This window comes from Schistocerca cancellata, chromosome 3 (genome assembly GCF_023864275.1).
Source record: "Schistocerca cancellata isolate TAMUIC-IGC-003103 chromosome 3, iqSchCanc2.1, whole genome shotgun sequence".
In the NCBI taxonomy this organism is placed as follows: domain Eukaryota; kingdom Metazoa; phylum Arthropoda; class Insecta; order Orthoptera; family Acrididae; genus Schistocerca; species Schistocerca cancellata.
The window spans coordinates 856,451,350-857,604,782 of NC_064628.1; the positions used below are offsets into that span (position 1 = coordinate 856,451,350).

General features: G+C 42.7%; 3 protein-coding genes across 3 annotated transcripts; 2 read left to right on the plus strand and 1 right to left on the minus strand.

Moving 5' to 3' along the window:
- The first annotated feature begins 7,991 nt into the window (after nt 1-7,991).
- Nucleotides 7,992-104,383, plus strand: LOC126176611 (solute carrier family 22 member 5-like). Its single transcript, XM_049923771.1, has 7 exons — nt 7,992-8,095; nt 9,851-10,008; nt 40,309-40,525; nt 63,330-63,551; nt 72,663-72,877; nt 75,917-76,104; nt 104,182-104,383. The coding sequence occupies exons 1-7, from the start codon at nt 7,992-7,994 to the stop codon at nt 104,380-104,382; spliced, it is 1,305 nt and encodes a 434-aa protein (XP_049779728.1). The 3' UTR covers nt 104,383.
- Nucleotides 104,384-225,393: 121,010 nt separating this feature from the next.
- On the minus strand, nt 225,394-794,863 carry LOC126176612 (solute carrier family 22 member 7-like). Its single transcript, XM_049923772.1, has 7 exons — nt 794,799-794,863; nt 770,971-771,033; nt 759,406-759,665; nt 751,128-751,358; nt 500,722-500,879; nt 264,214-264,382; nt 225,394-225,619 (listed from the first exon to the last, which is right to left on the minus strand). Exons 2-7 carry the CDS (start codon nt 770,995-770,997, stop codon nt 225,394-225,396), a joined length of 1,071 nt encoding a protein of 356 aa, XP_049779729.1. The 5' UTR covers nt 770,998-771,033; nt 794,799-794,863.
- Nucleotides 794,864-1,021,441: 226,578 nt separating this feature from the next.
- Nucleotides 1,021,442-1,094,949, plus strand: LOC126176613 (solute carrier family 22 member 1-like). The gene is made up of 7 exons (XM_049923773.1): nt 1,021,442-1,021,524; nt 1,029,369-1,029,526; nt 1,039,208-1,039,376; nt 1,052,761-1,052,982; nt 1,061,726-1,061,940; nt 1,064,976-1,065,163; nt 1,094,589-1,094,949. The coding sequence occupies exons 1-7, from the start codon at nt 1,021,442-1,021,444 to the stop codon at nt 1,094,787-1,094,789; spliced, it is 1,236 nt and encodes a 411-aa protein (XP_049779730.1). The 3' UTR covers nt 1,094,790-1,094,949.
- Nucleotides 1,094,950-1,153,433: the final 58,484 nt, after the last annotated feature.

The window sequence follows — 1,153,433 nt, forward strand, 5'->3', positions numbered from 1 at the left end:
AAAATGGCGATCCGATGGCAGGGTGCGGGTATGGGGAATGCCCGGTGAACGTCATCTGCCAGCGTGTGTAGTACCAACAGTAAAATTCGGAGGCGGTGATGTTATGGTATGGTCGTGTTTCTCATGGAAGGGGCTAGCGCCCCTTGTTGTTTTGCGTGGCACTACCACAGCACAGGCCTACATGGATGTTTTAAGCACCTTCTCGCTCCCCACAGTGGAAGAGCAAATCGGGGATGGCGATTGCATCTTTCAACACGATCGAGCACCTGTTCATAATGCACGGCCTGTGAGGGAGTGGTTACACGACAGTAACATCCCTGTAATGGACTGGCCTGCACAGAGTCCTGACCTGAATCCTATAGAACACCCTTGGGATGTTTTGGTACGCCGACTTCGTGCCAGTGCACTGACGTCGATGCCTCTCCTCAGTGCAGCACTCCGTGAAGAATGGGTTGCCATTCCTCAAGAAACCATCCAGCACCTGATTGAAAGTATGCCTGCGAGAGTGGAAGCTGCTGCGAGAGTGGAAGCTGTCATCTAGGCCAACACCATATTGAATTCCAGAATTACCGATGGAGCGCGCCACGAACGTGTATGTCATTTTGAGCCAGGTGTCCGGATACTTTTCATCACATAGTGTATACCGTGTGTCTCTCCTAGCAGTTGTCAGGCACATATTCTCCGGTGTTTCGTCAGACATCTGCACTGTCGTTTCTGCAGCGTGTAGCTGGAGTCAGTACTCCTCGTCACGTTTTTCATGCGATGCCCAGTCTCGACGGAAAGTATCGGCTTGTTTCCCCTTTAGAAACAAAATGATTTATTAGCGGAATTTTACGTGCTCATTCAATAAGGGGTTTCCTGATTCGTCTAGTTCAATATTTATTTTATGCATATGTATTTAAAAGGGTCAGTAAAACTCGAAGAATAACCATTACTCAAGCAGTTACAGGACTGGCCTGGTGTGTGCTGACTGCTCCTGCCAATCATGCAGTGGTGCTCAGTCGGTACTGTAGTACCGGTTATTGTTTGTGTTTTACTAACCTCGTTAATAAATATCGATAAAAATATAGCACTAGACCAGTGGTTCCCAATCTTTTCCACACCATTACCGCCAAGTGCAATCAGACAATAACTAGCACCCCTGCCCTAACCCCCTCCCACCACCTGACCTGCCCTGCCGTTTGTACCGCCGCCCTCCTCCACATTACCATCTTCAGCACCAAACTAAACTCTAGAATGAAAGACTTTCCTTGAAACACATTTATTTTTAAAATGACGAAAGATGAATGATACTTGGTTTGTGTGTATGTTTGGCGGGCGCGGGGGGGGGGGGGGGGGGGTGAGGGAGGGGGGGGGGAGGACAAGGTGTTAGAATGAATGACGAAGGAGTTCGTGGTGCATAACAAGTGTTACCCACAACTCCTTCTCAGATAAGAAAGCTAACTATCCGCGGTGAGGGCAGACACTTGTTACAATTCTCCCTTCCCACGCCCGGGTTCCCGGGTTCGATTCCCGGCGGGGTCCGGGATTTTCTCTGCCTCGTGATGGCTGGGTGTTGTGTGCTGTCCTTAGGTTAGTTAGGTTTAAGTAGTTCTAAGTTCTAGGAGACTGATGACCATAGATGTTGAGTCCCACAGTGCTCAGAGCCATTTGAACCAGCCAACTTGTTACAAAGCACAATTCCCTGGCATTATTACTGTCAATTGTACAATTGCTTGACGTGCACACTGCAGATCCATTTAAAATCAGCCAAATTAAAATGTGTGCACTGTTGTTACTGTTCGATTGATAGCTGCCCTCCTACTTCTGAATGGTCGGAAATTGGAAGACTTCCGACTGTTAATGATTTGCGTCGGACTTCAGACACTACAGTAATGCGCTGGCCATTAAAATTCCTACACTACGAAGATGACGTGCTACAGACGCGAAATTTAACCGACAGGAAGAAGATGCTGTGATATGCAAATTATTAGCTTTTCAGAGCATTCACACAAGGTTATCGCCGGTGGCGACACCTACAACGTGCTGACATGAGTTGACCGGCGTTGCCTAGTGAAACGTTGTTGCGATGCCTCGTGTAAGGAGGAGAAATGCGTACCATCACGTTTCCGACTTTGATAAAGGTCGGATTGTAGCCTATCGCGATTGCGGTTTATCGTATCGCGACATTGTTGCGGCGTTGGTCGAGATCCAATGACTGTTAGCAGAATATGGAATCGGTGGGTTCAGGAGGGTATTACGGAACGACGTGCTGGATCCCAACGGCCTCGTATCACTAGCAGTTGAGATGAAAGGCATCTTATCCGCACGGCTGTAAAGGATCGTGCAGCCACGTCTCGATCCCTGAGTCAACAGATGGGGACGTTTGCAAGACAACAACCATCTGCACACACAGTTCGACGACGTTTGCAGCAAAATGGACTATCAGCTCGGAGACCATGGCTGCGGTTACCCTTGACGCTGCATCACAGACAGGAGCGCCTGCGACGGTGTACTCAACGACGAACCTGGGTGCACGAATGGCAAAACGTCATTTTTCGGATGAATCCAGGTTCTGTTTACAGGAGCATGATGGTTGCTCTATGGCTCTGAGCACTATGGGACTTAACATCTATGGTCATCAGTCCCCTAGAACTTAGAACTACTTAAACCTAACTAACCTAAGGACAGCACACAACACCCAGCCATCACGAGGCAGAGAAAATCCCGGACCCCGCCGGGAATCGAACCCGGGAACCCGGGCGTGGGAAGCGAGAACGCTACCGCACGACCACGAGATGCGGGCATGATGGTTGCAACCGTGTTTGGCGACATCGCGGTGAACGCACTTTGGAAACGTGTATTCGTCATCGCCATACTGGTGTATCACCCGGCGTGATGCTAGGGGTTGCCACTGGTTACTCGTCTCGGTCACCTCTTGTTCGCATTGACGGCACTTTGAACGGTTAAGTTACATTTCAGATGTGTTACGACCCGAAGCTCTACCCTTCATTCGATCCCTGCAAAACCCTACACTTCAGCAGGATAATGCACGACCGCATGAAGCAGGTCCTGTACGGGCCTTGCTGGATACAGAAAGTGTTCGACTTCTGCCCTGGCCAGCACATTCTCCAGATCTCTCACCAATTGAAAACGTCTGGTCAATGGTGGCCGAGCAACTGGCTCGTCACAATACGCCAGTCAGTACTCTTGATGAACTGTGTTACCGTGTTGAAGCTGCATTGGCAGCTGTACTTGTACACACCATCCAAGCTCTGTTTGACTCAATGCCCAGGCGTATTAAGGCCTTTATTACGGCCAGAGGTGGTTGTTCTGGGTACTGATTTCTCAGGATCTATTCACCCAAATTGCATGACCATGTAATCACATGTCAGTTCTAGTTTAATACATTTTTCCAATGAATATCCGTTTATCATATGCATTTTTTCTTGTTGTAGCAATTTTAATGGCCAGTAGTGTAGTTGTAATACCAATAATAATAATAGCAATAATAACAGCGATTGTGGAATTACTGCTGTTATATCCTGTCAATTATTTCTTTTATGTCTTTGGAAGAGAGTAATGGTGCAGTTTCTGAACTACTGCAGGTCCTATCTATAGCTTCGAGAAGACGTTTTCTTCAGATAATTAGCATTTGTTACGTGTATGTCTCGCTTTTATCATCAGCGATGTACGGGACAGAGCGCAACGTATGTGTGTATTGGTCTATGTGAGGAACCTGTACCCTCCACCGTATTAATGCAGCTAATTGAGAAACAATAATTATTGATAATTTATATAGTCAGTATTACATTCTTACAAAATTGTGATAATAGTAAGAATATTTTGCAAATGTTCACGCGAGGTAGCCGCGCGTTCTGAGGCGCCTTGTGTCGGTCTGCGCGGCTCCCCCCGTCGGAGGTTCGAGTCCTCCCCAGGGCATTGATGTGTGCGTGTAAGTTAGTTTACGTTAGATTAAGTAGTGCGTAAGCCTAGGGGCCGATGACCTCAGCAGTTTGGTTGTATAAGACCTTACCACAAACTTCAAAATCTTTTGAAAATGATTTAGTTTCAGTTTAGAAAATTTCATTTACCCCTCAGGGGTAATTACCCTCACACTAACCTGGATCAGCTCTATAGAATGGGTACTTGGAATTACGCTTTAAGTATCATTTTGTTTGTAATGGGAAACAAAAAGCGACACTTCTTGTCGACGCTGGCATGGAATGCGCGATGAGCGCTATTTGTTTTGAGTTGACCCCTGCTAAACAATGAGAAAATGATATTGGTGATATCTGCTTTCCCAGCCGTTTTGTTAGTTTACGAGACCGGAGCCGCTACTTCTCAACCAAGTAGCACCTCACTTTGCCTCACAAGGGCTGCGTGCACCCCGCTTGCCAACAGCGCTAGGCAGTGCTTATCTTCAGTGATCTGACGGGAAAAGGTATTACCATTGCGGCAAGGCCGTTGGCCCTGCACTGGTTTTCAGTCACTTGAAATATGTCTCCTATTGGTCAAAGAACAGTATGAATTATCAATGATATGCCCTATGTGTGTGTGTGTGTGTGTGTGTGTGTGTGTGTGCGTGTGTGCAGAAATTAGAGGAATGCCTTCAGTTGGAAACAGATCAGTAAATGTAACAGACTTATTTGTGTTCCAATTTGATTCTCGCCTCCATGTCCATTGTGCACTCCTCTTGTTGTTTGATTCCAACCTTTTGCTCCAGATCACAGGCTCCGCTCCACCACATGAACCAAAATGGTAATGGTATTCACTGGATCTCACTGATGTATCGTTAAAAACCCCACATATTTCTGAATGTGTAATTTCCGATTTTTGAAAATACATTAGAAATTAAACATTTTAAAATGTGTTTCCATGTTTCATTTCTGGTTCAGGAGAGAGTTGGTGGTGACTTGAAAGGCAATGAATTTGTATACCGGTAATTGTTTTGAAGACAAATTACCGAACAACATTACTCCCCCCCTTTGAGTAAGGACTACCACATTTGCACATTTGACACAGTGTCATTCCCTTACGGTCTTCACTGTACTGGTAGATAGGACAGCTTGGCTGTGGAAGTGGAAGGGTATCCCACAACATAGACAACAGTATTCACAATTACAACCACCCAAGCTTTAATGATCTTCCAGCAATAAAGGCTCTTAACAAATGTCAATTAAGCAGGGACATAAACTTGGTTACAAACATATGTTAACCTTCAACCAGTGAATATCCCCAATAAAGAATTACCAATCAATAAAACGTAGATAAAGGACTGCTTTACAAGAATGCTTACATTAAGTAAAATCATGAAAGCTAAGTTACCAATTTTATGTTAAGCTTCAGCAGGTGAATAACCTCAATAAAGAATTCTCATTTAAATAAAACATAGATAGGAAAATGCCTTACCAAAATGCTTGAATTCTATAAAATCATGAAAAGCTGAGTTACAACTTTTCTCACAAAATACTTAGGAATTTACAGCAAATAAACAAGTTTCATCTGTTTAACCAGAAGGTAACTGCCAAGTCCAAGCGACCGTAGCCACTCAGAGCGGACGACCGCCCCAACGCTGGTCATCAACCGACATCGTCACGGCCCAGTGGCCACCGTGCTAAAACAGACTAACGTTTCGGTAAGCGACCGACAGCAACAGAGGAGTAACAGTGACTGAAAGTCGGCGTACGCCTTACGAAACACGGCACACCCTGAAGCGGGAGCAAGCACAGTTGACTAGCGGCCACACAACCACGAGCAAACAAATCTCCCGCCGCCCGTACTAACGCGGGAAATGATAGCGAGCGACAAGACGCCACGCGCAAAGCAGCAACCGTGCCTACCCCTCGACCACAGGATGTGCCCTGTCTCCTTGTCTATGGTAATACGATTTATAGAACACAAGAAACTATTTAATAATGGCATTAGTCCAACGCAAGATCAGTTAACAGTTAGGTCCAGTAAAGATTTACCAACGGATTTACCTTCAAACCAACATCCGGACCACTGGAGGAAATTAGTAAATTTGGCATAAGTTTCCACCAGACCGATAAACAAGAAATCAAATTAAACAGTTGCCAAATTGCAGTCAGGATACGCAAGCCCTTCAAGACCTTGCTATCTTACTCACAGTTATAATTAACGGCGAAACTTACACAAATGAATGACAAGAAATTCACCATTGAAAGCAAAAAAACAACACACCACAAAAGTTAAATTAATTAACTTGCAGACGAACCAGTCACTGAAAGCTCAGTTCCACAAGATTAGGACTAACCTCACTCGGCAGCTATACATTTGTGTGCGTGATAAGCAGGTTGCCCAAACAGGACTCCAAAACCCAAAACAACAGGTCACACGTTAGCTGTCTTGTTCTCGGATACTAGGCACCACCGGGCTAAGGCAATCGCGACGAAAATTACAGCTGCCTGCAGCAAAACAAATTAGTCAGGATGCATGAATGTAAAGCACAAGCCACTGTTCAAGCCGGAGCGTAACCTTTTCAATGCACATACGGACAGAACAACACACGTGGGCATAAAGGGAGCAGCAGATGCGTACCAAGCAACTATACTGCGCCATATACGACCCACGTCACGTCCACAAACCGGAGCACTGCTCCCGGAGCTGGTGTCTGCTCGCTGGACTGCCGAACTCTGTGTCCCCCGGAAAGCGATGCTGACTGCCGCCTTGCTCCACGCTCCCTTCTCGGCCGTGCACAACAACTCTTCTCTCGTCGCCTCAGAGTGCGGCCGCAGTGTCCGTCTCCCCTGCTGTCCGCCCCAGACCCCCGTACTCGCACTCCCTCCCTCGTTAGGACCCGCTCAGACAGGAGGCGCTCGCGATCGCACATAGCGCCAACCTCAACCAGAGGAGTAATCGATAGCGTCTTGCGCCCGACAGCCGCGCCGCGGCTCATTCACATTATCATTCGCTTACAGTTCTAGGAACTTGTACATTAAGACCATATTTGTGCAAAGTAAATAACAACATATTAAAGCAGCAATAGATTCATGGATGAAACCTGGTGGATTTACACCATTTCAATTATGTTTTAATCCTGTTGAAAAATATTTATTTTCCATCACAGACCACTTCTTCATTTCTCACTCAGTGCCTCACAAAAGAAGTGAAGCACCGAAAAGGAAGGAGGAAACGAATTGAAAATTCATGAGTTGAGGGCTTTGTGAACTTACTGCAGTGACTAAAAAACAGAGTCAAATTTTCCAAAATCCTGGAAGTGTTAGCCCATTTATCAGAAAGGCGTTACGAGCACTCAGTCCTGGATGCATGCATTGGTTCTATTGCCGTTGTATCCGAGGCAAGCTGACCTACAGATGTTGTAACTGCTCCTCTATCTCCTGGCCTGCCTCGGGCATGGATGTATGTGATGTCCTTAGGTTAGTTAGGTTTAAGTAGTTCTAAGTTGACATCCGAGCTTGCCCAACGTGTGTTCTGTCAGGCAGAGATATGGGTATCTCGTTGGCCATAGGAGTACCTCATCAACATGCTTGGTGCTTCACTTTGTCAGAAAATTAGGCAAATTTAACGTACTAGTAGTTTAATTCGTCCACATAGTAGGTCTGAATGGTGTCTTCCGAAACAGGTTCCTTACACTCTAGTCCTATCAGTAGAAAACAGCTGTGGAATGAATCCAGTGCACCTCACGAAACACAGAGGAGCGAACGAGCATCAGTAAACGATAATTCTCTCTGGTGTCCTGTGGCTGATTCTAGTTTTTTGTTAGGCAATACAACAGTCTGCAAACCACATTTCTCAAACGGTTTCTGGATTTTGTCCTAGATTACTAGTTGTATCCAGTGCTTTAGTTTTCAAATTATGTTGCAGAATGCATTAACAATGAGGTTCTACGTATGTTACACAGGGAAGGAGGAACATTCAGCAAGTGCCTGATGTACAACGGAAGCGCCCTGGACGCTGCTTCCGAGGTGCCCTGCCAGCACGGCTGGGAGTACGACGACACGTGGTACACTCAGACGGTGCCGTCAGAGATGAACTGGGTCTGCGACGACATGCACATCGTCAGTGACGTCATGTTCTACGCACAGAACATTGGAGCAGTCCTGGGACTGCTGTTAGGCTACATGGGTGACATGTAATTAAAAAAAATCCTTCTATTCTTATTATCTTTGTATTTTCTGTTACCATTTGGTCTTAAAGGATATGAACAATCCCTGTTTGTCAGTACAAGAACGGGTAGTGGCATTGCGATCGCCCGTACACCAGAGCGCTACATCTGACTGAAGGGAGCAGTGAGCCACTTGGAGAGCTGGCACACGCTGAGTTGTAAGCTCACAAACAACCAGCAGAAGTTGCCGCCAGCTCTCCATGCAACCACGTGGCGGTAGGAATAATGCACAGTACGTCCATGAAATGCAGTTCATATTTAGGGAGGAACCTTTACTTGAAGGAAAATGACTTCCTGCAAAGGAGAAGAAGATTCACTGAGGTCAGGCTGAAGCAGGTCTTATCTGAAAAATCCCCCCAGATGTCTGGCAAATGTTTTATGAGTGCGTGCATGGCGAGAACAGGGCCCTAGGGTGTCGCGTTATTTCTTGCTAGCCAGTGCTGATATTTAACTCTCTGACTATACTTTTTCTTCGAATTCTTGTGGAGCAGCCACAATTGTATTTTGAAAATTTCAGTAGCCGCACAACAGCTGCTGCATCATAAATATTTTTATTGCCTACACGACTGATTTCTGAAGACTAAAATTCTGTCATCTGGAGTATAAAAAAAGAAGAACGTTTTACCGATTGAGGTAATCTCCCCCCTCCTACCCCATCCCCCCCTTCTCCCCCAGCGTTGTCATGGAACGAAAATTTCGGTCACACAGCATGGGTTAAAATGGCTCTGAGCACTATGGGACTTAACATCTGTGGTCATCAGTCCCCTAGAACTTAGAACTACTTAAACCTAACTAACCTAAGGACATCACACACATCCATGCCCGAGGCTGGATTCGAACCTCCGACCATAGCGTTCACGCGTTTCCAGACTGAAGCGCCTAGAACCGCACGGCCACAACGGCCGGCTTCACGCAGCATGGGAACTGTTCATGGCATCCTTGGTCACCCATTTGCAATTCAGGTGCAGAACTTTACATCAATGACAACACTCGAACGGGAGACGACCTCAGTCAGTTAAGAGTTTTTTTTTTTTTTTTTTTGTATGGGGTGCCATTGGTTACACGTCTCTGTCACCTCTTGTTCGCATTGACGGCACTTTGAACAGTGGACGTTACATTTCAGATGTGTTACGACCCGTGGCTCTACCCTTCATGCGATTCCTGCTAAACCCTACACTTCATCAGGATAATGCACGACCGCATGTTGCAGGTCCTGTACGGGCCTTTCTGGATACAGAAAATGGTCGACTGCTGCCCTGGTCAGCACATTCTCCAGATCTCTCATCAATTGAAAACGTCTGGTCAATGGTGGCCGAGCAACTGGCTCATCACAATACGCCAGTCAGTACTCCTGATGAACTGTGTTATCGTGTTGAAGCTGCATGGGCAGCTGTACTTGTACGCACCATCCAAGCTCTGTTTGACTCAATGCCCAGGCGTATCAAGGCCTTTATTACGGCCAGAGGTGGTTGTTCTGGGTACTGATTTCTCAAGATCTATGCACCCAAACTGCGTGAAAATGTAGTCACATGTCAGTTCTAGTATGAATACTCGTTTGTCATCTGCATTTCTTCTTGGTGTAGCAATTTTAATGGCCAGTAGTGTATAATTACGGCGAGGATGGCAGCTAATGTCTTCAATTCCTTTGTGTCTTGACACATTTTACAGAAATATCTGGGAAATGGAATATTTGTGAAGCAAGCGGATATACGCTGGTTGCAGGTACGGACGTCGCCCGCTGCAGTTGGCCTGCGTGGTGATGCATGTCGTCAGCAGGGTGGCGATGCTGTTCACGCCGTCTCTGCTCCCGCTGTTTGTCGTGGCGGAGTCGCTGGTGGGGGGCGCTGTAGGCGTAATGCTGGAGTCGGCGGTATCTGTAGGTGAGTAGGGGAAAACAATGTGTTGCAGCAACGCGAGAGCGACGTTTAGAAAAACCTTAAGAAGTATTTTTCATAGAAAGAACGGGAAACTACTCTGACAGAGGGCTTCTCCTGTTTCTTTACTCTTTTCTTCTTTGATAACTGTTCTCGAGCTTCCATCCGGACCGCGTGGTCATATGTCCAGGAGCTTCGAGCTGAGAACTACACTCATGCTCATAAATTAAGGATAATGCTAATACATGGTGAAACAACTCTCTCGTGGGCGGTCTGCGGTTTTAAATGACCTCGGGGTATGACCATGCGGGTTCATTTGACCTGCGGTCGGCGCTCGATGGCGCTGGCAGCAGTCCGCATACACAGAGGTATGTTGGTGCATTTCAGAGTATGGGGCAGCGAGTAAGTGTGCAGACGTGTTCAGACGTGCTAGTGGTGTGTTGAAGATGGCTCAAATAGCACATATTGATGACGTTATGAGGGGTAGAGTACTAGGGCAACTGGAGGCTGGTCAAACACAGCAGGTCGTATCACAGGCCCTCTGTGTGCCACAAAGTGTGATCTCAAGATTATGGCAACTATTCCAGCAGACCGGAAACGTGTCCAGGCGCTACAGTACGGACGTCCACAGTGTACAACACCACAAGAAGACCGATATCTCACCTTCAATGCCCACAGACGGCCACGCAGTACTGCAGGTAGCCTTGCTCGGGACCTTACCGCAGCCACCGGTACTGCCGTCTCCAGACACACAGTCTACAGACGACTGAACAGACATTGTTTATTCGCCCGGAGACCTGTAAGGTGCATTCCCCTGACCCCTGGTCACAGGAGGGACCGTAAAGCCTGGTGTCAAGAACAGAGTACTTGGTCACTGGAACAGTGGTCCCAGGTTATGTTCACGGACGTCCAGGTGTAGTCTGAACAGTGATTCCGGCCGGGTTTTCATCTGGCGTGAACCAGGAACCAGATACCAACCCCTTAATGTCCTTGAAACGGACCTATATGGAGGTCGTGGTTTGATGATGTGTGATGGGGTTATGATTGATGCACATACACCCCTGCATGTCTCTGACAGAGGAACTGTAAGAGGTCAGGTGTACTGGAACATCATTTTGCACCAGTATGTCCGCCTTTTCAGTGGTGCGTACAGTGGGTCCCACCTACCTCCTGATGGATGATAACGCACGGCGCCACCGAGCTGCCATCGTGCAGCAGCACATCGGAACAGAAGATATCAGGCGAATGGAGCGGCCTGCCAGTTCTCCAGACCTAAACCCCCTCTTTGTTGACCTATTGCTACACGTCTTCAAACCACTAGTACTCTGCAGGAGCTCCGACAGGCACTGGTGCAAGAATGGGAGGCTATACCCCAGCAGCTGCTCGACTACCTGATCCAGACCCGTTGTGTGGCCTTTGTACGTGTGCATTGTTATCATATCCCGTATTGATGTGGGGGTACATGCGCAGGAAACAGTGGCGTTTTGTAGCACATGTGTTTCGGAGTGGTCTTATCAACTTATCACCAATACCGTGGACTTACAGATCTGTGTCGTGTGTGTTCCATATGTTACTATGCTATTAGCGCCAGTTTTGTCTAGTGCCACGTTGTGTGGCACCGCATTCTCCTTTTATCCTTAATTTATGAGCGTGAGTGTAGTTGGCGAGGCACTGAATGTCGTGTGAACGCTGCTGCTGCCCTTATGTGGCCGAGCTACCTTCTGCGAAAACACTGCTACTCACTACGGTGCCTTATATGGTAATTTTATCGTTGCGAGCCCGCATGAGCCTTCCAGTAGCCGGATTCCAAGGTGTGTTCAGCTGCAGAGTGGTCTTTATTAAGGGTGTTGTCAATCTTTTATGACGCTACTCCAGAAATTATTGATCCGTTTAATAACAGATGTCTTGTCGAATGCAATTCGGTGTACATTTTCTGTTTCCTGCTGTCGGTGATTTCTCAGGATACCGCAGGCGGTAACACCTCTCGTGTTCCACAAGGCGCTGTTTAATGGTACGCACAGTGTATCCGACGTAAATGTGCCCACAACTAGACGGCATTGTATGCACGCCTTGCGTTGGAAGGCTTACATCGTCTTTCAGCGGGCTCATGAGCTGTCGAATTTTTGCTGGAGCCCTGAAGACCTGACTATTATATTACTTGTGATATTAAAAATTTGTAGACTGACAAATAACATTGTAAATTTAATAAAAGTTCATCCGATTACACGTATTCTTCTCATTATATCAATTATAATATAAATAGTAAAGAAAATGTCTATGTTGAAAATAAAAATAACTGACGAACGGGACTCGGCTGACGCCCCTTCATGATGAAAATGGCCACTCACAGATGTATGTTTGACGACGGAAAGTATCTTGCGATTTTCTCAATAACGCTGGAGAAGTACGCGCTACTGCTTACACATTTTGTTGTCCTCGTGGAGTACTACGAGTGTATGAAGTTTCCAGTAAATCCGCGTTCCAGACGTCGTGGCCTCCCTTTGTAAGTGCTAAGCAATGCTCTAGGCCGCGTATAGAGCGACGCCGCTGGACAGTCGGTGGTTGGAGACGAATTGTTTGGAGTGATGAATCACGTGATACCCTGTGGCAATATAGTGGAGGGGTTTGTCTTCGGCAAAATCCTACTGAACGTTACCTAAGATCATGTGTAGTGTCTACAGTAAAGAACCCTGCAGTTGGTGTTATGATATGGCAATGTTTTTAGTAATTACTGTCTACTGCTTTTCCTGCGCTTAAGAAAACAACACTAAATTCGGTAGCATATCAACTCATTTAACAGCACTGTGTACTGCGCATGGTACAGGGCCACTTAGGAGACGTTATTTGTTTGGATTAGCACGACAACGCACCCTGTCACAAAGCAGCATCTATGAGGCAATCGTTTGTCGACAATAACATTCCTGGAATGGACTGACCTGTCCATAGTCCATTCCTGAACCTAATGGAACACTTTCCAGGCGAGTCAGAACGTGTGCTTCGCTTAAGACTCCAGTGGCCAGCACCTCTTTCTTAAAGTGGAGAGGCCTTGCACTGCACTCGACATCAAATGGGCAAACGGATGTAGTCAGTACGACTACACGTAAAGAAACGGTGGCAATTGACGAGGATAAAACAAATAATAACGCCGAAAGGGAAAACGCTACAGTTAGAAAACCACTCAATATGAAGCAGCTGTATGAAGACATGATGGTATTTATTGAAAATGAATTCTGTGGGAAAAAGATGACACAGCCCAAGAACAAGCGGACTAAAAGTGGAATTACCGGCAAAAATATCGCAATGCGCTATAAAGCAGGCCTTATTAACTGGCAGTGCAGTTCGGAACACCTACAAAAATAAAACGAGAGAATATTAACGAAACTAGAGAAAACACGCAGATGTGTGGTACTAACAGAGCGACCAAGTAGAGATGCAAGCAAAACAGCTCCTGCAGCTGAAATCGCAGCAGAGCAAGCAATCGAACAAAATGTTTTGCTCATAAAGTCAAGAACAAATGAAGAGGCAAAGACAGTGCAACAAAAGCTGACGAACTTAATGAAGCAGACCAAAGAGAAAATTTGTAATCGTCTTCGAAATTGCTACATGAAGGGTCACGAAAAAGATAATCAACAACAAAAGGGTGCAAGAGAAACTGATTTGTGAATAGCCTAAGATTAAGAGACCTTTAATGATTGTGTACCACATCCCAGTGGACACAAATGCAAAGACACCGAAAGACTCAATACACTTGAAGAACCCTGAAGATGAACTGCCCAAGGAAACCTTCCGAAACGGCTTTACAGTCCATTTCAGGACAGAACCAGTGGGAAGAAAAGTGGTCCATCAAGTTACTGAAATGAGAGCCCCCTGGTTATAACAGCACTCGTGAAGCGACAAAAAGTATGTCTTGGATTTCATTCGGCTTCAGTGAAAGACTTTCTAGTAGTGAGGAGGTGTTTTGAACACCAAGACCTTGGTCATCTGGCAGAACATAAAACATTATGATAAACAATTAGTAATTTGTGGACATTGTGAGTAAAAAGGCCAGATCAGAAAATTCAGCATTGAAAACAAACAAGTGGCAGTGTGTGTACCATGTAAATACAGATGTAAAAATACACGAGGAAGAGAGTGATTAATGTTACACATATCAAATCCTCCTAACAATGAAGAATTTTAAGAACGAATTATGGAGAGGCGTCTCATACCATTAGAAAGCAATGAGCACTCTAATGGTACCATAAAGTGTGTTCTATGTAAGGAACATAAATCACCAAATAGGAGGAGGAGGGACGACGAAAGAGCAAGAAATTTCTGCCAATAAGTGGACAGTAAATACCATAGAAGAGAACATGTGACACAGACTTGCGAAAAATCAGGAGAAAAGTTTTCGGAGAAAATTTAAAACTATGTGATATAAGACAGAAGCAAGAACACAGACGGTTATAGGAGTGACATTATACTGTAAGTTATCAGGATTTATTGATAGAAACTGGGTAGTTCTTGGTAGAATGCGACAGCACAAAACCTGAGGAAAATACTGCACTGCCTAAAGAAGTAAAAGATGATTCTAGAATGCAGGGTATGAATCAGCAACAAAAACAGTACGAAACCCGGAGACAGTTCATATAGAAAATAAGCATCTACTGCAGAGAAGTAAACAATAAAACACAGAGCGAAACAGATCTGCGACACATTTATAAAAGTGTAGTGTAATGGCGACTTCTGCTACAGAATGTATCAGGATGACCAAATGTAGCAGGGAGACACCAAATGCAGTGGGTGGGTGCCAGGAGGTGCCGTATTAAAATTCGGTGAGAACTTTCCCAAATGATTTATTGTTTCAAACTACAGTGTCCTCGTTCACCTCTGTCTGCGTCACTGGGCCCCGCAGTGCTGAGGGAGCACCCGAGCAGCCTGTGATATACAATGCTGTGTCGTGCTGGCCTTGACTGGCCCGCTGCGTTCTGATGCTGTCAGGATGGGTGCACCAGCAGCTGACTCAGCGCCCATCATCCTCGATATCTCCGTGCTGCTCTGCCAGGAGCCGTAGGCCATTCCCACTGTTGCTTCTTCGTCACTGGCATAGCTGAGATCACAGCGGCAAGCGCCAACGATCCGGCGTCCGAATCTGTGACCCTCATCTTGGGATGTCTCCGGCGTTTGTTGCTGGCCGAGACGACTGCCTGCGGTACCGAGCAAAACAGTGGTGCACCACTGGCTGGCTGTGGACGCCACGTCGGCCTCAGAGGGTCGAACTAATGATCTGCCATGGACTGGGACACTCGCACTCCATCTGTTGCTGCGTGTAGCCGGTGGTGTGACATGCCTCGTCATCCATGAGAGCTGCCACACTTGAACGAATCTCGTTGGAAAACGACACCCATTTGTATGTGGCTGTGCACCTCTGTTTTGCTAATGTGCCGCTCCAAGTCACATATGCACCACAATTGGGTTGCGCCAGTGGGCCCCTTTTGCCTGTAGTTACGCCGTGCAAACCGCTGCATTTACTCTTTTCAGCGGTTCGACGACTCCTTACTTTGCAACCGCTGTTCAGTGTAACTTACTGCACTCTGGCCTGCACCTGGCTGTAGCTTGTGCTCAGAAATGTTGCACCGAATCTAACTTTCATATCTTAAACTGTGGTGCCGCTACATTATTCCCCTTTTTGGAAAGACCCAGTCCCTGGGTCGACCCTTAACTAGCTCTTAACTTGTCTGGGTCAGCACCTATTTCATATTCCCTTACTACCAGAAAACTTAAATGTGACCTAGTGCCCTTGAAACACATTACATGAAACAAAACGTAAAAATTCCGTACTGGACGACCACTGCCTGATCAACCCCTTACCTACTCACCTCACGCCCTCCGTATGCAATGCACTGGGACTTGGACTACCCTTGGTTCCCTTTTGGAATTAGCTCTCCACCTGATCAGAAAGTAAGCAACACACAACAAAGTTAAGGCTGTGATGACACTTGGCACAGAGGTGCTCAAAATGATTGTAATTTGCCTTTTTGTATTTCCCTATACTGAGCGACATGTTGATCAAGCTGTTCAGCTGATATGCGCCCCTCCTACCCTAAAATGAACTGGTTTACGGATCTCAATCCATCATTTTATAATGTGATGTTGATATAATACACAGTGATTTTTACATGTTCACGACCTCTTGTGAGGAAATACATCACACATAAATCAGTTTGTACATACATTTTATAAGGAAGCGGAGAGACGATTTGGTAATGATGGCTCATTGTTCTCACCATCATAAGCTTTTAGTTCCCTTTTGTTTAGTCACAAGCACTGGCAATTATTGCGTTGGTAGAACACCATTGGTTCGCCTTGTCAGTGTCTTACCTGTGCGGCATGAAACGAACAAAGAAAACAACATTTTAGTACAAACGTTATATGCAAAGCACGTAATTAAATATTACATTTCACTGCCTGCCTGGTGTGTTGGTCAAGCAGGCACTAAAGATGGTGCATTTAGCTAATATCTGGAACACCATATATTCCTCACCCTAAGCCGAGCGATCTTAAGTTTGATTTTAGAAGTTCACCATTGGGAACAAAGATTTGATACATTTTTTGACGAAACTGACTATCTTCTCAGTGAGGACTGACGGCGTCGATAACTGGTCGTTTCGCAAATTCATCGCCTTTATATTAATAATAGTAATGAATGACTAACATCCGTTTGTCACTTACTTTGTGACGTTTATGCAGTTGCTTAGCAAAAGTTTTTAATAATGTTTTCTAGATAAATCTACTTTAAAAGCCTCATAAAACTAAGTTTCATGTAACTTTCCACTGAGTGTCTTTAACATTAGTTAGCCTTCGATCTCTCTCTCTATCCCTTATACGAATACACGAGGCAATATTAACTGTACTACTTAGAAGACAGCTTAACGAAAGGTGAACTACATTTGCAGCATTTGTAGATTTGAATAAACCTTTTGACGATGCTGGGTGGAATACTCGCTCTAAATTTCTGAAGGTAGCAGGGGTAAAATACAGGAAGTGTAAGGCTGTTTACAATTTGTACAGAAACTAGACGGCAGTTCAAATGGCTCTGAGCATTATGGGACTTAACATCAGAGGTCATCAGTCCCCTAGAACTTAGAACTACTAAAACCTAACTAACCTAAGGACATCACACACATCCATGCCCGAAGCAGGATTCGAACCTGGGACCGTAGCAGTCGCGCAGTTCCTGACTGTAGCGCCTAGAACCGCTTGGCCACCCTGGCCGGCAGACGGCAGTTATAAGAAACAAGGTGCATGAAAAGGAAGTAATGGTTGAGAAGGAAGTGAGGCAGGGCTGTAGCCCATCGCTGATGTTATTCAGTCTCTACAATGAGCAATCAGTAAAGTAAACCAAAGAAAAATTTGCTGTAGGAATTAAATTTCAGGGAGTAGGAATAACAACTTTGAAGTGTGCCGATGATATTGTAATTCTATTAGAGACAGCAAAGGATTTGCGAGAGGAGTTGAACGGAATTGACGAGAAGGATATAGGATTAATATCAACAAAAGCATGGTAAGGATTATGGAATACAGTCGAATTAAATCAGGTGATACTCAGGGAATTAGATTAGGAAACGAGACACTTATAGATGGGTTTCGTTATATGGCAGAAAAATGACGGATGATGGCAGAAGTAGGGGTTAAAAAATCTAGACTGTCAACGGCAAGCTTTCTGAAGAAGAGACATTTTTAACATCGAATATGCGTTCAAGTGTTAGGAAGTCTTTTCTGGAAGTATTTGTGTGGAATGCAGCTATGAATGGAAGTGAAACGTGGACAATAAACAGTTTAGATCAGAACAGAAGGTTTTGAAAGGTGGTGTTACAGAAGAATAATGAAGGACAGATGATCAGATCACGTAGCCAATGAAGAAGTGCTGAATCGAAATAGAGAGAAAAAAATTTATGACCGAACTTGATTAGACGAAAAGATTAGCTGACAGGACACATTATGAGACATCAAGGGATCACCAATTTAGTATCGGAGGGACGTGTGGGAGGTAAAATTTGTAGAGGGAGACCAAGAGAAGAATACAGTAATAAGATTTAAGAAGATTCACAAGGATGTAAGTTGCAGCAGTTATTCGGAGACGAATACTTAAGACTTCACATAACAAAATTACAAGAATGTTGCATAAGTAACGTCCGTCATACACTGAAGAATCATCATTCTTTCATACCTTAGAACTGCTGTGTTTATTCCCTATTAGTGCTGAGTTATTTTTACATTCCATAATTTAATATTTCTTTACACGAAAAAAATAACATTTTAGTACATACATTGTGGTGTCACCGCCAGACACCACACTTGCTAGGTGGTAGTTTTAAATCGGCCGCGGTCCATTAGTACATGTCGGACCCGCGTGTCGCCACTGTGTGATCGCAGACCGAGCGCCACCACAAGGCAGGTCTCGAGATACGGGATAGCACTCGCCCCAGTTGTACGGACGACTTTGCTAGCGACTACACGGACGAAGCATTGCTCATTTGCCGAGCAGATAGTTAGAATAGCCTTCAGCTAAGTCCATGGCTACGACCTGGCAAGGCGCCATTAGTAACATTGCATGTATCTATGGAGTCTCACTTATATCGTCAATAGCGATGTACCAAGGATGGAATAAAGTTAAGTATTCCAGAAGCTACGTACTTTTCTTGATAACATTCATTACGTATCCTGTTACAGACCTATAACTTGCCTGCTAAACGCGTGCCTTTCGGCTACTTCCGTGGCGTGGCTGTCTTGCTACGCCACAACACACATCATACACAAAATACGTAAATAAATAATATACTTTTGTTGACTAGCTAATTTGGCTGAAGGGGAAACCAAGGATTGTACAGTACACTAAAATCTGCAGCAGCACAAAATGGCACCCTAACAAAATCACATACGGCTAAGGGTATGCTCAATCTGAAGCAGGTTCTGTCTTATTCTGTATCCTTGGTTTCCTTTCAGCTAACTTAACTCTGTTAGCTGTAGGGAGCCGCTTACCTCCAAACTACAGCGCATCGTGGAACTCACGCATAAAGATCGTAGCCACAGGTAAAAAAAATAAAAAATAAAAAAAACACCCTGGATACTGCTAGTTTAGATTTGTAGACACACTCTAAACAATTTAGCCACAAGTATGAAAATATGTCGCAAAACATATGTTCCTAGCCCCCTGAACCAATTTCAGTATGTCAACTGACTACTTCGAATAATAAGAGCACAACTTTCATCACTTTGAAAACACGCAGTTTCATGTTGTGACATGTGAGATGAGTGCGTAGAAATTTGCCTGTAATCGCATTATAATAACAACACGCACAAGGTTCCTGTCAGCTGCTTTATGTTCTCTATAGCCGTTTTTATTTTTGTGCTTTGTTGGTAATGTGAAATTTCTCCGAGGCAATTTATATGATTTCTTCATTATACGTTAATCTGATCGAACTCTGATTTTGGTCGTATAATATTTTGCTCTATAAATTTAATGTATATATTATGTAACCTTAAGTATTATTCATTTGTTTGTTGTTATACTAAGTGTAGCATTTTATTTGTAAATGTTAGTGTACACGGTAATAAGGAAGTGTATCACGTGAAATAACTTAAAATAAAAAAGCGTGACATTTTAAATTTAGTAATTAAATAAGATGCTGATTTTGATATTTCAGGGACGGAATTGACGGATATCAGAAACCGCTCTTGTATCAATTGCATGGCATGCATTGGTTTACCTATAGGATTGGTGTCCGCCTGCTTGTGTGTTCAGATGTTTCCCAGCTGGAAGCACGCCTTGCTTTTTGCAGTACTGTGCTGCCTTATATTACTACTCTTCTGCAGGTAAGATGATGGGTATATACGAAGGCCTGCTGATAGGCGATTTGAGATTTAATATTGCGAGTAAGTTGAAAACGTAAGTAATGTCAGACTTACTCGTTTTTGCAGAAGTATCAACCGATATGCAATATCGATGCCTCTTCCTATGTGCGTGTAATAAATGGAACTTCCTCATCTGTAACCCTTTTTTTGTGGACAATGTATAGAGGTGCATCTCTCAAGGAACGTCGAGCACCCTTTTTCATGCTGATGTCGGTGGCCACGTGTTGTGGCGTGACATCGAAATCGTTGACGAGCCGTTATCATTCATGACCGCTGCAGTGTCGCCGACGTGCACATCTCTCCCAATGGGGTTTCACACGCTATCTGATTTAAAGTATCCGGAGACATACTGAAACCGGTCTGTCTTGTCTTGACTTGTCCTACTTCGCAGTAAGTCTTGTAATTTATTTCTTGGGGTTTTCGTGGTCCTTTTTGTAGTATGCCGCCGGGTGCTGAGATCTGGATGCGTCACTGCGACCAAAAAAATCCTGCTATTGTTTTACTTTGTAACGACAGTGCTATTTTGTAAATATTTCTGATCATTTTTAGGCATTAGCAAGATACACAACGTGGCCCCAAGCAACATAGTTCATTGTTATTGAAACCTGGTTGGTAGGTACTCAGAGAGCGCACAGGATAAGGTTATGATTGTGGATGGGGCTGTAAACAGTTAATGTGAGTTGCACAATCAAGCATACAACTTTATTTTTCTAAGATTCACTTGTATATACATTGTTTTAAAAGATCAAAATTAGACAATACGGCTGAAGGCCTAGTTAAAGAAAACTTGAGATGCTTTCTGGGCTGAAGGCCCAACACCACACCAAAAGCAAGAATGGCTCAAGGCCTGGCTTAGAAATCAAAAGCAATTAAAAACAGAAGGTAAAAATTTAAAACAAACATGCAATTGAAAACAATTAGCGGCTGAAGGCCTACACTACACATCTGAAGGACAACTATAATTAAAACACATCAATAAACATTTTTTTCTAACCAAGAAGTTTCTTTTTAAAGTTACAACAGAATGGCCAAAAGCGTAATTAAAGAAATATTAACTTATTGCACGCCTGAAGGCCACAAAGAAATTTGAAACAACTGCTGAAGGCCTGAAAAACAAGTCAGACAAACAATTTAAAATAAAACCATTCCTTCTTATAAAAAATTTATCCTTTGAAGAATACACACAGCTGAAGGCCTTATAAAAGGGGTTCACGTAAATCCTCGGCTGAAGGCCAAACATAACACTTTGAACGACTAACGGCTTAGGGCGTGGATTACAAACAATATCAGATAGAACAAATTTTCAAGAAAAACAATTTTTTTAAAAAATAAAATCAATATTCAACATTTTAATTTAACATGGCTGAAGGCCTTTACGTAAAATTTAAAAAAAAAGCTGAATTAATACATGGACAAAGGCCTCGGACAATACTTCAAACTAAAATGAAAATCACAATCTTAAACAAACAGAACAAGTGGTGCTCAGAAGTGTTCCAAGTGTCAGCCTGAGAAGGTAGCTCAAACGTAAGATGAGAGGAGAGAGACAGCCAAGAGTTGAAGTTAAATAATCGGATGGCCATCCAAACTAGAGATGGCCCAAGGGCCAACCAACAAGTTAAACAATTCTCTTCCGTCCGACCAACAGCAGAACGATGGAAAATATCGGCTGAGGACTAGGATATGAACAGCATTATAACTTCAGAAATTGACGTCTAAAAACAGCCAAGTGAACAAACTATGAACCAAACAACTTAAAAGGCTGTCGAACTACATGCCTGCTGGACAGCATCAACACAAAGAGAAAAGGCACACTGCCGGAGAACTATGCACACTATCAGAGCAGGTAACTGGGGCGTTAATGGCCACAGGGCAGAAAATGCCGCTGGTGCACTTCACTGGCAAGTGACAGTCAATCTAATAATTAATCACAATATAAGAAGACGGCTGCAAGATTTCGCTGACTCCAACACATCGTACATTGCTGCTAGCCCAAATAGCCCAGGGAGCAACAACAAAAAAATGAACGAAGAGATGTCACAATAGTTGAGGTTTCATTACAGGTTAACTGATCACTCAACTTCAGCGTCCAGGTACAGTGTCCAATGAAAATTGTCGCTCTCGCAGCTAGCAAAATCAAATGGTTCAAATGGCTCTGAGCACTATCGGACTTGACATCTTAGGTCATCAGTCCCCTAGAACTTAGAACTACTGAAATCTAACTAACCTAAGGACATCACACACATCCATGCCCGAGGCAGGATTCGAAACTGTGACCGTAGCAGTCCCGCGGTTTCGGACCGCAGCGCCTAGAACCGCACGCAGCTAGCATCTCACGATCCGACAGTGCATGCACGCCGCCACCTGTACCAGCCTGCCCTTGCGCCGCGGGACATCCTCGCTGCTCCGTCCCAACTCAACTCCCTATACACGATGACCCAGAAATACTAGCAGTCGCTCCAAAGATAGAAAGACAGTGCTCTTATCGATAAGCGCTGCTGCTGCCACTCACGAGCAGGCAAGCCAGCAACTTAGTGACACCAGTAAATCGAACAAGAAACGGGACGGCAGTACCGCAAAGGCAAGATGTCAAGTAATAAACGGCAAGAACACGAGCCGCACACGGCTCAATTGTATATTGTTTTAATATTCTTAATATGGAGTGCGTGTGATAAGCAATCAGTGCACCGTTTATTCACACGCCATACAACGGACTGCGTCGATTATTTAAGATGGCCTGCATTACGTTCAGTTAAACAATTTTATGATCTTAAACTTCCTAGTCTTTTCTAACATACAAGGACCAGAAATATGATTTAATTAGTTGTCAAAAAAAGTTATTGCTAGCTAACGTAAAATATTACCAGAGATTTTATTATCTGCCTCGTACTGAACTTTAAAGTAAACATACGGCTGTCGCTATTAATATCTTTGTGGTTCGTATCGAAATGTTCACACAAAAAATTCTGATTACAATCATTTTTTAAACTTTTCGGCCCATTTAGTTGAAAGTAACTTCTGAATGAATTGTCATTAATGATCGTAATTTCCAAGAATGAATTAATATGGAAGTCGCTGGGTCCAAACGATACATATCGGACTTGCGGTCTTAAATCGATCATGCGTCTCTAATGGCGGGCGTTATGGGTATGTTTGCGGTGGTCGCTACAGCAACGACAAAAGAAGAGCGTTACAAAAATACTTGTAATTGCAAAGGAGATTACTCACTCATCGTCGGTGTTGTAATCATGTGAAAGCCCATTATGGTGGTCTGGATGGGTAATTTGGAAGAGTCGAACCAAGTATTCTTCCTGATACTCCTTCGTTTTCCGCACTGTCCGCAGTGAAACTGTAAACGGTATTTCAGCATCGAAACTGTGCTTACGAGGTTTTGCACACTTCGAACCACCACAGTCTACTTAGTCCCTTCTTTTCTCTTCCGGTGGTACTCCATATTTGCTACAAAAAGACGACAATTTTCTTCGCTAGATAAACATGGAATTAGATTTTTCCATGTGAGAGACTCCGCCGAAGAAACGTCAAGAACACGAGACATTCCACTCACAAACGACATAGATCTTCTAGGATTCCCTAGTAACTCTAAAATAATTCATGGAGGTATGTAATTTAGAGCAACTACGGGAACGACGGAAAACAGATAAAAATGACGATCACAAATAATTGATCATAACGCCCATCACAAGAGTCGCACGATGGATTTACGATCGCATGTTCGATATGTATCGTTTGGACCCCGCGACATCGATAGGCAATCATTCAGTTAATTAATATTTCTCTCTCCCCATAGATTCAACATTGTGAAGTAATCATTTCGCAAGATGAAATTATTGCCGACTTGGTAAAGGGATATCTTTTGCTAAAGAACTTACACTGTTTAAAATAAATTTTGTTGTATTTTCAATATTATCTTTACACAGCACGGATGTATAAAACTTTTACTCAAATCTCAATTAAAATGCCTGAAATCAAATAAATAACCATATATTAGCAACAAGAGCGAACAAAAAGTTACGTATGCGAGAAAAAGAAGTGAGCTAATAATGTCGCGTAGTAGCCTATATAGACTGCAACAAATTACGACATTTCATTCATTCATTCCTTTAGTTACTACTCTTACAGACTACATTGTATTTAAATACTATTAAACTTAAATATCTCATTTTATTACAAGAAAATAATAAAGGCAGATTAAAATACGTTACCTACAGTTGACGAAAATACGAGAGTGGTTTCAATATTCCTGGACATTAATATCGGGGTATTCCACTGAAAGTCTTTGTCGCAGCCTGAACTGTGCTGTGAACACTGACCTTCTAAGTCATCCCAAAGGTGTTCTATTGGGTTCAGCTAGGGCTCCAGGAGAGCCCAGTCAATATCAGGAATGTTATTGTCTATAAACCATGTTTACGTATCGGGTGGTCCAATCCTCAGAATGCATTGTTGTTGTTGTGGTCTTCAGTTCAGATACTGGTTCGATGCAGCTCTCCATGCTACTCTATCCTGTGCAAGCTTCTTCATCTCCCAGTACCTACTACAACCTACATCCTTCTGAATCTGCTTAGTGTATTCATCTCTTGGTCTCTCCCTACGATTTTTACCCTCCACGCTGCCCTCCAATACTAAATTGGTGATGCCTTGATGCCTAAGAATATGCCCTACCAACCGATACCTTCTTCTAGTCAAGTTGCGCCACAAATTCCTCTTCTCTCGAATTCTATTCAATACCTATTCATTAGTTACGTGATATACTCATCTAATCTTCAGCATTCTTCTGTAGAACCACATTTCTGAAGCTACTATTCTCTTCATGTCTGAACTATTTATCGTCCACGTTTCACTTCCATACATGGCTACACTCCATACAAATACTTTCAGAAACAACTTCCTGACAATTAAATCTATACTCGATGTTAACAAATTTCTATTCTTCAGAAACGCTTTCCTTGCCATTGCCAGTCTACATTTTATATCCTCTCTACTTCGACCATCATCAGTTACTTTGCTCCCCAAATAGCAAAACTCCTTTACTACTTTAAGTGTCTCTTTTACTAATCTAATTCCCTCAGCATCAATTCGGCTACATTCCATTATTCTCGTTTTGCTTCTGTTGATGCTCATCTTATATCCTCCTTTGAAGACACTGTCCATTCCGTTCAACGGCTCTTCCAAACCCTTTGCTGTCTCTGACAGAATTACAATGTCATCGGTGAACCTCAAAGTTATTATTTCTTCTCTATAGATTTTAATTCCTACTCCGAATTTTTATTTTGTTTCTTTTAGTGTTTGCTCAAAACGCAGTTTGAATAACTTCGGGGATAGGCTACAACCCTGTCTTACTACCTTCCCAACCACTGCTTCTATTTCCTGCCCCTCGACTCTTATAACTGCCATCTGGTTCCTGTACAAATTGTAAATAGCCTTTCGCTCCCTGTATTTTACCCCTGCCACGTTCAGAATTTGAAAGAGAGTATTCCAGTTAACATTGTCAAAAGCTTTCTCTAAGTCTACAAATGCTAGAAATGTAGGTTTGCCTTTCCTTAATCTTTCTTCTAAGATAAGTCGTGGGGTCAGTATTGCCTCATGTTCCAACATCTCTACAGAATACAAACCGATCTTCCCCAAGGTCAGCTTCTACCAGTTTTTCCATTCTTCTGTAAAGAATTCGTGTTAGTATTTTGCTGCTGTGCCTTATTAAACTGGTAGTTCGGTAATTTTCATATCTGTCAACACCTGCTTTCTTTGGGATTGGAATTATTATATTCTTCTTGAAGTCTGAGGGTATTTCTCCTGTCTCATTCATCTTACTCACCAGATGGTAGAGTTTTGTCAGGGCTGGCTCTTCCAAGGCTATCAGTAGTTGTAATGGGATGCTGTCTACTCCCGGGGCCTTCTTTCGACTCAGGTCTTTCAGTGCTCTGTCAAACTCTTCACGCAGTATCATATCTCCCATTTCATCCTCATCTACATTCTCTTCCATTTCCATAATACTGTCCTCAAGAACATCGCTCTTGTATAGACCATCTATATACTCCTTCCACTTTTCTGCTTTCCCTTGTTTGCTTGGAACTGGGTTTCCATCTGAGCTCTTGATCTTCGTGCAAGTGGTTCTCTTTTCTCCAAAGGTCTCTTTAATTTTCCTGTAGTCAGTATCTACACTCCTGGAAATTGGAAAAAAGAACACATTGACACCGGTGTGTCAGACCCACCATACTTGCTCCGGACACTGCGAGAGGGCTGTACAAGCAATGATCACACGCACGGCACAGCGGACACACCAGGAACCGCGGTGTTGGCCGTCGAATGGCACTAGCTGCGCAGCATTTGTGCACCGCCGCCGTCAGTGTCAGCCAGTTTTCCGTGGCATACGGAGCTCCATCGCAGTCTTTAACACTGGTAGCATGCCGCGACAGCGTGGACGTGAACCGTATGTGCAGTTGACGGACTATGAGCGAGGGTGTATAGTGGGCATGCGGGAGGCCGGGTGGACGTACCGCCGAATTGTTCAACACGTGGGGCGTGATGTCTCCACAGTACATCGATGTTGTCGCCAGTGGTCGGCGGAAGGTGCACGTGCCCGTCGACCTGGGACCAGACCGCAGCGACGCACGGATGCACGCCAAGACCGTAGGATCCTACGCAGTGCCGTAGGGGACCGCACCGCCACTTCCCAGCAAATTAGGGACACTGTTGCTCCTGGGGTATCGGCGAGGACCATTCGCAACCGTCTCCATGAAGCTGGGCTACGGTCCCGCACACCGTTAGGCCGTCTTCCGCTCACGCCCCAACATCGTGCAGCCCGCCTCCAGTGGTGTCGCGACAGGCGTGAATGGAGGGACGAATGGAGACGTGTCGTCTTCAGCGATGAGAGTCGCTTCTGCCTTGGTGCCAATGATGGTCGTATGCGTGTTTGGCGCCGTGCAGGTGAGCGCCACAATCAGGACTGCATACGACCGAGGCACACAGGGCCAACACCCGGCATCATGGTGTGGGGAGCGATCTCCTACACTGGCCGTACACCACTGGTGATCGTCGAGGGGACACTGAATAGTGCACGGTACATCCAAACCGTCATCGAACCCATCGTTCTACCATTCCTAGACCGGCAAGGGAACTTGCTGTTCCAACAGGACAATGCACGTCCGCATGTATCCCGTGCCACCCAACGTGCTCTAGAAGGTGTAAGTCAACTACCCTGGCAAGCAAGATCTCCGGATCTGTCCCCCATTGAGCATGTTTGGGACTGGATGAAGCGTCGTCTCACGCGGTCTGCACGTCCAGCACGAACGCTGGTCCAACTGAGGCGCCAGGTGGAAATGGCATGGCAAGCCGTTCCACAGGACTACATCCAGCATCTCTACGATCGTCTCCATGGGAGAATAGCAGCCTGCATTGCTGCGAAAGGTGGATATACACTGTACTAGTGGCGACGTTGTGCATGCTCTGTTGCCTGTGTCTATGTGCCTGTGGTTCTGTCAGTGTGATCATGTGATGTATCTGACCCCAGGAATGTGTCAATAAAGTTTCCCCTTCCTGGGACAATGAATTCACGGTGTTCTTATTTCAATTTCCAGGAGTGTATCTTACCCCTAGCGAAATACGCCTCCACATCCTGACATTTGTCCTCTAGCCAACCCTGCTTAGCTATTTTGCACTTCCTGTCGATCTCATTTTTGAGACGTTTGTATTCCTTTTTGCCTGCTTCATTTACTGCATTTTTCTATATTCTCCTTTCATCAATTAAATTCAGTATCTCTTCTGTTACCCAAGGATTTCTATTAGCCCTCATATTTTTACCTACTTGATCCTCTGCTATCTTCACTATTTCATCTCTCAAATATTCCCAGTCTTCTTATACTGTATTTTTCCCCCCATTCTTGTCGGTTGTTCCCTTATGCTCTCCCTCAAACTCTGTACAGCCTCTGGTATAACCAGTTTATCCAGGTCCCATCTCCTTAAATTCCCACGTTTTTTTCAGTTTCTTTAGTTTTAATCTACAGTTCATAACCAATAGATTGTGGTCAGAGTCCACATCTGCCCCTGGAAATGTCTTACAATTTAAATCCTGGTTCCTACATCTCTGTCTGACCATTATATAATCTATCTGAAACCTGTCAGTGTCTCCAAGCTTCTTCCCTGTATGCAGCCTTCTTTTACGATCCTTGACCCAAGTGTTAGCTATGATTAAGTTATGCTCTGTGCAAAATTCTACCAGGCGGTATCCTCTTTCATTCCCTACCCCCATTACGTATTCACCTACTACATTTCCTTCCTTTGGAAGTACAAAAATCTGTTTTGTAACACCTCTGTTTTGTAACACCTTGCATAATCATAGCATTACCCGGCCTGTTGGTAGCTGTTTGGAAGTCACGAGTGATCCCTTCTGCTCACTTTATGCGTTGTTTTACAGCCACCATCAGCAATGCTTGGCAGTCCCTCTTCGTCAGTATATGAGGTCTAACTCGATTTGGTTTAGCTGTAGTTGTTGCTTCAGGTCTCCAATTCAGAATCGCATTAATGTCAGCCGTCTGGAGCAACTTTATGTAAGTTGAAATGTCCCTGATGGGTTCCTCACTCCGGTGGCATCCAATGGCTAGTTTATGTTCGAAGTCACTGAGCTCTCCTGATTGATGGATTCTGCTGTTAGGTCTGCTGTTTCTCTGTCAACTGGACTGTACTCTCCACCTCAGTTCAGCCGGGCGGTGTGGCCGAACGGTTCTAGGCGCTTCAGTCTGGAACCGCGCGCAGGTTCGAATCGTTCCTCAGGAATGGATGTGTGTGATGTCTTGAGGTTAGTTGGTTTAAGTAGTTCTAAGTTCTAGGGGACTGATGACCTCAGATGTTCCCATATGGCTCAGAGCCATTTGAACCATCCACCTCAGTTCTTCATGGCGAGTCCAGCTCTTGTGGTATCTAGAAATCAATTTGCGTTACGTGGGTGCGTCCGGATATCATTGAACAGACAGTGTATATTGAAACCTCCCTTCAGATCAAAAGGACGTGCCAGACTAGGGCTCGAACCCAGAATTTGGGGCTAGAGCTTCTCAGCAGTATAGAAGAAATATTGAACATAATCTAGCTGTACAGTCATTACAAGTTTAGGTTCACTCTAAGTCATGAAGTTATGGACTGTAATCATACAAACATTCCTGGCACTAGATTCACATTACTGGCATGGTTCACTCGTAGTTTTGTCATGTTTTCTGATTCCGATTATCAGACTCCTAAATATTCTGAAAAATTAAATTCTCAACTTCCTGGAAACTTCCACTGCAGAATGTGGTACAGTTGCCCGTACTAGCAAGACTTCAGAATGATCTGACTTGGATTCAAATTTTGGTAAATTATTTTGGAATGCCAGAGACTTTCTTAATCAATGTATAACACATAACAGCGCTGGAAGCAAATTACGTTGCGGTTTTTACAATAGAACTAGCTTTTGCGTCATAATAAGGCTTATGCATATTGCATAAGGACTTGTTTTATCCCCCTGGCTTTCGTGTGTTGCAGATAAAGTACGTTGTAAAGTATACTCATGCTCATAAATTAAGGATAATTGCAGAATGTGGTGCCACACAACGTGACACTACACAAAACTGGCATTGATAGCATAGGCACTTAGCGAACACACCGACACAGATCTGTAAGTCCACGGTATTGGTGATAAGTTGAGAAAACCCGTCCCGAAACACATGTGCTACAAAACGCCACTGTTTCTTGCGCATATACCCCGACATCAGTATGGGATATGATCAGCATGCACATGTACACAGGCCGCACAACGGGTTAGCATACTCTGGATCAGGTGGTCGAGCAGCTGCTGGGGTACAGCCCCCATTCTTACACCAGTGCCTGTCGGAGCTCCTGAAGTGTCGTAGGCGTTTGAAGACGTGCAGCGATACGTCGACTGAGAGCATCTCAGACGTGCTCGATGGGGTTCAGGTCTGGAGAACAGGCTGGCCACTCCGTTCGCCTGATATCTTCTGTTTCAGAGTACTCCTCCACGATGGCAGCTCGGTGGGGCTGTGCATTATCATCCATCAGGGGGAAGGTGAGACCCACTGCACGCCTGAAAAGGTAGACATACTGGTGCAAAATGACGCCCGATACACCTGACCTGTTACAGTTCCTCTGTCAAAGAAATGCAAGGGTGTATGTGCATCAGTCCATAATTCCACCCCACACCATCAAACCACGACCTCCATACAGGTCCGTTTCAAGGACATTAAGGGGTTGGTATCTGGTTCCTGGTTCATGTAAGATGAAAACCCGGCGATAATCACTGTTCAGACTATACCTGGACTCGTCCGTGAACATAACTTGGGACCATTGTCCCAATGACCATGTACTGTGTTCTTGACACTAGGCTTTATGGGCTCTCCTGTGACCAGGGGTCAGTGGAATGCACCTTGCAGGTCTCCAGGAGAATAAACCATGTCTGTTCAGTCTTCTGTAGACTGTGTGTCTGGAGACAACTGTTCCAGAGGCTGCGGTAAGGTCCCGAGCAAGGCCACGTGCAGTACTCCGTGGCCGTCTGCGGGCACTGATGGTGAGATATCGATCTTCTTGTGGTGTTGTACACTGTGGACGTCCCATACTGAAGCCCCCGGACACGTTTCCTGTCTGTTGGAATAGTTGCCATAATCTCGAGATCACACTTTGTGGCACACAGAGGGCCCGTGTTACGACCTGCTGTGTTTGACCAGCCTCCAGTCGCCCTAGTATTCTAACCCTTATAACGTCATCAATATGTATTCTTTGAGCCGTTTTGTGCACATAGTCACCATTAGCACGTCTGAAAACGTCTGCACACTTACTCGCTGCACCGTACTCTGGCATGCACCAGCACACCTCTGCGTATGTGGAGTGCTGCCAGCGTCACCGTGCGACTACCGCAGGTCAAATGCACTGTATGGTCATACCCCGAGGTGATTTAATCCCGCAAACCGCCCACCAGAGCGTTGTTTCACCATGTATCAGTATTATCCTTAATTTATGAGCATGAGTGTACTTATACTTTGTTATTTTTCTTGACGAACATATCTGCTCCAGTTGTACTGGACAACTCTTTTATGTGGTTCTAAGCTGAGGAACAATATATTACGTACAACCTATTAAAAGAAAACTGGAACCAAGTTTTGAAAACAGTATCCGACGCGATACAGCTGAAATCCCACGCAACCTCCACGATCTTCAGTCTTCCCTCCTACCACTGCCATTAGTTCCGTTGGCGGCCACTCTCCCAGGAGTCGAATTGCCTGATGGCCGGTCCTGCTGGGCTTCCACGGTATGCGCCGGACTGGGCACTTATGGTGGTAACCTATTTTTGAGGTTCACAAATTGGTATTCTATGGCTTCTATTGCCTTCACGTTCATTTCTTAAGCCCATACCACATATGTTGTTGTTCACTGTTGGTTCATAGATTACGTTATTCTGGCACTGTGTTATTATTTCCTGTTCCATTCATATCATGTTTCAGTTAGGGTCCGTTTACCCAGTGTGGTACTGGTTGACTGAGAGAACTTTCTCACGCCTCACCTGCGCGGGTTCTCGCATGCTACTTGATATTTCCTGATTTTGTTACATGACTACTGCGACTTTCTCGTATGCAGTCAAGGTGTAACTTGATTTGCATATTTGTATGGGTTCCTTTAATATTAATTAACTTGATGAAGGTTGCCTCTTAGTTTTCCTTGTTCCTTTTTTGTAGCGCCTTGCAAGCTCCCAACGACTGCTATTTAGATCGTAAGTGTCGTTAATTCTCCCTGTCTGTGTCAGGCTGAGAAGGGAGTTTGCTTAATTTTATCAGCAGGGATTACTTTTATTCATTTTTATATAAGCCTGCTGTGGGGAAGGATCTTATGCACACTTTTTCTCTCTCGGCAGCGTAACCTTCCCTGACCATTCTGCCCTCTTTAGAATTTATGTTTAGGCCCATCATAGTTCAGAATACAATCTTATCGATTGAATTTGAAGTCGCAACGGGTAACGCAATGGTAATTTTTGGGATGGTCAGAGAAAACTACATCCTGCACGAATCTAGTCTTGTGCCAATAATTTTGGTAAAGCGGTGGCGTCACTGATATGATTCTCTTTTCTTAGGTATGGTTTAAATGAGCAAGCCTAGAACGGAAATTACTTCGAAAAAGAAAGTTCATTTTATTTTAACCAACATTAGACAAATTTACGAAGTTACTTCTTAACGATCTTCTGAATACACATTTCACTAATTCTGCTTTGAATTTTCATTTAACTATGGACAAAGATTATTTAACTATGCACATAGATTATTTCTCCTTTCAATTACAAGTCGTGTTGCCTTTGATTTGCATCGTCCTGTGGGAGGAAGGAAAATCTTGGAGAGCACGTGGTCACTACTACTATGCTGATACATGCACGTGCACTAAGTTATCACTGAAATGCAAATATCGTAACTATTTCTCTATGCAGATTTTCTATGTACAGTGGCCGGCACCGAGCAGGACTCGTGGCTGGTATCTACAGCGCGAAGTGCTTGAATACGAAACGATTCATCTTAGAAAAGCTACACTCCTCACAAAATTTTCAATAAGTTGTTAAACATCGACACACGCTAGCATAAATGATCAGCAATCGCAAAAACTGGCTGCAACTCCCTCTATTAGCTTTCTCGGCGGTTGCAGTTTGAAACTATGCACCACGTGGCGGTTCGTAACGGAAATCTCGAACGGAAAAGATTATTCTTATATCGGATAAATTGAACAAAAATCAATAAATGGTTCTTAATTAATCAATCGCGAAAAAGCCTCTGATAAATAAATTGTTAACATTAAACATATTTAAACATTCAAATACCTTTGTCCTGATTTCGACGCAGCGTTCTGAAGGAACGTCTGGTCGCTTGCTGTCTCCCAAAAAACTCCTCGTAACCGTTGCGTGGCTCTTTCTCCCGAGCAGCGCGAGGTGGTGGGGGAGGCCCATGACCAACCTCTGGTAAGAAAACGTTTTTTTTAAGACTTTGCACCTCTGGTCTAACCATTCTGTTCCTGCTCTTTGCCTTCCACTGACTGTGTTAAAGTTGGTGGAAGATTCTAAGACCCACTGTATCTCTGGTTTGTCTGCTACCACACTCAAAACATTCACACCTGACCACGTACTTTAAGGAGAGGTGGGAAAATGTAAATAGGGACACAGGACGTGCATATTGTAATGAGAATAAAAGACTTTGATCTATAATTGTTTCTACATGCATGTAATTTGGGGCTGAGATTATTTCACTGTTCATTAATTATGTAAAGTAACTGAATTTACGCTGATACTGTCTATCAGCTGATAGCAACATAACACTCATTTTAACAATGTAACGAAACCTGTTGTGACGTTACAACCTGAAGATGGAATTTGTATCCTGAAAGCTGGGTCGTGTCAATTATTTCATCGAAATAAAGGATTCATCAAGAGCAAATGGAGCGGATTTATTAATCATGGAATTAGCCACAGGTGTGAATGTCACGCAAAGAGTATATTATGTTTGTATGTTACGCCTGTACTCCTCATAACGGAATTCCAATACCTTGCAGTGCTAGATTCAAGCTGCCTCCAAACAGTGGTGTTAACCACCTCCGAAACTGGACTATACAGAGATCGATAAGCCCATACACAACTCAGAACAATAACAAAACCCACAAAAGTTTTTGGTAGTCGTGTCATCGGCTCACGTAGGTGTGATAAGCTCACTGGTTAAAAAAGTTGTCACCCCTGTGCGCACGCGCAGTAGGATCCTTAACTCTTTACAGATGGCGCAGCGATCGAGTCATGCGCTGAACTGTGCGCTAACTACCTCAGCGTGAGCTCAGTGAAATAACATCCAGTGGGACATTTATGTTTCTAGCGGACATTGGACATAAATGTGAATGAAAGTAAGGACGTTACCGAGTGGCAGAAAAGGGCACTCGTGTTCCGCTGCGAACTGTTGACGTGACTAGAGGGAGAAGTTTAGCATATGTGGCGATGAAACACGACATAAGAACTGTGACCGAAAAAATATCTGGACTGGAGGGACCGGAGACGCGGATCACGGCTTGTGAATCAAAACCGCTTTTCAGTCCGACAGGAATCGCTGCAGTCAGATAATAAATGTCCACCTGTTAGCGAGAGAACATAGCAACGGGAATTGCATACAATGTATATTTGGAGTCGGTCACACAGCCACACAAAGACGACAGTACAAATGTTACGTATTTACAACAGAAAAAAGTTCAAAGGATTTGAGGAATATGTGACTGGTTTTATGAACACCGTCCCCACTACTCACTATATTACTTCTCGACTGACGTGCAACATCATCCGACTTGAATGCCACAGTATATGTGTGGGATAGGTTGGAACAGTGGTAGAGCATCTCTGCAGTTTATTGAAACTGCGTCCTCAGATCCACGGCGAGTGACTTAAGTCGGCTGTGACGGACCTGCACAAACTTGTGGACACGTATCCCAACCGAATAAAGGCGGTTATCAAGTCCAAGGGCGGAATTATACGGTATTCGATTATGTTTGTAATGATTTCTGCAGGGTGACCAGTATCTTGTCCGGTGAGCTTATCATCACAAATAATGTCTTCGTATTGTGTAATCTGCTGTGAATTTCCTACTTCACTGCAACAACTTAAAAAATGTTACGAGAAACAACGAACGCAGTAAAAAGCAAATCGAGGATACCACTGTAAACCGAGTAACGTAACCAGACACGGCCGACCAATTCGTCTACTGTAAGACAAGTCATTTGTGTACAGACGAAGACTGTAATATATTTTCGTTCAGCATCCTCAGATTTTGAGAAATATAACACTTCATGATGCAAAGTGGATTGAAAAACGACGGGATCAGTAGATAATTTGCAGCTGAGCATTTTTCATCGGCGTATATGGGTCTGCAAACGCGTATTTACCTAGATATCGAGGAAAGAAACTGTTACAACTGTCGTTTCTGTACCCGTAAGGTAAATGAGCCCCGATCTCTCCCAACTATGCGTTTTCGTGAAGTTCGCTGTCTATCTGTGTTTGATTTCCCCCTCTTGTCGCGGTTACATCGTAGTTCTTCTTCCCTCTACGTGTGGCAGCAGTAATGTGTATCGATATTTGCGCCATGTACCATCTTTGGTTTGGTGCATACAGTTTCCGGCAAGGGGGTCTCGAGGGAGTCGGTCGATTGTTGCGAACGAGGGAAGTTCTCCGCGTGTTGCAGTCGGCTGGGGCCGCTGGCAGCCCCTGTGCAGTGTTGGAGCGTGTGTGGAGCTGTGCGATCGCTACGAGCTTCGTGGTTCATCGACCTAGGACGTCAAAGTAGAGTAGTGGTCTCAACTACCTAAGCAACGTCTGCTCATGTTGTGGTGGTTCGCTTTAGTGGTTCGCTGAGTTTTTCCGGTGAGTAGCACTGAGTGGTTCTACTGCTGAGATTTAGCCACCATCTGGAGCAATGAACTATTTTGGTCGACTACGATATGAGTGCACCATGGAATTTTCTGTTTTGTGGCCGTTAGTGTTCTGGTTACCAGCCCTGGGCACTGACGTAAATTCAGGCAGTGTTCTTTTGAGCGAGTTAGCTATTACTGTGTTTCAAATTCAAGTGTTCCAACGGAATTTTCTGCCTAGTGGCCGTTAGGGTTCCGGTTACCTGCTTTGGCCACTAACGTAATTTCCGGCAGCGTTCTTTCCTCCCTATTGTCGCTGTTCAACATGGTGTGCAATTTTGACAGCTAATACATACTTCACGTTTGTAACATTGCCGGTTGGGGTTCTCATGTACTGATAGACGGGAAGCAAGTTGTGTCGGTCGGTCCGTGGCTGCACCCTAGCTGGGTTCCGACGGATCAAGTATAGGTGGGCTCACCACCTGCCTCACCTATGTGAACGAGGGCAGACAGACCTCCCTGGAGGGCTTCTGAGTGCCACCAGGTTTTAATTATCTCTTGTCAGCTATTTTAAATTTTGGGCTTATGGTTATTGTTTGTTTCTTAAAATTTTGCAAAATTAATTTTAAATGTACCTTTCAAGCTTAAACACTGCGGCCTTCTGCCTTTGAAGATTATGGTAATATATTTTGAAATTTTGAAGTTTGATTGTGGCCCTCAGCCACTGGTATTGCACCTTGCATATGCTGATTCTTTGAATTATTTTATTGCTACGTTAATCGGATTTTCTATCTTGTTGATTTTTAAGATCTCTTGTTGTTAAAAATGCTGGACTTCTGCCTTTAAAGGTCTATGGTAATATATTCTGAAATTTTGAAATTTAATTGTGGCCCACGGGCATTTGTATTTTATTGCTATCTTAATTGAATTTTTCATTTTTTAAGGTTTCTTGTTGGCCTTCTGCCTTTAAAGGTCTATGGTAATATATTCTAAAATTTTGGAAATTAATTGTTGCCCTCATCCATTTGTATAGCACTTTGCGTATGTTGTTTTTTAAATTATTTTATTGCTATCTTAATTGGATTTTTATCTTGTTAAGATTTATTGTTGGAGGCCTTCAGCCGTGAAAGAGTTGCTAAATGACAATAAATGACAATTAGAAGCAGAAACTGACCCCAACCCTTGGCCCTGTCCACAACCCTATTACCTGTTTTGCCCAGCGGGTTTAAGGGCGTATCAGTAAAGACTGTTCAGTATACACTGTGGTGACAAAAGTCACTGAAAACCTCCTAATATCGCGTCGGATATCCTCTTGCCCGGCGTAGTGCAGCATCTCGACGTGGCACACACTCAGCTACTCGCTGTTGGAAGACCTTTGCAAAAGTATTGACCCGCGCTGTTTCCATTGCCTTTGAAAACTGCGAAAATCTCTCCCGCTGCAGGATTTCGTGCACGAACTGACCTCTCGACTATGTCCCATAAATGATCGATGGGATTCACGTGGGGCGATATGGGTGGCCAAATCATTAGCTCGCATCGTCCAGAATGTTCTTGAAACCAATCGCGAACGATTTTGGCCTCGGAGGATAAGATTACTGGTAAACGTCGCATCGACAACGGGGTCATTACAGACACATTAGGGAAGGGTGGCGAAGGACATCGGCCATGCCGTTCCAAAGAAACCATCGCGGCATTTGCCTGAAGCGATTTAGTTTCTAAATGACTCTGAGCACTACGGGACTTAACATCTGTGGTCATCAGTCCCCTAGAACTTAGAACTACTTAAACCTAACTAACCTAAGGATATGACACACTTCCATGCCCGAGGCAGGATTCGAACCTGCGACCGTAGCGGTCACGCGGTCCCAGACTGAAGCGCCTAGAAGCGCGCGGCCACATCGGCCGGCGCGATTTAGGGAAATCACGGGAAACCTGAATCAGGATTGCCAGACGCGGGTATGAACCGTCATCCTCCCGAAAGCGAGTCCACTGTGTTAATCTTTGCGATTGTGAGCCTATGATATGGTGTACCATTATTTGGCAACATGTAGTTCATGAATTGCTGCAGACAGTCTACAAGTAGCCGAACGTAAGCATTTTCAGTCATTGATCGGTTCAGTTGGACAAGAGGACCCAGACACAGCCCATACCACTATGGAGCCATTGTCAGCTTCCAGAACGCCTTGCTGGCAACCTGGGTCCTTGATTTCGTGGGGTCTACCATCACCTCCTACTAGCTGAAATCGGGATTCATCTGATCAGACTACGATAGTCCAGTTGTCTTGGGTTCCACCGATATGGTCACGAGCCCAGGAGAGGCGCTCCAGGCGATGTCGCGCTGTTAGCACAGGTACTCGCGTCGGTCGTCTGCTGCCAAAGACCTTTAACGGCAAATTTCGCCGCACTGTGCTAACGGATACATTCGTCGTACGTCCACATTGACTTCCGTAGTTATTTCGTGCGGAGCTATTGGTCTGTTAACACTGAAAACCGTACTCAGACGCCACTACTCTAGTTCGTTAAGAGAATGCCATCGGAACTGCGTTTTACGTGGTGAGAAATAATGCCTGGAATTAGGTATTCTGACACATCCTTAACACTGTGGATCTCGGAATATGGAATTTCCAAACGATTTCCGAAACTGCGTCTACCATGCTTCCAGCTCCAACTTCCACCCCACGTTCACGCCGTGCGTCCGTAACCTCACTGCAGACCTTTGCACATGAATCACGTGAGTGCAGATGACAGCTCCACCAGCCCATCGCCCTTTTATACCGTGCCTTGTGTATGCGATGCTACTACCATCTGCATATCGCTGTCCGACAACTTTTGTCACCTCAGTGTATTACAAAAATGGGTATATGTGGGCATGTGTGTGGGTGTGTCTCCGTACGTATGTTCAATGTCTCTTCCTGAATCACAGGACCAATATCAACCATACTTGATACACATATCCGTTATTGTCAGGCAACAGTTGCTCTCGCAATAGCAGCCACCTACCTACTGCAGTTCAAGAGTTATGACTTCATAAACAATGAGATGTGTGAAAATGTCGCATCATTCACGGAGTATTAATACACTACTGACCATTAAAATTGGTACACTACTAAGATGACGTGCTATAGACGCGAAATTTAATCGACAGGAAGAAGAAGGTGTGATATGCAAATGATTAGCTTTTCAGAGCATTGACACAAGATTGGCACCGGTGGCGACACATACAACGTGCTGACATGAGGAAAGTTTCCAACCGATTTCTCATACATAAACAGCAGTTGACCGGAGTTGCCTGATGAAACGTTGTTGTGATGCCTCGTGTAAGGTGGAGAAATGCGTACCGTCAAGTTTCCGACTTTCATAAAGATCGGATTGTAGCCTATCGCGATTGCGGTTTATCGTATCGCGACATGGCTGCTCGAGTTGGTCGAGATCCAGTGACTGTTATCAGAATATGGAATCGGTGGGTGCAGGAGCTGTGCTTGATCCCAACGGCCTCGTATCACTAGCAGTTGAGATGACAGGCATCTTATCCGCATGGCTATAATGGATCGTGCAGCCACGTCTCGGTCCCTGAGTCAACAGATGGGGACGTTTGCAAGACAACAACCATCTGCACGAACAGCTCGACGACGTTTGCAGCCGCATGGACTATCAGCTCGGAGGCCATGGCTGCGGTTACCCTTGACGCTGCACCACAGACAGGAGCGCCTGTGATGGTGTACTCAACGACGAACCTGGGTGCACGAAAGGCAAAACGTCATTTTTTCGGATGAATCCAGGTTCTGTTTACAGCATCATGATGGTCGCATCCGTGTTCGGCGATATCACAGTGAACGCACATTGGATGCGTGTATTCGTCATCGGCAGACTGGCGTACCACCCGGCGTGATGGTATGGGGTGCCACTGGTTACACGTCTCGGTCGCCTCTTGTTCTCATTGACGGCACTTTCAACAGTGGACGTAACATTTCAGATGTGTTACGGCCCGTGGTTCTACCCTTCATTTGAACCCAGCGAGACCCAATATTTCAGCAGGATAATGCACGACCGCATGTTACAGGTCCTGTACATGCCTTTCTGGATACAGAAAATGTTCGACTGCTTCCCTGCCCAGCACATTCTCTAGTTCTCTCACCAATTGAAAACGTCTGGTCGATGGTGGCCGAGCAATTGTCTCGTCACAATACGCCAGTCACTACTTATGATGAACTGTGGTATCGTGTTGTAGGTGCATGAACAGCTGTACCTGTACACGCCATCCAAGCTCTGTTTGTCTCAGTGCCCAGGCATACCAAGGCCGTTGTTACGGCCAGAGGTGGTTGTTCTGGGTACTGATTTCTCAGGATCTATGCTCCCAAACTGTGTGAAAATGTAATCACATGTCAGTTCTAGCACAATATATTTGTCTAGTGAATATCCGTTTATCATCTGCATTTCTTCTTGGAGTAGCAATTGTAATGGCCAGTAGTGTACATTTATTCTTTACAACTAAGATACTCCTACAATCGAGTCGAGTCACGCTTTTGACAGCTTTTAAATACGAAGCGCAAACGGTTGTAGGGGAAACAATATCTTGGTATAGAGCTATGAAGTGACGTTGCCATAGAGACGCTTACAAAATCGTATTGTACACATGCGAAGCAGCTGTACGTACACATTTATACATTATGCGTATTTCTTTGTACGGCTGTATCATACTTTCAAGTGTTTTCACAAATACATGGAAATGAAAGTTTTTCGACATTACACTGCAAACACAGTTCACCATTTGTTTCCGTTTCTAACAGAAAACTGGTAAAACGGAAACACAGGCGATGCCGGGTTTATCAACTTACACAAATTCATTTGAAATACATATTCAAAATCCGTCTTTGGAACTACAAGAAGGTATATGTTGCGCAGGTCGCCACCGGTTTGGAGGGAATATGATCTATTAAGCAAAATGTCTATTATTTAGTAATTCCTGTGCCTGAAGTCTACTGTTTATGGTGAGACCGCTCTTGCAGCCAGTTTACCGTTCTTGCGCCAGGTGCTGGGCCAAGCTCGGTCCTCGCAGTAAGGGTTGCTTTAAGACGGACGCTTTGGCTAGCATTGCTCGCAACCCTCGACCAATTGAAGCGAAGGAAAAAGGCTCACTTGGGATCTCGGACTCGGACAGACAATTACCAGACCAGATGCGCTTCGCCTTCTCGACTGCAGGACGACGAGGACTAGTAGAAATCCCTTGGTAACGGAAGAAATATAGAATTTATGAAAGGAGAAAATATAAAAATGCAGTAAATGAAGCAGGCAAAAAGGAATACAAATGTCTCAAAAATGAGATCGACAGGAAGTGCAAAATGGCTAAGCAGGGATGGCTAGAGGACAAATGTAAGGATGTAGAGGCTTATCTCACTAGGGGTAAGATAGACACTGCCTACAGGAAAATTAAAGAGACCTTTGGAGAAAATAGAGCCACTTGTATGAATATAAAGAGCTCAGATGGAAACCCAGTTCTAAGCAAAGAAGGGAAAGCAGAAAGGTGGAAGGAGTATATAGAGGGTCTATACAAGGGTGATGTACTTGAGGACAATATTATGAAAATGGAAGAGAATGTAGATGAAGATGAAATGGGATATACGATACTGCGTGAAGAGTTTGACAGAGCACTGAAAGACCTGAGTCGAAACAAGGCCCCGGGAGTAGACAACATTCTATTAGAACTACTGACGTCCTTGGGAGAGCCAGTCCTGACAAAACTCTACCATCTGGTCAGCAAGATGAATGAGACAGGCGAAATACCCGCAGACTTCAAGAAGAGTATAATAATTCCAATCCCAAAGAAAGCAGGTGTTGACACATGTGAAAATTACCGAACCATCAATTTAATAAGTCACAGCTGCAAAATACTAACGCGAATTCTTTACAGACGAATGGAAAAACTGGTAGAAGCCGACCTCGCGGAAGATCAGTTTGGATTCCGTAGAAATGTTGGCACTCATGAGGCAATACTGACCTTACGACTTATCTTAGAATAAAGATTAAGGAAAGGCAAACCTACATTTCTAGCATTTGTAGACTTAGAGAAAGATTTTGACAATGTTGACTGGAATCCTCTCTTTCAAATTCTGAAGGTGGCAGGGGTAAAATACAGGGAGCGAAATGCTATTTACGATTTGTACAGAAACCAGATGGCAGTTATAAGAGTTGAGGGGCCTGAAAGGGAAGCAGTGGTTGGGAAGGGAGTGAGACAGGGTTGTAGCATCTCCCCGATGTTATTCAATCTGTATATTGAGCAAGCAGTAAAGGAAACAGGAGAAAAATTCGGAGTAGGTATTAAAATCCATGGAGAAGAAATAAAAACTTTGAGGTTCGCCGATGACATTGTAATTATGTCAGACGGCAAAGGACTTGGAAGAGCAGATGAACGGAATGGACAGTGTCTTGAAAAGAGGATATAAGATGAACATCAACAAAAGCAAAATGGAAATAATGGAATGTAGTCCAATTAAGTCGGATGATGCTGAGGGAACTAGACTAGGTAATGAGACACTTAAAGTACTAAAGGAGTTTTTCTATTTGGGGATCAAAATAACTGACGATGGACTAAGTAGAGAGGATATAAAATGTAGACTGGCAATGGCAAGGAAAGCGTTTCTGAAGAAGAGGAATTTGTTAACATCGAGTATAGATTTAAGTGTCAGGAAGTCGTTTCTGAAAGTATTTGTATGGAGTGTAGCCATGTATGGAAGTGAAACATGGGCGATAAATACGACGGCTATCCACAAAGTACATTACGTTTTCGTTTGTGTCCGTTAGGGGCGGGGCTAGCGTGGTCATCTTGGTTTCATGGCATTCCGCCGCTCAGTCGACATCCTGCCGTGCTAGTGAGAGGTTCGTGCTGTACTCTGTTGAGTTACTGTGACGGTTTGAAATGTCAGCGTTAAATGAAAATGCCGCGAAGTGTGAAGTCCGTGCTGTAATAAGGTTTCTGACTGCAAGAAACTGTGCACCGATAGAAATCTATCGGCAGTTTTGTAAAGTGTATGGGGGCAACATAATCACTAAAGTTGGAGTGCGTCAATGGGTCATAAAATTTAAAAATGGCCGAACTAACGTTCACGACGAAGACCGAAGTGGAAGACTCAGCATAGTGACTGCCGAATTTGTGGAAAAAGCCGATGCCGCGGTCCGTTAAATCCGTAATTTCACAATAACGGAACTCTCTATGAGTTTTCCACAAATTTCACAAAGTTTGTTGCACGAAATCATTACCGGAAAGCTTGGTTACAAGTTTTGTGCAAGATGGATACCAAAAATCTTGACAGAGATTCACAAAAATCAGCGAATGGCTGCAGCCTTAACGTTTTTGGACGCTTACGAGAAAGATGGCGACTCATTACTCGATTGCATCGTTGCTGGTGACGAAACATGGGTGAAGCATGTGAACTGCGAGACAAAATTGCAGTCAATGCAGTGGGGTCACATAACCCGCCACCAAAACCCAAGAAATGCATGCAGACAATGTCGGCAAGGAAGGTGATGGCGACTGTCTTTTGGGACAGAAAAGGTGTGATTTTTGTGGATTTCCTGGAAAGAGGCACTACAATAAACTCTCAAAGGTATTGCCAAACTCTGCACAACCTCAGAAGAGCAATACAAATGAAGCGCAGGGGAAAGATGGGCTCAAAGATCTTGCTGATTCACGACAACGCCCGGGCCCACACAGCAAATGCCACTCGTGAAGTCCTCGAATCTTTTAAGTGGGAGTTGTTTCCTCATCCGCCGTACAGTCCCGACCTGGCACCGAGCGACTTCCACTTATTCCCAGCAATGAAGAAGTGGTTGGCTATGCAGCGTTTTGATGACGACGCTCATCTTCAAGAAGACGAAGGAATTTCCAAGCTCGTCCTTCGCTACGATAAGTGCCTTAATTTAAATGGCAACTATGTAGAAAAGTAGTATTTAAGTGTGGCTTTCATCTGTATATAACAAAAAAATTTCAATACTTTATTTATTTTTAATTCCAAAACGTAATGTACTTTGTGGATAGTTCTCGTAGTTTGGACAAGAAGAGAATCGAAGCTTTCGAAATGTGGTGCTACCGAAGAATGCTGACGATTAGATGGGTAGATCACATAACTAATGAGGAGGTATTGAATAGAATTGGAGAGAAGAGGAGTTTGTGGCACAACTTGATAAGAAGAAGGGACCGGTTGGTAAGACATGTTCTGAGGCATCAAGGGATCACATATGTAGCATTGGAGGGCAGCGTGGAGGGTAAAAATCGTAGGGAGAGACCAAGAGATGAATACACTAACCAGATTCAGAAGGATGTAGGTTGCAGTAAGTACTGGGAGATGAAGAAGCTTGCACAGGATAGAGTAGCATGGAGAGCTGCATCAAACCAGTCTCAGGACTGAAGACCACAACAACAACAACAACATCTGTGTGCTATGTCAGTGTAGTGTTTGGTGCTGTTCCCCTGTACATCGACCGTCGATACTTTTATCCGCCGGTCGTACTTCGCCTTGTGTTGTTTTAATTGTCCCAGTGTATTGTTTTTTTGTGTGTGCTACTTTTTTACGGTTCTTATCTCCATTTTACAGTCGCCCCTTTTTGTCCATTGTCTTCCATAATGTTCCCCCTTTTTTATATCTATGTCCACCATATTTCCTCCTTTATGTTATTTTTAAATTCTTCTATTGTATGTTCTACGTCTTTCGGCTGAAGAGCAGCTCATGTGCTGCTGCCAGCCCGCCCCAATGGGGTATTTAAATACAATGAAAAAGAAGAAGAAGTGGCGCAATTGTTAGATTGGTTACTGCTGTTGTAATGGCAGGTTATCAAGATTTATGTGACTTTGAACGTGGTGTTATAGTCGGTGCACGAGCGATGGGGCACAGCATCTGCGAGATACCGATGTAGTGGGGATTTTCCCGTACGGTCATTCCACGAGTGTATTGTGAATATCGGAATCCAGTAAAACATCAAATCTCCGACGTCACTGCGGCTGGAAAAAGATGCTGCAAGAGAGGGGGCAACGCCGACTGAAGAGAATCGTTCCACGTGAAAGAAGTGCAACCCATCCGCAAATTGCTACAGATTTCAATGCTAGGTCATCAGTAAGTGTCAGCTTCCGAATCATTCAAAGAAACATAATCGATATGGGCTTTCTGAGCTGAAGTCCCATTCCTGTACTCTTGATGACTGCACAACACAAAGCTCTACGTCTCGCCTGGGCCAGTGAACCCCGACATTGGCCTGTTGATGACTGCAAACTTGTTGCCTGGTCGGACGAGTCTCGTTTCTAATTGTATCAAGCGGATGGACGTGTATGGGTATGGAGACAACATCATAAATCCATGGTACCTGCATGCCAGCAGGGGACTGTTCAAGCTGACAGAGTCCATTTAATAGTGTGGGAAGTGTGCAGTTGGAGTGATACGACTCTGACAGGTGACACGTATGTTAGCATCCTGTCTGATCCCCTGCATCCACTCATGTCCATAATGCATTCCGCATTCCGACAGACTAGGGCAATTCCAGCAGTACAAGGCGACACCCCACACGTCCAGAATTGCCTCAGAGTATCTCCAGAAACACTCTTTTGAGTTTAAACACTTTCGCTGGCCACCTAATTCCCTAGACATGAACATTATTGATCATACTTGGGATGCATTGCAACGTGCTGTTCAGGAGAGCTCTCCACCCTGTGGTACTCTTACGGATTTATGGATAGCCCTGCTCCCATGGTGTCATTTCTCTTCAGCAGTATTCCAGACATTAATCGACTCCATGCCACACTGTGTTGCGGAACTTATGCGTGTTTGCGGGGCCCTACACTATATTAGGCAAGTGTACCAGTTTCCTAGGCTGTTCAGTGTATTTTATGTCATCCATCTACTTGTATCAGTAGATGACATTGTAACCTCTCTTTGTTAACAGAATTTCAAATACTAGTTTTTCGGTATGATTCATGAAGATGTTGACTAGTGTCCCGGAAATAGATAAACTCATAGGTAAACATCTTTGACCGTAGTACTCCTAATTGAATTCAAAACAGTTTTGTTGTATTATTAACTGTAACAATGTTATTGTTTCATCCACATGTTCCTGAGGAAGCTGCTTGTGTTTCATCAGGTTTTCTTCAGTTAGTTTAAAGACCTTTTTAATCGAAGCAAAGCAACATTGTTGTACATGATTTCTTTATTATCTGTTGTATTCTTAGCTAAATAGCAATTTTTCTTGTCCTACAACTTTCAGATGTATAATACTGAATTAACAGAGATTGCATCTGCACTGTTAGTAGGTTTGTAGGAGGTACACAATCATTTACAATTCACCTCATGGGAATGGCGGTCTTGTGGATTCTGGGCTGGCATCTCATCTTGGGTGCCTTCAGGTTTTCTTGTACAAGTGTTGTTTCTCCCTATGTGAAAAGTATACACTATGTTCTCGAAAGTGTTTTTAACATGTGTTCAAAATGTATATGTTGGGATGGATTTTGAATTTTATACGTCATTTTCGGAGGTAGAGTCCATGGTAAATCAAAGTTACATGGTAAATATTATGTTTGTTTGGAGGTACATGTTTACAGTGCTCATAGAAATTTAAAGCCCCTCGCCACAATATCGTAACATTCTAAACCAAAACGTCTGTATGACGTCAGAATCCAAGAAATCAATGTAAGCTGACGATCTGAGGATACAAGGGCAGTCTCTATGGCCTGAGAATACAAGATTGTGATCCAATATGACGGTCTGCAGATACGAGGACAGTACGTATGATATTACAATCCAAGACGGCGACCCCAGATAGTGACCTGGAGATATGAGGACAGTCTACATAGACGCCATGTCACTTACATCTAAGATGGTGGACATATGGAAATGAGGACGACCTGATGGTTGTAGGATCCCTTAATCTAATCTGATTTTTTTTTTCTTTATTGAATTTCAATTCCCCCCGAAGGGGGCGGGCTGGCAGCAGCTTAGTATGCCGCTCTTCAGCCTACAGATTTTCTGACAAAGAGCAGGAGAACAAATAATAATAAAAAACAGGCGATAAAATCGGGGACTTAGAGAGTAACAAGGCGAAAAGAAAACGCGGAACTTAAAACAAACAACAGAGGGATGATGATGCGAATAAAAATACATACGGAGCAGACAGGGAAAACAATAGACAATTAAAAAACACGGCGACAGTCTGGATTCTGTTCGCAAAGGATATAAAATTCACACCCAGCGACAGCATGGTTTCTGTTCGCAACACGTGAAAGACAAACAACACTGAATAGTCACTGGAACACTGCACGAAAAAGTCGGCAAATGTGACACCACAGTCGAGAGCAGGTGGGGGGAAACTGGACAGAAGATGGGAAAACAAAAAAGGGGGGAAAGGAGAGTAAAAGCGAAGGGGGGGAACCGGGAAAGGAGCTGATGGAGGATGAGGACCCATAAGAGGGGTGGGGGGCAGACGCGACAGATAGGGGGGTAGGCAGAGGAGGGAATACAAAAGGACTGGGGGGGAGAAGGGAGGTAGGGAGAGGTGTAGTGGGGAGGAAACAGGATGGAAGGGGGGGGGGAAGAGGGAGCCCAGGGAAAGGACAGAGGAAAGGAGGGGGAGGGAGGATCAGAGTTGATAGGAAGGATAAATGGAGGGAGAGAGGGCATCATCCGGGAGGGGGAGTTGACGGAAGCCACCTTGGGAAAGGAGATGGAGGGTGTAGAGATGGAGGGTAGGGGGAACACAACGGTGAAGACGTGGCAGGGGGCGGGGATGGGAGAGGAGAGGAGCAACCAGGGGGTGAGGGGGTTCAAGACGGCGGGAGGTGTAGAGGATGTGGATATGTTCGAGGAAGAGGAGCAGATGGGGGAAAGGAATGAGATCATAGAGGATCTGCGTGGGGGACGGGAGGCGGATACGGAAGGCGAGGCGGAGTGCATGACGCTCAAGGATCTGGAGGGACTGATAGAATTTGGGGGAGGGGGTGGCAGATATCCAGGCAGGACTGGCATAACAGAGGATGGGACGGATTAAGGATTTGTAGGTGTGGAGGATGGTAGAGGGGTGCAACCCCAATCTGAAAATGGCCGGACATTCGATAAATCATCGGTTTTCCCCACTCTGATGATGGTACTGTTCACTCTTGCACATGATACGCTTGTACTATGCTTAAATAATTCCTCCCCCACTCCTATAAAATTGCAGTTCCGATAATTGTCAACCTTCGTTTGAATCTCAAGAGCTGACTTGTTCTACCTTTAAAACGGAATGTATCACATATTGTTGTCAAATACTTGTCATTATGCAAGGGGCGTTTGAAAAGTTCGTGCAAAGTCCGAGAGATGGCACCACCGGCGCGTATCGAGGTCATGTTTAGTTAGTAGCAAATGGTTCAAATGGCTCTGAGCACTATGGGACTTAACTTCTGAGATCATCAGTCCCCTAGAACTTAGAACTACTTAAACCTAACTAACCTAAGGACATCACACACATTCATGCCCCGGTCAGGATACGAATCTGCGATTGTAGCGGTCACGCGGTTCCAGACTGTAGCGCCTAGAACCGCCAGGCCACTCAGAGTAGCAGTTAGTAGCATCTTTGGAAAGAGCGCACACCAAGTTTCAGCCGTATTGGTCCACTTGTTTTTGTTTGGTATTAATGTGAATCAAGGAAGTCGAGTGATTTTCAAAACAAGGACAAAAAACAATTTCATGTGCTGATTAAACATTACTTTATGACATGCAAAACGCCTCAGGAGACCAAAGAGAAGCTTGATAAACATTACGATGACTCTGCACATTCGATTAGAACAGTTTATAAGTGGTTTCAAAATTTTCAGACTGCCCATATGGGCACAAGTGATGCTGAACGTTCTGGACGCCCTGTGGAAGTTACAACTCCAGAAATCATTGATAAAATCCAGGATATGGTGATGGATGACAGAAGAGATAAATTCTGCCGAAATTTTTACAAAGGTACAGACGGTGTTTAGAAAGGATAGATTGCATGCAACCGGTGGTGGAGTGTTCGTCGCTGTTAGTAGTAGTTTATCCCGTAGTGAAGTAGAAGTGGATAGTTCCTGTGAATTATTATAGGTGGAGGTTACACTCAACAACCGAGCTAGGTTAATAAATGGCTTCTTTTACCGACCTCCCGACTCAGCAGCATTAGTGGCAGAACAACTGAGAGAAAATATGGAATACATTTCACATAAATTTTCTCAGCATGTTATAGTCTTAGGTGGAGATTTCAATTTACCGGATATAGACTGGGACACTCAGATGTTTAGGACGGGTGGTAGGGACAGAGCATCGAGTGACATTATACTGAGTGCACTATCCGAAAATAACCTCGAGCAATTAAACAGTGAACCGACTCGTGGAGATAACATCTTGGACCTACTTATAACAAACAGACCCGAACTTTTCGACTCTGTATGTGCAGAACAGGGAATCAGTGATCATGGTGGTGGTGGTTAGTGTTTAACGTCCCGTCGACAACGAGGTCATTAGAGACGGAGCGCAAGCTCGGGTTAGGGAAGGATTGGGAAGGAAATCGGCCGTGCCCTTTCAAAGGAACCATCCCGGCATTTGCCTGAAACGATTTAGGGAAATCACGGAAAAACTAAATCAGGATGGCCGGAGACGGAATTGAACCGTCGTCCTCAGTGATCATAAGGCCGTTGCAACATCCCTGATTATGGAAGTTACTAGGAATATAAAAAAAGGGAGGAAGGTTTATCTGTTTAGCAAGAGTAATAGAAGGCAGATTTCAGACTACCTAACAGATCAAGGCGAAAATTTCTGTTCTGACACTGACAATGTTGAATGTTTATGGAAAAAGTTCAAGGCAATCGTAAAATGCGTTTTAGACAGGCACGTGCCGAGTAAAACTGTGAGGGACGGGAAAAACCCACCGTGGTACAACAACAAAGTTAGGAAACCACTGCGAAAGCAAAGAGAGCTTCACTCCAAGTTTAAACGCAGCCAAAACCTCTCAGACAAACAGAAGCTAAACGATGTCAAAGTTAGCGTAAGGAGGACTATGCGTGAAGCGTTCAGTGAATTCGAAAGTAAAATTCTATGTACCGACTTGACAGATAATCCTAGGAAGTTCTGGTCTTACGTTAAATCAGTAAGTGGCTCGAAACAGCATATCCAGACACTCCGGGAAACAGAGGATGACACGCGTTAAGCTGAAATACTAAACACCTTTTTCCAAAGCTGTTTCACAGAGGAAGACCGCACTGCAGTTCCTTCTCTAAATCCTCACACAAACGAAAAAATGGCTGACTTCGAAATAAGTGTCCAAGGAATAGAAAAGCAACTGGAATCACTCAACAGAGGAAATTCCACTGGACCTGACGGGATACCAATTCGATTCTACACAGAGTACGTGAAAGAACTTGCCTCCCTTCTAACAGCCGTGTACTGCAAGTCTCTAGAGGAACGGAGGGTTCCAAATGATTGGAAAAGAGCACAGGTAGTCCCAGTCTTCAAGAAGGGTCGTCGAGCAGATGCGCAAAACTATAGACCTATATCTCTGACGTCGATCTGTTGTAGAATTTTAGAACATGTTTTTTGCTCGAGTATCATGTCGTTTTTGGAAACCCAAAATCTACTATGTAGGAATCAACATGAATTCCGGAAACAGCGATCGTGTGAGATTCAACTCGCTTTATTTGTTCAAGAGACCCAGAAAATATTAGATACAGGCTCCCAGGTAGATGCTACTTTTCTTGACTTTCGGAAGGCGTTCGATACAGTTCCGCACTGTCGCCTGATAAACAAAGTAAGAGCCTACGGAACATCAGACCAGCTGTGTGGTTGGATTGAAGAGTTTTTAGCAAACAGAACACGGCATGTTGTTATCAATGGAGAGACGTCTACAGACGTTAAAGTAACCTCTGGCGTGCCACAGGGGAGTGTTATGGGACCATTGCTTTTCACAATATATTTAAATGACCTAGTAGATAGTGTCGGAAGTTACATGCGGCTTTTCTCGGATGATGCTGTAGTATACAGAGAAGGTGCAGCATTAGAAAATTGTTGCGAAGTGCAGGAAGATCTGCAGCGGATAGGCACTTGGTGCAGGGAGTGGCAACTGTCCCTTAACATAGACAAATATAATGTATTGCGAATACATAGAAAGAAGGATCCATTATTGTATGATTATATGATAGCGGAACAAACACTGGTAGCAGTTACTTCTGTAAAATATCTGGGAGCATGCGTGCGGAACGATTTGAAGTGGAATGATCATATAAAATTAATTGTTGGTAAGGCGGGTACCAGGTTGAGATTCATTGGGAGAGTGCTTAGAAAATGTCGTCCACCAACAAAGGAGGTGGCTTACAAAACACTCGTTCGACCTATACTTGAGTATTGCTCATCAGTGTGGGATCCGTGCCAGATCGGGTTGACGGAGGAGATAGAGAAGATCCAAAAAAGATCGGCGCGTTTCGTCACAGGGTTATTTGGTAACCGTGATAGCGTTACGGAGATGTTTAATAAACTCAAGTGGCAGACTCTGCTAGAGAGGCGCTCTGCATCGCGGTGTAGCTTGCTCTCCAGGTTTCGAGAGGGTGCGTTTCTGGATGAGGTATCGAATATATTGCTTCCCCCTACTTATACCTCCCGAGGAGATCACCAATATAAAATTAGAGAGATTAGAGCGCGCACGGAGGCTTTCAGACAGTCGTTCTTCCCGCGAACCATACGCGACTGGAACAGGAAAGGGGTAATGACAGTGGCACGTAAAGTGCCCTCCGCCACACACCGTTGGGTGGCTTGCGGAGTATAAATGTAGATGTAGATGTAGATGTAGATGTAGAAGAGTTAAGGTGCGTGATAGTGCTAATGCTGTGGGCATCTCGAATGAACTTGTACACAATATTTTGCATAAACATTTGGAGATGAGAAAGCCATCCGCAAGATGGGTTCCGCCATTGCTCACACTTGATCATAAACGGAATCGTGTGAAGTGTTGCAAGGATGGTTTGCAGCTGTTCAGGAAGAATCCACAGGACTTTAAGCGTCGTTTCGTCACCGTGAATGAAACATCGATACATTACTATACTCCTGAGACCAAACAACAGTCTAAAAAATGGGTTACCAAGGGAGAATCTGCACCAAAAAAGGCGAAGACCATTCCTTCGGTCGGAAAGGTTAAGGTGACTGTCATTTGGGATTCGCAAGGGTTAATCCTCATCGAATATCTGGAAAAGGATAAAAGAATTACAGGTGCATATTATTCATCGTTATTGGACCGTTTGGAAACCGAGCTGCAAGAAAAGCGCTGGCGATTGGACCGCAAAAAAGTCATTTTCCATCACCACAATGCATCAGCACACACCTCAGCAGTTGTGGTCGCAAAATTAATGGAAATAGGATTCCAACTCGTTTCACATCCCCCTATTCTCCCTCGGACTACTATCTGTTCCCCAATTTGAAGAACTGGCTGGCGGGACCAAGATTTTATTCAAACGAGGAGGTGATAGCAGCAACTAATAGCTATTTTGCAGACTTGGACGATTCCTATTATTTGGAAGGGATCAACAAATTAGAACAGCGTTGCACGAAGTGTATAAGTCTAAAAGGAGACTATGTCGAAAAATAAAAAAGGTTTACCCCAAACACGAAGTAGTTTTAATTTTTGCGCGCACTTTTCAAACGCCCCTCGTAATATCCAGTGGGATATGTATTCACTTGCACCTTTGTTATTTGAGCGAATACAGCACCGGGAGGGCTCTCTGCCATACTTGCAAAGTTCACCACCAGGCCGTAAGCTGCATATAGCCATGTACCATGAATCTAGAGTCCCTTGTCAGCCTGTGTTGGACCAACGCCAGAGTTATCCTGCCACTGCCCCTGGCAAAAGCCACCTGGTCGCACTGGAAATACTGTACATTGCGTACTGCCAGTTGCCGGCCGGTGTGGCCTAGCGGTTCAAGGCGCTTCAGTCTGGAATCGCGCGATCGCTACGGTCGCAGGTTCGAACCCTGCCTCGGGCATGGATATGTGTGATGTCCTTAGGTTAGTTATGTTTAAGTAGTTCTAAGTTCTAGGGGACTGATGACCTCAGATGATAAGTCCCATAATGCTCAGAGCCATTTGAATTTCGTACTGCCAATTGAAATGCCTAACATGTTGTGATACTGTTTGTAATGGCTCTGCAGTCACAGCCCATGTGACATAAAATGGTAGGAGGAGCAGAGAATTTTAAATGCGAGAAGCACACTTGTGTGTTACCGCGCATTGAAACTGTGATGGGAACTGAAAATTCTTCCCAGTTTAAAAATGAACAATAACCCACACGTAAATTCTGCAGTGGCTATCTGTGTGTGTGTGTGTGTGTGTGTGTGTGTGTGTGTGAATTCCTAAGGGACCAAGCTGCTAAGGTCGTCGGTCCCTAGGGTTTCACACTACTTAAACTAACTTACACTAACTTATACTAAGAACAACACAGACACCCATGCCCGAGGGAGGACTCGAACCTCTGGCGGGAGGGACTGCGCAATCCGTGACATGGCGCCTCAAACCCCGATTCCATTCGGCGCGCCGGGCAATCTATGAAAAAGGGAGATGCGCATCTGGCATCCTGGTGCAGTGGGTGAGAAACCGTGGAAAGAGCAGGTTCTTTAAATCCATAAAAAATTATATATGGGGTTGATGAAAGCTATGATGAAAATTATGATAATTGCTTGTTATTCTATAAACTCGTCTTTCCTATGTGCTGCAGCCACTTACAAACGAAAATGGAGAATGAAACACACTTTTTCTTATTTAGAAGTCGAGTTATAGCCCTCAACAGCATGGCAAATACACACTGATCGGTCAGAACATTATGACTACCGACCTACTATTGATATAAACACGTCCAGGCGATAGGAACATCGCCTGAGGAGGAATGACTGTTAGTCAGACACAAACACGGTGCACATAGTATCGATCTGAGTTCTGTCCTCGTGTAGAATGGGGAAGGAGCGCAATACATCTGAGTTTGACCGAAGGCAGAATGTGATGACCCAGAGACTCGGCACGAGCATTTCGGAAACTGCACGACTTGTCAGATGTTCAAGGAGTACTGCGATGAGTGTCTTCGACAAGTGGTGAAGCCAGCCAGACATCGTGAGGTTGGGCGGCCGTCCCTCATTATCGACGTTGGATGTCACAGGCTGGGCAGACTTGAAAAACAGGAAAGGCGGCGATCTGTAGCGGAACTAACATCAGGTTTTAACTCCTGGGCAGGGTACAAGAGTGTCTGAACACATCTAACGATGGGCCTTCGCGGCCAATGGCCCGTGCATATGCCAATGTAAACACCACAACATTGGGAACTACTATTGAAATCGCCACGCAACCATTGGCACTGAACGTTGGAGCAGTGGCAGGGCGTTGCATGGTCTGATGAAACCACATCTTCATCATGCCGATGGGAGGGCGCGAATCTGTAGTCTTCCAGGGGAACAGCTCCTTGACACCTGTACTGCTGGACAGAGACAAGCTGGCAGTGACTCCATTATGCTCTGGGGAACGTTCACTTGGGCATCCATGGGTCCAGTGGAGCTCGTGCAAGGCACCATGGCGGACAAGGGAGTATCACATACTGATTGCAGACCACCTACATCCCTTCATGACGATCATGTTTCCGGATGGCAGTGACATTTTTCAACAAGGGAATGGGCCGTGTCACGAGCTCAGGAGTGTGATGGGGTGGTTCGAGGTACACAGTGGCGAGTTGCAATTGGTGTGCTGGCCCCCCAACTCGTCAGATCCAAACCCGATCAAACACGTCTGGGATGAGATTGAATGTGTCATCAGAGGTCATCGCGCACCTCCACGGAGTTAAGAGAATTAGGTGACCTGTGTGTGTAGATGCGGTGTCAACTCACACCAGTGACCGACCAAGTCGTCTTTGCTTCCAAATCGCGCTGAGTCGCTACTGTTATCCGTGCCAAAGGTGGACATACCGGCTACTAGGTAGGTGGTCATTATGTTGTGTCTGAGCGGTGTACGTGATTAAAAAAGAATGAAATTTTTACAAGAGTGGAAATCAATAAACTAGGTGCATAAGCCATTTACAGGCGGAATAACTCTGCTCACGTACCTGAAACGGGATTCTCTGGTGAGAATGGCCTCTTGATGAGATGCAGGTGGACAGCCCACAACTGGCTGCCCCTATGTCTACTCAGAACAGAGCCATGAGTGAAACTTCACTGCTCAGAAGATGCTGGCCACAACACGTTATCAATGATGTATTGCCTCTTTTTGAGAAATGGTAATCATTGCTTAATAGCACATTTCTGTACGTTCCATCATCGATACTGTGTGACACAAAATGAAAAGGTTGCTGATGGCATTGATATGAGTCAAATTTGGCACATAAAATATAATGTATAGTATTTTCCAGTAAGAAATGTAATTTATTAAGTCAAAGAACGATTCCACTGTAGCTGCAGAAAGTTTTCTTGATCGTGATCTCTCTCACACAGATATTTTGTATGTTTCATACTTCTAATAATGAACTACTAAGTCCAACAACAGCTACAAAACGCTTGAAATGTTAACCCTCTCTCTCTTTATGATGTCCGCCGCTCGTGGTCTCGCGGTAGCGTTCTCGCTTCCCGAGCGCGGGGTCCCGGGTTCGATTCCCGGCGGGGTCAGGGATTTGCACCTGCCTCATCATTTCATCATCATCCAGGAAAGTGGCGAAATTGGACTGAGCAAAGGTTGGGAAATTATACGGGCGCTGATAACCACGCAGTTGAGCGCCCCACAAACCAAACATCATCATCATCATCTCTTTATGACACTGCATCAGTTGAGTTGTTATATAAGTTTTATCTCATTTAAGATGTATTAAGTCCTTTCGACATAGTGACGACTTGGACTGTAAAGTCACTCTGTGGGTTCTGTGTAGTCTTTTACTTCTACACCTGTCTGAGGTACTTAGTTTTGAGAGTTCACTATGTAAAGCTGTACAACATTTATAAATAATGAAAGCCAATTTGTTACAGCTTTTTCTGTAAAATGGGACAGTTTGTAATAATTTTCGTGTAACATGAGGTATTTTGTTACAGCTGCCAATGCTCCATTACTCTATGGCATTGCAACAGCTGAACTATCAAGACTTATATCATGTAAAAATGTTCTATGTCTCTTTGATACAGCAATACCTCGACTGTAAATTCACGGCTCCTTGCATCAAGAACTTGTCTACCAGGTATAGATGTATGCTATACATGGACAACTATTCGTTTGTACTTACATAGCACTTCTACTACATGCTCTTGCCTATACGTTAATGTTACATGGGCGTCTCTTACTGGATATGTAAATCACTCTGGATGTCAAATATAATTTTGTTATATCAACTGGAGAATTTATTCAATAATTTGTTTTCATGATATGAAACACAGTTTAGAAAGTTGATGTTTTCTCTTTTTAAATTTGAGCTAACAATTAAAAGTATACAAATACCATATATATATATATATATATATATATATATATATATATATATATATGCACACACTTATCTAGCAATGCCAGGTAATGATGTTGCTAATGCAGCTGCATACTGAGGCACAACATACATCGAAATTAGTTGCAAAGACCTCCATTGAAATTTTCTGAATTGTCATATTTGTAAACCCATACCATACATTTCCAAAAAATATTCCCAGCTCCCAAGACGATCATACACTGCACACTGGATGGCTGAGCTAGCACACATCATGTTCGTGACTGTAGATTCATGTTAGTGAATGGTCTATGTGGTATTATCGTTGTTGTATATTTTCACTGTTCTTGGGTAGTTCCAACACATTTTGTATGACAATCCAGTAACAATGTAGCCATTTGAACATCGATCGTTCATCATTGAGCATTGCAGTTATTTGCTCTGAATTCTGACATAATTGGTACCATTCATGGTCTGAAAGCACTAACTTCATATCATTAAATTGTGGATTTTCAAAAATTACCACAACACTGAACTCATGGTCTGCGGACATACCTACAACAATGTGTTTACTGTCACTTGCACTCACACCCAAATTTACATATGTCAGACACTCAGATGTGTGACGATACATTGTCAACCAAAACACCGATTTAGTTCGTACTGTGTGCTGTCGTCCAGTAGAAGATGCGTAAACGGTTATTAAAAGTAACGCCAATACTACAGAGTATAGGCAAACCATATCTGTGACGTACTCTCTGGTAGGCGACTTGTTAGCGCGTCAGATTGTTGCGCTAAAGATCCCAAGTTCCAGACGCACTAATCGTAATTTTATTTAACACATTACGCGTGAAACTGTTATATGGGAGAACATTTTTCTGCCACGTAAAAGGACGTTTCGGAGTTTGTAGCTATATTCTTTCGGCAGTATGCTTTCGCTTCATTAATTGAAAGTAGTAAACCTGTAGCGTACATTTGTATAGATACCACCACACCTATCTACACAATGTACTCTATAGGACTGCTACTTTCAATTAATGTAGCGAAGGCAGACTGCCAAAACAACATTACTACGAACTATGAAACGTCCTTTCACAAGGCAGAAAAATGTTCTCGCGTACTAAAATTTCACGCGTAGTCTTTAAAAAAAGAATTCGCCATCAGTGGGTTTGAACGTCAGTACAACGATATGACACTCTACCAGCTCACCTGCCTTCTTTTTTGATCACGTTTTGTTCGTTATTGGTCGTTGTTTCTGGTCGGGGCGCACGTCCCATGACGCCTGTTCAGGATCATCTTCGATCCAGTCACTCATTTTTATTTTATTACACAAGGCAGCTAACCCTCTGACCGAACACGCTGAGCTACCATACTCGTAACCAGAGATCTTCACATTACGACCTTACAGATGCTGTTTGCCTATACTCTGGAGTTCTGGTGTTACTATTAATTACCATTTACACATCTTCTACTGGACTACAGCACACAGCACGAAATAATCGGCGTTTTCGTTGATACTCTATCGACACACGACGTTTGGTACCGACCTGAGTGTTTGACATCTGGAGGTTTAGTAGTCAGCTGCAAAGTTATTGAGAATAACACCACTTTGATAGCTGCACTATACCAATGCTTGAGTGGTGCAGACGTTAGTGATAGTGGTAACTCTTTGCCTGAAATGAATTTAACGTGCTGACTTCGTATCTGCTCCTTGTATCAGGTGCACTAGACAATGCTGGTGGCACGACGACAGGTGCCAATGTTGGATTTACTGGAAACTCAAAGTGTGGAGAGAGGGTAGCGCAGCTCCACCCAGCTTGGTGTGGCACTAACAGCATTTGGCTTTACGCCGTCTGTGCCCTGGTGGTGAAATTTCTGAGTGTCGAAGGAACTCTCTACTTTGTGTTCTTTCTTTCAATAATAAAGGTGCAAATGAACAATTGTATCACTACATATGATGGTGACAAGTGTTTCACAACCAAATATGGGCTATTCAGTTTTAAAGATAGAACAGGTCAGCTCTTGGGTTTCAAAATTACGAGTTGCAACGTTGGGAATGGAGGGGGTTGGTAGAATTGTTTAATAATAGCACAAGTGAATTGTAAAGAATGGGGAAAACCGATGATTTTGTGAATTCCTGCACCATTTTAAACTTGGAAGAAGTGATCTTCCAACCACAAAGGCTGTCCTCCTTGCCCTAGACAAATCATCTTGGATTTGTTCTCAGATCCCCTGTTCACCATCTTGGATTTCCTTCTTAGATTATGACGTCATAGTGAACGTCCTAGTGTCCCTTGGTCACCATCTTTGATTGGGGCATCGTAGAGAGTGTCCTAATATATCCAGGTCACTACCTCGGATCGTCACATTGGGTTCTCGTCCCACAGACTGCCCTTGAATTTCACACTAACGGATTAATGTCCCACCGCATTTTTTAAAATTTCAGGCCAGTTTATACTTAGTATAATACCCCAACTTCCACAGTTGTATCATTGGCTGGGGTAAAACCCTGTAGCACACTAGCACTGTTTGAATTTCCTACCATTCCTCAGTTTACCATCACTTTGCAATAGGGCAATCAGTCAATAACAGAGGCGTGACTGCAGTCTGGTAACTATCCATGACATTATCAATGATGTCATAGGGTTAGAGGGATTGAAGGGGTGGGGGAGGGGGGCATGGTTGTGGGAGTAGAAGTAGGGGAATGGAGCAGTGGGGGAAGGGTGAGGTGAGGGGAGTGGGGAGGTGGGACTGAGGGGGTGGGTAAGGTGGAGGGGCAGTGAGTATATGAGTGGAAGGTGAAGGATGAGAGGGAGTGGGGAGGGGGAGGACAAAATCTGGCAACAATGAACACTGTTCTCACTCTCTTTCAGTTTCGTACTGAGAAGGACTATGTAGGTAGTTAGTAACATTTTTAATGTTTCTTTTATTGAAACGAGTCAGTTTACAGGGTTTGTATAAGGTATACATATACGTATACAGTGTGGCCCACTGCCAGCCCGTTCAATGCTCCCATCTCCTCCAGACTTTCTCCTTCAATTTTTGTGCCCTTAGCATCCTCCCATTCCATTGCCATGCTCTCTCCGTCTTATGGTGACAACACTCTGCTATTCTCGAACAGTGCTAACATAAGCATTTGACCTCCTCCCACATTTTTCATCATTCTGCCTTTCTTTCTGCCTGCTGCTTACCCTCCCCCCCCCCCCTCCCCTATCCTTGATTCCTCCACACCTTCCTGGGCCACTTGTTTTCTCTGTGTGGGTCATTCCCAACTCACACATTTACCTTCTCCTCTGACAGATGGCTCCAAGGCACACATTGCGCCTAATGTACGGCCCTGCCTGGTACCGCCTCTGTCTAGTCATCGCCCCCTCCCCCGCCCCCCTGCCACCCCTCGCCCCCCACTGTGCTCCCATTGCGGTCGTGTCCTATGACCTTGCGGACTTCCTTACACCTCCTGTTCTCCATTCTTGGAAGTTTCACTGTTTCGCTGTTTTTCTCCTTCTTGCCTCTGGCTAGCTGGCTTCACCATCTCAATAAAGGTGGAGAATCTGTGTAAGCACTCGCCTGGTAACCTGCCATTACATAACACATACGCAGCCAGCAGGTTACCATACCCCACGTGTCCTCCAGGCAGCCAGACACATTCGAAAATCACAACTCTCCTCAAACACGCTCCTCAGTATGAGAACAGCAGCACGTCCCACTGCAAAAACGCCAGAGGACTACAGCGACATACCCATCCCTCTGTGCATGTGCCAGTCTCCAGCATGCTCCAGAAGAGACTCCAGCATCGTCCGCCAGCAGTGCGCAGTGACGACTGCGGTACGGCATACTAAATTTCCTCAACATCTCCGCACAGCTCGACCATCGGTAGCGATTTTCGGCAGCAGCCTTCAGCTCCATCCCTGTCTGTGGCTGGACTTGACCCAGTGTGTTTGAGGACTCCGACCAACACACCAATCTGCCTGCACCCGACTGATCGGGACATACACACAGACACCAGCTATATAACTGCCTAAGAAATCAACAAGATAGTGAGCAGACGCCAATGAAGGACACCAGTTTGGATTACATCTACATATCGTACAGACTCCACAGACCATCATACGGTGCATGGCAGGTGGTACCCTATTGCGGTAATAGTCATTGCCTTTCCTGTTCCACTGGCAAACAGAGCGAGGGAAAAATGACCCTATATGTCTCCATATGAGCACCAATTTCTCATATCTTACCTCCGTGCTTCTAACATGAGATGTATGTTAGCGACAGCACAATCGTTCTGCAGTCAGCTTCAATTGCCAGGTCTCTAAATTTTCTCAGTAGTGTTCCTTGAAAAGATCGTCACCTTCCCTCCAGAGATTTCCACTTGCGATCCTGAAGCATGTCCATAATACCTGTGTGGTGTTTGAAGCTACCGATAAGAAATCTAGCAACCCACCTCTGAACTGGTTCAATGTCTTTCTTTAATCCAACCTCGTGCGGAATCCAAACATTCCAGCAGTACTGAGTAAGAGATTGACTATTATTCTGTATGCGAATTCATTTACAAATGAGCTACACTTTCTCAAAATTCTCCCAGTAAACTCAAGTTCACCATTCGGCTTCACTATCACAATCCCTACATAGACGTTATCTATATACATAAAAGAAAGTCGTGTTAGTTACACTATTTATAACTCAAGAACGTCTGGACCGATTTGGCTGAAAATTGGTGGAGAGGTATCTTAGAACTAGGAGACGGTCATAGGATACCTTTATCCCGTTCGACCGCTATAAAACGTGGTATAACAAAAACACATCTTTCATGGAGTAACAAAACGCAAATGCCAGCTAAATGTCACCATAAAACGTGGTATAACAAAAAGACAACTGACATGGAATAACAAAACGGAAATGACAGCTAAACGTTTGTGGTTAAGTGTTAGTATAGATCATTAATTAAAAATTTAAAGAAATAATTTGTATTTTCTTTGAGTCACCATTAACAATACCGCGACCAAGACGATCGAATATTTCTCGACAAAGCCGTAATGCAAGAAGAATACAAAACATTGCGAATGAAAGGACTGAAGAAGAACAACAAATTGCCCATGAAGAGCGCCGCGTTAGTATGGCTCGACTTCGTGCTTATCAGTCACAAGAGCAAAGTGTGGCAGCCCGTGAAACGGCTCGGTTGGCAATGCGAAATCGTCGAGCGAACAACAGAGATCAACATGTAGATAATTTTCGACGCACAACAAGAGATTTATCACGTGATGATTTGAATCGATTTGCGTTATGCGTTTTGATACGATTGCAGCACTGATTACTGCTTGCATCCTTGTGTTTGCATTGGGCCGATGGACGTTGTTTGCGAGTATTGTGGCGCATTGAAGTTTTCTGGGGAAACGCACGGATTGTGCTGCCTTAGTTGGAAAGTGAAGCTGCCATTATTGACTCCGCCACCTGAGCCATTGCGTTCATTGCTTTCTGGCGAAACACCCGAATCACGTCATTTTTTTAAACACCCAAAAATACAATGGTTGTTTCCAAATTACCTCATTTGGGGCAGACAGTATCGAAGAACGAGGATTTAGTCCGACATTCAAGGTATTTATTTATTTATTTTTTACTTGCACATAGTAGAAGAATAACTTACTATACTTATTCGTACGTATTATGTTTGCTAACTCTAAAAAATGTGTTTGTAAATAAGTAATATTTAATTTTGTAGATACAAGGACAGATTCACCATCGAATTGGATCATTGCTACCTCTCGAAGATGCACAGCATAAATTTTTACACGTATACTTCATGGGCAACTTGGAAGAACAACTTGATCGACGTCAAGAAATCAACGCAGCAATGAAAAGAGCAACTCTTCAAGATTTGCAGCAACTACTTCATGAACATCATGCGTTGGTCAGGCTGTTCAGGGGTGCTTTAGAGCGCATGCCAAATAATGACTACAAAGTCGTGATCAGAGCAGAGATTAAGGCGGAACAGAGTTCGCCGGGTCCGCTAGTATTTCAAATTTCTTTGCAACGTTACGCCCCTGAATTTAAACGACGTGATTTTGTTAAGCTGCACGCTACAAATGCTATATTCTAACATCACGGGATTGTTTCTCCTACTCATCTTAACTACACCTGTATTTAGAGCTAGCTGTCCTTCATTATACCAATCAGAAATCTTGTGAAAGTCATCTCCTGTCCTCCTACAGCAACTCAGCTTGGACACATTCCTGTACACAGCAGCATCACTAGCAAAGCACCGCAGTTTGCTGCCTGCACTGGCCACTAAACCATTTATCTATTTAGAGAAAAACAGCGGTTCTATGCCGGTGTGGCCGTGCGGTTCTAGGCGCTTCAGTAACGAACCGCGTGACCCCTACGGTCGCAGGCTCGAATCCGGCCTCGGGCATGGATGTGTGTGATGTCCTTAGATTAGTTAGGCTTAAGTAGTTCTAAGTTCTAGGGGACTGGTGACCACAGATGTCAAGTTGCGTAGTGTTCAGAGCGTTTTTTTTTTCTCTCAACAAGGGAGAGCCTGTTTGGTCATGAGAAATATCAGATATGGATGCAAATGGGGAGAGCGCGAAGATGCTTATGTCAGTAATGGAAGATACGTGACACTGGCATCTCGCAGCAAAAGCAGTGAAGAATCCTGGAATGAAGCCGAGTATGGCAATACAGTCTAACAGCTATTGATCCAAGTTTAAGCAAGACCCATTCCATGTTTACGGAAGAAGTACCGCGCTTCAGTCTGGAACCGCGCGACCGCTCTAGAAGATCGTAGCGTTCCAAAGGATTGGAAAAGAGCACAGGTCATCCCCGTCTTCAAGAAGGGACGCCGAACAGATGTGCAGAACTATAGACCTATATCTCTAACGTCGATCAGTTGTAGAGTTTTGGAACACGTATTATGTTCGAGTATAATGACTTTTCTGGGGACTAGAAATTTACTCTGTAGGAAAAATGGCTCTGAGCACTATGGGACTTAACATCTGTGGTCATTAGTCCCCTAGAACTTAGAACTACTTAAACCTAACTAACCTAAGGACATCACACACATCCATGCCCGAGGCAGGATTCGAACCTGCTACCATAGCAGTCACGCGGTTCCAGACTGAAGCGCCTAGAACTGCACGGCCACAATGGCCGGCATCCGTGTGGGGGACGGGAGGCGTATACGGAAGGCGAGGCGGAGTGCGTGGCGCTCAAGGATCTGCAGGGACTTATAGAATTTCGGGGGGGGGGGGTGGATATCCAGGCGGATCTGGCATAACAGAGGATGGGACGGATTAAGGATTTGTAGGTGTGGAGGATGGTAGAGGGGTGCAACCCCATTCTCTCGCCAGACAGGAGTTTATACTGGAACATAATTATTCATACTAAAAGATTCTTTCTTTGTATGGGATTGGACAACACAGTACACTGCAGAAATGTCTCAGGATAACACCAACTCTAACTTTTTCAACTAACAAAGTACTCCTTCTCGAATGAAAAAGATTCGGGCAAAACGTGAACTTCAGTCCTACGAGTCTTCCTGCTCTGTTTATAACGTAAAATATTGCGAGACAGGTGGTTTCCTGCAGGTGGTTCCCCGAGTCGCCGCGCTGGCTGACGTGCAGGGGGCGCGAGGAGGAGGCGCTGGGCGTGCTGCGGCGGATCGCGGCCACCAACGGCTCCAGCCTGCCGCCGTTCACCCTGCAGGTGCTGCACCGCGTGGCCAAGGCCAAGCGGGACCGCGTCGGCTACCTGGGCATCTTCTCCAGCTGGAACCTCTTCAAGAACACCCTCCTGCTCGCCATGGCCAGGTGAGCACGAGTTGCTGTAAAACTAACACGTTTTCATAAACACAAGGAAATGAAATCTACAGCTTTCGTGTCAACTGGTACACGTTGTCAAAACTACATCGCAAAGCTGCGATTCCTCCTCAACTGAAGTGTATCATAAGAACTATCCAACCAATCATGGGCCACAGTACCTGGAGGTGCCACGTTTTAAAGGTGTCCTTCATTGTAACTTCCTCTCCTATACACAATGGTGGATTATGTTTCCAGAGTACGAAGCTACATCACAAGTCCATCTTCCTGTGACACGTGGTATTCACTTATAATGGAGATAACTGGAACCATTTCTAGACAGTTACCTACAACGTTGGAACCAAGCAGCGTACCACCACCTGCGAATCTATCACAACAAGTAAAAGTGTGGCATTATATGTGGAAATATTATTTCAAGAGGACCTAGTAGATAGTGTCGGAAGTTCCATGCGGCTTTTTGCGGATGATGCTGTAGTATACAGAGAAGGTGCAGCAATAGAAAATTGTTGCGAAATGCAGGAAGATCTGTAGCGGATAGTCACTTGGTGCGGGCAGTGGCAACTGACACTTAACATAGACAAATGTAATGTATTGCGAATACATAGAAACAAGGATCCTTTATTGGATGATTATATAATAGCGGAACAAACACTGGTAGCAGTTACTTCTGTAAAATATTTGGTAGTATGCGTACGGAACGATTTGAAGTGGAATGATCGTATAAAATTACTTGTTGGTAAGGCGAGTGCCAGGTTGAGATTCATTGGGAGATTCCTTAGAAACTGTAGTCCATCAACAAAGGAGGTGGCTTACAAAACACTCGTTCTACCTATACTTGAGTATTGCTCATCAGTGTGGGATCCGTACCAGGTCGGGTTGACACAGGAGATAGAGAAGGCCCAAGGAAGAGCGGCGCGTTTCGTCAGAGGATTATTTGGTAACCGTGATAGCGTTACGGAGATGTTTAGCAAACTTAAGTGGCAGACTCTGCAAGAGAGGCGCTCTGCATCGCGGTGTAGCTTGCTGTCCAGGTTTCGAGAGGGTGCGTTTCTGGATGAGGTATCGAATATATTGCTTCCCCCTACTTATACCTCCCGAGGAGATCACGAATGTAAAATTAGATAGGCTTTCTGGCAGTTGTTCTTCCCGCGAACCATACGCGACTGGAACAGGAAAGGGAGGTAATGACAGTGGCACGTAAAGAGCCCGTTGAGTGGCTTGCGGAGTATAAATGTAGATGTAGTAGATGTAGATTTAGGGCATGAAACCCTGGAGGGCGGGGAGAGCAGACGTAAACTTAACCCTGACAACGATGTAATTGTTTAGTTTATGCAATGAAAATTCACAAAAGTGTTAGGTAAAATTTAGACAAACGCCAGTTTTACAATGTGCTCGACTAAGACGGTGACGTGATAAGGCCGATCAGTGAAGACCAAAGAAGGTAAAATTTGGCAAATAATTCCTGCAGTCGCATATTTTTGTACAGTAGTTAGAGGGAGTGCTATGCACAACATACTAGAAATCCTGAACGTTGGGGACGGAATGTGAGAATGGAGGTGCGTGTCAAGATCTCTTTCGTACGTTTCACTTGAACAACTCGAAAACTACGACCTCCAACGAAAACGTATCCTAGTACAAAATTTATCTACATTACATTTCCTACAAATAGGACTTGTTCAATTCTTTCTGTAGGCCTCACAGGTTGCACATAGCGAGCTAGAGAACAGGAAAATCTCGCGCATGGTTTCTGAAAAAAAATGTAGAACTTCGAGTTGTATGAAACGACATCTGAAGGGGGCATCTGTAGGGGTAACAAAGAATGAAGGAAATTTAATTTGAAAGTAGGTTTGAAACCATAATAAAACTAAAATAGTTCTGAAGTAAATACGAAGAAGAAAACAGTAATAGCAGCAATAAAGTCATTGACCCAGTGAATGACTTTGTATGTTTAGAGCGGTAGGAAGAAAAAGAACCAACAGGCAGAGTATAAAAGCCTGAGTAATTTTTGTTACCTAGCAACGATGAAGGCTGTCATTGACGCGTGTTGTCGCAATTTCAGACGTGAATTCGGATCGGAAAGCTCTTGTAAAAGTTATACATTATTCATGTTTAACATTCCGTCTTTCGGCTTAATTGCATTGCTAGACGTTTGGCGAAGATTACCAGCTCTACCGTGAACATTTTATGTTTGCTGATTTATTTCTACTGTTTTCATTGACTCTGTGCTCTCGAGTAAATAAAGTTCAGCAGTCACATACATGATAGTGGTCATTTCTTTAAGCTCAGTTTCTGTTTTTCAAACAGTTTATCTTTTCATGAACTTTTCAGTTTAGTTGCCGATTGTTTCCCATACGTCTATCGTGCGCCATTTTGTATCAGCACTGCCCTGAGTGACGTGCAGTAACATTTTTCATTTACACTACTGGCCATTAACGTTACTACACCACGAAGAAGACGCGCTACAGACGCGAAATTTAACCGACGGGAGGATGATACTCTGACGTGGCTCTACCCTTCATTCGAGCCATGCAAAACCCTAAATTTCAGCTGGATAATGCACGACCGCATGTTGCAGGTCATGTGCGGGCCTTCCTGGATATGGAAAATGTTCGACTACTGCCCTGGCCAGCACATTCCCCAGATTTCTCACCAATTGAAAACGTCTGGCTCATCACAATACGCCAGTCATTACTCTTGATGAACTGTGGTATCGTGTTGAAGCAGCATGGGCAGCTGTACCTGTACACGCCATCCAAGCTCTGTTTGACTCAATGCCGAGGCGTATCAAGGCCGGTATTACGGCCAGACGTAGTTTTTCTGGGTACTGATTTCTCAGGATCTATGCACCCAAATTGCGTTAAAATGTAATCACATGTCAGTTCTAGTATAATATATTTGTCCAACAAATACCCGTTTATCATCTGCATTTCTTCTTGGTGTAGCAATTTTAATGGCCAGTAGTGTAAAACCTACAAGCTCATGAATTTCAGTTAAAGTAAGTAAGTGCGCCTTCTCGATTAAGTTCGAGCACAAGAGCAGCAATATTAATATCGGTCATCAGTTATTCTAGACAAGTATTTCATTAAAATGGCGGAATTCTGATGTGTTTTGTTGGGCACAGTTGTTTGGTACGTCAGTGTAGGACACCAGTTTAGACATTTTGTTTCTCCACTCAGACACAGTCAACTTACGTGGCTGAAGCCAGACATTCTTCCACACTGTTTCGTTTCTCATGATGCAAATAAGCCGTTGGGTGCGATGGGAGGTATCTTTTATAAACCCTCGTCGCCCGTTTTGTAAAGCCTCGTCGCTACTGCTGTGGAGGGTGAGTTTGTGGGTTCGTGAAACGGCTTGGGGCGCAGTACACCGCTAAGACAATTTCTCCCTGCCACTGTAATACAGCTATGCCTCAAGGTCACGTAACAGGGTAGGAGAACGAAGGTTCCACAATACTCCAACAAATTAGTAGCAAAGTCACACAAATGAGTTAAAAGGTTTACTTATCTTTGTGACTTATTGAATGATTAAGTCTGGAACACTGCATATAATATAAGACAAAAAAGGCCCTCAATGACTAAGTGAAAATAATCGTGGGTAAACTTCACAGTACACAGCTAATGCAATTTACAGCAACTGTCTGTTCACTTCTTAAGAGTTCATTCACTATACGACGTTCCGTGTCTAAGCCAGCCGTATAAGATGATCTGTAACACAGTCGGCGAGAGCTGCTCTTCTGCCTTCCGAATAGGATTCTGTCCGTTGTCGTCTTGTCATTGGCGGATTGTACTCGGCCGGCAATTGGCCGAGGCGAAGTCGATGTCTTCATCCTCAGCGCCGCCCGTGGCGGTGGTGGAATTTGTGCAAGTGGCGAATCTCTATGGCGCTGGCACCTGCTCGCTCTTTCCACCTGTGGTGCTTTTGCCCTGGCTGTGTCTTGTCCGGTCGACACAGCAGTACCAAATTTCGAACTTTTCTAGAGAAGTTAACTTACAAATCCATAATCCCCATACGAGGTTAGTCACAGTATAGTCATAAGACCGCAGCACTTGCCGAGGAAAAATTGTAACTCTCGACAAGTGTACTTGCTCAATTCAATTGCTTTACTGGTCAATCTTTATTATTTCCCAGTGTTGAATGTGACAGCGACTGAACATCACTGCCACGAGTCGTTCGCGTGTCTCTCTCATCCAGTCTTTTTCTTTAGATCATGTGAAGCGTGAGTGTTTAACATATAGTTCTTCGTAATGTTATCGTTACTTTCATAAAGCCACATTAGCTGTGTTCTTTGCCACAAATGTGAATTGCCTCTTTGAGCTGCCAATGTTAGAATAAAAGATGTAATTCATTCTGATACTGCAATGTATCGCAATTTTAACGATCAATGAAAACTTACACAAATGAAATGGAACACATTTCTTCTGTCACGACCTCTTTCGTGGGTTACAATACCATGAGGTCACCTGCAGTGAAACACATCAATAAATTAGGCTAAAAGCAATAGGATCTTAATGAATAAGTTAATCAGCTCACGCTTCCAACAGCCTCATAATGAATCGTTGCCTAGATGTGTCCATACAGCGATTCAAGAGACCAAGTTGCCTTACCAAACGTAGAGGCAAAACCTGGAAATGACAGTCATATGAACGTTCGGTCGACCACTTGGCGGAAGTAAAGCGAGCTGTATGACTATGCAACACGTCGTTCTGTGTGCACTAGACTGTACAGATAAGGCCGCTCCACGAAAGAGGTGAACGTGTGATCATAACTCTTGGGCTTTGTTCAAAAATGTTCAAATGTGTGTGAAATCCTATGGGACTTAACTGCTAAGGTTATCAGTCCCTAAGCTTACAGACTACTTAACCTAAATTATCCTAAGGACATACACACCCACCCATGCCCGAGGGAGGACTCGAAACTCCGCCGGGACCACCCGCACAGTCCATGACTCCTGCACCTGAGACCGCTCGGCTAATCCCGCGCGGCGGGCTTTGTCGAGTGCGATATATCGATTGCGTCATCGCATTCGTTGCAGGTAAAGAGAAAACCTTAAACACAGAAATCACAATGAAATGTGATAAACACTACGCAGACACTTAACGCAATTCCAAATATCCACTGACGGAAAAAATCATCACAACACCAAGAAAGTGTTGTGCGACATAAACGAAAGCCAGTAGGCGTATTTCTACATCTGAAAGATGATGGCTATTCAAATTTCTCGCCAGTCGCTTCAGAGTGGCCCTAGTAGTGCCAACTATGAGAATGAAAATCAGGTTTGTTTTAATTACACGATGTAACGGTCGTGAGCGCTAGTTATCTTTGAGATTGGACGTAGTGAGTAGTTGTTAGTCAAGAATGCCTTTAAGACGACAAAGACCGCATTGTCAACACCTCACTGAATTTGAAGCAAGTCGTGTAATATGGCTATGAGAAGGTGGATGTTCATTGTAGGAATTCAGCCACTGTACATTATTGCTGGCAGCGGTGATCACGCGATTGTACAGTTACACGATGATCTGATTCCGGACGGCCAATTAACACCACCGAGAGACAAACCATCACGTTCAGCGTATGGCGCTGGCGAATTGTACTGCATCTGCAGCAGCAGTATGAGCAGTAGTTGGCACCACAGTGACACAACGAACCTTACAAATCGGTTACTTCAATGACAGTTCCGTGCCAGATGCCCTGTAGCGTGCATTCCACTGGCCCTAAACCACCGCCATCTGCTACTTCGGCCTTGCCGCGGTGGATACCCCGGTTCCCGTGAGGTCACCAAAGTTAAGCGCTGTCGGGCGTGGCCGGCACTTGGATGGGTGACCATCCATCCGCCATGCGCTGTTGCCGTTTTTCCGGGTGCACTCAGCCTCGTGATGCAAATTGAGGAGCTACTTGACCGAATGGTAGCGGCTCCGGTCAAAGAAAACCATCATAAAGACTGGGAGAGCGGTGTGCTGACCACATGCCCCTCCTATCCGCATCCTCAACTGAGGATGACACGGCGGTCGGATGGTCCCGATGGGCCACTTGTGGCCTGAAGACGGTGTGCTATTTGCTACTTCGGTGGTATCAAGCGAGAGCTCCTTGGAGGACAGGCTGAAGGTCTGTTATGTTTTCTGATGAAAGCTTGTTCTGCCTCGGTAACAGTGATGGCCGTGTGTTGGTCAGAAGGAGGCCAGTTCAGGAACTGCAGCCAACCTGTCTGCGTTCTAGACACACGGGACCTACACCTGAATATATGACCTGGGGTGCAGTTTCGTATGACCGCAGGAACAGTACCGAGGTTGCCCCACGCACCTTACCCGAAAATTTTGTGCGTTAGTCTGGTGATTCGACCTGTTGGGCAGTCATTCATGAACCGGTTTGGCATCGATAGTTAGCTGGATGTGCTCCTGAGTTCACTGTGCCAAATTCTGTCCAACTGGTGCATTAGATTGTCAAAATCCCGAACTGGTTAGAGGGCCATGCTCAAATTGCTCGAAACGTTCTCAACTGTGGGGAAGATCAGGTCACCTTGCTGGCACTTGTCAACCACGAAGAGAAGCAATAAAAACTCTCACCTTGTGTGGGTGAGCATTGTCTGGCTGAAGTGGAAGCTCAGAATGGCTTGCCATGAAGGACAACAAAATGGGAGGTACAATATTGTCGACATAACTTTGTGCTATAAGGGTGCCATGGACGGCAACCAAAGGGCTCATCCTATGAAAAGAAATGGCAATCCAGACCATCAGTCCTGTTGTCAGGCCATATGATGGGTGACAATCAGGTTGGTGGTATCCATCTGCCCTCTGGGGTCCCTCCATACACATCTTCGCTGGTTATCTGGGCTCAGTTCGAAGTGAAGGTGATCACTGAAGACAGTTCTAGTTCAGTCGATAAGATTCTAGGCCGAAGCCGTGACTGGAGACATCTTGGACACTGCTGGGATACCAACCTGATTGTCACCCCATGCAGTCCGACAACCAGGAGTGATGGTCGGAGGTGCCATTTGATTTCGTAGCAAGACCCCTTTCCTTTCAACCCCGGCACCATTACAGCACAGTGGAACATGGACGAAAGTCTACTTCCTGTTTTGTGGCCCTTGAGAGCAATCCATTCTGGGCTTAGATTCTAGCAAGGTAATGCCCACCTCTACAAGGCGAAAATTTCTGCTGCTTATTTTCGTGCTTGCCAAGCAGCTTAGCCAGCAAGGTAGCCCAATGCTGAGGTACTACTGCAATACAGTTGCTGAGCCTCTGTAATGCTGTTCAAGTGTAGAGGGAATACCAAGTTGGCTGTGGCATCGGTGGGAATTTGAACTGAGGAGGGAGGCGTCTAGAGTAGCACGAGCAGTTGTACAAAGCCATTGTGCCACGGTGGCATAGCGGTTACCGCATATTCTTAGTGAGGAGGAGAACTGGGTTCGAATCTGGGCCTTACTTCAGATTTTCATTCATCACTTCAGTCTGCAAATATATACATTTTTTATTGTTGTTTGTTTCCAGTCGTGCATCCTGGAAACTGCAAGTGATTGATGACGGGCAAAGTAGATACTCCATTGGGGCATACCCTGTTTGGTCAGGTTCTGGTTATTGACCATACACTCCACTGACACTACTGCTCGTATTCACCAGTCAAAGCTTGGGTGGTCTGATAGTGGTACCTGTATCTACTTCTAGTGGTGTCACGTTCCAGCGTTCAGAAGGAAGAAGTCCTCTGTTGACCCCTCACTGGACGCGGTGACGGCTGAATCCTCACAAAAGGCAAAGTGCTGAGTTACATGAGAATCTAGGTGATTAGGCGATTGGCGGGGATTTGGAGCCCATTGGCTCGGCGCCGAGTCTGGCGGGCGCGGACCACAGACGGAACACTCGACTCGGCGCAGACCGATTAGGGAACGCCCAGCTCCTTCCAGGAATAAATACTGGACTCGATCGATCCAATGACCAGTCTCAGGTAGCACCTAAGGCACGCTGTTGAAATATCGTGCGAGAACGACGCGAACATCTGGCTGGATTCCCGAATATCCAAGATGTCACAAAGACATTGTCTTCTAATTTACGAGAAAGTGAGATGACCAATGAAGCGCTGTCGGCGTCAAAGTTAGCTGCCTCAGAAAGGATGGTTTCCTCCATCCCTCCGTTAACTCTCCCAATTCCATCTGCAACTGAGCTACTTCATCTCTCAACTGCTGAATCGCACTCTGAGCTGAAACGTCTTGAGCTATATTGAATGTTTAATAATAAATACTTGTATACCAGTTACCCAAAAATAAAATAAAAAGGAAAGAGAAACGTTATGGAAACGACCACACAGGCCCAAAACAGCTATAAATTCGGAATTTACCTGCATTTCTGTGTCAGATTGCACCAACAAGGATCCAGGTGCTGCCTTCCTGTTGTCATCCATCCTCATCCTCAGCACTGCTTCTGACACCAGTCGTTACGGTCCGAAGGGTGGCTGGCTTATGCACCATCGCTTACAATTTTATTTCGAAGATGGCTGGTTGTGGACAGGGACTCACTGCTGTAGGATGATGCGATGTTCAGCAGAAGAAGGTCCAGCTGCGGTTACAACTTATTTACTGATGTTTGTTTACAATCAGGGCTCTAGGAAACTGCGAGCGACAATGGCAGGCGACGTGATTACCACATCACAGAGTCTCCAGCTGCTGAACATCCACCCTGCTGCCACTGGTGCTGTGTTGACAGGAGGTTCTTACTCCATGACGGAAGTATGGACAGCCCAGCGGTGGTAGCTGTGTGTAACAACTGACTGCAATGTGTTGCAGTGATCTGAACTGAAGAGGTCCTCCATTGACACCTCAGGGGGATGGGAGGGAGATGGATGGCTGGTCCATCGTGTTGTGCTCCGAAGATGGTGGCAAAGTGTGGAGTTGTCCAAGCTTCCGGGAGCCCAGGTGTGGACAGGGATTCGTGAGCCTACAGCGGTAAATACAGCTGCGTCACAGATGGGCCCAGATGTTTGACAATGACTATCTGATTCAGTCTGGTTTAAATGCTGCTGCTGCTAATTTCTGACTTTGGTGTAGAAGCTGAGTTTGTGTCTGTTCTAAAGTACGTCCTTTCTGAGAGGATACAGAAGCGTCCCATATGTTGACAGGTCCCTGTGCTGGATGACGGTATTAGCACTCGTACTGAGCGTGGGCATCATCAGCGTGAACCCGCTGGTGGCGGTGTCTGCTCAGGCCATGGCGCAGGCGGCGTCTGTGCTGCTGCAGCACTACTGCGGGACCCACTTCGGGCGCCGGTGGTCCAACGTCGCGTGTCTGGCGCTGGTCGGTCTCCTTGGTGCACTCTGTGTCGTACTGCTCACAGGTAAACAACACAGCCCGTGAGAGCGCTCACACACCTCTCACACTTGCCTGCTGGCGCCCTCCTCCACCTGCCGTGGACTGGAGATTTCAAACATCTGTATTGCGACTAAAATTACTGTGTCAATCGAGTCAGACTATTTGGCAACAGCCGATCTCCACTGCCCGACAAACAAAGTGAAGCACTCAGAAGTGGAGGAGGAAACACAATGAAAATTCATGAGTTGAGAGGGTATGTGATTTTTGTTTCAGAAATTACAGAACCCAGTCAAATTTACAAAGAAGTTGGCCATATGAACCCACTTATCGGTATGATGTTGTACCTCTTCTCTCCAGGGTGCATGCAGTGATTTTTTTGGGAAGGCTTTTATAAATCCGTTGTATCCCCTCCTGTGGCCAGCTGGCCCACCAGTGTTGTTACCTTGTCCTTGATATACCGGATATTGCCACCGGAATCGAATTTATGATCGAGCTGCTCCCACACATGTTACATATGGGACAGATCTGACGATCTAGCTGGTCATAGGAGCACCTCAGCATCATTTGTTCATATAGACATGTGCCACATGTGTAAGAGCATTGTACTGTTGAAAAAAAGCATCGTTCTACTGTCAGATGAGAGGTAACATTTGGGTTCACAGGGCATATGCCAGTCCTCCCTCAATCTCTGCCAGTGGTGACCTGAGGTTATACCGAAAGTTTCCCCAGACTATGACGCCAGGAGCAACACTGTTGTGCCTTTCCGAAACATGGAAAGAATGGAACCTCCTCCCAAGTCGCTTCAAACCCGTCGTCGACGGTTATTGAAGGCAGTGCAGTATCACGATTCACTACTGTAAAAAATGCGAGAGTATTCGTCAGCAATACATCTTTCACAATCATGACGCTACTACTAATGCAGCTGGGTGTGTTGTGATGGGATCATAATTCCCTAGACCACCTACTGCTATCCTCTGACGAATGGTGTAGAATGACGCAGAATGTTGCATGAAGTCTATCACTTGTTGGATGGCAATCGCAGATGCGAAGGGGTTACGATGTACTTGGTGCGGAATATGGTCACCCTCCTTTTCACAGAGCAGATTCGGTCGGTCGGCCTGAACTTGAAAGGCGGATGTCCCACAAATCTTGATGCTGCACAATTCGACGAGCTGGTCAAGTGGAGACCCACAGTGAGGTCTCTCATGTGATAACGCAGCCTCATACAAATATGCTGCGTCTCGATGTTATTCACAGTGGTCACTCAACATCTGACGTACTTGAGTCCCCTCATATAGCACAGCACACCTGATAACAACACTAAACGTAAACAATACTAATGCAGAACAATGGCCATTCTACCAATCACAGAAAATTGCAACACTAACCATTTGCATACAGACCAATGGTGAGCATGTGTACAAGGTTGTATTCACATCTAAACATGTGCCCTTATTGCTTCATTTTTTATCAGGCAGTGTATGCTGAGAGGTACTAACTGTCATAAAAATTCCTGATCCAGGATAAAATCTTTTGTATCCACTATAACCATGTCGTTTCGGCCACTTCTGAACAATTTTTGTTTTGGCTGTTTCTTGTGGTACTTGTGATACATAAAACAGTAACTGTCGATGACATCCCCTAGTGTCATCTCACAAAGACTTGTTTAGCCATTGTTACACTGTTGGTTTGCATGTTTTTCAGGCTACCTGTCATCTCTTGTGAATGATGAGTGCTACAATGATTTACAACCAACTGAAGCAAAAAACGCTACAGTTTTGTTTCAATGGAAGAGGTAACACAACTTTTAAATTGTAAAGCTTGGGCAAGAATCCTACATCCTGCGAAGGGGTAGCTTACATTAGCATTGCCCTACTGGCCAAAGTGGTATCACAGGAAGATATCGGATCTAGTTCGTTATGCCAACTAGTCATAGACTGAGTTCCCCTTAGTCTTGCATAAATCTGTTTGCGTGCACTTACAGGTACATGGCATAATGTGACATGCAGAGAGTAACGAAGTGGCGTCAATAAAATTCTTCCGCCGTGTACCGGATACCCTGATAAGGAATTCTAGTTTTCTAGTAGACGCAATATGAGACGCTCCAACAGCACGTTGGAGACGGATGCGAAAAAGGAAGATTGAGAAATGAGAGGAGAAAAGAAAGGGACAGATGCTCTTGGCAGACTGGCAGGGAGTGGCACGCAGAAATCGTGAATTGAGCCAATCGTGACGATATTAACAGATGGACTGGCCCTGCAAGAAGAGTGGAAGGGGACCTGAAATTTTTATACGAGCACAGAAAACGAATTTCGAGATCCAGAATGAGATTTTCTCTCTGCAGCAGAGTGTGCGCTGATATGAAACTTCCTGGCAGATTAAAACTGTGTGCCGGACCGAGACTTGAACTGGGGACCTTTGCGTATGTGACGAGATACTTGCGGATAAATTTCGAAATGTTCCACGATAAGTCGAGGACTGGAGGAGACTTTCATTTGATGCCAAGGGAGACGCCTCGGTACCGTCTTCATAGCATAATTGGCAGACTCTAGACGCTGCATTGAAGGCAGCCACGTCAATCATTCAACTATGTAGCATGGACTGTGCGGCTGGTCCCGGCGGAGTTTCGAGTCCTCCCTCGGGCATGGGTGTGTGTGTTTGACCTTAGGATAATTTAGCTTAAGTAGTGTATAAGCTTAGGGACTGATGACGTTAGCAGTTACGTCCCATAAGATTTCACACACATTCAACTACGTAGGTGGGCTTCAGAACATGCAGAAAACATAATTCTGTAACTTTCACCGATTCCGTCGCTTTCAGCATTCAGCAGGGTTATTCACAACGGCAACAGGGCTGATGGTACAGCACCACCCTAATGACTGTGGTAATGCTTAGTTCCTGACAACGTGAAATCCAAAAGACTTTTATCATTTGTACCTTAACGGGACAGTTCATTAGAAGACACTGGAAAAATCATTTCGATTTCCTTTACTCTTGTGTGGTTACAAATATGTTTCTAACAAATCTCTTTCAGCCATACAGCCCATGTGTTTTGACCTTGCAGTTGGTGTTCCGAGTGTCGCCATGGCAGTGGTAATGATGGTCATGCAGTTCTGGTCGTCGGCTGGTTCAGCTGTCATCAACCTTCAGAGCATCGAGGTGCACCCCACGTGTCTGCGACAGATCACCGCCAGCGTAGAGTGCACGGTTGCTGCTGTTTGCATGTCTCTTGTTCCGTACATCGTCTTTCAGGTACTCCGTAACAATGTGCTCCGCTTCTACTGAAAATTATATTGAACCCGTGAGAGCAACTGTGGCCTGTAACTAAATACTAGTTCAAGCGCCAAAAATCTGGTTTACAGATAATTAGCAAAATGTTTATAGCAGCAATTTAATCTTGCAGCTCTTCCATCGGTCCGTCTTTCCTTACAAAAACAACAATATGTAAAATTTGGCTCTGCCTCGATGCAAAAAACTTTTATTATTTATTTATTTATTCCTAAACTAGTTTTGACAACAAATATCGCCATCTTTAGTGGCATCCTTAATTCTGAAATATGCAGCAATAGCATAGGTACAAAACGTTGTAAAAGATTACTACATGTCCACTGTTTGTTTCTTAAATATACTTTTATATATGCTATCTCCGCACGTTTTAGAATTAAAGAACCCACTGAAGATGGAAATACTTGTGGCTGAAATTAGTTTTGGAAGGCGGTCCGACAATTAGCATATTGTTGTGGTTATGTATAGCAGTTGTACAAAAGCAATATAAAAGTTGGAGATCACGGTACAACATAAAAACAGTACAGGTTTCTTTTCATATACATGTTGTTATTCTATGGTAAGAACAAAATGATATAAAATTTGAAGATAATAAAATATTCTGTATTCAACGGCTTTAACTTAAATAAGGATGCAAGTGCCCTCATAGCAATTAGCACTCAGTAGCATAGGTACAAAACGTTGTAAAAGATTACTACATGTCCACTGTTTGTTTCTTAAATATACTTTTATATATGCTATCTCCGCACGTTTTAGAATTAAAGAACCCACTGAAGATGGAAATACTTGTGGCTGAAATTAGTTTTGAAGGCGGTCCGACAATTAGCATATTGTTGTGGTTATGTATAGCAGTTGTACAAAAGCAATATAAAAGTTGGAGATCACGGTACAACATAAAAACAGTACAGGTTTCTTTTCATATACATGTTGTTATTCTACGGTAAGAACAAAATGATATAAAATTTGAAGATAATAAAATATTCTGTATGCAACGGCTTTAACTTAAATAAGGATGCAAGTGCCCTCATAGCAATTAGCACTCAGTTCAGAATGTTCTCGTGAAACCACTTATTCTCCTTTTTAACAAATGCAATCATTTAGCTAAATCCCTTCTTATTCGTTCCCTTCGCTGCGTAGTTTCTTTCTTTCACTTTGAGCTCTACCTTCATCTCTCTTCCTCCATTTTGGTGGAATTTTCCTTTACATCTTGTAATATTTTGTGCTACTTCTGTAATAATTACTTCAGCGTTGCCCTATTGTTGCAACGCTCATCAATTCACAACAGTGTACGCTAAGGCATTACCAGAGGCTTGGCACAAGACTCATTATTCGAACGTCGACCGTGTTAGACACGAATGTCGTTTTGTGGCAGCTGTAAGCATTGTTTCCCGCTGTTCTCGTGCTTGTGTCAGAATGTGTGTCATTGGCCTTGGCGATCACAGCGGAATTTCGCCTACAACTCAGATTTTCATTTTTTGGCGCTTCACCCGTTATTTACTTACATGCCCCAATTTCGAGTACGTGCTGAACCATCCAGTCACTGATGGTGATATTTTGAGTGTTTGCTTCATTACAGTGAATCTCATGATTTTAAAACAATTCTAATCATGTGTTTATCACCTCCTAATTCTGCTTCTTTCAACTTTAGCACAACTTGATCTTCAGTGACTCAAACGACTCTTTTTATACTTGATGCCGTTTTATCAAAATAAACAGAAATTAAACAACTGTGTGCTCTGCAGTAACTCGCTGCAGTGTCTCACTGGCCCGATGACAAATGTGCTTTATTCTTAATTTGATTCTCTCTCTCTCTCTCTCTCTCACACACACACACACACACACACACACACACACACACACACATATATATATATATATATATATATATATATATATATATACTCACACAAAATACTGCGATAAATTCTCTTTGCGTTATTGAACTGCTAAATATCTGCACTGATAGATAACTTTACTATCAGAGCACTCTCTCAGTTCTTTACGTACTGACGCATCTAGCATTTGTACTCAAACACTCACACGGTCATACTATACAGTGGCGCACAAATAACTGCGTAGTGAAGTACAATAGTACTAATTTCTTGAGTAAATGTTGGAGTTAGTATTGAATACTGGACAATGTCTGTTTAAAATCAAGTAAAACTATGAATTCCCTAACGTGACGTTACAAGAGCTCCATCTGTAATGACCCTGCTAAAACTTTACAAAACATCTTGAGGGTAAATAATTGTAATCGCACCAAAACTCTATGGAAAATAACTACAAGAATAGCCACTATTGCCGTGTACTCAATTACAAATGTGCTGAGCACTGACAGCGTGATAATATTCCTATAGTTTTTGAAACACAATAGAGTTTAGATGTAATATATAATTTCTGATTGTTCAGTACTCTTCTAATACGTTATAAATCATAAACTGCACTCAAATACTAAATGGTGCATATTATTACGTTCTCGTACACAGGCCATGCTGTAGATGTTTTCAGCGTCGAGTCAAAAATGTGATTCGACGCTTTTTCTACCAGAGATAGTCGTAAATGCTGACAGTGGATGATGATTGCTGTGATTTTTGACTGTTAAGGTGTCGCTAGACTAGGCTGCTGACAATACAGCGCCAGTTCTCGATTCAGCCCTTGTGAATTACGTAAAAAATATTTTTCTGTATCGTACTGCTCTAAAAATAGATTTGATTACATGAAATGCCACAAACACTTTATAGAAAATTGCAGCTGCGATTTAAATGTGATCTATGAGTAAAACAAACATCGTATATGTGTAAGAGAAGTCAGAGCTCGCAGGGAAAGATTTAAGTGTTCATTTTTCCTGCATGCTGTTCGAGAGCGGAACGGTAAACAAGTAGCTTGAAGGTGATTCGATAAATCCTCTGTCACGCATTTAATTGTGAATTGCAGAGTATTCATGTAGATGTAGATTTAGATGTAGAGAAGAACGCGCTGGCATAATATATTTATATGATCGAGCAATGTGTGCTTTATATTTAAACTTTCACTCAAATGTGCTACGCTTCTACACTACAAAGTTAAACAGATAAAAATTGTTTGTTAATAAAGTAAGTCCGTATAATATTTGCTGATTCGTATAAAGACAACACATGTATATAACAATTTTATCTCAATGAAGCATGAAAGTCCACTTAACTTACTCCAACGACAATCCAGTGTGCCTATCTTCTGCTAGACAGATTCAAGTCGAAGGCCAGTTTCTTACTGGGTTCTATGAAACCACGTCACATCTGCTTTCCACCGTTACACGACTGTTTATTCCTGTTGCTTCTCCTCTTTTTCTTTAAATCTTACTCAAAAAATTATTTTCGCTTCTTTTTCCGTAAATATAACAACATCCTCTCTTCTTGAGCCGTATGCACTGCTTGCGGATATTTTGTATACTTGATGTTCAACATAGATTTTGACACTACATATCTTCAAGACGAAATAGCTACCAAAACTCTTCGTTGCCTCTGATGATCCTCTACAACTGTAACAATGTAACTTCTTCACATGATTGTATCTCTCTTTCCTTCAGCTCGCCGGCCGGAGTGGCCGTGCGGTTCTAGGAGCTCCAGTCTGGAACCGCGCGACCGCTACAGTCCCAGGTTCGAATCCTGCCTCGGGCATAGATGTGTGTGATGTCCTTAGGTTAATTACGTTTAAGTTGTTCTAAGTTTTAGGGGACTGATGACCTCAGCAGTTGAGTTCCATAGTGCTCAGAGCCATTTGAACCATTTGCCTTCAGCTCAACGCATCGGATTCCGGAACTTGACTCATAAAGCATCTTCTTCCCACAGTGTATATAACGATCCTCCCTTAACGTATTTCCGTGACGTAGACCGTAGCTGCAATTTCAGGTATCTGCGTTTCAATTACACAGATACACAGTTATTTCCTAGTGGGCGTAATACTTAGTTTACAGTAACCACAAAATTTACGTTGAGTTTATTAAAGGTGCTACACCAAAGCACATGCTTACAGATACGATTATATATTTAAATGTAAGTTACTTTTACGTTTACGATTTGTCTAAGAAAAATCAGTAAAGATATGTTAAATCAAAATTACAACCATGACCAATAAATGTGGCGAAGAATGTTAGTAGAATCACTGTATGTTAATTCCAGAGTAGAAAATCTCCGGCACCCTTTCCCAGAATAATTCTTTGTAATGGTCATGGCTTATCCTGCAGATCGTGCAAAAACTATTTTTACCTGGGCTGATGAAGAGTGGAGATAATGTCACCTTGGCGAACCTTCGGGACAAGTTGAGTGATCATTGATGTCATCCGCTGTCAAAAGAATGTCGTCCAAGTTTTAAGTGCCGCTGTTTAGTGTAGTTTACTATGAAGAGAATGTTTTACGTTTCAATTTGTACTGATGATCTAAATGAGAGCAAGGGCAGCGTGAATACCAGAGCCGGCACATGGTGTAATCCTGTCTAATGGCACCTCTCAGACTGCCGAGCTTAACGTTATCTGAAGTACTGTCACCTGCCATATGGCGTAGGGCGTACAAGGATTGTGTGTCAGATTCTTAGCATTACAGCTTAATAACAGATTTAACTGGGAGGAGCATACCACAGAACTGCTAAAGCGCCTAAACAAATCTCTATGTGCTGTGTCAATTTTGTGAGACACAGGTGATGTAAAAATTAAAAAAAAAAACGCTAGCGTACTATGCTTACTTTCATTCCATAATGTCATACGGAAATATTTTCTGGCGTAACTCATGAAGCCAAGGTAAGGATTTCCGAGCCCAAAAACGTGGAATATGAATTACTTGTGGTGTGAACTCAAGAATGTGCTGCAGAGGGCTATTTAAGGCTTCCCGATATATTTATTCCTTAACGAAATTCGTCATTAAAATATATCTTTTTTTCCCAAATCAGCAGCTCTGTTCATCGAATCAAACTAGAAATAAGAATAACTTTCACAATGATTTAAAGTCACCTACTTGGTTCGGAAAGGTGTCCACCATTCCGCAGTATACATTTTCAATAACATGCCAGCAACCATAAATCACTAATAACGAAGTTCATTTTGAGAAGAGTCTAAAGGATTTAATGGTAGCGAACTCCTTCTTATCCATTGTTGAATGTCTTAGCAGAACCTATTGAGCGTGTATGTTATTACTATTATCACACAGTGTGAATATTTGCTTACAGTCTGACATCGGTCCCAATTTTGTGGTGTGATGCGATCATTGTAAACAAGTGCTGCAAAATGTTTTTTTTTTATTTTATTTGATGGTGTGTGCACTGCATCTAATCTAATCTAATCTATCTGCACATGCAGTGTCAAAACGTGGTTGGCACAGACTGTGACGCACACACCTCATATGCTCCAAAGCTAGAAGTGGCGTGGCTTCACCACGGGTGCCGCCACTCGCCCAACAACTTGCCTCGTGACGTCACCACCGTTGTAACGGCTCCCCATCTATTGCGGCTGCTGAGACCAGCCACTGACTCGACGCTGGTGTGACGTGAGCTTACCTCCTGTAGGTGTGAGGTGGTCCGCTCTCCACCTGCAGTGGACTCTCACCTTTGGCAGCGGAACCTGTCCAATTCCAGCCAGGGATGCCGCCGGATATGTTATTTTACCAGCCTGGCAGAGGGGGAGACGATTTGTTGTCTCACCGATGCTGCTGGGATCGATTGTGGACAGTCTTTGCTTCTTCAGCACTATCATTCTTTTTACAAAAAAATCGATATAAATACATCATAACACCCAGCCATTTCTCCTAGTAAACATGAAAAGAAGTCACAATGGACGGGCACAAGTAGCTGTCAGAAAACTAGCTTTAATAACAGAAATTCAAAATGCAGACAGGATTGCATAGATTCATCCCCTCTGGGACAAAAATATAATAATTAGCAAACAGTTATAAAGCTTCAAATGCATTATCTTCATTTTAAAAATAATTTTAAGAAAGAATGTGATGATTATGACAGTGAGGTACTCTTGGCACTATTAACAAGAAGGTACATTACACAACACAATAAAAAGTCCTATATATAAGTAACTGGGATGAGGTGTGAGGTGAAGCAGAAGGGTCTAGTTCCTGCTACTACCATTTCCTTCAAACTACATAACTACTCCATGTATATTTTCTTCAAACTACATCACTATAGCAGATATGTGCATCCCCCTTCTCACTATTGTCAGCATTCGCACAGACCACAGATCCACAGGAAAACTACTGTGCCAGGACAACTTGCAGCTGTTTAGTCTATATCAGTCTACTTCATCACATACACCGGCTGTTGTGGACCATCTGCTATATTCAGATTTCCCCTTCTCAGTTACTATTGCTTTTTTGTAGGGACTAGCGACTGTCCACACCTCTTCAACACCTTTTTTCAATCGTCATTGGCCAAAGAGCAAGAATCCCACTTTTCGTCACAGAAAACCTATATCTGGAGAAACACCTATAAAGCAAACAGTAACATATGGGCACAGCACAACCATACAAGGACATGGCAAAACTCTCATATACATATTATTTAATCCACTTTTAACAGTCGTCCCTGCCTCTTCTCCTTATCTGCCTAATTTCACAGATGGCACTGACTACCTCACGCGAGGGCTGTAGTCGATCTACATCATGAACTTTTTCTTTAGTGGGTCTCTCATCAGTACGAGTGTTATTCTCATTTAGACACCATTTTTTCGAAAATTCTTTCTCACAGTCAGAATTGCCATTATCCACATTACACTCCTCAATAATATATCTCGGTTGTCATCCTGGATTGAGCGTTCCATCACAGAAAAGCGTAAAAAATAACAGTACACTATTAATCTGCAACAACAACAAAATCTTATTTTGACATTTCTTCATGTACAGATTAGTTGCACTGTAATCATTCTTTCAGGTAGCTTCTCCCTCAGTGTACGCATAGCATAAAAGTAATGATGCTTTCCTCAGTGGCTGACAAATAAAACTTCCATACAGTCTCGCTTCCCACATTAACATGAGCAAGGCGCTTTCTTTCAGCCAACATTCTTCTCATTACGGCCATATATTTCTATAAGTCGACATGTAATATTCCTCGTTTCCTCTGATTCATGGATGTCGAAACCTTCAGTGAATAAGAAATTTGAGATTTTCTGAAAGACACAATGCTCCATAAATGGCGTTCATATCATCTAGCAGTCTTCCAAAACACAATCCTTAAATACGACCGTACTTGTTGTCTTTGTAACAGATTACTTCCGGGTTGTACTCTATATTATTTTAAAACTGTGAGAACCAGTCCCACTTACAATATAACCAGGAAATATTTAGCCAGTGATGACACATATACAGTTATACTGCTAGGAAGAACCTGATAGGCTATTCCCTTGACATAAGGATAGTTAATCACACAAGCAAACATACACATGATACAGATTTATGATGAAGAAACTTTATATCCTATGATCAACATCCATTTATTCCATGGAAACCTTTACATTTGACACATGGTGCACTCCCTTGCAAAGTTTGAATTGTAGAGTTTCTAACTCCACAGCAGTCTGAAGCATTATCCTGCATACAGATTCTGAAAAGCTTCTGCTGTGGACTTCAGTCCAGAAACTAGTTTGATGCAGCTCTCCACGCTACTCTATCCTGTGCAAGCCTCTTCATCTCCGAATAACTACTTCAACCTACATATTTCTGCATCTGCGTAGTGTATTCATCTCTTGGTCTCCCTCTTCGATTTTTATGTTCCACGCTTTCCTCCAGTTCTAAATTTGTGATCGCTTGATGCCTCAGAACGTGTCCTACCGGCCGATCCCTTCTTCCAGTTAAGCTGTGCCACAAATTTCTCTTATCCCCAATTCTGTTCAGTACCTCTTCATTAGTTACGTGATCTACCTATCTAATGTTCAGCATTCTGCTGCAGCACCACATTTCGAAAGCTTCTATTCTCTTCTTGTTTACACTATTTATCGTCCATGTTTCACTTCCATACGGAGCTACCCTCCATACAAATACTTTCACAGAAGACTTCCTGTCACTTAAATCTATATTGGATGATAACAGATTTCTGCTCTTCAGAGACGCTTTCATTGCCACAGACATTCTACATTTTATATCCTCTCTACTTCAACCATCATGAGTTATTTTGCTCCCCAAATAGCAAAACTCATTTACTGCTTTAAGTGTCTCTTTTAATAATCTAATTCCCTCAGCAGTCTCGGATTTAATTCAACTACATTTCATTATCTTCGTTTTGCTTTTGTTGATTCTCATCCTATATCCTCCTTTCAAGACACTGTCCACTCTGTTCAGTTGCTCCTTTGCTTTCTCTGTTGTCAGAAAACCTCAAAGTTCTCATTTCTCCTGCATGTATTTTAATTCATACTCTAATTGTTTCTTTTATTTCCTTTACTAATTGCTCAATATACAGATTGAACAACATCAGGGATAGGATACAATCCCGTCTCACTTCCTCCTCAATCACTTCTTCTCTGTCATGCCCCTCAACTGTCGTCTGGTTTCTACACAAATTGTAAATAGCCTTTCGCTCCCTGTATTTTATCCCCGTCACCTTTAGAATTTGAAAGAGAGTATTCCATTTAACATTGTAAAAAGCTTTTTCTAACTCTGCAAATGTCAGAAATAGAGGTTTGCCTTTCCTAAACCTATCTATTAAGATAAGTGTTAGGGTTATTACTGCCTCGCGTGTTTCAACGTTTCCACAGAATCGAAACTGATCTTCCCCGAGGTCGGCTTCTACCAGTTTTTCCATTCTTTTGTAAAGAATTCGTGTTAGTATTTTGCAACCATGACTTATTAAAGTGATAGTTCGGTAATTTTCCCACCTGTTGACACCTGCTTTCTTTGGGTTTGCATTTATTGTATTTTTGTTGAAGTCTGAGGATATTTCACCTTTCTTATACATCTTGCTCACCAGATGGTAGAGATTTGTCAGGCCTGGCTCTCCCAAGGCTCTCAGTAGTTCTAATGGAATGTTGTCTACTCCCGGGGCCTTATTTCGACTCAGGTCTTCCAGAATTCTGTCAGATTCTTCTCGCAGTATCATATCTGCCATTTCATCTTCATATACGTCGTCTTCTATTTCCATAATACTGCCCTCTAGTACATTGACCCTGTATAGACCCTCTATATACTCCTTCCACCTTTCTGCTTTCCCTTCTTTGCTTAGGACTGGTGTACCATCTGAGCTCTTGATATTCACATATGCGGTTCTCTTTTCTCCAAAGATCTCTTTAATTTTTCTGTAGGCAGTATTTATCTTACCCCTAGTGATATATGCCTCTAAATCCTTACATTTGTGCTCTACCCATCCATACTTAGCCATTTTGCATTTCCTGTCGATCTCATTTTTGAGACGTTTGTATTCCTTTTCGCCTGCTTCATTACCGCATTTTTTATATTTTCTTCTTGATCAATTAAGTTAATTATCTCTTCTATTGCCCAAGAATTTATACTAGCCCTCTTTTTACCTACTCGATTCTTTGCTGCCTTCACTACATCTCTCAAAGCTACCCATTCGTCTTCTACTGCGTTTCTTTCCCTCATTCTTGTCAACCGTTCCCTAATGGTCTCTCTACAACATCAGGTTCTTTCACCTTATCCAGGTCCCATCTCCTTCAATTCCTACCTTTTGGCAGTTTCATCAGTTTTAATCTACAGTTTATTCAATAAATTGTGGTCAGAGTCTACATCTGCCCCAGGCAATGTCTTACAATTTAAAACCAAGTTCCTAAAACTCGGTATTACTAGTACATAATCTATCTGAAGCCTTCTATTGTCTCCAGACCTCTTCCACGTATACAACCTTCTTTCATGGAAAACTTATGAGATACAAATTTCTGTGTCTATGACAGTCAGTGTATTCTCAATGAAACCTTTTGTCTGACTCTTAGTTCCTTTTCGAAACCGGACCTTTAATTTCCTAATTTTCCCTTCTCTGACTCTTTGAGAACAGTTTCAGTCGCAAGTTGAACAACGACCTTTCGCCTTCTCTCTTCACCAGGTAGATAACTGACCAATCCCCAACTTCTGTTGGCATATAACTTATATTTCAAAACTAATATGGGAGCTAATCCTATGGCTATGTGATGTAGCTCATTTATGATATTTTGGAAGTCTTTAAGTAGACATCCGAGGTCTATGATGCTACGAGTGATAAACCTGGCATAACTTACCTGATTCCTTAATTTCTTCATGGTCTTACTGAAGGGTTACAAGCAAGGTGTTAACTTGAGATGTTACCTTCACTCGTTCACTGCAGGTGCAGCAAAGCCTCACGGCTGCGCTGATTTATTTGTACTTGGTTTTGTTTGAACCTCAGGAGTGAGTGCACTTATTAGCTGTCACTTGCAGCAAAGGGCTGCCTATATTCTGAGTCACTATCGGTACACAGATACAGCTATTCCACAGTCATCACAAGATGTCATAGTCGTTCCTACCATCTTTGCGAAGGCTGTACTGCGCGATTAACTGCACAGATTTCACTTTAAGAGAAAACACTTCTAGTTTTTACTACATTAAGAAAATGCAAAAACCTTCTATCTATTTCACACGCACGCACATTATCACATATTATGTCCGCCCCGGTAGCTGAGTGCTCAGCGTGACGGATTGCCGTCCTACGGGCCCGAGTTCGATTCCTGGCGAGGTTGGGGGTTTTCTCCGCTCAGGGTGGTGGTGGTGGTGGTGGTTAGTGTTTAACGTCCCGTCGACAACGAGGTCATTAGAGACGGAGCGCAAGCTCGGGTTAGGGAAGGATTGGGAAGGAAATCGGCCGTGCCCTTTCAAAGGAACCATCCCGGAATTTGCCTGGAACGAATTAGGGAAATCACGGAAAACCTAAATCAGGATGGCCGGAGACGGGATTGAACCGTCGTCCTCCCGAATGCGATCCGCTCAGGGACTGGGTGTTGTGTTTTCTTCATCATCATTTCATCCTCATCCGGAGCGCAGTTCGCCCAATGTGGCGTCGATTGTAACAAGACCTGCACCAAGGCGGCCAGACCTGCCCTGTAAGGGGCCTCCCGGCCAATGACCCCAAATGCTCATGTCCACTACATATTATATGTGTACCCTCTAGGCACCGAAACGAAAGCAAACAAAAACCCCAAAAGTACAAAAACAACATCTACCAGTACATTTCTCAAACATCGAAGTAAATTTGTTAGGCTATACCGAACAAACAGTAATGTACGATTTCGTCATTCCGGCTTTCGCTGTCGCCGCGGTCGGACGTGCTAGCTGGTTGCTCCGCATCGTCGGTGTCCTTGCCAGTGTTTACTGTTTGCCGTTGTGTGTTTCTGCGTTGCGAGTGATTCACGTGGACTGTACTTCTTTGTGGTCGTCCTTTTCGTCAGCAACTTGCCGATTTTGTACGGGATTCGGGCTTGACCGGATTCCCTACAGCTGCAGCGCCATGTCTACCACCATCCGGAAAAACACCCTGGTTTTTGGCTTTGACAAGGATACCCGAGTTCAACCGACCGCCCTCGAGATTCATGACTGGCTAACCGAGGTAATAGGTATCACTTCTGATTCTGTGCACACCACCCAGCTAGATTCTGATCGTTATTGCGTGTTTGTCAAGTTTCTCAGTCCAGTAGCAGTTGATCGACTTTTTGAAGTAATCGGCAAACAAGTTCCTTTTGTTCATCGCGACTGCACCACTAGTATGGTTAATGTAACACGTGCCGATACCTCGATTCAGACAGTTCGAGTACTAAACTTGCCCATAGAGATTGACAATGCTGAAACTAAAGATGCACTTTCTATGTTTGGTGAGGTTAAAGAAATTGTCAACTAAACGTGGTCGTCTCGCTACAAATTACAGTGTTTCAATGGGATTAGATCTGTGGACATGGAAGTAAAAATGAACATTCCTTCTCACATCACGGTCGATGGTTATAAGGCTCACATTATATACTCTGGTCAAGCCCCCACCTGCCATGTCTGCAATGAATTAGGCCATCTTCGCCAGGACTGTCCCCGCCGAGTTTTTGCCTTGAAAAATAATCTCCAGCCGCGGCGTAGATTAACACTTAACGAGGTTATGGCAGTAGACACTTCTGGTTCTTCTGCACGCCCTGATGTTGACGCTCCCCAGGCAGCTACCTCCGAGACCCCTCCATAACCGCTGATGAGTTTCCACCGCTCGTAGGACGGCAAACTGCTGCACCAGTTTGTCTTGAAAGTGAATCTCAGCAAAAGAAAAGGCCGCTGGGACATAGTGATGAGCATTCAGATGAGGAAGTATCTCACACGACTCCTGCAACCCGGAAACCCAAACCATCAATCGCGGAGGATTTAGTACCCGATGATGTTATGCGGGTCGACTTTGAAACCAGTGCGGATGGCCTTAAGGAGATGCCGAATTCTGAGACGCCAGGTCATGAACAGGAACCTCCAATTTTGCGTGCCGCGCCCGAAGGACAACAGCCGCTACAACGCGCACACAGTGAGGAAGTGTTGTGTCGACAACGCGCTACAGCTGACGCCCGACAAGAAATTCCGTGCGGAAGTACACAAGCGAACGTGGTTACCAACCTGCCAGCTGCCGGCGGCAGTGCTGCGACAACGGCACCACCGCGTCTCAAAGAATCCACAAAAACTCCGGGACCTCAAAACGCCCCACGACGAATGCTCAATCCACAGCCAAATCTCTCCGTTCCTCGCAACAAGGGCAATTCTACTTCGTCGCAAGCGGATGTAGCACCCCGAAATATTAGTTATGAAATTGTGAAGGAAGGGTTCGGCGATGACAACAGCAAAGAACTCGGCGAAGCCCATCTCCCACAGTAGTAATTCCGTTGGTACAAGGTTTGTTCCGTGCTGTCGCCTAAGGTTGCAAAGCTTCTTCGTGTTTCTGCCCTCTTATCCGGTTATGGTTCGCAGCATTCAATGTGTCGTTATTGCTTCAACCGGCCTACGATTCGTAGTGTATCACTTGTTATGGTTTTTATTTCATCCTTTCACTGGCTGCTCACATTATACCTTTTTTAATCCTGCAGCCTGCACTCTTGAGACCCATGCCAACGTTTTGTTGTACTTTTACATCTCAATATCTATATGCTACAGGCCTACACTATCACCTCCCTTAATATCAACAGGATTTCGTCAGAGTTAAAACTTGCTTTATTAAACCAATTTGTGTTTGATTCTGGTACGGATATTGCCCTTTTACAAGAGGTCGCAACATGGTAAATTAACATTCCCGGCTATGTTGCAATAATCAATTTCGCTCCCGAATTGAGTGCTGGCACAGCGATTTTAGTCAGGGAAGGAATACCTCTAACTGATGTCGAAAAGTTAGACTCTGGACGGGGGATAGGCGTGAATATCATGGGCGTCAGTGTAATCAATCTATATGCACCATCAGGAAGTGCACGGCGCGCTGACAGATCGAAGTTTTTTAAGGAGGATATCATTTACATACTGCTGAGAGACTCTCCAAACTTGATCATTGCAGGCGATTTTAATTGTGTATTGCACCGTAAAGATCAATCCCCCAATTTTAATTATTCCCCTGAATTAAACTTTCTTGTCTCCCAAATGAAATTGAGGGACGCGTGGGAAGTTAAGTATCCCACGCTTGTGAAATACACAGACGTTTCACATAATTCCAGCAGCAGGATTGATAGAATCTATATGTCGAGTCACATAGTGAGGAATTTGCTACAAGTGGAAATCACTCCAGTCAGCTTTTCTGATCACTGTAGTGTGAGTGCCTGCATAAACTTAGACCGGCAACCAACTCACTGGTTTAGGAATCAGTGGAGTATGAATGTCGGCCTTTTAACAGACGACGAGCTCGAGGCCGAATTAAAAAAAAGCTTGGGAATTTTGCTTGCGCTCTGTACACAACTTTCCGAGTGTTTTGGAATGGTGGACCCGCAAAGTGAAGCCCAAATTACGGAAAGTAATTATATCTTATAGTATAGAGAGATCTCGGCCAGTTCACCGTACAATGTAATTTTACTACATGGTTTTACGGGACTTGTATGATCAGGCAGATGGCTCAGACAGGCGATTGTCCGACATCAAGAAAATTAAAGCGACGATGAGAAAACAACTGGGGGGTCTTAAAATTAAGTCAAAAGCCAGATCTGTCAGCGAGGCGGAAACGGCTGCGTTATATCATCTGATTAAACACCGCAAGAACCGACGACGGATATTCATGGACGAACTTAGATTAGAAAACGGTACTGTCCTCACTGTGCAAAACGAGATAATGAGAGAAATTCATAGGTATTACAGTACCCTGTATGAGGCAGAAGCAACGCAAGAGGACGATTCGGATGAGTTATTTGCGTTTACAACCTCCACACTTACGGCCGACGATAACGCCAGCCTATTTTCGGCTTTTAGTCCAGATGCCGTCTTTGAAATAATTCGCGGCTCCCCTAAAAGGAAATCGCCGGGCCCTGATGGCCTTCCGGTCGAATTCTATCAACGATATTGGAGTATCATAGGTAATAAGTTGACACAAGCCGTTAACGACGTCCTGGGAGGAAAGTTTGTTCCACCAGAACTTAAAGAATGTAAAATCGTGTTGATTCCTAAAAATAAAGGATGTAAAAAGGTTAACAACTTCCGGCCGATTTCTTTTCTTAATTCAGATTATAAGATTATTGCGAGAGCTTTAAACAAACGAATGATGGCGTTGACCGCAACCATAATTGCGCAACAGCAAACGTGTGCTTATAGGCGATCAATATTTCAGACTACAGCACAATATAGAGATATCGTCACTCTGTCGTCTGCCAGCACCATTAATTGCGGCCTCCTTTTTGTCGATTTTTATAAAGTATTTGATCGTGTCAGCCATAAACACCTCTTCGAAACGATGCGGAGGATGGGCTTCCGGCATGACTCCATTGCTGTCGTGCGCAATATGATCACTGGTCTGGCCGCCACGATCTCCGTTAACTGCCAGCTCACAAGACCCATTACCATCGCCAGGGGTGTCCCCCAAGGAAGCCCCCTTTCCATGTTGCTCTTGGTCACTCACTAGAACCATTGCTGCCGCTAGTACAAGAGCACATGACGGGCATAACGATCGCCGGGAAGAAAACTGCAGTTGGCGCATATGCTGATGATGTCGGCATCGTCGTGAGGAACAGGGAAGATGTGATTCAACTGGAGGCAGACCTCAGAAGCTATTGTTCCGCTTCTTAGCGCAAAAATGAATGAAACTAAAAGCAAATTTCTACGTATAAGAGGACTTGACGATGTCGGCCTAGAATGAGCTAACCATGTTACGGAACACAAATCTTTTGGGACGATACTGACGCCCCCCCCCCCCCCCCCACAAAGGATGATAACGGCGAATTGGCGGGATGTCTCGCTCAAAGTCAAGGGTGGTTTAATAGATAACGTCTTTCGCAGCATGGACCAAATTCAGAGGGTTCAATTTATAAATACGTGTATCCTGTCGCGAGCATATTATGTGGCACAGGTCTTTCCAATCCCCACTGTCGTAGCCAAACAGATAATGAGCAAGTTGACCAATTTTCTGTGGCGGGGGGAAATATTTCGAGTTGACGTGAAGACTGTGACCCTCGACCCTCTGCATGGCGGTCTGGGTCTGACCGATCTGAACGCCAAAGCAATGGCTTTGTACATTAAACGGATGACATCCTTAATCCAAAGCTACTCTGACACCTTTACGGCAAAGTTGTTTGAGGCAGTCGCGCCGAAAAGCGTAGAACCGCCGATCAATGTGCAGACGATCGACTACCAGCTCTCCCACATCCGCACATATTACCTGGAAAAGAGCTACTTGAGCGAGGTCCTTCTCCAACATCGACCCTTAACTGCCAAGGACATTCTGGAGCATAGGAAACAATATGAGGGCAGGAACAAAATCGAACAAAAGCATACTGGTGTCAGTTGGGATGTCCTGTGGGCGAACATCAGCAGCAGTGTACTTCCGTCCTTGGTCAGGTCGACGCGGTACAAAACGGTCAACAACATTATCAGCACAAATGAGCATCTGCATGCGATTGGGCTAAGCGACACAGCCCATTGTCCAGATTATCACCAAGTGGATACTGTTCCCCACAGATATACTTGCAGTCACTGCATGCGCAATTGGCAATGGGTACTTCAAAAATTCGCCCTTATAACTAGGACTTCTGAAAATAACATAGACACGAACTTACTGCACAGACCGGACGTCAAATATTTCCCGCCAACTAAAAATAATGCCGTCATGTGGCTGTTGGGCCACTATACAAGTCATGTCTTCAATCGGCTGACGGGCGACGATTACAGCGAATTTCTGTTACGCATGGAAACGGAATATATTAAAATTAGACATTACGCGGATCACCGTCGCAAGTACGGTAATATGCTCCATATTGCATTCAATAGAACAGGTATTGGATAGCTGGTCGACCTCACCCGTTTATGTATCAACCGAATGAACTGGCTCCAATCCCCTAGTGATGCTTTTCCAAAATAAATAAATCAATAAAATAAAATAAAAAAAATCAATGTTCCTTTAAAATCAGTGTGAGTGGTGACGGGTATGGGGGCGGCACCGTGGCCAGGCCTCGGACTAATTGACCCCTGCCCTCCTTGCCGCCACGTGCCTGCCGCGCTCACATTCAGTAAAATATAAAAAAAAACAATAAAAATATATAAAAAATAAAAAAATAATGGTAAGTGTCTCGCACGGTGGGTGTGGTGTCGTGGGTTCGAGTGCATTAAAAAAAATTTAAAAAAATTTCTGACACTGAAGGGTAAATTGTTGCTGCATATCCTACCACTCAACCGTTAACCGGAAGCTTTCAAAGTAAGAACTATCCTGGCGCCGTCGCCACATGAAAGGTGATTGAGTGAAAACTTGTAATTGTCGTTGTCTTATGTCGTGAGTTAGCACCACATGGGGTCGATCGAATTTCGTTCGTGCACATCATATTCCCAGCTTTGATTGCACATCGGGTAAGCTACCTAGAGACAGAAGAATTGTTCCAACAAGTAAGAAGATATTTTTTTTCGTTTTATATGCTTCGGATAACTAGCATTAATGCGTTCTGTATGTGTGTTAGGTATTTCGGAGTATACAAGCTGACGTCATGAGCAATGCAATACAATGTTTGTCTGTCAAATTTCTCTTTATGAAACCATCGTTTCCATAACTCAGGATACATCTAAATTTCAGTTTAATATTTTTACTTAGGTGTCAAATAACATCCATTTGGGGGACAGATTATAGATTACTATAATGCGATAAATAACCAGCATATATATCTAAGCACTAAATGAGCTGCTTCAACCGCAAAACATAACAGGAATACCACCTTATATTCACACAACGAAAGAACTAATAACCATTAATGAACCGTAGTTTATGAAACACACTGACAGAAAAAAATCCCAACATCAAGAAGGAGTTATGAGACACAGATGAAATTTGGGTCTTGTTTCTGCATCTGTAGATGATGTCAACTCATATTTCGCACTAGTTACAGAATAGTGGCGCTATTAGCACTGCTATGACGATGCAAATCAGGTTTCCGTTAAATTCACGCTGTAGCGGTCACGACCGTTAGTTACCTGTGACACTGGACGTGGCGGTTTAATATGAGTCCAAACTGCCTTTAAAGCGATGAAGACGCCATTATCAGCACCTCACTGAGTTTCAGCGAGGTGGCGTAACAGGGCTACGAGAAGCTGTATATTCCTTCGAGGATACGCAGAAAGACCTGACAGGAATGCAGCCACTCTACATGATTTCAGTACCGCCAGAGTGCAGACGGACACTTGGCACCACCGAGAGGGAAGACCATCGTATTCGGCTTATTGCTCGGGTGCATCGTAACTGCATCTACATCAGCATTTTGAGCAGCAGTTGGCACCTCAATGACACAACAAACTCTTACAAATCGCTTCCTTCAATGGCAGTTCCGAGACGGATGCCTTGTAGCGCGCATTTCACTGACCCCAAACCACCGTGTGGTGTCAAGCGAGAGCCCATTCAAGGACAGGACGGAGTTTTGTTGTGTTTTCTGATGAATCTTCTGTTTGTGCCTCGCTGTGTGTTAAATAAGAGGCCAGTTGAGAACCTGCTTACAGTGTGTCTGCATCTACACCTGTTGTTATGCTCTGTGGTGCGATATCGTGTGACAGCAGAAGAAGTCACGTGTGAGCCCCGTGCACCCTGACTGCAAATCTTCATGTCAATCTGGTGATCCGTCCTGTAGTGCTGCAATTCGTGAACAGCATTCCAGCAGATGTTTTCCAACGGCATAACGCTCTCTCACATACCACTGTTATAACCGAACATGCTCTACAGGGTGTCGACGTGTGGCATGGCCTGCTCGATCACCAGGTCTATCTCCAGTGGAGCACATTTGGACATCACCAGACGACAACCGTAGCGTCATCCAGTAACAGCGTTAACCGTCCCTCTACTGACCAAACAAGTGCAACAGGCATGGAACTCTAGCCCACAGACTGAAATCTGGCACCTGTAAAACATAATGCATGTCTTTTGCATGCAACATTCTGGCGGTTACACCGGTCATTAATGCATCAGCATTTCACGTTTGAATGAGCTGCCTCGCGCGGGCGTTAACCTCTGATCCTGCAGTGTTAATCACTCAAAAATGCCCCGTAGACTAACGTATTCCCGATATTTCATTATTGTCAAACACAATACGATGTTTTAGGATGGCAAAGGCATAAAGGAAATGGCAATGGAGAATCGTCACTTACTCTTGTACTGAAACATGCGTGATCCCAACAACATCACTTCTGCCACGCACTAGCTTACTGGGACTCGGAGTGTGAGTGGAAGAGTTGGGGGAGGGGAGCATGTTTCTGGTGAGATGAAGCGTGTCTGCGACCGTTTAGAAATATGCAGAAGTCGGTATTTCAAAGAAATTCACCAAATATATATGTAGCTGTTGTATTCGTAATAATCATTGTCAGACATTATTTCTATTAGAATGCAGCAGTGAGCAGGTTCATACCAACACAAGCCAGTTTTGGGCCGAAATTGGTGCTATCTCCAATAAATTGATGACCCTGAAATAAACAGAAATTCCAGCTGCACGAAATTATTCTTTAAATTCGCGGATGTTAGTTCTATGTATTGAGCTATGCCACAAATGAAGAATCTTCAGGCAAAAACCACGTGATTCGCGGAACGCCAGATTTTAGGTGAAGTTTGGTGAATTCAAAATCTCTGAATCCAACAGAAACTTCACATACATGTGAGTTTTCATTATAATTAGAGGTTTGAGTTCTGTCATTTGGGCTATCACATTGATCAAGAACGTTTAAGTGAAGGTCACATGACTGACTAGAGGCAACAGTTTACGCAAAGACCAGTTGATTCAAAATGCATGAAACAAATAAACATTCCATAACCATGCTAGTATTCATTACACTCAGGACTTTAAGTTCTGTAATTATGCTGGGTCACGGAACAATAACCGTTAAATGGTGGCCACATGATCCACTGAAGACCAATCTTTAGTCACGCTGTCACAAAGACAACTGCATCAAACTCTGTGAAACCAGTTTAGTTAGAACACTACTCATGAACAACAGTAGACAGCAACACACTACAAATACACCTGCTCATGACGAAAGGTGGCAAGCCACTCTCTCACTTAAACGACTCTGTCAGTGAGATTAATAGTCGTAATAGTCATCATCTCCATGTTTCCCAATACTACATTTGGTATGTGTGGGTTATGAAATTTTTACATGAGGAGATTTTGAGCATAATGTTCTTATAACTGCATGTGTAGCTTGTAGAGTACTTGTACCAGAGGGGCCGTAGTGGAGACGATGCAGAACAGGGAGAAAGATGGATTGTGGGGGATGAATGTTGTGTCCAGCATCCTAGCTGTGCAAGTTATTCGGGGAAGAAGCGCTCTGTGAATTGTACCGGCAGAGGGACATCTGGCCATGTCAATCTGTTGCATCCTTGAGCCCCTGTTTCGCGATGTACGCTCCCCAGTTACAGAGATCAAGGATCACACTTTATTAATAGTTATAGTACAAAGTGATATCTCCAGTTACAGTTACATTTTCAGCAAGTACACCATCTAGCGGGCCAACCATAGCACCATCTGGTTTCCCCCGTCAAGTTAGCAAGTTTCGTTCTTTGTAGTTTCTTCGTTTGACTCTCATTTCGTGAGAAATTTGGCCCGGTCAAGATCAATGGACCACCCCATATATATATATTAAAGGCACGACTGTCTGGAAAGATTATTAGCCTTCTTTCAGAAGTCGGATATGGTCGGCCTGGAAAGATTAGATCTCTTCGTAAATGAGGGACTGCGGTCCCATCCAGGTAGACCTTTTGAAACGTCCCCTTAGAACAATTGTACATGTGAAACGTCCACTTAGAACAATTATACAAGCCTGTGCTTAACCTGACACACAATATTATTTAGCGCAACGCAATCTGACTTTCAATAACCCCTACAAAACAATGGCCCTGACTAACTTTAACCTATACCTTTTACAAATCACTTACCTCACAAAAATCTTCGCTACTCAAGCTACTGCAAAACAGCGAGCGCCACTACTGCCAGCTAAATAAAAGATTCAAACCACTGAAGGTACTAACTACTGATAGGGATAGTTAGCGAATGAAAGATATTAATAGAGAACAAACAATGTATTTACCTTAATATTCATAATTGACATTCAGTCTTACAGATTATCAAAACTCCGCCATCTCTCTCCCCACGTCCACCACTGCTGGCGGCTCACCTCCAACTGCCTAACGCTATCTGCTGTTCACATCCAGCTATAGCAGTTCATGACAACAATGGCAGGCAACAATGCAAACTAGCCACATACTGCACACAGCACAGCCAGTGATTTTCATACAGAGAGCGCTACGTAACGTTGCCAATAAGAAAACATAAACATCAAACTTACATAAAGAAAACATAAACAGCCTACTTACACTTTTCTGCTGAAACATGGCCATTCTTACAATGAGAACGACGCCTCCCTAGTCTGAAATATTCTTTTTTGAGACAAGAGAGATTTTGAGTAGCTGATTGACTCTCCTCAGTATATGCAAAGCAGAGGTTTCCTCTCCCAGTGTGGTAACCCTGGTGCTGTATCTGTATTGGTTGCAAGGACAGCGCAACAGTCAAGAGGGGAGATCCAAAGAGTAGATGACAGTTCTATTTGTTTATACAACGTGGGGGCGAGTTTTTTCTGCTAATTCATCTCCTGTACGAGATTTGGTGGAAGGTGTTTATGATTCTTGGGTGTCTTCGTCTTCTGGTCCTCCCCTGGTGGAGAACTTCAGGTCTTTTCCTAGTGGGTGAGACTTGTGTTCTGCAACTTGTGGTGGACTAAGAGCCTGTGGCAGTTTCCAAGTGTACCGACAGTGAAACTGCATATCATCTCAGACACGTCATATGTCACGAGGGTGACCTTATTCGTCCTGAGTCGGTCATCTGACGTTTGACAATTCCAGCGTGCGCCATCGTGCCTGAGAGTCGAGTTGGATGGCCAGAGCAGCGAAAGGGTGCATCTCACCCTTAAATTTGCCGGGATTTCAGAACTCTGATAGGGAAGTTTTCCGCGTTCAAATAATGAGAACGCCAGTCCGCCTAGTTTGCAAATTTTTGGTGGACGCGTCAGAACATTACAGCTGCCGCCGCGCACCGTCCTTTGCCCAGAGCGCGCCGTTTTCTGCTGGCGCCTGAGCCAAGGTGAAAGGGTAAAGTATCGCTGCACTGGCGTACAGTTGTTAAATGATATTCACAGCTTCCTATGCTCCGTGAACCATATTTTGTGGTTTACCTGGTCGTAGTTGATTCCATTAGAACAGAATTCGGCCTCAGAGTGGACTGATGTAAAAAGTCTCATTGCGTTCATGGGAAAACTTGTATAGTTTCCACCCCAATGAATGATTTGCCAATCAAGCACCATTCCTTTCTTGATTTATGTTTGTCATTTTGTTTTTTGTAAATTGTGAAAGGATGTAGAAAATAAAACTTGTCATTATTTTTGTAAACTTAAATAAGCCACTGTTCTCATTCATACTCCCGCAGCCATTCTCTGCTTTTATTTTGTTGTGGTGATACGTGGATACATCAGCATTTCGTAATGCAATCGTAAAAAAAATAGTTAGTAATCTCGTGGAACAGGTGAGTGTTTGTATTTTCTTCAAAGTGAGAACATTTAGACTCGCTTTTGGCGCTTTGCGTTGTATCTCAGTAATTTGTAGTATGCTGTAGACATTTTATTTCAGTGTATCTACTGTCTGTGTCTTCCATTTTGCTTTGAATTGTGTCCTGTCTGTGACTTCTGCATCACTTCTTGTCCGATGTTGTGCCGCTGGTAACAGCGTTGTGCAAGCTCTTGTGGAGCATATTTGTTTATAGAAATGTGTAAGACATTTACAGTAGGTTTTATTTCATGGGCTTAGGCATAAATCTGTGCATTATTTGAAAAAGACCAGACTATAGTTGTGGCGCGTGATTCATTTGAGTCGGAAGCTTGCGGAAGTAGATATTGATTTGAATGCTTACGAGAAGCAAAGCTCGTGTGTGTGTGAGAAAGGCTGCACATCACTGTCGTCCAAAATGCAACACGAGCCAGTCATTGATGCAGGACAAGGTAGGACGGCGGAAGAAGATCATTTAAATCACTCTCTAAACAGGGTCAAATGTAAAATGCAGAACACGCCTCTGATGAGGGTTCAGTTCACTCAGGAAATGAAAGTGAAAACGATGCCGAGGTGGCAGGTAATGCATGTTGTGTAAAACCGGAAGGTCACGTAAAGTAACAGTCCGATTTCGCAGGTAATGCACCATAGAGCAGTTGAGTAGCAGGCGTCTAGTTCTGGGGCGTTACTGGAAGTGCACAATTAGAATGGATCATTCAGTTTATGCAAGAGGCAGAGAAGAGATAGAAAAGGGAAGAAACGAGAGGTCTTGCAATGATACTTTGACGTTATACTCCTGAGAGCACAAGTTTAATGGGTTCCGTAATGACATAAAGCGGACCACTTAATGCTATTTTCAACACGTGATTTTTACGCAAGAAAGTTAGGAGTAATAAAGGATCTTTAAACATTTCCCTAACATCCTCAAAATAAATAAATAAGCAAATAAATAACTAATGTATCTGAAACGTCAACTTAAATTAAAACAACAAAATATCTTTGTTCATGAAACCAAAGGGAAGCTTAATCGAAAGCGTCCTTAACACTTACCAAGCCCTGCGGAGCAGTAACCAGTAGGTCCTGTGCATGAGAGCATCCAGTCTGTGTGCAGCGGAGAGAGTTGGTCCCTGAGACCGTTTGTTCATCTGAGCCACGTAAAAATAGACGTTCACGACAGGTGACTGATCATCCTCTTTTCTTTCAGCACTGCCCATCTACAAGTTAAGTTGGGACTTCCATTTCACCAGTCTGTAAGATCTCTGGCAAGAGGGGAGACAAATTCACAACACTGGAATTTAATCACTCACACTGGTAATCTGAGAAAATAAACGGACTGTGAAGAGGAAAATAAATAAAAGCTGCTCTTGGTGCTAAGTGTTCCTGTGGCAGCGTGAAACAGCAAAAAGACTAGACGCTTCCCACATGTTAAGGTGCCAGGTGTACTTAATACCAACGTAACAGTTTCTGTTACTCCAATTAAGATATTTCATATAATTACTGACCGAATTTAAAAGATTAAAATGCTGTCATAATCTGCTAGTTATGGGGTACAATATTATGTGTTAAATCCCGGTTCAAATGGCTCTGAGCACTATGGGACTCAACTTCTAAGGTCATCAGTCCCCTAGAACTTAGAACATAAACCTAACTCAGGACAGCACACACATCCATGCCCGAGGCAGGATTCGAACCTGCGACCGTAGCGGTCACGCGGTTCCAGGCTGTAGCGCGTCGGCCGGCTGTTAAATCCTGCTTACTCGTCATATATGGGGTGCCTATGAAACCTTTTTTCTCGGTTCGCTGGACAACTATTCAAGCAAATCGTATTAATTAATTACATTAGAAAAGGAAATAATTACTATACTTAACTCTGTGTTAAACAGATGTGTCGCAAGCAAAGAGCGACAGACAAAATAAACAATGTCCTTCAGTATATACGGGGTGTTCAAAAAGTCTCTCCGCAGTGCCGTATGATTGCTAGCCGCGCGTGCCGTATGCCGCAGTGAATAAACCGAAATGAAACTCAGTGAAATATAAGTTATTAATTTATTGAATATTCATTTTTACTTACAAATTTTCACATTAAATGTTGAAAATGTTCCCCCTTATGTTGAATACAGAATTCAGTTCGCCTAATTATGTTTCCAAACACAAGCTGTAACATTTCTTCTGTAACAGAAGCAATGAAAGTGGATATTGCAGTTTTCAGTTAATCGATGGACTTTGGACGGTTTTTGTAGACAGTTGCTTTCGCTGCACCCCAGAAGAAAAAGTCAGGTCGTGTTAAAAAAAAATTTTCAAATGTGTGTGAAATCTTATCAGACTTAACTGCTAAGGTCATCAGTCCCTAAGCTTACACACTACTTAACCTAAAGTATCCTAAGGACAAACACTCACACCCATGGCCGAGGGAGGACTCGAACCTCCGCCGGGACCAGCCGCACAGTCCATGACTGCAGCGCCTTAGACCGCTCGGCTAATCCCGCGCGGCCAGGTCGTGTTAGGTCAGGCGGTCGTGGAGGAGGCCAAACTCCCTGTGAAATTATGCGATCACCAGAAACGTCAGCAAGCAGTGACATTGAAACGCGAGCTAAACTTAAAACTTAAACGTTCACGTCAACACGTAACGACACACACCAAAGATACTGCTGATGCTGGCTGAGATAAGTGGAATGCTGGGAGAGTCCAGTAGAGGGGAAGTAACCCAGGCAGGCGAACAATCATACGGCACGCGCGGCTAACAATCATACGGCACATTTTGAACAGCCCGTACAATTCCTAAGTCATTGGTCTTGAAGTGCTTAATCTTGATATTGCTGTAGAAGTGGGCCGCGGCTAGTCGGCGTGGAGCTTATGTTCTCTTCGTTTAGAGGCCGCTGCTGTAGCGTTGTAGTCCTGGAGAGGAGTCAGGCAGCGTGCAGTTGGCTAACGTCTTCCTCACAGCCTTCTCTGCTCTCCTTTCTGACTGTCGTGCCTAATGTTACTCCGTAACATTACGTTAAAGTTCGACACAGTAAGAGAAGTATTACTGTTAGAAGCTGCGTACCTATCTTGAGGCAGCTAACACATGGCTTGCCAATTACCTGGGTTATATCCACCCAGTATTTGAGAATGAGGGTACCTAGGCATTTCCATCCAACTTTACAGATATTTTCAAAACTACTAGAACTTGTAATCGCTCATATACCCCAGAACATAATGAACTGATACAAGAGGTAGCGCTTTGAGTGTGGTGGCATGCCAGCCTCCCACCAACCCACCACCAGATGTTTCCAGTTCATTCTGGAGAATGTGCTGGACAGGGTTGCTGTCGAAAATCTCTTGTTTGAGGCTAGTTCAGGACAGCACAGGCAATAAGCTATCTTGTGTTACATTGATGGTAGATAATTCCACGGACATCTCTATGACTGGCCACTCCCAGCAGCCTAAAATACGACCTAATTATGCCCCTGATGTCCGTAGTACCCGCTAAGTTATGCAGGAGTGATCAAGTTGGGCACTCAATGACAGTTCATTTTCGTTGGAGCCTCAACACATGGATGTGTCCATTCACAGAAGTGGGACTCGTCTGAGAAAACGACATTAAACCGCTTCTGCGTCATCGTTGAGTGCATCTCTGCTGGCACATCTGTGCTGATGCTTCAAGGGAAGCTGCTACAGTGGTCGCAGTGCTGAGAATGTGTGGCGCTTCAGATGCCATAGCACTGTCCATGTGGATACCTGTCTAGTTCCAAACAAAGTTCCTGACTTAAGATATATGATGTGGCTGTATTATGCTGCACCTCTGAGAGGACAATACTTCTGTCCTCTCAGGCGCTAGTCGCGTGGAACTATTGAGATCCGGCACAGCGTGGCGCATGGTCCTCCTGAACACATAAATGAGATATTCGCGTGATAATTGTAAGACCCCGACCAATGCGAGCAGAAACATTGTTGTTCCGCTGCTGTCACACATAGACAGGTGCAGATGGACAACCTCTTCACACGAACACATAAAACGATCTTCTTAGAAAACAATAAGATTTCACCTGCTGTGTCTTAATAAGAAATCCGTTGGGTAATCTTTCTCTATATACAGAATATAGATAGCACTACTCATATACACTATTTTGCACTGAAATGCTAATCATTTGCATATCCAAGAATGTAGCAAACTTCTTGACCGATTGATGTTTGTTGCAAGGGTCCTCCAAGGTATTGCAGTTTTACTGAATATCAGTGTATTTTAGAATGCTCCATTAAAATACTTAACGAAAAAGTATTTTTCTGTTTAAAGCTTTCTAACACTTGTCTTTGCTTTTCAGTGACTGAACAGAGCACTTTCACCGCCTTTCTGATGTAATCATTTCCCAGGTTGAATATCATCGTACAGCACAGGACTTGTAGAAGTTTTTTCCCTTCATACAAAAAACTGACTTCGAATTTTACTGCTATCACTGAGAAGGGAATGTAGCTACCTACCTCGAAGAGGTGGTAGGTACACTTATCTAAGGGAGGGGAATCATCAGTGTTATCAATTTTTTGATCCGTTTTTCACCGGAACTTGTCTCTCTCAATCAAGGATATATCGTATGGTGTCTGGTCTGAATCACGAAAATAATATCTCTGTCTACTGTTTCATCTCTTTTTTGTATGTTAAGCTCACACGTGCACACAAGCTTTCATTGTTCAGAACTGATGTATTTGGCGGAAGTGCAGCTAATGGTACTTCATCAGGATTGAAATTCCGTATTGTAACAAGCTGGTTTGTTGTTTGGAGTGTGCAGAGAAAGCCGGCCGGTGTGGCCGAGCGGTTCTAGGTGCTTCAGTCTGGAACCGCGGGACCACTACGGTCGCAGGTTCGAATCCTGCCTCGGGCGTGGATGTGTGTGATGTTCTTAGGTTGGTTAGGTTTAATTAGTTTTAAGTCCTAGGGGACTGATGACCTCAGATGGATCAAATGGCTCTGATCACTATGGGACTTAACATCTGTGGTCATCAGTCCCCTAGAACTTAGAACTACTTAAACCTAACTAACCTAAGGACATCAAACACATCCATGCCCGAGGCAGGATTCGAACCTGCGACCGTAGCAGTCGCGCGGTTCCGGACTGAGCGCCTTAACCGCGAGACCACCGCGGCCGGTGATGAGCTCAGATGTTGAGTCCCATAGTGCTCAGAGGCATTTTTTGTGCAGAGAAATTTGGTGGTGCTAGTCTACTGAGAAACTGGAAACCGTCAGTGTTCCTCAGACTTGTCACTTTCTAACACTCTTACCTTGTTTGAGTTACGTGAACATTGATATCCAGCTGGATATCAGCATTCTGAAACTAGCTCGAACTTCGTTGAAATAGCCAGTAAGAAGACTTTAATCAATAACTTACGTGTATCAATATATAAACGTCCTGGCAGATTAAAAGTTTGTGCCTTGTTGGGACTCCAGTGTGGGACCTCTGTATTTTGAAAGCAAGTGCTCCACCAACTCATCTACCAGAACACGATTCACGGTCCCTCCTCTCAGGTTTGCTTCCGTCAGTACCTCGTCTCGGGTAGCTCAGCTGTTAGAGCACTCGCTCGCTAAGCGCGAGGCTGCCAGATTCGAGTCTCGGTCAGGCACAGAGTTCTAGTCAGCCGTGAAGTTCTACAACAGCTCCCATACCGCTGCAGGGTGAAAATTTCTTTCTGGGTGTGTCAGCAGCGTTGACAGATACATGGTACAGTGAAGTGGTTTCAATTTGCCAGGTGTGAATAGCAACCTAAACGATAATTTTTGTCCTAACACATCACGTGTCGTATAATCTCATTTTCATCTCCAAATGTTGTTCTTCGTTATTTATTTTTGTATTTTCCATGCTCCACCGTCCTATGTCTCATGTCGTGTACCATCTGTTACAGGGAGGCTCGGTGGACCGTAGGCTGCCGTTCGCCATCTTGTCAGCGATGCACCTGCTGGTAGCGCTGTCGGTGTCGTTCCTGCCGGAAACTGCGCTGCAAAGGCTGCCGGAGTCTCTGCAGGACGCCGCCGAGTTTGGCAGAGGGCGTCCCTACTGGAGCTGGAGACTCATCGCCCCGCCGTCATACGTTCAGGGACAATAGGCGCCCTCAGTTACGGTCCAGTCTCCCATTTTGTCTTACATACTTCAAAATGAAGAACAACTTGTCTACTGAAGAGGGAGAAAAAGCTTAACTCTAGTATTGTACATATTGTAAATTGTCACACGAAGTACGCACCAGGGTCGCAGCAACCCTCAATGATTTGCGGGTGAAATCCTTGAAAATATAATAGTTTCTAATGAAATTGTGCTCTGACTAACTAAACTCATTTCATTTTACCTCTCTCATGTACTTTTTCAGTCGGTATTATTATTAACAAATCTGAAATTCGAGACTAAGTAAAAACAGTCATGGAAACTTTTCAGGGAGGAAACCTGAAAATGATCCCGATCTAAAGACTTTATTTGCAGTTCAGTTAGATGTTGATGATATTTATTTAATGAACTGCACATATTTCACGAAACGTTGAGGTATTCTCAGTTATTCATAAATGCGTTCATTCATTATTTCCACATTTTTGGAATATGGACTACAATGTTATCGGCAAATGGTAGGCCTGAACTATTAGGGACAACTGTTTTCCAGCAATAGCCACTCTCACAGTGTCGACTGGATTTTCTTCATCAGTCGACAGTCTGATGCATTTCTCCATTGTTCATAAAAACTGCAGTATCATCAGCTTCAGAATCACTTCCATCACGTGAGTGACTTACATCACTTCCACAATTGGGTCGCTCTGACAGTACTTCCCGTATAGGATCTTCCGTTAGTAAAATATCTCTTTCTTACATGCTATTTTCTCATAAATGAACTTCACATTCAGCGACAAAATGGTTACACAATCTGTACTCCAGGATCACAGTAACCCTTAAAAACATTTCTGTCAAATTAATTAGACAACAGTGCCTCACAATTGCGAACGTCCGTCGTCTACTATGTCGCACTCAATGCTGAATTTACGTTGGTGTCAGGGAGCTGTGTATCTGCAGTGGCGTTGGCACATGAACGAAAAGAAAGAAGAAAAGACTCCGTCAGAGTGACCCTGGTATACACTTCTACGTAGGATTAACAATCATGCTCTGACTGGTTGGTCCACCAGGTCAACGATGTTAAAAAGAGATGTCTCTTGCATATAGGAGAAATAACCTGCTGCACAGAGCACCGATGTTTGGAAAGGAGAAAGGGGCGTGAGAAGGGGGGGGGGGTTGGTAGGGAGGCAGAGTCAGTTCGGGAAGTTTTTCCACACAAGCAACCTACCACTTGGCTTCCCTTCGTGTTGCCCCCCACCCCTTTTCCCTTATAGACTTTCGCCTTTGTCAGTTTTCGCTGCTAACTGTGATGCGTCTTGTACAGAAATCTTACAGTTGTTGCAGCCTTCTTATCTTGGCTCCCCAATCGGCGTCTTGTGTCACTCAGGCCTTCAATCTACCCTGGTGGGAGGGCGGAGGTGGTAGGTAAGAGTGTAATTTCGGGCAAAATTCTATATCAACAAATTATGTTTTCGTTTACTTTGCGCCCCGGATCAGCAGGAAACAAATGCATAACCACTACCGCCACTCAGCTACCACAGGCATATGGCCCCACTAGGCAACGACGCACCCAGGCATCACAGGCCCATCAGAGGAAGGAACCCATGCTAGTTCAGATGTGTAGATATGCCCCCAACAGTAGGAAACGTCTCATATCCTCGCTAGGTCGTGAAAGGGCTGCCTTGCTACACGTGCCATATTTGCGCCCAGTCGCTCAGGTACCCCATCACTGCCACATGGGTGTTGGGGACCCATTCATGTCGAGCATGTACTAACTTTCAGATGTATCACGTTTCCTAGGCGACTCCAATGGAGCCAAAAATGCCACAGCCGTTTCTTCAGCTACCCAAACGTGGCTGCAGCTCAGGGAAAGCCCCTCAACTCCGTCGATCACTACATCTAGCTGTTTATGAAAAAGGGCCAATTCCCTCTGCATCTGGAGGAAACGAAGACAGTCACTATCCATCTCCCACATTGTAAATTCGAGGTATAACAGACTAAATGAAGATCAAATGAAAACAGCTACAAGTGATCAAACTGCAGTGACGTGATGCAGCAGATGGCTCAAGTTCATGCTAATAAAATTACGAACTACAAAAAATAAAAGAAGAAAGTAAGTACGAGCCCAAACAGGCGCCGATGGCTTCCGTGTAGCTCACATGCAGACAGTGTGGGAAAAGTCTTAATGAACGCTATCAATCATAATATGCTGTCCAATCACATTAATGTGAACTCCTGTAAAAGCCGAAATAACAATCCCTTCATCGGCAGAGGTGCAAGAGGAAAGTCAGTGAGGTTCCTGGAGGTACCGCCAGCGGTCCGGTGTCATGCTGATTCCAGTGCCTGGTCAGATACCCGGGGTTTCTTGGCTCAGGATCCCGAACAGCCCGATCGACATGTCCCATACATTCACGATTGGGTTTAAATCCGGGGAGCTTGGTGGCCACTGGAGTACCGCAAACCCATCCTGGTGCTCCCTGAACAACGAACGTACACAGTGAGCCACGGGACACGTTAGATTGTCCTGCCGGTAGATGCCATCATGCCTAGGAGAAACGAACTTCATCTAGGGGTGGACATGGTCCCCACAGATAGATGTAGTATCCGTTTATCAATTTTTTTCTTCCATAGTGACGATATTACCCAGGGAGTGCAACGAAAACATTCCACACATCATAATGCTCCAGTCTGTGTCCTGGACCCCAATTCTTTCAGATGTTTCACGGCCTACACGGCAAGGGCGATGTGAGCGACGAAGCATAAAACGTTGTTCTCCTGGAAAGGTCGCCTGTCTCCGCTCAGTGGACATCCAGATGCCAGCCATCGTTGCCAAAGAGCACCAGTTAGCAGGGGTGCATGACGCAGGCGCCCGCTGCTAAGGTCCCTACGCGGCAACATTCACTGAATGGTGGCTGAGAAGGCAATGCTGGTGGCTCCTTGGTTCATCTGGGTGGTCAGATGCTCAGCAGTTGCACGTCTGTTCGCCTGTACGCATGCACATAGCTGTCGGTCGTCCTTGTCATGTATGGGGTGTGGTGCACCACTGTTGCCTCGGTCCCGGTTTTGGATGACGCCATTTTTCCGGGTGCAGTTCACTTTAACCACACAGGCATGAGCAACGTTTAAAAACTCGGCCATTTAGAAAATGCTTTCACTCTTGGCCCAGAAGCCCATGAACATACCCTATCGGAGGTCAGATAAATTGCTCCACTACCGCAGTGCGACATCAATTTCCCCCTGAGGCGCTTTATATACCTTCACCTGCTAGTGCTGCCACCAGCCGTCTGTAAATGGTTATTACACAATGCCGTCAAATTTAGTACGTGGTCAGTGTGACTGGTCGGTGCCTTGCAGGGAAGTACATTTAAGCTATGCTGATTGCACGCTCATTGCTAGTCAAATAGAGAAAATGACCGCAATCATAAGCCTTTTTTGGTATTGTTGACGTAAGTACTAGAGCGTCCGTGAGGTCTGTCGTAATTCATCAAATGCAGTAGTTGCCTTTTGAAGATATATGGAGGTAAAGATACGATTGACGGAGCAGCTTGATAGGGTAGGTTACGTTATAGGAAGGACAGTCAATTGTGCGATGTAACTGTTAATTTTTATGCTGTGAAAATTCACAATGCTACGAGGTAAAATTTAAACAAACGTCAATTTTACATTTCGCAAGTGCAAGGTGTATCTTAACACATATGCTCGGGAAGTCGACAAGCGAGAAATTTTAAAATATATCATGAGATTGGGGTTCGGCTGCACGGGCTTTCCGGATGGGCCACGTGAGCACACAAACGACCAGCCAGCTGAGGACAATACTAGGCTTTTCCCCCAGTAGTAGGCAGAAAGTGGCGAACATTCGTCCTGGGATACCATGCTTCTCCAGAGCAATGGCGGCTTTTGCTTCAGGATGAAACGTGACCAAATTGAAATACTTCATAATTGCATCATAATTCGATGTTTAGCAGTACGACAAATCCCAAAATATCGGGTTGCTTGTGGCATTGAGTCACATTTATTAAGCCTTTCATATTACAAATATAAAAATTATAGGAGTTAGCTGAAGACACCTAACAAATGTAGTTACAAGTGACCACAAATTAATAACTGCCGAACGCTTTTTGCTATCTATACAACCAAGGTATTGGATGATAGCTCAGGACTTCCGATACCATCTCTAAAAGTCAAACATTGATACATATTTTATTTGTTGAATTATTGCGTTTATACCCATTTACTACATAAATGTGTCAGATCATATATCCCACACAGGTACACAACAAATGGAAACAGTACAACAATTCTGAGATCTATCCATATCTAATCACGTATGTCTATCTCAGTTATTGACTGCTTGTTAATGAACTTAAGAAGATTAAATTATCTGTGTGATTTAATACCATAAATAGGTATTGTGTGAACAGAGGCACCAGCTTAACACGCCACACTTATATTGCATATTTTTCAACATGTATTATTTATCATTTATTATAAGTGTATATGCACTGTAACATATTTAATTGGTTATGTCTATGCTTTTGTATGTACATTAACATGTTTGGTCTCTGCAGAAATGAGATAAAATGTTGTTTAATTTCACCCATACATTTAAACTGTAACTTTATTACTATGCAGATGGTGGGCTATTTGATAGAATATGATAAATAATGCTATTTGAGGGGGAAGAGAGTGTTTCTTATCGGCGCGAGTGGTGAGGATTCATGGAGTGGCTCTTGGGAGCAAGATGGGATTTCTGGGAGAGGTAGAGAGTTGAAACTCTTAGTTTGGAGAGGTGGTACAACGGCAGTTTGTGTCGAGGGGGAACAGAGAGAGGATTTAGTGTGGAGGAGTGATACAGTGAAGTATATGTCGAGACGTAATAGAGGATAGAATTATGTTGCAAAGAAGTTGGTGAGGTATGAACGGCTAGTAGTTGTGAATACTTTAAAATTTGTTCGTAATCGGTAAAATACCGATGTTAATGGGACTTTGACACAGTAGCTAGTACTGTTAACTGTGAGCAAGCATCGTATGACATGCTTCGAGCAAATCTGAAGTGATTTACTTGCTTTTCCGCGATTATTTGTGCCTAGTTAAAAGCACGGTACTGTTATTTGGTGAAGTTATTGATTTGTAGGGGCCCACTACCACTCTGATTAACACAGTCTTAACTGCAACTGTATCCTTATCAATTTTTATCCTTTAAACAGAATTACTGTACGACCACCATATCCAGATATTCTTTCTTGTATATGTAGATATTCTTTATTCGCAATCGAGTTATGGGGACCTCTATATCCGCAGGTAATAATCCATTATTGTTATTTACAATTATTCATACAATTTGTGTTAATTTAAAATTTCGCCTAACTTCTCAGTACTTTAGCCATTTGACCAGAGGATCATTATCTGTGATTTTAGCTATCGTCGCTAATTTGCATTTAAGCAGTCTTACAAGGCTAGAGCCGATGACAACGTGGAGCCATATCTTGTGAACAGAGCCATGCATAGCCTAAATACTATTCGACCGCCAGTTCCTTAATCTGCTATGATACAATTAAGGTTTTCCGTTTGGGACTCTAATTATAAAATCTAGCCCTATTCTTTAACAGTTGGTACGTCTGAAAGGATAAGAGGTTTTAAACATTCACGCACAATTTTTGCAAGGAAAAGAAATGCACTCACGCGACACGCTTGCACTGTAGCTTAAGCGGCTTCTATAGGCCAGTTTGAGACTGTTTCCAGGTTTAAAGGCAGCAAGTGTCTTTCGTTAGTTTGTTCTTCTCGAGGTCACCTACACCACTGTGGTACACTATAAACAGTTATCGTTTACACCCAGGTAAAACCTACGTGACTAATCAGTTGTGTAGGAGGAGAAAAGACGGAAAAGCGGCAACGATATCATTACAGATGGAGAACAAACTCGCACTAGGAAAGGGAGGGGAAATACATGCGTCGATACCTTGCCAAGCATCCATCGTTGCATTCGACTTCAACGAATTAAGGTAATCTTAGATTACCATAATAAAGAAGACTGGTTAGCAATGGGTCATCTAGCACGTTGTATAAGGGATCGAAGTCTCCATTCAGAAAGTAATTAATAAGATGAAAAAGACTGGAAAACATTTTAAGAAGTCGGCGGAGTGATTAGCAATTACGGAAATGTTTTGGAGATGCTGGATAACTGATAAAAGAAATTGACATTTCACCCAGAACTTAGAGGTCGGTAAAGGAATTCGTCTATTAGAAATCAACATAATTACCTATTGGTGACACCAAACCAAAATTCACAGCGAATTTCTAATACTTTGTGTTGGACATCATGTACACTCTCGCTGGGGGAAGTTTTAAGTACTTTCACGAAATGGTAAGAGTGACATGTCTCTTGCATTAAACTAAAATCCAAAAAACAAAAGACAAAAAATTATGGACTCTTGTATGCTACTAGGAAAAGACTTAAAACAGCCTATCGTGGAAGGAACATCCGTTCTCTGTCTTTCAAGGGAATTGTTCTTGCCAGACTTTGCTCGGAGTTGTTAGGTGCAGGTAACCTCATTGTAAAAAACGTGGCTGCTCAATGTGTGGTGACACATGTGGCAGAACAAATCGGGAAAGGGGTTTCCTAATTATTTTTTGTTCCCTACATTCTTAATGATCCCACTAACAGTTACACGTGTGTAGAGAAAGGTTTTCGAAATTATAGTCAATTAAGGAAATACCTTCAATGAGGTATGAGCCACTGGTGGACTGTCAGCAGTTTTAATAGAGTATGACGCAGTTTAGTAAGTTCAACAAGACCACAAATTTAGATTAAGCAATGAATGATATTCGTATGTACAAAAATATTCATGAAAAATGAGAAGGTTTACATCACAGTATATTAATCGATTGTGACTATTCATAATGGTAACAGTTCATTCAATGCATTAGGTATTGAGGGGAGTGTCATACTTTCTGCAATAATTCATCATAGTTTTTCAACACATGGAGGGCCAGAGGGTGAGCTGCAAAGTACACATTGTTTCTGATTGTAAGGAAATAGCTTTTCACGACAATAGAATTGAGGATGGAATGGTATCACTCAGTATTGGACGACTCATCTTGGTAGAGCTGGCTACTGACGACCATATGTTTTGGTATGGTACTCACATGGAGCCCATTTGTTCTCAATACATTAATGAGCCTCCTCCACAATGGTCTAGCATTTGGCTTGGGTCTAGTACCAGAATTATTTCTCTTGCTTCTCTCAAGTTCTGCAGGTCAACGTATAATCATATTGGTACTACCATTTCTAGAGTGCTCTAGTAGACTAAAGTTACAACACAACTATGCATAGAATATTGCTTAAATCATAGTTGCTTCATCATTATTCACATCTCTCAATAAATTTTGTTATGCTTTCTTTTAAAATAATTACGTGCATACATTACTGTGTAATTACTAAGTGCACTCCTTCTGCAGAGCTCAGTAGTGCTGCAATTCCCTCTTTGTATATCTTGCCGTATCTATTGCTAATCACTGACTCTACACCCCAGTACATTTTCTACAACTAATGACAACGAACTGCAAGTTTTATACTACAGAAAATACATGACAGTTATGCATCACTGCTATCATTCATATGGAAAACTCTGTTACATTTTCAAGAAATGTCAACACTTACAGATAAATACTAGATCAATAAGCATGCAAATCAATGTGAAATTATCAGATGACACTTCCTGTGCAGAGACATTACTAACAAACAGATAGAAAGATGCACTGGGCAGGATTCAATAATCATGTCAAAGTACCTCTCAAACATAATCAATTTCTCTTCGTTTCATTATCACCTATTTACAAATACCTATGCTGCATTCAATTTTGCGCTCATTGGCCTGGTCCTATTCTCCTCTGCCTACGTCAGATTTTTCTCAGATATATCTATTAAATTGTCTTGTTGCCCACTCTTCTCTAGTATATCTTTCCTTTCATTTTCATCTGCATCATCACTCCCAACTGGACGACACAGAGCGTAACTGCCATTCGCAAGGTACCTATAAGATATCAAGCACATAAAAAATAAACAACATTGCATAACCATAAACACGTTATCACGGTTCAGATAGACTCTACTCAAGTTGAAATATTGCTCTACACATTTTACCATTTAACAACTTTTACACTGGAAATTCGATGGACCACTTAGCATTTTCTGTTCCTGAGGATCTCCACCTCTACGGTGTTAGAATGCAAAACATCTCTCTCTCTCTCTCACTCTATAGGGTCCTCGATATACAGTGAGAAACTCATATATTAATGGATGACACTTGGTGGGCAATTTACATGATATTATTTACGTCTGTTGTTCGGCAGCAATTGACTTTGATAATCTTCAGCGATTATCATTTCTCTGTCATCAGTCAGCAGCCTACGTGATATTCGTTAAAGCTAGTCTCAGTACAACATTATGTCACAACTTGGTACTTATTGGAAATGGCACTATCTCTGGAATTTTTCCCTGTGCAAGCCAATTCGACACTACCTGAATTAGTGGTGGAAATGTTGAATCATTTGTCACCTCACTGATGATTTCCTTAAATTGCTGAATGTAAGAGTCCCATAAGCATGTGACATCTTTCACAGTAAAATCTACATAGTTGCCCTAGTTCTTTCATTACACATTCAGAAGGACTGGACAATGTATGAAATAGCGAGATGGAAATGGTTTTTAATCTTTGGACAATTTGAAGCACATTTCCAAAGTTTCGATCTAAATTGTGGGCCTTTTCCCGATAGCACCTTCTTCACATGTCTGACTCTATACCAGAAATTGTAAAAAAAATTGTATGTATGACACACTGACTAGCAGCTGTCTTCAGTACTGTGGGTAACACAAATTTGGAACTCGACAACAAAAACAAAAACATGCGCGTATCCCTGATTAGTTCTTAGGAAAGACAAGCTCTTTTATTCTTGACGGAATTATTGGAAATAAAGTTGTATGATGAGACACCTCTGGCAGCTTTACTTTGCGACAATGCTTGCAGGAAGCTAATCGCAAATGCTTTCCCGAATATTAAAAAATAACACATTTCATGAAGCTTTTGAAATCACTTCCATCCCAAAATGTGTATCAATCAATCAGTTTGGCAAATTAACTTATTGAATAGCTCACCAGGAATACAAACAGCACACTGTGAATCATCTGCATCTCTATTCTTGAACAGGATATCATTTCTAATCAAATAAAGTTGTCAGTCGACAACGGTTGTTGTGACCATTTCACCTCACCTTACTTCCTTCCATGACGGTTCCTTGTCTTGTCCCTAAGCGATCTTCTCCAAAAATGCAACACTCTGTAATTATACGTTGCTGAAATATTTTTCGTTGACATAATTGTTTTCCTGACAAGAAATGTATACGATAGTGAAACCGATCTCTGTAAGATACAGCGCCTGCCTAGCTAAGTGACCAGTCAGTTTCGCGCTCATTCAAAGTACAGTGATCTTTGGTCAGTATGAACCTTGGCCATCTGGCCAAATAAGGAACACCTAAATTTCTGAAAGACCCATACAATGACAAGAGCCTTAAGGTCAGTCATAAAATAGTTGGGTTTGCACTTTCACGCAGCTTGCAAAAGCAACAGCATGGTGCTTCACCACTCCATCTACTTCAAATTTCTGGTATAACTCAGCATGGAAACCCATCTTGCAGGTGTCTGAGCTTAGTTACAAAACCTCACATAAGTATGGATGAGTAGGAATTGGAGCCTATAAAGGGAAGTGTTCTATACTCTCAAATTCTGTCTGCGACTGGGCATCCCATTCCAAGGAGTCAATTGACCGAAGTACGGCGTATCCAGAATTGTCAAATTAAATAATGTTTCGTAAAATCAGATCAACACCAAAACTGAACAAATATGCTCACCTTAGGACGAGAAACGTCTCTGATTTAATCTGTTTCATCTGAAGCAGGTAAACTGCCTAACACAGTCACAGTGTGTCCAAGAAATTGCATTCTCTTATCTGGATCAGGTGAAATCCCTGACACATCCAGAATGTATCCAAATTCTGATTTTTCCAAATTAACAGTTACAGTCCACACGGGATACCGTGGCTGATGTGCACTGACCAGTTTTCGTCCAAAGCCCTGGGTGAGCTCATTCGTTTGTTCGTTAGGGGAGGCCAAGAAGTGTTTTCCACGTATTCGCCAGTCGACGATGAGAGAATCGAGGCGCACAGCCTGCAATCTTTCTCAAACGATTTTACAGAAAGTACTCGGTAAAAATATTTCAGTTGTGATTTACTTATAGCCTTATATGTCAGGTTAATAATGCCCATCATTCCGTTAATGGTTATAGTTATTGCGATATTTATGTGGAAGTAACACACTGCAAAATTCTGAAAAATTTGCAATGAAAAATAGAGGTCGCTATGATTTTGCTTTTGGTGCATATTGCATTTTATGCTGTCGCATGTGAAATTTAGCTAACATATTGAATTTTTCTTTAGAATTCGGGCCGGCCAGGGTGGCCGGCGGTTCTAGATGCTACAGTCTGGAACCGTGCGACCGCTACGTTGGTAAGTTTGAATCCTGCCTCGGGCATGGATGTGTGTGATGTCCTTAGGTTAGTTAGGTTTAAGTAGTTCTAAGTTCTAGGGGACTGATGATCTCAGACATTAAGTCCCATAGTGCTCAGAGCAATTTGATTTTTTTAGACTTTGGTCACCAATCTTGAGAAAATTGATCTGACATGGAACACTCATTTGCAACCGTACAGCACCAACAATAAACACAGAGTGAAATATCGGCCACATTTCTCATATTTCATTGACAGTTTCACATATCTAAATGATATTTTGGCAAGTGATGGCACACAAGGAGTAGAGTATTTTATCATATCATTATTATGTACAACTTCATTATCTAGCGTGTCATTGTACTAAATACAGACTTTTTCGATGAAAGAAGGTGGTTTTGAAGGCCCATCAATAGCTGGTGAAACGAGAAATGCTACGGGTTTGGTTTTTTTGTACTGAAGATATGCTTTTTCTTCTGCTGTTGACCTTAATTTTCTTCAGTTCCTCACTTAATAAAAGTAATAAACCACAATTGTGTCTGCGCAGCATGATAATGAGGTTAAACAGCATAAATTTCACTGTGTTTTGGCAGAAGAAGAAAATTTTAGAATGTCAGCCAGAGATATGTGTACGTGTTATTCAAAATTCGCCACTCACGACGCTTCCCTGTAACCTTGAAATGGTTAACAAGCCAGGCGAAAATAAATCGCTGCATTTTCAGCCGAATTCTTTTTAGATAATAACAGAAATGAGGTGACAATAGATCTTTTTGAATGGTCACCATGCAAGTGTAGGGGTGGAGGGGCCCCACCTAATATTTACAAAAAACGTGAGATAATGCTTTAGTCTAGAATGGCACTTCCCCTCCAGCTCTCGGCATTTCCTCTACAACACCTGCCCATAACCCCCACCACTACCACTCTCCCCACGCTTACCCTGCCATTCTCACATCTACTTCCCATGGCATTCTACTTGGACTATACACTAAACTCATTGAAAATAGTTAAAAGTATTCAAAATCTCATTATCTTCTTCCCAACTTTCCTCTGAAATTAACATGTCATCAGCATATTTGGTCAACATCTCTCCCAAATATAGTGGAACTATGCTATTAGGACCTCTGATAAATGCAGGTAAACTGACAGTCAACACAAAAGTAACCCACAAAACTGATAATAACAGCCATAACTTAAGAGTGCGATGAAATTCCTAACTGGAGGATGCAGTTCAATATGCCAGTAGCTTTCTCTTAGATCAACTGGACACAGAACCTTAATACCTTGAAAGACTTGCAACAACTCATCTAATGTCAAACGTTACCAGTTTCTGTCAAAATAACTATATTAGTGTCCCTTGAACCCAGCACCAACTTAATACGACCTCACTCCTATGTGATTACTAACAAAAAATTATCATATGAACTGACACCACTCTCTGTGGCAACATTTCAGTTTCTGCTTCAGCTTTCTCTTTGTAAATCTCTAGTGTTGCATATAGCCTGACAAAAAATCTCTTACGTTCCTTACCCTTGAAGTGATTCGCAAATCCCTTATAGCATCTAAGTACACATAAAACACTTAAGAATGAGGACACATTACCTCAAAAACTTTATTTTCATTATCTCCTTTCCCACTGCAACATATTGAATCTCATTCTTATACCTTGTTCAGCACAAAGGTCCTTCATTCTTCTAATAAAGTTTGCAAATAAAGTAATTCTCAATATATACTCACTCATGATGCAAAAATGCTGACAGTATCATAGATTCAAAACCTCTTTCCAAAGGTCTACCCTCTCCTGTTCCGTTTCTCAGACTTCTATAAGGGGCGTTTAAAAAGAAACGAGCCAGAGGCATAACTACAGAAACCAGTATGTTAGACGAATTGACCCTGGCTGCTGAGACACTTGTCCCACTGTGACACAAGGAGGTGAATGGCTGTCTCTTAAAATTCCCTGGGCTGCAATGTTAACCAGTTCCGCACGTACAGCTGGACGTCGTCATCTGACGTGAATAGTTTGCCCCTCAGAGACTTTTTAAGCAGACGAAAAATGGCGTAATTACAGGGAGAGGTCCGGGCTCTATGGAGGGTGGCCGATAATCTCCCATTTGAATTTCTTCAGGAGTGCCGCGACTATGTTGGCCGTATGATGCTTTGCATTGTTGTGGAGCAGAATGACCCCGCAGGTGAGACTGCCTGGTCGTTTTGATTTGATCGCTTGGCGAAGGGTGGTCAAGGTTTGTGAGGAACGCTGAGCATTCACTGTTGTCCTGTGCTGCAGGAAGTGAATCAGAAGGGGGCCATCTTGGTCAAAGAAGAACGTCAGCATAACCTTTCCTGCACTCGTGTGGATAGTCTTGGCTTTTTTGGGTGGTGGTGACCCTGGATGCTTCCATTGGAGACTTTGTCGTTTTGATTGTGGTTCGAAGTGATGACACCATGACTCATCTCCAGCCACCACTCGCGCCAGAAACGCATTCCCCTCCCGAGCATAGCACTGCAGATGAGCAAGACAGTAGGCCATTCGACATGCTTCCTGGTGTGGTTGAAGACTGTGGGGCACCCATTGGGCACACACTTTGCACATGTACAGTCGTTCTTTCCAAATGGTGTGATCACTTCCGACGCTCAGTCCGACCACGGCGGCTATGGCTTTCAATGTCACTCGACGGTCCTGAGTAATGAGTGCATCCACCAGCTGGACGACGTCATTAGTAATGCAGTGTGGTGCTCCAGATCGTGCATCATCGGCTAACGACAGCCGTCCTTCCCTGAAGCGCTTGTGCCACGCCTTGACGCTTGCTGTGTGACATTTGTCGATGAATGTCCGCTCCTTCTACTCCTTCCGCTATCAGAAAACGAACAACACCTCTTTGCTCTTCTGTTGGTGCCTCCATGGCACTGTTTGCAATGCGACTGTCAGCTTTGGACCATTCATGCATGCTGCTGCTAGCTCTGTATAGTCACGTGACGTGCACTTGTGCCCTCTGGAGATAGGCTGTGAAGTTTCACGCTCTCGTCGGAACCACACCTCGTTACACACGCCACGATATTACCCTTCTGTCACCGGTTTGTGCATTCCAGACTCAGGATCACTTCTTTTTGAACTCTCCTTATAGTAAATAATTACACTACTGGCCATTAAAATTGCTAAACCACGAAGATGACGTGCTACAGATGCGAAATATAACCGACAGGAAGAAGATGCTGTGATATGCAAATTATTATCTTTTCAGAGCATTCACACAAGGTTGGCGCCAGCGGCGACACCTACACCGTGCAGACATGAGGAAAGTTTCCAACCGATTTCTCATACACAAACAGCAGTTGACCGGCGTTGCCTGGTGAAATGTTGTTGTGATGCCTCGTGTAAGGAAGAGCAATGCGTATCATCACGTTTCCGACTTTGATAAAGGTCGGATTGTAGTCTATCGCGATTGCGACCCGTGCTACGACCCGTGGCTCTACCCTTCATTCTATCCCTGCGAAACCCTACATTTCAGCAGGATAATGCACGACCGCATGTTTCAGGTCCTGTACAGGCCTTTCTGGATACAGAAAATGTTCAACAGCTGTCCTGGCCAGCACATTCTCTAGATCTCTTCCCAATTGAAAACGTCTGATCAATGGTGGCCGAGCAACTGGCTCGTCACAATACGCCAGTCTCTTGATAAATTGTGTTATCGTGTTGAAGCTGCATGGGCAGCTGTACCTGTACACGCCATCCAAGCTCTGTTTGACTAAATGCCCAGGCGTATGAAGGCCGTTATTACGGCCAGAGGTGGTTGTTCTGGGTAGTGATTTCTCAGGATCTATGCACCCAAATTGCGTGAAAATGTAATCACATGTCAGTTCTAGTATAATATATTTGTCCAATGAATAGCCGTTTATCATCTGCATTTCTTCTTGGTGTAGCAATTTTAATGGCTAGTAGTGAATTTATACTGGGCTACTGAAGAGACGTGAATAACACATGAAACTGTTCCACAGTGTTAACCCAGACTAGCAGAGCAAGTAACATATAGCAGCAACACAACATTTTTACTCTGCAATATTCACTTATCCTCACGGTTATTGAAAAATTAGACGTGTGCCTATTAAAAATCAATGCTAGAAATTTAAATCGAACCCAGCTCCGTATGTGGGGCGACTGCAATTTCCTATCAGCGCAGGTGTGCCACATCTGATAACAGTTCTGACACCTCATATCTCTGGAGTGTATCGCAGCCTGTTCAATAGATTAATTCTTTTTCTTTTTCGATTCAGTCGCCATTAAGCAGCTGCCTTGGCTACCCGGTGCGTACACTGGACTCGATTTCGTAATCACTGAAATAAAATCATGTATTTGCCATCTACACAAACTGTGAACACTGTACAATGTGAAGTTTCCGCAGGGAGTGTTGCTTTCCGTTGAACTCCTGTGCTGGTAAACGTCGCACACTGCAAACGCCAAGCTGAGTTAATGCACTCTATTTTTCTGTAATTTAATAAACCACACCTCCTCTGCCAGTGAACGGTGTCAATGTGTAGGAAGCTCAGAAGTAATTTACTTCACTTTATTATGTATCTCTCAGAAACACGTCAATCCCTCAACAGATACTACAGAAGCTGTCCTAGTTACCACTCTAACAGCCATGGAGAATGCATATATGCATCTCTGTTATTTCAAAGAATAAACGCACTAGAAAATACTTTGGCGTCGTCGAGCTGTCGCCGCATATGTTACGAGAAAATCAGATCAGATACTTTTCCAAAGTGAATGAATGTGGATGGTTTGATTGACAATGATTAACTGGTGCGTGGTAGAGGGTATTTTCTGTGGGGATATTACAATGCCCCTCGCAGCGAGCGAAGTTTGTGAGCCTAATTTTGATTTACCGAACACACTTCGCGAGCTATCTATTAGTGTGGGTAACCCGGAAGTGATGAGTGTCAGTCCTCCGACTGAAAAAAAAAATTATGTTTAGGACAGACGAAGAAAAGAAACATTGAAAACAGAAGAAATGAAGAGACAGGTACCGCGGCTGTATTGCTTTTACGTGCATCGAGGTGTAATGTCTGCTGTGCACAACCAAGGAAGATGATGTTTCATGAAACTGTTATCAGGGTCTACCCATTCGGGAACTTTCTTAAGCAGGGAAACCTTGGAAAACCTCTTAAGCCTAGACCCCCAGCCTACGGTACATAGAAGATAGGAAAGCCTACAGAAGAGAAAAAATAATTTTGAAATTGATCTCTAAATGAAAGATAGGTATCGATTTATATAACGATGTGGAGAAGAGTGATTTGTGCCTCTAGCAAAAAAAAAAAAATAAATAACTCGAGTTTTCGTTTTACAATCTTGTTCCCAGGACAATATCTTGCGGTGCTGAAACTGCCCCGGATCTTGCATGTCCCCGACGTCCACATTTGTAGTCGGTCTTCTACGTGGCCCACAATGGGAAGAGTAGAAGGGACAGGGATACCAGATTTCACATGCAACACTCATTCCAAAAGAATTAGCAATGACCGAAAGGGAAACTCTTCCTGTAAAAGAACTGGTTAGGTTGCACCGTCCAAGATTCTCCTTTTTGAAAACAAAATCCCTATGGCTTCATGCATCCTTTTTCTTACGATGTACTGCAAGGAATTTAGCCATTGACGTAAGGTTTCCATTTAGCCATTGACTAATGCTGTTGCCGAAAACATCATCATATTTACTCTAGTTTGAATTTTCTTTTGGACTTTGCATCACCACTTGTGCTTATAAGTCAAAAAATTCTGACACATTTTCTGTCAATGATTTATTCTTCGTAATTTAAAGGATTCATGCAACTTGCATTTTGGATTCAAATCATCGAATAATGGAAAGTGTGGTTCATTTTATACAAAGACATAATCCATCATTTCCTTGAAAAGTCATATAATTTATCTATACTCATAAAATTTTTATCCTAAATACATATATTTCTCCGCTTGATTGCTGTAATGTAAAAGTTATTAGTATTGAGGAATGTGGATTCACTTCTTTCATTTATTCTCTGATTCATCCGGCATTCATACATGCACATATATGGAAATGGATTTTCAAACAAAATTCCAAAGTGAACAAGACCCATTAAATAACTACTAATTCTATGAATATTATTTTCTTTTGACATTCAGCAATAAATCAAGAACTCTTAACGTCTAATTATGACACTTTTTTGAAGTTCAACATCAATCAGTTTCCCCTCGCGTTTGATGCGAGTCTCTTACAAAGCATATCTGTGTCGTCTATATCGATTCTAACTCTCGCGCCGACGTCAATTGTTTTGCGCGGGAAATTATCTTAGCGGCGTTAACTGTCACTCATGATTCACTGCCTAAACGCATCACTTCACACGTTTACACATCTAAGCGTGCACTTGAAATTATATATGAACATTCACTGGGAACCTCTTTTGATTATGCAGCGTCATTTTCGGGAAACATTTCTTTCTTCTTGAAGGTAATTCAGATCCTTTATAAATCTTGATGACATTAGCAATGCTAAAGTTCCATGTTTACCCAAACACAAATGGTTCAAATGGCTCTGAGCACTATGGGACTCAACATCTTAGGTCATAAGTCCCCTAGAACTTAGAACTACTTAAACCTAACTAACCTAAGGACATCACACACACCCATGCCCGAGGCAGGATTCGAACCTGCGACCGTAGCAGTCCCGCGGTTCCGGACTGCAGCGCCAGAACCGCTAGACCACCGCGGCCGGCTTACCCAAACACAGGTGAAGCCTATCTCCACTATCTTCTTTGCAGCACTCGATAGTAATAGTTAGTCACTATTTCTACAATCTGTGTCACTGATTAATTATTTCAGTTTAAAGTTTTCTAACACTAAACACGCACAGTTTATTGTTATGTTTTTACGAGCGTTCATCTCTGTCACTCGCAACACCATTCCTCCCTATCTTCTAACCTTCATTAAATTTTTTCGAGTCGTTATGGGAAAATAACCCTTTAATTTTGTTAGATCCTGGGTATGCTAACAGATAAGCCCCAGGATTCGGAATTTGTAGAATGATGTATGGGCCAGTATATAATAACTCCCATTTCTTTATACTCTTCTTTATTAAGGATGATTTGGTATGTCTTTTGACTACTACCTTCTCTCCGACGTGGTACGCCTGTACCCTCTTGATTAATTTGTCATATTGTTGTTTTCTCTGATCAGCCTTTTGCGCCATATTTATGATGGCTTGTCCTATTTTTTCTTCCCAAGGCATCTCAGTTTCCTGAGTTTTGGGCATATGTTCAGTCCAGAAGTTTTCTTCTTTTGCGTCGAACATCAATTCATGAGGTGTATATCCAGTGGAGGAGTGGGGCATGTTGTTGTATATCTGCTCAAGTTCTTCCACACTGCTTATTATGGCAATAGGTCCTCATAAATCGATTGAACACTCTAAAAATTCTCTCAACCAAATTGCCTTGTGGGTGGTAAAATGATGTTAGTATGTGTTTCACACCGACTTGAGACAAAGCTTGTTTCCATCGGAGTCCCGTGAATATCTTAGCATTGTCTGTTATGATCACCTTAGGTATACCAACATGTGGAAGATAATCCCTTGTCAATCTTAATACAAATACTTTGGCTGTAGCCGCCTTTATAGGGTATAGCTTCACGTATTTCGTACACACATCGAGAAATGCCAACACATATCTAACACCACCTCTTGAAGTAGGTAACGGTCCACACAGATCGCACGAAATTAATTCTTTTGGTTCTTGGACTAATATAGAGCAGAATGGGTGCTTACTCCCTTTTGAATCCGGCTTTGTTTTTTTGACAGATTATGCATTTCTTCAAGACCTCATGCACTCTGCGCTTTATGTTGGGAAAATAACAGTCACACTTATCTTCTCTGCACATTTTGTCGCACCGAAATGTCCCCAGGTTAAATGGGTGTACCATACGAGTTTCTCTATTTGCGCCACAGGTATACAAACACACCAACGGACTTCGTTTGGCCTTCCACAGTGGAAAAATAATACGCCATTTACCAGCTTGTAATAATTTGCCATCTGATCCGAAGGTTGCTGTTGTAACCTTTGAATGACACTTCCCCATTAAGCATCTCTTTTCTGTAACTGTGCCATATGCGCACACAAATTGACGTAGTACGTCTTAAATGGACTTTCCTGCAGCAGCAATACAGGGAATTCTGAGTTATTATTTACTTCAATCTCTTTGGTCAAACCCTGTGGTGACCTTGATAGAGCGTCAGAAATAATGTTTTGCTGTCCTGAGACATGCACGATCTTAAATTGGTATTGTTGCAGAGCGAGAGTCCATCTAGCCAGTCTGGGGTGTAACAGTTTACACGTTTGTAAAAACGTTAATGATTGATGATCGCAATATACGATAGTCTTTGACCCATATAGATAATAATGAAATTTTTTAAATCCCCAGATGACCGCAAGAGCCTCTAATTCTGTCGTCGTGTAAGTTCGTTCACAGTTGGACAAAACACGACTAGCAAACGCAATAGGACAGAAGGTGAGTTGTCCATTTATCTTGCGTACTTGGAAAAGGCACGCTCCAATACCCACATTCGACGAATCTGTTGACAAGTAAAATTCTTCTTGCATGTCCGGATGGTACAAAAGCGATGCATTTACTAATTGCTTCTTTATCTCTTCGAATGCTTCTTGACACTCTAATGTCCAGAGCCAGGGCACATCCTTCTTCAGCAGACTGTTTAGAGCTGCTGCGTTCATCGCCTGATTTGTTATGAATCTTCTAAAAAATGAGGCAAGGCCCATAAACCTTTTTAATTGCCTCCTATTCCTGAGTGTTGGAAACTTACTAATCGCAATTAGCTTCTCCTTGGTTGGTAAAATTCCCTTTGCGTCAATTATATGCCCCAGGAACTAGATTCTGTTTACTGCAAAATGGGATTTCTGTAGGTTAGCAGTTATTCCCATGGTTTTGAACACGTCCAACACTCGGTTCAGTAAGGTAATATGCTCCTCCCAAGTTTTCGATGCAATAAGCAAATCATCAACAAACACTATTATCCTGCTTCTGAGTTCTGGGCCTAGTGCATAATCTAGAGCTGCTATAAAGATTCCAGCACTAATGTTGAGTCCGAAAGGAACTACAGTAAATTGGTAACTTCTTCCGGAATAAATGAAAGCCGTATACTTCTTTGATGAATCATCCAGCTTGACTTGCCAATAAGAGCTCCTCAAATCAATGCTCGTCAAATATTGGACATCCTGGAACCGTTGTATAAGTTCGTCGATGTTTTCCGGATGTGTTCTCACTGGAATTATGATTTTATTTATTTCTCTGGCGTCGAGTACCAGTCTAACAGTCCCATTAGCTTTTGGCACGACTAACAATGGGGAGCAGTATGGGCTTGTAGAGGGTTCGATCAAACCCCATTTCAACACGCGATCTATTTCCTTTTGAACTTGAGCCTTTAACCTCCAGGGAACAGGATAGAAAGTTCTACAATACGTTTCGTGCAGCTTAACGTAGAGATGGCATATGTATCCCTTAATAACTCCTGGCCTTTCATCAAAAACGTTTTCATACGTTAATAATAATTCATTGAGCTGCTTCTTCTGATCTTCGATAATGCAGTCGGATTCATTTAACTTTTCAAACACTAATTGACCTAAATCTTCTTTGACTTGGAACTCATTAATTACGTGCTCTTTCGAATTTTGTGCCGTCCTGATTACTTGCACACTGATCCCACAATTATATTTTCTCGTAAGGCTTTCTTTTTTCAACAACTCCAACTCAATTTTTTTTTATTAACATTCAACCAAATTTTTCCTGTTTTAAAATCTATTCTGCATCCGTATTGACGTAGGCTGTCGACTCCGATAATGCAATCTACCACCAAATTTTTCACAACAAGGAATGTGCTTAATATCGCTACATTTCCGAATTCCACACCAAGTAGTGACTGCACCTTTACATTAGCCGATCGAGCCCCAACGGCGCCTATTATTCTGCAATTTTGAACTGGAAATACTGGTACTCGTCTTATATTTCTGATCCTGTTGAATAGTGCCTCGGAAATAACATTTGTGGTTGCAGCTGTGTCTAAAACCGCCACTATAGGTACGGTCTCCATAATGACTTGCACTTCGGCTACTGCCACCTGTTCCTTATCCGCATCTTGTGGTTCTAAGTCCTCGGTCAGTTCATCTGCCAGTAATCGTCCATCATTATACGTTAGCATGGGTACACATATCCTGTTGCCCCTCACCCAATTGATGACCGCTCCTCCGGGGCACGAGTGGGTCTTTACAAGTTTGTTGGATCGTGATTTGTCTGCTGGTTGACATCATCCGTCACTTCGGTAATTACCGGTTGATTCGTAGATGTCCGTCCCCACTGATGTTGGCTATTTGAATTCATTCCCCCCGGTTGATTCCACTTTCTATTATTGTTATTATTCCAGGCTTGGGGTCTGAAATTTCTTTCGTTCCCCCACACTGGATTGTATCTTTTCCCGTTCCTGTTGTTCCTTGAATAGCCCCTCGCAAGACCATTGCCGGGATTACTACTGAGATTTTGAGGGGTTTCTCCATTATTTAACGATCTCTGTTCATTCCCTTTAAGTGTCGATTGATCGCCATTGATATAACACATACTTCCACCTTGCCTACCGTTTGGCGGAGGTTCTATCTCCCTATATTGGAATCTGTTATTACGGGCTTTCTGGTTGTTCTCTTCGATAATATCTATATGGTCTAACGTCGTGAGGAACGACTCCAAGTCTTTGTCGTTGCCGTAAATCAATTGATTCCGGATGCTACTTGGTAGTCTTGCCTTAAGTACGTTTATTATATCTGGCAAGGGCATAGGTCTGTCCCAGTATCTTGTTTTATTTATATATATTTTTGAAATACTTTCTAAGTCCTCCTTTCGAAAAGGAGAAAGGGTCTGGGTAGAGCACCTCCTGCCTTAGGCGTTCCTGTACCCCTTCTGATCAGAGCTTTGCTAAAAACGCCTTCTCAAAATCGTCATATGTCGAGCATACAGAAGTCATGTCCGAGGCCCAGATCGCCCCCGAACCTTGTATATATCCTGTAACAAAACTGATCTTCTGCCACTCCGACCAATTTCTGGGTAGCACTCCTCTGAAACTTCGAATAAAAACAATTGGATGGAGCCCCCTTTTGTCAGGGTTAAAAATCTGGAATTGCCGATGCTTAATCATTTTTTCTTCGGCATGGCAAAGGCTTTCGTAATCTCCGTTAAATAAGAATTCACGCGAACAACCAGTTTGTGGCAATTTAATGTTTGAATTACTTACACAAGTCGGTATTGTGTGCGAATGGGCAGTAACTGGCTCCTATAGTCGCTGCCAACTTCTGCTGCTGGCCTGTATTCATTTGTTCTGAGCTTTGTTGTGAAACGCGCATCGACTCTTCTATCGTTTGTTTCCAACGCTCCAAATCAGCACCTAACTGCTGTCGCACCTCCTCAAGTCCTTTCGCAAACAAATTCTCTTCCTGTTTGCCAGATAAACTCTGGAATGTTGCCTTAACATTTTGCTCAACGTTTTCACACATTAGCCTTTCGTTTTCTAATGTGATTTCGGATAATTTACCCGTTAATACGTTAATTTGGTGGTCTATAACGTCTTGACGCTCTGTCAGATGTTCAACACTTTCCTTTAGGTTAGTCTGTGTACGTGCCAATTCAGGAAGTTGCGCAATTGCACATGACATGGCGTCTTGCTTTTGTACTAATTGCGGAACCATTTCCACCTGTTCCCGTACAGTATCTATCTTAATAGCCACATACTCCTTCATTTCGACACGTACGCTGTGAGTAGATTCCTCACATTGTGCTTTCACCAATTCTATTTGTGCAGTTAATTTTCGTTCCGTCTCTTCGGCCTGATCTTTGAGTTCCTTGGTCTTCGCCTCTATCCGCTGCTCTAATTCGGAAAACTGTCTTGTAACTGCTGCTTAATCTAAGTCTGGACTAATTTCATTTCTTCTTGAGTTTGAATGACTGTCACTAATTCTGCTTTAATATCGGTTTTCAGATTTTCCTGCCCTTCAGTAACTGAGGCTAATTTCGCGTTAATGTCGGTTTTCAGATTTTCCTGCCCTTCAGTAACTGAGGCTAATTTCGTATTCTAATCATTTTGCCCTTCAGTAACTGAGGCTAATTTCGCGTTAATGTCGGTTTTAAAAGTATTCATGCTCTCGGTTATCATCTGCATCTGTCTCATGATAATTACCAATGGATCTAATCCATGCTGCGTACTTGCTGTTACACCTCCAGCCGTGTCTACAGGGCGTTCTATTGCGCTATCTGTAGCGATCGGTCCTACAACACTTCTTACTGCATCATTATTTTCAGTGCTAACAGCTGAAGGCTGTTGCGTGCTGCTATGCTCTGCTTGACTCATCCTAAACATTGCCCTAGTTAAAACCATATAAATGTTCTACTGTCACTATATTTAACTCCCTTCTACTGTCACTATATGTAACTCTTTTCACACAAGAGTACTTCTGTGGCTACTTTCTTAATGTACTTATACAGATAAATGCAACTGGGGCAGGTCAATCAAACTACATCTAACATGAACACAATTAATCAATGTTCAAATATCCAATAACACTAACCAGAAAAGCGTATACTTCATCTATACTAGCAAGCTTTAGTAATAATAATCTAGATCTGGCCTTTTCTCTGCACCCAGCGTGCTGTCTTTCGGCTTTATTTGTAGATCCAATTATATCACCTGCGATTCTTTCCTCCCTTTTCCAAGCGTCAGTTGGGTTAGCTCGTCGTAGTTGACATGAAACAGAGAACAAAATTATTTTAGCAACGTCCAAAAACGTGTCCTGTCACGGATTGGCCATTTTAACATTTTTTTTAGATGTTAAAGATATTAAGTTGCCGTCTCTTCATGTAAGAATAGATGATGAATGCAGCTAGCCGCTAACTTTGTGTAATGTCTTGTCTGTATAGACGTGTATCTGTTGCCTTTAAGATCCCTTCACCTTCACACATAAATCTATACAGTAAAGTAAGGGCCTCCCATTTGTCGGCTGATCCGTGATGAGACAGGCGAAAAGTTAGACTAATGGAGGATTATTTTCTCTATTTTCATTCGCTCTCTCTCTTTCTCTCCTTTATGTATGTACAGTTTTTAATATAATATTTCATTACGTGGAATCAGCCAAATAGAATCTTTGGTTGAGTCCTTCGTTTTGGTAATCAGCGGCTGGCTTGCTGTAAGAGATCTTTACATTTATTATTACTGTTAAGCACTGCATTCAGTCGGGAGAATCAATCGTGTGGACAATTTGTTCCTTTTACGAAAGATTGCGAATTCCAGATGTGTACGAAGCCTTTTTGGACGATTTAACACAGACTCAGTGATTGCAGGCTCTCTTCGACACAGCTGAAACTTCCCCACTAATTACAGGGCCAACGTGATCATCAAATGATTCAGAAAAAAACTCATTCGTTCATTCACTCCAGAACAAAAAAGTCCCAAACCTTATTTATGAAGGAATTTGTGTATTCAATCCATCTCCATTACATGTCCAGATCTCCGGTGATTCCACATCTTAATTATTTTCCGTTTACAGTCTCTTTATCTTCAAACAAACCGCTAGCGGCACAAATGTTAATGGCTCGCTTTAGCGAGAAGAAAAGCAAAATATGTATCTCTCAGAAACACGTCAATCCCTCAACAGATACTACAGAAGCTGTCCAAGTTACCACTCTAACAGCCATGGAGAATGCATATATGCATCTCTGTTATTTCAAAGAATAAACGCACTAGAAAATACTTTGGCGTCGTCGAGCTGTCGCCGCATATGTTACGAGAAAATCAGATCAGATACTTTTCCAAAGTGAAAGAATGTGGATGGTTTGATTGACAATGATTAACTGGTGCGTGGTAGAGGGTATTTTCTGTGGGGACATTACACGACCTAGGGGAGGATCAGTTTGGATTCCGTATAAATATTGGAATACGTGAGGGAATACTGACCCTACGACTTATCTTAGAAGAAAGATTAAGTAAAGGCAAACCTACGTTTGTAGCATTTGTAGACTTAGAGAAAGCTTTTGACAATGTTGACTGGAATACTCTCTTTCAAATTGTGAAGGTGGCAGAGGTAAAATGCAGGGAGCGAAAGGTTTTTTACAATTTGTACAGAAACCAGATGGCAGTTATAAGAGTCGAGGGACATGAAACGGAAGCAGTGGTTGAGAAGGGAGTGAGACAGGGTTGTAGCCTCTCCCCAATGTTACTCAATCTGTATATTGAGCAAGCAATAAAGGAAACAAAAGAAAAATTCGGAGTAGGTATTAAAATCCATGGAGAAGAAATAAAAACTTTAAGGTTCGCCGATGACATTGTAATTCTGTCAGAGACAGCAAAGGACTTGGGAGAGTACTTGAACGCAATGGACATTGTCTTGAAAGGAGGATATAAGATGAACATAAAAAAAAGCAAAACGAGGATAATGGAATGTAGTCGAGTTAACTCGGGTGACGCTGCGGGAATTAGATTAGGGAATGAGACGCTTAAAGTAGTAAAGGAATTTTGCTATTTGGGGAGCAAAATAACTGATGATGGTTGAAGTAGAGAGGATATAAAATGTAGACTGGCAATGGCAAGGAAAGCGTTTCTGAAGAAGAAAAATTTGTTAACATCGAGTAGAGATTGAAGTGCCAGGAAGTCGTTTCTGAGAGTATTTGTATGGAGTGTAGCCATGTATGGAAGTGAAACATGGACGATAAATATGACGGCTATCCACAAAGTACATTACGTTTTCGTTTGTGTCCGTTAGGGGCGTGGCTAGCGCGGCCATCTTGGTTTCATGGCATTCCGCCGCTCAGTTGATATGCTGCCGTGCTAGTGAGAGGTTTGTGCTGTACTCCGTTGAGTTACTGTGACAGTTTGAAATGTCAGCGTTAATTGAAAATGCCGCGAAGTGTGAAGTCCGTGCTGTAATAAGGTTTCCGACTGCAAGAAACTGTACACCGAAGTCTATCGGCAGTTTTGTGAAGTGTATGGGGACAACATAATCACTGAAGGTGGAGTACATCAATGGGTCATAAAATTTAAAAATTGCCGAACTAACGTTCACGACGAAGAGCGAAGTGGAAGACCCAGTATAGTGACTGCCGATTTTGTGGAAAAGGCCGATGCCGCGGCCGTGAAATCCGTAATTTCACAATAACGGAACTCTCTATGAGTTTTCCACAAATTTCACGAAGTTTGTTGCACGAAATCATTACCGAAAAGCTTGGTTACCACAAGTTTTGTGCAAGATAGATACTGTTGTGAATTGGCAGGAGCCAACTGGTTCAAAAGCTTTGAGCACTATTGGACTTAATATCTGTGGTCATCAGTCCCCTAGAACTTAGAACTACTTAAACCTAACTAACCTGAGGACATCACACACATCCATGCCCGAGGCAGGATTCGAACCTGCGACCGTAGCAGTCGCGCGGTTCCGGACTGAGCGCCTAGAACCGCGAGACCACCGCGGCCGGCTGGGAGCCAATTCACGGAGTTTGGAGAAAGCCGCAAGGCACGCATTTAATCCCACGCAGGCTGGCGTGAGGTCTGGAACAGTTATAGGAGTTGAGTCTAGTGAAAAAAGGAGGTAACTGGTAGAATACTTAACTTTAATCCACAATTGGTGAACATCTCTCTTGGCAGTACATGCATCACAAGTTTAATAACAATTGATATTGGCGCCTTGCTAGGTCATAGCAAATGACGTAGCTGAAAGCTATGCTAACTATCGTCTCGGCAAATGAGGGCGTATTTGTCAGTGATCCATTGCTCGCAAGTCGGCTGTATAAATAGTTAAGGACAAGAAGAGAATAGAAGCATTCTAAATGTGGTGCTACAGAAGAATGCTGAAGATTAGATGGGTAGATCACATAACTAATGAGGACGTATTGAATAGAATTGGGGAGAAGATGAGTTTGTGCCACAACTTGACTAAAAGAAGGGATCGGTTGGTAGGACATGTTCTGAGACATCGAGGGATCACCAATTTAGTATTGGAGGGCAGCATGGAGGGTAAAAATCGTAGAGAGAGACCAAGGGATGAATACACTAAGCAGATTAAGAAGCATGTAGGCTGCAGTACGTACTGGGAGATGAAGCAGCCTGCACAAGATAGAGCAGCATGGAGAGCGTCATCAAACCAGTCTCAGGACTGAAGACTACAACAACAACATCAGGAGGTATCCTATGATCTCAATGTATACCCAATCTCAATCCAACTGATCTTTCCTGCCACGTTATGATTATAAAATGCTCTTCTGCTACCAGTATTTTAACCCAACGTGTTAAGGCCATCGACAACAACGGTGGTTACTACCCGCGCCAAAATGAGTATCGTTAGTGAGGAGTGAATTGAACTTTACTATAGCCATCGTCGCCACAGCAGGTGGGGTGTGTCTCTGTGGCGAGTGACTGCTTGAAGCGGTCACGTGGATCCCTACTCCACCGCAGGGCTTCGACCTGCCGCTTACCAGGCGCCGAGACGAAACAGATACCTAAAGGACGTCCGGTTGCAAACCACAGCCTCCGCAAACCCAGACGCTGCACAGATATACCAGGGGCTCCCCGCTGGAGAATTTCCGGCCCCGTTTCTACACTTACATCTGTATTTCGCCAATCTACATCAAAGGCAAACCCCGCGAGCCATCATACGATGCATGTAGAGGGGTGCCTTGTTCCACTGCTACTCAGTCCGTTTCCTGCTCAATGTGGAAATGGAGAGGGAGAGGAAAGACTGCCTATGTACTTCTATACAAGCCGTGATTTCTACTTCTTGTCTCCGAGGTCATCAAGCAAGATGAATGTTGCTGCCAGTAAATCGTTCTGTATTCAGCCGCACATGCTGGTGCTCTACATTTCATGAGTGGCGTTTTGCAAAATAACTTCATCACCCATCCAGGTATTCCGAATTGGATACACGAAGCATCTCCGTAATAGTCGCCTGTTCAGTGGACCTATCGGTAACTAGCAGCACGCCTCTCAATTTCTTCGATGTCTTTTTTAATCCGACCTAGTGGGATACCAAATACATCTATATCTACATGGATACTCTGCAAATCACATTTAAGTGCCTGGCAGAGGTATATCACGCGAAAAGAATGAACACTTATATCTTTCTGCACGAGCTCTGATTTCCTTTATTTTATCGTGGTGATCGTTCCACCCTATGTAGGTCGGTGTCAAAAAAATATTTTCGCATTCAGAGGAGAAAGTTCGTGGTTGGAATTTCGTGAGAAGATTCTGTCGCAACGAAAAACGCCTTTCTTTTAATGATGTTCATCCCAAATCCTGTATCATTTCTGTGTCACTCTCTCCCATATTTCGCGATAATACAAAACGTGCTGCCCTTCTTTGAACTTTTTCGATGTACTCCGTCAGTTCTATCTGGTAAGGATCCCACACCGCGCAGCAGTATTCTAAAATAGGACGGACAAGCGTAGTGTAGACAGTCTTCTTAGTAGGTCTGTTACATTTTCTAAGTATCCTGCCAATAAAACGCAGACGTTTGTTAGCCATCCCCACAACATTTCCTATATGTTCCTTCCAATTTAACTTGTTCGTAATTCTAATACCTAAATATTTAGTTGAATTTACGGCTTTTAGATTAGACTGATTTATCGTGTAACCGAAGTTTAACGAGTTCCTTTTAGCACTCATGTCGATGACCACACTTTTCGTTATTTAGGGTCAACTGCCACTTTTCGCACCATTCAGATAATTTTTCTGAATCGTTTTGCAGTTTGTTTTGATCTTCTGATAACTTTATTAGTCGATAAACGACACCGTCATCTACAGACAATCGAAGACGGCTGCTCAGATTGTCTCCCAAATCTTTTATATAGATAAGGAACAGCAAAGGGCCTATAACACTACCTTGGGGAACGCCAGAAATCACTTCTGTTTTACTCGATGACTCTCCGTCAAATATTACCAACTGAGACCTCTCTGACAGGAAATCGCAAACCCAGTCACATAACTGAGACGATATTCCATAAGCACGCAATTTCACAACGAGCCGCTTGTGTGGTAGTGTCAAAAGCCTTCCGGAAATCCAGGAATACGGAATCGATCTGAAATCCCTTGTCAACAGCACTCAGTACTTCATGTGAATAAAGAGGTAGTTGTCTTTCAGAGGAAGGATGTTTCCTAAATCCATGTTGACTGTGTGTTAACAGATCGTTTTCTTCGAGGTTATTCATAATGTTCGAACACAATATACGTTCAAAATCCTGGTGCATATCGACGTTAACGATATGGGCTTGTAATTTAGTGGATTACTTCTACTACCTTTCTTGAATATTGGTGTGACCTCTGCAATTTTCCAGTCTTTGGGTACGGATCTTTTGTCGAGCGAACGGTTGTATATGATGGTTAAGTATGGAGCTAATCCATCAGCATGCTCGGAAAGGAACCTAATTGGTATACAGTCTGGACCAGAAGACTTGCTTTTAATAAGTGATTTGAGTTGCTTCTCTACTTCGAGGATGTTTACTTCTGCGTTACTTATATTGGCAGGTGTTTTCGATTCGAATTCCGGAATATTTACTTCGTCTTCTTTTGTGAGCCCTAATTTCTCGTATCTTACCTTCGTGGTCCGTACGCGCAATGTATGTCGCGGCAGTAGAATCGTCCGGAAATCAGCTCCATAAGGCGATTCTCTGAATTTTCTCAATAGTGTTGCTCTAAAAGAACATCGCCTTCCCTCCAGGTGTTGCCATCTGAATGCACGAAGCATCTCGGTAACACTTGCTCGAGCTTAACTGTAACAAATCTAGCAGCCCGCCTCTGAATTGCTTCGATATCTTCCTTCAATCCGACCAGGTACGGATGCCAAACACTCGAGCAGTACTCAAAAACAAATTGCACCAGCGTCCTATATGCGGTCTCCTTTAGAGATGGACCACATTTTCCTAAACTTTTCCCACTTATACCGCTTTGCAACGTCACGCCCAGATATTTTATCGACTTAACAGTGTCAAGAAGGACACTAGTAATATCGTAACGGAACATAACACGTTTCATCTTCCTGCTCATCCACAGTAACTTACGTGTTTCCACATTTAGGGCTAGCTGCTTTCATCACACCAACTGAAAATTTTGTCTAAGTCGTCTTGTATCTTCCTATAGTCACTCAAATTCGACACTCACCGTGCACTACGGCATTATCAACAAACAACCGCAGATTGCTGCCCACCGTGTCCGCCAAATGATTATGTATATAGTGGACAACATTGGTCCTATCACACTTCACTGGGTCCCTCCTGACGATACCCATGTCTCTGATGAACACTCGCCGACGAGTACTACATACTGGGTTCTATTACGTAAGAAGCCTTCGAGACATTCAAATAACAACGAAATTATACCATATGGTCGTACCTTTGTTAACAGCCTGCAATGGGCACCATGTCAAATGATTTCCGGAAATTTAAAAATATTGGATCTGCCTGTTGCCTTTCATCCATATTTCTCAGTATATCAAGTGAGAAAAGGGTAAGCTGTATTTCGCACGAGCGATGCTTTGTAAAACCATGCTAATTCGTGCACATAAGATCCTCAGTCTCAAGAAAGTTAATTACGAACTGATAATATGTTGAAGCATTCTGCAGCAAACAGATTGATCTATAATTTTGCGGTTCTGTTCTTTTACCTTTCGTATATACTGGCGTCACCACTGCTTTTCTTTAGTCGCATGGGACTTTGCGCAGGGCGAGAGATTCACGATAAATGCAAGTTAGGCATTCGAATTCTTCAGTTGTTTCTCTACGCCAGCTACGTCGTCCGTATGGGAGTCTGTCCGGTGGTGAAATGACGTTATGTTTTTACGATTCTCCTGTATGAATGTTTTCTTGAAGGTGAAATTTAAAACTTCAGTTTTCGTTTTGCTGCCTTCAACTGCCACACCAGACTCGTTAACAAGGAATTGAATGGAAGTCGCAGACCCGCTTAGCGATTTAAAATACGACGAGAATTTTTTTTGATTCTCTGATAGATCTTTTGCTAAAGTGTGACAATGACAGTTGTTTGTATGTCTCGTGCATAGGTCTTTTCACAGATGCACAAATCTCTTAACCTTCGCTTGTCGTCATTTGTACGTTCCCTTTTGAACCGAGTAATTAAACAATGGTGGGTCTTTTCCATCCTTTATCCACTTACTAGGTGCGTAATTCCTCAGACTACGAATTACGATCTCCTTAAACTTTGCCCATAATTCCTCTACATCCATATTACTGGAGCAATGGATGCCATTTCACTATCTACACTGTGATTAAAAATATCCGGACACGTGGCTGAAAATGACTTAAAAGTTCGTGGCGTGCTCCATCAGTAATGCTGGAATTCAATATGGTGTTGGCCCACCCTTAGACTTGTGACAGCTTCCACTGTCGCAGCCATACGTTCACTCAGGTGCTGGAAAATTTTTTGGGGAATGGCAGCCCATTCTCCACGGAGTGCTGCACTGAGGAGAGGTATCGATGTCGGTCGGTGAGGCCTGGCACGAAGTCGGCATTCCAAAACATCCGAGAGGTGTTCTGTAGGATTGAGGTCAAGACTCTGTGCAGGCCAGTCCATTACAGGGATGTTATTGTAGTGTAACCACTCCGCCACAGACAGTGCATTATGAACAGGAGCTCGATCGTGTTGCAAGATGCAACCGCCATCCCGGAATTGCTCTTCAATAGTGAGAGGCAAGAAGGTGCTTAAAAGATCAATGTAGGCCTGTGCTGTGATAAGGCCACGCAAAACAACAAGGAGGGCCAGCCCCCTCCATGAAAAACACGACCACACCATAACACCACAACCTCCGAATTTTACTGTTGGCACTATACACGCTGGCAGATGACGGTCACCGGGTATTCGCCGTAACCACACCCTGCCATCGGATCGGCACATCGTGTACCGTGATTCGTCCCTCCACACAACGTTTTTCCACTGTTCAGTCGTCCAATGTTTACGCTCCTTATACCAAGCGAGGCGTCGTTTGGCATTTACCTGCGTGATGTTTGGCTTATGAGCAGCCACTCGATCATGAAATCCAAGTTTCCTCGTCTCCTGCCTAACTGTCATAGTACTTGCAGTGGATCCTGATGCAGTTTGGAATTCCTGTGAGATGAGCTGGATAGATGTCTGCCTATTACACATTATGAGCCTCCTCATCTGTACGAGGTATCTGTCAGTCAACAGACGAAGTCGGCTTCTACGCTTTTGTGCTGTACGTGTCCCTTCATGTTTCCACTTTACTATTACATCGGAAACAGTGGACGTAAAGATGTTTAGGAGTGTGGAAATCTCGTACAGATGTATGACCAAAGTGACCACGTTCGAAGTCTGTGAGTTTTGCGGTGCGCCCCATTCTGCTCTCTCACGATGTTTAATGACTACTGTTGCTATGGAGTACCTGGCAGTAGTTGGCAGCACAATGCACCTAATATGAAAAACGCTTGTTTTTGGGGGTGTCCGGATACTTTTGATCACATAGTGTATGTGAGATGTTAATAACTGCTTGTCTGCTCCAGCTAGCAGAAGCGCTCTCCTAGCCTTCTTCACTGATTTATACAATTGCGTCATCGTAGTTACAATAATGACATCATGATCGAAAATCCCCGTTCCTAAACTGTCACTGTCGATAAGGTCCGGCCTGTTTGTTGCTACAACGTCTAAGATACTTCCACTGGATGTGGGCTGCCAAGCTAGCTGCTCAAGACAATTTCCAGAAAACGTGTTGGAAAGTACATCACATGACTATCTTTCTGTACCTCCGCAATGAATCCATAGACATCCCATTCTATACTCGGCACGTTAAAGTCGCGTCCACCTACTATTACATGATCTGGGTATTTACGCGCTATTGACCGTAGACTTTCTTTGAATGACTCTAGAACTGTCGCAGCAGAATCGAGTGGCCTGTAAAAAGATCCAACAATTTACTTGGTTTCACCGACACGTTTTATTCGCAGCCAGATGACTTCACTGTCACACTCAACTTCCACCTCAATAGATGCAATATTTTTCCTAATGGCAAAGAACGCTCCCCCTCTAATGTCTCTAATCTGTCTTTCCGATATACGTTCTACGACTCGCTAAATAAATCGGAGCTTTCCACTTGGGGTTTCCCAAGAATAGTTTGGGAGCGAGAGCTTTCCTGGAGGTCAGTAAATTCGGGAACTTTATTACGAATACTCGAAAGTTTACGGATAAAATTGTGACAGTCGAAGTGTCTTTATTCCGAACGCCATTTGACTTGTCTCGCTACATATCGACTGACGAGTGTTCATCAGGGCATGACAAAGTACTGCCTAGCCTAAAAAACCCTTATGTGCAGTCCACAAGTACTCTGCTACTCGAGTAGCTGCTTCCTTTGTGTAGTGCACCCCTGACCTATCAAGGGGAATCATACAGATCCATACACGCTAACGCTGGTCTAGAAACATGCAGTCAAGACTGTCACAGAGTCAACAAAGCCTTTGGTTGAGACCCTTCCCTCGGCTCCAAACAAAAGGACCCCGATCAACTCTGTGAACCATGCTGCACATTGCGAACTCCGCTCGCACCCCGCGCGCGAGGCCAGCAGTCTTCACCACCTCCACCACCACCACCACCAACAACAACAACACCGCCGCCGCCGCCTATGCCAACTACTTGTACGAAGACAGGATCGCCTCAGAGCCCATGTGACCGGTGTCGTTCGTACCGACGTGAGCCACTACATGCAGACGACTGCACCCTGCACGCTCGATAGCCACAGGCAAGGCCGCCTCCACATCTCGGATGAGGTCCCCCGGCAGACATACGAAGTGCACATTGGCTTTCCTTCCAGCCCTGAACGCTATATGCCTAACACTGGAGCTCCCAATAACTAGCAAACACCTCCCTCGTGTGCCTGCTAGGACCCTGCTGAAGGAGAGCTGTCCACACACATGGTGAGCGGGAGAGGCCAGACGACTGGTCTCCACGTTGTCCCTCCCCCTGAGCGACGCGAACGCCTTACCATCCGCCACTCACCCTACTGTGAGGGTGGATTCACCGCGTCCGGTGCATTAGGAGGCAGAGCCCTTAGGCAAACAAGTGACGACCGAGGTGTCCTGTGCGACACTCCAGATTCTCCACCACCGCTACACCCCGAGGTAGAGCCTGAAGGTGACTGACCGTAGCCAAAAGCTGCGTCTGCACACAGCATGCACCACAGCATGCACACATCCTAGGCATCCTAGCAAGACTAAATGAAGAAGTAAGCTATAAAAGCATGCAGAATCCAAGATATTCAACTTGCTGCCCACCTGATGTGTCACCAATGGACGCTGATGTGCTAATGAGCAACTATTGCACTATGCACTACACACTATGGAAAGAATGAATTTACTCTTAAACAAACGCGAGAAACACACACGAAATTTAATAAATACACTAAGTGGTAGACACAGAGAAAGATAAATATTTAACTAGCCGCTCTATAGATGTGTATCCGCTGATAGCTGAAGCCTATGTTTAATTGTCCTTTTTGTTAAGTTACTACACGCCGCATATGGAATATCACAAGTATGTAGTTATCACAGACCCACAGGTAAGCAAATTATAGTTCGACAATAACATTAAACGCGTTGTGTGTTAATTCTCGTTGTCTTGGTTGCAAGAATAGAAGTCTCTGATCGAATAATGTTACGTGACCGCTTTCCGCATTTTACTTAAAGGGTTCCCGCACTGTCACTGACATTTAGAGTTTAAAATTCTACTACGTTTTACTGTATGAAAAGATACATTAAGTTTCTCAGTTAAAAATATCCTAATACTTCCAATCTTCTGTTTGATATGCCACCATAAAGCCAGAGCAGTGTTAAGCCAGGAAAAAATGAATATTGCAGAGTCATCTGCAGGTGACTGCTTGTTATGAGAGAATAGTACGAAATCCTTTTTCACACATAAACTTTTCACTTTAAAAGGATCCACACTAAAAGACAAGTCGTCTAGAGAAGACGAACGGTAATTAATAAGAACAAGACTGCTCTAAGTTATGGCTTATATGTTTCAGTAATAGTACAGAGCTTACACAAAATCACACAACATTCTTTGTGCTTTAAATAACATTATTCTTGTTGCTATTAATGTCATTTTTGTACCTCCTATCATGCCAACTCATCAAATATTTATGTTTTTTGGTTGGAATAACATGTAAAAGATTTCTGTGATGCGTATATTTACTTGTTCCGTTAGGGAGGTTTATAAGTTTGGTTACCGTGATCCATTTTGAGTACTGCCTTAGTAGCGAGATTGAATATTGTAATCACCAAATCCTCAAAAAATATACTTATTCAAAAAAGCAGATAAAAATTCACTCGACGCCTTCCTGAGAGACAATCTCCACTCATACCAAATTAATAATATAAGTTATAAAGGCACATTTGCATGCCGAGCGTGAGTTTCCTCGGAAACGCGAAATATTAATTAAATAAATAAGCAATGACAAATAAATAAAGCCTATGGCACACAACTGCAGCGCTGGGTCGCTGATAAAACAAAAGCACAATTACGTTACTCTTATGTTTGATTAAGAAAGGAGAGAGCTCTGGTAGAAGTGGTGCGAGAAGCACGTATTTTATTCTATTGTCTGGCACACCGCCATATTTCATGTTATAGAAGAATACTGCGAGTTGCAACCAGACTAGGCACTCGATTCTGTAAAGAATTTATATTTATAAAAGTAAGTAGGATTATGAACTGTAGGCTTATTCATTGAATATATCTGATTTAACTAACTGTGTAACTTTTTTATGTTTAGTAGACAATCACCTCTGTACGACGTATTGGCATGGCTGGCAAATTATTGAAATATTGAGATTTAGATTATGAGTCCGCACCTACCGCAGCAGTCTTTGGAAACGATTTATTTACGAAGTCCGATTATTTCAGTTTTATTTCACGGTCAACTACGAGTAACATTGCCTTTACGAGAAAGCCATTGTCAAGCGTCTGATACCGAATAATTAAACGTCCACGTTCCAGATAAGCAAATATTTATTACAATTACAATCACAAACACCATCATACAGATAGAAAAATTAATATTTAAATAATATTTTTTTATTTTATTTATTTTATATTGGCGACTGCGTGTCGGACTTGTTATTTTGTCATTTGTTACATTGTTCTCTTTGTTTCATGTGAAAAATCAACTTTCTGGACCTGGACGTGAATGTATGAGAGATAACAAAAAATCTGAAGATATTTTCCAATTCTAAAATTTTGCGGGAAGACGCAATGAAACTTCCAGCAAAATAAGGTAAGACGCAGCATCTTTGCATTAGCAGGCTTGACCAGACGTATAATTCAGTGTATTAGCTTTTCAGTAGATTCTGTAGTGTTTCTTTCGTGCATAACAGTTTTCAGTGATAAATTTCATTCTCAGTACTTTTCCTTAAACAATAACGTATGCAACAATACCAATACACGAGTGTACAATATGGCCGACTTCTGTACGATACGTAGTAACATGGACAGCAGCCATTACCAATAATCTCAAATTCAGTTTATATTTTTAAATTAACAGACAGCCATTGTTGCTACGAGCGATTCATGCTCAACTGCATTTTATTTTAAAATCAGTGTCAAATATTTTCATGAAACATATATCACGTGTGGCATGGTAATAACTAGAAATCAATACGCAAAAATGGAACAGCAAAGACGTACTATTCAGACGCAATCCGACTCGGACGAGAGACAAATGTTAGAAAATGACTTTACGACAGCAACCGGTAGTGACGATTTATCAAACATTGACGCAAGTGTTGACGGAAATTTTGGCAATAGGCCGTCCACTACAAAAATTTCAAAGTCTCAGTCAGAGCCCATGTTGATGCATGACGTCACGTCTAATGACGCGACGGGGGCACAGACCTTGCAAACAGTAAACATTGCCGACATGTTACAAATGCTAATGAAACAAAACGCCGAAAACATGGCAACCTTACAGACACAAAATGACGCAATTAAATCTGACCTCATAGCACTCAAGACAGGTAATGACACTTTATGTAAACGTGTGGAACTTATAGAGGCCACACTGACCGAACAGATGACTGAACTCAGTACTAAATTTTCCCAGCTTAATACGAGACAAGAAAAGACTACAACTGACGTAGCACTTTTACAGACACAAGTAAAAAACCTTAATGTCACGTGTGAAGTTCTTACTGAACAAATTCAAACATGTCCTTCAGTACATGACAACCTTGAAAAACGAATTACTGACGTGCAGAATAAATCTGACAATGTTGAACAACACCTGACTGACATCTTACAATCTGATGCCACAGCTCATTTTCAAAATATTAATAAAGAATTTCATGATTGGGTAGTGAACAAAGACAAACATTTTGATAGATGCTTACGTGAAAATTTACCAACAATTGTGCACGACTCCGTAGCGCAATACATTACTAATAACAAACAGCTGATCAGTGACGCAGTACAATCCGTCACTGCACCCATGAGACAATTCACCGATCGACCACAGTCTGAATGTAACGAAAATATCAGTCAAAATGCACAGTTCAGGAACCAATATACATTCGAGTATGACACACACATACCGCACACGACAAACACACAAGAACAAAACACACCACGACACAACACATACCACGATGTGCAAACACAAACACAAGCTATTATCATGGTAAACCACAGCAACATTATCGTAATTACTCGCCAGCTGAACATACCAGTAATTACAGTGGAATAAATCCATATCACAATGCGAAGGAAGAAGAAAGCTTAATGAAACACAGGCAATTTCAGATTTTTATCCCAGAAAAACGAACCATTCATCCGGTGATTTTGCTTAAATCTTTTAGTAACGCATTTCCACGCACTTGGAGTGACCGGAAAAAGATTTCATATATTGTCGGTTACATCCAAGGCGATGCAGCTGTCTGGGCATACAGTCAAGCTGACGTATGTATCACGTACAGTGAGTTTGAGCGTGCTTTTCTGAACAAATTCTGGTCGCAATCCGTCCAGGAGCGACTCAGAAGACAAATTTTAGAACCTGAAACTTTTAACAGTAAAAATGGCAACTTACGCAGATATTTTGAAAAATACTTGAACATGGGACACTTTTTAGACGAACCAGTCGCAACGCGTGATATACTCCGTGCGTTGAAGGCCAAATTGCCTTTCAACATTAAAGAAAAAGTCCTACATATCCCGGATGACGATTCAGATTATTTTTTAACAGCCTTAGATTCGGTTGACATGTTACTTGAAGATCAGCGCTTCGCGCGGCAAAACAGCAGCGACAATGTTTACACTAGTGGTATGCAAAACATGCAGGCTTGCCAACTCAATTCTGGCGCGCCCACAGTTGGATACGCGGTACAGCAAAAACAGCAAACTCACATGCCGTTTCAATACGAAAATCAAAATCAACACGCGTATTCCAATACAAACAATAGTTACAACAGTAATAACACTTCATGCGGCAATCCATACAAAAGGCACCGCGGTAATAACTACAACGGTAACAACGGATACAAAGGCAACAACAAAAACACAAACAGAAATAGAAATAATAATAACTACGAGCCAAGACAGCATCAAGGTTGGACTCGTAACGATCAGTACTTCCATTCCAACTCTGCTTTACCACAGCAGCCACCAGGACAAAATTGGAGCATACCTTACGACCGACAGGTAAGTTATAATGTGCAACAGCAACAACAACCGCAAAAGTTTGGAGATCATAATAGGCAATATCCGAATGTGAATATAATAGAAATGACACCTGATGCACAACCTCAATCTGTGTCAGTACCTAGTACAAATGCTAATCCAACAAACTAGAAACAGTCACTTCTATGCCCCAGGTCGTGGTTGAAGAATTCTTGCGGGGCGACTGCAATGTTAATCAGTTATTTGACACCACACTTGAACAACAGAATAATGATATGCCGAATAATTCTAAACAAAAATTACCTTTTTTTATTACAAGATACAACCACAATGAGAATATATCAGATGAACTTTTTCAAGACAGTACACAATGTCGTTCAAACACAAATGAAATTGTTTTAGCATCTACTACTGGTGTAGTAGGTGGGATTCCAACTACTATTATCCTAGATACAGGTGCAGCTGTGAGCGTTTTGTCTTTTAATTTCTATAAAAAGATGTGTGAATTGGAACCTGTGCCTGAGTTTCCTGCCCAAAACTGTAAAATAACTACTGCACTAGGTAATAAGTCATGTAGGGTTACGAAGCAAGTTTTTGTAAACATTAAAATAGGTAATGGAACCGTACAATGGCCATTCCTGGTTGTACAAAACCTTGCGACAAATTGCATATTAGGAATAGATATTATGAGCGAGAAGGACTCTATTATAGACTTCTCCAAAGGTAAATGTATTTTAAATGATAAAGGCTGTGTAATTATTATTGATTTGGACAGGAGAACTCTAAAGCATGACAAACACTGTACAGGGTACAAGGTTCAGTTAGTACTTGACAATGACATTCAAGATATGCAAACACACTCATCTAACACAGAGCTAATGGACTTGAAAACATTGCTTGATCATAAGATAAGTGAAGCTACAGCTCTCAGTGTACATGAATGTATAAAACTACAGGAAGTGTTATCCAAATATTTACAAGTTTTTACCAAACGATTAGGTGTTATCAACACGTATGTATACAAGATTGAAGTTAAGCCTCACAAGATCTTCTACCACAAGACATATAACGTACCGTTATCTCAACGACCTGCTGTGTGGCAAGAATTAAAACAAATGTTAGACTGGAAGGTCATTGAACCATCCACCTCACCTTATTGTAGTCCTCTACTTGTTGTCAAAAAATTAAATGGAAGCATTAGGTTAGTGTTAGACGCACGAGCAATTAATGAAATAATTTTACCGGTTCACACAAAACCCGAAAATTTAGAAGAGCAATTACAGAAATTTCTAGATGCAAAATATTTTTCCACAATAGATCTCGCTAATTCGTTTTGGCAGGTGGGTATCACTCCTGATTCAGGGAAATATACTGCATTTATGTTCGGGGGGCGAACCTATCAGTTTTGTGTTCTACCTTTCGGACTGAATGTCAGCTCTGGGGTATTCATTACAGCCTTGGATACCGTGCTTGGCGATGATTTAGTTGAGACAGTCACACACTATGTAGATGATATACTGATAGCTACACAGTCTTGGAAGGAACACGTTGACACACTTCAAAGAATTTTAGAAAAATTTGCACAAGCTGGAGTCACAGCCAATCTTAGAAAATCAAAGTTTGGTTGCAGTGAGATAAAGTATTTAGGACATATCATTAATTCGCAGGGCATACGTCCGGATCCCAGTAAATTAGATGCTATCAGAAACTTTCCTAGCCCTCGTACTAAAAAGCAGTTAAAATCATTCCTTGGGCTATGTTCATTTTTCAGACTTTTTTGCCACAACCACTTTTGAACAGTAAACATCTGCTAAATCTACTCAGAAAGAATCAAGTTTGGATCTGGTCGGAACAGTGCCAGAATGACTTTAATACAATTAAACATGCTTTAGTGGGTGCAAACTTATTGAGCCATCCAGATTTCAATTTAGACTTTTGTATGACTTGTGACGCTTCACGAACTGGCTTGGGATGTTGCTTATTTCAAGTTGTAAAGAATAAAGAAAAGGAACAGATAAGAATTATTGGGTTTGCAAGTCGTACCCTAACTGAATGTGAGCGTACATACTCCACTACTGAGTTAGAAACACTTTCCATAGTATGGGCATTCAAGAAATTCAATTATTATTTATTTGGAAAACATACAGTAATTTACACCGATCACCAGGCCCTGACATTTTTGTTAACTTGTAAACTTGTGCATCCTAGACTATCACGATGGGCAGTTACACTTCAGAACTACTCTTTTGAAATTAAGTACATAAAAGGTAAGGACAACACCATTGCAGACGCTTTGTCTAGACTTCCACAAGGTATGAATGATACCAACAGTGACTTAGAAAATATAAATGACTACAGGATTCTCTTAATGCAAGACAAGCAGTATCACCAATATTATATTGATATGTGCAGAAACGTGGCTAAATTACAAAAATCTGACCCTCACTGGTATAAGATAATAACATTACTGGTAGAAAAACACAATCATCCTTCGACTATGTATTACAAGTTACACAATGATGTGTTATTTTACCGCTGACATCCAAATGCTACTAACTGGTGTGTATGCATTCCCAAAGAGTCTGAACGTAATCTAATTTGGCACACACACTTAGTTTGGGGTCATTATGGGACGAAAAAGTGTTTGGCAAAGCTCAGCACATAGTGTTATTTTAGCAATATGAGAAGAAAAATTTACAGGGAACTGAAAACATGTGTCATATGTCAAAAATCAAAACCTCAGAATTTATCCACAAAAACAGATTTACATTCTATTTTACCTAGTAAACCCCTGGAAATTCTGTGTACTGACATCAGTGGACCGCATCCAGCAAGCTCTGGAGGCGTCAAATATATCTTAGCTTTTTACGATATATTTTCTAAACATGTCAAACTTTATGCTTTAAAATCCGCCACTGCAAGTGCTATAATACGAAGATTCTCAAGTGATTACCTGACGCACGTGGGAAAACCTAAAGCAATTCTGTCAGATAATGCAGCATACTACTCTGGGTACAAATGGAGAAATTTCTTGAAGGACAATAACATTAAAAGTATATTTATTTCGAGGTTTAGTCCACAATGTAACGCGACTGAGAGACTTTTCCGAGAATTAAATCGATTCATGAGGACCTATATTTCATCAAAACATACTAATTGGGTGTCCTACCTAAGTCTTTTCGAAGACGTACACAATAACTTAAATATTTATGATACAAATTACACACCTAACGAGATCATGTTCAATTGCAAACAGAACGATCAGTGGATAGAACCATTACCTAAGTTGTCAGACAAGGAAATCACACCTGAACAAAAAATAAAAGAAGTATTGACTACGCTGACACATCACGCACAGATACGAAACAAACATCACAGAAACATAATAAAAAGAAAACAAAAATTCGAGGTAGGAATGCTTGTCCTACTTCGTACTCATCATAAATCTGTAGCACTCAAACGACGCAACGCTAAGTGGCGTCTGCTATATGAAGGACCTTATATAATTGTTAACATACCGCATCCTGGTGCGTATCTGTTACAACATCGTAGAACTAACAAAATTATTGGGCTATACGCACACCGAGATCTTAGAGCATTTCATGCTGAAAAATGTCAAAGTCATACCCATCGAAATATTGCTAAGCAACTCGAAAAACTCTGTTGTTACAACACAGATAATAAGTGGTGTAGAAATTTTCATTTCAGCGTTCCAGAGTCGCAGTTGAAGACAGAAGAACTCTTCTTTCAGCGCGCGCCACCACCTGGAAGACGGAATATCAAAATAAAATTTATGATTACGTAGCAGTGAATGATATATTAATTTTTCACGGAACATTTGTTATTGTAGGTACCACTGACTTGGTATGACACCTGACGAACCGACAGACGTCATCTGTGAAGCGATCTTTTACTTTGAGAAATAGATTAGACGCACATCTCTCAACACGAAAAGCATCTATCAGTAGTCAAGGCCACACAAACACTCTACACACACGCACAAAACGCGAGGAATCGAACATTTTTTCTGTCTTACTATTTTGAATATTTATTGAGTAGTGAAAACGCCTGGTCTTGCCTACTGATGTAATGAATGTTGTGTCTAACCTATCTTAATTTCAGATGACATCACGTGACACAATGTAATAACCTATAGCTATGTAATGATGATGCAAACATGTTTATGTGCAACTGTATTATGTTTATGCTAAGAAAATATGTGACGTGTGTATGTATAATTACTTATTTTTTTAACTGATGTATCATGTAACTGTTACTATGTAAAAATTTGAACAAAACGAGTGCCAAAAAGACATTGCATAGTGAACCTCTGTTCACGGACATTAACGAACATTACTAACTCTGCAACTACGCAGAAACCTATGTGAAAGAAACGGTTAATGCCATTCACTATGCAGCGTATCTATGTAAACGCAATGATTGGTTTCTTTGATTAATAACTACGAACATTTAGGTGAGCTATATTCAGCAAAAAACTGAAAATGTGAAGGGCATAATTCGTGCATCCTCTAGTGACATTACTACAGTACCTAACTTCAAGATGTTAACTGGATTAAATGGACACAAAGTGCCTGTCCAGAAAACAACACGACGGGTGGAAGAATTTTGGTTGGAACTTCAGGGAATGAAATGTTCTCGAAATGTGATGGACACTCTTACCTGGACTGTCCAAGGATCGACGCCAGCTATGTGCCGTCCGAGGTTCTGCAACCAAGCTTCCACGGAATGTAAAAAAAAAAAAAAAAACGAACTGCACGTGGACCAATTACTCGACGGGTCACGTCTGATCTGTAATGAGCAATGCCTTTAGTCACAACGAACTGCATCACAACGACTATAATGGAAATGGGAAATGGACACGCTTATGTATTAATCACGTTGTTATACAACGATGTTACTGTGATCAAAAAAAAAAAATTTACCACGACGATACTAACCTGTAAAAAAAATTATTGTGCAGCAGATGAATATGAACTGTAATAACGACACGATGTGTATAGGTCAACGCACCTGAAACATATGGACATTTTTCTTTGAAGTATTTCAAAACAATACTATGTAACTAAGAACATTCAACAATCTAAGTTGTATTGTGTTATAACAAATATTGTAAATTTAAAACTAAGTTACCTGTCATAGAATGTAGTCTTCATATGTAATCTTGGTTGAATATTTTCTTTGTGCAACGACTGAGAAACGCGCGCACACGAACAATATGAACTGCAATACTGTGCCGCGTGATCTAACTGTACGATATAACGGCAGTGCCGGAGTCACACAGACGCTTCTGCGCATGCGCGCACTCTATCTGCCAACATAAGAACTTTTACGGCGCACCTGCGTCATTCAAATTTTTTATATAAAGTGTATAATGTAAGTCATGTAAATAGTTGTAGATAACTTAGATTTTCTTGTGCCTTTAGGTGAATTGCTCGCCTGCAGGTGTGTCCTTTCGCCTCGCAATTCAGGGGGCAATATAAAGGCACATTTGCATGCCGAGCGTGAGTTTCCTCGGAAACGCGAAATATTAATTAAATAAATAAGCTGTGACAAATAAATAAAGCCTATGGCACACAACTGCAGCGCTGGGTCGCTGATAAAACAAAAGCACAATTACGTTACTCTTATGTTTGATTAAGAAAGGAGAGAGCTCTGGTAGAAGTGGTGCGAGAAGCACGTATTTTATTCTATTGTCTGGCACACCGCCATATTTCATGTTATAGAAGAATACTGCGAGTTGCAACCAGACTAGGCACTCGATTCTGTAAAGAATTTATATTTATAAAAGTAAGTAGGATTATGAACTGTAGGCTTATTCATTGAATATATCTGATTTAACTAACTGTGTAACTTTTTTATGTTTAGTAGACAATCACCTCTGTACGACGTATTGGCATGGCTGGCAAATTATTGAAATATTGAGATTTAGATTATGAGTCCGCACCTACCGCAGCAGTCTTTGGAAACGATTTATTTACGAAGTCCGATTATTTCAGTTTTATTTCATGGTCAACTACGAGTAACATTGCCTTTACGAGAAAGCCATTGTCAAGCGTCTGATACCGAATAATTAAACGTCCACGTTCCAGATAAGCAAATATTTATTACAATTACAATCACAATCACCATCATACAGATAGAAAAATTAATATTTAAATAATATTTTTTTATTTTATTTATTTTATAAAGTGTAGACTATATGTGGCTTAAATTCAAAGAAATAGTATCGGCAGCAATTGAGATATTTATACCAAATAAATGAACAAACGACGGAGCTGATCCTCTTTGGTACACAAACGGTTTAGAACACTGTTGCAGAAACAACGAAACAAACATGCCAAATTTAACAGACGCAAAATCCCTATGATTGTCGATCTTTTACAGAAGTTCGAAATTTAGCACGGACTTCAATGCGAGATGTTTATAACAGTTTCCACAACGAAACTTTGTCTCGAAACCTGGCAGAAAATCGAAACAGATTCTGGTCGTATGTGAAGTATGTTAGCGGCAAGAAACAATCAATGCTTTCTCTGCGCGATAGCGGTGGAGATACTATCGAAAACAGTGCTGCCAAAACAGTGTTATTAAACACAGACTTCCGAAATGCCTTCACAAAAGAAGACGAAGTAAATATTCTAGAATTCGAATCAAGAACAGCTGCCATCATGAGTAACATAGAAGTAAATATCCTTGGAGTAGTGAAGCAACGTAAATCACTTTAAAAAAAAGGCAGTCTTCTGGTGCAGACTGTATACCAACTAGGTTCCTGTCGGAGTATGCTGATGCATTAGCTCCATACTTCACAATCATATACAACCGTTCGCTCGACGAAAGATCCGTACCAAAAGACTGGAAAGTTGCACAGGTCATACCAATGTTCAAGAAAGGTAGTAGGAGTAATCCACTAGATTACAGGCCATATCGTTAGCGTCGATATGCAGCAGGATTTTAGAACATATATTGTGTTCGAACATTATGAATTATCTCGAAGAAATCGGTCTATTGACACACAGTCAATATGGGTTTAGAAAATATCGTTCCTGTGAAACACAACTAGCTCTTTAATCACATAAAGTGTTGAGTGGTATTGACAAGGGATTTCAGATCGATTCCGTATTTCTGGATTTCTGGAAAGCTTTTGGCACTGTACCACACGAGCGGCTCGTAGTGAAATTGCGTGCGTATAGAATATCGTCTCAGTTATGTGACTGGATTTGTGATTTCCTGTCAGAGAGGTCACAGGTCGTAGTAACTGACGGAAAGTCATCGAGTAAAACAGAAGTAATATCAGGCTTTCTCCAAGGTGGTGTTATAGGCCCTTTGCTGTTTCTTATCTATATAAATGATTTGGGAGACAATCTGAGCAGCCGTCTTCGGTTGCTTGCAGATGACGCTGTCGTTTATCGACTAACAAAGTCATCAGAAGAGCAAAACAAACTGCAAAACAATTTAGAGAAAATATCTGAATGGTGCGGAAAGAGGCAGTTGACCTTGAATAACGAAAAGTGTGAGGTCATCCACACGAGTGCTAAAAGGAACTCGTTGAACTTCCGTTACATGATAAATCGGTCTAATCTAAAAGCCGTAAATTCAACTAAATATTTAGGTATTACAATTACGAACAAGTTAAATTGGAAGGAACATATAGAAAATGTTGTGGGGATGGCTAACAAACGTCTGCGTTTTATTGGCAGGATACTTAGAAAATGTAACAGACCTACTAAGGAGACTGCCTACACTACGCTTGTCCGTCCTATTTTAGAATACTGCTGCGCGGTGTGGGATCCTTACCAGATAGAACTGACGGAGTACATCGAAAAAGTTCAAAGAAGGGCAGCACGTTTTGTATTATCGCGTAATATGGGAGGGAGTGACACAGAAATGATACAGGATTTGGGATGAACATCATTAAAAGAAAGGCGTTTTTCGTTGCGACGGAATCTTCTCACGAAATTCCAACCACGAACTTTCTCCTCTGAATGCGAAAATACTTTTTTGACACCGACCTACATAGGGAGGAACGATCACCACGATAAAATAAGGGAAATCAGAGCTCGTGCGGAAAGATATAAGTGTTCATTCTTTTCGCGTGATATACCTCTGCCAGGAACTTAAATGTGATTTGCAGAGTATCCATGTAGATATAGATGTATTTGGTATCCCACTAGGTCGGATTAAAGAAAGACATCGAAGAAATTGAGAGGCATGCTGTTAGTTACTGATAGGTTCACTGAACACGCAACTATTACGGAGATGCTTCGTGTATCGAAGTCGGAATACCTGGATGGGTCACGATGTTATTTTGCAAAACGCCACTCATAAAATGTAGAGAACCAGCATGTGCGGCTGAATACAGAACGATTTACTGGAAGCATCATTCATCTTGCTTGATGACCTCGGAGACAAGAAATAGAAATCACGGCTTGTATAGAAGTATATAGGCAGTCTTTCCTCTCCCTCTCCATTTTCTCATTGAGCAGGAAACGGACTGAGTAGCAGTGGAACAAGACACCCCTCTACAGGCATCGTATGATGGCTCGCGGGGTTTGCCTTTGATGTAGATTAGCGAAATACAGATGTAAGTGTGGAAACGGGGCCGGAAATTCTCCTGCGGGGGGCCCCTGGTATAGGTGTGGAGCGGCTGGGTTTGCGGAGGCTGTGGTTTGCAACCGGACGTCCTTGAGGTATCTGTTTCGTCTCGGCGCCTGGTAAGCGGCAGGTCGAAGCCCTGCTGTGGAGTTGGGATCCACGTGACCGCTTCAACCAGTCACACGCCACAGAGACACACCCCACCTGCTGTGGCGACGATGGCTATAGTAAAGTTCAATTCACTCCTCACTAACGATACTCATTTTGGCACAGGTAGTAACCACCGTTGTTGTCGATGGCCCTAACGCGTCGGGTTAAAATACTGGTAGCAGAAGAGCATTTTATAATCATAACGTGGCAGGAAAGGACAGTTCAATTGAGACTGGGTATACATTGAGATCGTAGGATACCTCCTGATGTTGTTGTTATAGTCTTCAGTCCTGAGACTGGTTTGATGAAGCTTTCCATGCTGCTCTATCTTGTGCAAGCTGCTTCATCTCCTAGTACCTACTACAACCTACATGCTTCTTAATCTGCTTAGTGTATTCACCTCTTGGTCTCCCTCTACGACTGTTACCCTCCAAGCTGCCCTCCAGGACTAATTTGGTGATCCCTTGATGCCTCAGAACGTGCCCTACCAACCGATCCCTTCTTTTAGTCAAGTTGTCGCACAAACTCCTCTTCTCCCCAATTCTATTCAATACCTCCTCATTAGTTATGTGATCTACCCATCTAACCTTTAGCATTCTTCTGTAGCACCACATTTCGAAAGCATCTAATATCTTCTTGTCTAAACTATTTATCGTCCATGTTTTACTTCCATACATGGCTACACTCCATACAAATACTTTCAGAAACGACTCCCTGACACTTCAATCTATACTCGATGTTAACAAATTTCTCTTCTTCAGAAACGCTTTCCTTGCCATTGCCAGTCTACATTTTATATCCTCTCTACTTCGACCATCATCAATTATTTTGTTCCCCAAGTAGCAGAACTTCTTTACTACATTAAGTGTCTCATTTCCTAATCTAATTCCTTCAACATCACCTGACTTAATTCGACCACATTCCATATACGCAACGTCGAAGTGTTATGCAAGAACAGCGCCAGAACCTCAAATGAAAAATGACCTTGATAAGTACGCTTACAGCTACGTACGTACCACCGCACTAGAGAAAATCGTCGCGAATGTAACCACCAACCTCCTATATCCAGGTAAAGTTTTCTCGTAAAAATACTTTACCCTTAAAACCATGCTACAATATCAAAGCACGTCATTATTGGCTATGTGAGTGCAGAAACGTTCCCTGTAGATCATAGGCTCAAGGCGCAATACGTCGCTATCACCTTCGATGACGCTGGTTAGTGTCAGGCCGTTGAGGCAGAAATTGTTCTGACCAGGACATGCAGCCACGAGCTCTTTCACAGAAATATTCCTCTAATGGTTCACTATTATTGGCGAGTAATAAAGTGAAGTAAATTACTTCTGAGCTTCCTACACTTTGACACCGTTCACTGGCAGAGGAGGTGTGGTTTATTAAATTACAGAAAAATAGAGTGCATTAACTCAGCTTGGCGTTTGCAGTGTGCGACGTTTACCAGCACAGGAGTTCAACGGAAAGCAACACTCCCTGCGGAAACTTCACATTGTACAGTGTTCACAGTTTGTGTAGATGGCAAATACATGATTTTATTTCAGTGATTACGAAATCAAGTCCAGTGTACGCACTGGGTAGCCAAGGCAGCTGCTTAATGGCGACTTAATCGAAAAAGAAAAAGAATTAATCTATTGAACAGGCTGCGATACACTCCAGAGATATGAGGTGTCAGAATTGTTATCAGATGTGGCACACCTGCACTGATAAGAAATTGCAGTCGCGCCACATACGGAGCTGCGTTCAATTTAAATTTCTTGCATTGATTTTTAATAGGCACACGTCTAATTTTTCAATAACCGTGAAGATAAGTGAATATTGCAGAGTAAAAATGTTGTGTTGCTGCTATATGTTACTTGCTCTGCTAGTCTGGGTTAACACTGTGGAACAGTTTCATGTGTTATTCACGTCTCTTCAGTAGCCCAGTTTATAAATTCACTGCTATCCATTAAAATTGCTTCACCAAGAAGAAATGCAGATGATAAACGGCTATTCATTGGACAAATATATTATACTAGAACTGACATGTGATTACATTTTCACGCAATTTGGGTGCATAGATCATGAGAAATCAGTACCCAGAACAACCACCTCTGGCCGTAATAACGGCCTTCATACGCCTGGGCATTTAGTCAAACAGAGCTTGGATGGCGTCTACAGGTACAGCTGCCCATGCAGCTTCAACACGATACCACAGTTTATCAAGAGACTGGCGTATTGTAACGAGCCAGTTGCTCGGCCACCATTGACCAGACGTTTTCAATTGGGAGGAGATCTAGAGAATGTGCTGGCCAGGACAGCTGTTGAACATTTTCTGTATCCAGAAAGGCCTGTACAGGACCTGCAACATGAGGTCGTGCATTATCCTGCTGAAATGTAGGGTTTCGCAGGGATAGAACGAAGGGTAGAGCCACGGGTCGTAACACGGGTCGCAATCGCGATAGGCTACAATCCGACCCTTATCAAAGTCGGAAACGTGATGGTACGCATTGCTCTTCCTTACACGAGGCATCACAACAACATTTCACCAGGCAACGCCGGTCAACTGCTGTTTGTGTATGAGAAATCGGTTGGAAACTTTCCTCATGTCTGCACGTTGTAGGTGTCGCCGCCGGCGCCAACCTTGTGTGAATGCTCTGAAAAGCTAATAATTTGCATATCACAGCATCTTCTTCCTGTCGGTTAAATTTCGCGTCTGTTGCACGTCATCTTCGTGGTTTAGCAATTTTAATGGCCAGTAGTGTAATTATTTACTATAAGGAGAGTTCAAAAAGAAATGATCCTGAGTCTGGAATGCACAAACCGGTGACAGGAGGGTAATATCGTGGCGTGTGTAACGAGGTGTGGTTCCGACGAGAGCGTGGAACTTCACAGCCTATCTCCAGAGGGCACAAGTGCACGTCACGTGACTATACAGAGCTAGCAGCAGCATGCATCAATGTTCCAACGCTGCCAGTCGCATTGCAAACAGTGACATGGAGGCACCAACAGAAGAGCAAAGAGGTGTTGTTCGTTTTCTGATAGCGGAAGGAGTAGAAGGAACGGACATTCATCGACGAATGTCACACAGCAAGCGTCAAGGCGTGGCACAAGCGCTTCAGGGAAGGACGGCTGTCGTTAGCCGATGATGCACGGTCTGGAGCACCAAACTGCATTACTAATGACGCCGTCCAGCTGGTGGATGCACTCATTACTCAGGACCGTCGAGTGACATTGAAAGCCAATGTCGCCGTTGTCGGACTGAGCGTCGGCAGTGATCACACCATCATGAAGGAACGACTGTACATGTGCAAAGTGTGTGCCCAATGGGTGCCCCACAGTCTTCAACCACACCAGGAAGCATGTCGAATGGCCCACTGTCTTGCTCACCTGCAGCGCAATGCTCGGGAGGGGAATGCGTTCCTGGCGCGAGAGGTGGCTGGAGATGAGTCATGGTGTCATCACTTCGAACCACAATCAAAGCGATAAAGTCTCCAATGGAAGCATCCAGGGTCACCACCACCCAAAAAAGCCAAGACTATCCACACGAGTGCAGGAAAGGTTATTCTGACGTTCTTCTTTGACCAAGATGGCCCCCTTCTGATTCACTTCCTGCAGCACAGGACAACAGTGAATGCTCAGCGTTCCTCACAAACCTTGACCACCCTTCGCCAAGCGATCAAATCAAAACGACCAGGCAGTCTCACCTGTGGGGTCATTCTGCTCCACAACAATGCAAAGCATCATACGGCCAACATAGTCGCGGCACTTCTGAAGAAATTCAAATGGGAGATTATCGGCCACCCTCCATACAGCCCGGAACTCTCCCTGTAATTACGCCATTTTTCGTCTCCTTAAAAAGTCTCTGAGGGGCAAACGATTCACGTCAGATGACGACGTCCAGCTGTACGTGCGGAACTGGTTAACATTGCAGCCCAGGGAATTTTATGAGACAGCCATTCACCTCCTTGTGTCACAGTGGGACAAGTGTCTCAACAGCCAGGGTCAATACGTCTAACATACAGGTATTGGTTTCTGTAGTTAAGCCTCTGGCTCGTTTGTTTTTAAACGCCCCTTATAGAAGTCTGAGAAACGGAACAGGAGAGGGTAGACCTTTGACAAGAGGTTTTGAATCTATGATACTGTCAGCATTTTTGCATCATGAGTGAGTATATATTGAGAATTACTTTATTTGCAAGTAGATGATTAGAAGAATGAAGGACCTTTGTGCTGAACAAGGTATAAGAACGAGATTGAATATGTTGCAGTGGGAAAGGAGATAATGAAAAGATAGTTTTTGAGGTAATGTGTCCTCATTCTTAAGTGTTTTATGAGTACTTAGATGCTAATAAGGGATTTGCGAATCACTTCAAGGGTAAGGAACGTAAGAGATTTTTTGTCAGGCTATATGCAACACTAGAGATTTACAAAGAGAAAGCTGAAGAAGAAACTGAAATGTTGCCCCAGAGAGTGGTGTCTGTTCATATGATAATTTTTTGTTAGTAATCACATTGGTGTGAGGTCGTATTAGGTTGGTGCTGGGTTCAAGGGACACTAATATAGTTATTTTGACAGAAACTGGTAACTTTTGACATTAGATGAGTTGTTGCAAGTCTTTCAAGGTATTAAGGTTCTGTGTCCAGTTGATCTAAGACACCTGCTACTGGCATATTGAACTACATCCTCCAGTTAGGAATTTCATAGCACTCTTAAGTTATGGCTGTTATTATCAGTTTTGTGGGTTACTTTTGTGTTGAATGTCAGTTTACCTGCATTTATCAGAGGTCCTAATAGCATAGTTCCACTATATTTGGGAGAGATGTTGACCAAATATGCTGATGACATGTTAATTTCAGGGGAAATATGGGAGGAAGATAATGAGATTTTGAATAGTTTTAATTATTTTCAGTGAGTTTAGTGTATAGTCCAAGTAGAATGCCATGGGCATTAGATGTGAGAACGGCAGGGCAAGCGTAGGGAGAGTGGTAGTGGAGGGGGTTATGGGCAGGTGTTGTAGAGGAAATGTCGAGAGCTAGAGGGGAAGTGCCATTCTAGACTAAAGCATAATCTCACGTTTTTTGTAAATATTAGGTGTGACCCCTCCACCCTTACACTTGCATGGTGGCCATTCAAAAAGATCTATTGTCACCTCAGTTCCGTTGGTATCTAAAAAGAATTCGGCCGAAAATGCAGCGATTTACTTTCGACTGGCTTGTTAACCATTTCAAGGTTACAGAGAAGCGTCATGACTGCCGAATTTTGAATAAAACGTACGCATTTCTCTGGCTGACATTCTAAAATTTTCTTCTTCTGCCAAAACACAATGAAGTTTATGCTGTTTAACCTCATTATCATGCTGTGCAGACACAATTGTGGTTTATTACTTTTATTGAGTGAGGAACTGAAGAAAATTAAGGTCAACAGCATAAGAAAAAGCATATCTTCAGTACAAAAAAACGAAACCCATAGCACTTCTCGTTTCACCAGCTATTGATGGGCCTTAGAAACCACCTTCTTCCATCGAAAAAGTCTGTATTTAGTAGAATGACACGCTAGATAATGAAGTTTTACATAATAATGATATGATAAAATACTCTACTCCTTGTGTGCCATCACTTGCCAAAATATCATTTAGATGTGTGAAACTGTCAATGAAATATGAGGAATGTGGTCGATATTTCACTCTGTGTTTATTGTTGGCGCCGTACGGACGCAAATGAGTGTTCCATGTCAGATCAATTTTCTCAAGATTGGTGATGGATAGATACCTCTACCAAAGTCTAAAAAAATCAAATGGCTCTGACCACTATGGGACTTAACGTCTGAGGTCAGCAGTCCCCTAGAACTTGGAACTACTTAAACCTAACTAAGCTAAGGACATCACACACATCCATCCCCGAGGCAGGATTCGAACTTACCACCGTAGCGGTCGCGCGGTTCCAGACTGTAGCATCTAGAACCGCCGGCCACCCCGGCCGCCCCGAATTCTAAAGATAAATTCAATATGTTAGCTATATTTCACATGCGACAGCATAAAATGCAATATGCACCAAAAGCAAAATCATAGCGACCTCTATTTTTCATTGCAAATTTTTCAGAATTTCGCAGTGTCTTACTTCCGCATAAATATCACAATAACTATAACCACTAATGGATGATGGGCGTAATTAACCTGACATATAAGGCTATAAGTAAGTAAATCACAACTGAAATACTTTTTGTAAAATCGTTTGAGAAAGATTGCAGGCTGTGCGCCTCGATTCTCTCATCGTCGACTGGCCAAAACGTGGAAAACACTTGTTGGCCTCCCCTACCGAACAAACGAATAAACTCACCCAGGGCTTTGGACGAAAACTGGTCAGTGCACATCAGCCACACGTGTCCCGTGTGGACTGTAACTGTTAATTTGGAAAAATCAGAATTTGGATACATTCTGAATGTGTCAGGGATTTCACCTGATCCACATAAAATAACGCAATATCTTGGACACATTGTGACTGTGTTAGGCAGTTTACCTGGTTCAGATGAAACAGTATAAATCAGAGACGTTTCTCGTCCTAAGGTGAGCATATTTGTTCATTTTTGGTGTTGATCTGTTTTTGCGAAACATAATTTAAATTGACAATTCTGGCTACGCCATACTTCGGTTCATTGACTCCTTTGAATGGGATGCCCAGTCGCAGACAGAATTTGAGAGTATAGAACACTTCCCTTTATAGGCTCCAATTCCTTCTCATCCATACTTACGTGAGGTTTTGTAACTAAGCTCAGACACCTGCAAGATGGGTTTCCATGCTGAGTTATTCCAGAAATTTGAAGCAGATGGATTGGTGAAGCACCATGCTGTTGCTTTTGCAAGCTGCGTGATCACAAAGTGCAAACCCTACTATTTTATGACTGACCTTAAGGCTCTTGTCATTGTATGGGTCTTTCAGAAATTTAGGTGTTCCTTATTTGGCCAGATGGCCAAGGTTCATACTGACCAAAGATCACTGTACTTTGAATGAGCGCGAAACTGAGTGGTCACTTAGCTAGGCAGGCGCTGTATCTTACAGAGATCGGTTTCACTATCGTACACATTTCTTGTCAGGAAAACAATGATGTCAACGAAAATATTTCAACAGCGTATAATTACAGAGTGTTGCATTTTTGGAAAAGATCGCTTAGGGACAAGACAAGGAACCGTCATGGAAGGAAGTAAGGTGAGGTGAAGTGATCACAATAACCGTTGTCGACTGACAACTTTATTTGATTAGAAATGATATCCTGTTCAAGAAGAGAGATGCAGATGTTCACAGTGTGCTGTTTGTATTCCTGGTGAGCTATTCAATAAGTTAATTTGGCAAACTGATTGATTGATACACATTTCGGGATGGAAGTGATTTCAAAAGCTTCAAGAAATGTGCTATTTTTTAATATTCGGGAAAGCATTTGCGATTAGCTTCCTGCAAGCATTGTCGCAAAGTAAAGCTGCCAAAGGTGTCTCATCATGCGACTTTATTTCCAATTATTCCGTCAAGAATAAAAGAGCTTGTCTTTCCTAAGAACTAATCATGGATATGCGCATGTTTTTGTTTTTGTTGTGAAGTTCCAAATTTGTGTTACCCACAGTACTGAAGACAGCTGCTAGTCAGTGTGTCATACACACAATCTTTATCCATTTCCAGTATAGAGTCAGACATGTGAAGAAGGTGCTATCGGGAAAAGGCCCACAATTTAGATCGAAACTTTGGAAATGTGCTTCAAATTGTCCAAAGATTAAAAACATTTCCATCTCGCTATTTCATACATTGTCCAGTCCTTCTGAATGTGTAATGAAAGAACTAGGGCAACTATGTAGATTTTACTGTGAAAGATGTCACATGCTTGTGGGACCCTTACATTCAGCAATTTAAGGAAATCATCAGTGAGGTGACAAATGATTCAACATTTCCACCACTAATTCAGGTAGTGTCGAATTGGCTTGCACAGGGAAAAATTCCAGAGATAGTGCCATTTCCAACAAGTACCAAGTTGTGACATAATGTTGTACTGAGACTAGCTTTAACGAATATCACGTAGGCTGCTGACTGATGACAGAGAATTGATAATCGCTGAAGGTTATCAAAGTCAATTGTTGTCGAACAACAGATGTAAATAAAATCATGTAAATTGCCCACCAAGTGTCATCCATTAATATATGAGTTTCTCACTGTACATCGAGGACCCTAGAGAGAGAGAGAGAGAGAGAGAGAGAGAGATGTTTTGCATTCAGACACCGTAGTGGTAGAGATCCCCAGGAACAGAAAATGCTAAGTGGTCCATCGCATTTCTACTGTAAAAGTTGTTAAATGGTAAAATGTGTAGAGCAATATTTCAACTTGAGTAGAGTGTATCAGAACCGTGATAACGTGTTTATGGTAATGTAATGTTGTTTTTTTTTATGTGCTTGATATTTTATAGGTACTTTGCGAATGGCAGTTACGCTCTGTGTCGTCCAGTTGGGAGTGATGATGCAGATGAAAATGAAAGGAAAGATATGCTAGAGAAGAGTGGGCAACAAGACAATTTAATAGATATATCTGAGAAAAATCTGACGTAGGCAGAGGAGAATAGGACCAGGCCAATGAGTGCAAAATTGAATGCAGCATAGGTATTTGTAAATAGGTGATAATGAAACGAAGAGAAATTGATTATGTTTGAGAGGTACTTTGACATGATTATTGAATCCTGCCCAGTGCATCTTTCTATCTGTTTGTTATTAATGTCTCTGCACAGGAAGTGTCATCTGGTAATTTCACATTGACTTGCATGCTTATTGATCTAGTATTTATCTGTAAGTGTTGACATATCTTGAAAATGTAACAGAGTTTTCTATATGAAGGATAGCAGTGATGCATAACTGTCATGTATTTTCTGTAGTATAGAACTTGCAGTTTGTTGTCATTAGTTGTAGAAAATGTAGTGGGGTGTAGAGTCAGTGATTAGCAATAGATACGGCAAGATATACAAAGAGGGAATTGCAGCACTACTGAGCTCTGCAGAAGGAGTGCTCTTAGTAAGTACACAGTAATGTATGCACGTAATCATTTTAAAAGAAAGCATAACAAAATTTATTGAGAGATGTGAATAATGATGAAGCAACTAGGATTTAAGCAAGATTCTATGCATAGTTGTGTGGCAACATTAGTCTACTAGAGCACTCTAGAAATGGTAGTACCAATATGATTATACGTTGACCTGCAGAACTTGAGAGAAGCAAGAGAAATAATTCTGGTACTAGACCCAAGCCAAATGCTAGACCATTGTGGAGGAGGCTCATTAATGTATTGAGAACAAATGGGCTCCATGTGAGTACCATGCCAAAACATATGGTCGTCAGCAGCCAGCTCTACCAAGATAAGTCGCCCTATACTGAGTGATACCATTCCATCCTCCATTCTATTGTCGTGAAAAGCTATTTCCTTACAATCAGAAACAATGTGTACTTTGCAGCTCACCCTCTGGCCCTCCATGTGTTGAAAAACTATGATGAATCATTGAAGAAAGTATGACACTCCCCTCAATACCTAATGCATTGAATGAACTGTTACCATTATGAATAGTCACAATCGATTAATATACTGTGATGCAAACCTTCTCATTTTTCATGAATATTTTTGTACATACGAATATCATTCATTGTTTAATCTAAATCTGTGGTCTTGTTGAACTTACTAAACTTCGTCATACTCTATTAAAACTGCTGACAGTCCACCAGTGTCTCATACCTCATTGAAGGTATTTCTTTAATTGACTGTAATTTCGAAAACCTTTCTCTACACACGTGTAACTGGTAGTGGGATCATTAAGAATGTAGGGAACAAAAAATAATTAGGAAACCCCTTTCCCGATTTGTTCTGCCACATGTGTCACCACACATTGAGCAGCCACGTTTTTTACAATGAGGTTACCTACACCTAAGAACTCCGACCAAAGTCTGGCAAGAACAATCCCCTTGAAAGACAGAGAACGGATGTTCCTTCCACGATAGTCTGTTTTAAATCTTTTCCTAGTAGCATACAAGAGTCCATAATTTTTTTGTCTTTCGTATTTTGGACTTTAATTTAATGCAAGAAACATGTCACTCTTACCATTTCGTGAAAGTACTTAAAACGTCCCCCAGCGAGAGTGTACATGATGTCCAACACAAAGTATTAGAAATTCGCTGTGAATTTTGGTTTGGTGTCAGCAATAGGTAGTTATGTTGATTCCTAATAGACGAATTCCTTTACCGACATCTAAGTTCTGGGTGAAATGTCAATTTCTTTTATCAGTTATCCAGCATCTCCAAAACATTTCCGTAATTGCTAATCACTCCGCCGATTTCTTAAAATGTTTTCCAGTTTTTTTCATCTTATTAATTACTTTCTGAATGGAGACTTCGATCCCTTATACAACGTGCTAGATGACCCATTGCTAACCAGTCTTCTTTATTATGGTAATCTGAGATTACCTTAATTCGTTGAAGTCGAATGCCACGATGGATGCTTTGCAAGGCATCGTCGCATGTATTTCCCCTCCCTTTCCTAGTGCGAGTTTGTTCTCCATCTGTAATGATATCGTTGCCGCTATTCCTTCTTTTCTCCTCCTACACAACTGATTAGTCACGTTGGTTTTAACTGGGTGTAAACGATAACTGTTTATAATGTACCACAGTGGTGTAGGTGAACTCGAGAAGAACAAACTAACGAAAGACACTTGCTACCTTTAAACCTGGAAACAGTCTCTGGCCTATAGAAGCCGCATAAGCTACAGCGCAAGCGTGTCGCGTGAGTGCATTTCTTTTCCTTGCAAAAATCGTGCGTGAATGTTTAAAACCTCTTATCCTTTCAGACGTACCAACTGTCAAAGAATAGGGATAGATTTTATAATTAGAGTCCCACACGGAAAACCTTAATTATGATATAGCAGATTAAGGTACTGGCGGTCGAATAGTATTTAGGCTATGCATGGCTCTGTTCACAAGATATGGCTCCACGTTGTCATCGGCTCTAGCCTTGTAAGACTGCTTAAATGCAAATTAGCGAAGATAACTAAAATCACAGATAATGATCCTCTGGTCAAATGGCTAAAGTACTGAGAAGTTAGGCGAAATTTAAATAAACACAAATTGTATGAATAATTATAAATAACAATAATGGATTATTACCTGCGGATATAGAGGACACCATAACTCGATTTCGAATAAAGAATATCTAGATATACAAGAAAGAATATCTAGATATGGTGGTCGTACAGTAATTCAATTTAAAGGATACAAATTGAAAAGTATTCAGTTGCAGTTAAGAATGTGTTAATCAGAGTGGTAGTGGGCTTCCTACAAATCAATAATTTCACCAAATAACAGTACCGTGCTTTTAACTAGACACAAATAACCGCGGAAAGCAAGTAAATCACTTCAGAGTTGCTCACAGTTAACGTTAATACTAGCTACTGTGTCAAAGTCCCATTAGCATCGGTATTTTACCGATTACGAACAAATTTTAAAGTATTCACAACTACTAGCCGTTCATACCTCACCAACTTCTTTGCAACATAATTCTATCCTCTATTACGTCTCGACATATACTTCACTGTATCACGTCTCCACACCAAATCCTCTCTCTGTTCCCCCTCGACACGAACTGCAGTTGTACCACCTCTCCAAACCAAGAGTTTCAACTCTCTACCTCTCCCAGAAATCCCATCTTCCTCCCAAGAGCCACTCCATGAATCCTCACCGCTCGCGCCGTTAAGAAACACTCTCTTCCCCCTCAAATAGCATAATTTATTATAATCTATCAAATAGCCCACCATTTGCATAGTAATAAAGTTGCAGTTTAAATGTATGGGTGAAATTAAAGAACATTTTATCTCATTTCTGCAGAGACCAAACATGTTAATGTACATAAAAAAGCATAGACATAATCAATTAAATATGTTACAGTGCATATACACTTATAATAAATGATAAATAATACATGTTGAAAAATATGAAATATAAGTGTGGCGTGTTAAGCTAGTGTCCCAGTTCACACAATACCTATTTATGGTATTAAATCACACAGTAATTTAATCTTCTTAAGTTCATTAACAAGCAATTAATAACTGAGATACTTTATTAGATATGGATAGATCTCAGAATTGTTGTACTGTTTCCATTTGTTGTTTGCCTGTGTGGGATATATGATCTGACACATTTATGTAGTAAATGGGTATAAACGTAATAATTCAACAAATAAAATATGTGTCAATGTTTGACTCTCAGAGAAGGTAGCTGAAGTCCTGAGCTATCATCCAATACCTTGGTTATATAGATAGCAAAAAGCGTTCGGCAGTTATTAATTTGTGGTCACTTGTAACTACATTTGTTAAGTGTCAGCCGGCCGGTGTGGCCGTGCGGTTCTAAGCGCGTCAGTTTGGAACCGCGTGACCGCTACGGTCGCAGGTTTGAATCCTGCCTCGGGCATGGATGTGTGTGATGTCCTTAGGTTAGTTAGGTTTAAGTAGTTCTAAGTTCTAGGGGACTGATGACCTCAGTAGTTAAGTCCCATAGTGCTCAGAGCCATTTGAACCATTTTTTTGTTAAGTGTCTTCAGCTAACTCCTACAATTTTTATATTTGTAATATGAAAGGCTTAATAAATGTGACTCAATGCCACAAGCAACCCGATATTTTGGGATTTGTCGTACTGTTAAACATCGAATTATGATGCAATTATGAAGTATTTCAATTTGGTCACGTTTCATCCTGGAGCAAAAGCCGCCATTTCACTGGAGAAGCGTGGTATCCCAGGATGAATGTTCGTCACTTTGCGCCTTCTACTGGGGGAAAAGCCTAGAATTGTCCTCAGTTCGCTGGTCCTTTGTCGACCCACGTGGCCCATCCGTAAAGCCCTTGCAGCCGAACCCCAATCACATGATAGATTTTAAAATTTCTCACTTGTCGACTTCCCGAGCATATGTGTTAAGATATACCTTGCACTTACGAAATGTAAAACAGACCTTTGTTTAAATTTTACCTCGTAGCATTGTGAATTTTCACAGCATAAAAATTAACAGTTACATCGCATCAATTGACTGTCCTTCCTATAACATAACCTACCCTATAAAGTTGCTCCGTCAATCGTATCTTTACCTCCATATATCTTCAAAAGGCAACTACTGCATTTGATGAATTACGACAGACCTCACGGACGCTCTAGTACTTACGTCAACAATACCAAAAAAGGCTTGTGGTTACGGTCATGTTCTCTATTTGACTAGCAATGAGCGTGCAATCAGCATAGCTTAAATGTACTTCACTGCAAGGCACCGACCAGTCACACTGACCACCTACTAAATTTGACGTCAGTGTGTAACAACCATTTACAGACGGCTGGTGGCAGCACTAGCAGGTGAAGGTATATAAAGCGCCTCAGGGGGAAATTGATGTCGCACTGCGGTAGTGGAGCAATTTATCTGACCTCCGAAAGAATATGATCATGGGCTTCTGGGCCAAGAGTGAAAGTATTTTCTAAATGGCCGAGTTTTTAAACGTTGCTCATGCCTGTGTGGTTAAAGTGAACTGCACCCGGAAAAATGGCGTCATCCAAAACCGGGACCGAGGCAAGAGTGGTGTACCACACCCCACACATAACAGGGACGGAGGACAGCTATGTGGATGCGAACAGGCGAACAGTCGTGCAAATGCTGAGCATCTGACCACCCAGATGAACCAAGGGGCTACCAGCAGTGCCTACTCAGCCACCATTCAGTGAATGTTGCCGCGTAGGGGCCTTAGCAGCGGGCGCCTGCTTCATGCACCCCTGCTAACTGGTGCTTTTCGGCGACGAAGGCTGGCATCTGCGCGCAAGTACAGCATCTGAATGTCCACTGAGCTGCGACAGGCGACCGTTTTAGGAGGAAAACGATTTCGTCTCCGTCGGTCTCATCGATCTTGCCTTGTGAAAGGTGGCTACACTGAGCCACAGCGCCAAAAATCGCGCCAGAGAGAGTATTGTTCCGCCTCCACTGGCAGTGCTTTATGAGACGTAGTGGCAGGCAGTTCTTGCCGAGAGTTCTTGCCGAGAAGTTGTGCGGGACACTGCTTGTAGCAGAAGTCAGTGTGGGATGCGGTAGTGGACAGTGTTGTTCCATGTTTATGCAGTTATTGATGGGAGAGATAGCAGATGTTGATCCAATGGAGATATTGTAATGATCTGAGTGCTTTTCGTCAATATAAATTAAGGTAACTAACTACTGTTCTTTATTTTCTTATTATTGTGTGTCCTGAATAATGTGCCATTACAGGTTCAGTCAACAAAGCATCTGGCGTGTGTCCTTGTATTAGAGTGTAATTCTGATTTCTTGCGCAATTGTAGTATTTCTAATTTTCCTTTATCACGTCAGTATAATTGGTATTAAAAAATTCTTGTCTTGTTGAAGAAGAACCGTGCCAGATGTGCGTTGAGTCATACTACCACATACAGAACAGCTACACTTGTGCTTGTTGGTTTCGTAGGTTTTATAGTTGCTGGGGACTTAATTAATTAATGGTGTTAACGAAAATTTCATTTCATTCTTTGTTGTCATTCTATGCAGTCAGATAGCGTAACAATTAGTCGTCAGGGCCAGCCGTTTACGAGACTTGCGTAACCGGACATACAGCTACTAAAAAATATTTGCATTTCATTTTATAAAGCCCTCATGCACGTGGCGACCGCTGCTTCGGATCGTCCCTTGGAATCTTCTGATTGTAAAAATAGTAGACAGTAGTATTGTAGTAATTTGTAGTTTGGTAATTGTAGTCCATTTTGCATGTGTAGACTTGGTAATTGGTATTCTTCTAATGGTATTTTTCAAAAGTTATTCATTTTTTTATTGTCTTGTCCACGGGTTTGATAATTTAGTGCAATTATTTCAATTGTTCGAGTAAACGTGTTTGAGGGAAGCATATCGTGTGAATGGTATTGTTGGTGATAACGTGTTAAATTCTCCGTAATTTTCATATAGTGACGAGTTTTGTATATTTTGTAAATGATTACGCGATCAATGAAAAAGGCAAAAATGATGGATAGTGAAAATAACGAAATTGTTAACATGGCGAACTCGCCAACACAGGAGAACAGTGTGATGAATAATGGTGTTGAAAACAATTTAATAAGCAGGGAAAATAGTCCGGAAACAGCTCAAAGTTTTTCACAATCAAAAAATTCTCAGAATACGAGGTTAACGACAGAAGAAATGGAGCAGTTGATGGATGCTATACTAAATTTGGGATCTGAATTAAAAACATATAGGGGAACAATGGAGCAGTTTCGATCTGAATTAAAAACTGAGATAGGAAGAATTAACTCGAAGATGGAAACTATGACAATACGGTTAGGCTCACAAATAGGAACAAGTAAAACCGAGATGGAAACAATGGAAACACAGTTAGACTCACGAACAGGGACATGTTTCAAAAACTTGAATGATGAATCAAAGAAAGAAATTAGAGAAGAAGTACAACCAATTTTGAATTCTCACAATAATAGATTAATTGCAGTAGAGATTAGACAAAAGGAACAGGACAGAGAACGGGAAGAAAAAGATCGCGTGATAGTACAAGAATTTTCAGAATTAAATTTACATCGTGCACACGATAAGGAAGAAATAATTGAAAGAACCGAGGAATCCGTACCAAATGACAGATTAGATAACCTAACACAACAGTGTGAACAGTTAACTACTAAATGTGACAATACAGAAACCCGAGTCGCGACATTTACGGAAGACGTAAATAAACAGAAAGAAAAAATAGGTGACTCATCGGAAAGAGTTGAGGAGATCTCAGATAAACTGACAAGTCTTAGTTTAAATGGGGACAGAGATTCAGATGACACAGCTCCATTGCCATTTTCAGAAACCGAAGAGTACCAGAACATAAATAAGCATGTTGAAAATCAGGGAAAATTTAATGAACGCGTGAAAAGGGAAGTTGAGGCATTACGAAAGCAAGTGAAACAAACTGAAGGCGAAATTGTAGGTAAAGACCGTAGAAGAAATTCAGAATCACAGATAGCAGAGGGGTTTGAAGATAGTAATTTATTTCATTTACGGGATGCAATAAGAGATCGCCAGGCGCGCGAACTTGACAATAATCGACCTTGGGACTGGGACAAACGCGGTAGGTCTTTGTCGCCACGAGGCAAAAACTTTGACTATAAACACTTTTTGACTGTTCGGAAATTTAAGATCTTTCGCAAATCTAAGAATGACATACATCCATGTTCATGGTTATATCAATTTACGTACGCACTTCCGCCAGATGTGCCACAAAGTCACAAACTAAAATTAATGTGCAGCTATTAAAGTCCTCAGGGGATTCACTACTCTAAGTGAATATGTGCCGTAGCGAGCATAGGGCCCCGAGCTGTAGTGGTGCTATTTCTCTTTTAGTTTTCTGTACCGCTGCCTACTCTTTCACTATTCTTTGCATCTATCGAAACAACTCTTCGACTATCAATCTATCTAGTGAGTAAGTAAACAATAACCGGATATGACTATTTACCTAAATGTGATTTCGTAAATTACCGTTTGGACTTTACCTTCAGCAGCATTCATTCGTAGCTTAAATGAAATTTTACCTGTTTATCTTCGTGACAATATTACTTCGTATGTTGACGACATTCTTATTGCTAAACATTCTTGGAGTGAGCACAACAAAATTTTGGATTCATTGTTACGTATTTTTGCAAGAGTTGGCATTACAGTAAACTTGGAAAAATCTGAATTTGGTCGTTCTCAGGTGAAATTTTTCGGTCACATTATTTCTACAGAACGTATTCTTCCTGATCCAGAAAAATTAGACGCTATTCGTAATTATGCTGTTCCTACTACAAAACGTGACGTTCGTAGTTTCCTTGGTGTCTGTAATTTTCTTCGAAGCTTTGTTAAATTGGACGATTTGGCCACACCTCGTTTTTGCGATCTATCTGGAAAATTCTTTTTACACGAAAATCGGTCGACAACTCTGTTTGGTTAGTTTGTATTCCTGATTAGTGGGTTAATAAGCTGATTTGGTATACGCATTTCAGTTATGCACACTTTGGTCCCAGAAAATGCTTTCATAAATTACGAGAAAATTGCTACTTCAATAATATGGAAAAACGTATTCGATTTGTTCTTGCCAAATGCAATTTATGTCAAAAGGCTAAACCGCCGACAGTTTCTCACAGAGCACCGTTGTTTCCTATCATTCCAGCAAAATTAAAGGACATGGCTGCAGTTGATTTGTTCGGTCCAGTGGTTCGATCTACTAATGGTTTTGCGTACATTTTCGTAGCAGTGGAGTTGACATCAAAATATGTGTGTTTTACACCGTTACGCAAAGCAACAGCTCGTTCAGTATCTAACGCTTTCATCAAACATTTTCTTAATGAAGTGGGTCATGTTGATAAGGTTATATCAGATAATGGATCACAGTTTCGTTCTAAAATTTGGCTTCGTACTCTACAGCGTCGTAAAATTAAACCAATCTTCATTTCACTTTTTCACCCTCAATCTAACGCTTCAGAGAGATGGATGAAGGAAATCAATAAATTGTGTCGTCTTTATTGCCATCAGAATCACAGAACGTGGGATCAGTATCTTCATATTTTTCAAAACATTCTGAATGAACTTCCTAACGACTCAACTTCTTTACCACCTATACTGATATTAAAAAACAAAGCACCGACAAATCGCATATCTGAAATCGTTCCTTTTCCGCCTACACGGAAACTGCGGCATTCTGAAGTTGTCAACCTGGCTCTACAAAATATTGCATCTGCGGCTGCTAGAAGAGTGAAATCAGCAAAGCGTCCTGGTCGTTTAAAAATCTTGTCAGTTGGTCAGAAGGTGTTAATTAAGGCTCATCGTTTGCCTCACAAAGGAAAAGGCTTGTGTCGCAAATTTTTTCTGCTTTATAACGGTCCATATAGAGTTCGCAAAATTATACATGATAACACTGTTGAAGTAGAAACTCTTAAATCTCGACGCTCTAAGGGAATACATCATATATCAAACGTCAAAATTTTTGTAGAATGACATACTTGTGAGAAACGAACAGCTACATGTAAACATGCGGAGAGTACAAGGATACCGCGCTGTGTTTTGGCGGCGGCATATACTCAAAGCAACAGTCAAGTCTGCGCGCCGCTAAAGGCAGTCGTTGACCGCAAACAATCACTTCCTACGTCACGCGCCTACAGCTGATCGAGCGCTCAGTGCGAATGCACTGACAGCCGTAAATAAATACACAGTCTAATTTCTCCGAATAAAATCAGTATAAAGCTATAGTGACTTGATAAATTCTGTTATTAACATTCAGTATTTTTCAGGATACGGTTGTATAAAATATTTAAGAACTTCAGGTAAATTCTGTGCGTGTCCGACGTTAAGACGACTTGCTATCGAGAAAATTTCAGGAAAAATGTCATTTCGAAGAAGAAAGTAATAAACTAAAAAGGTAATTATTAATTGAGTTTATTTTTCAGGTAACATATTTCCACTTAGGTACGTACCTTAGACGTAATTTGCTGCGCGATTACGTGATTCATACTTTGTGCTAATTACATGTTCTATGAATTTGCTTGTGAAGCGACGTGCTTGCGTACGTTAACTGATTTTGACAATGATTATCCATGAATTGAGTTGTAACTTGTGTATATTATGCATCGCTTGGCTGCACTGCTTTTTCACTGATGTCATATTTTTTATTATGTGCCTGCTGTGCCTATTTATTTAAATTATAATTGTCACCTGATTAATTGTGCTGATGTGGTTAGGTATGTAAGTTATACTTTGTGTTTTATCTGCTTGCGCCTTCATGTTTACTTATTAAGATACGATCCTAATGACCTGTTTAGTACGTAAGATATATGTTTACTGCTATGCGTATGGATTGCACATTTACACATTTCTGCTTGTTGTCATAACTATACTTTAATTTGGTATATAGCAATGCTGATGTACAGTGTACGAACATAGAGTTTAGGTTACACTATGGTACTAGTTACAGATTGTTCGCTTGGCGAAGCCTCGTTATAGAAATTGTGCTGCATCCACTTGTTGACATTCTGTTCACTACTGGTATATTTACTCGCTATTGCTTGCTTTGCTTACGCTCAGTGCCTTATATTTTTAAGATAAGAAAATGAACTGCTATAATTCGACGACCGACATTAGTACAAGAAACTTCATAGAAGTCACATGAGCTGGAGGTTTTATGAAAGCTGTATAAATGTATGCCAATAGGAAGGAAGCTAACGACATGACATACCAACACAGTTATTACACTGCATTTTTCGTGAGCAATTGAAATAGGAAGTGACACTTGACACAAGAAATACTCCACATGTTTGCTTCCATTTGCCATAATTCTTGAAGTGGTGTACACACTGTGAAATATTAGGATCATTCACACTCCGTAATCGTACTTAATTACTGAGAGTTATTCGAACTAAGTCTGTTAGAGGTCATGTATGCATTCTTTGTTTATAATTCATAATGAGTAGAAGATTTTGGTCAGATGGATTACACAGAGGTTGTGTGTTGACAGTGTGTCTTCGGATTGTATGGGATGAGGAGGTTTGTATTAGGATTTTATCTGTACTTATTCGAGGAGACTGACTTGAGGAAAGAGTTGTTATGGAAGTGAAATGATATTGGTGCTAAGGTTTATATGTCGACGTATTGAAGAGGTATTATTGAGGTATTGAGATTATATGAAGTTGATTGGAGCTTTGTGGATAAAAGGTAAAGTAAGTGAGGTGCATATTTTTTTTGTTGTTGGTCTATATGGAACAAGGAGGATGAAGATAGCAGACTAGAACACTAAAATGGAAGGAAGATTGTCTACACACACTTTGTTAAATCACTAAGCAGTATGTACTTTTTTTTTTGGAGAGAGGAAGTTGCATATCTTGGCACACTGACAGTTGTTCAGTAACAGTACATTTTGATCTGGCTTGGCAAACATTGGTCTTGACATGATGACTATGACGTTGACTTAACTATTTTGACTGTTATACATTCCTGTCACTACTACTTGATACACATGATGAACATGAAATTCGACAGAAGTGGATTCAGACAGTTAACACTATACAATTACACAGTAGTACTTAATGTGGATGAAAGATGAGTGAGTGTGTTTTGTGTGTTTTCCTTTCCTAATCCTAGCCACCTATCTCCTAAATATTATTTTATTTGTTTGTAGTGGCTTGCACTGACACCCAAAAATATTAACTGATGTTTGTGTATTTGTAATAGTAATTTAACAATTATCTGATATCATTTGTGTGTTTGTTATGATTTGTATGTTTAGTGAAAAAGCATTGTAAAAGCATTTGTAAGTGTATTCAAACTATTGTTCATGCTTGAACTGTCTGAGTAGGGATGAAATTATGGACTGTTGTACTGTTTCTACATGATTGGTGCCACTAGGACATGTTTAATTTCTGCTGAGGAACTGTGTGATCAGTGATCGTGAATATGATGGACTGCTCTCTGCACCTACTCCACAATGCTGGGTGCCATTGATGAACTGCTTCTACTGGGAAATGTGACTTGTTGCTTTGTGCACCTGTTCAACATTGCTGGGTGCCATTGATGGACTGCTTCTACTGAAATGATGTTACCTGTTGGAGTCTGAACCTACTCCACAATGCTGGGTGCAACTGATGGAACTGCTTTTATTGAAATGATGTCACCTATTGGAGTCTGCACCTACTCCACAATGCTGGGTGCCATTGATGAACTGCTTCTACTGAAATGATGTCACCTGTTGGAGTCTGCACCTACTCCACAATGCTGGGTGCCATTGATGAACTGCTTCTACTGAGAAATGTGACTTGTTGCTGTGTGCACCTGTTCAACATTGCTAGGTGCCATTGATGAACTGCTTCTACTGAGAAATGTGACTTGTTGCTGTGTGCACCTGTTCAACATTGCTGTGTGCCATTGATGGACTGCTTCTACTGAAATGATGTCACCTGTTGGAGTCTGAACCTACTCCACAATGCTGGGTGCCATTGATGAACTGCTTCTACTGAAATGATGTCACCTGTTGGAGTGTGCACCTGTTCCACAATGCTGGGTGCCACTGATGGACTGATTCTACTGAGATGATGTCACCTGCTGCTGTTTGCACCTGTTCCACAATGCTGGGTGCCACTGATGGACTGATTCTACTGAGATGATGTCACCTGTTGCTGTTTGCACCTGTTCCACAATGCTGGGTGCCACTGATGGACTGCTTCTACTGAGATGATGTCACTTGTTGCTGTCAGCACCTATTCAACAGTGCTGGGTGCTACTGCTGGAACTGTGAACTACTTGTTGTGAATATTTGTATAAACTGATTTTTTGTGTATTACTGTTTGTGAAAAGTTATAAGACTCTTACCTGCTCATATTCGTCATTGCTGACGTTATCGATTGAATTGTTTAACCACATGATATTTCTGTAAACTATTATGTAAAGGCATATGTATGAAAGAATTTGTATTCCTTACTGTATTTTATATATTAGGCTATTGTAAGGTCAGTGCAAAGCCAAAATTTTATCTAGTTATATGATATTTACGTATTAATATTATCTTTTATTTTTGTCTGTATTTTTTTTGACGAATTTGGTGGTATTTTCACCACCAATGCTGGCAAAAATACCATCAAATTCTAGCCCGTGGAGGAAGGGCATATGAAAGGTGGCTACACTGAGCCACAGCGCCAAAAATCGCGCCAGAGAGAGTATTGTTCCGCCTCCACTGGCAGTGCTTTATGAGACGTAGTGGCAGGCAGTTCTTGCCGAGAGTTCTTGCCGAGAAGTTGTGCGGGACACTGCTTGTAGCAGAAGTCAGTGTGGGATGCGGTAGTGGACAGTGTTGTTCCATGTTTATGCAGTTATTGATGGGAGAGATAGCAGATGTTGATCCAATGGAGATATTGTAATGATCTGAGTGCTTTTCGTCAATATAAATTAAGGTAACTAACTACTGTTCTTTATTTTCTTATTATTGTGTGTCCTGAATAATGTGCCATTACAGGTTCAGTCAACAAAGCATCTGGCGTGTGTCCTTGTATTAGAGTGTAATTCTGATTTCTTGCGCAATTGTAGTATTTCTAATTTTCCTTTATCACGTCAGTATAATTGGTATTAAAAAATTCTTGTCTTGTTGAAGAAGAACCGTGCCAGATGTGCGTTGAGTCATACTACCACATACAGAACAGCTACACTTGTGCTTGTTGGTTTCGTAGGTTTTATAGTTGCTGGGGACTTAATTAATTAATGGTGTTAACGAAAATTTCATTTCATTCTTTGTTGTCATTCTATGCAGTCAGATAGCGTAACAATTAGTCGTCAGGGCCAGCCGTTTACGAGACTTGCGTAACCGGACATACAGCTACAAAAATTATTTGCATTACATTTTATTAAGCCCCCATGCACTTGTAGACCGTGAAACATGTGAAAGCAGAGGGGTCCAAGTCAGAGGCTAGAGTATTCTGATTTGTGAAATGTTTTCATTGTCTTCCCTGTGTGGTATCGTCCCTATGGAAGAAAAAAATTTATAAGCAGATACTATAATGGTGGGGACCATGTCCACCCCTACATGCAGTTTGTTCCTTCTCGGCATGATGACATCTACCACCAGGACAATCGAACGTATCACATAGCTCAATGTGTACGTGCGTGGTTCAGGGAGCACCAGGAATGGTTTAAAGTTCTCCACTGGCCACCAAATTCCCCGGATTTGAACCCAATCGAGAATGTGTGGGACATCTCGATCGGGCTCTTCGGTATCCTCAACCAAGAAACTGCGGGCAGCTGGCTAGGCCCTGGAATCAGCATGACACCACACCGCTGGCGGTACCTTCAAATAACCAAACTGACTGTCCTCTTGCACATCTGGCGATGAAGGGGTTGTTATTTTGGCTTTTACAGGAAGTCACATTAATGTGATTGGACAGCATATTATGATCGATAGCGTTGCTTAAGTCTTTTCCCACACTCTCTGCATGTGAGCTACATGGAAGCGATCGGCGGCTGTGTGGGCTGGTACTTACTTTCTTCTTTTATTTTTTGTAGTTCGTAATTTTATTAGCATGAACTTGTGCCAACTGCAGCATCACGTCACTGCAGTTTGATCACCTGTAGCTGTTTTCCTTTGATCTTCATTTAGTCTGTTATACCTCGAGTTAATACACTTCTTCAAATTTACAATGTGGGAGATGGATAGTGACTGTCTTCGTTTTCTGCAGCTGCGGAGGGAATGGCCCTTTTTCATAAACAGATAGCTGTAGTGATCGACGGAGTTGAGGGGCTTTCCATGAGCTGCAGCCACGTTTGGGTAGCTAAAGAAACGGCTGTGGCATTTTTTGTTCCATTGGAGTCGCCTACGAAAGGTGATACATCTGAAAGTTAATACATGCTCGACATGAACAGGTCCCCAACACCCATATGGCAGTGATGATGGGTTCGCGATTACCTGAGCGGCGGGTTGCAAATATGGGCACGTGTAGTAAGGCAGTCCTCGCGTGACCTAGCAACAGATATAAGACGTTTCCTACTGTTGAGGGCGTATATACACATCTGAACTAGCATGGGTTCCCTCTTCTGACGGTCCCCTGGTGTGATTATTGGGTTGGGTTGGGTTGTTTTGGGGAAGGAGACCGGACAGCGAGGTCATCGGTCTCATCGGATTAGGGATGGATGGGGAAGGAAGACGGCCGTGCCCTTTCAGAGGAACAATCCCGGCATTTGCCTGGAGTGATTTAGGGAAATCACGGAAAACCTAAATCAGGATGGCCGGACGAGGGATTGAACCGTCGTCCTCCCGAATGCGAGTCCAGTGTCTAACCACTGCGCCACCTCGCTCGGTGTTATTATTGGGTGTTACTGACATAGTAATGGGTGCGTCGTAGTCTAGTGGGGCCATGTGTCTGTGGTAGCTGAGTGGCGGCAGTAGTCATACAATTGTTTCCTCCTGATTCGGGGGGAAAGTAAACGAAAAGGTAACATAATTTGTTGATATCTTATAGAATTTTGCCCGAAATTACACGCTTATCCACCAACTCTGCCTCCCTACCAACCCCACCCCCTTCCCCCGCCCCTTTCTCCGTCCCAAACATCGGTGCTCTGTGCAGCAGGTTATTTCTCCTATATGGAAGAGACCTCTCTGTTTAACATCGTTGATCTGGTGGACCAACGAGTCAGAGCATGATTGCTGATGCTAGAAGTGTATACCAGAGTCACTCTGACGGATCTTTTTCTTCTTTCTTCTCGTTCCTGTGCATACGCCACTGCACATACACAGCTCGCTGACACCAACGTAAATTCAGCATTGAGTGAGACATAGTAGACGACGGACGTTCACAATTGTGAGGCACTGTTGTCTAATTAATTTGACAGAAATATCTTTTAAGGGTTACTGTGATCCTAGAGTACAGATTGTGTAACCATTTAGTCGCTGAATGTGAAGTTCGCCGCACGGGATTAGCCTAGCGGCCTCAGGCGCTGCAGTCATGGGCTGTGCGGCTGGTCCCGGCGGAGGTTCGAGTCCTCCCTCTGGCATGGGTGTGTGTGTGTTTGTCCTTAGGATAATTTAGGGACTGATGACCTTAGCAGTTAAGTCCCACAAGACTTCACACACATTTGAACATTTGTGAAGTTCACTTACGAGAAAATGGCGCGTACAAAAGAGATATTTTACTAACAGAAGACCCTATACAGGAAGCACTCTCGTGATGGAAGTGATTCTGAAGCTGATGATACTGCAGCGTTTATGAACAATGGCGAAGTGCATCAGACTGCCGACTGACGAAGAAAATCCAGTCGTCACAGTGAGAGTGGCTATTGCTGGAACACAGTTGTCCCTAATAGTTCAGGCCTACCATTTGCCGATAACATTCTAGTCCATATTCCAAAAATGTGGAAATAATGAATGAACGCATTTATGAATAACTGAGAATACCTCAACGTTTCGTGTAATATGTGCAGTTCATTAAATGAATATCATCAACATATAACTGAACTGCAAATAAAGTCTTTAGATCGGGATCAATTTCAGGTTTCTTCCCTGAAAAGTTTCAATGATTGTTTTTACTTAGTCTCGAATTTTAGATTTGTTAATAATAATACCGACTGAAAAAGTACATGAGAGAGGTAAAATAAAATGTGTTTAGTAAGTCAGAGCACAATTTCATTACAAAATATTATATTTTCAAGCATTTCACCTGCAAATCATTAAGGGTTACTGCGACCCTGGTCGTGCGACAATTTACAATATGTAAAATACTAGAGTTAAAGCTTTTTTCCCACTTCAGTAGACAAGTTGTTCTTCAGTTTGAAGTATGTAAGACAAAATGGGAGACTGGACTGCAACTGAGGGCGCCTATTGTCCCTGAACGTATGACGGCGGGGCGATGAGTCTCCAGCTCCAGTAGGGACGCCCTCTGCCAAACTCGGCGGCGTCCTGCAGAGACTCCGGCAGCCTCTGCAGCGCAGTTTCCGGCAGGAACGACACCGACAGCGCTACCAGCAGGTGCATCGCTGACAAGATGGCGAACGGCAGCCTACGGTCCACCGAGCCTCCCTGTAACAGATGGTACACGACATGAGACATAGGACGGTGGAGCATGGAAAATACAGAAATAAATAACGAAGAACAACATTTGGAGATGAAAATGAGATTATACGACACGCGATGTGTTATGACAAAAATTATCGTTTAGGTCGCTATTCACACCTGGCATTTTGAAACCACTTCACTGTACCATGTATCTGTCAACGCTACTGACACACGCAGAAAGAAATTTTCACCCTGCAGCGGTATGGGAGCTGCTGTAGAACTTCACGGCTGACTAGAACTCTGTGCCTGACCAAGACTCGAACCTGGCAGCCTCGCGTTTTGCGAGCGAGTGCTCTAACAACTGAGCCACCCAAGACGAGGCACTGGCGGAGGCTAACATGAGGGGTTGGATCGTGAGGCGTGTTCTGGTAGATGAGTTGGTGGAGCACTTGCCTACAAAACATAGGGGTCCCAGACTGGAATCCCAACGTGGCACAAACTGTTAATCTGCCAGGAAGTTTCTATATTAAAGTCTTCTTACTGGCTATTTCTATGTAGTTCGAGCTACACTCCTGAAAATTGAAATAAGAACACCGTGAATTCATTGTCCCAAGATGGGGAAACTTTATTGACACATTCCTGGGGTCAGATACATCACATGATCACACTGACAGAACCACAGGCACATAGACACAGGCAACAGAGCATGCACAATGTCGGCACTAGTACAGTGTATATCCACCTTTCGCAGCAATGCAGGCTGCTATTCTCCCATGGAGACGATCGTAGAGATGCTGGATGTAGTCCTGTGGAAAGGCTTGCCATGCCATTTTCACCTGGCGACACGTCTCCATTCGTCCCTCCATTCACGCCTGTCGCGACACCACTGGAGGTGGGCTGCACGACGTTGGGGCGTGAGCGGAAGACGGCCTAACGGTGTGCGGGACCGTAGCCCAGCTTCATGGAGACGGTTGCGAATGGTCCTCGCTGATACCCCAGGAGCAACAGTGTCCCTAATTTGCTGGGAAGTGGCGGTGCGGTCCCCTACGGCACTGCGTAGGATCCTACGGTCTTGGCGTGCATCCGTGCGTCGTTGCGGTCCGGTCCCAGGTCGACGGGCACGTGCACCTTCCGCCGACCACTGGCGACAACATCGATGTACTGTGGAGACCTCACGCCCCACGTGTTGAGCAATTCGGCGGTACGTCCACCCGGCCTCCCGCATGCCCACTATACGCCCTCGCTCAAAGTCCGTCAACTGCACATACGGTTCACGTCCACGCTGTCGCGGCATGCTACCAGTGTTAAAGACTGCGATGGAGCACCGTATGCCACGGCAAACTGGCTGACACTGACGGCGGCGGTGCACAAATGCTGCGCAGCTAGCGCCATTCGACGGCCAACATCGCGGTTCCTGGTGTGTCCGCTGTGCCGTGCGTGTGATCATTGCTTGTACAGCCCTCTCGCAGTGTCCGGAGCAAGTATGGTGGGTCTGACACACCGGTGTCAATGTGTTCTTTTTTCCATTTCCAGGAGTGTAGTTTCAGCACAGTCATAACCGGATGGATATCAATGTTCACGTGATTGAAAAATGGTATAGGTGTTAGAAAGTGAGAAGTGTTAGAAACACTAACGATTTCCAGTTTCACAGTAGACTAGTGTGGTGTCACCGCCAGACACCACACTTGCTAGGTGGTAGCTTAAATAGGCCGCGGTCCATTAGTACATGTCGGACCCGCGTGTCGCCACTGCCAGTACTTGCAGACCTAGCGCCACCACATGGCAGGTCTAGAAAGACGGACTAGCACTCGCCCCAGTTGTACGACGACTTTGCTAGCGACTACACTGACGAAGCCTTTCTCTCAGTTGCCGAGAGACAGTTAGAATAGCCTTCAGCTAAGTCCATGGCTACGACCTAGCAAGGCGCCATTAGCCTTACAGTGATTGTAATTAACCGTATCTGGATACGATGTACCACAAGGATGAATTAAAGTTAAGTATTCAAGGAGCTGCATACTTTTCTTATAGCATTAATTAAGTATCCTGTTCCAGAATTCACGCCAGCCGGCGTGTGTGTACGCGTGCCTTTCGGCTACCTCCGAGTGGCGTGGCTGTCTTGCTACGCCACAACAACTAGCACCACCAAATTTCTCTGCACTCTCCACACAACAAAGCAGCTTGTTACAAAACGGTATTTCATTCCTGAGGAAGTAGCATTAGCTGCATTTCCGCCAAATACATCAGCTCTGAACAATGAAAGCTTGTGTGCACGTGTAAGCTTAACATACAAAAAAAAGAGAGGAAACAGTAGACGGAGATATTATTTTCGTGGTTCAGACCAGACACCATACGATATATCCTTGATTGAGAGAGACAAGTTGCAGTGAAAAACGGATCAAAAAATTGATAACACTGATGATTCCCCTCCCTTAGATAAGTGTACCTACCACCTGTTCGAGGAAGGTAGCTACATTCTCTTCTCAGTGATATCAGTAAAATTCGAATTCCGTTTTTTTGTATGAAGGGAAAAAACTTCTACAAGTCATGTGCTGTACGATGATATTCAGCCTTGGAAATGATTACATCAGAAAGGCGATCAAAGTGCCCTGTTCAGTCACTGAAAAGCAAAGACAACTATTAGAAAGCTTTAAACAGAAAAACACTTTTTCGTTAAGTTTTTTAAAGGAGCATTCTAAAATACACTGCTATTCAGTAAAACAGCAACACCTTGGAGGACCCTTGCAACAAACATCAATCGATCAAGAAGTGTGCTAAATTCTTGGATATGCAAATGATTAGCATTTCAGTGCAAAATAGTGTATATGAGTAGCGCTATCTATATTCTGTATATAGAGAAAGATTACCCAACGGATTTCTTATTAAGACACAGCATGTGAATGGTTATTGTTTTCTAAGAAGATCGTTTTATGTGTTCATGTAAAGAGGTTTTCCATCTGCACCTGTCTATGTCTGACAGCAGCGGAACAACAATGTTTCTGCTCGCATTGGTCGGGGTCTTACAATTGTCACGCTAATATCTCATTTATGTGTTCAGCAGGACCATGCACAACGCTGTGCAGGATCTCAATAGCCCACGCGACTAGCGCCTGAGAGGACAGAAGTATTGTTCACTCAGAGGTGCAGCATCGTACTGCCACATCATATATCTTAAGTCAGGAACTTTGTTTGGAACTAGTCAGGTATCCACATGGACAGTGCAGTGACATCTGGAGTGCCACATATTCTCAGCACTGCGACCATTGTAGCAGCTTCCCTTGAAGCATCAGCACAGACGTGCCAGCAGAGATGCACTCAGTGATGACATTGGAAGCAGAAGCGGTTTAATGTCGTTTTCTCAGACAAGTCCCAGTTCTGTGAATAGCTTGATGGACACATCCATGTGTTGAGGTTCCAAGGAAAATGAACATTGCTAGACTGATTTCACCAATGTCGTGAGAGGTGTTATTTTGTGGACTGTCATGGCGTGCACAACTTGATCACCCCTGGTTAACTTAGCGGGTACTAAGGACAGCAGGGGCATATTTAGGTCGTATGTTAGGTTGGTGGGAGCGCCCTGTTATAGAGGTCTCCGTGGTATTATCTGTCAACAAGGTTCGACAGCAACCCTGTCCAGCACATTCTCCAGAATGAACTGGAAATTATCTGGTGGTGGGTTGGCGAGAGCCTCGCATGCCAACACACTCAAAGCGCTACCTCTTGTTTCAGTTCATATTTTCTGGGGGTTGTGAGCGATTACAAGTTTCCAGTAGCTTTGGAAATACGTGTAAACTTGGCTGGAAGTGCCTAGGTGCCCTAATTCTCATATACTGGATGGATATAACCTAGGTAATTTGCACGCCATGTGTTACGCTACCTCAGGTACACAGCTTCTAACAGTAATACTCCTCTTACTGCGTCGAACATTAACATAATGCTATGGCGTAAAGCCAAGCGCTGGCACGCCATTTGGAAACGAGAGAGCAGAGAGGGTTGTGAAGAAGACGTCAGCCAACAGCACGCTGACCGACCCCTCTCCAGGACAACAACGCTACAGCAGTGGCCTCTATGCAAAGAGAACATAAGCGCCACGCTGACAAGCCGTGGTCCACTTCTACAGCAGCATCAAGATTAGGCACTTCAACACCAGCGACTTAGGAATTGTACGGGGTGTTCAAAATGTCGCTCTGTCGTACCGTATGATTGTTAGCCGCGCGTACCGTATGATTGTTCGCCTGCCTGAGTTACTTCCCTTCTACTGGACTCTCCCTACATTCCACTGCTTCGCTTATCTCAGCCAGCGTCAGCAGTATCGTTGGTGTGTGTCGTTACGTGTTGACGTGAACGTTTAAGGTTTAAGTTTAGCTCGCGTTTCAGTGTCACTGCTTGCTGACGTTTTTGGTGATCGCATAATTTCACAGGGACTTTGGCCTCCACTACCGCCTGACCTAACACGATCTGACTTTTTATTCTGGGGTGCAGCGAAAGCAACTGTCTCTAAAAACCGTACGAAATCCATCGATGAACTGAAAACTGCAATATCCACTTTCTTTGCTTCTGTTACAGAAGAAATGTTACAGCTTGTGTTTGGAAACATCATTAGACGCATTGAATTGTGTATCCAGCGACGGGGGGGGGGGGGGGGGGGGGGGGGGAGAGCGACACTTTCATCATTTAATGTGAAAATTTCTAAGTAAAAATGAATATTCAATACATTAATAACTTGTATTTCACTGAGTTTTATTTCGGTATATTCACTGAGGCATACGGAACGCGCGGCTAACAATCATACGGCACTGCGGAGAGACTGTTTGAACACCCCGTATATACTGAACGACATTGTTTATTTTGTCTGTCGCCATTTTTTTGCGACACATCTGGTCAACACCAAGTTAAGTACTGTAATCATTTCATTTTGTAATGTTATTCATTAATACGATTTGCTTGAATTGTTGTCCAGCGAACCGAGAAAGCAGTTTTCATAGGCACCGCCATTTTTGACGAGTAAGCAGGATTTAGCACATAATATTGTACCCCATAACTAGCAGATTACAACAGCATTTTCTTTTAAATTCGGTCAGTAAGTATATGAAACATCTTAACTGGAGTAACAGAGCCCGTTACGTTAGTATTAAGTGCACCTGGCACCTTAACATGTGGACAGCGTCTAGTATTTCTGCGCCGGCCGGTGTGGCCGAGCGGTTCTAGGCGCTTCAGTCCGGAACCGCGCGACCGCTACGGTCGCATGTTCGGATCCTGCCTCGGGCATGGATGTGTGTGATGTCCTTAGGTTAGTTAGGTTTAAGTAATTCTAAGTTCTAGGGGACTGATGACCTTAGATATTAAGTCCCATAGTGCTCAGAGCCAATAGTCTTTCTGCTGTTTCACGCTGCCACAGGAACACCCAGAGCAGAAAATACCTTCTGCTTTTACTTATTTTCCCTTGCACAGTCCGTTTGGTTTCTAACTTTACCAGTTGAGTGATTACATTCGACTGTTGTGAATTTGTCCCCGCTATTACCAGAACTCTTACAGAGTGATGAAATTGTAGTCCCAACTTAACTTGTAGATGGGCAGTGCTGAAACAAGAGAGGATGATCAGTCACCTGGGGTGAACGTCTATTTTTACGTGGCTCAGATGAATGGTCACAGGGACCAACTCTCTCCGCCGCACACAGACTGGATGCTCTCAGGCAGAGGACCTGCAAGTTACTGCTTCACAGGGCTTCGTAAGGTAAGGACGCTTTCGATTAAGCTTTCCTCTGGTATCATGAACAAAGATATTTTGTTGTTTTCATTTAAGTTGGCGTTTCAGATAGATTATTCACTTACTTGCTTATTTGTTTATCTTGAGGATGTTAGGGAAATGTTTAAAGGTCCTTTATTATTCCTAACTTTCTTGCGTAAAATCACGTGTTGATTGTAGCTTCGAGTTGTCTGCTTTATGGTTCAAATGGCTCTAACCACTATGAGACTTAACATCTGAGGTCATCAGTCCCCTAGACTTAGAACTACTTAAACCTAACTAACCTAAGGACATCACACATACCCATGCCCAAGGAAGGATGCGAAACTGCGACCGTAGCAGACGCACGGTTCCGGACTGAAGCGCCTAGAACCGCTTGGCCAGAGCGGCCGGCTCCGCTTCATGTTATTAAGGAATCCATTAAACTTGTGCTCTCAGGAGTACAATGTTAAAGTATCATTGCAAGACCTCTCTTTCCTTCCCTTTTCTGTCATCGTTTCTCTGCCTCTTGCATAAACTGAATGATGGATTCTAATTGTGAACTTCCAGCAACGCCCCAGAACTAGACGCTTGCGACTAAACTGCTCTATGGCGCATTGCCTGCGAAATCGGACTGTTACTTTCCGTGACTTTTCAGTTTTAAACAACATGCTTTACCTGCCACCTCGGCATCGTTTTCACTTTCATTTCCTCAATGAACTGAACCCTCATCAGGGGAGTGTTCTGCATTTTACATTTGCGCCCTGTTTAGAGAGTGATTTAAATGAACTTCATCCACCCTCCTACCTCGTTGTGCATCAATGACTGTCTTGTGTTCCATTTTGGACGACAACGGTGTGCAGCCTTTCTCACACACACACGAGCTTCGCTTCTCGTAAACATTCAGATCAATTGCTGCTTCCGCAAGCTTCCGACTGAAATGCATCACGCGCCACAACTATAGTCAGTTCTTTTCTAAATAATGCAGATTTATGCCCAAGCCAATGAAATAAAATCCACTCTAAAATGTCTTACACATCCCTATAAACAAATATGCACCACATAAACTTGCACAATGCTATTACCAGCGGCGCAACATCGGACAAGAAGTGACGCAGAAGTTACAGACAAGACACAATTAAAAGCAAAATAGATGACACAGACAGTACATACACTGAAATAAAATGACTGCAGCATACTACAAATAGCTGAGATACAACGCAAAGCGTCAAACGCGAGTCTAAATGTTCTCAGTGCGCCATAGTCTAACTTTGAAGAAAAGGAAAACACGCACCTGTTACACAAGATTACTAATTTTGTACGATTGCATTCTGAATTGCTGGTGTAGCCATGTATCAGCAAAACAAAATAAAAACAGTGAATCCCTGCGGGAGTATGAATGAGAACAGTGGCGTTTTTAAGTTTACAAAAATAATGACAAGTTTTGCTACATCCTTATACAATTTACAAAAAATAAAATGACAGACATAAATCAGGAAAGGAGTGGTGCTTGATTGGCCAATCATTCATTGGGGTGGAAACTATACAAGTTCTCCCATGAACGCAATGAGGCTTCGTTTACATGAATCCACTCTGAGGCCAAATTCTATACAAATGGAGTCAACTACGACCAGGTATACCACGAACTACTGTTCACGGAAAGTAGGGAGCTGTGAATATCGTTTAACAACTGTTCGCCAGTACAGCGATACTTTACCCTTTCACCTTGATTCAGACGCCAACAGAAAACGGCGCGCTCTGGGCGAAGAACGGTGCGCGGCGGCAGCTGTAATGTTCTGACGCGTCCACCAAAATTTGCAAACTAGGCTGACTGGCGTTCTCATTATTTTAACGCGGAAAACTTCCCTATCAGAGCTCTGTAATCCAGGCAGACTGCAGTGTGAGATGCACCCGTTCGCTTCTCTGGCCAACCGATTTGACTCTCAGGCACGATGGCGCGTGCTGGAATTGTCAAACGTCAGATGACCGACTAAGGACAAATAAGGTCACCCTCGTGATACGAGATATGTCTGAGATGATACGCAGTTTCACTGTCGGTTCAGTTGGGAACTTCCACTGGCTCTTAGTCCACCACAAGTTGCAGAACACAAGTCTCTCCCACTAGGTAAAGACCTGAAGTTCTCCACCAGGGGCGGACCAGAAGACGAAGACACCCAAGAATCATAAATACCTTCCACCAAGCCTCGTACAGGAGATGAATTAGCTGGAAAAACTCGCCTCCACGTTGTACAAACAAATCTAACTGTCATCCACTCATTGAGTCTCCCCTATTGATTGTTCTGCTGTCCTTGTGGCCAATACAGACACAGTACCAGGGTTCCCACACTGGGAGAGGAAGCCTCTGCTTTGCATATCCTGTCTCAGAAAAAGAAGATTTCAGAATAGAGAGGCGTCGTTCTCACAGTAAGCATGGCCATGATTCGGTAGAAAAGGTCTACCTAAATGAGACCGCAGTCCCTCACTTACGAAGAGATCTAATCTTTCCAGGCGGACCATTTCCACCTTCTGAAATAAGACTGTTAAGATTTCCAGACAATCGCGCCTGTGTAACATATGTACAGAGTGGTCCAATGATGGCGACCGGGCCAAATATCTCACGAAATAAGCGTCAAACGAAAAAACTACAAAGAACGAAACTTGTCTAACTTGAAGGGAGAAACCAGATGGCGCTATGGTTGGCCCGCTAGATGGCGCTTCCACAGGTCAAAAGGATATCAACTGCGTTTTTTGAAATAGGAAACCCCATTTTTTATTACATATTCGTGTAGTACGTAAAGAAATATGAATGTTTTAGTTGGACCACTTTTTTGGCTTTGTGATAGATGGCGCTGTAATATTCACAAACATATGGCTCACAATTTTAGACGAACAGTTGGTAACAGGTAGGTTTCTTAAATTAAAATACACAACGTGGTACGTTTGAACATTTTATTTCGGTTGTTCCAATGTGATACATGTACCTTTGTGAACTTATCATTTCTGAGAACGCATGCTGTTACAGCGTGGCTATCTGTAAATACCACATTAATGCAATAAATGCCCAAAATGATGTCCGTCAACCTCAATGCATTTGGCAGTACGAGTAACGACATTCCTCTCAACAGCGAGGAGTTCGCCTTCCCTAATGTTCGCACATGCACTGACAATGCTCTGACGCAAGTTGTCAGGCGTTGTCGGTGGATCACGATAGCAAATATCCTTCAAGCTTCCCCACAGAAAGAAATCCGGGGACTTCACATCCGGTAAACGTGCGGGCATTGGTATGGTGTTTCGACGACCAATCCACCTGTCATGAAATATGATGTTCAATACCGCTTCAACCGCACGCGAGCTATGTGCCGGACATCCATCATGTTGGAAGTACATCGCCATTCTGTCATGCTGTGAAACATCTTGTAGTAACATCGGTAAACATTACGTAGGAAATCAGCATACACTGCACCATTTAGATTGCCATCGATAAAATGGGGGTCCATCATTCTTCCTCCCATAATGCCGCACCATACATTAACGCGCCAAGGTGGCTGATGTTCCACTTGTCGCAGCCATCGTGGATTTTCCGTTGCCCAATAGTGCATATTATGCCGGTTTACGTTACCGTTGTTGATGAATGATCCTTCATCGCTAAATAGAACGCGTGCAAAGAATCTGTCAACGTCCCGTCATTTCTATTGCGCCTAGTGGCAGAACTGTACACGACGTTCAAAGTCGTCGCCATGCAATTCCTGGTGCATAGAAGTATGGTACGGGTGCAATCGATGTTGATGTAGCATTCTCAACACAGACGTTTCTGAGATTCCCGATTCTCGCGCAATTTGTCTGCTACTGATGTGAGGATTAGCCGCGACAGCAGCTAAAACACGTACTTTGGCATCATCATTTGTTACAGGTCGTGGTTGACGTTTCATATGTAGCTGAACACTTCCTGTTTCCTTAAATAACGTAACTATCCGGTGATCGGTCCGGACACTTGGATGATGTCGTCCAGGATACCGAGCAGCACACATAGCACACGCCCGTTGTGCATTTTGATCACAACAGCCATACATCAACACGATATCGACCTTTTCCGCAATTGGTAAACGGTCCATTTTAACACGGGTAATGTATCACGAAGCAAATACCGACCGCACTGGCGGAATGTTATGTGATACCAGGGACTTATACGTTTGTGACTATTACAGCGCCATCTATCAAAAGGGAAAAAAGTGATCCAACTAAAACATTCATATTTCTTTACATACTACACGAACATGTATTAAAAATGGTGGTTCCTATTTAAGAAAAACGCAGTTGATATCCGTTTGACCTATGGAAGCGCCATCTAGTGGGCCAAGCATAGCGCCATCTGGTTTCCCCCTTCAAGCTAGACGAGTTTCGTTCTTTGTAGTTTTTTCGTTTGATGCTTATTTCGTGAGATATCTGGCCCGGTCACGATCAAGGTACCACCCTGTATAAATTATTTTTGTCGCTCTCTAAATGAACCTGGCGACTTCTTGGTGTCAGGAGAGTTACAGTCTTGCCTGCACTAAACATGTGCACCAGACGCTCGGATCGTATCGTCCCAGCTTCTAACCTGAGAATGCTTGTAGTTTTATAGCCGTCCCACCGTTTGTGCTAAACCTCAGATTACAACAGTCTCCCTTAAATGGCTTCCTCAACCGCTTTCCACCATTGGCTGCCTTCACGACGGAATGTTACCTGGCCCAGGTAAAACGTTTTGCAAGCTGGCGCTCTCCTCCTCTTACCCTAAGTGGGAACAATGTCGCGGGACACAACATTCGTGCCCCATAATCCATCTTTCTCCCTGTTCTGCATCGTCTCCACTACCGCTCCTCTAGTGCAAGTTCTCTACAGGCTACACATGCAGTTATAAGAACATTCTGCTCAAAATGTCCCCGTGTAAACAGTTCATAACCCACACATACCAAACGTAGTATTGGAAAAGATGGAGATGATGACCTAAAATATGACTGTTAATCTCACCGACAGAGTCATTTAAGTGAGAGAGTGGCTTGCCACGTTTCGTCATGAGCAAGTGGATTTGTGGTGTGTTGCTGTCTACTGTTATTCATGAGTAGTGTGTTCTACCTAGTGTGGTTTCACAGAGTTTGATGGAGCTGTCTTTGTGACAGAATGACTAAAGACTGGTCTTCAGTCGATCTTGTGGCCACCATTTAACGGTTATTGATCTGTGACCCAGCACAATTACAGAACTTGAAGTGCTGAGTGTAATGAATACTAGCATGGCTATGGAATATTTATTTGTTTCATGCATTTTGAATCAACTGGATTTAGCGTAAATTGTTGCCTCCCGTCAGTCATGTGACCTTCACTTAAACATTTTTGATCAATGTGATAGCTCAAATGACGGAAGTAAAACTTCTAATTATAACGAAAACTCACATGTTTGTGAAATTTCTGTTTTTTTCAGGGATATCGAATTTACCAGACTTCACCTAAAACCTGGCATTCAGCGAATCACGTGACCTTTGCCTGAATATTCTTCGTCTGTGGCATAGCTCAATACATAGAACTAAAATCCGCGAAAGTAAAGAATAATTATGTGCAGTTCGAATTTCTGGTTAATTCAGGGTCCCCTAATCTGCTAGAGGTAGCACGAATTTCGGCCCAATACTGGCTTAGCCGACCGAGATGGCCGAGCGGTTCTAGGCGCTACAGTCTGGAACCGCGCGACCGCTACGGTCGCAGGTTCGAATCCTGCCTCGGGCATGGATGTGTGTGATGTCCTTAGGTTAGTTAGGTTTACGTAGTTCTAAGTTCTAGGAGACTGATGACCTCAGAAGTTAAGTCCCGTAGTGCTCAGAGCCATTTGAACCAATGATTATTGCGAGTACAACAGCTACATATATATTTGGGAAATTTCTTTTAGATACCGACTTCTACATTTTTCTAAACGGTCGCAGACACGTTTCATCTCACCAGAAACATGCTCCCCTCCCCCAACTCTTCCACTCACACTCCGAGTCCCAGTAAGCAAGTGCGTGGCAGAAGTGATGTTGTTGGGATCACGCATGTTTCAGTACATGAGTTAGTGACGATTCTCAATTGCCGTTTCCTTTATGCCTTTGCCATCCTAAAACATCGTATTGTGTTTGACAATAATGAGATATCGGGAATACGTTAGTCTACGGGGCATTTTTGAGTGATTAACACTGCAGGATCACAGGTTAACGCATGCGCGAGGCAGCTCATTCAAACGTGAAATGCTGATGCATTAATGACCGGTGTAACCGCCAGAATGTTGTATGCAAAAGACATGCATTATGTTTTACAGGTGACAGATTTCAGTCTGTGGGCAGTCTATGCCTGTGGCACTTGTTCTGTGTCGCATAACTCCTTCTTCGTGTTTCTATTTTTTTCTTTCAGTGTATTTCATAAACTACGGATCATTAATGGGTATTAGTAGAACACTGTTCTTTCGTTGTGTGAATATATGGTGGAATTCCTGTCATGTTTTGTGGTTGAAGCAGCTCATTTAGTGCTTAATAGATCTGCCGGTTATTTATCGCATTATAGTAATCTATGATCTGTCTCACAAATCTATATTACACTACTGGCCATTAAAATTGCTACACCAAGCAGAAATGCAAATGATAAACGGGTATTCATTGGACAAATATATTATACTAGAACTGACATGTGATTACATTTTCACGCAATTTGGGTGCATAGATCCTGAGAAATCAGTACCCAGAACAACCACCTCTGGCCGTAATAACGGCCTTGATACGCTTGGGCATTGAGTCAAACAGAGCTTGGATGGCGTGTGCAGGTACAGCTGTCAATGCAGCTTCACCATAGTTCATCAAGAGTAGTGACTGGCCTAATGTGATGAGACAGTTGCTCGGCCACCATTGACCAGACGTTTTCAGATGGTGAGAGATCTGGAGTATGTGCTGGCCAGGGAAGCAGTCGAACATTTTCTGTATCCAGAAAGGCCCGTACAGGACCTGCAACATGCAGTCGTGCATTATTCTGCTGAAATGTTGGGTTTCGCAGGGATCGAATGAAGGGTAGAGCCACGACTCGTAACACATCTGAAATGTAACGTGCACTGTTCAAAGTGCCGTCAATGCGAACAAGAGGTGACCGAGACGTGTAACCAATGGCACCCCATGCCATACGCCGGGTGATACGCCAATATGGCGATGACAAATACACGCTTCCAAAGTGCGTTCACCGCGATGTCGCCAAACACGGATGCGACCATCATGATGCTGTAAACAGAACCTGGATTCATCCGAAAAAATGACGTTTTGCCATTCGTGCACCCAGGTTCGTCGTTGAGTACACCATCGCAGGCGCTCCTGTCTCTGATGCATCGTCAATGGTAACCGCAGCCATGGTCTCCGAGCTGATAGTCCATGGAGCTGCAAACGTCATCGAACTGTTCGTGCAGATGGTTGTTGTCTTGCAAACGTCCCCATCTGTTGCCTCAGGGATCGAGACGTGGCTGCACGATCCGTTACAGTCATGCGGATAAGATGCCTGTCATCTCGACTGCTAGTGATTCGAGGCCGTTGGGATCCAGCTCGGCGTTCCGTATTTCCCTCCTGAACCCATCGGTCATTGGATCTCGACCAACGCGAGCATCAATGTCGCGATACGATAAACCGCAATCGCGATAGCCTACAATCCGACCTTTAATAAAGGCGGAAACGTGATGGTACGCATTTCTCCTCCTTACATGAGGCATCAATAACAACGTTTCACCAGGCAACACTAGTCAACTGCTGTTTGTGTATGAGAAAGCGATTGGAAACTTTACTCATGTCAGCGCTTTGAAGGTGTCGCTACCGGCGCCAACCTTGTGTGAATGCTCTGAAAAGCTAATCGTTTGCATATCACAGCATCTTGTTCCTGTCGGTTAAATTTCGCGTCTGTAGCACGTCATCTTCGTGGTGTAGCAATTTTAATGGCCAGTAGTGTATTAACCCGCCTAGTCCAACGTCACAGATAACTAACGCTCATCACCGTTACAGCGTGAATTTAAAGCAAACCTGATTTGCATCCTCGTAGCGGCACTATTAGCGCCACTATTCTGAAACTAGTGCGAAATATGAATTGACATCATCTACAGATGCAGAAACAGGACCCAAAGTTCATCTGTGTCTCATAACTCCTTGGTGTTGCGATTTTTTTTCTGTCAGTGCATTTCGTAAACTACAGTTCATTAACGGGTATTAGTAGAACACTGTTCTTTCGTTGTGTAAATATATAGTGGAATTCCTGTCCCGTTTTGTGGTCAAAGAAGCTCATTTAGTGCTTAATAGATCTGCCGGTTATTTATCGCATTATAGTAATCTATAATCCGTCTCCCAAATCGATATTATTTGACACCTAAAGTAAAAATAAAAGACTGAAATTTAGATGTATCATGAGTTAAGGAAAGAGTGGGTTTGTAACGAGAAATTTAACAATCAAATATTGCATTGCGTTGCTCATGACGTCAGCTTGTATACTCCGACATACCTAACACACATACAGAACGCATTAACGCTAGTTATCCGAAGCATATACAACGAAGAAAATATCTTCTTACTTGTTGGACCAATTCTTCTGTGCGAAGGTAGCTTACACGATGGGCAATCAAAGCTGGGAATATGATGTGCACGAACGAAATTCGATTGACCCCATGTGGTGCTAACTCACGACATAAGACAACGACAATTAAAAGTTTTCACTCAATCACCTTTCATGTGGCGACGGCGCCAGGATAGTTCTTACTTTGAAAGCTTCCGGTTAACGGTTGAGTGGTAGGATTTGTAGCAGCAATTTACCCTTCAGTTTCAGAAATCGTACATTACTGTTTGTTCGGTATAGCCTAACAGATTTACTTCGATGTTTGAGAAATGTACTGGTAGATGCTGTTTTTGTACTTTTGGGGTTTTTGTTTGCTTTTGTTTCTGTGCCTAGATGGAACACATATAATATGTAGTGGAAATGAGCATTTGGGGTCATTGGCCGCATTGGTGCAGGTCTTGTTACATTCGACGCCACATTGGACGACCTGCGCTCCGGATGGGGATGAAATGATGATGAAGAAAACACAACACCGAGTCTCTGAGCGGAGAAAATCCCCGACCTCGCCGGGAATCGAACCCGGGCCCGTAGGACGGCAATCCGTCACCCTGAACACTTTTTTTTCTTTTAAGAGTGTTCAGTTATGAGTAGGTGGAGACAAGGCGGGCAGGGGTCGGAACCCGAGACCTGGCCGCGATGTCTCCCCCTTCCCGTCTCTGAACCACTCCCTCAAAGTAGCTTTTTGATTTACTTTTGTTTTATTTTATTATTTTTATTATTTTTTTTTTTTTACCAGGAACAGGGTAAATGAACAAAAGATCTTTATTGGTACAAACTTATATACAACAGAAATGCCATCCTTCCGGCGAAAATAACACAAGACGTTATACTCGTACAAGAAGAGCAATTTTTTTTAATGTACAAGGTGTAGGAAAAAAAAAGAATAACAACACTGATGTAAGATAAGAGGTGTGAAGCAATATACAGTGGAGTGAGAAGAAAACCAGTGTTTTCTGGTATAGTGCATAAAAGAAAGGAGGCGCGTGTCCATGCGCCTACTCCACTGTGGGTTACAATATAGAAAGTAGCGCGGGGGGTCTCAGATGTCAGCAGGGGGGGCGGGAGTGCTGTCGGCGTGTGGCACCATCCAACTGAGCGGGGGTGAAGTAAAGATCGCATGTAGGTAATTGGCGAAGAACGGGCGGTAGCGCGGTCGGTGTTCGACTTCACTGTGGGTGGTTCGTAAGTACTGCCAGAAATTAAGGCGTGATTTGTCGCCATCATTATACATGTAGGTGATCGTCGATCCCTTGACCCATACAATCGCATGATTTTTGGTAGCGGGGAAATAAGTATTCTCAGGATGGATAGAAGTCCACAGGTCAATCGAGTCCGGCGGAACGCGGAGGTAGCAAGCAACGAACTGTCGGGCAAGTTTCCAGACGTCACTGGTGGCAGCACAAGTCAGTTGATGGACATCGTCATCCACGAGGCGGCAAATGGAACAAAGTGGAGAGTCCTTTAGTCCGATGGCGTGAAGACGATGATTTGTGGCGAATTTTTCATTTGCGACTTGGTACAATGTTGCCCAGACGTTGGAGGGAAGAAAAGGCTGGTGGATGTGAAGCCAAACCGTGGGCCACCGCGTGGACGGACGTCTCGGTTCGATATTGTTGCTGGATATGGAACGAAGGAGTGGGGTGTAAATATCTTTAGGTCGAGGAGAACGCGTGGTCGGTAAGTGTGTGTGAGCATAACTGAAGTCGACGATGAAATCAGAAATGTGCGTCAGATGGTGCTTGATGTGTCCGACTGGTACGGGTGGTGTTATGGTAGGGGGCACAAGAATTTCCAGCAATCTGCGCGTAAGGGAGGTGCCCCCGTGGCACTGCTTGTGCATGGTGGACATGTACAAGGACGCCGCGCGGAGTCGCACATTGACAAGGCCATGGCCCCCCGCTCGCGGGGGAAGGGTGAGCGTGTCATAGCGGACCTTAAAGAGCGTACCAGCCGTAAGGAAGTATCCGAAGGCAGCCTGGAGGCTGCGTCCAATAGTTGATGGCAGCGGGAGGACCTGTGCAATGTGGACCATTCTGGACGCCACATGTTGATTGAGGTATTAGACACGTTGTAAAGAATCGAGTCGTCGGAGAAGATATTGTCGCACCGTCGTGCGGATAGTTAGGAGTGCACGCCGAAAATTGATGGCAGCGGAGCGGCGCTCGTTGGAGGTGAAAATGATACCAAGGTATCGTAGTTTTTGTACACACGGGAGAGGTGCTAAGTCGTCGTGTGAGAGGCCGTGTCCAATGGGCATCGCCGCGGATTTAGCCACATTCATGTTACTGCCCGCTGCAGTGCCGTACATGTGTTTCACTCCGTCAGCGGATCAAGAGGAGGAGGTCGTCCGCATACGCACGACATCAAAAACTGTGCTGTCGCAAAGTGAGACCAGAAAGGTGGCTCGTCAGACTCCCGATGAGTGGCTCCAGGCTTATGGCATAGAGTAGGGTCGAAAGTGGGAAGCCTTGCCGTACGGACGCCGGATCGCCACTGGTCCCGCCACACGGCCGTTAACCTGAATCAGCGATTCGGCGGTGCCGTACAGGCGCCGGATCACGTCGATAAAGGCTGGTGGAAAACCCATGCGGTTCATCACTGAGAACAGAAAAAGGTGCCGCACTTTGTCGAATGCGCTGTCAAAATCAATGGCAACCACTACGGCGCGGAGTCTGTACGCCGCTGCCAGTGCAATTAAATCGCGACATTCTCCTGTGGCCGTTTGTATATTAACTGAGCCGCCCGGAGTTGTCTGTTCCGGGGATAGAATGCTAGGCAGGACCTTGCGGCATCGCATTGCCAGTAGGCGTGTCAAAATTTTACAGTCTGCGTTAACCAGAGTCAGGGGATGGTAATGTGCTGTCGTCACACCTGGTGTCGGTTTGTGGATGGGTATTGTAATTCCCGTGACAAAGGACGGCGTTACGGCGTTCCCCATCGTCAGCAGTTTATGAAACATCGTTGTCCACCGTGACGCCATTAGTGTGAAGAAAGTGCGATAAAATTCTATCGGCAATCCGTCGACACCAGGTGACTTATTCAGAGCACCTTTTTTGATTGCATCGTGGATTTCTTCACGCGTGATAGGCTCCAGCAGCTCGACCGCTTCGTCGTTGGTGAGGGCGCGAGTTACGTGTGGTAACACAGACTCCTCAGAGTGGTTGTTGGTAGTCTCCTCCTGGTACATTGTGCTGTAGTGGTCGACAAAGCACTGACGATTTCGGCCTGGCAAGTGACGTGCTGGCCGCGACATGTGGTGATCTCGGTGATGAGTTGTTGTCGTCGATGTTTCCTATCGGAGGCGATATGATGCATGGTCGGATGTTCTTGTTCCGCCGAATCTTGACATAGGGTTCGCGCTATAGCCCCCTGCAGTCTACGGCGTTTCAAAGTTACAATTTGCGCCTTAATCCTGCTGCGTTCCCTCTGGGTGTCGGGGGTGGGCGGTTGGGCGTCCAGGTCGCGGATAACGGCGTAGAAATAGTCGGTAGTGTGCCGGCGCCACATAGCAACTTCCTCTCCATACTGAATCAAAGTACGTCGAATGGCAGGTTTGGCACATTCCAGCCACCAGGTCAAAGTCGTGCAGTATTTAGGTAAGCGACGTTCACAGGTGGCCCATGTCTCGGTAAGACGTTGAAGACATTCGGGATCATGAAGATGGGAGGTGTTAAGCTTCCACGGTGCACGACCACGCCAGACCTCTTGGTTGGGGAAAAGAATGTTGCAGATGTAGGCACGGTGGTCCTAAAAGGCCAGGGGACAAAGTTGTGCACCTTGGACTGCAGGTGTGAGTTCCCGAGAGACGTAAATTCTATCAAGGCGGCTCGCGGAGTGACTCGTCTGGTAAGTATGTCCAGGCGCGTCGCCGTGCCGAACTTCCCAAGTGTCGCAGAGCAACAGATCTCGGACGACAAGACGCAGTTCTTGACAGGTGTTGTAGTGGGGCACTTGATCTTTAAGGTGCAATACTCAATTAAAATCACCCCCAAGCAAGTAATGGTCGCAGCGTCCGAGAAACAAAGGAGCGATTTCTTCTGAATAGAAGAGTGCCCTGTCGCGTCTGCGGGTGGAGCCTGACGGAGCGTAAATGTTGATGATACGCGTCCCCATGACGGTGACGGCCATGCCTTTGGCAGATGGAAGGTATGTGATATCGGCCACTGGAATGCCTTCTCTGGCGTAGATGGCTACGCCGCGTCCCAGGTGGTCACCAGGAGAAGGGTAAGTGTTATATCCCGCGACATCTGGAAGTGTGGCCAAGTGCACTTCCTGTAGTAGTGCGATATCGACGTCCGACGCCCATATCATCTCTCGCAGCTGTTGAAGTTTCACGGGTGAGCTAATGATGTTAGTGTTGATCGTCGCTATTCGGGAGGTTTGGAGCCGTACCCCGCCATGGAGGGGAACTCCACCGGCGGAGGATGAAGATGGGCGAGGCAACGGCGAGTCGTGCCATACGCCACCTGACGGCGTTATCAGCGGCGTAACGATGCTTCCGTGTGGGGTAACTCTGTCCCCAGCGTGTGGTCCGGGTCCTCATCGACGTCCTCACTCCACACCATTGAAGGCGCTGTCGTTGTGATGGTCGTACGTTCCACTTCGGTCGTAGGACGTCTCGGCGGCAGTCGCAGCGGTGGAGTCCATTGGTTCAGGAACACCTGACCGAGCCAGCAGAGTAGGCATCGACACAGCCACAGTCGGCGTCATGTTGTCGTCATTCGTATCGTCGTGTAGATTCTCCGAGGCCTCGTCGGGTCGGACGGCCTCTGGAGCATCAGGGGAAGGTGATCCGTCTCGTTCCGAGACCGTACGGCGTCTCCTCTTGCGCCTCTTAGGTGAACGTTGTTTGCGGGTTCGTCCCTCCGTCTCAGAAGACGGAAGGGAGTCGCGTCGCTCTGAGAGGAAGGCCGTCGCGGGAACGTCAAATGAAGGGGCGTCCATATGTTCAGGCGGCTGGGTGTTGGAAGTCGTCGCTGTTGGTAGTGGCGCTGGACTAGCGTCAGGCTTTGAGCGCGACGTGTCGGCCCCGGCGGTATCCGTAGCTGCTGGAAGGGTCACTGGTACGTGGTCCGATGGGCGGCGGCCGGTGGGAGGAGAAGAGAGCGCCGATGCGTAGGTGATCGGTAAAACCGTCGTCGGAGCCGGAGGTGCCACGGTAGCGGCTAGCAATTGGGTGATTCGTCGCTGAAGACACTCAGATCTGAGGTGGCCTTCTATGCCGCACCCGGAACAGGTCTTGGGTTGGCCGTCGTATATGACAACCGCGCGGCACCCGCTAATTTGCAGGTAAGATGGCACGTGGCGGTGGAGGTCGATGGTGATCTGCCGTACACCGTTAAGAACGGGGTACGTTTGGAATTGCGCCCAGCGTTCGGCAGTGTCGCCATGTACAGTGCCATAGGGGTGGAAAGCCGCGATAACGTCTTCCACCGGAAGCTCGAACGGGAGTTGGAAAACTCGTATGGTGCGCATTCCTAAGCCGGCATGGTCGACAGTGACCGCTCCGACACTGCCGTCGGCGTGGCAAAAGCGTAATCCATGGTTGGTGTCACGAAGTATTCTTTCACATACCGCGTCATTGATGACTTTGACGTACACCGTACTGCTTAATATGGACAAATGGATGCCCAAGATGTCGGATGCTTGGATCTTAGCAACGTCGTGCAGGAAGCTTTCCATTTCCAAGGCCTTCGGTCATGTGTATTCGTTGCAGAAGTTGAATCGTAATGTTGATTTTCGAAAACGGTTGGCCATAGTTCTAGTGCACGTAAGCGACACGTAAGTGAAGGCCGCTGAAATGTAAACAACAGCGATCGCGCGCTCTCCGCAGGCGGAAACAAAACGTCCGCACTGCAAGGCGGCGAAAGCCGGACTGCCACTCAGCTATCGGGGCGGACATAATATGTGACAATCAACGTGCGTGTTAAATAGATAGAAGGTTTTTGTATTTTCTGAATGTAGTAAAAACGAGAAGTGTTTTCTCTTAAAGTGAAGTCTGTGCAGTTAATCGCGCAGTACAGCTTTCTCAAAGATGGTAGGAACGACTGTGACATCTTGTGATGACTGTCGAATAACTGTGTCTGTGTACCGATAGTGACTCAGACCATTGGCAGCCCTTTGCTACAAGTGACAGCTAATAAGTGCACTCACTCCTGAGGTTCAAACAAAACCAAGTACAAATAAATCAGCGCTGCCGTGAGGCTCTCCTGCACCTGCAGTGAACGAGTGGTGGTTACATCTCAAGTTACCACCTTGCTTGTAACCCTTCAGTAAGATCATGAAGGAATTAAGGAATCAGGTAAGTTATGCCAGGTTTATCACTCGTAGCATCATAGACCTCGGATGTCTACTTAAAGACTTCCAAAATATCATAAATGAGCTACATCACAGATCCATAGAATTAGCTCCCGTATTAGTTTTGAAATATAAGTTATTTGCCAACAGAAGTTGGGGATTGGTCAGTTATCTACCTGGTGAAGAGAGACGGCGAAAGGTCGTTGTTCAACTTGCGAGTGAACCTGTTCTCAAAGAGTCAGAGAAGGGAAGATTAAGAAATAAAGGTTCGGTTTCGAAAAAGGAACTAAGAGTCAGACAAAAGGTTTCATTGAGAATAACCTGACTGTCATAGACGCAGAAATTTGTATCTCATAAGTTTTCCATCAAAGAAGGTTGTATACGTGGAAGAGGCCTGGAGACACTAGAAGGTTTCAGATAGATTATGTACTAGTAATACCGAGTTTTAGGAACTTGATTCTAAATTGTAAGACATTTCCTGGGGCAGATGTAGACTCTGGCCACAATTTATTGAATAAACTGTGGATTAAAACTGAAGAAACTGCCAAAAGATAGGAATTGAAGGAGATGGGTCCTGGATAAGGTGAAAGAACCAGAAGTTGTAGGGAGACCATTAGGGAACGGTTGACAAGAATGGGGGAAAGAAACGCAGTAGAAGACGAATGGGTAGCTTTGAGAGATGTAGTGAAGGCAGCAGAGAATCAAGTAGGTAAAAATCTGAAGGCTAGTAAAACTTCTTGGGCAACAGAAGAGATAATGAACTTAATTGATGAAGAAGAAAATATAAAAATGCGGTAATGAAGCAGGCGAAAAGAAATACAAACGTCTCAAAAATGGGATCGACAGGAACTGTAAAATGGCTAAGTATGGATGGGTAGAGGACAAATGTAAGGATTAAGAGGCATATATCACTAGGGGTAAGATAGATACTGCCTACAGGAAAATTAAAGAGATCTTTGTAGAAAAGAGAACCGCATATGTGAATATCAAGAGTTCAGATGGTAAGCCAGTCCTAAGCAAAGAAGGGAAAGCAGAAAGGTGGAAGGAGTATATAGAGGGTCTATTCAGGGTCGATGTACTTGAGGGCAATATTATGGAAATGGAAGAGGACGTATATGAATATGAAATGGGAGATATGATACTGCGAGAAGAAATTGACAGAGTTGCGGAAGAGCTGAGTCGAAACAAGGTCCCAGGAGTAGACAACATCCCATTAGAACTACTGACAACCTTGGGAGAGCCAGGCCTGACATATCTCTACCATCTGGTGAGCAAGGTGTATGAGAAAGGTGAAATATCCTCAGACTTCAACAAAACTACAATAAATGCAAACCCAAAGAAAGCAGGTGTCAACAGGTGGGAAAATTACCGAACTATCACCTTAATAAGTCACGGATGCAAAATACTAACACGAATTCTTTACAAACGAATGGAAAAACTGGTAGAAGCCGACCTTGGGGAAGATCAGTTTCGATTCCGTAGAAATGTTGAAACACGCGAGGCAATAATAACCCTATCACTTATCTTACAAGGTGGATTAGGGAAAGGCAAACCTACGTTTCTGACATTTGTAGAGTTAGAAAAAGCTTTTTACAATGTTGAATGGAATACTCTCTTTCAAATTCTAAAGGTGACGGGGATAAAATACAGGGAGCGAAAGGGTATTTACAATTTGTACAGAAACCAGATGACAGTTGAGGGGCATGAAAGAGAAGAGGTGTTTGAGGAGGAAGTGAGACGGGGTTGTATCCTATCCCTGATGTTATTCAATCTGTATATTGAGCAAGCAGTGAAGGAAATGAAAGAATTAACATCCATGCAGGAGAAATGAGAACTTTGAGGTTTTCTGACGACAGAGAAAGCAAAGGAGCAACTGAACAGAGTGGACAGTGTCTTGGAAGGAGGATACAAGATGAGAATCAACAAAAGCAAAACGAAGATAATGAAATGTAGTTGAATTAAATCCGAGGCTACTGAGGAAATTAGATTATTAAAAGAGACACTTAAAGCAGTAAATGAGTTTTGCTATTTGGGGAGCAAAGTAACTTATGATAGTTGAAGTAGAGAGGATATAAAATGTAGAATGTCTGTGGCAATGAAAGCGTGTCTGAAGAATAGAAATTTGTTATCATCGAGTATAGATTTAAGTGACAGGAAGTCTTTTGTGAAAGTATTTGTATGTCGAGTAGCTCCGTATGGAAGTGAAACATGGACGATAAACAGTGTAGAAAAGAGGAGAATAGAAGCTTTCGAAATGTGGTGCTGCAGCAGAATGCTGAACATTAGATAGGTAGATCACGTAACTAATGAGGAGGTACTGAACAGAATTGGGGATAAGAGAAATTTGTGGCACAGCTTAACTGGTAGGACATGTTCTGAGGCATCAAGCGATCACCAATTTAGAACTGCAGGGAAGCGTGGAACATAAAAATCGTAGAGGGAGGCCAAGAAATGAATACACTAAGCAGATTCAGAAAGATGTAGGTTCCAGTAGTTATTCGGAGATGAAGAGGTTTGCACAGTATAGAGTAGCATGGAGAGCTGCATCAAACTAGGCTTCGGACTGAAGTCTACAGCAGACGTTTTTCAGAATCTATATGCAGGATAGTGCATCAGACTCCTGTGTAGTTAGAAAGTCTACAGTTCAAACGTTCCAAGGGAGTGCACCATGTGTCAAATGTAAAAGTTTCCATGGCATAAACGAAAGTTGATTATAGGATATAGAGTTTATTCATCATAAATCTGTATCGTGTGTATGTTTGCTTGTGTGCTTAACTATCCTTATGTCAAGATAATAGCCTATCGGGTTCTCCCTAGCATTATACCTGAGCATGTGTGTCACCATTGGCTAAATATTTCCTGGTTAAATTGTAGTGGGCCTGGATCTCACGATTTTAAAATAATATGGAGTACAATCCGGACGTAATCTCTTACAAAGACAACAAGTATGGTCGAATTTAAGTATTGTGTTTTGGAAGACTGCTAGATGACATGAACGCCTTTTTATGCAGCATCGTGTCTCTCAGAAAATCTCAGATTTCGTAGTCACTCAACGTTTTGACATCAATGAATCAGAGGAAATAAGAAATATTATATGTCAACTTATAGAAATGTGTGGCTGTAATGAGATGAATGTTGGATACAAGGAAGTGCCTTGTTAATGTTAATGTAGGAAGCGAGACTGTATGGAAGATATATTTGTCAGCCACTAAGGAAAGCATCTCTACTTTTACGCTATGCATACTCTGAGGGAGACGCAGCCTGAAAGAAGGATTAAAGTGCAACTAATTTGTACACTGTGAAATGTCAAAATAAGATTTTGTTGTTGCTGAAGATTAATAGTGTACTGTTATCTTTTTACGCTTTTCTGTGATGGGATCCTCAATACTCGATGACAACCGAGATATATTATTGAGGAGTGTAATGTGAATAACGATGGCAATTCTGACTGGGAGAAAGAATTTTCGTAAAAATGATGTCCAAATGAGAATAACCCTCGTACTAATGAGAGACCAACTAAAGAAAAAGTTCATGATATAGATCGACTACAGCCCTCGTGTGAGGTAATCAGTGCCATCTGTGAAATTAGGCAGACAAGGAGAAGAGGCAGGGAAGACTGTTAAGAGTGGATTAAATAATATCTACATGAGAGGCCATGTCCTTGTATGGTTGTGCTGTGCGCGTGTGTTACTGTTTACTTTATAGGTGTTTTTCCAGCTATAGGTTTTCTGTGAAGAAAAGTGGGATTCTTGCTCATTGGCCAATGAAGATTAAAAAAATGTATTGAAGATGTGTGTACAGTTACTAGTCCCTACGAAACAGCAATAGTAACAGAGAAGGGGAAATCTGAAAATAGCAGATTGTCCACAACAACCGGTGTTTGTGATAAAGTAGCCTGACATAGACTAACCAGCTGCAAGTTGTCCTGGCACAGAAGTTTTCCTGTGGATCTGTGGTCTGTGTGAATGCTGACAGTAGTGAGAAGGGGGATGCACATATCTGCTATAGTGATGTAGTTTGAAGAAAATATACTTGGAGTAATTATGTAGTTTGAAGGAAATGGTAGTAGCAGGAACTAGTCCCTTCTGCTTCACCTCACACTTCATCCCAGTTACTTATAGATAGGACATTTTATTGTGTTGTGTAATATACCTTCTTGTCAATAGTGCCAAGAGTACCTCACTGTCATAATCATCACATTTTTTGAAAATTATTTTTAAAATGAAGATAATGCATTTAATGCTTTACAACTGTTTGTCAATTATTATATTTTGGTCCCAGAGGGGATGAATCTATGCAATCCTGTCTACATTTTGAATTTCTGTTATTAAAGCTAGTTTTCTTACAGCTACTTGTGCCAGTCCATTGTGAATTCTTTTCATGTTTACTAGGAGAAATGGCTGGGTGTTATGATGTACTTATATATGTTCTTAGTAACCTGTGTGCACAGATTAGATTAGATCAGATTAGATTAGATGTACTTTTCGTTCGAATTGACCTATGGTGAGGAGAAATTTGGAAATTTGTGGTAAGGTCATATGGTACAAAACTGCTGAGGTCGTCGGTCACTAAGCCTACACACTGCTTAATCTAACTTAAACTAACTTACGCTATAGACAACACACACACCCATGCCAGAGGGAGGACTCGAACCTCCGACGGGGGGAGCAGCACGAACCGTGACAAGGCGCCCAAGACCACGCGGCTACCCTGCGCGGCATAGTGAGGACATCCTCAAGGTCGTCGACCATCTCAGAAAGCAAGCATACACAGTAAATATTTACAAAATACGCCCAAAAATGGTAATGTACGTTCCACATACTCGAAATGAAATTCCGTTCTTGATGTGGAGTCGGTTAGAAAACATATCTTAAGCCTATTTTCGTTTAAAATGTTCAACACTCTTAGGTGCTTATGATAATTCTTGAGAATTTGTAGCCACTCATCATCAAATAAAAAATAAATAAAAAACATTTTACAGCACTTGTTTACAATGATCGCATCACACCACAAAATTGGGACCGATGTCAGATTGTGTGATAATATTAATAACATACATGCTCAATAGGTTCTGCTAAGAAATTCATCAATGGATAAGAAGAAGTTCGCTACCATTAAATCCTTTAGACTCTTCTCAAAATGAACTTCGTTATTAGTGATTTATGGTTGCTGGCATGTTATTGAAAATGTATACTGCGGAATGGTGGTCACCTTTCCGAACCAAGTAGATGACTTTAAATCATTGTGAAAGTTATTCTTATTTATAGTGTTGATTCCATGAGCAGAGCTGCTGATTTGGAAAAAAAAGATCTATTTTAATGACGAATTTCCTTAAGGAATAAATATTTGGGGAAGCCTTAAATAGCCCTCTGCAGCTCATTCTTGAGTTCACACCACAAATAATTCATATTCCAAGTTTTTGGGCTCGGAAATCTTTACCTTGGCTTCATGAGTTACTCCAGAAAATAGTTCCGTATAACATTATGGAATGAAAGTAAGCACAGTACGCTAGCGTTTTTTTTTTTTTTAATTTTTACATCACCTGTGTCTCACAAAATTCACACAGTACATAGATATTTGTTTAGGCGCTTCAGCAGTTCTGTGGTGTGCTCCTCCCAGTTAAATGTGTTATTAAGCTGTAATGATAATTTAACACACAATCCTTGTACGCCGTACGCCATATGGCAGGTGACAGTACTTCAGATAACGTTAAGCTCGGCAGTCTGAGAGGTGCCATTAGACAGGATTTCACCATGTGCCGGTTCTGGTATTCACGCTGCCCTTGCTCTCATTTAGATCATCAGTACAAATGGCGCAGCCTACACATTCTCTTCATAGCAAACTACACTAAACAGCGACACTTAAAACTTGGACGACATTCTTTTGACAGGGGATGACACCAATGGTCACTCAACTTCTCCCGAAGGTTCGCCAAGGTGACATTATCTCCTCTCTTCATCAGCCCAGGTAAAAATAGTTTTTGCATGATCTGCAGGATAAGCAAAGACCATTACAAAGAATTATTCTGAGAAAGGGTGCCGGAGATTTTCTACTCTGGAATTAACATAGAGTAATTCTACTAACATTCTTCGCCACATTCATTGGTCATGGTTGTAATTTTGATTTAATATATATTTTTACTGATTTTTCTTAGAAAAATCGTAAATGTAAAAGTAACTTACATTTAAATATATAATCGTATCTGTAAGCATGTGCTTTGGTGTTGCACCTTTACATAAACTCAACGTAAATTTTGTGGTTACTGTAAACTAAGTATTACGCCCACTAGGAAACAACTGTGTATCTGTGTAATTGAATCGCAGATACCTGAAAGTGAAGCTATGGTCTACGTCACGGAAATACGTTAAGGGAGGATCGGTATATACATTGTGGGAAGAAGATGCTTTATGAGCCAAGTTCCGGAATCCGATAAGTTGAGCTGAAGGCAAATGGTTCAAATGGCTCTGAGCACTATGGAACTTAACTGCTGAGGTCATCAGTCCCCTAAAACTTATAACTACTTAAACGTAACTAACCTAAGGACATCACACACATCTATGCCCGAGGCAGGATTCGAACCTGGGACGGTAGCGTCGCGCAGTTCCAGACTGGAGCGCCTAGAACCGCACGGCCACTCCGACCGGCGAGCTGAAGGAAAGAGAGATACAATCATGTGAAGAAGTTACATTGTTACAGTTTTAGAGAATCATCAGAAGCAACGAAGAATTTTGGTAGCTATTCCGTCTTGAAGAAATGTAGTGTCAAAATCTATGTTGAAAATCATGTATACAAAATATCCGCAAGCAGTGCATACGGCTCAAGAAGGGAGGATGTTGTTATATTTACGGAAGAAGAAGCGAAAGTAATTTTCTGAGCAAGATTTAAAGAAAAAGAGGAGAAGCAACAGGAATCAACAGTCGTGTAATGATGGAAAGCAGATGTGACGAGGTTTCGTAGAACCCAGTAAGAAACTGGCCTTCGACTTGAATCTGTCTAGCAGAGGATAGGCACACTGGATTGTCGTTGGAGTAAGTTAAGTGGACTTTCATGCTTCAGTGAGATAAAATTGTTATATACATGTGTTGTCTTTATCTGAATCAGCCAATATTATACGGACTTACTTTATTAACAAACAATTTTTATCTGTTTAACTTTGTAGTGTAGAAGCGTAGCACATTTGAGTGAAAGTTTAAATATAAAGCACACATTGCTCGATCATATAAATCTGTTATGCCAGCGCGTTATTCTCTACATCTAGATCTACATCTACATGAATACTCTGCAATTCACAATGAAATGCGTGACAGAGGATTTATCGAATCACCTTCAAGCTACTTGTTTACCGTTCCACTCTCGAACAGGAAAAATGAACACTTAAATCTTTCTCTGCGAGCTCTGACTTCTCTTACACACATACGATGTTTGTTTTACTCATAGATCACATTTAAATCGCAGCTGCAATTTTCTATAATGTGTTTGTAGCATTTCATGTAATCAAATTGATTTTTAGAGCAGTAGGTTACAGAAAAATATTTTTTACGTAATTCACAAGGGCTGAATCGAGAACTGGGGCTGTATTGTCAGCAGCCTAGTCTAACGACACCTTGACAGTCGAAAATCACAGCAATCATCTTCCACTGTCAGCATTTACGACTATCTCTGGTAGAAAAAGCGTCGAATCACATTTTTGACTCGACGCTGAAAACATCTACAGCATGGCCTGTGTACGAGAACGTAATAATATGCACCATTTAGTATTTGAGTGCAGTTTATGATTTACAACGTATTAGAGGAGTACTGAACAATCAGAAATTACATATTAAATCCAAACTCTTTTGTATTTCAAAAACTATAGGAATATGTTCACGCTGTCAGTGCTCAGCACATTTGTAACTGAGTACACGGCAATAGTGGCTTTTCTTGAAGTTATTTTCCTTACAGTTTTAGTGCGATTACAATTATTTGCCCTCAAGATGGTTTGTAAAGTTTTAGCAGGGTCATTACAGATGGAGCTCTTGTAACGTCACGTTAGAGAATTCATAGTTTTACTTGATTTTATACATTGTCCAGTATTCAATACTAACTCCAACATTTACTCAAGAAATTAGTACTATTGTACTTCACTACGCAGTATTTGTGCGCCTCTGTATAGTGTGACTGTCTGAGTGTTTGAGTACAAATGCTAGATGCGTCAGTACGTAAAGAATTGAGAGAGTGCTCTGATAGTAAAGTTATGTATCAGTGCAGATATTTAGCAGTTCAATAACGCAAAGAGAATTTATCGCAGTATTTTGTGTGAGTGTATGTGTGTGTGTGTGTGTGTGTGTATGTGTGTGTGTGTGTGAGAGAGAGAGAGAGAGTCAGATTAAGAATAAAGCACATTTGTCATTGGGCCAGTGAGACACTGCAACGAGTTACTGCAGAGCACACAGTTGTTTAATTTCTGTCTATTTTGATAAAACGGCATCAAGTATAAAAAGAGTCGTCTGAGTCACTGAAGATCAAGTTGTGCTAAAGTTGAAAGAAGCAGAATTAGGAGTTGATAAACACATGATTAGAATTGTTTTAAAATCATGAGATTCACTGTAATGAAGCAAACACTCAAAATATCACCATCAGTGACTGGATGGTTCAGCACGTACTCGAAATTGGGGCATGTAAGTTAATAACGTGTGAAGTGCCAAAAAATGAAAATCTGAGTTGTAGGCGAAATTCCGCTGTGATCGCCAAGGCCAATGACACACATTCCGACACAAGCACGAGAACAGCGGGAAACAATGCTTACAGCTGCCACAAAACGACATTCGTGTCTAACACTGTCGACGTTCAAATAATGAGTCTTGTGCCAAGCCTCTGGTAATGCCTTAGCGTACACTGTTGTGAATTGCTGAGCGTTGCAACAATAGGGCAACGCTAAAGTAATTATTACAGAAGTAGCACAAAATATTACAAAATGTAAAGGAAAATTCCACCAAAATGGAGGAAGGGAGATGAAGGTAGAGCTCAAAGTGAAAGAAAGAAACTACGCAGCGAAGGGAACGAATAAGAAGGGATTTAGCTAAATGATTGCATTTGTTAAAAAGGAGAATAAGTGGTTTCACGAGAACATTCTGATCTGAGTGCTAATTGCTATGAGGGCACTTGCATCCTTATTTAAGTTAAAGCCGTTGAATACAGAATATTTTATTATCTTCAAATTTTATATCATTTTGTTCTTACTGTAGAATAACAACATGTATATGAAAAGAAACCTGTACTGTTTTTATGTTGTACCGTGATCTCCAACTTTTATATTGCTTTTGTACAACTGCTATACATAACCACAACAATATGCTAATTGTCGGACCGCCTTCCAAAACTAATTTCAGCCACAAGTATTTCCATCTTCAGTGGGTTCTTTAATTCTAAAACGTGCGGAGATAGCATATATAAAAGTATATTTAAGAAACAAACAGTGGACATGTAGCAATCTTTTACAACGTTTTGTACCTATGCTATTGCTGCATATTTCAGAATTAAGGATGCCACTATAGCTGGCGATATTTGTTGTCAAAACTAGTTTAGGAATAAATAAATAAATAATAAAAGTTTTTTGCATCAAGGCAGAGCCAAATTTCCCATATTCTTGTTTTTGTAAGGAAAGACGGACCGATGGAAGAGCTGCAAGATTAAATTGCTGCTATAAACATTTTGCTAATTATCTCTAAACCAGATTTTTGGCGCTTGAACTAGTATTTAGTTACAGGCCACAGTTGCTTTCACGGGTTCAATATAAGTTTCAGTAGAAGCTGAGCACATTGTTACGGAGTACCTGAAAGACGATGTACGGAGCAAGAGACATGCAAACAGCAGCAACCGTGCACTCTACGCTGGCGGTGATCTGTCGCAGACACGTGGGGTGCACTTCGATGCTCTGAAGGTTGATGACAGCTGAACCAGCCGACGACCAGAACTGCATGGCCATCACTACCACTGCCATGGCGACACTCGGAACACCAACTGCAAGGTCAAAACACATGGGCTGTATGGCTGAAACAGATTTGTTAGAACCATATTTGTAACCACACAAGAGTAAAGGAAATCGAAATGATTTTTCCAGTGCCTTCTAATGAACTGTCCTGTTAAGGTACAAATGATAAAAGTCTTTTGGATTTCACGTTGTCAGGAACTAAGCATTACCACAGTCATTAGGGTGGTGCTGTACCATCAGCCCTGTTGCCGTTGTGAATAAGCCTGTTGAATGCTGAAGGCGACGGAATCGGGGAAAGTTACAGAATTATGTTTTCTGCATGTTCTGAAGCCCACCTACGTAGTTGAATGTGTGTGAAATCTTATGGGACGTAACTGCTAACGTCATCAGTCCCTAAGCTTATACACTACTTAAGCTAAATTATCCTAAGGACAAACACACACACCCATGCCCGAGGGAGGACTCGAACCTCCGCCGGGACCAGCCGTACAGTCCATGCTACGTAGTTGAATGATAGACGTGGTTGCCTTCAATGCAGCGTCTAGAGTCTGGCAATTATGCTATGAAGACGGTTCCGAGGCGTCTCCCGTGGCCTGAAATGAAAGTCTCCTGCAGTCCTCGACTTATCGTGGAACATTTCTAAATTTATCCCCAAGTATCTCGTCACATACGCAAAGGTCCCCAGTTCAAGTCTCGGTCCGGCACACAGTTTTAATCTGCTAGGAAGTTTCATATCAGCGCACACTCCGCTGCAGAGAGAAAATCTCATTCTGGGTCTCGAAATTAATTTTCTGTGCCCGTATAAAAATTTCTGGTCCCACTCTTCTTGCAGGACCAGTCCTTCTGTTAATATCGTCACGATTGACTCAGTTCATGATTTCTGCGTGCCACTCCCTGCCAGTCTGCCAAGAGCATCTGTCCCTTTTTTTCTCCTCTCATTTCACAACCTTCCTTTTCGCTTTCGTCTCCAACGTGCTGTGGGAGCGTCTCACATTGCGTCTACTAGAAAACTAGAATTCCTTATCAGGGTATCCGGTAGACGGTGGAAGAATTTTGTTGACGCCATTTGTTACTATCAGCATGTCACATTATGCCGTTTACCGGTAAGTGCACGCAAACAGATTTATGCATGACTAAGGGGAAGTCAGTCTATGACTAGCTGGCATAACGAACTAGATCCGGAGATCTTCCTGTGATTCCACTTAGGCCAGTAGGGCAATGCTAACGCTACTGTAAGCTACCCCTTCGCAGGATTTAGGATTCTTGCCCAAGCTTTACAATCTAAACAATTGTGTTACCTCTTCCATTGAAACAAAACTGTAGCGTTTTTTGCTTCAGTTGGTTGTAAATCACTGTAGCACTCGTCATTCACAAGAGATGGCAGGTAGCCTGAAAAACGTGCAAACCAACAGGGTAACAATGGCTAAACAAGTCTTTGTGAGATGACACTAGGGGATGTCATCGACAGTTACTGTTTTATGTATCACAAGTATCACAAGAAACAGACAATACAAAAATTGTTCAGAAGTGGCCGAAACGACATGGTTATAGTGGAAACAAACGATTTTATCCTGGATCATGAATTTTTATGACAGTTAGTACCTCTCAGCGTACACTTCCTGACAAAAAATGGAGAAACAATTGGACATGTTTAGCTGTGAATACAACTTTGTACACATGCTCACCATTAGTCTGTATGCAAATGGTTAGTGTTGCAATTTTCTGTGACTGGTAGAATGGCCATTGTTCTGCATTAGTATTGTTTACGTTTAGTGTTGTTATCAGGTGTGCTGTGCTATATGAGGGGACTCAAGTACGTCAGATGTTGAGTGACCACTGTGAATAACATCGAGACGCTGCATATTTGTATGAGACTGCGTTGTCACATGAGTGACCTCACTGTGGGCCTCCATTTGACCAGCTCGTCGAATTGTCCGGTATCAAGATTTGTGGGACATACGCCTTTCAATTCAGGCTGACCGACCGAAACTGCCCTGTGAAAAGGAGGGTGACCATATTCCGCACCAAGTACATCGTAACCCCTTCGCATCTGCGATTGCCATGCAACATTCTGCGTCATTCTACACCATTCGTCAGAGGATAGCAGTAGGTGGTGTGATAAACCTTTTGCATTTTCTTTATGTTTTCGTCTTCCTTACCACACACATCCACAGGGCACACACCGGCCGAACTAATGTTTGAAAAGATGGAGCTAGATGAATGGGCAAAACCGATACCTAAATTAAGGCACAAAGACGTAATCTTAGAAGAGAAAGTACGGCGAGCGCTAATAACATTGGAAGAGCAAGCTCAGATAAGGAAAGGAATTTACGACAGGAAATTGAAAAACGTAACAGAATTCCAGATTGGACAGGAGGTACTACTAAGAACGCATCCGAAATCATCGAAATTAAAGGCATTGAATAGAAAATGGCAACTGTTATATGTTGGTCCGTATATCATTGTTGACAAGCCACATCCGGGGTGCTACTTGATAGGAAATATAAAAAATGGTAAAATAAAAGGCATGTATCCACATAAAGATTTGCGGAAATTTATTAAATGAAAATTCAAATCTCATTCTGTCCTTATCTGTTGCATCAGTAAAACGCAAGAAGGTAGGAGGTTTGTCGCTCTTTGACGAATAAACCGACTGGCGCTCGGTTCCTCTCCAGCTAGGGGGTACAATATTTATATTTCCGGTGCCCTCTCCCTCTTCTACTATCCTGCTTAATCAATAAGGAATGTTCAATCTTCTTTTACTATCTAACATGCAGAGAGTGAGATTCAGCCTAGTGAAAATAAACTTTTCTTGTATTTTGATATTGTACTTTCTTAAGATTTAATTCACAGCGCGCGAGCTTTAAGCGAGAGGCAAGAGCGATGGGGTATAATGAGCCGTGCTGCCGCGCTTAAAGCAGAGCGTACTTCAACAATTATATACGGAGCGGCTTAACAGCTGATCGTAGGGGCCAAGTAGGCAAAAAGCAAGGTCGAGTTCAGTGTCCCCTGTACGATGCGCAAAGACACACTGCGCACCGCGACGGAAACCATTCTAGAATTTAAGCGAATCGGCATCCACACCGCCTAGAGTACCTATCAGCTAGTTACTCTGACGTAGATGAGCAACACAAACTAAACGAGCAGAGACATTTATTCCTAAGTCGGTGACTATACTGTAAAGAGCATTAATGTTAAGGGTAAATCATTAGTTTAAGCATATGCAGCTTTAAGAAAATGAGCACATGGACGCAAGTAAGCTATAAGGAGAGTAGAATACGCTAAATTTGTGAACTCAACATATTCTATTGAATGTACATAGCTAGGAATAAGTATAAGTATTCGAAGTAAATGACCTATCCGACTATATACAACAGGACTAAGACAAGTTGAAAAATGGAGTAACAACATGTACACTTGAAAGAACGCGATTAGCACATAACTTAAGAACTAAGCGACTTACATACAACACATACGCGAGCGAAGATGTGAAAGGTAGAATGAGACATAAACATAGAAAAATGCGTGTGACTGAGACGTGCGTGTGACTGAGGCATAAACTATAAAATAACATATCGTAGAACTACACTTCTTTACAGACAACATTAGAAGTAGTGAGCTTAATGTACAGGGAGAATACATATCCACAAATTTGTTATTACAGAGCTCACCTATGTTAGCTGCTATTAATTACACGATACCTTATAGTATAAGCAGCAAAATAAAGCTGTAAACATGAATTGAACAACACGCGGGAGATAAGCTAAGTAATACAAACACCAACCAATACGCACACAACGTAATTGCATGAACTTAAAACAAAAGAACTGAGGGAAGTACTGTATGTTTATAAAAGCGATATGGAGAAATAAATGAAATTTCACTTCTGGATAATATTTTGAAGTAGAGAGAGTGAAAGGTTTTATTAGATTCGATTGAAGGTATTAATTAGTTAATCTACGTTTGTGGTGACTTACCGTGCATGGAGTGAATCTAGGAAGAGAATGAAAGTGTATTAGAGTAATACGAGTTTATTTATATTTGTGGAAAGAAATAAATAGTGCGGTGGTTCTAGTGTGAGAACCCGGTAGGTAGTACAGGAGTATAAATGGCGATTTATGTGGAATAATTTTAATGAATAATTATATGGGTATACGGCGACGAATATGAAGATTAATGTTACAAGGGTACCTAGGAAAGGGCCACGAAGCTGACGTAAGAAAGAATACACTATATAGTTTTAAGTCTTAGAATGAATGGTTGTATGAGTGGGGAAAGCAAAGTATGATGATGCATGTACGGTAAGTAATTATGAAAACGAACATCACGAAGAAGCAGTGAGTAGTATAGGAGAAACAGTGAAGTCGATAGTAACAATGGTACATGGTAAACATTTAAAACACACCACAGCACAGTGATTTGCTACACAGACATCAGAATGTAAAACCACACAGTATGAAAAATATTTCCTTAGCGACTAACTGTTACAGCTCGAGAAACTATAAGGTTAATATAAATGAAAATATGATACACGATTCGTATGAGGAATGAACACAAAATGCAGTGAAACAATATTTTCTACACTGAGTTCTTGCACGCAGAAGCGAAAGCATCATTTTAGCACTTGCGCGTTCTTATCTATCGGTAATGAATTATGAGTGGAGCAACATATGAAAAAATACGGTAAAATTATCGGTCACACGTCACAAAGGTAAACATGTACATGTTGTCGAATCAATAAGGCAGAAATATGGCTTGAAATATGTGTTCACGAATGTGGAATATTACGACGATTAACAAGCAGTGATGAAGTCAGGGTTGTCAAGGGATAAAACATCCCCCACACTCGCTCACAAACGAGCACTTGTAAATATTATACATACTATGAAGATTTATCAAATGCCAAGGATAGAATAAGTACACTAACGACGCACTACAAATAGCAATCCTAGAAGTAGCTTGATCTCTGAAGCAGACCTTAGCAAATCCTGTTTTCCATGTAGTGAGTAGTGCTGGAACGTATTTTCTATGTGTATTTTTGATGCTAAAAAGACGCAGGAGGTTGGACCTGCAAGTCAAAAGAAAAACAAACATTCAGAACAAATGAGAGATTCCTTCTAATTTACTTATTAGTGTGTAAGATGGATGATGCCTAACATGGAACCCATATAGGAAATGTGAAGGTGACTTGTACATTTATGTGTCAACTTTGCTATTGTCAATGTCTATGTCTATGAAAATATGTATGTAGTATTGGATGTAAAAACGCGCAGGAGGTCGGTCCTGCAAGACAATAACAAGAAAGAGCAAACATTCAGAACAAATGCAAGATTCCTTCTAATATACTTATTGCTGTGTCAGATGCTGCTTAACATAGAGTCCATATACGAAATGTGAATGGGAATTGGACATTTATTTGCCAACTATATTATTGTTAATGTCGATGTCCATATAAAATGTATGTATGTACTCTTTTTTTTCTTTTCTATGTGTATTTGTGGACGTAAAAACGCGTAGGAGGTCGGTCCTGCAAGACAAGAATAGAAAATGCGAATGTTCAGGATAAATGAAAGATACTTCCTGATTTACGTATTAGTGTGTAAGAGGGTGCATGTCATGGAGTCCGTATATGAAATGTGGATGTGAATTGTAAATTTATGTGTCAACTCTATTATTGTCAATGTCTATGTCTATGTATGTACCATTATCAATTTTATGTGAGATTTTATACTTGAAGAAGAACAACTTGTGTATGTATGTGAAGTGCAACGCGACGGACGAGTAAAATACTCGCACGTGTGAAGTGATACAAAAATATTAAGGCGTAATAATATTGAAAATAACGGCTCGGCCGTAATATGAGTAAACGCTGCAGTCTAGCAAAGTGAATACAGAGAGTGTGATGCGTGTGCGACGGAAATATCAGAGGAAATCAGTATGACCACGAGTTGAGGTGTGAGAACCGCTACCTATAATGCACGACGGAAGATAATGCCGTATCCTGCAGTGCGGCTCTTACCTTCAATGTCACTGGCCGAAATCCTCGCCCAGGCGCGAGATGAGGTATTGGTGTTCTTCGGTTGAGCGTTGGAGCTGAATCCGTCGTATCCAGTATCCGGACTGGAGGGCAAATACAACACCGACTTCACGAGCCTGGAGCGACATTACAGTGTGGGCGCGGGCAGTGCTGCTGCTCACGTGGCGTTTGCGTCACTGAGTAGGGCGCGTTAAACAATGAGCTGCTGCTGGCCGTAAGTGCAGCGGACAATGAGATAACGTGTGTCGAAAGGGCAGCTTATCAGAATGGCTAATAAACCAAACACCAAGGAGAAAAACAATTATTAAAATATGGTGGAAGGACAATGTAAGAAATGTAACATTTTCCTCCTGATAATACTACTTAATAAATGTAAGGAGAAATAAGAGACTACGACGTTAGCACGCCATGGACGTGCGATAGGTAATATGAATATATGTGAATGTAATTACGTGATATAAGTATATGTGAATGTATTTATATGTATGAACTTGTAATGGCCAAGAAAATGAGCTTTTTAGATATATTTGTAGTAACATAAGGGTATTAAAACTCCATTGACGTGCACCAAGTGACTGAACTATGAGCCCCAAGGTTAATAAGACTACTGTATACTGTCTCCCTAAATAAAGAGACTTATTTCCGACAGTATACAGTAGGGGGGCATTTGTGATAAACCTTTTGCATTTTCTTTATGTTTTCGTCTTCCTTAAAGGCAAAGAGACAAGATGAAGCGGTAGCCCATCATAGAGCCTATGCCTACCGTCATGTATTTTTTGACTTTCAGTTGTTAATAAACAGAGGATTTTTTTTTCTGGTACCGGTAGGAGCAAGGAGGGATTCGCGCTCGGCTAGTGAAAGAGTGAGAAGCACGTCAATATTTTAGCGAGTAATTGTAGACCGCCATTTTGGGGTCGCTATGAATAAGTGAGGAGTGTGGATTTTATATGTGCACCGTTCAGAAAAATACAGTATTGTTTTATTAACAGAAAGGTCGTGTGAGTTGTTTTTTCAAATAGTGCAATAATTACAACCACTGAAGCCCACCTGTGTACTTTGGAAAATTACGAAGATCCGATAAGCTTAATAGGAACACGGTCAAGACTTCAAAGGTGAACGCGGCGACCAAACATAGTATTATAAAGAATGGTAAGCACAAATCTACAGCGGAGAAAGAAACTACTCCGCCCTGCAAAATAATATGAACTAATACGGACTTATTTCCAGGCACAGCTCAGCTTATTGTGCTTGTCATTCACGCCGAAAAATTAATCCCATTAATCCAATACATTTTAAGAAGCAACGCATATTATTATCATCTATTTCATTATTTTATTATACTATAGTGGTCTAGGGAATTATGATCCCATCACAACACACCCAGCTGCGTTAATAGTAGCGACATGATTGGGAAACATGTATTGCTGACGAATATTCTCGCATTTTTTACAGTAGTGAATTGTGGTACTGCACTGCATTCAATAACCGTCGACGATGGGTTTGAAGCAACTTGGGAGGAGGTTCCATTCTTTCCATGTTTCGGAAAGGCACAACGGTGTTGCTCCTGGCGTCATAGTCTGGGGAACCTTTCGGTACGAGGTGCATTCAAGTTCTAAGGCCTCCGATTTTTTTTTCTCCGGACTGGAAAGAGGTAGAATCATGCACATTGTCTTAAAATGAGGCCGCGTTCATTGTCAATACGTCTCAGAGATGGCAGCACCCTACGGCATATGGAATTTTACCGCCAGCGGCGAGAATGAGAACTGTTTTAAATACTTAAAATGTCGAAGTTTTCCTTACTTGAACAGCGTGCAATCATTCGTTTTCTGAATTTGTGTGTGTGAAACCAATTGAAATTCATCGACAGTTGAAGGAGACATGTGGTGATGGAGTTATGGATGTGTCACAAGTGCATTCGTGGGTGCGACAGTTTAATGAAGGCAGAACATCGTGTGACAACAAACCGAAACAACCTCGGTCTCGCACAAGCCGGTCTGACGACATGATCGAGAAAGAGGAGCGAATTGTTTTGGGGGATCGCCGAATGACTGTTGAACAGATCGCCTCCAGAGTTAGCATTTCTGTGGGTTCTGTGCACACCATCCTGCATGACGACCTGAAAATGCGAAAAGTGTCATCCAGGTGGGTACCACGAATGCTGACAGACGACCACACGGCTGCCCGTGTGGCATGTTGCCAAGCAATGTTGACGCGCAACGACAGCATGAATGGGACTTTCTTTTCGTCGGTTGTGACAATGGATGACAGGTGGATGCCATTTTTAAATCCAGAAACAAAGCGCCAGTCAGCTCAATGGAAGCACACAGATTCACCGCGACCAAAAAAATTTCGGGTAACCGCCAGTGCTGAAAAAATGATGGTGTCCATGTTCTGGGACAGCGAGGGCGTAATCCTTACCCATTGCGTTCCAAAGGGCACTACGGTAACAGGTGCATCCTACGAAAATGTTTTGAAGAACAAATTCCTTCCTGCACTGCAACAAAAACGTCCGGGAAGGTCTGCGCGCGTGCGGTTTCACCAAGACAACGCACCCGCACATCGAGCTAACGTTACGCAACAGTTTCTTCGTGATAACAATTTTGAAGTGATTCCTCATGCTCCCTACTCACCTGACCTGGCTCCTAGTGACTTTTGGCTTTTTCCAACAATGAAAGACACTCTCCGTGGCCACACATTCACCAGCTGTGCTGCTATTGCCTCAGCGATTTTCCAGTGGTCAAAACAGACTCCTAAACAAGCCTTCGCCACTGCCATGGAATCATGGCGTCAGCGTTGTGAAAATGTGTACGTCTGCAAGGCGATTACATCGAGAAGTAACGCCAGTTTCATCTATTTCGGGTGAGTAGTTAATTAGAAAAAAAAATCGGAGGCCTTAGAACTTGAATGCACCTCGTATAACCTCAGGTCACAACTGGCAGAGATTGAGGGAGCACTGGCATATGCCCTGAAAACACAAATGTTACCTCTCATCTGACGGTATAATGATGCTTTTTTTCAACAGTACAATGCTCTTACACATGTGGCACATGTCTATATGAACTCTCCGAATGATGCTGAGGTGCTCCTGTGGCCAGCTAGATCGTCAGATCTGTCCCACATGTAACATGTGTGGGAGCAGCTCGATCATAAATTCGATTCCGGTGGCAACATCCGGGATATCAAGGACAAGGTAACAACACTGGTGGGCCAGCTAGCCACAGGAAAGGATACAACGGATTTATAAAACTCTTCCCAAAGAAATCACTGCATGCACCCTGGAGGGAAGAGGTGCAACAGCATATCGATAAGTGGGTTCATATGGCCAACTTCTCTGTAAATTTGACTGGGTTCTGTAATTGCTGAAACAACATCACATACCCTCTCAACCCATGAATTTTCATTGTGTTTCCTCATCCACTTCTGAGTGCTTCACTTCGTTTGTCGGGCAGTGGAGATCGACTGTTGCCAAATGGTCTGACTCGATAGACACAGTAATTTTAGTCGCAGTACAGATGTTTGAAATCTCCAGTCCTTGGCAGGTGGAGGAGGGCGCCAGCAGGCAAGTGTGAGAGGTGTGTGAGCGCTCTCACGGGCTGTGTTGTTTACCTGTGAGCAGTACGGCACAGAGTGCACCCAGGAGGCCGACCAGCGCCAGACACGCGACGCTGGACCACCGGCGCCCGAAGTGGATCCCACAGTAGTGCTGCAGCAGCACAGACGCCGCCTGTGCCACGGCCTGAGCAGACACCGCCACCAGCGGGTTCACGCTGATGATGCCCACGCTCAGCACCAGCGCTAACATCGTCATCCAGCACAGGGACCTGTCAACATATGGGACGCTTCTGCATCCTCTCAGAAAGGTCGTAAACAGACACAAACTCAGCTTCTACACCAAAGTCAGCAATTAGCAGCAGCAGCATTTAAACCAGACTGAATCAGATCGTCATTATCAAACATCTGGGCCCATCTGTGACGTAGCTGTATTTACCGCTGTAGGCTCACGAATCCCTGCCCACACCTGGGCTCCCGGAAGCTTGGACAACTCCACACTTTGCCACCATCTTCGGAGCACAACACGATGGACCAGCCACCCATCTCCCTCCCATCCCCCTGTGGTGTCAATGGAGGACCTCTTCAGTTCGGATCACTGCAACACATTGCAGTCAGATGTTACACACAGCTACCACCGCTGGGCTGTCCATACTTCAGTCATGGAGTAAGAACCTCCTGTCAACACAGCACCAGTGGAAGCAGGGTGCATGTTCAGCAGCCAGAGGCTGACGCACCGGAGACACTGTGATGTGGTAATCACGTCGCCTGCCATTGTCGCTCGCAGTTTCCTAGAGCCCTGATTGTAAACAAACATCAGTAAATAAGTTGTAACCGCAGCTGGACCTTCTTCTGCTGAACATCGCATCATCCTACAGCAGTGAGTCCCTGTCCACAACCAGCCATCTTCGAAATAAAATTGTAAGCGATGGTGCATAAGCCAGCCACCCTTCGGACCGTAACGACTGGTGTCAGAAGCAGTGCTGAGGATGAGGATGGATGACAACAGGAAGGCAGCACCTGGACCCATTTTGGTGCAATCTGACACAGAAATGCAGGTAAATTCCGAATTTATAGCTCTTTTGGGCCTGTGTGGTCGTTTCCCTAACGTTTCTCTTTCCTTTTTATTTTATTTTTGGGTAATTGATATACTAGTATTTATTATTAAACATTCAATATTGCTCAAGATGTTTAAGCTCAGAGTGCGATTCAGCAGTTGAGAGATGAAGTAGCTCAGGTGCAGATGGAATTGGGACAGTTAACGGAGGGAAGGAGGAAACCATCCTTTCTGAGGCACCTAGCTTTGACGCTGACAGCGCTTCATTGGTCATCTCACTTTCTCGTAAATTAGAAGACAATGCCTTTGTGACATCTTGGATATTCGGGAATCCAGCCAGATGTTCGCGTCGTTATCCCACGATATTTCAACAGCGTGCCTCGCTGTCTTCTTCAGGTGCTACCTGAGACTGGTCCTTGCATCGATCGAGTCCAGTATTTATTCCTGGAAGGAGCTGGGCGTTCCCTAATCGGTCCGCACCGAGTCGAGTGTTCCGTCAGTGGTCCGCGCCCGCCAGACTCGGCGCCGAGCCAATGGGCTCCAAATCCCGCCAATCGCCTAATCACCTGGATGCTCATGTAACTCAGCACTTTGCTGCTGTGAGGATTCAGCCGTCACCACGTCCACTGAGGGGTCAACAGAGGACTTCTTCCCTCTGAACGCTGGAACGTGACACCACTAGAAGTACATACAGGTACCACTATCAGACCACCCAAGCTTTGACTGGTGAATACGAGCAATAGTGACAGTGGAGTGTATGGTCAATAACCAGAGCCTGACTAAACAGGGTATGCCCCAATGGAGTATCTACTTTGCCCGTCATCTATCACTTGCAGTTTCCAGGATGCGCGACTGGAAACAAACAACAATAAAAGATGTATATATTTGAAGACTGAAGTGATGAATGAAAATCTGAAGTAAGGCCCAGATTCGAACCCAGTTCTCCTCCTCACTAAGAATATGCGGTAACCGCTATGCCACCGTGGCACAATGGCTTTGCACAACTGCTCGTGCTACTCTAGACGCCTCCCTCTTCAGTCCAAATTCCCACCGATGCCACAGCCAACTTGGTATTCCCCCTACACTTGAACAGCATTACAGAGGCTCAGCATCTGTATTGCAGTAGTACCTCAGCATTGGGCTACCTTACTGGCTAAGCTGTTTGGCAAGCACGAAAATAAGCAGCAGAAATTTTCGCCTTGTGGAGGTGGGCATTACCTTGCTAGAATCTAAGCCCAGAATGGATTGCTCTCAAGGGCCACAAAACAGGGAGCAGACTTTCGTCAACGTTCCACTGTGCTGTAATGATGCCGGGGTTGAAATGAAAGGGGTCCTGCTACGAAATCAAATGGCACCCCAGACCATCACTCCTGGTTGTCGGACTGTATGGGGTGACAATCAGGTTGGTATCCCAGCAGTGTCCAAGATGTCTCCAGACACGGCTTCGGCCTAGAATCTTATTGACTGAACTAGAACTGTTCCTGCGGTCATACGAAATCGCACCCCAGGTCATATATTCAGGTGTAGGTCCCGTGTGTCTAGAACGCAGACAGGTTGACTGCAGTTCCTGAACTGGCCTCCTTCTGACCAACACACGGCCATCACTATTACCGAGGCAGAACAGGCTTTCATCAGAAAACATAACAGACCTTCACCCTGTCCTCCAAGGAGCTCTCGCTTGATACCACTGAAGTAGCAAATAGCACTCCGTCTTCAGGCCATAAGTGGCCCATCGGGACCATTCGACCGCCATGTCATCCTCAGTTGCGAATGCGGATAGGAAGGGCATGTGGTCAGCACACCGCTCTCCCAGTCTTATGGTGGCTTTCTTTGACCGGAGCCGCTACTATTCGGTCAAGTAGCTCCTCAATGTGCACTCAGCCTCGTGATGCAAATTGAGGAGCTATGGCGGATGGATGGTCATCCATCCAAGTGCCGGCCACGCCCGACAGCGCTTAACTTTGGTGATCTCACGGGAACCGGTGTTTCCACCACGGCAAGGCCGAAGTAGCAAATGGCGGTGGTTTAGGGCCAGTGAAATGTACGCTACAGGGCATCTGGCACGGAACTGTCCTTGAACTAACCGATTTGTAAGGTTCGTTGTGTCACTGTGGTGCCAACTACTGCTCATACTGCTGCTGCAGATGCAGTACAACTCGCCAGCGCCATACGCTGAACGTGATGGTTTCTCTCTCGGTAGTGTTAAGTGGCCGTCCGGAATCAGATCATCGTGTGACCGTACAAGTGCCAGCAATAATGTACAGTGGCTGAATTCCTAGCAGGAACATCCAGCTTCTCATAGCCATATTACACGACTTGCTTCAAATTCAGTGAGGATTTGACAATGCGGTCTTTGTCGTTTTAAAGGCATTCTTGACTAACAACAACTCACTACGTCCAATCTCAAAGATAACTAGCTAGCGCTCACGACCGTTACATCGTGTAATTAAATCAAACCTGATTTTCATTCTCATAGTTGGCACTACTAGGGCCACTCTGAAGCGACTGGCGCGAAATTTTAATAGACATCATCTTTCAGATGAAGAAATAAGCCTACTGGCTTTCGTTTATGTCGCACAACACTTTCTTGGTGTTGTGATAATTTTTTCCGTCAGTGGATATTTGGAATTGGGTTAAATGTTTGCGTAGTGTTTATCACATTTCATTGTGATTTCTGTGTTTAAGGTTTTCTCTTTACCTGCAACGAATGCGATGATGAAATCGATATATCGCACTCGACAAAGCCCGCCGCGCGGGATTAGCCGAGCGGTCTAAGGTGCAGGAGTCATGGACTGTGCGGCTCGTCCCGGCGAAGGTTCGAGCCTCGCTCGGGCATGGGTGGGTGTGTTTGTCCTTAGGATAATTCAGGTTAAGTAGTATGTAAGCTTAGGGACTGATAACCTTAGCAGTTAAGTCCCATAGGATTTCACACACATTTGAACATTTTTGATCAAAGCCCAATAATTATGTTCACACGTTCACCTCTTTCGTGGAGCGGCCTTATCTGTACAGTCTAGTGCACACAGAATGACGTGTCGCATAGTCATACAGCTCGCTTTACTTCCGCCAAGTGGTCGGCCGAACGTTTATATGACTGTCATTTCCATATTTTGCCTCTACGTTGGGTAAGGCAACTTGATCTCTTGAATCGCGGTATGGACACAACTAGGTAACGATTCATTATGAGGCTGTTGGAAGTTTGAACTGATTAACTTATTCGTTAAGATCCTATAGCTTTTAGCCTAATTTATTGTTGTGTTTCACTGCAGGCGACCTCATGATATTGTAACGTACGAAAAAGGTCGTGACAGAAGAAATGTGTTCCAGTTCATTTGTGGAAGTTTTCGTTAATCGTTAATATTGCGATACATTGCGGTATCAGAATGTATTACATCTTTTATTCTAACACTGGCAGCTCAAGGAGGTAATTCACATTTGTGGCAGAGAACACAGCTAATGTGGCTTTATGAAAGTAACGATAAGAAAAAGACTGGATGAGAGATACACGCGAACGACTCGTGGCAATGATGTTCAATCGCTGTCACATTCAACACTGGGAAATAATAAGGAGTGACCAGTAAAGCAATCGAATTGAGCAAGTACGCTTTTACCTCGGCAAGTGCTGCGGTCTTATGACTATAGCTGTGACTGACATCGTATGCGGATTATGGATTTGTAAGTTAACTGCTGTAGAAAAGATCCCAGTTTGGTACCGCTGTGTCGACCGGACAAGACACAGCCAGGGCAGAAGTACCACAGGCGCAAAGAGCGAGCAGGTGCCAGCGCCATAGAGATTCGCCACTTGCACAAATTCCACCAGCGCCACGGGCGGCGCTTAGAATGAAGACATCGACTTCGCCTCGGCCAATTGCCGGCCGAGTACAATCCGCCATTGACCAGACGACAACGGACACAAGCCTATTCGGAAGACAGAAGAGCAGCTCTCACCAACTTTGTTACAGATCATCTTCTAGGGCTGGCTTAGACACGGAACGTCGTATAGTGAATGAACTCTTAAGAAGTGAAGAGACAGTTGCTGTAAATTGCATTAGCTGTGTGCTGTGAAGTTTACCCACGATTATTTTCACTTAGTCATTGAGGGCCTTTTTTGTCTTATCTTATATGCAGTGTTCGAGACTTAATCATTCAACAAGTCACAAAGATAAGTAACCCTTTTAACTCATTTGTGTGACTTCGTTACTAATTTGTTGGAGTGTTGTAGAACCTTCGTTCTCCTACCCTGTTACGTGACCCTGAGGCATAGCTGTATTACAGTGGCAGTGAGAAATTCTCTTAGCGGTGTACTGCGCCCCAAGCCGTTTCACGAACCCACGAACTCACCCTCCACAGCAGTAGCGACGAGGCTTTACAAAACGGGCGAGGAGGGTTTACAAAAGATACCTCCAATCGCACCCAACGGCTTATTTGCATCATGAGAAACGAAACAGTGTGGAAGAATGTCTGGCTTCAGCCACGTAAGTTAACTGTGTCTGAGTGGAGAACCAAAATGTCTAAACTGGTGTCCTACACTGACATACCAAACAACTGTGCCCAACAAAACAAGCGCTTAGAACACATCAGAATTCCTCTATTTTAATTAAACACCTATCTAGAATAACTGATGACCGTCAAGGATAAGCCAGATATTAATGTTGTTGCTATTGTGCTCGAACTTAATCAAGAAGACGGACTTACTTACATTAACTGAAATTCATGATCTTATAGGTTTTAAATGTAAATTGTTACTGTGCGTCAGCCAGGGCTGTGCTGATATAAAATGGCGCACGATAGTTAGGGCAGACGTATGGGAAACAATCGGCAACTAAACTGAAAAGTTCATAAAAAGATAAACTGTTTGGAAAACAGAAACTGAGCTTAAAGAAATGACCACTACCATGTATGTGACTGCTGAACTTTATTTACTCGAGAGCACAGAGTCAATGAAAACAGTAGAAATAAATCAGCAAACATAAAATGTTCACGGTAGAGCTGGTAATCTTCGCCAAACTTCTAGCAATGCAATTAAGCCGTAAGACGGAATTTTTAACACGAATAATGTATAACTTTTACAAGAGCTTTCCGATCCGAACTCACGACTGAAATTGCGACAACACGCGTCAATGATAGCCTTCATCGTTGCTAGGTAACAAAAATTACTCAGGCTTTTATACCCTGCCTGTTGGTTCTGTTTCTTCCAATCGCTCTAAACATAGAAAGTCATTCACTGGGTCAATGACTCTATTGCTCCTTTTACTGTTTTCTTCTTCGTATTTACTTCAGAATTATTTTAGTTTTATTATGGTTTCAAACCTACTTTCAAATTCAATTTCCTTCATTCATTGTTACCTCAACAGATGCCCCCTTCAGATGTCGTTTCATACAACTCGAAGTTCTACCTGTTCTTTCAGAAACCATGCGCGAGATTTTCCTGTTCTCTCGCTTGCTACGTGCAACGTGTGAGGCCTACAGAAAGAATTGAACAAGTCCTATTTGTAGGAAATGTAATGTAGATAAATTTTGTACCAGGATACGTTTTCGTTGGAGACCGTAGTTTTAGAGTTGTTCAAGTGAAACGCACGAAAGAGACCTTGAAACGCACCTCCATTCCCACATTCCGTCCCCAACGTTCAGGATTTCTAGTATGTTATGCATGGCACTCCCTCTAACTACTGTACAAAAATATGCGACTGCAGGAATTATTTCCCAAATTTTACCTTCTTTGGTCTTCACTGATCGGCCTAATCACGTCACCGCCTTAGTCGAGCACATTGTAAAACTGGCGTTTGTGTAAATTTTACCTAACACTTTTGTGAATTTTCACTGCATAAACTAAACAATTACATCGTTGTCAGTGTTAAGTTTACGTCTGCTCTCCCCGGCCTCCAGGGTTTCATGCCCTATATCTACATCTACTACATCTACATTAATACTCCGCAAGCCACCCAACGGTGTGTGACGGAGGGCTCTTTACGTGCCACTGTCACTACCTCCCTTTCCTGTTCCAGTCGCGTATGGTTCGCGGGAAGAACAACTGCCGGAAAGCCTATCTAATTTTACATTCGTGATCTCCTCGGGAGGGATAAGTAGAGGGAACAATATATTCGATACCTCATCCAGAAACGCACCCCGTCGAAACCTGGACAAGAAGCTACACCGTGACGCAGAGCGCCTCTCTTCCAGAGTCTGCCACTTGAGGTTGCTAACACCTCCGTAACGCTATTACGCTTACCAAATAATCCTGTGACGAAACGCGCCGCTCTTCTTTGGATCTTCTCTATCTCTTCTGTCAACCCGACCTGGTATGGATCCCACACTGATGAGCAATACTCAAGTATAGGTCGAACGAGTGTTTTGTAAGCCACCTACTTTGTTGATGGACTACATTTTCTAAGGACTCTCCCAATGAATCTCAACCTGGCACTCGCCTTACCAACAAATAATTTTATACGATCATTCCACTTCAAACCGTTCCGTAAGCATACTACCAGATATTTTACAGAAGTAACTGTTAGCAGTGTTTGTTCTGCTATCATATAATCATACAATAAAGCATCCTTGTTTCTATGTATTCGCAATACATTACATTCGTCTATGTTACGGGTCAGTTGCCACTCCCCGCACCAAGTGCCTATCCGCTGCAGATATTCCGGCACTTCGCTGCAATTTTCTAATGGTCTAACGTCTCTGTATACTACAGCATCATCCGCGAAAAGCCGCATGGAACTTCCGACACTATCTACCAGATCCTCTTGAAATAATATTTCCACATATAATGCCACACTTTTATTTGTTGTGATAGATTAGCTGGTGGTGGTACGCTGCTTGGTTCCAACGTTGTAGGTAACTGTCTAGAAATGGTTCCAGTTATCTCCATTGTAAGTGGATACCACGTGTCACAGGAAGATGGACTTGTGATGTAGCTTCGTACTCTGGAAACATAATCCACCATTGTGTATAGGAGAGAAAGTTACAATGAAGGACACCTTTAAAACGTGGCACCTCCAGGTACTGTGGCCCATGATTGGGTGGATAGTTCTTATGATACACTTCAGTTGAGGAAGAATCGCAGCTTTGCGATGTAGCTTTGACAACGTGTACAAGTTGACCCGAAAGCTGTAGATTTCATTTTCTTTTGTTTATGAAAACATGTGAGTTTTATAGCAACTCGTGGTCACCTGGCCATGGCGAGCAGGAGGGTGTTCTTGAAGAGGTTCCAGCTGGAGAAGATGCCCAAGTAGCCGACGCGGTCCCGCTTGGCCTTGGCCACGCGGTGCAGCACCTGCAGGGTGAACGGCGGCAGGCTGGAGCCGTTGGTGGCCGCGACCCGCCGCAGCACGCCCAGCGCCTCCTCCTCGCGCCCCCTGCACGTCAGCCAGCGCGGCGACTCGGGGAACCACCTGCAGGAAACCACCTGTCTCGCAAAATTTACGTTATAAACAGAGCAGGAAGACCCGTAGGATTGAAGTTCACGTTTTGCCGGAATCTTTATCATTCGAGAAGGAGTACTTCGTTAGTTGAAAAAGTTAGAGGTGGTGTAATTCTGAGACTATTCTGCAGTGTACTGTGTTGTCCAATCCCATACAAAGAAAGAATCTTTATGTATGTATAATTATGTTCCAGTATAAACTCCTGTCTGGCGAGAGATTGGGGTTGCACCCCTCTACCATCATCCACACCTACAAATCCTTAATCCGTCCCATCCTCTGTTATACCAGATCCGCCTGGATGTCCACCCCCCCCCCCCTCAAATTGTATAAGTCCCTCCAGATCATTGAGCGCCACGCACTCCGCTGTATACTCCTCCCATCCCCCACGCGGATGCCGGCCGGTGTGGCCGTGCGGTTCTAGGCGCTTCAGTCTGGAACTGCGTGACCGCTACGGTCGCAGGTTCGAATCCTGCCTCGGGCATGGATGTGTGTGCTGTCCTTAGGTTAGTTAGGTTTAAGTAGTTCTAAGTTGTAGGGGACTGATGACCTCAGATGTTAAGTCCCATAGTGCTCAGAGCCATCTGAACCCATGCGGATCCTCTACAACCTCATTCCTTTCCCCCATCTGCTATTATTCCTCCAACATATCCGCATACTCTACACCTCCCGCCGCCTCGATCCCCATCACCCCCTGGTTGCTCCTCTCCTCTCTAATCCCCACCCTCTGCCACGTCTTTACTGTTGTGTCCCCCCTACCCTCCATCTCTACACCATTCATCTCCTTTCCCATGGTGGCTTCCATCAAATCACCCTCCCAGATGATGCCCTCTGTCCCTCCAGATAACCCCCCCTATCAACTCTGATTCCCACCCCCCCCCTCCTTTCCTCTGTCCTGTCCCCGGGCTCCCCCCCTTCCATCCTGTTTTCTCCCCACCTCCCCTCTTCCCCCCCAAGTCCTTTTGTATACTTATCCTCATGGTCCCTTCACAGATATACGTAGGAGGGAGCAATATAATGCTTGACTCCTCGGTGAAGGTATGTTCTCGAAACTTCAACAAAAGCCCCTACCGAGCTACTGAGCGTCTCTCCTGCAGAGTCTTCTACTGGAATTTATCTATCATCTCCGTAACGCTTTCGCGATTATTAAATGGTCCTGTCACGAAGCGCGCTGCTCTCCGTTGGATCTTCTCTATCTCTTCTATCAACCCTATCTGGTACGGTTCCAACACTGCTGGGCAGTATTCAAGCAGTGTGGGAACAAGCGTACTGTAACTTACTTCCTTTGTTCTCGGATTGCATTTCCTTAGGATTCTTCCAATGAATCTCTGTTGGGCATCTGCCATACCGACGATCAACTTTATATGATCATTCCATTTTAAATCACTCCTAATGCGTACTCCCAGATAATTTATGGATTAAGGGGTGTTTCTTTCTATGTATTCGCAGCACATTACACTTGTCTACATTGAGATTTAATTGCCTTTCCCTGCACCATGCGTCAATTCGCTGCAGATCCTCCTGCATTTCTGTACAATTTTTTATTGTTACAACCTCTCGATATACCACAGCATCATCCGCAAAAAGTCTCAGTGAACTCCTGATGTCATCCACAAAGTCATTTACGTATATTGTGAATAGCAACGGTCCCACGACACTCCCCTGCGACACACCCGAAATCACTCTTACTTCGGAACACTTCTCTTCTTTGAGAATGACATGCTGCGTTCTGTTATCTAGGAACTCTTCAATCACACAATTGGTCTGATAGTCCATATGCTCTTACTTTGTTCATTAAACGACTGTGGGGAACTGTATCGAACGCCTTGCGGAAGTCAAGAAAAATGGCATCTACCTGGGAACCTGTGTCTATGGCCCTCTGAGTCTCGTGGACGAATAGCGCGACCTGGGTTTCACACGATCGTCTTTTTCGAAACCCGTGCTGATTCCTACAGAGTAGATTTCTAGTCTCCAGAAAAGTCGTTATACTCGAACATAATACGTGTTCCAAAATTCTACAACTGATCGACGTTAGAGATATAGGTCTATAGTTCTGCACATCTGTTCGACGTCCCTTCTTGAAAACGGGGATGACCTGTGCTCTTTTCCAATCCTTTGCAACGCTACGCTCTTCTAGAGCGGTCGCGCGGTTCCAGACTGAAGCGCGGTGCTTCTTCCGTAAACATGGAATGTGGCTTGCTTAAACTTGGATCAATAGCTGTGAGACTGTATTGCGATACTCGGCTTCATTCCAGGATTCTTCACTGCTTTCGCTGCGAGATGCCAGTGTCACGTATCCTCCATTACTGACATAATCATCTGTGGTCATCAGTCCCCTAGAACTTAGAACTACTTAAACCTAACTAACCTAAGGGCATCACACACATCCATGCCCGATGCAGGATTCGAACCTGCGACCGTAGCGGTCACGAGGTTCCAGACTGATGCGCCTAGAACCGCACGTCCACACCGGCCGGCATAGAATCGCTGTTTTTCTCTAAATAGATAAATGGTTTAGTGGCCAGTGTAGGCAGCAAACTGCTGTACTTTGCTAGTGATGCTGCGGTGTATGGGAATGTGTCCAAGCTGAGTTGCTGTAGGAGGACAGGAGATGACTTTCACAAGATTTCTGGTTGGTATAATTAAGGACAGCTAGCTCTAAATACAGGTGTAGTTAAGATGAGTAGGAAAAACAATCCCGTAATGTTAGAATATAGCATTTGTAGCGTGTAGCTTAACAAAATCACGTCGTTTAAATTCAGGGGCGTAACGTTGCAAAGAAATATGAAATACTAGCTGACCCGGCGAACTCTGTTCCGCCTTAATCTCTGCTCTGATCACGACTTTGTAGTCATTATTTGGCATGCGCTCTAAAGCACCCCTGAACAGCCTGACCAACGCATGATGTTCATGAAGTAGCTGCTGCAAATCTTGAAGAGTTGCTCATTTCATTGCTGCATTGATCTCTTGACGTCGATCAAGTTGTTCTTACAAGTTGCCCATGAAGTATACGTGTAAAAATTTATGCTGTGCATCTTCGAGAGGTAGCAATGATCCAATTCGATGGTGAATCTGTCCTTGTATCTACAAAATAAAATATTACTTATTTATAAACACTTTTTTTTAGAGTTAGCAAACATAATACGTAGAATAAGTATAGTGAGTTATTCTTCTACAATATTGTGTGCAAGTACAAAAATAAACAAATAAATACCGTGAATGTCGGATTTAATCCTCGTTCTTCGATACTGTCTGGCCCAAATGAGGTCATTTGGTTACAATCATTGTATATTTGGGTGTTTGCAAAAAAAAGACGTGATTTGGGTGTTTCGCCACAAAGCAATGAGCGCAATGGCTCAGGTGGCGGAGTCAATAGTGGCAATTTCACTTTCCCACTAAGGCAGCACAATCCGTGTGTTTCCCCGGAAAACTTCAATGCGCCACAATACTCGCAAACAACGTCCATCGGCCCAATGCAAACGCAAGGATGCAAGCAGTAATCAGTGCTGCAATCGTATCAAAACGCATAACGCAAATCGATTCTAATCATCACATGATGAATGTCTTCTTGTGCGTCGAAAATTATCTACATGTTGATCTCTGTTGTGCGCTCGACGATTTCGCATTGCCAACCGAGCCGTTTCACGGGCTGCCTCACTTTGCTCTTGTGATTGATAAGCACGAAGTCGAGCAATACTAACGCGGCGCTCTTCACGGGCAATTTTTTGTTCTTCTTCAGTCCCTTCATTCGCAATGTTTTGTATCCTTCTTGCATTACGGCTTTGTGGAGAAATATTCGGTCGTCTTGGTCGTGGCATTGCTAATGGCGATTGAAATAAATTACAAATTATTCCTTTAAATTTTTAATTAATTATCTATACTGATACTTAACCATAGACGTTTAGCTGTCATTTCCGTTTTGTTATTCCATGTCAGGTGTGTTTTTGTTATACCACGTTTTATGGTGACGTATAGCTGGCATTTGCGTTTTGTTATTCCATGAAAGATGCGTTTTTGTTATACCACGTTTTATAGCTGTCGATGGGGATAAAAAGTATCCTATGTCCGTCTCCTGGTTCTAAGATACCTCTCCACCAATTTTCAGCCAAATCGGTCCAGCCGTTCTTGACTTATAAATAGTGTAACTAACACGACTTTCTTTTATATACATTCCTGGAAATGGAAAAAAGAACACATTGACACCGGTGTGTCAGACCCACCATACTTGCTCCGGACGCTGCGAGAGGGCTGTACAAGCAATGATCACACGCACGGCACAGCGGACACACCAGGAACCGCGGTGTTGGCCGTCGAATGGCGCTAGCTGCGCAGCATTTGTGCACCGCCGCCGTCAGTGTCAGCCAGTTTGCCGTGGCATACGGAGCTCCATCGCAGTCTTTAACACTGGTAGCATGCCGCGACAGCGTGGACGTGAACCGTATGTGCAGCTGACGGACATTGAGCGAGGGCGTATAGTGGGCATGCGGGAGGCCGGGTGGACGTACCGCCGAATTGCTCAACACGTGGGGCGTGAGGTCTCCACAGTACATCGATGTTGTCGCCAGTGGTCGGCGGAAGGTGCACGTGCCCGTCGACCTGGGACCGGACCGCAGCGACGCACGGATGCACGCCAAGACCGTAGGATCCTACGCAGTGCCGTAGGGGACCGCACCGCCACTTCCCAGCAAATTAGGGACACTGTTGCTCCTGGGGTATCGGCGAGGACCATTCGCAACCGTCTCCATGAAGCTGGGCTACGGTCCCGCACACCGTTAGGCCGTCTTCCGCTCACGCCCCAACATCGTGCAGCCCGCCTCCAGTGGTGTCGCGACAGGCGTGAATGGAGGGACGAATGGAGACGTGTCGTCTTCAGCGATGAGAGTCGCTTCTGCCTTGGCGCCAATGATGGTCGTATGCGTGTTTGGCGCCGTGGAGGTGAGCGCCACAATCAGGACTGCATACGACCGAGGCACACAGGGCCAACACCCGCATCATGGTGTGGGGAGCGATCTCCTACACTGGCCGTACACCACTGGTGATCGTCGAGGGGACACTGAATAGTGCACGGTACATCCAAACCGTCATCGAACCCATCGTTCTACCATTCCTAGACCGGCAAGGGAACTTGCTGTTCCAACAGGACAATGCACGTCCGCATGTATCCCGTGCCACCCAACGTGCTCTAGAAGGTGTAAGTCAACTACCCTGGCCAGCAAGATCTCTGGATCTGTCCCCCATTGAGCATGTTTGGGACTGGATGAAGCGTCGTCTCACGCGGTCTGCACGTCCTGCACGAACGCTGGTCCAACTGAGGCGCCAGGTGGAAATGGCATGGCAAGCCGTTCCACAGGACTACATCCAGCATTTCTACGATCGTCTCCATGGGAGAATAGCAGCCTGCATTGCTGCGAAAGGTGGATATACACTGTACTAGTGCCGACATTGTGCATGCTCTGTTGCCTGTGTCTATGTGCCTGTGGTTCTGTCAGTGTGATCATGTGATGTATCTGACCCCAGGAATGTGTCAATAAAGTTTCCCCTTCCTGGGACAATGAATTCACGGTGTTCTTATTTCAATTTCCAGGAGTGTATATAGAAGCGTCTATGTGGGGATTGTGATAGTGAAGCCGAATGGTGAACTTGAGTTTACTGGGAGAATTTTGAGAAAGTGTAGCTCATTTGTAAATGAGTTCGCATGTCGAATAATAGTCAATCTCTTATTCAGTACAGCTGGAATATTTGGATTCCACACGAGGTTGGATTAAAGAAAGACATTGAACCAGTTCAGAGGTGGGTTGCTAGATTTCTTATCGGTAGCTTCAAACACCACACAGGTATTATGGACATGCTTCAGGATCGCAAGTGGAAATCTCTGGAGGGAAGGTGACGATCTTTTCAAGGAACACTACTGAGAAAATTTAGAGACCTGGCAATTGAAGCTGACTGCAGAACGATTGTGCTGTCGCTAACATACATCTCATTTTAGAAGCACGGAGGTAAGATATGAGAAATTGGTGCTCGTATGGAGACATATAGGGTCATTTTTCCCTCGCTCTGTTTGCCAGTGGAACAGGAAAGGCAGTGACTATTAGTGCAATAGGGTACCACCTACCACGCGCCGTATGATGGTTTGTGGAGTCTGTACAATATGTAGATGTAGTAGATGTAATCCAAATTGGTGTCCTTCATTGGCGTCTGCTCAGTATCTTGTTGATTTCTTAGGCAGTTATATAGCTGGTGTCTGTGTGTGTGTGCTGATCAGTCGGGTGCAGGCAGATTGGTGTGTTGGTCGGAGTCCTCAAACACACTGGGTCAAGTCCAGCCACAGATTGGGACGGAGCTGAAGGCTGCTGCCGAAAATCGGTACCGATGGTCGAGCTGTAAGGAGATGTTGACGAAATTTAGTATGCAGTACCGCGGTCGTCAGTGTGCACTGCTGGCGGACGATGCTGGAGTCTCTTGTGGAGCATGCTGGAGACTGGCACATGCACAGAGGGATGGGTATGTCGCTGTTGTCCTCTGGCGTTTTTGCAGTGGGACGTGCTGCTGTTCTCATACTGAGGAGCGTGTACGAGGAGAGTTGTGGTTTTCGAATGTGTCTGGCTGCTTGGAGGACCCGTGGGGTACGGTAACCTGCTGGCTGCGTATGTGTTATGTAATGGCAGGTTGCCAGGCGAGTGCTTACACAGCTTCTCCACCTTTATTGAGATGGTGAAGCCAGCTAGCCAGAGGCAAGAAGGAGAAAAACAGCGAAACAGTGAAACTTCCAAGAATGGAGAACAGGAGGTGTAAGGAAGTCAGCAAGGTCATAGGACACGACCGCAATGGGTGCACAGTGGGGGGCGAGAGGTGGCGGGGGGGGGGGGGGGCGGGGGCGGGGGAGGGGGCGATGACTAGACAGAGGTGGCACCAGGCAGGGCCGCACATTAGGCGCAATGTGTGCCTTGGAGCCATCTGTCAGAGGAGAAGGTAAATGTGTGAGTTGGGAATAACCCACACACAGAAAACAAGGGGCCCAGGAAGGTGTGGAGGAATCAAGGATAGAGGAGGTGGGGGGGAGGGTAGGCATCAGGTAGAAAGAAAGGCAGAATGATGAAAAATGTGGGAGGAGGTCAAATGCTTATGTTAGCACTGTTCGATAATAGCAGAGTGTTGTCACCATAAGACACAGAGAGGAAGGCAATGAAATGGGAGGATAATAAGGGCACAAAAAGTGAAGGAGAAAGTCTGGAGGAGATGGGAGCATCCAACGGGCTGGCGGTGGGCCACACTCTATATGTATATGTATACCTTATACAAACACTGTAAACTGACTCGTTCCATTCATTTCAATAAAAGAAACGTTAAAAATGACCTACCTAACTACCTAAATAACTAAACACAGTGTTAGTCCTTCTCAGTAGGAAACTGAAAGAGAATGAGAACAGTGTTCATTGTTGCTAGATTTTCTCCTCCCCCTCCCCACTCCCTCTCATCCTTCACCATCCACTCATATACACACTGCCCCTCCACCTTACCCTCCCCCTCACTCCCACCACCCCACTCGCCTCACCTCACCCTTCCTCCACTGCTCCATACCCCTTCTTCTACTCCCACTACCATGCCCCCCTCCCCCACCCCTTCTCTCCCTCTAACCCTATGACATCATTGATAATGTCATGGATAGTTACCAGATTGCAGCCACGCCTCTGATATTGACTGATTGCCCTATTGCAAAGTTATGGTAAACTGAAGAATGGTAGGAAATTCAAGCAGTGGGGGTTTTACCCAGGCCAATCATACAACTGTGGAAGTTGGGGTATTATACTAAGTATAAATTGGCCTGAAATTTTAAAAAATGCGGTGAGACATTGGTCTGTTAGCGTGAAATTCAAGGGCAGTCTGTAGGACATGAGAACCCAACGTGACGATCCGAAGTAGTGACCTGGATATATTAGCACACTCTCTACGATGCCCAATCAAAGGTGGTGACCAGGGGACACTAGGACGTTCACTATGACGTCATAATCTAAGAAGGAAATCCAAGATGGTGAACAGGGCATCTGAGAACAAATCCAAGATGGTTTGTCTAGGGAAAGGAGGACAGCCTTTATGGTTGGAAGATCACTTCTTCCAAGTTTAAAATGGTGCAGGAATTCACAAAATCATCGGTTTTCCCCATTCTTTACAATTCACTTGTGCTATTATTAAACAGTTCTACCAACCCCCTCCATTCCCAACGTTGCAACTTGTAAGTTTGAAACTCAAGAGCTGACCTGTTCTATCTTTAAAACTGAATAGCCCATATTTGGTTGTGAAACACTTGTCACCATCATATGTAGTGATACAGTTGTTCATTTGCACCTTTATTATTGAAAGAAAGAACACAAAGTGGAGAGTTCCTTCGACACTCGGAAATTTCACCACCAGGGCACAAACGGCGTAAAGCCAAATGCTGTTAGTGCCACACCAAGCTGGGTGGAGCTGCGCTACCCTCTCTCCACACTTTGAGTTTCCAGTAAATCCAACATTGGCACCTGTCGTCGTGCCACCAGCATTGTCTAGTGCACCTGATACAAGGAGCAGATACGAAGTCAGCACGTTAGATTCATTTCAGGCACAGAGTTACAACTATCACTAACGTCTGCACCACTCAAGCCTTGGTATAGTGCAGCTATCAAAGTGGTGTTATTCTCAATAGCTTTGCAGCTGACTACTAAACATCCAGATGTCAGACACTCAGGTCGGTACCAAACGTCGTGTGTCGACAGAGTATCAACGAAAACACCGATTATTTCGTGCTGTGTGCTGTAGTCCAGTAGAAGATGTGTAAATGGTAATTAAAAGTAACACCAGAACTCCAGAATATAGGTAAACAGCACCTGTAAGGTCCTAATGTGAAGATCTCTGGTTACCAGTATGGTAGCTCAGCATGTTCGGTCAGAGGGTTAGCTACCTTGTGTACTAAAATAAAAATGAGTGACTGGATCAAAGATGAACATGAACAGGCGTCATGGGACGTGCGCCCCGACCAGAAACAACGACCAATAACGAAGAAAACGTGATCAAAAAAGAAGGCAGGTGAGCTGGTAGAGTGTCAGATCGTTGTACTAAAGGTCACTAGGTCGAAACCCACTGATGGCGAATTATTTTTTTAAAGACTACGCGTGAAATTGTAGTACGCGAGAACATTTTTCTGCCTTGTGAAAGGACGTTTCATAGTTCGTAGTAATGTTGTTTTGGCAGTCTGCCTTCGCTACATTAATTGAAAGTAGCAGTCCTATAGAGTACATTGTGTAGATAGGTGTGGTGTTATCTATACAAATGTACACTACAGGTTTACTACTTTCAATTAATGAAGCGAAAGCAGACTGCCAAAAGAATATAACTACAAACTCCGAAACGTCCTTTTACGTGGCAGAAAAATGCTCTCCCATATAACAATTTCACGCGTAATGTGTTAAATAAAATTACGATTAGTGCGTCTGGAACTTGGGATCTTTAGCACAACAATATGACGCGCTACCAAGTCACCTACCAGAGAGTACGTCACAGATATGGTTTGCCTATACTCTGTAGTATTGGCGTTACTTTTAATAACCGTTTACGCATCTTCTACTGGACGACAGCACACAGCACGAACTAAATCGGTGTTTTGGTTGACAATGTATCGTCACACATCTGAGTGTCTGACATCTGTAGATTTGGGTGTGAGTGCAAGTGACAGTAAACACATTGTTGTAGGTATGTCCGCAGACCATGAGTTCAGTGTTGAGGTAATTTTTGAAAATCCACAATTTAATGATATGAAGTTAGTGCTTTCAGACCATCAATGGTACCAATCATGTCAGAATTCAGCGCAAATAACTGCAAAGCTCAATGATGAAAGTTCGATGTTCAAATGCATACGTTGTTACTGGATTGTAATACAAAATGTGTTGGAACTACCCAAGAACAGTGAAAATATACAACAACGATAATACCACATAGTCCATCCACTAAAATGAATCTACAGTCACGAACATGATGTGTGCTAGCTCAGCCATCCAGTGTGCAGTGTATGATCGTCTTGGGAGCTGGGAATATTTTTTGGAAATGTATGGCATGCGTTTACAAATATGACAATTCAGAAAATTCCAGTGGAGGCCTTTGCAACTAATTTCGATGTATGTTGTGCCTCAGTATGCAGCTGCATTAGCAACATCATTACCTGGCATTGCTAGAGAAGTGTGTGCATTTTTATATATATGGTATTTGTATACTTTTAATTGTTAGCTCAAATTTAAAAAGAGAAAACATCATCATTCTAAACAGTGTTTCATATCATAAAAAATTCAAATTATTGAATAAATTCTCCAGTTGATATAACAAAAGTATATTTGACATCCAGAGTGATTTACATATCAAGTAAGACCCGACCATGTAACATTAACGTATAGGCAGGAGCATGTAGTAGAAGTGCTATGTAAGTACAAACGAATAGTTGTCCATGTACAGCATACTTCTATACCTGGTAGACAAGTTCTTGATGTAAGGAGCCGTGAATTTACAGTCCAGGTATTGCTGTATCAAAGAGACATAGAACATTTTTACATGACATAAGTCTTGATAGTTCAGCTGTTGCCATGCCATAGAGTAATGGAGCATTGGCAGCTGTAACAAAATACCTCATATTACACTTAAATTATTACAAACTGTCCCATTTTACAGAAAAAGCTGTAACAAATTGGCTTTCATTATTTATAAATGTTGTACAGCTTTACATAGTAAACTCTCGAAACTAAGTACCTCAGACTGGTGTAGAAGTAAAAGACTACACAGAACCCACAGAGTGACTTTACAGTCCAAGCCGTCACTATGTCGAAAGGACTTAATACATCTTAAATGAGATAAAACTTATACAACAACTCAACTGATGCAGTGTCATAAAGAGAGAGAGGGTTAACAGTTCAAGCGTTTTGTAGCTGTTCTTGGACTTAGTAGTTCATTATTAGAAGTATGAAACATACAAAATGTCTGTGTGAGTGAGAGATCACGATCAAGGAAACTTTCTGCAGCCACAGTGGAATCGTTCTTTGACTTCATAAACTACATTTCACTGGAAAATACTATGCATTATATCTCATGTGCCAAATTTGACTCATATCAATGCCATCAGCAACCGTTTCATTTTGTGTCACACAGTATCGATGATGGAACGTACAGAAATGTGCTATTAAGCAATGATTACCATTTCTCAAAAAGAGGCAATACATATCACTGATAACGTGTGGTGGCCAGCATCTTCTGAGCAGTGAAGTTTCACTCATGGCTCTGTTCTGAGTAGACATAGGGGCAGCCAGTTGTGGGCTGTCCACCTGCATCTCATCAAGAGGCGATTCTCACCAGAGAATCCCGTTTCAGGTACGTGAGCAGAGTTATTCCGCCTGTAAATGGCTTATGCACCTAGTTTATTGATTTCCACTCTTGTAAAAATGTCAATCTTCTTTAATCACGTACACCGCTCAGACACAATATAATGACCACCTACCTAGTAGCCGGTATGTCCACCTTTGGCACGGATAACAGTAGCGACTCAGCGCGATTTGGAAGCAAAGACGACTTGGTCGGTCACTGGTGTGAGTTGACACCGCATCTACACACACAGGTCACCTAATTCTTTTAACTCCGTGGAGGTGCGCGATGACCTCTGATGACACATTCAATCTCATCCCAGACGTGTTTGATCGGGTTTGGATCTGACGAGTTGGGGGGCCAGCACACCAATTGCAACTCGCCACTGTGTTCCTCGAACCACCCCATCACACTCCCCAGTTTGTGACACGGCCTATTCCCTTGTTGAAAAATGTCACTGCCATCCGGAAACATGATCGTCATGAAGGGATGTAGGTGGTCTGGAATCAGTATGTGATACTCCCTTGTCCGCCATGGTGCCTTGCACGAGCTCCACTGGACCCATGGATGCCCACGTGAACGTTCCCCAGAGCATAATGGAGTCACTGCCAGCTTGTCTCTGTCCAGCAGTACAGGTGTCAAGGAGTTGTTCCCCTGGAAGACTACAGATTCGCGCCCTCCCATCGGCATGATGAAGATGTGGTTTCATCAGACCATGCAACGCCCTGCCACTGCGCCAACGTTCACTGCCAATGGTTGCGTGCCAATTTCAATAGTAGTTCCCAATGTTGTGGTGTTTACATTGGCATATGCACGGGCCATTGGCCGCGAAAGCCCATCGTTAGATGTGTTCAGACACTCTTGTACCCTGCCCAGGAGTTAAAATCTGATGTTAGTTCCGCTACAGATCGCCGCCTTTCCTGTTTTTCAAGTCTGCCCAGCCTGTGACATCGAACGTCGATAATGAGGGACGGCCGCCCAACCTCACGATGTGTGGTTGGCTACACCACTTGTCGAAGACACTCATCGCAATACTCCTTGAACATCTGACAAGTCGTGCAGTTTCCGAAATGCTCGTACCGAGTCTCTGGGTCATCATATCGTGCCTTCGGTCAAACTCAGATATATTGCGCTCCTTCCCCATTCTACACGTGGACACAACGCACTATGATACTATGTGCACCGTGTTTGTGTCTGACTAACAGTCATTCCTCCTCAGGCGATGCTCCTATCGCCTGGACGTGTTTATATCAATAGTAGGTCGGTAGTCATAATGTTCTGACCGATCAGTGTGTATTTGTCATGCTGTTGAGGGCTATAACTCGACTTGTAAATAAGAAAAAAGTGTGTTTCAACCTCCATTTTCGTTTGTAAGTGGCTGCAGCACATAGGAAAGACGAGTTTATAGAATAACAAGCAATTACCATAATTTTCATCATAGCTTTCATCAACCCCATATATAATTTTTTATGGATTTAAAGAACCTGCTCTTTCCACGGTTTCTCACCCACTGCACCAGGATGCCAGATGCGCATCTCCCTTTTTCATAGATTGCCCGGCGCGCCGAATGGCATCGTGGTTTGAGGCGCCATGTCACGGACTGCGCAGTCCCTCCCGCCAGAGGTTCAAGTCCTCCCTCTGGCATAGGTGTCTGTGTTGTTCTTAGCATAAGTTAGTTTAAGTAGTGTGAAACCCTAGGGACCCACGACCTTAGCAGCTTGGTCCCTTAGGAATTCACACACACACACACACACACACACACACACACACACACATAGATTGCCCCTGCAGAATTTACTTGTGGGTTATAGTTCATTTTTAAACTGGGAAGAATTTTCACTTTCCCTGACAGTTTCAATGTGCGGTAACGCACAAGTGTGCTTATCGCATTTAAAATTCTCTGCTCCTCCTACAATTTTAACTTTTGTCACTTGGGCTGCGACTGCAGAGCCATTACAAACAGTTTCACAACATGTTAGGCATTTCAATTGGCAGTACGAAATTCAAATGGCTCTGAGCATTATGGGACTTAACATCTGAGGTCATCAGTCCCCTAGAACTACTTAAACCTAACTAACCTAAGGACATCACACATATCCATGCCCGAGGCAGGATTTGAACCTGCGACGTAGCGGTCGCGCGGTTCCAGACTGAAGCGTCTTGAACCGCTCGGCCACACCGGTCGGCAATTGGCAGCACGCATTGTACAGTATTTCCAGTGCGACCAGGTGGCTTTTGCTAGGGGCAGGGTCAGGATAATTCTGGCGTTGGTCCAACCCAGGCTGACAAGGCACTCAAGATCCATGGTATATGCAGCTTACGGCCTGGTGGTGAACTTTGCAAGTATGGCAGAGGGCCCTCCCAGTATTGTATTCGCTCAAACAAAGGTGCAAGTGAATACATATCGCACTGGACATTACGAGGGGCGTTTGAAAAGTGCGCGAAAAAATAAAAACTACTTCGTGTTTGGGGTGAACCTTTTTTATTTTTCGACATAGTCTCCTTTTAGACTTATACACTTCGTCCAACGCTGTTCTAATTTGTTGATCCCTTCCGAATAATAGGAATCGTCCAAGTCTGCAAAATAGCTATCAGTTGCTGCAATCACCTCCTCGTTTGAATAAAATCTTGGTCCCGCCAGCCAGTTCTTCAAATTGGGGAACAGATAGTAGTCCGAGGGAGAATAGGGGGATGTGAAACGAGTTGGAATCCTATTTCCATTAATTTTGCGACCACAACTGCTGAGATATATGCTGGTGCATTGTGGTGATGGAAAAGGACTGTTTTGCGGTCCTATCGCCAGCGCTTTTCTTGCAGCTCGGTTTCCAAACGGTCCAATAACGATGAATAATATGCACCTGTAATTCTTCTACCCCTTTCCAGATAGTCGATGAGGATTAACCCTTGCGAATCCCAAAAGACAGTCACCTTAACCTTTCCTGCCGAAGGAATGGTCTTCGCCTTTTTTGGTGCAGATTCTCCCTTGGTAACCCATTTTTTAGATTGTTGTTTAGTCTCAGGAGTATAGTAATGTATCGATGTTTCATTCACGGTGACGAAACGACGCTTGAAGTCCTGTGGATTCTTCCTGAACAGCTGCAAACCATCCTTGCAACACTTCACGCGATTCCGTTTATGTTCAAGCGTGAGCAATGGAGGAACCCATCTTGCGGATGGCTTTCTCATCTCCAAATGTTTATGCAAAATGTTGTGTACCCGTTCATTCGAGATGCCCACAGCACTAGCACTATTACGCACCTTAACTCTTCTGTCATCCATCACCATATTCTGGATTTTATCAATGATTTCTGTAGTTGTAACTTCCACAGGGCGTCCAGACCGTTCAGCATCACTTGTGCCCATATGGGCAGTCTGAAAATTTTGAAACCACTTATAAACTGTTCTAATCAAAGGTGCAGAGTCATCGTAATGTTTATCAAGCTTCTCTTTGGTCCCCTGAGGCGTTTTGCATTTCATAAAGTAATGTTTAATCAGCACATGAAATTGTTTTCTGTCCATTTTTTGACAATCACTCGACTTCCTTGATTAACACTAATGCCAAACAAAAACAAACAGATCAATACGGCTGAAACTTAGTGTGCGTTCTTTCCAAAGATGCTACTAACTGCTAGCCTGAGTGGCCTGCCGGTTCTAGGCACTACAGACTGGAACAGCGCGACCGCTACAATCGCAGGTTCGAATCCCGCCTCGGGCATTGATGTGTGTGATGTCCTTAGGTTAGTTAGGTTTAAGTAGTTCTAAGTTGTAGGGGACTCAGAAGTTAAGTCCCATAGTGCTCAGAGCCATTTGAACCATTTGCTACTAACTAAACATGACCTCGATACGCGCTGGTGGTGCCATCTCTCGGACTTTGCACGAACTTTTCAAACGCCCCTAGCATAATTACAAGTATTTGACAACAATATGTGAGACATTCCGTTTTAAAGGTAGAACAAGTCAGCTCTCGGGGTTCAAACGAAGATTGACAATTATCGGAACTGCAATTTTGGAGGAGTGGGGGAGGAATTGTTTAAGCATAGTACAAGCGTATCATGTGCAAGAGTGAACAGTACCATCATCAGAGTGGGGAAAACCGATGATTTATCGAATATTCGGCCATTTTCAGATTAGATTAAGGGATCCTACAACCATCAGGTCGTCCTCATTTCCATATGTCCACCATCTTAGATGTAGAGTGTCCTCATATCTCCAGGTCGCCGTCTTGGATTGCAATATCATACCTACTGCCCTCGTATCCGCCGACCGTCATCTTGGATCACAAACTTGTATTCTCAGGCCATAGAGACTGCTCTTGTATCCTCAGTTCGTCAGCTTACATTGCTTCCTTGGATTCTGACGTCATACAGACGTTTTGGTTTAGAATGTTACAATATTGCGGCGAGGGGCTTTAAATTTCTATGAGCACTGTAAACATGTACCTCCGAACAAACATAATATTTACCATGTAACTTTGATTTACCATGGACTCTACCTCCGAAAATGACATATAAAATTCAAAATCCATCCCAACATATACATTCTGAACACATGTTAAAAACACTCTCGATGACATAGTGCATACTTTTCACACAGGGAGAAACAACACTTGTACAAGAAAACAAGACCGCCATTCCCATGAGGTGAATTGTAAATGATTGTGTACCTCCTACAAACCTACTAACAGCGCAGATGCAATCTCTGTTCATTCAGTATTACACATCTGAAAATTGTAGGACAAGAAAAATTTGCTATTTAGCTAAAACACAACAGATAACAAAGAAATCATGTACTACAGTGATGCTTTGCTTCGATTTAGAAAAACTGTACATTATCATTACATTAACAGCCCTGTTAACAAGGTCATTAAACTAACTGAAGAAAACCTGATGAAACACAAGCAGCTTCCTCAGGAACATGTGGATGAAACAATAACATTGTTACAGTTAATAATACAACAAAACTGTTTTGAATTCAATTAGGAGTACTACGGTCAAAGATGTTTACCTATGGGTTTATCTATTTCCGGGACACTAGTCAACATCTTCATGAATCATACCGAAAAACTAGTATTTGAAGTTCTGTTAACAAAGAGAGGTTACAATGTCATCTACTGATACAACTAGATGGATGACATAATATACACTGAAGAGCCTAAGAAACTGGTACACTTGCCTAATATAGTATAGGGCCACCGCGAACACGCAGAAGTGCCCCAATACAGCGTGACATAGACTCAATTAATGTCTGGAGTCTGCTGAAGAGAAATGACACCATGGGAGCAGGGCTATTCATAAATCCGTAACAGTACGACAGGGTGGAGATCTCTTCTGAACAGCATCCCAAATATGATCAGTAATGTTCTTGTCTACGGAATTAGGTGGCCAGCGAAAGTGTTTAAACTCAAAAGAGTGTTTCTGGAGCTACTCTGAGGCAATTCTGAACGTGTGGGGTGTAGCTTTGTCCTGTTGGAATTGCCCTAGTCCGTCGTAATGCGGAATGCACTATAGACATGAGTGGATGCAGGTGATCAGACAGGATGCTAACATACGTGTCACCTGTCAGAGTCGTATCACTCCAACTGCACACGTCCCACACCATTAAATGGACTCCGTCAGCTTGAACAGTCCCCTGCTGGCATGCAGGTACCATGGATTTATGATGTTGTCTCCATACCCATACACGTCCATCCGCTTGATACAATTAGAAACGAGACTCGTCCGACCAGGCAACAAGTTTGCAGTCATCAACAGGCCAATGTCGGTGTTCACTGGCCCAGGCGAGACGTAGAGCTTTGTGTTGTGCAGTCATCAAGAGTACAGGAATGGGACTTCAGCTCAGAAGGCCCATATCGATTATGTTTCTTTGAATGATTCGGACGCTGACTCTTACTGATGACCTAGCATTGAAATCTGTAGCTATTTGCGGAAGGGTTGCACTTCTTTCACGTTGAACGATTCTCTTCAGTCGGCGTTGCCCCCTCTCTTGCAGCATCTTTTTCCAGCAGTATCTCGCAGATACTGTGTCCCATCGCTCGTGCACCGACTGTAACACCACGTTCAAACTCACATAAATCTTGATAACCTGCCATTACAACAGCAGTAACCAATCTAACAATTGCGCCACTTCTTGTTCTTTTTCATTGTATTTAAATTCCCCATTGGGGCGGGCTGGCAGCAGCACATGAGCTGCTCTTCAGCCGAAAGACGTAGAACAGACAATAGAAGAATTTAAAATGACATAAAGGAGGAAATATGGTGGACATAGATATAAAAAAGGGGGAACATTATGGAAGTTAATGGACAAAAAGGGGCGACTGTAAAATGGAGATCAAAACCGTAAAAAAGTAGCACACACAAAAAAACCATACACTGGGACAATTAAAAGAACACAAGGCGAAGTACGACCGGCGCATAAAAGTATCGACGATCAATGTACAGTGGAACAGCACCAAACACTACACTGACATAGCACACTGATGTTGTTGTTGTTGTTGTTGTTGTTGTTGTGGTCTTCAGTCCTGAGACTGGTTTGATGCAGCTCTCCATGCCACTCTATCCTGTGCAAGCTTCTTCATCTCCCAGTACTTACTGCAACCTACATCCTTCTGAATCTGGTGAGTGTATTCATCTCTTGGTCTCCCTCTACGATTTTTACCCTCCACGCTGCCCTCCAATGCTACATATGTGATCCCTTAATGCCTCAGAACATGTCCTACCAACCGGTCCCTTCTTCTTATCAAGTTGTGCGACAAACTCCTCTTCTCCCCAATTCTATTCAATACCTCCACATTAGTTATGTGATCTACCCACCTAATCTTCAGCATTCTTCGGTAGCACCACATATCGAAACCTTCGAATCTCTTCTTGTCCAAACTACGATGACTATCCACAAATTACATTACGTTTTGGAATTAAAAATAAATAAAGTATTGAAATTATTTTTTATTATATACAGATGAAAGCCACACTTAAATACTACTTTTCTACATAGTTGCCATTTAAATTAAGGCACTTATCGTAGCGATGGACGAGCTTGGAAATGCCTTCGTCGTAAAATTCGGCCGCCTGCGCCTTCAACCACGTGGTTACCTCTTCTTGAAGCTGAGCGTCGTCATCAAAACGCTGCATAGCCAACCACTTCTTCATTGCTGGGAATAAGTGGAAGTCGCTCGGTGCCAGGTCGGGACTGTGCGGCGGATGAGGAAAGAACTCGCACTTAAAAGATTCGAGAACTTCACGAGTGGCATTTGCCGTGTGGGCCCGGGCGTTGTCCTGAATCAGCAAGCCCATCTTTCCTCTGCGCTTGATTTGTATTGCTCTTCTGAGGTTGTGCAGAGTTTGGCAATACCTTTGAGAGTTTATTGTAGTGCCTCTTTCCAGGAAATCCACAAAAATCACACCTTTTCTGTCCCAAAAGATAGTCGCCATCACCTTCCTTGCCGACATTGTCTGCATGCATTTCTTGGGTTTTGGGGGGGGGGGAGGGGAATTTGTGTGTTCCCACTGCATTGACTGCAATTTTGTATCGCAGTTCACATGCTTAACCCATGTTTCGTCACCAGCAACGATGCAATCGAGTAATGATTCGCCATCTTTCTCGTAAGCGTCCAAAAACGTTAAGGCTGCAGCCATTCGCAGATTTTTGTGAATCTCTGTCAAGATTTTTGGTATCCATCTTGCACAAAACTTGTGGTAACCAAGCTTTTCGGTAACGATTTCGTGCAACAAACTTCGTGAAATTTGTGGAAAACTCATAGAGAGTTCCGTTATTGTGAAATTACGGATTTCACGGATCACGGCATCGGCTTTTTCCACAAGTTCGGCAGTCACTATGCAGGGTCTTCCACTTCGCTCTTCGTCGTGAACGTTAGTTCGGCCATTTTTAAATTTTATGAACCATTGACGCACTCGACCTTCAGTGATTATGTTGTCCCCATACACTACACAAAACTGCCGATAGATTTCTATCGGTGTACAGTTTCTTGCAGTCAGAAACCTTATAACAGCACGCACTTCACACTTCGCGGCATTTTCAATTAACGCTGACATTTCAAACTGTCACAGTAACTCAACAGAGTACAGCACGAACCTCTCACTAGCACGGCAGGATGTCGACTGAGCGGCGGAATGCCATGAAACCAAGATGACTGCGCTAGCCCCGCCCTTAACGGACACAAACGAAAACGTTATGTACTTTGTGGATAGCCGTCGTACTTATCGTCCATGTTTCACTTCCATACATGGCTACACTCCATACAAATACTTTCAGAAACGACTTCCTGACACTTAAATCTATACTCGATGTTAACAAATTCCTCTTCTTCAGAAACGCTTTCCTTGCCATTGCCAGTCTACATTTTATATCCTCTCTAATTCGACCATCATCAGTTATTTTGCTCCCCAAATAGAAAAACTCCTTTACTACTACTATAAGTATCTCATTACCTAATCTAATTCCCTCAGCATGACCCGACTTAATTCGATTACATTCCATTATCCTCGTTTTGCTTTTGTTGATGTTCATCTTATATCCTCTTTTCAAGACACTGTCCATTCCGCTCATCTGCTCTTCCAAGTCCTTTGCTGTCTCTGACAGAATTACAATGCCATCGGCGAACCTCAAAGTTTTTATTTCTTCTCCATGGATTTTAATACCTACTTCGAATTTTTCTTTTGTTTCCTTTACTGCTTGCTCAATATACAGATTGAATAACATCGGGGAGAGGCTACAACCCTGTCTCACTCCCTTCCCAACCACTGCTTCCCTTTCATGCCCCTCGACTCTTATAACTGCCATCTGGTTTCTGTACAAATCGTAAATAGCCTTTCGCTCCCTGTATTTGACCCCTGCCACAAGAGAGTATTCCAGTCAGCATTGTCAAAAGCTTTCTCTAAGTCTACTAATGCTAGAACGTAGGTTTGCCTTTCCTTAATCTTTCTTCTAAGATAAGTCGTAAGGTCAGTATTGCCTCATGAGTGCCAACATTTCTACGGAATCCAAACTGATATTCCGAGAGGTCGGCTTCTACTAGTTTTTCCGTTCGTCTGTAAAGAATTCGCGTTAGTATTTTGCAGCTGTGACTTATTAAATTGATAGTTCGGTAATTTTCACATGTGTCAACACCTGCTTTCTTTGGGATTGGAATTATTATACTCTTCTTGAAGTCTGCGGGTATTTCGCCTGTCTCATTCATCTTGCTGACCAGATGGTAGAGTCTGTCAGGACTGGCTCTCCCAAGGCCGTCAGTAGTTCTAATAGAATGTTGTCTACTCCCGGGGCCTTGTTTCGACTCAGGTCTTTCAGTGCTCTGTCAAACTCTTCACGCAGTATCGTATATCCCATTTCATCTTCATCTACATTCTCTTCCATTTTCATAATATTGTCCTCAAGTACATCACCCTTGTATAGACCCTCTATATACTCCTTCCACCTTTCTGCTTTCCCTTCTTTGCTTAGAACTGGGTTTCCATCTGAGCTCTTTATATTCATACAAGTGGCTCTATTTTCTCCATAGGTCTCATTAATTTTCCTGTAGGCAGTGTCTATCTTACCCCTAGTGAGATAAGCCACTACATCCTTACATTTTTCCTCTAGCCATCCCTGCTTAGCCATTTTGCACTTCCTGTCGATCTCATTTTTGAGAAATGAGACATTTGTATTCATTTTTGCTTGCTTCATTTACTGCATTTTTATATTTTCTCCTTTCATAAAATCTATATTTCTTCTGTTACCCAAGGATTTCTACTAGCCCTCGTCGTTTTACCTACTTGATCCTATGCTGCCTTCACTACTTCATCCCTCAAAGCTACCCATTCTTTTTCTACTGTATTTCTTTCCCCAAATCCTGTCAATTGTTCCCTTATGCTCTCCCTGAAACTCTGTACAACCTCTGGTTTAGTCAGTTTATCCAGATCTAATCTCCTTAAATTCCCACTTTTTTGCAGTTTCTTCAGTTTTAATCTACAGTTCATAACGAATAGATTGTGGTCAGAGTCCACATCTGCCCCTGGAAATGTCTTACAATTTAAAACCTGGTTTCTAAATCTCTGTCTTACCATTATATAATCTATCTGATACCTTCTAGTATCTCCAGGATTCTTCCATGTATACAACATTCTTTTACGATTCTTGAACCAAGTGTTAGCTATGATTAAGTTATGCTCTGTGCAAAACTCTACCAGGCGGCTTCCTCTTTCATTTCTTAGCCCCAATCCAATTTCGCCTACTATGTTTCCTTCTCTCCCTTTTCCTACTCTCGAATTCCAGTCACCCATGACTATTAAATTTTCGTCTTCCTTCACTACCTGAATAATTTCTTTTAGCTCATCATACACTTCTTCAATTTCACACTGATGACGAAGAGAGAAATGGAGGATCTGCTGGGCGCAATAAGATGTGGGTGAAGGGAAGTAGTGAGGGAGGGGAAGAGAGTGGTGGAGACGGGCGGGAGAGCTCCTCGAAGAGGGCGGAGGAGGGAAGGATTTGTGGGAGGGGAAAGAGATGAGGGTGACTGAGGGGGGGAGGAGGAAAATCCGTTCTGGGAGAAGGAGGGGAGAGGAAAAGGGGGCTCTGGGGAGGGGGGAAACAACGTGTGGTTAGTTGGAAATTTAGGGTATATGTCGTGGCATAGTTCAACATGCGGGAGGGGAGGTGCTGGAAATTGCCCTGATGAAGGAAATGGTGGGTGTGGAGGTGGAGAGAGGAAGTGATACAGCGATACAACTGTGCCAGACACTTGTCTTATATAGGCATTGCTGAGCGCAGCGCCGTTTTCTGTCTGTTTACATATCTCTGTATTTGAATATGCATGCCTATACCATTTTCGTTGGCGTTTCAATGCCTATGCTAGATTAGGCTCATGACACATTGCAGCATATATGTAAGTAGTATGCACAACAACATAAAGTTTGTAGTAGAGGAAGAAAAAGAAAACAATCTCAACATTCTGGATATAACCACAAGAAATGACAATCACAACAATGACAGGACAGCAGACACAATAAATAAAGTAACCTCAAGCCAGTCCCAGAATCACAATTTGATATCAGTTACATTTTAAAGAGGCCCAATGAAATTCCTCTAAACACGTATGATTACCAAAAGGAGGTAGAAACTGTAAACCACATGCAATGTAAGTTAAACTTAAGGTAAACTTAACAAAAGAACGAAGCTACAAATGAAGACACACAGGCCGGTCGTTGTGGCCGAGCGGTTCTAGGCGCTTCAGTCCAGAACTATGCGGCTGCTACGGTTGCAGGTCCGAGTCCTGCCTCAGGCGTGGATGTGTGTGATGTCCTTAGGTTAGTTAGGTTTAAGTAGTTCTACGTCTAGGGAACTGATGACCTCAGATGTTAAGTCCCACAGTGCCTAGAGCCATTTGAACCATTTGAGACACACAGCTAACATAGATGCATGGTCAAGTCACGTTAGTGTGACCACTACCTATGTTCGATGTCAATGTCAACTACTCACAGATAGCACGTGCCAGACGAGTAGTGAAGGGTACATAAAGTATGTCTGGAGGACGTAGAAAACAGTGCAGTAGTTCTCATAATGGGGAAACGGAGAGATATATCTGACCTCAGAAAGTGCGTGATCACTGGTTTTGGGACAAGGATGGAAGTCCTTCAGAAATAGCTAAGTTTGTAAACTGTTTTCCTGCTGCCATCAGCAAATTATAGTGTTAACTGTGTGCAAATTGTTTAACTATCCGTCGTTTGGCACGCATATATTTCCCTAAGCTCACATTGGTTTGCAGCACTTCACATTTCTGAAGGTGAAATATGACGCAGTCTAGTGATACTACTGTTTGTTTGTACACTCCTGGCTAAACTCGCTAACCTGGCACAGTAGAATCTGTGGTGCACCACATGCCATAGATGACAGGGATAAATGGCAGCTGCAGAGATGTGTACATGCGAATGGACACGAAGCAGCTGAGCAACTGGCCGACGACCAGATGAACCAAGGAATTATCAACAGTGCGTCCTCAACGACAGTTGAGCAGCGATTACTGCATATGGGTTTTGCAGCAGGCATCTTGTTCATGCACCCATGCTGACTGCCCACTGGCGATGAGGACTGGATTTTGCACGCCGCTACCACAACCGTATGTCCCTGAGTGGCGACAGGTGGCCTCTTCAGACGAATCATATTTAATGCTCCGTTGGCGTGAAACGTCTGGAAGCAAACATCCTGCAACAATCGTCTAAAGTGCCCAGGTTGGAGAAGGGAGTGTTGTGGTCTGGTCAGTGTTGTTGTGGCATTCCTTGGGTGATCTCGTCATTCTGCGAGGCACAACGGATCAACCAGACTATGCATCTATCTTTGGGGACAATGCCCACGCCTACATTCAGTTCGTTTTTTCTCAGCACATTGGCCTCTACTAGGAGGACAACACATGCGTGGCTGGAAGAGCCGCAGGATGAGTCTGACATACTTCTCTGGGCATCAAACTCTCCGGATTTACACCTAATCAAGAATCTGTGGACCAAGCTCGATAGCGCTGTTCGTGCCATGGATCCTCAGCCGAGATACACAGCGCTTCTAGCCACAGCACTTGTGTCAGCGTGGCTCCACATCCCTGTCGGTACCTTCCAGAGCCCTCTCCCTCCACGTCTCGCAGCAGTCAGTGCTGCAAAAGGTATTTATTCAGGTTTTGAATGGTGATATTACCAAACTGAGTAAAGAGAGCATGTTGTTGTTGTTGTTGTGGTCTTCAGTCCTGAGACTGGTCTGCTGCAGCTCTCCATGCTACTCTATCCTGTGCAAGCTGCTTCATCTCCCAGTACCTACTGCATCCTACATCCTTCTGAATCTGCTTAGTGTATACATCTCTTGGTCTCCCTCTACGATTTTTACCCTCCACGCTGCCCTCCAATACTAAATTGGTGATCCCTTTATGCCTCAGAACATGTCCTACCAACCGATGCCTTCTTCTTGTCAAGTTGTGCCACAAACTCCTCTTCTCCCAAAATCTATCCAATACCTCCTCATTAGTTATGTGATCTACCCATCTAATCTTCAGCATTCTTCTGTAGCACCACATTTCGAAAGCTTCTATTCTCTTCTTGTCCAAAACATTTATTGGCCATGTTTCACTTCCATACATGGCTACACTCCATACAAATACTTTCAGAAACGACTTCCAGACATAAACGATGGTAAAAATAATACAAGCAGCAAAGTTACGAGGAAACGACAGTCAATGAACAAGCACAACACTCACATACAAAATGCGTAACATATTCAAGAAACAGGACATAAACATTGGCTACAAAACGAATAATTCAGTACAGAATCAGATATAAAAATTAAAACGAAATCATGATAGATCGCAGCAATCTGGTATCTACGAGCTACTGAGACGAATTCTACATTGGAATGTCTGGCACGACTCTTGACACAAGGTGTAAAGAACATCTCAGGGGCACGGAAATGCAGTACAAGCGACTCATAACAGAAATAAGGTATGAGCATCTGAAAAATCAGTAAAAACTGACATCTGTTCATTTTTCAAGAAAGCTGACATACACACAAAACATTAATTCACAATTAGCAGCTACTTAGTGACCATATAAATATGGGAAAACAGACAATAATCAGAATAATTGAACATATGACATAAAGAAAAGGTTACACTTCCATTCTCTCTCTCTGTCCCTCCCAACCTCTCCTATATTTCGCCTCTGCATACACTCACTTTGCTCCACTAAATTACCAATTTAGTCTTCATTCCCTTATGTAGTATTCACTATATTTAGTTATCTTGGTCAATTACCCCTTCTCCAGCACGCCAAACTCTGTTCAGTTTCGTTCCTGAACTCCCGTACTGCTCCTTCATTTCATTTACTCATAAAATTAATACACAGTGCCTTAACAAAACGAAATTGTAAACATATGAGAAACCACAGCCGAAGAAAAGTTTTAGATCGAGCTAAAACCAAAGTTTGCAGCTAAATAGGCAACACTGTACACAGAGAGTTACGTGTAGCCATGAGTATACAGAGACTAGTACTGCTATACTGTCTCGTTTTTCACGTCAAAAAATATGAAGTGTTGCACACCAATGCGAGATTACGCTAAAATATAAGTGCTAAACGAGATAGTACTTCAAAAAATTTGCACACGTATGACAGTTTCTATCGTAAACGAGAATCGGACATAAAATCCCGCAAGTAAAATCACACCATGATATATTTTATAACGAAGTGTTTTTAGATTTAGAAAGGAAACAAAATTATAAGTATGTTACATTCCAGACCACTGACTAAGTTTTGTATCAATAAAACGAAACCTTTACGGTGATATAAATATTGTATAATGCAGGACTAGTATGGGGTATATGTGCTCATCCAGGGTAGGTGTGTTTGCCAAAATAGGTAAGGTAAAAAACATAGCGGCATTTATTTCATAGCAGATTACACAATACGAAGACATTATTTGTGATGATAAGCTCACCGGACAAGATGCTGGTCACCCTGCAGAAATCATTACAAGCATAATCAAATACCGTATAATTCCGCCCCTGGAATTGAAAACCACCTTTATTCGGTTGGGATACGTGTCCACAAGATTGTGCAGGTACGTCACAGCCGACTTAAGCCACTCGCCGTGGATCTCAGGACGCAGATCCAATAAACTGCAGAGATGCGCTCTACCACTGTTCCAACCTATCCCACACATATACTGTGGCATTTAAGTCGGATGATGTTGCACCTCAGTCGAGAAGTAATATAGTGAGAAGTGGGGACGGTGTTCGTAAAACCAGTCACATATTCCTCAAATCCTTTGAACTTTTTTCTGTTGTAAATACATAACATTTGTACTGTCGTCTTTGTGTGGCTGTGTGACCGACTTCAAATGTCCATTGTATGCAATTCCCGTTGCTATGTTCTCTCGCTAGCAGGTGCGGGTGGATATTTATTCACTGACTGCAGCGATTCCTGTCGGACTGGGAAGCGGTTTTGATTCACAAGCCATGATTCGCGTCTCCGGTCCCTCCAGTCCAGATATTTTTCCGGTTCTTATGTCGTGTTTCATCGCCACGTATGCTAAACTTCTACCTCTAGTCACGTCAACAGTTCACAGCGGAACACGAGTGCCATTTTTTGCCACTCGGTCACGTCCTTACTTTCATTCACATTTATGTTCAATGTCCGCTAGAAACATAAATGTCCCACAGGATGTTATTTCGTTGAGCTCACGCTGAAGTAGTGAGCGCACAGTTCAGCGCATGACTCGATCGCTGCGCCATCTGTAAAGACTTAAGGATCCTACTGCGCGTGCGCACAGGAGTGACAACTTTTTTGTCCACTGAGCTTATCACACCTACGTGAGCCGATGTCACGACTACCAAAACTTTTGTGGGTTTTGTTATTGTTCTGAATTGTGTATGGGTTTATCGATCTCTGTATAGTCCAGTATCGGAGGTGGTTAACACCACTATTTGGTGGCAGCTTGAATCTAGCACTGCAAGGTATTGGAATTCCGTTCTGATGTGTACAGGCATAACATACAAACATAATATACTCTTTGCGTGATATTCACAACTGTGGCTAATTCCATGACTAATAAATCCGCTCCATTTGCACTTGACGAATCCTTTATTTGGATGAAATAATTGACACGACCCAGCTTTCAGGATACAAATTCCATCTTCAGGCTGTAACGTCACAATAGGTTTCGTTACATTGTTAAAATCAGTGTTATGTTGCTTTCAGCTGATAGACATTATCAGCGTAAATTCAATTACTTTACATGATTAATGAACAGTGAAATAATCTCAGCCCCAAATTACATGCATGTAGAAACAATTATGGATCAAAGTCTTTTATTCTCATTACAATATGCACGTCCTGTGTCCCTATTTACATTTCTCCACCTCTGATTAAAGTATGTGGTCAGGTGTGAATGTTTTGAGTGTGGTAGCAGACAAACCAGAGATATAGTGGGTCTCAGAATTTTCCACCAACTTTAACACAGTCAGTGGAAGGCAAACAGCAGGAACAGGATGGTTAGACCAGAGGTACAGAGTCTAAAAAAAACGTTTTCTTACCAGAGGTTGGTCATGGGCCTCCCCCACCACCTCGCGCTGCTCGGGAGAAACAGCCGCGCAACGGTTACGAGGAGTTTCTTGGGAGACAGGTAAGCGACCAGACGTTCTTTCAGAACGCTGCGTCGAAATTAGGACAAAGGTATTTGAATGTTTAAATATGTTTAATGTTAACAATTTATTTATCAGAGGCTTTTTCGCGATTCATTTATTAAGAATCATTTATTGATTTTTGTTCAATTTATCCGATATAAGAATAATCTTCTCCGTTCGAGATTTCCGTTACGAACCGCCACGTGGTGAATGGTTTCAAACTGCAACCGCCGAGAAAGCTAATAGAGGGAGTTGTAGCCAGTTTTTGCGATTGCTGAACATTTATGCTAGCTTGTGTCGACGTTTAACAACTTATTGAAAATTTAGTGAGGAGTGTAGCTTTTCTAAGATGAATCGTTTCGTATTCATGCACTTCGCGCTGGAGATACCAGCCACGAGTCCTGCTCGGTGCCAGCCACTGTACATAGAAAATCTGCATAGAGAAATAGTTACGATATTAGCATTTCAGTGATAACTTAGTGCACGTGCATGTATCAGCATAGTAGTAGTGACCACGTGCTCTCCAAGATTTTCCTTCCTCCCACAGGACGATGCAAATCAAAGGCAACACGACTTGTAATTCAAAGGAGAAATAATCTATGTGCATAGTTAAATAATCTTTGTTCATAGTTAAATGAAAATTCAAAGCAGAATTAGTGAAATGTGTATTCAAAAGATTGTTAAGAAGTAACTTCGTAAATTTGTCTAATGTTGGTTAAAATAAAATTAACTTTGTTTTTCGAAGTAATTTCTGTTCTTGGCTTGTTCATTTAAACCATATCTAAGAAAAGAGAATCATATCAGTGACGCCTCCCTTTTACTAAAATTATTGGCACAAGTCTAGATTCGTGCAGGATGTAGTTTTCTCTGACCATCCCCAAAATTACAATTGCGTTATCCGTTGCGTCTTCAAATTTAATCGATAAGATTGTATTCTGAACTATGATGGGCCTAAACATCAATTATAAAGAGGGCAGAATGGTCAGGGAAGGTTACGCTGCCGAGAGAGAAAAAGTGTGCATAAGATCCTTCCCCACAGCAGGCTTATATAAAAATGAATAAAAGTAATCCCTGCAGATAAAATTAAGCAAACTCCCTTCTCAGCCTGCCACAGACAGGGAGAATTAACGACATTTACGATCTAAATAGCAGTCGTTGGGAGCTTGCAAGGCGCTACAAAAAAGGAACAAGGAAAACTAAGAGGCAACCTTCATCAAGTTAATTAATATTAAAGGAACCCATACAAATATGCAAATCAAGTTACACCTTGACTGCATACGAGAAAGTCGCAGTAGTCATGTAGCAAAATCAGGAAATTTCAAGTAGCATGCGAGAACCCGCGCAGGTGAGGCGTGAGAAAGTTCTCTCAGTCAACCAGTACTACACTGGGTAAACGGACCCTAACTGAAACATGATATGAATGGAACAGGAAATAATAACACAGTGCCAGAGTAACGTAATGTATGAACCAACAGTGAACGACAACACATTTGGTATGGGCTTAAGAAATGAATGTGAAGGCAATAGAAGCCATAAAACACCAATTTGTGAACCTCAAAAGTAGGTCACCACCATAAGTGCAGGTGGGGACCTTACCGCTGACACTGGAACAGTTGTCTCCAGACACACAGTCTACAGACGACTGAACAGACATGGTTTATTCTCCTGGAGATCTGCAAGGTGCATTCCACTGAGCCCTGGTCACAGGAGAGCCCATAAAGCCTGGTGACAAGAACACAGTACATGGTCATTGGGACAATGGTCCCAGGTTATGTTCACGGACGAGTCCAGGTATAGTCTGAACAGTGATTATCGCCGGGTTTTCATCTTACATGAACCAGGAACCAGATATCAATCCCTCAATGTCCTTGAAACGGGCCTGTATGGAGGTCGTGGTTTGATGGTGTGGGATGGAATTATGGACTGATGCACATACACCCTCGCATTTCTTTGACAGAGGAACTGTAACAGGTCAGGTGTATCGGGCGTCATTTTGCACCAGTATGTCTACCTTTTCAGGCGTGCAGTGGGTCCCACCTTCCCCCTGATGGATGATAATGCACAGCCTCACCGAGCTGCCATCGTGAAGGAGTACTCTGAAACAGAAGATATCAGGCGAACGGAGTGGCCTGCCTGTTCTCCAGACCTGAACTCTATCGAGCACGTCTGAGATGCTCTCGGTCGACGTATCGCTGCACGTCTTCAAACGCCTACGACACTTCAGGAGCTCCGAGAGGCACTGGTGTAAGAATGGGGCTGTACCCCAGCAGCTCCTCGACCACCTGATCCAAAGTATGCTAACCCGTTGTGCGGCCTGTGTACGTGTGCATGCTGATCATATCCCATACTGATGTCGGGGTACATGCGCAAGAAACAGTGGCGTTTTGTAGCACATGTGTTTCGGGACTGGTGTTCTCAACTTATCACCAATACCGTGGACTTACAGATCTGTGGCGTGTGTCTTCCCTAAGGGCCTATGCTATCAATGCCAGTTTTGTGTAGTGTCACGTTGTGTGGCACCACATTCTGCAATTATCCTTAATTTATGAGCATGAGTGTACTTAAAACGTACTTTATCTGCAACACACGAAAGCCAGGGGGGATAAAACAAGTCCTTATGCAATAATGCATTTCAACTTCCGAAAAGTAAAGCCTTATTATGACGCAAAAGCCAGTTCTATTGTAAAAACCGCAACGTATTTTGCTTCCAGCGCTGTTATGTGTTATACATTGATTAAGAAAGTATCCGGCATTCCAAAATAATTTACCAAAATTTGAATCCAAGTCAGATCACTCTGAAGTCTTGCTAGTACGGACAACTGTACCACATTCTGCAGTGGAAGTTTCCAGGAAGCTGAGAATTTAATTTTTCAGAATATTTAGGAGTCTGATAATCGGAATCAGAAGATATGACGAAACTACGAGTGAACCATGCCAGTAATGTGAATCTCGTGCCTGGAATATTTGTATGAATACAGTCCATAACGTCATGACTTAGAGTGAACCTAAACTTGTAATGACTGTACAGCTAGATTTTGTTCAATGTTTCTTCTATACTGCTGAGAAGCTCTAGCCCCAAATTCTGGGTTCGAGCCCTAGTCTGGCTACTAGATACCACAAGAGCTGGACTCGCCATGAAGAACTGAGGTGGATGGTTCAAATGGTTCTGAGCCCTATGGGAACATCTGAGGTCATCAGTCCCCTAGGACTTAGAACTGCTTAAACCAACTAACCTCAGGACATCACACACATCCATTCCCGAGGAAGGATTCGAACCTGCGACCGTAGCGGTCGCGCGGTTCCAGACAGAAGCGCCTAGAACCGTTCGGCCACACTGGCGGGCTGAACTGAGGTGGAGAGTACAGTCCAGTTGACAGAGAAACAGCAGACCTAACAGCAGAATGTATCAATCAGGAGAGCTCAGTGACGTCGAACATAAACTAGCCATTGGATGCCACCTGAGTGAGGAACCCATCAGGGACATTTCAACTTACATAAAGTTGCTCCAGATGTCTGTCGGTAATGCTATTCTGAATTGGAGACCTGAAGCAACAACTACAGCTAAACCAAATCGAGTCAGACCTCATATACTGACGGAGAAGGACTGCCAAGCACTGCTGATGGTGGCTGTAAAACAACGCATGAAGTGAGCAGAAGGAATCACTCGTGACTTCCAAACAGCTACCAACAGGCCGGGTATGCAAGGTGCTACAAAACAGAGGTGTTACAAAACAGATCGATGATCCTATTTTGTTAGCTTTTGTACTTCCAAAGGAAGGAAATGTAGTAGGTGAATACGGATTGGGGGTAAGGAATGAAAGAGGATACCGCCTGGTAGAATTTTGCACAGAGCATAAGCTTAATCATAGCTAACACTTGGGTCAAGAATCGTAAAAGAAGGCTGTATACATGGAAGAAGCCTGGAGACACTGGCAGGTTTCAGATAGATTATATAATGGTCAGACAGAGATTTAGGAACCAGGATTTAAATTGTAAGACATTTCCAGGGGCAGATGTGGACTCTGACTACAATCTATTGATTATTAACTGTAGATTAAAACTAAAGAAACTGCAAAAACGTGGGAATTTAAGGAAATGGGACCTGGATAAACTGGCTAAACCACAGGTTGTACAGAGTTTGAGGGAGAGCATAAGGGAACGACCGAAGAGAATGGGGGGGGGGGGGGGAATTCAATATAAGAAGACTGGGTAGATTTGAGAGATGAAATAGTGAAGACAGCAGAGGATCAAGTAGGTAAAAAGACGAGGAGTAATAGAAATCCTTGGCTAACAGAAGAGATACTGAATTTAAATGATGAAAGGAGAATATACAAAAATGCAGTAAATGAAGCAGGCAAAAAGGAATACAAACGTCTCAAAAATGAGATCGACAGGAAGTGCAAAATGGCTAAGCAGGGATGGCTAGAGGACAAATGTCAGGATGTAGAGACGTATTTCACTAGGGGTAAGACAGAAACTGACTACAGGAAAATTAAAGAGACCTTTGGAGAAAAGAGAACCACTTGCACGAAGATCAAGAGCTCAGATGGAAACCCAGTTCTAAGCAAACAAGGGAAAGCAGAAAGGTGGAAGGAGTATATAGACGGTCTATACAAGAGCGATGTTCTTGAGGACAGTATTATGGAAATGGAAGAGAATGTAGATGAAGATGAAATGGGATATACGATACTGCGTGAAGAGTTTGACAGAGCACTGAAAGACCTGAGTCGAAACAAGTCCCGGGAGTAGACACCATCCCATTACAACTACTGATTGCCTTGGAAGAGCCAGCCCTGACAAAACACTACCATCTGGTGAGCAAGATAGATGAGACAGGCGAAATACCCTCAGACTTCAAGAAGAATATAATAATTCCAATCCCATGGAAAGCAGGTGTTGACAGATGTGAAAATTACCGAACTACCAGTTTAATAAGCCACGGCAGCAAAATACTAACACGAATTCTTTACAGAAGAATGGAAAAACTGGTAGAAGCCGACCTTGGGAAAGATCAGTTTGGATTCTATAGAAATGTTGGCACACATGAGGCAATACTGACCCTACGACTTATCTTAGAAAATAGATTAAGGTAAGGCAAACCAACGTTTCTAGCATTTGTAGACTTAGAGAAAGCTATTGACAATGTTGACTGGAATACTCTCTTTCAAATTCTGAAGGTGGCAGGAGTAAAATACAGGGAGCGAAAGGCTATTTACAATTTGTACAGGAACCAGATGGCAGTTATAAGAGTCGAGGGGCATGAAATGGAAGTAGTGGTTGGGAAGGTAGTAAGACAGGGTTGTAGCCCATCCTCGATGTTATTCAAACTGTGTATTGAGGAAGCACTAAAGGAAACAAAAGAAAAATTCGGAGTAGGAATTAAAATCTATGGAGAAGAAATAAAAACTTTGAGGTTAACCGATGACATTGTAATTCTGTCAGAGACAGCAAAGGGTTTGGAAGAGCCGTTGAATGGAATGGACAGTGTCTTCAAAGGAGGATATAAGATGATCATCAACAGAAGCAAAACGAGAATAATGGAATGTAGCCGAATTGATGCTGAGGCAATTAGATTAGTAAAAGAGACACTTAAAGTAGTAAAGCAGTTTTGCTATTTGGGGAGCAAAATAACTGATGATGGTCGAAGTAGAAAGGATATAAAATGTAAACTGGCAATGGCAAGGAAAGCGTTTCTGAAGAAGAGAAATTTGTTAACATCGAGTATAGATTTAATTGTCAGGAAGTCGTTTCTTGAAGTATTTGTATGGAGTGTAGCCATGTATGGAAGTGAAACGTGGACGATAAATAGTTTAGACATGAAGAGAATAGTAGCTTTCGAAATGTGGTTTTACAGAAGAATGCTGAAGATTAGATGAGTAGATCACAAAACTAATGAATAGGTATTGAAAAGAATTCGAGAGAAGAGAAATTTGTGGCGCAACTTGACTAGAAGAAGGTATCGGTTGGTAGGGCATATTATTAGGCATCAAGGCATCACCAATTTAGTATAGGAGGGCAGCGTGGAGGGTAAAAATCGTAGGAAGAGCCCAAGAGATGAATACACTAAGCAGATTCATAAGGATGTAGGTTGCAGTAGGTACTGGGAGATGAAGAAGCTTGCACAGGATAGAGGTGCATGGAGAGCTGCATCGAACCAGTCTCTGGACTAAAGACCACAACAACAACAATGCACTCTGAGGATTTGATCACCCGATACGTAAACTTGGTTTATAGACAATAACATTCCTGATATTGACTGAGCTCTCCTTGAGCCCTAGCTGAACCCAATAGAACACCTTTGGGATGACTTAGAAGGTCAACTTCGCTGCAGACACCTGTGTGCTACATTACTACTTTCACTGCTTTCGGTCCTTGAGGAAGAACGGGCTGCCATACCTTCACAGACATTTAAACACCTTATTTAAAGTGTTCACAGCACAGTTCAGGCTGCGACAAAGACGTTCAGTGGAACACCCCGATATTAATGTCCAGTAATATTGAAACCACTCTCGTATTAGGTAACGTATTTTAATCTGCCTTTATTATTTTCTAGTAATAAAATGAAATATTTAAGATCAATACTATTTAAATACAATGTAGTCTGTAAGAGTAGTAAGTAAAGGAATGAAAAATTGAAATGTTGTAATTTGTTGCGGTCTATATAGGCTACTACGCGACAATATTAGCTCACTTCTTTTTCTCACATACTTTACTTTTTGCTCGCTCTTGTTGCTGATATATGGTTATTTATTTGATTTCAGGCATTTTAATTGAGATTTCAGTAAAAGTTTTATACATCCGTGCTGTGTAAAAATAATATTGAAAATACAACAAAATTTATTTTAAACAGTGTAAGTTCTCTAACCAAAGATATCCCTTTGCCAAGTCGGCAATAAATTCATCTTGCGAAATGATTACTTCACAAAGTTGAATCTATGGGGGGAGAGAAATATTAATTAACTGAATGATTGCCTATCGATGTCGCGGGGTCCAAACGATACATATCGAACATGCGATCGTCAATCCACCGTGCACCTCTTGTGATGGGCGTTATGATCAATTATTTGTGATCGTCATTTTTATCTGTTATCCGTCGTTCCCGTAGTTACTCTAAATTACATACCTACATGAATTATTTTTGAGTTACTAGGGAATCCCAGACGATCTATGTCGTTTGTGAGTGGAATGTCTCGTGTTCTTGACGTTTCTTCGGCGGGGTCTCTCACATGGAAAAATCTAATTCCATGTTTATCCAGCGAAGAAAATTGTTCGACTTTTTGTAGCAAATATGGAGTACCACTGGACGAGAAAAGAAGGGAGTAAGTAGACTGTGGTGGTTCGAAGTGTGTAAAACTTCGTAAGCACAGTTTCGATGCTGAAATACCGTTTACAGTTTCACTGCGGACAGTGCGGAAAACGAACGAGTATCAGGAAGAATACATTTGTTCGACTCTTCCAAATTATCCATCCAGACCACCATAATGGACTTTCACGTGATTACAACACCGACGATGAGTAAGGTAAGTCATCTCCTTTGCAATTACAAGTATTTTTGTAACGCTCTTCTTTTGTCGTTGCTGTAGCGACCACCGTAAACATACCCATAACGCCCGCCATTAGAGACGCATGATTGATTTAAGATCGCAAGTTCGATATGTATCGTTTAGACCCCGCGACTTCGATATTCATTCACTCTTGGAAATTACCGATCATTAATGAGAATTCATTCAGAAGTTACTTTCTACTAAATAGGCCGAAAAGTTTAAAAAATGATTGTAATCAGAATTTTTAGTGTGAACATTTCGATACGAACCACAAAGATATTAATAGCGACAGCTGTATGTTTACTTTAAAGTTCAGTACGAAGCAGATAATAAAATCTCTGGTAATATTTTACGTTAGCTAGCCAGAACTTTTCTTGACAACTAATTAAATCATATTTCTGGTCCTTGTATGTTAGATAAGACTAGGAAGTTTAACATCATAAAATTATTTAACTGAAACGTAATGCAGGCCATCTTAAATAATCGACGCAGTCCGTCGTATGGCGTGTGAATAAACGGTGCATTGATTGCTTAGCACACGCACTCCATATTAAGAATATTAAAACAATACACAATTGAGCGGTGTGCGGCTCGTGTTCGTGCCGTTTATTACTTGACATCTTGCCTTTGCGGTACTGCCGTCCCGTTTCTTGTTCCATTTACTGGTGTCACTAAGTTGCTGGCTTGCCTGCTCTTGAGTGGCAGCAGCAGCGCTTATCGATAAGAGCACTGTCGTTCTACCTTTGGAGCGACTGCTAGTATTTCTGGGTCATCGTTTATGGGGAGTTGAGTTGGGACGGAGCAGCAGTGAGGTCGAGACAGCCATGTCTCGCTCGACCATTGCTGACACACATGAATTGAGTGCGGACGACCTTGGTTGGTCGTTCGGTCGGTTGTCTCATTGGTCGACGTCTATTTGGTCGCCTACCGCTTCTGGGTTCTCTCAGTCACTGGTTGTAGTATTGTTCGAGTTGTTTGTGGAAGTTTTTCGTGGAACCGTGTGTGGCTTGTGTTGCTTTGACTGAGCAGTTATTTTAATGCTGTCTGCATGCTGCAGGCAGTCAGACGGTTGGGACGGAGGAGCGAGGAAGTCCCGCGGCGCAAGGGCAGGCTGGTACAGCTGACGGCGTGCATGCACTGTCGGACCGTGAGGTGCTAGCTGCGTGCGGTTCTAGGCGCTGCAGTCCGGAACCGCAGGACTGCTACAGTCGCAGGTTCGAATCCTGCCTCGGGCATGGATGTGTGTGATGTCCTTAGGTTAGTTAGGTTTAAGTAGTTCTAAGTTCTAGGGGACTGATGACCTAAGATGTTACGTCCCATAGTGCTCAGAGCCATTTGAACCATTTGATTTTGCTAGCTGCGAGAGCGACAATTTTCATTGGACACTGTACCTGGACGCTGATGTTGAGTGATCAGTTAACCTGTAATGGAACCTCAGCTATTGTGACATCTCTTCGTTCATTTTTGGGTTGTTGCTCCCTGGACCATTTGGGCTAGCAGCAATGTACGATGTGTTGGAGTCAGCGAAATCTTGCAGCCGTCTTCGTATATTGTGATTAATTATTAGATTGACTGTTACTTGCCAGTGAAGTGCACTAGCGGTATTTTCTGCCCTGTGGCCATTAACGCCCCAGTTACCTGCCCTGGTAGCTTGCATAGTTTTCCGGCAGTGTGCCTTTTCTCTTCGTGTTGATGCTGTCCAGCAGGCATGTAGTTCGACAGCCTTTTAAGGTGTTTGGTTCATAGTTTGTTCACTTGGCTGTTTTTAGACGCCAATTTCTGAAGTTGTAGTGCTGTTCATATCCTAGTCCTCAGCCGATATTTTCCATCGTTCTGCTGTTGGTCGGACGGAAGAGAATTGTTTAACTTGTTGGTTGGCCCTTGGGCCATCTCTAGTTTGGAAGGCCATCCGATTATTTAACTTCAACTCTTGGCTGTCTCTCTCATCTCATCTTACGTTTGAGCTACCTTCTCAGGCTGACACTTGGAACACTTCTGAGCACCACTTGATCTGTTTGTTTTAGATTGTGATTTTCATTTTAGTCTGAAGTATTGAAGGAGGCCTTTGCCCATGTATTAATTCAGTTTTTTTTAATTTTACGTAAAGGCCTTCAGCCGCGTTAAATTAAAATTTGGAATATTGATTTTATTTTTAAAAAAAATTGTTTTTCTTGAAAATTTGTTCTATCTGATATTGTTTGCAATCCACGCCCTAAGCCGTTAGTCGTTCAAAGTGTTATGTTTGGCCTTCAGCCGAGGATTTACGTGAACCCCTTTTATAAGGCCTTCAGCTGTGTGTATTCTTCAAAGGAAAAATTTTTTATAAGAAGGAATGGTTTTATTTTAAATTGTTTGTCTGATTTTTTTTGCAGGCCTTCAGCAGTTGTTTCAAATTTCTTTGTGGCCTTCAGGCGTGCAATAAGTTAATATTTCTTTAATTAGGCTTTTGGACATTCTGTTGTAACATTAAAAAGAATATTCTTGGTTAGAAAAAAATGTTTATTGATGTGTTTTAATTATAGTTGTCCTTAAGATGTGCAGTGTAGGCCTTCAGCCGCTAATTGTTTTCAATTGCATGTTTGTTTTAAATTTTACCTTCTATTTTTAATTGCTTTTGATTTCTAAGCCAGGCCTTGAGCCATTCTTGTTTTTGGTGTGGTGTTGGGCCTTCAGCCCAGAAAGCATCTCAAGTTTTCTTTAACTAGGCCTTCAGCCGTATTGTCTAATTGTGATCTTTTAAAACAATGTGTAAACAAGTGGTTCTTAGAAAAATAAAGTTGTGTGTTTGATTGTGCAACTCACAGTAACTGTTTACAGCCCCATCCACAATCATAACCTTATCCTGTGCGCTCTCTTAGTACCTACCAACCAGGTTTCAATAACAATGAACTATGTTGCTTGGGGCCAGGCTGTGTATCTTGCTAATGCCTAAAAATGATCAGAAATATTTACAAAATAGCACTGTCGTTACAAAGTAAAACAATAGCAGGATTTTTTTGGTCGCAGTGACGCATCCAGATCTCTGCACCCGGCGGCATACTACAAAAAGAACCACGAAAACCCCAAGAAATAAATTACAAGACTTACTGCGAAGTAGGACAAGACGGAACCGGTTTCAGTATGTCTCCGGATACTTTTAATCAGATAGCGTGTGAAATCCCATTAGGAGATATGTGCGCGTCGGCGACATTTCGGCGGTCATGAATGATAACGGCTCGTCAACGATTTCGATGTCACGCCACAACAAGTGGCCACCGACATCAGCATGAAAAAGGGTGCTCGACGTTCCTTGAGAGATGCACCTCTATATATTGTCCACAAAAAAGGGTTACAGAAGAGGAAGTACAATTTATTACACGCACAAAGGAAGAGACATCGATATTGCATATCGGTTCATACTTCTGCAACAAGTAAGTCTGACATTACTTACGTTTTCAACTTACTCGTATTATTAAATTTCAAATCGCCTATCAGCAGGCCTTCGTATATACCCATCATCCTACCTGCAGAACAGTAGTAATATAAGGCAGCACAGTACTGCAAAAAGCAAGGAGTGCTTCCAGCTGGGAAACATCTGAACACACAAGCAGGCGGACACCAATCCTATAGGTATACCAATGCATGACATGCAATTGATACATGAGCGGTTTCTGATATCCGTCAATTCCGTCCCTGAAATATCAAAATCAGCATCTTATTTTATTACTAAATTTAAAATGTCACGCTTTTTTATTTTAAGTTATTTCACGTGATACACTTCCATATTACCGTGTACACTAACATTTACAAATAAAATGCAACACTTAGCATAACAACAAACAAATGAATAATACTGAGTCCACATACAGCTTAAGGCTACATAACATAAACATTAAATTTATAGAGCAAAATATTATACGACCAAAACCAGAGTTCGATCAGATTAACATATAATGAAGAGATCACATATATTGCCTCGGAGAAATTTCATATTACCAACAAAGCACAAAAATAAAAACGGCTTTAGAGAACATAAAGCAGCTGACAGGAACCTTGTGCGTGTTGTTATTATAATGCGATTACAGGCAAATTTCTACGCACTCATCTCACATGTCACAACATGAAACTGCGTGTTTTCAAAGTGATGAAAGTTGTGCTCTTGTTATTCGAAGTAGTCAGTTGACATACTGAAATTGGTTCAGGGGGCTAGGGACATATGTTTTGCGACATATTTTCATACTTGTGGCTAAATTGTATAGAGTGTGTCTACAAATCTAAACTAGCAGCATCCAGGGTGTTTTTTTTATTATTTTTCTTTTACCTGTGGCTACGATCTTTATACGTCAGTTCCACGATGCGCTGTAGTTTGGAGGTAAGCGGCTCCCTACAGCTAACAGAGTTAAGTTAGCTGAAAGGAAACCAAGGATACAGAATAAGACAGAACCTGCTTCAGATTGAGCATACCCTTAGCCGTATGTGATTTTGTTAGAGTGCCATTTTGTGCTGCTGCAGATTTTAGTGTACTGTACAGTCCTTAGTTTCCCCTTCAGCCAAATTAGCTAGTCAAGAAAAGTGTATTATTTATTTACATATTTTGTCTATGATGTGTGTACTAAAATGTTATTTTTTATTTTTGTTTTTTTTTCGTGTAAAAAAATATTAAATTATGGAATGTAAAAATAACTCAGCACTAATAGGGACTAAACACAGCAGTTCTAAGGTATGAAAGAATGATGATTTTTCAGTGTATGACAGACGTTACTTATGCAACATTCTTTCAGCAGTGCTAGTTGTGCAAGGTTCGCAGGAGAGCTTCTGCAAAGTTTGGAAGGTAGGAGACCAGGTACTGGCAGAAGTAAAGCTGTGAGTACCGTGTGTGAGTCGTGCTTCGGTAGCTCAGATGGCAGAGCACTTGCCCGCGAAAGTCAAAGGTCCCGAGTTCGAGTCTCGGCCGGTCACAGAGTTTTAATCTGCCTGGAAGTTTCTTATAATTTTGTTATGTGAAGTCGCAAGTATTCGTCTCCGAATAACTGCTGCTACTTACATCCTTGTGAATCTTCTTAAATCTTCTTACTGTATTCTTCTCTTGGTCTTCCTCTACAACTTTTACCTCCCACACGTCCCTCCAATACTAAATTGGTGATCCCTTGATGTCTCATAATGTGTCCTAGCAGCTAATCTTTTCTTCTAATCACGTTCCGTCATATATTTTTTTCTCTCTATTTCGATTCAGCACTTCTTCATTGGCTACGTGATCTGATCATCTGTCCTTCATCATTCTTCTGTAACACCACCTTTCAAAACCTTCTGTCCTGATCTAAACTGCTTATTGTCCACGTTTCACTTCCATTCATAGCTGCATTCCACACAAATACTTCCAGAAAAGACTTCCTAACACTTGAACGCATATTCGACGTTAAAAATGTCTCTTCTTCAGAAAGCTTGCCGTTGACAGTCTAGATTTTTTAACCCCTACTTCTGCCATCATCCGTCATTTTGCTGCCATATAACGAAACCCATATATAAGTGTCTCGTTTCCTAATCTAATTCCCCGAGTATCACCTGATTTAATTCGACTGTATTCCATTATCCTTGCCATGCTTTTGTTGATACTAATCCTATATACTCCTCGTCAATTCTTTTCAACTCCGCTCGCAAATTCTTTGCTGTCTCTAATAGAATTACAATATCATCGGCACACTTCAAAGTTGTTATTTCTACTTCCTGAAATTTAATTCCTACAGCAAATTTTTCGTTGGTTTACTTTACTGATTGCTCATTGTACAGACTGAATAACATCGGCGATGGGCTACAGCCCTGTCTCGCTTCCTTCTCAACCATTACTTCCTTTTCATGCACCTCGTCTATTATAACTGCCGTATGCCGGCCGGGGTGGCCAAGCGGTTCTAGGCGCTACAGTCAGGAACTGCGCGACTGCTACGGTCCCAGGTTCGAATCCTGCTTCGGGCATGGATGTGTGTGATGTCCTTAGGTTAGTTATGTGAAAGTACTTCTAAGTTCTAGGGGACTGATGACCTCAGATGTTAAGTCCCATAGTGTTCAGATCCATTTCAACTGCCGTCTAGTTTCTGTACAAGTTGTAAACAGCCTTTAACTTCCTGTATTTTACCCCTGCTACCTTCAGAAATTTAGAGCATTGTCAAAAGGTTTATTCAAATCTACAAATGCTACAAATGTAGTACACCTTTCGTTAAGCTGTCTTCTAAGTAGTACAGTTAATATTGCCTCGTGTATTCGTATAAGATAGAGAGAGAGAGTTCGAAGGCTAACTAATGTTAAAGACACTCAGTGGAGAGTTACATGAAACTTAGTTTTATGAGGCTTTTAAAGTAGATTTATCTAGAAAACATTATTAAAAACTTTTGCTAAGTGACTGCATAAACGTCACAAAGTAAGTGACCAACGGATGTTAGTCATTCATTGCCATTATTAATATAAAGGCGATGAATTTGCGAAACGACTAGTTATCGACGCCCTCAGTCCTCACTGAGAAGAGAGTCAGTTTCGTTAAAAAATGTATCAAATCTTTGTTCCGAATGGTGAACTTCTAAAATCAAACTTAAGGTCGCTCAGCTTGGAGTGAGGGATATATGGTGTTTCAGATATTAGCTAAATGCACCATCCTTAGTTCCTGCTTGACCAACACACCAGGCAGGCACTAAAGTGTATTATTTAATTACGTGCTATACGTATAACGTTTGTACTAAAATGTTGTTTTCTTTGTTCGTTTCATGTCGCACAGGTAAGACACTGACAAAGCGAACCAATGGTGTTCAACCAACGCAATAATTTCCAGTGCTTGTGTCTAAACAGAAGGGAAGTAAAAGCTTATGATGGTGAGAACAATGGGCCATCATTACCAGATCGTCTCTCCACATTCTTATAAAATGTATGTATAAACTGATTTGTGTGTGATGTATTACCTCACAGGAGGTCTTGAACTTGTAAAAATCACTGTGTATTATATCAACATCACATTATAAAATGATGGATTGAGATCCGTAAACCAGTTCATTTTAGGGTAAGAGGGGCGCATATCAGCCAAACAGCTTGTTCAACATGTCGCTCAGTATAGAGAAAGACAACGGCCAATAACAATCATTTTGAGCACCTCTGTGCCAAGTGTCATCACAGCCTTAACTTTGTTGTGTGTTGCTTACTTTCTGATCAGGCAGAGAGCTAATTCCAAAAGGGAACCAAGGGTAGTCCAAGTCCCAGTGCATTGGATACCGAGGGCGTGAGGTGAGTAGGTAAGGGGCTGATCGGGCAATGGTTGTCCAGTACGGAATTTTTACGTTTTGTTTCATGTCATGTGTTGTAAGAGCACTAGGTCACATTTAAGTTTTCTAGTAGTAAGGAAATATGAAATAGGTGCTGACCCAGACAAGTTAACAGCTAGTTAAGGTTCGACCCAGGGACTGGGTCTTACCAAACAGGGAAATAATGTAGCGGCACCACAGTTTAAGATAGCAAAGTTAGATTCAGTGCAACATTTCTGAGCAGAAGCTACAGCCAGGTGCGGGCCAGATTGCAGTAAGTTACACTGAACAGCGGTTGCAAAGTAAGGAGTCGTCGAACTGCTGAAAAGAGTAAATGCAGCGGTTTGCATGGCATAACTACAGGTAAAAGGGACCCACTGGCGCAACCCAGCTGTGGTGCATATGTGACTTGGAGCGGCACATTAGCAAAACAGAGGTGCACAGCCACATACAAATGGGTGTCGTTTTCCAACGAGATTCATTCAAGTGTGGCAGCTCTCCTGGATGGCGAGGCATGTCTCACCACCGGTTACACACAGCAACAGATGGAGTGCCAGTGTCCCAGTCCACGGCAGATCATTATTTCGACCCTCTGAGGCAGACGTGGCGTCCACAGCCAGCCAGTGGTGCGCCACTCTTTGGCTCGGTACCGCAGGCAGTCGTCTGGGCCAGCAACGAATTCCAGAGATATCCCGAGATGAGGGTCACAGATTCGGACGCCGGATCGTGGGCGCTTGCCGCCGTGATCTCAGCTATGCCAGTAACGAAGAAGCAACATCAGGAATGGCCTACGGCTCCCGGCAGAGCAGCACGGAGACATTGAGGATGGTGGGCGCTGAGTCAGCTGCTGGTGCACCCATCCTGACATCATCAGAACTCAGTGGGCCAGTCAAGGCCAGCACGACACAGCATTGTATTGCACAGGCTGCTGGGGTGCTTCCTCAGCATTGAGGGGCCCAGTGACACAGACGGAGGTGAACGAGGACACTGTAGTATGAAACAGTAAATCATTTGGGAAAGTTCTCACCGAATTTTAATACGGCACCTCCTGGCACCCACCCACTACATTTGATGTCTCCCTGCTACATTTGGTCATCCTGATACATTCTGTAGCAGAAGTCGCCATTGCACTACACTTTTATAAATGTGTCGCAGATCTGTTCCCCTCTGTGTTCAAAAATGGTTCAAATTGCTCTGAGCACTATGCAACTTAACTTCTGAGGTCATCAGCCGCCTAGAACTTAGAACTAATTAAACCTAACTACCCTAAGGACATCACACACATCCATGCCCAAGGCAGGATTCGAACCAGAGACCGTAGCAGTCGCGCGGATCCAGACTGCAGCACCTAGAAATGCACGGCCACTCCGGCCGGCTCCCCTCTGTGTTTTATTGTTTACTTCTATGTAGTAGATGCTTGTTTCCTGTATGAACTGTCCCTGGGTTTCGTACTGTTTTTGTTGCTGATTCATACCCTGCATTGTAGAATCATCTTTTACTTCTTTAGGCAGTGCAGTATTTTCCTCAGGTTTTGTGCTGTTGCATTCTTCCAAGAACTACCCAGTTTCTATCAATAAATCCTGATAACTTGCAGTATAATGTCACTCCTATAACCGTCTGTGATCTTGCTTCTGTCTTATACCACATAGTTTTGAATTTTCTTTGAAAACGTTTTTCCTGATTTTTCGCAGGTCTGTGTCACATGTTCTCTTCTATGGTATTTACTGTCCACTTATTGGCAGAAATATCTTGCTCTTTCGTCGTCCCTCCCCCTCCTATTTGGTGATTTATGTTCCTTACATAGAACACACTTTATGGCATCGTTAGAGTGCTCATTGCTTTCTAATGACAGGAGACGCCTCTCCATAATTCGTTCTTAAAATTCTTCTTTGTTAGGAGGATTTGATATGTGTAACACTCATCTCTCTTCCCCGTGTGTTTTTACATCTGTATTTACATGGCACACACACTGCCACTTGTTTGTTTTTAATGCTGTATTTTCTGATCTGGCCTTTTTACTCGCAATGTCCACAAATTACTAATTGTTTATCACAAAGTTTTATGTTCTGCGAGATGACCAAGGTCTTGGTGTTCAAAACTCCTCCTCGCTACTAGAAAGTCTTTTACTGAAGCCGAATGAAATCCAAGACATACTTTTTGTCGCTTCACGGGTGCTGTTTTAACCTGAGGGCTCTCATTTCAGTAACTTGGTGGACCACTTTTCTTCCCACTGGTTCTGGCCTGAATCGGACTGTAAAGCCGTTTCCGAAGGTTTCCTTGGGCAGTTCATCTTCAGGGTTCCTGAAGCGTATTGTGTCTTTCGGTGTCTTTGCATTTGTGTCCACTGGGATGTGGTACACAATCATTAAAGGTCTCTTAATCTTAGGCTATTCACAAACCAGTTTCTCTTGCACCCTTTTATTGTTGATTATTTTTTTCATGACCCTTCATGTAGCAATTTCGAAGACGATTACATTATCGGTTTGCTTGACCTTCTTTATACAAATTTTCTCTTTGGTCTGGTTCATTAAGTACGTCAGCTTTTGTTGCACTGTCTTTGCCTCTTCATTTGTTCTTGACATTATGAGCAAAATATTTTGTTCAATTGCTTGCTCTGCTGTGATTTCAGCTGCAGGAGCTGTTTTGCTTGCATCTCTACTGGGCCGCTCGGTTACTACCACACATCTGCATGTTTTCTATAGTTTCGTGAATATTCTCTCGTTTTATTTTTGTAGTTGTTCCGAACTGCACTGCCAGTTAATAAAGCCTGCTTTATAGCGCATTGCGATATTTTTGCCAGTAATTCCACTTTTAGTTCGCTTGTTCTTGGGCTGTGTCATCTTTTGCCCAGAAAATTCATTTTCAATAAATACCATCATGTCTTCATACAGATGCTTCATATTGACTGGTTTTCTAACTGTAGCGTTTTTCCTTTCGGCGTTATTATTTGTTTTATCCTTGTCAACTGCCACCGTTTCTTTACGTGTAGTCGTGCTGACTACATCTGTTTGCCCATTTGATGTCGAGTGCAGTGCAAGGCCTCTCCACATTAAGAAAGTGGGGCTGGCCGCTGGAGTCTTAAGCGAAGCACACGTTCTGACTCGCCCGGAAAGTGTTCCATTAGGTTCAGGTATGGACTATGGACAGGCCAGTCCATTCCAGGAGTGTTATTGTCCACAAACGATTGCCTCATAGATGCTGCTTTGTGACAGGGTGCGTTGTCGTGCTAATCCAAACAAATAACGTCTCCTAAGTGACCCTGTACCATGCGCAGTACACGGTGCTGTTAAATGAGTTGATATGCTTCCGAATTTAGCGTTGTTTTCTTAAGGGGAGCCGGAGGTGCCTATGCTGCCCATGTTAGAATCACTAAGTTTGAGAAACATTTATGAATAAACTACCAAATAGAAAAATTTGAATTTTTTTTACACATAGAGTGGTTTAGTATTGCAGTTATGACAGAGAGATTTTGGAGTATCTTTTCTAGTTTCCTTCCAATTATTTCTTTTATTAATGACCCAAATTTTTTTTACAAATAATTGCTTTATAATTAAACTGAAATGAAACTACTGAACATATTGCCAAATGGCTGTGTTACACTGTAAGTTTGACCACTAGGAGAGCTGTATAAAAATTTCATCTCTCTAGCTTGAGTGGATTTTGAGAAAATGTTCCTTATATTCGAAAAATTCTAATTTACGGGAAATGGCTATCAAAGTTTCTCAATACGTTCCTGCACTATAGGATGGATTATCAGGGTCTCCTTCTTCATCCTCCAAAAGCTTCCTCTTCTGTCTTCTTTTCTGGCCTGTTGTTCCATCATACTTCATATGCCTTTCTCTTCTTTCTGCTCCTCTTATCCTTTCTCTGTCAATATTTCTTAGTGCTCGTACAGTGTTCATCCCAGCTGTAAATCCTAATGCCTTCAGAACTTCACACTTCACACTGTTCCCTTGGTTGTAGGTTGCTATTGCATCATAAATGCCAAAGTGCAGCGTTTTTATGCTTACAAACACCCTTTTAGGAATCACTTTCCAAATCAAATTGTTTACGCTCTCATTAGGATTCTGCGTCTTTCCGTGTAGACATTTGTGTAACAATTCTGGCTGTGCTAAGTCATGAAAAATATCATAACTGTCACTAACATATTCACGAAATCTGTCACTTCCACCAGTCAGCTTCTTGCTAGAAGATGTCACAGGGCTATGGCCGGGCATGTGTTGCTTAGAAGAAGAACGCACTGTTTCAGTAATTGTAGTATCGCAACTTGGTATTAGTGTTAATTTTCTTTTACCTACGTTCTTCCTCTTCTTATATACACGGTTACTAAAACGTGGCATCGTAACCAGAACAATGCTTTACATAGGAAGTATAATACTACCAACAACAGGCGCAACACTGAACTAATTCGAAACGGTAAAGAGCAAAGAGACGATGTTCCGCGCTCTTAAGGCTTCATTTGTCACAGAAAACAATGTAGCCAATCCTTGCACACTCGCTGTATGCGTAACATAAGGCGCTGTATGCGTAACAGGCCGAGAAAATCCCAAGCAGTTCGCCAGGAAGTGACGAGAGGGTGTTAGATGCATTCAGCGCCCGCCCATTTCCTCTGCAGGCGTGGGGGAAAATGGTAATAACTCCACTTCCAGGGCGAGTAGAACAATAATTCAAAGTTTACATTAAAGAGGAATGTTCCAATTAATTTTCGGTAGCAAAAAAAATCGTAATTTTTCGGATTTGACCACCTCCGGCTCCCCTTAAGCGCAGGAAAAGCAGTAGACAGTAATTACTAAAAACATTGCCATATCATAACACCAACTGCAGGGTACTTTACTGTTGACACTACACATGATCTTAGGTAACGTTCAGTAGGTTTTTGCCGAACGCAAACCCCTCCACTATATTGCCACAGGGGAACACGTGATTCATGACTCTAAACAGTTCGTCTCCAATCACCGACTGTCCAGCGGCGTCGCTCTATACGCGGCCTAGAGCATTGCTTAGCACTTACAAGGGGAGGCCACGACGTTTGGGACGCGGATTTACCGCAAACTTCGTACACTCGTAGTACTTTACGAGGACAACAAAATGTGTAAGCAGTAGCGCGTACTTCTCAAGCGTTATTGAGAAAATCGCAAGATAATTTCGGTCGTCAAACACACATCTGTGAGTGGCCATTTTTATTATGAAGGGGCGGCAACCGGGTGGTTAGCATTCAAGCTCTGTAATCACTGCATCGCTGGATCGAGTCCCGTTCGTCAGTTTCTTTATTTTCAACACAGTCATTTTCTTTACTATTTATATTACAATTGACATAATGGGAAGAATACGTGTAATCGGATGAACTTTTATTAAATTTACAATGTTATTTGGCAGTCTACAAATTTTTAATATCACAAATAATATAACACTCATAACTATCGTCTGGTAAACTACCAAACGCATAAAGTGAAACTGAAAATGTATGCTTGTCCGTGATTTGAGAAATCCCTTATACCTGGAAGGAGCCCGAAACGACTTGTTACCTCCAAGTTTTGACCGGCACAGGCGGCTTAATCGTCTCTTTCGACATCTCGAGTACAAGTTGCAGGATGGTATTTTTCGTACAAACATGTAAAGTTAAACGGCACCAGCTGCATTGAATAAATGCTATGTTTCCGCATACGCAAGGTCTTTTGAGGTTTTGCGTAGAAAAATAAACCTCTTTAACATTTTCAAAAACCTCTTTCAGCCGATAATTTTGAAGCAAACCGTGCATAACGCAGTATTTCCTCAAATATCGGCGCTGATAATTCGTCATGCAGTATCGAGTGTATTTTAATAGCGTCTTCAAGAGAAGCACTTTCTCATTCTCTTTCGGTGAAATACGAACAGTTTTGAAGACACGGACAAGCATACAATTTCAGTATCACTTTATGCGTTCCATCGTTTACTAGTCGATAGTTATGAATATTATATTATTTGTGATAATAAAAATTTGTAGACTGCCAGATAAGATTGTAAATTTAACAAAAGTTCATCAGTTTACACGTATTTTTCCCATTATCTCAACTGTAATATAAATAATTAAGAAAATGACTGTGTTGAAAATAAAAAAACAAAAAACTGACGAACGGGACTCGATCCATCGATGCAATGATTACGGGGCTTGAACGCTAACCACTTTTTTTTTTTCTAACCACTTTTTTTTATTTCACAGAAACAGTAACAAAAATGGCTATAATGAAATGACATAAATAAGGTGACAGATAATTGCAGTCATTAATTACAGCATTCGAAGAATGAGTCTTTAGCAGTAGCACAATTTAGCACATTCACTGTCATTTTCAACTGGTGGCGGTTCAGCACGCACATTGTCTTCTTCTGCAGCCGGTTCCTCATCATTATTTCCCAGACCCAAATTAATCATTCAGTAAATCCTTGACGAGTGTTCCTTCCAGGGTAAATTACATGGACAGAAGAGCAGTCGCGAACAGCGACATCGCAAAGTCCTTCCCTGCCTTGTTATTTTTGTCAGTTCCAGCCTTCTAAACGCATCCATAGGGAGTTCAAGATCTTCCTCTATATCAGACACCAGATGTTTGTGGTCATATTCTAGTATCTGCTGTACTATTGATTTATTTTTCATGGGTGACTTACAGGTGAGGTCACGGTCGGGAACGTGACCCAACCCATTCCTTCTCTACTAGGAATCCAGTTCCTAACCTATACCCATTCTGTTGAAGACAATTCGGAGCATGTTACCATATTTCTTATTGTGATTCTTATATTTAACTATTTTCTCGAATTCATTTGCCATATACATCTTGTATTCAATATGTTCATCGCTGCCAATATTGTTAAAAACATAACTTGTATATTTGCTCATTAACCAAATCACTGCGTTATTTTTTGCCTGAGGGTGGTCTAAAGAAAATGTTAGTCGGTACATTGTTTGCTGAAGTTCTTGTTATTTGAGCAATTTTCTCCCCAGTCCACCTCCAGTTGGTAATCCGATTTCCACATGTGTAACGATGATGCACACTATCAACGAGGTGGCGTTTTCTGCAGAGGTTAGTGTCACTTAACCGATGGCAAAGAGACGCTCATTAATGCTGATGATGTTATTGACTACCTTGTACCACGCTGTTCTCACATCAGAGAAAGAAAATCACTACTGATGTTTTTCCAGACCCCTTTCCATGCTATTCCAGCATATTTAGTTTCTATGTTATTTTTCCTTTCATGTTTCCATCTTCCAGCTAAAATCGCCTTTGCTGTAACGTTTTTGGAGTTTAAAAGCTTTTTGCTGAGATAACTTCGTTCAACGTAATACTCCCTAATGTGTTTTAGCTTAAAACTTATTTTTTGTATATTTATCGGCGGCTCTACACTTTCTGGCCTGACAATATCGTATAGTTTTGCTGTAAAGCACCCTGGATCATTACACATTATGCTCCATGTTCGTTTGACATACAGTGCCATCGCTTTAGACTTGATATCGGTTAGACCCATTCCTCCATTGCTTGGATCCAAAACTGCTGTCTTCACTGGCACTCGAAACAATTCCCCTTTCCACAATAACTTTGCTAAGGTGGACATGATCGTCTTCGCCACCATTGATGGAATGGGGAGAACCTGTGCTATGTAGTAGGCCTGGGATAAAATATGTGTTGATAAACAGTATTCTCTGGAACTGGTCTATGCTACGTTGACACTTTTCAGTCAAAGCTCCCTTGATTTTTCTTGCCACCTCCTGCCAATTTATTGCTATCATTTTTAAAAGGTGAGTTGTCAATGCCATTTCAAGAGCTTTGTGTTCATTAACATGGTTCGCCCACTCAATGGGCAAGTTAGCAAGCCGCTTTATATTTAGAAATTTACTTTTCTTTTTATTTACCCTCGCAACCGATGCGGAACAGTATTTTGCAAGTACCATCTCTAGTTGTGTCACATCTGTTTGGTCTCTGATGATTACGCCTACATCGTCGGCTACCGCCGCTTCGTGGTGAAAATGGCCACTCACAGGTATATATTGGAAGACCGAAATTATCTTGCGATTTTCTCAATAACGCTTGAGGAGTACTCGCTACTGCTTACACATTTTGTTGTCCTCGTGGAGTACTACGAGTGTACGAAGTTTACAGTAAATCCACGTTCCAAACGTTTTGGCCTCCCTTTGTTAGTACAGATTTGTGTGGCTTCGGAAAAGCAGCTCGACCACTACATTGCATTCTATTTTACACCCTACGGAGAGTAATTGTGCTAGTGGGACTGCTGGCAGCACTTTGGGACTGAAGGATGATTCTTTGCACTGATTTCATTCGGTTTTCTGACAACCACCCTCCGCAATGTTCTAAGGTACCTGCCCATCAGTGCGTGTGGTCTGATACGTATCGTCTGCCTACCATACGCTTTAACTCTAGCTGTGGCTTCGCGACTGCGTTTCACAGCCAGACAGCCAACAGTCGATCTCGCAGCTGTAGGAGGGTTGGCATGTCCCTGATGGATTTGTTAGTCAGGTGATATCCGACAGCTAGTCCACGTTCATAGTCACTGAGCTCTCGCGACGCACCCAGTTGCTGTTCATGCATCTCTACTACTTATACACTCCATTTATACTGGCGCGGCCCGCCTCTGGTGACATCTAGTAGTCAATTCCGCATTACGTAGGGGTGTCTGGATACTTTTCATCATGTAATGTATATCACGAGGCACCACGGTGACAGGATTCCGTCTGTATGTATGTCCTAAGGGTTACGTTTTGTCCCGAAAATTGTAGTTTAGGTAATATTTTGGATATCAAGCAGAAAAATAAAGCTTCTATATCATCTGAATAATAGCTGGACACATCTCTGGTTGGATGTCACACGGAAAAGTAAAGCTTCAATAGCAACTGAGTAACAGTGGGCAGCCGTCCGCTGTGGCCGAGTCGATTCTAGGCGCTTCAATCCGGAACCGTGCTCCTGCTACGGTCGCGACTTCAAATCCTCCCTCGGGCATGGATGTTTGTGATGTCCTTAGGTTCAAACGGCTCTGAGCACTATGGGACTTATCTGAGGTCATCAGTCCCTAGAACTTAGAACTACTTAAACCTAACTAACCTAAGGACATCACACACTTCCATGCCCGAGGAAGGATTCGAACCTGCGACCGTAGCGGTCGCGTGGTTCCAGACGGAAGCGCCTAGAACCGCTCGGCTACCAGCGGCTGGCGATGTCCTTCGATTAGTTAGGTTTAAGTAGTTCTTAGTTCTAGGGGACTGATAACCTTAGATGTTAAGTCCCATAGTGCTTAGAGCCGTTTGAACCATTTCAACAGCGGGCAACATCTTTGCCAAACAGGTAGCGCCGCGAGGTTCTGTTAATAGAATCTGTGCTTGTGAGTGGAGTGCAGTCTGGGACGGAGACAGGGGGTGACGAGTAGCGTCTTGTGATGGAGTAAAAAGTTTTTAGGCCGTGCTGTGTGCCGGCAGTAATTTTCTTATATTATTTTTCATTTATGGAGAGGTATTTTGTAAATTCATACAGAAGACTTCAAAAAGCATTGTAATAGCTCATTTGCCGAGACATCTAATCGTAATAATTAATTTGGTCAGGGATTTACAATTGGAGATTTTTATGATAACGTAACAATGTGTGAGTTACTGATTTTTCTACACAGCCGGATAGCATGCGTGTTTGTAAGAAAGTAAAGAGAATTTGTTCAGACTTTTCCACTATTAATGCATAGTGAATTTTTAGTATTTCCAGTGTTAAAATATTTTGTCTTAGTCACGCAAAGTTTTATTAATACTGTTACTTAATTGTTTTTCCATCAATCAGCATTCGTCTCTTTATTTCAGGTTTCACATACATAATTTTGCTTTCTCGAGTTTCTCAGTAACAGAACTTTTATTGATAATGATCGTTGCTGTAATGAGATTTATTAACACAGAAATTTTGTGGATGTCTCTACAGTTTTAAGCACACATTGCGTATCGCGTTCCTAGTATTTTGAATTTTTAGTTTTTAACTAGCACAGCAGCAGCAGCCTCAATAGTTTGGACAAAGCAGCAGTACAGAGTTAATTCATTGTGCAAACAGGAACCGCATTTATAATTTGCGTGTGATACAATTAACATTTCAACAGTGACATACTTTTCGGGTAGGCATTTTGGGTAGTTACTTATATTTCATGCTTTGCTCGCAGTCAGATTGCTTGCATTATTACTAACAGGACAGTTTTCTTAAATTTAACAGAGCAGACTCTACTCTCACCTGGAGCGTAGCAGTATGCAGTTTAATGTTGCATATCTCATTAATTTTCATATTGCTGATCACTTTTCAAGAATTATGATATTACTTACGAACTCACATACGAGGTTAACTGTTTGTCTAATCACGAGTTCAAAAAAATGGTTCAAATGGCTCTGAGCACTATGGTACTTAACATCTCAGGTCATCAGTGCCCTAGAACTTAGAACTACTTAAACCTAATGAACCTAAGGACATCACACACATCCATGCCCGAGGCAGGATTCGAACCTGCGACCGTAGCGGTCGCGCGGTTCCAGACTGAAGCGCCTAGAACCGCTCGGCCAAACTGGCCAGCGACCACGAGTTCAACTTCACTTCACCACGCAGAGACAAAATACCACTAAATATATCTGTGCCTTACCTTACAACAAAAACTAATTAGCCACTTTCAGTGTGTATGTTTGTGCGTGTACTCGCGAGCGTGCTACATATCCAGCTCAACTGGTTTTCGTATTACTAAGGATACTTGCCTTTTGGACTGGACATGGTTAAGATTTCGTAAAACCGTCATAAAAATATGGAGTGAGCAACAGTGCCCGGTCGAATTGTCGTAAAAATGTCTACCATCATCCGTTATTTTAGAAAAATTTATTTAGGCTACAAGTTTAAACGCCTCAGTAGGGTTTTCTTCAGGCCCCAAGACATCGAAAGTCCGCAGAATTCCAGTCGTGTATCCACATAATACAGCAACCAGTGTAGCAACTGGATTCCATAGACTTATATGAATACGGTGTCCGTTCTTTCGGACATGTCTGAAAGAACAGACACCATTGATGAACTGCAGCCGTATAGAACGAAATTTGAAATATATATTAATACCCTCAGCTGCTGACGGGCGTTGATACACATCAATGGGGACAGGTGAAGATGTGTGCCCCGACCGGGACTCGAGCCCTGGATCTCCTGCTTACATGGCAGACGCTCTATCCACTTGAGCCACCGAGGGCACAGAGGATGGTGCGACTGCAGGGCCTATCTCGCTCACGCCTCCCGAGAGACCCACATTCTCACCTTATATGTCCACACACTACATTCGTTAACAGTTCGGGTAATATGTTTGCATCCGCACAGAAGAGGAAGGTCATGGCCGGTATTGCCACAACTATATACTTAAATGGATATGGTGTGTTGGATAGGGACACTACGAATGTAGTGTGTGGACATACAAAGTGAGAATGTGGGTCTCTCGGGAGACGTGAGCGAGATAGGCCCTGCAGTCGCACTATCCTCTGTGGCCTCGGTGGCTCAGATGAACGCCGGTTGGCCTCTGTAATAAAAAAACTGAGTGAAAGGATCAACAAACGAACTTGAACGGAGGTCGTTGTGACGCCCGCAACGTCCAAAACACAAAAAAGATGGATAGAGCGGCTGCCACGTAAGCAGGAGATCCCGGATTCGAATCCCGGTCGGAGCACACATTTTTGCCTGTCCCCGTTGATATATATATCAACGCCCGTCAGCAGCTGAAGGTAGTAATATATAATTCAAAAAGGATTCAATAGAAGTCTTTTTTCCAGCGGTGTATGCTCACCGAACATGTAACAGCTGCTGCCCAACAGTTCGAAAGACTTCTACGGTATCAAGTTACTGCGTTGGTTGCTGTATTATGTACGTATACGTAAGGAACATTCCGGACATTCGATGTCTTGGGGCCTTAAGTAGACGCTATCGAGACTTTTAAACTAGTGGCTTAAATACAGTTTTCGAAAATAACGGTTTGTGGTATATATTTCTACAACGGTTAATATTTGTTCTTGTAACTGCGTATCTTGCACGTGTGGATGTTTTAGAACTGAAATGTATTGTATCCAGAGCATAACACGTAGAGGGTTCTAGGAGTGTGACACAACTACGTTCTGTGTCGTGTCTGTAGCGTTCCTAGTCGATGATTGTTTCAACACCTGTTACAAATCGAGCTCTTCGAGCGGTGTTTGCAGATAAATAAAATTGTCACAAAATGTGTGTCTACTTCTACCTTTATATGAGCCGCTGAGAACCAGAGTGGTCTAAGACAAATAAAATTAGTTCTGAGTTACACCACTCCATTTACGCATAATGCATGGAAATTTGTTGCGGTGTAACGATAACTCGCAATTGAGCCACTTGAGATCTCCAAACATATTCTTCCTCTCACGCCAAAGTGAAGTGCGTTCGTGGGAACAGTGGTATTAACCGAAACGGCGAGGCCACATGGTCTTGTTGTTCTGTATTTTTCTGCGTGTTTGTTTCCGCTCTAAAATCAAACAGACATTGTAACAGTGCCACTAACTATCAGCATTGTTTTCTTTGTTTAGATCTGTAATGTCCAGTTGCTATTAAAGTAGAAATTGTATTTATAAGGGAAGTTTGCACTCCATGTTGAAGTCTAGGTTAAAACCCACGCTAGTCAAGCAGTGATGTCTCACATTAAATGCATAAACCATAATACACATCTGTCTCAACAATGACACCGAGGCAAAAAAGGAAAGACATGGTGACATTCCTCCCGTACATCCGTCCGGTGCAACCAACTGACAACTGCAAGTTCGGCTCAGGAATCTGAACCTGGACATGTTGACGTTTTCGCAGAGGAAGATGGTGTATACGGTGAAACAGAATAAACAGGATACATTGCTGAGCTATTAGACAGACTCAGTAGGTAACATTCTGGTGGTTAAGAACAATAATGCAATTATTTTAACCGAATTTCTGAGAGAGAAGTGCATAATGGGAGCAAAAACTGCAAACTCACATTAATTGTATGACATCATATTTATGTTTCATAAATAAATCGCAGTTACGGAGATTAAAACACAGCGTATTCCTTGTCAGGTATTCAGCTCCATCGTAACGTGCGAAAAACTGAATTCTACCACTTTGGCTTTCAGTGACTCCTATCATATCTGCATTTGCGAATAAGATTAAACTTTGGGTGCGGTGTGCATTGGTGACAATGAAAAATTGTGTCGTGCCTGGACTCGAACGCGGATCTCTCACTTTACGCTGGCGGTCGCCTCGACCGTCTGTGCCACGTGAGCATTGTCCCCAATGCACAATGGAGACATGGTTTAGTCATATTCGCAAATGCGAATATGATTCCACATTTCGTACTGTTGACCACCGCTGCACACGTGTTGCACCAGATACGCATGCATATTGAAGGACACTGCACAACACATTAGAACAACACATGCACGGCAGTTTAGTACTTGTACCTTTATCACTGCGTGAAGAGTTTGACAGAGCACTGAAAGACCTCAGTCGAAACAAGGCCCCCGGAGTAGACAACATTCCATTGGAACAACTGACGGCCTTGGGAGAGCCAGTCCTGACAAAACTCTACCATCTGGTGAGCAAGATGTATGAGACAGGCGAAATACCCTCAGACTTCAAGAAGAATATAATAATTCCAATCCCAAAGAAAGCAGGTCTTGGCGGATGTGAAAATTACCGAACAATCAGTTTAATAAGCCACAGCTGCAAAATACTAACACGAATTCTTTACAGACAAATGGAAAAACTAGTAGAAGCCAACATCGGGGAAGATCAGTTTGGATTCCGTAGAATACTGACCTTACGACTTATCTTAGAAGAAAGATTAAGGAGAGGTAAACCTACGTTTCTAGCATTTGTAGACTTAGAGAAAGCTTTTGACAATGTTGACTGGAATACTCTCTTTCAAATTCTAAAGGTGGCAGGGGTAAAATACAGGGAGCGAAAGGCTACTTTCAATTTGTCCAGAAACCAGATGGCAGTTATAAGAGGGACATGAAAGGGAAGCAGCGGTGGGGAAGGGAGTAAGACAGGGTTGTAGCCTCTCCCCGATGTTATTCAATCTGTATATTGAGCAAGCAGTAAAGGAAACAAAAGTAAATTTCGGAGTAGGTATTAAAATCCATGGAGAAGAAATTAAAACATTGAGGTTTGCCGATGACATTGTAATTCTGTCAGAGACAACAAAGGACTTGGAAGAGCAGTTGAACGGAATGGATGGTATCTTGAAGGGAGGATATAAGATGAACATCAACAAAAGCAAAACGAGGATAATGGAATGTAGTGGAGTTAAGTCGGGTGTTGCTGAGGGAATTAGATTAGGAAATGAGACACTTACAGTAGTAAAGGAGTTTTGCTATTTGGGGAGCAAAATAACTGATGATGGTCGAAGTAGAGAGGATATAAAATGTAGACTGGCAATGGCAAGGAAAGCGTTTCTGAAGACGAGAAATTTGTTAACATCGAGTATAGATTTAAGTGCCAGGAAGTCATTTCTGAAAGTATTTGTATGGAGTGTAGCCATGTATGGAAGTGAAACATGGACAGTAAATAGTTTGGACAAGAAGAGAATAGAATCTTTCGAAATGTGGTGCTACAGAAGAATGCTAAAGATTAGATGGGTAGATCACATAACTAATGAGGAAGTATTGAATAGGATTGGGGAGAAGAGAAGTTTGTGGCACAATTTGACCAGAAGAAGGGTTCGGTTGGTAGGACATGTTCTGAGGCATCAAGGGATCACCAATTTAGTATTGGAGGGCAGCGTGGAGGGTAAAAATCGTAGGGGGAGACCAAGAGATGAATACACTAAGCAGATTCTGAAGGATGTAGGTTGCAGTTGGTACTGGGAGATGAAGAAGCTTGCACAGGATAGAGTAGCATGGAGAGCTGCATCAAACCAGTCTCAGGACTGAAGACCACAACAACAACAACCTTTATCACGAGTGAAACAATATGTTACCTTACAACTGTTATCATTATGATGGAAACAGCCTATTTGATGGCTTACATTGATAATTCTGCCAGAAACAAAACCAAAGACAAGCGTGAACAATGCGCTGTTGCAGCCTGATATCGAAGAGTCTGGTCCGCATTGAACGGTTTCATCAACAGAACGTACCAGTGATTGAACATTTCGCGCTACAATTATCTGGGCTGGTGTGAAGGTACTTTCCCTGCAATGCAGGTGCAAGGGTAGTTGAAAAAATGGCTGGTTGTATTACAGCTTAATTTACGTCCACACACTCGCCAGAAGCGATGATCTGTGTCTGAAGATTTTTATGTAGTGCTGGGACTCACCTTTCGTGCAAGCACGACTGGGACCGTAACATCAGAAACGAAAGAAGAATGCAAACGGTAGAAGTTCTGACAAGGAGTGGATGGTAACACTGGATATCGCGGGAAAAAGTAAAGATAGAAGAATGAAATTAATAATGAACAATGATCCACTCGTTTAGAGATAGATCAAAGATGGAGCAGAAATATCAGTGATCTGTACAATACACATAAAAACGAATGTAAGAAGTGAGAGTGACGAAAACCACTCACACCGACCGGTATCTGAAAGGTACCAGCTACCATCACCCAAAGCAGAAACGCTCTATACTGAGTACAATGGTACATTGTGCGGAGCTCGTATCAAGAGCTGGTAACCAGTGAAACGAGCTCAACCAGGTACGCAACGTATTGAAGGAGAACGGCTGCATTAACCGACAGATTTGCAAAGCCATCTTTCTGGAGAAACATTAGCAAGAAGACACCTGAAGGGCAGTGAAAAATCTTTGGTTTTTGCCGTTCTGTGGCTCAGTAACAGGAAATAGTAACCGGTTCCCTAAAGGCGCATAAAATCGTTTCGGTCTTCGGGGCTCCAGCCAAAAATTCGACAGCTCATGAGCCCTTTGAAACACAATGTAAGCCTTCCAATGCAAGGCGTGCATACAGTGCCGTCTAGTTGTGGGCACATTTACGTCGGATACACTGTGCGTACCACCAAACAGCGCCTTGTGGAACACGAGAGGTGCTACCGCCTGCGGTATCCTGAGAAACCACCGACAGCAGGAAACAGAAAATGTACACTGAATTGCATTCGACAAGACATCTGTCATTAAACGGATCAGTAGTTTCTGGAGTAGCGTCATAAAAGACTGACAACACAATTAATAAACACTCAGCTCTGCAGCTAAACACAGCTTGGAACACAGCCACTGGAAGGCTCAAGCGGGCTCGCAACGATAAAATTACCATATAAGGCACCGCAGTGAGTAGCAGTGTTTTCGCAGAAGGTAGGTTGGCCACATAAGGGCAGCAGCAGCGCGCACTCGACAGTCAGTGCTCCGCCAATACACTCATGCTCATAAATTAAGGATAATTGCAGAATGCGGTGCCACACAACGTGGCACTAGACAAAACTGGCGCTAATGGCATAGGAACATATGGAACACACACGACACAGATCTGTAAGTCCACGGTATTGGTGATAAGTTGAGAAAACCACTCCGAAACACATGTGCTACAAAACGCCACTGTTTCCTGCACATGTACCCCCACATCAATATGAGATATGATCACAATGCACACGTACACAGGCCGCACAACGGGTTGATATACTCTGGATCAGGTAGTCGAGCAGCTGCTGGGGTATAGCCTCCCATTATTGCACTAGTGCCTGTCGGAGCTCCTGCAGAGTCCTAGGGGTTTTAAGACGTGTAGCAATAGGTCGATCAAGAGGGGGTTTAGGTCTGGAGAACAGGCAGGCCGCTCCATTCGCCTGATATCTTCTGTACCGATGTACTCCTTCACGATGGCAGCTCAGTGGCGCCGTGCGTTATCATCCATCAGGAGGTAGGTGGGACCCACTGAAAAGGCGGACACACTGGTGCAAAATGACGTCCCAATACACCTGACCTCTTACAGTTCCTCTGTCAAAGACATGCAGGGGTGTATGTGCATCAATCATAACCCATCACACACCATCAAACCACGACCTCCATATAGGTCCGATTCAAGGACTTTAAGGGGTTGGTATCTGGTTCCTGGTTCACGCCAGATGAAAACCCGGCGGGAATCACTGTTCAGACTGTACCTGGACGTCCGTGAACATAACCTGGGACCACTGTTCCAGTGACCATATACTGTGTTCTTGACACCAGGCTTTACGGGCTCTCCTGTGACCAGGGGTCAGGGGAATGCACCTTGCAGGTCTCCCGGAGAATAAACCATGTCTGTTCAGTCGTCTGGAGACTGTGTGTCTGGAGACAGCTGTACCGGCGGCTGCGGTAAGGTCCCGAGCAAGGCTACCTGCAGTACTCCGTGGCCGACTGTGGGCACTGAAGGTGAGATATCGGTCTTCTTGTGGTGTTGTACACTATGGACGTCCGTACTGTAGCGCCTGTACACGTTCCTGACTGCTGGAATAGTTGCCATAATCTTGAGATCACACTTTGTGGCACACAGAGGACCCGTGATACGACCTGCTGTGTTTGACTAGCCTCTAGTCGCCCTAATACTCTACCCCTCATAACGTCATCAATATGTGCTCTTCGAGCCATTTTCAAAACACCATTAGCACGTCTGAACGCGTCTGCACACTTACTCGCTGCCCCGTACTCTGAAATGCATCAACATACCTCTGTGTATGTGGACTGCTGCCAGCGCCACCGAGCGCCGACCGCAGGTCAAATGAACACGCATGGTCAAACCCCGAGGTCATTTAAACCCGCAAACCGCCCCACCAGAGCGTTGCTTCACCATGTATCAGCATTATCCTTAATTTATGAGCATGAGTGTAGTTCTCGGCTCGAAGCTCCTGGACATATAACCACGTGGCCCGGATGGAAGCTCGAGAAAATTTATCAAGGAAGAAAAGAGTAAAGAAACAGGAGAAGCCCTCTGTCAGAGTAGTTTCCCGTTCTTTCCATGAAAAATACTTTTAAAGGTTTTCCTAAACGTCGCTCTCGCGATGCTGCAACACATTGTTTCCCCCTACTCACCTACAGATACCGCCGACTCCAGCATGACGCCTACAGCGCCATCCACCAGCGACTCCGCCATGACGAACAGCACGATCAGTGACGGAGTGAACACCATCGCCACCCTGCTGACGACGTGCATCACCACGCAGGCCAACTGCAGCGGGCGACGTCCGTACCTGCAACCAGCGCATATCCGCTTGCTTCACAATTATTCCATTTCCCAGGTTTTTTCTGTAAAATGCTTCAAGACAAAGGAATTGAAGACATTGCCTGCCATCATCGCCGTAATTATGCACTACCGGAAATTAAAATTGCTACAACAAGAACAAATGCAGATGATAAACGAGTATTCATACTAGAACTGACATGTGATTACATTTCCACGCAGTTTGGGTGCATATATCCTGAGAAATCAGTACCCAGAACAACACCTCTGGCCGTAAGAACGGCCTTGATACGCCTGGGCATTGAGTCAAACACAGCTTGGATGGCGTGTACAGGTACAGCTCCCCATGCAGCTTCAACAGGACACCACAGTTCATCAGGAGTAGTGACTGGCGTATTGTGACGAGCCAGTTGCTCAGTCACCATTGACCAGACGTTTTCAATTGGTGAGAGATCTGGAGAATGTGCTGGCCAGGGCAGCAGTCGAACATTTTCTGTATCCAGAAAGGCCCGTACAGGACCTGCTACATGCGGTCGTGCATTATCCTGCTGAAGTGTATGGTTTCGCAGGGATCGCATGAAGGGTAGAGCCACGGGTCGCAACACACCTGAAATGTAACGTCCACTGTTCAAAGTCCCGTCATTGAGAACGAGAGGTGACCGGGCCGTGTAACCAATGGCACCCCATACCATCACGCCGGGTGATACGCCAGTATGGCGAAGACGAATACACGCTTCCAAAGTGCGTTCACCGCGATGTCGCCAAAATACGGTTGCGACCATCATGCTCCTGTAAACAGAACCTGGATTCACCCGAAAAAATGACGTTTTGCCATTCTTGCAGCCAGGTTCGTCGTTGAGTACACCGTCACAGGCGCTCCTGTCTGTGATGCAGCGTCAAGGGTAACCGCAGCCATTTTCTCCGAGCTCATAGTCCATGCTACTGCAAACGTCATCGAACTGTTCGTGCAGATGGTTATTGTCTTGCAAACGTCCCCATCTGTTGACTCAGAGATCGAGACGTGGCTGCACGATCCGTTACAGCCATGCGGATAAGGTGCCTGTCATCTCGACTGCTAGTGATACGAGGCTGTTCGGATCCAGCACTGCGTTTCGTATTACCGTCCTGAATCCACCGATTCCATATTCTGCTGAAAGTCATTGGATATCGACCAACGGGAGTCTCAATGTCGCGATACGATAAACCGCAATCGCGATACGCTACAATTCGACCTTTATCAAAGTCGGAAACGTGATGGTACGCATTTCTCCTCCTTACAGGAAGCATCACAACAACGTTTCACCAGGCAATGCCGGTCAACTGCTGTTTGTGTATGAGAAATCGGTTGGAAACTTTCCTCATGTCAGAACGTTGTAGGTGTCGCCACTGGCGCCAACCTTGAGTGAATGCGCTGAAAAGCTAATCATTTGCATATCACAGCATCTTCTTCCTGTCGGTTAAATTTCGCGTCTGTAGCACATCGTCTTCGTGGTGTAGTAATTTTAATGCCCAGTAGTGTATATCTGGTGTCTCGTCTTTTGGTTATTTTGATCCTGCAGCCATTATGAATCAAGACACAAAGGAATTAAAGACATGAGCTGTCAGGAAGAATTCATTTAAATGAATGGGAAAAGTTGAAAACTTGTGCCTGACCAGGATTCGAACCTCTGTCTCCTTCTTAATTTTTTTTATTATTAAACGCGAAGGTTAATACTGAATGTTTTGGATCCGGTGGGGTGCGAACCAGGAACACACCACACGCTGCTACCTTACAGTTCTTGGACAATATTAATTTTTTTTCTTTTTTTGCTTGTAACGGCAAGAAAGAACAGACACAGGGGCAACTTAAGGCTGGGTGGAGACGAGGTGGGCAAGGGTCGCATGCCGTGGCCTAACCACGATCCCTCCCCACCCCCTCGCTCCCCCCCCCACCCCCGACTGTCACTGCGATTGACTATCACATAGTACTGGCCTTTTCTTTATTTATCTTTTATTTATATTTATCTGAAATTACTTGCTACTCTAAAAAGGAAGGAACATGGTGGAACAAAATCCTACATGGCTTTCACCACTTAAAAGGAAAAAAAAATGTATCATTTTTTGTCGTACCCTGCAACAACTTATTTTTCCATTACTTAAACAAAAATGAAATAAACTGTGTAAAGATACATCAGAAAGGGGACGGTAATGAGAATTCCGCGACGACCGGTTAACTCACCACTTTTTTTGTCAATTTTACCAAAAACAAGGTAACAGGAATGAAACATTCCAACAGTAAAGGATTTCTACACATCATCCAACTCCTTGACGACTAATGACGAGATACAGCATATTCGCAAAAAGTGGACGGCAGTGTGGCAACCTATCCATTGGGCAGAAACCATATACTGGAAAAAGGCACAAGGTTCCGGGTCATAACCGCTCCCCATCACGTAATGAACATAGAGCCCGATATGCCACACAACTGTATTGTTCTCTGTTCTGGGGAACAAGTTTGAATCGGGACGCAGGAGAATGTCAGTGGAGATTGTCGCTTCCGTCCTCCTGGCAAGAAATGCCAACTGTCGGCGGAGCCAACTGCAATAACTGTGTATCTGTTTCATGGCAACAACTGCATCAGTCCAATACGAAAAAGTCGAATGTTGATGGAGACTAGGTTATGAACGACTTGGTACCACGATAACACAGGGGTAGGCTGACACTGGATCAAACAACCTTCCATTCTGTGTCTGGTGATGGGGACTCCACAGAGGAAACGTGATTTGGAAACGTCCAGCGGCATACTAGCATTTTTACAGAGAGATCAGATTGGGTTCAAATGGCTCTGAGCACTATGGGACTCAACATCTGAGATCATCAGTCCCCTAGAACTACTTAAACCTAACTAACCTAAGGTCATCACACACATCCATGCCCTAGGCAGGATTCGAACCTGCGACCGTAGCGGTCGCGCGGTTCCAGACTGAAGCGCCTAGAACCGCTCAATCCTCAAGTAACAGACATAAAAAAAAAGTTCACGAATATGCCTTAATTTATTATTTATCCTACCAACATCTATTGGCGGGGTTAAGCTCTTGGGTCGGAGACAGGCAAAAAGGCGAGCTATAAGTCACTGGGGGACGCAAAGACACTTTAAAGGAGTGCGCCGAAGAAGTAAATCAGAAGCCTTATCCTGAACATCAGGGAGGCCAAAACCTCCCTCCAACAGGGGTCGCGCCATAGCCGGATAGCGCACTCGAAAAATAGGGTTTCGCCAGATAAACGTGCTAGATACTCGATGTAACTTTCGGGACATCATCGCAGGAAAGGCACAAATTTGGGCAACAAAATAAGATTTACACAACACGTAAGTTCCCAAGGACTGAAAGTTATGAAGTAACGAGAGAGAGCGACGCGAGTGTTTAAGGGTCGCTCGTTAAATCCAGTTCGTGACGGATGTCCAGTTTAACCCACCAATCTTCATCGGACAACAATCGATAACAATACCCAACGATCGATTGCGGGCGACCGCAAAAGCCCATGGAATCTCAACCGCGTCAGATCCCCGCACACTGAGTAATCAGTGTCTCCGGTCGTTAACCTGTGCATCCTACAGTCTTTGAGCATCGGTATGCGTCATGAGATAAACGTTTCCCCCAGTAACGACCTGCCATCCAGTCGAGCAGCTATGGGCCTCAGAAGAAGCGCGAGTAACGACATAGATAGCGGACTACACCTCGACACACTTCTATGGGGGGAGGGGGGGGGGGAAGACCACCGTTCACATCAGTAGACGCCTGAATGCCAGTAACTAGAGACGTGAACGTCCTTCGTGCAGCATCATTAAAACCAACAGCTGTCAACACTCGCTACAGAAAAACTTGACTAACCCCGTCACTCACACGATTAAAATCAATGGAAAGTAGACCTCCCGTTAAAATGACAGAGGAGGCAGTCGAGATCACGACATTCAGCAAGCGATTACGACCCAGAAGACAGCTTTGATAACGCGCGACCACGCCAGCGAGCAAAAACGACAGACGGCTGTTTATCGCCAGTGCGACTATTTTATGACTAAAATTCAGTAGCGTCCCGTCTTTTTGGTAATTAAACAATTCTTCCGATCTTAATGGAGGGTGGGATGTAGACCCCTTGCACCATTTCATGCACCATATACGTTATCGTATCTCCTATCAGAGGTCAAATCCGAACATAAAATTCTTCGGGAAGAACATTCAAACCCGGCAGTGTGCGGGAAGGAGAGTGAATTGCAATGTCATGAACGTAATCACGGTGAAAACTGCCAAAAACTCCTCATGGAGAGTTGAAGTAACAAGACTATCAAGGCGGAAGTAAACTCAGCAGGCCGTATTCCGTCATATTCCACTCCAGAGTAGAGATCAGAAAAATACTGAGAGAGTTTACGCATTATATCTGGTTGGGATGACCACTCGCTACCACCTACAGAACGAATGGTACTGAGACACTTCCTTGGAGGTAACGTTCGAAGCCGAATTAGATCATACACAGACGCCAACTCATACTGGAGAACCGAACGTGTCTGGGAAGCCAAACGAAGACAATCTAATTGCAGTATTTTGAGTTACGGGAGTTTCGTCGTCAGGTAACGACATTCATAACTCTCAGTGGGACGTCTCGAGCACAGTCATAAAGATCGCGAAGGACAGCATAATAAAATTCCCGAGAGTTCCTCATTTCATCCGCTTTAACGTTGCTAAATCGCATGAGTGCAGTGCAAAGCCGAGGTGTGGCAGTGGCAGCCCACCATTCCATAAGCGAGGGATACCGCACTCGCAAACGGCTTGCTCGCCCCGCACACGGCAGCGATGACGTCATCCAGAGAGGGGACCGCCAGAGATAACATATTTTGCTGCCAAATATGGCGAGAAAGATATACTCGCTGCGTGACGTGGTTAAGAGTCATTGAAACAACACAGTGAAATTGGCAGGAATTATTTCAGCTGACAAATGCTGAATACGTAGTGAAGCAGCCAAATGAAAGTGGTCCAGTCGACTGCTAGAAGTAGCTGTGAAGTATGTAAACCACACTAAAGTCGGATTTTTTCAGATCTATGTTTCTCGTAGACTCAACGAATTTTTACGTTTTTCACAAATTGCAACACCTTCTAGGATTTTCACGCCAATTAGGGCCATATAAGAGTGATCTTTTCCAAATGTACGTCTGACCAAAAAGTTTTTCTGGAGTCCAACACTTGATGTTAATGACACTTGTATTGCACACAGTTTTCTTATACCCCTGTCAGGATTCTTCACTACGCGATTGCAGTACAAATAACTTATATTATAGTTTGTTATCCACATCCTGTGTACCACAATTGTTCACTATAAACATTTATAAAATGTTTGTAACTTCTGTCCTGCTGTTTTACACTGATTATGCTAAACATTCAGTAATTCTATTTTCAACTTTTATTATATGTGTCATGGACTTCTGGTCAATAAGTTGTCCTCACCTAAGTACGTTTGTACTCCCAAGATGTAGTTCTCATTTTAATGAACAACAGGTCACATATTTCTTTACACTTAAAACTGTGCTGTTAAATACTGTTATGTACATAACCAATATGTATTGATATTTTAGATAATTCATTTGTAACTCGATATCTACATTCCAGCTAATGTGTTTAAGTTTGTACATATGCAAGTATGTATTTTGTTTAGCAATCACTTTAATTGATTATGAGCAGAATTTTTTTCTATATGCTTTGCAAAATGTACACTCAATGATTGAGTCCCTAATGCCTTTATCTTAAGGTTTACATTGTTTAAATAATGTTACTTCTCGCTACCACTACTATACACATATGTTGTCAATATTCCTTCAAGCCCAATTTGAGTACATGGTTGGTTACACTGTTGTTATTTAGTCCCTCCCCTTCATTATGATACTAGCACTACTGATATACTAAGCTTCTAGTTACGCACTGTAATGTAACTTCATTATCAGATGAAGATTTCCTTTAAATATAGTCGACATGTGACAGAACTACTATAACCTGTATGCATATGAACACTGAGTGATATTTCAACCCATTTAAGAGCACTGTATTTTAGCTTGTTTTAATGGTACAGGTGCGATTTCCATTACGTTTATGATATAATTGACGTTTGTTTATATACTCATGCATTTCATTACGTATATGCAATGAATACGATACTGTTTAACCTTAGGGTTATAAAATGTTTCCTACCTCGCATTGTAACATCTATGTTATCTTATGCCTGGAGATAGAAACTTCGTTTTCTGTTTACATGTGAAACTATACCTAATATGTTCACCAAAGATAGTCCAGTCCTCTACATTACCAAGTAACATGTCATCGAGATATTTTTATACCATACGACAAAAATTTTCTTTTAAAGATCTTTGATGAACTTATCAACATCTTTTATAAAGTAAAATTTACGGTTCGGATCTTCTCTTCACTACTGCTCTGTGTGCATTTAGTATTTGTGTGTTTGCTTCAAAAGTCCTGTGTCATAAATTTACATTGATGGAATGCACTACAGATTTTTAGTAATGACTAATGCAATATGGTGGCTTAAACCATTTTAACCCTGTAAGTATTTATGTTATTTTGCACTTCTTTGAAAAGAACAGTTAACATTTTCTGAATACTACATACAATTATTTGTATCTTTTTGTAGTATCCATTAATATGTTCCAAGACTGAACCTGGAAGATATTTGGGTTTAATATAAAAGTTTCTGATGGTTCAATTATGTATTTTATACAAAATTTTGTAAGTTGAACGATGCACACAACAGTTACTGGATCAACAATATTTTTGTTGTTTACTACTTAACACTAAAATTCCATCGTCTCGTGTACAACAAAAAAACTGACTGAGGTCGTCTCCCATTCCAGTTTTGTCATTGATGTAAAGTTCTGCACCTGAATTGCAAATGGGTGACCAAGGATCCCGTGAACAGTTCTCATGCTCTGTCACCGAAATTTTCGTTCCATGACAACGCTGGGGGAGAAGGGGGGAGGGGGTAAGAGGGGGAGGGGGAAGACTACCTCAATCGGTAAAACGTTCTTCTTTTTTTTACTACAGATGACAGAATTTTAGTGTTCAGAAATCAGTCGTGTAGGCAATAAAAATATTTTTGATTCAGCAGCTGTTGTGCGGCTACTGAAATTTAAAAAATACAATTGTGGCTGCTCCACAAGAATTCGAAGAAAAAGTATAGTCAGAGAGTTAAATTTTAGCACTGGCTAGGAAGAAATAACGCGACACCCTGGGGCCCTGTTCTCGCCATGCACGCACTCATAAAACATTTGCGAGACAACTGGGGCGATTTTTCAGATTAGACCTGCTTCAGCCTGACCTCACGGAATCAACTTCTCCTTTGCAGGAAGTCGTTTTCCTTCAAGTAAAGGTTCCTCCATACACGTAAACTGCATTTCATGGACGTACTGTGCATTATTCCTACCGCCACATGGTTGCATGAAGAGCTGGTGACCACTTCTGCTGGTTCTAGAATGAGATTTTCACTCTGCAGCAGAGTGTGCGCTGATATGAAACTTCCTGGCAGATTAAAACTGTGTGCCGGAGCGAGACTCGAAATCGGGACCTTTGCCTTTTGCGGGCAAGTGCTCTACCAACTGAGCCACCCTAGCAAGACTCACGCCCAGTCCTCACAGCTTTACTTCTGCCAGTACGTCGTCTCCTACCTTCCAAACTTTACGAGTACAGAAGCTCTCCTGCGATCCTTGCAGAACTATCACTCCTAAAAGAAAGGAAATTGCGGAGACATGGCTTAGCCACAGCATGGGGGACGTTTCCAGAATGAGATTTTCACTCAAGCACATCCACCCAGGCTGTGGCAAAGCCATGTCTCCACAATATCCTTTCTTTCAGGAGGGCTAGTTCTGCAAGTTTCGCAGGAGAGCTTCTGTAAAGTTTGGAAGGTAGGAGATGAGGTACTGGCTTAAGTAAAGCTGTGAGGACGGGGCGTGAGTCGTGCTTGGGTAGTTCAGTGGGTAGAGCACTTGCCCCCGGAAGGCAAAGGTCCAGAGTTCGAGTCTCGGTCCGGCACACAGTTTTAATCTGCCAGGAAGTTTCACTTCTGCTGGTTGTTTGTGAGCTTTCAACTCAGCGAATGCCAGCTCTCCAAGTGGCTCACTGCTCCCCTCAGTCAGATGTAGCGCTCTCTGGTGTACGGGCGATTGCAATGCCACTACCCATTCATGTACTGACAGACAGCGATTATTCATTTCCTTTAACACCAAATGGTAACAGAAAATACAAAGGTAATAAGAACAGAAAGATTTTTTTAATTACATGTCACCCATGTAGCCGAACAGCAGTCCCAGGACTGCTCCAATGTTCTGTGCATAGAACATGACGTCACTGACGATGTGCATGTCGTCGCAGACCCAGTTCATCTGTGACGGCACCGTCTGAGTGTACCACGTGTCGTCGTACTCCCAGCCGTGCTGGCAGGGCACCTCGGAAGCACCGTCCAGGGCGCTTCCGTTGTACATCAGGCACTTGCTGAATGTCCCTCCTTCCCTGTGTAACATACGTAGAACCTCATTATTAATGCATTTTACAACATAATCTGAAAACTATAGCACTGGATACAACTAGTAATCTAGGACAAAATCCAGAAACCGTTTGAGAAATTTGGTTTGCACACTGTTGTATTGCCTAACAAAAAACTAGAATCAGCCACAGGACACAAGAGAGAATTATCGTTTACTGATGCTCGTTCGCTCCCCTGTGTTTCGTGAGGTGCACTGGATTCATTCCACAGCTGTTTTCTATTGATAGGACTAGAGTGTAAGGAACCTCTTTCGGAAGACACCAATCAGTCCTACCATGTGGACTAAACAGTGAAAGACTTTATATGGAAAAGGACAGTTACGAATTAAACTACTAGTACGTTAAATTTGCCTAATTTTCTGACAAAGTGAAGCACCAGCATGTTGATGAGGTACTCCCATGGCCAACGAGATATCCAATCTCCGCCTGACAGAACACACGTTGGGCAAGCTTGGATGTCAACTCTGCCCTCGTGCCAGAATCCAGGAGATAAATGGTTCAAATGGCTCTGAGCACTATGGGACTTAACTTCTGAGGTCATCAGTCCCCTAGAACTTAGAACTACTTAAACGTAACTAACCTAAGGACATCACACACATCCATCCCCAAGGCAGGCCAGGAGATAGAGGACGAGTTACAACACGTGTAGGTCAGCTTGCCTCGGATACAACGGCAATAGAACCAATGCATGCATCCAGGACTGAGTGCGCGCAACGCCATATTGATAAATGGGCTAACACTTCCAGGATTTTTGAAAATTTGACTCGGTTTTTTAGTCACTGCAGTAAGTTCACAAAGCCCTCAACTCATGAATTTTCAATTCGTTTCCTCGTTCCTTTTCGTTGCTTCACTTCTTTTGTGAGGCACTGAGTGAGAAATGAAGAAGTGGTCTGTGATGGAAAATAAATATTTTTCTACAGGATTAAAACATAATTGAAATGGTGTAAATCCACATTGTTTCATCCATGAATCTATTCCTGCTTTAATATGTTGTTATTTACTTTGCACAAATATGGTCTTAATGTACAAGTTCGTAGAACTGTAAGCGAATGAGAATGTGAATGAGCTGTGGCGCGGCTCTCGGGCGCAAGACGCTATCGATTACTCCTCTGGTCGAGGTTGGCACTATGTGCGATCGCGAGCGCCTCCTGTCGGAGCGGGTCCTAACGAGGGAGTGAGGGTGAGTACAGGAGTCTGGGGCGGACAGCAGGGGAGAACGGACATTGCAGCCGCACTCTGAGGCCACAAGAGAAGAGTTGTTGTGCACGGCCGAGAAGGGAGCGTTGAGCAAGGCGGCAGTCAGCATCGCTTTCCGGGGGACAGAGAGTTGCGGCAGTCCAGCGAGCAGACACCAGCTCCGGGAGCAGTGCTCCGGTTTGTGGACGTTATGTGGGACGTATTTTGCCGCACTATAGTTTGCTCGGTACGCATCTGCTGCTCCCTTTATGCCCACGTGTGTTGTTCTGTCCGTATGTGCATTGAAAAGGTTACGCTCCGGCTGGAACAGTGGCTTGTGCTTTACGTTCATGCACCCTGACTCATTTGTTTTGCTGCAGGCAGCTGTAATTTCAGAGATTTTTTTTCGTCGCGATTGCCTTAGCCCGGTGGTGCCTAGTATCCGAGAACAAGACAGCTAACGTGTGACCTGTTGTTTTGGGCTTCGGAGTCCTGTTTGGGCAACCTAGTTATCACGCACACAAATGTATTGCTGCCGAGTGAGGTTAGTCCTAATCTTGTGGAACTGAGCTTTCAGTGACTGGCTCGTCTGCAAATTAATTAGTTTAACTTTTGTGGTGTGTTGTTTTTTTGCTTTCAATGGTGAATTTCTGCTCATTCATTTGTGTATGTTTCGCCGTTAATGATAACTGTGAGTAAGATAGCAAGGTCTTGAAGGGCTTGCGTATCCTGACAGTAATTTGGCAGCTGTTTAATTTGATTTCTTGTTTATCGGTCTGGTGAAAACTTGTGCCAAGTTTACTAATTTCCGCCTGTGGTCCGGAAGTTGGTTTGAAGGTAAATCCGTTGGTGAATCTTTACTGCACCCAACTGCTAACTGATCTTGCGTTGAACTAATGCCATTACTAAATCGTTTCTTGTGTGCTATAAATTGTATTACCATAGACAAGGAGACAGGGCACATCCTGTGGTCGAGGGGTAGGCACGGTTGCTGCTTTGCGCGTGGCGTCTTGTCGCTCGCTATCATTTCCCGCGTTAGTACGGGCGGCGTGAGATTTGTTTGCTCGCGGTTGTGTGGCCGCTAGTCAGCTGTGCCTGCTCCCGCTTCAGGGTGTGCCGTGTTTCGTAAGGCGTACGCCGACTTTCAGTCACTGTTACTCCTGTGTTGCAGTCGGTCGCTTACCGAAACGTTAGTCTGTTTCAGCACGGTGGCCACTGGGCCGTGGCGATGTCGGTTGATGATCAGCGTTGGGGCGGTCGTCCGCTCTGAGTGGCTTCGGCCGCTTGGACTTGGCAGTTACCTTCTGGTTAAACAGATCAGGTTTGTTTATTTGCTGTAAATTCCTAAGTAGTTTGTTAGAAAAGTTGTAACTCAGCTTTTCATCATTTTACACAATTCAAGCATTTTGGTAAGGCATTTTCCTATCTATGTTTTATTTAAATGAGAATTCTTTATTGGGGTTATTCACCTGTTGAAGCTTAACATAATATTTGTAACTCAGCTTTCATGATTTTACTTAATTTAAGCGTTCTTGTAAAGCAGTCTTTTATCTACGTTTTATTGATTGGTAATTATTTATTGGGGTTATTCACTGGTTGAATGTTAACATATGTTTGTAACCAAGTTTATGTCCCTGCTTAATTGAGATTTGTTAAGAGCCTTTATTGCTGGAAGATCATTAAAGCTTGAGTGGCTGTAATTGTTAATACTGTTGTCTATGTTGTGGGCTACCCTTCCACTTCCACAGCCAAGCTGTCCCATCTACCAGTACAGTGAAGACTGTAAGGGGATGACAATGTGTCAAATGTGCAAATGTCGCAGTCTTTACTCAAAGGGGGGGAGTAATGTTGTTCGGTAATTTACCTTCAAAACAATTACCGGTATACAAATTCATTGCCTTTCAAGTCACCACCAACTCTCTCCTGAACCAGAAATGAATCGTGGAAACACATTTTAAAATGTTTAATTTCTATTGTATTTTCAAAAATAAGAAATTACACATACAGAAATATGTGGGGTTTTTAACGATACGTCAGTGAGATCCAGTGAATACCATTACCATTTTGGTTCATGTGGTGGAGCGGAGCCTCTGATCTGGAGCAAAAAGTTGGAATCAAACAACAAGAGGAGTGCACAATGGACATGGAGGCGAGAATCAAATTGGAACACAAATAGGTCTGTTACATTTACTGATCTGTTTCCAACTGAAGGCATTCCTGTAATTTCTGCACACACGCACACACACACACACACACACACACACACACAGACACACACACACACACACACACACACACACACACACACACACACACACACAGGGCATATCATTGATAATTCATACTGTTCTTTGACCAATAGGAGACATATTTCAAGCGACTGAAAACCAGTGCAGGGCCAACGGCCTTGCCGCAATGGTAATACCTTTTGCCGTCAGATCACTGAAGATAAGCACTGCCTAGCGCTGTTGGCAAGCGGGGTGCACGCAGTCCTTGTGAGGCAAACTGAGGTGCTACTTGGTTGAGAAGTAGCGGCTCTGGTCTCGTAAACTAACAAAACGGCCGGGAAAGCAGATATCACCAATATCATTATTTCATTGTTTAGCAGGGGTCAACTCAAAACAAATGGCGCTCATCACGCCTTTCATGCCAGTGTCGACAAAAAGTGTCGGTTTTTGTTTCCCATTACAAACAAAATGATACTTAAAGCGTAATTTCAAGTACCCATTCTATAGAGCTGATCCAGGTTAGTATGAGGTTAATTACCCCTGAGGGGTAAATGAAATTTTCTAAAACAATTCGATTCTGTTTCAGTCATGAAACTAAATCATTTTCAAAAGTTTTTGAAGTTCGTGGTAAGGTCTTATGGAACGAAACTGCTGAGGTCATCGGCCCCTAGGCTTACGCACTAGTTTATCTAAATTAAACTAACTTACACGCACACATCTATGCCCTGGGGAGGACTCGAACCTTCGACGGGGGCAGCCGCGCAGACCGTCACAAGGCGCCTCAGAATGCGTGGCTACCTCGCGTGAACATTTGAAAAATATTATTACTATTATGACAATTTTGTAAGAATGTAATACTGATTATATAAATTATCAATAATTATTGTTTCTCAATTAGCAGCATTAATACGGTGGAGGGTACAGGTTCCTCACGTAGACCAATACACACATACGTTGCGCTCTGTCCCGTACATCGCTGATGATCAAAGCGAGACATACACGTAACAAATGCTAATTATCTCAAGGAAACGTCTTCCCCAAGCTATAGATAGGACCTGCAGTAGTTCATAAACTGCACCATTACTCTCCTCCAAAGAGATAAAAGAAGTAATTGTCAGGATGTAACAGCAGTAATTCCACAATCGCTTCTATAGTGCTGTTATTATTGTTATTATTATTATTGGTATTACAACTACACTACTGGCCATTAAAATTGCTACAAAAATAAGAAATGCAGATGAGAAACGGATATTCATTGGACAAATGTATTAAACTAGAACTGACATGTGATGAGATTTTCATGCAATTTGGGTGAATAGATCCTGAGAAATTAGTACCCAGAACAACCACCTATGGCCATAATAAAGGCCTTGATACGCCTGGACATTGAGTCAAACAGAGCTTGGATGGTGTGTACAAGTATAGCTGCCCATGCACCTTCAACACGATAACACAGTTCATCAAGAGTACTGACTGGCGTATTGTGACGAGCCAGTTGCTCGGCCATCATTGACCAGACGTTTTCAATTGGTGAGAGATCTGGAGAATGCGCTGGGCAGGGCAGAAGTCGAACATTTTCTGTATCCAGCAAGGACCGTACAGGACCTGCAACATGCGGTCGTGCATTATCCTGCTGAAGTGTATGGTTTCGCAGGGATCGAATGAAGGGTAGAGCTACAGGTCGTAACACATCTTAAATGTAACGTCCACTGTTCAAAGTGTCGTCAATGCGAACAAGAGGTGACCGAGACGAGTAACCAATGGCACCCCATACCGTCACGCCGGGTGATACGCCAGTATGGCGATGATGAATATACACTTTAAAGAAAAAGGTTAAAATGGCTCTGAGCACTATGGGACTTAACATCTATGGTCATCAGTCCCCTAGAACTTAGAACTACTTAAACCTAACTAGGCTAAGGACATCACACAACACCCAGCCATCACGAGGCAGAGAAAATTCCTGACCTCGCCGGGAATCGAACCCGGGAACCCGGGCGTGGGAAGCGAGAACGCTACCGCACGACAACGAGCTGCGGGCGAATATACGCTTCCAAAGTGCGTTCACCGCGATGTCGTCAAACACGGATGCGACCATCATGCTCCTGTAAACAGAACCTGGATTCATCCGAAAAAATGACGTTTTGCCATTCGTGCACCCAGGTTCATCGTTGAGTACACCATCGCAGGCGCTCCTGTCTGTGATGCAGCGTCAAGGGTAACCGCAGCCATGGTCTCCGAGCTGATAGTCCATTCTGCTGCAAACGTCGTCGAACTGTTCGTGCAGTTGGTTGTTGTCTTGCAAACGTCCCCATCTGTTGACTCAGGGATCGAGACGTGGTTGCACGATCCGTTACAGCCACGCGGATAAGATGGCTGCTATCTCGACTGCTAGTGATACGAGGCCGTTGGGATCCAGCACGGCGTTCCGTATTACCCTCCTGAACCCACCGATTCCATATTCTGCTAACAGTCATTGGATCCCGACCAACGCGAGCAACAATGTCACGATACGATAAACCGCAATCGCGATAGGCTAAAATCCGACCTTTATCAAAGTCGGAAATGTGATGGTACGCATTTCTCCCCCTTACGCGAGGCATCACAACAACGTTTCACTCGGCAACGCCGGTCAACTCATGTCAGCACGTTGTAGGTGTCGCCACCGCCGCTAACCTTGTGTGAATGCTTTGAAAAGCTAATAATTTGCATATCACAGCATCTTCTTCCTGTCGGTTAAATTTCGCGTCTGTAGCACGTCATCTTCGTAGTGTAGGAATTTTAATGGCCAGCGCATTACTGTTACTGTCTGAAGTCCGACGCAAATCTTTATCAGTCTGAAGTCTTCCAATTTCCGACCATTCAGAAGTAGGAGGACAGCAATCAATCGAACAGTAACAACACTGCACACATTTTAACTTGGTTGATTTTAAATGGATCTGCAGTGTGCACGTCAAGCAATTGTACAATGGACAGTAATAATGCCAGGGAATTTGGCTTTGTGATAAGTGTCTGCCCTCACTGCAGATAGTTAGCTTTCTTATCTGAGAAGGAGTTGTGGGTAACACTTGCCATGCACCACGAACTCCTTCGTCATTCATTCTAACACCTTCCCTTCCCTCCCTAGCCCCCCCCCCCCCCCCACTCACACACACACACACACACACACACACACACACACACACACACACAAACCAAGTATCATTCATCTTTCGTCACTTTAAAAATAAATGTGTTCAAGAAAAGTCTTTCATTCTATAGTTAGGTGCTAAAGATGGTAATGTGGAGGAGGGCGGCGGTAACAAACGGCAGGGCTCGGCAGACGGTGGGAGGGGGTGAGGGCGGGGGTGCTAGCTATTGTCTGACTGCACTTAGGGGTAGTGGTCTAGAAAAGGTTGGGAACCACTGGTCTAGTGCTATATTTTTATCGATATGTATTAACCAGGTTAGTAAAACACAAACAATAACCGGTACTACGGCACCGACTGAGCACCGCTGCATGATTGGCAGGAGCGGTCTGCACCCGCCAGGCCAATCGTATCACTGCCCGAGTAATGGTTATTGTTCGAGTTTACCGACCCTTTTAAATACATATACATAAAACAAATATTGAACCAGGCGAATCTGAGACTGCCTTATCGAATGAGCACGTAAAATTACGCTAATAAATCATTTTGTTTCTGAAGGGGAAACAAACCGATACTTTCCGTCGAGACTGGGCATCGCATGAAAGACGTGATGAGGAGTACTGACTCCAGCTACGCACTGCAGAAACATCTGACGAAACACCAGAGAAAATGTGCCTGACAGCTGTTAGGAGAGACACATTGTATACACTAGCTGATCAAAAGTATCCGGACAGCTGGCTGAATATGACTTACAAGTTCGCGGCGCCCTCCATCGGTAATTCTGGAATTCAGTATAGTGTTGGCCTAGATGGGAGCTTCCCCTCTCGCAGGCATACGCTCAATCAGGTGCTGGATGGTTTCTTGAGGAATGGCAGCCCATTCTTCATGGAGTGCTGCACTGAGGAGAGGCATCGACGTCAGTGCACTGGCACGAAGTCGGCGTACCAAAACATCCCAAGGGTGTTCTGTAGGATTCAGGTCAGGACTCTGTGCAGGCCAGTCCATTACAGGGATGTTACTGTCGTGTAACCACTCCCTCACAGGCCGTGCGTTATGAGCAGGTGCTCGATCGTGCTGAAAGATGCAATCGCCATCCCCGAATTGCTCTAACACTGTGGGGAGCGAGAAGGTGCTGTGATAGCGCCACGCAAAACAACATGGGGTGCTAGCCCCTTCCATGACAAACACTGTAACGCCGGAAATGCATATCCTCCTATTTCCATCTATTGTACTATAATATTTTTTCCTTATTTTGTTACCTGAAGATATAACATTTCTGTGTCTTCGTATATTGTAATTGTTTTACTATTTGTATATATATGCATTTATGTCGATGTATAATTGGTTTGTTTCGTAAATATTATTTGTATTTTTACGCTGGGTCTTGCCTAGGGAAAACTGCTATCGAACGATTACATCGATAGGTCGTGTGAAGAATCAAAGTGTGTAGGATCTTTGGTAGTGTTAACTCTGCCGCGTGGAGCGCGGGCTGAGCAGAGAGAGTCTGGCGGGAGTAGCGAGTGGAGCAGGTGTGTTGTGTGAAGCTCCCGCGAGTTGCTGCGCTTTCGGGGTTTGGCAGCATGTAATTGCGCTCGACTTGCGATGATAGTTTCTGACATGGTGTCGCGGACGGGAAACATTAGCTAGCGCACATCAAGAGCCCGTTTCGTCTGGTGACCGTGTCGAAAAGAAGGCGCGCCAACATCCAGCTTCTGTAACAGCGACGGCCGACAATGAGTGACTGTCGCCACCTCCTCGATCGACGGCTTCAAACCTTCAATCAACCGACAAGGAAGACTGGACGCACGTAAAGTTTTAGAACTGTATGGCAGACCTCAGCTCTTAAAACGGTTCAAATCACAAAATTACAGCAACGTAGAATGAACCTTTGTTGCTCATTGTCCCAATTGAATTACCAAGCAGGGTCCCTTCCTTTTCCGGAATGAACCCGAGTGTCGTTGAAATTCAAACGCCAGCATTAAAGTAACATTATCCTATTTCACTGCTTTAATTTCAAAGTTCAGTTAAGGTATTCATAGCTGGCTACAATATTCAGATTACACAAGCACAAATTAAGAGTGCGAGTTTTGTTACCGTATTTTAGCTTACCTGTGACTGCAGCTCAGCTTGGTATGTACTAAATTTTACTATTGTTAATTGTTCAGAATCATTTAATTCAAGTTCAAAGTTAAATCCCTTATTTCTAAATTGCGTAGATTCAAGTAGCTTTTGAAATGATTGTTGAGGTAGTCCAAGACTAACCGTATTTGACTGAATTTCGATGTGCTTCAGAAAGAAAGCTCACTATTAACTTCAGTCACTAAATTAACTTTCGATTTTCCTGTTTTATTAATTCTTTTGCTAAATTAAGTCAGAGTGTAGCGAAATTTATTACTTCTGACAAACTTTCAGTTTTCCCACTACACGTGTCAACCTTCAGTTGCCACGCTTCTAGTGCTAATTATATGTGTAATAACCTTTCTTTTTCAGTTACTATAGTAATTGTCCTCAGGACTGGCGACTGTAATTTCCCCCAAATCTCAAATATCTAATTACCGCTAGTTAATTGTTAACGTAACGGCCGCTCATTTACTTTCTTTATTAACTTTACCACTTTTCAAAATTAATTTCCACCAGTTTCATTTGCATTTTTCCTTTCATTTAGATGTAACCCTTTCCTCCCTCTTTACCGACAGTTTAACTTCGGTGACGATTGCTTTTCTCAAATTTCCATTAGGTCCACACGGTTTAATTTTTCACTGTCATTAAGGTCGATAAGTGAGGGGGAGGTTACACGTGGCGACCTGGTGACAGGACCATCTGTGGATTTGAGGTTGTTCTGGACACGAATTTTGCATTGTGCAAATCTCGTAACAAAGTACTGGTTACGTACAGGCCGTTACGTCAGCGAGAATAAGTAGTGGGAGTAGTCCTAATTATATTTGAGATTTGGCATTTATATTGAAAATTATTAAAATGAGTGAAGGCAACAATTGCCAAAATTTGGTAGACTTGGATACGGAACAATCGGTCGAACAGTGGGAAACGCGCACCGCGGTACCCATTGTTCAGGGGCAGGCGGCTAGCATGAAAGACGCGACCGCTGAAACGCAACAAAGAGCAGAAATGGAATTCCAAACTTCAGAAAATGTTTCGGAATCGGAAGTGAAAATCAAATCTGAGTCCCTTGATGACGAATACGTGGGTACAATTAAAGAGGAAGCCGCTACGGAAGTAAAACCGGTAGTTTCCGGGAATTTAACTGATTTATTGAATGTTTTGTTTAACGGAATCAAGAGTCAATCGGCCAAGCAAGAAGATCAGGCTGCCAAGCAAGAAGCTCAGGCTGCCAAGCAAGAAGCTCAGGCTGCCAAGCAAGAAGCTCAGTCTGAAAAAAATTGAACGGATGCTAGACAATCACAACAAAGCTGTTAACATTGTTAAGATCAATGTTGGAGTTGTTAACACAAAAGTTGATAAAATCAAAGAAGATATTGTTGTAATTAATACCGAAATCGGTAATCTTAAACAGGAGATGATAGGCGGTCAGGCGGAAATTGCGAGCATAAATACTCGTTTTTATTCCGAAATTAGCAGAATCGAGAAAAGTGTAGGAGAATCAGTTGCTCCGATCATCGAGAATAAGGTGACGGAACAAATTCAATTAGTGAAAAAAGAGGATCAAAAGAAGGTGGAAACTTTAAAGGCTTTAGTATCCGAAGTAGATACCAAAGTGACGAAGCAGGCTAATACCTGCGAAGAGAAAAAAAGGGAAGTAGAAACGCTTGCGACAACCACTTGCCAAGTAATTACGCGAGTGTCGGAATTAGAAAAAGAAACTTGACGAAAAACAGAGCTATGTGCCAATCTGTGCACATAGTTCGGAATTGTTGACGAAAGAGGAGCGGTTCGACCCCTTGAAAAAAGGCGGTATACACGCGACGGATTTCATTAAAAATTGTGAAAGAGTTTTACCCACATCATGGACTAAAGAGAGAAAAATTAATGCGGTTATTGATGTGTTGGCTGGTGATGCCAAGCGTTGGGGCTTAAACCTCAACATTACGAAGCTGACTTTTGACGAGTTTAAAAATTTGTTTCTGGCTGAATACTTGTCAGACCAAAAACAGCAAAGTGTCTGGCGCGAATTTGTCGTATCGAGGCCTTTCGATGCGAATTCGCGCGGCTCGATGAAGGAGTTTTGTGAGGGCTGGATCCGCAAGTTGGAATATTTGCGTGATCACCGCACGGAATCCGAAATAGTCTGAGAACTCTACAAGAAGCTTCCAGATGATACAAAACGATACGTAGGAAGCAATCACAGGACAATAAATGATTTCCTGGAAAGAGTTGAGGACGAGGACTATTGGCGCAATAATCGCGACAGTGGCAGAGGCCGTGGTAACGACAACGGGTACCACAACAACGATAACTATGGGAATAATGCATACCGCAATCTTGGCAGCAATAACAATAGTGGTTCGGGCCGTAATGACAATCGGTACAATGCAAATAATAACAGGAATGACGGAAACCAGTATCATACTAGCGTGATACGGGCTTCGCAGAATAGTAATAACGCCAGAGGGTGTAATCAGCCGCCTCAGCAGCATCCGGGGAGCGTATCTGCTGGGACGAGACAGGGAAACCATTAGCCGCGCCGGTGAGGGGCCGACCGGTCGTGGAGAAATTTTGGAGGCCCAATAACAGGAGAAAACCCAGGTGTCGTCGTTATGAAAATTCCGTATGGAAAGTAGTAGATCAGCTGTATACACGGCAGAAGAAAATACATTCACTGTCAGTGAGAACAATTTAAGTAGTGTTCCGGAAATCGATTATAAAGTGGCAGCTGTAATACCCACAGCGGAACTGGAGATTGAGTTTCATAATGATTCACAAGTGTTGAGAGAAGATCAGATGTCGGATAAAACGTCCGTCATCGAGCGAGGGGATGAAGAGAGGGATGAGGTCTGGTTAAGGCAGTTCGGTCGCTTATACGACGAACTAAGAGATTGTAGGGGCCTGTATGGGAGAAGTGTTTATGGGGAGCGCGTGCAGGATTTTCCGCGTCTCGTTCCGCAGGAAGATAGTGTTTGTGAAATGATAGAAAGTTCTGGCCCTAACCGGCAGACTTTACCGGAAACAGTTGATGTTAATGGGGAGCACGAGCAAGATTCGTCGTGTTTCGTCCCGCAGGAGTTAGATGTTGAAGTAGTAACGGAAAGTTCTGGCCCTAACCGGCAGACCTTACCGAAAGTCGTAGTGGTAGAAGTAGCCGACCCATCCGACGCAAACCTCCAATTTAAACATTGCGAGAGTATTAAGGAGAAAGATTACGAAAATTTTAGTGATAGCCGGACACGATTGGTAGAAAAGCACATAGATTACAGCGTGTATGAGGTTAGAGCTGACATTATACGGTCAGACGATAAAAGTGTGGGTTGCGCAGATCTAGAGGAAGTAATTGTAGATACTACTGGGCACATTTCTCCAGGTAGATTGGCAGATGAGATCAAACTGACTAAAGAGGAATCAACGAAGGTGAAAATTAGTGAATTGATAGCAAAGCAACACTCACTAGTTGACGAGTTAGAGGAAAATGTTTCGGTATTGGAGGCGAAGCTACAGACTAAGCCTCAAAACAAACGTGTTGAAATTAAAACTGTATGTGAACAGAGGCTGAAAAAGCCGCCAGATAAGCCGGATTTAGGATCAAAGCCGGATGGTTTTTTCTGGAATGACCTGGATATAGACGAGGATTTACTGTGGGAAAATAAAGAAACAGTCGAGGACAAGTGTAGACAGATAGTAGTGTCTGCTAATATGCACGGCCTACAACTAAACGTGTTGATTGACACCGGTGCAGAATTGACTGCTGTATCTGGAAAAATATTTCAGTTACTGAAAGACAGACCTGGCATCGTAGTTATGCCAGTAGCAGGAGTGAAAATTATCGGTGCTACTGGGAAGGCCAGTAAACCGGTCACAAAACAGATTTTTGTCAACTTCGAGATATGTGGGGCACGATTTGAACAAGAGTTTGTCGTTGTGCCAGACTTAACTACGGAAGTAATTATCGGATTAGATTGGCTATTAAAGTATCGTGCAGTGATTAATTGCGAAAGCAAAACTTTGACATGTACGTCACAAGATAAAACAATAGTAGTTAGTTTTGACGAGGCAGGAGACGGTGTGCATAGTCAATACCAGCCTATACACATTGTTAACTGGCCGGATGGTATTGACGTAGGTATGAATCTGAACTACTGTAATGTGAAGAATCTCGGTATTGACAATAATGTAGAAAGTGAATTGGAAAGTATTGTAGACGGTGTGTAAAACGTAACACACGAACAAAGACGAGGCCGACTTTCCCGTACCTATTGCCATCACAACCATAGGGCATGGGGCAAATATGAAGCAGAATTTAAGAGAATTATGAACACCTTGAGACATGAATCGACGGGGTTTTCTCCAGAGGAAATCCTGTTGGATGACACAAGTAAAAGTTTAGTGGAAGAGATAATCAAATTCCCTCCACGGATTAACATTAGTATTGGTGTGAAAAAAGATCGTTTGCGAGAAGTAATGAAGCTAAAAGCCGATCCACGCATACGTCGTTATGACGCTAAAGCGCGTTTTGCTAAGTTTGCAATCGGAGACTTAGTACTTGTAAAAGCTCATGAGAAATCGAGCGAGATAGACAATGAAATCTCTAAATTTAAGTTTGTTTATAATGGACCATATAAAGTCATTGGTATACCTCACACAAATGCTTATTGCTTAGAGTATCCAAGCTCTGCAAAACGATTAGGTATACGGAATATTGTAGACTTGAAATTGTACCAACCTATGATCGATTAATACCACACAATGGGTAACTTGTACAGTATGTAAATATAGAGTGTAAGATTTAAGGATGTGCCATGTTACGATGCTTTTGCCTGACCTAGAGGTCATTAAAGAAGTTGTAATTAATAAGTAATTAATGTTGATTAAATTATTTAAGAGTTACTGAATATTAATCAATTTAAAAATCCAAGCTGCTAGTTTAAGTTTTCAGCTGAGTCCAGTAGATTAAGGAATGTAAATATGCTTTTGTAACTAGCTGTCAGATTTCATGTATGTGTGTTTTACTAGTCATTGCCAATGTACTTAGACGCTGTTTTAAGTTTAAGGCTAGTACATGCGTGTGATGATGGACAGTGTCGGGTTATCCACTGTGATAGTGTTAATGGACTCCTTGAGATTACTCGGGAGTGAGTTTTTCCGAAAGAATTCAGTGAAACGAACATTCTGGAAATGCCGTTACACAGGCGAGTGAGATCAAGCGTGCCGCACAGGCGGGCGCAAGAATACTAGCGAGGCGGAGCCGCTGTCGGCTCTTGTGCCGCTGTCGGCTCTTGTGCCGCTGTCGCCATTCTTTGTACTTGCGAGTATGGAAGGCGGAGTTGTTTTTCTTCCCGGACAGCTGATGTGAAAGAATTCTGTTGTCAATATTTATGTTTTTGTCGATCTGCTGTTTATTATTTTCTTGTTTAGCGTTAAGTACTCACTCATGACGAGAATATTAAATATGAAAAGGTTATGTAAAATGTGTATTCTATGTAATTAATTATTAATTTTCGTATTTTCATTTACCTGTTTTTTTATCACCATGTACTCTGTATAATTTTGTAAATAGAATTCCACTTCTTGATACTGTTAGGAATTTTGATGATTTTAGAATAGCTAAACCATTTTCTAAGTTTTCTACGAATTTTAATATGTTGTCAACCTGTTTTATTTTGTGCAAGATGGCATATTGGAATAAGATTTGGAGTGTCTCCACTCAATTATTATGGTCAAAAAATTGATTTATGGTTAATTAGACGAATGCTAAATTTTGTTGATGTTTTGAGCATATGCATTTCCGCTGTTTCTTTTTTGGGACATTTTCTGAGTCTCTTTACATCACACGAACATCCTCAGACAATGTGGGGCACGTGTAACGCCGGAAATGCATATCCTCCTATTTCCATCCATTGTACTATAATATTTTTTCCTTATTTTGTTACCTGAAGATATAACATTTCTGTGTCTTCGTATATTGTAATTGTTTTACTATTTGTATATATATGCATTTATGTCGATGTATAATTGGTTTGTTTCGTAAATATTATTTGTATTTTTACGCTGGGTCTTGCCTAGGGAAAACTGCTATCGAACGATTACATCGATAGGTCGTGTGAAGAATCAAAGTGTGTAGGATCTTTGGTAGTGTTAACTCTGCCGCGTGGAGCGCGGGCTGAGCAGAGAGAGTCTGGCGGGAGTAGCGAGTGGAGCAGGTGTGTTGTGTGAAGCTCCCGCGAGTTGCTGCGCTTTTGGGGTTTGGCAGCATGTAATTGCGCTCGACTTGCGATGATAGTTTCTGACATGGTGTCGCGGATGGGAAACATTAGCTAGCGCACATCAAGAGCCCGTTTCGTCTGGTGACCGTGTCGAGAAGAAGGCGCGCCAACATCCAGCTTCTGCAACAGCGACAGCCGACAATGAGTGACTGTCGCCACCTCCTCGATCGACGGCTTCAAACCTTCAATCAACTGACAAGGAAGACTGGACGCACGTAAAGTTTTAGAACTGTATGGCAGACCTCAGCTCTTAAAACGGTTCAAATCACAAAATTACAGCAACGTAGAATGAACCTTTGTTGCTCATTGTCCCAATTGAATTACCAAGCAGGGTCCCTTCCTTTTCCGGAATGAACCCGAGTGTCGTTGAAATTCAAACGCCAGCATTAAAGTAACATTATCCTATTTCACTGCTTTAATTTCAAAGTTCAGTTAAGGTATTCATAGCTGGCTACAATATTCAGATTACACAAGCACAAATTAAGAGTGCGAGTTTTGTTACCGTATTTTAGCTTACCTGTGACTGCAGCTCAGCTTGGTACGTACTAAATTTTACTATTGTTAATTGTTCAGAATCATTTAATTCAAGTTCAAAGTTAAATCTCTTATTTCTAAATTGCGTAGATTCAAGTAGCTTTTGAAATGATTGTTGAGGTAGTCCAAGACTAACCGTATTTGACTGAATTTCGATGTGCTTCAGAAAGAAAGCTCACTATTAACTTCAGTCACTAAATTAACTTTCGATTTTCCTGTTTTATTAATTCTTTTGCTAAATTAAGTCAGAGTGTAGCGAAATTTATTACTTCTGACAAACTTTCAGTTTTCCCACTACACGTGTCAACCTTCAGTTGCCACGCTTCTAGTGCTAATTATATGTGTAATAACCTTTCTTTTTCAGTTACTATAGTAATTGTCCTCAGGACTGGCGACCGTAATTTCCCCCAAATCTCAAATATCTAATTACCGCTAATTAATTGTTAACGTAACAGCCGCACATTTACTTTCTTTATTAACTTTACCACTTTTCAAAATTAATTTCCACCAGTTTCATTTGCATTTTTCCTTTCTAGCCCTTTCCTCCCTCTTTACCGACAGTTTAACTTCGGTGACGATTGCTTTTCCCAAATTTCCATTAGGTACACGCGGTTTAATTTTTCACTGTCATTAAGGTCGATAAGTGAGGGGGAGGTTACAACACGATCACAACATAATACCACCGCCTCCGAATTTTAGTGTTGGTACTACAGACGCTGGCAAATGACGTTCACCGGGCATTCGCCATACCCGCACCCTGCCATCGGATCACCACTTTGTGTGACGTGATTTGTAACTCCACACAACGTTTTTCCAGTGGTCAGTACTCCAATGTTTACGCTCCCTACACCAAGCGATGCGTCGTTTGGCCTTTACCGGCGTGATGTGTGGCTTATGAGCAGCCGCTCGACCATGAAATGCAGTTTTTCTCACCTCCCACCTAACTGTCATAGTACGAGCAGTGGGTCCCGATGCAGTTTGGAATTTCTGTGTGGCGGTCTGGATAGATGTCTGCCTATTACGCATTATGATCCTCTTCAGTTGACGGTGGTCTCTGTCAGTCAACAGACGAGGTCGGCCTGTACGCTTTTGTGCTGTACGTGTCCCTTGACGTTTCCACTTCCCTATCACGTCTGAAACAGTGGACGTAGGGATTTTTAGGAGTGTAGAAATCTCGCTTACAGACGTACGACACAAGTGACACCCAACCACCTGACCACGCTCGAATTCCGTGAGTTCTGAGGAGCGCCCAATTCTGCTCTCTCAGCATGTCTAATGACTACTGAGGTCGCTGATATGGAGTACCTGGCAGTAGGTGGAAGCACAATGGACCTAATATGAAAAACGTACGTTTTTGGGGGTGTCTGGATACTTTTGATCATATAGCGTACATGCCAGTGTAAGACTTAATGTTTCTGATTCTGTCATCTCTGCAAAAATTCTGTTTCCAGTTTAATTTCTATAGATATTTGTTAGTATCTGTGAGAGTGTGCTTTGCACTGGGAATTTTGCAATTTGCGGCACACGTCGTTCTGTCCTGCGCTGCCAGCCACTGCTCCTGAAGTAATGCGTCAAAAGGAGGCACTGCTCGAGCCAGTCAGAAGCTACACTGAGACAAACGAATGAGTTCTTGGCAGAGCCAAATGCAAGATCCTCGAGAAGCTGATGTACTGCCTGAGTGAATTTCCCGCTGATAGTTGCATCCTGTTGGTTTTAAGACTGATACGGTGCACTGTGTTTTGTGCGATTGGTGCCTTGGGTGTACTTGCCAGCAACAGCATTCTACGTGGTACCTGATGTAACATGCAGCGTGCAGGTGTGCACAATCAGTGAGAGAAGTTAACTTTCTTAAACTACACGCTGTCAACTCAACCAATTTTATTTGGTCGAGAATGCTTTTATTTAGACTACACAGCGAGCTTAAATCAGTTGTTGGCACAATTGTACAAAGAATTCATCTTCGTATTTGTTCTATGCGAATGTTCAATTGAACAGATAGTTTGAAGAAGAAACCAAGTGCAGGAATATAGATTTTGGTTTGTTTTGTTTTACCAAAACTGTGTTAGCGTATAGGCGCACATTGTGAGCTATTAGTGAGATATAAAAACGGAGGAACAAAAGCCACTCATCCGCCGGCTTAATCAGACTTGGAAAATACTCGTCAGTTTAAAGAACGGAATGTATTGCAGTTTCGAATTCGTTCACCCTCTGCGCTTGTGGTCCTACCTGCTGTTCAGTTGCTTAATACATCGCGTTTTCAGTGCATCACGGTATTGTTTTGTGTTTAATCTGGAACGTCTAAGTTTACACATCCGTCATACAAGCAAATGAATGACAGTAATTGATGTAGTAGCTAAGCAAGATGTTTCAAATGTTCGTTTGGAGTTTCTAATGTGATGCCATGGTTTTTGTTGTAGGCCACATTTCCTGACGAAGTATGTAGCATGCTGCTGTTGCAAATGAACAGTTTGAACCCTGAGATTAAACAACTTCATGTTCTCAGTGGCACCTGATAAGGTCAAAACTGTAACACCACTTCAGTGCATTTTCTCCTTGCATTCGTAGCTACTGTTCGATTCACAAAAATATGTGATACGTTAGTACCTCCCAAAGCGAGGGCACTCCTTTCTTCGAGGTAATCGCAATTTTGGGATTGCGGAAAGGAAAATCAAACGACTACACAGAATTTAAATACCACCATAATACACTGATTTAATTCAATTCACAAGGAAAATAAGATGTAATATTACTCAAATCTCTGAAGAAAATACACTGGATTTCAACAATCAGTGGCTGTAATTCCACAAATAATCAACAATGTTCCTGTAAAAGTCCCCATTTTCGATTTACAAGTTCAGGCAGTTACAATATTCCTTCCGCAGGGGTTAATTAACTGTATCTGCGTTGTCTGATATTTTGGTGAAAAATATTTTCTTTGCCGCAAGAGAACAATGCAGGATGCCCCACATTCCATCAGAAACCGTGTGAAGTGAAAAAATCCCGATACAGGATATGAAGGTACAACATGTACCCAAGATAGTTACATACATTCCATATGAGGACTGGCTACTTTGCGAGGCGGTGCTGATGTGACCAACAACAGCTACTGCGAGGGCGGAGAAAATGAAGCCCATTGATGGTCTTCAGAATAAATTTCATAGATAAGGCTTTCAAAGCCTGTGAGAAGTATAGATGTTTCTTGCGTATGTCGTATTTTTTAAATGATTTGTGAAAATGTAACTGATTGTGATGATGTAATATGAAGTTTTAGTGCTTAATTCATAATCAGTTTGAAGAAGGGAACAAATTCTCGGTTTTTGATATTGTGACGCCTCCTTCGCAACAATTCATCGTCCTAAGGTTCTGATATAGGAGTCTAATGTAAAGAATCTCATGTAACTGTTTGGTTAGGACAAAATTAGAATTAAGAACAGGCGAAAGTTTTTTTTTTTTATTTACTCACAAAACGATATTTTCGATTAGTTCCCTTCTTCAAACTACAGAATCAATTGTGTGTGTTAATATATTAGATTTTTTAAGATATTTGTGTCGGTGTTTTGGTGTAGTGTGTGGTTAGCTTGTGTGGTCGCTGTCTAGTGGAAGTAGTAGCAGTAGACCAATGTGTATTTATATGTTATTTACATCATCCCAGATAAATCTAAGACTTGACTGGTATTCTTATGTTTAATTGCAGAAGTTGTCTCCATTGTCATTAAATGTTATGGCTAAGGTCCATGCTCTGTAAATTGTGAATTTCAGTACACGATTACGTATCTAATGGAAAAGGCTCGATTTTAATTCTGTTGATTGTGTGAAAGATATCGGCTGCACTGAATGGTTTGAGCCCTGCTCAGGGACTTCTAGGAGCTACAGGAGAATATATTAATTTACTGAAAGTGTAAAAGCATGCTGTTGCTCACATGTATTATATGTTTAATAATTTAATACTTAAATTCATTTCCATGGCTGCACAACCATGAGCCAGACCCCATTCCAGCTATGTTCTACACAACAGTTTCCATTCCACTGTAAGCATATGATTTGTCATATTGACTGTTCTTTTGCTCTGTGATTAAATTCATGATACATATTAGTTGATCTGTAGCGGTATTTTGGATTTGTGGGATTTCTGGGATTGTGAACTGTTCTATTCCGATCTGTTTATCATTTATTTTATGTTGATGCGAAGGAACTTTATATACTTCCTTTTTCTACTCTATTTAATACTGAGAAAAGTGTTACTGTGTGAACTTTTCCATGTAGCAGGTGGCAGCATTCTTGAAACTGTTAACTGATCTCATGGGGGTATTTTCTTTATGTACTTTGTGCCTGGCTTCCTGCTATTGTGCTGACGACTTTTTTTTCTTTTTCGTGAGTAAATTTTTGACGGCCAATAGTTCGACCAACTTTAGTTCTTCAACAATATTTTTTCTTATATGATTCGTATTTGTTTCATTCATATATTACTGTAAATCCGTGATCATTACAGTGTAAATCCTGCCTGTTTTGTAATTATGACTTACCCTCCCTAATCCCTTCCTATAGTTTTGTTTCTCTAATGTGCTTGCCTGTTATTTTTCTGTATGTTTCTCTCAGTTTTCTTGTTTTTGATTAAATCGTTTACTCATTTTACTATCAATTCGATTATTAGTCTGTTACTGATACTACATTTTTCCTTCTGATGCTAAAATATAACTAATGTTAGCGTTTGTTATTTTGTTCTTGTTAACTTTATATTTAAGAAATTTGTCTGTGACAGTTATATTTCCACTTCATTCAATTGCATTTCAGTGATATTTATTATTCTTGAGTAAAATTTGTGTGGAAAGTTTTAACTATGTGTGTGTGTGTGTGTGTGTGTGTGTGTGTGTGTGAGAGAGAGAGAGAGAGAAGGGGGATGCAGGAAGGGGGATAGAGAGACAGACAGACAGACACACAGACAGAAATAGAAAGAGAGAGACAGAGAGAGAGGAAGAGGGACAGAGGGAGGTGAAGAGAGAAATGTAAGTAGTACACGTGCAAATTGTATAGTTTTTCGTTTAGATCAAGTTCTTTCCCACACTGTCGCCTAATTTCAGTAAAGAATGGCCAGTCTATTTCAGATATTAAGGAAATTTCATATTTTATTTTTCTTTGAGTCTTTCAAGTTCTCAGATGGCTGTGAGCACTATGGGACTCAACAGCTGAGGTCATCAGTCCCCTAGAACTTAGAACTATTTAAACCTAACTAACCTAAGGACAACACACACATCCATGCCCGAGGCAGGATTCGAACCTGCGACCGTAGCAGTCGCACGGCTGCAGACTGAAGCGCCTAGAACCGCTCGGCCACACCGGCCGGCTCAAGTTCAATTGCATTATAATTTCAACTATGCCTATCTGCCACTCAGACTTGTTCCTCAGGACAGAAGCAATTCATTTAAGAGGAAGCTACTAAAGTCAACATCACACGACCCACAACGGCGTCTCTGCACAATAAACCAGCGTACCCATGCCACCGTTTAGCCAAAGGGGGACATGAATATGGGGGTCATGTCTGTGGTTACTGTAGAGTCTAGTTGGGAAAAGCACAGCTGCAACTCTCCCTTGTGATACTGACTTCGGCAAGAACGGACAACTCCTGCCGTCCACACATGGTCCTGCTCACCAGGACCAGCCACCACTCTCACAAAACTAAACCAACACCTGTCCCGCAACCTACTTAGTTCATCTCTTTGTCCAGACACCTAGACTGGTAATCAACCTTTATCTGTGCCCCAAGGGAAGCCTTTCCCATATTCTGAGAACCAAGACTACAGATCAAGTATTCTTCATTTAAATCTCTTATTTCCGGACCTGCCTTCTGATGCTCCTGTTCTGCATCCTGCAAATCTGGTGTCAGAATCTAACCCAATATTCAGTATGGCGGATGACCATGAAATTTTGGTTCAAATTCAAAACTTTGTGGCCAGTTACAATAGTTGTTGCTGTTACTCTGTGCAAGCCAGGAGTTTAGTGGTCATGTCTTTCTGTGTGGGCTGAGATGCAACTCGTTAGCGCGTTCCAGTATGCCTGGGGTAGAGTCTAACTTGCTACCACACTGCTGTGTGTGAGATGAGCACAAGCCCTTCACCTACTGTCATCGTGCAAGTGAGCTGCTTGCCAGTGCCTCCCCTGGAGGGCAGAGCGCATCAGTGCACTGTGAATGATTGTTACGGCACGCTGCTGGCCAGAGGAATGCCCCATTGGCTACAGGTCAACCACTAGCGCCCCTCAACACCTGCCTGCCTGCTTGCCATGCCAGTCCCACCGTGGCAAGCTGCTCATCAGTGCATGGCTTAGCTGCCAGCCACAGTGCTGCCAGCATCGTGGTCTCCTCGCCATGGCAACCTCCAGCCATGTGGCCCATCTGCTCTAGCTGTCTGTGCTGTAGACCATGCTGTCTCAAGCCACTCACATATGAGCCCATTTGACGCTACCAACCTCATGCCATGCCCCCTCCATCGCCACCATCGCACTCTGCTCGCCATGGTTGCACCAGCCCTCTGAAATCTGAATCCATGCAGCCCATCTGCTATAGTTGTCTTTGCTGTGGACTATGCTGCTTGATGCCACTTACTCATGTGCCCCATTTCATGCCACCAACCTTATTCTGTAGCTGACCCATCACCATCATCAGGCCACCTTTGTCATGGCTACACCAGGCTGCAGCAACCTGTAGCAAAGTGGCTCATCTGCTGTATCTGCCCCTGCTGCAGATCATGTTGCTTACTGCCACTTAGTCACATACTCCACTAGCCCCATTCCGTTACCAACCTGTCGACAAAATGGTGCTGGCCTCGCGATGGCCACACCAGCCCACTGTAACCTGTAGCCATGCGACTCATATACTGTAGCCCTTTGTGCCGCCCTTGTAGCAGCACTTTCAACTTGCCATCATCCTGCAGACGCTGTGTGCTTGTCGCCCCATCAGCCACTTGTTACCAGGAATCCTGGCGCCCAGTTGTATGGTGCACAACGCTCACCTCCATGAGGATCACCTGCAGACTATATGTCAAAGCAGCCTGCCAAGAGCTGTTCTGCCTGAGGGTCCTGGCAACGACTTCTGTGTCATTTTCCGCTTCAATGCTTTTCCTGTTAGCTACGTCAGGTCCACACAACCCACATACACATTGCTGCCATCAACCATCACACAAAGTGCGTCACACTGGCCAGTGCCATGACTAGGTGCGCACCCTTGAACATTGATTAACGAATGCAATTGGGGACTCTCAGACCTTGGAACTATAGTTTTAATTGGACAGTGTTAAACCTATTGTGATCAGTTTGTTTATGGAGGACTTTGAGGAACGTGCATTGGTGTCAGCGACTTTGAAACTTGCGTGTTTTTCAGATATGTAGACGATACTTTTGTTGTTTGGCCTTATGGTAGTGAGAATTTAAACCGGTTTTTGCAACACCTGAATTCAATCCACACGAATATTCAGTTCATTATGGAGGTGGAAAAGAATGGATGCCTTCCCTTCCTTGATGTGTTGGTCAGAAGGAAAACTGATGGTACGTTGGGACGTTCTGTTTATAGGAAGCCTACTCACACTGACTTGTATCTGCGAGCTCATAGTTGTCCCAATCCAGCTCAGTGTGAAGGAGTACTTCGTACCTTGGTTCACAGGGCCCAAGGTATCTCAGACTCAGATAGTTTGGCAGCTAAGCTATCACATGTCGAAGTCACGTTTCGTCAGAATGGTTATAGTGAGAGGCACATCAAACGTGCGTTGCGCTATCAGCCTTCTATGCAACGGATGAGTGACGATAGCAACGAAGTGGCACCTAAGTCTACGGCCTTTTTGCATTAAGCAGGAAGCATTTCCAACAGGATTGGCCGTATTTTGCGAAAATATGATGTGATATGTGTTTTTCGACCACCTTCTAAGATTAAGGCCCTGTTGGCGTCCGTAAAAGATGATCTTGGTTTGCGTAAGGCTGGTCTCTATCGTATTCCTTGCAGCTGTCGCATGTCATATATTGGTCAGGCAATGAGGACCGTGCAAGACCGGTGTATTGAACATAAGCGTCACACACGCTCATAACACCCGAGCAAATCCGCTATTGCAGAACATTGCCTTGACACCAGTCATCCTATGAAATACAACAACACGGAGATTCTGGCTTGCACGTCCAGCTATTGGGATAGTGTTATTAAGGAAGCTGTTGAAATCAAAATATCAAGCATCCTTATAAACAGAGATGGTGTATTTTGTTTAAATGCTGCTTGTAATCCGGCCCTCTCTCATCAAAACAACAGAGGGATACAATTAGTGCAACCTGACCTGTTGATTTATAGTCACTATCGATATTTCTGATGTTGGTTGTCTTTGGCTGTGTCTTGACTCTGCTGTTACTTGTTCTGTGTGTGGTATCTTCCTTGTTTCTCCTCTATGAACCGAGGTATAAAATTCCCTTGCACATTGCTTCCTCCTTGCAGTTGTGCCTTGACAATGGCAGGGTGTGCTCCTATCGAAATATGGGCGGTGGTCGACGACGTCATCTGGCAGTAAACACGTAAGTTATTCGAGTGTTAAACTAGAATTTTTCATCTCCACTTTCAATTACAATTCATACAAGAAACCCTCTGAATGCTAGGTCACAAAAAGCCAATAATGTTTTTACAGCATTTTGTACCTCATACAGCGTCTTCCATGCAACCAAAATATAGCCATCTAATGGAACAGGTGGCGGGACTGGAAGCATCCACTGGTGAGCACAGCATGAGCTTACGGGGCGTATTTGAACTGCTTAGTTGACGAGTAATTCACAATCGTGCTGCTGTGCTAGTGGTAATACAGAACAGAGCAATGGGGACGACGCACAACGCAAATATTCCATTGTATCTACAACAGAAGTTATCGACATTTCGTCAGAGAGGAACACCGAATTCCACAGCCTGAGCAGGAAGAGGCATATGAAAACTAGCGCTTCTGCGAGATGAGTCAGCGGTTAGTGTGGTGTCGTATACGCTCGCCTGTGTGGACAATGTACATGAGGAGTACAGTGATGAAAGTACATGCTTAACATGAAATGATAATTAAATCAAGACCTTAACCAGTCGACAGGCGTTGATATACATGAACGGGGATAGTTGAAAATGTGTGACCCGACCGGGACTCGAACCCTGGATCTTCTGCTTACATGGCAGACGCCCTATCCATCTGAGCCACCGAGGGCACGGAGAATAGTGCGACTGCAGAGATTAACCCCTCCATGCTCCCCGTGAGACCCACATTCCAACTTAATGTCCACACACTACATTCGTAGTGCACCTGCCCACTACACTCATTACTCGCGGCAGACAATCTTACCGAGTCCCGTAAGAGTTCGGGCAATGCGTGTGCATCCAGCACAGAAGAAGAAGGTCAATGACCGGTTAGCCTTAACTATATGAAGATGGTATCCGTTGTTTCGGACGTGTCCGAAAGAACAGATACAATCTTCATATACATGCTTAACAAGTGAAAGTGATACTGAAACAGGTATCGAGCGATGTAGTTAATCATCCCTTGGACAGAGAGCCACAAATCCCGTCTATAGTGAAACGCAATAAAGGACAATCGTTGTCCAACGAGTGCCGGGTACTAAAACATATTTACGTATTTGAAAAATCATCCACAGCATATTAAAAAAAAAAACAATTATGAATAGATTTCGTGTAAGCTTGCAGCAGTAGAACCGGGTAGTGTGTTAGAAAAACAACGGATATTCAAAAGAGGACAAGGCGCACTTGTTACAAAAACAAAAACAGATGTTTGAGCGTTTCAAGGATGCTCGATGAAATTTACAAAATATGCCTGACGGTAACATACTAGATTATCCACACCAAATTTCGGGGGACTTGTATTACAGTGATTTTAAGGGAAGCAGTGGTTCGCTGCGTAACTTCAAATTGTGCCGCGGAACTGGAAGACGTAATATGACGGAATTTCAAACAAAGAATCAAGTTGACGATGTGGAATCGGCCCAGAAATGTATAGATCAGATAAACAAACTTATCCCATCATAATACTCTAATTTACTTAAAAGGATATTGTGATTTACACAGTCAAATGCCTTTGACAGATCACAAAATATACCAGTTGCCTGCAATTTTTTGTCAAATGAATTAAGTACATTTTCACCTTAAGTGTAGATAGCCTTGTCAATATCATAACCTTTTAGAAATCCAAACTGTGACTTTGACAGTATGTTATTTGCGATAAGATGGTTATAAAGCTGACTGTTCATTACTTTTTCGAAAATTTTTGAGAATGCTGGCAACAGTGAAATTGGACGGAAATTTGATGCTATTTCTTTATCTCCCTTCTTAAACAGTGGCTTAACTCCAGCATATTTCAGGCATTCAGGAAATATTCCACTGATAAATGACTGCTTACACAGATAGCTTAATATGTTACGTAGCTCATAACCACATTCTTTAATTAACTTTGTTGATATTTCATCATACCCACTAGATGTTTTTGATTTTAAAGATTTTATGATGGACATTATTTCTGTTGGGGTAGTGAGGGTTAAATTCATATTATGGAAGTTGCTTGAAATTTCTGGTCTGAGGTATTCCATAGCAGCATCTACCAAACGTGACAACCCCATCTTTTCGGTAACAGTTATAAAATGTTTATTAAAAAGTTCTGCAACACTATACACATCTGTCACCAATGTATCATTTACTCTTAATGCTATTTGTTCCTCTTCATGTCTCGTTCTACCGGTCTCCTCCTTCACTCTATCCCATATTGTCTTTATTTTGTTATCTTATATGACTATCTTTTCGTTGTAATATATTTTCTTTGACATCTGTATTACAGTCCTTAATATTTAGCAGTATTTCTTGTAATGTGCTATAGCATCAACATCGGAACTGTTTCGGATTGACAGATACAGTTTTCTTTTTATGTTTTACAAGATACCCCTATTCCTGGCTTTTTTGGCTTTTTTGTAGACTTTGCTCTAAAATTGGTAAATTTTGGGGGAAAACAATGTTCGAATAAGGTAAGCCAAGGTGAACCGTTCCCGAAAAACTTTTACAAATTTCAGGTGATGAGACTTCGTTTTTTGTACCACCATACCCTGAACATTATTTGGAATGACAGATGCAGCCCCCACATCGCATCATCATAATTCAGCTCCTTTTACTTAGAATAGAGTGGTTTAAGAACTCAAAATTATAGTTCATAGCAAGTGAGCAAAAATGTTTTTAAGTTCCGCTAACAAATAGTTTCAAGTATAGCTAAACAAAAATAAGTTATTGATTTTGCTGTGGACCTAGCTCTAACTTCATGTCTTTTTTTCTGTAAAACTTCAAATTACGAGATAAAGGTCACTAGAAAATTGCGAATGTTCTATAGACAAATTTTAATGCACACTACTCGCAACAGCCTTATCGAAATCAGAAAATATATCAAATTAAGCCAATAATACCTTTTCAAATTCTTTATGTAATTATGTTTCACCATTTTAGGGCCTCAGAGTACAGCAAATGGACTAACATTAGGAATGGTGAAGATATGTTCGACGCCATGCATACATTATGGAATTGCTAACACTATTGGACGAGAATAATCTTAAGTACCTCCCATTGCAATGGGCTTTTCGAAAGAAGGGGTGTGTAACTTAAGAAGGAGTCGAGGAATGTAACTGAGCAGAAAAATACTGAGCTGTGGTGGAGAGACGCATGTGCATTGGTTTAGAAGCTCTCTGAGTGACTCATTCCCAAGAAAATGGGAGGTATACCTTAAGGATGAGTTAAGAAATGTGGTTGGACAGGTATAGGCTGAGCTGTTATTGGGAGAGCTAAATATGTTTGAGGCTTAGAAACCCTCTCGTTGACCTGTTTCTAAAAAGGGGGGTTTGGTTTGCAAAGGGAGCATAGCTTAATAAGGGAGGAGGAGAGAGTGTGGGTAGGACAATGGGGCATGGCTTACGAGGGGCATTGTTTAGAAGGGGGGCAGGATATGATGACGTCATGCATTTGTCTCTCCATGTAGACGACCTGACAGGCAAAGGTCAAATCTGGTTGGAAGACACTATTGCATTCCTACTGATATATATCTGTTATTGATTTAAGAGATCGCATTTTCTCAGCTTCTGTTAAATAAAAATCACGTGGACTATATCTAAATATATATCTTACTTGGGGATAGTGGCGGTCTTCCACTCATCAAGAGTTAAGTTGGTGAACTCTCTCCCAGGGACGTGACACCAGTGATCAGGAGTTTGCATAGCGAAATTGTACATTTGCGAGCTCATCACATTGACGATTGTGCCATAGCAAATGAAAACAGTGTTTAATCTCTTCTGGAACTTTCCTCTAGAACCAATGACATCCATGATGTCCTCGAAAGCTGGTAAAACCTCTTGATCCTGATGGTATTCATTGGTCTGGTTGACAGTCTGTAACCGAAGAAGGTGTTATTCATTACACAAATCACTGGCCAATTTACCTATTTGTTCAATAATCGAGGGTGGGTATAACATAGACACAACTTAATTTATTCTGCCTAAAATCGTCTGTAAACAGGTAAAAATGTGACAAAATTTCATGTATTGACATGGATTTATGATAAAGATGAGAATGAATTACAAGAGACTGAAATATGTGAGTTACATAGTGATCTTGTTGAATAGTCTGTAATTATATGAAAAGTATTATACATTTAGCTACACGCATCTAGAGAATGTCAAACCGAAGCAATTGCTACGGAGCATGAATTGTACAATCTGCCCATTGTTGCGTGGCAAGTGAAAACGTTTGCTCATATGCATTCAAGTCAGAAGGAATACTGCATCTTACTTCCGATGGTCACGGGTACTGCAGTTCCGTATTTGTACACTGACACCAAGCAAACGACTTTCAGTTAAAATGCCTGTTCTGTATGGGAATATACGTAATGGATGTAAAAGTGGCAGTTGTAGACACTTGGCTGACGACATATGGAAGTTTTAGTCTGACCGTGAAGCGTGTTTGGATAGCCTAATAATAAAGAGACCGTTTGCAGTAACTGAAAAATCTGCTTTCGAGCCACTCCATTCTACACCGGATGGTTGTCCATATTCACAACTGTGAATCCATTTTAATGTATTTCATAACAGCTGTATTTCCCACAGTGCCCATGCCTTTGGAAATGCAATATCGTCATGACGTACCAGATGGATCCTCTCCATCTGTTACGTTTTTCTAGCCCCCTAAATAACAAACTTTTTTTATTTTCATGTTATTTCCATTTTATTTATCCGTTGACATGCAATAACTATATTAAAACCTCACGCTTCTATTTAGACTTAATTTCACTTAAATTAATTATTCAGATCCTCATTTAAAGTGTTTTGATTACATTTTTGTAATTGGGCTTCATTAGGACATTGTTAATTAAAAGTTACAATTAATTCCAGTTAGTATTACAGTTCGTTACATGCCAAATCCTACAAGCGAGTAATTATATTTGAGAAAGGTGACCTAAACCACCTGAAAGATTAGAATTTTCAAGTTCCAGTAAATATTTTAAATTATGTATAATGTATTATCTCCATATAAATTAACTTGAAAGCTCATAGCAAGTACTATTTTACAGAGCAGATGTTGTAATAACTACTGTTAGATTCCGAACGTCAGCTATACGGATTGATCAGGAACAATGCGCAAAGCTTGTAAGAATCTTGCAGGGTTGGTGGTGCTGAGTAACAATTGGCAAGAAAAGAATTCGTTCCCCGTTTCCGAGTTGATTAGCATTGAAGTTAGCCAACCAGGCCGTTGCGCCAACAAATTCATGTGACCTGCATTAAACGGTGTTGCAAAACGTTGTTCATTTGGTTTCTTGTAACCGAATAAGGGAGCGATACAAGAATGGCACTTTTGATGGTAATGAGGATCGAATCCGAGCCAAAGGCTGAGAATTCTCCTGTTCTGTCGTCTACGCCTTGAGAACAGTTGACGCTAACTGAGTCTGGTCGGCCACTTTAGTTTGCGTTCGCAGCAGCGTGATTGGCTAACTTCAGTGCTAATTGACTTGGCACACCATAGAGAATTTTTTATTTCTTTCTCAGCACATTCTACCCTGCAACACGCTTACAGGTTCTTCACACTGTTTCTGACCACACTGCATACTTTTGTTGCCTTAATTTCGCACTAAAATATGACCTACAGCATTGATTAGTTAATACACTAGTTAATGATTTCATGAAATTTACCGTAACTGACAATATGGCACTCACATATGTAACTGAGGAGATTCTCAGATAGAAGAAAAATAGTGTCGTTTTGTAGGGGACATCCTGAGACATCAAGGCATCACCAATTTAGTACTGGAGGAAAGCGTGGGGGTAAAGATCGTAGAGGGAGACAAAGACATGAATACAGCAAGAAGATTCAGAAGGATTTTGAAGAGGCTTGCACAGGATAGAGTAGCACGGAGAGCTGCATCAAACCAGTATTTGGACTGAAGACCAAAACAACAACATAGTTTTCAAACTAATGGTTTTGTCCTGGATAACTGTACTAACAATTTTTGGTAGCGTAACAAACTGCTCACCGTACTTAGTAACTGAACTTCACGTGAAATTCATTGTAGTCACCCTACTTAGTAACTGAACTTCACGTGGAATACATCGTATATGTTATCTAAAGTTTGAATGGTAGATCCTCGAATAAACACCATCTCGCAATACTTTAAACATTCAGCTTCAAGGTGATAAAAATTTTTGCTCCCTGGGAGAGACGCAAGCTCTAAGTAATAGAATTACTAGTGTGTTGGCCTTGACAGATAACCATAACTATTACTTCTGCTCCTCAGTAGGATATTTAGCGTCTTGTGTGCTGTGTTGTATTTATTACAGAGGTTCAACTGAGCGATATTCTAGTTGCCATCCGCAAATCCCATAGAAGCTACGGGCGATCATACAGGTATTATTTATGGCCAAATGTGTAATTCGCCGTTCCAGCTTAATAACTATCTCGAACTTTGCTTAATATACATCCTTGAATCATTCAAGCACAATTTGTGTCCTACATGCCACGTAAAATCATTGGTTCAGCTGTTGTGTGTTCATTTTAACCCATAGATACTGTGAATGCTGACAAGACCACCATTAGTATGGAGGGATCTCTCACACTGCCTTTTTATTTTTTATGTATAAAACCTCTGTTTTGGTGAATTTATATTTTCATGACCTTTCTGTCGTTTGTTACACTTCTTGGAAACAAATTTTATGAAAATTAGCGTTTTTTAAACAAGCAGAATTTAAAACAATTTGAATACTAGAACACATCAAAATTGGCATCTTATTTTAATTTTATGTATTACTAAAATAACAACACATCGTTACCTCTCTATTCACCCGCCAATTATCATCAGGGAGATAGTATTACACATTCGCAACATAACTGTACTGAAAAACGCATTTCAATTATGACAAATTGTATTTGGAATCATTTGGAGTTTACTAATATCATTTCAACTTTAGGGCAATTATTCCACCACATAATAGTACCAAGGCTGAAATTATGCCAAATTTTTATTTTAAAAATCAAGAATAAAGTAATTACCTTCCGTATTCTTCTGAGGAACTGAACTGGATTGTAATTGCTTTCAGCCTGCATGCGTTTCATACAGAACCTCCATAATTCTTCAAGCAAACCGGAACACCACAATGTTGACGCGGATATCTCGTTTTTACGTCAAACAAGGACAACAAAGGGTTGATGTTTTTCGTTTCTCAAAAAAATATATATATATTTCTGCATTTCAGGCTCATATCTCCATAACAGCAAGTTTTCTCCGAGACTTCCGGAATTTTTTGAAGACGAGGTGGCTGCAAGACAATATTGCGATGCCTTGTTCTTATATTAGCGAGTTCTGTTTTCTCCATCGAAAACATATTTGTTTTCTTACTGAAGAAGTACGCTTCTCAGTCATCACCACGTATCACTTCTTCGTGACCTTCAGTTTCCTTCTCCAAATTAGTACACGATCACTAAATACTAGAAATCAGGGTCATTATCACTTTCATCAAACTCCTCATCTGAGAATTCACTGAGGCGTTCTTTAATACACACATCCCTCTTTCATCGAAAACGCTATGTAGAAGATTAGCTTTTCTCACCAAGGAGAAACTGTAAGGTTCGACAAAAACAGGCACCCGAACACTATGGCGCATCTATGAGTCCTCTCAAGGCTTAAAAATAAGAAACAAATCGCAGCAACAATGCCAGATTTCTAGCATGTGTCACTTGCCATCCAATAGGAAAGTACATGTAAGAGTGTACTTCACCTCACAGGGATGTTTGAAGTATCGCAAGACAAAAAACAGTAGCGATCTAGGAGACCATCCATACTAGTTAAGGGTGTGACCTGCTGACAGTCTGCCCTCGCTCTCTATAGCCAATGCAGATCATAGTAGAGGAACGATGTGTTGACTGTTGAAGACAGCTGAAGGGCTTCACCTCCAATTAACATACACTCTCTGGCAGTGGCATCTAGCCAGTTAGGACGTGTTCCACTTGTACTGTAGTTTCCAAAGGACTAACTTTTCTAACGTATCATTGTAAGGTGCCGTGCTCTCCTGACCTTCATTTCTTATAAATTCCGACCTCACCATCGTATTCTGCGTATCACGACGTTTCATTCGAGCCCAAACTCGATAGGGTAGAGTGAGTTTTACATATTTCCATTTAATCAATATGCAAATCTAATAAATAAATCTCAGTTGCTCTCTGAGATTAAAAAGTCGACGCTGGCGTACAAAAACATTCAAGACACGACGGCCACAGGAGTTTTTTTTCGGCGGAGGCAACCAGCCCGCTGGAAAGTCTGTAGGAGGGTGCGTTAGCACGCAGCTGTGCAGGCCTGTCGACCACCCAGGGACCAAAACAGTTCTTTGCCAGAGAAAAGGGATAAAGCGCCTGCAACTGTGCATCTAGTGTCAAAAGTGATATCCCCTGACCCTTACATCTAAAAGACTGCCCGTTATGTTTGGTGGCAACATCTGCAACAAGTTACGTCTCCGTGCCTAGCTGGACTGGTGGGAGACGCAACCAAGCCATAGCCCATACAGTAAAGTTGTAGCCCGAATAGCAGAGTCTACTACGAACAGCTGCAAGAGAATGATATATATATTCGTTTTGAGAACTGCAACAACACTTAGGCGTTGGCATAGAGACAGACACTGAGCTGACAGAAGTCATGAGACACCTTCTAATCTCCTAGTATCTTGTCAGGCTCCTTTATTCCGGTGTAGTGCAGCAACTGGACGTGGCATGGACTCAACAAGTTGTTGGAAGTCACCTGCAGAAACAGTGAGCCATGCTGCGTCTATAGCCACCCATAACTGCGAAGGTGTTGAAGGTGAAGAATTTTGCGCACGAACTTACATTTCTATTACATTGCACAGATGTTCGATTGGAATTAGGTTGGAATATCGGACCGACTAAATCTTTCCTCAAGGAAAAGTGATCCATAAAAATTCTATAGTTCTTTTGGTACATGACGTCCATGAGTGGCTGCAAACGGCCTCCAAGTAGCCTAACATACCGGGGATCCAGCCCATTCCGTGCAAACTCAGCCCACACCATTATGTAGCCACCACCAGCTTGCACAGTGCCTTGTTGATGTCAACTTGGCTCCATGGCTTCGTGGGGTCTGCACCACAATTGAAACCTACCGTCAGATTGAAATGTCTTACGTTATTTGATTTACAAACAGCTGAGTAAAACTGAACGTACTCAGACATTTCTCTCTTTACTTGCTCTGATCGTCACTAAACTGACACACAATTTTTTTTTAATGCAACGCAGTCTGACTTTCAATAATCCCTACAAAAGAATGGTCCTGACTAACAATAACCTATACCTTTCATGAATCACTTACCTCACAAAAATCTTAGATACTTTAACTACCGCAATACAGCGAGCAGCAATACTGCCAGCTAAATAAAAGATTCCAAGTACTGAAGGACATTGACTACTGATAGGCATAGTTAGCAAATGAAAGACTTTAATAGAGAACATACAATGTATTTATCTTAATAGTGTTCAAAAGTCATCATATATATATATATATATATATATATATATATATATATATATATATATATATATATATTCATGACATCCAATCTTACAAATTTCCTTTTTCTGATGGGCACCCGCCCACATCGTCTGCTCCCAAAACTCAGCCATTTCTCTCCCCACATCCACCACTGCGGCGGTTCACATCCAACTGCCCAACACTACACAAGCGAATATTCCAACAACGAGTCCAACCAGCCACAGACTGCACACAGCACAGTCAGTGATTTTCATACAGAGCACTACGTGACGTTACCAACATACAAACCAAAACAGCCCACTTACAAGCGCTTACCAACTCAAATGCGGACACATATGACCAGGCCATGGTTCTACAGCAGTCTAGACCACAACCGAGGCGCTGCAGATGATGTCATGCTGTTAGAAAGAGCATTCGAGTCGGTCGTCTCCTGCCATAGTCCATTAACATAAAATTTTACCGCACTGTCCTAACAGATACAGTCTGCTTTCTGCGGTTATTTCACTCAGTGTTGACAACTCTACGCAAACATCGCTGCCCTCAATCGTTAAATGGAGGCCGTTGGCCACTACATTGTCCATGGTGAGAAGTAATCCCTCAGATTTGGCCTTCTTGGCTAACTCTTGACACTGTCGATTCGGAAATATTAAATTCCCTAACTATTTCCAAAATGGAATGTCCCATGCGTCTAGCTCCAGCTATCATTTCGCGTTCAAAGTCTGTCAGTTTTCGTCGTGAGAGCACAATCACACCGGTAATATTTTCACAGTAATCACCTGAGTTCCACAGATGCACAGATGCACTGTCCTTTTATACCTTGTGTACGCAACACTGCCGTCATCTGTATACACTTTTATTTAATCGTATGGCTACGACCCCCCGTCGGGCAGACCGTTAGCCAGGTGCCGGTGTTTAAATGTGACGCCACTTCGGCGACCTGCAGTCGATGCGGATGGTAGGATGGTTGTGAGGCAGCACAACACCCAGTCCCTGGGCGGACAGAATTCCACGACCCGGCCGGGAACCGAACCCGGGCCCAGAGGATTGACAATTCGTCACGCTGACCATTCAACTACTGGGGGCGGACGTCTGTATACACTGATCAGCCAGAACATTATAACTACCTACCTAAAAGCTGGTACATCCGCCACTGGCATGGATAACAGTGGCGACGCATCATGCGTGGTAACAACGAGGCCTTGGAAGGAAGCTGGAGGGAGTTGCCACCACATCTGCACACACAAGTCACCTAATCCCCATAAATTATGGCAAGGGGGCGTTGATCTCTGATGTCACGTTCAATCACATCCCTGATGTGTTCGATCGGGTTCAGATCTGGCGTGCAGGGTGGCAAGCACATCAATTGGAACTCGTCACTATGCTCCTCGAACCAGTCTATCACACTCCTGGCCTTTTGACATGGCGCATTATCTTGATGAAAGGTGCCACTGCCGTCGGGAAACACGCAGCTGCTGCAGTACTGGAAAAGTATGTTCCGTGTTACTAATCAGACAGTGCCATAATAAGCACAAGTAATAAAATATTCCGGGCTATTATACCGTGTTCGAAAGGATTTTCCTTCAAACCCAACGTTTCGCCCCCATTTGCGGAGGAGATTTTGAAGGGGCATCGTACCTACTTTTCTTGAAAGTCCGATTCACACCGTGGCTCGCTACTGACTGCAGCAAAATTCCACTTCCGCGCAGTGGCGTGACGTCACGTGTTTTGAATGAGCGACCGCAACTGGCCGTTGTCAACTGGCATCGTGCGCTGCTGCTAACACCTCAGGATGTATGACTGGTACACCCCTTCTTCAGCACCAGAATCCCCATGTCATTCAGTTTCATGCCCTCCTCCCTCCTGTTGAAACTGCTGGGGTGTTTCACAATCTCTATGGCCTACCTGATAATCTTCCATTGTATCTGCTTGTGGCTACCAGTACTTGAGTCCTACCAAAGCGAATGTGGTGGTCTCCTGGCTGCAAAGCATTTTTCGCAGTAGCTGATCTGTCAATCTCCCCTCTTCTGCAGCCGCCCTTGTGCTCACTAGCCGCTTTGCGACCGTTCTTTTCATAGTATCCGCGTACATCTCCCCACAACTACACAGAATCCTCTAAATTAATGCTTCTTCCAGCAGTTGGCGAGCATCCTTGGACAATTTTAGGGGACCTTGTATCTTCCGAATGGGCTTGTATGTCACCGCGATCTTCCGCTTCTTCAAGTTCTCCCTATGCTGTCAGTAACGTCCTCAATTAAAGGCAGGAAAACTTTCGATTTCACCGGCTCTTGTGCATCGCTACGGTTTTGACGCAGTGATCTTAAAGTTCTTTTCACCTCAGCGAACGAATAACAATTCTTGTGCAATGCACTGATGAAATGTTTTAATTTTGTGTCAAGCAGCTCTGGTTTGCAGATTTTGCTTGGACTACCTGCCAACGTTTATAGGATGTCTCGCTATTGTTTTGGATGGTGGTTCAAATACAGGTGTAGGTAATGAGCTGTGTGCATCTGATTTCGGTAAACCGTGTTGCCCAACCTACCATCTTTCTTGACAACTAGCACATCCAGAAAATTCAATCCTCCTCCTGCCATCTTCCTCCTCCATGGTAGACAGAATATTCGGATTGATCCCGTTGAGACTATTGTGAAAACGATCCAGTTCCTCCCTGCCGTGCCACCACAAAACAAATTAATTACCCACATACCGGAACCAGATATTCGATTTCTTGTTCGCCTATAACAGTTCCTGCTCCTCGAATTTTTCCATGAAGAAGTTTGCTGTAACTGTTCGTAAGGGGCTCCCCATAGCGACACCATCCTTCTATTCAAAGAACTCATCACTCCATTTGAAATACAGGGTTGTGCAGCAATATTTAAATAGTTTCGCAGCGTCTAGAGGAAAAATCTGATTCAGGTGTTGCAACATTTCATTGGGCGAAACTGTAGTGAATAGCGAAACCACATCAAAACTAATATATCCTCCAAATGTACCACTGTGCCGTTTAATTTGATACAGTGTGCCGAATTCTTGATATACGAATCCAATCGGCCCAAATTGTTGAGAACTTGTCAATCGAATAGGTAAGCGAACCAAACGCGCTCACTATAGGCTTTGGAGAAACATGTTCTTTGTGCACTTTCTGCAATCCTTAAACTCTTGGTAGTAGCGCAATTGACCTGAACAGACTTTTCTGAAAGCTCTATTCTAGACTTCTTTATCAATCTCGTAAATATTCTAAGAGATTTGTCAGGGGGGTCTTTATTCAGTTTCCTATATAATTCCTTGTAAAATATCCACATTTTCGGTTCAAATGGTTCAAATGGCCCGGAGCACTATGGGACTTAACTTCTGAAGTCATCAGTCCCCTAGAACTTAGAACTCAATTGATAACATTTTCACATATAGAGATATAGTTTTATTAATTACATATTCAATGTTTAAGTATTAATTGATTTATTGAGAGAAAAAGTAATTAAACTTGCTTATTGATTATAACCTGATTCTTGAGAGCTTTGGTAAATTAAAAGTAGTATGGAAGAGGGAGAGATCATGTTATCATTTTAGGTTAAATCCCAAACTGGTCGTTAATATCAATTTATGTATTCTTGGAATGTCACAGTAGCGCGTCTGATTACTTTGATATAGAGCCAGTATTAATAGCTACGTGGAATGTCTGTTTACCACCCTGAGCTTGGGAAGACAGTCAGAAAGTTATACTTTGTAGCATTCAAAATTAACAAATACAGCGACACGTTACAATATGTCATTACCTTGCCAGGATAATGAATTAACAGCATTCTGATAGCGTCCCAGGATTTTCAATTAACAGCATTCTGCTAGACGGGATAGAAAACAAATAGATAAAGAGGTAGACAAAAGCTAACACAAACTGGAGACAATTAATTTTAACAACAAATGTGACTCACCTGAGTAGTTAAGTAAATAAGTAGTACATAAGTGTAGATAAGAGTGTATTTTGGTATGTTTATTGCTGGCGCAAAAATATTGTTGTATTGGGTTGTGTTGAGTTCTGTCTGAACTCCAAGAGCAGAAAAGATTGAGTTTAGAACTATGTGAATGATATTATGGGGTAGAGTCAAATCTTACAATCTGATGTTAACGTGTAGTCAAGTTCATAAAATTCAAGAACAACGCGTAGAAGAACGATCGAAAATGGCAGCCAACAATAGGTCAAGACATTGCGAAATAAAGGCCAACCTTGATAGGATCGAGTTGGACACGCAACATCGATGTGAACAACCCGAAACAGAGTACGTGGCAATACCAAATGAGACTGAAAATGCAACCCATGGCGTTCAGTCACGTCAAAGTAATGGGCATGTGAATAGTGTTGCACATGATTCAGATGGAGAATCGGTAGACAGCAATTTACAGTATGTAGAACTGAACATGATTATAATGAATCAGACAGTTTTACAATCATATGAAAGAACGAGTGTCAGTGCACATACACTGTGTTCGGAAGAGAGGGAAACGGTGATACGAAAAGCGAGATGGGGAACGGTTGCATCACACGGCAACAGGTGAGAATGATGTAAGTGTAGAAAATGCTAACATATTTGTTATGTTCCAGCGTTTACTACAAACATCTCAAGAAACTAATAAAGGGCTAAAAGAATTAGCAGAGTGCTAAGAAGGACATATAACACAGAGGCTGAAAGAAACTAATAGAGAAATACAGAAAACGCTTGATAATATATAAGGACAATTAGATCAAATCCGAACTGAAGCGCAAGAAGCACAAGTCACGCTTCAAACGCTTATGACAGGGCACGCGCAAATGAGAACATATATCGACACTGTACAAGCAGATGTGAATACGTTACGTGAAGATACCAACAAAGTGTCAAGAAGGTAAAACAACAGGTCGAAGCTTTTGCCATCAGAGCGTCGACGAAAGGGAAACATGTCATTGCTGAGACGATGTCCCATAAAAGAACAACTAAAGCTGCATTACGGAAATTCGATGCTCGTACAGTAAAGATACAAGAGAAAAACGAACATCAACTTCAAAGGCTCAGGTCGGAAATTTTGCCTTCAATTGAAAGTCGAGGAGACGCAGAAAGCGTTAGTGGGGAGTCGCAGACGACGACAGAATCCACGTTAATATCAGTAGATACTACTGTGAAGACGGCAAAGTCAACAGTCACCACTAACGCAACAGAAAACGAACGTGAAAGGACGTGTAACACACGACAGAAAGGCACATGTGAATGTCATTCTGAAAACACAGAGATCGGGAAATTAATTCAAAACAGCACATTCCAGAACAGTACAGTAACAGTAGGGAACAATGTGGTTTACAGCAAGGTTACATACGTCAAACATAGAGCGTGACGTACGCAGACCAAGCGATAGCACCACATTACGCAACACCACAACCAGTACCACGAGTACCGACAGGTTACTGCACGGTATCTCACGAGCCAGAATTGCTTTCTAGACAAGATACAGAGCCGGTAGCAGCGGGTGTTATGCATGCATATTTCGCGAAGAAACCTGCAAGTGATTCTGAAACACAAATGACACACAATGAGCAGCCAAATTACACATGTCTGCGGAGATTTGATGCAAACCTAGGGCAGAATTTGAGTTTCCAAAACACAGAAGGTACATAGCAGAACGAAGTATGAAACTTTGATGGTAATCACTTTCTTACAGTGCGCAAATATCAGCAGTATAAGGAGGACACAAACAGTCTGCACCCTCGCACGTTCATAAATCAATTCAAAGTAGGGATAGCAACACACTGTCCTGTGAAACATGAATTACATTTCATTTGTGCACACATGGACGGAAATACAGCGGAAACTATGCAAATGATAGCGGAGACTTGTGATTCGTATGAATCGTTTCGTGCAGCCTTTATTGCCAGATATTGTTCACCGGAAGCACAAATGATAATAAGGTATGGCCTATTGCAAAATGTCTCACTTGAAAACTCGCGAGAGAAAACCTCAGTCAAATTATTCGAGAATATGGCTAAAAGAAATCAATATTTAGACAGTCCAATCCAAATATGCAAGACGAAATTCCCTATAAGATATCAACAGGCATTGATAGGACGTGGGGGTAACAATGTTGAAACATTCAAAGGTATTTTTCGAGAGGTCGAATTCATGTATGAAAACGACGCTCAAAGACGTCTCGACTCAGGACAGAATAATTTTGAAAGGACAAGTAATAAGATTCACAGTACTGGCAGTAATGGTGGACAGGTAATGGGCTTGAATTCTGGGAGAAATGACAATAATTACGTTGGTGGGAACAGTGTAAACACGTGACCACAACGTAACGTATATGGCCTTAATAATAATAATAGTTGGAACAGGACAAACAGGGATGATAATCAGAATAGCAACTGGAGAACGCGGGGAAAACCGGCATCCTGATTTCAATCAGCGATCGCCAGCTCTATGGAGAGAAATCAGATGAGGGGTTGGAGATGGAACGCAGCCACAACCAAACACGTCAGGAAATTACAGGAGAAATGAACCGCAGAGGGAGGTGGAATTACGACCATCAAATCCAGGGAAATGTACAGAATGACGAACATCCGGTATAGCAGGGGTTCGAGCAGATGATATACCTTCTGTAGAGACGGACAACACTCTAAACGTAGCGATAAATAGGATAAGATACGATGGTCAGGAATCGAAACTGCAAATAGGGAAGAGAAGGTTCGTCAGAAGTATCAGCACCCATATTTCAGATAGGAAGGAAGTCACAATTGAAGTGTTCGGACGAGATAGAATGGACAGATACGGACGACGAGAACGAACTCCTAGTTTTACCTATTCAAGAAATAAATGACAATGAGGAAGCGTTGAGGTATATGGCTCAAATATTTGATTCTGAACAGACAAAAGACGATTCTGCGCAGGATGATATACATACTAATGTAAGTCAGAATACACTTGATCAAGACGACAGGAGTAACCCACCAAATACATAGGTCCGAGAGAAAAAAGAGAAGTACAGGCATGTCCACCTAACCTAAAGGCCGGCCGCGGTGGTCTAGCGGTTCTGGCGCTGCAGTCCGGAACCGCGGGACTGCTACGGTCGCAAGTTCGAATCCTGCCTGGGGCATGGGTGTGTGTGATGTCCTTAGGTTAGTTAGGTTTAAGTAGTTCTAAGTTCAAGGGGACTTATGACCTAAGATCAACATCCTATAGTGCTCAGAGCCATTTGAACCTAACCTAAAGCTTAACACATTGCAAGATTTTCTAAGATCCTTCCATGGCACTTTAGAAGACATACAGAAAGAGTCGGGAGCGCTATGAATACAGCAAATCGAACAGAATAGAGACGAACAAGTAGATCATAGAAAGTCCAATAATAGGGCACACATTTCGACTAGGGCGGAAAATGCATCAGACCGCGAAGTATCTGAACAGGCCGATAAATCAATCTTATATAATTGTGGTACACATGAGGACACAGTACGGCAATATCACCAAGACTGTGTCATGTTCAAGCCAAATACAGAAAACAGCGTCACCATTAAAGACGATTTATCTACAAAGATGTATCTGCAACCTTCAGTGGCAGACAGCAAACATGATGACGAATTATTGACTAAGGGTGCGAGTACAGACAAATCTAATATAGAATTTAATGAAACCATAGAATCTAAGCGAGAGGTACTGTCACAGGTAAAGAACGGTTGTCATGTCTTAAAATCCAAATTAAACACGATCACGCGAATGTGTGACGAACAAACACATTTAAAAGAGAGAGCAAGGTGTCAGAATGAGAGTTTAAAATCGAGATTGGCTAAGGTATCAGCTGATCTGAAAGTAGCAAAAATACAGTTAAACGAATTGCAAACGGGAAATACTTCTCCCCAAATAGTTGAACAGGCACAAATAAATAGATTAAATTACGATGTAATTGAGGATACATTAATGGAGGAAGTTAAAGATGATAGCATTTTGGAAATACGTCCGATACTGCGTGTAACAGTAAAAGGTATTGGCGTTAACGCGATTATAGGTTGCTGAAGTGAGTTAACGGCAATATCGTAGACGTTATTTAATCGATGTAATAGCGACAATGAGTTGTTAGAGTTTAAAACACGCAAGGTCTAAGTACATGGTCTAGTTATAGGACGTTCATCGAACGTCACAAGGCAGAGAAGACTTACATTTGACTGCCCGGGTCATATAAATGAAACCAACATCGGCATTGTACCGAAAATGTCAGTCGATATGATTATCGGAGCTGATTTTCTTAGTCAACAGCAAGCGGTATTAGATATGGGCAGAGGATGTCTCACTTTAGGAGAAATTAAAGTTTGAAGACAACATGAGACATGAAGAAATCTGCGGAAACTACACACAGTTACAGATGCAAGTAGAAGGGCATATAGCGGTCAGGATAATCCGCAATATCTAAGGATAAGTGAATCAGAGCCTATGGATGTAGAAATACTGAAGAAATTCACACAGAGATCGAAAAAAAATACAAAGTATAGAGGGGTTAACAGATCAACAACGGTGTGATTTAGATGGAATAGTACGCAAGTATGCTATTGTATTTGAACCAAAACCGAAGCAATCAAGAATTTTCAATACAGATTCGAGATTAAAGACAACGAACCGTTTAGAGTAGCCCCATATAACATTTCATTGAGTTAACGACGAGCTGTATTCTTAGAATTAAACAAGATGGAACAGGACGGTGTTATTGAACAGGTACCGTCAATGTATAACAGCCCGTTATGTGTTGTAGAAAAGAAGGATGCAACAATACGTTTAGTGCTAGATTCCAGACAAATTAACACAATCATAACTCCAGAAACAGATCATCCCAAGAGACTAGAAGATTTGCTACGAAAATTTCATAATGTAAACGTATTCTCATCGCTCGATTTACGAATAGGTTTTGGCAAATTGAACTAGCGCGAGAATGTAGGAAGTATACTGCATTCACTGCCTTTGGTAGGTGTTATAGATTTAAAAGACTCCCTTTCGGACTAAACATTTCATCTGCAGCTTTTAGTAACGGTTTAGGAAGTATTTTACCTAAGGAGTTAAAGGAACCATTGACATTTTATGTAGATGATATTCTCATAGCTGAGTCATCATGCGAGAAACACAGTGAAGTTCTGGATACATTACTGAAAACACTTCAAGAACATGGGGTAGCAGTAAATTTGGAAAAGTCAACATTTGGAACACAACAGATAAACTTTCTGGGACATGTCATATCTTCACAGGGAATAAAACCGAATCCAGATAAATTAGAAGCAATAAGAAATTTTGTAACACCATATAATAGGAAAACAGAGGCTTTTTGGAACTAGTAACATTTTTTTAAAGGTTTATTTACATAGCTACACAACGGTTATGCAGTTTAACTGGTAAAAACACCCCATGGATACGGTATGAAACAAGAGTTTCAGAAATTAAAAAAGGCGCTAGCGGAAGCACCAATTCTGTCACACCCAGATCTTACCCAAGATTTCTGTATGGCAACAGACAGCGCCAAGACTGGTTTAGCAGTAGTATTATTTCAACATTGCGAACAAGATGGCCACACTGTACATAAAACCATTGCATCTGCAAGTCGTGTCTTATCAAAAAGCGAGAGGAACTATTCCATTACAGAGTTGGAAGCTATAGTGGTCGTCTGGGATTTCCGAAAATTTCGATATTTCCTATTTGGAAGGAAAACTATTGTATACACGGATCATAAAGCGCTCGAGTATTTACTAACAGCAAAGTTGATACATGGTAGGTTATCCAGGTGGGTTTTAATCTTACAAGAATATGATTTCTGTGTGAAACACATATCAGGACCGGCAAACAGCATAGCAGATTTTCTTTCACGATGTACAAATGGCGCAACACCAGGTAAGTTCGGTGCAGATCAAGACCAAGTTGGACCATATTATATAAGAGAGTACCTTTTGAGAATTACATTTCAACAGCCTTTTTAAATATTGCACACAAACAAAACAAATATCCAGAAGTATTGGGGATCAAGCATAAATGGAGGGACAAGAACTCGGTCGACATTCGTCAGCATTACCTGCTGAACAATGATGTGTTGTTCCACAGACGAGACCCAGGCAGTAGTTTGTGGATGGTATGAATTCCTGATTAATTAATAAATCATTTAAGTAATGGACACGTTGGGGCAAAGAAATGTTTCATGAAACTCAAAGAAACAGCACATTTCCTCAATATAGAAAGATGAATTCGTCAAGTACTTAAAAGATGTAAAGATTGCCACCGAGCCAAAAACATGACATTATGACCTATAGTACCGAAAAAATTAAAAAAATTGACAGCAACAGATTTAATGGGACCATTACCAAGAATAAGGAATGGGAACACACTTATTTTCGTGACTATAGAATTAGCATCAAAATATATCACGTTGACCCCTCTGAAACGTGCAACAGGTATTACTATCAGTAAGGCACTACAGTGTGATTTCCTTAAAGAAGTGGGACATGTACAAAGGTTAATTTCAGACAATGGGCCACAACATAGGTCAAAACCATGGTTAGCAACTTTGAAAAGACACAAAATTAAACCCATATTCATATCCCACTACAAACAAAGCGCTAATAGTGCCGGATGGACAATGAAAGATATACTGTAGCTCATGACACATGACATGGGATGCAAATTTACACCAGTTACGAAATATCGTTAATGAAATCTCACACAGTACTACGCATTTACCGCAAATCACAGTACTCAAGAACAAAAGACTGTGGATAGGGTAAGAGAAGTGGAACTGTTCCCCCCATCCAGAAAACCATCACACCAACAGATCATCAAAATAGCATTGGAAAACATTATACCAGGAGCTGAAAAATGGAAGCTTAGAGCGGACGGAGGTGCATCCACACGAAAATTCTCGGTGGGATGGTTGGTTCTTGTTAGAACACATGTGTTATCAGATAAAGGGAAACAGGCCTTCCACAAATTTTATCCCGTATATAAAGAAACTATGGTAATTAATAAAATATTTCGTGCCAATGCAGTGGAATTGGTAAACCCATGAACTGGAAAGACTATAGCCATCTTAAAGTTTATAATGAATAAAATGTTTTACAATAATTACATGATAAATAGCCAAAAGAATAATCAATAGACCACACATAATATAGGAGAATGACTTTTATGTTACAGGTTGCAGCGAGATATCTTGAAGCAGACAGATGAACCAAAAAAAAGTAACTATTCATCTCTAAATCTCATCACACTAATTAACTGAAATAGTAGAGTAGATCAAAAGGAATAAAAAAACTGGTAACTAATAGCATGACAAACTAACACATTAATCCATGTATGTCACCCATCATATTCATATATGAAGTGGAGAAAACGTACAACACAAAATACAGACGTATAAATGATAAACGTATTAAACTAAAAAAGTATTTAAATATCGAATATATATTCATTAGTGTTATTCATGTACATGTTCATACATTCAAAAATTCAATAACAAATTCTGCATAGCTGTTTAATGTAAAGTTCATATATATTGTATTATCTATGTAATTATTTATTGTTAAAACTGTTGTAAATTTATGTAAAAGAATTGTAAAGGTTGAAAAGGTGAGGAAGAAGTACGCCATGTCATCACCAACGTCTGGGGAAAGCAAGGCACCACCAAACCGATGTTAAAAAAAATCCAGAGTCTACGGGAAGCTACAGGTCTGAGTGAGAACAATTGCACAACATGGCATATCAATAAATCAGGAACCAAGGGAAAGAATTAGCTGACTCACGCCTCACATTAGGGCGGATAATGCGCCAGGTGGACAACGAGCCAGATGTTAAGGAACGTGTCTCACGCTTCACCACCGCTTTACCACAAAGATTGGGGAAATATAACCATTGAGACATCTGGAACACCTGCGACGAAGGCATGCAAACCTCATTAGCGGCAATAATAGCGACAGGAAACAAGCTCACAATATCATTATGACCACGTGGAAAAGTATATACAGAATATTTCTCTTAATGACCTAAGAGACATGTGTATATCTGAAAGCAGATTTATCACTTCCATGATATAGTCAAACTTAGTATCTCATAATAACAACTGGTAATCCTTTCAAGTAATTTTTTTCAAATAATTTCTCTAAACAGCAAATCCTATCCCTACGCCTGTGAAGCACAATTTCCAAGACAGAAGACATAAAGAAGCATCAAGCAAAGAGAAGAGAGGTCCTAAGATGAGGACAGAAGACAGAAGATTCCTTTTTTTTTTCAATCCCTTACCTCAACACTGGTACCAGATTTGTCTGATTCACTATAAGTAATAATCAACAAACAATAATCAACAGAACAGCTGTCAAATCTGTGAGCAGAGCACATATTTGGGGCAATATACCGTACTCAACCATCGAGTCGTTACATTAGACGTCCTCGATGGCAACCGTACCAGAAAATGAGCACGGACAATTATGTCATCGCCTTATGACAGTACCTTGGCAAAATCGACCATGTATTAGCAGTCATATTCAATCACTCAGAACTGTAGACGTCGCTGAACTTCAGTTACGGCAGAGTCTACAACCATCGACCAACATCAGCAACCACTAATCAGCAACGTCGAGAAGAAAACCAGCAGAAAGTGAAATTGTACTGAGAAAAACTGATGCGTGTAGCAAAGTCATGGTAAAACAGTAGAAAAAGGAAAAAGAAAAGACACTCATTCAAACGAACGCATATAAAAGTTTACATGACATTTGACTTGTACCCCCGCAAATTTGTAATTTCCTTGTAATGTTGTAAATTCATTGTAATGTAATTGAAGAATGTACCCTGTTTTTATGTTATGTAGTTCACATGTAAAGTTGTTTCATTTAATCTGAATTATCAGATTTTATATGTTTATATTTCATATGTAAAGTCCAGTCATTTAATTACTGGTATATTGCAGATACAGAAACAATATTTGTAAAGACAAATAATGATTGCATTAATGTAATGAGAACTGAATCAGATAATAGAGATATACGGGTTGAGGCTACAGATATTAGGAACAACAAAACGTTTCCATAACTTCAAGTCATCCTCATCAATTTCATGAGTGTTTGATAAATGTGGAATGACTGTAATTATTACTGACAAAGGACAATATCAGAGTGCATGAAACATTTTAAAATACATTAACAACAAAAGAGAGAAGTTGTAGGAGAAATCAGGACTCTTATAAGGAGTGTAAAGACAAGATCATCAAGAGAATATAACATGTAAAGTCAGGATTCAAATTAGAAATTCAAGACTAAAAATATGATTATCGAGAACAGGGTAGACCGCTAGCTGGACAATGGAAAATTAATTGATATTATAATTTTGCACTGCAATTACCAATGCCTCGCAGCAGTACAAAATGAAGTCGGAAGGAACGGCATGTCTAAGGTGTCCACATTTTTGTGCCTTTCATAAGCTGCATAATGACGATACCGAAAAAATCCCCAGCAAATAACAATATTATTGACAACAGGAAATAATTAGAGCCATCTCATGTACGGCATATCAAACGATTTACCCTTTTAACGACAGGGGCATGAGTAATATAACAAAGTGAATGCAGCTTGGAGACCGACAGGGCAGGTGGCTAATGACACTGGAATGACTCAATTAGCTTTAACAAAAGAAAGCCCAGGTGCACAGAAGAAAGAAATAAGGGAAAATAAATATAATACCTATCAGAATGAACACGGCCAGGACGCAAGTAAGTGGCCAGATTGCATTAATGAGTGGAGACCCGGGCAAGAGAAATAAGAATTTACTTTTCACATGGGAGCGGTCGGCTGAAGCCAGATGCGTGACGAAGTAGAGTCAAGGTGGGGATGATAACGTCATATAAAAGCTCTTTGAGAACTGAGTTAAGACACAGAGAGAGCGGGGGTTGACGTCTAGAGGCGGGCCACACACCTGCGTGTGGTAAAGGCGCGACTCTTTAAGAGTCAGTGAATACGACACACTTCACGTATCGTGGCAACAAACGTAAAGCGATAGTTAAACATTCCTGCGGAAATCTTTTCTGACTGAATTTTGCGCAAATCGATTCAACCCAGAGCGAGTGTGCAATTACCACTAATTTCGACTAGTGAAATTTGAATGTTCCACAGAACACATAGCGTTTGAGACTGATTACTTTCGGTCAAGGCGAGAGTAGGGAATTAGCGATTTCAGATCCAGCACGGAGACAACGCCGCCGCAGTTGGCGTTTGGTAATGTACGAAGTGCTTTTGGCGAAATTAAATGTTGAGTCCAGTTTTGCGAGAGTTGCATACTCCAACATATGTACGCTATGAACAGAGAAATTCTAGAGCTAATTACTAACCTACCCTCCAATACATACATGAGAATAGATTGAATAAAGTCATCCTCCCCCAACTTAGTTCACTGTGCAGCTATGACTTAGGTGTAATTTCCCTGCTAAAGATTTACTTGTTTCAATTGATAACATTTTCACATATAGATATATAGGTTGATTAATTACATATTCAACGTTTAAATATTAATCGATTTATTGAGAAATGAAGTAATTAAACTTGCTTATTGATTATAACTTGATTCTTGAGAGCTTTGGTAAATTAAATGTAATATACTGTAGAAGAGGGAGATATTGTGTTATCATTTTAGGTTAAATCCCAGTCTTATCATTAATATCAATTTATTTATTCTTGGAACGTCACAGTAGCATTTTTCATTACTTTGAGATAGCTATGTGAAATGTCTGTTTATCACCCTGGGCTTGAGAAGACAGTCAGGCCGTTATCCTGGCCGACATTCAAAATTAACAAATACAACGACACATTACATCCTGATCCAATAAACCGGTAATATTATTAACATAGTCACATTCAAAACAACTGTTGCGTTTCCCTTGTCAACAGGACAATTTACTCGTTTGTTGAAGTCTACCAGATGCGATAATACTAGTATTGAGGTTGCTGGAAGAGAAATAACATCCTCCGAAATACTTCTTTGATGACAGACGTGCTATTAACTAAAAATTAGTCTCTTTGAGAGGATTTTACATTAGGAATACTGGGGTATTTTTTTTTGTAGCGTGTAGCGGGGTTCTATAGATTTGATTTATTAAGCAATGATAGATGGCGCTGTTTTCTACAGAGATGTTGCGCTAATCTAATACAGAATTTTGCACAATGGAAATTAGTGCCGTTTTAAGTAGTGATTTGTTGAGTTTTTCTATTCTTTGTGAGCGTTTAGCTTAACTATAGGTTACGTTTATGCTCAATTTGCCTCATTGTCTTAACACAATACTGGGTTAAATGCTAGTTAGGTAATTTACACTGTCTATGCAAAAAGTTCTGAGAGTGATTTTATGTGAGTGGATCTCCGATTTCCTGCCAGAGAGGTAGTAATTGACGGAAAGTTATCGAATAAAACAGAAGTGATTTCAGGCGTTCCTCAAGGTACTGTTATAGGACCTTTGCTGTTCCTTATCTATGTAAACGATTTGGGAGACAATCTGAGCAGCCGTCTTTGGTTGTTTGCAGATGACGCTGTCGTTTATCGACTAATAAAGTCATCAGAAGATCAAAACAAACTGCAAAACGATTTACAAAAAATATCGGAATGGTGAGAAAAGTGGCAGTTGACCCTAAATAACGAACACTGTGAGGTCATCCACATGAGTGCTAAAAGGAACTCGTTGAACTTCAGTTACACGATAAATCAGTCTAATCTAAAAGCCGTAAATTTAACTAAATACATAAGTATTTGTGGTGTTGTGCGTACTGCAAGACCTTCGGTACACACACCATCAGATTATTTGACTTGTCGCTCTAACGAAGTAGGTGAGTGCCAGCAATATGTCTTGTGGTCTTATCGTGGCATGTTTATCTTCTGCCGTTAGGTCAGAAGATAGAAATGCCACTTACATGCTTAGAGTAGCATATTGATAGTGACCAACTTTAAACAGTACTTGATTAATTTTCACACCCATTTATTAAAATAATAACAATCATAAACCTTACTTAACTTGATTCTGGATACTTTTTACAGTTGACAATCTCAAGTTCCTTTGGTCTTGGTACGTTAATCTTATTCTCACATGGCTATGTACAGGAATATGGTAATCTTATTAGGCGCAGACTGAAACCTGACTATAGACTGATGCAGACTGGTGTAGCCTGATTAATCAGAGGTCTGTACACTCGTTATAATACCTTGCGTGTTCAGGTATCAATGCGCGAGTGTGATCTGCGAGGAGAAAAGGTTCTAAGTTAGCAGCAATCTCATTGGCTGCATTACATATTAATAGGCGGATCGGCGGAAGCAGAATTTGGTCCATCTCTAAGACAGCGCCATCTCGTAGTGCGGAGACGAACGAGCGCTGCGCCTGCGCTGTTGTGCTTAGCGGGGCGTGCTCTAGTGGGAAAGTTGTGTACGCGCTGTCTGCACGGAACTATGTACACAACAGTATTACAACTACGAACAACTTAAATTGGAAGGAACACATAGAAAATGTTGTGGGGAAGATTAACCAAAGACTGCGTTTTATTTCCAAGACACTTAGAAAATGTAACCGACCTACTAAGGAGACTGCCTACACTACGCTTGTCTGTCCTCTTTTAGAATACTGCTGCGGAGTCCGGAACCCTTACCAGGTAGGATTGACGGAGAACATCGAAAAAGTTCAAAGAACTTTGTATTACCGCGAAATATGGGAGAGAGTGTCACAGAAACGATACAGGATATTGGCTAGGAATCATTAAAAGAAACGCGTTTTTCGTTGCGACTGAATCTTCTCACGAAATTCTGATCACAAGCTTTCTCCTCCGAATGTAAAAATATTTTGTTGACACCGACTTACATAGGGCGGAACGATCACCACGATAAAATAAGGGAAATCAGCGCTTGTACGGAAAGATATAGGTGTTCATCCTTTCCGCACGCTATACGAGATTGGAATAATAGAGAATTGTGAAGGTGGTTCTATGAACCCTCTGCCAGGCACTTAAATGTGATTTGCATAGTATCCATGTAGATCTAGATGTAGATGTAGTGACGTGTGTCAAAATGCCTGGACAGTTTACTTATCAAGGACTCTAAATTCTATTTCAAGTTGCCCCTCGTTTGCGACTACTATTTGTAAATCTCCAAAATTAAGTATTGCCATTTGCTTTCTAGAAATAAAACTGCTAATGTTATTTGTTTGAAATTGTTAAATAGCATTCGGAGAACGCTGCATCCCGTAGGCACCCTATTAGCGACGAGTGCGCAAGACCTCACACTTTATAGTCACCTGCACCTCTGTTACTCGTTGCAATGGTTTCTATTTTCATCAGAACGAATGTAATTACGTTTTTGCGCTGAGAAATTGATTTAGGTTAGGTTAGGTTAGGTTACCATTGTGTTGGAGCGGCGACCATCTCGTCGACCCACTCATCGGCCACATCTCTCCTCAGAGGGGACCATAATGTGGCTGGGTTGAGTGGTTGCCTGACGCTGTTTTATTGTCCTCTTCCTTTCCCACATTACTAACCTTTTCAACAATTTCTCACACAAATCTGATTCTCTTCGATACTACTGGATGAATGTAGATTTTTCCCTTAGAGAAGCGTTAAATGCCAAATCGTTCCCTGCCTCTTTGTCCTATGTTATGTTAGAGCTGTAGCCACGTTTAATATTGTAGACTCCTAGTTTATGACAGTGAGAATATTTTCTCTCACTCCCCAAACTATGGAACGATGGGAAATTTTATATATTTACCCCCACATGTAGACGTAATAATGACGATCTAATCATTTGTTTTCTTCCTACCTGTTTCTCTGTATTGTACCAGTGCCAATGAATCTGAGAGTCTGAAACACTTACTGTCTCCTGAAAGTGGAATACGCAACATTGTGTCAGTCACTGGATGAAAAAAAGGCTTTTATGAAAGAAAAGTTATCATGACCCACAATGAAATACTCAGTATCAGTAGCTTAATGACAAATGATGATTAAATGTCCGCAGTGATCACTCCCAATCCCCAGATATAAAAAGTTTATCCTCTTGCCTACCTCTTTCTCAATCATGAAGGTAAATTACCGTGCAACACCCCTCCTCCAACCCTTATGTTAGCTTGTATTCTTTAGGGTGGGGCACAAATTATTTGAAAAATAAAGAAGTTTCATTAGCTGATTTGTGGTTTGTAAATCAGCCTCCCATATATTTCAGTAAGTATTTCTTAAGATTCCAATAGTTGCTTGTATCAGAACACTGGTGTGGAGATTAACTGCTTTTAACGAGAACGCTTAATAGCTTCTATTAATTTAATTTGATTAGATCTACTGCGTTTCTTAAGAAAAACCGCATTTTAAAGTATAGTACTGTATAATAATAATATTCAGGCCTGTTTCTATAATTAACAATGGATGTGGCCAGACTAGTGGTGATTTTTGGACTGGACCTCACCTTAAGAGCACATGGATTCATAACTATATATGTACTCACCACTCGCTTAGTGTACCAGGAAAACATCAGCCCAGTTTTCTAAATCCTTTTCTACAACCTCCCCCTCCCCCTATTCATTCACTCCAAACAATAGTTCCTCTTACAGTCCAGATACACAATTTTATAAGTACTTTTTTGAAAGTATGGTCTTCACTACTAAACTTATTTTAATTATAAATTTACGATTTTGATTTTTCACTGATTACATATCCTTCAACATTCTACAACTGTTATAGCGAAATATATCTGTTTTCTGTTTCACTATTTAAGTTATTCTTCTCCATTTTTGTTACCATAATTTTTCAGCACAGTATGACCTACAGCACTGATTAGTTAATATCATAACTAGAAATATTAGCAATGTACGTTTTTGTGTAGTAGTCTGCATTCACATTCACAATATAAAAAGCTTTGGCTTGTAATCAAAATATTATGACAGGTTATGGCGACAGCTGACGTTTACGTATAAACATGTAGACTGATGTTTGTATTTCCGTATGAAATGTTTTTGTAGTAGAAGGGTAACAGTTCGTTATGTCCCAAAACCTCTGAGTTAATACTTATATTTGAGGTAGGTGACGTAAATTATTTGGAAGTTAAGCATTCCTGCATCCCAGCATAGTACTTCAAATTACCTAAACCGGTTCTCGTCCACAATAATTAACATAAAATGTCACAGCCAGTACCGTTTTCCAGCGCAGATGTAATAACCATAGTTAGATTCCAGTCTTCAACTACGTAGTTTTGTTACCTCAATTTTTCAGCACAGTACGACCTAATGCATTGATTAATTAATATCATAACTAATGATTTCATGAAATTCACTGTAACTGGCAGTGTGGCACTCGCATATGTAAATGAGGGGATTCACAATTTATTCTTATGAATTTGTAACCAGTAACATTTGTTTTAATCCAGAGTTCTGTTGGTAGTTGTAATTCATGAAAAAGAATAAATTCCAACGTAGCCAAATTGTAAACTATTATGTGCTTTTCAAAATAACAGTTTAATCTTCCGCCCGTCTATAAATAGACGTCATCCAAAATAGTCATTTGGAAGGTACTTGAGTAATTTCTATCTTCAAGTGCACTCCACAATTACGTAAATTCTCTGCACACAAACATGCACATCAGTAATGGCAAAATTCAATGTAATTATTTTCAAGTGATACCTGTAATTTCAAGTAATTCACTTTTTTATGTGAACTGTGATGTGATCAACAGGTACCGTGAACTACCAGTGTCATCCGACTGAACTACTGTTGGACACATTGATCTGTACAATGGGATCACTTAAACGATTCACTGGTGTGCAGTTGTCTTAACAGAGACTGTGTTAAGTGAGAAGTGGGATATTTTCGTATAAACAGAAAATTGTTTGTAGCACAATCGAACACTCAACTCCAGCAGTGGACAGTCACTCTTAATGTGGTCTGTGTCCAGGGTAGTTGCACAAATAATTTTTGGTAGTGTAACGAACTGGTCACCCTATTTAATAAGTGAACTTACCATGGAATAAAAGTATGACTTATTATTATCTAAAATATTGTGTTGAGCATATATTTTAGCAAACACGACCCTGCACTCGTTTAAACTTTGATATGATCAAGGTTGCTGCTACCAAGGAGAGGCCACATAGGTCAGTTCCGCCCCAGACCCTAAGTAGTAGAATTACTGGTGCATTGGTCTTGACGAATAACTATAACCTTTGCTTCTGCTCCACATCAGGACGTTAATGGTCTTGTGTATTGAATAGTATTTATTACAGAGGTTCAGTTGAATAATATTTCCTTTGCACTATGTCAGAATAACTGCCGTTGTCATCTGTAAATCCCAGAAAAACTACTAACGATCACACATGTAATAGAGGGTTGGAACTTAAATAGTGGCAACTATTTATTCACAACCGATACAAATGAGTTACATGTTTGCACCTGCTACTGTCCTCCAGAGTAGTCACCAGCGTGGTGTAGAACCCGTTGCCAGCGATGTGGAAGGCGTAGTATACCATTACCAGAGCCTGTTCTGTTGAATGGAGCGGTCTACTGCCTGTCGAATCTCTGGAACAGTTCTGAAGCGAATGCCACGAAGTGGTTCCTTCATCTTCGGAATCAAATCATAGTGACAAGGACTTAAGTCCGGAGAGTATGGTGGATGGTACAGTACTTTCCAGACCCGTCGACCGAACAGAGTAGCCAAAGCTTGCGCTGTATATGCCCGCACATTGTCGTGCAAAATAATGAGTAGGTTGTGCAGAAATTGTCGCCGCATCTTTCGCAAAGTTGATCGCAGGTGATGCTCCGAAAACGAACAGTAATATTGTGCATTGATGGTCTGCCGTGGAGGAACGTAATGCGTTAGGTTAACATCATCACAGTCGTACACGAGAATCACCATAACTTTCACCATGCTGGGGCTCTGACGCACTTTCGACTTTCGCGGCGACCCATAATGACGCCGTTCGTTGGACTGGCGCCTCAGTTTTGACTCGTTCGATGTGGCCCATGTCTCATCCAGTGTTACGACAAGGCATAAAATAGCCTCTCCTTTTAGCTCATAGTGCTCCAAGTGCGTCTGAGCAGCGTCGAAACGCAACCATTTCTGCATTTCCGACAAGTCATGCGGAACCCAACGTGATACAATTTTTCGCATGCCCAGGCATTCCTTCAGGATGTGAAGCACAGTCGTATGAGATAATCCGGTTTCGTGGGCGAGCTCACGAACAGTATGGCGTCGGTCACTGTCCACTAGTGCCGCAACAGCATGCATTTCTTCTTCAGAGACTCTAGGACGACCTGACCGATGCATGCCTACCACAGTTCGCCGACCTTCGTTGAAAGCTTTTACCCAACGTGCCACTGTTCTGTACGGCAATGCCGATTCCCCGCACGCCTCTTGAAGATTTTGATGACACTGTCGTGCTGTACGACCTCTGACACATTCAATCTTGATCCAACTACGTTGTTCCTGTTTCGTAAACATTGCGACACCGTTACGTTAGACCGCTCGCTCACGAGTGAGTGTGTTTCCCTCGACTGCGCACGCCAGTGACGTGGTACGGGCGAGTCCATTTGCTCGCAGGTAAGGTAGGTATGTTAACAACATGTGCTAGCAGCGACAATAGTAGATTCCATTGCATAGTGTCTCTACAGCAGTGTTGCCACTGATTAAGTTCCAACCTACGTATTTATGGCCCAATGTACAGTTCGCGCAGTCAGTTTAATAATTATTTCGCGTTTTTCAAATGTAATTCATTTTGTCTTACATGCCACGTAAGAGTGTCGCTTCAGCAGAGGTACGTTTCTGTGAAACTTGATCTGCAGATAATAATGTGACAAGGATCACATGTTGACTACTAGCTACAGCCGAAGGACGTCAGCTGCAAGTCACACACCCCACCAGGCACTGCCATCCAGCTGGTCAGGACGTTTTTCATTCCTGACTCCTTTGTGGATTGTAGCTCCGAAACGACTTACATTTCTAACTCGTTCCCTCTCGGCCACAAGACGCTGTACCTCTATAGGGAATAACGATCTTTCAGTTCATAAAAACCATCATGATTTAATAATCCCTAAAGATGCCCACACCTCTGCTATCCAGATAAGGCTCCTCTGCACCTGGACATCTAGTGTCAAAAGTGGTATACCCTACCTTTAGACCTAAGAGACGGGCCACGAGTTATATCTTTCTACCTAGTTGGGCCAGGAAGGGACACTCCACTTGGGAGCCATCATGCCGTAGTCCGCCTGTAGTACAATCGATAAATAAAGACCGCTGGCATCTGCCAATGCTATTGCTAGCTTCCAGCTGAACTACGAACGGCTGCTGGCGAAAAATGTTTATTCTTGTGTTTGGAACCGCAGCAACACTTAGGCGTTGCCACAGAGACACACACTGAGATGACAGATGTCATGGAATAACTGCTGATATCGTGTCGAACCTCCTTCAGCACGGCGGAGCTTGCCGTGGCATGGACTCAACATGTCGTTGAAAGTCACATGCAGAAATATTGAGTCATGCTGCCTGTTCAATATATTCGTCCATAATTGCGAAAGTGTCGCCAATCCAGGATTGTGTACATGAACCTCTAGATTATGTCCCATAAATTTTCGATGGGATTCACGTCGAGCGATCTCAGTGGCCAAATCACTCACTCGAAATGTCCAGAATTGTTCTTCAAACAAATTGTGAACAATTGTGGCCCAGTGATATAACACATAGTCACTCAAAAACATTCCATCATTGTTGGCGAACATGAAGTTCATGAATGGCGGAAAATGGTCTCTGAACCGCGCACGGCTCGCGTTTATCCTATATATTGTTTGTCATCTTCTATTACGGTACTGCCGCCTCGTTTACTTGTTCCATTTGCTGGCGTCAATAACTTCCTGCCTTTCTTGCCTGTCAGAGGCAGCAGCAGCGCGTATCGATAAGTGCACTGTCATACCATCTCTGGAGCGGCCGATAGTGTTTCCAGGTCGCCGCGTGTCTGGCAGTAAGTTCGGGACGGACCAGCAGTGCAATCGGGACGCAGCAGCAGTGAAGTCGGGGGACGGGGCGCCAACAGCCAGTGCTCGCCGACCGCTGGCGACATACATGAACTGTCCGACGGAGGGAGATTGGAGCTGGACGACCGTTGGTTGGTCGTTCGGTTGGTCGCCTCATCGGCCAAGGTATACTTTCTCCTTTCACCGTTTCCGGGCCTGAAGGTTGGTTGGTTGGTGTGGAGCAGCGACGAAGTCTCCGTGGCGCGTGTCTGGTCGGCGCTGCTGGCTGTGTCCACGCGCGGTCGGAGTTTGTGGGGCTGTTCCCATTGCTACGAGGCCCGTGGCTCACTGATCCCGGATACGAAAGTAAAGTCTTTACTTAATCTACCAGCCAGCCCCAACTGTTCACATTCTCTCTTTGGAATTTCGTTGTGGGCTGTTGGGACATCCTATCGCTTGGTCTGTTCACTGTCGGGTTGTCGTCGGATCGACAATGGCTTGGCCGACTGTCTGTCTCACTTAAGCGAGCATTAGTGTTTGAATTGCAGCCCGACCCTCAGAACTTCTGAGCGCCCTTGCGTGTACTGCCTTTTTTAATTTGTTCTTGCTGTTTGTACTTGTATGGCTTCTAGCCGACTTTTTTTTAAAAAATTTAGTTTTTTTTTCCAGTCTACTGACTGGTTTGATGTGGCCCGCCACGAATTCCTTTCCTGTGCTAACCTCTTCATCTCAGAGTAGCACTTGCAACCTACGTCCTCAATTATTTGCTTGACGTATTCCAATCTCCGTCTTCCTCTACAGTTTTTGCCCTCTACCGCTCCCTCTAGTACCATGGAAGTCATTCCCTCATGTCTTAGCAGATGTCCTATCATCCTGTCCCTTCTACTTATCAGTGTTTTCCACATATTCCTTTCCTCTCCGATTTTGCGTAGAACCTCCTCATTCCTTACCTTATCAGTCCACCTAATTTTCAACATTCGTCTATAGCACCACATCTCAAATGCTTCCATTGTCTTCTGTTCCGGTTTTCGCACAGTACATGTTTCACTACCACACAATGCTGTACTCCAGACGTACATCCTCAGAAATTTCTTCCTCAAATTAAGGCGGTATTTGATATTAGTAGACTTCTCTTGACCAGAAATGCCTTTTTTGCCATAGCGAGTCTGCTTTTGATGTCCTCCTTGCTCCGTCCGTCATTGGTTATAATACTGCCTAGGTAGCAGAATTCCTTAACTTCATTGACTTCGTGACCATCAATCCTGATGTTAAGTTTCTCGCTGTGTTCATTTCTACTACTTCTCATTACCTTCGTCTTTCTCCGATTTACTCTCAAACCATACTGTGTACTCATTAGACTGTTCATTCCGTTCAGCAGATCATTTAATTCTTCTTCACTTTCACTCACGATAGCAATGTCATCAGCGAATCGTATCATTGATATCCTTTCACCTTGTATTTTAATTCCACTCCTGAACCTTTCTTTTATTTCCATGATTGCTTCCTCGATGTATAGATTGAAGAGTAGGGGCGAAAGGCTAAAGCCTTGTCTTACACCCTTCTTAATACGAGCACTTCGTTCTTGATCGTCCACTCTTATTATTCCCTCTTGGTTGTTGTACATATTGTATATGACCCGTCTCTCCCTATAGCTTACCCCTACTTTTTTCAGAATCTCGAACAGCTTGCACCATTTTATATTCTCGAACGCTTCTTCCAGGTCGACAAATCCTATGAAAGTGTCTTGATTTTTCTTTAGCCTTGCTTCCATTATTAGCCGTAACGTCAGAATTGCCTCTCTCGTCCCTTTACTTTTCCTAAAGCCAAACTGATCGTCACCTAGCGCATTCTCAATTTTCTTTTCCATTCTTCTGTATATTATTCTTGTAAGCAGCTTCGATGCATGAGCTGATAAGCTGATTGTACGATAAGTCTCGCACATGTCAGATCTTGCCGTCTTCGGAATTGTGTGGATGATGCTTTTAAGGTTGTTTTACCCTTAAGGTGTAAGATTCCTTAGACCTTCAGCCTAATTTAAAGAACTGTTTCACGTAAGACTTTTGGCATTTTAAAGGCTTTAATGTTGTTGAATTTTAAGTGTTGGATCTTCAGCCAGTTTCTAGTGTGAGTTGTTTTGCTCTTAAGGACTTCAGCCTAGTTCAAAGAATTGTTTCACGTAAGGCCTTTGTCATTTTAAAAAAAAAATAATGTTATGGAGTTTTAAGTGTTAGGCCTTCAGCTGATCTGAATTTAACTTGTTTACTCTTGAAGTGTCTGATTCTTTGGGCCTTCAGCCTAACTAAAGAACTGTTTAAAGATTAGGCTTTACCTTTAAAATTTTGGTTGAGTTTTGCCTAATTAAGAACTGTTTTACGTAACGCCTTTGTTTTTTTTATTTAATGTTGTTTAGCCTTAAGTGTTAGGCTTTCAGCCGATTTTGAATTCAGATTGTTTGCCCTGAAAATCTCAGATTCTTTGGGCCTTCAGCTTAAATAAAGAACTGTTGTAAGGTAAGGCTTGCCTTTTAAATTTCTGATTGTGCTTGCGGTTTAAGTGATTGACTTTCAGCCGTTTTTAAATTAAAGTGGCTTTCAGCTGGTAATTAAGTCCCAAAGATTAAAGCTGTGTGTTAAAAAAAATTCTTTTGGGCTCTTGTAATGTTTGATCAAATAATTAAGTTGTATGTCGAGTGTAACTGTCAGCCCCTTATTTTGTCATCTTTCCTCGATTTAAACTGCCTGTCCTGTCCTACAGGTTTAGCAGGGCGTCTCAGTGTCCAGGTAGCGTAACATAACCAGCACTCAGTCCATTCCAAGTAAACACAGATCGCACCATTATGGAGCCACCACTAGCTTGCAACTTCCCTTGTCAACAACTGGGATCCATAGCGTCTTGGCGTCTGCGGCACGTTCGAACACTACCATCAGCTCTTACCAACTGAAATCGGAACTCATCTGACCAGGCCACTGTTTTCTGATCTTCTAGGGTCGATCCGATATGGTGACGAGCCCAGGAGAGATGCTGTAGGCGTTGTCGTGCTGTTAGCAAAGGCACTCGCGTCGGTCGTCTGTTGCCACAGCCCATTGACGTCAGATTTCGCTGCACTGTCCTAACGATTGGCCTCATTTTGATATCTGGGTTGTTTCATGCAGTGTTGCTTGTCTGTTAGCACTGACAACTCTACGCGAATACCACTGCCCTGGGTCGTTAAGTGAAGGCCGTCGGCCACTGTGTTGTCCGCGGTGAGAGGAAATGCCTGATATTTAGCGTTGTCGCCGCACAAGAGACTCTGTGCATCTGTGAATATTGAATTCCATAACGATTTCGGAAATGGAATGTCGCATGCGTCTAGTTCCAACAACCATTCCGCGCTCAAAGAAGAAACCACCATAATAATGAAATAAGGGAAATCAACGCTCGCACGGAAAGATATATCTGTTCGTTTTTTCCGCAATCTGTTCGAGGGTGGAATAGTAGAGAATTATTGTGAAGTTGGTCCGATGAATCATCTTCCAGGCACTTAAGTGTGATTTGCAGAGTACCCATGTAGACTTAACTGTAGAACGTGGATGTCTGTTAATTCCCGTCGTGCGGTGATAATCGCATCGGAAACATATTTGCACGGATCCCTGAGCACAAATGACAGCTGCACCCTTGCACTGCCCTCCTATATCTTGTGAACGCAATACTGTCGCCATCTGTACATGTGAAAATCGCTGTCCCATGACTTTCTTCACCACAGTGTACACAAAATCGGTTTACGTGACTGGTAAAAATAGACACGTCATGCAGCAACTCTGGGGGCTTCACTCGCCAAGCCCACAACTGAGTGAATTGATACACTTTGAAAAAATATTTCATAAGAATGGATATACCAAATATCAGATTGAGAGAGTTCTGCAATCGAAAAAACCAGACCAACCGAAAGAAAAGCAAGAAGATAGAGATGTAAAGCCTATAGTTTTTCTATCGTATGTAGGAAATATTTCTTCTAAAACTGCAAGAGTGTATTTGATCTTTGTTCCATGGGCCAAGACTGCTGCTCTTCTGAGATCTTTGAATGGTGATCTGCCTTTAGGAAAGGTTGGGGTGTACACGAAATTCTTTGTGTGTATTGTACATGATACATAGGAAAAACAAGAACGTTGCATTGTACATCAATGATTAACCCATCTGCAACAGCCCAATAAATATTCAGCTGCTGAAGATTGTATTTTCACTGGCTATTCAAACGATTACGGACAAGTTAAGACACTGACCCCATCCTACTGAGATACAGTGGTCAAGGAAGCACTGCGGATTCCTCGATTCTGAACCAGCATTGTTTTACCCTTAGTCAAATAAAGGTTTGCCTATGACTGACGCGTAAGCGTTTACTTCAGAGTGTAAAGTGATTTAAAAACCTTGCAGGTGACTCTAATTAAGAATGGCTGAAATATTATCAGCTGAAATATCGGAACAAGAAGTAAGAGTATCTCGAATGCGTGCCGAAGAAGATGAAATATTCGATCCGTTGGGAAAACATCAAAAACAAAAGATAAATCAACGTTATTTCATTTGATACTTGCTGGCGTTTAAAGAATTGTTACTATGGAAGGCAGTGATAGTTCAGTGGTTGTGAAGGAACATGATGTACTACATAGCAGTGTATGTAGAAGTCAAACTAATACTCTAGAACTAAGACATGGAGGGGAATCAGAAACTAATCATGCTCCTGTGGCACATATACAGCAATTATCTCCTATTAAATTAAATGTCGTGTAAATAGGGCCTCCCGTGAGGAAGAGCGTTCACTGGGTGCAAGTCTTTCGATTTGACGCCACCTCGGCGACTTCCGCGTCGATGGGGATGAAATGATGATGATTAGGACCACACAACACCCAGTCCCTGAGCGGAGAAAATCTCCGACCCAACCGGGAATCGAACTCGGGCCATGAAAAATGACATTCTGTCGCGCTGACCACTTTTTTTCCGTTGCGTTTGGTCTGGGCGGACGTCACAAGACATCCGTTCACGTTTATCGTTGATTCCTTAACTCAGTTTATTTATTAGAGGGCGAGCAGCCGTCTGACCGAACACGCTGAGCTACCGTGCCGACATCCACTCAGCTACCAGGGGCGGACGTTATCTCCTATTGACAAGGGACAAAATTAAGTACACATAAACCAGCATTAATTAACGAGGAATGACACCAGGTCGCTCGAAGGGATGACAATTGAAAAGATGAATGCCGGAGGCGGCAGTAACATCAAACACATTCTCCGAGTTTTAACCAGGAGTCACTTCCCGCTATACAAGTAAACATTTAACCTAGCACAAGGAAGGAACCTAAAAGAGAAAATTCAAATAAAACCCCCAGAAGATTATAAAGGACAGGGAACCCCAACTATTTAAATGTAGAAGAATTAGCTCTCCCGAAATGCAGTGTAAACGCTAAGGCTACACTTACGAGGCCACCAAAATTGGTTAAAAAAGGTCTTATACATTTGCTCCTTTTCTTTAAAAGAAAAACAAGGCTGCTTAACTTCTGCTGGACGTCCGGTATGGCTCGTGTAGGATACACCAGGCAGCAACCCAAGCTAGGCGGTCGCAAGGCACGGCGAGCAAAATCAGGAGAGCAGACAGGCAGCCAGCCAGCACATATCCTCCATCCTGAACCGGCAGACCGCGTACAACCACCTCCACATATACGTGGTTGCTTCCCACCTCGTACCTCGCGGCACCTCAGCAGGTCGCCCGAGCAAACCGTCAACTGCCACAAGGCAAGCAAGAATAAGAAACATCGAAGAATCGATAATGGACATCCAAGAGACTGGCGCGCCAGTAACGAGCGCTACGGCTCAGATAGTGTCATCCAGCGACGTCATTATGACGTAAGAACTTTTCAGTTTATTCAGGATGATTTCACAGTGCCGTGATGCAGCGCTGCTAACGTCAAAACTTATTAATCTCGATATGCAGTCAGTCATTAATGGAAGGTCACATTAAAACTTGGAATTTTGTTATTGGAAAGAATTTTTTCTATTGGGAACTTAAACGAGATTTTTTCTGTTGGAAGGTTACACTAAATGTGAATATTATAATTATTTTTTCTGTTCGGAGGTTACACAATGTGGTAAGTTCGTCGCGGACATCTGGACTCTGAAATGAAAACGACGACGCATGGACGCCTGCTGCAACTTATTTCAAATGTAAAACGAGGACGGTTCTTTTCTGGAGAAAACCATCATGAGTGACGAGACTTAGCGTTATCCATTACAACTAATCACAAAACGACAAAGCGCTGAAATTCACATGAGGGACCAACGCTTTGACGACAAAGCCGACATTCAGACCAATGCAACACGCAAGCGGGACACAATGCGAAAAAAGGGCCTGCTAAGCGTTTTACTGAAGTAGAAAGAGACTGTGTAGAACAGCTGAAGCACTATAACCAACCTCTCAGCTTCAATCCACTCTCGAAACATTTGGGCTGATGGGGTATTTAGCGGCCTGATTTTGGTGTTCAGCAAAAGTTGCAGTACTATCAGTAGGTACTTAGGTGTTGCAACCAGTTTTTAGGGCTGTGAGCAGGGAGGCCTATGGTGTTATTTCTGTAGGATTGGCGCCCATCACACATTCCGACATATCGGCTACGCCTCTCCTCAGAGGGTATCATGTTCTGGGTGTGTGGGTGGAATACTTGTCTCTGAAGCTTTTTTATGGTCCTCTCGTTCCCACATTCCTGACTTTTTCTCTTTCTTACACCATTCTGATTCTCTTCAATACAACTGACAGAAATCAGATTGTCCCATAGAGCAGCGTTTAATGCCGAAGAGTGGTTGTTGGTTTTCCCAGTATGCTTCTCGATCTGCAGTTCAATTCCACACCTCTTTATCCTACGTATATTGCAGCAATCGACATATTTAATATCGAGATTCCTACTTTATGAGAATATTTCCTTCCAGTTATACTACTTTTAAATTAACTGTGTTATTCGTATGAAAACCTATTTCCACAATTGATTTTCGAAGTATGTATGCAATTCTATCAGAGATTTCCTCAAAATATGTCATGCTGGAAAATTATATGGATTTAGTCTCTTGTGCACACCTAATTATGCTGATCTAATCACCGTGTTTCCGACCTATCTGTTTGTTTGTATCGTACTAGTGTCAATACATCTAAAGGTTTGAAGTACTTGCTAGTTTCTAAAAGTAGAATATGCAGCATTTCGTCAATAATTGCATGTAAAAGGTTTTTATGAACGAAAAACTAACATGACCCACTATGAAGTTCGTAGTAGTACTGGATGATGGTAAATGATGAACGTATGCTGCCAATGATTATTCTTAAATCTCAGATATATGAAGTTAACCGCTTGTCTACCTCATTTTCAGTCGCGGAAGTAAATAACAATGCAAACTACTAAAAATACGTTTTCATCTCTCCCATCAAATGTTCAAATGTGTGTGAAATCCTATAGGACTTAACTGCTAAGGTTATCAGTCCCTAAGTTTACACACTACTTATCCTAAATTATCCTAAGGATAAACACACACACCCATGCCCGAGGGAGGACTCGAACCTCCGCCGGGACCAGGCGCACAGTCCATGACTGCAGCGCCTAAGACCGCTTGGCTAATCCCGCGCGGCTCTCTCCCATCAATGAGCATAATTGTATAATCGGCGTAGTGGCAATAAAATAAAATCATACTATAATATTCTAAGAATTACTTCAGGGAGAAAAATATTTAAATGCGACCTTGGCTCTGAAGTGCTTCTTCAAATATTACGATCTGTAGATCGCCCCTGATGAGAATATCTGTACTATACAAAATCATACTTTTTAAGTGAGGTCTATAAATAAAAAACTATTCTTTAAAAATGTGTTACCCAGTGCCCCAGCTAAATATCACCCCTCATCCAACCTTCATGTTTGTTTGTATACCTTAGTGTGGGACACAAAGTATCTGAAAGAAAAAATTATCTGAAGAAATTCAGTTACTTTCTTATACTTCAGCAAGTTTTTCTTATGATTTCAATAGCTCCTTCTTTGGGAACATTGCTATAGAGACTAACTACTTCTAAGGAGAAGACTTAATATTTTCACTTAGTTTGATAAGATCTTCTGCGTTTTGTAAGAAATATTTCGTTGGAAAATGTAGGAACGTACAGTTATCTTATTCCATTTAAGAACCGTTCAGATTACCGGGTCTGACACTATAATTAACGACTGGTCTGGTCAGACTAATTGTTATATTTGGGCTGGACCTTAATTGAAGAGCCCATTTATCCATAACTATGTATGTATTGACCACTCATTGTACCAGGAAAGCATCCACCCATGTTTTACAATCTCAATCTTCCTCCATCCATTCTGTCTTACAATGGTTCCTCCCACCACTTTTTTTAAAGTATGGATTTCCCTATTTACTGTATTTTGCTCACATATTTACGATTTTCGTTTTTCACTGATTGCGTATAGCTTCTACATGTTACAAATATTATAACGATTTATACCTGTTCTCGATTTCACTAATTAAGTCATTCTTCTCCATTTTTGTATATATAGAAATTTTAGGACTGTGCAGTTGTTTCTGTATTCACATTCACAATATAAATACAATAGGTACAGCATGTAAGCAAAAGATTAGGATCACTTTACGGCGACGGTTAGTGGTTACTTATATACACTATGTGATCAAGAGTATCTGGACACATGGCTGAAAATGACTTACAAGTTCGTGGCGTCCTCCATCTGTAATGCTGGAATTCAATAGCGTTGGTCGGTTATTAGCCTTGACGACAGCTTCTACTCTCGCAGGCATACGCTGAATGGTTTCTTGGAGAATGGCAGCCTATTCTTCATGGAGTGTTGCACTGAGGAGAGGTATCTATGGCGGTCGTGAGGCCTGGCACGAAGTAGGCGTTCCGAAACATTACCAAGGTGCTCTATAGGATTCAGGTCAGGACTGTACAGGCCAGTCAATTACAGGGGTGTTACTGTCGTGTAACCACCCCGCCACAGGCCGTGCATTATGAATAGGTGCTCGATCGTGTTGGAAGATGTAACCGCCATCCTGGAATTGCTCTTCAATAGTGGGTAGCAAGAAGGTGCTTGAAACATCAATGTAGGCCTGTGATGTGATAGCGCCACGCAAGACAACAAGGGGTGCAAGCCCCCACCATGAAAAACACGACCACACCATAACACCACCGCCGCCGAATTTTACTGTTGGCACTGCACACGCTCGCAGATGACGTTCACCGGGCATTCGCCATACCCGCACCCTGCCATGGGATCGCCACATTTTGTACCGTGCTTCGCCACTCCACACAACGTTTTTCCAGTGTTCAATCGTCCAATGTTTACGCTCCTTACACCAAGCGAGGCGTCGTTTGACATTTACCGACTTGATGTATGGCTTATGAGAAGCTGCTCGACCATGAAATCCAAGTATTCTCACCTAACGGCTAACTGTCATAGTACTTGCAGTCGATCCTGATGCAGTTTTGAAATCCTGTATTTGGATTTCCTCGATAGATGACTGCCTATTACAGATTACGAGCCACTTCAAATGTCGGCGGTCTCTGACAGTCAACAGATGAGGTCGGCCTGTACACTTTTGTGCTGTACGTGTCCCTTCATCTTCCCACTTCACTATCACGTCGGATACAGTGGACCTAGGGATTTTTAAGACTGTGGAAATCTCGCGTACAGACGTATGAAACAAGTGACACCCAATCACCTGACCACGTTAGAATTCCGTGAGTTCCGCGGAGCGCAACAATCTGCTCTCTCACGATGTCTAATGACTACTAAGGGCCGGCCGCTGTGGTCGAGCGGTTCTAGACGCTTCAGTCCGGACCCGCGCTGCTGCTGCGGTCGCAGGTTCGAATCCTGTCTCTGACAGGGATGTATGTGATGTCCTTAGGTTAGTTAGGTTTAAGTACTTCTACGTCTATGGGACTGATGACCTCAGATGTTAACTCCCAGAGTGCTTTGAGCCATTTGAACCATTTTTGACTACTGAGGTCGCTGATCGGAGTAGCTGGCAGTGGGTGGCAGCACAATGCACCTAATATGAAAAACGTATGTTTTTGGAGGTTTCCGGATACTTTTCATCACTTAGCTCTCCTACAGACTAACATATTTAGATTTATACGATATATTTTCGTAGTCGTAGGGTAAAGATGTAACATATTTAACGCAATCATGTCATGGGCTATTCCGTACTGTTATGACACTCAATTTCGCAAGCAAGTCATTCGTTCCTCTGCTAGAGAGAAACTCTGCTAGTTTTCATACATTATCCTCATGTAGACCGTGTATCGGATTACGGTGACTTCTTTCATATTACATAGTTTTAGGAAGTCAAATTAAACACCTTTCGGCCGTCAAATTTCAACCTTTTTTATTTGGCAACCAGTTTCAGCGCTTTACTGCACTATCTTCAGGCCCTGCACTGACGTGTAGGAAGAATCTACTTTGGTTGTGATCAAAACAGGGGCAAGCAACACTGGTATTAGTAGATATTTGCTATAGTGATCACTTCAACCATCACGTACCTGCAGGTGGTGACTGATGTGATCACTATAGAAAATACCTTCTGCGGGTTGTTCAGAGTAATAGACTCATCCTACCAGGGGACTCTAATGGGTGCCTGGAGAAGATGCACACACCTACTACGTTTTGACACAGCTATTGAACAAGAAGGATAATGGACTTCTAAAATATGTACAGTCCAGGTACTACAATGGCCTAGAAGGATCCTTGAGGTGATGTCCACTACCGCTGGTTCTGACATAGCCTTTGACCATAAAGCATAATCTATTAAAATAACACGAGTGCTCCTACTAGTGGACTGCAGTAAGTTGCTCGAGACAACGCTCACTCTAATTTCGTTCTGAAGCAGCCATCCGGCAAGAAGCAGTGGGCTATAAAACGACTACAGACCATCATCTAGTGGACTTTAGTAGCTGTCTTCAGAATATGCTCACTTCCATTACTTTTTTTTATGCAGCCATCAGCCAAGAAGTATAATGCCCTATTGGAATGACTTAGAGTCCTGCACTGGTGAACTCTAGCAGGTGTCTTGAAACGATGTTCAGTTCTACTATGTTATGACGTAACCGACTTTTTAGTAGAATAATGGGCTATTGGAATGACTAGAGTAACTCCACTAGTGCACAGTACTGGGGACCTTGGGAAGATGGTCATTCCTAGTACGTTCTGAAGTAATCACCTGTAGCGGTGCAGTTTGATTCTTTACACAAGAATGTTCTACTCACCTTCCACTGGTCTTCTCATGCAACACACGTTTTCCCTGAAGAAAAAAGGCCTTACTAAGCGTTTTACTGGTAATCTAGAGAAGCTGTAGTTGAGACTGGCCGCACTAAACGTATTTACTGGACGCAAAAAATTGTTTTCTAGTTCCATTTTGTACTAATTAGTAAATGAGAGAAAGTAATCGAATAAAAGTTTCAATATACTGTCCCATCTAGGACACCATTTCAACTGCCAAATCCAAATTAATTTTTAGTTAACATTACGACATTCGAAAGTAGATACACATTCACTCTCAATAGCCATCTGGGTACACAGCATAACCTATTACTGTAAAAGTACACCCCCCCCCCCCCCAACGGAGGTTCGAGTCCTCCCTCTGGAATGGGGGTTTGTGTTATCTTTAGCGTAAGTTAGTTTAAGTTAGATTAAGTAGTGTGTGAGCCTAGCGACCGATGACCTCAGGAGTTACGTCTCATAGGAACTTACCACAAATACACTCCTGGAAATGGAAAAAAGAACACATTGACACCGGTGTGTCAGACCCACCATACTTGCTCCGGACACTGCGAGAGGGCTGTACAAGCAATGATCACACGCACGGCACAGCGGACACGCCAGGAACCGCGGTGTTGGCCGTCGAATGGCGCTAGCTGCGCAGCATTTGTGCACCGCCGCCGTCAGTGTCAGCCAGTTTCCCGTGGCATACGGAGCTCCATCGCAGTCTTTAACACTGGTAGCATGCCGCGACAGCGTGGACGTGAACCGTATGTGCAGTTGACGGACTTTGAGCGAGGGCGTATAGTGGGCATGCGGGAGGCCGGGTGGACGTACCGCCGAATTGCTCAACACGTGGGGCGTGAGGTCTCCACAGTACATCGATGTCGTCGCCAGTGGTCGGCGGAAGGTGCACGTGCCCGTCGACCTGGGACCGGAGCGCAGCGACGCACGGATGCACGCCAAGACCGTAGGATCCTACGCAGTGCCGTAGGGGACCGCACCGCCACTTCCCAGCAAATTAGGGACACTGTTGCTCCTGGGGTATCGGCGAGGACCATTCGCAACCGTCTCCATGAAGCTGGGCTACGGTCCCGCACACCGTTAGGCCGTCTTCCGCTCACGACCCAACATCGTGCAGCCCGCCTCCAGTGGTGTCGCGACAGGCGTGAATGGAGGGACGAATGGAGACGTGTCGTCTTCAGCGATGAGAGTTGCTTCTGCCTTGGTGCCAATGATGGTCGTATGCGTGTTTGGCGCCGTGCAGGTGAACGCCACAATCAGGACTGCATACGACCGAGGCACACAGGGCCAACACCCGGCATCATGGTGTGGGGAGCGATGTCCTACACTGGCCGTACACCACTGGTGATCGTCGAGGGGCACTGAATAGTGCACGGTACATCCAAACCGTCATCGAACCCATCGTTCTACCATTCCTAGACCGGCAAGGGAACTTGCTGTTCCAACAGGACAATGCACGTCCGCATGTATCCCGTGCCACCCAACGTGCTCTAGACGGTGTAAGTCAACTACCCTGGCCAGCAAGATCTCCGGATCTGTCCCCCATTGAGCATGTTTGGGACTGGATGAAGCGTCGTCTCACGCGGTCTGCACGTCCAGCACGAACGCTGGTCCAACTGAGGCGCCAGGTGGAAATGGCATGGCAAGCCGTTCCACAGGACTACATCCAGCATCTCTACGATCGTGTCCATGGGAGAATAGCAGCCTGCATTGCTGCGAAAGGTGGATATACACTGTACTAGTGCCGACATTGTGCATGCTCTGTTGCCTGTGTCTATGTGCCTGTGGTTCTGTCAGTGTGATCATGTGATGTATCTGACCCCAGGAATGTGTCAATAAAGTTTCCCCTTCCTGGGACAATGAATTCATGGTGTTCTTATTTCAATTTCCAGGAGTGTAGAAAAACACATACTGACTGTCTGTGAAACACGCTCGCTCAATATTGTACAGAGCGTTCATTTCAAACTGTCAGTTCTAGGTTACTGTGATGTGGTCGGAAAAGTGAGGTTACTTGTTAATAGTGGAAGTGTTATGTGTCAGAAGAAATAGTCATCAGCTACAGAGGTATGAGAATCAGATACAAAACCTTCTGTGAAATACACTAGCAGCCATCGTATGTTGACTTCATAAAATTTATGTTACCAGCAACACTCACGAACTTTCAGAAAGGTCATAAATTTACATCATACTTCAAAAGACGCACACATTTAAGGGGATCAGATTAAATTTATTCAGAAGGCGAAAGACGACCATTTATACTACCAAACTACAAAAACAGTGCATACCGCACAGGTGTCCTTGCAGGATGCCTATTTATCAGTTTTCCAGGGTAACTAAAGTTACAGTATTTCATGTAATTATTCACCAAATAGAAAAATTTAAAACACTGCCGTAGCCTACTCAGTAAGAGGTTCAACCTTACGCTGAAGGTTTTTACACAATAAGTCAAGTATTACAGCTAGAAATTATGTACAGATCTTGAGGCAGGACACGCATACTTCCTAGACTATATTCATCCAGCATTTGAGATTGAGAGGACTTAGCGACTTCCAACAAACAATAAATACAATTTCAAACCTTTTCGAAACTGTTTTGTCGACCCCTGCCCTTCCCTCGCACCCTACCACAAAATAATGAAAGGAAAAATTGTAATCGCCTACTACTGATCATGTAGTAAAACTTCAACATGAGTCACCACTGACTGTATCTGCAAAACTACATCACTGTACTACACGTAGTTCAGAACGTGTCACTTCATAAACAAGAAGCCGCGAGGAAAACGGAGCAGAAATTACTCACACTACACTCATTCATTCTTTGATAATGATAGTCATTTGCCACTGCTAACAGACTTTCGATATAATTTCAAACCTTTTCTATATATTTTGATTGTTTGTCGGTGAATATACTGTAATTAATACAATCCAACATAATTAGGGTTTTGAATCTTCAACCACAAACGTTTTACATGAATGGCGTCACATTTTTAACACATTAACAATGCAAGGGAATTAGATTCTTCGAAGAATTTGGAAGTAGGGGTTTCCCGGTGATAAAGCTAAAGCATCGACGTGAAGTTAGTATAAGGCAGATCCTTCCTAAAATTTCCCATATAATAATGCAAAATGAAGAAAGTAAACTATTTTGGCCATACCTGAAAAGCAATGGAATCGTCTTCGTGAGCAAGGTTTCGCATCGCTGCAGTTCCGCGTATGGCCGTGCAGACACTGGTTCGGTGCGCGACACACCGTTCATACTTTTTTCGCTCTAATACACCATCCACGCGGGTGTTAGTCGTAGAAGAACAGATAGTATATCGCATTTTATCACTCGTATTTAAAGAAAATGCCAGTACACCATTCCGTTTACTATTATGCCACTGTACTTCCCTATACTTATCTGCACGTCCACTTGTTTTCTTACAGTTACGTCTCCTGAAATATGTAAATATTCATGTCACACAAGGCGCGCTATCGCAGGAAATGATTCATTGCCGGGGACTGTTAACAGTCTAGAAATCGACACACGTCTCCGTGCACGGTGTATCATTCCCCCACAACCGAATGGCATCACGCTCTTGAACTTATAAGTGTATACATAGAAGGTCTAGTATATAAAAGATTCTCTTCCAGAATTGCGGACGAAAGTATACAAATTGTTGCCTAGTAGAGAACTTTCTCCATCCAAACGAATTATAGAGCAATTTAGTGAAAAAGCGCATTCACAGGTAACATAATGCGAAAGAAAAATTAGATAATTTTTATAGTCCGAGAAAGGATGCCAGTCCAGTAGAAGAACAGAACAGATTAAACAATCTTTATACGCATGATGATGTTACGTGCAGTGCACAGTGAGCGATATTTATTTGAAATTCTAAAAATGTTTGCTATTTATTTTAAAATACTAATATAGCAACTTGATTCATACCGAAATACACTCCTGGAAATGGAAAAAAGAACACATTGACACCGGTGTGTCAGACCCACCATACTTGCTCCGGACACTGCGAGAGGGCTGTACAAGCAATGATCACACGCACGGCACAGCGGACACACCAGGAACCGCGGTGTTGGCCGTCGAATGGCGCTAGCTGCGCAGCATTTGTGCACCGCCGCCGTCAGTGTCAGCCAGTTTGCCGTGGCATACAGAGCTCCATCGCAGTCTTTAACACTGGTAGCATGCTGCGACAGCGTGGACGTGAACCGTATGTGCAGTTGACGGACTTTGAGCGAGGGCGTATAGTGGGCATGCGGGAGGCCGGGTGGACGTACCACCGAATTGCTCAACACGTGGGGCGTGAGGTCTCCACAGTACATCGATGTTGTCGCCAGTGGTCGGCGGAAGGTGCACGTGCCCGTCGACCTGGGACCGGACCGCAGCGACGCACGGATGCACGCCAAGACCGTAGGATCCTACGCAGTGCCGTAGGGGACCGCACCGCCACTTCCCAGCAAATTAGGGACACTGTTGCTCCTGGGGTATCGGCGAGGACCATTCGCAACCGTCTCCATGAAGCTGGGCTACGGTCCCGCACACCGTTAGGCCGTCTTCCGCTCACGCCCCAACATCGTGCAGCCCGCCTCCAGTGGTGTCGCGACAGGCGTGAATGGAGGGACGAATGGAGATGTGTCGTCTTCAGCGATGAGAGTCGCTTCTGCCTTGGTGCCAATGATGGTCGTATGCGTGTTTGGCGCCGTGCAGGTGAGCGCCACAATCAGGACTGCATACGACCGAGGCACACAGGGCCAACACCCGGCATCATGGTGTGGGGAGCGATCTCCTACACTGGCCGTACACCACTGGTGATCATCGAGGGGACACTGAATAGTGCACGGTACATCCAAATCGTCATCGAACCCATCGTTCTACCATTCCTAGACCGGCAAGGGAACTTGCTGTTCCAACAGGATAATGCACGTCCGCATGTATCCCGTGCCGCCCAACGTGCTCTAGAAGGTGTAAGTCAACTACCCTGGCCAGCAAGATCTCCGGATCTGTCCCCCATTGAGCATGTTTGGGACTGGATGAAGCGTCGTCTCACGCGGTCTGCACGTCCAGCACGAACGCTGGTCCAACTGAGGCGCCAGGTGGAAACGGCATGGCAAGCCGTTCCACAGGACTACATCCAGCATCTCTACGATCGTGTCCATGGGAGAATAGCAGCCTGCATTGCTGCGAAAGGTGGATATACACTGTACTAGTGCCGACATTGTGCATGCTCTGTTGCCTGTGTCTATGTGCCTGTGGTTCTGTCAGTGTGATCATGTGATGTATCTGACCCCAGGAATGTGTGAATAAAGTTTCCCCTTCCTGGGACAATGAATTCACGGTGTTCTTATTTCAATTTCCAGGAGTGTATTTCAGATCTATAAGACGCAAGGTCTCCAAATTATCAACGGAATCATAGTGTCTCACAGTAACATCAACTCATAGATTTTTGTTATTATGCACTTTAAACGAAATCATAGATGTTAACCTTTGGATCACAGTTACGTTTTTGATACGTGGAACTTCCGTATGTTGTAACAGACCTAAAATCTTAATATTCAGAAAAATGAGTTAAATAATTTAATTTACTTTAGCTATCATTAATGCACTGTTGAAGAATCGTTAATTACATCCACATCAGTTTGTCTCCGTCTTCGTTTCTCTTTATCTAGTTTCGGGCCAGACTGTGATATCTATAGTAATTTTTCTTCTATAACTTTTGTCCAGTCTAGATTCCACCTCCTTATACTGGTCTTGATCGAGTCAGTTCATCTCGCTCATTTTGTCACTCTTGCCCTCAAACTTTGCCTACATAATTCATTTTGCTAATCTCTCTATTTCCCCTACTCTTCCAAGTTCTGTCATTCAACTTCTCTGTTCCAAGTTCCTTCCTGACATCTTCATTTCTCACTCTTTCACTCCACGTTAGTAGTAGGGAGATGACAGTGTCAGCGAAGTTTCGAAATCAAATTGCTGTCAAATTTCTAAGCAAATTAATGAAATTGATCAATTAACTAAGTTCATTCCCACCCACTCCACATACGCCCACCCATACCCTCACCCACACCCAAATGACATCATGTGTTTACCTTAGCCTGCATGTGGCTTCCCTGTCCCTCACACCTCACCACTTCCATCACCTACACTATTGGCAGAAATTTAGAATTTTGGCAGGAATTTCGAATTTTTGCAAGAATTTCGAATTTTGGTGGAAATTTCTTTGTCCCAGAAATGCGCTCAGATCCCACCACACCACCCACCCGGGAATTGGCGGGAAACGTGTCGTTTCCTTCTGGATGGAAAGCCCAGGTACACCCCCTCCATCACTTGGAAACTGTCCAGATGCAGGAGAGGAAGGTTAGATTAGTGTGTTTATTTGTTTTGGTTGGGAAACCGAAGTAAAGATCAGTCCTAATTATGTAATTAATCAAAAACATCAGTCCTAATTACACAAATATATGCATAGAGCTACACAAGAACTGCCTAAAGTCGCTATACAGTTCAGAAATTGATGATAACATACAACTGGTGTTAGCCTGCTGGGATAAACTTCACAGTACCACTCGAAACTAGTGGCAGATGCACTCAAATTCTACCCTTCATCTACAGGCTTGTGGGAAAGAAGAGGTTGGAGTGTGAGGTACTATTATTTTTTTTGTGGGGGGGGGGGGTAGGGAATATTTTCAACTCGTGAGATACTGGTGTTGGACATAAAGGAGTTTAATAGGTGTAACCTGTAAAAATACAACTGAGGACTGTATCTGTCACTATTTTATGTCAGAGTTCGCTACAGACGCCTCACGCTGCAGTCCAGGTCACTGAAACCAAAACACGCTACTGCAACTGACGGAAAATGTTTCAGTGTTCTAATTACATATCGAAACTGTCGTGAAAAACCAGCACTCGTAATGAATGGGTCATAATGTAACACATGTACTGGGGATAATCGTCAACCCAAAAGACTGCAGATGGGTGGCAGCTGAATGTGTGTTTTCCTTGAGGTGCAATCACAAACTGCCGAAATTAGAGGTCCCCTTACCTTCCTTCATCGCTCCCCTTCCCTCCCGCCCTCCTTGCACATAAGGTGGAGAGACAGACTTTTCAAACCGTTAACTGCTAGGCCACACACCTCGCGATTTTTCTACCGCCCTTCCGCCAGTAAAGAGCTCGCCATTGAGGTAATGGTCCTTCACCAACACAAAAGCATTTATAGTCAGCCAAACAACAGGAGATAAATGGCGGGCCACCCCAAGTGCAACTTGTTTGTTCATCTAAAAGATACCAGAACAAACCCTCCCCCCCGTCCCGTGACAGAAGAACGGCTGCATGAAGCAACCATGCACCATGCTAGCAAGTGCCCAATATTTTGAGGGGGAACCACTACACATTAACAACTGTATTTGACGTACATAGCTCCTATAATCGAGCATCTATTAAAAAGGTAAACATGTCCTCTTTCCAAAAAATAGGCGCAGCCCCTTTGCTTTTAGTTTTGCGAGCAATATCGGTGTAGCTATTACTTCAGCTGCAGGATACAATTCGCATCTCCTCCAACGAAGTGCACTGCTACCGATTACAGATGACCAAAATTCTTAGGTCGAGCTATACATCTCCTGTATATGTCCACCCTGCATAAAACTGGGAAGAAAAGCGTTCACTACTTTGATGCGAAAAATATCAATCACCATAGAATATCCCGTTGTTTCTAAAGCGTCATCAGAGTAAAGAAAAAGCGAGGATTTAAGCTCCGAAGAAAACACATCTATGTTAAGCAATTTCTTTCAGTTTGATGGACAAATTACACGGCCTGAGAGCGTCTTTCGCGTTCAAATCAGTGTCCATAAATAAACAGTCATGCACATGTGTATCACAGACATTTCAGAGACGTGAAATAACGTTACAGAATACAATTTTTCACACCATTTAATCACATCTTGAAAAAAAATACACACACACTCAATTATTTTACGTTTGACAACAACAAACAATAATTCAAGAGGGCATTCCTGTTTTGTACATATTGGCAGGTTCTGTTTTACCAATGCAATGCCGTATCACAGTGGCGTTTACAAAACAAATCATGAGAGACTGTCTTATAATGGAACCTCCTATAAGACTTTACTGTCTCTCTTTCTTCCAATACATCGAAATCAAATACTGTCAGCATGCTTACATTTGACAGTTTTGATCCAGAACTTACGTCTACCGATATGTGTGTAAAGTTTCTATCATACAGCAGATTCTTGCGTTCTAGCTTTGCAAGTAATTTGATCATCACAGCCTCCTTCACACAAGTTTCTCACATGTCGGGAAGAAACACTATCATTTCTAGGTTCCACAATCAGGTATAACTCAAGTGGTGTCTACTTTATGATTAGAGGTTATGAAGTATGAGATGACATAGTACTTGCGGTAATACCTACTTTTAAACATGCAGTGGTCACAATGATAATAAAAACAGTAATGATCCCATGAAGACAGATACAGCCCATTTCTATTAGTTTTATGAGCAAAATCGGTGTATTTTGGAGAGAACTATCTACATTCAAACTTTAACCATCTGCACTGCCCCTTTAATAGAACCTCTTATAAGATATTACTGCATCTATCTCTTCAAATATACTGAAAAACAAATACTGTCTGTGTGTTGACATCGAGCATATTACATATAAATGTGCAGGTCACCAATGGTCGAAGTAGCTTGCACAGATGTGCGTAAATTTTTATCAATGGTACTGGAAAAGGACCTTATCCAACAGACCATCAATCACAAAAGAGGTTTCTTGTATTGTTCGGTCATAATCAGTTTAAAACATTGTTTTTTCAGCTCTAATGCATCCATGCAGGGTTGACTACAGCTCTGTACATCGCTTTACACATTGTTTTTCTACCATGACTTCGAGGACAGTGTCAGGAGCTAAACTGGCATTAACATATTTTGATCCATTGGCTCTCACAGAAAGTTGAGCATCGCATCGTTTAAACTATGCAGCTTCCGCAATACACAGATTTGTAGAAATGAAACACAGACATGACATTTCTCACTGACAGGAATGTGGAAGACTTTGCAACATATGGAATCTGGAAGAGTCTGCGGCATTGTAGAGTGTTTCTAACAGCTATCTGAAGGTGATGAACTGTACAGTTAATCTCATCTTCCACAGTGATGGGGTAGTGGATGTCTCCGTGTTCTGTTTTGAAGATCATTGCCGGCCGTTGTGGCCGAGCGGTTATAGGTGCTTCAGTCTGGAACCGCGCGACCGCTACTCTCGCGAGTTCGAATCCTGTCTCAGGCATGGTTGTGTGTGATGACCTCAGGTTAGTTAGGTTCAAGTAGTTCTAAGTTCTAGGGGACTGATGACTCCAGATGTTAAGTCCCATAGTGCTCAGCCATTTGAACCTTATTTTTTAAGAGTATTGTTTTCTAATTTTACAGTGATTAATGTTTCAGTGTTGACCATTTCCGGAACGTGCCGTTCACACCATGAGTGAAGTAGTAGAAAAAAAGAGGTACCATTTTCTTATTGATGGAAAGAAAAAAACATGTGAATCTGCATCATTTAGGAATGCCTGCAAACAACTGTTTGAAGATGATGACCTGTACATTTAATCTCATGCTACACAGCGACAAGCAGCAGATATCTACTTTTCTGCCAAGGCTCTCTAAGTCTCAACCAAGTTGATGCCTGTCTATCATTATGTGGTAATCAGCAGCATACCATCAGACAGATGGTATGAGAAAGACACCGTTGGTATGGGATGATGTACTGTATTAAACACTGCAGTTGATAGTGTGATTAATTTAAGAATTTTACCAGTTGCTCCTTAATTTCAACTCCAACCAATGATGTGGCAGAATGCTTCCCAAATTCTGCATCATTGCTAAATCACCTCCACTACTATTCAAGTAGCATATACTAGATTGCGACTGTGCAGCATCTCCATTCGGCCATATACACGAAAGTATACCAGACAGTGTCTTATACTGACACAATTATCTACTTATTTGCAGTACATCAATCATAGTGCACAATTTATGATTAAAACTGGCTATCTTTCCCTCTATGGATTGGCGTCACAGTGTATTCTCGCATTCGAAGGATAAAATTGGAGACTGACAGGTCCATCCCACATTAGACTTGACCAATCCTCCCTGTAACATCAATCTTACTCAGGGCAATCATCTACATGCACGACATATCTCCAGATGTGTGCGTTTCAATTAGGGTAGCACCTCTTATCGCTGTATAATAAACGTAGGGGTGCTGAAGTGATAGACAGTTAAGAATAAACACATGGTTTACACATGATGGAAATCCAGATGGACGGAATTTTAAAAATTTCACGTGAATCAATCGCGTTATCAATTCTGAAAAATTATTCCACTGTCTGGAGTCAGTACCAGGAAGGCACCAGCGTAAGAGAAATTATGACAGAGCATTAACAGACACTCCTACAGTTACACGGTTCTGCACTTAAGAATGCTACAATGTTAAAACGATATGATTTGTGAAATATTAATCGTGCAGAAAGCAACGCTCTTAATATTCTAATGCAGGATATATGAGTCCGTCATCAGACATAAAACCACACGGCAAAGGCCCTAACCCAATCGCTATAGTGACAAATTTCAAAACAATAAAACTATTTTCTTCTACACTATTCTGTTGCCCTAGGAAGGCATTGTCAGTGCATGTCCGCTGCTCGAGCTGCTTATAAACCAGCTAAAACGAAGTCAGGAGACTGGTGTTCTGTCTCTTAGGAAATTAATGGATTTTATACGTATTTTTAAATTGGAAATGTACGTACCCTCAATCAGACTTTCCACGTCAGTCATGTTTATCATTAGTAGTAGCAGTATTGGTTATGATGGATGCAACTATGTCTCACCAGGAAACAGAGCGGGGAAAAAACGGACATGAATAGTTGTAATAGCTGATACATTGAGGTACCACCCACGCCTTACCGAGCGAGGTGGCGCAGTGGTTAGACACTGGACTCGCATTCGGGAGGACGACGGTTCAATCCCGCGTCCGGCCATCCTGATTTAGGTTTTCCGTGATTTCCCTAAATCACTCCAGGCAAATGCCGGGATGGTTCCTCTGAAAGGGCACGGCCGACTTCCTTCCCCATCCTTCCCTAATCCGATGAGACCGATGACCACGCTGTCTGGTCTGCTTCCCGAAAACAACCAACCAACCAACCCACGCCTTGCTGCACGAAAGCGCACACAAGCAAGTAGCAGCTTCTTATGATCGAGTAAGCATCACAGTCAGTAGTCAAAGGAGATGTACCAGCTTTATTGTTGTTTACTGTAACATGACCACAGCTCTGGTAACATTTCTCTTGCACAAAGGTGTCTTGGTCTGATATTAAGTAGTTTTCCTCATGTGTAGGACAATATGGCAATGTTGCTCTCCATTATACCCCCGTCACATTATTAAAGGTGGTATATGTGACATTGCTCTACTGTCCTACAGGACTGTACGGGGATGGCTTAAGTCTGCTAAACGCATTGATTCATCTCCTTTATAAATACGGAATAACATTGTGTGTGAGAAGCAGCTGTAATTCGGTAATACCTGTTTCTATATTCGACTTCATGTGTGAGAACACAGTTATGGATTAGGATAGACATGTTTTACATGCTTTATTATGACAACTCTGTGTAATACTTCGTTGAATTATGCATTATCAAAACCCACATTGTTTACACGGGGAGGGGCAGGGTTAAAAGAGAATACAGTCGGAGGACAGTTATTAAGCTTTTCTCAGTCCTGAGTGTCCTGGTATCCCCAACCCACATCATTCCCCTCATTTTGTGGTACTTTTTTCCTAATTTTGTTTATTCTTAGTCAATTTTGGTAATTGTACAAGTCTTTTCACGATTTTGCATATTTTGTCGTATTTTCCTCAATTTGAGGTAATTTCCCATCAATTTGTCGTAAATATACCAGGTTGTCCTCGATTTTTGCCGATTTCGTGTCATTTTTCCATGTTTTTTGATATTTTCCCAATGTATCTGTTCATTTTTTCTGCATAACCACACGTTGTTTGATTTTATATAAGGACATTTGCATGTCCTATACACCAGCCTACTTAAAAATCCTAAGAATTCCCCTCCTCCAGATGATCTGCAAACATGCATTTTGGATAGTAATATCATAAAAAGTACAGTGACACTCACATCGTACATAGATGAGGCTCAGTCGGTGGTGCAGATTAAAAACTTGTAGTCTAGGAACAAATCTATGTACTGTTATGATACATCAGAGAGCTTGTGTGTGGGCTCATGTAGCGATGGGCTTGATGCAAACTCAAAGCCTAGCACAGATCTACACGTTCATCAGTCATTCCACTCTACCGTGTAGAGATCTACAACAAGGAGATGTCATTTATTTATTTATTTATTTATTTACACATCAAGTCCCGTAGGAGCAAATTGAGGAGCAAATCTCCAAGGTCATGGAACGTGTCAGTACTTGAAATTACAACATAAAATAATAACAGATAAAAATAAAATGTTTATGAACCCCAAAAAAAACACAAGCCATATGTTTAAGTAAACGCAATCTACATATAACATAAGAATCAGCTTAATTTTTAATGAATTCCTCAACAGGAGTTACCCATGAGGAAATTCTTCAGTTTCGATTTGAAAGTGCTTGGATAACTGTTAAGATTTTTCACTTCTTGTGATAGCTTATTGAAATTGGATGCAGCAGTATACTGCACACATTTCTGCATAAGAGTTAAGGAAGTCCGATCCAGATGCAGGTTTCATTCCTGCTTAGTATTAACTGAGCAAAAGCTGCTTACTCTTGGTAATAAGCTGATATTTTTAACAAGAAACTACAGAAAAGAATATGTATATTAAGAGGCCAATGTCAAAATACCAAGACTAATGAACGGGGATTGACAAGAGGTGAACAAACTAATATCACTTATTGCCCGAACCACCCGTTTCTGAGCCAAAAATATCCTTTTACAATGGGAAGACTTACCATTGTAAAAGGATATAATACCACAAAATATAATACCATATAACATAAACGAATGAAAATAAGCAAAGTAAACTAATTTTCGTGTCGAACGATTACTTACTTCACATACCGTTCGAGTAGTAAAAATGGTAGAATTAAGTCTTCGAACAAGATCTTGATTGTGAGCTTCCCACGACAGTTTCCTGTCTATCTGAACACCTAGAAATTTGGACTATTCAGTAGCGAAGGCAGCTGCTTCATGGCGACTTAATCGAACAAGAAAAAGGATGAATCTATGGAACAGGCTGCGATACACTCCAGAGATATGAGGTGTCAGAATTTTTATCAATGGGCAACACCTGCGCTGATAAGAAATTACAGTAGCGCCACATACGGAGCTGGGTTCGATTTAAATGTCTTGCATTGATTTTTAATAGGCAAACGTCTAATTTTTCAATAACTGTGAAGATAAGTGAATATTGCAGAGTAAAAATGTTGTGTTGCTGCTATATGTTACTTGCTCTGCTAGTCTGGGTTAACACTGTGGAACAGTTTTCATGTGTTATTCACGTCTCTTGAGTAGCCCAGTTGATAAATTCACTACTAGCCATTAAAATTGCTACACCAAGAAGAAATGCAGATGATAAACGGCTATTCATTGGACAAATATATTATACTAGAACTGACATGTAATTACATTTTCACGCAATTTGGGTGCATAGATCCTGAGAAATCAGTACCCAGAACATCCACCTCTGGCCGTAATAACGGCCTTGATACGCATAGTCATTGAGCCAAACAGAGCTTAGATGGCGTGTACAGGTACAGCTGCCCATGCAGCTTCAACACGATACCACAGTTCATCAAGAATAGTGACTGGCGTATTGTGACGAGCAAGTTGCTCGGCCACCATTGACCAGACGTTTTCAATTGGGAAGAGATCTAGAGAATGTGCTGGCCAGGACAGCTGTTGAACATTTCCTGTATCCAGAAAGGTCTGTACAGGACGTGTAACATGCGGTCGTGCACTATCCTGCTGAAATGTAGGGTTTCGCAGGGATAGAATGAAGGGTAGAGCCATGGGTGGTAACACGGGTCGCAGTCGCGATAGGCTATAATCCGACCTTTATCAAAGTCGGAAACGTGATGGTACGCATTGCTCTGCCGTACACGAGGCATCACAACAACATTTCACCAGGCAACGCCGGTCAACTGCTGTTTGTGTATGAGAAATCGGTTGGAAACATTCCTCATGTCTGCACGTTGTAGGTGTCGCCGCCGGCGCTAACCTTGTGTGAATGCTCTGACAAGCTAATAATTTGCATATCACAGCATCTTCTTCCTGTCGGTTAAATTTCGCGTCTGTAGCACGTCATCTTCGTGGTGTAGCAATTTTAATGACCAGTAGTGTAATTATTTACTATAAGGGGAGTTCAAAAAGAAATGATCCTGAGTCTGGAATGCACAAACCGGTGACAGGAGGGTAATATCGTGGCGTGTCTAACGAGGTGTGGTTCCGACGAGAGCGTGGAACTTCACAGCCTATCTCCAGAGGGCACAAGTGCACGTCACGTGACTATACAGAGCTAGCAGCAGCATGCATCAATGGTCCAACGCTGCCAGTCGCATTGCAAACAGTGACATGGAGGCGCCAACAGAAGAGCAAAGAGGTGTTGTTCGTTTTCTGCTAGCGGAAGGAGTAGAAGGAGCAGACATTCATCAACGAATGTCACACAGCAAGCGTCAAGGCGTGGCACAAGCGCTTCAGGGAAGGACGGCTGTCGTTAGCCGATGATGCACGGTCTGGAGCACCACACTGCATTTCTGATGACGTCGTCCAGCTGGCTGATGCACTCATTACCCAGGACCGTCGAGTGACATTGAAAGCCATAGCCACCGTTGTCGGACTGAGCGTCGGCAGTGATCACACCATCATGAAGGAACGACTGTACATGTGCAAAGTGTGTGCCCAATGGGTGCCCTGCCCCACAGTCTTCAACCACACCAGGAAGCATGTCGAATGGCCCACTGTCTTGCTCATCTCCAGCGCTATGTTCGGGAGGGGAATGCGTTCCTGGCGCGAGAGGTGGCTGGAGATGAGTCATGGTGTCACCACTTCGAACCAAAATCAAAACGACAAAGTCTCCAATGGAAGCATCCAGGGTCACCACCACCCAAAAACGCCAAGGCCATCCACACGAGCTCTGGAAAGGTTGTGCTGACGTTCTTCTTTGACCAAGATGGCCCCCTTCCGATACACTTCCTGCAGCACAGGACAACAGTGAATGCTCAGCGTTCCTCACAAACCTTGACCACCCTTCGCCAAGCGATCAAATCAAAACGACCAGGCAGTCTCACACTTGGGGTCATTCTGCTCCACAACAATGGAAAGCATCACACGGCCAACACAGTCGCGACTCTCCTGCAGAAATTCAAATGGGAGATTATCGGCCACCCTCCATAGAGCCCGGACCTCTCCCTGTAATTACGCCATTTTTCGTCTCCTTAAAAAGTCTCTAAGGGGCAAACGATTCACGTCAGATGACGACGTCCAGCTGTACGTGCGGAACTGGTTAACATTGCAGCCCAGTGAATTATATGAGACAGCCATTCACCTCCTTGTGTCAGTGGGACAAGTGTCTCAACAGCCAGGGTCAATACGTCTAACATACAGGTATTGGTTTCTGTAGTTATGCCTCTGGCTCGTTTCTTTTTAAACGCCCCTTATAGAAGTCTGAGAAACGGAACAGGAGAGGGTAGACCTTTGACAAGAGGTTTTGAATCTATGATACTGTCAGCATTTTTGCATCATGAGTGAGTATATATTGAGAAATACTTTATTTGCAAGTAGATGATTAGAAGAATCAAGGACCTTTGTGCCGAACAAGGTATAAGTACGAGATTGAATATGTTGCAGTGGGAAAGGAGATAATGAAAAGAAAGTTTTTGAGGTAATGTGTCCTCATTCTTCAGTGTTTTATGAGTACTTAGATGCTATTAAGGGATTTGCGAATCACTTCAAGGGTAAGGAACGTAAGAGATTTTTTGTCAGGCTATATGCAACACTAGAGATTTACAAAGAGAAAGCTGAAGCAGAAACTGAAATGTTGCCCCAGAGAGTGGTGTCAGTTCATATGATAATTTTTTGTTAGTAATCACATAGGAGTGAGGTCGTATTAGGTTGGTGCTGGGTTCAAAGGAGACTAATATAGTTATTTTGACAGAAACTGGTAACTTTTGACATTAGATGAGTTGTTGCAAGTCTTTCAAGGTATTAAGGTTCTGTGTCCAGTTGATCTAAGAGAAAGCTACTGCCATATTGAACTGCATCCTCCAGTTAGGAATTTCATCGCACTCTTAAGTTATGGCTGTTATTATCAGTTTTGTGGGTTACTTTTGTGTTGAATGTCAGTTTACCTGCATTTATCAGAGGTCCTAATAGCATACTTCCACTATATTTGGGAGAGATGTTGACCAAATATGCTGATGACATGTTAATTTCAGAGTAAAGTTGGGAGGAAGATAATAAGATTTTGAATAGTTTTAATTATTTTCAATGAGTTTAGTGTATAGTCCAAGTAGAATGCCATGGGCATTAGATGTGAGAACGACAGGGCAAGCGTGGGGAGAGTGGTAGTGGTGGGGGTTATGGACAGGTGTTGTAGAGGAAATGCCGAGAGCTAGAGGGGAAGTGCCATTCTAGACTAAAGCATAATCTCACGTTTTTTGTAAATATTAGGTGGGACCCCTCCACCCCTACACTTGCATGGTGGCCATTCAAAAAGATCTATTGTCACCTCAGTTCCGTTCGTATCTAAAAAGAATTCGGCCAAAAATGCACCGATTTACTTTCGTCTGGCTTGTTAACCATTTCAAGGTTACAGAGAAGCGTCATGAGTGCCGAATTTTGAATAAAACGTACGCATTTCTCTGGCTGACATTCTAAAATTTTCTTCTTCTGCCAAAACACAGTGAAGTTTATGCTGTTTAACCTCATTATAATGCTGTGCAGACACAATTGTGGTTTATTACTTTTATTAAGTGAGGAACTGAAGAAAATTAAGGTCAACAGCATAAGAAAAAGCGTATCTTCAGTACAAAAAAACGAAACCCATAGCATTTCTCTTTTCACCAGCTATTGATGGGCCTTAAAAACCACCTTCTTTCATCGAAAAAATCTGTATTTAGTAGAATGACACGCTAGATAATGAAGTTTTACATAATAATGATATGATAAAATACTCTACTCCTTGTGTGCCATCACTTGCCAAAATATCATTTAGATATGTGAAACTGTCAATGAAATATGAGGAATGTGGTCTATATTTCACTCTGTGTTTATTGTTGGCGCTGTACGGACGCAAATGAGTGTTCTACGTCAGATCAATTTTCTCAAGATTGGTGATGGATAGATACCTCTACCAAAGTCTAAAAAAATGAAATGGCTCTGCCCACTATGGGACTTAACGTCTGAGGTCATCAGTCCCCTGGAACTTAGAACTACTTAAACCTAACTAAGCTAAGGACATCACACACATCCATGCCCGAGGCAGGATTCGAACTTACCACCGTAGCGGCCGCGGGGTTCCAGACTGTAGCATCTAGAACAGCCGGCCACCCCGGCCGGCCCGAATTCTAAAGATACATTCAATATGTTAGCTATATTTCACATGCGACAGCATAAAATGCAATATGCACCAAAAGCAAAATCATAGCGACCTCTATTTTTCATTGCAAATTTTTTCAGAATTTTGCAGTGTCTTACTTCCGCATAAGTATCACAATAACTATAACCATTAACGGATGATGGGCATAATTAACCTGACATATAAGGCAATAAGTAAATCACAACTGAAATATTTTTATCGAGTACTTTCTGTAAAATCGTTTAAGAAAGATTGCAGGCTGTGCGCCTCGATTGTCTCATCGTCTACTGGCCAAAACGTGGAAAACACTTGTTGGCCTCCCCTACCGAACAAACGAATGAACTCACCCAGGGCTTTGGACGAAAACTGGTCAGTGTACATCAGCCACGCGTGTCCCGTGTGGACTGTAATTGTTAATTTGGAAAAATCAGAATTTGGATACATTCAGAATGTGTCAGGGATTTCACCCGATCCAGATAAAATACTGCAATTTCTTGGACACATTGTGACTGTGTTAGGCAGTTCATCTGGTTCAGATGAAGCAGATTAAATCAGAGACGTTTCTCGTCCTAAGGTGAGCATATTTGTTCATTTTTGGTGTTGATCTGTTTTTACGAAACATTATTTAATTTGACAATTATGGCTACGCCATACTTCGGTTCATCGACTCCTTGGAATGGGATGCCCAGTCGCAGACAGAATTTGAGAGTATAGGACACTTCCCTTTATAGGCTCCAATTCCTTCTCATCCATACTTACGTGAGGTTTTGTAACTAAGCTCAGACACCTGCAAGATGCGTTTCCATGCTGAGTTATTCCAGAAATTTGAAGTAGATGGAGTGGTGAAGCACCATGCTGTTGCTTTTGCAAGCTGCGTGATCACAAAGTGCAAACCCAACTATTTTATGACTGACCTTAAGGCTCTTGCCATTGTATGGCTCTTTCAGAAATTTAGGTGTTCCTTATTTGGCCAGATGGCCAAGGTTCATACTGACCAAAGATCACTGTACTTTGTATGAGCGCAAAACTGAGTGGTCACTTAGCTAGGCAGGCGCTGTATCTTACAGAGATCGGTTTCACTATCGTATACATTTCTTGTCAGGAAAACAATGATGTCAACGAAAAATATTTCAGCAGCGTATAATTACAGAATGTTGCATTTTTGGAAAAGATTGTTTAGGGACAAGACAAGGAACCGTCATGGAAGGAAGTAAGGTGAGGTGAAGTGATCACAATAACCGTTGTCGACTGACAACTTTATTTGATTAGAAATGATATCCTGTTCAAGAAGAGAGATGCAGATGATTCACAGTGTGCTGTTTGTATTCCTGGTGAGCTATTCAATAAGTTAATTTGGCAAACTGATTGATTGATACACATTTCGGGATGGAAGTGATTTCAAAACTTCATGAAATGTGTTATTTTTTAATATTCGGGAAAGCATTTGCGATTAGCTTCCAGCAAGCATTGTCGCAAAGTAAAGCTGCCAAAGGTGTCTCATCATGCAACTTTATTTCCAATTATTCCGTCAAGAATAAAAGAGCTTGTCTTTCCTAAGAACTAATCAGGGATATGCGCATGTTTTTTGTTTTTTTGTTTTGAAGTTCCAAATTTGTGTTACCCACAGTACTGAAGACAGCTGCTAGTCAGTGTGTCATACACACAATCTTTATCCATTTCCAGTATAGGATCAGGCATGTGAAGAAGGTGCTATCGGGAAAAGGCCCACAATTTAGATCGAAACTTTGGAAATGTGCTTCATATTGTCCAAAGATTAAAAACATTTCCATCTCGCTATTTCATACATTGTCCAGTCCTTCTGAATGTGTAATGAAAGAACTAGGGCAACTAATGTAGATTTTACTGAGAAAGATGTCACATGCTTGTGGGACTCTTACATTCAGCAATTTAAGGAAATCATCAGTGAGGTGACAAATGATTCAACATTTCCACCACTAATTCAGGTAGTGTCGAATTGGCTTGCACAGGGAAAAATTCCAGAGATAGTGCAATTTCCAATAAGTACCAAGTTGTGACATAATGTTGTACTGAGACTAGCTTTAACGAATATCAGGTAGGCTGCTGACTGATGACAGAGAATTGATAATCGCTGAAGGTTATCAAAGTCAACTGTTGTCGAACAACAGATGTAAATAATATCATGTAAATTACCCACCAAGTGTCATCCATTAATATATGAGTTTCTCACTGTATATCGAGGACCCTATAGAGAGAGAGAGAGAGAGTGAGAGAGAGAGAGAGAGAGAGAGAGAGAGAGAGATGTTCTGCATTCAAACACCGTAGAGGTGGAGATCCTCAGGAACAGAAAATGCTAAGTGGTCCATCGCATTTCCACTGTAAAAGTTGTTGAATGGTAAAATGTGTAGAGCAATATTTCAACTTGAGTAGAGTGTATCTGAACCGTGATAACGTGTTTATGGTAATGTAATGTTGTTTATTTTTTATGTGCTTGATATTTTATAGGTACTCTGCGAATGGCAGTTACGCTCTGTGTCGTCCAGTTGGGAGTGATGATGCAGATGAAAACGAAAGAAAAGATATGCTAGAGAAGAGTGGGCAACAAGACAATTTAATAGATATATCTGAGAAAAATCTGACGTAGGCAGAGGAGAATAGGACCAGGCCAATGAGTGCAAAATTGAATGCAGCATAGGTATTTGTAAATAGGTGATAATGAATCGAAGAGAAATTGATTATGTTTGAGAGGTACTTTGACATGATTATTGAATCCTGCCCAGTGCATCTTTCTATCTGTTTGTTATTAATGTCTCTGCACAGGAAGTGTCATCTGGTAATTTCACATTGACTTGCATGCTTATTGATCTAGTATTTATCTGTAAGTGTTGACATTTCTTGAAAATGTAACAGAGTTTTCTATATGAATAATAGCAGTGATGCATAACTGTCATGTATTTTCTGTAGTATAGAACTTGCAGTTTGTTGTCATTAGTTGTAGAAAATGTAGTGGGGTGTAGAGTCAGTGGTTAGCAATAGATACGGCAAGATATACAAAGAGGGTATTGCAGCACTACTGAGCTCTGCAGAAGGAGTGCCCTTACTAAGTACACAGTAATGTATGCACGTAATCATTTTAAAAGAAAGCATAACAAAATTTATTGAGAGATGTGAATAATGATGAAGCAACTAGGATTTAAGCAAGATTCTATGCATAGTTGTGTTGCAACATTAGTCTATTAGAGCACTCTAGAAATGGTAGTACCAATATGATTATACGTTGACCTGCAGAACTTGAGAGAACCAAGAGAAATAATTCTGGTACTAGACCCAAGCCAAATGCTAGACCATTGTGGAGGAGGCTCATTAATGTATTGAGAACAAATGGGCTCCATGTGAGTACCATACCAAAACATATGGTCGTCAGTAGCCAGCTCTACCAAGATGAGTCGCCCTATACCATTCCAACCTCCATTCTATTGTCGTGAAAAGCTATTTCCTTACAATCAGAAACAATGTGTACTTTGCCACTCACCCTCTGGCCCTCCATGTGTTGAAAAACTATGATGAATCATTGCAGAAAGTATGACACTCCCCTCAATACCTAATGCATTGAATGAACTGTTACCATTATGAATAGTCACAATCGATTAATATTCTGTGATGCAAACCTTCTCATTTTTCATGAATATTTTTGTACATACGAATATCATTCATTGCTTAATCTAAATCTGTGGTCTTGTTGAAGTTAGTAAACTGCGTCATACTCTATTAAAACTGCTGACAGTCCGCCAGTGTCTCATACCTCATTGAAGGTATTTCTTTAATTGACTATAATTCCGAAAACCTTTCTCTACACACGTGTAACTGGTAGTGGGATCATTAAGAATGTAGGGAACAAAAAATAATTAGGAAAAACCTTTCCCGATTTGTTCTGCCACATGTGTCACCACACATTGAGCAGCCACGTTTTTTACAATGAGGTTACCTACACCTAACAACTCCGAGCAAAGTCTGGCAAGAACAATCCCCTTGAAAGACAGAGAACGAACTTTCCTTCCACGATAGGCTGTTTTAAATCTTTTCCTAGTAGCATACAAGAGTCCATAATTTTTTAGTCTTTCGCTTTTTGGACTTTAATTTAATGCAAGAAACATGTCACTCTTACCATTTCGTGAAAGTACTTAAAACTTCCCCCAGCGAGAGTGTACATGATGTCCAACACAAAGCATTAGAAATTCGCTGTGAATTTTGGTTTGGTGTCAGCAATAGGTAATTATGTTGATTCCTAATAGACGAATTCCTTTACCGACCTCTAAGTTCTGGGTGAAATTTCAATTTCTTTTATCAGTTATCCAGCATCTCCAAAACATTTCCGTAATAGCTAATCACTCCGCCGATTTCTTAAAATGTTTTCCAGTCTTTTTCATCTTATTTATTACTTTCTGAATGGAGACTTCGATCCCTTATACAACGTGCTAGATGACCCATTGCTAACCAGTCTTCTTTATTATGGTAATCTGAGATTACCTTAATTCGTTGAAGTCGAATGCCACGATGGATGCTGTGCAAGGCATCGACGAATGTATTTCCCCTCCCTTTCCTAGTGCGAGTTTGTTCTCCATCTGTAATGATATCGTTGCCGCTATTCCTTCTTTTCTCCTCCTACACAACTGATTAGTCACGTTGGTTTTAACTGGGTGTAAACGATAACTGTTTATAATGTACCACAGTGGTGTAGGTGAACTCGAGAAGAACAAACTAACAAAAGACACTTGCTACCTTTACACCTGGAAACAGTCTCTGGCCTATAGAAGCCGCATAAGCTACAGTGCAAGCGTGTCGCGTGAGTGCATTTCTTTTCCTTGCAAAAATCGTGCGTGAATGTTTAAAACCTCTTATCCTTTCAGACGTACCAACTTTCAAAGAATAGGGATAGATTTTATAATTAGAGTCCCACACGGAAAACCTTAATTGTGACATACCAGATTGAGGTACTGGCGGTCGAATAGTATTTAGGCTATGCATGGCTCTGTTCACAAAATATGGCTCCACGTTGTCATCGGCTCTAGCCTTGTAAGACTGCTTAAATGCAAATTAGCGAATATAGCTAAAATCACAGATAATGATCCTCTGGTCAAATGGCTAAAGTACTGAGAAGTTAGGCGAAATTTAAATAAACGCAAATTGTATGAATAATTATAAATAACAATAATGGATTATTACCTGCGGATATAGAGGACACCATAACTCGATTTCGAATAAAGAATATCTAGATATACAAGAAAGAATATCTAAATATGGTGGTCGTACAGTAATTCAGTTTAAAGGATACAAATTGATAAGTATTCAGTTGCAGTTAAGAATGTGTTAATCAGAGTGATAGTGGGCTCCCTACAAATCAATAATTTCGCCAAATAACAGTACCGTGCTTTTAACTAGACACAAATAATCGCGGAAAAGCAAGTAAATCACTTCAGAGTTGCTCGAAGCATGTCATACGATGCTTGCTCACAGTTAACGTTAATACTAGCTACTGTGTCAAAGTCCCATTAGCATCGGTATTTTACCGATTACGAACAAATTTTCAAGTATTCACAACTACTAGCCGTTCATACCTCACCAACTTCTTTGCAACATAATTCTATCCTCTATTACGTCTCGACATATACTTCACTGTATCACTCCTCCACACCAAATCCTCTCTCTGTTCCCCCTCGACGCGAACTGCCGTTGTACCACCTCTCCAAACTAAGAGTTTCAACTCTCTACCTCTCCCAGAAATCCCATCTTCCTCCCAAGAGCCACTCCATGAATTCTCACCGCTCGCGCCGATAAGAAACACTCTCTTCCCCCTCAAATAGCATCATTTATTATAATCTATCAAATAGCCCACCATTTGCATAGTAATAAAGTTACAGTTTAAATGTATGAGTGAAATTAAAGAACATTTTATCTCATTTCTGCAGAGACCAAACATGTTAATGTACATACAAAAGCTTAGACATAATCAATTAAATATGTTACACTTATAATAAATGATAAATAATAAATGTTGAAAAATATGAAATATAAGTGTGGCATGTTAAGCTGGTGCCCCAGTTCACACAATAACTATTTATGGTATTAAATCACACAGATAATTTAATCTTCTTAAGTTCATTAACAAGCAGTTAATAACTGAGATACGTTATTAGATATGGATAGATCTCATAATTGTTGTACTGTTTCCATTTGTTGTTTGCCTGTGTGGGATATATGATCTGACACATTTATGTAGTAAATGGGTATAAACGCAAAAATTCAACAAATAAAATATGTGTCAATGTTTGACTCTAAGAGAAGGTAGCTGAAGTCCTGAGCTATCATCCAATACCTTGGTTATATAGATAGCAAAAAGCGTTCGGCAGTTATTAATTTGTAGTCACTTGTAACTACATTTGTTAAGTGTCTTCAGCTAACTTCTACAATTTTTATATTTGTAATATGAAAGGCTTAATAAATGTGGCTCAATGCCACAAGCAACCCGATATTTTGGGATTTGTCGTACTGTTAAACATCGAATTATGATGCAATTATGAAGTATTTCAGTTTGGTCACGTTTCATCCTGAAGCAAAAGCCGCCATTTCACTGGAGAAGCGTGGTATCCCAGGATGAATGTTCGCCACTTTCTGCCTACTACTGGGGGAAAAGCCTAGTATTGTCCTCAGTTGGCTGGTCCTTTGTCGACTTAAGTGACCCATCCGGAAAGCCCTTGCAGCCGAACCCCAATCTCATGATAGATTTTAAAATTTCTCGCTTGTCGACTTCCCGAGCATATGTGTTAAGATACACCTTACACTTACGAAATGTAAAGTTGACGTTTGTTTATATTTTACCTCGTAGCATTGTGAATTTTCACAGCATAAAAATTAACAGTTACATCGCATCAATTGACTGTCCTTCCTATAACGTAACCTACCCTATCAAGTTGCTCCGTCAATCGTATCTTCACCTCCAAATATCTTCAAAAGGCCACTACTGCACTTGATGAATTACGACAGACCTCACGGACGCTCTAGTACTTACGTCAACAATACCAAAAAGGGCTTGTGATTGCGGTCATTTTCTCTATTTGACTAACAATGAGCGTGCAATCAGCAGTAGCTTAAATGTACTTCACTGCAAGGCACCGACCAGTCACACTGACCACCTACTAAATTTGAAGTCAGTGTGTAATAACCATTTACAGACGGCTGGTGGCAGCACTAGCAGGTGCGGGTATATAAAGCGCCTCAGGGGGAAATTGATGTCGCACTGCGGTAGTGGAGCAATTTATCTGACCTCCGAAAGGGTATGATATTGGGCTTCTGGGCCAAGAGTTAAAGCATTTTCTAAATGGCCGAGTTTTTAAACGTTGCTCATGCCTCTGTGGTTAAAGTGAACTTCACCTGGAAAAATGGCGTCATCCAAAACCGGGACCGAGGCAACAGTAGTGCACCACACCCCACACATAACAGAGACGGAGGACAGCTATGTGGATGCGAACAGGCGAACAGACGTGCAAATGCTGAGCATCTGACCACCCAGATGAACCAAGGGGCTACCAGCAGTGCCTACTCAGCCACCGTTCAGTGAATGTTGCCGCGTAGGGGCCTTAGCAGCGGGCGCGTGCTTCATGCACCCCTGCTAACTGGTGCTTTTCGGCGACGAAGGCTGGCATCTGCGCGCAAGTACAGCATCTGAATGTCCACTGAGCTGCGACAGGCGACCGTTTTAGGAGAAAAACGATTTCGTCTCCGTCGGTCTCATCGATCTTGCCTTGTAGACCGTGAAACATGTGAAAGCAGAGGGGTCCAGGTCAGAGGCTAGAGCATTCTGATTTGTGAAATGTTTTCATTGTCTTCCCTGTGTGATATCGTCCCTATGTAAGGAAAAAATTGATAAACAGATACTATAATTGTGGGGACCATGTCCAACCCTACATGCAGTTTGTTCCTTCTCGGCATGATGACATCTACCACCAGGACAATCGAACGTATCACATAGCTCAATGTGTACGTGCGTGGTTCAGGGAGCACCAGGAATGGTTTACCGTTCTCCACTGGCCACCAAATTCCCCGGATTTAAACCCAATCGAGAATGTGTGGGACATCTCAATCGGGCTCTTCGGTATCCTCAACCAAGAAACTCCGGGCAGCTGGCTAGGCCCTGGAATCAGCATGACACCACACCGCTGGCGGTACCTTCAAATAACCAAACTGACTGTCCTCTTGCACGTCTGGCGATGAAGGGGTTGTTATTTTGGCTTTTACAGGAAGTCACATTAATGTGATTGGACAGCATATTATGATCGATAGCGTTGCTTAAGACTTTTCCCACACTCTCTGCATGTGAGCTACATGGAAGCGATCGGCGGCTGTGTGAGCTCGTACTTACTTTCTTCTTTTAATTTTTTGTAGTTCGTAATTTTATTAGCATGAACTTGTGCCAACTGCAGCATCACGTCACTGCAGTTTGATCACCTGTAGCTGTTTTCCTTTGATCTTCATTTAGTCTGTTATAGCTCGAGTTAATACACTTCTTCGAATTTACAATGTGGGAGATGGATAGTGACTGTCTTCGTTTTCTGCAGCTGCAGAGGGAATCACCCTTTTTCATAAACAGATAGCTGTAGTGATCGACGGAGTTGAGGGGCTTTCCCTGAGCTGCAGCCACGTTTGGGTACCTGAAGAGACGGCTGTGGCATTTTTGGTTCCATTGGAGTCGCCTAGCAAAGGTGATACATCTGAAAGTTAATACATGCTCGACATGAACAGGTCCCCAACACCCATGTGGCAGTCCTCGCGTGACCTAGCAACAGATATGAGAAGATTCCTACTGTTGAGGGCGTATATACACATCTGAACTAGCATGGGTTCCCTCTTCTGACGGTCCCCTGGTGTTATTATTGGGTTGGGTTGGGTTGTTTTGGGGAAGGAGACCAGACAGCGAGGTCATCGGTCTCATCGGATTAGGGAAGGATGGGGAAGGAAGACGGCCGTGCCCTTTCAGAGGAACCATCCCGGCATTTGCCTGGAGTGATTTAGGGAAATCACGGAAAACCTAAGTCAGGATGGCCGAACGAGGGATTGAACCGTCGTCCTCCCGAATGCGAGTCCAGTGTCTAACCACTGCGCCACCTCGCTCGGTGTTATTATTGGGTGTTACTGACATAGCACTGGGTGCGTCGTAGTCTAGTGGGGCCATGTGTCTGTGGTAGCTGAGTGGCGGCAGTAGTCATACAATTGTTTCCTCCTGATTCGGGGGGAAAGTAAACGAAAAGGTAACATAATTTGTTGATATCTTATAGAATTGTGCCCGAAATTACACGCTTATCCACCGACTCTGCCTCCCTACCAACCACACCCCCTTTCCCCGCCCCTTTCTCCGTCCCAAACATCGGTGCTCTGTGTAGCAGGTTATTTCTCCTATATGGAAGAGACCTCTCTGTTTAACATCGTTGATCTGGTGGACCAACGAGTCAGAGCATGATTGCTGGTCCTAGAAGTGTATACCAGAGTCACTCTGACGGATCTTTTTCTTCTTTCTTCTCGTTCCTGTGCATACGCCACTGCACATACATAGCTCGCTGACACCAACGTAAATTCAGCATTGAGTGAGACATAGTAGACGACGGACGTTCACAATTGTCAGGCACTGTTGTCTAATTAATTTGACAGAAATATCTTTTAAGGGTTACTGTGATCCTAGAGTACAGATTGTGTAACCATTTAGTCGCTGAATGTGAAGTTCGCCGCACGGGATTAGCCTAGCGGTCTTAGGCGCTGCAGTCATGGGCTGTGCGGCTGGTCCCGCGGAGGTTCGAGTCCTCCCTCTGGCATGGGTGTGTGTGTTTGTCCTTAGGATAATTTAGGTTAAGTTGTGTGTAATCTTAGGGACTGATGACCTTAGCAGTTAAGTCCCATAAGATTTCACACACATTTGAACATTTGTGAAGTTCATTTATGAGAAAATGGCACGTAAAAAAGAGATATTTTACTAACAGAAGATCCTATACAGGAAGCACTGTCAGAACAACCCAATTGTGGAAGAGATGGAAGTCACTCTCGTGATGGAAGTGATTCTGAAGCTGATGATACTGCAGCGTTTATGAACAATGGCGAAGTGCATCAGACTGCCGACTGACGAAGAAAATCCAGTCGTCACAGTGAGAGTGGCTATGGCCGGAACACAGTTGTCCATAATAGTTCAGGCCTACCATTTGCCGATAACGTTCTAGTCCATATTCCAAAAATGTGGAAATGATGAATGAACGCATTTATGAATAACTGAGAATACCTCAACGGTTCGTGTAATATGTGCAGTTCATTAAATCAATATCATCAACATCTAACTGAACTGCAAATATAGTCTTTATATCGGGATCATTTTCGGGTTTCTTCCCTGAAAAGTTTCCATGACTGTTTTTACTTAGTCTCGAATTTCAGATTTGTTGATAATAATACCGACTGAAAAAGTACATGAGAGAGGTCAAATAAAATGAGTTCAGTAAGTCAGAGCACAATTTCATTACAAAATATTATATTTTCAAGCATTTCACCTCCAAATCATTAAGGGTTACTGCGACCCTGGTGCGTACTTCGTGCGACAATTTACAATATGTACAATACTAGAGTTAAAGCTTTTTTCCCACTTCAGTAGACAAGTTGTTCTTCAGTTTGAAGTGTGTAAGACAAAATGGGAGACTGGACCGTAACTGAGGGCGCCTATTGTCCCTGAACGTATGACGGCGGGGCGATGAGTCTCCAGCTCCAGTAGGGACGCCCTCTGCCAAACTCGGCGGCGTCCTGCAGAGACTCCGGCAGCCTCTGCAGCGCAGTTTCCGGCAGGAACGACACCGACAGCGCTCCCAGCAGGTGCATCGCTGACAAGATGGCGAACGGCAGCCTACGGTCTACCGAGCCTCCCTGTAACAGATGGTACACGACATGAGACATAGGACGGTGGAGCATGGAAAATACAGAAATAAATAACGAAGAACATTTGGAGATGAAAATGAGATTATACGACACGCGATGTGTTAGGACAAAAATTATCGTTTAGGTTGCTATTCTCACCTGGCATTTTGAAACCACTTCACTGTACCATGTATCTGTCAACGCTACTGACACACCCAGAAAGAAATTTTCACCCTGCAGCGGTATGGGAGCTGCTGTAGAACTTCACGGCTGACTAGAACTCTGTGCCTGACCAAGACTCGAATCTGGCAGCCTCGCGTTTTGCGAGCGAGTGCTCTAACAGCTGAGCCACCCGAGACGAGGCACTGGCGGAAGCTAACCTGAGAGTACGGACCGTGAGGTGTGTCTGGTAGATGAGTTGGTGGAGCACTTGCCTGCAAAACAAAGAGGTCCCAGACTGGAATCCCAACCTGGCACAAACTGTTAATCTACCAGGAAGTTTCTATATTGACACATATAAGTTACTGATTAAAGTCTTCTTACTGGCTATTTCTATGTAGTTCGAGCTAGTTTCAGCACAGTCATAACCGGATGGATATCAATGTTCACGTGATTGAAAAAAGGTATAGGTGTTAGAAAGTGAGAAGTGTGAGAAACACTAACGATTTCCAGTTTCACAGTAGACTAGCACCACCAAATTTCTCTGCACTCTCCACACAACAAACCAGCTTGTTACAATACGGTATTTCAATCCTGAGGAAGTAGCATTAGCTGCATTTCCGCCAAATACATCAGCTCTGAACAATGAAAGCTTGTGTGCACGTGTAAGCTTAACATACAAAAAAAAGAGAGGAAACAGTAGACGGAGATATTATTTTCGTGGTTCAGACCAGACACCATACGATATATCCTTGATTGAGAGAGACAAGTTGCAGTGAAAATCGGATCAAAAAATTGATAACACTGATGATTCCCCTCCCTTAGATAAGTGTACCTACCACCTGTTCGAGGAAGGTAGCTACATTCTCTTCTCAGTGATAACAGTAAAATTCGAACTCCGTTTTTTTGTATGAAGGGAAAAACCTTCTACAAGTCCTGTGCTGTACGATGATATTCAGCCTTGGAAATGATTACATCAGAAAGGCGATCAAAGCGCTCTGTTCAGTCACTGAAAATCAAAGACAAGTATTAGAAAGCTTTAAACAGAAAAACACTTTTTCGTTAAGTTTTTTAAAGGAGCATTCTAAAATACACTGCTATTCAGTAAAACTGCAACACCTTGGAGGACCCTTGCAACAAACATCAATCGGTCAAGAAGTTTGCTACATTCTTGGATATGCAAATGATTAGCATTTCAGTGCAAAATAGTGAATATGAGTAGCGCTATCTATATTCTGTATATAGAGAAAGATTACCCAACGGATTTCTTATTAAGACACAGCATGTGAATGGTTATTGTTTTCTAAGAAGATCGTTTTACGTGTTCGTGTAAAGAGGTTGTCCATCTGCACCTGTCTATGTCTGACAGCAGCGAAACAACAATGTTTCTGCTCGCATTGGTCGGGGTCTTACAATTGTCACGCGAATATCTCATTTATGTGTTCAGCAGGACCATGCACAACGCTGTGCAGGATCTCAATAGCCCACGCGACTAGCGCCTGAGAGGACAGAAGTGTTGTTCAGTCAGAGGTGCAGCATCGTACAGCCACATCATATATCTTAAGTCAGGAACTTTGTTTGGAACTAGTCAGGTATCCACATGGACAGTGCAGTGACATCTGAAGTGCCACATATTCTCAGCACTGCGACCATTGTAGCAGCTTCCCTTGAAGCATCAGCACAGACGTGCCAGCAGAGATGCACTCAGTGATGACATTGGACGCAGAAGAGGTTTAATGTCGTTTTCTCAGACAAGTCCCAGTTCTGTGAATAGCTTGATGGACACATCCACGTGTTGAGGTTCCAAGGAAAATGAACATTGCTAGACTGATTTCACCAATGTCGTGAGAGGTGTTATTTTGTGGACTGTCATGGGGTGCACAACTTGATCACCCCTGGTTAACTTACCGGGTACTACGGACAGCAGGGGCATAATTAGGTCGTATGTTAGGTTGGTGGGAGTGCTCTGTCATAGAGGACAAGATAACACAAGCTAGCTTACTGACTGTCCTGTCCTGTCCTGAACTAGCCTCAAACAGGAGGTGGTCGACAGCATCCCTGTCCAGCACATTCTCCAGAATGAACTGGAAATTATCTGGTGGTGGGTTGGCGAGAGCCTGGCATGCCACGACACTCAAAGCGCTACCTCTTGTTTCAGTTCATATTTTCTGGGGGTTGTGAGCGATTACAAGTTTCCAGTAGCTTTGGAAATATGTGTAAACTTGGCTGGAAGTGCCTAGGTGCCCTAATTCTCATATACTGGATGGATTTAACCCAGATAATTTGCACGCCATGTGTTACGCTACCTCATGTACACAGCTTCTAACAGTAATACTCCTCTTACTGCGTCGAACTTTAACATAATGCTATGGCGTAAAGCCAAGCGCTGGCACGCCATTTGGAAACGAGAGAGCAGAGAGGGTTGTGAAGAAGACGTCAGCCAACTGCACGCTGACCGACCCCTCTCCAGGACGACAATGCGACAGCAGTGGCCTCTATGCAAAGAGAACGTAAGCGCCACGCTGACAAGCCGTGGTCCACTTCTACAGCAGCATCAAGATTAGGCACTTCTACACCAGCGACTTAGGAATTGTACGGGGTGTTCAAAATGTCTCTCTGTCGTACCGTATGATGGTTAGCCGCGCGTACCGTATGATCGTTCGCCTGCCTGAGTTACTTCCCTTCTACTAGACTCTCCCTACATTCCACTGCTTCGCTTATCTCAGCCAGCGTCAGCAGTATCGTTGGTGTGTGTCGTTACGTGTTGACGTGAACGTTTAAGGTTTAAGTTTAGCTCGCGTTTCAGTGTCACTGCTTGCTGACGTTTTTGGTGATCGCACAATTTCACAGGGACTTTGGCCTCCACGACTGCCTGACCTAACACGATCTGACTTTTTCTTCTGGGGTGCAGCGAAAGCAACTGTCTCTAAAAACCGTCCGAATTCCATCGATGAACTGAAAACTACAATATCCACTTTCTTTGCTTCTGTTACAGAAGAAATGTTACAGCTTGTGTTTGGAAACATCATTAGACGCATTGAATTGTGTATTCAGCGACAGGTTGGGGGGGGGGGGGGGCACTTTCAACATTTAATGTGAAAATTTGTAAGTAAAAATGAATATTCAATAAATTAATAACTTGTATTTCACTGAGTTTTATTTCGGTATATTCACTGCGGCATATGGAACGCGCGGCTAACAATCATACGGCACTGCGGAGAGACTGTTTGAACACCCCGTATATACTGAACGACATTGTTTATTTTGTCTGTCGCCCTTTTTTTGCGACACATCTGGTCAACACCAAGTTAAGTACTGTAATCATTTCATTTTGTAATGTTATTCACTAATACGATTTGCTTGAATTGTTGTCCAGCGAACCGAGAATGCAGTTTTCATAGGCACCGCCATATTTGACGAGTAAGCAGGATTTAACACATAATATTGTACCCCATAACTAGCAGATTATGACAGCATTTTCTTTTAAATTCGGTCAGTAACTATATGAAACATCTCAACTGGAGTAACAGAGCCCGTTACGTTAGTATTAAGTGCACCTGGCACCTTAACATGTGGACAGCGTCTAGTCTTTCTGCGCCGGCCGGTGTGGCCGAGCGGTTCTAGGCGCTTCAGTCTGGAACCGCGCGACCGCTACGGTCGCATGTTCGGATCCTGCCTCGGGCATGGATGTGTGTTATGTCCTTAGGTTAGTTATGTTGAAGTAGTTCTAAGTTCTAGGGGACTGATGACCTCAGACGTTAAGTCCCATAGTGCTCAGAGCCAATAGTCTTTCTGCTGTTTCACGCTACCACAGGAACACCCAGAGCTGAAAATACCTTCTGCTTTTATTTATTTTCCCTTGCACAGTCCGTTTAGTTTCTAACTTTACCAGCTGAGTGATTAAATTCGACTGTTGTGAATTTGTCCCCCCTATTGCCAGAACTCTTACAGAGTGATGAAATGGTAGTGCCAACTTAAGTTGTAGATGGACAATGCTGAAACAAGAGAGGATGATCAGTCACCTGGGGTGAGCGTCTATTTTTACGTGGGTCAGATGAACAAATGGTCAGAGGGGCCAACTCTCTCCGCCGCACACAGACTGGATGCTCTCAGGCAGAGGACCTGCAGGTTACTGCTCCACAGGGCTCCGTAAGTTAAGGACGCTTTCGATTAAACTCTCCTCTGGTATCATGAACAAAGATATTTTATTCTTTTAGTTTGAGTTGACGTTTCAGATAGATTATTCACTTATTTGCTTATTTGTTTATCTTGAGGATGTTAGGGAAATGTTTAAAGATCCTTTATTATTCCTAACTTTCTTGCGTAAAATCACGTGTTGATTGTAGCTTTGAGTTGTCTGCTTTATGGTTCAAATGGCTCTGAGCACTATGAGACTTCACATCTGAGGTCATCAGTCCCCTAGACTTAGAACTACTTAAACCTAACTAACCTAAGGACATCACACACACCCACGCCCGAGGAAGGATTCAAATATGCGACCGTAGCAGACGCACGGTTCCGGACTGAAGCGCCTAGAACCGCTCGGCCAGAGCGGCCGGCTCCGCTTCATGTTATTAAGGAATCCATTAAACTTGTGCTCTCAGGAGTACAATGTTAAAGTATCATTGCAAGACCTCTCTTTTCTTCCCTTTTTTGTCATCTTTTGTCTGCCTCTTGCATAAACTGAATGATGGATTCTAATTGTGGACTTCCAGTAACCCCCCAGAACTAGACACTTGCGACTCAACTGCTCTATGGCGCATTGCCTGCGATATCAGACTGTTACTTTCCCTAACTTTTCGGTTTTAAACAACATGCATTACCTGCCACCTCAGCATCGTTTCCACTTTCATTTCCTGAATGAACTGAACCCTCATCAGGGGAGTGTTCTGCATTTTACATTTGAGCCCTGTTTAGAGAGTGATTTAAATGAACTTCATCCACCCTCCTACCTCGTTCTGCATCAATGACTGGCTTGTGTTCCATTTTGGACGACAACGGTGTGCAACCTTTCTCACACACACACGAGCTTCGCTTCTCGTAAACATTCAGGTCAGTTGCTGCTTCCGCAATCTTCCGACTCAAATGCATCACTCGCCACAACTATAGTCAGTTCTTTTCCAAATAATGCAGATTTATGCCCAAACAAATGAAATAAAACCTACTCTAAAATGTCTTACACATCCCTATAAACAAATATGCACCCCATAAACTTGCACAATATTATTACCAGCGGCGCAACATCGGACAAGAAGTGACGCAGAAGTTACAGACAAGACACAATTAAAAGCAAAATAGATGACACAGACAGTACATACACTGAAATAAAATGACTGCAGCATACTACAAATAGCTGAGATACAACGCAAAGCGTCAAACGCGAGTCTAAATGTTCTCAGTGCGCCATAGTCTAACTTTGAAGAAAAGGAAAACACGCACCTGTTCCACAAGATTACTAATTTTGTACGATTGCATTCTGAATTGCTGGTGTAGCCATGTATCAGCAAAACAAAATAAAAACATGTCCATTATGTCCATTATAATTATCCGGGCTGTTATGCCGTGGTCGGTTGATGAATTCTGTGGTGATTCCCAACGTTTCGTCTCCGACTGCGGGAGACATCTTCAAGGGGGTCCGTAGCTTGATGGAAGGTCCAACACACACACTGGCTCGCTACTGACTTGTTTATTAAAATAAAAACAGTGAATCCCTGCGGGAGTATGAATGAGAACAGTGGCGTTTTTAAGTTTACAAAAATAATGACAAGTTTTTCTACATCCTTATACAATTTACAAAAAATAAAATGACAGACATAAATCAGGAAAGGAGTGGTGCTTGATTGGCAAATCATTCATTGGGGTGGAAACTATACAAGTTCTCGCATGAACGCAATGAGGCTTCGTTTACATGAATCCACTCTGAGGCCAAATTCTATACAAATGGAGTCAACTACGACCAGGTATACCACGAACTACTGTTCACGGAACGTAGGGAGCTGTGAATATCGTTTAACAACTGTTCGCCAGTACAGCGATACTTTACCCTTTCACCTTGATTCAGACGCCAACATCAAACGGCGCGCTCTGGGCGAAGAACGGTGCGCGGCGGCAGCTGTAATGTTCTGACGCGTCCACCTAAATTTGCAAACTAGGCTGACTGGCGTTCTCATTATTTTAACGCGGAAAACTTCCCTATCAGAGCTCTGAAATCCAGGCAGACTGCAGTGTGAGATGCACCCGTTCGCTGCTCTGGCCAACCTATTTGACTCTCAGGCACGATGGCGCGTGCTGGAATTGTCAAACGTCAGATGACCGACTAAGGACGAATAAGGTCTCCCTCGTGATACACGATATGTCTGAGATGATACGCAGTTTCACTGTCGGTTCAGTTGGGAACTTCCACTGGCTCTTAGTCCACCACAAGTTGCAGAACACAAGTCTCTCCCACTAGGTAAAGACCTGAAGTTCTCCACCAGGGGCGGACCAGAAGACGAAGACACCCAAGAATCATAAATATCTTCCACCAAGCCTCGTACAGGAGATGAATTAGCTGGAAAAACTCGCCTCCACGTTGAACAAACAAATCTAACTGTCATCCACTCATTGAGTCTCCCCTATTGATTGTTCTGCTGTCCTTGTGGCCAATACAGACACAGTACCAGGGTTCCCACACTGGGAGAGGAAGCCTCTGCTTTGCATATCCTGTCTCAAAAAAAGAAGATTTCAGAATAGGGAGGCGTCGTTCTCACAGAAAGCATGGCCATGATTCGGTAGAAAAGGTCTACCTAAATGGGACCGCAGTCCCTCACTTACGAACAGATGTAATCTTTCCAGGCGGACCATTTCCACCTTCTGAAAGAAGACTGTTAAGATTTCCAGACAGTCGTGCCTGTGTAACATATTTACAGGATGGTCCATTGATGGTGACCGGGCCAAATATCTCACGAAATAAGCGTTAAACGAAAAAACTATAAAGAACGAAACTTGTCTAACTTGAAGGGAGAAACCAGATGGCGCTATGGTTGGCCCTCTAGACGGCGCTTCCATAGGTCAAACGGATATCAACTGCGTTTTTTGAAATAGGAAACCCCATTTTTTATTACATATTCGTGTAGTACGTAAAGAAATATGAATGTTTTAGTTGGACCACTTTTTTCGCTTTGTGATAGATGGCGCTGTAATATTCACAAACAAATGGCTCACAATTTTAGACGAACAGTTGGTAACAGGTAGGTTTCTTAAATTAAAATACAGAACGTAGGTACGTTTGAACATTTTATTTCGGTTGTTCCAATGTGATACATGTACCTTTGTGAACTTATTATTTCTGAGAACGCATGCTGTTACAGCCTGATTATCTGTAAATACCACATTAATGCAATAAATGCCCAAAATGATGTCCGTCAACCTCAATGCAATTGGCAATACGAGTAACGACATTCCTCTCAACAGCGAGGAGTGCGCCTTCCCTGATGTTCGCACATGCACTGACAATGCTCTGACGCAAGTTGTCAGGCGTTGTCGGTGGATCACGATAGCAAATATCCTTCAAGCTTCCCCACAGAAAGAAATCCGGGGACTTTACATCCGGTGAACGTGCGGGCATTGGTATGGTGTTTCGACGACCAATCCACCTGTCATGAAATATGCTACTCAATAGCGCTTCAACCGCACGCGAGCTATGTGCCGGACATCCATCATGTTGGAAGTACATCGCCATTCTGTCATGCTGTGAAACATCTTGTAGTAACATCGGTAAACATTACGTAGGAAATCAGCATACATTGCACCATTTAGATTGCCATCGATCAAATGGGGGTCCATCATTCTTCCTCCCATAATGCCGCACCATACATTAACGCGCCAAGGTGGCTGATGTTCCACTTGTCGCAGCCATCGTGGATTTTCCGTTGCCCAATCGTACATGTTATGCCGGTTTACGTTACCGTTGTTGGTGAATGATCCTTCATCGCTAAATAGAACGCGTGCAAAAAATCTGTCATCGTCCCGTCATTTCTATTGTGCCTAGTGGCAGAACTGTACATGACGTTCAAAGTCGTCGCCATGCAATTCCTGGTGCATAGAAGTATGGTACGGGTGCAATCGATGTTGATGTAGCATTCTCAACACAGACGTTTCTGAGATTCCCGATTCTCGCGCAATTTGTCTGCTACTGATGTGAGGATTAGCCGCGACAGCAGCTAAAACACGTACTTTGGCATCATCATTTGTTACAGGTCGTGGTTGACGTTTCATATGTAGCTGAACACTTCCTGTTTCCTTAAATAACGTAACTATCCGGTTATCGGTCCGGACACTTGGATGATGTCGTCCAGGATACCGAGCAGCACACATAGCACACGCCCGTTGGGCATTTTGATCACAATAGCCATACATCAACACGATATCGACCTTTTCCGCAATTGGTTAACGGTCCATTTTAACACGGGTAATGTATCACGAAGCAAATACCGACCGCACTGGCGGAATGTTATGTGATACCAGGGACTTATACGTTTGTGACTATTACAGCGCCATCTATCACAAAGCGAAAAAAGTGATCCAACTAAAACATTCATATTTCTTTACATACTACACGAATATGTATTAAAAATGGTGGTTCCTATTTAAGAAAAACGCATTTGATATCCGTTTGACCTATGGAAGCGCCATCTAGCGGGCCAAGCATAGCGCCATCTGGTTTCCCCCTTCAAGCTAGGCGAGTTTCGTTCTTTGTAGTTTTTTCGTTTGATGCTTATTTCGTGAGATATCTGGCCCGGTCACGATCAGGGTACCACCCTGTATATATTATTTTTGTCGCTCTCTAAAAGAACCTGGCGACTTCCTGGTGTCAGGAGAGTTACAGTCTTGCCTGCACTAAACATGTGCACCAGATGCTCTGATCGTATCGTCCCAGCTTCTAACCTGAGAATGCTTGTAGTTTTATAGCCGTCCCACCGTTTGTGCTAAACCTCAGATTACAACAGTCTCCCTTAAATGGCTTCCTCACCCGCTTTCCACCATTGGCTGCCTTCACGACGGAATGTTACCTGGCCCAGGTAAAACGTTTTGCAAACTGGCGCTCTCCTCCTCTTACCCTAAGTGGGAACAATGTCGCGGGACACAACATTCGTGCCCCATAATCCATCTTTCTCCCTGTTCTGCATCGTCTCCACTACCGCCCCTCTAGTGCAAGCTCTCTACAGGCTACACATGCAGTTATAAGAACATTCTGCTCAAAATGTCCCCATGTAAACAGTTCATAACCCACACATACCAAACGTAGTATTGGAAAAGATGGCCTAATATATGACTGTTAATCTCACCGACAGAGTCATTTAAGTGAGAGAGTGGCTTGCCACGTTTCGTCATGAGCAAGTGTATTTGTGGTGTGTTGCTGTCTACTGTTATTCATGAGTAGTGTGTTCTACCTAGTGCGGTTTCACAGAGTTTGATGGAGCTGTCTTTGTGACAGAATGACTAAAGACTGATCTTCAGTCGATCATGTGGCCACCATTTAACGGTTATTGATCTGTGACCCAGCACAATTACAGAACTTGAAGTGCTGAGTGTAATGAATACTAGCATGGCTATCGAATATTTATTTGTTTCATCCATTTTGAATCAACTGGATTTAGCGTAAATTGTTGCCTCCAGTCAGTCATGTGACCTTCACTTAAACATTTTTGATCAATGTGATAGTTGAAATGACGGGAGTAAAACTTCTAATTATAACGAAAACTCACATGTATGTGAAATTTCTGTTGGTTTCGGGGATATCGAATTCACCAGACTTCACCTAAAACCTGGCATTCAGCGAATCACGTGGCCTTTGCCTGAATATTCTTCGTCTGTGGCATAGCTCAATACATAGAACTAAAATCCGCGAAAGTAAAGAATAATTTAGTGCAGTTCGAATTTCTGGTTAATTCAGGGCCCTTAATCTACTGGAGGTAGCACGAATTTCGGCCCAAAACTGGCTTAGCCGGCCGTGATGGCCGAGCGGTTCTAGGCGCTACAGTCTGCAACCACGCGACCGCTACGGTCGCAGATTCGAATCCTGCCTCGCGCATGCATGTGTGTGATGTACTAGAGTTAGTTAGGTTTAAGTAGTTCTATGTTCTAGGGGACTGATGACCTCAGAAGTTAAGTCCCATAGTGCTCAGAGCCATTTGAACCAAAGATTATTGCGAATACAACAGCTACATATATATTTGGGAAATTTCTTTTAGATACCGACTTCTACATTTTTCTAAACGGTCGCAGACACGTTTCATCTCACCAGAAACATGCTCCCCTCCCCCAACTCTTCCACTCACACTCCGAGTCCCAGTAAGCTAGTGCGTGGCAGAAGTGATGTTGTTGGGATCACGCATGTTTCAGTACAAGAGTAAGTGACGATTCTCAATTGCCATTTCCTTTATGCCTTTGCCATCCTAAAACATCGTATTGTGTTTGACAATAATGAAATATCGGGAATACGTTAGTCTACGGGGCATTTTTGAGTGATCAACACTGCAGGATCACAGGTTAACGCACGCGCGAGGCAGCTCATTCAAACGTGAAATGCTGATGCATTAATGACCGGTGTAACCGCCAGAATGTTGCATGCAAAAGACATGCATTATGTTTTACAGGTGACAGATTTCAGTCTGTGGGCAGTCTATGCCTGTTGCACTTGTTCTGTGTCGCATAACTCCTTCTTCGTGTTTCCATTTTTTTCTTTCAGTGTATTTCATAAACTACTAATCATTAATGGGTATTAATAGAACACTGTTCTTTCATTGTGTGAATATATGGTGGAATTCCTGTCATGTTGTGTGGTTGAAGCAGCTCATTTAGTGTTTAATAGATCTGCCGGTTATTTATCGCATTATAGTAATCTATGATCTGTCTCACAAATCTATATTACACTACTGGCCATTAAAATTGCTACACCAAGTAGAAATGCAAATGATAAACGGGTATTCATTGGACAAATATATTATACTAGAACTGACATGTGATTACATTTTCACGCACTTTGGGTGCATAGATCCTGAGAAATCAGTACCCAGAACAACCACCTCTGGCCGTAATAACGGCCTTGATACGCTTGGGCATTGAGTCAAACAGAGCTTGGATGGCGTGTACAGGTACAGCTGTCAATGCAGCTTCACCATAGTTCATCAAGAGTAGTGACTGGCCTAATGTGATGAGACAGTTGCTCGGCCACCATTGACCAGACGTTTTCAGATGGTGAGAGATCTCGAGTATGTGCTGGCCAGGGAAGCAGTCGAACATTTTCTGTATCCAGAAAGGCCCGTACAGGACCTGCAACATGCAGTCGTGCATTATCCTGCTGAAAGGTTGGGTTTCGCAGGGATCGAATGAAGGGTAGAGCCACGACTCGTAACACATCTGAAATGTAACGTGCACTGTTCAAAGTGCCGTCAATCCGAACAAGAGGTGACCGACACGTGTAACCAATGGCACCCCATACCATCCCGCCGGGTGATACGCCAGTATGGCGATGACAAATACACGCTTCCAAAGTGCGTTCACCGCGATGTCGCCAAACACGGATGCGACCATCATGATGCTGTAAACAGAACCTGGATTCATCCGAAAAAATGACGTTTTGCCATTCGTGCACCCAGGTTCGTCGTTGAGTACACCATCGCAGGCGCTCCTGTCTGTGATGCAGCGTCAAGGGTAACCGCAGCCATGGTCTCCGAGCTGATAGTCCATGGTGCTGCAAACGTCATCGAACTGTTCCTGCAGATGGTTGTTGTCTTGCAAACGTCCCCATCTGTTGACTCAGGGATCGAGACGTGGCTGCACGATCCGTTACGGCCATTCGGATAAGATGCCTGTCATCTCGACTGCTAGTGATACGAGGCCGTTGGGATCCAGCACGGCGTTCCGTATTACCCTCCTGAACCCATCGGTCATTGGATCTCGACCAACGCGAGCATCAATGTCGCGATACGATAAACCGCAATCGCGATAGGCTACAATCCGACCTTTATCAAAGGCGGAAACGTGATGGTACGCATTTCTCCTCCTTACATGAGGCATCACAACAACGTTTCCCCAGGCAACACTGGTCAACTGCTGTTTGGGTATGAGAAAGCGATTGGAAACTTTACTCATGTCAGCGCGTTGAAGGTGTCGCTACCGGCGCCAACCTTGTGTGAATGCTCTGAAAAGCTAATCATTTGCATATCACAGCATCTCCTTCCTGTCGGTTAAATTTCGCGTCTGTAGCACGTCATCTTCGTGGTGTAGCAATTTTAATGGCCTAGTCCAATGTCACAGATAACTAACGCTCATCACCGTTACAGCGTGAATTTAAAGCAAACCTGATTTGCATCCTCGTAGCGGCACTATTAGCGCCACTATTCTGCAACTAGTGCGAAATACGCTCCTGGAAATTGAAATAAGAACACCGTGAATTCATTGTCCCAGGAAGGGGAAACTTTATTGACACATTCCTGGGGTCAGATACATCACATGATCACACTGACAGAACCACAGGCACATAGACACAGGCAACAGAGCATGCACAATGTCGGCACTAGTACAGTGTATATCCACCTTTCGCAGCAATGCAGGCTGCTATTCTCCCATGGACACGATCGTAGAGATGCTGGATGTAGTCCTGTGGAACGGCTTGCCATGCCATTTCCACCTGGCGCCTCAGTTGGACCAGCGTTCGTGCTGGACGTGCAGACCGCGTGAGACGACGCTTCATCCAGTCCCAAACATGCTCAATGGGGGACAGATCCGGAGATCTTGCTGGCCAGGGTAGTTGACTTACACCTTCTAGAGCACGTTGGGTGGCACGGGATACATACGGACGTGCATTGTCCTGTTGGAACAGCAAGTTCCCTTGCCGGTCTAGGAATGGTAGAACGATGGGTTCGATGACGGTTTGGATGTACCGTGCACTATTCAGTGTCCCCTCGACGATCACCAGTGGTGTACGGCAAGTGTAGGAGATCGCTCCCCACACCATGATGCCGGGTGTTGGCCCTGTGTGCCTCGGTCGTATGCAGTCCTGATTGTGGCGCTCAACTGCACGGCGCCAAACACGCATACGACCATCATTGGCACCAAGGCAGAAGCGACTCTCATCGCTGAAGACGACACGTCTCCATTCGTTCCTCCATTCACGCCTGTCGCGACACCACTGAAGGCGGGCTGCACGATGTTGGGGCGTGAGCGGAAGACGGCCTAACGGTGGGCGGGACCGTAGCCCAGCTTCATGGAGACGGTTGCGAATGGTCCTCGCCGATACCCCAGGAGCAACAGTGTCCCTAATTTGCTGTGAAGTGGCGGTGCAGTCCCCTACGGCACTGCGTAGGATCCTACGGTCTTGGCGTGCATCCGTGCGTCGCTGCGGTCCGGTCCCAGGTCGACGGGCACGTGCACCTTCCGCCGACCACTGGCGACAACATCGATGTACTGTGGAGACCTCACGCCCCACGTGTTGAGCAATTCGGCGGTACGTCCACCCGGCCTCCCGCATGCCCACTATACGCCCTCGCTCAAAGTCCGTCAACTGCACATACGGTTCACGTCCACGCTGTCGCGGCATGCTACCAGTGTTATAGACTGCGATGGAGCTCCGTATGCCACGGCAAACTGGCTGACACTAACGGCGGCGGTGCACAAATGCTGCGCAGCTAGCGCCATTCGACGGCCAACACCGCGGTTCCTGGTGTGTCCGCTGTGCCGTGCGTGTGATCATTGCTTGTACTGCCCTCTCGCAGTGTCCGGAGCAAGTATGGTGGGTCTGACACACCGGTGTCAATGTGTTCCTTTTTCCATTTCCAGGAGTGTATGAATTGACATCATCTACAGATGCAGAAACAGGACCCAAAGTTCATCTGTGTCTCATAACTCCTTGGTGTTGCGATTTTTTTTCTGTCGGTGCATTTCGTAAACAATAGTTCATTAACGGGTATTAGTAGAACACTGTTCTTTCGTTGTGTGAATATACGGGGGAATTCTTGTCCCCTTTTGTGGTCAAAGAAGCTCATTTAGTGCTTAATAGATCTGCCGGTTATTTATCGCATTATAGTAATCTATAATCCGTCTCCCAAATCGATATTATTTGACACCTAAAGTAAAAATAAAAGACTGAAATTTAGATATATCATGAGTTAAGGAAAGAGTGGTTTTGTAACGAGAAATTTAACAATCAAATATTGCATTGCGTTGCTCATGACGTCAGCTTGTATACTCCGACATACCTAACACACATACAGAACGCATTAATGCTAGTTATCCGAAGCATATAAAACGAAGAAAATATTTTCTTATTTCTTGGACCAATTCTTCTGTGTGAAGGTAGCTTACACGATGGGCAATCAAAGCTGGGAATATGATGTGCACGAACGAAATTCGATCGACCCCATGTGGTGCTAACTCACGACGTAAGACAACGACAATTCCAAGTTTTCACTCAATCACCTTTCATGTGGCGACGGCGCCAGGATAGTTCTTACTTTGGAAGCTTACGGTTAACGGTTGAGTGGTAGGATTTGTAGCAGCAATTTACCCTTCAGTTTCAGAAATCGTACATTACTGTTTGTTCGGTATAGCCTAACAGATTTACTTCGATGTTTGAGAAATGTACTGGTAGATGTTGTTTTTGTACTTTTGGGGTATTTTGTTTGCTTTCGTTTCGGTGCCTAGAGGCTACACATACAATATGTAGTGGAAATGAGCATTTGGGGTCATTGGCCGCCTTGGTGCAGGTCTTGTTACATTCGACGCCACATTGGGCGACCTGCGCTCCGGATTGGGATGAAATGATGATGAAGAAAACACAACACCGAGTCTCTGAGCGGAGAAAATCCCCGACCTCGCCGGGAATCGAACCCGGGTCCGTAGGACGGCAATCCGTCACCCTGACCACTTTTTTTTTTTTAAGAGTGTTCAGTTATGAGTAGGTGGAGACAAGGCGGGCAGGGGTCGGAACCCGAGGCCTGGCCGCGATGTCTCCCCCCTCCCGTCTCTGAACCACTCCCTCAAAGTAGCTTTTTGATTTACTTTTGTTTTATTTTATTAGTTTTATTATGTTTTTTTTTACCAGGAACAGGGTAAATTAACAAAAGATCTTTATTGGTACAAACTTAAATACAACAGAAATGCCATCCTTCCGGCGAAAATAACACAAGACATTATACTCGTACAAGAAGGGCAATTTTTTTATGTACAAGGTGTAGGAAAAAAAAAGAATAACAACACTGATGTAAGATAAGAGTTGTGAAGCAATATACAGTGGAGTGAGGGAAAAACCAGTGTTTTCTGGTATAGTGCATAAAAGAAAGGAGGCGCGTGTCAATGCGCCTACTCCACTGTGGGTGACAATATAGAAAGTAGCGCGGGGGGTCTCAGATGTCAGCAGGGGGGGCAGGAGTGCTGTCGGCGTGTGGCACCATCCAACTGAGCGGGGGTGAAGTAAAGATCGCATGTAGGTAATTGGCGAAGAAGGGGCGGTAGCGCGGTCGGTGTTCGACTTCACTGTGGGCGGTTCGTAAGTACTGCCAGAAATCAAGGCGTGATTTGTCGCCATCATTATACATGCAGGTGATCGTCGATCCCTTGACCCATACAATCGCATGATTTTTTGTAGCGGGGAAATAAGTATTCTCAGGATGGATAGAAGTCCACAGGTCAATCGAGTCCGGCGGAACGCGGAGGTAGCGGGCAACGAACTGTCGGGCAAGTTTCCAGACGTCACTGGTGGCAGCACAAGTCAGTTGATGGACATCGTCATCCACGAGGCGGCAAATGGAACAAAGTGGAGAGTCCTTTAGTCCGATGGCGTGAAGACGATGATTTGTGGCGAATTTTTCAGTTGCGACTTGGTACAATGTTGCCCAGACGTTGGAGGGAAGAAAAGGCTGGTGGATGTGAAGCCAAACCGTGGGCCACCGCGTGGACGGACGTCTCAGTTCGATATTGTTGCTGGATATGGAACGAAGGAGTGGGGTGTAAATATCTTTAGGTCGAGGAGAACGCGTGGTCGGTAAGTGTGTGTAAGCATAACTGAAGCCGACGATGAAATCAGAAATGTGCGTCACATGGTGCTTGATGTGTCCGACTGGTACTGGTGGTGTTATGGTAGCGGGCACAAGAATTTCCAGCAATCTGCGCGTAAGGGAGGTGCCCCCGTGCCACTGCTTGTGCATGGTGGACATGTACAAGGACGCCGCGCGGAGTCGCACATTGACAAGGCCGTGGCCCCCAGCTCGTGGGGGAAGGGTGAGCGTGTCGTAGCGGACCTTAAAGAGGGTACCAGCCGTAAGGATGTATCCGAAGGCAGCCTCGAGGCTGCGTCCAATAGTTGATGGCAGCGGGAGGACCTGTGCAATGTGGACCATTCTGGACGCCACATGTTGATTGAGGTATTAGACACGTTGTAAAGAATCGAGTCGTCGGAGAAGATTTTGTCGCACCGTCGTGCGGATAGTTAGGAGTGCACGCCGAAAATTGATGGCAGCGGAGCGGCGCACGGTGGAGGTGAAAATGATACCAAGGTATCGTAGTTCTTGTACACACGGGAGAGGTGCTAATTCGTCGTGTGAGAGGCCGCGTCCAATGGTCATCGCCGTGGATTTAGTCACATTCATGTTACTGCCCGCTGCAGTGCCGTACGTGCGTTTCACTCCGTGAGCGGATCAAGAGGAGGAGGTCGTCCGCATACGCACGAAATCAAAAACTGTGCTGTCGCAAAGTGAGACCAGAAAGGTGGCTCGTCAGACTCCCGATGAGTGGCTCCAGGCTTATGGCATAGAGTAGGGTCGAAAGTGGGCAGCCTTGCCGTACGGACGCCGGATCGCCACTGGTCCTGCCACACGGCCGTTAACCTGAATCAGCGATTCGGCGGTGCCGTACAGGCGCCGGATCACGTCGATAAAGGCTGGTGGAAAACCCATGCGGTTCATCACTGAGAACAGAAAAAGGTGCCGCACTTTGTCGAATGCGTTGTCAAAATAAATGGCAACCACTGCGGCGCGGAGTCTGCACGCCGCTGCCAGTGCAATTAAATCGCGACATTCTCCTGTGGCCGTTTGTATATTAACTGAGCCGCCCGGAGTTGTCTGTTCCGGGGATAGAATGCTAGGCAGGACCTTGCGGCATCGCATTGCCAGCAGGCGTGTAAAAATTTTACAGTCTGCGTTAAGCAGAGTCAGGGGACGGTAATGTGCTGTCGTCACACCTGGTGTCGGTTTGTGGATGGGTATTATAATTCCCGTGAAAAAGGACGGCGTTACGGCGTTCCCCATCGTCAGCAGTTCATGAAATATCGTTGTCCACCGTGACGCCATTAGTGTGAAGAAAGCGCGATAAAATTCTATCGGCAATCCGTCGACACCAGGTGACTTATTCAGAGCACCTTTTTTGATTGCATCGTGGATTTCTTCACGCGTAATAGGCTCCATCAGCTCGACCGCTTCGTCGCTGGTGAGGGTGCGAGTTACGTGTGGTAACACAGACTCCTCAGTGTGGTTGTTGGTAGTCTCCTCCTGGTACATTGTGCGGTAGTGGTCGACAAAGGCACTGACGATTTCGGCCTGGCAAGTGACGTGCTGGCCGCGACATGTGGTGATCTCGGTGATGAGTTGTTGTCGTCGATATTTCCTATCGGAGGCGATATGATGCATGGTCGGATGTTCTTGTTCCGCCGAATCTTGACATCGGGTTCGCGCCATAGCCCCCTGCAGTCTACGGCGTGTCAAAGTTACAATTTGCGCCTTAATCCTGCTGCGTTCCCTCTGGGTGTCGGGGGTGGGCGGTTGGGCGTCCAGGTCGCGGAGAACGGCGTAGTAGTCGGTAGTGTGCGAGGGCCACATAGCAACTTCCTTTCCATACTGAATCAAAGTACGTCGAATGGCAGGTTTGGTACATTCCAGCCACCAGGTCAAGGTCGTGCAGTATTTAGGTAAGCGATGTTTCAGGAGGCCCATGTCTCGGTAACACGTTGAAGACATTCGGGATCATGAAGATGGGAGGTGTTTAGCTTCCACGGTGCACGACTACGCCAGACCACTTGGTTGGGGAAGAGAATGTTGCAGATGTAGGCACCGTGGTCCGAAAAGGCCAGGGGACAAAGTTCGGCACCTTGGACTGCAGGTGTGAGTTCCCGAGAGACGTAAATTCTATCAAGGCGGCTCGCGGAGTGACTCGTCTGGTAAGTATGTCCAGGCGCGTCGCCGTGCCGAACTTCCCAAGTGTCGCGGAGCAACAGATCTCGGACGACAAGACGCAGTTCTTGACAGGTGTTGTAGTGGGGCACTTGATCTTTAGGGTGCAAGACACAATTAAAATCACTCCCAAGCAAGTAATGGTCGCAGCGTCCAAGAAACAAAGGAGCGATTTCTTCTGAATAGAAGAGTGCCCTGTCGCGTCTGCGGGTGGAGCCTGACGGAGCGTAAATGCTGATGATACGCGTCCCCATGACGGTGACGGCCATGCCTCTGGCAGATGGAAGGTATGTGTATCGGCCACTGGAATGCCTTCTCTGGCGTAGATGGCTACTCCGCGTCCCAGGTGGTCACCAGGAGAAGGATAAGTGTTGTATCCCGCGACATCTGGAAGTGTCGTCAAGTGCACTTCCTGTAGTAGTGCGATATCGACGTCCGACGCCCATATCATCTCTCGCAGCTGTTGAAGTTTCACGGGTGTTTTATTTAACAATCAATATTATACATTTGGAGTAATTGAAAGAAAGCCAGAGGATATGGCTTTTTACAAGCATTTTTTAAATCATCAAACTTTCTCCACCTAATTGTACGTACACGTATTTCTTTAAAATCTGGGTGAGAACAAATAACTGGTTCAGAATTTGAAATTAACAATAATGGAGTACGTCTTAATATAGCGTCTCCTTTGTACTTTACTCTAATATTACAAGCAATACCTTCACACACTTTTTTAAAATCTTCAATTGCACCCTCCTCTAAAGAAATTTCATTACCAACAATGACACGTCTATTAACAGCATCTTGTAATGCAAACTGATTTGTTTTATTATTACAACGTCCAATGTGGCCAACATTTAAACCAAGTGAAATTATACAATCAAAAAACCAATTTTTGCCACTATTGGGTGGACCAACAATACATAATGTGTTTAATTTTTTATTTGGTACATATACACTTTCTTGCCATTGATACAATCCTTTTTTATTGAACCAAGATACAAGATTTGTTAAAAATTTGGTAACCTCATCAGTATCATCTGCACATTGAAACAATAAAAGTTTATTTAGCCAAGCAAGAGAATCCTGAAGAGTATAATAGTACTCCCAAACATTCGTGGAATGAGAATAAAAAATATTATCTTCTGAACCAGAACACAATAAATTTTCTATACCATGTAAATCCAATTCATTTATGGTTTTTTTATACAATTCCAAACCCATATCGAAAAATCGTTTGAATTTAGGGTCAATCAAATTAATAAAATATGGATGAGCAGATGGTATTACATTCACTAAATTTTCTGGTGGTATACAATTGTATGACATTAATATGGAAAGTACCTTTTTTGCCGTCGTTTCAGGGTTGCACCTTTGGTAGTCAGAGATTGGCTTGCGCTTTGTATGAGGCCATTTACGTGAGCCATCTCTGGTGAGTTCTTGTTGCAACTGATCATTAATTCGAGGGTTTTCCCTTTCCAATACTGAGAGGGATCCCTCGATGAAACTGACCCATTGTACAATTTCAAACTCACCAGGCACTCTCTTATGGGTTCTTCTAATCCAAACTTGTCCCCGACTTGGCCTTTTTTGCAAGAAGAAATATATGAGTATATTGAACCAGTCGAGGTCGGACATGGCTGTGATTGCTCTCCTTCGTCGTGGACATTTCTTAATTCTGGTGGCAATAAATGGGTCAACCCTAAATCGGCATCTACATCGTCTAGAGGAGTATGTGCAATCGTGGACGAGGTGGATGTGGTCGTCATCATGTTTCCATATGATAATTTCTCCAGGGTAGACTGATGCGATAGAAGCAATTCGTCTACCAAATTCATCAATATCGTTCGGTCCTCTGATGACAATGACATCAGTGTAATACCATCGTTCTGAGATTTCAGATATTCGCAAAAGTTCTGGCAACCAAACGATAATTGTGAAGAGGAATTTTCGAATTTCGTCAAACAATTCAAAATTGTTAATATGTATGTCCCTAAGGGTCCATCGGTTGCTCCCAACTGGCAGTTCAATCTCGTAGCAATCCAAATGAAGATTTTCAGGGTTGGGTTCGTCAGGTGAGCTTGAACCAGCGTGAAGATGGACTGAAAGATCTCGGTCAGCGTCTCCATTAGAACTCTGCAAGTAATAAACCAGGTAAATCATCATCGTCGTCTTCGGAATCAAATACTTGGCCTAATGAGCCACCACAACGTACACTTCTGAACAAAGGACTATTGGCACAGAACATGCACCAATGGCTATATTGCTTAATTTGTGGAGGACAAATTACACCATTTGAAAAATATGGTGCCTTGGTAACCATATTAATTTTCATACTAATGAGAAGCGGTTGCAGTAACAAATTTTGCCAATAATCTGTTAATTTATATAAGCAATTTTCACAAATAGTAAATACGAATTGCTTATAAGTAATTTCGTAAAAAAACATTTTAATTTTAAATCGACTCTGCCAGAATGCAGTAGTGTCGAAGAAAGACATTGTGGTTAAAGCGAGAATGTCCCAAGGAACTGGAATTCCAGCTCTTATTTTTGAAGCTGCTGCTATTGCATCATTTACTATTTCGTTAATCATTGGGACATTTTCGCTTCTATGAAAAATATAGCATTCCGGCAGTCGATACGAATTTAACATAAAATTGAATTTTGAATATCTGAATTGGAGTAAGATGTCTTCGCGTATGGTTTCTGGTACTTCTAATTCATATACATCTAAAGCATTTGTAAGTCTTCCACAAACAGCAATCCGTGCAAGTTTGTACAAACTGTCCATTATTTAGAAATGTACTTACTGTTTCTGGCAGCTCTTCACAGACAATAGATCTATTCGGGGTGTAGTCAGAGGACATACTGTGAAGACAACAATTTTACACCCCTTATATACTATGCAATTTCAGTTATCAATGCTTACATTTCTATCACTCGATACAGCACGTGTTGGGCAACCTGTTGCTGGCGTGGGTGCTTGCTCAGATAATTGTCCTAAAAGGACAAATTATCTCGGCGGGACAGTGACGCCGCCATCGCGACCTTGGGACCCCGGGGGCCCCTTTTTTTTTATCAGTTGCAGACCCTCGAATCATGAAACGACGCGACGCAGTCATGTTTCGATTCATTTTTTTTATCAGTTGCAGACCCTCATGAATCGAAACATGACTGCATGCGTCGTTTCATGATTCGAGGGTCAGCAACTGATAAAAAAAATGGGGCCCCCGGGGTCCCAAGGTCGCGATGGCGGCGTCACTGTCCCGCCGAGATAATTTGTCCTTTTAGGACAAATTATCTGAGCAAGCACCCACACCAGCAAAAGGTTGCCCGACATGTGCTGTTTGATAACGTAATGTATATAAAAGGTGGCAATGATTTATTTATTTTAGTCAGCAAAATGTCTTGGGTAAATCAGTATTTAAGCACGGGCAACCATGGCTCTATACAATACGACAGAGGTGTTTTATATCCGGGACCTGAGGAAGACATCGAAATGGCGGAAAGAATTCCATTAAAAAATGTTAATCGTTCACGTAGCAGTAATGATATTCGAACAGGATGCTGCTACTCGTATACGGTATGGAGATAATTTTGACGATTTAGATATGAGTGGCGAAACAGTTGAATTTGAACGAGTGTCAGAAACAAGGCCAGAGAGTGTCACGGACGGGGCCACAATTAGCACAGCTAGTGTCACAAGTTCAGGGCAGATAGCGATAGCGGCTAGCGCGGCGACAACTGCTGCTGCCGCAGGTGCTGCTTACGGCGTTAAAAAAGTAGTTGAACGTGTACAGAACAAAGGATAATTGTAATTTATTTTTATTTGTTGTAATAATTGACAATAAAAATTATACATTGTACAAATTCTTGTCTTTTATTTAATAAGGAATATTATACATTTGCAACAATGAAAAGAAAGCTAAAGGATAAGGCTTTTTTATTGCATTTTTCAATTCATCAAACTTTTTCCACCTAATTGTTCTCACACGGACATTGTTGAAATCAGGATGACTACATACAATTGGCTGAGAATTAGAAATTAACAGTAATGGAGTACGTCTTAAAATAGCATCTCCTTTATATTTTACACGAATGTTGCATGCAATTCCTTCACAAACTTTTTTGAAATCCTCTACAGCACCTTCTTCTAATGAAATTTCATTTCCAATGATTATACGCCTATTTACGGCGTCTTGAGGAGCAAATTGATTCGTCTTATTATTGCATCGGCCAATGTGGCCTACATTATGTCCAAGATGCGACCCTGCGATATTAATGATAATCACCTTTTATCCACAGTATATAATAAAATACGTACCATAGACAAATCAAAGCAGAAATTTAAAGTAGGAGAGTTCGTAAGAATCAGTAAAAACAAAGCCATTTTTGATAAAGGATACAAACCAAATTGGTCTACAGAAATATTTAAGATAATTGGAGTCCAAGAAACAAATCCTAGGACATACTCTCTGCAAGATTTTGAACTAAATAATATTGCTGGTGCGTTTTATGGTCATGAATTACAGAAAACAAAATACCCCAATACTTATCTAGTAGAAAAAGTATTGTACAGGAAAGGAAATAAGGCATTTGTGAAATGGTTAGGTTTTGATAGAAAACATAACACTTGGATTTCAATAACATAAAATGTAATTTTATTATATAAAATTACAGTTATTTTTAAAGAATTATATAAAAATTACAGTTATGTTTTAAAGATATACCAAACGAAAAAAACACAGTTATGTTTTAAAGATATACCAAACGAACAACTGCTCCTTCAAGTTCCCAATAGTTATACCACAAATGCACACCATCACACAACACATCAGGAATTTTAAAGCATTTACAAAAAAGGCCTGAATACTAGGAAATGAAAATAAGCTTCACAGTTTTCACATGATTCACAATTGTCTAACAGTTCACACTTGCCTGCTTTTGTGAGGGGCCATTACACTCTTTACTCCACACTGTTTGGCTTAATGTTTTAAGTAGTACTCTTTGTACCACTTCACCAGCAGATTTGTATTCAATTTCGCAGTTACTGGTTGGTACCTGCCAATACCATTCAGCTTACGTAGAGCATGTAGTGAAGGGCAGCCTTTCTCCTCCACATTAGTTATTAGGCAGTCAGGTAAGAACTCTCTTACCCATTTCACTTTTTCAGTACCTTTAACAAGTACAGTGCAGTTTGTTGGCACCACTGATTTGATGGAGTTTAATGCACTATCCAGCGAGACTCCAACTGAATTAATGTTGTAGTGGTGATGGTTCTCTGCCAACCATTTTGCTGTTTCGATATCAAGTTCGTAATACGGTGTTGTACATTGAAGAATGTAACTTCCAGAGGCAAACACTGTTCCATCATCGCACAGCATTTGGAATGCTAAGTCCTTAGGAACAAATTCATTCACACATGTCTTGAAGCCTTGACAGTCGTGATTACAGTATACATCTTGTAAGAAGGTTACACACACAAACTTGCTGCTGTTGCTCGTAGATGTCGACGTTATTGGGTCAGAGGACATGATGTGCTGTGCTCCAGATCACCCCCCTTATGTACTAAAATTCGAGTACAGCCGGTTAAAACAATTCCTGTTATCAACACGTGTTGGGCAACCTTTTGCTGGCGTGGGTGCTTGCTCAGATAATTGTCCTAAAAGGACAAATTATCTCGGCGGGACAGTGACGCCGCCATCGCGACCTTGGGACCCCGGGGGCCCCATTTTTTTTTTATCAGTTGCAGACCCTCATGAATCGAAACATGACTGCGTCGCGTCGTTTCATGATTCGAGCTCAGCAACTGATAAAAAAAAATGGGGCCCCCGGGGTCCCAAGGTCGTGATGGCGGCGTCACTGTCCCGCCGAGATAATTTGTCCTTTTAGGACAATTATCTGAGCAAGCACCCACGCCAGCAAAAGGTTGCCCAACACGTGTTGATAACAGGAATTGTTTTAACCGGCTGTACTCGAATTTTAGTACATAAGGGGGGTGATCTGGAGCACAGCACATCATGTCCTCTGACCCAATAACGTCGACATCTACGAGCAACAGCAGCAAGTTTGTGTGTGTAACCTTCTTACAAGATGTATACTGTAATCACGACTGTCAAGGCTTCAAGACATGTGTGAATGAATTTGTTCCTAAGGACTTAGCATTCCAAATGCTGTGCGATGATGGAACAGTGTTTGCCTCTGGAAGTTACATTCTTCAATGTACAACACCGTATTACGAACTTGATATCGAAACAGCAAAATGGTTGGCAGAGAACCATCACCACTACAACATTAATTCAGTTGGAGTCTCGCTGGATAGTGCATTAAACTCCATCAAATCAGTGGTGCCAACAAACTGCACTGTACTTGTTAAAGGTACTGAAAAAGTGAAATGGGTAAGAGAGTTCTTACCTGACTGCCTAATAACTAATGTGGAGGAGAAAGGCTGCCCTTCACTACATGCTCTACGTAAGCTGAATGGTATTGGCAGGTACCAACCAGTAACTGCGAAATTGAATACAAATCTGCTGGTGAAGTGGTACAAAGAGTACTACTTAAAACATTAAGCCAAACAGTGTGGAGTAAAGAGTGTAATGGCCCCTCACAAAAGCAGGCAAGTGTGAACTGTTAGACAATTGTGAATCATGTGAAAACTGTGAAGCTTATTTTCATTTCCTAGTATTCAGGCCTTTTTTGTAAATGCTTTAAAATTCCTGATGTGTTGTGTGATGGTGTGCATTTGTGGTATAACTATTGGGAACTTGAAGGAGCAGTTGTTCGTTTGGTATATCTTTAAAACATAACTGTGTTTTTTTCGTTTGGTATATCTTTAAAACATAACTGTAATTTTTATATAATTCTTTAAAAATAACTGTAATTTTATATAATAAAATTACATTTTATGTTATTGAAATCCAAGTGTTATGTTTTCTATCAAAACCTAACCATTTCACAAATGCCTTATTTCCTTTCCTGTACAATACTTTTTCTACTAGATAAGTATTGGGGTATTTTGTTTTCTGTAATTCATGACCATAAAACGCACCAGCAATATTATTTAGTTCAAAATCTTGCAGAGTGTATGTCCTAGGATTTGTTTCTTGGACTCCAATTATCTTAAATATTTCTGTAGACCAATTTGGTTTGTATCCTTTATCAAAAATGGCTTTGTTTTTACTGATTCTTACGAACTCTCCTACTTTAAATTTCTGCTTTGATTTGTCTATGGTACGTATTTTATTATATACTGTGGATAAAAGGTGATTATCATTAATATCGCAGGGTCGCATCTTGGACATAATGTAGGCCACATTGGCCGATGCAATAATAAGACGAATCAATTTGCTCCTCAAGACGCCGTAAATAGGCGTATAATCATTGGAAATGAAATTTCATTAGAAGAAGGTGCTGTAGAGGATTTCAAAAAAGTTTGTGAAGGAATTGCATGCAACATTCGTGTAAAATATAAAGGAGATGCTATTTTAAGACGTACTCCATTACTGTTAATTTCTAATTCTCAGCCAATTGTATGTAGTCATCCTGATTTCAACAATGTCCGTGTGAGAACAATTAGGTGGAAAAAGTTTGATGAATTGAAAAATGCAATAAAAAAGCCTTATCCTTTAGCTTTCTTTTCATTGTTGCAAATGTATAATATTCCTTATTAAATAAAAGACAAGAATTTGTACAATGTATAATTTTTATTGTCAATTATTACAACAAATAAAAATAAATTACAATTATCCTTTGTTCTGTACACGTTCAACTACTTTTTTAACGCCGTAAGCAGCACCTGCGGCAGCAGCAGTTGTCGCCGCGCTAGCCGCTATCGCTATCTGCCCTGAACTTGTGACACTAGCTGTGCTAATTGTGGCCCCGTCCGTGACACTCTCTGGCCTTGTTTCTGACACTCGTTCAAATTCAACTGTTTCGCCACTCATATCTAAATCGTCAAAATTATCTCCATACCGTATACGAGTAGCAGCATCCTGTTCGAATATCATTACTGCTACGTGAACGATTAACATTTTTTAATGGAATTCTTTCCGCCATTTCGATGTCTTCCTCAGGTCCCGGATATAAAACACCTCTGTCGTATTGTATAGAGCCATGGTTGCCCGTGCTTAAATACTGATTTACCCAAGACATTTTGCTGACTAAAATAAATAAATCATTGCCACCTTTTATATACATTACGTTATCAAACAGCACATGTCGGGCAACCTTTTGCTGGCGTGGGTGCTTGCTCAGATAATTTGTCCTAAAAGGACAAATTATCTCGGCGGGACAGTGACGCCGCCATCGCGACCTTGGGACCCCGGAGGCCCCATTTTTTTTTATCAGTTGCTGACCCTCGAATCATGAAACGACGCATGCAGTCATGTTTCGATTCATGAGGGTCTGCAACTGATAAAAAAAAATGGGGCCCCCGGGGTCCCAAGGTCGCGATGGCGGCGTCACTGTCCCGCCGAGATAATTTGTCCTTTTAGGACAAAGTATCTGAGCATTATATAATAAAATTACATTTTATGTTATTGAAAGCCAAGTGTTATGTTTTCTATCAAAACCTAACCATTTCACAAATGCCTTATTTCTCCATCAAATCAGTGGTGCCAACAAACTGCACTGTACTTGTTAAAGGTACTGAAAAAGTGAAATGGGTAAGAGAGTTCTTACCTGACTGCCTAATAACTAATGTGGAGGAGAAAGGCTGCCCTTCACTACATGCTCTACGTAAGCTGAATGGTATTGGCAGGTACCAACCAGTAACTGCGAAATTGAATACAAATCTGCTGGTGAAGTGGTACAAAGAGTACTACTTAAAACATTAAGCCAAACAGTGTGGAGTAAAGAGTGTAATGGCCCCTCACAAAAGCAGGCAAGTGTGAACTGTTAGACAATTGTGAATCATGTGAAAACTGTGAAGCTTATTTTCATTTCCTAGTATTCAGGCCTTTTTTGTAAATGCTTTAAAATTCCTGATGTGTTGTGTGATGGTGTGCATTTGTGGTATAACTATTGGGAACTTGAAGGAGCAGTTGTTCGTTTGGTATATCTTTAAAACATAACTGTGTTTTTTTCGTTTGGTATATCTTTAAAACATAACTGTAATTTTTATATAATTCTTTAAAAATAACTGTAATTTTATATAATAAAATTACATTTTATGTTATTGAAATCCAAGTGTTATGTTTTCTATCAAAACCTAACCATTTCACAAATGCCTTATTTCCTTTCCTGTACAATACTTTTTCTACTAGATAAGTATTGGGGTATTTTGTTTTCTGTAATTCATGACCATAAAACGCACCAGCAATATTATTTAGTTCAAAATCTTGCAGAGAGTATGTCCTAGGATTTGTTTCTTGGACTCCAATTATCTTAAATATTTCTGTAGACCAATTTGGTTTGTATCCTTTATCAAAAATGGCTTTGTTTTTACTGCTTCTTATGAACTCTCCTACTTTAAATTTCTGCTTTGATTTGTCTATGGTACGTATTTTATTATATACTGTGGATAAAAGGTGATTATCATTAATATCGCAGGGTCGCATCTTGGACATAATGTAGGCCACATTGGCCGATGCAATAATAAGACGAATCAATTTGCTCCTCAAGACGCCGTAAATAGGCGTATAATCATTGGAAATGAAATTTCATTAGAAGAAGGTGCTGTAGAGGATTTCAAAAAAGTTTGTGAAGGAATTGCATGCAACATTCGTGTAAAATATAAAGGAGATGCTATTTTAAGACGTACTCCATTACTGTTAATTTCTAATTCTCAGCCAATTGTATGTAGTCATCCTGATTTCAACAATGTCCGTGTGAGAACAATTAGGTGGAAAAAGTTTGATGAATTGAAAAATGCAATAAAAAAGCCTTATCCTTTAGCTTTCTTTTCATTGTTGCAAATGTATAATATTCCTTATTAAATAAAAGACAAGAATTTGTACAATGTAAAATTTTTATTGTCAATTATTACAACAAATAAAAATAAATTACAATTATCCTTTGTTCTGTACACGTTCAACTACTTTCTTAACGCCGTAAGCAGCACCTGCGGCAGCAGCAGTTGTCGCCGCGCTAGCCGCTATCGCTATCTGCCCTGAACTTGTGACACTAGCTGTGCTAATTGTGGCCCCATCCGTGACACTCTCTGGCCTTGTTTCTGACACTCGTTCAAATTCAACTGTTTCGCCACTCATATCTAAATCGTCAAAATTATCTCCATACCGTATACGAGTAGCAGCATCCTGTTCGAATATCATTACTGCTACGTGAACGATTAACATTTTTTAATGGAATTCTTTCCGCCATTTCGATGTCTTCCTCAGGTCCCGGATATAAAACACCTCTGTCGTATTGTATAGAGCCATGGTTGCCCGTGCTTAAATACTGATTTACCCAAGACATTTTGCTGACTAAAATAAATAAATCATTGCCACCTTTTATATACATTACGTTATCAAACAGCACATGTCGGGCAACCTTTTGCTGGCGTGGGTGCTTGCTCAGATAATTTGTCCTAAAAGGACAAATTATCTCGGCGGGACAGTGACGCCGCCATCGCGACCTTGGGACCCCGGGGGCCCCATTTTTTTTTATCAGTTGCTGACCCTCGAATCATGAAACGACGCATGCAGTCATGTTTCGATTCATGAGGGTCGCTATTCGGTAGGTTTGGAGCCGTACCCCGCCATGGAGGGGAACTCCACCAGTGGAGGATGAAGAGGGGCGAGGCAACGGCCAGACGTGCCGTACGCCACCTGACGGCGTTATCAGCGGCGTAACGATGCTTCCGTCTGCGGTAACTCTGTTCCCAGCGTCTGGTCCGGGTCCTCATCGACGTCCTCACTCCACACCATTTAAGGCGCTGTCGTTGTGATGGTCGTACGTTCCACTTCGGTCGTAGAGGCGGAGGACGTCTCGGTGGCAGTCGCAACGGTGGAGTCCATTGGTTCAGGAACACCTGAGCGAGCCAGTAGAGTAGGCATCGACACAGCCACAGTCGGCGTCATGTTGTCATCATTCGTATCGTCGTGTAGGTTCTCCGAGGCCTCGTCGGGTCGGACGGCCTCTGGAGCTTCAGGGGGAGGTGATCCGTCTCGTTCCGAGACCGTACGGCGCCTCCTCTTGCGCCTCTTAGGTAATCGTTGTTCGCGGGTTCGTCCCTCCGTGTCAAAAGACGGAAGGGAGTCGCGTCGCTCTGAGAGGAATGCCGTCGCGGGAACGCCAAATGAAGGGGCGTCCATATGTTCAGGCGGGTGGGTGTTGGAAGTCGTCGCTGTTGGCAGTGGCGCCGGAGTAGCGTCAGGCTTTGAGCGCGACGTGTCTGCCCCGGCGGTTTCCGTAGCTGCTGGAATGGTCACCGGTACGTGGTCCGATGGGCGGCGGCCGGTGGGAGGAGAAGAGAGCGCCGATGCGTAGGTGATCGGTAAAACCGTCGTCGGAGCCGGAGGTGCCACGGTAGCGGCTGGCAATTGGGTGATTCGTCGCTGAAGACACTCAGATCTGAGGTGGCCTTCTATGCCGCACCCGGAACAGGTCTTGCGTTGGCCGTCGTATATGACAACCGCGCGGCACCCGCTAATTTGCAGGTAAGATGGCACGTGGCGATGGAGGTCGATGGTGATCTGCCGTACACCGTTAAGAACGGGGTACGTTTGGAACTGCGCCCGGCGTTCGGCAGTGTGGCCATGTACAGTGCCATAGGGGCGGAAAGCCGCGATAACGTCTTCCGCCGGAAGCTCGAACGGGAGTTCGAAAACTCGTATGGTGCGCATTCCTAAGCCGGCATGGTCGACAGTGACCGCTCCGACATTGCCGTCGGCGTGGCAAAAGCGTAATCCATGGTTGGTGTCACGAAGTATTCTTTCACATACCGCGTCATTGATGACTTTGACGTACACCGTACTGCTTAATATGGACAGATGGATGCCCAGGATGTCGGAAGTTTGGATCTTAGCAACGTCGCGTAGGATGCGTTCCTTTCCAAGGCCTTCGGTCATGTGTATTCTTTGCAGAAGTTGAATCGTAATGTTGATTTTCGAAAACCGTTGGCCATGGTTCTAGTGCACGTAAGCGACACGTAAGTGAAGGCCGCTGAAATGTGCGAGCGCGCGCTCCCCGCAGGCGGAAACAACAACACGTCCGCAATGCAAGGCGGCGAAAGCCGGACTGCCACTCAGCTATCGGGGCGGAGATAATATGTGACAATCAACGTGCGTGTTAAATAGATAGAAGGTTTTTGCATTTTCTGAATGTAGTAAAAACGAGAAGTGTTTTCTCTTAAAGTGAAATCTGTGCAGTTAATCGCGCAGTACAGCTTTCGCAAAGATGGTAGGAACGACTGTGACATCTTGTGATGACTGTCGAATAACTGTGTCTGTGTACCGATAGTGACTCAGACCATTGGCAGCCCTTTGCTACAAGTGACAGCTAATAAGTGCACTCACTCCTGAGGTTCAAACAAAACCAAGTACAAATGAATCAGCGCAGCCGTGAGGCTCTGCTGCACCTGCAGTGAACGAGTGGTGGTTACATCTCAAGTTACCACCTTGCTTGTAACCCTTCAGTAAGATCATGAAGGAATTAAGGAATCAGTTAAGTTATGCCAGGTTTATCACTCGTAGCATCATAGACCTCGGATGTCTACTTAAAGACTTCCAAAATATCATAAATGAGCTACATCACAGAGCCATAGAATTAACTCCCGTATTAGTTTTGAAATATAAGTTATTTGCCAACAGAAGTTGGGGATTGGTCAGTTTTCTACCTGGTAAAGAGAGAAGGCAATAGGTCGTTGTTCAACTTGCGACTGAAACTGTTCTCAAAGAGTCGGAGAAGGGAAGATTACGAAATAAAGGTTCGGTTTCGAAAAAGGAACTATGAGTCAGACAAAAGGTTTCATTGAGAATACACTGACTGTCATAGACACAGAAATTTGTATTTCATAAGCTTTCCATGAAAGAAGGTTGTATACGTGGAAGAGGCCTGAAGACACTAGAAGGTTTCAGATAGATTATGTACTAGTAATACCGAGTTTTAGGAACTTGGTTTTAAATTGTAAGACATTTCCTGCGGCAGATGTAGACTCTGACCACAATTTATTGAATAAACTGTAGATTAAAACTGAAGAAACTGCAAAAAGGTAGGAAATGAAGGAGATGGGACCTGGATAAGGTGAAAGAACCAGAAGTTGTAGAGAGACCATTAGGGAACGGTTGACAAGAATGGGGGAAAGAAACGCAGTAGAAGACGAATGGGTAGCTTTGAGAGATGTAGTGAAGGCAGCAGAGAATCAAGTAGGTAAAAATATGAGGGCTGGTAAAAATTCTTGGGCAACAGAAGAGATAATGATCTTAACTGATGAAGAAGAAAATATAAAAATGTGGTAATGAAGCAGGCGAAAAGGAATACAAACGCCTCAAAAATGAGATCGACAGGAACTGCAAAATGGCTAAGTATGGATGGGTAGAGGACAAATGTAAGGATTTAGAGGCATATATCACTATGGGTAAGATAGATACTGCCTACAGGAAAATTAAAGAGATCTTTGGAGAAAAGAGAACCGCCTATGTGAATATCAAGAGCTCAGATGTTAAACCAGTCCTAAGCAAAGAAGGGAAAGCAGAAAGGTGGAAGGAGTATATAGAGGGTATATTCAGGGTCGATGTACTTGAGGGCAGTATTATGGAAATGGAAGAGGACGTATATGAAGATGAAATGGCAGATATGATACTGCGAGAAGAATTTGACAGAGTTGTGGATGAGCTGAGTCGAAACAAGGTCCCGGGAGTAGACAACATTCCATTAGAACTACTGACAGCCTTGGGAGAGCCAGGCCTGACAGATCTCTACCATCTGGTGAGCAAGGTGTATGAGAAAGGTGAAATAACCTCAGACTTCAACAAAACTACAATAAATGCAAACCCAAAGAAATCAGGTGTCAACAGGTGGGAAAATTACCGAACTATCACTTTAATAAGTCACGGATGCAAAATACTAACACGAATTCTTTACAAACGAATGGAAAAACTGGTAGAAGCCGACCTCGGGGAAGATCAGTTTCGATTCCGTAGAAATGTTGAAACACGCGAGGCAATAATAACCCTACCACTTATCTTACAAGATAGTTTAAGGAAAGGCAAACCTACGTTTCTGACATTTGTAGAGTTAGAAAAAGCTTTTTACAATGTTGATTGGAATACTCTCTTTCAAATTCTAAAGGTGACGGGTATAAAATACAGGGAGCGAAAGGCTATTTACAATTTGTACAGAAACCAGATGACAGTTGAGGGGCATGAAAGAGAAGAAGCGATGGAGGAGGAAGTGAGACGGGGTTGTATCCTATCCCTGATGTTATTCAATCTGTGTACTGAGCAAGCAATGTAGGAAATAAAAGAAAAAATTAGAGTATGAATTAAAATCCATGCAGGAGAAATGAGAACTTTGAGGTTTTCTGACGACAGAGAAAGCAAAGGAGCAACTGAACAGAGTGGACAGTGTCTTGAAAGGAGGATATAAGATGAGAATCAACAAAAGCAAAACGAAGATAATGAAATGTAGTTGAATTAAATCCGAGACTGCTGAGGGAATTAGATTATTAAAAGAGACACTTAAAGCAGTAAATGAGTTTGCTATTTGGGGAGCAAAATAACTTATGATGATTCAACTAGAGAGGATATTAAATGTAGAATGTCTGTGGCAATGAAAGCGTCCCTGAAGAATAGAAATTTGTTATCATCGAGTATAGATTTAAGTGACAGGAAGTCTTTTGTGAAAGTATTTGTATGGAGAATAGCTCCGTATGGAAGTGAAACATGGACGATAAACAGTGTAGACAAGAAGAGAATAAAAGCTTTCGAAATGTGGTGCTGCAGCAGAATGCTGAACATTAGATAGGTAAATCACGTAACTAATGAGGAGGTAATGAACAGAATTGGGGTTAAGAGAAATTTGTCGCACAGCTTAACTGGTAGGATATGTTCTGAGGCGTCAAGCGATCACCAATTTAGAACTGCAGAGAAGCGTGGAACATAAAAATCGTAGAGGGAGACCAAGAAATGAATACACTAAGCAGATTCAGAAAGATGTAGGTTCCAGTAGTTATTCAGAGATGAAGAGGCTTGCACAGTATAGAGTAGCATGGAGAGCTGCATCAAACTAGTCTTCGGACTTAAGTCTACAGCAGAAGTTTTTCAGAATCAATATGCAGGATAGTGCATCAGACTCCTGTGTAGTTAGAAAGTCTACAGTTCAAACGTTCCAAGGGAGTGCACCATGTGTCAAATGTAAAAGTTTCCATGGCATAAACGAAAGTTGATTATAGGATATAAAGTTTCTTCGTCATAAATCTGTATCGTGTGTATGTTTGCTTGTGTGCTTAACTATCCTTATGTCAAGATAATAGCCTATCGGCTTCTCCCTAGCGTTATACCTGAGCATGTGTGTCACCATTGGCTAAATATTTCCTGGTTAAATTGTAGTGGGCCTGGATCTCACGATTTTAAAATAATATGGAGTACAATCCGGAAGTAATCTCTTACAAAGACAACAAGTATGGTCGAATTTAAGTATTGTGTTTTGGAAGACTGCTAGATCATATGAACGCCTTTTTATGCAGCATCGTGTCTCTCAGAAAATCTCAGATTTCGTAGTCACTCAACGTTTTGACATCAATGAATCAGCGAAATAAGAAATATTATATGTCAACTTATAGAAATGTGTGGCTGTAATGAGATGAATGTTGGATACAAGGAAGTGCCTTGTTCATGTTAATGTAGGAAGCGAGACTGTATGGAAGTTTTATTTGTCAGCCACTAAGGAAAGGATCACTACTTTTACGCTATGCATACACTGAGAGAGACGCAGCCTGAAAGAATGATTAAAGTGCAACTAATTTGTACACAGTGAAATGCCAAAATAAGATTTTGTTGTTGCTGAAGATTAATAGTGTACTGTTATTTTTTTACGCTTTTTTGTGATGGGATCCTCAATACTCGATGACAACCGAGATATATTATTGAGGAGTGTAATGTGAATAACGATGGCAATTCTGACTGGGAGAAAGAATTTTCGTAAAAATGATGTCCAAATGAGAATAACACTCGTACTAATGAGAGACCAACTAAAGAAAAAGTTCATGATATAGATGGACTACAGCCCTCGTGTGAGGTGATCAGTGTCATCTGTGAAATTAGGCAGACAAGGAGAAGAGGCAGGGACGACTGTTAAAAGTGGATTAAATAATATCTACATGAGAGGCCATGTCCTTGTATGGTTGTGCTGTGCCCGTGTGTTACTGTTTACTTTATAGGTGTTTCTCCAGCTATAGGTTTTCTGTGAAGAAAAGTGGGATTCTTGCTCATTGGCCAATGAAGATTAAAAAAATGTATTGAAGATGTGTGTACAGTCACTAGTCCCTACGAAACAGCAACAGTAACTGAGAAGGGGAAATCTGAAAATAGCAGAATGTCCATAACAACCAGTGTTTGTGATAAAGTAGCCTGAGATAGACTAACCTGCTGCAAGTTGTCCTGGCACAGATGTTTTCCTGTGGATCTGTGGTCTGTGTGAATGCTGACAGTAGTGAGAAGGGGGATGCACATATCTGCTATAGTGATGTAGTTTGAAGAAAATATACTTGGAGTAGTTACGTAGCTTCAAGGAAATGGTAGTAGCAGGAACTAGTCCCTTCTGCTTCACCTCACCTCATCCCAGTTACTTATAGATAGGACTTTTTATTGTGTTGTGTAATATACCTTCTTGTCAATAGTGCCAAGAGTACCTCACTGTCATAATCATCACATTTTTTCTTAAAATTATTTTTAAAATGAAGATAATGCATTTAAAGCTTTACAACTGTTTGTCAAGTATTATATTTTGGTCCCAGAGGGGATGAATCTATGCAATCCTGTCTACATTTTGAATTTCTGTTATTAAAGCTAGTTTTCTGACAGCTACTTGTGCCAGTACATTGTGAATTCTTTTCATGTTTACTAGGAGAAATGGCTGGGTGTTATGATGTACTTATATATGTTCTTAGTAACCTGTGTGCACAGATTAGATTAGATCAGATTAGATTAGATGTACTTTTCGTTCGAATTGACCCATGGTGAGGAGAAATTTGGAAATTTGTGGTAAGGTCATATTGGACAAAACTGCTGAGCCTACACACTGCTTAATCTAACTAACTTACGCTATAGACAACACACACACCCATGCCAGAGGGAGGACTCGAACCTCCGACGGGGGGAGCAGCACGAACAGTGACAGGCGCCCAAGACCACGCGGCTACCCCGCGTGGCATAGTGAGGACATCCTCAAGGTCGTCGACCATCTCAGAAAGCAAGCATACAGAGCACATATTTACAAAATACGCCCAGAAATGGTAATGTACGTTCCACATACTCGAAATGAAATTCCGTTCTTGATGTGGAGTCGGTTAGAAAACATATCTTAAGCCTAATTTCATTTAAAATGTTCAACACTCTTAGGTGCATATGATAATTCTTGAGAATTTGTAGTCACTCATCATCAAATAAAAAAAAAACATTTTACAGCACTTGTTTACAATGATCACATCACACCACAAAATTAGGACCGATGTTAGATTGTAAGCAATATTCAATTGTGTGATAATATTAATAACATACATGCTCAATAGCATCAACAAAAGCAAAACGAGGATACTGGAATGTAGTCGAATTAAGTCGAGTGATGCTGAGGGAATTAGATTAGGAAATGAGACACTTAAAGTAGTAAAGGAGTTTTGCTATTTGGGGAGCAAAATAACTGATGATGGTCGAAGTAGAGAGGATGGCAATGTAGACTGGCAATGGCAAGGAAAGCGTTTCTGAAGAAGAGAAATTTGTTAACATCGAGTATAGATTTAAGTGTCAGGAAGTCATTTCTGAAAGTATTTGTATGGAGTGTAGCCATGTATGGAAGTGAAACATGGACGATAAATAGTTTGGACAAGAAGAGAATAGAAGCATTCGAAATGTGGTGCTACAGAAGAATGCTGAAGATTAGATGGGTGGATCACATAACTAATGAGGAAGTATTGAATAGGATTGGGGAGAAGAGACGTTTGTGGCACAACTTGACCAGAAGAAGGGATCCGTTGGTAGGACATGTTCTGAGGCATCAAGGGATCACCAATTTAGTATTGGAGGGCAGCGTGGAGGGTAAAAATCGTAGAGGGAGACCAAGAGATGAATACACTTAGCAGATTCAGAAGGATGTAGGGTGCAGTAGGTACTGGGAGATGAAGAAGCTCGCACAGGATAGAGTAGCATGGAGAGCTGCATCAAACCAGTCTCAGGACTGAAGACCACAACAACAACAATGCTCAGTAGGTTCTGCTAAGAAATTCATCAATGGACAAGAAGAAATTCGCTACCATTAAATCCTTTAGAATCTTCTCAAAATGAACTTCGTTATTAGTGATTTATGGTTGATGGCATGTTATTGAAAATGTATACTGCGGAATGGTGGACACCTTTCCGAACAAAGCAGGTGACTTTAAATCATTGTGAAAGCTATTCTTATTTCTAGTGTTGATTCCATGAACAGAGCTGCAGATTTGGGAAAAAAAGATATATTTTAATGACGAATTTCGTTAAGGAATAAATATATGGGGAAGCCTTAAATAGCCCACTACAGCTCATTCTTGAGTTCACACCACAAATAATTCATATTCCACGTTTTTGGGCTCGGAAATCTTTACCTTGGCTTCATGAGTTACTCCAGAAAATTGTTCCGCATGACATTATGGAAGGAAAGTAAGCATAGTACGCTAGCGTTTTTTTTTTAATTTTTACATCACTTGTGTCTCACAAAATTCACACAGCGCATAGATATTTGTTTAGGCGCTTCAGCAGTTCTCTGGTATGCGCCTCCCGGTTATATCTGTTATTAAGATGTAAGGCTAAGAATTTAACACACAATCCTTGTACGCCCTACGCCATATGGCAGGTGACAGCACTTCAGATAACGTTAAGCTCGGCAGTCTGAGAGGTGCCATTAGACAGGATTACACCATGTGCCGGCTCTGGTATTCATGCTGCCCTTGATCTCATTTAGATCATCAGTACAAATGGCGCAGCTACACATTCTCTTCATAGTAAACTACACTAAACAGTGACACTTAAAACTTGGACGACATTCTTTTGACAGGGGATGACATCAATGGTCACTCAACTTGTCCCGAAGGTTCGCCAAGGTGACAACATCTCCTTTCTTCATCAGCCCAGGTAAAAATAGTTTTTGCATGATCTGCAGGATAAGCAAAGACCATTACAAAGAATTATTCTGGGAAAGGGTGCCGGAGATTTTCTACTCTGGAATTAACATAGAGTAATTCTACTAATATTCTTCGCCACATTTATTGGTCATGGTTGTAATTTTGATTTAATACATATTTTTACTGATTTTTCTCAGAAAAATCGTAAATGTTAAAGTAACTTACATTTAAATATATAATCGTATCTGTAAGCATGTGCTTTGGTGTTGCACCTTTACATAAACTCAACGTAAATTTTGCGGTTACTGTAAACTAAGTATTACGCCCACTAGGAAACAACTGTGTATCTGTGTAATTGAAACGAAGATACCTGAAAGTGAAGCTATGGTCTACGTCACGGAAATTCGTTAAGGGAGGATCATTATATACATTGTGCGAAGAAGAATCTTTATGAGTCAAGTTCCGGAATCCGATAAGTTGAGCTGAAGGCAAATGGTTCAAATGGCTCTGAGCACTATGGAACTTAACTGCTGAGGTCATCAGTCGCCTAAAACTTAGAACTACTTAAACGTAACTAACCTAAGGACATCACACACATCTATGCCCGAGACAGGATTCGAACCTGGGACCGTAGCGGTCGCGCAGTTCCAGACTGGAACGCCTAGAACCGCACGGCCACTCCGGCTGGCGAGCTGAAGGAAAGAGAGATACAATTATGTGAAGAAGTTACATTGTTACAGTTTTAGAGGATCATCAGAAGCAACGAAGAGTTTTGGTAGCTATTCCGTCTTGAAGAAATGTAGTGTCAAAATCTATGTTGAACATCAAGTATACAAAATATCCGCAAGCAGTGCATACAGCTCAAGAAGAGAGGATGTTGTTATATTTACGGAAGAAGAAGCGAAAGTAATTTTCTGAGCAAGATTTAAAGAAGCAACAGGAAGCAACAGGAATCAACAGTCGTGTAATGGTGGAAAGCAGATGTGACGTGGTTTTGTAGAACCCAGTAAGAAACTGGCCTTCGACTTGAATCTGTCTAGCAGAAGATAAGCACACTGGATTGTCGTTGGAGTAAGTTAAGTGGACTTTCATGCTTCAGTGAGATAAAATTGTTATATACATGTGTTGTCTTTATCTGAATCAGCCAATATTATACGGACTTACTTTATTAACAAACAATTTTTATCTGTTTAACTTTGTAGTGTAGAAGTGTAGCACATTTGAGTGAAAGTTTAAATATAAAGCACACATTGCTCAATCATATAAATCTGTTATGCCAGTGCGTTCTTCTCTACATCTAGATCTACATCTACATGAATACTCTGCAATTCACAATTAAATGCGTGACAGAGGATTTATCGAATAACCTTCAAGCTACTTGTTTACCCTTCCACTCTCGAACAGCATGCAGGAAAAATGAACACTTAAATCTTTCTCTGCGAGCTCTGACTTCTCTTACACATATACGACGTTTGTTTTACTCATAGATCACATTTAAATCGCAGCTGCAATTTTCTATAAAGTGTTTGTGGCATTTCATGTAATCAAATTGATTTTTAGAGCAGTAGGTTTCAGAAAAATATTTTTTACGTAATTCACAAGGGCTGAATCGAGAACTGGCGCCGTATTGTCAGCAGCCTAGTCTAGCGACACCTTGACAGTCGAAAATCACAGCAATCATCTTCCACTGTCAGCATTTACGACTATCTCTGGTAGAAAAAGCGTCGAATCACATTTTTGACTCCACGCTGAAAACATCTACAGCATGGCATGTGTACGAGAACGTAATAATATGCACCATTTAGTATTTGAGTGCAGTTTATGATTTACAATGTATTGGAAGAGTACTGAACAATCAGAAATTACATATTAAATCCAAACGCTTTTGTATTTCAAAAACTATAGGAATATGTTCACGCTGTCAGTGCTCAGCACATCTGTAATTGAGTACACGGCAATAGTGGCTTTTCTTGTAGTTATTTTCCATACAGTTTTAGTGCGATTTCAATTATTTACCCTCAAGTCGTTTTGTAAAGTTTTAGCAGGGTCATTACAGATGGAGCTCTTGCAACGTCACGTTAGAGAATTCATAGTTTTACTTGATTTTAAACAGACATTGTCCAGTATTCAATACTAACTCCAACATTTACTCAAGAAATTAGTACTATTGTACTTCACTACGCAGTTATTTGTGCGCCTCTCTATAGTATGACTGTGTGAGTGTTTGAGTACAAATGCTAGATGCGTCAGTACGTAAAGAACTGAGAGAGTGCTCTGATAGTAAAGTTGTCTATCAGTGCAGATATTTAGCAGTTCAATAACGCAAAGAGAATTTATCGCAGTATTTTGTGTGAGTATATATATATATATATATATATATATATATATATATATATATATATGTGTGTGTGTGTGTGTGTGTGTGTGTGTGAGAGAGAGAGAATCAAATTAAGAATAAAGCACATTTGTCATCGGGCCAGTGAGACACTGCAGCGAGTTACTGCAGAGCACACAGTTGTTTAATTTCTGTTTATTTTGATAAAACGGCATCAAGTATAAAAAGAGTCGTTTGAGTCACTGAAGTTCAAGTTGTGGTAAAGTCGAAAGAAGCAGAATTAGGAGGTGATAAACACATGATTAGAATTGTTTTAAAATCATGAGATTCACTGTAATGAAGCAAGACTCAAAATATCACCATCAGTGACTGGATGGTTCAGCACGTACTCGAAATTGGGACATGTAAGTAAATAACGTGTGAAGCGCCAAAAAATAGAAATTTGAGTTGTAGGTGAAATTCCGCTGTGATCGCCAAGGCCAATGACACACATTTTGACACAAGCACGAGAACAGAGGGAAACAATGCTTACAGCTGCCACAAAACGACATTCGTGTCTAACACGGTCGACGTTCAAATAATGAGTCTTGTGCCAAGCCTCTGGTAATGCCTTAGCGTACACTATTGTGAATTGCTGAGCGTTGCAACAATAGGGCAACGCTGAAGTAACTATTACAGAAATAGCACAGAATATTCACAATGTAAAGGAAAATTCCACCAAAATGGAGGAAGAGAGATGAAGGTAGAGCTCAAAGTGAAAGAAAGAAACTACGCAGCGAAGGGAACGAATGCACTCTTCCTTCATTCAGGCACTGTAAAATGTACTACTTATTGGAGCGCTCAAATTACAACTTTTGCATTCGTGTTGGTGATAATCAAACCGGTAACATGTTTCTCTGGCATGTGGCCGTACGTGGCAGGGATGGGAATGCAACTGATTCCTGTGTGCACCAAACTTTTACATCGAAATTTACTTCTAAAAAGAAACTAATAACATGAACTGACTGCTGCTGTGGGGAGAACAGAAATACGACGATGTTTGTGTGGCTTTACCTAACAGTAAAGGGTTAGCTTACGGAAATAGTACACTATTATGTTCTGCGATCGTGATTTTGAGAAATGAAAGAGGCTAACGGTGCGTGAAGCTACGAAAGATTTAGCTCCCCTCTCACTGAACCTACGCGCACGACACCACAAACCTATGTTTACGACTTTAAGTCAGCTGCCGAAAAATATAAAAGTTCACCAGTGTGCATATTTCAATAGCACAGTGGATCAGACTGGCAACTGAACGCCTAGGGACTCTGTATTCATCAACTCTCAATGCAACTGAAGAGTTCAAGGACAATTACACCATGAAGATGAATGTGAAGCCTTCCAATCATCAGAAGATGCAGCTGGAAACACTACCCTATGAACCTAGGTTTTCTGAAGGAAAGAGAAGGGATTTAGCTAAAATGATTGCATTTGTCAGAGAGGAGAACATTCTGAACTGAGTGCTAATTGCTATGAGGGCACTTTTATCATTATTTAAGTTAAAGCCGTTGCATACAGAATATTTTATTATCTTCAAATTTTATATCATTTTGTTCTTACCGTAGAATAACAACACGTATATGAAAAGAAACCTGTACTGTTTTTATGTTGTACCGTGACCTCCAACTTTTATATTGCTTTTGTACAACTGCTATACATATCTACAACAATATGCTAATTGTCGGACCGCCTTCCAACACTAATTTCAGCCACAAGTATTTCCATCTTCAGTGGGTTCTTTAATTCTAAAACGTGCGGAGATAGCATATACAAAAGTATATTTAAAAAACAAACAGTGAACATGTAGTAATCCTTTACAACGTTTTGTACCTAAGCTATTGCTGCATATTTCAGAATTATGGATGCCAGGATAGATGGCGATATTTGTTGTCAAAACTAGTTTAGGAATAAATAAATAAATAATAAAATTTTTTGCATCAAGACAGAGCCAAATTTCCCATATTGTTGTTTTGGTATGGAAAGACTGACCGATGGAAGAGCTGCAAGATTAAATTGCTGCTATAAACATTTTCCTAATTATCTCTAAACCAGATTTTTGGCGCTTCAACTAGTATTTAGTTACAGGCCACAGTTGCTTTCAGGGGTTCAATATAATTTTCAGTAGAAGCTGAGCACATTGTTACGGAGTACCTGAAAGACGATGTACGGAGCAAGAGACATGCAAACACCAGCAACCGTGCACTCTACGCTGGCGGTGATCTGTCGCAGACACGTGGGGTGCACCTCGATGCTCTGAAGGTTGATGACAGCTGAACCAGCCGACGACCAGAACTGCATGGCCATCACTACCACTGCCATGGCGACACTCGGAACACCAACTGCAAGGTCAAAACACATGGGCTGTATGGCTGAAACAGATTTGTTAGAACCATATTTGTAACCACACAAGAGTAAAGGAAATCGAGTGATTTTTCCAGTGCCTTCTAATGAACTGTCCTGTTAAGGTACAAATGATAAAAGTCTTTTGGATTTCACGTTGTCAGGAACTAAGCATTACCACAATCATTAGGGTGGTGCTGTACCATCAACCCTGTTGCCGTTGTGAATAAGCCTGTTGAATGCTGAAAGCGACGGAATCGTTAAAAGTTACAGAATTACGTTTTCTGCATATTCTGAAGCCCACCTACGTAGTTGAATGTGTGTGAAATCTTATGGGACGTAACTGCTAAGGTCATCAGTCCCTAAGCTTATACACTACTTAAGCTAAATTATCCTAAGGACAAAAACACACACCCATGCCCGAGGGGGGACTCGAACCTCCGCCGGGACCAGCCGCACAGTCCATGCTACGTAGTTGAATGATTGACGTGGCTGCCTTCAATGCAGCGTCTAGAGTCTGCCAATTATGCTATGAAGACGGCTCCGAGGCGTCTCCCGTGGCCTGAAATGAAAGTCTCCTGCAGTCCTCGACTTATCGTGGAACATTTCGAAATTTATCCTCAAGTATCGCGTCACCTAGGCAAAGGTCCCCAGTTCAAGTCTCGGTCCGGCACACAGTTTTAATCTGCCAGGAAGTTTCATATCAGCGCACACTCCGCTGCAGAGAGAAAATCTCATTCTGGGTCTCGAAATTAATTTTCTGTGCCCGTATAAAAATTTCTGGTCCCACTCTTCTTGCAGGACCAGTCCTTCTGTTAATATCGTCACGATTGACTCAGTTCATGATTTCTGCGTGCCACTCCCTGCCAGTCTGCCAAGAGCATCAGTCCCTTTCTTTTCTCCTCTCATTTCACAACCTTCCTTTTCGATTTCGTCTCCAACGTGCTGTTGGAGCGTCTCACATTGCGTCTACTACAAAACTAGAATTCCTTATCAGGGTATCCGGTAGCGGCGGAAGAACTTTGCTGACGCCACTTCGTTACTCTCAGCATGTCACATTATGCCGTTTACCTGTAAGTGCACGCAAACAGATTTATGCATGACTAAGGGAACTCAGTCTATGACTAGCTGGCATAACGAACTAGATCCGGAGATCTTCCTGTGATTCCACTTTGGCCAGTAGGGCAATGCTAATGCTAATGTAAGCTACCCCTTCGCAGGATGTAGGATTCTTGTCCAAGCTTTACAATTTAAACAATTGTGTTACCTCCTCCATTGAAACAAAACTGTAGCGTTTTTTGCTTCAGTTGGTTGTAAATCACTGTAGCACTCATCATTCACAAGAGATGGCAGGTAGCCTGAAAAACATGCAAACCAACAGGGTAACAATGGCTAAACAAGTCTTTGTGAGATGACACTAGGGGATGTCATCGACAGTTACTGTTTTATGTATCACAAGTATCACAAGAAACAGACAATACAAAAATTGTTCAGAAGTGGCCGAAACGACATGGTTATAGTGGAACAAACGATTTTATCCTGGATCAGGAATTTTTATGACAGTTAGTATCTCTCAGCATACACTTCCTGACAAAAAATGAAGGAACAATTGGACATGTTTAGATGTGAATACAACTTTGTACACTTGCTCACCATTGGTCTGTATGCAAATGGTTAGTGTTGCAATTTTCTGTGACTGGTAGAATGGCCATTGTTCTGCATTAGTATTGTTTACGTTTAGTGTTGTTATCAGGTGTGCTGTGCTGTATGAGGGGACTCAAGTACGTCAGATGTTGAGTGACCACTGTGAATAACATCGAGACGCTGCATATTTGTATGAGACTGCGTTATCACATGAGTGACCTCACTGTGGGCCTCCATTTGACCAGCTCGTCGAATTGTGCGGTATCAAGATTTGTGGGACATCCGCCTTTCAAGTTCAGGCCGACCGACCGAATCTGCCCTGTGAAAAGGAGGGCGACCATATTCCGCACCAAGTACATCGTAACCCCTTCGCATCTGCGATTGCCATCCAACAAGTGATAGACTTCATGCAACATTCTGTGTCATTCTACACCATTCGTCAGAGGATAGCAGTAGGTGGTCTAGGGAATTATGATCCCATCACAACACACGCAGCTGCATTAGTAGTAGCGTCATGATTGGGAAACATGTATTGCTGACGAATATTCTCGCATTTTTACAGTAGTGAATCGTGGTACTGCACTGCATTCAATAACCGTCGACGACGGGTTTGAAGCGACTTGGGAGGAGGTTCCATTCTTTCCATGTTTCAGAAAGGCACAACGGTGTTGCTCCTGGCTTCATAGTCTGGGGAACCTTTTGGTACGAGGTGCATTCAAGTTCTAAGGCCTCCGATTTTTTTTTCTCCGGACTGGAAAGAGATCGAATCATGCACATTGTTTTAAAATGAGGCCGCGTTCATTGTAAATACGTCCCAGAGATGGCAGCACCGTACGGCAGATGGAATTTTACCGCCAGCGGCGAGAATGAAAACTGTTTTAAATACTTAAAATGGCGACATTTTCCTTACTTGAACAGCGTGCAATCATTCGTTTTCTGAATTTGCGTGGTGTGAAACCAATTGAAATTCATCGACAGTTGAAGGAGACATGTGGTGATGGAGTTATGGATGTGTCATAAGTGCATTCGTGGGTGCGACAGTTTAATGAAGGCAGAACATCGTGTGACAACAAACCGAAACAACCTCGGGCTCGCACAAGCTGGTCTGACGACATGATCGAGAAAGAGGAGAGAATTGTTTTGGAGGATCGCCGAATGACTGTTGAACAGATCGCCTCCAGAGATGGCATTTCTGTGGGTTCTGTGCACACAATCCTGCATGACCACCTGAAAATGCGAAAAGTGTCATCCAGGTGGGTGCCACGAATGCTGACGGACGACCACACGGCTGCCCGCGTGGCATGTTGCCAAGCAATGTTGACGCGCAACGACAGCATGAATGGGACTTTCTTTTCGTCGGTTGTGACAATGGATGAGACGTTGATGGCATTTTTAAATCCAGAAACAAAGCGCCAGTCAGCTCAATGGAAGCACACAGATTCACCGCGACCAAAAAATTTCGGGTAACCGCCAGTGCTAAAAAAATGATGGTGTCCATGTTCAGGGACAGCGAGGGCATAATCCTTACCCATTGCGTTCCAAAGGGCACTACGGTAACAGATGCATCCTACGAAAATGTTTTGAAGAACAAATTCCTTCCTGCACTGCAACAAAAACGTCCGGGAAGGACTGCGCGCGTGCTGTTTCACCAAGACAACGCACCTGCACATCGAGCTAACGTTACGCAGCAGTTTCTTCGTGATAACAACTTTGAAGTGATTCCTCATGCTCCCTACTCACCTGACCTGGCTCCTTGTGACTTTTGGCTTTTTCCAACAATGAAAGACACTCTCCGTGGCCGCACATTCACCAGCCGTGCTGCTATTGCCTCAGCGATTTTCCAGTGGTCAAAACAGACTCCTAAAGAAGCCTTCGCCACTGCCATGGAATCATGGCGTCAGCGTTGTGAAAAATGTGTACGTCTGCAAGGCGATTACATCGAGAAGTAACGCCAGTTTCATCGATTTCGGGTGAGTAGTTAATTAGAAAAAAAATCGGAGGCCTTAGAACTTGAATGCACCTCGTATAACCTCAGGACACGACTGGCAGAGATTGAGGGAGCACTGGCACATGCCCTGAAAACCCAAATGTTACCACTCATCTGACAGTATAATGATGCTTTTTTTCAACAGTACAATGCTCTTACACATGTGGCACATGTCTATATGAACTCTCCGAATGATGCTGAGGTGCTCCTGTGGCCAGCTAGATCGTCAGATCTGTCCCAGATGTAACATGTGTGGGAGCAGCTCGATCATAAATTCGATTCCGGTGGCAATATCCGGGATATCAAGGACAAGGTAACAACACTGGTGGGCCAGCTAGCCACAGGAGAGGATACAACGGATTTATAAAACCCTTCCCAAAAAAATCACTGCATGCACCCTGGAGGGAAGAGGTACAACATCATAGCGATAAGTGGGTATATATGGCCAACTTCTTTGTAAATTTGACTGGGTTCTGTAATTGCTGAAACAACATCACATACCCTCTCAACCCATGAATTTTCATTGTGTTTCCTCCTCCACTTCTGAGTGCTTCACTTCGTTTGTCGGGCAGTGGAGATCGACTGTTGCCAAATGGTCTGACTCGATTGACACAGTAATTTTAGTCGCAGTACAGATGTTTGAAATCTCCAGTCCTTGGCAGGTGGAGGAGGGCGCCAACAGGCAAGTGTGAGAGGTGTGTGAGCGCTCTCACGGGCTGTGTTGTTTACCTGTGAGCAGTACGGCACAGAGTGCACCCAGGAGGCCGACCAGCGCCAGACACGCGACGCTGGACCACCGGCGCCCGAAGTGGATCCCACAGTAGTGCTGCAGCAGCACAGACGCCGCCTGTGCCACGGCCTGAGCAGACACCGCCACCAGCGGGTTCACGCTGATGATGCCCACGCTCAGCACCAGCGCTAACATCGTCATCCAGCACAGGGACCTGTCAACATATGGGACGCTTCTGTATCCTCTCAGAAAGGTCGTACTTTAGAACAGACACAAACTCAGCTTCTACACCAAAGTCAGCAATTAGCAGCAGCAGCATTTAAACCAGACTGAATCAGATCGTCATTATCAAACATCTGGGCCCATCTGTGACGCAGCTGTATTTACCGCTGTAGGCTCACGAATCCCTGCCCACACCTGGGCTCCCAGAAGCTTGGACAACTCCACACTTTGCCACCATCTTCGGAGCACAACACGATGGACCAGCCACCCATCTCCCTCCCATCCCCCTGAGGTGTCAATGGAGGACCTCTTCAGTTCGGATCACTGCAATACATTGCAGTCAGATGTTACACACAGCTACCACCACTGGGCTGTCCATACTTCAGTCATGGAGTAAGAACCTCCTGTCAACACAGCACCAGTGGCAGCAGGGTGCATGTTCAGCAGCCAGAGGCTGACGCACCAGAGACACTGTGATGTGGTAATCACGTCGCCTGCCATTGTCGCTCGCAGTTTCCTAGACCCCTGATTGTAAACGAACAGCAATAAATAAGTTGTAACCGCAGCTGGACCTTCTTCTGCTGTACATCGCATCATTCTACAGCAGAGAGTCCCTGTCCACAACCAGCCATCTTCTAAATAAAATTGTAAGCGATGGTGCATAAGCCAGCCACCCTTCGGACCGTAACGACTGGTGTCAGAAGCAGTGCTGAGGATGAGGATGGATGACAACAGGAAGGCAGCACCTGGACCCATGTTGGTGCAATCTGACACAGAAATGCAGGTAAATTCCGAATTTATAGCTGTTTTGGGCCTGTGTGGTCGTTTCCCTAACGTTTCTCTTTCCTTTTTATTTTATTTTTGGGTAATTGGTATACTAGTATTTATTATTAAACATTCAAATATTGCTCAAGACGTTTAAGCTCAGAGTGCGATTCAGTAGTTGAGAGATGAAGTAGCTCAGGTGCAGATGCAATTGGGACAGTTAACGGAGGGAAGGAGGAAACCATCCTTTCTGAGGCACCTAGCTTTGACGCTGACAGCGTTTCATTGGTCATCTCACTTTCTCGTAAATTAGAAGACAATGTCTTTGTGACATCTTGGATATTCGGGAATCCAGCCAGATGTTCGCGTCGTTCTCGCACGATATTTCAACAGCGTGCCTCGCTGTCTTCTTCAGGTGCTACCTGAGACTGGTCCTTGGATCGATCGAGTCCAGTATTTAATCCTGGAAGGAGCTGGGTGTTCCCTAATCGGTCCGCACCGAGTCGAGTGTTCCGTCAGTGGTCCGCGCCCGCCAGACTCAGCGCCGAGCCAATGGGCTCCAAATACCCGCCAATCGCGTAATCATCTGGATGCTCATGTAACTCAGCACTTTGCTGCTGTGAGGATTCAGCCGTCACCACGTCCACTGAGGGGTCAACAGAGGACTTCTTCCCTCTGAACGCTGGAACGTGACACCACTAGAAGTACATACAGGTACCACTATCAGACCACCCAAGCTTTGACCGGTGAATACGAGCAATAGTGACAGTGGAGTGTATGGTCAATAACCAGAGCCTGACTAAACAGGGTATGCCCCAATGGAGTATCTACTTTGCCCGTCATCAATCACTTGCAGTTTCCAGGATGCGCGACTGGAAACAAACAACAATAAAAGATGTATATATTTGAAGACTGAAGTGATGAATGAAAATCTGAACTAAGGCCCAGATTCGAACCCAGTTCTCCTCCTCACTAAGAATATGCGCCAACCGCTATGCCACCGTGGCACAATGGCTTTGCACAACTGCTCGTGCTACTCTAGACGCCTCCCTCCTCAGTCCAAATTCCCACCGATGTCACAGCCAACTTGGTATTCCCTCTACACTTGAACAGCATTACAGAGGCTGAGCATCTGTATTGCAGTAGTACCTCAGCATTGGGCTACCTTGCTGGCTAAGCTGTTTGGCAAGCACGAAAATAAGCAGCAGAAATTTTCGCCTTGTGGAGGTGGGCATTACCTTGCTAGCATCTAAGCCCAGAATGGATTGCTCTCAAGGGCCACAAAACAGGGAGTAGACTTTCGTCAACGTTCCACTGTGCTGTAATGATGCCGGGGTTGAAAGGAAAGGGGTCCTGCTACGAAATCAAACGTTGCCCCAGACCATCACTCCTGGTTGTCGGACTGTATGGGGTGACAATCAGGTTGGTATCCCAGCAGTGTCCAAGATGTCTCCAGTCACGGCTTCGGCCTAGAATCTTATTGACTGAACTAGAACTGTCTTCAGTGATCACCTTCACTTCGAACTGAGCCCAGATGACCAGCGAAGATGTGTATGGAGGCACCCCAGAGAGCAGATGGATACCACCAACCTGATTGTCGCCCATCATATGGCCCGACAACAGGAGTGATGGTCTGGACTGCCATTTCTTTTCATAGGAGGAGCCCTTTGGTTGTCGTCCATGGCACCCTTATAGCACAGAGTTATGTCGACCATATTGTACCTCCCATTTTGTTGTCCTTCATGGCAAGCCATCCTGAGCTTCCACTTCAGCCAAACAATGCCCACCCACACAAGGCGAGAGTTTTTACTGCTTCTCTTGGTGGTTGACAAGTGCCAGCAAGGTGACCTGATCTCCCCCACAGCTGAGAACGTTTCGAGCAATTTGGGCTTGGCCCTCTAACCAGTTCGGGATTTTGACAATCTAATGCACCAGTTGGACAGAATTTGGCACAGTGAACTCAGGAGCACATCCAGCTAACTATCAATGTCAAACCGGTTCACGAATGACTGCAGAACAGGTCGAATCACCAGACTAACGCACAATATTTTCGGTTAGGGTGCGTGGGGCAACCTCGGTACTGTTCCTGCGGTCATACGAAATCGCACCCCAGGTCATATATTCAGGTGTAGGTCCCGTGTGTCTAGAACGCAGACAGGTTGGCTGCAGTTCCTGAACTGGCCTCCTTCTGACCAACACACGGCCATCACTGTTACCGAGGCAGAACAAGCTTTCATCAGAAAAAAAACAGACCTTCACCCTGTCCTCCAAGGAGCTCTCGCTTGATACCACTGAAGTAGTAAGTAGCACTCCGTCTTCAGGCCACAAGTGGCCCATCGGGATCATCCGACCGCCGTATCATCCTCAGTTGAGGATGCGGATAGGAAGGGCATGTGGTCAGCACACCGCTCTCCCAGTCGTTATGATGGCTTTCTTTGACCGGACCCGCTACTATTCGGTCAAGTAGCTTCTCAATTTGCACCACGAGGCTGAGTGCACCCCGAAAAACGGCAACAGCGCATGGCGGATGGATGGTCACTCATCCAAGTTCCGGCCACGCCCGACAGCGCTTAACTTTGGTGACCTCACGGGAACCGGTGTATCCACCGTGGCAAGGCCGAAGTAGCAGATGGCGGTGGTTTAGGGCCAGTGAAATGCACGCTACAGGGCATATGGCACGGAACTGTCATTGAATTAACCGATTTGTAAGGTTCGATGTGTCACTGGTGCCAACTACTGCTCATACTGCTGCTGCAGATGCAGTACAATTCGCCAGCGCCATACGCTGAACGTGATGGTTTCTCTCTCGGTAGTGTTAAGTGGCCGTCCAGAATCAGATCATCGAGTGACCGTACAAGTGCCAGCAATAATGTACAGTGGCTGAATTCCTAGCAGGAACATTCAGCTTCTCATAGCCATATTACACGACTTGCTTCAAATTCAGTGAGGATTTGACAATGCGGTCTTTGTCGTTTTAAAGGCATTCTTGACTAACAACAACTCACTACGTCCAATCTCAAAGATAACTAGCTAGCGCTCACGACCGTTACATCGTGTAATTAAAACAAACCTGATTTTCATTCTCATAGTTGGCACTACTAGGGCCATTCTGAAGCGACTGGCGCGAAATTTGATAGACATCATCTTTCAGATGTAGAAATACGCCTACTGGTTTTCGTTTATGTCGCACAACACTTTCTTGGTGTTGTGATAATTTTTTCCGTCAGTGGATATTTGGAATTGCGTTAAATGTTTGCGTTGTGTTTATAACATTTCATTGTGATTTCTGTGTTTAAGGTTTTCTCTTTACCTGCAACGAATGCGATGACGAAATCGATATATCGCACTCGACAAAGCCAGCCGCGCGGGATTAGCCGAGCGGTCTAGGGTGCAGGAGTCATGGACTGTGCGGCTCGTCCCGGCGAAGGTTCGAGCCTCGCTCGGGCATGGGTGGGTGTGTTTGTCCTTAGGATAATTTAGGTTAAGTAGTCTGTAAGCTTAGGGACTGATAACCTTAGCAGTTAAGTCCCATAGGATTTCACACACATTTGAACATTTTTGAACAAAGCCCAATAATTATGTTCACACGTTCACCTCTTTCGTGGAGCGGCCTTATCTGTACAGTTTAGTGCACACAGAATGACGTGTTGCATAGTCATACAGCTCGCTTTACTTCCACCAAGTGGTCGGCCGAACGTTTATATGACTGTCATTTCCATATCTTGCCTCTACGTTGGGTAAGGCAACTTGATCTCTTGAATCGCGGTATGGACACAACTAGGTAACGATTCATGAGGCTGTTGGAAGTTTCAACTGATTAACTTATTGGTTAAGATCCTATAGCTTTTAGCCTAATTTATTGTTGTGTTTCACTGCAGGCGACCTCATGATATTGTAACGTACGAAAAAGGTCGTGACAGAAGAAATGTGTTCCAGTTCATTTGTGGAAGTTTTCGTTAATCGTTAATATTGCGATACATTGCGGTATCAGAATGTATTACATCTTTTATTCTAACACTGGCAGCTCAAGGAGGTAATTCACATTTGTGGCAGAGAACACAGCTAATGTGGCTTTATTAAAGTAACGATAAGAAAAAGACTGGATGAGAGATACACGCGAACGACTCGTGGCAATGATGTTCAATCGCTGTCACATTCAACACTGGGAAATAATAAGGAGTGACCAGTAAAGCAATCGAATTGAGCAAGTACGCTTTTACCTCGGCAAGTGCTGCGGTCTTATGACTATAGCTGTGACTGACCTCGTATGCGGATTATGGATTTGAAAGTTAACTGCTGTAGAAAAGATCCCAGTTTGGTACCGCTGTGTCGACCGGACAAGACACAGCCGGGGCAGAAGTACCACAGGCGCAAAGAGCGAGCAGGTGCCAGCGCCATAGAGATTCGCCACTTGCACAAATTCCACCAGCGCCACGGGCGGCGCTTGGAATGAAGACATCGACTTCGCCTCGGCCAATTGCCGGCCGAGTACAATCCGCCATTGACCAGACGACAACGGACACAAGCCTATTCGGAAGACAGAAGAGCGGCTCTCGCCGACTTTGTTACAGATCATCTTCTAGGGCTGGCTTAGACACGGAACGTCGTATAGTGAATGAACTCTTAAGAAGTGAAGAGACAGTTGCTGTAAATTGCATTAGCTGTGTGCTGTGAAGTTTACCCACGATTATTTTCACTTAGTCATTGAGGGCCTTTTTTGTCTTATCTTATATGCAGTGTTCGAGACTTAATCATTCAACAAGTCACAAAGATAAGTAACCCTTTTAACTCATTTGTGTGACTTCGTTACTAATTTGTTGGAGTGTTGTAGAACCTTCGTTCTCCTACCCTGTTACGTGACCCTGAGGCATAGCTGTATTACAGTGGCAGGGAGAAATTGTCTTAGCGGTGTACTGTGCCCCAAGTCGTTTCACGAACCCACAAACTCACCCTCCACAGCAGTAGCGACGAGGCTTTACAAAACGGGCGACGAGGGTTTACAAAAGATACCTTCCATCGCACCCAACGGCTTATTTGCATAATGAGAAACGAAACAGTGTGGAAGAATGTCTGGCTTCAGCCACGTAAGTTAACTGTGTCTGAGTGGAGAACCAAAATGTCTAAACTGGTGTCCTACACTGACTACCAAACAACTGTGCCCAACAAAACAAGCGCTTAGAACATATCAGAATTCCTCTATTTTAATTAAACACCTATCTAGAATAGTTGATGACCGTCAAGGATAAGCCAGATATTAATGTTGTTGCTATTGTGCTCGAACTTAATCAAGAAGACGGACTTACTTACATTAACTGAAATTCATGATCTTATAGGTTTTAAATGTAAAATGTTACTGTGCGTCAGCCAGGGCTGTGCTGATACAAAATGGCGCACGATAGTTAGGGCAGACGTATGGGAAACAATCGGCAACTAAACTGAAAAGTTCATAAAAAGATAAACTGTTTGGAAAACAGAAACTGAGCTTAAAGAAATGACCACTACCATGTATGTGACTGCTGAACTTTATTTACTCGAGAGCACAGAGTCAATGAGAACAGTAGAAATAAATCAGCAAACATAAAATGTTCACGGTAGAGCTGGTAATCTTCGCCAAACTTCTAGCAATGCAATTAAGCCGAAAGACGGAATGTTTATTACGAATAATGTATAACTTTTACAAGAGCTTTTCGATCCGAACTCACGACTGAAATTGCGACAACACGCGTCAATGATAGCCTTCATCGTTGCTAGGTAACAAAAATTACTCAGGCTTTTATACCCTGCCTGTTGGTTCTTTTTCTTCCAATCGCTCTAAACATAGAAAGTCATTCACTGGGTCAATGACTTTATTGCTGCTTTTGCTGTTTTCTTCTTCGTATTTACTTCAGAATTATTTTAGTTTTATTATGGTTTCAAACCTACTTTCAAATTCAATTTCCTTCATTCATTGTTACCTCAACAGATGCCCCCTTCAGATGTCGTTTCATACAACTCGAAGTTCTACCTTTTCTTTCAGAAACCATGCGCGAGATTTTCCTGTTCTCTCGCTTGCTACGTGCAACGTGTGAGGCCTACAGAAAGAATTGAACAAGTCCTATTTGTAGGAAATTTAATGTAGATAAATTTTGTACCAGGATACGTTTTCGTTGGAGGCCGTAGTTTTAGAGTTGTTCAAGTGAAACGCACGAAAGAGACCTTGAAACGCACCTCCATTCCCACATTCCGTCCCCAACGTTCAGGATTTCTAGTATGTTATGTATGGCACTCCCTCTAACTACTGTACAAAAATATGCGACTGCAGGAATTATTTCCCAAATTTTACCTTCTTTGGTCTTCACTGATCGGCCTTATCACGTCACCGCCTTAGTCGAGCACATTGTAAAACTGGCGTTTGTGTAAATTTTACCTAACACTTTTGTGAATTTTCACTGCATAAACTAAACAATTACATCGTTGTCAGGGTTAAGTTTACGTCTGCTCTCCCCGGCCTCCAGGGTTTCATGCCCTAACTCTACATCTACTACATCTACATTTATACTCCGCAAGCCACCCAACGGTGTGTGACGGAGGGCTCTTTACGTGCCACTGTCACTACCTCCCTTTCCTGTTCCAGTCGCGTATGGTTCGCGGGAAGAACAACTGCCGGAAAGCCTATCTAATTTTACATTCGTGATCTCCTCGGGAGGGATAAGTAGAGGGAACAATATATTCGATACCTCATCCAGAAACGCACCCCCTCGAAACCTGGACAACAAGCTACACCGTGACGCAGAGCGCCTCTCTTCCAGAGTCTGCCACTTGAGGTTGCTAACACCTCCGTAACGCTATTACGCTTACCAAATAATCCTGTGACGAAACGCGCCGCTCTTCTTTGGATCTTCTCTATCTCTTCTGTCAACCCGACCTGGTATGGATCCCACACTGATGAGCAATACTCAAGTATAGGTCGAACGAGTGTTTCGTAAGCCACCTACTTTGTTGATGGACTACATTTTCTAAGGACTCTCCCAATGAATCTCAACCTGGCACTCGCCTTACCAACAAATAATTTTATACGATCATTCCACTTCAAACCGTTCCGTAAGCATACTACCAGATATTTTACAGAAGTAACTGTTAGCAGTGTTTGTTCTGCTATCATATAATCATACAATAAAGGATCCTTGTTTCTATGTATTCGCAATACATTACATTCGTCTATGTTACGGGTCAGTTGCCACTCCCCGCACCAAGTGCCTATCCGCTGCAGATCTTCCTGCACTTCGCTGCAATTTTCTAATGGTCTAACGTCTCTGTATACTACAGCATCATCCGCGAAAAGCCGCATGGAACTTCCGACACTATCTACCAGATCCTCTTGAAATAATATTTCCACATATAATGCCACACTTTTATTTGTTGTGATAGATTCGCAGGTGGTGGTACGCTGCTTGGTTCCAACGTTGTAGGTAAGTGTCTAGAAATGGTTCCAGTTATCTCCATTGTAAGTGAATACCACGTGTCACAGGAAGATGGACTTGTGATGTAGCTTCGTACTCTGGAAACATAATCCACCATTGTGTATAGAAAAAAAAGTTACAATGAAGGACACCTTTAAAACGTGGCACCTCCAGGTACTGTGGCCCATGATTGGGTGGATAGTTCTTATGATACACTTCAGTTGAGGAAGAATCGCAGCTTTGCGATGTAGCTTTGACAACGTGTACAAGTTGACCCGAAAGCTGTAGATTTCATTTTCTTTTGTTTATGAAAACATGTGTTTTATAGCAACTCGTGCTCACCTGGCCATGGCGAGCAGGAGGGTGTTCTTGAAGAGGTTCCAGCTGGAGAAGATGCCCAGGTAGCCGACGCGGTCCCGCTTCGCCTTGGCCACGCGGTGCAGCACCTGCAGGGTGAACGGCGGCAGGCTGGAGCCGTTGGTGGCCGCGATCCGCCGCAGCACGCCCTGCGCCTCCTCCTCGCGCCCCCTGCACGTCAGCCAGCGCGGCGACTCGGGGAACCACCTGCAGGAAACCACTTGTCTCGCAATATTTTACGTTATAAACAGAGCAGGAAGACTCGTAGGATTGAAGTTCACGTTTTGCCGGAATCTTTATCATTCGAGAAGGAGTACTTTGTTAGTTGAAAAAGTTAGAGGTGGTGTAATTCTGAGACTATTCTGCAGTGTACTGTGTTGTCCAATTCCATACAAAAAAAGAATCTTTTAGTATGTATAATTATGTTCCAGTATAAACTCCTGTCTGGCGAGAGATTGGGGTTGCACCCCTCTACCATCCTCCACACCTACAAATCCTTAATCCGTCCCATCCTCTGTTATACCAGATCCGCCTGGATGTCCACCCCCCCCCCCTCAAATTCTATAAGTCCCTCCAGATCCTTGAGCGCCACGCACTCCGCTGTATACTCCTCCCATCCCCCACGCGGATGCCGGCCGGTGTGGCCGTGCGGTTCTAGGCGCTTCAGTCTGGAACTGCGTGACCGCTATGGTCGCAGGTTCGAATCCTGCCTCGGGCATGGATGTGTGTGCTGTCCTTAGGTTAGTTAGGTTTAAGTAGTTCTAAGTTGTAGGGGACTGATGAAATCAGATGTTAAGTCCCATAGTGCTCAGAGCCATCTGAACCCATGCGGATCCTCTACAACCTCATTCCTTTCCCCCATCTGCTCCTATTCCTCCAACATATCCGCATACTCTACACCTCCCGCCGCCTCGATCCCCATCACCCCCTGGTTGCTCCTCTCCTCTCCAATCCCCACCCTCTGCCACGTCTTTACTGTTGTGTCCCCCCTACCCTCCATCTTTACACCATTCATCTCCTTTCCCATGGTGGCTTCCGTCAAATCACCCTCCCAGATAATGCCCTCTGTCCCTCCATATAACCCTCCTATCAACTCTGATTCCCACCCCCCCTCCTTTCCTCTGTCCTGTCCCCGGGCTCCCACCCTTCCATCCTGTTTTCTCCCCACCTCCCCTCTTCCCCCCCCAAGTCCTTTTGTATACCCCTCCTCTGCCTTTCCCCACTCCCTGTCACGTCTACCCAGGACCCACCCCCCTCTTATGGGCCCTTGTCATCCATCGGCTCCTTTTCCCCTCCCCCCCCCACTTCGTTCTTTCCTCCCTTTCCCCCCCTTTCCTTTACCATCATCTGTCCAGGTTCCCACCAACTGCCCCCGGCTCTGGTATACCGTAGTGCAATGTTCAAGTGAATGGTCAGTGTTGTTCGTCTTTCCAAAGTTTTGCAAAATTAAACCATGCTGTCACGAGGTGTGAATTTTATATCTCTTGCGAACAGAAACCAGACTGTCGCCGTGTTTTTTTAATTGTCTGTCTATTCTTTTACCTGTCTGCTTCATATATATTTTATCAGCATCATCAACCCTTTGTTCTATGTTGCAAGTTCCACGATTTTCCGCCATTGTACCATTTAAGGCATCGATGTTATTGCCTGCTTTCATTATTATTATCTTCCTCTTTTTAAAACAAATTCTGTAGGCTGAAGGGCGACGTACTAAGCTGGTGCCAGCCCGCCGCCTTCGCGAAGAATCAAAACTCAATAAAGAAAAAAAAAAGTTCTGGTATACTTAATTTCGATTACAATGATAGTAATCAAGAGCATGTTTCACAGTTATCTGACAAGATGATAAATTTAACTGGCAAACTTATACATATCAGTTTTCCTCAGCCATCTGGACCCATCGATGTGTTGCCAGATAAGGAACCATCGGATTGATGGGCGAATCACATGACGGTGTAAATTAAAAAGATCTGGAACCAATGGGTTCAAATTTCAGCTGCAAAAATCCCGTCGTGTGTGTGAAAGCTCTATTCCGGTGGTCGTGGTCCTGGTGCCATGACACGTTACCGAACTGTAACGCCTGGAAATATAGCCACCCTGTCGGCCAACTCTGCAGGAGCTGTAATCTTCCACACCCTCAGTAATGTTGGCTATAGGCACTACGTTCTCGCAGAGTACACACACAGTGCTGTGCTATTTCTGTGTTCATAAAACCATGGAGGGACGCCCTCCAGCCCTAGCCCCCCTCCCACTCTGCTGCAGACCTCTGAAGGTACTTCTTCAAGTGGTTCAAATGACTCTGGCCACTATGGGACTTAACATCTGAGGTCAGCAGTTCCCTAAAACTTAGAATTACTTAAACCGAACTAACCTATGGACACCACACATATCCGTGCCCGAGGCAGAATTCGAACCTGCGACCAGAGCGGTCTACATCTACATCTACATCCAAACTCCGCAAGCCACCTGACGGTGTGTGGCGGAGGGTACCTTGAATACCTCTATTGGTTCTCCCTTCTATTCCAGTTTCGTATTGTTCGTGGAAAGAAGGATTGTCGGTATGCCTCTGTGTGGGATCTAATCTCTCTGAATTTATCCTCATGGTACCTTCACAGATATACGTAGGAGGGAGCAATATAATGCTTGACTCCTCGGTGAAGGTATGTTCTCGAAACTTCAACAAAAGCCCCTACCGAGCTACTGAGCGTCTCTCCTGCAGAGTCTTCTACTGGAATTTATCTATCATCTCCGTAACGCTTTCGCGATTATTAAATGATCCCTTCACGAAGCGCGCTGCTCTCCGTTGGATCTTCTCTATCTCTTCTATCAACCCTATCTGGTACGGTTCCAACACTGCTGGGCAGTATTCAAGCAGTGTGGGAGCAAGCGTACTGTAACTTACTTCCTTTGTTTTCGGATTGCATTTCCTTAGGATTCTTCCAATGAATCTCTGTTGGGCATCTGCCATACCGACGATCAACTTTATATGATCATTCCATTTTAAATCACTCCTAATGCGTACTCCCAGATAATTTATGGAATAAGGGGTGTTTCTTTCTATGTATTCGCAGCACATTACACTTGTCTACATTGAGATTTAATTGCCTTTCCCTGCACCATGCGTCAATTCGCTGCAGATCCTCCTGCATTTCTGTACAATTTTTTATTGTTACAACCTCTCGATATACCACAGCATCATCCGCAAAAAGTCTCAGTGAACTCCCGATGTCATCCACAAAGTCATTTACGTATATTGTGAATAGCAACGGTCCCACGACACTCCCCTGCGACACACCCGAAATCACTCTTACTTCGGAACACTTCTCTCCTTTGAGAATGACATGCTGAGTTCTGTTATCTAGGAACTCTTCAATCACACAATTGGTCTGATATTCCATATGCTCTTACTTTGTTCATTAAACGACTGTGGGGAACTGTATCGAACGCCTTGCGGAAGTCAAGAAAAATGGCATCTACCTGGGAACCTGTGTCTATGGCCCTCTGAGTCTCGTGGACGAATAGCGCGACCTGGGTTTCACACGATCGTCTTTTTCGAAACCCGTGCTGATTCCTACAGAGTATATTTCTAGTCTCCAGAAAAGTCGTTATACTCGAACATAATACGTGTTCCAAAATTCTGCAACTGATCGACGTTAGAGATATAGGTCTATAGTTCTGCACATCTGTTCGACGTCCCTTCTTGAAAACGGGGATGACCTGTGCTCTTTTCCAATCCTTTGGAACGCTACGCTCTTCTAGAGCGGTCGCGCGGTTCCAGACTGAAGCGCGGTGCTTCTTCCGTAATCATGGAATGTGTCTTGCTTGAACTTGGATCAACAGCTGTGAGACTGTATTGCGATACTCGGCTTCATTCCAGGATTCTTCACTGCTTTCGCTGCGAGATGCCAGTGTCACGTATCCTCCATTACTGACATAATCATCTGTGGTCATCAGTCCCCTAGAACTTAGAACTACTTAAACCTAACTAACCTAAGGGCATCACACACATCCATGCCCGAGGCAGGATTCGAACCTGCGACCGTAGTGGTCACGAGGTTCCAGACTGAAGCGCCTAGAACCGCACGTCCACACCGGCCGGCATAGAATCGCTGTTTTTCTCTAAATAGATAAATGGTTTAGTGGCCAGTGTAGGCAGCAAATTGCGGCGCTTTGCTAGTGATGCTGCGGTGTATGGGAATGTGTCCAAGCTGAGTTGCTGTAGGAGGACAGGAGATGACTTTCACAATATTTCTGGTTGGTATAATTAAGGACAGCTAGCTCTAAATACAGGTGTAGTTAAGATGAGTAGGAAAAACAATCCCGTAATGTTAGAATATAGCATTTGTAGCGTGTAGCTTAACAAAATCACGTCGTTTAAATTCAGGGGCGTAACGTTGCAAAGAAATATAAAATACTAGCTGACCCGGCGAACTCTGTTCCGCCTTAATCTCTGCTCTGATCACGACTTTGTAGTCATTATTTGGCATGCGCTCTAAAGCACCCCTGAACAGCCTGACCAACGCATGATGTTCATGAAGTAGCTGCTGCAAATCTTGAAGAGTAGCTCTTTTCATTGCTGCATTGATCTCTTGACGTCGATCAAGTTGTTCTTCCAAGTTGCCCATGAAGTATATGTGTAAAAATTTATGCTGTGCATCTTCGAGAGGTAGCAATGATCCAATTCGATGGTGAATCTGTCCTTGTATCTACAAAATAAAATATTACTTATTTATAAACACTTTTTTTTAGAGTTAGCAAACATAATACGTAGAATAAGTATAGTGAGTTATTCTTCTACAATATTGTGTGCAAGTACAAAAATAAATAAATAAATACCGTGAATGTCGGATTTAATCCTCGTTCTTCGATACTGTCTGCCCCAAATGAGGTCATTTGGTTACAATCATTGTATTTTTGGGTGTCTGCAAAAAAATGGCGTGATTTGGGTGTTTCGCCAGAAAGCAATGAGCGCAATGGCTCAGGTGGCGGAGTCAATAGTGGCAGCTTCACTTTCCAACTAAGGCAGCACAATCCGTGCGTTTCCCCGGAAAACTTCAATGCGCCACAATACTCGCAAACAACGTCCATCGGCCCAATGCAAACGCAAGGATGCAAGCAGTAATCAGTGCTGCAATCGTATCAAAACGCATAACGCAAATCGATTCAAATCAACACGTGATAAATCTCTTGTTGTGCGTCGAAAATTATCTACATGTTGATCTCTGTTGTTCGCTCGACGATTTCGCATTGCCAACCGAGCCGTTTCACGGGCTGCCTCACTTTGCTCTTGTGATTGATAAGCACGAAGTCGAGCCATACTAACGCGGCGCTCTTCACGGGCAATTTGTTGTTCTTCTTCAGTCCTTTCATTCGCAATGTTTTGTATCCTTCTTGCATTACGGCTTTGTCGAGAAATATTCGATCGTCTTGGTCGTGGCATTGCTAATGGTGATTGAAATAAATTACAAATTATTTCTTTAAATTTTTAATTAATTATCTATACTGATACATAACCATAGACGTTTAGCTGTCATTTCCGTTTTGTTATTCCATGTCAGGTGTGTTTTTGTTATACCACGTTTTATGGTGACGTATAGCTGGCATTTGCGTTTTGTTATTCCATGAAAGATGCGTTTTTGTTATACCACGTTTTATAGCTGTCGATGGTGATAAAAAGTATCCTATGTCCGTCTCCTGGTTCTAAGATACCTCTCCACCAATTTTCAGCCAAATCGGTCCAGCCGTTCTTGACATAAATAGTGTAACTAACACGACTTTCTTTTATATACACTCCTGGAAATGGAAAAAAGAACACATTGACACCGGTGTGTCAGACCCACCATACTTGCTCCGGACTCTGCGAGAGGGCTGTACAAGCAATGATCACACGCACGGCACAGCGGACACACCAGGAACCGCGGTGTTGGCCGTCGAATGGCGCTAGCTGCGCAGCATTTGTGCACCGCCGCCGTCAGTGTCAGCCAGTTTGCCGTGGCATACGGAGCTCCATCGCAGTCTTTAACACTGGTAGCATGCCGCGACAGCGTGGACGTGAACCGTATGTGCAGTTGACGGACTTTGAGCGAGGGCGTATAGTGGGCATGCGGGAGGCCGGGTGGACGTACCGCCGAATTGCTCAACACGTGGGGCGTGAGGTCTCCACAGTACATCGATGTTGTCGCCAGTGGTCGGCGGAGGTGCACGTGCCCGTCGACCTGGGACCGGACCGCAGCGACGCACGGATGCACGCCAAGACCGTAGGATCCTATGCAGTGCCGTAGGGGACCACACCGCCACTTCCCAGCAAATTAGGGACACTGTTGCTCCTGGGTATCGGCGAGGACCATTCGCAACTGTCTCCATGAAGCTTGGCTACGGTCCCGCACACCGTTAGGCCGTCTTCCGCTCACGCCCCAACATCGTGCAGCCCGCCTCCAGTGGTGTCGCGACAGGCGTGAATGGAGGGATGAATGGAGACGTGTCGTCTTCAGCGATGAGAGTCGCTTCTGCCTTGGTGCCAATGATGGTCGTATGCGTGTTTGGCGCCGTGCAGGTGAGCGCCACAATCAGGACTGCATACGACCGAGGCACACAGGGCCAACACCCGGCATCATGGTGTGGGGAGCGATCTCCTACACTGGCCGTACACCACTGGTGATCGTCGAGGGGACACTGAATAGTGCACGGTACATCCAAACCGTCATCGAACCCATCGTTCTACCATTCCTAGACCGGCAAGGGAACTTGCTGTTCCAACAGGACAATGCACGTCCGCATGTATCCCGTGCCACCCAACGTGCTCTAGAAGGTGTAAGTCAACTACCCTGGCCAGCAAGATCTCCGGATCTGTCCCCCATTGAGCATGTTTGGGACTGAATGAGGCGTCGTCTCACGTGGTCTGCACGTCCAGCACGAACGCTGGTCCAACTGAGGCGCCAGGTGGAAATGGCATGGCAAGCCGTTCCACAGGACTACATCCAGCCTGCATTGCTGCGAAAGGTGGATATACACTGTACTAGTGCCGACATTGTGCATGCTCTGTTGCCTGTGTCTATGTGCCTGTGGTTCTGTCAGTGTGATCATGTGATGTATCTGACCCCAGGAATGTGTCAATAAAGTTTCCCCTTCCTGGGACAATGAATTCACGGTGTTCTTATTTCAATTTCCAGGAGTGTATATAGAAGCGTCTATGTGGGGATTGTGATAGTGAAGCCGAATGGTGAACTTGAGTTTACTGGGAGAATTTTGAGAAAGTGTAGCTCATTTGTAAATGAGTTCGCACGTCGAATAATAGTCAATCTCTTATTCAGTACAGCTGGAATGTTTGGATTCCACACGAGGTTGGATTAAAGAAAGACATTGAACCAGTTCAGAGGTGGGTTGCTAGATTTCTTATCGGTAGCTTCAAACCCCACACAGGTATTATGGACATGCTTCAGGATCGCAAGTGGAAATCTCTGGGGGGAAGGTGACGATCTTTTCAAGGAACACTACTGAGAAAATTTAGAGACCTGGCAATTGAAGCTGACTGCAGAACGATTGTGCTGTCGCTAACATACATCTCATGTTAGAAGCACGGAGGTAAGATATTAGAAATTTGTGCTCATATGGAGATATATAGGGTCATTTTTCCCTCGCTCTGTTTGCCAGTGGAACAGGAAAGGCAATGACTATTAGCGCAATAGGGTACCACCTGCCACGCGCCGTATGATGGCTTGTGGAGTCTGTACAATATGTAGATGTAATCCAAATTGGTGTCCTTCATTGGCGTCTGCTCAGTATCTTGTTGATTTCTTAGGCAGTTATATAGCTGGTGTCTGTGTGTGTGTGCCGATCAGTCGGGTGCAGGCAGATTGGTGTGTTGGTCGGAGTCCTCAAACACACTGGGTCAAGTCCAGCCACAGATTGGGACGGAGCTGAAGGCTGCTGCCGAAAATCGCTACCGATGGTCGAGCTGTAAGGAGAAGTTGAGGAAATTTAGTATGCAGTACCGCGGTCGTCAGTGTGCACTGCTGGCGGACGATGCTGGAGTCTCTTGTGGAGCATGCTGGAGACTGGCACATGCACAGAGGGATGGGTATGTCGCTGTTGTCCTCTAGCGTTTTTGCAGTGGGACGTGCTGCTGTTCTCATACTGAGGAGCGTGTACGAGGAGAGTTGTGGTTTTCGAATGTGTCTGGCTGCTTGGAGGACCCGTGGGGTACGGTAACCTGCTGGCTGCGTATGTGTTATGTAATGGCAGGTTGCCAGGCGAGTGCTTACACAGCTTCTCCACCTTTATTGAGATGGTGAAGCCAGCTAGCCAGAGGCAAGAAGGAGAGAAACAGCGAAACAGTGAAACTTCCAAGAATGGAGAACAGGAGGTGTAAGGAAGTCCGCAAGGTCATAGGACACGACCGCAATGGGTGCACAGTGGGGGGCGAGAGGTGGCGGGGGGGGGCGGGGGCGGGGGAGGGGGCAATGACTAGACAGAGGTGGCACCAGGCAGGGCCGCACATTAGGCGCAATGTGTGCCTTGGAGCCATCTGTCAGAGGAGAAGGTAAATGTGTGAGTTGGGAATAACCCACACACAGAAAACAAGGGGCCCAGGAAGGTGTGGAGGAATCAAGGATAGAGGAGGTGGGGGGAAGGTAGGCATCAGGTAGAAAGACAGGCAGAATTATGAAAAATGTGGGAGGAGGTCAAATGCTTATGTTAGCACTGTTCGATAATAGCAGAGTGTTGTCACCATAAGACAGAGAGAGGAAGGCAATGAAATGGGAGGATAATAAGGGCACAAAAAGTGAAGGAGAAAGTCTGGAGGAGATGGGAGCATCCAACGGGCTGGCGGTGGGCCACACTGTATATGTATATGTATACCTTATACAAACACTGTAAACTGACTCGTTCCATTCATTTCAATAAAAGAAACGTTAAAAATGACCTACCTAACTACCTAAATAACTAAACACAGTGTTAGTCCATCTCAGTAGGAAACTGAAAGAGAATGAGAACAGTGTTCATTGTTGCTAGATTTTCTCCTCACCCTCCCCACTCCCTCTCATCCTTCACCATCCACTCATATACACACTGCCCCTCCACCTTACCCTCCCCCTCACTCCCACCACCCCACTCGCCTCACCTCACCCTTCCTCCACTGCTCCATACCCCTACTTCTACTCCCACTACCATGCCCCCCTCCCCCACCCCTTCTCTCCCTCTAACCCTATGACATCATTGATAATGTCATGGATAGTTACCAGATTGCAGCCACGCCTCTGATATTGACTGATTGCCCTATTGCAAAGTTATGGTAAACTGAAGAATGGTAGGAAATTCAAGCAGTGGGGGTTTTACCCAGGCCAATCATACAACTGTGGAAGTTGGGGTATTATACTAAGTATAAATTGGCCTGAAATTTTAAAAAATGCGGTGAGACATCGGTCTGTTAGCGTGAAATTCAAGGGCAGTCTGTAGGACATGAGAACCCAACGTGACGATCCGAGGTAGTGACCTGGATATATTAGGACACTCTCTACGATGCCCAATCAAAGATGGTGACCAGGGGACACTAGGACGTTCACTATGACGTCATAATCTAAGAAGGAAATCCAAGATGGTGAACAGGGCATCTGAGAACAAATCCAAGATGGTTTGTCTAGGGAAAGGAGGACAGCCTTTATGGTTGGGAGATCACTTCTTCCAAGTTTAAAATGGTGCAGGAATTCACAAAATCATCGGTTTTCCCCATTCTTTACAATTCACTTGTGCTATTATTAAACAGTTCTACCAATCCCCTCCATTCCCAACGTTGCAACTTGTAAGTTTGAAACCCAACAGCTGACCTGTTCTATCCTTAAAACTGAATAGACCATATTTGGTTGTGAAACACTTGTCACCATCATATGTAGTGATACAGTTGTTCATTTGCACCTTTATTATTGAAAGAAAGAACACAAAGTGGAGAGTTCCTTCGACACTCGGAAATTTCACCACCAGGGCACAAACGGCGTAAAGCCAAATGCTGTTAGTGCCACACGAAGCTGGGTGGAGCTGCGCTACCCTCTCTCCACACTTTGAGTTTCCAGTAAATCCAACATTGGCACCTGTCGTCGTGCCACCAGCATTGTCTAGTGCACCTGATACAAGGAGCAGATACGAAGTCAGCACGTTAGATTCATTTCAGGCACAGAGTTACAACTATCACTAACGTCTGCACCACTCAAGCCTTGGTATAGTGCAGCTATCAAAGTGGTCTTATTCTCAATAGCTTTGCAGCTGACTACTAAACCTCCAGATGTCAGACACTCAGGTCGGTACCAAACGTCGTGTGTCGACAGAGTATCAACGAAAACACCGATTATTTCGTGCTGTGTGCTGTAGTCCAGTAGAAGATGTGTAAATGGTAATTAAAAGTAACACCAGAACTCCAGAATATAGGCAAACAGCATCTGTAAGGTCCTAATGTGAAGATCTCTGGTTACCAGTATGGTAGCTCAGCATGTTCGGTCAGAGGGTTAGCTGCCTTGTGTACTAAAATAAAAATGAGTGACTGGATCAAAGATGAACATGAACAGGCGTCATGGGACGTGCGCCCCGACCAGAAACAACGACCAATAACGAAGAAAACGTGATCAAAAAAGAAGGCAGGTGAGCTGGTAGAGTGTCAGATCGTTGTACTAAAGGTCACGAGGTCGAAACCCACTGATGGCGAATTCTTTTTTTAAAGACTACGCGTGAAATTGTAGTACGCGAGAACATTTTCCTGCCTTGTGAAAGGACGTTTCATAGTTCGTAGTAATGTTGTTTTGGCAGTCTGCCTTCGCTACATTAATTGAAAGTAGCAGTCCTATAGAGTACATTGTGCAGATAGGTGTGGTGTTATCTATACAAATGTACACTACAGGTTTACTACTTTCAATTAATGAAGCGAAAGCAGACTGCCAAAAGAATATAACTACAAACTCCGAAACATCCTTTTACGTGGCAGAAAAATGGTCTCCCATATAACAGTTTCACGCGTAATGTGTTAAATAAAATTACGATTAGTGCGTCTGGAACTTGGGATCTTTAGCACAACAATCTGACGCGCTACCAAGTCACCTACCAGAGAGTACGTCACAGATATGGTTTGCCTATACTCTGTAGTATTGGCGTTACTTTTAATAACCGTTCACGCATCTTCTATTGGACGACAGCACACAGCACGAACTAATTCGGTGTTTTGGTTGACAATGTATCGTCACACATCTGAGTGTCTGACATCTGTAGATTTGGGTGTGAGTGCAAGTGACAGTAAACACATTGTTGTAGGTATGTCCGCAGACCATGAGTTCAGTGTTGTGGTAATTTTTGAAAGTCCACAATTTCATGATATGAAATTAGTGCTTTCAGACCATGAATGGTACCAGTCATGTCAGAATTCAGCGCAAATAACTGCAATGCTCAATGATGAACGTTCGATGTTCAAATGCATACATTGTTACTGGATTGTCATACAAAATGTGTTGGAACTACCCAAGAACAGTGAAAATATACAACAACGATAATACCACATAGTCCATTCACTAATATGAATCTACAGTCACGAACATGATGTGTGCTAGCTCAGCCATCCAGTGTGCAGTGTATGATCGTCTTGGGAGCTGGGAATATTTTTTGGAAATGTATGGCATGCGTTTACAAATATAACAATTCAGAAATTTCAGTGGAGGCCTTTGCAACTAATTTCGATGTATGTTGTGCCTCAGTATGCAGCTGCATTAGCAACATCATTACCTGGCATTGCTAGAGAAGTGTGTACATTTTTATATACATGGTATTTGTATACTTTTAATTGTTAGCTCAAATTTAAAAAGAGAAAACATCGTCTTTCTATGCTGTGTTTCATATCATAAAAACTTCAAATTATTGAATAAATTCTCCAGATGATATAACAAAAGTATATTTGACATCCAGAGTGATTTACGTATCCAGTAAGAGCCGACCATGTAACATGAACGTATGGGCAGGAGCATGTAGTAGAAGTGCTATGTAAGTACAAGCGAATAGTTGTCCATGTACAGCATACATCTATACCTGGTAGACAAGTTCTTGATGTAAGGAGCCGTGAATTTACAGTCCAGGTATTGCTGTATCAAAGAGACATAGAACATTTTTACATGGCATAAGTCTTGATAGTTCAGCTGTTGCAATGTCATAGAGTAATGAAGCATTGGCAGCTGTAACAAAATACCTCATGTTACACTAAAATTATTACAAACTGTCTCATTTTACAGAAAAAGCTGTAACAAATTGGCTTTCATTATTTATAAATGTTGTACAGCTTTACATAGTGAACTCTCAAAACTAAGTACCTCAGACAGGTGTAGAAGTAAAAGACTACACAGAACCCACAGAGTGACTTTACAGTCCAAGTCGTCACTATGTCGAAAGGACTTAATACATCTTAAATGAGATAAAACTTATACAACAACTCAACTGATGCAGTGTCATAAAGAGAGAGAGGGTTAACATTTCAAGCGTTTTGTAGCTGTTGTTGGACTTAGTAGTTCATTATTAGAAGTATGAAACATACAAAATGTCTCTGTGAGTGAGAGATCACGATCAAGGAAACTTTATGCAGCTACAGTGGAATCGTTCTTTGACTACATAAACTACATTTCTTACTGGAAAATACTATGCAATATATTTCATTTGCCAAATTTGACTCATATCAATGCCATCAGCAACCTTTTCATTTTGTGTCACACAGTATCGATGATGGAACGTACAGAAATGTGCTATTAAGCAATGATTACCATTTCTCAAAAAGAGGCAATACATATCATTGATAACGTGTGGTGGCCAGCATCTTCTGAGCAGTGAAGTTTCACTCATGGCTCTGTTCTGAGTAGACATAGGGGCAGCCAGTTGTGGGCTGTCCACCTGCATCTCATCAAGAGGCGATTCTCACCAGAGAATCCCGTTTCAGGTACGTGAGCAGAGTTATTCCGCCTGTAAATGGCTTATGCACCTAGTTTATTGGTTTCCACTCTTGTAAAAATGTCATTCTTTTTTAATCACGTACACCGCTCAGACACAACATAATGACCACCTACCTAGTAGCCGGTATGTCCACCTTTGGCACGGATAACAGTAGCGACTCAGCGCGATTTGGAAGCAAAGACGACTTGGTCGGTCACTGGTGTGAGTTGGCACCGCATCTACGCACACAGGTCACCTAATTATCTTAACTCCGTGGAGGTGCGCGATGACCTCTGATGACACATTCAATCTCATCCCAGACGTGTTTGATCGGGTTTGGATCTGACGAGTTGGGGGGCCAGCACACTAATTGCAACTCGCCACTGTGTTCCTCGAACCACACCATCACACTCCTGAGCTCGTGACACGGCCCATTCCCTTGTTGAAAAATGTCACTGCCATCCGGAAACATGATCGTCATGAAGGGATGTAGGTGGTCTGCAATCAGTGTGTGATACTCCCTTGTCCGCCATGGTGCCTTGCACGAGCTCCACTGGACCCATGGATGCCCAAGTGAACGTTCCCCAGAGCATAATGGAGTCACTGCCAGCTTGTCTCTGTCCAGCAGTACAGGAGTCAAGGAGCTGTTCCCCTGGAAGACTACAGATTCGCGCCCTCCCGTCGGCATGATGAAGATGTAGTTTCATCAGACCATTCAATGCCCTTCCACTGCGCCAACGTTCACTGCCAATGGTTGCGTGGCAATTTCAATAGTAGTTCCCAATGTTGTGGTGTTTACATTGGCATATGCACGGGCCATTGGCCGCGAAGGCCCATCGTTAGATGTGTTCAGACACTCTTGTACCCTGCCCAGGAGTTAAAACCTGATGTTAGTTCCGCTACAGATCGCCGCCTTTCCTGTTTTTCAAGTCTGCCCAGCCTGTGACATCCAACGTCGATAATGAGGGACGGCCGCCCAACCTCACGATGTGTGGTTGGCTACACCACTTGTCGAAGACACTCATCGCAATACTCCTTGAACATCTGACAAGTCGTGCAGTTTCCGAAATGCTCGTACCGAGTCTCTGGGTCATCATATTCTGCCTTCGGTCAAACTCAGATATATTGCGCTCCTTCCCCATTCTACACGTGGACAGAACGCACTATGATACTATGTGCACCGTGTTTGTGTCTGACTAACAGTCATTCCTCCTCAGGCGATGCTCCTATCGCCTGGACGTGTTTATATCAATAGTAGGTCGGTAGTCATAATGTTCTGACCGATCATGTGTATTTGTCATGCTGTTGAGGGCTATAACTCGACTTGTAAATAAGAAAAAGTGTGTTTCAACCTCCATTTTCGTTTGTAAGTGGCTGCAGCACATAGGAAAGACGAGTTTATAGAATAACAAGCAATTACCATAATTTTCATCATAGCTTTCATCAACCCCATATATAATTTTTTATGGATTTAAAGAACCTACTCTTCCCACTGTTTCTCACCCACTGCACAAGACTTCCCCCAGGATGCCAATTGCGCATCTCCCTTTTTCATAGATTGCCCGGCGCGCCGAATGGCATCGTGGTTTGAGGCGCCATGTCACGGACTGCGCAGTCCCTCCCGCCAGAGGTTCAAGTCCTCCCTCTGGCATAGGTGTCTGTGTCGTTCTTAGCATAAGTCAGTTTAAGTTAGTTTAAGTAGTGTGAAACCCTAGGTACCGACGACCTTAGCAGCTTGGTCCCTTAGGAATTCACACACACACACACACACACATAGATTGCCCCTGCAGGATTTACTTGTGGGTTATAGTTCATTTTTAAACTGGGAAGAATTTTCACTTTCCCTGACAGTTTCAATGTGCGGTAACGCACAAGTGCGCTTCTCCCATTTAAAATTCTCTGCTCCTCCTACCATTTTAACTTTTGTCACTTGGGCTGCGACTGCAGAGCCATTACAAACAGTTTCACAACATGTTAGGCATTTCAATTGGCAGTACGAAATTCAAATGGCTCTGAGCATTATGGGACTTAACATCTGAGGTCATCAGTCCCCTAGAACTACTTAAACCTAACTAACCTAAGGACATCACACATATCCATGCCCGAGGCAGGATTTGAACCTGCGACGTAGCGGTCGCGCGGTTCCAGACTGAAGCGCCTTGAACCGTCGGCCACACCGGCCGGCAATTGGCAGTACGCATTGTACAGTATTTCCAGTGCGACCAGGTGGCTTTTGCTAGGGGCAGTGTCAGGATAATTCTGGCGTTGATCCAACCCAGGCTGACAAGGCACTCAAGATCCATGGTATATGCAGCTTACGGCCTGGTGGTGAACTTTGCAAGTATGGCAGAGGGCCCTCCCCGGTGTTGTATTCGCTCAAATAACAAAGGTGCAAGTGAATACATATCCCACTGGACATTACGAGGGGCGTTTGAAAAGTGCGCGCAAAAATTAAAACTACTTCGTGTTTGGGGTGAACCTTTTTTATTTTTCGACATAGTCTCCTTTTAGACTTATACACTTCGTCCAACGCTGTTCTAATTTGTTGATCCCTTCCGAATAATAGGAATCGTCCAAGTCTGCAAAATAGCTATCAGTTGCTGCAATCACCTCCTCGTTTGAATAAAATCTTGGTCCCGCCAGCCAGTTCTTCAAATTGGGGAACAGATAGTAGTCCGAGGGAGAATAGGGGGATGTGAAACGAGTTGGAATCCTATTTCCATTAATTTTGCGACCACAACTGCTGAGATATGTGCTGGTGCATTGTGGTGATGGAAAAGGATTGTTTTGCGGTCCAATCGCCAGCGCTTTTCTTGCAGCTCGGTTTCCAAACGGTCCAATAACGATGAATAATATGCACCTGTAATTCTTTTACCCCTTTCCAGATAGTCGATGAGGATTAACCCTTGCGAATCCCAAAAGACAGTCACCTTAACCTTTCCGGCCGAAGGAATGGTCTTCGCCTTTTTTGGTGCAGATTCTCCCTTGGTAACCCATTTTTTAGATTGTTGTTTGGTCTCAGGAGTATAGTAATGTATCGATGTTTCATTCACGGTGACGAAACGATGCTTAAAGTCCTGTGGATTCTTCCTGAACAGCTGCAAACCATCCTTGCAACACTTCACACGATTCCGTTTATGATCAAGCGTGAGCAATGGCGGAACCCATCTTGCGGATGGCTTTCTCATCTCCAAATGTTTATGCAAAATGTTGTGTACCCGTTCATTCGAGATGCCCACAGCACTAGCACTATCACGCACCTCAACTCTTCTGTCATCCATCACCATATCCTGGATTTTATCAATGATTTCTGGAGTTGTAACTTCCGCAGGGCGTCCAGAACGTTCAGCATCACTTGTGCCCATATGGGCAGTCTGAAAATTTTGAAACCACTTATAAATTGTTCTAAACAAAGGTGCAGAGTCATCGTAATGTTTATCAAGCTTCTCTTTGGTCCCCTGAGGCGTTTTGCATTTCATAAAGTAATGTTTAATCAGCACATGAAATTGTTTTCTGTCCATTTTTTGACAATCACTCGACTTCCTTGATTAACACTAATGCCAAACAAAAACAAACAGATCAATACGGCTGAAACTTAGTGTGCGTTCTTTCCAAAGATGCTACTAACTGCTAGCCTGAGTGGCCTGCCGGTTCTAGGCACTACAGACTGGAACAGCGCGACCGCTACAATCGCAGGTTCGAATCCCGCCTCGGGCATGGATGTGTGTGATGTCCTTAGGTTAGTTAGGTTTAAGTAGTTCTAAGTTCTAGGGGACTCAGAAGTTAAGTCCCATAGTGCTCACAGCCATTTGAACCATTTGCTACTAACTAAACATGACCTCGATACGCGCTGGTGGTGCCATCTCTCGGACTTTGCACGAACTTTTCAAACGCCTCTTGCATAATGACTAGTATTTGACAACAATATGTGAGACATTCCGTTTTAAAGGTAGAAAAAGTCAGCTCTCGGGGTTCAAACGAAGATTGACAATTATCGGAACTGCAATTTTGGAGGAGTGGGGGAGGAATTGTTTAAGCATAGTACAAGCGTATCATGTGCAAGAGTGAACAGTACCATCATCAGAGTGGGGAAAACCGATGATTTATCGAATGTTCAGCCATTTTCAGATTAGATTAAGGGATCCTACAACCATCAGGTCGTCCTCATTTCCATATGTCCACCATCTTAGATGTAAGTGACATGGCGTCTATGTAGACTGTCCTCATATCTCCAGGTCACTATCTGGGGTCGCCGTCTTGGATTGTAATATCATACCTACTGCCCTCGTATCCGCCGACCGTCATCTTGGATCACAATCTTGTATTCTCAGGCCATAGAGACTGCTCTTGTATCCTCAGTTCGTCAGCTTACATTGCTTCCTTGGATTCTGACGTCATACAAACGTTTTGGTTTAGAATGTTACGATATTGCGGCGAGGGGCTTTAAATTTCTATGAGCACTGTAAACATGTACCTCTGAACAAACATAATATTTACCATGTAACTTTGATTTACCATGGACTCTACCTCCGAAAATGACATATAAAATTCAAAATCCATCCCAACATATACATTCTGAACACATGTTAAAAACACTCTCGATGACATAGTGTATACTTTTCACACAGGGAGAAACAACACTTGTACAAGAAAACCCGAAGGCACCCAATATGAGATGCCAGCCCAGAATCCATAAGACCGCCATTCCCATGAGGTGAATTGTAAATGATTGTGTACCTCCTACAAACCTACTAACAGCGCAGATGCAATCTCTGTTCATTCAGTATTACACATCTGAAAATTGTAGGACAAGAAAAATTTGCTATTTAGCTAAAACACAACAGATAACAAAGAAATCATGTACAACAATGTTGCTTTGCTTCGATTTAGGAAAACTGTACATTATCATTACATTAACAGCCCTGTTAACAAGGTCATTAAACTAACTGAAGAAAACCTGATGAAACACAAGCAGCTTCCTCAGGAACATGTGGATGAAACAATAACATTGTTACAGTTAATAATACAACAAAACTGTTTTGAATTCAATTAGGAGTACTACGGTCAAAGATGTTTACCTATGGGTTTATCTATTTCCGGGACACTAGTCAACATCTTCATGAATCATACCGAAAAACTAGTATTTGAAATTCTGTTAACAAAGAGAGGTTACAATGTCATCTACTGATACAACTAGATGGATGACATAATATACACCGAAGAGCCTAAGAAACTGGTACACTTGCCTAATATAGTATAGGGCCACCGCGAACACGCAGAAGTGCCCAGTACAGCGTGACATAGACTCAATTAATGTCTGGAGTCTGCTGAAGAGAAATGACACCATGGGAGCAGGGCTATCCATAAATCCGTAACAGTACGACAGGGTGGAGATCTCTTCTGAACAGCATCCCAAATATCATCAATAATGTTCATGTCTAGGGAATTAGGTGGCCAGCGAAAGTGTTTAAACTCAAAAGAGTGTTTCTGGAGCTACTCTGAGGCAATTCTGAACGTGTGGGGGGTAGCTTTGTCCTGTTGGAACTGCCGTAGTCCGTCGGAATGCGGAATGCACTATAGACATGAGTGGATGCAGGTGATCAGACAGGATGCTAACATACGTGTCACCTGTCAGAGTCGTATCACTCCAACTGCACACGTCCCACACCATTAAATGGACTCCGTCAGCTTGAACAGTCCTCTGCTGGCATGCAGGTACCATGGATTTATGATGTTGTCTCCATACCCATACACGTCCATCCGCTTGATACAATTAGAAACGAGACTCGTCCGACCAGGCAACAAGTTTGCAGTCATCAACAGGCCAATGTCGGTGTTCACTGGCCCAGGCGAGACGTAGAGCTTTGTGTTGTGCAGTCATCAAGAGTACAGAAATGGGACTTCAGCTCAGAAAGCCCATATCGATTATGTTTCTTTGAATGATTCGGACGCTGACACGTACTGATGACCTAGCATTGAAATCTGTAGCAATTTGCGGAAGGGTTGCACTTCTTTCACGTGGAACGATTCTCTTCAGTCGGCGTTGCCCCCTCTCTTGCAGCATCTTTTTCCAGCCGCAGTGACGTCGGAGATTTGATGTTTTACTGGATTCCGATATTCACAATACACTCGTGGAATGACCGTACGGGAAAATCCCCACTACATCGGTATCTCGCAGATACTGTGTCCCATCGCTCGTGCACCGACTATAACACCACGTTCAAACTCACATAAATCTTGATAACCTGCCATTACAACAGCAGTAACCAATCTAACAATTGCGCCACTTCTTCTTTTTCATTGTATTTAAATTCCCCATTGGGGCGGGCTGGCAGCAGCACATGAGCTGCTCTTCAGCCGAAAGACGTAGAACAGACAATAGAAGAATTTAAAATGACATAAAGGAGGAAATATGGTGGACATAGATATAAAAAAGGGGGAACATTATGGAAGACAATGGACAAAAAGGGGCGACTGTAAAATGGAGATAAAAACCGTAAAAAAGTAGCACACACAAAAAAACAATACACTGGGACAATTAAAAGAACACAAGGCGAAGTACGACCGGCGCATAAAAGTATCGACGATCAATGTACAGTGGAACAGCACCAAACACTACACTGACATAGCACACAGATGTTGTTGTTGTTGTTGTTGTTGTGGTCTTCAGTCCTGAGACTGGTTTGATGCAGCTCTCCATGCCACTCTATCCTGTGCAAGCTTCTTCATCTCCCAGTACTTACTGCAACCTACATCCTTCTGAATCTGGTGAGTGTATTCATCTCTTGGTCTCCCTCTACAATTTTTACCCTCCACGCCGCCCTCCAATGCTACATATGTGATCCCTTAATGCCTCAGAACATGTCCTACCAACCGGTCCGTTCTTCTTATCAAGTTGTGCCACAAACTCCTCTTCTCCCCAATTCTATTCAATACCTCCACATTAGTTATGTGATCTACCCACCTAATCTTCAGCATTCTTCGGTAGCACCACATATCGAAACCTTCGATTCTCTTCTTGTCCAAACTACGATGACTATCCACAAATTACATAACGTTTTGGAATTAAAAATAAATAAAGTATTGAAATTATTTTTATTATATACAGATGAAAGCCACACTTAAATACTACTTTTCTACATAGTTGCCATTTAAATTAAGGCACTTATCGTAGCGATGGACGAGCTTGGAAATGCCTTCGTCGTAAAATTCGGCCGCCTGCGCCTTCAACCACGTGGTTACCTCTTCTTGAAGCTGAGCGTCGTCATCAAAACGCTGCATAGCCAACCACTTCTTCATTGCTGGGAATAAGTGGAAGTCGCTCGGTGCCAGGTCGGGACTGTGCGGCGGATGACGAAACAACTCGCACTTAAAAGATTCGAGAACTTCACGAGTGGCATTTGCCGTGTGGGCCCGGGCGTTGTCCTGAATCAGCAAGCCCATCTTTCCTCTGCGTTTGATTTGTATTGCTCTTCTGAGGTTGTGCAGAGTTTGGCAATACCTTTGAGAGTTTATTGTAGTGCCTCTTTCCAGGAAATCCACAAAAATCACACCTTTTCTGTCCCAAAAGGTAGTCGCCATCACCTTCCTTGCCGACATTGTCTGCATGCATTTCTTGGGTTTTGGTGGCGGGGGGGGGGGGGGGGCGGGGGGAGGGGAATTTGTGTGTTCCCACTGCATTGACTGCAATTTTGTATCGCAGTTCACATGCTTAACCCATGTTTCGTCACCAGCAACGATGCAATCGAGCAATGATTCGCCATCTTTCTCGTAAGCGTCCAAAAACGTTAAGGCTGCAGCCATTCGCTGATTTTTGTGAATCTCTGTCAAGATTTTTAATATCCATCTTGCACAAAACTTGTGGTAACCAAGCTTTTCGGTAACGATTTCGTGCAACAAACTTCGTGAAATTTGTGGAAAACTCATAGAGAGTTCCGTTATTGTGAAATTACGGATTTCACGGACCGCGGCATCGGCTTTTTCCACAAGTTCGGCAGTCACTATGCTGGGTCTTCCACTTCGCTCTTCGTCGTGAACGTTAGTTCGGCCATTTTTAAATTTTATGACCCATTGACGCACTCGACCTTCAGTGATTATGTTGTCCCCATACACTACACAAAACTTCCGATAGATTTCTATCGGTGTACAGTTTCTTGCAGTCAGAAACCTTATAACAGCACGCAATTCACACTTCGCGGCATTTTCAATTAACGCTGACATTTCAAACTGTCACAGTAACTCAACAGAGTACAGGACGAACCTCTCACTAGCACGGCAGTATGTCGACTGAGCGGCGGAATGCCATGAAACCAAGATGACCGCGCTAGCCCCGCCCCTAACGGACACAAACGAAAACGTAATGTACTTTGTGGATAGCCGTCGTATTTATCGTCCATGTTTCACTTCCATACATGGCTACACTCCACACAAATACTTTCAGAAACGACTTCCTGACACTTAAATCTATACTCGATGTTAACAAATTCCTCTTCTTCAGAAACGCTTTCCTTGCCATTGCCAGTCTACATTTTATATCCTCTCTACTTCGACCATCATCAGTTATTATGCTCCCCAAATAGAAAAACTCCTTTACTACTACTATAAGTATCTCATTACCTAATCTAATTCCCTCAGCATCATCCGACTTAATTTGATTACATTCCATTATCCTCGTTTTGCTTTTGTTGATGTTCATCTTATATCCTCTTTTCAAGACACTGTCCATTCCGTTCATCTGCTCTTCCAAGTCCTTTGCTGTCTCTGACAGAATTGCAATGTCATCGGCGAACCTCAAAGTTTTTATTTCTTCTCCATGGATTTTAATACCTACTCCGAATTTTTCTTTTGTTTCCTTTACTGCTTGCTCAATATACAGATTGAATAACATCGGGGAGAGGCTACAACCCTGTCTCACTCCCTTCCCAACCACTGCTTCCCTTTCATGCCCCTCGACTCTTATAACTGCCATCTGGTTTCTGTACAAATCGTAAATAGCCTTTCGCTCCCTGTATTTTACCCCTGCCACAAGAGAGTATTCCATTCAGCATTGTCAAAAGCTTTCTCTAAGTCTACTAATGCTAGAACGTAGGTTTGCCTTTCCTTAATCTTTCTTCTAAGATAAGTCGTAAGGTCAGTATTGCCTCATGAGTGCCAACATTTCTACGGAATCCAAACTGATATTCCGAGAGGTCGGCTTCTACTAGTTTTTCCGTTCGTCTGTAAAGAATTCGCGTTAGGATTTTGCAGCTGTGACTTATTAAACTGATAGTTCCGTAATTTTCACAATTGTCAACACCTGATTTCTTTGAGATTGGAATTATTATACTCTTCTTGAAGTCTGAGGGTATTTCGCCTGTCTCATACATCTTGCTCACCAGATGGTAGAGTTTTGTCATGACTGGCTCTCCCAAGGCCGTCAGTAGTGCTAATGGAATGTTGTCTACGCCCGGGGCCTTGTTTCGACTCAGGTCTTTCAGTGCTCTGTCAAACTCTTCATGCAGTATCGTATATCCCATTTCAACTTCATCTACATCCTCTTCCATTTTCGTAATATTGTCCTCAAGTGCATCACCCTTGTATAGACCCTCTATATACTCCTTCCACCTTTCTGCTTTCCCTTGTTTGCTTAGAACTGGGTTTCCATCTGAGCTCTTTATATTCATACAAGTGGCTCTATTTTCTCCAAAGGTCTCATTAATTTTCCTGTAGGCAGTGTCTATCTTACCCCTAGTGAGATAAGCCACTACATCCTTACATTTTTCCTCTAGCCATCCCTGCTTGCTATTTTGCACCTCCTGTCGATCTCATTTTTGAGAAATGAGACATTTGTATTCATTTTTGCTTGCTTCATTTACTGCATTTTTATATTTTCTCCTTTCATAAATTCTATATTTCTTCTGTTACCCAAGGATTTCTACTAGCCCTCGTCGTTTTACCTACTTGATCCTATGCTGCCTTCACTACTTCATCCCTCAGAGCTACCCATTCTTTTTCTACTGTATTTCTTTCCCCAAATCCTGTCAATTGTTCCCTTATGCTCTCCCTGAAACTCTGTACAACCTCTGGTTTAGTCAGTTTATCCAGGTCCAATCTCCTTAAATTCCCACTTTTTTGCAGTTTCTTCAGTTTTAATCTACAGTTCATAACCAATAGATTGTGGTCAGAGTCCACATCTGCCCCTGGAAATGTCTTACAATTTAAAACCTGGTTTCTAAATCTCTGTCTTACCATTATATAATCTATCTGATACCTTCTAGTATCTCCAGGATTCTTCCATGGATACAACATTCTTTTACGATTCTTGAACCAAGTGTTAGCTATGATTAAGTTATGCTCTGTGCAAAACTCTACCAGGCGGCTTCCTCTTTCATTTCTTAGCCCCAATCCAATTTCGCCTACTATGTTTCCTTCTCTCCCTTTTCCTACTCTCGAATTCCAGTCACCCATGACTATTAAATTTTCGTCTCCCTTCACTACCTGAATAATTTATTTTAGCTCATCATACACTTCTTCAATTTCACATTGATGACGAGGAGAAAAATGGAGGGATCTGCTGGGCGCAATAAGATGAGGGTGAAGGGAAGTAGTGAGGGAGGGTAAGAGAGTGGTGGAGACGGGCGAGAGAGCTCCCCGAAGAGGGCGGAGGAGGGAAGGATTTGGGGGAGGGGAAAGAGATGAGGTTGACTGAGGGGGGGGGGGAGGAGGAAAATCCGTTCTGGGAGAAGGAGGGGAGAGGAAAAGGGGTTCTGGGGAGGGGGGAAACAAGGTGTGGTTAGTTGGAAATTTAGGGTATACGTCGTGGCATAGTTCAACATGCGGGAGGGGAGGTGCTGGAAATTGCCCTGATGAAGTAAATGGTGGGTGTGGAGGTGGAGAGAGGAAGTGATACAGCGATACAACTGTGCCAGACACTTGTCTTATATAGGCGTTGCTGAGCGCAGCGCCGTTTTCTGTCTGTTTACATATCTCTGTATTTGAATATGTATGTCTATACCAGTTTCGTTGGCGTTTCAATGCCTATACTAGATTAGGCTCATGACACATTGCAGCATATATGTAAGTAGTATGCACAACAACATAAAGTTTGTAGTAGAGGAAGAAAAAGAAAACAAACTCAAGATTCTGGATGTAACCACGAGAAATGACAATCACAACCATGACAGGACAACAGACACAATAAATAAAGTAACCTCAAGCCACCCACAGAATCACAATTTGATGTCAGTTACATTTTAAAGAGACCCAATGAAATTCCCCTACACACATACGATTACCAAAAGGAGGTAGAAACTGTAAACCACATGCAAAGTAAGTTAAGGTAAACTTAACAAAAGAACAAAGTTACAAATGAAGACACACAGGCCAGTCGCCGTAGCCGATCGGTTCTAGGCGCTTCAGTCCAGAACTACGCGGCTGCTACGGTTGCAGGTCGGAGTCCTCCTCAGGCGTGGATGTGTGTGATGTCCTTAGGTTAGTTAGTTAAGTAGTTCTACGTCTAGGGGACTGATGACCTCAGATGTTAAGTCCCACAGTGCCTAGAGCCATTTGAACCATTTGAGACACACAGCTAACATAGATGCATGGTCAAGTCACGTTAGTGTGACCACTACCTACGTTCGATGTCAATGTCAACTACTCACAGATAGCAGGTGCCAGCACGAGTAGTGAAGGGCACATAAAGTATGTCTGGAGGACGTAGAAAACAGTGCAGTAGTTCTCATAATGGGGAAACGGAGAGATATATCTGACCTCAGAAAGTGCGTGATCACTGGTTTTTGGGACAAGGATGGAAGTCCTTCAGAAATAGCTAAGTTTGTAAACTGTTTTCCTGCTGCCATCAGCAAATTATAGTGTTAACTGTGTGCAAATTGCTTAACTATTCCGTCGTTTGGCACGCATATATTTCCCTAAGCTCACATTGGTTTGTAGCACTTCACATTTCTGAAGGTGAAATATGACGCAGTCTAGTGATACTACTGTTTGTTTGTACACTCCTGGCTAAACTCGCTGACTTGGCACAGTAGAATCTGTGGTGCACCACATGCCATAGATGACAGGGATAAATGGCAGCTGCAGAGATGTGTACATGCGAATGGACACGAAGCAGCTGAGCAACTGGCCGACGACCAGATGAACCAAGGAATTATCAACAGTGCGTCCTCAACTACAGTTGAGCAACGATTACTGCATATGGGTTTTGCAGCAGGCATCTTGTTCATGCACCCATGCTGACTGCCCACTGGCGATGAGGACTGGATTTTGCACGCCGCTACCACAACCGTATGTCCCTGAGTGGCGACAGGTGGCCTCTTCAGACGAATCATATTTAATGCTCCGTCGGCGTGAAACGTCTGGAAGCAAACATCCTGCAACAATCGTCTAAAGTGTCCAGGTTGGAGAAGGGAGTGTTGTGATCTGGTCAGTGTTGTTGTGGCATTCCTTGGGTGATCTCGTCATTCTGCGAGGCACAACGGATCAACCAGACTATGCATCTATCTTTGGAGACAATGTCCACGCCTACATTCAGTTCGTTTTTTCTCAGCACATTGGCCTCTACTAGGAGGACAACACATGCGTGGCTGGAAGAGCCGCAGGATGAGTCTGACATACTTCTCTGGGCATCAAACTCTCCGGATTTACACCTAATCAAGAATCTGTGGACCCAGCTCGATAGCGCTGTTCGTGCCATGGATACTCAGCCGAGATACACAGCGCTTCTGGCCACAGCACTTGTGTCAGCGTGGCTCCACATCCCTGTCGGTACCTTCCAGAGCCCTCTCCCTCCACGTCTCGAAGCAGTCAGTGCTGCAAAAGGTATTTATTCAGGTTTTGAATGGTGATATTACCAAACTGAGTAAAGAGAGCATGTTGTTGTTGTTGTTGTGGTCTTCAGTCCTGAGACTGGTCTGATGCAGCTCTCCATGCTACTCTATCCTGTGCAAGCTGCTTCATCTCCCAGTACCTACTGCATCCTACATCCTTCTGAATCTGCTTAGTGTATACATCTCTTGGTCTCCGATTTTTACCCTCCACGCTGCCCTCCAATACTAAATTGGTGATCCCTTTATGCCTCAGAACATGTCCTACCAACCGATGCCTTCTTCTTGTCAAGTTGTGCCACAAACTCCTCTTCTCCCAAATTCTATCCAGTACCTCCTCATTAGTTATGTGATCTACCCATCTAATCTTCAGCATTCTTCTGTAGCACCACATTTCGAAAGCTTCTATTCTCTTCTTGTCCAAAACATTTATTGGCCATGTTTCACTTCCATACACGGCTACACTCCATACAAATACTTTCAGAAACGACTTCCAGACATAAACGATGGAAAAAATAATACAAGCAGCAAAGTTACGAGGAAACGACAGTCAATGAACAAGCACAACACTCACATACAAAATACGTAACATATTCAAGAAACAGTACATAAACATTGGCTACAAAACGAATAATTCAGTACAGAATCAGATCTGAAAATTAAAACGAAATCATGATAGATCGCAGCAATCTGGTATCTACGAGCTACTGAGACGAATTCTACATTGGGATGTCTGGCACGACTCGTGACACAAGGTGTAAAAAGCATCTCAGGGGCACGGAAATGCAGTACAAGCGACTCATAACAGAAATAAGGTATGAGCATCTGAAAAATCAGTAAAAACTGACATCTGTTCATTTTTCAAGAAAGCTGACATACACACAAAACATTAATTCACAATTAGCAGCTACTTAGTGACCATATAAATATGGGAAAGCAGACAATAATCAGAATAATTGAACATATGACATAAAGAAAAGGTTACACTTCCATTCTCTCTCTCTCTCTCTCTCTGTCCCTCCCAACCTCTCCCATATTTCGCCTCTGCATACACTCACTTTGCTCCACTAAATTACCAATTTAGTCTTCATTCCCTTATGTAGTATTCACTATATTTAGTTATCTTGGTCAATTACCCCTTCTCCAGCACGCCAAACTCTGTTCAGTTTCGTTCCTGAACTCCCGTACTGCTTCTTCATTTCATTTACTCATAAAATAAATACACAGTGCCTTAACAAAACGAAATTGTAAACATATGAGAAACCACAGCCGAAGAAAAGTTTTAGATCGAGCGAAAACCAAAGTTTGCAGCTAAATAGGCAACACTGTACACAGAGAGTTACGTGTAGCCATGAGTATACAGAGACTAGTACTGCTATACTGTCTCGTTTTTCACGTCAAAAAATATGAAGTGTTGTACACCAATGCGAGATTACGCTAAAATATAAGTGCTAAACGAGATAGTGCCTTAACAAAACGAAATTGTAAACATATGAGAAACCACAGCCGAAGAAAAGTTTTAGATCGAGCGAAAACCAAAGTTTGCAGCTAAATAGGCAACACTGTAACAGAGAGTTACGTGTAGCCATGAGTATACAGAGACTAGTACTGCTATACTGTCTCGTTTTTCACGTCAAAAAATATGAAGTGTTGTACACCAATGCGAGATTAAGCTAAAATATAAGTGCTAAACGAGATAGTACTTCAAAAAATTTGCACACGTATGACAGTTTCTATCGTAAACGAGAATCGGACATAAAACCCCGCAAGTAAAATCACACCATGATATATTTTATAACGAAGTGTTTTTAGATTTAGAAAGGAAACAAAATTATAAGTATGTTACATTCCAGACCACTGACTAAGTTTTGTATCAATAAAACGAAACCTTTACGGTGATATAAATATTGTATAATGCAGGACTAGTATGGGGTATATGTGCTCATCCAGGGTAGGTGTGTTTGCCAAAATAGGTAAGGTAAAAAACATAGCGGCATTTATTTCATAGCAGATTACACAATACGAAGACATTATTTGTGATGATAAGCTCACCGGACAAGATACTGGTCACCCTGCAGAAATTATTACAAGCATAATCAAATACCGTATAATTCCGCCCCTGGACTTGATAACCGCCTTTATTCGGTTGGGATACGTGTCCACAAGATTGTGCAGGTACGTCACAGCCGACTTAAGCCACTCGCCGTGGATCTCAGGACGCAGTTCCAATAAACTGCAGAGATGCGCTCTACCACTGTCATAACCTATCCCACACATATACTGTGGCATTCAAGTCGGATGATGTTGCACGTCAGTCGAGAAGTAATATAGTGAGAAGTGGGGACGGTGTTCATAAAACCAGTCACATATTCCTCAAATCCTTTGAACTTTTTTCTGTTGTAAATACATAACATTTGTACTGTCGTCTTTGTGTGGCTGTGTGACCGACTTCAAATGTCCATTGTATGCAATTCCCGTTGCTATGTTCTCTCGCTAACAGGTGCGGGTGGATATTTATTCACTGACTGCAGCGATTCCTGTCGGACTGGGAAGCGGTTTTGATTCACAAGCCGTGATTCGCGTCTCCGGTCTCTCCAGTCCAGATATTTTTCTGGTCACAGTTCTTATGTCGTGTTTCATCGCCACATATGCTAAACTTCTCCCTCTAGTCACGTCAACAGTTCGCAGCGGAACACGAGTGCCATTTTTTGCCACTCGGTCACGTCCTTACTTTCATTCACATTTATGTTCAATGTCCGCTAGAAACATAAATGTCCCACAGGATGTTATTTCGCTGAGCTCACGCTGAGGTAGTGAGCGCACAGTTCAGCGCATGACTCGATCGCTGCGCCATCTGTAAAGAGTTAAGGATCCTACTGCGCGTGCGCACAGGGGTAACAACTTTTTTGTCCAGTGAGCTTATCACACCTACGTGAGCCGATGACACGACTACCTAAAACTTTTGTGGGTTTTGTTATTGTTCTGAGTTGTATATGGGTTTATCGATCTCTGTATAGTCCACTTTCGGAGGTGGTTAACACCACTATTTGGTGGCAGCTTGAATCTAGCACTGCAAGGTATTGGAATTCCGTTCTGATGTGTACAGGCATAACATACAAACATAATATACTCTTTGCGTGATATTCACAACTGTGGCCAATTCCATGACTAATAAATCCGCTCCATTTGCACTTGACGAATCCTTTATTTGGATGAAATAATTGACACGACCCAGCTTTCAGGATACAAATTCCATCTTCAGACTGTAACGTCACAATAGGTTTCGTTACATTGTTATAATCAGTGTTATGTTGCTATCAGCTGATAGACATTATCAGCGTAAATTGAATTACTTTACATAATTAATGAACAGTGAAATAATCTCAGCCCCAAATTACATGCATGTAGAAACAATTATAGATCAAAGTCTTTTATTCTCATTACAATATGGATGTCCTGTGTCCCTATTTACATTTTCCCACCTCTCCTTAAAGTACGGGGTCAGGTGTGATTATTTTGAGTGTGGTAGCAGACAAACCAGAGATGTTGTGGATCTCAGAATCTTAACACAGTCAGTGGAAGGCAAAGAGCAGGAACAGGATGGTTAGACCAGAGGTGCAAAGTCTTAAAAAAACGTTTTCTTACCAGAGGTTGGTCATGGGCCTCCCCCACCACCTCGCGCTGCTCGGGAGAAAGAGCCACGCAACGGTTACGAGGAGTTTTTTGGGAGACAGCAAGCGACCAGACGTTCCTTCAGAACGCTGCGTCGAAATCAGGACAAAGGTATTTGAATGTTTAAATATGTTTAATGTTAACAATTTATTTATCAGAGGCTTTTTCGCGATTGATTAATTAAGAATTATTTATTGATTTTTGTTCAATTTATCCGCTATAAGAATAATCTTCTCCGTTCTAGATTTCCGTTACGAACCGCCACGTGGTGCATAGTTTCAAACTGCAACCGCCGAGAAAGCTAATAGAGGGAGTTGCAGCCAGTTTTTGCGATTGCTGATCATTTATGCTAGCGTGTGTCGATGTTTAACAACTTATTGAAAATTTAGTGAGGAGTGTAGCTTTTCTAAGATGAATCGTTTCGTATTCAAGCACTTCGCGCTGTAGATACCAGCCACGAGTCCTGCTCGGTGCCAGCCACTGTACATAGAAAATCTGCATAGAGAAATAGTTACGATATTTGCATTTCAGTGATAACTTTAGTGCACGTGCATGTATCAGCATAGTAGTAGTGACCACGTGCTCTCCAAGATTTTCCTTCCCCCCACAGGACGATGCAAATCAAAGGCAACACGGCTTGTAATTCAAAGGAGAAATAATCTATGTGCATAGTTAAATAATCTTTGTCCATAGTTAAATGAAAATTCAAAGCAGAATTAGTGAAATGTGTATTCAGAAGATCGTTAAGAAGTAACTTCGTAAATTTGTCTAATGTTGGTTAAAATAAAATTAACTTTGTTTTTCGAAGTAATTTCAGTTCTAGGCTTGCTCATTTAAACCATACCTAAGAAAAGAGAATCATATCAGTGACGCCACCCCCTTACTAAAATTATTGGCACAATACTAGATTCGTGCAGGATGTAGTTTTCTCTGACCATCCCAAAAATTACCATTGCGTTACCCGTTGCGACTTCAAATTCAATCGATAAGATTGTATTCTGAACTATGATGGGCCTAAACATAAATTCTAAAGAGGGCAGAATGGTCAGGGAAGGTTACGCTGCCGAGAGAGAAAAAGTGTGCATAAGATCCTTCCCCACAGCAGGCTTATATAAAAATGAATAAAAGTAATCCCTGCAGATAAAATTAAGCAAACTCCCTTCTCAGCCGGCCACAGACAGGGAGAATTAACGACATTTACGATCTAAATACCAGTCGTTGGGAGCTTGCAAGGCGCTACAAAAAAGGAACAAGGAAAACTAAGAGGCAGCCTTCATCAAGTTAATTAATATTAAAGGAACCCATACAAATATGCAAATCAAGTTACACCTTGACTGCATTCGAGAAAGTCGCAGTAGTCATGTAGCAATATCAGGAAATATCAAGTAGCATGCGAGAACCCGCGCAGGTGAGGCGTGAGAAAGTTCTCTCAGTCAACCAGTACCACACTGGGTAAACGGACCCTAACTGAAACATGATATGAATGGAACAGGAAATAATAACACAGTGCCAGAGTAACGTAATCTATGAACCAACAGTGAACGACAACACATGTGGTATGGGCTTAAGAAATGAACGTGAAGGCAATATAAGCCATAAAACACCAATTTGTGAACCTCAAAAGTAGGTTACCACCATAAGTGCCCAGTCCGGCGCATACTGTGGAAGCCCAGCAGGACCGGCCTGCAGGCAATGCGACTCCTGGGAGAGTGGCCGCCAACGGAACTAATACCAATGGTAGGAGGGAAGACTGAAGATCGTGGAGGTTGCGTGGCATTTCAGCTGTATGGCGTCGGGTACTGTTTTCGGAACTTGGTTCCAGTTTTCTTTTAATAGGTTGTACGTAATATATTGTTCCTCAGCTTAGAACCACATAAAAGAGTTGTCAAGTACAACTAGACCAGATATATTCGCCAAGAAAAATAACAAAGTATAAGAACACTCATGCTCATAAATTAAGGATAATGCTGATACATGGTGAAACAACGCTCTGTTGGGCGGTTTGCGGGTTTAAATCACCTCGGGGTATGACCATGCGGTGCATTTGACCTGCGGTAGTCGCATGGTGACGCTGGCAGCGCTCCACATAAGCAGAGGTGTGCTGGTGCATGCCAGAGTACGGTGCAGCGAGTAAGTGTGCAGACGATTTCAGACGTGCTAATGGTGACTGTGTGCAGAAAACGGCTCAAAGAATACATATTTATTAGGTTATGAGGGATAGAATACTACGGCGACTGGAGGCTGGTCAAACACAGCAGGTCGTAACACGGGCCCTCTGTTTGCCACAAAGTGTGATCTCAAGATTATGGCAACTATTCCAACAGACAGGAAACGTGTCCGGGGGCTTCAGTATGGGACGTCCACAGTGTACAACACCACAAGAAGACCGATATCTCACCATCAGTGCCCGCAGACGGTCACGGAGTACTGCAGGTGGCCTTGCTCGGGACCTTACCGCAGACACTGGAACAGTTGTCTCCAGACACACAGTCTACAGACGACTGAACAGACATGGTTTATTCTCCTGGAGATCTGCAAGGTGCATTTCACTGAGCCCTGGTCACAGGAGAGCCCATAAAGCCTGGTGTCAAGAACACAGTACATGGTCATTGGGACAATGGTCCCAGGTTATGTTCACGGACGAGTCCAGGTATAGTCTGAACAGTGATTATCGCCGGGTTTTCATCTTACATGAACCAGGAACCAGATATCAACCCCTCAATGTCCTTGAAACGGGCCTGTATGGAGGTCGTGGTTTGATGGTGTGGGATGGCATTATGGACTGATGCACATACACCCTTGCATTTCTTTGACAGAGGAACTGTAACAGGTCAGGTGTATCGGGCGTCATTTTGCACCATATGTCTACCTTTTCAGGCGTGCAGTGGGTCCCACCTTCCCCCTGATGGATGATAATGCACAGCCCCACCGAGCTGCCATCGTGAAGGAGTACTCTGAAACAGAAGATATCAGGCGAACGGAGTGGCCTGCCTGTCCTCCAGACCTGAACCCCATCGAGCACGTCTGAGATGCTCTCGGTCGACGTATCGCTGCACGTCTTCAAACGCCTACGACACTTCAGGAGCTCCGACAGGCACTGGTGTAAGAATGGGGCTGTACCCCAGCAGCTGCTCGACCACCTGATCCAGAGTATGCTAACCCGTTGTGCCGCCTGTGTACGTGTGCATGCTGATCATATCCCATACTGATGTCGGGGTACATGCGTAAGAAACAGTGGCGTTTTGTAGCACATGTGTTTCAGGACGGGTATTCTCAACTTATCACCAATACCGTGGACTTAAAGATCTGTGGTGTGTGTCTTCCCTAAGTGCCTATGCTATCAATGCCAGTTTTGTGTAGTGTCACGTTGTGTGGCACCACATTCTGCAATTATCCTTAATTTATGAGCATGAGTGTACTTTAAACGTACTTTATCTGCAACACACGAAAGCCAGGGGGGATAAAACAAGTCCTTATGCAATAATGCATTTAAGCTTTCGAAAAGTAAAGCCTTATTATGACGCAAAAGCCAGTTCTATTGTAAAAACCGCAACGTATTTTGCTTCCAGCGCTGTTTTGTGTTATACATTGATTAAGAAAGTCTCCGGCATTCCAAAATAATTTACGAAAATTTGAATCCAAGTCAGATCACTCTGAAGTCTTGCTAGTACGGACAACTGTACCACATTCTGCAGTGGAAGTTTCCAGGAAGCTGAGAGTTTAATTTTTCAGAACATTTAGGAGTCTGATAATCGGAATCAGAAGAAATGACGAAACTACGAGTGAACCATGCCAGTAATGTGAATCTCGTGCCTGGAATATTTGTATGATTACAGTCCATAACGTCATGAATTAGAGTGAACCTAAACTTGTAATGACTGTAGAGCTAGATTATGTTCAATGTTTCTTCTATACTGCTGAGAAGTTCTAGCCCCAAATTCTGGGTTCGAGCCCTAGTCTGGCACGTCGTTTTGATCTGAAGGGAGGTTTCAATATACACTGTCTGTTCAAAGATATCAGGACGCACCCATGTAACGCAAATTGACCACTAGATACCACAAGAGCTGGACTCGCCATGAAGAACTGAGGTGGATGGTTCAAATGGCTCTGAGCCCTATGGGAACATCTGAGGTCATCAGTCCCCTAGAACTTAGAACTACTTAAACCAACTAACCTCAGGACATCACACACATCCATTCCTGAGGAACGATTCGAACCTGCGACCGTAGCGGTCGCGCGGTTCCAGACTGAAGCACCTAGAACCGTTCGGCCACACCGCCCGGCTGAACTGAGGTGGAGAGTACAGTCCAGTTGACAGAGCAACAGCAGACCTAACAGCAGAATGTATCAATCAGGAGAGCTCAGTGACGTCGAACATAAACTAGCCATTGGATGCCACCTGAGTGAGGAACCCATCAGGCACATTTCAACTTACATAAAGTTGCTCCAGACGGCTGTCAGTAATGCGATTCTGAATTGGAGACCTGAAGCAACTACTACAGCTAAACCAAATCGAGTCAGACCTCATATACTGACGGAGAAGGACTGCCAAGCATTGCTGATGGTGGCTGTAAAACAACGCATGAAGTGAGCAGAAGGAATCACTCGTGACTTCCAAACAGCTATCAACAGGCCGGGTATGCAAGGTGCTACAAAACAGAGGTGTTACAAAACAGATCGATGATCCTATTTTGTTAGCTTTTGTACTTCCAAAGGAAGGAAATGTAGTAGGTGAATACGGAATGGGGGTAAGGAATGAAAGAGGATACCGCGTGGTAGAATTTTGCACAGAGCATAAGCTTAATCATAGCTAACACTTGGGTCAAGAATCGTAAAAGAAGGCTCTATACATGGAAGAAGCCTGGAGACACTGGCAGGTTTCAGATAGATTATATAATGGTCAGACAGAGATTTAGGAACCAGGATTTAAATTGTAAGACATTTCCAGGGGCAGATGTGGACTCTGACCACAATCTATTGGTTATGAACTGTAGATTAAAACTAAAGAAACTGCAAAAACGTGGGAATTTAAGGAGATGGGACCTGGATAAACTGGCTAAACCAGAGGTTGTACAGAGTTTGAGGGAGAGCATAAGGGAACGACCGAAGAGAATGGGGGAAAAATACAGTATAAGAAGACTGGGTAGATTTGAGAGATGAAATAGTGAAGACAGCAGAGGATCAAGTAGGTAAAAAGACGAGGGGTAATAGAAATCCTTGGCTAACAGAAGAGATACTGAATTTAAATGATGAAAGGAGAATATACAAAAATGCAGTAAATGAAGCAGGCAAAAAGGAATACAAACGTCTAAAAATGAGATCGACAGGAAGTGCAAAATGGCTAAGCAGGGATGGCTAGAGGACAAATGTCAGGATGTAGAGGCGTATTTCACTAGGGGTAAGATAGATACTGACTACAGGAAAATTAAAGAGACCTTTGGAGAAAAGAGAACCACTTGCACGAAGATCAAGAGCTCAGATGGAAACCCAGTTCTAAGCAAACAAGGGAAAGCAGAAAGGTGGAAGGAGTATATAGACAGTCTATACAAGAGCGATGTTCTTGAGGACAGAATTACGGAAATGGAAGAGAATGTAGATGAAGATGAAATGGGAGATATGATACTGCGTGAAGAGTTTGACAGAGCACTGAGAGACCTAAGTCGAAACAAGGCCCCGGGAGTAGACAGCATCCCATTACAACTACTGATTGCCTTGGAAGAGCCAGCCCTGACAAAACTCTATCATCTGGTGAGCAAAATAGATGAGACAGGCGAAATACCCTCAGACTTCAAGAAGAATATAATAATTCCAATCCCATGGAAAGCAGGTGTTGACAGATGTGAAAATTACCGAACTACCAGTTTAATAAGCCACGACAGCTAAATACTAACACGAATTCTTTACAGAAGAATGGAAATACTGGTAGAAGCCGACCTTGGGGAAGATCAGTTTGGATTCTGTAGAAATGTTGGCACACATGAGGCAATACTGACCCTACGACTTATCTTAGAAAATAGATTAAGGTAAGGCAAACCAACGTTTCTAGCATTTGTAGACTTAGAGAAAGCTATTGACAATGTTGACTGGAATACTCTCTTTCAAATTCTGAAGGTGGCAGGGGTAAAATACAGGGAGAGAAAGGCTATTTACAATTTGTACAGGAACCAGATGGCAGTTATAAGAGTCGAGGGGCATGAAATGGAAGCAGTGGTTGGGATGGTAGTAAGACAGGGTTGTAGCCCATCCCCGATGTTATTCAAACTGTGTATTGAGCAAGCACTAAAGGAAACAAAAGAAAAATTCGGAGTAGGAATTAAAATCTATGGAGAAGAAATAAAAACTTTGAGGTTCACCGATGACATTGTAATTCTGTCAGAGACAGCAAAGGACTTGGAAGAGCCGTTGAACGGAATGGACAGTGTCTTCAAAGGAGGATATAAGATGATCATCAACAGAAGCAAAACGAGAATAATGGAGTGTAGCCGAATTGATGCTGAGGCAATTAGATTAGTAATAGGGACACTTAATGTAGTAAAGCAGTTTTGCTATTTGGGGAGCAAACTAACTGATGATGGTCGAAGTAGAAAGGATATAAAATGTAAACTGGCAATGGCAAGGAAAGCGTTTCGGAAGAAGAGAAATTTGTTAACATCGAGTATAGATTTAATTGTCAGGAAGTCGTTTCTGAAAGTATTTGTATGGAGTTTAGCCATGTATGGAAGTGAAACGTGGACGATAAATAGTTTAGACATGAAGAGAATAGTAGCCTTCGAAATGTGGTTTTACAGAAGAATGCTGAAGATTGGATGAGTAGATCACATAACTAATGAATAGGTATTGAATAGAATTCGAGAGAAGAGAAATTTGTGGCGCAACTTGACTAGAAGAAGGTGTCGGTTGGTAGGGCATATTCTTAGGCATCAAGGCATCACCAATTTAGTATTGGAGGGCAGCGTGGAGGGTAAAAATCGTAGGGAGAGCCCAAGAGATGAATACACTAAGCAGATTCAGAAGGATGTAGGTTGCAGTAGGTACTGGGAGATGAAGAAGCTTGCACAGGATAGAGTAGCATGGAGAGCTGCATCGAACCAGTCTCTGGACTAAAGAGCACAACAACAACAATGCTTTCTGAGGATTGGACCACCCGATACGTAAACTTGGTTTATAGACAATAACATTCCTGATATTGACTTGGCTCTCCTTGAGCCCTAGCTGAACCCAATAGAACACCTTTCGGATGACTTAGAAGGTCAACTTCGCTGCAGACACCTGTGTGCTATATTAATACTGTCACTGCTTTCGGTCCTTGAGGAAGAATGGGCTGCCATACCTTCACAGACATTTAAATACCTTATTTAAAGTGTTCACAGCACAGTTCAGGCTGCGACAAAGACGTTCAGTGGAACACCTCGATATTAATGTCCAGTAGTATTGAAACCACTCTCGTATCTTCGCCAGCTGTAGGTAACGTATTTTAATCTGCCTTTATTTTTTTCTAGTAATAAAAATAAATATTTAAGATCAATGGTATTTAAATACAATGTAGTCTGTAAGAGTAGTAAGTAAAGGAATGAAAAAATGAAATGTTGTAATTTGTTGCGGTCTATATAGGCTACTACGCGACAATATTAGCTCACTTCTTTTTCTCACATGTATTACTTTTTGCTCTCTCTTGTTGCTAATATATGGTTATTTATTTGATTTCAGGCATTTTCATTGAGATTTCAGTAAAAGTTTTATACATCCGTGCTGTGTAAAGATAATATTGAAAATACAACAAAATTTATTTTAAACAGTGTAAGTTCTTTAACCAAATATATCCCTTTGCCAAGTCGGCAATAATTTCATCTTGCGAAATGATTACTTCACAAAGTTGAATCTATGGGGGGAGAGAAATATTAATTAACTGAATGATTGCCTATCGATGTCGCGGGGTCCAAACGATACATATCGAACATGCGATCGTAAATCCACCGTGCGACTCTTGTGATGGGCGTTATGATCAATTATTTCTGATCGTCATTTTTATCTGTTATCCGTCGTTCCCGTAGTTGCTCTAAATTACATACCTACATGAATTATTTTTGAGTTAATAGGGAATCCCAGACGATCTATGTCGTTTGTGAGTGGAATGTCTCGTGTTCTTGACGTTTCTTCGGCGGAGTCTCTCACATGGAAAAATCTAATTCCATGTTTATCCAGCGAAGAAAATTGTTCGACTTTTTGTAGCAAATATGGAGTACCACTGGACGAGAAAAGAAGGGACTAAGTAGACTGTGGTGGTTCGAAGTGTGTAAAACTTCGTAAGCACAGTTTCGATGCTGAAATACCGTTTACAGTTTCACTGTGGACAGTGCGGAAAACGAACGAGTATCAGGAAGAATACTTGGTTCGACTCTTCCAAATTATCCATCCAGACTACCATAATGGACTTTCACGTGATTACAACACGGACGATGAGTAAGGTAAGTCATCTCCTTTGCAATTACAAGTATTTTTATAACGCTCTTCTTTTGTCGTTGCTGTAGCGACCACCGTAAACATACCCATAACGCCCGCCATTAGAGACGCACGATCGATTTAAGATCGCTAGTTCGATATTTATCGTTTGGACCCCGCGACTTCGATATTAATTCATTCTAGGAAATTACCGATCATTAATGACAATTTATTCAGAAGTTACTTTCAACTAAATAGGCCGAAAAGTTTAAAAAATGATTGCAATCAGAATTTTAAGTGTGAACATTTCGATACGAACCTCAAAGATATTAATAGCGACAGCTGTATGTTTACTTTAAAGTTCAGTACGAAGCAGATAATAAATCTCAGGTAATATTTTACGTTAGCTAGCCAGAACTTTTCTTGGCAACTATTTAAATCATATTTGTGGTCCTTGTATGTTAGAAAAGACTAGGAAGTTTAACATCATAAAATTATTTAACTGAAACGTAATGCAGGCCATCTTAAATAATCGACGCAGTCCGTCGTATGGCGTGTGAATAAACGGTGCATTGATTGCTTAGCACACGCACTCAATATTAAGAATATTAAAACAATACACAATTGAGCCGTGTGCGGCTCGTGTTCGTGCCGTTTATTACTTGACATCTTGCCTTTGCGGTACTGCCGTCCCGTTTCTTGTTCCATTTACTGGTGTCACTAAGTTGCTGGCTTGCCTGCTCTTGAGTGGCAGCAGCAGCGCTTATCGATAAGAGCACTGTCGTTCTACCTTTGGAGCGACTGCTAGTATTTCTGGGTCATCGTTTATGGGGAGTTGAGTTGGGACGGAGCAGCAGTGAGGTCGAGACAGCCATGACTCGCTCGACCATTGCTGACACACATGAATTGAGTGCGGACAACCTTGGTTGGTCGTTCGGTCGGTTGTCTCATTGGACGATGTGTATTTGGACGCCTACCGCTTCTGGGTTCTCTCAGTCACTGGTTTTAGTATTGTTCGAGTTGTTTGTGGAAGTTTTTCGTGGAACCGTGTGTGGCTTGTGTTGTTTTGACTGAGCAGCTATTTTATTGCTGTCTTCTGCATGCTGCAGGCAGTCAGACGGTTGGAACGCAGCAGCGAGGATGTCCCGCGGCGCAAGGGCAGGCTGGGACAGCTGGCGACGTGCATGCACTGTCGGATCGTGAGGTGCTAGCTGCGTGCGGTTCTAGGCGCTGCAGTCCGGAACAGCAGGACTGCTACGGTCGCAGGTTCGAATCCTGCCTCGGGCATGGATGTGTGTGATGTCCTTAGGTTAGTTAGGTTTAAGTAGTTCTAAGATCTAGGGGACTGATGACCTAAGGTGTTACGTCCCATAGTGCTCAGAGCCATTTGAACCATTTGATTTTGCTAGCTGCGAGAGCGACAATTTTCACTGGACACTGTACCTGGACGCAAAAGTTGAGTGATCAGTTAACCTGTAACGAAACCTCAGCTATTGTGACATCTCTTCGTTCATTTTTGGGTTGTTGCTCCCTGGACCATTTGGGCTAGCAGCAATGTACGATGTGTTGGAGTCAGCGAAATCTTGCAGCCGTCTTCGTATATTGTGATTAATTATTAGATTGACCGTTACTTGCCAGTGAAGTGCACCAGCGTTATTTTCTGCCATGTGGCCATTAACGCCCCAGTTACCTGCCCTGGTAGCTTGCATAGTTTTCCTGCAGTGTGCCTTTTCTCTTCGTGTTGATGCTGTCCAGCAGACATGTAGTTCGACAGCCTTTTAAGTTGTTTGGTTCATATTTTGTTCCCTTGGCTGTTTTTAGACGCCAGTTTCTGAAGTTGTAGTGCTGTTCATATCCTAGTCCTCAGCCGATATTTTCCATCGTTCTGCTGTTGGTCGGACGGAAGAGAATTGTTTAACTTGTTGGTTGGCCCTTGGGCCATCTCTAGTTTGGATGGCCATCCGATTATTTAACTTCAACTCTTGGCTGTCTCTCTCATCTCATCTTACGTTTGAGCTACCTTCTCAGGCTGACACTTGGAACACTTCTGAGCACCACTTGTTCTGTTTGTTTTAGATTGTGATTTTCATTTTAGTCTGAAGTATTGGGTGGTTGGTTGGTTGTTTGGGGAAGAGACCAAACTGCGAGGTCATCGGTCTCTGGAAGGACGGGGAAGGTAGCCGGCCGTGCCCTTTCAGAGGAACCATCCCGGCATTTGCCTGGAGCGATTTAGGGAAATCACGGAAAACCTAAATCAGGATGGCCGGACGCGGGAGTCTGAAGTATTGAACAAGGCCTTTGCCAATGTATTAATTCAGTTTTTTTTTAATTTTACGTAAAGGCCTTCAGCCGCGTTAAATTAAAATTTTGAATATTGGTTTTATTTTTAAAAAAAATTGTTTTTCTTGAAAATTTGTTCTATCTGATATTGTTTGTAATCCACGCCCTAAGCCGTTAGTCGTTCAAAGTGTTATGTTTGGCCTTCAGCCGAGGATTTACGTGAACCCCTTTTACAAGGCCTTCAGCTGTGTGTATTCTTCAAAGGAAAAATTTTTTATAAGAAGGAATGGTTTTATTTTAAATTGTTTGTCTGACTTGTTTTTCAGGCCTTCAGCAGTTGTTGCAAATTTCTTTGTGGCCTTCAGGCGTGCAATAAGTTAATATTTCTTTAATTAGGCTTTTGGCCATTCTGTTGTAACTTTAAAAAGAAACTTCTTGGTTAGAAAAAAATGTTTATTGATGTGTTTTAATTATAGTTGTCCTTCAGATGTGTAGTGTAGGCCTTCAGCCGCTAATTGTTTTCAATTGCATGTTTGTTTTAAATTTTTACCTTCTATTTTTAATTGCTTTTGATTTCTAAGCCAGGCCTTGAGCTATTCTTGTTTTTGGTGTGGTGTTGGGCCTTCAGCCCAGAAAGCATCTCAAGTTTTCTTTAACTAGGCCTTCAGCCGTATTGTCTAATTGTGATCTTTTAAAAAATGTGTAAACAAGTGGTTCTTAGAAAAATAAAGTTGTGTGTTTGATTGTGCAACTCACAATAACTGTTTAGAGCCCCATCCACAATCATAACCTTATCCTGTGCGCTCTCTTAGTACCTAGCAACCAGGTTTCAATAATAATGAACTATGTTGCTTGGGGCCAGGCTGTGTATCTTGCTAATACCTAAAAATGATCAGAAATATTTACAAAATAGCATTGTCGTTACAAAGTAAAACAATAGCTGGATTTTTTTGGTCGCAGTGTCGCATCCAGATCGCTGCACCCGGCGGCATACTACAAAAAGAACCACGACAACCCCAAGAAATAAATTACAAGACTTACTGCGAAGTTGGACAAGACGGAACCGGTTTCAGTATGTCTCCGGATACTTTTAATCAGATAGCGTGTGAAACCCCATTAGGAGATATGTGCGCGTCGGCGACATTTCGGCGGTCATGAATGATAACGGCTCGTCAACGATTTCGATGTCACGCCACAACACGTGGCCACCGACATCAGCATGAAAAAGGGTGCTCGACGTTCCTTCAGAGATGCACCTCTATACATTGTCCACAAAAAAAGGGTTACAGATGAGGAAGTTCCATTTATTACACGCACATAGGAAGAGGCATCGATATTGCATATCGGTTGATACTTCTGCAACAACAAGTAAGTCTGACATTACTTACGTTTTCAACTTACTCGTATTATCAAATTTCAAATCGCCTATCAGCAGGCCTTCGTATATACCCATCATCTTACCTGCAGAAGAGTAGTAATATAAGGCAGCACAGTACTGCAAAAAGCAAGGAGTGCTTCCAGCTGGGAAACATCTGAACACACAAGCAGGCGGACATCAATCCTATAGGTATACCAATGCATGACATGCAATTGATACATGAGCGGTTTCTGATATCCGTCAATTCCGTCCCTGAAATATCAAAATCAGCATCTTATTTTATTACTAAATTTAAAATGTCACGCTTTTTTATTTTAAGTTATTTCACGTGATACACTTCCATATTACCGTGTACACTAACATTTACAAATAAAATGCAACACTTAGCATAACAACAAACAAATGAATAATACTGATTCCACATACAGCTTAAGGCTACATAACTTATACATTAAATTTATAGAGCAAAATATTATACGACCAAAACCAGAGTTCGATCAGATTAACATATAATGAAGAGATCATACATATTGCCTCGGAGAAATTTCACATTACCAACAAAGCACAAAAATAAAAACGGCTATAGAGAACATAAAGCAGCTTACAGGAACCTTGTGCGTGTTGTTATTATAATGCGATTACAGGCAAATTTCTACGCACTCACCTCACATGTCACAACATGAAACTGCGTGTTTTCAAAGTGATGAAAGTTGTGCTCTTGTTATTCGAAGTAGTCAGTTGACATACTGAAATTGGTTCTGGGGGCTAGGGACATATTTTTTGCGAAATATTTTCTTACTTTTGGCTAAATTGTTTAGAGTGTGTCTACAAATCTAAACTAGTAGTATCCAGGGTGTTTATTTATTTATTTTTTTTTTTTTACCTGTGGCTAAGATCTTTATGCGTCAGCTCCACGATGCGCTGTAGTTTGGAGGTAAGCGGCTCCCTACCGCTAACAGAGTTAAGTTAGCTGAAAGGAAACCAAGGATACAGAATAAGACAGAACCTGCTTCAGATTGAGCATACCCTTGGCCGTATGTGATTTTGTTAGAGTGCCATTTTGTGCTGCTGCAGATTTTAGTGTACTGTACAGTCCTTAGTTTCCCCTTCAGCCAAATTAGCTAGTCAAGAAAAGTGTATTATTTATTTACATATTTTGTGTATGATGTGTGTACTAAAATGTTATTTTTTGTTTTTTTTCGTGTAAAAAAATATTAAATTATGGAATGTAAAAATAACTCAGCACTAATAGGGACTAATCACAGCAGTTCTAAGGTATGAAAGAATGGTGATTTTTCAGTGTATGACAGATGTTACTTATGCAACATTCTTTCAGCAGTGCTAGTTGTGCAAGGTTCGCAGGAGAGCTTCTGTAAAGTTTGGAAGGTAGGAGACGAGGTACTGTCAGAAGTAAAGCTGTGAGTAACGGGTGTGAGTCGTGCTTCGGTAGCTCAGATGGCAGAGCACTTGCCCGCGAAAGTCAAAGGTCCCGAGTTCGAGTCTCGGCCGGGCACAGAGTTTTAATCTGCCAGGAAGTTTCTTGTAATTTTGTTATGTGAAGTCGCAAGTATTCGTCTCCGAATAACTGCTGCTACTTACATCCTTGGGAATCTTCTTAAATCTTCTTACTGTATTCTTCTCTTGGTCTTCCTCTACAACTTTTACCTCCCACACGTCCCTCCAATACTAAATTGGTGATCCCTTGATGTCTCATAATGTGTCCTGGCAGCTAATCTTCTCTTCTAATCACGTTCCGTCATAATTTTTTTTCTCTCTATTTCGATTCAGCACTTCTTCATTGGCTACGTGATCTGATCATCTGTCCTTCATCATTCTTCTGTAACACCACATTTCAAAACCTTCTGTTCTGATCTAAACTGTTTATTGTCCACGTTTCACTTCCATTCATAGCTGTATTCCACACAAATACTTCCAGAAAAGACTTCCTAACACTTGAACGCATATTCGACGTTAAAAATGTCTCTTCTTCAGAAAGCTTGCCGTTGACAGTCTAGATTTTTTAACCCCTACTTCTGCCATCATCCGTCATTTTTCTGCCACATAACGAAACCCGTAAATAAGTGTCTCGTTTCCTAATCTAATTCCTTGAGTATCACCTGATTTAATTCGACTGTATTCCATTATCCTTGCCATGCTTTTGTTGATACTAATCCTATATACTCCTCGTCAATTCCTTTCAACTCCGCTCGCAAATTCTTTGCTGTCTCTAATAGAATTACAATATCATCGGCACACTTCAAAGTTGTTATTTCTACTTCTTGAAATTTAATTCCTACAGCAAATTTTTCGTTGGTTTACTTTACTGATTGCTCATTGTACAGACTGAATAACATCGGCGATGTGCTACAGCCCTGTCTCGCTTCCTTCTCAACCATTACTTCCTTTTCATGCACCTCGTCTATTATAACTGCCGTCTGCCGGCCGGGGTGGCCAAGCGGTTCTAGGCGCTACAGTCAGGTACTGCGCGACTGCTACGGTCCCAGGTTCGAATCCTGCTTCGGGCATGGATGTGTGTGATGTCCTTAGGTTATTTAGGTTTAAGTACTTCTAAGTTCTAGGGGACTGATGACCTCAGATGTTAAGTCCCATAGTGCTCAGAGCCAATTGAACTGCCGTCTAGTTTCTGTACAAGTTATAAACAGCCTTTCACTTCCTGTATTTTACCCCTGCTACGTTCAGAAATTTAGAGCCTTGTCAAAAGGTTTATTCAAATCTACAAATGCTACAAATGTAGTTCACCTTTCGTTAAGCTGTCTTCTAAGTAGTACTGTTAATATTGCCTCGTGTATTCGTATAAGAGAGAGAGAGAGAGTTCGAAGGCTAACTAATGTTAAAGACACTCAGTGTAGAGTTACATGAAACTTAGTTTTATGAGGCTTTTAAAGTAGATTTATCTAGAAAACATTATTAAAAACTTTTGCTAAGTGACTGCATAAACGTCACAAAGTAAGTGACAAACGGGTGTTAGTCATTCATTACCATTATTAATATAAAGGCGATGAATTTGCGAAACGACTAGTTATCGACGCCCTCAGTCCTCACTGAGAAGAGAGTCAGTTTCGTTAAAAAATGTATCAAATCTTTGTTCCCAATGGTGAACTTCTAAAATCAAACTTAAGGTCGCTCAGCTTGGAGTGAGGAATATATGGTGTTTCAGATATTAGCTAAATGCACCATCCTTAGTTCCTGCTTGACCAACACACCAGGCAGGCACTAAAGTGTATTATTTAATTACGTGCTATGCGTATAACGTTTGTACTAAAATGTAGTTTTCTTTGTTCGTTTCATGTCGCACAGGTAAGACACTGACAAAGCGAACCAATGGTGTTCAACCAACGCAATAATTGCCAGTGCTTGTGTCTAAACAAAAGGGAAGTAAAAGCTTATGATGGTGAGAACAATGGGCCATCATTACCAGATCGTCTCTCCGCATTCTTATAAAATGTATGTACAAACTGATTTATGTGTGATGTATTACCTCACAAGAGGTCTTGAACTTGTAAAAATCACTGTGTATTATATCAACATCACATTATAAAATGATGGATTGAGATCTGTAAACCAGTTCGTTTTAGGGTAAGAGGGGCGCATATCAGCCGAACAGCTTGTTCAACATGTCGCTCGGTATAGAGAAAGACAACGGCAAATAACAATCATTTTGAGCACCTCTGTGCTAAATACCCTAAGGACATCACACATATCTGTGCCTGAGGCAGGATTCGAACCTGCGACCGTAGCAGTCACGCGGTTCCAGACTGCAGCACCTAGAAATGCACGGCCACTCCGGCCGGCTCCCCTCTGTGTTTTATTGTTTACTTCTCTGTAGTAGATGCTTGTTTCCTGTATGAACTGTCTCTGGGTTTCGTACTGTTTTTGTTGCTGATTCATACCCTGCATTGTAGAATCATCTTTTACTTCTTTAGGCAGTGCAGTATTTTCCTCAGGTTTTGTGCTGTCGCGTTCTTCCAAGAACTACCCAGTTTCTATCAATAAATCCTGATAACTTGCAGTATAATGTCACTCCTATAACCGTATGTGATCTTGCTTCTGTCTTATACCACATAGTTTTGAATTTTCTTTGAAAACGTTTTTCCTGATTTTTCGCAGGGCTGTGTCACATGTTCTCTTCTATGGTATTTACTGTCCACTTATTGGCAGAAATTTCTTGCTCTTTCGTCGTCCCTCACCGTCCTATTTGGTGATTTATGTTCCTTACATAGAACACACTTTATGGCATCGTTAGAGTGGTCATTGCTTTCTAATGGCAGGAGACGCCTCTCCATAATTCGTTCTTCAAATTCTTCTTTGTTAGGAGGATTTGATATGTGTAACATCCATCTCTCTTCCCCGTGTGTTTTTACATCTGTATTTACATGGCACACACACTGCCACTTGTTTGTTTTTAATGCTGTATTTTCTGATCTGGCCTTTTTACTCACAATGTCCACAAATTACTAATTGTTTATCACAATGTTTTATGTTCTGCCAGATGACCAAGGTCTTGGTGTTCAAAACACCTCCTCGCTACTAGAAAGTCTTTCACTGAAGCCGACTTTTTGTCGCTTCACGAGTGCTGTTATAACCTGAGGGCTCTCATTTCAGTAACTTGATGAACCACTTTTCTTCCCACTGGTTCTGTCCTGAATCGGACTGTAAAGCCGTTTCCGAAGGTTTCCTTGGGCAGTTCATCTTCAGGGTTCCTCAAGTGTATTGTGTCTTTCGGTGTCTTTGCATTTGTGTCCACTGGGATGTGGCACACAATCATTAAAGGTTTCTTAATCTTAGGCTATTCACAAACCAGTTTCTCTTGCACCCTTTTGTTGTTGATTATCTTTTTCGTGACCCCTCACGTAGCAATTTCGAAGACGATTACATTATCGTTTTGCTTGACCTTCTTCATACAAATTTTCTCTTTGGTCTGGTTCATTAAGTACGTCAGCTTTTGTTGCACTGTCTTTGCCTCTTCATTTGTTCTTGACTTTATGAGCAAAATATTTTGTTCAATTGCTTGCTCTGCTCTGATTTCAGCTGCAGGAGCTGTTTTGCTTGCACCTTTACTGGATCGCTCGGTTAGTACCACACATCTGCATGTTTTCTCTAGTTTCGTGAATATTCTCTCGTTTTATTTTTGTAGTTGTTCCGAACTGCACTGCCAGTTAATAAAGCCTGCTTTATAGAGCATTGCGATATTTTTGGCAGTAATTCCACTTTTAGTTCGCTTGTTCTTGGGCTGTGTCCTCTTTTGCCCAGAAAATTCATTTTCAATGAATACCATCATGTCTTCATACAGATGCTTCATATTGACTGGTTTTCTAACTGTAGCGTTTTTCCTTTCGGCGTTATTATTTGTTTTATCCTTGTCAACTGCCACCGTTTCTTTACGTGTAGTCGTGCTGACTACATCTGTTTGCCCATTTGATGTCGAGTGCAGTGCAAGGCCTCTCCACATTAAGAAAGTGGGGCTGGCCACTGGAGTCTTAAGCGAGGCACATGTTCTGACTCGCCCGGAAAGTATTCCATTAGGTTCAGGTATGGACTATGGACAGGCCAGTCCATTCCAGGAATGTTATTGTCCACAAACGATTGCCTCATAGATGCTGCTTTGTGACAGGGTGCGTTGTCGTCCTAATCCAAACAAATAACGTCTCCTAAGTGGCCCTGTACCGTGCGCAGTACATGGTGCTGTTAAATGAGTTGATATGCTTCCGAATTTAGCGTTGTTTTCTTAAGGGGAGCCGGAGGTGCCTATGCTGCCCACGTTAAAATCACTAAGTTTGAGGAACATTTATGAATAAACTACCAAATAGAAAAATTTGAATTTTTTTTACACATAGAGTGGTTTAGTATTGCAGTTATGACAGAGAGATTTTGGAGTATCTTTTCTAGTTTCCTTCCAATTATTTCTTTTATTAATTACCCAAATTTTTTTTACAAATAATTGCTTTATAATTAAACTGAAATGAAACTACTGGACATATTGCCAAATGGCTGTGTTACACTGTAAGTTTGACCACTAGGAGAGCTGTATAAAAATTTCACCTCTCTACCTTGAGTGGATTTTGAGAAAATGTTCCTTATATTCGAAAAATTCTAATTTACGGGAAATGGCTATCAAAGTTTCTGAATACATTCCTGCACTATAGGATGGATTATCAGGGTCTCCTTCTTCATCCTACAAAAGCTTCCTCTTCTGTCTTCTTTTCTGGCCTGTTGTTCCCTCATACTTCATATGCCTTTCTATTCTTTCTGCTCCTCTTATCCTTTCTCTGTCAATATTTCTTAGTGCTCGTACAGTGTTCACCCCAGCTGTAAATCCTAATGCCTTCAGAACTTCACACTTCACACTGTTCCCTTGGTTGTAGGTTGCTATTGCATCATAAATGCCAAAGTGCAGCGTTTTTATGCTTACAAACACCCTTTTAGGAATCACTTTCCAAATCAAATTGTTTACGCTCTCATTAGGATTCTGCGTCTTTCCGTGTAGACATTTGTGTAACAATTCTGGCTGTGCTAAGTCATGAAACATATCATCACTGTCACTAACATATTCACGAAATCTGTCACTTCCACCAGTCAGCTTCTTGCTAGAAGATGTCACAGGGCTATGGCCGGGCATGTGTTGCTTAGCAGAAGAACGCACTGTTTTAGTAATTGTAGTATCGCAACTTGGTATTAGTGTTAATTTTCTTTTACCTACGTTGTTCCTCTTCTTATATACACGGTTACTAAAACGTGGCATCGTAACCAGAACAACGCTTTACACAGGAAGTGTAATACTACCAACAACAGGCGCAACACTGAACTAATTCGAAACGGTAAACAGCAAAGAGACGATTTTCCGCGCTCTTAGCGCTTTATTTGTCACAGAAAACAATGTAGCCAACCCTTGCACACTCGCTGTATGCATAACATAAGGCGCTGTATGCGTAACAGGCCGAGAAAATCCCAAGCAGTTCGCCAGGAAGTGACGAGAGGGTGTTAGATGCATTCAGCGCCCGCCCATTTCCTCTGCAGGCGTGGGGGAAAATGGTAATAACTCCACTTCCAGGGCGAGTAGAACAATAATTCAAAGTTTACATTAAAGAGGAATGTTCCAATTAATTTTCGGTAGCAAAAAAAAATCGTAACTTTTCGGATTTGACCACCCCCGGCTCCCCTTAAGCGCAGGAAAATCAGTAGACAGTAATTACTAAAAACATTGCCATATCATAACACCAACTGCAGGGTACTTTACTGTTGACACTACACATGATCTTAGGTAACGTTCAGTAGGTTTTTGCCGAACGCAAACCCTTCCACTATATTGCCACAGGGTATCACGTGATTCATCACTCTAAACAATTCGTCTCCAATCTCCGACTGTCCAGCGGCGTCGCTCTATACGCGGCCTAGAGCATTGCTTAGCACTTACAAGGGGAGGCCACGACGTTTGGGACGCGGATTTACCGCAAACTTCGTACACTCGTAGTGCTCCACGAGGACAACAAAATGTGTAAGCAGTAGCGCGTACTTCTCAAGCGTTATTGAGAAAATCGCAAGATAATTTCGGTCGTCAAACACACATCTGTGAATGGCCATTTTTATCATGAAGGGGCGGCAGCCGGGTGGTTAGCGTTCAAGCTCTGTAATCACTGCATCGCTGGATCGAGTCCCGTTCGTCCGTTTTTTTATTTTCAACACAGTCATTTTCTTTACTATTTATATTACAATTGATATAATGGGAAGAATACGTGTAATCGGATGAACTTTTATTAAATTTACAATGTTATTTGGCAGTCTACAAATTTTTAATATCACAAATAATATAATAGTCATAACTATCGTTTAGTAAACTACCAAACGCATAAAGTGATACTGAAAATGTATGCTTGTCCGTGATTTGACAAATCCCTTATACCTGGAAGGAGCCCGAAACGACTTGTTACCTCCAAATTTTGACCGGCACAGGCGGCTTAATCGTCTCTTTCGACATTTCGAGTACAAGTTGCAGGATGGTATTTTTCGTACAAACATGTAAAGTTAAACTGCGGTGGTTGCTGTATTATGTACGTATACGACAGGAACATTAAGGACATTCGATGTCTTGGGGCCCTAAGTCGACGCTATTGAGACTTTTAAACTAGTGGCTTAAATAAAGTTTTCGAAAATAACAGTTTGTGGTATATATTTCTACAACGGTTAATATTTGTTCTTGTAACTGCGTATCTTGCACTTGTGGATGTTTTAGAACTGAAATGTATTGTATCCAGAGCATAACACGTAGAGGGTTCTAGGAGTGTGACAAGACTACGTTCTGTGTCGTGTCTGTAGCGTTCCTAGCCGATGATTGTTTCAACAACTGTTACAAATCGAGCTGTTCGAGCGGTGTTTGCAGATAAATAAAATTGTCACAAAACGTGTGTCTACTTCTACCTTTATATGAGCCGCTGAGAACCAGAGTGGTCTAAGACAAATAAAATTAGTTCTGAGTTACACCACTCCGTTTACGCATAATGCATGGAAATTTGTTGCGGTGTAACGATAACTCGCAATTGAGCCACTTGAGATCTCCAAACATATTCTTCCTCTCACGCCATAGTGAAGTGCGTTCGTGGGAACAGTGGTATAACCGAAACGGCGAGGCCACATGGTCTTGTTGTTCTGTATTTTTTTGCGTGTTTGTTTCCGCTCTAAAATCAAACAGACATTGTAACAGTGCCACTTACTATCAGCATTGTTTTCTTTGTTTAGATCTGTAATGTCCAGTTGCTATTAAAGTAAATATTGTATTAATAAGGGAAGTTTGCACTCCATGTTGAAGTCTAGGTTAAAACCCACGCTAGTCAAGCAGTGATGTCTCACATTAAATGCATAAACCATAATACACATCTGTCTCAACAATGACACCGAGGCAAAAAAGGAAAGACATGATCACATTCCTCCCGTGCATCCGTCCGGTGCAACCAACTGACAACTGCAAGTTCGGCTCAGGAATCTGAACCTGGACATGTTGACGTATTGGCAGAGGAAGATGGTGTATACGTTGAAACAGAATAAACAGGATACATTGCTGAGCTATTAGACAGACTCAGTAGGTAACATTCTTGTGGTTAAGAACAATAATGCAATTATTTTAACCGAATTTCTGAGAGAGAAGTGCATAATGGGAGCAAAAACTGCAAACTCACATTAATTGTGTGACATCATATTTATGTTTCATAAATAAATCGCAGTTACGAAGATTAAAACACAGCGTATTCCTTCTCAGGTATTCAGCTCCACCGTAACGTGCGAAAAATTTAATTCTACCACATTGGCTTTCAGTGACTCCTATCATATCAGCATTTGCGAATAGGATTAAACTTTGGGTGCGGTGTGCATTGGTGACAATGAAAACTTGTGTCGTGCCAGGACTCGAACGCGGATCTCTCACTTTACGCTGGCGGTCGCCTCGACCGTCTGTGCCACGTGAGCATTGTCCCCAATGCACAATGGAGACATAGTTTAGTCATATTCGCAAATGCGAATATGATTCCACATTTCGTACTGTTGACCACCGCTGCACACGTGTTGCACCAGACACGCATGCATATTGAACGACACTACACAACACATTAGAACAACACATGCACGGCAGTTTAGTACTTGTACCTTTATCACGAGTGAAACAATATGTTACCTTACAACTGTTATCATTATGATGGAAACAGCCTATTTGATGGCTTATATTGATGATTTTGCCAGAAACAAAACCAAAGACAAGCGTGAACAATGCGCTGTTGTAGCCTGATATCGAAGAGTCTGGTCCGCATTGAACGGTTTCATCAACAGAACGTACCAGTGATTGAACATTTCGCGCTACAATTATCTGGGCTGGTGTGAAGGTACTTTCCTTGCAATGCAGGTGCAAGGGAAGTTGCAATAAGGGCTGATTGTGTTACAGATTAATTTACGTCCACACACTCGCCAGAAGCGTTGATCTGTGTCTGAAGATTTTTATGTAGTGCTGGGACTCACCTTGCGTGCAAGCACGACTGGGACCGTAACATCAGAAACGAAAGAAGAATCCAAACGGTAGAAGTTTTGACAAGGAGTGGATGGTAACACTGGATATGGCGGGAAAAAGTAAAGACAGAAGAATGAAATTAATAATGAACGATAGTCCACTTGTTTAGAGATAGATCAAACATGGAGCAGAAATATCAGTGATCTGTACAGTACACATAAAAACGAATGTAAGAAGCGAGAGTGAAGAAAACCACTCACACCGACCGGTATCTGAAAGGTACCAGCTACCATCACCCAAAGCAGAAACGCTCTATACTGAGTACAATGGTACATTGTGCGGAGCTCGTATCAAGAGCTGGTAACCAGTGAAAGGAGCTCAACCAGGTACGCAACGTATTGAAGGAGAACGGCTGCAGTAATAGATTTGGAAAGCCATCTTTCTGGAGGAAGATTAGCAAGAAGACACCTGAAGAGCAGTGAAAAATCTTTGGTTTTTGCCGTTCTGTGGCTCAGTAACAGGAAATAGTAACCGGTTCCCTAAAGGCACATAAAATCGTTTCGGTCTTCGGGGCTCCAGCCAAAATTTCGACAGCTCATGAGCCCTCTGAAAGACAATGTAAGCCTTCCAACGCAAGGCGTGTATACAATGCCGTCTAGTTGTGGGCACATTTACGTCGGATACACTGTGCGTACCATTAAACAGCGCCTTGTGGAACACGAGAGGTGCTACCGCCTGCGGTATCCTAAGAAATCACCGACAGCAGGAAACAGAAAATGTACACTGAATTGTATACGACAAGACATCTGTTATTAAACGGATCAATAGTTTCTGGAGTAGCGTCATAAAAGACTGACAACACAATTAATAAACACGCAGCTCTGCAGCTAAACACAGCTTGGAACACAGCCACTGGAAGGCTCAAGCGGGCTCGCAACGATAAAATTACCATATAAGGCACCGCAGTGAGTAGCAGTGTTTTCGCAGAAGGTAGCTTGGCCACATAAGGGCAGCAGCAGCGCGCACTCGACAGTCAGTGCTCCGCCAATACACTCATGCTCATAAATTAAGGATAATTGCAGAATGCGGTGCCACACAACGTGGCACTAGACAAAACTGGCGCTAATAGCATAGGCACATATGGAACACACACGACACAGATCTGTAAGTCCACGGTATTGGTGATAAGTTGAGAAAACCGCTCCGAAACACATGTGCTACAAAACGCCACTGTTTCCTGCACATGTACCCCCACATCAATATGAGATATGATCACAATGCACACGTACACAGGCCGCACAACGGGTTGATATACTCTGGATCAGGTAGTCGAGCAGCTGCTGGGGTATAGCCTCCCATTCTTGCACTAGTGCCTGTCGGAGCTCCTGCAGAGTCCTAGGGGTTTTAAGACGTGTAGCAATAGGTCGATCAAGAGGGGGTTTAGGTCTGGAGAACAGGCAGGCCGCTCCATTCGCCTGATATCTTCTGTTCCGATGTACTCCTTCACGATGGCAGCTCAGTGGTGCCGTGCGTTATCATCCATCAGGAGGTAGGTTGGACCCACTGAAAAGGCGGACATACTGGTTCAAAATGACGTCCCAATACACCTGACCTCTTACAGTTCCTCTGTCAAAGACATGCAGGGGTGTATGTGCATCAATCATAACCCATCACACACCATCAAACCACGACCTCCATATAGGTCCGATTCAAGGACATTAAGGGGTTGGTATCTGGTTCCTGGTTCACGCCAGATGAAAACCCGGCGGGAATCACTGTTCAGACTATACCTGGACGTCCGTGAACATAACCTGGGACCACTGTTCCAGTGACCATATACTATGTTCTTGACACCAGGCTTTACGGGCTCTCCTGTGACCAGGGGTCAGGGGAATGCACCTTGCAGGTCTCCGGGAGAATAAACCATGTCTGTTCAGTCGTCTGGAGACTGTGTGTCTGGAGACAGCTGTACCGGTGGCTGCGGTAAGGTCCCGAGCAAGGCTACCTGCAGTACTCCGTGGCCGACTGTGGGCACTGAAGGTGAGATATCGGTCTTCTTGTGGTGTTGTACACTGTGGACGTCCGTACTGTAGCGCCTGTACACGTTTCCTGACTGCTGGAATAGTTACCATAATCTTGAGATCACACTTTGTGGCACACAGATGGCCCGTGATACGACCTGCTGTGTTTGACTAGCCTCCAGTCGCCCTAATACTCTACCCCTCATAACGTCATCAATATGTGCTCTTCGAGCCATTTTCAACACACCATTAGCACGTCTGAACACGTCTGCACACTTACTCGCTGCCCCGTACTCTGAAATGCATCAACATACCTCTGTGTATGTGGACTGCTGCCAGCGCCACCGAGCGCCGACCGCAGGTCAAATGAACACGCATGGTCATTCCCCGAGGTCATTTAAACCCGCAAACCGCCCCACCAGAGCGTTGTTTCACCATGTATCAGCATTATCCTTAATTTATGAGTATGAGTGTAGTTCTCGGCTCGAAGCTCCTGGACATATAACCACGTGGCCCGGATGGAAGCTCGAGAAAATTTATCAAGGAAGAAAAGAGTAAAGAAACAGGAGAAGCCCTCTGTCAGAGTAGTTTCCCGTTCTTTCCATGAAAAATACTTTTTAAGGTTTTTCTAAACGTCGCTCTCGCGATGCTGCAACACTTTGTTTCCCCCTACTCACCTACAGATACCGCCGACTCCAGCATGACGCCTACAGCGCCCCCCACCAGCGCCACCGCCACGACGAACAGCACGATCAGTGACGGAGTGAACACCATCGCCACCCTGCTGACGACGTGCATCACCACGCAGGCCAACTGCAGCGGGCGACGTCCGTACCTGCAACCAGCGTATATCCGCTTGCTTCACAATTATTCCATTTCCCAGATTTTTTCTGTAAAATGCGTCAAGACAAAGGAATTGAAGACATTGCCTGCCATCATCGCCGTAATTATGCACTACCGGAAATTAAAATTGCTACAACAAGAACAAATGCAGATGATAAACGAGTATTCATACTAGAACTGACATGTGATTACATTTTCACGCAGTTTGGGTGCATTTATCCTGAGAAATCAGTACCCAGAACAACACCTCTGGCCGTAACAACGGCCTTGATACGCCAGGGCATTGAGTCAAACACAGCTTGGATGGCGTGTACAGGTACAGCTACCCATGCAGCTTCAACACGACACCACGGTTCATCAGGAGTAGTGACTGGCGTATTGTGACGAGCCAGTTGCTCGGCCACCATTGACCAGACATTTTCAATTGGTGAGAGATCTGGAGAATGTGCTGGCCAGGGCAGCAGTCGAACATTTTCTGTATCCAGAAAGGCCCGTACAGGACCTGCTACATGCGGTCGTGCATTATCCTGCTGAAGTGTAGGGTTTCGCAGGGAGCGCATGAAGGGTAGAGCCACGGGTCGTAACACATCTGAAATGTAACGTCCGCTGTTCAAAGTGCCGTCAATGCGAACAAGAGGTGACCGAGACGTGTAACCAGTGGCACCCCATACGATCACGCCGGGTGATATGCCAGTATGGCGATGACGAATACACGCTTCAAATGTGCGTTCGCCGCGATGTCGCCAAACACGGTTTTGACCATCATGCTCCTGTAAACAGAACGTGGATTCACTCGAAAATAATGACGTTTTGCCATTCTTGCAGCCAGGTTCGTCGTTGAGTACACCGTCGCAGGCGCTCCTGTCTGTGATGCAGCGTCAAGGGTAACCGCAGCCATGGTCTCCAAGCTCATAGTCCATGCTGCTGCAAACGTCGTCGAACTGTTCGTGCCGATGGTTATTGTCTTGCAAACGTCCCCATCTGTTGACTCAGGGATCGAGACGTGGCTGCACGATCCGTTACAGCCATTCGGTTAAGGTGCCTGTCATCTCGACTGCTAGTGATACGCGGCTGTTCGGATCCAGCACGGCGTTCCGTATTACCCTCCTGAACCTACCGATTCCATACTCTGCTAACAGCCATTGGATCTCGACCAACGCGATCAGCAATGTCGCGATACGATAAACCGCAATCGCGATACGCTACAATTCGACCTTTATCAAAGTCGGAAACGTGATGGTACGCATTTCTCCTCCTTACACGAGGCATCACAACAACGTTTCACCAGGCAATGCCGATCAACTGCTGTTTGTGTATGAGAAATCGGTTGGAAACTTTCCTCATGTCAGAACGTTGTAGGTGTCGCCACTGGCGCTAACCTTGTGTGAATGCTCTGAAAAGCTAATCATTTGCATATCACAGCATCTTCTTCCTGTCGGTTAAATTTCGCCTCTGTAGCACATCGTCTTCGTGGTGTAGTAATTTTCATGGCCAGTAGTGTATATCTGGTGTCTCGTCTTTCGGTTATTTTGATCCTGCAGCCATTATGAATCAAGACACAAAGGAATTAAAGACATGAGCTGTCAGGAAGAATTCATTTAAATGAATGGGAAAAGTTGAAAATTTGTGCCTGACCAGGATTCGAACCTCTGTCTCCTTCTTAATTTTTTTTATTATTAAACGCGAAGGTTAATACTGAAAGTTTTGGATCCGGTGGGGTGCGAACCAGGAACACACCGCACGCTGCTACCTTACAGTTCTTGGACAATATTATTTTTTTTCTTTTTTTGCTTGTAACGGCAAGAAAGAACAGACACAGGGGCAACTTAAGGCTGAGTGGAGACGAGGTGGGCAAGGGTCGCACGCCGTGGCCTAACCACGATGCCTCCCCACCCCCTCGCTCCCCCCCACCCACCCCACGACTGTCACTGCGCTTGACTATCACATAGTACTGGCCTTTTCTTTATTTATCTTTTATTTTTATTTATCTGAAATTACTTGCTACTCTAGAAAGGAAGGAACATGGTGGAACAAAATCCTACATGGCTTTCACCACTTAAAAGGAAAAAAAAGTATCATTTTTAGTCGTACCCTGCAACAACTTATTTTTCCATTACTTAAACAAAAATGAAATAAACTGTGTAAAGATACATCAGAAAGGGGACGGTAATGAGAATTCCACGACGACCGGTTAACTCGCCACTTTTTTTGTCAATTTTACCAAAAACAAGGTAACAGGAATGAAACATTCCAACAGTAAAGGATTTCTACACATCATCCAACTCCTTGACGACTAATGACGAGATTCATCATATTCGCAAAAAGTGGACGGCAGTGTGGCAACCTATCCATTGGGCAGAAACCATATACTGGAAAATGGCACAAGGTTCCGGGTCATAACCGCCCCCCATCACGTAATGAACATAGAGCCCGATATGCCACACAACTGTATTGTTCTCTGTTCTGGGGAACATGTTTGAATCGGGACGCAGGAGAATGTCAGTGGAGATTGTCGCTTCCGTCCTCCTGGCAAGAAATGCCAATTGTCGGCGGAGCCAACTGCAATAACTGTGTTCGCATGCGACCAAGCGGTGACATAAATGTATCTGTTTCATGGCAACAACTGCATCAGTCCAATATGAAAAAGTCAAACGGTGATGGAGACAAGGTTATGAACGACTTGGTACCACGATAACACAGGGGTAGGCTGACACTGGATCAAACAACCTTCCATTCTGTGTCTGGTGATGGGGACTCCACAGAGGAAACGTGATTTGGAAACGTCCAGCGGCATACTAGCATTTTTACAGAGAGATCAGGTTGGGTTCAAATGGCTCTGAGCACTATGGGACTCAACATCTGAGATCATCAGTCCCCTAGAACTACTTAAACCTAACTAACCTAAGGTCATCACACACATCCATGCCCTAGGCAGGATTCGAACCTGCGACCGTAGCGGTCGCGCGGTTCCAGACTGAAGCGCCTAGAACCGCTCAATCCTCAAGTAACAGACATAAAAAAAAGTTCACGAATATGCCTTAATTTATTATTTATCCTACCAACATCTATTGGCGGGGTTAAGCTCTTGGGTCGGAGACAGGCAAAAAGGCGAGCTCTAAGTCACTGGGGGACGCAAAGACACTTTAAAGTAGTGCGCCGAAGAAGTAAATCAGAAGCCTTATCCCGAACATCAGGGAGGCCAAAACCTCCCTCCAACAGGGGTCGCGCCATAGCCGGATAGCGCACTCGAAAAATAGGGTTTCGCCAGATAAACGTGCTAGATACTCGATGTAACTTTCGGGACATCATCGCAGGAAAGGCACAAATTTGGGCAACAAAATAAGATTTACACAACACGTAAGTTCCCACGGACTGAAAGTAAATAAGTAACGAGAGAGAGCGACGCGAGTGTTTAAGGATCGCTCGTTGAATCCAGTCCGTGACGGATGTCCGGTTTAACCCACCAATCTTCATCGGACAACAATGGATAACAATACCCAACGATCGATGGCGGGCGACCGCAAAAGCCCATGGAATCTCAACCACGTCAGATCCCCGCACACTGTGTAATCAGTGTGTCCGGTCGTTAACCTGTGCTCTCGTAAGACGACAAAATGCATCCTACAGTCCTTGAGCATCGGTATGTCGTCATGAGTAGGAAGAAGCACCGTAAAGCCAACGGCGCACGCGCGAACGATAAACGTTTCCCCCAATAACGACCTGCCATCCAGTCGAGCAGCTATGGGCCTCAGAAGAAGCGCGAGTAACGACATAGATAGCGGACTACACCTCGACACACTTCTATGGGAGGAGGGGGGGGGGAAGACCACCGTTCACATCAGTAGACGCCTGAATGCCAGTAACTAGAGACGTGAACGTCCTTCGTGCAGCATCATTAAAACCAACAGCTGTCAACACTCGCTACAGACAAACTTGACTAACCCCGTCACTCGCACGATTAAAATCAATGGAAAGTAGACCTCACGTTAAAAGGACAGAGGAGGCAGTCGAGATCACGACATTCAGCAAGCGAGTACGACCCAAAAGACAGCTTTGATAACGCGCGACCACGCCAACGAGCAAAAACGACAGACGGCTGTTTATCGCCAGTGCGACTATTTTATGACTAAAATTGGGTAGCGTCCCGTCTTTTTGGTAATTAAAACAATTCTTCCAATCTTAATGGAGGGTGGGATGTAGACCCCTTGCACCATTTCATGCACCATATACGTTATCGTATCTCCTATCAGAGGTCAAATCCGAACATAAAATTCTTCGGGAAGAACATTCAAACCCGGCAGTGTGCGGGAAGGAGAGTGAATTGCAATGTCATGAACGTAATCACGGTGAAAACTGCCAAAAACTTATAAAATAAATAAAATAAAAAATATTATTATTTAAATATTAATTTTTCTATCTGTATGATGGTGATTGTGATTGTAATAAATATTTGCTTATCTGGAACGTGGACGTTTAATTATTCGGTATCAGACGCTTGACAATGGCTTTCTCATAAAGGCAATGTTACTCGTAGTTGACCGTGAAATAAAACTGAAATAATCGGACTTCGTAAATAAATCGTTTCCAAAGACTGCTGCGGTAGGTGCGGACTCATAATCTAAATCTCAATATTTCAATAATTTACCAGCCATGCCAATACGTCGTACAGAGGTGATTGTCTATTTTATAAATATAAATTCTTTACAGAATCGAGTGCCTAGTCTGGTTGCAACTCGCAGTATTCTTCTATAACATGAAATATGGCGGTGTGCCAGACAATAGAATAAAATACGTGCTTCTCGCACCACTTCTACCAGAGCTCTCTCCTATCTTAATCAAACATAAGAGTAACGTAATTGTGCTTTTGTTTTATCAGCGACACAGCGCTGCAGTTGTGTGCCATAGGCTTTATTTATTTGTCACTGATTATTTATTTAATTAATATTTCGCGTTTCCGAGGAAACTCACGCTCGGCATGCAAATGTGCCTTTATATTGCCCCCTGAATTGCGAGGCGAAAGGACACACCTGCAGGCGAGCAATTCACCTAAAGGCACAAGAAAATCTAAGTTATCTACAACTATTTACATGACTTACATTATACACATTATATACAAAATTTGAATGACGCGGGTGCGCCGTAAAAGTTCTTATGTTGGCAGATAGAGTGCGCGCATGCACAGAAGCGTCTGTGTGACTCCGGCACTGCCGTTATATCGTACAGTTAGATCACGCGGCACAGTATTGCAGTTCATATTGTTCGTGTGCGCGCGTTTCTCAGTCGTTGCACAAAGAAAATATTCAACCAAGATTACATATGAAGACTACATTCTATGACAGGTAACTTAGTTTTAAATTTACAATATTTGTTATAACACAACTTAGATTGTTGAATGTTCTTAGTTACATAGTATTGTTTTGAAATACTTCAAAGAAAAATGTCCGTATGTTTCAGGTGCGTTGACCTATACACATCGTGTCGTTATTACAGTTCATATTCATCTGCTGCACAATAATTTTTTTTTTACAGGTTAGTATCGTCGTGGTAAAGTTTTTTTTGATCACAGTAACATCGTTGTATAACAACGTGATTAATACATAAGCGTGTCCATTTCCCATTTCCATTATAGTCTTTGTGATGCAGTTCGTTGTGACTAAAGGCATTGCTCATTACAGATCAGACGTGACCCGTCGAGTAATTGGTCCACGTGCAGTTCGTTTTTTTTTTACATTCCGTGGAAGCTTGGTTGCAGAACCTCGGACGGCACATAGCTGGCGTCGATCCTTGGACAGTCCAGGTAAGAGTGTCCGTCACATTTCGAGAACATTTCATTCCCTGAAGTTCCAACCAAAATTCTTCCACCCGTCGTGTTGATTTCTGGACAGGCACTTTGTGTCCATTTAATCCAGTTAACATCTTGAAGTTATGTACTGTAGTAATGTCAGTAGACGATGCACGAATTATGCACTTCACATTTTCAGTTTTTTGCTGAATATAGCTCACCTAAATGTTCGTAGTTATTAATCAAAGAAATCATTCATCGCGTTTACATAGATACGCTGCATAATGAATGGCATTAACCGTTTCTTTCACATAGGTTTCTGCGTAGTTGCAGAGTTAGTAATGTTCGTTAATGTCCGTGAACAGAGGTTCAATATGCAATGTCTTTTTGGCACTCGTTTTGTTCAAATTTTTTACATAGTAACAGTTACATGATACATCAGTTAAAAAAATAAGTAATTATACATACACACGTCACATATTTTCTTAGCATAAACATAATACAGTTGCACATAAACATCTTTGCATCATCATTACATAGCTATAGGTTATTACATTGTGTCACGTGATGTCATCTGAAATTAAGATAGGTTAGACACAACATTCATTACATCAGTAGGCAAGACCAGGCGTTTTCACTACTCAATAATATTCAAAATAGTAAGAGAGAGAAAATGTTCGATTCCTCGCGTTTTGTGCGTGTGTGTAGAGTGTCTGTGTGGCCTTGACTACTGATAGATGCTTTTCGTGTTGAGAGATGTGCGTCTAATCTATTTCTCAAAGTAAAAGATCGCTTCACAGATGACGTCTGTCGGTTCGTCAGATGTCATACCAAGTCAGTGGTACCTACAATAACAAATGCTCCGTGAAAAATTAATATATCATTCACTGCTACGTAATCATAAATTTTATTTTGATATTCCGTCTTCCAGGTGGTGGCGCGCGCTGAAAGAAGAGTTCTTCTGCCTTCAACTGCGACTCTGGAACCGCTGAAATGAAAATTTCTACACTACTTATTATCTGTGTTGTAACAACAGAGTTTTTCGAGTTGCTTAGCAATATTTCGATGGGTATGACTTTGACATTATTCAGCATGAAATGCTGTAAGATCTCGGTGTGCGTATAGCCCAATAATTTTGTTAGTTCTACGATGTTGTAACAGATACGCACCAGGATGCGGTATGTTAACAATTATATAAGGTCCTTCATATAGCAGACGCCACTTAGCGTTGCGTCATTTGAGTGCTACAGATTTATGATGAGTACGAAGTAGTACAAGCATTCCTACCTCGAATTTTTGTTTTCTTTTTATTATGTTTCTGTGATGTTTGTTTCGTATCTGTGCGTGATGTGTCAGTGTAGTCAATACTTCTTTTATTTTTTGTTCAGGTGTGATTTCCTTGTCTGACAACTTAGGTAATGGTTCTATCCACTGATCGTTCTGTTTGCAATTGAACAAGATCTCGTTAGGTGTGTAATTTGTATCATAAATATTTAAGTTATTGTGTACGTCTTCGAAAAGACTTAGGTAGGACACCCAATTAGTATGTTTTGATGAAATATAGGTCCTCATGAATCGATTTAATTCTCGGAAAAGTCTCTCAGTCGCGTTACATTGTGGACTAAACCTCGAAATAAATATACTTTTAATGTTATTGTCCTTCAAGAAATTTCTCCATTTGTACCCAGAGTAGTATGCTGCATTATCTGACAGAATTGCTTTAGGTTTTCCCACGTGCGTCAGGTAATCACTTGAGAATCTTCGTATTATAGCACTTGCAGTGGCGGATTTTAAAGCATAAAGTTTGACATGTTTAGAAAATATATCGTAAAAAGCTAAGATATATTTGACGCCTCCAGAGCTTGCTGGATGCGGTCCACTGATGTCAGTACACAGAATTTCCAGGGGTTTACTAGGTAAAATAGAATGTAAATCTGTTTTTGTGGATAAATTCTGAGGTTTTGAATTTTGACATATGACACATGTTTTCAGTTCCCTGTAAATTTTTCTTCTCATATCGCTAAAATAACAGTATGTGCTGAGCTTTGCCAAACACTTTTTCGTCCCATAATGACCCCAAACTAAGTGTGTGTGTGCCAAATTAGATTACGTTCAGACTCTTTGGGAATGCATACACACCAGTTAGTAGCATTTGGATGTCGGCGGTAAAATAACACATCATTGTGTAACTTGTAATACTTAGTCGAAGGATGATTGTGTTTTTCTACCAGTAATGTTATTATCTTATACCAGTGAGGGTCAGATTTTTGTAATTTAGCCATGTTTCTGCACATATCAATATAATATTGGTGACACTGCTTGTCTTGCATTAAGAGAATCCTGTAGTCATTTATATTTTCTAAGTCACTGTTGGTATCATTCATACCTTGTGGAAGTCTAGACAAAGCGTCTGCAATGGTGTTGTCCTTACCTTTTATGTACTTAATTTCAAAAGAGTAGTTCTGAAGTGTAACTGCCCATCGTGATAGTCTAGGATGTACAAGTTTACAAGTTAACAAAAATGTCAGGGCCTGGTGATCGGTGTAAATTACTGTATGTTTTCCAAATAAATAATAATTGAATTTCTTGAATGCCCATACTATGGAAAGTGTTTCTAACTCAGTAGTGGAGTATGTACGCTCACATTCAGTTAGAGTACGACTTGCAAACCCAATAATTCTTATCTGTTCCTTTTCTTTATTCTTTACAACTTGAAATAAGCAACATCCCAAGCCAGTTCGTGAAGCGTCACAAGTCATACAAAAGTCTAAATTGAAATCTGGATGGCTCAATAAGTTTGCACCCACTAAAGCATGTTTAATTGTATTAAAGTCATTCTGGCACTGTTCCGACCAGATCCAAACTTGATTCTTTCTGAGTAGATTTAGCAGATGTTTACTGTTCAAAAGTGGTTGTGGCAAAAAACGTCTGAAAAATGAACATAGCCCAAGGAATGATTTTAACTGCTTTTTAGTTCGAGGGCTAGGAAAGTTTCTGATAGCATCTAATTTACTGGGATCCGGACGTATGCCCTGCGAATTAATGATATGTCCTAAATACTTTATCTCACTGCAACCAAACTTTGATTTTCTAAGATTGGCTGTGACTCCAGCTTGTGCAAATTTTTCTAAAATTCTTTGAAGTGTGTCAACGTGTTCCTTCCAAGACTGTGTAGCTATCAGTATATCATCTACATAGTGTGTGACTGTCTCAACTAAATCGTCGCCAAGCACGGTATCCAGGGCTGTAATGAATACCCCAGAGCTGACATTCAGTCCGAAAGGTAGAACACAAAACTGATAGGTTCGCCCCCCGAACATAAATGCAGTATATTTCCGTGAATCAGGAGTGATACCCACCTGCCAAAACGAATTAGCGAGATCTATTGTGGAAAAATAGTTTGCATCTAGAAATTTCTGTAATTGCTCTTCTAAATTTTCGGGTTTTGTGTGAACCGGTAAAATTATTTCATTAATTGCTCGTGCGTCTAACACTAACCTAATGCTTCCATTTAATTTTTTGACAACAAGTAGAGGACTACAATAAGGTGAGGTGGATGGATCAATGACCTTCCAGTCTAACATTTGTTTTAATTCTTGCCACACAGCAGGTCGTTGAGATAACAGTACGTTATATGTCTTGTGGTAGAAGATCTTGTAAGGCTTAACTTCAATCTTCTATACATATGTGTTGATAACACCTAATCGTTTGATAAAAACTTGTAAATATTTAGATAACACTTCCTGTAGTTTTATACGTTCATGTACACTGAGAGCTGTAGCTTCACTTATCTTATGATCAAGCAATGTTTTCAAGTCCATTAGCTCTGTGTCAGATGAGTGTGTTTGCATATCTTGATTGTCATTGTCAAGTACTAACTGAACCTTGTACCCTGTACAGTGTTTGTCATGCCTTAGAGTTCTCCTGTCCAAATCAATGATAATTACACTACCTTTATCATTTAAAATACATTTAACTTTGGAGAAGTCTATAATAGAGTCCTTCTCGCTCATAATATCTATTCCTAATATGCAATTTGTCACAAGGTTTTGTACAACCAGGAATGGCCATTGTACGGTTCCATTACCTATTTTAATGTTTACAAAAACTTGCTTCGTAACCCTACATGACTTATTACTGAAACGTCCCCTTTGAACAATTTTACATGTGAAACGTCCACTTAGAACAATTATACAAGCCTGTGCTTAACCTGACACACAATATTATTTAGCGCAACGCAATCTGACTTTCAATAACCCCTACAAAACAATGGCCTTGACTAACTTTAACCTATACCTTTTACAAATCACTTACCTCACAAAAATCTTCGCTACTCAAGCTACTGCAAAACAGCGAGCGCCACTACTGCCAGCTAAATAAAAGATTCAAACCACTGAAGGTACTAACTACTGATAGGGATAGTTAGCAAATGAAAGATATTAATAGAGAACAAACAATGTATTTACCTTAATATTCATAATTGACATTCAGTCTTACAGATTATCAAAACTCCGCCATCTCTCTCCCCACGTCCACCACTGCTGGCGGCTCACCTCCAACTGCCCAGCGCTACGCGCTGTTCGCATCCAGCTATAGCAGTTCATGACAACAATGGCAGACAACAATTCAAACTTTTCATATAGAGAGTGCTACGTAACGTTGTCAATAAAAAAACATAAACAGCAAACTTACATAAAGAAAACATAAACAGCCTACTTACATAGCCCCCATGCTCCCCACAAAAAAATTTTACAAATGTTTTTGGCCAGTGGCCAATAATGATTTGATAAAATTTTTCATAATTACACTAACAAAGATATCCAATGCACACACTTATTGATACAATGTTGGTCAACAGCTAAAATTTTCTCACAGTCCATAAAGACAGTCCTGATCGTTCATCATAATAGTAATTACAGTTTTTTTCACAAAGTCTCATTAGTAAAAGAAATTGCACACAGAAGTAGTGGATTTCCATGCAGTCTTGAAGAAGTAGTGTTGTCCTTCCAACGGAAAGACAGTGCTGACTCTTGACATGCTGACAGGTAATGGGCCACAATGGAGCAAACCCACAGCAGAGTCATTCGAAGTTCTGACGAATATTGGTAGGTAGGTCATCACTGAGCAGACCCACTGCAGTCCTGGTAGAGAGTATTGTATTGGTGGGCCACCAGAGGTGCAGACCCACAGTAGTCCTTGTAGAGATAATTGTATTGGTGGGCCATCAAAGATGCAGACCCACTGTAGTCCTTGTAGAAAGTGTGGACAGGCCCACTGTAGTCCTGGTAGAGATTGCCAGCAGCCATCTGTTGCGACTGTGCAGGTGCACAATCACCATTGAAGAGTCTTGCGGATAATAGAGCAAGTCCATAAACCACCACTTGTGCACGCACAAAGTTTTTGGGAATTGTCCTTAGAACCAGCAATGCTGTTATCCAGTCCCTTGCTGAATTAGTAACACACGTGCAAACACTAACAGTCCCTACTTCTCACATATTGTCCATATACTATGACCAACAGAAATGTGTGCAGTGAAATGAATGCTTACAAGTTACTTAATTTGAGTAACTGGTGTCAATTACAATTATATAACATAAGAATACAATTACAAAGATACAAAATACATCATTAAAAACATAACAATACAGATAATATTTGTAGTGCAGGCTTTACAAAACAATAGAAATAAACATATACATCAGTGTTACAGGAATGATGACATGAGTACATACATAAAAGATCAGAATCACTTTTAAAAATTCAACTTCACACATGAGCATTAAAACAACACAGAATAAATAATGTCTAAGCATCTTTACAAAGTAAATAACATATTATTAGAAAAAGTCTACAACAGAGCTCTCATCAGCTAAACACATAAAGACAGGAAAAACACAAATACACAAGGGTACACAAACATATAGCGGAATAACACAAAAGGAAAGGACAGGGTTTGTTTTCAGTGTAACATTTGGTACTGCAGTCCACCCCACAACTTCATTCGATAGATCTTTCGTCTTATTTCAACATTTGTTTCCACCAAAAAAATCCTATCCAAGCATGCTTTCTGTATTTATATGTTCACACATTGCTTACCTCATCATTTATTTCCAAGAAAATCCTACCTATACCTCGTTCCTGTATTCTATCCATATTTCTTTCAAAATAATTATTTCTGATTGTACAATACTCATTGCGGCCCAAATCTTTCTTCGCAATGCATTCTTTACCTATTCTCCATAGTCAGTTTCTTATATAGTCTACCCCCTCTTAAGCTAACTTAAATCTACTGAGCTCAGATATATATACCAAAGGACGAGGCAATGCAGCATCACAACAAATCAACACAAACAGAAATGATAAAGAAATGCAAATTGGCAAAGCTAGCAGCATAAATTAGCAAAAGTCAAATTCAATAACACTATGCCTTGCAAACAGCAGCAACTTATACCTAAACATGACATAGCGCAAGCAGAAAAAATATTACAGTAAAAACAACAATGCAGACAAGGGAAATGCATATTCACATCTTAATGTCTATGTAATTAAAGTGGTCATCTTAATGTCTATGTAATTAAAGTGGTGCACCATAACAACTTATTGTAAAAAAAATATTACCATGTACCTGAAAAGAAAATTAAGTGTTACTGTTACGAGTTACTTCTTATTGTTCTTTCCTTTCCAAGTGCTCCTTTTTTAAAGAATGTGGATTACAAAATTATCATTTAATAGATCTGTTGACAGAAAGAGTTCACATTAGCAAATGCATCTCATTTTATAAAAGCAATGCTGCAACACAGCTGGAAACCAGACATCAAATGAAATAAGCAATTACACAAACCAAAGCATAAAAATGTCATTCAGTAGTCATGTGACATTTCATTTCATAAGTTAATTGCTCTCAACTCTCGTACAAAGACTCTTGTCATAATCAGGTGTGCAGATGTAAAAATATTTCTTGTCATTTTGTTAGGCATTTCAGTAAATATCATAAATTTTTAAGTAACGAGGGTGTCGCATTAGCGATGAAAGGCACATCCTAATGGTTTATTCTCCAGGTGTTTGACACAGCTGTGTGCCCACAACGCATTACAAAAATCATGTTTTCAAGTAACGAGCGTGTCGCATTAGCGATGAAAGGCACACCCTAATGGCTTGTTCTCCAGGTGTCTGACACAGCTGTGTGCCGACGACGCACGTGCAGGTGGTCACTTAACTTTCTTATGGAAATATTTACGACGTTTTTCCGCTACAGAGACAGTCTCATATAAAAACATTTCATAGGTCAAGAATTTTATTGACATAAACATACCTCAACAGCATAATACACATCGTCGTCGTAAAAATAACATCATAAAACCTCAGTCAAATCTCAAAATCGTCGTAGCTTCCTCCAATAATTTCAAAACCTAACAAAATTCTCTGCTCATGTCAAAAGTGTCATCTGCCTCCAACGTACTTTAAAATCATACTCCCTTACCAAATACATCATTCAAAGTTCTCATAGTATCACAATGGTTCCAAAAAAATATGAACAGTGCACAAAGCACAGACAAAGTACAATTTCTTAAGTGTGAAGTTATCCAACGGTGTAATCACGTAAACATCTGTCACTGACGAAATAAACAAGTTTGCCTCTCTCAGTTAAATGATCAGATAGCTGTGTAATTTATGTGTTAGAGAAATATGGTACCGATGTGTAAAGTTGTATAAGCAAATACCATATTAGCTAGGGCTCCTTGTGCTTGCCAAACACATGGTACACAAAGTAGGCGTGTACCCCCCTGAGGTTTATTGTAATTGTATCCTCAGGTATTACAGCTTACAGCAATGAAATGAAATGTGTCACGAAAAACTTTCTTTGTAATTCAAAAATCTCTAAAAATAAATGTCTTAAGTACAAAATTAATCACTCAAATACGTGTCCAGTAGCGCTAAATGTGCGTCTTGCTCTAAGATAATCCCTGGGGAGTGTCGTAGTTATTGTCCTCCGAAAGCTAAGTTCTGCAGAAGTCAATGTACTTACCTCATGATACACAAAAGTGAAATGCTTTGCGTATAGATAACTTAGTTATTACGCTTATTGCCGTGATGAGGAAAGTACTTTGCTGTAAAGTATTGTTGTCCTACGGAAAAGGCTGTCTCCTTGTAGCAATAGCACAAAAGTCACCACTAAAACATGTCTCACTTTATAGAAGAATTAAAAAAAAACTATGCAGATATAAAACAGATACACCGCAAAAGCAACATTGTAAATTGTCACGCATTAGCAGCGTCGTGATAAAATCTTGTAGCTGTCACATAAACTAACCACTGTGTCATCTGGCATTTCACAGAAAGCACCTCAAATCCAGAATCCACTCGTAAGCAAACCAAAATGTTGCATGTTAACAGTTTCTTAACTCTGACAAATTGTACAAGTAGCGTGAAGTGAAAATTGCAAAGACTAAGTTGAAAACCAGATTATCTGTCAATAAATGGTTTTACATGAGAAATGTGGTGTAAACCTTTACTCTTCCTAGTACGCAGAGTTTCAACTTCAACGCAATTATCATGTGGTATACGTCGGATTCTGTAAGGTCCATTGTAAACTAGAAAGAATTTGTGACTCAAGTGTTTCTTCTTATGTGACAATGAATGAGCTTTAATGAGAACTTTCTGACCAATATATAATTTCTTTGCATTTGCTTTACCGTGTAGTTTTCTCCTTTTCTCTGCTGCAGATTTTATATTTTTAAGAGCCAAATCAATTATGTCTTTGTGTCGCAGTTTACGTGTATTCGGGAAAGGTACAAGCTCTCTGATTCTGTTTGGTGGTTCTACATTCTTCAGTACAAGAGTAGGTGGTAAAGCAGTGGAATCATGAGGCATTTCATTCAGCACATTTTGAAATAAGTGTAAATATCTGTCCCAATGCTGATGCTTTCTGTGACAATAAAGTCTACAAAGCTTATTGATTTCTTTCATAATCCGTTCAGACGGGTTACAGTGTGGTGAATACAATGAAATAAAAACAGGTTTGATTTTATGATTCCGAAGCATGCGTGACCAAACAGCAGATCTGAATTGCGGTCCGTTATCTGAAATGACTTTACTAACGTGTCCAACTTCACGTAAGAAATTTTTAACAAAGGCGTTGGATACAGACCGTCCAGTGGCTTTACGTAACGGAAGTGTGGGGCAATCGTTCGCTTTGTTGCATTTGCTAAAAGCTGTTTCGCTAATTACTGAAATGGGACTGCCAGAGTCAAGTACTGCCGTAAATTTTACGTCATTTACAGTAATATGAATCACAGGATATGCAATGTTGTTATGTTTTACGTCGTGTTCCTGGAGTAAGATGTCCCTAATGTCTTCCATTTTTACGTAATTACTAGCTACGGCAGCTGCGTCGTCAGTTTCATAAATACGTCTTGTGGCTGCCAGTGGTGTGAGTCATCGCCTATTGTCTCTTTGTTGGCGCGCGTCGTTATTGGGATTTGGAGACCTAACTTCTACAAATTCATCGTGACGAGAGTGCTCTGCTCTGTTTAAATCTCGCCAGTTCTGATGCAATTCAGGTCTGTCGTTACGATCATATCGTCTGTCGTCATGTCGGTAGATTCCATAGTTTCTTTCTTGTCGGTCACGTGGTGGAGAATTTCTCCTTGAATCGTAACTACGCGCTGGACCGTTGCGTCTAAAGTTATTCTGTCTCCCTTGATAATAGTTATTTTGGTTCCCATATTGTCTGTTTCTCTGATTGTCTCTGTGATAGTCATTACCGCGGAAAGGTGATCTTTCCCTGTAACTATTACTCTGCCAGTGGTTATCATATGGGTGGTGTCTGTTTTGGTCACGATTTACGTTGTAAGAATAGACTTGTCGTGTCCAGTTATTATTTCTGTCGTCACGGAATTGTGACGGATGTGACCTGTAGTGATTGATTTCCTGTTTTCGCATCCCACGACTGTCTGTGTCAATTTCCAGTTCTTGTAACAGTCCCTGAAAAGCTTCAATGTCGTCTTTGCAACGTCCTGCCAAAATAATGTGTCGTAAATGTTCAGGCAGTTTGATTAAGCAAATGCGGATGAGTTCTGAGGGGCTGTATGGGTTTGATAGGTACTGATTCTTGTGCAACATGTCTTCAAAATATTTGACAAGACTGGAAAATTCAGATTGTTCAAAGTGTTTCATCATCATGATGCTATGTTTTACGCGGTCTTGTGTAGCTTGAGACCAATATGCTGAGAGGAAGGCATGGTAAAATTCTCCTTCACTGTGGCAATCGTGAATGACCGATCGCATTCTTACAGCTGGTTCATTCTCCAAGTAGCCACACATAAATTCTAATCTGTGTTCTAATGACCAGTTGGGAGGAAAACAATGAGAGAATTGATGGAGCCACGCTTGTGGATGAATGTCGTTGCCAGAATTCTTAAATGTTTTGAATTTACGTGTAGTAATGAACAGCTTATAGTCAAAATCATCATGTCGGCGAGTCACATATCGGTCATTGTTACGTCGTGTCGGCGGTTCCATCTCAAAATTCGGTGCACCTTGCCAATTTCTTTCATAATTACCGAAATGCTCTGTGTTATTATATTGTGGCTTTTCCGTATTTCTATGTCCCTCTTCCAGTATTGGGGCGCGAGTGTCCTCTGAAATACGTAATTCTTGTATCACCTGCGTCAACTGATCTTGTACTTCCCGGATTTCTCTTTTATACTGTGTATTAATTTGATTTTGATTTTGTTTGAATTTTCTTATTTGTTCATAGTCTTCTGTGTCAGTGAAGGCTACGGGTCTTGTGTCATTCAGATCATCATCTACCTTTGTAGATAAGTTAGTGACCTGATCCGAAAGTTCAGCTACTTTCTCCGATAGTGAACACATTTCCTCAGTGTGTTTTTCTGAACCAAGTTTCAGAGTGTCCATTTGTGTTGAAATCGAATCTACTGTGTTCTTTAAGTTTTCCTGAGTTTTTGCCAGTTGCGTAACCGAATCGGTAGATGCAACTGAGTCAATTTTAGCCCACAAGGTCTCATGATTTTCATGAACAATGGTTTGCAGTTCTTTTATGGCTGCTTCGTGATTCTGTAATACATTCTCATGACGCGAAAAAATAGGTTGGAAATGCTCACAAATTTGTGTTTTTACGTCATTACAGACTTTCTGACATTTCGATTCTATTTTATGTAACTCAGTAGTTAAATCTTCACGTGTTTGTTCAAGCATATGTTCCACTGAGTCTAACTTTTGAAGCTTTTGTTCCATTGTGTCTAACTTTTGAAGCTTTTGCTGTGTTTGTCTCTGATTTTGTTCCATTGTGTCTAACTTTTGAAGCTTTTGCTGTGTTTGTCTCTGATTTTGTTCCATTGTGTCTAACTTTTGAAGATTCTGTCCCATTTGTTTCTGATTTTGTTCAAGCGTTGTGTCTAACTTTTGTAGCCTTTGTCCCATTTGTTGCATTAACTGTAATAACAATGCACTGGTGTCTGAAACATGTTCCTCAGTGCTTTTCGGCAGTGAATTTGCACCGGCAACATTCACATTTTGACAAGCGGAAAATGTGTCTTGACTCATTTGAGAAAACGGTGAGGACGCAAAACCTGAATCTACAGTATTTGCAAAATTGTGTCCTATCATTTCGGATTCCTGAGGCGAGCTGTTGCCGACCGATCGATCGACAATGCTTCCCTGTTCACTACCTGTTTCACTGCCTACGCCATTGTCTGACGCCCGCTCCATTTCCCTATGCACAGTTACCAAATTACTACTTTGAATATTAGTTAATTCACTACCCAGTGGTGCTGATAAGCTACGCTCGTCGTCACTATTATTTCTCAATTTAGTTTGGAGCCTAGTGTTACGTTTTTCACACGCCATTATTGTCACAATATTTCACACGACAACACAGAAAAGCACAACTTGAATAGCAAAAACAAGAGAACACATTAACATAGCACTGAAAATAATATCTAGTTAATTGCAGCAGCGAAATACTTGGCGCAAAGCTACATGCATGCCACAACTGTTTTACTGTACAACAATGAAAGACTGCAACTACAAAGGAGATTCTCTCTACAATTACGCACTAGCAATAAACAAAAGCTACACTAAATACACAAACTACAAGAAAAAAATCAGAAGATTCCAGTGAGGTATCCTGGCAGGGTCGCCATATGAAACGTCCCCTTTGAACAATTTTACATGTGAAACGTCCACTTAGAACAATTATACAAGCCTGTGCTTAACCTGACACACAATATTATTTAGCGCAACGCAATCTGACTTTCAATAACCCCTACAAAACAATGGCCCTGACTAACTTTAACTTATACCTTCTACAAATCACTTACCTCACAAAAATCTTCGCTACTCAAGCTACTGCAAAACAGCGAGCGCCACTACTGCCAGCTAAATAAAAGATTCAAACCACTGAAGGTACTAACTACTGATAGGGATAGTTATCAAATGAAAGATATTAATAGAGAACAAACAATGTATTTACCTTAATATTCATAATTGACATTCAGTCTTACAGATTATCAAAACTCCGCCATCTCTCTCCCCACGTCCACCACTGCTGGCGGCTCACCTCCAACTGCCCAGCGCTACGCGCTGTTCGCATCCAGCTATAGCAGTTCATGACAACAATGGCAGACAACAATTCAAACTTTTCATATAGAGAGTGCTACGTAACGTTGTCAATAAAAAAACATAAACAGCAAACTTACATAAAGAAAACATAAACAGCCTACTTACATTACCTAGTGCAGTAGTTATTTTACAGTTTTGGGCAGGAAACTCAGGCACAGGTTCCAATTCACACATCTTTTTATAGAAATTAAAAGACAAAACGCTCACAGCTGCACCTGTATATAGGATAATAGTAGTTGGAATCCCACCTACTACACCAGTAGTAGATGCTAAAACAATTTCATTTGTGTTTGAACGACATTGTGTACTGTCTTGTAAAAGTTCATCTGATATATTCTCATTGTGGTTGTATCTTATAAATAAAACAGGTAATTTTTGTTTACAATTATTCGGCATATCATTATTCTGTTGTTCAAGTGTGGTGTCAAATAACTGATTGACATTGCAGTCGCCCCGCAAGAATTCTTCAGCCACGACCTGGGGCATAGAAGTGACTGTTTCTAGTTTGTTGGATTAGCATTTGTACTAGGTACTGACACAGATTGAGGTTGTGCATCAGGTGTCATTTCTATTATATTCACATTCGGATATTGCCTATTATGATCTCCAAACTTTTGCGGTTGTTGTTGCTGTTGCGCATTATACCTTACCTGTCGGTCGTAAGGTATGCTCCAATTTTGTCCTGGTGGCTGCTGTGGTAAAGCAGAGTTTGAATGGAAGTACTGATCGTTACGAGTCCAACCTTGATGCTGTCTTGGCTCGTAGTTATTATTATTTCTATTTCTGTTTGTGTTTTTGTTGTTGCCTTTGTATCCGTTGTTACCGTTGTAGTTATTACCGCGGTGCCTTTTGTATGGATTGCCGCATGAAGTGTTATTACTGTTGTAACTATTGTTTGTATTGGAATACGCGTGTTGATTTTGATTTTCGTATTGAAACGGCATGTGAGTTTGCTGTTTTTGCTGTACCGCGTATCCAACTGTGGGCGCGCCAGAACTGAGTTGGCAAGCCTGCATGTTTTGCATACCACTAGTGTAAACATTGTGGCTGCTGTTTTGCCGCGCGAAGCGCTGATCTTCAAGTAACATGTCAACCGAATCTAAGGCTGTTAAAAAATAATCTGAATCGTCATCCGGGATATGTAGGAGTTTTTCTTTAATGTTGAAAGGCAATTTGGCCTTCAACGCACGGAGTATATCACGCGTTGCGACTGGTTCGTCTAAAAAGTGTCCCATGTTCAAGTATTTTTCAAAATATCTGCGTAAGTTGCCATTTTTACTGTTAAAAGTTTCAGGTTCTAAAATTTGTCTTCTGAGTCGCTCCTGGACGGATTGCGACCAGAATTTGTTCAGAAAAGCACGCTCAAACTCACTGTACGTGGTACATACGTCAGCTTGACTGTATGCCCAGACAGCTGCATCGCCTTGGATGTGACCGACAATATATGAAATCTTTTTTCCGGTCACTCCAAGTGCGTGGAAATGCGTTACTAAAAGATTTAAGAAAAATCACCGGATGAATGGTTCGTTTTTCTGGGATAAAAATCTGAAATTGCCTGTGTTTCATTAAGCTTTCTTCTTCCTTCGTATTGTGATATGGATTTATTCCACTGTAATTACTGGTATGTTCAGCTGGCGAGTAATTACGATAATGTTGCTGTGGTTTACCATGATAATAGCTTGTGTTTGTGTTTGCACATCGTGGTATGTGTTGTAGTCGTGCTGTGTTTTGTTCTTGTGTGTTTGTCGTGTGCGGTATGTGTGTGTCATACTCGAATGTATATTGGTTCCTGAACTGTGCATTTTGACTGATATTTTCGTTACATTCAGACTGTGGTCGATCGGTGAATTGTCTCATGGGTGCAGTGACGGATTGTACTGCGTCACTGATCAGCTGTTTGTTATTAGTAATGTATTGCGCTACGGAGTCGTGCACAATTGTTGGTAAATTTTCACGTAAGCATCTATCAAAATGTTTGTCTTTGTTCACTACCCAATCATGAAATTCTTTATTAATATTTTGAAAATGAGCTGTGGCATCAGATTGTAAGATGTCAGTCAGGTGTTGTTCAACATTGTCAAATTTATTCTGTACGTCAGTAATTCGTTTTTCAAGGTTGTCATGTACTGTAGGATATGTTTGAATTTGTTCAGTAAGAACTTCACACGTGACATTAAGGTTTTTTACTTGTGTCTGTAAATGTGCTACGTCAGTTGTAGTCTTTTCTTGTCTCGTATTAAGCTGGGAAAATTTAGTACTGAGTTCAGTCATCTGTTTGGTCAGTGTGGCCTCTATAAGTTCCACACGTTTACATAAAGTGTCATTACCTGTCTTGAGTGCTATGAGGTCAGATTTAATTGCGTCATTTTGTGTCTGTAAGGTTGCCATGTTTTCGGCATTTTGTGTCATTAGCATTTGTAACATGTCGGCAATGTTTACTGTTTGCAAGGTCTGTGCCCCCGTCGCGTCATTAGACGTGACGTCATGCATCAACATGGGCTCTGACTGAGACTTTGAAATTTTTGTAGTGGACGGCCTATTGCCAAAATTTCCGTCAACACTTGCGTCAATGTTTGATAAATCGTCACTACCGGTTGCTGTCGTAAAGTCATTTTCTAACATTTGTCTCTCGTCCGAGTCGGATTGCGTCTGAATAGTACGTCTTTGCTGTTCCATTTTTGCGTATTGATTTCTAGTTATTACCATGCCACACGTGATATATGTTTCAAGAAAATATTTGACACTGATTTTAAAATAAAATGCAGTTGAGCATGAATCGCTCGTAGCAACAATGGCTGTCTGTTAATTTAAAAATATAAACTGAATTTGAGATTATTGGTAATGGCTGCTGGCCATGTTACTACGTATCGTACAGAAGTCGGCCATATTGTACACTCGTGTATTGGTATTGTTGCATACGTTATTGTTTAAGGAAAAGTACTGAGAATGAAATTTATCACTGAAAACCGTTATGCACGAAAGAAACACTACAGAATCTACTGAAAAGCTAATACACTGAATTATACGTCTGGTCAAGCCTGCTAATGCAAAGATGCTGCGTCTTACCTTATTTTGCTGGAAGTTTCATTGCGTCTTCCCGCAAAATTTTAGAATTGGAAAATATCTTCAGATTTTTTTTGTTATCTCTTATACATTCACGTCCAGGTCCAGAAAGTTGTTTTTCACATGAAACAAAGAGAACAATGTAACAAATGACAAAATAACAAGTCCGACACGCAGTCGCCAATATAAAATAAATAAAATAAAAAATATTATTATTTAAATATTAATTTTTCTATCTGTATGATGGTGATTGTGATTGTAATAAATATTTGCTTATCTGGAACGTGGATGTTTAATTATTCGGTATCAGACGCTTGACAATGGCTTTCTCATAAAGGCAATGTTACTCGTAGTTGACCGTGAAATAAAACTGAAATAATCGGACTTCGTAAATAAATCGTTTCCAAAGACTGCTGCGGTAGGTGCGGACTCATAATCTAAATCTCAATATTTCAATAATTTGCCAGCCATGCCAATACGTCGTACAGAGGTGATTGTCTATTTTATAAATATAAATTCTTTACAGAATCGAGTGCCTAGTCTGGTTGCAACTCGCAGTATTCTTCTATAACATGAAATATGGCGGTGTGCCAGACAATAGAATAAAATACGTGCTTCTCGCACCACTTCTACCAGAGCTCTCTCCTTTCTTAATCAAACATAAGAGTAACGTAATTGTGCTTTTGTTTTATCAGCGACACAGCGCTGCAGTTGTGTGCCATAGGCTTTATTTATTTGTCACTGATTATTTATTTAATTAATATTTCGCGTTTCCGAGGAAACTCACGCTCGGCATGCAAATGTGCCTTTATAAACTCCTCATGGAGAGTTGGAGTAACAAGACTATCAAGGAGGAAGTAAAATCAGCAGGCCGTATTCCGTCATATTCCTCTCCAGAGTAGAGATCAGAAAAATACTGAGAGATTTTACGCATTATATCTGGTTGGGATGACCACTCGCTACCACCTACAGAACGAATGGTACTGAGACACTTCCTTGGAGGTAACGTTCGAAGCCGAATTAGATCATACACAGACGCCAACTCATACTGGAGAACCGAACGTGTCTGGGAAGCCAAACGAAGACAATCTAATTGCAGTATTTTGAGTTACGGGAGTTTCGTCGTCAGGTAACGACATTCATAACTCTCTGTGGGACGTCTCGAGCACAGTCATAAAGATCGCGAAGGACAGCATAATAAAATTCCCGAGAGTTCCTCATTTCATCCGCTTTAACGTTGCTAAATCGCATGAGTGCAGTGCAAAGCCGAGGTGTGGCAGTGGCAACCCACCATTCCATAAGCGAGGGATACCGCACTCGCAAACGGCTTGCTCGCCCCGCACGCGGCAGCGATGACGTCAGCCAGAGAGGGGACCGCCAGAGATAACATATTTTGCTGCCAAATATGGCGAGAAAGATGTACCCGCTGCGTGACGTGGTTAAGAGTCATTGAAACAACACAGTGAAATTGGCAGGAATTATTTCAGCTGACAAATGCTGAATACGTAGTGAAGCAGCCAAATGAAAGTGGTCCAGTCGACTGCTAGAAGTAGCTGTAAAGTATGTAAACCACACTAAAGTCGGATTTTTTCAGATCTATGTTTCTCGTAGACTCAACGAATTTTTACGTTGTTCACAAATTGCAACACCTTCTAGGATTTTCACGCCAATTAGGGCCATATAAGCGTGATCTTTTCCAAATGTACGTCTGACCAAAAAGTTTTTCTGGAGTCCAACACTTGATGTTAATGACACTTTTATTGCACACAGTTTTCTTATACCCCTGTCAGGATTCTTCACTACGCGATTGCAGTACAAATAACTTATATTATAGTTTGTTATCCACATCCTGTGTACCACAATTGTTCATTATAAACATTTATAAAATGTTTGTAACTTCTGTCCTGCTGTTTTACACTGATTATGCTAAACATTCAGTAATTCTATTTTCAACTTTTATTATATGTGTCATGGACTTCTGGTCAATAAGTTGTCCTCACCTAAAGTACGTTTGTACTCCCAAGATGTAGTTCTCATTTTAATGAACAACAGGTCACATATTTCTTTTCACTTAAAACTGTGTTGTTAAATACTGTTATGTACATAACCAATATGTATTGATATTTTAGATAATTCATTTGTAACTCGATATCTACATTCCAGCTAATGTGTTTAAGTTTGTACATATGCAAGTACGTATTTTGTTTAGCAATCACTTTAATTGATTATGAGCAGAATTTTTTCTATATGCTTTGCAAAATGTACACTCAATGATTGAGTCCCTAATGCCTTTATCTTAAGGTTTACATTGTTTAAATAATGTTACTCATCGCTACCACTACTATACACATATGTTGTCAATATTCCTTCAAGCCCAATTTGAGTACATGGTTGGTTACACTGTTGTTATTTAGTTCCTCCCCTTCATTATGATACTAGCACTACTGATATACTAAGCTTCTAGTTACGCACTGTAATGTAACTTCATTAACAGATGAAGATTTCCTTTAAATATAGTCCATATGTGACAGTACTACTATAACCTGGATGCATATGAACACTGAGTGATATTTCAACCCATTTAAGAGCACCGTATTTTAGCTTGTTTTAATGTTACAGGTGCGATTTCCATTACGTTTATGATATAATTGACGTTTGTTTATATGCTCATGCATTTCATTACGTATATGCAATGAATACGATACTGTTTAACATTAGGGTTATAAAATGTTTCCTACCTCGCATTCTAACATCTATGTTATCTTATGCCTGGAGATAGAAACTTCGTTTTCTGTTTACATGTGAAACTATACCTAATATGTTCTCCAAAGATAGTCCAGTCCTCTACATTACCAAGTAACATGTCATCGAGATATTTTTATACCATACAACAAAAATTTTCTTTTAAAGATCTTTGATGAACTTATCAACATCTTTTATAAAGTAAAATTTACGGTTCGGATCTTCTCTTCAATACTGCTCTGTGTGCATTTAGTATCTGTGTGTTTGCTTCAAAAGTCCTGTGTCATAAATCTACATTGATGGAATGCACTACAGATTTTTAGTAATGACTAATGCAATATGGTGGCTTAAACCAATTTAACCCTGTAACTATTTATGTTATTTTGCACTTCTTTGTAAAGAACAGTTAACGTTTTCTGAATACTACATACAATTATTTGTATCTTTTTGTAGTATCCATTAATATGGTCCAGGACTGAACCTGGAAGATATTTGGGTTTAATATAAAAGTTTCTGATGGTTCAATTATGTATTTTATACAAAATTTTGTAAGTTGAACAATATTTTTGTTGTTTACTACTTAACTCTAAAATTCCATCGTCTGGTGTACAACAAAAAAACTGACTGAGGTCGTCTCCCATTCCAGTTTTGTCATTAATGTAAAGTTCTGCACCTGAATTGCAAATGGGTGACCAAGGATCCCGTGAACAGTTCCCATGCTCTGTCACCGAAATTTTCGTTCCATGACAACGCTCGGGGAGAAGGGAGGAGGGGGTAAGAGGGGGAGGGGGAAGACTACCTCAATCGGTAAAACGTTCTTCTTTTTTTTACTCCAGATGACAGAATTTTAGTGTTCAGAAATCAGTCGTGTAGGCAATAAAAATATTTTTGATTCAGCAGCTGCTGTGCGGCTACTGAAATTTACAAAATACAATTGTGGCTGCTCCACAAGAATTCGAAGAAAAAGTATAGTCAGAGAGTTAAATTTCAGCACTGGCTAGGAAGAAATAACGCGACACCCTGGGGCCCTGTTCTCGCCATGCACGCACTCATAAAACATTTGCGAGACAACTGGGGCGATTTTTCAGATTAGACCTGCTTCAGCCTGACCTAACGGAATCAACTTCTCCTTTGCAGGAAGTCGTTTCCCTTCAAGTAAAGGTTCCTCCATTCACGTAAACTGCATTTCATGGACGTACTGTGCATTATTCCTACCGCCACATGGTTGCATGAAGAGCTGGTGACCACTTCTGCTGGTTCTAGAATGAGATTTTCACTCTGCAGCAGAGTGTGCGCTGATATGAAACTTCCTGGCAGATTAAAACTGTGTGCCGGAGCGAGACTCGAACTCGGGACCTTTGCCTTTTGCGGGCAAGTGCTCTACCAACTGAGCCACCCTAGCATGACTCACGCCTCGTCCTCACAGCTTTACTTCTGCCAGTACCTCGTCTCCTACCTTCCAAACTTTACAGAAGCTCTCCTGCGATCCTTGCAGAACTATCACTCCTAAAAGAAAGGAAATTGCGGAGACATGGCTTAGCCACAGCATGGGGGACGTTTCCAGAATGAGATTTACACTCAAGCACATCCACCCAGGCTGTGGCAAAGCCATGTCTCCACAATATCCTTTCTTTCAGGAGTGCTAGTTCTGCAAGGTTCGCAGGAGAGCTTCTGTAAAGTTTGGAAGGTAGGAGACGAGGTAGTGGCTTAAGTATAGCTGTGAGGACGGGGCGTGAGTCGTGCTTGGGTAGTTCAGTGGGTAGAGCACTTGCCCCCGGAAGGCAAAGGTCCAGAGTTCGAGTCTCGGTCCGGCATACAGTTTTAATCTGCCAGGAAGTTTCACTTCTGCTGGTTGTTTGTGAGCTTTCAACTCAGCGAACGCAACTCAGTCATATGTAGCGCTCTGGTGTACTGGCGATTGCAGTGCCACTACCCATTCTTGTACTGACAAACAGGGATTGTTCATATCCTTTAACACCAAATGGTAACAGAAAATACGAAGCTAATAAGAACAGAAAGATTTTTTAAATTACATGTCACCGATGTAGCCGAACAGCAGTCCCAGGACTGCTCCAATGTTCTGTGCATAGAACATGACGTCACTGACGATGTGCATGTCGTCGCAGACCCAGTTCATCTCTGACGGCACCGTCTGAGTGTACCACGTGTCGTCGTACTCCCAGCCGTGCTGGCAGGGCACCTCGGAAGCACCGTCCAGGGCGCTTCCGTTGTACATCAGGCACTTGCTGAATGTTCCTCCTTCCCTGTGTAACATACGTAGAACCTCATTATTAATGCATTTTACAACATAATCTGAAAACTATAGCACTGGATACAACTAGTAATCTAGGGCAAAATCCAGAAACCGTTTGAGAAATTTGGTTTGCACACTGTTGTATTGCCTGTCAAAAAACTAGAATCAGCCACAGGACACCAGAGAGAATTATCGTTTACTGATGCTCGCCGCTCCCCTGTGTTTCGTGAGGTGCACTGGATTCATTCCACAGCTGTTTTCTACTGATAGGACTAGAGTGTAAGGAACCTCTTTCGGAAGACACCAATCAGTCCTACCATGTGGACTAAACAGTGAAAGACTTTATATGGAAAAGGACAGTTACGAATTAAACTACTAGTACGTTAAATTTGCCTAATTTTTTGACAAAGTGAAGCACCAGCATGTTGATGAGGTACTCCCATGGCCAACGAGATATCCAATCTCCGACTGACAGAACACACGTTGGGCAAGCTTGGATGTCAACTCTGTCCTCGTGCCAGAATCCAGGAGATAAATGGTTAAAATGGCTCTGAGCACTATGGGACTTAACTTCTGAGGTCATCAATCCCCTAGAACTTAGAACTACTTAAACGTAACTAACCTAAGGACATCACATACATCCATCCCCGAGGCAGGCCAGGAGATAGAGGACGAGTTACAACACATGTAGGTCAGCTTGCCTCGGATACAACGGCAGTAGAACCAATGCATGCATCCAGGACTGAGTGCGCGCAACGCCATACTGCTAAATGGGTTAACACCTCCAGGATTTTTGAAAATTTGACTCGGTTTTTTAGTCACTGCAGTAAGTTCACAAAGCCCTCAACTCATGAATTTTCAATTCGTTTACTCGTTCCTTTTCGTTGCTTCACTTCTTTTGTGAGGCACTGAGTGAGAAATGAAGAAGTGGTCTTTGATGGAAAATAAATATTTTTCTACAGGATTAAAACATAATTGAAATGGTGTAAATCGACATTGTTTCATCCATGAATCTATTGCTGCTTTAATATGTTGTTCTTTACTTTGCAGAAGTATGGTCTTCATGTACAGGTTCCTAGAACTGTAAGCGAATGAGTATGTGAATGAGCTGTGGCGCGGCTCTCGGGCGCAAGACGCTATCGATTACTCCTCTGGTCGAGGTTGGCACTATGTGCGATCGCGAGCGCCTCCTGTCGGAGCGGGTCCTAACGAGGGAGTGAGTGCGAGTACGGGAGTCTGGGGCGGACAGCAGGGGACAACGGACACTGCGGCCGCACTCTGAGGCCACAAGAGAAGAGTTGTTGTGCACGGCCGAGAAGGGAGCATTGAGCAAGGCGGCAGTCAGCATCGCTTTCCGGGGGACAGAGAGTTGCGGCAGTCCAGCGAGCAGACACCAGCTCCGGGAGCAGTGCTCCGGTTTGTCGACGTGACGTGGGTCGTATATGGCGCAGTATAGTTGCTTGGTACGCATCTGCTGCTCCCTTCATGCCCACGTGTGTTGTTCTGTCCGTATGTGCATTGAAAAGGTTACGCTCCGGCTTGAACAGTGGCTTGTGCTTTACATTCATGCATCCTGACTAATTTGTTTTGCTGCAGGCAGCTGTAATTTTCGTCGCTATTGCCTTAGCCCGGTGGTGCCTAGTATCCGAGAACAAGACAGCTAACGTGTGACCTGTTGTTTTGGGCTTTGGAGTCCTGTTTGGGCAACCTAGTTATCACGCACACAAATGTATTGCTGCCGAGTGAGGTTAGTCCTAATCTTGTGGAACTGAGCTTTCAGTGACTGGCTCGTCTGCAAATTAATTAGTTAACTTTTGTGGTGCGTTGTTTTTTGCTTTCAATGGTGAATTTCTTCTCATTCATTTGTGTATGTTTCGCCGTTAATGATAACTGTAAGATAGCAAGGTCTTGAAGGGCTTGCGTATCCTGACAGTAATTTGGCAGCTGTTTAATTTGATTTCTTGTTTATCGGTTTGGTGAAAACTTATGCCAAGTTTACTAATTTCCGCCTGTGGTCCGGAAGTTGGTTTGAAGGTAAATCCGTTGGTGAATCTTTACTGCACCTAACATTTAACTGATCTTGCGTTGAACTAATGCCATTACTAAATCGTTTCTTGTGTGCTATAAATTGTATTACCATAGACAAGGAGACAGGGCACATCCTGTGGTCGAGGGGTAGGCACGGTTGCTGCTTTGCGCGTGGCGTCTTGTCGCACGCTGTCATTTCCCGCGTTAGTACGGGCGGCGAGAGATTTGTTTGCTCGCGGTTGTGTGGCCGCTAGTCAGCTGTGCCTGCTCCCGCTTCAGGGTGTGCCGTGTTTCGTAAGGTGTACGCCGACTTTCAGTCACTGTTACTCCTGTGTTGCAGTCGGTCGCTTACCGAAACGTTAGTCTGTTTTAGTAAGGTGGCCACTGGGCCGTGGCGATGTCGGTTGATGATCAGCGTTGGGGCGGTCGTCCGCTCTGAGTGGCATCGGCCGCTTGGACTTGGCAGTTACCTTCTGGTTAAACAGATCAGGTTTGTTTATTTGCTGTAAATTCCTAAGTAGTTTGTGAGAAAAGTTGTAACTAAGCTTTTCATGATTTTACACAATTCAAGCATTTTGGTAAGGCATTTTCCTATCTATGTTTTATTTAAATGAGAATTCTTTATTGGGGTTATTCACCTGTTGAAGCTTAACATAATATTTGTAACTCAGCTTTCATGATTTTACTTAATTTAAGCGTTCTTGTAAAGCAGTCTTTTATCTACGTTTTATTGATTGGTAATTCTTTATTGGGGTTATTCACTGGTTGAATGTTAACATATGTTTGTAACCAAGTTTATGTCTCTGCTTAATTGAGATTTGTTAAGAGCCTTTATTGCTGGAAGATCATTAAAGCTTGAGTGGTTGTAATTGTTAATACTGTTGTCTATGTTGTGGGCTACCCTCCCACTTCCACAGCCAAGCTGTCCTATCTACCAGTACAGTGAAGACCGTAAGGTAATGACACTGTGTCAAATGTGCAAATGTGGTAGTCCTTACTCAAAGCCGGGGAGTAATATTGTTCGGTAATTTACCTTCAAAACAATTACCGGTATACAAATTCATTGCCTTTCAAGTCACCGCCAACTCTCTCCTGGACCAGAAATGAAACGTGGAAACACATTTTAAAATGTTTATTTTCTAATGTATTTTCAAAAATAGGAATTTACACATACAGAAATATGTGGGGTTTTTAACGATACGTCAGTGAGATCCAGTGAATACCATTACCATTTTGGTTCATGTGGTGGAGCGGAGCCTGTGATCTGGAGCAAAAGGTTGGAATCAAACAACAAGAGGAGTGCACAATGGACATGGAGGCGAGAATCAAATTGGAACACAAATAGGTCTGTTACATTTACTGATCTGTTTCCAACTGAAGGCATTCCTCTAATTTCTGCACACACGCACACACATACACACACACACACACACACACACAGACACACACACACACACACACACACACACACACACACACACAAATACGGCATATCATTGATAATTCATACTGTTCTTTGACCAATAGGAGACAAATTTCAAGTGGCTGAAAACCAGTGCAGGGCCAACGGCCTTGCCGCAATGGTAATACCTTTTCCCGTCAGATCACTGAAGATAAGCACTGCCTAGCGCTGTTGGCAAGCGGGGTGCACGCAGCCCTTGTGAGGCAAACTGAGGTGCTACTCGGTTGAGAAGTAGCGGCTCTGGTCTCGTAAACTAACAAAACGGCCGGGAAAGCAGATATCACCAATATCATTTTTTCATTGTTTAGCAGGGGTCAACTCAAAACAAATAGCGCTCATCACGCCTTTCATGCCAGTGTCGACAAAAAGTGTCGGTTTTTGTTTCCCATTACAAACAAAATGATACTTAAAGCGTAATTTCAAGTACCCATTCTACAGAGCTGATCCAGGTTAGTATGAGGTTAATTACCCCTGAGGGGTAAATGAAATTTTCTAAAACAATTCGATTCTGTTTCAGTCATGAAACTAAATCATTTTCAAAAGTTTTTGAAGTTCGTGGTAAGGTCTTATGGAGCGAAACTGCTGAGGTCATAGGTCCCTAGGCTTACGCACTACTTAATCTAACGTAAACTAACTTACACGCACACATCAATGCCCTGGGGAGGACTCGAACCTCCGACGGGGGCAGCCGCGCAGACCGTCACAAGGCGCCTCAGAACGCGCGGCTACCTCGCGTGAACATTTGAAAAATATTATTACTATTATCACAATTTTGAAAGAATGTAGTACTGATTATATAAATTATCAATAATTATTGTTTCTCAATTAGCAGCATTAATACGGTGGAGGGTACAGGTTCCTCACATAGACCAATACACACATACGTTGCGCTCTGTCCCGTACATCGCTGATGATAAAAGCGAGACATACACGTAACAAATGCTAATTATCTCAAGAAAACGTCTTCCCCAAGCTATAGATAGGACCTGCAGTAGTTCATAAACTGCACCATTACTCTCCTCCAAAGAGATAAAAGAAATAATTGTCAGGATGTAACAGCAGTAATTCCACAATCGCTTCTATAGTGCTGTTATTATTGTTATTATTATTATTGGATTTACAACTACACTAGTGGCCATAAAAATTGCTACAAAAGAAGAAATGCAGATGAGAAACGGATATTCATTGGACAAATGTATTAAACTAGAACTGACATGTGATGAGATTTTCATGCAATTTGGGTGGATAGATCCTGAGAAATTAGTACCCAGAACAACCACCTCTGGCCATAATAAAGGTCTTGATACGCCTGGACATTGAGTCAAACAGAGCTTGGATGGTGTGTACAAGTACAGCTGCCCATGCACCTTCAACACGATAACACAGTTCATCAAGAGTACTGACTGGCGTATTGTGACGAGCCAGTTGCTCGGCCATCATTGACCAGACGTTTTCAATTGGTGAGAGATCTGGAGAATGTGCTGGGCAGGGCAGAAGTCGAACTTTTTCTGTATCCAGCAAGGACCGTACAGGACCTGCTACATGCGGTCGTGCATTATCCTGCTGAAGTGTAGGGTTTCGCAGGGATCGAATGAAGGGTAGAGCTACAGGTCGTAACACATCTTAAATGTAACGTCCACTGTTCAAAGTGCCGTCAATGCGAACAAGAGGTGACCGAGACGAGTAACCAATGGCACCCCCTACCATCACGCCGGGTGAGAGGCCAGTATGGCGATGATGAATATACGCTTCCAAAGTGCATTCACCACGATGTCGCCAAACACGGATTCGACCATCATGCTCCTGTAAACAGAACCTGGATTCATCCGAGAAAATGAAGTTTTGCCATTCGTGCACCCAGGTTCATCGTTGAGTACACCATCGCAGGCGCTCCTGTCTGTGATGCAGCGTCAAGGGTAACCGCTGCCGTGGTCTCCGAGCTGATAGTCCATTCTGCTGCAAACGTCGTCGAACTGTTCGTGCAGATGGTTGTTGTCCTGCAAACGTCACTATCTGTTGACTCAGAGATCGAGACGTGGCTGCACGATCCGTTACAGCCACGCGGATAAGATGCCTGCTATCTCGACTGCTAGTGATACGAGGCCGTTGGGATCTAGCACGGCGTTCCGTATTACCCTCCTGAACCCACCGATTCCATATTCTGCTAACAGTCATTGGTTCGCGACCAACGCGAGTAACAATGTAGCGATACGATAAACCGCAATCGCGATAGGCTACAATCCGACCTTTATCAAAGTCGGAAACGTGATGGTACGCATTTCTCCTCCTTACGCGAGGCATCACAACAACGTTTCACTCGGCAACGCCGGTCAACTCATGTCAGCACGTTGTAGGTGTCGGCACCGCCGCTAACCTTGTGTGAATGCTCTGAAAAGCTAATAATTTGCATATCACAGCATCGTCTTCCTGTCGGTTAAATTTCGCGTCTGTAGCACGTCATCTTCGTAGTGTAGGAATTTTAATGGCCAGCGCATTACTGTTACTGTCTGAAGTCCGACGCAAATCTTTATCAGTCTGAAGTCTTCCAATTTCCGACCATTCAGAAGTAGGAGGACAGCAATCAATCGAACAGTAACAACACTGCACACATTTTAACTTGGTTGATTTTAAATGCATCTGCAGTGTGCACGTCAAGCAATTGTACAATGGACAGTAATAATGCCAGGGAATTTGGCTTTGTAATAAGTGTCTGCCCTCACTGCAGATAGTTAGCTTTCTTATCCGAGGAGTTGTGGGTAACACTTGCCATGCACCACGAACTCCTTCGTCATTCATTCTAACATCTTCCCTTCCCTCCCTAGTCCCCCCCCCCATTCACACACACACACACACACACACACACACACACACAAACCAAGTATCATTCATCTTTCGTCGCTTTAAAAATAAATGTGTTCAAGAAAAGTCTTTCATTCTATAGTTAGGTGCTAAAGATGGTAATGTGGAGGAGGGCGGCGGTAACAAACGGCAGGGCTCGGCAGACGGTGGGAGGGGGTGAGGGCGGGGGTGCTAGCTATTGTCTGACTGCACTTAGGGGTAGTGGTCTAGAAAAGGTTGGGAACCACTGGTCTAGTGCTATATTTTTATCGATATGTATTAACCAGGTTAGTAAAACACAAACAATAACCGGTACTACGGCACCGACTGAGCACCGCTGCATGATTGGCAGGAGCGGTCTGCATCCGCCAGGCCAATCGTATCACTGCCCGAGTAATGGTTATTGTTCGAGTTTACCGACCCTTTTAAATACATGTACATAAAACAAATATTGAACCAGGCGAATCTGAGACCGCCTTATCGAATGAGCACGTAAAATTACGCTAATAGATCATTTTCTTTCTGAAGGGTAAACAAACCGATACTTTCCGTCGAGACTGGGCATCGCATGAAAGACGTGATGAGGAGTACTGACTCCAGCTACGCACTGCAGAAACGACAGTGCAGATGTCTGACGAAACACCAGAGAAAATGTGCCTGACAGCTGTTAGGAGGGACACATTGTATACACTAGGTGATCAAAAATATCCGGACACCTGGCTGAATATGACTTACAAGTTCGCGGCGCCCTCCATCGGTAATTCTGGAATTCAGTATAGTGTTGGCCTAGATGAGAGCTTCCCCTCTCGCAGGCATACGCTCAATCAGGTGCTGGAAGGTTTCTTGAGGAATGGCAGCCCATTCTTCACGGAGTGCTGCACTGAGGAGAGGCATCGACGTCAGTGCACTGGCACGAAGTCGGCGTACCAAAACATCCCAAGGGTGTTCTATAGGATTCAAGTCAGGACTCTGTGCAAGCCAGTCCATTACAGGGATGTTACTGTCGTGTAACCACTCCCTCACAGGCCGTGCATTATGAGCAGGTGCTCGATCGTGCTGAAAGATGCAATCGTCATCCCCGAATTGCTCTTCCACTGTGGGGAGCGAGAAGGTGCTGTGATAGCGCCACGCAAAACAACAAGGGGTGCTAGCACCTTCCATGAGAAACACTGTAACGCCGGAAATGCATATCCTCCTATTTCCATCTATTGTACTATAATATTTTTTCCTTATTTTGTTACCTGAAGATATAACATTTCTGTGTCTTCGTATATTGTAATTGTTTTACTATTTGTATATATATGCATTTTTGTCGATGTATAATTGGTTTGTTTCGTAAATATTATTTGTATTTTTACGCTGGGTCTTGCCTAGGGAAAACTGCTATCGAACGATAACATCGATAGGTTGTGTGAAGAATCAAAGTGTGTAGGATCTTTTGTAGTGTTAACTCTGCCGCGTGGAGCGCGGGCTGAGCAGAGACAGTCTGGTGGGAGTAACAAGTGGAGCAGGTGTGTTGTGTGAAGCTCCCGCGAATTGCCGCGCTTTCGGGGTTTGGCAGCATGTAATTGCACCCGACTCGCGATGATAGTTTCTGACATGGTGTCGCGGACGGGAAACATTAGCTAGCGCACATCAAGAGACCGTTTCGTCTGGTGACCGTGTCGAGAAGAAGGCGCGCCAACATCCAGCTTCTGTAACAGCGACGGCCGACAATGAGTGACTGTCGCCACCTCCTCGATCGACGGCTTCAAACCTTCAATCAACCGACAAGGAAGACTGGACGCACATAAAGTTTTAGAACTGTATGGCAGACCTCAGCTTTTAAAACGGTTCAAATCACAAAATTACAGCAATGTAGAATGAACCTTTGTTGCTCATTGTCCCAATTGAATTACCAAGCAGGGTCCCTTCCTTTTCCGGAATGAACCCGAGTGTCGTTGAAATTCAAACGCCAGCATTAAAGTAACATTATCCTATTTCACTGCTTTAATTTCAAAGTTCAGTTAAGGTATTCATAGCTGGCTACAATATTCAGATTACACAAGCACAAATTAAGAGTGCGAGTTTTGTTACCGTATTTTAGCTTGCCTGTGACTGCAGCTCAGCTTGGTACGTACTAAATTTTACTATTGTTAATTGTTCAGAATCATTTAATTCAAGTTCAAAGTTAAATCCCTTATTTCTAAATTGCGTAGATTCAAGTAGCTTTTGAAACGATTGTTGAGGTAGTCCAAGACTAACCGTATTTGACTGAATTTCGATGTGCTTCAGAAAGAAAGCTCACTATTAACTTCAGTCACTAAATTAACTTTCGATTTTCCTGTTTTATTAATTCTTTTGCTAAATTAAGTCAGAGTGTAGCGAAATTTATTACTTCAGACAAACTTTCAGTTTTCACACTACACGTGTCAACCTTCAGTTGCCACGCTTCTAGTGCTAATTATATGTGTAATAACCTTTCTTTTTCAGTTACTATAGTAATTGTCCTTAGGACTGGCGACCGTAATTTCCCCCAAATCTCAAATATCTAATTACCGCTAGTTAACTGTTAACGTAACGGCCGCACATTTACTTTCTTTACCCCTTTTCAAAATTAATTTCCACCAGTTTCATTTGCATTTTTCCTTTCATTGAGATGTAACCCTTTCCTCCCTCTTTACCGACAGTTTAACTTCGGTGACGATTGCTTTTCCCAAATTTCCATTAGGTACACACGGTTTAATTTTTCACTGTCATTAAGGTCGATAAGTGAGGGGGAGGTTACAACACGACCACACCATAATACCACCACCTCCGAATTTTAGTGTTGGTACTACACACGCTGGCAGATGACGTTCACCGGGCATTCACCATACCCGCACCCTGCCATCGTATCGTCACTTTGTGTGACGTGATTTGTAACTCCACACAATGTTTTTCCAGTGGTCAGTACTCCAATATTTACGCTCCTTAGACCAAGCGATGCGTCGTTTGGCCTTTACCGGCGTGATGTGTGGCTTATGAGCAACCGCTCGACCATGAAATGCAGTTTTTCTCACCTCCCACCTAACTGTCATAGTACGAGCAGTGGGTCCCGATGCAGTTTGGAATTTCTGTGTGGCAGTCTGGATAGATGTCTGCCTATTACGCATTATGATCCTCTTCAGTTGTCGGCGGTCTCTGTCAGTCAACAGACGAGGTCGGCCTGTACGCTTTTGTGCTGTACGTGTCCCTTGACGTTTCCACTTCCCTATCACGTCTGAAACAGTGGACGTAGGGATTTTTAGGAGTGTAGAAATCTCGCTTACAGACGTACGACACAAGTGACACCCAACCACCTGACCACGCTCGAATTCCGTGAGTTCTGAGGAGCACCCAATTCTGCTCTCTCAGCATGTCTAATGACTACTGAGGTCGCTGATATGGAGTACCTGGCAGTAGGTGGCAGCACAATGGACCTAATATGAAAAACGTACGTTTTTGGGGGTGTCTGGATACTTTTGATCATATAGTGTACATGCCAGTGTAAGACTTAATGTTCCTGATTCTGTCATCTCTGCAAAAATTCTGTTTCCAGTTTAATTTCTATAGATATTTGTTAGTATCTGTGAGAGTGTGCTTTGCACTGGGAATTTTGCAATTTGCGGCACACCTCGTTCTGTCCCGCGCAGCCAGCCACTGCTCCTGAAGTAATGCGTCAAAAGGAGGCACTGCTCGAGCCAGTCAGAAGTTGCACTGAGACAAACGAATGAGTTCTTGGCAGAGCCAAATGCAAGATCCTCGAGAAGCTGATGTACTGCCTGAGTGAATTTTCTGCTGATAGTTGCACCCTGGTGGTTTTAAGACTGATACGGTGCACTGTGTTTTGTGCGATTGGTGCCTTGGGTGTACTTGCCAGCAACAGCATTCTACGTGGTACCTGATGTAGGTGTGCACAGTCAGTGAGAGAAGTTAACTTTCTTAAACTACACGCTGTGAACTCAACCAATTTTATTTGGTCGAGAATGCTTTTGTTTAGACTACACACCGAGCTTAAATCAGTTGTTGGCACAATTGTACAAAGCATTCATCTTCGTATTTGTTCTATGCGAAAGTTCAATTGAACAGATAGTTTGAAGAAGAAACCAAGTGCAGGAAAATCGATTTTGGTTTGTTTTGTTTTACCAAAACTGTGTTAGCATATAGGCGCACATTGTGAGCTATAAGTGAGATATAAAAACGGAGGAACAAAACCCACTCATCTGCCGGCTTAATTAGACTTGGAAAATACTCTTCAGTTTGAAGAACGGAACGTATTGCAGTTTCGAATTCGTTCACCCTCTGCGCTGGTGGTCCTACCTGCTGTTCAGTTGCTTAATACATCGCGTTTTCAGTGCATCACGGTATTGTTTTGTGTTTAATCTGGAACGTCTGAGTTTACACATCCGTCATATAAGCAAATGAATGACAGTAATTGATGTAGTAGCTAAGCTAGATGTTTCAAATGTTCGTTTGGAGTTTCTAATGTGATGCCATGGTTTTTGTTGTAGGCCACATTTCCTGACGAAGTATGTAGCATGCTGCTGTTGCAAATGAACAATTTGAACCCTGAGATTAAATAACTTCATCTTCTCAGTGGCACCTGATAAGGTCAAAACTGTAACACCACTTCAGTGCGCTTTCACCTTGCATCCGTAGCTACTGTTCGATTCACAAAAATATGTGATACGTTAGTACCTCCCAAAGCGAGGGCACTCCTTTCTTCGAGGTAATCGCAATTTTGGGATTGCGGAAAGGAAAATCAAGCGACTACACAGAATTTAAATACCACCATAATACACTGATTTAATTCAATTCACAAGGAAAATAAGATGTAATATTACTCAAATCTCTGAAGAAAATACACTGGATTTCAACAATCAGTGGCCTTAATTCCTAAAATAATCAACAAAGTTCCTGTAAAAGTCCCCATTTTCGATTTACAAGTCCAGGCAGTTACAATATTCCTTCCGCAGGGGTTAATTAACTGTATCTGCGTGAAAAATATTTTCTTTGCCGCAAGAGAACAATGCAGGATGCCCCACATTCCATCGGAAACCGTGTGCAGTGAAAAAATCCCGATACAGGATATGAAGGTACAACATGTACCCAAGATAGTTACATCCATTCCATATGAGAACTGGCCACTTTGCGAGGCGGTGCTGATGTGACCAACAACAGCTACTGCGAGGGCGGAGAAAATGAAGCCCATTGATGGTCTTCAGAATAAATTTCATAGATAAGGCTTTCAAAGCCTGTGAGAAGTATAGATGTTTCTTGCGTATGTCGTATTTTTTAAATGATTTGTGAAATGTAACTGATTCTGATGTTGTAATATGAAGTTTTAGTGCTTAATTCATAATCAGTTTGAAGAAGGGAACAAATTCTTGGTTTTTGATATTGTGACGCCTCCTTCGCAACAATTCATCGTCCTAAAGTTCTGATATAGGAGTCTAATGTAAAGAATCTCATGTAACTGTTTGGTTAAGACAAAATTAGAATTAAGAACAGGCGAAAGTTTTTTTTTTTTTTGTATTTACTCACAAAACGATATTTTCGTTTAGTTCCCTTCTTCGAACTACAGAATCAATTGTGTGTATTAATATATTAGATTTTTTAAGATATTTGTGTCGGTGTTTTGGTGCTACAGGAGAATATATTAATTTACTGAAAATGTAAAAGCATGCTGTTGCTCACATGTATTTTATGTTTAATAATTTAATACTTAAATTCATTTCCATGGCTGCACAACCATGAGCCTGACCCCATTCCAGCTATGTTCTACACAACAGTTTCCATTCCACTGTAAGCATATGATTTGTCATATTGACTGTTGTTTTGCTCTGTGATTAAATTCATGATTCATATTAGTATTTTGGATTTGTGGGATTTCTGGGATTGTGAGCTGTTCTATTCCGATCTGTTTATCATTTATTTTATGTTGATGCGAAGGAACTTTATATAATTCCTTTTTCTATTCTATTTAATACTGAGAAAAGTGTTAATGTGTGAACTTTTCCATGTAGCAGGTGGCAGCATTCTTGAAACTGTTAACTGATCTCATGGGGGTATTTTCTTTATGTACTTTGTGCCTGGCTTCCCTGCTATTGTGCTGACGACTTTTTTTTCTTTTTCGTGAGTAAATTTTTGATGGCCAATAGTTCGAACAACTTTAGTTCTTCAACAATATTTTTTCTTATATGATTCGTATTTGTTTCATTCATATATTACTGCAAATCCGTGATCATTACAGTGTAAATCCTGCCTGTTTTGTAATTATGTTTTACCCTCCCTAATCCCTTCCTATAGTTTTGTTTCTCTAATGTGCTTGCCTGTTATTTTTCTGTATGTTTCTCTCAGTTTTCTTGTTTTTGATTAAATCGTTTACTCATTTTACTATCAGTTCGATTATTAGTCTGTTACTGATACTGCATTTTTCCTTCTGATGCTAAAATATAACTAATGTTTGCATTTGTTATATTGTTCTTGTTAACTTTATATTTAAGAAATTTGTCTGTGACAGTTATATTTCCACTACATTCAGTTGCAAATTTATTATTCTTGAGTAAAATTTGTGTGGAAAGTTTTAACTATGTGTGTGTGTGTGTGTGTGTGTGTGTGTGTGTGTGTGTGTGTGTGTGTGTGAGTGAGACAGAAGGGGGATGCAGGAAGGGGGATAGAGAGACAGACAGACAGACACACAGACAGAAATAGAAAGAGAGAGAGAGAGAGACAGAGGAAGAGGGACAGAGGGAGGTGAAGAGAGAAATGTAAGTAGTACACGTGCAAATTGTATAGTTTTTCGTTTAGATCAAGTTCTTTCCCACACTGTCGCCTAATTTCAGTAAAGAATGGCCAGTCTATTTCAGATATTAAGGAAATTTCATATTTTATTTTTCTTTGAGTCTTTCAAGTTCTCAGATGGCTGTGAGCACTATGGGACTTAACAGCTGAGGTCATCAGTCCCCTAGAACTTAGAACTATTTAAACCTAACTAACCTAAGGACAACACACACATCCATGCCCGAGGCAGGATTCGAACCTGCGACCGTAGCAGTCGCGCGGCTCGAGACTGAAGCGCCTAGAACCGCTCGGCCACACCGGCCGGCTCAAGTTCAATTTCTATATAATTTCAACTATGCCTATCTGCCACTCAGACTTGTTCCTCAGGACAGAAGCAATTCATTTAAGAGGAAGCTACTAAAGTCAACATCACACGACCCACAACGGCGTCTCTGCACAATAAACCAGCGTACCCATGCCACCGTTTAGCCAATGGGGGACATGAATATGGGGGTCATGTCTGTGGTTACTGTAGAGTCTAGTTGGGAAAATCACAGCTGCAACTCTCCCTTGTGATACTGACTTCGGCAAGAACGGACAACTCCTGCCGTCCACACATGGTCCTGCTCACCAGGACCAGCCACCACTCTCACAAAACTAAACCAACACCTGTCCCGCAACCTACTTAGTTCATCTCTTTGTCCAGACACCTAGACTGGTAATCAACCTTTATCTGTGCCCCAAGGGAAGCCTTTCCCATATTCTGAGAACCAAGACTACAGATCAAGTATTCTTCATTAAAAATCTCTTATTTCCGCACCTGCCTTCTGATGCTCCTGTTCTGCATCCTGCAAATCTGGTGTCAGAATCCAACCCATTTTTCAGTATGGCCGATTACCATGAAATTTTGGTTCAAATTCAAAACTTTGTGGCCAGTTATAATAGTTGTTGCTGTTACTCTGTGCAAGCCAGGAGTTTAATGGTCATGTCTTTCTGTGTGGGCTGAGATGCACCTCGTTAGCGCGTTCCAGTATTCCTGGGGTAGAGTCTAACTTGCTACCACACTGCTGTGTGTGAGCTGAGCACAAGCCCTGCACCTACTGTCATCGTGCAAGTGAGCTGCTTGCCAGTGCCTCCCCTGGAGGGCAGAGCGCATCAGTGCACTGTGACTGATTGTTACGGCATGCTGCTGGCCAGAGGAATGCCCCATTGGCTACAGGTCAACCACTAGCGCCCCTCAACACCTGCCTGCCTGCTTGCCATGCCAGTCCCACCGTGGCAAGCTGCTCATCAGTGCATGGCTTAGCTGCCAGCCACAGTGCTGCCAGCATTGTGGTCTCTTCGCCATGGCGACCTCCAGCCATGTGGCCCATCTGCTCTAGCTGTCTGTGCCGTAGACCATGCTGTCTCAAGCCACTCACATATGAGCCCATTTGACGCTACCAACCTCATGCCATGCCCCCTCCATCGCCACCATCGCACTTTGCTCGCCATGGTTGCACCAGCCCTCTGAAATCTGAATCCATGCAGCCCATCTGCTACAGTTGTCTTTTCTGTGGACCATGCTGCTTGATGCCACTTACTCATGTGCCCCATTTCATGCCACCAACCTTATTCTGTAGCTGACCCATCACCACCATCAGGCCACCTTTGTAATGGCTACACCAGGCTGCAGCAACCTGTAGCAAAGTGGCTCATCTGCTGTATCTTCCCCTGCTGCAGATCATGTTGCTTACTGCCACTTAGTCACATACTCCACTAGCCTCATTCCGTTACCAACCTGTCGACAAAATGGTGCTGGCCTCGCGATGGCCACACCAGCCCACTGTAACCTGTAGCCATGCGACTCATATACTGTAGCCCTTTGTGCCGCCCTTGTAGCAGCACTTTCAACTTGCCATCATCCTGCAGACGCTGTGTGCTTGTCGCCCTATCAGCCACTTGTTACCAGGAATCCTGGCGCCCAGTTGTATGGTGCACAACGCTCACCTCCATGAGGACCACCTGCAAACTATATGTCAAAGCAGCCTGCCAAGAGCTGTTCAGCCTGAGGGTCCTGGCAACGACATCTGTGTCATTTTCCGCTTCAATGCTGTTCCTGTTAGCTACGTCAGGTCCACACAACCCACATACACATTGCTGCCATCAACCATCACACAAAGTGCGTCACACTGGCCAGTGCTATGACTAGGTGAGCACCCTTGAACATTGATTAACGAATGCAATTGGGGACTCTCAGACCTTGGAACTATAGTTTTAATTGGACAGTGTTAAACCTATTGTGGTCAGTTTGTTTATGGAGGACTTTGAGGAACGTGCATTGGAGTCAGCGACCTTGAAACCTGCGTGTTTTTCAGATATGTAGACGATACTTTCGTTGTTTGGCCTCATGGTAGTGAGAATTTAAACCGGTTTTTGCAACACCTGAATTCAATCCACCCGAATATTCAGTTCACTATGGAGGTGGAAATGAATGGATGCCTTCCCTTCCTTGATGTGTTGGTCAGAAGGAAGACTGATGGTACGTTGGGACGTTCTGTTTATAGGAAGCCTACTCACACTGACTTGTATCTGCGAGCTGATAGTTGTCACCATCCAGCTCTGTGTGAAGGAGTACTTCGTACCTTGGTTCACAGGGTCCAAGTTATCTCAGACTCTGATAGTTTGGCAGCTGAGCTATCACATCTCGAAGTTACGTTTCGTCAGAATAGTTATAGTGAGAGGCACATCAAACGTGCGTTGCGCTATCAGCCTTCTATGCAACGGGTGAGTGACGATAGCAACGAAGTGGCACCTAAGTCTACGGCCTTTTTGCATTAAGCAGGAAGCATATCCAACAGGATTGGCCGTATTTTGCGAAAATATGATGTGAAATGTGTTTTTCGACCACCTTCTAAGATTGTGGCCCTGTTGGCGTCCGTAAAAGATGATCTTGGTTTGCGTAAGGCTGGTCTCTATCGTATTCCTTGCAGCTGTCGCATGTCATATATTGGTCAGGCAATGAGGACCGTGCAAGACCGGTGTATTGAACATAAGCGTCACATACGCTCACAACACCCGAGCACATCCGCTATTGCAGAACATTGCCTTGACACCAGTCATCCTATGAAATACAGCAACACGGAGATTCTGGCTTGCACGTCCAGCTATTGGGATAGTGTTATTAAGGAAGCTGTTGAAATCAAACTATCAAGCATTCTTATAAACAGAGATGGTATATTATGTTTAAATGCTGCTTGGAATCCGGCTCTCTCTCATAAAAAGAAACAGAGGGACACAATTACTGCAACCTGACCTGTAGATATATAGTCGCTATCGATATATCTGATGTTGGTTGTCTTTGGCTGTGTGTTGACTCTGCTGTTACTTGTTCTGTGTGTAGTATCTTCCTTGTTTCTCCTCTGTGAACCGAGGTGTTAAATTCCCTTGCACATTGCTTCCTCCTTGCAGTTGTGCCTTGAGAATGGCAGGGTGTGCTCCTATCGAAATATGGGCGGTGGTCGACGACGTCATCTGGCAGTAAACACGTAAGTTATTCGAGTGTTAAACTAGAATTTTTCATCTCCACTTTCAATTACAATTCATACAAGAAACCCTCTGAATGCTAGGTCACAAAAAGCCAATAATGTTTTTACAGCATTTTGTACCTCATACAGCGTCTTCCATGCAACCAAAATATAGCCATCTAATGGACCAGGTGGCGGGACTGGAAGCATCCACTGGTGCCCACAGCATGAGGTTACGGGGCGTATTTGAACTGCTTAGTTGACGAGTAATTCACAGTCGTGCTACTGTGCTAGTGGTGTTAATACAGAACAGAGCAATGGGGACGACACACAAAGCAAATATTCCATTGTATCTACAACAGAAGTTATCGACATTTCATCAGAGAGGAACACAATGAATTTCACAGCCTGAGCAGGAAGACGCATATGAAAATTAGCGCTTCTGCGAGATGAGTTAGCGGTTTGTGTGGTGTCGTATACGCTCGCCTGTGTGGACAATGTACATGAGGAGTACAGTGATGAAGGTACGTGCTTAACATGAAATGATAATTAAATCAAGATCTTAGCCTGTCGACAGGCGTTGATATACATGAACGGGGACAGTTGAAAATGTGTGCCCAGACCGGGACTCGAACCCTGGATCTTCTGCTTACATGGCAGGCGCCCTATCCATCTGAGCCACCGAGGGCACGGAGAATAGTGCGACTGCAGGGACTAACCCCTCCATGCTCCCCGTGAGACCCACATTCCCAACTTAATGTCCACACACTACATTCGTAGTGCACCTGCCCGCTACACTCATTACTCGCGGCAGACAATCTTACAGTAGTTGTGTACTCACCTGATGATGGCCGGACGTCTCTGGGCCGAAATATCGTGGCAGAATGTCGACGGGATCCGGCTGCATATCCGGAAATTATAGAAGAATCTTACAGAGTCCCGTAAGAGTTCGGGCAATGCGTGTGCATCCAACACAGAAGAAGAAGGTCAATGACCGGTTAGCCTTAACTATATGAAGATGGTATCCGTTGTTTCGGACGTGTCCGAAAGAACAGATACAATCTTCATATACATGCTTAACAAGTGAAAGTGATACTGAAACAGGTATCGAGCGATGTAGTTAATCATCCCTTGGACAGAGAGCCACAAATCCCGTCTATAGTGAAACGCAATAAAGGACAATCGTTGTCCAACGAGTGCCGGGTACTAAAACATATTTACGTATTTGAAAAATCATCCACAGCATATTAAAAAAAAAAACAATTATGAATAGATTTCGAGTAAGCTTGCAGCAGTAGAACCAGGTAGTGTGTTAGAAAAACAACGGATATTCAAAAGAGGACAAGGCGCACTTGTTACAAAAACAAAAAGAGATGTTTGAGCGTTTCAAGGATGCTCGATGAAATTTACAAAATATGCCTGACGGTAACATACTAGATTATCCACACCAAATTTCGGGGGACTTGTATTACAGTGATTTTAAGGGAAGCAGTGGTTCGCTGCGTAACTTCAAATTGTGCCGCGGAACTGGAAGACGTAATATGACGGAATTTCAAACAAAGAATCAAGTTGACGATGTGGAATCGGCCCAGAAATTTATAGATCAGATAAGCAAACTTATCCCATCATTCAGTAAGGAATTTTTTCTCAGTTTCGACAAATCGGGATTTGAAGAGGACATGGATTTGAAAGGAACCCTGGAAATTAGAGGCACCGAGGGAGTTGTATAAATATCAACGAACATCAAGGCCTTGCATTTTGTATACAATTTTTGTGTCTGTTAATGTGGATTATGAATTGGCTGGAAAGTTATTTACTGTGCTTCGAGAATTGAGTAAGTCGTGACACTTTCATTAGGAAGCGGTTGTTTCTGACTTGTTAGCGATCGTTATTTCATAGGTAGAACAGTTTATTTGGTAGCTGTGAAATTTTAATTCGTTGCTTTGGTCACATTGTTGCGCGTATTTGGTGTGTAAGACAGTGGGAAAGACACCCGTGAACTGCATCGGTTGTAGATTCTTAAGCGTTGCTTTTTTTTAATTAATTTTGATATCTACTAGTCATGTTAGTAATATTTTTAGATGGCTGAGGTGTGGAATATGACGAAAAAGTGATATATTTTTAATGACAAATTTCATTAAGGAATAAATATATTGAGAAGCAGTAGTTAGTAACCCTAGTTCCCTAAACAGGCTTCTGCAGTATCTTCTTGAGTTCACACCACATATAACTCTTACTGCACGTTTTTGTGCCCGGGAAACTTTAGCTTGGCTTCATGAATTACCCCAAAAAATAATCCCATATGACAGTATGAAATGAAAGTAAGCATAGTATGCCAGCTTTTTCATTTTTATATTCCCTATGTCTGACAAAATTCGCATTCCAAACAGAGATTTGTTAAGACACTTCAGCAGTTCTTTGGTGTGCTCCTCCCAGTTGAATTTATTATCAAGCTGTAATCCCAAGAATTTAACACTGTCCACTTCTTGACATCGTATGTTAGACATATACTCGTGGGACATCCCTTACAAGTTCTGAACTGCATGTAGTGTGTTTTTTCAAAGTTTAGTGACAAAGAATTGGCTGGGAACCAGTGATTAATGTCCACAAATAGTTTATTAGCTGCTCTTTCTAAGACTACACTTGATTTGCTATTTATTGCAATGTTTGTATCATCGGCAAACAAAACGAACTTGGCATCTGGTAATGTTACTGATGAAAGGTCATTGATATACACAAGAAAATGTAGGGGCCCTAAAATGGAGCCTTGTGGGACCCCACATGTAATTGGTTCCCAGTTGGATGATGCCTGATAGCTTGATACATGTCTCTTTCCTAATAACACCCTTTGTTTCCTGCCAGAGATATAAGATTTGAACCATTTTGCAGGATTTCCTGTTATACTATAATACTCTAATTTACTGAAAAGGATATTGTGATTTACACAGTCAAATGCCTTTGACAGATCACAAAATATACCAGTTGCCTGCAATTTTTTGTCTAATGAATTAAGTACATTTTCACCTTAAGTGTAGATAGCCTTGTCAATATCAGAACCTTTTAGAAATCCAAACTGTGACTTTGACAGTATGTTATTTGCGATAAGGTGGTTATAAAGCTGACTGTACATTACTTTTTCGAAAATTTTTGAGAATGCCTTCAACAGTGAAATTGGACGGAAATTTGATGCTATTTCTTTATCTCCCTTCTTAAACATTGGCTTAACTTCAGCATATTTCAGGCATTCAGGAAATATTCCACTGATAAATGACTGCTTACACAGATAGCTTAATATGTTACGTAGCTCAGAATCACATTCTTTAATTAACTTTGTTGATATTTCATCATACCCACTAGATGTTTTTGATTTTAAAGATTTTATGATGGACATTATTTCTGTTGGGGTAGTGAGGGTCAAATTCATATTATGGAAGTTGCTTGAAATTTCTGGTCTGAGGTATTCCATAGCAGCATCTACCAAACCTGACAACCCCATCTTTTCGGTAACAGTTATAAAATGTTTATTAAAAAGTTCTGCAACACTATACACATCTGTCACCAATATATCATTTACTCTTAATGCTATTTGTTCCTCTTCATGTCTCGTTCTACCAGTCTCCTCCTTCACTATATCCCATATTGTCTTTATTTTGTTATCTGATATGACTATCTTTTCCTTGTAATATATTTGCTTTGACATCCGTATTACAGTCCTTAATATTTTGCAGTATTTCTTGTAATGTGCTATAGCATCAACATCGGAGCTGTTTTGGATTGACAGATACAGTTTTCTTTTTTTGTTTTACAAGATACCCCCATTCCTCGAGTAATCCATGGCTTTTTTGAAGACTTGGCTCTACCCTTGGTAAGTTTTGGGGGAAAACAATGTTGGAATAAGGTAAGCCAAGGTGAACCGTTCCCGAAAAACTTTTACAAATTTCAGGTGATGAGACTTGGTTTTTTGTACCCACCATACCCTGAACATTATTTGGAATGACAGATGCAGCCCCCACATCGCATCATCAAAATTAAGCTACTTTTACTTAGAATAGAGTGGTTTAAGAACTCAAAATTATAGTTCATAGCAAGTGAGCAAAAATGTTTTTAAGTTCCGCTTACAAATACTTTCAAATATAGCTAAACAAAAATAAGTTATTGATTTTGCTGTGGACCTAGCTCTAACTTCATGTCTTTTTTCTGTAAAACTTCAAATTACGAGATAAAGATCACTAGAAAATTGCGAATGTTCTATAGACAAATTTTAATGCACACTACTCGCAACAGCCTTATCGAAATCAGAAAATATATCAAATTAAGCCAATAATACCTTTTCAAATTCTTTATGTAATTATGTTTCACCATTTTAGGGCCTCAGAGTACAGCAAATGGACTAACATTAGGAATGGTGCAGATATGTTCGACGCCATGCATACATTATGGAATTGCTAACACTATTGGACGAGAATAATCTTAAGTACCTCCGATTGCAATGGGCTTTTCGAAAGAAGGGGTGTGTAACTTAAGAAGGAGTCGAGGAATGTAACTGAGCAGAAAAATACTGAGCTGTGGTGGAGAGACGCATGTGCATTGGTTTAGAAGCTCTCTGAGTGACTCATTCCCAAGAAAATGGGAGGTATACCTTAAGGATGAGTTAAGAAATGTGGTTGGACAGGTATAGGCTGAGCTGTTATTGGGAGAGCTAAATATGTGTGAGGCTTAGAAACCCTCTCGTTGACCTGTTTCCAAAAAGTGGGGTTTGGTTTGCAAAGGAAGCATAGCTTAATGAGGGAGGAGGAGAGAGTGTGGGTAGGAGAATGGGGCATGGCTTACTAGGGGCATTGTTTAGAAGGGGGGCAAGATATGATGGCGTCATGCATTTGTCTCTCCATGTAGACGACCTGACAGGCAAAGGTCAAATCTGATTGGAAGACACTATTGCATTCCTACTGATATATATCTGTTATTGATTTAAGAGATCGCATTTTCTCAGCTTCTGTTAAATAAAAATCACGTGGACTATATCTAAATATATATCTTACTTGGGGATAGTGGCGGTCTTCCACTCATCAAGAGTTAAGTTGGTGAACTCTCTCCCAGGGACGTGACACCAGTGATCAGGAGTTTGCATAGCGAAATTGTACATTTGCGCGCTCATCACATTGACGATTGTGCCATAGCAAATGAAAACAGTGTTTAATCTCTTCTGGAACATTCCTCTAGAACCAATGACATCCATGATGTCCTCGAAAGCTGGTAAAACCTCTCGATCCTGATGGTATTCATTGGTCTGGTTGACAGTCTGTAACCGAAGAAGGTGTTATTCATTACACAAATCACTGGCCAATTTACCTATTTGTTCAATAATCGAGGGTGGGTATAACATAGACACAACTTAATTTATTCTGCCTAAAATCGTCTGTAAACAGGTAAAAATGTGACAAAATTTCATGTATTGACATGCATTTATGATAAAGATGAGAATGAATTACAAGAGACTGAAATATGTGAGTTACATAGTGATCTTGTTGAATAGTCTGTAATTATATGAAAAGTATTATACATTTAGCTACACGCATCTAGAGAATGTCAAACCGAAGCAATTGCTACGGAGCATGAACTGTACAATCTGCCCACTGTTGCGTGGCAAGTGAAAACGTTTGCTCACATGCATTCAAGTCAGAAGGAATACTGCATCTTACTTCCGATGGTCACGGGTACTGCAGTACCAAATTTGTACACTGACACCGAGCAAACGACTTTCAGTTAAAATGCCTGTTCTGTATGGGAATATACGTAATGGATGTAAAAGTGGCAGTTGTAGACACTTGGCTGACGACATATGGAAGTTTTAGTCTGACCGTGAAGCGTGTTTGGATAGCCTAATAATAAAGGGACCGTGTGCAGTAACTGAAAAATCTGCTTTCGAGCCACTCCATTCTACACTGGATGGTTGTCCATATTCACAACTGTGAATACATTTCATGTATTTCATAACAGCTGTATTTGCCACAGTGCCCATGCCTTTGGAAATGCAATACCGTCGTGACGTACCAGATGGATCCTCTCCATCTGTTACGTTTTTCTAGCCCCCTAAATAACTAACTTTTTTATTTTCATGTAATTTTCAATTTATTTATCCGTTGAGATGCAATAACTATATTAAAACCTCACGCTTCTATTTAGACTTAATTTCACTTAAATTAATTATTCAGATCCTCATTTAAAGTGTTTTGATGACATTTTTGTAATTGGGTTTCATTAGGACATTGTTAATTAAAAGTTACAGTTAATTCCAGTTAGTATTACAGTTCGTTACATGCCAAATCCTACGAGCGAGTAATTATATTTGAGAAAGGTGACCTAAACCACCTGAAAGATTAGCATTCTCAAGTTCCAGTAAATACTTTAAATTATGTACAATTTATTATCTCCATATAAATTAACTTGAAAGCTCATAGCAAGTACTATTTTACAGAGCAGATGTTGTAATAACTACTGTTAGATTCCGGACGTCAGCTATACGGATTGATCAGGAACAATGCGCAAAGCTTGTAAGAATCTTGCAGGGTTGGTGGTGCTGAGTAACAATTGGCAAGAAAAGAATTCGTTCCCCGTTTCCGAGTTGATTAGCATTGAAGTTAGCCAACCAGGCCGTTGCACCAACAAATTCATGTGACCGGCATTAAACGGTGTTGCAAAACATGTCCTTCGTTTGGTTTCTTGGAGCGATACAAGAATTGCACTTTTAATGGTAATGAGGATCGAATCCGAGCCAAAGGTTGAGAATTCTCCTGTTCTGTCGCCTACGCCTTGAGAACAGTTGACGCTAATTCTGTCTGGTCGGCCACTTTAGCTTGCGTTCGCAGCAGCCTGATTGGCTAACTTCAGTGCTAATTGACTTGGCACACCATAGAGAATTTTTTATTTCTTTCTCAGCACAGCTTACCCTGCAACACGGTTACAGGTTCTTCACACTGTTTCTGACCACACTGCATAGTTTTGTTGCCTTAATTTCGCACTACAATATGACCTACATCATTGATTAGTTAATACACCAGTTAATGACTACATGAAATTTACCATAATTGACAATATGGCACTCACATATGTAACTGAGGAGATTCACAGATAGGTGAAAAATAGTGTCGTTTTGTAGGGGACATCCTGAGACATCAAGGGATCACCAATTTAGTACTGGAGGAAAGCGTGGGGGTAAAGATCTTAGAGGGAGACCAGGAGATGAATACAGCAAGAAGATTCAGAAGGATTTTGAAGAGGCTTGCACAGGATAGAGTAGCACGGAGAGCTGCATCAAACCAGTATTTGGACTGAAGGCCAAAAGAACAACATAGTTTTCAAACTAACGGTTTTCTCTTACGCCAGTCTGTAAGCACTGGGACGTTACTCAGAATTGCCAGTCGATAGTGTTAAAGTACTCGAGTAATGTCTACGTTCGAGTGCAACCTCAGTGTTGGTTCACCCCACAGTCATGTGCATTCTGTACGCAACAATAAGCGCACATCTAACTGCGGAACTCAGAAATTGTAATACGTCATTATTTTAAGGTGAAATCTGTAATCTACATTAATGCACTTTTTAATAGAGCCGTGATGTGATCAATAAGTACCGTGAACTAAACTACTGTTGGACTCAGCGATATATATGATGGGCCCACTTAAATGAACCATAGGAGTGTAATTGTCTTTAACAGGAACTGTAATAAGAGAGAAGTGTAATATTCTCGTCTAAACAATCTAACATTCAACTTCATTACTGGACAGTGACTGTTATCAATGTCGGTTGTGTTCTGGATAACTGTACTAACAATTTTTGGTAGCATAACAAACTGCTAACCCTACTTAGTAACTGAACTTCACATGGAATACATCGTATATGTTATCTAAAGTTTGAATGGTACATCCTCGAATAAACACCATCTCGCAATACTTTAAACATCCAGCTTCAAGGTGATGAAAATTTTTGCTCCCTGGGAGAGACGCAAGCTCTGAGTAATAGAATTACTGGTGTGTTGGCCTTGACAGATACCATAACTATTACTTCTGCTCCTCAGTAGGATATTTAGCGTCTTGTGTCCTGTGTTGTATTTATTACAGAGGTTCAACTGAGCCATATTCTATTTGCCATCCGCAAATCCCATAGAAGCTACGGGCGATCAAACATGTATTATTTATGGCCAAATGTGTAATTCGCCGATCCAGCTTAATAACTATCTCGAACTTTGCTTAATATTCTTTCTTGAATCATTCAAGCATAATTTGTTGTATCCTACATGCCAGGTAAAATCATTGGTTCAGCTGTTGTGTGTTCATTTTAACCCATAGCTACTGTGAATGCTGAGAAGACCACCATTAGTATGGAGTGATCTCTCACACCTCCTTTTTATTTTTTATGTATAAAACCTCTGTTTTGGTGAATATATATTTTCATGACCCTTCTGTCGTTTGTTACACTCCTTGGAAACAAATCTTATGAAAATTTGCGTTTTTTAAATAAGCAGAATTTAAAACACTTTGAATACTAGAACACATCAAAATTGGCATCTTATTTTAATTTTATGTATTACTATAATAACAACACATCGTTACCTCCCTATTCACCCGCCAATTATCATCAGGGAGATAGTATTACACATTCGCAACATAACTGTACGGAAAAACGCATTTCAATTATGACAAATTGTATTTGGAATCATTTGGAGTTTACTAACATCATTTCAACCTTAGGGCGATTATTCCACCACATAATACTATCAAGGCTGAAATTATGCCAAATTTTTATTTTAATAATCAAGAATAAAGTAATTACCTTCCGTATTCTTCTGAGGAACTGAACTGGATTGTAATTGCTTTCAGCCTCCATGCGTTTCATACAGATCCTCCATAATTCTTCAAGCAAACCGGAACACCACAATTTTGACGCGGATATCTCGTTTTTACGTCAAACAAGGACAACAAAGGGTTGATGTTTTTCGTTTCTCAAAAAAAAAATTCTGTATTTGAGGCTCATATCTCGATAACAGCAAGTTTTCTCCGACACTTCCGGAATTTTTTGAAGACGAGGTAGCTGCAAGACAATATTGCGATGCCTTGTTCTTAAATTGGTTTGCGAGTTCTGTTTTCTCCATCGAAAACATATTTGTGTTCTTACCAAAGAAGTACTTTTCTCAGTCATCACCACGTATCACTTCTTCATGACCTTCAGTTTCCTTCTCCAAATTAGTACACGATCACTAAATACTAGAAATCAGGGTCATTATCACTTTCATCAAACACCTCATCTGAGAATTCACTGAGGCGTTCTTGAATACACACATCCCTCTTTCATCGAAAACGCTATGTAGAAGATTAGCTAATCTCACCAAGGAGAAACTGTAACCTTCGACAAAAACAGGCACCCAAACACTATGGTGCATCTATGAGTCCTCTCAAGGCCTAAAAATAAGAAACAAATCGCAGCAACAATGCCAGATTTCTAGCATGTGTCACTTGCCATCCAATAGGAAAGTGCATGTAAGAGTGTACTTCACCTCACAGAGATGTTTGAAGTATCACAAGACAAAAAACAGTAGCGATCTAAGAGACCATCCATACTAGTTAAGGGTGTGACCTGCTGACAGTCTGCCCTCGCTCTCTATAGCCAATGCAGATCATAGTAGAGGAACGATGCGTTGACTGTTGAAGACAGCTGAAGGGCTTCACCTCCAATTAACATACACTCTCTGGCAGTGGCACCTAGCCAGTTACAACGTGTTCCACTTGTACTGTAGTTCCCAAAGGACTAGCTTTTCTAATGTATCATCGTAAGGTGGCGTGCTCTCCTGACCTTCATTTCTTATATATTCCGACCTCACCATCGTATTCTGCGTATCAAGACATTTCATTTGAGCCCAAACTCGATAGGGTAGAGTCAGTTTTACATATTTCAATTTAATAAACATGCAAATCTAATACAAAAATCGCAAGTGTTCTCTGAGATTAAAAAGTCGACGCTGGCGTGCGCAAACATTCAAGACACGACGGCCACAGGAGTTTTTGTTCGGTGGAGGCAACCAGCCCTCTGAAAAAGTCTGTAGGAGGGTGCGTTAGCACGCAGCTGTGCCAGCCAGTCGACCGCCCAGGGACCAAAACAGTTCTTTACCAGAGAAAAGGGATAAAGCCCCTGCACCTGTGCATCTAGTGTCAAAAGTGATATCCCCTTACCCTTACATCTAAAAGACTGCCCATTATGTTTGGGGCAACATCTGCAACAAGTTACGTCTCTGTACCTAGCTGGACTGGTGGGAGACGCCACCAAGCCATAGCCCATACAGTAAAGTTGTAGCCCGAATAGCAGAGTCGTCAAAGGAAGATCGCTGGCTCTTGGCAGCGCTGTTGTCAGCTTTGATTTGAACTACGAACAGCTGCAATAGAATGATATATATATATATATATATATATATATATATATATATATATATTCGTTTTGAGAACTGTAACAACACTTAGGCGTTGGCAAAGAGACAGACACTGAGCTAACAGAAGTCATGAGACACCTTCTAATCTCCTAGTATCTTGTCAGGTCTCCTTTAGTCCGATGTAGTGCTGCAGCTGGACGTGGCATGGACTCAACAAGTTGTTGGAAGTCACCTGGAGGAACAGTGAGCCATGCTGCGTCTATAGCCATCCGTAACTGCGAAGGTGTTGAAGGTGAAGAATTTTGCGCACGAACTGACATTTCGATTACGTTGCACAGATGTTCGATTGGAATTAGGTTGGAATATCGGACTGACAAAATCTTTCCTCAAACTATCCAGAACTTTCTTCAAACCAATCGCAAGGAATAGTGATCCATAAAAATTCTATAGTTCTTTTGGCACATGACGTCCATGAGTGGCTGCTAACGGCCTCCAAGTAGCCTAACATACCGAGGATCCAGCCCATTCCGTGCAAACTCAGCCCACACCATTATGTAGCCACCACCAGCTTGCACAGTGCTTTGTTGATGACAACTTGGCTCCATGGCTTCGTGGGGTCTGCACTACAACTGAAACCTACCGTCAGATTGAAACGTCTGAAACAGCTGAGTAAAACTAAACGTACTCAGACATTTCTCTCATTACTTATTCTGATCGTCACTAAACTGACACACAATTATTTTTTAGCGCAACGCAGTTTGACTTTCAATAATTCCTACAAAAGAATGGTCCTGACTAACATTAACCTATACCTTTCATGAATCACTTACCTCACAAAAATCTTAGTTACTCTAACTACTGCAATACAGCGAGCACCAATACTGCCAGCTAAATAAAAGATTCCAACTACTGAAGGACATTGACTACTGATAGGCATAGTTAGCAAATGAAAGATTTTGATAGAGAACAAACAATGTATTTACCTTAATAATGTTCAAAATTCATCATATATATATATATATATATATATATATATATATATATATATATATATATATATATATATATATATTCATGACATCCAGTCTTTTAAATTTCATTTTTATGACGGACACCTGTCCAGATTGTCTGCTCTCAAAACTCTGTCATCTCTAACCCCACATCCACCATTGCTGGCGGCTCACCTCCAACTGCCCAACGCTTTGTTGCTGTTCACATCCAACTGCCCAACACTACACAAGCGAATATTCCAACAATGAGTCTAACCAACAACAGACTGCACACAGCAGTCAGTGATTTTCATACAGAGCGCTACTTGGCGTTACCAACATACAAACCTAAACAGCCCACTTACAAGCTCTTACCAACTCAAATCCGGACTCGTATGACCAGGCCACGGTTTTCCAGCAGTCTAGGCCAAAACCGAGGCGCTGCAGGTGATGTCATGCTGTTAGAAAAGGCACTCGCGTCGGTCGTCTCCTGCCATTGCCCATTAACATCAAATTTCACCGCACTGTCCTAACGGATGCGGTGTGCTTTCTGCGGTTATTTCACTCAGTGTTGACAACTCTACGCAAACACCGTTGCCCTCAGTCGTTAAGTGGAGGCCGCCGGCCACTACTTTGTCCATGGTGAGAAGTAATCCCTCACATTAGGCCTTCTTGGCACAGAATATTAAATTCCCTAACGATTTCCGAAATGGAATGTCGTCCCATGTGTCTAGATCCAGCTACCATTCCACGTTCAAAGTCTGTCAGTTCCCGTCCTGAGGGCACAATCACATCGGTAATATTTTCACAGGCATCACCTGAATACAATTAAGAGCTCCACAGATGCACTGTCCCTTTATATCTAGTGTACGCAACACTACCGTCATCTGTATACAGTGACTAGCCAGAACATTGTAACTACCTACCTGAAAAGCTGGTACATCCACTACTGGCATGGATAACAGCAGCGACGCTTCGTGACATAGTAGCAACGAGGCCTTGGTAGGAAACTGGAGGGAGTTGCCACCACATCTGCACACACATATCACCTAATCACCATAAATTACGGCGAGGGAGCGTTGATCTCTGATGTCACGCTCATTCACATCCCAGATGTGTTCGATCAGGTTCAGATCTGGTGAGCAGGGTGGCAAGCACATCAATTGGAACTCGCACCTGTGCTCCTCGAACCACTCTATCATAATCCTGGCGTTTTGACATGGCGCATTATCTTGATGAAAGGTGCCATTGCTGTCGGGAAACATGATCGTCATTAAGGGGTGTACGTAGTATGCAACCAGTGTACGATAGTCCTTGGCTGTCATGGTGCCTTGCACGAGCTCTGCTGGACCTATGGATGCATACATCAATGTTCCCCAGAGCATAAAGGAGCCACCATCAGCTTGTCTCCATCCTGCAGCATGGGTGTCAAAGAGGTATTCCCATGAAAGATAAGGATTTGCGCCCTCCCATCGGCATGACGAAGAACATATCATGATTCATCAGACCATTCAACATTCTGTTACTGCGCCAACGTCCAGTGCCGACGGTCGCGTTTAGTCTGTCTGGTGACATAACTCTTTCTGAAAGTGTCTTATAGTCAGGAGATCCTCAGACTATCTGACTGCTAGTATGTGCTAGTTCATTTAGCGCTACCCAGGGTGCACGTGTAGTGTTATACCACTGACGCGAACTAGCTTTACACCCCAAAATTGTTAGCCCAGAATTGTTCAGGGTAATCCCAATTGAGCAGGCAGGCTTTCAGCCAGGAAGAAGTTGTACTGGCCAAGTGTTGTCACTCACGACTTACATTGAGGCGGGATTCCAGAGAAAATTGAAAACATCGGTGGCCTTTATTGACCTCTCAGCAGCTTACGACACTGTGTGGAGAGAAGGCATCATGTACAAAACTCTCCAAGTAATTCCTTGCACATCTATAGCACGCTTAATAGACAGCATGTTCAATGATAGGGTGTTCCAAATAAGTATGGGCACTGACTACAGCTCCATCAAAAAATTAAGAATGGCTTACCACAAGGATCAGTGCTCACACCACTGCTGTTTAGCCTCTATAATGCAGACCTGCCGGAAACACAGTCAAGAAAGTTTGGGTATGCTGACGATTGGGCCCTCACTGCACGATGTAGCACAATTGAAGCATCTGGGGACATCCTAACGAAAGACCTGAAGATAATGGGCGAATATTTCCGTAAGTGGAGACTTTAACCAAATGCTTCCAGAACAGAGGTTCATTGCTTCCATATCAACAACAAACTCGCTGGAAAGGACCTCAACATTCGATTTGAAAACACCATTCTCAGGCACAATAAAACTCCGAAATACTTGGGCATGACGCTGGACAGAACGCTATCTTTTAAAGAGCACCTAACAAAGACTGCCGAAAAATTAAAGACAAGAAACAACATTATTCAAAAGCTCTGTGGTACTACCTGGGGAGCAACGGCCTCCACTCGCCGCACCTCTGCTTTAGCAATTGTATTCTCGGCTGCCGAATACTGTGCTCCGATTTGGCTAAAAAGCCCACACGTGAAAAAAGGTGGATGTCCAGTTGCATATCACTCTAAGGATGATTTCTGGAGTAATTAAACCCACTCCAACGGAATGGCTCCCAATACTAAGCCTCATCCCGCCGCCACACCTGCGACATACTGACGCCCTTTTACATGAATACAAAAACATCATGGGAAATCGAAGCCTGCCAATCCACCAAGACACTGAGGCTGCAAACTCTAATATGTTTCGGTCTAGAAACTCGCCAACAAGAACAGCAAGGACCGGTGCACAACTCCAGAGTCGATGTTGTTGTTGTTGTGGTCTTCAGTCCTGAGACTGGTTTGATGCAGCTCTCCCTGCTACTCTATCCTGTGCAAGCTTCTTCATCTCCCAGTACCTACTGCAACCTACATCCTTCTGAATCTGCTTAGTGTATTCATCTCTTGGTCTCTCTCTACGATTTTTACCCTCCACGCTGCCCTCCAATACTAAATTGGTGATCCCTTTATGTCTCAGAACATGTCCTACCAACCGATCTCTTCTCCAGTCAAGTTGTGCCACAAGCTCCTCTTTTCCCCAATTCTATTCAATACCTCCTCATTAGTTATGTGATCTACGCACCTAATCTTCAGCATTCTTCTGTAACACCACATTTCGAAAGCTTCTATTCTCTTCTTGTCTAAACTATGTATCGTCCACGTTTCACTTCCATACATGGCTACACTCCATACAAATACTTTCAGAAACGACTTCCTGACATTTAAACCTGTACTCAATGTTAACAAATTTTTCTTCTGCAGAAACGCTTTCCTTGCCATTGCCAGTCTACATTTTATATTCTCTCTACTTCGACCATCATCAGTTATTTTGCTTCTCAAATAGCGAAACTCATTTACTACTTTGTCTCATTTCGTAATCTAATTCCCTCAGCATCACCCGACTTAATTCGACCAGTGTGCGATTTGCAGGGGGGGATGGGGGGATTTCCCCCCCTCTGCATCAGACCATCCCCTCCTCTGGCTTTAGTTTATGCATCCCAACCTTGGATGTTTATTTTTCACGCACTGGAGTAAAACTTTACATATAATTAAAACTTGTGGACCCGAACACTGAAAGTTTTTAATACAGTCTTACTATTAATACTATTAATATGTTTGCCTATTAATTTTGAAAAAGTGTTATGTAGTAGTTAAGCATTTCTAAACATTTTGAACTAAATCATCATTCTCATGTTGTCATTGTTGCTTTCGTCTAAGGTGCGTCATCCGTTTACTTGCGAGCTTGCGAGGGAGGTAGTGTGGCAGTCATACCGCAGCAGTCGTACCGCAGAGTTGGGTGAGCTGGGGGCTGGAAGTCCCACCCCGGGCTCTGACACACGGTGGTGACCGGCCCGGTACCTGTGCGAACATTTACCGATAGGCCAGCTTTTGGCAATGGTATGGTGCGGACTAACGCGCCTGGGACGAAAGCACACATTAGTAAATAACGCACCATCGTCTGCTTCTAGTTCCTAGGATACTATTTCGTGGACCTTATTTAAATACTCTTCTCTTCCACCATTATTTGCTTTTCCTTTGGTTTTCAATTCCGTTGTTAGTTGCATGTTAAGTACGAAGTAGGTCGCCGCTGCGATACTTTATCATCCTTTATACTGCAAGACCGACACACGTGTGGCACAAATTCTGTTGCTTTGGTATAAATTAACCTGCCGCATGCAACATACGCCGCAAGATGTTGCCTGTTGTAGCATGCTACAAGACTATGCACGCCACATTTCCGTAGCATGCCACAATGTTGCTAGACGTCCTCAGCGTAAACGAGGCTTTAGAGCCAGGTCTGTATTGTATGGTGGATGTGATGTGTTGCAATCAGATCCAAACGTCGTGGAAAACTGTGAAGAGGTATCATCCCGCAACAAGATAACGCTCGCCCACATTCTGCCAAACGGACAGCCGACGCAACAAAGGAGTTGAAATTCCAGGTGCTGGAACATCCACCATACAGTACAGACCTGGCTCCAAGTGATTTTCACATGTTGGACCCTTAACGGAAGCACTACAGGGAAGAAGATTTGAAAGTGACGAAGATGTCATTGCTGCGGTGCAAAATTGGTTACAGATGCAACCGAAAAATGTATTTTGTGATGAAATAAAAAAAACCTCGTAAAACATAGGGAAAACTGCACTGAAGTCCAGGGAAGTTACGTAGAAAAATAACGAATGTTATAGTTTTCTATCATCAGAATAAGTGCAGCTTTTCACAAATGTGCCTTTACTGTTTGAATTCCCGTCGTATACCTGTATGTAGATGATTTTGTAAATAAGCTTTACTTATAATGTACTTTTAAAGATGTAACAAGAGATGGATTTTCTGATGGTGCATACGCGTGAATAGTGAGTTTCAGCATTAACATCTATTTATAAATAACTGTTTAACCATGGGTAATGCCACGGTCCAAGCTAGTAACATATGTAATTATACTAACCCCCTAAGACATCCCCTCCTCCCCACTGGTAAAAGCACAAATCGCACACTGAATTCGACTACATTCCATTATCCTCGTTTTGCTTTTGTTGATGTTCATCTTATACCCTCGTTTCAAGACACTGTCCATTCCGTTCAGCTGCTCTTCCAAGTCCTTTGCTGTCTCTGACAGAATTACAATGTCATCGGCGAACCTCAAAGTTTTTATTTCTTCTCCATAGATTTTAATACCTATTCCGAACTTTTCTTTTGTTACCTTTATTGCTTGCTCAATATACAGATTGAATAACATCGGGGAAAGGCTACAACCCTGTCTCACTCCCTTATAGATTATATTAATAGACTTGATGTTTGTTTGTTATCCTTAAACTTTGTTATATTAGTGATGTTTGTTTGCAATTATTAACGTTTGTTATATTAGTGATTTGTCCGTTTCCTTCTTATGTGGCTGTGTTGACAAACGATAAATAATAAATAGATGGTCACGTACTCGTTTCAGTGGTAGGTACCGATATCATATTGTGACAATGTGCATAGCTCCCCGGCTGCTGACGTCCTTCGGTAGGAGCGTTGTATTCGCTGCACTGTGTTTGTGTTCAGACACAGTTGTACTCTGACCAGCACTGAAATCTGATGTTAGTTCGGCAACAGTTCGCCGCCTGTCCTGTTTTACCAGTTTGTCCAGCCTGCGACGTCGAACACAAGCAATGAGGCTGTCCGCACAACCCCATGACGTCTGGACGTGGTTTAACCTTCGTTTCGCCACGTGTTGAAGACACTCGCCACGGCACACCCTCGAACACACGAAGAGTCGTGCTGTTACCGAAATGATTGTGCTGAGTCTCTCGGCATCATAATCTGCCCTCAGTCAGACAGCGCGCCTTCCCCGGTCTACAACGAACAGCGCGCTCACAGACACTACACGCGCCCTGTGTGTGTCTGACTGACAGCCACTCCTCGCCAGGTGACGCTGCTGTCGCCTGGACGGGTTTAAATCGATAGCACGTCGGTGTCATAATGTTTAGACTCATTAGTGTATATGTATATCGCTACCCCATTACTTCTACCGAGCGAGGTGGCGCAGTGGTTAGCACACTGGACTCGCACTCGGGACGACACCTGTTCAATCTCGCGTCTGGACATCCTGATTTCGGATTTCCGTGATTTCTCTAAATCGCTCCACGCAAATGCCGGGATGGTTCCTTAGAAAGGGCACGGCCGACGTCCTTCCCCATCCTTCCCTAATCCGATGAGACCGATGACCTCGCTGGTCTCTTCCCCCAAACAACCCAACCCAACCCGTTACTTCTGTCTCCCCATAGTACACAAAATCCTATTACGTGATTGGTCAAGAACACCAAATGAAGAGATGTCTAAAAGAGGAAACATCAGCCCAACCGAAAGAACTGGAAGAAGGAAGAGAAGTAAAGCCTATAGCCTTCCTACCGTGTGAGGGAAATATTGCTTCAAAAACTGCAAAAACAGTGACGGAGCATTAAGCGTATGTGATTTTTGTTCCACCGGTCAAGACGCAAGTTCTTCTGGAGTCTGTGAATGATGATCTGCTTTTACGAATGGCTGATGTATACATGAAATTCTTTGAAAGTGTGGTAAAAGGTACACAGGAAATTTAAGAACGTAGCACTGAACAGCTGCAATCAGCCCACTTTCTATGGCTCAATAAATCTTGAATGATCGACAACTATTTCCACTAGACATGCCATCGATTGCGGGGAAGTCAAGAAACTAGCATCAGCCTAATCGTACTGGGCTTCAGTGGTCAAGGAAACCTTGGAAATACAATTACTAGACAATCTGCTCAACTGAGACAAGAGTTTTCACCTCGTTAAAGGTCGTTAACCCCTCATTTCATGTGTGCGCTTGCAAAGAAAATATTGTTACAAGTCCTGACTGCCTGGCATTCGAACGTATGCCACCCATAACAATCAACCACATAATTCGTAAGCACAGAGAATTCCCCGATTCTGAACTAGCTTTGTTTTACTCTTGGGCGCACATAATTTTGGGGTAACACCCTTTATACAACGCTTCCTGCAAACGTGACGTCATTTTGGCGTCCACACAATATCGACAACCGCAGTAATTGCTGTCGACTTCCGTTAGCGTTAGATGTGGATTTCTCTCGCCTTGATAAAAGGCCACCTATTTCGTTAGTGGCGGAAACATACCACCGGTTTTTAGGAAGTCTTGTGAGATAAGTGTTACGAAATAATTGTGATACGGAAGAATATGTTATTGCTCACAGTTTCACTTGCATCAATTTCAGCTGTGCTCTTACGTTCCTACCTAGCCGCACTCTCTGAAATCGCCACATATTCGGAAATAAACAGCCAATTATTCATATCATCTTTCGTTGTCTAAGCAGACGGGAATGTTAAATGACACCGAAATTACAGAACACACTTTTACTACATTTATAAGAAACTCCCACAATGTCTTAACAGCACTAAGATCGGAAAAAGATATTACGCATGTAGCAGGATGAGAGCCTGCAGCCTTCGACGCCATAAACCTCTACCTTATCCATTACGTTGTCGATATCAAAATCTAGGATGTAGTCCATATTGCTTGTGATGTCAAAATGACATCAGGTTTGTAGGAAGTACTGTCTGACGATTTTTACCATGGAGGTAAAGAAAGAAAAGAGGTGATGCTATAGAATAGCACAGATCATTAACAGACCATTGTTTACGACTACTTCTTGTTCGCTGTGTCTGTCGTGTGCACGCACAGCTGTTTTAAATACCAAAAACTACAGTCCTTACATGAATAACATAGTATCAGGAAGGGAATATCAAACGCTTCCCTGTTCTTGAATGCGTATTTGCTGTAGTAATACTACCCACGTGGCCTCGGTAATGTGATATGTTTCGAATAAGCAAGAAGAGAAGGAAGTGATGAAAGAAGCATCGTTTCGTTATTCATTTACTTCCGCTTCTGCTGTATTCGTATCGATAGCAAATAAAGCTGGAACTCCGAAACCAGTGCTTTTTTGTTACTGGTACTACTTCCTGTTCGTTGCATTTTCGGCTTTCAAATCGTACCTCCAACGTTTTTAATGTTCACGTTATCAAAAACTTACCTATGTGTTCTTTGCTAGCCCATAAACATATATAATGAGGAAAGAAGCAATTTATGCTATCATTTGTTGTACATTACAGTGCACTTTTGTTGAAATGTCAAAGAATCAGAACTGCATACCTTCATGCAAAACAGAGTTCTGTTTTATTAGAGCGTCACTGCATTAGTTTCACTGTAGTTACGCATCTACTCACTGCAATGTCTTCCCCACGATGCCTCATTCTGTGTGCGACCAATAATGGCGGTTTCCAGAGTAAAAAAACAATATAACTTTTTAAATATGTTCCAGCACTAAGCAATACCGTAAATGTGATTAAGGGAATAGTCTCAAACGGTTAGACTCCCTAAAATGGGCATTTTGCTTTAACATATATGTAAGTCATTTCCCAGCAACGATAGTCTAACTAGTGTAACTTGTACCTTTCCAACAGTAGCCTAGTTTCTTCTTTCCCCGCAATATTTCTCGCCAGGAACTGTCAGTTTTTCAACAATAATAAAGTGTATCACAATTGGAATGTAAGTCCACTTTGATTATCTGCTTCATTTTACATTTTAATTTAATTTTGAGGTTTTCCGAGTTTGTAAATCTATACCATTCTTTGTTACATACCAAAAGTTAGTTAGTTAATTAGTTTCATGTTCTATGTATCAGTTAGACAATAAACAGTAATGATGTGGATGAGTCATTTTATATTAGCATCAGTTTTTTTAAAATATCCCTCTTGTTGATCATTTATTACTTTCTTTGCTTTTTAATTAAGCACAGACCGATCGCTATTTACACATATCAATAATAGACAGTCTTCTGCAGAATAGGAGCAGTTGTGAAAGAGGAACGTCTTCAGTTTAGTTTCAAATTTTACTTTGCTGTCTTTCAGACACCTTATATCACTCGGTCGGTAAGTTATCAAAACTTTTGGTTGTAGCATTGTGAACCCCTGTTTGTGTTACAGACCATCTTAATGTGGCGTAATTAATGTCAGTTTTTGCATTTGCTTCTGGTTTTGTAATTCCCTACATCATTGTTTCCCATGAAGTGCAGTGGATTATTTATTATTCACAATACAGGGGAATAACTGTACTGCGAAACGGGTAGCTAGCTATTCGCACACCGAACAGCAACCAGGCACGACGAAAAGAGTGTTGTCATACGTTTAAGGCCTTCTTCACAAAGGAATCCAACCATATGCACTCATTGATAGAATCGTACACTCAAAAGTTACACACACAAGACAACTGTCTCCGGCTCTTCTAGTCAGAATCGTTTTTATTTAAAGAGGAAGAAATTACGAACAATGGATAATTATCGGCGGGAGAAATTTTAGGCATGACATGATGCATCAACTTAGCCGTGTGTTGTATGGCGACGAGATCGTTGATAAAGTTTGGCTCGGATATTGGATCGTTTACGGAAACCAGAAACACAGGAAAGAACAAAAGTAAACAATGCAACCATAATTCATGTATAAAAAAGAAAACAGTAATTGAATGGATCCACTTATGAATGAAATGTGATTCTTTTAAACTTTAGATTACGATCGGATTGATTAGTACATCCATAAACGACACAAGCTGGAAGTTTTCATAAAGCAACTACGTCTCCACACGATAGAAGCACAAGATACAATTTAGGATACGACCACAAAAACCGATAAATATTCCTGACGATCGAAACTGGACATGGACGTTTCAGTGATATCACGGGAAAGTATCACAGCGGTGAGGCATGGAAGTATAAATGCGTCGAAACTATGTTTTGGGCTACATCGGATGGCGGTTGTCAGCTACAAGATCGTGATGTAATAACAAGTTATCTTCTTTGTTTACCTCCGAGTTTGGCGCTATACATTTACACTATATGTTCTTTTGAGGCCAGAGTGGGCGGGGCTTGCTGCCATCTTAAATAGCCCGAAACATTCGCACACTACTGTTTATGATTCTTCTTGTTCATTATTTCTTCCGTGTGTACACGCAACAGCTGCCTGAAAAACTAAAAATTACGTTGCATACATGAGTAATATAATGTCAGGAGGGCAATTTCGAACGTTCTTCTATTCTTGAATTCGTATTTTCCTCTAGTGATACGACACATTTGGCCTCGTTAATGTAGCTTAGCCTTTTGTTGATATATTTCGAACAACCAAGAAGAGAAGGTTGTGTCGTGAACAGGATATCTTAGTAATCCATTTCATTCCACTTTTACCATGTTTGTATCGACAGCAAATGAATTGTGGAACTCCGAAACAGATGCTAGTTTGCTTACTGATACTGTGTCCTGTCCATTGCACTTCCAACCTTCATCTCGTATGCACTTTTAATGTTCAAGTTTGCAAAAAAAATTAACTTATTTTTCTTTGTTAGCGCACAAACGTGTAATGAAAGAAGCAAGGCACGCTATCGTATCTTGCGCATTTCAACAAAGTGAACGATTATTGAAATGTCAAAGAAACGGAACTGCATAGATGTACAGTATACTTCCATGAAGAATAGAGTTCTTGTCCTATTAGACTGTCAGTGCGTTATTCTCATTATAATTTACACATGTTCTCACTTTGAAATCTTACCATGATGCGTCATTTAGTGTGTGACCAATATAGCAACTTACAGGATAAGAAAACGATATAAGTTTTAAACATATTCCAGAATTTTGCAATGTTAATAACAGTCGTTAAGAGGATGGTCCCAAACTGTTAGGCCCTGTGAAATGGATATTTTACCTTAACATGTGTGTAAGTAATTCTTTGAATAATGATAGCCTAACCAGTATAACAAACAGGTCTACCTTCCCAACATTGCCTTTTTTCTTCTTTTCCCGGAATATCTGTTGCCAGTACCTCTGTCAGTTATTCAGGAAAACATACCACAATTGGAATGTAAGTGTAGTTTGATTATCTGTTTCATTTCACATTTCAATTTTATTTTAAGGTTTTTAAACTTTGTAAATTTATATACCATGCTTCGTCATATATCAACAGCTAGTTAGTTAATTAGTGTCATGTTCCATGTGTCATTTGGACGTTAAATCATAATGATGTTACATTGACATCATAATGATGTTAGATTAACATCAATTTTTGTTGTAAATATCCCTCCATGCTGATCCTGCTTTAGTCTTTTTCCTTTGCTTTTTAATTAAAGACAGAGAGATCTTAATCAATAATTTCTTATCATCACCATTCACACATTACAGTGACGGTCAAAGAGAATAGTTTTCATTTTTGTTTCAAATTTAACTTTGATCACTGGCAGGCATTTTATATCATTGCGTAAGTAACCAAAACTTTTCGGGACAGCATAGTGAACTGTTTGTGCTGTTGACGACCTTAATGTGGCGTAAAGAACGTCTTTTCTTCCTTCTGGTGTTATTATGTTTATCAGTGTTCCTATTGAAGTACAGCAGATTATTTACCATAAACTTCATGAGGAAGTAACTATACCGTGGATATACTGCTAATTACACGCCGAGCAGCAGTCAGGCACGACAGAAAGTGTGTTCACGTAACTTTCCTGCCAAAGCCTTACACACACACACACACACACACACACACACACACACACACACATATTCATACAATCATGCACACAAAACTCGCACACACATGACCGCTGCCTCCGGCTGTTCTGTCCAGAATCTTTTTTATAGAGAGATAAAATATGAACAATGAATAACTGGCAGCGTGGGAGGAATATAGAGCATGAGGCGCTGCACTAACAATCAGTGCGGTCACGTAGCCGTGTGTTGTGCGGTGACGAGGTCGTTGATACACTGGTGCTCGGGTGACGGAACGTTTGCGGTTTGGAAGGCAGTAAAAAACATACGAAAGATTAAAAGTAAACAGTGCAACCATAATTCATGTGTTACAGAAGACAATATTTCTTGAACGGCACCGCTTACGATTGAAATGTGATATTTTACAACTCTAAGTTACGATCGGATCGATTAGTACGCCCGTAAACGACGCAAGCTGCCACTTTTGATGAAACAACTACGTCTCCGCACAATCAAAGCGCCAGATGCTATCAGCTATACGACACAAAAGTTGATAATCATCGTCAGCCGTCAGAACTGTTTATTTGTAGTAATTTGTAGGCCTGTTTGATTTCAATAATTACTTCCTGAATTCCATCGCGTTAGTTATGTAAATTAGGCACTTTAAAATGAGATTCGTTCGAAAATAGTCTTGTCTATCTGGTGTGTGTTAAAACTGCTGCAGTCCTGGAAAAGTGTGTTCCGTTTTATTTAGCAGACAGTGCCATAATAAGCATAATTAATGAAATGTTCCGGGCTATTATGCCGTGGTCGAAAGGATTTTGCTTGAATGCAAACGTTTCGTCCCCAACTGCGGAGGACATTTTAATTGGGCAGCGTACCCACTTTTTTTGAATGTCCGATTCACACCCTGGCTCGCTACTGACTACAGCGAAATTGCGCTTCCGCGCAATGGCGTAACGTTTCTAATGCAAAAATTGGAAATGAGCGTTTGGCGTCATTGGCCGGGAGGCCCCTTACGGGGCAGGTCCGGCCGCCTTGGTGCAGGTCTTAGTACATTCGACCCCACATTGGGCGACCTGCGCGCTGGATGGGAATAAAATGATGATGAAGACAACACAAGACCCATCCCAGTCCCTGAGCGGAGAAAGTCCCCGACCCAGCCGGGAATCGAGCCCGGGCCCGTAGGACGGCAATTCGTCACGCTGACCACTCAGCTATCGGGGCGGACACGTGTTTTGAATGAGTGACCGCAACTTGCCATTGTCAGCTGGCATCGTCCGCTGCTGTTAACACCTCATGGTGTATGACTGGTACACCTCTTCTTCAGCACCAGAATCCACGTGTCATTCAGTTTCATGCCCTCCTCCTTCCTGTTGAAACTGCTGTGTTGTTTCACAATCTCTATGGCCTCCCTGTATAACCTTTCATTGCATCTGCTTGTGGCTGCCAGTACTCGAGTCCTACCAAAGCGAATGCAGTGGTCTACTGGCTGCAAAGCACGTTCCGCAGTAGCTGATCTGTCAATCTCCCCTCTTCTGCAGCTTCCCTTGTGCCCACTAGCCGCTTTGCGACCGCACTTTTCGTAGTATCCACGTACATCTCCCCACAACTACACAGAATCCTCTAAATTCATGCTTCTTCCAGCAGTTGGCGAGTATCCTTGGCCAATTTTAGGGGACCTTGTATCTCCCAAGTGGGCTTGGATGTCACAAGGCAGACAAGACTAACATTTGACTGCCAGGCTCATATAATAGAAACCAACTTCGTCATACTACCGAAAATGTCAGTCGATAAGATTATCCGAGCTGATTTTCCAGAATGCGATTTTCACTCTGCAGCGGAGTGTGCACTGATATGAAATTTCCTGGCAGATTAAAACTGTGTGCTGGACCGAGACTCGAACTCGGGAACTTTGCCTTTCGCGGGCAAGTGCTCTACCAACTGAGCTACCCAAGCACGACTCCGCCCCGTCCTCACAGCTTTACTTCTGCCAAAAACTGGCAGATACTGGCAGAAGTAGAGCTGTGAAGACGGGGCGTGAATCGTGCTTGGTAGATTGGTTCAAATGGCTCTGAGGACTATGGGATGTAACTTCTGAGGTCATCAGTCCCCTAGAACTTAGAACTACTTAAAACTAACTAACCTAAGGACACGACACACATCCATGCCTGAGGCAGGATTCGAACCTGCGACCGTAGCGGTCGCGCGGTTCCAGACTGTAGCGCCTAGAACCGGTCGGCCGCTCCGGCTGGCGTGCTTGGTAGAGCACTTGCCCGTGAAAGGCAAAGGACCCGAGTTCGAGTCTCGGTCCGGCACACAGTTTTAATCTGCAAGGAAGTTTCGGAGCTGATTTTCTTGGTCAACAGAAAGTGGTGTTGGATATGGGCAGAGGAAGTCTTACTTTAGGATAAATTACTTTAAAGTTTGAAGACAACCTGAGACACGAAGAAATCCGCAGAAACTACACACAGTTACAGATGCAAGTAGAAGAAGATATGGCGTTTCAGGATAATCGGCGATATCTAAGGATAAGTGAATCAGTGACTATGGATGTAGAAATACTTGAATATATTCGTACAGAGATCTAAAGACAAAATACAAAGTCTAGAGGGGTTAACAGATCAACAAAGGCGGGATTTAGATTCAATAGCATGCTAACATGCTATTGTATTTGAACCAAAACCGGAAGCAATCAAGAAGTTTCTATACAGATTCGAGGTTAAAGACCACAGACCTTATAGAGTAGCCTCATATAACATTCCATTGAGTTGCCGACGAGCTGGATTCTTAGAATTAAACTAGATGTAACAGGAGGGTGTTATTGAACAGGTACCGTCAATGTATAACAGCCCGTTACGTGTTGTAGAAAAGAAGGATGGAATGATACGTTTAGTGCTGCATTCTAGACAACTTAATCATAACTCCAGAAAGAGATCATTCCGAGAGACTAGCAGATTTACTACAAAAATTTCATAATCTAATGGTATTATCATCACTCGATTTACAGAGTTGTTTTTGGCAAATTGAACTAGCGCCAGAATGTAGGAAGTATACTACATTCACTACCTTTGGTAGGTGTCATCGATTTAAAAGACTTCCTTTCGGATTGAACATTTCATCCGCAGGTTTTAGTTGAGGTTTAGGAAGTATTTTACCTAAGGAGTTACAGGAACGATTGAGATGTTATGTAGATGACATTCTCATAACTGAGTCATCATGGGAGAAACACAGTGGAATTCTGGATACATTACTACAAAATATCATTAATGAAATGTCACACAGTACTACGCGTTTACTGTTAATCACAGTACTCAAGAACAAAAGACCTGTGGAGAGAGTAAGAGAAGCGGTACTGTTCCCCCCATCCAGAAAACCATCACACCAACAGATCATAAAAATAGCACTGGGAAACATAACGTGAGCAGCAAAAAACGGAAGCTTAGAGCTGACGGAGGTGCATCCACACGAAAATCCTCGGTGGGACAGTTGGTTCTTGTTAGAACACATCTGTTATCAGATAAAGGGAAACAGGTCTTCCACAAATTTTATCCTGTATATAAAGGAACTATGGTAATTAATAAAATAGTTCATGCCAATGCAGTGGAATTGGTAAACCCACGAACTGGAAAGACTATAGGCTTACATCATGTCAGCCATCTTAAAGTTTATAATGAATGAAATGTCTTACAGTAATTACACGATAAATAGCCAAAAGAATAATCAGTAGACCACACATAATATAGGAGTATGACAGATATGTTACAGGTTGCAGCAGATATCTTGAAGCACGCAGGAGAACCATTAAAAGGAACTATTCGTCCCCAAATCTCATCAAACTAATTAATTAAAATGGTAGACTAAATCAAAAAAGAATAGTAAACAGGAAACTAATAGCATGACAAACTAACACATTAATCCATATATCACCCATCATATTCATATATGAAGTCAAGGAAATGTACGACAAGTACTACAGACATATAAATGATAAACGTATGAAACTAAAAAAAAGTATTTAAATATCGAATATATATTCATTATGTTATTCATGTACAGTCGTGGACAAAACGAGCGAGACCCCTCGCCCTTTCGTTATGCTGATCCGCACGGCTTTAAAGTCTGCTACACAGCATAACAGTCAAGGCGACGAAGTGCTACCAACATACTATGCACAGGCGTGAAATTGACAAACTATCTGAACTATTTTAGACTGTTTTCAATAATTTGTAAGACTATATTAATGCTGATTAGTGTGTTAAATACAACACGTAAATATTAGACAGAACTGAAAGAAGAAACGCTAATTGGTATGAAACGGACCAATAAAAATGAATTTCAACTTATCGAGATAACATAACTGTTTCAGTAAGACAAAGAACCCCAGACCGTTACGAATTAGCAAAATATTATCCGCATTCGGCAGCAAAACGGTCTGTGTCAACGCTCAGACCAGTCATACTGGATTACCGTTGCTCACCTACCATGAAAGTGTGCAAATTTAGCAATGCGTGAAGATTCATAACGAAATTCACTTAAAAATCATTCAGTGCCACACTTAAGTCAATTCCATTATTTACAGAAGCGGAAAAAGTAGGCAGTAACATGTATGGGGTGGGTTGGGTTGTTTGGGGGAGGAGACCAGACAGCGAGGTCATCGGTCTCATCGGATTAGGGAAGGACGGGGAAGTCGGCCGTGCCATTTCAAAGGAACCATCCCGGCATTTGCCTGGAGCGATTTAGGGAAATCACGGAAAACCTAAATCAGGATGGCCGGACGCAGTAAGATGTATGAAATTCTACAAGAGTGTCATACTGACATCCACAGGGCGCCAGTACAGAATAAAGGTAGCGATAAAACGTACTGGGGGCGCGAGAATTTCTTAAAATTGCTTTACTGATGTTCTACCTGCCTCCATCGAGATTAGAACCGAAAACAAACCAGACCTTCCTTTCACTACGCTAGCAGACAACCCAGGCAAACAGCCCTCTATTATTACCCCAGACATGAACAAGCCGGCAATTTCGCAATGAAAGTCTGCAGTTTATGTTGCATAGAGCTTTCTGGACTCAAAAACATGAATTTTCTTCCTTTATGTCACCGCTTATGTGACAATCATTCGGGATGTTTATCGAAATAACAAAATACTGTTATTAGAGAGTAAATTTTGTAGGATAATTCTGCACCACCCCAGGAAATAAACGGCTACATAGCTGCCAAACGTATTCTACACTGTTTCGAATTCTCCACTAGACTCGCCACAGCCAGAAAACGTTCATTAGCCGAAGTGTTTCTTAAGACAGCTAGCAATGGGAATGTTTGCACTTCTAAAACGCGGTGGCATTAATACTGGGATGTAAATTATCAAGTGTATAGGCAAAAGGATTCTATTTGCATTCCTATAAACGTGATTTGGATCGAAAGCGTAGCTACGATCAATATGCTGATGTATCGACTGCAACTAGAACATTTCGAATAAAGAGTAGCGGGTGTTATTTATGCGGCCCTCATCTTCAGTAGCTGTCGTAGCTGTTTTCGTTGTTAGGATTTCGTCACATAAACCGGTAAAAACGGAACCCTACTAGTCTCACTTTCTTGACCGTCTATCGGTCTACCCAACCCTTAAAACCCGTTTACCTCCAGAACGGGTGGACATAATAAGCGGAAATGTATCGCACTTCTTGCGGTAACCGGTCCCTTGGTGGTGTAAAGAAAGTGAGCTTCTATGTCAACGCTATCTAAAGATACGACCGTTTATGTAAAGAAAATTTACGCTAAAGGTCAAAAAATGGCTTCAAGAACTATGCGACCTAACTGCTTAGGTCATCAGCCCCTAGACCTAGAACTACTTAAACCTAGCTAGCCTAAGAGCATCACAGACATCTATGCCCGAGGCAGGATTCCAATCTGCGACTGAAGCAGCCGTGCGGTTCGTGGCTGAAGCGCCTGGAACAACGCGGCCACCGCACCCGGCGAAACCCTATTCGCCTCATGTGTAATGATAATATATACTGTCTAGTGAGGATAAACTGTATTCGCCAGCAACTCAGATCGTTTGATCACGGAACTTTTACGAAGCTACATTCAAACTTTGTTCGAAGTTGTCTGCAATATCCATTTATAAACACCCTAGGAACGTCGTATGCGATATCCACTTCTGAAGACGCTGACAGATTCTGCAGTACTATAACAAGTAGGTGGGAATTTATTGTTATTGGTCCATGTATGACACTTTATTTCAATATCAATTTAACGCGCCTAGGTGTTCGTATATGGCTGAAACTAATGAACAAAAAGTAAATAAACAGCAAACAACTTGTTCAAATCAAATGAAAGTCACATATCGTAATTACAACATAATTTCGTTGTTACATCTACATGACTACATCAACAGGATTTCTTTGCAATCCGGACTTACGTGCCTGGCAGAAGGTTCGGGTTATTTCTCTACCGTCCCACTCATTAACAGTGTGCGGGAAAAAGGACCACTTAAATCTTTTCTTGCGAGCCTTGAATTACATTATTACTATGGTTTCTTGCTGTGTAAGTTGCCGAGGAAATATCCTGATCTTGCTGAAACTTCGCTCAGTGAAAGAGGGGACAAAAAAAAGCGAACACGTGTCTCGGCTTATCTGCTTACACTCTACCACTTCTGAGAAAACGACGGTCAAAGTTTTCAATGCGCTGTTGCTATAGTGTAGATACCTCTTAGCGGTTAAGGATTCAACTGAAGCGGTGGCTCTGCGGCTACCATAGCGACTTCGGAACTTTGCGCTGCGAGTTCGAAACCCGGTTTTTCCTTTTTTCCCCCTCACTCTCTGAATTATCTACGAATGTTTATTCCAATTTATGTTGAAATCTTGATCTCGTTATTCGTCAGTTAATTTACTGTGTAAAGAAAAAAGTTAAAAAGGGAACACATAGTGCGTAGTGGGGCGATCACTCTGTTGTAAAAATAATTCAGAAGCCAAGACCGCTTAAATCTGTTTACTGGATAACCGGTTTCAACACACTGAAGGTGCCATCATCGGATCTGAATCTAGATTAACAACATTTATAAACCATTTGGATATAACGATACATGAAGCAGATAAGATGATTTTAGGTCAGCTTGTCTCATTCGTTTATTGTTTTTTAATTCATTAATTATACATAAAGTTAATTGGCGAATAATGACAACATTATTTCAACATAAATTAGAAAAAAACATTCGTAGATAATTCTGATAGAGAGGCAGGAAAAAAATAATAAAAAAAACCAATATGGTCTCGAACACGGGTATCAAAGTTAAGAACGAATGACGATAGCCACTGAGCCACCGCTTCAATTGCGTTTTCGGCTGCAGAAGGTATCTACACTAGAGCAACAGCGCGTTGATAACTTTGACCGTCGTTTTCTCGGAAACGGTCGAGTGTCTGCAGATAAGCCGCAACACATGTTCGCTTATTTTGTCCTCTCCTTCACTGAGCAAAGTTTCCGGACAATCAGCCTATGACACCTGGCGAGTTCCCCTCGTTAGTCGAGTCGCTTCTTACGCCCGGCGAGAATTATGTATGCCTCAGAGTTAACTGCGCCACTTGGAAACACGGCGAGCGGGGATAAACACGTTTTCCTTCTTATAAGGCAACCTTCTACAGATAAAATTCACGAAGTGTTCTTCAGGTTGCCTCAGATATTTCAGAAATGTTTCTTGCGTTAGGCCTGCCGCATAAGCAAAACGTAAACATTTCATTTCATGTAATATTTATCAGGATAAGACATGACAAGAGTGGACCAGTCCCTTCTGAGAAAAATTACAGATTCTAAGTTGCTCCACTATGTAATGACACGGGTACGGGCTTGCGATCTATCGTTTATGCCATCGATTTCCGTGTTACACATACTTGGCCACTGCGTTGTGGCTGCCATCGTGGAGGAGGCAGTCTGTTTCCGGCCAGCGCTGTTTCCGCAGCCGATATTAACCGCGACGAATCATTCACTCAACGCTAAATGGCCCATCTGGCTGAGGCAGACAAGGGCGCTATAATAGCACTTCATGCAGAGGGATTTTCAAATGACTATATAGCAAGAACTATGGGTCTTCACAAGTCGACGGTAGCCAGGTGGATCAGACGAAAGGACGAGAGTGGTAACCTGAATGGGAGTCCTCATGGCCGTCGCCGCAAAACAACAGCAGCTCAGGCACAGCAGATACGCCGTTTCAGTGAGAACCACCCATTTGTCAACGCACGACAAATTCAGAAAACTTTGGGTCTCAATGTTAGCAGTAAGACCGTCACTCGTCGTGTAAGGAAGGTGGACTGAGAGCAAGAAGCGCTGCTGTGAAAGAGACATTGACTGTTTCCCAAAGAGAAGCTTGCCTTGCTTTTGCCACTGAAAATGGCGACAAACCTCTCCAGTTTTGGAGGCGAGTAATTTTCACACACGAAAAAGTTTTCTCTGCGGCATCAACCGGAAAAGTACTTGTTTACCGGCCTAAAGGTGCTAGGTATAATCGAAAATATATTTACAGTTGCCGAAGGAGTGGCAGGTAGTCGGTAACGGTATCGGCATGGATATCGGCCGAAGGGTGTGGACTCCTGTGGGAAGTGGAAGGAAGATTCGATGCGCGCAATTACATATCAATTCTGGAGAACGTGATGTTGCCTTCTGTGGCAGCCAGATTTGGAGATGATCAGATCATGTTCCAACATGATCGCTCGCCTATTCATATGGCACCTGTGGTTAAGAGGTGTTTCGACGACCATAGTAATATTACTGTAATGGAATGGCCACCTAAAGGAGCTGACATGAATCCCATTGAGAATATTTGGGCAGAAATGGTCAGAGTAATACGAGAAAAGGGGCAGTCACCGTCGACTCGCCGACAGCTTTCTGATGTGAATCATGACACTTAGAATGAGTTACTTGAATCTCCTAGTTATGTGGCTCGAGTTATGGGCTTAATGCCCAACAGACTTCGAGCTGTTGTGGAAGCCAAAGGATGCTATACGCGATACTAAGCAGCATCGGCAGAGGTGTTTCTTTTCAGCTCTTCACCAATCAGCTGCATCAGCTGTTTCAAGCTTTTTTTTTCTTTTTCTTTTACTTACATACGTATATTTTATATAATTTCAAGGAAACGCAGTAAGTGGAATGTGGACTGATTTTTGAGGCTTCATTTTGTGACGGCTAAACAGTGCTTCATCATGAGACCCGCTATTTGTCCACATGTGGCGGAACATCAGAGGATAAAAAATTTTGAGAGGTGCCGAAGTTCTCTGGAAGAGTAATGTGTTTTAGACAAGGAGATGATTTTTAGTTCATTTCATTTTAACCATTCACACTATGCTTTGACATTCTAATCTTTGATTTCATTTTATTATTACGTATCTTTTCTCCAGTGAAAGTCAACTGTAGTAAGTTTCAAGAAATGAAGAATAACTGGAAGTTTTTAATTTGTGGAATAGCGTATTTAACAGTTAATATTTTCAACAAATCTGTAGTTATAGGACATATTAAGAAGCAAGTCAAAAATGGCATTGTGGAAAGATCAGATTGGTCTCTAAAGGGTAACGACGGTAAAATAGCAAATACGAAACTATGGGTAACAACTATTGTTGATGGTGAGGATCCATAATCGACATGCCACTTTCCTGTACTTGTATTTCTGAAGTTTATCGTCAGTGCTAGGACTGAAACCGATACTCTGTTTTACGTAAAGAATACAACCTTCTAAATTTATTTATCAGCGCAGAATATTAAATAACAGTTTATAGATCAGGAACCTAATCCAACTGCCTTTAATTTTATTTTCACGGATGACATTGAGACAGTAAATAACAAGAGAAATAACAAAACTCTCAGAACCAATATAGAGAATTCAAGTGTCAAGTGCATTCAAAAGTTTGTTATAATAACGAATAATTGCTTTTACAGACTCCTTCATGGCTACGTTTTCTGTCAGACAATGTTTGAAACTAGGACTAACAAGGTAAACAATTTTTCCACAAATTGCCAAATTGGAAGTCGGAGAGCCAGTTACATAAATTACGATGACAACAAACGTTTTTCAAGTAACTGATCACAGGAGGCATCCAACGCATTTATTGTGAGTTACTTGCACAGTATGTAAACTGGCAACGCCACCAATACACAATACCACTAACAGGGGAACATCCTCATCGCACCACCCTCAGATTTAGTTATAAGTTGGCACAGTGGATAGGCCTTGAAAAACTGAACACAGATCAATCGAGAAAACAGGAGGAAGTTGTGTGGAACTATGAAAAAAATAAGCAAAATATACAAACAGAGTAGTCCATGCGCGAGATAGGCAACGTCAAGGATAGGGTGAGCTCAGGAGCGCCGTGATCCCGTGGTTAGCGTGAACAGCTGCGGAACGAGAGGACCTTCCTTCAAATCTTCCCTGGAGTGAAAAGTTTAATTTTTTATTTTCAGACAATTATTATCTGTCCGTCCGTCCGTCCGATGCGAGGTAACTGCGCCGTAGTATGATGACGCTACACCTCAGCAAACATCGAAACACATGACGTCAGTCGACTACAGCGCACGGGAGAGAGAGTATTCCTGCTAACGAGGCTCCCTGGCTGCCAGTTGACTGTTCGCTACTTTGGACGAGAGTGCATTAAATACGTGAGATGCATTGCGTGGGCAATATGAATCCAGCAAATATAGCTCGCGACTTCAATAACAATGTCAATGGATATTTTCCGAACTGTAAGGCATCGGAAAATTCCTTAAGGGATCAAACGATTGTCGAACATTTGTATGATTATTTCCTACATTTGTTGTTAAACATTACGTGTGGTGATGATTGTCTGAAAATAAAAAATCAAACTAGTCACTCGAGGGAAGATTTGAACCAAGGACCTCTCGTTCGGCAGCTGTTCACTCTAACCACGCGACCACGGCGCTCCCGAGCTCAAACTATCCTTGATGTTGCTTATCATGTGGATGGACTATTCAATTTGTTTGATTTGATTATTTTTTTCATAGGTCCACACAACTTCTTCCTGTTTTCTCGATTGATATGTGTTCAGATTTTCAAGGCCTATCCACTGTGCCAACTTACAACTAAATCTGAGGAGGGTGCGATGGGGAGGTTCCCTCGTTAGCTATGAAACAACTGTAGCAAAACGGAGCATCCTCGTTATCCATGTGATGGATAATACGACTAATTCGCAACATAAATGTCAATGTAAGCATCAGTTTCTGTGGAACATGCTTCCTGGACCAAATAACATACATTTCCTTCGTCTTCAATGCGAATCATGAAGCAAATGTAATTTAAAGGACATAAAAATATCGAGTGAATTTACTAACATAATTATGAAAAACTCACAAACATAAATCGATGGTCACATAGTTGTCAAAAGTGTTCTACAGTATTGCCATTGTCCACTAGACTAACAGCAGGACGAAAACGTTCGCTCAGCTGTGCTATCTTGCACTGACGAAGGTCGCGCTTCGAAGATGCCACAGCATCGTCTGCCACCATTTCATGGGAAACGAAATATCTCAAGTGTACAGTCTTAGACATAAAAACTGACCGCCGGCTGGCCGCCACAGAGACTAAATCCGAGTCGTTCACTTAACGTGGCCAATAAAACTGACCGCCCCAAGTCCGGCCATCTGCACAATCTGGCAACACTGTTAGATGCGGAAGTGTTAGGAGGAATTGTTGTTTACTTCCGAGAAGTTCTCGGTTTGTGTGAGCCTATGGTCTAGTGACAGAGCGGTCGCCCTATTTGTGAGCACAATAGTCAAACTATGGCACCGCCGTCCGGACAGTCTGACGAGTTTGTTAATAGAAGAACTAGCACCGCCCTCCCTGTTGCCACCTGTGCCGATACAGCACGTCCCCTCCTCGCTCTTCTACGTCGGTGTCTTTTACCTCGAACTCAGTTACGTTCGACTTGCCTTACCAGCGACCCAACTGGCGATGGCAAGGACGGTTTATCGGGTCCTGCAACATGGACGACCCGATAACGTCGTGGAGAGGAAGCACCCGAACGTCAACTGGCGAGTAGTGTGGAGGACAATTCACCACGTAACACTGGACACTGACGTCACGGCGATGTGGTATATCACTGTCAAAGGTAAGCAGGTGACCAGATCAAGCTACATGCGATCCACGTGGTAGACTCACCCACGTGCACGAGCTGTGGCGTTCAAGACGACGATGAACACCGTCTTAGGTGTGGTGAGTCGGCGGCAGTGTGGCACTTACTGAGGCAAATGTCAGCATACTTCCTTCGAGTAACTCCGAATCATATCGACCCCAAGACTATCTTATTCCCGGATAAGATGTATTACCAACGCACTGAAACTAATGCAATGACGTGGCTTCGTGGACATGCACTGCATTATTTGTTTCAAGACGGCACTAAGGATACTTTAGACTTTTGGAACTATTTGCAGGAACGACATTGCAAGATCCTTCGTAACCCAAAGTATCGACAATATTTTTCCAATTATTTGTGCGTTCCACGACCCTCCACGTAGCTGGAACATCACGGGTAAGAGAAGCTAAAATTACAAGACGATGATAGAACACTACACGGTACAACGTGGGCTCTACCTTGGTCATTACGAGAAATCATACCTGGATGATGCAGCAGATGGAGAGTTTCGTCGTGAACCCTTACACTATGTAGCAGTATTTGCCCCATTTCCTCTTTTTGTCCCAGGTGTGATAAAGGTTTTCTCAGTTTTTGTTTCCCATGTGGTGCAAGATGTAGCACTGGTTAATGGTGGTATGGATTCCACCCTTCAGTTTTGTTTCATGGTTTCCTTAGCCCCGAACTTTGTTCTCTTTCTTTATGCCATTTTCTCAAACCATTAGCATGTTTTTAGTTATGTGCGTCCCCAACTCGACGCAACGAGTGCACTTACTACTTTTCAGTTCCTTATTGTTAAAAAAAAATTGGTAATCTTCGTGCATTCTAAACTTATGGTCGCCTGTTCGCGTCCAACAGTTTTTCTTTTTTACCACACTTCGGTCTAAAGTTATGAGTCTGATTCAGCATCGAAGATAATTCGCTAAACATTCTACCCACCAGCAATAACAAGTATTCCAGAAACAACTCCGCAGGACAGCTCGTGGATGCGTCGCGATCATAACAGCTTACGCTCGAGCGTTTCCTCGCGCTGCAGCGGCTACCGGCTACCGGTCAGACGCCACCCGCCACCTGAAATCCGGCGCCGCCCATGTGAAAGCGGCGCCACGCTCTCAGTGTATGTATCAACTGTCATTTTCGAATTTGAAGTTCTAGTAATCGACTTGCAGTTAAGCACTGGATTTTGCATACTTGACGATCATGAAATACAGTTAAGCGTTGTAAAATTGAGTCACAAGTGGAAATAGCTGTAACATCTGCAACACAATGTTTACTTTTGGTATAACAGAGGGGTGAACGCAGAGGAGGCAGCTAGAAAGATTTGAACTGTGTTTGGAGCGAGTGCTTTTGGGAAAAATACGCCAGAAAAAGATATTCGTGTTTTAAGAAAGATCGTTCTGGCATGAATGATTTTCCACATTAAGGAAGTCTCGACTACTGATATATGTGATAGATTACCATTTTACCATCATGCGACATTTGCATTCAACAGGCAAAGTTCAGAAGTCTGGTGTAGGAGTACTGCATGCTCTAATTCTAAACAACAAAAATCAACGGAGTGACTATTATTGAACGTCATCAGGTCACTCATCGAGCATTCCTATGCAGTACTGTTACAGGTGACGTGTTATGATGCCTTTATCGTTAACTTCCTAAGAAGAAATGAAAGGCTGAGCCCCACCAAAAGACGTAAACTCGAGGAAAGAGTAGTGTGAACATAATATTTTACATCTGATAAATAAAAAAGTGTGTTTTGGGCTACGAATTCTGCCCCCAGGGTGTATGCAACACAGCTGGAATTTGTTACCAACAACTGAGACACCTTCCGGTCGCAGTGTAAGAAAATCGAGCAACAAAACTACATCACCTGTGCTACTGCATGATAACGCACTATGTTGATTTGAGAAACAAAACTGTCCAGGAGATAGAAAGGAAAGTCGTCTCTCAGGCACTTGTATTGATAGGGAAGTCCTCTCTCAAGCACTTGTCCCTCTCGTCATATATTTGTAAAATTTTACCTTTCTTACTCTTGATCGATCAACCGTCAAGGCAATTCATTTCTAGACGAAAATACTCTTAAAACTACTCTGGTTTAATGACATCGTTAGAATCAGTAGGTATCTACAGGCGTAGAATTTGTGAACAACTTTAGCATTGTCATATCGTTTTATATATCGTGAAAGAAAATTCTGCTGCTGATTAATTTATCTTCGATTATTACTGTTGCGTTTAGTAAACTAATGGAAAATGTAATTAAAATATTCACTGTACTAATACAAATTAAATTCAGCTTACTACAGAAACATCACGACGGCAGTCTATCTTAATAAAGCATTAAGTTTCTGTGAGACGATTGACCCTATTTTAACACGAATTAGTAGGATATTACCGACTTTTGACTTCGAAAAGATCTGTATTTATTTCATTTCCTGTACCATTCGTAAGTATTATGAAAATGTGGCATTTCATAGATAAAATTACGTATTCACAACAACAACAAAAATGTCGGCAGAAAACAAAAGTGGCATTATGAATCTGGCAGTACCGTAAGGTTTTCGCTCTGACACTAAGAGTTACTGAAAGTAGCAAGACGAATTTTGCTCGAGCGTTGTCTTACGAGTCCCTTATTGAGTTTTTATCTGCCTGCTTGCAGCTGTGCTACAAAAGAATTAAAAATCTGGCTTTCAGCAAGTCTCGAAAGGCGAACGAAAGCAGCTTGCACCTGGTTACTAAGCGTGTTACCTGGGAACTGGTTTTTTCCTAAAGTGGGAAGACATCCTTTTGTGGTTCATTTGGCAAATGTCAGTCAGACGTGTGCCGTTAGTCTAAGCGTTTCGGTGTGTTGAATTTGTACCAATGATTTTTCTACAGGTTTTTTTTGTCCCAAATAGTGAGCTGAAGTCTCCCATTAGTATTTTCACGTCATCTTGGTGAATTTTGCTCATCGTATTTTCGAGTGTGTTCCAGAATTTTTCGACATTTTCGGTGTTTTTCTTATTTTCGATGTTGGTGGGGACACGTGCGTTGATGAGTGTATATTTTTTACTTGGGCTCTGAACGACAATAGTCATAAGTCGCTTGTTGATGGGCCGGCCGCGATGGCCGAGCGGTTCTAGGCTCTTCAGTCCGGAACAGCGCGACTGCTACAGTCGCGGGTCGAATCCAGCCTCGGGCATGAATGTGTGTGCCGGCCGAAGTGTCCGTGCGGTTAAAGGCGCTGCAGCCTGGAACCACAGGACCGCTACGGTCGCAGGTTCATATCCTGCCTCGTGCATGGAAGTTTGTGATGCCCTTAGGTTAGTTAGGTTTAACTAGTTCTAAGTTCTAGGGGACTAATGACCTCAGCAGTTGAGTCCCATAGTGCTCAGAACCATTTGAACCATGAATGTGTGTGATGTCCTTAGGTTAGTTAGGTATAAGTAGTTCTAAGTTCTAGGGGACTGATGACCTCCGCTGTTAAGTCCCATAGTGCTCAGAGCCATTGGAACCTTTTGTTTGTTGATGGATGTGATTTCTTTGACAGAGTTGATAGATCTGTGTTCGAGAAATGCAATGCTGAAGATTGGTACGCCTTTCGCTACCTTTTGTTGTATTTTGCTCTTGAAGATGCAATTGTTTCCCTAATGCAAGGTTTCATTGTCAGTTAGTCGTGGTTCTTGAAGAGCAAGGATGAGAATTTTTTGTCGGTCGATTTCTTTTGTGAGATTATTTAGTTTTCATGTTTGGATCAAGGTATCGATGTTTACTTTTAAATGCATGTTTTTTGCTTGTAGGGAAATTTACCAGAGATCTTCGATATTCTCTGCTGTGCTAACCTGGACTCCCCAGAATCCGAAAATCCAACTGCCGCCTGTCGACAGAAGGTTTTCATTATTTCAATATAAATAAATGAACTAACGAGATAACACTTTATTTACAGAAGCGGAACAAATGTTCAAATGTGTGTGAAATCGTATGGGACTTAACTGCTAAGGTCATCAGTACCTAAGCATACACACTACTTAACCTAAATTATCCTAAGGACAAACACACACACCAATGCCCGAGGGAGGACTCGAACCTCCGCCGGGATCAGCCACGCAGCCCATGACTGCAGCGCCCCTGACCGCTCGGCTAATCCCGCGTGGCTACTAAAAGTATACTCGTCCACAAAACCCATAATGACAATTATCGGCAAATCGGTCAAGCTTTACTTTGTCGCAGCTCTTTAGGATACACGTCCATTTACTTTCAGGCTCCTCCTTACAATTCTTGCAATGCAAGGTAATTGAAAAAACTCATCCACTAATCGCCAACTGTCGAACTGACTGGTGCATGTGTTGTTCAACACACAGTAGTTGTCACCCTCACTGGAATCAATGACTGTGTGCGTGTGTGTGTGTGTGTGTGTGTGTGTGTATGTGTGTGTGTGTGTGTGTGTGTGTGTGTGAGTGAGTTTTCGTGTTCATGCACAATTTGAATCAATACTATTAACATTAGAGAGACAACCGGCAATAAATATTGCATCAAATATGACTGTAAAGTATGTTAATGCGATGGGAAGTTACAAACTGAATTTTCACCCAACCCACGTCCTGCATATTACGTTAAGTAAGATGTATTAACTCCATAGTATCGTTAGCAGAGACAGTGCGCTCTTGTTGTCGAGGCTCACTACAACTGCAGCGATTAGCAGTGCCCAATGCCGCCGCAATTTGTTTATGTTGCCAGAGCGTGGACACTGCAGCAGACGCTTCGCCATAAACCAAGGACCTCTCGTTCGGCAGCTGTTCACTCTAACCACGCGACCACGGCGCTCCCGAGCTCAAACTATCCTTGATGTTGCTTATCATGTGGATGGACTATTCAGTTTGTTTGATTTGATTATTTTTTTCATAGGTCCACACAACTTCTTCCTGTTTTCTCGATTGATATGTGTTCAGTTTTTAAAGGCCTATCCACTGTGCCAACTTACAACTAAATCTGAGGAGGGTGCGATGGGGAGGTTCCCTTGTTAGCTATGAAACAACTGTAGCAAAACGGAGCATCCTCGTTATCCATGTGATGGATAATACGACTAATTCGCAACATAAATGTCAATGTAAGCATCAGTTTCTGTGGAACATGCTTCCTGGACCAAATAACATACATTTCCTACGTCTTCAATGCGAATCATGAAGCAAATGTAATTTAAAGGAAATAAAAATATCGAGTGAATTTACTAACATAATTATGAACAACTCACAAACATAAATCGATGGTCATATAGTTGTCAAAAGTGTTCTACAGTATTGCCATTGTCCACTAGACTAACAGCAGGAAGAAAACGTTCGCTCAGCTGTGCTATCTTGCACTGACGAAGCTCGCGCTTCGAAGACGCCACAGCATCGTCTGCCACCATTTCATGGGAAACGAAATATCTCAAGTGTACAGTCTTAGACATAAAAACTGACCGCCGGCCGGCCGCCACAGAGACTAAATCCGAGTCGTTCACTTAACGTGGCCAATAAAACTGACCGCCCCTGACAACTGTAAGTCCGGCCATCTGCACAATCTGGCAACACTGTTACATGCGGAAGTGTTAGGAGGAATTGTTGTTTACTTCCGAGAAGTTCTCGGTTTGTGTGAGCCTATGGTCTAGTGACAGAGCGGTCGCCCTATTTGTGAGCACAATAGTCAAACTATGGCACCGCCGTCCGGACAGTCTGACGAGTTTGTTAATAGAAGAACTAGCACCGCCCTCCCTGTTGCCACCTGTGCCGATACAGCACGTCCCCTCCTCGCTCTTCTACGTCGGTGTCTTTTACCTCGAACTCAGTTACGTTCGACTTGCCTTACCAGCGACCCAACTGGCGATGGCAAGGACGGTTTATCGGGTCCTGCAACGTGGACGACCCGATAACGTCGTGGAGAGGAAGCACCCGAACGTCAACTGGCGAGTAGTGTGGAGGACAATTCACCACGTAACACTGGACACTGACGTCACGGCGATGTGGTATATCACTGTCAAAGGTAAGCAGGTGACCAGATCAAGCTACATGCGATCCACGTGGTAGACTCACCCACGTGCACGAGCTGTGGCGTTCAAGACGACGATGAACACCGTCTTAGGTGTGGTGAGTCGGCGGCAGTGTGGCACTTACTGAGGCAAATGTCAGCATACTTCCTTCGAGTAACTCCGAATCATATCGACCCCAAGACTATCTTATTCCCGGATAAGACGTATTACCAACGCACTGAAACTAACGCAATGACGTTCGACTTGCCTTACCAGCGACCCAACTGGCGATGGCAAGGACGGTTTATCGGGTCCTGCAACGTGGACGACCCGATAACGTCGTGGAGAGGAAGCACCCGAACGTCAACTGGCGAGTAGTGTGGAGGACAATTCACCACGTAACACTGGACACTGACGTCACGGCGATGTGGTATATCACTGTCAAAGGTAAGCAGGTGACCAGATCAAGCTACATGCGATCCACGTGGTAGACTCACCCACGTGCACGAGCTGTGGCGTTCAAGACGACGATGAACACCGTCTTAGGTGTGGTGAGTCGGCGGCAGTGTGGCACTTACTGAGGCAAATGTCAGCATACTTCCTTCGAGTAACTCCGAATCATATCGACCCCAAGACTATCTTATTCCCGGATAAGACGTATTACCAACGCACTGAAACTAACGCAATGACGTGGCTTCGTGGACATGCACTGCATTATTTGTTTCAAGACGGCACTAAGGATACTTTAGACTTTTGGAACTATTTGCAGGAACGACATTGCAAGATCCTTCGTAACCCAAAGTATCGACAATATTTTTCCAATTATTTGTGCGTTCCACGACCATCCACGTAGCTGGAACATCACGGGTATGAGAAGCTAAAATTACAAGACGATGAGAGAACACTACACGGTACAACGTGGGCTCTACCTTGGTCATTACGAGAAATCATACCTGGATGATGCAGCAGATGGAGAGTTTCGTCGTGAACCCTTACACTATGTAGCAGTATTTGCCCCATTTCCTCTTTTTGTCCCCGGTGTGATAAAGGTTTTCTCAGTTTTTGTTTCCCATGTGGTGCAAGATGTAGCACTGGTTAATGGTGGTATGGATTCCACCCTTCAGTTTTGTTTCATGGTTTCCTTAGCCCCGAACTTTGTTCTCTTTCTTTATGCCATTTTCTCAAACCATTAGCATGTTTTTAGTTATGTGCGTCCCCAACTCGACGCAACGAGTGCACTTACTACTTTTCAGTTCCTTATTGTTAAAAAAAAAATTGGTAATCTTCGTGCATTCTAAACTTATGGTCGCCTGTTCGCGTCCAACAGTTTTTCTTTTTTACCACACTTCGGTCTAAAGTTATGAGTCTGATTCAGCATCGAAGATAATTCGCTAAACATTCTACCCACCAGCAATAACAAGTATTCCAGAAACAACTCCGCAGGACAGCTCGTGGATGCGTCGCGATCATAACAGCTTACGCTCGAGCGTTTCCTCGCGCTGCAGCGGCTACCGGCCACCGGTCAGACGCCACCCGCCACCTGAAATCCGGCGCCGCCCATGTGAAAGCGGCGCCACGCTCTCAGTGTATGTATCAACTGTCATTTTCGAATTTGAAGTTCTAGTAATCGACTTGCAGTTAAGCACTGGATTTTGCATACTTGACAATCATGAAATACAGTTAAGCGTTGTAAAATTGAGTCACAAGTGGAAATAGCTGTAACATCTGCAACACAATGTTTACTTTTGGTATAACAGAGGGGTGAACGCAGAGGAGGCAGCTAGAAAGATTTGAACTGTGTTTGGAGCGAGTGCTTTTGGGAAAAATACGCCAGAAAAAGATATTCGTGTTTTAAGAAAGATCGTTCTGGCATGAATGATTTTCCACATTAAGGAAGTCTCGACTACTGATATATGTGATAGATTACCATTTTACCATCATGCGACATTTGCATTCAACAGGCAAAGTTCAGAAGTCTGGTGTAGGAGTACTTCATGCTCTAATTCTAAACAACAAAAATCAACGGAGTGACTACTATTGAACGTCATCAGGTCACTCATCGAACATTCCTATGCAGTACTGTTACAGGTGACGTGTTATGATGCCTTTTTTCGTTAACTTCCTAAGAAGAAATGAAGGGCTGAGCCCCACCAAAAGACGTAAACTCGAGGAAAGAGTAGTGTGAACATAATATTTTACATCTGATAAATAAAAAAGTGTGTTTTGGGCTACGAATTCTGCCCCCAGGGCGTATGCAACACAGCTGGAATTTGTTACCAACAACTGAGACACCTTCCGGTCGCAGTGTAAGAAAATCGAGCAACAAAACTACATCACCTGTGCTACTGCATGATAACGCACTATGTTGATTTGAGAAACAAAACTGTCCAGGAGATAGAAAGGAAAGTCGTCTCTCAGGCACTTGTATTGATAGGGAAGTCCTCTCTCAAGCACTTGTCCCTCTCGTCATATATTTGTAAAATTTTACCTTTCTTACAGCAACGTTAATGGTGGCGCACATAATTTAGCGCTGTCACAGCGCGTTGAAATACAGCAACGACGCCAGATGAAATTTTGTGACTGACTGAGCTTCGAAGGCGACTGATGACCTGAGAAGCTAAGTCGCATAGTACTCAGAGCCATTTTGAGCTTCGAACCTAGACCTCCTGCTTACTAGACAGACGCGCTGACCACTGCACTATTATTTTTCTTTTAAAAGTTTTAGAAGACTTTCAGCACCAGGTAGGCGGAGGCAAACAGGGCAGGGGTCGAAAATCCGAGGCATGGCCACAATGCCTCCCCCATACCTGTCACTGAGCAGCTGCATTATTTACATGTATTCCATGTTTGCACTCACATATTCCTTTAAATTGTAGAACAAAATTGAAGTAGTAATTAAGGTAAAATAAATTACAGATTGTCGCCTCTAATGACGTGCGTTCCTTGTGGAACATAACTTATAACAGTGAACAGGGTGACGGAAAAATAAAGTGCATGTTTTATGTTGCAGAAGAACATTATAAGCTAAAGAAGAATAACAAATATAAGGAATGGTTTAAATTTTTTTATCTATTGCTTTATGTGGGCTACAAAGAGGTGGACAGTTTTATTGATTAGGAGCAGAATAAGCAGAATACTATTCTTCCAGCCGGCCGGAGTGGCCGGGCGGTTAAAGGCGCTACAGTCTGGAACCGCACGACCGCTACGGTCGCAGGTTCGAATCCTGCCTCGGGCATGGATGTGTGTGATGTCCTTAGGTTAGTTAGGTTTAAGTAGTTCTAAGTTCTAGGGGACTTATGACCACAGCAGTTGAGTCCCATAGTGCTCAGAGCCATTTGAACCATTTCAACTATTCTTCCACTTTTTTTCATTCCTGGAATATTCTTTTACGTTGGTTCTAAAATCAAAACTGTTCTAATTTGGTATAACCTCTCCGGCTCCAAAACTTCTTCCATTTGTTGAAAAATAAATGGCTTCGTTACGGACCTCATATGCATCCAGTGCATAATAACATAAATTGTGAATATATTTCTGAATGAATGTTTGTTATTTATTTTTCCATCACTCTGTTCACTGCTATAAGCTATGTTCCACAAGGAACGCACGCCATTGTAGGCGACAATCTGTAATTTATTTTACCTTAATTACTACTTCAATTTTGTTCTACAATTTAAAGGAATATATGAGTGCAAACATGGAATACATGTGAATAATGCAGCTGCTCAGTGACAGGTATGGGGGAGGCATTGTGGCCAGGCTTCGGATTTTCGACACCTGCCCTCTTTGCCTCCGCCTACCTGGTGCTGAAAGTCTTCTCAAACTTTTTTAAAAAAAATAATAGTGCAGTGGTCAGCACATCTGTCTATGAAGCAGTAGGTCTAGGTTCGAAGCTCAGTCGGTCACAAATTTTCATCTGTCGTCGTTGCTGTATTTCAACGCGCTGTGAAAGTGTGGACGTCGGTCCTTCGATATTTTTTGAGGCGATAGAGGTGATTAGCGAACATTTGTCTTGCCATCAAAATAACGGGACTCCAACGGCACCCAATCCTTAGTCATAACTTTGTGCCGGCACTAACCCATGTCATATACATGCGAATTAGATTGTAGTTCATATTTAGTCAAATAACGAATGGTCAGTATACAAGTATGCCGGCCAGGGTGGCCGAGTGGTTCTAGGCGCTACAGTCTGGGGTCCGGGATTTTCTCTGCCTCGTGATTACTGGGTGTTGTGTGATGTCCTTAGGTTAGTTAGGTTTAAGTAGTTCTCAGTTCTAGGGGACTGATGACCATAGATGTTAAGTCCCATAGTGCTCAGAGCCATTTGAACCATTTTTGAACAGTCTGGAACCGTGCGACAGCTACGGTCTCAGGTTCGACTCCAGTCTCGGGCATGGATGTGACTGATGTCCTTAGGTTAGTTAGGTTTAAGTAGTTCTAAGTTCTAGCGGACTGATTACCTCAGACGTTAAGTCCCATAGCGCCCAGAGCCATTTGAACCATTTTTGATGTAGACAAGTATTTACAAACAGTAGAAGCAGGATTGCAGCGAACTGATCACTTAACCAAGTGCAACATAGAGTACCTGTGTAATGAGTCATTCCAGCTGCATAGCTGAGGGTAATATTTTTTAAGCAATTCATTGCAGAATTAATGTAATACCCGCACGATGATCACTGTAGCCATACTGTATCATTAGCAGCCCGCGAATGTAGTACTACGTTCGTTAAGTCGGATTACTCAAGCTGAGGCCAAATAAAGACAAGCGACGACGTCACAACACTATCTCTACTTAAGTAGGTCGTCAGCGCTAAATTATGTGCGCCACCATTAACGTTGCTGTAAGCAGTTTGACAGCATAACACCACCACAACTACTGACAACCTGAACCATTAACATCACGCAGTTGTAACTCGCAGTGATTACAAGTTTCTCATGTTTGTCAAGAATAGCGGAAAGCGCGTCTGAAGTTCCATTTCCATTACGCCTAGGACGGAGAATATCCTAAATATCAGTAATAGGTCACCTAGCGAAGAGAAGAGTCCACGTATTGTCTCAAGTCCTTGCAGTTTGATGTTAATGCAGTTCCAGAATACTCATATGGGAATTATAGAAGTGTAATTGCTAGATCGTTCAACTGCCTTAATAACACCTCATTCTGGATTGAATACGACTCGGAAAGCAACGTTAATTTGACGTTTCCAACCATCTCCTGACGTCTTACTGAATAAAGTCTGAAGTGCACGCACAGTTATGTTGCCTGCCGCAAGGATTCTGTGAAGTGTTGTGGCAGCTGGCAGTCATTGCTGAATACAGACATATGCAAATATCCTCACTGCGCTAGGGGAACTAGTCTTTGTTACACTTTTTTCCATACCGTAATTCGCACAATAACATAAGGCTTGTTCTGCTAAAGAACTTGATGCCCACAAGTCCTTAAATAAGAATCTCCTAGCGGGAGTAATACATGAAAGGAAACAGACTGTTGGACAAAAGAATAGACAGTTCCCTGCTTTTTGCGTTTCCGATAGCGCCTACGATAAGAATCTGGTGTCATATTATGTTTCATAACCCCAAACTGTTTATTTTTTTATCTCATACTAAAACAAAAGATATGATATGAGAAGAGGAAATGACTTACATGCTTCTCAGGAACTTAAGTTTTTCGTGTTAATTTTCTCACTTCATTCTAAAACAAGGGCGTTAATATGAGAAGAGGAAATGAAATATATGCTACCAAGACAAAAATAATCCTGGTGTGTTACTACTGCATACATGAAAGCCCTGCACTTAATTTTTGTATGTTGGATAAATTGTGATATCACCTCACATTCCTTTGTGAGAAGCATCGTATTTTCTTTTGATTCATATAGAGTGGACATTTCTACACTGGTTAACATTCTGATGACTGATGACATGATACCCGTTGCAGTTGCCCCATGGCACCTGTGAGTAGAGTCTCACGTTGGTTACTATAAGAAACACGCAGGCAGTGATACCCGCTCACTGCAGTCAGAGCCAAGGTGATTTCTTTCTGTTTATGGCGAAGCGTCTGCTGCAGTGTCCACGCTCAGGTAACATAAACAAATTGCGGCGGCATTGGGCACTGCTAATCGCTGCAGTTGTAGTGAGCCTCGACAACAAGAGCGCACTGTCTCTGCTAACGATACTATGGAGTTAATACATCTTACTTAACGTAATATGCAGGACGTGGGTTGGGTGAAAATTCAGTTTGTAACTTCCCATCGCATTAACATACTTTACAGTCATATTTGATGCAATATTTATTGCCGGTTGTCTCTCTAATTTTAATAGTATTGATTCAAATTGTGCATGAACACGAAAACTCACTCACTCACACACACACACACACGCACACACACACACGCACACAGTCATTGATTCCAGTGAGGGTGACAACTACTGTGTGTTGAACAACACATGCACCAGTCAGTTCGTCAGTTGGCGATTAGTGGATGAGTTTTTTCAATTACCTTGCATTGCAAGAATTGTAAAGAGGAGCCTGAAAGTAAATGGACGTGTATCCTACAGAGCTGCGACAAAGCAAAGATTGACCGATTTGCAGATAATTGTCCATATGGGTTTTGTGGACGAGTATACTTTTAGTAGCCCCGCGGGATTAGCCGAGCGGTCAGGGGCGCTACAGTCATGGGCTGCGTGGCTGATCCCGGCGGAGGTTTGAGTCCTCCCTCGGGCATTGGTGTGTGTGTTTGTCCTTAGGATAATTTAGGTTAAGTAGTGTGTATGCTTAGGTACTGATGATTTAGCAGTTAAGTCCCATACGATTTCACACACATTTGAACATTTGTTCCGCTTCTGTAAATAAAGTGTTATATCGTTAGTTCATTTATTTATATTGAAATAATGTATTTGTAATAAGCACATTGGATTATTATTTTCCACAGTGTTTAAGAATTCAGCCCTGTAAAAGATAAGTGATCTATATTCAACAGTCCGATTAAGAATGTGGTTTACACAGTCTATCATATGATGACAGTCGTAGTCGGATATCCATATTAAGACTGCCTGGCTGAATCCTATTAGAACGATCTGGTATCGAAATGAAATTACAGAAATCGTATAATTTTTGCGTCTGTACTGCAACAATGCTCCGCACATAAATTCCTATGATGGAGTAACAGGTAGCAACTGTCTAAGAAAAAGTGAGAAATATGTCTACTAGTAGCAATGTAACGTAATTATAACCCACATTTATGTGATGGAAATACTGAATCGAACAATACACATCTATTTCAGTGGTGGGAAGATACACCATATTGGATTTGCTGAGACATAATGACAATAATAATAATAATAATAATAATCGCGTGTGGCCGATAGAAGAAACCCTCCCCCATATGGGTGGTACCGAGGAAATCAAATACTAGGGGTGAACCAAATACTGACACAATCCTGAAAGGCTACGCAATCCGTTGAAACCAAAAGCCAGACACGTCTGAGTGAAAATCACCGCTACTCTGGTCACTGTCTGTTAGCTCAATGAACTTGGCTGAAAATATTTGCTTTCAAAGGCTTCAACATCCTCTGGTCCTGTCCGGTCCTGGTATCACCCAAGCACAACCAATGAAACACAAGCACACATGAACTATGCAAGCAAAGTCAACTTTATCCCAGGTGGTACACAAACCGGCTGTCGACAGGCGGCAGTTGGATTTTCGGATTCTGGGGAGTCCAGGTTAGCACGGCAGAGAATATCGAAGATCTCTGGTAAATTTCCCTACAAGCAAAAAACATGCATTTAAAAGTAAACATCGATACCTTGATCCAAACATGAAAACTAAATAATCTCACAAAAGAAATTGACCGACAAAAAATTCTCATCCTTGCTCTTCAAGAACCACGACTAACTGACAATGAAACCTTGCATTAGGGAAACTATTGCATCTTCAAGAGCAAAATACAACAAAAGGTAGCGAAAGGCGTACCAATCTTCGGCATTGCATTTCTCGAACACAGATCTATCAACTCTGTCAAAGAAATCACGTCCATCAACAAACAAAAGGTTCCAATGGCTCTGAGCACTATGGGACTTAACAGCGGAGGTCATCAGTCCCCTAGAACTTAGAACTACTTATACCTAACTAACCTAAGGACATCACACACATTCATGCCCGAGGCTGGATTCGAACCTGCGACCGTAGTAGTCGCACGGTTCCGGACTGAAGAGCCTAGAACCGCTCGGCCATCGCGGCCGGCCCATCAACAAACGACTTATGACTATGGTCATTCAGAGCCCGAGTAAAAAATATACACTCATCAACGCACGTGTCCCCACCAACATCGAAACTAAGAAAAACACCGAAAAGTCGAAAAATTCTGGAACACACTCGAAAATACGATGAGCAAAATTCACCAAGATGACGTGAAAATTCTAATGGGAGACTTCAGCTCTCTATTTGGGACAAAAAAAACCTGTAGAAAAATCATTGGTACAAATTCAACACACCGAAACGCTTAGACTAACGGCATACGTCTGACTGACATTTGCCAAATGAACCACAAACGGATGTCTTCCCACTTTAGGAAAAAACCAGTTCCCAGGTAACATGCTTAGTAACCAGGTGCAGCTACTTCCGTTCGCCTTTCGAGACTTGCTGAAAGCCAAATTTTTAATACTTTTGTAGCACAGCTACAAGCAGGCAGATAAAAACTCAATAAGGGACTCGTAAGACAACGCTCGAGCAAAATTCGTCTTGCTACTTTCAGTAACTCTTAGTGTCAGAGCGAAAACCTTACGGTACTGCCAGATTCATAATGCCACTTTTGTTTTCTGCCGACATTTTTGTTGTTGTTGTGAATACATAATTTTATCTATGAAATGTCACATTTTCATAATACTTACGAATGGTACAGGAAATGAAATAAATACAGATCTTTTCGAAGTCAAAAGTCGGTAATATCCTACTAACTCGTGTTAAAATAGGGTCAATCATCTCACAGAAACTTAATGCTTTATTAAGATAGACTGCCGTCGTGATGTTTCTGTAGTAAGCTGAATTTAATTTGTATTAGTACAGTGAATATTTCAATTACATTTTCCATTAGTTTACTAAACGCAACAGTAATTATCAAAGATAAATTAATCAGCAGCAGAATTTTCTTTCACGATATCTAAAACGATATGACAATGCTAAAGTTGTTCACAAATTCTACGCCTGTAGAAACCTACTGGTTCTAACGATGTCATTAAACCAGAGTAGTTTTAAGAGTATTTTCGTCTAGAAATGAATTGCCTGGACGGTTGATCGATCAAGAGTAAGAAAGGTAAAATTTTACAAATATATGACGAGAGGGACAAGTGCTTGAGAGAGGACTTCCCTATCAATACAAGTGCCTGAGAGACGACTTTCTTTTCTATCTCCTGGATAGTTTTGTTTCTCAAATCAACATAGCGCGTTATCATGCAGTAGCACAGGTGATGTAGTTTTGTTGCTCGATCTTCTTACACTGCGACCGGAAGGTGTCTCAGTTGTTGGCAACAAATTCCAGCTGTGTGCATACACCCTGGGGGCAGAATTCGTAGCCCAAAACACACTTTTTGATTTATCAGATGTAAAATATTATGTTCACACTACTATTTCCTCGAGTTTACGTCTTTTGGTGGGGCTCAGCCCTTCATTTCTTCTTAGGAAGTTAACGAAAAAAGGCATCATAACACGTCACCAGTAACAGTACTGCATAGGAATGCTCGATGAGTGACCTGATGACGTTCAATAGTAGTCACTCCGTTGATTTTTGTTGTTTAGAATTAGAGCATGCAGTACTCCTACACCAGACTTCTGAACATTGCCTGTTGAATGCAAATTCAAGTGGTTCATAATTATGTTAGTAAATTCACTCGATATTTTTATGTCCTTTAAATTACATTTGCTTCATGATTCGCATTGAAGACGTAGAAAATGTATGTTATTTGGTCCAGGAAGCATGTTCCACAGAAACTGATGCTTACATTGACATTTATGTTGCGAATTAGTCGTATTATCCATCACATGGATAACGAGGATGCTCCGTTTTGCTACAGTTGTTTCATAGCTAACAAGGAAACCTCCCCATCGCACCCTCATCAGATTTAGTTGTAAGTTGGCACAGTGGATAGGCCTTGAAAAACTGAGAAGTTGTGTGGACCTATGAAAAAAATAATCAAATCAAACAAACTGAGTAGTCCATCCACATGATAAGCAACATCAAGGATAGTTTGAGCTCGGGAGCGCCGTGGTCGCGTGGTTACAGTGAACAGCTGCCGAACGAGAGGTCCTTGGTTCAAATCTTCCCTCGAGTGACTAGTTTGATTTTTTATTTTCAGACAATCATCACCACACGTACTGTTTATCAATAAATGTAGGAAATAATCATACAAATGTTCGACAATCGTTCGATCCCTTAAGGAATTTTCCGATGCCTTACAGTTCGGAAAATATTCATTGACATTGTTATTGAAGTCGCCAGCTGTATTTGCTGGATTCATATTGCCCACGCAATGCATCTCACGTATTTAATGCACTCTCGTCCAAAGTAGCGAACAGTCAACTGCCAGACAGGGATACCTCGTTAGCAGGAATACTCTTTCTCCCGTGCGCTGTAGTCGACTGACGTCATGTGTTTCGATGTTTGCTGAGGTGTAGCGTCATCATACTACGGCAGTTACCTCGCATCGGACGGCCGGACGGACAGATAATAGTTGTCTGAAAATAAAAAATTAAACTTTTCACTTCAGGGAAAATTTGAAGGAAGGTCCTCTCGTTCCGCAGCTGCTTACGCTAACCACGGGATCACGGCGCTCCTGAGCTCACCCTATCCTTGATGTTGCCTATCTTGCGCATGGACTACACTGTTTGCATATTTTGCTTATTTTTTTCATAGTTCCACACAACTTCTTCCTGTTTTCTCGATTGATCTGTGTTCATTTTCAAGTCCTATCCACTGTGCCAACTTATAACTAAATCTGAGGGCGGTGCGATGGGGATGTTCCCTTGTTAGTGGTATTATGTGTTGGTGACGTTGCCAGTTTACATACTGTGCAAGTAACTCACAATAAATGCGTTGGATGCCTTCTGTGATCAGTTTACTTGAAAAACGTTGTTGTCATCGTAATTTATGTAACTGGGTCTCCGACTTCCAATCTGACTATTTGTGGAAAAATTGTTTACCTTGTTAGTCCTAGTTTCAAACATTGTCTGACAGAAAATGTAGGCATGAAGGAGTCTGTAAAAGCAATTATACGCTATTATAGCAAACTTTTGAATCCACTGGTCACTTGAATTCTCTATATTGATTCTGAGAATTTTGTTATTTCTCTTGTTATTTACTGTCTCAATGTCATCCGTGATAATAAAATTAAAGGCAGTTGGATTAGGTTCCTGATCTATAAACTGTGATTTAATATTCTGCGCTGCTAAATAAATTTAGAAGGTTGTATTCTTTACGTAAAACAGAGTATCGGTTTCAGTCCTAGGATTGACGATAAACTTCAGAAATACAATTACAGAAAAGTGGCATATCGATTATGGATCCTCACCATCAACAATAGTTGTTACCCACAGTTTCGTATTTGCTATTTTACCGTCGTTACCCTTTAGAGACCAACCTGATCTTTCCACAATGCCATTTATGACTTGCTTCTTAATATGTCCTATAACTACAGACTTGTTGAAAATATTATCTGTTATATACGCTATTCCACAAATTAAAAACTTCCAGTTATTCTTCATATCTTGAATCTTACTACAGTTGACTTTCACTGGATAAAAGATACATAACAATAAAATGAAATCAAAGATTAGAATGTCGAAGCGTAGTGTGAATGATTAAAATGAAATGAACTAAAAATCATCTTCTTGTCTAAAACACGTTACTCTTCCAGAGAACTTCGGCACCTTTCAAAATTTTTTACACCTCTGATGTTTAGCCACATGTGGACAAATAGCGAGTCTCATGATGCAGCACTGTTTAGCCGTCACAAAATAAAGCCTCAAAAATCAGTAAATAAAACTATTCTTCTACAGTTGCTCCGAATCGCATATACCAACCGCCCTTTGCTGCGACAACGACTCAAAGTCTATTGGGTATTTGATTTCTCTCTGCTTTTTCGGGCCTCCTTACCACTCCTTCTAGCCCAACCTTTGTTCTCCAATTACGCCTTCATCGGCGAGCTTCTTCTCAATATTTTTAATTTGTGCTGAATTGTTTTGTACCCTTCTTTCATATACACATGTCTCATGTATTTTATAGAGACTGCATGAATATATTTCTTCTCTTATCAAATTAAATATTACATATCTTGCTGTGAATTAATTTGTTTGTCCACATTCCAATTATTGCGTTTCCTTGAAATTATATAAAATATACGTCTGTACAAAAACTTGAAACAGCTTTTGCAGCTGATTGGTGAAGGGCTGAAAAAAAAACACCTCTGCTGATGCTGCTTAGTATCGCGTATAGCCTCCTTTGCCTTCCACAACACCTGGAAGCCTGTTGGGCATTGAGCCCACAACTCGAGCCACATAACTAGGAGATTCAAGTAATTCTTTCCAAGCGTCATGAATTTGCCGATTTTGTCGTGCGTTGACAAATGGATGGTTCTCACTGAAATGGCGTATCTGCTGTGCCTGAGCTGCTGTTGTTTTGCGGCGACGGCCATGAGGCCTCCCATTCAGGTTACCACTCTCGTCCTTTCGTCTGATCCACCTGGCTACCGTCGACTTGTGAAGACCCATAGTTCTTGCTATATAGCCATTTGAAAATCCCTCTGCATGAAGTGCTATTATAGCGCCCTTGTCTGCCTCAGCCAGATGGGCCATTTAGCGTTGACTGAATGATTCGTCGCGGCTTATATCGGCTGCGGAAACAGCGCTGGCAGGAAACAGACTGCCTCCTCCACGATGGCAGCCACAACGCAGTGGCCAAGTATGTGTAACACGGAAATCGATGGCATAAACGAGAGATCGCAAGCCCGTACCCGTGTCATTACATAATGGAGCAACTTAGAATCTGTAATTTTTCTCAGAAGGGACTGGTCCACTCTTGTCATGTCTTATCCTGATAAATATTACATGAAATGAAATGTTTACGTTTTGCATATGCGGCAGGCCTAACGCAAGAAACATTTCTGAAATATCTGAGGCAACCTGAAGAACACTTCGTGAATTTTATCTGTAGAAGGTTGCCTTATAAGAAGGAAAACGTGTTTATCCCCGCTCGCCGTGTTTCCAAGTGGCGCAGTTAACTCTGAGGCATACATAATTCTCGCCGGGCGTAAGAAGCGACTCGACTAACGAGGGGAACTCGCCAGGTGTCATAGGCTGATTGTCCGGAAACTTTGCTCAGTGAAGGAGAGGACAAAATAAGCGAACATGTGTTGCGGCTTATCTGCAGACACTCGACCGTTTCCGAGAAAACGACGGTCAAAGTTATCAACGCGCTGTTGCTCTAGTGTAGATACCTTCTGCAGCCGAAAACGCAATTGAAGCGGTGGCTCAGTGGCTATCGTCATTCGTTCTTAACTTTGATACCCGTGTTCGAGACCATATTGGGTTTTTTTATTATTTTTTTCCTGCCTCTCTATCAGAATTATCTACGAATGTTTTTTTGTAATTTATGTTGAAATAATGTTGTCATTATTCGCCAATTAACTTTATGTATAATTAATGAATTAAAAAACAATAAACGAATGAGACAAGCTGACCTAAAATCATCTTATCTGCTTCATGTATCGTTATATCCAAATGGTTTATAAATGTTGTTAATCTAGATTCAGATCCGATGATGGCACCTTCAGTGTGTTGAAACCGGTTATCCAGTAAACAGTATTTAAGCGATCTTGGCTTCTGAATTATTTCTACAACAGAGTGATCGCCCCACTACGCACTATGTGTTCCCTTTTTAACTTTTTTCTTTACACAGTAAATTAACTGACGAATAACGAGATCAAGATTTCAACATAAATTGGAATAAACATTCGTAGATAATTCAGAGAGTGAGGGGGAAAAAAGGAAAAACCGGGTTTCGAACTCGCAGCGCAAAGTTCCGAAGTCGCTATGGTAGCCGCAGAGCCACCGCTTCAGTTGAATCCTTAACCGCTAAGAGGTATCTACACTATAGCAACAGCGCATTGAAAACTTTGACCGTCGTTTTCTCAGAAGTGGTAGAGTGTAAGCAGATAAGCCGAGACACGTGTTCGCTTTTTTTTGTCCCCTCTTTCACTGAGCGAAGTTTCAGCAAGATCAGGATATTTCCTCGGGAACTTACACAGCAAGAAACCATAGTAATAATGTAATTCAAGGCTCGCAAGAAAAGATTTAAGTGGTCCTTTTTCCCGCACACTGTTAATGAGTGGGACGGTAGAGAAATAACCCGAACCTTCTGCCAGGCACGTAAGTCCGGATTGCAAAGAAATCCTGTTGATGTAGTCATGTAGATGTAACAACGAAATTATGTTGTAATTACGACATGTGACTTTCATTTGATTTGAACAAGTTGTTTGCTGTTTATTTACTTTTTGTTCATTAGTTTCAGCCATATACGAACACCTAGGCGCGTTAAATTGATATTGAAATAAAGTGTCATACATGGACCAATAACAATAAATTCCCACCTACTTGTTATAGTACTGCAGAATGTGCCAGCGTCTTCAGAAGTGGATATCGCATACGACGTTCCTAGGGTGTTTATAAATGGATATTGCAGAACACTTCGAACAAAGTTTGAATGTAGCTTCGTAAAAGTTCCGTGATCAAACGATCTGAGTTGCTGGCGAATACAGTTTATCCTCACTAGACAGTATATACAGGGTTATTACAAATGATTGAAGCTATTTCACAGCTCTACAATAACTTTATTATTTGAGATAGTTTCACAATGCTTTGCACTCACATACAAAAACTCAAAAAGTTTTTTTAGGCATTCACAAATGTTCGATATGTGCCCCTTTAGTGATTCGGCAGACATCAAGCCGATTATCAAGTTCCTCCCACACTCGGCGCAGCATGTCGCCATCAATGAGTTCGAAAGCATCATTGATGTGAGCTCGCAGTTCTGGCACGTTTCTTGGTAGAGGAGGTTTAAACACTGAATCTTTCACCGAACCCCACCGAAAGAAATCGCATGGGGTTAAGTCGGGAGAGCGTGGAGACCATGACATGAATTGCTGATCATGATCTCCCCCACGACCGATCCATCGGTTTTCCAATCTCCTGTTTAAGAAATGCCGAACATCATGATGGAAGTGCGGTGGGGCACCATCCTGTTGAAAGATTAAGTCGGCGCTGTCGGTCTCCAGTTGTGGCATGAGCCAAATTTCCGCGGGCTACGCGTGAAACTTGCCCGCACGCGTTCAACCGTTTCTTCGCTCATTGCCGGCCGACCCGTTGATTTCCCCTTACAGAGGCATCCAGAAGCTTTAAACTGCGCATACCGTCGCCGAATGGAGTTAGCAGTCGGTGGATCTTTGTTGAACTTCGTCCTGAAGTGTCGTTGCACTGTTATGACTGACTGATGTGAGTGCATTTCAAGCACGACACACGCTTTCTTGGCTCCTGTCGCCATTTTGTCTCACTGGCTCTCGAGCGCACTGACGGCAGAAACCTGAAGTGCGCTTCAGCCGAACAAAACTTTATGAGTTTTTATACGTATCTGTAGTGTGTCGTGAACATATGTCAATGAATGGAGCTACAGTGAATTTATGAAATCGCTTCAATCATTTGTAATAGCCCTGTATTATCATTATACATGAGGCGAATAGGGTTTCGCCGGGTGCGGTGGCCCAGTGGTTCCAGGCGCTTCAGCCACGAACCGCACGGCTGCTTCAGTCGCAGGTTGGAATCCTACCTCGGGCATAGATGTCTGTGATGCTCTTAGGCTAGCTAGGTTTAAGTAGTTCTAGGTCTAGGGGCTGATGACCTAAGCAGTTAGGTCGCATAGTTCTTGAAGCCATTTTTTGACCTTTAGCGTAAATTTTCTTTACATAAACGGTCGTATCTTTAGATTGCGTTGACATAGAAGCTCACTTTCTTTACACCACCAAGGGACCGGTTACCGCAAGAAGTGCGATACATTTCCGCTTATTATGTCCACCCGTTCTGGAGGTAAACGGGTTTTAAGGGTTGGGTAGACCGATAGACGGTCAAGAAAGTGAGACTAGTAGGGTTCCGTTTTTACCGGTTTATGTGACGAAATCCTAACAACGAAAACAGCTACGACAGCTACTGAAGATGAGGGCCGCATAAATAACACCCGCTACTCTTTATTCGAAATGTTCTAGTTGCAGTCGATACATCAGCATATTGATCGTAGCTACGCTTTCGATCCAAATCACGTTTATAGGAATGCAAATAGAATCCTTTTGCCTATACACTTGATAATTTACATCCCAGTATTAATGCCACCGCGTTTTAGAAGTGCAAACATTCCCATTGCTAGCTGTCTTAAGAAACACTTCGGCTAATGAACGTTTTCTGGCTGTGGCGAGTCTAGTGGAGAATTCGAAACAGTGTAGAATACGTTTGGCAGCTATGTAGCCGTTTATTTCCTGGTGTGGTGCAGAATTATCCTACAAAATTTACTCTCTAATAACAGTATTTTGTTATTTCGATAAACATCCCGAATGATTGTCACATAAGCGGTGACATAAAGGAAGAAAATTCATGTTTTTGAGTCCAGAAAGCTCTATGCAACATAAACTGCAGATTTTCATTGCGAAATTGCCGGCTTGTTCATGTCTGGGGTAATAATAGAGGGCTGTTTGCCTGGGTTGTCTGCTAGCGTAGTGAAAGGAAGGTCTGGTTTGTTTTCGGTTCTAATCTCGATGGAGGCAGGTAGAACATCAGTAAAGCAATTTTAAGAAATTCTCGCGCCCCCAGTACGTTTTATCGCTACCTTTATTCTGTACTGGCGCCCTGTGGATGTCAGTATGACACTCTTGTAGAATTTCATACATGTTACTGCGTCCGGCCATCCTGATTTAGGTTTTCCGTGATTTCCCTAAATCGCTCCAGGCAAATGCCGGGATGGTTCCTTTGAAATGGCACGGCCGACTTCCCCGTCCTTCCCTAATCCGATGAGACCGATGACCTCGCTGTCTGGTCTCCTCCCCCAAACAACCCAACCCACCCCATACATGTTACTGCCTACTTTTTCCGCTTCTGTCAATAATGGAATTGACTTAAGTGTGGCACTGAATGATTTTTAAGTGAATTTCGTTATGAATCTTCACGCATTGCTAAATTTGCACACTTTCATGGTAGGTGAGCAACGGTAATCCAGTATGACTGGTCTGAGCGTTGACACAGACCGTTTTGCTGCCGAATGCGGATAATATTTTGCTAATTCGTAACGGTCTGGGGTTCTTTGTCTTACTGAAACAGTTATGTTATCTCGATAAGTTGAAATTCATTTTTATTGGTCCGTTTCATACCAATTAGCGTTTCTTCTTTCAGTTCTGTCTAATATTTACGTGTTGTATTTAACACACTAATCAGCATTAATATAGTCTTACAAATTATTGAAAACAGTCTAAAATAGTTCAGATAGTTTGTCAATTTCACGCCTGTGCATAGTATGTTGGTAGCACTTCGTCGCCTTGACTGTTATGCTGTGTAGCAGACTTTAAAGCCGTGCGGATCAGCATAACGAAAAGGCGAGGGGTCTCGCTCGTTTTGTCCACGACTGTACATTTTCATTCATACAAAAATTCAAATCAAAGTCTGCATAACTATTTATTGTAAAGTTCATATTTATTGTATTATCTATGTAATTATTTGTTTTTAAAATTGTTGTAAATTTATGTAAAAGAATTGTAAAAGGTCAAGAGGTCAAGAAGACACACGCCACGTCATCATCAACATCTGGGGGAAGCAAGGCACCACCAAGCTGATGTTAAAAAACAATCCAGAGTCGACAGGAAGCTATACGTCTGACTGAAAACGATTGCACAACATGGCGTATCAATAAACCAGGAACCAAGGGAAAGAATTAACTGACTCACGCCTCACATTAGGGCGTATAACGTGCCAGGTGGACCACGAGTCAGATGTTAAGGAATGTGTTTCAAGCTTCTTCATCTTTTTGCTGCAAGAATTGGGGAAATATAGAGATTAAGACATTTGGAACACCTGCGACAGGAACCAGGCTGATGATATCATTATGACCACCTGGAAAAGTATATATGGAATATTTCTCTTAATAACCTAATAGACCCGTGTATATCTGAAAGCAGATTTATCACTTCAGTTATATAGTCAAACCTAGTATCTCATAATAACAACTGGTAATACTTTCAAATAAGTTCTCTAAACAGCAAATTCTATTCATATGCCCAAGAAGCACAAGTTCCAACACAGAAGACATGAAGAAGCACCAAGAAACGAAGAGAAGAGAGGTCCAAAGATGAGGGCAGAAGACAGAAGATTTCTTTTTTTTTCTCCAATCCCTTACCTCAAGACCAGTATCAGATTTCTCAAATTCACTACAAGTAATAGTCAACAAATTGTAACAAATAGCTTATGCAACAGAACAGCGGTCAAATTTGTAAACAGAGCACACATTGGGGCAATATACAGTACTCAATAATCAAGCCGTTACATTCGACATCCTCATGGCAACCATACCAGAAAAGGAGCAACGACATTTATGTCACCGCCTTATGACAGTACCTTGGCAAAATCGACCATGTATTAGAAGTCATACTCAATCACTCAGAACTACAGACGTCAGTGAACTTCAATTATGGCAGAGTCTACAACCATCGACCAACATCAGCAGCCACTAATCAGCAACGTCGAGAAGAAAACTAGCAGAAAGTGAAAGTGTGCTGAGAAAAAGAGATGCGTGTAGCAAAGTCATGGTAAAACAGTATAAAAAGGAAAGAGAAAAGACACTCATTCAAACAAACACATATATAATTTTACATGACAGTTGACCTGTACCCTTGCACATTTGTAATTTCCTTGTAATGTTGTAAATTCGTTGTAATGTAATTGAAGAATGTACCCTGTTTTTATATTATGTAATTCACACATAAAGATGTTTCATTTAATCTGAATTATCATATTTTATAGGTTTATATTTCATATGTAAAGTCCATTCATTTAATTATTGGTATATTGTAGATATAGAAAACATTATAATAATGACAAATATTGAATGCATTAATATAATGAGAACTGAATTAGAGTAGTAGACATATACAGGTTGAGACTGTAGATATTAGGAACAAAATTCTTTAACTTCAAATCATCCTCATAATCAATCTCATGAATGTTTGATAAATGTGGAATGACTGTAATTATTATTGACAAAGGACAATATCAGAGTGTATGAACATTATAAAATACGTTAACAACAAAAGAAAGAAGTTGTAGGATAAATTAGGACTCTTACAATACTTAAAGACAAGACCGTCAAGAGAATATAACATGCTAAGTCAAGATTCAAATCAGAAATTCAAGACTTGAAATAAGATTATCTAGAATAGGTTAGACCAGTAGCTCGACAATGGAAAATTAATTGATATTATAATTTTCCACTGCAAAGATCAATTCCTCAAGCATTGTTCACAGCAATACAAAAAAAGTCGGAAGGAACGGCGTGTACGAGGTGCATTCAAGTTCTAAGTCCTCCGATTCTTTTTCTCCGGACTGGAAAGAGACAGAAACATGCGCATCTTTTTAAAATGAGGCCACGTTCATTGTCAATACGTCCCAGAGATGGCAGCACTGTACCGCAGATGGAATTTTACCGCCAGCGGCGAGAATGAGAACTGTTTTAAATACTTAAAATGGCGACGTTTTCCTTACTTGAACAGCGTGCAGTCATTCGTTTTCTGAATTTGCGACGTTTTCCTTACTTGAACAGCGTGCAGTCATTCGTTTTCTGAATTTGCGTGGTGTGAAACCAATTGAAATTCATCGACAGTTGAAGGAGACATGTGGTGATGGAGTTATGGATGTGTCGAAAGTGCGTTCGTGGGTGCGACAGTTTAATGAAGGCAGAACATCGTGTGACAACAAACCGAAACAACCTCGAGCTCGCACAAGCTGGTCTGACGACATGATTGAGAAAGTGGGATAATTGTTTTGGGGGATCGCCGAATGACTGTTGAACAGATCGCCTCCAGAGTTGGCATTTCTGTGGGTTCTGTACACACAATCCTGCATGACGGCCTCAAAATGCGAAAAGCGTCATCCAGGTGGGTGCCACAAATGCTGACGGACGACCATGTGGCTGCCCGTGTGGCATGTTGCCAAGCAATGTTGACGCACAACGACAGCATGAATGGAACTTTCTTTTCGTCGGTTGTGACAATGGATGAGACGTGGATGCCATTTTTCAATCCAGAAACAAAGCGCCAGTCAGCTCAATGGAAGAACACAGATTCACCACCACCAAAAAAAATTTTGGGTAACCGCCAGTGCTGAAAAAATGATAGTGTCCATGTTCAGGGACAGCGAGGGCGTAATCCTTACCCACTGCGTTCCAAAGGGCACTACGGTAACAGGTGCATCCTACGAAAATGTTTTGAAGAACAAATTCCTTCCTGCACTGCAACAAAAACGTCTAGGAAGGGATGCACGTGTGCTGTTTCACCAAGACAACGCACCCGCACATCGAGCTAATGTTACGCAACAGCTTCTTCATGATAACAACATTGAAGTGATTCCTCATGCACCCTACTCACCTGACCTGGCTCCTTGTGACTTTTGGCTCTTTCCAACAATGAAAGATACTCTCCGTGGCCGCACATTCACCAGCCATGCTGCTATTGACTCAGCGATTTTCCAGTGGTCAAAACAGACTCCTAAAGAAGCCTTCGCCACTGCCATGGAATCATGGCGCCAGCATTGTGATAAATGTGTACGTCTGTAGGGCGATTACGTCGAGAAGTAACGCCAGTTTCGGGTGAGTAGTTAATTAGAAAAAAAATCGGAGGCCTTAGAACTTCAATGCACCTCGTATAAGGTGTCCAAATTTTGAGGCCTTACATAAGCTGCATAACGACTACCCCGAAGAAATCCCTAGCAAATAACGATATTATTCAGTCATCTCATGTACAGAATAACAAACGATTTACCCTTTTAACGATAGAGGCATGAGTAATATAACAAAGTGAATGCAGCTTGAAGACGGACAGGGCAGGTGGCTAATGACATTGGAACGACTCAGTTAGGTTTAACAAAAGAAAGCCCAGGTGAACTGCAGAAAGAAATAAGGGAAAATCCATACAATACCTAACAAACACGGCTCAAACACAAGTAAGTGGCCAGATTACATTAACGAGTCTCTCGGGCAAGAAAAATAAGAATTTACTTTCTAACATGGAAGCGGTCGGCTGAAGCCATACGTGTGGCGTAGTAAAATCAAGGTGGGGATGATAACGTCATATAAAAGCACTTTGCGAACTCAATTAAGACACAGAGACAGAGAGAGCGGGCGCTCACGTCTGGCAGCGGACCACACACCTGCGTGTGGTAAAGGCGCGACTCTGACTCTATGTTTGGGAAGTGAGAGCGATACACTTCATGTACCATAGCGACAAACGTAAAACGATAGTTAAATATTCACGTGGAAATCTTTTCTGGCTGAATTTTGCGCACATCGCATCAGCCCAGAGCGAGTGTGCAATTGCCATTAATTTCGACTCGTGAAATTTGAACTTTCCATAGATGGCATAGCATTTGACACTGATCACTTTCAGTCGAGGCCAGAGTAGGGAATTAGCGATTTCAGATCCAGCACGGAGACAACGCCGCCGCAGTTGCCGTTTGGTAATGTACGAAGCGCTTTTGGCGAAATTAAATGTTGATTCGAATTTTGCGAGAGTTTCATACTCCAACATGCATACGGTTTGCATAGAGAAATTCAAGAGCTAATTACTAACGTACCCTCCAATGAGTACATGAGAATAGATTAGATGAAGTCATCTTCCCCCAACTTAGTTAGCTATGGTGTAGGTGTCATTTTTATTGCTAAAGATTTACTTCTTTCAGTTGATAACATCTTCACATGTGGAGATATAGTTTGGTTAATTGCATATTCAATGTTTAAATATTAATTGATTTATTGAGAGAAGAAGTGATTAAACTTGCTTACTGATTCTAACTTGATTCTTGAGAGCTTTGGTAAATTAAATGTAATATGAAAGAGGGAGAGATTGTGTTATCATTTTAGGTTAAATCCGAAACTTGTAATTAATATCAATTTATGTATTCTTGGAATGTTACAGTAGCATTTTTGATTACTTTGAGATAGGGCCAGCATTAATAGCTATGTGGAATGTCTGTGTACCACCCTGGTCTTGAGAAGAAAGTCAGAACGTTATCCTGTGCCGCATTCAAAATTAACAAATACAATGACACATTACATCCTGATCTAAGAAGCCGGTAATATTACTATCATAGTCGGTGACATTCAAAACAACCGTTGCATTTCCCTTGTGAACAGGACAACATAATTACTCGTTTGGTGAAGTCTACCAGTTGCCATAATACTAGTATTGGTGTTGCTGGAAGACTTCCATGATGACAGATGTCCTGTTAACTAATAACTAAATTAGTCTCTTTGAGAGGATTTTACATTAAGGATACTGGTTTATTTGTTTGTAGTGTGTAGCAGGGTTCTATAGATTTGATTTATTAAGTAATGATAGATGGCACTGTTTTCTACAGGGATGTAGCGCTAATCTAATACAGAATTTTGTACGATCGAAATTAGTACGGTTTTAAGTAGGGATTTGTTGAGTTTTATTTATTTATTTATTTATGCATTTATTTTACCTGGCAAGATTAGGGACTTCAGGCCCTCTCTTAAACATAAGCAGGCATACTCAGATTGAACGAGTTACAGTTTCTACAGAACATTAAGGACATATAACGTGTTATACAGTATTAATGTTAAAGAAAAAAGAAATAGAGATTATAACAGTAGTACAAAGATAATTATAACAATCAAAGAAATAATTATAACAACCAATAATAATAATAATAATAGTAATGACTATGTATATGAAAGTAAACATATTTTTCTTTTATGAATGTCAGTCCTATTGCTAGTTTGGAATTTTCTCGTTATGTTCTTGCAGCTTGTGAGTTATTCTCATCGAGCAGAGTCATAAGACGATAGAAGGGGTGAAAGAGATATAGAAGAGGTAGATAGGTTAGAGGAAGAGAAATAGAATGGGAAAATTTGAAGCTATGATGGAGAGGAGAAAGAAAGAGATGAGAGGGGCACAACAATGGTGGCTATACCGTCCCTAATATGTAAGTTTTGAGTTCCCTCTTGAATGTTGAGTGTTTTTGAATAAGACGCAGATCAAAGGGGAGCGCGTTCCATAGTCGTATGGCTGAGATGGAGAATGACATGGAGAAAGATTTTGTGTTATGTAAAGGTACACACCGAGCGAGGTGGCGCAGTGGTTAGCACACTGGACTCGCATTCGGGAGGACGACGGTTCAATCCCGTCTCCGGCCATCCTGATTTAGGTTTTCCGTGATTTCCCTAAATCGCTTCAGGCAAATGCCGGGATGGTTCCTTTGAAAGGGCACGGCCGATTTCCTTCCCTATCCTTCCCTCACCCGAGCTTGCGCTCCGTCTCTAATGACCTCGTTGTCGACGGGACGTTAAACACTAATCTCCTCCTCCTCTTTGTAAAGGTACAGCCAAGATGCTAGACGTATCCGATCTGGTATTGCGGTTGTGGAATGATGATAGGTGTTTAATGTGAGAAGATAAGTATTGGGGGCACCAGTGGCTAAGAAATCGATGAAGTAAGCACATCATGTGGAGATCGCGTGCCTTATGTGGGCGTATCCAACCTAGCTGGGAGTATGAAGGACTGATATGATCATACAACCGTATATTGCACACGTATCTAAAGCAAGCATTCATCACTAGCTCGAGGCATCTCGAATTTTCACTATTTGTGCCGTGTTGAACTACATCACAGTAGTAAAGATTAGGCAAGACTAGTGTTTGGACTAATTTTTGTTTAACATGGATTGGAAATATTAAATTTTTGAATTGCATGGAGAGAGGAGAGCGATTTCCGGCAAGCTGTGACTGTCTGTTCTTCCCAGTTTAGGTGTTCATCCAAGATTATTCCAAGGTCTTTTACTGTTTTTTTGGTATGGTAGTTGGGTACCATTGAGGAGTATTTGAGGGACTGTTTCGCGAAAGTACTGGCTGATTAACTTTGGATGAGGTATAAGTATGACCTGGGATTTCTTGGGGTTTAGTTTCAGACCTAGGTTCTGTGCCCGTCGAGAAACAGAGCAAAGATCTGCGTTCATACTCGCTACTGCGTCAGCAATGTTCTTGGGACTTGCACTTATGTACAGTTGGATGTCGTCGGCATATAGATGGTAGTTGCAGGAGTATTTTTTGTATTGTTTGTGAGCGATTAGCTTAACTATAGGTTACGTTTATGCTCATTTTGCCTCATCTTCTTAACATAATACTGGGTTAAACGTGTAGTTAGGCAATTTACACTGGCTGTCCTAAAAGTTCTGAGAGTTGGAAGGAAAATCAGCATTGGCCGTATTTTGTTGTTTTATTGTCAGCAAAATCGATTTTCAGTCACTTAGTGACCATCCTCAGTGCTGTAATATACTATTAAAATTGGTAGGCACTGGTATCAAGCTATAACCACAAGCACGTCTCTCAGGTGTAAAGGTAGGTATACCACTTTTGACACTAGATGTCCAGGTGCAGAGGAGCCTGATCTGGATAGCAGAGGTGTGGTCATCTTTAGGGTGTATTAAATCATAAGATGTAGGTTTTTATGAACAAAAATATCGTTATTCCCTATAGTGGTAGAGATAGGCGCGCCCAAGTCGGATTACAAGGGTATCAGCCAGTCTTGGTGTGGCCGAGAGGGGACACGTTACAAATGTAAGTCATTTCGGAGCTACAATCCATAAAGCAGTCAGGAATGAAAAACGTCTTAACCAGCTGGATGCCAGTGCCTGTTAGGGTGTGTGACTTGCGGCTATAGCTAGTAGTCAACATGTGATCCTTGTCACATTATTATTATCTGCGTCTGCCCTCGGTAGCTGAGTGGACGCCAGCACGTAGCTCAGCGTGTTCGGTCAGAGGGTAATGTGCCCTCTGTAATAAAAAAACTGAGTTAACAGATCAACAACGAACTTAAATGGATGTCTTACGACGTCCGCCCCGAGCAGATTAAACGAAGTAAAGCGAAAAAAAAAGTGGTCAGCGTGACAGAATGTCAAACCTAAGGGCCCGGGTTCGATTCCCGGCTGGGTTGGAGATTTTCTCCGCTCAGGGACCGGGTGTTGTGTTGTTCTCATCATCATCATTTCATCCCCATCGACACGCAAGTCGCCGAAGTGGCGTCAAATCGAAAGACTTGCACTCCGACGAGAGGCCCTAGTCACATGACTTTTTTTTTTTTTTTTATAATCTGCAGATCAAGTTTCACAGAAACGTACCTCTGCTGAAGCGACACTCTTACGTGGCATGTAGGTCAAAATGAATTACATTTGAAAAACACGAAATAATTATTAAACTGACTGCGCGAACTGTACATTGGGCCATAAATACGTAGTTTGGAATTCAAACAGTGGCAACACTGCTGTGGAGACACTGCGCAATGGAATCTACTGTTGTCGCAGCTAGCACACGTTGTTGACATACCTGCCTTACATCCGAGCATACGGACTCGCCTGTCCCACGTCACCGGAGTGCGCACAATCGAGGGAAACACAGCCACTTATGAGCGAGCGGTCTAACGTAACGGTGTCACAATGTTTTCGAAACAGGGACAACGGAGTTGGATCAAGACTGCATGTGCCAGAGGTGGTACAGCACCACAGTGTCATCAAAGCCTTCAAGAGGCATGTGTGGAATCGGCATTGCCGTACAGAACAGTGGCACGTTGGGTAAAAGCTTTCAAGGAAGGTCCGCAAACTGTGGCAGACATGCATCTGTCAGGTCGTCCCAGCGTCTCTGAACAGGAAGTGCGTGCTGTTGCCGCCTTAGTGTGCAGTGATCGACGCCATACGATTCGTTAGCTCGCTCACGAAACCTGATTAGCTCATACGACTGTGCTTTGTATCCTGAAGGAACGCCTGGGCATGCGAAAAATTGTACCACGAAGGGTTCCGTATGACTTGACGGAAATGCAGAAATGGTTGCATTACGACGCTGCTCAGACGGACTTGGAGCGCTATGAGCTCGAAGGAGAGGCGTTTTTACGCCACATCGTAACACTGGATGAGACATGGGCCACATCGTACGAGCCAAAACTGAAACGCCAATCCAACAAATTGCGTCATTATGGGTCGCCGCGAAAGTAGAATGTGCGTCAGAGTCCCAGTATGGTGAAAGTTCTGGTGATTCTCGTGTACGACTGTGATGCTATTATCCTAACGCATTACGTTCCTCCACGGCAGACTGTCAAAGCACAATATTACTGTTTGTCTTTGGAGCATCACCTGCGATCAGCTTTGCGAAAGAAGCGGCGACACTTTCTGCGCAACCCACTCATCATTTTGCACGACAATGCGCGGGACACACCGCAAGCTGTGGCTGTTCTGATCGGTCGATAGGACTGGGAAGTACTGTACCATCCACCATACTCCCGGACTTAAGTCCTTGTGACTTTGATTTGATTCGGAACATGAAGGATCCACTTCGTGGCATTCGCTTCAGAACTGTTCCACAGATTCGACAGGCAGTAGACCGCTCCATTCGCACCATCAACAGAGCAGGCTCTGCTAACTGTATACTGCGCCTTCCATATCGCTGACAACGGGTTCTACACAACGCTGGTGACTACTTTGGAGGACAGTAGCAGGTGCACACATGTAACTCATTTGTATCGGTTGTGAATAAGTAGTTGCCACTACTTAAGTTCCAACCCTCGTATTATATGTGTGATCGTTAGTAGTTCCTACGGGATTTACAGAGGACAACAGCAGCTAATTTGACATTGTGCAAAGAGAATATGGTTCAACTGAACCTCTATAATAAATACTACTCAAAACGCAAGACGATTCCTCGGGCATGGTTGTATGTGATGTCCGTAGGTTAGTTAGGTTTAAGAAGTTCAAAGTTCTAGGGCACTGATGACCTCAGATGTAAAGTCCCATACTGCTCAGAGCCATTTGAACCATTTTGAACAAGACGATTAACGTCCTGATGTGGAGCAGAAGAAATGGTCAAAGTTATTCGTCAAGACCAACACACCAGTAATTCTATTACTTAGGGTCTGGGGCGGAACTGACCTATGTGTCCTCTCCTTGGTAGCAGTAATCTTTATCACCTCAAAGCTGAAAGTTTAAACGAGTGCGGGGTGGTGTTTGCTAAAAGATGTACCCAACACCATATTTGAGATAATAATAAGTCACACATTTTATTCCATAGGACATTCACTCATGAAATAGGGTGACCAGTTCGTTACCCTACCAAAAATTATTTGTGCAACTACCTTGGACACAGCCCACATTGATTAAGGGTGACTGGCCAATGCTGAAGTTGAGTGTTCGATTGTGCTACATAACAATTTTCTGTTTATCCGAAAATACCCCACTTCTCACTTAACACAGTCCCTGTTAAGACAATTGCACACCAGTGAATCGCTTAAGTGACCCCATTGCACAGATCAATGTGTCCAACACGATGTCCCGGTACTTGTTGATCACATTACAGTTGGGCTAAAAAAGTGAATTACTTGAGATTACAGATATGACTTGAAAATAATTACACTGAATTTTGCCATTACTAGTATCCATATTTTTGTGCAGAGAATGTACAATTGTGGAGTACACTTGAAGGTACGAGTGCTACATTGCCAGTTACAGTGAATTTCTTGAAATCATTAGTTATGATATTAATTAATCAATGCTGTAGGTCATATTGTCCTGAAAAATTAGGTAACAAACGTTTGTAGTTGAAGTCTGGAATCTAACAATGGTTATTACATCTGCGCTGTTTTGTGGCAACATGTGCCACTAGTTGCGCCGGCAAGAGACACACCACTCGGGAGCCATCATGCCGTAGTCCGCTTGTAGTACAATCGATAAATAAAGATCGCTGGTATCTGCAAACTCTATTGCTAGCTTTCAGCTGAACTAAGAACGGCTGCTGGTGAAAAATGTTTATACTTGTGTTTGGAACACTTAGGTGTTGCCATAGAGACATACACTGAGATGGCAGAAGTCATGGAACACTCTCTGATATCGTGTTGTACCTCCTCCTCCCCGGCGTAGTTTGCCGTGGCATGGACTCAACATCGTTGAAAGTCCCATGCAGAAATATTGAGTCATGCTGCCTGTGCAATATATCCGTTCATAATAGCGAAAGTGTTGCCAGTGCAGGATTTTGTACATGAACGTCTAGTTTATGTCCCATAAACATTCGATGGGATTCATGTCGGGCGACCTCGGTGGCCAAATCATTCTCTCGAAATGTCCAGAATGTTCTTCAAACAAATTGTGAACGATTGTGGGCCAGTGATATAGGACATAGTCACTCAAAAACACGAGTCGCGCTCGTCCCACCAGATATCACCCGTCTGTGGGACACAAAGTATCGGAAAGAAAAAATTATCTGAAGAAGTTCAGTTACTTCCTTATACTTCAATAAGTTTTTCTTATGATTTCAATAGCTGCTTCTTTGGGAAAATTGCTATGCAGACTACCTACTTCTAACGAGAAGACTTAATATTTTCAGTTAGTTTGATAAGATCTGCGTTTTGTAAGAAACATTTCGTTTGAAACGTACAGTTATTTCACTCCATTTAAGAACCGTTCAGATTACCAGGCCTGACTCTATACTTAACGACTGGTCTGGTCGGACTAGTTGTTATATTTGGGCTGGGCCTCAATTTAAGAGTGCATTTATTCATAACGATATATGTATTCACCACTCCCACATTGTACCACGAAATCAGCCACCCATGTTTTATAATCTCAGTCTTCCCCCACCCATTCTGTCTTACAATGGTTCCTCTCACCAGATAGGTACACAATTCTCTAAGCGCTTTTTTGAAAGTATGGATTTCCCTACTGAATGTATTTTAGTCACATATTTACGACTTCCGTTTTTCACTAATCGTGTAAAGCTTCTACATGCTGAAAATATTGTAACGATTTATATCTGTTCTCTGTTTCACTAATTAAGCTATTCTTCTACATTTTAGTATATACAGAAATTTTAGCACTGTGCAATTGTGTATAGTAGTCTGTACTCACATTCGAAATATAAATACAGTAGGTATAGCTCGTAAGCAAAAAATTACAACTTTATCCCGACAGCTAATGGTTATTTAAATACACTATGTGATCAAGAGTATCCGGGCACCTGGCTGAAAATGACTTACAATTTCGTGGCGCCCCCTATCGGTATTGATAGAATTCAGTATGGTGTTGACACACCATTAGCCTTTATGACAGCTTCCCCTCTCGCAGGCATACGTTCAATCAGGTGCTGGAAGGTTTCTTGGGGAATGGCAGCCCATTCTTCACGGAGTGCTGCACTGAGGAGGGGTAATGATGGCGGTCGGTGAGGCCTGACACGAAGTCGGCGTTCCAAAACATCCCAAAGGTATTCTATGGGATTCAGGTCAGCACTCTGCGCAGACCTGTCCATTACAGGGATGTTACTGTCGTGTAACCACTCAGCCACAGGTCACGCATTATGAACAGGTGCTCGATCGTGTTGAAAGATGCAGTTGCCATCCCCGAATTGCTCTCTAACAGTGGGAAGGAAGAAGGTGCTTAAAACATCAATGTAGGGTTGTTCTGTAATACGCCACGCAAAATAACTAGTGGTACAACCCCCTTCCATGAAAAACACGAGCACATCATAACACCACAGCCTCCGAATTTTACTGTTGGCACTACACACTCTGGCAGATGACGTTCACCGGGCATTTGCCATAGGCACAACCTGCCATCGGATCGCCACATTGTGTACCGTGATTCGTCACTCCATACAACCTTTCTCCACTGTTCAATTGTCCAATGATTACGCTCCTTACACCAAGCGAGGCGTCGTTTGGCACTTACCGACGTGACGTGTGACTTATGGGCAGCCTCTCGACCATAAAATCCAAGTTTTCTCACCTCCCGCCTAACTGCCATAGTACTTGCAGTGGATCTTGATGCAGTTTTGAATTTCTGTGTTTGGATTTCCTGGGTAGATGACTGCCTATTACAGATTACGAACCTCTTCAAATGTCGGTGTTCTCTGTCATTCAACAGACGAGGTCGGTCTGCACTCTTTTGGCTGTACGTGTCCCTTCACATTCCCACTTCACCATCACGTCGGAAACAGTGGACATAGGGATTTTTAGGAGGATGGAAATCTCGCGTACGGACATATGAGACAAGTGGCACCCAATCACCTGACCACGTTCGAAGTCCGTGAGTGCCGCGGATCGCCCCATTCTGCTCTCCCACGATGTCTAATGACCACTGACGTCGCTGATACGGAGTAGCTGGCAGTGTATAGTAGTATAATATGAAAAACGTAGTTTTTTGGAGGTGTCCGGATACTTTTCATCACTTAGTGTACATACAGACCAAAATCTTTAGATTTATAAGATATTTATTCGTAGTCGTAGGGTAATGTTGTTGACACTAGTGTAGTAGATGTCTGTGACACTGACTCCTTTGACATATGCATAATACAAATGTAACAGATAGACTAACATATTTAACACCATAAGCTCATGGGCTATTCCGTACTGTTAGGACACACAATTTCGCAAGCAAGTAATTCATTCCTTTGCTGAAGAGAAACACTGCGAGTTTTCATGTAGACCATGTAACGGATTACAGTGACTTTCATATTACATAGTTTTAGGAAGTCAAATTAAACACCTTTCAGCCATCAAATTTCATCAGCCTTATTTATTTGGCAACCAGGTCCTTCACCGACATGTAGGAAGAATCTACCTTGGTTGTAATCAAAACAGGGGCAATCAATACTGGTATTAATAGATATTTGCTATAGTGATCACCTACCTGCAGGTAATGATCGAAGTGGTCACTATAGCAAATATCTACTAGGGGTTATTCGAAGTAATAGTTCTCCTACCAGCGGACTGTAGTGGGTGCCTGGAGAAGATGCACACACATACTACGTTTTGACACAGCCATCGACCAAGAAAGATGGTGGGCTACTAAAATAAGTGCAGTCCACGTACTACAATGCCCTAGCAGGATCCTTGAGGTGATGTCCAGTACCGCTGGTTCTGACATAGCCTTTGACCATAAAGCATAATCTATTAAAATAACACGAGTGCTCCTACTAGTGGACTGCAGTAAGTTCCTTGAGACAACGCTCACTCTAATTTCGTTCTGAAGCAGCCATCCGGCAAGAAGCAGTGGGCCACACACCAACATCTAGTGGACTTAAGTAGCTGCCTTGAGAATATGCTCACTTCCATTCCCCTTTTTATGCAGCCATCAGCCAAGAAGTATAATGGTCTACTGGAATGACGTAGAGTCCTGCTCTAGTGAACTCTAGCAAGTGCCTGAAACGATGTTCTCTTCTACTATGTTCTGACGTAACCATCGTCCTAGTAGAATAATGGGATATTAGAATGACCAGAGTAACTCCACTAGTGGACAGGGGACCTTGGGAAGATGGTCATTCGTAGTACGTTCTGAAGCAACCACCTGTAGCAGTCCAGTCTGGTTCTTTACACAAGAATGTTCTACTCACCTTCCACCGGTCTTCTCATACAACACACGTTTCCCTGAAGAAAACTATCGATGCTTGTCATCTAGAGAAGCTGTAGTTAACACTAGCCGCTCTAAACGTATTTACTGGACGCAAAAAATTCTTTTCTAGTTTCATTTTGTACTACCTAGTAAATGAGAGAAAGTAATCTAATAAAAATTTCAGTATACTGTCACATCTAGGACACCATTTCAACTGCCAAATCCTAATTAATTTTGAGTTAACATTACGACATTCGCAACTAGAAACATTCACTCTCAATAGCCATCTGGGTATACAGCGTAACCTATTACTGTAAAAGTACACACCCATCGGAGGTTCGAGTCCTCCCTCTGCCATAGGTGTTTGTGTTATCTTTAGCGTAAGTTTGTTTAAGTTAGATTAAGTAGTGTGCAAGCCTAGCGGCCGATGACCTCAGGAGTTTTGGCCCATAGGAACTTACCACAAATAGAAAAACACATACTGACTGTCTGTGAATTGCACGCTGGCTCAATATTGTACAGAGCGTTCATTTCAAACTATCAGTTCTAGGTTACTGTGATGTGCTCAGAAAAGTGAGGTCACGTGTTAATAGTGGAAGTGCTATGTGTCAGAAGATATAGTCACCAGCTACAGAGTATTGAGAATCACATACAAAACCTTCTGTGAAATACACTAGCAGCCATCGTATCAGTTGACTTCATAAAATTTATGTTACCAGCAACACTCACGAACTTTCAGAAAGGTCATAAATTTACATCATACTTCACAAGATGCACACATTTAAGTGGATCAGATTAAATTTATTCAGAAGACGAAAGACGATCATTTATACTACCAAACTACAAAAACGGTGCATAGTGCTCGGGCGTCCTTGCAGGATTCCTGTCAATTAGTTTTCATGGGTAAGTAAAGTTACAGTATTTCATGTAATTATTCACCAAATAGAAAATTTTATAACACTGTCATAATCTACTCAGTAAGAGGTACACTATTACGCTGAAGGTTTTTACACAATAACTCAAGTATTAAAGTTAGAAACTGTCTACAAATCTTCAGACAGGACACGCATACTCCCTAGACTATATTCATCCAGCATTTGAGATTGAGAGGACTTAGCGACTTCCAACAAGCAATAAATACGATTTCAAACCTTTTCGAAACTGTTTTTTCGACCCCTGCCCCTCCCTCGCACGCTACCACAAAATAATGAAAGGAAAAATTGTAATCGCCTACTATTGATCATGTAGTAAAACTTCAACATGAGTCACCGCTGACTGTATCTGCAAAACTACATCACTGTACTACACGTAGTTCAGAGGGTGTCGCTTCATAAACAAGAAGACGCGAGAAAAACGGAGCAGAAATTACTCACCATATACTCATTCATTGTTTGATAATGAGAGTAATTTGCCCCTACTAACAGACTTTCGATATTGTTTCAAACCTTTTCCATATATTTTCATTCTCTGTCGGTTAATATACTGTAATTAATACAATCCAACATAATTATCAACCACAAATGTTTTACATGAATGGCGTCACATTTTTAACACATTAACAATGCAAGGGAGTTTGAGTCTTTAAATAATTTGGGACTGGAGGCTTATTATTGATAAAGCTAAAACATCGGCGTGAGGTTAGTATAAGGCAGATCCTTCCTAAAATTTCCCATACAATAATGCAAAATGAAGCGAGTAAAGTATTTTGGCCGTACCTGAAAAGCAATGGAATCATCTTGGTGAGCAAGGTTTCGCATCGCTGCAGTTCCGCGTATGGCCGTGCAAACACTGGTTCGGTGCGCGACACACCGTTCATACTTTTCTAGCTGTAATACACCATCCACGCGTGTGTTAGTCGTAGGAGGACAGATAGTATATCGCATTTTATCACTTGTATTCCAAGAAAATGGGTGTACACCTTATCGTTTACTATTATTGCACTGTACTTCCCTATACTTATCTACATGCCCACTAGTTTTCTTACAGTTACCTCTCCTAAAATATGTAAATATTCATATCACACAACGCGCACTAAATAGCGTGAAATGATTCATTGTCGAGAATTGTTAACTTGTAAGTGTATATATAGAAGGTCTAGTAAATAAAACAGTCTCTTCCAAAATTGCGGACGAAAGTATACAAATCGTTGCCTGGCAGATAACTTTCTCCTTCCAAACGAATTATAGCACAATTTAGTGAAAAAGCGCAGTCGCAAGTAACATAGTGCGAAAGAAAAACTAGATTATTTTTGTAGTCCCAGAAAGGATGCCAGTCCACCTGAAGACAGTCCAGATTAAACATCTTTATACTGATGATGATGTTAGGTAACATGAACGAAAGAAATATGTGCAGTGCACAGGGAGCGATATTTACTTCAAAATCTAAAGAAGTTTGCTATTTATTTCAAAATATTAAATTAGAAAATTGATTCATACAGAAATATTTCAATTCCATAAGAGGCAAGGTCTCCAAATTATCAACGGAAATATTTCAAATCCATAAGAGGCAAGGTCTTCAAATTATCAACGGAAACATAGTGTCTCACAGTAAAATCAACCCATAGTTTTTTGTTATTGTGCACTTTAAACGAAATAGTAGATGTTAACCTTTGGATCGCAGGTACGTTTTTGATACGTAGAACTTCCGAATGTTGTAACAGACAAAAATCATAATATTCAGAAAAATAAGTTAATTTAATTAACTTTAGCTATCATTTACGCTCTGTTGAAGAATCCTTAATTACATCAATATCAGTTTGTCTCCGTCTTCGTTTCACTTTATCTAGTTTCGGGCCAGACTGCGTTATCTATGGTACTTTTTATTCTATAACTTTTGTTCCAGTCTAGATTCCACCTCCTTATACTGGTCTTGATCGATCGAGTCAGTCCATCTTGCTCATTGTGTTACTCTTGCCCTCAAACTTTGCCTCCATAATTCATTTTGCTAATCTCTCTATTTCCCCTACTCTTCCAAGTTCTGTCATTCAACTTCTCTGTTCCAAGTTCCTTCCTAACATCTTCATTTCTCACTCTTCCACTCCACGTTAGTAGTAGGGAGACGGCAGTGTCAGCGAAGTTTTCAAATCAAATTGCTTTCAAACTTCTAAGCAAATTAATTAAATTGATCAATCAACTAGCTTCATTTCCACCCACCCCCACATACGTACATCTACACCCACCCCCATTCCCAGATGACATCATGTGTTTACCTCAGCCTGCATGTGGCTTCCCTGTCCCTCACCCCCCACCCATTCCATCACCTACACTATTGGCCGAAATTTCGAATTTTGGCGGGAATTTCGAATTTTTGCAGGAATTTCGAATTTTGGTGGGAATTTCTTTGTCCAAGGAATGCGCTCAGATCCCACCACACCACCCACCCGGAAATTGGCGGGAAATGTGCCGTTTCCTGTACTCGAACCATGTCCTTCTGGATGGAAAGCCCAAGTGCACCCCCTACATCACTTGCAAACTGTCCAGATGCAGGAGAGGAAGGTTAGGTTAGTGTGCTTTATTTGTTTTGGTTGGGAAACTGAAGTAATGATCAGTCCTAATTATGTAATTAATCATAAATATCAGTCCTAATTACACAAATATACGCATAGCGCTACACAAGAACTGCATAAAGTCGCAATACAGTTCAGAAATCGATGATACCATACAACTGGTGTTAGCCTGCTGGGATAAACTTCACACTACCACTCGAAACTAGTGGCAGATGCACTCAAATTGTACCCTTCATCTACAGGCTTGTGGGAAAGAAGAAGTTGAAGTGTGAGGTACTATTATTTTTTTTGTGGGGGGGGGGGGGGGTAGGGAATGTTTTCAACTCGTGAGATACTGGTGTTGGACATAAAGTAGTTCAATAAGTGTAACCTGTAAAAATACAACTGAGGACTGTATCTGTCACTATTTTATGTCAGAGTTCGCTACAGACGCCTCACGCTGCAGTCAAGGTCACTGAAACCAAAACACGCTACTGCAACTGACGGAAAATGTTTCAGTGTTCTAATTACATATCGAAACTGTCGTGAAAAAAACCAGCACTCGTAATGAATGGGTCATAATGTAACACATGTACTGGGGATAATCGTCAACCCAAAATACTGCAGATGGGTGGCAGCTGATTGTGTGTTCTCCTTGAGATACAATCACAAACTGCCGAAATTAGAGGTCCTCTTACCTTCTCTCATCGCTCCCCCTCCCTCCCTCCCGCCCTCCTTGCATATACGGTGGAGACACAGACTTTTCAAACAGTCAACTGATAGCCCAAACACCTCGCGATTTTTCTACCGCCCTTCTGTCAGTGGCCACTGACCGGTTTGATGTAATGGTCCTTCACCAACACAAAAGCATGAAGTAACCATGCACGCTCTGTTGCCCAATATTCTGAGGGGAAACACTACACTGTAACAACTGTATTTGACGTCATCATAGCTCCTATAATCGAGCATCTATTAAAAAGGTAAACATGTCCTCTCTCCACAAAAATAGGCGCAGCCCCTTTGCTTTTAGTTTTGTGAGCAAAATCGGTATAGCTATTACTTCAACTGCAGGATGCAATTCGCATCTCCTCCAACGAAGTGCACTGCTACATTACAGATGACCAAAATTCTTAGGTCGAGCTATACATCTCCTGTATATGTCCACACTGCATAAAACTGGGAAGAAAAGCTTCCACTACTTTGATGCAAAAAATACCGATCACCATAGAATATCCTCATTATTTCTAAAGCGTCATCAGAGTAAAGAAAAAGCGAGGATTTTAACTCCGAAGAAAACACATCTATGTTAAGGAATTTCTTTCAGTTTGATGGACAAATTACATGGCCTGAGAGTGTCTTTCGCGTTCAAATCATTGTCCATAAATAAACAGTCATGCACATGTGTATCACAGACATTTCAGACACGTGAAATAACATTACAGAATACAATTTGTCACACCATTTAATCACATCTTGAAAAAAAAACACAATTATTTTACGTTTGACAACAGCAAACAATAATCCAAGAGGACATTCTTGTTTTTTACATATTGACAGGTTCTGTTTTACCAATGCAATGCCGTATCACAGTGGCGTTTACATAACAAATAGAACCTACTATAAGACTTTATTGTATCTCTTTCTTCCAATACATCGAAATCAAATACTGCCTGCATGCTTACATTTGACAGTTTTGATCCAGAACTTACCCTTACCGATATGTGTGTAAAGTTTCTATCATACAGAACGTTCTTGCGTTCTAGTTTTGCAAGTAATTTGATCATCACAGCCTGCTTCACACATGTTTCTGATATGTCGGGAAGAAACACTATCATTTCTAGGTTCCACAGTGAGGTATAACTCAAGTGGTGTCTACTTTATAATTAGAGGTTATGAAGTATGAAATGACACAGTACTTGCGGTAATACCTACTTTTAAACATGCAGTGGTGACAATGATAATAAAAACCGTAATGATCCCATGAAGACAGATACAGCCCATTTCTATCAGTTTTATGACCAAAATCTGTGTATTTTGGAGAGAACTATCTACATTCAAACTTCAACCAGCTACACTGCCCCTTGTAATAGAACCTCTTATAAGATATTACTGCATCTATCTCTTCCAATATACTGAAAAACAAATACTGTCTGTGTGTTGATATGGAGCATATTACATATACATGTGCCGCTCCACTGGAGCAGGTCACCAATGGTCAAAGCTGCTTGCACAGATGTGCGTAAACTTTTATCAATGGTACTGGAAAATGAACTAATCCAACAGACCATCAATCACAAAAGAGGTTTCTTGTACTGTTCGGTCATAATCAGTTTAAAACATTGTTTTTTCAGCTCTAATGCATCCATGCAGTGTATCTGTACTTTGCTTTACACATTGTTTTCTGCCATGACTTCGAGGACAGTGTCAGGAGCGAAACTGGCATTAACACATTTTGATCCATTGGCTCTCACAGAAAATTGAGCATCGCATCGTTTAAACTATGCAGCTACCACAATACACAGATTTGTAGAAATGAAACACAGACATGGCATTTCTCACTGACAAGAATGTGGAAGACTTTGCAACATATGGAAACTGGAAGAGTCTGTGGCATTGTAGAGTGTTTCTAACAGCTATCTGAAGGTGATGACCTGTACAGTTAATCTCATCTTCCACAGTGATGGGGTAGTGGATGTCTCCGTGTTCTGTTTTGAAGACCATTGCCGGCCGCTGTGGCCGAGCGGTTATAGGCGCTTCAGTCTGGAACCGCGCGACCGCTACTATCGCGAGTTCGAATCCTGCCTCAGGCATGGTTGTGTGTGATGACCTTAGGTTAGTTAGGTTCAAGTAGTTCTAAGATCTAGGGGACTGATGACTCCAGATGTTAAGTCCCATAGTGCTCATCCATTTGAACCTTTTTTAAGAGTTTTGTTTTCTAATTTTACAGTGATTAATGTTTCAGTGTTGACCATTTCCGGAACGTGCCGTTCACACCACGAGTGAGGTAGTAGAAAAAAAGAGGTACCATTTTCTTATTGATGGAAAGAGAAAACATGTGAATCTGCATCATTTAGGAATGCCTGCAAACAACTGTTTGAAGATGATGACCTGTACATTTAATCTCATGCTCCACAGCGACAAGCAGCAGATATCTACTTTTCTGCCAAGGCTCTCTATGTCTCAACCAAGTTGATGCCTGTCTATCATTATGTGGTAATCAGCAGCATACCATCAGACAGATGGTATGAGAAAGACACCGTTGGTATGGGATGATGTACTGTATTAAACACTGCAGTTGATAGTGTGATTAATTTAAGAATTTTACCAGTTGCTCCTTAATTTCAACTCCAACCAATGATGTGGCAGAATGCTTCCCAAATTCTGCATCATTGCTAAATCACCTCCTCTACTAGTCAAGTAGCATATACTAGATTGCGACTGTGCAGTATCTCCATTCGGCCATATACACCAAAGTATACCAGACAGTGTCTTATACTGACACAATTATATACGTATTTGCAGTACATCAATCATAGTGCACAATTCATGATTAAAACTGGCTATCTTTCCCTCTATGGATTGGCGTCACAGTGTATTCTCGCATTCGAAGGATAAAATTGGAGATTGACAGATCGCCCCCACATTAGACTTGACCAATCCTCCCGGTAACATCAATCTTACTCAGGGCAATCATCTACATGCACGACATATCTCCAGATGTGTGCGTTTCAATTACGGTAGCACCTCTTATCGTTGTATAATAAACGTAGGAGTGCTGCAGTGATAGACAGTTAAGAATAAACACATGGTTTACACATGATGGAAATCCAGATGGACGGAATTTTAAAAATTTCACGTGAATCAATCGCGTTATCAATTCTGAAGAATTATTCCACTGTCTGGAGTCAGTACCAGGAAGGCACCAGCGTAAGAGAAATTATGACAGAGCATTAACAGACACTCCTACAGTTACACGGTTCTGCACTTAAGAATGCTACAGTGTTAAAACCATTGTTGTTGTTGTTGTTGTCTTCAGTCCTGAGACTGGTTTGATGCAGCTCTCCATGCTACTCTATCCTGTGCAAGCTTCTTCATCTCCCAGTACATACTGCAACCTACATCCTTCTGAATCTGCTTAGTGTATTCATCTCTTGGTCTCCCCCTACGATTTTTACCCTCCACGCTGCCTTCCAATACTAAATTGGTGATCCCTTGATGCCTCAGAACATGTCCTACCAACCGATCCCTTCTTCTGGTCAAGTTGTGCCACAAACGTCTCTTCTCCCCAATCGTATTCAATACTTCCTGATTAGTCATGTGATCTACCCATCTAATCTTCAGCATTCTTCTGTAGCACCACATTTCAAAAGCTTCTATTCTCTTCTTGTCCAAACTATTTACCGTCCATGTTTCACTTCCATACGTGGCTACACTTCATACAAATACTTTCAGAAATGACTTCCTGACACTTAAATCTATACTCGATGTTAACAAATTTCTCTTCTTCAGAAACGCTTTCCTTGCCATTGCCAGTCTACATTTTATATCCTCTCTACTTCGACCATCATCAGTTATTTTGCTTCCCAAATAACAAAACTCCTTTACTACTTTAAGTGTCTCATTTCCTAATCTAATACCCTCAGCATCACCCGACTTAATTTGACTACATTCCATTATCCTCGTTTTGCTTTTGTTGATGTTCATCTTATATCCTCCCTTCAAGACACCATCCGTTCCGTTCAACTGCTCTTCCAAGTCCTTTGCTGTTTCTGACAGAATTACAATGTCATCGGCGAACCTCAAAGTTTTTATTTCTTCTCCATGGATTTTAATACCTACTCCAAATTTTTCTTTTGTTTCCTTTACTGCTTGCTCAATATACAGATTGAATAACATTGGGGAGAGGCTACAACCCTGTCTCACTCCCTTCCCAACCGCTACTTCCCTCTCATGCCCCTCGACTCTTATAACTGCCATCTGGTTTCTGTACAAATCGTTAATAGCCTTTCGCTCCCTGTATTTTACCCCTGCCACCTTAAGAATTTGAAAGAGAGTATTCCAATTAACATTGTGAAAAGCTTTCCCTAAGTCTACAAATGCTAGAAATGTAGGTTTGCCTTTCCTTAATCTTTCTTCTAAGATAAGTCGTAAGGTCAGTATTGCCTCACGTGTTCCAGTATTTCTACGGAATCCAAACTGATCTTCCCCGAGGTCGGCTTCTACTAGTTTTTCCATTCGTCTGTAAAGAATTCGTGTTAGTATTTTGCAGCTGTGGCTTATTAAACTGACTGTTCGGTAATTTTCACATCTGTCAACACCTGCTTCCTTGGGGTTGGAATGATTATATTCTTCTTGAAGTCTGAGGGTATTTCGCCTGTTTCATACACCTTGCTCACCAGATGGTAGAGTTTTGTCAGGACTGGCTCTCCCAAGGCCGTCAGTAGTTCTACTGGAATGTTGTCTACTCCGGGGGCCTTGTTTCGACTCAGGTCTTTCAGTGCTCTGTCAAACTCTTCACGCAGTATCGTATCCCCCATTTCATCTTCATCTACATCCTCTATATACTCCTCTATATACTCTATATACCTCTAGACCCTCTATATACTCCTTCCACCTTTCTGCTTTCCCGCTTAAAACTGGGTTTCCATCTGAGCTCTTTACGTTCATACAAGTGGTTCTCTTATCTCCAAAGGTCTCTTTAATTTTCCTGTAGGCAGTGTCTATCTTACCCCTAGTGAGATAAGCCTCTACATCCTTACATTTGTCCTCTAGCCATCCCTGCTTAGCCATTCTGCACTTCCTGTCGATCTCATTTTTGAGACGTCTGTATTCCTTTTTGCCTGCTTCATTTACTGCATTTTTATATTTTCTCCTTTCATCAATTAAATTCAATATTTCTTCTGTTATCCAAGGATTTCTACTAGCCCTCGTCTTTTTACCTACTTGATCCTCTGCTGCCTTCACTACTTCATCCCTCAAAGCTACCCATTCTTCTTCTACTGTATTTCTTTCCCCCATTCCTGTCAATTGTTCCCTTATGCTCTCCCTGAAACTCTGTACAACCTCTGGTTCTTTCAGTTTATCCAGGTCCCATCTCCTTAAATTTCCACCTTTTTGCAGTTTCTTTAGTTTTAATGGTTAAAACCATATGATTTGTGAAATATTAATCGTGCAGAAAGCAACGCTCTTAATACTCTAATGCAGGATATATGAGTCCGTCATCAGACATAAAACCACGCGGCAAAGGCCCTAACCCAATCGCTATAGTGACAAATTTCAAAACAATAAAACTATTTTCTTCTACACTATTCTGTTGCCCTAGGAAGGCATTGTCAGTGCATGTCCGCTGCTCGAGCTGCTTATAAACCAGCTAAAACGAAGTCAGCAGACTGGTGTTCTGTCTCTTAGGAAATTAATGGATTTTATACGTATTTTTAAATTGGAAATGTACGTACCCTCAATCAGACTTTCCATGTCAGTCATGTTTATCATTAGTAGTAGCAGTATTGGTTATGATGGATGCAACTATGTCTCACCAGGAAACAGAGCGGGGAAAAACGGACATGAATAGTTGTAATAGCTGATACATTGAGGTACCACCCACGCCTTGCTGCACGAAAGCGCACACAAGCAAGTAGCAGCTTCTTATGATGGAGTAAGCATCACAGTCAGTAGTCAAAGGAGATGTACCAGCTTTATTGTTGTTTACTGTAACATGACCACAGCTCTGGTAACATTCCTCTTGCACAAAGGTGTCTTGGTCTGATATTAAGTAGTTTTCCTCATGTGTAGGACAATATGGCAATGTTGCTCTCCATTATACCCCCGTCACATTATTAAAGGTGGTATATGTGACATTGCTCCACTGTCCTACAGGATTGTACGGGGATGGCTTAAGTCTGCTAAACGCATTGATTCATCTCCTTTATACATACGGAATAACATTGTGTGTGAGAAGCAGCTGTAATTCGGTAATACCTGTATCTATATTCGACTTCATGTGTGAGAACACAGTTATGGATTAGGATAGACATGTTTTACATGCTTTATTATGATACATCTATGTAATACTTTGTTGAAGTATGCATTATCAAAACCCACATTGTTTACACGGGGAGGGGCAGGGTTAAAAGAGAATACAGTCGGAGGATAGTTATTAAGCTTTTCTCAGTCCTGAGTGTCCTGGTATCCCCAACCCACATCATTCCTCTCATTTTGTGGTACTTTTTTCCTAATTTTGTTTATTCTTAGTCAATTTTGGTAATTGTACAAGTCTTTTCACGATTTTGCATATTTTGTCGTATTTTCCTCAATTTGAGGTAATTTCCCATCAATTTGTCGTAAATATACCAGGTTTTCCTCGATTTTTGCCGATTTATTGTCATTTTTCCATGTTTTTTGATATTTTCCCAATGTATCTGTTCATTTTTTCTGCATAACCACACGTTGTTTGATTTTATATAAGGACATTTGCATGTCCTATACACCAGCCTACTTAAAAATCCTAAGAATTCCCCTCCTCCAGATGATCTGCAAACATGCATTTTGGATAGGAATATCATGAAAAGTACAGTGACACTCACATCGTACATAGATGAGGCTCAGTCGGTGGTGCAGATTAAAAACTTGTAGTCTAGGAACAAATCTATGTACTGTTATGATACATCAGAGAGCTTGTGTGTGGGCTCATGTAGCGATGGACTTGATGCAAACTCAAAGCCTAGCACAGCTCTACACGTTCATCAGTCATTCCACTCTACCGTGTAGAGATCTACAACAGGGAGATGTCATTTATTTATTTACACATCAAGTCCCGTAGGAGCAAATTGAGGAGCAAATCTCCAAGGTCATGGAACGTGTCAGTACTTGAAATTACAACATAAAATAATAACAGATAAAAATAAAATGTTTATGAACCCAAAAAAAAAAAAAACACAAGCCATATGTTTAAGTAAACCCAATCTACATATAACATAAGAATCAGCTTAATTTTTAATGAATTCCTCAACAGGAGTTACCCATGAGGAAATTCTTCAGTTTCGATTTGAAAGTGCTTGGATAACTGTTAAGATTTTTGACTTCTTGTGATAGCTTATTGAAATTGGATACAGCAGTATACTGCACACATTTCTGCATAAGAGTTAAGGAAGTCCGATCCAGATGCAGGTTTCATTCCTACTTAGTATTAACTGAGCAAAAGCTGCTTACTCTTGGTAATAAGCTGATATTGTTAACAAGAAACTACAGAAAAGAATATGTATATTAAGAGGTCAATGTCAAAATACCAAGACTAATGAACGGGAATTGACAAGAGGTGAACAAACTAATATCACTTATTGCCCGAACCACCCGTTTCTGAGCCAAAAATATCCTTTTACAATGGGAAGACTTACCATTGTAAAAGGATATATTACCACAAAATATAATACCATATGATATAAACGAATGAAAATAAGCAAAGTAAACTAATTTTCGTGTCGAACGATTACTTACTTCACATACCGTTCGAGTAGTAAAAATGGTAGAATTAAGTCTTTGAACAAGATCTTGATTGTGGGCTTCCCACGACAGTTTTCTGTCTATCTGAACACCTAGAAATTTGAACTATTCAGTAGCGAAGGCAGCTGCTTCATGGCGACTTAATCGAACAAGAAAAAGAATGAATCTATGGAAAAGGCTGCGATACACTCCAGAGGTATGAGGTGTCAGAATTTTTATCAATGGGCAACACCTGCGCCACATACGAAGCTGGGTTCGATTTAAATTTCTTGCATTGATTTTTAATAGGCAAACGTCTAATTTTTCAATAACTGTGAAGATAAGTGAATATTGCAGAGTAAAAATGTTGTGTTGCTGCTATATGTTACTTGCTCTGCTAGTCTGGGTTAACACTGTGGAACAGTTTTCATGTGTTGTTCACGTCTCTTGAGTAGCCCAGTTTATAAATTCACTACTAGCCATTAAAATTGCTACACCAAGATGAAATGCAGATGATAAACGGCTATTCATTGGACAAATAAATTATACTAGAACTGACATGTAATTACATTTTCACGCAATTTGGGTGCATAGATCCTGAGAAATCAGTACCCAGAACATCCACCTCTGGCCGTAATAACGGCCTTGATACGCGTAGTCATTGAGCCAAACAGAGCTTAGATGGCGTGTACAGGTACAGCTGCCCATGCAGCTTCAACACGATACCACAGTTCATCAAGAATAGTGACTGGCGTATTGTGACGAGCCAGTTGCTCGGCCACCATTGACCAGACGTTTTCAATTGGGAAGAGATCTAGAGAATGTGCTGGCCAGGACAGCTGTTGAACATTTTCTGTATCCAGAAAGGCCTGTACGGGACCTGTAACATGCGGTCGTGCATTATCCTGCTGAAATGTAGGGTTTCGCAGGGATAGAATGAAGGGTAGAGCCACGGGTCGTAACACGGGTCGCAATCGCGATAGGCTACAATCCGACCTTTATCAAAGTCGGAAACGTGATGGTACGCATTGCTCTGCCGTACACGAGGCATCACAACAACATTTCACCAGGCAACGCCGGTCAACTGCTGTTTGTGTATGAGAAATCGGTTGGAAACATTCCTCATGTCTGCACGTTGTAGGTGTCGCCGCCGGCGCTAACCTTGTGTGAATGCTCTGACAAGCTAATATTTTGCATATCACAGCATCTTCTTCCTGTCGGTTTAATTTCGCGTCTGTAGCACGTCATATTCGTGGTTTAGCAATTTTAATGGCCAGTAGTGTAATTATTTACTATAAGGGGAGTTCAAAAAGAAATGATCCTGAGTCTGGAATGCACAAACTAGTGACAGGAGGGTAATATCGTGGCGTGTGTAACGAGGTGTGGTTCCGACGAGAGCGTGGAACTTCACAGCCTATCTCCAGAGGGCACAAGTGCACGTCACGTGGCTATACAGAGCTAGCAGCAGCATGCATCAATGGTCCAACGCTGCCAGTCGCATTGCAAACAGTGACATGGAGGCACCAACACAAGAGCAAAGAGGTGTTGTTCGTTTTCTGCTAGCGGAAGGAGTAGAAGGAACGGACATTCATCGACGAATGTCACACAGCAAGCGTCAAGGCGTGGCACAAGCGCTTCAGGGAAGGACGGCTGTCGTTAGCCGATGATGCACGGTCTGGAGCACCACACTGCATTACTGATGACGTCGTCCAGCTGGTGGATGCACTCATTACCCAGGACCGTCGAGTGACAATGAAAGCCATAGCCGCCGTGGTCGGACTGAGCGTCGGCAGTGATCACACCATCATGAAGGAACGACTGTACATGTGCAAAGTGTGTGCCCAATGGGTGCCCCACAGTCTTCAACCACACCAGGAAGCATGTCGAATGGCCCACTGTCTTGCTCATCTCCAGCGCTATGCTCGGGAGGGGAATGCGTTCCTGGCGCGAGTGGTGGCTGGAGATGAGTCATGGTGTCATCACTTCGAACCACAATCAAAACGACAAAGTCTCCAATGGAAGCATCCAGGGTCACCATCACCCAAAAAAGCCAAGGCCATCCACACGAGCGCAGGAAAGGTTGTGCTGACGTTCTTCTTAGACCAAGATGGCCCCCTTCTGATTCACTTCCTGCAGCACAGGACAACAGTGAATGCTCAGCGTTCCTCACAAACCTTGACCACCCTTCGCCAAGCGATCAAATCAAAACGACCAGGCAGTCTCACCCTTGGGGTCATTCTGCTCTACAACAATGGAAAGCATCACACGGCCAACACAGTCGCGACTCTCCTGCAGAAATTCAAATGGGAGATTATCGGCCACCCTCCATAGAGCCCGGACCTCTCCCTGTAATTACGCCATTTTTCGTCTCCTTAAAAAGTCTCTAAAGGGCAAACGATTCACGTCAGATGACGACGTCCAGCTGTACGTGCGGAACTGGTTAACATTGCAGCCCAGTGAATTTTATGAGACAGCCATTCACCTCCTTGTGTCAGTGGGACAAGTGTCTCAACAGCCAGGGTCAATACGTCTAACATACAGGTATTGGTTTCTGTAGTTAAGCCTCTGGCTCGTTTCTTTTTAAACGCCCCTTATAGAAGTCTGAGAAACGGAACAGGAGAGAGTAGACCTTTGACAAGAGGTTTTTGAATCTATGATACTGTCAGCATTTTTGCATCATGAGTGAGTATATATTGAGAATTACTTTATTTGCAAGTAGATGATTAGAAGAATCAAGGACCTTTGTGCCGAACAAGGTATAAGAACGAGATTGAATATGTTGCAGTGGGAAAAGAGATAATGAAAAGAAAGTTTTTGAGGTAATGTGTCCTCATTCTTCAGTGTTTTATGAGTACTTAGATGCTATTAAGGGATTTGCGAATCACTTCAAGGGTAAGGAACGTAAGAGATTTTTTGTCAGGCTATATGCAACACTAGATATTTACAAAGAGAAAGCTGAAGCAGAAACTGAAATGTTGCCCCAGAGAGTGGTGTCAGTTCATATGATAACTTTTTGCTAGTAATCACATAGGAGTGAGGTCGTATTAGGTTGGTGCTGGGTTCAAGGGAGACTAATATAGTTATTTTGACAGAAACTGGTAACTTTTGACATTAGATGAGTTGTTGCAAGTCTTTCAAGGTATTAAGGTTCTGTGTCCAGTTGATCTAAGACACCTGCTACTGGCATATTGAACTACATCCTCCAGTTAGGAATTTCATCGCACTCTTAAGTTATGGCTGTTATTATCAGTTTTGTGGGTTACTTTTGTGTTGAATGTCAGTTTACCTGCATTTATCTGAGGTCGTAATAGCATACTTCCACTATATTTGGGCGAGAAGTTGACCAAATATGCTGATGACATGTTAGTTTCAGAGGAAAGTTGGGAGGATGATAGTGAGATTTTGAATAGTTTTAATTATTTTCAATGAGTTTAGTGTATAGTCCAAGTAGAATGCCATGGGCATTAGATGTGAGAACGACAGGGCAAGCGTGGGGAGAGTGGTAGTGGTGGGGGTTATGGGCAGGTGTTGTAGAGGAAATGCCGAGAGCTAGAGGGGAAGTGCCATTCTAGACTAAAGCATAATCTCACGTTTTTTGTAAATATTAGGTGGGACCCCTCCACCCCTACACTTGCATGGTGGCCATTCAAAAAGATCTATTGTCACCTCAGTTCCGTTCGCATCTAAAAAGAATTCGGCCGAAAATGCAGCGATTTGCTTTCGCCTGGCTTGTTAACCATTTCAAGGTTACAGAGAAGCGTCATGAGTGCCGAATTTTGAATAAAACGTACGCATTTCTCTGGCTGACATTCTAAAATTTTCTTCTTCTGCCAAAACACAGTGAAGTTTATGCTGTTTAACCCCATTATCATGCTGTGCAGACACAATTGTGGTTTATTACTTTTATTAAGTGAGGAACTGAAGAAAATTAAGGTCAACAGCATAAGAAAAAGCGTATCTTCAGTACAAAAAAACGAAACCCATAGCATTTCTCGTTTCACTAGCTATTGATGGGCCTTAAAAACCACCTTCTTTCATCGAAAAAGTCTGTATTTAGTAGAATGACACGCTAGATAATGAAGTTTTACATAATAATGATATGATAAAATACTCTACTCCTTGTGTGCCATCACTTGCCAAAATATCATTTAGATATGTGAAACTGTCAATGAAATATGAGGAATGTGGTCGATATTTCACTCTGTGTTTATTGTTGGCGCTGTACGGTCGCAAATGAGTGTTCTATGTCAGATCAATTTTCTCAAGATTGGTGATGGGTAGATACCTCTACCAAAGTCTAAAAAAATCAAATGGCTCTGAGCACTATGGGACTTAACATCTGAGGTCATCAGTCCCCTAGAACTTAGAACTACTTAAACCTAACTAACCTAACGACATCACACACATCCATGCCCGAGGCAGGATTCGAACTTACCACCGTAGCAGTCGCGCGGTTCCAGACTGTAGCATCTAGAACCGCCGGCCACCCCGGCCGGCCCGAATTCTAAAGAAAATTTCAATATGTTAGCTAAATTTCACATGCGACAGCATAAAATGCAATATGCACCAAAAGCAAAATCATAGCGACCTCTATTTTTCATTGCAAATTTTTCAGAATTTTGCAGTGTCTTACTTCCGCATAAATATCACAATACCTATAACCATTAACGGATGATGGGCATAATTAACCTGACATATAAGGCTATAAGTAAATCACAACTGAAATATTTTTACCGAGTACTTTCTGTAAAATCGTTTGAGAAAGATTGCAGGCTGTGCGCCTCGATTCTCTCATCGTCGACTGGCCAAAACGTGGAAAACTCTTGTTGGCCTCCCTTACAGAACAAACGAATGAATTCACCCAGGGCTTTGGACGAAAACTTCTCAGCGCACATCAGCCACGGTGTCCCGTGTGGACTGTAACTGTTAATTTGGAAAAATCAGAATTTAGATACATTCTGAATGTGTCAGGGATTTCACCTGATCCAGATAAAATAATGCAATTTCTTGGACACACTGTGACTGTGTTAGGCAGTTTACCTGCTTCAGATGAAACAGATTAAATCAGAGACGTTTCTCGTCCTAAGGTGAGCATATTTGTTCAGTTTTGGTGTTGATCTGTTTTTGCGAAACATTATTTAAATTGACATTTCTGGCTACGCCATACTTCGGTTCATTGACTCCTTTGAATGGGATGCCCAGTCGCAGACAGAATTTGAGAGTATAGAACACTTACCTTTATAGGCTCCAATTCCTTCTCATCCATACTTACGTGAGGTTTTGTAACTAAGCTCAGACACCTGCAAGATGGGTTTCCATGCTGAGTTATTCCAGAAATTTGAAGTAGATGGAGTGGTGAAGCACCATGCTGTTGCTTTTGCAAGCTGCGTGATCACAAAGTGCAAACCCAACTATTCTATGACTGACCTTAAGGCTCTTGCCATTGTATGGGTCTTTCAGAAATTTAGGTGTTCCTTATTTGGCCAGATGGCCAAGGTTCATACTGACCAAAGATCACTGTACTTTGAATGAGCGCAAAACTGAGTGGTCACTTAGCTAGGCAGGCGCTGTATCTTACAGAGATCGGTTTCACTATCGTATACATTTCTTGTCAGGAAAACAATGATGTCAACGAAAAATATTTCAGCAGCGTATAATTACAGAATGTTGCATTTTTGGAAAAGATTGTTTAGGGACAAGACAAGGAACCGTCATGGAAGGAAGTAAGGTGAGGTGAAGTGATCACAATAACCGTTGTCGACTGACAACTTTATTTGATTAGAAATGATATCCTGTTCAAGAAGAGAGATGCAGATGATTCACAGTGTGCTGTTTGTATTCCTGGTGAACTATTCAATAAGTTAATTTGGCAAACTGATTGATTGATACACATTTCGGGATGGAAGTGATTTCAAAAGCTTCATGAAATGTGTTATTTTTTAATATTCGGGAAAGCATTTGCGATTAGCTTCCAGCAAGCATTGTCGCAAAGTAAAGCTGCCAAAGGTGTCTCATCATGCAACTTTATTTCCAATTATTCCGTCAAGAATAAAAGAGCTTGTCTTTCCTAAGAACTAATCAGGGATATGCGCATGTTTTTGTTTTTGTTGTGAAGTTCCAAATTTGTGTTACCCACAGTACTGAAGACAGCTGCTAGTCAGTGTGTCATACATACACTGTTTGACAATTTCTGGTATAGAGTCAGACATGTGAAGAAGGTGCTATCGGGAAAAGGCCCACAATTTAGATCGAAACTTTGGAAATGTGCTTCAAATTGTCCAAAGATTAAAAACCATTTCCATCTCGCTATTTCATACATTGTCCAGTCCTTCTGAATGTGTAATGAAAGAACTAGGGCAACCATGTAGATTTTACTGTGAAAGATGTCACATGCTTGTGGGACCCTTACATTCAGCAATTTAAGGAAATCATCAGCGAGGTGACAAATGATTCAACATTTCCACCACTAATTCAGGTAGTGTCGAATTGGCTTGCACAGGAAAAATTTCCAGAGATAGTGCCATTTCCAATAAGTACCAAGTTGTGACATAATGTTGTACTGAGACTAGCTTTAACGAATATCAGGTAGGCTGCTGACTGATGACAGAGAATTGATAATCACTGAAGGTTATCAAAGTCAATTGTTGTCGAACAACAGATGTAAATAATATCATGTAAATTGCCCACCAAGTGTCATCCATTAATATATGAGTTTCTCACTGTATATCGAGGACCCTATAGAGAGAGAGAGAGAGAGAGAGATGTTTTGCATTCAAACACCGTAGAGGTGGAGATCCTCAGGAACAGAAAATGCTAAGTGGTCCATCGAATTTCCACTGTAAAAGTCGTTAAATGGTAAAATTTGTAGAGCAATATTTCAACTTGAGTAGAGTCTATCTGAACGGTGATAACGCATTTATGGTAATGTTGTTTATTTTTTATGTGCTTGATATTTTATAGGTACTTTGCGAATGGATGTTACGCTCTGTGTCGTCCAGTTGGGAGTGATGATGCAGATGAAAACGAAAGGAAAGATATGCTAGAGTAGAGTGGGCAACAAGACAATTTAATAGATATATCTCAGAAAAATCTGACGTCGGCATAGGAGAATAGGAACAGGCCAATAAGTGCAAAATTGAATGCAGCTTATGTATTTGTAAATAGGTGATAATGAAACGAAGAGAAATTGATTATGTTTGAGAGGTACTTTGACATGATTATTGAATCCTGCCCAGTGCATCTTTCTATCTGTTTGTTATTAATGTCTCTGTACAGGAAGTGTCATCTGATAATTTCACATTGACTTGCATGCTTATTGATCTAGTATTTACCAGTAAGTGTTGACATTCCTTGAAAATGTAACAGAGTTTTCTATTTGAATGATAGCAGTGATGCATAACTGTCATGTATTTTCTGTAGTATAGAACTTGCAGTTTGTTGTCATTAGCTGTAGAAAATGTACTGGGGTGTAGAGTCAGTGATTAGCAATAGATATGGCAAGATATACAAAGAGGGAATTGCAGCACTACTGAGCTCTGCAGAAGGAGTGCACTTAGTAAGTACACAGTAATGTATGCACGTAATCATTTTAAAAGAAAGCATAACAAAATTTATTGAGAGATGTGAATAATGATGAAGCAACCAGGATTTAAGCAAGATTCTATGCATAGTAGTGTTGTAACATTAGTCTACTAGAGCACTCTAGAAATTGTAGTGCCAATACGATTATACGTTGACCTGCAGAACTTGAGAGAAGCAAGAGAAATAATTCTGGTACTAGACCCAAGCCAAATGCTAGACCATTGTGGAGGAGGCTCATTAATGTATTGAGAACAAATGGGCTCCATGTGAGTACCATACCAAAGCATTTGGTCGTCAGTAGCCAGCTCTACCAAGATGGGTCGCCCTATACTGAGTGATACCGTTCCATCCTCCATTCTATTGTCGTGGAAAGCTATTTCCTTACAATCAGAAACAATGTGTACTTTGCAGCTCACCCTCTGGCCCTCCATGTTTTGAAAAACTATGATGAATCATTGCAGAAAGTATGACACTCCCCTAAATACCTAATGCATTGAATGAACTGTTACCATTATGAATAGTCACAATCGATTAATATTCTGTGATGTACACTTTCTCATTTTTCATGAATAATTTTGTACATACGAATATCATTCATTGCTTAATCTAAATCTGTGGTCTTGTTGAACTTACTAAACTGCGTCATACTCTATTAAATCTGCTGACAGTCCACAAGTGTCTCATACATCATTGAAGGTATTTCTTTAATTGACTATAATTTAGAAAACCTTTCTCTACACACGTGTAACTGGTAGTGGGATCATTAAGAATGTAGGGAACAAAAAATAATTAGGAAACCCCTTTCCCGATTTGTTCTGCCACATGTGTCACCACACATTGAGCAGCCACGTTTTTTACAATGAGGTTACCTACACCTAACAACTCCGAGCAAAGTCTAGCAAGAATAATCCCCTTGATAGACAGGGAACGAATGTTCCTTCCACGATAGGCTGTTTTAAATCTTTTCCTAGTAGCATACAAGAGTCCGTAATTTTTTAGTCTTACGTTTTTTGGATTTTAATTTAATGCAAGAAACATGTCACTCTTACCATTTCGTGAAAGTACTTAAAACTTCCCCCAGCGAGAGTGTACATGATGTCCAACACAAAGCATTAGAAATTCGCTGTGAATTTTGGTTTGGTGTCAGCAATAGGTAATTATGTTGATTCCTAATAGACGAACTCCTTTACCGACCTCTAAGTTCTGGGTGAAATGTCAATTTCTTTTATCAGTTATCCAGCATCTCCAAAACATTTCCGTAATTGCTAATCACTCCGCCGATTTCTTAAAATGTTTTCCAGTCTTTTTCATCTTATTTATTACTTTCTGAATGGAGACTTCGATCCCTTATACAACGTGCTAGATGACCCATTGCTAACCAGTCTTCTTTATTATGGTAATCTGAGATTACCTTAATTCGTTGAAGTCGAATGCCACGATGGATGCTTTGCAAGGCATCGACGCATGTATTTCCCCCCCCCCCCCTTTCCTAGTGCGAGTTTGTTCTCCATCTGTAATGATATCGTTGCCGATTTTCCTTCTTTTCTCCTCCTACACAACTGATTAGTCACGTTTGTTTTAACTGGGTGTAAACGATAACTGTTTATAATGTACCACAGTGTTGTAGGTGAACTCGAGAAGAACAAACTGACGAAAGACACTTGCTACCTTTAAACCTGGAAACAGTCTCAAACTGGCCTATAGAAGCCGCTTCCCCCGCCCCTTTCTCCGTCCCAAACATCGGTGCTCTGTGCAGCAGGTTATCTCTCCTATATGGAAGAGACCTCTCTGTTTAACATCGTTGATCTGGTGGACCAACGAGTCAGAGCATGATTGCTGATCCTAGAAGTGTATACCAGAGTCACTCTGACGGATCTTTTTCTTCTTTCTTCTCGTTCCTGTGCATACGCCACTGCACATACACAGCTCGCTGACACCAACGTAAATTCAGCATTGAGTGAGACATAGTAGACGGCGGACGTTCACAATTGTGAGGCACTGTTGTCTAATTAATTTGACAGAAATATCTTTTAAGGGTTACTGTGATCCTAGAGTACAGATTGTGTAACCATTTAGTCGCTGAATGTGAAGTTCGCCGCACGGGATTAGCCTAGCGGTCTTAGGCGCTGCAGTCATGGGCTGTGCGGCTGGTCCCGGCGGAGGTTCGAGTCCTCCCTCTGGCATGGGTGTGTGTGTTTGTCCTTAGGATAATTTAGGTTAAGTAGTGTGTAATCTTAGGGACTGATGACCTTAGCAGTTAAGTCCCATAAGATTTCACACACATTTGAACATTTGTGAAGTTCATTTAAGAGAAAATGGCACGTATACAGGAAGCACTGTCAGAACACCCAATTGTGGAAGTGATGGAAGTCACTCTCGTGATGGAAGTGATTCTGAAGCTGATGATACTGCAGCGTTTATGAACAATGGCGAAGTGCATCAGACTGCCGACTGACGAAGAAAATCCAGTCGTCACAGTGAGAGTGGCTATTGCTGGAACACAGTTGTCCCTAATAGCTCAGGCCTACCATTTGCCGATAACGTTCTAGTCCATATTCCAAAAATGTGGAAATAATGAATGAACGCATTTATGAGTAACTGAGAATACCTCAACGTTTCGTGTAATATGAGCAGTTCATTAAATCAATATCATCAACATCTAACTGAACTGCAAATAAAGTCTTTAGATCGGGATAATTTTCGGGTTTCTTCCCTGAAAAGTTTCCCTGACTGTTTTTACTTAGTCTCGAATTTCAGATTTGTTGATAATAATACCGACTGAAAAAGTACATGAGAGAGGTAAAATAAAATGAGTTCAGTAAGTCAGAGCACAATTTCATTACAAAATATTATATTTTCAAGTGTTTCACCTGCAAACCATTAAGGGTTACTGCGACCCTGGTGCGTACTTCGTGCGACAATTTACAATATGTACAATACTAGAGTTAAAGCTTTTTTCCCACTTCAGTAGACAAGTTGTTCTTCAGTTTGAAGTATGTAAGACAAAATGGGAGACTGGACCGCAACTGAGGGGGCCTATTGTCCCTGAACGTATGACGGCGGGGCGATGAGTCTCCAGCTCCAGTAGGGGTGCCCTCTGCCAAACTCGGCGGCGTCCTGCAGAGACTCCGGCAGCCTCTGCAGCGCAGTTTCCGGCAGGAACGACACCGACAGCGCTCCCAGCAGGTGCATCGCTGACAAGATGGCGAACGGCAGCCTACGGTCCACCGAGCCTCCCTGTAACGGATGGTGCACGACATACGACATAGGACGGTGGAGCATGGAAAATACAGAAATAAATAACGAAGAACAACATTTGGAGATGAAAATGAGATTATACGACACGCGATGTGTTAGGACAGAAATTATCGTTTAGGTCTCTATTCACACCTGGCATTTTGAAACCACTTCACTGTACCATGTATCTGTCAACGCTGCTGACACACCCAGAAAGAAATTTTCACCCTGCAGCGGTATGGGAGCTGCTGTAGAACTTCACGGCTGACTAGAACTCTGTGCCTGACCGAGACTCGAATCTGGCAGCCTCTGTGTTTAGCGAGCGAGTGCTCTAACAGCTGAGCCACCCGAGACGAGGTACTGGCGGAAGCTAACCTGAGACGACGGATCGTGAGACGTGTTCTGATAGCTGAGTTCGTAGAGCACTTGCCTGCAAAACACAGAGGTCCCAGACTGGAATCCCAACATGGCACAAACTGTTAATCTACCAGGAAGTTTCGATATTGACACACATAAGTTATTTATTAAAGTCTTCTTACTGGCTATTTCTACGTAGTTCGAGCTAGTTTGAGCACAGTCAAAACCGGATGGATATCAATGTTCACGTGATTGAAAACAGGTAAAGGTGTTAGAAAGTGAGAAGTGTGAGAAACACTAACGATTTCCAGGTTGGTTCGGTGGTTGGTTTTGGGGAAGGAGACCAGACAGCGTGGTCATCGGTCTCATCGGATTAGGGAAGGATTGGGAAGGAAGTCGGCCGTGCCCTTTCAGAGGAACCATCCCGGCATTTGCCTGAAGTGATTTAGGGAAATCACGGAAAACCTAAATCAGGATGGCCGGACGCGGGATTGAACCGTCGTCCTCCCGAATGCGAGTCCAGTGTCTAACCACTGCGCCACCCCGCTCGGTGGGATTTCCAGTTTCACAGTAGACTAGCACCACCAAATTTCTCTGCACTCTCCACATAACAAACCAGTTTGTTACAATACGGTATTTCATTCCTGAGGAAATAGCATTAGCTGCATTTTCACCAAATACATCAGTTCTGAACAATGAAAGCTTGTGTGCACGTGTAAGCTTAACATACAAAAAAAAGAGAGGAAACAGTAGACGGAGATATTATTTTCGTGGTTCAGACCAGACACCATACGATATATACTTGATTGAGAGAGACAAGTTGCAGTGAAAAACGGATCAAAAAATTGATAACACTGATGATTCCCCTCCCTTAATAAGTGTACCTACCACCTGTTCGAGGAAGGTAGCTACATTCTCATCTCAGTGATAACAGTAAAATCCGAACTCCGTTTTTTTTTGTATGAAGGGAAAAAACTTCTACAAGTCCTGTGCTGTACGATGATATTCAGCCTTGGAAATGATTACATCAGAAAGGCGATCAAAGCGCTCTGTTCAGTCACTGAAAAGCAAAGACAACTATTAGAAAGCTTTAAACAGAAAAACACTTTTTCCTTAAGTTTTTTAAAGGAGCATTCTAAAATACACTGCTATTCAGTAAAACTGCAACACCTTGGAGGACCGTTGCAACAAACATCAATCGATCAAGAAGTGTGCAAAATTCTTGGATATGCAAATGATTAGCATTTCAGTGCAAAATAGTGTATATGAGTAGCGCTATCTATATTCTGTATATAGAGAAAGATTACCCAACGGATTTCTTATTAAGACACAGCATGTGAATGGTTATTGTTTTCTAAGAAGATCGTTTTATGTGTTCGTGTAAAGAGGTTGTCCATCTGCACCTGTCTATGTCTGACAGCAGCGGAACAAAAATGTTTCTGCTCGCATTGGTCGGGGTCTTACAATTGTCACGCTAATATCTCATTTATGTGTTCAGCAGGACCATGCACAACGCTGTGCAGGATCTCAATAGCCCACGCGACTAGCGCCTGAGAGGACAGAAGTGTTGTTCACTCAGAGGTGCAGCATCGTACAGCCACATCATATATCTTAAGTCAGGAACTTTGTTTGGAACTAGTCAGGTATCCTCATGGACAGTGCAGTGACATGTGAAGTGCCACATATTCTCAGCACTGCGACCATTGTAGCAGCTTTCCTTGAAGCATCAGCACAGACGAGCCAGCAGAGAGGCACTCAGTGATGACATTGGAAGCTGAAGCGGTTTAATGTCGTTTTCTCAGACAAGTCCCAGTTCTGTGAATAGCTTGATGGACACATCCACGTGTTGAGGTTCCAAGGAAAATGAACATTGCTAGACTGATTTCACCAATGTCGTGAGAGGTGTTATTTTGTGGACTGTCATGGGGTGCACAACTTGATCACCCCTGGTTAACTTACCGGGTACTACGGACAGCAGGGGCGTAATTAGGTCGTATGTTAGGTTGGTGGGAGTGCTCTGTCATAGAGGACAAGATAACACAAGATAGCTTACTGACTGTCCTGTCCTGTCCTGAACTAGCCTCAAACAGCAGGTGGTCGACAGCAACCCTGTCCAGCACATTCTCCAGAATGAACTGGAAATTATCTGGTGGTGGGTTGGCGAGAGCCTGGCACGCCACGACACTCAAAGCGCTACCTCTTGTTTCAGTTCGTTATTTTCTGCGGGTTGTGAGCGATTACAAGTTTCCAGTAGCTTTGGAAATACGTGTACACTTGGCTGGAAGTGCCTAGGTGCCCTAATTCTCATATACTGGATGGATATAACCTAGGTAATTTGCACGCCATGTGTTTCGCTACCTTAGGTACACAGCTTCTAACAGTAATACTCCTCTTACTGCGTAGAACTTTAACATAATGCTATGGCGTAAAGCCAAGCGCTGGCACGCCATTTGGAAACGAGAGAGCAGAGAGGGTTGTGAAGAAGACGTCAGCCAACTGCACGCTGACCGACCCCTGTCCAGGACGACAACGCTACAGCAGTGGCCTCTATGCAAAGAGAACATAAGCGCCACGCTGACAGGCCGTGGCCCACTTCTACAGCAGCATCAAGATTAGGCACTTCAACACCAGCGACTTAGGAATTGTACGGGGTGTTCAAAATGTCTCTCTGTCGTACCGTATGATTGTTAGCCGCGCGTACCGTATGATTGTTCGCCTGCCTGAGTTACTTCCCTTCTACTGGACTCTCCCTACATTCCACTGCTTCGCTTATCTCAGCCAGCGTCAGCAGTATCGTTGGTGTGTGTCGTTACGTGTTGACGTGAACGTTTAAGTTTTAAGTTTAGCTCGTGTTTCAGTGTCACTGCTTGCTAACGTTTTTGGTGATCGCATAATTTCACAGGGACTTTGGCCTCCACGACCGCCTGACCTAACACGATCTGACTTTTTCTTCTGGGGTGCAGCGAAAGCAACTGTCTCTAAAAACCGTACGAAATCCATCGATGAACTGAAAACTGCAATATTCACTTTCTTTGCTTCTGTTACAGAAGAAATGTTACAGCTTGTGTTTGGAAACACCATTAGACGCATTGAATTGTGTATTCAGCGAGGGGGGGTGGGGGTGGGGGCGGGGGGGTGGGCCACGACACTTTCAACATTTAATGTGAAAATTTCTAAGTAAAAATGAATATTCAATAAATTAATAACTTGTATTTCACTGAGTTTTATTTCGGTATCAATCATACGGCACTGCGGAGAGACTGTTTGAACACCCCGTATATACTGAACGACATTGTTTATTTTGTCTGTCGCCCTTTTTTTGCGACACATCTGGTCAACACCAAGTTAAGTACTGTAATCATTTCATTTTGTAATGTTATTCATTAATACGATTTGCTTGAATTGTTGTCCAGCGAACCGAGAAAGCAGTTTTCATAGGCACCGCCATATTTGACGAGTAAGCAGGATTTAACACATAATATTGTACCCCATAACTAGCAGATAATGACAGCATTTCCTTTTAAATTCGGTCAGTAACTACACTCCTGGAAATGGAAAAAAGAACACATTGACACCGGTGTGTCAAACCCACCATACTTGCTCCGGACACTGCGAGAGGGCTGTACAAGCAATGATCACACGCACGGCACAGCGGACAAACCAGGAACCGCGGTGTTGGCCGTCGAATGGCGCTAGCTGCGCAGCATTTGTGCACCACCGCCGTCAGTGTCAGCCAGTTTGCCGTGGCATACGGAGCTCCATCGCAGTCTTTAACACTGGTAGCATGCCGCGACAGCGTGGACGTGAACCGTATGTGCAGTTGACGGACTTTGAGCGAGGGCGTATAGTGGGCATGCGGGAGGCCGGGTGGACGTACCGCCGAATTGCTCAACACGTGGGGCGTGAGGTCTCCACAGTACATCGTTGTTGGCGCCAGTGGTCGGCGGAAGGTGCACGTGCCCGTCGACCTGGGACCGGACCGCAGCGACGCACGGATGCACGCCAAGACCGTAGGATCCTACGCAGTGCCGTAGGGGACCGCACCGCCACTTCCCAGCAAATTAGGGACACTGTTACTCCTGGGGTATCGGCGAGGACCATTCGCAACCGTCTCCATGAAGCTGGGCTACGGTCCCGCACACCGTTAGGTCGTCTTCCGCTCACGCCCCAACATCGTGCAGCCCGCCTCCAGTGGTGTCGCGACAGGCGTGAATGGAGGGACGAATGGAGACGTGTCGTCTTCAGCGATGAGAGTCGCTTCTGCCTTGGTGCCAATGATGGTCGTATGCGTGTTTGGCGCCGTGCAGGTGAGCGCCACAATCAGGACTGCATACGACCGAGGCACACAGGGCCAACACCCGGCGTCATGGTGTGGGGAGCGATCTCCTACACTGGCCGTACACCACTGGTGATCGTCGAGGGGACATTGAATAGTGCACGGTACATCCAAACCGTCATCGAACCCATCGTTCTACCATTCCTAGACCGGCAAGGGAACTTGCTGTTCCAACAGGACAATGCACGTCCGCATGTATCCCGTGCCACCCAACGTGCTCTAGAAGGTGTAAGTCAACTACCCTGGCCAGGAAGATCTCCGGATCTGTCCCCCATTGAGCATGTTTGGGACTGGATGAAGCGTCGTCTCACGCGGTCTGCACGTCCAGCACGAACGCTGGTCCAACTGAGGCGCCAGGTGGAAATGGCATGGCAAGCCGTTCCACAGGACTACATCCAGCATCTCTACGATCGTCTCCATGGGAGAATAGCAGCCTGCATTGCTGCGAAAGGTGGATATACACTGTACTAGTGCCGACATTGTGCATGCTCTGTTGCCTGTGTCTATGTGCCTGTGGTTCTGTCAGTGTGATCATGTGATGTATCTGACCCCAGGAATGTGTCAATAAAGTTTCCCCTTCCTGGGACAATGAATTCACGGTGTTCTTATTTCAATTTCCAGGAGTGTATATGAAACATCTCAACTGGAGTAACAGAGCCCGTTATGTTAGCATTAAGTGCACCTGGCACCTTAACATGTAGACAGCGTCTAGTATTTCTGCGCCGGACGGTGTGGCCGAGCGGTTCTGGCGCTGCAGATCGGAACTGCGGGACTGCTACGGTCGCAGGTTCGAATCCTGCCTCGGGCATGGGTGTGTGTGATGTCCTTAGGTTAGTTAGGCTTAAGTAGTTCTAAGTTCAAGGGGACTTATGACCTAAGATGTTGAGTCCCATAGTGCTCAGAGCCATTTGAACCATTTTTTGAACTTCCAGTAACGCCCCAGAACTAGACGCTTGCGACTAAACTGCTCTATGGCGCATTGCCTGCGAAATCGGACTGTTACTTTCCCTGACTTTTCGGTTTTAAACAACATGCTTTACCTGCCACCTCGGCATCGTTTTCACTTTCATTTCCTCAATGAACTGAACCCTCATCAGGGGAGTGTTCTGCATTTTACATTTGCGCCCTGTTTAGAGAGTGATTTAAATGAACTTCATCCACCCTCCCACCTCGTTCTGCATCAATGACTGGCTTGTGTTCCATTTTGGACGACAACGGTGTGCAAACTTTCTCACACACACACACGAGCTTCGCTTCTCGTAAACATTCAAATCAATTGCTGCTTCCGCAAGCTTCCGACTCAAATGCATCACTTGCCACAACTATAGTCAGTTCTTTTCCAAATAATGCAGATTTATGCCCAAGCCAATGAAATAAAACCTACTCTAAAATGTCTTACACATCCCTATAAACAAACATGCACGACATAAACTTGCACAATGCTATTACCAGCGGCGCAACATCGGATAAGAAGTGACGCAGAAGTTACAGACAAGACACAATTAAAAGCAAAATAGATGACACAGACAGTACATACACTGAAATAAAATGACTGCAGCATACTACAAATAGCTGAGATACAACGCAAAGCGTCAAACGCGAGTCTAAATGTTCTCAGTGCGCCATAGTCTAACTTTGAAGAAAAGGAAAACACGCACCTGTTCCAGAAGATTACTAATTTTGTACGATTGCATTCTGAATTGCTGGTGTAGCCATGTATCAGCAAAACAAAATAAAAACAGTGAATCCCTGCGGGAGTATGAATGAGAACAGTGGCGTTTTTAAGTTTACAAAAATAATGACAAGTTTTTCCACATCCTTATACAATTTACAAAAAATAAAATGACAGACATAAATCAGGAAAGGAGTGGTGCTTAATTGGCAAATCATTAATTGGGGTGGAAACTATACAAGTTCTCCCACGAACGCAATGAGGCTTCGTTTACATGAATCCACTCTGAGGCCAAATTCTATACAAATGGAATCAACTATGACCAGGTATACCACGAACTACGGTTCACGGAGCGTAGGGAGCTGTGAATATCGTTTAACAACTGTTCGCCAGTACAGCGATACTTTTCCCTTTCACCTTGATTCAGACGCCAACAGAAAACTGCGCGCTCTGGGCGAAGAACGGTGCGCGGCGGCAGCTGTAATGTTCTGACGCGTCCACCAAAATTTGCAAACTAGGCTGACTGGCGTTCTCATTATTTTAACGCGGAAAACTTCCCTATCAGAGCTCTGAAATCCCGGCAGACTGCAGTGTGAGATGCACCCGTTCGCTTCTCTGGCCAACCGATTTGACTCTCAGGCACGATGGCGCGTGCTGGAATTGTCAAACGTCAGATGACCGACTAAGGACGAATAAGGTCACCCTCGTGATACACGATATGTCTGAGATGATACGCAGTTTCACTGTCGGTTCAGTTGGGAACTGCCACTGGCTCTTAGTCCACCACAAGTTGCAGAACACAAGTCTCACCCACTAGGAAAAGACCTGAAGGGGCGGACCAGAAGACGAAGACACCCAAGAATCATAAATACCTTCCACCAAGCCTCGTACAGAAGATGAATTAGCTGGAAAAACTCGCCTCCACGTTGTACAAACAAATCGAACTGTCATCCACTCATTGAGTCTCCCCTATTGATTGTTCTGCTGTCCTTGTGGCCAATACAGACACAGTACCAGGGTTCCCACACTGGGAGAGGAAGCCTCTGCTTTGCATATCCTGTCTCAAAAAAAGAAGATTTCAGAACAGGAAGGCGTCGTTCTCACAGTAAGCATGGCCATGATTCGGTAGAAAAGGTCTACCTAAATGGGACCGCAGTCCCTCACTTACGAAGAGATCTAATCTTTCCTGGCGGACCATTACCACCTTCTGAAAAAAGACTGTTAAGATATCCAGACAGTCGTGCCTGTGTAACATATGTACAGGGTGGTCCATTGATCGCGACCGGGCCAAATATCTCACAAAATAAGCGTCAAATGAAAAAACTACAAAGAACGAAACTTGTCTAACTTGAAGCGAGAAACCAGATGGCGCTATGGTTGGCCCGCTAGATGGCGCTTCCATAGGTCAAACGGATATCAACTGCGTTTTTTGAAATAGGAAACCCCATTTTTTATTACACATTCGTGTAGTACGTAAAGAAATATGAATGTTTTAGTTGGACCACTTTTTTCACTTTGTGATAGATGGCGCTGTAATATTCACAAACATATGGCTCACAATTTTAGACGAACAGTTGGTAACAGGTAGGTTTCTTAAATTAAAATACAGAACGTGGGTACGTTTGAACATTTTATTTCGGTTGTTCCAATGTGATACATGTACCTTTGTGAACTTATCATTTCTGAGAACGCATGCTGTTACAGCGTGATTATCTGTAAATACCACATTAATGCAATAAATGCCCAAAATGATGTCCGTCAACCTCAATGCATTTGGCAGTACGAGTAACGACATTCCTCTCAACAGCGAGGAGTTCGCCTTCCCTAATGTTCGCACATGCACTGACAACGCTCTGACGCAAGTTGTCAGGCGTTGTCGGTGGATCACGCTAGCAAATATCCTTCAAGCTTCCCCACAGAAAGAAATCCGGGGACTTCACATCCGGTGAACGTGCGGGCATTGGTATGGTGCTTCGACGACCAATCCACCTGTCATGAAATATGCTACTCAATACCGCTTCAACCGCAGGCGAGCTATGTGCCGGACATCCATCATGTTGGAAGTACATCGCCATTCTGTCATGCTGTGAAACATCTTGTAGTAACATCGGTAAACATTACGTAGGAAATCAGCATACATTGCACCATTTAGATTGCCATCGATAAAATGGGGGTCCATCATTCTTCCTCTCATAATGCCGCACCATACATTAACGCGCCAAGGTGGCTGATGTTCCACTTGTCGCAGCCATCGTGCATTTTCCGTTGACCAATAGTGCATATTATGCCGGTTTACGTTTCCGCTGTTGGTGAATGACGCTTCGTCGCTAAATAGAACGCGTGCAGAAAATCTGTCGTCGACCCGTAATGTCTCTTGTGCCCAGTACAGTACTGTACACGACATTCAAAGTCGTCGCCATGCAATTTCTGGTGCATAGAAATATGGTACGAGTGCAATCGATGTTGATGTAGCATTCTCATCACCGACGATTTTGAGATTCCCGATTCTCGCGCAATTTGCCCGCTACTAACGTGAGGATTAGCCGCGACAGCAGCTAAAACACGTACTTTGGTATCATCATTTGTTACAGGTCGTGGTTGACGTTTCATATGTAGCTGAACACTTCCTGTTTCCTTAAATAACGTAACTATCCGGCGATCGGTCCGGACACTTGGATGATGTCGTCCAGGATACCGAGCAGCACACATAGCACACGCCCGTTGTGCATTTTGATCACAACAGCCATACATCAACACGATATCGACCTTTTCCGCAATTGGTAAACAGTCCATTTTAACACGGGTAATGTATCACGAAGCAAATACCGACCGCATTGGCGGAATGTTATGTGATACCAGGTACTTATACGTTTGTGACTATTACAGCGCCATCTATCACAAAGCGAAAAAAGTGATCCAACTAAAACATTCATATTTCTTTACATACTACACGAATATGTACTAAAAATGGTGGTTCCTATTTAAGAAAAACGCAGTTGACATCCGTTTGACCCATGGAAGCGCCATCTAGCGGGCCAAGCATAGCGCCATCTGGTTTCCCCCTTCAAGCTAGACGAGTTTCGTTCTTTGTAGTTTTTTCGTTTGATGCTTATTTCGTGAGATATTTGGCCCGGTCACGATCAAGGTACCACCCTGTATATATTATCTTTGTCGCTCTCTAAAAGAACCTGGTGACTTCCTGGTGTCAGGAGAGTTACAGTCTTGCCTGCACTAAACATGTGCACCAGACGCTCGGATCGTATCGTCCCAGCTTCTAAACTGAGAATGCTTGTAGTTTTATAACCGTCCCACCGTTTGTGCTAAACCTCAGATTACAACAGTCTCCCTTAAATGGCTTCCTTACCCGCTTTCCACCATTGGCTGCCTTCACGACGGAATGTTACCTGGCCCAGGTAAAACGTTTTGCAAGCTGGCGCTCTCCTCCTCTTACCCTAAGTGGGAACAATGTCGCGGGACACAACTTTCGTGCCCCATAATCCATCTTTCTCCCTGTTCTGCATCGTCTCCACTACCGCTCCTTTAGTGCAAGTTCTCTACAGGCTACACATGCAGTTATAAGAACATTCTGCTCAAAATGTCCCCATGTAAACAGTTCATAACCCACACATACCAAACGTAGTATTGGAAAAGATGGAGATGATGACCTAAAATATGACTGTTAATCTCACCGACAGAGTCATTTAAGTGAGAGAGTGGCTTGCCACGTTTCGTCATGAGCAGGTGTATTTGTGGTGTGTTGCTGTCTACTACTATTCATGAGTAGTGTGTTGTACCTAGTGTGGTTTCACAGAGTTTGATGGAGCTGTCTTTGTGACAGAATGACTAAAGACTGGTCTTCAGTCGATCATGTGGCCACCATTTAACGGTTATTGATCTGTGACCCAGCACAATTACAGAACTTGAAGAGCTGAGTGTAATGAATACTACCATGGCTATCGAATATTTATTTGTTTCATGCATTTTGAATCAACTGGATTTAGCGTAAATTGTTGCCTCCAGTCAGTCATGTGACCTTCACTTAAACATTTTTGATCAATGTGATAGCTCAAATGACGGTAGTAAGACTTGTAATTATAACGAAAACTCACATGTATGTGAAATTTCTGTTTGTTTCAGGGATATCGAATTTACCAGACTTCACCTAAAACCTGGCATTCAGCGAATCACGTGGCCTTTGCCTGAATATTCTTCGTCTGTGGCATAGCTCAATACATAGAACTAAAATCCGCGAAAGTAAAGAATAATTTTGTGCAGTTCGAATTTCTGGTTAATTCAGGGCCCCTAATCTGCTGGAGGTAGCACGAATTTCGGCCCAAAACTGGCTTAGCCGGCCGAGATGGCCGAGCGGTTCTAGGCGCTACAGTCTGGAACCGCGCGACCGCTACGGTCGCAGGTTCGAATCCTGCCTCGGGCATGGATGGGTGTGATGTCCTTAGGTTAGTTAGGTTTAAGTAGTTCTAAGTTCTAGCGGACTGATGACCTCAGAAGTTAAGTCCCATAGTGCTCATAGTGCTCAGAGCCATTTGAACCAATGATTATTGCGAGTACAACAGCTACATATATATTTGGGAAATTTCTTTTAGATACCGACTTCTACATTTTTCTAAACGGTCGCAGACACGTTTCATCTCACCAGAAACATGCTCCCCTCCCCCAACTCTTCCACTCACACTCCGAGTCCCAGTAAGCTAGTGCGTGACAGAAGTGATGTTGTTGGGATCACGCATGTTTCAGTACAAGTAAGTGACGATTCTCAATTGCCATTTCCTTTATGCCTTTGCCATCCTAAAACATCGTATTGTGTTTGACAATAATGAAATATCGGGAATACGTTAGTCTACGGGGCATTTTTGAGTGATCAACACTGCAGGATCACAGGTTAACGCACGCGCGAGGCAGCTCATTCAAACGTGAAATGCTGATGCATTAATGACCGGTGTAACCGCCAGAATGTTGCATGCAAAAGACATGCATTATGTTTTACAGGTGACAGATTTCAGTCTGTGGGCAGTCTATGCCTGTTGCACTTGTTCTGTGTCGCATAACTCCTTCTTCGTGTTTCCATTTTTTTCTTTCAGTGTATTTCATAAACTACTGATCATTAATGGGTTTTAATAGAACACTGTTCTTTCATTGTGTGAATATATGGTGGAATTACTGTCATGTTGTGTGGTTGAAGCAGCTCATTTAGTGCTTAATAGATCTGCCGGTTATTTATCGCATTATAGTAATCTATGATCTGTCTCACAAATCTATATTACACGACTGGCCATTAAAATTGCTACACCAAGTAGAAATGCAAATGATAAACGGGTATTCATTGGACAAATATATTATACTAGAACTGACATGTGATTACATTTTCACGCACTTTGGGTGCATAGATCCTGAGAAATCAGTACCCAGAACAACCACCTCTGGCCGTAATAACGGCCTTGATACGCTTGGGCATTGAGTCAAACAGAGCTTGGATGGCGTGTACAGGTACAGCTGTCAATGCAGCTTCACCATAGTTCATCAAGAGTAGTGACTGGCCTAATGTGATGAGACAGTTGCTCGGCCACCATTGACCAGACGTTTTCAGATGGTGAGAGATCTCGAGTATGTGCTGGCCAGGGAAGCAGTCGAACATTTTCTGTATCCAGAAAGGCCCGTACAGGACCTGCAACATGCAGTCGTGCATTATCCTGCTGAAAGGTTGGGTTTCGCAGGGATCGAATGAAGGGTAGAGCCACGACTCGTAACACATCTGAAATGTAACGTGCACTGTTCAAAGTGCCGTCAATCCGAACAAGAGGTGACCGACACGTGTAACCAATGGCACCCCATACCATCCCGCCGGGTGATACGCCAGTATGGCGATGACAAATACACGCTTCCAAAGTGCGTTCACCGCGATGTCGCCAAACACGGATGCGACCATCATGATGCTGTAAACAGAACCTGGATTCATCCGAAAAAATGACGTTTTGCCATTCGTGCACCCAGGTTCGTCGTTGAGTACACCATCGCAGGCGCTCCTGTCTGTGATGCAGCGTCAAGGGTAACCGCAGCCATGGTCTCCGAGCTGATAGTCCATGGTGCTGCAAACGTCATCGAACTGTTCGTGCAGATGGTTGTTGTCTTGCAAACGTCCCCATCTGTTGACTCAGGGATCGAGACGTGGCTGCACGATCCGTTACAGCCATGCGGATAAGATGCCTGTCATCTCGACTGCTAGTGATACGAGGCCGTTGGGATCCAACACGGCGTTCCGTATTACCCTCCTGAACCCATCGGTCATTAGATCTCGACCAACGCGAGCATCAATGTCGCGATACGATAAACCGCAATCGCGATAGGCTACAATCCGACCTTTATCAAAGGCGGAAACGTGATGGTACGCATTTCTCCTCCTTACATGAGGCATCACAACAACGTTTCCCCAGGCAACACTGGTCAACTGTGTTTGGGTATGAGAAAGCGATTGGAAACTTTACTCATGTCAGCGCGTTGAAGGTGTCGCTACCGGCGCCAACCTTGTGTGAATGCTCTGAAAAGCTAATCATTTGCATATCACAGCATCTCCTTCCTGTCGGTTAAATTTCGCGTCTGTAGCACGTCATCTTCGTGGTGTAGCAATTTTAATGGCCAGTAGTGTATTAACCCGCCTAGTCCAATGTCACAGATAACTAACGCTCATCACCGTTACAGCGTGAATTTAAAGCAAACCTGATTTGCATCCTCGTAGCGGCACTATTAGAGCCACTATTCTGCAACTAGTGCGAAATACACTCCTGGAAATTGAAATAAGAACACCGTGAATTCATTGTCCCAGGAAGGGGAAACTTTATTGACACATTCCTGGGGTCAGATACATCACATGATCACACTGACAGAACCACAGGCACATAGACACAGGCAACAGAGCATGCATAATGTCGGCACTAGTACAGTTTATATCCACCTTTCGCAGCAATGCAGGCTGCTATTCTCCCATGGAGACGATCGTAGAGATGCTGGATGTAGTCCTGTGGAACGGCTTGCCATGCCATTTCCACCTGGCGCCTCAGTTGGACCAGCGTTCGTGCTGGACGTGCAGACCGCGTGAGACGACGCTTCATCCAGTCCCAAACATGCTCAATGGGGGACAGATCCGGAGATCTTGCTGGCCAGGGTAGTTGACTTACACCTTCTAGAGCACGTTGGGTGGCACGGGATACATACGGACGTGCATTGTCCTGTTGGAACAGCAAGTTCCCTTGCCGGTCTAGGAATGGTAGAACGATGGGTTCGATGACGGTTTGGATGTACCGTGCACTATTCAGTGTCCCCTCGACGATCACCAGTGGTGTACGGCAAGTGTAGGAGATCGCTCCCCACACCATGATGCCGGGTGTTGGCCCTGTGTGCCTCGGTCGTATGCAGTCCTGATTGTGGCGCTCAACTGCACGGCGCCAAACACGCATACGACCATCATTGGCACCAAGGCAGAAGCGACTCTCATCGCTGAAGACGACACGTCTCCATTCGTCCCTCCATTCACGCCTGTCGCGACACCACTGGAGGCGGGCTGCACGATGTTGGGGCGTGAGCGGAAGACGGCCTAACGGTGGGCGGGACCGTAGCCCAGCTTCATGGAGACGGTTGCGAATGGTCCTCGCCGATACCCCAGGAGCAACAGTGTCCCTAATTTGCTGGGAAGTGGCGGTGCAGTCCCCTACGGCACTGCGTAGGATCCTACGGTCTTGGCGTGCATCCGTGCGTCGCTGCGGTCCGGTCCCAGGTCGACGGGCACGTGCACCTTCCGCCGACCACTGGCGACAACATCGATGTACTGTGGAGACCTCACGCCCCACGTGTTGAGCAATTCGGCGGTACGTCCACCCGGCCTCCCGCATGCCCACTATACGCCCTCGCTCAAAGTCCGTCAACTGCACATACGGTTCACGTCCACGCTGTCGCGGCATGCTACCAGTGTTATAGACTGCGATGGAGCTCCGTATGCCACGGCAAACTGGCTGACACTAACGGCGGCGGTGCACAAATGCTGCGTAGCTAGCGCCATGCGACGGCCAACACCGCGGTTCCTGGTGTGTCCGCTGTGCCGTGCGTGTGATCATTGCTTGTACAGCCCTCTCGCAGTGTCCGGAGCAAGTATGGTGGGTCTGACACACCGGTGTCAATGTGTTCCTTTTTCCATTTTCAGGAGTGTATGAATTGACATCATCTACAGATGCAGAAACAGGACCCAAAGTTCATCTGTGTCTCATAACTCCTTGGTGTTGCGATTTTTTTTCTGTCGGTGCATTTCGTAAACAATAGTTCATTAACGGGTATTAGTAGAACACTGTTCTTTCGTTGTGTGAATATACGGGGGAATTCTTGTCCCCTTTTGTGGTCAAAGAAGCTCATTTAGTGCTTAATAGATCTGCCGGTTATTTATCGCATTATAGTAATCTATAATCCGTCTCCCAAATCGATATTATTTGACACCTAAAGTAAAAATAAAAGACTGAAATTTAGATATATCATGAGTTAAGGAAAGAGTGGTTTTGTAACGAGAAATTTAACAATCAAATATTGCATTGCGTTGCTCATGACGTCAGCTTGTATACTCCGACATACCTAACACACCTACAGAACGCATTAATGCTAGTTATCCGAAGCATATAAAACGAAGAAAATATCTTCTTATTTCTTGGACCAATTCTTCTGTGTGAAGGTAGCTTACACGATGGGCAATCAAAGCTGGGAATATGATGTGCACGAACGAAATTCGATCGACCCCATGTGGTGCTAACTCACGACGTAAGACAACGACAATTCCAAGTTTTCACTCATTCACCTTTCATGTGGCGACGGCGCCAGGATAGTTCTTACTTTGAAAGCTTACGGTTAACGGTTGAGTGGTAGGATTTGTAGCAGCAATTTACCCTTCAGTTTCAGAAATCGTACATTACTGTTTGTTCGGTATAGCCTAACAGATTTACTTCGATGTTTGAGAAATGTACTGGTAGATGTTGTTTTTGTACTTTTGGGGTATTTTGTTTGCTTTCGTTTCGGTGCCTAGAGGCTACACATACAATATGTAGTGGAAATGAGCATTTGGGGTCATTGGCCGCCTTGGTGCAGGTCTTGTTACATTCGACGCCACATTGGGCGACCTGCGCTCCGGATTGGGATGAAATGATGATGAAGAAAACACAACACCGAGTCTCTGAGCGGAGAAAATCACCGACCTCGCCGGGAATCGAACCCGGGTCCGTAGGACGGCAATCCGTCACCCTGACCACTTTTTTTTTTTTTAAGAGTGTTCAGTTATGAGTAGGTGGAGACAAGGCGGGCAGGGGTCGGAACCCGAGGCCTGGCCGCGATGTCTCCCCCCTCCCGTCTCTGAACCACTCCCTCAAAGTAGCTTTTTGATTTACTTTTGTTTTATTTTATTAATTTTATTATTTTTTTTTTACCAGGAACAGGGTAAATTAACAAAAGATCTTTATTGGTACAAACTTAAATACAACAGAAATGCCATCCTTCCGGCGAAAATAACACAAGACATTATACTCGTACAAGAAGGGCAATTTTTTTATGTACAAGGTGTAGGAAAAAAAAAAGAATAACAACACTGATGTAAGATAAGAGTTGTGAAGCAATATACAGTGGAGTGAGGGAAAAACCAGTGTTTTCTGGTATAGTGCATAAAAGAAAGGAGGCGCGTGTCAATTCGCCTACTCCACTGTGGGTGACAATATAGAAAGTAGCGCGGGGGGTCTCAGATGTCAGCAGGGGGGGCAGGAGTGCTGTCGGCGTGTGGCACCATCCAACTGAGCGGGGGTGAAGTAAAGATCGCATGTAGGTAATTGGCGAAGAAGGGGCGGTAGCGCGGTCGGTGTTCGACTTCACTGTGGGCGGTTCGTAAGTACTGCCAGAAATCAAGGCGTGATTTGTCGCCATCATTATACATGCAGGTGATCGTCGATCCCTTGACCCACACAATCGCATGATTTTTGGTAGCGGGGAAATAAGTATTCTCAGGATGGATATAAGTCCACAGGTCAATCGAGTCCGGCGGAACGCGGAGGTAGCGGGCAACGAACTGTCGGGCAAGTTTCCAGACGTCACTGGTGGCAGCACAAGTCAGTTGATGGACATCGTCATCCACGAGGCGGCAAATGGAACAAAGTGGAGAGTCCTTTAGTCCGATGGCGTGAAGACGATGATTTGTGGCGAATTTTTCAGTTGCGACTTGGTACAATGTTGCCCAGACGTTGGAGGGAAGAAAAGGCTGGTGGATGTGAAGCCAAACCGTGGGCCACCGCGTGGACGGACGTCTCAGTTCGATATTGTTGCTGGATATGGAACGAAGGAGTGGGGTGTAAATATCTTTAGGTCGAGGAGGACGCGTGGTCGGTAAGTGTGTGTAAGCATAACTGAAGCCGACGATGAAATCAGAAATGTGCGTCACATGGTGCTTGATGTGTCCGACTGGTACTGGTGGTGTTATGGTAGCGGGCACAAGAATTTCCAGCAATCTGCGCGTAAGGGAGGTGCCCCCGTGCCACTGCTTGTGCATGGTGGACATGTACAAGGACGCCGCGCGGAGTCGCACATTGACAAGGCCGTGGCCCCCAGCTCGTGGGGGAAGGGTGATCGTGTCGTAGCGGACCTTAAAGAGCGTACCAGCCGTAAGGATGTATCCGAAGGCAGCCTCGAGGCTGCGTCCAATAGTTGATGGCAGCGGGAGGACCTGTGCAATGTGGACCATTCTGGACGCCACATGTTGATTGAGGTATTAGACACGTTGTAAAGAATCGAGTCGTCGGAGAAGATTTTGTCGCACCGTCGTGCGGATAGTTTGGAGTGCACGCCGAAAATTGATGGCAGCGGAGCGGCGCACGGTGGAGGTGAAAATGATACCAAGGTATCGTAGTTCTTGTACACACGGGAGAGGTGCTAATTCGTCGTGTGAGAGGCCGCGTCCAATGGTCATCGCCGTGGATTTAGTCACATTCATGTTACTGCCCGCTGCAGTGCCGTACGTGCGTTTCACTCCGTGAGCGGATCAAGAGGAGGAGGTCGTCCGCATACGCACGAAATCAAAAACTGTGCTGTCGCAAAGTGAGACCAGAAAGGTGGCTCGTCAGACTCCCGATGAGTGGCTCCAGGCTTATGGCATAGAGTAGGGTCGAAAGTGGGAAGCCTTGCCGTACGGAACGCCGGATCGTCACTGGTCCCGCCGCACGGCCGTTAACCTGAATCAGCGATTCGGCGGTGCCGTACAGGCGCCGGATCACGTCGATAAAGGCTGGTGGAAAACCCATGCGGTTCATCACTGAGAACAGAAAAAGGTGCCGCACTTTGTCGAATGCGTTGTCAAAATAAATGGCAACCACTGCGGCGCGGAGTCTGCACGCCGCTGCCAGTGCAATTAAATCGCGACATTCTCCTGTGGCCGTTTGTATATTAACTGAGCCGCCCGGAGTTGTCTGTTCCGGGGATAGAATGCTAGGCAGGACCTTGCGGCATCGCATTGCCAGCAGGCGTGTAAAAATTTTACAGTCTGCGTTAAGCAGAGTCAGGGGACGGTAATGTGCTGTCGTCACACCTGCTGTCGGTTTGTGGATGGGTATTATAATTCCCGTGAAAAAGGACGGCGTTACGGCGTTCCCCATCGTCAGCAGTTTATGAAATTTCGTTGTCCACCGTGACGCCATTAGTGTGAAGAAAGCGCGATAAAATTCTATCGGCAATCCGTCGACACCAGGTGACTTATTCAGAGCACCTTTTTTGATTGCATCGTGGATTTCTTCACGCGTAATAGGCTCCATCAGCTCGACCGCTTCGTCGCGGGTGAGGGTGCGAGTTACGTGTGGTAACACAGACTCCTCAGTGTGGTTGTTGGTAGTCTCCTCCTGGTACATTGTGCGGTAGTGGTCGACAAAGGCACTGACGATTTCGGCCTGGCAAGTGACGTGCTGGCCGCGACATGTGGTGATCTCGGTGATGAGTTGTTGTCGTCGATATTTCCTATCGGAGGCGATATGATGCATGGTCGGATGTTCTTGTTCCGCTGAATCTTGACATCGGGTTCGCGCCATAGCCCCCTGCAGTCTATGGCGTGTCAAAGTTACAATTTGCGCCTTAATCCTGCTGCGTTCCCTCTGGGTGTCGGGGGTGGGCGGTTGGGCGTCCAGGTCGCGGAGAACGGCGTAGTAGTCGGTAGTGTGCCGGCGCCACATAGCAACTTCCTTTCCATACTGAATCAAAGTACGTCGAATGGCAGGTTTGGTACATTCCAGCCACCAGGTCAAGGTCGTGCAGTATTTAGGTAAGCGACGTTTCAGGAGGCCCATGTCTCGGTAACACGTTGAAGACATTCGGGATCATGAAGATGGGAGGTGTTTAGCTTCCACGGTGCACGACTACGCCAGACCACTTGGTTGGGGAAGAGAATGTTGCAGATGTAGGCACAGTGGTCCGAAAAGGCCAGGGGACAAAGTTGTGCACCTTGGACTGCAGGTGTGAGTTCCCGAGAGACGTAAATTCTATCAAGGCGGCTCGCGGAGTGACTCGTCTGGTAAGTATGTCCAGGCGCGTCGCCGTGCCGAACTTCCCAAGTGTCGCGGAGCAACAGATCTCGGACGACAAGACGCAGTTCTTGACAGGTGTTGTAGTGGGGCACTTGATCTTTAGGGTGCAAGACACAATTAAAATCACTCCCAAGCAAGTAATGGTCGCAGCGTCCAAGAAACAAAGGAGCGATTTCTTCTGAATAGAAGAGTGCCCTGTCGCGTCTGCGGGTGGAGCCTGACGGAGCGTAAATGCTGATGATACGCGTCCCCATGACGGTGACGGCCATGCCTCTGGCAGATGGAAGGTATGTTTATCGGCCACTGGAATGCCTTCTCTGGCGTAGATGGCTACTCCGCGTTCAGGTGGTCACCAGGAGAAGGATAAGTGTTGTATCCCGCGACATCTGGAAGTGTCGTCAAGTGCACTTCCTGTAGTAGTGCGATATCGACGTCCGACGCCCATATCATCTCTCGCAGCTGTTGAAGTTTCACGGGTGAGCTAATGGTGTTAGTGTTGATCGTCGCTATTCGGTAGGTTTGGAGCCGTACCCCGCCATGGAGGGGAACTCCACCAGTGGAGGATGAAGAGGGGCGAGGCAACGGCCAGACGTGCCGTACGCCACCTGACGGCGTTATCAGCGGCGTAACGATGCTTCCGTCTGCGGTAACTCTGTTCCCAGCGTCTGGTCCGGGTCCTCATCGACGTCCTCACTCCACACCATTGAAGGCGCTGTCGTTGTGATGGTCGTAAGTTCCACTTCGGTCGTAGAGGCGGAGGACGTCTCGGCGGCAGTCGCAACGATGGAGTCCATTGGTTCAGGAACACCTGAGCGAGCCAGTAGAGTAGGCATCGACACAGCCACAGTCGGCGTCATGTTGTCATCATTCGTATCGTCGTGTAGGTTCTCCGAGGCCTCGTCGGGTCGGACGGCCTCTGGAGCTTCAGGGGCAGGTGATCCGTCTCGTTCCGAGACCGTACGGCGCCTCCTCTTGCGCCTCTTAGGTAATCGTTGTTTGCGGGTTTGTCCCTCCGTGTCAAAAGACGGAAGGGAGTCGCGTCGCTCTGAGAGGAATGCCGTCGCGGGAACGCCAAATGAAGGGGCGTCCATATGTTCAGGCGGGCGGGTGTTGGAAGTCGTCGCTGTTGGTAGTGGCGCCGGAGTAGCGTCAGGCTTTGAGCGCGACGTGTCTGCCCCGGCGGTTTCCGTAGCTGCTGGAAGGGTCACCGGTACGTGGTCCGATGGGCGGCGGCCGGTGGGAGGAGAAGAGAGCGCCGATGCGTAGGTGATCGGTAAAACCGTCGTCGGAGCCGGAGGTGCCATGGTAGCGGCTGGCAATTGGGTGATTCGTCGCTGAAGACACTCAGATCTGAGGTGGCCTTCTATGCCGCACCCGGAACAGGTCTTGGGTTGGCCGTCGTATATGACAACCGCGCGGCACCCGCTAATTTGCAGGTAAGATGGCACGTGGCGATGGAGGTCGATGGTGATCTGCCGTACACCGTTAAGAACGGGGTACGTTTGGAACTGCGCCCGGCGTTCGGCAGTGTGGCCATGTACAGTGCCATAGGGGCGGAAAGCCGCGATAACGTCTTCCGCCGGAAGCTCGAACGGGAGTTCGAAAACTCGTATGGTGCGCATTCCTAAGCCGGCATGGTCGACAGTGACCGCTCCGACATTGCCGTCGGCGTGGCAAAAGCGTAATCCATGGTTGGTGTCACGAAGTATTCTTTCACATACCGCGTCATTGATGACTTTGACGTACACCGTACTGCTTAATATGGACAAATGGATGCCCAAGATGTCGGATGCTTGGATCTTAGCAACGTCGCGTAGGATGCGTTCCTTTCCAAGGCCTTCGGTCATGTGTATTCTTTGCAGAAGTTGAATCGTAATGTTGATTTTCGAAAACCGTTGGCCATGGTTCTAGTGCACGTAAGCGACACGTAAGTGAAGGCCGCTGAAATGTGCGAGCGCGCGCTCCCCGCAGGCGGAAACAACAACACGTCCGCAATGCAAGGCGGCTAAAGCCGGACTGCCACTCAGCTATCGGGGCGGAGATAATATGTGACAATCAACGTGCGTGTTAAATAGATAGAAGGTTTTTGCATTTTCTGAATGTAGTAAAAACGAGAAGTGTTTTCTCTTAAAGTGAAATCTGTGCAGTTAATCGCGCAGTACAGCTTTCGCAAAGATGGTAGGAACGACTGTGACATCTTGTGATGACTGTCGAATAACTGTGTCTGTGTACCGATAGTGACTCAGACCATTGGCAGCCCTTTGCTACAAGTGACAGCTAATAAGTGCACTCACTCCTGAGGTTCAAACAAAACCAAGTACAAATGAATCAGCGCAGCCGTGAGGCTCTGCTGCACCTGCAGTGAACGAGTGGTGGTTACATCTCAAGTTACCACCTTGCTTGTAACCCTTCAGTAAGATCATGAAGGAATTAAGGAATCAGTTAAGTTATGCCAGGTTTATCACTCGTAGCATCATAGACCTCGGATGTCTACTTAAAGACTTCCAAAATATCATAAATGAGCTACATCACAGATCCATAGAATTAGCTCCCGTATTAGTTTTGAAATATAAGTTATTTGCCAACAGAAGTTGGGGATTGGTCAGTTTTCTACCTGGTAAAGAGAGAAGGCAATAGGTCGTTGTTCAACTTGCGACTGAAACTGTTCTCAAAGAGTCGGAGAAGGGAAGATTACGAAATAAAGGTTCGGTTTCGAAAAAGGAACTATGAGTCAGACAAAAGGTTTCATTGAGAATACACTGACTGTCATAGACACAGAAATTTGTATTTCATAAGTTTTCCATGAAAGAAGGTTGTATACGTGGAAGAGGCCTGAAGACACTAGAAGGTTTCAGATAGATTATGTACTAGTAATACCGAGTTTTAGGAACTTGGTTTTAAATTGTAAGACATTTCCTGCGGCAGATGTAGACTCTGACCACAATTTATTGAATAAACTGTAGATTAAAACTGAAGAAACTGCAAAAAGGTAGGAAATGAAGGAGATGGGACCTGGATAAGGTGAAAGAACCAGAAGTTGTAGAGAGACCATTAGGGAACGGTTGACAAGAATGAGGGAAAGAAACGCAGTAGAAGACGAATGGGTAGCTTTGAGAGATGTAGTGAAGGCAGCAGAGAATCAAGTAGGTAAAAATATGAGGGCTAGTAAAAATTCTTGGGCAACAGAAGAGATAATGATCTTAACTGATGAAGAAGAAAATATAAAAATGTGGTAATGAAGCAGGCGAAAAGGAATACAAACGCCTCAAAAATTAGATCGACAGGAACTGCAAAATGGCTAAGTATGGATGGGTAGAGGACAAATGTAAGGATTTAGAGGCATATATCACTATGGGTAAGATAGATACTGCCTACAGGAAAATTAAAGAGATCTTTGGAGAAAAGAGAACCGCCTATGTGAATATCAAGAGCTCAGATGTTAAACCAGTCCTAAGCAAAGAAGGGAAAGCAGAAAGGTGGAAGGAGTATATAGAGGGTATATTCAGGGTCGATGTACTTGAGGGCAGTATTATGGAAATGGAAGAGGACGTATATGAAGATGAAATGGCAGATATGATACTGCGAGAAGAATTTGACAGAGTTGTGGATGAGCTGAGTCGAAACAAGGTCCCGGGAGTAGACTACATTCCATTAGAACTACTGACAGCCTTGGGAGAGCCAGGCCTGACAGATCTCTACCATCTGGTGAGCAAGGTGTATGAGAAAGGTGAAATATCCTCAGACTTCAACAAAACTACAATAAATGCAAACCCAAAGAAAGCAGGTGTCAACAGGTGGGAAAATTACCGAACTATCACTTTAATAAGTCACGGATGCAAAATACTAACACGAATTCTTTACAAACGAATGGAAAAACTGGTAGAAGCCGACCTCGGGGAAGAACAGTTTCGATTCCGTAGAAATGTTGAAACACGCGAGGCAATTTTAACCCTACCACTTATCTTACAAGATAGTTTAAGGAAAGGCAAACCTACGTTTCTGACATTTGTAGAGTTAGAAAAAGCTTTTTACAATGTTGATTGGAATACTCTCTTTCAAATTCTAAAGGTGACGGGTATAAAATACAGGGAGCGAAAGGCTATTTACAATTTGTACAGAAACCAGATGACAGTTGAGGGGCATGAAAGAGAAGAAGCGATGGAGGAGGAAGTGAGACGGGGTTGTATCCTATCCCTGATGTTATTCAATCTGTGTACTGAGCAAGCAATGTAGGAAATAAAAGAAAAAATTAGAGTATGAATTAAAATCCATGCAGGAGAAATGAGAACTTTGAGGTTTTCTGACGACAGAGAAAGCAAAGGAGCAACTGAACAGAGTGGACAGTGTCTTGAAAGGAGGATATAAGATGAGAATCAACAAAAGCAAAACGAAGATAATGAAATGTAGTTGAATTAAATCCGAGACTGCTGAGGGAATTAGATTATTAAAAGAGACACTTAAAGCAGTAAATGAGTTTGCTATTTGGGGAGCAAAATAACTTATGATGGTTCAACTAGAGAGGATATTAAATGTAGAATGTCTGTGGCAATGAAAGCGTCTCTGAAGAATAGAAATTTGTTATCATCGAGTATAGATTTAAGTGACAGGAAGTCTTTTGTGAAAGTATTTGTATGGAGAGTAGCTCCGTATGGAAGTGAAACATGGACGATAAACAGTGTAGACAAGAAGAGAATAAAAGCTTTCGAAATGTGGTGCTGCAGCAGAATGCTGAACATTAGATAGGTAAATCACGTAACTAATGAGGAGGTAATGAACAGAATTGGGGATAAGAGAAATTTGTGGCACAGCTTAACTGGTAGGATATGTTCTGAGGCGTCAAGCGATCACCAATTTAGAACTGCAGAGAAGCGTGGAACATAAAAATCGTAGAGGGAGACCAAGAAATGAATACACTAAGCAGATTCAGAAAGATGTAGGTTCCAGTAGTTATTCAGAGATGAAGAGGCTTGCACAGTATAGAGTAGCATGGTGAGCTGCATCAAACTAGTCTTCGGACTTAAGTCTACAGCAGAAGTTTTTCAGAATCTATATGCAGGATAGTGCATCAGACTCCTGTGTAGTTAGAAAGTCTACAGTTCAAACGTTCCAAGGGAGTGCACCATGTGTCAAATGTAAAAGTTTCCATGGCATAAACGAAAGTTGATTATAGGATATAAAGTTTCTTCGTCATAAATCTGTATCGTGTGTATGTTTGCTTGTGTGCTTAACTATCCTTATGTCAAGATAATAGCCTATCGGCTTCTCCCTAGCATTATACCTGAGCATGTGTGTCACCATTGGCTAAATATTTCCTGGTTAAATTGTAGTGGGCCTGGATCTCACGATTTTAAAATAATATGGAGTACAATCCGGAAGTAATCTCTTACAAAGACAACAAGTATGGTCGAATTTAAGTATTGTGTTTTGTAAGACTGCTAGATCATATGAACGCCTTTTTATGCAGCATCGTGTCTCTCAGAAAATCTCAGATTTCGTAGTCACTCAACGTTTTGACATCAATGAATCAGCGAAATAAGAAATATTATATGTCAACTTATAGAAATGTGTGGCTGTAATGAGATGAATGTTGGATACAAGGAAGTGCCTTGTTCATGTTAATGTAGGAAGCGAGACTGTATGGAAGTTTTATTTGTCAGCCACTAAGGAAAGGATCACTACTTTTACGCTATGCATACACTGAGAGAGACGCAGCCTGAAAGAATGATTAAAGTGCAACTAATTTGTACACAGTGAAATGCCAAAATAAGATTTTGTTGTTGCTGAAGATTAATAGTGTACTGTTATTTTTTTACGCTTTTTTGTGATGGGATCCTCAATACTCGATGACAACCGAGATATATTATTGAGGAGTGTAATGTGAATAACGATGGCAATTCTGACTGGGAGAAAGAATTTTCGTAAAAATGATGTCCAAATGAGAATAACACTCGTACTAATGAGAGAGCAACTAAAGAAAAAGTTCATGATATAGATCGACTACAGCCCTCGTGTGAGGTGATCAGTGTCATCTGTGAAATTAGGCAGACAAGGAGAAGAGGCAGGGACGACTGTTAAAAGTGGATTAAATAATATCTACATGAGAGGCCATGTCCTTGTATGGTTGTGCTGTGCCCGTGTGTTACTGTTTACTTTATAGGTGTTTCTCCAGCTATAGGTTTTCTGTGAAGAAAAGTGGGATTCTTGCTCATTGGCCAATGAAGATTAAAAAAATGTATTGAAGATGTGTGTACAGTCACTAGTCCCTACGAAACAGCAACAGTAACTGAGAAGGGGAAATCTGAAAATAGCAGATTGTCCATAACAACCAGTGTTTGTGATAAAGTAGCCTGAGATAGACTAACCTGCTGCAAGTTGTCCTGGCACAGATGTTTTCCTGTGGATCTGTGGTCTGTGTGAATGCTGACAGTAGTGAGAAGGGGGATGCACATATCTGCTATAGTGATGTAGTTTGAAGAAAATACACTTGGAGTAGTTACGTAGCTTCAAGGAAATGGTAGTAGCAGGAACTAGTCCCTTCTGCTTCACCTCACCTCATCCCAGTTACTTATAGATAGGACTTTTTATTGTGTTGTGTAATATACCTTCTTGTCAATAGTGCCAAGAGTACCTCACTGTCATAATCATCACATTTTTTCTTAAAATTATTTTTAAAATGAAGATAATGCATTTAAAGCTTTACAACTGTTTGTCAAGTATTATATTTTGGTCACAGAGGGGATGAATCTATGCAATCCTGTCTACATTTTGAATTTCTGTTATTAAAGCTAGTTTTCTGACAGCTACTTGTGCCAGTACATTGTGAATTCTTTTCATGTTTACTAGGAGAAATGGCTGGGTGTTATGATGTACTTATATATGTTCTTAGTAACCTGTGTGCACAGATTAGATTAGATCAGATTAGATTAGATGTACTTTTCGTTTGAATTGACCCATGGTGAGGAGAAATTTGGAAATTTGTGGTAAGGTCATATTGGACAAAACTGCTGAGGTCGTCGGTCCCTAAGCCTACACACTGCTTAATCTAACTAACTTACGCTATAGACAACACACACACCCATGCCAGAGGGAGGACTCGAACCTCCGACGGGGGGAGCAGCACGAACAGTGACAAGGCGCCCAAGACCACGCGGCTACCCCGCGCGGCATAGTGAGGACATCCTCAAGGTCGTCGACCATCTCAGAAAGCAAGCATACAGAGCACATATTTACAAAATACGCCCAGAAATGGTAATGTACGTTCCACATACTCGAAATGAAATTCCGTTCTTGATGTGGAGTCGGTTAGAAAACATATCTTAAGCCTAATTTCATTTAAAATGTTCAACACTCTTAGGTGCATATGATAATTTTTGAGAATTTGTAGTCACTCATCATCAAATAAAAAAAAACATTTTACAGCACTTGTTTACAATGATCACATCACACCACAAAATTGGGACCGATGTCAGATTGTAAGCAATATTCAATTGTGTGATAATATTAATAACATACATGCTCAATAGCATCAACAAAAGCAAAACGAGGATAATGGAATGTAGTCGAATTAAGTCGAGTGATGCTGAGGGAATTAGATTAGGAAATGAGACACTTAAAGTAGTAAAGGAGTTTTGCTATTTGGGGAGCAAAATAACTGATGATGGTCGAAGTAGAGAGGATGGCAATGTAGACTGGCAATGGCAAGGAAAGCGTTTCTGAAGAAGAGAAATTTGTTAACATCGAGTATAGATTTAAGTGTCAGGAAGTCATTTCTGAAAGTATTTGTATGGAGTGTAGCCATGTATGGAAGTGAAACATGGACGATAAATAGTTTGGACAAGAAGAGAATAGAAGCATTCGAAATGTGGTGCTACAGAAGAATGCTGAAGATTAGATGGGTGGATCACATAACTAATGAGGAAGTATTGAATAGGATTGGGGAGAAGAGACGTTTGTGGCACAACTTGACCAGAAGAAGGGATCCGTTGGTAGGACATGTTCTGAGGCATCAAGGGATCACCAATTTAGTATTGGAGGGCAGCGTGGAGGGTAAAAATCGTAGAGGGAGACCAAGAGATGAATACACTTAGCAGATTCAGAAGGATGTAGGGTGCAGTAGGTACTGGGAGATGAAGAAGCTCGCACAGGATAGAGTAGCATGGAGAGCTGCATCAAACCAGTCTCAGGACTGAAGACCACAACAACAACAATGCTCAGTAGGTTCTGCTAAGAAATTCATCAATGGACAAGAATAAATTCGCTACCATTAAATCCTTTAGAATCTTCTCAAAATGAACTTCGTTATTAGTGATTTATGGTTGATGGCATGTTATTGAAAATGTATACTGCGGAATGGTGGACACCTTTCCGAACAAAGCAGGTGACTTTAAATCATTGTGAAAGCTATTCTTATTTCTAGTGTTGATTCCATGAACAGAGCTGCAGATTTGGGAAAAAAAGATATATTTTAATGACGAATTTCGTTAAGGAATAAATATATGGGGAAGCCTTAAATAGCCCACTACAGCTCATTCTTGAGTTCACACCACAAATAATTCATATTCCACGTTTTTGGGCTCGGAAATCTTTACCTTGGCTTCATGAGTTACTCCAGAAAATTGTTCCGCATGACATTATGGAAGGAAAGTAAGCATAGTACGCTAGCGTTTTTTTTTTTTTAATTTTTACATCACTTGTGTCTCACAAAATTCACACAGCGCATAGATATTTGTTTAGGCGCTTCAGCGGTTCTCTGGTATGCGCCTCCCGGTTATATCTGTTATTAAGATGTAAGGCTAAGAATTTAACACACAATCCTTGTACGCCCTACGCCATATGGCAGGTGACAGCACTTCAGATAACGTTAAGCTCGGCAGTCTGAGAGGTGCCATTAGACAGGATTACACCATGTGCCGGCTCTGGTATTCATGCTGCCCTTGATCTCATTTAGATCATCAGTACAAATGGCGCAGCTACACATTCTCTTCATAGTAAACTACACTAAACAGTGACACTTAAAACTTGGACGACATTCTTTTGACAGGGGATGACATCAATGGTCACTCAACTTGTCCTGAAGGTTCGCCAAGGTGACAACATCTCCTTTCTTCATCAGCCCAGGTAAAAATAGTTTTTGCATGATCTGCAGGATAAGCAAAGACCATTACAAAGAATTATTCTGGGAAAGGGTGCCGGAGATTTTCTACTCTGGAATTAACATAGAGTAATTCTACTAATATTCTTCGCCACATTTATTGGTCATGGTTGTAATTTTGATTTAATACATATTTTTACTGATTTTTCTCAGAAAAATCGTAAATGTTAAAGTAACTTACATTTAAATATATAATCGTATCTGTAAGCATGTGCTTTGGTGTTGCACCTTTACATAAACTCAACGTAAATTTTGCGGTTACTGTAAACTAAGTATTACACCCACTAGGAAACAACTGTGTATCTGTGTAATTGAAACGAAGATACCTGAAAGTGAAGCTATGGTCTACGTCACGGAAATTCGTTAAGGGAGGATCGTTATATACATTGTGCAAAGAAGAATCTTTATGAGTCAAGTTCTGGAATCCGATAATTTGAGCTGAAGGCAAATGGTTCAAATGGCTCTGAGCACTATGGAACTTAACTGCTGAGGTCATCAGTCGCCTAAAACTTAGAACTACTTAAACGTAACTAACCTAAGGACATCACACACATCTATGCCCGAGACAGGATTCGAACCTGGGACCGTAGCGGTCGCGCAGTTCCAGACTGGAACGCCTAGAACCGCACGGCCACTCCGGCTGGCGAGCTGAAGGAAAGAGAGATACAATTATGTGAAGAAGTTACATTGTTACAGTTTTAGAGGATCATCAGAAGCAACGAAGAGTTTTGGTAGCTATTCCGTCTTGAAGAAATGTAGTGTCAAAATCTATGTTGAACATCAAGTATACAAAATATCCGCAAGCAGTGCATACAGCTCAAGAAGAGAGGATGTTGTTATATTTACGGAAGAAGAAGCGAAAGTAATTTTCTGAGCAAGATTTAAAGAAGCAACAGGAAGCAACAGGAATCAACAGTCGTGTAATGGTGGAAAACAGATGTGACGTGGTTTCGTAGAACCCAGTAAGAAACTGGCCTTCGACTTGAATCTGTCTAGCAGAAGATAAGCACACTGGATTGTCGTTGGAGTAAGTTAAGTGGACTTTCATGCTTCAGTGAGATAAAATTGTTATATACATGTGTTGTCTTTATCTGAATCAGCCAATATTATACGGACTTACTTTATTAACAAACAATTTTTATCTGTTTAACTTTGTAGTGTAGAAGTGTAGCACATTTGAGTGAAAGTTTAAATATAAAGCACACATTGCTCAATCATATAAATCTGTTATGCCAGTGCGTTCTTCTCTACATCTAGATCTACATCTACATGAATACTCTGCAATTCACAATTAAATGCGTGACAGAGGATTTATCGAATAACCTTCAAGCTACTTGTTTACCCTTCCACTCTCGAACAGCATGCAGGAAAAATGAACACTTAAATCTTTCTCTGCGAGCTCTGACTTCTCTTACACATATACGACGTTTGTTTTACTCATAGATCACATTTAAATCGCAGCTGCAATTTTCTATAAAGTGTTTGTGGCATTTCATGTAACCAAATTGATTTTTAGAGCAGTAGGTTTCAGAAAAATATTTTTTACGTAATTCACAAGGGCTGAATCGAGAACTGGCGCCGTATTGTCAGCAGCCTAGTCTTGCGACACCTTGACAGTCGAAAATCACAGCAATCATCTTCCACTGTCAGCATTTACGACTATCTCTGGTAGAAAAAGCGTCGAATCACATTTTTGACTCCACGCTGAAAACATCTACAGCATGGCATGTGTACGAGAACGTAATAATATGCACCATTTAGTATTTGAGTGCAGTTTATGATTTACAATGTATTGGAAGAGTACTGAACAATCAGAAATTACATATTAAATCCAAACTCTTTTGTATTTCAAAAACTATAGGAATATGTTCACGCTGTCAGTGCTCAGCACATCTGTAATTGAGTACACGGCAATAGTGGCTTTTCTTGTAGTTATTTTCCATACAGTTTTAGTGCGATTTCAATTATTTACCCTCAAGTCGTTTTGTAAAGTTTTAGCAGGGTCATTACAGATGGAGCTCTTGTAACGTCACGTTAGAGAATTCATAGTTTTACTTGATTTTAAACAGACATTGTCCAGTATTCAATACTAACTCCAACATTTACTCAAGAAATTAGTACTATTGTACTTCACTACGCAGTTATTTGTGCGCCTCTCTATAGTATGACTGTGTGAGTGTTTGAGTACAAATGCTAGATGCGTCAGTACGTAAAGAACTGAGAGAGTGCTCTGATAGTAAAGTTCTCTATCAGTGCAGATATTTAGCAGTTCAATAACGCAAAGAGAATTTATCGCAGTATTTTGTGTGAGTATATATATATATATATATATATATATATATATATATATATATATATATATGTGTGTGTGTGTGTGTGTGTGTGTGTGTGTGAGAGAGAGAGAGAGAGAGAATCAAATTAAGAATAAAGCACATTTGTCATCGGGCCAGTGAGACACTGCAGCGAGTTACTGCAGAGCACACAGTTGTTTAATTTCTGTTTATTTTGATAAAACGGCATCAAGTATAAAAAGAGTCGTTTGAGTCACTGAAGTTCAAGTTGTGGTAAAGTCGAAAGAAGCAGAATTAGGAGGTGATAAACACATGATTAGAATTGTTTTAAAATCATGAGATTCACTGTAATGAAGCAAGACTCAAAATATCACCATCAGTGACTGGATGGTTCAGCACGTACTCGAAATTGGGGCATGTAAGTAAATAACGTGTGAAGCGCCAAAAAATAGAAATTGGAGTTGTAGGTGAAATTCCGCTGTGATCGCCAAGGCCAATGACACACATTCTGACACAAGCACGAGAACAGAGGGAAACAATGCTTACAGCTGCCACAAAACGACATTCGTGTCTAACACGGTCGACGTTCAAATAATGAGTCTTGTGCCAAGCCTCTGGTAATGCCTTAGCGTACACTGTTGTGAATTGCTGAGCGTTGCAACAATAGGGCAACGCTGAAGTAACTATTACAGAAATAGCACAGAATATTCACAATGTAAAGGAAAATTCCACCAAAATGGAGGAAGAGAGATGAAGGTAGAGCTCAAAGTGAAAGAAAGAAACTACGCAGCGAAGGGAACGAATGCACTCTTCCTTCATTCAGGCACTGTAAAATGTACTACTTATTGGAGCGCTCAAATTACAACTTTTGCATTCGTGTTGGTGATAATCAAACCGGTAACATGTTTCTCTGGCATGTGGCCGTACGTGGCAGGGATGGGAATGCAACTGCTTCCTGTGTGCACCAAACTTTTACATCGAAATTTACTTCTAAAAAGAAACTAATAACATGAACTGACTGCTGCTGTGGGGAGAACAGAAATACGACGATGTTTGTGTGGCTTTACCTAACAGTAAAGGGTTAGCTTACGGAAATAGTACACTTTTATGTTCTGCGATCGTGATTTTGAGAAATGAAAGAGGCTAACTGTGCGTGAAGCTACGAAAGATTTAGCTCCCCTCTCACTGAACCTACGCGCACGACACCACAAACCTATGTTTACGACTTTAAGTCAGCTGCCGAAAAATATAAAAGTTCACCAGTGTGCATATTTCAATACCACAGTGGATCAGACTGGCAACTGAACGCCTAGGGACTCTGTATTCATCAACTCTCAATGCAACTGAAGAGTTCAAGGACAATTACACCATGAAGATGAATGTGAAGCCTTCCAATCATCAGAAGATGCAGCTGGAAACACTACCCTATGAACCTAGGTTTTCTGAAGGAAAGAGAAGGGATTTAGCTAAAATGATTGCATTTGTCAGAGAGGAGAACATTCTGAACTGAGTGCTAATTGCTATGAGGGCACTTTTATCATTATTTAAGTTAAAGCCGTTGCATACAGAATAGTTTATTATCTTCAAATTTTATATCATTTTGTTCTTACCGTAGAATAACAACACGTATATGAAAAGAAACCTGTACTGTTTTTATGTTGTACCGTGACCTCCAACTTTTATATTGCTTTTGTACAACTGCTATACATATCCACAACAATATGCTAATTGTCGGACCGCCTTCCAACACTAATTTCAGCCACAAGTATTTCCATCTTCAGTGGGTTCTTTAATTCTAAAACGTGCGGAGATAGCATATACAAAAGTATATTTAAAAAACAAACAGTGAACATGTAGTAATCTTTTACAACGTTTTGTACCTAAGCTATTGCTGCATATTTCAGAATTATGGATACCAGTATAGATGGCGATATTTGTTGTCAAAACTAGTTTAGGAATAAATAAATAAATAATAAAATTTTTTGCATCAAGACAGAGCCAAATTTCCCATATTGTTGTTTTGGTATGGAAAGACTGACCGATGGAAGAGCTGCAAGATTAAATTGCTGCTATAAACATTTTCCTAATTATCTCTAAACCAGATTTTTGGCGCTTCAACTAGTATTTAGTTACAGGCCACAGTTGCTTTCAGGGGTTCAATATAATTTTCAGTAGAAGCTGAGCACATTGTTACGGAGTACCTGAAAGACGATGTACGGAGCAAGAGACATGCAAACACCAGCAACCGTGCACTCTACGCTGGCGGTGATCTGTCGCAGACACGTGGGGTGCACCTCGATGCTCTGAAGGTTGATGACAGCTGAACCAGCCGACGACCAGAACTGCATGGCCATCACTACCACTGCCATGGCGACACTCGGAACACCAACTGCAAGGTCAAAACACATGGGCTGTATGGCTGAAACAGATTTGTTAGAACCATATTTGTAACCACACAAGAGTAAAGGAAATCGAGTGATTTTTCCAGTGCCTTCTAATGAACTGTCCTGTTAAGGTACAAATGATAAAAGTCTTTTGGATTTCACGTTGTCAGGAACTAAGCATTACCACAATCATTAGGGTGGTGCTGTACCATCAACCCTGTTGCCGTTGTGAATAAGCCTGTTGAATGCTGAAAGCGACGGAATCGTTAAAAGTTACAGAATTACGTTTTCTGCATATTCTGAAGCCCACCTACGTAGTTGAATGTGTGTGAAATCTTATGGGACGTAACTGCTAAGGTCATCAGTCCCTAAGCTTATACACTACTTAAGCTAAATTATCCTAAGGACAAAAACACACACCCATGCCCGAGGGGGGACTCGAACCTCCGCCGGGACCAGCCGCACAGTCCATGCTACGTAGTTGAATGATTGACGTGGCTGCCTTCAATGCAGCGTCTAGAGTCTGCCAATTATGCTATGAAGACGGCTCCGAGGCGTCTCCCGTGGCCTGAAATGAAAGTCTCCTGCAGTCCTCGACTTATCGTGGAACATTTCGAAATTTATCCTCAAGTATCGCGTCACCTAGGCAAAGGTCCCCAGTTCAAGTCTCGGTCCGGCACACAGTTTTAATCTGCCAGGAAGTTTCATATCAGCGCACACTCCGCTGCAGAGAGAAAATCTCATTCTGGGTCTCGAAATTAATTTTCTGTGCCCGTATAAAAATTTCTGGTCCCACTCTTCTTGCAGGACCAGTCCTTCTGTTAATATCGTCACGATTGACTCAGTTCATGATTTCTGCGTGCCACTCCCTGCCAGTCTGCCAAGAGCATCAGTCCCTTTCTTTTCTCCTCTCATTTCACAACCTTCCTTTTCGATTTCGTCTCCAACGTGCTGTTGGAGCGTCTCACATTGCGTCTACTACAAAACTAGAATTCCTTATCAGGGTATCCGGTAGCGGCGGAAGAACTTTGCTGACGCCACTTCGTTACTCTCAGCATGTCACATTATGCCGTTTACCTGTAAGTGCACGCAAACAGATTTATGCATGACTAAGGGAACTCAGTCTATGACTAGCTGGCATAACGAACTAGATCCGGAGATCTTCCTGTGATTCCACTTTGGCCAGTAGGGCAATGCTAATGCTAATGTAAGCTACCCCTTCGCAGGATGTAGGATTCTTGTCCAAGCTTTACAATTTAAACAATTGTGTTACCTCCTCCATTGAAACAAAACTGTAGCGTTTTTTGCTTCAGTTGGTTGTAAATCACTGTAGCACTCATCATTCACAAGAGATGGCAGGTAGCCTGAAAAACATGCAAACCAACAGGGTAACAATGGCTAAACAAGTCTTTGTGAGATGACACTAGGGGATGTCATCGACAGTTACTGTTTTATGTATCACAAGTATCACAAGAAACAGACAATACAAAAATTGTTCAGAAGTGGCCGAAACGACATGGTTATAGTGGAACAAACGATTTTATCCTGGATCAGGAATTTTTATGACAGTTAGTATCTCTCAGCATACACTTCCTGACAAAAAATGAAGGAACAATTGGACATGTTTAGATGTGAATACAACTTTGTACACATGCTCACCATTGGTCTGTATGCAAATGGTTAGTGTTGCAATTTTCTGTGACTGGTAGAATGGCCATTGTTCTGCATTAGTATTGTTTACGTTTAGTGTTGTTATCAGGTGTGCTGTGCTGTATGAGGGGACTCAAGTACGTCAGATGTTGAGTGACCACTGTGAATAACATCGAGACGCTGCATATTTGTATGAGACTGCGTTATCACATGAGTGACCTCACTGTGGGCCTCCATTTGACCAGCTCGTCGAATTGTGCGGTATCAAGATTTGTGGGACATCCGCCTTTCAAGTTCAGGCCGACCGACCGAATCTGCCCTGTGAAAAGGAGGGCGACCATATTCCGCACCAAGTACATCGTAACCCCTTCGCATCTGCGATTGCCATCCAACAAGTGATAGACTTTATGCAACATTCTGTGTCATTCTACACCATTCGTCAGAGGATAGCAGTAGGTGGTCTAGGGAATTATGATCCCATCACAACACACGCAGCTGCATTAGTAGTAGCGTCATGATTGAGAAACATGTATTGCTGACGAATATTCTCGCATTTTTACAGTAGTGAATCGTGGTACTGCACTGCATTCAATAACCGTCGACGACGGGTTTGAAGCGACTTGGGAGGAGGTTCCATTCTTTCCATGTTTCAGAAAGGCACAACGGTGTTGCTCCTGGCTTCATAGTCTGGGGAACCTTTTGGTACGAGGTGCATTCAAGTTCTAAGGCCTCCGATTTTTTTTTCTCCGGACTGGAAAGAGATCGAATCATGCACATTGTTTTAAAATGAGGCCGCGTTCATTGTAAATACGTCCCAGAGATGGCAGCACCGTACGGCAGATGGAATTTTACCGCCAGCGGCGAGAATGAAAACTGTTTTAAATACTTAAAATGGCGACATTTTCCTTACTTGAACAGCGTGCAATCATTCGTTTTCTGAATTTGCGTGGTGTGAAACCAATTGAAATTCATCGACAGTTGAAGGAGACATGTGGTGATGGAGTTATGGATGTGTCATAAGTGCATTCGTGGGTGCGACAGTTTAATGAAGGCAGAACATCGTGTGACAACAAACCGAAACAACCTCGGGCTCGCACAAGCTGGTCTGACGACATGATCGAGAAAGAGGAGAGAATTGTTTTGGAGGATCGCCGAATGACTGTTGAACAGATCGCCTCCAGAGATGGCATTTCTGTGGGTTCTGTGCACACAATCCTGCATGACCACCTGAAAATGCGAAAAGTGTCATCCAGGTGGGTGCCACGAATGCTGACGGACGACCACACGGCTGCCCGCGTGGCATGTTGCCAAGCAATGTTGACGCGCAACGACAGCATGAATGGGACTTTCTTTTCGTCGGTTGTGACAATGGATGAGACGTGGATGGCATTTTTAAATCCAGAAACAAAGCGCCAGTCAGCTCAATGGAAGCACACAGATTCACCGCGACCAAAAAATTTCGGGTAACCGCCAGTGCTAAAAAAATGATGGTGTCCATGTTCAGGGACAGCGAGGGCATAATCCTTACCCATTGCGTTCCAAAGGGCACTACGGTAACAGATGCATCCTACGAAAATGTTTTGAAGAACAAATTCCTTCCTGCACTGCAACAAAAACGTCCGGGAAGGACTGCGCGCGTGCTGTTTCACCAAGACAACGCACCTGCACATCGAGCTAACGTTACGCAACAGTTTCTTCGTGATAACAACTTTGAAGTGATTCCTCATGCTCCCTACTCACCTGACCTGGCTCCTTGTGACTTTTGGCTTTTTCCAACAATGAAAGACACTCTCCGTGGCCGCACATTCACCAGCCGTGCTGCTATTGCCTCAGCGATTTTCCAGTGGTCAAAACAGACTCCTAAAGAAGCCTTCGCCACTGCCATGGAATCATGGCGTCAGCGTTGTGAAAAATGTGTACGTCTGCAAGGCGATTACATCGAGAAGTAACGCCAGTTTCATCGATTTCGGGTGAGTAGTTAATTAGAAAAAAAATCGGAGGCCTTAGAACTTGAATGCACCTCGTATAACCTCAGGTCACGACTGGCAGAGATTGAGGGAGCACTGGCACATGCCCTGAAAACCCAAATGTTACCACTCATCTGACAGTATAATGATGCTTTTTTTCAACAGTACAATGCTCTTACACATGTGGCACATGTCTATATGAACTCTCCGAATGATGCTGAGGTGCTCCTGTGGCCAGCTAGATCGTCAGATCTGTCCCAGATGTAACATGTGTGGGAGCAGCTCGATCATAAATTCGATTCCTGTGCAATATCCGGGATATCAAGGACAAGGTAACAACACTGGTGGGCCAGCTAGCCACAGGAGAGGATACAACGGATTTATAAAACCCTTCCCAAAAAAATCACTGCATGCACCCTGGAGGGAAGAGGTACAACATCATAGCGATAAGTGGGTATATATGGCCAACTTCTTTGTAAATTTGACTGGGTTCTGTAATTGCTGAAACAACATCACATACCCTCTCAACCCATGAATTTTCATTGTGTTTCCTCCTCCACTTCTGAGTGCTTCACTTCGTTTGACGGGCAGTGGAGATCGACTGTTGCCAAATGGTCTGACTCGATTGACACAGTAATTTTAGGCGCAGTACAGATGTTTGAAATCTCCAGTCCTTGGCAGGTGGAGGAGGGCGCCAACAGGCAAGTGTGAGAGGTGTGTGAGCGCTCTCACGGGCTGTGTTGTTTACCTGTGAGCAGTACGGCACAGAGTGCACCCAGGAGGCCGACCAGCGCCAGACACGCGACGCTGGACCACCGGCGCCCGAAGTGGATCCCACAGTAGTGCTGCAGCAGCACAGACGCCGCCTGTGCCACGGCCTGAGCAGACACCGCCACCAGCGGGTTCACGCTGATGATGCCCACGCTCAGCACCAGCGCTAACATCGTCATCCAGCACAGGGACCTGTCAACATATGGGACGCTTCTGTATCCTCTCAGAAAGGTCGTACTTTAGAACAGACACAAACTCAGCTTCTACACCAAAGTCAGCAATTAGCAGCAGCAGCATTTAAACCAGACTGAATCAGATCGTCATTATCAAACATCTGGGCCCATCTGTGACGCAGCTGTATTTACCGCTGTAGGCTCACGAATCCCTGCCCACACCTGGGCTCCCGGAAGCTTGGACAACTCCACACTTTGCCACCATCTTTGGAGCACAACACGATGGACCAGCCACCCATCTCCCTCCCATCCCCCTGAGGTGTCAATGGAGGACCTCTTCAGTTCGGATCACTGCAATACATTGCAGTCAGATGATACACACAGCTACCACCACTGGGCTGTCCATACTTCAGTCATGGAGTAAGAACCTCCTGTCAACACAGCACCAGTGGCAGCAGGGTGCATGTTCAGCAGCCAGAGGCTGACGCACCAGAGACACTGTGATGTGGTAATCACGTCGCCTGCCATTGTCGCTCGCAGTTTCCTAGACCCCTGATTGTAAACGAACAGCAATAAATAAGTTGTAACCGCAGCTGGACCTTCTTCTGCTGTACATCGCATCATTCTACAGCAGAGAGTCCCTGTCCACAACCAGCCATCTTCTAAATAAAATTGTAAGCGATGGTGCATAAGCCAGCCACCCTTCGGACCGTAACGACTGGTCTCAGAAGCAGTGCTGAGGATGAGGATGGATGACAACAGGAAGGCAGCACCTGGACCCATGTTGGTGCAATCTGACACAGAAATGCAGGTAAATTCCGAATTTATAGCTGTTTTGGGCCTGTGTGGTCGTTTCCCTAACGTTTCTCTTTCCTTTTTATTTTATTTTTGGGTAATTGGTATACTAGTATTTATTATTAAACATTCAAATATTGCTCAAGACGTTTAAGCTCAGAGTGCGATTCAGTAGTTGAGAGATGAAGTAGCTCAGGTGCAGATGCAATTGGGACAGTTAACGGAGGGAAGGAGGAAACCATCCTTTCTGAGGCACCTAGCTTTGACGCTGACAGCGTTTCATTGGTCATCTCACTTTCTCGTAAATTAGAAGACAATGTCTTTGTGACATCTTGGATATTCGGGAATCCAGCCAGATGTTCGCGTCGTTCTCGCACGATATTTCAACAGCGTGCCTCGCTGTCTTCTTCATGTGCTACCTGAGACTGGTCCTTGGATCGATCGAGTCCAGTATTTATTCCTGGAAGGAGCTGGGCGTTCCCTAATCGGTCCGCACCGAGTCGAGTGTTCCGTCAGTGGTCCGCGCCCGCCAGACTCAGCGCCGAGCCAATGGGCTCCAAATACCCGCCAATCGCGTAATCATCTGGATGCTCATGTAACTCAGCACTTTGCTGCTGTGAGGATTCAGCCGTCACCACGTCCACTGAGGGGTCAACAGAGGACTTCTTCCCTCTGAACGCTGGAACGTGACACCACTAGAAGTACATACAGGTACCACTATCAGACCACCCAAGCTTTGACCGGTGAATACGAGCAATAGTGACAGTGGAGTGTATGGTCAATAACCAGAGCCTGACTAAACAGGGTATGCCCCAATGGAGTATCTACTTTGCCCGTCATCAATCACTTGCAGTTTCCAGGATGCGCGACTGGAAACAAACAACAATAAAAGATGTATATATTTGAAGACTGAAGTGATGAATGAAAATCTGAACTAAGGCCCAGATTCGAACCCAGTTCTCCTCCTCACTAAGAATATGCGCCAACCGCTATGCCACCGTGGCACAATGGCTTTGCACAACTGCTCGTGCTACTCTAGACGCCTCCCTCCTCAGTCCAAATTCCCACCGATGTCACAGCCAACTTGGTATTCCCTCTACACTTGAACAGCATTACAGAGGCTGAGCATCTGTATTGCAGTAGTACCTCAGCATTGGGCTACCTTGCTGGCTAAGCTGTTTGGCAAGCACGAAAATAAGCAGCAGAAATTTTCGCCTTGTGGAGGTGGGCATTACCTTGCTAGAATCTAAGCCCAGAATGGATTGCTCTCAAGGGCCACAAAACAGGGAGTAGACTTTCGTCAACGTTCCACTGTGCTGTAATGATGCCGGGGTTGAAAGGAAAGGGGTCCTGCTACGAAATCAAACGTTGCCCCAGACCATCACTCCTAGTTGTCGGACTGTATGGGGTGACAATCAGGTTGGTATCCCAGCAGTGTCCAAGATGTCTCCAGTCACGGCTTCGGCCTAGAATCTTATTGACTGAACTAGAACTGTCTTCAGTGATCACATTCACTTCGAACTGAGCCCAGATGACCAGCGAAGATGTGTATGGAGGCACCCCAGAGAGCAGATGGATACCACCAACCTGATTGTCGCCCATCATATGGCCCGACAACAGGAGTGATGGTCTGGACTGCCATTTCTTTTCATAGGAGGAGCCCTTTGGTTGTCGTCCATGGCACCCTTATAGCACAGAGTTATGTCGACCATATTGTACCTCCCATTTTGTTGTCCTTCATGGCAAGCCATCCTGAGCTTCCACTTCAGCCAAACAATGCCCACCCACACAAGGCGAGAGTTTTTACTGCTTCTCTTGGTGGTTGACAAGTGCCAGCAAGGTGACCTGATCTCCCCCACAGCTGAGAACGTTTCGAGCAATTTGGGCATGGCCCTCTAACCAGTTCGGGATTTTGACAATCTAATGCACCAGTTGGACAGAATTTGGCACAGTGAACTCAGGAGCACATCCAGCTAACTATCAATGTCAAACCGGTTCACGAATGACTGCACAACAGGTCGAATCACCAGACTAACACACAATATTTTCGGTTAGGGTGCGTGGGGCAACCTCGGTACTGTTCCTGCGGTCATACGAAATCGCACCCCAGGTCATATATTCAGGTGTAGGTCCCGTGTGTCTAGAACGCAGACAGGTTGGCTGCAGTTCCTGAACTGGCCTCCTTCTGACCAACACACGGCCATCACTGTTACCGAGGCAGAACAAGCTTTCATCAGAAAAAAAAACAGACCTTCACCCTGTCCTCCAAGGAGCTCTCGCTTGATACCACTGAAGTAGTAAGTAGCACTCCGTCTTCAGGCCACAAGTGGCCCATCGGGATCATCCGACCGCCGTGTCATCCTCAGTTGAGGATGCGGATAGGAAGGGCATGTGGTCAGCACACTGCTCTCCCAGTCGTTATGATGGCTTTCTTTGACCGGACCCGCTACTATTCGGTCAAGTAGCTTCTCAATTTGCACCACGAGGCTGAGTGCACCCCGAAAAACGGCAACAGCGCATGGCGGATGGATGGTCACTCATCCAAGTTCCGGCCACGCCCGACAGCGCTTAACTTTGGTGACCTCACGGGAACCGGGGTATCCACCGTGGCAAGGCCGAAGTAGCAGATGGCGGTGGTTTAGGGCCAGTGAAATGCACGCTACAGGGCATATGGCACGGAACTGTCATTGAATTAACCGATTTGTAAGGTTCGATGTGTCACTGGTGCCAACTACTGCTCATACTGCTGCTGCAGATGCAGTACAATTCGCCAGCGCCATACGCTGAACGTGATGGTTTCTCTCTCGGTAGTGTTAAGTGGCCGTCCAGAATCAGATCATCGAGTGACCGTACAAGTGCCAGCAATAATGTACAGTGGCTGAATTCCTAGCAGGAACATTCAGCTTCTCATAGCCATATTACACGACTTGCTTCAAATTCAGTGAGGATTTGACAATGCGGTCTTTGTCGTTTTAAAGGCATTCTTGACTAACAACAACTCACTACGTCCAATCTCAAAGATAACTAGCTAGCGCTCACGACCGTTACATCGTGTAATTAAAACAAACCTGATTTTCATTCTCATAGTTGGCACTACTAGGGCCACTCTGAAGCGACTGGCGCGAAATTTGATATACATCATCTTTCAGATGTAGAAATACGCCTACTGGCTTTCGTTTATGTCGCACAACACTTTCTTGGTGTTGTGATAATTTTTTCCGTCAGTGGATATTTGGAATTGCGTTAAATGTTTGCGTTGTGTTTATCACATTTCATTGTGATTTCTGTGTTTAAGGTTTTCTCTTTACCTGCAACGAATGCGATGACGAAATCGATATATCGCACTCGACAAAGCCAGCCGCGCGGGATTAGCCGAGCGGTCTGGGGTGCAGGAGTCATGGACTGTGCGGCTCGTCCCGGCGAAGGTTCGAGCCTCGCTCGGGCATGGGTGGGTGTGTTTGTCCTTAGGATAATTTAGGTTAAGTAGTCTGTAAGCTTAGGGACTGATAACCTTAGCAGTTAAGTCCCATAGGATTTCACACACATTTGAACATTTTTGAACAAAGCCCAATAATTATGTTCACACGTTCACCTCTTTCGTGGAGCGGCCTTATCTGTACAGTTTAGTGCACACAGAATGACGTGTTGCATAGTCATACAGCTCGCTTTACTTCCACCAAGTGGTCGGCCGAACGTTTATATGACTGTCATTTCCATATTTTGCCTCTACGTTGGGTAAGGCAACTTGATCTCTTGAATCGCGGTATGGACACAACTAGGTAACGATTCATGAGGCTGTTGGAAGTTTCAACTGATTAACTTATTGGTTAAGATCCTATAGCTTTTAGCCTAATTTATTGTTGTGTTTCACTGCAGGCGACCTCATGATATTGTAACGTACGAAAAAGGTCGTGACAGAAGAAATGTGTTCCAGTTCATTTGTGGAAGTTTTCGTTAATCGTTAATATTGCGATACATTGCGGTATCAGAATGTATTACATCTTTTATTCTAACACTGGCAGCTCAAGGAGGTAATTCACATTTGTGGCAGAGAACACAGCTAATGTGGCTTTATGAAAGTAACGATAAGAAAAAGACTGGATGAGAGATACACGCGAACGACTCGTGGCAATGATGTTCAATCGCTGTCACATTCAACACTGGGAAATAATAAGGAGTGACCAGTAAAGCAATCGAATTGAGCAAGTACGCTTTTACCTCGGCAAGTGCTGCGGTCTTATGACTATAGCTGTGACTGACCTCGTATGCGGATTATGGATTTGAAAGTTAACTGCTGTAGAAAAGATCCCAGTTTGGTACCGCTGTGTCGACCGGACAAGACACAGCCGGGGCAGAAGTACCACAGGCGCAAAGAGCGAGCAGGTGCCAGCGCCATAGAGATTCGCCACTTGCACAAATTCCACCAGCGCCACGGGCGGCGCTTGGAATGAAGACATCGACTTCGCCTCGGCCAATTGCCGGCCGAGTACAATCCGCCATTGACCAGACGACAACGGACACAAGCCTATTCGGAAGACAGAAGAGCGGCTCTCGCCGACTTTGTTACAGATCATCTTCTAGGGCTGGCTTAGACACGGAACGTCGTATAGTGAATGAACTCTTAAGAAGTGAAGAGACAGTTGCTGTAAATTGCATTAGCTGTGTGCTGTGAAGTTTACCCACGATTATTTTCACTTAGTCATTGAGGGCCTTTTTTGTCTTATCTTATATGCAGTGTTCGAGACTTAATCATTCAACAAGTCACAAAGATAAGTAACCCTTTTAACTCATTTGTGTGACTTCGTTACTAATTTGTTGGAGTGTTGTAGAACCTTCGTTCTCCTACCCTGTTACGTGACCCTGAGGCATAGCTGTATTACAGTGGCAGGGAGAAATTGTCTTAGCGGTGTACTGTGCCCCAAGTCGTTTCACGAACCCACAAACTCACCCTCCACAGCAGTAGCGACGAGGCTTTACAAAACGGGCGACGAGGGTTTACAAAAGATACCTCCCATCGCACCCAACGGCTTATTTGCATAATGAGAAACGAAACAGTGTGGAAGAATGTCTGGCTTCAGCCACGTAAGTTAACTGTGTCTGAGTGGAGAACCAAAATGTCTAAACTGGTGTCCTACACTGACTACCAAACAACTGTGCCCAACAAAACAAGCGCTTAGAACATATCAGAATTCCTCTATTTTAATTAAACACCTATCTAGAATAACTGATGACCGTCAAGGATAAGCCAGATATTAATGTTGTTGCTATTGTGCTCGAACTTAATCAAGAAGACGGACTTACTTACATTAACTGAAATTCATGATCTTATAGGTTTTAAATGTAAAATGTTACTGTGCGTCAGCCAGGGCTGTGCTGATACAAAATGGCGCACGATAGTTAGGGCAGACGTATGGGAAACAATCGGCAACTAAACTGAAAAGTTCATAAAAAGATAAACTGTTTGGAAAACAGAAACTGAGCTTAAAGAAATGACCACTACCATGTATGTGACTGCTGAACTTTATTTACTCGAGAGCACAGAGTCAATGAGAACAGTAGAAATAAATCAGCAAACATAAAATGTTCACGGTAGAGCTGGTAATCTTCGCCAAACTTCTAGCAATGCAATTAAGCCGAAAGACGGAATGTTTATTACGAATAATGTATAACTTTTACAAGAGCTTTTCGATCCGAACTCACGACTGAAATTGCGACAACACGCGTCAATGATAGCCTTCATCGTTGCTAGGTAACAAAAATTACTCAGGCTTTTATACCCTGCCTGTTGGTTCTTTTTCTTCCAATCGCTCTAAACATAGAAAGTCATTCACTGGGTCAATGACTTTATTGCTGCTTTTGCTGTTTTCTTCTTCGTATTTACTTCAGAATTATTTTAGTTTTATTATGGTTTCAAACCTACTTTCAAATTCAATTTCCTTCATTCATTGTTACCTCAACAGATGCCCCCTTCAGATGTCGTTTCATACAACTCGAAGTTCTACCTTTTCTTTCAGAAACCATGCGCGAGATTTTCCTGTTCTCTCGCTTGCTACGTGCAACGTGTGAGGCCTACAGAAAGAATTGAACAAGTTCTATTTGTAGGAAATTTAATGTAGATAAATTTTGTACCAGGATACGTTTTCGTTGGAGGCCGTAGTTTTAGAGTTGTTCAAGTGAAACGCACGAAAGAGACCTTGAAACGCACCTCCATTCCCACATTCCGTCCCCAACGTTCAGGATTTCTAGTATGTTATGTATGGCACTCCCTCTAACTACTGTACAAAAATATGCGACTGCAGGAATTATTTCCCAAATTTTACCTTCTTTGGTCTTCACTGATCGGCCTTATCACGTCACCGCCTTAGTCGAGCACATTGTAAAACTGGCGTTTGTGTAAATTTTACCTAACACTTTTGTCAATTTTCACTGCATAAACTAAACAATTACATCGTTGTCAGGGTTAAGTTTACGTCTGCTCTCCCCGGCCTCCAGGGTTTCATGCCCTAAATCTACATCTACTACATCTACATTTATACTCCGCAAGCCACCCAACGGTGTGTGACGGAGGGCTCTTTACGTGCCACTGTCACTACCTCCCTTTCCTGTTCCAGTCGCGTATGGTTCGCGGGAAGAACAACTGCCGGAAAGCCTATCTAATTTTACATTCGTGATCTCCTCGGGAGGGATAAGTAGAGGGAACAATATATTCGATACCTCATCCAGAAACGCACCCCCTCGAAACCTGGACAACAAGCTACACCGTGACGCAGAGCGCCTCTCTTCCAGAGTCTGCCACTTGAGGTTGCTAACACCTCCGTAACGCTATTACGCTTACCAAATAATCCTGTGACGAAACGCGCCGCTCTTCTTTGGATCTTCTCTATCTCTTCTGTCAACCCGACCTGGTATGGATCCCACACTGATGAGCAATACTCAAGTATAGGTCGAACGAGTGTTTCGTAAGCCACCTACTTTGTTGATGGACTACATTTTCTAAGGACTCTCCCAATGAATCTCAACCTGGCACTCGCCTTACCAACAAATAATTTTATACGATCATTCCACTTCAAACCGTTCCGTAAGCATACTACCAGATATTTTACAGAAGTAACTGTTAGCAGTGTTTGTTCTGCTATCATATAATCATACAATAAAGGATCCTTGTTTCTATGTATTCGCAATACATTACATTCGTCTATGTTAAGGGTCAGTTGCCACTCCCCGCACCAAGTGCCTATCCGCTGCAGATCTTCCTGCACTTCGCTGCAATTTTCTAATGGTCTAACGTCTCTGTATACTACAGCATCATCCGCGAAAAGCCGCATGGAACTTCCGACACTATCTACCAGATCCTCTTGAAATAATATTTCCACATATAATGCCACGCTTTTATTTGTTGTGATAGATTCGCAGGTGGTGGTACGCTGCTTGGTTCCAACGTTGTAGGTAAGTGTCTAGAAATGGTTCCAGTTATCTCCATTGTAAGTGAATACCACGTGTCACAGGAAGATGGACTTGTGATGTAGCTTCGTACTCTGGAAACATAATCCACCAATGTGTATAGAAAAAAAAGTTACAATGAAGGACACCTTTAAAACGTGGCACCTCCAGGTACTGTGGCCCATGATTGGGTGGATAGTTCTTATGATACACTTCAGTTGAGGAAGAATCGCAGCTTTGCGATGTAGCTTTGACAACGTGTACAAGTTGACCCGAAAGCTGTAGATTTCATTTTCTTTTGTTTATGAAAACATGTGTTTTATAGCAACTCGTGCTCACCTGGCCATGGCGAGCAGGAGGGTGTTCTTGAAGAGGTTCCAGCTGGAGAAGATGCCCAGGTAGCCGACGCGGTCCCGCTTGGCCTTGGCCACGCGGTGCAGCACCTGCAGGGTGAACGGCGGCAGGCTGGAGCCGTTGGTGGCCGCGATCCGCCGCAGCACGCCCTGCGCCTCCTCCTCGCGCCCCCTGCACGTCAGCCAGCGCGGCGACTCGGGGAACCACCTGCAGGAAACCACTTGTCTCGCAATATTTTACGTTATAAACAGAGCAGGAAGACTCGTAGGATTGAAGTTCACGTTTTGCCGGAATCTTTATCATTCGAGAAGGAGTACTTTGTTAGTTGAAAAAGCTAGAGGTGGTGTAATTCTGAGACTATTCTGCAGTGTACTGTGTTGTCCAATTCCATACAAAAAAAGAATCTTTTAGTATGTATAATTATGTTCCAGTATAAACTCCTGTCTGGCGAGAGATTGGGGTTGCACCCCTCTACCATCCTCCACACCTACAAATCCTTAATCCGTCCCATCCTCTGTTATACCAGATCCGCCTGGATGTCCACCCCCCCCCCCCCCTCAAATTCTATAAGTCCCTCCAGATCCTTGAGCGCCACGCACTCCGCTGTATACTCCTCCCATCCCCCACGCGGATGCCGGCCGGTGTGGCCGTGCGGTTCTAGGCGCTTCAGTCTGGAACTGCGTGACCGCTATGGTCGCAGGTTCGAATCCTGCCTCGGGCATGGATGTGTGTGCTGTCCTTAGGTCAGTTAGGTTTAAGTAGTTCTAAGTTGTAGGGGCTGATGAAATCAGATGTTAAGTCCCATAGTGCTCAGAGCCATCTGAACCCATGCGGATCCTCTACAACCTCATTCCTTTCTTCCATCTGCTCCTATTCCTCCAACATATCCGCATACTCTACACCTCCCGCCGCCTCGATCCCCATCACCCCCTGGTTGCTCCTCTCCTCTCCAATCCCCACCCTCTGCCACGTCTTTACTGTTGTGTCCCCCCTACCCTCCATCTCTACACCATTCATCTCCTTTCCCATGGTGGCTTCCGTCAAATCACCCTCCCAGATAATGCCCTCTGTCCCTCCATATAACCCTCCTATCAACTCTGATTCCCACCCCCCCTCCTTTCCTCTGTCCTGTCCCCGGGCTCCCACCCTTCCATCCTGTTTTCTCCCCACCTCCCCTCTTCCCCCCCTAAGTCCTTTTGTATACCCCTCCTCTGCCTTTCCCCACTCCCTGTCACGTCTACCCAGGACCCACCCCCCTCTTATGGGCCCTTGTCATCCATCGGCTCCTTTTCCCCTCCCCCCCACTTCGTTCTTTCCTCCCTTTCCCCCCCTTTCCTTTACCATTATCTGTCCAGGTTCCCACCAACTGCCCCCGGCTCTGGTATACCGTAGTGCAATGTTCAAGTGAATGGTCAGTGTTGTTCGTCTTTCCAAAGTTTTGCAAAATTAAACCATGCTGTCACGAGGTGTGAATTTTATATCTCTTGCGAACAGAAACCAGACTGTCGCCGTGTTTTTTTAATTGTCTGTCTATTCTTTTACCTGTCTGCTTCATATATATTTTATCAGCATCATCAACCCTTTGTTCTATGTTGCAAGTTCCACGATTTTCCGCCATTGTACCATTTAAGGCATCGATGTTATTGCCTGCTTTCATTATTATTATCTTCCTCTTTTTAAAACAAATTCTGTAGGCTGAAGGGCGACGTACTAAGCTGGTGCCAGCCCGCCGCCTTCGCGAAGAATCAAAACTCAATAAAGAAAAAAAAACGTTCTGGTATACTTAATTTCGATTACAATGATAGTAATCAAGAGCATGTTTCACATTTATCTGACAAGATGATAAATTTAACTGGCAAACTTATACATATCAGTTTTCCTCAGCCATCTGGACCCATCGATGTGTTGCCAGATAAGGAACCATCGGTTTGATGGGCGAATCACATGACGGTGTAAATTAAAAAGATCTGGAACCAATGGGTTCAAATTTCAGCTGCAAAAATCCCATCGTGTGTGTGAAAGCTCTATTCCGGTGGTCGTGGTCCTGGTGCCATGACACGTTACCGAACTGTAACGCCTGGAAATATAGCCACCCTGTCGGCCAACTCTGCAGGAGCTGTAATCTTCCACACCCTCAGTAATGTTGGCTATAGGCACTACGTTCTCGCAGAGTACACACACAGTGCTGTGCTATTTCTGTGTTCATAAAACCATGGAGGGACGCCCTCCAGCCCTAGCCCCCCTCCCACTCTGCTGCAGACCTCTGAAGGTAGTTCTTCAAGTGGTTCAAATGACTCTGGCCACTATGGGACTTAACATCTGAGGTCAGCAGTTCCCTAAAACTTAGAACTACTTAAACCGAACTAACCTATGGACACCACACATATCCGTGCCCGAGGCAGAATTCGAACCTGCGACCAGAGCGGTCTACATCTACATCTACATCCAAACTCCGCAAGCCACCTGACGGTGTGTGGCGGAGGGTACCTTGAATACCTCTATTGGTTCTCCCTTCTATTCCAGTTTCGTATTGTTCGTGGAAAGAAGGATTGTCGGTATGCCTCTGTGTGGGATCTAATCTCTCTGAGTTTATCCTCATGGTCCCTTCACAGATATACGTAGGAGGGAGCAATATAATGCTTGACTCCTCGGTGAAGGTATGTTCTCGAAACTTCAACAAAAGCCCCTACCGAGCTACTGAGCGTCTCTCCTGCAGAGTCTTCTACTGGAATTTATCTATCATCTCCGTAACGCTTTCGCGATTATTAAATGATCCCTTCACGAAGCGCGCTGCTCTCCGTTGGATCTTCTCTATCTCTTCTATCAACCCTATCTGGTACGGTTCCAACACTGCTGGGCAGTATTCAAGCAGTGTGGGAGCAAGCGTACTGTAACTTACTTCCTTTGTTTTCGGATTGCATTTCCTTAGGATTCTTCCAATGAATCTCTGTTGGGCATCTGCCATACCGACGATCAACTTTATATGATCATTCCATTTTAAATCACTCCTAATGCGTACTCCCAGATAATTTATGGAATAAGGGGTGTTTCTTTCTATGTATTCGCAGCACATTACACTTGTCTACATTGAGATTTAATTGCCTTTCCCTGCACCATGCGTCAATTCGCTGCAGATCCTCCTGCATTTCTGTACAATTTTTTATTGTTACAACCTCTCGATATACCACAGCATCATCCGCAAAAAGTCTCAGTGAACTCCCGATGTCATCCACAAAGTCATTTACGTATATTGTGAATAGCAACGGTCCCACGACACTCCCCTGCGACACACCCGAAATCACTCTTACTTCGGAACACTTCTCTCCTTTGAGAATGACATGCTGAGTTCTGTTATCTAGGAACTCTTCAATCACACAATTGGTCTGATATTCCATATGCTCTTACTTTGTTCATTAAACGACTGTGGGGAACTGTATCGAACGCCTTGCGGAAGTCAAGAAAAATGGCATCTACCTGGGAACCTGTGTCTATGGCCCTCTGAGTCTCGTGGACGAATAGCGCGACCTGGGTTTCACACGATCGTCTTTTTCGAAACCCGTGCTGATTCCTACAGAGTATATTTCTAGTCTCCAGAAAAGTCGTTATACTCGAACATAATACGTGTTCCAAAATTTTGCAACTGATCGACGTTAGAGATATAGGTCTATAGTTCTGCACATCTGTTCGACGTCCCTTCTTGAAAACGGGGATGACCTGTGCTCTTTTCCAATCCTTTGGAACGCTACGCTCTTCTAGAGCGGTCGCGCGGTTCCAGACTGAAGCGCGGTGCTTCTTCCGTAAACATGGAATGTGTCTTGCTTGAACTTGGATCAATAGCTGTTAGACTGTATTGCGATACTCGGCTTCATTACAGGATTCTTCACTGCTTTCGCTGCGAGATGCCAGTGTCACGTATCCTCCATTACTGACATAATCATCTGTGGTCATCAGTCCCCTAGAACTTAGAACTACTTAAACCTAACTAACCTAAGGGCATCACACACATCCATGCCCGAGGCAGGATTCGAACCTGCGACCGTAGTGGTCACGAGGTTCCAGACTGAAGCGCCTAGAACCGCACGTCCACACCGGCCGGCATAGAATCGCTGTTTTTCTCTAAATAGATAAATGGTTTAGTAGCCAGTGTAGGCAGCAAACTGCGGCGCTTTGCTAGTGATGCTGCGGTGTATGGGAATGTGTCCAAGCTGAGTTGCTGTAGGAGGACAGGAGATGACTTTCACAATATTTCTGGTTGGTATGATTAAGGACAGCTAGCTCTAAATACAGGTGTAGTTAAGATGAGTAGGAAAAACAATCCCGTGATGTTAGAATATAGCATTTGTAGCGTGTAGCTTAACAAAATCACGTCGTTTAAATTCAGGGGCGTAACGTTGCAAAGAAATATGAAATACTAGCTGACCCGGCGAACTCTGTTCCGCCTTAATCTCTGCTCTGATCACGACTTTGTAGTCATTATTTGGCATGCGCTCTAAAGCACCCCTGAACAGCCTGACCAACGCATGATGTTCATGAAGTAGCTGCTGCAAATCTTGAAGAGTAGCTCTTTTCATTGCTGCATTGATCTCTTGACGTCGATCAAGTTGTTCTTCCAAGTTGCCCATGAAGTATATGTGTAAAAATTTATGCTGTGCATCTTCGAGAGGTAGCAATGATCCAATTCGATGGTGAATCTGTCCTTGTATCTACAAAATAAAATATTACTTATTTATAAACACTTTTTTTTAGAGTTAGCAAACATAATACGTAGAATAAGTATAGTGAGTTATTCTTCTACAATATTGTGTGCAAGTACAAAAATAAATAAATAAATACCGTGAATGTCGGATTTAATCCTCGTTCTTCGATACTGTCTGCCCCAAATGAGGTCATTTGGTTACAATCATTGTATTTTTGGGTGTCTGCAAAAAAAATGGCGTGATTTGGGTGTTTCGCCAGAAAGCAATGAGCGCAATGGCTCAGGTGGCGGAGTCAATAGTGGCAGCTTCACTTTCCAACTAAGGCAGCACAATCCGTGCGTTTCCCCGGAAAACTTCAATGCGCCACAATACTCGCAAACAACGTCCATCGGCCCAATGCAAACGCAAGGATGCAAGCAGTAATCAGTGCTGCAATCGTATCAAAACGCATAACGCAAATCGATTCAAATCAACACGTGATAAATCTCTTGTTGTGCGTCGAAAATTATCTACATGTTGATCTCTGTTGTTCGCTCGACGATTTCGCATTGCCAACCGAGCCGTTTCACGGGCTGCCTCACTTTGCTCTTGTGATTGATAAGCACGAAGTCGAGCCATACTAACGCGGCGCTCTTCACGGGCAATTTGTTGTTCTTCTTCAGTCCTTTCATTCGCAATGTTTTGTATCCTTCTTGCATTACGGCTTTGTCGAGAAATATTCGATCGTCTTGGTCGTGGCATTGCTAATGGTGATTGAAATAAATTACAAATTATTTCTTTAAATTTTTAATTAATTATCTATACTGATACTTAACCATAGACGTTTAGCTGTCATTTCCGTTTTGTTATTCCATGTCAGGTGTGTTTTTGTTATACCACGTTTTATGGTGACGTATAGCTGGCATTTGCGTTTTGTTATTCCATGAAAGATGCGTTTTTGTTATACCACGTTTTATAGCTGTCGATGGTGATAAAAAGTATCCTATGTCCGTCTCCTGGTTCTAAGATACCTCTCCACCAATTTTCAGCCAAATCGGTCCAGCCGTTCTTGACTTATAAATAGTGTAACTAACACGACTTTCTTTTATATACACTCCTGGAAATGGAAAAAAGAACACATTGACACCGGTGTGTCAGACCCACCATACTTGCTCCGGACGCTGCGAGAGGGCTGTACAAGCAATGATCACACGCACGGCACAGCGGACACACCAGGAACCGCGGTGTTGGCCGTCGAATGGCGCTAGCTGCGCAGCATTTGTGCACCGCCGCCGTCAGTGTCAGCCAGTTTGCCGTGGCATACGGAGCTCCATCGCAGTCTTTAACACTGGTAGCATGCCGCGACAGCGTGGACGTGAACCGTATGTGCAGTTGACGGACTTTGAGCGAGGGCGTATAGTGGGCATGCGGGAGGCCGGGTGGACGTACCGCCGAATTGCTCAACACGTGGGGCGTGAGGTCTCCACAGTACATCGATGTTGTCGCCAGTGGTCGGCGGAGGTGCACGTGCCCGTCGACCTGGGACCGGACCGCAGCGACGCACGGATGCACGCCAAGACCGTAGGATCCTATGCAGTGCCGTAGGGGACCGCACCGCCACTTCCCAGCAAATTAGGGACACTATTGCTCCTGGGTATCGGCGAGGACCATTCGCAACTGTCTCCATGAAGCTTGGCTACGGTCCCGCACACCGTTAGGCCGTCTTCCGCTCACGCCCCAACATCGTGCAGCCCGCCTCCAGTGGTGTCGCGACAGGCGTGAATGGAGGGACGAATGGAGACGTGTCGTCTTCAGCGATGAGAGTCGCTTCTGCCTTGGTGCCAATGATGGTCGTATGCGTGTTTGGCGCCGTGCTGGTGAGCGCCACAATCAGGACTGCATACGACCGAGGCACACAGGGCCAACACCCGGCATCATGGTGTGGGGAGCGATCTCCTACACTGGCCGTACACCACTGGTGATCGTCGAGGGGACACTGAATAGTGCACGGTACATCCAAACCGTCATCGAACCCATCGTTCTACCATTCCTAGACCACAAGGGAACTTGCTGTTCCAACAGGACAATGCACGTCCGCATGTATCCCGTGCCACCCAACGTGCTCTAGAAGGTGTAAGTCAACTACCCTGGCCAGCAAGATCTCCGGATCTGTCCCCCATTGAGCATGTTTGGGACTGAATGAGGCGTCGTCTCACGCGGTCTGCACGTCCAGCACGAACGCTGGTCCAACTGAGGCGCCAGGTGGAAATGGCATGGCAAGCCGTTCCACAGGACTACATCCAGCATTTCTACGATCGTCTCCATGGGAGAATAGCAGCCTGCATTGCTGCGAAAGGTGGATATACACTGTACTAGTGCCGACATTGTGCATGCTCTGTTGCCTGTGTCTATGTGCCTGTGGTTCTGTCAGTGTGATCATGTGATGTATCTGACCCCAGGAATGTGTCAATAAAGTTTCCCCTTCCTGGGACAATGAATTCACGGTGTTCTTATTTCAATTTCCAGGAGTGTATATAGAAGCGTCTATGTGGGGATTGTGATAGTGAAGCCGAATGGTGAACTTGAGTTTACTGGGAGAATTTTGAGAAAGTGTAGCTCATTTGTAAATGAGTTCGCACGTCGAATAATAGTCAATCTCTTATTCAGTACAGCTGGAATGTTTGGATTCCACACGAGGTTGGATTAAAGAAAGACATTGAACCAGTTCAGAGGTGGGTTGCTAGATTTCTTATCGGTAGCTTCAAACACCACACAGGTATTATGGACATGCTTCAGGATCGCAAGTGGAAATCTCTGGGGGGAAGGTGACGATCTTTTCAAGGAACACTACTGAGAAAATTTAGAGACCTGGCAATTGAAGCTGACTGCAGAACGATTGTGCTGTCGCTAACATACATCTCATGTTAGAAGCACGGAGGTAAGATATGAGAAATTTGTGCTCATATGGAGATATATAGGGTCATTTTTCCCTCGCTCTGTTTGCCAGTGGAACAGGAAAGGCAATGACTATTACCGCAATAGGGTACCACCTGCCACGCGCCGTATGATGGCTTGTGGAGTCTGTACAATATGTAGATGTAGTAGATGTAATCCAAATTGGTGTCCTTCATTGGCGTCTGCTCAGTATCTTGTTGATTTCTTAGGCAGTTATATAGCTGGTGTCTGTGTGTGTGTGCCGATCAGTCGGGTGCAGGCAGATTGGTGTGTTGGTCGGAGTCCTCAAACACACTGGGTCAAGTCCAGCCACAGATTGGGACGGAGCTGAAGGCTGCTGCCGAAAATCGCTACCGATGGTCGAGCTGTAAGGAGAAGTTGAGGAAATTTAGTATGCAGTACCGCGGTCGTCAGTGTGCACTGCTGGCGGACGATGCTGGAGTCTCTTGTGGAGCATGCTGGAGACTGGCACATGCACAGAGGGATGGGTATGTCGCTGTTATCCTCTAGCGTTTTTGCAGTGGGACGTGCTGCTGTTCTCATACTGAGGAGCGTGTACGAGGAGAGTTGTGGTTTTCGAATGTGTCTGGCTGCTTGGAGGACCCGTGGGGTACGGTAACCTGCTGGCTGCGTATGTGTTATGTAATGGCAGGTTGCCAGGCGAGTGCTTACACAGCTTCTCCACCTTTATTGAGATGGTGAAGCCAGCTAGCCAGAGGCAAGAAGGAGAAAAACAGCGAAACAGTGAAACTTCCAAGAATGGAGAACAGGAGGTGTAAGGAAGTCCGCAAGGTCATAGGACACGACCGCAATGGGTGCACAGTGGGGGGCGAGAGGTGGCGGGGGGGCGGGGGCGGGGGAGGGGGCAATGACTAGACAGAGGTGGCACCAGGCAGGGCCGCACATTAGGCGCAATGTGTGCCTTGGAGCCATCTGTCAGAGGAGAAGGTAAATGTGTGAGTTGGGAATAACCCACACACAGAAAACAAGGGGCCCAGGAAGGTGTGGAGGAATCAAGGATAGAGGAGGTGGGGGGAGGGTAGGCATCAGGTAGAAAGACAGGCAAAATGATGAAAAATGTGGGAGGAGGTCAAATGCTTATGTTAGCACTGTTCGATAATAGCAGAGTGTTGTCACCATAAGACAGAGAGAGGAAGGCAATGAAATGGGAGGATAATAAGGGCACAAAAAGTGAAGGAGAAAGTCTGGAGGAGATGGGAGCATCCAACGGGCTGGCGGTGGGCCACACTGTATATGTATATGTATACCTTATACAAACACTGTAAACTGACTCGTTCCATTCATTTCAATAAAAGAAACGTTAAAAATGACCTACCTAACTACCTAAATAACTAAACACAGTGTTAGTCCTTCTCAGTAGGAAACTGAAAGAGAATGAGAACAGTGTTCATTGTTGCTAGATTTTCTCCTCACCCTCCCCACTCCCTCTCATCCTTCACCATCCACTCATATACACACTGCCCCTCCACCTTACCCTCCCCCTCACTCCCACCACCCCACTCGCCTCACCTCACCCTTCCTCCACTGCTCCATACCCCTACTTCTACTCCCACTACCATGCCCCCCTCCCCCACCCCTTCTCTCCCTCTAACCCTATGACATCATTGATAATGTCATGGATAGTTACCAGATTGCAGCCACGCCTCTGATATTGACTGATTGCCCTATTGCAAAGTTATGGTAAACTGAAGAATGGTAGGAAATTCAAGCAGTGCTAGTGTGCTACAGGGTTTTACCCAGGCCAATGATACAACTGTGGAAGTTGGGGTATTATACCAAGTATAAATTGGCCTGAAATTTTAAAAAATGCGGTGAGACATTGGTCTGTTAGCGTGAAATTCAAGGGCAGTCTGTAGGACATGATAACCCAACGTGACGATCCGAGGTAATGACCTGGATATATTAGGACACTCTCTACGATGCCCCAATCAAAGATGGTGACCAGGGGACACTAGGACGTTCACTATGACGTCATAATCTAAGAAGGAAATCCAAGATGGTGAACAGGGGATCTGAGAACAAATCCAAGATGGTTTGTCTAGGGAAAGGAGGACAGCCTTTATGGTTGGAAGATCACTTGTTCCAAGTTTAAAATGGTGCAGGAATTCACAAAATCATCGGTTTTCCCCATTCTTTACAATTCACTTGTGCTATTATTAAACAATTCTACCAACCCCCTCCATTCTCAACGTTGCAACTCGCAAGTTTGAAACCCAAGAGCTGACCTGTTCTATCTTTAAAACTGAATAGCCCATATTTGGTTGTGAAACACTTGTCACCATCATATGTAGTGATACAGTTGTTCATTTGCACCTTTATTATTGAAAGAAAGAACACAAAGTGGAGAGTTCCTTCGACACTCAGAAATTTCACCACCAGGGCACAAACGGCGTAAAGCCAAATGCTGTTAGTGCCACACCAAGCTGGGTGGAGCTGCGCTACCCTCTCTCCACACTTTGAGTTTCCAGTAAATCCAACATTGGCACCTGTCGTCGTGCCACCAGCATTGTCTAGTGCACCTGATACAAGGAGCAGATACGAAGTCAGCACGTTAAATTCATTTCAGGCAAAGAGTTACCACTATCACTAACGTCTGCACCACTCAAGCATTGGTATAGTGCAGCTATCAAAGTGGTGTTATTCTCAATAGCTTTGCAGCTGACTACTAAACCTCCAGATGTCAGACACTCAGGTCGGTACCAAACGTCGTGTGTCGACAGAGTATCAACGTAAACACTGAATATTTCGTGCTGTGTGCTGTAGTCCAGTAGAAGATGTGTAAATGGTAATTAAAAGTAACACCAGAACTCCAGAATATAGGCAAACAGCACCTGTAAGGTCCTAATGTGAAGATCTCTGGTTACCAGTATGGTAGCTCAGCATGTTCGGTCAGAGGGTTAGCTACCTTGTGTACTAAAATAAAAATGAGTGACTGGATCAAAGATGAACATGAACAGGCGTCATGGGACGTGCGCCCCGACCAGAAACAACGACCAATAACGAAGAAAACGTGATCAAAAAAGAAGGCAGGTGAGCTGGTAGAGTGTCAGATCGTTGTACTAAAGGTCACTAGGTCGAAACCCACTGATGGCGAATTATTTTTTTAAAGACTACGCGTGAAATTGTAGTACGCGAGAACATTTTTCTGCCTTGTGAAAGGACGTTTCATAGTTCGTAGTAATGTTGTTTTGGCAGTCTGCCTTCGCTACATTAATTGAAAGTAGCAGTCCTATAGAGTACATTGTGTAGATAGGTGTGGTGTTATCTATACAAATGTACACTACAGGTTTACTACTTTCAATTAATGAAGCGAAAGCAGACTGCCAAAAGAATATAACTACAAACTCCGAAACGTCCTTTTACGTGGCAGAAAAATGCTCTCCCATATAACAATTTCACGCGTAATGTGTTAAATAAAATTACGATTAGTGCGTCTGGAACTTGGGATCTTTAGCACAACAATATGACGCGCTACCAAGTCACCTACCAGAGAGTACGTCACAGATATGGTTTGCCTATACTCTGTAGTATTGGCGTTACTTTTAATAACCGTTTACGCATCTTCTACTGGACGACAGCACACAGCACGAACTAAATCGGTGTTTTGGTTGACAATGTATCGTCACACATCTGAGTGTCTGACATCTGTAGATTTGGGTGTGAGTGCAAGTGACAGTAAACACATTGTTGTAGGTATGTCCGCAGACCATGAGTTCAGTGTAGAGGTAATTTTTGAAAATCCACAATTTAATGATATGAAGTTAGTGCTTTCAGACCATCAATGGTACCAATCATGTCAGAATTCAGCGCAAATAACTGCAAAGCTCAATGATGAAAGTTCGATGTTCAAATGCATACGTTGTTACTGGATTGTAATACAAAATGTGTTGGAACTACCCAAGAACAGTGAAAATATACAACAACGATAATACCACATAGTCCATCCACTAAAATGAATCTACAGTCACGAACATGATGTGTGCTAGCTCAGCCATCCAGTGTGCAGTGTATGATCGTCTTGGGAGCTGGGAATATTTTTTGGAAATGTATGGCATGCGTTTACAAATATGACAATTCAGAAAATTTCAGTGGAGGCCTTTGCAACTAATTTCGATGTATGTTGTGCCTCAGTATGCAGCTGCATTAGCAACATCATTACCTGGCATTGCTAGAGAAGTGTGTGCATTTTTATATATATGGTATTTGTATACTTTTAATTGTTAGCTCAAATTTAAAAAGAGAAAACATCATCATTCTAAACAGTGTTTCATATCATAAAAAATTCAAATTATTGAATAAATTCTCCAGTTGATATAACAAAAGTATATTTGACATCCAGAGTGATTTACATATCAAGTAAGACCCGACCATGTAACATTAACGTATAGGCAGGAGCATGTAGTAGAAGTGCTATGTAAGTACAAACGAATAGTTGTCCATGTACAGCATACTTCTATACCTGGTAGACAAGTTCTTGATGTAAGGAGCCGTGAATTTACAGTCCAGGTATTGCTGTATCAAAGAGACATAGAACATTTTTACATGACATAAGTCTTGATAGTTCAGCTGTTGCAATGCCATAGAGTAATGGAGCATTGGCAGCTGTAACAAAATACCTCATATTACACTTAAATTATTACAAACTGCCCCATTTTACAGAAAAAGCTGTAACAAATTGGCTTTCATTATTTATAAATGTTATACAGCTTTACATAGTAAACTCTCGAAACTAAGTACCTCAGACTGGTGTAGAAGTAAAAGACTACACAGAACCCACAGAGTGACTTTACAGTCCAAGTCGTCACTATGTCGAAAGGACTTAATACATCTTAAATGAGATAAAACTTATACAACAACTCAACTGATGCAGTGTCATAAAGAGAGAGAGGGTTAACAGTTCAAGCGTTTTGTAGCTGTTCTTGGACTTAGTAGTTCATTATTAAAAGTATGAAACATACAAAATGTCTGTGTGAGTGAGAGATCACGATCAAGGAAGCTTTCTGCAGCCACAGTGGAATCGTTCTTTGACTTCATAAACTACATTTCACTGGAAAATACTATGCATTATATTTCATGTGCCAAATTTGACTCATATCAATGCCATCAGCAACTTTTTCATTTTGTGTCACACAGTATCGATGATGGAACGTACAGAAATGTGCTATTAAGCAATGATTATCATTTCTCAAAAAGAGGCAATACATATCATTGATAACGTGTGGTGGCCAGCATCTTCTGAGCAGTGAAGTTTCACTCATGGCTCTGTTCTGAGTAGACATAGGGGCAGCCAGTTGTGGGCTGTCCACCAGCATCTCATCAAGAGGCCATTCTCTCCAGAGAATCTCGTTTCAGGTACGTGAGCAGAGTTATTCCGCCTGTAAATGGCTTATGCACCTAGTTTATTGGTTTCCACTCTTGTAAAAATGTCATTCTTTTTTAATCACGTACACCGCTCAGACACAACATAATGACCACCTACCTAGTAGCCGGTATGTCCACCTTTGGCACGGATAACAGTAGCGACTCAGCGTGATTTGGAAGCAAAGACGACTTGGTCGGTCACTGGTGTGAGTTGACACCGCATCTACACACACAGGTCACCTAATTCTCTTAACTCCGTGGAGGTGCGCGATGACCTCTGATGACACATTCAATCTCATCCCAGACGTGTTTGATCGGGTTTGGATCTGACGAGTTGGGGGGCCAGCACACCAATTGCAACTCGCCACTGTGTTCCTCGAACCACCCCATCACACTCCTGAGCTCGTGACACGGCCTATTCCCTTGTTGAAAAATGTCACTGCCATCCGGAAACATGATCGTCATGAAGGGATGTAGGTGGTCTGGAATCAGTATGTGATACTCCCTTGTCCGCCATGGTGCCTTGCACGAGCTCCACTGGACCCATGGATGCCCACGTGAACGTTCCCCAGAGCATAATGGAGTCACTGCCAGCTTGTCTCTGTCCAGCAGTACAGGTGTCAAGGAGCTGTTCCCCTGGAAGACTACAGATTCGCGCCCTCCCATCGGCATGATGAAGATGTGGTTTCATCAGACCATGCAACGCCCTGCCACTGCGCCAACGTTCACTGCCAATGGTTGCGTGCCAATTTCAATAGTAGTTCCCAATGTTGTGGTGTTTACATTGGCATATGCACGGGCCATTGGCCGCGAAAGCCCATCGTTAGATGTGTTCAGACACTCTTGTACCCTGCCCAGGAGTTAAAATCTGATGTTAGTTCCGCTACAGATCGCCGCCTTTCCTGTTTTTCAAGTCTGCCCAGCCTGTGACATCCAACGTCGATAATGAGGGACGGCCGCCCAACCTCACGATGTGTGGTTGGCTACACCACTTGTCGAAGACACTCATCGCAATACTCCTTGAACATCTGACAAGTCGTGCAGTTTCCGAAATGCTCGTACCGAGTCTCTGGGTCATCATATCGTGCCTTCGGTCAAACTCAGATATATTGCGCTCCTTCCCCATTCTACACGTGGACAGAACGCACTATGATACTATGTGCACCGTGTTTGTGTCTGACTAACAGTCATTCCTCCTCAGGCGATGCTCCTATCGCCTGGACGTGTTTATATCAATAGTAGGTCGGTAGTCATAATGTTCTGACCGATCAGTGTGTATTTGTCATGCTGTTGAGGGCTATAACTCGACTTGTAAATAAGAAAAAAGTGTGTTTCAACCTCCATTTTCGTTTGTAAGTGGCTGCAGCACATAGGAAAGACGAGTTTATAGAATAACAAGCAATTACCATAATTTTCATCATAGCTTTCATCAACCCCATATATAATTTTTTATGGATTTAAAGAACCTGCTCTTTCCACGGTTTCTCACCCACTGCACCAGGATGCCAGATGCGCATCTCCCTTTTTCATAGATTGCCCGGCGCGCCGAATGGCATCGTGGTTTGAGGCGCCATGTCACGGACTGCGCAGTCCCTCCCGCCAGAGGTTCAAGTCCTCCCTCTGGCATAGGTGTCTGTGTTGTTCTTAGCATAAGTTAGTTTAAGTAGTGTGAAACCCTAGGGACCCACGACCTTAGCAGCTTGGTCCCTTAGGAATTCACACACACACACACACACACACACACACACACACACACACACATAGATTGCCCCTGCAGAATTTACTTGTGGGTTATAGTTCATTTTTAAACTGGGAAGAATTTTCACTTTCCCTGACAGTTTCAATGTGCGGTAACGCACAAGTGTGCTTATCGCATTTAAAATTCTCTGCTCCTCCTACAATTTTAACTTTTGTCACTTGGGCTGCGACTGCAGAGCCATTACAAACAGTTTCACAACATGTTAGGCATTTCAATTGGCAGTACGAAATTCAAATGGCTCTGAGCATTATGGGACTTAACATCTGAGGTCATCAGTCCCCTAGAACTACTTAAACCTAACTAACCTAAGGACATCACACATATCCATGCCCGAGGCAGGATTTGAACCTGCGACGTAGCGGTCGCGCGGTTCCAGACTGAAGCGTCTTGAACCGCTCGGCCACACCGGTCGGCAATTGGCAGCACGCATTGTACAGTATTTCCAGTGCGACCAGGTGGCTTTTGCTAGGGGCAGGGTCAGGATAATTCTGGCGTTGGTCCAACCCAGGCTGACAAGGCACTCAAGATCCGTGGTATATGCAGCTTACGGCCTGGTGGTGAACTTTGCAAGTATGGCAGAGGGCCCTCCCAGTGTTGTATTCGCTCAAACAAAGGTGCAAGTGAATACATATCGCACTGGACATTACGAGGGGCGTTTGAAAAGTGCGCGAAAAAATAAAAACTACTTCGTGTTTGGGGTGAACCTTTTTTATTTTTCGACATAGTCTCCTTTTAGACTTATACACTTCGTCCAACGCTGTTCTAATTTGTTGATCCCTTCCGAATAATAGGAATCGTCCAAGTCTGCAAAATAGCTATTAGTTGCTGCAATCACCTCCTCGTTTGAATAAAATCTTGGTCCCGCCAGCCAGTTCTTCAAATTGGGGAACAGATAGTAGTCCGAGGGAGAATAGGGGGATGTGAAACGAGTTGGAATTCTATTTCCATTAATTTTGCGACCACAACCGCAGAGGTGTGTGCTGGTGCATTGTGGTGATGGAAAAGGACTGTTTTGCGGTCCTATCGCCAGCGCTTTTCTTGCAGCTCGGTTTCCAAACGGTCCAATAACGATGAATAATATGCACCTGTAATTCTTCTACCCCTTTCCAGATATTCGATGAGGATTAACCCTTGCGAATCCCAAAAGACAGTCACCTTAACCTTTCCGGCCGAAGGAATGGTCTTCGCCTTTTTTGGTGCAGATTCTCCCTTGGTAACCCATTTTTTAGATTGTTGTTTAGTCTCAGGAGTATAGTAATGTATCGATGTTTCATTCACGGTGACGAAACGACGCTTGAAGTCCTGTGGATTCTTCCTGAACAGCTGCAAACCATCCTTGCAACACTTCACGCGATTCCGTTTATGTTCAAGCGTGAGCAATGGAGGAACCCATCTTGCGGATGGCTTTCTCATCTCCAAATGTTTATGCAAAATGTTGTGTACCCGTTCATTCGAGATGCCCACAGCACTAGCACTATTACGCACCTTAACTCTTCTGTCATCCATCACCATATTCTGGATTTTATCAATGATTTCTGTAGTTGTAACTTCCACAGGGCGTCCAGACCGTTCAGCATCACTTGTGCCCATATGGGCAGTCTGAAAATTTTGAAACCACTTATAAACTGTTCTAATCAAAGGTGCAGAGTCATCGTAATGTTTATCAAGCTTCTCTTTGGTCCCCTGAGGCGTTTTGCATTTCATAAAGTAATGTTTAATCAGCACATGAAATTGTTTTCTGTCCATTTTTTGACAATCACTCGACTTCCTTGATTAACACTAATGCCAAACAAAAACAAACAGATCAATACGGCTGAAACTTAGTGTGCGTTCTTTCCAAAGATGCTACTAACTGCTAGCCTGAGTGGCCTGCCGGTTCTAGGCACTACAGACTGGAACAGCGCGACCGCTACAATCGCAGGTTCGAATCCCGCCTCGGGCATTGATGTGTGTGATGTCCTTAGGTTAGTTAGGTTTAAGTAGTTCTAAGTTGTAGGGGACTCAGAAGTTAAGTCCCATAGTGCTCAGAGCCATTTGAACCATTTGCTACTAACTAAACATGACCTCGATACGCGCTGGTGGTGCCATCTCTCGGACTTTGCACGAACTTTTCAAACGCCCCTAGCATAATTACAAGTATTTGACAACAATATGTGAGACATTCCGTTTTAAAGGTAGAACAAGTCAGCTCTCGGGGTTCAAACGAAGATTGACAATTATCGGAACTGCAATTTTGGAGGAGTGGGGGAGGAATTGTTTAAGCATAGTACAAGCGTATCATGTGCAAGAGTGAACAGTACCATCATCAGAGTGGGGAAAACCGATGATTTATCGAATATTCGGCCATTTTCAGATTAGATTAAGGGATCCTACAACCATCAGGTCGTCCTCATTTCCATACGTCCACCATCTTAGATGTAGAGTGTCCTCATATCTCCAGGTCGCCGTCTTGGATTGCAATATCATACCTACTGCCCTCGTATCCGCCGACCGTCATCTTGGATCACAATCTTGTATTCTCAGGCCATAGAGACTGCTCTTGTATCCTCAGTTCGTCAGCTTACATTGCTTCCTTGGATTCTGACGTCATACAGACTTTTTGGTTTAGAATGTTACGATATTGCGGCGAGGGGCTTTAAATTTCTATGAGCACTGTAAACATGTACCTCCGAACAAACATAATATTTACCATGTAACTTTGATTTACCATGGACTCTACCTCCGAAAATGACATATAAAATTCAAAATCCATCCCAACATATACATTCTGAACACATGTTAAAAACACTCTCGATGACATAGTGCATACTTTTCACACAGGGAGAAACAACACTTGTACAAGAAAACAAGACCGCCATTCCCATGAGGTGAATTGTAAATGATTGTGTACCTCCTACAAACCTACTAACAGCGCAGATGCAATCTCTGTTCATTCAGTATTACACATCTGAAAATTGTAGGACAAGAAAAATTTGCTATTTAGCTAAAACACAACAGATAACAAAGAAATCATGTACTACAGTGATGCTTTGCTTCGATTTAGAAAAACTGTACATTATCATTACATTAACAGCCCTGTTAACAAGGTCATTAAACTAACTGAAGAAAACCTGATGAAACACAAGCAGCTTCCTCAGGAACATGTGGATGAAACAATAACATTGTTACAGTTAATAATACAACAAAACTGTTTTGAATTCAATTAGGAGTACTACGGTCAAAGATGTTTACCTATGGGTTTATCTATTTCCGGGACACTAGTCAACATCTTCATGAATCATACCGAAAAACTAGTATTTGAAGTTCTGTTAACAAAGAGAGGTTACAATGTCATCTACTGATACAACTAGATGGATGACATAATATACACTGAAGAGCCTAAGAAACAGGTACACTTGCCTAATATAGTATAGGGCCACCGCGAACACGCAGAAGTGCCCCAATACAGCGTGACATAGACTCAATTAATGTCTGGAGTCTGCTGAAGAGAAATGACACCATGGGAGCAGGGCTATTCATAAATCCGTAACAGTACGACAGGGTGGAGATCTCTTCTGAACAGCATCCCAAATATGATCAGTAATGTTCTTGTCTACGGAATTAGGTGGCCAGCGAAAGTGTTTAAACTCAAAAGAGTGTTTCTGGAGCTACTCTGAGGCAATTCTGAACGTGTGGGGTGTAGCTTTGTCCTGTTGGAATTGCCCTAGTCCGTCGTAATGCGGAATGCACTATAGACATGAGTGGATGCAGGTGATCAGACAGGATGCTAACATACGTGTCACCTGTCAGAGTCGTATCACTCCAACTGCACACGTCCCACACCATTAAATGGACTCCGTCAGCTTGAACAGTCCCCTGCTGGCATGCAGGTACCATGGATTTATGATGTTGTCTCCATACCCATACACGTCCATCCGCTTGATACAATTAGAAACGAGACTCGTCCGACCAGGCAACAAGTTTGCAGTCATCAACAGGCCAATGTCGGTGTTCACTGGCCCAGGCGAGACGTAGAGCTTTGTGTTGTGCAGTCATCAAGAGTACAGGAATGGGACTTCAGCTCAGAAGGCCCATATCGATTATGTTTCTTTGAATGATTCGGACGCTGACTCTTACTGATGACCTAGCATTGAAATCTGTAGCTATTTGCGGAAGGGTTGCACTTCTTTCACGTTGAACGATTCTCTTCAGTCGGCGTTGCCCCCTCTCTTGCAGCATCTTTTTCCAGCAGTATCTCGCAGATACTGTGTCCCATCGCTCGTGCACCGACTGTAACACCACGTTCAAACTCACATAAATCTTGATAACCTGCCATTACAACAGCAGTAACCAATCTAACAATTGCGCCACTTCTTGTTCTTTTTCATTGTATTTAAATTCCCCATTGGGGCGGGCTGGCAGCAGCACATGAGCTGCTCTTCAGCCGAAAGACGTAGAACAGACAATAGAAGAATTTAAAATGACATAAAGGAGGAAATATGGTGGACATAGATATAAAAAAGGGGGAACATTATGGAAGTTAATGGACAAAAAGGGGCGACTGTAAAATGGAGATCAAAACCGTAAAAAAGTAGCACACACAAAAAAACCATACACTGGGACAATTAAAAGAACACAAGGCGAAGTACGACCGGCGCATAAAAGTATCGACGATCAATGTACAGTGGAACAGCACCAAACACTACACTGACATAGCACACTGATGTTGTTGTTGTTGTTGTTGTTGTTGTGGTCTTCAGTCCTGAGACTGGTTTGATGCAGCTCTCCATGCCACTCTATCCTGTGCAAGCTTCTTCATCTCCCAGTACTTACTGCAACCTACATCCTTCTGAATCTGGTGAGTGTATTCATCTCTTGGTCTCCCTCTACGATTTTTACCCTCCACGCTGCCCTCCAATGCTACATATGTGATCCCTTAATGCCTCAGAACATGTCCTACCAACCGGTCCCTTCTTCTTATCAAGTTGTGCGACAAACTCCTCTTCTCCCCAATTCTATTCAATACCTCCACATTAGTTATGTGATCTACCCACCTAATCTTCAGCATTCTTCGGTAGCACCACATATCGAAACCTTCGATTCTCTTCTTGTCCAAACTACGATGACTATCCACAAATTACATTACGTTTTGGAATTAAAAATAAATAAAGTATTGAAATTATTTTTATTATATACAGATGAAAGCCACACTTAAATACTACTTTTCTACATAGTTGCCATTTAAATTAAGGCACTTATCGTAGCGATGAACGAGCTTGGAAATGCCTTCGTCGTAAAATTCGGCCGCCTGCGCCTTCAACCACGTGGTTACCTCTTCTTGAAGCTGAGCGTCGTCATAAAAACGCTGCATAGCCAACCACTTCTTCATTGCTGGGAATAAGTGGAAGTCGCTCGGTGCCAGGTCGGGACTGTGCGGCGGATGAGGAAACAACTCGCACTTAAAAGATTCGAGAACTTCACGAGTGGCATTTGCCGTGTGGGCCCGGGCGTTGTCCTGAATCAGCAAGCCCATCTTTCCTCTGCGCTTGATTTGTATTGCTCTTCTGAGGTTGTGCAGAGTTTGGCAATACCTTTGAGAGTTTATTGTAGTGCCTCTTTCCAGGAAATCCACAAAAATCACACCTTTTCTGTCCCAAAAGATAGTCGCCATCACCTTCCTTGCCGACATTGTCTGCATGCATTTCTTGGGTTTTGGGGGGGGGGGGAGGGGAATTTGTGTGTTCCCACTGCATTGACTGCAATTTTGTATCGCAGTTCACATGCTTAACCCATGTTTCGTCACCAGCAACGATGCAATCGAGTAATGATTCGCCATCTTTCTCGTAAGCGTCCAAAAACGTTAAGGCTGCAGCCATTCGCAGATTTTTGTGAATCTCTGTCAAGATTTTTCGTATCCATCTTGCACAAAACTTGTGGTAACCAAGCTTTTCGGTAACGATTTCGTGCAACAAACTTCGTGAAATTTGTGGAAAACTCATAGAGAGTTCCGTTATTGTGAAATTACGGATTTCACGGATCACGGCATCGGCTTTTTCCACAAGTTCGGCAGTCACTATGCAGGGTCTTCCACTTCGCTCTTCGTCGTGAACGTTAGTTCGGCCATTTTTAAATTTTATGAACCATTGACGCACTCGACCTTCAGTGATTATGTTGTCCCCATACACTACACAAAACTGCCGATAGATTTCTATCGGTGTACAGTTTCTTGCAGTCAGAAACCTTATAACAGCACGCACTTCACACTTCGCGGCATTTTCAATTAACGCTGACATTTCAAACTGTCACAGTAACTCAACAGAGTACAGCACGAACCTCTCACTAGCACGGCAGGATGTCGACTGAGCGGCGGAATGCCATGAAACCAAGATGACCGCGCTAGCTCCGCCCTTAACGGACACAAACGAAAACGTTATGTACTTTGTGGATAGCCGTCGTACTTATCGTCCATGTTTCACTTCCATACATGGCTACACTCCATACAAATACTTTCAGAAACGACTTCCTGACACTTAAATCTATACTCGATGTTAACAAATTCCTCTTCTTCAGAAACGCTTTCCTTGCCATTGCCAGTCTACATTTTATATCCTCTCTAATTCGACCATCATCAGTTATTTTGCTCCCCAAATAGAAAAACTCCTTTACTACTACTATAAGTATCTCATTACCTAATCTAATTCCCTCAGCATGACCCGACTTAATTCGATTACATTCCATTATCCTCGTTTTGCTTTTGTTGATGTTCATCTTATATCCTCTTTTCAAGACAATGTCCATTCCGCTCATCTGCTCTTCCAAGTCCTTTGCTGTCTCTGACAGAATTACAATGCCATCGGCGAACCTCAAAGTTTTTATTTCTTCTCCATGGATTTTAATACCTACTCCGAATTTTTCTTTTGTTTCCTTTACTGCTTGCTCAATATACAGATTGAATAACATCGGGGAGAGGCTACAACCCTGTCTCACTCCCTTCCCAACCACTGCTTCCCTTTCATGCCCCTCGACTCTTATAACTGTCATCTGGTTTCTGTACAAATCGTAAATAGCCTTTCGCTCCCTGTATTTGACCCCTGCCACAAGAGAGTATTCCAGTCAGCATTGTCAAAAGCTTTCTCTAAGTCTACTAATGCTAGAACGTAGGTTTGCCTTTCCTTAATCTTTCTTCTAAGATAAGTCGTAAGGTCAGTATTGCCTCATGAGTGCCAACATTTCTACGGAATCCAAACTGATATTCCGAGAGGTCGGCTTCTACTAGTTTTTCCGTTCGTCTGTAAAGAATTCGCGTTAGTATTTTGCAGCTGTGACTTATTAAATTGATAGTTCGGTAATTTTCACATGTGTCAACACCTGCTTTCTTTGGGATTGGAATTATTATACTCTTCTTGAAGTCTGCGGGTATTTCGCCTGTCTCATTCATCTTGCTGACCAGATGGTAGAGTTTTGTCAGGACTGGCTCTCCCAAGGCCGTCAGTAGTGCTAATGGAATGTTGTCTACTCCCGGAGCCTTGTTTTGAGTCAGGTCTTTCAGTGCTCTGTCAAACTCCTCACGCAGTATCATATATCCCATTTCATCTTCATCTACATCCTCTTCCATTTTCGTAATATTGTCCTCAAGTACATCACCCTTGTATAGACCCTCTATATACTCCTTCCACCTTTCTGCTTTCCCTTGTTTGCTTAGAACTGGGTATCCATCTGAGCTCTTTATATTCATACAAGTGGCTCTATTTTCTCCATAGGTCTCATTAATTTTCCTGTAGGCAGTGTCTATCTTACCCCTAGTGAGATAAGCCACTACATCCTTACATTTTTCCTCTAGCCATCCCTGCTTAGCCATTTTGCACTTCCGGTCGATCTCATTTTTGAGAAATGAGACATTTGTATTCATTTTTGCTTGCTTCATTTACTGCATTTTTATATTTTCTCCTTTCATAAATTCTATATTTCTTCTGTTACCCAAGGATTTCTACTAGCCCTCGTCGTTTTACCTACTTGATCCTATGCTGCCTTCACTACTTCATCCCTCAAAGCTACCCATTCTTTTTCTACTGTATTTCTTTCCCCAAATCCTATCAATTGTTCCCTTATGCTCTCCCTGAAACTCTGTACAACCTCTGGTTTAGTCAGTTTATCCAGGTCCAATCTCCTTAAATTCCCACTTTTTTGCAGTTTCTTCAGTTTTAATCTACAGTTCATAACGAATAGATTGTGGTCAGAGTCCACATCTGCCCCTGGAAATGTCTTACAATTTAAAACCTGGTTTCTAAATCTCTGTCTTACCATTATATAATCTATCTGATACCTTCTAGTATCTCCAGGATTCTTCCATGTATACAACATTCTTTTACGATTCTTGAACCAAGTGTTAGCTATGATTAAGTTATGCTCTGTGCAAAACTCTACCAGGCGGCTTCCTCTTTCATTTCTTAGCCCCAATCCAATTTCGCCTACTATGTTTCCTTCTCTCCCTTTTCCTACTCTCGAATTCCAGTCACCCATGACTATTAAATTTTCGTCTTCCTTCACTACCTGAATAATTTCTTTTAGCTCATCATACACTTCTTCAATTTCACACTGATGACGAAGAGAGAAATGGAGGATCTGCTGGGCGCAATAAGATGTGGGTGAAGGGAAGTAGTGAGGGAGGGGAAGAGAGTGGTGGAGACGGGCGGGAGAGCTCCTCGAAGAGGGCGGAGGAGGGAAGGATTTGGGGGAGGGGAAAGAGATGAGGGTGACTGAGGGGGGGAGGAGGAAAATCCGTTCTGGGAGAAGGAGGGGAGAGGAAAAGGGGGCTCTGGGGAGGGGGGAAACAACGTGTGGTTAGTTGGAAATTTAGGGTATATGTCGTGGCATAGTTCAACATGCGGGAGGGGAGGTGCTGGAAATTGCCCTGATGAAGGAAATGGTGGGTGTGGAGGTGGAGAGAGGAAGTGATACAGCGATACAACTGTGCCAGACACTTGTCTTATATAGGCATTGCTGAGCGCAGCACCGTTTTCTGTCTGTTTACATATCTCTGTATTTGAATATGCATGCCTATACCATTTTCGTTGGCGTTTCAATGCCTATGCTAGATTAGGCTCATGACACATTGCAGCATATATGTAAGTAGTATGCACAACAACATAAAGTTTGTAGTAGAGGAAGAAAAAGAAAACAATCTCAACATTCTGGATATAACCACAAGAAATGACAATCACAACAATGACAGGACAGCAGACACAATAAATAAAGTAACCTCAAGCCAGTCCCAGAATCACAATTTGATATCAGTTACATTTTAAAGAGGCCCAATGAAATTCCTCTAAACACATATGATTACCAAAAGGAGGTAGAAACTGTAAACCACATGCAATGTAAGTTAAACTTAAGGTAAACTTAACAAAAGAACGAAGCTACAAATGAAGACACACAGGCCGGTCGTTGTGGCCCAACGGTTCTAGGCGCTTCAGTCCAGAACTATGCGGCTGCTACGGTTGCAGGTCCGAGTCCTGCCTCAGGCGTGGATGTGTGTGATGTCCTTAGGTTAGTTAGGTTTAAGTAGTTCTACGTCTAGGGAACTGATGACCTCAAATGTTAAGTCCCACAGTGCCTAGAGCCATTTGAACCATTTGAGACACACAGCTAACATAGATGCATGGTCAAGTCACGTTAGTGTGACCACTACCTATGTTCGATGTCAATGTCAACTACTCACAGATAGCACGTGCCAGACGAGTAGTGAAGGGTACATAAAGTATGTCTGGAGGACGTAGAAAACAGTGCAGTAGTTCTCATAATGGGGAAACGGAGAGATATATCTGACCTCAGAAAGTGCGTGATCACTGGTTTTGGGACAAGGATGGAAGTCCTTCAGAAATAGCTAAGTTTGTAAACTGTTTTCCTGCTGCCATCAGCAAATTATAGTGTTAACTGTGTGCAAATTGTTTAACTATCCGTCGTTTGGCACGCATATATTTCCCTAAGCTCACATTGGTTTGCAGCACTTCACATTTCTGAAGGTGAAATATGACGCAGTCTAGTGATACTACTGTTTGTTTGTACACTCCTGGCTAAACTCGCTAACTTGGCACAGTAGAATCTGTGGTGCACCACGTGCCATAGATGACAGGGATAAATGGCAGCTGCAGAGATGTGTACATGCGAATGGACACGAAGCAGCTGAGCAACTGGCCGACGACCAGATGAACCAAGGAATTATCAACAGTGCGTCCTCAACGACAGTTGAGCAGCGATTACTGCATATGGGTTTTGCAGCAGGCATCTTGTTCATGCACCCATGCTGACTGCCCACTGGCGATGAGGACTGGATTTTGCACGCCGCTACCACAACCGTATGTCCCTGAGTGGCGACAGGTGGCCTCTTCAGACGAATCATATTTAATGCTCCGTTGGCGTGAAACGTCTGGAAGCAAACATCCTGCAACAATCGTCTAAAGTGCCCAGGTTGGAGAAGGGAGTGTTGTGGTCTGGTCAGTGTTGTTGTGGCATTCCTTGGGTGATCTCGTCATTCTGCGAGGCACAACGGATCAACCAGACTATGCATCTATCTTTGGGGACAATACCCACGCCTACATTCAGTTCGTTTTTTCTCAGCACATTGGCCTCTACTAGGAGGACAACACATGCGTGGCTGGAAGAGCCGCAGGATGAGTCTGACATACTTCTCTGGGCATCAAACTCTCCGGATTTACACCTAATCAAGAATCTGTGGACCCAGCTCGATAGCGCTGTTCGTGCCATGGATCCTCAGCCGAGATACACAGCGCTTCTGGCCACAGCACTTGTGTCAGCGTGGCTCCACATCCCTGTCGGTACCTTCCAGAGCCCTCTCCCTCCACGTCTCGCAGCAGTCAGTGCTGCAAAAGGTATTTATTCAGGTTTTGAATGGTGATATTACCAAACTGAGTAAAGAGAGCATGTTGTTGTTGTTGTTGTGGTCTTCAGTCCTGAGACTGGTCTGCTGCAGCTCTCCATGCTACTCTATCCTGTGCAAGCTGCTTCATCTCCCAGTACCTACTGCATCCTACATCCTTCTGAATCTGCTTAGTGTATACATCTCTTGGTCTCCCTCTACGATTTTTACCCTCCACGCTGCCCTCCAATACTAAATTGGTGATCCCTTTATGCCTCAGAACATGTCCTACCAACCGATGCCTTCTTCTTGTCAAGTTGTGCCACAAACTCCTCTTCTCCCAAAATCTATCCAATACCTCCTCATTAGTTATGTGATCTACCCATCTAATCTTCAGCATTCTTCTGTAGCACCACATTTCGAAAGCTTCTATTCTCTTCTTGTCCAAAACATTTATTGGCCATGTTTCACTTCCATACATGGCTACACTCCATACAAATACTTTCAGAAACGACTTCCAGACATAAACGATGGTAAAAATAATACAAGCAGCAAAGTTACGAGGAAACGACAGTCAATGAACAAGCACAACACTCACATACAAAATGCGTAACATATTCAAGAAACAGGACATAAACATTGGCTACAAAACGAATAATTCAGTACAGAATCAGATATAAAAATTAAAACGAAATCATGATAGATCGCAGCAATCTGGTATCTACGAGCTACTGAGACGAATTCTACATTGGAATGTCTGGCACGACTCTTGACACAAGGTGTAAAGAACATCTCAGGGGCACGGAAATGCAGTACAAGCGACTCATAACAGAAATAAGGTATGAGCATCTGAAAAATCAGTAAAAACTGACATCTGTTCATTTTTCAAGAAAGCTGACATACACACAAAACATTAATTCACAATTAGCAGCTACTTAGTGACCATATAAATATGGGAAAACAGACAATAATCAGAATAATTGAACATTTGACATAAAGAAAAGGTTACACTTCCATTCTCTCTCTCTGTCCCTCCCAACCTCTCCTATATTTCGCCTCTGCATACACTCACTTTGCTCCACTAAATTACCAATTTAGTCTTCATTCCCTTATGTAGTATTCACTATATTTAGTTATCTTGGTCAATTACCCCTTCTCCAGCACGCCAAACTCTGTTCAGTTTCGTTCCTGAACTCCCGTACTGCTCCTTCATTTCATTTACTCATAAAATTAATACACAGTGCCTTAACAAAACGAAATTGTAAACATATGAGAAACCACAGCCGAAGAAAAGTTTTAGATCGAGCGAAAACCAAAGTTTGCAGCTAAATAGGCAACACTGTACACAGAGAGTTACGTGTAGCCATGAGTATACAGAGACTAGTACTGCTATACTGTCTCGTTTTTCACGTCAAAAAATATGAAGTGTTGCACACCAATGCGAGATTACGCTAAAATATAAGTGCTAAACGAGATAGTACTTCAAAAAATTTGCACACGTATGACAGTTTTTATCGTAAACGAGAATCGGACATAAAATCCCGCAAGTAAAATCACACCATGATATATTTTATAACGAAGTGTTTTTAGATTTAGAAAGGAAACAAAATTATAAGTATGTTACATTCCAGACCACTGACTAAGTTTTGTATCAATAAAACGAAACCTTTACGGTGATATAAATATTGTATAATGCAGGACTAGTATGGGGTATATGTGCTCATCCAGGGTAGGTGTGTTTGCCAAAATAGGTAAGGTAAAAAACATAGCGGCATTTATTTCATAGCAGATTACACAATACGAAGACATTATTTGTGATGATAAGCTCACCGGACAAGATGCTGGTCACCCTGCAGAAATCATTACAAGCATAATCAAATACCGTATAATTCCGCCCCTGGAATTGAAAACCACCTTTATTCGGTTGGGATACGTGTCCACAAGATTGTGCAGGTACGTCACAGCCGACTTAAGCCACTCGCCGTGGATCTCAGGACGCAGATCCAATAAACTGCAGAGATGCGCTCTACCACTGTTCCAACCTATCCCACACATATACTGTGGCATTTAAGTCGGATGATGTTGCACCTCAGTCGAGAAGTAATATAGTGAGAAGTGGGGACGGTGTTCGTAAAACCAGTCACATATTCCTCAAATCCTTTGAACTTTTTTCTGTTGTAAATACATAACATTTGTACTGTCGTCTTTGTGTGGCTGTGTGACCGACTTCAAATGTCCATTGTATGCAATTCCCGTTGCTATGTTCTCTCGCTAACAGGTGCGGGTGGATATTTATTCACTGACTGCAGCGATTCCTGTCGGACTGGGAAGCGGTTTTGATACACAAGCCGTGATTCGCGTCTCCGGTCCCTCCAGTCCAGATATTTTTCCGGCTATTATGTCGTGTTTCATCGCCACGTATGCTAAACTTCTACCTCTAGTCACGTCAACAGTTCACAGCGGAACACGAGTGCCATTTTTTGCCACTCGGTCACGTCCTTACTTTCATTCACATTTATGTTCAATGTCCGCTAGAAACATAAATGTCCCACAGGATGTTATTTCGTTGAGCTCACGCTGAAGTAGTGAGCGCAAAGTTCAGCGCATGACTCGATCGCTGCGCCATCTGTAAAGACTTAAGGATCCTACTGCGCGTGCGCACAGGAGTGACAACTTTTTTGTCCACTGAGCTTATCACACCTACGTGAGCCGATGTCACGACTACCAAAACTTTTGTGGGTTTTGTTATTGTTCTGAATTGTGTATGGGTTTATCGATCTCTGTATAGTCCAGTTTCGGAGGTGGTTAACACCACTATTTGGTGGCAGCTTGAATCTAGCACTGCAAGGTATTGGAATTCCGTTCTGATGTGTACAGGCATAACATACAAACATAATATACTCTTTGCGTGATATTCACAACTGTGGCTAATTCCATGACTAATAAATCCGCTCCATTTGCACTTGACGAATCCTTTATTTGGATGAAATAATTGACACGACCCAGCTTTCAGGATACAAATTCCATCTTCAGGCTGTAACGTCACAATAGGTTTCGTTACATTGTTAAAATCAGTGTTATGTTGCTTTCAGCTGATAGACATTATCAGCGTAAATTCAATTACTTTACATGATTAATGAACAGTGAAATAATCTCAGCCCCAAATTACATGCATGTAGAAACAATTATGGATCAAAGTCTTTTATTCTCATTACAATATGCACGTCCTGTGTCCCTATTTACATTTCTCCACCTCTGATTAAAGTATGTGGTCAGGTGTGAATGTTTTGAGTGTGGTAGCAGACAAACCAGAGATGTAGTGGGTCTCAGAATTTTCCACCAACTTTAACACAGTCAGTGGAAGGCAAAGAGCAGGAACAGGATGGTTAGACCAGAGGTACAGAGTCTAAAAAAAAACGTTTTCTTACCAGAGGTTGGTCATGGGCCTCCCCCACCACCTCGCGCTGCTCGGGAGAAACAGCCGCGCAACGGTTACGAGGAGTTTCTTGGGAGACAGGTAAGCGACCAGACGTTCTTTCAGAACGCTGCGTCGAAATTAGGACAAAGGTATTTGAATGTTTAAATATGTTTAATGTTAACAATTTATTTATCAGAGGCTTTTTCGCGATTCATTTATTAAGAATCATTTATTGATTTTTGTTCAATTTATCCGATATAAGAATAATCTTCTCCGTTCGAGATTTCCGTTACGAACCGCCACGTGGTGAATAGTTTCAAACTGCAACCGCCGAGAAAGCTAATAGAGGGAGTTGTAGCCAGTTTTTGCGATTGCTGAACATTTATGCTAGCTTGTGTCGACGTTTAACAACTTATTGAAAATTTAGTGAGGAGTGTAGCTTTTCTAAGATGAATCGTTTCGTATTCATGCACTTCGCGCTGGAGATACCAGCCACGAGTCCTGCTCGGTGCCAGCCACTGTACATAGAAAATCTGCATAGAGAAATAGTTACGATATTAGCATTTCAGTGATAACTTTAGTGCACGTGCATGTATCAGCATAGTAGTAGTGACCACGTGCTCTCCAAGATTTTCCTTCCTCCCACAGGACGATGCAAATCAAAGGCAACACGACTTGTAATTCAAAGGAGAAATAATCTATGTGCATAGTTAAATAATCTTTGTCCATAGTTAAATGAAAATTCAAAGCAGAATTAGTGAAATGTGTATTCAGAAGATCGTTAAGAAGTAACTTCGTAAATTTGTCTAATGTTGGTTAAAATAAAATTAACTTTGTTTTTCGAAGTAATTTCTGTTCTTGGCTTGTTTATTTAAACCATATCTAAGAAAAGAGAATCATATCAGTGACGCCTCCCCTTTACTAAAATTATTGGCACAAGTCTAGATTCGTGCAGGATGTAGTTTTCTCTGACCATCCCCAAAATTACAATTGCGTTATCCGTTGCGACTTCAAATTTAATCGATAAGATTGTATTCTGAACTATGATGGGCCTAAACATCAATTCTAAAGAGGGCAGAATGGTCAGGGAAGGTTACGCTGCCGAGAGAGAAAAAGTGTGCATAAGATCCTTCCCCACAGCAGGCTTATAGAAAAATGAATAAAAGTAATCCCTGCTGGTAAAATTAAGCAAACTCCCTTTTCAGCCTGCCACAGACAGGGAGAATTAACGACATTTGCGATCTAAATAGCAGTCGTTGGGAGCTTGCAAGGCGCTACAAAAAAGGAACAAGGAAAACTAAGAGGCAGCCTTCATCAAGTTAATTAATATTAAAGGAACCCATACAAATATGCAAATCAAGTTACACCTTGACTGCATTCGAGAAAGTCGCAGTAGTCATGTAGCAAAATCAGGAAATATCAAGTAGTATGCGAGAACCCGCGAAGGTGAGGCGTGAGAAAGTTCTCTCAGTCAACCAGTACTACACTGGGTAAACGGACCCTAACTGAAACATGATATGAATGGAACAGGAAATAATAACACAGTGCCACAGTAACGTAACCTATGAACCAACAGTGAACGACAACACATGTGGTATGGGCTTAAGAAATGAACGTGAAGGCAATAGAAGCCATAAAACACCAATTTGTGAACCTCAAAAGTAGGTTACCACCATAAGTGCCCAGTCCGGCGCATACCGTGGAAGCCCAGCAGGACCGGCCTGCAGGCAATGCGACTCCTGGGAGAGTGGCCGCCAACGGAACTAATACCAATGGTAGGAGGGAAGACTGAAGATCGTGGAGGTTGCGTGGCATTTCAGCTGTATGGCGTCGGATACTGTTTTCAAAACATGGTTCCAGTTTTCTTTTAATAGGTTGTACGTAATATATTGTTCCTCAGCTTAGAACCACATAAAAGAGTTGTCAAGTACAACTGGAGCAGATATATTCGCCAAGAAAAATAACAAAGTATAAGTACAGTCATGCTCATAAATTAAGGATAATGCTGATACATGGTAAAACAACGCTCTGGTGGGCGGTTTGCGGGATTAGATCACCTCGGGGTATGACCATGCGGTGCATCTGACCTGCGGTAGTCGCACGGTGACGCTGGCAGCACTCCACATAAGCAGAGGTGTGCTGGTGCATGCCAGAGTACGGTGCAGCGAGTAAGTGTGCAGATGTTTTCAGACGTGCTAATGGTGACTGAGTGCAGAAAACGGCTCAAAGAATACATATTGATGACGTTATGAGGGGTAGAATACTAGGGCGACTGGAGGCTGGTCAAACACAGCAGGTCTACATCTACATCTACATTTATATTCCGCAAGCCACCCAACGGTGTGTGGCGAGGTCGTAACACGGGCCCTCTGTTTGCCACAAAGTGTGATCTCAAGATTATGGCAACTATTCCACAGACAGGAAACGTGTCCGGGGGCTTCAGCACGGGACGTCCACAGTGTACAACACCACAAGAAGACCGATATCTCACCATCAGTGCCCGCAGACGGTCACGGAGTACTGCAGGTGGCCTTGCTCGGGACCTTACCGCAGACACTGGAACAGTTGCCTCCAGACACACAGTCTACAGACGACTGAACAGACATGGTTTATTCTCCTGGAGACCTGCAAGGCGCATTCCACTGACCCCTGGTCACAGGAGAGCCCATAAAGCCTAGTGTCAAGAACACAGTACATGGTCATTGGGACAATGGTCGAAGGTTATGTTCACGGTCGAGTCCAGGTACAGTCTGAACAGTGATTATCGCCGGGTTTTCATCTTACATGAACCAGGAACCAGATACCAACCCCTTAATGTCCTTGAAACGGACCTTTATGGAGGTCGTGGTTTGATGGTGTGGGATGGAATTATGGACTGATGCACATACACCCTTGCATTTCTTTGACAGAGGAACTGTAACAGTTCAGGTGTATCGGGCGTCATTTTGCACCAGTATGTCTACCTTTTCAGGCGTGCAGTGGGTCCCACCTTCCCCCTGATGGATGATAATGCACAGCCCCACCGAGCTGCCATCGTGGAGGAGTACTCTGAAACAGAAGATATCAGGCGAACGGAGTGGCCTGCCTGTTCTCCAGACCTGAACCCCATCGAGCACGTCAGAGATGCTCTCGGTCGACGTATCGCTGCACATCTTCAAACGCCTACGACACTTCAGGAGCTCCGACAGGCACTGGTGTAAGAATGGGGCTGTACCCCAGCAGCTGCTCGACCACCTGATCCAGAGTATGCTAACCCGTTGTGCGGCCTGTGTACGTGTGCATGCTGATCATATCCCATACTGATGTCGGGGTACATGCGCAAGAAACAGTGGCGTTTTGTAGCACATGTGTTTCGGGACTGGTGTTCTCAACTTGTCACCAATACCGTGGACTTACAGATCTGTGGCGTGTGTCTTCCCTAAGTGCCTATGCTATCAATGCCAGTTTTGTGTAGTGTCACGTTGTGTGGCACCACATTCTGCAATTATCCTTAATTTATGAGCATGAGTGTACTTAAAACGTACTTTATCTGCAACACACGAAAGCCAGGGGGGATAAAACAAGTCCTTATGCAATAATGCATTTCAACTTCCGAAAAGTAAAGCCTTATTATGACGCAAAAGCCAGTTCTATTGTAAAAACCGCAACGTATTTTGCTTCCAGCGCTGTTATGTGTTATACATTGATTAAGAAAGTATCCGGCATTCCAAAATAATTTACCAAAATTTGAATCCAAGTCAGATCACTCTGAAGTCTTGCTAGTACGGACAACTGTACCACATTCTGCAGTGGAAGTTTCCAGGAAGCTGAGAATTTAATTTTTCAGAATATTTAGGAGTCTGATAATCGGAATCAGAAGATATGACGAAACTACGAGTGAACCATGCCAGTAATGTGAATCTCGTGCCTGGAATATTTGTATGAATACAGTCCATAACGTCATGACTTAGAGTGAACCTAAACTTGTAATGACTGTACAGCTAGATTTTGTTCTATGTTTCTTCTATACTGCTGAGAAGCTCTAGCCCCAAATTCTGGGTTCGAGCCCTAGTCTGGCACGTCCTTTTGATCTGAAGGGAGGTTTCAATATACACTGTCTGTTCAATGATATCCGGACGCACCCATGTAACGCAAATTGACCACTAGATACCACAAGAGCTGGACTCGCCATGAAGAACTGAGGTGGATGGTTCAAATGGCTCTGAGCCCTATGGGAACATCTGAGGTCATCAGTCCCCTAGGACTTAGAACTACTTAAACCAACTAACCTCAGGACATCACACACATCCATTCCCGAGGAAGGATTCGAACCTGCGACCGTAGCGGTCGCGCGGTTCCAGACAGAAGCGCCTAGAACCGTTCGGCCACACTGGCCGGCTGAACTGAGGTGGAGAGTACAGTCCAGTTGACAGAGAAACAGCAGACCTAACAGCAGAATGTATCAATCAGGAGAGCTCAGTGACGTCGAACATAAACTAGCCATTGGATGCCACCTGAGTGAGGAACCCATCAGGGACATTTCAACTTACATAAAGTTGCTCCAGACGTCTGTCGGTAATGCTATTCTGAATTGGAGACCTGAAGCAACAACTACAGCTAAACCAAATCGAGTCAGACCTCATATACTGACGGAGAAGGACTGCCAAGCACTGCTGATGGTGGCTGTAAAACAACGCATAAAGTGAGCAGAAGGAATCACTCGTGACTTCCAAACAGCTACCAACAGGCCGGGTATGCAAGGTGTTACAAAACAGAGGTGTTACAAAACAGATCGATGATCCTATTTTGTTAGCTTTTGTACTTCCAAAGGAAGGAAATGTAGTAGGTGAATACGGAATGGGGGTAAGGAATGAAAGAGGATACCGCCTGGTAGAATTTTGCACAGAGCATAAGCTTAATCATAGCTAACACTTGGGTCAAGAATCGTAAAAGAAGGCTGTATACATGGAAGAAGCCTGGAGACACTGACAGGTTTCAGATAGATTATATAATGGTCAGACAGAGATTTAGGAACCAGGATTTAAATTGTAAGACATTTCCAGGGGCAGATGTGGAGTCTGACTACAATCTATTGGTTATGAACTGTAGATTAAAACTAAAGAAACTGCAAAAATGTGGGAATTTAAGGAAACGGGACCTGGATAAACTGGCTAAACCAGAGGTTGTACAGAGTTTGAGGGAGAGCATAAGGGAACGACCGAAGAGAATGGGGGGGGGGGGGGGGAAATACAATATAGATTTGAGAGATGAAATAGTGAAGACAGCAGAGGATCAAGTAGGTAAAAAGACGAGGAGTAATAGATATCCTTGGCTAACAGAAGAGATACTGAATTTAAATGATGAAAGGAGAATATACAAAAATGCAGTAAATGAAGCAGGCAAAAAGGAATACAAACGTCTCAAAAATGAGATCGACAGGAAGTGCAAAATGGCTAAGCAGGGATGGCTAGAGGACAAATGTCAGGATGTAGAGGCGTATTTCACTAGGGGTAAGATAGATACTGACTGCAGGAAAATTAAAGAGACCTTTGGAGAAAAGAGAACCACTTGCACGAAGATCAAGAGCTCAGATGGAAACCCAGTTCTAAGCAAACAAGGGAAAGCAGAAAGGTGGAAGGAGTGTATAGACGGTCTATACAAGAGCGATGTTCTTGAGGACAGTATTATGGAAATGGAAGAGAATGTAGATGAAGATGAAATGGGAGATATGCTACTGTGTGAAGAGTTTGACAGAGCACTGAAAGACCTAAGTCGAAACAAGGCCCCGGGAGTAGACAGCATCCCATTACAACTACTGATTGCCTTGGAAGAGCCAGCCCTGACAAAACACTACCATCTGGTGAGTAAGATAGATGAGACAGGCGAAATACCCTCAGACTTCAAGAAGAATATAATAATTCCAATCCCATGGAAAGCAGGTGTTGACAGATGTGAAAATTACCGAACTACCAGTTTAATAAGCCACGGCAGCAAAATACTAACACGAATTCTTTACAGAAGAATGGAAAAACTGGTAGAAGCCGACCTTGGGAAAGATCAGTTTGGATTCTGTAGAAATGTTGGCACACATGAGGCAATACTGACCCTACGACTTATCTTAGAAAATAGATTAAGGTAAGGCAAACCAACGTTTCTAGCAATTGTAGACTTGGAGAAAGCTATTGACAATGTTGACTGGAATACTCTCTTTCAAATTCTGAAGGTGGCAGGGGTAAAATACAGGGAGCGAAAGGCTATTTACAATTTGTACAGGAACCACATTGGCAGTTATAAGAGTCGAGGGGCATGAAATGGAAGCAGTGGTTGGGAAGGTAGTAAGACAGGGTTGTAGCCCATCCCCGATGTTATTCAAACTGTGTATTGAGGAAGCACTAAAGGAAACAAAAGAAAAATTCGGAGTAGGAATTAAAATCTATGGAGAAGAAATAAAAACTTTGAGGTTAACCGATGACATTGTAATTCTGTCAGAGACAGCAAAGGGTTTGGAAGAGCCGTTGAACGGAACGGACAGTGTCTTCAAAGGAGGATATAAGATGATCATCAACAGAAGCAAAACGAGAATAATGGAATGTAGCCGAATTGATGCTGAGGCAATTAGATTAGTAAAAGAGACACTTAAAGCAGTAAAGCAATTTTGCTATTTGGGGAGCAAAATAACTGATGATGGTCGAAGTAGAAAGGATATAAAATGTAAACTGGCAATGGCAAGGAAAGCGTTTCTGAAGAAGAGAAATTTGTTAACATCGAGTATAGATTTAATTGTCAGGAAGTCGTTTCTTAAAGTATTTGTATGGAGTGTAGCCATGTATGGAAGTGAAACGTGGACGATAAATAGTTTAGACATGAAGAGAATAGTAGCTTTCGAAATGTGGTTTTACAGAAGAATGCTGAAGATTAAATGAGTAGATCACATAACTAATGAATAGGTATTGAATAGAATTCGAGAGAAGAGAAATTTGTGGCGCAACTTGACTAGAAGAAGGTATCGGTTGGTAGGGCATATTCTTAGGCATCAAGGCATCACCAATTTAGTATTGGAGGGCAGCGTGGAGGGTAAAAATCGTAGGAAGAGCCCAAGAGATGAATACACTAAGCAGATTCAGAAGGATGTAGGTTGCAGTAGGTACTGGTAGATGAAGAAGCTTGCACAGGATAGAGGTCCATGAAGAGCTGCATCGAACCAGTCTCTGGACTGAAGACCACAACAACAACAATGCACTCTGAGGATTGGACCACCCGATACGTAAACTTGGTTTATAGACAATAACATTCCTGATATTGACTGGGCTCTCCTTGAGCCCTAGCTGAACCCAATAGAACACCTTTGGGATGACTTAGGTCAACTTCGCTGCAGACACCTGTGTGCTACATTACTACTTTCACTGCTTTCGGTCCTTGAGGAAGAACGGGCTGCCATACCTTCACAGACATTTAAACACCTTATTTAAAGTGTTCACAGCACAGTTCAGGCTGCGACAAAGACGTTCAGTGGAACACCCCGATATTAATGTCCAGTAATATTGAAACCACTCTCGTATTTTCGCCAGCCTTAGGTAACGTTTTTTAATCTGCCTTTATTATTTTCTAGTAATAAAATGAAATATTTAAGATCAATAGTATTTAAATACAATGTAGTCTGTAAGAGTAGTAAGTAAAGGAATGAAAAAATGAAATGTTGTAATTTGTTGCGGTCTATATAGGCTACTACGCGACAATATTAGCTCACTTCTTTTTCTCACATACTTTACTTTTTGCTCGCTCTTGTTGCTGATATATGGTTATTTATTTGATTTCAGGCATTTTAATTGAGATTTCAGTAAAAGTTTTATACATCCGTGCTGTGTAAAGATAATATTGAAAATACAACAAAATTTATTTTAAACAGTGTAAGTTCTCTAACCAAAGATGTCCCTTTGCCAAGTCGGCAATAAATTCATCTTGCGAAATGATTACTTCACAAAGTTGAATCTATGGGGGGAGAGAAATATTAACTAACTGAATGATTGCCTATCGATGTCACGGGGTCCAAACGATACATATCGAACATGCGATCGTAAATCCACCGTGCAACTCTTGTGATGGGCGTTATGATCAATTATTTGTGATCGTCATTTTTATCTGTTATCCGTCGTTCCCGTAGTTGCTCTAAATTACATACCTACATGAATTATTTTTGAGTTACTAGGGAATCCCAGACGATCGGCGGGGTCTCTCACAGGGAAAAATCTAATTCCATGTTTATCCAGCGAAGAAAATTGTTCGACTTTTTGTAGCAAATATGGAGTACCACTGGACGAGAAAAGAAGGGACTAAGTAGACTGTGGTGGTTCGAAGTGTGTAAAACTTCGTAAGCACCGTTTCGATGCTGAAATACCGTTTACAGTTTCACTGCGGACAGTGCGGAAAACGAACGAGTATCAGGAAGAATACTTGGTTCGATTCTTCCAAATTATCCATCCAGACCACCATAATGGACTTTCACGTGATTACAACACCGACGATGAGTAAGGTAAGTCATCTCCTTTGCAATTACAAGTATTTTTGTAACGCTCTTCTTTTGTCGTTGCTGTAGCGACCACCGCAAACATACCCATAACGCCCGCCATTAGAGACGCACGATCGATTTAAGATCGCAAGTTCGATATTTATCGTTTGGACCCCGCGACTTCGATATTAATTCATTCTAGGAAATTACCGATCATTAATGACAATTCATTCAGAAGTTACTTTCAACTAAATAGGCCGAAAAGTTTAAAAAATGATTGCAATCAGAATTTTTAGTGTGAACATTTCGATACGAACCACAAAGATATTAATAGCGACAGCTGTATGTTTACTTTAAAGTTCAGTACGAAGCAGATAATAAAATCTCTGGTAATATTTTACGTTAGCTAGCCAGAACTTTTCTTGACAACTAATTAAATCATATTTCTGGTCCTTGTATGTTAGAAAAGACTAGGAAGTTTAACAGCATAAAATTATTTAACTGAAACGTAATGCAGGCCATCTTAAATAATCGACGCAGTCCGTCGTATGGCGTGTGAATAAACGGTGCATTGATTGCTTAGCACACGCACTCCATATTAAGAATATTAAAACAATACACAATTGAGCCGTGTGCGGCTCATGTTCGTGCCGTTTATTACTTGACATCTTGCCTTTGCGGTACTGCCGTCCCGTTTCTTGTTCCATTTACTGGTGTCACTAAGTTGCTGGCTTGCCTGCTCTTGAGTGGCAGCAGCAGCGCTTATCGATAAGAGCACTGTCGTTCTACCTTTGGAGCGACTGCTAGTATTTCTGGGTCATCGTTTATGGGGAGTTGAGTTGGGACGGAGCAGCAGTGAGGTCGAGACAGCCATGACTCGCTCGACCATTGCTAACACACATGAATTGAGTGCGGACAACCTTGGTTGGTCGTTCGGTCGGTTGTCTCATTGGACGATGTGTATTTGGACGCCTACCACTTCTGGGTTCTCTCAGTCACTGGTTGTAGTATTGTTCGAGTTGTTTGTGGAAGTTTTTCGTGGAACCGTGTGTGGCTTGTGTTGTTTTGACTGAGCAGCTATTTTATTGATGTCTGCATGCTGCAGGCAGTCAGACGGTTGGGACGGAGCAGCGAGGATGTCCCGCGGCGCAAGGGCAGGCTGGTACAGCTGGCGGCGTGCATGCACTGTCGGATCGTGAGGTGCTAGCTGCGTGCGGTTCTAGGCGCTGCAATCCGGAACCGCAGGACTGCTACGGTCGCAGGTTCGAATCCTGCCTCGGGCATGGATGTGTGTGATGTCCTTAGGTTAGTTAGGTTTAAGTAGTTCTAAGTTCTAGGGGACTGAAGACCTAAGATGTTGCGTCCCATAGTGCTCAGAGCCATTTGAACCATTTGATTTTGCTAGCTGCGAGAGCGACAATTTTCATTGGACACTGTACCTGGGCGCAGAAGTTGAGTGATCAGTTAACCTGTAATGAAACCTCAGCTATTGTGACATCTCTTCGTTCATTTTTGGGTTGTTGCTCCCTGGACCATTTGGGCTAGCAGCAATGTACGATGTGTTGGAGTCAGCGAAATCTTGCAGCCGTCTTCGTATATTGTGATTAATTATTAGATTGACTGTTACTTGCCAGTGAAGTGCATCAGCGGTATTTTCTGCCCTGTGGCCATTATCGCCCCAGTTACCTGCCCTGGTAGCTTGCATAGTTTTCCGGCAGTGTGCCTTTTCTCTTCGTGTTGATGCTGTCCAGCAGGCATGTAGTTCGACAGCCTTTTAAGTTGTTTGGTTCATATTTTGTTCCCTTGGCTGTTTTTAGACGCCAATTTCTGAAGTTGTAGTGCTGTTCATATCCTAGTCCTCAGCCGATATTTTCCATCGTTCTGCTGTTGGTCGGACGGAAGAGAATTGTTTAACTTGTTGGTTGGCCCATGGGCCATCTCTAGTTTGGATGGCCATCCGATTATTTAACTTCAACTCTTGGCTGTCTCTCTCATCTCATCTTACGTTTGAGCTACCTTCTCAGGCTGACACTTGGAACACTTCTGAGCACCACTTGTTCTGTTTGTTTTAGATTGTGATTTTCATTTTAGTCTGAAGTATTGAAGGAGGCCTTTGCCCATGTATTAATTCAGTTTTTTTTAAATTTTACGTAAAGGCCTTCAGCCGCGTTAAATTAAAATTTTGAATATTGATTTTATTTTTTAAAAAAATTGTTTTTCTTGAAAATTTGTTCTATCTGATATTGTTTGTAATCCACGCCCTAAGCCGTTAGTCGTTCAAAGTGTTATGTTTGGCCTTCAGCCGAGGATTTACGTGAACCCCTTTTATAAGGCCTTCAGCTGTGTGTATTCTTCAAAGGAAAAATTTTTTATAAGAAGGAATGGTTTTATTTTAAATTGTTTGTCTGACTTTTTTTGCAGGCCTTCAGCAGTTGTTTCAAATTTCTTTGTGGCCTTCAGGCGTGCAATAAGTTAATATTTCTTTAATTAGGCTTTTGGACATTCTGTTGCAACTTTAAAAAGAAACTTCTTGGTTAGAAAAAAATGTTTATTGATGTGTTTTAATTATAGTTGTCCTTAAGATGTGTAGTGTAGTTCTTCAGCCGCTAATTGTTTTCAATTGCATGTTTGTTTTAAATTTTTACCTTCTATTTTTAATTGCTTTTGATTTCTAAGCCAGGCCTTGAGCCATTCTTGTTTTAGGTGTGGTGTTGTGCCTTCAGCCCAGAAAGCATCTCAAGTTTTCTTTAACTAGGCCTTCAGCCGTATTGTCTAATTGTGATCTTTTAAAACAATGTGTAAACAAGTGGTTCTTAGAAAAATAAAGTTGTGTGTTTGATTGTGCAACTCACAGTAACTGTTTACAGCCCCATCCACAATCATAACCTTATCCTGTGCGCTCTCTTAGTACCTACCAACCAGGTTTCAATAACAATGAACTATGTTGCTTGGGGCCAGGCTGTGTATCTTGCTAATGCCTAAAAATGATCAGAAATATTTACAAAATAGCATTGTCGTTACAAAGTAAAACAATAGCAGGATTATTTTGGTCGCAGTGTCGCATCCAGATCGCTGCACCCGGCGGCATACTACAAAAAGAACCACGAAAACCCCAAGAAATAAATTACAAGACTTACTGCGAAGTAGGACAAGACGGAACCGGTTTCAGTATGTCTCCGGATACTTTTAATCAGATAGCGTGTGAAACCCCATTAGGAGATATGTGCGCGTCGGCGACATTTCGGCGGTCATGAATGATAACGGCTCGTCAACGATTTCGATGTCACGCCACAACACGTGGCCACCGACATCAGCATGAAAAAGGGTGCTCGACGTTCCTTGAGAGATGCACCTCTATATATTGTCCACAAAAAAGGGTTACAGAAGAGGAAGTACAATTTATTACGCGCACAAAGGAAGAGACATCGATATTGCATATCGGTTCATACTTCTGCAACAACAAGTAAGTCTGACATTACTTACGTTTTCAACTTACTCGTATTATTAAATTTCAAATCGCCTATCAGCAGGCCTTCGTATATACCCATCATCTTACCTGCAGAACAGTAGTAATATAAGGCAGCACAGTACTGCAAAAAGCAAGGAGTGCTTCCAGCTGGGAAACATCTGAGCACACAAGCAGGCGGACACCAATCCTATAGGTATCCCAATGCATGACATGCAATTGATACATGAGCGGTTTCTGATATCCGTCAATTCCGTCCCTGAAATATCAAAATCAGCATCTTATTTTATTACTAAATTTAAAATGTCACGCTTTTTTATTTTAAGTTATTTCACGTGATACACTTCCATATTACCGTGTACACTAACATTTACAAATAAAATGCAACACTTAGCATAACAACAGACAAATGAATAATACTGAGTCCACATACAGCTTAAGGCTACATAACATATACATTAAATTTATACAGCAAAATATTATACGACCAAAACCAGAGTTCGATCAGATTAACATATAATGAAGAGATCATATATATTGCCTCTGAGAAATTTCATATTACCAACAAAGCACAAAAATAAAAACGGCTTTAGAGAACATAAAGCAGCTGACAGGAACCTTGTGCGTGTTGTTATTATAATGCGATTACAGGCAAATTTCTACGCACTCATCTCACATGTCACAACATGAAACTGCGTGTTTTCAAAGTGATGAAAGTTGTGCTCTTGTTATTCGAAGTAGTCAGTTGACATACTGAAATTGGTTCAGGGGGCTAGGGACATATGTTTTGCGACATATTTTCATACTTGTGGCTAAATTGTTTAGAGTGTGTCTACAAATCTAAACTAGCAGCATCTAGGGTGTTTTTTTTATTATTTTTTTTTACCTGTGGCTACGGTCTTTATGCGTCAGTTCCACGATGCGCTGTAGTTTGGAGGTAAGCGGCTCCCTACAGCTAACAGAGTTAAGTTAGCTGAAAGGAAACCAAGGATACAGAATAAGACAGAACCTGCTTCAGATTGAGCATACCCTTAGCCGTATGTGATTTTGTTAGAGTGCCATTTTGTGCTGCTGCAGATTTTAGTGTACTGTACAGTCCTTAGTTTCCCCTTCAGCCAAATTAGCTGGTCAAGAAAAGTGTATTATTTATTTACATATTTTGTGTATGATGTGTGTACTAAATTGTAATTTTTTGTTTTTGTTTTTTTTTCGTGTAAAAAAATATTAAATTATGGAATGTAAAAATAACTCAGCACTAATAGGGACTAAACACAGCAGTTCTAAGGTATGAAAGAATGATGATTTTTCAGTGTATGACAGACGTTACTTATGCAACATTCTTTCAGCAGTGCTAGTTGTGCAAGGTTCGCAGGAGAGCTTGTGTAAAGTTTGGAAGGTAGGAGACGAGGTACTGGCAGAAGTAAAGCTGTGAGTACCGTGTGTGAGTCGTGCTTCGGTAGCTCAGATGGCAGAGCACTTGCCCGCGAAAGTCAAAGGTCCCGAGTTCGAGTCTCGGCCGGTCACAGAGTTTTAATCTGCCTGGAAGTTTCTTATAATTTTGTTATGTGAAGTCACAAGTATTCGTCTCCGAATAACTGCTGCAACTTACATCCTTGTGAATCTTCTTAAATCTTCTTACTGTATTCTTCTCTTGGTCTTCCTCTACAACTTTTACCTCCCACAAGTCCCTCCAATACTAAATTGGTGATCCCTAGATGTCTCATAATGTGTCCTAGCAGCTAATCTTTCCTTCTAATCACGTTCCATCATATATTTTTTTCTCTCTATTTCGATTCAGCACTTCCTCATTGGCTACGTGATCTGATCATCTGTCCTTCATCATTCTTCTGTAACACCACCTTTCAAAACCTTCTGTCCTGATCTAAACTGCTTATTGTCCACGTTTCACTTCCATTCATAGCTGCATTCCACACAAATACTTCCAGAAAAGACTTCCTAACACTTGAACGCATATTCGACGTTAAAAATGTCTCTTCTTCAGAAAGCTTGCCGTTGACAGTCTAGATTTTTTAACCCGTACTTCTGCCATCATCCGTCATTTTTCTGCCACATAACGAAACCCGTAAATAAGTGTCTCGTATCCTAATCTAATTCCTTGAGTATCACCTGATTTAATTCGACTGTATTCCATTATCCTTGCCATGCTTTTGTTGATACTAATCCTATATACTCCTCGTCAATTCTTTTCAACTTCGCTCGCAAATTCTTTGCTGTCTCTAATAGAATTACAATATCATCGGCACACTTCAAAGTCGTTATTTCTACTTCCTGAAATTTAATTCCTACAGCAAATTTTTCGTTGGTTTACTTTACTGATTGCTCATTGTACAGACTGAATAACAACGGCGATGGGCTACAGCCCTGTCTCGCTTCCTTCTCAACCATTACTTCCTTTTCATGCACCTCGTCTATTATAACTGCCGTATGCCGGCCGGGGTGGCCAAGCGGTTCTAGGCGCTACAGTCAGGAACTGCGCGACTGCTACGGTCCCAGGTTCGAATCCTGCTTCGGACATGGATGTGTGTGATGTCCTTAGGTTAGTTAGGTGTAAGTACTTCTAAGTTCTAGGGGACTGATGACCTCAGATGTTAAGTCCCATAGTGTTCAGAGCCATTTCAACTGCCGTCTAGTTTCTGTACAAGTTGTAAACAGCCTTTCACTTCCTGTATTTTACCCCTGCTACCTTCAGAAACTTAGAGCATTGTCAAAAGGTTTATTCAAATCTACAAATGCTACAAATGTAGTTCACCTTTCGTTAAGCTGTCTTCTAAGTAGTACAGTTAATATTGCCTCGTGTATTCGTATAAGAGAGAGAGAGAGAGTTCGAAGGCTAACTAATGTTAAAGACACTCAGTGCAGAGTTACATGAAACTTAGTTTTATGAGGCTTTTAAAGTAGATTTATCTAGAAAACATTATTAAAAACTTTTGCTAAGTGACTGCATAAACGTCACAAAGTAAGTGACCAACGGATGTTAGTCATTCATTGCCATTATTAATATAAAGGCGATGATTTTGCGAAATGACTAGTTATCGACGCCCTCAGTCCTCACTGAGAAGAGAGTCAGTTTCGTTAAAAAATGTATCAAATCTTTGTTCCCAATGGTGAACTTCTAAAATCAAACTTAAGGTCGCTCAGCTTGGAGTGAGGGATATATGGTGTTTCAGATATTAGCTAAATGCACCATCCTTAGTTCCTGCTTGACCAACACACCAGGCAGGCACTAAAGTGTATTATTTAATTACGTGCTATACGTATAACGTTTGTACTAAAATGTTGTTTTCTTTGTTCGTTTCATGTCGCACAGGTAAGACACTGACAAAGCGAACCAATGGTGTTCAACCAACGCAATAATTGCCAGTGCTTGTGTCTAAACAAAAGGGAAGTAAAAGCTTATGATGGTGAGAACAATGGGCCATCATTACCAGATCGTCTCTCCACATTCTTATACAATGTATGTATAAACTGATTTGTGTGTTATGTATTACATCACAAGAGGTATTGAACTTGTAAAAATCACTGTGTATTATATCAACATCACATTATAAAATGATGGATTGAGATCCGTAAACCAGTTCATTTTAGGGTAAGAGGGGCGCATATCAGCCGAACAGCTTGTTCAACATGTCGCTCGGTATAGAGAAAGACAACGTCAAATAACAATCATTTTGAGCACCTCTGTGCCAAGTGTCATCACAGCCTTAACTTTGTTGTGTCTTGCTTACTTTCAGATCAGACGGAGAGCTAATTCCAAAAGGGAACCAAGGGTAGTCCAAGTCCCAGTGCATTGGATACCGAGGGCGTGAGGTGAGTAGGTAAGGGGCTGATCGGGCATCGGTCGTCCAGTACGGAATTTTTACGTTTTGTTTCATGTCATGTGTTTTAAGAGCACTAGGTCACATTTAAGTTTTCTAGTAGTAAGGAAATATGAAATAGGTGCTGACCCAGACAAGTTAACAGCTAGTTAAGGGTCGACCCAGGGACTGGGTCTTTCCAAAAAGGGAAATAATGTAGCGGCACCACAGTTTAAGATAGGAAAGTTAGATTCAGTGCAACATTTCTGAGCACAAGTTACAGCCAGGTGCGGGCCACATTGCAGTAAGTTACACTGAACAGCGGTTGCAAAGTAAGGAGTCGTCGAACCACTGAAAAGAGTAAACGCAGCAGTTTGCATGGCATAACTACAGGCAGAAGGGGCCCACTGGCACAACCCAATTGTGGTGCATATGTGACTTTGAGCGGCACATTAGCAAAACAGAGGTGCACAGCGACATACAAATGGGTGTCGTTTTCCAACGAGATTCGTTCAAGTGTGGCAGCTTTCCTGGATGGCCAGGCATGTCCCATTCCACGGCAGATCATTATTTCGACCCTCTGAGGCCGATGTGGCGTCCACAGCCAGCCAGTGGTGCGCCACTCTTTGGCTCGGTACCGCAGGCAGTCGTCTCGGCCAGCAACAAATTCCGAAGACATCCCGAGATGAGGGTCACAGATTCGGACGCCGGATCGTGGGCGCTTGCCGCCGTGATCTCAGCTATGCCAGTAACGAAGAAGCAGCAGCGGGAATGGCCTACGGCTCCCGGCAGAGCAGCACGGAGACATCGAGGATGGTGGGCGCTGAGTCAGCTGCTGGTGCACCCATCCTGACATCATCAGAACTCAGTGGGCCAGTCAAGGCCAGCACGACACAGCATTGTATTGCACAGGCTGCTGGGGTGCTTCCTCAGCATTGCGGGGCCCAGTGACGCAGATGGAGGTGAACGAGGACACTGTAGTTTGAAACAGTAAATCATTTGGGAAAGTTCTCACTGAATTTTAATACGGCACCTCCTGGCAGCCACCCACTACATTTGATGTCTTCCTGCTACATTTCGACATCCTGATACATTCTGTGGCATAAGTCGCCATTACACTACTCTTTTATAAATATGTCACAGATCTGTTCCCCTCTGTGTTCAAAAATGGTTCAAATGGCTCTGAGCACTATGCGAATTAACTTCTGAGGTAATCAGTCGCCTAGAACTTAGAACTAATTAAACCTAACTACCCTAAGGACATCACACACATCCATGCCCGAGGCAGGATTCGAACCTGCGACCGTAGCAGTCGCGCGGATCCAGATTGCAGCACCTAGAAATGCACGGCCACTCTGGCCGGCTCCCCTCTGTGTTTTATTGTTTACTTCTCTGTAGTAGATGCTTGTTTCCTGTATGAACTGTCCCTGGGTTTCGTACTGTTTTTGTTGCTGATTCATACCCTGCATTGTAGAATCACCTTTTACTTCTTTAGGCAGTGCAGTATTTTCCTCAGGTTTTGTGCTGTCGCATTCTTCCAAGAACTACCCAGTTTCTATCAATAAATCCTGATAACTTGCAGTATAATGTCACTCCTATAACCGTCTGTGATCTTGCTTCTGTCTTATACCAAATAGTTTTGAATTTTCTTTGAAAACGTTTTTCCTGATTTTTCGCAGGTCTGTGTCACATGTTCTCTTCTATGGTATTTACTGTCCACTTATTGGGAGAAATTTCTTGCTCTTTCGTCGTCCCTCCCCCTCCTATTTGGTGATTTATGTTCCTTACATAGAACACACTTTATGGCATCGTTAGAGTGCTCATTGCTTTCTAATGGCAGGAGACGCCTCTCCATAATTCGTTCTTAAAATTCTTCTTTGTTAGGAGGATCTGATATGTGTAACATTCATCTCTCTTCCCCATGTGTTTTTACATCTGTATTTACATGGCACACACACTGCCACTTGTTTGTTTTTAATGCTGTATTTTCTGATCTGGCCTTTTTACTCACAATGTCCACAAATTACTAATTGTTTATCACAATGTTTTATGTTCTGCCAGATGACCAAGGTCTTGGTGTTCAAAACACCTCCTCGCTACTAGAAAGTCTTTCACTGAAGCCGACTTTTTGTCGCTTCACGAGTGCTGTTATAACCTGAGGGCTCTCATTTCAGTAACTTGATGGACCACTTTTCTTCCCACTGGTTCTGTCCTGAATCGGACTGTAAAGCCGTTTCCGAAGGTTTCCTTGGGAAATTCATCTTCAGGGTTCCACAAGTGTAATGTGTCTTTCGGTGTCTTTGCATTTGTGTCCACTGGGATGTGGCACACAATCATTAAAGGTTTCTTAATCTTAGGCTATTCACAAATCAGTTTGTCTTGCACCCTTTTATTGTTGATTATCTTTTTCATGACCCTTCATGTAGCAATTTCGAAGACGATTACATTATCGGTTTGCTTGACCTTCTTTATACAAATTTTCTCTTTGGTCTGGTTCATTAAGTACGTCAGCTTTTGTTGCACTGTCTTCGCCTCTTCATTTGTTATTGACTTTATGAGCAAAATAGTTTGTTCAATTGCTTGCTCTGCTCTGATTTCAGCTGCAGGAGCCGTTTTGCTTGCATATCTACTGGGTCGCTCGGTTAGTACCACACATCTGCATGTTTTCTCTAGTTTCGTGAATATTCTCTCGTTTTATTTTTGTAGTTGTTCCGAACTGCACTGCCAGTTAATAAAGCCTGCTTTATAGCGCATTGCGATACTTTTGCCAGTAATTCCACTTTTAGTTCGCTTGTTCTTGGGCTGTGTCATCTTTTGCCCAGAAAACTCATTTTCAATAAATACCATCATGTCTTCATACAGATGCTTCATATTGACTGGTTTTCTAACTGTAGCGTTTTTCCTTTCGGCGTTATTATTTGTTTTATCCTCGTCAACTGCCACCGTTTCTTTACGTGTAGTCGTGCTGACTACATCTGTTTGCCCATTTGATGTCGAGTGCAGTGCAAGGCCTCTCCACATTAAGAAAGTGGGGCTGGCCACTGGAGTCTTAAGCGAAGCACACGTTCTGACTCGCCCGGAAAGTGTTCCATTAGGTTCAGGTATGGACTATGGACAGGCCAGTCCATTCCAGGAGTGTTATTGTCCACAAACGATTGCCTCATAGATGCTGCTTTGTGACAGGGTGCGTTGTCGTGCTAATCCAAACAAATAACGTCTCCTAAGTGGCCCTGTACCGTGCGCAGTACAAGGTGCTGTTAAATGAGTTGATATGCTTCCGAATTTAGCGTTGTTTTCTTAAGGGGAGCCGGAGGTGCCTATGCTGCCCATGTTAAAATCACTAAGTTTGAGGAACATTTATGAATAAACTACCAAATAGAAAAATTTGAATTTTTTTTACACATAGAGTGGTTTAGTATTGCAGTTATGACAGAGAGATTTAGGAGTATCTTTTCTAGTTTCCTTCCAATTATTTCTTTTATTAATTACCCAAATTTTTTTTACAAATAATTGCTTTATAATTAAACTGAAATGAAAGTACTGAACATATTGCCAAATGGCTGTGTTACACTGTAAGTTTGACCACTAGGAGAGCTGTATAAAAATTTCATCTCTCTAGCTTGAGTGGATTTTGAGAAAATGTTCCTTATATTCAAAAAATTCTAATTTACGGGAAATGGCTATCAAAGTTTCTCAATACGTTCCTGCACTATAGGATGGATTATCAGGGTCCCCTTCTTCATCCTCCAAAAGCTTCCTCTTCTGTCTTCTTTTCTGGCCTGTTGTTCCATCATACTTCATATGGCTTTCTCTTCTTTCTGCTCCTCTTATCCTTTCTCTGTCAATATTTCTTAGAGCTCGTACAGTGTTCACCCCAGCTGTAAATCCTAATGCCTTCAGAACTTCACACTTCACACTGTTCCCTTGGTTGTAGGTTGCTATTGCATCATAAATGCCAAAGTGCAGCGTTTTTATGCTTACAAACACCCTTTTAGGAATCACTTTCCAAATCAAATTGTTTACGCTCTCATTAGGATTCTGCGTCTTTCCGTGTAGACATTTGTGTAACAATTCTGGCTGTGCTAAGTCATGAAAAATATCATCACTGTCACTAACATATTCACGAAATCTGTCACTTCCACCAGTCAGCTTCTTGCTAGAAGATGTCACAGGGCTATGGCCGGGCATGTGTTGCTTAGCAGAAGAACGCACTGTTTCAGTAATTGTAGTATCGCAACTTGGTATTAGTGTTAATTCTCTTTTACCTACGTTCTTCCTCTTCTTATATACACGGTTACAAAAACGTGGCATCGTAACCAGAACAACGCTTTACACAAGAAGTATAATACTACCAACAACAGGCGCAACACTGAACTAATTCGAAACGGTAAACAGCAAAGAGACGATGTTCCGCGCTCTTAGCGCTTCATTTGTCACAGAAAACAATGTAGCCAACCATTGCACACTCGCTGTATGCGTAACATAAGGCGCTGTATGCGTAACAGGCCGAGAAAATCCTAAGCAGTTCGCCAGGAAGTGACGAGAGGGTGTTAGATGCATTCAGCGCCCGCCCATTTCCTCTGCAGGCGTGTGGGAAAATGGTAATAACTCCACTTCCAGGGCGAGTAGAACAATAATTCAAAGTTTACATTAAAGAGTAATGTTCCAATTAATTTTCGATAGCAAAAAAAAATCGTAATTTTTCGGATTTGACCACCTCCGGCTCCCCTTAAGCGCAGGAAAAGCAGTAGACAGTAATTACTAAAAACATTGCCATATCATAACACCAACTGCAGGGTACTTTACTGTTGACACTACACATGATCTTAGGTAACGATCAGTAGGTTTTTGCCGAACGCAAACCCTTCCACTATATTGCCACAGGGTATCACGTGATTCATCACTCTAAACAGTTCGTCTCCAATCACCGACTGTCCAGCGGCGTCGCTCTATACGCGGCCTAGAGCATTGCTTAGCACTTACAAGGGGAGGCCACGACGTTTGGGACGCGGATTTACCGCAAACTTCGTACACTCGTAGTACTTTACGAGGACAACAAAATGTGTATGCAGTAGCGCGTACTTCTCAAGCGTTATTGAGAAAATCGCAAGATAATTTCGGTCGTCAAACACACATCTGTGAGTGGCCATTTTTATCATGAAGGGGCGGCAGCCGAATGGTTAGCGTTGAAGCTCTGTAATCACTGCATCGCTGGATCGAGTCCCGTTCGTCAGTTTCTTTATTTTCAACACAGTCATTTTCTTTACTATTTATATTACAATTGATATAATGGGAAGAATACGTGTAATCGGATGAACTTTTATTAAATTTACAATGTTATTTGGCAGTCTACAAATTTTTAATATCACAAATAATATAATAGTCATAACTATCGTCTATTAAACTACCAAACGCATAAAGTGAAACTGAAAATGTATGCTTGTCCGTGATTTGAGAAATCCCTTATACCTGGAAGGAGCCCGAAACGACTTGTTACCTCCAAGTTTTGACCGGCACAGACGGCTTAATCGTCTCTCTCGACATTACGAGTACAAGTTGCAGGATGGTATTTTTCGTACAAACATGTAAAGTTAAACGGCACCAGCTGCATTGAATAAATGCTATGTTTCCGCATACGCAAGGTCTTTTGAGGTTTTGCGTGGAAAAATAAACCTCGTTAACATTTTCAAAAACCTCTTTCAGCCGATAATTTTGAAGCAAACCATGCATAACGCAGTATTTCCTCAAATATCGGCGCTGATAATTCGTCATGCAGTATCGAGTGTATTTTAATAGCGTCTTCAAGAGAAGCACTTTCTCATTCTCTTTCGATGAAATACGAACAATTTTGAAGACACGGACAAGCATACAATTTCAGTATCACTTTAAGCGTTTCGTCGTTTACTAGTCGATAGTTATGAATATTATATTATTTGTGATAATAAAAATTTGTAGCCTGCCAGATACGATTGTAAATTTAACAAAAGTTCATCAGTTTACACCTATTTTTCCCATTATATCAACCGTAATATGACTGTGTTGAAAATAAAAAAAAAAGAACTGACGAACGGGACTTGATCCATCGATGCAATGATTACGGGGCTTCAACGCTAACCACTTTTTTTCTAACCACTTTTTTTTTATTTCACAGAAACAGTAACAAAAATGGGTACAATGAAATGACATAAATAAGATGACAGATAATTGCAGTCATTAATTACAGCATTCGAAGAATGAGTCTTTAGCAGTAGCACAATTTAGCTCATTCACTGTCATCTTCAACTGGTGGCGGTTCAGCACGCACATTGTCTTCTTCTGCAGCCGGTTCCTCATCATTATTTCCCAGGCCCAAATTAATCATTCAGTAAATCCTTGACGAGTGTTCCTTCCAGGGTAAATTACGTGGACACAAGAGCAGTCGCGAACAGCGACATCGCAAAGTCCTTCACTGCCTTGTTATTATTGTCAGTTCCAGCCTTCTAAACGCATCCATAGGGAGTTCAAGATCTTCCTCTATATCAGACACCAGATGTTTGTGGTCATATTCTAGTATCTGCTGTACTATTGATTTATTTTTCATGGGTGACTTACAGGTGAGGTCACGGTCGGGAACGTGACCCAACCCATTCCTTCTCTACTAGGAATCCAGTTCCTAACCTATACCCATTCTGTTGAAGACAATTCGGAGCATGTTACCATATTTCTTATTGTGATTCTTATATTTAACTATTTTCTCGAATTCATTTGCCATATACATCTTGTATTCAATATGTTCATCGCTGCCAATATTGTTAAAAACATAACTTGTATATTTGCTCATTAACCAAATCACTGCGTTATTTTTTGCCTGAGGGTGGTCTAAAGAAAATGTTAGTCGGTACATTGTTTGCTGAAGTTCTTGTTATTTGAGCAATTTTCTCCCTAGTCCACCTCCAGTTGGTAATCCGATTTCCACATGTGTAACGATGAGGCACACTATCAACGAGGTGGCGTTTTCTGCAGAGGTTAGTGTCACTTAACCGATGGCAAAGAGACGCTCATTAATGCTGATGATGTTATTGACTACCTTGTACCACGCTGTTCTCACATCAGAGAAAGAACATCACTACTGATGTTTTTCCAGACCCCTTTCCATGCTATTCCAGCATATTTAGTTTCTATGTTATTTTTCCTTTCATGTTTCCATCTTTCAGCTAAAATCGCCTTTGCTGTAACGTTTTTGGAGTTTAAAAGCTTTTTGCTGAGATAACTTCGTTCAAGGTAATACTCCCTAATGTGTTTTAGCTTAAAACTTATTTTTTGTATATTTATCGGCGGCTCTACACTTTCTGGCCTGACAATATCGTATAGTTTTGCTGTAATGCACCCTGGATCATTACACATTATGCTCCATGTTCGTTTGACATACAGTGCCATCGCTTTAGACTTGATATCGGTTAGACCCATTCCTCCATTGCTTGGATCCAAAACTGCTGTCTTCACTGGCACTCGAAACAATTCCCCTTTCCACAATAACTTTGCTAAGGTGGACATGATCGTCTTCGCCACCATTGATGGAATGGGGAGAATCTGTGCTATGTAGTAGGCCTTGGATAAAATATGTGTTGATAAACAGTATTCTCTGGAACTGGTCTATGCTACGTTGACACTTTTCAGTCAAAGCTCCCTTGATTTTTCTTGCCACCTCCTGCCAATTTATTGCTATCATTTTTAAAAGGTGAGTTGTCAATGCCATTTCAAGAGCTTTGTGTTCATTAACATGGTTCGCCCACTCAATGGGCAAGTTAGCAAGCCGCTTTATATTTAGAAATTTACTTTTGTTTTTATTTACCCTCGCAACCGATGCGGAACAGTATTTTGCAAGTACCATCTCTAGTTGTGTCACATCTGTTTGGTCTCTGATGATTACGCCTACATCGTCGGCTACCGCCGCTTCATGGTAAAAATGGCCACTCACAGGTATATATTGGAAGACCGAAATTATCTTGCGATTTTCTCAATAACGCTTGAGGAGTACTCGCTACTGCTTACACATTTTGTTGTCCTCGTGGAGTACTACGAGTGTACGAAGTTTACAGTAAATCCACGTTCCAAACGTTTTGGCCTCCCCTTGTTAGTACAGATTTGTGTGGCTTCGGAAAAGCAGCTCGACCACTACATTGCATTCTATTTTACACCCTACGGAGAGTAATTGTGCTAGTGGAACTGCTGGCAGCACTCTGAGACTGAAGAATGATTCTTTGCACTGATTTCATTCGGTTTTCTGACAACCACCCTCCGCAATGTTCGAAGGTACCTGCCCATCAGTACGTGTGGTCTGATACGTATCGTCTGCCTACCATACGCTTTAACTCTAGCTGTGGCTTCGCGTCTGCGTTTCACAGTCAGATACCCAACAGTCGACCTCGCAGCTGTAGGAGGGTTGGCATGTCCCTGATGGATTTGTTACTCAGGTGACATCCGACAGCTAGTCCACGTTCATAGTCACTGAGCTCTCGCGACGCACCCAGTTGCTGTTCATGCATCTCTACTACTTATACACTCCTTTTATACTGGCGCGGCCCGCCTCTGGTGACATCTAGTAGTCAATTCCGCATCACGTAGGGGTGTCTGGATACTTTTCATCATGTAATGTATATCACGAGGCATCACGGTGACAGGATTCCGTCTGTATGCATGTCCTAAGGGTTACGTTTTGTCCCGAAAATTGTAGTTTAGGTAATATTTTGGATATCAACCAGAAAAATAAAGCTTCTATAGCATCTGAATAATAGCTGGACACATCTCTGGTTGGATGTCACACGGAAAAGTAAAGCTTCAATAGCAAATGAGTAACAGTGGGCAGCCGTCCGCTGTGGCCGAGTCGATTCTAGGCGCTTCAATCCGGAACCGTGCACCTGCTACGGTCGCGACTTCAAATCCTCCCTCGGGCATGGATGTTTGTGATGTCCTTAGGTTCAAACGGCTCTGAGCACTATGGGACTTATCTGAGGTCATCAGTCCCCTAGAACTTAGAACTACTTAAACCTAACTAACCTAAGGACATCACACACATCCATGCCCGAGGCAGGATTCGAACCTGCGACCGTAGCGGTCGCGTGGCTCCAGACGGAAGCGCCTAGAACCGCTCGGCTACCAGCGGCTGGCGATGTCCTTCGATTAGTTAGGTTTAAGTAGTTCTTAGTTCTAGGGGACTGATAACCTTAGATGTTAAGTCCCATAGTGCTTAGAGCCGTTTGAACCATTTCAACAGCGGGCAACATCTTTGCCAAACAGGTTGCGCCGCGAGGTTCTGTTAATAGAATCTGTGCTTGTGAGTGGAGTGCAGTCTGGGACGGAGACAGGGGGTGACGAGTAGCGTCTTTTGCTGTGTGCTTCTTGGGGAGGAGGAGGAGGAGATTAGTGTTTAACGTCCCGTCGACAACGAGGTCATTAGAGACGGAGCGCAAGCTCGGGTGATGGATGGATGGGGAAGGAAATCGGCCGTGCCCTTTCAAAGGAACCATCCCGGCATTTGCCTGAAGCGATTTAGGGAAATCACGGAAAACCTAAATCAGGATGGCCGGAGACGGGATTGAACCGTCGTCCTCCCGAATGCGATTGCGTCTTGTGATGGAGTAAAAAGTTTTTAGGCCGTGCTGTGTGCCGGCAGTAAATTTCTTATATTATTTTTCATTTATGGAGAGGTATTTTGTAAATTCATACAGAAGACTTCAAAAAGCACTGTAATAGCTAATTTGCCGAGACATCTAATCGTAATAATTAATTTGGTCAAGGATTTAGAATTGGAGATTTTTATGATAACGTAACAATGTGTGAGTTACTGATTTTTCTTCACAGCTGGATAGCATGCGCGTTTGTAAGAAAGTAAAGAGAATTTGTTCAGACTTTTCCACTATTAATGCATAGTGAATTTTTAGTATTTCCAGTGTTAAAATATTTTGTCTTAGTCACGCAAACTTTTATTAATACTGTTACTTAATTGTTTTTCCATCAATCAGCATTCGTCTCTTTATTTCAGGTTTCACATACATAATTTTGCTTTCTCGAGTTTCTCAGTAACAGAACTTTTATTGACAATGATCATTGCAGTAATGAGATTTATTAACACAGAAATTTGGTGGATGTCTCTACAGTTATAAGCACACATTGCGCATCGCGTTCCTAGTATTTTGAATTTTTAGTTTTTAACTAGCACAGCAGCAGCAGCGTCAATAGTTTGGACAAAGCAGCAGTACAGAGTTAATTCATTGTGCAAACAGGAAGCGCATTTATAATTTGCGTGCGATACAATTAACATTTCAACAGTGACATACTTTTCGGATAGGCATTTTGGGTAGTTACTTATATTTCATGCTTTGCTCGCAGTCAGATTGCTTGCATTATTACTAACAGGACAGTTTTCTTAAATTTAACAGTGCAGACTCTACTCTCACCTGGAGCATAGCAGTATGCAGTTTAATGTTGCATATCTCATTAATTTTCATATTGCTGATCACTTTTCAAGAATTATGATATTACTTACGAGCTCACATACGAGGTTAACTGTTTCTCTAATCACGAGTTCAAAAAAATGGTTCAAATGGCTCTGAGCACTATGGTACTTAACATCTCAGGTCATCAGTGCCCTAGAACTTAGAACTACTTAAACCTTACGAACCTAAGGACATCACACACATCCATGCCCGAGGCAGGATTCGAACCTGCGACCGTAACGGTCGCGCGGTTCCAGACTGAAGCGCCTAGAACCGCTCGGCCAAACTGGCCAGCGACCACGAGTTCAACTTCACATCACCACGCAGAGACAAAATACCACTAAATATATCTGTGCCTTACCTTACAACAAAAACTAATTAGCCACTTTCAGTGTGTATGTTTGTGCGTGTACTCGCGAGCGTGCTACATATCCAGCGCCGTGCGTTATCATCCATCAGGAGATAGGTGGGACCAACTGCACGCACCACTGAAAAGGCGGACATACTGGTGCAAAATGACGTCCCAATACACCTGACCTCTTACAGTTCCTCTGTCAAAGACATGCAGGGGTGTATGTGCATCAATCATAACCCATCACACACCATCAAACCACGACCTCCATATAGGTCGGATTCAAGGACATTAAGGGGTTGGTATCTGGTTCCTGGTTCACGCCAGATGAAAACCCGGCGGGAATCACTGTTCAGACTATACCTGGACGTCCGTGAACATAACCTGGGACCACTGTTCCAGTGACCATATACTGTGTTCTTGACACCAGGCTTTACGGGCTCTCCTGTGACCAGGGGTCAGGGGAATGCACCTTGCAGGTCTCCGGGAGAATAAACCATGTCTGTTTAGTCGTCTGGAGACTGTGGGTCTGGAGACAGCTGTACCGGCGGCTGCGGTAAGGTCCCGAGCAAGGCTACCTGCAGTACTCCGTGGCCGACTGTGGGCACTGAAGGTGAGATATCGGTCTTCTTGTGGTGTTGTACACTGTGGACGTCCGTACTGTAGCGCCTGTACACGTTTCCTGTCTGCTGGAATAGTTACCATAATCTTGAGATCACACTTTGTGGCACACAGAGGGTCCGTGATACGACCTGCTGTGTTTGGCTAGCCTCCAGTCGCCCTAATACTCTACCCCTCATAACGTCATCAATATGTGCTCTTCGAGCCATTTTCAACACACCATTAGCACGTCTGAACACGTCTGCACACTTACTCGCTGCCCCGTACTCTGAAATGCATCAACATACCTCTGTGTATGTGGACTGCTGCCAGCGCCACCGAGCGCCGACCGCAGGTCAAATGAACCCGCATGGTCATACCCCGAGGTCATTTAAACCCGCAAACCGCCCCACCAGAGCGTTGTTTCACCATGTATCAGCATTATCCTTAATTTATGAGCATGAGTGTAGTTCTCGGCTCGAAGCTCCTGGACATATAACCACGTGGCCCGGATGGAAGCTCGAGAACATTTATCAAGGAAGAAAAGAGTAAAGAAACAGGAGAAGCCCTCTGTCAGAGTAGTTTCCCGTTCTTTCCATGAAAAATACTTTTTAAGGTTTTTCTAAACGTCGCTCTCGCGATGCTGCAACACATTGTTTCCCCCTACTCACCTACAGATACCGCCGACTCCAGCATGACGCCTACAGCGCCATCCACCACCGACTCCGCCACGACGAACATCACGATCAGTGACGGAGTGAACACCATCGCCAACCTGCTGACGACGTGCATCACCACGCAGGCCAACTGCAGCGGGCGACGTCCGTACCTGCAACCAGCGCATATCCGCTTGCTTCACAATTATTCCATTTCCCAGATTTTTTCTGTAAAATGCGTCAAGACAAAGGAATTGAAGACATTGCCTGCCATCATCGCCGTAATTATGCTCTACCGGAAATTAAAATTGCTACAACAAGAACAAATGCAGATGATAAACGAGTATTCATACTAGAACTGACATGTGATTACATTTTCACGCAGTTTGGGTGCATATATCCTGAGAAATCAGTGCCCAGAACAACACCTCTGGCCGTAACAACGGCCTTGATACGCCTGGGCATTGAGTCAAACACAGCTTGGATGGCGTGTACAGGTACAGCTGCCCATGCAGCTTCAACAGGACACCACAGTTCATCAGGAGTAGTGACTGGCGTATTGTGACGAGCCAGTTGCTCGGCCACCATTGACCAGACGTTTTCAATTGGTGAGGGATCTGGAGAATGTGCTGGCCAGGGCAGCAGTCGAACATTTTCTGTATCCAGAAAGGCCCGTACAGGACCTGCTACATGCGGTCGTGCATTATCCTGCTGAAGTGTATGGTTTCGCAGGGATCGCATGAAGGGTAGAGCCACGGGTCGCAACACACCTGAAATGTAACGTCCACTGTTCAAAGTCCCGTCATTGAGAACGAGAGGAGACCGAGACGTGTAACCAATGGCACCCCATACCATCACGCCGGGTGATACGCCAGTATGGCGAATACACGCTTCCAAAGTGCGTTAACCGCGATGTCGCCAAACACGGTTGCGACCATCATGCTCCTGTAAACAGAACCTGGATTCACCCGAAAAAATGACGTTTTGCCATTCTTGCAGCCAGGTTCGTCGTTGAGTACACCGTCGCAGGCGCTCCTGTCTGTGATGCAGCGTCAAGGGTAACCGCAGCCATGGTCTCCGAGCTCATAGTCCATGCTACTGCAAACGTCGTCGAACTGTTCGTGCAGATGATTATTGTCTTGCAAACGTCCCCATCTATTGACTCAGAGATCGAGACGTGGCTGCACGATCCGTTACAGCCATACGGATAAGGTGCCTGTCATGTCGACTGCTAGTGATACGAGGCTGTTCGGATCCAGCACGGCGTTTCGTATTACCGTCCTGAATCCACCGATTCCATACTCTGCTAACAGTCATTGGATCTCGACCAACGCGAGCAGCAATGTCGCGATACGATAAACCGCAATCGCGATACGCTACAATTCGACCTTTATCAAAGTCGGAAACGTGATGGTACGCATTTCTCCTCCTTACAGGAAGCTTCACAACAACGTTTCACCAGGCAACGCCGGTCAACTGCTGTTTGTGTATGAGAAATCGGTTGGAAACTTTCCTCATGTCAAAACGTTGTAGGTGCCGCCACTGGCGCCAACCTTGTGTGAATGCTCTGAAAAGCTAATCATTTGCATATCACAGCATCTTCTTCCTGTCGGTTAAATTTCGCGTCTGTAGCACATCGTCTTCGTGGTGTAGTAATTTTAATGGCCAGTAGTGTATATCTGGTGTCTCGTCTTTCGGTTATTTTGATCCTGCAGCCATTATGAATCAAGACACAAATGAATTAAAGACATGAGCTGTCAGGAAGAATTCATTTAAATGAATGGGAAAAGTTGAAAATTTGTGCCTGACCAGGATTCGAACCTCTGTCTCCTTCTTAATTTTTTTTTATTAAACGCGAAGGTTAATACTGAATGTTTTGGATCCGGTGGGGTGCGAACTAGGAACACACTACACGCTGCTACCTTACAGTTCTTGGACAATATTAATTTTTTTCTTTTTTTGCTTGTAACGGCAAGAAAGAACAGACACAGGGGCAACTTAAGGCTGGGTGGAGACGAGGTGGGCAAGGGTCGCATGCCGTGGCCTAACCACGATCCCTCTCCACCCCCTCGCCCCCCCCCCCCCCCCCCGCGCGACTGTCATTGCGATTGACTATCACATAGTACTGGCCTTTTCTTTATTTATCTTTTATTTTTATTTATCTGAAATTACTTGCTACTCTAAAAAGGAAGGAACATGGTGGAACAAAATCCTACATGGCTTTCACCACTTAAAAGGAAAAAAAAAATGTATCATTTTGTGTCGTACCCTGCAACAACTTATTTTTCCATTACTTAAACAAAAATGAAATAAACTGTGTAAAGATACATCAGAAAGGGGACGGCAATGAGAATTCCACGACGACCGGTTAACTCACCACTTTTTTTGTCAATTTTACCAAAAACAAGGTAACAGGAATGAAACATTCCAACAGTAAAGGATTTCTACACATCATCCAACTCCTTGACGACTAATGACGAGATACAGCATATTCGCAAAAAGTGGACGGCAGTGTGGCAAATTATCCGTTGGGCAGAAACCATATACTGGAAAAAGGCACAAGGTTCCGGGTCATAACCGCTCCCCATCACGTAATGAACATAGAGCCCGATATGCTACACAACTGTATTGTTCTCTGTTCTGGGGAACAAGTTTGAATCGGGACGCAGGAGAATGTCAGTGGAGATTGTCGCTTCCGTCCTCCTGGCAAGAAATGCCAACTGTCGGCGGAGCCAACTGCAATAACTGTGTTCACATGCGACCAAGCGGTGACATAAATGTATTTTTTTCATGGCAACAACTGCATCAGTCCAATACGAAAAAGTCAAACGTTGATGGAGACATGGTTATGAACGACTTGGTACCACGATAACACAGGGGTAGGCTGACACTGGATCAAACAACCTTCCATTCTGTGTCTGGTGATGGGGACTCCACAGAGGAAACGTGATTTGGAAACGTACAGCGGCATACTAGCATTTTTACAGAGAGATCAGATTGGGTTCAAATGGCTCTGAGCACTATAGGACTCAACAGCTGAGATCATCAGTCCCTTAGAACTACTTAAACCTAACTAACATAAGGTCATCACACACATCTATGCCCTAGGCAGGATTCGAACCTGCGACCGTAGCGGTCGCGCGGTTACAGACTGAAGCGCCTAGAACCGCTCAATCCTGAAGTAACTGACATAAAAAAAAGTTCACGAATATGCCTTAATTTATTATTTATCCTACCAACATCTATTGGCGGGGTTAAGCTCTTGGGTCGGAGACAGGCAAAAAGGCGAGCTATAAGTCACTGGGGGACGCAAAGACACTTTAAAGTAGTGCGCCGTAGAAGTAAATCAGAAGCCTTATCCTGAACATCAGGGAGGCCAAAATCTCCTTCCAACAGGGGTCGCGCCATAGCCGGATAGCGCACTCGAAAAATAGGGTTTCGCCAGATAAACGTGCTAGATAATCGATGTAACTTTCGGGACATCATCGCAGAAAAGGCACAAACTTGGGCAACAAAATAAGATGTACCCAACACGTAAGTTCCCCCGGACTGAAAGTTAAGAAGTAACGAGAGAGAGCGACGCGAGTGTTTAACGATCGTGAATCCAGTACGTGACGGATGTCCAGTTTAACCCACCAGTCTTCATCGGACAACAATCGATAACAATACCCAACGATCGATTGCGGGCGACCGCAAAAGCCCATGGAATCTCAACCGCGTCAGATCCCCGCACACTGAGTAATCAGTGTCTCCGGTCGTTAACCTGTGCTCTCGTAAGACGACAAAATGCATCCTACAGTCCTTGAGCATCGGTATGTCGTCATGAGTAGGAGGAAGCACCGTAAAGCCAACGGCGCACGCGCGAACGATAAACCTTTCGCCCAATAACGACCTGCCATCCAGTCGAGCAACTATGGGTCTCAAAATGGGTTCCAGAAGAAGCGCGAGTAACGACATAGATAGCGGACTACACCTCGACACACTTCTATGGGGGGGGGGGGGGGGGGGGAAGACCACCGTTCACATCAGTAGACGCCTGAATGCCAGTAACAAGAGACGTGAACGTCCTTCGTGCAGCATCATTAAATCCAACAGCTGTCAACATTTGCTACAGAAAAACTTGACTAACCCCGTCACTCGCACGATTAAAATCAATGGAAAGTAGACCTCCCGTTAAAAGGACAGAGGAGGCAATCGAGATCACGACATTCAGCAAGCGAGTACGACCCAAAAGGCAGCTTTGATAACGCGCGACCACGCCAACGAGCAAAAACGACAGACGGCTGTTTATCGCCAGTGCGACTATTTTATGACTAAAATTGAGTAGCGTCCCGTCTTTTTGGTAATTTAAACAATTCTTCCGATGGACATAAAAGTTTTCTGGGAAGAAGGCCGCTGCAATCGTGGCCGAAACGTTGGCTTTTCTATAGCAGCAGTAGTTTTTACATTATGACGCGGTACCAAACCCAGAAAACTTTTATGTCGACTGACTCTGGCCGCGGAAGCCTACGCAATTAAATTCTTCCGTTCTTAATGGAGGGTGGGATGTAGACCCCTTGCACCATTTCATGCACCATATACGTTATCGTATCTCCTACCAGAGGCCAAATCCGAACATAAAATTCTTCGGGAAGAACATTCAAACCCGGCAGTGTGCGGGAAGGAGAGTGAATTGCAATGTCATGAACGTAATCACGGTGAAAACTGCCAAAAACTCCTCATGGAGAGTTGGAGTAACAAGACTATCAAGGCGGAAGTAAAATCAGCAGGCCGTATTCCGTCATATTCCACTCCAGAGTAGAGATCAGAAAAATACTGAGAGAGTTTACGCATTATATCTGGTTGGGATGACCACTCGCTACCACCTACAGAACGAATGGTACTGAGACACTTCCTTGGAGGTAACGTTCGAAGCCGAATTAGATCATACACAGACGCCAACTCATACTGGAGAACCGAACGTGTCTGGGAAGCCAAACGAAGACCATCTAATTGCAGTATTTTGAGTTACGGGAGTTTCGCCGTCAGGTAACGACATTCATAATTCTCAGTGGAACGTCTCGAGCACAGTCATAAAGATCGCGAAGGACAGCATAATAAAATTCCCGAGAGTTCCTTATTTCATCCGCTTTAACGTTGCTAAATCGCATGAGTGCAGTGCAAAGCCGAGGTGTGACAGTGGCAGCCCACCATTCCATAAGCGAAGGATACCGCACTCGCAAACGGCTTGCTCGCCCCGCACGCGGCAGCGATGACGTCATCCAGAGAGGGGACCGCCAGAGATAACATATTTTGCTGCCAAATATGGCGAGAAAGATGTACCCGCTGCGTGACGTGGTTAAGAGTCATTGAAACAACACAGTGAAATTGGCAGGAATTATTTCAGCTGACAAATGCTGAATACGTAGTGAACCAGCCAAATGAAAGTGGTCCAGTCGACTGCTAGAAGTAGCTGTAAAGTATGTAAACCACACTAAAGCCGGATTTTTTCAGATCTATGTTTCTCGTAGACTCAACGAATTTTTAGGTTGTTCACAAATTGCAACACCTTCTAGGATTTTCACGCAAATTATGGCCACATAAGCGTGATCTTTTCCAAATGTACGTTGACCAAAAAGTTTTTCTGGAGTCCAACACTTGATGTTAATGACACTTTTATTGCACACAGTTTTCTGATACCCCTGTCAGGATTCTTCACTACGCGATTGCAGTACAAAGAACTTATATTATAGTTTGTTATCCACATCCTGTGTACAACAATTGTTCATTATAAACATTTATAAAATGTTTGTAACTTCTGTCCTGCTGTTTTACACTGATTATGCTAAACATTCAGTAATTCTATTTTCAACTTTTATTATATGTGTCATGGACTTCTGGTCAAAAAGTGGTCCTCACCTAAAGTACGTTTGTACTTCCAAGATGTACTTCTCATTTTAATGAACAACAGGTCACATATTTCTTTTCACATAAAACTGTGTTGTTAAATACTGTTATGTACATAACCAATATTTATTGATATTTTAGATAATTCATCTGTAACTCGATATCTACATTCCAGCTAATGTGTTTAAGTTTGTACATATGCAAGTACGTATTTTGTTTAGCAATCACTTTAATTGATTATGAGCAGAATTTTTCTATATGCTTTGCAAAATGTACACTCAATGATTGAGCTCCTAATGCCTTTATCTTAAGGTTTACATTGTTTAAATAATGTTACTCATCGCTACCACTACTATACACATATGTTGTCAATATTCCTTCAAGCCCAATTTGAGTACATGGTTGGTTACACTGTTGTTATTTAGTCCCTCCCCTTCATTATGATACTAGCACTACTGATATACTAAGCTTCTAGTTACGCACTGTAATGTAACTTCATTAACAGATGAAGATTTCCTGTAAATATAGTCGACATGTGACAGTACTACTATAACCTGGATGCATATGAACACTGAGTGATATTTCAACCCATTTAAGAGCACCGTATTTTAGCTTGTTTTAATGTTACAGGTGCGATTTCCATTACGTTTATGATATAATTGACGTTTGTTTATATGCTCATGCATTTCATTACATATATGCAATGAATACGATACTGTTTAACATTAGGGTTATAAAATGTTTCCTACCTCGCATTCTAACATCTGTGTTATCTTATGCCTGGAGATAGAAACTTCGTTTTCTGTTTACATGTGAAACTATACCTAATATGTTCTCCAAAGATAGTCCAGTCCTCTACATTACCAAGTAACATGTCATCGAGATATTTTTATACCATACAACAAAAATTTTCTTTTAAAGATCTTTGATGAACTTATCAACATCTTTTATAAAGTAAAATTTACGGTTCGGATCTTCTCTTCAATACTGCTCTGTGTGCATTTAGTATTTGTGTGTTTGCTTCAAAAGTCCTGTGTCATTAATTTACATTGATGGAATGCACTACAGATTTTTAGTAATGACTAATGCAATATGGTGGCTTAAACCATTTTAACCCTGTAAGTATTTATGTTATTTTGCACTTCTTTGTAAAGAACAGTTAACATTTTCTGAATACTACATACAATTATTTGTATCTTTTTGTAGTATCCATTAATATGGTCCAGGACTGAACCTGGAAGATATTTGGGTTTAATATAAAACTTTCTGATGGTTCAATTATGTATTTTATACAAAATTTTGTAAGTTGAACGATGCACACAACAGTTACTGGATCAACAATATTTTTGTTGTTTACTACTTAACACTAAACTTCCATCGTCTGGTGTACAACAAAAAAACTGACTGAGGTCGTCTCCCATTCCAGTTTTGTCATTAATGTATAGTTCTGCACCTGAATTGCAAATGGGTGACCAAGGATCCCGTGAACAGTTCCCATGCTCTGTCACCGAAATTTTCGTTCCATGACAACGCTGGGGGAGAAGGGAGGAGGGGGTAAGAGGGGGAGGGGGAAGACTACCTCAATCGGTAAAACGTTCTTTTTTTTACTCCAGATGACAGAATTTTAGTGTTCAGAAATCAGTCGTGTAGGCAATAAAAATATTTTTGATTCAGCAGCTGTTGTGCGGCTACTGAAATTTACAAAATACAATTGTGGCTGCTCCACAAGAATTCGAAGAAAAAGTATAGTCAGAGAGTTAAATTTCAGCACTGGCTAGGAAGAAATAACGTGACACCCTGGGGCCCTGTTCTCGCCATGCACGCACTCATAAAACATTTGCGAGACAACTGGGGCGATTTTTCAGATTAGACCTGCTTCAGCCTGACCTCACGGAATCAACTTCTCCTTTGCAGGAAGTCGTTTTCCTTCAAGTAAAGGTTCCTCCATACACGTAAACTGCATTTCATGGACGTACTGTGCATTATTCCTACCGCCACATGGTTGCATGAAGAGCTGGTGGCCACTTCCGCTGGTTCTAGAATGAGATTTTCACTCTGCAGCAGAGTGTGCGCTGATATGAAACTTCCTGGCAGATTAAAACTGTGTGCCGGAGCGAGACTCGAACTCGGGACCTTTGCCTTTTGCGGGCAAGTGCTCTACCAACTGAGCCACCCTAGCATGACTCACGCCGCGTCCACACAGCTGTACTTCTGCCAGTACCTCGTCTCCTACCTTCCAAACTTTACAGAAGTTCTCCTGCGATCCTTGCAGAACTATCACTCCTAAAAGAAAGGAAATTGCGGAGACATGGCTTAGCCACAGCATGGGGGACGTTTCCAGAATGAGATTTTCACTCAAGCACATCCACCCAGGCTGTGGCAAAGCCATGTCTCCACAATATCCTTTCTTTCAGGAGTGCTAGTTCTGCAAGATTCGCAGGAGAGCTTCTGTAAAGTTTGGAAGGTAGGAGACGAGGTAGTGGCTTAAGTATAGCTGTGAGGACGGGGCGTGAGTCGTGCTTGGGTAGTTCAGTGGGTAGAGCACTTGCCCCCGGAAGGCAAAGGTCCAGAGTTCGAGTCTCGGTCCGGCACACAGTTTTAATCTGCCAGGAAGTTTCACTTCTGCTGGTTGTTTGTGAGCTTTCAACTCAGCGAATGCCAGCTCTCCAAATGGGTCGCTGCTCCCCTCAGTCATATATAGTGCTCTGGTGTACTGGCGATTGCAGTGCCACTACCCATTCTTGTACTGACAGATAGGGATTGTTCATATCCTTTAACACCAAATGGTAACAGAAAATACAAAGGTAATAAGAACAGAAATATTTTTTTAATTACATGTCACCCATGTAGCCGAACAGCAGTCCCAGGACTGCTCCAATGTTCTGTGGATAGAACATGACGTCACTGACGATGTGCATGTCGTCGCAGACCCAGTTCATCTCTGACGGCACCGTCTGAGTGTACCACGTGTCGTCGTACTCCCAGCCGTGCTGGCAGGGCACCTCGGAAGCTCCGTCCAGGGCGCTTCCGTTGTACATCAGGCACTTGCTGAATGTTCCTCCTTCCCTGTGTAACATACGTAGAACCTCATTATAAGTGCATTTTGCAACATAATCTGAAAACTATAGCACTGGATACAACTAGTAATCTAGGACAAAATCCAGAAACCGTTTGAGAAATTTGGTTTGCACACTGTTGTATTGCCTGACAAAAAACTAGAATCAGCCACAGGACACCAGAGAGAATTATCGTTTACTGATGCCCGTTCGCTCCCCTGTGTTTCGTGAGGTGCACTGGATTCATTCCACAGCTGTTTTCTACTGATAGGACTAGAGTGTAATGAACCTCTTTCGGAAGACACCAATCAGTCCTACTATGTGGACTAAACAGTGAAAGACTTTATATGGAAAAGGACAGTTACGAATTAAACTACTAGTACGTTAAATTTGCCTAATTTTTTGACAAAGTGAAGCGCCAGCATGTTGATGAGGTACTCCCATGGCCAACGAGATACCCAATCTCCGCCTGACAGAACACACGTTGGGCAAGCTTGGATGTCAACTCTGCCCTCGTGCCAGAATCCAGGAGATAAATGGTTCAAATGGCTCTGAGCACTATGGGACTTAACTTCTGAGGTCATCAGTCCCCTAGAACTTAGAACTACTTAAACCTAACTAACCTAAGGACATCACATACATCCATCCCCAAGGCAGGCCAGGAGATAGAGGACGAGTTACAACACATGTAGGTCAGCTTGCCTCGGATACAACGGCAATAGAACCAATGCATGCATCCAGGACTGAGCGCGCGCAACGCCAAACTGCTAAATGGGTTAACACTTCCAGGATTTTTGAAAATTTGACTCGGTATTTTAGTCACTGCAGTAAGTTCACAAAGCCCTCAACTCATGAATTTTCAATTCGTTTCCTCGTTCCTTTTCGTTGCTTCACTTCTTTTGTGAGGCACTGAGTGAGAAATGAAGAAGTGGTCTTTGATGGAAAATAAATATTTTTCTACAGGATTAAAACATAATTGAAATGGTGTAAATCCACCTTGTTTCATCCATGAATCTATTGCTGCTTTAATATGTTGTTATTTACTTTGCACAAATATGGTCTTAATGTACAAGTTCCTAGAACTGTAAGCGAATGATAATGTGAATGAGCCGTGGCGCGGCTCTCGGGCGCAAGACGCTATCGATTACTCCTCTGGTCGAGGTTGGCACTATGTGCGATCGCGAGTGCCTCCTGTCGGAGCGGGTCCTAAGGGGGGAGTGAGTGCGAGTACGGGGGTCTGGGGCGGACAGCAGGGGAGAACGGACATTGCGGCCGCACTCTGAGGGCACACGAGAAGAGTTGTTGTGCACGGCCGAGAAGGGAGCGTGGAGCAAGGCGGCAGTCAGCATCGCTTTCCGGGGGACAGAGAGTTGCGGCAGTCCAGCGAGCAGACACCAGCTCCGGGAGCAGCGCTCCGGTTTGTCGACGCGACTTGGGTCGTATTTTGGCGCAGTATAGTTTGCTTGGTACGCATCTGCTGCTCCCTTTATGCCCACGTGTGTTGTTCTGTCCGTATGTGCATTGAAAAGGTTACGCTCCGGCTGGAACAGTGGCTTGTGCTTTACGTTCATGCACCCTGACTCATTTGTTTTGATGCAGGCAGCTGTAATTTCAGAGATTTTGTTTCGTCGCGATTGGCTTAGCCCGGTGGTGCCTAGTATCCGAGAACAAGACAGCTAACGTGTGACCTGTTGTTTTGGGTTTTGGAGTCCTATCACCCACACAAATGTATTACTGCCGAGTGAGGTTAGTCCTAATCTTGTAGAACTGAGCTTTCAGTGACTGGCTCGTCTGTAAATTAATTAGTTTAACCTTTGTGGTGTGTTGTTTTTTACTTTCAACGGTGAATTTCTTGTCATTCATTTGTGTAAGTTTCGCAGTTAATGATAACTGTGAGTAAGATAGCAAGGTCTTGAAGGGCTTGCGTATCCTGACAGTAATTTGGCAGCTGTTTAATTTGATTTCTTGTTTCTCGGTCTTGTGAAAACTTATGCCAAGTTTACTAATTTCCGCCTGTGGTGCGGATGTTGGTTTGAAGGTAAATCCGTTGGTAAATCTTTACTGCACCTAACTGTTAACTGATCTTGCGTTGAACTAATGCCATTACTAAATCGTTTCTTGTGTGCTATAAATTGTATTACCATAGACAAGGAGACAGGGCACATCCTGTGGTCGAGGGGTAGGCACGGTTGCTGCTTTGCGCGTGGCGTCTTGTCGCTCGCTATCATTTCCCGCGTTAGTACGGGCGGCGGGAGATTTGTTTGCTCGCGGTTGTGTGGCCGCTAGTCAGCTGTGCCTGCTCCCGCTTAAGGGTGTGCCGTGTTTCGTAAGGCGTACGCCGACTTTCAGTCGCTGTTACTCCTGTGTTGCAGTCGGTCGCTTACCGAAACGTTAGTCTGTTTTAGTACGGTGGCCACTGGGCCGTGACGATGTCGGTTGATGATCAGCGTTGGGGCGGTCGTCCGCTCTGAGTGGCATCGGCCGCTTGGACTTGGCAGTTACCTTCTGGTTAAACAGATCAGGTTTGTTTATTTGCTGTAAATTCCTAAGTAGTTTGTGAGAAAAGTTGTAACTCAGCTTTTCATGATTTTACACAATTCAAGCATTTTGGTAAGGCATTTTCCTATCTATGTTTTATTTAAATGAGAATTCTTTATTGGGGTTATTCACCTGTTGAAGCTTAACATAATATTTGTAACTCAGCTTTCATGATTTTACTTAATTTAAGCGCTTTTGTAAAGCAGTCTTTTATCTACGTTTTATTGATTGGTAATTCTTTATTGGGGTTATTCACTGGTTGATTGTTAACATATGTTTGTAACCAAGTTTATGTCTCTGCTTAATTGAGATTTGTTAAGAGCCTTTATTGCTGGAAGATCATTAAAGCTTGAGTGGTTGTATTTGTTAATACTGTTGTCTATGTTGTGGGCTACCCTTCCACTTCCACAGCCAAGCTGTACTATCTACCAGTACAGTGAAGACCGTAAGGGAATGACACTGTGTCAAATGTGCAAATGTGGTAGTCCTTACTCAAAGCCGGGGAGTAATGTTGTTCGGTAATTTACCTTCAAAACAATTACCGGTATACAAATTCATTGCCTTTCAAGGCACCGCCAACTCTCTCCTGAACCAGAAATGAAACGTGGAAACACATTTTAAAATGTTTAATTTCTATTGTATTTTCAAAAATAGGAAATTACACATACAGAAATATGTGAGGTTTTTAACGATACGTCAGTGAGATCCAGTGAATACCATTACCATTTTGGTTCATGTGGTGGAGCGGAGCCTGTGATCTGGAGCAAAAGGTTGGAATCAAACAACAAGAGGAGTGCACAATGGACATGGAGGCGAGAATCAAATTGGAACACAAATAGGTCTGTTACATTTACTGATCTGTTTCCAACTGAAGGCATTCCTCTAATTTCTGCACACACGCACACACACACACACACACACACACATAGGGCATATCATTGATAATTCATACTGTTGTTTGACCAATAGGAGATATATTTCAAGTGACTGAAAACCAGTGCAGGGCCAACGGCCTTGCCGCTATGGTAATACCTTTTCCCGTCAGATCACTGAAGATAAGCACTGCGTACTGCTGTTGGCAAGCGGGGTGCACGCAGCCCTTGTGAGGCAAACTGAGGTGCTACTCGGTTGAGAAGTAGCGGCTCTGGTCTCGTAAACTAACAAACCGGCCGGGAAAGCAGATATCACCAATATCATTTTTTCATTGTTTAGCAGGGGTCAACTCAAAACAAATAGCGCTCATCGCGCCTTTCATGCCAGTGTCGACAAAAAGTGTCGGTTTTTGTTTCCCATTACAAACAAAATGATACTTAAAGCGTAATTTCAAGTACCCATTCTACAGAGCTGATCCAAGTTAGTATGAGGTTAATTACCCCTGAGGGGTAAATGAAATTTTCTAAAACAATTCGATTCTGTTTCAGTCATGAAACTAAATCATTTTCAAAAGTTTTTGAAGTTCGTGGTAAGGTCTTATGGAACGAAACTGCTGAGGTCATCGGTCTCTAGGTTTACGCACTAGTTTATCTAGCTTAAACTAACTTACACGCACACATCAGTGCCCTGGGGAGGACTCGAACCTCCGACGGGGGGAGCCGCGCAGACCGTGACAAGGCGCCTCAGAACGCGCGGCTACCTCGCGTGAACATTTGCAAAATATTATTACTCTTATCACAATTTTGAAAGAATGCAATACTGACTATATAAATTATCAATAATTATTGTTTCTCAATTAGCTGCATTAATACGGTGGAGGGTACAGGTTCCTCACATAGACCAATACACACATACGTTGCGCTCTGTCCCGTACATCACTGATGATAGAAGCGAGATATACACGTAACAAATGCTAATTATCTCAAGAAAACGTCTTCCCCAAGCTATAGATAGGACCTGCAGTAGTTCATAAACTGCACCATTACTCTCCTCCAAAGAGATAAAAGAAATAATTGTCAGGATGTAACAGCAGTAATTCCACAATCGCTTCTATAGTGCTGTTATTATTGTTATTATTATTATTGGTATTACAACTACACTACTGGCCATTAAAATTGCTACAAAAAGAAGAAATGCAGATGAGAAACGGATATTCATTGGACAAATGTATTAAACTAGAACTGACATGTGATGAGATTTTCATGCAATTTGGGTGAATAGATCCTGAGAAATTAGTACCCAGAACAACCACCTCTGGCCATAATAAAGGCCATGATACGCCTGGACATTGAGTCAAACAGAGCTTGGATGATGTGTACAAGTACAGCTGCCCATGCACCTTCAACACGATAACACAGTTCATCAAGAGTACTGACTGGCGTATTGTGACGAGCCAGTTGCTCGGCCATCATTGACCAGACGTTTTCAATTGGTGAGAGATCTGGAGAATGTGCTGGCCAGGGCAGAAGTCGAACATTTTCTGTATCCAGCAAGGACCGTACAGGACCTGCTACATGCGGTCGTGCGTTATCCTGCTGAAGTGTAGGGTTTCGCAGGGATCGAATGAAGGGTAGAGCTACAGGTCGTAACACATCTTAAATGTAACGTAATATTTTTAGATGGCTGAGGTGTGGAATATGACGAAAAAGTGATATATTTTTAATGACAAATTTCATTAAGGAATAAATATATTGAGAAGCAGTAGTTAGTAACCCTAGTTCCCTAAACAGGCTTCTGCAGTATGTTCTTGAGTTCACACCACATATAACTCTTACTGCACGTTTTTGTGCCCGGAAAACTTCAGCTTGGCTTGATGAATTACCCCAAAAAATAATCCCATATGACAGTATGAAATGAAAGTAAGCATAGTATGCCAGCTTTTTCATTTTTATATCCCCTATGTCTGGCAAAATTCGCATTGCAAACAGAGATTTGTTAAGACACTTCAGCAGTTCTTTGGTGTGCTCCTCCCAGTTGAATTTATTATCAAGCTGTAATCCCAAGAATTTAACACTGTCCACTTCTTCTATCTTCTTGACATCGTATGTTAGACATATACTCGTGGGACATCCCTTACAAGTTCTGAACTGCATGTAGTGTGTTTTTTCAAAGTTTAGTGAGAAAGAATTGGCTAGGAACCAGTGATTAATGTCCACAAATAGTTTATTAGCTGATCTTTCTAAGACTACACTTGATTTGCTATTTATTGCAATGTTTGTATCATCGGCAAACAAAACGAACTTGGCATCTGGTAATGTTACTGATGAAAGGTCATTGATATACACAAGAAAAAGTAAGGGCCCTAAAATGGAGCCTTGTGGGACCCCACATGTAATTGGTTCCCAGTTGGATGATGCCTGATAGCTTGATACATGTCTCTTTCCTAATAACACCCTTTGTTTCCTGCCAGAGATATAAGATTTGAACCATTTTGCAGGATTTCCTGTTATACTATAATACTCTAATTTACTTAAAGGGATATTGTGATTTACACAGTCAAATGCCTTTGACAGATCACAAAATATACCAGTTGCCTGCAATTTTTTGTCTAATGAATTAAGTACATTTTCACCTTAAGTGTAGATAGCCTTGTCAATATCATAACCTTTTAGAAATCCAAACTGTGACTTTGACAGTATGTTATTTGCGATAAGATGGTTATAAAGCTGACTGTGCATTACTTTTTCGAAAATATTTTAGAATGCTGGCAACAGAGAAATTGGACGGAAATTTGATGCTATTTCTTTATCTCCCTTCTTAAACAGTGGCTTAACTCCAGCATATTTCAGCCATTCAGGAAATATTCCACTGATAAATGACTGCTTACACAGATAGCTTAATATGTTGCGTAGCTTAGAATCACATTCTTTAATTAACTTTGTTGATATTTCATCATACCCACTAGATGTTTTTGATTTTAAAGATTTTATGATGGACATTATTTCTGTTGGGGTAGTGAGGGTCAAATTCATATTATGGAAGTTGCTTGAAATTTCTGGTCTGAGGTATTCCATAGCAGCATCTACCAAACCTGACAACCCCATCTTTTCGGTAACAGTTATAAAATGTTTATTAAAAAGTTCTGCAACACTATACACATCTGTCACCAATATATCATTTACTCTTAATGCTATTTGTTCCTCTTCATGTCTCGTTCTACCGGTCTCCTCCTTCACTATATCCCATATTGTCTTTATTTTGTTATCTGATATGACTATCTTTTCCTTGTAATATATTTGCTTTGACATCCGTATTACAGTCTTTAATATTTTGCAGTATTTCTTGTAATGTGCTATAGCATCAACATCGGAACTGTTTCGGATTGACAGATACAGTTCTCTTTTGTTTTACGAGATACCCCTATTCCTCGAGTAATTCATGGCTTTTTTGTAGACTTTGCTCTAACCTTGGTAAGTTTTGGGGGAAAACAATGTTCAAATAAGATAAGCCAAGGTGAACTGTTCCCAAAAAACTTTTACAAATTTCAGGTGATGAGACTTCGTTTTTTGTACCCACCATACCTTGAACATTATTAGGAATGACAGTTGCAGCCCCCACATCGCATCATCAGAATTCAGCTCCTTTTACTTAGAGTAGAGTGGTTTAAGGACTCAAAATTATAGTTCACAGCAAGTGAGCAAAAATGTTTTTAAGTTCCGCTTACAAATACTTTCAAATATAGCTAAACAAAAATAAGTTATTGATTTCGCTGTGGAACTAGCTCTAACTTCATGTCTTTTTTCTGTAAAACTTCCAATTACGAGATAAAGGTCACTAGAAAATTGCGAATGTTCAATAGACAAATTTTAATGCACAAACTACTCGCAACAGCCTTATCGAAATCAGAAAATACATCAAATTAAGCCAATAATACCTTTTCAAATTCTTTATGTAATTATGTTTCACCATTTTAGGGCATCAGAGTACAGCAAATGGACTAACATTAGGAATGGTGCAGATATGTTCGACGCCATGCATGCATTATGTAATTGCTAACACTACTGGACGAGAATAATGTTAAGTACCTCCCATTGCAATGGGCTTTTCGAAAGAAGGGGTGTGTGACTTAAGAAGGAGTCGAGGAATGTAACTGAGCAGAAAAATACTGAGCTGTGGTGGAGAGACGCATGTGCATTGGTTTAGAAGCTTTCTGAGTGACCCATTCCCAAGAAAATGGGAGGTATAGCTTAAGGATGAGTTAAGAAATGTGGTTGGACAGGTATATGCTGAGCTGTTATTGGGAGAGCTAAATATGTGTGAGGCTTAGAAACCCTCTCGTTGACCTGTTTCCAAAAAGGGGGGTTTGGTTTGCAAAGGGAGCATAGCTTAATAAGGGAGGAGGAGAGAGTGTGGGTAGGAGAATGGGGCATGGCTTACGAGGGGCGTTGTTTAGGAGGGGGGCAGGATATGATGACGTCATGCATTTGTCTCTCCATGTAGGCGACCTGACAGGCAAAGGTCAAATCTGATTGGAAGACACTATTGCATTCCTACTGATTTATATCTGTTATTGATTTAAGAGATCGCATTTTCTCAGCTTCTGTTAAATAAAAATCACATGGACTATATCTAAATATATATCTTACTTGGGGATAGTGGCGGTCTTCCACTCATCAAGAGTTAAGTTGGTGAACTCTCTCCCAGGGACGTGACACCAGTGATCAGGAGTTTGCATAGCGAAATTGTACATATGCGCGCTCATCACATTGACGATTGTGCCATAGCAAATGAAAACAGTGTTTAATCTCTTCTGGAACTTTCCTCTAGAACCAATGACATCCATGATGTCCTCGAAAGCTGGTAAAACCTCTCGATCCTGATGGTATTCATTGGTCTGGTTGACAGTCTGTAACCGAAGAAGGTGTTATTCATTACACAAATCACTGGCCAATTTACCTATTTGTTCAATAATCGAGGGTGGGTATAACATAGATACAACTTAATTTATTCTGCCTAAAATCGTCTGTAAACAGGTAAAAATGTGACAAAATTTCATGTATTGACATGCATTTATGATAAAGATGAGAATGAATTACAAGAGACTGAAATATGTGAGTTACATAGTGATCTTGTTGAATAGTCTGTAATTATATGAAAAGTATTATACATGTAGCTACACGCATCTAGAGACTGTCAAACTGAAGCAATTGCTACGGAGCATGAATTGTACAATCTGCCCATTGTTGCGGGGCAAGTGAAAACGTTTGCTCATATGCATTCAAGTCAGAAGGAATACTGCATCTTACTTCCGATGGTCATGGGTACTGCAGTTCCGTATTTCTACACTGACACCGAGCAAACGACTTTCAGTTCAGTATGGGAAAATACGTAATGGATGTAAAAGTGGCAGTTGTAGACACTTGGCTGACGACATATGGAAGTTTTAGACTGACCGTGAAGCGTGTTTGGATAGCCTAATAATAAAGGGACCGTTCGCAGTAACTGAAAAATCTGCTTTCGAGCCACTCCATTCTACACCGTCCATATTCACAACTGTGAACACATTTCATGTATTTCATAACAGCTGTATTTGCCACAGTGCCCATGCCTTTGGAAATGCAATATCGTCGTGACGTACCAGATGGATCCTCTCCATCTGTTACGTTTTTCTAGCCCCCTAAATAACAAACTTTTTTATTTTCATGTAATTTTCAATTTATTTATCCGTTGAGATGCAATAACTATATTAAAACCTCACGCTTCTATTTAGACTTAATTTCACTTAAATTAATTATTCAGATACTCATTTAAAGTGTTTTGATTACGTTTTTGTAATTGGGTTTCATTAGGACATTGTTAATTAAAAGTTACAGTTAATTCCAGTTAGTATTACAGTTCGTTACATGCCAAATCCTACGAGCGAATAATTATATTTCAGAAACGTGACCTAAACCACCTGAAAGATTAGCATTCTCAAGTTCCAGTAAATACTTTAAATTATGTACAATTTATTATCTCCATATAAATTAACTTGAAAGCTCATAGCAGGTACTATTTTACAGAGCAGATGTTGTAATAACTACTGTTAGATTCCGGACGTCAGCTATACGGATTGATCAGGAACAATGCGCAAAGCTTGTAAGAATCTTGCAGGGTAGGTGGTGCTGAGTAACAATTGGCAACAAAAGAATTCGTTCCCCATTTCCGAGCTGATTAGCATTGAAGTTAGCCAACCAGGCCGTTGCGCCAACAAATTCATGTAACCTGCATTAGACGGTGTTGCAAAACGTTCTTCATTTGGTTTCTTGTAGCCGAATAAGGCAGCGATACAAGCATTGCACTTTTGATGGTAATGAGGATCGAATCCGAGCCAAAGGCTGAGAATTCTCCTGTTCTGTCGTCTACGCCTTGAGAACAGTTGACGCTAACTGTGTCTGGTCGGCCACTTTAGTTTGCGTTCGCAACAGCCTGATTGGCTAACTTCAGTGCTAATTGACTTGGCACACCATAGAGAATTTTTTATTTCTTTCTCAGCACATCCTACCCTGCAACACGCTTACAGGTTCTTCACACTGTTTCTGACCACACTGCATAGTTTTGTTGCCTTAATTTCGCACTACAATATGACCTACAGCATTGATTAGTTAATACACTAGTTAATGATTTCATGAAATTTACCGTAATTGGCAATATGGCACTCACATATGTAACTGAGGAGATTCTCAGATAGAAGAAAAATAGTGTCGTTTTGTAGGGGACATCCTGAGACATCAAGGGATCACCAATTTAGTACTGGAGGAAAGCGTGGGGGTAAAGATCGTAGAGGGAGACAAAGAGATGAATACAGCAAGAAGATTCAGAAGGATTTTGAAGAGGCTTGCACAGGATAGAGTAGCACGGAGAGCTGTATCAAACCAGTATTTGGACTGAAGACCAAAACAACAACATAGTTTTCAAAATAACGGTTTTCTCTCAAGCCAGTCTGTAAGCACTGGGACGTTACTTAGAATTGCCAGTCGATAGTTTAAAAGTACTCGAGTAATGTCTACGTTCGAGTGCACCCTCAGTGTTGGTTCACCCCACAGTCATGTGCATTCTGTACGCAACAATACGCGCACATCTAACTGTGAAACTCAGAAATTGTAATACGTCACAGGTGAAATCTGTAATCTACATTAATGCACTTTTTAATAGGGCCGTGATGTGATCAATAAGTACCGTGAACTAAACTACTGTTCGGCTCAGCGATATATATGATGGGCCCACTTAAATGAACCATAGAAGTGTAATTGTCTTTAACAGGAACTGTAATAATAGAGAAGTGTAATATTCTCGTCTAAACAATCTAACATTCAACTTCATTACTGGACAGTGACTGTTATCAATGTCGGTTGTGTCCTGGATAACTGTACTAACAATTTTTGGTAGCGTAACAAACTGCTCACCGTACTTAGTAACTGAACTTCACGTGAAATTCATTGTAGTCACCCTACTTAGTAACTGAACTTCACGTGGAATACATCGTATATGTTATCTAAAGTTTGAATGGTAGATCCTCGAATAAACACCATCTCGCAATACTTTAAACATCCAGCTTCAAGGTGATGAAAATTTTTGCTCCCTGGGAGAGACGCAAGCTCTAAGTAATACACTCCTGGAAATGGAAAAAAGAACACATTGACACCGGTGTGTCAGACCCACCATACTTGCTCCGGACACTGCGAGAGGGCTGTACAAGCAATGTTCACACGCACGGCACAGCGGACACACCAGGAACCGCAGTGTTGGCCGTCGAATGGCGCTAGCTGCGCAGCATTTGTGCACCGCCGCCGTCAGTGTCAGCCAGTTTGCCGTGGCATACGGAGCTCCATCGCAGTCTTTAACACTGGTAGCATGCCGCGACAGCGTGGACGTGAACCGTGTGTGCAGTTGACGGACTTTGAGCGAGGGCGTATAGTGGGCATGCGGGAGGCCGGGTGGACGTACCGCCGAATTGCTCAACACGTGGGGCGTGAGGTCTCCACAGTACATCGATGTTGTCGCCAGTGGTCGGCGGAAGGTGCACGTGCCCGTCGACCTGGGACCGGACCGCAGCGACGCACGGATGCACGCCAAGACCGTAGGATCCTACGCAGTGCCGTAGGGGACCGCACCGCCACTTCCCAGCAAATTAGGGACACTGTTGCTCCTGGGGTATCGGCGAGGACCATTCGCAACCGTCTCCATGAAGCTTGGCTACGGCCCCGCACACCGTTAGGCCGTCTTCCGCTCACGCCCCAACATCGTGCAGACCGCCTCCAGTGGTGTCGCGACAGGCGTGAATGGAGGGACGAATGGAGACGTGTCGTCTTCAGCGATGAGAGTCGCTTCTGCCTTGGTGCCAATGATGGTCGTATGCGTGTTTGGCGCCGTGCAGGTGAGCGCCACAATCAGGACTGCATACGACCGAGGCACACAGGGCCAACACCCGGCATCATGGTGTGGGGAGCGATCGCCTACACTGGCCGTACACCACTGGTGATCGTCGAGGGGACACTGAATAGTGCACGGTACATCCAAACCGTCATCGAACCCATCGTTCTACCATTCCTAGACCGGCAAGGGAACTTGCTGTTCCAACAGGACAATGCACGTCCGCATGTATCCCGTGCCACCCAACGTGCTCTAGAAGGTGTAAGTCAACTACCCTGGCCAGCAAGATCTCCGGATCTGTCCCCCATTGAGCATGTTTGGGACTGGATGAAGCGTCGTCTCACGCGGTCTGCACGTCCAGCACGAACGCTGGTCCAACTGAGGCGCCAGGTGGAAATGGCATGGCAAGCCGTTCCACAGGACTACATCCAGCATCTCTACGATCGTCTCCATGGGAGAATAGCAGCCTGCATTGCTGCGAAAGGTGGATATACACTGTACTAGTGCCGACATTGTGCATGCTCTGTTGCCTGTGTCTATGTGCCTGTGGTTCTGTCAGTGTGATCATGTGATGTATCTGACCCCAGGAATGTGTCAATAAAGTTTCCCCTTCCTGGGACAATGAATTCACGGTGTTCTTATTTCAATTTCCAGGAGTGTAGAATTACTAGTGTGTTGGCCTTGACAGATAACCATAACTATTACTTCTGCTCCTCAGTAGGATATTTAGCGTCTTGTGTGCTGTGTTGTATTTATTACAGAGGTTCAACTGAGCCATATTCTATTTGCCATCCGCAAATCCCATAGAAGCTACGGGCGATCATACAGGTATTATTTATGGCCAAATGTGTAATTCGCCGATCCAGCTTAATAACTATCTCGAACTTTGCTTAATATACTTCCTTGAATCATTCAAGCACAATTTGTGTCCTACATGCCACGTAAAATCATTGGTTCAGCTGTTGTGTGTTCATTTTAACCCATAGATACTGTGAATGCTGACAAGACCACCATTAGTTTGGAGGGATCTCTCACACTGCCTTTTTATTTTTTATGTATAAAACCTCTGTTTTGGTGAATTTATATTTTCATGACCTTTCTGTCGTTTGTTACACTTCTTGGAAACAAATTTTATGAAAATTTGCGTTTTTTAACCAAGCAGAATTTAAAACACTTTGAATACTAGAACACATCAAAATTGGCATCTTATTTTAATTTTATGTATTACTAAAATAACAACACATCGTTACCTCTCTATTCACCCGCCAATTATCATCAGGGAGATAGTATTACACATTCGCAACATAACTGTACTGAAAAACGCATCTCAATTATGACAAATTGTATTTGGAATCATTTGGAGTTTACTAATATCATTTCAACTTTAGGGCGATTATTCCACCACATAATACTACCAAGGCTGAAATTATGCCAAATTTTTATTTTAAAAATCAAGAATAAAGTAATTACCTTCCGTATTCTTCTGAGGAACTGAACTGGATTGTAATTGCTTTCAGCCTGCATGCGTTTCATACAGAACCTCCATAATTCTTCAAGCAAACCGGAACACCACAATGTTGACGCGGATATCTCGTTTTTACGTCAAACAAGGACAACAAAGGGTTGATGTTTTCCGTTTCTCCAAAAAAAAAAAAATTTCAGCATTTCAGGCTCATATCTCGATAATAGCAAGTTTTCTCAGACACTCCCGGAATTTTTTGAAGACGAGGTAGCTGCAAGACAATATTGCGATGCCTTGTTCTTATATTAGCGAGTTCTGTTTTCTCCATCGAAAACATATTTGTGTTCTTACCGAAGAAGTACGCTTCTCAGTCATCACCACGTATCACTTCTTGGTGACCTTCAGTTTCCTTCTCCAAATTAGTACACGATCACTAAATACTAGAAATCAGGGTCATTATCACTTTCATCAAACTCCTCATCTGAGAATTCACTGAGGCGTTCTTGAATACACACATCCCTCTTTCATCGAAAACGCTATGTAGAAGATTAGCTTTTCTCACCATGGAGAAACTGTAAGGTTCGACAAAAACAAGCACCCGAACACTATGGCGCATCTATGAGTCCTCTCAAGGCCTAAAAATAAGAAACAAATCGCAGCAACAATGCCAGATTTCTAGCACGTGTCACTTGCCATCCAATCGAAAAGTACACATAAGAGTGTACTTCACCCCACAGGGATGTGTGAAGTATCACAAGACAAAAAACTGTAGCGATCTAAGAGACCATGCATACTAGATAAGGGTGTGACCTGCTGACAGTCTGCCCTCGCTCTCTATAGCCAATGCAGATCATAGTAGAGGAACGATGTGTTGACTGTTGAAGACAGCTGAAGGACTTCACCTCCAATTAACATATACTCTCTGGCAGTGGCACCTAGCCTGTTAGGACGTGTTCTACTTGTACTGTAGTTTCCAAAGGACTAACTTTTCTAACGTATCATTGTAAGGTGCCGTGCTCTCCTGACCTTCATTTCTTGTATATTCCGACCTCACCATCGTATTCTGCGTATAAAGACGTTTCATTCGAGCCCAAGCTCGATAGGGTAGAGTCAGTTTTACATATTTCCATTTAATCAATATGCAAATCTAATAAATAAATCTCAGTTGCTCTCTGAGATTAAAAAGTCGACGCTGGCGTACAAAAACATTCAAGACACGACGGCCACAGGAGTTTTTTTTCGGCGGAGGCAACCAGCCCGCTGGAAAGTCTGTAGGAGGGTGCGTTAGCACGCAGCTGTGCAGGCCTGTCGACCACTCAGGGACCAAAACAGTTCTTTGCCAGAGAAAAGGGATAAAGCGCCTGCACCTGTGCATCTAGTGTCAAAAGTGATATCCCCTTACCCTTACATCTGAAAGACTGCCCGTTATGTTTGGTGGCAACATCTGCAACAAGTTACGTCTCTGTACCTAGCTGGACTGGTGGGAGACGCCACCAAGCCATAGCCCATACAGTAAAGTTGTATCCCGAATAGCAGAGTCGTCAAAGGAAGATCGCTGGCTCTCAGCAGCGCTGTTGTCAGCTTTCATTTGAACTACGAACAGCTGCAAGAGAATGATATATATATTCGTTTTGAGAACTGTAACAACACTTAGGCGTAGGCATAGAGACAGACACTGAGCTGACAGAAGTCTTGAGACACCTTCTAATCTTCTAGTAATCTTCTAGTATCTAGTGTAGTGCAGCAGCTGGACGTGGCATGGACTCAAAAAGTTGTTGGAAGTCACCTGCAGAAACAGTGAGTCATGCTGCGTCTATAGCCACCCATAACTGCGAAGGTATTGAAGGTGAAGAATTTTGCGCACGAACTTACATTTCTATTACATTGCACAGATGTTCGATTGGAATTAGGTTGGAATATCGGACTGACTAAATCTTTCCTCAAACTATCCAGAACTTTCTTCACACCAATCGCAAGGAATAGTGATCCATAAAAATTCTATAGTTCTTTTGGTACATGACGTCCATGAGTGGCTGCAAACGGCCTCCAAGTAGCCTAACATACCGAGGATCCAGCCCATTCCGTGCAAACTCAGCCCACACCATTATGTAGCCACCACCAGCTTTCACAATGCCTTGTTGATGTCAACTTGGCTCCATGGCTTCGTGGGGTCTGCACCACAATTGAAACCTACCGTCAGATTGAAATGTCTGACGTTATTTGATTTACAAACAGCTGAGTAAAACTGAACGTACTCAGACATTTCTCTCTTTACTTGCTCTGATGGTCACTAAACTGACACACAATTTATTTTAGCGCAACGCAGTCTGACTTTCAATAATCCCTACAAAAGAATGGTCCTGACTAACAATAACCTATACCTTTCATGAATCACTTACCTCACAAAAATCTTAGTTACTCTAACTACTGCAATACAGCGAGCACCAATACTGCCAGCTAAATAAAAGATTCCAAGTACTGAAGGACATTGACTACTGATAGGCATAGTTAGCAAATGAAAGACTTTAATAGAGAACAAACAATGTATTTATCTTAATAGTGTTCAAAAGTCATTATATATATATATATATATATATATATATATATATATATATATATATATATATATTCATGACATCCAATCTTACAAATTTCCTTTTTCTGATGGGCACCCGTCCACATCGTCCGCTCCCACATCTCTCTCCCCACATCCACCACTGCGGCGGCTCACCTCCAACTGCCCAACGCTACGTGCTGTTCACATCCAACTGCCCAACACTACACAAGCGAATATTCCAACAACGAGTCCAACCAGCCACAGACTGCACACAGCACAGTCAGTGATTTCCATACAGAGCACTACGTGGCGTTACCAACATACAAACCCAAACAGCCCACTTACAAGCTCTTACCAACTCAAATGCGGACACATATGACCAGGCCATGGTTCTACAGCAGTCTAGACCACAACCGAGGCGCTGCAGGTGATGTCATGCTGTTAGAAAGAGCATTCGAGTCGGTCGTCTCCTGCCATAGTCCATTAACATCAAATTTTACCGCACTGTCCTAACAGATACAGTCTGCTTTCTGCGGTTATTTCACTCAGTGTTGACAACTCTACGCAAACGTCGCTGCCCTCAGTCGTTAAATGGAGGCCGTCGGCCACTACATTGTCCATGGTGAGAAGTAATCCCTCAGATTTGGCCTTCTTGGCTAACTCTTGACTCTGTCGATTCGGAAATATTAAATTCCCTAACTATTTCCAAAATGGAATGTCCCATGCGTCTAGCTCCAGCTATCATTTCGCGTTCAAAGTCTGTCAGTTTCCGTCGTGAGGGCACAATCACACCGGTAATATTTTCACAGTAATCACCTGAGTACAGTTAACAGTTCCACAGATGCACTGTCCTTTTATACCTTGTGTATGCAACACTACTATCATCTGTATACACTTTTATTTAATCGTATGGGTAGGGCCCCCCGTCGGGCAGACCGTTAGCCAGGTGCCGGTCTTTAAGTGTGACGCCACTTCGGCGACCTGCAGTCGATGAGGATGATAGGATGGTAATGAGGCAGCACAACACCCAGTCCCTGGGCAGACAGAATTCCACGACCCGACCGGGAACCGAACCCGGGCCCAGAGGATTGACAATCCGTCACGCTGACCATTCAGCTACTGGGGGCGGACATCTGTATACACTGATCAGCCAGAACCTTATAACTACCTACCTAAAAGCTGGTACATCCGCCACTGGCATGGATAACAGTGGCGACGCATTATGCGTGGTAACAACGAGGCCTTGGAAGGAAGCTGGAGGGAGTTGCCACCCCATCTGCACACACAAGTCACCTAATCCCCATAAATTATGGCGAGGGGGCGTTGAACTCTGATGTCACATTCAGCCACATCCCAGATGTGTTCGATCGGGTTCAGATCTGGCGTGCAGGGTGGCAAGCACATCAATTGGAACTCGTCACTATGCTCCCTCGAACCACTCTATCACAGTCCTGGCCTTTTGACATGGCGCATTATCTTGATGAAAGGTGCCACTGCCATCGGGAAACATGCAGCTGCTGCAGTACTGGAAAAGTATGTTCCATGTTACTAATCAGACAGTGCCATAATAAGCACAAGTAATAAAATATTCCGAGATACTATACCGTGTTCGAAAGGATTTTCCTTCAAACCCAACGTTTCGCCCCCATTTGCGGAGGAGATTTTGAAGGGGCATCGTACCTACTTTTCTTGAAAGTCCGAGTCACACCGTGGCTCGCTACTGACTGCAGCAAAATTCCACTTCCGCGCAGTGGCGTGACGTCACGTGTTTTGAATGAGCGACCGCAAATGGCCGTTGTCAACTGGCACCGTGCGCTGCTGCTAACACCTCAGGGTGTATGACTGGTACACCTCTTCTTCAGCACCAGAATCCACATGTCATTCAGTTTCATGCCCTCCTCCTTCCTGTTGAAACTGCTGGGGTGTTTCACAATCTCTATGGCCTACCTGTATAATCTTCCATTGTATCTGCTTGTGGCTACCAGTACTTGAGTCCTACCAAGGCTGCAAAGCATGTTTCGCAGTAGCTGATTTGTCAATCTCCCCTCTTCTGCAGGCCGCCCTTGTGCACACTAGCCGCTTTGCGACCGTTCTTTTCATAGTATCCGTGTACATCTCCCCACAACTACACAGAATCCTCTAAATTCATGCTTCTTCCAGCAGGTGGCGAGCATCCTTGGACAATTTTAGGGGACCTTGTATCTTCCGAATGGGCTTGTATGTCACCGCGATCTTCCGCTTTTTCAAGTTCTCCCTATGCTGTCAGTAACGTCCTCAATTAAAGGCAGAAAAACTTTCGATTTCACCGGCTCTTGTGCATCGCTACGGTTTTGACGCAGTGATCTTAAAGTTCTTTTCACCTCAGCGAACGAATAACAATTCTTGAGCAATGCACTGATGAAATGTTTTAATTTTGTGTCAAGCAGCTCTGGTTTGCAGATTTTGCTTGGACTACCTGCCAACGTTTATATGATGTCTCGCTATTGTTTTGGATGGTGGTTCAAATCCCGGTGTAGGTAATGAGCTGTGTGCACCTGATTTCGGTAATCCGTGTTGCCCAACCTACCATCTTTCTTGACAACTAGCACATCCAGAAAATTCAATCCTCCTCCTGCCATCTTCCTCCTCCATGGTAGACAGAATATTCGGATTGATCCCGTTGAGACTATTGTGAAAACGATCCAGTTCCTCCCTGCCATGCCACCACAAAACAAATTAATTACCCACATACCGGAACCAGATATTCGATTTCTTGTTCGCCTATAACAGTTCCTGCTCCTCGAATTTTTCCATGAAGAAGTTTGCTGTAACTGTTCGTAAGGGGCTCCCCATAGCGACACCATCCTTCTATTCAAAGAACTCATCACTTCATTTGAAATACAGGGTTGTGCAGCAATATTTAAATAGTTTCGCAACGTCTAGAGGAAAAATCTGATTCAGGTGTTGCAACATTTCATTGGGCGAAACTGTAGTGAATAGCGAAACCACATCAAAACTAATATATCCTCCAAATGTACCACTGTGCCGTTTAATTTGATACAGTGTGCCGAATTCTTGATATACGAATCCAATCGGCCCAAATTGTTGAGAACTCGTCAATCGAATAGGTAAGCGAACCAAACGCGCTCACTATAGGCTTTGGAGAAACATGTTCTTTGTGCACTTTCTGCAATCCTTAAACTCTTGGTAGTAGCGCAATTGACCTGAACAGACTTTTCTGAAAGCTCTATTCTAGACTTCTTTATCAATCTCGTAAATATTCTAAGAGATTTGTCAGTGGGGGTCTTTATTCAGTTTCCTATATAATTCCTTGTAAAATGTCCACATTTTCGGTTCAAATGGTTCAAATGGCCCGGAGCACTATGGGACTTAACTTCTGAAGTCATCAGTCCCCTAGAACTTAGAACTCAATTGATAACATTTTCACATATAGAGATATAGTTTTATTAATTAAATATTCAATGTTTAAGTATTAATTGATTTATTGAGAGAAAAAGTAATTAAACTTGCTTATTGATTATAACCTGATTCTTGAGAGCTTTGGTAAATTAAATGTAGTATGGAAGAGGGAGAGATCGTGTTATCATTTTAGGTTAAATCCCAAACTGGTCATTAATATCAATTTATGTATTCTTGGAATGTCACAGTAGCGCGTCTGATTACTTTGATATAGAGCCAGTATTAATAGCTACGTGGAATGTCTGTTTACCACCCTGAGCTTGAGAACTTTGTAGCATTCAAAATTAACAAATACAGCGACACATTACAATATGTCATTACCTTGCCAGGATAATGAATTAACAGCATTCTGATAGCGTCCCAGGATTTTCAATTAACAGCATTCTGCTAGACGGGATAGAAAACAAATAGATAAAGAGGTAGACAAAAGCTAACACAAACTGGAGAAAATTAATTTTAACATCAAATGTGACTCACCTGAGTAGTTAAGTAAATAAGTAGTACATAAGTGTAGATAAGAGTGTATTTTGGTATGTTTATTGCTGGCGCAAAAATATTGTTGTATTGGGTTGTGTTGAGTTCTGTCTGAACTCCAAGAGCAGAAAAGATTGAGTTTAGAACTATGTGAATGATATTATGGGGTAGAGTCAAATCTTACAATCTGATGTTAACGTGTAGTCAAGTTCATAAAATTCAAGAACAACGCGTAGAAGAACGATCGAAAATGGCAGACAACAATAGGTCAAGACATTGCGAAATAAAGGCCAACCTTGATAGGATCGAGTTGGACACGCAACATCGATGTGAACAACCCGAAACAGAGTACGTGGCAATACCAAATGAGACTGAAAATGCAACCCATGGCGTTAAGTCACGTCAAAGTAATGGGCATGAGAATAGTGTTGCACATGATTCAGATGGAGAATCGGTAGACATCAATTTACAGTATGTAGAACTGAACATGATTATAATGAATCAGACAGTTTCACAATCACATGAAAGAACGAGTGTTAGTGCACATACACTGTGTTCGGAAGAGAGGGAAACGGTGATACGAAAAGCGAGATGGGGAACGGTTGCATCACACGGCAACAGGTGAGAATGATGTAAGTGTAGAAAATGCTAACATATTTGTTATGTTCCAGCGTTTACTACAAACATCTCAAGAAACTAATAAAGGGCTAAAAGAATTAGCAGAGTGCTAAGAAGGACATACAACACAGGGGCTGAAAGAAACTAATAGAGAAATACAGAAAACGCTTGATAATATATAAGGATAATTAGATCAAATCCGAACTGAAGCGCAAGAAGCACAAGTCACGCTTCAAACGCTTATGACAGGGCACGCGCAAATGAGAACGTATATCGACACTGCACAAGCAGATGTGAATACGTTACGTGAAGATACCAACAAAGTGTCAAGAAGGTAAAACAACAGGTCGAAGCTTTTGCCATCAGAGCGTCGACGAAAGGGAAACATGTCATTGCTGAGACGATGTCCCATAAAAGAACAACTAAAGCTGCATTACGGAAATTCGATTCTCGTACAGTAAAGATACAAGAGAAAAACGAACATCAACTTCAAAGGCTCAGGTCGGAAATTTTGCCTTCAATTGAAAGTCGAGGAGACGCAGAAAGCGTTAGTGGGGAGTCGCAGACGACGACAGAATCCACGTTAATATCAGTAGATACTACTGTGAAGACGGCAAAGTCAACAGTCACCACTAACGCAACAGAAAACGAACGTGAAAGTACGTGTAACACACGACAGAAAGGCACATGTGAATGTCATTCTGAAAACACAGAGATCGGGAAATTAATTCAAAACAGCACATTCCAGAACAGTACAGTAACAGTAGGGAACAATGTGGTTTACAGCAAGGTTACATACGTCAAACATAGAGCGTGACGTACGCAGACCAAGCGATAGCACCACATTACGCAACACCACAACCAGTACCACGAGTACCGACAGGTTACTGCACGGTATCTCACGAGCCAGAATTGCTTTCTAGACAAGATACAGAGCTGGTAGCAGCGGGTGTTATGCATGCATATTTCGCGAAGAAACCTGCAAGTGATTCTGAAACACAAATGACACACAATGAGCAGCCAAATTACACATGTCTGCGGAGATTTGATGCAAACCTAGGGCAGAATTTGAGTTTCCAAAACACAGAAGGTACATAGCAGAACGAAGTACGAAACGTTGATGGTAATCACTTTCTTACAGTGCGCAAATATCAGCAGTATAAGGAGGACACAAACAGTCTGCACCCTCGCACGTTCATAAATCAATTCAAAGTAGGGATATCAACCCACTGTCCTGTGAAACATGAATTAGATTTCATTTGTGCACACATGGACGGAAATACAGCGGAAACTATGCCAATGATAGCGGAGACTTGTGATTCGTATGAATCGTTTCGTACAGCCTTTATTGCCAGATAAAAAAACCGGAAGCACAAATGATAATAAGGTATGGCCTATTGCAAAATGTCTCACTTGAAAACTCGCGAGAGAAAACCTCAGTCAAATTATTCGAGAATATGGCTAAACGAAATCAATATTTAGACAGTCCAATCCAAATATGCAAGACGAAATTCCCTATAAGATATCAACAGGCATTGATAGGACGTGGGGGTAACAATGTTGAAACATTCAAAGGTATTTTTCGAGAGGTCGAATTCATGTATGAAAACGACGCTCAAAGACGTCTCGACTCAGGACAGAATAATTTTGAAAGGACAAGTAATAAGATTGACAGTACTGGCAGTAATGGTGGACAGGTAATGGGCTTGAATTCTGGGAGAAATGGCAATAATTACGTTGGTGGGAACAGTGTAAACACGTGACCACAACGTAACGTATATGGCCTTAATAATAATAATAGTTGGAACAGGACAAACAGGGATGATAATCAGAATGGCAACTGGAGAACGCGGGGAAAACCGACATCCTGATTTCAATCAGCGATCGCCAGCTCTATGGAGAGAAAGCAGATGAGGGGTTGGAGATGGAACGCAGCCACAACCAAACACGTCAGGAAATTACAGGAGAAATGAACCGCAGAGGGAGGTGGAATTACGACCATCAAATCCAGGGAAATGTACAGAATGACGAACATCCGGTATAGCAGGGGTTCGAGCAGATGATATACCTTCTGTAGAGACGGACAACACTCTAAACGTAGCGATAAATAGGATAAGATACGATGGTCAGGAATCGAAACTGCAAATAGGGACGAGAAGGTTCGTCAGAAGTATCAGCACCCATATTTCAGATAGGAAGGAAGTCACAATTGAAGTGTTCGGACGAGATAGAATGGACAGATACGGACGACGAGAACGAACTCCTAGTTTTACCTATTCAAGAAATAAATGACAATGAGGAAGCGTTGAGGTATATGGCTCAAATATTTGATTCTGAACAGATAAAAGACGATTCTGCGCAGGATGATATACATCCTAATGTAAGAATACACTTGATCAAGACGACAGGAGTAACCCACCAAATACATAGGTCCGAGAGAAAAAAGAGAAGTACAGGCATGTCCACCTAACCTAAAGGCCGGCCGCGGTGGTCTAGCGGTTCTGGCGCTGCAGTCCGGAACCGCGGGACTGCTACGGTCGCAAGTTCGAATCCTGCCTGGGGCATGGGTGTGTGTGATGTCCTTAGGTTAGTTAGGTTTAAGTAGTTCTAAGTTCAAGGGGACTTATGACCTAAGATGTTGAGTCCCATAGTGCTCAGAGCCATTTGAACCTAACCTAAAGCTTAACACATTGCAAGATTTTCTAAGATCCTTCCATGGCACTTTAGAAGACAAACAGAAAGAGTCGGGAGCGCTATGAATACAGCAAATCGAACAGAATAGAGACGAACAAGTAGATCATAGAAAGTCCAATAATAGGGCACACATTTCGACTAGGGCGGAAAATGCATCAGACCGCGAAGTATCTGAACAGGCCGATAAATCAATCGTATATAATTGTGGTACACATGAGGACACAGTACGGCAATATCACCAAGACTGTGTCATGTTAAAGCCAAATACAGAAAACAGCGTCACCATTAAAGACGATTTATCTACAAAGATGTATCTGCAACCTTCAGTGGCAGACAGCAAACATGAGGACGAATTATTGACTAAGGGTGCGAGTACAGACAAATCTAATATAGAATTTAATGAAACCATAGAATCTAAGCGAGAGATACTGTCACAGGTAAAGAACGGTTGTCATGTCTTAAAATCCAAATTAAACACGATCACGCGAATGTGTGACGAACAAACACATTTAAAAGAGAGAGCAAGGTGTCAGAATGAGATTTTAAAATCGAGATTGGCTAAGGTAGCAGCTGATCTGAAAGTAGCAAAAATACAGTTAAACGAATTGCAAACGGGAAATACTTCTCCCCAAATAGTTGAACAGGCACAAATAAATAGATTAAATTACGATGTAATTGAGGATACATTAATGGAGGAAGTTAAAGATGATAGCATTTTGGAAATACGTCCGATACTGCGTGTAACAGTAAAATGTATTGTTAACGCGATTATAGGTAGCTGAAGTGAGTTAACGGCAATATCGTAGACGTTATTTAATCGATGTAATAGCGACAGTGAGTTGTTAGAGTTTAAAACACGCAAGGTTTAAGTACATGGTCTAATTATAGGACGTTCATCGAACGTCACAAGGCAGAGAAGACTTACATTTGACTGCCAGGGTCATATAAATGAAACCAACATCGGCATTGTACCGAAAATGTCAGTCGATATGATTATCGGAGCTGATTTTCTTAGTCAACAGCAAGCGGTATTAGATATGGGCAGAGGATGTCTCACTTTAGGAGAAATTAAAGTTTGAAGACAACATGAGACATGAAGAAATCTGCGGAAACTACACACAGTTACAGATGCAAGTAGAAGGGCATATAGCGGTCAGGATAATCCGCAATATCTGAGGATAAGTGAATCAGAGCCTATGGATGTAGAAATACTTGAAGAAATTCACACAGAGATCGAAAAAAAATACAAAGTATAGAGGGGTTAACAGATCAACAACGGTGTGATTTAGATGGAATAGTACGCAAGTATGCTATTGTATTTGAACCGAAACCGAAGCAATCAAGAATTTTCAATACAGATTCGAGATTAAGACAACGAACCGTTTAGAGTAGCCCCATATAACATTCCATTGAGTTAACGACGAGCTGTATTCTTAGAATTAAACAAGATGGAACAGGACGGTGTTATTGAACAGGTACCGTCAATGTATAACAGCCCGTTATGTGTTGTAGAAAAGAAGGATGCAACAATACGTTTAGTGCTAGATTCCAGACAAATCAACACAATCATAACTCCAGAAACTAGAAGAGACTAGAAGATTTGCTACGAAAATATCATAATGTAAACGTATTCTCATGGCTCGATTTACGAATAGGTTTTGGCAAATTGAACTAGCGCGAGAATGTAGGAAGTATACTGCATTCACTGCCTTTGGTAGGTGTTATAGATTTAAAAGACTTCCTTTCGGACTAAACATTTCATCTTCAGCTTTTAGTAACGGTTTAGGAAGTATTTTACCTAAGGAGTTAAAGGAACCATTGACATTTTATGTAGATGATATTCTCATAGCTGAGTCATCATGCGAGAAACACAGTGAAGTTCTGGATACATTACTGAAAACACTTCACGAACATGGGGTAGCAGTAAATTTGGAAAAGTCAACATTTGGAACACAACAGATAAACTTTCTGGGACATGTCATATCTTCACAGGGAATAAAACCGAATCCAGATAAATTAGAAGCAATAAGAAATTTTGTAACACCATACAATAGGAAAACAGAGGCTTTTTGGAACTAGTAACATTTTTTAAAGGTTTATTTACATAGATACTCTAGCTACACCACGGTTATGCAGTTTAACTGGTAAAAACACCCCATGGATACGGTATGAAACAAGAGTTTCAGAAATTAAAAAAGGCGCTAGCGGAAGCACCAATTCTGTCACACCCAGATCTTACCCAAGATTTCTGTATGGCAATAGACAGCGCCAAGACTGGTTTAGCAGTAGTATTATTTCAACATTGCGAACAAGATGGCCAGACTGTACATAAAACCATTGCATCTGCAAGTCGTGTCTTATCAAAAAGCGAGAGGAACTACTCCATTACAGAGTTGGAAGCTATAGTGGTCGTCTGGGATTTCCGAAAATTTCGATATTTCCTATTTGGAAGGAAAACTATTGTATACACGGATCATAAAGCTCTCGAGTATTTACTAACAGCAAAGTTGATACATGGTAGGTTATCCAGGTGGATTTTAATCTTACAAGAATATGATTTCTGTGTGAAACACATATCAGGACCGGCAAACAGCATAGCAGATTTTCTTTCACGATGTCCAAATGGCGCAACACCAGGTAAGTTCGGTGCAGATCAAGACCAAGTTGGACCATATTATATAAGAGAGTACCTTTTGAGAATTACATTCCAACAGCCTTTTTAAATATTGCACACAAACAAAACAAAGATCCAGAAGTATTGGGGATCAAGCATAAATGGAGGGACAAGAACTCGGTCGACATTCGTCAGCATTACCTGCTGAACAATGATGTGTTGTTCCACAGACGAGACCCAGGCAGTAGTTTGTGGATGGTACGAATTCCTGATTAATTAATAAATCATTTAAGTAATGGACACGTTGGGGCAAAGAAATGTTTCATGAAACTCAAAGAAACAGCACATTTCCTCAATACAGAAAGATGAATTCGTCAAGTACTTAAAAGATGTAAAGATTGCCACCGAGCCAAAAACATGACATTATGACCTATAGTACCGAAAAAATTAATAAAATTGCTGCAACAGATTTAATGGGACCATTACCAAGAATAAGGAATGGGAACACACTTATTTTCGTGACTATAGAATTAGCATCAAAATATATCACGTTGACCCCTCTGAAACGTGCAGCAGGTATTACTATCAGTAAGGCACTACAGTGTGATTTCCTTAAAGAAGTGGGACATGTACAAAGGTTAATTTCAGACAATGGGCCACAACATAGGTCAAAACCATGGTTAGCAACTTTGAAAAGACACAAAATTAAACCCATATTCATATCCCACTACAAACAAAGCGCTAATAGTGCCGGATGGACAATGAAAGATATACTGTAGCTCATGACACATGACATGGGATGCAAATTTACACCAGTTACGAAATATCGTTAATGAAATCTCACACAGTACTACGCATTTACCGCAAATCACAGTACTCAAGAACAAAAGACATGTGGATAGGGTAAGAGAAGTGGAACTGTTCCCCCCATCCAGAAAACCATCACACCAACAGATCATCAAAATAGCATTGGAAAACATTACACCAGGAGCTGAAAAATGGAAGCTTAGAGCGGACGGAGGTGCATCCACACGAAAATTCTCGGTGGGATGGTTGGTTCTTGTTAGAACACATGTGTTATCAGATAAAGGGAAACAGGCCTTCCACAAATTTTATCCCGTATATAAAGGAACTATGGTAATTAATAAAATATTTCGTGCCAATGCAGTGGAATTGGTAAACCCATGAACTGGAAAGACTATAGCCATCTTAAAGTTTATAATGAATAAAATGTTTTACAGTAATTACATGATAAATAGCCAAAAGAATAATCAATAGACCACACATAATATAGGAGAATGACTTTTATGTTACAGGTTGCAGCAAGATATCTTGAAGCAGACAGATGAACCAAAAAAAAGTAACTATTCATCTCTAAATCTCATCACACTAATTAATTGAAATAGTAGAGTAGATCAAAAGGAATAATAAACTGGTAACTAATAGCATGACAAACTAACACATTAATCCATGTAAGTCACCCATCATATTCATATATGAAGTGAAGAAAACGTACAACACAAAATACAGACGTATAAATGATAAACGTATTAAACTAAACAAGTATTTAAATATCGAATATATATTCATTAGTGTTATTCATGTACATGTTCATACATTCAAAAATTCAATAACAAATTCTGCATAACTGTTTAATGTAAAGTTCATATATATTGTATTATCTATGTAATTATTTATTGTTAAAACTGTTGTAAATTTATGTAAAAGAATTGTAAAGGTTGAAAAGGTGAGGAAGAAGTATGCCATGTCATCACCAACGTCTGGGGAAAGCAAGGCACCACCAAACTGATGTTAAAAAAAATCCAGAGTCTACGGGAAGCTACTGGTCTGAGTGAGAACAATTGCACAACATGGCATATCAATAAATCAGGAACCAAGGGAAAGAATTAGCTGACTCACGCCTCACATTAGGGCGGATAATGCGCCAGGTGGACAACGAGCCAGATGTTAAGGAATGTGTCTCACGCTTCACCACCGCTTTACCACAAAGATTGGGGAAATATAGCCATTGAGACATCTGGAACACCTGCGACGAAGGCATGCAAACCTCATTAGCGGCAATAATAGCGAGAGGAAACAAGCTCACAATATAATTATGACCACGTGGAAAAGTATATACAGAATATTTCTCTTAATGACCTAAGAGACACGTGTATATCTGAAAGCAGATTTATCACTTCCACGATATAGTCAAACTTAGTATCTCATAATAACAACTGGTAATCCTTTCAAATAATTTTTCTCAAATAATTTCTCTAAACAGCAAATCCTATCCCTACGCCTGAGAAGCACAAGTTCCAAGACAGAAGACATAAAGAAGCATCAAGCAAAGAGAAGGGAGGTCCTAAGATGAGGACAGAAGACAGAAGATTCCTTTTTTTTTCAATCCCTTACCTCAACACTGGTACCATATTTGTCTGATTCACTATAAGTAATAATCAACAAACAATAATCAACAGAACAGCTGTCAAATCTGTGAGCAGAGCACATATTTGGGGCAATATACAGTACTCAACCATCGAGTCGTTACATTAGACGTCCTCGATGGCAACCGTACCAGAAAATGAGCACGGACAATTATGTCATCGCCTTATGACAGTACCTTGGCAAAATCGACCATGTATTAGCAGTCATATTCAATCACTCAGAACTGTAGACATCGCTGAACTTCAGTTACGGCAGAGTCTACAACCATCGACCAACATCAGCAACCACTAATCAGCAACATCGAGAAGAAAACCAGCAGAAAGTGAAATTGTACTGAGAAAAACTGATGCGTGTAGCAAAGTCATGGTAAAACAGTAGAAAAAGAAAAAAGAAAAGACACTCATTCAAACGAACACATAAAAGTTTACATGACAGTTGACTTGTACCCCCGCAAATTTGTAATTTCCTTGTAATGTTGTAAATTCATTGTAATGTAATTGAAGAATGTACCCTGTTTTTATGTTATGTAGTTCACATGTAAAGTTGTTTCATTTAATCTGAATTATCAGATTTTATATGTTTATATTTCATATGTAAAGTCCAGTCATTTAATTACTGGTATATTGCAGATACAGAAACAATATTTGTAAAGACAAATAATGATTGCATTAATGTAATGAGAACTGAATCAGATAATAGAGATATACGGGTTGAGGCTACAGATATTAGGAACAACAAAACGTTTCCATAACTTCAAGTCATCCTCATCAATTTCATGAGTGTTTGATAAATGTGGAATGACTGTAATTATTACTGACAAAGGACAATATCAGAGTGCATGAAACATTTTAAAATACATTAACAACAAAAGAGAGAAGTTGTAGGAGAAATCAGGACTCTTATAAGGACTGTAAAGACAAGATCATCAAGAGAATATAACATGTAAAGTCAGGATTCAAATTAGAAATTCAAGACTAAAAATATGATTATCGAGAATAGGTTAGACCACTAGCTGGACAATGGAAAATTAATTGATATTATAATTTTGTACTGCAATTACCAATGCCTCGCAGCAGTACAAAATGAAGTCGGAAGGAACGGCATGTCTAAGGTGTCCACATTTTTGTGCCTTTCATAAGCTGCATAATGACGATACCGAAAAAATCCCCAGCAAATAACAATATTATTGACAACAGGAAATAATTAGAGCCATCTCATGTACAGCATAACAAACGATTTACCCTTTTAACTACAGGGTCATGAGTAATATAACAAAGTGAATGCAGCTTGGAGACCGACAGGGCAGGTGGCTAATGACACTGGAGTGACTCAATTAGCTTTAACAAAAGAAAGCCCAGGTGCACAGAAGAAAGAAATAAGGGAAAATAAATATAATACCTATCAGAATGAACACGGCCAGGACGCAAGTAAGTGGCCAGATTGCATTAATGAGTGGAGACCCGGGCAAGAGAAATAAGAATTTACTTTTAACGTGGGAGCGGTCGGCTGAAGCCAGACGCGTGACGAAGTAGAGTCAAGGTGGGGATGATAACGTCATATAAAAGCACTTTGAGAACTGAATTAAGACACAGAGAGAACGGGGGTTGACGTCTAGAGGTGGGCCACACACCTGCGTGTGGTAAAGGCGCGACTCTTTAAGAGTCAGTGAGGACGACACACTTCACGTATCGTGGCAACAAACGTAAAGCGATAGTTAAACATTCCTGCGGAAATCTTTTCTGACTGAATTTTGCGCAAATCGATTCAACCCAGAGCGAGTGTGCAATTACCACTAATTTCGACTAGTGAAATTTGAATGTTCCACGGAACACATAGCGTTTGAGACTGATTACTTTCGGTCAAGGCGAGAGTAGGGAATTAGCGATTTCAGATCCAGCACGGAGACAACGCCGCCGCAGTTGGCGTTTGGTAATGTATGAAGTGCTTTTGGCGAAATTAAATGTTGAGTCCAGTTTTGCGAGAGTTGCATACTCCAACATATGTACGCTATGAACAGAGAAATTCTAGAGCTAATTACTAACCTACCCTCCAATACATACATGAGAATAGATTGAATAAAGTCATCCTCCCCCAACTTAGTTCACTGTGCAGCTATGACTTAGGTGTAATTTCCCTGCTAAAGATTTACTTGTTTCAATTGATAACATTTTCACATATAGATATATAGGTTGATTAATTACATATTCAATGTTTAAATATTAATCGATTTATTGAGAAAGGAAGTAATTAAACTTGCTTATTGATTATAACTTGATTCTAGAGAGCTTTGGTAAATTAAATGTAATATACTGTAGAAGAGGGAGATATTGTGTTATCATTTTAGGTTAAATCCCAGACTTATCATTAATATCAATTTATTTATTCTTGGAACGTCACAGTAGCATTTTTCATTACTTTGAGATAGCTATGTAAAATGTCTGTTTATCACCCTGGGCTTGAGAAGACAGTCAGGACGTTATCCTGGGCGACATTCAAAATTAACAAATACAACGACACATTACATCCTGATCCAATAAACCGGTAATATTACTAACATAGTCACATTCAAAACAACCGTTGCGTTTCCCTTGTCAACAGGACAATTTACTCGTTTGTTGAAGTCTACCAGATGCGATAATACTAGTATTGAGGTTGCTGGAAGAGAAATAACATCCTCCGAAATACTTCTTTGATGACAGACGTGCTATTAACTAAAAATTAGTCTCTTTGAGAGGGTTTTACATTAGGAATACTGGGGTATTTTTTTGTAGCGTGTAGCGGGGTTCTATAGATTTGATTTATTAAGCAATGATAGATGGCGCTGTTTTCTACAGAGATGTTGCGCTAATCTAATACAGAATTTTGCACGATGGAAATTAGTGCCGTTTTAAGTAGTGATTTGTTGAGTTTTTCTATTCTTTGTGAGCGATTAGCTTAACTATAGGTTACGTTTATGCTCAATTTGCCTCATTGTCTTAACACAATACTGGGTTAAATGCGTAGTTAGGCAATTTACACTGTCTATGCAAAAAGTTCTGAGAGTGATTTTATGTGAGTGGATCTCCGATTTCCTGCCAGAGAGGTCACAGTTCGTAGTAATTGACGGAAAGTTATCGAATAAAACAGAAGTGATTTCAGGCGTTCCTCAAGGTAGTGTTATAGGACCTTTTCTGTTCCTTATCTATATAAACGATTTGGGAGACAATCTGAGCAGCCGTCTTTGGTTGTTTGCAGATGACGCTGTCGTTTATCGACTAATAAAGTCATCAGAAGATCAAAACAAACTGCAAAACGATTTACAAAAAATATCTGAATGGTGAGAAAAGTGGCAGTTGACCCTAAATAACGAACAATGTGAGGTCATCCACATGAGTGCTAAAAGGAACTCGTTGAACTTCAGTTACACGATAAATCAGTCTAATCTAAAAGCCGTAAATTCAACTAAATACCTAGGTATTTGTGGTGTGCGTACTGTAAGACCTTCGGTACACACACCATCAGATTATTTGACTTGTCGCTCTAACGAAGTAGGCGAGTGCCAGCAATATGTCTCGTGGTCTTATTGTGGCGTGTTTATCTTCTGCCGTTAGGTCAGAAGATAGAAATGCCACTTACATGCTTAGAGTAGCATATTGATAGTGACCAACTTTAAACAGTACTTGATTAATTTTCACACACATTTATTAAAATAATAACAATCATAAACCTTACTTAACTTGATTCTGGATACTTTTTACAGTTGACAATCTCAAGTTCCTTTGGTCTTGGTACGTTAATCTTATTCTCACATGGCTATGTACAGGAATATGGTAATCTTATTAGGCGCAGACTGAAACCTGACTATAGACTAATGCAGACTGGTGTAGCCTGATTAATCAGAGGTCTGTACACTCGTTATAATACCTCGCGTGTTCAGGTATCAATGCGCGAGTGTGATCTGCAAGGAGAAAAGGTTCTAAGTTAGCAGCAATCTCATTGGCTGCATTACATATTAATAGGCGGATCGGCGGAAGCAGAATTTGGTCCATCTCTAAGACAGCGCCATCTCGTAGTGCGGAGACGAACGAACGCTGTGCCTGCGCTGTTGTGCTTAGCGGGGCGTGCTCTAGTGGGAAAGTTGTGTACGCGCTGTCTGCACGGAACTATGTACACAACAGTATTACAATTAGGAACAACTTAAATTGGAAGGAACATATAGAAAATGTTGTGGGGATGATTAACCAAAGACTGCGTTTTATTTCCAAGACACTTAGAAAATGTAACCGACCTACTAAGGAGACTGCCTACACTACGCTTGTCTGTCCTCTTTTAGAATACTGCTGCGGAGTCCGGAACCCTTACCAGGTGGGATTGACGGAGAACATCGAAAAAGTTCAAAGAAAGGCAGCACGTTTTGTATTACCGCGAAATATGGGAGAGAGTGTCACAGAAACGATACAGGATATTGGCTAGGAATCATTAAAAGAAATGCGTTTTTCGTTGCGACTGAATCTTCTCACGAAATTCTAATCACAAGCTTTCTCCTCCGAATGTAAAAATATTTTGTTGACACCGACCTACATAGGGCGGAACGATCACCACGATAAAATAAGGGAAATCAGCGCTTGTACGGAAAGATATAGGTGTTCATCCTTTCTGCACGCTATACGAGATTGGAATAATAGAGAATTGTGAAGGTGGTTCTATGAACCCTCTGCCAGGCATTTAAATGTGATTTGCATAGTATCCATGTAGATCTAGATGTAGATGTAGATGTAGTGACGTGTGTCAAAATGCCTGGACAGTTTACTTATCAAGGACTCTAAATTCCATTTCAAGTTGCCCCTCGTTTGCGACTACTATTTGTAAATCTCCAAAATTAAGTATTGCCAGTTGCTTTCTAGAAATAAAACTGCTAATGTTATTTGTTTGAAATTGTTAAATAGCATTCGGAGAACGCTGCATCCCGTAGGCACCCTATTAGCGACGAGTGCGCAAGACCTCACACTTTATAGTCACCTGCACCTCTGTTACTCGTTGTAATAGTTTCTATTTTCATCAGAACGTATGTAATTACGTTTTTGCGCTGAGAAATTGATTTAGGTTAGGTTAGGTTAGGTTACCATTGTGTTGGAGCGGCGACCATCTCGTCGACCCACTCATCGGCCACATCTCTCCTCAGAGGGGACCATAATGCGGCTGGGTTGAGTGGTTGCCTGAAGCTGTTTTATTGTCCTCTTCCTTTCCCACATTACTAACCTTTCCAACAATTTCTCACACAAATCTGATTCTCTTCGATACTACTGGATGAATGTAGATTTTTCCCTTAGAGAAGCGTTAAATGCCAAATGGTTCCCTGCCTCTTTGTCCTATGTTATGTTAGAGCTGTAGCCACGTTTAATATTGTAGACTCCTAGTTTATGACAGTGAGAATATTTTCTCTCACTCCCCAAACTATGGAACGATGGGAAATTTTATATATTTACCCCCACATGTAGACGTAATAATGACGATCTAATCATTTGTTTTCTTCCTACCTGTTTCTCTGTATTGTACCAGTGCCAATGAATCTGAGAGTCTGAAACACTTACTGTCTCCTGAAAAAGGAATACGCAACATTGTGTCAGTCACTGGATGAAAAAAAGGCTTTTATGAAAGAAAAGTTATCATGACCCACAATGAAATACTCAGTATCAGTAGCTTAATGACAAATGATGATTAAATGTCCCCAGTGATCACTCCCAATCCCCAGATATAAAAAGTTTATCCTCTTGCCTACCTCTTTCTCAATCATGAAGGTAAATTACCGTGCAACACCCCTCCTCCAACCCTTATGTTAGCTTGTATTCTTTAGGGTGGGGCACAAATTATTTGAAAAATAAAGAAGTTTCATTAGCTGATTTGTGGTTTGTAAATCAGCCTCCCATATATTTCAGTAAGTATTTCTTAAGATTCCAATAGTTCCTTGTATCAGAACACTGGTGTGGAGATTAACTGCTTTTAACGAGAACGCTTAATAGCTTCTATTAATTTAATTTGATTAGATCTACTGCGTTTCTTAAGAAAAACCGCATTTTAAAGTATAGTACTGTATAATAATATTATTCAGGCCTGTTTCTATAATTAACAATGGATCTGGCCAGACTAGTGGTGATTTTTGGGCTGGACCTCACCTTAAGAGCACATGGATTCATAACTATATACGTACTCACCACTCGCTTAGTGTACCAGGAAAACATCAGCCCAGTTTTCTAAATCCTTTTCTACAACCTCCCCCTCCCCCTATTCATTCACTCCAAACAATAGTTCCTCTTACAGTCCAGATACACAATTTTATAAGTACTTTTTTGAAAGTATGGTCTTCACTACTAAACTTATTTTAATTATAAATTTACGATTTTGGTTTTTCACTGATTACATATCCTTCAACATTCTACAACTGTTATAGCGAAATATATCTGTTTTCTGTTTCACTATTTAAGCTATTCTTCTCCATTTTTGTTACCATAATATTTCAGCACAGTATGACCTACAGCACTGATTAGTTAATATCATAACTAGAAATATTAGCAATGTACGTTTTTGTATAGTAGTCTGCATTCACATTCACAATATAAAAAGCTTTGGCTTGTAATCAAAATATTATGACAGGTTATGGCGACAGCTGACGTTTACGTATAAACATGTAGACTGATATTTGTATTTCCGTATGAAATGTTTTTGTAGTAGAAGGGTAACAGTTCGTTATGTCCCAAAACCTTTGAGTTAATACTTATATTTGAGGTAGGTGACGTAAATTATTTGGAAGTTAAGCATTCCTGCATCCCAGCATAGTACTTCAAATTACCTAAACCGGTTCTCGTCCACAATAATTAACATAAAATGTCACAGCCAGTACCGTTTTCCAGCGCAGATGTAATAACCATAGTTAGATTCCAGTCTTCAACTACATAGTTTTGTTACCTCAATTTTTCAGCACAGTATGACCTAATGCATTGATTACTTAATATCATAACTAATGATTTCATGAAATTCACTGTAACTGGCAGTGTGGCACTCGCATATGTAAATGAGGGGATTCACAATTTATTCTTATGAATTTGTAACCAGTAACATTTGTTCTAATCCAGAGTTCTGTTGGTAGTTGTAATTCATGAAAAAGAATAAATTCCAACGTAGCCAAATTGTAAACTATTATGTGCTTTTCAAAATAACAGTTTAATCTTCCGCCCGTCTATAAATAGATGTCATCCAAAATAGTCATTTGGAAGGTACTTGAGTAATTTCTAAATTCAAGTGCACTCCACAATTACGTAAATTCTCTGCACAAAAATATGCACACCACTAATGGCAAAATTCAATGTAATTATTTTCAAGTGATACCTGTAATTTCAAGTAATTCACTTTTTTATGTGAACTGTGATGTGATCAACAGGTACCGTGAACTACCAGTGTCATCGGACTGAATTGCTGTAGGACACATTGATCTGTACAATGGGATCACTTAAACGATTCACTGGTGTGCAGTTGTCTTAACAGAGACTGTGTTAAGTGAGAAGTGTGATATTTTCGTATAAACAGAAAATTGTTCGTAGCACAATCGAACACTCAACTCCAGCAGTGGACAGTCACTCTTAATCAATGTGGGCTGTGTCCAGGGTAGTTGCACAAATAATGTTTGGTAGTGTAACGAACTGGTCACCCTATTTAATAAGTGAACTTACCATGGAATAAAAGTATGACTTATTATTATCTAAAATATTGTGTTGAGCATCTATTTTAGCAAACACCACCCTGCACTCGTTTAAACTTTGATATGATCAAGGTTTAAGTTATTGGCTTTCAGCCGTTATTAAATTAAAGTGGCTTTCAGCTGGTAATAAAGTCCCAAAGATTAAAGCTGTGTGTTTAAAAAAAAAATTCTTTTGGGCTCTTGTAATGTTTGATCAAATAATTAAGTTGTATGTCGAGTGTAATTGTCAGCCCCTTATTTTGTCATCTTTCCTCGATTTAAACTGCCTGTCCTGTCCTACAGGTTTAGCAGGACGTCTCAGTCTCCGGGTAGCGTAACATAACCAGCACTCAGTCCATTCCAAGTAAACACAATCGCACCATTATGGAGCCACCACTACCTTGCAACTTCCCTTGTCAACAACTGGGATCCATAGCGTCTTGGTGTCTGCGGCACATTAGAACACTACCATCAGCTCTTACCAACTGAAATCGGAACTCATCTGACCAGGCCACTGTTTTCTGATCGTCTAGGATCGATCCCATATGGTCACGAGCCCAGGAGAGGTGCTGTAGGTGTTGTCGTGCTGTTAACAAAGGCACTCGCATTGGTCGTCTGTTGCCACAGCCCATTAACATCAGATTTCGCAGCACTGTCCTAACGATACCTCTCATATTGATTTCTGGGTTATTTCACGCAGTGTTGCTCGTCTGTTAGCACTGACAACTCTACGCGAATGCCACTGCCCTGAGTGCTTAAGCGAAAGCCGTCGGTGAGAGGTGAGAGGAAATGCCAGAAATTTAGCGTTGTCGCCGCTCTGAGAGACTCTGTGCATCTGTGAATATTGAATTCCATAAAGATTTCCGAAATGGAATGTCGCATGCGTCTAGTCCCAACAATCACTCCGCGCTCAAAGGAGAAAACACAATAATATTGAAATAACGGAAATCAATGCTCTCACGGACAGATATATCTGTTCGTTTTTTCTGCGCTCTGTTCGAGGGTGGAATAGTGGAGAATTATCACGAAGTTGGTCCGATGAATCATCTTCCAGGCACTTAAGTGTGATTTGCAGAGTACCCATGTAGACTTAACTGTAGAACGTGGATGTCTGTTAATTCCCGTCGTGCTGTGATAATCGCATCGGAAACATATTTGCACGGATCCCTGAGCACAAATGACAGCTGCACCCTTGCACTGCCCTCCTATATCTTGTGAACGCAATACTGTCGCCATCTGTACATGTGAAAATCGCTGTCCCATGACTTTCTTCACCACAATGTACACAAAATCGGTTTACGTGATTGGTCAAAACAGACACGTCATGCAGCAACTCTCGGGGGCTTCACTCGCCAAGCCCACAACTGACTGAATTGATACATTTTGAAAAAAATATTTCATAAGAATAGATATACCAAATATCAGATTGAGAGAGCTCTGCAAGCGAAAAAACCAGACCGACCGAAAAAAAAGCAAGAAGAAAGAAATGTAAAGCCTATAGTTTTTCTATCGTATGTAGGAAATATTTCTTCTAAAACTGCAAGAGTGTATATGATATATAATATCGAGATTCCTACTTTATGACACTGAGAATATTTCCTTCCAGTTATACTACTTTTAAATTAACTGTGTTATTCGTATGAAAACCTATTTCCACAATTGATTTTCGACGTATGTATGCAATTCTACCAGAGATTCCCTCAAAATGTCATGCTGGAAAATTTTACGGACTTAGTCTCTTGTGCATACCTAATTATGCCGATCTAATCACTGTTTCCGACCTATCTGTTTGTTTGTATCGTACTAGTGTCAATATATCTAAAGGTTTGAAGCACTTGCCAGTTTCTAAAAGTAGAATATGCAGCATTTCGTCAATAATTGCATGTAAAAGGTTTTTATGAACGAAAAACTAACATGACCCGCTATGAAGTTCGTAGTAGTACTGGATGATGGTAAATGATGAACGTATGCTGCCAATGATTATTCTTAAACCTCAGATATATGAAGTTAACTGCTTGTCTACCTCATTTTCAGTCGCGGAAGTAAATAACAATGCAAACTACTAAAAATACGTTTTCATCTCTCCCATCAAATGTTCAAATGTGTGTGAAATCCTATAGGACTTAACTGCTAAGGTCATCAGTCCCTAAGTTTACACACTACTTATCCTAAATTATCCTAATGGCAAACACACACACCCATGCCCGAGGGAGGACTCGAACCTCCGCCGGGACCAGCCGCACAGTCCATGACTGCAGCGCCTAAGACCGCTTGGCTAATCCAGGGCGGCTCTCTCCCATCAATGAGCATAACTGTATAATCGGCGTAGTGGCAATAAAATAAAATCATACCATAATATTCGAAGAATTACTTCAGGGAGAAAAATATTTAAATGCAACCTTGGCTCTGAAGTGCTTCTTCAAATATTAAAATCTGCAGATAGCCCCTGATGAGAATGTCTTTTTAAGTGAGGGCTATAAATAAAAAACTATTCTTTAAAAATGTGTTACCCAGTGCCCCAGCTAAATATCACCCCTCATCCAACCTTTATGTTTGTTTGTATACCTAAGTGTGGAACACAAAGTATCTGAAAGAAAAAATTATCTGAAGAAATTCAGTTACTTTCTTATACTTCAGTAAGTTTTTCTTATGGGAACATTGCTATAGAGACTAACTACTTCTAATGAGAAGACTTAATATTTTCACTTAGTTTGATAAGATCTTCTGCGTTTTGTAAGAAATATTTCGTTTGAAAATGTAGGAACGTACAGTTATCTTATTCCATTTAAGAACCGTTCAGATTACCGGGTCTGACTCTATAATTAACGACTGGTCTGGTCAGACTAATTGTTATATTTGGGCTGGACATTAATTGAAGAGCCCATTTATTCATAACTGTGTATGTATTCACCACTCATTGTACCAGGAAAGCATCCACCCATGTTTTACAATCTCAATCTTCCTCCATCCATTCTGTCTTACAATGGTTCCTCCCACCACTTTTTTTAAAGTATGGATTTCCCTACTTACTGTATTTTGCTCACATATTTACGACTTTCGTTTTTCACTGATTGCGTATAGTTTCTACATGTTACAAATATTATAACGATTTATACCTGTTCTCGATTTCACTAATTAAGTCATTCTTCTCCATTTTCGTATGTATAGAAATTTTAGGACTGTGCAGTTGTGTCTGTATTCACATTCACAATATAAATACAATAGGTACAGCATGTAAGCAAAATATTAGGATCACTTTACGGCGACGGTTAGTGGTTATTTATATACACTATGTGATCAAGAGTATCCGGACACATGGCTGAAAATGACTTACAAGTTCGTGGCGTCCTTCATGTGTAATGCTGGAATTCAATAGTGTTGGTCGATTATTAGCCTTGACGACAGCTTCTACTCTCGCAGGCATACGCTGAATGGTTTCTTGGAGAATGGCAGCCTATTCTTCATGGAGTGTTGCACTGAGGAGAGGTATCTATGGCGGTCGTGAGGCCTGGCACGACGTAGGCGTTCCGAAACATTACCAAGGTGTTCTATAGGACTCAGGTCAGGACTGTGCAGGCCAGTCAATTATAGGGATGTTACTGTCGTGTAACCACCCCGCCACAGGCCGTGCATTATGAATAGGTGCTCGATCGTGTTGGAAGATGCAACCGCCATCCTGGAATTGCTCTTCAATAGTGGATAGCAAGAAGGTGCTTGAAACATCAATGTAGGCCTGTGATGTGATAGCGCCACGCAAAACAACAAGGGGTGCAAGCCCCCTCCATGAAAAACACGACCACACCATAACACCACCGCCGCCGAATTTTACTGTTGGCACTGCACACGCTCGCAGATGACGTTCACCGGGCATTCGCCATACCCGCACCCTGCCATGGGATCGCCACATTTTGTACCGTGCTTCCCCACTCCACACAACGTTTTTCCAGCGTTCAATCGTCCAATGTTTACGCTCCTTACACCAAGCGAGGCGTCGTTTGACATTTACCGACTTGATGTGTGGCTTATGAGAAGCTGCTCGACCATGAAATCCAAGTATTCTCATCTAATGGCTAACTGTCATAGTACTTTCAGTGGATCCTGATGCAGTTTTGAAATCCTGTATTTGGATTTCCTGGATAGATGACTGCCTATTACAGATTACGAGCCACTTCAAATGTCGGCGGTCTCTGACAGTCAACAGACGAGGTCGGCCTGTACACTTTCGTGCTGTACGTGTCCCTTCACCTTCCCACTTCACTATCACGTCGGATACAGTGGACCTAGGGATTTTTAAGACTGTGGAAATCTCGCGTACAGACGTATGAAACAAGTGACACCCAATCACCTGACCACGTTAGAATTTCGTGAGTTCCGCGGAGCGCCACAATCTGCTCTCTCACGATGTCTAATGACTACTAAGGGCCGGCCGCTGTGGTCGAGCGGTTCTAGACGCTTCAGTCCGGAACCGAGCTGCTGCTGCGGTCGCAGGTTCGAATCCTGTCTCTGACATGGATGCATGTGATGTCCTTAGGTTAGTTGGGTTTTAGTAGTTCTACGTCTAGGGGACTGATGACCTCAGATGTTAACTCCCATAGTGCTTAGAGCCATTTGAACCATTTTTTGACTACTGAGGTCGCTGATCGGAGTAGTTGGCAGTGGGTGGCAGCACAACGCACCTAATATGAAAAACGTATGTTTTTGGAGGTGTCCGGATACTTTTCATCACTTAGTGCTCCTACAGACTAACATATTTAGATTTATACGATATATTTTCGTAGTCGTAGGGTAAAGATGTAACATATTTAACACAATCATGTCATGGGCTATTCCGTACTGTTATGACACTAAATTTCGCAAGCAAGTCATTCGTTCCTCTGCTAGAGAGAAACTCTGCTAGTTTTCAAACATTATCCTCATGTAGACCGTGTAACGGATTACGGTGACTTCTTTCATATTACATAGTTTTAGGAAGTCAAATTAAACACCTTTCGGCCGTCAAATTTCAACCTTTTTTATTTGGCAACCAGTTTCAGCGCTTTACTGCACTATCTTCAGGCCCTGCACTGACGTGTAGGAAGAATCTACTTTGGTTGTGATCGAAACAGGGGCAAGCAACACTGGTATTAGTAGATATTTGCTATAGTGATCACTTCAACCATCACGTACCTGCAGGTGGTGACTGATGTGATCACTATAGCAAATACCATCTGCGGGTTGTTCAGAGTAATAGACTCATCCTACCAGGGGACTCTAATGGGTGCCTGGAGAAGATGCACACACATACTACATTTTGACACAGCCATCGACCAAGAAGGATAATGGACTTCTAAAATATGTACAGTCCAGGTACTACAATGGCCTAGAAGGATCCTTGAAGTGATGTCCACTACCGCTGGTTCTGACATAGCCTTTGACCATAAAGCATAATCTATTAAAATAACACGAGTGCTCCTACTAGTGGACTGCAGTAAGTTGCTCGAGACAACGCTCACTCTAATTTCGTTCTGAAGCAGCCATCCGGCAAGAATCAGTGGGCTACACACCAACATCTAGTGGACTTCAGTAGCTGCCTTGAGAATATACTCACTTCTATTCCTTTTTTTATGCAGCCATCAGCCAAGAAGTATAATGGTGTACTGGAATGACGTAGAGTCCTGCTCTAGTGAACTCTAGCAAGTGCCTGAAACGATGTTCTCTTCTATTATGTTCTGACGTAACCATCGTCCTAGTAGAATAATGGGATATTAGAATGACCAGAGTAACTCCACTAGTGGACAGGGGACCTTGGGGAGATGGTCATTCGTAGTACGTTCTGAAGCAACCACCTGTAACAGTCCAGTCTGGTTCTTTACACAAGAATGTTCTACTCACCTTCCACTGGTCTTCTCATGCAACACACGTTTCCCTGAAGAAAGCTATCGGTGCTTGTCATCTAGAGAAGCTGTAGTTAACACTAGCCGCTCTAAACGTATTTACTGGACGCAAAAAATTGTTTTCTAGTTTCATTTTGTACTACCTAGTAAATGAGAGAAAGTAATCTAATAAAAATTTCAATATACTGTCACATCTAGGACACCATTTCAACTGCCAAATCCTAATTAATTTTGAGTTAACATTACGACATTCGCAACTAGAAGCATTCACTCTCAATATCCATCTGGGTATACAGCGTAACCTATTACTGTAAAAGTACACACCCATCGGAGGTTCGAGTCCTCCCTCTGGAAAGCGGGTTTGTGCTATCTTTAGCGTAAGTTAGTTTAAGTTAGATTAAGTAGCGTGTGAGCCTAGCGACCGATGACCTCAGGAGTTTAGTCCAATAGGAACTTACCACAAATAGAAAAACACATACTGAATGTCTGTGAATTGCACGCCCGCTCAATATTGTACAGAGCGTTCATTTCAAACTATCAGTTCTAGGTTACTGTGATGTGGTCGGAAAAGTGAGGTCACTTGTTAATAGTGGAAGTGTTATGTGTCAGAAGATATAGTCATCAGCTACAGAGGTATGAGAATCAGATACAAAACCTTCTGTGATATACACTAGCAGCCATCGTATGTTGACTTCATAAAATTTATGTTACCAGCAACACTCACGAACTTTCAGAAAGGTCATAAATTTACATCATACTTCAAAAGACGCACACATTTAAGGGGATCAGATTAAATTTATTCAGAAGGCGAAAGCCGACCATTTATACTACCAAACTACAAAAACAGTGCATACCGCACAGGTGTCCTTGCAGGATGCCTATTTATCAGTTTTCCAGGGTAACTAAAGTTACAGTATTTCATGTAATTATTCACCAAATAGAAAAATTTAAAACACTGCCGTAGTCTACTCAGTAAGAGGTTCAACCTTACGCTGAAGGTTTTTACACAATAAGTCAAGTATTACAGGTAGAAATTGTCTACAGATCTTGAGGCAGGACACGCATACTCCCTAGACTATATTCATCCAGCATTTGAGATTGAGAGGACTTATCGACTTCCAACAAACAATAAATACAATTTCAAACCTTTTCGAAACTGTTTTGTCGACCCCTGCCCTTCCCTCGCACCTTACCACAAAATAATGAAAGAAAAAATTGTAATCGCCTACTACTGATCATGTAGTAAAACTTCAACATGAGTCACCACTGAATGTATCTGCAAAACTACATCACTGTACTACACGTACTTCAGAACGTGTCACTTCATAAACAAGAAGACGCGAGGAAAACGGAGCAGAAATTACTCACACTACACTCATTCATTCTTTGATAATGAGTCATTTGCCACTGCTAACAGACTTTCGATATAATTTCAAACCTTTTCTATTTTCATTGTCTGACGGTGAATATACTGTAATTAATACAACCCAACATAATTAGGGTTTTGAATCTTCAACCACAAACGTTTTACATGAATGGCGTTACATTTTTAACACATTAACAATGCAAGGGAGTTATATTCTTCGAAGAATTTGGAAGTAGGGGTTTACCGGTGATAAAGCTAAAGCATCGGCGTGAGGTTAGTATAAGGCAGAGCCTTCCTAAAATTTCCCATATAATAATGCAAAATGAAGAAAGTAAACTATTTAGGCCGTACCTGAAAAGCAATGGAATCGTCTTCGTGAGCAAGGTTTCGCATCGCTGTAGTTCCGCGTATGGCCGTGCAGTGACTGGTTCGGTGCGCGACACACCGTTCATACTTTTTTAGCTCCAATACACCATCCACGCGGGTGTTAGTCGTAGAAGGACAGATAGTATATCGCATTTTATCACTCGTATTTCAAGAAAATGCCAGTACACCATACCGTTTACTATTATGCCACTGTACTTCCCTATACTTATCTGCACGTCCACTTGTTTTCTTACAGTTACGTCTCCTGAAATATGTAAATATTCATGTCACACAACGCGCGCTATCGCAGGAAATGATTCATTGTCGGGAACTGTTGTCGAGAAATCGACACACGTCTCCGTGCACGGTGTATCATCCCCCCACAACCGAATAGCATCACGCTCTTGAACTTATAAGTGTATACATAGAAGGTCTAGTAAATAAAAGATTCTCTTCCAAAATTGCGGACGAAAGTATACAAATTGTTGCCTAGTAGAGAACTTTCTCCTTCCAAACGAATTATAGAGCAATTTAGTGCAAAAGCGCAGTCACAAGTAACATAGCGCGAAAGAAAAATTAGATAATTTTTATAGTCCGAGAAAGGATGACAGTCCAGTAGAAGAACAGAACAGATTAAACAATCTTTATACGCATGATGATGTTACGTGCAGTGCACAGTGAGCGATATTTATTTGAAAATCTAAAAATGTTTACTATTTATTTTAAAATACTAATATAGCAACTTGATTCATACCGAAATATTTCAGATCTGTAAGACGCAAGGTCTCCAAATTATCAACGGAATCATAGTGTCTCACAGTAACATCAACTCATAGATTTTTGTTATTATGCACTTTAAACGAAATCATAGATGTTAACCTTTGGATCGCAGTTACGTTTTTGATACGTGGAACAACAACCAATGTTGTAACAGACCTAAAATCTTAATATTCAGAAAAATGAGTTAAATAATTTAATTTACTTTAGCTATCATTAATGCACTGTTGAAGAATCGTTAATTACATCCACATCAGTTTGTCTCCGTCTTCGTTTCTCTTTATCTAGTTTCGGGCCAGACTGCGTTATCTATGGTACTTTCTCTTCTATAACTTTTGTCCAGTCTAGATTCCACCTCCTTATACTGGTCTTGATCGAGTCAGTTCATCTCGCTCATTGTGTCACTCTTGCCCTCAAACTTGGCCTCCATAATTCATTTTGCTAATCTCTCTATTTCCCCTACTCTTCTAAGTTCTGTCATTCAACTTCTCTGTTCCAAGTTCCTTCCTAACATCTTCATTTCTCACTCTTTCACTCCACGTTAGTAGTAGGGAGATGACAGTGTCAGCGAAGTTTCGAAATCAAATTGCTGTCAAATTTCTAAGCAAATTAATGAAATTGATCAATTAACTAGGTTCATTCCCACCCAGTCCACATACGCCCACCCACACCCTCACCCACACCCAAATGACTTCATGTGTTTACCTTAGCCTGCATGTGGCTTCCCTGTCCCTCACACCTCACCCCTTCCATCACCTACACTATTGGCAGAAATTTAGAATTTTGGCGGGAATTTCGAATTTTTGCAAGAATTTCGAATTTTGGTGGGAATTTCTTTGTCCCAGGAATGCGCTCAGATCCCACCACAACACCCACCCGGGAATTGGCGGGAAACGTGTAGTTTCCTTCTGGATGGAAAGCCCAGGTGCACCCCCTCCATCACTTGGAAACTGTCCAGATGCAGGAGAGGAAGGTTAGATTAGTGTGTTTATTTGTTTTGGTTGGGAAACCGAAGTAAAGATCAGTCCTAATTATGTAATTAATCAAAAATATCAGTCCTAATTACACAAATATATGCATAGAGCTACACAAGAACTGCCTAAAGTCTGTATCTGTCACTGTTTTATGTCAGAGTTCGCTACAGACCCTCACGCTGCAGTCCAGGTAACTGAAGCCAAAACACGCTACTGCAACTGACAGAAAATGCTTCAGTGTTCTAATTACATATCGAAACTGTCGTGAAAAAAAACAGCATGTAACACATGTACTGGGGATAATCGTCAACCCAAAAGACTGCAGATGGGTGGCAGCTGAATGTGTGTTTTCCTTGAAGTACAATCACAAACTGCCGAAATTAGAGGTCCTCTTACCTTCCTTCATCGCTCCCCTTCCCTCCCGCCCTCCTCGCACATAAGGTGAAGAGACAGACTTTTCAAACCGTCAACTGCTAGGCCACACACCTCGCGATTTTCTACCGCCCTTCCGCCAGTAAAGAGCTCGCCATTGAGGTAATGGTCCTTCACCAACACAAAAGCATTTATAGTCAGCCAAACAACAGGAGATAAATGGCGGGCCACCCCAAGTGCAACTTGTTTGTTCATCTAAAAGATACCAGCACACACCCTCCCCCCCCCCCCCCCCTGACAGAAGAACGGCTGCATGAAGCAACCATGCACCATCCTGGCAAGTGCCCAATATTTTGAGGGGGAAACACTACACTTTAACAACTGTATTTGACGTACATAGCTCCTATAATCGAGCATCTATTAAAAAGGTAAACATGTCCTCTTTCCACAAAATAGGCGCAGCCCCTTTGCTTTTAGTTTTGCGAGCAATATCGGTGTAGCTATTACTTCAGCTGCAGGATACAATTCGCATCTCATCCAACGAAGTGCACTGCTACCGATTACAGATGACCAAAATTCTTAGGTCGAGCTATACATCTCCTGTATATGTCCACCCTGCATAAAACTGGGAAGAAAAGCTTCCACTACTTTGATGCGAAAAATACCGATCACCATAGAATATCCTCGTTATTTCTAAAGCGTCATCAGAGTAAAAAAAAGCGAGGATTTTAACTCCGAAGAAAACACATCTATGTTAAGGAATTTCTTTCAGTTTGATGGACAAATTACACGGCCTGAGAGTGTCTTTCGCGTTCAAATCATTGTCCATAAATAGACAGTCATGCACATGTGTATCACAGACGTTTCAGACACGTGAAATAACATTACAGAATACAATTTGTCACACCATTTAATCACATCTTGAAAAAAAAACACAATTATTTTACGTTTGACAACAGCAAACAATAATTCAAGAGGACATTCTTGTTTTGTACATATTGACAGGTTCTGTTTTACCAATGCAATGCCGTATCACAGTGGCGTTTACAAAACAAATAGAACCTACGATAAGACTTTACTGTATCTCTTTCTTCTAATACATCGAAATCAAATACTGATTGCATGCTTACATTTGACAGTTTTGATCCAGAACTTACCTCTACCGATATGTGTGTAAAGTTTCTATCATACAGAACGTTCTTGCGTTCTAGTTTTGCAAGTAATTTGATCATCACAGCCTGCTTCACACAAGTTTCTCACATGTCGGGAAGAAACACTATCATTTCTAGGTTCCACAATGAGGTATAACTCAAGTGGTGTCTACTTTATGATTAGAGGTTATGAAGTATGAAATGACATAGTACTTGCGGTAATACCTACTTTGAAATATGCAGTGGTGACAATGATAATAAAAACAGTAATGATCCCATGAAGACAGATACAGCCCATTTCGATTAGTTTTATGAGCAAAATCGGTGTATTTTGGAGAGAACTATCTACATTCAAACTTTAACCATCTGCATTGCCCCTTGTAATAGAACCTCTTATAAGATATTACTGCATCTATCTCTTCAAATATACTGAAAAACAAATACTGTCTGTGTGTTGACATCGAGCATATTACATATACATGTGCAGGTCACCAATGGTCGAAGTTGCTTGCACAGATGTGCGTAAATTTTTATCAATGGTACTGGAAAAGGACCTTATCCAACAGACCATCAATCACAAAAGAGGTATCTTGTATTGTTCGGTCATAATCAGTTTAAAACATTGTTTTTTCACCTCTAATGCATCCATGCAGTGTTGACTACAGCTCTGTACTTCACTTTACACATTGTTTTTCTACCATGACTTCGAGGACAGTGTCAGGAGCTAAACTGGCATTAACACATTTTGATCCATTGGCTCTCACAGAAAGTTGAGCATCGTATCGTGTAAACTATGCAGCTTCCACAACACACAGATTTGTAGAAATGAAACACAAACATGACATTTTTCACTGACAAGAATGTGGAAGACTTTGCATCATATGGAAACTGGAAGAGTCTGCGGCATTGTAGAGTGTTTCTAACAGCTATCTGAAGGTGATGACCAGTGCAGTTAATCTCATCTTCCACAGTGATAGGGTAGTGGATGTCTCAGCATTCTGTTTTGAAAACCATTGCCAGCCGCTGTGGCCGAGCGGTCCTTGGCGCTTCAGTCTTGAACCGCGCGACCGCTACGTTCGCAAGTTCGAATCCTGCCTCAGGCTTGGCTGTGTATGATGTCCTTAGGTTACTTAGGTTTAAGTAGTTCTAAGTTCTAGGGGACTGATGACTCCAGATGTTAAGTCCCATAGTGCTCAGAGCCATTTGAACCTTTTTTAAGAGTTTTGTTTTCTAATTTTAAAGTGATTGTTTCAGTGTTGACCATTTCCGGAAGGTGCCGTTCACACCATGAGTGAGGTAGTAGAAAAATAGGTACTATTATCTTATTGGTGGAAAGAAAAAACATGTGAGTCTGCATCATTTAGGAATGCCTGCAAACAACTGTTTGAAGATGATGACCTGTTCATTTAATCTCATGTTCCACAGTGACAAGTAGCAGATATCTACTTTTCTGCCAAGGCTCTCTATGTCTCAACCATGTTGATGCCTGTCTATCATTATGTGGTAATCAACAGCATACCAGCAGACAGATGGTATGAGAAAGACACCGTTGATATGGGATGATGTACTGTATTACACACTGCAGTTGATAGTGTGATCAATTTAAGAATTTTACCAATTGCTCCTAAATTTCAACTCATGCCAATGACATGGCAGAATGCTTCCCAAATTCTGCATCATTGTTAAATCACCGCTCCACTACTATTCTAGTAGCATATACCAAATTGCGACTGTGTAGTATCTCCATTCGGCCATATACATCAAAGTGTATCAGATAGTGTATTATACTGACACAATTATCTACTTATTTACAGTACATCAATCATAGTGCACAATTTATGATTAAAACTGGCCATCTTTCCATCTACGGATGGGTGTCACAGAGTATTCTCGCATTTGAAGGACAAAATTGGAGATTGACAGATCCATCCCACATTAGAATTGACCAAACCGCCCTGTAACATCGATCTTACTCACGGCATCCATCCAAATGCACAAGATATCTCCAGATGCGTGCGTGTCAATGAGGGTAGCACATCCTATCGCTGTATAATAGACGCAGGAGTGCTGCAGTGATAGACAGTTAAGAATAAACACGTGGTTTACACATGATGGAGATCCAGATGGACGGAATTTGAAACATTTCACGTGAATCAATCATGCTATCAATTCTGAAGAATTATTCCACTGTCTGCAGTCAATACTAGGAAGACACCAGCATAAGAGAAATTATAATAGGGCATTAACAGACACTCCTACAGTTACACGGTTCTGCACTTAAAAATGCTACAATGTTTAAACCATATGGGTTCTGAAATATTAGTCGTGCAGAAAGCAACACACTTAATGCTCTAATGCATGATATATGAGTCCAGCATCAGACATAAAACCACACCGCAAGTGCCCTAACCCAATCACTACAGTGACAAATTTAAAAACAATCAAACTGTTTTCTTCTACACTATTTTGTTGTCCTAGGAAGACATTGTTAGTCCATATCTGCTGCTAGAGCTGTTTATAAACAAGGTAGAAGGAAGTCAGGAGACTGGTGTTCTGTCTCTTAGGAAATTAGTGGATTTTATACGTATTTTTAAAATGTAAATGTACATACCATCAATCACACTTCCCATGTCAGTCATGTTTATCATTAGTAGCAGCAGTATTGGTTTTGATGGATACAGCTATGTCTCACTAGGAACAGAGTGGGGAAAAACGGACATGAATATTTCTAATACCTGATGCATTGAGGTACCACCCACGCCTTGCTGCACAAAAGTGCAGACAAATAAGTAGCAGCTTCTTATGATGGAGTAAGCATCACAATCAGTAGTCAAAGGATATGTACCAGTCTTATTGTTGTTTACAGTAACATGACCACAGCTCTAGTAACATTCCTCTTACACAAAGAAATCCTGGGCTGATATTAACTAGTTTTTCACATGTGTAGGACAATATGGCAATTTCGTTCTAACACCATGTCTCTCGATTACATCCCCCCCCCCACCCCCATACTATTAAAGGTGATACATACGACATTGTTTCACTGTCTTACAGGTCCCTCTGGGGATGGCTTAAGTCTGATAAACGCACTGATTCTTTTCCTTTATACACTCCAGGAAATGGAAAAAAGAACACATTGACACCGGTGTGTCAGACCCACCATACTTGCTCCGGACACTGCGAGAGGGCTGTACAAGCAATGATCACACGCACGGCACGGCGGACACACCAGAAACCGCGGTGTTGGCCGTCGAATGGCGCTAGCTGCGCAGCATTTGTGCACCGCTGCCGTCAGTGTCAGCCAGTTTGCCGTGGCATACGGAGCTCCATCGCAGTCTTTAACACTGGTAGCATGCCGCGACAGCGTGGACGTGAACCGTATGTGCAGTTGACGGACTTTGAGCGAGGGCGTATAGTGGGCATGCGGGAGGCCGGGTGGACGTACCGCCGAATTGCTCAACACGTGGGGCGTGAGGTCTCCACAGTACATCGATGTTGTCGCCAGTGGTCGGCGGAAGGTGCACGGATGCACGCCAAGACCGTGGGATCCTACGCAGTGCCGTAGGGGACCGCACCGCCACTTCCCAGCAAATTAGGGACACTGTTGCTCCTGGGGTATCGGCGAGGACCATTCGCAACCGTCTCCATGAAGCTGGGCTACGGTCCCGCACACCGTTAGGCCGTCTTCCGCTCACGCCCCAACATCGTGCAGCCCGCCTCCAGTGGTGTCACGACAGGCGTGAATGGAGGGACGAATGGAGACGTGTCGTCTTCAGCGATGAGAGTCGCTTCTGCCTTGGTGCCAATGATGGTCGTATGCGTGTTTGGCGCCGTGCAGGTGAGCGCCACAATCAGGACTGCATACGACCGAGGCACACAGGGCCAACACCCGGCATCATGGTATGGGGAGCGATCTCCTACACTGGCCGTACACCACTGGTGATCGTCGAGGGGACACTGAATAGTGCACGGTACATCCAAGCCGTCATCGAACCCATCGTTCTACCATTCCTAGACCGGCAAGGGAACTTGCTCTTCCCACAGGACAATGCACGTCCGCATGTATCCCGTGCCACCCAACGTGCTCTAGAAGGTGTAAGTCAACTACCCTGGCCAGCAAGATCTCCGGATCTGTCCCCCATTGAGCATGTTTGGGACTGGATGAAGCGTCGTCTCACGCGGTCTGCACGTTCAGCACGAACGCTGGTCCAACTGAGGCGCCAGGTGGAAATGGCATGGCAAGCCGTTCCACAGGACTTCATCCAGCATCTCTACGATCGTCTCCATGGGAGAATAGCAGCCTGCATTGCTGCGAAAGGTGGATATGCACTGTACTAGTGCCGACATTGTGCATGCTCTGTTGCCTGTGTCTATGTGCCTGTGGTTCTGTCAGTGTGATCATGTGATGTATCTGACCCCAGGAATGTGTCAATAAAGTTTCCCCTTCCTGGGACAATGAATTCACGGTGTTCTTATTTCAATTTCCAGGAGTGTACATACGGAATAACATTACGTGTGAGAATCAGCTGTAATTCGGTAATGCCTGTATCTATATTCGACTTCGTGTGTGAGAACACAATTACGGATTGGGATAGACATGTTTTGCGTGCTTTATTATGACACCTCTATGTAATACTTTGTTGAAGTATGCATTACCAAAACCCACGTTGTTTACAGGGAAAGGGGCATGGTTAATACAGAATACAATCAGAGCATAGTTCTTAAGCTTTTCTCAGTCTTGAGTGTCCTGGTACCCCCAACCCACATCATTCCCCACATTTTGTGGTACTTTTTTCTAAATTTGTTTATTCTTAGTCAGTTTAGGTAATTTTACAAGTCTTTTCACGATTTTACATATTTTGTCGTATTTCCCTCAATTTTAGGTAATTTACAATCAATTTGTCGTAAATATTCCAGGTTTTCCTCGATTTTTACCGATTTCATGTCATTTTTCCATGTTTTTTTGATATGTTCCCTATGTATGTGTTCACATTTTCTGCACGCGTTGTTTGATTTTATATAAGGACATTTGCGTGTCCTATACACCAGCCTACTTAAAAATCCTAAGAATTCCCCTCCTCCCGATGATCTGCAAGTATGAATTTTGGATGGGAAGATCATGAAAAGTACAGTAACACTCGCATCGTACATAGATGAGGCTCAGTCGGTGGTGCAGATTGAAAATTTGTAGTCTAGGAACAAATCTATGTACTGTTATGATACATAAGAGAGCTTGTGTGCAGGCTCATGTAGCGATGCACTTGATGCAAACTCACAGTCTGGCACACCTCTACACATTCATCAGTTATCCAACTCTACGGTGTAGAGATCTACAACAGGCAGTTGACATTTATTTATTTATTTGCACGTCAACTTCTGTAGGAGTTTATTTTCTACAAGCCATGAACTTACGTCATGTACTGGACTATTTGAAACCAAGATAACGTTGGACATAACACACTTTACTACCAAGCTAGTGTCATCAGCCAACAGAAATATTTTAGAGGTATCTGTAATGCTACAGGGCATACCCATTTAAACAAATAAGGAAGAGAAGTGGCCTCAGCACTGATCCCTGGGGCACCACCCATTTGAGTGTACCCCACTGAGACCCCACATCACAGCCATTCTCAACACTGTGAATAATGACCTTTTCCTGTACGTTGTTAAAGTAAGAGGTGAACCAATTGTGAGCTACTCCCCATATTCCATAATGGTCCAACTTCAGGAGCAATATTTTGTGATCAACACAATCAAACACCTTAGTTAAATCCAAAAATATAAAATATGCCTTGCATTCTAAACCTTTTATTTAACCCATCCAGTACCTCACACACAAAAGTGAATATAGAATTTTCAGTCATTAAACGACTTCTAAAGCCGAACTGTACATTTGATAGCAAATTATGTGATACAAAACGACCAATTATCCTTACATGAACAGCCTTTTCAATAACTTTAGCAAACACTGACGGCATAGGAATAGGTCTAAATCTGTGTACATTATCCCTTTCTCCCTTTTTACAAACCGGCATTACTACTGAGTACTTTAATCGCTTACTACTCACCAGTCCTAAAGGAAAAATTACAAATATGACTAAATACGGGACTGACATGTCCAGCACAATACTTTAATATTGTGCTAGGCGCTCCATCATATCCATTGGAGTCCTTAGTCCAGTGATTTAATTATTTACCTAATCTCCCCCTTGTCTGTATCACAGAGGAGTATTTCAGACATCAGTCTTCGAAAGATATTTGCCAAGGGAGCTATATGATTCCCTGTAGTAACAGAATTTTTATTTAATTCACCAGCAATGTTCCGAAAATGACTGTTAAATACTTTACATATATCTGATTTATCAGTAATAAAATATTTTTACTAGAAACTAACTTTATATCATCAACCTTTGGCTGCTGACCAGACACGTCCCTCACAACTGACCATATGGTTTTAATTTTATGCTGTGAATTAGCTATTCGCTTTGTATACTGCTTACTCTTTGCCTCCCTAAACATGGAAACATGATGTCCTCTGGAGGTGATTCCTTAGTTAAAGGGACTTCCTTTAGGCAGCTGACTTCAATCTAAAAAAGCTGCAGCTCTAACATCAACTACTACAGGAATCTTTCCATGAGTGATCCCACCACAAATAACTACACTGTCACCTATAAGCATTGCCAGCCATCCCTTTCCATACTTATTGAGGTGCAGGCCATGCCTAGTGAAACCCGATCTACTGATAGACTGAGCTGGCACCACTGCAATGTGACCCATGCCCTCTGCCATCAGTGTATTCTCGAATCCCATGTTAACAGGATTGTCAGCCGTATTAAGATGTGTACAGTGTCGATTTCGGCTGCTGCTCTGATATCTTTCTCCCATAAGTATATGCTCTCATGGGGTACCAGATGAGCTGCAGTACTTTTGTTTACATCTTCCATCCCTGAAATGTCAGCACGACCATCTCAGGACATCTAAAAATTGTATATTTTGTAATCCTAATAATAGGTTATTAGTTAACTGATAGTGTGTCGATGGCACTTAGCATCCTGGAACATGAGAGTTTCCTCTCCCCATACCTACAGAGCGCGCACCCCTGGCAACAGAAAATTAATGTGTTTTTTCGGACATGTGACTAAATGGCGTGAAAGATTGCATTCTATAATGTTATTTCACATGTCTGAAATGTTTGTAATAGATATGTGCATAATGGTTTATTCACAGACACTAATTTCCATACGAGAGATGCTCTTAGGTCATGTAAATTGTCCGTCAATCTGAAAGGAATTGCTTAACATAGATGTTTTTCCTTTAGAATTTAAATTCTCGTTTTCTCTTTACTCCATCAACAGTTTTGGAGTAACGAGGTTATTCTGTAGTGATCGTAGTTTTCATAACAAAATACTGGAAGTTTTTTTTTCCCAATTTTAAGCAGGGTGGACATGGTTAAATATTCAAATGGGTGTGAATTCCTAAGGGACCAAACTGCTGAGGTCATCGGTCCCTAGACTTACACACTACTTAAACTAACTTATGCTAAGAACAGTACACCCACCCATGCCCGAGGGAGGACTCGAACCTGTGGCAGTAGGGGCCACACAGCCTGTGGCATGGAGCCTCCGCCCGGCGCAGGGTATACATGTATCAGAGGTGTATAGCCTGACCTATGAATTTTGGTCATCTGCAGTCGACGACGGTGCACTAATAAACTAAAAGACAGTGGACTGCATCTATGATCCTGGAAAGAGGACACACTTTCCTTTTTAATAGATGCTTGATTATAGGAGATACCATTGATATTAAATACAACTGTTACAGTGCACTGTGTCGCCCTCAGAACGATGGGCACATGTGGGGGCAGTTATGGTTGCTCCTGGTAGCTGTGTTTCTGTTTTGGTCGGGTGGGGGGTGGGGGGGGGAGTGTATGGTGTGGGGCTCTGCTGGTCCTTCCAGACAAACAAACAAGTTGCAGTTGGGGCAGCCCTTCCTTTATCTCCTACTGTTTAGCTGACTATAAATCTTTTGTGTTGGTGAAGGATCATTACCTCAAGGCAGTCAATGACCATGGCGAGCTCGTCCACTGGCAGAAAGGCGGTAGGCTACAGGAAAACAGCGAGGTGCATGGCGGTAGCAGTTCACTATTTCAAAAACTCTGAATCCACCTATGTGGAAGGAGGAGGGAGGGAGGGAGCGAGTGATAGGGAGGAATGAGGGAAGGTAAGAGGGCCTCTAATTTGTGGGCGAGGGATGAGGGAAGGTAAGAGGGTCTCTAATTTGGGCAGTTTGTGGTTGTACCTCAAGAAGCACACACATTCAGCTGCCACCCATCTGCAGTCTTCTGAGATGACAATTATCCCCAATAGATGTGTTACATTAAGATCTCTTCGTTATGAGTGCTGGCTTTTTTCACGACAGTTTTGATGTGTAATTAGAGCAGTGAAGCATTTTCCATCAATTGTGGTAGTGTGTTTTGGCTTCAGTTACCTGGGCTGCAGTGTGAGGTGTCAGTAGCGGACTGTGACATAAAACAGTGATAGATACAGTCCTCAGCTGTGTGCTTACAGGTAATACACTTATTGAATTTTTCTCTGCCCAACAGCAGCACCTCATGAGTTGAACACATTTCCCACCAAAAAATAGCTGATAGTACCTCCCACTCTAGCCTTTATTTCCCACCAGCTTGTAGTCGAAGGGCAGAGCTTGAGTGCATCTGCCACTAGTTTCGAGTGGTATTGTGAAATTTTTTTCCCAGCAGGCTAACACCAGTTGTATGGCATCATCAATTTCTGAGCTGTATTCCGATTTCAGACAGCACTTGCGTAGCACTATGTACATATTTGTGTAATTAGTGCTGATCTTAATGATTTATTACACAATTAGGAATGATCTTCACTTCAGTTTTCCAACCAAAATAAATAAAATACACTAACCTAACCTTCCTCTCCTGTGTCTGGACAGTTTCCATTTTTATTTTCCCATCAATTCACAGGTTCAGGTGTGGGGCTGGACGTCAGCACAGCTCTGGGACAAAGATATTCCCACCAAAATTCTAAATTCTCGCGGAAATTCGTAATTTCTTCCAATACTGTAGGTGTGGAACAGTGGGGATGGTGGATGGGAGCCGGCCGGCGTGGCCGAGCGGTTCTAGGCGCAACAGTCTGGAACTGCGCGACCACTACTGTCGCAGGTTCGAATCCTGCCTCGGGCATGGATGTGTGTGATGTCCTTAGGTTAGTTAGGTTTAAGTAGTTCCAAGTTCTAGGGGACTGATGACCTCAGCAGTTAAGTCCCATAGTGCTCAGAGCCATTTGAAAGATTTTTGGGTGGATCGGGGTGGTGGATGGGGGTGGGGTGGGTTGAGGGCCATTAAATGAACAATTTCATTAAATTGCTTATCAATTTAATATCAATATTGTGCTGATACCGCCATATCTCTACTACTCAATTTTTCCTTAAAATACTTCTTATGAATTTCATTTCACTATCTGAGATTCCACTGCCCCTCTCCTCTTGTCGTTGTCCAGGTCTTCATTGTATATGTCAATATGGGTGTAAAGCATGTCCTACACAGGCTAAGACCTTCCCACATTGGGAACAAAGATCACATATTATTTAAAAATAAAAGCAACTTTATTACCTTATTTTACAATTTAATTACAACTCATTTTCATAAAATTTGTGAGCAACACTTTTGTATTACTATGACCTGTTTTTCAGTGTACTAAGCAAAGAACTCATTCATGTATGACCTTATTATTTCAATAAGAAACCGGGCTTAGTATCATAGTTTATCGTAGTTATCACATAGGTCTATAATAAAAATAGGAAACGACTACATTTTAAAGAGAATCAGTTATTGTTCACAAAAAGTTTAGCACTGAAACACTTGCCAAATCTTGTACGTCTTGATTGTAAACGATGTTAAATGGTACACTGGTTGTTGAAGTACATACTTTGTGGTCGTCTGACCTCGACAATGCCCTAACTTCTATATTTAATGAGAGGTGACTCATGGTTGGCCCATAGCCAGTCAGAGGCTCACGATGTTAGCCGCTCTCCAACCAAATAAAGCTATATGTGCCGATAATGTGCTTGGTTTGCTAACTGTGCGAGCAGCGCTGTGTGTCCACTTGCATCGCTGACTGAACAAGGACTTACGCTTCCTTACACTGCGTAATGCTTCATTCCACAAATACTGCTCACACAGTCTACCATCTCCTGTTGTCTGCATTGCTAACTATGCAGTCTTCTCCCTTGTCCCGTTTAACGAAATTATGCCATTCACCACGTCATACATAACAGTCGTTCGAGTAAACTGGAAATAAAGCTTTGTTACCCAAATGTTTGCGTCTGAATGTGTAAATTCTCACATACGATCGGCTGAACCACAGTGAATCTATCGCAAAACTTAGCTAAAACGAGATGGAAAGATGCACTTTTACTCCCAGAAGCGACCAAACCCCCTTCCACTCAACTTCCAGTGAATATTGCGTGTTAATTTTTATGCAATGTGACAGAAATTCGTGTAAGCCTAACACAGCTTAAGTGATCACTACTTGCTAAAAATAGAAAAAAGAATAAGGTTTATTTATTGCACTAGGAAAAGTTACACTAATTAATTATCCAAGATTGGGTCTCGTAATTTAGAAGTACAGATGTGTTTACTATTGAAAGAGATCCGTTAAATCGCTTTCATAACAATTCATCTAGCTTTGTTCTATTATTGTTTCTTGCTACTTGTTGATGACAGTGGCTGACCTCGAGAAAGGACAAGAGTCGCCATGTTTCTTTATTTTTCTCCTCCGTCAAAAGAGTATCAGCCTTTTTCCTGTCTTTCGCAGTCCTTTGTATCATTCTGAATGAGTGATATAATGGGTGGAACATATCTTTTAGTCGGTGGAGGATTTGTTTCCTGCCAACTCAGTCTTGCGAGTCTTTGAGATACTAGTGTGTGGACAGAGAGGTTACGTGTATCAGCACAAAAGGTGTAGTGATGAGGGTCATCCCCACTATGTTGGCAAGGGTGTGATGAGCCTGTTTGGAGCGGTCGTTTTCCCCCACGACTGCTCTGTACCCGTAGAAAATGGAAGAATGTTTTAAATGGCTCTCTGGCAGACGACTCTCGATAAGACAGACATGTTTTCTACTCACTCTGTAGTAGATACAAGGAACGTATTTGTATGTACTGAATGTTGTTCAGGAGTGTTGATATTCTGAGCAACCATTATTCAATACGGCTTCAGAGTGTTAATTGAAGACTCAGTTGTGGAAAAGCATGTGATTTTGTAGATAAACGACTTTCGCAATTTTTGGTGGCAATGCTTTGTGTTCAAGTCAAGTAGGCAATGGTTCAAATGGCTCGAAGCACTATGGGACTTAACATCTGAGGTCATCAGTCCCCTAGACTTAGGACTACTTAAATGTAACTAACCTAAGGACATCACACACATCCATGTCCGAAGCAGAATTCTAACATGTAACAGTAGCAGCAGCGCGGTTCCGGACTGAAGCGTCTAGAAACGCTTGGGCATAGCGGCCGGCTATATAGGGATTGCTCAAGAGTGTTGCAACTCAAGTGATATAGAAAGTAAATTGCACGACGTACGTAGTCGCTTTTGAATGCTACCATAAATCGTATAGGAACTGCAGTCTAGGAACAACTGAAGACATGCGCGAAAAAACGGGCTAACCGTCAAACGTAAAAACTTAGAGATCAGTGTTGCCATGTGTTGCTGGGTATGGGAACTACGAAATGTGGCATTGGTCACACCACTAGGTTATTTAGGGGTGAGACCAACGTCAGTTTTGATAGCTCCCGTGCCCAGCAACAGGTGACAACACTTACCTCTAAGGTTTTACATTTGACGGTTAGATCGTTTTCCCGCGCATGTCTTCAATCCATGGCAACAATAATTTTTCCTAGTAAATCATGGAGATGCCATATATGCTTTTAATTAGTTGAGTGCAGTTCTTGATAAAAATAAAGGCTATGAAACAATTTGTAAAATTGCAAAACATCTGGCAGGGGGAAAGTCCAAAGTGCAAGAAGACCTCACAGAGAAGAGCCTCTCTCATGTACCGCTGGCATCCTGTGACGTAGAGAGGTCTTTTTCACTCCACAAACCCATATTCACGGACAATCGATGAAGTTCCGCTGCAGGAAACCTCAAGATGACATTTGTCAGTATTGCAACAGCAGCATTGGAAAATAGAGTGAGTTTCTAATATAAGATATTCTTTATTTCTTCTCCCGTTAAGATTTCGGTTAAAACAGTAGAATACTTTTCTACAGTAATTGATTACAAATTATTAAATTGTTATGAACGGATGACAATATTTATTAGTCACGCCATTTGTGTTATGCTTATCGTTAATGCACATTTTACAAATTTTTAGTGTATATTTTTCTTCGTGTGTATTAAATGTTCATTGAGATTTGCCTTTTGTCAGTTAATAAAGATTTTAGTACTCTCAGGCTAGTGTCTTACGCACGTTCCACCCAATCACTATCCTCGCTTGTCAGTCTGAATCATTAAAAGATATCTGCATTAGATCATGTCACTGTACAGTAACGGTTGGCCCTGATTAGGGTTAGTAAAAAAAGACGTTAGAAGTGGACTATCTCTAGTTACTTGAACATATTAGTAAAGTCGTTATCCGTTGCTAACCAGTAAACTAAATTATCCACCTTCTTAACGTGATTAGCATGTCCTTTCTCTTCTCCCGACGACTTTCAGTTATTTTATGAACTTACACGAACCCTACCCTAAACCTTGATCAAACCGCCACGTAGCAGTTCTGTAATTGCCCGGGGACTGGGCGGTTCATTAGGTGGCGGTGTTAGGTCAAGATCAGAGAAGACCGTGACTCCTCGGGCATGGGTGAGCAGTAGCTCGATGGAAAGTGGACTGTTCGGCGCCCAAGACTACTGATGAATCATCAAGCATTTATTGTTGCTATGATAAGTCATCTTCATTCACAGTCACCAGCAACAGGAGCAGGTAGGAGGGTGCTAGGTACAGTGGACTGTGCTGACACCCACCACGCTTACCTGCTGCAGCTATGGTGGCGCGTATTCAGCATCCTGCGACGCCATGGCAGTTTGGGCGCACCTTAGTTGGTATTGTTCACGCTGACTCAGGCGTTGGCAGCTTGTGACACTGGGTTCCCAGGGGACTCTCACGACATCGTACACGGTGCTCCATTAAAGGAAGAAGTTCAGAGACGGGTTGCCAGATTTGTTATCAGTAGATTCTAACAACACATAAGTGTTGCGGAGATGTTTCGGGATCTCAAGTGGGAATTCCTGGAGGGAAGCCGACGTTCTTTTTGAGAACCACTACTGAGAAAATTTAGAGAACCAGCATTTGAAGCCGACTGTAGAACGATTCTACTGCTCCCAACACACACTGCGCGTAAGGACCACAAAGATAAGATTCGAGAAATTAGAACTTATACGGAGGCATACCTGCAGTAGTTTTTCCCTCGCTCTGTTTGCAAGTAGATCAGGGAAGGAAACGGCTAGTAGTCATACAGGGTAACCTCCAACCACATACCGTATTGTGGCTTGCGGAGTGTCTATGTACAGTCGTGGACAAAACGAGCGAGACCCCTCGCCTTTTCGTTATGCTGATCCGCACGGCTTTAAAGTCTGCTACACAGCATAACAGGCAAGGCGACGAAGTGCTACCAACATACTATGCACTTGCGTGAAATTGACAAACTATCTGAACTTTTTTGGGCTGATTTCAATAATTTGTAAGACTATATTAATGCTGATTAGTGTGTTAAATATAACACGTAAATATAAGACAGAATGAAGGAAGAAACGCTAATTGGTATGAACTGTATCAATAAAACTGAATTTCAACTTATCGAGATAACATAACTGTTTTAGTAAGACAAAGAACGCCGGATCGTTACGAATTAGTAAAATATTATCCGCTTTCGGCCGCGAAACGGTCTGTGTCAACGTTCAGACCAGTCCTACTGGATTACCGTTGCTGACCTACCATGAAAGTGTGCAAATTTAGCAATGCGTGAAGATTAATAACGAAATTCAGTTAAAAATCATTCAGTGCCACACTTAAGTCAATTCCATTATTGACAGAAGCGGAAAAAGTAGGCAGTAACATGTATGAAATTCTACAAGAGTGTCATATTGGCATGCACAGGGCGGCAGTACAGAATAAAGGTAGCGATAAAAAGTATTGAGGGCGCGAGAATTTCTTAAAATTGCTTTACTGATATTCTACCTGCCTCCATCTAGATTAGAACCGAAAACAAACCAGACCTTCCTTTCACTACGCTAGCAGACAACCCAGGCAAACAGCCCTCTATTATTACCCCAGACATGAATAAGCCGGCAATTTCGCAATGAAAATGGTAAAATGATCTACAGATTCTGTTCCATAGAGCTCTCTGGGCTCAAAAACATGAATTTTCTTCCTTTATGTCACCGCTTATGTGATAATCATTCGGGATGTTTATCGAAATAACAAAATACTCTTATTAGAGGGTAAATTTAGTGGGATAATTCTACATCACCTCAGGAAATAAACGGCTACATAGCTGCCAAACATATTCTACACTGTTTCGAATTCTCCACTAGACTCGCCACAGCCAGAAAACGTTCATTAGCCTGTTTCTTAAGCTAGCTAGCAATGGGAATGTTGGCACTTCTAAAACGCGGTAGCATTAATACTGGGATGTGAACTACCACGTGTATAGGCAAATGGATTCTATTTGCATTCCTGTAAACGTGATTTGGATCGAAAGCGTAGCTACGATTAATATGCTGACGTATCGACTGCAACTAGAACATTTCGAATAAAGATTAGGGGGTGTTATTTATGCAGCCCTCATCTTCAGTATCTGTCGTAGCTGTTTTCGTTGTTAGGATTTCGTCACCTAAACCGGTAAAAACGGAACCCTACAAGTCTCACTTTCTTGACCGTCTATCGGTCTACCCAAACTTTAAAACCCGTTTACCTCCAGAACGGGTAGACATAATAAGCGGAAATGTATCGCACTTCTTGTGGTAACCGGTCCCTTGGTGGTGTAAAAAAGTGAGCTTCTATGTCAACGCAATCTAAAGATACGGCCGTTTATGAAAAAAAAATTTACGTGAAAGGTCAAAAAATGGCTCCAAGAACTATGCGACCAAACTGCTTACGTCATCAGTCCCTAGCCCTATAACTACTTAAACCAACCTAACTTAACACACATCCATGCCCGGGGAAGGATTCGAACTGACGGCGCAAGCAGACGTGCGATCCGCGATATGACGCCGTTGAAAGCACGGCTAACCGCGCCGGAAAGCTGTTAATATCATCTGATGTTGCTAACAAGTTATTTACTTCTGGTGAATGATTTTCTGCGCAGTTCATTTAAGATAGAATAACTAAAATATATTTGATGTTACGGAAGACGAAGGACGCCTAATTCATTTTCCTCTCTTTACTTATGATGTTACATTCGCAATCTGAGCATACGTATTATCCATAACCACACTTTAGCGCCACACAGATACGTGAATGAAACACATTGGAGTACAGTTTTAGACATAAAAACTGACCGCCGGCCACCTGCCACAGAGACTAAGTCCGAGTCTATTCACTTAACGTAGCCAATAAAACTGACCGGCCATCTGCACAATCTGGCAACACTGTAAGATGCGGAAGCGTTAGGAGGATTGTGTGAGCCCGTGGTCCAGTGCTAGCCGGCACGGTAGCTCAGCGTGTTCGGTCAGAGAGCCGGTTGGCCTCTGTAATAAAAAAACTGAGTGGAAGGATCAACCACCGAACTTGAACAGGATGTCCTGCGACGTCCGCAACGCCAAACACAACGATCAATAATGAACAATAAGAAAAAAAAAGAAAAGAAAAAATGGTAATCGTCATGCATTCTAAGCTTATGGTCGCCTGTTCGTGTCCAACTATTTTTTTTTTTTACCACATTTCGGTCTAAAGTTATGATTCTGATTGAGCATCGAAGATAATTCGCTTAACATTCTACCCACCAGCAATGACAAGTATTCCAGAAACAATTCCGCAGGACAGCTCGTGGCTGCGCCGCGATCATAACAGCTTACGCTCGAGCGTTTCCTCGCGCTGCAGCGGCTACCGGCCACCGGCCAGACGCCACCCGCCGCCTGAAATCCGGCGCCGCCCATGTGAACGCGGCGCCGCGTTGTCAGTGTATGTATCAACCGTCATTTTCGAATTTGAAGTTCTAGTTATCATCTTGCAGTTAAGCACTGGATTTTGCATACTTGAAAATCATGAACTACAGTTAAGCATTGTAAAATTGAGTCGCAAGTGGAAAAAGGTGTAACATCTGCAACACAACGTTTACTTTTGGTATAACAGAGGGGTGAATGCAGAGGAGGCAGCTAGAAAGATTTGAACTGTGTTTGGAGCGAGTGCTTTTGGTAAAAATACGCCAGAAAAAGATATTCGTGTTTCAACAAAGATCGTTCTGGCGTGAATGATTTTCCACATTAAGGAAGTCTCGACTACTGATAGATGTGATAGATTACTATTTAACCATCATGCGATGTTTGCATTCAACAGGCAAAGTTCAGAAGTCTGGTGTAGGAGTACTGCATGCTCTAATTCGAAACAACAAAAATCAATGGAGTGACTATTATTGAACGTCATCAAGGTCACTCATCGACCATTCCTATGCAGTACTGTTACTGGTGACGTATTTTGTTGCCTTTATTGTCAACTTCCTAAGAAGAAATAAAGGCTGTGCCCCACCAAAAAACGTAAACTCGAGGAAAGAGTAACGTGAACATGATATTTTACATCTGATAATCCCAAAAGTGTGTTTTGGGCTACGAATTCTGCCCCCAGGGTGTGTGCAACACAGCTGGCATTTGTTGCCACAAATGAGACACCTTTCTTTCGCAGTGTAAGAAAATCGAGCAACAAAACTACATCACCTGTGCTACTGTATGATAACGCACTATGTTGATTTGAGAAAGAAAACAATCCAGGAGATTGATAGAAAAGTCGTCTGTCAGGCACTTGTATTGATAGGGAAGTCCTCTCTCAAGCACTTGTCCCTCTCGTCATATATTTGCAAAATTTTACCTTTCCCGCTCTTGATCGATCAACCGTCAAGGCAATTCATTTCTAGACGGAAATACTCTTAAAACTACTCTGGTTTAATGACATCGTTAGAACCAGTAAGTTTCTACAGGCGTAGAATTTGTAAACAACTTTAGCATTGTCAGATCGTTTTAGATATCGTGAAAGAAAATTCTGCTGCTGATTAATTTCTCTTTGATAATTACTGTTGCGTTTAGTAAACTAATGGAAAATGCAATTAAAATATGCACTGTACTAATACAAATTAAATTCAGCTTCCTACAGAAACATCACGACGGCAGTCTATCTTAATAAAGCATTAAGTGTCTGTGAGACGATTGAACCTATTTTAACACGAATTAGTAGGATATTACCAACTTTTGACTTCGAAAAGATCTGTATTTATTTCATTTACTGTACCATTCGCAAGTATTATGAAAATGTGACATTTCATAGGTAAAATTATGTATTCACAACAACAAAAAATATGTCGGCAGAAAACAAAAGTGGCATTATGAATTTGGCAGTACCGTAAGGTTTTCGTTCTGACACTAAGAGTTACTGAAAGTAGCAAGACGAATTTTGCTCGAGCGTTGTCTTACGATTCCCTTATTGAGTTTTTATCAGCCTGCTTGTAGCTGTGCTACAAAAGAATTAAAAATCTGGCTTTCAGCGAGTCGCGAATGGCGAACGAAAGCAGCTTGCACCTGTTAGCTAAGCATGTTACCTGGGAACTGGTTTTTTCCTAAACTGGGAAGACGTCCATTTGTGATTGAATTGTTGGAAAATGTCAGTCAGATGTGTGCCGTTGGTCTAAGCGTTTCGGTGTGTTGAATTTGTACCAAAGATTTTTCTACAGGTTTTTTCTGCCCAAATAGAGAGTTGAAGTTTCCCATTAGTATTTTCACGTCATCCTGGTGAATTTTGCTCATAGTATTTTCGACATGGTTCCAGAATTTTTCCCATGCACTTATAAGCGCTACAGTCTGGAACCGAGCGACCGCTACGGTCGCAGGTTCGAATCCTGCCTCGGGTATGGATGAGTGTGATGTCCTGAGGTTAGTTAGGTTAAATTAGTTCTAAGTTCTAGGCGACTGATGACCTCAGAAGTTAAGTCGCATAGTGCTCAGAGCCATTTGAACCATTTTGAACCAGAATTTTTCGACATTTTCGGTGTTTTTCTTATTTTCGATGTTGGTGGGGACACGTGCATTGATGAGTGTATATTTTTTACTGGGGCTCTGAAGGAGCATAGTACCTAAGCTTACACACTACTTAACCTAAATTATCCTAAGGACAAACACACAAACTCATGCCTGAGGGAGGACTCGAACCTCCGCCGGGATCAGCCACGCAGCCCATGACTGGAGTGCCCCAGACCGCTCGGCTAATCTCGCGCGGCTACTAAAAGTATTCTCGTCCACAAAACCCATGTGGACAATTATCTGATAATCGGTCAGGCTTCGCTTTGTCGCAGCTCTTTAGCATACAAGTCCATTTACTTTCAGGCTCCTCCTTACAATTCTTGCAATGCAAGGTAATTGAAAAATCCCATCCACTCGACGCCAACTGAGGAACTGAGTGGTGCATGTGTTGTTCAACACACAGTAGTTGTCATCCTCACTAGAATCAATGACTGTGTGTCTGTGTGTGTGTGTGCGTGTGTGTGTGTGTGTGTGTGTGTGGGTGGGTGGGTGTTTTCGTTTTCATGCACAATCTGAATCAATACTATTAACATTAGAGAGAAAACCAACAATAAATAATTCATCAAATATGACTGTAAAGTATTTTAATGCGATGGGAAGTTACTAACTGAATTTTCACCCAACCCACGTCCAGCATATTACGTTAAGTAAGATGTATTAACTCCATAGTATCGTTAGCAGAGACATTGCGCTCTTGTTGTCGAGGCTCGCGACAAGCGCAGCGATCAGCAGTGCCCAATGCCGCCGCGATTTGTTTATGTTGGCTGAGCGTGGACACTGCAGCAGACGCTTCGCCATAAACAGAAAAAAATCACCTCGTCTCTGACCGCAGTGAGCGGATATCACTGCCTGCGTGTTCTTATAGTACCCAACGTGAGACTCTACTCACAGGAGCCATGGAGCAATTGCAATGGGTATCATGTCATTAGTCATCAGAATGTTAACCAGTGATGAAATGTCCACTCTATATGAATCCCAAGAAAATAGGAACCTTCTCACAAAGGAATGTGAGGTGATATCAAAATTTATCCAACATACAAAAATTAACTGCAGGGCTTTCATGTATGCAGTAGTAGCACACATGGAAATATTATGTCTTGGAAGCGTATATTTCATTTCCTCTTCTCATTTTAACGGCCTTGTTTTAGTATGAAGTGGGAAAATAAACACGAAAAACTCAAGTTCCTGAGAAGCATGTAAGTCATTTCCTCTTCTCATATCATAACTTTTGTTTTAGTATGAGGTAAAAAAATAAACAGTTTAGGGTTCTGAAACATAATATGACACCAGATTCTTATCGTAGGCGCTATCGGAAACGCAAAAAGCAGGGAGCTGTCCATTGTTTTGTCCAAAAGTCTGTTTCCTTTCATGCATTACTCACGTTAGGAGATTCTTATTTAAGGACTTGTGGGCATCAAGTTCTTCAGCAGAACAAGCCTTATGTTATTGTGCTAATTACGGTATGGAAAAAATGCAACAAAGACGAGTTCCCCTGGAGCACATGTCTGTATTCAGCAATGACCGCCAGCTGCCACAACACTTCACAGAATCCTTGCGGCGGGCAACACAACTGTGCGTGCACTTCAGACTTCATTCAGTAAGACGTCAGGAGATGGATGGAAACGTCAAATTAACGTTTCTTTCCGAGTCGTATTCAACCCAGAATGAGGTGTTATTAAGGTAGTTGAACGTTCTAGCAATTACACTTATATAATTCCAATATGAGTATTCAGATAGCGAAAAGAACCCGTTAGTGCGAAACCATTTGGAACTGCATTAACATCAAACTGCAAGAACTTGAGACAATACGTGGACTCTTCTCTTCGCTAGGTGACCTATTACTGATATTTAGGATTCTCACCTGCCTAGGCGTAATGGAAACGGAACTTCAGAGGCGCTTTCCGCTATTCTTGACAAACATGAGAAACTTGTAATCACTGCGAGTTACAACTGCGTGATGATAATGGTTCAGGTTGTCAGTAGTTGTGGTGGTGTTATGCTGTCAAACTGCTTACGGCAACGTTAATGGTGGCGCACATAATTTAGCGCTGACTACCTACCTAAGTAAAGATAGTGTTGTGGCGTCGTCGCTTGTCTTTATTTGGCCTCAGCTTGAGTAATCCGATTTAACGAACATAGTACTACATTCGCGGGCTGCTAATGATACAGTATGACTACAGAGATCATCGTGCGGGTATTACATTAATTCTGCAATGAATTGCTTAAAAAATGTTACCCTCAGCTATGCAGCTGGAATGACTCATTGCACAGGTACTCTATGTTGCACTTGGTTAAGTGATCAGTTCGCTGCAATCCTGCTTCTTCTGTTTGTAAATGCTTGTATACGTCAAAAATGGTTCAAATGGTTCTGAGTGCTATGGGACTTAACATCTGAGGTGGTCAGTCCGCTAGAACTTATAACTACTTAAACCTAACTAACCTAAGGACATCAGACACATCCATGTCGGAGACTGGAGCCGAACCTGAGACCGTAGCTCTCGCGCGGTTCCAGACTGTAGCGCCTAGAACCGCTCGGCTACCCTGGCCGGCATACTTGTATACTGACCATTCGTTATTTGACTAAATATGAACTACAATCTAATTCGCATGTATATGGCATGGGTTAGCTCCGGCACGAAGGTATGACTAAGGATTGGTTTCCGTTGGAGTCCCGTTATTTTGATGGCAAGACTAATGTTCGCAAATCACCTCTATTGCCTCAAAAAACAATTGCATCTTAAATATCGAAGGACCGACGTCCGCACTGTCACAGCGCGTTGAAATACAGCAACGACAGCAGATGATAATTTGTGACCGACTGAGCTTCGAACCTAGACCTGCTGCTTACTAGACAGACGTTCTGACCACTGCACTATTACTTTTTTTTTAAAGTTTGAGAAGAATTTCAGCACCAGGTAGGCGGAGGCAAAGAGGGCAGGGGTCGAAAATCCGAGGCCTGGCCACAGTGCCTCCCCCATACCTGTCACTGAGCAGCTGCATTATTCACATGTATTCCATGTTTGCACTCATATATTCCTTTAAATTGTTGAACAAAATTGAAGTAGTAATTAAGGTAAAATAAATTACAGATTGTCGCCTCCAATCGTGTGCGATCCTTGTGGAACATAACTTATAACAGTGAACAGGGTGACGGAAAAATAAATAACAAACATTCATTCAGAAATATATTCACAATTTAAGTTATTATGCACTGGATGCATATGAAGTCTGTAAGGAAGCCATATATTTTCCAACAAATGGAAGAAGTTTCGGAGCCGGAGGGGGTTTGCCAAATTAGAACAGTTGTGATTTAAGAACCGACGTAAAAGAATATTCCAGGAATAAAAAAAAGTGAAAGAATAGTATTCTGCTTCTAATCAATAAAACTGTCCATCTCTTTGTAGCCCACATAAAGCAATAGATAAAAAATTTTTAAAACATTCCTTAAATTTGAAACTTCCTGGCAGATTAAAACTGTGTGCCCGACCAAGACTCGAACTCGGGACCTTTGCCTATTCCTTATATTTGTTATCCTTCTTCAGCTTAAAATGTTCTTCTGCAATATAAAACACGCACTCTTCTAAGTTCTAAGTTTTGTTTATTACGACGTACAACACAAACTGTCCCAGAAGCCACGAATAACTGTTATTCTTTGCGGACGGGTAACATTTCCAGTCAGGTTTAAAGCTTCAGTTATCGGTACATGACTTTCTGCGGTTCTGTGGATAGTGCTAATTTCTTCCTAGAACAGAAAACTTTAGATGAGCCGCGGAGACCCAAATAATTATACAGGAAGTTTCAGGAGGAATAATAAATATTGTAGGAGGTGGTAGTATAGACAAGTTGCAGAAAAAAAGCCATATTACATGTGTCCAATTTTTATTTCGTACATACAGCTGGGTTCAATGCATTTATGTTTCGTATGTTGGTCCTTACAGGACCCAGTTGTCTACATTTCCTTGAAAATGACTTCCATCGTTATTGGAAGAGGTTTATTTGGCTACAGGAATGCCTATGTTCCTCCAGCATGACGGGGCTCCTGCAAATTCTAGGCGTCAGGTGACACATTATCCAAACCTAACATTTTCTGGAAGATGGATCATTAGATATGGGCACTTTTCTTGGCCTTCAAGGTCCCTGGACGTTCTCTCTTTGGATTTTTGCCTGTGGGGATGGTTAAAGGCGAAGTCTACAAAGAAAAAGTAAACCCAAGAGCCGATTTGATCGTTCGGATTATGAATAGTGCAGCCCTCATAAAAGAACGCAAAGACGACCTCAGAAGATCTAGACGTGGTGTTATCAAGAGAAGTCAAATGTGCATTGAAGTTGGTGGGGAAATTTTTGAAAATCAACTTTGAACGTCCTCATTTGCCTTTGATTTGAGTTTGTTAGGGTTACGTACACTCTTTGCCATAAAACTCGACCGGCGGCCGGCCGCTTCAGAGGCTAAGTCCGCGCCGATCGCGACATGGGACAAAAAAACTGGCCAACTCGCTAATTCTCTAAGTCCGGTTATCTGCACAATCTGGCAACACTGTAGACTGCGGCACTTCCTGGAGGAAAACTTGTCCCAAGATAGAGAGACTCTAGGCTGATTAGGCCTGTGGTCTAGCGGTAGTGTGCGTTGTTTCTGTTCATAATGTCAGTGGATCGAGAGCAGCTGGCATAAAATATTTTTATAGCCTCTTCTGTCTGAATGCTGAAGACGTGAATGTAATGGTAGCGCAGATTCAATCTATTTCGCTTTATGACACATCGATATCAAAATTTTATCTAGTAACGATTTTGCGGCAGATTTCCTGCAGACTGTCCTCCTCTGGACGCCATATGCGGCAAAGCTCCGGGATCCATTTGCTGGCTACTGGCAGCGGCCGTGGCGACAGCAGCGGCGCTGCACTCCCCCGTTCTTTATCGAAAGCGCCTGCTACCGCTCATCGCTTTTGATGATTTAAAACGCTTTATTATTAAATGTTGCTCCACAGAAAATTTCTACAATTTCCATTCACGCTCAAAAGCAACGGAGACAGAGCCCTGATTAGTAGGCGGGTAATCGGCAAGAGCTGAGTATGGCCCGAAATTAATTTTATAGACTGGGACGAAATTAAACCACCTCACTACATTCGATGAATTTATAAATGCTTCATACCTCGTTTCTTTTCCTTTCAAACTTAATCATTTGTGCAACTTTTGGTCAATGTTTGGATGTTTTCGTCAAGCCAGAGTGAGCGTCTGTGGTATAAAGCGTATTACAGCTCTTGTTTCATTCCTTATGGTAAGTCTATGCGATAAACTGTGTGAATACCTTGCAATGCATGCTCTGTAGCAGTGCAGGCACACTGCACATTTGGAGTTCCATGTACGGGTTCATGAAGTATTTATTGTTGATCGGAAGTGATAGTTAAGGTCATCAGATTTCAACCAGAAAAATTTGTCGTTTTGAAGGTTTCAGCGAACGGAAAGGAATTGCTAACGCCGGTGTTAGAAAACGTCTACAGTTAAATGCTATTGCAAAAATTTAGAAGATGGGAACTATATTAATGAACAGGTGCACTTCATAAACAACCTTCCGACATGTTAGACCTATATGACGAACAAAGCTCAAATTTATATCGTTGACAGTCGGTTTGAATCTTTTCAGGACCTATTTTACAGTGAAGCACCTTGGAATTTGCAAAGCAGAAATCCATGATATTAACTTAATTTACTAAGTCGAAATCGGACGAAGATTGATGTTTAAAGGCATTCTTCAGATTTCGCATAAGAAATTTTTACTAGCAGTTTGCAACTCCATTAATTAAAATGGAAAATAAAAGGTTGTAGTCAGCGGCTTCTACCGTGATTCGAACTTATAGTACAAGCACTGCAACGCACAAGGGAACCTCTGAGCTAACGACACACTGACGGCCAGAGGCGGACTATAGTCACTGCGATGTTGCCTGAGCCTCAAAACGCAACCTTAAACACACAAACAGAGGAGGTGGAGATTACTGTTTTAACATCCCGTCGACTACGATGTCATTAGAGACGGAGCACAAGCTCGGATTAGGGAAGGATGGGGAAGGAAATCGGCCGTGCCCTTCCTAAGGAACCATCCCGGCATTTTCCTGAAGCGATTTAGGGAAATCATTGAAAACCTAAATCAGGATGGCCGGCCGCGGGATTGCACCGTCGTCCTCCCGAATGCACACACAAACTGGTGTTACTTATGTGAAGAACGCCGTTCTTGGAGTCCAGAAATTAAATATACTTTCTAATTGTGTCATCTTGCAGTGGATTATATCGTACTTGTCTTCGATGTGGAAAACGAATGTCAAGTGAATTTAGCGAGGTAACGCCGACCTACACCCGGAAGTAAATGCACTATCAGAGTGTTGACAAATACTTGCTACGACGCTGCCATTTCTCGGCTCTCTGACGAGGCAGCTCTTCAGCGAAATGCTTGCCGTGATTCTCCGATACGGTTCTTCAGAGTGGAGACGCGCGCGCACGTTTGGTTTTTATGCGGCGTTCTCCCCTGATGGTTTCTGACGTCGCCTTGTGGGCTATGTATACATATGAGACATTCAATTATCATTAATCCAGAATGATACAAGTTTCAGCTTCCGGCGTGGAAGAAGGCTGTTGACGCCGACATTATATCATTTCAACGTAGGGAAAGCAAAACGGATCATTCAATGTTTCTCATTCAACATAAAGCATGTGAGATAAATTTCCGTAACGTTCATAATCATCTAAAAATACAAACGAAGTAAAAATACACCGGAAGCTTATTCGAATTGAATATAATGTAAGATACCAAACGCTTTGCACCTCGATGTCGAATTTGTCCACTTGCAATCGTTTGCAGCATGCACATAGAATGTCATGATTACCACGAGAATGAAGAAATATGTTGGTAAGGATGGAAGCAAGAAGAGACGCAGTCAACAAATATTCTATTCCTCATGGCATTCATTTCATTTGACACGTAAGAAGAGGTAAAGCGGGAATTTACTTTCGTTAACACGAAAGATATGCCGCACATATTGATAACGAGGAAGTCTGCGTCTTCATACGTTTCCTCCTTGAAATCTGTATGCTCTATTATATACTAAGTATCCCGATCATTGTTTCAGTAATGTTACCCTCTTGTTTGACCCCGTAACGATGAACAGATTCCAAATGCATGTCTCTGCGTGAAAGTAGCTGTTCGAAACCTTCCTGGGTTGTTTTTTGTGTTTTATTGCTTGGAATTCCTGAAGCAGACCACTGTGCCTTCCCCCCTCGTGGGTTAGGTCTCAAAACTAAACCGCTTTGTATCCAATGGCATAATTTATTCATACAGCATCAGCATAAGACTCTTCCGAGTGAGAGAATGACAATAACAATCGTAACAAGAACAAGCAAATAATGAATGATGTTTATTCAAACGCAGAACGAGAATGGCTTTAAATATAAAAATCTATATCTATATCCATATCTATTGATCTTTGAGTTGGCACAATGCAAATATATTCTTAGCATTTAGTTACTGAATTTAGTTCTGGATGTTTGCAGAGAAAAGGAAAAGTCGGTACTTCTCGCTAGTGTAATATAATGTGAACACGACTCAAGCAGGTCCTCAAGCAGGCACTGCTGCATTCTGTTCCCTGACATTGCTCTGATGACGGTTAATGCAGATAGTTCCGATTATGAAATACAAAACGTATTGTAGGTTAGTTCCTAGGATAGTAACATTGAATTTGCGTTGTAGATGGCACATGAACGTGATGACTATCCATATTACTCATCAATATAAAAAGACAATATTTTGGGAATTTAGTAGGATTACTCAAAATGAATTCAGAAATTGGGTGACTGACCGCACAGGTGCTAAACGTCGTCAAGAGTATACGATGTCCTAATCGCATTAGGAATATGAAGATCGTCTTCGACAGCTCGCCACTTTCACATTGCTATCTCCACCCTACTCCAGACAGCTCTCGGTGGAGTTGCACTACGTTGCCGATGTTATGGAAGGCCTTCAAACCGACAACAGACCACATATTGAAAAATACAAGCGAATTCTCTTGCAGCGTAAGCTTATTGTAACTAATCTAAAAATTATTGGAGAGGAACATTGTCCTATTCAAAAAAAGTAAAATGTTACACACTGTTGACGTAAAACGGGCATTATCTATGTCCTGTCTTGTGTCCTACTCATCTATAATATCAAGTGTACTATGAAAATGATTATATATAATGGATTATAAGGTAATGCATTGATACCAGATGGTGGGGGCCGGCCGATGTGGCCGTGCGGTTCTAGGCGCTTCAGTCTGGAACCGCGTGACCGCTACGGTCGCAGGTTCGAATCCTGCCTCGGGCATGGATGTGTGTGATGTCGTTAGGTTTAAGTAGTTCTAAGTTCTAGGGGACTGATGACCTTAGAAGTTAAGTCCCATAGTGCTCAGAGCCATTTGAACCATTTGAACTATTTAACACAAAATGACATTAAAAATTTAAGTTATTCACGAGCAGCTAGTTGAGAATATGTATGAACATTAAATGACACGACGAACCGTCTTGTTCTGCATATGGATTCAAACCCAGCTCATGCAGACTAAGCAAAGATTTCGTGACTGACGGAAACTAACAGTCATTCCTGATTAGGCATACAGAGAGTGATATACCTCGATTTTAGACAGTATCAGTTAGCAAATATCAACTTTAAATTGCATAACGCAAACACTTTTAACAGACGTGAATTCCTACCCAGCATCTATTGTCCCTGTTAACGAACTACGAGAGATGTTAAATATTGCTTCTTCACAAGTAACTTACTTGAAATGCCGTGAGGTAAAGCTGTGTGTTGGACACGGATTCGAACCCGGAACCTAATCGGATTGCCATCGAAGCACAGTCAAATGTGACATATCGGAATTTCGCGGCAGTAACTAGATGTTTTAACTGAAATGACGAGACGAAACATTAATTTTTTCCTTCCCAGGACTCCAACCCGGCACCTATCGCTGTTATATTCTAGAGAAAACTAACGTTAAATATGGGTTTGTTGCACCAGCAGTGACATGTGAGCATGTTTGAACTGAAATAATATGACGAAGAGTTCAGCGCTCACTGGGAATAGAGCCCCACACATATCGTTGTTGACTACACACAAAGAGACGTCAGCTACCGAATTTTTCTCCACCGATATGTCGCCTGAAAAGCTTAATCATTTACCAAGTTTTACAACCAAGGACCAACATCCATCCTAACTTTCAACTTATGGAAAAAATACCTCTGCATGTATTTTAAAGTAATTTACTTACAAACTGAGATTTTCGTCACTTTGCCGAATCTGCAGGATACAAAACAAGACTCATCTGAGCATAGTTCTGCATCTAGCTGCTCAGAATAGCATCTTGAACTTACAGTCATCTCGCAAATAATTCTGTGTCTCACTGGGAGTTAAAAACGTCGGATATCGTTAGTGTTGACAGCGAATGAAAATACATTAAAAATCAAAATTATTATCCACCAGCAGATAGGTGTTCTCATGCTAGAGCTTGATAATACATAATTAAATCTTTAGTGCCGGGCCAGGATTCGATCCCATTCACGCATAATATGTGAAGGTGTTGAGGAATCTGCAGTTTTGAACAAACAAACAAATTGTAGTCGAGCTGTATTGCCACGAAGGGATCAAATATCGCGTTAAGGGCGGTCTGAGTTGCATTCCCAGTTCAGAACCAATTTTATCGACATACAGAAGCTCAAATAAAAGATGGAATAAGTGTCCTGTGACCATACACAGCGTTTGTGTCGTCACTTGAAATAAATAACTAGTATAAGAAAGGTTACTGGTGATAGAGTTTCTACATGTCGCCACTCCAGACTTTATTGTGGTTCAACCTACCGTCTACTTGGTAAAGAAGGAATATCATCTTTAATGTGAATTTTCAGACCACGCAGCCATTATATCTCCTTCACTTGGTGTAGCCAGGAGAGAATGGAATCTGTCTCTCCCTATCTAAAATCATTGACAGAAGTGGGAATCGAACCCAGACCATAGGTATAACAACCTACCATCCGTCCAACAGACCACGAAATCCTCTTCTCTGCGAGTCATTTTTCTATCGTAACGCAGTTGCGCCACACTGGATGAGAATTCTGACACACAGGCTCCCTGTAGTAATTTGCAGCATGTTCAGTAAATTCATTTACTTGGTTGACCGAATCACCATGAACTAGCTGCCTCGGCTACCCAGTGCATACATTCGACTATTTTGTAATCACAGAAATAAAATCACGTTACTGCCACCTACACACAACTGCCAACATTGTAGGATGCAGAAGTTTAAATAGGAAGTGTTCCTTTCCACTTGAGCTATTCTATTGCGCTATCTGTTACTAGAAAACGTCGTTCAGTCCAAAAGAAAAGCTGTAACTGTTTGTCTCTCAGAAGTCAAGACCTGGCCATATGCATAATCTCACAGTGCTGTGGAATCCAAAAGTTCTGGAGGAATAGTTGCCGAGCTCTGGAGCTGTTGTAGCTACGTGTCAGCTTGTAGCATAGATAAGATGTCGCGAGTTCGAATACATTCAGTGCTACATTTTTTAAAACGCAATTCTGCTCTCTGCTGAAGTTATCAATCTAATGGAACTTTGAACATAATTCCCTTCACTTCTCAACCCAAAGTAGTCGCATGTGGAAAAAGGACTAACTACTGTGACATTTTGTTCTATTCAGGTTTAATAGACAGCAGGCAGCAGATGCATCTCGAAGATGTGCAGGGAGAGCGCATCGTGCCATAATATGTCAGAAAAGTATTTTCTACATTAGCCGTCGTGTGGTAGTGATATTTGATTCTTCTTCAAACTTTGATTGACAGCTTTAACTCAGAACAAATTTTCTACATGCATGTAATCAATAAACTGCATGTGCATTGTCAGACTGTCATAGGTAACATCAGAGAATTCGCATATATCGTTGATGATTAATTTCTCTCTCATATTTACTATTGTTTTAACAACACTAAAGGAAACCTTACGAAAATTGTGCACTGTATTATAAGAAATGAAATAAAACTAACCATGATAACCTTACGACGAAAGTATCTGTACACAAGCATGCCTCTGTCGACACGAAGTAATAAAATTCTACTCACTTAGAGTTTGATTGGGTCTGTGTTTAATTGGTATGCTGTGTCATACTCAAGAGGTATGCAAATGTGGCATTTCATAAATATAGTTACGTATTCCTAGAAACCCAAAATTCGCTTGTCAGCAGCGGAAAGAGGCGTTACCTGTTGTGCAGCATTGTAAGTTTTTCAACATTGCACTATGAGCTGAAAGCATTTTCTTGCGATTTCCTTATTGATGTTTGATCTGACTGCTTGTAGCTCTTTCACAGAAGGGATAAAAACGTTTCAGTCAGTGAGACTGGAACTGCGAACCGTAACAGACGCTGTTTCACAGGTCAGCACGTTACCACAGAGCTGGCGAGGAGGTATGGGTCTCAGCTTCTTATTACGACGGCAATAGTAACTAGAACTCGTAAACAGCTATTTAAAGGTCGAGATTAGTTGCGATTTCCACCTGCAACGACTTTCCTGGGCTGAAAACCGTAAATTTTCAATCTTTTGTTACCCTTCAAGCTATAATAACTCAGATTATTCAATGGAAATGACAGGTAAAATCAAGTGAACTTTGAGGCTTAATTCCGTGCACACCAGGAAGTAACTCGTCGATCACAGAGTTGCCAAACTTACGTTGCCTTGTTGCCAAATCTCAGTTACAGTACCAGCAGGAAGAAGACGAACCGATGTGATCCTACAGCGGTCTGGGAAGTGACCATAGCTGGTGTCTCCAAGTCGCGGCTGCTACGGCCTGGAATACGTAATGCGTCTGATTCGCTTTCTGTAACTAGGTTTAGGGACTGGAGCGTAGTTATTAATAATACTCAGAACTGACTGCAAACTGAGCATCATAAATCAGTAACTCTCATTATTGTTTTTATATTTATTTCGTAAGTGCACTCAAAACTAAGAAAGTCATTCACAGGCGTTTTCGTGCCTCGCCGATAGTCGAGCACAACATACAAATAAAAATAAAAAAGAATGTGTGTGTGTGTATGTGTGTGTGTGTGTGTGTGTGTGTGTGAGAGAGAGAGAGAGAGAGAGAGAGAGAGAGAGAGAGAGAGAAATAAAAAGCAATGAGAGAGAGTGTAAAAGATTGTTGTAAAGAAATTGAATCATGGTATTTAAAGAAATCTTTCATTAAAATGACACGTTCCACATCATTACGAAATGTCGTATTCATGATCTATGGAACAAGAGTTAATCTAATGTAATCTAATCTAATCTAATCACATCATATTGATGATTAGCCATGAAGAGTCATGAATTACCGAAAGTTTTGCCAATACCAGTAACCAAATCTAAACTTGAAAATAAAAGACGACAATTTTTGTAATAAACCGTGACTCCTTTCAAGACCCTTTCATCCCTGTTATCCTACCACGAAAGATGTCTGATATACCTCCATTCTGAAGTAACAAAGTGTGCATGCATTTAAAGATGAAGTGCATGATGTGAAGTTCTGTGACGGAGATACGAACCCAACACGTAATCCGATTGTTAACTAAGAAAAATCAAATGTTAAGTATCGGTTTTTCTTACGAGCCGCTAGGTGTCTGAATCTAAAATAAGGATACAAACTTTTGTGCCTAAGCGACAATCGAACTGCACACCTACCGTGCTTCCACGAATATAGCTTAAGTATCAGTTGCTTACTCATGAACAGTAAGATGTGTGCGTGTTTGACCAGAAATAACGACACCTGTTGCGATTGTTGGCAGCACATGAACAGACATTGAAATTGCGCGTTAATTTTCACTAGCAGGTGGGTGTGCACTTGATAAAGCTAGAAATGAAATTATGAATATTTTTGTACTGGATCAGGTTTCAGACCCACATACTTACCTTTGGAGGAGACCTAGAGAAGATTGCAGTCTTGGGAAAAGGAACGAAATGACTGAACTATACTGTTCCGAGAGATTCAGATTCTCGAAAGAGGAGATACGAATTCGAATCACAGTCCAGCACCAAATTTTTAAACGTCTCTAGTTCAATCAAGTACAAGTAAAATAAGAGCCCTGTCCCTTTAAATGGCTATCGGTTCATCAAATAAAATAAAATTTTCTGATGTAAGTAAGCTTACTGGCGACTGTATTTCTTTTTACCATGACTTCCGCTGTGTCATTTCCCAACGTAAACCGGCTCTGCCCAGTTGGTAATGAAGGAACGTGATGTTTAATGCGGATTCTGGATTATAACGTCTTTCTCTTGAGGTTACCAGAGGTAAAATAAATCTGTTTGTGCCTCTTAAAAGTAAATGCCTGAACCCACGCATTGCACCTGTGATAGCTCGTTCCACCAGACCATTGTGGCCACATTACCCAGCCCCAGGAGTGTGCTGTAACGGATGATGTGCTTAGCTTACAAAATTATTCACGGTGGAAAAAATGCGAGTCTATTAAATGGTCAAGTAGAAGCAAGCTTCTGACGCAGAGATTATGCTATTCTCATGTCAGCAGGATGTAAAGACTCTTCTAGGCATCATAGGCTGGATGTGAAGCCATTTTGATTTTTCACAAATTCAGCAAATTTCTTAGTTCGAGAAAATCCACTGTGAAGTGTGAAGTTGCCGGATAATTCGATTATTACTGTTATTATTAATATCATTTTATTCATACCGCTGATGGAACACGACCGTAGTCTTGAGGTAAAACGCGAGACCAGCTAATATGACGTCTGGCGACCGAAAGCACATATCGACAACATTTTTATCGCCCCTTTCCTCTCGGTGCTGAAGCTATGAGTGTAATTCAAGCGAATCTACAATATCATATTAGCTGGTCTCGCGTTTAACCTCAAGACTACGGTCGTAGTCAAGAGTAATGTACTAAGACTGGAGTCAAGACTTCCTCTGGGAAGTGCCGCAGTCTACATGTTGCTAGATCGAGCATATTGCCAGACATAGAATTCTGAGAGGAGCATGACTGTATTGTCCACCTTACGTGAACGACTCGGCGGTCAATTTTTTGGTCTGAGACTGTATCTACAACACATATTGCACGCTTAAGACCCAGAAGAATTTTAAAAAAAAGTAGTTTATGAGAGCAACGTTAACCATAGCGTTCGAAGTATTCATAGTATTGTATACGTGTGTGTAAACGCCTTCCAATGACCACTCAAGAAAGACAAGGATACACAGTCTAGCTTCAATATTATAAATACGCCTCAGTTTGTGGATGAACTCAGACTTAGGTTGATAATAATTTTGAAAATATAGCAGCACTGTACCCATTGGTGTTAAACTCGTTTTCAACCAATGATTCCCACAGCTACAGGGATACTACTTGTGATACCTCCTAGACAAAATACTTAAGCAGTGTTATCAGACGAAAAGATCAACCTGACACAAACGGTTTATTACAAAAATTGTCGTCTTTTATTTTCAAGTTTAGATTTGGTTACTGGTATTGGCAAAACTTTCGGTAATTCATGACTCTTCATGGCTAATCATCAATATGATGTGATTAGATTAGATTAGATTAGATTAGATTAACTCTTGTTCCATATATCATGAATACGACATTTCGTAATGATGTGGAATGTGTCATTTTAATGAAAGATTTCTTTAAATACCATGATTCAATTTCTTTACAACAATCTTTTACACTCTCTCTCATTGCTTTTTATTTCTCTCTCTCTCTCTCTTTCTCTCTCTCACACACACACACACACATACACACACACACATTCTTTTTTATTTTTATTTGTATGTTGTGCTCGACTATCGGCGAGGCACGAAATCGCCTGTGAATGACTTTCTTAGTTTTGAGTGCACTTACGAAAGAAATATAAAAACAATAATGAGAGTTACTGATTTATGATGCTCAGTTTGCAGTCAGTTCTGAGTATTATTAGTAACTACGCTCCAGTCCCTAAACCTAGTTACAGAAAGCGAATCAGACGCATTACGTATTCCAGGCCGTAGCAGCCGCGACTTGGAGACACCAGCTATGGTCACTTCCCAGACCGCTGTAGGATCACATCGGTTCGTCTTCTTCCTGCTGGTACTGTAACTGAGATTTGGCAACAAGGCAACGTAAGTTTGGCAACTCTGTGATCGACGAGTTACTTCCTGGTGTGCACGGAATTAAGCCTCAAAGTTCACTTGATTTTACCTGTCATTTCCATTGTATAATCTGAGTTATTATAGCTTGAAGGGTAACAAAAGATTGAAAATTTACGGTTTTCAGCCCAGGAAAGTCGTTGCAGGTGGAAATCGCAACTAATCTCGACCTTTAAATAGCTGTTTACGAGTTCTAGTTACTATTGCCGTCGTAATAAGAAGCTGAGACCCATACCTCCTCGCCAGCTCTGTGGTAACGTGCTGACCTGTGAAACAGCGTCTGTTACGGTTCGCAGTTCCAGTCTCACTGACTGAAACGTTTTTATCCCTTCTGTGAAAGAGCTACAAGCAGTCAGATCAAACATCAATAAGGAAATCGCAAGAAAATGCTTTCAGCTCATAGTGCAATGTTGAAAAACTTACAATGCTGCACAACAGGTAACGCCTCTTTCCGCTGCTGACAAGCGAATTTTGGGTTTCTAGGAATACGTAACTATATTTATGAAATGCCTCATTTGCATACCTCTTGAGTATGACACAGCATACCAATTAAACACAGACCCAATCAAACTCTAAGTGAGTAGAATTTTATTACTTCGTGTCGACAGAGGCATGCTTGTGTACAGATACTTTCGTCGTAAGGTTATTGTTGTGGCGTAGCAAGAGCCACACCACTCGGAGGTAGCCGAAAGGCACGCGATCTAATGCAGACGGGCGTGAATTCTGGAACAGGATAACTATTGAATGGTAGCAAGAAAAGTACGTAGTTGCTTTATACTTAACTTTTATTCTCTGATGAATACAGCGTTCTTCTTGAGACATTTATACTATAACTCTCAAAGTAGGTAAGGCTAATGGCGCCTTGCTAGGTCGTAGTCATGTGCTTAGCTGAAGGCTATTCTAACTGTCTCTCGGCAAATGAGAGGAAGGCTTCGTACGTCTAGTCGCTAGCAATGTCGTCCGTACAACTGGGGCGAGTGCTAGACCGTCTTTCTAGACCTGCCATGTGGTGGCGCTAGGTCTGCAATGACTGACAGTGGCGACACGCGGGTCCGACATGTACTAATGGACCGCGGCCGATTTAAGCTACCACCTAGCAAGTGTGGTGTCTGGCGGTGACACCACATTCCTCCCCCGCAAATCGGCGAACGGTCGTGTTATAAGGCTTCCGCCCGCCGTGGGGAGGGCCCCATGTTGACGTATGCGATGAGGTGGGGAGCCTAACAACAGGCGAGGCTGTGCCACCCGCACCCGGCCATTCGGTCCGAGGGGAGCTAGGAAACGCCTGGAAACCTACTCCAGGGTGCACGTCAACATGCGGCGTATGCGCCCGTAATGAGACAGGGTCGACCTCCATTGCGTCGGGGTATCCGACGCGCGATGACGCCACGTGGTCCGGAGCGGGCAAGAGGTCCAGGGCGGACGACAGCTGGTCACGGGAAGCGACCGGCGGCGCGTGACCCAGGGAGGCGGTTGGCGGCTGCAGCGAAGCGTCCTCGGCGGGCGGCGCCGGCTGCGGCTGCAGCGGCGGCTGCGGCGGCGCGACGCCATGAGGCAAAATGGAAGGTATCGTCGGTAACACCTGGGGATGAGGCGAGCCAGTAGATGGGTCCCCAGGGCGCTGACCGGACGGCTCCGTCGCTGAAAGCAGACGGGGAGCGGCAGAACCCAGGCGACGACAGAGGCGCAGCTGATTGAGATGCCGACGCACCTCACCAGAGGCCCCCATAACCAAATACATCGCGCGGCCGAGGCAGCGAAGAATGCGCCCTGCGAGCCAACGCCTTGAACCGCGATAGTTGCGATATAATACAGCGTCGCCAGGAGCAAAAGCAGGAGTCTGCCGCTGCACAGGAACCTGATGAGGCGGATGCAGCAAAGACATCAAGGTTCGATGAGGACGACCGTGAAGCAACTCAGCCGGCGAGCGACCATCGCGGGGCTGAGAGCGATACGAAGACAAAAAGAGCAACAACGCGTCCTCCCGAGAATGCGACTCTTTCAACTTCAACATCTGTGACTTGAAAGTCCGGACCAAACGTTCAGCGGCACCGTTTGACTGAGGCGAAAACGGCGCGGATGTCAGATGTTGAATACCATTGGCCTTGCAGAATGACTGAAATTCTGCGGACATGAATTGTGGACCATTGTCAGAAACAATAGTCTGCGGAAGACCTTCAATGCAAAAGTGAATCCACAACTAGTGACTGCTACTTTTCCTTTGCCCCGCCCGGAAGATCTTTTTGACAAACTGTGCCCGGGAAAATATTTTTCAAAGTTGGACCTAGCAGATGCGTACTTGCAAATACCGGTGGACGAAGAATCCCAGCGCGTATTGGTGGTTAACACGCATCTTGGACTATACAGATTCAAAAGACTGCCATTCGGGTGTGCATCCGCCCCTGCATTGTTTCAGCAATATTTACAAACTATTTGTGCGTCGGTCCCTACTGCAGCTAACTATCTGGACGATATAGTGATCTCAGGAAAGACAGAAGCAGAACATTTACAAAATCTCAGAACACTATTTCAGGTCTTGCGACAGAATGGTCTTCGTTTGAGGAAGGACAAATGTGTGTTTTTTGCTCGTGACTTGCCGTATCTGGGACATGTCATAAATGCCCAAGGCACCCATCCTCGTCGCCAAACTGTTGTGGCGTAGCAAGAGCCACACCACTCGGAGGTAGCCGAAAGGCACGCGATCTAATGCAGACGGGCGTGAATTCTGGAACAGGATAACTATTGAATGGTAGCAAGAAAAGTACGTAGTTGCTTTATACTTAACTTTTATTCTCTGATGAATACAGCGTTCTTCTTGAGACATTTATACTATAACTCTCAAAGTAGGTAAGGCTAATGGCGCCTTGCTAGGTCGTAGTCATGTGCTTAGCTGAAGGCTATTCTAACTGTCTCTCGGCAAATGAGAGGAAGGCTTCGTACGTCTAGTCGCTAGCAATGTCGTCCGTACAACTGGGGCGAGTGCTAGACCGTCTTTCTAGACCTGCCATGTGGTGGCGCTAGGTCTGCAATGACTGACAGTGGCGACACGCGGGTCCGACATGTACTAATGGACCGCGGCCGATTTAAGCTACCACCTAGCAAGTGTGGTGTCTGGCGGTGACACCACAGTTATCATGGTTAGTTTTATTTCATTTCTTATAATACAGTGCACAATTTTCGTAAGGTTTCCTTTAGTGTTGTTAAAACAATAGTAAATATGAGAGAGAAATTAATCATCAACGATATATGCGAATTCTCTGATGTTACCTATGACAGTCTGACAATGCACATGCAGTTTATTGATTACATGCATGTAGAAAATTTGTTCTGAGTTAAAGCTGTCAATCAAAGTTTGAAGAAGAATCAAATATCACTACCACACGACGGCTAATGTAGAAAATACTTTTCTGACATATTATGGCACGATGCGCTCTCCCTGCACATCTTCGAGATGCATCTGCTGCCTGCTGTCTATTAAACCTGAATAGAACAAAATGTCACAGTAGTTAGTCCTTTTTCCACATGCGACTACTTTGGGTTGAGAAGTGAAGGGAATTATGTTCAAAGTTCCATTAGATTGATAACTTCAGCAGAGAGCAGAATTGCGTTTTAAAAAATGTAGCACTGAATGTATTCGAACTCGCGACATCTTATCTATGCTACAAGCTGACACGTAGCTACAACAGCTCCAGAGCTCGGCAACTATTCCTCCAGAACTTTTGGATTCCACAGCACTGTGAGATTATGCATATGGCCAGGTCTTGACTTCTGAGAGACAAACAGTTACAGCTTTTCTTTTGGACTGAACGACGTTTTCTAGTAACAGATAGCGCAATAGAATAGCTCAAGTGGAAAGGAACACTTCCTATTTAAACTTCTGCATCCTACAATGTTGGCAGTTGTGTGTAGGTGGCAGTAACGTGATTTTATTTCTGTGATTACAAAATAGTCGAATGTATGCACTGGGTAGCCGAGGCAGCTAGTTCATGGTGATTCGGTCAACCAAGTAAATGAATTTACTGAACATGCTGCAAATTACTACAGGGAGCCTGTGTGTCAGAATTCTCATCCAGTGTGGCGCAACTGCGTTACGATAGAAAAATGACTCGCAGAGAAGAGGATTTCGTGGTCTGTTGGACGGATGGTAGGTTGTTATACCTATGGTCTGGGTTCGATTCCCACTTCTGTCAATGATTTTAGATAGGGAGAGACAGATTCCATTCTCTCCTGGCTACACCAAGTGAAGGAGATATAATGGCTGCGTGGTCTGAAAATTCACATTAAAGATGATATTCCTTCTTTACCAAGTAGACGGTAGGTTGAACCACAATAAAGTCTGGAGTGGCGACATGTAGAAACTCTATCACCAGTAACCTTTCTTATACTAGTTATTTATTTCAAGTGACGACACAAACGCTGTGTATGGTCACAGGACACTTATTCCATCTTTTATTTGAGCTTCTGTATGTCGATAAAATTGGTTCTGAACTGGGAATGCAACTCAGACCGCCCTTAACGCGATATTTGATCCCTTCGTGGCAATACAGCTCGACTACAATTTGTTTGTTTGTTCAAAACTGCAGATTCCTCAACACCTTCACATATTATGCGTGAATGGGATCGAATCCTGGCCCGGCACTAAAGATTTAATTATGTATTATCAAGCTCTAGCATGAGAACACCTATCTGCTGGTGGATAATAATTTTGATTTTTAATGTATTTTCATTCGCTGTCAACACTAACGATATCCGACGTTTTTAACTCCCAGTGAGACACAGAATTATTTGCGAGATGACTGTAAGTTCAAGATGCTATTCTGAGCAGCTAGATGCAGAACTATGCTCAGATGAGTCTTGTTTTGTATCCTGCAGATTCGGCAAAGTGACGAAAATCTCAGTTTGTAAGTAAATTACTTTAAAATACATGCAGAGGTATTTTTTCCATAAGTTGAAAGTTAGGATGGATGTTGGTCCTTGGTTGTAAAACTTGGTAAATGATTAAGCTTTTCAGGCGACATATCGGTGGAGAAAAATTCGGTAGCTGACGTCTCTTTGTGTGTAGTCAACAACGATATGTGTGGGGCTCTATTCCCAGTGAGCGCTGAACTCTTCGTCATATTATTTCAGTTCAAACATGCTCACATGTCACTGCTGGTGCAACAAACCCATATTTAACGTTAGTTTTCTCTAGAATATAACAGCGATAGGTGCCGGGTTGGAGTCCTGGGAAGGAAAAAATTAATGTTTCGTCTCGTCATTTCAGTTAAAACATCTAGTTACTGCCGCGAAATTCCGATATGTCACATTTGACTGTGCTTCGATGGCAATCCGATTAGGTTCCGGGTTCGAATCCGTGTCCAACACACAGCTTTACCTCACGGCATTTCAAGTAAGTTACTTGTGAAGAAGCAATATTTAACATCTCTCGTAGTTCGTTAACAGGGACAATAGATGCTGGGTAGGAATTCACGTCTGTTAAAAGTGTTTGCGTTATGCAATTTAAAGTTGATATTTGCTAACTGATACTGTCTAAAATCGAGGTATATCACTCTCTGTATGCCTAATCAGGAATGACTGTTAGTTTCCGTCAGTCACGAAATCTTTGCTTAGTCTGCATGAGCTGGGTTTGAATCCATATGCAGAACAAGACGGTTCGTCGTGTCATTTAATGTTCATACATATTCTCAACTAGCTGCTCGTGAATAACTTAAATTTTTAATGTCATTTTGTGTTAAATAGTTCAAATGGTTCAAATGGCTCTGAGCACTATGGGACTTAACTTCTAAGGTCATCAGTCCCCTAGAACTTAGAACTACTTAAACCTAACGACATCACACACATCCATGCCCGAGGCAGGATTCGAACCTGCGACCGTAGCGGTCACGCGGTTCCAGACTGAAGCGCCTAGAACCGCACGGCCACATCGGCCGGCCCCCACCATCTGGTATCAATGCATTACCTTATAATCCATTATATATAATCATTTTCATAGTACACTTGATATTATAGATGAGTAGGACACAAGACAGGACATAGATAATGCCCGTTTTACGTCAACAGTGTGTAACATTTTACTTTTTTTGAATAGGACAATGTTCCTCTCCAATAATTTTTAGATTAGTTACAATAAGCTTACGCTGCAAGAGAATTCGCTTGTATTTTTCAATATGTGGTCTGTTGTCGGTTTGAAGGCCTTCCATAACATCGGCAACGTAGTGCAACTCCACCGAGAGCTGTCTGGAGTAGGGTGGAGATAGCAATGTGAAAGTGGCGAGCTGTCGAAGACGATCTTCATATTCCTAATGCGATTAGGACATCGTATACTCTTGACGACGTTTAGCACCTGTGCGGTCAGTCACCCAATTTCTGAATTCATTTTGAGTAATCCTACTAAATTCCCAAAATATTGTCTTTTTATATTGATGAGTAATATGGATAGTCATCACGTTCATGTGCCATCTACAACGCAAATTCAATGTTACTATCCTAGGAACTAACCTACAATACGTTTTGTATTTCATAATCGGAACTATCTGCATTAACCGTCATCAGAGCAATGTCAGGGAACAGAATGCAGCAGTGCCTGCTTGAGGACCTGCTTGAGTCGTGTTCACATTATATTACACTAGCGAGAAGTACCGACTTTTCCTTTTCTCTGCAAACATCCAGAACTAAATTCAGTAACTAAATGCTAAGAATATATTTGCATTGTGCCAACTCAAAGATCAATAGATATGGATATAGATATAGATTTTTATATTTAAAGCCATTCTCGTTCTGCGTTTGAATAAACATCATTCATTATTTGCTTGTTCTTGTTACGATTGTTATTGTCATTCTCTCACTCGGAAGAGTCTTATGCTGATGCTGTATGAATAAATTATGCCATTGGATACAAAGCGGTTTAGTTTTGAGACCTAACCCACGAGGGGGGAAGGCACAGTGGTCTGCTTCAGGAATTCCAAGCAATAAAACACAAAAAACAACCCAGGAAGGGTTCGAACAGCTACTTTCACGCAGAGACATGCATTTGGAATCTGTTCATCGTTACGGGGTCAAACAAGAGGGTAACATTACTGAAACAATGATCGGGATACTTAGTATATAATAGAGCATACAGATTTCAAGGAGGAAACGTATGAAGACGCAGACTTCCTCGTTATCAATATGTGCGGCATATCTTTCGTGTTAACGAAAGTAAATTCCCGCTTTACCTCTTCTTACGTGTCAAATGAAATGAATGCCATGAGGAATAGAATATTTGTTGACTGCGTCTCTTCTTGCTTCCATCCTTACCAACATATTTCTTCATTCTCGTGGTAATCATGACATTCTATGTGCATGCTGCAAACGATTGCAAGTGGACAAATTCGACATCGAGGTGCAAAGCGTTTGGTATCTTACATTATATTCAATTCGAATAAGCTTCCGGTGTATTTTTACTTCGTTTGTATTTTTAGATGATTATGAACGTTACGGAAATTTATCTCACATGCTTTATGTTGAATGAGAAACATTGAATGATCCGTTTTGCTTTCCCTACGTTGAAATGATATAATGTCGGCGTCAACAGCCTTCTTCCACGCCGGAAGCTGAAACTTGTATCATTCTGGATTAATGATAATTGAATGTCTCATATGTATACATAGCCCACAAGGCGACGTCAGAAACCATCAGGGGAGAACGCCGCATAAAAACCAAACGTGCGCGCGCGTCTCCACTCTGAAGAACCGTATCGGAGAATCACGGCAAGCATTTCGCTGAAGAGCTGCCTCGTCAGAGAGCCGAGAAATGGCAGCGTCGTAGCAAGTATTTGTCAACACTCTGATAGTGCATTTACTTCCGGGTGTAGGTCGGCGTTACCTCGCTAAATTCACTTGACATTCGTTTTCCACATCGAAGACAAGTACGATATAATCCACTGCAAGATGACACAATTAGAAAGTATATTTAATTTCTGGACTCCAAGAACGGCGTTCTTCACATAAGTAACACCAGTTTGTGTGTGCATTCGGGAGGACGACGGTGCAATCCCGCGGCCGGCCATCCTGATTTAGGTTTTCAATGATTTCCCTAAATCGCTTCAGGAAAATGCCGGGATGGTTCCTTAGGAAGGGCACGGCCGATTTCCTTCCCCATCCTTCCCTAATCCGAGCTTGTGCTCCGTCTCTAATGACATCGTAGTCGACGGGATGTTAAAACAGTAATCTCCACCTCCTCTGTTTGTGTGTTTAAGGTTGCGTTTTGAGGCTCAGGCAACATCGCAGTGACTATAGTCCGCCTCTGGCCGTCAGTGTGTCGTTAGCTCAGAGGTTCCCTTGTGCGTTGCAGTGCTTGTACTATAAGTTCGAATCACGGTAGAAGCCGCTGACTACAACCTTTTATTTTCCATTTTAATTAATGGAGTTGCAAACTGCTAGTAAAAATTTCTTATGCGAAATCTGAAGAATGCCTTTAAACATCAATCTTCGTCCGATTTCGACTTAGTAAATTAAGTTAATATCATGGATTTCTGCTTTGCAAATTCCAAGGTGCTTCACTGTAAAATAGGTCCTGAAAAGATTCAAACCGACTGTCAACGATATAAATTTGAGCTTTGTTCGTCATATAGGTCTAACATGTCGGAAGGTTGTTTATGAAGTGCACCTGTTCATTAATATAGTTCCCATCTTCTAAATTTTTGCAATAGCATTTAACTGTAGACGTTTTCTAACACCGGCGTTAGCAATTCCTTTCCGTTCGCTGAAACCTTCAAAACGACAAATTTTTCTGGTTGAAATCTGATGACCTTAACTATCACTTCCGATCAACAATAAATACTTCATGAACCCGTACATGGAACTCCAAATGTGCAGTGTGCCTGCACTGCTACAGAGCATGCATTGCAAGGTATTCACACAGTTTATCGCATAGACTTACCATAAGGAATGAAACAAGAGCTGTAATACGCTTTATACCACAGACGCTCACTCTGGCTTGACGAAAACATCCAAACATTGACCAAAAGTTGCACAAATGATTAAGTTTGAAAGGAAAAGAAACGAGGTATGAAGCATTTATAAATTCATCGAATGTAGTGAGGTGGTTTAATTTCGTCCCAGTCTATAAAATTAATTTCGGGCCATACTCAGCTCTTGCCGATTACCCGCCTACTAATCAGGGCTCTGTCTCCGTTGCTTTTGAGCGTGAATGGAAATTGTAGAAATTTTCTGTGGAGCAACATTTAATAATAAAGCGTTTTAAATCATCAAAAGCGATGAGCGGTAGCAGGCGCTTTCGATAAAGAACGGGGGAGTGCAGCGCCGCTGCTGTCGCCACGGCCGCTGCCAGTAGCCAGCAAATGGATCCCGGAGCTTTGCCGCATATGGCGTCCAGAGGAGGACAGTCTGCAGGAAATCTGCCGCAAAATCGTTACTAGATAAAATTTTGATATCGATGTGTCATAAAGCGAAATAGATTGAATCTGCGCTACCATTACATTCACGTCTTCAGCATTCAGACAGAAGAGGCTATAAAAATATTTTATGCCAGCTGCTCTCGATCCACTGACATTATGAACAGAAACAACGCACGCTACCGCTTTTTTTTTTTTTTTTTTTTTTTTTTTTTTTTTTTTTTTTTTTTTTTTTTTTATGAATCGAACCCGGGTCCTTTGGATTGACATTCTGTCGCGCTGACCATTTTTTTGTTTTTTTTTTTTTAGCGCGCAGAACCGCTTTTTTTTTTTTTTTAAAAGACGCTACCCCTTTTCTTTTTTTTTTTTTCAAATAAACCACAAATCAATATTTTGGACCACTTTTTTCCCTTAAAAAGCCCCTTAGGAAAATGGAACTAAAAAAATAAATAAAGGAAAAAAAAACCTAAGTGCCACCGCCACTTGTCATCCTATAACAAAAAAAATCTGATCCACTTCAGGCGTTGGCTCCTGAGTAAACCCACCCCAGAGAGCTGCCTATAGACCAGGGGAAGTACGGGTAATCAAGGTTAGGGCTATCCGTTGCCACTTTTTGTTTTTATACGATTACATTTAGGGAGCGTATACAAATGAGAATTCTAGTAACTAAGTGTTACAAGTAAGTGTTACAACAACAAAGGTGGCATAAAAGAGTAATCAAAAAATAAAATATAAACCACTGATGTAATTCTAACTAAAAGGTTCTTCAATAATGCAACTGGTTCCACTTGGAGCCTCGTCATCGCTATCTGAAATCTCCAATAGCGCCTTTGAAGGGCACCTGCAACGGAGGCATTCTGCTTCGCTAGTGCCTCAAGGAAAACAGTTTCCTTGCAGCAGCTTGTCTCTTCCTTTGGTCATGGCTGACAAGGCAGAACGTTGAGCCGTTAGTGTGATGCGGCACAGCACATTAACCACAGCCTGGCACTCCCCAGCTGAGTGGGGGGTTAACGAAAACGCTGCGTAAATAATTTGCGAAGAGCGTACGGTAGTTCGGTGTGCGTTCGAGGGCATTGTGAGCATTTTGTAGGAACCACCAGTAATCAAGCTGCTCTTTCTCTCCGTCACTAAAGATGTAGGCGACGGTAAGTCCTTTGAACCATGTAAGCGCATGATATTTTGCAGCCGGAAAGTAAGTTTCATCGGGACAGAGTAGGGTCTGCGGGTCAATCATATCAGGCGTGACCCGGAGGTAACAAGCCAATATCTTCTGTGTTAGTCGCCAAACTCCGGACGATGATGCGCAAGTAAAACGATGTTCATCGGTATCCAAAAGGTGACAATCTGGGCAATAAGGGGAGTCTGCCAGGCCAATAGTGTGAAGTCGTTGGCGTGTGGCATATTTTTTGTTGGCGATCTGATACCACTTGGAACGCACCGTGGATGACAGAAAGTGGTGGTGTATCGTTTTCCACACTCTTGGCCAGTGAACCGTAGGATACTTGTTTTCCACCACGTTATGGTGAACAGCACCGCTAGACCACAGGCCTAATCAGCCTAGAGTCTCTCTATCTTGGGACAAGTTTTCCTCCAGGAAGTGCCGCAGTCTACAGTGTTGCCAGATTGTGCAGATAACCGGACTTAGAGAATTAGCGAGTTGGCCAGTTTTTTTGTCCCATGTCGCGATCGGCGCGGACTTAGCCTCTGAAGCGGCCGGCCGCCGGTCGAGTTTTATGGCAAAGAGTGTACGTAACCCTAACAAACTCAAATCAAAGGCAAATGAGGACGTTCAAAGTTGATTTTCAAAAATTTCCCCACCAACTTCAATGCACATTTGACTTCTCTTGATAACACCACGTCTAGATCTTCTGAGGTCGTCTTTGCGTTCTTTTATGAGGGCTGCACTATTCATAATCCGAACGATCAAATCGGCTCTTGGGTTTACTTTTTCTTTGTAGACTTCGCCTTTAACCATCCCCACAGGCAAAAATCCAAAGAGAGAACGTCCAGGGACCTTGAAGGCCAAGAAAAGTGCCCATATCTAATGATCCATCTTCCAGAAAATGTTAGGTTTGGATAATGTGTCACCTGACGCCTAGAATTTGCAGGAGCCCCGTCATGCTGGAGGAACATAGGCATTCCTGTAGCCAAATAAACCTCTTCCAATAACGATGGAAGTCATTTTCAAGGAAATGTAGACAACTGGGTCCTGTAAGGACCAACATACGAAACATAAATGCATTGAACCCAGCTGTATGTACGAAATAAAAATTGGACACATGTAATATGGCTTTTTTTCTGCAACTTGTCTATACTACCACCTCCTACAATATTTATTATTCCTCCTGAAACTTCCTGTATAATTATTTGGGTCTCCGCGGCTCATCTAAAGTTTTCTGTTCTAGGAAGAAATTAGCACTATCCACAGAACCGCAGAAAGTCATGTACCGATAACTGAAGCTTTAAACCTGACTGGAAATGTTACCCGTCCGCAAAGAATAACAGTTATTCGTGGCTTCTGGGACAGTTTGTGTTGTACGTCGTAATAAACAAAACTTAGAACTTAGAAGAGTGCGTGTTTTATATTGCAGAAGAACATTTTAAGCTGAAGAAGGATAACAAATATAAGGAATAGGCAAAGGTCCCGAGTTCGAGTCTTGGTCGGGCACACAGTTTTAATCTGCCAGGAAGTTTCAAATATAAGGAATATTTTAAAAAATTTTTATCTATTGCTTTATGTGGGCTACAAAGAGATGGACAGTTTTATTGATTAGAAGCAGAATACTATTCTTTCACTTTTTTTTATTCCTGGAATATTCTTTTACGTCGGTTCTTAAATCACAACTGTTCTAATTTGGCAAACCCCCTCCGGCTCCGAAACTTCTTCCATTTGTTGAAAAATATATGGCTTCCTTACAGACTTCATATGCATCCAGTGCATAATAACTTAAATTGTGAATATATTTCTGAATGAATGTTTGTTATTTATTTTTCCGTCACCCTGTTCACTGTTATAAGTTATGTTCCACAAGGATCGCACACGATTGGAGGCGACAATCTGTAATTTATTTTACCTTAATTACTACTTCAATTTTGTTCAACAATTTAAAGGAATATATGAGTGCAAACATGGAATACATGTGAATAATGCAGCTGCTCAGTGACAGGTATGGGGGAGGCACTGTGGCCAGGCCTCGGATTTTCGACCCCTGCCCTCTTTGCCTCCGCCTACCTGGTGCTGAAATTCTTCTCAAACTTTAAAAAAAAAGTAATAGTGCAGTGGTCAGAACGTCTGTCTAGTAAGCAGCAGGTCTAGGTTCGAAGCTCAGTCGGTCACAAATTTTCATCTGCTGTCGTTGCTGTATTTCAACGCGCTGTGACAGTGCGGACGTCGGTCCTTCGATATTTAAGATGCAATTGTTTTTTGAGGCAATAGAGGTGATTTGCGAACATTAGTCTTGCCATCAAAATAACGGGACTCCAACGGAAACCAATCCTTAGTCATACCTTCGTGCCGGAGCTAACCCATGCCATATACATGCGAATTAGATTGTAGTTCATATTTAGTCAAATAACGAATGGTCAGTATACAAGTATGCCGGCCAGGGTAGCCGAGCGGTTCTAGGCGCTACAGTCTGGAACCGCGCGAGAGCTACGGTCTCAGGTTCGACTCCAGTCTCCGACATGGATGTGTCTGATGTCCTTAGGTTAGTTAGGTTTAAGTAGTTATAAGTTCTAGCGGACTGACCACCTCAGATGTTAAGTCCCATAGCACTCAGAACCATTTGAACCATTTTTGACGTATACAAGCATTTACAAACAGAAGAAGCAGGATTGCAGCGAACTGATCACTTAACCAAGTGCAACATAGAGTACCTGTGCAATGAGTCATTCCAGCTGCATAGCTGAGGGTAACATTTTTTAAGCAATTCATTGCAGAATTAATGTAATACCCGCACGATGATCTCTGTAGTCATACTGTATCATTAGCAGCCCGCGAATGTAGTACTATGTTCGTTAAATCGGATTACTCAAGCTGAGGCCAAATAAAGACAAGCGACGACGCCACAACACTATCTTTACTTAGGTAGGTAGTCAGCGCTAAATTATGTGCGCCACCATTAACGTTGCCGTAAGCAGTTTGACAGCATAACACCACCACAACTACTGACAACCTGAACCATTATCATCACGCAGTTGTAACTCGCAGTGATTACAAGTTTCTCATGTTTGTCAAGAATAGCGGAAAGCGCCTCTGAAGTTCCGTTTCCATTACGCCTAGGCAGGTGAGAATCCTAAATATCAGTAATAGGTCACCTAGCGAAGAGAAGAGTCCACGTATTGTCTCAAGTTCTTGCAGTTTGATGTTAATGCAGTTCCAAATGGTTTCGCACTAACGGGTTCTTTTCGCTATCTGAATACTCATATTGGAATTATATAAGTGTAATTGCTAGAACGTTCAACTACCTTAATAACACCTCATTCTGGGTTGAATACGACTCGGAAAGAAACGTTAATTTGACGTTTCCATCCATCTCCTGACGTCTTACTGAATGAAGTCTGAAGTGCACGCACAGTTGTGTTGCCCGCCGCAAGGATTCTGTGAAGTGTTGTGGCAGCTGGCGGTCATTGCTGAATACAGACATGTGCTCCAGGGGAACTCGTCTTTGTTGCATTTTTTCCATACCGTAATTAGCACAATAACATAAGGCTTGTTCTGCTGAAGAACTTGATGCCCACAAGTCCTTAAATAAGAATCTCCTAACGTGAGTAATGCATGAAAGGAAACAGACTTTTGGACAAAACAATGGACAGCTCCCTGCTTTTTGCGTTTCCGATAGCGCCTACGATAAGAATCTGGTGTCATATTATGTTTCAGAACCCTAAACTGTTTATTTTTTTACCTCATACTAAAACAAAAGTTATGATATGAGAAGAGGAAATGACTTACATGCTTCTCAGGAACTTGAGTTTTTCGTGTTTATTTTCCCACTTCATACTAAAACAAGGCCGTTAAAATGAGAAGAGGAAATGAAATATACGCTTCCAAGACATAATATTTCCATGTGTGCTACTACTGCATACATGAAAGCCCTGCAGTTAATTTTTGTATGTTGGATAAATTTTGATATCACCTCACATTCCTTTGTGAGAAGGTTCCTATTTTCTTGGGATTCATATAGAGTGGACATTTCATCACTGGTTAATATTCTGATGACTAATGACATGATACCCATTGCAATTGCTCCATGGCTCCTGTGAGTAGAGTCTCACGTTGGGTACTATAAGAACACGCAGGCAGTGATATCCGCTCACTGCGGTCAGAGACAAGGTGATTTTTTTCTGTTTATGGCGAAGCGTCTGCTGCAGTGTCCACGCTCAGCCAACATAAACAAATCGCGGCGGCATTGGGCACTGCTGATCGCTGCGCTTGTCGCGAGCCTCGACAACAAGAGCGCAATGTCTCTGCTAACGATACTATGGAGTTAATACATCTTACTTAACGTAATATGCTGGACGTGGGTTGGGTGAAAATTCAGTTAGTAACTTCCCATCGCATTAAAATACTTTACAGTCATTTTTGATGAATTATTTATTGTTGGTTTTCTCTCTAATGTTAATAGTATTGATTCAGATTGTGCATGAAAACGAAAACACCCACCCACCCACACACACACACACACACACACACACACGCACACACACACACAGACACACAGTCATTGATTCTAGTGAGGATGACAACTACTGTGTGTTGAACAACACATGCACCACTCAGTTCCTCAGTTGGCGTCGAGTGGATGGGATTTTTCAATTACCTTGCATTGCAAGAATTGTAAGGAGGAGCCTGAAAGTAAATGGACTTGTATGCTAAAGAGCTGCGACAAAGCGAAGCCTGACCGATTATCAGATAATTGTCCACATGGGTTTTGTGGACGAGAATACTTTTAGTAGCCGCGCGAGATTAGCCGAGCGGTCTGGGGCACTCCAGTCATGGGCTGCGTGGCTGATCCCGGCGGAGGTTCGAGTCCTCCCTCAGGCATGAGTTTGTGTGTTTGTCCTTAGGATAATTTAGGTTAAGTAGTGTGTAAGCTTAGGTACTATGCTCCTTCAGAGCCCCAGTAAAAAATATACACTCATCAATGCACGTGTCCCCACCAACATCGAAAATAAGAAAAACACCGAAAATGTCGAAAAATTCTGGTTCAAAATGGTTCAAATGGCTCTGAGCACTATGCGACTTAACTTCTGAGGTCATCAGTCGCCTAGAACTTAGAACTAATTTAACCTAACTAACCTCAGGACATCACACTCATCCATACCCGAGGCAGGATTCGAACCTGCGACCGTAGCGGTCGCTCGGTTCCAGACTGTAGCGCTTATAAGTGCATGGGAAAAATTCTGGAACCATGTCGAAAATACTATGAGCAAAATTCACCAGGATGACGTGAAAATACTAATGGGAAACTTCAACTCTCTATTTGGGCAGAAAAAACCTGTAGAAAAATCTTTGGTACAAATTCAACACACCGAAACGCTTAGACCAACGGCACACATCTGACTGACATTTTCCAACAATTCAATCACAAATGGACGTCTTCCCAGTTTAGGAAAAAACCAGTTCCCAGGTAACATGCTTAGCTAACAGGTGCAAGCTGCTTTCGTTCGCCATTCGCGACTCGCTGAAAGCCAGATTTTTAATTCTTTTGTAGCACAGCTACAAGCAGGCTGATAAAAACTCAATAAGGGAATCGTAAGACAACGCTCGAGCAAAATTCGTCTTGCTACTTTCAGTAACTCTTAGTGTCAGAGCGAAAACCTTACGGTACTGCCAAATTCATAATGCCACTTTTGTTTTCTGCCGACATATTTTTTGTTGTTGTGAATACATAATTTTACCTATGAAATGTCACATTTTCATAATACTTGCGAATGGTACAGTAAATGAAATAAATACAGATCTTTTCGAAGTCAAAAGTTGGTAATATCCTACTAATTCGTGTTAAAATAGGTTCAATCGTCTCACAGACACTTAATGCTTTATTAAGATAGACTGCCGTCGTGATGTTTCTGTAGGAAGCTGAATTTAATTTGTATTAGTACAGTGCATATTTTAATTGCATTTTCCATTAGTTTACTAAACGCAACAGTAATTATCAAAGAGAAATTAATCAGCAGCAGAATTTTCTTTCACGATATCTAAAACGATCTGACAATGCTAAAGTTGTTTACAAATTCTACGCCTGTAGAAACTTACTGGTTCTAACGATGTCATTAAACCAGAGTAGTTTTAAGAGTATTTCCGTCTAGAAATGAATTGCCTTGACGGTTGATCGATCAAGAGCGGGAAAGGTAAAATTTTGCAAATATATGACGAGAGGGACAAGTGCTTGAGAGAGGACTTCCCTATCAATACAAGTGCCTGACAGACGACTTTTCTATCAATCTCCTGGATTGTTTTCTTTCTCAAATCAACATAGTGCGTTATCATACAGTAGCACAGGTGATGTAGTTTTGTTGCTCGATTTTCTTACACTGCGAAAGAAAGGTGTCTCATTTGTGGCAACAAATGCCAGCTGTGTTGCACACACCCTGGGGGCAGAATTCGTAGCCCAAAACACACTTTTGGGATTATCAGATGTAAAATATCATGTTCACGTTACTCTTTCCTCGAGTTTACGTTTTTTGGTGGGGCACAGCCTTTATTTCTTCTTAGGAAGTTGACAATAAAGGCAACAAAATACGTCACCAGTAACAGTACTGCATAGGAATGGTCGATGAGTGACCTTGATGACGTTCAATAATAGTCACTCCATTGATTTTTGTTGTTTCGAATTAGAGCATGCAGTACTCCTACACCAGACTTCTGAACTTTGCCTGTTGAATGCAAACATCGCATGATGGTTAAATAGTAATCTATCACATCTATCAGTAGTCGAGACTTCCTTAATGTGGAAAATCATTCATGCCAGAACGATCTTTGTTGAAACACGAATATCTTTTTCTGGCGTATTTTTACCAAAAGCACTCGCTCCAAACACAGTTCAAATCTTTCTAGCTGCCTCCTCTGCATTCACCCCTCTGTTATACCAAAAGTAAACGTTGTGTTGCAGATGTTACACCTTTTTCCACTTGCGACTCAATTTTACAATGCTTAACTGTAGTTCATGATTTTCAAGTATGCAAAATCCAGTGCTTAACTGCAAGATGATAACTAGAACTTCAAATTCGAAAATGACGGTTGATACATACACTGACAACGCGGCGCCGCGTTCACATGGGCGGCGCCGGATTTCAGGCGGCGGGTGGCGTCTGGCCGGTGGCCGGTAGCCGCTGCAGCGCGAGGAAACGCTCGAGCGTAAGCTGTTATGATCGCGGCGCAGCCACGAGCTGTCCTGCGGAATTGTTTCTGGAATACTTGTCATTGCTGGTGGGTAGAATGTTAAGCGAATTATCTTCGATGCTCAATCAGAATCATAACTTTAGACCGAAATGTGGTAAAAAAAAAATAGTTGGACACGAACAGGCGACCATAAGCTTAGAATGCATGACGATTACCATTTTTTCTTTTCTTTTTTTTTCTTATTGTTCATTATTGATCGTTGTGTTTGGCGTTGCGGACGTCGCAGGACATCCTGTTCAAGTTCGGTGGTTGATCCTTCCACTCAGTTTTTTTATTACAGAGGCCAACCGGCTCTCTGACCGAACACGCTGAGCTACCGTGCCGGCTAGCACTGGACCACGGGCTCACACAATCCGAGAACAACTCGGAAGTAGACAACACTTCCTCCTAACGCTTCCGCATCTTACAGTGTTGCCAGATTGTGCAGATGGCCGGTCAGTTTTATTGGCTACGTTAAGTGAATAGACTCGGACTTAGTCTCTGTGGCAGGTGGCCGGCGGTCAGTTTTTATGTCTAAAACTGTACTCCAATGTGTTTCATTCACGTATCTGTGTGGCGCTAAAGTGTGGTTATGGATAATACGTATGCTCAGATTGCGAATGTAACATCATAAGTAAAGAGAGGAAAATGAATTAGGCGTCCTTCGTCTTCCGTAACATCAAATATATTTTAGTTATTCTATCTTAAATGAACTGCGCAGAAAATCATTCACCAGAAGTAAATAACTTGTTAGCAACATCAGATGATATTAACAGCTTTCCGGCGCGGTTAGCCGTGCTTTCAACGGCGTCATATCGCGGATCGCACGTCTGCTTGCGCCGTCAGTTCGAATCCTTCCCCGGGCATGGATGTGTGTTAAGTTAGGTTGGTTTAAGTAGTTATAGGGCTAGGGACTGATGACGTAAGCAGTTTGGTCGCATAGTTCTTGGAGCCATTTTTTGACCTTTCACGTAAATTTTTTTTTCATAAACGGCCGTATCTTTAGATTGCGTTGACATAGAAGCTCACTTTTTTACACCACCAAGGGACCGGTTACCACAAGAAGTGCGATACATTTCCGCTTATTATGTCTACCCGTTCTGGAGGTAAACGGGTTTTAAAGTTTGGGTAGACCGATAGACGGTCAAGAAAGTGAGACTTGTAGGGTTCCGTTTTTACCGGTTTAGGTGACGAAATCCTAACAACGAAAACAGCTACGACAGATACTGAAGATGAGGGCTGCATAAATAACACCCCCTAATCTTTATTCGAAATGTTCTAGTTGCAGTCGATACGTCAGCATATTAATCGTAGCTACGCTTTCGATCCAAATCACGTTTACAGGAATGCAAATAGAATCCATTTGCCTATACACGTGGTAGTTCACATCCCAGTATTAATGCTACCGCGTTTTAGAAGTGCCAACATTCCCATTGCTAGCTAGCTTAAGAAACAGGCTAATGAACGTTTTCTGGCTGTGGCGAGTCTAGTGGAGAATTCGAAACAGTGTAGAATATGTTTGGCAGCTATGTAGCCGTTTATTTCCTGAGGTGATGTAGAATTATCCCACTAAATTTACCCTCTAATAAGAGTATTTTGTTATTTCGATAAACATCCCGAATGATTATCACATAAGCGGTGACATAAAGGAAGAAAATTCATGTTTTTGAGCCCAGAGAGCTCTATGGAACAGAATCTGTAGATCATTTTACCATTTTCATTGCGAAATTGCCGGCTTATTCATGTCTGGGGTAATAATAGAGGGCTGTTTGCCTGGGTTGTCTGCTAGCGTAGTGAAAGGAAGGTCTGGTTTGTTTTCGGTTCTAATCTAGATGGAGGCAGGTAGAATATCAGTAAAGCAATTTTAAGAAATTCTCGCGCCCTCAATACTTTTTATCGCTACCTTTATTCTGTACTGCCGCCCTGTGCATGCCAATATGACACTCTTGTAGAATTTCATACATGTTACTGCCTACTTTTTCCGCTTCTGTCAATAATGGAATTGACTTAAGTGTGGCACTGAATGATTTTTAACTGAATTTCGTTATTAATCTTCACGCATTGCTAAATTTGCACACTTTCATGGTAGGTCAGCAACGGTAATCCAGTAGGACTGGTCTGAACGTTGACACAGACCGTTTCGCGGCAGAAAGCGGATAATATTTTACTAATTCGTAACGATCCGGCGTTCTTTGTCTTACTAAAACAGTTATGTTATCTCGATAAGTTGAAATTCAGTTTTATTGATACAGTTCATACCAATTAGCGTTTCTTCCTTCATTCTGTCTTATATTTACGTGTTGTATTTAACACACTAATCAGCATTAATATAGTCTTACAAATTATTGAAAACAGCCCAAAAAAGTTCAGATAGTTTGTCAATTTCACGCAAGTGCATAGTATGTTGGTAGCACTTCGTCGCCTTGCCTGTTATGCTGTGTAGCAGACTTTAAAGCCGTGCGGATCAGCATAACGAAAAGGCGAGGGGTCTCGCTCGTTTTGTCCACGACTGTACATGTAGAGTAAGGACAGGAAGAATTATTATACCCTGTTGGAGTGTGCACAGTTGAAAGACAGAAAGTACACTACTGGTCATTAAAATTGCTACACCACGAAGATGACGTACTACAGACGCGAAATTTAACCGACAGGAAGAAGATGGTGTGATACGCAAACGATTAGCTTTTCAGAGCATTCACACAACGTTGGCGCCGGTGGCGACACCTACAACGTGCTCACATGAGGAAAGTTTCCAACCGATTTCTCATACTCAAACAGAAGTTGACCGGCGTTGCCTGGTGAAACGTTGTTGTGATGCCTCGCGTAAGGAGGAGAAATGCGTACCATCACATTTCCGACTTTGATAAAGGTCGCCTTGTAGCCTATCCCTGAGTCAACTGATAGGGACGTTTGCAAGACAACAACCATCTGCACGAAGAGTTCGACGACGTTTGCAGCAGCACCGACTATCAGTTCGAGGACCCTTGACGCTGCATCACAGTCAGGAGCGCCTGCGATGGCGTACTCAATGACGAACCTGGGTGCACCAATGGCAAAACGTCATTTTTTCGGATGAATCCAGGATCTGTTTACAGCATCATAATGGTCGCATCCGTGTTTGGTGACATCGCGGTGAACGCGCATTGGAAGCGTGTATTCGTCATCGCCATACTGGCGTATCACCCGGCGTGATGGTATGGGGTGCCAGTGGTTACACGTCTCGGTCACCTCTTGTTCTCATTGACAGCGCTTTGAACAGTGGACGTTACATTTCAGATGTGTTACGACCCTTGGCTCTACCATTCATTCGATCCCTGCGAAACCCTACATTTCAGCAGGATAATGCACGACCGCTTGTTGCAGGTCCTGTACGGGCCTTTCTGGATACAGAAAGTGTTAGACTGCTGCCCTGGCCTGCACATTCTCCAGATCTCTCACCAATTGAAAGCGTCTGGTCAATGGTGGCCAAGCAACTGGCCCGTCACAATACGCCAGTCACTACTCTTGATGAACTGCGGTATCGTGTTGAAGCTGCATGGGCAGTTGTACCTGTACACGGCATCCAAGCTCTGTTTCACCCAATGCCCAGGCGTGTCATGGCCGTTATTACGGCCAAAGGTGGTTGTTCTGGGTACTGATTTCTCAGGATCTATGCACGGATACTGCGTGAAAATGTAATCACATGTCAGTTCTAGTATAATATATTTGTCCAATGAATACCCGTTTATCATCTGCATTTCTTATTGGTGTAGCAATTTTAATGGCCAGTAGCGTACTTATGGCTTGGTGTTTGCCTTCTTTCCATTTTAGCTATTGTTATGACGTTTAATGTCATGGAATGAATGCATAGTGTGCCTCATCATATAATTGCACTGGGTAATTACCTATGATGACTGTTGCCTTAGGTTTTGTGTATTGCCTGTGCTGCAATTACGTGGAGAGCAACGCAATTCTCAGAGTTCTACCTGAGGGCCAAGGTAGGCGGAAGTGGCTAGCCGTAGGTAGAATGCCAGGGAGCGCATGGTGGTTCATGACTGCTTTCACATTACTGGAGCTCACACAAGGGCGAGGGGGAGACGCCGCAGGGAGTCACCGAGCGACCTGCAGTGGCCTGCTGTTCTCCCCACCGCTGGCCGGAGAAGGTTTACGACTTTCTGGCCTCTGGCACGATGGGCAGACATCCTCGAAGTTGTTCCCTGACAGAAGAGCAATTTTTTCAGCATCTGCAGGTATCTGTGGGCTAAATGACCGAGAACCTTTTCTACGATTGAGGCGTATCCATTAGTATAACAAAACGTTCTTTTCCGAATCTGAAATAGTCCAGCGCTGCTAGCTGTCCGACAGTCTGTCGCGGATGCATCCAGTGACTTCCTGTGGACATTAAAAAAATAATGAAGTCCGTGACTGGGAATGAGACACTGATATCAGAGACGTAGCAGTGGCATCAGTAACATTTAGTGCCAACCGTTTCTATTGGGAGAGTGTCTTTTGCCCGTCTCCTGGAGAGAAACAGTGTGGCTAGTTTTGATTACACAGTTGATGCAGAGAAACCTTGCCACGTGCAGTAGGTAGGACGAGTTTCAGAGATGCTCCATAAGGAGTAACTTTTCTTGGTAGTGAGGATTTTAAAGGGAGATCGAGAAGATTCATTTCAGATGAGCAGGAGAGCAGAGTAAGTTTGGGGACGAGCTGATGTACGCCAATTCATTCCACTACTCTGAGGTTAGGAGTTCATTCGGAGAGAGCGTTGTGGATGAATCACAGAGTTGGGTTTGCGCATGGCAATTGACTCGGAGTATAGTGGTCAAAGGTGCAAACTTACAGGTTCTTTGCACCACTGAGAACGGGGTTCACCCAGGATGGGCAACTATCTACGTTGAACATCTTTGCGGTTCCAGCACTTAGGGATTTTTCTGTGTTGACAAACTGCCTGTTTGCTTCTGTCTTGTCTGATGATCTTACTGACGTTACGCCAGTACGAGTGGCTGACATTGTCAAAGCTTCACCCGCCATTGCCGGTGGTGAACTGGACCCGAGTCCAGTCGCAGACTATATGTGCCTGGCGCGCCAACGTCCGAGGGCTTCTCCGCGGTCATTTCCGGTGCGGTTCTCCTCTTGCTACCTGCGACGGTCGTTCGCTGCAGTACGGGAAGCCAGGATCCGTTTACATTAAGGCTTTCCTCTTTCTTGTTCAAACTGTTTCCGTGTTTGTGTATTTCTACAGCTTCTCTGAACAAGCGGGTGTGATAGTGCTTCTCTACAGCCAGAACTTCCGTGTCGGAGAATTTTATTATATGGTCGGTCTCACTCAGCGCGTGCTCTGCCACGGCCAATTTATCCACCTGGGCCAACCTGCAATGTCCCTTATGTTCTTTGATCCTGTTGTTGATTGATCGTCCAGTCATTTCGATGTAAACTTTTGCGCATGTGCATGGTAAGAGGTATATTTCTCACATTGCAAGTGGGTCCCTTTTATTCTTTGCCGATCTAAGATATTCTTTGATCTTCCTTGTCGGTTTGAAAATTGTCTTTACGTCGTGTTTGTGCATTATACGGCCGATTCTGTCATTCTGGGAATGTATGGCAGAAAGGCCGTACCCGACATTTATTTTCCTGATTTCTTACTTCGCCGAGTGTTTGGTTCTATTACACATCTAATATAATTTGTGGAGTACCCATTGCTCCTCAGAACACTTTCCAGGTGTTGCATTTCGCGTTTGAGGTGCTGCGGCTCACATATTCGTCCTGGTCGCGTTACGAGCGTATGAATCAAGCCCTTTTTTCTGGCTCAGGTGGTGGTTTGATATATTGTGCAGGTATCGGTCCGTGTGTGTCGGCTTTCGGTACACGCTATGTCCCAGGTTTTCGCCGTCCCTTGTGACCAGCACGTTTAGAAAGGGCAGTTTTTTACCCTTTTCTACTTCCGTGGTAAATTTTATGTTGGTGTGGAGGCTATTCAAGTGTCTTAGGAAGTCACCGACCTGTTCCTCACCATGGCTCCACACAACGAAAGCGTCATCGTCGTACCTGTACCACACCTTAGGTTTACAAGTCGCCGAGTCCAGTGCCTGTACTTCGAAATGGTGCAGAAATTGGGCAGAAATTGGCCACCACGGTACTAAGAAGACTACCCATGGCAACGCCTTCCAGTTGTTCTTGGAATAGCTCGTGGCGAGACATGCATGAAACAGCTTTGTGATGTCTTGCGGGAAAATGGAACCGATGTGCTCCAGAGCATCGCTGAGTGGCACTTTCGTAAACAAAGAAACAATATCAAAGCTGACCAGTATGTCGTTTGGTGCAAGTTTCAGTTTCCTAAGCTTCTCAATGAAATGTTCTGAGTCCTTTATGTATGTGTCGGTCTTCCCCATGTGCGTCTGGAGCAGAGAGGCCAAGTGTTTTGGCAGTTTATACGTCGGTGAGCCAGGAGCACCAACAATCGGCCTTGGTGGAACGTTGTTCTTATGGATCTTAGGTAATCCATGCAGCCGAGGTGGTGGGGCTTCTTTGTTGCGCAGGTTTATCTGTATGTCCACCGGCAGAGAAGACGCCTTGATTAACCGATTCGTATTCCGTGTGATACACTGCGTCGGAACTGCGCTTCGTTTTCGGTACGTCGGCGGATCTAATAGGTCTCGAATCTTTTGGCAATAATCTTCGGTCTTCATTACCACGGTCGCATTCCCCTTATCGGCAGGCAGTACCAATATACTCTTGTCGGCGTTAAGATTCTTAATAGCTTGTAGCTCTTCTTTCTTCAGATTGCAAGCTGTTGGTTTATCTCGGCGCAGAATCCTGGCTGTTTCAGTGCGTCTTTCTTCTGCCCTTTCACAAGGAAGGGTCCAAATGGGCGCTTCGGTGTAAGCAATAATGTCCTCCATAGGTTTTGTTCTCGGGATGATAGCGAAATTCCCTCCTTTTTTAAGAACAGACACTTCCTCTTTGGTCAGTTGTCGTTCAGTGAGGTTGACCACTGTGTGTGACATTTCGGGAATCACCCCGTCAGTCTGCTTCCGGCACCTTTCAAACTTTTTCTTCTGTAGCTCAGTGCAACGTTCGAGTTCGTTCTGCATGCTCCTGTGAGTGATGCTGTCGATCTTGTCAAAGTCGTCTCGATGGATTCTGCTACTTAGTTGATAGAAAATGTCCATAAGTTCCTGATCCGTTCGTGCCAAGTCTCTCTGTGTTCTATGAATTCGCCCACGAAGAAAAGCTCGTTCCATTCTGTCGTAGGTACGATGTGCTTCGGCGGTGGTGAATAAGCGCTTACATTTCAAGAACTTGGGTGTAGCATCTTTATCTCTACACCGCGAAGCCACACGGGGTGGCCGAGCGGTTCTAGGAGCTACAGTCTGGGACCGCGCGGCCGCTACGGTCGCAGGTTCGAATCCTGCCTCGGGCATGGATGTGTGTGATGTCCTTAGGTTTAAGTAGTTCTAGGGGACTGATGACCTCAGAAGTTAAGTCTCATAGTGCTCAGTGCCATTTGAACCACTTTTTGCACCGCGAAGGGAAGGCGAGAGAGGGCATCAATCGCGCTTTCTTCTTCCGTCGTCGGTCAAGGCACCGATACAATCTGTAAATCTCCTCCCCGCAGAGGCGTAATACAAAATTGTTCAGGCTTTCGTGGCTAGTTGTTGACAAACTGCCTATTTGCTTCTGTCTCGGGTTCTTCGGCCGACGCTCGTCTAATGATTTTACTGACGTTTCTTCATGGAACATTTCGAAGCACAGGCACTGGACTCGGCGACTTGTAAACCTAAGGTGTGGTACAGGTACGTCGATGACACTTTCGTTGTGTGGAGCCATGGCGAGGAACAGCTCGGTGACTTCCTAAGACACTTGAATAGCCTCCACACCAACATAAAATTTACCACGGAAGTAGAAAAGGGTAAAAAAACTGCCCTTTCTAAACGTGCTGGTCACAAGGGACGGCGAAAACCTGGGACATAGCGTGTACCGAAAGCCGACACACACGGACCGATACCTGCACAATATATCAAACCACCACCTGAGCCAGAAAAAAGGGCTTGATTCATACGCTCGTAACGCGACCAGGACGAATATGTGAGCCGCAGCACCTCAAACGCGAAATGCAACACCTGGAAAGTGTTCTGAGGAGCAATGGGTACTCCACAAATTATATTAGATGTGTAATAGACCCAAACACTCGGCGAAGTAAGAAATCAGGAAAATAAATGTCGGGTACGGCCTTTCTGCCATACATTCCCAGAGTGACAGAATCGGCCGTATATTGCACAAACACGACGTAAAGACAATTTTCAAACCGACAAGGAAGATCAAAGAATATCTTAGATCGGCAAAGAATAAAAGGGACCCACTTGCAATGTGAGGTATATACCTCTTACCATGCACATGCGCAAAAGTTTACGTCGGAATGACTGGACGATCAATCAACACCAGGATCAAAGAACATAAGCGACATTGCAGGTTGGCACAGGTGGATAAACTGGCCGTGGCAGAGCACGCGCTGAGTGAGACCGACCATATAATAAAATTCTCCGACACTGAAGTTCTGGCTTTAGAGAAGCACTATCACACCCGCTTGTTCAGAGAAGCTGTAGAAATACACAAACACGGGAACAGTTTGAACAAGAAAGAGGAAAGCCTTAAGGTAAACCCGTACCGCATTGAACGACCGTCGCAGGCAGTAGAGGTGGCAAAAAATAACGTAACTGATAGAAATAACCGGTTACTGAGAAGTAACTGTTACTGCGATAACCGTTCCTCTGATTCTGGCAGTTATTTCAATAACTGTTTAGTGTCAACAGTGCCTCGTGCCATCTGTTGACCGAAGATCGTACTGCGCATTTGGAAGGCGTTCTATAGACCATGGGAATAACTGTGAGACTGCGCGCCATCTCTTGATAAGAACTGTGTACTATTTCGTGGGCCTTCGTTACTTTTAGCATAAACAATTAAATAAAGTTAATGTCCGAGCCGTGGCTGATAGGAGCTGCAGTACAGGCATTGACAAGTACGGTCGTTCCCTTAAGCCACCGCCTTACGTGTTAATTTAGCTTGGACGGGTAGTAGAAGGAAAGTTACTTAGGAATTCGAGCGACTATGGAAATAACTGTCAGAGACCGGTATTCTCCTCTGGCAGTTATCGGCAGTTCTCTGGTAGTTATCGGGCTACCACCACAGATAACCTGGAAGTTGGTAACGGAATAACTGTGTGCCTAGACGTTTCTGACTCGGTGACTCCAGTTAAAGGTCGTAGTTCCAGGTGATATTTCCAGAGAGGATAGTAACTGGAGCGAACAAATATTTTCGTACTGCTACGGAAATAGCCGCTGGCCATCGCGAATGACAAATAACATGTCAGAAAGTATAACATAATACAGTGGAATATAATAATTATTATCCTCATCATTTGTCAGGAGATTGTCAAAATATGTGAATATATCACAGTAACTGCTAATATTTACAGAATTGGTACACTGACAGAATAAAACACAGTTACGTACTTTTAATAAATTTATCGTACACAGAATACCCGATCTTGACTGTTGCAACCAAGTGCTGTCAAAACTGAAATATAGCAGAATTTTTACCTAAGCTGGTCTATCAGTCTCTGTTACGATATTCATCTACAGAGTAGAAGGAGGGGTCAATGGAAGCATCTGATTCCACCCGTCTGCTTCGACGTAAAGGTGTTGTGGTGTGTGAATGTCATTACGGCACGGTGTTTATGAGTTGGTTTGTGTGTGTGTGGGGGGGGGGGGGGGGGGGCTGTCGATCTAGGTTGCAGTGCCGGAATTTGCTGGTGGTAATTAAATTTTTTTTTCTAGCTGTGATGTTTTGTGTATTTATGATGTATTGAATGTGATTTAATTTATGTAGGGATGATTGATTTGTGGACTCTTGGGATTGTGGTTTTATTTTTCGCAGTTGTAGGTGTTGGTTTTTTGGCATCAGTAGCTGTGGTGGACCTATACAGGTCACCGGAAATGACCGATTCCCATTTTCATAGTTGTGTGTGTTGATGTTTTGGTATCGTCATCTGAGGTTGACCTATATAGGTCAAGGGAAATGTCTGATTCCAATTTTCGTACTTTTAGTTGTGGGTATTGGTGTTTTGGTATGGTCACCTATAGTTGACCTATATTGTTCAAGGGAAGTGTCCGATTCCTGCAGATTTTTGTTGGTGTAGCAGAATGCTGTAATTTTTTTTCTTTTTGTTCTTCGTTTTGTGTTTTGGGATCATGGTGTGTTTTTTTACTAGCTTGTCCTCACCCTAAAACCCCCAACTTCCCGCAGTTGTCCCATTGGTTTGATTGTATTTTTGGTGGGAAATGTTATTGTATTATTTATATGTATCTTCGTGTTTGTTGCCATGTGTATGTAGTGACGTCATAGACACACTTAAAATAGCCATTTCCGGCATATTGATGACGGGAGGAATCAGACACTTCTGTATCAAATAGTCTTTCAAACACACTGTAAACCGTGCCTTATCTGAAACCACGTTTTTAATGGTTGCAGACTAGCTGGCAGTTTATTGAAAATGCATGTTCCTGAATATTGGACCCCTTTTGGACCAAGGGAAGTAATTTTAGGTCTTTATGTAGATTGCTGTTCCCATTTCTAGTACTGATATTATGTATTAAGCTATTGGTTGGAAATACTTGTAACAAATTTCATAAAGGAATAAATATACTAGGAAGCAGTGGTTAGAATACAAAGTTCCTTGAACAGGTTCCTACATGATGTTCTTGAATTGATACCACAAACGATTTTTATTACACGCTTTTACATGCGAAAAACTTTTGCTACGATTGATAAGTTCCCACAGAATATGCTCCCTTATGAAATAACAGAATGAAAAAATGTGGTATGCCCTTCCCAACTGAATTTGTTATCGAGTTGTAGTCCCAGAAATGTAACACTGTCAACCTTTTCGATCTGCATGTCTTCATATGTTATAAACATGCTGTCGCTGGAGAAATCGAGCAGTTTGCAAATCTGACATAAAACTTGGATTAGCGTACTCACACTTTCCCCAATAGGACTAGCTTTTACAGCACAGGAGTAAACGAATCTGTCACATTACGTATATTTTTTTGTTGTATTATAAGGCTGTACACTTTATTCTATTATGTGAGCAGCACAAGAAATTAAGCTTCGAATTTAACCTACAGTACTCAGTTTACATATTACTTCATACTTAAAAACGCACGTTGTTAACATTTTACTTAAACAGTGCTTTGGCGAAGTTCCGCGTACTTTCTGTCGCAGCTGCGAAGATAATATTTCTAATAGCGACCGATAACCTACAAACATATAATATGAAACACTAATAATCGTTCTAACATCAACTAAAATGTACCCGGAGTTCATAAGCTAAGGTTATGACACGATTCATACGACATTCCTGCTATTTCACACTACTCGCAGTTATACTGATAACTAAACTGATGGATTCCAACTATGTCGTTGTTTAACTGTCCGAGTTATCGATATTCGCTAGCGAAAAATAACTTGGCAGTTATTAATAACGGTTAACGATAACGATTATCAAAGAATAACTGGAACTGTGATAACGGTTACTCCAGAATAACCGTTTGGCCCACCTCTAGCAGGTAGTAAGAGGAGAACTGCACCGGAAATGACCGCGGAGAAGCCCTCGGACGTTGGCGCACCAGGTACATATAGTCGGCGGCCGCGAGCTCGGCTCCAGATCACCACCGGCAATGGTGGGTGAGGCTTTGACAATGCGGAAGTACTAAGGAATGATGAGATACTCTTGAAGTTCTCTACGGCTCTAGATAAAGCTATAGGGAATAGCTCAGTAGGCAGTACAGTTGAAGAGGAATGGACATCCCTGAAAAGGGCGATAACAGAAGTTGGGAAGGAAATCATAGGTACAAAGAAGGTAACTGCGAAGAAACTGTTGTGGACTGTCAAGACAGCCAATCCACTAGGTGGAAGCCGAAAGGCACGCGTTTAAGCTCACGCAGGCTGGCGTGAGGTCTGGAACAGGACAAGGTAATTATAATAGCAAATAACGTACGTAGCTGCTGGAATACTTAACTTAAATCCATAATGGGTGAACATCGCTCTTGACAGTACATGTTTTACAGCATCAATAGTAACTGGTAATGGCGCCTTGCTAGGTCGTAGCAAATGACGTAGCTGAAGGCCATGCTAACTATCGTCTCGGCAAATGAGAGCGTAATTTGTCAGTGAACCATCGCTAGCAAAGTCGGCTGTACAACTGGGGCGAGTGCTAGGAAGTGTCTCTAGACCTGCGGTGTGGCGGCGCTCGGTCTGCAATCACTGATAGTGGCGACACGCGGGTCCGACGTATACTAACGGACCGCGGCCGATTTAAATGCTACCACCTAGCAAGTGTGGTGTCTGGCGGTGACACCACTTTCCTCCCCCGCAAATCGGCGGACGGTTGTAGTATAAGGCTTCCGCCCGCCGTGGAGAGGGCCCCATGTTGGCGTATGTGACGAGGTGGGGAGCCTAACAACAGGCGAGGCTGTGCCACCCGCACCCTGCCATTCGGCCCGAGGGGAGCTAGGAAACGCCTGAAAACCTGCTTCAGGGTGCACGCCAACATGCGGTGTGTGCGCCCGTAGAGAGACAGGAGGGGCCGAAGGGTCAACCTCCATCGGGCTGGGGCACCCGACGGGCGAAGACGACATATGGTCCGGAGCGGGCAAGAGTTCCATGGCGGTGGACAACTGGTCACGGGAAGCGATCGGCGGCGCGTGACCCAGGGAGGCGCCCGGCGGTTGCAGCGACGCGTCCACTGCGAGCGTCGCTGGCGGGAGAACAGGCGGCGGAGGCGGCGGCGGCGGAGCGTCGCCATGGGGCAAAATGGAAGGCAGCGTCGGTAACACCTGGGGCTGAGGCGAGCCAGTAGATGGGTCCCCAGGTCGCTGACCGGACGGCACCGTCGCTGAAAGCAGGCGGGGAGCGGCAGATCCTGTGCGACGACAGAGGCGCAGCTGATTGAGATGCCGACGCACCTCACCAGATGCCCCCAAAACCAGATGCATAGCGCGGCCGAGGCAGCAAAGAATGCGCCCTTCGAGCCAACGCCGTGAACCTCGATAGTTGCGGTAGTAGACAACGTCGCCTGGAGCAAAAGCAGGTGTCTGCCGCAGCACAGGAAACTGATGCGGCGGATGTAGCAAAGACATAAAGGTGCGATGAGGGCGACCGTGAAGCAACTCAGCCGGCGAGCGATCATCTCGGGGCTGAGAGCGATACGAGGACAAAAAGAGCAATAACGCGTCCTCCCGAGAATGCGACTCTTTCAACTTCAACATCTGTGACTGGAAAGTCCTGACCAAACGTTCCGCGACATCGTTTGACTGTGGCGAAAACGGCGCGGACGTCAGATGTTGAATACCATTGGCCTTGCAGAATGACTGAAATTCTGCGGACATGAATTGTGTTCCATTGTCGGCAACAATAGTCTGTGGAAGACCTGCAATGCAAAAGATAGCAGATAACGCTTGGATGGTGGCAGATGACGCCGTGGAAGACATCCGGACAACAAAAGGAAAATTACTGAATGAATCTACCACAACCAACCATCGAGCATTCCAGAATGGACCAGCAAAATCGATGTGTAAGCGTTCCCAAGGGGAAGTGGCTTTTGGCCATGCAAAGAATTTCCGCGGTGGTGCTGATTGTTGTTCGGCACACATCATGCAAGAAGAGCACATTTGTGTAATCGCAGCATCGATTCCGAACCAAGTACAGTGCTGACGAGCAAGTTGTTTCGTTCTCACTATACCCCAATGTCCTTGGTGGAGAAGCTTGAAGAAAGAGGACTGTAACGAACGTGGGACCACGACTCTGGACTGATCATTATCAGAACACAACAGCAAAACACCACGTCGTACAAAAAGTCTCTCCTTGTGAGCAAAAAATCAGTGAACCAACGGATCCCCGATCCGTGACTTTGACAAGGGCCATTGAGTAGCAACAAAACGCAGAACGGTAGCCAGGACAGGGTCGGCAGCTGTGGCTGTAGCTACACGACGAAAATCAATCGGAAACGATTCGACCACGTCATCGGTTTCCGAATCAATGAACATGCAAGGAAGTTCGGAGGAATCGAATGCTCTATCCTCAGCAACAGACAAACGGGACAACGCATCGGCGTTTCCGTGCTTAGCAGTGGACCGATACAAGATATCGTAGCGGAACTGCGAGAGGAAAAGAGACCAGCGAATGAATTTCTGCGCTGTACGTGGAGGTACAGGCTTGGTCGGATGCAAAAGCGATGTCAATGGTTGGTGGTCTTTGATGATGGTAAAGTGACGACCATACAAGAAATCATGAAACTTTGTAACACCAAATACGAGAGCCAATGCTTTCTCGATCAGTGAATAATTTCGTTGCGCAGACGAGAGCGATTTGGACGCAAAGGCAATAGGGCGATCTTGCGAACCATCTTTGTGCGCAAGCACAGCACCGATCCAGAAATCCGATGCATCCACCATCAACAAAAGGGGCTTCCGGGGATCGAATGGCTTAAGGCAAGTATTGGAAAGGAACGCCGATTTCAACTGGCGAAAGGCGCGTTCGCATTCCGTCGTCCAGACGAACGGAACACCCTTACGGCGTAAGCGATGAAGTGGAGCTGAAATGGAAGAGGCGTGGCGCACATATTTATGGTAATAGTTAATTTTGCCCAGCACACTCTGTAGCTGCTTCAAATTCTGCGGCGAAGGCAAGTCTTGTATGGCACGGAGGTGCTCTGGACTGGGATGTATGCCTTTGGCATTAAGTACATGTCCCAGATATGGCAAATCACGAGCAAAAAACACACATTTGTCCTTCCGCAAGCGAAGACCATTTTGTCGCAAGACCTGAAATAATGTTCTGAGATTGGCTAAATGTTCTTCTTCCGTCTTTCCGGAGATCACAATATCGTCCAGACAGTTTGCTGCAGTAGGAACCGACGCACAAACAGTTTGTAGATATTGCTGAAACAATGCAGGGGCGGATGCACACCCGAATGGCAGTCGTTTGAATCGATACAAACCAAGATGCGTGTTAACCACCAAAACGCGCTGGGATTCTTCGTCCACTGGTATTTGCAAGTACGCATCTGCTAGGTCCAACTTCGAAAAATATTTACCCGGGCACAGTTTTTAAAAAATATCTTCCGGGCGGGGTAAAGGAAAAGTTGCAGTCACTAGTTGTGGATTCAATGTTGCCTTGAAGTCCACACAAAGTCTCAATTTTCCGGAAGGTTTTTCCAAAATTACTAAGGGTGATGCCCAGAGAGAAGCCTGCACTCGTTCAATTACACCTTGTGATTCCAAATCGTGTAATGTTTTTGTGACCTCATCACGCAATGCATGGGGAACATTGCGCGCTCTGAAAAATTTTGGTTGCGTGTTTACTGTCAGTTCCAAATGTGCTTTATAGTTCTTAGCGCAACCAAGTCCCGGTGCAAAAATATCTGCAAATTCTTCACATAGACGAGAAACACTGGCTGAAGGCACAGTCTGGTTCACTGATAGGACCTGATTTACTATAGACAAGTTAAACAACTGAAATAAATCGAAACCAAACAAGTTCACTGCAGCAGATGAACGAAGTACGTAAAATGACACAAGTTTTGTTTGTCCCTTGTATGTTGCAAGAAGGCTGCACTGTCCTAACACTGGGAGCTCGTGACCTAAATAACTACTTAACATTTGCGACACGCAACGGAGGGGTGCCCAGCTGTTTGTACGTGTCGTGATTGATCAGAGAAACTGCAGCTCTGGTATCGAGTTGGAATGGTATCACTTTGCCGTTAATGTCCAAGTCCACATAAAGTTTATTGTCCTGCTGACGACAAGAGCGACTGTCTCGTGCAACGTGAATTGACACTCTTACAGAATCACTTGCGACTTGACGGGATTTCCGGCGATGTCGCTGCACACGATTTGTTGGACGAACACTGGCACTGTTAGAGAAATTGGCACTGGGTGGAGTGGCATGAACGATATGAATTTCCATGGGCGAAGTGTCGTGGGTCGGAGTGTCCTTTGTTCGATTCTGATTGCGGCGCGAAGCAAAGGGCCTAGAATGGTTTTGAGCTTCCGATCGGAACTTTTTCTGGCAAACACTTTGAACATGTCCTTTTTTATTACAGAAAAAGCAAATAGCCTGGCATGACGGGCAATTCTCATGCGAATGTCTAGTAGCACACCGCAGGCATGATTTCATTGCATTTGCTTGCCGGCGCAGGACACGTGGCTGAGAGCCAGGCGGCTTTGGCACGGCCAGGCGCGAGGACTGTTTACTGGTTCGTGCAGCTCAACCGGCAGGCCGGTTTACCTGACACACGGGTGGCAAAGTTTCAAATGATTCTTGAGCAAAGTCAAGTGTGTTGTGCCGATCCAATATGTCCATCACTTGTTGAAGGGAGGGATTGACTAGTTTCAAAATCTGTTCCCGTATACGAACATCAGAAACGTTCTGTGCAATTGCATCACGCACCATAGTATCTGAATAAGGGAGTCCACATTCACACTCAAATGGCAATCCCTAGTAAGGCCTTGCAAGGTTGCAACCCACTCCCAATTACTCTGACCTGCCGTACGTTTTGTACGAAAGAAGGTATACCTTTTCGCAACTACATTGACTGATTCTTTGAAATATGCATATAATGTAGACAAAATTTCGTCGTAGGACTGAGTTGCTACGTCGCGTTGGGGAAGCAATTTGACTATCACACGGTACGTGGACACTCAGACAGAACATAATAAGAAAGGGTGCCGCTCGTTACCTTGAATTCTGTAGGCGGCGAGATGTAATGCAAATTGGCGTGACCACTCCGTCCAGCTTTCCAGTGCAGCATCAAAAGGACGAAAAGGTGGTGCAACTGCGTGTTGTGGCTGCGTGAGCGGTGGAGCGGCGGCTGCCGCATCGTTTTGCATTGCACGTTGGTCCTGGACAAGCTGTGCAAGGGCATCCAGTAAGGCCTGCGTCTGCTGGTTCTGTAAGCGATAAAATTCGGACAGTACATCTGGAGATTGTGGCGAAGCCATTACACAAGTAAATCAGGGCAGTATAGTTACGAACGCGAGTTGGCCTCGTCGCCAACTGTTGTGCACTGGCAAGACAGCCAATCCACTAGGAGGAAGCCGAAAGGCACGCGTTTAAGCTCATGCAGGCTGGCATAGGTCTGGAACAGGACAAGGTAATTATAATAGCAAATAACATACGTAGCTGCTGGAATACTTAACTTTAATCCATAATGGGTGAACATCGCTCTTGACGGTACATGTTTTACAGCATCAATAGTAACTGGTAATGGCGCCTTGCTAGGTCGTAGCAAATGACGTAGCTGAAGGCTATGCTAACTATCGTCTTGGCAAATGAGAGCGTAATTTGTCAGTGAACCATCGCTAGCAAAGTCGGCTGTACAACTGGGGCGAGTGCTAGGAAGTGTCTCTAGACCTGCGGTGTGGCGGCGCTCGGTCTGCAATCACTGATAGTGGCGACACGCGGGTCCGACGTATACTAACGGACCGCGGCCGATTTAAAGGCTACCACCTAGCAAGTGTGGTGTCTGGCGGTGACACCACAGAAACCATGGGTAACAGATGAATTACTTCAGTTGATCGATGAAAGGAGGAAGTACACAAATGTTCCGGGAAACTCAGAAATACAGAAATACAAGTCGCTGGGGAATGAAATAAATAGGAAGTGCTAAAACGAAATGGCTGCATGAAAAATGTGAAGAAATCGAAAAAAAAATTATTGTCGGTAGGACTGACTCAGCATACGGGAAAGTCAAAACAACATTCGGTGACATTAAAAGCAAGGGTGGTAAGTACAACGGGAATTCCACTGTTAAATGCAGAGGAAAGAACGGATAGGTGGAAAGAATACATTGAAAGCCTCTATGAGGGGGAAGATTTGTCTGATGTGATAGAAGAAGAAACAGGAGTCGATTTAGAAGAGACAGGGGACCTGGTATTAGAATCAGAATTTAAAAGTGATTTGGAGGACTTAAAAGATCAAATAAGGCAGAAGGGATAGATAACATTCCATTAGAATTTCTAAAATAGTTGGGGAAGTAGTAACAAAACGACTATTCACGTTGGTGTGTAGAAGGTATGAGTCTGGCGACATACCATCTGACTTTCGGAAAAACATCATCTACGCAGTTCCGAAGACGGCAAGAGCTGACAAGATTAACAGTTCATGCATCCAAGTTGCTGACAATAATAATAAACAGAAGAATGGAAAATGAAATTGAGGATGCGCTAGACGTCGGTCAGTTCGCCTTTAGGAGAGGTAAAAGGCACGAGAGAGGCAATTCTGACGTTGTGGTTATGAAACACGTATGTATTCAGTATCAGCGATGGCGAGGCATGACAGAATCTCTGACCAGAGAGTTATTTATCGTTGCTAGTCTGCGCTTAACCGCGCGAGAGTTCAGTTGCATACAGAGAGTCGCGAGTAGTTGTTGCGAGTGGACGGTTGTACTGAGCGGACGTCGACATGGGTCAGCGGCGTACTCTGCGTCCATCTCTGGTCACGATTCAGGACGAGGTATATTGTTATTAAAGGTAATGAAGCAGCGTTGCGCTCAGCTAATAATGTATGGTAATTGTAATTAATTTGTTGAAGAAATGCCCCAATAATAATTTCGTTTTCAAAGCAATCGTTTTTAAGAAAAGAATCATTGCAATTGAAACAATATTTCCTATGCTTTTCCTCCCTGAATCAATTTATCAGATTAAATATTGCACAGGGCCTAAGGTCAGCGCAGCTGCCCTTATAAAATTTATCAGGTTCACCTTAACGTTAATTTTGTGGAGACTTAACATTTTTGCACATTTTTATTATCATTGAGTTTTATTACTGTGGGAAGCTAACATTTGGCACTATTTGCAATTTAATTCCATTCTTTTCATTTTCATATTTTTGTGGGAAGGTTACACTTAGCACGATGTTTATTCACATTTATATATAAATTTCTATAAATTTTCACGGGGAGGTTACACTTTGGCTTTATTCTCATTAACAATGAAATACTTAACATTATTTTTGCGGGGAGGTTACACTTGGCGACATCCAGACCAGGATCGTATTTCTTTGGGAATCTTCTGAAAAGTAGCCAGATATCTGCTCTTATTTACTAAAATATAATTAGCATTGGGCGCAACGCTTTTACTAATTTTGTGACTTTCTTTCCTCAGATCATCGGCAATTCGTTGCTCTTTGTTGTACTTGTGTTTGTTGAATTTTGCATTGTCTTAGTTTCATTTGTGAATAATTGTGATTTGTGTAAAAATGCCGCGAGGTATTATGAATGAAATTACCGACTTAAACAACTTCACCGATAATACTTGTGACATGCAGTGTAATGATGACAATCCTGCGTTCACTGACAATCAGTGCGTTCCAACCACTAATAATGATTTTTATCTTAATGATGAACAATCGAACTCAATTGTGTCCTCTGTTAATTTGACGACAACTGATGACGCGGGGCGTTCTGTTGCAATGAGCACTGCCCAGCAGAACACAACCGGTCTGCTAAATTCACGTGACGAACAGACAAATTTTTCTATTGAAAATGAACAGGATACTCAAAGTAGGACGGATTTATTTAATTCCGAAATAGTGACTGACAGTGTACATTCGACTGGCAAACCTTTTTGTAAATTACAGAATGACCAAATGGTCACACAATACGTGACAATTGCAGGTACGCAATCAAACAGCACAGATAATAGATCCGGTAATATTGACTTTGAACAAATTATGGCAAGGTTGCTACAACAATTTAGTGAAAATAACAAACAATTTAAAGAAGATTTCAAACGACTTAATGAACAGGACAGACAACAGAATGAAAAACAAGACAAACTTAGTGAAAAATTAGACAATAATTCCAGACAGCTGAGTGAACAGATCAAACAGCTTAATGAAAAACATGACAGCCTTAATGAAAAATTAGACAACAATTCCAGACAGCTTAGCGAGCAGATTACAGCCGTTGCCGCGCAGTGTCATGATACTAAGGAACAATTACGCGAGGAAATTGAGGCTTGTGCTAGGAAAAGTAACGAAGAAATTAGGTCTGTTGATCAAGAATTAAGGGATATGCAAACAGCTGCAACAGAATCACTCAGAGAGGAAATTAGCGCAGTCGGTAAACAATGCTCTGATAAGGCAACACAATTACGCGACGAGTTTAAATTAATGACAGCAGAACTTTCGCGCACAATGGACGCAAAGATAGACGCGAAATTCGAACAACAGAACACTCAAATTGACGAGCGCTTTAATCATCACCTACAAAACACTGATACGCGTTTCCGCAAATTTATACAGGATCAAAATAAAGTAAAACGTCAAGTTTTGGAAACAATCACTGCACAGAGACAAGAAGATAAACGTAAAATGTTTGCGAAGGCAAAAACATATGTAGACAACAATATTGCTTCAGTAACGGACAAAATTAATACCATCGAACAGTTGAACACCGAATTACGTGATGAGATTTCTGACCTTAAATCAAAAACAGATACACATTCAGTAGATTTTCAAACAGTGACCGACAGACTCGAACAATTAGAACTAATACAGGATTCCGATGTCGTCAAAGCTGACGTTAAAAAATTGAACGAAACCACACGTAAATTACAAAAACAGATTAATGCTTCTCACACTAAGAACGATGAGCAGGTAAAAATACTGACTGAAAAATATGATGAATTGGCCAGTCGTATTGACGTTATTGAAAGTAATAATGACAGCAAATCAGACGATATTTCACCGATTTCATTTAATCAAACACCTGAATTTCAAAATCTACGACAGACAATCAATGAGATCGTTTCATCTAATAACACCTTACGTAGAAAATTGTCATGTTTACAGCAAGAGGTAACAGAGATACAAAATGTTTCAGGGTTTAACACATCACAGCAGACGCCACTTAGTGAACATTTGTCAGACTCACGCAGCGCGTATAACTTGGGTAATCTACAGAGAGTACGGGACTTAGATTCAGAACAGACACAGACAAATAGATTCTCTTACAATACAGAACCTGTTCCGTTATACAGGGACGATAATTTCGATTACAAACATTTTCTATTAGTGAGAAAATTGAAAGTATTTAAAAATGACAGAACACAGATTCACCCACTGGATTGGATACAACAGTTTAGTTTTGCTTTTCCACCGACTTGGCCTGTAACGCACAAACTTGAATTTATTTGTAGTTTTTTGGAAGGCGAACCGGCAACTCGTATGAGACCGATCGCGAGGCAATGCTACTCGGTAGAAGAATTTCAGAATGCTTTTCTGTCAGCGCACTCGTCGAAGACGACACAGCGCGGAATTAAAGATCAATTAATCAGTTTACCAAATTATGAGAACTCAAATTTTTCTACTGTCACGCAATTTTTTGAGGACATGGTCCAACAAAACCAGTACCTAAGTGAACCTTACAGTGAATCTGCAGTTATTAAATTATGTATCTCTAAATTACCACGATCATTAAGAGTGTCGCTTCTAACGGGTCAGCAAAAGGAAAACATTTCGGCATTCAGAGATCTGTTACAGCTTCTGGAAGTACAGCAATCGGATTATTCCTTTATAAACAAAAATTTTTCATATAACAACCAAGGCCAACAAACTTACAGTAATTACGGTCAACCACTTAATTTCAATAGCAAAGGTAACAGACGCTTTAGGAACGACAACCACCAGAACATTAATAGCAGACAAAATTTTGATTATCAGTATCGAGAGAATTATCAGCAAGAAGAACCACATTTCAGTAACAATAGAGGTTTTTCACAACAACAGCAACAAAACCAGCCGGTTTTCTGATAAAGTCAAACAAAGCAGTGCATTCTCAGTATAAAAATGAATGTGCAACTTCTTCATTTATATTGTTGTAAAACCCACAGCAACTCCCGTTACACCAGCTATCGATGATCCTTATGTATGGAAGTTAAAAATGTAGATATGGAACTTCTACATATTAATCGTATGGCACACTGTTCTCCTGTTTTCCAAAATCTTGTTTCGATATCTCAGCCCATTTATGAGATACAAGCGATTTGTGAATATTTCATTCCGGCTTTTTCGCTGGCACATCCGTACGTGGCAGAGTGCTCTTTGTATACATTTCATTTTTTGAGACCGGAGGCAGATACCGATATCCTTCCGAGTTTAAAGAATGATTCAATATGTAATTTACATTTCATACGCAGCATATAACAACATATAACATAGCATGCACAAGACGCAGAACTTTAAGAATTTCCTGCAGTAGTTTACTTACTATCGAAATATCACAATAACTATGACCATTAACGGTATGATAGGCAGTTCTAGATGAAACTGACGAAATAAGCTATAAGATGCGTGGGAATCCGAGTCTATTACCGAATAGTTTCTTTAAAATCGTTGGAGAAACATCGGTCGGCGAGCCTGACAGGTACAGCTCCGAGTAACCTGGCATTATTCTATGGTTACCTGCTGAAGCACCGAGACCACACTGGCAACTACGCTTCCCTCCACTTGCTCCGCACTGAACTGTTAAAACTCGCAACATGTTTTAAACGCACTAAGTCGAACACATGCCTACTTTTGGAAATTCGTGTTATTATACTTAGTAACAATAGACTGCGTGGGAAAATTTCGTTCATTCAAATTTCACGCCACCTTTCCACATAGTATTACACACATTCTAGCGTCAGCGTGATATAAAATTTTATAAGACGAGAATGGAAGGGTAATTTCTTTTTGACGTCACGTTGAAGCTGAAACCATTAGAGACGGGGCCAAACTCCGACTGGGGACAAATGTGGAACTAAATCCGCGGATCCCTTTCTAGATCTACATCTATATCTACACAGCTACTCCACAAGCCACGTACGGCGTGTGGCGGAGGGTACTGATATCCATTTCGTTTCCTGTTCCACTTACAAACAGAGCAGGGAAAAACGATTATCTATATGCCTCAGTATGAGCCCTAATTTCTCATATCTTACCTTTGTGTCCTTACGCGCAGTGTTTGTTGGAGGCAACAGCATCTTTATGCAGTCAGCTTCAATTGCTGATCCTCTAAATTTTCTCAGTAGTGTTTCTCCTAAGAAACGTTGCCTTCCCACCAGAGACTGCCATTTCAGCTTCCAACGCATATTCGTAACGCTTACGTGTAGTCCGAACCTATCGGTAACAAAACAGGCAGCCTTCCTCCGAACTGCTTCTACACTACTGGCCATTAAAATTGCTACACCACGAAGATGACGTGCTACAGACGCGAAATTTAACCGACAGGAAGAAGATTCTGTGATATGCAAATGATTAGCTTTTCAGAGCATTCACATAAGGCTGGCACCGGTGGCACAACGTGCTGACATGAGGAAAGTTTCCAACCGATTTCTCACACACAAACAGCAGTTGACCGGCGTTGCCTGGTGAAACGTTGTTGTGATGCCTCGTGTAAGGAGGAGAAATGCGTACCATCACGTTTCCGATTGTGATAAAGGTCGCATTGTAGCCTATCGCGATTACAGTTTATCGTATCGTGACATTGCTGATCACGTTGGTCGAGATCCAACGACTGTTAGCAGAATATGGAATCGGATCTTGCAGCCACGTCTCGATCCCCGAGTCAACAGATAGGGCGTTTGCAAGACAACAATCATCTGCACGAACAGTTCGACGACGTTTGCAGCAGCATGGACTATCAGCCCGGAGACCATGGCTGCGGTTACCATTGACGCTGCATCACAGACAAAAGCGCCTGCGATGGTGTACTCAACGACGAACCTGGGAGCACGAATGGCAAAACGTCATTTTTTCGGATGAATCCAGGTTCTGTTTACAGCATCATGATGGTCGCATCCGTGTTTGGCGATATCGCGGTGAATGCACATTGGAAGCATCTATTCGTCATCGCCATACTGGCGTATCACCCGGCGTGATGGTATGGGGTGCAATTGGTTACACGTCTCGGTCATTTACATTTCAGATGTGTTACGACCCGTGGCTCTGCCCTTCATTCTATCCCTGCGAAACCGTACATTTCAGCAGGATAATACGTGACCGCATCTTGCAGGTGATGTACGGGCCTTTCTGGGTACAGAAAATGTTCGACTGCTGCCCTGGTCAGCACATTCTCCAGATCTCTCACCACTTGAAAACGTCTGGTCAATGGTGGCCGAGCAACTGTCTCGTCACAATACGCCAGTCACTACTGTTGATGAACTGTGGTATCGTGTTGAAGCTGCATGGGCAGCTGTACCTGTACACGGCATCCAAGATATGTTTGAATCAATGCCCAGGCGTATCAAGGTCGTTATATGGCCAGAGTTGGTTGTTCTGGGTATTGATTTCTCAGGATCTACGCACCCAAATTGCGTGAACATGTAATCACACGTCAGTTCTAGTATAATATATGTGTCCGATGAATACCCGTTTATCATCTGCATTTCTTCTTGGTGCAGCTATTTTAATGGCCAGTAGTGTACGTCTTTCCTTAATCTGGTCTGGTACGGATCCCAACCACTCGAGCAGTATTCAAGAATTGGTTGCACCAGCACGCTGTATGCGGTCTCCTTTACAGATGGACCACGCTAAGCCAGAAGTCTCCCAACAAACCGAAGTTGACGATTCGTCTTTCCTACCACAGCAATGTTACTGCCAGATATTTAAACGACTTGATTGTATCAACCAGGACGCTAGTGTGGTGTCACCGCCAGACACAACACTTGCTAGGTGGTAGCCTTTAAATCGGCCGCGGTCCGTTAGTATACGTCGGACCCGCGTGTCGCCACTGTCAGTGATTGCAGACCGAGCACCGCCACACGGCAGGTCTAGAGCGTCTTCCAAGCACTCGCCCCAGTTGTACAGCCGACTTGCTAGCGATGGTTCACTGACAAATTACGCTCCCATTTGCCGAGACGATAGTTAGCATAGCCTTCAGCTATGTCATTTGCTACGACCTAGCAAGGCACCATTATCATTTGCTATTTATCTTGTGATGCATGTACCGTCAGACCGATGTTCACCAATTATGGATTAAAGTTAAGTATTCCATCAGCTACGTACTTTATTTGCTAGTCTCAATCCCTTTAACTGTTCCAGACCTCACGCCAGCCTGCGTGAGCTTAAACGCGTGCCTTTCGGCTTCCTCATAGTGGCTTGGCTGTCTTGCCAAGTCACAACAGCTAGTAACACTGTAACCGAACATTACAGGTTTGTTATTCATTTTTCCACATTTAGAGATAGCTGCCATTCATCACACCAGCTAGAAATTTTCTGTAAATCGCCTTGTATCTTACTACAGTCGCTCAACTTCGACACCTTACTGTATACCGCAGAACCATCAGCAAACAACCGCAGGTGGCTGCCCACCCTGTCAGCCAAATTATCTACTTATGTAGAGAACAACAGCGGTCCTATCACACTTGAATGGGTCACTCCTGACGATACCCTTGTCTCTGATGAACACTCGCCGTCGAGGACGACATATTGGGTTCTATTACTTAAGAATTATTCGAGCCAATCACATATCTGCTGACCTAATCCATATGCTCGTACCTTCGTGAACAGCCTGCAATGTAGCCCCTATCAGACGGTTTCCGGAAAGCTAGAAATATGGAATCTGCCTATTGCCGTTCGTCCATAGTTCTCAGTATATCATGTGTCAGAAGGGCAAGCTGAGTTTCGCACGAGCGATTCTTTCTAAAACCGTGCTTATCGTGGATATAAGCTTCCCGCTCTCAAGAAAATTTAATATAATCGAATTGAGAATATGTTCAAGTATTCTGCAGAAAACCGAAGTTGGGTATGCTGTTCTGTAATTTTGCGGGTCCGTCCTTTTACCCTTCTCAGATGTAGAAGTCACCTGCGCTTCTTCCCGCTGCATATTCACTCACAGAGACTTTCCCTGCATCGATACATAATCCATTTTACTTACCAAAAGATATAAACACTATTATAATGTGATACATTGATCAACCAGAACGTTATGACTAGCTGCCAAATACTCCATACATCTGCCACTGTAACAGATAACAGCGGCGACACGTCATGGTATGGAAGGAATGAGGCCTTGATAGCTCGCTGAAGGGACCTGGCTTCACATCTGCACACAATTCATATGGTTAAAGTGACGTTTATAGTAATTGATTTAGGCTGAAATATTTCATTTGATGCAGTTCTTATGATATAGATAAATAGAACTAATATACCACCATGAAATGTTAAGAGTAGAATATATGACAATCAATAACTTTCCGTTATTGTTCCTGTTATTAACCCAATAAGGAAAGTTTGAAAGATAATGAAAGAGTATTATTGATATTGGGTGTCTTAATTTAATTCCCATATATTCAAACGCGGGGGGTAGGGGGGGGTGGGGGAGGGGCTGGGTGGTTTGCTCTGAAGTCACGTTCAGTACCATCCCATATGTGTTCCATCCGGTTCAGATGTGGCGAGTTAGGGGTCCAGCTCATCAATTGGAACTCGCCACTGTGTTCCTTGAACCACTCCATCACATTCCTGACCTTGTGACACGGCGCATTATCTTGTAGAATAATGCCACTGCTGTTGGGAAACATGTTCGTCATACACAGGTGTACGTGGTCTGAAACCAGTGTACAGTGCTCCTTAGTCGTCATGGTGCCTTGCATGAGCTGCACTGGACCCATGGATACCCACCTGAATGTTCCTGAAGCCATAATGGGGGCGCCGCCAGCTTGTCTCCGTCCCATAGTATAGATGTCAAGGACGGATTCACCCCTTCCCATTGGCATGATGACGAAGGTATCGGGATTCGTCAGACCATGCAACGCTCTGCCACTGCGGTAATGCCCAGTGCTGATGGTCGCGTGCCCATTTCAGTCGTAGTTACCGATGTTGTGATGTTAACATTGGCACATGCATGGATCGTCAGGTGCGGAGGCCCATCCTTGGGAGTGTTCGGTGCGCTGTGTATTCAGACACACTTGTGCTATGCCCAGCATTAAAGTCCGATGTTTTTTCCGCCACAGTACGCCAGCTGTTCCGTTTTACCAGTCGGCCCAGCCTACGAGTCAAGTGGTTCAAATGGCTCTTAACTGGGACTTAACATCTACAAATAATTCAATACCTTTTTTTTGCTGACAGTACAGGTAATGTAACTGATGATGATAAACAGAAGGCCGAAATTCTTTCAAAAACTTGTTTACGGTAGGCGACTGCAGCACCATTCCCCCTTTCAGTTATCGAACAAACGAAAGGATGGCTGACATAGTGTTCAGTGTATCTGAGATTGTAAAACAGTTAAGATCGTTAGACGCCAGGAAGGCACCTGGCCCAGACGGTATCCCGTAAGATGTTATGTTCACTATGCTACAATAAAGTAACATTCTTATCCATCATCTATCAGAGATCACTGGAACAGCGGAAAGTTCCACGAGACTGGAAGAAGGCCCAGGTCATAGCAATCTGTAAAAAGGGTAGAAAACCGGATGCGTAGAATTACCGGCCAATTTCACTGACATCTATTTGGTGTAGAATCATGGAACATATTTTGTGTTCAGTCATAATAACCTTTCTAGACTCTCAGAAAATCATCTGCAGAAACCAGCACGGTTTTAGGAAACAGCGGTCATGCGAGACACAGCTGGCCCTCTTTGTGCATGATATACAAGAGGCTGTAGATACCGGCTCCCAGGTTGATGCCACATTTCTCCACTTTCGAAAGGCGTTCGACTCAGTTCCGCACTGTCGCTTGCTACAAAAAGTGCGCGCTTACGGTCTATCCGATGACACATGCGGTTGGATAGAAAGTTTTCTAAGAGACAGGGAGCAGTATGTCGACCTGAACGGGGTGACTTCGGCAGAAACAAGCGTGACTTCAGGTGTGCCCCAGGACAGCGTAATAGGTCCTCTGCTTTTTACAATTTGCATAACGATCTGGTTGATGGTACTGACAGCGGTCTGAGACTGTTTGCCGATGATGCTGTAGTCTACAGGAAAGTAGTATCACACGAATGTTGTGACCAAATAAATGAGGATTTGCAGAAACTAAATGCGTGGTGTAATGAGTGGCAGCTATCTCTCAATATTTGTAAGTGTAACCTACTGCGTATAACAAGGCGAAGATCTCCATTAATGTACGAGTACAAAATAAATGCCCAGTCTTTGGGAGAGGTAACATCGGTCAAGTATTTCGGTGTGACTATTCGAAATGATCTCAAATGGAATGATCAGATTACACAAGTAACGGGTAAGTCAAACTCTAGATTTCGGTTTATTGGTAGAATCCTGAAGCGATGCAGTCCTTCAACAAAGGAAATAGCTTACAATACGGTAGCTCGTCCAGTCTTTGAGTAATGTTCGTCTGTATGGGACCCTTTGTAGTTGAGTCTGATTCAAGAGATTGAGAAGGTCCAAAGAAGAGTGGCAAGATTCGTGACTGGTACACTTAGCCATCGCGAGAGCGTTACAGATCTCATAGAAAGTTGGAAGTTGGACACACTTTCAGATAGACGGCGCGCTAAAGAGAAGGGGCTGCTCACTAAATTCCGAAATCCGATCTTCACCGAGGAGAGCATATATTATTACCACCTACTTTCAAATCGCGCTATGATCACCATTCAAAGATAAGGGAAATTAGATCTTGTACTGAGGCTTTCAGACAGTCGTTTTTTCCTCGCGCGATCCGTGAGTGGAACAATGTGCGTGGGGGGGGGGGGGGGGAGGGGAATATTACTATCGCGCGAATTTGCCCTCCGCCAAACACCGCTCGGTGGCTAGCGGAGTATATATGTAGATATGTAGATGTAGAAGTAGATGAGGTCATCAGTCCCCTAGATTTAGAACTTGGTTTAAACTACAGCTAATATGCAGAAAAGTTACTGTAGGGCTAGTTTGTTTTCTGAAGTCACGGTTAGGCCGGCTAAATTCTTCGGGCTTGCTACATGTTGCAATGAAAACAGAACATCATTTCTTCATTGTGATGAGTTACTGACCGTGTCTTGCCGTGGATACCAATATCGACGAATCCCTCATACATCCATGATTATACGTAGTGTTCAACCCCTCTGTCTCTCAGTAACATATTTTTGAACATTCTAAAATTCGTTGTATGTCATGGCAGCGTATGTAACGTCTGACATTGTGGTTTTCTATACACTAACGTCTGTTCTATACAGTGTGTTACAAAAAGGTACGACCAACCTTTCAGGAAACATTCCTCACACACAAAGAAAGAAAATATGTTATGTGGACATGTGTCCGGAAACGCTTACTTTCCATGTTGGAGCTCATTTTATTCCTTCTCTTCAAATCACATTAATCATGGAATGGAAACACACAGCAACAGAACGTACCAGCGTGACTTCAAACACTTTGTAACAGGAAATGTTCAAAATGCCCTCCGTTAGCGAGGATACATGCATCCACCCTCCGTCGCATGGAATCCCTGATGCGCTGATGCAGCCCTGGAGAATGGCGTATTGTATCACAGCCGTCCACAATACGAGCACGAAGAGTCTACATTTGGTATCGGGGTTGCGTAGAAAAGAGCTTTCAAATGCCCCCATAAATGAAAGTCAAGAGGGTTGAGGTTAGGAGAGCGTGGAGGCCATGGAATTGGTCCGCCTCTACCAATCCATCGGTCAGCGAATCTGTTGTTGAGAAGCGTACGAACACTTCGACTGAAATGTGCAGGAGCTCCACCGTGCATGAACCACATGTTGTGTCATACTTGTAAAGGCACATGTTCTAGCAGCACAGGTAGAGTATCCCGTATGAAATCATGATAACGTGCTGCACTGAGCGTAGGTGGAAGAACATGGGGCCCAATCAAGACATCACCAACAATGCCTGCCCAAACTTAAAGAGAAAATCTGTGTTGATGACGTGATTGCACAATTGCGAGCGGATTCTCGTCAGCCCTCACATGTTGATTGTGAAAATTTACAATTTGATCACGTTGGAATGAAGCCTCATCCGTAAAGAGAACATTTGCACTGAAATGAGTATTGACACATTGTTGGATGAACCATTCGCAGAAGCGTACCCGTGGAGGCCAATCAGCTGCTGATAGTGCCTGCACACGCTGTACGTGGTACGGAAACAACTGGTTCTCCCGTAGCACTCTCCATACAGTGACGTGGTCAACGTTACCTTGTACAGCAGCAACTTCTCTGACGCTGACATTAGGGTTATCGTCAACTGCACGAAGAATTGCCTCGTCCATTGCAGGTGTCCTCGTCGTTCTAGGTCTTCCCCAGTCGCGAGTCATAGGCTGGAATGTTCCGTGCTCCCTCAGGCGCCGATCAATTGCTTCGAACGTCTTCCTGTCGGGACACCTTCGTTCTGGAAATCTGTCTCGATACAAACGTACCGCGACACGGCTATTGCCCCGTGCTAATCCATACATCAAATGGGCATCTGCCAACACCGCATTTGTAAACATTGCACTGACTGCAAAACCACGTTCATGATGAACAATAACCTGTTGATGCTACGTACTGATGTGCTTGATGCTAGTACTGTAGAGCAATGAGTCGCATGTCAACACAAGCACCGAAGTCAACATTACCTTCCTTCAATTGGACCAACTGGCGGTGAATCGAGGAAGTACAGTACATACTGACGAAACTAAAATGAGCTCAAACATGGAAATTAAGCGTTTCCGGACTCATGTCGACATAACCTTTTTTCTTTATTTGTGTGTGAGGAATGTTTCCTGAAAGTTTGGCCGTACCATTTTGTAACACCCTGTATATGAAACCGTGACCGTTGTAGTAGAACAGTGATGAGAATCCACATTCTTCTGTTTATTGTGTATAAACCTCTTTTGTCTGCACTTGTAACTTCGTAGCTATGCACGTTCATGACTTACACCGGTATATCTTATTTTCTGTCCTATTTAACGGTTCCACTCTGAACAAATAATATCTTCACATAGTAGCGGAACATGTTCCTCTCATATTTTACGTACTATTTCATTATTTGTTCCGAATTTGCTTGCTGAATGCAGTTCCACCGGCTGTTCTAGTTGTAGAACAGTTCTCTCAGTAAGTCTGTCGAAGACTAAAATTCAGAGGTTAATATTTTGGGAATGTAATTCAAATTTCACATGCATCCATGCTTGCACAGCTTGCATGGATGTACACACTGCACGAATATTTAATTCTAAGACTAATCTCTTTACACTAAGAGCCTATTAGCTTTTCCAAATCTGCTTTCATACTGTTAATTAATACGTTACTTCTGAAACATCTGAAGTAATTTGTCGTTGCGCCTGCGGAAGTTAATCATTACGGAATATTTTTCAAGCAGATAGCGTTACCACATAGACTTTGTGAAAAATGACAATAAAATCAGTTAAATAGATGTTTCACAAATTTAGTCGAACATTCATGCTAAAAGCTGAAGAAAGCGGTTAGCTTTCAAAATATTTACCAGCCACCCACAGTCTTAAAAACTTACAGTAATCACTACCATTAATGAAATCTGAATTAATGTTCTCTGCTGAAAATTATTCTAGCACAAGTTTTTCATCGCCATTTAACGATTTTTTGAAATCTATTTATGGGTGAATCATCATTCTGAGTGTCCTTTGTTATTAAAAAAATAATTTTAAATATCTTATATTGGGAATTGCAAAAACTGTACACGTAAACTTTAATGAGTTGTGGCATGTTTCCATTGTCGGTATAAGTTATCTGAGTCACTGTAATTAATGTACTAATTATGGTACTAACAGGAACTGTGGTTCCTTAGACCAACGTAATTTATTTTTGAATCAGACATAGAAATTTTCATTTTCGCCTTGTACTCGTGGCAATTTACAAAACAGTATAATATACCTAATATCCAGGGCACAGCTACTGGGTGGTGGCAGGGTCAGTTGATTCCAAATATCAATCCCCAGCATTTATTACATAGCAGAGTAAGTTAGCATAACGTAGTCTGTCTGGAGGGGGGCGGGGATAGGGGTGGGATGGAGACAACACACGTTTAAGTACTTAAAATTTGGTCTTGCGTGGAGCACATATGAAGTGAAATGCCCCAAAATAACAGGCTTGGGGATGGAGCATATTTTAGAACTCTTCTCTTGGTAATTGAAGCGGCGAGAAAAGCATGTTAGTATGCAACAGCTGGGCAATCTACCGTATCTACCCTGTAAGCGGATTACAAAATCTAGTTGACGTTAAACAGATTAAACGTTGAAAACTTCTGACGGAAAAGCAAATAATGACGCGGAAAACAGTGCAGTCGTTGTCGTAATGCGGAAACGGAGCGATACATCTGACGTCCGAAAGGGCATGGTCATTCTGTATTAGAATGTGCTTACTTACTAATAACTTAGTCTAAAAGAAAAATGGATTAGGTAAGGATAACAATTGTTTATGTACATAAGGTCTTATTCTCTTAGGAATGCTTAGTTCTCATATTTATCTATTTTTCTGGTTTTATTTGGTTCCACACGTTTTCGTCATTACTCGGCCTGGTCAGTAAATTCGGTAGCAATTGTCAAAATCGAGCTTAAGATTCTTCCGATTAGTGTCTTTATAATTTCACAAGGTACATGAGTGCTTAATTCATTGCTTTATCATATTTTATTTCGAATGCATTTCAAACACATTTGGCATCCGCGCTCGTTGTGCAAAGAAAAATTGATTGTTGAGCGCTCAGCGTACACAGTGTTACGTCCGTTGGTCACAATCACGTGATAATAACTTGACAGTTCCAAAACGCTAGCAGCAGTATTCTGCGAGAAGCAGAGCGTTTGGTATCCAATAGCCGTGGTGTGAGTTTTTACACAGTTTTTCATCGACCCTGGATTACGGAAGCAGCCAGATGCGGCGACTCCCGCAGCTGTTTCGAAGAATGTGTCCGTGGAAAGGCGTACAGTGCCGTTTGTGGTAAGTACAACACTTATTCACTTCCACTCTTCGGCTTTCTACATCGTGGTTTCGTGGTACAAGTACTTATAACATTACTTCACATGCGGTATTTCACACGTGTCCTAGGAGTTATCACCTTTTCAGTTCACACGTTATTGTTAATTCGTGTGCACATTTATTTGGTCGTCATGTTAAGGTTCACACGCACCACTTTTATACGCGTCCATACGGTTCACACGCAGCAGCATATACGTGTCCATTTATTACTGACTGCATTATTACTACAAAGTACAGTTAACATTTAGTATACAGTTCATGTATAAAAATTATTTACAAAGGAATATTTAGTCTTTGTGACTACAAGGCCTGACGAAAAGCGTGCTTCTTGTTCGTAGTTTGTGCTTCTAAGGCACTTTAGGTTTACACTTTGTTCGAAATCTTGTTATTCTTTTCTTTTTACAATAGTTATTCTTTTCTCAAGTTCAGCTCTTTTATTTTCTCTCTATTACGTCGTTAGTTTGAAGACATAGCCAATGTGGCTTCGATGACGTGATGAACAGTTCGTGTTCAAACTACCATTAGGGAAATTGGGAAGCTTCGTGTTCCCTGTCGTGCAATTGCACATAACAAATCTTAATTGAAATCGCAATTTGCGGAGAATAAGCATAGCCCGTCGACAACCAATGTGTCACGACTATCCATTCGTATAGCCTGTATGTATCAATCATGCAACCAGCTCGTAAAATTCACTTCTCTACTGGATAAGGTAGGATGGTAAGGATACTGGTTAGAGGAAAACACAAAGACTTTTATGGAGTAAAGAGATTTGAAGACACAGTGTTAATGACGTATGATATGATGAGCTTAACAGGAAATATTATCACCTTAGTTTTTCATGACAAATAGTATAATTAAATCGATACAGTAGTTTCAGTGTCGTCTGATCCAGCTCTCTAAACAATTATCTATGCATATCTAAAATTATTTAAACCAGGCATTAGCAGTGAACTGTGTCTGTTAACTATCTTCTGTTCCATGTATCGTAAAATTGGTTTTCTAAAAAAAATCGTCGTATCTCGAGGACTTGAAATAGATATTTCTAGTACTAAATTAGTTTATTTATAAATGGTCTTTGTAAGTATTTCAGCTGCACTGTGCCGTAAAATTGTTATGAGCGTATACGGTTTTCTCCATATTATAATAAAATAATTGAGTTGTGCACTTCTTTCCTGCTACCTGGATCGTTATTGACTTACTTGATTCTTATATGCTAAGCTGCTGCTCTTTGCCTGCTGCGTTTCATAGGTGGTCTCATAAAATTTGTTGTCACACACTCCTTATGCATAACATAACATTTACCTCATTAGAGTAAGCGACCTTAATAATTTTTTTTTATTTTTTACCTACGAGCAATCATTCTGGTCTGAATGATCATTTTAATTTATTTCATTCAAGAGGAGAGAGCTTTGCTACACTTAAAACTAGTAGCAGCAGGTGGCACTTAGCACGTCCCTACTATAATATTTATTTGTCAGCTCTTTCGGCTGTGGCCGTTCATGGCTCAATTAACTTAAAACTAACTTACATCTAAGGCAAATCTTGCTCTCCTACAATAAATGTGTTTTACTTCAGGTGCTCATATAAATTACTTATCTTGTTGTGGCAGGTCGACAGCGTGTTAGTCCTGTGCATTACTCTTACATACGTCGGTACTTCACACGTAGTATGACAATTTATAGTGTGGTTGCTCGGTATTTCTTCAAGTCTGCGTGATGAAACAATCCTTTTATTCGTCCAGATACAGGGTCAGCTAATAGATAGCAACCAGTGTGCGGCTTTCTTAATATAATATATGGTCCTTCATACAAGTGCTGCCACTTGCGATTCTTATGATGAATCAAAGATGGTTTGAAGTGTGTCTTTAGTAGCACTCGTCCATTTATACGATACGAAAAGACTTTACTAATGCGTTTGTCATGCGCCATTTTTCTTAGGTTGGCATGAGTGGTTAAAGATATGACAGCTTGTCTTAACTTGTCGTCTGATGTTACTTCAGGGTGTTGAAATTTTGGGATGGGGGCTACCCATTTATTTCTTTCTAGTCGTTTAGAGACTAGTTCTGATGGTGTTAAACCAGTTGATGTGTGAGGTAAATTATTAACAATCTCTTCAAAGGGTGTGACGAAATCAATCCACCGTATCTGCTGGTTTGGAATATACATTCGTATAAAACGATTGAACTCTTTGAATACTCCATCTGAGGGAGTGCTTTGCGGTCGGTACCGGGATATCAAAATTTGTCTGATGTTGGTTGAAAGGAAATTTCTCCATCGTTTCCCCACGAAAGTTGATGCGTTATCAGATAACATGGCTTCAGGCTTGCCAAAACGAGGAAAATAGTCTTTCTCAGTATGTCTAATTAGTGGAAGTATATCACATGACTTCATTGCATAGAGTCTCACGTATTTGGTAAAAAGATCTAACAATACGACCAGATACTTCACACCACCTCTTCCCTGAGGAAGTGCTCCTGCATAATCCAAACTGACGACTTGGTTTGGTCATTCTGTACGTATTGGGTTTAAAGGTAAGGCATCTGACAAGTTGAAAGGTTTCGCCTTTTGGCAAATGGAACTATTTCTTAATAATTGGTGCACCTTCTTGTGAAGATTAGGTACATAGCAGTATGTTGAAATCTTGCGTTTGCATTTTTCTGGGCCATAGTGACCCCAGGAGAGGTGAGTGTAGCAAATGAGATGTTCAACGTAATACAGACACACCACCTTCCTGTCAACAGAGAAGTTCGGTGAAACAAAACTCCATTGTGTACTTTATAAAATTTTGACAACGAGTGATCAGGCTAGTTTTCAAGAATCTGCTTCATTTCTAGCCAATTGCGATCCGTGTCTTGAAGAGTATTCATTTGATGGCAAAGACGCAAAAAGTAACTCCGATGTAGAGGATCTTTCATAAGAAGAATTTTGTGATGATAAATCTGTTCTATTAATTCAGTAGGCTCCGGCAATCCTTCCGGCATACGTGACATTGCATCAGCAATAATGTTACTCTTTCCCTTTCCGTAAATAATTTCAAAATTATACTCTTGTAGAGATAAACACCATAGAGTAAGCCGAGAATGATACAGTTTGCAAGAGAGTAAGAAGCTCAGTGCTTGATGATCTGAGTATGATTTTGTGACCATAAATATAGTAATTAAAGCGGCGAAAAGCCCACACATCGGCTAATCCCTCTAATTCGGTTACCGAATATGATCTCTCACATTCGGTGAAGACCCGACTGGCAAAACTGCTTATTTTGACTTCCTCCTGCCCATCAGTTTTGTCTATTTGAAATAAACATGAACATAATCCTTGCAAAGATGCATTGCAAGAAATGCAGAAATCTAAACTCATGTTTGGATGACTTAAAATGTTACTCTTTAGAAGAGCATCTTTGATCTTGTCAAAGGCTTTTTGGCACTCAGAAGTCCACATCCAGTGGACGTTTTTCTTGAGCAAATTTAACAATGCGGGATTGTTCATTGATTGATTCGGAATGAAGCGACGGAAGAATGAAGCTAATCCAATGAAACCTTTTAGTGGCCTTTTAGTGCAAGGCACAGGGAAATTTTCTATTGCTGTTAACTTGCTGGGATCAGGTGAGATTCCTTCTGAAGAAATTATATGTCGTAAAAACTTGACTTCTTTCTTGGCAAATTTGGATTTTTGTAAATTTGCGGTAACACGAAAATCAGAGAATCTTTGAAAGATCTTTTGTAGGAGAGTTAAATGTTCTTCCCAGGAAGTCGTTGCTATCAGTAAATCACCAACATAGACGGTGACTTGGTCAAGTAACTATGGTCCTAGCACATGATCAAGTGCTGCAATAAAAACACCAGAACTAATGTTGAGACCGAAAGGTACTACACGAAAATGATAGGATCTGCCGGCAAAGATAAAGGCTGTGTACTTCCTCAATGATGATGATAGTTTCACCTGCCAATAGCTACTTCGGAGGTCTATTGAGGATAAGAACCTCACACTATGGACTTTTTGTAGTTGTTCGTCCATTGGTTCTGGTCTTGTGCATACTGGAATGATGATTTGATTAATATTACTTGCGTCCAAGACAAGTCTGACGCTTCCATCGTGTTTGGAAACAGGTTACAACGGGTAACTGTAGGGAGAGTCGGACGGGTCTATGATTTTCCACTTAAGCATTTTACGTATTTCTTGTCTGACGGCTTCTTTACGGGACTGCGGAACTGAATAGGTTGTTTTGCAAAAAGTATCATGGGGTTTCACTCTCATGTTAAATTCATAGTCCGCTATGATACCTGGTTTTCTGGAAAAAAATGTTCACAAATGTTGATAATAGGTCATGTAGTTCACTTCTGTCTGTCGTCGAGTCCGTCTGTTTCCACAATTTTTATGCGTAACTCGTCGGCAGTTGGTAATAAGTCAGGGTCATTGTTGACGTCACTGAACTCGTCAACCGCACGGTGGTAATGTTGCCTGTCAGAAGGTCTACGTATTTTCACTTTACGTTCCAGGTTAGTTATCCTGACTTTGGTTCTCATTAGATGTATGACCAGTGTCCTATCATCTAGTCTTAATGTGCACTTACCTTCAGCTAAATCAATGATGGCACGATTTCTTCGTAGAAAGTCCATTCCTAACAAGCATGGCACTGATAGGTTCTTTACTACTAAAAATGTACACTGTGTACAGTCGGATTTAAATTGTATTGTTGCTTGTACTTGCAAGCTAACCTTCTGTACTAGGGAGCCTACTGCTCCGGATACAGTACATCCTTGTATAGGAAGTGAAGGAATTTTTGTTACAGAGCACACCTTTTTATATACACACATAGACATAGCATTAATATTTGCACCTGTGTCGATGATGGCCATGATTGGTATATCATAGATGTGAATCAGAGTTAACGCTTGTACTTGGTTTTCCCAAAGGTCGTTGTTTTCGTAGGTGTTCTTTTCGTCTAATAGTTCGTCCTGTAAGTCTCTGTCGTCTTCGTATCTAATTACGTTGATATGTCTTTTAATGAAGTTGCCCCCCATTGGTTCCGCAGCTTCCCCGTGGAGGCCTAAAGAAGCTGCTAATGGTTTTCCGACTTGGGTGAAGCTGAAATGTCAGTTATTTTTACTTGACTAGTATTTTGCGACATACCAGGTCGAAAATTTGCGTTCGTATCCCATACGACTTGTGCATCTCTTGATTGCGTGTTATTTGACATCGCGTTTGGTGCTTGGTTCGCCTGTGTGTAGAAAATGGTCGGATTTCCTTGGCTATTATGACAGGCGGTGTCAGGAAAAGCATGCGACGAATTGTCCTGACTATTGTTCCTGAACTGTTGGTTGGGTTGGTGAGAAAATGTCGCATTTTTCGGCTGTGAAAAATTCATTTGGTGAGAGGGAGTGAAGTGACTCGGCTGACTGTACTGTTGTGGTCTGTTATAATTGTTCCATTACTTTCCCTTGTGACGATTTCCATTATTCGCCTTGTTGTTCTGGTACTGGTAATTACCGTTGTGATTTATCGGTGAATTACCGTATTGTTGCTGTGTGTTTTGATAAATCGGATTGTATCTACTCTGGTGTGGATATTTGTTATATTGATTTGCATTACGGCGGTTGAAGCTGTTATGATTGCCGGAAGGCTGAGCGTTTGGTTGTCCCGTGTTATGTTGGTACGCCATTCCATTGACGCCATTTGTTATGTACTGCTGCGGAGCGGGCGGACCATTATTATAATTATACCGCGCGCTCGCACGCACATCCTCATAGATCATATCCAAATTGTCAAGAACAGAAAGAAAGGCTTCTAGGTCTTCTTCACTCACATTAACTAGTTTTTCTCTTATTGACACAGGTAGTTTTGACTTTAAAATCATGATTACATCTTTGGTTGAAATGGGCGTGTCCCAAGACTGAATTTTACGTAGATATTTTTCAAAATAACGTCTCAAACCTCCTCCTTTGGTGTTGAAAGGTTCGGCGTTGTAAACCTCCTTTCGGAATCGTTGTTGTATACCAGAACTCCAGAATTTATTCAAAAAATGCTTTTCAAAATCTGCATAGGTGTGACATTTGTCTATTACTTTTGTACCCCAGATTGATCCTTCACCATGCACATAGCCTAAGATGAACTGTATCCGCTGCCTGTCGTTCCATGATTCTGGAAAAGCACCTGTGAATGATTTTTAAAAATACCATTGGATGTATATTTCGTTTTTCAGGTATAAAAGGATGAAAAACTCTGTGTTTTAGCACACTCTCGTCTCGCAGTAGTTCAACGAGTGTTAGTTGATCGGCATGACTACGTGACGTGGAAGTTTCGTCACGCGTATTATTTACTGTTGGTGAGAATTGTACCTGACACTCGGGATATTGACGATTATCGTGTTCTGGCGGTAGCGAATACTCACTTTGATTGTCACCTTGCAATTCCGTAACTTGTCGTTTCAGTTGATCTATATAATTGCTTAGCTGACGTTTCCATTCCGGAAGATCGTGGCTAAATGCTCGTCTGATTTCACCTAATTCACTGGTTAAAGTGTCACCAGAAGTACCGGGAGCGGTTAAGATTACTGCTGTAGCAGATTTAACTGTACCCTTTAGTTCAGCGTGTACCTTGCTGACAATGTACTGTTCTTTGGATTGCATCCACTCTTCAAATTCCCTATTAAGTGTATTGATTATACCGGTGTTGACATCTGCGATCTTTTTGTCAATATTGACATCGGATATTTGCTCAGCAAGGTCTTCAACTCGCTCGCCAACGTGGTTGACACCTTCTGTCAATTGGCTTACTCTCTTTGAAACATCACTGTAATGTTTCAAAGAGTCACTCGCAGTTGATCTAAACACATCTATTTGGGCCTGCATATCTGTGAACTTGCTACCAATATTGGTCTCGGCGGATACCACCATCGAAAGAACACTAAATTTTTGCGTGTACGCTTGCGTTTAGCTCGGTTGCGTAAGCAGTGGTAAAGGCTTTAAATTTTTCTTCCATGGAGTCATTCGAATTTTTGATTTGTCCTTGGATGTCGGTAATAACAGAATTTATAATGTTCATTCGCACTTGAGTGTCCTCTAACCATGATTCTAAACTGTTGAACCTGCTGTCACTTCGATTTACTAAATGACTGATTTGCGTTTCAAGATTGTCACTTTGGTTTGCTAACTGTCCCATTCGAGTGTCAAGATTACCCATGTGAACTTCAATACTATCACTCTCGTTTGTAAGCTGTGCCATGTTTGCTTCAAAACTGGTTTTCATATCAGCAAACAATTTTAGTATATCTGACAGCGAGCATTCACGTGACTGCGACGCGGTCTGTGGCGCCGACAGCTCACGTGTCGCTTCGTCGTCTGTTGTTCCCTCACTACGAGATTCAGGTTTGTTTACACCCGCGCGCGGTCTAAGTTGCCTTGGTCGCTCATCAGCCATCGTCAACTTAAAGTAGTTACACTGCACGAGCTAGAAAAGATAATTTTTTTAAATTATGATTTTCACTTGTCAGGTGCGCCAAGGATATCGCGTCCTGATTTCTCAGATATTGCTTGCGCGTTATAAACAATTGAAACTCTGACACACGAAACGCCAATATGGCAACAGGAGTGATAAAATAAATGAAAACACTTATAGAGCACTGAAACTGGCACAGATAGCGGCCATTGTGATTCACTAAAATGCACAACAATGGAAATTCTTGCTAACTATTTCTAACTGTTGTAAGCGAAATGATGTGATAGAGGCGGATCTAATAGCAAAAGGAAACAGAAATTTGGAAATTAAATTGCTTGAGGGAAAGGAAAAAAGCGTAGAGAGTGAATGTCACGAGCCGACTGAATGCTCGGTACGCAAAGCTACAAACGTAATGAAAAATCGTACTCACATTAGTTGTCTTGCTCGCTGCTATTTATTGCTGTTGTGGATTCTTACTGCGATTTTCTGCATATGCGTACTTTTTTTTATCACTGGTTTTGGCTTCCAATTTTCTCCAGATGGTAGCATGAAAATAAAAAGAACAAGTTAGTTTTTTAGTCAAGTCACTGTTCGGGCGCCACATCTAGCGTTAAAAGGTTTTTGCTTTTCACAATTAACCAAATATAACATTGATGATGATAATTTATGGCAATGTTTGCCGACAAGATAAAGAATGAAACCTTTAACACTAGATTGCGTACTCATGGCAGTTCTCCTTGGCCGTTTTTTGGTACGACTTGGAAAGAGAGAAAATTAATGAATGATCGCCGATGCGTCGGTTCTCGATTGTGTTCAGGAGACGTACAGATTGATTGCGCGAAAATAGTTTCTCAAATGACCTCTTAACCCGGATTGCTTTCACGCAATCAGACTCATCAATGAAATTACCTAAGGGACCTATTTGAATAATAAAAAAAATAGGAAATGAATACAAAACAGTGACAGTTTGTAAAAAAAAGTTGTAAGATCGGAAAAATGAGCACATTAATGGTCTCCCAAATACAATCGTGACTCCGCGATAAAGAGCGAACCTGTAACAAACTTCATTTAAACATAAACATCATTTATGGTTAATTTAAAGAAATGAATAAGCATAGATTTTCCGTAAAGTGAAGCATCAATATATTCTCAAAGAACAAAGGCGTTAAACTAGAAACATTATCAAATTTACAATGAATTCAAAACTTACATTTTTATGTTTTTCTCATACATTGAGCAGTCTAACAATCGCTGCTTTTGTATGTGTGATATTTTGTAAAAATTAGATGTCCTGGCGTGCGCGTAAGTATTTTTCATCGTCACAAGGTTTACAAAAGCGTTTTTTTTTCTTTTGCTGATAACGTGGTTTTTCACACTAAATGAAATATAACTTGTAGCGGTGCTACACAACACGTCTTAACAAGTCGGCGACCAAACATCAATGGTAATGAAGTACATGTTAACATATCGGCGACCAGAAGTACAACTAACAATAAAGACTCTAGGATTTTCCTAACAAATGATAAATTGTTCTTTCTTCTGTTTCGCAGCTTCTTGCTATCAAGCGCAGCGGCAATGATTTTAAATATTTGCGCCCAGCGAGTCATAGTGTTTAAAAGTACCTTTTAAACGCTGGCTGCGCGTCTTGGTATAAGCGCTCGTTATAAACAGATTTCGTTTCTTTACTCCCGAGTTGTCATGCTTAGTATCATTACTAACTACAGCTCGATGGCTGTCCTTTTCTCATATGCTAAATGTCTGAAATCCAATAATATCACAACCTTTCCTCTCCAGTTTTGCACACAACTATACTCTACTCTGTCATTCCACCTAATTTTCAACATTCGTCTGTAGCAGCACATCTCAAATGATTCGATTCTCTTCTCTTCCGGTTTTTCCACAGTCCATGTTTCACTACCATAGAATGCTGTGCTGCAAAGGTACATTTTCAGAGATTTCTTCCAAAATTAAGGCCTATGTTAGATACTAGTAAACTTCTGTTGGCCAGAAATGCCCTTTTTTCCAGTGTTAGTCTGCTTTTGATGTTCTCCTTGCTCCGTCCGTTATTGGCTATTTTGCAGCCTAGGTAGCCAGTTGTTAAATTTCTCGCTGTTATCATTTCTGATTCTTCTCGTTACTTTCATCTTTACTGTCTGTCCTTATTCTGTACTAAGTACAATCAGCAGATCGTATAATTGCCTATCACTTTCACTCAGGATAGCAATGTCATCAGCGAATCTTATCCTTGATATCCTTGTACCTTCAATTTTAATTCCACTCCTGAACCTTTCTTTTATATCCAGAATTGCTTCTTCGATGTACAGATTGAACAGCAGGGGTGAAAGACTACATCCTAGTCTTGCGCCTTTTTTAATCTGAGCACTTCATTCTTCCTCTTCCAGTGTTATTGTTCCCTCTTGGTTCTTGTACATATTGTATATTAGCTGTCTTTCTTTATGGCTTATCCCTATTTTTTTCAGAATTTCAATCAACTTGCCTTATATTAAATTGTCGAGCGCTTTTTCCAGGTCAACAAATCCTATGAACGTGTCTTGATTTTTCTTTAGTCTTGCTTCCACTATCAGCCGCAACGTGAGAGTTGCCTGCTGGTGCCTTTACCTTTCCTAAAGCCCAACTTATTGTCATCCAACACATCCCCAATGGTCTTTTCGATTCTTATGTGTTTTATTCTTGTCAGCAACTTGGATGCATGAGCTGTTAAGCTGATTGTGCAGTAATTCTCGCACATGTCGGCTGAATGGCTACAGATAATTTTTTCACATGAATCTCGTTTTATGCTCAATCGGACACATGGCCGTTGGCGTGTATGACGTGAAATACCCTGCAACAGTTGTCGGAAGAGTCCAGGCCGGAGCAGGGATCACTATGTTCGGCAGAATGTTTTCGTGGCGTTTCTGAATGATCTCGTCATTGTTGAATGCACGGTTGATCAACACAATCTGCCTGTGTACTGGGGGGTCCATATCTACGACCACATGCAGTTGGTTTTTCCTCGACATACGGTCGTAGGTTCGAATCCTACTTAGGGCATGGATGTGTGTGATGTCCTTAGGTTAGTTAGGCTGAAGTAGTTCTAAGTTCTAGGAGACTGATGACCACAGATGTTAAGTCCCATAGTACTCAGAGTCATTTGAACCATTTTCCTCGACACGTTGGCATCTACTAGCGTACTAGCGAGACAATACAACGCGTCACACGGCTCGCAGTGTACATGCGTGATTCGAAGACTGTCAGAATAGTTTCACTGTACTCACCTGGTCACCAAACTCCCCGTATTTAAATTCAATCGAGAATCAGTGAGACCGGCGATACGTCTAGATACGACTCCGACAGGTCCCACGTACGTAAGCATCCTGTCTATTCACCTGCGTCCGTTCATGTCCATTGTGCATTCCGACGAACATGAGCAATTCCAACAGGACAATGCAACACCTTACATCTGTAGAACTGCTGCAGAGTGACTCCAGGAACACTCTTCTCAGTCTAAACACTTCCGCTGCCCACCAAACTCCTCAGACGTGAACATTATTGAGCAAGTCTGGAATGCCTTGCAACGTGCTGTTCAGGAGAGATTTCCACTCCCCCGTACTCTTACGGATTTATGGACATCCCTGCAGGATTCAGGATGTCAATTCCCTCCAGCATACTTCAGAAGTTTATGGTATGTCGCATGGAGAGCGTGAGGCATTGAGAGTAGTGACACTGCCTATGATGTCATAGAGAATGTAGAGGTGAGCACTGGCTGTACGCAGACCACACCTTCAGGACGACGATTTTCTTGCCATTTCATAAACAGTCAGGAATGAAATGAGCATGGACTGTCTCACTTCATTCAATGGACAATTTGTACACTGTAATTCACACATATGCGTGACTTGAAGATATTCGAAGAAATTAGGAAGAAGTAAGATTGGAACACAAACCTATTCCCTGTCACGACACGATATTATACCAGGATATCTTACAACAGTATCAAGCATAAGGAGGCGAAGGGAAACCTCAAGTTGCTGGTTACAAGTCCTCAAAGGTACGTAGCATCTGAGTCCACGTCGATAGGCGGTGGGGCAAAATAACCGACACTTTATTAACGATGGCACAGTAATCTCTTTGTTATTGTCATTGTTTGTGGACACAATGTGCCTGAACACACAACGAAGCGACTTGCTCTAAAATCTGAGTACCCTCTCAGTCGTTTCACAACAGCCTAGAACACGCAGTCAAGCAGTCCTCACCTCCTACACGGTGTTTACAGAGACGTTAACCAGCTGACATAAAACACAAAACCAGCTCCTACTCTTACACAGGTCTGAGTCTATGGCTACTACCACTACACGCCGGCCGGTGTGGCCGAGCGGTTCTAGGCACTACAGTCTGGAACGGCACGACCGCTACGGTCGCAGGTTCGAATCCTGCTTCGGGCATGGAAGTGTGTGATGTCCTTAGGTTAATTAGGTTTAAGTAGTTCTAAGTTATAGGGGACTGATGACCTCAGAAGTTAAGTCCCATAGTGCTCAGAGCCATTTGAACCATTTTTACTACCACTACAACCAGATTTGCGCCTGCTACCAAGCTGCCTGACTTGTAAACAACAAACCACGAAGCTAACTACTCTCATTCTGGACTTGAAAGGATCATGGATACGAACCCAGAGGCAGTACAAGAAACAACACACATTTATTTAAACTATAATTGCAATAACCCAAAAGCTGTAACAACATACAGGATGCGCTGGTTTACACAATTAAGAACAAATTTATCTTACACTAATGTAAACAATACAATGGTTTTCACAATAGAATGGCGCATTTTGGCCTCCCTGTCGCCTACCTTGAAAAATACATTGATAAATAACGCTAAGGGAAAATCTAAAACACACATATTAAAATAGACACATGCAGCTAACAAACAAAGCCACCAATCAGGCTCCAATATTAAAAAGATCAGACCTGCTCAGCGAGTTCTGCCGTAATTAAGAACTTCTATCACATAAAAATAAATCGACTATAATTTTGCGTCATTAAAACGTAATGGCCCTTGTACTTGACTTACTCCACTATCTGAATGGAAGCCAATCAAAACAGTTCAGCTCTGACCGCTCAAATGTGCGCTTAAAGAAAAATTTGCCGTTAACTAAGGAAGCGAGCCACACCTGAGCAACCTGAAATACACTCCTGGAAATGGAAAAAAGAACACATTGACACCGGTGTGTCAGACCCACCATACTTGCTCCGGACACTGCGAGAGGGCTGTACAAGCAATGATCACACGCACGGCACAGCGGACACACCAGGAACCGCGGTGTTGGCCGTCGAATGGCGCTAGCTGCGCAGCATTTGTGCACCGCCGCCGTCAGTGTCAGCCAGTTCGCCGTGGCATACGGAGCTCCACCGCAGTCTTTAACACTGGTAGCATGCCGCGACAGCGTGGACGTGAACCGTATGTGCAGTTGACGGACTTTGAGCGAGGGCGTATAGTGGGCATGCGGGAGGCCGGGTGGACGTACCGCCGAATTGCACAACACGTGGGGCGTGAGGTCTCCACAGTACATCGATGTTGTCGCCAGTGGTCGGCGGAAGGTGCACGTGCCCGTCGACCTGGGACCGGACCGCAGCGACGCACGGATGCACGCGAAGACCGTAGGATCCTACGTAGTGCCGTAGGGGACCGCACCGCCACTTCTCAGCAAATTAGGGACTCTGTTGCACCTGGGGTATCGGCGAGGACCATTCGCAACCGTCTCCATGAAGCTGGGCTACGGTCCCGCACACCGTTAGGCCGTCTTCCGCTCACGCCCCAACATCGTGCAGCCCGCCTCCAGTGGTGTCGCGACAGGCGTGAATGGAGGGACGAATGGCGACGTGTCGTCTTCAGCGATGAGAGTCGCTTCTGCCTTGGTGCCAATGATGGTCGTATGCGTGTTTGGCGCCGTGCAGGTGAGCGCCACAATGAGGACTGCATACGACCGAGGCACACAGGGCCAACACCCGGCATCATGGTGTGGGGAGCGATCTCCTACACTGGCCATACACCACTGGTGATCGTCGAGGGGACACTGAATAGTGCACGGTACATCCAAACCGTCATCGAACCCATCGTTCTACCATTCCTAGACCGGCAAGGGAACTTGCTGTTCCAACAGGACAATGCACGTCCGCATGTATCCCGTGCCACCCAACGTGCTCTAGAAGGTGTAAGTCAACTACCCTGGTCAGCAAGATCTCCGGATCTGTCCCCCATTGAGCATGTTTGGGACTGGATGAAGCGTCGTCTCACGCGGTCTGCACGTCCAGCACGAACGCTGGTCCAACTGAGGCGCCAGGTGGAAATGGCATGGCTAGCCGTTCCACAGGACTACATCCAGCATCTCTACGATCGTCTCCATGGGAGAATAGCAGCATTGCTGCGAAAGGTGGATATACACTGTACTAGTGCCGACATTGTGCATGCTCTGTTGCCTGTGTCTATGTGCCTGTGGTTCTGTCAGTGTGATCATGTGATGTATCTGACCCCAGGAATGTGTCAATAAAGTTTCCCCTTCCTGGGACAATGAATTCACGGTGTTCTTATTTCAATTTCCAGGAGTGTATATAAATACATAAAACTACAACCACTCACTTATTTGGATAGTTATTTGTTAACGTATGGACCTGTTTTCGAAACTTTTCAGGTTCATCTTGAGATTGTTTTGCGCAAGTTACATATATATTTCTAGCATAATGCTGGTTGCTGGCTTGCGACAGTATGGGCGGCTTTTTCTGTTATTGTACATCTGTCTTTTTCCATTTTGATGGCCAGTTGGTATATCACTTCGTACACTTCTGCATATTCTGTATACATTTACACTGTGATAGCGAAACTTCGCTAGCATCCAGCGTGTACTATACAACTCTTGTATAGCAACAAGCAATAGTTGTATGGCACATGCTGGATGCTCACAAAGTTTCGCTATCACATTGTAAATGCAGGCAGACTGTGCAAAAGTGTGTGATGTGATTCATCAACTGCCCATCAAAATGGAAGAGAGATGTAGAATAACAGAAAAAGCCACCCATGCTGTCGCAAGCCAGCACCTAGCATTATGCTAGAAACATATACGTAACCATCTGAAGATCAACCTGAGAAGCTTCGTAAACCGGGCCAGTGAATAACAAATAGCTATTCAAAAATGTGGCTGGTTGCAGTTTTATGTATTTACGTTCAATTAACAGTCGCGTGTTCTAAAATATCCGTAATGGATCAGCATAATTAATTTCTCTACTATGTTTTCACTTTGAGCTTGCAGTGTAGCCAGATCTCTCGTATTTCAACTGGCTACATTCCTAGCCAGAGTTGCATGATTGTTGGCTACAAATGCCATTTTCTTGCCTACGAGCGCCATTTCCTTGGCTCTGACTGCCTGCATCCTGACTACTCTCGTATCTTTCTTAGCTGCAGTAACTACTTATATCGACTCACATGTCATCTTCCTTATGTCCGTCACCTACTCTTTCATTTCACTCAGGTATCATGTCAACCTCTTTTCTAAGTCCTTAATTTCTATCTGCCTCCTCTTTGCTGACTCCTGCGCCCTCTCTTCCATCTGCTTTACGATTTCTAGGATAGTGCCCCCCTGACTATTTTTGTTCGTCGTTGATTCTGATTTTGAGGTATCTGACTGCTCTGTGGAAGGGCAGTACTGCGTTGTAATCGACCTATTGTAATCCATTACTGGATTGTATCGTGTTTTTAACACCGCATCAACGTTTTCAAAATAGTCTAAATCCTCATCTCCAATGTATCATTTGTTTCGTCTAATTCCATGTAGTCGAGTGCTCCAGATCGCCTACACTTGTCCGTAAATCTTCTGCAGGATGCATCTTTGTCTCTATTCTATGCCCCATGTCGTTAAAACGTTCACTCTTATCTTCCCCCAGTACAAATCTTACTTTGCTTCTACAATTCCTTCACATGGCTATCTAACATATCAATACTTAAAGGAAACGAATTCCCAAACTATGCCTATGCCTACAAAGCCCAAATCCCTGACAGTTTCGTCGGTTTTTACAAGATATCAGTGGTTTTGGTAATGTGTGGGTTATCTGAGATTTATTTCTTCTCTGGAATGACTCTCGACACAGAACGACCCTTCATAAATACCACGGAAACCTGTGTACAGTGGACTGTCTGATCGCTTATTAATGCCATCTGGCCCTAGCAGTGAAATGTAACTAGGGAATTGTCCAATCCGACGTGTCGAAACCTGCCCTACATTTTCTTATTCAGGAACAATTCACTGAAAAAAACACAATGTAAAAATTTTATCTGATATGATACATTGTAAGTATTTTTATTAAATGTTGAAATACTCCAAATCCGCAGCTTGACAGACAGCTGGAGTAATGTACACCCTTGCGACACCCCTCTCTGACACAAGTGTTCACCGTCACTATTCACTCGAATCTGAAAAACATTTAAAATCCATAATAAGTTGCAACTGCGTTTGCAGAATGGATAAGTATGAACACTTGACATGAAATTGAATTCATTTTCTTTGTGATCTGTTGCCATAATGTTACTAATAGCATCTGTCTTTGTGCAGGTTCCATAGTAATACGGAATCTAACCTCACAAGCATAAAATATGAACGTGGTATGCAGCCGAAATCACCTACTTCTCCCGAAGGCCTACATATGCATTAATTATTAGTTAATTTCTTGAGCATTAATTCCAATAATGTCGACATTCGGTTAGAAATTGTGGTAGCATTAGAAGAAACAGGAAATAATTCCGTGAATTCTGGTTCCAACGACAATTGTTTTACTGATTAAGGTCCAGAACAGAAATAGAGTACCTTCCAAGCCCAAAGAAAATATTTGCAATAATAGCTTTGAATGACAAAGGAAAAGCCGTAATTTTTTTTTTGTTAAACAAAGGAGTAAGGAAACGCTTAAAATAAAGCAGTGTGGAAAGCTCTTTTCGTTACATAAAATCTAAACATGATTTGTATAAATGGAAGAAAGATTAATACAAAGCACGAAATATGCGCCAAAACGATATTCGCAAGAGTGTGAAAGCCACTACACGAAACATTTAGAACTGATCGTGAGAGTTGTAACATTATGGAAATGGTATCGGTAGATTCAGTAAAATTTTCTAGTTCATCTTTACAATCTGTTCAAACTGTTCGCACAATATTTCGACAGATAACACTTGTAGACACCCTGTAAGTTCTATAGACAGTAAATATACGACGGATTTTACACTTATCGAAAATTAACTTCAGTATAGACTTACAAACAAATTTGCAACCACACAGTTATCAAGAAAACATAAATTTTTTGAACAGACAAAATGTATATATTACAGGTGAACAAACCTTTAAGGAGTGACTTCATAGAAATAGCCATATTAATTTCAATGACGAACCAAAAGAGGAAAATTACAAATTGTGCAGTATTGTTAAATTATTACTTAAATAATCTTTTAGAGTTTTATGCCCTACCCGAAAACTTAGGAGACAGATACATGGAAATGCTTCCCAGTTTTTGTCAGTTCTATCCCAAGTAGAAAATAGCTAAATATTAAATATGGAAATCGCTTCGTAATTTTGAATTAAAAAGCATAATTGATTCACAAAACTGTTTCCATAATTACTTTTATTACTTGTAAATCCTGATATGAAATTTAAAACCTATGTGTAGAAAAACACAAAAGTGCAAAACACCTGTTGGAATATCGGAGCGGAAAACATGCTGAAGTCAAATTAAGTATGCCATTCTCAACACAATGTAAACATCATATCCTGGTAAGTAATTAGCAATACTTGCTGTAACCATTATTCTCAATCTGTAAGTTTCAAAATTTTTTTAGTTTTTGTAATAGTATTAACCGGTGTCAAAAGCTTCGAAACAAAATCCAGAGTAATAACTCCAGCCTGAACCTGGAGCCTTCACGAGGTCTTTGACGTCTCGAGAGGGACGACGCACGTGGTTCTCATGGATGGCAGCAAGGGGACGTGCTTTGAAGGTCATTCTAAAACCTGTTGTCATCACTAAGAAATGTGAATATTGTAACCAGTATGAAAGTGTTATCAGAGTTTGGAAATAAACTATCTGGCGGAAAATGACATCATGGCCAAGACTTTTTATTTAAAGACAAACGTCAAACCTCTTATCAGAAACTATTTTTGTAAACTTGAACAAGAAGCAGTAGCACATCATCCTGAGAGACATTGCCCAAAACTTCAAAAAGTTAATTATAAATTCAGGTACAGATAGTGACTGGAGCAGACAGAGAAAGTCACTAGATAAGAGGCGATGTCGTCGTAGGTGCAGCGAGCAGGAGGACCCTCCTTTGTCCGATGCCTATTGCTAGACCTCAAGATGGAGGAGATTCTGTGCCACTCTTCCCAGGTCTCCTCCCAGATCGTCTCGATTGCCATATGAACACTAGTGTGTGAAATGGTGATGTGAAGACTGATTCGAGGTGTTATAGTGTGACAGTAACACTGAAACGGTGCAAATATCGAATAAGAAAAGGGTCTTCTACAGGAAGATGTATTAGTATTAAATTTTGCTTAGAGGCATTTTATATGGTAGTGTTATCAATTTATGTTTTTTGAAATCAGTACTGTTAAGTATTGGGATAACTTCTAAGAATGATCCTAGTGGAGAATCACGAGATATTTAAATTTTAATTCGGCTTATTGGTCTGAATTCATGTGAGACAGAAGCAGGATCAGACTGCCACGGTCGCGTAGCATTGGAGTGATGGCCACAAAAACTCAAGTCACCGGTTGTATGGACACTGGGAGGGCTCGAATGCTGGTGGAGTTACAAAACTGTGTCCCAAGCAAAAATACTGCACACTGCATACTACGATCTGCTGGGAAAGTCAATGCACAAGGACAGAGGAAAAATAGTGCAGGAGAATGCTATGTGTTGTTATCGTTAGGAAGTAGTAGAAATTCCATCAAATATACGTCAGAGAGTGCCTCCCATGGAGGAATCGATGTTAAGTCGTTAGAGTATGAAAAGCATTACCAGTTTTTAAATTGGATGAGATGACGTCACTGTCTCCCAGACTAGTCAAAAGAAGGGGTGGCGCACCACTGTTAGAGGAGAACTACTCTCGCATTTGGAGCGGTCGGACGAACGGCGAAAGTCGCTCCACAGTTAGGGCATAATAAGTTTCGATTTCGCGTATATTACGTCTCAGCACATAGAGTTGCATAGGAAGCGATTTTTTTTTGGTGTTGCTAAAGTATGCTTTGGTTTGTGACAACTTACATATACTTAGACGATGTCAGACAATGCACAATGCTTGTGCCAGGCATGATGCGATTACCATATTTCATGCCAGTGGATTGCACGCTTCGACTATTATAGTCTGTACTGCCTGAGTGTTGTGATTTTATCGTCGCTGATGACCACTTAGTTGCAACAGTGAGGTTATGTCATACTTTTGCGTGAGGAGAATACTAGGTTATTCGGTGCCAGAAATTCCTACACTTTGCTGGCATTGTAATTAGACGTCCTGCATGGCACGTAGCAACAGTCATATGCTGCAAAGCATAACGGATTTATTTATTTGCAACGTGCCTCATTTGAGACTTACATGTATGCACTATGTGTGTATGTGTGTGTGTGTGTGTGTGTGTGTGTGTGAGAGAGAGAGAGAGAGAGAGAGAGAGCGAGTGTGTGGGGAGTGTTTTGTAATATTTTCGTTGTATGATGACGATGGCGGTGAGAGCATGGAGAGGTTAAAAATCGGTGTCAGCACATAGCCGACTACTTGTGAAAAGTACCAAGGAGGTCGCCAAGCTCAATGTCGCCACCTGATCGACGGGTCAGCATCATCAGTGTCACATGACCTCACTTGCCCTAACTTCATGGGGCATTGCAGAGAGGTTTTGTGTTTAAAGCAGGACATTGGCAGAAAGTCTGTTGACCAGGAACTTTATGCCACCACCTCTCTTCCCATTGAAGGCCGAATACTGGCAGTGAATTTTCTTTCCCATCACCAGGATTCGAACTGGCTTACCACTGGGTCGAGTGCCACCGCACGGGCATGCGTTAGCGACCTCGGCTGCGGAGATGGGCGATGAGTAAAAGAGTTCTCACAGCTTAACAACGTAAATTCGTGTGATAGTAACTTCTTCCCGAGTATCAGCGTTGTCGAGTCTACAGTAAGAAGTTAGCGATCGTGTGAGCTCGGACACTGGGCCTCCACAGCATATTAAGCTTTTACCAGATTTACCTGTTATTCATTTCTGGGTGTACCGACTTCACTCAGAGTACTGTTGTCGTAACAGATGTCATGTGGTGTAGCGGATCGTCCTGGCGGCTGCACTACAGGTAAGATCAGGTGAGTTTTACTTGTTGAGGATGTGCTGTTGGACGTCGAAGAAGCAGAACCAGGTCTACTATTCACTAGAGCCATGCAGCCCTGTTAGTCTTCCACCGCTTGATACATGTAATATTTTTGTCAACCAGGGACCGTTGGATTCCACCTCAGCTGAAGCAAAAATGGAAAACTAAAACGTACAATGTAAACTTATGTGTATGATCTAGGAACACCTAGAGTGAAGTCTGAGGCGGATTTGGTATAGGCAAGCGGAATGGAGCTCCCTGAAATAGTTTGACTTGGTAGTGGAGGAGAATTTTAGAAGTCTCCACTTGGTAACACGAGAGAAAAGCAGGTCGGTACGCAACAGCTGGGCGGAAAGGAGGAAAGACAGCTGATGTTACATGCAATATGGCCAGAGGACAGAGTACATTGCTGCACATCATAACAGTTAGGAGCCCAAAGCTCCAGCACAGCAGAATGACGTCACAGAGAGAAGACGATTGTGTCGACCTAGCAGAGTGAAGTAACAAGATGCAAAACGGGTGTAAAATGATGCAGAATACGACCAGTGCTGCTTCTGAAAGGGAAAAGCAAGACACCTTTCAGCTGCAGCTGAAGCAGTTGGAATGCTGACCAGTCAAGAAATGCAGGACTATTGAAGTAATCGTCAGCTAGCAATAGCCCTACAAGCGAAACAGTTCTTGTATAAATATTTGCCCTATACAGTGGCTTGGTCTCCTTGTATTCAGTTTGCAGCCCATCAACCTGAAGACGGGACCTGTATCGATCCATCATCTGTCTGTTAAGGAAATCTTCGAACTCTGATGGAACAACGAGTCCTATCAGAAGATCTTTGTCACTGCAAGCCGCAGTGGTGCCATTCGAGTCAGGCTTGATGGGAATCAGTGGGCGACATCCACTATCAGGCATTCTGGACGCCTAACCAGCGGGGCCATGGAGCTGCCAACAAACGTCATTGCAGAGGAGCGTGCCATAGTCCACCACCTACCTTTCTTCCATGTAGAAGGCTGTAGTGCGACTCATTCCAATATCGCACACTCTGTGCAGAGCCAGTGGGAGGTTACTGGAGCACCGTGTACGATGATGTCGTGAGAGTCCCCCGGTAACCCATTGCCACAAGCTGCTAACACCTGAGTCAGCGCGGACAATACCAACTCAGCTGCGCCCAGACTGCCATGACGTCACAGGATGCTGAATACGCGCCACCATAGCTGCAGCAGGTAAACGTGTGGGTGTCAGGACGGCCCACTGTGCCTAGCACCCTCCTACCTGCTCCTGTTGCTGGTGACTGTGAATGAAGATGACTTTACATAGCAACAATAAATGCTTGATGATTCGTTAGCAGTCTTGGGCTCCGAACCGTCCACTACCCACCGAGCTACTGCTCACCCATGCCCGAGGAGCTACTTTCTTACCTGATCTTGACCTAACACCATCACCTAATGAACCACCCAGTCCCCAGGCAATTGCAGAACTGTTACGTGGCGGTTTGATCAAGCTTTAGGGTGCGGTTCGTGTAAGTTCATAAAATAACTGAAAGTAGTCGGGAGAAGAGAATGGACATGCTAATCAGGTTAAGAATGTGGATAATTTAGTTTACTGGGTAGCAACGGATAACGACTTTATTAATATGTTCAAGTAAGTAGAGATAGTCCAATTTTAACTTCTTTATTAACCCTACCGAGAACCAACCGTTACTTTACAGTGACTTGGTCTAATGCAGATCGCTTTTAACGATTCAGACTGACAAACGAGGATAGTGATTGGGTGGGACGTGCGTAAGATACTAGCCTGAGATTACCAGAATCTTTATTACTGACAAAAGGCAAATGTCAATGAACATTCCATACACCCCCCAAAAGAATATACACTAAAAATTTGTAAAATGTGTATAGCCCATAAGCATAACACAAATGCTGTGACTTATAAATATTGTCATCAGTTCATAATAATTTAATAATTTGTAATCTGTTACTGTAGAAACGTACTGTACTGTTTTAACCTAAATCTTAACGGGAAGAGAAATAAAGAATGTCTTATACTAGAAACTCACTCTATTTTACAACGCTGCTGTTGCAATAGTGAGAAATGTCATCTTGAGATTTCCCGAGGCGAAACATCATCGATTGTCCGTGAAGACGGGTTTGTGGAATGAAAAAGACCTCTCTACGTCACAGGATGGCAGCAGTACATGAGAGAGGCTGTTCTCGATGATGTCCTCTTGCACTTTACACTTTTCTCCTGCCAGATGTTTTGAACTTTTACCAAGAACTGCAGTGAACTAATCAAAAGCACATAACGCATCTCCATGATTGACTAGGAACAATGATTGTTGCAACGGATTGAAGACATCAGCGGAAAAACGATCTAACCGTCAAATGTAAAACCTTAGAGGTAAGTGTTGTCACCTGTTGCTGGGTACGGGAGCTATCAAAACTGACGTTGGCCGCATCCCTAAATAACCTAGTGTGACTTTTAGTGGTGAGATCAATGTCATTTTTCATAGTTGCCGTACCCAGCAACAGGTGACAACACTTATCTCTAAGGTTTTACATTTGACAGTTAGATCGTTTCTCTGCGCATGTCTTCAATTGTTCGTAGACTGCAGTTCCTTTACGATTTCTGGTAGCATTCAAAAGCGACCACGTATATAATGCAACTTACTTTCTGTATCACTTGAGTTGAAACATTCTTGAGCAATCCCTATAGAAGCTGCGTCTTCCGGATCGAAACTATGTACTATCTTTTTCACATCGCTCAAATGCTCAGCACAGTAAAATAGGTCTCCAACCACGAACTCAATAGTGTTAAAATAGGCTGAGAAACCAATGATAGCTTTGGAGTCACGTCTCAAAATTAAAACGCAGGCAAGTGCTTTAATGAAAATTTTGTTGACATTGGAAACAAGATGGTTCACTTCCCGAGACTGTGATCTAGCCGTTTCTGCTGCTCGGTGTAGATCAAATGTATTTGAAATCTTGTTTCGCAGGACAGAGCGGATCAGGTTATGGTTGTGGAAAGGGGCCAAAATCATTTACTATCAGTTGCACAAAAGACACAAACTTTATGTTCCTAAAAACACTTAACCACACTTATCCTTAAAAGGATTCAGAACAATACGGCTAAAAGCCCGAACACAAGTTATTACAATTGCTTTAAGGAATACAGGTGGCTGAAGGTCTTACTTAAAAAAGAAAATCTTACATAAATACTCGGCTGAAGGACACACTGGACACAGAAGAACTGATGCTTAAGCCCCATATAACAAGAATTTCCAATAGAGAAGAAAATTTAAAAAGGTTTTAAACAAGTGAATTTTCAAATTTTAATTTAAGACAGCTGAAGGCCTTATCTTAAAAGTATTTGGTACAAAAGCTCGGCTGAAGGCCACATACTGAACATAGAACAAAATGGTTCAAATGGCTCTGAGCAAAAAAAAGGCTCTGAGCACTATGGGACTTAACATCTGAGGTCATGAGTCCCCTAGAACTTAGAACTACTTAAACCTAACTAACCTGAGGATATCACACACATCCATGTCCGAGGCAGAATTCGAACCTGTGACTGTAGCGGTCGCGCCGTTCCAGACTGAAGCACCTAGAACCGCTCGGCCAACACGCCAGCGAACATAGAACAACTCACGGCTTAAGGCCTGGATAACAAGGATTTCCAGTAGAGCAAAAGTCCCCTTTTTTCTTTTCTTTAAAAAAAACGGTTTAAGCAAAAATCTTCCGTTTCAACTTAAGATGGCTGAAAGCCTTATTTTAAAATTAAAATAAACTAAATTAATAGGCAGCTGATGGCCTCGCACTATACTTGAGACAAAAATCACAATTTAAATACAACAGAACAATGGTGCTCCGAAGTGTTCCAAGGGTCGGCCTGAGGAGTTAACTCTAACGTAAGGCTAGGTGAGATATGCAGCCAAGAATAAGATTAAGTAATCAGATGGCAACCCGACCCAAGGATGACTGAAGGACCGACCAAAAACCTAATCAATTCCGCTCCATCGACCAATGGCACGGCAATGGAAAATATCAACTCAGGATGGAGATACCAGCAGCACTACGTCTTCAAAATTGGTGTCTAAAAACAGCCAAGGCACAATAGCCACTCAAAAATATGAACAACACCAAAGGCTGTCAAACTACATGCGGTATGGGCAGCATCAACACGACGACAAAAAACGCACTGTGGAACACTACGCTAATGCCCACGCCGCGGAGGCTTCCTTGCTGCTCTGTCCCAGCAAACCGACTGCCAACTGCAGCATGCAGACAGCATTAACATAACCGATCAGTCGAAATTACACGAGCTAGGCACAGTTCCACCAAAACACTTCCACAAGAACTCGAACAATCGTAAAAGTAATCACTGTGGAACCACCAGGACGAATGACAAGTCGACACACACAGAGAACCAGAAGTGGCTGGCAACTGGCAACCAAATATACATCGTCCGATGAGACGTCTGACCGAACGACCAACCAAGGTCGTCCCCGCTGAAGCCATGTGTGTCAGCAACAGTCAGGCGAGTCATGGCTGTCCGGACCTCACTGCTGTTCCGTCCCAACTGGCTTAGGACGCACGATGACCCGGAGACACTGTAAGGTGGCGTGGTCTCCTGCCCTTCATTTCTTACATATTCCATCCTCACAATCTTACTCTGCACATCAAGACTCTTTTTCGAACCCAAACTCGATAAGGTAGAGTCAATTTTGTATGAATTCACGTAAATGATATTCAAATCTAATAAGTAAATCGCAAGTGCACACACCAAGGTTGTAAAAAGTCGAAGCTGGTGTACACAACATGACAGCCACAGGAATTTTCGTTCCCAGCCTGCTGGGAAGACCGTCCCTTCAGAGGGCTGGGTCAACAACACACCTACTTTGGCCGAAGCGACTGCCCATAGAGAAGACAGCTTTTGCCAGAGTAAAGGGATAACGACCCCCGTGTTCGACATAAAAGCAAATTCCATTGTGTGGGAGCGCCCCGAAGACGCATGTTTCATGGACCGACTGTGTAGTTATGGAGTCTTCACAGGAGGACAGTATACACCTAATGAGGTGCTACAGATTTCCGCATTGTTCGACTTAAACGAAACATCATTCTCCTGTTTAAAAGAGCAATGCTGATTGGTGGAATATTCCTGACGCAAAGAGCCAGAGGAGTGAGGGAAGACAGCGAATGATATATTCTGGCAACTTTTCCAGAAAAAGGGGCCGTTCCGTTGTCGCTCGTGGAGTGGGAACACATAAAGAGAGCGAGTGCGCTCGTACATGTACGCAAAGAGAGACGAACAAAGTCTCTCCCCAGTACTTCACTGGGAGAGCACCTCTGTCATTAGCGAATCGGAGTGACACTCTGTACTGAGTCGGTTGCGATTAAGCGTTTGTTCATTGTGTTGGCTGCCATACTTACTGCGGTGTGAACACGGACAGAATACTAGTTAAACACCTGCGAGCGAGTATTGAGTGGCATCGTGGTGGTTATCTGACCAGTGTACCATGCCAATAGTTAGTCTAGGGGCGGATAGGAGTCTTTGACTTCATCAAGGTATAGGGAGAGTATGATTGGCGAAGGTCAATCCAGATAGAAACAGATAGTTGTGTTATGTGCCAGCAGCGAGCAACGCTGGCAGCAGTCGTCGCAGCTCACGGTATTGTGCGCAACAGCTTATGCGAGTCCCATCTGTCCTCCCTAACAGTACACTCCACTACATTTCTCATGTGATAGCCTTAACCGTATCTAGACAAGTTATTCAAGCTGTGTAGGCTTGGCTCTCAGCCATTCTGCCAAGTAAATAGCATTCTTAAAGAAAATGGAGAAAAGAACCCTTCAATACTTTGTAAAATAATAGCATTCCTATCCATAAGAGGCAATCTACTGTTCCGAAAAGAATCCGGAAATTTATTATTATTTTATAAAAAAAAGTTTCACTTGATTTCTCAGAATTTTTGTAGTAAATAATATTTTTCGTTCGTTTAATGTTTTTCTTACATCAGCTAGCAATACTCCCATACCCAAGTATCCCACTAGTTACATAAGAATAGAGATAATATTTTTGTGTCTTTTCCTTTCAGCGGACGACTCCAGAAGATATTTGTTGCTGAATGTTTTTCAAGCAGTTCTTGTTGGTACATTAGGAGCGTCTGGCTGACTTCTGTAGTAGTATGAGGTGGAAATTGTTTCTTGCAGAAGCCAAAGGATACTTGTTGGATCAGTCCATTGCGCAACTTGACAGAATAAAACCCACACACTCGCAGCACTTGCTCGGCTCCAACCATGCAGAGGGAAGACCCGCCACCCGACATCTCTGCACAAGGAAGGAACCGACCAACGTCCAGCAAGATGACCAACTAATGAGGCCCAGAAACGGTCAAAAGACGAAATACACGTCGCCCGATGAAACGACCGACCGAACGACCAACCAATGGTCGTTTCCGCTGCAATCTCCTTCCGTTGGACAGTGAATGCGTGTTGCATGCGGTCGGCGCTGCGTCCCGACTGAACCCCCGACACACGAGGAGCTGGAAACACTAGCGATCGCTTCAAACATAATACGACAGTGCTCTTATCGATACGGTTCAAATGGCTCTGAGCACTATGCGACTTAGCTTCTGAGGTCATCAGTCGCCTAGAACTTAGAACTAATTAAACCTAACTAACCTAAGGACATCACAAAGATCCATGCCAAGGCAGGATTCGAACCCGCGACCGTAGCGGTCACGCGGTTCCAGACTGAAGCGCCTAGAAGCGCACGGCCACAACGGCCGGCTCTTATCGATACGGGTTGCTGCTGCCATTCACGGGCAGGCCAGGCAGCAACTTAGTGACGCCAGTAAATCGTATAAGAAGCGAGGCGACAGTTCCATAAAGAGAAGAAGCTGTCAAGCAAGGAACGGCATGAACACGAGCCGCGCACGGCTCAGAATTAGTTTGGGGTAAAGAGCTTTGAATGTATTTGCTACTTTTAAAACGTATGAAGTATCATCTGTAAGAAATAACGTCACACTGTCATATTTTATATTGGCCATTTACAAAGAAGCAAGGGAACCGTTAAAAAATTTGCAATTGCAGCTTGATTTACCGTTTTCAGTATCTGAATGTTTAACAGCTAAGTTTTACTTCTGGATTTTATTCCACTGACTGCTGCCCTGCTTACACACTACATCCAGCGTCTGTCGTCCCGCCTATTGAAATAGAAATGTTTCCATCTCTTAACGATTCCCGGATATCACGAATAACTTCTTTGAAATACTCGGTCACATACGATTTACGAAGGATACATTCTTCAGGCATTCTTATGTTTGCAAGAATTACAAATGCTGAACAAAATTCCTTAGCGCGTAAGTCACTTGTACCTCCAAGGACGGCGACCTATTTCCTAAATGTAATACTTAAAAATTTTTGACTTAAAGCTGAAATTCTGGCTGTATTTTGTTTGTGTTTCACAGTGATTCGATGTTGTACTACTTGGAACTCTTTGTCAGAAGCAATTCTTCATTCACATGATAAAAAAAATACTTGGTCATCTTCACAGATATCACTCCCGAACTTAGTAACGTCTTTACCCAACACAGACGTTATGGCAGTTTCATTGGTGGAATAACAAAGCAAAGTATTATTCACTCTGTGTTATTGCTTTTGAAGTGTGATCGTAACTGCAAGTAAATGCATGTAATTTGTGCGGTAGATGTGATCTTATATCGTACTTCAGATGGTTCAACATCGCAATATAAAGAAGGGTAACTCCGGCTTCTGTTGAAACACGGCTAAAAGATTAGCTTATACAATGAAATCGAACAACTTCAGTCACTAGTCGTCATTTCAAGAAAAAAAAGAAAGCTATCGCATTTGTCAACCAACTAGAATTTTAAATACTGCAGTTTATGATTTTGTGATAAAACGTTATTTGATTATGAATGCGAAGTTCTATGTTGGCTAGATAAAGAACAATATTCCACTACTTGTAAATTTTAATAAATACGCATACAGAATCAATTTTCCCCAAAATATACAATTATACACAATTTAAAAGTACTTCAGTGACGCCGGTCGGTGCGGACGAGCGGTTCTAGGCGCTTCAGTCTGGAACCGCGCGACCACTACTGTCGCAGGTTCGAATCTTGCCTCGGGCATGGATGTGTGTGATGTGCTTAGGTTAGTTAGGTTTAAGTGGCTCTAAGTTCTAGGACACTGAGCCGGCCGTGGTGGCCGTGCGGTTCTAGGTGCTTCAGTCCGGAACCACGCGACTACTACGGTCGCAAGTTCGAATCCTGCCTCGGGCATTGACGTGTGTGATGTCCTTAGGTTAGTTAGGTTTAAGTAGTTCTAAGTTTTAGGGGACTGATGACCTCAGATGTTAAGTACCATAGTGTTCCGAGCCATTTGAACCATTTTGAGCTTCAGTGGCCACATAAAGGTGAGGACGGTAATAAATATTGCTAATGCCTACATTCAGTCTATTCAAAAACTCGAAGCACTTTGCATACAAATCCGGGATCTGATGATAAGAATAATTTAGTCCTCATTCAAAGACACTGCACTTTATTTTAGGTACATGTTAGTTGAGAGTATCATATGTATCACTGCACTCAGGATGAGCAGGTGATAGCGCTTTGGGGCAACACAAAATAAAATACAACTCTTTCTATGAAGGTCATCTCCAGTCTAAATATTCCACGTTGCATAAGGAGGATTATATTAAATTGCCAACAGCAACATTTTCTCCCCAGGCTGTCTACACTGCAGGATTCAGGACGGCCGTAGCCTCCACTTTTTATTTAAGGGCGTTCCAACATTTACGAATTCGGAAATTTAAAATACCTTGAGAATGTGCTGTCTGCAGCTTTTGTAAGCCGCTTTTATGGATTGATAACGAACACTTGATGAGGCAAATACAGTTTGCAAAAATAGTCGTTTCTTTAAACGAAAATTGTAAACAGTCGCAGTGGTCCTTCTTATTCAACATAACATAAATTATCAGTCCCTCGTATCTACAATCAACAGACTACCCCAAAAATATACCTCTATCGGAGTTCCAGAGGCATGCCATACTATGCCTCTGGAACTCTGATAGAGATATATTTTGGGGGTAGTCTGTTGACTGTAGATACGAAGGACTGATAATGTATCTTATGCCGAATAAGAAGGACAGATATGCAGATTTGTTTGCAAGAAAGACATACAGACATCCATGAAAATAATTTCTCATCCGTGTTATTTAACAAAGTTTTCCATACGTGCAAATAGCAGACAGACTTTGGAAAATCCACCCTATTCATTTAGGAACATACCAAGCATCTGGAAGTCAGTTGGATGGTCACTAACAAACAACGGACAATGGAGAATCAAGTATTTCAGCACAAAATGGCATAAGGATTTGAAAACAACACATGGCTTAAACAATTGAAGTACTCATTGCTTTAAATTCTCTCAGTATGATCCCTACACACGATTACATTATATCAACACCAGCAGCAACTTCTCAAATCTTCTAGTCTAACAAAAAATAGAAATTTCAATCTTGCAATGAGCGCAATTAATTCCGCTGATCTACATCTCAAAGATGATTGTGAAAGAGCAGTTCCATTGTGTAATTGGAAGGACATGGTCTACTTGCCCTGAACACAAAGCATTCCCGCCAAAAATTTGAAAAAATCGTTTATCTACAAAATCATATGCATTTCCACAACTGAGTCTTCAATTAACACTCTGAATCTGCAATGAATAACGGTTGCTCAGAATATCAGTACTCCTAAAGAACATTCCGCACATACAAATACCTTCCTTGTACCTATTACAGCGTGAATAGAAAACATGTCTGTCTTATCTAGAGTCGTCTGCCAGAGTGCCATTTCAAATCTTCTATCATTATCTACGGGTACAGAGCAGTCGTGGGGGAAAACGACCGCTCCAAATAAGCTCATCACACCCTTGACAACATAGTGGGGCTGACACTCATCACTACACCTTTTGTGCTGATACACGTAACCTCTCTGTCCACACACTAGAATCTCAAAGACTCGCAAGACTGAGTTACCAGAAAACAAATCCTCCACCGATTAGAAGATATGTTCCACCCATTATATCACTCATTCAGAATGATGCTGGGAAAGACAGAAGTAACGCTGATACTCTTTTGACGGAGCAGAAAAATAAAGAATCACGGCGATTCTTGTCCTTTCTCGGGGTCAGCCATTGTCATCAACAAGTAGCAAGAGACAATAATAGAACAAAGCTAGATGAATTGTTATGAAAGCTATTTAACGGATCTCTTTCAATAGTAAACACATCTGTATTTCTAAATTACGAGACCTGTTCTTGGATAATTAATTAGTGTAACTTTTCCTAGTGCGACAATTTCACTTTCTTCTTTTTATCTATTTTTAACAAGTAGTGATCACCTCAGCTGTGTTGGGCTTCCACGAATTTGTGTCACACTGCATAAAAATTAACACATTATTTACTGGTAGTTGAGTGGGAGGGGGTAAAGTGCATCTTTCCATCTCGTTCTAGCTACATTTTACGATATATTCATTGTGTTTTAGCCGATCGTATGTGAGAATTTAAACATTGAGACGCAAACATTTAGATTATGAAACTTTATTTCCAGTTTACTGGAACGACTGTTATGTATGACGTGGTGAATGGCATAATTTCGTGACATTGGGTAAGGGAGAAGACTGCATAGTTAGCAATGCAGACAACAGGAGATGGTAGACTGTGTGTGCAGTATCTTTGGAATGAAGCATCATGCAGTGTAAGGAAGCGCAAGCCGTTATTCAGTGAGCGATGCAAGTGGACACACAGTGCTGCTCACACAGTTAGCAAACCAAACGCATTTTCGGCGCATATAGCGTTATTTGGATGGCGAGCGGCTAACATCGTGAGTCTCTGACTGGCCATGAGTCACCTCTCATTAAATTTAGAAGTTGTACCACTGTCGAGGTCAGACGACCACAAAATATATACTTCAACACAAGTGTACTATTTAACATCGTTTACAATCAAGACGTACAAGACTTGCCAAATGTTTCAGTGCTAAACTTATTCATAACAAAAATTGATTCTCTTTAAAATGTAGTCATATCCTATTTTTATTATCGTTCTATGTGATAGCTACGATAAACTATTATCCTAAGCCCGTTTTCTAATTGAAATAATAATGTCATACATGAATGAGTTCCTTGCTCAGTACACTGAAAAGCAGGTCATATTAATACAAAAGTGTTGCTCACTAATTTTATAAAAATGAGTTGTAATTAAATATCAAAATAAAGTAGTAAAGTTGCTTTTATTTTTAAATAATAACTAATCTGTGTTCCCAATATGGGAAGGTCTTAGTCTGCGTAGGACCTGCTTTACACCCATATTGACGTATACATTGGAGTCTCGGTCAACGACAAGAAGAGGGGGGAGTGGAATTTCAGTTAGTAAAATGAAATTCATAAGAAGTATTTTAAGCAAAAAGTGAGTAGTAGGAACTTGGTGGTTTCAGCGCATTGTTGATATCAAACTGATAAGCAAATTAATGAAATTGAACAATTAATGGCCCTCAATCCACCCCACCCCCATCCACCATCCCCAACCACTATCCACCCTCACTTTTCTTCAGTCTGTATGTGTGGGAAATTAAAACTGGAAACTGCCCAGACACAGGAGAGGAAGGTTGGCTTAGTGTACTTCATTAATTTTGGTTGGGAAACTGATCAGTCCTAATTAAGTAATCATTAGGATCAGTACTAATTACGCAAAGATATACATAGAGCTACGCAAGTGCTGTCTAAAATCGCAATACAGCTCAATAATTGATGATGCCATACAACTGGTGTTAGCCTACTGGGAAAAAATTTCACAATACCACTCGAAACTAGTGGCAGATGCACTCAAACTCTGCCCTTCAACTACAAGCTGGTGGGAATAAAAGGTTGGAATGGGAGGTACTATTATAATTCTTTTGTGGGAAATATATTCAACTCATGAGATACTGGTGTTGATATTCAACTCATGAGATACTGGTGTTGGACATGAAGGAGTTCAATAATTGTATTACCTGTAAACATACAGCTGAGGCCTGTATCTGTCACTGTTTTGTGTCAGAGTCCACTACTGACACCTCACGCTGCAGCCCAGGTAACTGAAGCCAAAACACTTTACGGCAACTGACGGAAAATGCTTCACTACCTTAATTATACTTCAAAACTGTTGTGAAGAAACCAGCACTCACAATTAATTGGTCATAATGTAACATGTGTATTGGGAATAATCGTCATCCCAAAATACTGCAGATGGGTGGCTGCTGAATGTGTGTTCTCTTTGAGGTGCAATCACAAATTGCCAAAATTAGAAGCCCTATTACCTTCCGTCATTCCTCACCCTGAAATTAGAGGCCTCTTACCTTCCCTCATCCCTCCCCATCCATCCCTCTCTCCTTCCACATACGGTGGAGACACAGACTTTTTGAAATGGTCAACTGCTAACGCCATGCACCTCGCAGTTTTTCTGCAGCCTACTGCCTTTCGACGACTGGACGAGCTCGCCATGGGTCATTGACTGCCTTGAGGTAATGATCCTTCATCAACACAAAAGGATTTGCAGTCAGCTAAACAATAGGAGATAAATGAAGGGCTGCCCCAACTGCAACTTGTTTATTTGTCTAATAGGACCAGCAGAGCCCCACCCCACCTGCCCCTCCCCCTCCTACCCTACTGAAACACAGCTATATGGAGCAACCATGCACGGAGAAACACTGCAATGTGACAATTGTATTTAACACCAACATATCTCTTATAATCGAGTATCTATTAAAAGGGAAAGTATGTCCTCTTTCCTGGAACATAGATGCAGTCCACTCTCTTTTAGTTTATGAGCAAAATCTGTATAGATCTCACATTCGACTGCAGGATAAAATTCGCATCTCATTATTTTGCAACATCTAACAAAGTGCACCATCACCGATTACAGATGACCAAAATTCATAGGTCGGGTTGCATACCTCTGATACATGTCCATCCTACACTGTGCGGAGTGGTCCCGCTGTTTGAGGCGCCATGCCATAGACTGTGTGGTCCCTCCTGCGAGAGGTTCGATTCCTCCCTCGGGCATGGGTGGGTGTGCTGTTCTTACAAGGGAACCTCCCCATCGCACCCCCCTCAGATTTAGTTATAAATTGGCACAGTGGATAGGCCTTGAAAAACTGAACACAGATCAATCGGGAAAACAGGAAGAAGTTGTGAGGAACTATGAAAAAATAAGCAAAATATACAGAGTAGTCCATGTGCAAGATACGCAACATCAAGGATAATGTGACAAGAGGAGCAGCGTGGTCCCGTGGTTAGCGCGAGCAGCTGCGGAACGAGAGGTCCTTGGTTCAAGTCTTCCCTCGAGTGAAAAGTTTAATTTTTTATTTTCAGACAATTATCGAAGTCATACACTCACACATAATCAACTTCACTCTCCAACATTCCAGGACATGTTCAGATTTGCTTGGACATATGCAGGATTTGACGGTCTACACACGGAAAAATTTGAAAACGTTAAAAACATATGTTTTGACAGAGCCCAGGGAAAACTGTGCAACTGTGAAACTGTTGCATTCATTTGTTGCAGTTTATGTGACAAACTGTCATGTTTTCATCACTTTTTTGGCAGTGATTATCACATCCACAAGAAAACTTAAATCGGGCAAGGTAGAAGAATCTTTTTACCCATTCAACAAGGGTACAAGTTAGGTGGGTCGACAATATACTCCTGTCATGTGACGCTCTTGCCGTCACCAGTGTCGTATAGAATGTATCAGACGTGTTTTCCTGTGGAGGAATCGGTTGACCTATGACCTTGCGATTAAATGCTTTCGGTTCCCATTGGAGAGGCACGTCCTTTCGTCTACTAATCGCACGGTTTTACGGTGCGGTCGCATAACATAAGACACTAAACTTATTACAGTGAACAGAGACGTCAATGAACGAACGGGCAGATCACAACTTTGCGGGCATAAAGACACTAAACTTTTAACTCGAGGGAAGACTTGAACCAAGGACCTCTGGTTCCGCAGCTGGTCACGCTAACCACGGGACCACGGCGCTCCTGAGGTAACACTCTCCTTGATGTTGCCTATCTTGCCATGGACTACTCAGTTTGTATATTTTGCTTCCTTTTTTTCATAGTTCCACACAACTTCTTCCTGTTTTCTCGATTGATCTGTGTTCAGTTTTTCAAGGCCTATCCTCTGTGCCAACTTATAACTAAATCTGAGGGGGGTGCGATGTGGAGGTTCCGTTGTTAGCATATGTTAGTTTAAGTAGTGTGTAAGTCTAGGGCCGATGACCTCAGCAGTTTGGTCACAGTTTGAACATTGAAACATGTCCATGCTGCTTAAAATTGGGAAAAAAAGCTTCGAGTATTTTGTTGTGTGGACTACAATCACTACAAAATAACCTCGTTATTCCAAAACTGTTGAGGGAGTAAAGAAAAAGCGAGAATTTAAACTCTGAAGAAAAAACATCTATGTTAAGCAATTTCTTTCAGCTTGACGAACAACTTACACAACCTAAGAGCATCTCTCGTGAGCAAATCAGTGTCTGTGAATAAATCGTTATGCACATATCTATTACAAACATTTCAGACACGTGGAATAATATTATAGAATACAATCTTTCACGCCATTTAGTCACATGTCCGAAAAAACACACTGATTTTCTGTTGCCAGGGGTGCGCACTCTGTAGGTATGGAGAGGGAAAATCTCATTTTTCAGGATGCTAAGTGCAGTCGACATACTATCAACTAACTAATAACTTATTACTATGCTTAAAAAAATATACAATTTGTAGATGCCCTGAGACGGTTGTGCTGACGTATCAGGGCTGGAAAATGTAAACAATACTACTGCAGCTCATCTGGTACCCAATAAGAGCATATAATTACGGGAAAAAGATATCAGAGCAGCAGTGGAAATAGACACTGTACACATCTTAATGTGGCTGGCAAGCCTGTTTACATGGGGCTGGGGAGTGTGCCAATGGCAGAGGGCTTGGGTCACATCTCAGTGGTGCCTGCTCAGTCTACCAGTAGATTGGGGTTCACTAGGCATGGCCTGCACTTCAATAGGTATGGGAAGGGGAGGCTGGCAATGATTATAGATGACAGTGTAGTGGGTTGTGGTGGGATCACTCATGGAAAGATTCCTGTAGTAATTGATGTTAGAGCTGCTCCTTTTTTAGATTGAAATCAGCTGCCTCTCTTTGACTAAGGAATCATCTTCAGAGGACGTCATGTTTCCATGTTTAGGGAAGCAAAGAGGTAGTGGTATGCAAAGAGAATAGCTAATTCACGGGATAAAATTAAAAGCATGTAGTCAGATGTGAAGGAAGTGTCTGGCCAGCAGCAAAAGGTTGATGATATAAAGCCAGTTTCTAGTAAAAATATTTCTCTTACTGATAAATCAGATATATGTAAAGTATTTAACAGTCATTTTCTGAACATTGCTGGTGAATTAAATAAAAATTCTGTTTCTACAGGGAATCATATAGCTCTGTGATACAGACAAGGGGGAGATTAGTTAAATAATTAAGCCACTGAAGACTAAGGACTCCAATGGATATGATGGAGCGCCTAAAACAATATTAAAGTATTGTGCTGGACATGTTAGGCCCATATTTAGTCATATTTGTAATTTTTCCTTTAGGAGTGGCGAGTAGTAAACGATTAAAGTACTCAGTAGTAAAGCCGCCTTATAGAAAGGGAGAAAGGGATAATGTAGACAGTTTTAGACCTATTTATATGCCATCAGTGTTTGCTAAAGTTATTGAAAAGGCTGTATATGTATGGATAATTGATCATTTTATATCACATAATTTGCTATCAGATGTACAGTTCCGCTTTAGAAGTCGTTTAATGACTGAAAATTCTATATTCTCTTTTGTGTGTGAGGTACCAGATGGGTTACATTTTTTTGATTTAACTAAGGCGTTGTGTTGATCATAAAATATTGCTCCTGAAGTTGGACCATTATGGAATATGAGGAGTAGCTCACAACTGGTTCACCTCTTACTTTAACAACAGACAGGAAAAGGTCATTATTCACAGTGTTGGGAATGGCTGTAATGTGGGGTCTCAGTGGGGTATGCTCAAATGGGAGGTGCCCCAGGGATCAGTGCTGGGCCACTTCTGTTCCTTATTTGTTTAAATGGCCATGCTCTGTAGTATTACAGATACCTCTAAAATATTTCTGTTGGCTGATGACACTAGCTTGATAGTAAAGGGTGTTGTGTGAAACATTATCTCGGTTTCAAATGGTTCAAATGGCGCTGAGCGCTATGGGACTCAACTGCTGAGGTCATTAGTCCCCTAGAACTTAGAACTAGTTAAACCTAACTAACCTAAGGACATCACAAACATCGATGCCCGAGGCAGGATTCGAACCTGCGACCGTAGCGGTCTTGCGGTTCCAGACTGCAGCGCCTTTAACCGCACGGCCACTTCGGCCGGCTATCTCGGTTTCAAATAGTGCAGTTCATGACATAAGTTCATGGCTTGTAGAAAATAAACTAACGCTAAATCACCATAAGACTCAGTTTTTACACTTTCTAACACACAGTTCAATACAACCCGACGTTTTATTTTCTTAGTATGGCCAGATGATTAGTGAAACTGAATAGTTCAAATTTATAGGTGTTCAGATAGACAGAAAACTGTCCTGGGAAGCCCACAATCTTGTTCAAAGACTTAATGCTACCATTTTTACTACTCGAACGGTATGTGAAGTAAGTGATCGTTCGACACGAAAATTAGTTTACTTTGCTTATTTTCATTCGTTTATGTCATATGGTATTATATTTTGTGGTAATATATCCTTATACAATGGTAAGTCTTCCCATTGTAAAAGGATATTTTTGGCTCAGAAACGGGTGGTTCGGGCAGTAAGTGATATTATTTTGTGAACCTCTTGTCAATCCCTGCTCATTAGCCTTGGTATTTTGATATTGGCCTCTTAATATACATATTCTTTTCTGTAGTTTCTTGTTAACAATATCAGCTTATTACCAAGAGTAAGCAGCTTTTGCTCAGTTAATACTCAGCAGAAATGAAACCTGCATCTGGATCGGACTTCCTTAACTCTTATGCAGAAATGTGTGCAGTATACTGCTGCATCAAATTTCAATAAGCTACCACAAGAATTCAAAAATCTTAACAGTTATCCAAGCGCTTTCAAATCGAAACTGAAGAGTTTCCTCATGGGTAACTCCTGTTGAGGAATTCCTTGAAAAATTAAGCTGATTCTTATGTTATATATTGATTGCGTTTACTTAAATTTATGGCTTGTCTCATTTGGGTTCATAAACATTTTATTTTTATCTGTTATTACTTTTATGTTGTAATTTCAAGTACTGACATGTTCCATGACCGTGGAGATTTGCTCCTCAATTTGCTCCAACTGAATTTGACTCGTAAATAAATGAACGTCAATTCCCTGTTGTAGATCTCTACACGGTAGAGTGGAATGACTGATAAACGTGTAGAGTTGTGCCAGACTTTGAGTTTGCATCAAGTGCATCGCTACGTGAACCTGCACACAAGCTCTCTGACGTATCTTAGCAGTACATAGATTTGTTCCTAGACTACAAGTTTTCAATCTGCACCACTGACTGAGCCTCATCTATGTACGATGCGAGTGTTACTGTACTTTTCATGATCTTCTTATCCAAAATGCATGCTTGCAGATAATCGGGAGGAGGGGAATTCTTAGGGTTTTTAAGTAGGCTGGTGTAGAAGACACACAAATGTCCTTATATAAAATCAAACAACGCATGGGTACGCAGAAAAAATGAACATATACATTGGAAAAATATCAAAAAACATGGAAAAATGACATGAAATCGGTAAAAATCGAGGAAAACCTGGTATATTTACGACAAATTGATGGTAAATTACCTCAAATTGAGGAAAATACGACAAAAATGTAAAATCGTGAAAAGACTTGTAAAATTACCTAAATTGACTGAGAATACACAAAATTAGAAAATAAGTACCACGAAATGCGGGGAATGATGTGGGTTAGGGGTACCAGGACACTCAAGACTGAGAATAGCTTAAGAACTGTGCTCCGACTCTATTCTCTTTTAACCCTGCCGCTCCCCCTGTAAACAATATGGGTTTTGGTAATGGATAATTCAACAAAGTATTACACAGAGGTGTCATAATAAAGCATGCAAAACATGTCTATCCTAATCCATCGGTGCGTTCTCACACATGAAGTCGAATATAGATACAGGTATTACCGAATTACACCTGCTTCTCACACACAATGTTATTCCGTACATATAGGGTCCTGTAGGACAGTGGAGCAATGTCACATATATCACCTTTAATAGTATGATGGGGTGTAATCGATAGACACATTGCCATATTGTCCTACACATGAGGAAAACTACTCAATATCAGGCCAAGACATCTTTGTGCAGGAGGAATGTTACCAGAGCTGTGGTCATGTTACTGTAAACAACAATAAAGCTGGTACATATTCTTTGACTACTGATTGTGATGCTTACTCCATCATAAGAAGCTGCTACTTGCTTGTGTGCGCTTTCGTGCAGCAAGGCATGGGTCGTACCTCAATGTATCAGCTATTACAACTATTCATGTCCGTTTTTCCCCGCTCTGTTTCCTGGTGAGCCATAGTTGCATCCATCAAAATCAATACTGCTACTACTAATGATAAACATGACTGACATGGGAAGTCTGGTGATTGAGGGTACATACATTTCCAATTTAAAAATACGAATAAAATCCATTAATTTCCTAAGAGATAGAACACCAGTCCCCTGACTTCGTTCTAACTGGTTTATAAGCAGCTCGAGCAGCGGATATGCACTGACAATGCCTTCCTAAGACAACAGAATAGTGTAGAAGAAAATAGTGTTATTGTTTTGGAATTTGTCACAATAGTGATTGGGTTAGGGCATTTGCCGTGTGGTTTTATGTCTGATGACGGACTCATATATCCTGCATTAGAGTATTAAGAGCGTTGCTTTCTGCACAATTTATATTTCAAAAATCATATTGTTTTAACATTGTAGCATTTTTAAGTGCACAACCGTGTAACTGTAGGAGTGTCTGTTAATGCTCTGTCATAATTTCTCTTACGCTGGTGCCTTCCTCGTACTGACTCCAGACAGTGGAATAATTCTTCAGAATTGATAACGCGATTGATTCACGTGAAATGTTTCAAAATCAGTCCATCTGGATCTCCATCATGTGTAAACAATGTGTTTTCTCTTAACTGTCTATCACTGCAGCAGTCCTACGTCTATTATACAGCGATAAGAGGTGCTACCCTAATTGAAAAGCGCACATCTGGGGATATGTCGTGCATGTAGATGGTTGCCCCGAGTAAGACTGATGTTACAGGGAGAATTGGTCAACTCTAATGTGGGATGGATCTGTCAATCTACAATTTTATCCTTCGAATGCGAGAATACTCTGTGACACCCATCCATAGAGGGAAAGATAACCAGTTTTAATCATAAATTGTGCACTATGATGTACTTCAAATAAGTAGATAATTGTGTCAGTATAAGACACTGTCTGGTATACTTTCGTGTATATGGCCGAATGGAGATACTGCACAGTCGCAATCTAGTATATGCTACTTGAATAGTAGTGGATGTGATTTAGCAATGATGCAGAATTTGGGAAGCATTCTGCCACATCATTGGTTGGAGATGATATTAAGGAGGAACTGGTAAAATTCTTAAATTGATCATACTATCAACTGAAGTGTTTAATACAGTACGTCATCCCATACCAACGGTGTCTTTCTCATACCATCTGTCTGATGGTATGCTGCTGATTACCACATAATGATAGACAGGCATCAACTTGGTTGAGGCATAGAGAGCCTTGGCAGAAAAGTAGATATCTGCTACTGGTCGCTGTGGAGCATGAGATTAAATGTACAGGTCATCATATTCAAACAGTTGTTTGCAGGCATTCCTAAATGATGCAGATTCACATGTTTTTTCTTTCCATCAATAAGAAAATAGTACCTCTTTTTTTCTTCTACCTCACTCATGGTGTGAACGGCACCTTCTGGAAATAGTCAACACTGAAACAGTAATCACTGTAAAATTGGAAAACAATAGTCTTAGAAAAAAAAGGTTCAAATGGCTCTGAGCACTATGGGACTTAACATCTGGGGTCATCAGTCACCTAGAACTACATGTTTAAAAGTAGGTATTACCGCAAATACTGTGTCATTTCATACCTCATAGCCTCTAATTATAAAGTAGACACCACTTGAGTTATACCTCATTGTGGAACCTAGAAATGATAGTGTTCCTTCCCGACATGTGAGAAACTTGTGTGAAGCAGGCTGTGATGATCAAATTACTTGCAAAACTAGAACGCAAAAATCTGCTGTATGATAGAAACTTTACACACATATCGGTAGAGGTAAGTTCTGGATCAAAACTGTCAAATGTAAGCATGCAGGTAGTATTTGATTTCGATGTATTTGAAGAAAGAGATACATTAAAGTCTTACAGGAGGTTTTATTTGTTTTGTAAACGCCATTGTGATACGGCATTGCATTGGTAAAACAGAACCTGTCAATATGTACAAAACATGAATGTCCTCTTGAATTATGTTTTGTTGTTGTCAAACGTAGAATAATAGTGTTTTTTTCAAGATGTGATTAAATGGTGTGACAAATTGTATTCTGTAATGTTATTTCACGTGTCTGAAATGTCTGTGATACACGTGTGCATGACTGTTTATTTATGGACACTGATTTGAACGCGAAAGACACTCTCAGTCCGTGTAATTTGTCCATCAAGCTGACAGAAATTCCTTAACATAGATGTGTTTTCTTCGGAGTTAAAATCCTCGCTTTTTCTTTACTCTGATGACGCTTGAGATATAACGAGGATATTCTATGGTGATCGGTATTTTTCGCATCAAAGAAGTGGAAGATTTTCTTCCCAGTTTCATGCAGGGTAGACATATACAGGAGATGTATAGCTCGACCTAAGAATTTTGGTCATCTGTAATGTAGCAGTGCACTTCGTTGGAGGAGATGCGAATTGCATCCTGCAGTTGAAGTAATAGCTATACCGATTTTGCTCACAAAACTAAAAGCAAAGGGGCTGCGCCTATTTTTGTGGAAAGAGGACATGTTTACCATTTTAACAGATGCTCGATTATAGGAGCTATGATGACGTCAAATACAGTTGTTACAGTGTAGTGTTTCCCCTCAGAATATTGGGCACTTGCCAGGGTGGTTCATGGTTACTTCACGCTTTTGTGTTGGTGAAGGACCATTACATCAAACCGGTCAGTGACCATGGCGAGCTCATTCACTGGCGGAAGGCTCAAAATGGTTCAAATGGCTCTGAGCACTATGGCACTTAACATCTGAGGTCATCAGTCCCCTAGAACTTAGAACTACTTAAACCTAACTAACCTAAGAACATCACACACAACCATGCCTGAGGCAGGATTCGAACTCGCGATAGTAGCGGTCGCGCGGTTCCAGACTGAAGCGCCTAGAACCGCTCGGCCACAACGGCCGGCCACTGGCGGAAGGGCGGTAGAAAAATCGCGAGGTGTTTGGGCTAGCAGTTGACTGTTTGAAAAGTCTGTGTCTCCACCGTATATGCAAGGAGGGAGGGAGGGGGAGCGATGAGGGAAGGTAAGAGGACCTCTAATTTCGGCAGTTTGTGATTGTATCTCAAGGAGAACACACATTCAGCTGCCACCCACGTGCAGTCTTTTGGGCTGACTATTATCCCCAGTACATGTGTTACATTATGACCCATTCATTACGAGTGCTGGTTTTTTCACGACAATTTCGATTTGTAATTAGAACACTGAAACATTTTCCGTCAGTTGCAGTAGCGCGTTTTGGCTTCAATTACCCGGACTGCAGCGTGAGGCATCTGTAGCGAACTCTGACATAAAACAGTGACAGATACAGTCCGCAGCTGTATTTTTACAAGTTACTCTTATTGAATTCCTTTATGTCCAACTCCAGTATCTCACGAGTTGAAAATATCCCCCCCCCCCAAAAAAAAAAAAAAATAAAAAATAATAGTACCTCACAATCAAACCTTTTTTTCCCACAACCCTGTAACTGAAGGGTAGAGTTTGAGTGCATCTGCCACTAGTTTCGAGTGGTACTGTGATGCTTTTCCCAGCAGGCTAACACCAGTTGTATGGTATCATCAATTTCTGGATCGAGTAGAGGAAACGGTACATTTCCCGCCAATTCCCGGGTGGGTGGTGTGGTGGGATCTGAGCGCATTCCTTGGACAAAGAAATTCCCACCAAAATTCGAAATTCCTGCAAAAATTCGAAATTCCCGCCAAAATTCGAAATTTCTGCCAACAGTGTTGGTGATGGAAGGGGTGGGGGGTGAGGGACAGGGAAGCCACATGCAGGCTGATGTAAACACATGATGTCATCTGGGGATGGGGGTGGGTGTGGATGTACGTATGTGGGGGTGGGTGGGAATGAAGCTAGTTGATTGATCAATTTAATTAATTTGCTTAGAAGTTTGACAGCAATTTGATTTGAAAACTTCGCTGACGCTGTCGTCTCCCTACTACTAACGTGGAGTGAAAGAGTGAGAAATGAAGATGTTAGGAAGGAACTTGGAACAGAGAAGTTGAATGACAGAACTTAGAAGAGTAGGGGAAATAGAGAGATTAGCAAAATGAATTATGGAGGCAAAGTTTGAGGGCAAGAGTAACACAATGAGCAAGATGGACTGACTCGATCGATCAAGACCAGTATAAGGAGGTGGAATCTAGACTGGAACAAAAGTTATAGAATAAAAAGTACCATAGATAACGCAGTCTGGCCCGAAACTAGATAAAGTGAAACGAAGACGGAGACAAACTGATATGGATGTAATTAAGAATTCTTCAACAGAGCGTAAATGATAGCTACAGGAAATTAAATTAACTCATTTTTCTGAATATTAAGATTTTTGTCTGTTACAACATTAGGAAGTTCCACGTATCAAAAACTTACCTGCGATCCAAAGGTTAACATCTACGGTTTCGTTTAAAGTGCACAATAACAAAAAACTATGGGTTGATTTTACTGTGTGCGTATAAAGATTGTTTAATCTGGTCTGTTCTTCAGCTGGTCTGGCATCCTTTCTGGGACTACAAAAATTATCTAGTTTTTCTTTCGCACTATGTTACTTGCGACTGCGCTTTTTTACTAAATTGTGCTATAATTCGTTTGGAAGGAGAAAGTTATCTGCCAGGCAACGATTTGTATACTTTCGTCCTCAATTTTGGAAGAGACTGTTTTATTTACTAGACCTTTTATGTATACACTTACAAGTTAACAATTCTCGACAATGAATCGTTTCCCGCGATAGCGCGCGTTGTGTGATATGACTATTTACATATTTTAGGAGAGGTAACTGTAAGAAAAGAAGTGGACGTGTAGATAAGTATAGGGACGTACAGTGGCATAATAGTAACGACAAGGTGAGCACGCATTTTCTTGGAATACAAGTGATAAAATGCGATATACTATCTGTCCTTCTACGACGAACGCATGCGCGGATGGTGTATTACAGCCAAAAAAGTATGAACAGTGTGTCGCGCACCGAACCAGTGTCTGCACGGCCACACGCGGAACTGCAGCGATGCGAAACCTTGCTCACGAAGACGATTCCATTGCTTTTCAGGTACGGCCAAAATAGTTTACTCGCTTCATTTTGCATTATTATATGGGAAATTTTAGGAAGGCTCTGGCTTACACTAACCTCACGCCGATGTTTTAGCTTTATCAATAATAAGCCTCCAGTCCCAAATTATTTAAAGAATCGAACTCCCTTGCATTGTTAATGTGTTAAAAATGTGACGCCATTCATGTAAAACATTTGTGGTTGATAATTATGTTGGATTGTATTAATTACAGTATATTCACCGACAGAGAATGAAAATATATAGAAAAGGTTTGAAACTATATCGAAAGTCTGTTAGCAGGGGGAATTTACTCTCATTATCAAACAGTGAATGAGTATAGTGTGAGTAATTTCTGCTCCGTTTTTCTCGTGTGTTCTTGCTTATGAGGTGACACCTTCTGAACTACGTGGAGTACAGTGATATAGTTTTGCAGATACATACAGTGGTTACTCATGCTGAAGTTTTACTACATGAACAGCGAAAATGTAGTAGGCGATTACCATTTTTCCTTTCACTATTTTGTGGGAGGGTGCGACGGAAGGGCAGGGGTCGACAAAACAGTTTCTAAAATGTTTGAAATTGTATTTATTGTTTGTTGGAAGTTGCTAAGTCCTCTCAATCTCAAATGCTGGATGAATATAGTGCAGGGAGTATGCGTGTCGTGCCTCAAGATTTGTAGACAGTTTCCAGCTTTAATACTTGACTTATTGTGTAAAAACCTTCAGCGTAAGATTGTACCTCTTACTGAGTAGATTATGACAGTGTTTTAAATTTTTCTATTTGGTGAATAATTACATGAAATACTGGAACTTCAGTTCCTTTGAAAACTGATAGATAGGCATTCTGCAAGGACGCGCTTGCGCTATGCACCATTTTCGTTTTCGTAGTTTGGTGGTATAAATGGTCGTCTTTCGCCTTCTGAATAAATTTAATGTGATCCACTTAAATGTGTGCATCTTGTGGTATATGATGTAAACTGGTGACCCTTCTGGAAGTTCGTCAGTGTTGCTGGTAACATAAATTTTATGAAATCAACTCTTACGATTGCTGCTAGCGTATTTCACATAATATTTTGTATCTGCTTTCTTGTAAACAATCCCCTGTAGCTGATGACTACATCTTCTGACACATAGCACTTCCACAATTAACATGGGACCTCACTTTTCCGACCACATCACAGTAACCTAGAACTGAACGCTCTGTAGTATATTCAGCGATCGTATCATTCACAGACAATCAGTATGTGTTTTTCTATTTGTGGTACGTTCCTTTGGGACAAAACTCCTGAGGTCATCGGCCGCTAGGCATACACACTACTTAATCTAACTTAAACTAACTTACGCTAAAGATAACACAAACACCTATGGCAGAGGGAGGATTCGAACCTCGGATGGGTGTGTACTTTTACAGTAATAGGTTACGCTGTATACCCAGATGGCTATTGAGAGTGAATGTATCTAGTTGCGAATGTCGTAATGTTAACTCAAAATTAATTTGGATTTGGCAGCTGAAATGGTGTCCTAGATGTGACGGTATATTGAAATTTTTATTAGATTACTTTCTCTCATTTACTAGTTAGTACAAAATGGAACTAGGAAACAATTTTTTGCGTCCAGTAAATACGTTTAGTGTGGCTAGTGTTAACTACAGCTTCTCTAGATGACAAGCATCGATAGTTTTCTTCAGGGAAACGTGTGTTGCATGAGAAGACCAGTGGAAGGTGAGTAGAACATTCTTGTTGCTTCAGAACGTACTACGAATGACCATCTCCCCAAGGTCCCCTGTCCACTAGTGGAGTTACTCTGGTCATTCTAATATCCCATTATTCTACTAGGACGATGGTTACGTCCGAACATAGTAGAAGATAACATCGTTTCAGGCACTTGCTAGAGTTCACTAGAGCAGGACTCTACGTCATTCCAGTAGACCATTATACTTCTTGGCTGATAGCTGCATAAAAAAGGGAATGGAAGTGAGCATATTCTCAAGGCAGCTACTTAAGTCCACTAGATGGTGGTGAGTAGCCAACTGCTTCTTGCCGGATGGCTACTTCAGAACGAAATTAGAGTGAGCGTTGTCTCAAGGAACTTACTGCAGTCCACTAGTAGGAGCACTCTTGTTATTTTAATAGATTATGCTTTATGGTCAAAGGCTATGTCAGAACCAGCGGTACTGGACAGCACCTCAAGGATCCTGCTAGGCCATTGTAGTACGTGGACTGCACTTATTTTATTAGTCCATTATCTTTCTTGGTCGATGGCTGTGTCAGAACGTAGTATGTGTGTGCATCTTCTCCAGGCACCCATTACAGTCCGCTGGTAGGAGAAATATTACTTTGAATAACCCCTAGTAGATATTTGCTATAGTGATGACTTCGATCATTACCTGCAGGTAGGTGATCACTATAGCAAATATCTATTAATACCAGTATTATTTGCCCCTGTTTCGATTACAACCAAGGTAGATTCTTCCTACATGTCGGTGAAGGGCCTGAAGATAGCGTAGTAAAACACTGAAACTGGTTGCCAAATAAATAAGGCTGAAATTTGACGGCTGAAAGGTGTTTAATTTGACTTCCTAAAACTATGTAATATGAAAGTCACTGTAATCCGTTACACGGTCTACATGAGGATCATGTTTGAAAACTCGCAGAGTTCCTCTTCAGCAAAGGAATGAATGACTTGCTTGCGAAATTGTGTGTCATAACAGTACGGAATAGCCCATGAGCTGATGATGTTAGATATGTTGGTCTATCTGTTACATTTGTATTATGCATATGTTAAAGGAGTCAGTGTCACAGACATCTACTACATTAGTGTCAACAACATTACCCTACGTTTTTCATATTAGAGGCATTGTGCTACCACCTACTGCCAGCTACTCCGTATCAGCGACCTCAGTAGTCATTAGACATCGTGGGAGAGCAGAATGGGGCGATCCGCGGCGCTCACGGACTTCGAACGTGGTCAGGTGATTGGGTGCCACTTGTCTCATACGTCTGTATGCGATATTTCCACGCTCCTAAAAATCCTTATGTCCACTGTTTTCGACGTGATAGTGAAGTGGAAACGTGAAGGGACACGTACAGCCAAAAGCGTGCAGACCGACCTCGTCTGTTGAATGACAGAGACCACCGGCATTTGAAGAGGTTCGTAATCTGTAATAGGCAGTCATCTTGTAAGGTGTCAGGCAAATCCAACACCTTCCATGAGAACCCTGTCATGATAAGCAAATCCAGTAGTATGTCACATAGCTCCGAATAAATTGTGTCATTAAATTAACCAAAGTAATACGAGTAACGAGTGAGCAAATGGAATACCACAGACTAACACAAGAATGCCTAAATGCATGTCATACCTTCCCACCTTCCCACCGTGAGACAGACGCAGTTCCGAGGGGAGAAAAGAGAACAAAAGCCTAGAGCAGAACCGTGTTAAGCTAGAAGGCCCTACGATAAGGGACGGACACACACGTCGCCAGCTAACCACCGGGACCACCCCCCAGCCCATGTTAAAAGCTAGAGCCCTCCACAAGAACAGTATAAATCTTACGATAACACTAAAAGGGCCACACCGGCAGCAAGTTTTAGCGTGAGACTTTTTCGCATCTCTGTTACGTTGCAAACTTTAAAAACATTTCCCCACCACGAAAAGTATAACGTTTCTCATTGGATATACAGAATTTTTGTAGGCGGAGCTTAAGGTTAACATTGAGACCCTGATTGGTCAGATGGAAACAAAGCCAGATAGTCTTTTTTTTTTAACCGACTTCGGTAACTTGTAGTAAGGAGAAGTTAGGAGAGAGTTGCTTCAGAGTCGGCGAGGTGCGTGGAGCTGTGCCGACCGACGCCCCTTGATACTGCCTAACCAACGACAAGGTAATGAACGCACGCGATGCCGCATAACAGCGCATAAAGCTTCACTCAGAACTGGAGAAGTCTCATCAGTTACACCCCCGTTTTGCGTAATACTAGTGTCGATCGTCAATTAAAGCTCAGGGAGTTCACATTTGCTACGTAAGTTAAAATCTGAAACGCGATGATTTTTCTGTTATATAATTATTGAGAAGCCACATCAGCCACTGTAATTTACGACAAGTTAGATAAGTAATTAAAGATAATTGAGGGTCACTGTAGACCATTTTGATAGTTTTCTCTTTTGGGAACGTTAATTTAAACCTAGATTATAGATGTGATATGGCATAGGTCATCCTTCGATCCATTGTAGAACTTGGAAACCCATTCAGAGAATATTCGTTCACATTTTTGTTGAACGCAGTTGGTTTTTATCATTCTGTATTAAAACATTTCCTTTTATCAATAGTGCAATTTATAAACAATGTTTTGTGAGTAGAATAAAATTTCCAATGGTAAACTTAACTGCTTTTTCGACGTTATTTTACCAGCTAACTAAAAATAGGAAAGCCTTGAACCCCTTCCACTAAATTTAGTTAGTATCAAGATTCTTTTACAGGGAGTGCAGTGGGTTGTTGGTTGGTTGGTTTGAGGAAGGAGACCAGACAGCGTGGTCATCGGTCTCATCGGATTAGGGAAGGATTGGGAAGGAAGTCGGCCGTGCCCTTTCAGAGGAACCATCCCGGCATTTGCCTGGAGTGATTTAGGGAAATCACGGAAAACCTAAGTCAGGATGGCCGGACGCGGGATTGAACCGTCGTCCTCCCGAATGAGTGCAGTGGGGCTGACGCTCAAATCATTAAGTATTTGGTTATATCATCGCTAGTCTCACTGAACTCTTCTGAACTTTACATCTCATGTGTGGTCTGGCGTCTACTTACCAGCAACAGGTCCCAGGTTCAAATTAGTCAATTCCCTAAAAAACACGCTCAGAGCATCGTTGTGCGAAAGTGGTAGGGAGACACGACGTAGAACAACAGACACCACGCAGAATGTTAGAGAATGGCGACCGTGCCAGGATGGTAAAATACCATGAATGAAGGGCGACCACATGCCTAACTAGGTCAGGCAAATATCCTGTTGAAAAAATTTCGTAGTAAAAATTTTTTTCCTAAAGTTATAAATAGTCGAAAACAGTAGCTGCAGCGATAGATAGTAAGAAAGTATTCAATAGAACGTGAGACATTCTAGCACAGACAATAGCATAATTAAGTTATGAATTTTAATATTGTTAGAATTAAGTTTTCTCTCCAATGCAAGCGCACAGGTGGCAGATACATCGTTGACAAGTTGGTTCTGACCCAAGAAGTAAGTGAATGGTTTGTCAAGTCGTGTGTGCAAAAAGTTTATGAAACGCGTGAGATCGTATGAGCGCATGTTGATGCGAAGTAGGGCGCGTGAATTGCTTTTAAAACAGAAAATAAGGGATTCGGAAAGGTTAGCAATGGCAGATCGAGACCTTGACCGAGTTGAGGTAGAGACCCAACATGAAGATGGACAGAGAATAGAGGACAGTACAACAGACGATGCAGTATCGCGAGAAATAGGACAGATAACGCACCATAACGAGGATAATGTACGCCAAGGCACAGAAAACCTAGGTCAGCATACGGCAGAGGAGCAGGAAAGTAGAGAGACAGCCGATGAGGATTCTAACTTGCGTCTTGAATACGTAGAACCCATAGTACAAGTAATCAGAGCTCCCTCACCACAGAGTACAAGAAAGTCGAGCAGAAACGTGTCACCCCACAGTTCAATGCAATCGGTTGCAAACCAACACTTGGGCGAAACCACAGAGCGTAGGACGTCGGAAGAAAACGCAATAGGACTCACCAATCTGGCAGAATTATTACAGTTAATGACGGAAACCATGACAAGACAAAATAAAGAAATTGCGAACCAAATTAAAATTCAGAATGCAGAAACGACGAAACAAATTGCAGAAACCACGAGACAAATGCGTGAGATTAAAGACCAAAACAAAAAAATTCAGTTACATCTAAGTCATATTGAAGACGAGGCAAAAGAATCTCGAGAAGTGATAGGAAACTTAATAACAGGTTACAATCAATTGAGAACAGACATTGACAAGGTACAAGCGGACCTACAAACATTGCGTAATGACACTCAGGACGAGATCAAAACATTACGTAACAACACCCAGGGAGAAGTCAAGAAACTAGAGAAACAGATAAACGTAATTACTAGACAAGCAGCAGGTACAGCGCGTAAAATTGTTGAAAACAGTGTGCTACACAAACGTATCACAAAAGCAGCGCTGAAAAGATATGATAACCGCATAGTCAAAATAGAAGCGCAAACGAAGCGACAATTACAGAAATTGCGAACAGAGTTGCTGCAAACCATTGAAGAGAGTAGTGAACAAGATCGAACAAGCACTGAGTCTGCAACCACATCCGTATCTGTAACAGCACCGGAAAAACAAACAATTAACGTAGATATCATGCATTTTCGATTCCAATCACAGGCGGAAAATAACATACGTGAAATCAGAAAGCCTGCACCACAACAAACACGTTTCGAAATTATTGATGAACAAACGGCACCACAAACACATGCAGAACGACAAATGTATGTTTGAAGATAGTTTGGATCGTGCAATGAAGCGGCAAGATTAGCAAGACAAGATACCGAACCAATACCTGACAGTGCAAAGCCAAGTTGCGAAGAGTACAGTGCAATGCATTCAGCTACACGTTCACAACCGATGGAAGAAAATTATTGCGTACCACTCCAACGATACTACGCAAGGGTACGCGAAAGTTACAGGGGACAATATCCAATGGATCTACCACAACCGGAAAGAACGACCGGAGAAATGATCAGAAACAAAAGTGGCGAAGAACCGCGAATTTCATATGGAACTATGACGAAGTACGACAACGATCATATCCTCACAGTCAGAAAATTTCAACACTTTCGAGAAGGAAACTCATTACATCCACGAACGTTTTATTGATCAATTCCGAGTAGGATTACCAGAACACTGGACGCTAGCACACAAATTAGACTTTATATATACACATATGTCAGGAATAGTCGCAGAAACCATGCAAAATGTTGCAGCGACATGCCGATCGTACGAAGATTTCAGAGAAAAGTTTCTCTCACGATATTGCTCCAGCGATGCACAGAACAGCATGAAGTACGAATTATTACAGAACCCATATTTTGAAAATTCAGGAGAGAAGAGTCCCGTGAAATTTTTCGAAGTAATGGCAAACAAAAATCAATGCTTAGATGTACCATACAGTGACGGAAAGTTGTTTAAATTATGCGCGACGAAGTTACCATTGAAATACCAGCAATCATTAGTAGGTCGCGGAGGCAATGACGTCGAAGCATTTAAAGGTATTGTAAGGGAACTAGAGTTCATATTTTCGGAAGATGACGCAAGAAAAAGACGAAGCGCACGTGAAAACGAAAGCAAAAAGCAGTGGAATCCACAAGACACAGTACGAAGAAACAATAATTACGAACCACGTGATAACGTCGCACCAAGAAACGACAATAGATTTCAACAAAGAACCGGTTATGGATTTAGAAGAGAATATGGCAATAACTATAATTCACCCAGGAACGGCGACAACTATTACAGAGGGAATAACGACAACCGGAACGGGTATTGGAGCGCCAATAGACCGACAAATTATCAACAAAGAAACCAATATCAACTAGCGGAGCAAGAAAAGAGAATACAGATAGAAGAGGTGGAGGTAAGACCACCAAACCCCGAAAAACGTTCGAATTGACAGCTAAGCGCCCATGCCAAAGGGAATGACGCACCGACCCAGGCCAATTGCAGCACCTTGAACAGAGAAGTAAATACCTCATCACGAGAAGAGAAGAAGGAAGAAACAAATCCGCAGGGGCCAGATGAAAACGAAGACAGGAAAATAAAAATATCGTGTTGGGACGAAATTAATTGGGAGAATACTGACGAGGAAGATGAATTACTAGAGGCATGCACAACGAATGTAGGAGGAAAGGACGAAGTAATGAGTATTGCAGAGCTATTTGAGATGGAAACCAGGGAAAGCGAATTCAATGAGGAAAATGCGCAGTCGACAGAAGTTGAAAATAAGTTACTAGTGGGCACACAACCCAACGTATATAATGAAGGAAGTTATGAAGCGATAATTAGAGCATTTAGATGCGATTATGCGGAAGTAGCGACGAAGAAGGAGAAGATAGACGAAGATGAGGAAAAAGTAGAGGATGTTGAAGAAAGCGTAAATGAAGGAAGAAATAGAGAAAAAGAAATAAAAGAGAGAGAAGTAGCAGTCGAAGCTTATCCTACAGAAAGTTCGAATTCACAATGGAAATTCCTGAAAAGGCTCATTTATGATTCAGTGGAGGATTCGTTGATGCAAGAAGAAGAAGAACAGAACAAACCCTTTCAAATTCAACCAATTGTGAAGGCCATGGTAAAGCATATCCCAGTCAATATTTTAATTGATAGCGGAAGTGAACTGATTGCGATCTCAGAAAATTTATTCATGCAGTGTAATGCCAAAGAAGAATTGCCAGTTCTGAAAACACGTAAGATTAAAGTGAGAGGTCCTATTAGAAACAATCCTGCGGAAATTACGAGACAAACAAGGTTAACTCTTTCGTGTCAATGTCAAAAGATCTACATCTACATCTACATTTATACTCCGCAAGCCACCCAACGGTGTGTGGCGGAGGCCACTTAACGTGCCACTGTCATTACCTCCCTTTCCTGTTCCAGTCGCGTATGGTTCGCGGGAAGAACGACTGTCTGAAAGCCACCGTGCGCGCTCTAATCTCTCTAATTTTACATTCGTGATCTCCTCGGGAGGTATAAGTAGGGGGAAGCAATATATTCGATACCTCATCCAGAAACGCACCCTCTCGAAACCTGGCGAGCAAGCTACACCGCGATGCAGAGCGCCTCTCTTGCAGAGTCTGCCACTTGAGTTTGTTAAACATCTCCGTAACGCTATCACGGTTACCAAATAATCCTGTGACGAAACGCGCCGCTCTTCTTTGGATCTTCTCTATCTCCTCCGTCAACCCGATCTGGTACGGATCCCACACTGAAGAGCAATACTCAAGAATAGGTCGAACGAGTGTTTTGTAAGCCACATCCTTTGTTGATGGACTACATTTTCTAAGGACTAACCTGGTACCCGCCTTACCAACAATTATTTTATATGATCATTCCACTTCAAATCGTTCCGCACGCATACTCCCAGATATTTTACAGAAGTAAGCGCTGCCAGTGTTTGTTCCGCTGTCATATAATCGTACAATAAAGGATCCTTATTTCTATGTATTCGCAATAGATTACATTTGTCTATGTTAAGGGTCAGTTGCCACTCCCTGCACCAAGTGCCTATCCACTGCAGATCTTCCTGCATTTCGCTACAATTTTTTAATGCTGCAACTTCTCTGTATACTACAGCATCATCCGCGAAAAGCCGCATGGAACTTCCGACACTATCTACTAGGTCATTTATATGTATTGTGAAAAGCAATGGTCCCATAATACTCCCCTGTGGCACGCCAGAGGTTACTTTAACGTCTGTAGACGTCTCTCCATTGGTAACAACATGCTGTGTTCTGTTTGCTAAAAACTCTTAAATCCAGCCACACAGCCGGTCTGATATTCCGTAGTGGACTTGTTTATCAGGCGACCGTGCGGAACTGTATCGAACGCCTTCCGGAAGTCAAGAAAAATAGCATCTACCTGGGAGCCTGTATCTAATATTTTCTGGGTCTAATGAACAAATAAAGCGAGTTGGGTCTCACACGATCGCTGTTTCCGGAATCCATGTTGATTCCTACATAGTAGATTCTGGGTTTCCAAAAATGACATGATACTCGAGCAAAAAACATGTTCTAAAATTCTACAACAGTTCGACGTCAGAGATATAGGTCTATAATTTTGCGCATCTGCTCGACGACCCTTCTTGAAGACTCGGACTACCTGTGCTCTTTTCCAATCATTTGGAACCTTCCGTTCCTCTAGAGACTTGCGGTACACGGCTGTTAGAAGAGGGGCAAGTTCTTTCGCGTACTCTGTGTAGAATCGAATTGGTATCCCGCCAGGTCCAGTGGACTTTCCTCTGTTGAGTGATTCCAGTTGCTTTTCTATTCCTTTGACACTTATTTCGATGTCAGCCATTTTTTCGTTTGTGCGAGGATTTAGAGAAGGAACTGCAGTGCAGTCTTCCTCTGTGAAACAGCTTTGGAAAAAGGTGTTTAGTATTTCAGCTTTACGCGTGTCATCCTCTGTTTCAATGCCTTCATCATCCCGGAGTGTCTGGATATGTTGTTTCGAGCCACTTACTGATTTAACGTAAGACCAGAACTTCCTAGGATTTTCTGTCAAGTCGGTACATAGATCGACTAACTGTAGATTTGATTATAGGTGCAGATTTTTTAAATGAGAGACGAGCGATAATAGATATGGGGAAAGGTAGCGTAACATTCGGGAATGTCACACTTCTCTTTGAGCAAAAGCTAAAATTAGAAGAAATACCAGTTATAAACAAACAATTAAGAATGACGCGAAATGAAGAGGATGAAGAATTAGAATGGTATGCACAAAAGGGGGAATCGCCTCAACTCATGTTAGAAGTCCATAAAGAAATCGACGAAAAATTGCAAGAAGTTCAAGGTATTTCTGACCACAGTAAAAGAGAATTAGAGGGTATTTTATGAGATAAAGCAGAGGTAATTTTACCTAAGACTGGCAGTATTAAACACTTTCAGGACAAGTTTGAAGTAAAACAGCACAAACCATTTAGAGCGCCACCCTATACAATCCCATTAAGCTACAGGAATAAAGTATTCCAGGAGATATCTAAAATGTTAGATGACGATGTTATTGAACCAGCTACCTGCACATATAACAGCCCGCTCCGTATTGAACAAAAACGAAATTGGAGCATCAGGTTAGTGCTTGATTCCAGACAGATCAACACAATCATAATCACTGAGACAGATCGCCCAGAAAAATTAGAGGAATTGATACAAAACTTCCACGGTGCTAAGATATTTTCATCAATTGATTTACAGAGTAGTTTCTGGCAAATAGAATTGGCCCCAGAATGTAGAAAATTTGTAGCATTTATCGTATTCGGTAGATGTTACCAGTTTAAACGATTGCCATTTGGTTTAAACATATCATCAGCAGCGTTTATTAGGGGATTTAATACTATACTCAGTCCTGAAATTTTACAAAAAATTACTTGTTATGTTGATGATGTGATTATAGCAGAACCCTCTTGGGAACATCACAACGACACATTAAATCAGTTTTTACAGATCATGAAAGAGCATGGGGTCACAGTAAACATAACAAAATCCAAATTTGGAAGGCGAGAGGTCAAATTTCTAGGACACAATCTCAGAGAAAGGGGTAATGCCTGACCCAGAAAAACTAACGACAATAAAAGAATTCTGTACTCCATATAATAAGAAAACTCTCAGAGGATTTCTAGGTCTCACTGGATTCTATAAAAAATTTATTTGGATTGACTCTCTCGCAACACCACGTCTATGTGCATTGACTGGGAAAAACACGCCATGGGTGTGGGATCAACAAGCCAATGAAGAATTTTTAAAAGTGAAAAACGCACTAACAACAGCACCGATTTTAGCACATCCTGATCTAATACAAAATTTTTGTATAGCCACTGATAGCGCGAAAACAGGTTTGAACAATTGCATTGGCCAGTCGGGTACTCACAAAAAGCGAGAAAAACTATGCAGTCACGGAGTTTTCTTCAGAACAATAGTTATTATTGAAATATTACTGCAAGGAATTACATGGTGCTTTAACATTACAGTCGTGGTTAAATCAGTTGTGGCAATTAACATATGCACGCGGCAACAAAGAACAATAATATTTCTTTTTTTACCTTGTACTACATCGCTCAGTCACTGTCATCGTTCTGCACGACCGGCCCAACACAAGTCAATCGCTGGACTGGCCTGTCCCAATTCCATGACTCAAGTGCTCTGTGCGAGCTACAAAACACGACTGCTCTCTGTGAGTTACAAAACTGGACTTACTGCCAACACTGCTCTGACCTGCGCTTCTATTGTAGCATAGATATTCCGTATCGCAAGCAGCGCGTGAGCATTCCGTCGAAATTACATCTGCTCAAGTGCGCTAGAGAATAGTAATGAACCTCTAATGAACCCCTTACAATACCTTTGTCTTCTTCGGACGATTTTCAAAAACATCTTGCACACTTGGTTCAGAAATGTTGCTGAGTAACGATTTGTGACCCAGTAACGCTGACATACTACAGCAACAGATCGACTATTCAACTCTCCATATTAGCAAGTGACCTGGCCGGATCTGTTGTTCGCCATTGATAGTTCAAGCTGCTACCGTAGTTACTGCGCCACGTCGCTTGTACTCCAGGAATAAAATCAGACTCTGAACTTTTTGGACAGACAGTGTAAATTACCTAATCAGCCACAGATTTAGCCCATTATTTTGTTAAATAGATAAAGCAAAATGAGCATAAACTTAACATGTAATTAAGCTAACCACCCACAAACAGTATACAAACCTAACATATTACAACTCAAGACCGTACTAGTTTTCTTCGTGCAAAATTCTATACCTGATTAGCGCTAAAACTCTGAAGAAAACTGTAAAAACAATTACCATCTATGGTTGCTTAATAAACCAAACCTATAAAACGCTGCTATGCAAAACATTGTCAGCCGACTAACGCAAATGTTAGTTAATAGCACGGCTTTCAACGCGGTAGATCTCCAGAGGGTGTTCTTTTCCTCCAGAATCGACAATACTGTCATTTTCATCACTTGTGGACCTTTCCAAAGGAGCAAAATTTCAGTCATTACGTAGGTACTTTCCTATAATAACGAATAAAAGGTATTCCCTGCACGGAGGGCAAAGATACTAGGACTACGACAATAATTTCCACAGTCTGCCCTACACTACTTCCGTATTGAAGCGTTAAATAATACATCATAAAAATGGTGTACATGAGACATAAATTTACTAATTAGCGTCCAGATATTTGATAGTGTTCATGTCTCTGTAGAAATGAAGACAATTTGAAGGCCAACCAGTTAAAAATGTATATCGCTGTCTAGCTATACAACTCAGAGGACTACATGTTTAAAACATATCGCAAGGAAATGAAACTTCTGCGCTACATGCAAAACAGTGAAAGTGAGATATGACACCGCATGCCTCTCCGTTATTTTAAAAGTCGTCAGGAAACTCTGTCATTGACCCTCCTGTCTGTATTCTTCCACTTGTCTTCTTACAAACATACAAATATACTTTTTCTTGATGTTTTCTTGGCGGATCGAATGTTCCATCGTGTTTCGGACGTACATCCGAGATGTTAGTAGTACTTGTTCCGATATTACGTTTGCAGCTATTACCGAGGTGAGTCGATTGCTAGATTTTTAAATACTTTGCAGTAAAGGCGCATGGTGCCGCCACGGTAGCTCAGCGTGTTCGGTCAGAGAGGCGCTGGCCCTCTGTAATTAAAAAACTGAGTAAAGTAGTCAACGATCAACTTGAACGGATGTCCTATGACGTCCGACCAGACCAAACGCAACGAAAAAAATATAAAAAAGAAAGCTGTGTGGTAACGTGCTTGTCTCCTATGCACTGCGCCCGGGTTCGATGCCCAGCCCGGTTGCAGATTTTTTTCCTCTCGTGGGCAGGGTGTTGTGTTGTCCTCACCATCATTTCATCCCCATCATCGGTCGCAAGTCGTTCAATGTGGCGCCGACTGATATAAGACTTGAACTTGGCGGCCGAACTCGAATGGGACCTTCCGGTCAACAATGCCATACGATAATTTCATTTGTTTTTTCACCTGCGCTGTTACATCTCTCTCGTTAAAAGCTTAAAGGCTCAATACTGGCCCCACTGTAGATCCGGAGTTTACGCCACACTATTGTGTAAAAGATTTGTTAATCTAAGAAGCGACACACCTTGGTAATGGCTGTAAGATTGTCAGCCGAAATATCGGAACAAGCATTAATAATGTCCCGGATTCACACCTGAAAAATAATGGAATAACTACATCGTGCTTGATAAACATTCACTTTATCTTTCCAGCAGGGGTGTGACGATCGGGGGCCCCCTGTCTATTGGAATTTACTCACCAGGAGCACTTTTGATCTCGAATCCTCGGAACTGCACGAAACCATGCTTGAAATAACACTCTACCATAATAAAAACAGCAGCGGTCTCCCATGGAAAACTTTGCATTTTACCACTAGTGACATTTTAGTAGAGAGAAACAAAGTGAGAATATATCAGTCCTATAGGAACGAAACTGTACGTAATTCAATAACACCAGTGAATCACTAGATTTTCAATGAACAGTGCCAAAAACTCACTGCTTAAACTGATTATAATGGCGCAAATCACAAATATCCTGCACACTTGATGCTGCTTATGTTAGTCCTCATAGTGCAAATGCGGGATTTCGATGAAGTGGTTAACGCAAAGTGGAAGAGAACTATGTGCATACCTCAGTAAAGCAATGTTTTTGCATTCGAAATCACTTTCGCATTCAAGAAGTGCAATATCAAAAGCCACACTACTTACACCGTCAAATAATAATATGGGTATGTCAGTGTCATAACCTGCCTTTCGCAAAGGATATTGCAACATACCCGTATAATGGTCGCAGAAAATGTATTACAAATTACAGAGTGAAGTTTGACGATGAAATAACGATCAAGTTAGTTTGGCACTTGAAAAATGAGCTGTTCTTCTGATATAGAGCTTATATTGCCGAAAAAGTAAGCATAAAGGGGTTGGCAATATTTTGTTGTTTTCGGAGGTAATATCTCCAGCACAACATCTTTGTTTGGAAAACTTTCATCTCGAAGGCTACGACCTGTATGACCTGACCAGGAATGACACAGCAATAGACTCTTTTCACTTGTTACATGTTTGCTAAGGAATGAAGTTAGAAAACGTTTCATGTGCTCTTCAGCCATTTTGTTTTGCATGCCTCCTCGTGAATGTTTCATTGGCAAGTTTTTTCAAGTTTCTTCGAAATATTTGGGCCGAAAGTGTCTTGCGTCTCTTGAAAATAGATGTACAACTTGGTGGCTAGTCCACCTGTCAACGATAAAGCCACATCAGTCGTGTAGCTTTGGCTAGAGATACGAACAGTCTGTAGTTTTCTCTGCTCTGTGAGAAAGTGTTGATGATGCTGACACTTCATAACGGAATTGAATCTTTTCACTGTTCCAAACATTTTCTTTCTCTACACCCTTCCCAGTCAGAAACATGTTCACATCTTCTACAAATCACTGTTTGTGCCTTCTGACGTATGGTATTAACGTGTTGTATATCACTGTGTGTTATGAATGTAGTAACTTGCCTAGGATGAAACGCCATGTTCAGCGTTCAGATGGTCGATGAAAGAAATCGCAGCATTGAAATTGTCCAAGTTAACCATTTTAGACGCTTTTAGTGCCCACATCTGCAGAGACTAATAGTGAACTGTAGATCCATACGAGTTTGCTCTGTCAAATTGCGATGTTACCTACTCTTTTATAGTTTGTAATTGCGACAGTCTGTTTCGTTTGAAACGAGCTCCTGCTCGCCTTTTGCTAGGCACATAATTTAGAATTAATCGGCAGTTTGCTTTACTTCTAATGCGCACATGGTGACTTTTTGAGAATTGAAACCACCATTGCAATAATCTTCAAAAATGTTTTCAATTATGCTGTCATCAATATCTTCTAGTAAGCTGGGCCTCGAGTGTTTGGGTACTCACTTTGACTGGACTGTTCCTGTCGCTCTGGAGATGAACGTTGTGTACTGGTTTAACAGCCACCTTCAGGTTCAGGTTCTCCTGTCCTTCAAAGTCAGTATATCTACCGAGCGTAACGTCATGTGATTCTGTATCATTTCCATTATATTTCTGAATTATTATGTTATATAATATATCTGCGAACTCTCTTCCTCGACTTTCATTTCATTTCCATATCAGCAGGTCGTAACTTTGTCCCTAATATTAGGATTACACTCGTAAGATTAATTCTCTTCTTGATATCACCTTACACTGTTTACACAGCAAGCTGCATGCGAACGCTGCAAGGCAGACTTTCGTATTGCAGTATTCAAGCAGCTCGAGCGTTGTGCAGCTACAACATGCCACCGTCTGATAGTGCTGTCAGATGAGTGCGGAGATTTGCATGGAAATGACAAAGCCCAATGTCGCTATTATAATCAAGTATTTGTCGAAGCATGGTTTCTTGCAGTTCCGAGCGTTCGGGGTCAAAGATGTGCCTTGTCAGTAGGAGACAACTGCTGTATATATGCAACAGGAACATCATTACTTTCTGATTCCCCTCCATGTCCTTGTTCTAGAGTACTAATTTGACTTCTACACACACTGCCATGTAATACATCACGTTCCTTCACAACCACTGAATTATCACTGCCTTCAATAATCTAAACAATGATCTGAAGAAAAGGCGTGCCAAATGTTACATCTGGAGTGTTGCACTGTATGGTGCGGAGACCTGGACATTGAGGAAGGAAGATGAAAGAAGATTGGAGTCACTAGAGATGTGGATATGGAAAAGAATAGAAAAGGTGAAATGGGAAGACCGAGTAAGGAATGAGGAAATATTAAGAAGAGTTGGAGAAGAAAAACACATGCTGAAAGTCATCAGAAAGAGAAAACGGAACTGGATTGGACATTGTTTGGGGAGGGAGTGTTTATTGAAGGAAGGAATAGAAGGAATGGTGGAAGGAAAAAGGGGAAGAGGAAAAAGAAGATATCAAATGCTGGACAATATCTAAGCAGGCAAATATTCAGAAATGAAAAGACTGGCTGTGGACAGACAAAAGTGGAAGATGCTTAACCCATGACAAGACCTTCCATAAGGCAGAATACCATACTACTACTCCATAATAACAATTCTTTAAACGCCAGCAAGTATAAAATGAAATAAATTTATCTTGTGTTTTTGATGTTTTTCCAATGGATCGAATATTTCATCTCCTTCAGCACGCATCCGAGATACTCTTACTTCTTGTTCCGATATTTCAGCTGTTAGTATGTCAGCCATTATTAACTAGAGTCGCCTGCAAAGTTTTTAAATCACTTCATACTCTGGAGTAAACGCTTAAGCCTCAGAGATAGGACTTGACAATTAGAGCGTCAGTCACACATAAAACCTTATGTGACTAAGGGTAAAACAATTCTGGTTCAGAATCAAGGCTTCAGTGCTTCCTTGACCACTGAATCTCGGTAGGATGAGGTCAGTGTCTTAACTTGCCCGTAATCGATTGAATAGCCAGTGGAAATACAGTCTTCAGCCGCTGCAGATTTTTTTGGGCTGTTGCAAGTGGGTTAATCACTGATATTCAATGCATCATTCTTGTATTTCCTATGTACCATGTCTAATACACACAAAGAATTTCGTATACACCCCAACCTTTCGTAAAGGCAGATCACCCTTCAAAGATCTCAGAAGAGCTGCAGTCTTGACTGATGGAACAAAGATCACATACACTCTTGCAGTTTTAGAAGAAATATTTCCTACATACGATAGAAAGACTATAGGCTTTACATCTCTTTCTTCTTGCCTTTCTTTCGGCTGGTCTGTTTTTTTTTTTCACTTGCAGAGCTCTCTCAATCTGATATTTGGTATATCCATTCTTATGAAATATTTTTTCAAAATGTATCAATTCAGTCAGTTGTGGGCTTGGCGAGTGAAGCCCCCGAGAGTTGCTGCATGACGTGTCTATTTTTACCAATCACGTAAACCGATTTTGTGTACACTGTGGTGTAGAAAGTCATGGGACAGCAATGTACAGATGGCGACAGTACTGCGTTCACAAGATATAGGAGGGCAGTGCAAGGGTGGAGCTGTCGTTTGTGCTCAGGGATCCGTGCAAATATGTTTCCGATGCGATTATCACCGCACGACGGGAATTAACAAACATCCACGTTCTACAGTTAAGTCTACATGGGTACTCTGCAAATCACACTTAAGTGCCTGGAAGATGATTCATCAGACCAACTTCACAATAATTCTCTACTATTCCACCCTCGAACAGAGTGCGGGAAAAACGAACAGATATATCTTTCCGTGCGAACGCTGATTTCCCTTATTTGATTATGATGGTCGTTTCTTCTTTGAGCGCGAAATGGTTATTGGAGCTAGACGCATGCGACATTCCATTTCGGAAATCGTTATGGAATTCAATATTCACAGATGCACAGAGTCTCTTGTGCGGCGATAACGCTTAATTTCAGGCGTTTCCTCTCACCACGGACAACGCAGTGGCCGACGGCTTTCGCTTAACGACTCAGGGCAGTGGCATTCGCGTAGAGTTGTCAGTGCTAACAGACTAGCAACACTGCATGAAATAATCCAGAAATCAATATGAGACGTATCCGTTAGGACAGTGCAGTGAAATCTGACGTTAATGGGCTGTGGCAACAGACGACCGATGCGAGTGCCTTTGCTAACACCACGACAACGCCTACAGCACCTCTCCTGGGCTCGTCACCATATCGGATCGACCCTAGACGACTGGAAAACAGTGGCCTGGTCAGATGAGTTCCGATTTCAGTTGGTAAGAGCTGATGGTAGTGTTCGAATGTGCCGCAGACACCACGACGCTATGGATCCCAGTCGTTGACAAGGGAAGTTGCAAGCTAGTGGTGGCTCCATAATGGTGCGATCTGTGTTTACTTGGGATGGACTGAGTGCTGGTTATGTTACGCTACCTGGAGACTGAGACGCCCTGCTAAACCCGAAGGACAGGACAGGTAGTTTAAATTGAGGTTCAAATGGTTCAAATGGCTCTGAGCACTATAGGACTCAACTGCTGTGGTCATAAGTCCCCTAGAACTTAGAACTACTTAAACCTAACTAACCTAAGGACATCACACACATCCGTGCCCAAGGCAGGATTCGAACCTGCGACTGTAGCGGTCGTGCGGTTCCAGACTGTAGCGCCTTTAACCGCTCGGCCACTCCGGCCGGCAAAATTGAGGAAATGGGCCAAAATAAGGGGCTGACAGTTACACTCGAACATACAACTTTATTATTTGATCAAACATTACAAGAGCCTAAAAGAATTTCTTTCTTAAAAAAACACACAGTTTTAATCTTTGGGACTTAATTACTGGCTGAAAGCCACTTTAATTTAAAAACGACTAAAGGCCAATAACTTAAAACGCAAGTATAATCAGAAATTTAAAAGGCAAGCTTTACCTCACAACAGTTCTTTATTTAGGCTGAAGGCCCAAAGTATCTGAAATTTTTGGAGCAAACAATTTGAATTCAAAACCGGCTGAAAGCCTAACACTTAAGGCTAAACAACATTAAATTTAAAGAAAAAACCAAAGACCTTACGTAAAACAGTTCTTAATTAGGCAAGACTCAACCCCCAAAAAAAATCCTTATCTTTAAACTGTTCTTTAGTCAGGCTGAAGGCCCAAAGAATCAGACACTTCAAGAGCAGGCAAGTTAAATTCAAATCGGCTGAAGGCCCAACACTTAAAATTCAACAACATTAAAACCTTTAAAATGCTAAAGGTCTTACATAAAACAGTTCTTTAAATTAGGCTGAAGGCCTAAGGAATCTTACACCTTAAGGGCAAAACAACCTTAATGTTACAAAAAAGTCGGGTAGAAGCCATAGAAGTACAAACAAGAACAAATTTAAAAAAGGCAGTACACCCAAGGGCGCTCAGAAGTTCCGAGGGTCAGCCTTGAATTCAAACACTAACGCTCGCTTAGGTGAGACAGGCAGTCAGCCCAACCATTGTCGATCCGACGACAACCCAAATGACAGATAGTCAACGGACCAAGCGGCAGAATGTCCCAACACCCCACAACGAAATTCCAACGACAGAATGTGAACAGTTGTTGGCTGGCTGGTATATTAAGTAAAGACTTAACTTTCGTGTCCGGAATCAATAAGCCACGGGCCTCGTAGCAATGGGAACAGCCACTCAAACTCCGACCGCGCGTAGACAAAGCCTGCGGCCTCAGCCAGACACGCTGCACGGAGACTTCCTCGCTGCTCCATGCCAACCGACCAACTCTCAGACCCGGAAACGGTGAAAGGATAAAATATATGTTGGATGATGAGACGACCAAGCGAACGACCAACCAATGGTCGTCCCGCTCCAATCTCCCTCTGTCGGACAGTTCGTGCGTACCGCCAGCGGTCGGCGAGCACTGGCTGTCGGCGCCTCACCAGCGCTCCGTCCCCCGACTTCACAGCTGCTGCGTCCCGACTGCACTGCTGGTCCCTCCCAAACTTACTGCCAGACACACGACGACCTGGAAACACTATCGGTAGCTCCAGAGATGGTACGACAGTGCACTTATCGATACGCGTTGCTGCTGCCGCTCACGGGCAAGAAAGGCAAAGTTAGTGACGCCAGCAAATGTAACGAGAAAACGAGGTGGCAGTACCATAATAGAAGATGACAAACAATATATGGGATAAACGCGAGCAGTGCGCGGCTCAGAGACCATTTTCCGCTATTCATGAACTTCATGTTCGCCATCAACGATGGAATGTTTTTGAGTGACTATGTCCTACACTCCTGGAAATGGAAAAAAGAACACATTGACACCGGTGTGTCAGACCCACCATACTTGCTCCGGACACTGCGAGAGGGCTGTACAAGCAATGATCACACGCACGGCACAGCGGACACACCAGGAACCGCGGTGTTGGCCGTCGAATGGCGCTAGCTGCGCAGCATTTGTGCACCGCCGCCGTCAGTGTCATCCAGTTTGCCGTGGCATACGGAGCTCCATCGCAGTCTTTAACACTGGTAGCATGCCGCGACAGCGTGGTGAACCGTATGTGCAGTTGACGGACTTTGAGCGAGGGCGTATAGTGGGCATGCGGGAGGCCGGGTGGACGTACCGCCGAATTGCTCAACACGTGGGGCGTGAGGTCTCCACAGTACATCGATGTTGTCGCCAGTGGTCGGCGGAAGGTGCACGTGCCCGTCGACCTGGGATCGGACCGCAGCGACGCACGGGTGCACGCCAAGACCGTAGGATCCTACGCAGTGCCGTAGGGGACCGCACCGCCATTTCCCAGCAAATTAGGGACACTGTTGCTCCTGGGGTATCGGCGAGGACTATTCGCAACCGTCTCCATGAAGCTGGGCTACGGTCCCGCACACCGTTAGGCCGTCTTCCGCTCACGCCCCAACATCGTGCAGCCCGCCTCCAGTGGTGTCGCGACAGGCCTGAATGGAGGGACGAATGGAGACGTGTCGTCTTCAGCGATGAGAGTCGCTTCTGCCTTGGTGCCAATGATGGTCGTATGCGTGTTTGGCGCCGTGCAGGTGAGCGCCACAATCAGGACTGCATACGACCGAGGCACACAGGGCCAACACCCGGCATCATGGTGTGGGGAGCGATCTCCTACACTGGCCGTACACCACTGGTGATCGTCGAGGGGACACTGAATAGTGCACGGTACATCCAAACCGTCATCGAACCCACCGTTCTACCATTCCTAGACCGGCAAGGGAACTTGCTGTTCCAACAGGACAATGCACGTCCGCATGTATCCCGTGCCACCAAACGTGCTCTAGAAGGTGTAAGTCAACTACCCTGGCCAGCAAGATCTCCGGATCAGTCCCCCATTGAGCATGTTTGGGACTGGATGAAGCGTCGTCTCACGCGGTCTGCACGTCCAGCACGAACGCTGGTCCAACTGAGGCGCCAGGTGGAAATGGCATGGCAAGCCGTTCCACAGGACTACATCCAGCATCTCTACGATCGTCTCCATGGGAGAATAGCAGCCTGCATTGCTGCGAAAGGTGGATATACACTGTACTAGTGCCGACATTGTGCATGCTCTGTTGCCTGTGTCTATGTGCCTGTGGTTCTGTCAGTGTAATCATGTGATGTATCTGACCCCAGGAATGTGTCAATAAAGTTTCCCCTTCCTGGGACAATGAATTCACGGTGTTCTTATTTCAATTTCCAGGAGTGTATATCACTGGGCCACAATCGTTCATAATTTGTTTGAAGAACATTCTGGACATTTCGAGAGAATGATTTGGCCACCGAGGTCGCCCGACGTGAATCCCATCGAATGTTTATGGGACATAAACTAGACGTTCATGTACAAAATCCTGCACTGGCAACACTTTCGCTATTATGAACGGATATATTGCACAGGCAGCGTGACTCAATATTTCTGCATGGGACTTTCAACGATGTTGAGTCCATGCCACGGCAAACTACGCCGGGCAGGAGGAGGTACAACACGATATCAGAGAGTGTTCCATGACTTCTGCCATCTCAGTGTATGTCTCTATGGCAACACCTAAGTGTTCCAAACACAAGTATAAACATTTTTCACCAGCAGCCGTTCTTAGTTCAGCTGAAAGCTAGCAATAGAGTTTGCAGATACCAGCGATCTTTATTTATCGATTGTACTACAAGCGGACTACGGCATGATGGCTCCCGAGTGGTGTGTCTCTTGCCGGCGCAACTAGGTAGAGAGATGTAACTCGTGGCACATGTTGCCACAAAACAGCGCAGATGTAATAACCATTGTTAGATTCCAGACTTCAACTACAAATGTTTGTTAACATAATTTTTCAGGACAATATGACCTACAGCATTGATTAATTAATATCATAACTAATGATTTCAAGAAATTCACTGTAACTGGCAATGTGGCACTCGTACCTTCAAGTGTACTCCACAATTGTACATTCTCTGCACAAAAATATGGATACCAGCAATGGCAAGATTCAGTGTAATTATTTTCAAGTCATATCTGTAATCTCAAGTAATTCACTTTTTTAGTCCAACTGTAATGTGATCAACAAGTACCGTGACACCGTGTTGGACACATTGATCTGTGCAATGGGGTCACTTAAGCCATTCACTGGTGTGCCATTGTCTTAACAGGGACTGTGTTAAGTGAGAAGTGGGATATTTTCGTATAAACAGAAAATTGTTATGTAGCACAATCGAACACTCAGCTTCAGCACTGGACAGTCACTCTTAATCAATGTGGGCTGTGTCCAAGGTAGTTGCACAAATAATTTTTGGTAGGGTAACGAACTAGTCACCCTATTTAATGAGTGAACTTCCTATGGAATAAAATGTGTGTCTTATTATTATCTAAATTATGGTGTTGGGTACATCTTTTAGCAAACACCACCCTGCACTCGTTTAAACTTTCAGCTTTGAGGTGATCAAGGTTGCTGCTACCAAGGAGAGGCCACATAATTTAGATCAGTTCCGCCCCAGACCCTAACTAATAGAATTACTGGTGTATTGGTCTTGATGAATAACTATGACCATTGCTTCTGCTCCACATCAGGACGTTAATCGTCTTGTTCAAAATGGTTCAAATGGCTCTGAGCAGTATGGGACTTTTCATCTGAGGTCATCTGTGCCCTAGAACTTAGAACTACTTAAACCTAACTAACCTATGGACATCACATACAACCATGCCCGAGGACTTGTCTTGCGTTTTGAGTAGTATTTATTATAGAGGTTCAGTTGAACCATATTCTCTTTGCACAATGTCAAAATAGCTGCTGTTGTCCTCTGTAAATCCCGTAGGAACTACTAACGATCACACATGTAATACGAGGGTTGGAACTTAAGTAGTGGCAACTACTTATTCACAACCGATACAAATGAGTTACATGTGTGCACCTGCTACTGTCCTCCAAAGTTGTCACCAGCGTTGTGTAGAACCCGTTGTCAGCGATATGGAAGGCGCAGTATACAGTTAGCAGAGCCTGCTCTTTTGATGGTGAGAATGGAGCGGTCTACTGCCTGTCGAATCTCTGGAACAGTTCTGAAGCGAATGCCACGAAGTGGATCCTTCATGTTCCGAATCAAATCAAAGTCACAAGGACTTAAGTCCGGGAGTATGGTGGATGGTACAGTACTTCCCAGTCCTATCGACCGATCAGAACAGCCACAGCTTGCGGTGTGTCCCGCGCATTGTCGTGCAAAATGATGAGTGGGTTGCGCAGAAAGTGTCGCCGCTTCTTTCGCAAAGCTGATCGCAGGTGATGCTCCAAAAACAAACAGTAATATTGTGCTTTGACAGTCTGCCGTGGAGGAACGTAATGCGTTAGGATAATAGCATCACAGTCGTACACGAGAATCACCAGAACTTTCACCATACTGGGACTCCGACGCACATTCTACTTTCGCGGCGACCCATAATGACGCAATTTGTTGGATTGGCGTTTCAGTTTTGGCTCGTACGATGTGGCCCATGTCTCATCCAGTGTTACGACACGGCGTAAAAACGCCTCTCCTTCGAGCTCATAGCGCTCCAAGTCCGTCTGAGCAGCGTCGTAATGCAACCATTTCTGCATTTCCGTCAAGTCATACGGAACCCATCGTGGTACAATTTTTCGCATGCACAGGCGTTCCTTCAGGATGCAAAGCACAGTCGTATGAGATAATCAGGTTTCGTGAGCGAGCTAACGAATCGTATGGCGTCGATCACTGCCCACTAAGGCGGCAACAGCACGCACTTCTTGTTCAGAGACGCTGGGACGACCTGACAGATGCATGTCTGCCACAGTTTGCGGACCTTCCTTGAAAGCTTTTACCCAACGTGCCACTGTTCTGTACAGCAATGCCGATTCCACACATGCCTCTTGAAGGCTTTGATGACACTGTCGTGCTGTACCACCTCTGGCACATGCAGTCTTGATCCAACTCCGTTGTCCCTGTTTCGAAAACATAGTGACACCGTTACGTTAGACCGCTCGCTCACAAGTGGCTGTGTTTCCCTCGATTGTGCGCACTCCGGTGACGTGGGACAGGCGAGTCCGTATGCTCGGATGTAAGGTAGGTATGTCAACAACGTGTGCTAGCTGCGACAACAGTAGATTCCATTGCGCAGTGTCTCCACATCAGTGTTGCCACTGTTTGAGTTCCAAACTACGTATGTATGGCCCAATGTACAGTTCGCGCAGTCAGTTTAATAATTATTTCGTGTTTTTCAAATGTAATTCATTTTGACCTACATGCCACGTAAGAGTGTCGCTTCAGCAGAGGTACGTTTCTGTGAAACTTGATCTGCAGATTATCTGAAAAAAAGAAACTCATGTGACTGGGGCCTCTCGTCGTGGTGCAAGTCTTTCGATTTGACGCCACTTCGGCGACTTGCGCGTCGATGGGGATGAAATGATGATGATGTGGACAACACAACACCCGGTCTCTGAGCGGAGAAAATCTCCAACCCAGACGGGAATAGAACCCGGGCCCTTAGGTTTGACATTCTGTCACGCTGACCACTTTTTTTCGCTTTACTTCGTTTAATCTGCTCGGGGCGGACGTCGTAAGACATCCATTTAAGTTCGTTGTTGATCTGTTAACTCAGTTTTTTTATTACAGAGGCCAACCGGCTCTCTGACCGAACACGCTGAGCTACCGTGCTGGCGTCCACTCAGCTACCGAGGGCAGACGCAGATAATAATAATGTGACAAGGATCACATGTTGACTACTAGCTATAGCCGCAAGTCACACACCCTACCAGGCATTGGCATCCAGCTGGTTAAGACGTTTTTCATTCCTGACTGCTTTATGGATTGTAGCTCCGAAACGACTTACATTTCTAACGTGTCCCCTCTCGGCCACACCAAGACTGGCTGATACCCTTGTAATCCAACTTGGGCGCGCCTACCTCTACCTCTATAGGGAATAACGATCTTTTTGTTCATAAAAACCTACATCTTATGATTTAATACACCCCAAAGATGACCACACCTCTGCTATCCAGATCAGGCTCCTCTGCACCTGGACATCTAGTGTCAAAAGTGGTATACCTACCTTTACACCTGAGAGACATGCTTGTGGTTATAGCTTGATACCAGTGCCTACCAATTTTAATTGTATATTACAGCACTGAGGATGGTCACTAAGTCACTGAAAATCGATTTTGCTGACAATAAAACAACAAAATACGGCCAATTCTGATTTTCCTTCCAACTCTCAGAACGTTTTGGACAGCCAGTGTAAATTGCCTAACTACACGTTTAACCCAGTATTATGTTAAGAAGATGAGGCAAAATGAGCATAAACGTAACCTATAGTTAAGCTAATCGCTCACAAACAAAACAAAAAATACTCCTGCAACTACCATCTATATGCCGACGACATCCAACTGTACATAAGTGCAAGCCCCAAGAACATTGCTGACGCAGTAGCGAGTATGAACGCAGATCTTTGCTCTGTTTCTCGACGGGCACAGAACCTAGGTCTGAAACTAAACCCCAAGAAATCCCAGGTCATACTTATACCTCATCCAAAGTTAATCAGCCAGTACTTTCGCGAAACCGTCCCTCAAATACTCCTCAATGGTACCCAACTACCATACCAAAAAACAGTAAAAGACCTTGGAATAATCTTGGATGAACACCTAAACTGGGAAGAACAGACAGTCACAGCTTGCCGGAAATCGCTCTCCTCCCTCCATGCAATTCAAAAATTTAATATTTCCAAGCCATGTTAAACAAAAATTAGTCCAAACACTAGTCTTGCCTAATCTTTACTACTGTGATGTAGTTCAACACGGCACAAATAGTGAAAATTCGAGATGCCTCGAGCTAGTGATGAATGCTTGCTTTAGATACGTGTGCAATATACGGTTGTATGATCATATCAGTCCTTCATACTCCCAGCTAGGTTGGATACGCCCACATAAGGCACGCGATCTCCACATGATGTGCTTACTTCATCGATTTCTTAGCCACTGGTGCCCCCAATACTTATCATCTCACATTAAACACCTACCATCATTCCACAACCGCAATACCAGATCGGATACGTCTAGCATCTTGGCTGTACCTTTACATAACACAAAATCTTTCTCCATGTCATTCTCTATCTCAGCCATACGACTATGGAACGCGCTCCCCTGTGATCTGCGTCTTATCCAAAACCACTCAACATTCAAGAGGGAACTCAAAACTTACATGTTAGGGACGGTATAGCCACCATTGTTGTGCCCCTCTCATTTCTTTCCTTCTCCTCTCCATCATAGCTTCAAATTTTCCCATTCTATTTCTCTTCCTCTAACCTATCTACCTCTTCTATATCTCTTTCACCCCATTCTATCGTCTTATGACTCTGCTCGATGAGAATAACTCACAAGCTGCAAGAACATAACGAGAAAATTCCAAACTAGCAATAGGACTGACATTCATAAAAGAAAAATATGTTTACTTTCATATACATAGTCATTACTATTATTATTATTATTATTATTATTGATTGTTATAATTATTTCTTTGATTGTTATAATTATCATTGTACTACTGTTATAATCTCTATTTATTTTTTCTTTAACATTAATACTGTATAACACATTATATGTCCTTAATGTTCTGTAGAAACTGTAACTCGTTCAATCTGAGTATGCCTGGTTAGGTTTAAGAGAGGGCCTGAAGGGCCTAATCTTGCCAGGTAAAATAAATGCATAAATAAATAAATAAATAAAACTCAACAAATCACTACTTAAAACTGTACTAATTTCCATCGTACAAAATTCTGTATTAGATTAGCGCTACATCCCTGTAGAAAACAGTGCCATCTTTCATTACTTAATAAATCAAATCTATAGAACCCTCTTACACACTACAAACAAATACACCAGTATCCTTAATGTAAAACCCTCTCAAAGAGACTAATTTAGTTATTAGTTAACAGGACGTCTGTCATCATGGAAGTCTTCCAGCAACACCAATACTAGTATTATGGCAACTGGTAGACTTCACTGAACGAGTAATTATGTTGTCCTGTTGACAAGGGAAATGCAACGGTTGTTTTGAATGTCACCGACTATGATAGTAATATTACTGGCTTCTTAGATCAGAATGTAATGTGTCATTGTATTTGTTAATTTTGAATGCGGCACAGGATAACGTTCTGACTTTCTTCTCAAGACCAGGGTGGTACACAGACATTCCACATAGCTATTAATGCTGGCCCTATCTCAAAGTAATCAAAAATGCTACTGTAACATTCCAAGAATACATAAATTGATATTAATTACAAGTTTCGGATTTAACCTAAAATGATAACACAATCTCTCCCTCTTTCATATTACATTTAATTTACCAAAGCTCTCAAGAATCAAGTTATAATCAATAAGCAAGTTTAATCACTTCTTCTCTCAATAAATCAATTAATATTTAAACATTCAATATGCAATTAACCAAACTATATCTCCACATGTGAAGATGTTATCAACTGAAAGAAGTAAATCTTTAGCAATAAAAATGACACCTACACCATAGCTAACTAAGTTGGGGAGGATGACTTCATCTAATCTATTCTCATGTACTCACTGGAGGGTACGTTAGTAATTAGCTCTTGAATTTCTCTATGCAAACCGTACGCATGTTGGAGTATGAAACTCTCGCAAAATTCGAATCAACATTTAATTTCGCCAAAAGCGCTTCGTACATTACCAAACGGCAACTGCGGCGGCGTTGTCTCCGTGCTGGATCTGAAATCGCTAATTCCCTACTCTGGCCTCGACTGAAAGTAATCAGTCTCAAATGCTATGCCATCTATGGAAAGTTCAAATTTCACGAGTCGAAATTAATGGCAATTGCACACTCGCTCTGGGCTGATGCGATGTGCGCAAAATTCAGCCAGAAAAGATTTCCACGTGAATATTTAACTATCGTTTTACGTTTGTTGCTATGGTACATGAAGTGTATCGCCCTCACTTCCCAAACATAGAGGCAGAGTCGCGCCTTTACCACACGCAGGTGTGTGGTCCGCTGCCAGAGGTGAGCGCCCGCTCTCTCTGTCTCTGTGTCTTAATTGAGTTCGCAAAGTGCTTTTATATGACGTTATCATCCCCACCTTGATTTTACTACGCCACACGTATGGCTTCAGCCGACCGCTTCCATGTTAAAAAGTAAATTCTTATTTTTCTTGCCCGAGAGACTCGTTAATGTAATCTGGCCACTTACTTGTGTTTGAGCCGTGTTTGTTAGGTATTGTATTGATTTTCCCTTATTTCTTTCTGTAGTTCACCTGGGCTTTCTTTTGTTAAACCTAACTGAGTCGTTCCAATGTCATTAGCCACCTGCCCTGTCCGTCTCCAAGCTGCATTCACTTTGTTATATTACTCATGCCTCTTTCGTTAAAAGGGTAAATCGTTTGTTATTCCGTAGATGAGATGACTGAATAATATCGTTATTTGCTGGGGATTTTTTCGGGATCGTCATTATGCAGCTTATGTAAGGCCTCAAAATTATGACACCTTATACGAGGTGCATTGAAGTTCTAAGGCCTCCAATTTTTTTCTAATTAACTACTCACCCGAAACTGGCGTTACATCTCGACGTAATCGCCCTGCAGACGTACACATTCATCACAATGCTGGCGCCATGATTCCATGGCAGTGGCGAAGGCTTCTTTAGGAGTCTGTTTTGACCACTGGAAAATCGCTGAGTCAATAGCAGCATGGCTGGTGAATGTGCGGCCACGGAGAGTGTCTTTCATTGTTGGAAAGAGCCAAAAGTCACAAGGAGCCAGGTCAGGTGAGTAGGGTGCATGAGGAATCACTTCAAAGTTGTTATCGTGAAGAAACTGTTGCGTAACGTTAGCTCGATGTGCGGGTGCGTTGTCTTGGTGAAACAGCACATGCACATCCATTCCCAGACGTTTTTGTTGCAGTGCAGGAAGGAATTTGTTCTTCAAAACATTTTCGTAGGATGCACCTGTTACCGTAGTGCCCTTTGGAACGCAATGGGTAAGGATTATGCCCTCGCTGTCCCTGAACATGGACACTATCATTTTTTCAGCACTGGCGGTTACCCGAAATTTTTTTGGTGGTGGTGAATCTGTGTTCTTCCATTGAGCTGACTGGCGCTTTGTTTCTGGATTGAAAAATGGCATCCACGTCTCATCCATTGTCACAACCGACGAAAAGATAGTTCCATTCATGCTGTCGTTGTGCATCAACATTGCTTGGCAACATGCCACACGGGCAGCCACGTGGTCGTCCGTCAGCATTTGTGGCACCCACCTGGATGACACTTTTCGCATTTTGAGGTCGTCATGCAGGATTGTGTGTACAGAACCCACAGAAATGCCAACTCTGGAGGTGATCTGTTCAACAGTCATTCGGCGATCCCCCAAAACAATTCTCTCCACTTTCTCAATCATGTCGTCAGACCAGCTTGTGCGAGCTCGAGGTTGTTTCGGATTGTTGTCACATGATGTTCTGCCTTCATTAAACTGTCGCACCCACGAACGCACTTTCGACACATCCATAACTCCATCACCACATGTCTCCTTCAACTGTCGATGAATTTCAATTGGTTTCACTCCACGCAAATTCAGAAAACGAAAGATTGCACACTGTTCAATTAAGGAAAACGTTGCCATTTTAAGTATTTAAAACAGTTCTCATTCTCGCCACTGGCGGTAAAATTCCATCTGCCGTATGGTGCTGCCATCTCTGGGACGTATTGACAATGAACGTGGCCTCATTTTAAAACAATGCGCATGTTTCTATCTCTTTTCAGTCCGGAGAAAAAGAATCGGAGGCCTTAGGACTTGAATGCACCTCGTACATGCCGTTCCTTCCGACTTTTTTTGTATTGCTGTGAACAATGCTTGAGGAATTGATCATTGCAGTGGAAAATTATAATATCAATTAATTTTCCATTGTCCAGCTACTGGTCTAACCTATTCTAGATAATCTTATTTCTAGTCTTGAATTTCTGATTTGAATCTTGCCTTTACATGTTATATTCTCTTGATGATCTTGTCTTTAAATATTTGTAAGAGTCCTAATTTATCCTACAACTTCATTCTTTTGTTGTTAACGTATTTTATAATGTTCATACACTCTGATATTGTCCTTTGTCAATAATAATTACAGTCATTCCACATTTATCAAACATTCATGAGATTGATTATGAGGATGATTTGAAGTTATGGAATTTTCTTCCTAATATCTACAGCCTCAACCTGTATATGTCTATTACTCTAATTAAGTTCTCATTACATTAATGCATTCAATGTTTGTCTTTACCATAATGTTTCCTATATTTACAATATACCAATAATTAAATGAATGGACTTTACATATGAAATATAAACCTATAAAATATGATATTCAGATTAAATGAAACATCTTTACGTGTGAATTACATAATATAAAAACAGGGTACATTCTTCAATTACATTACAACGAATTTACAACATTACAAGGAAATTACAAATATGCAAGGGTACAGGTCAACTGTCATGTAAAATTATATACGTGTTTGTTTGAATGAGTGTCTTTTCTCTTTCCTTTTTATTCTGTTTTACCATGACTTTGCTACACGCATCACTTTTTCTCAGCACACTTTCACTTTCTGCTAGCTTTCTTCTCAGCGTTGTTGATTAGTGGCTGCTGATGTTGGTCGATGGTTGTAGACTCTGCCATAATTGAAGTTCACTGACGTCTGTAGTTCTGAGTGATTGAGTATGACTTCTAATACATGGTCGATTTTGCCAAGGTACTGTCATAAGGCGGTGACATAAATGTCGTTGCTCCTTTTCTGGTATGGTTGCCATGAGGATGTAGAATGTAACGGCTTGATTATTGAGTACTGTATATTGCCCCAATGTGTGCTCTGTTTACAAATTTGACCGCTGTTCTGTTGCATAAGCTATTTGTTACAATTTGTTGACTATTACTTGTAGTGAATTTGAGAAATCTGATACTGGTTTTGAGGTAAGGGATTGGAAAAAAAAAGAAATCTTCTGTCTTCTGCCCTCATCTTTGGACCTCTCTTCTCTTCGTTTCTTGGTGCTTCTTCATGTCTTCTGTGTTGGAACTTGTGCTTCTTGGGCATATGAATAGAATTTGCTGTTTAGAGAACTTATTTGAAAGTATTACCAGTTGTTATTATGAGATACTAGGTTTGACTAAATAACTGAAGCGATAAATCTGCTTTCAGATATACACGTGTCTATTAGGTTATTAAGAGAAATATTCCATATATACTTTTCCAGGTGGTCATAGTGATATCATCAGCCTGGTTCCTGTCGCAGGTGTTCCAAATGTCTTAATCTCTATATTTCCCCAATTCTTGCAGCAAAGAGATGAAGAAGCTTGAAACACATTCCTTAACATCTGACTCTTTGTCCACCTGTCGCGTTATACGCCCTAATGTGAGGCGTGAGTCAGCTAATTCCTTCCCTTGGTTCCTGGTTTATTGATACGCCATGTTGTGCAATCGTTTTCAGTCAGACGTGTAGCTTAGTGGTGCCTTGCTTCCCCCAGATGTTGATGATGACGTGGCGTGTGTCTTCTTGACCTCTTGACCTTTTACAATTCTTTTACATAAATTTTCAACATTTTTAACAATAAATAATTACATAGATAATACAATAAATATGAACTTTACAATAAATAAATAATTATGCAGACTTTGATTTGAATTTTTGTATGAATGAAAATGTACATGAATAACATAATGAATATATATTCGATATTTAAATACTTTTTTTTTAGTTTCATACGTTTATCATTTATATGTCTGTAGTACTTGTCGTACATTTCCTTGACTTCATATATGAATATGATGGGTGATATATGGATTAACGTGTTAGTTTGTCATGCTATTAGTTTCCTGTCTATTATTCTTTTTTGATTTAGTCTACCATTTTAATTAATTAGTTTGATGAGATTTGGGGACGAATAGTTCCTTTTAATGGTTCTCCTGCGTGCTTCAAGATATCTGCTGCAACCTGTAACATATCTGTCATTCTCCTATATTATGTGTGGTCTGCTGATTGTTCTTTAAGCTATTTATCGTGTAATTACTGTAAGACATTTCATTCATTATAAACTTTAAGATGGCTGACATGATGTAAGCCTATAGTGTTTCCAGTTCGTGGGTTTACCAATTCCACTGCATTGGCATGAACTATTTTATTAATTACCATAGGTCCTTTATATACAGGATAAAATTTGTGGAAGACCTGTTTCCCTTTATCTGATAACAGATGCGTTCTAACAAGAACCAACTGTCCCACCGAGGATTTTCGTGTGGATGCACCTCCGTCAGCTCTAAGCTTCCATTTTTCAGCTGCTCGCGTTATGTTTCCCAGTGCTATTTTTATGATGTGTTGGTGTGATGGTTTTCTGGATGGGGGGAGCAGTACCGCTTCTCTTACTCTCTCCACAGGTCTTTTGTTCTTGAGTACTGTGGTTAACGGTAAACGCGTAGTACTGTGTGACATTTCATTAATGATATTTTCTAACTGATCTAAATTTGCATCCCATGAGCCACAGTAGAACCGACACCATCTTCCAATATCTTTCATTGTCCGTTCGCCACTATTAGCACTTGGTTTGTAGCGGGATGTGAATATGGGTTTAATTTCGTGTCTTTTCAAAGTTGCTCACCATGGTTTTGACCTTTACTGTGGCTCATTGTCTGAAATCAACCTTTTTACATGTCCTACTTGTTTAAGGAAATCACACTGTAGTGCTTTACTAATTATAATACCTGTTGCACGTTTCAGAGGGGTCAATGTGATATATTTTGATGCTAATTCTATAACCACGAAAATAAATGTGTTCCCATTCCTTATTCTTGGTGATGGTCCCATTAAATCTGTTGCTGCCAAATATTTGAATTTTTTCGGCACTATAGGTTATAATGGTAGTCTGGTCTGAAATGTCACGTGTTCAGCTCATTGACAATCTTTACATCTTTTAAGTACTTGACGAATTCGTCTTTCGATATTGAGGAAATGTGCTGTCTCTTTGAATTTCATGAAACATTTCTTTGCCCCAACATGTCCATTACTTGAATGAGTGTACCATACATACTTAATTATTAATTCATCAGGAATGCATACCATCCACAAACTAGTGCCTGGGTCTCGTCTGTGGAACTACACATAATTCTTCAGCTGGTAATCCTGACGACTGTCGACCGAGTTCTTGTCCCTCCATTTATGCTTGACCCCCAATACTTCTGGATCTTTGTTTTGTTTGTGTGCAACATTTAAAAAGGTGTTGGAATGTAATTCTCAAAAGGTACTCCTCTTATATAATATGTTCCAACTTGGTCTTGATCTTCACCGAACTTACCGGGTGCTGAACCATTTGGACATTGTGAAAGAAAATCTGCTAAGCTGTTTGCAGGTCCTGGTATGGGTTTTACACAGAAATTATATTCTTGTAAAATTAAAATCCATCTGGCTAGCCTACCATGTGTCAACTTTGCTATAAGTAAAAAATCGAGAGCTTTATGATCTGTGTATAGAATAGTTTTCCTTCCAAATAGGAAATATCGAAACTTTCGGAAAGCCCAGCTAAAGCTTCCAACTTTGTAATGGAATAGTTCCTCTCGCTTTTTGGTAAGACACGACTCGCAAATGCAATGGTTTTATGTACAGTCTGGCCACCTTGTTCGCCATATTGAAATAATACTACTCCTAAACCAGTCTTGGGGTTGTCTGTTGCCATGCAGAAATCTTGGGTAAGATCTGGATGTGACAGAATTGCTGCTTCCGCTAGCACCTGTTTTAATTTGTGAAACTCTTGTTCTGCAGTTTCATCCCATATCCATGGAGTGTTTTTACCAGTTAAACTGCATAACCGTGGTGTAGCTAGAGTATCTATGCAAATAAACCTTTTAAAAATGTTACTACTCCGAAAAAGCCTCTAAGTGTCTCCCTGTTATATGGTGTTACAATAGTTCTTATTGCTTCTAATTTATCTGGATTCGGTTTTATTCCCTGTGCAGATATGACATGTCCCAGGAAGTTTATCTGTTGTGTTCCAAATGTGGATTTTTCCAAATTTATTGTTACCCCATGTTCTTTAAGTGTTTGCAGTAATGTATCCAGAATTCCACTGTGTTTCTCGCATGATGACTCAGTTATGAGAATGTCATCTACATAACATCTCAATCGTTCCTGTAACTCCTTAGGTAAAATACTTCCTAAACCTCAACTAAAACCTGCGGATGAAATGTTCAACCTGAAAGGAAGTCTTTTAAATCTATGACACCTACCAAAGGTAGTGAATGCAGTATACTTCCTACATTCTGGCGCTAGTTCAATTTGCCAAAAACTACTCCGTAAATCGAGTGATGATAATACCATTAGATTATGAAATTTTTGAAGTAAATCTGCTAGTCTCTCGGAATGATCTCTTTCTGGAGTTATGATTAAGTTGTCTGGAATGCAGCACTAAACGTATCATTCCATCCTTCTTTTCTACAACACGTAACGGGCTGTTATACATTGACAGTACCTGTTCAATAACACCCTCCTGTTACATCTAGTTTAATTCTAAGAATCCAGCTCGTCGGCAACTCAATGGAATGTTATATGGGGCTACTCTATAAGGTCTGTGGTCTTTAACCTCGAATCTGTATAGAAATTTCTTGATTGCTTCCGGTTTTGGTTCAAATACAATAGCATGTTAGCATGCTATTCAATCTAAATCCCGCCTTTATTGATCTGTTAACCCCTCTAGACTTTGTATTTTGTCTTTAGATCTCTGTATGAATATATTCAAGTATTTCTACATCCATAGTCTCTGATTCACTTATCCTTAGATATCGCCGATTATCCTGACACGCCATATCTTCTTCTACGTGCATCTGTAACTGTGTGTAGTTTCTTCGGATTTCTTCGTCTCTCAGGTTGTCTTCAAACTTTAAAGTAATTTCTCCTAAAGTGAGACTTCCTCTGCCCATATCCAACACCACTTTCTGTTGACCAAGAAAATCAGCTCCGAAACTTCCTTGCAGATTAAAACTGTGTGCCGGACCGAGACTCGAACTCGGGTCTTTTGCCTTTCACGGGCAAGTGCTCTACCAAGCACGCCAGCCGGAGCGGCCGACCGGTTCTAGGCGCTACAGTTTGGAACCGCGCGACCGCTACGGTCGCAGGTTCGAATCCTGCCTCTGGCATGGATGTGTGTCGTGTCCTTAGGTTAGTTAGGTTTAAGTAGTTCTAAGTTCTAGGGGACTGATGACCTCAGAAGTTACATCCCATAGTCCTCAGAGCCATTTGAACCAATCTACCAAGCACGATTCACACCCCGTCCTCACAGCTCTACTTCTGCCAGTATCTGCCAGTATTTGGCAGAAGTAAAGCTGTGAGGACGGGGCGGAGTCGTGCTTAGGTAGCTCAGTTGGTAGAGCACTTGCCCGCGAAAGGCGAAGTTCCCGAGTTCGAGTCTCGGTCCAGCACACAGTTTTAATCTGCCAGGAATTTCATATCAGTGCACACTCCGCTGCAGAGTGAAAATCGCGTTCTGGAAAATCAGCTCCGATAATCATATAGACTGACATTTTCGGTACTATGACGAAGTTGGCTTCAATTATATGACCCTGGCAGTCAAATGTTAGTCTTGTCTGCCTTGTGACGTTCGACGAGCTTCCTGTAACTGGACCATGTACTTTAATCTTGCGTGTTTTAAACGCTAACAACTCACTGTCACTATTACACCGATTAAATAACGTCTACGATATTGGCGTTAACTCACTTCCGCTGTCTATAATCGCGTTAACGCCAATACCTTTTACTGTTTCACCTAGTATCGCACTTATTTCCAAAATGCTACAATCTTTAACTTCCTCCATTAATATATCCTCAATTACATCATAATTTAATCGATCTCTTTGTTTCTGTTCAACTATTTGGGGAGAAGTATTTCCCGTTTGCAATTCGTGTAACTGTATTTTTCCTACTTTTAGAACAGCTGTTATCTTAGCCAATATCGCTTTTAAAACCTCATTCTGACACCTTGCTCTCTCTTTTAAATGTGTTTGTTCGTCACACATTCACTGATCGTGTTTAATTTGGATTTTAAGACGTGACAACTGTTCTTTAACTGTGATAGTACCTCTTGCTTAGATTCTGTGGTTTCATTAAATTCTATATAAAGTGTGTCTGCACTCGCACCCTGAGTCAATAATTCGTTCTCATGTTTGTTGTCTGCCACTGAAGTTGGCAGATTCATCTTTGTAGATAAATCGTCTTTTATGGCGACGCTGTTTTCCGTATTTGGCTTGATGATGACACAGTCTTGGTGATATTGCCGTACTGCGTCCTCATGTGTACCACAATTATATACGTTAGACTCTGATTTATCGGTCTGTTCAGGTACTTCCCGGTCTGATGCATTTTCCGCCCTAGCCGAAATACGAGGGTCACTCCAAAATAAATGCACGCAATTTTTTTTAAAATCCATCTTTTATTCTAGATGTTTGACAGTTTTACAGTGTGTAGATACATCCTTTAGGAACAATATTTTCATTTCTCCACATAATTTCCATCTCCCTCAACTGCCTTACGCCATCTTGGAACCAGCGCCTGTATACCGCACGGTAAAATTCTGGACCAACCTGTTGGAGCCACTGTTTGGCAGTGTGCACAAGGGAGTCATCATCTTCAAACCTTGTTCCACAAAGAGAGTCTTTCAGTTTCCAAAAGAGATGATAGTCACATTGAGCTAGGTCAGGACTGTAAGGCGGGTGTTTCAGTGTTGTCCACCCGAGTTTTGATCGCTTCCATGGTTTTTTGGCTGACATGTGGCCGTGCGTTGTCGTGAAACAGCAAAACATCCTGCTTTTGCCGATATGGTCGAACACGACTCAGTCGAGCTTGAAGTTTCTTCAGTGTCGTCACATATGCATCAGAATTTATGGTGGTTCCACTTGGCATGATGTCCACAAGGTGTCTGGAATGTGTGTGGTACGAGGCCTGCCGCTTCGAGGAGAATCCTCTATATTGCCGTTCCTGCTTTCATCATGTAACCTGTTTACCCACCGACTAACTGTACTGCAATCAACAGCAGCATCTCAATAAACCTTTTTCATCCTCGTGTGGATGTTTACCACTGTCTCGTTTACACAGCACAGGAATTCTATCACAGCACGCTGCCGCTTCTGACGAACGTGAAGTGTAGCAGCCACCTTGAAGACATGCTGTGACGGCGCCACTCACGGGAACAGGTTGAAATAAGTTTGAAAACAAGCGGGAAGGATGTATCTACACACTGTAAGACTTTCACACATGCTGAATGATTACTGTACTTTTACAAAAATTGTGTGCATTGCTTTTGGAGTGACCTCGTATGTGTCCTATTATTGGCCTCTCTATGATCTACTTGTTCGTCTCTATTCTGTTCGATTCGCTGTATTCATAGCGCTTCCGACTCTTTCTGTTTGTCTGCTAAAGTACCCTGGAAGGATCTTAGAAAATCTTGTAATGTGTCAAACTTTTGATTAGGTTTACACGTTTGTACTTTTCTTTTTCCTCTCGGACCTGTACTAGCCGTATTTGGTGGGTTACTCTTGTCGTCTTGATCAAGTGTATTGTGACTCACATTAGGATGTATATTATCCTGCGCAGAATCGTCTTTTGTCTGTTCAGAATCAAATATTTGCGCCATATGCCTCAACGCTTCATCACTGTCATTTTTTTCTTGAATAGGTAAAGCCAGGAGTTCGTTCTCGTCGTCCGTATCTGTCCATTCTATCTCGTCCCGACACTTCAATTCTGACTTCCTTCTTATCTGAAATATTGGTCCTGATACTTCTCTCGAACCTTCTCGTCCGTATTTCCAGTTTCGATTCCTGACCATTCTATCTTATTCTATTTATCGAAAAATTTACTGTGTTGTCCGTCTCTGCAGAAGGTATATCATCTGCTCGAACCCCTGCAATACCGGATGTTAGTCATTCTGTACATTTCCCTGGATTTGATGGTCGTAATTCCACCACCCTATGCGGTTCATTTCTCCTGTAATTTCCTGACGTGTTTGGTTGTGGCTGCGTTCCAGCACCAACTCCCCATCTGCTTTCCCTCCATGAACCTGGCGATTGTTGATTGTAATCAGGCTGTCGGTTTTCCGAGTTTTCCAGTTGCCATTCCGATTATCGTCCCTGTTTGCCCTGTTCCAACTATTATTATTATTAAAGCCATATCAGTTACGTTGTAATCTCGTGTTATCACTGTTCCCATCTACGTAATTATTGCCATTTCCCCAAGAATTCAAGCCCATTACCTGTCTACAATTACTGCCAGTACTGTCATTCTTATTACTTGTCCTTTCAAAGTCATTCTGTCCTGACCCGAGACGTCTTGGAGCGTCGGTTTCATACATGAATTCGACCTCTCGAAAAATACCTTTGAATGTTTCAACATTGTCACACCCTCGTCCTATAAATGTTTGTTGATATCTCATAGGTAATTTCGTCTTGCATATTTGGAATGGACTGTCTAAATATTGATTTAGTTTAGCCAAATTCTCGAATAATTTGACTGCGGTTCTCTCTCGCGCGTTTTCAAATGAGACGTTTTGCAATAGGCCATACTTTATTCGCGTTAGTGTCTCTGGTGACCAATATCTGGCCATGAACGCTGCACGAAACGATTCATACGAATCACAAGTCTCAAATATCTTTTGCATAGTTTCCGCTGTATTTCCGTCCATGTGTGCACAAATGAAATCTAATTCATGTTTCACAGGACAGTGTGTTGGTATCCCTACTTTGAATTGATCTATGAGCGTGCGAGTGTGCAGACTGTTTGTGTCCTCCTTATACTGCTGATATTTGCCCACTGTAAGAAAGTGATTACCATCAATGTTTCGTACTTCGTTCTGCAATGTACCTTCTGTGTTTTGGAAACCCAAATTCTGCCCTAGGTTTGTATCAAATCTCCGCATACGTGTGTAATTTGGCTGCTCATTGTGTGACATTTGTGCTGCAGAATCACTTGCAGGTTTCATTGCGCTATATGCGTGCATAACACCCGCTGCTACCGGCTCTGTATCTTGTCTAGAAAGGAATTCTGGATCTTGAGATACCGTACAGTAACCTGTCGGTAATCGTGGTACTGGTTGTGGTATTGCGTAATGTGGTGCTATCGCTTGGTCTGCGTATGTCACGCTTTGTGTTTGACGTATGTAACCTTGCTGTAAACCACGTTGTTCCCTACTGTTACTATACTGTTCTGGAATATACTGTTTTGAATTAATTTCCCGATCTGTTTGTGTTTTCGGAATGACATTCACATGTGCCTTTCCGTCGTGTGTCACACGTACTTCCGCGTTCGTTTTCTGTCGCGTTAGCGGCGACTGTTGACTTTGTCGTCTTCACAGTCAGATATTAACGTGGATTCTGTGGTCGTCTGCGACTCTCCGCTAACGCTTTCTGCGTCTCCTCGACTTTCAATTGAACACAAAATTTCCGACCTGAGCCTTTGAAGTTGATGTTCGTTTTTCTCTTGTATCTTTACTATACGAGCATCGAATTTCCGTGATGCAGCTTTAGTTGTTCGTTTATGAGACATCGTCTCGGCAATGACATGTTTCCCTTTTGTCGACTCTCTGATGGCAAAAGCTTCGACCTGTTGTTTTACCTTCTTGACACTTTGTTGGTATCTCCACGTAACGTATTCACATTTGCTTGTACAGTGTCGATATCTGTTCTCATCTGCGCGTGCCCTGTCATAAGCGTTTGAAGCGTGACTTGTGCTTCTTGAGCTTCAGTTCGGATTTGATCTAATTGTCCTTCTATATTATCAAGCGTTTTCTGTATTTCTCTATTAGTTTCTTTCAGCCCCTGTGTTATACGTCCTTCTTAACACCCTGCTAATTCTTTTTGCCCTTAATTAGTTTCTGGAGATGTCTGTAGTAAACGCTGGAACATAACAAATATGTTAGCATTTTCTACACTTAACATCATTCTAACCTGTTGCCGTGTGATGCAACCGTTCCCCATCTCGCTTTTCGTAACACCATTTCCCTCTCTTCCGAACACACTGTATGTGCACTAACACTCGTTCTTTCATATGACTGTAAAACTGATTCATTATTATCACGTTCAATTCTACATACTGTAAATTGCTGTCTACTGATCTGAATCATGTGCAACACTATTCTCATGCCCATTACTTTGATCTGACTGAACGCCATGGGTTGCATTTTCAGTCTCATTTGGTATTTCCACGTTCTCAGCTTCGGGTTGTTCACGTGGCTGTTGTGTGTCCAACTCGATCCTATCATGGTTTGCCATTATTTCGCTCTGTCTTGACCTATTGTTGTCTGTCATTTTCGATCATTCTTCTACGCGTTGTTGTTCTTGAATTTTATGAACTTGACTACGTGTTAACATCAGATTGTAAGATTGGACTCTACCCCAAAATATAATTCACACAGTTCTAAAATCAATCTTTTCTGTTCATGGATTTGAGACAGAACTCAACACAACCCAATAAAACAATATTTTTGAGCCAGCAATAAACATACAAAAATACACTTCCATCTACACTTATGTACTACTTATTTACTTAACTACTCAGTTGAGCCACATTTAATGTTAAAATTAATTTTCTCCAATTTGCGTTACCTTTTGTCTACCTCTCTACTATCAGTTTGCTATCTTGTCTAGCAGAATGCTTGTAATTCAAAATCCTGACACGCTATCAGAATGCTGTTAATTCAGTATCCTTGCAGGGTAAAGCCATTTTGTAAGGTGTTGTTGTATTTGTTAATTTTGAATGCGACAAAGGATAATGTTCTGACTGTCTTCTCAAGCCCAAGGTGATAAACAGATATTCCACATACCTATTAATGCTGGCCCTATCTCAAAGTAATCAAAAATGCTACTGTGACATTCCAATAACACATAAATTGATATTGATGACAAGTTTGTGATTTAACCTAAAATGATAACACAATCTCTCCCTCTTCCATATTACATTCAATTTACCAAAGCTCTCAAGAATCAAGCTATAATCAATAAGTAAGTTTAATTACTTCTTTTCTCAATAAATCAATTAATATTCAAACATTGAATATGTAATTAATCAAACTATATCTCTATAGGTGAAAATGTTATCAATTGAAACAAGTGAATTTTTCACATATGATCGTGCATGTGACGTTTTTTATATGTATTTGACGATGCTGCTGCTGATTCCGTATTTAACATTTGACGATGCCACTATGGCTGCGGTACATTAGGACTTTGTTTTTATGAAACAGATCTGATGATGGTCATTAAAGACCGAAACCGATAATCTGTTAACAAAAAGTCTGTAACCATAGACGTAAATTAAAGGAAACTTATTAAGTAAATCTTTAGCATTGAAAATTACACCTACGCTGTAGCTGTACAATGAACTAAGTTGGGGAAGGATGACTTTATCTAATCTATTCTCATGTATTCATTGGAGGGTAGGTTAGTAATTATCTCTTGAATTTCTCTATTCAAAGCGTACGCATGTTGGAGTATGCAACTCTCTGCAAAATCGTACTCAACATTTAACTTCGCCAAAAGCGCTTTGTACATTACCAAACGGCAACTGCGGCGGTGCTGTTTCCATGCTGGATCGGAAATCGCTAATTTCCTACTCTGGCCTTGATTGAACGTATTCAGTCTCAAACGTTATGCGTTCTGTGGAACGTTCAAATCTCACTAGTCGAAATTAATGGCAATTGCACACTCGCTCTGGGTTGAAGTGATGTGCGGAAAATTCTGCCAGAAAAGATTTCGGCAGGAATATTTAACTATCACTCTACGTTTGTCGCTATGGTACGTGAAGCTTATCGTCCTAACTTCACAAACGTAAAGTAGAGTCAGAGTCGCGCCTTTACCACATGCAGGTTTGTGGCCTGCCACTAGACGTGAGCACCCGCTCTCTCTGTGTGTCTTAATTGAGTTCTCAGAGTGTTTATATACGACGTCATCATCCCCACCTTGATTTTACTACGTTACACTTCTGGCTTCAGCCGACTGCTCCCACGTTAATGGTAAATTCTTATTTTTCTTGCCCGAGTCTCCACTCGTTAATGTAATCTGGCCACTTACTTCTGTCTCGGCTGTGTATTCTGATAGGTATTATATTGACTTTCCCTTATTTCTTCCTGCAGTGCACCTGGACTCTCTTTTGTTAAAGCTAACTGAGTCATTCCAATGTCATTAGCCACCTGCTCTGTCCATCTCCTAGCTGCGTTCACTTTGTCATATTATTCATGCCCATGTCGTTGAAAGGGTAAATCGTTTATTATGCCGTACATGATATGACGCTAATTATTTCTTGTTGTCAAAATATCGTTATTTCATGGGGATTTTTTCGGTATCGTCGTTATGCAGCTTATGCAAGGCCCGACAATGTGGACATCTTACAAGGAAATATACAGGGTAGTCCATTGATCATGACCAGGCCAAATATCCCACGAAATAAGCGTCAAACGAAAAGCTACAAAGAACGAAACTTGTCTAGCTTAAAGGGGGGAACCAGATGGCGCTATGGTTGGCCCGTTAGTTGGCGCTGCCATAGGTCAAACGGATATCAATGCGTTTTTTTAAATAGGAACCCCATTTTTTATTACATATTCGTGTAGTACGTAAAGAAATGTCAATGTATTAGTTGGACCACTTTCTTCACTTTGTCATACATGGCGCTGTACTAGTCACAAACATATGGCTCACAATTTTAGATGAACAGTTGGTAACAGGTAGGTTTCTTAAATTAAACTACGGAATGTAGGTACGTTTGAACATTTTATTTCGGATGTTCCAATCTGATAAATATACTTTTGTGAACCTATAATTTCTGAGAATGCAAGTTGTTATGGGGTGATTACCTGTAAATACCACAGTAATGCAATAAATGCTCAAAATGATGTCCGTCAACCTCAATGCATTTGGCAATACGTGTAAAGATATTCCTCTCAACAGCGAGCAGTTCGCCCTCTGTAATGTTCGCACATCGTTGACAATGCGCTGACGCATATTGTCAGGCGTTGTCGGTGGATCACGATATCAGATATCCTTCAACTTTCCCCACAGAAAAAAATCCGGGGACGTCAGATCTGGTGAACGTGCGGGCCATTGTATGGTGCTTCGACGACCAATCCACCTGTCATGAAATGTGCTACTCAATACCGCTTCAACCGCACGTGAGCTATGTACCAGACATCCATCATGTTGGAAGTACATCGCCTTTCTGTCATGCATCTTGTAGTAACATTGGCAGAACATTACGTAGGAAATCAGCATACATTGCACTATTTAGATTGAAATCGATAAAATGGAGGTCAATTATCCTTCCACCCATAATGCCGCACCATACATTAACCCACCAAGGTCGCTGATGTTTCGCTTGTCGCAACCATCGTGGATTTTCCGTTGCCCAATCGTGCATATTTTGCCGGTTTACGTTACCGCTGTTGGTGAATGACGCTTCGTCACTAAATAGAACTTGTGCAAACAATCTGTCATCGTCGCGTAATTTCTCTTGTGCCCAGTGGCAGAACTGTACACGACATTCGAAGTCGTCGCCATGCACCTCCTGCTGCATAGAAATATGGTACGGGTGCAATCGATGTTGATGTAGCACTCTCAAGAGCGACGTTCTTGAGATTCCCGATTCACGCGCAATTTGTCGGCTACAGATGTGCGGATTAGTGGCGACAGCAGATAAAACACTTACTTGGGCATCATCATTTGTTGCAGGTCGTGGCTGACGTTTCACATGTGGCTGAACACTTCCTGTTTCCTTAAATAACGTAACTATCAGGCGAACTGTTCGGACACTTGGATGATGTCGTCCAGGATACCGAGCAGCATACATAGTACACGCTCGTTGGGCATCTTGATCACGATAGCCATACATCAAAACGAATTGGTAAACGGTCCATTTTAACACGGCCAATGAATCACGAAGCAAATACCGTCCGCACTGGCTCAAAAATGGTTCAAATGGCTCTGAGCACTATGGGACTTAACAGCTATGGTGATCAGTCCCCTAGAACTTAGGACAACTTAAACCTAACTAACCTAAGGACATCACACAACACCCAGTCATCACGAGGCAGAGAAATTCCCTGACCCCGCTGGGAATCGAACCCGGGATCCCGGGCGCGGGAAGCGAGAACGCTACCACACGACCACGAGCTGCGGACTCCGCACTGGCGGAATGTTACGTGATACCACGTACTTATACGTTTGTGACTATTACAGTTCCATGTATCACAAAGCGAAAAAAGTGTTCCAACTAAAACAATCATATTTCTCTATGTACTACACGAATGTGTAATAAAAACGCGGGTTCCTATTTAAAAAAACGCAGTTGATATTCGTTTGACCTGTGGCAGCGCCATCAAGCGGGCCAACCATAGCGCCATCTAGTTTCCCCCTTCATGCTAGACGAGTTTCATTCCTTGCAGTTTTTCTTTTGATGCTTATTTCGTGAGATATTTGGCCTGGTCACTATCAATGGACCACCCTGAGTAAAGGCCCCACTGACAAATCTCTTAGAATTTGTACGAGGTTGATAAAGAAGTCCTCTATAGAATAGAGCTTTCAGAAAAGTCTGTTGAGGTCAGTTGCGCTACTGTCATGAGTTTAAGGATTGCAGAAGGTGCACAAGAAACATGTTTCTCTAAGGCCTATAGTGTGCGCGATTGGTTCCCTACCTATTCGATTGCCAAGTTCTCGACAACACTTTTACGACTGTTTTTGGGCCGATTGGATTCGTATATCAAGAATTCGGCACACTGTATCAAATTAAACGGCATAATGGTACAACTGTAGTATGTATTAGTTTTGATGTGGTTTCGCTATTCACTACGATTTCACTCAATGAAGTGTTGCAACACCTGAATCAGAATTTTCCTCTCGATGCTGTAGAACTATTTAAATATTCAGAATGAGATTTTCACTCTGCAGCGGAGTGTGCGCTGATATGAAACTTCCTGGCAGATTAAAAGTGTGTGCCCGACCGAGACTCGACCTCGGGACCTTTGCCTTTCGCGGGCAAGTGCTCTACCATCTGAGCTACCGAAGCACGACTCACGCTCGGTACTAACAGCTTTATTTCTGGCAGTATCTCGTCTCCTACCTTCCAAACTTTACAGAAGCTCTCCTGCGAACCATGCAGAACTAGCACTCCTGAAAGAAAGCATACTGAGGAGACATGGCTTAGCCACAGCCTGGGGGATGTTTCCAGAATGAGATTTTCACTCTGCAGCGGAGTGTGCGCTGATATGAAACTTCCTGGCAGATTAAAAGTGTGTGCCCGACCGAGACTCGACCTCGGGACCTTTGCCTTTCGCGGGCAAGTGCTCTACCATCTGAGCTACCGAAGCACGACTCACGCTCGGTACTAACAGCTTTATTTCTGGCAGTATCTCGTCTCCTACCTTCCAAACTTTACAGAAGCTCTCCTGCGAACCATGCAGAACTAGCACTCCTGAAAGAAAGCATACTGAGGAGACATGACTTAGCCACTGCCTGGGGGATGTTTCCAGAATGAGATTTTCACTCTGCAGCGGAGTGTGCGCTGATATGAAACTTCCTGGCAGATTAAAAGTGTGTGCCCGACCGAGACTCGACCTCGGGACCTTTGCCTTTCGCGGGCAAGTGCTCTACCATCTGAGCTACCGAAGCACGACTCACGCTCGGTACTAACAGCTTTATTTCTGGCAGTATCTCGTCTCCTACCTTCGAAACTTTACAGAAGCTCTCCTGCGAACCATGCAGAACTAGCACTCCTGAAAGAAAGCATACTGAGGAGACATGGCTTAGCCACAGCCTGGGGGATGTTTCCAGAATGAGATTTTCACTCTGCAGCGGAGTGTGCGCTGATATGAAACTTCCTGGCAGATTAAAAGTGTGTGCCCGACCGAGACTCGACCTCGGGACCTTTGCCTTTCGCGGGCAAGTGCTCTACCATCTGAGCTACCGAAGCACGACTCACGCTCGGTACTAACAGCTTTATTTCTGGCAGTATCTCGTCTCCTACCTTCCAAACTTTACAGAAGCTCTCCTGCGAACCATGCAGAACTAGCACTCCTGAAAGAAAGCATACTGAGGAGACATGGCTTAGCCACAGCCTGGGGGATGTTTCCAGAATGAGATTTTCACTCTGCAGCGGAGTGTGCGCTGATATGAAACTTCCTGGCAGATTAAAAGTGTGTGCCCGACCGAGACTCGACCTCGGGACCTTTGCCTTTCGCGGGCAAGTGCTCTACCATCTGAGCTACCGAAGCACGACTCACGCTCGGTACTAACAGCTTTATTTCTGGCAGTATCTCGTCTCCTACCTTCCAAACTTTACAGAAGCTCTCCTGCGAACCATGCAGAACTAGCACTCCTGAAAGAAAGCATACTGAGGAGACATGGCTTAGCCACAGCCTGGGAGATGTTTCCAGAATGAGATTTTCACTCTGCAGCGGAGTGTGCGCTGATATGAAACTTCCTGGCAGTTTAAAAGTGTGTGCCCGACCGAGACTCGACCTCGGGACCTTTGCCTTTCGCGGGCAAGTGCTCTACCATCTGAGCTACCGAAGCACGACTCACGCTCGGTACTAACAGCTTTATTTCTGGCAGTATCTCGTCTCCTACCTTCGAAACTTTACAGAAGCTCTCCTGCGAACCATGCAGAACTAGCACTCCTGAAAGAAAGCATACAGAGGAGACATGGCTTACCCACAGCCTGGGGGATGTTTCCAGAATGAGATTTTCACTCTGCAGCGGAGTGTGCGCTGATATGAAACTTCCTGGCAGATTAAAAGTGTGTGCCCGACCGAGACTCGACCTCGGGACCTTTGCCTTTTGCGGGCAAGTCCTCTACCATCTGAGCTACCGAAGCACGACTCACGCTCGGTACTAACAGCTTTATTTCTGGCAGTATCTCGTCTCCTACCTTCCAAACTTTACAGAAGCTCTCCTGCGAACCATGCAGAACTAGCACTCCTGAAAGAAAGCATACTGAGGAGACATGGCTTAGCCACAGCCTGGGGGACGTTTCCAGAATGAGATTTACACTCTGCAGCGGAGTGTGCGCTGATTTGAAACTTCCTGGCAGATTAAAACTGCCGTGCTTCGGTAGCTCAGATGGTAGAGCACTTGCCCGCGAAAGGCAAAGGTCCCGAGTTCGACTCTCGTTTGGGCACACAGTTTTAATCTGCCAGGTAGTTTCATATTTAAATATTGCCGCACAACAATGTATTTCAAATGGAGCGATGAGTTCTATGAATAGGATAGTGTCGTTGTGGGGAGCTCTTTATGAAAGGCTACAGCAAACTCCTTAATGGCAAAATTCTTGGAGGAGGCATTGGCAACCGCGAACAAGAAATCGAATATTTGGTTCCAGTATGGGGATAATTCATTTGTTTTGTGGTGGCATGGCAGGGAGGAACTGGATAGTTTTCACAATAGTCTCATCGGGATCAATCCGAATATTCAAACTACCATGGAAGACGCAGGAGGAAGATTGAATTTAGTTCATGTGCTAGTTTTCAAGAAAGAAGATGGTAGATTGTTTACCGAAAAGCGACGCACATAGTCCGTTACGTACAGCGGTATTCGAACCACCATCCAAAACAATAGCGAGACATCATAAAAACGATGACGGGTAAGGCAAATAAAATCTGCAAACCAGAGCTGCTTCTCACAAAATTAAAAAATCTCATCAGTGCATTGTTGAAGAGTGATTATTCGTTTGCTGAGGTGAAAAGAGGTTTAAGATGGCGCAAATGGCTCTAAGCACTATGGGACTTAACATTTGAGTTCATCAGTCCCCTAGACTTAGAATTACTTAAACCTAACTAACGTAAGCCTATCACACACATCCAAGACCGATGCAGGATTCGAACCTGCGACCGTAGCAACAGCGCGGTTCCGGACTGAAGCGCCTAGAACCGCTCGTCCACAGCGGCCGGCGAGCTTTAAGACCACTGAGTAAAAATCGCACCGATGCGCAAGCGCCGATGAAATGGAAAGTTTCCCTGCATTTAATTATGAACGTTACTGACAGCGTAGGGAAAACTTGAAAAAGCGGAAGACCACGGTAACATCCAAGCCCACTCTGGAGATACAAGGTCCCCTAAAATTGGCCAAGGATACTCGCCAACTGCTGGAAGAAGCATGAATTTAGAGGATTCTGTGTAGTTGTGGGGAGATGTACGTGGATACTACGAAAAGTGCGGTCGCAAAGCGGCTAGAGAGCACAAGGGAAGCTGCAGAAGAGGGGAGATTGACAGATCAGCTACTGCGGAACATGCTTTACAGCCAGGAGACCACTGCATTCCCTTTGGTAGGACTGAAGTACTGGCAGCCACAAGCAGATGCCATGAAAGGTTATACAGGGAGGCCATAGAGATTGTGAAACACCACAGCAGTTTCAACAGGAAACTGAATGACATGTGGATTCTGGTGCTGAAGAAGAGGTGTACCAGCCATACACCATGAGGTGTTAACAGCAGCGGACGATGCCAGCTTACACTGGCAAGTTGCGGTCACTCATTCAAAACACGTGTCCGCCCCGATAGCTGTGTGGTCAGCGTGACGAATTGCCGTCCTACGGGCCCGGGCTCGATTCCCGGCTGGGTCGGGGAATTTCTCCGCTCAGGGACTGGGATGGGTCTTGTGTTGTCTTCATCATCATTTTATTCCCATCCAGCGCGCAGGTCGCCCAATGTGGGGTCGAATGTACTAAGACCTGCACCAAGGCGGCCGGACCTGCCCCGTAAGGGGCCTCCCGGCCAATGACGCCAAACGCTCATTTCCATTTTTTTCATTAGAAACGTTACGCCATTGCGCGGAAGCGCAATTTCGCTGTAGTCAGTAGCGAGCCAGGGTCTGAATCCGACATTCAAAAAAAGTGGGTACGATGCCCAATGAAAATGTCCTGCGCAATTGGGGACGAAACGTTCGCATTCAAGGAAAATCCTTTCGACCACGGCATAATAGACCGGACCATTTCATTAATTATGCTTATTATGGTACTGTCTGCTAAATAAAACGGAACACACTTTTCCAGGACTGCAGCAGTTTTAACACACACCAGATAGACAAGACTATTTTCGAACGAATCTCATTTTAAAGTGCCTAATTTACTTAACTAACGCGATGGAATTCAGGAAGTAATTATTGAAATCAAACAGGCCTACAAATTACTACAAATAAACAGTTCTGACGGCTGACGATGATTATCAACTTTTGTCTCGTATAGCTGATAGCATCTGGCGCTTTGATTGTGCGGAGACGTGGTTGTTTCATCAAAAATGGCAGCTTGCGTCGTTTACGGGCGTACTAATCGATCCGATCGAAACTTAGAGTTGTAAAATATCACATTTCAATCGTAAGCGGTGCCGTTCAAGAAATATTGTCTTCTGTAACACATGAATTATGGTTGCACTGTTTACTTTTAATCTTTCGTATGTTTTTCACTGCCTTCCAAACCGCAAACGTTCCGTCATCCGAGCACCAGTGTATCAACGACCTCGTCACCGCACAACACACGGCTACGTGACCGCACTGATTGTTAGTGCAGCGCCTCATGCTCTATATTCCTCCCACGCTGCCAATTATTCATCGTTCATATTTTATCTCTCTATAAAAAAGATTCTGGACAGAACAGCCGGAGGCAGCGGTCACGTGTGTGCGAGTTTTGTGTGCATGATTGTATGAATATGTGTGTGTGTGTGTAAGGCTTTGGCAGGAAAGTTACGTGAACACACATTCTGTCGTGCCTGACTGCTGCTCGGCGTGTAATTAGCAGTATATCCACGGTATAGTTACTTCCTCATGAAGTTTATGGTAAATAATCTGCTGTACTTCAATAGGAACACTGATAAACATAATAACACCAGAAGGAAGAAATGACGTTCTTTACGCCACATTGAGGTCGTCAACAGCACAAACAGTTCACTATGCTGTCCCGAAAAGTTTTGGTTACTTACGCAATGATATAAAATGCCTGCCAGTGAACAAAGTTAAATTTGAAACAAAAATGAAAACTATTCTCTTTGACCGTCACTGTAATGTGTGAATGGTGATGATAAGAAATTATTGATTAAGATCTCTCTGTCTTTAATTAAAAAGCAAAGGAAAAAGACTAAAGCAGGATCAGCATGGAGGGATATTTACAACAAAAACTGATGTTAATATAACATCATTATGATGTTAATGTAACATCATTATGATTTAACGTCCAAATGACACATGGAACATGAAACTAATTAACTAACTAGCTGTTGATATATGACGAAGCATGGTATATACATTTACAAAGTTTAAAAACCTTAAAATAAAATTGAAATGTGAAATGAAGCAGATAATGAAACTACACTTACATTCCAATTGTGGTATGTTTTCCTGAATAACTGACAGAGGTACTGGCAACAGATATTCCGGGAAAAGAAGAAAAAAGGCTATGTTGGGAAGGTAGACCTGTATGTTATACAGGTTAGGCAATCATTATTCAAAGAGTTACTTACACACATGTTAAGGCAAAATATCCATTTCACAGGACTTAACAGTTTGGGACCATCCTCTTAACGACTGTTATTAACATTGCAAAATTCTGGAACATGTTTAAAATTATATCGTTTTCTTATCCTGTAAGTTGCTATATTGGTCACACACTAAATGACGCATCATGGTAAGATTACAAAGTGAGAACATGTGTAAATTATAATGAGAATAACGCACTGACAGTCTAATAGGACCAGAACTCTATTCTTCATGGAAGTATACTGTACATCTATGCAGTTCCGTTTCTTTGACATTAAAGTAATCGTTCACTTTGTTGAAATGCGCAAGATACGATAGCATGCCTTGCTTCTTTCATTATACGTTTGTGCGCTAACAAAGAAAAATAAGTAAGTTTTTTTTGCAAACTTGAACATTAAAAGTCCATACGAGATGTAAGTTGGAAGTGCAATGGACAGGACACAGTATCAGTAAGCAAACTAGCATCTGTTTCGGAGTTCCACAATTCATTTTCTATCGATACAAACATGGTAAAAGTGGAATTAAATGGATTACTAAGGTATCCTGTTCACGACACATCCTTCTCTTCTTGGTTGTTCGAAATATATCAACAAAAGACAAAGCTACATTAACGAAGCCAAATGTGTCGTATCACTAGAGGAAAATACGAATTCAAGAATAGAAGAACGTTCGAAATTGCCCTCCTGACACTATGTTACTCACGTATGCAACGTAATTTTTAGTTTTTCATGTAGCTGTTACGTGTACACACGGCAGAAATAATGAACAAGAAGAATCATAAACAGTAGTGTGCTAATGTTTTGGGCTATTTAAGATGGCAGCAAGCCCCGCCCACTCTGGCTTCAAAAGAATATACAATGTAAATGTATAGCGCCAAACTCGGAGGTAAACAAAGAAGATAACTTGTTATAACATCACAATCTTGTAGTTGACATCCGCCATCCGATGTAGACCAAAACATAGTTTCAACGCATTTATACTTCCATGGCTCACTGCGGTGATACTTTCCCGTGATATCACTGAAACGTCCACGTCCAGTTTCGGTCGTTGGGAATATTTATCGGTTTTTATCCTAAATTGTATCTTGTGCTTCTATCGTGTGGAGACGTAGTTGCTTTAAGAAAAATGCCAGCTTGTGTCGTTTATGGATGTACTAATCAATCCGATCGTAATCTAATGTTTAAAAGAATCACATTTCATTCATAAGTGGATCCATTCAATTACTGTTTTCTTTTTTATACATGAATTATGGTTGCATTGTTTACTTTTATTCTTTCCTGTGTTTCTCATTGCCGTAAACGATCCAATATCCGAGCCAAACTTTATCAACGATCTCGTTGCCACACAACACACGGTTAAGTTGATGCATCATGTCATGCCTTAAATTTCTCCCGCCGATAATTATCCATTGTTCGTATTTCCTCCCTCCTTAAATAAAAACGATTCTGACTAGAAGAGCTGGAGAAAGTTGTCTTGTGTGTGTAACTTTTGAGTGCAGGCCTTAAACGTATGACAACACTCTTTTCGTCTTGCCTGGTTGCTGTTCGGTGTGCGAATAGCTAGCTACCCGTATCGCAGTACAGTTATTCCTTCATAAATTGTATTGTGAATAATAAATAATCCACTGCACTTCATGAGAAACAGTGATGTAGGGAATTACAAAACCAGAAGCAAATGCAAAAACTGACATTCATTGCGCCACATTAAGATGGTCTGTAACACAAACAGGGGTTCACAATGCTACAACCAAAAGTTTTGATAACTTACCGACCGAGTGATATAAGGTGTCTGAAAGACAGCAAAGTAAAATCTGAAACTAAACTGAAGACGTTCCTCTTTGACAACTCCTCCCATTCTGCAGAAGACTGTCTATTATTGATGTGTGTAATTAGCGATCTGTCTGTGCTTAATTAAAAAGCAAAGAAAGTAATAAATGATCAACAAGAGGGATATTTAAAAAAAACTGTTGCTAATATAAAATGACTCATCTACATCATTACTGTTTATTGTCTAACTGATACATAGAACATGAAACTAATTAACTAACTAACTTTTGGTATGTAACAAAGAATGGTATAGATTTACAAACTCTGAAAACCTCAAAATTAAATTAAAATGTAAAATGAAGCAGATAATCAAAGTGGACTTACATTCCAATTGTGATATATTTTATTATTTCTGAAAAACTGACAGTTCCTGGCGAGAAATAAAGAAACTAGGCTACTGTTGGAAAGGTACACGTTACACTAGCTAGGCTATCGTTGCTGGGAAATGACTTACATATATGTTAAAGCAAAATGCCCATTTTAGGGAGTCTAACCGTTTGAGACTATTCCCTTAATCACATTTACAGTATTGCTTAGTGCTGGAACATATTTAAAAAGTTATATTTTTTTTTTACTCTGGAAACCGCCATTATTGGTCGCACACAGAATGAGGCATCGTGGGGAAGACACTGAAGTGAGAAGATGCGTAACTACAGTGAAACTAATGCAGTGACGCTCTAATAAAACAGAACTCTGTTTTGCATGAAGGTATGCAGTTCTGATTCTTTGACATTTCAACAAAAGTGCACTGTAATGTACAACAAATGATAGCATAAATTGCTTCTTTCCTCATTATATATGTTTATGGGCTAGCAAAGAACACATATTTAAGTTTTTTGATAACGTGAACATTAAAAACGAGGTAAGTACGATTTGAAAGCCGAAAATGCAACGAACAAGAAGTGGTACCAGCAACAAAAAAGCCCTGTTTTGGAGTTCCAGCTTCATTTGCTATCGATACAAATACAGGAAAAGCGGAAGTAATTGAATAACGAAACGATGCTTCTTTCATCACTTCCTTCTCTTCTTGCTTATTCGAAACATATCACATTAACGAGGCCACGTGAGTAGTATTACTAGAGCAAACACGCATTCAAGAAGAGGGAAAAGTTTGATATTGCCTTCCTGATACTGTGTTATTCATGTAAGGACTGTAGTTTTTAGTATTTAAAACAGCTGTGTGTGCACACGACAGACACAGCGAACAAGAAGCAGTCGTAAACAATAGTCTGTTAATGATCTGTGCTATTCTATAGCGTCACCTCTTTTCTTTCTTTACCTCCATGGTAAAAATCGTCAGACAGTACTTCCTACAAACCTGATGTCATTTTGACATCACAAGCAATATCGACTACATCCTAGATTTTGATATCGACAGAGATAGTATGATAACCGCGACATGTCAAAAATCTTACGACTAAGCCGCAACGTAATGGATAAGGTAGAGGTTTATGGCGTCGAAGGCTGCAGGCTCTCATCCTGCTACATGCGTAATATCTTTTTCCGATCTTAGTGTTGTTAAGACATTGTGGGAGTTTCTTATAAATGTAGTAAAAGTGTGTTCTGTAATTTCGGTGTCATTTAACATTCCCGTCTGCTTAGACAACGAAAGATGATATGAATAATTGACTGTTTAGTTCCGAATATGTGGCGATTTCAGAGAGTGCGGCTAGGTAGGAACGAAAGAGCACAGCTGAAATTGATGCGAGTGAAACTGTGAGCAATAACATCATATTCTTCCGTATCACAATTATTTCGTAACACTTATCTCACAAGACTTCCTAAAAACCGGTGGTATGTTTCCGCCACTAACGAAATAAGTGGCCTTTTATCAAGGCGAGAGAAATTCACATCTAACGCTAACGGAAGTCGACAGCAATTACTGCGGTTGTCGATATTGTGTGGACGCCAAAATGACGTCACGTTTGCAGGAAGCGTTGTATAAAGGGTGTTACCCCAAAATTATGTGCGCCCAAGAGTAAAACAAAGCTAGTTCAGAATCGGGGAATTCTCTGTGCTTACGAATTATATGGTTGATTGTTATGGGTGGCATTCGTTCGAATGCCAGGCAGTCAGGACTTGGAACAATATTTTCTTTGCAAGCGCACACATGAAATGAGGGGTTAACGACCTTTAACGAGCTGAAAACTCTTGTCTCAGTTGAGCAGATTGTCTAGTAATTGTATTTCCAAGGTTTCCTTGACGATTAGGCTGATGCTAGTATCTTGACTTCCCCGTAATCGATGGCATGTCTAGTGGAAATAGTTGTCGATCCTTCAAGATTTATTGAGCCGTAGAAAGTGGGCTGATTGCAGCTGTTCAGTGCTACGTTCTTAAATTTAATGTGTACCTTTTACCACACTTTCAAGGAATTTCATGTATACATCAGCCATTCGTAAAAGCAGATCATCATTCACAGACTCCAGAAGAACTTGCGTCTTGACCGGTGGAACAAAAATCACATACGCTTAATGCTCCGTCACTGTTTTTGCAGTTTTTGAAGCAATATTTCCCTCACACGGTAGGAAGGCTATAGGCTTTACTTCTCTTCCTTATTTCTGTTCTTTCGGTTGGGCTGGTGTTTCCTCTTTTAGACATCTCTTCATTTGGTGTTCTTGACCAATCACGTAATGGGATTTTGTGTAGAGTGGGGAGATAGAAGTCACGGGTTGGGTTGGGTTGTTTGGGGGAAGAGACCAGCGAGGTCATCGGTCTCATCGGATTAGGGAAGGATGGGGAAGGACGTCGGCCGTGCCCTTCCTAAGGAACCATCCCGGCATTTGACTGGAGCGATTTAGAGAAATCACGGAAATCCGAAATCAGGATGTCCAGACGCGAGATTGAACAGGTGTCGTCCCGAGTGCGAGTCCAGTGTGCTAACCACTGCGCCACCTCGCTCGGTAGAAGTAATGGGGTAGCGATATACATATACACTAATGAGTTTAAACATTATGACACCGACGTGCTATCGATTTAAACCCGTGCAGGCGACAGCAGCGTCACCTGGCGAGGAATGACTGTCAGTCAGACACACACAGGGCGCGTGTAGCGTCTGTGAGCGCGCTGTTCGTTGTAGACCGGGGAAGGCGCGCTGTCTGACTGAGGGCAGATTATGATGCCGAGAGGCTCAGCACAATCATTTCGGTAACAGCACGACTCTTCGTGTGTTCGAGGAGTGCCGTGGCGAGTGTCTTCAACACGTGGCGAGTGTCTTCAACACGTGGCGAAACGAACGTTAAACCACGTCCAGACATCATGGGGTTGTGCGGACAGCCTCATTACTTGTGTTCGACGTCGCAGGCTGGACAAACTGGTAAAACAGGACAGGCGGCGAACTGTTGCCGAACTAACATCAGATTTCAGTGCTGGTCAGAGTACAACTGTGTCTGAACACAAACACAGTGCAGCGAATACAACGCTCCTACCGAAGGACGTCAGCAGCCGGGGAGCCATGCACGTGGTCACAATATGATATCGGTACCTACCACTGAAACGAGTACGTGACCATCTATTTATTATTTATCGTATGTCAACACAGACACATAAGAAAGAAACAGACAAATCACTAATATAACAAACGTTAATAATTGCAAACAAACATCACTAATATAACAAAGTTTAAGGATTACAAACAAACATCAAGTCTATTAATATAATCTATCGTGGTTGGGAAGGGAGTGAGACAGGGTTGTAGCCTATCCCCGATGTTATTCAATCTGTATATTGAGCAAGCAATGAAGGAAACAAAAGAAAAGTTCGTAATAGGTATTAAAATCCATGGAGAAGAAATAAAAACTTTGAGGTTCGCCGATGACATTGTAATTCTGTCAGAGACAGCAAAGGACTTGGAAGAGCAGCTGAACGGAATGGACAGTGTCTTGAAACGAGGGTATAAGATGAACATCAACAAAAGCAAAACGAGGATAATGGAATGTAGTCGAATTCAGCGTGCGATTTGTGCTTTTACCAGTGGCGAGGGGGGGATGTCTTAGGGGGTTAGTATAATTACATATGTTACTAGCTTGGACCGTGGCATTACCCATGGTTAAACAGCTACTTATAAATAGATGTTAATGCTGAAACTCACTATTCACGCGTATGCACCATCAGAAAAGCCATCTCTTGTTATATCTTTAAAAGAACATTATAAGTAAAGCTTATTTACAAAATCATCTACATACAGGTATACGACGGGAATTCAAAAAGTAAAGGCACATTTGTGAAAAGCTGCACTTATTCTGATGATAGAAAACTGAAACATTCGTTATTTTTCTACGTAACCTCCCTGGACTTCATTGCAGTCTTCCCGATGTTTTAGGAGGTTTTTTTTATTTCATCACAAAATACATTTTTCGGTTGCATCTGTAACCAATTTTGCACCGCAGCAATGACATCTTCGTCACTTTCAAATCTTCTTCCCTTTAGTGCTTCCGTTAAGGGTCCAACATGTGAAAATCACTTGGAGCCAGGTCTGTACTGTATGGTGGATGTTCCAGCACCTGCAATTTCAACTCCTTTATTGCGTCGGCTGTCCGTTTGGCAGAATGTGGGCGAGCGTTATCTTGTTGCGGGATGATACCTCTTCACAGTTTTCCATGACGTTTGGATCTGATTGCAACACATCACATCACCATACAATACAGACCTGGCTCTAAAGCCTCGTTTACGCTGGGGCGACGTCTTGCAACATTGTGGCATGCTACGGAAATGTGGTGTGCATCGTCTTGTAGCATGCTACAACAGGCAACATCTTGCGGCGTATGTTGCATGCGGCAGGTTAATTTATACCAAAGCAACAGAATTTGTGCCACACGTGTGTCGGTCTTGCAGTATAAAGGATGATAAAGTATCGCAGCGGCGACCTACTTGGTACTTGCACATGCAACTAACAACGGAAATGAAAACCAAAGGAAAAGAAAATGATGGTGGAAGAGAAGAGTATTTAAATAAGGTCCACGAAATAGTATCCTAGGAACTAGAAGCAGACGATGGTGCGTTATTTAGTAATGTGTGCTTTCGTCCCAGGCGCGTTAGTCCGCACCATACCGTTGTCAAACGCTGGCCTAACGGTAAATGTTCGCACAGGTACCGGGCCGGTCACCACCGTGTGTCAAAGCCCGGGGTGGGACTTCCAGCCCCCAGCTCACCCAACTCTGCGGTATTACTGCTGCTGTATGACTGCCACACTACTTCCCTCGCAAGCTCGCAAGTAAACGGATGAGGCACCTTAGACGAAATCAACAATGACAACATGAGAATGATGATTTAGTTCTAAATGTTTTGAAATGCTTAACTACTACATAACACTTTTTCAAAATTAATAGGCAAACATATTAATAGTATTAATAGTAAGACTGTATTAAAAACTTTCAGTGTTCGGGTCCACAAATTTTAATTATATGTAAAGTTTTACTCCAGTGCGTGGGAAATAAACATCCCAGGTTGGGATGCATAAACTAAAGCCAGAGGAAGGGATGGTCTGATGCAGAGGGGGGGGGGGGGAATCCCCCCCATCCTCCCCTGCAAATCGCACACTGGTCGAATTAAGTCGGGTGATGCTGAGGGAATTAGATTAGGAAATGAGACAAAGTAGTAAATGAGTTTCGCTATTTGGGGAGCAAAATAACTGATGATGGTCGAAGTAGAGAGGATATAAAATGTAAACTGGCAATGGCAAGGAAAGCGTTTCTGGAGAAGAAAAATTTGTTAACATTGAGTATAGGTTTAAATGTCAGGAAGTCGTTTCTGAAAGTATTTGTATGGAGTGTAGCCATGTATGGAAGTGAAACGTGGACGATATATAGTTTGGACAAGAAGAGAATAGAAGCTTTCGAAATGTGGTGTTACAGAAGAATGCTGAAGATTAGGTGGGTAGATCACATAACTAATGAGGAGGTATTGAATAGAATTGGGGAAAAGAGGAGCTTGTGGCACAACTTGACTAGAGAAGGGATCGGTTGGTAGGACATGTTTTTAGACATCAAGGGATCACAAATTTAGTATTGGAGGGCAGCATGGAGGGTAAAAATCATAGAGAGAGACCAAGAGATGAATACACTAAGCATATTGAGAAGGATGTAGGTTGCAGTAGGTACTGAGAGATGAAGAAGCTTGCACAGGATATAGTAGCAGGGAGAGCTGCATCAAACCAGACTGAAGACCACAACAACAACAACATCGACTCTGGAGTTGTGCACACGTCCTTGCTGTTCTTGTTGCCGAGTTCCTAGACCGAAACATATTAGAGTTTGCAGCCTCAATGTCTTGGTGGATTGGCAGGCTTCGATTTCCCATGATGTTTTTGTATTCACGTAAAAGGGCGTCAGTATGTCGCAGGTGTAGCAGCGGGATGAGGCTTAGTATTGGGAGCCATTCCGTTGGAGTAGGTTTAATTACTCCAGAAATCATCCTTAGAGTGTTATGCAACTGGACATCCACATTTTTTCACGTGTGGGCTTTTTAGCCAAATCGGAGCACAGTATTCGGCAGCCGAGAATACAATTGCTAAAGCAGAGGTGCGGCGAGTGGAGGCCGTTGCTCCCCAGTTAGTACCACAGAGCTTTTGAATAATGTTGTTTCTTGTCTTTAATTTTTAGGCAGTCTTTCTTAGGTGCTCTTTAAAAGATAGCGTTCTGTCCAGCATCATGCCCAAGTATTTCGGAGTTTTATTGTGCCTGAGAATGGTGTTTTCAAATAGAATGTTGAAGTCCTTTCCAGCGAGTTTGTTGTTGATATGAAGCAACGAACATCTGTTCTGGAAGAATTTGGTTGAAGCCTCCACTTACGGAAATATTCGCCCATTATCTTCAGGTCTTTCGTTAGGATGTCCCCAGATGGTTCAATTGTGCTACATCGTGCAGTGAGGGCCCAATCGTCAGCATACCCAAACTTTCTTGACTGTGTTTCCGGCAGGTCTGCATTATAGAGGCTAAACAGCAGTGGTGTGAGCACTGACCCTTGTGGTATGCCATTCTTAATTTTTTGATGGAGCTGTAGTCAGTGCCCATACTTATTTGGAACACCCTATCATTGAACATGCTGTCTATTAAGCGTGCTATAGATGTGCAAGGAATTACTTGGAGAGTTTTGTACATGATGCCTTCTCTCCACACAGTGTCGTAAGCTGCTGAGAGGTCAATAAAGGTCACCGATGTTTTCAATTTTCTCTGGAATCCCGCCTCAATGTAAGTCGTGAGTGACAACACTTGGCCAGTACAACTTCTTCCTGGCTGAAAGCCTGCCTGCTCAATTGGGATTACCCTGAACAATTCTGGGCTAACAATTTTGGGGTGTAAAGCTAGTTCGCGTCAGTGGTATAACACTACACGTGCACCCTGGGTAGCGCTAAGTGAACTAGCACATACTAGCAGTCAGATAGTCTGAGGATCTCCTGACTATAAGACACTTTCAGAAAGAGTTATGTCACCAGACAGACTAAACGCGACCGTCGGCACTGGACGTTGGCGCAGTGACAGAATGTTGAATGGTCTGATGAATCATGATATGTTCTTCGTCATGCCGATGGGAGGGCGCAAATCCTTATCTTTCATGGGAATACCTCTTTGACACCCATGCTGCAGGATGGAGACAAGCTGATGGTGGCTCCTTTATGCTCTGGGGAACATTGATGTATGCATCCATAGGTCCAGCAGAGCTCGTGCAAGGCACCATGACAGCCAAGGACTATCGTACACTGGTTGCATACTACGTACACCCCTTAATGACGATCATGTTTCCCGACAGCAATGGCACCTTTCATCAATATAATGCGCCATGTCAAAGGGCCAGGTGTGTAATAGAGTGGTTCGAGAAGCACAGGTGCGAGTTCCAATTGATGTGCTTGCCACCCTGCTCACCAGATCTGAATCTGATCGAAAACATCTGGGATGTGAATGAGCGTGACATCAGAGATCAACGCTCCCTCGCCGTAATTTATGGGGATTAGGTGATATGTGTGTGCAGATGTGGTGGCAACTCCCTCCAGTTTCCTACCAGGGCCTCGTTGCTACCATGCCACGAGACGTCGCTGCTGTTATCCATGTCAGTGGTAGATGTACCAGCTTTTGGGTAGGTAGTTACAATGTTCTGGCTAGTCACTGTACACAGATGACGGTAGTGTTGCGTACACTAGATATAAAAGGACAGTGCATCTGTGGAGCTCTTAATTGTATTCAGGTGATGCCTGTGAAAATATTACCGATGTGATTGTGCCCTCAGGACGGGAACTGACAGACTTTGAACGCGGAATGGTAGCTGGAGCTAGACACATGGGACGACATTCCATTTCGGAAATCGTTAGGGAATTTAATATTCTGTGCCAAGAAGGCCAAATGTGAGCGATTACTTCTCACCATGGACAAAGCAGTGGCCGGCGGCCTCCACTTAACGACTGAGGGCAACGGTGTTTGCGTAGAGTTGTCAACACTGAGTGAAATATCCGCAGAAAGCACACCGCATCCGTTAGGGCAGTGCGGTGAAATTTGATGTCAATGGGCTATGGCAGGAGACGACCGACGCGAGTGCCTTTTCTAACAGTATGACATCACCTGCAGCGCCTCGGTTATGGCCTAGACTGCTGGAAAACCGTGGCCTGGTCGTATGAGTCCGGCTTTGAGTTGGTAAGAGCTTGTAAATGGGCTGTTTAGGTTTGTATGTTGGTAACGCCAAGTAGCGCTCTGTATGAAAATCACTGACTGCTGTGTGCAGTCTGTGGTTGGTTAGATTCATTGTTGGAATATTCGCTTGTGTAGTGTTGGGCAGTTGGATGTGAACAGCAACGTAGCGTTGGGCAGTTGGAGGTGAGCCGCCAGCAATGGTGGATGTGGTGTTAGAGATGACAGAGTTTTGAGAGCAGACAATCTGGACAGGTGTCCGTCATAAAAAGCAAATTTATAACACTGGATGCCATATATATATATATATATATATATATATATATATATATATATATGATGACTTTTGAACATTATTAAGATAAATACATTGTTTGTTCTCTATCAAAATCTTTCATTTGCTAAATATGCCTATCAGTAGCTAGTGCCTTCAGTAGTTGGAATCTTTTATTTAGCTGGCAGTATTGGCGCTCGGTGTATTGCAGTAGTTAGAGTAACTAAGATTTTTGTGAGGTAAGTGATTCATGAAAGGTATAGGTTTTTGTTAGCCAAGACCATTCTTTTGTAGGGATTATTGAAAGTCAGACTGCGTTGCGCTAAAAAAAATTGTGTGTCAGTTTAGTGACGATCAGAGTAAGTAAAGAGAGAAATGTCTGAGTACGTTCAGTTTTACTCAGCTGTTTGTAAATCAAATAACGTAAGACATATCAATCTGGCGGTAGGTTTCAATTGTGGTGCAGACCCCACGAAGCCATGGAGCCAAGTTGTCATCAACAAAGCACTGTGCAAGCTGGTGGTGGCTACATAATGGTGTGGGCTGAGTTTGCACGGAATGGGCTGGATCCTCGGTATGTTAGGCTACTTGGAGGCTGTTTGCAGCCACTCATGGACGTCATGTACCAAAAGAACTATAGAATTTTTATGGGTCACTATTCCTTGCGATTGGTGTGAAGAAAGTTCTGGATAGCTTGAGGAAAGATTTAGTCGGTCCGATATTCCAACCTAATTCCAATGGAACATCTGTGCAATGTAATCGAAATGTCAGTTCGTGCGCAAAATTCTTCACCTTCAACACCTTCGCAGTTCTGGATGGCTATAGACGCAGCATGGCTCACTGTTTCTGCAGGTGACTTCCAACAACTTTTTGAGTCCATGCCACGTCCAGCTGCTGCACTACACCGAACTAAAGGAGGCCTGACAAAATACTAGAAGATTAGAAGGTTTCTCAAGACTTCTGTCAGCTCAGTTTCTATCTGTATGCCAACGCCTAAGTGTTGTTGCAGTTCTCAAAACGAATATATATATCATTCTCTTGCAGCTGTTCGTAGTTCAATTCAAAGCTGACAACAGCGCTGCTGAGAGCCAGCGATCTTCCTTTGACGACTCTGCTATTCGGGCTACAACTTTACTGTATGGGCTATGGCTTGGTGGCGTCTCCCACCAGTCCAGCTAGGTACAGAGACGTAACTTGTTGCAGATGTTGCCACCAAACATAACGGGCAGTCTTTTAGATGTAAGGGTAAGGGGATATCACTTTTGACACTAGGTGCACAGGTGCAGGGGCTTTATCCCTTTTCTCTGGCAAAGAACTGTTTTGGTCCCTGGGTGGTCGACCGGCCTGCACAGCTGCGTGCTAACGCACCCTCCTACAGACTTTCCAGCGGGCTGGTTGCCTCTGCCGTACAAAAACTCCTGTGGCCGTCGTGTCTTGAATGTTTGTGTACGCCAGCGTCGACTTTTTAATCTCAGAGAGCAATTGCGATTTATTTATGAGATTTGCAACAAAAAAAAAGGTTCAAATGGCTCTGAGCACTATGGGACTTAAGAGCTATGGTCATCAGTCCCCTAGAACTTAGAACTATTTAAACCTAACTAACCTAAGGACAGCACACAACACCCAGCCATCACGAGGCAGAGAAAATCCCTGACCCCGCCGGCAATCGAACCCGGGAACCCGGGCGTGGGAAGCGAGAACGATACCGCACGACCACGAGATGCGGGCTGAGATTTGCATATTGATTAAATGGAAATATGTAAAACTGACTCTACCACATCGAGTTTTGGCTCGAATGAAACGTCTTGATACGCAGAATACGATGGTGAGGTCGGAATATATAAGAAATGAAGGTAAGGAGAGCACGGCACCTTACAATGATACATTAGAAAAGTTAGTCCTTTGGAAACTACAGTACAAGTGGAACACGTCCTAACTGGCTAGGTGCCACTGCCAGAGAGTGTATGTTAATTGGAGGTGAAGCCCTTCAGCTGTCTTCAACAGTCAACACATCGTTCCTCTACTATGATCTGCATTGGCTATAGAGAGCGAGGGCAGACTGTCAGCAGCCCTTATCTAGTATGGATGGTCTCTTAGATCGCTACAGTTTTTTGTCTTGTGATACTTCACATATACCTGTGAGGTGAAGTACACTCTTATGTGTACTTTCCTATTGGATGGCAAGTGACACATGCTATAAATCTGGCATTGTTGCTGCGATTTGTTTCTTATTTTTAGGCCTTGAGAGGACTCATAGATGTGCCATAGTGTTTGCATGCCGTGTTTTTGTCGAACGTTACAGTTTTTCCATGGTGAGAAAAGCTAATCCTCTACATAGCGTTTTCGATGAAAGAGGGATGTGTGTATTCAAGAACGCCTCAGTGAATTCTCAGATGAGGAGTTTGATGAAAGTGATAATGACCCTGATCTCTAGTATTTAGTGATCGTGTACTAGAGGAGGAGGAAGGAGATTAGTGTTTAACGTCCCGTCGACAACGAGGTCATTAGAGACGGAGCGCAAGCTCGGGTGAGGGAAGGATGGGGAAGGAAATCGGCCGTGCCCTTTCAAGGGAACCATCCCGGCATTTGCCTGAAGCGATTTAGGGAAATCACGGAAAACCTAAATCAGGATGGCCGGAGACGGGATTGAACCGTCGTCCTCCCGAATGCGATCGTGTGCTAATTTGGAGAAGGAAACTGAAGGTCATGAAGAAGTGATTCGTGGTGATGACTGAGAAGCGTACTTCTTCGGTAAGAACACAAATATGTTTTCGATGGAGAAAACAGAACTCGCTAACAAATATAAGAACAAGGCATCGCAATATTGTCTTGCAGCTACCTCGTCTTCAAAAAATTCCGGAAGTCTCGGAGAAAACTTGCTGTTATGGAGATATGAGCCTGAAATACAGAAATATTATTTTTTTTTGAGAAACGAAAGACATCAACCCTTTGTTGTCCTTGTTTGACGTAAAAACGAGATATCCGCGTCAACATTGTGGTGTTCCGGTTTGCTTGAAGAATTATGGAGGTTCTGTATGAAACGCATGCAGGCTGAAAGCAATTGCAATCCAGTTCAGTTCCTCAGAAGAATATGGAATGTAATTACTTTATTCTTGATATTTAAAATAAAAATTTGGCATAATTTCAGCCTTGGTAGTATTATGTGGTGGAATAATCGCCCTAAGGTTGAAATGATATTAGTAAACTCCAAATGATTCCAAATACAATTTGTCATAATTGCAATGCGTTTTTCAGTACAGTTATGTTGCGAATGTGTAATACTATCTCCCTGATGATAATTGGCGGGTGAATAGAGAGGTAACGATGTGTTGTTATTTTAGTAATACATAAAATTAAAATAAGATACCAATTTTGATGTGTTCTAGTATTCAAATTGTTTTAAATTCTGCTTGTTTAAAAAACGCAAATTTTCATAAAATTTGTTTCCAAGAAGTGTAACAAACGACAGAAAGGTCATGAAAATATATATTCACCAAAACAGAGGTTTTATACATAAAAAATAAAAAGGCAGTGTGAGAGATCCCTTCATACTAATTGTGGTCTTGTCAGCATTCACAGTAGCTATGGGTTAAAATGAACACACAACAGCTGAACCAATGATTTTACGTGGCATGTAGGACACAATAAATTATGCTTGAATGATTGAAGAAAGTATATTAAGCAAAGTTCGAAATAGTTATTAAGCTGGATCGGCGAATTACACATTTGGCCATAAATAATACATGTATGATCGCCCGTAGCTTCTATGGCATTTGCGGATGGCAAATAGAATATGGCTCAGTTGAACCTCTGTAATAAATGCGACACAATACACAAGACGCTAAATATCCTACTGAGGAGCAGAAGTAATAGTTATGGGTATCTGTCAAGGTCAACACACCAGTAATTCTATTACTTAGAGCTTGCGTCTCTCCTAGGGAGCAAAAATTTTCATCACCTTGAAGCTGGATGCTTGAAGTATTGCGAGATGGTGTTTATTTGAGTATGTACCATTCAAACTTTACATAACATATACGATGTATTCCATGTGAAGTTCAGTTACTAAGTAGGGTGACTACAGTGAATTTCACGTGAAGTTCAGTTACTAAGACGCTGCCAAAAATTGTTAGTACAGTTATCCAGGACACAACCGACATTGATAACAGTCACTATCCAGTAATGAAGTTGAATGTTAGATTGTTTAGACGAGAATATTACACTTCTCTCTTATTACAGTTCCTGTTAAAGACAATTACACTCCTATGGTTCATTTAAGTGGGCCCATCACATATATCGCTGAGTCCAACAGTAGTTTAGTTCACGGTACTTATTGATCACATCACGGCTTTATTAAAAAGTGCATTAATGTAGATTACAGATTTCACCTTAAAATAATGACGTATTACAATTTCTGAGTTCCGCAGTTAGATGTGCGCTTATTGTTGCGTACAGAATGCACATGACTGTGGGGTGAACCAACACTGAGGTTGCACTCGAACGTAGACATTACTGGAGTACTTTAACACTATCGACTGGCAATTCTGAGTAACGTCCCAGTGCTTACAGACTGGCGTAAGAGAAAACCGTAATTTTGAAAACTATGTTGTTGTTTTGGTCTTCAGTCCAAATACTGGTTTGATGCAGCTCTCCGTGCTACTCTATCCTGTGCAAGCCTCTTCAAAATCCTTCTGAATCTTCTTGCTGTATTCATCTTCTGGTCTCCCTCTAAGATCTTTACCCCCACGCTTTCCTCCAGTACTAAATTGGTGATCCCTTGATATCTCAGGATGTCCCCTACAAAACGACACTATTTTTCTTCCATCTGTGAATCTCCTCGGTTACATATGTGAGTGCCATATTGCCAATTATGGTAAATTTCGTGAAATCATTAACTAGTGTATTAACTAATCAATGCTGTAGGTCATACTGTAGTGCGAAATTAAGGCAACAAAACTATGCAGTGTGGTCAGAAGCAGTGTGAAGAACCTGTAAGCGTGTTGCAGGGTAGGATGTGCTGAGAAAGAAATAAAAAATTCTCTATGGTGTGCCAAGTCAGTTAGCACTGAAGTTAGCCAATCAGGCTGTTGCGAACGCAAACTAAAGTGGCCGACCAGACACAATTAGTGTCAACTGTTCTCAAGGCGTAGACGACAGAACAGGAGAATGCTCAGCCTTTGGATCGGATTCGATCCTCATTACCATCAAAAGTGCAATTCTTGTATCGCTCCCTTATTCGGCTACAAGAAACCAAACGAAGGACATGTTTTGCAACACCGTTTAATGCAGGTCACATGAATTTGTTGGCGCAACGGCCTGGTTGGCTAACTTCAATGCTAATCAACTCGGAAACTGGGAACGAATTCTTTTGTTGTCAATTGTTACTCACCACCACCTACCCTTCAAGATTCTTACAAACTTTGCGCATTGTTGCTGATCAATCCGTATAGCTGACGTCCGGAATCTAACAGTAGTTATTACAAGATCTGCTCTGTAAAATAGTACTTGCTATGAGCTTTCAAGTTAATTTATATGGAGATAATAAATTGTACATAATTTAAAGTATTTACTGGAACTTGAGAATGCTAATCTTTCAGGTGGTTTAGGACACCTTTCTCAAATATAATTACTCGCTCGTAGGATTTGGCATGTAACGAACTGTAATACTAACTGGAATTAACTGTAACTTTTAATTAACAATGTCCTAATGAAACCCAATTACAAAAATGTAATCAAAACACTTTAAATGAAGATCTGAATAATTAATTTAAGTGAAATTAAGTCTAAATAGAAGCGTGAGGTTTTAATATAGTTATTGCATGTCAACGGATAAATAAATTGAAAATTATATGAAAATAAAAAAGTTAGTTATTTAGGGGGCTAGAAAAACGTAACACATGGGGAGGATCCATCTGATACGTCACGACGATATTGCATTTCGGAAGGCATGGGCACTGTGGCAAATACAGATTTTATGAAATACATGAAATGTATTCACAGTTGTGAATATGGACAACCATCTGGTGTATAATGGAATGGCTCGAAAGCAGATTTTTCGGTTACTGCGAACGGTCCCTTTATTATTAGGCTATCCAAACACGCTTCACAGTCAGACTAAAACTTCCATATGTCGTCAGCCAAGTGTCTACAACTGCCACTTTTACATCCATTACATATATTCCCATACAGAACAGGGATTTTAACTGAAAGTCGTTTGCCCGGTGTCAGTGTAAAATACGGTACTGCAGTACCCGTGACCATCGGAAGTAAGATGCAGTATTCCTTCTGACTTGGATGCATATGAGCACACGTTTTCACTTGCCACGCAACAATGGGCAGATTGTACAATTCATGCTCCGTAGCAATTGCTTCGGTTTGATATTCTCTAGATGCATGTAGCTAAATGTATAATACTTTTCATATCATTACAGAGTATTCAACAAGATCACTACGTAACTCACATATTTCAGTCTCTTGTAATTCATTCTTATCTTTATCATAAATGCATGTTAATACATGAAATTTTGTCACGTTTTTACCTGATTACAGACGATTTTAGGCAGAATAAATTAAGTTGTGTCTATGTTATACCCACCCTCGATTATTGAACAAATAGGTAAATTGGCCAGTGATTTGTATAATGAATAACACCTTCTTCGGTTACAGACTGTCAACCAGACCAATGAATACCATCAGGATCGAGAGGTTGTACCAGCTTTCGAGGACATCATGGATGTCATTGGTTCTAGAGGAAAGTTCCAGAAGAGATTAAACACTGTTTTCATTTGGTATGGCACAATCGTCAATCTGATGAGCTCGCAAATGTACAATTTCACTATGCAAACTCCTGATCACTGGTGTCACGTCCCTGGGAGAGAGTTAACCAACTTAACTCTTGATGAGTGGAAGAGCGCCACTATCCCCAAGTAAGATATACATTTAGATATAGTCCATGCGATTTTTATTTAACAGAAGCTGAGAAAATGCGATCTCTTAAATCAATAACAGATGTATATCAGTAGGAATGCAATAGTGACTTCCAATCAGATTTGACCTTTGCTTGTCAGGTCGCCTACATGTAGAGACAAATGCATGACGTCATCATATCCTGCCCCCCTCCTAAACAACGCCCCTCGTAAGCCATGCCCCATTCTCCTATCCACACCCTCTCCTCCTCCCTCATTAAGCTATGCTCCCTTTGCAAACCAAACCCCCCGTTTTGGAAACAGGTCAACGAGAGGATTTCTAAGCCTCACACATTTTTAGCTCTCCCAATAACAGCTCAGCATATACCTGTCCAACGACATTTCTTAACTCATCCTTAAGATATACATCCCATTTTCTTGGGAATGGGTCACTCAGAGAGCTTCTAAACCAATGCACATGCGTCTCTCCACCACAGCTCAGTATTTTTCTGCTCAGTTACATTCTTCGACTCCTTCTTAAGTCGCACACCCCTTCTTTCGAAAAACCCATTGCAATGGGAGGTACTTAACATTATTCTCGTCCAGTAGTGTTAGCAATTGCATATTGTATGCATGGCGTCGAACATATCTGCACCATTGCCAATGTTAGTCCATTTGCTGTACTCTGAGGCCCTAAAATGGTGAAACATAATTACATAAAGAATTTGAAAAGGTATTATTGGCTTAATTTGATATATTTTCTGATTTCGATAAGGCTGTTGCGAGTAGTTTGTGCATTAAAATTTGTCTATTGAACATTCGCAATTTTCTAGTGACCTTTATCTCGTAATTTGAAGTTTTACAGAAAAAAGACATGAAGTTACAGCTAGTTCCACAGCAAAATCTATAACTTATTTTTGTTTAACTATATTTGAAAGTATTTGTAAGCACCACTCTATTCTAAGTAAAAGGAGCTGAATTTTGATGATGCGATGTGGGGGCTGCATCTGTGATTCCAAATAATGTTCAAGGTATGGTGGGTACAAAAAACGAAGTCTCATCACCTGAAATTTGTAAAAGTTTTTCGGGAACAGTTCACCTTGGCTTATCTTATTCGAACATTCTTTTCCCCCAAAACTTACCAAGGTTAGAACAAAGTCTACAAAAAAGCCATGGATTACTCGAGGAGTAGGGGTATCTTGTAAAACAAAAAGAAAACTGCATTTGTCAATCTGAAACAGTTCCGATGTTGATGCTATAGCACATTACAAGAAATACTGCAAAATATTAAAGACTGTAATACGGATGTCAAAGCAAATATATTACAAGGAAAAGATAGTCATATCAGATAACAAAATAAAGACAATATGGGATATAGTGAAGGAGGAGACTGGTAGAACCAAACATGAAGAGCAACAAATAGCATTAAGAGTAACGGATACATTGGTGACAGATGTGTATAGTGTTGCAGAACTTTTTAATAAACATTTTATAACTGTTACCGAAAAGATGGGGTTGTCAGGTTCGGTAGATGCTGCTATGGAATACCTCAGACCAGAAATTTCAAGCAACTTCCATAATACGAATTTGACCCTCACTACCCCAACAGAAATAATGTCCATCATAAAATCTTTAAAATCAAAAACATGTAGTGGGTATGATGAAATACCAACAAAGTTAATTAAAAAATGTGATTCTGAGCTACGTAACATATTAAGCTATCTGTGTAACCAGTCATTTATCAGTGGAATATTTCCTGAATTGCTGAAATATGCTGGAGTTAAGCCACTGTTTAAGAAGGGAGATAAAGAAATAGCATCAAATTTCCATCCAATTTCACTGTTGCCAGCAATCTCAAATATTTTCGAAAAAGAAATATACAGTCAGCTTTATAACCATCTTCTCTCAAATAACATACTGTCAAAGTCACAGATTGGATTTCTAAAAGGTTCTGATATTGAGAAGGCTATCTACACTTAAGGTGAAAATGTGCTTAATTCATTAGACAAAAAATTGCAGGCAACTGGTATATTTTGTGATCTGTCAAAGGCATTTGACTGTATATATCACAATATCCTTTTAAGTAAATTAGAGTATTATAGTATAACAGGAAATCCTGCAAAATGGTTCAAATCTTATATCTCTGGCAGGAAACAAAGGGTGTTATTAGGAAAGAGACATGTATCAAGCTATCAGGCATCATCCAACTGGGAACTAATTACATGTGGGGTCCCACAAGGCTGCATATTAGGGGCCTTACTTTTTCTTGTGTATATCAATGGCCTTTCATCAATAACATTACCAGATGCCAAGTTCGTTTTGTTTACCGATGATACAAACATTGCAATAAATAGCAAATCAAGTGTAGTCTTAGAAAGATCAGCTAATAAAATATTTGTGGACATTAATCACTGGTTCCTAGCCAATTCTTTGTCACTAAGCTTTGAAAAAACACACTACATGCAGTTCAAAACTTGTAAGGGGTGTCCCATGAGTATATGTCTAACATACGATGTCAAGAAGATAGAGGAAGTGGACAGTGTTAAATTCTTGGGATTACAGCTTGATAATAAATTCAACTGGGAGGAGCACATCACAGAACTGCTGAAGTGTCTTAACAAATCTCTGTTTGCAATGCGAATTTTGTCAGACATAGGGGATATAAAAATGAAAAAGCTGGCATACTATGCTTACTTTCATTCCATAATGTCATATGGGTTTATTTTGTGGGGTAATTCATCAAGCCAAGCTGAAGTTTTCCGGGCACAAAAACGTGCAGTAAGAGTTATATGTGGTGTGAACTGAAGAACATACTCCAGAAGCCTGTTTAGGGAACTATGGATACTAACTACTGCTTCTCAATATATTTATTCCTTAATGAAATTTGTCATAAAAATATATATCACTTTTTCAAACCAACAGCTCAATCCATGGAATCAATACTAGAAATAAGAATAATCTTCACAAGAATTTAAAGTCACTTAGTCTTGTACAAAAAGGTGTGCATTATTCAGGAACACACATTTTCAATAACTTGCTAGCAGCGTAAAAGCTTAACAACCAATGAAATTCAGTTTAAGAGTAACCTAAAGGATTTATTGGTGGAAAACTCCTTCTACTTCATTGATGAATTTCTCAGTAAAACCACTGATTTTTTATATATATATATATATATATATATATATATATATATATATATATATATATAAGTACAATAAAACTTCTGCGCAATTTCAGTGCAGTAATGTGTTCATTGTAAATGTGTGTCTGTGTGTGTGTGTGTGTGTGTGTGTGTGTAAGTACAATCTAACTTCTGCACCATTTCAGTGCAGTAATGTCCTCATTGTAAATAACTATTATAGTAGTTGTATTGCATGTTTATTACCTTATAAATAAATAAAAAACTTTTTATTTTAATTTCAGTGCATTAGTATTTGTAAAATGACTTTCATATATTGTTCATTAAAAAATGACGATCATTCCACTTGGGACCTGTGGAATGGTACATTAGCTTATTTGTTTTAGTTGTAAATATTTGTCATGTATTGTTGTTTTTCAAATGGCTCTGAGCACTATAATGTTGTTTTTCTGACATGTTCCACATCCAGGAGGACCTCCTCTCTACGGATCAATTGGAATGAAAGTAAATCCAATCTAATCTTACCAAGCACCATTTTGGGAGGGGTGGATGGGCGGTAATGATAATACAGTACGTTGTGCACAAGAAAAATACACCTGACGTTATGGACTGGCTAATATAGCTTTTAATTCCTTTAGATTTTAGGTGTACTGGATATTATGTTCCACTGCGATCACAAAAACAAAATTTCGTCGCCTAACATTATGTTAGAAGTTTTTTGTTGTGAAGACGATAGTGGGTAATGTTCTACATTGGAAAAACTGTAACTGTCGTTGTTTTCTGGCGAATATGAGTTCTTATTCTCATTTTGTTGGTTTTTCCTGTGGAGCCTAGAAAGGTGAAACATTATTATTTACTATTAGGAGTTTCGAGAGAAAGCAGCATCTGTTATTGCAAATAATGCTCAAGAAACAGTGGATACAATAAACGAACTATCATCAACTGACGTTTTTAGAAATTTTTCGGTAATGGTTCCCTTTGCCAAACACCATTTTCGGATAAACGATTGCAGGCTTTCAAACAACTACGCACCCTTCGACTCAACGTTGAAATCTTTAAAGTTTTGGCTGGTTTCGTTGTCTAGGGGCTGGGATAGGTAGTTGCCGCATTACAGGCCAAATATTGCTGAGTCTACAGTATACGATAAGAATGCACACATGAATCGAATGGTCAAAGGTTTCTATCACTCGGCAGTTGCGAATTATGAAAGTAACATATAAATTTATAAATGAAAGATTGCAATTAAATAAAATCTGCAGGTACTATCTTAACGACTTTAATTGATGAGTACGATAGTAGAAGTACTTTTGAGAATGTGGTATATTTCTGCAAAACACTTATTGGTGTGGATGGCCCAGCAATTAAATAAAATATAAGTTGAATAACAGGGAAACAATAGATTCCTACAGGCCGTAATTAGTTATGAACAACAACACAGTTCGTGATTCATTCACTTCTAAACGCACACTACGTCTTCACTGTAGAAGCCACGGAATTCTCACAAGTGCACAAGTCGACACTGCGAAGTTTCTGTATCTGCCGCTACCACGCGCTAACTGCTCCGCTGTCCTAGTCTTTCCGCCGACTGTTCGTCCGTCGCGCTGTACTGTCCGCATCCAGCACTCACTCCCGTGTGTTCTGTCCCGTACTGTTCACAACCGCCACGTGTCCTCTCCGGAAACTCGCTTCCATCCAGTCTCCCGATTCACGACCGCTCTAATTGGCTAGCGTCCTCGCGCCATATCTTCATGCCAACGCACAGTCACAATCATAATGAAACATATACCAAATACTGGATTTACATTTAAATAACTTGAAATTAAATAAATATTCCTATGGCTGGACCACAAACACGCTCTAACACACATTATTAAATACATAAACAATTAAATAAACATATATGAAAAGAAAAGAAGCAAAAGGTAAGCCAAGAGCCTAATGTCTCTGTGCTTTCTAAAACACAGTAAATATTTAACCAATTTCTTCATGAATAGTATAGATCGGGTAAAAACAAAGACATAGATGAATACATATATATTTATAAGCGTGCTGCTACTGTTTTTTCCTGTAACTGTGGAGTACTTATGGCCTGACGCGATCGATAATAATCGGCTGCTTTGACCTCCAATAACTCATGTACTATTCAAGTTACATGCCTGTAATTCATACCAAATTAGGTTTACACTAATAGAATTCTAAAGATATGGCGATCGACAAAATCGGATGAAGCGTTTACATTTTGGAAATTCGTTGCTGGGTGTTACTTGTATAATTCATCGTCAGATAATTTAAACTAATAAAGATACTGGAAATCTGATTACAGCATCATAATCGTCGTTCGAATAATAGTAATGTACATGTTTCTTCTTGAGGTATCATGATTCATCTGTCTACTATTAATTTCTGCACGAAATGTGAAATGTCTGCCATTATTTAAAATATCGGGGCGCCAATGTTTCGAGTGTGCAGTAGGTGTAGTGTGGTGGCTAAATAAGGGAAACACAACTCTTCGAATCCTCACGTCTTTTGGGGCAGCAATCTACATTCATGAGGGGCACCAATTGGCAGTAATGATTCTGAGAGGAAAGCTTAAAGTGATAGTGCTGCTCGTGACACAGAAGTGTAACAGAAGAGAATGCACGGTCAGCTCGGACTCTCTGCCGCCATGAAGCTACATCTTGCTAGCTACAAGGTACTGTAGATTACCTGAAAACTCTACCCAATATACATCTTGGAAGGCAATATTAAACAGACGTATGTACACAGATAATTCTGTCCACAGGCGTCACCTCTCTTATTTTTCGTCATATTCCACACCTCAGCCATCTAAAAATATTACTAACATGACTAGTAGATATCAAAATTAATTTAAAAAAGCAACGCTTAAGAATCTACAAGCGATGCAGTTCACGGATGTCTTTCCCACTGTCTTACACACTAAATACGCGCAACAATGTGACCAAAGCAACGAATTAAAGTTTCACAGCTACCAAATAAACTGTTCTACCTATGAAATAACAATCGCTAAAGAGTCAGAAACAACCGCTTCCTAATGAAAGTGTCACGACTTACTCATTGCCGTCATTGATTCCATAAAATAAAGTTACGTACCAGTCTGTTTTCTGTTATGTCGTACCTGCTACACCCGGTTTCTTTTTTTTTTTTTTGTCACACTTTAATTTTCTCTGACAAGAACCCCTTTAGTGCGAGGTCGCAGGCTAAATCTTTGGCAAGACTAATTTGGAAGTCTTGTGTTAATAATTATGACGTGACAAATAGTGGCAGCTAATGACTCACCATGTACATCAGGAGGATCACATAAAATTACTGTCCAGAAGTTGCAGAGATCAACCTTCTATGGGATGTATGTATTACACTTCACAAAAGGACATCGTCGACGTTCAAGAAATTGTCAGAACAAACCATTAACTTGCACCACGGAGATCACAAAGGTTCACATCATCAAGATCGAACCGGACTCCTTGGGAGTTACAAACCATGGAGGACGTTCAGAAAGGTATCCACTTTTAAGGAATGCATATAGAATCATACTGGTGTAACGGGGTGATGAGAACTGATGGAATGTGATGGTATGTAATCGAATGCGAAACTGTCTGCCTTATAGATTATGTGAAACTGGCTAAACTTTAATGCATAGTTAGACATAGTGCGATAATATGTGGTTCAGACATGGAAAAAAACAAACATCCAGAGGCTGAATTTGTCACGTTGTTCCAGGTGGTGTGATCTGCAATGTCACGCACTTTTCAGGAGTGATAGTATGCCTTAAAGAAGTATGATTCTTATACGGAGACCAAGAATCAAGCAGAAGCAAGTTATTTTGATCAGCTATGGCCCAAAAGTAGTACTCATACAGTAGATGTATTTTCCTTAAGCCCATTTTCCCACTCTTGCTTGCTGTGACGTAAATATTCACTACTGCCCTTCCAAGATCACCCACATGAGGAGGAATCGTATGTGCCAGAGCACCTCAAATTCTCGAAGCACAGTAAATAACTTTCCAGCCAATTTATCATCCACATTAACGGACACAAAAATTGTATACAAAATGCAAGGCCTTGATGTTCGTTGATATTGATACGACTCCCTTCGTGCCTCTAATTTCCAGGGTTCCTTTCAAATGCATTTCCTCTTCAAATCCCGATTTGTCGAAACTGAGAAAAAATTCCTTACTGAATGATGGTATAAGTTTGTTTATCTGATCTACAAATTTCTGGGCCGATTCCACATCGTCAAGTTGATTGTTTGAAATTCCGTCATATTACGTCTTCCAGTTCCGTGGCACAATTTCAAGTTACGCAGCGAACCACTGCTTCCCTTAAAATCATTGTAATATAAGTCCCCCGAAATTTGGTGTGGATAACCTAGTGTGTTACCGTCAGGCATATTTTCTAAATTTCGTCGAGCATCCTTGAAATGCTCAAACAACTGTTTTTGTTTTTGTAACAAGTGCGCCTTGTCCTCTTTTGAATATCCGTTTTTTTTTCTTACACACTACCCGGTTCTACTGCTGCAAGCTTACTCGAAATCTATTCATAAATGTTTTTTTTTTCACTATGCTGTGGATGATTTTTCAAATACGTAAATATGTTTTAGTACCCGGCACTCGTTAGATAACGATTGCCCTTTATTGCGTTTCACTATAGACGGGATTTGTGGCTCTCTGTCCAAGGGCTGATTAACTACATAGCTCGATGCGTTTCAGTATCACTTTCACTTGTTAAGCATGTATATGAAGATTTTATCTGTTCTTTCGAACACGTCCAAAACAACAGATACCATCTTCATATAGTTAAGGCTAACCGGTCACTGACCTTCTTCTTCTGTGCTGGATGCACACGCATTGCCCGAACTCTTACGGGACTCGGTAAGATTGTCTGCCGCGAGTAATGAGTGTAGTGGGCAGGTGCACTACGAATGTAGTGTGTGGACATTAAGTTGGGAATATGGGTCTCACGGGAAGCATGGAGGGGTTAATCACTGCAGTCGCACTATTCTCCGTGCCCTCGGTGGCTCAGATGGACAGGGCGTCTGCCATGTAAGCAGAAGATCCAGGGTTCGAGTCCCAGTCGGGGCACACATTTTCAACTGTCCCCGTTCATGTATATCAACGCCTGTCGACACGTTAACGTCTTGATTTAATTATCATTTCATGTTAAGCATGTACCTTCATCACTGTACTCCTCATGTACATTGTCCACACAGGCGAGCGTATACGACACCACACAAACCGCTGACTCATCTCGCAGAAGCGCTAATTTTCATAAGCCTCTTCCTGCTCAGGCTGTGAAATTCGTTGTGTTCCTCTCTGACGAAATGTCGATAACTTCTGTTGTAGATACAATGGAATATTTGCGTTGTGCGTCGTCCCCATTGCTCTGTTCTGTATTAACACCACTAGCACAGTAGCGCGATTGTGAATTACTCGTCAACTAAGCAGTTCAAATACGCCCCGTAACCTCATGCTGTGCTCACCAGTGGATGCTTCCAGTGCCTCCACCTGTGCTATTAGACGGCTATATTTTGGTTGCTTGGAAGACGCTGTATGAGGTACAAAATGCTGTAAAAACATTATTGGCTTTTTGTGACCTAGCATTCAGAGGGTTTCTTGCAAGAATTGTAAGTGAGAGTGGAGATGAATAATTCAAGTTTAACACTCAAATAACTTACGTATTTACTGCCAGGTGACGTCGTCAACCACCGCCCATATTTCGATAAGTGCACACCCTGCCATTCTCAATGCACAACTGCAAGGAGGAAGCAATGCGCAAGGGAATTTAATACCTCGGTTCACAGAGGAGAAACAAGGAAGATACCACACACAAACAAGTAACAGCAGAGTCAACACACAGCCAAAGGCAACCAACATCAGAAATATCGATAGTGACTGTAAATCTACAGGTCAGGTTGCAGTAATTGTGTCCCTCTGTTTTTTTTTATGAGAGAGAGCCGGATTCCAAGCAGCATTTAAACAAAATCCACCATCTCTGTTTGTAAGGTTGCTTGATAGTTTGATTTGAACAGCTTCCTTAATAACACTATCCCAATAGCTGGACGTGCAAGCCAGAATCTCCGAGTTGTTGTATTTCATAGGATGACTGGTGTCAAGGCAATGTTCTGCAATAGCGGATTTGCTCGGGTGTTGTGAGCGTGTGTGACGCTTATGTTCAATACACCGGTCTTGCACGGTCCTCATTGTCTGACCAATATATGACTTGCTACAACTGCAAGGAATACGATAGACACCAGCCTTACGCAAACCAAGATCATCTTTTACGGACGCCAACAGGGCCGTAATCTTAGAAGGTGGTCGAAAAACACATTTCACATCATATTTCCGCAAAATACTCCCAATCCTGTTGGAAATGCTTCCTGCTTAATGCAAAAAGGCCGTAGACTTAGGTGCCACTTCGTTGCTATCGTCACTCACCCGTTGCATAGAAGGCTGACAGCGCAACGCACGTTTGATGTGCCTCTCACTATAACCATTCTGACGAAACGTGAATTCGAGATGTGATAGCTTAGCTGCCAAACTATCAGCGTCTGAGACAACTTGGGCCCTGTAAACAAAGGTACGAAGTACTCCTTCACACAGAGCTGGATGGTGACAACTATCAGCTCGCAGATACAAGTCAATGTGAGTAGGCTTCCTATAAACAGAACGTCCCAACGTACCATCAGTCTTCCTTCTGACCAACACATCAAGGAAGGGAAGGCATCTATTCTTTTCCACCTCCATAGTGAACTGAATATTCGGGTGGATTGAATTCAGGTGTTGCAAAAACCGGTTTAAATTCTCACTACCGTGAGGCCAAACAACGAAAGTATCGTCTACATATCTGAAAAACACGCAGGTTTCAAGGTCGCTGACTCCAATGCCCGTTCCTCAAAGTCCTCCATAAACAAACTGACCACAATAGGTTTAACACTGTCCAATTAAAACTATAGTTCCAAGGTCTGAGAGTCCCCAATTGCATTAGTTAATCAATGTTCAAGGGTGCTCACCTAGTCATGGCACTGGCCAGTGTGACGCACTTTGTGTGATGGTTGATGGCAGCAATGTGTATGTGGGTTGCGTGGACCTGACGTAGCTAACAGGAACAGCATTGCAGCGGAAAATGACACAGAAGCCGTTGCCAGGACCCTCAGGCTGAACAGCTCTTGGCAGGCTGCTTTGACATATAGTTTGTAGGTGGTCCTCATGGAGGTGAGCGTTGTGCACCATGCAACTGGGCGCCAGGATTCCTGGTAACAAGTGGCTGGTAGGGCGACAAGCACACAGCGTCTGCAGGATGATGGCAAGTTGAAAGTGCTGCTACAAGGGCGGCACAAAGGGCTACAGTATATGAGTCGCATGGCTACAGTTTACAGTGGGCTGGTGTGACCATCGCGAGGCCAGCACCATTTTGTCGACAGGTTGGTAACGGAATGAGGCTAGTGGAGTATGTGACTGAGTGGCAGTAAGCAACATGATCTGCAGCAGGTGCAGATACAGCAGATGAGCCACTTTGCTACAGGTTGCTGCAGCCTGGTGTAGCCATGACAAAGGTGGCCTGATGATGGTGATGGGTCAGCTACAGAATAAGGTTGGTGGCATGAAATGGGGCACATGAGTAAGTGGCATCAAGCAGCATGGTCCACAGCAAAGACAACTATAGCAGATGGGCTGCATGGATTCAGATTTCAGAGGGCTGGTGCAACCATGGCGAGCAAAGTGCGATGGTGGCGATGGAGGGGGCATGGCATGAGGTTGGTAGCGTCAAATGGGCTCATATGTGAGTGGCTTGAGACAGCATGGTCTACGGCACAGACAGCTAGAGCAGATGGGCCACATGGCTGGAGGTCGCCATGGCGAAGAGACTACGATGCTGGCAGCACTGTGGCTGGCAGCTAAGCCATGCACTGATGAGCAGCTTGCCACGGTGGGACTGGTATGGCAAGCAGGCAGGCAGGTGTTGAGGGGCGCTAGTGGTTGACCTGTAGCCAATGGGGCATTCCTCTGGCCAGCAGCATGCCGTAACAATCAGTCACAGTGCACTGATGCGCTCTGCCCTCCAGGGGAGGCACTGGCAAGCAGCTCACTTGCACGATGACAGTAGGTGCAGGGCTTGTGCTCAGCTCACACACAGCAGTGTGGTAGCAAGTTAGACTCTACCCCAGGCATACTCGAACGCGCTAACGAGGTGCATCTCAGCCCACACAGTAAGACATGACCACTAAACTCCTGGCTTGCACAGAGTAACAGCAACAACTATTATAACTGGCCACAAAGTTTTGAATTTGAACCAAAATTTCATGGTAATCCGCCATACTGAAAAATGGGTTGGATTCTGACCCCAGATTTGCAGGATGCAGAACAGGAGCATCAGAAGGCAGGTGCGGAAATAAGAGATTTTTAATGAAGAATACTTGATCTGTAGTCTTGGTTCTCAGAATATGGGAAATGCTTCCCTTGGGGCACAGATAAAGGTTGATTACCAGTCTAGGTGTCTGGACAAAGAGATGAACTAAGTAGGTTGCGGGACAGGTGTTGGTTTAGGTTTGTGAGAGTGGTGGCTGGTACTGGTGAGCAGGACCATGTGTGGACGGCAGGAGTTGTCCGTTCTTGCCGAAGTCAGTATCACAAGGGAGAGTTGCAGCTGTGCTTTTCCCAACTAGACTCTACAGTAACCACAGACATGACCCCCATATTCATGTCCCCCATTGGCTAAACGGTGGCATGGGTACGCTGGTTTATTGTGCAGAGACGCCGTTGTGGGTCGTGTGATGTTGACTTTAGTAGCTTCCTCTTAAATGAATGGCTTCTGTCCTGAGGAACAAGTCTGAGTGGCAGATAGGCATAGTTGAAATTATATAGCAATTGAACTTGAGCCGGCCGGTGTGGCCGAGCGGTTCTAGGCGCTTCAGTCTCGAGCCGCGCGATTGCTACGGTCGCAGGTTCGAATCCTGCCTCGGGCATGGATGTGTGTGTTGTCCTTAGGTTAGTTAGGTTTAAATAGTTCTAAGTTCTAGGGGACTGATGACCTCAGCTGTTAAGTCCCATAGTGCTCACAGCCATCTGAGAACTTGAAAGACTCAAAGAAAAATAAAATATGAAATTTCCTTAATATCTGAAATAGACTGGCCATTCTTTACTGAAATTAGGCGACAGTGTGGGAAAGAACTTGATCTAAACGAAAAACTATACAATTTACACGTGTACTACTTACATTTCTCTCTTCACCTCCCTCTGTCCCTCTTCCTCTGTCTCTCTCTCTCTATTTCTATTTCTGTCTGTGTGTCTGTCTGTCTGTCTCTCTATCCCCCTTCCTGCATCCCCCTTCTGTCTCACTCACACACACACACACACACACATAGTTAAAACTTTCCACACAAATTTTACTCAAGAATAATAAATATGCAACTGAATGTAGTGGAAATATAACTGTCACAGACAAATTTCTTAAATATAAAGTTAACAAGAACAATATAACAAATGCAAACATTAGTTATATTTTAGCATCAGAAGGAAAAATGCAGTATCAGTAACAGACTAATAATCGAACTGATAGTAAAATGAGTAAACGATTTAATCAAAAACAAGAAAACTGAGAGAAACATACAGAAAAATAACAGGCAAGCACATTAGAGAAACAAAACTATAGGAAGGGATTAGCGAGGGTAAGTCATAATTACAAAACAGGCAGGATTTACACTGTAATGATCACGGATTTGCAGTAATATATGAATGAAACAAATACGAATCATATAAGAAAAAATATTGTTGAAGAACTAAACTTGTTCGAACTATTGGCCGTCAAAAATTTACTCACGAAAAAGAAAAAAAAGTCGTCAGCACAATAGCAGGGAAGCCAGGCACAAAGTACATAAAGAAAATACCCCCATGAGATCAGTTAACAGTTTTAAGAATGCTGCCACCTGCTACATGGAAAAGTTCACACATTAACACTTTTCTCAGTATTAAAAAGAATAGAAAAAGGAATTATATAAAGTTCCTTCGCATCAACATAAAATAAATGATAAACAGATCGGAATAGAACAGCTCACAATCCCAGAAAACCCACAAATCCAAAATACTAATATGAATCATGAATTTAATCACAGAGCAAAACAACAGTCAATATGACAAATCATATGCTTACAGTGGAATGGAAACTGTTGTGTAGAACATAGCTGGAATGGGGTCAGGCTCATGGTTGTGCAGCCATGGAAATGAATTTAAGTATTAAATTATTAAACATAAAATACATGTGAGCAACACATGCTTTTACATTTTCAGTAAATTAATATATTCTCCTGTAGCACCAAAACACCGACACAAATATCTTAAAAAATCTAATATATTAATACACACAATTGATTCTGTAGTTTGAAGAAGGGAACTAATCGAAAATATCGTTTTGTGAGTAAATACAAAAAAAAAACTTTCGCCTGTTCTTAATTCTAATTTTGTCTTAACCAAACAGTTACATGAGATTCTTTACATTAGACTCCTATATCAGAACCTTAGGACGATGAATTGTTGCGAAGGAGGCGTCACAATATCAAAAACCAAGAATTTGTTCCCTTCTTCAAACTGATTATGAATTAAGCACTAAAACTTCATATTACAACATCAGAATCAGTTACATTTTCACAAATCATTTAAAAAATACGACATACGCAAGAAACATCTATACTTCTCACAGACTTTGAAAGCCTTATCTATGAAATTTATTCTGAAGACCATCAATGGGCTTCATTTTCTCCGCCCTCGCAGTAGCTGTTGTTGGTCACATCAGCACCGCCTCGCAAAGTGGCCAGTTCTCATATGGAATGTATGTAACTATCTTGGGTACATGTTGTACCTTCATATCCTGTATCGGGATTTTTTCACTGCACACGGTTTCCGATGGAATGTGGGGCATCCTGCATTGTTCTCTTGCGGCAAAGAAAATATTTTTCACCAAAATATCAGACAACGCAGATACAGTTAATTAACCCCTGCGGAAGGAATATTGTAACTGCCTGAACTTGTAAATCGAAAATGGGGACTTTTACAGGAACTTTGTTGATTATTTTAGGAATTAAGGCCACTGATTGTTGAAATCCAGTGTATTTTCTTCAGAGATTTGAGTAATATTACATCTTATTTTCCTTGTGAATTGAATTACATCAGTGTATTATGGTGGTATTTAAATTCTGTGTAGTCGCTTGATTTTCCTTTCCGCAATCCCAAAATTGCGATTACCTCGAAGAAAGGAATGCCCTCGCTTTGGGAGGTACTAACGTATCACATATTTTTGTGAATCGAACAGTAGCTACGAATGCAAGGTGAAAGCGCACTGAAGTGGTGTTACAGTTTTGACCTTATCAGGTGCCACTGAGAACATGAAGTTATTTAATCTCAGGGTTCAAATTGTTCATTTGCAACAGCAGCATGCTACATACTTCGTCAGGAAATGTGGCCTACAACAAAAACCATGGCATCACATTAGAAACTCCAAACGAACATTTGAAACATCTAGCTTAGCTACTACATCAATTACTGTCATTCATTTGCTTATATGACGGATGTGTAAACTCAGACGTTCCAGATTAAACACAAAACAATACCGTGATGCACTGAAAACGCGATGTATTAAGCAACTGAACAGCAGGTAGGACCACCAGCGCAGAGGGTGAACGAATTCGAAACTGCAATACATTCCGTTCTTTAAACTGACGAGTATTTTCCAAGTCTGATTAAGCCGGCAGATGAGTGCCTTTTGTTCCTCCGTTTTTATGTCTCACTAATAGCTCACAATGTGCGCCTATATGCTAACACAGTTTTGGTAAAACAAAACAAACCAAAATCGATTTTCCTGCACTTGGTTTCTTCTTCAAACTATCTGTTCAATTGAACTTTCGCATAGAACGAATACGAAGATGAATGCTTTGTACAATTGTGCCAACAACTGATTTAAGCTCGCTGTGTAGTCTAAACAAAAGCATTCTCGACCGAATAAAATTGGTTGAGTTCACAGCGTGTAGTTTAAGAAAGTTAACTTCTCTCACTGACTGAGCACACCTGCACGCTGCACGTTACATCAGGTACCACGTAGAATGCTGTTGCTGGCAAGTACACCCAAGGCACCAATCGCACAAAACACAGTGCACCGTGTCAGTCTTAAAACCACCAGGGTGCAACTATCGGCAGGAAATTCACTCAGGCAGTACATCAGCTTCTCGAGGATCTTGCATTTGGCTCTGCCAAGAACTCATTCGTTTGTCTCAGTGCAACTTCTGACTGGCTCGAGCAGTGCCTCCTTTTGACGCATTACTTCAGGAGCAGTGGCTGGCTGCGCGGGACAGAACGAGGTGTGCCGCAAATTGCAAAATTCCCAGTGCAAAGCACACTCTCACAGATACTAACAAATATCTATAGAAATTAAACTGGAAACAGAATTTTTGCAGAGATGACAGAATCAGAAACATTAAGTCTTACATTGGCATGTACACCATATGATCAAAAGTATCCAGACACCCCCAAAAACGTACGTTTTTCATGTTAGGTCCATTGTGCTGCCACCTACTGCCAGGTACTCCATATCAGCGACCTCAGTAGTCATTGGACATGCTGAGAGAGCAGAATTGGGCGCTCCTCAGAACTCACGGAATTCGAGCGTGGTCAAGTGGTTGGGTGTCACTTGTGTCGTACGTCTGTAAGCGAGATTTTTACACTCCTAAAAATCCCTACGTCCACTGTTTCAGACGTGATAGGGAAGTGGAAACGTCAAGGGACACGTACAGCACAAAAGCGTACAGGCCGACCTCGTCTGTTGACTGACAGAGACCACCGTCAACTGAAGAGGATCATAATGCGTAATAGGCAGACATCTATCCAGACCGCCACACATAAATTCCAAACTGCATCGGGACCCACTGCTCGTACTATGACAGTTAAGTGGGAGGTGAGAAAAACTGCATTTCATGGTCGAGCGGTTGCTCATAAGCCACACATCACGCCGGTAAAGGCCAAACGACGCATCGCTTGGTCTAAGGAGCGTAAATATTGGAGTACTGACCACTGGAAAAACATTGTGTGGAGTTACAAATCACGTCACACAAAGTGACGATACGATGGCAGGGCGCGGGTATGGTGAATGCCCGGTGAACGTCATCTGCCAGCGTGTGTAGTACCAACACTAAAATTCGGAGGTGGTGGTATTATGGTGTGGTCGTGTCGTAACCTCCCCCTCACTTATCGACCTTAATGACAGTGAAAAATTAAACCGTGTGTACCTAATGGAAATTTGGGAAAAGCAATCGTCACCGAAGTTAAACTGTCGGTAAAGAGGGAGGAAAGGGTTACATCTAAATAAAAGGAAAAATGCAAATGAAACTGGTGGAAATTAATTTTGAAAAGGGGTAAAGTTAATAAAGAAACTAAATGTGCGGCCGTTACTTTAACAATTAACTAGCGGTAATTAGATATTTGAGATTTGGGGGGAAATTACGGTCGCCAGTCCTAAGGACAATTACTATAGTAACTGAAAAAGAAAGGTTATTACACATATAATTAGCACTAGAAGCGTGGCAACTGAAGGTTGACACGTGTAGTGTGAAAACTGAAAGTTTGTCTGAAGTAATAAATTTCGCTACACTCTGACTTAATTTAGCAAAAGAATTAATAAAACAGGAAAATCGAAAGTTAATTTAGTGACTGAAGTTAATAGTGAGCTTTCTTTCTGAAGCACATCGAAATTCAGTCAAATACGGTTAGTCTTGGACTACCTCAACAATCGTTTCAAAAGCTACTTGAATCTACGCAATTTAGAAATAAGGGATTTAACTTTGAACTTGAATTAAATGATTCTGAACAATTAACAATAGTAAAATTTAGTACGTACCAAGCTGAGCTGCAGTCACAGATAAGCTAAAATACGGTAACAAAACTCGCACTCTTAATTTGTGCTTGTGTAATCTGAATATTGTAGCCAGCTATGAATACCTTAACTGAACTTTGAAATTAAAGCAGTGAAATAGGATAATGTTACTTTAATGCTGGCGTTTGAATTTCAACGACACTCGGGTTCATTCCGGAAAAGGAAGGGACCCTGCTAGGTAATTCAATTGGGACAATGAGCAACAAAGGTTCATTCTACATTGCTGTAATTTTGTGATTTGCACCGTTTTAAAAGCTGAGGTCTGCCATACAGTTCTAAAACTTTACGTGCGTCCAGTCTTCCTTGTCGGTTGATTGAAGGTTTGAAGCCGTCGATCGAGGAGGTGGCGACAGTCACTCATTGTCGGCCGTCGCTGTTACAGAAGCTGTATGTTGGCGCGCCTTCTTCTCGACACGGTCACCAGACGAAACGGGCTCTTGATGTGCGCTAGCTAATGTTTCCCGTCCGCGACACCATGTCAGAAACTATCATCGCAAGTCGAGCGCAATTACATGCTGCCAAACCCCGAAAGCGCGGCAACTCGCGGGAGCTTCACACAACACACCTGCTCCACTCGCTACTCCCACCAGACTGTCTCTGCTCAGCCCGCGCTCCACGCGGCAGAGTTAACACTACCAAAGATCCTATACACTTTGATTCTTCACACGACCTATCGATGTTATCGTTCGATAGCAGTTTTCCCTAGGCAAGACCCAGCGTAAAAATACAAATAATATTTACGAAACAAACCAATTATACATCGACATAAATGCATATATATACAAATAGTAAAACAATTACAATATACGAAGACACAGAAATGTTATATCTTCAGGTAACAAAATAAGGAAAAAATATTATAGTACAATAGATGGAAATAGGAGGATATGCATTTCCGGCGTTACAGTGTTTCTCATGGAAGGTGCTAGCACCCCTTGTTGTTTTGCGTGGCGCTATCACAGCACCTTCTCGCTCCCCACAGTGGAAGAGCAATTCGGGGATGACGATTGCATATTTCAGCACGATCGAGCACCTGCTCATAATGCACGGCCTGTGAGAGAGTGGTTACACGACAGTAACATCCCTGTAATGGACTGGCCTGCACAGAGTCCTGACCTGAATCCTATAGAACACCCTTGGGATGTTTTGGTACGCCGACTTCGTGCCAGTGCACTGACGTCGATGCCTCTCCTCAGTGCAGCACTCCGTGAAGAATGGACTGCCATTCCTCAAGAAACCATCCAGCACCTGATTGAGCGTATGCCTGCGAGAGGGGAAGCTCTCGTCTAGGCCAAAACTATACTGAATTCCAGAATTACCGATGGAGGGCGCCGCGAACTTGTAAGTCATATTCAGCCAGCTGTCCGGATACTTTTGATCACCTAGTGTATACAATGTGTCCCTCCTAACAGCTGTCAGGCACATTTTCTCTGGTGTTTCGTCAGACATCTGCACTGTCGTTTCTGCAGTGCGTAGCTGGAGTCAGTACTCCTCATCACGTCTTTCATGCGATGCCCAGTCTCGACGGAAAGTATCGGTTTGTTTCCCCTTCAGAAACAAAATGATTTATTAGCGTAATTTTACGTGCTCATTCGATAAGGCGGTCTCAGATTCGCCTGGTTCAATATTTGTTTTATGTATGTGTATTTAAAAGGGTCGGTAAACTCGAACAATAACCATTACTCGGGCAGTGATACGATTGGCCTGGCGGATGCAGACCGCTCCTGCCAATCATGCAGCGGTGCTCAGTCGGTGCCGTAGTACCGGTTATTGTTTGTGTTTTACTAACCTGGTTAATACATATCGATAAAAATATAGCACTAGACCAGTGGTTCCCACCCTTTTCTAGACCAACACCCGTAAGTGCAGTCAGACAATAGCTAGCACCCCCGCCCTCACCCCCTCCCACCCTCTGCCCATCCCTGCCGTTTGTTACCGCCGCCCTCCTCTACATTACCATCTTTAGCACCTAACTATAGAATAAAAGACTTTTCTTGAACACATTTATTTTTAAAGTGACGAAAGATGAATGATACTTGGTTTGTGTGTGTGTGAGCGGGGGGGGGGGGGGGGGGGCTAGGGAGGGAAGGGAAGGTGTTAGAATGAATGACGAAGGAGTTCGTGGTGCATGGCAAGTGTTACCCACAACTCCTTCTCAGATAAGAAAGCTAACCATCTGCAGTGAGGGCAGACACTTATTACAAAGCCAAATTCCCTGGCATTATTACTGTCCATTGTACAATTGCTTGACGTGCACACTGCAGATCCATTTAAAATCAACCAAGTTAAAATGTGTGCAGTGTTGTTACTGTTCGATTGATTGCTGTCCTCCTACTTCTGAATGGTCGGAAATTGGAAGACTTCAGACTGATAAAGATTTGCGTCGGACTTCAGACAGTAACAGTAATGCGCTGGCCATTAAAATTCCTACACTACGAAGATGACGTGCTACAGACGCGAAATTTAACCGACAGGAAGACGATGCTGTGATATGAAAATTATTAGCTTTTCAGAGCATTCACACAAGGTTAGCGGCGGTGGCGACACCTACAACGTGCTGACATGAGTTGACCGGCGTTGCCGAGTGAAACGTTGTTGTGATGCCTCGCGTAAGGAGGAGAAATGCGTACCATCACGTTTCCGAATTTGATAAAGGTCGGATTGTAGCCTATCGCGATTGCGGTTTATCGTATCGCTACATTGTTACTCGCGTTGGTCGGGATCCAATGACTGTTAGCAGAATATGGAATCGGCGGGTTCAGAAGGGTAATACGGAACGCCGTGCTAGATCCCAACGGCCTCGTATCACTAGCAGTCGAGATAGCAGGCATCTTATCCGCGTGGCTGTAACGGATCGTGCAGCCACGTCTCGATCTCTGAGTCAACAGATAGTGACGTTTGCAAGACAACAACCGTCTGCACGAACAGTTCGACGACGTTTGCAGCAGAATGGACTATCAGCTCGGAGACCATGGCTGCGGTTACCCTTGACGCTGCATCACAGACAGGAGCGCCTGCGATGGTGTACTCAACGATGAACCTGGGTGCACGAATGGCAAAACGTCATTTTTCGGATGAATCCAGGTTCTGTTTACAGGAGCATGATGGTCGCATCCGTGTTTGGTGACATCGTGGTGAACGTATTTTGGAAGCGTATATTCTCCCGCAGCTCGTTGTCGTGCGGTAGCGTTCTCGCTTCCCACGCCCGGGTTCCCGGGTTCGATTCCCGGCGGGGTCAGGAATTTTCTCTGCCTCGTGATGGCTGGGTGTTGTGTGATGTCCTTAGGCTAGTTACGTTTAAGTAGTTCTAAGTTCTAGGGGACTGATGACCATAGATGTTAGGTCCCATAGTGCTCAGAGCCATTTGAACCTTTTTTTAAGCGTATATTCATCATCGCCATACTGGCGTATCACCCGGCGTGATGGTAGGGGGTGCCATTGGTTACTCGTCTCGGTCACCTCTTGTTCGCATTGACGGCACTTTGAACAGTGGACGTTACATTTAAGATGTGCTACGACCTGTAGCTCTACCCTTCATTCGATCCCTGCGAAACCCTACACTTCAGCAGGATAATGCACGACCGCATGTAGCAGGTCCTGTACGGTCCTTGCTGGATACAGAAAATGTTCGACTTCTGCCCTTCCCAGCGCATTCTCCAGATCTCTCACCAATTGAAAACGTCTGGTCAATGATGGCCGAGCAACTGGCTCGTCACAATACGCCAGTCAGTACTCTTGATGAACTGTGTTATCGTGTTGACGGTGCATGGGCAGCTATACTTGTACACACCATCCAAGCTCTGTTTGACTCAATGTCCAGGCGTATCAAGGCCTTTATTATGGCCATAGGTGGTTGTTCTGGGTACTAATTTCTCAGGATCTATTCACCCAAATTGCATGAAAATCTCATCACATGTCAGTTCTAGTTTAATACATTTGTCCAATGAATATCCGTTTCTCATCTGCATTTCTTCTTTTTGTAGCAATTTTAATGGCCAGTAGTGTAGTTGTAATACCAATAATAATAATAACAATAATAACAGCACTATAGAAGCGATTGTGGAATTACTGCTGTTACATCCTGACAATTACTTCTTTTATCTCTTTGGAGGAGAGTAATGGTGCAGTTAATGATCTACTGCAGGTCCTATCTATAGCTTGGAGAAGACGTTTCCTTGAGATAATTAGCATTTGTTACGTGTATGTCTCGCTTTGATCATCAGCTATGTACGGGACAGAGCGCAACGTATGTGTGTATTGGTCTATTTGAGGAACCTGTACCCTCCACCGTATTAATGCTGCTAATTGAGAAACAATAATTATTGATAATTTATATAATCAGTATTACATTCTTACAAAATTGTGATAATAGTAATAATATTTTTCAAATGTTCACGCGAGGTAGCCGCGCATTCTGAGGCGCCTTGTCACGGTCTGCGTGGCTCCCCACGTCGGAGTTTCGAGTCCTCCCCAGGGCTTGGATGTGTGCGTGTAAGTTAGTTTAAGTTAGATAAACTAGTGCGTAAGCCTAGGGGCCGATGACCTCAGCAGTTTCGTTCCATAAGACCTTACCACGAACTTCAAAAACTTTTGAAAATGATTTAGTTTCATGACTGAAACAGAATCGAATTGTTTTAGAAAATTTCATTTACCCCTCAGGGGTAATTAACCTCATACTAACCTGAATCAGCTCTGTAAAATGGGTACTTGAAATTACGCTTTAAGTATCATTTTGTTTGTAATGGGAAACAAAAACCGACACTTTTTGTCGACACTGGCATGAAAGGCGTGATGAGAGCTACTTGTTTTGAGTTGACCCCTTCTAAACAATGAAAAAATGATATTGGTGATATCTGCTTTCCCGGCCGTTTTGTTAGTTTACGAGACCAGAGCCGCTACTTCTCAACCGAGTAGCACCTCACTTTGCCTCACAAGGGCTGCGTGCACCCCGCTTGCCAACAGCGCTAGGCAGTGCTTATCTTCAGTGATCTGACGGGAAAAGGTATTACCATTGCGGCAAGGCCGTTGGCCCTGCACTGGTTTTCAGTCACTTGAAATATATCTCCTATTGGTCAAACAACAGTATGAATTATCAATGATATGCCCTATGTTTGTGTGTGTGTGTGTGTGTGTGTGTGTGTGTGTGTGTGTGTGTGTGTGTGCAGAATTTAGAGGAATGCCTTCAGTTGGAAACAGATCAGTAAATGTAACAGACCTATTTGTGTTCCAATTTGATTCTCGCCTCCATGTCCATTGTGCACTCCTCTTGTTGTTTGATTCCAACCTTTTGCTCCACATCACAGGCTCCGCTCCACCACATGAACCAAAATGGTAATGGTATTCACTGGATCTCACTAACGTATCGTTAAAAACCCCACATATTTCTGTATGTGTAATTTCCTATTTTTGAAAATACAATAGAAATTAAACATTTTAAAATGTGTTTCCACGTTTCATTTCTGGTTCAGGAGAGAGTTGGCGGTGACTTGAAAGGCAATGAATTTGTATACCGGTAATTGTTTTGAAGGTAAATTACCAAACAACATTACTCCCCGGCTTTGAGTAAGGACTACCACATTTGCACATTTGACACAGTGTCATTCCCTTACGGTCTTCACTGTACTGGTAGATAGGACAGCTTGGCTGTGGAAGTGGAAGGGTAGCCCACAACATAGACAACAGTATTAACTATTACAACCACTCAAGCTTTAATGATCTTCCAGCAATAAAGGCTCGTAACAAATCTCAATTAAGCAGGGACATAAACTTGGTTACAAACATATGTTAACCTTCAACCAGTGAATAACCCCAATAAAGAATTACCAATCAATAAAACGTAGATAAAGGACTGCTTTACAAGAATGCATAAATTAAGTAAAATCATGAAAGCTAAGTTACAAATTTTATGTTAAGCTTCAACAGGTGAATTGCCCCCAATAAATATTTCTCATTTAAATAAAACATAGATGGGAAAATGCCTTGCCAAAATGCTTGAATTGTGTTAAATCATGAATAGCTGAGTCACAACTTTTCTCACAAACTACTTAGGAACTTACAGCAAATAAACAAGTTTGATCTGTTTAACCAAAAGGTAACTGCCAAGTCCAAGCGGCCGAAGCCACTCAGAGCGGACGACCGCCCCAACGCTGATCATCAACCGACATCGCCACGGCCCAGTGGCCACCGTACTAAAACAGACTAACGTTTCGGTAAGCGACCGACTGCAACACAGGAGTAACAGTGACTGAAAGTCGGCGTACGCCTTACGTAACACGGCACACCCTGAAGCGGGAGCAGGCACAGCTGACTAGCGGCCGTACAGCCGCGAGCAAACAAATCTCCCGCCGCCCGTACTAACGCGGGAAATGATAGCGAGCGACAAGACGCCACGCGCAAAGCAGCAACCGTGCCTACCCCTCGACCACAGGATGTGCCCTGTCTCCTTGTCTATGGTAATACAATTTATAGCATACAAGAAACGATTTAACAATGGCATTTGTTCAACGCAAGATCAGTTAACACCTACGTCCAGTAAACATTTACCAACGGATTTACCTTCAAACCAACATCCGCACCACAGGCGGAAATTAGTAAACTTGGCATAAGTTGTCACAAGACCGAGAAACAAGAAATCAAATTAAACAGTGGCCAAAATACAGTCACGATACGCAAGCCCTTCAAGACCTTGCTATCTTACTCACAGTTATCATTAACTGCGAAACTTACACAAATGAATGACAAGAAATTCACCGTTGAAAGCAAAAAAAACAACACACCACAAAGATTAAACTAATTAATTTACAGACGAGCCAGTCACTGAAAGCTCAGTTCTACAAGATTAGGACTAACCTCACTCGGCAGTAATACATTTGTGTGCGTGATAACTAGGTTGCCCAAACAGGACTCCAAAACCCAAAACAACAGGTCACACGTTAGCTGTCTTGTTCTCGGATACTAGGCACCACCCGGCTAAGCCAATCGCGATGAAAAAAAATCTCTGAAATTACAGCTGCCTGCATCAAAACAAATGAGTCAGGGTGCATGAACGTAAAGCACAAGCCACTGTTCCAGCCGGAGCGTAACCTTTTCAATGCACATACGGACAGAACAACACACGTGGGCATAAAGGGAGCAGCAGATGCGTACCAAGCAAACTATACTGCGCCAAAATACGACCCAAGTCGCGTCGACAAACCGGGGCGCTGCTCCCAGAGCTGGGGTCTGCTCGCTGGACTGCCGCAACTCTCTGTCCCCCGGAAAGCGATGCTGACTGCCGCCTTGCTCAACGCTCCCTTCTCGGCCGTGCACAACAACTCTTCTCTTGTGGCCTCAGAGTGCGGCCGCAATGTCCGTTCTCCCCTGCTGTCCGCCCCAGACCCCCGTACTCGCCCTCACTCCCTCGTTAGGACCCGCTCAGACAGGAGGCGCTCGCGATCGCACATAGTGCCAACCTCGACCAGAGGAGTAATAGATAGCGTCTTGCGCCCGAGAGCCGCGCCACGGCTCATTCACATTATCATTCGCTTACAGTTCTAGGAACTTGTACATTAAGACCATATTTGTGCAGAGTAAATAACAACATATTAAAGTAGCAGTTGAGTCAAGGATGAAACAAGGTGGACTTACACCATTTCAATTATGTCTTAATCCTGTAGAAAAATATTTATTTTCCATCACAGACCACTTCTTCATTTCTCACTCAGTGCCTCACAAAAGAAATGAAGCACCGAAAAGGAAGGAGGAAACGAAATGAAACGAGTTGAGGGCTTTGTGAACTTACTGCAGTGACTAAAAAACCGAGTCAGATTTTCAAAAATCCTGGAAGTGTTAGCCCATTTATCAGTATGGCGTTGCGCGCACTCTGTCCTGGATGCATGCATTGATTCGATTGCCGTTGTATCCGAGGCAAGCTGACCTACATCTGTGGTAACTGGTCCTCTATATCCTGGATTCTGGCATGAGGATAGAGTTGACATCCAAGCTGGCCCAACGTGTGTTCCGTCAGGCACAGGTACGGATATCTCGTTGGGCATGGGAGTACCTCAACACCATGCTTGGTGCTTCACTTTGTCACAAAATTAGGCAAATTTAACGTACTAGTAGTTTAATTCGTAACTGTCCTTTCCCACATAAAGTCTTCCACAGATTAGTCCACATAGTAGGACCGCATGGTGTCTTCCGAAAGAGATTCCTTACACTCTACATCTACATCTAGATCTGTACTTATGCTCCGCAAGCCACCCAACGGAGGGTGGCGAGGGGCACTTTACGTGTCACTGTCATTACCTCCCTTTCCTGTTCCAGTCGCGTATGGTTGGCGGGAAGAACGACTGCCAGAAAGCCTCCGTGAGCGCTCGAATCTCTCTAATTTTACATTCGTGATCTCCTCGGGAGGTATAAGCAGGGGGAAGCAATATATTCGATACCTCATCCAGAAACGCACCCTCTCGAAACCTGGACAATAAGCTACACCGCGATGCAGAGCGCCTCTCTTGCAGAGTCTGCCACTTTAGTTTGCTAAACATCTCCGTAACGCTATCACTCTTACCAAATAAGCCTGTGACGAAACGCGCCGCTCTTCTTTCGATCTTCTCTATCTCCTCCGTCAACCCGACCTGGTACGGATCCCACACTGATGAGCAATACTCAAGTATAGGTGGAACGAGTGTTTTGTAAGCCACCTCCTTTGTTGATGGACTACATTTTCTAAGGACTCTCCCAATGAATTTCAACCTGGTACCCGCCTTGCCAACAATTAATTTTATATGATCATTCCACTTCAAATCGTTCCGCACGCACACTCCCAGATATTTTACAGAGGTAACTGCTACCAGTGTTTGTTCCGCTATCATATAATCATACAATAAAGGATCCTTCTTTCTATGTATTCGCAATAAATTACATTTGTCTATGTTAAGGGTCAGTTGCCACTGCCCGCACCAAGTGCCTATCCGCTGCAGATCTTCCTGCATTTCGCTGCAATTTTCTAATGCTGCGACTTCTCTGTATACTACAGCATTATCCGCGAAAAGCCGCATGGAACTCCCGAGACTATCTACTAGGTCATTTATATATATATTGTGAAAAGCAATGGTCCCATAACACTCCCCTGTGGCACGCCAGAGGTTACTTTAACGTCTGTAGACGTCTCTCCATTGAGAACAACATGCTGTGTTCTGTTTGCTAAAAACTCTTCAATCCAGCCACACAGCTGGTCTGATATTCCGTAGGCTCTTACTTTGTTTATCAGGCGACAGTGCGGAACTGTATCGAACGCCTTCCGGAAGTCAAGGAAAATGCCATATACCTGGGAGCCTAGTTCTATAAGTAAAAAACAGCTGTAGAGGTAATCCACTGCACCTCACAAAACACAGGGGAGCGAACGAGCATCAGAAAACGATAGTTCTCTCTGGTGTCCTATGGCTGCTTCTCATGTTTTGTCAGGCAATACAACACTGTGCAAACCAAATTTCTAAAACTGTTTCTGGATTTTTTTCTTAGATTACTAGTCATATCCAGTGCTGTAGTTTTCAGATTATGTTGCAGAATGCACTTATAATGTGGTTCTACGTATGTTACACAGGGAAGGAGGAACATTCAGCAAGTGCCTGATGTACAACGGAAGCGCCCTGGACGGTGCTTCCGAGGTGCCCTGCCAGCACGGCTGGGAGTACGACGACACGTGGTACACTCAGACGGTGCCGTCAGAGATGAACTGGGTCTGCGATGACATGCACATCGTCAGTGACGTCATGTTCTATGCACAGAACATTGGAGCAGTCCTGGGACTGCTGTTAGGCTACATGGGTGATATGTAATTAAAAAAATCTTTCTGTTCTTATTAGCTTCGTATTTTCTGTTACCATTTGGTGTTAAAGGAAATGAATAATCGCTGTCTGTCAGTACATGAATGGGTAGTGGCATTGCAATCGCCCGTACACCAGAGAGCGCTACATCTGACTGAGGGGAGCAGTGAGCCACTTGGAGAGCTGGCACACGCTGAGTTGAAAGCTCACAAACAACCAGCAGAAGCGGCCACCAGCTCTCCATGCAACCACGTGGCGGTAGGAATAATGCACAGTACGTCCATGAAATGCAGTTCACATTTAGGGAGGAACCTTTACTTGAAGGAAAATGACTTCCTGCAAAGGAGAAGAAGATTCATTGAGGTCAGGCTGAAGCAGGTCTTATCTGAAAAATCCCCCCAGATGTCTGGCAAATGTTTTATGAGTGCGTGCATGACGAGAACAGGGCCCCAGGGTGTCGCGTTATTTCTTCCTAGCCAGTGCTGATATTTAACTCTCTGACTATAGTTTTTCTTCGAATTCTTGTGGAGCAACCACAATTGTATTTTGAAAATTTCAGTAGCCGCACAACAGCTGCTGCATCATAAATATTTTTATTGCCTACACGACTGATTTCTGAACACTAAAATTCTGTCATCTGGAGTATAAAAAAAGAAGAACGTTTTACCGATTGAGGTAATCTCCCCCCTCCTACCCCATCCCCCCCCTTCTCCCCCAGCGTTGTCATGGAACGAAAATTTCGGTCACACAGCATGGGTTCAAATGGCTCTGAGCACTATGGGACTTAACATCTGTGGTCATCAGTCCTCTAGAACTTAGAACTACTTAAACCTAACTAACCTAAGGACATCACACACATCCATGCCCGAGGCAGGATTCGAACCTACGACCGTAGCGGTCACGCGTTTCCAGACTGAAGCGCCTAGAACCGCACGGCCACAACGGTCGGCTTCACACAGCATGGGAACTGTTCACGGCATCCTTTTATAGTGTTAAGTAGTAAACAACAAAGATATTGTTGATCAAGTAACTGTCGTGTGCATCGTTCAATATACAAAATTTTGTATAAAATACATAATCGAATCATCAGGAACTTCTATATTAAACCCAAATATCTTCCGGGTTCAGTCTTGGACCATATTGATGGATACTACAAAAAGATACTAATAATTGTATGTAGTATTCAGAAAATGTTAACTGTTCTTTACAAGGAAATGCAAAATAACATGAATACTTACAGTGTTAAAATGGTTTAAGCCACCATATTGCATTAGTCATTACTAAAAATCTGTAGTGCATGCCATCAATGTAAATTTATGAGACAGGACTTTTGAAGCAAACACACAAATACTAAATGTACACAGAGCAGTACTGAAGAGAAGATCCGAACCGTAAATTTTACTTTATAAAAAATGTTGATAAGTTCGTCAAAGATTTTTAAAAGAAAAATTTTTGTTGTATGGTATAAAAATATCTCGATGACATGTTACTTGGTAATGTAGAGGACTAGACCATCTTTGGTAAACATATTAGGTATAGTTTCACATGTAAACAGAAAACGAAGTTTCTATCTCCAGGCATAAGATAACATTGACGTTACAATGCGAGGTAGGAAACATTTTATAACACTAATCTTAAACAGTGTCGTATTCATTGCATATATGTAATGAAATGCATAAGTATATAAACAAACGTCAATTATATCATAAACGTAATGGAAATCGCACCTGTAACATTAAAACAAGCTAAAATACAGTGCTTTTAAATGGGTTGAAATGTCACTCAGTGTTCATATGCATCCAGGTTATAGTAGTGAAAAAATTAATGTCACATATCGACTATATTTAAAGGAAATCTTCATATGTTAATGAAGTTACATTACAGTGCGTAACTAGAAGCTTAGTATATCAGTAGTGCTAGTATCATAATGAAGGGGAGGGAATAAATAACAATAGTGTAACCAACCATGTACTCAAATTGGGCTTGAAGGAATATTGACAACATATGTGTATAGTAGTGGTAGCGATGAGTAACATTATTTACACAATTTAAACCTTAAGATAAAGGCATTAGGGGTCAACCATTGAGTGTACATTTTGCAAAGCATATAGAAAAAATTCTGCTCATAATTAAAGTGATTGCTAAACAAAATACGTACTTGCATATGTACACACTAAAACACATTAGCTGGAATGTAGATATCGAGTTACAGATGAATTATCTAATATATCAATACATATTGGTTATGTACATAACAGTATTTAACAACACAGTTTTAAGTGTAAAGAAATATGTGACCTGTTGTTCATTAAAATGAGAACTACATCTTGGGAGTATAAACGTACTTGAGGTGAGGACAACTTATTGACCAGAAGTCCATGTCAAATATAATAAAAGTTGAAAATAGAATTACTGAAGGTTTAGCATATTCAGTGTAAAACAACAGGACAGAAGTTACAAACATTTTATAAATGTTTATAATGAACAACTGTAATACACAGGATATGGATAACAAACTATAACATAAATTATTTGTACTGCAATCGAAGAATCCTGACAGGGGTATAAGAAAACTGTGTGCAATAAAAGTGTCATTAACATCACGTGTTGGACTCCAGAAAAACTTTTTGGTTGGACGTACATTTGGTAATGACCACGCTTATATGGCCCTAATTGGCGTGAAAATCCTAGAAGGTGTTGCAATTTGTGAACAACGTAAAAATTCGTTGAGTCTACGAGAAACATAGATCTGAAAATATCCGACTTTAGTGTGGTTTACATACTTTACAGCTACTTCTAGCAGTCGACTGGACCACTTTCATTTGGCTGCTTCACTATGTATTCAGCATTTGTCAGCTGAATTAATTTCTGCCAACTTCACTGTGTTGTTTCAATGACTCTTAACCACGTCACGCAGCGGGTACATCTTTCTCGCAATATTTGGCAGCAAAATATGTTATCTCTGGCGGTCCCCTCTCTGGATGACGTCATCGCTGCCGCGTGCGGGGCGAGCAAGCCGTTTGCGAGTGCGGTATCCCTCGCTTATGGAATGGTGGGCTGCCACTGCCACACCTCGGCTTTGCACTGCACTCATGCGATTTAGCAACGGTAAAGCGGATGAAACGAGGAACTCTCGGGAATTTTATTATGCTGTCCGTCGCGATCTCTATGACTGTGCTCAAGACGTCCCACTGAGAGTTATGAATGTCGTTACCTGACGGCGAAACTCCCGTAACTCAAAATACTGCAATTAGATGGTCTTCGTTTGCCTTCCCACACACGTTCGGTTCTCCAGTATGAGTTGGCGTCTGTGTATGATCTAATTCGGCTTCGAACGTTACCTCCAAGGAAGTGTCTCAGTACCATTCGTTCTGTAGGTGGTAGCGAGTGGTCATCCCAACCAGATATAATGCGTGAACTCTCTCAGTATTTTTCCGATCTCTACGCTGGAGTGGAATATGACGGAATACGGCCTGCTGAGTTTACTTCCTCCTTGATGGTGTTGTTACGCCAACTCTCCATCAGGAGTTTTTGGCAATTTTCACCGTGATTACGTTCATGACATTGCAATTCACTCTCCTTCCCGCACATTGCCGGGTTTGAATGTTCTTCCCGAAGAATTTTATTTTCGGACTTGGCCTCTGATAGGAGATACGATAACGTATATGGTGCATTAAATGGTGCAAGGGGTCTACTTCCCATCCTCCATTAAGATCGGAAGAATTGTTTTAATTACCAAAAAGACGGGACGCTATTCTATTTTAGTCATAAAATAGTCGCACTGGTGATAAACAGCCGTCTGTCGGTTTTGCTCGCTGGCGTGGTCGCGCGTTATCAAAGCTGTCTTCTGGGTCGTACTCGCTTGCTGAATGTCGTGATCTCGACTGCCTCCTCTGTCCTTTTAACGGGAGGTCTACTTTCCATTGATTTTAATCGTGCGAGTGACGGGGTTAGTCAAGTTTTTCTGTAGTGAGTGTTGACAGCTGTTGGTTTTAATGATTCTGCACGAAGGACGTTCACGTCTCTAGTTACTGGCATTCAGGCGTCTACTGATGTGAACGTTGGTCTTCCCCCCCCCCCCCCCCCTCCCCCCATAGAAGTGTGTCGAGGTGTAGTCCGCTATCTATGTCGTTACTCGCGCTTCTTCTGGAACCCATTGGAACCCATTTTGAGACCCATAGTTGCTCGACTGCATAGCATGTCGTTATTGGGCGAAAGTTTTATCGTTCGCGCGTGCGCCGTTGGCTTTATGGTGCTTCTTCCTTCTCATGACGACATACCGATGCTCAAGGACTGTAGGATGCATTTTGTCGTCTTACGAGAGCACAGGTTAACGACCGGAGACACTGATTACTCAGTGTGCGGATATCTGACGCGGTTGAGACTCCATGGGCTTTTGCGGTCGCCCGCAATCGATCGTTGGGTATTGTTATCGATTGTTGTCCGATGAAGATTGGTGGGTTAAACTGGACATCCGTCACGGACTGGATGCAACGAGCGATCCTTAATCACTCGCGTCGCTCTCTCTCGTTACTTCTTAACTTTCAGTCCTTGGAAACTTACGTGTTGTGCAAATCTTATTTTGTTGCCCAAATTTGTGCCTTTCCTGCGATGGTGTCCCGAAAGTTACATCGATTATCTAGCAAGTTTATCTGGTGAAACCCTATTTTTCGAGTGCGCTATCCGGCTATGGCGCGACCCCTGTTGGAGGGAGGTTTTGGCCTCCCTGATGTTCGGGATGAGGCTTCTGATTTACTTCTGCGACGCACTACTTTTAAGTGTCTTCGCGTCCCCCAGTGACTTATAGCTCGCCTTTTTGCCTGTCTCCGACCCAAGAGCTTAACCCCGCCAATAGATGTTGGTAGGATAAATAATAAATTAAGGCGTATTCGTGAACTTTTTTTTATGTCTGTTACTTCAGGATTGAGCGGTTCTAGGCGCTTCAGTCTGGAACCGCGCGACCGCTACGGTCGCAGGTTCGAATCCTGCCTAGGGCATGGATGTGTGTGATGACTTTAGGTTAGATAGGTTTAAGTAGGGCTAGGGGACTGATGATCTCAGCTGTTGAGTCCCATAGTGCTCAGAGCCATTTGAACCCAATCTGATCTCTCTGTAAAAATGCTAGTATGCCGCTGGACGTTTCCAAATCACGTTTCCTCTGTGGAGTCCCCATCACCAGACACAGAATGGAAGGTTGTTTGATCCAATGTCAGCCTACCCCTGTGTTCTCGCGGTACCAAGTCGTTCATAACCTTGTCTCCATCAACGTTCGACTTTTTCATATTGGACTGATGCAGTTATTGCCATGAAACAAATACGTTTATGTCACCGCTTGGTCGCATTCGAACACAGTTATTGCAGTTCGCTCTGCCGACAATTGGCATTTCTTGCCAGGAGGACGGAAGCGACAATCTCCACTGACATTCTCCTGCGTCCCGTTTCAACCTTGTTCTCCCGAACAGAGAACAATACAGTTGTGTGGCATGTCGGGCTCTATGTTCATTACGTGGTGGGGAGCGGTTATGACCCGGACCCTTGTGCCTCTTTCCAGTATATGGTTTCTGCCCAATGGATAGGTTGCCACACTGTCGTCCACTTTTTGCGAACATGCTGTATCTCGTCTTTAATCGTCAAGGAGTTGGATGATGTGTAGAAATCCTTTACTGTTGGAATGTTTCATTCCTGTTACCTTGTTTTTGGTAAAATTGACAAAAAAGTGGTGAGTTAACCGGTCGTCGTGGAATTCTCATTGCCGTCCCCTTTCAGATGCATCTTTACACAGTTTATTTCATTTTTGTGGCTCTGTTAGACTTTTTGTTGTTTAAGTAATGGAAAAAAAAGTTGTTGCACGGTAAGACTAAAAATGATACAATTTTTTCTTTTTAAGTGGTAGAAGCCATGTAGGATTTTGTCCCACACTTTTTAGAGTAGCAAGTAATTTCAGATAAATAAAAATAAAAGATAAATAAAGAAATGGCCAGTACTATGTGATAGTCCAGCGCAGTTACAGTCTGGGGGGAGGGAGGCCACGGCCTGCGACCCTTGCCCACCTTGTCTCCACCCAGCCTTAAGTTGACCTTGTGTCCGTTCTTTCTTGCCGTTACAAGCAAAAAAAGAAAAAAAAAAATATTGTCCAATAACTGTAAGGAAGCAGCGTGTGGTGTGTTCCTGGTTCGCTCCCCACCGGATCCAAAACTTTCAGTATTAACCTGGGCTTTTCATAATAAAACAAATTAAGGAGGAGACAGAGGTTCCAGTCCTGGTCAGGCACAAATTTTCAACTTTTCCCATCCATTTAAATGAATTCTGCCTGACAGCTAATGTCTTTAATTCCTTTGTGTCTTGAATCATAATGGCTGCAGGATCAAAATAACCGAAAGACGCGACACCAGATATACACTACTGGCCATTAAAATTGCTACACGAACGAAGATGACGTGCTACAGACGCGAAATTTAACCGACAGGAATAATATGCTGTGATATGCAAATGATTAGCTTTTCAGAGCATTCACATAAGGTTGGCGCCGTTGGCGGCACCTCCAACGTTCTGACATTAGGAAAGTTTCCAACCGATTTGTCATACACAAACAGCAGTTGACCGGCGTTGCTCTGGTGGAACGTTGTTGTGATGCCTCCTGTAAGGAGGAGAAATGCGTACCATCACGTTTCCGACTTTGATAAAGGTCGGATTGTAGCCTATCGCGATTGCGGATTATCGTATCGCGACATTGCTGCTCGCGTTGGTCGAGATCCAATGACTGTTGGCAGAATATGGAATCGGTGGGTTCAGGAGGGTAATACGAAACGCAGTGTTGGATCCGAACAGCCTCGTATCACTAGCAGTCGAGATGACAGGCACCTTATCCGCATGGCTGTAACGGATCGTGGAGCCACGTCTCGATCCCTGAGTCAACAGATGGGGACGTTTGCAAGACAATAATCATCTGCACGAACAGTTCGACGACGTTTGCAGCAGCATGGACTATCAGCTCGGAGACCATGGCTGCGGCTATCCTTGACGCTGCATCACAGACAGGAGCGCCTGCGACGGTCTACTCAACGACAAACCTGGGTGCACGAATGGCAAAACGTCATCTTTTCGGATGAATCCCGGTTCTTTTTGCAGCATCATGATGGTCGCATCCGTGTTTGACGACTGGCGTGATGGTATGGGGTGTGCCATTGGTTACACGTCTCGGTCACCTCTTGTTCTCATTGACGGCACTTTGAACAGTGGACGTTACATTTCAGATGTTTTACGATCCGTTGCTCTACCCTTCATGCGATCCCTGCGAAACCATACACTTCAGCAGGGTAATGCACGACCGCATGTTGCAGGTCCTGTACGGGCCTTTCTGGATACAGAAAATGTTCGACTGCTGCCCTGGCCAGCACATTCTCCTGATCTCTCACCAATTGAAAACGTCTGCTCAATGGTAGCCGAGCAACTGTCACGTCACAATACGCCAGTCACTACTCTTCATGAACTGTGGTGTCGTGTTGAAGCTGCATGGGCAGCTGTACCTGTACACGCCATCCAAGCTGTGTTTCACTCAATGCCCAGTCGTATCAAGGCCTTTATTACGACCAGAGGTGGTTGTTCTGGGTACTGATTTCTCAGGATCTATGCACCCAAACTGCGTGAAAATGTAAACACATGTCAGTTCTAGTATGAATACTCGTTTTTCATCTGCATTCCTTGTTGGTGTAGCAATTTTAATGGCCAGTAGTGTATAATTACGCGAGGATGGCAGCTAATGTCTTCAAATCCTTTTTGTCCTGACACATTTTACAGTAAAAATCTGGGAAATGGAATATTTGTGAAGCAAGCGGGTATACGCTGGTTGCAGGTACGGACGTCGCCCGCTGCAGTTGGCCTGCGTGGTGATGCACGTCGTCAGCAGGGTGATGATGCTGTTCACACCGTCTCTGCTCCCGCTGTTTGTCGTGGCGGAGTCGCTGGTGGGGGGCGCTGGAGGCGTCATGCTGGAGTCGGCGATATCTGTAGGTGAGTAGGGGGAAGCAATGTGTTGCAGCAGTGCCAGAGCGACGTTTACAAAACCTTAAGAAAGTATTTTTCATGGAAAGAACTCTGACAGAGGAACTGTAAGAGGTCAGGTGTACTGGAACGTCATTTTGCACCAGTATGTCCGCCTTTTCAGTGGTGCGTGCAGTTGGTCCCACCTATCTTCTGATGGATGATAACGCACGGCGCCACCGAGCTGCCATCGTGCAGCAGTACATCGGAACATAAGATATCAGGCGAATGGAGCGGCCTGCATGTTCTCCAGACTAAACCCCCTCTTGGTCGACCTATTGCTACACGTCTTCAAACCCCTAGGACTCTGCAGGAGCTCCGACAGGCACTAGTGCTAGAATGGGAGGCTATACCCCAGCAGCTGCTCGACTACCTGATCCAGAGTATATCAACCCGTTGTGCGGCCTGTGTACGTGTGCATTGTTATCATATCCCATATTGATGTGGGGGTACGTGCGCAGGAAACAGTGGCGTTTTGCAGCACATGTGTTTCGTAGCGGTTTTATCAACTTATCACCAATACCGTGGACTTACACATCTGTGTCCTGTGTGTTCCATATGTGCCTATGCTATTAGCGTCAGTATTGTCTAGTGCCACGTTGTGTTGCATCGCATTCTGCAATTATCCTTAATTTATGAGCATTAGTGTAGTTGGCGAGGCACTGACTGTCGAGTGCATGCTGCTGCTGCCCTTATGTGGCCAAGCTACCTTCTGCGAAAACACTGCTACTCACTGCGGTGCCTTATATGGTAATTTTATCGTTGCGAGCCCGCTTGAGCCTTCCAGTGGCTGTATTCCAAGCTGTGTTTAGCTGCAGAGCTGAGTGTTTATTAAGGGTGTTGTCAGTCTTTTATGACGCTACTCCAGAAACTATTGATCCGTTTAATGACAGATGTCTTGTCGAATACAATTCAGTGTACATTTTCTGTTTCCTGCTGTCGGTGATTTCTCAGGATACCGCAGGCGGTAACACCTCTTGTGTTCCACAAGGCGCTGTTTAATGGTACGTACAATGTATCCGACATAAATGTGCCCACAACTAGACGGCATTGTATGCACGCCTGGCGTTGGAAGGCTTACATTGTCTGTCAGAGGGCTCATGAGCTGTCGAATTTTTGCTGGAGCCCTGAAGAGCTGACTATTGTATTTTTTGTGATATTAAAAATTTGTAGACTGCCAAATAACATTGTGAATTTAATAAAAGTTCATCCGATTACACGTATTCTTCCCATTATATCAATTGTAATATAAATAGTAAAGAAAACGTCTGTGTTGAAAATAAAAAAAAATTGGCGAACGGGACTCGATCCAGCGATGCAGTGATTACAGAGCTTGAACGCTAACTACTCGGCTGCCGCCCCTTCATGATAAAAATGGCCACTCACAGATCTATGTTTGACGACTGAAATTATCTTACGATTTTCTCAATAACGCTTGAGAAGTACGCGCTACTGCTTACACATTTTGTTGTCCTCGTGGAGTACTACGAGTGTACGAAGTTTGCGGTAAATCCGCGTCCCAGACGTCGTGGCCTCCCCTTGTAAGTGCTAAGCAATGCTCTAGGCCGCGTATAGAGCGTCGCCGCTGGACAGTCGGTGATTGGAGACGAATTGTTTGGAGTTATGAATCACGTATTCCCCTGTGGCAATATAGTGGAGGTGTTTGTGTTCGGCAAAAACCTACTGAACGTTACCTAAGATCATGTGTAGTGTCAACAGTAAAGAACCCTGCAGTTGGTGTTATGATATGGCAATGTTTTTAGTAATTACTGTCTACTGCTTTTCCTGCGCGTAAGAAAAAAACGCTAAATTCGGAAGCATATCAACTCATTTAACAGCACCGTGTACTGCGCACGGTACAGGGCCACTTAGGAGACGTTATTTGTTTGGATTAGCACGACAACGCACCCTGTCACAAAGCAGCATCTATGAGGCATCGTCTGTGGACAATAACATTCCTGGAATGGACTGGCCTGTCCATAGTCCATACCTGAAACTAATGGAACACTTTCCGGGCGAGTCAGAACGTGTGCTTCGCTTAAGACTCCAGTGGCCAGCACCTGTTTCTTAATGTGGAGAGGCCTTGCACTGCACTCGACATCAAATGGGCAAACAGATGTAGTCAGCACGACTACACGTAAAGAAACGGTGGCAGTTGACGAGGATAAAACAAATAATAATGCCGAAAGGAAAAACGCTACAGTTAGAAAACCAGTCAATATGAAGCAGCTGTATGAAGACATGATGGTATTTATTGAAAATGAATTTTCTGGGCAAAAGATGACACAGCCCAAGAACAAGCGAACTAAAAGTGGAATTACTGGCAAAAATATCGCAATGCGCTATAAAGCAGGCTTTATTAACTGGCAGTGCAGTTCGGAACACCTACAAAAATAAAACGAGAGAATATTCACGAAACTAGAGAAAACATGCAGATGTGTGGTACTAACAGAGCGACCAAGTAGAGATGCAAGCAAAACAGCTCCTGCAGCTGAAATCATAGCAGAGAAAGCAATTGAACAAAATATTTTGCTCATAAAGTCAAGAACAAATGAAGAGGCAAAGACAGTGCAACAAAATCTGACGAACTTAATGAACCAGACCAAAGAGAATATTTGTATGAAGAAGGTCAAGCAAACCGATAATGTAATAGTCTTCGAAATTGCTACGTAAAGGGTCACGAAAAAGATAATCAACAACAAAAGGGTGCAAGAGAAACTGATTTGTGAATAGCCTAAGATTAAGAGACCTTTAATGATTGTGTACCACATCCCAGTGGACACAAATGCAAAGACACCGAAAGACACAATACACTTGAGGAACCCTGAAGATGAACTGCCCAAGGAAACCTTCGGAAACGGCTTTACAGTCCGATTCAGGACAGAACCAGTCGGAAGAAAAGTGGTTCATCAAGTTACTGAAATGAGAGCCCTCAGGTTATAACAGCACTCGTGAAGCGACAAAAAGTATGTCTTGGATTTCATTCGGCTTCAGTGAACGACTTTCTAGTAGCGAGGAGGAGTTTTGAACACCAAGACGTTGGTCATCTGGCAGAACATAAAACCTTGTGATAAACAATTAGTAATTTGTGGACATCGTGAGTAAAAAGGCCAGATCAGAAAATACAGCATTAAAAACAAACAAGTGGCAGTGTGTGTGCCATGTGAATACAGATGTAAAAACACATGGGGAAGAGAGATGAATGTTACACATATCAAATCCTCCTAACAAAGAAGAATTTTAAGAACGAATTGTGGGGAGGCGTCTCCTGCCATTAGAAAGCAATGAGCACTCTAACGATACCACAACGTGTGTTCTATGTAAGGAACATAAATCACCAAATACACTCCTGGAAATGGAAAAAAGAACACATTGACCCCGGTGTGTCAGACCCACCATACTTGCTCCGGACACTGCGAGAGGGCTGTACAAGCAATGATCACACGCACGGCACAGCGGACACACCAGGAACCGCGGTGTTGGCCGTCGAATGGCGCTAGCTGCGCAGCATTTGTGCACCGCCGCCGTCAGTGTCAGCCAGTTTGCCGTGGCATACGGAGCTCCATCGCAGTCTTTAACACTGGTAGCATGCCACGACAGCGTGGACGTGAACCGTATGTGCAGTTGACGGACTTTGAGCGAGGGCGTATAGTGGGCATGCGGGAGGCCGGGTGGACGTACCGCCGAATTACTCAACACGTGGGGCGTGAGGTCTCCACAGTACATCGATGTTGTCGCCAGTGGTCGGCGGAAGGTGCACGTGCCCGTCGACCTGGGACCGGACCGCAGCGACGCACGGATGCACGCCAAGACCGTAGGATCCTACGCAGTGCCGTAGGGGACCGCACCGCCACTTCCCAGCAAATTAGGGACACTGTTGCTCCTGGGGTATCGGCGAGGACCATTCGAAACCGTCTCCATGAAGCTGGGCTACGGTCCCGCACACCGTTAGGCCGTCTTCCGCTCACGCCCCAACATCGTGCAGCCCGCCTCCAGTGGTGTCGCGACAGGCGTGAATGGAGGGACGAATGGAGACGTGTCGTCTTCAGCGATGAGAGTCGCTTCTGCCTTGGTGCCAATGATGGTCGTATGCGTGTTTGGCGCCGTGCAGGTGAGCGCCACAATCAGGACTGCATACGACCGAGGCACACAGGGCCAACACTCGGCATCATGGTGTGGGGAGCGATCTCCTACACTGGCCGTACACCACTGGTGATCGTCGAGGGGACACTGAATAGTGCACGGTACATCCAAACCGTCATCGAACCCATCGTTCTACCATTCCTAGACCGGCAAGGGAACTTGCTGTTCCAACAGGACAATGCACGTCCGCATGTATCCCGTGCCACCCAACGTGCTCTAGAAGGTGTAAGTCAACTACCCTGGCCAGCAAGATCTCCGGATCTGTCCCCCATTGAGCATGTTTGGGACTGGATGAAGCGTCGTCTCACGCGGTCTGCACGTCCAGCACGAACGCTGGTCCAACTGAGGCGCCAGGTGGAAATGGCATGGGAAGCCGTTCCACAGGACTACATCCAGCATCTCTACGATCGTCTCCATGGGAGAATAGCAGCCTGCATTGCTGCGAAAGGTGGATATACACTGTACTAGTGCCGACATTGTGCATGCTCTGTTGTCTGTGTCTATGTGCCTGTGGTTCTGTCAGTGTGATCATGTGATGTATCTGACCCCAGGAATGTGTCAATAAAGTTTCCCCTTCCTGGGACAATGAATTCACGGTGTTCTTATTTCAATTTCCAGGAGTGTAGGAGGGGGGACGACGACGAAAGAGCAAGAAATATCTGCCAATAAGTGGACAGTAAATACCATAGAAGAGAACATGTGACACAGACCTGCGAAATATCAGGAAAAAAGTTTTCGGAGAAAATTCAAAACTATGTGATATAAGACAGAAGCAAGATCACAGGCAGTTATAGGAGTGACATTATACTGCAAGTTATCAGGATTTATTGATAGAAACTGGGTAGTTCTTGGTAGAATGTGACAGCACAAAACCTGAGGAAAATACTGCACTGCCTAAAGAAGTAAAAGATGATTCTACAATGCAGGGTATGAATCAGCAACAAAAACAGTACGAAACCTAGAGACAGTTCATACAGGAAACAAGCATCTACTACAGAGAAGTAAACAATAAAACACAGAGGGAAACAGATCTGCGACACATTTATAAAAGTGTAGTATAATGGCGACTTCTGCTACAGAATGTATCAGGATGAGAAAATGTAGCAGGGAGACACCAAATGCAGTGGGTGGCTGCCAGGAGGTGCCGTATTAAAATTCGGTGAGAACTTTCCCAAATGATTTATTGTTTCAAACTACAGTGTCCTCGTTCACCTCTGTCTGTGTCACTGGGCCCCTCAATGCTGAGGAAGCACCCCAGCAGCCTGTGATATACAATGCTGTGTCGTGCTGGTCTTGACTGGCCCGCTGAGTTCTGATGATGTCAGGATGGGTGCACCAGCAGCTGACTCAGCGCCCACCATCCTCGATGTCTCCGTGCTGCTCTGCCGGGAGCCGTAGGCCATTCCCGCTGTTGCTTCTTCGTCACTGGCATAGCTGAGATCACGGTGGCAAGCGCCCACGATCCGGCGTCCGGATCTGTGACCCTCATCTCGGGATGTGTCCGGCGTTTGTTGCGAGCTGAGACGACTGTCTGCGGTACCGAGCCAAAGAGTGGCGCACCGCTGGCTGGCTGTGGACGCCACGTCGGCCTCAGAGGGTCGAACTAATGATCTGCTGTGGACTGGGACACTGGCACTCCATCTGTTGCTGCGTGTAGCCGGTGGTGTGACATGCCTCGCCATCCAGGAGAGCTGCCACACTTGAAGGAATCTCGTTGGAAAACGACACCCATTTGTATGTGGCTGTGCACCTCTGTTTTGCTAATGTGCGGCTCCAAGTCACATATGCACTACAACTGGGTTGCGCCAGTGGGCCCCTTTTGCCTGTAGTTATGCCATGCAAACCGCTGCATTTACTCTTTTCAGCAGTTCGATGACTCCTTACTTTGCAACCGCTGTTCAGTGTAACTTACTGCAATCTGGCCCGCACCTGGCTGTAGCTTCTGCTCAGAAATGTTGCACTGAATCTAACTTTGCTATCTTAAACTGTGGTACCGCTACATTATTTCCCTTTTTGGTAAGACCCAGTCCCTGGGTCGACCCTTAACTAGCTCTTAACTTGTCTGGGTCAGCACCTATTTCATATTTCCTGACCAATAGAAAACTTAAATGTGACCTAGTGCCCTTAAAACACATTACATGAAACAAAACCTAAAAATTCCGTACTGGACAACCATTGCCCGATCAACTCCTTACCTACTCACCTCACGCCCTCGGTATCCAATGCACCGGGACTACCCTTGGTTCCCTTTTGGAATTAGCTCTCCGCCTGATCAGAAAGTAAGCAACACACAACAAAGTTAAGGCTGTGATGACACTTGGCACAGAGGTGCTCAAAATGATTGTTATTGGCCGTTGTCTTTCCCTATAATGAGCGACATGTTGAACAAGCTGTTTGGCTGATATGCGCCCCTCTTACCCTAAAATGAACTGGTTTACGGATCTCAATCCATCATTTTATAATGTGATGTTGATATAATACACAGTGATTTTTACAAGTTCAAGAACTCTTGTGAGGTAATACATCACACACAAATCAGTTTGTACATACATTTTATAAGAATGCGGAGAGACGACCTGGTAATGATGGCCCATTGTTCTCACCATCATAAGCTTTCAGTCCCCTTTTGTTTAGTCACAAGCACCGGCAGTTATTGCGTTGGTTGAACACCATTGGTTCGCTGTATCAGTGTCTTACCTGTGCGACATGAAACGAACAAAGAAAACAACACTTTAGTACAAACGTTGTACGCATAGCACGTAGTTAAATAATACACATTAGTGCCTGTCTGGTGTGTTGGTCAAGCAGGAACTAAGGATGGTGCATTTAGCTAATATCTGGAACACCATATATTCCTCACTCCAAGATGAGCGACCTCAAGTTTGATTTTAGAAGTTCACCATTCGGAACAAAGATTTGATACATTTTTTAACGAAACTGACTCTCTTCTCAGTGAGGACTGAGGGCGTCGATAACTAGTCGTTTCGCAAATTCATCGCCTTTATATTAATAATGGTAATGAATGACTAACATCCGTTTGTCACTTACTTTGTGACGTTTATGCAGTCACTTAGCAAAAGTTTTTAATAATGTTTTCTAGATAAATCTACTTTAAAAGCCTCATAAAACTAAGTTTCATGTAACTCTGCACTGAGTGTCTTTAACATTAGTTAGCCTTCGAACTCTCTCTCTCTCTCTCTTATACGAATACACGAGGCAATATTAACAGTACTACTTAGAAGACAGCTTAACGAAAGGTGAACTACATTTGTAGCATTTGTAGATTTGAATAAACCTTTTGACAAGGCTCTAAATTTCTGAACGTAGCAGGGGTAAAATACAGGAAGTGAAAGGCTGTTTATAACTTGTACAGAAACTAGACGGCAGTTCTAATGGCTCTGAGCACTATGGGACTTAACATCTGAGGTCATCAGTCCCCTAGAACTTAGAACTACTAAAACCTAACTAACCTAAGGACATCACACACATCCATACCCGAAGCAGGATTCGAACCTGGGACCGTAACAGTCGCGCAGTTCCTGACTGTAGCGCCTAGAACCTTTTGGCCACACCGGCCGGCAGACGGCATTTATAAGAGACGAGGTGCATGAAAAGGAAGTAATGGTTGAGAAGGAAGCGAGACAGGGCTGTAGCCTATCGCCGATGTTATTCAGTCTGTACAATGAAAAATCAGTAAAGTAAACCAAAGAAAAATTTGCTGTAGGAATTAAATTTCAGGTAATAGAAATAACAACTTTGAAGTGTGCCGATGATATTGTAATTCTATTAGAGACAGCAAAGGATTTGCAAGAGGAGTTGAACGGAATTGATGAGGAGGATATATGATTAATATCAACAAAAGCATTGCAAGGATAATGGAATACAGTCGAATTAAATCAGATGATACTCAGGGAATTAGATTAGGAGACGAGAAACTTATAGATGGGTTTTGTTATATGGCAGAAAAATGACTGATGATGGCAGAAGTAGGGGTTAAAAAATCTAGACTATCAACGCCAAGCTTTCTGAAGAAGAGACATTTTTAACATCGAATATGCGTTCAAGTGTTAGGAAGTCTTTTCTGGAAGCATTTGTGTGGAATGCAGCTATGTACAGTGGACAATAAACAGTTTAGATCAGAAGAGAAGGTTTTGAAAGGTGGTGTTACAGAAGAATGATGAAGGACAGATGATGAGATCACGTAGCCAATGAAGAAGTGCAGAATCGAAATAGAGAGAAAAAAATTTATGACGGAACTTGATTAGACGAAAAGATTAGCTGACAGGACACATTATGAGACATCAAGGGATCACCAATTTAGTATTGGAGGGACGTGTGGGAGGTAAAAATTGTAGAGGGAGACCAAGAGAAGAATACAGGAATAAGATTTAAGAAGATTCACAAGGATGTAAGTTGCAGCAGTTATTCGGAGACGAATACTTGCGACTACACATAACAAAATTACAAGAATGTTGCATAAGTAACGTCTGTCATACACTGAAGTATCATCATTCTTTCATACCTTATTCCCTATTAGTGCTGAGTTATTTTTACATTCCGTAATTTAATATTTCTTTACACGAAAAAAAATAACATTTTAGTACACACATCATACACAAAATACGTAAATAAATAGTACACTTTTCTTGACTAGCTAATGTGGCTGAAGGGGAAACTAAGGACTGTACAGTACACTAAAATCTGCAGTAGCACAAAATGGCACTCTAATAAAATCACATACGGCTAAGGGTATGCTCAATCTGAAGCAAGGTCTGTCTTATTCTGTATCCTTGGTTTCCTTTGAACTAACTTAACTCTGTTAGCTTTAGGGAGCCGCTTACCTCCAAACTACAGCGCATCGTGGAACTCACGCATAAAGATCGTAGCCACAGGTAAAAAAAATAAAAAAAAAAAAACACCCTGGATACTGCTAGTTTAGATTTGTAGACACACTCTAAACAATTTAGCCACAAGTATGAAAATATGTCGCAAAACATATGTTCCTAGCCCCCTGAACCAATTTCAGTATGTCAACTGACTACTTCGAATAACAAGAGCACAACTTTCATCACTTTGAAAACACGCAGTTTCATGTTGTGACATGTGAGGTGAGTGCGTAGAAATTTGCCTGTAATCGCATTATAATAACAACACGCACAAGGTTCCTGTCAGCTCCTTTATGCTCTCTAAAGCCGTTTTTATTTTTGTGCTTTGTTGGTAATGTGAAATTTCTCCGAGGCAATATATATGATCTCTTCATTATATGTTAATCTGATCGAACTCTGGTTTTGGTCATATAATATTTTGCTCTATAAATTTAATGTATATGTTATGTAGCCTTAAGCTGTATGTGGACTCAGTATTATTCATTTGTTTGTTGTTATGCTAAGTGTTGCAAATGTTAGTGTACACGGTAATATGGAAGTGTATCACGTGAAATAACTTAAAATAAAAAAGCGTGACATTTAAATTTAGTAATAAAATAAGATGCTGATTTTTATATTTCAGGGACGGAACTGACGGATATCAGAAACCGCTCTTGTATCAATTGCGTGGCATGCATTGGTATACCTATAGGATTGGTGTCCGCCTGCTTCTGTGTTCAGATGTTTCCCAGCTGGAAGCACTCCTTGCTTTTTGCAGTACTGTGCTGCCTTATATTACTACTCTTCTGCAGGTAAGATGATGGGCATATACGAAGGCCTGCTGATAGGCGATTTGAAATTTAATAATACGAGTAAGTTGAAAACGTAAGTAATGTCAGACTTACTTGTTGTTGCAGAAGTATCAACCGATATGCAATATCGATGCCTCTTCCTATGTGCGCGTAATAAATGGTACTTCCTCTTCTGCAACCCTTTTTTGTGGACAATGTATAGAGGTGCATCTCTGAAGGAACGTCGAGCACCCTTTTTCATGCTGATGTCGGTGGCCACGTATTGTGGCGTGACATCGAAATCGTTGACGAGCCGTTATCATTTATGACCGCCGAAATGTCGCCGACGTCCACATCTTTCCCAATGGGGTTTCACACGCTATCTGATTAAAAGTATCCGGAGACATACTGAAACCGGTTCCGTCTTGTCCTACGTCGCAATAAGTCTTGTAATTTATTTCTTGGGGTTTTCGTGGTTCTTTTTGTAGTATGCCGCCGGGTGCAGCGATCTGGATGCGTCACTGCGACCAAAAAAATCCTGCTATTGTTTTACTTTGTAACGACAATGCTATTTTGTAAATATTTCTGATCATTTTTAGGCATTAGCAAGATACACAACCTGGCCCCAAGCAACATAGTTCATTGTTATTGAAACCTGGTTGGTAGGTACTCAGAGAGCGCACAGGATAAGGTTATGATTTTGGATGGGGCTGTAAACAGTTACTGTGAGTTGCACAACCAAACACACAACTTTATTTTTCTAAGAACCACTTGTTTACAAATTTTTTTTAAAAGATCACAATTAGACAATACGGCTGAAGGCCTAGTTAAAGAAAACTTGAGATGCTTTCTGGGCTGAAGGCCCAACACCACACCAAAAACAAGAATGGGTCAAGGCCTGGATTAGAAATCAAAAGCAATTAAAAATAGAAGGTAAAAATTTAAAACAAACATGCAATTGAAAACAATTGGCGGCTGTAGGCCTACACTACACATCTAAAGGACAACTGTAATTAAAACACATCAATAAACATTTTTTTTCTAACCAAGAAGTTTCTTTTTAAAATTACAACAGAATTGCCAAAAGCCTAATTAAAGATATATTAACTTATTGCACGCCTGAAGGCCACAAAGAAATTTGAAACAACTGCTGAAGGCCTGAAAAACAAGTCAGACAAACAATTTAAAGTAAAACCCTTCCTTCTTATAAAAAATTTTTCCTTTGAAGAATACACACAGCTGAAGGCCTTGTAAAAGGGGTTCACGTAAATCCTCGGCTGAAGGCCAAACATAACACTTTGAACGACTAACGGCTTAGAGCGTGGATTACAAACAATATCAGATAAAACAAATTTTCAAGAAAAACAATTTTTTAAAAAATAAAATCAATATTCAAAATTTTAATTTAACGCGGCTGAAGGCCCTTACTTAAAATTAAAAAAAAAAACTGAATTAATACATGGGCAAAGGCCTCGTTTAATACTTCAGACTAAAATGAAAATCACAATCTAAAACAAACAGAAGAAGTGGTGCTCACAAGTGTTCCAAGTGTCAGCCTGAGAAGGTAGCTCAAACGTAAGATGAGATGAGAGAGACAGCCAAGAGATGAAGTTAAATAATCGGATGGCCATCCAAACTAGAGATGGCCCAAGGGCCAACCAACAAGTTAAACAAATCTCTTCCGTCCGACCAACAGCAGAACGATGGAAAATATCGGCTGAGGACTAGGATATGAACAGCACTACAACTTCAGAAATTGGCGTCTAAAAACAGCCAAGGGAAAAAATATGAACCAAACAACTTAAAAGGCTGTCGAACTACATGCCTGCTGGACAGCATAAACACGAAGAGAAAAGGCACACTGCCGGAGAACTATGCAAGCTACCAGGGCAGGTAACTGGGGCGTTAATGGCCACAGGGCAGAAAATACCGCTGGTGCACTTCACTGGCAAGTAACAGTCAATCTAATAATTAATCACAATATAGGAAGACGGCTGCAAGATTTCGCTGACTCCAACACATCGTACATTGCTGCTAGCCCAAATGGCCCAGGGAGCAACAACCCAAAACTGAACGAAGAGATGTCACAATAGCTGTGGTTTCGTTACAGGTTAACTGATCACTCAACTTCAGCGTCCAGGTACAGTGGGCAATGAAAATTGTCGCTCTCGCAGCTAGCACCTCACGATCCCACAGTGCATGCACGCCGCCAGCTGTCCCAGCCTGCCCTTGCGCCGCGAGACTTCCTCGCTGCTCCGTCCCAACCGTCTGACTGCCTGCAACATGCAGACAGCATTAAAATAGCTGCTCAGTCAAAGCAAAACAAGCCACACACGGTTCCATCAAACACTTCCACAAACAACGCGAACAATACTAAAACCAGTGACCGAGAGAACCCAGAAGCGGTCGGCGACCAAATACGCGTCGTCCAATGAGACAACCAACCGAACGACCAACCAAGGTCGTCCGCACTCAATTAATGTGTGTCAGCAATGGTCGAGCGAGTCATGGCTGCCTCGAACTCACTGCTGCTCCGTCCCAACTCAACTCCCGATACACGATGACCCAGAAATACTAGCAGTCGCTCCAAAGATAGAACGACAGTGCTCTTATCGATAAGCGCTGCTGCTGCCGCTCACGGGCGCTCAAGCCAGCAAGTTAGTGACGCCAGTAAATCGAATAAGAAACGGGACGGCAGTACTGCAAAGACAAGATGTCAAGTAATAAACGGCACGAACACGAGCTGCACACGGCTCAGTTGTGTATTGTTTTAACATTCTTAATATGGAGTGCGTGTGATGCGCCATCAGTAAAATAATTTTATGATGTTAAACTTATTAGTCTTTTCTAACACACAAGGACCAGAAATATGATTTAATTAGCTGTCAAAAAAAGTTCTGGCTAGCTAACGACAACTATTACCATAGATTTTATTATCTGCTTCGTACTGAACTTTAAAGTAAACATACAGCTGTCGCTATTAATATCTTTGTGGTTCGTATCGAAATGTTCACACTAAAAATTCTGATTACAATCATTTTTTAAACTTTTCGGCTTATTTAGTAGAAAGTTACTTCTGAATGAATTCTCATTAATGATCGGTAATTTCCAAGAATGAATGAATATCGAAGTCGCGAGATCCAAACGATACATATCGAACTTGCGATCTTAAATCAATCATGCGTCTCTAATGGCGGGCTTTATGGGTATGTTTACGGTGGTCGCTACAGCAACGACAAAAGAAGAACGTTACAAAAATACTTGTAATTGCGAAGGAGATGACTTACCTTACTTATCGTCGGTGTTGTAATCATGTGAAAGTCCATTATGGTGGTCTGGATGGATAATTTGGAAGAGTCGAACCAACTATTGTTCCTGATACTCGTTCGTTTTCCGCATTGTCCGCAGTGAAACTGTAAACGGTATTTCAGCATCGAAACTGTGCTTACGAAGTTTTACACACTTCGAACCACCACAGTCTATTTAGTCCCTTCTTTTCTCGTCCGGTGGTACTCCATATTTGCTACAAAAAGTCGAACAATTTTCTTCGCTGGATAAACATGGAATTAGATTTTTCCATGTGAGAGACTCCGCCGAAGAAACGTCAAGAACACGAGACATTCCACTCACAAACGACATAGATCGTCTGGGATTCCCTAGCAACTCAAAAATACTTCATGGAGGTATGTAATTTAGAGCAACTACAGGAACGACGGACAACAGATAAAAATGACGATCACAAAAAATTGATCTTAACGCCCGTCACCAGAGTCGCACGATGGATTTACGATCGCATGTTCGATATGTATCGTTTGGACCCCGCGACATCGATAGGAATCATTCAGTTAATTAATATTTCTCTCTCCCCATAGTTTCAACTTTGTGAAGTAATTATTTCGCAAGATGAAATTATTGCCGACTTGGCAAAGGGATATCTTTGGTTAAAGAACTTACACTGCTTAAAATAAATTTTGTTGTATTTTCAATATTATCTTTACACAGTACGGATGTATAAAACTTTTACTGAAATCTCAATTAAAATGCCTGAAATCAAACAAATAACTATATATTAGCAACAAGAGCGAGCAAAAAGTAAAGTATGTGAGAAAAAGAAGTGAGCTAATAATGTCGTGTAGTAGCCTATATAGACCGCAACAAATTACGACATTTCATTCTTTCATTCCTTTACTTACTACTCTTACAGACTACATTGTATTTAAATACTATTGAACTTAAATATTTCATTTAATACTAGAAAATAATAAAGGCAGATTAAAATACGTTACCTACAGCTGGCGAAAATACGAGAGTGGTTTCAATATTACTGGACATTAACATCGGGGTGTTCCACTGAACGTCTTTGTCGCAGCCTAAACTGTGCTGTGAACACTTTAAATAAGGTGTTTAAATGTCTGTGAAGGTATGGTAGCCCATTCTTCCTCAAGGACCGAAAGCAGTGAAAGTAGTAATGTAGCACACGGGTGTCTGCAGCGAAGCTGACCTTCTAAGTCATCCCAAAGGTGTTCTATTGGGTTCAGCTAGGGCTCAAGGCGAGTCCAGTCAATATCAGGAATGTTATTGTCTATAAACCATGTTTACGTATCGGGTGGTCCAATCCTCAGAATGCATTGTTGTTGTTGTGGTCTTCAGTCCAGAGACTGGTTCGATGCAGCTCTCCATGCTACTCTATCCTGTGCAAGCTTCTTCATCTCCCAGTACCTACTGCAACCTACATCCTTCTGAATCTGCTTAGTTTATTCATCTCTTGGTCTCTCCCTACGATTTTTACCCTCCACGCTGCCCTCCAATACTAAATTGGTGATGCCTTGATGCCTAAGAATATGCCCTACCAACCAATACCTTCTTCTAGTCAAGTTGCGCCTCAAATTTCTCTTCTTTCGAAATCTATTCAATACCTTTTCATTCGTTATGTGATCTACTCATCTAATCTTCAGCATTCTTCTGTAACACCACATTTCGAAAGCTACTATTCTCTTCATCTCTAAACTATTTATCGTCCACGTTTCACTTCCATACATGGCTACACTCCATACAAATACTTTCAGAAACGACTTCCTGACAATTAAATCTATACTTGATGATAACAAATTTCTCTTCTTCAGAAACGCTTTCCTTGCCATTGCCAGTCTACATTTTATATCCTCTCTACTTCGACCATCATCAGTTATTTTGCTCCCCAAATAGCAAAACTCCTTTACTACTTTAAGTGCCTCTTTTACTAATCTAATTCCCTCAGCATCAATTCGGCTACATTCCATTATTCTCGTTTTGCTTCTGTTGATGCTCATCTTATATCCTCCTTTGAAGACATTGTCCATTCCGTTCAACGGCTCTTCCAAACCCTTTGCTATCTCTGAACCTCAATTTTTTTACTTCTTCTCCATAGATTTTAATTCCGACTCCGAATTTTTCTTTTGTTTCCTTTAGTGCTTGCTCAATACACAGTTTGAATAACATCGGGGATAGGCTACAACCCTGTCTTACTACCTTCCCAACCACTGCTTCCATTTCATGCCCCTCGACTCTTATAACTGCCATCTGATGACTGTTCAAATTGTAAATAGCCTTTCGCTCCCTGTATTTTACCCCTGCCACCTTCAGAATTTGAAAGAGAGTATTCCAGTCAACATTGTCAATAGCTTTCTCTAAGTCTACAAATGCTAGAAACGTAGGTTTGCCTTTCTTTAATCTTTCTTCAAAGATAAGTCGTAAGGTCAGTATTGCCTCATGTGTGCCAACATTTCTACGGAATCCAAACTAATCTTCCGCGAGGTCGGCTTCTACCAGTTTTTCCATTCTTCTGTAAAGAATTCGTGTTAGTATTTTTCTGCCGTGGCTTATTAAACTGGTAGTTCGGTAATTTTCACATCTGTCAACACCGGCTTTCTTTGTGATTGGAATTATTATATTCTTCTTGAAGTCTGAGGGTATTTCGCCTGTCTCATACATCTTGCTCACCAGATGGTAGAATTTTCTCAGGGCTGGCCCTTCCAAGGCTATCAGTAGTTGTAATGGGATGAGGTCTACTCCCGGGGCCTTCTTTCGACTTAGGTCTTTCAGTGCTCTGTCGAACTCTTCACGCAGTATCATATCTCCCATTTCATCTTCATCTACATTCTCTTCCATTTCCATAATACTGTTCTCAAGAACATCGCTCTTGTATAGACCGTCTATATACTCCCTCTACCTTTCTGCTTTCCCTTGTGTGCTTAGAACTGGATTTCCATCTGAGCTCTTGATCTTTGTGCAGGTGGTTCTCTTTTCTATAAAGGTCTCTTTAATTTTCCTGTAGTCAGTATCTATCTTACCCCTAGTGAAATACGCCTCTACATCCTGACATTTGTCCTCTAGCCATCCCTGCTTAGCCATTTTGCACTTCCCGTCGATCTCATTTTTGAGACGTTTGTATTCCTTTTTGCCTGCTTCATTTACTGCATTTTTGTATATTCTCCTTTCATCAATTAAATTCAGTATCTCTTCTGTTAGCCAAGAATTACTATTACTCCTCGTCTTTTTACCTTCTTGATCCTCTGCTGTCTTCACTATTTCATCTCTCAAATCTACTCAGTCTTCTTATACTGTATTTTTCCCCCCATTCTTTTCGGTCGTTCCCGTATGCTCTCCCTCAAACTCTGTACACCATCTGGTTTATCCAGTTTATCCAGGTCCCATCTCGTTAAATTCCCACCTTTTTTTGCAGTTTCTTTAGTTTTAATCTACAGTTCATAACCAATAGATTGTGGTCAGACTCCACATCTGCCCCTGGAAATGTCTTACAATTTAAATCCTGGTTCCTAAATCTCTGTCTGACCATTATATAATCTATCTGAAACCTGTTAGTGTCTCCAGGCTTCTTCCATGTATACAGCCTTCTTTTACGATTCTTGACCCAAGTGTTAGCTATGATTAAGCTTATGCTCTGTGCAAAATTCTACCAGGCGGTATCCTTTTTCATTCCTTACCCCCATTCCCTATTCACCTACTACATTTCCTTCCTTTGGAAGTACAAAAGCTAACAAAATAGGATCATCGATCTGTTTTGTAACACCTCTGTTTTGTAACACCTTGCATAATCATAGCGTTACCCGGCCTGTTGGTAGCTGTTTGGAAGTCACGAGTGATTCCTTCTGTTTACTTCATGCGTTGTCTTACAGCCACCGTCATCAATGCTTGGCAGTCCCTCTCCGTCAGTATATGAGGTCTGACTCGACTTGGCTTAGCTGTAGTTGTTGCTTCAGGTCTTCAATTCAGAATCGCATTACCGACAGACGTCTGGAGCAACTTTATGTAAGTTGAAATGTGCCTGATGGGTTCCTCATTCAGGTGGCATCCAATGGCTAGTTTATGTTCGAAGTCACTGAGCTCTCCTGATTGATACATTCTGCTTTTAGGTCTGCTGTTTCTCTGTCAACTGGACTGTACTCTCCACCTCAGTTCAGCCGGGCGGTGTGGCCGAACGGTTCTAGGCGCTTCAGTCAGGAACCGCGCGACCGCTACGGTCGCAGGTTCGAATCCTTCCTCAGGAATGGATGTGTGTGATGTCCTGAGGTTAGTTGGTTTAAGTAGTTCTAAGTTCTAGGGGACTGATGACCTCAGATGTTAAGTCCCATAGTGCTCAGAGCCATTTGAACCATTTTTTACTGCATCTGTCGCCCACAAATATGGGGCTCCATATACACCAGCTCTGTGGTCTCCACCTAGTTTCCCTTCCTCCATGCACCACTACACTCCACTGCACGCTACCCTGCTCCTCTGCCCACTGCCACACGTTCTCTGCTCACCACTACGCTCCAACCCAAAACACCGCCCTCTTACAAGCAACGCCGCGGTGCTATGTGCAACAGAGCACTCCATTGCTCTCCCACATGCATCACTGCACACGTTCACACGCGCCCTACAGCTTCGTGTACCTACGGCTGCTTCAGCAACTAGTCATGGGCCGCCATATGTTGCAGCATTGGTTCCATTTTCCTCTCTCCGACGCCACCCTTCCCTATTGGGTCTTCCATTCTCCTTTCGTCCTTCATAGATGCTTGTTTTTCCTTCTGTACCTTCTTTGTTCACAGGTTTTCCTCTCCTTTCGAACCCCTTTTTTGCAAATTTCAGTCCATCTTCAAAGTTGCAGTCTACTTTCTCTTCTTCTCTCTGGCGCCCCCCACAATGTATCGCTTGTCCACCCCTTGGGCTCCTTGCGTGCTCTCTCCCAGCTGCACTTTTCGGAATGTATATCGCACCTGGCGCCTATGGCATTTCTCTGCCTCCTGTTCGTCTCCTTCTTCCCTCTGGATGACTATACCCGATGGCTTCACCATCTCTGTAGAGGGGGGAAGCTGCTTGGTCACTCGCCTGGTACCCTAAAACCTCAGAACACACACATAGCTGGCAGATTACTGTACTCGAGATGTCCTCCACTGAAGACAGACACACGAGACAATCACATGCACCTCAGTGTGACATTAGCAACATGTTACACTGTGTATAGAACAATAGCAACATAATCATCCATCTGAGCACGTGCCAGACTCCAGCAGGCTCCATGAGAGACTTCAGCATCGTCCGCCAAAAGTGTGCGCAATCGACCATAGCACTGCAAAGACCATACTTAATTTCGCCAACATGTCACGTGATCCACATGGAAATCCTTCCATTAGATGACTCAAGATACTCCACGACCAGTAGCCAGCACCACTCGCTGTCGTTCTGGGCTCAATGCTGTCTGCTCCTTGCAGCTCGACCATCGGTAGCGAACTTCGGCAGCAGCCTTCAGTTCCATCCCAATCTCTGGCTGGACCTAACCTATCGTGTTCGAGGGCTCCGACCACCACATCAGTCTGCCGCATCTGACCGATCCGGACACACACCCAGACACCAGGGAGATGACTGCCTAAGACATCAACCGCATACTGAAAAGACTCCAATGAAGGACATCTATTTGGATTACATCTACTATATGTACGTCTACATACTGTACAGACTCCGCCAGCCATCGCATGGTGCGTGGCGTTTACTTCCCTATTCCATTGACAAACAGAGCGGGGGAAAAATGCTTGATTCTACACCTCTGTACCAGTACTGATTTCTCACATCTTACCTCCGTGCTCCTAACGTGAAATGTATGTTAGCGACAGTACAGTCGCTCCGTAGTCTGTTTCCGTTGCCGGTTCTCTAAATTTTCTCCGTAGTGTTTCTCGAAAAGATCGTCGCCTTCCCTCCTGGGATTTGCATTTGATATTATGAAGCATCTCTATAATACCTGTGTGGTGTTCGAAGCTACCAATAACAAAACTAGCAACAAGTCTCTGGATTGGTTCAATGTTTTTCTTTAAAACCAAACACTCGAGCACTACTGGATAGGACATTGACTATCTTTCTACATGCGATGTAATTTACCGATGAGCTACACTTTCCCAAAACTCTCCCGGTGAACCGAAGTTGACCATTCGCCTTCCCTAGCAGAGTTCTCACTTGCTCGTTACATTTCACACTTCTTTGCAACGTTACGCCCATGTATTTAAACTAAGTGATTTGTTAAGGTCCACGCTACTAATGCTGTATTCTAACATTACAAGATTGTTTTTCCTACTCATATGCATTAACTACATCTACATTTAGAGCTAGGTGTCACTCGTCACACCAACTAGAAATCTTGCCCGTCACACCAACTACAAATCTTGTCTAAGTCATCTTCTGTCCTACAGTAACTCAGCTTCGACACCTTCCTGTACACCACAGCATCACCACAACCATAGTTTGCTGTCCACCCTGTGCACTATATCATTTACGTATATAGAGAACAAAAGCGGTCCTATCACAGTTCCCTGGGATATTCCTGACGATATCCATGTCTCTGGTGAACAGACAACATAGTGTGTTCCGTTACCTAAGAAGTCCTCGAGCCAGTACGTGCCTGGGAACCTATTCCATATTCTCGTAGCTTCGTTAAAAGTCTGCAGTGAGGCGCCGTGTCAAGTGCTTTTCGGAAAACTAGAACTATGGAAGCTGTCTTTTGCGCCTCTACTTAGTTCCGAGAATGCCATACGAGAAAAGTGCAAGCTGGGTGTTGCCCGAGCGATGCTTTCTAAAACCGTGCTGACTCATGGACAGAGACTTTTCAGCCTCAAGGAAATTTGCCAAATTCGAACTGAGAGTATGATCAAGAATTCTGCAGCAAATCGTTGTGAAAGATATAGGTCTGTAATTTTGCGGGTCCGTTCTTTTACCCTTATATCAGGACTCAACCTGCTTGTTTCCAGTCACTTGGGAATTTGCACTGAGTGAGAGAAATCCGGTAAGTGGAAGCTAAATAAGAGGCCATTGCCATGCAGTACTCTTTGTAAAAGCGAAATAGGGTTCCATCCGTGCCTGTCGACTTATTTGTTTTCGACTCTTTCAGTTGCTTCTTTACACCAGGGATGCTTATCACTGTAGTGAGAAGTCTAAGATTGTACCACAAGTGGCACTTACTTTTCTACCTCACATCAGAAGCGTGAAATATTCATCTGTGTTTTACCAGAAAAGTGTTCTTGCATTGTAACTTGTGTAGTGACCTTATTATGTTCTGTCCTTGCCAACTCGTAAGAACGAGACATAATGAGACTCCTTTTTGTACTGTAGGTGTTTCTGTTGCCAGTATAAATAACATTAAATGAGACAGAGGAGAAGCTACCAACAAGAAACAGACAAGCGGTTAAAAGTATTGACTTATATTCATCAATAAAGAGCAGACTAAATGCGAACACTGTGGAACGATATCAACACAGAATTATGGATCTGTCAGCGGTAAAGCATGTTCTGGACATTGGGGTAATAACACAGAAACACTATAAAACAAATATCATGAGATCGTCCGCCGGTCGGTGTTGCCGAGCGGTTCTAGGGACTTCAGTCGGGAACCTCGCTGCTGCTACATTCGCAGGTTCGAATCCTGCCTCGGGCATGGATGTGTGTGGTGTCCTTAGGTTAGTTAGGTTTAAGTAGTTAAGAAGTTCTAAGTTCTAGGGGACTGATGACCTCAGATGTTAAGTCCCCTAGTGCTCAGAGGCACTTTTTTTTTTTTTTTTTTTTTTTTTGAGATCGTCCAGTGAAAGAGAGAGCCTGTTTGATCATGAGAAATTTCAGGTATGGATGCAAACGGGGAGAGCGCGAAGATTCTTATGTCAGTAGTGGAGGATACGTACACTGGCATCTCGCAGCAAAAGCAGTCAAGAATCCTGGAATGAAGCCGAATATCGCAATACAGTCTAACAGCTATTGATCTAAATTTAAGCAAGACACATTCCATGGTTACGGAAGAAGTACCTCCCGATGTCAGCAGCAGGATGGGAATGGGGCGGTTGCTGGAGAGCGTCTCTCCACGTTTTTATGGACACGGACAGAGCACAGCACTGTGTGTGTACTCTGGGAGAATGTAGTGCCTGTAGCCAACATTACAGATGGTGGGAAAGGTTACGGCTCCTGCAGAGTTGGCCGACTGTGTGGGTAGATTTCCAGAAGTTACAGCCTGTCATGGCACCAGGACTACGACCACAGAAATAGAGCTTTCACACACACGACGGGATGTTTGCAGCTGAAATTTCAACCCATTGGTTCCGGATCTTACTAATTTACACCGTCGTGTAGCTGATTATCAGATATTGAAAGTGAGTCGCCCATCGAACCGGTGGTCCCTTATCCGGCAACACATCGACGGGTCCAGATGGCTGAGGAAAACTGATATTAATGTATAAATTTGCCAGTTAAATTTATCACCTTATCAGTTAACTGTGAAACATGCTCTTGATTACATACATTGTAATCAAAATTAAGTATATTGAACTTTTTTTGTTTTCTTTATTGAGTTTCGATTCCTCCCAAAGGGGGCGGGCTGGCAGCAGCTTAGTACGCCGCTCATCAGCCTACAGAATTTGTTTTAAAAAGAGGAAAATAATAAATAATAATACCAGGCGATAACATCAGTGACTTAAATGGTAAAATGGCGGAAAATCGTGGAACTTAAAACCTAGAACAAAGGGTTGATGATGCTAATAAAATACATATGAGGCAGACAGGTAGAAGAATAGACAGACAATTAAATAAAACACCGCAACAGTCTGGTTTCTGTTCGCAAGAGATATAAAATTCACACCCAGCTTCAGCATTGGTTTCTGTTTGCAACACTTTGGGAAGACGAACAACACTGACCATTCACTTGAACACTGCACTAAAAATTTGGCACAAATATGATATACCACAGCCGAGGGCAGATGGGGGGAACCTGGACAGATGACGGGAAAGTAAAGGGGAGGAAGGAGAGGAAAAAACGATGCGGGGGGGGAGGGGGGAAAGGAGCCGATGAAGGACGTGGACCCATAAGAGGAGGGCGGGTGCTGGGCAGACGCGACAGGGAGTGGGGAAAGGCAGAGGAGCAGTATACAAAAGAAGTCGGGGGGTGGGGAGAAAAAATGATGGAAGGGGGGGAAGAGGGAGCCCGGGGAAAGGACAGAGGAAAGGAGGGGGGGTGGGGATCAGAGTTGATAGGAGGGTTAAATGGAGGGACAGAGGGGGATTTGACAGAAGCCACCTTGTGAAAGGAGATGAATCGTGTAGAGATGGAGGGTAGGGGGGACACAACAGTAAAGATGTGGCAGAGGGCGGGGATTGGAGAGGAGAGGAGCAACCAGGGGGTGAGGGGGATCGAGGAGGCGGAAGGTGTAGAGTATGCGGATATGTTCGAGTAATAGGAGCAGATGGGGGAAAGGAATTAGGTTGTAGAGGATCCGTGTGGGTTCAAATGGCTCTGAGTACTATGGGACTTAACATCTGAGGTCATCAGTCCCCTACAATTTAGAACTACTTAAACCTAACCAACCTAAGGACAGCACACACATTCATGCCTGAGGCAGGATTCGAACCTGCGACCGTAGCGGTCACGCGGTTCCAGACTGAAGTGCCTAGAACCGCACGGCCACACCGGCCGGCATCCGCGTGGGGGATGGGAGGCGTATACGGAAGTTGAGGCGGAGTGCGCGGCGCTCAAGGATCTGGAGGGACTCATAGAATTTGGGGGAGGGGGGTATCCAGGTGGATCTGGCATAACAGAGGATGGGACGGATTAAGGATTTGTTGGTGTGGAGGATGGCAGAGGGGTGCAACCTCCATGTCTCGCCAGACAGGAGTTTATACTGGAACATAATTATACATACTTAAAGATTCTTTCTTTGTATGGGTTTGGACAACACAGTACACTGCAGAAAAGTCTCAGGATTACACCACCTCTAACTTTTTCGACTAAAAAAGTACTCCTTCTTGAATGAAAAAGATTCCGGCAAAACGTGAACTTCAATCCTACGACTCTTCCTGCTCTGTTTATAACGTAAAACATTGTGAGACAGGTGGTTTCCTGCAGGTGGTTCCCCGAGTCGCCGCGCTGGCTGACGTGCAGGGGGCGCGAGGAGGAGGCGCTGAGCGTGCTGCGGCGGGTCGCGGCCACCAACGGCTCCAGCCTGCCGCCGTTCACCCTGCAGGTGCTGCACCGCGTGGCCAAGGCCAAGCGGGACCGCGTCGGCTACCTGGCCATCTTCTCCAGCTGGAACCTCTTCAGGAACACCCTCCTGCTCGTCATTGCCAAGTGCGCACGAGTTACTGTAAAACTAACTTGTTTTCATAAACACAAGAAAATGAGGTCAACAGCTTTTATGTCAACAGGTACACGTTGTCAAAGTTACATCGCATAGCTGAGATTCTTCCTCAACTGACGAGTACCTTAAGAACCATCCAACCAAACGTGGGCTACAGTGTCTGGAGGTGCCACATTTTACATCTAAATCTACATTTACATTTATACTCCGCAAGCCACCCAGCGGTGTGTATCACAGGGCACTTTACGTGCCACTGTCATTACCTCCCTTTCCTGTTCCAGTCGCGTATGGTTCGCGGGAAGAACGACTGCCGGAAAGCCTCCGTGCGCGCTCGAATCTCTCTAATTTTACATTCGTGATCTCCTCGGGAGTTATAAGTAGGGGGAAGCAATATATTCGATACCTCATCGAGAAACGCAACCTCTCGAAACCTGGACAGCAAGCTTCACCGCGATACAGAGCGCGTCTCTTGCTGAGTCTGTCACTTGAATTTGCTAAACATCTCCGTAACGCTATCACGCTTACCAAATAACCCTGTGACGAAACGCGCCGCTCCTCTTTGGATCTTCTCTATCTCCTCTGTCAACCCGACCTGGTACGGACCCCACACCGATGAGCAATACTCAATTATAGGTTCACCGAGTGTTTTGTAAGCCACCTCCTTTGTTGATCAACTACATTTTCTAAGGACTCTCCCAATTAATCTCAACCTGGCACCCACCTTACCAACAATTAATTTTATATGATCATTCCACTTCGAATCGGTCCATACGCATACTCCCAGATATTTACAGAAGTAACTGCTACCAGTGTTTGTTCCGCTATCATATAATCATACAATAAAGGGTCCTTCTTTCTATGTATTCGCAATACATTACATTTGTCTATGTTAAGTGTCAGTTGCCACTCCCCGCACCAAGTACCTATCCGCTGCAGATCTTCCTGCATTTCGCTGCAGTTTTCTAATGCTGCAACTTCTCTGTATACTACAACATCATCCGCGAAATTCCGCATGGAACTTCCGACACTATCTACTGGGTCATTTATATATATTGTGAAAAGCAATGGTCCCATAACACTCCCCTGTGGCACACCAGAGGTTACTTTAACGTCTGTAGACGTCTCTCCATTGAGAGCTACATGCTGTGCTCTGTTTGCTAAAAACTCTTCAATCCAGCCACGCAGCTGGTCTGATATTCAGTAGCCTCTTACTTTGTTTATCAGGCGACAGTGTGGATCTGTATCGAACGCCTTTCGGAAGTCAAGGAAAATAGCATCTACCTGGGAGCCTGTATCTAATATTTTGTGGGTCTCATGAAGAAATTCATTGTAACTTCCTCTCCTACACACAATGGTGGATTACGTCTCCAGAGTCTGAAGCTACATCACAAGTCCATCTTCCTGTGACACGTGGTATTCACTTATAATGGAGATAACTGGAACAACGTTGGAACCAAGCAGAGTACCACCACCTGCGAATCTATCACAACAAGTAAAAGTGTGGCATTATAAGTGGAAATATTGTTTCAAGAAGACCTGTATAGGGCATGAAACCCTGGAGGGCGGGAGAGCAGACGTAAACTTAACCCTGACAACGATGTAATTGCTTAGTTTATGCAGTAAAAATTCACAAAAGTGTTAGGTAAAATTTACACAAACGCCAGTTTTACAATGTGCTCGACTGAGACAGTGGCTTCATAAGGCGAATCAATGAAGACCAAAGAAAGTAAAATTTGGGAAACAATTCGTGCAGTCGCATATTTTTGTACAGTAGTTAGAGGGAGTGCCATGCACAACATGCTAGAAATGCCGAACGGTGGGGACGGAATGTGGGAATGGAGGTGGGTTTCAAGGTCTCTTCCGTACGTTTCTCTTGAACAACTCGAAACTTACAGCCTCTAACGAAAACTTATCCTAGGACAAAATATATCCACATTAAATTTCCTACAGATAGGACTTGTTCGATTCTTTCTGTAGGCCTCACAGGTTGCACGTAGCGAGCGAGAGAACAGGAAAATCTCGCGTATGGTTTCTGAAAGAAATGTAGAACTTCGAGTTGTATGAAACGACATCTGAAGGGGGCATCTGTAGGGGTAACAAAGAATGAAGGAAACTGAATTTGAAAGTAGGTTTGAAACCATAATAAAACTAAAATAATTCTAAAGTAAATACGAAGAAGAAAATAGTAAAAGCAGCAATAAAGTCATTGAGCCAGTGAATGACTTTCTATGTTTAGAGTGGTTGGAAGAAAAAGAACCAACAGGCAGAGTATAAAAGCCTGAGTAATTTTCGTTACCTAGCAATGATGAAGGCTATCACTGACGCGTGTTGTCGCAATTTCAGTCGTGAGTTCGGATCGGAAAGCTCTTGTAAAAGTTATACATTATTCGTGTTAAACATTCCGTCTTTCGGCTTAATTGCATTGCTAGAAGTTTGGTGAAGATTACCAGCTCTACCGTGAACATTTTATGTTTGCTGATTTATTTCTACTGTTTTCATTGACTCTGTGCTCTCGAGTAAATAAAGTTCAGCAGTCACATAAATGGTAGTGGTCATTTCTTTAAGCTGAGTTTCTGTTTTCCAAACAGAACTTTTCAGTTTAGTTGCCGATTGTTTCCCATACGTCTGCCCTAAATATCGTGCGCCATTTTGTATCAGCACAGCCCTGGCTGACGTACAGTAACATTTTACATTTAAAACCTACAAGATCGTGAATTTCAGTTAATGTAAGTAAGTACGTCTTCTTGATTAAGTTCGAGCACAAGAGCAACAACATTAATATCTGGCTTATCCTTGACGGTAATCAGTTATTCTAGACAGGTGTTTAATTAAAATAGAGGAATTCTGATGTGTTCTAAGAGCTTGTTTTGTTGGGCACAGTTGTTTGGTACGTCAGTGTAGGACACCAGTTTAGACATTTTGTTTCTCCACTCAGACACAGTTAACTTACGTGGCTGAAGCCAGAGATTCTTCCACACTGTTTCGTTTCTCATGATGCAAATAAGCCGTTGGGTGAGATGGGAGGTATCTTTTGTAAACCCTCGTCGCCAGTTTTGTAGAGCCTCGTCACTACTGCTGTGGAGGGTGAGTTCGTGGGTTCGTGAAACGGCTTGGGGCGCAGTACACCGCTAAGACAATTTCTCACTGCCACTGTAATACATATATGCCTCAGGGTCACGTAACAGGGTAGGAGAACGAAGGTTCTACAACACTCCAACAAATTAGTAACAAAGCCACACAAATGAGTTAAAAGGTTTACTTATCTTTGTGACTTGTTGAATGATTAATTCTCGAACACTCCATATAATATAAGACAAAAAAGGCCCTCAATGACTAAGTGAAAATAATCGTGGGTAAACGTCACAGTACACAGCTAATGCAATTTACAGCAACTGTCTCTTCACTTCTTAAGAGTTCATTCACTATACGACGTTCCGTGTCTAAGCCAGCCCTAGAAGATGATCTGTAACAAAGTCGGCGAGAGCTGCTCTTCTGTCTTCCGAATAGGCTTATGTCCGTTGTCGTCTGGTCATTGGCGGATTGTACTCGGCCGGCAATTGGCCGAGGCGAAGTCGATGTCTTCATCCTAAGCGCCGCCCGTGGCGCTGGTGGAATTTGTGCAAGTGACGAGTCTCTACGGCGCTGGCACCTGCTCTTTGCGCCTGTGGTGCTTTTGCTCTGGCTGTGTCTTGTCGGGTCGACACAGCAGTACCAAATTGCGAACATTTCAACAGCAGTTAGCTTACAAATCCATAATGCCCATACGACGTCAGTCACAGCTACAGTCATAAGACCGCAGCACTTGCCAAGGTAAAACTGTAACTCTCGACAAGCGTACTTGCTCAATTCGATTGCTTTACTGGTCACTCCTTATTATTTCCCAGTGTTGAATGTGACAGCGATTGAACATCAGTGCCACGAGTCGTTCGCGTGTATCTCTCATCCAGTCTTTTTCTTTGGATCATGTGAAGCGTTAGTGTTTAACATATAGTTCTTCGTAATGTTATCGTTACTTTCATAAAGCCACATTAGCTGTGTTCTTTGCCACAAATGTGAATTACCTCTTTGAGCTGCCAGTGTTAGAATAAAAGATGTAATACCTTCTGATACCGCAATGTATCGCAATGTTAACGATTAACCAAAGCTTCCACAAATGAACTGGAACACATTTCTTCTGTCTCGACCTCTTTCGTGCGTTACAATATCATGATGTCACTTGCAGTGAAACACATCAATAAATTAGGCTAAAAGCAGTAGGATCTTAACGAATAAGTTAATCAGCTCACACTTCCAACAGCCTCATAATGAATCGTTACCTAGTTGTGTCCATACCGCGATTCAAGAGATCAAGTTGCCTTACCCAACGTATAGGCAAAATCTGGAAATGACAGTCATATAAACGTTCGGCCGACCACTTGGCGGAAGTAAAGCGAGCTGTATGACTATGCGACACGTCATTCTGTGTGCACTAGACTGTACAGATAAGGCCGCTCCACGAAAGAGGTGAACGTGTGAACATAATTCTTGGGCTTTGATCAAAAATGTTCAAATGTGTGTGAAATCCTATGGGACTTAACTGCTAAGGTTATCAGTCCCTAAGCTTACAGACTACTTAACCTAAATTATCCTAAGGACATACACACCCACCCATGCCCGAGGGAGGACTCGAAACTCCGCCGGGACCAGCCGCACAGTCCATGACACCTCCACCTGAGACCGCTCGGCTAATCCCGCGCGGCGGGCTTTGTCGAGTGCGATATATTGATTGCGTCATCGCATTCGTTGCAGGTGAAAAGAAAACCTTAAACACAGGAATCACAATGAAATGTGATAAACACTATGCAAACACTTAACGCAATTCCAAATATCCACTGACGGAAAAAATCATCACAACACCAAGAAAGTGTCGTGCGACATAAACGAAAGCCAGTAGGCGTATTTCTACCTCTGAAAGATGATGTCTATTCAAATTTCTCGCCAGTCGCTTCAGAGTGGCCCTAGTAGTGCCCACTATGAGAATGAAAATCAGGTTTGTTTTAATTACACGATGTAACGGTCGTGAGCGCTAGTTATCTTCGAGATTGGAGGTAGTAAGTAGTTGTTAGTCAAGAATGCCTTTAAGACGACAAAGACCGCATTGTCAACACCTCACTGAATTTGAAGCAAGTCGTGTAATATGGCTATGAGAAGCTGGATGTTCCTGGTAGGAATTCAGCCACTGTACATTATTGCTGGCAGCGGTGATCACGCGATTGTACGGTCACACGATGATCTGATTCCGGACGGCCACTTAACACTACCGAGAGAGAAACCATCACGTTCAGCGTATGGCGCTGGCGAATTGTACTGCATCTGCAGCGGCAGTATGAGCAGTAGTTGGCACCACAGTGACACAACGAACCTTACAAATCGGTTACTTCAAGGACAGTTCCGTGCCAGATGCCCTGTAGCGTGCATTCCACTGGCCCTAAACCACCGCCATCTGCTACTTCGGCCTTGCCGCGGTGGATACCCCGGTTCCCGTGAGATCACCAAAGTTATGCGCTGTCGGGCGTGGCCGGCACTTGGATGGGTGACCATCCATCCGCCATGCGCTGTTGCCGTTTTTCGGGGTGCACTCAGCCTCGTGGTGCAAATTGAGGAGCTACTCGACCGAATAGTAGCGGCTCCGGTCAAAGAAAGCCATCATAACGACTGGGAAAGCGGTGAGCTGACCACATGCCCCTCCTATCCGCATCCTCAACTGAGGATGACATGGCGGTCGAATGGTCCCGATAGGCCACTTGTGGCCTCAAGACGGAGTGCTATTTGCTACTTCAGTGGTATAAAGCGAGATCTCCTTGGAGGACAGGGTGAAGGTCTGTTAAGTTTTCTGATGAAAGCTTGTTCTGCCTCGGTAACAGTGATGGCCGTGTGTTGGTCAGAAGGAGGCCAGTTCAGGAACTAGAGCCACCCTGTCTTCGTTCTAGACACACATGGGACCTACACCTGAATATATGACCTGGGGTGCGATTTCGTATGACCGCCGGAACAGTACCGAGATTGCCCCACGCACCCTAACCGAAAATTTTGTGCGTTAGTCTGGTGATTCGACCTGTTGTGCAGTCATTCATAAACCTGTTTGGCCTCGATAGTTAGCTGGATGTGCTCCTGAGTTCACTGTGCCAAGTTCTGTCCAACTGGTGCATTAGATTGTCAAAATACCAAACTGGTTACAGGGCCATGCCCAAATTGCTCGAAACGTTCTCAACTGTGGGGGAGATCAGGTCACCTTGCTGGCACTTGTCAACCACGAAGAGAAGCAGTAAAAACCCTCGTCTTGTTTGGGTGAGCATTGTCTAGCTGAAGTGGAAGCTCAGGATGGCTTGCCATGAAGGGCAACAAAATGGGAGGTACAATATCGTCGACGCAACTCTGTCCCATAAGGGTGCCATGGACGACAACCAAAGGGCTCCTCCTATGAAAAGAAATGGCAGTCCAGACCACCACTCCTGTTGTCGGGCCATATGATGGGCGACAATCAGGTTGGTGGTATCCATCTGCTCTCTGGGGTGCCTCCATACACATCTTCGCTGGTCTTCTGGGCTCAGTTCGAAGTGAAGGTGATCACTGAAGACAATTCTAGTTCAGTCAATAAGATTCTAGCCCGAAGCTGTGACTGGAGACATCTTGGACACTGCTGGGATACCAACCTGATTGTCGCCCCATACAGTCCGACAACCAGGAGTGTTGGTTTGGGGTGCCGTTTGATTTCGTAGCAGGACCCTTTTCCTTTCAACCCCGGCACCATTACAGCACAGTGGGACCTTGACGAAAGTCTACTCCCTATTTTGTGGCCCTTGAGAGCAATCCATTCTGGGCTTAGATTCTAGCAAGGTAATGCCCACCTCCACAAGGCGAAAATTTCTGCTGCTTATATACGTGCTTGCCAAACAGCTTAGCCAGCAAGATAGCTAAATGCTGAGGTACTACTGCAATACAGATGCAGAGCCTCTGTAATGCTGTTCAAGTGTAGAGGGAATACCAAGTTGGCTGTGGCATCGGTGGGAATTTAGACTGAGGAGGGAGGTGTCTGGAGTAGCACGAGCAGTTGTGCAAAGCCATTGTGCCACGGTGGCATAGCGGTTAGCGCATATTCTTAGTGAGGAGGAGAACTGGGTTCGAATCTGGGCCTTAGTTCAGATTCTCATTCATCACTTCAGTCTGCAAATATATACATTTTTTATTGTTGTTTGTTTCCAGTCGTGCGTCCTGGAAACTGCAAGTGATTGATGACGGGCAAAGTAGATACTCCATTGGGGCATACCCTGTTTAGTCAGGCTCTGGTTATTGACCATACACTCCACTGATACTACTGCTCGTATTCACCGGTCAAAGCTTGGGTGGTCTGATAGTGGTACCTGTATGTACTTCCAGTGGTGTCACGTTCCAGCGTTCAGAGGGAAGAAGTCCTCTGTTGACCCATCACTGGACGTGGTGACGGCTGAATCCTCACAGCAGCGAAGTGCTGAGTTACATGAGCATCCAGGTGATTAGGCGATTGGCGGAGATTTGGAGCCCATTGGCTCGGCGCCCAGTCTGGCGGGCGCGGACCACAGACGGAACACTCGACTCGGCGCGGACGGATTAGGGAACGCCCGGCTCCTTCCAGGAATAAATACTGGATTCGATCGATCCAAGGACCAGTCTCAGGTAGCACCTGAAGAAGACAGCGAGGCACGCTGTTGAAATATCGTGCGAGAACGACGCGAACATCTGGCTGGATTCCCGAATATCAAAAGATGTCACAAAGACATTGTCTTCTAATTTACGAGAAAGTGAGATGACCAATGAAACGCTGTCAGCGTCAAAGCTAGCTGCCTCAGAAAGGATGGTTTCCTCCTTCCCTCCGTTAACTGTCCCAATTCCATCTGCACCAGAGCATCTCTCAACTGCTGAATCGCACTCTGAGCTAAACCGTCTTGAGCTATGTTGAATGTTTAATAATAAATACTAGTATACCATCCTCATCCTCAGCATTGCTTCTGACACCAGTCGTTACGGTCCGACGGGTGGCTGGCTTATGCACCATCGGTTACAATTTTATTTCGAAGATGGCTGGTTGTGGACAGGGACTCTCCGCTGTAGAATGATGCGATGTACAGCAGAAGAAGGTCCAGCTGCGGTTACAACTTTTTTATTGCTGTTCGTTTACAATCAAGTGTCTAGGAAACTGCGAGCGACAATGGCAGGCGACGTGATTACCACATCACAGTGTCTCCGGTGCGTCATCCTCTGGCTGCTGAACATGCACCCTGCTGCCACTGGTGCTGTGTTGACAGGAGGTTCTTACTCCATGACTGAAGTATGGACAGCCCAGCGGTGGTAGCTGTGTGAAACATCTGACTGCAATGTGTTGCAGTGACCTGAACTGAAGAGGTCCTCCATTGACACCTCAGGAGGATGGGAGGGAGATGGGTGGCTGGTCCATCGTGTTGTGCTCCGAAGATGGTGGCAAAGTGTGGAGTTGTCCAAGCTTCCGGGAGCCCAGGTGTGGGCAGGGATTCGTGAGCCTACAGCGGTAAATACAGCTGCGTCACAGATGGGCCCAGATGTTTGATAATGACTATCCGATTCAATCTGGTTTAAATGCTGCTGGTGCTAATTGCTGACTTTGGTGTACAAGCTGAGTTTGTGTCTGTTCTAAAGTACGTCCTTTCTGAGAGGATACAGAAGCGTCCCATATGTTGCCAGGTCCCTGTGCTGGATGACGATGTTAGCGCTGGTACTGAGCGTGGGCATCATCAGCGTGAACCCGCTGGTGGCGGTGTCTGCTCAGGCCGTGGCGCAGGTGGCGTCTGTGTTGCTGCAGCACTACTGTGGGATCCACTTCGGGCGCCGGTGGTCCAGCGTCGCATGTCTGGCGCTGGTCGGCCTCCTGGGTGCACTCTGTGTCGTACTGCTCACAGGTAAACAACACAGCCCGTGAAAGCACTCACACACCTCTCACACTTGCTTGCTGGCGCCCTCCTCCACCTGCTGTGGATTGGAGATTTCAAACATCTGCATTGCGACTAAAATTACTGTCAATCGAGTCAGACCATTTGGCAACAGTCGATCTCCATTGCCCGACAAACAAAGTGAAGCACTCAGAAGTGGAGGAGGAAACACAATGAAAATTCATGGGTTGAGAAGGTATGTGATGTTGTTTCAGCAATTACAGAACCCAGTCAAATTTACAAAGAAGTTGGCCATATGAACCCACTTATCGGTATGATGTTGTACCTCTTCTCTTAAGGGTGCATGCAGTGATTTTTTTGGGAAGGGTTTTATAAATCCGTTGAATCTTCTCCTGTGGCTAGATGGCCCACCAGTGTTGTTACCTTGTCCTTGATATCCCGGGTACTGCCACCGGAATCGAATTTATGATCGAGCTGCTGCCACACGTGTTACATCTGGGACAGATCTGACGATATAGCTGGTCAAAGGAGCACCTCAGCATCATTCGGAGAGTTCATATAGACGTGTGCCACATCTGTAAGAGCATTGTCCTGTTGAAAAAAAGCATCATTATACTGTCAGATGAGAGGTAACATTTGGGTTTACAGGGCATATGCCAGTGCTCCCTCAATCTCTGCCAGTCGTGACCTGATGTTATACCGAAAGGTTCCCCAGACTATGACGCCAGGAGCAACACCGTTGTGCCTTTCCGAAACATGGAAAGAATGGAACCTCCTCCGAAGTCGCTTCAAACCCATCGTCGACGGTTATTGAAGGCCGCGCAGTACCACGATTCACTACTGTAAAAAATGCGAGAGTATTCGTCAGCAATACATCTTTCACAATCATGACGCTACTACTAATGCAGCTGGGTGTGTTGTGATGGGATCATAATTCCCTAGACCACCTACTGCTATCCTCTGACGAATGGTGTAGAATGACACAGAATGTTGCATGAAGTCTATCACTTGTTGGATGGCAATCGCAGATGCGAAGGGGTTACGATGTACTTGGTGCGGAATATGATCGCCCTCCTTTTCACAGGGCAGATTCGGTCGGTCGGCCTGAACTTGAAAGGCGGATGTCCCACAAATCTTGATACTTCACAATTCGACGAGCTGCTCAAATGGAGACCCACAGTGAAGTCTCTCATGTGATAACGAAGTCTCATACAAATATGCAGCGTCTCGATGTTTTTTTACAGTGGTCACTCAACATCTGACGTACTTGCGTCCCCTCATATAACACAGCACACCTGATAACAACACTAAACGTAAACAATACTAATGCAGAACAATGGCCATTCTACCAGTCACAGAAAATTGCAACACTAACCATTTGCATACAGACCAATGGTGAGCATGTGTACAAAGTTGTATTCACATCTAAACACGTCCCCTTGTTGCTTCATTTTTTGTCAGGCAGTGTATGCTGAGAGGTACTAATTGTCATAAAAAATCCTGATCCCGGATAAAATCGTTTGTTTCGACTATAACCATGTCGTTTCGGCCACTTCTGAACAATTTTTGTATTGGCAGTTTCTTGTGGTACTTGTGATACATAAAACAGTAACTGTCGATGACATCCCCTAGTGTCATCTCACAAAGACTTGTTTAGCCATTGTTACACTGTTGGTTTGCACGTTTTTCAGGCTACCTGCCATCTCTTGTGAATGATGAGTGCTACAGTGATTTACAACCAACTGAAGCAAAAAACGCTACAGTTTTGTTTCAATGGAAGAGGTAACACAATTGTTTAAATTGTAAAGCTTGGGCAAGAATCCTACATCCTGCGAAGTGGTAGCTTACGTTAGCATTAGCATTGCCCTACTGGCCAAAGTGGAATCACAGGAAGATCTCCGGATCTAGTTCGTTATGCCAGCTAGTCATAGACTGTGCTCCTCTTACTCATGCATAAATCTGTTTGCGTGCACTTACAGGTAAACGGCATAATGTGACATGCAGAGAGTAACGAAGTGACGTCAACAAAATTCTTCCGCCGTCTACCGGATACCCTGATAAGGAATTCTAGTTTTCTAGTAGACGCAATGTGAGACGCTTCAACAACACGTTGGAGACGAAAGCGAAAAGGAAGATTGAGAAATGAGAGGAGAAAAGAAAGGGACAGATGCTCTTGGCAGACTGGCAGGGAGTGGCACGCAGAAATCATGAACTGAGCCAATCGTGACGATATTAACAGAAGGACTGATCCTGCAAGAAGAGTGGAAGGGGACCTGAAATTTTTATACGGGCACAGAAAATGAATTTCGAGATCCAGAATGAGATTTTCTCTCTGTAGCGGAGTGTGCGCTGATATGAAACTTCCTGGCAGTTTAAACTGTGTGCCGGACCGTGAGTGGAACTGGGGAGCTCTGCCTAGGTGACGAGATACTTGCGGATGAATTTCGAAATGTTCCACGATAAGTCGAGGACTGGAGGAGACTTTCATTTGATGCCACGGGAGACGCATCGGAACCGTCTTCATAGCATAATTGGCAGACTCTAGACGCTGCATTGAAGGCAGCCACGTCAATCATTCAACTACGTAGCATGGACTGTGCGGCTGGTCCCGGCGGAGGTTTGAGTCCTCCCTCGGGCATGGGTGTGTGTGTTTGTCCTTAGGATAATTTAGCTTAAGTAGTCTATAAGCTTAGGGACTGATGACGTTAGCAGTTACGTCCCATAAGATTTCACACACATTCAACTACGTAGGTGGGCTTCAGAATATGCAGAAAACGTAATTCTGTAACTTTCACCGATTACGTCGCTTTCACCATTCAACATCGGCAACAGGGCTGATGGTACAGCACCACCCTAATGATTGTGGTAGTGCTTAGTTCCTGATAACGTGAAATCCAAAAGACTTCTATCATTTGTACATTAACAGGACAGTTCATTAGAAGGCACTGGAAAAATCATTTCGATTTCCTTTACTCTTGTGTGGTTCAAATTTGTTTCTAACAAGTCTGTTTCAGCCATACAGCCCATGTGTTTTGACTTTGCAGTTGGTGTTCCGAGTGTCGCCATGGCAGTGGTATTGATGGTCATGCAGTTCTGGTTGTCGGCTGGTGGAAGTGTCATCAACCTTCAGAGCATCGAGGTGCACCCCACGTGTCTGCGACAGATCACCGCCAGCGTAGAGTGCGCGGTTACTGGTGTTTGCACGTCTCTTGTCCCGTACATCGTCTTTCAGGTACTCCGTAACAATGTGCTCAGCTTCTACTGAAAGTTATATTGAACCCGTGAAAGCAACTGTGGCCTGTAACTAAATACTAGTTCAAGCGCCAAAAATCTGGTTTAGAGATAATTAGCAAAATGTTTATAGCAGCAATTTAATCTTGCAGCTCTTCCATCGGTCCGTCTTTCCATACAAAAACAACAAAATGGGAAATTTGGCTCTGTCTTTATGCAAAAAATTTTATTATTTATTTATTTATTTATTCCGAAACTAGTTTTGACAGCAAATATCGCCATCTATAGTGGCATCCATAATTCTGAAATATGCAGCAATAGCATAGGTGCAAAACGTTGTAAAAGATTACTACATGTTCACTGTTTGTTTTTTAAATATACTTTTGTATATGCTATCTCCACACGTTTTAGAATTAAAGAACCCACTGAAGATGGAAATACTTGTGGCTGAAATTAGTTTTGGAAGGCGGTCCGACAATTAGCATATTGTTGTGGTTATGTACAGCAGTTGTACAAAAGCAATATAAAAGTTGGAGATCACGGTACAACATAAAAACAGTACAGGTTTCTTTTCATATACGTGTTGTTATTCTACGGTAAGAACAAAATGATATAAAATTTGAAGATAATAAAATATTCTGTATGCAACGTCTTTAACTTAAATAAGGATACAAGTGCCCTCATAGCAATTAGCACTCAGTTCAGAATGTTCTTGTGAAACCACTTATTCTCCTCTTTAGCAAATGCAACCATTTTAGCTAAATCCCTTTTCTTTCCTTTAGGAAACCTAGGTTCACAGGGTAGTGTTTCCAGCTGCACCTTCTGATGATCGGAAGGCTTCACATTCCTTCAGTTGCATTGAGAGTTGATGAATACAGAGTCCCTAGGCGTTCAGTAGCCAGTCTGATCCACTGTGCTATTGAAATATGCACACTGGTGAACTTTTATATTTTTCAGCAGCTGACTTAAAGTCCTAAACATAGGTTTGTGGTGTCGTGCGCGTAGGTTCAGTGAGAGGGGAGCTAAATCTTTCGTAGTTTCACGCACCGTTAGCCTCTTTCATTTCTCAAAATCACGATCGCAGAACATAAAAGTGTACTATTTCCGTAAGCTAACCCTTTGCTGTTAGGTAAAGCCACACAAACATCGTCTTATTTTTGTTCTCCCCACAGCAGCAGTCAGGTCATGTTATTAGTTTCTTTTTAGAAGTCAGTTTCGATGTAAAAGTTTGGTGCACACAGGAAACAGTTGCATTCCCATCCCTGCCACGTACGGCCACATGCCAGAGAAACATGTTACCGGTTTGATCATCACCAACACGAATGCAAAAGTTGTAATTTGAGAGCTCCAATAAGTAGTACATTTAACAGTGCCTGAATGAAGGAAGAGTGCATTCGTTCCCTTCGCTGCGTAGTTTCTTTCTTTCACTTTGAGCTCTACCTTCATCTCTCTTCCTCCATTTTGGTGGAATTTTCCTTTACATTTTGTAATATTCTGTGCTATTTCTGTAATAATTACTTCAGCGTTGCCCTATTGTTGCAACGCTCAGCAATTCACAACAGTGTACGCTAAGGCATTACCAGAGGCTTGGCACAAGACTCATTATTTGAACGTCGACAGTGTTAGACACGAATGTCGTTTTGTGGCAGCTGTAAGCATTGTTTCCCGCTGTTCTCGTGCTTGTGTCAGAATGTGTGTCATTGGCCTTGGCGATCACAGCGGAATTTCACCTACAACTCAAATTTTCATTTTTTGGCGCTTCACCCGTTATTTACTTACATGCCCCAATTTCGAGTACGAGCTGAACCATCCAGTCACTGATGGTGATATTTTGAGTGTTTGCTTCATTACAGTGAATCTCATGATTTTAAAACAATTCTAATCATGTGTTTATCACCTCCTAATTCTGCTTCTTTCGACTTTAGCACAACTTGATCTTCAGTGACTCAAACGACTCTTTTTATACTTGATGCCGTTTTATCAAAATAAACAGAAATGAAACAACTGTGTGCTTTGCAGTAACTCGTTGCAGTGTCTCACTGGCCCGATGACAAATGTGCTTTATTCTTAATCTGATTCTCTCTCTCTCTCTCTCTCTCTCTCTCACACACACACACACACACACACACACACACACACACACACACACACATACTCACACTAAATACTGCGATAAATTCTCTTTGCGTTATTGAACTGCTAAATATCTGCACTGATAGACAACTTTACTATAAGAGCACTCTCTCAGTTCTTTACGTACTGACGCATCTAGCATTTGTACTCAAACACTCACACAGTCATACTATACAGAGGCGCACAAATAACTGCGTAGTGAACTACAATAGTACTAATTTATTGAGTAAATGTTGGAGTTAGTATTGAATACTGGACAATGTCTGTTTAAAATCAAGTAAAACTATGAATTCCCTAACGTGACGTTACAAGAGCTCCATCTGTAATGACCCTGCTAAAAATTTACAAAACAACTTGAGGGTAAATAGTTGTAATCGCACTAAAACTGTATGGAAAATAACTACAAGAAAAGCCACTATTGCTGTGTACTCAATTACAAATGTGCTGAGCACTGACAGCGTGAACATATTCCTATAGTTTTTGAAATAGAAAAGAGTTTAGATTTAATATGTAATTTCTGATTGTTCAGTACTCTTCTAATACGTTGTAAATCATAAACTGCATTCGAATACTAAATGGTGCATATTATTACGTTCTCGTACACACGCCATGCTGTAGATGTTTTTAGCGTGGAGTCAAAAATGTGATTCGACGCTTTTTCTACCAGAGATAGTCGTAAATGCTGACAGTGGAAGATGATTGCTGTGATTTTCGACTGTCAAGGTGTCGCTAGACTAGGCTGCTGACAATACGGCGCCAGTTCTCAATTCAGCCCTTGTGAATTACGTAAAAAATATTTTTCTGTAACCTACTGCTCTAAAATCAATTTGATTACATGAAATGCCACAAACACTTTATAGAAAATTGCAGCTGCGATTTAAATGTGATCTATGAGTAAAACAAACATCGTATATGTGTAAGAGAAGTGAGAGCTCGCAGAGAAAGATTTAAGTGTTCATTTTTCCTGCATGCTGTTCGAGAGTGGAACTGTAAACAAGTAGCTTGAAGGTGATTCGATTAATCCTCTGTCACGCATCTCATTGTGAACTGCAGAGTATTCATGTAGATGTAGATCTAGATGTAGAGAAGAACGCGCTGGCATAACAGATTTATATGATCGAGCAATGTGTGCTTTATATTTAAACTTTCACTCAAATGTACTACACTTCTACACTACAAAGTTAAATAGATAAAAATTGTTGGTTAATAAAGTAAGTCCGTATAATATTTGCTGATTCAGATAAAGACAACACATGTATATAACAATTTTATCTCACTGAAGCATCACCTAACTTACTCCAACGACAATCCAGTGTGCTTATCTTCTGCTAGACAGATTCAAGTCGAAGGCCAGTTTCTTACTGGGTTCCGCGAAACCACGTCACATCTGCTTTCCACCATTACACGACTGTTGATTCCTGTTACTTCCCTCTTTTTCTTTAAATCTTGCTCAGAAAATTACTTTCGCTTCTTCTTCCGTAAATATAACAACATCCTCTCTTCTTGAGCCGCATGCACTGCTTGCGGATATTATGTATACTTGATGTTCAACATAGATTTTGACACTACATTTCTTCAAGACGGAATAGTTACCAAAACTCTTCGTTGCTTCTGATGATCCTCTAAAACTGTAATAATGTAACTTCTTCACATGATTGTATCTCTCTTTCCTTCAGCTCGCCGGCCGGATTGGCCGTGCGGTTCTAGGCGCTCCAGTCTGGAACTACGCGACCGCTACGGTCCCAGTTTCGAATCCTGCCTCGGGCATAGATGTGTATGATGTCCTTAGGTTAGTTACGTTTAAGTAGTTCTAAGTTTTAGGGGACTGTTGATCTCAGCAGTTAAGTTCCATAGTGCTCAGAGCCATTTTAACCATTTGCCTTCAGCTCAACTTATCGGATTCCGGAACTTGACTCATAAAGATTCTTCTTCCCACAATGTATATAACGATCCTCCCTTAACGTATTTCCGTGACGTAGACCATAGCTTCACTTTCAGGTATCTTTGTTTCAATTACACAGATACACAGTTATTTCCTAGTGGGCGTAATACTTAGTTTACAGTAACCACAAAATTTACGTTGAGTTTATGTAAAGGTGCAACACCAAAGAACATGCTTACAGATACGATTATATATTTAAATGTAAGTTACTTTTACATTTACGACTTTTCTAAGAAAAATCAGTAAAAATATATATTAAATCAAAATTACAACCATGACCAATAAATGTGACGAAGAATGTTAGTAGAATTACTCTATGTTAATTCCATAGTAGGAAATCTCCGGCACCCTTTCCCAGAATAATTCTTTGTAATGGTCTTTGCTTATCCTGCAGATCATGCAAAAACTATTTTTACCTGGGCTGATGAAGAGAGGAGATAATGTCACCTTGGCGAACCTTCGGGACAAGTTGAGTGACCATTGATGTCATCCCCTGTCAAAAGAGTGTCGTCCAAGTTTTAAGTGTCGCTGTTTAGTGTAGTTTACTATGAAGAGAATGTGTAGGCTGCGCCATTTGTACTGATGATCTAAATGAGAGCAAGGGCAGCGTGAATACCAGAGCTGGCACATGGTGAAATCCTGTCTAATGGCACCTCTCAGACTGCCGAGCTTAACGTTATCTGAAATACTGTCACCTGCCATATGGCGTAGGGCGTACAAGGATTGTGTGTTAAATTCTTAGCATTAGAGCTTAATAACAGATTTAACTGGGAGGAGCATACCACAGAACTGCTGAAGCGCCTAAACAAATATCTATGTGCTGTGTGAATTTTGTGAGACACAGGTGATGTAAAAATTAAAAAAAAAAGGTAGCGTACTATGCTTACTTTCATTCCATAATGTCATACGGAACTATTTTCGGGAGTAACTCATGAAGCCAAGGTAAAGATTTCCGAGCCCAAAAACGTGTAATGTGAATTAGGTGTGAACTCAAGAATGAGCTGCAGAGGGCTATTTAAGGCTTCCCAATATATTTATTCCTTAACGAAATTCGTCATTAAAATATATCTTTTCTTCCCAAATCAGCAGCTCTGTTCATGGAATCAATACTAGAAATAAGAATAACTTTCACAATGATTTAAAGTCACCTACTTGGTTCGAAAAGGTGTCCACCATTCCGCAGTATACATTTTCAATAACATGCCAGCAACCATAAATCACTAATAATGAAGTTCATTTTGAGAAGAGTCTAAAGGATTTAATGGTAGCGAGCTTCTTCTTATCTATTGATGAATTTCTTAGCAGAACCTATTGAGCATGTATGTTATTAATATTATCACACAATTCAATATTGCTTACTGTTGTGACTTGGCAAGACAGCCAAGCCACTAGGAGGAGGAAGCCGAAAGGCACGCGTTTAAGCTCACGCAGGCTGGCGTGAGGTCTGGAACAGGTAAAGTAATTATACTAGCAAAAAAAGGTACGTAGCTTCTGGAATACTTAACTTTAATCCATAATTGGTGAACATCGGTCTGACGGTACATGCATCACAAGATAAATAGCAAATGATAATGGCGCCTTAATCCATAATTGGTGAACATCGGTCTGACGGTACATGCATCACAAGATAAATAGCAAATGATAATGGCGCCTTGCTGGGTCGTAGCAAATGACGTAGCTGAAGGCTATGCTAACTATCGTCTCGGCAATTGAGAGCGTAATTTGTCAGTGAACCATCGCTAGCAAAGTCGGCTGTATAACTGGGGCGAGTGCTAGGAAGTCTCTCTAGACCTGCCGTGTGGCGGCGCTCGCTCTACAATCACTGACAGTGGCGACACGCGGGTCCGACGTATACACAACACACAGCACAACCATACAAGGACATGGCCTCTCATGTAGATATTATTTAATCCACTTTTAACAGTCGTCCCTGCCTCTTTTCCTTGTCTGCCTAATTTCACAGATGGCACTGATTACCTCATACGAGGGCTGTAGTCGATCTATATCATGGACTTTTTCTTTAGTTGGTCTCTCATTAGTACGAGGGTTATACTCATTTGGACATCATTTTTACGAAAATTCTTTCTCCCAGTCAGAATTGCCATCGTTATTCACATTACACTCCTCAATAATACACTCCTGGAAATGGAAAAAATAACACATTGATACCGGTGTGTCAGACCCACCATACTTGCTCCGGACACTGCGAGAGGGCTGTACAAGCAATGATCACACGCACGGCACAGCGGACACACCAGGAACCGCGGTGTTGGCCGTCGAATGGCGCTAGCTGCGCAGCATTTGTGCACCGCCGCCGTCAGTGTCAGCCAGTTTGCCGTGGCATACGGAGCTCCATCGCAGTCTTTAACACTGGTAGCATGCCGCGACAGCGTGGACGTGAACCGTATGTGCAGTTGACGGACTTTGAGCGAGGGCGTATAGTGGGCATGCGGGAGGCCGGGTGGACGTACCGCCGAATTGCTCAACACGTGGGGCATGAGGTCTCCACAGTACATCGATGATGTCGCCAGTGGTCGGCGGAAGGTGCACGTGCCCGTCGACCTTGGACCGGACCGCAGCGACGCACGGATGCACGCCAAGACCGTAGGATCCTACGCAGTGCCGTAGGGGACCGCACCGCCACTTCCTAGCAAATTAGGGACACTGTTGCTCCTGGGGTATCGGCGAGGACCATTCGCAACCGTCTCCATGAAGCTGGGCTACGGTCCCGCACACCGTTAGGCCGTCTTCCGCTCACGCCCCAACATCGTGCAGCCCGCCTCCAGTGGTGTCGCGACAGGCGTGAATGGAGGGAGGAATGGAGACGTGTCGTCTTCAGCGATGAGAGTCGCTTCTGCCTTGGTGCCAATGATGGTGGTATGCGTGTTTGGCGCCGTGCAGGTGAGCGCCACAATCAGGACTGCATACGACCGAGGCACACAGGGCCAACACCCGGCATCATGGTGTGGGGAGCGATCTCCTACACTGGCCGTACACCACTGGTGATCGTCGAGGGGACACTGAATAGTGCACGGTACATCCAAACCGTCATCGAACCCATCGTTCTACCATTCCTAGACCGGCAAGGGAACTTGCTGTTCCAACAGGACAATGCACGTCCGCATGTATCCCGTGCCACCCAACGTGCTCTAGAAGGTGTAAGTCAACTACCCTGGCCAGCAAGATCTCCGGATCTGTCCCCCATTGAGCATGTTTGGGACTGGATGAAGCGTCGTCTCACGCGGTCTGCACGTCCAGCATGAACGCTGGTCCAACTGAGGCGCCAGGTGGAAATGGCATGGCAAGCCGTTCCACAGGACTACATCCAGCATCTCTACGATCGTCTCCATGGGAGAATAGCAGCCTGCATTGCTGCGAAAGGTGGATATACACTGTACTAGTGCCGACATTGTGCATGCTCTGTGGCCTGTGTCTATGTGCCTGTGGTTCTGTCAGTGTGATCATGTGATGTATCTGACCCCAGGAATGTGTCAATAAAATTTCCCCTTCCTGGGACAATGAATTCACGGTGTTCTTATTTCAATTTCCAGGAGTGTATATCTCGGTTGTCATCGAGTATTGAGGATCCCATCACAGAAAAGCGTAAAAACATAACAGTACACTCTTAATCTTCAGCAACAACAAAATCTTATTTTGACATTTCACTGTGTACAAATTAGTTGCACTTTAATCCTTCTTTCAGGCTGCGTCTCCCTCAGTGTATGGATAGTGTAAAAGTAGTGATGCTTTCCTTAGTGACTGACAAATAAAACTTCCATACAGTCTCGCTTCCCACATTAACATGAACAAGGCACTTCCTTGTATCCAACATTCATCTCATTACAGCCACACATTTCTATAAGTTGACATATAATATTTCTTATTTCCTATGATTCATTGATGTCAAAACGTTGAGTGACTACGAAATCTGAGCAAAACACAATACTTAAATTCGACCATACTTGTTGTCTTTGTAAGAGATTACTTCCGGATTGTACTACATATTACTTTAAAATCGTGACATCCAGGCCCACTACAATTTAATCAGGAAATATTTAGCAAATGGTGACACACATGCTCAGGTATAATGCTAGGGAGAACCCAATAGGCTATTATCTTGACATAAGGATAGTTAAGCACACAAGCAAACATACACACGATACAGATTTATGATGAAGAAACTTTATATCCTATAATCAACTTTCGTTTATGCCATGGAAACTTTTACATTTGACGCATGGTGCACCCTTGGAACGTTTGAACTGTAGACTTTCTAACTACACAGGAGTCTGATGCACTATCCTGCATATAGATTCTGAAAAACTTCTGCTGTAGACTTCAATCCGAAGACTAGTTTGATGCAGCTCTCCATGCTACTCTATACTGTGCAAACCTCTTCATCTCCGAATAACTACTGGAACCTACATCTTTCTGAATCTGCTTAGTGTATTCATTTCTTGGTCTCCCTCTACGATTTTTATGTTCCACGCTTCCCTGCAGTTCTAAATTGGTGATCGCTTGATGCCTCAAAACATGTCCTACGAATTAAGCAGTGCCACAAATTTCTCTTATCCCCAATTCTGTTTAGTACCTCATCATTAGTTACGTGATCTACCTATCTAATGTTCAGCATTCTGCTGCAGCACCACATTTCGAAAGCTTCTATTCTCTTCTTGTCTACACTGTTTATCGTCCATGTTTCACTTCCATACGGAGCTACTCTCCATACAAATACTTTCACAAAAGACTTCCTTTCACTTAAATCTATACTCGATGATAACAAATTTCTATTTTTCAGAGACGCTTTCATTGCCACAGACATTCTACATTTTATATCCTCTCTACTTCAACCGTCATAAGTTATTTTGCTCCCCAAATAGCAAAACGCATTTACTGCTTTAAGTGTCTCTTTTAATAATCTAATTCTCTCAACAGTCTCGGATTTAATTCAACTACATTTCATTATCTTCGTTTTGCTTTTGTTGATTCTCATCTTATATCCTCCTTTCAAGACACTGTTCACTCTGCTCAGTTGGTCCTTTGCTTTCTCTGTCGTCAGAAAACCTCAAAGTTCTCATTTCTCCTGCATGGATTTTAATTCATACTCTAATTTTTTCTTTTATTTCCTTCACTGCTTGCTCAATATACAGATGGAATAACATCAGGGATAGGATACAACCCCGTCTCACTTCCTCCTCAATCACTTCTTCTCTTTTATGCCCCTCAACTGTCATCTGGTTTCTGCACAAATTGTAAATAGCATTTCGCTCCCTGTATTTTATCCCCGTCACCTTTAGAATTTAAAAGAGAGTATTCCATTCAACATTGTAAAAAGCTTTTTCTAACTCTACAAATGTCAGAAACGTAGGTTTGCCTTTCCTTAACCTATCTTGTAAGATAAGTGATAGGGTTATTATTGCCTCGCGTGATTCAACATTTCTACGGAGTCGAAACTGATCTTCCCCGAGGTCGGCTTCTACCAGTTTTTCCATTCGTTTGTAAAGAATTCGTGTTAGTATTTTGCATCCGTGACTTATTAAAGTGATAGTTCGGTAATTTTCCCACCTGTTGACACCTGCTTTCTTTGGGTTTGCATTTATTGTATTTTTGTTGAAGTCTGAGGATATTTCACCTTTCTCATTCATCTTGCTCACCAGATGGTAGAGATCTGTCAGGCCTGGCTCTCCCAAGGCTGTCAGTAGTTCTAATGGAATGTTGTCTACTCCCGGGACCTTGTTTCGACTCAGCTCTTCCACAACTCTGTCAAATACTTCTCGCAGTATCATATCTGCCATTTCATCTTCATATACGTCCTCTTCCATTTCCATAATATTGCCCTCAAGTACATCGACCCTGAATAGACCCTCTATATACTCCTTCCACCTTTCTGCTTTCCCTTCTTTGCTTAGGACTGGTTTACCATCTCAGCTCTTGATATTCACATATGCGGTTCTCTTTTCTCCAAAGATCTCTTTAATTTTCCTGTAGGCAGTATCTATCTTACCCCTAGTGATATATGCCTCTAAATCCTTACATTTGTCCTCTACCCATCCATACTTAGCCATTTTGCAGTTCCTGTCGATCTCATTTTTGAGACGTTTGTATTCCTTTTCGCCTGCTTCATTACCGCATTTTTATATTTTCTTCTTCATCAATTAAGTTCATTATCTCTTCTGTTGCCCAAGAATTTTTACCTACTTGATTCTCTGCTGCCTTCACTACATCTCTCAAAGCTACCCATTCGTCTTCTACTGCGTTTCTTTCCCCCCTTCTTGTCAAACGTTCCCTATTGGTCTCTCTACAACTTCTGGCTCTTTCACCTTATCCAGGTCCCATCTCCTTCAATTCCTACCTATTGGCAGTTTCTTCAGTTTTTAATTACAGTTTATTCAATAAATTGTGGTCAGAGTCTACATCTGCCCCAGGAAATGTCTTACAATTTAAAACCAAGTTCCTAAAACTCGGTATTACTAGTACATAATCTATCTGAAACCTTCTAGTGTCTCCAGGCCTCTTCCACGTATACAACCTTCTTTCATGGAAAACTTATGAGGTACAAATTTCTGAGTCTATGACAGTCAGTGTATTCTCAATGAAACCTTTTGTCTGACTTTTAGTTCCTTTTTCGAAACCGAACCTTTATTTCGTAATCTTCCCTTCTCCGACTCTTTGAGAACAGTTTCAGTCGCAAGTTGAACAACGACCTTTTGCCTTCTCTCTTCACCAGGTAGAAAACTGACCAATCCCCAACTTCTGTTGGCAAATAACTTATATTTCAAAACTAATACGGGAGCTAATTCTATGGATCTGTGATGTAGCTCATTTATGATATTTTGGAAGTCTTTAAGTAGACATCCGAGGTCTATGATGCTACGAGTGATAAACCTGGCATACCTTACCTGATTCCTTAATTCCTTCATGATCTTACTGAAGGGTTACAAGCAAGGTGGTAACTTGAGATGTAACCACCACTCGTTCACTGCAGGTGCAGCAGAGCCTCACGGCTGTGCTGATTTATTTGTACTTGGTTTTGTTTGAACCTCAGGAGTGAGTGCACTTATTAGCTGTCACTTGTAGCAAAGGGCTGCCAATGGTCTGAGTCACTATCGGTACCCAGACACAGTTATTCGACAGTCATCACAAGATGTCACAGTCGTTCCTACCATCTTTGCGAAAGCTGTACTGCGCGGTTAACTGCACAGATTTCACTTTAAGAGAAAACACTTCTCGTTTTTACTACATTCAGAAAATGCAAAAACCTTCTATCTATTTAACACGCACGTTCATTATCACATATTATGTCCGCCCCGATAGCTGAGTGGCAGTCCGGCTTTCGCCGCCTTGCAGTGCGGACGTGTTGTTTACGCCTGCGGAGAGCGCGCGCTCGCTGTTGTTTACATTTCAGCGGCCTTCACTTACGTGTCGTTTACGTGCACTAGAACCATGGCCAACCGTTTTCGAAAGTCAACATTACGATTCAACTTCTGCAACGAATACACATGACCGAAGGCCTAGGAAATGGAACGCTTCCGACGCGACGTTGCTAAAATCCAAGCTTCCGACATCTTAGGCATCCATTTGTCCATATTAAGCAGTACGGTGTACGTCAAAGTCATCATTGACGCGGTATGTGAAAGAATACTTCGTGACACCAACCATGGATTACGCTTTTGTCACGCCGACGGCAATGTCGGAGCGGTCACTGTCGACCATGCCGGCTTAGGAATGCGCACCATACGAGTTTTCGAACTCCCGTTCGAGCTACCAGCGGAAGACGTTATCGCGGCTTTCCGCCCCTATGGCACTGTACATGGCCACACTGCCGAACGCTGGGCGCAATTCCAAACGTACCCCGTTCTTAACGGTGTACGGCAGATCACCATCGACCTCCATCGCCACGTGCCATCTTACCTGCAAATTAGCGGGTGCCGCGCGGTTGTCATATACGACGGCCAACCAAAGACCTGTTCCGGGTGCGGCATAGAAGGCCACCTCAGATCTGAGTGTCTTCAGCGACGAATCACCCAATTGCCAGCCGCTACCGTGGCACCTCCGGCTCCGACGACGGTTTTACCGATCACCTACGCATCGGAGCTCTCTTATCCTCCCACTGGCCCCCGCCCATCGGACCACGTACCGGTGACCCTTCCAGCTGCTACAGATACCGCCGGGGCCGACACGTCGCGCTCAAAGCCTGACGCTACTCCGGCGCCACTACGAGTACCAACAGCGACGACTTCCAACACCCACCCGCCTGAACATATTGACGCCCCTTCATTTGACGTTCCCGCGACGGCCTTCCTCTCAGAGCGACGCGACTCCCTTCCGTCTTCTGACACGGAGGGACGAACCCGCAAACCACGGTCACCTAAGAGGCGCAAGAGGAGGCGCCGTACGGTCTCGGAACGAGACGGATCACCTTCCCCTGATGATCCAGAGGCCGTCCGACCCAACGAGGCCTCGGAGAACCTACACGACTATACGAATGACGACAACATGACGCCGACTGTGGCTGTGTCGATGCCTACTCTACTGGCTCGCTCAGGTGTTCCTGAACCAATGGACTCCACCGTTGCGACTGCCGCCGAGACGTCCTCCGCCCCTACGACCGAAGTGGAACGTACGACCATCACAACGACATCACCTTCAATGATGTGGAGTGAGGACGACAATGAGGACCCGGACCACACGCTGGGGACAGAGTTACCCCAGACGGAAGCATCGTTACGCCGCTGATAACGCTGTCAGGTGGCGTACGGCACGACTCGCCGTTGCCCCTCTTCATCCTCCGCCGGTGGAGTTCCCCTTCATGGCGGGGTACGGCTCCAAACCTACCGAATAGCGACTATCAACACTAACACCATTAGCTCACCCGTGAAACTTCAACAGATGCGAGAGATGATAGGGGCGTCGGACATCGATATCGCACTACTACAGGAAGTGCACTTGGCCACACTTCCAGATGTCGCGGGATATAACACTTATCCTTCTCCTGGTGACCACCTGGGACGCGGCGTAGCCATCTACGCCAGAGAAGGCATTCCAGTGGCCGATACACATACCTTCCATCTGCCAGAGGCATGGCCGTCACCGTCATGGGGACGCGTATCATCAACATTTACACTCCGTCAGGCTCCACCTGCAGACGCGATAGGACACTCTTCTATTCAGAAGAAATCGCTCCTTTGTTTCTTGGACGCTGTGACCATTAATTACTTGCTTGGGGGTGATTTTAATTGTGTCTTGCACCCTAAAGATCAAGTGCCCCACTACAACACCTGTCAAGAACTGCGTCTTGTCGTCCGAGATCTGTTGCTCCGCGACACTTGGGAAGTTCGGCACGGCGGAGCGCCTGGACATACTTACCAGACGAGTCACACCGCGAGCCGCCTTGATAGAATTTACGTCTCTCGGGAACTCACACTTGCAGTCCAAGGTACAGAACTTTGTCCCCTGGCCTTTTCGGACCACTGTGCCTACATCTGCAACATTCTCTTCCCCAACTAAGTGGTCTGGCGTAGTCGTGCACCGTGGAAGCTAAACACCTCCCATCTTCATGATCCCGAATGTCTTCAACGTGTTACCGAGACATGGGCCACCTGTGAACGTCGCTTACCTAAATACTGCACGACCTTGACTTGGCGGCTGGAATGTGCCAAACCTGCCATTCGACGTACTTTGATTCAGTATGGAAAGGAAGTTGCTATGTGGCGCCGGCACACTACCGCCTATTTCTACGCCGTTCTCCGCGACCTGGACGCCCAACCGCCCACCCCCGACACCCAGAGGGAACGTAGTAGGATTAAGGCGCAAATTGTAACTTTGACACGCCGTAGACTGCAGGGGGCTATGGTGCGAACACGATGTCAAGATTCGGTGGAACAAGAACATCCGACCATGCATCATATCGCCTCCGATAGGAAACATCGACGACAACAACTCATCACCGAGATCACCACATGTCGCTGCCAGCACGTCGCTTGCCAGGCCGAAATCGTCAGTGCCTTTGTCGACCACTACCGCACAATGTACCAGGAGGAGACTACCAACAACCACACTGAGGAGTCTGTGTTACTACACGTAACTCGCACCCTCACCAGCGACGAAGCGGACGAGCTGATGGAGCCCATTACGCGTGAAGAAATCCACGATGCAATTAAAAAAGGTGCTCTGAATAGGTCACCTGGTGTCGACGGATTGCCGATAGAATTTTATCGCGCTTTCTTCACACTAATGGCGTCACGGTGGACAACGATGTTTCATGAACTGCTGACGATGGAGAACGCCGTAACGCCGTCCTTTGTCACGGGAATTATAATACACATCCACAAACCGACAGCAGGTGTGACGACAGCACATTACCGTCCCCTGACTCTGCTTAACGCAGACTGTAAAATTTTTACACGCCTACTGGAAATGCGATGCCGCAAGATCCTGCCTAGCATTCTATCCCCGGAACAGACAACTCCGGGCAGCTCAGTTAATATACAAACGGCCACAGGAGAATGTCGCAATTTAATTGCACTGGCAGCGGCGTGCAGACTCCGCGCCGCAGTGGTTGCCATTGATTTTGACAGCGCATTCGACAAAGTGCGGCACCTTTTTCTGTTCTCAGTGATGAACCGCATGGGTTTTCCACCAGCCTTTATCGACGTGATCCGGCGCCTGTACGGCACCGCCGAATCGCTGATTCAGGTTAACGGCCGTGTGGCGGGACCAGTGGCGATCCGGCGTTCCGTACGGCAAGGCTTCCCACTTTCGACCCTACTCTATGCCATAAGCCTGGAGCCACTCATCGGGAGTCTGACGAGCCACCTTTCTGGTCTCACTTTGCGACAGCACAGCTTTCGATGTCGTGCGTAAGCGGACGACCTCCTCCTCTTGATCCGCTCGCGGAGTGAAACGCACGTACGCCACTGCAGCGGGCAGTAACATGAATGTGGCTAAATCCGCGGCGATGCCCATTGGACGCGGCCTCTCACACGACGACTTAGCACCTCTCCCGTGTGTACAAAAACTACGATACCTTGGTATCATTTTCACCTCCACCGTGCGCCGCTCCGCTGCCATCAATTTTCGGCGTACACTCCAAACTATCCGCACGACGGTGCGACAAAAGCTTCTCCGACGACTCGATTCTTTACAACGTGTCCAATACCTCAATCAACATGTGGCGTCCAGAATGGTCCACATTGCACAGGTCCTCCCGCTGCCATCAACTATTGGACGCAGCCTCCAGGCTGCCTTCGGATACTTCCTTACGGCTGGTACGCTCTTTAAGGTCCGCTACGACACGCTCACCCTTCCCCCGCGAGAGGGGGGCCTCGGCCTTGTCAATGTGCGACTCCGCGCGGCGTCCTTGTACATGTCCACCACGCACAAGCAGTGGCACGGGGGCACCTCCCTTACGCGCAGATTGCTGGAAATTCTTGTGCCCGCGACCATAACACCACCAGTACCAGTCGGACACATCAAGCACCATCTGACGCACATTTATGATTTCATCGTCGACTTCAGTTATGATCACACACACTTACCGACCACGCGTTCTCCTCGACCTAAAGATTTTTACACCCCACTCCTTCGTTCCATATCCAGCAACAATATCGAACTGAGACGTCCGTCCACGCGGTGGCCCACGGTTTGGCTTCACATCCACCAGCCTTTTCTTCCCTCCAACGTCCGGGCAACATGGTACCAAGTCGCAAATGAAAAATTCGCCACAAATCATCGTCTTCACGCCATCGGACTAAAGGACTCTCCACTTTGTTCCATTTGCCACCTCGTGGATGACGATGTCGATCAACTGACTTGTGCTGCCACCAGTGACGTCTGGAAACTTGCCCGACAGTTCGTTGCCTGCGATCTTTACTTCACCCCCGCTCAGTTGGATGGTGCCACACGCCGACAGCACTCCCGCCCCCCCGCTGACATCTGAGACCACCCGCGCTACTTTCTATATTGTAACCCACAGTGGAGTAGGCGCATTGACACGCGCCTCCTTTCTTTTATGCACGATACCAGAAAACACTGGTTTTTCCCTCACTCCACTGTACATTGCTTCACACCTCTTATCTTACATCAGTGTTATTATTCTTTTTTTTCCCTACACCTTGTACATAAAAAATAGCTCTTCTTGCACGAGTATAATGTCTTGAGTTATTTTCGCCGGAAGGATGGTATTTCTGTTGTATTTAAGTTTGTACCAATAAAGATATTTTGTTCGTTTACCCTGTTCCTGGTAAAAAAACCATAATAAAAGTAATACAATAAAACAAAAGTAAATCAAAAAGCTACTTTGAGGGAGTGGTTCAGAGACGGGAGGGGGGAGACATCGCGGCCAGGCCTCGGGTTCCGACCCCTGCCCGCCTTGTCTCCACCTACTCATAACGGAACACTCTTAAAAAAAAAAAAAGTGGACAGCGTGACGGATTGTCGTCCTACGGGCCCAGGTTCGATTCCCGGTAAGGTCGGGGATTTTCTCCGCTCAGAGACTCGGTGTTGTGTTTTCATCATCATTTCATCCCCATCCGGAGCGCAGGTCGTCCAATGTGGCGTCGAATGTAACAAGACCTGCACCAATGCGGCCAATGACCCCAAAGACTCATTTCCACTACATATTATATGTGTTCCCTCTAGGCACCGAAACAAAAGCAAACAAAAACCCCAAAAGTACAAAAACAGCATCTACCAGTACATTTCTCAAACATCGAAGTAAATCTGTTAGGCTATACCGAACAAACAGTAACGTACGATTTCTGAAACTGAAGGGTAAAATGCTGCTACAAATCCTACCACCCAACCGTTAACTAAAAGCTTTCAAAGTAAGAACTATCCTGGCGCAGTCGCCACATGAAAGGTGATTGAAAACTTTTAATCGTCGTTGTCTTATGTCGTGAGTTAGCACCACATGGGGTCGATCGAATTTCGTTCGTGCACATCATATTCCCAGCTTTGATTGCCCATCGCGTAAGCTACCTTCAGACAGAAGAATTGGTCCAACAAGTAAGAAGATATTTTCCTCGTTTTATATGCTTCGGATAACTAGCATTAATGCGTTCTGCATGTGTGTTAGGTATGTCGGAGTATATAAGCTGACGTCATGAGCAATGCGATGCAATGTTTGATTGTTAAATTTCTCGTTACAAACCCACTCTTCCCTTAACTCATGATACATCTAAATTTCAGTTTTTTATTTTTACTTTAGGTGTCAAATAATATCGATTTGGGAAACGGATTATAGATTACTATAATGCGATAAATAACCGGCAGATCTATTAAGCACTAAATGAGCTTCTTTGACCACAAAACGGGACAGGAATTCCCCCGTATATTCACACAACGAAAGAACAGTGTTCTACTAATACCCGTTAATGAACTGTAGTTTACGAAATGCACTGACAGAAAAAAAATCGCAACACCAAAGAGGTATGAGACACAGATGGACTTTGGGTCCTGTTTCTGCATCTGTAGATGATGTCAATTCATATTTCGCACTAGTTGCAGAATAGTGGCGCTAATAGCGCCGCTATGAGGATGCAAATCAGGTTTCCTTTGAATTCACGCTGTAAAGGTCATGAGCGCTAGTTACCTGTGACAATGGACGTGGATGGTTAATATTAGTCCAGAATGGCTTTAAAGCGACAAAGACGCCATTATCAGCACCTCACTAAGTTTCAACGAGGCCGCGTAACAGGGCTACGAGACGCCGTATATTCGTTCGGAGACATGCAGAAAGACTTGACAAGATTGCAGCCACTGTACGTGATTTCAAAACCACCAGAGTGCAGACGGACACTTGGCACTACCGAGAGGGAAGACCATCGTACTCGACTTATTGTTTGAGTGCATCGTAACTGCATCTACATCAGCATTTTGAGCAGCAGTTGGTACCTCAATGACACAACAAACTCTTAGAATTCGCTTACTTCAGTGGCAGTTCCGAGACGGATGCCCTGTAGCGCGCATTTCACTGACCACAAACCACCGTGTGGTGTCAAGCGAGAGCCCATTGGAGGGCAGGGTGGAGTTTAGCTGTGTTTTCTGATGAATGCTGGTTCTGCCTCGCTGATAGTTATGGCTGTGTGTTGAATAGGAGGTCAGTTGAGAACCTGCATACAGTGTGTCTGCATCTACACCTGGAGTTATGCTCTGTGGTGCGATATCGTGTGACAGCAGAAGAACGCACGTGTGAGCCCCGTGCACCCTGACTGCAAATCTTCATGTCAATCTGGTGATTCGTCCTGTAGTGCTGCAATTCATGAACAGCATTCCAGCAGATGTTTTCCAACGGCATAACTCTCTCTCACATACCGCTGTTGCAACCGAACATGCTCTACAGAGTGACGACGTGTGGCACGGCCTGCTCGATCACCAGATCTATCTCCAGTGGAGCACATTTGGACATCGCCAGACGACAACTGTAGCGTCATCCAGTAACAGCGTTAACCGTCCCTCTACTGACCAAACAAGTGCAACAGGCATAGACTGCCCACAGACTGAAATCTGTCACCTGTAAAACATAATGCATGTCTTTTGCATACAACATTCTGGCGGTTACACCGGTCGTTAATGTGTTAGCATTTCACGTTTGAATGAGCTGCCTCCCGCGTGCGTTAACCTGTGATCCTGCAGTGTTAATCACTCAAAAATGCCTCGTAGACTAACGTATTCCCGATATTTCATTATTATCAAACACAATACGATGTTTTAGGATGGCAAAGGCATAAAGGAAATGGCAATGGAGAATCGTCACTTACTCATGTACTGAAACATGCGTGATCCCAACAACATCACTTCTGCCACGCACTAGCTTACTGGGACTCGGAGTGTGAGTGGAAGAGTTGGGGGAGGGGGGCATGTTTCTGGTGAGATGAAACGTGTCTGCGACCGTTTAGAAAAATGTAGAAGTCGGTATCTAAAAGAAATTTCCCAAATATATATGTAGCTGTTGTACTCGCAATAATCATTGGTTCAAATGGCTCTGAGCACTATGGGACTTAACTTTTGAGGTCATCAGTTCCCTAGAACTTAGAACTACTTAAACCTAACTAACCTAAGGACATCGCACACATCCATGTCCGAGGCAGGATTCGAACCTGCGACCGTTGCAGACGCACGGTTCCGGACTGAAGCGCCTAGAACCGCCATCTGGCCGGCTAAGCCAGTTTTGGGCCGAAATTCGTGCAACCTCCAGCAGATTAGGGGCCCTGAATTAACCAGAAATTCGAAATGCACAAAATTATTCTTTACTTTCTCGGATTCTAGTTCTATGTATTGAGCTATGCCACAGACGAAGAATATTCAGGCAAAGGCCACGTGATTCGCTGAATGCCAGGTTTTAGGTGAAGTCTGGTAAATTCGATATCCCTGAAACCAACAGAAATTTCACATACATGTGAGTTTTCGTTATAATTAGAAGTTTTACTCCCGTCATTTGATCTATCACATTGATCAAAAATGTTTAAGTGAAGGTCACATGACTGACTGGAGGCAACAATTTACGCTAAATCCAGTTGATTCAAAATGCATGAAACAAATAAATATTCGATAGCCATGCTAGTATTCATTACACTCAGCACTTCAAGATCTGTAATTGTGCTGGGTCACAGATCAATAACCGTTAAATGGTGGCCACATGATCGACTGAAGACCAGTCTTTCGTCATTCTGTCACAAAGACAGCTCCATCAAACTCTGTGAAACCACACTAGGTAGAACACACTACTCATGAATAACAGTAGACAGCAACACACCACAAATACACTTGCTCATGACGAAACGTGGCAAGCCACTCTCTCACTTAAATGACTCTGTCGGTGAGATTAACAGTCATATTTTAGGTCATCATCTCCATCTTTTCCAATACTACGTTTGGTATGTGTGGGTTATGAACTGTTTACATGGGGACATTTTGAGCAGAATGTTCTTATAACTGCATGTGTAGCCTGTAGAGAGCTTGCACTAGAGGGGCGGTAGTGGTGACGATGCATAACAGGGAGAAAGATGGATTATGGGGCACGAATGTTGTGTCCCGCGACATTGTTCCCACTTAGGGTAAGAGGAGGAGAGCGCCAACTTGCAAAACGTTTTACCTGGGCCAGGTAACATTCCGTCGTGAAGGCAGCCAATGGTGGAAAGCGGGTGAGGAAGCCATTTAAGGGAGACTGCTGTAATCTGAGGTTTAGCACAAACGGTGGGACGGCTATAAAACTACAAGCATTCTCAGGTTAGAAGCTGGGACGATACGATCAGAGCGTCTGGTGCACATGTTTAGTGCAGGCAAGACTGTAACTCTCCTGATACAAGGAAGTCGCCAGGTTCTTTCAGAGAGCGACAAAAATAATATATACAGGGTGGTCCGTTGATGATGACCGGGCCAGATATCTCACGAAATAAGCATCCAACGAAAAAACTACAAAGAACGAAACTCGTCTAGCTTGAAGGGGGAAACCAGATGGCGCTATGCTTGGCCCGCTAGATGGCGCTTCCATAGGTCAAACGGATGTCAACTGCGTTTTTCTTAAATAGGAACCACCATTTTTATTACATATTCGTGTCGTATGTAAAGAAATATGAATGTTTTAGTTGGATCACTTTTTTCGCTTTGTGATAGATGGCGCTGTAATAGTCACAAACGTATAAGTACCTGGTATCACGTAACATTCCGCCAGTGCGGTCGGTATTTGCTTCGTGATACATTACCCGTGTTGAAATGGACCGTTTACCAATTGCGAAAAAGGTCGATATCGTGTTGATGTATGGCTATTGTGATCAAAATGCCCAACGGGCGTGTGCTATGTGTGCTGCTCGGTGTAGTGGACGACATCATCCAAGTGTCCGGAACGTTCGCCGGATAGTTACGTTATTTAAGAAATAGGAAGTCTTCAGCCACATGTGAAACGTCAACCACGACCTGCAACAAACGATGATGCCCAACTAGGTGTTTTAGCTGCTATCGCGGCTAGTCCGCACATCAGTAGCAGACAAACTGCGTGAGAATCGGGAATCTCAAAAACGTCGGTGATGAGAATGCTACATCAACATCGATTGCACTCGTACCATATTTCTATGCACCAGGAATTGCATGGCGACGACTTAGAATGTCGTGTACAGTACTGTACTGGGCACAAGAGACGTTACGGGTCGATGACAGATTTTTTTGCACGCGTTCTATTTAGCGACGAAGCGTCATTCACCAACAGCGGAAACGCATAATATGCACTATTGGTCAACGGAAAATGCACGATGGCTGCGACAAGTGGAACATCAGCGACCTTGGCGCGTTAATGTATGGTGCGGCATTATGGGAGGAAGAATGATGGACCCCCATTTTATCGATGGCAATCTAAATGGTGCAGTGTATGCTGATTTCCTACGTAATGTTTACCGATGTTACTACATCATGTTTCACAGCATGACAGAATGGCGATGTACTTCTAACATGATGGATGTCCGGCACATAGATCGCGTGCGGTTGAAGCGGTATTGAGTAGCATATTTCATGACAGGTGGATTGGTCGTCGAAGCACCATACCAATGCCCGCACGTTCACCGGATGTGAAGTCCCCGGATTTCTTTCTGTGGGGAAGCTTGAAGGATATTTGCTATCGTGATCCACCGACAACGCCTGACAACTTGCGTCAGAGCATTGTCAGTGCATGTGCGAACATTAGGGAAAGCGAACTCCTCGCTGTTGAGAGGAATGTCGTTACTCGTACTGCCAAATGCATTGAGGTTGACGGACATCATTTTGGGCATTTATTGCATTAATGTGGTATTTACAGATAATCACGCTGTAACAGCATGCGTTCTCAGAAATGATAAGTTCACAAAGGTACATGTATCACATTGGAACAACCGAAACAAAATGTTCAAACGTACCTACGTTGTGTATTTTAATTTAAGAAACCTACCTGTTACCAACTGTTCGTCTAAAATTGTGAGCCATATGTTTGTGAATATTACAGCGCCATCTACCACAAAGCGAAAAAAGTGGTCCAACTAAAACATTCATATTTCTTTACGTACTACACGAATATGTAATAAAAATGGGGTTTTCTATTTTAAAAAACGCAGTGGATATCCGTTTGACCTATGGAAGAGCCATCTAGCGGGCCAACCATAGCGCCATCTTGTTTCTCCCTTCAAGTTAGACAAGTTTCGTTCTTTGTAGTTTTTTTCGTTTGACGCTTATTTTGTGAGATATTTAGCCCGGTCGCCATCAATGGACCACCCTGTACATATGTTACACAGGCACGACTGTCTGGAAATCTTAACACTCTTCTTTCAGAAGGTGGAAATGGTCCGCCTGGAAAGATTAGATCTCTTCGTAAAGTGAGGGACTGCGGTCCCACTTAGATAGACCTTTTCTACCGAATCATGGCCATGCTTACTGTGAGAGCGACGCCTCCCTGTTCTGAAATCTTCTTTTTTTGAGACAGGATATGCAAAGCAGAGGCTTCCTCTCCCTGTGTGGGAACCCTGGTACTGTGGCTGTATTGGCCACAAGGACAACAGAACAATCAATAGGGGAGACTCAATGAGTGGATGACAGTTCGATTTGTTTGTACAACGTGGAGGCGAGTTTTTCCAGCTAATTCATCTCCTGTACGTCGCTTGGTGGAAGGTATTTATGATTCTTGGGTGTCTTCGTCTTCTGGTCCGCCCCTGGTCGAGAACTTCAGGTCTTTTCCTAGTGGGTGGCACTTGTGTTCTACAACTTGTGGTGGACTAAGAGCCAGTGGCAGTTCCCAACTGAACCGACAGGGAATCTGCGTATCATCTCAGACCTATCGTGTATCACGAGGGTGACCTTATTCGTCCTTAGTCGGTCATCTGACGTTTGACAATTCCAGCACGCGCCATCGTGCCTGAGAGTCAAATCGGTTGGCCAGAGAAGCGAACGGGTGCATCTCACACTGCAGTCTGCCTGGATTTCAGAGCTCTGATAGGGAAGTTTTCCGCGTTAAAATAATGAGAACGCCAGTCAGCCTAGCTTGCAAATTTTGGTGGACGCGTCAGAACATTACAGCTGCCGCCGCGCACCGTTCTTCGCCCAGAGCGCGCAGTTTTCTGTTGGCGTCTGAATCAAGGTGAAAGGGAAAAGTATCGCTGTACTGGCGAACAGTTGTTAAACGATATTCACAGCTCCCTACGCTCCGTGAACCGTAGTTCGTGGTATACCTGGTCGTAGTTGATTCCATTTGTATAGAATTTGGCCTCAGAGTGGATTCATGTAAACGAAGCCTCATTGCGTTCATGGGAGAACCTGTATAGTTTCCACCCCAATGAATGATTTGCCAATCAAGCACCACTCCTTTCCTGATTTAAGTCCGTCATTTTATTTTTTGTAAATTGTATAAGGATGTAGAAAAACTTGTCATTATTTTTGTAAAATTAAAAACGCCACTGTTCTCATTCATACTCCCGCAGGGATTCACTGTTTTTATTTTGTTTTGGTGATACATGGCTACACCAGCAATTCAGAATGCAATCGTACAAAATTAGTAATCTTGTGGAACAGGTGCGTGTTTTCCTTTTCTTCAAAGTTAGACTATGGCGCACTGAGAACATTTAGACTCGCGTTTGACGCTTTGCGTTGTATCTCAGCTATTTGTAGTATGCTGCAGTCATTTTATTTCAGTGTGTGTACTGTCTGTGTCATCCATTTTGCTTTTAATTGTATCTTGTCTGTAACTTCTGCGTCACTTCTTGTCCGATGTTGCGCCGCTGGTAATAGCATTGTGCAAGTTTATGTGGTGCATATTTGTTTATAGGGATGTGTAAGACATTTTAGAGTAGGTTTTATTTCATTGGCTTGGGCATAAATCTGCATTATTTGGAAAAGAACTGACTATAGTTGTGGTGCGTGATGCATTTGAGTCGGAAGCTTGCGGAAGCAGCAATTGATTTGAATGTTTACGAGAAGCGAAGCTCGTGTCTGTGTGAGAAAGGTTGCACACCTTTGTCGTCCTAAATGGAACACAAGCCAGTCATTGATGCAGAACGAGGTAGGAGGGTGGATGAAGTTCATTTAAATCACTCTCTAAACAGGGCGCAAATGTAAAATGCAGAACACTCCCCTGATGAGGGTTCAGTTCATTGAGGAAATGAAAGTGAAAACGATGCCGAGGTGGCAGGTAAAGCATGTTGTTTAAAACCGAAAAGTCAGGGAAAGTAACAGTCCGATTTCGCAGGCAATGCGCCATAGAGCAGTTTAGTCGCTAGTTCTGGGGCGTTACTGGAAGTTCACAATTAGAATCCATCATTCAGTTTATGCAAGAGACAGAGAAAAGATGAGAGAAAAGGGAAGAAAAGAGAGGTCTTGCAATGATACTTTAACATTGTACTCCTGAGAGCACAAGTTTAATGGATTCCTTAATAACACGAAGCGGAGCCGGCCGCTCTGGCCAAGCGGTTCTAGGCGCTTCAGTCCGGAACCGTGCGTCTGCTACGGTCGCAGTTTCGCATCCTTCCTTGGGCATGGGTGTGTGTGATGTTCTTAGGTTAGTTAGGTTTAAGTAGTTCTAAGTCTAGGGGACTGATGACCTCAGATGTTAAGTCTCATAGTGCTTAGAGCCATTTGAACCATAAAGCAGACAACTCAAAGCTACAATCAACACGTGATTTTACGCAAGAAAGTTAGGAATAATAAAGGACCTTTAAACATTTCCCTAACATCCTCAAGATAAACAAATAAGCAAGTAAGTGAATAATCTATCTGAAACGTCAACTTAAATTAAAACAACAAAATATATTTGTTCATGATACCAGAGGAAAGCTTAATCGAAAGCGTCCTTACCTTACGAAGCCCTGTGAAGCAGTAACTTGCAGGTCCTCTGCCTGAGAGCATCCAGTCTGTGTGCGGCGGAGAGAGTTGGCCCCTCTGACCATTCATCTGAGCCACGTAAAAATAGACGCTCACCCCAGGTGACTGAGCATCCTCTCTTGTTTCAGCACTGCCCATCTACAAGTAAGTTGGGACTACCATTTCATCACTCTGTAAGAGTTCTGGTAATAGCGGGGACAAATTCAGAACAGTCGAATGTAATCACTCAACTGGTAAAGTTAGAAACTAAACGAACTGTGCAAGGGAAAATAAATAAAAGCAGAAGCTAATATCTGCTCTGGGTGTTCCTGTGGCAGCGTGAAACAGCAGAAAGACTATTGGATCTGAGCACTATGGGACTTAACATCTAAGGTCATCAGTCCCCTAGAACTTAGAACTACTTAAACCTAACTAACCTAAGGTCATCACACACATCCATGCCCGAGGCAGGATCCGAACATGCGACCGTAGCGGTCGCGCGGTTCCAGACTGAAGCGCCTAGAACCGCTCGGCCACACCGGCCGGCGTAGAAATACTAGACGCTGTCCACATGTTAAGGTGCCAGGGGCACTTAATATTAACGTAACGGGCTCTGTTACTCCAGTTGAGATGTTTCATATAGTTACTGACCGAATTTAAAAGGAAATGCTGTCATTATCTGCTAGTTATGGGGTACAATATTATGTGTTAAATCCTGCTTACTCGTCAAATATGGCGGTGCCTATGAAAACTGCTTTCTCGGTTCGCTGGACAACAATTCAAGCAAATCGTATTAATGAATAACATTACAAAATGAAATGATTACAGTACTTAACTTGGTGTTGACCAGATGTGTCGCAAAAAAAGGGCGACAGACAAAATAAACAATGTCGTTCAGTATATACGGGGTGTTCAAACAGTCTCTCCGCAGTGCCGTGTGATTGATACCGAAATAAAACTCAGTGAAATACAAGTTATTAATTTATTGAATATTCATTTTTACTTAGAATTTTTCACATTAAATGTTGAAAGTGGCGTGCCCCCCCCCCCCCCCCCCGTCGCTGAATACACAATTCAATGCGTCTAATGGTGTTTCCAAACACAAGCTGTAACATTTCTTCTGTAACAGAAGCAAAGAAAGTGAATATTGCAGTTTTCAGTTCATCGATGGATTTCGTACGGTTTTTAGAGACAGTTGCTTTCGCTGCACCCCAGATGAAAAAGTCAGATCGTGTTAGGTCAGGCGGTCGTGGAGGCCAAAGTCCCTGTGAAATTATGCGATCACCAAAAACGTTAGCAAGCAGTGACACTGAAACACGAGCTAAACTTAAAACTTAAACGTTCACGTCAACACGTAACGACACACACCAACGATACTGCTGACGCTGGCTGAGATAAGGGAAACAGTGGAATGTAGGGAGAGTCCAGTAGAAGGGAAGTAACTCAGGCAGGCGAACGATCATACGGTACGCGCGGCTAACACTCATCCGGTACGACAGAGAGACATTTTGAACACCCCGTACAATTCCTAAGTCGATGGTGTCGAAGTGCCTAATCTTGATGCTGCTGTATAAGTGGGCCACGGCTTGTCAGCGTGGCGCTTATGTTCTCTTTGCATAGAGGCCACTGCTGTAGCGTTGTCGTCCTGGAGAGGGGTCGGTCAGCGTGCAGTTGGCTGATGTCTTCTTCACAACCCTCTCTGCTCTCTCGTTTCCAAATGGCGTGCCAGCGCTTGGCTTTACGCCATAGCATTATGTTAAAGTTCGACGCAGTAAGAGATGTATTACTGTTAGAAGCTGTGTACCTAAGGTAGCGAAACACATGGCGTGCAAATTACCTAGGTTATATCCATCCAGTATATGAGAATTAGGGCACCTAGGCACTTCCAGCCAAGTGTACACGTATTTCCAAAGCTACTGGAAACTTGTAATCGCTCACAACCCCCAGAAAATAATGAACTGAAACAAGAGGTAGCGCTTTGAGTGCCGTGGCATGCCAGGCTCTCGCCAACCCACCACCAGATAATTTACAGTTCATTCTGGAGAATGTGCTGGACAGGGTTGCTGTCGACCACCTCCTGTTTGAGGCTAGTTCAGGACAGGACAGGACAGTCAGTAAGCTATCTTGTGTTACCTTGTTGACAGATAATTCCACGGAGACCTCTATGACAGGGCACTCCCACCAACCTAACATACGACCTAATTATGCCCCTGCTGTCCGTAGTACCCGCTAAGTTAACCAGGGGTGATCAAGTTGTGCACGCCATGACAGTCCACAAAATAACACCTCTCACGACATTGGTGAAATCAGTCTAGCAATGTTCATTTTCCTTGGAACCTCAACACGTGGATGTGTCCATCAAGCTATTCACAGAACTGGGACTTGTCTGAGAAAACGACATTAAACCTCTTCTGCTTCCAATGTCATCACTGAGTGCATCTCTGCTGGCACGTCTGTGCTGATGCTTCAAGGGAAGCTGCTACAATGGTCGCAGTGCTGAGAATATGTGGCACTTCAGATGTCACTGCACTGTCCATGTGGATACCTGACTAGTTCCAAACAAAGTTCCTGACTTAAGATATATGATGTGGCAGTACGATGCTGCACCTCTGAGTGAACAATACTTCTGTCCTCTCAGGCGCTAGTCGCGTGGGCTATTGAGATCCTGCACAGCGTTGTGCATGGTCCTGCTGAACACATAAATGAGATATTCGCGTGACAGTTATAAGACCCCGACCAATGCGAGCAGAAACATTGTTGTTCCGCTGCTGTCAGACATAGACAGGTGCAGATGGACAACCTCTTTACACGAACACATAAAACGATCTTCTTAGAAAACAATAACCATTCACATGCTGTGTCTTAATAAGAAATCCGTTGGGTAATCTTTCTCTATATACAGAATATAGATAGCGCTACTCATATACATTATTTTGCACTGAAATGCTAATCATTTGCATATCCAAGAATTTAGCACACTTCTTGATCGACTGATGTTTGTTGCAAGGGTCCTCCAAGGTGTTGCAGTTTTACTGAATAGCAGTGTATTTTAGAATGCTCCTTTAAAAAACTTAACGAAAAATTATTTTTCTGTTTAAAGCTTTCTAATACTTGTCTTTGCTTTTCAGTGACTGAACAGAGCACTTTGATCGCCTTTCTGATGTAATCATTTCCAAGGCTGAATATCATCGTACAGCACAGGACTTGTAGAAGTTTTTTCCCTTCATACAAAAAAACGGAGTTCGAATTTTACTGTTATCACTGAGAAGAGAATGTAGCTACCTTCCTCGAACAGGTGGTAGGTACACTTATCTAAGGGAGGGGAATCATCAGTGTTATCAATTTTTTTATCCGTTTTTCACTGCAACTTGTCTCTCTCAATCAAGGATATATCGTATGGTGTCTGGTCTGAACCACGAAAATAATATCACCGTCTACTGTTTCCTCTCTTTTTTTTGTATGTTAAGCTTACACGTGCACACAAGCTTTCACTGTTCAGAACTGATGTATTTGGTGGAAATGCAGCTAATGCTACTTCCTCAGGATTGAAATACCGTATTGTAACATGCTGGTTTGTTATGTGGAGAGTGCAGAGAAATTTGGTGGTGCTAGTCTACTGTGAAACTGGAAATCGCACCGAGCGGGGTGGCGCAGTGGTTAGACACTGGACTCGCATTCGGGAGGACGACGGTTCAATCCCGCGTCCGGCCATCCTGATTTAGGTTTTCCGTTATTTCCCTAAATCACTTCAGGCAAATGCCGGGATGGTTCCTCTGAAATGGCACGGCCGATTTCCTTCCTAATCCTTCCCTAATCCGATGAGACCGATGACCACGCTGTCTGGTCTCCTTCCCCAAAACCAACCACCCAACCAACCTGGAAATCGTTAGTGTTTCTCACACTTCTCACTTTCTAACACCTATACCTGTTTTCAATCACGTGAACATTGATATCCATCCGGTTTTGACTGTGCTCAAACTAGCTCGAACTACGTAGAAATAGCCAGTAAGAAGACTTTAATAAATAACTTATGTGTGTCAATATAGAAACTTCCTGGTAGATTAACAGTTTGTGCAATGATGGGATTCCAGTCTGGGACCTCTATGTTTTGCAGGCAAGTGCTCTACCAACTCAGCTATCAGAACACGTCTCACGATCCGTCCTCTCAGGTTAGCTTCCGCCAGTACCTCGTCTCGGGTGGCTCAGTTGTTAGAGCACTCGCTCGCAAAATGCGAGGCTCCCAGATTCGAGTCTCGGTCAGGCACAGAGTTCTAGTCAGCCGTGAAGTTCTACAGCAGCTCCCATACCGCTGCAGGGTGAAAATTTCTTTCTGGGTGTGTCAGTAGCGTTGACAGATACATGGTACAGTGAAGTGGTTTCAAAATGCCAGGTGTGAATAGAGACCTAAACGATAATTTCTGTCCTAACACATCGCGTGTCGTATAATCTCATTCTGATCTCCAAATGTTGTTCCTCCTTACTTATTTCCGTCTTTTCCATGCTCCACCGTCCTGTGTCACATGTCGTGTACCATCTGTTACAGGGAGGCTCGGTGGACCGTAGGCTGCCGTTCGCCATCTTGTCAGCGATGCACCTGCTGGGAGCGCTGTCGGTGTCGTTCCTGCCGGAAACTGCGCTGCAGAGGCTGCCGGAGTCTCTGCAGGACGCCGCCGAGTTTGGCAGAGGGCGTCCCTACTGGAGCTGGAGACTCATCGCCCCGCCGTCATACGTTCAGGGACAATAGGCGCCCTCAGTTGCGGTCCAGTCTCCCATTTTGTCTTACATACTTCAAACTGAAGAACAACTTGTCTACTGAAGTGGGAAAAAAGCTTTAACTCTAGTATTGTACATATTGTAAATTGTCGCACGAAGTACGCACCAGAGTCGCAGTAACCCTTAATGATTTGCAGGTGAACTACTTGAAAATATAATATTTTGTAATGAAATTATGCTCTGACTTACTAAACTCATTTTATTTTACCTCTCTCATGTACTTTTTCAGTCGGTATTATTATTAACAAATCTGAAATACGAGACTAAGTAAAAACAGTCATTGAAACTTTTCAGGGAAGAAACCTGAAATTGATCCCGATCTAAAGACTTTATTTGCAGTTCAGTTAGATGTTGATGATATTCATTTAATGAACTGCACATATTACACGAAACGTTGAGGTATTCTCAGTTATTCATAAATGCGTTCATTCATTATTTCCACATTTTTGGAATGTGGACTACAATGTTATCGGCAAATGGTAGGCCTGAACTATTATGGACAACTATGTTCCAGCAATAGCCACTCTCACTGTGACGACTGGATTTTCTTCGTCAGTCGGCAGTCTGATGCACTTCGCCATTGTTCATAAACGCTGCAGTATCATCAGCTTCAGAATCACTTCCATCACGAGAGTGACTTCCATCACTTCCACAATTAGGTCGTTCTGACAGTGCTTCCTGTACAGGATTTTCTGTTAGTAAAATATATCTTTTTTACGTGCCATTTTCTCATAAATGAACTTCACAAATGTTCAACTGTGTGTGAAGTCTTATGGGACTTAACTGCTAAGGTCATCAGTCCCTAAATTATCCTAAGGACAAACACACACACCCATGCCAGAGGGAGGACTCGAACCTCCGCCGGGACCAGCCGCACAGCCCATGACTGCAGTGCCTAAGACCGCTAGGCTAATCCCGTGCGGCGAACTTCACATTCAGCGACTAAATGGTTACACAATCTGTACTCTAGGCTCACAGTAACCCTTAAAAGATATTTCTGTCAAATTAATTAGACAACAGTGCCTCACAAATGTGAACGTCCGTCGTCTACTATGTCTCACTCAATGCTGAATTTACGTTGGTGTCAGCGAGCTGTGTATGTGCAGTGGCGTATGCACAGGAACGAGAAGAAAGAAGAAAAAGATCCGTCAGAGTGACTCTGGTATACACTTCTAGGATCAGCAATCATGCTCTGACTCGTTGGTCCACCAGATCAAAGATGTTAAACAGAGAGGTCTCTTCCATATAGGTGAAATAACCTGTTGCACAGAGCACCGATGTTTGGGACGGAGAAAGGGGCGGGGGAAGGTGGGGGGGGGGGTTGGTAGGGAGGCAGAGTCGGTGGATAAGCGTGTAATTTCGGGCACATTTCTGTAAGATATCAACAAATTATGTTACCTTTTCGTTTACTTTCCCCCCGAATCAGGAGGAAACAATTGTATGACTACTGCCGCCACTCAGCTACCACAGACACATGGCCCCACTAGACTACGACGCACCCAGTACTATGTCAGTAACACCCAATAATAACACCGAGCGAGGTGGCGCAGTGGTTAGACACTGGACTCGCATTCGGGAGGACGACGGTTCAATCCCGCGTCCGGCCATCCTGATTTAGGTTTTCCGTGATTTCCCTAAATCACTCCAGGCAGATGCCGGGATGGTTCCTCTGAAAGGGCATGGCCGTCTTCCTTCTCCATCCTTCCCTAATCCGATGAGACCGATGCTGTCTGGTCTCCTTCCCCAAAACAACCCAACCCAACCCAATAATAACACCAGGGGACCGTCAGAGGAGGGAACCCATGCTAGTTCAGATGTGTATATACGACCTCAACAGTAGGAAACGTCTCATATCTGTTGGTAGGTCACGCGAGGACTGCCTTACTACACGTGCCCATATTTGCAACCCGCCGCTCAGGTAATCGCGAACCCATCATCACTGCCAATGGGTGTTAGGGACCTGTTCATGTCGAGCATGTATTATCTTTCAGATGTATCACCTTTCCTAGGCGACACCAATGGAACCAAAAATGCCACAGCCGTCTCTTCAGGTACCCAAACGTGGCTGCAGCTCACGGAAAGCCCCTCAACTCCGTCGATCACTACATCTATCTGTTTATGAAAAAGGGCCATTCCATCTGCAGCTGCAGAAAACGAAGGCAGTCACTATCCATCTCCCACATTGTAAATTCGAAGAAGTGTATTACCTCGAGGTATAACAGACGAAATGAAGATCAAAGGAAAACAGCTACAGGTGATCAAACTGCAGTGACGTGATGCTGCAGATGGCACAAGTTCATGCTAATAAAATTACGAACTACAAAAATTAAAAGAAGAAAGTAAGTACGAGCCCACACAGCCGCCGATCGCTTCCATGTAGCTCACCTGCAGAGAGTGTGGGAAAAGTCTTAAGCAACGCTATCGATCATAATATGCTGTCCAATCACATTAATGTGACTTCCTGTAAGAGCCAAAATAACAACCCCTTCATCGCCAGACGTGCAAGAGGACAGTCAGTTTGGTTATTTGAAGGTACCGCCAGCGGTGTGGTGTCATGCTGATTCCAGGGCCTAGCCAGCTGCCCGGAGTTTCTTGGTTGAGGATACCGAAGAGCGCCGGCCGCGGTGGTCTAGCGGTTCTGGCGCTGCAGTCCGGAACCGCGGGACTGCTACGGTCGCAGGTTCGAATCCTGCCTCGGGCATGGGTGTGTGTAATGTCCTTAGGTTAGTTAGGTTTAAGTAGTTCTAAGTTCTAGGGGACTTATGACCTAAGATGTTGAGTCCCATAGTGCTCAGAGCCATTTGAACCATTTTTTTGATACCGAAGAGCCCGATCGAGATGTCCCACACATTCTCGATTGGGTTCAAATCCGGGGAATTTGGTGGCCAGTGGAGAACGTTAAACCAATCCTGGTGCTCCCTGAACCACGCATGTACACATTGAGCTATGTGATACGTTCGATTGTCCTGGTGGTAGATGTCATCATGACGAGAAGGAACAAACTGCATGTAGGGGTGGACATGGTCCCCACAATTATAGTATCTGCTTATCAATTTTTTTCTTCCATAGGGACGATACCACCTAGGGAAGACAATGAAAACATTTCACAAATCAGAATGCTCTAGCTTCTGACCTGGACCCCTCTGCTTCTTTCACATGTTTCACGGTCTACAAGGCAAGATCGATGAGACCGACGGAGACGAAAACGTTTTTCTCCTAAAACGGTCGCCTGTCGCAGCTCAGTGGACATTCAGATGCTGTACTTGCGCGCAGATGCCAGCCTTCGTTGCCGAAAAGCACCAGTTGGCAGGGGTGCATGAAGCAGGCGCCCGCTGCTAAGGCCCCTACGCGGCAACATTCACTGAACGGTGCCTGAGTAGGCATTGCTGGTAGCCCCTTGGTTCATCTGGGAGGTCAGATGCTCAGCATTTGCATGTCTGTTCGCCTGTTCGCATCCACATAGCTGTCCTCCGTCCCTGTTATGTGTGGAGTGTGGTGCACCACTGTTGCCTCGGTTCCGGTTTCGGATGACGCCATTTTTCCGGGTGCAGTTCACTTTAACCACACAGGGATGAGCAACGTTTAAAAACTCGGCCATTTAGAAAATGCTTTCACTCTTGGCCCAGAAGCCCATGAACATACCCTGTCGGAGGTCAGATAAATTGCTCCACTACCGCAGTGCGACATCAATTTCCCCCTGAGGCGCTTTATATACCCGCACCTGCTAGTGCTGCCACCAGCCGTCTGTAAATGGTTATTACACACTGACGTCAAATTTAGTAGGTGGTCAGTGTGACTGGTCGGTGCCTTGCAGTGAAGTACATTTAAGCTGTTGCTGAATGCACGCTCATTGTTAGTCAAATAGAGAAAATGACCGCAATCACAAGCCTTTTTTGGTGTTGTTGACGTAAGTACTAGAGCGTCCGTGAGGTCTGTCGTAATTCATCAAATGCAGTAGTTGCCTTTTGAAGATATATGGAGGTAAAGATACGATTGACGGAGCAGCTTGATAGGGTAGGTTACGTTATAGGAAGGACAGTCAATTGATGCGATGTAACTGTTAATTTTTATGCTGTGAAAATTCACAATGCTACGAGGTAAAATTTAAACAAACGTCAATTTTATTTTTCGTAAGTGCAAGGTGTATATTAACACATATGCTCTGGAAGTCGACAAGCGAGAAATTTTAAAATCTATCATGAGATTGGGGTTCGGCTGCAAGGGCTTTCCGGATAGGTCACTTAAGTCGACAAAGGACCAGCCAACTGAGGACAATACTAGGCTTTTCCCCCAGTAGTAGGCAGAAAGTGGCGAACATTCATCCTGGTATACCACGCTTCTCCAGTGAAATGGCGGCTTTTGCTTCAGGATGAAACGTGGCCAAACTGAAATACTTCATAATTGCATCATAATTCGATGTTTAACAGTACGACAAATCCCAAAATATCGGGTTGCTTGTGGCATTGAGTCACATTTATTAAGCCTTTCATATTACAAATATAAAAATTATAGGAGTTAGCTGAAGACACTTAACAAATGTAGTTACAAGTGACTACAAATTAATAACTGCCGAACGCTTTTTGCTATCTATATAACCAAGGTATTGGATGATAGCTCGGGACTTCAGCTACCATTTCTGAGAGTCAAACATTGATACTCATTTTATTTGTTGAATTATTGCGTTTATACCCATTTACTACATAAATGTGTCAGATAATATATCCCACACAGGTACACAACAAATGGAAACAGTACAACAATTCTGAGATCTATCCATATCTAATCACGTATGTCTATCTCAGTTATTGACTGCTTGTTAATGAACTTAAGAAGATTAAATTATCTGTGTGATATAATACCATTAATAGGTATTGTGTGAACAGAGGCACCAGCTTAACACGCCACACTTATATTTCATATTTTTCAACATGTATTATTTATCATTTATTATAAGTGTATATGCACTGTAACATATTTAATTGATTATGTCTATGCTTTTGTATGTACATTAACATGTTTGGTCTCTGCAGAAATGAAATAAAATGTTCTTTAATTTCACCCATACATTTAAACTGTAACTTTATTACTATGCAAATGGTGGGCTATTTGATAGATTATAATAAATGATGCTATTTGAGGGGGAAGAGAGTGTTTCTTATCGGCGCGAGCGGTGAGGATTCATGGAGTGGCTCTTGGGAGGAAGATGGGATTTCTGGGAGAGGTAGAGAGTTGAAACTCTTGGTTTGGAGAGGTGGTACAACGGCAGTTCGTGTCGAGGGGGAACAGAGAGAGGATCTGGTGTGGAGGCGTGATACAGTGAGGTATATGTCGAGACGTAATAGAGGATAGAATTACGTTGCAAAGATGTTGGTGAGGTATGAACGGCTAGTAGTTGTGAATACTTTAAAATTTGTTCGTAATCGGTAAAATACAGATGCTAATGGGACTTTGACACAGTAGTTAGTATTAACGTTAACTGTGAGCAACTCTGAAGTGATTTACTTGCTTTCCACGGTTATTTGTGTCTAGTTAAAAGCACGGTACTGTTATTTGGTGAAATTATTGATTTGTAGGAAGCCCACTACCACTCTGATTAACACATTCTTAACTGCAACTGAATACTTATCAATTTGTATCCTTTAAACTGAATTACTGTACGACCACCATATCTAGATATTCTTTCTTGTATATCTAGATATTCTTTATTCGAAATCGAGTTATGGTGTCGTCTATATCCGCAGGTAATAATCCATTATTGTTATTTATAATTATTCATACAATTTGTGTTTATTTAAAATTTCGCCTAACTTCTCAGTACTTTAGCCATTTGACCAGAGGGTCATTATCTGTGATTTTAGCTTTCTTCGCTAATTTGTATTTAAGCAGTCTTACAAGGCTAGAGCCGATGACAACGTGGAGCCATATTTTGTGAACAGAGCCATGCATAGCCTAAATACTATTCGACCGCCAGTACCTCAGTCTGCTATGTCACAATTAAGGTTTTCCGTGTGGGACTCTAATTATAAAATCTAGCCCTATTCTTTAACAGTTGGTACGTCTGAAAGGATAAGAGGTTTTAAACATTCACGCACGATTTTTGCGAGGAAAAGAAATGCACTCACGCGACACGCTTGCACTGTAGCTTATGCGGCTTCTGTAGGCCAGTTTGAGACTGTTTCCAGGTGTAAAGGTAGCAAGTGTCTTTCGTTAGTTTGTTCTTCTCGAGGTCACCTACGCCACTGAGGTACGTTATAAACAGTTATCGTTTATACCCAATTAAAATCAACGTGACTAATCAGTTATGTAGGAGGAGAAAAGAAGGAAAAGCGGCAACGATATCATTACAGATGTACAACAAACTCGCACTAGGAAAGGGAGGGAAATACATGCGTCGATGCCTTGCAAAGCATCCATCGTGGAATTCGACTTCAACGAATTAAGGTAATCTCAGATTACTATAATAAAGAAGACTGGTTAGCAATGGGTCATCTAGCACGTTGTATAAGGGATCGAAGTCTCCATTCAGAAAGTAATAAATGAGATGAAAAAGACTGGAAAACATTTTAAGAAATCGGCGGAGTGATTAGCAATTACGGAAATGTTTTGGAGATGCTGGATAACTGATAAAAGAAATTGACATTTCACCCATAACTTAGAGGTCGGTAAAGGAATTCGTCTATTGCGAATCAACATAATTACCTATTGCTGACACCAAACCAAAATTCACAGCGACTTTCTAATACTTTGTGTTGGACATCATGTACACTCTCGCTGGGGGAAGTTTTAAGACTTTCACGAAATGGTAAGAGTGACATGTTTCTTGCATTAAATTAAAGTCCAAAAAAGGAAAGACAAAAAAATTATGGACTCTTGTATGCTACTAGGAAAAGATTTAAAACAGCCTATCGTGGAAGGAACATTCGTTCTCTGTCTTTCAAGGGGATTGTTCTTGCCAGACTTTGCTCGGAGTTGTTAGGCGTAGGTAACCTCATTGTAAAAAACGTGGCTGCTCAATGTGTGGTGACACATGTGGCAGAACAAATCGGGAAAGGGGTTTCCTAATTATTTTTTGTTCCCTACATTCTTAATGATCCCAATACCAGTTACACGTGTGTAGAGAAAGGATTTCGAAATTATAGTCAATTAAAGAAATACCTTCAATGAGGTATGAGACACTGGTGGACTGTCAGCAGTTTTAATAGAGTATGATGCAGTTTAGTAAGTTCAACAAGACCACAAATTTAGCTTAAGCAATGAATGATATTCGTATGTACAAAAATATTCATGAAAAATGAGAAGGTTTACATCACAGAATATTAATCGATTGTGACTATTCATAATGGTAACAGTTCATTCAATGCATTAGGTATTGAGGGGAGTGTCATACTTTCTGCGATGATTCATCATAGTTTTTCAACACATGGAGGGCCAGAGGATGAGGTTGTTTCTGATTGTAAGGAAATAGCTTTTCATAACAATAGAATGGAGGATGGAATGGTATCACTCAGTATAGGGCGACTCATCTTGGTAGAGCTGGCTACTGACGACTATATGTTTTGGAATGGTACTCACATGGAGCCCATTTGTTCTCAATACCTTAATGAGCCTCCTCCACAATGGTCTAGCATTTGGCTTGGGTCTAGTACCAGAATTATTTCTCATGCTTCTCTGCAGGTCAACGTATAATCATATTGGTACTACCATTTCTAGAGTGCTCTAGTAGACTAATGTTACAACACAACTATGCATAGAATCTTGCTTAAATCCTAGTTGCTTCATCATTATTCACATCTCTCAATAAATTTTGTAATTTTGTTTAAAATGATTACGTGCATACATTACTGTGTACTTACTAAGTGCACTCCTTCTGCAGAGCTCAGTAGTGCTGCAATTCCCTCTTTGTATATCTTGCCGTATCTATTGCTAATCACTGACTCTACACCCCAGTACATTTTCTACAACTAATAACAACAAACTGCAAGTTCTAAACTACAGAAAATACATGACAGTTATGCATCACTGCTATCATTCATATAGAAAACTCTGTTACATTTTCAAGAAATGTCAACACTTACAGATAAATACTAGATCAATAATCAATGTGAAATTATCAGATGACACTTCCTGTGCAGAGACATTAATAACAAACAGATAGAAAGATGTACTGGGCAGGATTCAATAATCATGTCAAAGTACCTCTCAAACATAATCAATTTCTCTTCGTTTCATTATCACCTATTTACAAATACCTACGCTGCATTCAATTTTGCACTCATTGGCCTGGTCCTATTCTCCTCTGCCTACGTCAGATTTTTCTCAGATATATCTATTAAATTGTGTTGTTGCCCACTCTTCTCTAGCATTTCTTTCATTTCGTTTTCATCTGCATCATCACTCCCAACTGGACGACACAGAGCGTAACTGCCATTCGCAAAGTACCTATAAAATATCAAGCACATAAAAAATAAACAACATTACATAACCATAAACACGTTATCACGGTTCAGATACACTCTACTCAAGTTGAAATATTGCTCTACACATTTTACCATTTAACAACTTTTACAGTGGAAATGTGATGGACCACTTAGCATTTCTGTTCCTGAGGATATCCACCTCTACGGTGTTTGAATGCAAAACATCTCTCTCTCTCTATAGGGTCCTCGATATACAGTGAGAAACTCATATATTAATGGATGACACTTGTTGGACAATTTACGTGATATTATTTACATCTGTTGTTCGACAACAATTGACTTTGATAATCTTCAGCGATTATCATTTCTCTGTCGTTAGTCAGCAGCCTACCTGATATTCGTTAGAGCTAGTCTCAGTACAACATTATTTCACAACTTGGTACTTATTGGAAATGGCACTATCTCTGGAATTTTTCCCTGTGGAAGCCAATTCGACACTACCTGAATTAGTGGTGGAAATGTTGAATCATTTGTCACCTCACTGATTATTTCCTTAAATTGCTGAATGTAAGAGTCCCACAGCATGTGACATCTTTCACAGTAAAATCTACATAGTTGCCCTAGTTCTTTCATTACACATTCAGGACAGGACAATGTATGAAATAGCGAGATAGAAATGGTTTTTAATCTTTGGACAATTTGAAGCACATTTCCAAAGTTTCGATCTAAATTGTGGGCCTTTTCCCGATAGCACCTTCTTCACATGTATGACTCTATACTGGAAATGGATAAAGATTGTGTGTATGACACACTGACTAGCAGCTGTCTTCAGTACTGTGGGTAACACAAATTTGGAACTTGACAACAAAAACAAAAACATGCGCATACCCCTGATTACTTCTCAGGAAAGACAAGCTCTTATATTCTTGACGGAATAATTGGAAATAAAGTTGTATGATGAGACTCCTTTGGCAGCTTTACTTTGCGACAATGCTTGCAGGAAGCTAATCGCAAATGCTTTCCCGAATATTAGAAAATAACACATTTCATGAAGCTTTTGAAATCACTTCCATCCCAAAATGTGTATCAATCAATCAGTTTGCCAAATTAACTTATTGGATAACTCACCAGGAATACAAACAGCACACTGTGAATCATCTGCATCTCTCTTCTTGAACAGGATATCATTTCTAATCAAATAAAGTTGTCAGTCGACAACGGTTGTAGTGATCACTTCACCTCACCTTACTTCCTTCCATGTCGGTTTCTTGTCTTGTCCCTAAACAATCTTTTCCAAAAATGCAACATTCTGAAATTATACGCTGGTGAAATATTCTTCATTGACATCATTGTTTTCCTGACAAGAAATGTATACGATAGTGAAACCGATCTCTGTAAGATACAGCGCCTGCCTAGCTAAGTGACCACTCAGTTTTGCGCTCATTCAAAGACAGTACTCTTTCGTCAGTATGAACCTTGGCCATCTGGCCAAATAAGGAACACCTAAATGTCTGAAAGACCCAACAATGGCAAGAGCCTTAAGGTCAGTCATAAAATAGTTGGGTTTTCGCTTAGTGATCACGCAGCTTGCAAAAGAAACAGCATGGTGCTTCACCACTCCATCTACTTCAAATTTCTGGAATAACTCAGCATGGAAACCCATCTTGCAGGTGTCTGAGCTTAGTTACAAAGCCTCACGTAAGTATGGATGAGAAGGAATTGGGGCCTATAAAGGTAAGTGTTCTATACTCTCAAATTCTGTCTGCGACTGGGCATCCCATTCCAAGGAGTCAATGAACCGAAGTATGGCGTAGCCAGAATTGTCAAATTAAATAATGTTTCGTAAAAACCGATCAACACCAAAAATGAACAAATATGCTCACCTTAGGACGAGAAACGTCTCTGATTTAATTTGTTTCATCTGAACCAGGTAAACTGCATAAGACAGTCACAGTGTGTCCAAGAAATTGCATTATTTTATCTGGATCAGGTGAAATACCTGACACATTCAGAATGTATCCAAATTCTGATTTTTCCAAATTAACTGTTACAGTCCACACGGGACACCGTGGCTGATGTGCACTGACCAGTTTTCGTCCACAGCCCTGGGTGAATTCATTCGTTTGTTCGGTAGAAGAGGCCAACAAGTGTTTTCCACGTTTTGGCCAGTCGACGATGAGAGAATCGAGGCGCACAGCCTGCAATCTTTCTCAAACGATTTTACAGAAAGTACTTGGTAAAAATATTTCAGTTGCGATTTACTTATAGCCTTATATGTCAGGTAAATTATGCCCATCATCCGTTAATGGTTATAGTTATTGTGATATTTATGCGGAAGTAAGACACTGCAAAATTCTGAAAAATTTGCAATGAAAAATAGAGGTCGCTATGATTTTGCCTTTGGTGCATATTGCATTTCATGCTGTCGCATGTGAAATTTAGCTAACACATTGAATTTTTCTTTAGAATTCGGGCCGGCCGGGGTGGCCGGCGGTTCTAGATGCTACAGTCTGGAACCGCGCGACCGCTACGGTGGTAAGTTCGAATCCTGCCTCGGGCATGGATGTGTGTGATGTCGTTAGGTTAGTTAGGTTTAAGTAGTTCTAAGTTCTAGCGGACTGATGACCTCAGATGTTAAGTCCCATAGTGCTCAGAGCCATTTAATTTTTTTAGACTTTGGTAGAGGTATCTATCCACCACCAATCTTGAGAAAATTGATCTGACATAGAACACTCATTTGCGACCGTACAGCGCCAACAATAAACACAGAGTGAAATATCGACCACATTCCTCATATTTCATTGACAGTTTCACATATCCAAATGATATTTTGGCAAGTGATGGCACACAAGGAGTAGAGTATTTTATCATATCATTATTGTGTAAAACTTCATTATCTAGCGTGTCATTCTACTAAATACAGACTTTTTCGATGAAAGAAGGTGGTTTTTAAGGCCAATCAATAGCTGGTGATACGAGAAATGCTATGGGTTTCGTTTTTTTTGTACTGAAGACATGCTTTTTCTTATGCTGTTGACCTTAATTTTCTTCAGTTCCTCACTTAATAAAAGTAATAAACCACAATTGTGTCTGCACAGCATGATAATGAGGTTAAACAGCATAAATTTCACTGTGTTTTGGCAGAAGAAGAAAATTTTAGAATGTCAGCCAGAGAAATGTGTACGTTTTATTCAAAATTCGCCACTCATGACTCTTCTCTGTAACCTTGAAATGGTTAACAAGCCAGGTGAAAGTAAATCGCTGCATTTTCGGCAGAATTCTCATTAGATACTAACGGAACTGAGGTGACAATAGATCTTTTTGAATGGTCACCATGCAAGTGTAGGGGTGGAGGGGCCCCACCTAATATTTACAAAAAACGTGAGATTATGCTTTAGTCTAGAATGGCACTTCCCCTCCAGCTCTCGGCATTTCCTCTACAACACCTGCCCATAATCCCCACCACTACCACTCTCCGCAAGCTTGCCCTGCCGTTCTCACATCTAATGCCCATGGCATTCTACTTGGGCTATACACTGAACTCATTGAAAATAATTAAAACTATTCAAAATCTCATTATCTTCCTCCCAACTTTCCTCGGAAATTAACATGTCATCAGCATATTTGGTGAACATCTCTCCTAAATATAGTGGAATTATGCTATTAGGACCTCTGATAAATGCAGGTAAACTGACATTCAACACAAAAGTAACACACAAAACTGATAATAACAGCCATAATTTACGAGTGCGATGAAATTCCTAACTGGAGGATCTCTTAGATCAACTGGACACAGAACCTTAATACCTTGGAAGTCTTGCAACAACTCATCTAATGTCAAAAGTAACCAGTTTTTGTCAAAATAACTATATTAGTCTCCCTTGAACCCAGCACCAACCTAATACGACCTCACTCCTATGTGATTACTAACAAAAAATTATCATATGAACTGACACCACTCTCTGGGGCAACATTTCTGTTTCTGCTTCAGCTTTCTCTTTGTAAATGTCTAGTGTTGGGTATAGCCAGACAAAAAATCACTTACCTTCCTTACCCTTGAAGTGATTCGCAAATCCCTTAATAGCATCTAAGTGCTCATAAAACACTGAAGAATGAGAACACATTACCTCAAAAACTTTCTTTTCATTATCTCCTTTCCCACTGCAACATATTCAATCTCGTTCTTATACCTTGTTCGGCACAAAGGTTCTTGATTCTTCTAATCATCTACTTGCAAATAAAGTAATTCTCAATATATACTCACTCATGATGCAAAAATGCTGACAGTATCATAGATTCAAAACCTCTTGTCAAAGGTCTACCCTCTCCTGTTCCGTTTCTCAGAATTCTATAAGGGGCGTTTAAAAAGAAACGAGCCAGAGGCTTAACTACAGAAACCAGTGCCTGTATGTTAGACGTATTGACCCTGACTGTTGAGATACTTGTCCCACTGACACAAGGAGGTGAATGACTGTCTCATAAAATTCCCTGGGCTGCAATGTTAACGAGTTCCGCACGTACAGCTGGACGTCGTCACCTGACGTGTATCGTTTGCCGCTCAGAGACTTTTTAAGGAGACGACAAATGGTGTAATTACAGGGAGAGGTCCGGGCTGTATGGAGGGTGGCCGATAATCTCCCATTTGAATTTCTTCAGGAGTGCCGTGACTATGTTGGCCGTGTGATGCTTTGCATTGTTGTGAAGCAGAATGACCCCACGGGTGAGACTGCCTGGTCGTTTTGATTTGATCGCTTGGCGAAGGGTGGTCAGGTTTGTGAGGAACGCTGAGCATTCACTGTTGTCCTGTGCTGCAGGAAGTGAATCAGAAGGAGGCCATCTTGGTCAAAGAAGAGCGTCAGCATAACCTTTCCTGCACTCGTGTGGATGGTCTTGGCTTTTTTGGATGGTGGTGACCCTGGATGCTTCCATTGGAGACTTTGTCTTTTTGATTGTGGTTCGAAGTGACGACACCATGACTCATCTCCAGCCACCTCTCGCGCCAGGAACGCATTCTCCTCCTGAGCATAGCGCTGGAGATGAGCAAGACAGTGGGCCATTCGACATGCTTCCTGGTGTGGTTGAAGACTGTGGGGCACCCATTGGGCACACACTTTGCACATGTACAGTCGTTCTTTCCAAATGGTGTGATCACTTCCGACGCTCAGTCTGACCATGGCGGCTATGGCTTTCAATGTCACTCGACGGTCCTGGGTAATCAGTGCATCCACCAGCTGGACGGCGTCATTAGTAATGCAGTGTGGTGCTCCAGACCGTGCATCATCGGCTAACGACAGCCGTCCTTCCCTGAAGCGCTTGTGCCACGCCTTGACGCTTGCTGTGTGACATTCGTCGATGAATGTCCGTTCCTTCTGCTCCTTCCGCTAGCAGAAAACGAACAACACCTCTTTGCTCTTCTGTTGGTGCCTCCATGTCACTGTTTGCAATGCGACTGGCAGCGTTGGACCATTGATGCATGCTGCTGCTAGCTCTGTATAGCCACGTGACGTGCACTTGTGCCCTCTGGAGATAGGCTGTGAAGTTTCACGCTCTCGTCGGAACCACACCTCGTTACACACGCCACGATGTTACCCTCCTGTCACCGGTTTGTGCATTCCAGACTCAGGATCATTTCTTTTTGAACTCCACTTATAGTAAATAATTACACTACTGGCCATTAAAATTGCTACACCACGAAGATCACGTGCTACAGAGCAATGCGTACCATCACGTTTCCGACTTTTATAAAGGTCGGATTGTAGCCTATCGTGATTGCGACCCGTGTTACGACCCGTGGCTCTACCCTTCATTCTATCCCTGCGGAACCCTACATTTCAGCAGGATAATGCACGATCGCATTTTGCAGGTCCTGTACAGGCCTTTCTGGATACAGAAAATGTTCAACAGCTGTCCTGGCCAGCACATTCTCTAGATCTCTTCCCAATTGAAAACGTCTGGTCAATGGTGGCCGAGCAACTGGCTCGTCACAATACGCCAGTCACTACTCTTGATGAACTGTGGTATCGTGTTGAAGCTGCATGGGCAGCTGTACCTGTACACGCCATCCAAGCTCTGTTTGACTAAATGCTCAGGCGTATGAAGGCCGTTATTACAGCCAGAGGTGGTTGTTCTGGGTACTGATTTCTCAGAATCTATGCACCCAAATTGCGTGAAAATGTAATCACATGTCAGTTCTAGTATAATATATTTGTCCAATGAATAGCCGTTTATCATCTGCATGTCTTCTTGGTGTAGCAATTTTAATGGCTAGTAGTGAATTTATAAACTGGGCTACTCAAGAGACGTGAATAACACATGAAACTGTTCCACAGTGTTAACCCAGACTAGCAGAGCAAGTAACATATAGCAGCAACACAACATTTTTACTCTGCAATATTCACTTATCTTCACGGTTATTGAAAAATTAGACGTGTGCCTATTAAAAATCAGTGCAAGAAATTTAAATCGAACCCAGCTCCGTATGTGGCGCGACTGTAATTTCTTATCAGCGCAGGTGTGCCACATCTGATAACAATTCTGACATCTCATATCTCTCTAGTGTATCGCAGCCTTTTCAATAGATTAATTCTTTTTCGATTCAGTCGCCATTAAGCAGCTGCCTTGGCTACCCGGTGCGTACACTGGACTCGATTTCGTAATCACTGAAATAAAATCATGTATTTGCCATCTACACATACTGTGAACACTGTACAATGTGAAGTTTCCGCAGGGAGTGTTGCTTTCCGTTGAACTCCTGTGCTGGTAAACGTCGCACACTGCAAACGCCAAGCTGAGTTAATGCACTCTATTTTTCTGTAATTTAATAAACCACACCTCCTCTGCCTGTGAACGGTGTCAATGTGTAGGAAGCTCAGAAGTAATTTACTTCACTTTATTACCCGCCAATAATAGTGAACCATTAGAGAAATATTTCTGTGAAAGAGCTCGTTGCTGCATGTCCTGGTCAGAACAATTTCTGCCTCAACGGCCTGACACTAACCAGCGTCATCGGAGGTGATAGCGACGTATTGCGCCTTGAGCCTATGATCTACAGGGAACGTTTCTGCACTCACATAGCCAATAATGACGTGCTTTGATATTGTAGCATGGTTTTAAGGGTAAAGTATTTTTACGAGAAAACTTTACCTTGATATAGGAGGTTGGTGGTTACATTCGCGACGATTTTCTCTGGTGTGGTGGTACGTACGTAGCTGTTAGTGTACTTATCAAGGTCATTTTTCATTTGAGGTTCTGGCGCTGTTCTTGCATAACACTCCAACGTTGCGTATATGGAACGTGGTCGAATTAAGTCAGGTGATGTTGAAGGAATTAGATTAGGAAATGAGACACTTAAAGTAGTAAAGAAGTTCTGCTATTTGGGGAACAAAATAATTGATGATGGTCGAAGTAGAGAGGATATAAAATGTAGACTGGCAATGGCAAGGAAAGCGTTTCTGAAAAAGAGAAATTTGTTAACATCGAGTATAGATTGAAGTGTCAGGGAGTCGTTTCTAAAAGTATTTGTATGGAGTGTAGCCATGTATGGAAGTAAAACATGGACGATAAATAGTTTAGACAAGAAGAGATTAGATGCTTTCGAAATGTGGTGCTACAGAAGAATGCTGAAGATTAGATGGGTAGATCACATAACTAATGAGGAGGTATTGAATAGAACTGGGGAGAAGAGGAGTTTGTGCCACAACTTGAATAGAAGAAGGGATCGGTTGGTAGGGCACGTTCTGAGGCATCAAGGGATCACCAATTTAGTCCTGGAGGGCAGTGTGGAGGGTAAAAATCGTAGAGGGAGACCAAGAGATGAATACACTAAGCAGATTCAGAAGCATGTAGGTTGTAGTAGGTATTAGGAGATGAAGAAGCTTGCACAGGATAGAGTAGTATGGAGAGCTGCATCTCTGGACTGAAGACCACAACAACAACAACAACAACAACAATTGGCCCATGGTTTTTCGGAGAGAATTCTCTCGTTAGATAGTCAATATCCCGAGATGGTTGGATGGCCTCGCCGATATTGCTCCAGACGTTCTCAGTCGGGGAGAGACCCACGCCCTACCCAGCCAACGTAGGGCTTGGCAATCACTAAGACAAGCAGTAGGAACTCTGACGCTTGTGGGCGGCCATTATGTTTGCAAAATTTAAGCGCGAAATAGCTTACGATAAGGAGCAGCAAAACAGGGTGTAGAATATCGTCGATCTACCGCTACCCCGTAAGGGTGCTATGGGTGACAACCAAATGTGTGCCTGCTATGGAATGAAATGGCAGCTCAGACCATCAATCCTGGCTGTCGGGCCACATGAGGATGGCAGTCAGGTTGGCATCCCACAGTTATCCGTGGAGTCTCCACGCCCCAGACACGTTTGTGCATGTCGTCCCGGTTCAGTTTCAAGCGCGACTCATCACTGAAGACAATTCTACTCCAGTTAATGAGATTTCGGGCTGAAGACCTGTGTGGTGGCGCTCCGGACAGTGGCGGGATACCAGAGACTGACTGTCACCCACCATACAGCCCGACAACCAGGAGTGATGCTCTTGGGCGACATTTCTTTTTATAGCAGGACACATTTGGTTGTCATCCGAGGCATTCTTACAGCACAGCGGTACGTTGACGATATTTTATGATTCGTTTTGTTACCCTTCATGGTAAGCCATCCCATTACATTTCAGCAAGATAATGCCCGCCTGCAAACGGAGATACTTTTTACCGCTTGTCTCGGTGCTTGCCATATCCTCCTTATCCAGCGAGATCGCTAGCTCTTTATTCACATGAAGTACTGAGTGCTACTTACAAGGAATTTCAGATCGATTCCGTATTTCTGGATTTCCGGAAGGCTTTTCACACTATACCACACGAGCGGCTCGTAGTGAAATTGCGTGCTTATGGAATTTCGTCTCAGTTATGTGACTGGGTTTGCGATTTCCTGTCAGAGAGGTCTCAGTTGGTAATATTTGACGGAGAGTCATCGAGTAAAACAGAAGTCATTTCAGGCGTTCCCCAAGGTAGTGTTATAGGCCCTTTGCTGTTCCTCATCTATATAAACGATTTAGGAGACAATCTGAGCAGCCGTCTTCGGTTGTCTGCAGATGACAGTGTCGTTTATCGACTAATCAAGTCATCAGAAGATCAAAACAAACTGCAAAACGATTCAGAAAAATTATCTGAATGGTGCGAAAAGTGGCAGTTGACCCTAAATAACGAAAAGAGTGAGGTCATCGACATGAGTGCTAAAAGGAACTCGTTAAACTTCGGTTACACGATAAATCAGTCTAATCTAAAAGCCGTAAATTCAACTAAATATTTAGGTATTACAATAACGAACAACTTAAATTGGAAGGAACACACGGAAAATGATGTGGGGAAGGCTAACCAAAGGCTGCGTTTTACTGGCAGGACACTTAGAAAATGTAACTGACCTACTAAGGAGACTGCCTACACTACGCTTGTTCGGCCTCCTTTAGAATACTGCTGAGCGGTGTGGGATCCTTACCTGACAGGACTGACGGAGTACATCTAAAAAGTTCAAAGAAAGGCAGCACGTTTTGTATTGTAGCGAAATATGGCAGAAAGTGTCACAGAAATGATGGAAGATTTGGGCTGGAAATCATTAAAAGAAAGGCGTTTTTCGTTGCGACGGAATCTTCTCACGAAATTCCAATCACCAACTTTCTCCTCTGAATGCGAAAATATTTTGTTGACACCGACCTACACAGGGAGAAACGATCACCAAGATAAAATAAGGGAAATCAGAGCTCGTACGGAAAGATATAGGTGTTCATCCTTTCCGTGCGCTATACGAGATTGGAATAATAGAGAAGTGTGAAGGTAGTTCGATGAACCCTCTGCCAGGCGCTTAATTGTGATTTGCAGAGTATCGATGTAGATGTAGATACAGAGGCATACGGACAGTTGTTTTTCCCTCGCTCTGTTTGCGAGCGAAACAAGTTAGGAAGTGAAAAGTGGTGGTACAATGTACTCTCCGCTACCCACCGTACGCTCTGCGTAGATGTAAGTGCAGACGCAGGCGCTCTTCTTTCTTTACGAGATTCCTCCGTAAGAAGTACTATACTTCAGTAAGAAAATTTTTACACAACTAACCAGGCCACGTCACAACAGTATTGCATAAATCCCAACAACACAAGGTAACCTCATATAACACAAGTGTCCTATAAGCTCGCTCTTTTATAGATGTGCTACGCCAGAATTCTCCCAATAAACCGAAGGCGACAATCTGCGTCCCTTAATATCAATCTTAGGTCCTCGCTCCATTTCATAGAGCTTGGCAACGTTATGCCTAGATATTTAGTCGAAGTGGCTGGGTCATGCAGCTCTCCACAAATACTATATTGGAACATCACGGATTGATTTTCCCACTTATTTACACTAACTTACATTTTTCTAAATGGGACATTCAATAGGTAGTGCAATACATTTATTTCTCTGCCAGTTTCAGTTGAAAAAACGCAGATTGGGTTTTTTGGGGGAGGAGACCAGACAGCGAGGTCATCAGTCTCATCGGATTAGGGAAGGACGGAGAAGGAAGTCGGCCGTGCCCTTTCAAAGTACCATCCCGGCATTTGCCTGGAGCAATTTAGGGAAATCACGGAAAACCTAAATCAGGATGGCCGGACGCGGGATTGAACCGTCGTCCTCCCTAATGCGAAAAAAAACAATGCAGAATTTCTTGTGGACATCGTGGAATATTCCCACTTCAGCCCCTAATGTTTTGTGAAGTTGAGATGCACCCTTCACAGTGCCATCTGTAACAAAGTGCATTCCAGGCACAGACTTTCTTTTGGCAGAAAATTAGAGCATCGCAGATACACTTAGGCACTTGCTGAATGTCTATAGTGACCTGGTTGTGAAAGCACAGTGAATCGTTGGGTAATGTCTGTCATCATCGCTACAAGGTTGCGCAAACCTGCCCGACCTCCCGTTCGCCGGTTGGCCGCACACGCCTGTGGCTCCTGCGGTGTTGGAACGTGCGGACACTCTAATTCCAGGTGATCGACGGATCACAATCAAACGCCTCACTGCCCAACCGAAAGTCTCTGTTAGTAGTGTTGACACACTCGTCCACCAGTTGTGCTACAAAAGGTGAGAGACTGCGGGGTTCTCCTACCTTCTAACTCCCATCTATTTGGCCCAGTGAAGGATGCACCCTATGGGGGGCTGTATGTGGTTGATGGAGACGTTACTGATACAGAGAGACCTCGACCTGTAGATTGGTACCACGCAGACAAACAGGCCCTACCGTTAATGTGACGAAAGCCCGAAGAAATGTTCAAATGTGTGTGAATTCCTGATGGACCAAACTGCTTAGATCATCGGTCCCTAGACTTACACACTACTTAAACTAACCTATACTAAGAACAAAACACACACCCATGCCCGAGGGAGGACTTGAACCTCTAGCGGGAGGGGCCGCGCAGTAAGTCCGTCCCATTGAACGGGTTTTATGCTGAGAAATAGGCTTTCGTAGCCAAAAGAGTGGAAAATAACATGGTGTATTGCAATCGTACATAAAACCACCCTGATTTCATAAACAACGCCCCTCGTACATCTACAGATCTGCCATACATTGTACCAATTAGTAATTTTGTCTAAGGCATCCTACACCCTACTCCACACACTCAACGACGACATTTTCCCCGTGCAGTACAGAGTAATCAGCAAACAGTTGTTTACTGCTGATAACTGCTGATTTCAAATGGTTCAAATGGCTCTGAGCACTATGGGACTTAACATCTGTGGTCATCAGTCCCCTAGAACTTAGAACTACTTAAACCTAACTAACCTAAGGACATCACACACATCCATGCCCGAGGCAGGATTCGAACCTGCGACCGTAGCAGTCGCGCGGTTCCGGACTGAGCGCCTAGAACCGCTAGACCACCGCGGCCGGCAACTGCTGATTTATATAAAAGGAGCATTCCATATTAATCTGTACTTTATAATCATCTTGAGGTTGAAGCCCTTTTGTCCGTGTTTGCTTTAACAACACATATGTTTTTGGATGGTGTCCGCCTTTAGCAAATCACAGTTTTGTTTTTTATCCAGAACAGTTCAACTGCGGTTGCGGCATCATCAGTGAGCTTTTATGTTATGGCTGCTAAACATAAAGAATGCTCTTTACTGTTTGCATACTTTAAATATTGGTTTTTGAATCGTAATTACAGACGTTTGAATAACACTTAAAATTATGTATTCATAACTTTTTACCACATAGTGTGGTTTTCCTGCTGTATTATATTTTTTTAGTGTCTGTTTTCTCACAGTTTATCATCTGCAACCATATACAACTTAATGTAGACAAAATATTTAAGCAAAAATTACGATTTGGAAATTGTTATGGCTACGCCTGAAATTAATTAATTTTATGTGGAACGTTTTGTGTGTGTGTGTGTGTGTGTGTGTGTGTGCGTGTGTGTGTGTGTGTGTGTGTGTGTGTGTGTGTGTGTGTGTCTTCCCATTATGTTTCACTTCCGTTTTCTTTTTTCCTCATCTTCTTCATTGTGAAGTTCTGTGTATTGAGCTGCCACTGCCAATGCTTCAATGTTTACCACTTGTAGAAACAAGGTGGCGGACAGTGGAACAGTTGAATAGACAGCTCTCTGCAATGGAACTCTGTTCTCTGCTCTCACAGAATTATTGGATAACACCAAGTTATTGCATAGGAACGCTCAATGAGCGACCTGACGACGTTAAAACAAAACTGCATTAACAGTCACTCGATTGATTTTTGTTGTTTCGAATTAGAGCATGCAGTACTCCTACACTAGACATCTGAGCCTTGCCTGTTGAAAGCAAATGTCGCAGTGATGGTTAAATGGTAATCAATCACTTATATGAGTAGTTGAAACTTCATTAATGTGGAAAATCATTTACGCCAGAACGATCTTTTTGTGCCTTTTTTTCCCTAAAAGCACTCGCTCCACACACAGTTTAAATCTTTCGAGCTGCCTCCTTGGCATTCACCCCTTATTATACCAAAAGTAAATACTGTGTTGCAGATGTTACGCCTGTTCCCACTTGCGACCCAATTTTATAACGCTTAACCATAGTTCATGACTTTCAAGTATGCAAAATCCGATGATTAACTGCAAGATGATAACTACAACTTCAAATTCGAAAGTGACAGCTGATACATACACTGACAGCGTCGCGCCGCGTTCACCTAGCCGGCGCCAGATTTCAGGCGGCGGGTGGCGTCTGGCCGGTGGCCGGTAGCCGCTGCAGCGCGAGGAAACGCTCGAGCGTAAGCTGTTCTTGACGCGACGCAGCCACGAGCTGTCCTGCGGAATTGTTTCTGGAAGTATTTGTTATTATTTGTGGGTAAAATGTGAAGCGAATTATCTTCGATGTTCAATCAGACTCATAACTTTAGACAAGGGCCGAAATATGGTTAAAAAAAAGGGAGTTACGGTCGGACGCGAACACGCGACTATAAGGTTAGAATGCGTGGCGATTACCACCGTTTTTTACTTTTTTTTGTCTCCTTGCACCCCTTCAACCTGTCTTTTACACTAGCCAACTTTTGCCTTCTCGGCCCGGGTTCTCCGCCTTTAAAGAGAGAATTTAACTTAATGATGTAGAAACACGTTTCCTCTGAACGGCAAACTAAGTATGCCCCTTTTGTTGCCTTTTGTTTGCTACATTGCTTGAATAAAATAAATATAAATTCCATTGAGAGGGCATTTACATAACTGTTATGGAAACGTAACAGCATCTATTAATTTCTTTCTCAGTATGTGGAAAAACGGAAAGAAGCAAAATCATTATTGCTTATATGTAAAATTATCTTCTTCAGAAAGGTAACAAAGTAAAGTAGGCCTCTGTTGCTTGATTTGACTAACAATTAACATAAAGTTGTCTTCATGTCTAAAGCAAAAGAAAGAAAGAGAGAACTAAATAAAAGGTATTTGTCACTTTCATCATTGTTGTATACTTTCCTCAAAACAAAGTAATATACAGGGTGTATTATAATTAATGGTGTAAACGAATACAGTTGAAAGTACACGATACCAGAAACAAAAAAATCTCAGAAAACATAGGGTCGAAGATGCATACCTCATGAGCTACGAGCCATTTTTCATCTTCGATATTGTGAAACAAATCTCTTCTGCTGCAAGTTCTTTGCTTTCCATGTTTTGGGAAGTGGTAGTATGGATCAAAATAATAAAAAAAGTGTCCAGCAAACATGTGCTCTAGAACATACCTTAAAAGTTACGAGCACTTGATCATTACTAGAGTTGTGTTTCAAAGGAGCAAAGATGAAGAAGTGCTCATAGCTCTTAAGGAATGCATTTTAGAGCACATCTTTACTGGGATTTTTTTCTTGTTTTGGTCAATACTACCAGTTCCCAAAATATGGAAAGCAAAGAACTTGCAGTAGAAGAGATTTGTTTCATAATATCGAAGACGAAAAATTACTCATGACTCCTACGGTAGGCATTTTCGACCCTATGTTTACTAATACGTTTTTGCTTCTAGTATCGTGTATTTTTAACTGTATGCGTTTACGCCATTAATTATGATACACCCTGTATGCAGATGGACTTAACTGGTCTATACTGATGAGCTTCTATGTTTACTTGCTGTTTCAAAACCTCCTACTGCTACGTGAAGTAGAAACTTTAACCAAAAGTAATTCGTGTAATATACGAAATGTTTGGTTGTTTAGTGTAAATTACTCGCTTCTATTGTTTACAGTATTGTTTTAGTTTAAAAAATTGCCAAATTTTCTTTGTATTTTTTAACACACATCAACTTACGATGGTGAATTGTAAGATATACTCCGAACTCCTCCCTACTGCTTGATTCTTTTCTTAGGATGTAATGCACCGTTCGGCCTTTCAATCAGTTGAGTGCGTTTCATTTTGTTTTAGGGTAAGGTATACTGTCAAGGTTTAAAAATTCAGCAGGCGTAACGGCGTTGAGCATGGTTCTGCTGATGCTATCTTTTGTCTTATGTAGAGCCATATGTCTTGTACATTGTCACACAACAATCTATGCTCTTCGGTATCTGGTATATTACATAATGTACACGACGGTGACTCTGACAATCCAATATAGTGAAGTTTAGAGTTCGTCGTAATTTTGACAGCAAAGTACCAGGTCGACTTGACATAAACTCCTGGAAATGGAAAAAAGAACACATTGACACCGGTGTGTCAGCCCCACCATACTTGCTCCGGACACTGCGAGAGGGCTGTACAAGCAATGATCACACGCACGGCACAGCGGACACACCAGGAACCGCGGTGTTGGCCGTCGAATGGCGCTAGCTGCGCAGCATTTGTGCACCGCCGCCGTCAGTGTCAGCCAGTTTGCTGTGGCATACGGAGCTCCATCGCAGTCTTTAACACTGGTAGCATGCCGCGACAGTGTGGACGTGAACCGTATGTGCAATTGACGGACTTTGAGCGAGGGCGTATAGTGGGCATGCGGGAGGCCGGGTGGACGTTCCGCCGAATTGCTCAACACGTGGGGCGTGAGGTCTCCACAGTAAATCGATGTTGTCGCCAGTGGTCGGCGGAAGGTGCACGTGCCCGTCGACCTGGGACCAGACCGCAGCGACGCACGGATGCACGCCAAGACCGTAGGATCCTACGCAGTGCTGTAGGGGACCGCACCGCCACTTCCCAGCAAATTAGGGACACTGTTGCTCCTGGGGTATCGGCGAGGACCATTCGCAACCGTCTCCATGAAGCTGGGCTACGGTCCCGCACACCGTTAGGCCGTCTTCCGCTCACGCCCCAACATCGTGCAGCCCGCCTCCAGTGGTGTCGCGACAGGCGTGAATGGAGGGACGAATGGAGACGTGTCGTCTTCAGCGATGAGAGTCGCTTCTGCCTTGGTGCCAATGATGGTCGTATGCGTGTTTGGCGCCGTGCAGGTGAGCGCCACAATCAGGACTGCATACGACCGAGGCACACAGGGCCAACACCCGGCATCATGGTGTGGGGAGCGATCTCCTACACTGGCCGTACACCACTGGTGATCGTCGAGGGGACACTGAATAGTGCACAGTACATCCAAACCGTCATCGAACCCATCGTTCTACCATTCCTAGACCGGCAAGGGAACTTGCTGTTCCAACAGGACAATGCACGTCCGCATGTATCCTGTGCCACCCAATGTGCTCTAGAAGGTGTAAGTCAACTACCCTGGCCAGCAAGATCTCCGGATCTGTCCCCCATTGAGCATGTTTGGGACTGGATGAAGCGTCGTCTCACGCGGTCTGCACGTCCAGCACGAACGCTGGTCCAACTGAGGCGCCAGGTGGAAATGGCATGGCAAGCCGTTCCACAGGACTACATCTAGCATCTCTACGATCAACTCCATGGGAGAATAGCAGCCTGCATTGCTGCGAAAGGTGGATATACACTGTACTAGTGCCGACATTGTGCATGCTCTGTTGCCTGTGTCTATGTGCCTGTGGTTCTGTCAGTGTGGTGATGTATCTGACCCCAGGAATGTGTCAATAAAGTTTCCCCTTCCTGGGACAATGAATTCACGGTGTTCTTATTTCAATTTCCAGGAGTGTACGTTGTCAGGTTCCGGCAATGAATATTTTCCCATATTGTTTCCCAGTTACAACTCATATACTGTCAAGAGCGACGTTCATCATTAATGGATTAAAGTTCAGTATGAAACTAATTACGTCCGCTTTCTGAATTCTCATTCCTTGTCATGTTCCAGACCTCACGTCAGTATAGTTCTTCCTTCTTCACGCCAGCCTGCGTGAGGTAAAAGGTGTGCATTTCGGCCTCCAGTTGTAACACGGTGTTGGCTCTTCTGCCAACCCAACATTGGCGACGAGTAAAAACGGTGTTCTTATCTATACTGCCCTGTAATCATTGTGTCATGGCTTCGCCACAATCTCCAGATGTACTGTCCGAATTTTATCGCATACAGAATCAGCAGACGCAGGCCTTACTGGATGCCCTTGGACAGCTCGTCCAGGGTCAACGTGCAATGCAAAACGATGCGGCAGCCGCCGCTCCACCGCTAACTCAGCCACAACACACAGTTGCACAGACCTTCCGAACTTTTAATGTTGCACTGGAAAGCTTGACGGAGTGTTCACGCCAATTTGGATTCCATCTCGCCGCCTACAGAATTCAAGGTAACGAGCGGCAGCCTTTTCTTTTGTCGTCCATTGGAGTGCAAACCTACCGTGTGATAGTCAAATTATATCCCCCATGCGACGTAGCAACTCTGTCCTACGACGAAATTTTGTCTGTATTAGATGCATATTTCAAACAATCAGTCAATGTAGTAGCGAAACGGTATACCTTCTTTCGTAAAAAACGTATGGCAGGTCAGACTAATCGGGAGTGGGTTGCAACCTTGCAAGGCCTTACTAGGGATTGTGCTTTTGAGTGTCAATGTGGACTCGCATATTCAGATACTATGGCACGTGATGCAATTGCACAGAACGTTTCTGATGTTCGTATCAGGGAACAGATTTTGAAACTAGTCAATCCCTCCCTTCAACAAGTGATGGACACATTGGATCGGCAGGACACACTTGTCTTTGCTCAGGAATCATTTGAAACTGCGCCAGCCGTGTGTCAGGTTAACTGGCCCGCCGGGCGAGCTGCACGGAGCAGTAAACAGCCCTCGCGCCTGGCCACGCCGCTGCCGCCAGGCTTTCAACCACGTGTGCCACGCCAGCAAGCAAATGTAGTGCTCAAATCATGCCCACAGTGCGCTACTAAACATTCGCGTGACAATTGCCCGTCACGCCAAGCTATTTGCTTTTACTGCATTATAAAAGGACATGTTCAGAGTGTTTGCCAGAAAAAGCTCAGATCGAAAACTCAAAACCATTCCAGGCCCTTTACTTCGTGTGTGTGTGTGTGTGTGTGTGTGTGTGTGTGTGTGTGTGGTTTGAGGTTTTCGGGCGCTAACCCTTTACTTCTCGCCGGAATCGGAATCGAACCAAGGATACTCAGGCTCACGAAACTTCGCCCATGGAAATTCATGTCATTCATTCCACTCCACCCTGTGCCACTCTCTCTAACAGTGACTGTGTTCGTCCCACAAATAGTGTGTGTCGACATTGCCGGAACTCCCGTCAAGTTTCAAGTGATTTTGTACCAGTGTCAGTTCACGTTGCACGAGACAGTCGCTCTTGTCGTCAGCAGGACAATAACCTTTTTGTAGACTTGGACGTTAACAGCAAAGTGATACCATTTCCAGCTCGACACAAGAGCTGCAGTTTCACTGATCAATCAAGACACTTACAAACTGCTGGGCACACCTCCATTGCATGCCGCAAATGTTAATTTAACTAGCTATTCAGATCAAGAGATCCCTGTATTAGGACAATGCAGCCTTCTTGCAACATACAAAGGACAAACAAAACTTGTGTCATTTTACGTCCTTCGTTCTTCTTCTGCAGTGAACTTGTTTGGTTTAGATTCATTGCAGATGTTTAACTTGTCTATAGTAAATCAGGTCCTATCAGTGAACCAGACTGTGCCTTGAGACAGTGTTTCTCGTCTATGTGAAGAATTTGCAGACATTTTTGCACCGCACTGCGGTTCCGCTAAGAACTATAAAGCACATTTGGAACTGAAAGTAAACGCGCAACCGAAATTTTTCAGCGCGCGCAATGTTCCCCATGCATTGCGTGATGAGGTCACCAAAACATTACACGATTTGGAATCACAAGGTGTAATTGAACGTGTGCAGGCTTCTCTCTGGGCATCACCCTTAGTAGTTTTGCCAAAACCTTCAGGAAAATTGATACTTTGTGTGGGCTCCAAGACAACAGTGAATCCACAACTAGTAATTGCAACTTTTCCTTTACTCCTCCCAGAAGATCTTTTTGACACACTGTGACCTCGCAGATGCGTACATGCAAATACCGGTGTACGAAGAATCCCAGCGTGTTTTGGTGGTTAACACTCATCTTGGTTTGTATCAATTCACATGACTGCCATTCGGGTGTGCATCCGCCCCTGCATTGTTTCAGCAATATCTATAAACTGTTTGTGCATTGGTCCCTACTGCAGCAAACTATCTGGATGATATTGTGATCTCCGGGAAGATGTAAGAAGAACATTTAGCCAATCTCAGAACATTATTTCAGGTCTTGGGACAAAATGGTCTTTGCTTACGGAAGGACAAATGTGTGTTTTTTGCTAGTGACTTGCCATACCTGGGACATGTACTCAATGCCCAAGACATACATCCCAGTCCCACGCACCTCCATGCCATACAAGACTTGCCTTCACTGCAGAATTTGAAGCATCTACACAGTGTGCTGGGAAAAATAAACTATTATCACAGATATGTGCCGCATGCCTCTTCCATTTCAGCTCCGCTTCATCGCTTACGCCGTAAATGTGTTCCGTTCGTCTGGACGACGGAATGCAAACGCACCTTTCGCCGGTTGAAATCGGCGTTGCTTTCCAATACTTACCTTATGCCATTCGATCCCCGGAAGCCTCTTTTGTTGATGGTGGATGCAGCGGATTTCGGGATCGGTGCTGTGCTTGCACACAAAGATGGCTCGCACGATTGCCTCTGCGTCCAAATTGCTCTCGTCTGCGCAAAACAATTATTCACAGATCGAGAAAGAAGCATTGGCTCTCGTATTTGGTGTTACAAAGTTTCATGGCTTCTTGTATGGTCGTCACTTTACCATAATCACAGACCACAAACCTTTGCCATCGCTTTTTCATCCGAACAAGCCTGTACCTCCACGTACAGCGCAGAAATTCATTCACTGGTTTATTTTCCCTTCGCAGTACTGCTACGATATCTTGTATCGGTCCACTGCTAAGCACGGAACTGCCGATGCATTGTCCTGTTTGCCTGTTGATGAGAATAGAGCATTCGATTCCTCCGAACTTGCTTGCATGTTCATTGATTCGGAAACCGATGACGTGGTCGAATCGTTTCCGATTGATTTTCGTCGTGTAGCTACAGCCACAACTGCTGACAATGTCCTTGCTACTGTTCTGCGTTTTGTTGCTACGCAATGGCCCTTGTCAAAGTCACGGATCGGGGACCCGTTGGTTCGCCGATTTTATGCTCACAAGGAGAGACTTTTTGTTTGACGTGGAGTTTTGCTGTTGCGTTCTGGCAATGATCAGTCCAGGGTCGTGGTCCCACGTTCGTTACAGTCCTCTGTCTTAAAGCTTCTCCACCAAGGACATTGGGGTATAGCGGGAACGAAACAACTTGCTCGTCAGCACTGTACTTGGTTCGGAATCGATGTCGCAATTATGAATATGTGCTCTTCTTGCATGGTGTGTGCCGAACAACAATCAGCACCACCACGGAAATTCTTTGCAGGGTCAAAAGCCACTTTCCCTTGGCAACGCTTCCACATCGATTTTGCTAATCAATTCTGGAATGCTCGATGGTTGGTTGTGATAGATTCTTCAGTAATTTTCCTTTTGTTGTCCGGCTGTCTTACACGTCATCATATGCCACCATCCAAGTGTTATCTGCTATCTTTTACATTGAAGGTCTTCCACAGACTATTGTTTCCGACAATGCCCCACAATTCATGTCCGCAGAATTTCAGTCATTCTGCAAGGCCAATGGTATTCAACATCTGATGTCCGCGCCGTTTTCGCCACAGTCAAACGGTGCCGCCGAACGATTGGTCCGGACTTTCAAGTCACAGATGTTGAAGTTGAAAGAGTCGCATTCTCGGGAAGACGCATTATTGCTCTTTTTGTCCTCATATGGCTCTCAGCCCCGAGATGGTCGCTCACCGGCTGAGTTGCTCCACGGTCGCCATAATCGAACCTTGATGTCTTTGCTAAATCCGGTTCCTGTGCAGCAGCAGACATCTGCTTTTGCCCCAGGCGATGTTGTCTACTACTGCCACTATCAAGGTTCACGGCGTTGGATCGAAGGGCGCAATATTCGATGCCTCGGATGGGCTATGTATCTGGTTTTGGGGGCCTCTGGTGAGGTGCGCCAGCATCTCAATCAGCTGCGCGTCTGTCGTCGCACAGAATCTGCCGCTCCCTGTCTGCTTGCAGCGACGGTGCCGTCCGGTCAGCGCCCCGGGGACCCATCTACTGGCTCGCCTCAGCCCCAGGTGTTTGCGACACTGCAGCCGCGGGGCGCCCCCCTGGGTCACGCGCCGCCGAACGCTCCACAGGACCAGTTTTCCTCCAACATGGAACTCTTGCCCGCTCTGGACCATATGTCGTCTTCGCCCATTGGGTTGTCCCAGCCCGATGGAGGTCGACCCTTCAGCCCCTCCTGTCTCTCTACGGGTGCATACACCGCATGTTGGCGTGCACCCTGGAGTAGGTTTTCCAGCGTTCCCTAGCTCCCCTTGGCCCGAATGGCATGGTGAGGGTGGCTTAGCCTCGCCTGTTGTTAGGCTCCCCACATCGTCGCATACGTCAACATGAGGTCCTCCCCATGGCGGGAGGAGGCCTTATAACACAACCGTCCGCCGATTTGCAAGGGAGGAATGTGGTGTCACCGCCAGACACCAAACTTGCTAGGTGGTAACCTTTAAATCGGCCGCGGTCCGTTAGTATACGTCGGACCCACGTGTCGCCACTATCAGTGATTGCAGACCATGCGCCGCCACATCGCAGGTCTAGTCTAGAGAGAATCCCTAGCACTCGCCCCAGTTGTACAGCCGACTTTGCTAGCGATGGTTCACTGTCTACATACGCTCTCATTTGCAGAGACGACAGTTTAACATAGCCTTCAGCTACGTCATTTGCTACGACCTAGCAAGGCGCCATATTCAGTTACTATAAGTACTATCTTCAAGAATGTATTCTGAACAGATAACATTGTGAATCATGTACCGTCAAGAGCGACATTCATCATTAATGGATTAAAGTTAAGTATAAAACTAATTACGTCTGCTTTCTGAATTCTCATTCCTTGTCATGTTCCAGACCTCACGTCAGTATAGTTCTTCTCTCCTCACGCCAGCCTGCGTGAGCTAAAACGCGTGCATTTCGGCCTCCATTCGTAAAACGGTGTTGGCTCTTCTGCTAATACAAAAAATTGTCTTTAACAATGCTAATATTAGTAAACTTATTACTGTTAGTGAAAAAGCAGGTTATTAAAGGGGAAGCACTTAATCCTATGGTACAAGCAGCTAAAAATAGAATTAACTTCAGAGAAGGAGACAAGTTGAATAAAGCAACAGGAAATTCCAAAACATTTTATCCAATTTCTACTGGGTATAAAGCTTCAAATAATACTAAACAATTTGTTCAAGCTTTGTGCAATAAAATCAGAGATATATTAACATTTGATGAGTCAATTGATATATCAAATATTACATTTAATATTCAAGTGTTGGCAGTTCCAAGGAGTAGCAAACATAATAAAGTAATAGATTTAGTTGATGATAAAGAGGCTAAATTATGCATTACTAGCATTAATAGTAATTATAACCTTTGGTGTCCTAGAGCAATAACAGTTGCATTCACATATCACACAGATTTTATCTTAGGTGGAGAACTAACTACTGGTGCAATTAAGAATATTAGAGCAGGACACAAATACAAATGATAAAGGGCATAACCATGATATAATGTAACCAGTTAGGATTTACTATAGACTGTATTAAAAATGTTGACTAAATCTTGGATATTCAAATAAATGTAGTATGCACTGAAAATTTCAATTCAGTTATCTGTCATAGTCCTGAGGAAACAATAAAATTATGTCTGTATAGAAGTCACAACCATTTTGATATAATTAACAGTATATCAGCAGAATAGTATCATCATATTTTTGTGACAAATGTAACAGTACATGTAACAACATGAACGAATATAAATGCAAGACAGAGAGAAAAATATGTATATTATACAATGGCATAGAACACAATACCATTTAAAATTGGATATACTGTCAACACAGTATTTATTATGTTATAATGAAGAATGTTTAAACTATCACCAAGAAATTTTTTATTTAGCTTATAAATGTGAAGAATGTAAAAGGATTTGATTGAGATCTAAAGAACATATAAGTGATTTGAAATATGTAGAAACTGCAAACTGGAAGTAGAAATTACAAAATCATTAGTATTACATGCAATACAAATTACTAAAAGTTGGTTCTGTGAAAGAAAATTTATTGAATAATATATAGTAAAAGTTGTCAAAAATGTATTAATATGGTTTTTATGTTAATGGAGAATATAGAAGTGAATATACTTTTGAATGTTCCAAATGCAGTAATATAGTTACAGAAAAACAGTTTAAGTGTTATAGAGAAGAATTCATAAGAAGAATTCCCTGTACCTGTACTAAAAATGTATGTTTTTTGATTCTGAAGCTCAACAAGAAACAAGAATACATATTCCAAATGTCATAATAGTTCATAATTTTAATGGTCGTACTGTTTATAAAGTCCTATAGGTGGCTGATATCTAGTGAACATAATGAATATATACCTAAAGCTCATTAAGCTGATGATTATGATTCACAATTGATTCTAAAGTGCTGTGTTGAAAATACAATAAGGCCATATAGTATCTACAGAGGACCTAACTTAACGTTATTGGAAATGAAACAATTAGGACTAAGAATTATAGATGGCAACAATATTTTACTCAGAGAACTTAGCAAATTTCCAGATACTTTGATTTGAAAAAATTCAAGAAAGTTTACTTGCCACATTTATTCAATACACAAGAAAATGATAATTACATAGGACCCTTTCCTAATAACGAATATTATTTGTTCATACTATGAAGCAGGAAGATAGGAAAATATTTCTCAAATGGTGTATCCTAAAAATTAAATAAATTACTTGTTCAATATGAAGAAAGAAATTAATGAATTCTGTAATTCTAATATACATATATTAAGAAGAGGTTGTTTAGAACCAAGAAAACAATTCCTAGAAACAGCTAAAATATACCCATTCTGTTATTTAACAGCTGCTGGAGTTTAAAAGACCATATACACATCTAAAAATTTACCTAATAGAAGAAGTGCTGTATTGGATAAGAACAAAAGGAAAATTATGGTTAAACAGTTTAAAATTATGGTTAAATGGTTCAAATATAAAAATATTCATCATACTCTTAATGGCAAGGATGTAATTATAGCTTTAGCTAAAGTAAATGGCTATGATAAAGAAACTAATACTGTTTGCCAAAACCACAGCTGTTTTTGGAATGATTGAAAAAAATGTTTTAAAACTGAAATGGATAATAACAAAAATCGAGAATCAATGAATGATTTATATCGAAAGATGTTAACAACAATTACATGAATATGAAATTCAGGACATAATTTAATATAGATGTGGGAATGTAATTGGATCAACTCAGCAGTATATAAAAAACTTTAGAAATGAAAACAGTTACCTGAAGTTGTCAAAGACCTACTTGTTATCATGGCCATACAATTACAATAAAATTTAGAGGTACAGCAGATGGTGTTCAAACACACAATAATACATCAATATGTGTAGTCTGTATCCAGCACTACAATATTATGATTATTATCATGTAGGTCATGCAACAAAAATATATATGCCAAGATGTTATTGTAAAAGATGGGCTTATAAGCTCTAGTGGTATCTAGAGTACTGTATCTTTCTCTTTTAATTGTGTGCATGAAAACTGATAAAAGTGAAAAACTGCTGTTTCTTTTGTGTGTAAAATATGTAGAAGAAAGAATAAATGAAAGTAATAACAATGATGCTTAAAAAAGTTTCACTGGCACTTGACAACTAGTGAAGTAAATAAAGTTATAGGAAAAGGACATAACATTTTAGTTATTTAAAAAGGTGGAATTTCAGAAATAAAAGCAACATTAAAATTTGTTTAAAAATTACATGAAAAAACGTATGAAAATAAAATTAGAAAACAGCGCCCATAAGTTTGAAAGTAATAAGGTGTATATAAAATATGTAAAAGCAAAAATAGTTGTTTATTTAGATCTAAAGAGAATAAAACTAAACCTAAGAAAACGATCTGTTGCTAAGATATTAATGACAGTATGGCTCAGATGATGTACAATTTCAAGGATTATAATGTAAAAAATTATACATTCATTGGAGCTTTCACCACATCAGATGCAAGCCTCAGGTTACGTGATATGTTAGGCAAGCTAGGCAAAGCTGTTGCATATTTTGATACAGACAGTATAGTACATACCAATAATTGTGAAAATACTGTGGGACAGGCGCTTGGGTCGATGAATTAAGAAATAATTGTAGTAAAGACTGGGCTTCAACTGGACCTATAAGTTATTATTTTGTGAAAAAATAACATAAATACAGAGATGAAAATAAAGGTATTCCCTTTCAACTATAAGAATATTCAAAAGCTGAGTGGTGAATCTAAGATTAATTGAGGATGAAGGGAAAGAAAAGTACAACCAAGTAACTAGAAATGTAAATACTAAAAATTTAATAAACAAAACAGTTAAGAAGGAATTCACATTTCAGTATGATAAACGAATAGTTCTTGAAAATTATGTTCAGTATCTCATGGATTTTAAATTTTATTAATAAATATTTATTCTACATAAATGGAAGCCTTATATATATATACTTACTTGTTCTGATTATTTTAGTTTGCAGGATATTGGGTAGAGTTAAGGATCTTGCACCCAAACACACTGAATGGGCCCACTAGGTATCTAGAATCAGAGTTGATAAAAATGTCTAAAATTTAATTGTGGATAAGAGTAAAGTCAAGTGCTTCTTTTAACTTTAGTTTGACTGTGGGTCTCAAATTATTTTTTTAAATTAATTCTAGTGCACTCAAAATTGTTGTGGATTCTTATATAGCAGCAGTAGAGGGTACATTGAGTGCAGTTTGTGAAAATTTTCTTAAATAAAATTAATTCTATTTAAAATGAAATCAATTAAATATTAAAACAAAATTACTTTAATTAATTCAAATTAAAATGAAAATAATTAAAAATTAAAAGAAAGTTACTTTAATTAATTCATATTAAAGTAAAATTAATGTAATTAATTTGTCAAAGAAGGATGTGTAATGAAAGCATGCCAGCTACACTCAGTGTACCACTTGCTACTCAGCAGAATGTCACTAACATTCTCAAGGAGTGTCACTAATATTCTAAAGGAGTTGAAAAAGAAATTGTGACAGAATCCTGAAACAGTGTAAGATTGAACTAGCAACTGAGCACAAGACACGTCGATACTTTATGAAAAAGTGCATTCTCAGTATAAATATGAATGTGCAACTTCTTCATTTATATTGTTGTAAAACCCACAGCAACTCTCGTTCCACCAGCTGTCAATGATCCTTATGTATGGAAGTTAAAAATGTAGATATGGAACTTGAAGTGTTGGCAGAAGAGCCAACACCTTGTAGCTAGAGGAGGCCGAACTGCACGCGTGCAAGCTCACGCAGATTGGCGTGAGGTCTGGAACAGTGAAGGGAAATTGTAGTAGCAAATAAAGTACGTAGTTGAAGTAATACTTAACTTTATTCCACAAGTGGAGAACATCGCTCTTGAATGTACATGCTTTTAATATCTCAATATCAATTGGTAATGGCGCCTTGCTAGGTTGTAGCAACTGATGTAGCTGAAGGCTATGCTAACTATCGTCTCGGCAAATGAGAGCGTATTTGTCAGGGTAGCATCGCTAGCAAAGTCTGCTGTACAACTGGGGCGAGTGCTAGTACGTCTCTCTAGACCTGCCGTGTGGCGGCGCTCGGTCTGCCATCACTGACAGTGGCGACACGCGGGTCCGTCGTATACTAGCGGACCGCGGCCGATTTAAAAGCTACCACCTAGCAAGTGTGGTGTCTGGTGGTAACACCACAGAACTTCTACATATTAATCGTATGGCACACTGTTCTCCTATTTTCCAAAATCTTGTTTCGATATCTCAGCCCATTTATGAGATACAAGCGATTTGTGAATATTTCATTCCGGCTTTTTCGCTGGTACATCCGTACGTGGCAGAGCGCTCTTTGTATACATTTCATTTTTTGAGACCGGAGGCAGATACCGATATCCTCCGGAGTTTAAAGAATGATTCAATATGTCATTTACATTTCATACGCAGCGTATAAAAACATATAACATAGCATGCACAAGACGCAGAACTTTAAGAATTTCCTGCAGTAGTATACCTGCTATCGAAATATCAATAACTATGACCATTAACGGTATGATAGGAAGTTTTAGATGAAGCTGACGAAATAAGCTATAAGATGCGTGAGAAACCGAGTCTATTACCGAATAGTTTCTTTAAAATCGTTGGAAAAACATCGGTCGGCGAGCCTGTCAAGTAAAGCTCTGAGTAACCTGGCATTATTTATGGTTACCTGCTGACGCACCGAGCCCACACTGGCAACTACGCTTCCCTCCACTTGCTCCGCACTGAACTGTTAAAAGTCGCAACTTGTTTTAAACGCACTTGAAGTCAAACACATGCCCTCACTTCCCATAGATAGAATCTTCCAAACGAGTGTGAGGTCACAAAAAAGTCTACTTTTGGAAATTCGTGTGTTATTATGCTTAGTAACTACGTGCAAAAACTTCGTTCATTCAAATTTCACGCCACCTTTCCACATAGTATTACACACATTCTAGCGTCAGCGTGATATACAATTTTATAAGACGAGAAAAGGAAGGGTAATTTCTTTTTGACGTCACGTCGAAACTGAAACCATTAGAGACGGGCTCAAACTCCGACTGTGGACAAATGTGGAACTAAATCCGCGAATCCCTTTATAGATCTACATCTATATCTACACAGCTACTCCACAAGCCACGTACGGCGTGTGGCGGACGGTGTAATCTCCCCACGGAAAATTACCCACTACCACGCACCAATTAATCATTGTCAATCAAATCATCCACATTTATTCACTTTGGAAAAGTATCTGATCTGATTTTCTAGTAATATATGCGCCGACAGATCGTCGACGCCAAATTATTTTCTAGTACGTTTATTCTTTGGAATAACAGAGATACATATATGTATTCTCCATGGTTGTTAGACTGGTGACGAGGACAGCTTCGGAAGTATCTGTTGAAAGATTGACGGGTTTCTAAAAGAGACATATTTGCTTTTCTTCTCGCTAAAGCGAGCTATTGACTATTGTGCCACTAGCGGGTTGTTTGAAGAAAGACTGTAAACGGAAAATAATTAAGACTTGGAACCAACAGAAATCTGGACATGTAATGGAGATGGATTGAATATATAATTTCCTTCATAAATAAGGTTTGTGACCCCTTTTATTCTGGAGTGAATGAACGAATGAGTTCTTTGTCTGAATCATTGATGATCGCGTTGGCTCTGTGATTAGTGGGGAAGTTTCAGCTGTGTCGAAGAGAGCCTGCAATCACCGAGTCTTTGTTAAATCGTCCAAAAAGGCTTCGTACACATCTGGAATTCGAAATCTGTCGTAAAAGGAACGAATTGTTCAAACGACCGATTTTCCCAACTGAATGTAGCGCTTAACAATAATAATAAATGTAAAGATCTTTTACAGCAAGCCAGCCGCTGAACACTAAGACGAAGGGCTCCACCAGAGATTCTATTGGGCTGATTTCACGTAATGAAATATTATGTTTAAAACAGTACATAGATAAAGGAGAGAGAGAGCGAATGAAATTAGAGAAAATACTCATAACCCTCCATTAGTCTAACTTTTCGCCTGTCTTATCACGGATCAGCCTAAAGACAAAACGGGAGGCCCTTACTTTACTGTATAGATCTATGTGTGAAAGTGAAGGGATCTTAAAGGCAACAGACACACATCTATACAGACAAAACATTACACAAAGTTAGCGGCAAGCTGCATGCATTCATCATTCAGCATCTATTCTCCTTACATTTATACATTGTAAGGGTACTGATAATCATTTCCTTTCCTGTTCCACTTACAAACAGAGCAGGGAAAAACAGTTATCTATATGCCTCAGTATGAGCCCAAATTTCTCATATCTTACCTTTGTGTCATTAAGCGCAGTGTTTGTTAGAGGCAACAGAATCTTTATGCAGTCAGCTTCAATTGCTGATCCTCTAAATTTTCTCAGTGTTTCTCCTAAGAAACGTTGTCTTCCCAACAGAGACTGCCATTTCAGCTTCCAACGCATATTCGTAACGCTTACGTGTAGTCCGAACCTATCGGTAACAAATCTAGCAGCCTGCCTCCGAACTGCTTCTACACTACTGGCCATTAAAATTGCTACACCACGAAGATGACGTGCTACAGAGGCGAAATTTAACCGACAGGAAGAAGATGCTGTGATATGCAAATGATTAGCTTTTCAGAGCATTCACACAAGGCTGGCACCGGTGGCGACAGCTACAACGTGCTGACATGATGAAAGTTTCCAACCGATTTCTCATACACAAACAGCAGTTGACCGGCGTTGCCTGCTGAAACGTTGTTGTGATGCCTCGTGTAAGGAGGAGAAATGCGTACCATCACGTTTCCGATTGTGATAAAGGTCGGATTTTAGCCTATCGCGATTACAGTTTATCGTATCGCGACATTGCTGATCTCGTTGGTCGAGATCCAACGACTGTTAGCAGAATATGGAATCGGTGGGTTCAGGAGGGTAATACGTAACGCCGTGCTGGATCCCAACGGCCTCGTATTACTAGCAGTCGAGCTGACAGGCATCTTATTCGAATGTCTGTAACGGATCGTGCAGCCACGTCTCGATCCCTGAGTCAACAGATAGGGCGTTTTCAAGACAACAACCATCTGCACGAACAGTTCGACGACGTTTGCAGCAGCATGGACTATCGGCTCGGAGACCATGGGTGCGGTTACCCTTGACGCTGCATCACAGACAGAAGCGCCTGCGATGGTGTACTCAACGACGAACCTGGGTGCACGAATGGCAAAACGTCATTTTTTCGGATGAATCCAGGTTCTGTTTACAGCATCATGATGGTCGCATCCGTGTATGGCGATATAGCGGTGAACGCACATTGGAAGCATGTATTCGTCATCGTCATACTGGCGTATCACCCGGCGTGACGGTATGGAGTGCCATTGGTTACACGTCTCAGTCACCTCTTGTTCGCACTGACGGCACTTTGAAGATTGACGTTATATTTCAGATGTGTTACTACCCGTGGCTCTACACTTCATTCTATCCCTGCGAAATGCTACATAATAATGCGCGACCGCATCTTGCAGGTGCTGTACGAGCCTTTCTGGATACAGAAAATGTTCGACTGCTGCCCTGGTCAGCACATTCTCCAGATCTCTCAGCAATTGAAAACGTCTGGTTAATGATGGCTGAGCAACTGGCTCGTCACAATACGCCAGTGACTACTCTCGATGAACTGTGGTATCGTGTTGAAGCTGCATGGGCAGCTGTACCTGTACACGCCATCCAAGCTCTGTTTGAATCAATGCCCAGGCTTATCAAGGTCGTTATACGGCCAGAGGTGGTTGTTCTGGGTACTGATTTCTCAGGATCTACGCACCCAAATTGCGTGAAAATGTAATCACACGTCAGTTCTGGTATAATATATGTGTTCCATGAATACCCGTTTATCATCTGCATTTCTGCTTGGTGTAGCTATTTTAATGGCCAGTAGTGTATGTCTTCCTTTAGTCTGGTCTGGTACGGATCCCAACCAATCGAGCAGTACTCAAGAATTGGTTGCACCAGCGCGCTGTATGCGGTCTCCATTATAGATGGACCACGCTAAGTCAGAAGTCTCCCAACAAACCGAAGTTGACGATTCGTCTTTCCTACCACAGCAATGTTACTGCCAGGAATTTAAACGACTTGGTTGTATCAACTAGGACTCTAGTAACACTTTAACCGAACATTTTAAGCTTATTCTTGATTGTTCCACATTTAGAGATAGCTGCCATTCGTCACACCAACTAGATATTTTCTGTAAATCGACTTGTATCTTACTACAGTCACTCAACTTCGCCACCTTACTGTATACTTCAGAACCATCAGCAAACAACCGCAGATGGCTGCCCACCCTGTCAGCCAAATTATCTACTTATGTAGAGAACAACAGCGGTCCTATCACACTTGAATGGGTCACTCCTGAAAGATACCCTTGTCTCTGATGAACAATCGCCGTCGAGGACGACATATTGGGTTCTATTACTTAAGAATTATTCGAGCCAATCACATATCCGCGGACCTAATCCATATGCTCGTACCTTCGTGAACAGCCTGCAATGTAGCCCCTAACAGACGGTTTCCGGAAAGCTAGAAATATGGAATCTGCCTATTGCCGTTCGTCCATAGTTCTCAGTATATCATGTGTCAGAAGGGCAAGCTGAGTTTCGCACGAGCGATTCTTTCTAAAACCATGCTTATTCGTGGATATAAGCTTCCCGCTCTCAAGAAAATTTACTATAATCGAATTGAGAATATGTTCAAGTATTCTGCAGAAAACCGAAGTTGGGTATGCTGTTCTGTAATTTTGCGGGTCCGTCCTTTTACCCTTCTCAGGTGTAGAAGTCACCTGCGCTTTTTCGCGCTGCATATTCACTCACAGGGACTTTGCCTGCATCGATACATAATCCATTTTACTTACCAAAAGATTTAAACACTATTATAATGTGATACATTGATCAACCAGAACGTTATGACTAGCTGCCAAATACTCCATACATCTGCCACTGTAACAGATAACAGCGACGACACGTCATGGTATGGAAGGAATGAGGCCTTGATAGCTCGCTAAAGGGACCTGGCTTCACATCTGCACACAATTCATATGGTTAAAGTGACGTTTATAGTAATTGATTTAGGCTGAAATATTTCATTTGATGCAGTTCTTATGATATAGATAAATAGAACTAATATACCACCATGAAATGTTAAGAGTAGAATATATGACAATCAATAACTTTCCGTTATTGTTCCTGTTATTAACCCAACAAGGAAAGTTTGAAAGATAATGAAAGAGTATTATTGATATTGGGTGTCTTAATTTAATTCCCATATATTCAAACGCGGGGGGTAGGGGGGGTGGGGGAGGGGCTGGGTGGTTTGGTCTGAAGTCACGTTCAGTACCATCCCATATGTGTTCCATCCGGTTCAGATGTGGCGAGTTAGGGGTCCAGCTCATCAATTGGAACTCGCCACTGTGTTCCTTGAACCATTCCATCACATTCCTGACCTGGTGACACGGCGCATTATCTTGTAGAATAATGCCACTGCTCTAGGGAAACATGTTCGTCATACACAGGTGTACGTGGTCTGAAACCAGTGTACAGTGCTCCTTAGTCGTCATGGTGCCTTGCATGAGCTGCACTGGACCCATGGATACCTACCTGAATGTTCCTGAAGCCATAATGGAGGCGCCGCCAGCTTGTCTCCGTCCCATAGTATAGGTGTCAAGGACGGATTCACCCCTTCCCATTGGCATGATGACGAAGGTACCGGGATTCGTCAGACCATGCAACGCTCTGCCACTGCGGTAATGTCCAGTGCTGATGGTCGCGTGCCCATTTCAGTCGTAGTTACCGATGTTGTGATGTTAACATTGGCACATGCATGGATCGTCAGGTGCGGAGGCCCATCCTTGGGAGTGTTCGGTGCGCTGTGTATTCAGACACACTTGTGCTATGCCCAGCATTAAAGTCCGATGTTAGTTCCGCCACAGTACGCCAGCTGTCCCGTTTTACCAGTCTGCCCAGCCTACGAGTCAAGTGGTTCAAATGGCTCTTAACTGGGACTTAACATCTACAAATAATTCAATACCTTTTTTTTGCTGACAGTACAGGTAATGTAACTGATGATGATAAACAGAAGGCCGAAATTCTAAACCTAGCTTTCAAAAACTTGTTTACGGTAGGCGACTGCAGCACCATTCCCCCTTTCAGTTATCGAACAAACGAAAGGATGGCTGACATAGTGTTCAGTGTATCTGGGATTGTAAAACAGTTAAGATCGTTAGACGCCAGGAAGGCATCTGGCCCAGACGGTATCCCGTAAGATGTTATGTTGACTATGCTACAATAAAGTACCATTCTTATCCATCATCTATCAGAGATCACTGGAACAGCGGAAAGTTCCACGAGACTGGGAGAAGGCTCAGGTCATAGCAATCTGCAAAAAGGGTAGAAAACCGGATGCGTAGAATTACCGGCCAATTTCACTGACATCTATTTGGTGTAGAATCATGGAACATATTTTGTGTTCAGTCATAATAACCTTTCTAGACTCTCAGAAAATCATCTGCAGAAACCAGCACGGTTTTAGGAAACAGCGGTCATGCGAGACACAGCCGGCCCTCTTTGTGCATGATATACAAGAGGCTGTAGATACCGACTCCCAGGTTGATGCCACATTTCTCCACTTTCGAAAGGCGTTCGACTCAGTTCCGCACTGTCGCTTGCTACAAAAAGTGCGCGCTTACGGTCTCTCCGATGACATATGCGGTTTCTATCAGACAGGGAGCAGTATGTCGTCCTGAACGGGGTGACTTCGGCAGAAACAAGCGTGACTTCAGGTGTGCCCCAGGACAGCGTAATAGGTCCTCTGCTTTTTACGATTTGCATAACGATCTGGTTGATGGTACTGACAGCGGTCTGAGACTGTTTGCCGATGATGCTGTAGTCTACAGGAAAGTAGTATCACACGAAAGTTGTGAACAAATAAATGAGGATTTGCAGAAAATAAATGCGTGGTGTAATGAGTGGCAGCTATCTCTCAATATTAGTAAGTGTAACCTACTGCGTATAACAAGGCGAAGATTTCCATTAATGTACGAGTACAAAAGAAATGCCCAGTCTTTGGGAGAGGTAACATCGGTCAAGTATCTCGGTGTGACTATTCGAAATGATCTCAAATGGAATGATCAGATTACACAAGTAACGGGTAAGGCAAACTCTAGATTGTGGTTTATTGGTAGAATCCTGAAGCGATGCAGTCCTTCAACAAAGGAAATAGCTTACAATACGTTAGTTCGTCCAATCTTTGAGTAATGTTCGTCTGTATGGGACCCTTAGTAGTTGAGTCTGATTCAAGAGATTGAGAAGGTCCAAAGAAGAGCGGCAAGATTCGTGACTGGTACACTTAGCCATCGCGAGAGCGTTACAGATCTCATAGAAAGTTGGAAGTTGGACACACTTGCAGATAGACGGCGCGCTAAAGAGAAGGGGCTGCTCACTAAATTCCGAAATCCGATCTTCACCGAGGAGAGCATATATTATCACCACCAACTTTCAAATCGCGCAATGATCACCATTCAAAGATAAGGGAAATTAGATCTCGTACTGAGGCTTTGAGACAGTCGTTTTTTTCTCGCGCGATCCGCGAGTGGAACAGAAAGGGGGGGGGGGGGAGGAGAATATTACTTTGACGCGAATTTGCCCTCCGCCAAACACCGCTCGGTGGCTAGCGGAGTATATATGTAGATATGTAGATGTAGAAGTAGATGAGGTCATCAGTCCCCTAGAATTAGAACTTGGTTTAAACTACAGCTAATATGCAGAAAAGTTACTGTAGGGCTAGTTTGTTTTCTGAAGTCACCGTTAGGCCGGCTAAATTCTTCGGGCTTGCTACATGTTCCAATGAAAACAGAACTTCATTTTTATTTGTGATGAGTTTCGGATCGTGTCTTGCCGTGGATACCAATATCGACGAATCCCTCATACATCCATGATCATACGTAGTGTTCAACCACTCTGTCTCTCAGTAACATGTTTTTGAACATTCTAAAATTCGTTGTATGTCATGGTACCATATGTAACGTCTGACATTGTGGGTTTCTATACACTAACGTCTGTTCTATACAGGGTGTTACAAAAAGGTACGGCCAACCTTTCAGGAAACATTCCTCACACACAAAAAAAGAAAATATGTTATGTGGACATGTGTCCGGAAACGCTTACTTTCCATGTTAGAGCTCATTTTATTACACCTCTTCAAATCACATTAATCATGGAATGGAAACACACAGCAACAGAACGTACCAGCGTGACTTCAAACACTTTGTTACAGGAAATGTTCAAAATGCCCTCCGTTAGCGAGGATACATGCATCCACCCTCCGTCGCATGGAATCCCTGATGCCCGGATGCAGCCCAGGAGAATGGCGTATTGTATCACAGCCTTCCACAATACGAGCACGAAGAGTCTCTACATTTGGTACCGGGGTTGCGCAGACAAGACCTCTCAAATGCCCCCATAAATGAAAGTCAAGAGGGTTGAGGTTAGGGGAGCGATACAGTGACGTGGTCAACGTTACCTTGTACAGCAGCAACTTCTCTGACGCTGACATTAGGGTTATCATCAACTGCACGAAGAATTGCCTCGTCCATTACAGGTGTCCTTGTCGTTCTAGGTCTTCCCCAGTCGCGAGTCATAGGCTGGAATGTTCCGTGCTCCCTAAGACGCCGATCAATTGCTTCGAACGTCTTCCTGTCGGGACACCTTCGTTCTGGAAATCTGTCTCGATACAAACGTACCGCGCCACGGCTATTGCCCCGTGCTAATCCATACACCAAATGGGCATCTGCCTACTCCATCTTTGTAAACATTGCATTGACTGCAAAACCACGTTCGTGACTAACCTGTTGATGCTACGTACTGATGTGCTTGATGCTATGAGTCGCAATGAGTCGCATGTCAACACAAGCACCGAAGTCAACATTACCTTCCTTCAATTGGGCCAACTGGCGGTGAATCGAGGAAGTACAGTACATACTGACGAAACTAAAATGAGCTCTAACATGGAAATTAAACGTTTCCGGACAAATGTCGACATAACATCTTTTCTTTATTTGTGTGTGAGGAATGTTTCCTGAAAGTTTGGCCGTACCTTTTTGTAACACCCTGTATATGAAACCGTGACCGTTGTAGAACAACAGTGACGAGAATCCACATTCTTCTGTTTATTGTGTATAAACCTCTTTTGTCTGCACTTGTAACTTCGTAGCTATGCACGTTCGCGACTTACACCGGTATATCTTATTTTCTGTCCTATTTAACGGTTCCGCTCTGAACAAATAATATCTTCACATAGTAGCGGCACATGTTCCCCTCATACTTTACGTACTATTTCATTATTTGTGCCGAATTTGCTTGCTGAATGCAGTTCCACCGGCTGTTCTACTTGTAGAACAGTTCTCTCAGTGAGTCTGTCGAAGACTAAAATTCAGAGGTTAACATTTTGGGAATGTAATTCAAATTTCACTTGCATCCATGCTTGCACAGGCTGCATGGATGTACACACTGCACGAATATTTGATTCTAAGACTAATCTCTTTACACTAAGAGCCTATTAGCTTTTCCAAATCTGCTTTCATACTATTAATTAATACGTTACTTCTGAAACATGTCAAGAAATTTGTCGTTGTGCCTGCGGAAGTTAATCATTACGGGATATTTTTCGAGCAGATAGCGTTATCACATAGACTTTGTGAAGAATGACAATAAAATTAGTTAAATTGGTGTTTCACAAATTTAGTCGAACATTCATGCTAAAAGTTGAAGAAAGCGGTTAGCTTTCAAAATATTTACCAGACACCCACAGTCTTAAAAACGTAAAGTAATCACTACCATTAATGAAATCTGAATTAATATTCTCTGCTGAAAATTATTCTAGCACAAGTTTTTCATCACCATTTAACGATTTTTTGAAATCTATTTATGGGTGAATCATCATTCATGATTAAAAAAATAATTTTAAATATCTTATATTGGGAAGTGCAAAAACTGTACACGTAAACTTTAATGAGTTGTGGCATGTTTCCATTGTCGGTATGTGTTATCTGAGTCACAGTAATTAATGTACTAATTATGGTACTAGCAGGAACTGTGTTTCCTTAAACCAACGTAATTTATTTTTGAATCAGACATAGAAATTTTCATTTTTGCCTTGTACTCGTGGCAATTTACAAAATAGTATAATATACCTAATATCCAGGGCACAGCTACTGGGTGGTGGCAGGGTCAGTTGATTCCAAATATCAATCCCCAGCATTTATTACATAGCAAAGTAAGTTAGCATAACGTAGTCTGTCTGGAGGGGAGCGGGGATAGGGGTGGGATGGAGACAACACACGTTTAAGTACTTAAAATCTGGTCTTGCGTGGAGCACATATGAAGTGAAATGCCCCGAAATAACAGGCTTGGGGATGGAGCATATTTTAGAACTCTTCTCTTGGTAATTGAAGCGGCGAGGAAAGCATGTTAGTATGCAATAGCTGGGCAGTCTACCGTATCTACCCTGTAAGCGGATTACAAAATCTAGTTGACGTTAAACAGATTAAACGTTGAAAACTTCTGACGGAAAAGCAAATAATGACGCGCAAAACAGTGCAGTCGTTGTCGTAATGCGGAAACGGAGCGATACATCTGACGTCCGAAAGGGCATGGTCATTGTTGGCTTTCCGGCAAATTGTTGAAGCATTTCTGAAACGGCTAAGATTAAACTGCTCACGTCCCGCTGTGGTTAAAGCATATCACACGTGGAAAAATGGCGCTATCCGAAAACGGCTCCGGAGCAAAAGTGGTGCACCGTGGGCCATAGACGAGACCGCAGCTACGAAGATGTGCATGGTCGAATAGACGTGCAACTGTTGAGCAACTGACCGCGCAGATGAAGCAAGGTTGTACCAACAGTGTCTCCTTAACGACGGTTCAGCGAACATTGCTGCGTATGGACCTCCGCAGCAGGCACCTAGTTCATGCACCCTTGCTGACTGCTGTTCTCTGGCGACGAAGGCTGGAATATGGACGCCACTACCGCACGTGGACGTCCTCAGATATTTGCTCGAAGTATTCCAATCTCTGTCTTCCTCCACAGTGTTTGCCCTCTACAGCTACCTCTAGTAACATCGAAGTCATCCATTGATGTCTCGACAGATGCCCTATCATCTGGTCCCTTCTCCACACAGTGTTTTCCACATATACCTTCTAGCGTTAAAAGATTTTTGCCTTTCACATTTAACCAAATATAACATTGATGATGATAATTTATGGCAATGTTTGCCGACAAGATAAAGAATGCAACCTTTAACACTAGATTGCGTACTCACGGCAGTTCTCCTTGGCCGTTTTTTGTTACGACTTGGAAAGCGAGAAAAATTTATGAATGATCGCCGATGCGTCGGTTCTCGATTGTGTTCAGGAGACGTACAGATTGATTGCGCGAAAATAGTTTCTCAAATGACCTCTTAACCCAGATTGCTTTCACGCAATCAGACTCTTCAAAAAAATTACCTAAGGGACCTATTTGAATAATAATAAAAAAAATTTGAAATGAAAGCAAAACAGTGAAATTTTATAAAAAAAGTTGTCAGATCGGAAACTGAATACATTAATGGTCTCGCAAATAGAATCGAGACACCGCGATAAAGAGCGAACCTGTAACAAAGTTCATTTAAACATAAACATCATTTGTGGTTAATTTAAAGAAAAGAATAAGCATAGGTTTTCTGTACAGTGAAGCATCAATATATTCTCAAAGAACAAAGGCGTTAAACTATAAACATCAACAAATTTGCAATGAATACAAAACTTACATTTTTATATTTTTCTCATACATGGAGCAGTCCGACAATCGCTGCTTTTGTATGTGTGATATTTTGTAAAAATTAAATGTCCTGGCGTGCGTGTAAGTATTTTTTATCGTCACAAGGTTTACAAAAGCGTTTTTTTGTGATAACGTGGTTTTTCACACTAAATGAAGTATAACTTGTAGCGGTGCTACACAACACGTCGTAACAAGTCGGCGACCAAACATAAAAGGTAATGAAGTACATGTTAACAGATCGGCGACCAGAAGTACAACTAACTATAAAGACTCTAGAATTTTCCTAAATTGTTCTTTCTTCTGTTTCGCAGCTTCTTGCTATCAAGCGCTACGGCAATGATTTTAAATACCTGCACCCAGCGAGTCATAGTGTTTAAAAGTACCTTTAAAACGCTGGCCGCGCGTCTTAGTATAGGCGCACGTTATAAACAGATTTCGTTTCTTTACTCTCGCGTTGTCATGCTTAGTATCATTACAAACTACAGCTCGATGGCTGTCCTTTTCTCATATGCAAAATGTCTGTAATCCAATAATATCACATTGCTTCCCGCGTGAGGAGCGATGACTCCGTCAGGATCATCGCGACTCACGCGTAGTCGTGATATTATTGCTTTCGTGAAACAAGTTAGTATTACTTGCAAAAGTTCTTTACAATAGATTTTACACAGTACATCAGGCAAAGTGGTTAACATACAGAGTATCAGGTAAATATATTCGTACGACTGAAATTGATAGTAATTTGTCCATAGGGTAACTACATGACAATTGAACTGTGCTCTTTCTAATGTACTGTACAAAGATAACAAATGTTCATTTCTCGGTAAAAGCTAATGAAATTAAGATAAAGATACACATACATAGATACATTATACATGGCATAATAAATATTAAAGATTAACAAAGAAATAAATTACTTGACTTCGCAGAAGTCTGGGTTCTGTGTGTACTCGTGGAAAAAATATATTACAAAAAATTGACATTCTTGTTTTACAATGACATATTACAGGAATATTTTTGTCGTTGTTTCGTCGAAGATTTCTTGCAGTAAATACGTAGCACTTTACTTATTTGTGGCTTTCATGACCTGCAAAAAAAATGTTTCACTACACTTGGGTAGGTATGAGTTGCACTGGGAGTGGTAGGACTTCGGGAGGGGAATTTGATTACACTTTCACAGTGGAGGAAAAGTAGGGCATTACTTTCAAGGTGGAAGTTGGAGTAGTTGTCGGGTTGTGATGTTGCGTTGGAAATACGTCGTGGGTCAGGAACTGGAAGATTGGTTCTGCAACATGTTGAGCCGTATGGTGGCGGTCTCTATTTCACTTGACATATGTCCATGCTTCCATTTATGTTTTCGTACATGAAAAATACAAAAAGAAACTGTAATAGAATGTGCTTACTTACTAATAACTTAGTCTAAAAGAAAAATGGATTAGGTAAGGATAACAATTGTTTATGTACATAAGGTCTCATTCTCTTAGGAATGCTTAGTTCTCATATTTATCTATTTTTCTGGTTTTATATGGTTCCACACGGTTTCGTCATTACTCGGCCTGGTCAGTATATTCGGTAGCAATTGTCAAAATCGAGCTTAAGATTAGTGTCTTTATAATTTCACAAGGTACATGAGTGCTTAATTCATTGCTTTATCATATTTTATTTCGAATGCATTTCAAACACATTTGGCATCCGCGCTCGTTGTGCAAAGAAAAATTGATTGTTGAGCGCTCAGCGTACACAGTGTTACGTCCGTTGGTCACAATCACGTGATAATAACTTGACAGTTCCACAACGCTAGCAGCAGTATTCTGCGAGAAGCAGAGCGTTTGGTGTCTACTAGCAGTGGTGTGAGTCTTTACACAGTTTTTCATTGACCCTGGATTACGGAAGCAGCAAGATGCGGCGACTCTCGCAGCTGTTTCGAAGAATGTGTCCGTGGAAAGGCGTACAGTGCCGTTTGTGGTAAGTACAACACTTATTCACTTTCGCTCTTCGGCTTTATACATCGTGGTTTCGTGGTACAAGTACTTATAACATTACTTCACACCCGGTATTTCACATGTGTCCTTGGAGTTATCACCTTTTCAGTTCACACGTTATTATTAATTCGTGTTCACATTTATTTGGTCGTCATGTTAAGGTTCACACGCACCACTTTTATACGTGTCCGTTAATTACTTGTCTATAGTCGGTTCACACGCAGGAGCATATACGTGTCCATTTAATACTGACTGCATTACTACTACAAAGTACAGTTAACATTTAGTATACATATCATGTCTAAAAATTATTTATAACGAAATATTTAGTCTCTGTGACTACAAGGCCTGACGAAAAGCGTGTCTCTTGTTCGTAGTTTGTGCTTCCAAGGCACTTTAGGTTTACACTTCGTTCGAAATCTTGTTATTCTTTTCTTTTTACAATAGTTACTCTTTTCTCAAGTTCAGCTCTTTTATTTTCTCTCTATTACGTCGTTAGTTTGAAGACAGTCAATGTGGCTTCGTTAACGTGATGGACAGTTCGTGTTCAAACTACCATTAGGGAAATTGGGAAGCTTGGTGTTCCCTGTCGTGGAATTGCACATAACAAATCTTAATTGAAATCGCAATTTGCGGAGAATAAGCATAGCCCGTCGACAAACAATGTGTCACGACTATCCATTTGTGTAGCCTGTATGTATCAATCATGCAACCAGTTCGTAAAATTCACTTCTCTACTGGATAAGGTAGGATGGTAAGGATACTGGTTAGAGGAAAACACAAAAGCACTGTGCCGTAAAATTGTTATGAGCGTATACGGTTTTCTCCGTATTACAATAAAATAATTGAGTTGCGCACTTCTTTCTTGCTACCTATATCGTTATTGACTTACTTGATTCTTATATGCTAAGCTGCTGCTTTTTGCCGGCTGCGTTTCACAGGTGGTCTCATAAAATTTGTTGTGACACACTCCTTATGCATAACATATCATTTACCTCATTAGAGTAAACGACCTTAATAATATATATATATATATATATTTACCTACGAGCAACCATTCTGGTCTGAAAGATCATTTTAATTTATTTCATTCAAGAGGAGAGAGCTTTGCTATACTTAAAACTAATGGTAGCAGGTGGCACTTAGCACGTCCCTACTATAATATTTATTCGTCAGCTCTTTCGGCTGTGGCCGTTCATGGCTCAAGTAACTTAAAACTAACTTACATCTAAGGCAAATCTTGCTCTCCTACAAAAAATGTGTTTTACTTCAGGTGCTCATATAAATTACTTATCTTGTTGTGGCAGGTCGACAGGGTGTTAGTCCTGTGCATTAATCTTACATACGTCGGTACTTCACACGTAGTATGGCAACTTATAGTGTGTGTATATTTTATTTTAGCAGCTTAACTTAAGAGATATTTTCAATGGTTGACTCGGTATTTCTTCAAGTCTGCGTGATGAAAGAATCCTTTTATTCGTCCAGATACAGGGTCAGCTAATAGATAGCAACCAATGTGCGGCTTTCTTAATATAATATATGGTCCTTCATACAAGTGCTGCCACTTGCGATTCTTATGATGAATCAAAGATGGTTTGAAGTGTGTCTTTAATAGCACTCGTTCATTTATACGATACGATAAGACGTTGCTAATGTGTTTGTCATGCGCCTTTTTTCTTAGGTTGGCATGAGTGGTTAAAGATATGAGAGCTTGTCTTAACTTGTCGTCTAATGTTACTTCAGGGTGTTGTAATTTTGGGATGGGGTGTACCCATTCATTTCTTTCTAGTCGTTTAGAGACTAGTTCTGATGGTGTGAAACCAGTTGATGTGTGAGGAAAATTATTAACAATCTCTTCAAAGGGTGTGACGAAATCAATCCACCGTGTCTGCTGGTTTGGAATATATATTCGTATGAAACGATTGAACTCCTTGAATACTCTTTTGTGGGATTACTTTGCGGCCGGTACCGCGATATCAAAATTTGTCTGATGTTGTTGGTTGCAAGGAAATTTCTCTATCGTTTCCCCACGAAAGTTTATGCGTTATCAGATAACATGGCTTCAGGCTTGCCAAAGCGAAGAAAATAGTCTTTCTCAGTATGTCTAATTAGTGGAAGTATATTAGATGACTTTATTGCATAGAGTCTCACGTGTTTGGTAAAAAGATCTACCAATACGACCAGATACTTCACACCTCATCTTCCCTGAGGAAGTGCACCTGCATTATCCAAACTGACGATTTGGGTTGGTCTTTCTGTACGTATCGGGTTTAAAGGTAAGGCATTTGACAAGTTGAAAGGTTTCGCCTTTTGGCAAATGGAACAATTTCTTAATAATTGGTGCACCTTCTTGTGAAGATTAGGTACATAGCAGTATGTTGAAATCTTGCGTTTGCATTTTTCTGGGCCATAGTGACCCCAGGAGAGGTGAGTGTACCAAATGAGATGTTCAATATAATCTTTAGAAATACAGACACACCACCTTCCTGTCAACAGAGAAGTTCGGTGAAACAAAACTCCATTGTGTACTTTATTAAATTTTGACAACGAGTGATCTGGATTGTTTTGAAGATTCTGTTTAATTTCTAGCCTGTTGCGATCTGTGTCTTGAAGAGTATTCATTTGACGGCAAAGACGCAGAAAGTAACTCCGATGTAGAGGATCTTTCATAAGAAGAATTTTGTGATTATAAATGTGTTCTATTAATTCAGTAGGCTCCGGCAATCCTTCTATCATACTTGACAATGCATCAGCAATAATGTTATTCTTGCCCTTTACGTAAATAATTTCAAAATCATACTCTTGTAGAAATAAACACCATCGAGTAAGCCGAGGATGATACAGTTTGCAACAGAGTAAGAAGCTCAGTGCTTGATGATCTGAGTATACTCTGATTTTGTGACCATAAATATAGTAATTAAAGCGGCGAAAAGCCCACACAACGGTGAAGACCCGACTGGCAAAACTGCTTATCTTGACTTCCTCCTGCCCATCAGTTTTGTCTATTTGAAGTAAACATGCACCTTATCCTTGAAACGATGCATTGCAAGAAATGCAGAAATCTAACTCATGTTTGGATGACTTAAAATGTTACTCTTTAGAAGAGCATATTTGATCTTGTCAAAGGTTTTTGGCATTCAGAAGCCCACATCCAGTGGACGTTTTTCTTGAGCAAATTTAACAATGCGGGATTGTTCATTGATTGATTCGGAATGAAGCGACGGAAGAATGAAGCTAATCCAATGAAACCTTTCAGTTGCCTTTTAGTGCAAGGCACAGGGAAATTTTCTATTGCTGTTAACTTTGGGATCAGGTGATATTCCTTCCTAAGAAATTATATGTCCTAAAAACTTGACTTCTTTTCCGACAAAGTTGGATTTTTTGTAAATTTGCACCAAAATCAGAGAACCTTTGAAAGATCTTTTGTAGGAGAGTTTAATGTTCTTCCCAGGAAGTCGTTGCTATCAGTAAATCATCAACATAGACGGTGACTTGGTCAAGTAACTCTGGTCCTAGCACATGATCAAGTGCTGCAATAAAAACACCAGACTAATGTTGAGACCGAAAGGTATTACACGAAAATGATAGGATCTGCCGGAAAAATAAAGGCTGTGTACTTCTCGATGATGATGATAGTTTCACCTGCCAATAGCTACTTCGGAGGTCTATTCAGGATAAGAACCTCACACTATGGAATTTTTGTAGTTGTTCCTCCAGTGGTTCTGGTCTTGTGCATACTGGAATGATGATTTGATTAATACTCCTTGCGTCCAAGACAAGTCTGACGCTTCCATCGTGTTTGAAAACAGGTAACAACGGGCAACTGTAGGGAGAGTCGGACGGTTCTATGATTTTCCTCTTAAGCATTTTAAGTATTTCTTGTTTGACGGCTTCTTTACGGGACTCCAGAACTGAATAGGTTGTTTTGCAAAAAGTATCATGGGGTTTCACTCTCATGTTAAATTCATAGTCTGCTATGATACCTGGTTTTCTGGAAAAAATGTTCACAAATGTTGACAATAGGTCATGTAGTTCACTTCTGTCTGTCGTCGAGTCCGTCTGTTTCCACAATTTTTATGCGTAACTCGTCGGCAGTTGGTAATAAGTCAGGGTCATTGTTGACGTCACTGAACTCGTCAACCGCACGGTGGTAATGTTGCCTGTCAGAAGGTCTACGTATTTTCACTTTACGTTCCAGGTTGTTTATCCTGACTTTGGTTCTCATTAGATGTATGATCAGTGTCCTATCATCTAGTCTTAACGTGCGCTTACCTTCAGCTAAATCAATGATGGCATGATTTCTTCGTAGAAAGTCCATTCCTAACAAGCATGGCACTGATAGGTTCTTTACTACTAAAAATGTTCACTGTGTACAGTCGGATTTAAATTATATTGTTGCTAATATTTGCAAGCTAACCTTCTGTACTAGGGAGCCTACTGCTCCGGATACAGTACATCCTTGTATAGGAAGCGAAGGAATTTTTGTTACAGAGCACACCTATTTATATACACGCATAGACATAGCATTAATATTTGCACCTGTGTCGATGATGGCAATGATTGGTAGATCATAAATGTGAATCAGAGTTGACGCTTGTACTTGGTTTTCCTAAAGGTCGTTGTTATCGTAGGTGTTCTTTTCGTCTAATAGTTCGTCCTGTAAGTCTCTGTCGTCTTCGTATCTAATTACGTTGATATGTCTTTTAATGAAGTTGCCCCCCATTGGTTCCGCAGCTTCCCCGTGGAGGCCTAAAGAAGCTGCTAATGGTTTTCCGGCTGGGGTGGAGCTGAAATGTCAGTTATTTTTACTTGACTAGTATTTTGCGACATACCAGGTCGAAAATTTGCGTTCGTATCCCATACGACTTGTACATCTCTTGATTGCGTGTTATTTGACATCGCGTGTGGTGCTTGGTTCGCCTGTGTGTAGAAAATGGTCGGATTTCCTTGGCTATTATGACCGGCGGTGTCAGGAAAAGCATGCGACGAATTGTCCTGACTATTGTTCCTGAACTGTTGGTTGGGTTGGTGAGAAAATGTCGCATTTTTCGGCTGTGAAAAATTCATTTGAATGAGAGGGAATGAAGTGACTCGGCTGACTGTACTGTTGTGGTCTGTTATAATTGTTCCATTTCTTTCCCTTGTGCCGATTTCCATTATTCGTCTTGTTGTTCTGGTACTGGTAATTACCGTTGTGATTTAGCGGTGAATTACCGTATTGTAGCTGTGTGTTTTGATAAATCGGATTGTATCTATTCTGGTGTGGATATTTGTTATATTGATTTCCATTACGGCGGTTGAAACTGTTATGATTGCCGTAAGGCTGGGCGTTTGGTTGTCCCGTGTTATGTTGGTACGACATTCCATTGACGCAATTTGTTATGTGCTGCTGCTGAGCGGGCGGTCCATTATTATAATTATCCCGCGCGCTCGCACGCACATGCTCATAGATCATATCCAAATTGTCAAGAACAGAAAGAAAGGCTTCTAGGTCTTCTTCACTCACATTAACTAGTTTTTCTCTTATTGACACAGGAAGTTTTGACTTTAAGATCATGATTACATCTTTGGTTGAAATGGGCGTGTTCCAATACTGAATTTTACGTAGGTATTTTTCAAAATAACGTCTCAAACCTCCTCCTTTGGTGTTGAAAGGTTCGGCGTTGTAAACCTCCTTTCGGAGTCTTTGTTCTATACCTGAACTCCAGAATTTATTCAAAAAATGCTTTTCAAAATCTGTACCCCAAATTGATCCTTAACCGTGCACATTGCCTAAGATGAACTGTATCCGATGCCTGTCGTTCCATGATTCTGGAAAAGCACATGTGAATGATTTTAAAAAAATACCATGGGATGTATATTTCGTTTTTCAGGTATAAAAGGCTGAAAAACACAGTGTTTTAGCACACTCTCGTCTCGCATTAGTTCAACGAGTGTTAGTTGATCGGCATGACTACGTGACGTGGAAGTTTCGTCACGCGTATTATTTACTGTTGGTGTGAATTGTACCTGACACTCGGAATATTGACGATTATCGTGTTCTGGCGGTAGCGAATACTCACTTTGATTGTCACCTTACAATTCCGTAACTTGTCGTTTCAGTTGATCTATATCATTGCTTAGCTGACGTTTCCATTCCGGAAGATCGTGGCTAAATGCTCGTCTGGTTTCACCTAATTCACTGGATAAAGTGTCGCCAGAAGTACCGGGAGCGGTTAAGATTTCTGCTGTAGGAGATTTAACCGTACCCTTTAGTTCAGCGTGTACCTTGCTGACAGTGTACTGTTCTTTGCATTGCATCCACTCTTCAAATTCCCTATTAAGTGTATTGCTTATACCGGTGTTGACATCTGCGATCTTTTTGTCAATATTGACATCGGATATTTGCTGAGCAAGGTCTTCAACTCGCTCGCCAACGTGGTTGACACCTTCTGTCAATTGGCTTACTCTCTTTGGAACATCACTGTAATGTTTCAAAGAGTCACTCGCAGTTGATCTACACACATCTATTTGGGTCTGCATATCTGTGAACTTGCTACCAATATTGGTCTCGGCGGATTCCACCATCGAAAGAACACTATCAATTTTTGCGTGTACGCTTGCGTTTAGCTCGCTTGCGTAAGCAGTGGTAATGGCTTTAATATTTTCTTCCATGGTGTCATTCGAATTTTTGATTTGTCCTTGGAAGTCGGTAATAACAGAATTTATATTGTTCATTCGCACGTGAGTGACCTCTATCCTTGATTCTAAACTGTTGAACCGGCTGTCACTTTGATTTACTAACTGACTGATTTGCGTTTTAATATTGTCACTTTGGTTTGTTAACTGTCCCATTCGAGTGTCATGGGTATGTGAGCTTCAATGTTATCACTCTTGTTTGTAAGCTGTGCAATGATTGCTACAAAACTGGTTTTCATATAGCAAACAATCTTAGTATATCGGACAGCGAGCATTTACGTGATTGCGACGCGGTCTGTGGCGCCGACAGCGCACGTGTCGCTTCGTCGTCTGTTGTTCCCTCACTACGAGATTCAGGTTTGTTTACATCCGCGCGCGGTCTAAGTTGCCTTGGTTGCTCATCAGCCATCGTAAACTTAAAGTAGTTACACTGCACGAGCTAGAAAAGATAATTTTTTTAAATTATGATTTTCACTTGTCAGGTGCGCCAAGGATTTCGCATCCTGATCTCTCAGATATTGCTTGCGCGTTATAAACAATTGAAACCCTGACACACGAAAATGCCAATATGGGAACGGGAGTTATAAAATAAATGAAAAACACTTACAGAGCACTGAAACTGGCACAGATAGCGGCCATTGTGATTCACTAAAATGCACAATGAAAATTCTTGCTAACTATTTCTAACTATTGTAAGCGAAATGATGTGATAGAGGCGGATCTAATAGCAAAAGGAAACAGAAATTTCGAAATTAAATTGCTTGAGGAAAAGGAAAAAAGCGTAGAGAGTGAATGTCACGAGCCGACTGAATGCTCGGTACGCAAAGCAACAAACGTAATGAAAAATCGTACTCACATTAGTTGTCTTGCGCGCTGCTATTTATTGCTGTTGTGGATTCTTACTGCGATTTTCTGCATATGCGTACTTTTTTTTATCACTGGTTTTGGCTTCCAATTTTCTCCAGATGGTAGCATGAAAATAAAAAGAACAAATTAGTTTTTTAGTTAAGTCCCTGTTCGGGCGCCACATCTACCGTTTAACCAAATATAACATTGATGATGATAATTTATGGCAATGTTTGCCGACAAGATAAAGAATGCAACCTTTAACACTAGATTGCGTACTCACAGCAGTTCTCCTTGACCGTTTTTTGGTACGACTTGGAAAAAGAGAAAAATTAATGAATGATCGCCGATGCGTCGGTTCTCGATTGTGTTCAGGAGACGTGCAGATTGATTGCGCGAAAACAGTTTCTCGAATGACCTCTTGACCCAGATTGCTTTCACGCAATCAGACTCTTCAAAAAAATTACCTAAGGGACCTATTTGAATAATAAAAAAAATTGAAATGAAAGCAAAACAGTGAAATTTCGTAGAAAAAAAAGTTGTCAGATCGGAAATTGAACACATTAATGGTCGCCCAAATAGAATCGAGACACCGCGATAAAGAGCGAACCTGTAACAAAGTTCATTTAAACATAAACATTATTTGTGGTTAATTTAAAGAAAAGAATAAGCATAGATTTTCTGTACAGTGAAGCATCAATATATTCTCAAAGAACAAAGGCGTTAAACTATAAACATTAATAAATTTACAATGAATACAAAACTTACATTTTTATGTTTTTCTCATACATGGAGCAGTCCAACAATCGCTGATTTTGTATGTGTGATATTTTGTAAAAATTAAATGTCCTGATGTGCGCGTAAGTATTTTTTATCGTCACAAGGTTTACAAAAGCGTTTTTCTTTTTTTTTTTTTTTTTTGGTGATAACGTGGTTTTTCACACTAAATGAAATATAACTTGTAGCGGTGCTTGTAACATTATGTGATTTTCTTATCATTTTAAATCATTCACTAATCGAGCAGTCGCTCGGCAACAGCTACAGTTAGCAAATAATGTTGCGAGAATGTAAAAGGTGAACGACCTGTGACGTAACTTGTTTATTGTCGAAGCGCCGTCAGAGATGCAGTGAGTTATTGACTTTGTAAACCGCGGCGCGAAAAACAGACAGAAGAAGAACACTTTTACACATTTTTTTTTTTGAGGTACGAGATATTCTCGATGAACAGTTACTCATGCTTCTCTTGTCTCTTGTGTCGGACGCGCATGTCTTGCCGCCGTATATTATCGTTAAAAATAATATTGTTTTTGTGAAAAGTGAATGTGTAATACTAAAAGTGCCTAGCAGTAGATTTATTGTGCGACGTGTATGTGAAAACTTCGAAGGAATTGTTTTCATTAAGAGAAGTTCCAGTCAAAACGACATCCATGTTAAATCCTTCATTGCAGTGTAAGTTCGTCTATTAATTGCCATAAATTCAGAGTTAAATGGAACTGGTGTATGGACTACTCATTTACTATAGAATCTATGTCGCACTCCTTCATGAAATTATTTAATTTTCTATATGTTTCTGCCAAATAGAGAGTTCACAGTCACGAATTCTTTCGTCGAGTTCGGACGGAAGTTGCATGCGGCGAAATATTTTCTCCGCGCCATATTCTACTGGTAAATGCATGATAAACTACGGTCCCTTAGGAAATTCATGTTGAGCTATCCAAAATAATTATATTTTGAATAGGCGTTTACTCTCCTCTGCACTGCAACTTCCGACTGATCAGACGATCCAACAAGAAACAGCCGCACATAGTCGGCGTTCGCAAATATGTTTCCACCGCTGATTATAGCTATATGTTACAGCACAAAAGTAACATATTGTTATAATTAGCGACTACGAACGGGGACATTTATAACTGTATGTTTATGTATACACATTACGTAAACATATCGTTATAATTGGCGCCCGAACAGGGACCTGAATAAAAAAAAAATATACTCAAAGGAATAATAATTTATATAAGATACGCATTGTGGGAATATTCATAAATAATTGTAGCTAATCTTGTGCTTTTTATTTGTTACATGACATCAAACGCCATCCAACAAAATTTCCATTGAGCGAAAGAAACGAGATATTCAGAGAAAATTACGGAAGAGGGATTTTTTTTGGAACAGAATTTGTGCGAAAATCTAGTTGCAACGCCCAAGGCAGTCATCAGTAACGTAAGTTA

Coding starts and splice junctions, on each gene's coding strand:
- LOC126176611 (XM_049923771.1), top strand. CDS start 7,992: ATGAACTGGGTCTGCGACGACATGCACATCGTCAGTGACGTCATGTTC. Junction 40,526..63,329: donor GGACTAGTAGAAATCCCTTG/GTAACGGAAGAA, acceptor GGTTTCCTGCAG/GTGGTTCCCCGAGTCGCCGC. Junction 76,105..104,181: donor TTCCGTACATCGTCTTTCAG/GTACTCCGTAAC, acceptor CATCTGTTACAG/GGAGGCTCGGTGGACCGTAG.
- LOC126176613 (XM_049923773.1), top strand. CDS start 1,021,442: ATGCACATCGTCAGTGACGTCATGTTCTATGCACAGAACATTGGAGCA. Junction 1,039,377..1,052,760: donor ATATTACTACTCTTCTGCAG/GTAAGATGATGG, acceptor GGTTTCCTGCAG/GTGGTTCCCCGAGTCGCCGC. Junction 1,061,941..1,064,975: donor CTGTGTCGTACTGCTCACAG/GTAAACAACACA, acceptor TTGACTTTGCAG/TTGGTGTTCCGAGTGTCGCC.
- LOC126176612 (XM_049923772.1), bottom strand. CDS start 770,997: ATGCTGTTAATTCATTATCCTGGCAAG. Junction 751,359..759,405: donor AAGACCGCCACTATCCCCAA/GTAAGATATATA, acceptor TATGTTACACAG/GGAAGGAGGAACATTCAGCA. Junction 225,620..264,213: donor ATATTACTACTGTTCTGCAG/GTAGGATGATGG, acceptor GGTTTCCTGCAG/GTGGTTCCCCGAGTCGCCGC.